This window comes from Schistocerca serialis, chromosome 1 (assembly GCF_023864345.2).
Source record: "Schistocerca serialis cubense isolate TAMUIC-IGC-003099 chromosome 1, iqSchSeri2.2, whole genome shotgun sequence".
Taxonomy (NCBI): Eukaryota; Metazoa; Arthropoda; class Insecta; order Orthoptera; family Acrididae; genus Schistocerca; species Schistocerca serialis.
The window spans coordinates 1,028,633,880-1,029,787,312 of record NC_064638.1 but is presented as its reverse complement, the minus strand read 5'-3'; the positions used below and the strand labels follow the sequence as shown (position 1 = coordinate 1,029,787,312).

The window sequence follows — 1,153,433 nt, the reverse complement described above, 5'->3', positions numbered from 1 at the left end:
AAAAATGTAAGTTAATGCGGATGAGTACGAAAAACAGTACTGTAACGTTCGATTACAGCAGTAGTCGGGTGCAACTTAACACAGTAACTTGGATGAAATATTTAAGCTAAACCTTTCAAAGCGATATGAAATGGGATGAGAATGTCAGATTGGTAGTAAGGAAGACGAATTTCGTTTTATTGGGAGAATTTTGGGAAAGTGTAGCTCATCCATGAACGGAACAGCGGTATAGAACGCTAGGGTGACCCATTCTTGGGTGCTGTTCGAGAGTTTCGGATCCCCACAGGTCCCATTACAGGAAGACGTCAAAGCAATGCAGGGGCCTGCTGCTAGATTTGTGACCGGTGAGTTCGATCAGCACGTAAGTATTAGAATATGTTTCGTGAATTGCAATGCTAGATCCCTGGAGGAATTTGAGGCCGCCTGCACAATAATTCTTCGGCCGCCAACATACAGTTCGCGTTAGGGGCCATGAAGATAAGATGCGAGAAATTAGGGCTCGTGCGGAGATTTTTAGACGGTTCTTTCTTCCGCGTTCGATTTCTGAGTGGAACAGAAAAGGAAACAGTAGTGGTACAAAGTACGCTCTGCCATGCACCGTACGCTCGTTTACGAAGTATGTATGTAGATGCAGACATGTTTCTCAGTAACAAAGTTTGTATGTTTTTTAGAATCCCCTTATGATTTACAAACCTGTCCTTCAGCTAGTTGATGAAATAGTCTATGAAAGGAAGAAAAACTGAAAGCCTGAAATACACTCCTGGAAATGGAAAAAAGAACACATTGACACCGGTGTGTCAGACCCACCTTACTTGCTCCGGACACTGCGAGAGGGCTGTACAAGCAATGATCACATGCACGGCACAGCGGACACACCAGGAACCGCGGTGTTGGCCGTCGAATGGCGCTAGCTGCGCAGCATTTGTGCACCGCCGCCGTCAGTGTCAGCCAGTTTGCCGTGGCATACGGAGTTCCATCGCAGTCTTTAACACTGGTAGCATGCCGCGACAGCGTGGACGTGAACCGTATGTGCAGTTGACGGACTTTGAGCGAGGGCGTATAGTGGGCATGCGGGAGGCCGGGTGGACGTACCGCCGAATTGCTCAACACGTGGGGCGTGAGGTCTCCACAGTACATCGATGTTGTCGCCAGTGGTCGGCGGAAGGTGGACGTGCCCGTCGACCTGGAACCGGACCACAGCGACGCACGGATGCACGCCAAGACCGTAGGATCCTACGCAGTGCCGTAGGGGACCGCACCGCCACTTCCCAGCAAATTAGGGACACTGTTGCTCCTGGGGTATCGGCGAGGACCATTCGCAACCGTCTCCATGAAGCTGGGCTACGGTCCCGCACACCGTTAGGCCGTCTTCCGCTCACGCCCCAACATCGTGCAGCCCGCCTCCAGTGGTGTCGCGACAGGCGTGAATGGAGGGACGAATGGAGACGTGTCGTCTTCAGCGATGAGAGTCGCTTCTGCCTTGGTGCCAATGATGGTCGTATGCGTGTTTGGCGCCGTGCAGGTGAGCGCCACAATCAGGACTGCATACGACCGAGGCACACAGGGCCAACACCCGGCATCATGGTGTGGGGAGCGATCTCCTACACTGGCCGTACACCACTGGTGATCGTCGAGGGGACACTGAATAGTGCACGGTACATCCAAACCGTCATCGAACCCATCGTTCTACCATTCCTAGACCGGGAAGGGAACTTGCTGTTCCAACAGGACAATGCACGTCCGCATGTATCCCGTGCCACCCAACGTGCTCTAGAAGGTGTAAGTCAACTACCCTGGCCAGCAAGATCTCCGGATCTGTCTCCCATTGAGCATGTTTGGGACTGGATGAAGCGTCGTCTCACGCGGTCTGCACGTCCAGCACGAACGCTGGTCCAACTGAGGCGCCAGGTGGAAATGGCATGGCAAGCCGTTCCACAGGACTACATCCAGCATCTCTACGATCGTCTCCATGGGAGAATAGCAGCCTGCATTGCTGCGAAAGGTGGATATACACTGTACTAGTGCCGACATTGTGCATGCTCTGTTGCCTGTGTCTATGTGCCTTTGGTTCTGTCAGTGTGATCATGTGATGTATCTGACCCCAGGAATGTGTCAATAAAGTTTCCCCTTCCTGGGACAATGAATTCACGGTGTTCTTATTTCAATTTCCAGGAGTGTACTATTCAGGTCTCTGTGTCCCGAAGTTGGGGCGCTGTGTTTGTTTCCCCGTGATTCTTGAAATTTGTAGCGTAATTCCAATAAGTTCTGCCACACTTTCTACCTCCTTATCACTCGATGGAAACGTGATCGAAAAATCTTCAATTTCCTTTTCTAGATTCTCACATCAACACATATGCACACTGACACAAAAAAGGCCCAGGATAAAGGAACTATCTTAATGGGTCAGAAATTGGTAGATGTGATTTACATGTACAGACAAACAAATCATTACAGTTTCAGAAAAACTGATTGGTTTATTCAAGAGAAAGAGCTTCACAAATTGAATAAGTCAATAACGCATTGGTCCATCTCTGGCTCTTACACAAGCAGTTAATCAGCTTGGCATTCATTGGTACAGTTGTTATATGTCCTCTGCAGGGATATCACACAAAATTCTGTCCAACTGGGGCATGGATCGCCAAAATCCCAAGATGGTTGGAGGGCCCTGCCCATAACGTTCTCAATAGGAGAGATCCAGCGACCTAGCTGGAGTAGAAACTCTCGCCGTGGTTGGTATCCTACTCCAGTCCAGGGCGTCTCCAGACACATTTTCGGTCTGGAATCTCACTGACTGGGGTAGAATTCTCTTCAGTGGTGGGTCCCGCTTCGAATTAAGTGCCAATGACCAGCGAATAAGTGTCTAGAGACGCCCCAGACAACTGTTGGACCCCAACCTAACTGTCGCCCGCAATACAGCCTGCCAACCAGGAGTGATAGTCTGGTGTGCCATTTCCTTTCATAGCAGGACGCCTTTGGTTGTCATCCGCAGCACCCTTACAGCACAGCGGTACGTCGACATTTTCGACGGCCCATTTTGTTGCGCTTCACGGTAAGCTATCCTCAGCTTACATTTCAGCAGGATAATGCCCACCCACACACGGCTAGAGTTTCTGCTACTTGTCATCATGCTTCCCAAACCCTACCTTGCCCAGCAAGGTCGCCATATCTCTCCCCAACTGAGAACGTTTGGAGCACTATAGGCACGGCCCCCCAATTAGCTCGGGGTTACGAAGTTCTAACGCTTCAGTTGGACAGAATTTGGCACGATCTCCCTCGCGAGAACACTAACAACTCTATCAATCAACGCCAAGCCGAATATCTGCTTGCATTTTCACCTATTGATAGTTGTCAATAATCGCTGTGTCCTCTCAATGGTAATCCCTCTCGTCCGCAAAACAAAGCAATATTAACAATACGGAACATCTATGCTCTGCTTTCACTTGTCACTGTGTTCAGTTGACTGTTAATGTTCCACGATCTCGTCCGCAATTGGTCAATTTGTGAAACTCTTTCTCTTGAATAAATCATCCATTTTTTTCTGAAACTGTAATCTTTTTTTTTTTTTTCTCCTTGGAGTGTATTAATGTCTGTCTATTTTGACTGTAGTGAACTGGCAAACGTGAACAGCTACAACCATTAACACCAAGAATGTCGGTTCCTGCATTGCTGCCTAAAATGAAAATGCCTGGCTTGAAGTTTGTATATCTGGGAATTTTTGTATTTCGGACAAAGACTCAGTGACAAAAGGAAAAATTTCAACAAACATGGAAATTGTATCCAGCCTTTCTACCCACTGAGTCTCGCAGAATTTCATAAGCCTTGTTCTTGCTTTCGGCATGAACCTGTAATACGTCAGTATTTTCCCCTCTTAAGGGACGATCTGAATAACGCGATGATTTTGTTTATGCCACCTAAAGACTTCTTGACTGCAGAAACGGTACATGAGTGGCTAAGAGCTAAATTTAATGAATGGTTAGCACAGTGAACGTAAATTGCTTTTGGACAGGACTCTTGGAATTTTATCAGTACATTCATTGAAAACACCGCTGATATTTTCTTGTTTTCTTTTAAAGCATCAGCCAGAGCCAGTCACGAAGATCATAAACAAGAACAAATCTGACGAAATCTTCAAGAATTATGAAAGCATTTTCGTCTTTATCATCATATCGAGCACGAAGCGCAAACTGTTCTGTCCCACAAATATAGCAATTCCATCTGTCACCACACTGAAAAAATTACATTTGATAATTTTCTCAACATGTTGTTTACACAGCAAATCATCGGCAGTGCCAACAATTTCGTTCCGAATGCCTTTGCTCAGATAATGTCGCATTAGCACCAGCACTGTCGAGATGGCTTTTTAGAGTTTCATCCCCTGCCTCAATTAGGAATCTTAACAGGACTTAAATTTATCATCATTTCCACTTCCATCTTCACCTCTTGACAGCTGTCCATAATCCCTATGCCCCATCGGTGGCAATCTCTCTCATCCGCAAAACAAAACAATATTAACAATAGGGAATAGCTTTGCTCTATTTCCACTTTTCACTGTGTTCAGTTGAATTTTAATACATTGGAACCTAACGGGTCGTAAATCCAGTTAATACCTGGATTCTGAGGAAATTTGCTACAATTTACATTTTTTTAATAAATTTACTAATCCACTTCCATCCTTCCTCTTTATCAACAGGTATGCGTTTAGCACAAATAAATTATACAGGAATTTGTAGATAATAGTCTAAATATACTGTTTTTCAGCATTTTTATTTTTCCCCAAAGTGGACAAAATTTTCATAAGTTGTAGGGAACGGTAGACTATTGATTTGAAATCACTTGTCAGCAGGAAATATTAAATGCTTTATTTATAGGTAAAGTGTTTTATCATGAAAGATAAAGTGTTTTACTGTGAAATGTTTTTATCCCATTTTTACAAATTAGAGAACTTCACTCGGGTATGAAATCTTTCAAAACACTTGGGAACACAAAGGCCTGTGTTACATGGCCTACAATAGTATCTGGTCTCTTTCCTCGATACCTTTCCTGCAGCTTTCCCTTGTTCCCAACAAACCATGCATCTTCTAGCTGGGTTTGTTTTCTTTTCTGTTGGTGGCAGTTTCTCAGGAAAATTATGTGCTATGAGTCTGTTTGCACTTGCAACTCCAGATGCTGAATGTGTGTCTTTATTTAGTTCCGCTCCTCCTTTCTGAAACAATTGCTTTGCTAATTTATAGATAAAATCTGCTAATGCGTGATGTTGTGAATAACGCTGGCATTCACAACTGCCCTCGTAAAAATATGGAAGAAAATCTTTTTCCACTATTTTACGGTCTTTCGCTGGAAGGGATACTAACTCATCATCTGCTCCCCTCTGTCAACACCTGTTTTAGACAAGTTGTAGTCCAGTAAAACGTCTGGCTTTACTATCTCAACATATCCATTCCTGGATTTTACACTGACATGCGAAGCAGTCATCTTATGCTGTGTTGACAACATGCGTAAATCACGTCTGTCTTTCCATTTCAAGCAGAAAAGGTGTCCTTTGCGACGAAATGTCATTTCTCCTTTCTTTAGTTTTTTGATTTATTAGGTCTCTGGCAAACCTATCCTGTTCTTCATCACAGTTTCAGCTCCCAATGTATTTCTTTCCCCATAGTTCTTCAAGGACTGCAGGATTTGTATAAAATATGTCCATATATACGACATGTCCTTTTTCCCAAGTAAGAGGAACTTAGCCTCACCAGCAGGGATTTGACAATTTGTCAACAGTTCCTTTTCCTCCAGTATAAACTTCAGCGTTGCACATGTAAACTGTTTGAGCATCACTTACAACAAACAGTTTTATCCCATATTCTCCTTGTTTGTCTTTCATACAAACACCGACTCCAATTCTTCCTCGAAAAGGACATATTGCTTCATCCACAGTCAGATTTCGCGATGGATGAAAGACTTTTCTGCATCTTTCTGTAAAAAAGTCCCAAACAGGTCTTATTTTATGCAGAGGGTCATGGCCTAGCTCCTGTTGAGGTATCCATAGTGCATTATTGTTCACGTGCAGCATCCTGAATATGGCAAAAAATCTGTCTCATGACATTAGGTGAGAAGCAAATCATGAAGCAAGCACACAGTCTTCAGACCAATAATCCCTAGTTTCAGGTTTCTTTACAAAACACACATGCAAAACGATTGTAAAAAATTGATATACTACATGTATCCTCACGGCTCTCCATTTCTTCTATAAATATTTTGGTTTGATTCTGTTCTGACGGCGAAGTTCAGAAATAGTATCAGTAACATACATATTTGTCTCTGATTTTACTTTTAGAAACATGCTGTGATCAAAAAATTGCAACAAACAGTCTAGTTCTGTCGATAATGTATCAACGGAACCTGAATTCCACTCGTTTCTTCTACATCTACATCTACATCCATACTCCGCAAGGCACCTGACGGTGTGTGGCGGAGGGTACCTTGAGTACCTCTATCGGTTCTCCCTTCTATTCCAGTCTCGTATTGTTCGTGGAAAGAAGGATTGTCGGTATGCCCCTGTGTGGGCTCTAATCTCTCTGATTTTATCCTCATGGTCTCTTCGCGAGATATACGTAGGAGGGAGCAATATACTGCTTGACTCTTCGGTGAAGGTATGTTCTCGAAACTTTGACAAAAGCCCGTACCGAGCTACTGAGCGTCTCTCCTGCAGAGTCTTCCACTGGAGTTTATCTATCATCTCCGTAACGCTTTCGCGATTACTAAATGATCCTGTAACGAAGCGCGCTGCTCTCCGTTGGATCTTCTCTATATCTTCTATCAACCCTATCTGGTACGGATCCCACACTGCTGAGCAGTATTCAAGCAGTGGGCGAACAAGCGTATTGTAACCTACTTCCTTTGTTTTCGGATTGCATTTCCTTAGGATTCTTCCAATGAATCTCAGTCTGGCATCTGCTTTACCGACGATCAACATTATATGATCATTCCATTTTAAATCACTCCTAATGCGTACTCCCAGATAATTTATGGTATTAACTGCTTCCAGTTGCTGACCTGCTATTTTGTAGCTAAATGATAAAGGATCTATCTTTCTGTGTATTCGCAGCACATTACACTTGTCTACATTGAGATTCAATTGTCATTCCCTGCACCATGCGTCAATTCGCTGCAGATCCTCCTGCATTTCAGTACAATTTTCCATTGTTACAACCTCTCGATACACCACAGCATCATCTGCAAAAAGCCTCAGTGAACTTCCGATGTCATCCACAAGGTCATTTATGTATATTGTGAATAGCAACGATCCTATGACACTCCCCTGCGGCACACCTGAAATCACTCTTACTTCGGAAGACTTCTCTCCATTGAGAATGACATGCTGCGTCCTGTTATCTAGGAACTCCTCAATCCAATCACACAATTGGTCTGATAGTCCATATGCTCTTACTTTGTTCATTAAACGACTGTGGGGAACTGTATCGAACGCCTTGCGGAAGTCAAGAAACACGGCATCTACCTGTGAACCCGTGTCTATGGCCCTCTGAGTCTCGTGGACGAATAGCGCGAGCTGGGTTTCACATGACCGTCTTTTTCGAAACCCATGCTGATTCCTACAGAGTAGATTTCTAGTCTCCAGAAAAGTCATTATACTCGAACACAATACGTGTTCCAAAATTCTACAACTGATCGACAGAGGTAATTCAGGGAGTTCATCAAAATGACATCATTCATTATGAAGGGCAAGCTGCTGAACTGAATGACAGACCGCGATGTCTGTTAGCCATATTCACTATTTATATGTTTTTACACACGGGAAGGACGCACACAACACGGCAGCCGACACAGAACAAAACAACCCTCAACAATATTCCGAGCGCGCGCGCACTTCACACAATTGGGGGGGGGGGGGGGGGGGTGGCACTGATACGATACGCGAGTTGGGGTGGCAGTCACTGAAACAAAGGCGGTTTTCTTTGCGGTGAGATCTATTTACGAAATTTCAATCACCAACTTTCTCTTCCGAATGCGAAAATATTTTGTTGACACCCACCTACGTAGGGAGAAATGATCATAATAAAACAAGAGAAATCAGAGCTCGAACGGAAAGATTTAGGTGTTCCTTTTTCCCACGCGCCATTCGAGAGTTTAATGGTAGAGAAGTAGTATGAAAATGGTTCGATGAACCGTCTGCCAGGCACTTACGTGTGAATTGCAGAGTAACCATGTAGATGTAGATGAACACTGGTACCATTCAGGAGAGATGCGCGCGCTAGCAATAAACAATGCACTTACGACAAGCCAAATAATGAGTTTCGCCACTTACAAACGTAAAACACGCGTTTTAATCACAACTAAATCAGTCGGAAGTGAAGAACGTATGACACGTCCGTCGGATTTTATGGTTAAAACATAGTGAACGTATCTAGTACGTCCATCGGCTCCAATGTGTTAATGTTATCTGTCTTCTTTTCAAACGCTAATATATAATTCTGACATGAAATGTAGGCTTTCGCGTGATGTCCTCTCTTCCCATGATATCTGAATTCTTGTTTTAGATTTTTCCATTTTGTGGATTTTTTTTCACTAACCAACTCAACTGAAGATGTGCACCTTTCCCTGGATGGAATTCAGCTGGAAAAATAACACAGAACTTACAGACAGCGAACACATTTGCTTCTGAATAAGCTAATGAATGGAACTCTGACAGCCATTGATGCTGAAATTTCAAATTCCTTTTGCCACAAGGACATCTGTAGTTTATATGGGAACCCAAGTTTTCGCAACATAGTTATATATTTCCTGATACTGGCGTCGGCAGTTCTGTGTAAAAAAGGTACCAACGTAGTACTGGTTTTATGTTTTGTTTCTGGTTTGCGTTTGAATATTAGATGTGCCTGGTTGCGGTTCAGTTGCGTTGTTCCTGAATGCTGCGGGATGTCTTCGTCGGGTTCTGAAATAATGTTCGCACACTTGTAATTTCTGCTGGGTTTAAACACTTTCTTTTATACGCAGGCGCAAAAACGGTGAACAAATGTGCTTGTCTTTTCTTCTCTATTGTTGAACAACTAACAATGTAACAACATTACTGTACGTTTACACTGCCTGTGATGGGATGCGACGCGACGCGAGGCATAATGGCCAAAGCGATGCAATGCGATGGAGCGTCCACATTGCATACCACACAGCGCGCGCGCGATCTGGCCAGCAATTGAGCGGTCTCGGCACGATGTCGTTTTTCCTCGACCCAGTAAATTCTTTTTTGTTAGAAAACAGTGCTCTGAGAATTCAACGCAGTCGTGAATGGTGCATGAAATCAACAAGGAGAGGAGTGCTTTAGGAGAATTTCATCATTTGTACAGTGAGTTGAGAAAAGATGATGATAAATTTGTAATTATTTCAGAATGAGTACAGAGACATTTGATTACATAGTGTCGTCTGTTTCAAATAGATTACAGAAGCAAAACACAAATTTCAGAATGGCTGTTACCCCTGAAGAGAAAGTTATGGTCACCATCAGGTAAGTACACGATATTACGTTTACAGCAATCATTTTATTATGAAAAATTTACAAATTGTGATAGATTCAAACTTTCTTTTAATAAATTTTGACGTAGTTGACAATGAGAAGTAAAATACATCACAGTTCACTAACTTAAGTATCAAAGTTTTCAGAATCTTGGTGGCTTGAAATACCAACGTCATCAGGTTGAATTTCAGAAATGACTATTTCATTTTGCGGATTTCCAGCAATTACGATTTCAACCGGATTTTCAGGTGCATAGGGTGACATCAACGAATGTGCAGTGGAAGTGGTTGATTGTTCCAATTCTTCCAAAAGAACCTGCTGAATATTTATCCTGGCTCTCAACTGAGCTGCTGGTGATAGTTTTCGCATTGCTGGCAGCAAACTCACTACAAAATGATAGCTGTCATCTTGCGTTTCTGATTTCGACATTTGCTGCTCAATTAGCTTCAACTTTTGCTTCTCTATATTTAGCAACTCAGAGTTTGTCGATTTCTTGGATCTCTTGTTTTGGTTTGTGTGTAGGGTGGGTGAGGGAGGAGGCATCGAAACGCTACACTCTGAACTTACAGACAGTCTTGGTTGGTTTCATCAGGTGAAACACTCTCTCTGTAAGAGCTGGTGAAAATGGTACGTCGTCGTGTGCGTCGTCGTGTTGCGATGCTGTTCTTTTACTGTGATGAACATTAGTCTTCGTCTTCCGTGGCGTCATTATGTCAGTCAGGAAGGTCATTAGCTTGTACCACGGTCAACTGGATTGGAAAGGCGGCACGCCACCTTCGTCTCCTGAACGTTCAGCACGATTTTTTTTAGTTCAGAGCGGAAAGTGTCAAGTAGGTTCTTCCATTTATTCTTCAGTACCTCGCCTGAAAATATAGACGTGAAAACATGCGTAAATAATTAAGTACACTGTATACTTAATACATTTTTTGTCCTTAGCACATTAACTGCAAATCCTACGGAGATCCTACACATCCTTCAATTACGCTCATTTCATTCTTTTGCAGATATTTGTCGGTTGGGATGTCTTTCCATGCACTGTCACAGTCGTTTCGGATGGGTCTAACTACAGTCGCACAATGTGTGCATGAAATGTGCGCCACAATATGTGAAATTCTGAGCCCTGTACACCTGCCTTCTCCTACTATACCACTGCTTCAAACCGCTGCAAAACACATGTATACCAAATGGAATTTTCCGAATTGTGTGGGGGCCATTGATGGTAAGCATGTTCCGGTTAAATGTCCCCCTCATTCTGGGACAATGTATTACAATTACAAAAATGCTAACTGCAGATTAATAGCAGTTGACATTGGAGGCTATGGCAAGCAATCAGATGGTGGAACATTTAGAGCAAGTAACTTGTACAATAATATTTTGAACGAAACTGAAAACTGGCCTCCACCGAAAATACTACCATGTACTACTACCATGTACTTCAGTAAAAGCTCCATTAGTGTTGGTTGGAGATGAAGCCTTTCCACAACTGGAAAACTTAATGCGCCCTTTCCCTGGACTGTCACTGACTGAGGAAGAGATATTTAACAGGAGGCTATCGAGGGCTAGAACGGTGGTGGAACGCACTTTCGGAATTAGGGCCAGCAAGTGGCGTCTTCTCCGAAAGGAAATTGAAACTTCTGTAGAACATGCAGACATTATTATTCAGTGCATCTGCGTCTTGCACAATATAATAATCAATAAATATGGGCCTGACATTTCCCTTCAATTGTCTATTGACCAGGACATAACAGAACACAGTGCTTTAGCAGCATGCTTCCAAAATGACAGAGCAAACAGTGGTGCTTCAAGAAGAGCGAGGAGTGTCAAGAGGCCTTCAAAAACTATGTCAACAGTCATTAATGGAAATATATTTCATGTCGAAATTATCAAATACCGTAACTATTGTGAACGTCATTTCAATATCAAAATACTGTAATAGTATCTATACACAATTAAAATTAGAAAATAAACGAAGTTGTTTGTGTTACTTATTTCTTGGAGTCTTGTAGCTAGTTATTTTACTTTTTTGTACTTACTGTCTGTTCCACAATCTTCAGCTATTTCATTCCATGCTTGACGAACAAAATCCCTATTGTGGTAATATTTATTTTTCTGGTCCCACAACACGGGGCGTTCACGCACATTGTTAATTAGTCTTTCGACGTCCATCGCAAGCAAGCAATTACTCCAGACGCAAGCGCAAACAAGCAATCGCTCCAAACACGCGCGCGAAACGCAAACTCGGTTGCGACCACAGCGGAGTCATCGCATCGCACCGCATCACATCGCTCGGACCAGTCTGCAGTCTACTGTAGGTACTATTTCGCTGCAACTGCCGGCCGTAGCGACCGGCAGTGGCTGCGGGCAGTTGACTACTGCCCTTAGGCAAAGCAACGGAACATATGTCGTTGTAACTGCTCGGCAGTCAGCGGTCGTGACGTCATCGCGACTGCCGCGTCTCGGCCGCTGCAGAAGCAGTCAAGCAGTTGGGCCGCGACTGCCAGGTGTGTGACGACTGCAGAAATCAACGACGCGCTATGTCGAAGAAAGGTTTTCACGATGACGACGACGAACAGTTAGTGGAGTATGTGAGCAGATACTCTATACTGTATGATAATACGCATACAGATTTCAGAAATGTGATGGCAAAGGATAAGTTGTGGACGAAGATAGGAGAAGCAATGAAAAAAGATGGTAAGTGTTTTGCATATACACATTCATTTATTTATGTTTTTTTCCTACTGTGACAAATTGTACAATATGAAGGCTACAACAATGCTTCAATTCTTTCTGTCACCAAACGATTACAATAGTCGTTACGAGTAATAATAATTTATTTCCTTTATTTGAGCCTCAGTTCTTATCCAGGTTGTAATCATTGATTTGTAGGTTCACAGAAGTAATTTTTAAATGTATCTCGTACCTGAAACCCTTCAGCTTGGTAGGATCCCCCTGTTCGGGGCAGGGGAATAATGTTCTGTGGTAAACTCAAACTCACGTCATGGTCAAGTTCATAAAAAGGTCATCCTCCTTTTTCTAAATAGGCGTCACTGATGAGATTGTGTAGACAGCAACAACCTGTAACGAGTTTATCACATGCGTTAGGTTGCAGATTCAGATTTGTGTAGAACGCTCGAAATACGTGACACAAAAGTCCAAAAGCGATTTCAGAAACTCGGCGCGCTCGTGTGAATTTATAGTTGAAGGTCGCTTTTGATTTATCTTGCTGGACAGACGAGCGAGTGTAAGGCTTGAGAATATGCTTTCGCAAGCAAAATGCCTCGTCGCCTACTATAACAAATGGCATCTTGATGTCAGTTAATGGAAGCTCTTCATCTGCTGGAAGCACGTCTCCTTTCATGATCATTTTCCCCATTGCCGACTTATTAAATATGCTACTGTCTCCATCCTTCCCATATGAACCTAGGTCTATCGCAACGAATTTACAGTTCGCATCAACCAATGCCAAAAGTACTATGGAGAAGTACCCTTTGTAATTCCAGAAAAGGGAACCACTTTTTCCAGGACACCGTATCCTTATGTTTCCCATCAATCGCAGCACAGCAGTTAGGGAAATCCCAAAGAGTGTAGAATTCTTTCGCACCTTTCCTGAAAGATTCTCGAGATGGAGGAGGCAGGAAGATAGGTGCCAAGTGTTGGCACATAGCTTCTACTGTTTCACGAACTATGATGCTTACGTAGCTTGGTAATATCCGGAAACCATATCCAAGGGACACAAAACTCTCCCCTGTAGCTAGAAACTCGTAACACAAACCATAATTATTATTAATACATGAAACATAAATGTCTTGTCCTAATTACACAGCTAAACAAATATCCTTCCGTTTTAGGTAACCAGTGTAAGAAGAGATGGAAAGACATCAGAGATAACTACTGGGAAACACTTCGAAAGGAACAACTGCAAACAGGTTCTGCAGCACCAAGTTCAACAACAAAATGGGCGTTGTTCAACAGACTAGGCTTTTTGAGAGATGTAGAAAGGGAGCGGTCGTCTTTTTGCAGTGTTCCGCTAAAGGAGCCAACAAGTGTTGAAGGACTGCTATCTGATGAAGACGGACAAAATGCCAATGAAACAGGGCCTGACACTCCACAAGCCATTGCTTCCTTGTCGTGTGGTGACGCACTTGCTGCCAACTCTTCCGTCTCAGCTCGCAGACACACTGGGATTCAATCAACCAAAGGGGCCAACAACGATTGGAATTGCTGCAGCGCTTGGCTAATAATCGAGATCCGGAAGATGATGTGGGGCTGTTCATGAGAAGCATCGCAGCGTCCATTAGGAAACTACCACGTCACCTCATTAATAAAGCGAAAATTGACATTTTAAGCTATGTTACGGGACTTGACAGTTCTTCAGAATCATCTCTTGTGCCACTACCAGTCAGCATCAGTCCTTCCGGCTCGTCTTCCCTTTCATCCCCATACGAACGAACTTCATCGGTTGGAGACGATACGTACACTTTCACCCCATTAATAAACGTCGAACCACAAGCAGGTGATACTACTTTTGAAAATAATTACTAATCATAATGTAAACACAGTGTAAAGATAATGTAAACATAAACAACAAACTGTACAGGCCCTGAGTCGTTTCCAAATAAACTTATTATTCTAATAGAAATTTATGTTATTTCATAGAGATATAAAATTATCCGTTTTAAACCATTGTTGATGAATACGTATGCTTTTATACAGCTACCTACCGTAAAGTCACTGCCATTTTTTCGTCGGCTTCTATTGGAGTTTGCACTGCACTGGTAGCTGTTCCTGCTATATCTTCTCTCACCAGACTTAAAACAAAATCGAACTGAGATGGGTTAAGTCTAAAGAAATTTCTGAACCTCTCTTCATCGTTTCGCAAGTGACCGGTTACTAGGCCGGCCGCGGTGGTCTAGCGGTTCTAGGCGCTCAGTCCAGAACTGCGCGATTGCTACGGTCGCAGGTTCGAATCCTGCCTCGGGCATGGATGTGTGTGATGTCCTTAGGTTAGTTAGGTTTAAGTAGTTCTAAGTTCTAGGGGACTGATGACCACAGATGTTAAGTCCCATAGTGCTCAGAGCCATTTGAACCATTTTTTGACCGGTTACTAAGTTAGCATAAATTCCTTCACTTTTCCGTGTTTGGAAAATGCTGTGGGGACAAGATCTTGCAAGCATTGCAATAATTTCCTCTTCTTCTTCCTCGTCCACCAAAAAACCTAGAATGGTATTAGCATCCACGTTGCGAACTCGCGTGCGTGTTCCTTTCACAGAGGTAACTCACTGAGTGGCGTGGCCGCTGCGGTCAGCAGTCTCAACGAAATACACAGGCAGTGACAGTCGGCGGTTACGGCTGGCAGTTACTGCCCGCCGCTACGGCGGACAGTCGCAGCGAAATAGTACCTTAACGGGCACCGCTCTGTTGTCACTTTAAACCAAGCCTGCCCATTGTCACGCGATTTCAGCGCGTCATCGCTCCGCTCCGCTCGGCATCGCATCGCAGGCAGTGTAAATTTAGCCTTAAACGCAACACACTAATCAACAATATACTTGTAGCACGTTGTTTGACTCATTCAAAACGGCCATGCTGCTACGACGGTTTGTTAATAGGTACCAGCACAGAAGAGTCTACGAAACAAGCAGAGCTAGCAGATTCCAGCAAATTCCGCAAATTCATAGCGAGAATGTTGTCTCACACTGTGTCACTGTCATCCTGCTCGTTGTTACCAGAAAGTACCAGGTAGCAACTAAACATTCACAATATGAAACGCAGGTGGGCGAACCTGTAATAAATAGATAGGTTTGGTATTAGCAGTCAAGGCCTCGAGGGTGCTGAATTCGCATCTCTTCACCACAAAATATTCGCCAAACTGTCTACTTCACGGAAGTAGTAAATAGATTAAAAATCCAAAGCTTCCTTCATAGGACAATCGTCAGTAAAAGTGGCGTTGAAGAGCATACATGGAACAGATGGTAGTTGCATCAAACTCGTTTGACCAAATGTGCACTCATTACCTTTTGAAATTACATTCCTTAATTATTGAAACTCAGATTATCCTTTAACTGAAAATATTTTCTAAGGGCAGTTTACGCGGTCTGAGCACAAAACAGTTTGGATCATCATTGCTTTTAAAATGTAACGTGTAAAATGGCATCTGTTATTCTCAAAGCATTGTGTTAAATGTTTGTTCCTGCTGCTGTTACAAATTTCTTTAAAAGGAGAGGTTTTTAGTTCGGCTATTTCAGGAACAGCAGCTTCTGTAAATCCATAAAATGCTTGCGTTTCCGTACACTTTCCGCATAAGAGGGGAGACGGATACATTCCCCCTCATCCCCTACCCCTTGCCTCCGCCACTGCAGTACTGAATAACGTGCAAAAGGTGAATTTCATGACGCTCCTTTGCAAATGGACTGTAAGTTGCATGAATATGCAAATTAACTAATTCTCATTTTCTTTTCATAAGCCATAATTCAATTTTAACATACAGACTGTCCTTTTCCTATCTCCTCATATATTCATCTAATATATTCACAGGATACATCGGTTGTGCTTGCGTTTTTTGGAAGATGTTAACCTGTGAGCGATCGCGCTTGAGACAAAAATCTAAGACTAATAATTTTACCGAAATATTTCAATATATTTTGAAGGTATTGAATTGGTGATCTAGCAATGCTTTCTTTGATGTCTCTACCTACAGTTCAGGTGTCTTTCTTCGGTCAAAAAAATAAATAAATAAATGATCGTATGGCATTTATTGGCAGGGATATTCCCTTCGGGGTTCGGCCGCAAATTACAGTTAAAGCCTGCTGGTAGCGGCTTCGTTTGAAGCAGTGCGCATTGTTAGATTTTTTTCTCACACAGGAGTTGTTACGTAACAAAGTCTTCCTTATTCCTGAAACTCCGCCTTGCCTCTCTTTTGTAGCCCAACTTAAAATCGTGATATGTATGATGGCAGGGATGCAAAAATTAAATGGATCAAACATAAAGTCCCCTCCAGCAAAAATAGCTGGTCAGAATATTGTGGCACAGCTTCCATGTGTCAAGGAGGAAGCAAAAAATTCGAAAATGGTTCTGGGATGCTAGAAACTGTTGTTTCCAGAAAGTTTAACTGGCCACATTGTAAGATACACAAATTAAGAGCTAGACAGAATGGCAGCCATTTATTCACGGAGTGCTCGACACTGTGGCTGCCTGGTTATCGAGTATTCTGTCATTATATGAGCACCGTAAAAGGACAGACCACGGACGATAGATTTTTATTTTAAAAATAAGTAAATCAACGATTAATTGTGAGAAGCAGAAGAAAATTTCTGTCTTGTACAAACCAGGTGATTTCAATGAAATTTTATTTTTGCTACGATGATGGTCGAAGTAGAGAGGATATAAAATGTAGACTGGCAATGGCAAGGAAAGCGTTTCTGAAGAAGAGAAATTTGTTAATATCGAGTATTGATTTAAGTGTTAGGAAGTCGTTTCTGAAAGTATTTGTATGGAGTGTAGCCATGTATGGAAGTGAAACGTGGACGATAAATACACTCCTGGAAATTGAAATAAGAACACCGTGAATTCATTGTCCCAGGAAGGGGAAACTTTATTGACACATTCCTGGGGTCAGATACATCACATGATCACACTGACAGAACCACAGGCACATAGACACAGGCAACAGAGCATGCACAATGTCGGCACTAGTACAGTGTATATCCACCTTTCGCAGCAATGCAGGCTGCTATTCTCCCATGGAGACGATCGTAGAGATGCTGGATGTAGTCCTGTGGAACGGCTTGCCATGCCATTTCCACCTGGCGCCTCAGTTGGACCAGCGTTCGTGCTGGACGTGCAGACCGCGTGAGACGACGCTTCATCCAGTCCCAAACATGCTCAATGGGGGACAGATCCGGAGATCTTGCTGGCCAGGGTAGTTGACTTACACCTTCTAGAGCACGTTGGGTGACACGGGATACATGCGGACGTGCATTGTCCTGTTGGAACAGCAAGTTCCCTTGCCGGTCTAGGAATGGTAGAACGATGGGTTCGATGACGGTTTGGATGTACCGTGCACTATTCAGTGTCCCCTCGACGATCACCAGTGGTGTACGGCCAGTGTAGGAGATCGCTCCCCACACCATGATGCCGGGTGTTGGCCCTGTGTGCCTCGGTCGTATGCAGTCCTGATTGTGGCGCTCACCTGCACGGCGCCAAACACGCATACGACCATCATTGGCACCAAGGCAGAAGCGACTCTCATCGCTGAAGACGACACGTCTCCATTTGTCCCTCCATTCACGCCTGTCGCGACACCACTGGAGGCGGGCTGCACGATGTTGGGGCGTGAGCGGAAGACGGCCTAACGGTGTGCGGGACCGTAGCCCAGCTTCATGGAGACGGTTGCGAATGGTCCTCGCCGATACCCCAGGAGCAACAGTGTCCCTAATTTGCTGGGAAGTGGCGGTGCGGTCCCCTACGGCACTGCGTAGGATCCTACGGTCTTGGCGTGCATCCGTGCGTCGCTGCGGTCCGGTCCCAGGTCGACGGGCACGTGCACCTTCCGCCGACCACTGGCGACAACATCGATGTGCTGTGGAGACCTCACGCCCCACGTGTTGAGCAATTCGGCGGTACGTCCACCCGGCCTCCCGCATGCCCACTATACGCCCTCGCTCAAAGTCCGTCAACTGCACATACGGTACACGTCCACACTGTCGCGGCATGCTACCAGTGTTAAAGACTGCGATGGAGCTCCGTATGCCACGGCAAACTGGCTGACACTGACGGCGGCGGTGCACAAATGCTGCGCAGCTAGCGCCATTCGACGGCCAACACCGCGGTTCCTGGTGTGTCCGCTGTGCCGTGCGTGTGATCATTGCTTGTACAGCCCTCTCGCAGTGTCCGGAGCAAGTATGGTGGGTCTGACACACCGGTGTCAATGTGTTCTTTTTTCCATTTCCAGGAGTGTAGTTTAGACAAGAAAAGAATAGAAGCTTTCGAAATGTGGTGCTACAGAAGAATGCTGAAGATTAGATGGGTAGATCACATAACTAATGAGGAGGTATTGAATAGAATTGGGGAGAAGGGGAGTTTGTGGCACAACTTGACTAGAAGAAGGGATCGGTTGGTAGGACATGTTCTGAGGCATCAAGGGATCACCAATTTAATACTGGAGGGCAGCGTGGAGGGTAAAAATCGTAGAGGGAGACCAAGAGATGAGTACACTAAGCAGATTCAGAAGGATGTAGGCTACAGTAGGTACTGGGAGATGAAGAAGCTTGCACAGGATAGAGTAGCATGGAGAGCTGCATCAAACCAGTCTCAGGACTGAAGACCACAACAACAACAACATGTTTGTTCTTGTTGCGCAGTAATGTAAGTGAAGTGTCAGCTCGAACTGCGGATCGGTGGCCGCTGTGGCCGAGCGGTTGTGGGCGCTTCAGTCCAGAACTGCGCGATTGCTACGGTCGCAGGTTCGAATCCTGCCTCGGGCATGGATGTGTGTGATGTCTTTAGGTTAGTTAGGTATAAGTAGTTCTAAGGGGACTGATGACCTCAGATGTTTAAGTCCCATAGTGCTTAGATAAATTTGAACCATTTTGAACTGCAGAACAGTATTTTAGGTGAATGTTAAAGTAGTGTTTATTTTGTCGGTAATGGATAAACTGCAATATCGTGCCGTAATTATATTCCTAATTTTTTTTATTACCAATGGAAAATCACACAAAGTTAATGAAGATTTATATTAATTCAGCTCCTTCACTATAAGACTTAATGAACGTGCAACTGAATTCAACAAGGTCAAACTTCTTTGAAGATGATGCCAGAAAAGAATGACCGAAAACTGCAATAACTTGAAAAATGTCGAGAAAGCGCAGAATATAACACTGAATGGACGACGATTACAGGTGTATGAAGCGAAGGACTCTATAGGCGTATCAGAAGAGGGAGTGTGGTACATTTCATATGAAGAATTGATTGTGATAAAGTTTTATTCAGTATGAGATCTGCATTTGGTGATTTCAGACGAATAGCAAATACAACAAGAAATTTCATAGCCTTGTCTGGACAATATTAAAAAAGACCCCAACAGATTGTTATAACCCAACACGGAAACACACTCCTACAGTAACGGCGTCCCAGGCTCTGGCCGTGGCTGCAATATCCTAGTTATGCCACTGGTTGCTGCACACACACAAAAAAAAAGAGTACCATCTCCGGAAAGCTTAGACTTGCGTTCTGTGGGTTAAGAAATTAATTCTTCTTATTCTTTTCTCTTGCAGGAAGAACGGCACGAAGATGTGTGGACTGCACACGAAACGTCATCATTTAGAATATTGCACGCGTCCACAAACATCCTATAGCAATGGAAAAAAACCTGATAAATTTGAAGTACAGTGTTGGAAGATCCTCCTTAGCCGTCAAAACTGACGCCCTCTAAATCCCACCATTTCCACATCTTGTGATAGCAAGCCGAAGTCCAACGGAGATTCAGTAGCAGCATTGGTGAAAGCTTAGGGTCGTGTTCTGTGGGTTAAGAAATTAATTCTTCTTATTTTTTTCTCTTGCAAGATAAACGGCACGAAGAGGTGTGGACTGCACACTCGTGTGGTGTGCATTGATGACTTTTTTAGACACATCTCAAAATGCCACTTCAAAAATGGAATCCACTCGGGGAGTAGACTTGGACAAATTGCGTGGACCAATAAGGTAACTAAGTCGAAAAAATAGAGTGTATTTTTGGCTGTATGACCAATCCGTTGCTGTAATCGCTCAGAACTTCTTTGTGATAAGAGATGTCGAGAGAGAGGCGTTAGCAGATAGGATTAGTTGGGTCACATAGCGACAGCTGGCCAAGCAATGAGCCGTTTGCAACTGATTTTTCAATTGGCGGTCGCCTCCGTGGCGCAGCGGTAGCGGTACCACCTACCACGGGTTCGATTCCCGGCAGCGGACTGGGTGTTGTGTATCCTTCATCATCACTGACCCGCAAGTCGCCGCAGTGGCGTCAAGTAATAACACTTTTCAATACGGCGGCCGAACCCCAAAAGGGGATATCCCGGCCAATAAATGCCATACAATCATTTCATTTCAGTTTGTAAGCTCGGTAACACAATGTTGCCCACTTCAATTCCTCTGTGATTTTTATACCATTTTTCCTCAGGATGTGGCATAAGAGTACTGTTTCCACCTGAAAAATATAGTTTTTGGCCTACTAAAAGAAGGGCTTTTGTTGTCAAGTTGAGAAATTATTACCGTGTCCGAGTACATTCAGAATACTTGAATGCCATATGTACTTCCTAACTCACGCGAGTAATGCAAGAAACCTTAGGCAACACACACTTGCGTCAATGTACGTAAATGTTTCTTTGTAGGTTTCCACAGCTGTATACCACCCTGATTACAAGACGTTTTTCAGTGAATCATGGGGGACTACAACACACACTACCAGGAAATTAGGTATCGTAAAGTGGTCTCGGAAGAAGCCCACTGACGTCATATCTGGGAAATGAACTGTAAACGGAACAGGACCATCACAACCATTCATCCGTTGCCGCAAGATGATGATGGTCTTTAATATCATGTGCAAAGTTTGCCGCCATTCCATTATATTGAATCAAAATAGGTCTATGAATTATCAGCGTCTCTCTTGCAGAAACATGGGAGACGTTGTTCAAAGAATGTTTTGTGCACTTTCCTTTTCAGTATCTCTGGAAAAAAGCAATTACTCGATAACGGACCACGGCAGAGCAAGGGTTCCTTATCAAAGCACTCAAGATACATGAATAAACATACAGCCTCTGAAAGTTTATCGGTATGTTGTAGGCCTTCTTGTATCCTTCCAAAACATCAAGCAGCGATAAGGGAAACTTGTATCACAAGAAGAACCCCACGTCCACCTAAAAAATTTCGGAGATTCCTGCAGAATGTTTTTTGAGTATCTTAATGTAAGGGACCCATGGTCTCCGATGGCTCCTTACAGAGTAATAATGTATGAGGTAGTATCCAAAAGTTCCCGAAATTTGAATTTCGAGCGCAAATGGTTACCAGAACAATTAGAGAGTGTTAGACTGTTAGGTAACTTCTCAAACATCCCTCTTGAGTGATTGTGACGAGTGGCTGACCTGAGAGGGCAGTGCGGAGTGCTTATTTGCACCCCCCCCCCCCCCCGCCCCCATTTGGGTACACTGCTGCAGAAACATATCAAATGTTGAAGCAAACTTTTGGAGACACCTTTTGTCAGGTACATGCTTAGACTGGTATAATCGTTTCAGAAATCGATGAACGTGGACAGATGATGAACATCCTGGTCGACCGTTAGCTGGTTTCACGCCAGAAAATGTTCAAAAAGTGAAGGATCAACTTCTCCAAGCTCATAGAGAGATCATCCCATATCTCTGCAAAGCATTGGGAATAAATTATGGTACACGTCAAAGTATTCTGTAAGAAGAACTGAACATAAGAGCACAGTGGTGAAGTCTGTTCCACGACTATTTCAAGGTGACCAGAAGCAGGCAGGAAATTAAACCACTACATCATCTAAACTTTCTTTAAAACGTTGTCACAGGTGATGAAAGCTGGGTTTATGGCTATTCCTCTGCAACTAAGCAGCAATCACCGAAATGGAAGAGTCCTTCTTCAACTCAACCAAAAATATCGACAAGTCAGTGTACCATTAAGTCCATGTCAATCTGTTTTATTGATACTGACAGGCTTGTTGGCTGAATCTTCCACCACAAAAGACACTACAATGGTGCACCTTAAATTCAGCAGAGAATGAAATGCTACGGTCTGACATTTGCATGAAACATAATTGTGATATACGACTGGTCCAAGAAACTGACAGAGGACAAGACGAGCATTGACCGAAGGTGAATGGAATAAAACTTATCCTAGAGAGACCTAATGAGGAATGTGTGAATACAGTTTTCACAAAACTGGACACTAGCATACTGTCTACAGATATCAACTGTGTAGATGACATCTAAATCCTGACAGCTAAAATTCAATTTTGCTCTATTACACCTGTCCACAATTTACAACACAAGGAATACAGATTTACAGAAATTTGAAGTTTTGATTCTCAGCCAACAAAGGTAGTCACAGGTGACTTTACCACAGTACTTCTTGGGGATATAAGGAGTCAGACACAAATGGTAAAAACCTCGAAGACTGGGTTGAATGCATGCATTTAAAACTAATGCATGGCCCGAAGTTGCCCTATTCCTTTAACAGTGAGCAATGGAGGAGGATAATATTTTTCCTTGTGAATATATTGCTCACCAAACCAAGAAGCATACTGCAGAACCATTCCCAAGAACATAACATTGAGCTCTTATATGTACTGTAGAAGCAGTTGTTAAACCAGAAAAAACTGTATTCAGAAGAACTTCAAAAAAGCTCGGTGGGGTTATTTCTCTCAGAACATGGCTGAAGAAGTCATAAAAATCAGGCCTCATCCAGAAAAATATGGAGATTTAATGGAGGTAGTAAAGAGTATTTAAATACATCCGAAGAGGTTGTAGAGCTGTATACTTACATGGACTTTGTAAAGACTCAACAGTGCTCCTTAAGAGGTATGAACAGCTCTTCGAAAATGACCCATTCTCAGAAGAGACAATACAGACAGTAGAACAATTTATACAAGCCATACCACTACCACAAACAGGAAACGACGTAATCTCTTGGTAAGTTTGGGCACAGAACGCGATACTCTACAATACTGGAAATTGTTAAGAAACCTTAATTGTGATCCTACAGATAACATTCAGGAGTGAGCAATGTCACCCCTGACCAAATGGCACACCAACTGTTGTTGAAAGGAAAAACCACAGTAAGATCAAAACTAATGAAACTAGAATGTTGTGATGATCATCTTGGCATTCCAATCACAGGGAAGGAACTGAGAACTGCTATTAATCGATTGAAAACTAAAAAAGCTGCAGGCTAGGATGGCAAGAGATCGGAGCAGATAAAGAACTTTGGCCATGTAACTATAAACTATACTCTGAAAATGATGAACACTTCTGTTGCTAGAATGATAATCCCAAAGATCTGGCACCACGCAAAGGCATGGCATATTTTAAACTATGCAAAGAACCAGATAACCCCAAGAGCTTCAGACTTGTATCACTTCCATGCCATCTGCTTAAAATTCTGGACACAAGGATTTTTAATCAAAATTTTGAGTCTGTTGATAGGAAGACCAGTGAAGAACAGTCAGGTTTCAGACCAGGAAAGTCATGTAGTAGCTAGATACTTAATTTAACCCAGCACATTGATGATAGGTATGAAAGAAGGAAATACAGGAATTGCCTTTACTGATCTCACAGCTGCTTATGGTACTGTGAACCATAAGACACTAATAAGAAGCTGCACACAACAAATAAGGACTGTAAACTGGCCCAGTGTATTCAAAATATCTGCTGCAAAACCGACGAGTGTTTGTCACTCTAAATGACAAATAGAACCATGAAGACTGCACAAGAAGGGCCTTCCCCTTGAAATGTACTGGCACTTGGCATTTGAAAAAGTAGAATCCAAGCTAACATCTGCTCTGGAAGAACTTGCTATCTCCTATGGCGACAACCATTTGAAACCTGATTCAGATGAAACTCAAGTGCGATCATTCCATCTACACATTAACGAGTCAACAAGAAAGCTGAACATCACTCCGAAAGGGTGCAATTTAAATCACTGTGCACACCCCCAATACCTAGGATTAACATGGATCATGCCTTAGTTTACAAACAGTAGTGCTTAGACACCAGACAAGATATATGCACCACGAATAATCCCATCGGCAAACTGAGAAACACCACATGGGGAGAGCAGCCCAGTGACCACTGCATATCGTTCTAGCTGTGTGTTTCTCTGCTGCTTGGTACACCGGACCAGTCTGAAGGATCTGTGTCCATCCTAATCAAATTGATTTGGCTCTTCTTGAGACAGGGTACATAGTCTCAGGGTGCCTAAGATCAACTCCAGTCAATGCGATCTTTCCACTCATGGGATATGCACCTCCAGGTGGTTAGTTACTTACAAGGGAACCTCCCCATCGCGCCCCCCTCAGATTTAGTTATAAGTTGGCACAGTGGATAGGCCTTGAAAAACTGAACACAGATCAATTGAAAAAACAGGAAGAAGTTGTATGGAACTGTGAAAAAATAAGCAAAATTTACAAACTGATTAGTTCATGGGTAGATATGCAACATGAAGGACACAAAGACCGCAGGAGCGCCGTGGTCTCGTGGTAACGTGCGCAGCTGCGGAACGAAAGGTCCTTGGTTCAAATCTTCCATCGAGTGATAACTTTGATTTTTTATTTTCAATTTATGTGACAAACTCTTATGTTTTCATCACTTTTTTGGGAGTGATTATCACATCCACAAGAAAACCTAAATCGGGCAAGGTAGAAGAATCTTTTTACCCATTCGCCAAGTGTACAAGTTAGGTGGGTCGACAACATATTCCTGTCATGTGACGCACATGCCGTCACCAGTGTCGTATAGAATATATCAGATGTGTTTTCCTGTGGAGGAATCAGTTGACCTATGACCTTGCGATAAAATGTTTTCGTTTCCGATTGAAGAGGCACGTCCTTTCGTCTACTAATCGCACGGTTTTGCGATGCTGTTGCAAAACCCAGACACTAAACTTATTACAGTGAACAGAGACGTCAATGAACGAGCAGACAGATAATAACTATGCAAAAATAAAGAAAGTAAAATTTTCGCTCGTAGGAAGACTTGAACCAAGGACCTCTCCTTCTGCAGCTGCTAACGCTACCACAGGACCACGGCACTTCTGACCTTACATTTTCATTGATGTTGCCTATGTAGCCCATGGACTACTCAGTTTGTATATTTTGCTTATTTTTTCACAGTTCCACACAACTTCTTCCTGTTTTCTCAATTGATCTGTCTTCAGTTTATCAAGGCCTATCCACTGTGCCAAGTTATAACTAAATCTGAGGGGGGTGCGATGGGGAGGTTCCCTTGTTAGTGTCAAGAAGGTGTAAGAAGACAAGTAGCAGCAGTGACTGTAAAGGAAAAGCAAGAATCAGATCCAAGGCATGCACTGTTTGGAACTCAACTCCTCCATCATGACTGAATTACACAGAAACCTTCCTCCTTGCAACAACACCAATTCCAACTTTGGCAGAAGCCTGCCAAACTGAGCAGCTGAGAACTAAGTCTCTCTGAAGATAATAGAAAGTAAATGAGATGCTACCATTTAATACAGGATCTAGAGATGCTCAAGAATGAGAACAAGGTTGATAAGTGTAGAGGAGTCACTGCTGGTATAGGACAGGAATTCACTGACATCAGCATCAATACTTTCTTACTATTGCATTCCAGGAAACCTGACATCACTGTGACACTGCCCTGTGAAGGCCATCTCCAGCCTGCCTGCACTGTCCCCCCCCCCCCCTCCCCCCTCCACTTGCCCAAGCACTCAAACCCCTACCCTCTCGTCACACCCCCACATCACGAGAATAACTTAATATATATGGTATTTGCAAAACACATAACGCTGGCATAAGCATTGTCATTTCTTCACTGCCTTTACATATGTCTAGGTCTCATGTGTTCAATTGATGAAACGCTTGCATTGAGCAAAGAAGAATTTACAAAGCCTATTTGTTGTAAATAGCTATCATAGAAATGTACTCATAGCTTTCTGCAACAAGAATGGAAAGACATGATAACAAAGGACTGTATGACGGTAGACAGGAGGAATATTGTTCAACAAGTTACGGCACTGCAAATGAAGGATACAATGTGAATCTAGAATGTGGAATGACTGCCACAATATTCTGCATACGTTGGAATTATATACCATTTTTAAAACTTCTATCCAGCTTCTCTCCATGCAAGATGCGTCAGGGACAAAATAACAGCAATTGCAGTAATTATTCATCCATCTATAATAATAATTCATATTATGTTTGTATGACATCAGATTTTTTATTTTTGTTATTATTAGAGTGCTAGCAGAGCTATAACTGGACCAGGAAATGGAGGTGTTGACAACAGCAACAATAGTCTGGAAGTATGTAGTGCAACCAGAAGGGATACTGTAGAATTGTTGCTATGTAAATAAATACATCCCACAAAAAATTCAGCCTTATTTATCAGCAACAAAACACACACTTGCGGTTTATAAGGCATGTTGCTGATGAACACGTTAACATAAAGTGTGTTTAGTGATGGATATGAATAATGTTAGATGCACAGCACCATGCTCGTGATTACGTAATAATAATAATAATACTGTTAAATATGTGGCACCAAACAGATGGCACGCTGTGTGAATGCATTGCCTGTGAGGTGCTTATCAGCCACATAGTGTGATATTCAGTACTCAGCTCACATTGCTTCACAGCATACACACTGCCTAGAATATTTCCCTCTCTTAGAAAATGTTTTAACCACTTGTACAGAAACATGGGAAATTAGCTCCAGCTGTATTCAATGATTTATAAGTTGACATCAAGCACCAGCATTCTGTATTTATAATCAAAGATAATAATCACCTTATTCCTTTTTATGGTGCTCAGGAACTGGCAATAGAGATCAGTGTTGGAACACAGGCAGCCACTTGGATGACTTGGAGATGTAAGGGCTGGACAAACAGTGATTGAACACCATTTGTGCTACAAAATAATTTTAAATACAATTTATTGCAACCACAGAGTTCCTTCACAAAATACAAGAATGAAAGTGAAAAATGAGTAATATCAGCTCAAATCCAAGGCCATCAGTTAACCAGAATGCTTCACAAGCCATGCCAGTCTAGGAACTCTTGTTCTAAACATACATATAAAATAACTTCGAATACATACAATAAAAATATCTCCATGGTAAGCTCATAATAATTTTCCCAATAAACTATTTAACAATAGATCCAAGTCAGTATGCTACACACTATGAATTAATTATTTATAATAGTTTTTCTTTCAAAGGACAAGTTAATTTTACCTTTGAATATAATAAGTAACAAAGAATTTTAATGAATCCATATGCATCCAAACGACATTCAGATTATAAATGTTAAGCTAATTAACAGCCAGGTTTAGAAGGCAAATTGGATATAAGCTGGAAATTAATGGCAAAAGCCTCAAAGAATTTAGCAAATATGCTTGTGCTCAAACAGGGAATAGAATGTGTGCTTCAATTGAATCAAAAAATTTAAAAAGATATATTGAGTGTGTACTTGAAATTAATTGACCCACAGAATCTTTAATAAGCACATGTGTGCCCACACAGGAAATAGGGTGCATTTGTAAGAGAGTGTGGCAACTGTCGACCAAGTCACATGTAACATGTTTGTTTGGCAAGCTCTTTGTGAGCAGTTGGTGGTCATGCGTGAAACAATGAACGTGTACTGAGAATCAAGAGATGTGTATATCTGTATCTGTGTACTTCAGACCAATAAAATAGTGCTTATTACATGAGGTACAGTGTACATCATTGGATCTGGCAATCCTACAACACAAAACCCACACTCGTGACCCCGACGTGATTCGTGTGTGCTACAACTAACTCTCGTTCCGTCGAGCAGTACACAGTGGATTGCTTGCCGCCCGCTACACCGCACATGTGCCAACTAGGTTTTCCAACGGACACTTCGGCATCATTTTCCAATTTTCCACCATGTTTTTGCAATAGTTCAATGCAGTTTCTAAACACACTGGATAGCTGTACTCAACAGGACAGTGCTTCTACATTCCCACAGCCATGTGTGCTGGCATCAGGTATGAACAATAAATTTTCATTATCGTAGTTGAATCAGCAGTCATGTGGCAATGTTCCATAACAACAGAACATTTTTGTGCACAAAATTGCATGTGAAAATTTTACGTTGAATGTGAACTTTCCACGTGTTCCGAGTGCTCAACAACAGCTGACACAATGTGACTATATTTACAAGTTTCCCAAGTGACAGTGTGAATTTTTCACCCAAGTCAGTGGCAGTACAAAGTGAGCCAGATGCTCAAGACAGGAAATTTCATGTTTATCTCGGAACTCTGGATTTTGATTTTGCACCAGCCTCCACTAACCCCCCCTCCCACTATCAGCGTCCGCTTTATGAGTGTTTCCAACAGCACACGCTGTTCCTGCCACGTCTGCCATGTGTGTTCCACAAATGTTAGGTATTTTAAAAATTTTAATGCATCTGTAGGGGAGGGGCCCGGAAATTGTCCTCTGTCGTTTTCTGCACATCGGTCGACTACGGTCGAATCTCCTGTGCCGGTCCATTCTGCACCTGTTGGCGTTACTCCGTCGAACGCCCGACTCATTGATTTCTCCACCACGATTGAGCCAGCCGGGCCTACCATGACATGTGCCACTGGCAGTGTCATGAACTGGTACACTGCTACTGCACCCGAGCCTGTTACGCTGTAGAGCTATGGACAGGGAGTGACAGTTTCCAACAAACAGTTACCTCAAGCTCACCCATCCACTGGCCTAAGCTACCACCCCCTTGCAAGGACCACCCACGCACATGGTTTGCCATGGTCCACTATGTCCTGCAGCTACACAGCATCGCTGATGATGACTCGAAATTCCTTTGTTTACTATGTCACCTCCATGATGAACCGAACTTGATCTGCGATATTGTGGCTTCACCTCCTGCTACACACAAATATGCGTTTGCCTGATGCACCATCCTCGAGCACCTACCCGTATCTACAGAGGAAGCTATCTGCCTCATCATCGGTCACAAGTTGCTGGGTTCCAGATTACCGTTGTAGCTCTGGCATCATCTTCGTGCTGTGACTGACACACATCAAATGCCAGGCACTACACTTTGGACCATCTGGTTGCTCAAACTTCCTCTGGAAGTTTAAATTCACCTTCTCCATTTAACTTCGGCCCCACTGGACACTAAACTGAAGATCGCAGACCAGGTTTACAACATTCTGCCACCCCTGCATAATGTCCCAGTGGGCCCTCAGGCCTCAGGGGTTGGCACAACTGCGCAGCAGTTTCCATCATTCGGTACAGAGTGCACATGGCAGCCACCGCCGTAACTCCTCTCCTACCAGCTCTACTGCGGTGCCACCTTCAGAGGAATCTACAAACATGACCCCCTCAACTGCCGCTTCGGCCTCAGCCAGCTCAACGGGTGACGCTACGCACGGTTCTGCTTCATGTTATTTCCATTCCCACTTTGGCGACGTGGCTAAGAAATGTTGGTCCCCATGTGCGTTCCTGAACTAATAGCACAACCCAACTCAGGCGCTATGGGCTGCATTGCATCACACAGACGCCTGTCCCTTAATACTTCTTCACCTCACACTCCAGGACACTTGTATGTGAAAGACACAGTGCCTTGTGTTTCATTTGTAGTCGTCATGGGGGCCAAGGTCAGTGTCATACCTTTGTCTGCAGGTATTAAATTTGAGCATCAACCTTGCCCTCCAATCTCATGGCATAACTAGTTTAAACATTAAACTGCAGGACATTAACACCCCCTTACAGTGGACTTTCTTTATCGCCGATGTGTGTGAACCAGTACTCCAGGTAGATTTTCTCTTAGGCCATGCTCTTTCACCTAACCTACAATGACGTAAACTAATCTTTACGTCAGTAGACCGTACCACCAGTTGCAATATTTCTTCCCTCTCATCTGAGAGCGCCAGCTAGCGAGCTAACTGAAGCCACCGTTGCAGGGCTCTCTCTTAAATCACACAATGACGAGCTTTGAGACAACAACAATGCCCTCCACTTACAATTGCCACTGTACAAGCCAAGCTCACAGACGCTCATAAACAGGTCACCCAGTTGTCACAAGCGGCCATGCCCTCAGCCCACACCCCAACTCATTGCACCCACCGCCTACGCCGAGAGACTTTTCCACTGCCAGACAGAAGCTGTGTTCGTGACATTGCCAAGTACCCCACTGAGCTCCACAACAAGGACTATCAGTGGATCACCGCCACTGCTGCTGATCTGCCGGCTGGGGACACACAAGTGTGTGCATTACAGGTCAGTCATACTTCATCGAAAGTGGGTCCATCATCCCCATTGATGTGTGCGATCAACAACAGTACTGTCCTCAGAATCAGTACCATGGAAGGTCCATCGGTATGCGCACCAAAGTGATTATTTGGGAACTTTTAGACAGTAAGACTATTCGCCCTTCGCCCTTCTTCTAGTAGTTGGTCTCACCCATTCATTTGGTGCCTAAGAAAGATGACACTTTGCGTCTCTGTGGTGACTACTGGGCGCTTACCACCAGAACAATTTTACGGCACAAATTTTCAGTGTGACTGACTGTCACAAGGCACACCACCAACTGCCAATAGCACCAGAGAACGTTGAAAAAACTGCCATCATCACTCTGTTTGGATTGTTCGAACTTGAACTTTGCGTTTGCATACCTGGATGATCTGTTAATTTTTTCTTCCTCACTCGAGGAACATGATCTCCACTTAAATATGGTGTTATAACTATTACATGCGAACGGTGTCACAGTGAACAATGCTAAGTCACAACTCTGCCACACTAGTGTCACTTTTCTGGGCCATGCAGTTTCTGCAGATGACATCCGCCCCCTACCCAAACAGGTCGAGGTTATTAGTATGGTGCCTTTGCCCAAAGACTTTCACAGGGCCTCTGCTGCTTCCTAGGAATGGAAAATTACTACTGCAAACTCATTCCCAATGCTGCTGACATAGAAGCCCCAATGACAGATGCTCTCGCAGGAAAAAACACTTCATGGTCTCAGGCAGTCATGTGGACTCCAGAAATGCGAAATGCATTTGATAACCTCAAGTCAGCCTTACAGACAGCTGTTACGCTCGCTCATCCCATCCCTGATGCTCTCATCTTGCTTACTACAGATGTGAGTGATACAGCTGTGGGGGCGGTACTTCAGCAAACCGTGGCTTCTGTTGTACAGCTGCTAAGATTTTTCTCCCACAAACTGTCCACTTCCCAATGTAAATGGTTGACATTCTAGTGGGAACTATTTGCTATTTACACCGCTATCAAATATTTTCAAGACGATATCGAAGGTCGCCACCTTGTGGTATTTACTGACCACGAACCACTGGCATACGCTTTCCGCAACCCAAGCAAGGACTCATCCATGAGACGGTTTCGTCATATGGACCTCATATGTCAGTTTACAAATGACATACAATATGTCAGAGGGGCAGACAATGTCGTCACCAATTTTTTATCTTGTGTGTCAGTATTATCTTCGCAACTGGACCTCAGTGAACTCCCTAAATTGCAAACAGATGATACTTAACTTGCCGCATGGCACTCAAATGCTAAAACAGGAGTTATGGGCACTTCCTGGCTTCTTGTCACCCATCTGGTGCAACCTTTCATCAGGACTTATATGTCCAGTGTTTCCTGCACCTCTCTGCTGGGCCATTTTTAATAGTATTTACAATTTGGCACATCCTGGCATACGTGCCACCACACGTATGGTATCTGAACATTTTGTTTGGGCTGGGGTGATATAACAATGTCGCAGCTCAGCACGAGTGTGTGTGGCTTGTCAGTGTGCAAAAGTAGGATGTCATTCACAGCCCCCCATGGGTACGTTTGATGTGGCAAAATGAAGATTTCAGCACATACACATCGATATCGTTGGGCCCTTACCCCCCTCAGGCCCTTTCCGTTACATACTGTCCGCCATTTACAGGTTTACCCGCTGGGTAGAGGTAATTCCCCTCACTACTATCACAGCTGATGCGGTGGCCTGAGCCTTTTTATTAATGTGGATCTCACGCTTTGGCTGCCCAGCTTCTATCACCACTGACCAGGGCCACAAGGTTGAGTCCACCCTCTTCTTCATGCATCTTTGTGAACTGTGTGGGGTGAAACGGTTTAGGACAACAGCATACCACCCCCAGAACAATGGGCTTGTCAAATGCTGGCACCAAACACTTAAAGCTTCACTGCTGTGCCATGGAGGTCAGTAGGCCGACGCCTTACCAAGGGTAATGTTAGGCATCCAGGCCGTGTAGAAACAGGATCTTGACATGTCTGTGGCAGAAGTATTATACGGAAAACCCTACCAGCAGAGCTGGTCAAGCCTTCACTCCCTCTGGATCAAATCTGCAACCCAACATTCGTTGGGCATGTTAAGGAGCTAACCACTAACATTTGCATGCCCTCCTCCCCAGCTGCACTCACTTCCTCCCATATTCCTGCATAAGGACTTGGTGTCGTGCACTCACGTCATGGTGCCTGATGACACCATCTGACCTGCACTCAGCCCTCCATACTAGGGCCCGCACAGAGTCATATCATGGTGTAACAACACGTTGAAAGTGCTCATTAACAGTACACCTCAAACAGTAACTGTCTGCTGCCTCAAACCGGTGTGGTCTCTGGGAGAACTGCCTGATAACCCACCCAGTCGGTTCCCAACCCCTGCTACACCAGCCTCGCAAGAGGCATCTACTGACGGTCTGCAGGTGAGTGACGACCATTCCCGCACGTGTGATGTTACCTACTCCCAGTTGTGTGACAGTGCTACAGGTACATGTGACATCCCCCTACAGGGTGACACATGTGATGACATCCCCTCCTACAGGCAGCCTCCGCCTCTCCCCTCTTAGAATTTAGTGATGTATCAGGGGCCAGCCTCAGAACGTGTGATGTCGCCAACAATGACTCGTGTTGAGATTCTGTCAATCTCTATACGGAAGTGGTAGTCAATGTCAACAATGATTTAATTCGCAGTTCTAAAGTGTTTTTTGTTGTGCATCTGGATGATGTGTTTGTATTCTACGAACGAGCCAACTTCCCCAATGACAACTTGACCAACATTCATCTTCTCCAGTCTGTCCCCTTACCTGTTGGTACTGACCCATCAATGGTAAAAGTCCTTCATACCATAACAAGCATTCAGGTTCGCTACCCCAGCTCCTCACAATCCACCGTCCCCTAACCGGATCCCTCCACTGCTGTACAAGGATTCACCTGGTCAGGCAGGACCATCGGCCCCCCCTCGCTGGCTTGATGACTTCATTTACTAATGTAATGTATTGTTTCTGTTTAAACACTCTCTAGCTTCCCCCTGGGTGCTTCCTTTACATGTATGCCCTCATATTTGTGTTTGTGCTACACATTCTAGGGGGTGGTAAACACTCTAGAGGGGGCTGGCTAATGTGTTGACTATCAACCAAGTCACATGTAACATCTTTGTTTGGCAAGCTCTTTGTGAGCAGTCGGTGGTTACGTGCGAAATGATAAACACATGCACTGAGAATCAAGAGATGTGTACATCTGTTAATGTGTGCTTCGGACCAAAAAAACAGTGCTTATTACATGTGGCATAGTGTACATCATTGGATCCGGCAATCCTACAGCATGAAACCCATAAGAGCAATTAAATAATGAATGCACAAGTGCTCAAACCACAAAGGAAATACACACTTTGAATTTAATAAAAGACAAGTTCAACAAATGAACTAAAGTATAACACACTGTGCATGGCGAGTCAGTACACAAGAAATTGGATATACACAATTTCTACACAGTATTAAGAATGCTTGAGTCCCACAGTACTGGGAGTTGCAACATGAGTAAGGGTGATATCTCTCACCAAGACACAAGGATAGGGAGCAGAATATGTTTGCTCAATTTTACAGGTTACGAGATTAAATACTCAATCCAGACTTTGCTATGAAGCACAAGTAAGGAGTGCATTACAGAATTCTTTTATAAACCACAAGATTTAAAGGAGAACAATTCTTAAAAGCCTAACTTTAACAGAGACTGAGCTGCCCCATGTACAAGCACGACAATTCGATGTATATATCTGAGTGTTGTCTGTTCTGTCAGACATGTCCAACATAACAGACACCACTCAGTTATACACATTTCTGTAAGAGCCCAATGGCTCCTTGACCTTTGTTTCAGTGTAGATGCTTTAATATTGTCCAAACTTCTGTGGGAATCGGTAATTTGTGAGTATGGAGTTAATGGACAAAGGACACTGCATTGCAGTGCATTTGGAATTTGAGTTGGTCAGGGACTGTTTCTGCTCATGAGAAGCAGTAAATCTGGATTCGATTTCCGGTCCAGCACAAATTGTCAGTTTTCGCCACTACATTATCACAAAGCCCAATGCACCTTGAGGTCACGAATTCCCACACACCCCTTCTTTTTCTTTTGCCATTGTCTATTTCATATAAATGACAATTTTAAACCCCACTTGTCTGACTCTGGGAAGCAGAATTTACGATGGGCAATAAGACGAGGAGCAGAATGCATAGCACAGTCATTAATGCCCCTGAACAGAATGGAGGAACTGATCACACACAAAATGTTCTAGCACCAAGGCTGCAATGTGCGACTTAATGAAGTTAATACCAGTGAAAATGCCAAAACGTGCTCTCCTGAACAAGTGTCCAACAAGCAGCTATAGAAAGAGTTGACATCGGTGCAATGGCTAATTTCCCACAGTGGTAGCAACCCCAACCTGCTGTCCACTGTCCACAGGAACACTACCACAGCGGTAAACATCAGGCAGCTTACTCCATCCCACCAACCCTGCTCTGATCTGTCAAAGTTGTCAGGTACTAATCTCCACAGTAAGAATGCCGCATGTGCACCAGAAAAGCCTCTGGCGATGAACCCTGGACCATGAACACAAGGCCACACCAGCTAAAACTGAGTAGAATTGTAATCCATTTCTGGCTCCGCTACTCAGCTACGACCTCCTTGTCTGACCACCAAACTCTCACTGAGAGACCTTACTGATACAGCACATCAGGCCACAGACCACACCCTCTCACCAAAGATGAGTACACTTGAGAACATGAGGTGACCTATCGATTTGTGGCACCACTTTGCCTCCCTCCCTCCCCCCTCCCCTCCCACCCCCCACCCTCCCATTAATCCAAACCCCTTGGATAGGGTTTACAACACACTAGATATTTATTTAACTAGGACTGCCAGCCTTAATCTGGCTCAAGTGCCCTCAATGGTCTCATCCCATTGATTCATTTCTGACCCAGAGTGGGACGAGGTGCCGGCACATTCAGGATCCAACAGTATCACACAAAACGTGGTGCCAACTTGCCTGACACCTTATTAGAACAATCTCAGGCCCCAAAATCTTTGATAAAGACCAGGTCCCTCACCCTGAAATTCCCCAGGCACCAGCTACAGCTGTATTGTGCTGCTTCTCTCTGGTGAGCCTTCCCACTATTTAATTTGGCAACAAATCCTTGAGGGACCAAATTTAAAGAACAGGAAATCTTTAAGAGACTGCAGTAGCCTTAGGTGCCTTATGGTTCATGGTGTTGCAGGCTAAATTGAGCCAGGCAATTAATGGTCCCACTTGGGTTGGTCATCAGCATGAAATACAATCAACAAAGCTTTTAGATCCAGCTGACCCTCTCAGTGAAGGAAGACTGTAAGGAAAAAATTCTGGTAAGATGTCAGGTGCTGGTTTCTCTCATCAACCTTCCACTGGTCATTAACCTGGTAAATTGGAAAAAGCCATCCACAGCTACAAAGATGTACTTGTGCCCTTCCCGAGTGCAAGGTGAAGGATCCACATAATCTGTAAACAGTTGATCCATTGGGTGCCCAGCATGTGTGGATTGGAGGGGTATTTTACATCTGTCTAAATTAGGCTTGGCCCCATTACAAGCCAGGCATTTGCTCACTGACCTGCCAATATCCCCATATACGGATGGCCAAGTCAAGGTATCTTTGATCTTATGGGTCATCTTATTATTCCTTAAATAGTCTCCCACTATGGAATCACAATAATATTTAAACACAGCTGGCACGAACGTATGGGAGAGTCAAATCTTTACTCCCCTGTACCACTGTGTGTGATAGCAAAGTATCCCTCACTGTAGCTCACATCCTGCTATTCCTCTCCCAATCTCAACCTTCTCCTGACCGGTCGTAGGTTCGCATCTCGCTCTTGATGTTCCCCCAGATCACTAAACAAGGCGGGCACTGCAATGAGCACAGCACAGAGCCCCCTTCTCCCCCTTAGAACCTTTGGAGTAAAGATGCCCCCATCTTCCTCCTCAAACATCTGGCTGTGGGTATCAACCATCATGCTTTCTGGCCCTCTTACATGTTTGACATAAAAACGGAATGCAGAGATGTGTACTGCCCAGTGCACATTTCGACTGGTCCTGTTGGTACACTGGTTACATATCTCAATCAAGAATTCTCCATGTTCTGGGTAGAATTTAAATTTCTCAGGATCAAAAAGTACCATGAGGGCCTACAATTCATAGATTGAATAATGTCTCTCCATAAGGAATAAAGACTTGTAATGCATATGCTACTGACTCACAGTCGCTGTCCTCCTGCTGTAGTACAGCTGTGAACTCAACATTGAACACCTGTCTGCATGGTGAATGGCCATTTGAAGTCTGGCACCACCAACAGGCGAATGTTACTCAAGGCAGTTTTTAACCCCTCGAACGCCACCTGTTGACTGTCAGTCCAACACTGCCTGTTAGCTGTCAGTCGATCTGAACGGTTTGCCCTTCAACCACAATTTATACGGGGTGCTGCTAATTCAACAAATTTGGGGAGGAACTTTCTAAAAAAATTTGCAATCCAAACAAACTGTTTGTCTGAGACAAGGTCTTTTCAGGAAGCAGGAAATCTTGAAGCAAGTACCCAAAATGTTCGGACACCAGACTCGGAGGAAAATGTGATTAACACGGTGGAAGGCGAATACCATGTTAGTGCAGGTAGTTGGCCCGCCAATACAGGATAAGCCAGACAACTGTGTGGAACATTCTCCATGACAATTGTTACTACCTTATCACTTACAACATGTGCAGCACTTACTACCGATAGACTTTCCACATCAGGAGCAGTTTTGTCACTGGTTTCTTCACCCAGCAACCATGATTCCAGGATTTCTGTCACCCAACCTATTCACAGATGAGGCCACCTTTATGCAGAGTGTTTATTTCAACTTTTATAACAGTCATCTGTGGGATAGTATGCAGAACCCCTATGGTATGGTGACAGAGAATCATCAGCATCGGTGCAGCCAGAATTGGTGGGCCGAGATAATTGGTGACTGTATTTTGGGACCAGTCTTCCTTCCACGTTGCCTAATAGGCTATAATTATTAACATTTCTTGCCAGTGACTTTGCCTCCCCTGATGTAAGAACTACCATCGATGATTCGAAGGATTATGTGCTTGCTACATGATGGTGTTCCAGCCCATTTCACCGTTAACGTCTGGATGCATCTCAATCATGTCTTCCCTGGTCAGTGGATTGGACAAGGGGGGTCCAGTTGCATGGCCTGCTCATTCATTGGATCTCAACCTGTGTGATTTCTGTTTATGAAGCCATCTCAAAAGCATAGTGTTTGCAGAGTCCATTCCAGATGTGGAGACACTGGAGCAGTGTATTCACGCTGACTTTGACACTGTTCGGATGCGGCCTGGCCAATGTGAACATGAGAGACAGAACACGTTATGGCACATATAAGCATCCGTTGAGGCACAGGGAAACCATTTTCAATACATACTGTAATTGGAGCTGCATGGTACTGCTGTTAATAGACTGCAGTCTCTGTAACAATGTACAATTGAATAAATAGTCTCTAGCACGAAAACCATGCATTTCTAGACATAAGTTCATTAGACCTTTATTTGTTCTGTATCCTCTCATCGATCAATCCCTAGAATCTGTACATGATGGAAAAAAATCACCCTGTAGATGGTCCGAGTGCACAAATGATCTATCCTGATACCCACAGCTGAAAGCAGACAGCCCAGAAAAGAGATCTCTCGGTGGGTCAAACTGTTGTTAAAGGGCTTGACTATATGCTCTGCCTCTCTCAGCCTCACCAGGTGTTTGAGCAGTTCATAATATGACTTGCTATAAAGCAGCACCTCATAAGGTAAATTATACACAAACTTGAACTTAATATCCACAAGAAACAAGTCAAAAAGTCTGGACAACACCACAGTGCCAGTAGATAATTAATTCACAGAGATCCCAGGCAGTGTAAAAAGCTGTGACTGTCTTGGACTCCTCCATTAGCAGTATTTGACAATAGGCCTGATTGAGGTTAACCATAATGAAATACTGCACCATGGCAAACCAAGCAAAACAATGTGTAAATCAGGGAGAGGAATGGACTCCAAAATAACTTTTCATTTTAGGGCACGGAAATCAACCACCAGCTTATAGCTTCCACCATTACCCTTGGCTACAAGAAAAATGGGAGAAGAATAAGGTGAAGCAGAAAGCCTAATATCTCTGTCACAAAACTTTCATTTTTGGAGGGGACAACCTGTAGGGTGACTGGCGGACTGGATCCTGATCCAAAAGCAAAATGCCATGTTCTGTCTTACTAATCACACCCAAATTATCGGTTAGCACCTCAGGAAATTCCCGCAGTACCCCAACTAGTTCTTGTGTTTTGCTAGCTGATAAGTGTTCCACATCAAAGCCCTCAGATTCAGTCGCAATCATAAAAATGCCCAGTGACTCGCAATGCTGGAATAATCTGAACTTTTGCAATGGATGGAAACCAAAACAGACTTCTCACCTGAGTAGTCCAAGATTAAAGCAATATTCTTAAAAAAAAACTTATCCCAACAACAGGTTAATATTCAAATCCTTTGCCACAAATAAATCCAAAGGCCAGGAAAAATCTCGAATTCTTTTGTTAACACCCAAGATCGAACCAAAGTGGGCAGTTGACCATGAATGATACCAAAGTCCAAGTAACAGGACAGAAGCCAGAAAATTTGTGAATGTTAATACTGGCAAAAATGAAGGGCAGCAGGCTGTCAGCTAGCGACCTTACCTTGTTACAAGCAGTCAGTAAGGCATAAGTTGGAAGGCGACCATGACCATTCTGACAAGCTTTTGGAGTGGTGCTGGTGAGGAGAGTGTTTGAACCTGCCATAAAGATAGCAGCTACCTCTGACCTTGTTATTGGATCCTGGTAAATTACCTTCATGGATGACACTACCACTCAACTGAACGGGTACCACCATATACTCTTGCTTAAGATTGGCCAGTTTAATTACCTCAATACTGGCGATTAGATGGTCTAGGTCACTGTACATAACCAGTTTCAAAGTGAACAAAACTCATGAGCAGTCTTCTGGTTTCATTTCCCGTAAGACTGTAACTACAAGCTCAGATTCTGGAAGCTGCATGTCAAGAACGAGCAGCACCGTCCTTATGTTGCCTTTATACTCGACCAAGGACTCGCCTATCTGTTGAAACCAATGGAAATACTCATTAATTAAATCACTTTTAATTCTGGCTGACAACCTCTCTCTCAGAACTGTTTCATATGATTCCCGCAGAGAACCTTGCTGTGTGAAGACAACACTCACCATCTCAGCTAATGAGCCCCAACACAAAAGGTTTAAAAGCTGGTAGATCACCTCCCATGGGACACTAAAAACATTCATCTGTCTCTTAAGGGTTATGGAAAACCACATAAAATTTATTAACTGTTGCTCCTTTTCAGTTGCCATACATTCCATGCCACACAGGATACTTAAAAGATGGTTTGGAAATTTAGCAAAATGGCACATCACACCACCCACATTCTATCTTCCTGGACTAGGAGAGCCATGGTAGTCTCCAATGACAAAGTACGTTCTTACTCATCCCCTCATCCTCCCCTGGGTTTTTGTACCATTCTAATGCACTCAGTCTCATTTGTAGTTCTATTAATTTGGCCTGTAATTCTGTTGCAGATCCATAATTATAAGACTCAAATCCCCAACCTGATGGAACCAGTGCATGATCTGCACCTGTATCCTCTACACTGGCATGGGAGTACACAATATACTCATACTTTCTACATCTGACTGACAAGAGGAGCAGTGCTCAACTGAGACACTTACTCGGCCCATCTAGACCGCAGTTGCTTTCACCAGATATGCCGCTACACTGCACAGCCGTGAGTACAGCTCCATCATGTCTCCCTCTTCCTGCTGGCTGCATGTACAGTGCTCATATCTCAGCTGGTCCTTCTTCAAGCAGCCACCCCCCCCCCCCCCCCAACACCACTGAGTGAACCTGCAAGGACACCATACAAGTAGACTCTGGCAAGACAAGATATTTTGAGCCCAACAAGGAAAGGCTCCAAATAAGTTTGCTTATCCTGAATAATGTTCAATAAAGATCATTTAATTAGCCTGACTCCCAAAGGCATTTGTGCTCTGCCTACCATTTGAAGTTGGACCGGCCATTGGTTGCACTGGGGATGGAATGACTAGGCAAATGGATTGAACAGCATCTGTGCTACAAAATAATTTTGCAACCTCAGAGTTCCTTGATAAAATACAAAATTAACAGTGAAAAATGAATAATGCCATCTCAAACCCAAGGCAATAAGTTCAAGCTCTGACACCACTAGCAAATTGGGACGCTTCACAAGCCATGCTGATTAAGGAACTTAGACACCATCTCACTCTAAAACATGCATATAAAGCAACCTTGAAATACATGCTATAGAAATATCTCAAACAGTAAGGTCAGAACAATTTTCCCCATAAACTCTTTAATCACAGATCCAAGTCAATACGCTACACATTTTGAATTAATTAGTCACATGAGTTTTACTTTTAAAAGACAAACTGAATTCACACTTGAATTTAGTCTATGCTAAAGGATTTTAATGAATGTGCATACATCCAAATGGAAAGCAGGATATACACTTTTAACAACCAGGTTTAGAAGGCTGATTGGGTAAACACTGGAAATTAATGGCAAAAGTCTCAAACAATTTAGCAGATGTGCATGCATTCAGACAAGAAATAGGATGCCTACTTCAAATTAATTGAAAGTTTAAAAAGGTAAATTTATGATACACTTGATGTTAATTAAAAACACAAAGAATTGTAAAGAAGAAAGGGAGGAAAGAAGATTGGGTTTAATGTCCCATCACCATCAACATCTTTAGAGATGGAGCACAAGCTTGGATTGGATCAAGAATGGGGAAGGAAATCAGCCAGACCCTTTCAATGCATTTGCCTGGAGCAATTCAGGGAAGTCGTGGAAAACCATAATCTTGATGGCTGGAAGTGGGTATGAACTGTCATCCTCCCAAATGTAAGTCCAGTGTGCTAACCACTGCAGCACCTCGCTCAGTGCAAAGAATTTTAAAAAGTGCACACAGGAAATAGGATGCATATTATGAGTTAACTGAAAACAAGGTTTTATAGAGAGCAATTAAATAATGAATGGACGTATGATCAAACAACAAATACACACTTTGAATTAAATAAAACCAATGACATTAACAAGTAGACTGAATCAGAACACAATCATGCATACCAAACCAGTAAACAAGACACTGGATATTCACACTGCTTTGTAGTATTAAGAACACTTGAGACCCTGAGTGCTGGGAGTTACTGCACCAAGTAATGGTGACAGCTCCTGCCAAGACACAAGGAACAGGAGTTTAATATGTATTTTATCCATAATGGATGCAGCTGAACTCCATGTCTGTTCCTTTAAAGGCTGTAGAATAATAACAGCAGTCAGTCACAACAGTAGTTGATTTTTTTTTTAACACCTGACTGCTTTCAGGCTTGTGCCCATCTTCATGTGGTGTACATTCAGGTACATATTTTCATATTCAGAGCTGGAGATCACTTTTTAAATCAAAAGCAAATAATTTGATGATAAACAAATTGACATAAAAGAAATACCTGGAAGTGGATAAATGACATCTGTTGCAAAAGTACTTACATACTGCTCTTGTATTCATATAGTTTTCACATACAACTTCTATATTCATATCATTTTCACCTTACATTTTGTACAAAAATATTTTGCTTTTTATACATTAGCTGTATATTAGTCATCATATTAATTATTGGTGCTTCCAGATTATGTCTTCGATAAAGTAGTGGTATTTTACATGTTGGTAACTCAGACAGAAATGCACTCACAACATTCAACTTGTTTACGTTTGAGAAACAAAGGTTATGGACAAAGAGCTTATGTCAAGTAAGAACAGAGGCGTTACACATACAGATACGTAACAGATTTACAAGTTATGAAAATGAAATAGTTACATTATTGTGAAACCACACTGTCATTCATAATATCTAGAATGGTTGCTGGTAAATTATGTGAGGTTAAATGGACTCTGTACTTTTAAAAAAATGCTAGTTGTGAGAGGGCCACGAAATTACAGTTTTTGATTTTTAAAATATTTCATTAAAGACGATTGCAAGGTCTAATCATTCATTGAGAATTAGGCATGATGTACATCCTTAGCTCCAAATCACCACTCCTAACTGTCAGTGAACAGGTAGACCTTGAAAACAAGTCATTTCCACACATCACGTAGAGATGACAAAATCTTGTGATAGCGATTTGCACATTTGCAAATGGCAGCAGTGTTGTACACACAAGGTATAAAAGAGGAGGACATTGGCAGAGTTGTCATTTGTATGCAGGTGATTCATGTAAAAAGCCTTCCGATGTGATTAGGCTGCATGATGAGAATTAACAGTCTTTGAACATGGAATAGTAGTTAGAGCTAGACATATGAGACATTCCATTTTGGAAATTGTTAGATAATTCAATATCCTGTGATCTACAGCACCAAGAGTGTGCCAAAAATACCAAATTTCAGGGCTTACCTCTCACCACAGCTAGGCAGTGGCTGACAGCCTTCACTTAACAAACTGAGAGCAGCAGCATTTGTTTAAAGTTGTCAGTGCTAAAAGACAAGCAACACTGCATGAAGTAACTGTAGAAATCAATGTGGGATGTATGACAAATGTATGCATTAGGATAATGTGGTGAAATTTGGCATTAATGGGCTATGGCAGCAGATGACAGATGAGAGTGCCTTTACTAACAGCACATCACCTGCCATACTGAGTGGACCCTAGATGACTGGAAAACCATGGCCTTGTCAGATGAGTCCAGTTTCAGATGATAAAGAGTTGATGGTGTGGTCCGAGCATGGTGCAGACCCCAAAAAGCCTTGCACCTAAGTTCACAAAGCCTTGGACCCAATTTATCAACAAGCTGGTCTGCCAGCTGATGGTGATTCCATAACAGTGTGGGTTCTGTTTACATTGGACGGAATGGGTCCTCCAGTCCCAAATGAATCGGTTACTGACTGGATATTGTTATATTTGGCTTCCTGAAGACTATTCATGTCATGTCACTGGGCCACAATTGTAGGCAACTGGTTTAAATAACATTCTGGATAATTTAAGTGAATGATCTGGCCACTCATATCGCCCAACATGAGTCCCATTGAACATTTATGGGACATAAGCAGGAGGTCAGCCCATGCACAATGTCCTGCACTGGCAACACCTTCGCAATTATGGACTGCTGTAGAGGCAGCATGACCCAATATGTCTGCAGAGGACTTCCAAAGACTTTTTGAGTCCAAGCCACATATCAAAGTAATATTATACACAGATGACAGCATCGACTATGCGATGTGTCAAAGCAGAGTTCAGCCTTCTTCCACAGAAACCTTCATCTGTGATACTGCATGAACATACAAACTCTCCTGGGAGCTTCCATGGAACAGTTAAGATACTATACAATGGAGAATGCATACTGCTACATGGGAAGACTTTTGAGAATTTAATGTCTACCAGCAATGTAATACAGAAGGAACTAGAGTATTGACTAAGGTGGCAGCCATATTTCCACCTATTCTGTAAGACATTGTGGAATAATCTGAAGGAGTTAGCTCCCCACCCATTGGAAGAAACCACAGCTCAACTCCACGATTGATGCTGTTCATTGATGGAGGTGGAAATGCATTAATCAACTATGCAGATGTGAGCAAGGAACTAAAGCTTACATACAGTTATTTATACACCCAGATATATGTATGTGTTTATAAATTTAAAAAAGTTTAAGAGATTTACCTGTGTTATTTATTTCCCTATAAAATCCCACACATCCTAATGTAAGTGGAAAACCAGAACGAGATCCAGAAATATTTTTGCTATAGCTCTGATATGCAAATTGATAGATTTTATTTGAGGCAGACGTATTCCAGGAGACCAAAGCAGTTGGCCCAGTATAATGAAAACCTTACTATCACTTTCAAACAGGACAATCTGAATTTAAAGCACATTTACCAAGCTCATGTAGGAATAGACATGTCACTCAATGAATTTGTTATCATATGTGGGGATTAATGGAATTATTCACAGTATGGCTTCTTGGTTGTAGCAAAACCAAGGGAATTGAATGATGGTAGATATAAATGAAAGTTCGAGGAGTTCCTACTTAAAAGGTAGTGCACCAGTATGCAACTGTATCAATGTACTATAGACTATGGACAAATTTGCATCTATCTCACACACTAGTTACAAGGATGCAAAGCAAATGTGTATATAAGTTGACAGAAAAATCGAGACATTGAATGCTTATCAAAGAGATAGGTAGACACTGGCGAGCAGATTGATGCCGTATTCCTGGACTTCAGGAAGGCATTTGATACGGTTCCGCACTTACGTTTAGTGAAAAAAATACGAGCTTACGGAATATCGGACCAGGTTTGTGATTGGATTCAGGATTTCCTAGAAGAAAGAACACAACATGTCATTCTTAACGGTTCAAAATCTGCAGATGTAGAGGTAATTTCGGGAGTACCGCAGGGAAGCGTGATAGGACCTTTATTGTTTACAATATACATAAATGACTTAGTTGACAACATCGGTAGCTCCGTGAGGCTATTTGCAGATGACACGGTTGTCTACAAGAAAGTAGCAACATCAGAAGACTCGTACGTACTCCAGGAGGACCTGCAGAGGATTAATGCATGGTGCGACAGCTGGCAGCTTTCCCTAAACGTAGATAAATGTAATATAATGCGCATACATAGGGGCAGAAATCCATTCCAGTACGATTATGCCATAGGTGGTAAATCATTGGAAGCGGTAACGACCGTAAAATACTTAGGAGTTACTATCCGGAGCGATCTGAAGTGGAATGATCACATAAAACAAATAGTGGGAAAAGCAGGCGCCAGGTTGAGATTCATAGGAAGAATTCTAAGAAAATGTGACTCATCGACGAAAGAAGTAGCTTACAAAACGCTTGTTCGTCCGATTCTTGAGTATTGCTCATCAGTATGGGACCCTTACCAGGTTGGATTAATAGAGGAGATAGACATGATCCAGCGAAAAGCAGCGCGATTCGTCATGGGGACATTTAGTCAGCGCGAGAGCGTTACGGAGATGCTGAACAAGCTCCAGTGGCGGACACTTCAAGAAAGGCGTTACGCAATACGGAGAGGTTTATTATCGAAATTACGAGAGAGCACATTCCGGGAAGAGATGGGCAACATATTACTACCGCCCACATATATATCGCGTAATGATCACAACGAAAAGATCCGAGAAATTAGAGCAAATACGGAGACTTACAAGCAGTCGTTCTTCCCACGCACAATTCGTGAATGGAACAGAGAAGGGGGGATCAGATAGTGGTACAATAAGTACCCTCCGCCACACACCGTAAGGTGGCTCGCGGAGTATAGATGTAGATGTAGATGTAGAAATGGTGAACCACGTGAATGATATGCCAATAGAAAAATTGAAGATGTCAACACAAAACTAAAGATATGTGCGGGTATACCAAGACATAGCTGAAGCATTTGACTTCCATCACCACCAGTAGTCTCAGATTATATGTAAGGTGCCAAAAACGATTTAGTATACAGCAACATGTCACCAACAAAGCATAAATTTATTGGACCCTAAAAATCTATTTGATAGAAATTATAATTGTTAAAATTAGGGCAGTTGCAATGAAATCAGTCTCCCTCAGAAACATTTAAACCATTAACTATAAAAGTCTGAAAAGGCTTTCACACACTATGGATGGAGGCACAAAGGATAAGAGGTTGGACTATGTGCTATTACCAATTTCATTAACTGTCACAGCGATGATGAGTTCGACAGAACATATGGGACATTATTAAGAAACCATACATCTTAGGAAAGCACTCAATACATTTAACCAAGATTGCAATACAAGCTGGGAACAAGGCTTTGGAAGAACATCTGGTTTATTCTGAAAAACTTTGAACATCAAAAAGTGTTTCCTAAAAGAGATAAAAGCATATCGTGAAATACTATGTATAATGACTGCATATAGAAAGGCAACACCTCAGAAGAATGAATGAAAGCCTCAAAGAATGACAAATACAAGAATATAATTAAACTCTTGTTACTAGTTGCACATAGCACAGGCAGAGGCATTAAAGTTCAGTATAAAATACAGAACAATCTACCCCTGGAGTATATATAGGGTGTTACAAAAAGGTACGGCCAAACTTTCAGGAAACATTCCTCACACACAAATAAAGAAAAGATGTTATGTGGACATGTGTCCGGAAATGCTTAATTTCCATGTTAGAGCTCATTTTAGTTTCGTCAGTATGTACTGTACCTCCTCAATTCACCGCCAGTTGGCCCAGTTGACGAGAATCCGCACGCAATTGTGCAATCACATCATCAACACAGATTTTCTGTGAATGTTTGGGCAGGCATTGTTGGTGATGTCTTGATTGGGCCCCATGTTCTTCCACCTACACTCAATGGAGCACGTTATCATGGTTTCATACGGGATCCTCTGCCTGTGCTGCTAGAACATGTGCCTTTACAAGTACGACACAACATGTGGTTCATGCACGATGGAGCTCCTGCACATTTCAGTCGAAGTGTTTGTACACTTCTCAACAACAGATTTGGTGACCAATGGATTGGTAGAGGCGGACCAATTCCATGGCCTCCACGCTCTCCTGACCTCAACCCTCTTGACTTTCATTTATGGGGGCATTTGAAAGCTCTTGTCTACGCAACCCCGGTACCAAATGTAGAGACTCTTCGTGCTCGTATTGTGGACGGCTGTGATACAATACGCCATTCTCCAGGGCTGCATCAGCGCATCAGGGATTCCATGCGATGGAGGGTGGATGCATGTATCCTCGCTAACGGAGGACATTTTGAACACTTCCTGTAACAAAGTGTTTGAAGTCACGCTGGTACGTTCTGTTGCTGTGTGTTTCCATTCCATGATTAATGTGATTTGAAGAGAAGTAATAAAATGAGCTCTAACATGGAAAGTAAGCTTTTCCGGACACATGTCCACATAACATATTTTCTTTCTTTGTGTGTGAGGAATGTTTCCTGAAAGTTTGGCCGTACCTTTTTGTAACACCCTGTATATTACAATGACCTAAATTAAATTGTATACGATTACTCACAGCATCAGCTGCTGCACACAAACAAAACCGTATCAGTCATTTCAAAGCTTTCAGAAACATGTATCATTGAGTAATTATGGAGACAGTTGTCCATAAGCTCCACAGGACAGTGCACAAAACATGCCCGTGCAGGCTAGTGGTAATATGACAACTGTGTGTTTTGTGGCAGGCTGACTTTGTACATATGCAAGAATATTCACGATTGAATGAAGATTTCATATACATTTTAATGGTCATATATGCACTTTCCAAATTTGCACTGGCTCTATGTGGCAAAGTAAAGATCGGGAAAGAAGTTGTAGAGGTGTTTTAAAAATTGCTGCAGACTGACACAGATCGTTGTCCTAACAACCTTATTTAAAACCACACAGAAAAAAGAAATTATGTAAAAAAAGGTCATCGTGGTACTATAGGACAGTCTACTTATAAACATTGATCGTAAGAAAACTCCAAATGCCAAAATTTTGCCATTTATTTTTGTGTGATAGATTGCCAAAGGGGATGTGGAAATCGAAAGAATGTGGGATTTAAAAAAAAAAAAAAAAAAAAGAATTGTGTCATTAGTACACTGGCAAGAACCAGGTGTTCTACAATTTTCGATGCTACCAAGACTTAAATTTACACCTCTGCGACCTTCTATGACTAATGTCTCTCTTGATGATTGCATAAAAACAAGCAATATACACTTCACTATATCAGTTAAGGTTTAGATGACACATCAATCTCTCTAAAAGAATATTCATCTACATTAATTGAGAACTACTTTCCTGCAAGAGATCTAGGCAAGGGGGACAGGAGTATTGCCTTGATTGGTCTTGTTACATACAACAGCATAGCTAAAGTCACCGTTGCAAATAATAAACTGAATCCAGGAAGTGGAGAAGTTGTGGTAATACCTCCTGTCTCTTACAACATTGATGATATAAATGCATATATAAAACAACTTGTGAAAGGGTTTGAGTTAGATGCAAATGTCGATACATTTAAAACATAAGTAAAAGCAACAGACATGGCAGCGGACTTTAGCCATTAAGGTTCAATAGGATCACTACTAGGTTTCTTGAGAGGTCAAGTACAGGAGCATTATACTGATAAAATTTACAAGTCGACATCTACTACCAGTCAGCATGATTCATGTTGAGTGTAATAACATGATGATTTCGTACCTTAACAATAGATTAATCCATACTATAAACAGATTCTTTCCTAAGTTATGTAGGCACCTAACAATCCAATTTACATCTCTGGGACTGTTCAGATGGTATGTCTTTATCTGAAGCAGCATCATGGATATAAAGTACAAATACAATACACGGCCTTCAGAAGACCTCTTTGTAGTGGAAACAGAATGTGATAACCAATGAGAATTATGGGTTTCTTACATCGATGAGGACTGAAATCTTGCCATGACATCACTGCATATAGCAACTCCAGTTCAACATGACAAGATTATTACTAGTCAAGAGTACTTTTCCCACAAACTGTTTGCTTCAGCAACATTTAATAACAAAAACTAGATATGAATTCTTATTCAACGTCTACATGGTTTAACAATTCCAAGCAACAGCTTGCTGTATTTAGAAGGGATATTGACACCTAAGAAGATGTCTCCAGCACCAGTAGTGACAGTGCACTTTACAGGTAAGGCATTTGCCTTTCTGGTTCAAGAAATAAGGTACGAATTGATTGGCATTGAAATCGACTACACCAGGAATGTTGAAACACGTCAACTTTCAAAGCACACATCTCTACATCAACACTGGATGTGAATGTCCTACAAAATGCTGGATTGTTCATAGAGTAGTCAAAGAGGTGCTCCTTTAATATGTGTATCCCACTCAAAATGTTCATGAGCTTCTTTGAAGACAGTAAACATGTCATTATGAATACTAAACAAGGGCTGATTTTAGTTCAAAGTTCTACTGATAGTAACTCATACATTCTAGGCGATGGAGGGCAAGAATACAAAATTGTGCTGAATGAACTGGTATGGATTCTGGAGTTCATTTACCATTAACTTTCTTCTCATGGATGTTCTCTGAATATCCCATCCTTCCACAGCCATCTCACCAAGTGTGGACAATTAAGGCACTTGTTCAGTTAGGAACACCTCAATTTATTATTCTAGCACTGCAAACAGGCGGGAAGGGGAATCTGAAAAATAATTCGAGTGTATTTGAGAACTGCAAACAAATCAATGCTAGAGTTTAGGTAAACTCCCAAGTTTTTTCCAAATGATAACTTACAGCTTGACTGGGACAAAAATGTATATGGACGAAATGTACACAAGGATTTACCAATCTTACTATGAGCTTGGTGATGGTTTTGGGTGCACACTCAGCCCACAGAGCAAATAGCTCTCATTAGGATCCTCACATCCTGTAGCTACTTCTCCTTTAACAACCACATATACAGTGCGGATCTGAAATGAATGTAGAAAATGAGAGGGCTTGTAGAGTGGTTCATTACAAGCATATTTCGCATAACAACCTATGACCACATCTCTTGGCGTATGGTGCTAGGTGTCATTGAACAACATCACAGGCCTCCAAGAGATGGTAAGGTCGTACGGAACCAAACTACTGAGGTAATCGATCCCTACCTCCAAGAGGGTAGGCACACAGCATGCCAACTGAGCCATCATGGTAGCAGGTCTGCAGCGCAATGTTTTCAATGTATTTCTGGCATCAAGGTAAATGACAAGTCGAGGTGAAGTTTTATATCCTTTAGTTGAAATCAGTGACAAAATGTGGTTGAAATTGTGCCCTCCTGCTTGAATACACACTGTGCAATGATGTTGGAGTGACTGTCACACTCTTTCCAACACTCCTGGCAAAGTGTAAATTGCATCGGGGGCTGCCATAATGAGCACCATCAGCTCTTCATCAGTCTCAATGGGTGTTTCATAGATGGCAGATTTCATGTGACCCGAGAAGAAAAAAATTAATGGGCATCAAGTCAGGTGAATGCGCAGGCCATGCCACCAGCCCACCGCACCCTAACCAGTTCTCACCATAGGTTTCATCCAAACATATTCACATTTCATGTGAGAAGTGCACCGGTGCACCATTATGTTAGTACCACATTCAATATCGCACATTGACTGGAAAATGGTAGAACAATTCTGGCAGATTTCTCATAAAAAGATTAAGTATCTCTTTGTGTTCAGTCCCTGGGTGAACATGTATGGACCAACCAGATTATCACCTACTAAGCTGGCCCAAATGTTCGCAGTGAAGGGATCTTGGTGATCACAAACACAGATGGTGTATGGATTTTCCTGAATGAATATATTTTGACTGTGGGTGTTGAACATATCCTCTCATGTAAAGTATGCCTCATACATAAAAAGTACATGGTTTGGAAAGTCTCACTGAATGGCACACCTTTGTAAAAACCACCGGCAGAATTCAATTTGATGTTGAAAATCGTCTGGATTAAGTGCGTAAACCTTCTGAAGGCGGTGCAGGTGCAAATCATCTTCATGCCACACATGCTGAATTGTTGACTGGTTTACACTCATTACCTTTGCAACACACTGTGATCTTGTTGAGTGTGTTTTCCAGGCGTGCTAATGCCTCCTCTCCAAGCCATGGTGTATGCATTGCATGGCATCTGTCAGACCTTCGCACCTGTAACACACAATTAATACATCAGATTTCTAAGCAGGCCTTAAATGCACATGTGCCATTATGAGAACTTGCTAGTGAAAAACGTATCTCAAGTAATCTGTCTCCCATAGGGAACTGCAGATGACAGTAAATGTTCATGGATCTGGCACTCAATCATTCGGAAATTGCCAAACATACAAACATTGGACAGCATGATCATTTCCATCCCCCGCCCTGTAGGCACAGTGTATATCTGCTATTTCCTCTCAAGAATAGTGCTCCATTTCTCCTCTGCTGCACACAGTAACAAAAGCAAGAGTGTCACCATCTGATGACAAACTGATGCAAGGCAAAACCAGACTCCGCAACATCCATGGGTGCTGCCCTCCATGTACCAAACAGGCATTTGCAAAGCCAAAAGCAATGTGTTGACATCCCAGTCAGAGGATGAAAACCCATAGTGTTGTTGTGCCTGGAATATCTGCAACTATGTTCACTACAGCATTTGCAAATAAGGCCATAAAACTTCAACCCCATGTCTCTTTTATCTTGATGTCACAAATATACTGAAATTGTTGCCCTGAAGACTTGTTACCATGATGGTTCAGATGGCATATTGTGTGCCTACCCTCTTGACAGCACACGATGCTGTTCAACAATGTCTAGCATTGTATGCTAAGCGATGCGGACATGGGTTGCTGTGTGAAATATGCTTGTTACGACCCACTCTTACCAGCTGTCTCACTTTCTACATTCATTTCAGACACACCCTGTATATGCAAAAAGATTGATCTGCCATGGGGAATTGTTTAGCTAGCTAGCTAGCAGACATATTCGTCAAATGTCTGGCATGCAATAATTTTAAGGAGAAGTTCCCTCCTGCAGAGAAAGTATTGTAGTAGTCTATATATGTCGATGATATTCTCATTATTTTAACGGTCTGGGTGAATATGTAAGGATGGTCACAGAGGAATTATGTGGCTTGCATCCCAAACTATCATTTATGCATGAACTGATGGCACCCAATCAACCATTAAACTATTTTGACTGAAACCTCACATTAGAAGAATAGCGCATTAAGTATGACATTTTTCACAAACCCAAAACAAGTGAAGCTTTTATCCAAGCATCTTCATGTTACCCTGTACCTCACAAGCATACTTTCTTTTTGTCCATGACTGATCAAGCGACTAATATTCCGCTCAGTCACGAATCTCTAAAACTTGAAATGCATAAGTCTGAAATGTATCACATACTCTAATGGCTATAAGCCCAGTCCTGTAGATGGGATGCACCACTTGAAATTAGCCAACATGAATAATATGCTCCAGATTCTCACAATATGTTTGAGTGTGCTTCCATCACTTTGCCATTTGTGGGTAACATGTCATACAGGCTTGTAGGTCTCCTTAAGAAGGGTGGGCTTAGAATCTCTTACTCCACCCATGACTGGATTCAATATCAGCTTATCCATAACCAATTACTAAGTAGAGATTGCTTTGCTAATTCTAAAGTCTACAAACTGACACTTGCCCAACAGCCTCATGCATAAATTAGACAGATGGGACATGAGGTTAGAAAGCGTTTTCATTAGCACTTTGTTACTCGAATGGGAGCTGTGAAAAATAGTTCTTCTTTTGTGGAGCATCTACAGGTTAGTGGGAATGCCAAACCAACAACAGATTCTTTACAAATCCTTTACGTTGCAATTAAAGGCAAAATGTTGAACTCTACTAGATGAAACTGAAATAACAAAATGTTTTAAGCATTCGGAAGATTTTAGTGTCAATGAGCAACTTGTCACTAAGAACCAAATTGTTTATGACACTAAGATGACAGCTTTACAAAAGTTTCACCAGTTGGTTCCTCTGTGGCTAAGTAATCGCAGTTAGGATTGCCACTTGTCACCAACTACCAATACCACATGTCTACTCCTTTGATTTTCAACTTTGTATTTGTTTTTACCATTTTAATGCATTATTTAATAACTACTAATTTATTTCAATTATGTATTTCTAGCATCATCTTGTACCATTGCTTTTAATTATCCTTCAATATGTAAATTATGGCAACATAACAGGAACAACTAGCGCCATCGCTTGGCACTTACAGTCAGCTGTTCATCCGTGTTAGGTCAGTAGATGGCTTACGATCACTAAAAACATACTGCATAGTCCTGTTATTGTTTACTATTGTGCGATATGCCTGTTTTCTCCACGATTTGGTGAGTGTGACTGTTTAATAACTCACAGTTAGGTTCTTAATGCCCATAGATATGGAAAGTCAGTTCTAGTAGTTATCTGTTTTAGAAGGATTTTTTGTAGAATTTATTTATCTTTTCAGGCTTCTGGTTTCATATTTGATGGTTGCAATTACACTCCATTCAAAGTTTACTTTTTGACTAGTGCGATTTACATGGTCTAAGACATGTTCTTTTTATAACTTACTTAAATCAATAGTTACTTAGCATGGGATGGATAGGCTCATGGCCATAATTTTATGTAATACATATGTTATTCTTAATTTACAGAAATTCTTAAGATGCACCATTAGTGCAAAATGTGTCCGTTTTAAAATAAATATCTGCAACACAGAATGTGTTTTTATTTTAAAACAGTGGAAGTTATTCAGCAGTGAGAAACATGCCTTTTCTCTGCTCCATCCTCTAGTATTAGGGGCTGATTTGAACGTCCATAAAGAAAATAAAGAAAAAAGCTTACCAGTTGTAGATTGCGAGACACAAGTGATTATGGCAGTAGGGGTAGAGAATTGTGTGAAATTGTTGTAGATGTCTTGTCCAAAAATTACTTTGGACAGTTAATCAAAGAACCAACTCTTGAGGATAACCTCTTAGATCTCCTGGTTAAAAACAAACCCAAACGTTTCGATTCAATTTGAGCAGAGCAGGAAATCAGCATTCTAAAGGCCATTATGGCGTCACTGGCAACAGGTGCCAATAGCAATGTAAAAAAAGCAGGATGTTATTTTTGCTTAGTGATACAAGAAAGAGGTTTTAGGTTACCTAAACAGTCAACATCAAATACCTATATCTGAGGCTGAAAGGAAGACCAGCGTATCAGTACTTCTGTAAATATATGGTACAAATTTCTGTTTTTCTAACTTGTCCCACGTCCTTGTGGACATAATGAAATTTTACCAATGCCCACAGGTCACATTAAACATAAAAAGAATAACAACAATACTTTTAGCAGGCAAATAATAACCAAGTACAGCTCAGAATAGGTCAGCTACATCAATGGTAAGTGTCAAAAGGGGGAATGTGCCACTATTTTGCAGGAAAAATACTTTTGCAATTACATTCTAAATAAAAATTCAATTCAGACTTGTTATACCAGACCTGTGTTGCAAATGATTTGTGGGATTAATACAGACTTGTGGATGGTTTCTGTTGGCAGCCTCAGGGCGCACATAATGTAAGAAAAGTAAAGTACATGTATAATCTAAACAACAAAATCAGATGTCAACAGGTTCCTAACCTACATAGAATTTTAACAGGGTGAGTCACTAACTGTTGCCACCTAGAATAACTCCAAAAGTGTGATAGGACCTGAAAATATGATGTTGGTTTTTTGCTGCTAGGTGGGGTCACATCAGAGATATGAAGGTCAACTTTGTCTTTTTAAACAGAATGCTACAGTTTGGTACTTATTTTCTGATAGCAGCTATCGAGATGAATCCAATTATGTGTAACAGTAAGGTCTTTGAAGGTCAATGAAGGTCCTGAAGGTGGCATGCACGTCCATTTACAGAAGGTGTTCGTGGTGATGACCATTGGAATCAACGTAGTGCAGCAATCTTCTTATCACAGATTGAGTGGTATTCCTTATCACATCGGCACTTATCGAAGCACATGCTCTGACAATTCTCTCTCGCATATCTTCAGGTGTAGTTGGAACCCCTTTATAAACAATGTCTTTTACGAATCCCCACAAAAAAAAATCCAGAGGCATCAAGTCTGGCGAACGAGCCGGTCACGACACATCTCCTCCGCGTCCAATGCAATGATTTGGGAATTTTCTCTGCAACTCATTTCTAGCCAATACCGAAAAATGTGACGGACATCCATTGTGTTGATACCACATTCTGTTCCTTATTCCTAAAGGTATTTCTTCCAATAACAGACCTAATGTTTCTTGCAGGAATGTGATGTACTTCCTACCATTAAGATTTCCTTCAATGAAATAGGGGCCTATAATTGTGTCCTCCAGAAACCCACACCATACCTTCACCGACCATGGAGTTTTGGTGTGCAACTTGCAGCAGCCAACATGGATTTTCAGTTGCCCAATAATGCATGTTACACAGATTAATATTTCCATGGTTTGTGAATGTAGTCTTGTCAGTAAATAAAATCAAATTAATAAATGTGTCATCCTTCTGAATCTGAAGTTGAGCCCATCATCAGAATTCAATGTGACACATGCAATCAGCACCAGTTAATTCTCGGTAAGGATGATATTTATGGTGATGCAGAATACTAACAACACTAATCTGGCTCATGCCAGATTCCCTTGCGATTTGACGTGAACAAACACAAGGATCTCGAACCACAGTGGCAAGAGTGCCAATTTCCATTTCCTTGTTAGTAACTTTCCTTTGCCGGATATGTTTCCAATGCATTGAAGATCTAGTTGTTCTCAATTTATCATACACATATTTAAATGTACGCACATGTAGGGTGAGTATGTTGAGGATATCTTTCAGTGTATAAGACTCTAGCTCTCACTGAATTTCGTTGGCATTCTCCATAAATGGAAGCATATCAACTTGTTCTTCGAAGGAATATATCATTCACATTCATTTGATTCGATTATACTAGTTTTACCATTCCTATTAGCATTGTATTGCGAAACCATCGAATGGTGTGTACGTGTCAATGGCATCTTAGATGGATACACCGCAATCGGTGATTATTTACTATTTGCACAAAAAAAAAATCAGAGCATGTTCTTCGATAAGTGCTGAATAGATAAGGATTATCACTCAATCCATGATAAGAAGATTGCAGCACTGCATTGATACCAATGGTCATTCACTTCAATCACCTTCTGTAAATGTATGTTCATGCCACCTTTCTGACCTTCATTCACCTTCAAAGACCTTACTGTCACACATCATTGGATAACATTTGTCCCACAAACTTTTCAGCTACTGTCATACTTTCAGAGTTATTCTAGATGGCAATAGTTAGTGACTCACCCCGTATTTTAGAAACAATGAAAGAAACAACACACTGAATGTGCCACAACAGTGCTGAAGCATGTTTGGGATTTAAACAAAACAAAAAATTGTGTTCCTGCAACAAGGTAGACCCTCTTTTCCTCTTTATTATTCTGTTCTGCCAGTCACTGATTACCGCTAGTGGCTCTCACTTCAAAAGAGAACACCAATGATAAGGGACAATCAATGAGAGACAGGGTTTTTGCATGTTAAACAAGGTACATGATGTACTTTATTCATATCAGCTGAAAGTTACAGCTGAGAAATGGCAGCTCTACCTCTAATTACAGGTTCTCACTAATGGCAAGTTTGTCAGGATGTGTGTGTGTGTGTGTGTGTGTGTGTGTGTGTGTGTGTGTGTGTGTGTGTGTGTGTGTGTGTGTGTGTGTGTGTGTGGTAGATGCCAAAACTATGGCTGGCAGTAGTAGTAACATGTGCAGTGTTCATGCCAGGAAAATGCTTTTTGGGGATGATTTATACATGAATAACTACAGCTTAGATAAAGGTCCTGAATATGACCCTGAATGAAAATGCATTTACCAGTCAGGTAAATGTGAAAAATTATTTAAACAAGTAAATATGTTGAGTTATATCCCTTACCATAGTTTACCTGAATTTGTGTGACACCGTAATGGCAGAAATGTTAAAGACCATTCGTAAAACTTTACATGCTGTGGTACAGTAACATTAAAGTTTCTTTTATATTGCAAAAACTGGTAATGCAAATCTTAGTATCATAAACTGAAACTATTCCACATTAACTTTTTGTTAACTTATCTAGAAAGTAAACATGCTAAGTGCACCCAGTTTGCAAGTAAGCATTGTTAAGTACATAGTGACATATTTTTCAGAATAGAGTTCAGAATTTTAAAACTTTGTTGTTACTCTAGGAATACCTGAAAACAAAGTTACCTGAATTAAAAAAAACTGCAATGGATGTAATTGAAATATCTTATTTATTTGATTTTGCTGAAGCTTTACATGCAGTTCCTCAAAACAAACAACTTGCTCCTTACTACAGTTTACAGCCACAGTCTTCAAATCGGCATGCCACCTTGACTCAGTGGAAACAGCCTGTTGTTGCCGCTTGCCACCCTGCCATGCTCTAGTGGGAATGGCCTTTACATGTAACCAAATGATGTGGTGCATTTGTCAAGACACTGGCCTCAGATTATGGAGAATGGAGGACAATGCTCTTTCCACACATCCTGATGTAGTTTTTCCTGAAACACTTCAGACAAATACTGGAATGGTTCTTCAATAAGGGCACAGATGAACATTTGTCCTGTCTACTCATCATTAAACACATGGGTATATTCACATGTCCGTATCTATGACTTTTTATGTCTCCCTTTTAGTAAATTGACAAATTCTACATATTATAAAACAATCTTGGGACAAATAAACTACTATTAGCATAATTTTAAACATTACTGTGAAACAGCAGCTCTGCAAAAATATGATAATACGGCCACCCAGTTGTAACAAGATTTTACTCTAAACCTGGTTTCACACCGACTATTGGTGTCTTCATCAGAAAATCCAATCACATGTAGAACAGATGAACAGATCTACAAGCAAAATACTCTCTTCATCTAAAATACTTCACAAGAAGTTAATATTTAAACCATATAAAAATACTAGACACTGGAACTGACTTAAAACTGGTAATTGTCGGTAAAATTTGCTATGCAGTGTCACACACTGTACATCACTAGGGGCTATATAAGTTAAAAAGCACTGGAGCTGACATCAGACTACTATTAATAGTACTTCTGCTCATTGCATTGTATCTACTCTTAACAATTGACGAAAGTGTCTTTGCAGTGTCGCTCGTTCAGGTGTGGCACTTGTGCAATCCTACCATGATAACAAGAAATTCATCTTTTGTACCAAATGCTTTCTTCTTACTGAACTATTTCTCCCCTAATTTGTGGAAGTGAATGTGTCACTTTTTTATTATTATATTTTGTGGCTTTCGTTGGGCAATTCTAGTCAGTTATACAAAGGCTTAGACTAGGAGTTATAATTATTCAATAATACAATTCAGTTCAATAATAATTCAAAGATGCAAGGGTTGTACAAAGGATTATTATAATTTATTTTTGTGCACAGGGTTTTCTACTCTTCTTCCTAATATTTCTTCACTCTTTCAGATTTTTTTCTTTCTTCATTCAAGATCACTTTTCTAGTAATCCTTTTACTGATCCTCGCTTGTAACCTGGTTGGTGTGTCTTGTAGTAGTCTGGTTTTGTCTGTTTTGTTTCTAAATCATATACTGTAATTTGGAGTTTTCTTTTATCTTCCTTGAGTTCTGTGAGCCACTTAATGTTGACTTATTCTTACAATTTTGCTATTATTCAAATACTATTATTGTCTTTTGGTGTTCTGATCAAATCTCTGAAGAATGAGATGTGTTTCTTCCTGATTGTGCTCATTATTGTTTCTATTTTCTTGAATACTGCTTCATTTTACACTGTTCTCCAAAGTCCATTTACTTGATGTTGTTTATTTATGCATGTCCTAGTTATTATTCTTTCTTTCTTGAGTACACTGTCAATTTCTGCTGTATGAGTTGTCCTGAAGATGGTTTCAGTTGCATGTGTTACTTTCATTTGTGTAACTGTTTCATAATGTTTTAATTTTGGAGGTACTGATAGAAATTTTTACTTTTTTCAGTTTTTATTCTATTTTGCCACCTAGGTTTCTTATTTAAGTTGTTTGTTATAATTTCATATAAATATTTAAATTTATCAACATTTTTTATTTCCTGTTTTTTTATAGTATTTTAATTCTTTTAACAGTGGTGGATGAGTTATCATAATTTCAGTTTTTTCAATCAATAGTCTAAGGCTCCAGAATGAGATTTTCACTCTGCAGCGGAGTGTGCGCTGATTTGAAACTTCCTGGCAGATTAAAACTGTGTGCCCGACCGAGACTCGAACTCGGGACCTTTGCCTTTCGCGAGCAAGTGCTCCACCGTCTGAGCTACCGAAGCACGACTCACGCCCGGTACTCACAGCTTTACTTCTGCCAGTATCTCATCTCCTACCTTCCAAACTTTACAGAAGCTCTCCTGCAGGCAAAGGTCCCGAGTTCGAGTCTCGGTCGGGCACACAGTTTTAATCTGCCAGGAAGTTTAATATTCTAAGGCTGATTCCTTGGGCTATTTGGTGTAGGGATTTAACTTGTTTTTTGGTTTCTTGAACACTGTTGGCTAGGAGAGCAAGATCATCAGTAAAACCCAAGCACTTTAAATTTATATCATCTCTGAAGCTTTCAATTCTCATCATCTTTGGTTTAGCCTTTTACAGTCCTTTCGTTTTGTATGCCAGTACCCAACTGAATAGTGATGGTGGCAGGCAGTCACCCTGTCTTAAGCCTCTTGTTATATGCCCCAACGGGTTATTAATCCTATACTACATTAGTGGGGTAGTTTACTAATCCACATGCCACTCTTTTGTTTGCAACTCCGTTCCTCTGGCAACGGTGCCACTTCTCTGTTATGTAATTTTAGTATCAGGCTGTGCTTTGTCATTGTCCTGGCACGTGCTAACCAACGACTACTATTGCCGTAGGCACGTCTAAATCTACCTCACGAAGTTAGAAACGTTACCGCAGTTGTATTATCTGCCATTGCAAATTGTTTTTTAACTGTTTTAGACAGAATGGGGCGACGTTTGAGACTGCTGACTCTCTAGACACATCAGATTCTTTTCAAGATGCAATCGAGTTTAGTGACACATAGTAGAAATATATGACAGTTATCAAGTCAAGCCACAGTATCTGACAGTCAAACTTGACAGTGAAACACAGGACGATGAAGGGGCAGAAGAAGAAATATCTGACAATTATCAAGTCAAGCCACAATATCTGACAGTCAAACTGACAGTGAAACACAGGACAATGAACAGACAGAAGAAGAAACGCTCGCAGAAAAAAAAGAAAAGAAGGAGAAGAAATAATACGACATTCTCCCTATTTGTATGGGGAATCAAACGTTACAAATAACGACTAGCAAATGGTGCCTCGAAAATTTATAAAACTACTCGACATGGCGTTGATCAAAGCAAATACAAAGAGATGAAAATGAACTCCAGAAATTGTTCTGCAGATTGCAATGGGCAAAGTTCTTAGCAAAAATTTTGCCAAGGATATCAGGGTCGACGAATCTGCAATATAAGTCTAAGCGGGACCTTGTCATCCAAAAAAACTACCAAAACATGTTCTAAACGTCCAGAAAGAATGGAAAATGTAGTCCATTGACAATGGAGGAGATTAGTGTTTAACGTCCCGTCGACAACGAGGTCATTAGAGTTAGGCAAGGATGGGGAGGGAAATCGGTCGTCCCCTTCCACAGGAACGACCGCTGCAATCGCCTGAAGTGATTTAGGGAAATCACGGAGAACTCGAATGCGAGTCCGCGTCACCTCGCTCAGTATATTCCATTGACAAAACGGTATGTCTCGACTGTGAAGAACGAATATAGGTGCTTTGTTCTTTCGTTCATCTACCTACTGCAATTTTTTTTACTGAAAGTCGTTTATTTTTTTCTTTATAATTGTCTTAGGAGGAGTCAGAATGCCATATGTCGCCAATATTAAATTTGATAGCTTTATGTACTGTTTTTTTCTGAACCTGTTATATCTAGAAGTTTGAAATTTTGACAGCGGTTTTCAGTATGTATTGTTATCTCACTGAATTAGGATCAATGTTCCAATTTTGGTTTAGTATTTATGAATTACGATATTTACTCTTATGTCATTTCTAATTGGGAAAAATTTCATACAAATGTTCCTCATACAGAGAATAGATTTATTCTTATTCTAATTCTATTTCAATCGCACCTTTTCACTATTACATAGCATTTCTGAAAATCAGAGTTTCGTTGGTTGGGAGCTTTGTGAGCTGAAGGTATGTGTATAACACTGACAATGTCAAATGCTAGAAAATGTGGTTTAATTTCATGAAAAGTCACACACAGTTCTTATTTTGTCATCAAAAGAGTAATCAAGGTCATCTTCTGGGTCTTTTTCTTCACGTAGAAGCTTTCTTCGCCTTGATGACCTTGCTTTCTTTGTTCAGCTGCATACGTAGCCTTGCTCACTCGCACTATGTCCAGGAACGATATCAAGTCTTTTCATGGTCTTTCATCTACCCAGATGATCATGACTGAATGAAATAACAGCATCACTGACTCCCCATTTCGAAGTTTTTTTTCCAGCAAACACAACCTTAGACATATGAATCCATATGAAAATGTTGAACGACATATTTTCATTCGGAGTGCAACCATACAGACATTTTATTACATTACCAGGATTGTTTATTTATTCATTTATTTATTCTTCATAACTACAGCCTATTATCTAAAAGGCTAATCACATTTCCTAGGATAGTTAAAAGTGGTAAGGATCTCCAGTAGACCATTATCATGGAGACATATTACGGTAATTGGGAAACAAATAACTATACTGCGACGGCGATAAGAAATTCCAGCAGAAGCACTTACACAAAATGTGTCTATAAACCGTTTCCCTCACAACGTAAGCTGTTTACATAACGTTGAGCTCCTAGCCATCGTAGAAACTATGTCATTCAGCACTAAAAGTAACAAGAAGACACACAGACTCCGAACGAGACACAAACGAAACTCAGGACCCAGAACACTAACCCACAGATCAAAAGCTGAACTGTAGACATGGCTGACTGCTGTGACAATGGTACCAGAGAAAGAACAATGTTTCCACAACAGAAGGTGAAATGCACAGCCTTCTACATTTAATATTTTCGGATATTGGAATGTTTGAGTAAGAATACAAGTTCGGTAACTTTTCTGAACACACCCATTATATTGAAAAATGAAATAAAAATATTTGTAATTAGAATTTCTTAACCATTTAAGCAGAAAATTCCAAAATACTTTATACGCTTTAAAGCTGAAAATGTGATTTTTTACCACTTTGCAGCATTCCAGCTCCTCTGAAATGATCATTACCTGAAATCAAAACATGTTTCCGAACGTTGAGGAAGTAAATTTTCATTGTTTAAGTTAATTCAAATGGCTTTGAGCAGTATGGGACTTAACTTCTGAGGTCATCAGTCCCCTAGAACTTAGAACTACTTAAACCTAACCAACCTAAGGACAGCACACACATCCATGGCCGAGGCAGGATTCGAACTTGCGGCCGTAGCGGTCGCGCGGTTCCAGACTGTAGCGCCTAAAACCGCTCGGCCACCCCGGCCGGCTTAAGTTAATTCCAAAACACACTGTTTTCGAAATCAATATAATGTAAATGTAATTGCTTTTTTTAATAAAGATTGATTTTTCATTAACAGAAGCATTCTTTTTTTTATTCTTAGACAACAGTTTATGCGAACATAGAAGAAGAATAAGTTGCAGACGGATTTTCTTCATGGGGTCGAAAAGTACTGCACGAAGTTCCTAAATAGCGAGTGCAGTTGAGGATTAATCAGAGAGTGAGTTTCCCTTCCTAATTTTCAACCGCTACAAACGTGACGTTTCGTGCTGTTGGGGGTGTCCTCGCCTGGAGGACTTGCTTTCGCGTGTGTGATTTTTAAAAGGACGTGCTCGCCGTCACTGGAGGCCATGGCGTGGCTAAGAACAGGGGGCGGCGGGGGCACAATTGGGCGGCATTGTTACGCGAGTCTTTGTGCAGGACCCGCGACCCGCGCCCAGGTGGCAGCAGCGACTACCTGCGCCTACCCGCCCCGCCGGCGGCTTGCCCTGTTTGCGCATCTGCGGGCCTGCACAATGGCCAGCGCGCTTCGCGGAACACAGCTGAGCTGCCAGGTGAGCCGCTTCCACGACAGATCCATCTTCTTAGGCTTTCCTGCAACGCAACTGCATTGTCAGTTCGTCGAGACGGCGCAGCTGACTACGATAGTCTGCTGTTATATTCTCCTCGAGGTCCGACCCGGCGCTCGTTCGTAAAGTTCGCAACAGTGACAATAGTGCAGAAAACTTTTGTACAAAACTTAAATCATTCCTTAGCACACCAAGTGTCGTGAGTTGTAACAAGGCTTCCTAAGGTGAAAAAGAGAATTAACCACGAATGAGCTGAACCATCGAAATGTTTTTGCATTTTTTCCCGTTCCAGTCGCGTATAGAGAGCGAGAAAAAAATACTGTTTAAATAGGAGGGGCGTTTGAAAAGTCCGTGCGAAGTCCGAGAGATGGCACCACCGGCGCGTATCGAGGTCATGTTTAGTTAGTAGCATCTTTGGAAAGAACGCACACCAAGTTTCAGCCATATTGGTCTATTTCTTAGTGTTTGGCGTTCGTGTGAATCAAAGAAGTCGAGTGATTATCAAAAAATGGACGAAAAAGAATTTCGTGTGGTGATTAAACATTACTTTATGAAAGGCAAAACGCCTCAGGAGACTAAAGAGAAGATTGATATGTTTAGTTAGTAGCATCTTTGGAAAGAACGCACACCAAGTTTCAGCCATATTGGTCTATTTCTTAGTGTTTGGCGTTCGTGTGAATCAAAGAAGTCGAGTGATTATCAAAAAATGGACGTAAAAGAATTTCGTGTGGTGATTAAACATTACTTTATGAAAGGCAAAACGCCTCAGGAGACTAAAGAGAAGCTTGATAAACATTACGGTGACTCTGCTCCTTCGATTAAAACAGTTTATAAGTGGTTTCAAAATTTTCTGAGTGGCCATATGGGCACAAGTGATGCTGAGCATTCTGGACGCCCTGTGGAGGTTACGACTCCAGAAATCATTGATAACATCCATGATATGGTGATGGATGACGGAAGAGTTCAAGTGCGTGAGATTGCTAGAGCTGTGGGCATCTCGAGTGAACGGGTACATTATATTTTGCATAAACATTTGGACATGAGAAAGCTATCCACAACATGGGTTTCACAATTGCTCACGCTTGACCAAAAACTGAATCGTGTGACGTGTCGCAAGGATGGTTTGCAGCTGTTCAGGAAGAATACGCATGACTTTAAGCATCGTTTCGTCACTGTGGATGAAGCAAGGATACGTTACTTTACTCCTGAGACCAAATAACAATCTAAACAATTGGTTGCCAAGGGAGAATCTGCACCAAAAAATGCGAAGACCATTCCTTCGGCTGCAAAGGTTATGGCGACTGTCTTTTGGGATTCGCGAGGGACAATCCTCATCGACTATCTGGAAAAGGGTAAAACGATTACAGGTACATATTATTCATCGTTACTGAGCCGTTTGAAAACCGAGCTGCAAGAAAAACGCCGGCGATTAAACCGCAAAAAAGTCATTTTCCATCACGACAGTGCACTAGCACACACCTCAGCAGTTGCGGTCGCAAAATTATTGGAAACAGGATTCGAACTGGCTTCACATTCCCCCTATTCTCCAGACTTGGCTCCCTCGAACTACTATTTGTTCCCCAATTTGAAGAACTGGCTGGCGGGACAAAGATTTTATTCAAACGAGGAGGTGACTGCAGCAACTAATAGCTATTTTGCAGACTTGAACAATTCCTATTATTCGGAAGGGATCAACAAATTAGAACAGCGTTGGACGAAGTGCATAAGTCTAAAAGGAGACTATGTCAAAAAATAAAAAAAACTTTACCCCAAACACGTAAGTAGTTTTTATTTTTTCACGGACTTTTCAAACGCCCCTCGTTCCTTAGTGCGCAATGCAGTTAGTCAAATCTTGTCTTAATGATCACTACATGAGCGCTTTCCGGAAAACGAAGGTCTGAACTAAGGAACAAATTCTCAGATACACTCCTGGAAATTGAAATAAGAACACCGTGAATTCATTGTCCCAGGAAGGGGAAACTTTATTGACACATTCCTGGGGTCAGATACATAACATGATCACACTGACAGAACCACAGGCACATAGACACAGGCAACAGAGCATGCACAATGTCGGCACTAGTACAGTGTATATCCACCTTTCGCAGCAATGCAGGCTGCTATTCTCCCATGGAGACGATCGTAGAGATGCTGGATGTAGTCCTGTGGAACGGCTTGCCATGCCATTTCCACCTGGCGCCTCAGTTGGACCAGCGTTCGTGCTGGACGTGCAGACCGCGTGAGACGACGCTTCATCCAGTCCCAAACATGCTCAATGGGGGACAGATCCGGAGATCTTGCTGGCCAGGGTAGTTGACTTACACCTTCTAGAGCACGTTGGGTGGCACGGGATACATGCGGACGTGCATTGTCCTGTTGGAACAGCAAGTTCCCTTGCCGGTCTAGGAATGGTAGAACGATGGGTTCGATGACGGTTTGGATGTACCGTGCACTATTCAGTGTCCCCTCGACGATCACCAGTGGTGTACGGCCAGTGTAGGAGATCGCTCCCCACACCATGATGCCGGGTGTTGGCCCTGTGTGCCTCGGTCGTATGCAGTCCTGATTGTGGCGCTCACCTGCACGGCGCCAAACACGCATACGACCATCATTGGCACCAAGGCAGAAGCGACTCTCATCGCTGAAGACGACACGTCTCCATTCGTCCCTCCATTCACGCCTGTCGCGACACCACTGGAGGCGGGCTGCACGATGTTGGGGCGTGAGCGGAAGACGGCCTAACGGTGTGCGGGACCGTAGCCCAGCTTCATGGAGACGGTTGCGAATGGTCCTCGCCGATACCCCAGGAGCAACAGCGTCCCTAATTTGCTGGGAAGTGGCGGTGCGGTCCCCTACGGCACTGCGTAGGATCCTACGGGCTTGGCGTGCATTCGTACGTCGCTGCGGTCCGGTCCCAGGTCGACGGGCACGTGCACCTTCCGCCGACCACTGGCGACGACATCGATGTACTGTGGAGACCTCACGCCCCACGTGTTGAGCAATTCGGCGGTACGTCCACCCGGCCTCCCGCATGCCCACTATACGCCCTCGCTCAAAGTCCGTCAACTGCACATACGGTTCACGTCCACGCTGTCGCGGCATGCTACCAGTGTTAAAGACTGCGATGGAGCTCCGTATGCCACGGCAATCTGGCTGACACTGACGGCGGCGGTGCACAAATGCTGCGCAGCTAGTGCCATTCGACGGCCAACACCGCGGTTCCTGGTGTGTCCGCTGTGCCGTGCGTGTGATCATTGCTTGTACAGCCCTCTCGCAGTGTCCGGAGCAAGTATGGTTGGTCTGACACACCGGTGTCAATGTGTTCTTTTTTCCATTTCCAGGAGTGTATGTGAGTGATTCAAAAACTTCCTACGTATGAGGGGCGTTCAATAAATAATGCAACACTTTTTTTCTGAAAGAAGGTTGATCTCATTCACGATTCCCCATATTATTCCTCATTCTTTTGGCAACAAAACCCTCTTTTTCAACGTAATCTCCGTTCAGAGCGACGCCCTTACGTCACCTTACTGGAAGTGCCTGTGACCGACATGGTACCACTCTACGGGTCAACATCGAAGCCAACGTCTTGCTGTATCAACAACCATCCCATCATCCACGCACTGCTTCCTGCGGAGTGCGTCTTTCATTCGGCCGGACACATATAAGTCAGAAGGTGCGAGATCTGCGGTATAGGGTGGATCAAGAAGAACGGTCCAACGAAGTTTTGCGAGTTCCTCTCGGGTGCGCAGACCTGTGTGTGTGCGTTGCGTTGTCGTGGAGAAGAGGTTCGATTGCATTTTTTTGGCGACGAACACGCCGAAGTCGTTTCTTCAATCGGACATGTTAGCGCGATCTTGTTGCAATGACGACAGACGCCTCGCCAAGGAGTCACCATGCTTTTGTTTACTGCCGGTCTTCCGTGGAGATTCTGCAAGCGCCTATGAATATATTCGCTGCTCCGGTTTTCCGCCAAAAGAAACTCAGCGACAGCTCTCTGTTTGGAACCATAGAGTATAAATATCTATGGAGTGAGCATAGCCTACTGCCCACGTTCTCAGCATCAAACCGGACTAGTCACGTGATATTGAGACGTCGCTGCTTGTCTGCAGTTTGTGGTAACTTTAATATTACACGTATTCACCTGTTTTTACATACGTTCCTATACGGTTTAGTAGTACTAACAGTCTTGGTGCAGTAATGTTGTTGCTACGGATGTAAAGAGAAGTACTTGAAAGGAGGAACAGTTATTTTCATAAGTATGTACAACAAATCTCTAATAGTGAATATCATATTGATGTGAAGCGCTTTATACGTTTAAAAATATCGAGACGCGGTATTATAATGGCTTGTGTGGTAAATTTCTGAGATTTTTTTTGCCATGTATTTACGAGAGAAATGCTAGATAAATTTGAAAGTGCGTTTAAGCTGACAGTCAGTGTTTACGTATTCGTGCGATGTTCATCTGCAGATAAAATTTATATAGGACAGTGTGATTAATTTCCTCCATTTTATTCAAGTGAATAGGTGTAATAGAAAACAAAAAAAAAATATTGCTGTCAGACAAATAAAGCAGGTGGTGTAAATTGCTTATTTACAGTAAGATTTTCATTGCTACAAATGCGTCCGCCCCCCCCCCCTTTCCTGTGACGCAACGGCGCCAAATACAGTGTCATTGTGACGTAATTAATTAGAACGGAGATTCGACAGCATGAATAAGTGAAATAGAAAACCTAAAATATCTCAATAATTTTATTTTTACATGAAAGCCTGTACCTTAATCTGCTTTACTACATAATTTCCGTCAATATTGAGGCATTTGTCATAACGTTGTACCAGTTTTTGAATACCCTCCTCATAGAAGTCTTCCGCCTGACTTGTTAACCACTGCATCACCACTGTTTTGACTTCGCCATCGTCTTGAAGATGCTGACCGCCCAAGTGTTTCTTCAAATGCAGGAACAGATGGTAGTCATTGGGCGCAAGATCGGGGCTGTACGGAGGATGATCTAGAGTTTCCCATCGAAAAGATGTGATGAGATCTTTGGTCTGATTCGCCACATGCGGATGGGCATTGTCTTGCAGCAAAACGGTGCCCTTGCTCAACTTGCCACGTCTTTTGTTCTGAATTGAACGGCGCAGATTGTGCAATGTCTTACAGTAAGCTGCTGCATTGATTGTCTCATTACGAGGCAGAAATTCCAAAAGCAATACTCCTTTTCTGTCCCAAAAGAACTGTGCACACGATTTTCCGGGCGGAAATTGTTTGCTTAAACTTCACTTTTACGGGTGAATCTGAATGGCATTCCATGGAGTGTTGCTTTGATTCTGGTGTGACGTAGGCCACCCATGTTTCATCGCCCGTAACAGTTTGGCTTAAGAAATCGTCACAGTTGTCGTGCTACCACTCAAGGAAAGTCAATGCACTGTCTAAACGTTTGGTTTTGTGCATATCCGTCAACATTTTCGGTACCCAACGTGCGCACAATTTTCGGTAATTCAAGTGCTCGGTCACAATGCCATACAAAACACTGCGAGAAACATTAGGAAAGTCATCCCGCAAGGAGGAAATCGTAAAGCGTCTGTTTCCTCTCACCTTATTGTCCACTTGCTGCCCCAAACTTTCATTAACGACCGAAGGATGCCCACTCCGTTGTTCATCATGCACATTTGAGCGGCCACCTTTAAATGCCCTCACCCACTTTCTTACCATTCCATAACTCATAATCTTTTCTCCGTAAACTGCACAGATCTCACCATGAATATCGATCGCTTTTAGGCCTTTAACACTAAGAAATCTAACCCCAGCCCGTACTTCACAGTCGGCGGGACTCACGATTATCGCCGGCCGAAGTGGCCGTGCGGTTAAAGGCGCTGCAGTCTGGAACGGCAAGACCGCTACGGTCGCAGGTTCGAATCCTGCCTCGGGCATGGATGTTTGTGACGTCCTTAGGTTAGTTAGGTTTAACTAGTTCTAATTTCTAGGGGTCTAATGACCTCAACAGTTGAGTCCCATAGTGCTCAGAGCCAACTCACGATTATCGGAGGCATCTTAAACACCCAGTGCACAACGTAAACAAGGAAGAATCATACTGTAATGGCGTCAGTGCATACACAACAGATGTAGGTACCCAGTGAACATGCGCAGAACTCCGACCGCAGTGCTGCGGCCGCGGTGTGGCAAAACGGTACTTACTTAAAAAAACACGCCTCGTAAATAAAGTGGAACTGAGCTGACACTGTGGCGAAAAAGCACAGTACCCTTACTCTTCACAGCTTTAAAACTATTTCAGTTCCAGGTAGAAAATTGTTAAGATGTCTATAAAATGCAATACAAAGTTTCAGGATACTTCTGAAGGTGGTCTATCTGTTCTAGCGAAGTAATTACAGTCAAAATACGCTAAGCGCTATGCGGGCTAACATGCGCCGTCCCTATACCACATCACTTTGTGCAGCAGGAGATGTTGTAGACAGATTTCTCGTTCTGCGCATCCGAATGCTCACTTCACAGATATTTATACTCTATGAGACGCCATTTTGAAAGCTATGTATAGCTCCGCCACCTATCGGAACTTCATGAATTATAGAGGCTGAATCAGGAATATTCCACGATGTCCCACAACAAATTCCGTATTTTTTCAACCGAAACTGGTCGAGAAAAAAAATGTGTTGCATTTCTTACTGAATACCCCTCGTAGTAGAACCCAGATCGTAGTCCCGGGCAGCGAGTGTTCACCAGAGATAAGGGCATCGTCAGGAGTGCCCCAGGCAAGTGTGATGTGATAGGAGCGCTCTTGTTCTCTGCACAGGACGTCCCGGGAGGAATGGTCGGTATTCAGGGATATGGCACAACGATCATTCGAAGCAAACAAGTATAGTTAACATTGGCTCTCAAATGCGTACCTTTAGAGCAATGAGCACCACTTCAATACCGGAAATAAATCCCTTTAACTGCCAGCTCTTTGCTTTCCATGTTTTGAGAGGAGGTAATATGGACCGAAACAAGAATAAAATGTCCACTAACCAAGGGCTCTAAAGTGCATACCTTAAGAGCTATCAGCCCTTTTTCATCTTCGCTGTTATGTTGCACATGTTTTCTATTGAACAAGCGCTCATAGCTTTTAATGTATGCAGTTTAGAGCCCATGTTTACTAGCCAATTTTTTTCATAGTATGGAAAGCAAAGAGGTTGCGATAGGAGACTCTACTTTCACGATATCAAAGATGAAGAAGAACTCAAGGTTGTTAAGGAATAAATTTTTAGAGCTCACGTTTACTACGCTTTTTTGATTCGAATAATAGTTCGTGTCATATCACTGAATACTGACCATTTGAGGCGTAGCGCCGTATAACGATCCCGACTTGGAGGCGGTTAAGTGGGAGATGTCTCTCAGAGCTGGAGAGTGACAGATGGTGACGCAAGACTGGACGCGCACGTAGTTTATGTATCGGTCGATAGAGAACAATATTGGATAGGGGGATTGTGATTTTAGTTTCGATTGTGCCCACTAGAGTGCACTAAAGTAACAGAATGTTCATAAACTGTTCTAGTATTTTCATAAAGTGTTATTACGTCTTTTCGTGTATGTAAAATGTCATAAATGTGTTTTAGCAGTATGAATGATGCGTGAGTGTGGTTTAAGGTTAACATGATGATAATTGTTTAACGAGTTATGTAGTAGAATTTAGTGTGGGAACATTTCGAAGAAGTATGGATATTGACAAAGGGGATTTTTGTAGAATAGATTTGTAAAGTAAGTTTATGGTAAAGGGACAGTTAAGTCAGGTATAAATAACAATAGTAAATAACTTTATGCATAAACAAAACTTCAGCATATTAGATTATTACGTCGGTAAAAAATGCAGTCGTTAGGTTTATTATTTTGCGATTGGTTATTGATGGAAAGCGCGTACTGACGCGGGAAAGTGTTGTTTTGCTATTGGCTGTTGAGTGGTAAAGCAATATTCTTCGTGCGCCTTTCTCTGCTGGTAGAAAAGACTTAGAGTGTTCTAGAGGGGAGTCGGAGCCTAGCCATGAAACAGTTCGGACGTGTGTAGTAGTAGTTCCGATAGAAATGATAAGTTGCCCGATCTAGCAGTGTTTCATATATCAAAAGTGTCCTAAAGTGACGGCATAATTATTCCGATGGGTGTGTAGAAATTTCGGAATTTTTAAGTGAATTTTGTGACGAGAAAAGACATAAATTCCGCGTGGCGTATTGAGCAGGTCGGTGGCTAAAAAACTGCGACTGCATTTGGTACCGACAGACTTAATATTTGGCGAGCGTTCTCAATCAAAAACAATTAGTATATTTGTAGCTATTACGTTTTAGGGAAATGCAACACCATAAACTTGCTAACGTGAGTGAAAGGGATTATGAGTGACTGTGTTAAGACTAGCACGGGCTTGGCAATGATACTTGTTCACCTAAGTTTCAGAATATATTAAGTGAGGACAAAATTTCCAACCTTTCGTTTCGTGTTTCTCCCGAAACGTAGATTAGTGACTTTAATTGCACCCTGGTTCACGTCGAAGTACAGTAGGTTTCACTCGGCTTTCCTACTGATGATCTGCTGAGACAATGTTCACAGGTAGGTGCAGGTCCGTCGTAAAGGGACAGAAAGAACCGCGCCGTCGTACATTCCTCGTGGGACACCTTTATACACTCCTGGAAATTGAAATAAAAACACCGTGAATTCATTGTCCCAGGAAGGGGAAACTTTATTGACACATTCCTGGGGTCAGATACATCACATGATCACATTGACAGAACCACAGGCACATAGACACAGGCAACAGAGCATGCACAATGTCGGCACTAGTACAGTGTATATCCACCTTTCGCAGCAATGCAGGCTGCTATTCTCCCATGGAGACGATCGTAGAGATGCTGGATGTAGTCCTGTGGAACGGCTTGCCATGCCATTTCCACCTGGCGCCTCAGTTGGACCAGCGTTCGTGCTGGACGTGCAGACCGCGTGAGACGACGCTTCATCCAGTCCCAAACATGCTCAATGGGGGACAGATCCGGAGATCTTGCTGGCCAGGGTAGTTGACTTACACCTTCTAGAGCACGTTGGGTGGCACGGGATACATGCGGACGTGCATTGTCCTGTTGGAACAGCAAGTTCCCTTGCCGGTCTAGGAATGGTAGAACGATGGGTTCGATGACGGTTTGGATGTACCGTGCACTATTCAGTGTCCCCTCGACGATCACCAGTGGTGTACAGCCAGTGTAGGAGATCGCTCCCCACACCATGATGCCGGGTGTTGGCCCTGTGTGCCTCGGTCGTATGCAGTCCTGATTGTGGCGCTCACCTGCACGGCGCCAAACACGCATACGACCATCATTGGCACCAAGGCAGAAGCGACTCTCATCGCTGAAGACGACACGTCTCCATTCGTCCCTCCATTCACGCCTGTCGCGACACCACTGGAGGCGGGCTGCACGATGTTGGGGCGTGAGCGGAAGACGGCCTAACGGTGTGCGAGACCGTAGCCCAGCTTCATGGAGACGGTTGCGAATGGTCCTCGCCGATACCCCAGGAGCAACAGTGTCCCTAATTTGCTGGGAAGTGGCGGTGCGGTCCCCTACGGCACTGCGTAGGATCCTACGGTCTTGGCGTGCATCCGTGCGTCGCTGCGGTCCGGTCCCAGGTCGACGGGCACGTGCACCTTCCGCCGACCACTGGCGACAACGTCGATGTACTGTGGAGACCTCACGCCCCACGTGTTGAGCAATTCGGCGGTACGTCCACCCGGCCTCCCGCATGCCCACTATACGCCCTCGCTCAAAGTCCGTCAACTGCACATACGGTTCACGTCCACGCTGTCGCGGCATGCTACCAGTGTTAAAGACTGCGATGGAGCTCCGTATGCCACGGCAAACTGGCTGACACTGACGGCGGCGGTGCACAAATGCTGCGCAGCTAGCGCCATTCGACGGCCAACACCGCGGTTCCTGGTGTGTCCGCTGTGCCGTGCGTGTGATCATTGCTTGTACAGCCCTCTCGCAGTGTCCGGAGCAAGTATGGTTGGTCTGACACACCGGTGTCAATGTGTTCTTTTTTCCATTTCCAGGAGTGTATATAACCGATCTGACGGATTGGGCGAGCGACTGTTCACTCATGACGTTGTAGTCTACAAGAAAGTATCATTGCTGGGTAACTGCAGGAGGATACAGGATTATTTGGACAGAATTCCTTGATGAATGGCACCTTCTTGTTAACGTAGAAAAATGTAAGTTACTGCAGATGAGTGGGAAAGACGACCCCGTAATGGCCGAATACAGTATCAGTCGTGTGCTACATGACACAGTCACGCCGATTAAATATCTAGGCGTAACGTTGCAAAGCGGTAAGAAATGGAACTAGCACGTATGAGTGTTTGTAATGAAGGCGAATGATCGACTTCGGTTTATTGGGAGAGTTCTAGGAAAGTGTGTAACGCATGTATAAAGAAGAAGGCTTACAGAACAGTAGTGTGACTCATTCTTGACCATCACTCGAGTGTTTCGGATCCCCACCAGGTCGGATTAAAGGAAGGGGTCGCCCGATTTAGAGGCGTGCTGCTACCTTGTTTTGTACACGTTCAATATACTCCATCTGTCCTATCTGGTACTGGTCCTTCACGCACTAGCATTAAAGATGGAACTCAGAAGTGATTTTAAGAAGTTTTTTTCCTCAACTGGTTCCATTATCCCCGTGTCCTTCCAACGAGCCACAGCCTGCCACCTGCATTACCTGCGACTGGGCCTATGTGTTGATTCCATTTCATATCCCTACAAATTATTACAGCCATGTATTGCGACTGGGCCTATGTGTTGATTCCGTTTCATATCCCTACAAATTATTACAGCCAGGTACTTGTACGCGTCGACTGTTTGCAGTTTTGACCCACTGATATTGTAGTCACGGGATACTGCATTTTACGTTTTGTGCAGTGCAAAATTTTACGTTTCTGTATATTTAAAGCTCGTTATCAATCTTTACACCACTCTGAAATCTTCGAAGTCCGAATGAATACTTGTGCTATATTTTTCAGATACTACTTGTTTTTAGAAGAGGACATCATTCGCAGAAAAGTTTGAGGCTGTTATTAGTATTGCCTTCCGCGTAATTAATATACAATATGAACAAGGGGGCTCAACACACTTACCTGGGGAATACCTGAAGTGAGATAAATTTTCATGTTTTTTACGTTTTGCGGTACATGCAGGAACGGTGGCAAGGGGGGGGGGCGCTTTAGCCACCACCCCCCCCCCCAATAGAGTATCATATTATACTGGATAAAATAAGTTCAGAAATCAGCGAATATATTACTCCAACAGATTCAATCATTTTTTTAATAATTATATAGCAATATAGGTTGCAATGTATTTCAAACACATTTTAACAAAAGAATAAGAGTGGCAAATATCTTACTATCTAAACCAATAAATATCATTTAACTTAAAATGGGCGTCTTATTATTTATTAATGTACATTGTTTACCCTGAACTCCTAAACAGTTACCAAAAACTACTTTAAGCAACACCAAATTTTACCAATTTGTCGGTGGACGACCCCAACTCCCTTTTCTTAAGCGATATTGCGTCCCCCCCCCCCCCCCCTGTCCGCGCCTTGACCGACTTCTAGAATCGCCCCTGGGTACATAGAAATGTTGCGATGGAATTCCTTTCATTCTTCGTTATATTACGTCGAGTTTGTTGAAGTGTTATTGTCATATTGAGTGTTAATCGACTGCGACTGTTTCAAAAACATGAACAGGTTTTTCAGAGGCCGCTAACAGTCACAAAAGTTGTTGACTTACTTAAATTATTTAATGAAGCAACACTTTACGAAGTGTAAATCTCTTCTTCACGCTACAATGGCAATACAAAGACATTTAACAAAAGTACACATAGTTATTACGTTATTATTTACAGCCTTGGCATGTTCTGAGCCCAACTTGCGGAGAAAGAGAAGGAAAGCCTAATATAAGGCAATATTCACTTCGTTTGTTAGTCTGCAGTTCACAGGTTTTTTAAACTAATCACTCAGTTTTTTCATATGGAAAATGGACATCGTGGAGGAATGGAAACATTCATCCATGGCCAAAAGTGGAGAAACGAGGCCCTAAACGAAATTACAGATATCAAGGACATCATCAACTGCAATTCAGTACTGTTGAAATAGAAAATACGTAACAATTAAGAGTATACATACTCCGCGTTCCAATAGCAATTTCTTTTTATTTCTTTAAAATAATTTTTATGCTGTTATTTTTAACATCAAGTAGCACAGTCACTCTTATTGTAATGTATTTCGTTGCCCAGCATCAGAGATGCAACAGCAAGACATGCAGAGGACTTTGCAAGTGACTGGTAACCCAGGACACATCGATTCTGAAATCGAAACAAGCTTTGCTTTGACCGCCATCTTGTTTCTGTTGTACCGTAGAGCGGATTGTGATGTAGTGTTTTAAGTGCCCTTGCTGGTTTATAAACAGTGATAAACAGGATCCACAGAGACACAGTAATGACGGAAACTGAACATATCACAAGTAAACAGCAATTTCATATAAACAAAATGAGTGATTATTTAAAATTCTTTACGTGAACAGTAGACCAACAAACGAAGTGAATATCCTCCCCCCTCCCAATAATAAATTTCCCATCTCTCTCCGTAGGATGACCACAGCCCATGCAAAGACGGTACAGAACAACTTTAATATCTACGCATACCTTTGTTAAATTTTTTTGTACTGCCACTGCAGCTTGAAGATGAGGTTTGTACCTCAAAACATGTTGCTTCATGAAATAAGTTGAGTTGGTCAACCAATTTTGCGACTGATAGCTATCTCTGAAAAACTTTCATGTTTTTGAACTGCTTTGGATGTGACTGTCTGTACTCAGCAAAATTAGCGTGAAGTGCTTGACAGAGAGCACTTTTTGCTGTATCGTATACCAAGGATTCCTTCTGAACCCATTATGTGATGCAGTGTGGGATAAACTGCTCCTTAAATCCTACTGTACAAGGTCCTGTTACCCCATTTTACCTTCACGTTCCCTACGGAAGAGATGCATAGAGGTCTGAAGAATAATTACATCATTATTATCACTGTCATCAGCCATTGACTATCCACTGGCTTCTTCTACACTCACCCATGAAAAACGATATTCGTCTTTATGCATCACTGTTGCTCCTCTTTGGTTATCAACTGATGGAAACAGCCTCTGACAGAAAATGTAGGAATATGAAGTCGGAGCGATTTCAAGTGGGACACCCAAGTAAGACAAGCTAAAGGAAAACGCCAACAACAAACAGATTCACTGGAAAAATGTAGTTTATAAAACTCTGGTTCAGCTGGTGGTTTTTAGTCAAAATTTAAGCAGTGACAGGGTTCGTAACCGGGACCGAGAATGATTACTAATCAAAGACGCTACACCACAGATCTAAGCTAAATACATTCGTGAATAACTTAAATTGGAACCATCAAACAGACAATGTTGTCGGGAAAGCAAACGAAAGACTACGATTTATTGTCAGAATAATGGACTCTAGGTCTCCTAAAGAGACCGTCTACACCACGCTTGTCCGCCCTCTTCCGTAGTATTGCTGTACGGTGTGGGATTCGCAGAACATAGGGTTGATTGAGGACATCGAAAAGCTCACAGAATGGGAGCTCGTTTTGTATTATCACGAAATACGGGAAAGAATGCCATCGATTTGACACACGAATGGGGTGGTAGTCATGAAAACAGCCGGCAGCTGTGACCGAGCGGTTCTAGGCGCTTCAGTCCGGAATCGCACTGCTACTACGGTCGCAGGTTCGAATCCTGCATTGGGAATGGATGTATGTGATGTCCTTAGGTTAGTTAAGTTTAAGTAGTCCTAAGTCTAGGTGACTTATGATCTCAGATGTTAAGTCCCATAGTGCCATAGAGCCATATGAATCATGAAAACAAAGGGGTATAACGCTGCGGTAGGACCTTTTCGTTAAATTTCAATCTCTAACTTTCTCCTCAGAGTTGAAAATATTTTGTTCGTGACCATCTGCATACGTAGAAAAGATCATAATAATACAATAAGAAAAATCAAATGGCTCTGAGCACTATGGGACTTAACTTCTGAGGTCATCAGTCCCCTAGAACTTAGAACTACTTAAACCTAACTAACCTAAGGACATCACACACATCCATGTCCGAGGCAGGATTCGTACCTGCGACCGAAGCGGTCGCGCGGTTCCAGGCTGTAGCGCCTAGAACAGGTCGGCCACCACGGCCGGCTAAGAAAAATCAGATCTTGCACAGAAACATTTAAGCGTTCATTTTTTCCGTGCGCTGTTCGAGAGTGGAATGGTAAAATAACTTAAAGGTGATTCGATGAACCCTCTCCGAGGCGTTTAATTGTGAATTGCAGAGTAATCACGTCGATGTAGATGTAGATATAGACTAGTCATGTAGATGTATATTAGCGACGGCATACAAGATCGGGTTGAGGGTAGGAATTAGCAAGGAAATAGGCCGTGTCGTTCTCAAAGAAACCATCCCATCATTTCCCCTAAATGATGTATGGAAACAACGAAAAAGTCTGAGTGGATGAACGGCGATTTGAACCGCGGTTCTTCCACATACGAGTCCAATGTACGACCACTGCGACACCTCACTCGGTCCCATCCAAATAGATAGAGAGTACACAAAGGGCTGTGGAACTTCATTTCGCGCTCCCTGTGGTGCTACGGCTTTCTGTTGGCCGCCACGTCGTATGTCGCTATTCTGATAGCGAGAGAGTTGGTATTTGGTTTTGTAAGCTACACAATTGCTGAATTTGTTTTCGCAGTAGTGTCTGCCGAACGCTCAGCGTACAAGTATACGCACAGATCTGGAAAAAAACGACTGAAGTCTGGTGTACCAATTTTTACATATGTTCTCTAACTGAGCTGCTTTTCCTGTACATTGATGCATTCGTTTAGTAGTGTACAGAGGCGTCCGCAAGTGGGGGAAGAGGGGGCACTTGCATCCACCTGTAATCTAACTACAGCATTTTTATTCATTACAGGATTGATTTCTAGCAGTCATTTTGTCTGCGACTGATCTACAGAAAAGATCCAGTCCAACACACTGGCGCACAAATCCCGTCGTTGATTCTCAACAGACAAACATAGTACAGCAGAGTCCCGCTAATCCGAACCCCGGTAATACGAAGGTTCGGTTAATCCGAACATGAAAGACGTTAGCCAAGTATGGAAAACTGTGCGGTAAACTGCTATATATACACACTATTTTCATTTACACAGTACAGTAAACATGTATTAGAAAAAATTGTAAGAAAATATTAGGTTTAAATAATGCATAACAATGAAAGAAAAGCTGTCAAACTTACTAAAATACAGCGGTAATTTTATCCCTACTTTTTAAATGACAAAAACTCAAGTCATTGGTTTTTGGCGTAATGAAGACAGTCTTTTATATGACACACAGTTGCGCCATCGTCTCATAAACATCAAATCAGCAGGTGTAGCAGTGGACTGTTGCTCCAAATGACGTAGCGCGAGATTAACCGCTTCTGCTGCGTCATTGTGTGGCACCAGCTCTCCTTTGCCGCTTTCAGGCTCGTTGTCACTTCCGTCACAGCAGTCCACTTCTTCCTGATCTTGAATCACAGCAGCAGCTAAATCAGCGTCAGTGAGGTTCTCCACACATGCCCCATTCGCTGCCATCCACTGATCTAAGTCTCCTTCACTAGCTTCTTCACATCCAGGGATTGTATCATTTGCAGTGGATTTTCCTCTTCATTTTCAACTAGGTTGTCCTGAAATTCAAGAGATGTCCACAGTTTTCTCCACGATTTTCTCAGAGTATTTTCTGAAATATTCTGCCATGTCTCGGCGGCCCAATCACCAACGTCTTTCACATTGGTCTTTTTTATTTTGTCCACTAAAGGAATGCTATCATCTTGGATCAGCATTCTTAAAAATTGTTTTCTGTAAATCAGTTTTAATGTTTGCAGTACGCCCTGGTCCATCGGCTGTAGATGTGGTGTAACATTCGGCGGCAAAAACTTCACCACAATTTGTCCATAACATAATTCATCAGTGCTGTGGTGAGATGGAGCATTATCATCAAAAGGATTGCACGGGGAGACAAATGGTTTTCCTTAGAAAAACGTTGAACAGAGGGAACAAACTGGCCGTGAAACCATTCTTTGAACAGCTTACCGACCATCCATGCTTTTTTCTGGTTGCGATAATATACGCGCAGGCACTTCATGTTGCATTTTTTAAAAGCTCTGGGCCTAGCAGATTTGCCGATCAGCATTAAAGGCAGCTTGTGATTACCAGCAGCGTTCCTGCACGTTAATAAAGTCACATGATCTTTGCACATTTTAAAACCAGGAGCATAGTCTTCTGCTTTTGATGCCAGGCTTTTTGTTGGCAATGCCCTAAAATTAAGGCCAGTATCGACAGTGTTGTAAATTTGTTGGGGAGAATACTTTCCCTATCTTATCATTTTTTCAAACTCACCCAAGTATTCCTTCGCTGCGTCACTGTCAGAAGAAAGCTTCTCTCCAGTAATTGTTATCTGACGGATTCCATGACGTGCTTTGAACCTGTCCAACCAACCAGTTCAAAGACTCATCACCATTCATTAACTTGTTCAGGTAGACAGCCTTCTCCTGAACCAATGCTCCACTCAAAGGAGTTTCCCTTTCTCTTTCCTGCGTAAACCAAAGGAAAAGAGTTTCATCCACTTTATCGTACTGGGACTGTTTCTAAGTCAGCCGAATTTCGAGTGTTTTTCCCGAAGATGTTGCACAGGACTGTTCAAGCTTCGCTCGGTTCTTCTTCCAATCACAAATGGTTGCTTTACCAACACCCAGTTTAGATACATTATCACCATTGTCTGTCCTCTTCAAAGCATTCAGTTTTTCTTTGAGAGTTAACGTTGTATGTTTCCGTTTACTGACGACGAAAATACCTACACCACTACACCTGGGCGGGGGGGGGGGGGGGGGGGGGGGGGGAGGGGCGGGGGGGGGGGGGGAAGGAAACGGAAGGGACTGTTGATATCAACTACACCGGGGACTTATGCGGAATCAGCGGCGACGGAGTGATTTAAAATGGAATGATCATATAAAGTTGATCGTCGGTAAAGCAGATGCCAGACTGAGATTCATTGGAAGAATCCTAAGAAAATGTAATCCGAAAACAAAGGAAGTAGGTTACAGTACGCTTGTTCGCCCACTGCTTGAATACTGCAAAGCAGTGTGGGATCCGTACCAAATACGGTTGATATAAGAGAGAGAGAGAAGATTCAACGGAGAGCAGTCCAGTGGAAGACTCTGTAGGAGAGACACTCAGTAGCTCGGTATGGGCTTTTGTTGAAGTTTCGAGAACATACCTTCACCGAGGACTCAAACAGTATATTGCTCCCTCCTACGTATATCTCGCGAAGAGACCATGAGGATAAAATCAGAGAGATTAGAGCCCACACAGAAGCATACCGACAATCCTTCTTTCCACGAACAATACGAGACTGGAATAGAAGGGAGAACCGATAGAGGTACTCAAGATACCCTCCGCCACACACCGTCAGGTGACTTGCGGAGTGTGGATGTAGATGTAGATGTAGAATGTGTGCCGTGATCTCCTGCTTACTGGGCGGTTGCATTAACATTAACCACTGCGCCATCCGGACACTGTTTATCGCAAACGCGCGGACTGTCCTGGTACGCCTCTCGGCCGATCGACATTCCCACCTAACGCCAACAGTCCCTTTCCACGTCCTCCATGCTCGTTACTTCGAGATTCCCGCAGCAGGCAGGACGTAATCGTGCGTCTGCAATGAAGGCGGTGGACTCATTGCCCATCGAGGTGAATCTGTTACATGAAGGCGTTGTGTCTGTTTTTACGGACATGTTCATATACGTAGTATATCTACCAGTCTGGAGTCCCCAATTCCCATTAAGGACGCCTCTCCCCTTGACGCATGGCGGAATCACAATAATAGTTTACGATTTGTACGTGGAGAAAGAAAACTCGTGATGGCTTACAGATTCTGCATTCGAGTTTACACGACTGAGCTATTGTAAAACTCTCTGAAGAACACTGCCATGCTATGATGTAGGTGTGTAGATCTACTTGTATTGTATTGTATGTAAACCGGGGGCCTAGAAACGACGGAGAGGCTCCGTCCCCGCCGCACCCGCAGTGGTCCACAACCCCACGACGACTACCACAGTCCACTTCACCCCTCCGCCGCCCCACACCGAACCACTCTTTCAGGATTATAGTGAGGTTCGGCCCCCGGTGGACCCCCCCCCCCCCTCCCCCAAGAACGTCTCACACCACACCAGACGAGTGTAACCCCTTTCTTTGCGTGGCAGAGTAATGGTGGTGTACGCGTACGTGGAGAACTTGTTTGCGCAGCAATCGCCGACATGGCGTAACTGAGGCGGAATAAGGGGAACCAGCCTGCATTCACTGAGGCAGATGGAAAACTGCCTAAAAACCATCCACAGACTGACCGGCTCACCCGACCTCGACACAAGTCCGTCAGGCGGATTCGTGGCGGGGACCGGGCACTCCTTCCCAGGAGTCGTGTGAAGTTAGCACCCCTTTTTCGAGAAATATACATTTTTTTCACAGTTCTTGATAGATGTAGCATAGTTCTAGAGTTCTTTGTACAAAATTTCAATAGTTCTGCAGAATTTAGCGACGAAAACAACAATACTCGAAAAAATTTTCGTATCTAAAATGTTCTTTGGCAGTTTCCGCAAAATGTAAATAAGTACAAGAGTTCTGAGCACAGTTCTGAACAGAACTCCAAGAGTTCTTTCGAAAATCCAAGTAACATTTTTTTGTGCAGCTAATAGTTTACGAGATAATTGCATTTTAATGAGAAACTCTTTTCACTTACTGTGAAGTTGGCACCCTTTTTTTCAGAAATATATATTTTTTTCAGAGTTCTTGATAGATATGGCATAGTTCTAGAGTTCTTTGTACAAAATTTCAATAGTTCTGCAGAATTTAGCGACGAAAACAACAATACTCGAAAAAATTTTCGTATCTAAAATGTTCTTTGGCAGTTTCCGCAAAATGTAAATAAGTACAAGAGTTCTGAGCACAGTTCTGAACAGAACTCCAAGAGTTCTTTCGAAAATCCAAGTAACATTTTTTTGTGCAGCTAATAGTTTACGAGATAATTGCATTTTAATGAGAAAATCTTTTCACTTACTGTGAAGTTGGCACCCTTTTTTTCAGAAATATATATTTTTTTCAGAGTTCTTGATAGATATGGCATAGTTCTAGAGTTCTTTGTACAAAATTTCAATAGTTCTGCAGAATTTAGCAACGAAAACAATATTCGAAAAAATTTTCGTATCGAAAATATTCTTCGTCAATTTTCGCAAATTGTAAATAAGTACAACAGTTCTGAGCACAGTTCTGAACAGAGCTCCAAGAGTTCTATCGAAAACCCAAGTAACATTTTTTTGTGCAGCTAATAGTTTACGAGAAAAAATGCAATTTAAGGAGAAAATCTTTTCACTTACTGTGAAGTTGGCACCCTTTTTTTCACAAATGTATACTTTTTTCAGATTTCTTGATAGATATGCCATAGTTCTAGAGTTCTTTGTACAAAATTTCAATAGTGCTGCAGAATTTAGCGACGAAAACAATATTAGAAAAAATTTTCGTATCGAGAACATTCTTCGTCAATTTTCGCAATTTGTAAATAAGTACAAAAGTTCTGAGTACAGTTCTGAACAGAACTCCAAGAGTTCTATCGAAAACCCAAGTATCATTTTTTTGTGCAGCTAATAGTTTACGAGGTAACTGCAATTTAAAGAGAAAAACTTTTCACTTACTGTGAAGTTGGCACCCCTTTTTCCAGAAATATATATTTTTTTCAGAGTTCTTGATAGATATGGCATAGTTCTAGAGTTCTTTGTACAAAATTTCAATAGTTCTGCAGAATTTAGCGACGAAAACAATATTCGAAAAAATTTTCGTATCGAAAACATTTTTTGTAAATTTTCGCAAAAATTAAACTTGTAATACAGTTCTGAGGACAGTTCTGAACAGAACCCGAAGAGCTCTATCGAAAATCCCAACAACATTTTTCTATGGCGATAATGGTTTGAGATAAATTGATTTAATATGGGAAACACTTTCTTTACGGAAAATAGAAATATATTCGTACAACAGTTCTGATGACAGTTCTGGACAGAACCCCAATAGTTCTATCGAATATCCTAATTACAATTTTTTGTGCAGCTAACACGTTACGAGATAATTGCAATTTAAGGAGGGAATCTCTTCACTTACTGTGAAGCTGGAATCCTTTTCTTCAGAAAGATATATTTTTTCAGAGTTCTTGATAGAAATATCATAGTTCTAGAGTTACTTGTACAAAATTGGAATAGTCCTGCAGAATTTAGCGAGAAAAACAACAATACTCGAAAAATTTTTCTTATCGAATACATTCTTTGTCAATTTTCGCAAAAAGTAAATTCGTACAACAGTTCTGAACAGAACACCATGAGCTCTATCGAAAATCCTAATAATATCTTTTTGTTGGGATGGTACTTTATACGGTAACTGCGTTGATGTAAGACCCACTTTCTCCACAGAAAAAGTAAATTCGTTCAACAGTTTTGATGAACAGTTCTGGTTAACACCTCAAGACTTCTATCGATAATCATAATAACATTTTTTGTGGTTATAATAATTTGTATGGTAATTGATTAATTGTGGGGCACTCTTACTAAAAAAAAAATTTGTCTGTTCGTATGCTCTGATGCCAGCTCTGGATAGCATTGTAAGAGTTCTATCGGAAATACTAGTAACATTCTGTGCAGGTAATTGTTTACGTAGTAACTGCCTTTATTAAGGAATGCTTATGAGCATTTCCCGTGAAGTTTGAACCCCTTTTACGATATATATAAATTTTTTTCACAGTTCTTGATTTATATGCAATAGTTCTAGATTTCCCTGCTCAAAACACGAATAGTTCTACAGAATTTCGGGAAGAAAACATTAACTCGGCAAAATTTTGGTATGGTAAAAAATTATTTGTCAGTTTGGAAAAAATAAATTTGTATAACAGTTCTGTTGGCAGTTCTGGATGGCACCGGAAGAGTTGCATTGAAAATGATAAGAACATTTTTGTGGCGATAATAGTTTATACAATAATTGTTTTAATCTGATACTCATTTCATCTAATATAGCAAAATTCGTAGAATAGTTCTGATGACAGTTCTGAATATCACCCACAGAGTTCTACCAAAAACTATAATAACATTATTTGTGACGATGACATTATATGAGATAATTAATGTGGGACTCACTTTTGTCATGTAAAAGTAATAAATTCGTACAAAAGATCTGATGGCATTTCTTAATACGACCCTAAGAGTTCTACCGACAACTGTAATAACATTTTTTGTGGGGATAACAGTTAATGAGATAATAGCATTTTCGAGAGACCCACTTGGTCTACATTATAATAAACTGGCACAACCCTTTTGCTGACAGTCCTGGATAGCACCGAAAGAGTTCTTTTAAAAACCCTCATAACATTTTTATGGTGCCAGTAGATTATGAAATTGATTGTGTGTTCACTCTGCAGTGGGTGGGCGCCGATGTGAAACTTACTGGCAGATAAAAACTGTGTGCTGGACCGGGTCTCTAACCCCAGGCTGTGACGAAAGAATATCGTCACAATATCCTTTCGTCCAGGAGTGCTTCTTCTGCAGTTTTCGTAGGACAACTTCTACGAAATTGGGAACGCAGGAGTTAAAGTACTGCTGGAAGTACAGCTATGAGTACGATCGTAAATTCTCACTTTTATTTTCGAAAACCGAAAATCGAAAACCCGGATGTATATTCTACTAAATACAAAAAGTCTAAATGTTCAGCACTATACAAATGCCAGTACACCTTCTTAAGACTGACTGTAGTAACTGTAGGTGGAAGCGTGGGATGTGCACGCTTAGATGATTCAAGGAGAGAAGGCTCGTCAGTGCAAAACAAACAGATGGCTGAGAGAGCAGATACATTCACACGCGCCACTAACCAGATGGTGTCACACCTGTCGAGAATCGCACCAGAGGTACAATGAGCTGTGGTGGAGTGCTGTTGGCGTGGTTACTATGCAACTTACTTGATGGGCATCAGTACACCGTTATATTAATGTACAATACTTGAGAAACAATGTCATTCCCACACTCCGAGTTCCTTATCACTCAGTACTAGACTAAATTACCGGCCTAGTGATAAGCAGCCTATGTACCTCACCGACTACACATCTTCGTGTTATAAGAAAAAAAGAGAAAAATACCAAGGGACACAAAATATGAATCCGGATAAACAGGAAATCCGGATTACTGAGGACCAAATAAACGAGGTTCTTATTTACAAATTTCGAACTTCTTATTAACTTTAATACTGTATCCCCTCAACATTATAACACCTCTATCAGTCATGTATTGAATTAGGATTTAAACGTACTACTTAGTTCGTTTGTACGATATATTCAGTAAATATACTTACATTTCTATACATTGTAAAGACTTTTAACTCTCGCTGTAGTGTAACTCATCAAACTTCCACACTTCCTTTCTAAGTAGAACAAATGTTTGCAACAATATTAACGACAGCAATTTCAAATTTATTCGTTACACACAGCACATGTTTTTATGCATCCTAGCGGCTGGTGATGTTGCCACATAACTGTCATCCATGAGGGTCCTGGGCATATTTTTAGCTGTTAGTGGGTCCTGGATGTCATGAGAGCCCAAAACAATTACTGTTTTACGTAATAAAATTCATCTGGTTCTTCCTGATTCTAAAAGTATACACTTCATGTGTGCCTTTCATTGTTGTATGATTCAGTATCGACGCTAATGCTCTCTTGATGAGATATGAGCCGATTGCTCGTTTTTATCCACTGTGCCCTTTCATATTTCATTTCAGCGATTAATTTATTTGTTTATCACCGTAGTAAGTAGTACAAAGCTAATCCAGAATGTAAACTGCACTTAAATTCTGTTTGAACTGTTTAATAGTCAGTGTCCGCTGTCTGAACGTCAAATTTCAGATCAATACACTGCGCGTGGCTGCGTTATTTTATAGAAATTTTATTATTGTAAGTGGGAAGTACTAGATAGTGTTGAAGAAATCCAAAGCATATTGTTCGAAGAGCATAATATTATTCGAAATTTACCTGTACCAATAGGTGCAGCCAAAGCAGCATTTGTGATGCTGTAATTACCTCATAGATAACGATATTTGTCTATTGTAGTTTTGTATTCCAATCAGAATTTTGAGAGCATCAAAGCCTCATTTCAACGTGAGAGAGGGGTAAAATCAATAGATGATATTGAATTGAAAGCCTTCATGAGTCTCTTGTTTTTAATTGTTGTTAACAAAAGTAACAGATAAAGCCTGGAAGATCTGTGTGGAACTGATGGTGATGGCATTGAAAAATTTCACCTCGCAAATGAACATAAAACGTTTCAAATTTATTCTGGAGAGCCTTAGATTTTACAGTCGCGCTATTCGTGATGAAAGGAGACAATTAGACAAGCTAACAGCTATTCGGGAAATATTTACTGTGTTTGTACGCAACTACCACAAATCTTACACCCTTGGAGAAAATGTTACAGTAGACAAGAAGCTGGAAGGATTCTGTGGAAGGTACAGTTTTCGACAATATGTATCAATCAAAACAAACGAGTATGGATTCTTAAGTGTGGATTCTTAAGTATTTTACCTGTACAATTTGGAAATATACGCTGTGTTGCAACCAGAAGGATTTACCAACTGAGCAATAAACATTTTGATGTTGTTCTGTGACTGTGTAAACCTATATATCAGTCAGGTCGAAATGTGAAAGCGGACAACTGGTTTACTAGTACTGGAATGATAATAGAGCTATGAAGGGAGAATTTTTCTTTTGTTGGCATGATGAAGAAAAACAAGCGTGGAGATTTCTCTAAAGTTTGCTATCAGTAAAAGAAGGGATGCCCACATTTCCTTTTTTGGCTTCCACAAGACTGAACTCTAGTTTCCTCCGTACCTAAAAAGGGGACGTGTGTGATCCAGGCATCACGTTTGCATAAAGATAATTCGATAGATGCTGACATTGTAGATAAACGAGAACCATCCACCGTAAATTTTAAAATAGCGTTAAGCGTGGTATTTTCACAGCGGATAAGCCGAATGCTTTGTACAACGCTGCAAGAAATGTGCGCCGCTGGTCAATGGTTGTATTTTTGTAATGATCAGTACCGTTGGAATCTATGCACAAGTGATTTATTGTGGCAACAGTAAGAATTGTATCAGAAGGAAAGGGTTCCTGAATCAGCTATGTTATACAATGTCGTTTTCTTCGCTAAATTCTGCATAACTATTGAAATTTTGTACAGAGAACTCTATAACTATGACTTATCTATCAAGAACTCTGAAAAAAAATATATTTCTGAAAAAAAGGGTGCCAGCTTCACAGTAGGAGCTCTTATGGGGTTCTTAATTAAGTTGCAATTACCTCTTACACTATTTCCTGCACTAAAAAATTCTACTAGGAATTTCGATAGAACTCTTCACGTGGTGTCCAGAACTGTCATCAGAACTGTTGTACGAATATATTTATATTTTATGTAGAGAAAGTGTGTCCCACATTAAATCAATTTATCACAAACTATTATCGCCATAGAAAAATGTTATTAGGATTTTCGATAGAGCTCTTGGGGTTCTGTTCAGAACTGTCCTCAGAACTGTTGTACCAGTTTAATTTTTGCGAAAATTGACAAAAAATGTTTTCGATAGAAACATTTTTCCAATATAGTTGTTTTCTTCGCTAAATTCTGCAGAACTATTGCAATTTTGTACAAAGAACTCTAGAACTATGGCATACCTGTCAAGAACTGTGAAAGAAATATACATTTCTGAAAAAAAGGGTGCCAACTTCACAGTAAGTGAAAAGATTTTCTCCTTAAATTGCAATTATCTCGTAAGCTGTTAGCTGCACAAAAAAATGTTACTTGGGGTTTCGATAGAACTCTTGGAGTTCTGTTCAGAACTGTGCTCAGAACTGTTGTACTTATTTACAATTTGCGAAAATTGACGAAGAATGTTCTCGATACGAAAATTTTTTCGAATATTGTTTTTGTCGCTAAATTCTGTAGAACTATTGAAATTTTGTACAAAGAACTCTAGAACTATGGCATATCTATCAAGAAATCTGAAAATAGTATACATTTGTGAAAAAAAGGGTGCCAACTTCACAGTAAGTGAAAAGATTTTCTCCTTAAATTGCAATTATCTCGTAAACTATTAGCTGCGCAAAAAAATGTTACTTGGGTTTTCGATAGAACTCTTGGAGTTCTGTTCAGAACTGTGCTCAGAACTGTTGTACTTACTTACAATTTGCGAAAATTGACAAAGAATATTTTCGATACGAAAATTTTTTCGAATATTGTTTTCGTCGCTTAATTCTGCAGAACTATTGAAATTTTGTACAAAGAACTCTAGAACTATGGCATATCTATCAAGAAATCTGAAAAAAGTATACATTTGTGAAAAAAAGGGTGCCAGCTTCACAGTAGGAGCTCTTATGGAATTCTTAATTAAGTTGCAATTACCTCTTAAACTATTACCTGCACAAAAAAATTTCACTAGGATTTTCGATAGAACTCTTCACGTGGTGTCCAGAACTGTCATCAGAACTGTTGTACGAATATATTTATATTTTCCGTAAAGAAAGTGTGTCCCATATTAAATCAATTTATCTCAAACCATTATCGCCATAGAACAATGTTGTTGGGATTTTCGATAGAGCTCTTGGGGTTCTGTTCAGAACTGTCCTCAGAACTGTTGTACAAGTTTAATTTTTACGAAAATAGACAAAAAATGTTTTCGATACGAAAATTTTTTCGAATTTTGTTGTTTTCTTCGCTAAATTCTGCAGAACTATTGAAATTTTGTACAAAGAACTCTAGAACTATGCCATATCTATCAAGAACTCTGAAAAAAATATATATTTCTGAAAAAAAGGGTGCCAACTTCACAGTAAGTGAAAAGATTTTCTCATTAAAATGCAATTATCTCGTAAACTATTAGCTGCACAAAAAAATGTTACTTGGATTTTCGAAAGAACTCTTGGAGTTCTGTTCAGAACTGTGCTCAGAACTCTTGTACTTATTTACATTTTGCTGAAATTGCCAAAGAACGTTTTCGATACGAAATTTTTTTCGAATTTTGTTGTTTTCTTCGCTAAATTCTGCAGAACTATTGAAATTTTGTACAAAGAACTCTAGAACTATGCCATATCTATCAAGAACTCTGAAAAAAATATATATTTCTGAAAAAAAGGGTGCCAACTTCACAGTAAGTGAAAAGATTTTCTCATTAAAATGCAATTATCTCGTAAACTATTAGCTGCACAAAAAAATGTTACTTGGACTTTCGAAAGAACTCTTGGAGCTCTATTCAGAACTGTGCTCAGAACTCTTGTACTTATTTACATTTTGCGGAAATTGCCAAAGAACGTTTTCGATACGAAAATTTTTTCGAATATTGTGGTTTTCTTCGCTAAATTCTGCAGAACTATTGAAATTTTGTACAAAGAACTCTAGAACTATGCCATATCTATCAAGAACTCTGAAAAAAATGTATATTTCTCGAAAAAGGGGTGCTAACTTCACACGACTCTTCCCAGGCCAGAAAACTGTGCGTTAGACCGCACGGCTAATCGGGCGGGCTGTAGATCTACTTAATTTGAAATACATGAGACAAAAAGATAAAATAAAAAAATAATTTTCTAAGCTAGAAGAGAAGGAGAAAAATGAGAATTTCAAGGTCGAAAAAATGAGCTCTCCGGGACTGGGCCATTTTCAAAGTCTGTGGGTGTGACAGAGCACCATATGCATTCTCAGTATTACGAATTCAGCATTCCAGCTGGCCTGACTGCACAATAACGTGACAAACTGGAGAGACGAGGATTAGCTTGGTGCAGTTCTAGGCTGCTAATTGTTGATTCTGACAGTCCATCCAAGTATGGTTTGGGGAGGTACCCCAAATTCGTCTAGTCGTATATTGATCCTGGGTTACACATCATCTAACCAGCCCAAGAAAACTTACCTTTCAAAATACGTTTTGTTCAACATCGGTAAGCTAATCAACACTAACGAAATGGATATTATTAAAGTAACGCAATAAACACATTAGTAGGAACATAAGTGACGCTATAAAAGTAAACCAAACATCACAGATAGCACAAAAGTTCAACAAGCGTTTTCCAAAACTTATTCCCTGTTTCTCCACTATGAGAGGTATTGATGTGGCGTTCTTGTGGATATCTACCAGGATTTTCTCAAGCATTCTTTCTTTCCTGTTTTAGAATTTGAATTTTCAGTTTCAATTTAATAATATGAATAAAGCCGGCCGGTGTGGCCGTGCGGTTCTAGGCACTTCAGTCTGGAACCGCGTGACCGCTTCGGTCGCAGGTTCGAATGCTGTCTCGAGCATGGATGTGTGTGATGTCCTTAGGTTAGTTAGGTTTAAGTAGTTCTAAGTTCTAGGGGACTGATGACCACAGATGTTAAGTCTCATAGTGCTCAGAGCCAATGAAGCATTTTTGCTTTATTTCATAACTTGTTGGAAACCATGGATTTAATCTGAGGAAATAATTTCAGATCTTTAAATAAAAACGTGGTCTCCATATTCATATAAACAACACAAAAAATGTACTTTGTATAGAATACTGAAATATACTTGTCATTTTGTGCTAAAGAAATCTACCTTAAAAACACTAAGTACATAACTACCAATCTTTTTGTTTTACGCACTTCTTGTCAAATTCAGTTCTTGGGCCACGAGACATTTTCAAACTCGTAGAGTCATTTATTATCAAGACTGCCAAGTTTTGAATCTTGCCCCCTCTTAGAAAAATTTCTGCGGATGCCCCCACTTGTGTAATAAAACTTATATTATGCAATTTCCCTTTCCATATACTTCAACCTACATGATACTCCCAGAACTTTGTGACGATGGAGAATCTTCACAAATGTTTGCAGTAAACTTTTTTAACATTTCTGAAACGTCAAAAAATCGTTAGATTTTGTTGTGGCAGGAAACCCAGTTGCAGGACGGAAAGTATGGTGAATTACGCCTTTTTTTGTATGAGTATTGTAAAGTAACTGGCAGCTGCAATACTCTTTGCTCGAATAATTTTTTCTGCTGCCTTTGTTAAAGTTTAAATTTCCTGTAAGCAAGTAGTTACTAGTTTTAAATTATAACTCCAAGTTATTATGTGAATCGTCTGTACACAAAGTTTAAATTACTGCATGGAAACAATCTTCGTATCCTTTCGTACATTAGAAGCCATTTACACAGTGAATAGACGATAAACTGATTCAGGGGACTGACACTTTAGGTAGGTAGTTTCTTAAGTATTAATTTTAGACACTTACGATCAGCCAGCAGCTTCTTTGTGCATTAACTGGCTGGCTGGGTTATGCCTTGTACCTGACCCGTGGGTTGGAGTTTTCGTATTTGACCCAGGTAAAGCACCCTTTATTTCACTTATTTCAAATTCAAATACAAATTTACCCACACGCTACGTGCAGTTTATATAGAAACAAACTTTTCTAGAACATTTTTATGTGAACTCTATCTCCGCACCTTGTGGATTACACATATATCCCACTGATACTTGATTATTTTTTTGTATTGGTTATATCTCGTGTATCGTAAAGAATATTTTAAACCTCACGAAAAATGATACGAAACTGACTCTCCAGACTATGTTTTTTCATTCTGAAAGTCACGCAATCGATCGTGCAGGACTACAGTGTATGTAGGTATGTAAGCATGTGTTACAGTCACTGCTGAAAGACGACATATCAAGTGTTCGTCCTCTACAATCAGAGCTAATTTCGTTCCTCGCTGTAACTGCTGAACATTAACAGATGGATTTTATTTCGTAATTATTTGCCATGTTCTCTACCACTATCCTATACCGCGCCCATTTGTTTTGATAACATGAGACATGTCCTGGAGAGGCGGTCAGTTCCCAAACTGTCGTCGCGGTGTCGCATCTCTGTGGTAGTCTCTTTGGCCCCACGCTCCCATCACAGCAGAAGAACCGTTAGGCACTGGGAGCACTTCTACCCACCAGCAGGTGATTCTGCAGATCTGATAGGAACGGAACGCTTCTGTTCCCTAACTGACAAGGTTTACTGCTTAAGAGCGGCTTCAGGTCCTCTCAGACGTGCGAATATACCGCAGCCTGCTCCCTACTTGGGTGTTCGAGCAGAGCGGCTTAGGCTTTGTCTCTTCAGGGAGTTATAGCTCCTTAACGGTACTCAGAGTGCTCCATTGTTCATCTCAGGCGACCACTCCTGTTTTCGTCAGCTGGAATCCCAAACTACGTTTTGCCGCACCGCAATCACACAATTCACATCCACAGGCAGTGCGGAATCAAGGGCCTTGCAACTACATAAGACCTTACAATGAAGAGTGGTCTGTAATTACAGTCGATACCAACACTTTGTGAATCACGAGTTCATTCTCAGTCCTTGTAACTTATGGTTTCTCTGCCCACCGCGAGGAATGCTCGATGACGGAAAAGTGTTCAAGTATCACAGTTTTCGTGTTACGAGGGTCATTTCAAAAGTCTGCGCACTGCATATGTGCAACCGTTACGGTGGCGTGAATAAGTTGAAATTCGTATCAGTTGTGAGTTAGACTTAAGGAGTGATGGTCATATATGTGTTTGTTGGTTCGTGTGGCTGTGTCGTAAGTAATTCAGTTTTAATATGGGAGCTGAAACAGTCAGGCAGTGAACAGCGTTCCTGCATCAAAATCCAATCAATACGTGGGAAGGACCCAATGCAAATTTACAAGTCTTTGATGATGACGACGTTTGGTTCGCGGGGCGCTCAACTGAGCGATCATCAGCGTCCGTACACATTCTCAATCCATACACAGTCCAATCTAACCACTTTAATGAATAATGATGGAATGATGAGGACAACACAAACACCCAGTCCCCAGGCAGAGAAAATCTCCAACCCAGTCGGGAATCAACCCCAGGACCCCGTGATCCAGAGGTAGCAACGCTAGCCACTAGTGACTAGACCATGAGCTGCGGTCACAACGCTTAGAGAGAGATGTGTGGGAATAGTTTAGTGGATCGGCGAACAGTATCACAGCGGTCTGTTCGTTTCCATGATGGTCGAGTAAGCGCTGAAGACAACTCAAGAAGTGGAAGGCCATCAACTACAACAGATTACACCTCTCAGGTTATTGTTAATATCATTTTGAGAGCGGATCGATGAAAAAAATGCGTCGAAATTGCATATGTGGCCAGAATGTCCGTCGCTCCAGTTTACAGAATCATAGCTGAAAAGTTAAAGATGAGAAACGCGCTGCCAGATAAGTTCCGCATGATGAGTGAAGAGAAGAAATCAGGTCGCAAAAGTTCAACGTTATCGAACAGAAGAAGAGCAGTTTCCGAAATGTATTGTTGCACGTGACGGGAACCTAAATACAAGATTCTGGGCCACAACTGAAATTGCAGTTCCGACTTTCAACACACGAAAAAATTTCGCTGTCAACAATCACACGTGAAACTGATGATGATTTTTGCGTATGAGATAAATGGAGTCATTATATAGATTGACTCTTGCACTGAAGATTACTGCAACCAGTCACTTTTTACAATGCTATTTATTTATTTAAACAGAGCCGTTACCGGTTTCGAACCGGCAGGTTCATCTTCAGAAGGCTAGTTTACGTTTTACATTAGATTTCGCCTTTTGTTTCCCCACCTGACGAAACTTCCTTGGAGTGGTGGCGCCCTACACCCAAAACAAGATGTGAGACGTCTTTTTTAATTGCAGTTGTGCCTCACAACGATTTTAAGTTATGGAAACGAATTATTAGTAAAGGGAAGATGTTACTTACGATGAAAAATCCGTGCCATTACGTTCCAGTGCAGGTTGCTTTTCATCTTGCAGCAGAGAAAACTGTATAATGCACTTTATATATAGGGTGTTTATATATAGGGTGTTACAAAAAGGTACGGCCAAACTTTCAGGAAACATTCCTCACACACAAAGAAAGAAAATATGTTATGTGGACATGTGTCCGGAAAAGCTTACTTTCCATGTTAGAGCTCATTTTATTACTTCTCTTCAAATCACATTAATCATGGAATGGAAACACACAGCAACAGAACGTACCAGCGTGACTTCAAACACTTTGTTACAGGAAATGTTCAAAATGTCCTCCGTTAGCGAGGATACATGCATCCACCATCCGTCGAATGGAATCCCTGATGCGCTGATGCAGCCCTGGAGAATGGCGTATTGTATCACAGCCGTCCACAATACGAGCACGAAGAGTCTCTACATTTGGTACCGGGGTTGCGTAGACAAGAGCTTTCAAATGCCCCCATAAATGAAAGTCAAGAGGGTTGAGGTCAGGAGAGCGTGGAGGCCATGGAATTGGTCCGCCTCTACCAATCTATCGGTCACCGAATCTGTTGTTGAGAAGCGTACGAACACTTCGACTGAAATGTGCAGGAGCTCCATCGTGCATGAACCACATGTTGTGTCGTACTTGTAAAGGCACATGTTCTAGCAGCACAGGTAGAGTATCCCGTATGAAATCATGATAACGTGCTCCACTGAGCGTAGGTGGAAGAACATGGGGCCCAATCAAGACATCACCAACAATGCCTGCCCAAACGTTCACAGAAAATCTGTTTTGATGACGTGATTGCACAATTGCATGCGGATTCTCGTCAGCCCACACATGTTGATTGTGAAAATTTACAATTTGATCACGCTGGAATGAAGCCTCATCCGTAAAGAGAACATTTGCACTGAAATGAGGATTGACACATCGTTGGATGAACCATTCGCAGAAATTTACCCGTGGAGGCCAATCAGCTGCTGATAGTGCCTGCACACGCTGTACATGGTACGGAAACAACTGGTTCTCCCGTAGCACTCTCCATACAGTGACGTGGTCAACGTTACCTTGTACAGCAGCAACTTCTCTTACGCTGACATTAGGGTTATCGTCAACTGCACGAAGAATTGCCTCGTCCACTGCAGGTGTCCTCGTCGTTCTATGTCTTCCCCAGTCGCGAGTCATAGACTGGAATGTTCCGTGCTCCCTAAGACGCCAATCAATTGCTTCGGACGTCTTCCTGCCGGGACACCTTCGTTCTGGAAATCTGTCTCGATACAAACGTACCGCGCCACGGCTATTGCCCCGTGCTAATTCATACATCAAATGGGCATCTGCCAACTCCGCATTTGTAAACAATTCACTTACTGCAATACCTCGTTCGTGATGAACACTAACCTGTTGATGCTACTTACTGATGTGCTTGATGCTAGTACTGTAGAGCAATGAGTCGCATGTCAACACAAGCACCGAAGTCAACATTACCTTCCTTCAATTGGGCCAACTGGCGGTGAATCGAGGAAATACAGTACATACTGACGAAACTAAAATGAGCTCTAACATGGAAATTAAGCGTTTCCGGACACATGTCCACATAACATCTTTTCTTTATTTGTGTGTGAGGAATGTTTCCTGAAAGTTTGGCCGTACCTTTTTGTAACACCCTATATATATATATATATATATATATATATATATATATATATATATATATATATATATATATATATATACGTAATGTAAAATACCACTCACACACTAAGAAGCTTCATCACATAGAGGTATGTATACAAAGATGGCGATGTTACAGCCATAACAATGCGAAAGCCTTCCACCCTCAGAGATATTTCAATATGTACATGTACGTGACAGTAGAAATTTACAAATTGCTAAAGTTACATTACTTACTATTTACATTGAAAGAAAACTGACTAAAATTAAGGTAAACAAATAAAGCAGTCAGTTATAAAATGGTACTGCAGTGATATTATGTAATATTATGGCACACACTGGAACAAAAGTAAATGATAGCGGCCACGTGTTCATAAATAAATATTACAACTATGAACAGATTATGGCATACATTGAAATCATAGTAAATGGGTTTGAATGGATGCGCATATATAAAAATATTACAACAGTGGATTTTTTTTCTTCTTTTTACTTTAAATTGGAAAGCAGGCGAATGAAATTTTGAAGAAAGGATGCATTGGATAACTCGGTTTGTTCATTAAGAAGATTTTGTGGTGATTTGCTTTTATATACTTATATTTCAATCTCCTCAAGCAAATTCATAAGGCTACCTTTCTCAGCATGGTGCAGATGCCCATTTTGGCAGATGCCCATTTGATGTATGGATTAGCACGGAGCAATAGTCGTGGCGCGTTACGTTTGTATCGAGACAGATTTCCAGAACGAAGGTGTCCCGGCAGGAAGACGTTCGAAGCAATTGATCGGCGTCTTACGGAGCACGGAACATTCCAGCCTATGACTCGCGACTGGGGAAGACCTAGAACGACGAGGACACCTGCAATGGACGAGGCAATTCTTCGTGCAGTTGACGATAACCATAATGTCAGCGTCAGAGAAGTTGCTGCTGTACAGCATGGCCTTCAATTCTTTTTATTCCATGACTGTTCGTAGTTGTGTGCAAGGCAAATGTGGATTTTGAAAAGTTGTTCAAAAGTATGGCATCTATATGCTCTTTGAACCGTGCCTCGATGCTTCTTCCAGTTTGTCCTAATAGTAAGAGGGGCAACTTTGACAGCTGAGTTTGTATATGCCAGATTTTTTTATATGGGGCGTTGTTATTCTTTAAGTTCTGAACTGCTAACTGCTAGATTTTGTTGTTAGTGTGGAAGCTTATTTTAATGTTTGTGTTTTTAAATAGGTTGCTTATTTTATAGGATGTGCTCCCTAAGAAAGGTAGTGCAATATATTTTCTGCTGTTTTCTACTCTGTCTTGTGTAAGCTGCATGGTGTCTGGCGTGCAGTTTTGTTGGCTGATGGTTTTTGGATTTTTTGTGATAGTCTGTCTATCATGAGAGGGCTGTATCCATTGCTTGAGACTATGGTTTTAATGATACTGATTTCTTTTTCTTTTTTAACAGGTTCAAGTGGAATTTTGTGTAGGCAGTTAACTGTGGATCTAAAATATGCCATCTTATGCTGGTTTGGATGACAAGATGAGCTGTTGATACATACATCAGTGGATGTTGGTTTGCCATAAATCTCAAAATGATGTTAATGGTTTTTGTTAGTGATTTTTACATCTAGGAAATTGATGCAGTTGTTGGTCTCATGTTCAATGGCGAATTTATTGTTTTTGTGCATGCTACTCAGATTTGTTGCGAACATGTCTATTTCCTCATTGGTGCCATCAAAAAGTATAATTGTATCATCAACATATCTTTTGTAGCAGATGACTTTGCTGTTGATGTGACTATTAGCTTCAAAAAATGTCTGCTCTAAGTGATTTATGTAAATATCTCCTAAGATCCCAGCTAGGCTGATACCCAATGCCAAGCCATCTTTCTGTGTGTATATTTTGTTATTGAAACTGAAGTAATTGTATGACAGTACCAAGGTGAGTAACTCAATGAGCTCATAGACCAGTGCCACACTTAGTTTCTTGTGTTTGAGAGATTGTTTCTGATTATGTTTATGGTGTCTTCTATAGGGATGTTAGTATAAGGGTTTACTATGTCAAGTGATGCAAATTTGGTTGTCAGTGGAATGTAAACATCGTTAATTCAATGAGTTCATATGTGTTAATGGAGAATTTGCATTCAAAGGTATAGCAGTTTGTTACTTAACCTAAATGAAGAGCTGTTCCTAGAGTTCTCAATTGGCCTGATAGGAAGTTTTCTTAACACTCTTCACTGCCTAAGTAACACTAGCTGGAGTGCAGATCACTCTACTACTCTGCAGCTCTATAAAGCTCTTATAGAGTCCAGCCTTGATTATGGGAGTCTAGCATAAGGTTTGGCATACCCTCAGCATTGCAGATACTGGACCCAATACACCATTGCAGGGTTCAGCTTATGATAGGAGCTCTCCGCACAAGCCCTGTGAATAGCCTACTAGTGGAGACTTGGGTCCCTCCATCGCGAATCAGGCGCCAACAACTGCTTGTTGATTATGCCACACATGTTCATAGTTCACTTGAGCATCCAAATTACCTCCTCCTCTTCCCAAACAGGGTAATCCATCTCTCACAACGGCAGCCCAGGTCAGGGATGAAGACAGATGTACTCGTTCGATCCCTCCTTTCTGAACTCAAGATTTTCCCTCTACCATCATTCTTCTGGGTCCACTCACGTAGACCTCCATGGCCAATACCTCAGCCACAGCTTCATCTAGGCCTGTCACAAGGCCTAAAAGACTCAGTTCATCCTAAGGCCATCCACCATCAATTTTTCTCTATTCTGGAGCGTTCCAGAGCTCAGAGATAGTCTACACTGATCGCTCGATGGTAGACGGTCACGTTGGCTTCGATTATGCTCACGCTGGACATACTGAACACTGCTCCTCGCCAGGATGGCTGCAGTGTTTTCACTGCAGAGTTAGTAGCCAATTCTCACGCTCTTGAGCACATCTTCTCTTGCACCAGTAAGTTCTTCCTCATCTGTAGTGACTCCTTAAGCAGCCTACAAGCTCTCGACCAATGCTATCCTCGCTATCCTTTGGTAATGACTCTCCAGGAGTCTGTTTATGCCTTCGAACAATGTGACGTTCGGTGGATTTCATGTGGACCCCTGGTCATGTCGAAATCCCAGGAAATGAACTTTTTGGCAGGCTGACCAAACAGCCTACTAGTATACACACTCTGGAGATCAGCACACTGTAAACTGATCTCCGATCGGTATTAGGCCGTAAAGTTTTTGGGATCGGGAGTACCGAATGGCACATCCTACCAACGCCCAATAAATTGCGTTCTATAAAGGAGACAAGAAATGTGTGAAGGTCATCCATGTGAGCCACTCGCAGGGACTCCGTTGTCCTTCGCTGGCTCTGCATCGGCCATACATTACTGACCCACGGTCATCACTTTCGTCATGAGAACCCACCCCAGTGTCATTGCTGAACCTATTGACAGTAGTACACAACTTGTTGGACTGTCCCAATCTAGCCGCCCCGAGGCGAACCTTTAACCTTCTTGATGCATTGCCTATGGTGTTAGGTGACAATGCATCAATGGCTGATCTAGTTTAAAGCTTTTTCCGTGAAGGGGTTTTTTGTCATTCTATTTAAGGGTGGGCATCTTAGCCTCATCTTTCAGGCCATCACCCTACTTGCATTTTAACTCTTACTAGCTCCCTCTGGTGTTGCCTGTTTGGCTTGGTGTTTGTACTTTCACCATCTGTGCTTCTCTTGCCTTGCATTTTTTAAGCTGGAGCTTTTGGTGCGTTGCAAGAGTGGCTAGCTCGTGGTTTTTTATTCTTACGGTCAGCCAGTCAAAGCCATCTGCTACATTGTTTTAACACCTCCTGTCACTTTTTTTCTGTTAGTTAATTTTTCAGTTTTGGCTTCATAATTTCGTTTTCTACTTCGGTTTGGTTACATACATAGTTTTACGCTTTTGGTCCTTCCCCAAATTTCAGGCGATACGATTCTTTTGGGGTATGATTTTAATCCAAGCCTATGAGACTAAGGAACGAGGGACTGATAATCTAGCCGTTTAGTCCCTTTAATCTAAAGCCAACCAAGCAGATAGGACCTACACATGGAGCTATGGTCTGTGGTGCGATGTCGTATGGCAGCAGAAATACCCTCGTGGTTATCTCACGCATTCTAACTGCAGTCTGGTGATTCGATCTAATGTGCAGCCATTCATGAACAGCTTTCCAGGGCTTGTTTTTCAACAGGATAACGTACGCCCACATACCACTGTTGTAACCCAACATGCTCTACAGAGTGTCAACATGTTGTCTTGGCCCGCTCGATCATCAGTCAGTCTCCAATCGCGCACATATGGGACCCATCAGACGACAACTCCTGCGTCACCCACAAACAGCATTAACCGTCCCTGTGTTGACCGATCATGATTGCATGGATGCATGGAACTCCATCTTGAAAACTGACATCCGACACCTATACAACACAAGATATGCACGTTTGCATGCTTGCGTTCAACATTGTGGCTGTTGCACCAGTTATTAATGTACCAGCATTTCACATTTGTAACGGCTTATCTCGCGTTTGCACTATTAATCACTTAAATGTGTTACCTAGACAAATGTATTCCCGAAATTTCGTTACTCTACATTAAAATTTCTTGGTGTTGCAATGTTTTTCCGTCTGAGTATTTAAAACTAACCGTTCGGGCCGACATAAAGCTGAACGACGAATTTTTTTTTAATAGGGTGGTTACAATTAAACTTTCGCTTCTTGAGCCAGTGTCGACGGAAAACTGTTTACCGTATGGGGTTCCAACATTATAGAAATAATGTGCGCTGCAGGATTTGCGTTGTTATTAGTGTTAATGCCATGACTTGTCATTAGGCACCTGTACTAGTACGGCGAAGTAGGTTTGAAACGCAAGCATCGGTGCGCACCACAGTTGCATAAAGTCACCATAGGTCTGGAAAAGGTGAGCAGGGCTTTACTCGTAAAGCTATTTCATGGAAACAATAGCAATAGTGCTGCTGGTCTTCATGTGTATCGACGTATTAAAGGATTAGGGAAACGTCCTCTTTCCACACCGGGGTTGAAGAACGTGATTCGGAAGTTCGAATTAACTGGCGATTTGGGGAAATGCTTCTGGGAGAGTCCGACGACCAGTTGCGCCACAAATTGTCCAAGAAAACACTGTTGCCATGGCGAGTATGCTGAACGCTATATACGATCTTCAAACAGTGCACGAGCTGTGTCAAGACAGCTGATCGTTCCATGGCCCACCGGCGTTTCAGGAAGCAGTAGCACAATCTCTAGTCCGGTTCCAGGCTATCGTGGAAGCAGATGGTTGTTATACTGAGCAACATTTGTAAATATGAACGTAAACATGGTACGCAAATGTCAAGTGTTACCCTCTCATGTAGAAATTGAAAGGGGTTACTTCCAATGGTTTATTCGTTATTTCAGTTGCGAATGTCCTTACAAATGTTCCCACAAAGTTTCATTGTCCTATGGTAAGTCTTTTTCATGGGGGCTATCTCAAGTACGAGAATTATATTATACGAGGGGGAGTCAAATGAAAACCTTATATTTGTAATAACAAATCGAAATTTCGCGCCGTTATCCTGTAAGTAAGTAAGCGTGCTACAAACAGCGTGGCCTGTAGGTGGCAGCATAGTGCAGATGCACACATACCGTAGCAGCATCAGTATAAAGATGGCCGCCCCCCTTGCGTCTTGCACCAGGGAAGAACAGCGTTTTATTATTCGGTTTTTGAGCAGTGAAGGTGTGAAACCTATTGAAATTCATCAAAGAATGAAGGTTCAGCACGGTGATGCATGTTTGTCACAGCAGTAAGTGTGACTTCAGTGCAAGATGCTCCTCGTTCAGGTCAGGAACAACGAGTTGTGACTCCACAGAACATTGCAGCAGTTGAAGCCATAGTTAAAGAAAACCGCCGAGTGACACAGAATGACATTGCAGCATGTTTACGGATTAGTCATGGGTCAGCACACCACATTGTGCATGATGTGTTCCAGTTCCACAAAGTGTCTGCAAGATGGGTGCCACGGCAACTGACTCCTGAAATGAGAGAACGCCGTGTTGATGCTTGTGAAGAACTTTTCGGCGCTTTGAACGAGAAGGTGATGGCTTCCTTGCAAGAATCGTTACTGGGGACGAAACCTGGGTTCACTTCCACCAACCGAAAACGAAGAGAGCGAGCAAGGAATGGCGCCATTCCTCAACACCAAAACCAAAGAAGTTTCGAACAGAACCATCAGCAGGAAAGGTTATGCTGACTCTCTTTTGGGACGAAAAGGGCGTCATTTTGAAGCATTACATGCCTCGAGGGAACACTGTCACCAGTGTATCATACACAGATCTCCTAAAAAAATCAACTGCGGCCTGCAATCAAATTAAAGCGACGTGGATTGCTGTCAGCAGGTATCCTTTTGCAACATGACAATGCAAGGTCCCACACTGCCCATACAACAGTTGCAACAATCACAGACCTGCATTTTGGGTGTCTTCCTCATCCACCATACTCACCAGACCTTGCCCCAAGTGATTTCCATATGTTTGGGCCACTCAAAGACGCAATGGGAGGAAAGAAGTTCAGTTCTGATGAAGAAGTACGCCACACGGTGGATGAGTGGTTTCGCGGAGTACCAAAAGAATTTTTTTCTAAAGGAATTTATGCAGTTTGTAAGCTCTGGAGGACTTGCATTGAACGGGGGGGAGATCATGTTGAAAAGTGATACAGCTTTGTACCATTTCTGCACAATAAATAATATTTAAAAAAATATTTAAGGTTTTCATTTGACTCCCCCTCGTAATCACCATGTACCCTATGGAATCCTTAACGGGTACGGTTATTTGTGGTGATACAAAGAATTGCGGCATGTTATGTATCGATTTTGTTTAGTGTGTCAGAACGCCACGAAGACACTTACGAATCTTCAGTGGTAGACGCTAAAAAAAAGTCATGAAATGTATTCGCAGTTGCGAATACGAAGCATCTCAAGCTGCATGACACATCGGCGACGACATATGGAAGGTTGGGTCTGGCCGTGAGTTGTGCTTCGCTAGCCGTAGCAGTAAAGACAACTGCTTGAGTAAAACGGGAAATCCGGGTATGGCACAAATTTTCATTGTCGTCATTCCGTTATACAGCTGCAGATGATTCATACTCGAAACTGCAAATACACTTCATGTCTCTGATAGTAGCTGTAGTCGCCACAGTACCTGCACGTCCGAAGGAACAGTACGTCGTACACGGACACTGGAATTTCGTACTAAAAGAAAGGCGTTGAACCACCAGGGAGTGGTTCACTGATGAGACTGCAAGAGCGTGTATTCCCAAAATAGTCGCGCTCGATCGGATTTTACTTTGCGAATAGCTCTTGTAATTAACCTACATCTAAATCACACTCCGCAAGCCACCTGGTGGTGTGTGGCGGAGGGTACTTTCGGTACCACTATCTGATCCCTCCAACCCCGTTCCACTCGCGAATAGTGCGTGGGAAGAATGATTGTCGTTAAGCCTCTGTACTGGCTCTAATTTCTCGAATTTTCTCCTCGTGGTCAATACGCGAGATGTATGTGGGGGGAATTTATATGCTGTCCGACTCCTCCTGAAAAGTGCTGTCCCAAAATTTCAACAGTAAATCTCTCCAAGATGCACAACGTCTCTCTTGTAACGTCTCTCAGTGGAGTTGTTTAGCATATCCGTAACGCTCTCTCGGCAGCTAAACGGTCCCGTGCTTTTCCCACTACCTGTTTTATATGGTCATTCCACTTAAGGTCGCTCTGGATAGTTACGCCTAGATATTTAACGTCAGACGGTGTCTCCAGCTGTTTGTCACCAATAGTGTAGCTGTACAGTAGTGGATTTCTTTTCTTATGTATGCGCAATATGTTACATTTATTTACGTTCAGCGTCAACTGCCAGAGTCTGCACCATTCATCTATTCTCTGCAGGTCGTTCTGCAAATTCTTACTATTTTCTGGCGTTGCTACTTTGGTATAGACAACTGCACTATCTGCGAATGCCTTTGAAGAGCTTCTGACGCTTTCTACTAGATTATTTAAATATATCGTAAACAGCAACGGTCCTATTACATTTACCTGGTACTCCGGATATTACCTTTACATCTGTCGATTTAGTTCCGTTTAGAGTGACGTGTTGAGTTCTATCTGCAAGAAAGTCTTGAATCCAATCGCAGATCTGATGTGTTGGCAAATGTGCCAACACCTTGTAGATAGAGGAGGCCGAAATGCACGCTATCTAACGCAGACGGGCGTGAATTCTGGAACAGGATAAGTAGTGAAAGCTAATAAAAAAAGTTTGCAGCTCCTCGAATACTTAACTTTTAATCCTTGTTGTATACATCGTTCTTGATGAGACATTTCATACGACAACTATCAAACTAAGTAAGGCTAATGGCGCCTTGCTAGGTCGTAGCCATGGACTTAGCTGAAGGCTATTCTAACCGTCTCTCGGCAAATGAGAGAAAGGCTTCGTCAGTGTAGTCGCTAGCAGAGTCGTCGTACAACTGGGGCGAGTGCTATATCGTATCTCGAGACCTGCCTTGTGGTGGCGCTCGGTCTGCGATCACACATTGGCGACACGCGGATCCGACATGTACTAAATGGACCGCGGCCGATTTAAGCTACCACCTAGCAAGTGTGGTGTCTGGCGGTGACACCGCAGATCTGCTTCGATACTCCGTAAGCTCGTATTTGTTTCATTAAACGGGACTGCGGGACGGTGTCAAGTGCCTTACTGAAATCAAGGAATACTGCACCAACCTGAGCGCCATTGTCCACTGCGCTGTGGATCTCATGGTAGGAACAGAGCGAGCTGAGTTACGCAGGATCTCTGTTTGCGGAATGCATGTTGATTTTTATAGAGGAGATGTTCATTTTCCAAAAACGTCACAATTCTTGAGCATAAAGCATGTTCCATAATTATACAACAGATTGACGTCAACTATATAGGTCTATAATTGTGTGGATCTGACTTACGGCCTTTCTTATAAACGAGAATGATCTGCGCTTTTTTCCAGTCGTTAGGTACCTTTCGTTGTTCAAACGATCTACGATAAATTACTGCTAGAAGGGGAGCAAGTTCTTTGCCTTAATCGTTATAGAATCTTATAGGTATCTCATCTGGTCCTGAAGCCTTTCCACTACTAAGCGATTGTAGCTGCTTTTCAATTCCGCGAGCGGTTACTTCAATACCTGCCATTTCGATGTTCGTACGACGATTGAAAGGAGGGACGGGTGTTACGATCTTCCGCGGTGAAACGACTTCGGAAGACCGAATTCAGTATTTCAGCCTTCTCCCTGTTATCTTCCGTTACAGTATTCTGATCATCATGAACGCTCTATCTTCTTTTTAATATACTTTTGCTCAATGCCCTACGGCCCTGCACTGGTAACGCTCCCTGTCGGTAAATGTTCCCGTTCTCGTACACAGTAACAACACCACTCACAGAGCTCTAGTACCTGCCTCCCGGTCTCGCGCAGCTGAGCAGCAGAATGTTCCAAGAAACTGGCCCCGTCTCTAACCATTCGCCCGACAGTGGTGGTTATTCTTCCGCACCAGGAAGAGCCCAATGTTCTCACAATTGGCTTCTATACAGCGAAAACAGGGGGCGTGGTCGATGCGTAACGTATTGTTAAAGGTTTCCTTGACCACGGGCAGCGCTGTATGTATCGGGGAGAGCTACCTGACCTATCTTTTGTAACTAAAAGTAGGTAAATTCCTGGGTACCACTGTTCATTTGAAACGGGCATTCACTTGTCTTCCTTGGCTTGACGCTGTCCCTGTATCGTCGACCGGACTATAGACTACAAACAGAAATCACGTTCTCTTACACAAAATACTTTCACTTGGACAGCGCAATTGGCCACATTTAAACCTCAAGTGCTAGTCAATGACGTATTGTGTTGGCTAAATATCTGATGTGGCATTCAGTTTCAATGGACACTCTTCATCCCATTTCTTGTATTAGGTCCATGGGAAAGATTTCTTCATGCAATGGTCGTTGTTTACAGAGTGTCTTGGAAAAGCGTTTAAATAGACGTCCGAAAGTCTTTAAAAACGTTACTTTTTATTGCCTAACTCGACGGACTATGGTGGACAAAGTGATTTGCTTCGGTTAAAATAGTTAATATTATCCACGATAAACTCTTGTATTCTTATCACCTAGGCACTGGATTACATTATAGACCTAACTCAATTTATTGTGTTCAAGACGTGAGAATGACAGGAAATACTGAATAGTACAATACATCGAAGAGAGCTTCAGAGGCATATGTAGATTCAGAAATAATTCTACTTAAAGTGAGGCAATGAACAATAAATTCTGGAAAATACAGGCATTACATTTAAGCTGGTCTTTATATACAGAATAACATAAAACTAAGCGTAGAGGCATAAAAATTAAACTAAACTCCTCCCGAACAGGCCATGAAAGCCCAACGGTACCGACCGGCGGCCGTGTCATCCTCAGCCCACAGGCGTCACTGGATGCGGATACGGTCGGGCATGTGGTCAGCACACCGCCTCCTGGCCGTATTCAGAAGGTAAAACTAAAATTACATGTTTCCGTTCCAAAACAGGCCACACAAGACAGTAACCTATCTAGGGGAATGTGTGTGTGTGTGTGTGTGTGTGTGTGTGTGTGTGTGTGTGTGTGTGTGTGTGTGTGTGTGTGCAAATAAATTGGAGTCTCACCTGAGAGCTACAATCCTACAGAGTTGCTTTTGTTCACTAGAAAAATTTGACCATCATTCTGGACCATTACTTAGACTGAACTCGCAACTATAAGTAGGCGTCAGCATGTCTCCGTGCACTACAGAAATATGAAAATATTCTTCTCGAACGTAAAAGTAAAATCCTAGAATCGCTGGCGCTCCCAATTCTTCACTTTGGTGATGTCCTCGTTGAAGGGCTTTCATATGAGAACTCGCGAAGGATTAAATCGATAATGAACGCTTTTGTGAGATACACCTGTGACGTTTGTTTTGTGAGCAAATCGCTCCTACCTTCAAACAATTATCATGGATACGTGCAGAGAGGAGTGGACTGTGGTACCCTCTTGTCAATTCACGCCCCATCTAGGCACAGAGTTTATTGACTGACACTGAAAGTCGTTTTACAAGTTCTAAGTTTTGAGCTGATGATGCCTGTAGCTGAATCGGCAATACAAATAAAGTAATATGTTAAGCGATCTAGACGGTTTGTACGACATAAGAGAAATATTCCTCCTCAACAAAGCAAAATCACTTTTATACTAATACATAACACAACCATCTTCTTCAAACTATCTTTTGTATTACACGAGGCGCAGTCAAGTTATAACACCTTCGATTTTTTTTCTCTGAACTGGAAACAGAAACATGCTGTGTGTTTTAAAATACGCGTGCAGTCGTTGTGAATGCGTGGCAGAGGGATGCAAACGATACATCGATGTTTTGAAAATATCGAGATTTCTTCCATAAATATCGAGGCTATCAGCGTTCTCTTGAATGGTGATACATTGCCGATACATCGACAACAAAAGTCCAAAAACATCGACATCGTTCACCAATGAATCATGCAATCCGTTCGTGGATGTTCAGCCTTCGACGCGTCGAGTCTCGTAATTCGTGCAGTGCTACATTTATTGCTGTCCTCGCGATTTTTGTACTTTTGAGGCAGCAAGTAAGTAAAACTGAAGTTTACATGATTATCATTTAATTCAAATAGTCCCCATTGAATTATGTACTGCAATAACTTGGTATAATACGAGTGGTTCTCATTGTCCCAGGATCCCTTGTGCAAGGTACCGAGTCGAGAACCAGTATAAATCAAGGTTGACGACACGTATGAGGCAACAAGTGATATTTTTAAAAGAATGCTGAGAGCTATTGCACTACCTACGACATTTGGACAGACACAACGCAAAATGACTCATTTGTAGGTTTTACTATTCACTTTGTAGGCAATACTCAACTCTCTAGCGGAACGTTAGCTGTTTTTGAGCTGACAGAACACTACACATCGCTGTACAGGGGACAGGCAAAATAATGTGAACACCTTGTAACACCATATCTCTAATGCTCTATTGATTTATTTTGCTTTTGTTTCATTTAATATTACATCGTTAAGCTTCCGTAAATGTGTTTGATTGAATAGATAACACAAAATTGTGTACTCCTTTCTTTGTACAAACTTTGATGTCATGGTTTGGTTCTATGCAAAGTAGTGTATCTGTCATTTAAATTATTTGTCCCATTTGGAGGGAACAAAACTTTCTATATATATAACTGTAATTTCTGAATGAATAATTTTTTGTAGAAATGTCAATATGTGCAAATGTTCTGTTTTATTGAATGAATTTGGTTGCTGTTATGTAAACTGCTGATACTCACTTAGGGTTCTTAGTTAGTTTGTATCTAAAAGATGTAGTGGTTCCCCTCGGGGACGGAACTGTGTAGCGCGCGCATATTGTGGTTGGCCTAGGTAGAAAAGGTGGAACAAGAGTCAGTCGGGGACGGAACTGTGTAGCGCGCGCATATTGTGGTTGGCCTAGGTAGAAAAGGTGGAACAAGAGTCAGTCGGGGACGAGCTACAAGTCGGGGACGAGCTACCGAACTGTGCATTGCCATGTAAAAGATGCATATTGTGCTGGTTCCGAGAGAGGCTTTTTCTGCCGCTTTCCAATGCCTCGGATGGATGGATAAATAGCTGGAACTATTCTGGAATTTGTATCTATCATCGCCACCAAGAAATGACAGAGTCCAGCAATTCTATCTGCAATTCCACCTACCAACATGCAGTTGCCACCACATTGCGCAATCATTGCATCGGAATGCTACAATGATGTACAGTGAAGGATCAGCTTAATGGATGTGTTAGTGTGCTCAAATATAAGGTAATTTATATCTGAATTTATGTACCTACCTTGATTTTTCTCCTCATCATAACACCTCTCAGGTTCCTCTCCGTTTGAACTAAAGTGATATCCGAGTGTCCTTACTGAAAGAACATTAAAGCCCAGTGTTTTGCTAATTGATGCCTCTTGAACATAGTAAAAAGAAAGTTAAAGTTAATGTGGCTTGCTGAAAATAATTTTCCTAGTAAAACTGCTTATTAATGTGTTGTTGCCAACTTCAAAATTAAAAGTTCTTAAGACTGAGGCTTATAAAGTTTTGCTTAGTAAATGATCACATTGTTGCCTGTTGTAAATCGCAGAAGGTGAGTCAGTATCTTGCAAATTTGTCAACATTGTGTCTCACTGTAGTAAAAGTCGTGAATTGCATTTATGGAAGGTTATATACTCGTTTGCTAAGTGTTTGTCTGTCTTGTGTATTGGAAGTGCATATTAATAGTATAACTGGATCCACAGTTTGTCTATTGTGTTAATGCTCGGTAACAAGTAACGGAAAGACCATTAATTATGAAAATCATAATTTCTTTCTTCAAATGATAGTGAGAAGCAACCTTTCAGTGGATTCCAATTAACTTTCATTTTAAATAGTAAAGCATTTAACTGAGAGAGACTTAACCTATATCCAATTAATGATTCTGCAGTGAATATTAATAGTAACGTTATAAAGACCATTCAGTTTGAATAAGCCCTGAAAGTAATAGTGTGTTTCGTTGAAAAAATGAAATAAAGTCCCATGCTTCTTTCCAGAGCGTAGGGGAACGATGCGGGAGACCCGCACCGCCTTACTAGGCAAGGTCCTAATGGAGGTGGTTTGCCGTTGCCTTCCTCCGACCGTAATGGGGATGAATGATGATGATGAAGACGACACAACAACACCCAGTCATCTCGAGGCAGGAAAAATCCCTGACCCCGCCGGGAATCGAACCCGGGACCCCGTGCTCGGGAAGCAAGAACGCTACCGCGAGACCACGAGGGGCGGACTGTGTTTCGTTATCTATTATAATTTTACAAATAGTTTGTGCTGCTCTAGCTGTTTGTTCCAACCTTAACGTTAACATGTGCAGGTGTCAGAGTTCATCGCACTCGCGTGTGGCCAAGTCTAGGTTGTGTTTGTCCGTTAAAGTTGCGCATACCTACTTTCTTAAACGAGAACGTTTGCCTAATTAGGCTGACGACCGTTTTCCTTTTTCTTTAAACAGTGTAGATAGGCAAAAATCTTGTTTGTTACTGTTCGAATATTTACGTAATTCTGACTTTCATTTTCCGATAAGCCACCTCCATTAGGTACAACACGGTCAACATAACAAAATTCTTCTCAGAGGGTAACACTGCTCTGTTGCGTTGTACCATAATTGCTTCAGTAAAATAGTTTTATTTCATAACCTGTTTCCAGCTTTTAAGGTTATGGTATAGCAGTAGCAGACAGGAGTGTTATAACCTGTACTTAGTTGGCGATGGTTTATTAATAAGGGGTTGGACCCCAATTTGCCCGTAATACAGCTGCGATTCTTCTTGGAATACTGGCATATAGTTATTGTATGTCTCCAGCGGAATGTTATGCCACTCTTCGATCAGAACCTCTTCTAATTTCTGTAGTGACGAGGGAGGCGGAAATCTGCTCCGGAGTCTGCACTTCAACACCGCCCACAAGCTTTCGATAATGTTCAAGTCCGGGGATTGTGCTGGTCAGGGAAGACGCTGCTGTTCAGTTGCACGCTCCTCATACCACGGTTGTACTGTCCTGGCTGTGTGAATGGGTGCATTATCGTCCTGAAATATGGCATCATTGTTGGGGAACAACATTTAAATCATGAGATGCACCTGATCACCTAAAATGTTCACATAATCGTTGGCTGTAACACAGCCTTCTAGATTAATGGTGGGACCAGCAGAATACCATGAGATGGCTGCCCGCACCATCACGCTTTCACCTCCATGCTTAACCGTTGGAATCAAGCAATCAGGATTGTAAGCTTCTTTTGGCGTTCCGCAGACGCAAACCCGGCCTGATGTTGGAAATAACGAAAACGTTGACTCGTCGGACCATATGACGTGTTTCCACTCATCAGTCATCCAGGATTTATACTTCTTTGCGTTGGTTGTCGTTACTAATGGTTTTGGTACAGCAGCTCGTCCATGAATATTCGCTTTACGGAGTTCTCGGCGGGCAGTGCAGAGAGATACGGGTCTCGAAGATGGCTATTGAGGTCTGCAGTGACTTTAGCCGCCGAAGTTTTGTGTTCTTTTGACACAATTCGTGTTAGCCGTACTGCGATCTCTGTCATTTAGTTTTGATTTGCGGCCACTATAACGTTTACACGATGATATCTTTCCATGTTTTGTGTAGGCTGTTATGACTGTTGAAACAGTTGCTCTTGAAACATTCAATACGTTGGCTGTCCTGGTTACTGATGCTCCAGCTAATGGGGCTCCCACAATCTGCCCTCTCTGGAATTCTGTTAGGTCATATATTGCACGTCGACATCGGCCTCTGAACGCAATTACGAAATGTGCACTACTCGTAAACAACCTGCACTGATGCCTAGCCCGTGCTGAACACGCACAGTCCAGCGTGACACGTGCTTTGCCTGCGTTGTTGACCGTCAAACACAACCATCCCATTACTACCACTGTTCACGTTATTCTGCATGTCAGCTGTACATCACTAAAAAAGTGACAGTTACTTTCTTCTGGTGGAATATTTCATCTGAAAAAGTTTCAGCTATAATTACAGGCAATGACAACATTATTATGAACGTCAGTAGGGGCATGTTTGAAAAGATCATCCCTTGTTTTGCACATAACTAAATTCACTGACTCTGCAAAACACTGGACTGAACCGACAATTCTGGCAATTTCAACAACTCTTCATCCAAGATTCAAGTTCAAGCAATCCAAAGATGCCGTTGCTGAATCAATGGTAATTACTTGCTTAAGTGAATATGTACTGGATTTAATGTACCTACAATCAAGAACGACACATCCAATGAGTCCGAAAAAAAAGTTGCAGTCTGACAGTAGGAAATATCACAAGCAGTTGGCACACAAAGACATGACAAGTAAGTGACCAACAACTGCTAGGAACATTAGTGAAAATGAGATTCAGAGGTACCTGTCCTCTCCTGTTACACCAATAAAAACGGACAGTATTGAAACCTGGGAGGCCATGAAGTAACTTTTCCCAAAACTTACAAAAGTTGCGAAGGTGTATCTTCCCGCGTCGTCACATCTCTGCCAAGAGGCCACTTGTTTTCGGAAGCCGTGGCGACTATCACCCAGGAAAAAAAAAAAAAGGATTTCTAGGGACTAGAATATCTAAGTTTCTTTTCCTAAATTCTACATTAAATTTCTTAAATTAGAATGAATAAAAACTATAAAAATTAATTTTCTTTACAAGATCCATTTTATTTAGTTTTACAGTCTGACTTATATGAAGATAGTTAATCATCCCATCAGTCAGTCTCACTGCGTCTAATGTAACTTAATGTTAGGAAAGGTAGGTATATGTAGGCGGAATAGTTAGTTCCTTTGTGTTTTAAAATCTCTCTAATCACACAACTTACGATATTTAATTGTGCTACTTAAAAATAAAATCATTTCGGTATGCGTTTTCCAATAACTGTAAAATATAGAAACATCGTAAAAAGCTCGATGTATCGCTTCTAAGAGCGATGTTTTTTTAACCTGAATGTTTTTTCGTGTGAACATCGATGTCTCAAAATCAATGTTTTTAAGGGCGATATTGCAACCTTAAGCACTGGCGGCACACAGAACTCTAGCGGCAGCGACGAGAATGAGAAATGTTTATGATACTTAAAATGACGTTTTCATTACAAGGGCAGCTTGTAATCATTCGTTTTCTCCATTTGCATGGTGTGACACCTACTGATATTCATCTCCAGCTCAATAAGACGTGTGGTGGTCGTGTCAGGGGTGCGCCTACTGTACGTTCACGGGTGCGGCAGTTGAAAAGAAGCAGAACGTTGTGTGTCAACAAACCAAGACAATCACGGCCTCGCATCAGCCGCTCTGATGACGTGATTGAGTGTCTGGAGAAAGTAGTTTTGGATGATCGCCGAAATGCACGAAGACCTGTAAATGTGAAAAGTCTCCTTCGGGTGGGTGCCACGAACGCTGACGGATGACCATACGCCAGCGCGCGTGGCATGTAGCCAGTCCAATGACGATGCGTGATGATCAAATGAATGGGACTTTCTTTTCATCTATGTGCGAGACATAAATGCTGTTTTTGAACCCTCAAACGAGGCGCCAATCAGCTCATAGAAGCGCACACACTCACTGCCACCAAAAATATTGCAGCTAATACTGTGCTGAAAAAGTGCTGTGGCAATGTTCTGAGACAGCGATGGTGTAATCCTTACTCACTGCGTGCATCCTACCACGATGTTTTGAAAAAAGAAGCTCTTTCCGGCACTGCGTTAAAAACGGCGAGAAAAGGCTGCAAAGTACTCTTTCACCATGACAATGCTCCTGTAAATCAGGCGAACGTGGCGCTGCAGTTTCTTCGTGACAACTCTGAAGTGATTTGTCAAGGCCCCTACTCGCCTGATCTGACTCTTAGCGACTTTTGGCTTTTTCCAACGTTGAGAGACACACACTGCGGTCGCAAATTCACTAGCTGTGCCGCTATTGCATCTGCAATTTTCCAGGGTCACGTTAAATTCCTAAAGAAGCGTTCGCAGCAACCATGTAATCACGGCGTGAAAGTCGTGAAAAATGTGTACGAGTGCAAGGAAATTACGTCAACAAGTGACAGAAGTTTCATAATGTCCATCTGATTATCTTTCCGAGGAAAAAAATCGGAGTTATTATACATTGAATGCACCTCGTACAGTATCTCATTTTTCTGCTGTTACTGTTCCTGAGATTGGCGGAAACAATCTTCTGATTCCTTGCCTGCATATTATTCTTTCTCCTCGTTAGTAAAACATAAAATGTTTAATGATCAAAGTAATGATGTAGAGCAAACCATTGTGTTGTAACATTCAGCAGTTTTATTATGAAATATGGTTCAAAGACGCAAGCGCGCCATTCTTTGCGTCCGCTCTCATTGACATCTACCAGGAGAAGACAAATTAAGACTAGCTTCTTCATTTATTTTGAGACAGGACAAAATGCAACTGTGGCAGAAATGAAACTGCTCGAGAGAGCGCCTGAGATACGACGAAAATGACACTTACACCAAAAACCTAAACAGAAAGGGTTGTGCCGCAGCCAGACGAGTTGTGTGGTACAAAAAGATATGACCAAATTTTCAGGAAACATTCCTCACATGTAGAGGAAGAAAATATGTTACGTGGACATGGGTGCTGAGACGGTTTTATTTCCTCGTTGTAGCTGAGTTTCTACAACTCTTCAACACATTAATCATGTATTTTGAAACGAAGCTTCATCCGTGAACAGCTCATTTGCACTAAAGTGAAGACTCACACATTGTTGAATGAACCATCCGCAGAAGTGTACCGCTGCAGAAAAATCAGCTGCTGGCAGTCAGTGCCTGCACTCGTTGTACGATGGCTATCCACAAAGTACATTACGTTTTGGAATTAAAAATAAATAAAGTATTGGAAATTTTTTTTATTATGTACAGATGAAAGCCACACTTAAATACTACTTTTCTACATAATTGCCATTTAAATTAAGGCACTTACCGTAGCGATGGACGCGCTTGGAAATTCCTTCGTCGTAAAATTCGGCTGCCAGCACCTTCAACCACGTAATGACTGTCTTTTGGGACAGAAAAGGTGTGATTTTTGTGTATTTCCTGGAAAGAGGCACTACAATAAACTCTCAAAGGTATTGCCAAACTCTGCACAACCTCAGAAGAGCAATACAAAACAAGCGCAGGGGAAAGTTGGGCTCAAAGATCTTTCTGATTCACGACAACGCCCGGGCCCACACGGCAAATGCCACTCGTGAAGTTCTCGAATCTTTTAAGTGGGAGTTGTTTCCTCATCCGCCGTACAGTCCCGACCTGGCACCGAGCGACTTCCACTTATTCCCAGCAATGAAAAAGTGGTTGGCTATGCAGCGTTTTGATGACGACGCACAGCTTCAAGAAGAGGTAACCACGTGGTTGAAGGCGCAGGCGGCCGAATTTTACGACGAAGGAATTTCCAAGCTCGTCCATCGCTACGATAAGTGCCTTAATTTAAATGGCAACTATGTAGAAAAGTAGTATATAAGTGTGGCTTTCATCTGTATATAATAAAAAAAATTTCCAATACTTCATTTATTTTTAATTCCAAAACGTAATGTACTTTGTGGATAGCCCTCGTACATTGTACGGTTGCAGCAGGTTCTCACGTAGCACTCACTACCCCGACAGCCATGTGGTTAACATTAATTGCAGCTAATTGTCTTACGCTGACACTAGGTTTGACGCCAATTGAACAAAGATGTTCCTCCTCCAATTGAGGTGTCCTCGTCCTTCTATACCTCCTCCAGTCGTTGGTAGTAGGCTTCAACTTCTCGTACTCCCGAAGACGACGATCAGTTGCTTCAAGCGTCCTCCTATCGGGAGACTGACGTTCTGGAAATCTCTTCCGATTAACATCGAGCGCAACGGCCATTACCATCTGCCACTCCATACAGCAAATGGGTGTCTGCCAACTTCGCATTTCAGTACACTTCTGTTGCACTGTACCGGAAACTAATTCCGTGATGAACGTTAAACAGTTAGTTGATGCTACCTGCTTGCACAGTCCGTGTTCAACACTAAGCAGTTGATACTGCTTGCTTGATGCTAGTTGAGCAATGAGGTTAGTCGTATGTGACCATTACGATCGTGCAATTGGAACAACGAACAAAGGCGTAAACCTAAGAACTACAACTTCTTGCACACACTAACCAAACATAACCAACAAGATATTTTGAACATTTCTTATATGAAAACGTTTCACGTAATGGTGGTACGTCTTTTTCTACATGTTTCCCATGATTATGAAGAAGAAAAAAGTAAGCTCTAAAATTGAAATAAAGCGCTTCCGGACCCACGTCCATAAAATACATTTTATTTGTCTATGTGTGAGGAATGTTTCCAGAAAGTATGACCATACCTATTTGTTACACCCTGTATTACAATTGGGAGCCGAACTTTGGATCGATCTTCCACAAAATCTCAGAGAAATTACACTCCTTTTGGCTTCTAAAGGCAGTTACCGGTCTACCCGCAATCTCAATGGCTATATCTTCCACATAACTGCCTGTAGATCAAGCAGTGTAACTGCCTCTCGCCCCCCCCCCCCCACCCCCTCCTTCTCGTCATCACTTTCATTCCCCTTCTTCTATACAGCCCTCTACTGAAACACTCTGCTTTTTCTATCACTGCGAATTCAATATTTTGCAATGTGATTATTCGTCATGGTTCTGATGATATGAAACACAGCTCCAGATGTGCTAAACTAATTAATATTATTCTGATTGTTTGCCGTCATTACTTGAGTTTGTAATTGTAATTATCCTCATAATAATATATCAGAAGTGTACGTAACTGGCGTCACAAGTAAGCGTTGAAATTAAGAAACCTGGTAAATAATGTTTTGTAACAGTTTTTTATATGTCTAGTTCTCGTTTCGAAGTAAGAGGGAGCCAAAGGCTCTAAAACCTGAACAAGCAAAAAAATTCTTCTCTTTTTAATTTCATCGAAGGTATCAAGTCTATTGGGACAGGGCTATGAGGCAAAATCAGATGATTCGCATTTGGCACAGGGGTTTTATTTCCTTTTGAGTCTGACCCAATATATGGCCGCGCACGAGGGCGGCGAGCGACACAATTGTCAGCGTCTGGTTTTCCCCTCGCCGCCAAAACTAAAGGTGGCGCTTTGTCTGCTGCTTTGGACCTGAAGCACAGACAAAGATATGTCACTCTGTGTCTGAGAGGTACGTTTCTCTGGTCCACCTGAAGCTGTAGCGCAGGCTGAATGTTGCGATGCGACTCTGCTACTTTTACGTACTTGTTAGAGGCGTTCCAGGTTATTGGGTATTCTCCAGCACTATTTAAGATGGAAATTTACTTGCCAAAAGTCTTGGCAGGAGGCAACACCTTTGAGACAAGTATACGAGTTCTGTTCAAATAATTCCGGAACTTTGTCCACAAAATTTTTCTACGCTTGCCTTATACTTATTGTGCATGGTCTCCTTTAGAATACTCTCCTCCACAACTGATACACCGCTCCCAATACACCCCTTTCCGGAAGCAGTCTTGGTACGCCTCTGCTGGACCCCGCGAGGCGCACTCCGCAGATTTTCTTTTACTCGTCTATCGTTGCAAATCTTCGTCCTCTCAACGGGGTTCGTCTCGCATCAGTTACGACTCTCTTAAGGAACCATAAGTTCTGATGAAAGCACGAAAGCCGTCTGACGATGAATTGTAATGATTTGAAACCGGTATCGGTACCTTTTGAATAAAGGAACTTAAAATAAATTTGTGGCTGTTTGCTGTCTCAACACCATCAACATTTATCTTCAAACAACAGCCACGGCCACCAACCATGTCATCATACGACAAAATTACATCTCGTTCTCATTTGCGCGATCCAAAAGCTCTTCACAGATTGCGAGACGAAGATCTTTCTGGTCTCGACTCATGAGCCGTTGGCAAACTTGGAGGCAACACGATGCTGCGTCAGGATTTCATGAAGTGATCCAACTGATATTTTACATTCTTCTGCAGTCTCTCGGTCAGTCAGTCTTCGATTGGAACGAAAAATTTCGTTGACTTTCCTGACATGAGCGTCGCCGGAAGACGTCGAAGAGTGTCCTGAACGAGAGTCATCTTGAACTTCCGTCCGGCCATTTTTAAACCATGTGAACCCTTCGTAACACCGAGTGCGGCTTAAGCACTCATCACTGTAGGCTTCATGCGTCACCTGGTGTGTCTCTGTAAAGGTTCTCTTGAGTTACACGCAACATTTAACGCAGACGCATTGCTCCCCTAAATCTGCCATCTTGAAATTAACAAACTGTGCGACACGACTTTCTACTCAATACAGCACTGAACAATAACTAACAAATACACAACAATGAAACTTCCGGCAGTTACACATTAGACAAAAGCGTGTGCTGGGATGCCAACTGCATTTCGCTCCATCGTACCATTGGTGCGAAATTACAAATGTTCCGGAATTTTTTGAACAGACCTCGTACTATTGGCAGAAGAGGATGACAGATGAACATGTCTACATTCAGACCCTGGGAACGTTTGATTTATTTAACCTGGCAAAGTTTGAACCATCAGGCCCTCTCTTACATTCAATCAGGCATTCTGCCTGTAGTATAAGACATTCAAACGATGAACAGTTCATAAGTTACATCTAGTATAGACTAAAACATTAGAAATTAATATAAAAACAGTTTGAATTTACTCATGAAAACAGAACAATCAGACAAATTACACGAAGGCATATATAACCTACAATGGCTAGCAGGAATGTACGTAAGAGAAGGGGTAAACAGGGAGAAAAAGTGGAACATGATAAAAGAAAATTAACGAAAATATGGGAGAAGAAAGTGATGTGGTGGAGAAACGAAAACAGAAGGATGTGTGACTGGGAGAGGATGGGGTCTTTTGGTTTATTGTTTGAAAAAGGGAATACTGGAAATAATCTGAAGGTGGTAGGAGGAAGTGTTTCAATTTCTTTTTGAAAGCAACAGAACACTGAGTTGTGCGCAGAGTGCAGGATAGCTCATTAGTCAAGAGGCAAACGGCAGCATCAGAGAAGGTGTTTGCCAATGTTTCTGTATTATGGACTGGCACAAGTAGGACACTAAGTAAGAGAGACCTTGTGTTCGATTAAGATCATATGATAGATACTTGATCTCAGATCAGAAGTAAATGGGGTGCATGCGCCAGCGAAATAAACAAAGCGTGTGATAGTCAAGTACCTTGTCTGGACGAAACCAAACTAGCTGGGCGTACGGAGCACTGACATCACCAAACAGAAGATAAGATCTAACGTACTAGAACATTCATGGTTAGTTCTAACCGTCTAGTAACGTGTTGGATTATATCTATGTTCCACGTCCTATGTAAATACTGAAATGGACAGAAGTATTCGAACGTCAACTGCATGCTATAGACAGTAAAATACACAAATCTCTTCTATGGTTTTCATTTTTAATGTCGCAAGTATTTACTTACATTAAACATAATCAGATTTTCTCACAGAAAACTAAAAAATGTTCACCCACCAATTGGACATAAGTATTCAAATATGCAAGAGACAGCAAGCTAGTATTTGGCTGTCATGACTTCCCTGTGAATAACTGCTGCCAATGTACGTGCTTGCTGGTTAAGTCCAAATCAGTATTATTCCATTCCTCCAAAATAACGTTTTTCAGTCTTGTTTCACTTGTGATGTTGTGTTTCCTGATTCTGTCCTCCAATTCTTGCCGGATGTTCTCGATGGCGCCAACTCAGGTGATAGAAGTCATGTTCTAGGTGTGATGTAGATGAACCATAACCTAGCAACTTCACAAGTATGATTAGGATCGTTGTTGTTAGAAATAAAAGTCGTTTACAAAACTTGGTTTTTCAGCGCTTCTGTGCAGATGGTCTAGTAGTATATTCTTGTAAACAAAATCGTTTATACTGCTATCAATAACAGCTAGCTGACGCACACCACTCGACGCCGTACATCCCTGTGCGATTGCCATGCCCTTCCCCATGTTTGGCCGTAGCTTCCATATTTTTAGGATCTCACTCTATTCTTCCGCCTCCTCACCTTTAATCAGCCATCACTTCGGTATACGTCATCTGACCATAACAACGATCCCACAACTCATTTTTCTTCGTTACAGACTCACTGGCACCCACTAAACGTTTTTTCGTGTTTACTTTACTTACAAACGATTTTCCTCTCGGTGTTCTCAAATTGTACCCAGTAGTGTTCAAAACCCTACGGCCTGTTCTTTCATGAACCACATTTTCAAGATGTTCTTCCAAGTGTGCTCTAATTTCTGTTTCTTTTATTCTAGGATCCTGCTTCACTATTTTCAGAATTTGTCTTTTATCTTTAGAAGTAATTTTTGGCAGAGCATCTGCCCTAGGCTAATTCACTATGGTATTCCTTGCTTTATAATGTTCAGTGACACACCACACAGTGGACGGATTTCTGTGTACAGTTCCTCCCATTTCTTCATACGTCTTATTTTGTTAAAGCATACGCAAGATGACTGTTCTCTCCTGTAGGGTCGTCTCTTCTCCTTCTCGCCAAATGTGGACTGCGTCCATTCGCAGCTCAGCTTGCTTGGGTACTGTATAACAGAAGAGAAGAATGAGTGCTGAGGGTACAAACGTCAAGATTTCCACTCAGCATTCACTGCTGTATCATAGAGCGCGTCTGAATACTTGTGTCATAAGGTAATGTAACGTTGTTACGGGAAATCACATCTATATGGTAATAAAATTGTACCAGACCGATGTCTGTACATACGAGATACTTAAGAAAACTTAATATGAGGGGTGTTTATAACAATAACAGAAGCCAAAATAATTATTTTTAGACGTCTGTTTTGTTTGTTTGTCTGTCTGTCTGTCCGTCAGTATGTTTGTCCGTTCATCACGCATAATCTATCGCACGAAATTGGATGTGGTTTTCACAGTTATATTGTTGGAGGTCTAACTTAAAATCTGGTACATGTTTCATCTTGATATGCGGCCTAGAAGCCGAGTTATCTATAAATACAGTGTGTTTTCTTTAACTGGGTCAGTACGGGGGAACTGGAATCCATAGGAAGTAAACCGAAACTGCCTTAGGCACCTTTAAGCGAATTTTTTGGGAAAACAATATTGCCTTAATGAAATTTCTGGTCTAGCGTGAGTTGTCCATTAAGTAAAATTGGTGAAATTTATTTTTGATGTGGACCGACTCCGTTTCGTGTAAGGATCATTTCATTTTATTCGAAGAAAATAGAACGGGATAGCAGAAGTTTTATAAAACTAAACTAAATAAACCAGGGTATTGGAGCAGTCCGGTGATACATCCATGCTATGGGATCCATGCGGATCCTGCGAAACGATCGCATTGTGAGAGGCGTCACTATTTTATTTTGTGGTGATTTCCGCCAGACTCTATCCGCTATAATTCGAGGAACTTGAACAGGCAGGGTGAACGCATGTCTCAAACGCTCCGTGCTTTGATATCGCGTACAGAAATTGAGTCTGATGGGGAACATGAGGGCTCAATTGGGTGGCAGTTTTATTAAGAATCGGTGACGGCATATTGCCCGAAATGGTTAGTGACTCTTCCAGAGAGCCTTACGTTAGTGTAATTGTTCCTTCGCGGAGAAATTTACTCGTTTCGTTTATGGAGATATATCACAAAATGGTAAGATAGAGATTTAGGAACCAGGTTTTAAATTGTAAGACATTTCCAAGGGCAAATGTGGACTCTGACCACAATCTATTGGTTATGAACTGTAGATTAAAACTTAAGAAACTGCAAAAAGGTGGGAATTTAAGAAGATGGGACCTGTACAAACTAAACCAGAGGTTGTACAGAGTTTCAGGGAGAGAATAAGGGAACAATTGACAGGAATGGAGGAAAGAAATACCGTAGAAGAAGAATGGGTAGCTCTGAGGAATGAAGTAGTGAAGGCAGCAGAGGATCAAGTAGGTAAAAAGACGAGGGCTAGTATAAATCCTTGGGTAACAGAAGATATATTGAATTTAATTGATGAAAGGAGAAAAAATAAAAACGCAGTAAATGAAGCAGGCAAAAAGTAATACAAACGTCTCAAAAATGAGATCGACAGGAAGTGCAAAATGGCTAAGCAGGGATGGCTAGAGGACAAATATAAGGATGTACTTGAGGACAATATTATGGAAATGCAAGAGGATGTAGATGAAGATGAAATGAAGAGTTTGACAGAGCACTGAAAGACCTGAGTCGAAACAAGGCCCCGGGAGTAGACAACATTCCATTAGAACTACTGACGGCCTTGGGAGAGCCAGTCCTCACAAAATTCTATCTTCTGGTGAGCAAGATGTTTGAGACAGGCGAAATACCCTCAGACTTCAAGATGAACATAATAATTCCAACTCCAAAGAAAGCAGGTGTTGACAGATGTGAAAATTAGCGAAATACCAGTTTAATAAGTCACAGCTGCAAAATACTAACGCTAATTTTATACAGACGAATGGAAAAACTTGTAGAAGCCGATCTCGGGGAAGATCAGTTTGGATTCCGTAGAAATGTTAGAACACGTGAGGCAGTACTGACCCTACGACTTATTTTAGAAAATAGATTAAGGAAAGGCAAACCTACGTTTCCAGCATTTGTAGACTTAGAGAAAGCTTTTGACAATGTTGACTGGAATACTCTCTTTCAAATTCCGAAGGTGGCAGGGATAAAATACAGGGTGCGAAAGGCTATTTACAATTTGTACAGAAACCAGATGGAGTTATAAGACTCGAGGGGCATGAAAGGGAAGTAGCGGTTGGGAAGGGAGTGAGACAGGGTTGTAGCCTCTCCCCGATGTTATTCTATCTGTATACTGACCAAGCAGTAAAGAAAATAAAAGAAAAATTCGGAGTAGGTATTAAAATCCATGGAGAAGAAATAAAAACTTTGAGGTTCGCCGATGACATTGCAATTCTGTCAGAGACAGCAAAGGACTTGGAAGAGCAGTTGAACGGAATTGACAGTGTCTTGAAAGGAGGATATACGATGTACATCAACAAAAGCAAAACGAGGATAATGGAAAATGGCTCTGAGCACTATAGGACTTAACTGCTGCGGTCATCAGTCCCCTAGAACTTAGAACTGCTTAAACCTAACTAACCTAAGGACATCACACACATCCATGCCCCAGGCAGGGTTCGAACCTGCGACCGCAGCGGTCCCGCGGTTCCAGACTGTAGCGCCTAGAACCGAGGATAATGGAATGTAGTCGAATTAAGTCGGGTGATGCTGAGGGAATTAGATTAGGAAATGAGACACTTAAAGTAGTAAAGGAGTTTTGCTATTTGGGGAGCAAAATAACTGATGATGGTCGAACTAGAGAAGATATAAAATGTAAACTGACAATGGCAAGGAAAACGTTTCTGAAGAAGAGAAATTTGTTGACATCGAGTATAGATTTAAGTGTCGGGAAGTCGTTTCTGAAAGTATTTGTATGGAGTGTAGCCATGTATGGAAGTGAAACGTGGACAATAAATAGTTTAGACCAGAAGAGAATATAAGCTTTCGAAATGTGGTGCTACAGAAGAGTGCTGAAGAGTAGATGGGTTGATCACATAACTAATGAGGAGGTATTGAATAGAACTTGGGACAAGAGGAGTTTGTGGCACAACTTGACTAGAAGAAGGGATCGGTTGATAGGACATGTTGCGAGGCATCAAGAGATCACCTATTTAGTATTGGGAGGGCAGGGTGGAGGGTAAAAATCCTGGAGGGAGACCAAGAGATGAATACACTAAGTAGATTAAGAAGGATGTAGGTTGCAGTAAGTACTGGGAGATGAAGAAGCTTGCACAGGATAGAGTGGCATGGAGAGCTGCATCAAACCAGTCTCAGGACTGAAGACCACAACAACAACAACATCCCAAATAGCACGTCACGAGAATTCTTGGCTTTGTGTTTAGAATGAGTAATACTGACACCCAAAAATGATCAAGCGGCTGTTATAAACAAGAGAATTTTGCAAATAAATTGAGGGGAACGAGGTGGTATATCAATCCAAAATACAGTTCCGGACCGGACGGATGCTACCACTTATCCGGTAGAGTTTCTTAACGCCTTGTGTAAAATGAAGGTGGATGGAGAGAAAGGAAAGGGATGGGACTACTGATGTCAGCTGCGTGTGTTTCAATATACGGACTCCTCACACGTGACATCTCCTTGAAAGTCGGTATTTCGATTATGCTGCTTCAAAACTTAACTCCTACAAAGCTGTGTAATGGAGCTCGCCTTAAAGTGGTATTGCATCGTAATACACTGAAGAGCGAAAGATACTGGTACACCTGCCTAATATCGTGTAGGGGCCCCGCGAGCATGCAGAAGTGCCGTAACACGACGGGGCATAGACTCGACTAATGTCAGAATTGACACCATGAATCCTGCGGGGCTGTCCCTTCTGAACAGCACGTTGCAAGGCATCCCAGATATGCTCAATAATGTTCATGTCTGGGGTGTTTGGTGGGCAGCGGAAATGTTTAAACTCAGAAGAGTGTTCCTGGAGTCACTGTGTAGCAATTCTGGCCATGTGGGGTGTTGCATTGTCCTGTTGGAATTGCTTAAGTCCGCCGGAATGCACAATGGACAGGAATGGATGTAGGTGATCAGATAGGATCCTTACGTACGTGGCACCTGTCAAAGTCGTATCTAGACCTATCAGGGGTCCCATACCACTTCAATTGCACACGCTCCAGACCATTACAGAGCCTCTGCCAGCTTGAACAGTCCCCTGCTGACATGTAGCGTCCACGGATTCATGAGGTTGCCTCCATACCCGTACACGTCCATGCGCTCGATACAATTTGAAGCGAGACTCTTCCGACAAGGCAACATGTTTCCAGTCATCAACAGCCCAATGGCGGTGTTTACGAACTGTTTCTCACATGGACAGCACGTAGCTTGCTCGCTGGTCACCAAGTCAGATTATTTGTTTATAATGGCTCCTCTGAGGAAAAAGTCAAATGTCGTATATAAAGAAAATCTTTAATTTTTTAATTTATTTAAAGATAACACCAGACTATTCCCCTAACCAGGACTGTTGACATTTCATACTTCAAATATCTGTACCTGTGCTTAGAAACACATCAGTTGTCCGCAGCTCGTGGTCGTGCGGTAGCGTTCTCGCTTCCCGCGCCCGGGTTCCTGGGTTCGATTCCCTGCGGGGTCAGGGATTTTCTCTGCCTCGTGATGACTCGGTGTTGTGTGATGTCCTTAGGTTAGTTAGGTTTAAGTAGTTCTAAGTTCTAGGGACTGATGGCCATAGATGTTAAGTCCCATAGTGCTCAGAGCCATTTGAACCAATTTGAAACACATCAGTTCTTTACTATGCGCTTTCTTGACACCCTAACGTTCACTATTTTATATTAGTTTTTCTCACCGATAAATAGTTCCACGATTTTTCAAAATACACGCGGGTTTGAGATCCACGTGGACGAAGTCTTGAGCAACAGCTAGTGTTGAATAGTACTAAGGTATTCTTAACATTTGTGTACTGTGTATGTGTTCGAGACACACGATAACGCCTCAATGGAATCACGAAATACTAAACAGTTACTCTTCTGTGCCGATTAATTCAACAGTTAAAGCTGCATATCTGTTGATTTGAGTACTTCTGTCCGCTTCTGTATGTTCCGAAACTTTTGGGCACCATAGAAGCAGGCGGAGTTTTATTGCATGTCGGGATAATATTTTCTGCCCAGTTAATATGTTCACACAGAGTTATATCCAAACTATTCATACATTTAGTTTAGCACTCTGATACGTGGGACTTAGGGAAAGCAGGAAAGGTGTGAGCGGGGCCTAATCAATTACCGTTGGTTGCACAGAAAACACATACACTTTATTTTTAAAAAACAAAACTCTCAACAAGATTTTACTGCACTGGCGGCTGAAAGCCTTATTAGAAGAATTGCAAGTTATTGTCGGCTGAAGGCCACAAGCAATGTTACAAACAATTAACGGCTGAAGGCCTGATTAAGAAAGGATTGAAAATTATTGGGGGCTGAAGGCCACAAGCAATTTTCAGACTACTCAACGGCTGAAGGCCTGAATTACAACTGAGGAAGGCAGTTGCATGTTAAAATACTACAACATTTTTAAAACAATCTTAACGAACTGCAACAGGCTATAGTGACGGCTGCAGGCCTTATTACGAGAAAATTGAAAGTAATTTGTCGGCTGAAGGCCACAAGCAATGTTACGAACAATTAACGTCTGAAGGCCGGAATTAAAAGTGGGGAAGGCAATAACAGGTTAAAACATAAGATTAAATTTTAAACAATTATGATAACTTGTCCAAATAAGACGGATGGCTCCACAGACAGTGCTCTCTGGATCGACCTGAGGAAGGTGACTACGGCTGTGTAAGCGGTGAGACAGGCAGCCAAGAGTTGTACTCACGTAACAGGATGGCAACTCTCGCTAGGGGTAGCTTAAGAGCCGACCAACCGACTAACCAGTCCGCCTAACGTCCGATCACCGGTACAACGATGGAATATTTTTAGGCAAGGGCGAAGAGACGGACAGCACCAAGTCTTCAGAAACGCACCCAAGGCCGAAGCAAACACTAGAACCAAGGTAGACCTCCCAAAAACATATGAACACAACAATTCACGAGGCTGTCGAACTAGACGCCTTGTCTGACAACATCAACACGACGAGGAAAGGTACACTGCGGGAAAAGTACGCTATACTCCAGGGCAGGTAACTGGGGTGTTAGCGGCCACAAGGCAGAAAATACCACTGGTTCCACTTCACTGATAAGAATAATACTAAATTCAAACTAACGTCAAGGAATAGAAGGCGACTAATAGCTTCCGCCAGCCTGACAGACTCCACTTGTTACGGTTGGTCTCACGACCCTGGGAGCAGCAACACGCAAACAACAGCGAGATCTGAAACAGTGAAGGTTTCAGTACTGGATACGGTTCACTCAACTTCAAACGTCCAGGGTTCGGTTATCGGCTACGGCCACTCGATCTGACAGTGCCTGCACGCCGGAAGCGGTCCCGGCCTGCCCTCGCGCTGCAGACCACCTCGCTGCTCCGTCCGAAGCCTCCGAACTACCGACACCAGAACGCAGGCAGCATCTAAATAACTGGACATTAAAAACCACACAAGATGCACACGGATCCGCGAAGACAATTCCACAATGTCTCAAACAATACTAAAACCAGTGACTGGGAAACAACACGGCGAATTATGAGTAGCTACAAACACAGAGAAGCCAGAAGAGGTCACACCCTTCCGTCGCACATTGCATGTGTGTCGCCAGCAGTCGGGCGAGTACTGTCTGTCCGGCCCTCACTGCTGCTCCGTCCCAACTCAGCTCCCCTCGACACACGACGAGCCGGAAATACTAAAAGCCGCTCCAAAGATGGTACCACAGTACGCGCTATCGATAAGCGCTGCTGCTGCCACTCACGGACAGACAAGGCGAGCAAACGTAGTGGCGCCAGTGAACATACTAAGAAAACGAGACGCCACTGTCGCTATTGCAAGATGCCAAGCTATGAACGGCATCAACGCGAGCCGCACACGGCTCACTCTCTACACATTTATTTAAATCTCAGGTTTTACGCCATTCTTACTGATGAAATAGGATCACAGTATTGATATCTTCGTGTACGGCATTTAGGTAAAGCTGGAAGTTGCAGTACTTGATAGCTCAAGGAGTGTGGGTGTCGGGCGCAGCACTCCTGGCTGCAGGGTGTTTTTGGTCTTTCGACCCGCGAAGTGTTTTGTCTTCGTGCACATATCTGCAGAAGTTGCGAGAAACCAGTCGGGTGCAGTGCACTGAGTGTTATCCAGTGCTTTAGACGCGTTTCTGACAGCAGTTATACTCCTACAAGACATTCACTATTCTTGTGGGAGTACTGACAATTTTAGCCCTCTCTCAAGAGTGTAAACCGAGTTGACGACCGCTTATTAAGGATCCTTTGTAAGAGTAACAATGACACTAATTGATCAGCGTCCGCCGGTAAACGTTTGCTTGCAATTCACTGGTGCAATACGTTGCATGAACTCTCTCTCTCGCGCACCGCACATCGCTGAAAGTGCGAGGATTCCGGCCGCTGGAGGGACTTCGCGCGGCGCCTCAGTTCTCCGAGAATGAGACAAAGGAACGTTATAAGGTGCCAGCTTTACAATTTCACATCAAGTTTTTGTCACTCAGTTAGAATTATGATTCTAGACACTAAGCTCAAGAACATATTTCTATGTGCTGCTTGATTTTCATTGATCTGCAAGGCACAGTACAATGTGGACTACCTTGTCGAAACGACAATATTATACAGTGAGAACGGCAAATGTACTATATTTAAATCCCTGAGATATTTTATTCTATTAATTTGAAATCATGTAACCTCTCTGAACCTGTGTGTGTGTGGGGGGGGGGAACGAAGAAATAAGAGCTCAGTTAGTGGACTGAAAAGACAGTATCATTCTTTCGGAAGTTGTAACACAACAACTCTGTGGGCTACCAAGGTTTTTCTTTGCAATTTTATTTTTCGAGGTACTTTTCTATGAATCAAAGACTGTACATAAGTGTACTAATGTTTGTATGATAAAATGGAATGTTTTCTCATTGTAAAGTGAAATAAAAGTTAATTGTAAGCTGACACACTGGCTTAATCAGGGCGATGTGATATTACCAGAGAGTATAGTGAACTGGCAGTTCCATTATCGCTGGATAAGCAAGCAATTTTTTCAGTGCGGAGCAGAATCTAAGAGTGTGTTGACAGAGAGAGAGAGAGAGAGAGAGAGAGAGAGAGAGAGAGAGTCGAATCGCTCTGCGGCTTTTTTTGTTGAGAAATGGTCGTAAAGTATGTAATGGGTCGGCGTACGTTGGGCGTCGACGGGCGGAGTAGGTATTATAACATTAAATAGGCACAGTATAATTTCCGAAACAGGATGCAAATTAACATAGTGGGCCCAATTTCATTTTTTACGCAGCTACAAGAAGAGCTGCCTGTGCCACATACTGCCAACAAACAATGCCTTACATTGCACTGACGACATTTCGACTTCAAGAAAGACTCTACTGATTACTTGACCAGACTTGTATAAGGCTGGCCAGCGCCATAGTTCATTTTGTGTTTGAATAATACCGAGTTATACAAAAGTGTTGACCTTTTACCTATGGCACAATACGTAAGTAGGATACATACTAGTAGCAGAGTGTAAACCACTCCGTCTAGTAAGTAATTCTTGTTCTTCTAAGAAAAGTTGCTTTACAGCTTTCAGTCATTTTAAGGCACTGTATGTCGTTAAATGGCATGGGGAATCAGTATTTCCAAAACTGCATACATTAATTTGATCTTGTTCTTCCATTTTAGCCACAGCTTGATGTGCTTCAGACACTAAAACCAAATTGGCGAGTTCTAAATAAAGAAAAGAAATAAAATTAATGAGCATTCAGCTTCCCAAAAATTATGTAGCAGTCTCTAGTACAGTTAAATGGTTAAATTTAGCAATGAACCTGTCACAAACAGGTTTAAAATCACCGAATAAACCACAAAATGAATATTTAAACAATGAAGACATAATCAACAAAATTCCAAATTTTAGGCGACGTTTTTGCACCTTACCCAAACAGACACCAAAATGAAAGTAAGTTTTTCTAATAGAATGAAATGTGCTTTGTTGAATGGTGTTAATGAATGTAATGTGATAGGTGTCCATTTTGAGATACATGACTTTGAACACGGGGATATTTTGATACATTCATATTTTTTAGCAAATTTATAGGATGGTTGCACAGTAATTAAACACACAAGCCAGGCCAAAATTTGTGATGTACTAAACACCCAGACAGACAGTAGTTTGGCAAAAGACCAGGTCCACAGCGCACTTTCTCCACTACTTATGCCTCGTTAAACTATGGGGCAAATTTCTCGCGACACTATTTGTTGCCCACTTTGAACTGAGATTATGCCAAATGCATTGCTTTCTGAACTCTACTTGCAACATTTGTGTGTAGAGCAGACAAAGTTGTACCATATTACGCAGAAGAAAGAGTCTAGGTCTTTTACATTAGGAACAGTGGAATGCCAAACTTGACGATTTTCACGACTTTTCGGTCTCTGTAAAAGTGGTCTTCACGAAAATGGCTCTAGCACCTCAACCAAGTTACAGGTGAGCCTGAAACTTTGCGTAAGTTCATGTAGGGCCCTCAGGTACATCCTGTACAAATTTCATCAAAACTGAAGATGGTCGAGCTGGGATCATCTTCTAAACTGGGGCACTTGACATGGAGTGACCCTAGCATAATATTTACCATTTGTAATAAAACTCATTAATACGATTTGCTTGAATTGTTGTCTAGCGAGCCGAGAACGTACGTTTGCTAGACACCCCATATTCGAAGACTAGGCAGCATTCAACAGTTTGTTTGTAACAGACACCCATCGGATAAACCCCAATTTATTGCGATAAAAAAGGAACGTCGTGTTTCTTTGGCAGCTGTCAGAGTTAAATTATTGGAAGACATTCTGTGACAAATTATTTGAAGAATTTCTGTGACAGTAAAGGTGACTGAGGCATCGGCCCTAACTCGCTGTGGAAATTGCACATGACGTGAACCTGCTTTCTGTCAGAACAAAGCAATTTGTTCGCTTTGTCGTGCTGCTACAAAACTCGTCTGCGAAGTGGTTTATCTGGTTTCATTCTGTTGGTATCCACTGCCCTCCTGCTCCCCTCAATCCTTCACTGAGCAGTAACTGGAGGCATCGCCAGTTTGCACGGTCGACATCAATAATTATTATCTCACGTCTCTCTAAAACCTGAACAGCATAATAGTGAGTGCGCATTCCAAACAATATTCTGTTCCCAGTCCAAAATACTGCTGAATGGGTTACTGGATGAATGTCGTAGGGAAGTCACTGACTGACGAAATTCCTGACAATGTCAGTGGATACCATTACGACCTGCAGGCCGAGAACACAGCTTACCTAGATGTCTTGCAACATGTGTACGAGCATTATCCTCTTGAAATACGAGTCAAGGAATGTAATGAAGGATTGAAATCACCTTACGTCTACGATTCATTTGATGCAGTCCTCGTTGTCGGGAGTACCAATAATTCTGAGTATCTGGTATCGCCATGTTACCACCTAGACTATACACCTTCTGTATAACAAGTAGGCAGCCTAACAAAGTCCTCCTCCCCCTCCCCCCCTCGAGCCTCCTTCCACCCCATAGATGGTGCTCACTTCCACAGCAGCCTACTACGATATGATGTGTATCCAAAAAGTAAGGGGAGTTTGCTAGAAAAAAAATTTATTGGTGGTTTTAGTTTACAGTTCCTCGTCATCTTCAAACCATTGTCCACCAAATCTTTCTTTCAAGCGCAAGAACAGGTAATAGTGGGAGGTTTGGGCTGTAGTATGTCCGAGGAAATGTTGAATGTTATCCTTGGTAATCAACCGTACCCTGTAAACTCGCGTTGTCGTGCAGTATGACTATCTCAGACGACAGGTTATGGATTTTGGGCGGCACGTTTCAGTTTGGTGAACACTGCGCAGTGCACATCAGCTGTATTTGTTGACTCTTGTTTCATTAAATCTACCAGACGAACTCTCTTTTAATCCAACAAAACGTCAATAGAAAGACTTCTGAGCTTTTCTCTTCCGGCGTAGTTAAATCGCGTCACTGCAAAAACTGCTGTTATGCTTCCGCGTTAGCGTAGAATATCCATGTCTCCTCGCACGTAGCCGCGCGGGATTAGCCGAGCGGTCTCAGGCACTGCAGTCATGGACTGTGCGGCTGGTCCCGGCGGAGGTTCGAGTCCTCCCTTGGGCATGGGTGTCTGTGTTTGTCCTTAGAATAATTTAGGTTAAGTAGTGTGTAAGCTTAGGGACTGATGACCTCAGCAGTTAAGTCCCATAAGATTTCTCACACATTTGAACATTTTTTTTTCCTCGCACGTAGCGAAGTGGGAAAACAGATCATCTATATCTCGTCGATAGCGGTATAAGGACTCTCGTCCGTGTGATGCTCTTCGCTCTTTATGTTGGTCGGTAAGCATTTTCGGTGTCCATACTGCACGCAATATGCGATATCCGAGCTTTTCCGCAACATTCGTGTAAATAGTGGTATGTCCTACATGAGAAAATTCATCATCCTGAGCACAAGTTGTCAGTAATCGAGCTGATCGTAGTTTTTGATCCACCTGCTGTACCACTTCATTCGCGACTCCGCTCTTCATCACGCTCATTTCTGCCGTACTTCCAACGTCTCAGCATCATTGGATCAACAGAAACTATGGTACCAGGCCTCGGCTTTGATTGGTGACGTAACTACATTGAGTTGTGTGACGCCATGACTGGGCTGCGATTTGAAATATAATATACCTGTAGAGGGCATTCGGCAGTGTGTGGCGGCGCTGTCTAGTGTTAAATTTCAATATTTCGGAACTTGATAGTTGTGTTGATATTAGTGTGCAGTTGCAACTGAACGTTGACAGTGGCATGTGCTTTGTTTTAAGGTTTGGATTATTAGTAGTTTTGTGCTTTCGTTATGTCTCTGATTTTATTTTAGTCATGCTTATTCGATTTCATAATTTGTGTAATTTTATTTGTACTTGTGTTCTGCGTTGAGGGTAAGCGTTAGTTGGCGAATGGGTCGCTTTTGGTGGACGGGTTGCGGTTTGGGGAAGTTGGGTTTTTGGAGCACTGTGTGAGACAGATGAGCTGTATTTTGTTCTGTTTTCTAGTGTTCTGTTTGTTACTGAATGGCGCCCTTTTTTCTTTTTGTTGCGCTAGTCTAGAGTTTTTGTTTTTTGTTACGATGGATTTTGGTTGATTAGTAAATATATTGTTTCTTTGTTTTGAGAAGTATGCCCTATGATTATTTGGCGCAAAGGAATGTGTTTCACATGTATACGTACGTTAATGTTAACGGAACTAAGTATGAATGGGCGCTTGCTTTCCTTGGTTTGTTAGATAATGGTTTATTTATGGTTAGTATCATCTAGCAGTATAGGCCATGTAAGTTTTTCGACATCATTTTAATATAATTACTCATTTGTTGGTACCGTGGAGTTCAGATTACCTATAAAGGTTAAATGAAGAGAGGACGCCAATTTTGTAGGTTTAATGTTCGCATAACAGGGAGGGGGGGGGGGGGGGGGAAGCGTAAGTAAGTTACGGTAAGAATGTCGTTTATTAGGTTTATACCCGCACAAAACTCACAACTCTCGAGTACATCCCACTAGTCCTTTACTCACCACAGTATACTCATGCTCATAAATTAAGGATAATGCTGATACATGGTGAAACAAAGCTCTGGTGGGCGGTTTGCGGGTTTAAATCACCTCAGCGTATGACCATACCGTGGATTTGACCTGCGGTCGTCACACGGTGGCGCTGGCAGCAGTCCACATACACAAAGATGTGTTGGTGCATGTCAGAGTACGGTGCAACGAGTAAGTGAACAGAAGTTTCCAGGCGTGCTAATGGTGACTGTGTGTTGAAAATGGCTCAAATAACACATACTGATGACGTTATGAGGGGTAGAATACTAGGGCGACTGGAGGCTGGTCAAACACAGCAGGTCGTAGCATGAGCCCACCGTGTGCCAGAATGTGTGATCTCAAGATTATGGCAACGATTCCAGCAGACAGGAAACGTGTCCAGGCGCTACAGTACGGGACGTCCACATTGTACAACACCACAAGAAGACTGAGTATCTCACCATCAGTTCCCGCAGACGGCCACAGGTAGCCTCGATCGGGACCTACCGCAGCCACTGGAACAGTTGTTTGCAGACACACAGTCTACAGACGACTGAACAGACATGGTTTATTCGCCCGGAGACCTGCAAGGTGCATACCACTGTCCCTAGTCACTGGAGAGCCCGTAAAGTCTGGTGTCAGAAACACAGTACATTGCCATTGGAACAGTGGTCCTAGGTTATGTTCACGGACGAGTCCAGGTATACAATGAACAGTGATTCTCGCCGGGTTTTCATTTGGCGTGAACCAGGAACCATATACCAACCCCTTAATGTCCTTGAAAGGGCCCTGTATGGAGCTCGTGGTTTGATGGTGTGGGGTGGGATTACGATTGATGCACGTACACCCCTGCATGTCTTTGACAGAGGAACTGTAGCAGGTCAGGTGTATTGGGAGGTCATTTTGCACCAGTATATCTACCTTTACAGGGTTGCAGTAAGTCCCACCTTCCTCCTGATGGATGATAACGCACGCTGCCACCGAGCTGCCATCGTGGAGGAGCGCCTTGACACAGAAGATATCAGGCGAATGGAGTGGTCAGCCTGTTCTGCAGACCTAAACCCTATCGAGCACGTCTGGGATGCTGTCGGTCGACGTATCGCTGCACTTCTTCAAACCCCAAGGACACTTCAGGAGTTCTGACAGGCACTGGTGCAATAATGGGAGGCTATACTCTAGCAACTGCTCGACCACCTGGTCCAGAGTATGCCAACCCGTTTGACGGCCTGTGTGCGTGTACAAGGTGATCATATCCCATACTGATGTCGGGGTACATGCACAGGAAACAGTGGCGTTTTGTAGCGCAGGTGTTTTGGGACGGTTTTCTCAACTTATCACCAATACCGTGGACTTACAGATCTGTGTCCTGTGTGTTCCCTATGTGCCTATGCTATTAGTTCCAGTTTTGTGTAGTGCCACGTTGTGTGGCACCACATTCTGCAATTATTCTTAATTTATGAGCATGAATGTATATCCATAAAGTAGGCACAACTCCTGACGAAATTTGGCAGCTGTGGATCCATTAGTAAACAAAAATCGAATTAAAGACTTATTTCAAAGTATTTCTCTAAGCCATTGTTGTCTGTCTTCGTCCACAGTCTCACAGCTACTGAATCAAAAACTATGAGTTCTGAGGTCCCACATTCGTGATGCTCCGTCCAGAGCTGCGAAATTTAAATTTAAGCAAATGGCTTTTACTTTCAGGATCCGTCCTGTACGTTGCCACTTTGATCCTGAAACTAGGCCATTTGGTACCAGTTGACTACGTTTGGTACTGACAAGTGTACTGGTTGTACAAAAATCTTTCGTTGGCTCTAAAAGATATCGCAAATAAAGGAATGCATGCATGTAGTACACGGAGCAGTATGCGACACTGGACTGTGGACAGACAGTTCGACAGTTCCACGCCTGTAGCACTTCAGCAACGTTGCGCGAACGCAAGATATGAAGCTCTTGTCAGTCCCCGCTGAACAGATGGACATCGGCGGTCTCGTACTGACACACGGGTTCCGAACAACATCCAGGTATTTGATTCGGCCTCTTCCCTCCAGTCTGCGTCGTCGACACACACATCAGTGGACGATCTTTACGCCGCAGGGATGGTCTCTCATACAGATGATATACAACGCTAGGCTCAATCTACATGTACGCCTATGCGAAATGCTTCCAGTCCGCGATAGGAATGGGAAAAAGCGGCCGGTTAAAACTGAACAGGTATTTTCATTTTTTATCGGTAACTGGCTATAAAAGCTATATATCAGTGTGCCGTAGGAATGGTATTAAAATTTTTGGTTTTCAAATAACAAATTTTCTAAAAAAGAGTTTGGTAGCAAGTTCTGTCGTTTCTGAAAGACTGGTATCGTCTTTTAATGATTTGTTTCTGATTAAATAAGTCAAATTATAAATAAACACAATATCGAACGAGTATTGATGAACAAATTGGAGAATAAATATTGGCGGATGCATTAATTCAGTATTGAAATTTTCACTGTTTTCGTGTATTTTTTCTTTGTAAATGTCATATTTTGCCTATTATCTAACTTACTCGTATTCATTTGAATTTCTTTAAAGAGCATTGTTTTATTTTTATCAGTAAAAACTCAATCGCATTCAAATTTCCGTTAAAAAGTAAACATATCTATTTGACTAAAACACGGGTTTTTTAATTGAAATAATTAAAGAAAAACAACGTTACATATTCCACAGAAAAGATTGTTATATGTCTATCATTAGTAAGAAATAACAACTGTGGGATTCTGCCCACTCTTCCTTTATAGGGTGCCTAATGGATGCCGCTTTCTCGGATAGCTAAACAACAATTGAAGCATATCACATTAATGGTTTTTATTACAATAAAGTAGATTGACAATACTTAACTTTGGTTTACAAGAAAGTGTCGCAAGAGATTGGCGACACGCAAAAAGTCAGTATCCTTCACTAGATGCAATTTCCATACAAGTAATGGATATGGATCACAAGTCCGTGTGTACTAGTGTCCTTATCCTACTGTCCGGCCGAGGCTCGGCGGTAGCGGCGCTTCTATTCTCTTCTTGTAGAGGCCGCTCCTGTCGTGGTGACGTCCTGGTCAGCGTGCTATTGGCTGCCATCGTCCCATAGCCCTCTTTGCTCTTGCGTTCATTATCTTCGTGCCGGCGCTTATTGTTACACCGGAACAATAATAGTGAAAGGAAGTTATGGGGCACAGTAATAAATTAAAAACTTAAAATGCATTCATAGTTCGCAACGTAACTAGAAAATAGCTGATCTGCTGCTGCTTGTAGCTCTTGGTAACGGACAACTTAATAAAATATTAAAAAAAATGGTTTCTCCAAACCCAGTTGTAATGCCCAAATAGTGGTATGATGCTCGATTACATCATGATTTTTGAGCAGAGATATAAAATTTAAAATCTGTAGGAGCATACTGGTGAAATTTTTGCAGTATTCAGCTCCGCATTACCTTCCGAGAAAAGCGGTGAAGTTTTCTTTTATTTACCTATTTTACTTGACACTTTCTATATATATATATCCTGAAACGTTCAATGTAAAAAGTATGAGACAAGTTAGAGTTTTTCAGTCTTTGTTCGATGTGTACGTTTGTTGCTGAAATAAAAACAATAAAAAACTGAAAACTGGTTATTTCAGAAACCGGTTATTTTGTAAGGTTTTAACAGTCAGGTTAAAATGGAGACGGTAAGAACCGGTGTAACCGAAAACCAGCTATTTCAGCGATAACTGCCGTTCCTAATCCGCGAATACCGCCTCCTCGTCTACATATACACGTACATCTATACTCCGCGAGCCACCTTAGGGTGTAAGGCGGGCGCATCTTGTTCCAGTCGCAGGGGAAGAACGACTGCTGGTTAGCCTCCGTGTGTGCTCTAATCTCTATCTTCATCGCCTTTTCGCGAGATATATCTAAGAGGAAGGAATATACTGTTCGACTGTTCTAGGAACCTACGCTCTCGGAACTTTAATAGTAGGCCATACCGTGATGCAGAGCGCCTCTTTCGCATCGTCTGCCACTGGAGTTGGCTGAGCATCTCCGTGGCGCTTTCGCGCTTACTAAATGAACCTGTCCCCCCCCTCCCATGAACCATTGACCTTGCCGTTGGTGGGGAGGCTTGCGTGCCTCAACGATACATATAGCCGTACCGTAGGTGCAACCACAACGGAGGGGTATCTGTTGAGAGGCCAGACAAACGTGTGGTTCCTGAAGAGGGGCAGCAGCCTTTTCAGTTGTTGCAGGGGCAACAGTCTGGATGATTGACTGATCTGGCCCTGTAACACTAACCAAAACGGCCTTGCTGTTGTGGTACTGTGAACGGCTGAAAGCAAGGGGAAACTACGGCCGTAATTTTTCCCGAGGGCATCTAGCTTTACTGTATGGTTAAATGATGATGGCGTCCTCTTGGGTAAAATATTCCGGAAGTAAAATAGTCCCCCATTCGGAGCTCCGGGCGGGGACTACTCAAGAGGATGTCGTTATCAGGAGAAAGAAAACTGGCATTCTACGGATCGGAGCGTGGAATGTCAGATCCCTTAATCGGGCAGGTAGGTTAGAAAATTTAAAAAGGGAAATGGATAGGTTAAAGTTAGATATAGTGGGAATTAGTGAAGTTCGGTGGCAGGAGGAACAAGACTTCTGGTCAGGTGACTACAGGGTTATAAACACAAAATCAAATAGGGGAAATGCAGGAATAGGTTTAATAATGAATAGGAAAATAGGAATGCGGGTAAGCTACTACAAACAGCATAGTGAACGCATTATTGTGGCCACGATAGATACGAAGCCCACGCCTACTACACTAGTACAAGTTTGTATGCCAACTAGCTCTGCAGATGACGAAGAAATTGAAGAAATGTATGAGGAAATAAAAGAAATTATTCAGATAGTGAAGGGTGACGAAAATTAAATAGTCATGGGTGACTGGAATTCGGTAGTAGGAAAAGAGAGAGAAGGAAACGTAGTAGGTGAATATGGATTGGGGCTAAGAAATGAAAGAGGAAGCCGCCTGATTTTGCACAGAGCACAACTTAATCATAGCTAACACTTGGTTCAAGAATCATAAAAGAAGGCTGTATACATGGAACAAGCCTGGAGATACTGACAGGTTTCAGAGAGATTATCTAATGGTAAGACAGAGATTTAGGAACCAGGTTTTAAATTGTAAGATATTTCCAGGGGCAGATGTGGACTCTGACCACAATCTATTGGTTATCAACTGTAGATTAAAACTGAAGAAACTGCAAAAAGGTGGGAATTTAAGGAGATGAGACCTGGATAAACTGAAAGAACCAGTGGTTGTACAGAGTTTCGGGGAGAGCATAAGGGAACAATTGACAGGAATGGGGGAAAGAAATACAGTAGAAGAAGAATGAGTAGCTTTGAGGGATGAAGTAGTGAAGGCAGCAGAGGATCAAGTAGATAAAAAGACGAGGGCTAGTAGAAATCCTTGGGTAACAGAAGATATATTGAATTTAATTGATGAAAAGAGAAAATACAAAAATGCAGTAAATGAAGCAGGCAAAAAGGAATACAAACGTCTCAAAAATGAGATCGACAGGAAGTACAAAATGGCTAAGCAGGGATGGCTAGAGGACATATGTAAGGATGTAGAGACTTATCTCACTAGGAGTAAGATAGATACTGCCTACAGGAAAATTAAAGAGACCTTTGGAGATAAGAGAACCACTTGCATGAACATCAAGAGCTCAGATGGAAACCCAGTTCTGAGCAAAGAAGGGAAAGCAGGAGAGTGGAAGGAGTATATAGAAGGTCTATACAAGGGCAATGTACTTGAGGACAATATTATGGAAATGGAAGAGGATGTAGATGAAGATGAAATGGGAGATAAGATACTGCGTGAAGAGTTTGACAGAGCACTGAAAGACCTGAGTCGAAACAAGGCCCCCGGTGTAGACAACATTCCATTGGAACTACTGACAGCCTTGGGAGAGACAGTCCTGACAAAACTCTACAATCTGGTGAGCAAGATGTATGAAACAGGCGAAATACCCTCAGTCTTCAAGAAGAATATAATAATTCCAATCCCAAAGAAAGCAGGTGTAGACAGATGTGAAAATTACCGAACTATCAGTTTAATAAGTCACAGCTGCAAAATACTAACGCGAATTCTTTACAGAAGAAGAATGGAAAAACTAGTAGAAGCCAACCTCGTGGAAGATCAGTTTGGATTCCGTAGAAATGTTGGAACACGTGAGGCAATACTGACTCTACGACTCATCTTAGAAGCTAGATTAAGGAAGGGTAAACCTACGTTTCTAGCATTTGTAGACTTACAGAAAGGTTTTGACAAAGTTGACTGGAATACTCTCTTTCAAATTCTGAAGGTGGCAGGGGTAAAATACAGTGAGCGAAAGGCTATTTACAATTTGTACAGAAACCAGATGGCAGTTATGAGAATCGAGAGGCATGAAAGGGAAGCAGTGGTTGGGAAGGGAGTAAGACAGGGCTGTAGCCTATCCCCGATGTTATTCAATCTGTATATTGAGCAAGCAGTGAAGGAAACAAAAGAAAAGTTCGGAGTAGGTATTAAAATCCATGGAGAAGAAATAAAAACTTTGAGGTTCGCCGATGACATTGTATTTCTGTCAGAGACGGAAAAGGACTTGGAAGAGCAGTTGAACGGAATGGATAGTGTCTTGAAAGGAGGATATAAGATGAACATCAACAAAAGCAAAACAAGGATAATGGAATGTAGTCAAATTAAGTCGGGTGATGCTGAGGGAATTAGATTAGGAAATGAGACACTTAAAGTAGTAAAGGAGTTTTACTATTTGGGGAGCAAAATAACTGATGATGGTCGAAGTAGAGAGGATATAAAATGCAGATTGGCAATGGCAAGGAAAGCGTTTCTGAAGAAGAGAAATTTGTTAACATCGAGTATAGATTTAAGTGTCAGGAAGTCATTTCTGAATGTATTTGTATGGAGTGTAGCCATGTATGGAAGTGAAACATGGACGATAGATAGTTTGGACAGGAAGAGAATAGAAGCTTTCGAAATGTGGTGCTACAGAAGAATGCTGAAGATTAGATGGGTAGATCACACAACTAATGAGGAAGTATTGAATAGGATTGGGGAGAAGAGAAGTTTGTGGCACAGCTTGACTAGAAGAAGGGATCGGTTGGTAGGACATGTTCTGAGGCATCAAGGGATCACCAATTTAGTATTGGAGGGCAGCGAGGAGGGTAAAAATCGCGGAGGGAGACCAAGAGATGAATAGACTAAGCCGATTCAGAAGGATGTAGGTTGCAGTAGGTACTGGGAGATGAAGAGGCTTGCACAGGATAGAGTAGCATAGAGAGCTGCATCAAACCAGTCTCAAGACTGAAGACCACAACAACCACAAATGAACCTGTAACGAAACGTGCTGCTCTTCTTTGTATCTTCTCTATTTCTTCTAACAATTCTGCCGGTACGGATCCCAGACTGAAGAGCAATATTCAGGTATTGGTCGAGGGAGGGTTTTTCTAAGATACCTCTTTGCGGGTGGACTACACGTCCTCAAGGATCTTATAATGAAGCTAAGTCTGGCATCCGCCTTACTCCCGATGAATTTTATGCGGTCTTTCCACTTAAAATCGCTCCCTACGGATAGCTTACGCAACTCTGCTTCTCGATGATATTTTTGTAAGTTATCAGTAAACGGTGAAGAACTTCCGTGTAGCCTTGGATGAGGAACTCAGCTGGACAGAAAATACTGTCACTACATGAAGTGAAGACATCGATTTGCCTCTATCCCCCCCCCCCCCCCCTCCCACACACACACACAGAGAGACAAGTATCGTGAAATTTTTACATGACGAGTGCGAGCGCTATTCGGTTATTAGAACTAATCTGAACAAACGCAGCGTTACATCTGTGTGACCATGTAAGTGCTTCATACGCCCAGTTAGGTCGGCTGGGCCAGACAAGTTACGTGACTATTAGCCGACAACGATGTTATCGCACTTGCTCTCTCGTATCCGTTATCGAAAATACGTGCAGTAAAGAAGCACATTGGTGACTAAGGAAAACGGATTGTACTGTGAATGATTTCAAGACAGTTGTGTATATACTATCAAGTGATTCATGGTGTCCCCGTGAAATATGGCGATAGAAACTCGCGATCATCCGACCGAAGCGCTCTCACTCACAGGTGCAATAATATTGTGGGCGACTAACACAGGGTATGTTTACTTCATCGGCTACGATCACTTCATTGGCTCCTCAAAGCACACGTACAGATCAAGATCAGTAGAGATCAAGTACCCGTGATCTCATCACAACGGAAACACAAGGTCTCACATACCTAGTATCCTTGGTAGTATCCATCCACCAAATAAAGGCATTCACTAACGCCTGTTGCTGCTGTGCTCCTCGGGATCAAGGTACCCCTGCACTCTACTCACAATTCAGAGCCCTGTCGCTTTTACGGTCAAGCTAAAGCATTTCCTCCTGTCACCCTCATAACATTTCCCTAAAAATTAACGTATATGGCCAAATTTCCCTCGGGCAAACAATAAAGTAAATTGTACAATCTTCTCCAATTTACGCTTCTTTCTGGACAGACGGGAAGCAGTCTCAACACCAAGGAGTAGTCTGACGTAAACGAAAGTTTGTAGGCTTGGTGTTTCTACATCCGAGATTATGTCTAGTCAAATTTCGCGCCAGTCGTATAACAGTCGCCATAGGAATGGCACTATGAGGATGCAAATCAGGTTTGCTTTAAATTCACGCTGAACGGTCGTGAGCGTTAGTTACCTTTGAGACTGGACGTGGTGAGATAATGTCAGTTAAGGACGCCTTCACTTGGTTTGAACGAGGTAGTAATCACAAAAACTTTGTCAAAATTTAGGATGCAATTGTAAAATGAAAAATCTTTTGTAACCTACGTATCAAAAAATTTAGTTGTATGTACTTAGGACAGAAATGTAAAACTTGCATGTAGTCAACGTTACCATCTGATGATGGGCTCGGGCCCGAAACTAGTAATAGTATAATAAAATAATTTCAAGAAAACTTGTGACTGGTTGCAGTATTTCCTACAGTGTAATTCAGTTTATTTCAGACTCTAATCACTCGAAGCCCACACTATCGGCATCAGTGCTTTTGAAAATTATCAAGATTTGTCTACACTGCCTCCTGTTGCTGTTAAGCGATATTCTGTTCCCTGTAAATCACGGGCTGAAGTCATTCATTATCTTACTTGATAAATCATTTACATTACTTTCCACGTCTATCACGGCGGTGCTTGTGTCATCTGTAATTAAATGCTGTTGCTCAACTGATATGATTAGTGGCAAATCATGGGAACGTACAAAGAAAAGCAGTGTTCCAAGAACAGAATAACGCATTACCCCGGACTGCCAGCCACTTCATGTTTGACACTGTTTGTGACGTAACACAACACCTTACATCTCCTTGTTTTACAGATGGCAAAGGAACCATTACCACTCTTTCCCCTGATTCCGTGCAAAAATTTGTGGTGGAATCAATAGTTTAAATGTAATTATGTTGATGAATGCTGTTGGCAAGTTTTTGTACGATGTATTGCACCCTGCTGATTGATTTGATGCTCCTGTTTATGTACCAGTCTTCCTAGCCTCCTTTCGTGTTACTAACGTGATTACTCAGTCTGCCGTTAGCAAGCTGCATATTTCATCGTCCATCTACCTGCGGTCCATCGCGGCTGTCCTGCAGCCGCCTGTAATCGCTCTGCCGGTAAAACCCAGTCGCTAGTTAGCGCTATCTCGTCAGTGTCCGTACGACCTCTCCATACGTGCTTAACGGAAACCGTTTCCAAGCTTCTGGATTTCTGTTCATATTTACTCAGACTCAAAACCTACTTTACCTTCCTTTATGTTTCACTGAAGTCTCGGGGTTCTCCAAGGACTCGTTAGGTTACAGTCTTCTATTGTAAGCGCGTCCTCGAATAGTCAACAAAAATTAATTACGTGTTATGTTCCGTTCACCAAGGGTTTCTCCGTAGACTCGCTAGGTTACAAGCTATCATACAGGATGAGTAAGAATCAATTTCTCCTCTGCCAGTGTAGAACAGGGTGCACAGATTTACGTACAATCTGTCCATGTGTATTCTTGCGTTAGTATTATTAGTAAATCATATCTGCTGTCCAGTTAGAATAATACACTCTGTGGATTATAAACATCCAAACACAGCTCCCCCCTGCCCCCTTGTCTGTGCACTGTGACGCGAGTGATTGATAAAGCACGCTGTGAACGGACCCTGTAACATTGTGAAACATCTTTTAGTTGCTTGCTGTGACGTACTGAGGTAGATATAGTAGGAAAACACGTGCTCGAGCTTCAGTTTGCAGACTTACACTGGGTGATCAAAAGTATCCGGACACCCCCGAAAGCCAACCGCGGTGGGCGAGCGGTTCTAGGCGCTTCAGTCTGGAACCGCGCGACCGCTACGGCATGGATGTGTGTGATGTCCTTAGGTTAGTTAGGTTTAAGTAGTTCTAATTTCTAGGGGACTGATGACCTCACATGTTAAGTCCCATAGTGCTCAGAGCCATTTGAACCATTCTTCTGCTATTTAGGCTGAGTTAACAGTAGCATTCAGTTACTAGATTCACAACAGCAACGACGTAAGACGAAGTTTACGTGCATATAGTGTATAGTGTTATCTATTGGTACATATGAAACTTACAGTTACTACCTTGTGGTGGCGTTGAAAACACAACAGACATCCTGATCAGACTAATCCTTACTAAAACTCGCATTAGCACTTTCTTTCACCGACTTCTTCGACTAAACTTTTTACAAGTACTGTGGGTACCGAAGACAAATTTACAACCAATGGTTTCGTCAGTTTTCGACACCACGTCAGGGAGGCACTCTGCATGTAGCTCGGATACCCTCAACTATAAAATACCACGTGGCAACATGTTGGTTGAAAATGGGCAGAGCAGACACAATGAGAGACAACTTAGGGGAGGAAATACAGACCTTGAGAGCGCTTAAAACGTGGAAAGTGAATTCTTGGTAAAAGGAGTCGGACAACTCCGAAAAGGGCCACAGAGTGTACGCATTCTTCCCCAGCATCAGCGATCGATTGAGAATGAAACATATCATTCCCAGTTGAGGCAGGTTCATTTCTTAAACGACCATGGACCATACCCTCGTGCGTTTCTTACGTGTAAACCTCGGCCAGGAGGCTGATTCTGCACGTGGAGAGAGAGAGGGACTCCAGCACACGTACTTCAATGCTGCGATCGTTAGTCGCAGGAAAGACGACTAAATACCCCCGCGAGGAAATAACACAACCAATTAGAGACCAGTCTTTGTGGGCTGATCTCGACTGAGCAGACAAAATAGCTAGTGCCCTGCACAAAGAGTAACTACAGTGGCAAGATTACAGGCAGCAACGAGTGCATGCGACAAATGATTCCACAGATGATACTAATGAAACAGACGACAATAATATTGGAAGCAGATGAGGCGATATCGACGCAGACGAATACAACCATGCGTAGACTAAGGACTAAATATGTAGTCACTGGACAGTCACGAAAACAAGTGTTCGTAAGACAATGTTAGATTGCAACAGAAGACATGTACCAAATAGAACACAGCACATGCTGCTACGTGAAGTGCCCTAAAGTACACTCATGGTCATAAATTAAGGATAATGCTGATACATGGTGAAACAACGCTCTGGTGGGCGGTTTGCGGGTTTAAATCACCTCGGTGTATGACCTTGCGGTGCATTTGACCTGCAGTGGTCGCACGGTGGCGCTGGCAGCAGTCCACATAGGCAGAGGTGTGTTAGTGCATGTCAGAGTACGGTGCAGCGAGTAAGTGTGCAGACGTTATCAGACGTGCTAGTGGTGACTGTGTTGAAAATGGCTCAAAGAACATAGAATACTAGGGCGACTGGAGGCTGGTCAAATAGCAGGTCGTAGCACACACCCTCCGTGTGCCACAAAGTGTGATCTCAAGGTTATGGCAACGATTCCAGCAGACAGGAAACGTGTCCAGGCGCTACAGTACGGGACATCCACAGTGTACAAAACCACAAGAAGACCGATATCTCACCATCAGTGCGCGCAGACGGCCACAGAGTACGGCAGGTAGCGTTGCTCGGGACCTTACCGCAACCACTGGAACACTTGTCTCCAGACACACAGTCTACAGACGACTGAATAGACATGTTTTATTCGCCCAGAGACCTGCAAGGTGCATTCCACTGATCCCTGGTCACAGGAGAGCCCATAAAGCCTGGTTTCAAGAAGACAGTACATGGTCACTGGAACAGTGGTCCCAGGTTATGTTCACGGACGAGTCCAGGTATACTATGAACAGTGATTCTCGCCGGGTTTTCATCTGGTGTGAACCAGGAACCAGATACCAACCCCTTAACGTCCTTGAAAGGGACCTATATGGAGATCATGGTTTGATGGTGTGGGGGTGGGATTACGATTGATGCACGTACACCCCTGCATGTCTTTGACAGAGGAACTGTAACAGATCAGGTGTATCGGGACGTCATTTTGCACCATTATGCCCGCCTTTTCAGGGGTGCAGTGGGTCCCACCTTCCTCCTGATGGATAATAACGCATGGCCCCACCGAGCTGCCACCGTGGAGAAGTACCTTGAAACAGAAGATATCAGGCGAATGGAGTGGCCTGCCTGTTCTCCAGACCTAAACCCTATCGAGCACGTCTGGGGTGCTCTCAGTCGACGTATTGCTGCACGTCTTCAAACCCCAAGGACACTTCAGGAGTTCTGACAGGCACTGGTGCAAGAATGGGAGGCAGTTGCTCGACCACCTGGTCCAGAGTATGCCAACCCGTTGTGCGGCCTGTGTACGTGTGCATGGTGATCATATCCCATATTGATGTAACACATGTGTTTGGGGACGGTTTTCTCAACTTACCACTAATACCGTGGGCGTACAGATGTGTGTCGTGTGTGTTCCCTACCTGCCTATGCTATTACCGCCAGTTTTGTGTAGTGCCACGTTGTGTGGCACCACATTCTGCAATTACCGTTAATTTATGACCATGAGTGTAGATGCAGGACCACTCCATCTGAGAGCGAGGGGCTCCAAATACTGCTGAGTGCCTCGCCCTCAGATGGCGAGTGGTAACAGATGGGGCGGAGGCTGCCCAGGAGCGAGGTAGTCCTTGCTGGACAGGATCGGTGGTGGCAGTCTATAAATTTAAACTCTTTCCTGTCTTCCTATTTTCCTATCTTCTTAATACAAAAATTGTTAATTTTAAGCATTACAGTTTCATATTTTTTTAAGTTCACAAATATTTAAAGCTACTACATTTTAAACTTTTTGAAAATGGGTACAAATAAAATAAGCTCTATATTTATCAACAGAAATCACTTATGGGTAGCTGTATTATACTTTATGCCAGGTGTTTTCAATCAAAGTAGTGTGCTATAGCCATGCTTTGTTATGTTTTATAATATTTTTTTTTTGTAGATATCTGATGATGGATAAATTTCTAAAAGCGTCACGTGAGCAATTAAGTTATGTTTGCCTGATGTTTGACTCTTACCACTGTGTCTAGACAGCTTGATTGCAGAACTATTGGCTATTATAATAATGGTCACATGTCTCCTGCATGAATGTGTGACACATTTATGTAATTTTATGCCAAGCTGGGCAATTAGTCATGCCAAGTTATCAGACCTTCTAGAGAAAAGTTTATGGTTAGTTGACTACGAATTAATTTCAATAAAAACTGTGTGGCGAGTGGTTTCGGTCCAAACTATGCAAAGCTTAAATTTTACTGTGTGGTCTTAAGTGGAAGTAGTGCGAAGATAATGTATGAATGTCTATTCATAAAACGTGAAATTCGCATGGCGCATGGATCCAGACACTTGGCTGAGATTGGAGGTACTGACTTATGAAATCATTTGTCAGATGTTCTTCCTGGGTTTTTGATTTATGATCCACGTGATTTCTTCAGTGATTGTGTCTTCTGAGAACTAATGTTGTTGTTAGAAAGCATGACCGCACACTACAGACCCTTGCTAGCACCACTGATGATGTCACTACTAACGAACACTCTTTTGCAGACAGAGGAGTTAATACTACGGACACGAATATTTCTTATGATGAAAATTCTTTGTTACAAAAGGGCCTAAATTTCAATATTCCCACCAAGGTAGATAAAATACTACTAAAAGACGTTAGCCGAGTGGTCTAAGGCGCTGCAGTCATGGACTGTGCGGCTGGTCCCGGCGGAGGTTCGAGTCCTACCTCGGGCATGGATGTGTGTGTTTGTCCTTCGGATAATTTAGGTTAAGTAGTGTGTAAGCTTAGGGACTGATGACCTTAGCAGTTAAGTCCCATAAGATTTCACACACATTTGAACATTTTTATTAAAAGACGTGAACAACACAAAATGCAGTTTGCTAACTCCGACTCTGCATCATGCAAGTATCTACTTCCATGGTATGGGGCTAGGCGTAAACGGAGAATAGAACTAGAGATCTCAACTCAGCTTCCACTAATCTGGCTGTAAGTTCTGCACGGATTTCAGCTGTCATAGCCACTCTAACAACTCCGCTATCTTCTCGCGCATACCCTTGTTGCTGCATTACTGTCTTGAGTCCACCTCGTTACCTGTCGTTCCGCAGTCATTACACCATAGCCACCTGCCCTAGCGACACATTGGTATGATGGTGCCATGACCCTCGTGGTAATGATTCCGCATTTTCCAACGTCTGGAAGATGGCGCTCAGTTGCACTTGGCCTTCCTCTGGGCATGCTGCGTTGTGATCTCTACTCGAAGAGTTCTATTAACATTATACAAAGCCCACCCGGTTGGCCGTGCCCGGTCTTCTTGCGGCCGTACATGGCTGTGACCATCGCTGACAGCAGTTATTTACAGTGGCTACATTCCTGCCAAGTCTTTCTGTAATATCGCAGAAGTAACATCCTGCTTCTCATAGCACTACTACATGACCTCGTACAAACTCAGTGAGGTGTTGATAACTACGTCTTTGTCGCCTTAAAGGCATTCTTCACCAACATCAACTCAGCACGTCGAATCTCACAGTCTAACTAAGGCTCACGACCGTATGTGAAGCAAACCTGATATGCATCTTCATAGTGGCGCTACTAGCACCACTCGTATGAGACTGGCGCACAATTTGAATAGACATCATCTTTCGGATATAGAAAAACGTTTACCAATTTTGGTTTATGTCGCACAACTCCTTCTGGGTGTTGCGATTCTTTTTCTGTCAGTATATTAAATAAGTTTCTGATAAATTTACCTTGCCTGCTTCGAATACGACACCAACGGACGGAACTGCATTTTCCCTCGTGAGTGAAGCCTCTTTAAATGTTCGTGACCGACACCATCAGGCCGGCGGGGATTGAGAGGGGGCCCTAACCGTCAATCCCACCGCCGCCGCCGCCGCCGCCCTCTCGAGCCACGTGCGCGAGAGCTCTCGCCTTGGAGCACCTACTCGACTGGCGTCGGTCGTCCGAGAATTATCACGCCACGGAGACATCCTCATCTACGTCGCAGCAGCCTCCGCTCTTTTCAATCTGGGCCATCTCTCTCCAGTACAGCCATGCTTTGTTTCTCTTTCGCTTGATTGTAATAAATACTCAGCTGTTACAAATTCTGATAAAATACGGTGCGCTTCTTAAGCGGGATGAACTGCATTAAGTTGAGTGTATCGAAGAATGCGTATTTTTGCCTTGGCGTCAGTGATGCTCACTCTGGACTGCGCCAGGGAACAGGAGAGTGCTTACAAAAGTATACAGCAGCAAACCCGAGACAAACTCTGATTATCAGCCTACAATCAGCGCTGATGTTTTTCGAGGGAACACTGCACAGTGCAGAATACATAAAGAATAAAATCCACCCCATTCTAACGTAATTCATACCGCAGCAAGGAGCTATGTTCTTCCAGCGCAAAGTTACTAACTCACGAATTCTGGAGTACGACGTACTCCTTACATATTATTAATTATGTCATGTATGTAGTTACTCAAAATGTCTTGTCAGTGATATCAGTTTAATAAAAATATTTTACGAGTATCTATGGCGACTAATCGCATCTTTGAAGGGTGTATATTTTGTTTTATGCTTAATACTTTAGTGTTTTTTCTTTTTTTTAACTTAAATCCGTCCGAACAGGTCTCGGAAGACCCTAACGGTACTGCCCGACCGCCGTGTCACCCTTAGCCTATAGGCGTCACTGGATGCAGATATGGAGGGGTGGGATGTCAGCACACCGGTCTCCCGGCCCTTGTCAGTGTTCGTGACCAGAGCCACTACTTCTCAATCAAGTAGCTCCTCAATTTGCTTCACAAGTGCTGAGTGCACCCCGGATGCCAACAGCGCTCGGCAGACAGGATGATCAGCCATCCAAGTGCTGGCCAAGCCCAATTTCGGTGATCTGACGGGAAGTGGTGTTACCATTGCGTAGAATGTAGAAACATACAAAGAAGTTCGGTAAGACAAATATGTAATACTGATAATGGTGTTACAGTTTGGACTGTTTGGACAGTTTGGAATGTAGAAATATATAAGTTAATGCGGATGATAGGAAAAACAAACCTGTGATGTTCGGATACAGTATTACAAGTATAATGCTTGACACAGTCAGATCGTTTAAATCTGCGCGCAACGTTGCGAACCGATATAAAATGGAACGAGCATATAAGACCTGTGGTGGACAAAGCGAATGGTCGACTTCGGTTTATTGGAAGAATTTCAGGAAAGAGTCGTTCACCTGTAAAGGAGACTTCATTGTAGAACGCTGGTGCGACCTATTCTTCAGTACTGCTCGAGTGTTTGGGATCCGTACCGGGTCGGATTGAAGGAAGACATCGAAGCAGAGGCGAGCAGCTAGATTTGTCACCGATAGGTTCGAAGAAAAATACGTTAAGTGTTACGGAGATGGTTCGGGAACTCAAATGGGGATCCTTGGAGGGAAGGTGACATTCTTTTCGAGAAACACTATTGAGAAAATTTAGAGTACCGGCATTTGAAGCTGACTGCCACACGATTCTCCTGTCGCCAACACACACTTCACGTGAGGACCTCGAAGATAAGATACAAGAAATTACGGCTCATGCGGATGCATACTGACAGTCGTTTTTACCTAGCTCTATTTGCGAATGGAACAGGAAAGGAAATGAATAGCAGTGGTACAGGATGCCCTCCGCCACGCACCGTAAAGTGGCTTACGGAGTATCTATGTAGATGTAGAAACCACTGGCTCACAAATGCTTCTTTATAACAGCGTGCCCTGTCATATTCATACAAACAATCATCGTCTCTGTGTGGTATTGTTGTAGACAAAGCACGAGCTACACCTGATCCCATTGCTCCTGCCGAAGAACTGAACCGGTACTTCGCATTACCTGCAAGTACAAGTGAACCACAAACGGAACAGACACATATCGACTACTTCATGGGGGTAAAGAACTGTAGCCACGAAAATTTCTATTTAAAGCATGTTACTTGCAATACCGTCAACAAAGCCATCATGCATAACAGATCAACATCTACTGGACACAATGGAATCACAGTCCAAACTGTAACACCAATATCAGTATTACATATTTGTCTTATCGAACTTCTTTGTATGTTTCACTTAATGTGACGTACGTATCAACCAGCCTTTTGGTTACATCTATATAAACGTTTTATGCATTATTTATGTCGATTTCTGTCAACGTTATTAATCTATGGATGTTGTTGTTGTTGTGGTCTTCAGTCCTGAGACTGGTTTGATGCAGCTCTCCATGCTACTCTATCCTGTGCAAGCTTTTTCATCTCCCAGTACCTACTGCAACCTACATCCTTCTGAATCTGCTTAGTGTAGTCATCTCTTGGTCTCCCCCTACGATTTTTACCCTCCACGCTGCCCTCCAATACTAAATTGGTGATCCCTTGATGCCTCAGAACATGTCCTACCAACCGATCCCTTCTTCTGGTCAAGTTGTGCCACAAACTTCTCTTCTCCCCAATCCTATTCAATACTTCCTCATTAGTTATGTGATCTACCCATCTAATCTTCAGCATTCTTCTGTAGCACCACATTTCGAAAGCTTCTATTCTCTTCTTGTCCAAACTATTTATCGTCCATGTTTCACTTCCATACATGGCTACACTCCATACAAATACTTTTAGAAATGACTTCCTGACACTTAAATCAATACTGGATGTTAACAAATTTCTCTTCTTCAGAAACGCTTTCCTTGCCATTGCCAATCTACATTTTATATCCTCTCTACTTCGACCATCATCAGTTATTTTGCTCCCCAAATAGCAATACTCCTTTACTACTTTAAGTGCCTCATTTCCTAATCTAATTCCCTCAGCATCACCCGACTTAATTAGACTACATTCCATTATCCTTGTTTTGCTTTTGTTGATCTTCATCTTATATCCTCCTTTCAAGACACTGTCCATTCCATTCAACTGCTCTTCCCAGTCCTTTGCTGTCTCTGACAGAATTACAATGTCATCGGCGAACCTCAAAGTTTTTATTTCTTCTCCATGAATTTTAATACCTACTCCGAATTTTTCTTTTGTTTCCTTTACTGCTTGCTCAATATACAGATTGAACAACATCGGGGACAGGCTACAACCCTGTCTTACTCCCTTCCCAACCACTGCTTCCCTTTCATGTCCCTCGACTCTTATAACTGCCATCTGGTTTCTGTACAAATTGTAAATAGCCTTTCGCTCCCTGTATTTTACCCCTGCCACCTTTAGAATTTGAAAGAGAGTATTCCAGTCAACATTGTCAAAAGCTTTCTCTAAGTCTACAAATGCTAGAAACGTAGGTTTGCCTTTCCTTAATCTTTCTTCTAAGATAAGTCGTAAGGTCAGTATTGCCTCACGTGTTCCAGTATTTCTACGGAATCCAAACTGATCTTCCCCGAGGTTGGCTTCTACTAGTTTTTCCATTCGTCTGTAAAGAATTCGTGTTAGTATTTTGCAGCTGTGACTTATTAAGCTGATAGTTCGGTAATTTTCACATCTGTCAACACCTGCTGTCTTTGGGATTGGAATTATTATATTCTTCTTGAAGTCTGAGGGTATTTCGCCTGTTTCATGCATCTTGCTCACCAGATGGTAGAGTTTTGTCAGGACTGGCTCTCCCACGGCCGTCAGTAGTTCCAATGGAATATTGTCTACTCCGGGGGCCTTGTTTCGACTCAGGTCTTTCAGTGCTCTGTCAAACTCTTCACGCAGTATCGTATCTCCCATTTCATCTTCATCTACATCCTCTTCCATTTCCATAATATTGTCCTCAAGTACATCACCCTTGTATAGACCCTCTATATACTCCTTCCACCTTTCTGCTTTCCCTTCTTTGCTTAGAACTGGGTTTCCATCTGAGCCCTTGATATTCATACAAGTCGTTCTCTTATCTCCAAAGGTCTCTTAAATTTTCCTGTAGGCGGTATCTATCTTACCCCTAGTGAGATAGGCCTCTACATCCTTACATTTGTCCTCTAGCCATCCCTGCTTAGCCATTTTGCACTTCCTGTCGATCTCATTTTTGAGATGTTTGTATTCCTTTTTGCCTGTTTCACTTACTGCATTTTTGTATTTTCTCCTTTCATCAATTAAATTCAATATTTCTTCTGTTACCCAAGGATTTCTACTAGCCCTCGTCTTTTTACCTACTTGATCCTCTGCTGCCTTCACTACTTCATCCCTCAAAGCTACCCATTCTTCTTCTACTGTATTTATTTCCCCCATTCCTGTCAATTGCTCCCTTATGCTCTCCCTGAATCTCTGTACAACCTCTGGTTCTTTTAGTTTATCCAGGTCCCATCTCCTTAAATTCCCACCTTTTTGCAGTTTCTTCAGTTTTAATCTACAGGTCATAACCAATAGATTGTGGTCAGAGTCCACATCTGCCCCTGGAAATGTCTTACAATTTAGAACCTGGTTCCTAAACCTCTGTCTTACCATTATATAATCTATCTGATACCTTTTAGTATCTCCAGGGTTCTTCCGTGTATACAACCTTCTTTCATGATTCTTAAACCAAGTGTTAGTTATTATTATGTTGTGCTCTGTGCAAAATTCTACCAGGCGGCTTCCTCTTTCATTTCTGTCCCCCAATCCATATTCACCTACTATGTTTCCTTCTCTCCCTTTTCCTACACTCGAATTCCAGTCACCCATGACTATTAAATTTTCGTCTCCCTTCACAATCTGAATAATTTCTTTTATTTCCTCATACATTTCTTCAATTTCTTCGTCATCCGCAGAGCTAGTTGGCATATAAACTTGTACTACTGTAGTAGGTGTGGGCTTCATATCTATCTTGGCCACAATAATGCGTTCACTATGCTGTTTGTAGTAGCTTACCCGCATTCCTATTTTCCTATTCATTATTAAACCTACACCTGCATTACCCCTATTTGATTTTGTGTTTATAACCCTGTAGTCACCTGACCAGAAGTCTTGTTCCTCCTGCCACCGAACTTCACTAATTCCCACTATATCTAACTTCAACCTATCCATTTCCCTTTTTAAATTTTCTAACCTACCTGCCCGATTAAGGGATCTGACATTCCACGCTCCGATCCGTAGAACGCCAGTTTTCTTTCTCCTGATAACGACATCCTCTTGAGTAGTCCCCGCCCGGAGATCCGAATGGGGGACTATTTTACCTCCGGAATATTTTACCCAAGAGGACGCCATCATCATGTAATCATACAGTAAAGCTGCATGCCCTCGGGAAAAATCTATGGATATAATTTTAATAAAATTATGTTCTGTAAAAGAATGGAGATGTTAAAACGTGACTTGTAATACCGTTCACGCATATGAAAAGTAGGTTCGTAAACACGTAAAACTTGGAGGAAAGTCCCTCTGCAACAAAACTGGCTTGGCGGAAATAGAGAAGGTGGATTTGGTGGTTGAACTGAAAAGTTCCTTTGCGGCAACAGTAAGTCAGTGGAAAGAAGGCAAAGTGTTCGCATCTTGTGACCTGAACGAGGCAAGAAGAACAAGAAGATTATATAACATAGCCTCGGATGTAGAAGTAATTTCGTTCATTATTCATGGCATACTTTGGTTAGCTCTGTACTACGAAAATCCGTTGCTAACAGGAGAATTTTTACAGCTTGTTGTACAGCAAGAGCCGTGAATACTTTTGCCGCGTTTTTTGAATAACCATAGGAGATCGGCACTGTCATCAACTTCACCTCAAATTATCATTTGAGTACTGTGTAACTGTATGGACCAGTTATGCAGTTTCTTTTTCAATTATAAGTTTGTGTTCTTTAAACTTTGTGTTGAGCAGCCGTGTTTTATCCTTAGTCATTTATCTAGACAGAGTCCTATCCCAAATGTTACGATATTTCCGGGTATCTTATTTTATTGAGCTGAAAAGTCTTTTCAGTAAACTTTCACTACAGTCAATACACTTTGGGAAGTTGGAAGTTTCATAATTATTTAGTGAGCATAAGTTTTGATGTACTCCATGTATTTTCCATAAAAGGACAGTTAAAGTTACCAAGAAAAGATTTATAGTATTTACCTTAAAGATTGTTCTTATAAAAAACTCAGTGCAGTTTTACAGTTACTTGCTAAAACTGTGATGATTCACGATATTTACTGGTTTGAACGGCCAGCATAAGAATTAATTATTGTGCAGGTTATGTGTATATAGCTAATAGTGTTTATATGTATATATTGTTAATAGCGCTTCTTATATTGTGTTGTGACTAAAATGCTCATCCTTGATCTGAGTCTACTGATAGACTAGGTCCCCATGCAACTGTCGAGCCAAATTTAAGTTTAATATTATAACTACAGCATTAAGGAAGTGCACGTGCTAGTCCCCTTACATGTGTGTGTTACAATAAGCAAATGGTTGTAACTATTCAATCTATACTAGATCCAGGTACCACTTGCTCGATTTGAGCTAAATAGTTTAATGAAGTGAATGCTACTTGAGAATACAAATAACAATCGGAATAGAGAAGGTAATTACCAGAAAACCATTTCACTGACAGTATTTTCGAATAATTACGCTCTTAAAAGATCCTCTTGTTCTAGATAATATTGCTCCACAATTATTAATTATTTACCTGTAATAATCATTAGCTTTCTGCTTCAATATACAGACAATATAGGTTATCGAGAGCCAGTTGTTGCAAAGACGGTTAATATTTCTTCTGTGTTGTTCCTGGCACACTACAGTTTTTTTTTCTTTTTCTTTTTCATCAGTCTTCTGACTGGTTTGATGCGGCCGCCACGAATTCCTCTCCTGTGCTAACCTCTTCATCTCAGAGTAGCACTTGCAACCTATGTCCTCTATTATTAGCTGGATGTATTCCAATCTCTGTCTTCCTCAAGAGTTTTTGCCTTCTACAGCTCCCTCTAGTACCATGGAAGTCATTCTCTCATGTCTTAACAGATGTCCTATCATCCTGTCCCTTCTCCTTGTCGGTGTTTTCCACACATTCCTTTCCTCTCCGATTCTGCACAGAACCTCCTCATTCCTTACCTTATCAGTCCACATAATTTTCAACATTCGTCTGTAGCACCACATCTCAAATGGTTCGATTCTCTTCTGTTCCGGTTTTTCCACAGTCCATGTCTACTACCATACAATGCTGTACTCCAGACGTACATTCTCAGCAATTTCTTCCTCAAATTAAGGCCGATATTTGACATCAGTAGACTTTTGTTGGCCAGGAATGCCATTTTGCAATTGCTAGTCTGCTTTCGATGTCTTCCTTGCTCCGCCCCTCACTCATTTTACTGCTCAGGTATCAGAATTTCTTAACTTCATCTACTTCGTGACCGTCGATCATGATATTAAGTTTCTCGCTGTTCTCATTTCTACTACTTCTCATTACCTTCGTCTTTCTTCGATTTACTCTCAATCCATGCTCTATACTCACTAGACTTCATTCCATTCAGCAAATCATTTAATTCTTCACTTACACTCAGGATAGCAATGCCATCAGCGAATCGTATCATCGATATCCTTTCACCTTGAATTTTAATTCAACTCCTGAACCTTTCTTTTATTTCCATCATTGTTTCCTCGATGTACAAATTGAACAGTAGGGGCGAAACACTACATCCTTGTCTTACACCCTTTTTAATACGGGATCTTCGTTCTTGGACGTCCACTTCTATTATTCCCTCTTGTGATGGTTAGTTCCTATGGGATCGAACTGCCGAGGTCATTGGTCCCTAGGCTTACACACTACTTAATCTGACTTATGCTAGGGGCAACACACACACCCATGCCCGAGTGAGGACTCGAACCTCCAACAGGGGGAGCCGCACGAACCGTGGCAAGGCGCCTGCGACCGCGCGGCTTTGGCTGTTGTACATATTGTACAAGACCCGTCTCTCCCTATAGCTTACACCTATTTTTCTCCGAATTTCGAACATCTTGAACCATTTTACATTGTCGAACGTTTTTCCCAGGTCGACAGATCTTATGAACGTGTCTTTATTTTTCTTTAGTCTTAACCGCAACGTCAGAATTGCCTCTCCCGTGCCTTTACCTTTCCTAAAGCCAAACAGATAGTCATCTAGCGCATCCTCAATTTTCTTTTCCGTTCTTCTGTATATTATTGTCAGCAACTTGAATGCCTGAGCTTTTAAGCTGATTGCATGATAATTCTCGCACTTGTCAGCTCTTGACAGCTTCGGAATTTGTGGATGATGTTTTTCCGAAAGTCAGATGGTATGTCGCCAGAGTCATACATTCTACACACCTACGTGAATAGTCATTTTGTTGGCACTTCCCCCAATGATTTTAGAAATTCTGATGGAATGCTATCTATCTCTTCGGCTTGTTTGATCTTAAGTCCTCCAAAGCTCTTTTATTTTCTGATTCTAAAACCGGGTCCCCTATCTCTTATAAATCAACTCCTGTTCCTTCTTCTATCACATCATTCAAATCTTCCCCTTCATAGAGGTTTTCAATGTATTCTTTCCACCTACCCGCTTTCACTTCTGCATTTAACAGTGGAATTCCCGTTGCACTCTTAATGTTATCACCCTTGCTTTTAGTGTCACCAAAGGTTGTTTTTACTTTCCTATATGCTGAGTCAGATCTACTGACGATCATTTCTTTTTCATTTCTTCACATTTTTCATGCAGCCTTTTCGTCTTAGCTTCCCTGCACTTCCTATTTATTTCACTCCTCAGCGACTTGTATTTCTGTATTCCTGAGTCTCCCTGAACATTTTTGTACTTCCTCATATCATCGATCAATTGAACCATTTCTTCTGTTACTCATTGTCTCTTATCTATGTTTTCCTTCCCACCTTCTGTTATCGCCCTTTTTAGGGATGTCCATTCCTCTTCAACTGTACTGCCTACTAAGCTATTCCTTATTGCTGTATCTACAGCCGTAGAGAACTTCAAGCGTATCTCGTCATTCCTTAGTACTTCCGTATCCCACTTCTTTGCGTGTTGATTCTTCCTGGTTAATGTCTTAAACTTCAGCCTACTCTCCATCACTACTACGTTGTGGTCTGGGTCTATATTTGCTCTTGGGTACACCTTACAATCCAGTATCTGATTTCGCAGTCTCTGTATGACCATGATGTAATCTAACACAATCTTCCCGGATCACCCGGCCTTTTCCAAGTATGTCGCCTCCTCTTGTGATTCCAGAACAGAGTATTCACTATTACTAGCAGAAGTTTATTACAGAACACAATTTTTCTCCTCTCTCATTCCTTGTCCCAAGCCCATATTCTCCTGTAACCTATTCTTCTGTTCTTTCCCCTACAACTGCATTCCAGTCCCCCATGGCTATTAGATTTTCATCTCCCTTTACATACTGTATTACCCTTTCAATATCCTCATACACTCTCTCTGTCTCTTCATCTACAGCTTGCGACGTCGGCATGTATAGCCGAATTATCGTTGTCGTTGTTGGTTTGCTGTCGATTCTGATAAGAACAATCATGTCACTGAAGTGTTGTCAGTAACACACTCTCTGTCCTACCTTCCGATTCATAACGAATCCTACTCTCGTTATATCATTTTCTGCTGCTGTTCATATTACCCTATATTCATCTGACCAGAAATCCTTGTCTTCTTTCCACTAGACTGACCTCTACTATATCTAGATTGAGCCTTTGCATTTCCCTTTTCAGATTTTCTAGTTTCCCTACCACGTTCAAGCTTCTGACATTCCACGCCCCGACTCGTAGAATGTTGTTATTTCGTTGATTATTCAATCTTTTTCTCATGGTAACCTCCACGTTGGCACTACCCTCCCGGAGATGAATGGGGGATTATTCCGGAATCTTTTGCTAAAGCAGAGATCATCATGACACTTCTTCAATTACAGGCCACAGGCTACCGTTATACTTCTTGATAAATTGCGCTCTTGTTTTGTATGTTATGCGCTAAACATAATTCCAGTATCAATTAAAGTCAGTACCAGTAGATAACTTTATTTATGAACCTTACTAATACTTTGCCTAATTAAGCTGCTGATCGATTCCATTTACGTAATTATAGTAGATTTTATTAGTAATAGAACTTTGGTTCGATTTCCACTTGTTTTGGTACTGCTTCCTTTGAACAGAAATCTAAAGAGAAGCGAAAATAGTCTGCTACCTTAATGAATATAAGAAAGATCACGGTTAAAGTAAAATCCTTTCACAGCAGTAACATTATCAGTGTACTACTAAATTAGTAGTAGCTGGTAATGTTTGTTACACCTGTCGCCGCGTGACAGTACTTTTTTTGGCTTGTGATACATCAAAATACAGACCGCTGTAAATGTACTACATGTGAAAGAAACACGTATTACAAACACTAAATGTCCAGCGACACTAAATTGCAGCTTCTATACGGAAAACTGATTGATTTGATTTAGTCGTTACTGGCGGGTGCTCCAACCGCCAGCTAATTTTTGCTTCATCGCGTGCCTGCTGTGACTCATTCCTCAGTCCACCTGTCGCGTCGCTTGCAGCTTCCTGCGGTGCTTCGCAGTCGCTCTCTCGTGTGCTAAATTCATTACGTCTAAGGCATTATTGTTTCTTACGTTTTCGCCGTGAAAATCTGTCCACGCTAGTCTGACCCGCAACATACACGATCCTCAATTTTCCGCGTTGTTGTCATGTTAATGTGCAAATCCTCTACTGCGAACTGCTGAAATACCTCAACCTCTGCCCTTACCTCTTTGAACCATACTAACGCGGAACCTATCACCCCTCATACTCTTCACCGTCATTGCGATAACCCCTATTGTCGCCAATGATAATCCACAATTCTTTCCAGAATCGCAGGAAAGCTTTTATGATTGCTTCCTAGAAATCTCTTCGAATCCTCTGGCAGCTTTTTCCGTAGTTCCTAAATAATCTCAGATTCGGATCGTCCACTTCTTAAGCGTGTCAGTTTCCGGTAGCAGGATTCACAGATACGTTTCATGGAGTTCCTGCCCCTATTGTCATATAATGTGGCCATTATAAACTCTCAACATAAATCATCTTATTTCTGCTCCGACTAATATTCTTAGGTAAATTTTTGCTTAAATTCATAGACTGTCATCTGATCAGTGTTAAGATTTGGTCCCAGTCGTTTAATATCACCTGCCAATGCGACTGTTAATACGTAAATTTTTTCTGATCTCTTAAATATTCACGAAAAATCTTTCGCAATTTTTCAGAAAATCCAGTGGGTGCTAGTTAGTACGTCTTTTGGCAGGATCACACCGTGCTTCGTCATCTAATATTTTGTTACATGGTGTCTCATCAGTCACACAACTAGGCTCGCCTCTTTCTGCTCAAGATCACAAATTTTGACTTGAATTTGTGAAGTGTTTTGGTCACACTTCTGTTTGCAAATTATTACTTGTTTACCCACTGCCTTTTCAGAATCGGCTACTGTCTTTCTCAAACGTGAAATTTCATTTCTACATTCGTCAATAATTTCGGTTTTCAGGCCGAAATCTTTTTCGTCCACTTTTGTTATTACTAACGGTTCTACCGTGTCTTGGATCTTTATGATTTCTGAATCGAACCTTTCATTGATATCATTGATCTGCCCCTGAATAATAGCCACTTTAGTATTTATGGCATTTATTTCATTGAATGCTGTAGTCAAAAGGCCTACTTGTTTGTCTACTTTTTGTAACTCTGTATCTTGAGCTAATCATTGATGCTACTTGCATGTGCTTTGATTATTAATATTGCTAATGGTGCCTTAATTTGTGTAGATAAAATTAACATATCGTTAATGCTCACATGTTTTTACTATCCTGCTCTACCGTACCCTCATGCACTGATACCACATAATGTGATTCTATCAGTTCTTCCTCTATTTGTGGCTAGTTCTGTTCGCTTTGGTCTACTACTGCTAACACTGAATATGAATTACAGTTTACTTTCTAAGTTCCCGTTATATGAGATTTTCACTCTGCAGCGGAGTGTGCGCTGATATGAAACTTCCTGGCAGATTAAAACTGTGTGCCGGACCGAGACTCGAACTCGGGACCTTTGCCTTTCGCGGGCAAGAGCTCTACCAACTGAGCTACCCAAGCGCGACTCACGACCCGTCCTCACAGCTTTACATCTGCCAGTACCTCGTCTCCTACCTTCCAAACTTAACAGAAGCTCTCCTGCGAACCTTGCAGAACTAGCACTCGTGAAAGAAAGGATATTGCGGAGACATGGCTTAGCCACAGCCTGGGGGATGTTTCCAGAATGAGATTTTCACTCTGCAGCGGAGTGTGCGCTTGCCCGCGAAAGGCAAAGGTCCCGAGTTCGAGTCTCGGTCCGGCACACAGTTTTAATCTGCCAGGAATTTCCCGTTATATATTTGCTATTATTTCCCTTACCGAAAATGAGTAGTCAGGGATCACAAGTTGGTATGAATAGATCGATGACCTGCATTAAGGACTAAAGCAGTGCGACTGGGAGGATTTCAAAAGAAATTATGCGACCGGAAAGTTAGGTGGTAGTGAAAGGAGAAAAAGGGACGTCGAGAATAAGACGTGGCCCGATAGCAAAGGGGACATGGAGGTGTTTAGCGCCGCGCACAGTCCGCGAGGAGCAGTTTGTAAAAAGGTAAAAAATAGACGGTGAGGAAAAGAACACAGCGCAAAGTACGCGAGCCGCCAATACAACTGAGGTTAACAGGAAGAAAAGAAATACGGTCACAATGAGGAGAATGGAAGAAGATGAAATCCTTAGCATTGCTGACGAAGCTTCCTGACTAGCGAATCGCCAGCAGAAGGAACTGTCGTCAGTATGCCGGAAAAGGTGGACTGTTCAATAATTATTGACGTTCACGAAGACTACACAAAACACGAAGAGAAACTAGACGTCATTAGAGCTGATTAAGATGACAGCTCAGATGAAGGACCAGGACAGAAACAGATCTAAGAACACTAAGAGAAAACTATGACCCTGAGCATATAAGACCCGACAAAAGATCGGATACGGAAATTAACATCTTTCTAAGAAAAGCAATTCCTTTAGAATCCTACACTGCCCCAGAATGGTCAGATGTAGAAAATAGCTCGGATGAAGAATATGTTGAAGTAACACAAATCGAGGAATGCATGACGAAATAGTTTTGTACCACCAGATGAAGCAATTTCATCACAAGAACCAGAGGTAAACACAGAACAAAGAAAGAAAGAATCTCTGGATGATACAATACCTAGCTCACACCGGATTCAAGTCACAAAAGATTTTTGAAATCCGAAAACCTCCAAACATAGGTCTACAGGCGAACAATATGTCTTGGAATGATCTTAGGTGTCGGCCTAGATTCGTTATAGGAGAAACAAAGTAAGTTCGACAGTAGAACAATTACGCAAACCATCATACCTGTCGAAATTTACAACTTTCAGATACTGGGTCGCAAATCAGTGCCACATCACAGTTACATTTTCAGTAAATTTCAGAGAAGCCGGATTGGTAATGATGTCCGTAAATGGCTTCAAAGTCGTAAGGGCTACTGCTAAAACCAGCAAGCCGATTAAAAGTCAAGTATTGAAAGAATTCCAAATTTAAGGACGAGAATTCAAACACGATTTCCAGGTTGTTACAGATTTGCACGCCGAAATGATTTTGAGGATCGACTGATTGGATAAAGGAAAATAATTACTGATTGTAGTAAAGATGTTATCAAAATCTCAGGTAATTTGGAAATAGGATTTGAAGAAACTTAAATTTCACAAGACGCTAAATGTGAGGCATTACAATTAAAAACTGACCCTGAGAATGAATGTTTGTGCAGTATTTTTGAAATTTACCACGTTGAAAGCTGAACTGATGACGACCAAAAAAGAGGATGATTTTAAAGAAATCATCGAGAACTTAGACGATCACACACCAGAACAAAAATCTGAACTGTTTAGCGTATTAGAAAGAAACCGGGATGTGTTTTAAGATAAATCTGGACGGGTTGAGAACTTCGGGTACCGTGTCAAAGCACTGATACACGAATCATTTTTCGTGAGATCTTATTCGGACCCTTGTCTACACACATCAAAAAAGATTTTGCATCACCCCAGTTACCAGAACTCTTGAAGATAGACGTTGACTGTGGATATTGTATCACACACACAGTCCCCTTGACTGTTCAGAGATGTCACTACACTCGCCCAAAGATGTAAACAACTATGCATGAGCAGTGCCTATTAGACGAAGGGGGTCCGACAGCCGATCAGTTCCAGTCATCCCACCAGGAAGGAAGTACACGGCTCGTGTTGTCTGTAGTTCAACTATGCCTAGACGGTCAATACCGCGGTTCGATCGCGTCCGCATTGTTACTTTGTGCCAGGAAGGGCTCTCGACAAGGGAGGTGTTCAGGAGTTTCGGAATGAACCAAAGCGATGTTGTTGGGACATGGAGGAGTTACAGAGAAACAGGAACTGTCGATGACATGCCTCGCACAGGCCGCCCAAGGTGCAGTGGATGGCCGCTACCTATGAATTATGGCTCGGAGGAACCCTGACAGCAACGCCACGAGGTCGAATAACGCTTTTCGTGCAGCCACAGGACGTCGTGTTAGGACTCAAACTGTGCGCAATAGGCTCCATGATGCGGAACTTCACTCCTGGCGGCCATGGCGAGGTCCATCTTTGCAACCACGACACCATGCAGTGCGGTATAGATGGGCCCAACAACACGCCGAATGGACCGCTCAGGATTGCCATCACGTTCTCTTCACTGATGAATGTCACATGTGCCTTCAACCAGACAATCGTCGGAGACGTGTTTGGAGGCAGCCCGGTCAGGCTCTACGCCTTAGACACACTGTCCAGCGAGTGCAGCAAGGTGGAGGTTGCCTGCACTTTTGGGGTAGCATTACGTGGGGCCGACGTACGCCGCTGGTGGTCACGGAAGGCGCCACAACGGTGTACGATACGTGAATGCCATCCTCCGACCGATAGTGCGACCATATCAGCAGCATATTGGCGAGGCATTCGTCTTCATGGACGACAATTCGCGCCCCCATCGTGCACATCTTGTGAATGACTTCCTTCAGGATAACGACATCGCTCGACTAGAGTTGTCAGCATTTTCTCCAGAAATAGGCCCTATAGTCTGTGATAGACTGAAAAGAGCTGTTTATGGACCACGTGACCCACCAACCACTCTGACGGATCTATGCCGAATCGCCGTCGAGGAGTGGAACAATCTGGACCACAGTGCGTTGATGAACTTGTGGCTAGTATGCCACGACGAATACAGGCATGCATCAATGCAAGAGGACGTGCTACTAGGTACTAGAGGTACTGGTGTGTACAGCAATCTGAACTACCACCTCTGAAGGTCTCGCTGTATGGTAGTACAACATACAATGTGTGGTTTTCATGAGCAATAAAAAGGGCGGAAATGATGTTTATATTGGTCTCTATTCCAATTTTCTGTACATGTTCCGGAACTCTCGGAACCGAGGTGATGCAAAACTTTTTTTGATGCGTGTAGATAAAATGGTTGAATGGGAGGGAGGGGTAACTGAATGAAGCAGCAGTTAATATAACAGCCCTATCATTATTGTAAATGAGAAAGATGGGGGCGTGCGAGAGGTGATTGACTCAAAAACTTTACACAAGACTGTCAGAAGAGAAGTTTACACATCCGAAAATTTAGATGGGAGATTGCAAAAATTTCATAATGTGAGATACTTAACCAGCTTTAATTTGACGGCTGGGTACTGGCAGATCCGTCCAACGAAGAATCTCGCCAATATGCCGAATTTTTAATTGCTGGAATGTTTTACTAATACAAAGCTGTCCCTTTTGGTCCTAATACATCTCTTTTGGTATTTTTCAGAGCTTTAGGTTCAATACTAGGACGGGAACTAAGTGCTAGATTGACAATTTATGTAGACGACTTGTTGATCGCCACAGAAGAATGGCAAGAGCACAGTGAATGGTTCAAGGAAGTATTTTCTGCTCTTCAAACAGCGATTATGATATTAAAACTGAAAAAAAGTGAATTTATTAAACGAAAGGAAAAATTCCTGGGATATATCATCCTCATTTTAGGAACAGGCAAGAACCCGGAAAAATTATATGCTACCGAAAAATGCACTTCACCCGAACAAAACGCGATTTTAAACATTTCTTTATCTCTGCAGATTTTATCGCAGATTTGCGAAGGGGCAAGCGTTTAACAGTCCCCATTTCAAAAACGTACCTAGAAAGAATAGTGCTTTCCTTTGGACTAATGAATGTCAGGATGACATCGAGAAATTAAAAAAGTGAACTAATGAGAGATGTTTTATACCATCCCGTATTAATGGGATCTCTTCACACGAGTGCAAGCAGTAGTGCGTATAGAATAGGGTTTCAGATTTTCTAAGAAACCATTAGTACAGAAGAGTCACGTTACAAAATAGCCAATAGCTTTCACAACTAGGGCTTCAACTAAATATGACAGGAATTACACCCTGTCGGAGAGGAAGCCTTAGCTATCATATGGGGTTTGAAAAAATTCCGAAATTATTTATGGGGACATAAAATAATTATCCAAACAGTTAATAAAGCATTAACATTTCTGAGAAACTGCCGCCTATTAACCGGCGGATTAACTCGCTGGGCATTGTACCTTCAAAAGTTCGATTACGAGATCTGTTGCGTCAAAGACACTGACTATTACCTAGGAGAAGCATTATTTAGATTACCATAAGATCTGAACTGTGTGCCAAAATAAAATAATGAGGATGGTAATTTCCAAATGAAGTTCATTGAAGAAGTGACTGGGAAAAGGAAAATCGAACAGATTTGTAGAAACACGAATCATTACCAAAATGAACAAAGTTCGGAAATGTAAAAGCCAATTTTGATAGTGCAAATTAAATTGCTAAATATTACAAGACGTTTAAAGGCATTTTGTATAAACGAAACGATTTGGATACGGAGGATTGGAAAGTGTGTTGGTCATCTCAATTCGAGACTGAGATGAGAGATTATTTTCACATTGCATTAGTACACTGTGGACAGAAAAAATATGTAGAAAGGCATTCAAGTAAAATAGCAGTATCGGTAACCGAGTGTAAAATGTCTTGTGACATTTGCTAAAGAGCGAAGATAACAAATCGAACAAACCAAGGTCCTATTCAAAACAACATACCCGAAGATTCACTGGACTTACTGTCCTTGGATTTGTGCGGTCCCATCCCGAAAACATCTGGGAATTCTACATATATGTTAATAGTATCAGAAGAATTGTCATAATTTATAAAACTTTTCCCTGTCCAGAGGGCAACTACTAAAGTAGAATTCAGTAGGGTGGTAGAATCATTTAGTGCAATAGGAAAACCTGAATCAATGCTATCAAATAATGGTCCCCAGTTTATTTCAAAGATTTGGAAAGTATGAACCAGTACAATGTCCAAGCACAATACACTGCCAGAAAAAAATGTCACCCGGGGGACAGTAGATGTACGGACAATGGTTTCAACTTTGTCCACGAACAGATAGCATAGTGGCATAGCTGCTAGAGCACCATCTGTGTCAACCCTTTGATAGGGAATGCTCACAGTCAGAAAGCCGCGGGTGGTGCAAACTTTTGAAGCAAGCAGGCAACCATGCCAGGAATACACACTCGTACTTCCTATAGCCAACTCAGCGAATTTCAAAGGGGTCAAATTGTGGCCTTCTGAGCAGCGGGATGGTCATTTCGGGGAATTTCCACAGAAGTTTGGAGGTACTTCGTTAGTTGACAACGATTCTCTCACCCGTAGACGAGGTTCTGGAATTCTACGCAGCACAGACGGCCGCCAGGATCGTCGTGATGATGATGATGATTATTTAGTTGAGGGGGCACTCGACATCATGGTCATCGGCGCTCTGACAAAAAGTGAACATGAAATCTCACGGGTGGGGACGAAGTCTGTCCCCACATGCGGAGCAGTTTATAACGTACTAAAGTCTGCTGCCGTTCCCACCCATCAGTTTAGGGATGAGGCCTGACAGTGCGCAAAATTTCACCACTCTGTTAACACTGGTATCGGTATCTACGAGGATGGTGGGCGGATCTCTAGCGAGACCGAGGGCTGCCCTAATATCAGTATACAGGACACACGTTGCCACAATATGCTGGACTGAAAGCGGCACGCCACAAACTTCACAAAATGGTGGATCCTCCCGCCAGACGAGGAAGCCACGTGTGAAAGGACTATGCTCGATGCGCAGTCTGGTAAGCAAAACCTCCTTCAAGCGACGAGGCTGACACGAAGTCCGCCAAGCCTTTGTGGTAGATTTGAGCGACCGCAGTTTGCTGTCTGACACCTGAAACCATTCAGTCTCCCACTGACGTATGATGCATCTGTCAGAAAATGAGATAATGGCGTGAAACGGGATGGGACATTGATGGACAGCACCATCCCAACATGCTTCCTTGGCAGCGTTGTCAGCCTTGTCGTTACCCTGTGTCCCAACGTGGCCAGGTACCCAGCAAAAGATCACTTCCTTGCTACGGCGTTGGAGCCGCTGTAAGCAGTCATGGATGATCTGAATCAGCGGGTCTACCGGAAAAATTTGGTGAAGTGCTTGCAGTGCACTACGAGGGTCGGAACAGACAAGAAAACTCGTACAGTAATGTCTGAAACCTTTCCAGTGCCATCAGAATGTCATATAACTCCGCATCATAATTTGTAAATTGTTCTGGAAGACGCACTTCAAAAACTCCATCAGGAAAACCAAAGAACAACCGAGAGCACTCTCCTGCTGGGATCCATCTGTACAAATAACGATAAAGCTATGTTACATACTTAAAATAGACGAAAACAAAGTTGTAAAAACCACATCTGGAGTAAAACTTTTCGTGTACTGTGTCAAGCTTAAAATCACTTTGGGCCTCTGAAGACACCAAGGCGGCAGTGCAATCCATCCCTGGGTGTCTATTTTCATGCCCGAGAGATCCAGATCCTTGAGACAGTCCGTAGCACGTATACCAAATGGCTGGGTCGTTTGGGGCAGATTCCTAAACAGTCGTTCGAATGCGGGTTGAATCACTGAACAGGATCGTCGTATTGTTAAGGACAGCAATGGCAGATCATACAACTACCACAGCACAGATAAGTAGGCTTGTGAATCCAGACGTGTCAACACGAAGTGCTGCGAGCCTGTTATTAGCAGTGGGACCTTGGGGACCCACACCTGTAGCCCGTCTTCCACTCACACCACAACATCGACACACGAAGCTCGACTGGTGCCGTCAGATGATCACCTGGAAGGTGGAATGCATGCTGTGGTCTTCATCGATGAAAGCACATTCTGCCTCCATGCAAGTGAAGGTTGTTTTCGCGTAAGACTTAGACCTGGTGAATGCTGTCTCGGACAGTGCATTCGTCCAAGACACACTGTCCCCAACCCAGGCCTCTGGGTTACGATAAGCTACAAACCTCGTTCACCTTTGATGTTTCTGGAGGGGATGTTAACCAGCACTCAGTACGTGCAGAATGTTGTCGGACCTGTTCTTGTCGTTCTTGCAATAAGATGGTGATGATGATGTTCTAACAGAATAATGCTCACCCAAGCATTGGCCGCGAAATTCAAGTGCTCTGCAAGACGTGCAGCGACTACCCTGGCCAGCATGTTCTCCAGCCTAGCCTCCAGTCAAGCACGAGTAGGATATGAGGAGACGAGAAGTGACTTGTGTGACTCGTCAGTCAAGAACTCTTACAGAACTACGTGAAAAGTTCGAGCAGGCATGGATTACGTAGCGCTAGACACCATTCGCCATTGTACGGTCAACTGGATGCCGGAGCCAGCGCCTGCATTGTAACCCGTGGAGGCTACACCACATACCTAACACGCGTGTTTCAGCATGTTTCCATCATGGCACCTTAGAACCGCTTGTGCCATTGTTTCTAAACGTAATCATTTCATATACTTCATATGCATTGCTGCAACAATAAACCTTGAGTGAACTAATTTTTTTTCTGGCATTGTATTTTTCGGACGACCACCCAGCAAGTAGTGAGGTTACTTGCTGTATGCGTGAGCTAGGTAGACTATGCAGAACTTACTGCCACCACAACAGTTGGGCACGGGGCAAGTTTGTTTTAGAACTCCAAATTGTCATGAATGTCCTACACCTTGAATCCATGGGCTTCACACCGGAGGAAATTTTGCCAAATAGGTAAAGCATAACAGAAGAGACATTAGAATTTCCACCTTGTGTAGACTTGGAACTGCACAAAGGTCGTTCTGGCTAGTTACTCGAAGATATCGTTTCCAGAAGTTTCTCATCAACAGTGTAGTTGTACAGCACAGGATTTCTTTTCCTATGTGTGCGCAATGTTAAGTTTACGTGTGTTCAGGTTCAACGGCCAGAGCCTGCACCATTCATCAACCCTCTGCAGGTAATTCTGCAAATCGATACTGTCTTCTGGCGTTGCTACTTTGTTACGGACAAACGCAGCATCTGCAAACAGTCTGAAAGAACACCCGACGTTTTCTACTAGATCATGTGTATACAGCGGAAACAATGACGGTCCTGTAACACATCCCTGTAGTAATCCGGAAATTATATCTGTCGATTTTATTCCGTTAGGAGCAACATGTTCAACTGTATCGGCAAGGAAGTCTTGAATCCAGGAGAATATCTGATGCGATACTCAATAAGCTCGTATTTTTTTTTCTCTAAATGGCAGTGCGGAACGGAGACAGATGCCTCCCCGAAGTCAAGGAACACGGCATCCATCTGAGCGCCGTTGTCTGCAGCGCTATGGATCTCATGGAGGAAAAGAGCGAGCTGAGTTTCGCAAGATCTCCACGTTGAATTTTAGACAGGAATTTTTCGTTCCCAAAAAATCTTAATTGTTAAGCATGAAACATCTCCCATAATTCTGCAACAGACTGGTGCCAACAATGGAAAAAATATATATATAGACCTATAATTATGTGCACCTGTCCTACGGCCCTTCTTTAATATGAGAACGACCTGTGCTTTTTTCAAGTCTCTAAGTACCCTTCATTGCTCCAGCGATCTACGATAAACTGCTGCCAGAAGGCAGAAGTTCTTTCGCATCATCTTTGTAGAATCCTACAGATGTCTCATCTGATCCTGATGCCTCTTCACTGTTAATTGATTGTAGTTGCTTTCTCAGTTCCGCGTTCGTTTATCTCAACATATGCCATTTCGACGTTCGTACGATGATTGTAAGGAGAGACCTTGTTACGACCTTCCACGATGAAACAATTTCGGAAGACCGAATTCAGTATTTCGGCCTTCTCTCCGTTATCTTCCGTTTCGGTGGCAGTATGGCCACTGAGTGAAAGAATAGATAATTTCGAACCACTCACTGATATTACACAAGACAAATATCTCTTAGGGTTTTTACTCAGATCGGTTGGCAAAATTCTGCTTTCAACATCATTCAACGCTTCTCTCGTTGCTCTCTTTACACTCAATTTCTCTTCGTTCAGCTATTCTTTGTCAGCTAGGTTTTGGCTTGTTTTTATTCTACGATGAAGCTCTCCCTGTACACTTAGCAGTTCTCTAACATGGATATTAATCCATGTTGGGTCTTTCCCATCCCTTAAGATGGAAATTAGGAAATGGCCACTTCCTGATATGCTTCAGCTTTTGACCAAGTTTGTTACGAAATATTATCCCGGCTCTTATTTTCTGGAGCCCTTCAGTAGCTGAGAAGCGGATCAATTTCCCTTGTCTGAGGAGCAGAAATTATCCCCAGTGCTTCTCTTAGGACCACCTATCGACCGCCATGGTAAGGCTGACTTGGCTCATGACTTGAATTGTTAATATGTTCCGTTTGTTTTTGCAATTAGTTGCTATATCTGAGGCGCAGATGTGGGGCCAACCTGTCATTTACCTCAACAGTTACGGAAAACTGTCAAAACCCACAACAGGACGTACTGTGATCCCGATCCAAATGTCGATACTCCGTGGTTATAATGTCTTTACTTTGGAAATTAATGCTGTAGATAGGATGAGAAACAGTGACAAAAGGAAATTGTCGAAAACACTGACAAGTGTAAGGGACAGAATGATAGGCCGTGTGCAACATTCATGGTACGGGGATCTGTAGGGGTAAGAACTGTAAGGGAAGACAGACTGGAATACAACCATAAAATACACTGTTCAAAAGAATTAGGGGAACCCATGTATCAGCGTCTGGTATGTTAAATCTGTTTTGATACAGGCAGTACGCGGGATCTTATTGCGTGGTTTGAGAGCTTCGCTTTCAATGTAGACAATAATTATAATCATTCGGCATCTATTGGCTGTGTTTTGCATTACGAGGTGTGTTCAAAAAATTCCAGAACATTCGTAATTTCGCGCCGATGATGTGTTGTAGCGAAATGCGGTTGGTACCCCTATACACGCCTACATTTAATGTGAAGCTGCCGGAAGTTTCATTGCTGCATGCCTGATGGTTATTGATCAGTGCTCTGTTGAGTAGAACGTTGTGTCGAACAGATTGCGAATTTCGAGATGGCAGAGTTATAGGAGTAACGCGTTTGCATTAAATTTTGCGTGAAACAACAGAAAACCTTTACAGAGATACACCAGATAATGCAGGAAGCCTAGGATGAAGGGTGCTAAAGCCGTAATCGGTGTTACGAATGATTCACTCGGTTTAAAAATGGCCGGACGGAAATTAAAGGTAACCATCGTTCAGGACGCCCTTCGACGTCTACCAACGACGCTCTTGTCAGGAACGTCAACGAAACTGCTCGTGCCAGTCGAAGATTGACTGTTCGAGAGATTGCAGAAGAATATAACATTTCACTTGGATTATGTCATGAAATCCTGACACAGCATCTTGGAATGTATCGCGTTGGCGCCTAGTTCGTCCCACGGCTGATGAGTCAAGACCAGAAAGACCTTCGCCTCGCTGTCTGTGGAGAGCTTTTGGATCGTGGAAATGAGAACAAGCTGTTCCTTAAGAGAATCATAGCTGGTGGTGAGACGTGGGTCTATGGTTATGATGTTGAGACCAAGGTTAAATCTTCACAATAGGTCGGGAAAGGTTCTCCAAGACAAAGAAATGCTCGTCAGGTCACGTCACATACCAAAGCCATGTTGATGAGTTTCCTTTGAAGGATTATTTCATCATGAATTCGTGCCACCGGGACAAACAGTTAATCGATGGTACAGTCGGGTAGTGCTGTGGCCCCTGCGAGGAAACGTGAGAAGGAAAGGGCCTGAAATGTGGGGAGACAATTCACGATACTGCACCCGCGCGTTCATCCCTCGTGGTGCGTGACTATAGCACAATAAACGAAGTTCAAATGGCTCTGAGCACTATGGGACTTAACTTCTGAGGTCATTAGTCCCCTAGAACTTAGAACTACTTAAACCTAACTAACCTAAGGACATCACACACATCCATGCCCGAGGCAGGATTCGAACCTGCAACCATAGCAGTCGCGCGGTTCCAGACTGAAGCGCCTAGAACCGCTCGGCCACACCGGCAGGCAATAAACGAAGTCACTGTGCTGCCTCATCCTCCGTACTCTCCAGACGTGGGCCCTGCGGACTTTATTACTTCAAAAGTTAAAAACCCCGTTGAAAGGACGAAGATTTGCAACGATAGACCAGATAAAAGAAACTTCGCAAACGACGCTTCGCGCGATGCAGCGAGAGGCTTACCAAGACTGGTTCGGGGAAGCGGAAACGGTGTTGGGAGCGGTGTATCAATTGTGGAGATTAGTGTTTCGAAGGAAAATTTTGTGGACAAAGTTCCTGAACTTTTTGAACAGATCTCGTACAGTGTCATGTTATTCCTCAAAAGGAAGTGAGTGCCAGTGACCCACTGTTTTCTGTAGAGGTACAAAGTTGGCAGTTATTTCTGGACGTCAACAAAGCACACGCAATGCAATATATTAGTGCTACGGCGGTCTGTTTGATCCGGAAAGGGATGGATTTAATGTCCCGTTGTTACACATGCCAATCCCTTTCAATGTGTCATCGACACGTTGCGGACACGCTTCATGGGGACAGGGCAGTAGAGAAGCGAGTTGGAGAAAGCAGTCGATGCATTAGAACTCCACCTGGAGACATATCTGGCCATCTCAGTGTTGCGGCGTCATATAGATACTGCCAGAGAACTGCAAGACGCTCTCAGAAGGGCGAGTGGAGCCGCTGTGTCCTATCAGACTGTAATGAACAGGTTACGAGAAAAGATCTTACGACCGAGACGTCCTGTTCGAGTACCCCGCTTGACTCGACATCATCTTGCAGCTCGCCTTCAGTTCTGCCCTTCCCATGTCAATTGACAGTTTTGACACTGGCGAAACGTGTTACAACTGAGCCCAGATTTCAGCTGACGCAAGATTATGTCCATGATAGTGAGTGGAGACGCCGTGCTAAGCGATATCTGGCAAATGTTGTCCACGAAATCGATAAATTTCCAAGGTTCTGTGATGTGGGGAGGCTTCAGTTTTGCTATCCATAGGGATCTTGTCGATGTCCATGGTCGTCTTACCGCCAGACAGTACACATCCTGTTGGACCGTGTAGTGGCTGCTACATACGGTGGTGGCTCTGAATTCCTTCTAATGCAGTGCCTATGTGGCGGGCGTGAGCGGGGATGTCCTGCGAAGCCTGGATACTGCAGTAATGGAATGGCCTGCGGTGGGTGCCGACCTAAACTCCATCGTACATAAGTTGGTTGGTTTTTTTGGGGGAAGAGACCAAACAGCGAGGTCATCGGTCTCATCGGATTAGGGAAGGACAGGGAAGGAAGTCGGCCGTGCCCTTTGAGAGGAACCATCCCAGCATTTGCCTGGAGCGATTTAGGGAAATCACGGAAAACCTAAATCGGGATGGCCGGACGCGGGATTGAACCGTCGTCTCCCGAATGCGAGTACATAAATGGGACATGTTTGACAGATGTGTTCGTGGCAGTCCTGTTCCACTAAAGACTCTCCAAAAGCTCTCATTGGCTCTCCTTAAAGAATGGGAATGGATAACACAGGGTGACCTCCATAGGCTTATTCGGAGCATGCAACAAAGATGTAGACAAAGATAAACGCTCACTGAGGGCATACACGTTATTGAAGCTCTCGAAGTCCTATAAAAGGATCCAGATTGGCGGGATGAAGCATATTTCCACTTTTCTTCGAATCCTGTCAGACATTTCAGTTCTTTTTTTGTCAACGATAGAGGATGTAACGAAGTTCTGCTGCGTGCGCTTAATTTTTGAAAGATAAAAGTATAATTTGATAGCACACTCAAGTCCGCAATTATTGTTCAATGGAGTATGGCAGACGCCTAAAGTCATGTTTTCCTAATTATTCTGTGTAGTGTAACTCAGGGCGTTGAGTGCAAGTACTGCTCCGAGATGAAGACGTTGGCGCATGAGAGGAAGTCGTGGGCGACCGCATCGCGCCAGTCAGAGGACTGATGGCAGCACAAAAAAATTTAAAAAATGCTATAGACTTTTGCCTTCTATAAACAGATCTTTTAGCGCATTGGTTGCAATCAAGGGGTAATAAACCTAGACAACTGTAATTTTTTGAAGGTAAGATAATTTTTGGTTTACTGAGTAAGGAGCAAAGGTTACATTGGAAACATAACTTCTTATTATTTCATGACACTAATATTTGTTAGATAAGTAAACGATATTTACCATTTAAAAAAAAAACACGAGCATAAACGCTTGAAGCGATGTGGCGGAACACACAGCTTGTGAAGTAAATTTAAGGCTGGTGTTGAAATTCGTGAGCAGTTAAGAGCTGCTCACAAATCAGCACAATGGACACTTGCTTTGATGCTGCGAATCCCAGTGGTTTTACCAAAATACTGCCTCGCATGCAAGCTGTTCACTCCACAACCGACTCAGATACTGTGTGCTGTAGCTTTTCAAACTGGCGTACCTAGTAGAGTTCTTTCGCTCGGATTGTCAGGAAATATGGTGAATATTCTAAGAGCGGTAAGATACGAGGCCCGTCTAAAAAGTATCCGACCTTTGGCTAGAAAAAATATTTCGAATACCTGACGGGGTTGGGATCCTAATCCCCTTCAAAGTAGGCCCCCTTGAGCTTGCACACATTTAGCCCACCAATCCTTCCATTGCTGGAAACACCTCTGCGAGTCTTCTTTTGGAGTGGTGTTCAGCTCCATCGTCGTGTTCCGCATTATCTCTTCTCTACTCCCAAAACGGGATCCTTTCAGTGGTGTCTTCAATTTTGAAAACAACCAGAAGTCGCAAGGAGCCGTGTCTGGAGAGTAGGGGGGTTGGGGAATTGCTGTAATTCCATGTTTGGCCAAGAAATTTTGAATCAAGTAGGATGAACGTGCGGAGCGTTGTCACGATGCAGTTTTCAGTTTTTCGCCGTCCACATGTCTGGTCTTTTGTGTCGAACTGCGTCACACGGTTGCTGGAGAATATCTTGATAGAACTCCTTTGTCACTGTTTCCATGGACATCAAAGAAGACAGTCAGCATCACCTTGATTTTGCTTCGCACCTGCAGCACTTTCTTCGGCCTTGCAGACTCAACAGAGGAAAGTCCACTGGACCTGACGGGATACCAATTCGATTCTACACAGAGTACGCGAAAGAACTTGCCCCCCGTCTAACAGCCGTGTACCGCAAGTCTCTAGAGGAACGGAAGGTTCCAAATGATTGGAAAAGAGCACAGGTAGTCCCAGTCTTCAAGAAGGGTAGTCGAGCAGATGCGCAAAACTATAGACCTATATCTCTGACGTCGATCTGTTGTAGAATTTTAGAACACGTTTTTTGCTAGAGTATCATGTCGTTTTTGGAAACCCAGAATCTACTATGTAGGAATCAACATGGATTCCGGAAACAGCGATCGTGTGAGACCCAACTCGCTTTATTTGTTCATGAGACCCAGAAAATATTAGATACAGGCTCCCAGGTAGATGCTATTTTTCTTGACTTCCGGAAGGCGTTCGATACAGTTCCGCACTGTCGCCTGATAAACAAAGTAAGAGCCTACGGAATATCAGACCAGCTGTGTGGCTGGATTGAAGAATTTTTAGCAAACAGAACACAGCATGTTGTTATCAATGGAGAGACGTCTACAGACGTTAAAGTAACCTCTGGCGTGCCACAGGGGAGTGTTATGGGACCATTGCTTTTCACAATATATATATAAATGACCTAGTAGATAGTGTCGGAAGTTCCATGCGGCTTTTCGCGGATGATGCTGTAGTATACAGAGAAGTTGCAGCATTAGAAAATTGTAGCGAAATGCAGGAAGATCTGCAGCGGATAGGCACTTAGTGCAGGGAGTGGCAACTGACCCTTAACATAGACAAATGTAATGTATTGCGAATACATAGAAAGGAGGATCCTTTATTGTATGATTATATGATAGCGGAACAAACACTGGTAGCAGTTACTTCTGTAAAATATCTGGGAGTATGCGTGCGGAACGATTTGAAGTGGAATGATCATATAAAATTAATTGTTGGTAAGGCGGGTACCAGGTTGAGATTCATTGGGAGAGTGCTTAGAAAATGTAGTCCATCAACAAAGGAAGTGGCTTACAAAACACTCGTTCGACCTATACTTGAGTACTGCTCATCAGTGTGGGATCCGTACCAGATCGGGTTGACGGAGGAGATAGAGAAGATCCAAATTAGAGCGGCGCGTTTCGTCACAGGGTTATTTGGTAACCGTGATAGCGTTACGGAGATGTTTAGCAAACTCCAGTGGCAGACTCTGCAAGAGAGGCGCTCTGCATCGCGGTGTAGCTTGCTCGCCAGGTTTCGAGAGGGTGCGTTTCTGGATGAGGTATCGAATATATTGCTTCCCCCTACTTACACCTCCCGAGGAGATCACGAATGTAAAATTAGAGAGATTCGAGCGCGCACGGAGGCTTTCAGACAGTCGTTCTTCCCGCGAACCATACGCGACTGGAACAGAATAGGGAGGTAATGACAGTGGCACGTAAAGTGCCCTCCGCCACACACCGTTGGGTGGCTTGCGGAGTATAAATGTAGATGTAGATGCATCCATTGCGACGACTGTCTTTGTTTCTGGGTCGTACCCGTACACCCATGTTTCATCTCCAGTTATCACGGTGTTCAAAAACCCAGAATCGGTGTTGTTAGTGTTCAGATGGGCTTAACGGAGGTCTTTTTGTTTCGGCGACAACAACTTGGGCACGAATTTCGCAGCCACTCGGTATATGTCCAAATCATCACGCAAAACTGCTTGTCCAGAACCTTAATCACTCCAACCTCTTGGGCAATCCCGCACGGTCAAACGACGATCTGCCACCAAATTTTGCACCCTCTCAACAACAGCTGCACTCCGAGCAGTTTGGGACCTGCCAGAACACTGGTCATTCTCCGCTGATGTGCGGCCATTTTTGAATCGGTTGAACCACTCCTTAATTTGTGTTACACCCGTCGCATCTTCTCCAAACACCTGATGAATCTTACGAATTGTTTCGCTTTGAGAATCACCAAGCTTTTGACAAAATGTGATGCAGTATCTTTGCTCAACACGTTCAGTCATCTTGAGAGAATCGGTAATTCGACGAACATGTTGTGTAGCAACTCACTCAGCGACCGACAGGCAGCGACTGAAACGCTGGAAGGCGGGGACAAAATTCACGCGTGTCGCATAAAAGTCTCTTCCTTTACTGTGTACAGAAGCGCCGCGCTATTGTCTATTTTGCGCGGGAAAATCAAAGGTCGGATACTTTAGACAGACCTCGCAACTTGGCCAGTTTTCTTCGCAGATTGGAGTTTTACCAACATTGCGCTGAAATCCGGGGCGATTCGATGTGTTCCTGATACATAAATGAAGTCAGCCAGTTCTCGTAAGTAGTACCGATTTTATTAACTACATTTTCATCGTTTAGAAAATGGGCAAGTTAATGACCACGTCCTTTCAGAAAAAAAAGAATATTTTCAAATCGTGAAATTCCTACCCCAGCAAGCATTTCTCTCTCACTCTATTTGTGAGTGGCACAAGAAAGAGAATGACTTGCGGTGGTACAAAACACCTACCGCCATCCATTGCGCAGTCATTTGCACAGTATGTAGATGCTCAGTTACTGTAGGGAGGGAAGGGAGGGAAGGAAGAAAAGGAAGGAAGGAAGGAAGGAAGGAAGGAAGGAAGACTGGATTCAACGTCCCGCAGACATCGAAGTCTAGATGGACATCTACATGGATACTCTGCAAATCACATTTAAGTGCCTGGCAGAGCGTAGAGATGGAGCACAAGCTCGGATTATGTCAAGGACGGGGAAGGAAAAAGGCCGTGCCCTTTCAAAGAAACCATCCCGTCATTAGCCTGGCGTGATTTACCTATATCGAGATGGCGGCTTTCGACCGTCGTCCTCCCGAATGCGAGTCCAGCGTGCTAACCACTACGCCACCTTGCTAGGTGCACAGTTACTCGTAGATGCTTAACTTTGTTGATCGTACTGGTTGACATTTAACTTTAGTTCAATCGCTGTTCTCTGAGAAAGGTTAAACTGCAGCTAGTTAAATTTATTACTGGTAACAGGTGCTAACCTAGTCAATCCATGAATCAGATGAAACATAGACTGTGTACTTTTTTCCCATAGATCAGCACGGTATCCTCAGGGATGTAAAATATGCCATAAAACTCGAATACATAATACATGTGTACCAAAAAAAAATATGTTAGGTAATATTCCTTCCACACATCCCAAGTAAAATGGACGTCTTGGATGTGGGACAAGTCCCAAACATACTTTCGTTTGAGGAGTACTAACACACTTGTCGCAAAGCATGTAAACATACAATAACTGAGATGTATATGGTAATCATTAGGCCACGGTAGCCCTGCGCAATCTATCAAAAATTCAGATTGCAGCACTTTCTTACAGAGTGACAATTACCGAACTACACGAAATAAAATCGTCACAACTTCTAAACGATTTGTGTTAGGGCGTTCAAACTGCACGGTTGGGCGCGGGGCATGATGGGAACTACTATGCGCATGCTCACACCACTTGTTTTCGGCCATTTGTACGTGCCTGGGCGTATAGCGCTTGTGAATGCCTACTTTGCGAGCAGTAACAGCCCAACTGCGGGCTCAAAGGAAGTTTGCGACCCAGTTCAAGCTGAAGACAACCGGTTCAAGTGTGCTAACAATCAAGAAGTTAATTCGCAAGTTTGAGAGACCGGGTAGTATTCGTAATGACAGTGTTGGAAATGTCGGTCGTCCAAAAAGGGTGAAAACGCCTGAAGACATCGAGACACAGCTATGTTTCAAACCAGCCCCAGGAAATCGATCAGACGCGCTGCACAACAGGTGGGAAACAACCGTAAGACACTGCGATAAATTGTTGAAGACCTGCATGTCTTCTCATACAAGATTCAAACATCAGCCATTAAGCAGCAGGACCGTGGAACAGCTGCTGTGTTTCGCCAACACTACTGTCCAAAGAACAGCACTTTGATGTGAATATTGTTTGGTTTAGCGACGAAGCCCACTTCATTTGGATGGGTTCGTCAATAAGGAAAATCGGCGCATCGAATCCGCATTTCGCGATCGAGAAGACTCTTCACCCTGAACTGGTGACTGGTGTGCAATGTCCAGTCACGGAATAATCGGTGAGATATTCCTTGGTGGCAAAATGACTACCAAATGGTATGTGAAGTGTGAAGGTTTTGGAAGAGGATTTGATCCTTGTTTTGACAAGATGTGGTTCATACAAGACAGAGCTCAACGACATCGAAGCAGGAGAATGTTTGATGTTCTGGAGGAGCACTTTGGGGACCACATTCTGGCTCTGGGGCACCCAGAGGATACTGGCATGGGCCTCTATTGGCCGCCACGTTCTCCAGATCTGAACACATGCGACTCTTTTTTGTGGGCTATATTCAAGACAAGGTGTACAGCAATAACCCCCAAAACCATTGCTGAGCTGAGCCATTCAGGAGGTAATCGATGGCATCGATGCTCAGACACTTCAGCGAGTCTTGCAGAATTTCGCTATTCGTCTGCGCCACATCATCGTCAATTATTATGCATTAACCAAAATCCGAATATCTGTAGTGGCGTTTACATGTTGAATAAAGTATGCGCAAGCCATACTTACTAATTTACGTTTTTTTTCATATAGTTATATAACTATCGCCCGGTACATTGTTCACATTACTGCACTGAAGATGTGGTGAAGTCATATTTTACGTAACACATATTACGAGGGTTATTCCAAAAGTAAGGTCCGGTTATAAAAAAAAAAATCAAAATTAAAATGTTTTTTCAAAACAATTGTTTTATTTACATTCCTTACATCTTTATCTATTTTTCTACATAACTTCCATACTTATTTAAACATTTGTCACATCGTTCAACAAGCTTTTGAATGCCCATGTTATAGAAATCGGCCGCCTGTGACGATAACCAGTCCTTAACTGCTTCTTTCACTTCATCATCTGTGTCGAAGCGCTTGCCGCCGAGAAACTCCTTTAAGTAACGGAACAGGTGGAAATCACTTGGCGCCAGGTCCGGACTGTAAGGAGGATGGTCCATCTGTTCCCATCCAAATTTCTTGATCAGAGCTTGCGTTTCATTTGCAGTGTGGGGTCTGGCATTGTCATGCAACAACAAGATTCCAGACGACAAAAGACCACGTCGCTTATTCTGGATTGCACGTCGAAGTTTAGTCAGGGTAGCGCAGTAGGCGGCTTTATTAATCGTTGTTCCTCTCTCCATAAAGTCGACTAACAATACTCCACGTCTATCCCAGAACACAGTCGCCATAACCTTACGTGTTGAGATTGTCTGCTTTGCCTTGACCTTGACTGGCGATGACGTGTGACGCCATTGCATTGACTGACGTTTAGACTCTGGAGTGATGTGAGAAACCCATGTCTCATCCCCTGTGACAACATTGTCTAAAAGACTGTCACCTTCCTTATGATATCGCTCCAAAAAATCAAGAGCAAAAGCCATTCTTTTCATTCGTTGGGGCTCAGTAAGCAGCCTCGGAACCCAACGGGCACACAATTTGTGAAACTTCAAATGTTCAGACACAATTCTATACAAAGTTGTTCTACTCACATTCGGAAAATGCATGTCTACGTCTGTAATAGTGAATCGGCGATCTTCACGAATTTTTTTGTCAACCGCATTGACCAAATCGTCTGAAATCACTGATGGTCGGCCACACCGTGGTTCATCGTGCACATTATCCCGTCCTTCATTAAAAGCTCGCACCCACTTGCGCACTTTACTGTCGCTCATTATGTTAGGACCGTACACTTCAGTAATCTGCCGATGGATTTCCGCCGCTGAATTGTTTCTTGCAGACAAAAACCGTATCACTGCCCTTACTTCACAATCGGCGGGCTGATCAATTGTCTTAAACATTGTAAAGTGACACTGAACTACACTCAGCAACAGTAACAAAGCGAATGGCGGCGTTTGACGCGCAAGGCTTGCCGGGAGTCGGCGCGCATGCGTGTTTTGTCATTGGCGCCAAATTTCAATAGTTACGGCGAATCGGACCTTACTTTTGGAATAACCCTCGTATATTATTAGTTACACCCCAATTGGTTACTGACGATGTGTGTTCTCGAATAAAGGGCATATTTCTGGACCAAAGTAATTGGCTTTAAATCTATATGAAGATTATTCTTATTTTCAGTATCGATTCCATATCTACATTCCATTAACTGAGCTGTTGGTTCGGAAAAGATACATGCTGTTTATTTCTTTTAGGAATAAATATATTGGGCAGCAGAAGTTAGTATTTGCAGTACCTGGTACAAGCCTCTTCCATACTTGCTTCAGTTCAACGTCTCAAGTAATTCCTATTTCACGCTTATGAACTCGGGAAACTGGATAGGCTTGATGAGCTACACAAAAAATGATCACATTTGATAAAATTTATTCCAGTCCATTGCATCCTAGGACTACCTTTTGATATTGATCCCTTTTGACACTATGGGATGAATATCAGCAGAGTATGTTAGTTTTTACTTTATTTTTATAGGACCATGTCTAACATCATCCGCATTGCAAATAAAGATTTTTTTAGGCGCTTTGACAGTCCTATAGGATGCTTCTTCCAAATGAATTTATTGTCACTAGGTAATCCCGAGAATATGAAACTGTCAAACCCTTGTACCTGCTTGTCAAGTGACAAAACTCTGAATTTCTGAACTACATATACTGTACATCTTTTCAGAGTTTATTGACAGACATCTACATCTACGTGATTACTCAGCTATTCACAATAAAGTGCCTGTCAAAGGGTTCAATGAACCACCTTCAAACTGTCTCTCTACTGTTCCACTCTCGAACGGCGCCCGGGAAAAAGGAGCACTTAAAATTTTCCGTGCGAGCCCTGACTTATTTTATCGTGATCATCATTTCTCCCTATGTAGATGGGTGCCAACAGAATGTTTTCGCAATCGGAGGAGAAAACTGTTGACTGAAATTTCATGAGAAGATCCCGTCGCAAAGAAAAACGCCTTTGTTTTAATGACTGCCACTCCAATTCACGTATCTTGTCTGTGGCATTACCTCCCATACTTCGCGATACTACAAAACGAGCTGCCTTTCTTCGTACTTTTTCGATGTCATCCGTCAGTCCCACCTGATGCGGACGCCACACCGCACAGCAATACTCCAGGATAGGGCGGACAAGCTTGGTGTCTCTTTAGTAGACTTGATGCACCTTTTAAGTCTGACAATGAATCGCAGTCTCTGGTTTGCTCTACCCACAACATTATATATGTGATCGTTCCAATTTAGGGTATTTGTAATTGTAATCCCGAAGTATTTAGCTGAATTTACAGCTTTCAAATTTGTGGGACTTATCGCGTAATCGAAATTTAGCAGATTGCTTTTAGTACTCATTTGAATAACTTCACGCTTTTCTTTATTCAGGGTCAATTGCCACTTTTCGCACCATACAGATATATCTTAACAATCATTTTGCAATTCGTTTTGGTCATCTGATGACTTTACAAGACAGTAAATGACAGCATCATCTGCAAACAATGTAAGACGGCTACTTAGATTGTCTCCTATGTCGTCATGAACAATAGAGGGCCTATAACGCTTCCCAGGGGAACGCCAGATAATATTTGTTTTACTCGATGACTTTCCGTCTATTACTACGAACTGTGACCTTTGCGACAGGAAATCACTAATCCAGTCGCACAGCTGATGCGATACTCCGTAGGCACACAGTTTGGTTAGAAGACGCTTGGGAGAATTGGATAGGAACAATTTATTGATGTCCATGAAAACAGTCTAATAACCGATGCTTCTAGAGCTATACTTCATTTGCTATTTATTGCAATGTTTGATCATCAGCAAAACGCACTCATTATAATGCATTTCATCACTAGCTTTCATGACGTGTAAGGATCGATGACCTCATATTGCAATACTGCTAAAAATTCAAATGGCTCTGATCACTATGGGACTTAACTTCTGAGGTCATCAGTCCCCTAGAACTTAGAACTACTTAAACCTAACTTAACCTAAGGACATCACACACATCCATGCCCGAGGCAGGATTCGAACCTGCGACCGTAGCGGTCGCGTGGTTCCAGACTGAAGCGCCTAGAACCGCTCGGCCACAGCGGCCGGCGCAATATTGCTATATTCTGTTCTTAATATTGTGGCATAGTTTGAACCACAATACAGGGTTATTACAAATGATTGAAGCGATTTCACAGCTCTACAATAACTTTATTATTTGAGATATTTTCACAATGCTTTGCACACACATACAAAAACTCAAAAAGTTTTTTTAGGCATTCACAAATGTTCGATATGTGCCCCTTTAGTGATTCGGCAGACATCAAGCCGATAATCAAGTTCCTCCCACACTCGGCGCAGCATGCCCCCATCAATGAGTTCGAAAGCGTCGTTGATGCGAGCTCGCAGTTCTGGCACGTTTCTTGGTAGAGGAGGTTTAAACACTGAATCTTTCACATAACCCCACAGAAAGAAATCGCATGAGGTTAAGTCGGGAGAGCGTGGAGGCCATGACATGAACTGCTGATCATGATCTCCACCACGACCGATCCATCGGTTTTCCAATCTCCTGTTTAAGAAATGCCGAACATCATGATGGAAGTGCGGTGGAGGACCATACTGTTGAAAGATGAAGTCGGCGCTGTCGGTCTCCAGTTGTGGCATGAGCCAATTTTCCAGCATGTCCAGATACACGTGTCCTGTAACGTTTTTTTACGCAGAAGAAAAAGGGGCCATAAACTTTAAACCGTGAGATTGTGCAAAACACGTTAACTTTTGGTGAATTGCGAACTTGCTGCACGAATGCGTGAGGATTCTCTACCGCCCAGATTCGCACATTGTGTCTGTTCACTTCACCATTAAGAAAAAATGTTGCTTCATCGCTGAAAACAAGTTTCGCACTGAACGCATCCTCTTCCATGAGCTGTTGCAACCGCGCCGAAAATTCAAAGCGTTTGACTTTGTCATCGGCTGTCAGGGCTTCTAGCAATTGTAAACGGTAAGGCTTCTCCTTCAGCCTTTTCCGTAAGATTTTCCAAACCGTCGGCTGTGGTACGTTTAGCTCCCTGCTTGCTTTATTCGTCGACTTCCGCGGGCTACGCGTGAAACTTGTCCGCACGCGTTCAACCGTTTCTTCGCTCACTGCAGGCCGACCCGTTGATTTCCCCTTACAGAGGCATCCAGAAGCTTTAAACTGCGCATACCATCGCCGAATGGCGTTAGCAGTTGGTGGATCTTTGTTGAACTTCGTCCTGAAGTGTCGTTGCACTGTTATGACTGACTGATGTGAGTGCATTTCAAGCACGACATACGCTTTCTCGGCTCCTGTCTCCATTTTGTCTCACTGCGCTCTCGAGCGCTCTGGCGACAGAAACCTGAAGTGCGGCTTCAGCCGAACAAAACTTTATGAGTTTTTCTACGTATCTGTAGTGTGTCGTGACCATATGTCAATGAATGGAGCTACAGTGAATTTATGAAATCGCTTCAATCATTTGTAATAGCCCTGTATTTTCGTAGGAGATTCCAAATCACATACAGATGACGATATAGTTTGTTGCAACTTGTCACGGATAGCCACTCAGCGTATGACAGTCAGCTGGCACGCTTCGCTTGCCGACACGGATATTTATGTACTTCGCTTTCAGAGCGGGCGAGAACATTTGAAAATCAATGTCGCGCCAGATAAATGCGCTTGTCCGCCTACGAGGCCTGCGGTCGGCCGGCGGCGCCCACTTCGTGGCGTATCATCGGAGATGGTCGCCTCAAAAGAAAACAACCGCTTCTGTTTCTGGTCACAACTCGGCGAGCGCGAAGTGTGCTTCGCGCCAACATTCATGAATATTGCCTCACAAAGAAAAATTATGCCCGGTCGCTGATTTATGCGACACGTCACATTCCAAAGGTTAATGAATTCTGTTGTGATGGGATAAAAGTGTCTCGAATTCATATGCGATGCTAATGCGGCTGGAGCCCATCTAGATGGTGGCGCTGACGGCAGCTGGGGCCCCGCACCCTGGCCGTGGAGTCCACACGTTCACGTGCGGCTGCCGGCAGTCGTAGCGAGGCAGGGTTAACTTTACTTTGGACGTCGCTACTGGAAATTCTGGTAGTGGTTGGTTTACCCTTTCCATCATTCGTTGCCAAAACGCATCTCTTCCTGGACTGGAATCTTTCGCCGATCGTGATGTCATCGCCTACAAGACGTGGCATTGTGGAATAGATCCCAAGACTCAAAGTAGACCTAGTTATGTATATAGTAATATGCCATTTACACTGTATACACGCTCCAATAGAAAAGTTAGTAATGATGAAAAAATACATGTATGTGCGTATATGCACTAATATAAGGCATGTCAGTATATTAGTGCATATACGCCAGACTGTAACAACTACCGAGGACCCAATCGATGCCATGATTATATGGCCATATACTGAAACGACGAGTAGAGGCTCTGAGACTATGGGACTTAACATGAGGTCATCAGTGCCCTAAATTTAGAACTACTTAAACCTAACTAACCTAAGGACATCACACACATCCATGTCCAAGGCAGGGTTCGAACCTGCGACCTGCATCGCGCTACGCTCAATCACGTCCTCAAAATGGCCGGCATAAGCCACTCATTTACGAGGCGTGTTCAGTATGTAATGCAACATTTTTTTCTGAAAGCGTGTTGGTTTTATTCAGGACTGAAATACACCACATTATTTCCCAATATTTTGGATGCAAAACCCTACTTTTCAACGAAGTCTCCATGCAATGCGACAGCCTTACTCCACCTTACTGGGAGAGCCTGTATGCCTGCAAGGAACCACTCTACTCGTCGACGTCGGTGGCAACTTCTTGCTGCATCAATAACCTCCCCATCATCCACGTACTGCTTGGAAGATGCGACATGTGGCCGGCAGGGTGGATAAGGAAGAAAAGTCCAACGAAGTTTTGTGAGCTCCTCTCGGCTGTGCAGAATTATGTGGGCCATGCGTTTTCACGGAGAAGAAGATAGTTTGCGTTTTTCTGGCGACCAGGAACACACTGCAGTTGTTTCTTCAAACTCCTGAGGGGTAGCACGCTTACTTTTTTTACTTCGGAGCGCCAGTAGATGAATTGCCGTTTGGTTTCCGGTTCCATATGATGGACCCATGTTTCATCGCCTCTGCGCAAATACGACAAAAATATCGTCACGATCAACCTCGTAACGCGCAAGCAATTCCACACAGACGGTCCGTTGCTCTTTATGGTCTTCTGTTACGAGCGAGGAAACCAGGGGACACACACCTTTGCGTACTCCGACTGGGGGACGAGTGCGTCAGCACTACCAATAGAGACGTCCAGTGGCTTAACGAGGTGTTTGTGATCCGTCGATCACCTAACAACTGCGTGCGGCCAACCGGCACGCGTGACATTTGACAGGTTTGCGCGCTCTTGTTGCGACGTTGACAGACACATCGCTCAACTCAGTGTGCGTTTGTTCACTGCCAGGTCTCTGCACACATTCGGAAAGGGACTATGAATATCTTCGATGCTCTGGTTTTCCGCCACAAGAAAGTAAATGACAGCTCCCTACATGGAACGAACCTTCCTTATATCGACACCATTTTGAAGGCTACGTATAGCGCCTATCAGAACTTCACAAAACTCTAGGGGCTGAAGCGGGAAGATTCCACATTTTTTTCAAACGAAATTGGCCGAGGAAAAAAAGTGTTACATTACTTATTCAGCACCTCTAGTAAAACTAATAGGCGTAACATCCATCAACGTAGACATATCGCGACTCTACAGTTCAGTCCATCAAAACTGTTTACAGCCTAAAAAAATAAAGAAGCGATATAATTAATAGGCATTCTATTCTCTATCTACCTGCTCACATATGAAGTCACAGGCCACACCATTACGTCATAAGGAAGTTCTTCTGCAATGATCCTTTTATAGCACAGTCAAACTAACTGAACTTAAACATTTGAGTGCGGGACTACCAAACAAAATTAAAGGATTACATGCGTCACCTTCAGGATTTGCTTTTATTACCACACATTCTTAGGCACTGGGTGCGCCACTGCGCCATTGCATGGAACTTCTCTTGCACAGACATCACTTGACCAAGCGTCTAGTAGACTGTGACAAAAATTTCATTATTTTAAACGTACGAGCAGACAAGTGGCTATTTACAAGAAATATGTCGACCACGGGTACAAAACATTGAGAATAGAATAGGCAGCAAATAGGGGCTCATTCCTTCATTGAAACTAAAATATTCAGTAAAATACACCTTCACATTATAAGTAGTTGGTGTATTCATACTTCGAACTATTCACTTTATTTAATTAATTAGAACAACATAGTAAGGATAAAATAAATACAAATAAAGTAAAGGTAAGAGTATACGCCTTAAAAACCAGTAATTTCTAATAAAGTAATAGTAATATGCAGAACACTGAGGGATAAACAGGAACACCACTCCCAGCCTCAGAAATAAGATACACACTAGAGTCCTGCATGACCGGGTAAGCGAGCACAAAATACGGGGTGGGGCGAGCACACCCTAACTGGATAGGCTGCCCGCACTAGTTCTCATGACCGAGCATAAAAGCCCTGACCGAATACGTAGCACGTAACTTCAGACACATTACACGTGTCATTATCCGTGTGAGACTGCAGCCAGTATGGGCTTCTCATTTGTGGTCTCTCTCTCTCTCTCTCTCTCTCTCTCTCTCTCTCTCTCTGTAAACATGCAGCGCGAGGAAGCCAGTGCAGTCAGACGTAAGATTGAAATCAATGTTTACACATTGAAGGAACGGGAAGGTCTAAAAAGCCAAGTATGGAGTACATTTCTGTTGGTTGTAGATGAAAACAGTGCGTCTGCTGGGTACGTATCGTGCATAAACTGCTCCACATTACTGTGTTTCCAGTCGGGAACCATTCATTTAAAGAAACACAGTTGCAAGAAACCTCACAAAGATACAGCTCCGTCAGGGATACCGGCAGTAATAAAAATAGTATTACACACTGCAACACACTTTTGTGTTGCAGTGTGTGCTAAAGATATGAGACCTTTTAATGCTGTTTCTGGTGAAGGTTTCACAGAACTAGGTCAGGAATTAATACATCTGGGTGCGGATTATGGAGAAGAATGTGGTAGATATCATGCCACATCCCTCTACTATAAGCAGACATGTCAAAGAACAAGCTGATGCAATACGAAACAATGTAATGCCTTCTGTTAGTGCGGAAGTTATTAATAAAACATGTGCTGTGACAGTTGATATGTGGACTGATTCGCATAATCAGGTGCACTATTTGACGCTTACAACATATTACATTAACACAGATTGGTCTCTTGTGATCAATGTTTTATTTACAACAGAATTCCCGGACGTTAAGAAGACGGGAGAAAATGAAGAGATTGGGAGAAATGGTTCAAATGGCTCTGAGCACTGTGCGACTTAACTTTTGAGGTCATCAGTCGCCTAGAACATAGAACTAATTAAACCTGACCAACCTAAGGACATCACACACATCCATGCCAGAGGCAGGATTCGAACCTTCGACCGGAGCGGTCACTCGGTTCCAGACTGTAGCGCCCAGAACCGCACGGCCACTCCGGCCGGCAGCTGATTGGGACATTTCGCCGGACATGTTGCACAGTTTTGTATTTGTCTCCGACCAGGATGCCAATGTAATGGAGGCTTTGGAAAATCACTAAAGGATTCCTTGTGCTGATCATTGTATAAATACAGCACTTAGCCATACTTTCGACGAAGATAACTTCTTGTTAAATCATTCCCCGAACATCGCATCAAGAATAAATACTGCAAAATGCGTTGTAAGGTACATTAAGAAAAATGGCATCTGCTCGTCTTTAAAATCATCGTTGAAACAAGAGGTCTGCACACACTGGAACAGCTTGTACACTATGCTGGAATCCTTACACACTCAGTATAACGAAGTTGCTGCTTTGCTGACGGTGCTTACAGATTGAAAAATTGCGCATTTTCTGAGACCATTAAAGAGGCTACAGATGAATTACAAGGCGAAAAAGAACCGAGAACCCAGTTATTTCTTCTTTGGTTTCACAAACTGCAACAAATTTGCAGTGTCAATGACACTGACTGCCAGGTGAGTAATTACTGCAGTTAAAAGTACTGATTCATTATGATACGCGATGGATTTATAATTAACTAGCGCAATTGATGTGTACTAACAGATATGTATTTTTCAACAGGAGGTATAAAGGATTAAAAATTGAGCCTTGACTATCGTTTGTGAGAAGATTGTGATCGCTTCCAGGCATAAAATTGCTACGTTTCTTTGGTCGTCTTTCCGTGATATAATATGCTTGAAATAATTGAAAAGCAGGAAATTCTTAGCAATGTGCGACAAATGTGTGCTACTTACGCAGGTACAACATGCACTCATAAACATAATCGATTTTGCATGGTTAGTGGATAGTGTATTATAGAGAAACGGGAATGTTATAATTCGTATATTTCCTTACCGTAAAACACCTCGTTTTTACGGGAACGTTGCGATGATTTCCACATAATTTCTGTATTACTTGTCTCTTTTGTTTATTGTCATAGATCCTTCCAGTAGTGTGTCATCACCAACCAGAAAGAGAGATCGTTTCAAGGAATGGAGTAACAACAGATCATCCGTAGCAAATGAAGTAGATCTCTACATTTTAATGCAGCCCGTAGATGGGGATGACATCGTAAAGTAGTGGAGCAGACATGAAACAGATCTTCCAGGCCTGGATGCAGTTACAAGACTATTTTATGTATCCCAGCAACAAGCAAACCTAGTGAAAGATGCTTTAGTAAAGCCGGAATGTTACTAACATATCGCCGCAGCCAATAAAACCCGGAATACGTTAATGATTTACTGCTGATCAACAATAATTGTGTTTCTGTTGCAAAAAGTGAAAAGTATGACAAGTTACGTCCGTAAATGTTTAATGTTCTTTGTATGCTTTCTTTGTGAAGGTGGTTGTCTTTACAGGGACAGCACTTATTTAATGTTTCCTATTAATGAAATCTTCTGTTTGGAAATGAGACTCGTCTTCTATCCGCGATTGTACTGAAATATCATTTTACTTTTCAAGTGCTTTATGAATTTAGCTGTGTCACGTACCCGTTCTTGGAAACGTTACTGTATTAAAAGAGAGAGAGAGAGAGAGAGAGAGAGAGAGAGAGAGAGAGAGAGAGAGTGAGAGAGGAGGGGGGCGTTGGATTTGTACAGTACAGTGCAGCGAGCCGGGGCGAGGCGATGTGAGAAGACAGCGGTGACCGGTGATGCTCGGTTATCCGCGTGTCCGGAATCCGGACATCAGACATGGGGCGAGTACGTGACCGAGCCGAGTCGTGTGGGACCGGACACAGCGGCTCGGTCCCCCCGTCAACAGGCGAGCCGTGACCCGTCAAACACTGAGCGCTGCACCACTCTACTACACACAATGCAATTTGTACCAAATCCTGTTTCATCACGCTCACAGTTGTACATTTACTTTCATAGGTATTTGACTACATAGATGGTCTGATTTTTCGACAAATAAGCAGCGTTGGCGTCGAGATCTAATATGACACTGTCGAGTCATGAGACAGAGCTTCCTCTCTTTACCCCGCTACCAGGTAAACCTGCCGACCCAGCAGTTGTGCCACTTGCTTTCGTTGTATCAGACCGCGTATTCGCAACCCGTCGAAAAAGAAGCTTGACTGTTTTGAAACGTCAACGGATCAATGTAAATTTTTTTTTTTTAACTTGCGAAGTCCACCACAGAAACGCATTCTTTACTGATGCACAGAAACCCATTCTTTACTGATGGAAGTGTACAGTCAAGGTTTTGAATGATTTAAGCGGTTCAAAAAGGACGAGAAGAGTCTGAAGATGAGGGGTGACTTAACGTCAACAACGGAAGAAATCATTGTAAAAACAGTAGGTGCCTGGAGATCAAACTATAAATAAGGAATAATATCTTTAAGTCCTATATACGCTCCGCGAACGTAAGAAGAAAGCGACCTGACTTGTGGAAAAACTAATCGTGGATTCTGCATTAGGACAACGTCAGATAGTGCACTGGTTGTCAAGTCGGTTTTGGCTAACCATGGGGTCCCAGTGTTGGAGCATCCTCCTATTCATCGGATCTTGCTCCGTGTGGTTTTTTTCTGTTCATGAAAGTGAAGTCTGCATTGAAAGGAACGAGATATGAGCCAGCTGAAGCCGTGAAAGAGAAAGCGACGAAGACCATGAAAGTGTCTTCAGATGATAACTTCCAACAATGCTTTGAACAGTGGAAATTTCGCATAAAGCGGTGTACGTATAGTGGAGGGGACTGTTTTGAAGGGGATGATGGAAAAGGTGTGAAGATGTAAAAATACTGTTATTCCATAATTCGGTTGCTTTTTAGCCATATTTCGCAGCTACGTCACAAGGAGAAAGTGATGTGCTATATGCAGATAAAACTAAGAGAAGTATTAATATGAATATGAATATTAATATTGCGGTCCTGTATGAAAGGAGGGATAAAGCATTAACATACACAGTAGGGGCGTTCCACACGAACCACAGCATAGGTATTAAACATAACTCCGTTAATTACCTTATTGTGAGACAACAAATATGTATGATGTTGAGGTGCGGTCATCTAACATTTTGGTACCAATAAGCTTTCTTGGGGAATGGCAGGCCATTCTTCACGGAGGAAAGGTATCGTTGTCGGTCGGTGAGGCCAGTACGAAGTCGGCATTCCAAAACATCCCAGGGGTGTTCAATAGGATTCAGGTCAGGACTCTGTAGGCCATTCCATTACAGGGATGTTACTGTCGTGTAACTAGAGATGGGCAAACACACACGTAACTGTTTCGAAACAAATGAAACAGTACAATGTAATGTTTCGATACGTTGTTTCGAAACAGTGAAACAGTTTGTGTTTTGTAATCTAATATACCTAAGCATTTTATCATCTTGAACGTCTACTGTATAAGTACGTCTATACAAACACAAATGAGGTGCGAGAGCGCTAATCATATATCAGAAAATACGAAACTATCACTTAGGCGTCTTGGCAGTTTCAAAGTTCCTGCAGCAAATGCGCTGCTTTTGTGTCGTGTGACTTTAATACTTTTTCAATTGGCCGAGGACAGCCACAGCTGAAGACAGAAGAACCACCACGAACGGAACTGGAGGTGGGAGCAAACTGCAGAAACAACGGATATGCTACTGGGATTCCCACATTTCGTTAGTATGGGTAATATACCCATCCTGCTAATTTCCATGCACACAAAGGGAATCATTGTGGATAATAGGCACAGTGACTATAGACTCACAAATAATTCGAATAAATAACAAAATTTAACAGAAAAAAATTTTGTTTTTCAAGGTGTTTCGAACCGTTACTATAAATTCACCATGCTTCCCAGCCCTTCCCGTTCACCATTACACTATCAGTGATATGTCAAACAGATTGCTTGCAATTATACCTACATCAGATTTATGTAGATGTCTAATAACTGTCACTCTATGCCTTTTTTTATTCAAAATGTTGTAGGCTTACTTGCGTTTCTTAATATGATTACTGTACATGAACAGAGAAGCGTATGTTATAAAAAAAAGTGTAATTTAACTGAATGATTTTCACATATTTATTATTTTGAATGTGAATAGTATGCGTTGTTTTATTGTTTGGTTAGTGTTTATGAAGCAGATGTTACGCCATTTCGGAATAGGACAGTCAACTAGAAACGAAGCTTTATTTAGGATATCTTAAGCTACATGCTATTGCTCGTCAAAAAGATTTCGACACTCTTGAAAGTGTTTCATGAAGTGGTATGTTGTGTTTCAGTACCTGTGCCGCGCCTGAATCTCGTCCGAGACAGAGCGGAATGAAACATCACTGTTTAGATACAATTAGTCCGTTCCAAGCACAGGTGGACTGAAACAGCCTTATTTTGAAACAACGATACAGTTTCTGTGTCTGGCTCGAGATCGAATCAGGTCCGGTTATCCGAGACAGGGGCGGAATGAAACACCACTGTTTCGAAACAGTGAACCACAGCCGTTCCGGAACACTGAAACAGTTCCACGTATTGATACACTTATCGAAACATAGAAACAGTGGCCAAGTCTACGAGTAACCACTCCGCCACAGGCGTCCATTATGAACAGGTACTCGCTCGTGTTAAAAGACGCAATCGCCATCCCCGAATTGCTCTTCAACATTTGGAAGCATGAATGTACTTAAAACATCAATGTAGGCCTGTGCCGTGATATTGCCACGCAAAACAAGGGGTGCAAACGCCTCCATGAAAAACACGTCCACACCACAACACCACCGCCTCCGAATTTTACTGCTGGCACTACACACGCCGGCAGATCTTCACCGGGAATTCGCCATACCCACACACTGCCATCGGATCACTACATTGTGTACCGTTATTCGTCACTCCACATAACGTTTTTCCACTGTTCAATCGTCCAATGTTTACGCTCCTAACACCAAGCGGGGCGTCGTTTGGCATTTACCAGCGTGATGTGTGGCTTATGAGCAGCCGATCGACCATGAAATCCAAGCTTTCTCTCCTCCCGCCTAACTGTCATAGTACTTGCAGTGGATCCTGATGCAGTTTGGAATTCCTGTGTGATGGTCTGGATAGATGTCTATTTACACATTACGACCCTCTTCAACTATCGGCGGTCTCTGTCAGTCAAGAGACGTGGTCTGCTATACGCTTTTGTGCTGTACGTATCCCTTCACGTTTCCACTTTACTATCACATCGGAGACAGTGGACCTAGGGATGTTTAGGAGTGTGAAAATCTCGCGCACAGACGTATGACACAAGTGATACCCAATCACCTGACCACGTTCGAAGTCCGCGACTTCCGCGGGGCGCCGCATTCTGCTCTTCATGATGTCTAATGAGTACTGAGGTCGCTGATATGGAGTACCTTACAGTAGGTGGCAGCACAATACACCTAATAAGAAAAACGTATGTTTTTGGTGGTGTCCGGATACTTTCGATGACATAGTGTACATGCGCACCACTCCCATCCTCAGAAGCTACATACAATGCAACATTTCTATCAAATCCTGTTTTGTGACACAGTTGTACATTTACTTTCACAGATATTTGACTGTATACGAGGCTTGGCTAAAAATAGCCGTACTGATTTTTCGACAAACAGCGTAGGCCTCAAGATCAAATGCTACACTCTTAAGTCATCTGACATCTTACCCTCTTTATCCCGCTAACAGGTAAACGTGCCGACCCAGTAGTCGTGCCATGGCCTTCGTTGTGTCCGACCGCGTATTCACAGCCTGTCGAAAAAGAGGCTTAAGTGTTTTGAAACGTCAATGGATCAATTTAAAATTTGTTGTCCGCCACAGGAACCCATTCTGTGCTGATGCAAGTTTACGGTGATGAATCTTTCAAGCAATCACGGTTTTGAATGGTTTAAGCGGTACAAAAAGGGACGAGAAGAGTCTGGAGATGAGAGGTGACAATGTCAACAACAGACAAAAACCTTGCAAAAAAGAAGTGTCCCTGAAGATCAAACTACAAATAAGGAATAATATCTTTAAGTCCTATCTACTGTCCGTGAACGAGTAAGAAGAAAGCGACATGACTTGTGGAAAAACAAATCGTCGATTCTGCATCAGAGAACGTCCCGACCCATAGTGCACTGGTTGTCAAGTGGTTTTTTGCTGAGCGTGGGGTTCCTGTGGTGGAACATTCAGCCTATTCACCAGATCTTGCTCCATGTGACTTCTTTCTGTTCCTGAAAAGGACGTCTGCACTGAAAGGAATGAGATTTGAGCCAGCAAATGTCATGAAAGAGAGACGAAAACCGTGAACGTGTCTTCAGAAGATAATTTAAACAATGCTTTGTGCAGATGCAATTTCGAATGGAGCGGTGTAAGTATAGTGGAGTGGACCATTTTGGAGATGATTATGGAAAAATTGTGAAGAATTAAAAATTATTCCATAATCTTTTTAGCCAGTGATTTGTCACATGGAAAAAGTGATGTACTATATGCAGAAAAAACTAAAGAGAGAAGTATCAATAATATTGCGGTCCTGTTGTGGAAGCAGGGATATAGCATTAATACACACAGTAAGGAAGTTCCATGTGAATCACAGGACAGGTGTTAAAGACTACAGCTATGTTAATTAAAGTCTTGGGAGACAACAAATATGTATCATGTTGAGGTGCGGTCATTTAACATTATGCTGCCAAGACCTCTAGAATTTTGGAAGAAAAAAATAACTAATTTAACAGTTATCTCGTTGGAATACTACTTATGTAGATTTTCACTGACCCAGGAGATCTACCTCTAAACCTTTGTGAGCAACATGAAATTTTACCTCTATACAGAACGGTCAGTTCTCTCTTCCTGTTGACATTCACTGCTCATTTCTTATTGGTTGTGTTTATTTCCGAATCTATTGCTTTGAATGAGATGCTGTCACACATGCATGGTACTTACGAGGTGCATTCAAGTTCTAAGGCCTCCGATTTTGTTTCTAATTAACTACTCACCCGAAATCGATGAAACTGGCGTTACATCTCGACGTAATCGCCCTGCAGACGTACACATTTTTAACAACGCTGACGTCATGATTCCATGGCAGCGGCGAAGGCTTCTTTAGGAGTCTGTTTTGACCACTGGAAAATCGCTGAGGCAATAGCAGCACGGCTGGAGAATGTGCGGCCACGGAGAGTGTCTTTCATTGTTGGAAAAAGCCAAAAGTCACTAGGAGCCAGGTCAGGTGAGTAGGGAGCATGAGGAATCACTTCAAAGTTGTTATCACGAAGAAACTGTTGCGTAACGTTAGCTCGATGTGCGGGTGCGTTGTCTTGGTGAAACAGCACACGCACAGCCCTTCCCGGACGTTTTTGTTGCAGTGCAGGAAGGAATTTGTTCTTCAAAACATTTTCGTAGGATGCACCTGTTACCGTAGTGCCCTTTGGAACGCAATGGGTAAGGATTACGCCCTCGCTGTCCCAGAACAGGGACACCATTTTTTCAGCACTGGCGGTTACCCGAATTTTTTTTGGTGGCGGTGAATCTGTGTGCTTCCATTGAGCTGCCTGGCGCTTTTTTTCTGGATTGAAAAATGGCATCCACGTCTCATCCATTGTCACAACCGACGAAAAGAAAGTCCCATTCATGCTGTCGTTGCGCGTCAACATTGCTTGGCAACATGCCACACAGGCAGCCATGTGGTCGTCCATCAGCATTCGTGGCACCCACCTGGATGACACTTTTCGCATTTTCAGGTCGTCATGCAGGATTGTGTGCACAGAACCCACAGAAATGCCAACTCTGGAGGCGATCTGTTCAACAGTCATTCGGCGATCCCCCAAAACAATTCTCTCCACTTTCTCAATCATGTCGTCAGACCGGCTTGTGCGAGCCCGAGGTTGCTTCGGTTTGTTGTCACACGATGTTCTGCCTTCATTAAACTGTCGCACCCACGAACGCACTTTCGACACATCCATAACTCCATCACCACATATCTCCTTCAACTGTCGATGAATTTTAGTTGGTTTCACACCACGCAAATTCAGAAAACGAATGATTGCACGCTGTTCAAGTAAGGAAAACGTCGCCATTTTAAGTATTTAAAACAGTTCTCATTCTCGCCGCTGGCGGTAAAATTCCATCTGCTGTATGGTGCTGCCATCTCTGGGACGTATTGACAATGAATGCGGCCTCATTTTAAAACAATGCGCATGTTTCTATCTCTTTCCAGTCCGGAGAAAAAAAATCGAAGGCCTTAGAACTTGAATGCACCTCGTACAACTGTCTCCTACATCAGTTATTCCGTCGAGTGTGAACAATGTACACTATCTGATCAAAAGTATCTGGACACTACTATATAATGCGGAATTGACCACTACATGCCACGGGGGAGGGGGGGGGGGGGGCAATATAGAAGCAGACAACGAGTGTTAGGTTCTCAGTAGAGAAGCAGCAACATCACAATGGGTCGGTCAGGAGAGCTTAGTAACTTCGCACTTGCACTTGTCACTGGACTCACCTCTAACAAATCCATAAGCGACATTTCTACCTTTCTACAGCTGCCCAAGTCAACTGTTGGTATGATTGTGAAGTGGAAATGCGAAGGAACGACCGCAGCTAAACCAAGACCAAGCAGACGCCATGTACTAACGGACAAGGAATCATAGGGTGTTGCGGAGGGTGATTCTAAGAAATTACGTGAAGTCAGCGGAAAGATTCACTCGTGAGTTCCAAAGCGCCACTAGCAGACCAAGTAGCACAATTACTCCGCGTAGGGAGTTAAAAATAATGGAGCACAATGGAGGAGCGGCTTCTCATGAGCCACACACTGCTGTAATCATTGTTAGGCAACACTTCAGGTGGTGCAAAAAAGTGAAGCGACTGCACAGTGGATAACTCGAAAAGAATGTTTTAGAGTGATGAATCATGCCTATGGTAATCCGAAGGAAGGGCTCGAGTTTGGCGAATGCCTGGGAAACATTACCAGCCCTTATGCGTAGTGCCAACAGTACAGTGGAGATAGTGTACGGTATGGAGGTGTTTATGAGGTTAGGGCATGGTCCCCTTATTGCGCGTAAGAACACACTAAATACGTAAGGATGTGAACACATTTACAGCATCGTACACTGCATACAACATAGGAAAAGTTTGGAGACGATGACTGATACTAATAACAATCCATAAGGTTAAAAAGCAGCTATGGTCTGCGGACAATAACACTCCCGGAATGGACTACTTTTTCTGCGGTTTCGGCTCCTGAGAAAGGATAGTTTGCCATTTTTCCACTGATATTCAGACATGTCAAAGCGTCCCCAGCAGATTCAAGTCGTCATACAAGTGACGTGTAGACACCACCCATATTAATGCCCAGATACTTATCATGTAGTGTAATTTGCGAAAAAGAGTCGTACTCTTACATGACGGAAACGGCAGGCATGGCTATCCTGATACAGATTAGTCAACGGCGATGATCGAGAGGCACATTCCAAGTATGTTGAACGTCTTCCCCAACGCCGCGTTCCATCTAAAAAATATGTTCAGCAGGTTATTTCAGTGACTTTCAGACGCGGAAATTTTCGGAACAAGGATGTGGGATCAGTAATTACCTTGCCCAGTTCAGATTTTGGATATCGTGAAACAAGTGTAAAACGAACTGGTGAGCCTGATGGTAGTGAATTCTGCAAGAGCTGTAGCTGTATCCACATCACTTAAAGCGAGTGCAATCCTTATAGTCTCTTATCTCCTAAGACCACCACTCCAGATCACAGCCCTGTCAACAAATTCTAAGACAGAGTGCTCAAGATCTGTAGTTCGCAGCTTGATTTTTATTTACGTTGAGACTAGATTCACAGACATAGTGGGTTAACAAATTACCAAGACAATCACACGTGGACAGATGTAAATGCTCGAGTGGTCGCAAAAGTAAGGTCAGCGATTCGATTTAATATCAGGTTACGGGCAGGAAATGTGGGCGACAGCCTAGAAAGGTCACATACACGAGTTCTGTTGACTGTCAATTCTGCGCGACTAATCACCATTGCTAGTAGGACGTTATCCCTGTAGGAAGGGATGTGGATTACACATGACAGTACCTAACACAGACGATTAATGGGTATTGGATTGGTCGAACAGGTCCAGTAGCAAGGCATAGGATTGGTGCTAACGTTACACGAGCAGTGTCCCATGCATCTGGTCAAAGTAGCAGGCATTATGTATGTTCGCACGATTTTATGAGTCTGACGAGGTGGAACGAAGGCTGTGTAAAAATGAATGAATACCACATTGAACACGTCCTATAGTTTTAACATACATGGGGCTATCACAGGACAGAATGATCCATATCTCAGCTGGTATTATCTCCTGTTTGGATATGGGTCGCACTATAAAAGATAATCCTGTAACTACACGTACTGTAACTTAATGTCTCCTGGCGTGGTTTCTGTCGGTGAAGGCTAATGTCAGGAACTACTGCAGAGATTTTGTTATGGTCTTCGCTAATAGACTGATTCACGAGGAAGGTTTGTATACACAGTTTATTACCCCACACCATACTAGAGGTTCGGCCGTTGGACTACCCGTGCAAAGTTGGGGCACTAGAAAGAGAGGCCTTCAAGAAGTAATCCAACATATTTTTCTCGGCCAATTTCTGTTGAAGAAACTGCGGAATTTGTTGAGAGACAGGATGGAATATTCCTGCTTCAGCCTCTATTGTTTCATTAAGTTCCGTTAGGTGGCTGCGTTATACGTAGCTCTCGAAATGGCGTCAGTAATGCAGATGAGTCCTAAGCAAGGAGCTTCCACTGAGTTGCTTTTGGTGGAAAATCAGAGCATCGAAATTATCCATATGGGCTTCCAGAATGTCTACGGAAACGTGGCGGTGAACAAAAGCACGGTGAGTCGTTGGGATATGCGGCTGCAAAAAGGTCGCACAAACCCGCCCGGTCTCCCGCGTGCCGGCTGGCCGCACACAGCTATGATACCTGGAATGTTGGAACGTGCGGACACTCTCATTCGAGGTGATCAACGAATCACAATCAAAAACCTCGCTGCTCAACTGAACGTCTCTGTTGGTAGTGCTGACACAGTCGTCCTCGCCGCCTAACAGAAGTCAATAAAGAACGACGAGCAAAGAACTTGTGTGAGGTATTGCTTGCGCGTTACGAGGCTGATCGTAACCGTTTTTGTCGAACATCGTCTGTGGCGACGAAGCATGGGTTAATCAATTCGAACCGGAAACAGAACGGCAATCTATGGCGTGGCGCCGAACCTCCTCTCCCCCGAAGAAAAATCTCAAATTCGCACCTTCTGCCAGTAAAGTCATGGTGATGGTCTTCTGGAACTCTGAAGCGGTTAATCTGTTTCAGTATCCTTTTTTATTGTGCAACACAACTCTGAAGTGTACTGTCTGTCGCCGGCCGGAGTGGCCGTGCGGTTCTGGGCGCTACAGTCTGGAGCCGAGCAACCGCTACGGTCGCAGGTTCGAATCCTGCCTCGGGCATGGATGTGTGTGATGTCCTTAGGTTAGTTAGGTTTAAGTAGTTCTAAGTTCTAGGCGACTGATGACCTCAGAAGTTAAGTCACATAGTGCTCAGAGCCATTTGAACCATTTGTACTGTCTGTCCAAATGAATGATGCACTCCGCAGGCAGCACTACATGGATGATGGGGAGATTATTGATGTAGCGAGGCGCTGACTCCGACGTCGACCAATAGAGTGGTACCGTGCCAGCATACAGACCCTCGCAGTAACGTGGCGTAAGACCGTCGCAGTGAACGGAGATTATGTTGAAAAACGTGGTTTTGTAGCATACAGACTGGGGAATAATTTGGCGTACGGAAATCACGAATAAAATAAAAATTCTTTCACAAAAACTGTGTACTGCATTACTTACTGAATACCCCTCACAGTTAAAACACCTGAACCACAGAGGAAGAAAAAGGCGTTTCCACTGTTTCTAAAACCAGTTGTTGGAGCTTGAGCGAAAAAAAATTCTAATGGAAAGCAGCTCTGAAAGAGCATGAGAGATGTGTTAAGTAAAGCATATTTATCGTCATGTTATCGGCACTATAAACATCCTACCACTTGTTCCTTGACAAGGTTTAAAAAAACTATTGCTGTTGGATTAACTTTCCTACATAGTTTGTAATTATTGTGACAAAATCCTTTTAGTGTTAAAATTTGTGCATCATTGTCTGAAAGGCCATTCACCCTTTTACTAACAGAATGCCCATCTAGTAATGAAGAATGAATAAAAATATTGTCTATGGCTGTGCTACTGTTCCCCTGAATCCTAATTGAAAAAAAAAAAAACAATCTGCATCACATCATATGAATTTAGGAAATCAACCAACATCCTTTTTCTTGCACCCTTAGATTTATATTGAAGTCCCCACATAGGCCTGTAACTAATTTCTGGTACTTCCTACAAAGTGAATCAAGAACACACACTAGCTTACGCAGAAATGCTCTGAAGTCAGAGTTAGGGGGCCTAAAAAGCAACAATTAGAAGTTTAGTTACACTAAATTCAGTTTCCACCGCACAACATTCAAATATCTATTCAGTGCAGTGCCGTGGTACATCTATGGACTCAAATGAAATACTGTTTTTTATGTACATGGCCACTCCCCCACTCCGCAAAAAATTCCTTGAAAAACACCCAGCTAATCTGTATCATCGACGCGTAAGTCGCCCAAGTGGCGTCAAATCGAAAGACTTGCACCAGGCGAACGGTCTACCCGACGGGAGGCCCTAGTCACACGACATTTCAGTTCACTAACTTCATCTATAATAGCTCTTATATTTTGATGAAAAATGTTAATTCCTTCTCTACGTGGAAACATGACGTCCTCTGAAGGTGAGCCCTTAGTTAGGACTTCCTAACACCAACAACAGGAAATTTTCCGTGAGTGATCCCACCACCACACACTACACCCTCACCGATAAGCTTTGCCAGCTTCCCTTTCCCATACCTATTGAGGTGCAGGCTATGCCTAGTGAAACCCGATATTCTTATAGACCCAGCTGTCATCACTGAAATGTGACCCTTGCCCTCTGCTTTCAGCGCCCTCTCCAGCCCCATGTTAACGCGCCTAACAGCCGCATTAAGGTGAGGCCGATTATGATGCTGAAACAGTTGCACGAAATGCACATTAGTGCCACCAGTTTGAGTAGCTATCTTTACCAAGTCACCACAGACATCATATTCCCCGTCCCTATCAAGACGAATCTATCATGATTTTCCGGTACTGCCTTTTCGTTCCTACGACGAGACAACCGTGAGCCTGATAAAGCATCAGAGGGGATAGGCACAGTTTCATGAAGTATGTGTAGCTCCGAGGGAAATTCGTTCCAAATTGAGTCAGAATGTCCAACTAGCAAAATCAAATATGTCTTGCTCCATAATGAATAAATGAGGTTATTTCCAGAGCTTCATTTGATCCACCTAAGCGCAACGTTTGGCTGGTCAAGAAAGAATAGAAATCGTGGGTGATGGACTTCAACAGTTGTAACAAGATGGTCCCAACTATTTGGGTGCTATGTTCAGAACTGTGAAGCCCAAAAGGAAGAACTATCCTTTTAGTAAAAAAGATGCGAAGATGTAAGTGTACGTAGTATCGAAACTGTTTTATTTGCACAAATGTATTCCAATGGAACAATGTAATAGAAGATCTGTTTTATTATTTATGTCAATGAAAGTTGCTACATCGTGCAATAGTTCGAAAAAACATTCTCGATGAGAGCCGGAACTATCGCATTCTTGCCTTTCTTGTGCCGCTCCGATTACAATTACCAGGAACAAAAGTTTCGGTATCTTAGGTCATCTACGATTCCGACAACTACTTTTGTTACAAAAGATCATTAACAAATGTTATGCCTCGTCTAAAGTGTAAGAACACAGCAGCTTTTTGCCTCTATGTGTGAATATAGAAGTATGCGCAAGTCATATGTTTTAGTACTGTAACTCTCACGCATTGTAAGCCGCAGTTCCTGTCCGAAAATGTAAAAACTGGTTTACAGTTGAGAGTCGTCACCAATACACTAATGCGTAATAGATCACTGATGTAAAACGCAGGCAGCAGATTCGAGCCTACAATTGAACAAAGAGCCTGGGCAGTGGGCTACGCGCTACTCATTACTACGATGCGAGTTGCCTAACTAAAGGCTATTGCTGTGTGCAAGCCGTACATTCATGGTGGGAGATACTTGCATCAGGAAACAGTACAGCTCGCACAAACTATTTCATTACAGTTTTGAGAACTCCGCAGCAGAATATAATTTAGCGGTAACCTCTGCAATATGCATCTACACTACAAGACTCGTGTACCACGCCCTCATCTACAGATGTACTCCCATGTCGCGTTATGCTTCTTGGCACGCGGTACATCGTCTAGAACAGTCATTACACACCCCCCGCTGGTATCTGAAAAAGAACTACAGTATCTGTGTAAGTACGATTTACTGTGATTCTATTGTCATGATCATTTCGTAATAAACCTAGGAGAAGCAGTAATATGAGCCAAGGAACTTCCCAGGGTGTAGCATAGTGGATTACTTGCCTCAGTGAGACAGACAGCCGTACTGTAAATAAACCTAAAAAGCGCTCTGTACACTTGTACTAATGTATAGCTCCTGAAGAGGGACATTAGCTTCTTCAGTAGGTGCAGGGCGAACAGTTCAAATAATTGACTGACGTGGCCTGTAACATTAGACAAAGTGGCTTCGCTATGTCAAAACCAATCAACAATGAATCTTTCCGCCAATTTATGAGCAATTGGTTACGTGTATGTTTATGGTGAACAATTACTTTCCTGCACTAAGTGTCGTTCCCACACAAGTCAATCTCCGACCTCCAATTTTATAGAGTTATACGTAACTTAGTCCTCCTATGCTGGTCAAATAGACCATTTCCTAGTAAAGGCCTCCTCTCTAATTACGGAACTGAATTCATCCTTTTTTTATTCGAGTAAAAAAGGAAATAAGTTCAGAGCAGAATCGTAATTACTATTCCTCAACTGCGAAATATCGTCAAAACTTTCACTAACATTTCATGTTTTCTGAAAAAGCATGTGTGGTAGAATGACACGAGGCGCAGATATTGGCGGAGAACAAAGTTACTGAACATTGTCTTAGGTACAAGAAATAAAGTATTTGACAAATTTAAACAGAGTCGATGTCGTTGGTGTTTCAGTAAAATATTAAACTTTCTTCCTGTATTAAGTCATCTAGCTTAAGGCTATAAATTAAGCTGAACACATCTCCGTCGATGAACTTAATTTAGGGGTGTGCTTTAAAGAACTCTTGTAACATGTTTTTAGGAAGAGTTTCGAGGAGAAGCCATAGAGACTATTATGCTATCAGTCTAACAGTTCCTTTGTACTATCGGTGTCTATGTCATAAGAGATGGGACACTAGACCGGTTACAGTTATGAAGAGATTCCAATGAATGTCTTCCTTGATTTCAAATTTCTGTACTCTCGGCATTAAATACGAATGAATAGTACACGTTATACATTGTAAGTTTGACGTAACATGGGACGGGGGGGGGGGGGGGGGGGGGGAGAGGACGAGGACGTGAGGGAAGCGGGTGACCTCACGCCCGCCTTTTCAAATTATTGTTATTGCATTTTAAAAAATGTCTTTCATAATTTCTTTGACCAGATTTCGTAATTGTTTTAAATTTTTCAGGAACACTTAAGTCAAAAATTTAAGTCTTAGTTATAAATGCGACTTTTCACCACAGATGTATGAATATTTCCACGTTCATGACTTCTTACATAAAAACGTATCTAAAAAATTATGCTGTGAATAAGTCATCGACAGTTAACGATATTTGTATTTTTCAAATTTTTGTGGTGGTCGAAGTATAGCTTTTGTTTCGTAATTTGTGTTCGAGATATTCGTTGGGTTTCGTACGGTGTTGCGGTCACAGCAATAGATACTCTGACGTTAGCACAGGGGCAGCAAAGGGACCCCAATGCCGTTCCACGGAGTACTTCGAGCAGAGGCCGTCCTTGGAAAAATATTAATGTTATACAAGGAAAAAAGAATAATTTGGCTAAGAAAGAAAAAGTCAGTTGTATGAAAGTTCTAAGTCGAAAAGGCCTACGGATCTGAAGTACGCCAATAAACTTGTTATATGAAAGACCTCGGTTACTCACTGCAGTAAATTAGAGTAACTTTAGTACGTCTACATTGAGAAGAAGGAAGTGGACGAATGTTACGCAGGACCAGAGGAGAGAGAAATTCATCCTGTCTGACACTCGCACTGACATCTGCTTCAGTAAGGTAAGGAAATTCCAGAATACCTAAATTAGAGCTGCTGGGAGTGAACCGGCGTCGCGCTCTTTCTAATCACGTCACAAGAGCCTTCATTGGAGTTTCCACATGCAGCGCATGTGTGGAAATACCTAGGTCCCTGTGGCGCCACTCTGGTGGTACGACCGGATTTTGGGTGCTTCCATATTCAAATCCGGTGACATCATTCGAGTGGCGTCACTTTAATCACAAATGTACAACAAATTTAAAATTATAAATTTATGACGCCGCTTTACTTCCCTCCTCATCGATTAGCATCAAGCGGCAATCGCAAGATGTGACTGATCTAAATTATGTACAATCACCAGGCTAATCAATGTTGGCGAACAAGCCCCTCAGAACTGTTGCACGAAAATGTATTCTGCTACAAAGAGAATGTAAAATAACCAAAGACTAACTTAATGGTTTTTCAGAGTTGAAGAAAATTATAAAGCGAACAGAACATCTGAAAGATGAACTTGGTGCACTTAGGAAGATAGCAGTGGCGTATCTGCGACGAAATAACGGAATAACCAGCCTTAGACTGCCAAACAGAAATTTTTTACAACTTAATGCCTATAGAACAATTTCATTTACCTGCTTTGTTATTTTACAAAATTAATGATGAGCTATATTTTTTTAGAAATACAATAATGTCGTAACTATAACTAATTAACCAAATACGCATTATTATAACTGATATAAATTTAAGAAGTGAACGGATCACCACAGACAGAGGTGCCAGTAGAACGTATTTTGAAGAACAAGTGTGAAATAGAAAAGTAAAATAGCGTATAGTACTATGCTCCCGAACTTTACATTCCATATGTCTAATTCTGGTGGCATTAGGTGGAATACCCATAATCGTAGTAACAGATTGCGATGAATGTAGATTTTAAACCAGAAATTCAGTTTTATTTGCAGAAGTAGCAAACTATGAATCGCTAGAAGAGAAACGTGAGATTTTTTGCTAGTCCAGTAACGCATGCAGATTTTTATTTAATACTCAATGTTTTGAGGTGTAAATGTTACTACAACTCTTAAGAATAGTGCCTTAATAGAACGAAATTAATATTTCCAATTAACACACAGCGAAGCAGACTAACAAGAAATTGAATCACTTCATACTGCCTTCGTAACAGACATTTCTACAGTGCTATTGCACCCAAAAAGATTATTATTATTAAAAGCAGTATGTAAGTGAAATAAATGTATAATTATACGTAAAATAAATTATGCTTTCTGCAACATGCTCGAAAAACTTATCTATTAACGGCCAAACACTTCTTGTACTGTAGGAAGGAGCAGATCTCAGCTTGTAAGCTCCTTCTTGTACGAAATCATAAATATGTACAAATTCCCTGATTTTCGTCTACAGTTACTCCGTTCCGCCTAAATATGATTTCAATTATTAAGTTATTAAAGTCGTACAAACAATTACTTATGCATACGCATCAGAATCGACAGTGATCAGAGATAGAATTTTTGCACATGTTTGTACGTGTAAAATTACAAATTTGGTATAGATCCTAATGTTACAGTTACAGTTAGCACATCAATGTATATGCTGCTACTATGACTTCACACACATAACGTATACCCTGTAATAATAAATAAGTATACAACATTCTTTGCATATAGTGAATAAGGTGTCCGTATTAACACAACGTAAATCCCGCAGTAAGTATTTGCAATTATTTAATAATATTGTGAATCTCAATAAATTTCTTGGAAATACAGAAGCGTCCGATCTTACCCGTCGGCTTTGACCCATGACGTCACAAACACCGCGGAAACGACTATAAACAATTCCAATATGGCGGATATAAAAACATCGCATACGTATTGTAAACACTAAAATACACAAGTTTCACAAAAAGCCTAATGACTGTAACGGGACAAGCGTGGGAAATTAGGGGTTTTTGGGTGCGGAGAAACTAAATATACAGAAATGTAGCCACCGACCGCCATTCAAAACCACGCAAAACAACGAAATAAATCAACATCACAAAACTGACCAAATACCAAAAAACACATTCCTATCCATAATCGGACACTTCCCTTAACCTATATAGCTCAACAGAACCTACCGATCACATCCCCCAATAGAAAACTAAGAAACGAAAGCTTTCCTTACACCTACATACATCGGCACTTATGCAGTTTAGCAGGTACGGAAAAAATTTTTCATTTTTTTTCAAAATTTGATCATCATGTGTCGTTATGCGGTGGGGGGAGTCTGCAGTGCCCCCCCATCCCCCCACAGGCTTCATTAGTGTCAAATCAATATTTTCGAATCATAGGCGGCCGCTGCCGCGGCCGCATTCCAAAAAAAACTCCCAACCTAACCTCAAGTGGGCTACGCTACAGATCAATGTGTAGGTCCCTTACGTCACGGGTCAAAGCCGACGCGTGAGATCGGATGTTTCCAACCTATACCCAATACACAAAACATACATAAATAACCAAAAAAAAAAAACGGAACTTACCTCAAAAAAGTTCCAGCTCCACAAACTAGATTGGCCACCACAATCACACACAAATGCACACACACACACACACACACACACACACACACACACACACACACACACACCAACACACACACACCAACGAAAAAATACTGAACTAAAATAAAAACCCAACCCACCCAAACGTCAACCCCCCCCCCACAACTCCAAAATACAACACACAAACACTATACAACAAAATAAACCACCCACCCACCTACCCAGCCCACCCTAACTAACCACTTTCGGTCTATACATTTTACCCACAGCCCTTAAAAAACCCGAAGAATGCAATAGCCCTCTGGGACACTCTTCCGCCAACAGTACTCATCTAAATGAGACTGAAGGTTGGAAGAGCGCCTCTTCCCCCTCCCAAGAACTGACTTAACCGCTCCCCACATCCCCTCAATTGTGTTAGTGCAAGCCCCAGTATCATAATTCTTAAACTCTAGACTGTGGTTCACTACTAAATGATTAAATCCCCTCTCACCCAACCCCCTATATGAAGAAAACGCATCTGAAACTACTGTGGACCCCGGCTCTACATACTCCTCAATTAACCCCACTAATTCAGGCTTCGACCTCCCCTCCACAACCCTAAAAACACATTCAGTACCCCCACCCCCCTGAACAACAGCCCCCCACACCCAAAGACCAGCCACAGACTTCCCCCTCCCATACTTCCTTTTACCAAACTGCGACTCATCCACCTCCACAAGCACCCCATGCCCACCCAACTTACCCCTGTACTTAATAAATTCGGAACACACCTCACGACAAAAGGAATACCAGTCTAAAACAGTCCTCTCACTCACACCAGTCTCAAACGCGCAAAAACTCTGCCCGCAACTATAACAAAAATAATACGTAATAAGCACAATCTCACGCATGGCCAATCTAGACTTCTCGAACCAGGTACCACGCCTTACAGAACGCCATACGCCATCTTTCCGGCAACACCACATGTATCCGTCCCTGGTCCGAGAGTCCGGAACTTTAACCAATTTCATAGGTTCACGGCACACACCGCACTTCACGACCTCGGCAATTAAGCCAAATAGCTGAAGAAATTTAATCAGCTCTAAAGCTGTCTCCCCCATCATCGCTCTCAACCGAACACTGTTAAGGCGGTCTTTCATATCCATTCCTGAACAAAAAACCACAACCAAATACACTCAATAACAAACTCACCCGACGTACAGCAATGAGCATTAAATTAACCATTAACTCACTAATAGAAATTCCGCTTCAAATCCAACACCTGAGCAACAGAAAACTGACCCCACCACACGAAACAAACGAAAACCATGAACACACCACCAGAGAGCACGACAAACAAAAACAAGACATCTACAAACACGCCACAATCGCAAATCAAACTCCGCGCCGTAATGACGTCACATACCACAACACGCTTACGTCACGGGTCAAAGCCGACGGGTAAGATCGGACGCTTCTGTTGACCCAATTTCTTTATCGTAAGCCATCATCTTAGTAAATAAATCACCATAAATAACGCCTATCAGAAAGAGTGTAATTGCGCAGTTGATTCAATCGTATCATCGTGGCATGCGTTAACGTGACGCGGAATCAAAATATCTCTCTATAACTTATTACAAAGATAGCAATCACCTACCTACGATGCTCCGTTATCATCAGGTATGTCGCGTAAATAACTGATTACTTACGATACTGGATCATTGAAGAAATTAAATTTTCATAAATAATAACTGTCGGCATATTAAGATCCAGAGATGTAACTGGCTGCTCAGTCAGCGATACAATATGTTCTTCCTGCAATTTGTTTTGTTTTATGTAATAAAATTAATGTCTTTGCCATGCGTCTGTTCATTTCCCCTCCAAATAAATCGTTCAAGATTACCCTCTTTCTAGCTCATCTCTGAGACAAGCGATCTGATTTGAATATTTCCTGTTTTGCGCTATATATTACTTGCTGATAATATTTTTTCAGACGATGTCAAAGTACAAAATCTTTAAACTTGTAATTCTTGCAATTACATAATAGCTTCAAAGAACATCCCTGTCATACAATATTCAATTTCCTTTAATTTTATCATTTCAATTCCAATAATTTTTTTTCTTTCCTCGCAGAAAATATACTTTAATATTCCTTTCTGTTAAGGGGTAACTTCAATTTTCCTTGAAATTAACAGTCGTAACTTCGTTATTTCGGTTTAACACACCTCGGCTTTATTAGATTTTCGTTACAGAAGAATTCAATGATAGTGACAAGAAGTTATAATCCACAGTAAAGCTATGTAAATCCTACGTACCGCCACTACTTTATAAGCCATACCATTCAAATAATTGGAGCAAAACTACGCCTCTTCAGATGTTGGCTGATCGCGTCCTACTGATTTTCGTCTACTTTAAAGGTCACTCGTAAAAAGAGAGAAACCACCCCTGATGTAATGGTAAAACCTCAACGTGCGTGAGTAAATGGTTCACACTAAATTACTAACTGACTTTTGAGGTAAAGTCTAGGCGATGAACAAACAAAATTAACACTGTACAACCAGTCATTTATCACGTTTAGAAATTCGTTAGTGCCGTCGAAATACCAGTCATCGCTAATGAGTTTCTATTACTCAAAGCGAAAGTAAATTACATTTTTACAACAATAAAGCACCACACTGTTCTCTCGGTGACTATGATTCTACACCGAAGCGTCAAAGAAACTAGTATAGACAAGCGTATTCAAATACAGAATATGTGAACAGGCAGAATGCGGCGCTACGGTCGGCAGCCCCAGCCTAAGACAAGTATCTGTCGCAGTTATTAGAGAGGTTACTGCTGCTACAATGGTAGGTTATCAAGATTTGAGTGAGTTTGAACGTGATGCTATAGTCGGCGCACGAGCGATGGGACACAGCATGTCCGAGGGAGCGATGAAGTGGGGATTTTCCCGTACCATCATTTCTCGAGTGTACCGTGAATAATAGGAATCCGGCAAAACCTCAAATCTCCGACATCGCTGCGGCCGGAAAAAGATCCTGCAAGAACGACGACTAAAAAGAATCGTGCAACGTGACAGAAATGCAACCCTTCCGCAAATTGCTGTAGATTTCAAGGCTGGGCTGTCAAGAAGTGTCAGCGTGTGAACTATTCAACGAAACGTCATCGATATGGGCTTTCGGAGCCGAAGGCCCACTCGTGTACCCTTCGTGACTGCACGACACAAAGATTTACGCCTCGCCTAGGGCTGTCAACACCGACATTGGACTGTTGATGACTGGAAACATGTTGCCTGGTCGGAGGAGGCTCGTCTCAAATTTTATGGAGGCTCTATAATGGTGTGTAGCGTGTGCAGTTTGAGTGATATGGAACACCTGATGCTTCTAGATACGACTGACAGGTGAATCATACGTAAGCATCCTGTCTGGTCACCTGCATCTATTCTTGTACATTGTGCATTCCGACGGACATTGGCAATTTCAGCAGGACATGTGACACCCCACACTTCCAGAATTGCTACAGAGTGGTTCCAGGAGTAAACACTTCCGGTGGCTACCAAACGCCCCAGGCATGAACGTTATGAGCATATCTGGGATGCCTTGCAACGTGCTGTTCAGAAGATATCTCCACCTCCTTGTACTCTTAGGACAGCCCTGCAGGATTCATGGTCTTAATTTTCTCCAGCACTACTCCAGACAGTCGAGTCCATGCACGTCAGGTTGCGGCACTTGGACGTTCTCACGGGGCCTTACAAGATACTGGGCAGGTGTACCAGTTTCTTTGGCTTTTCAGTGTATGACTCCCAATGCCTAATGCGGAACTGGAACACTAACACGAATTTATAGAACCATTCATTCATATCAGCATACGATCCCCCATTTACAAACACGAATCATTAACGAGAGACTGGCCTCTGCACAGTTTGCATCATACAAATCTTTATTCCAATAAAATATTTTTCACGTTAACCATTTACTAAAAACGCACAAGCTGGGACTCGGTGTCTCTAACCAAGTATTTCGAGTAAACAGAAACGAATTCACTCCACACTGCTGGTGCTACTATTCCGCTGCATTTAGCAGCAATATAATTGGCAATGGCTGTGTACACTTCACTTGTACTAAGGATATCCACTTCAGACAAACTACGCCGATCCTCCGCCCAAGAACAGTTCAACCACAACTAACAATCTCATGTCAAACCGTTTACCAAACAATTATGGAGCGTTATTACTTTTATATCAATTAATTCAATTTTTAGATTGGCTTCGAATCCTCTTTGACGCTTCGAACCGCTCCCACTGTCTGTGCTGAAATCTGAATTTCGGCCACGCATCAGAATTGGTACATTATGACATATGGTCCGAAAGGACACATACGTATAGACAACATAATAATAACACATTCAATACATCTTAGTTACAATCAGGCCACTGCGCCAATATGTAATGCTACCGTGATGACACTTTAAATAAAGCAGGTTTCTTTTGACCAGTCACAGTTGCTTTTTGTATAGAAATTTTTTCCTGCATATTCTCTAGCAAACAAGTGAAATAATGTGTCGATCACCGTGGATCTCTAAGTTGCAGAGATCAGAAACCAGTAACAAAAAAAGGCACCTGCATCATAGTGCCGCAGCCCGCCGATTTCTAGATTTCACGATTTTTAACTCTTTAATAGATCAAACATTCACGTCATTCAAACAATCAGGTACCAGGAGCAGAATGACAGATTCTACTCAAATGCATCAGCTCTCTCTGGTCATCCCCTAAACTGCTATTCGTACTCCTCTGGAAACTGCAACCTCCTGTCATTACTTCTCGCAGTATTACAGTTTATTAGGCTGTCGCTAAATTCCGGTGCGACCAGCGTTCTTGGGAGGAAGCGTCCTTTTGCGGGAGAAATCTGCAGCTGACCTAGAGGCGCACCTGTTACCTTTGTAGCAGTATCGGGTGGCGTCCTATGATTTACGTCGACTCAGTTCGCTGCTTTAAGTTACCACTGTGTCCGTCAGTACAGCCTGTGTATTTAGTGATATTCAGATGGACAGGTGGAAACATCCCAAGAAAATGTGCACAATATAAAAAGGGGGTATTTGTGGAATAACGGGCGTCCGATCGACTCTAATGTTCGAGGGGCGTTCAGTAAGTAATGCAATCCAACTCTTTCTTCGCTAATTTCGGTTGACAAAATGCGGAATTTGTTGTGAGACATTGTGGAATATTCCCGATTCTATTGCTAATAGTCATGATGTTCCGACAGGTGACGACCCTATACGAAGCCTTCAAAATGGCGTCTGTAATGGATGTGCATTCCTTGCAGAGAGCTGTCACAGTTTCTTTTGACGAAACACCAGAGCATCGCAGATGCTTGCAGACTGCCTGCGGAGATTTGGTGGTGAACAAAAGCTCGGCAGGTCGTTGGGCGAGGCGTCCATCATTGCAGCAAGGTCTCGCAAACCTGTCCCCATCCACCCTTCAGGCCGGATCTCTTATCTTCTGACTCATCTGTTTGGCCTCAATAAAGACTCCCTCCACGGGAAGCGGTACCTGGATGGTGGGGAGATTATTGATGCAGCAAGATGTTGGCTCCGTTGACGCCCTGTAGCTTGGTACATACAGGCGCTCGCAGTAAGGTGGCGTAAGGTCATCTCAATGAACTGAGATTATGCGAGAAAACGTGGTTTTGTAGCCAAAAGAGTGGGGAATAATATGGCGTATCGTGAATAAAACCAACCCGCTATCAGAAAAAGATATTTTGCATTATTTATTGAACGCCTCCTAATTAAAGCTTGTATTAAAGAATCGACACAAAGAATTGTTGGCTAATGTTACCAATTCCAATCAAAGAGCTGCAATTTATACAAAAGTCACTCCGCCTCCTTAGCTGACTGGTCAACGTAGCTGGATGCCACGCGAGGGCCCGGGTTCGATTCCCGGCTGGGTCTGATTTTCTCCGCTTTGGGATTGGGTGTTGTGTTGCCATCATTATCATTTAATGATAACCGACACCTAAGTCGAAGACTTGCACCAGATGGCCGAACTTCCCGAAAAAGAGATTCCCGGTCAAAATTTGCCATACGCACATTTCATTCATACGAACGTCAGCCTCCCCACAATAGGACGTATCAAAAAGGAACATGGAATTAAAATATGTTTTATTGGTATCACATAGGATGAACGCGAAGAATTTTTGGAGGGAACCCATCGTTACAGAAAGTTTTACAAAATCGGCAATTCGAGGAACAACCAGTTTCATGACATGAGCCAGTTGATATGCCAGCATCATCAGCGTTTCTCTGAGTGTGCTTCGGCGATAATTCATAGTCATTTCCTTCACTTTTCTAACAATTTCACTGGCTTATGTGTTGGGGCGTTCAGGGCGCTCGTCATCTTCATAGTCCTCACGACCTGCTTCGAAACGGTTTTACCTCTCTTAAGGGGAGCCAGAGGTGGTCAAATCCAAAAACTTACGATTTTTTTTGCTATCGAAAATTGGAACATTCCTCTTTAATGTAAACTTTGAATTATTGTTCTACTCGCCCTAGAAGTGGAGTTATTACCATTTTCCCCCACGCCTGCAGAGGAAATGGGCGGCCGCTGAATGCATCTAACACCCTCTCGTGACTTCCTGGCGAACTGCTTGGGATTTTCTCGGCCTGTTACGCGTACAGCGCCTTATGTTACGCATACAGCTAGTGTGCAAGGGTTGGCTACATTGTTTTCTGTGACAAATGAAGCGCTAAGAGCGAGGAACATCGTCTCTTTGCTGTTTGCCGTTTCGAATTAGTTCAGTGTTGCGCCTGTTGTTGGTAGTATTATACTTCTTGTGTAAAGCGTTGTTCTAGTTACGATGCCACGTTTTAGTAACCGTGTATATAAGAAGAGGAAGAAGGTAGGGAAAAGAAAATTAACACTAATACCAAGTTGCGATACTACAATTACTGAAACAGTGCGTTCTTCTGCTAAGCAACACATGGCCAGCCATAGCCCTGTGACATCTTCTAGCAAGAAGCTGACTGGTGGAAGTGACAGATTTCGTGAATATGTTAGTGACAGTGATGATATTAACGAAGTACTGAATATTGGATTATTATCTTCTGCGCTAAAAGAAAGTGTTCTGTGCAAAATGTGTTCAAGTGTAGGAGTGGGACTAGAGATAACAAAGCACTTTGGTTTAGCTTGTGAGATGAAGATAATCTGTGCATGTTGCAAGTATCAAGTGACTTTCTACAATTCACATGCCAGTCTCTTTGGTGAAAATGGACGATCTAGAGTGTTTGATGTGAATGTTCGACTTGTGTATGGTCTTCGATCCATTGGAAAAGGGTCTGCTGCTGGTAAACTGTTTTGTGGTATTATGAACTTGCCATCGCCTTCGAGCAAATTTGGGTACTACTGTGAACTGGTAGGATCCTCTGTTGAAGATGTGGCTTTGAAAACCATGAAGGAAGCAGTGGAGGAATCTGTAGAAATGAACAGTGGTTCTAGGCATTTGGTAGTGGCATTAGATGGTTCCTGGCAAAAGAGGGGTCATAAATCCCTGAATGGGGTTGTAACTGCTTCTTGTGGTGATAGTGCAAAAGTGATAGATGTTGCAATATTATCAAAACATTGTAGATGCAAAAATAAAATCAAAGGAGAGCACAGTGGAACCTGTGAGGCAAATTTTAGTGGATCAAGTGGAGCAATGGAAGTGGATGGAGTGAAACAAATTTTCGAACGTTCAGTTCCCAGATACAACGATAGGTACAAATACTACCTTGGGGATGGTGATTCCGAAGGTTTCAAGACTATAGAGGAACTGAAACCATATGGAAATGAATTTGTAGTTGAAAAGTTGAAATGCATTGGGCGTGTGCAAAAGCTTATGGGTGCACAGCTTCGAAGGCTCAAACAAACTTTGGGTTCAAGTAAGCTGAGTGATGGAAAGACAACAAGAGGGAGAGGCAGGCTTACTGATGAGGTGATTGAACGTCTACAGAGATACTATGGGTATGCTATAAGGCAAAATACTAGTAATGTTAGTGTCATGCGAAAAGCAGTGTGGGCATTGTTCCTTCATACTGCCTCTTCCAATGAATACCCTCAACACAGCCTGTGCCCAACAGATTCCTGGTGCAAATATAATGCAAAAAAGGACTATGATCACAAACATGGTTTGCCAGCAGCTGTGATAAATGCAATAAAACCAATTTTTCATGAATTAGTACAGCCAGAATTGTTACACAAATGTCTACACGGAAAGACGCAGAATCCTAATGAGAGCGTAAACAATTAGATTTGGAAAGTGATTCCTAAAAGGGTGTTTGTAAGCATAAAAACACTGCACTTTGGCATTTATGATGCAATAGCAACCTACAACCAAGGGAACAGTGTGAAGTTCTGAAGGCATTAGGATTTACAGCTGGGGTAAGCACTGTATGAGCACTAAGAAATATTGACAGAGAAAGGATAAGAGGAGCAGAAAGAAGAGAAAGGCATATGAAGTATCATGGAACAACAGGGCAGAAAAGACAGAAGAGGAAGCTTTTGGACGATGAAGACCCTGATAATCCATCCTATAGTGCAGGAATGTATTGAGAAACTTTGATAGTCATTTCCCGTAAATCAGAATTTTTCGAATATAAGGAACATTTTCTCAAAATCCACTCAAGCTAGAGAGATGAAATTTTCATACAGCACTCCTAGTGGTCAAACTTACATTGTAACACAGTCATTTGGCAATATTTTCAGTAGTTTCATTTCAGTTTAATTATAAAGCAATTATTTGTAAAAAAATTGGGTCATTAATAAAAAAATAACTGGAAGGAAACTAGGAAAGATACTCCAAAATTCCTCTGTCATAACTGCAATACTAAACCACTCTATATGTAAAAAAATCAATTTTTCTATTTGGTAGTTTATTCATAAATGTTCTACATCTACATTTATACTCCGCAAGCCACCCAACGGTGTGTAGCAGAGGGCACTTTACGTGCCATTGTCATGACCTCCCTTTCCTGTTCCAGTCAAAGTAAGCTCAAACTTGTTCCTCAAACTTAGTGATTTTAACATGGACAGCATAGGCACCTCCGGCTCTCCTTAAGCCCTTGTTTTACTCATTAGCAGACTTATCAAATGCAACATTTGGCGAGTTTAAAACTTTGACGCAGTTTATTCCTTTCCTACAGAAAACTTTAATAGAAAATTCTCCATGTCATTTTTATACAAAATAAGTAATCACCATTACTACTAAAAACTTCGCCACTGGGAGATACCATGGAAATCCCAGTGTAAGTCCCAAGCCTGGGAAAAGCAGGAGGGTTGCGTGTGGGACCAACAACCCTATCCCGGAAAAAGAGCTAGTTCCAAAACCAAACTAAGCCGGACGTATATAAAGGATAAATGCCTTGGCAACGGAAACTGCAAATCAATTGGTATTTAGCGACATGGAATGTGAGAACACTGAACAAGACTGGAGAACTACAGAATCTGAGAAAGGAAATGAAGAAAGATAATGTGATGATGGCAGCAATACAAGAGGCGAAATAAAAAAGGAAGTGGAATATTAGCATCTGGGACACATACATTGTTCTACGGCTGTGGAGGCAGAGAATACAGAGGCACAGGTTTTCTAGTTGATAATGCTCATAAGGCTGCCATATTGAAATTTAAGCCTGTTAGCGAAAGAATCTGCATATTACGAATGAAAGCCCGTTCTTTCAATATATCCTTAGTATGTGCATATGCTCCCTCAGAAATTGCGGAGCCTGTGGGGAAATATATATCCTATGAGCAACTGGAACAGGAAACAGCAAGGGTCGCAAAGCATGATAAGGTGGTTATGGGGAACTACAATGCTGAAGTAGGAAGAGAAATTGCGTATAGGAAAGCAGTTGGAAAGGAGCGTCTGCTTGATGCTTCTAACGATAATGGTATCAGACCAATTGATTTTGCCATGGGCAATAACGTGATTATTAACAGCACATGGATGCAAAGAAAGGACATAAGGAAAGTTACGAGCACATAGTGCTCCCCAGATGGGATCACATAAAATCAGATTTATCATGTACTCATAGATAGAACATTCTTTAGATGCATTAGAAGTGAATAGAAGTTGTGCTGATGGGGGATAGTGATCACTATTTGGTAAGAAACAAATACAGACAGAGGATAGCCAATTACAGGCAGACCAAGGAAACTGTGCCAAGGTTTCATGACGCTAAGCTACGAAATGATGAAAGTACAGTACAACAGTATAAAACTATTTTGACAAATAGATTTAATGAAGCAGAAGATTGGGCAGGATAGAGGGTATTGAAGAAATATGGAAAGCAGTCGAAGGTATATTACAGGAGACAGCTGAAACTATACTGGGTAGAAAGAAGCAGTTGAGAACCCAGGTCTGGTTTCATGATTGCCGGAAGAAGATAAATGAAAGGAATGACGCAAAAAAAAAAAGAATGCTGCAGAGGAAAACAAGAATTACTGTAGAAGAATACCAGGAGAAGAGAAAGGAAGCAGGTAAGGAATGTAGGGGAAGGGAGACAGTATCTTAAAAACGGTGGGTTGATGAATTAGAAGAGAAAGACTGCTCAGGAAACACCGAAATTCTATATGCGGGTGAAAGATATAAAGAAAGGATTCCAGCCCAGTGCAGTGCAATTTTCTGTAAAGATATGGAGGTGAATCTGATTGGAGAAACAGGTCAGATTTTAGAAAGATGGGAGGAGTATTTTAGTGAGTTATTGAATACAGAAGGTGAAGTAGATGCCGCTATAGAAGAAGAGGTGGGGCAGAAAGTAAACAGAGAAGAGTACCATAAAACTGTCGAGGAACCTGCACTTGTAGTTAAAGCTAAAGTCAAGACTCTTAAAAACAATAAAGCTCCGGGAGTAAATATTACAGCAGAAATAATAAAATATGGTGAAGAAAAACTAATAAGGATTTTGCATGAGATTAGAACGGAAATATGGCGGAAAAAATGCCGTAACAGTGGAATACGGATATATTCTGCCCCATATATAAGAAACATGATAAAGCTGACTGCGCAAACTATAGAGGAACTGCACTGCTCTGTATACTGTATAAAGTATTAGGAAAAATCATAGCAGGGCGACTCAGTACGTATGTAAAAGAGTATGTAAGACACTACCAGTGTGGTTTCAGAATTAACAGATCCACTACAGATCATATCTTTACCATCAGACAGATCCTTGAAAAACGTTATTATATCGATGTCCACCAGCTATTCATTGATTTCAAACAAGACGCAGGAGTACCCAACAAATTAATAAAACCGGTCCAAATGACTGAGAATAGTCCGTAAAGTAAAGGTTAAGGGCACTTTACCAAAGGCATATGAAGTTAACCAAGGATTGCGGTAGGGTAATGTGCTCTCCATCATTCTGTTTAATATCGCCTTGGAGAGGGTAGTGCGAAAGACACAAAGCGGCAACCCCTGAGGGAACACTGTTTAATAGTGTAACGCAGGATCTTGCATATGCATATTATATTGATTTGTTATTCAGGCGGAAACAGGACCTGGAAGAAAAGCTTGAAAAATTAGAAAGATGTGGAGCAGAGATGGAGGCTGACAATGAAAGACCAAGTATATGTTAACATCTAGGAAAAGGTATAGTGAAGGAGAAAGAAGCACAACTTTGAATGGGAAAGAATTTGAACGCTGCGATTTAAATATCTTGGGTCCTGGTAAGTGAAAATAATGATATGAGAGAAGAAATGCATACAAGGATTACAATTGTTAACACGAGCTACTTCGCACTGTTTAAAGTATTAAAAGCAAGAAGCCTTAGTAAGAATCTGAAGCTGACTGTATCGTACAGTAGTGATAACTGTGGTGATATGTGGTTCGGAGACTTGGACAATGACGCAAAATGATGATTTTTGCCGAGATGTGAAAGGAAAGTACTTAGAAAAATCTTTGGGTCACTGAATGATATGAGGATTTGGTGAATCAGAAATAATGAGATCAGAGTGTCTTAGAACAAACGAGTTATCGTGACAGAAATAAAGAGTAATGGACTGTTTGTTGGGACGTGTAGAAAGAATGGTGGATACCAGCACAATCACGAAGTTTTCAAAGGAAAACCAGGTGGAAGCCGTGTAAGGGGCAAACCAAGGACCAGACGGCTGGACACCGTGGACGACTTGAGAATTATGGAGAGCCAAGGCAGCCTTGGGCAAAGATTGTCTGGAACGCCAAGGCCCTAAACGGGCTGTAGCGCCAAGGTGTAAGAAAGATACTACTAAAACAAATGTAACATTTATGACAGCTAACAACAGACGAAAGATCCAATATGGCTAACAGCTGAGATATGGGATATGGGGGGGGGGGGGGGAAGGATCAAACAGTTTGGTCGTCGCTGTAGCGTACAGACAACGTAGTGGGACTGCGATGTGGGTACGTAAGGACGGACCTTGTAGCAAGGGATTAGTGCGGCATCCTTTCATGCGTGCGTGCGGTAAAAGCAGAAATGTAAACTATGGCGACGATATTACTTGGCTTCGCTCTGAGCACTATGGGACTTAACAGCTATGGTCATCACGATATTACTAAATGCGCCCTAACAGGGCCAACGTGCTGTTATTTTCTAGGCTCCTAAAAATGAACACCGTTAGACGTCTGTCGGAGAATGAAGGATGTGTGGGGGCAGCAAGTCTGTCGAAAATTACCTCTGCGAAATGGTGCGCCAAGGGGTTCTGCTTTTCATGATAACGCACGTCCCCCATATCGCACATGTTACGCCAACTCAAGTGGCAGACAGTCCTCATTTCTCCCATAGGATCATCACATCTTCGGTCCCTTAAGAAAGGGTCTTTAAGACTGATTTCTGTCGGACGAGGATGTGCACCAAGCAGTGATGATTTCTTTGCGCAGCAGGGCACAGTGTTTTACCAACGGATGTCTCCCACCTAGTGCGTCCGTGGGGTGATTTCCTCAATGTTTACGACGATTTTGTCTGATTGGCATAATGATAAGGACTGTATGGTCTTCGAATGGAGACTTTTTGATCGCCCCTTACACCTATCAAGCATGTTTATCGACACAATGGCACAAAATTCGTGTGAATCTGATTAATAGAACACATGAAATTACAAATTCGTTACTTTTGAACACTCATTGCGTAATAAGAAGCGTCGGGTTTCAATGTGGCCTGACAAAGAAAACAGTCAGAGTAAAAAAGAATAATTGTAGTATATTATACTGAAATATTCTATTTCATTCGGTTCTATATTTTAATAGACATATGAATCCTGATTTATAACTTCTATTTCAAGTTTATGTTACTCTTTACTGTTGTGTTTCAGAAGAAAGCAATCGTCATCTGTATTCAGTATAGCCTTAACTTATTGGCTCTGAGCACTATGGGACTTAACATCTGAGGTCATCAGTCCACTAGAACTTAGAACTACTTAAACCTAACCAACCTAAGGACATCACACACATCCATGCCCGAGGCAGGATTCGAACCTGCGACCGCAGCGGTCGCGCGGTTCCAGACTGAAGCGCCTAGAACCGCCGGCCTTTAACTTATTCACTCATAAGGCGAAACATTATGAGCAACGCCCACCGCGACGTTTGATGCCATCGGGTGGCGTAGGAGGACAGTGAAACTACCACTAGACACTAAGTGGTAAGACGTCCACGACTCTTCACAGAAGTGGGGTTCGGAGAGTTGTCTGGTCTGTACAATAGTATAGATGGTGATCTGTGGCACCTCTGCCAATAAAAGCACAAGGCTGGCGCAAGCACAAGTGTTTCGGAGTACACCGTTCATCGTACACTGTTGAACATTTGAGCTCCGCTGCATACCAGTCCTACGTGTTCAGATGCTGACCCAACGACATCGTCAGTTACAACTGCAGTGGGCACGGGACAATCGGGATTCAACGATCAATCATTGGAAACGTGTCGGCTCTTCGGGTGAATTACATTTTTGCTACACTACGTCGATGGTCGTCTCCAAAAACGCCGTCATCGAGGTGATTGGCGGCTCGAAACGTGCAGCGCGCCACGGACTCAGGCTGATAGGAGCAGTATTACGCTATGGGAGAGTCTCCTGCGCTTGCATGAGACCTGTGGAAGAATCTAAGACACGCTAACAGCTGCGAACCACCGAACCACTGCGTATCTTCATGTCTTCCCCGACGACGATGTCTTTCGATAGTATAATTGTCCGTGTTTCGGCGTCAGAACCGTGCTACAGTGATTTGACGGGCATTATAGAGAACTCACTTTGATGCCTCTGCGACCAAATTCTCCTGATTTAAATCCTATGAAATCCATCTGGGTCGCTATCGGGCGCCATCAACACATACACAAACCTGTCTCATTTACGCGAATTGCATGGCCTCTGCCTACACGTTTAACGCTAGATACCTCTATAAACCTACCAACAAACTGTGGGATCCCTGAAATGCAGAATCAGTGATGTATCTCGTTCCAAAGACGGACAAACAAGATATTAAGCAGGTAGCCATAATGTATTGGCTCATCAGTGTATAGCTAAAAGCAAAAGCTGCACACTGTCACCACTGATTTAAAGACCGCGCCGCAGAAGAGCTGGCACAACGTTACGAAACAGCCTATAGAAGCGGCTTGGGACTTACAGCTGGCTCGGTAGGCAGAGCTGGGATTCTGGCCCTTTCGCTCAAGACTTTACCAGTAAACTATACACGTAATTGTACTTGGACAATTGCTGACTCAGTGGAAGTTTGTAACACTGAGATGTTTCGCGAACGTCTATTGCGTTGTCACTATTAGGTCTCATGTAAGTCCGATGGCACCTCAATCTCAGTAATACGGTGACCTTCCTCATGTAATTACTTCTGATTTCTTTTCTGGCGAAGTTTACTTTCCTACAATCTTCGTCACATCGACAGGCTCAATCGTTTATCTTAGCCTGGTCGCTTTGGAATTAGTACCCATCTCTCACCCACATTTTCACCCTCAGTACTGATGAGCCAACGCATGACGATCACCTGCATAGCAGCGTGTTTGGCCACACTTGGAACACAATACAGTAGCGATTCAGGGTGGCATGGATTACTTAAGTCCTTGGTAGGTTTGCAGAGAAATGTGTCACGAGATGTCAACACACAGGTCAAACAATTCTCGTAAATTATTTGTTAGTGGTTTGTGGGCGTAGTTCCACCCTCCCCCGCCCCCAAAAATTTTCACGTAGTCCACAGCTGTCATAGTGCCCCCAGGTGCCATGAAAGCGTAGGTGAACGTCATCCACAGCACAATGCTGCACCCACCGGCCTCCGTCTGCAGCGAGGTACATGTTTTGGGTAGACGTTGCATATCCGTGTACGAGTATCCAGTTGGTGCAACGCACATGATACATTCGACCAGGCGACGCCTTCCATTGATCCACGGTCTAGTATGAATGACCCCGCACCCACTGCAACTGTAAACGTCGATGAATTTGAGCATGTACTATCACCTGCTGTTGGAGCCCAGTGCTCAACATTGTGATAACAGTGGGCTGCGAAATAGTTGTACCTGCGCCTTCTGTCGTCTAACCTGCCACCGATCACCGCCTATGCTGCTTTACAGAGCAGGAAAGCCTCCGATCATGCTGTGTTATAAAGAGGCATGGACGTCCAACATCTCCCCGCCTACCCAGGATTTAACCGTCCTCCAACGGCTTTGCAGAGACGATCAAGGCGGCAGCAGCAAGCGAACAGCCGACCAGCTTCGCCTTTTCCGAGATACCTGTTCCAGGCGCGGACCTGGCCCTCTTTGTAGGGCACTCTGAAAGTGTATACGTACAGAGACAACATGTGATGAAATCCTAGGCGCCTGTAGGCAGACATCCCGCTGACAACTCTCCGATTCCGTATGTCCGCTAGCAAAGGCTAGTGTAGCCTGGTTGCAGGCACTTAGGAGTTGTCTCTATACAGGTACAATTCTGAAGTGTTCCACAAAGATAGGAGGGCGGCACCGAGGGTGTCGCCAAACGGGGTAGTCTTTGACCCCTTACCGTTTCATTCACCCAAATGTCAATGTCCCACTCCCCCTGTCGTCATGCCACAATAGGGTGCGAGAAAACTTTTCCACTTCGGGTTACGTTCAAATTCCGGCCCCTCCTGGTTGCACTCTCTATGACACGATGCACTTTAAGTCAATGGGGTTGCAGCCCTGCGATGTCCTGAGTGTTGAATCGTCTGGGGGTTTGTCAGCAGTGACGAAATTTGTCAAGAACGACGTCCTGTTGCACATCGCACTATGAACTATCGTTTTAGACAGCGATGTATTCCCCAAGGAAAAAAGAGTTCATTGACGTCTTTTATGCCACACCTTAAGGCCTTTTTGTGTCAGTTGGAAGTAGCGGTGCTTCGGAATTTTTTTCATCCACCTATGAGGAAAAACCGTGTGATTTCAACACTGCGTCGCGGTTCTGACCCATCGCAGAGGCGTCAAGTGAAGGCGTGAAATGGGGGTAAGAATGGCTGTAACCATCTTCCAATCGTGAGACACGTTCACGGTGGCGTTGGGTGGAATTGTTATGAAATTTGGTGTGAATGTGACATCACTGACCCACTTTACACCTCACATGAACTACTGAGCCCGAGGGTGACGCCGCAGGCCGCTACGCTTTTGCAGCATTACAGATAAAGGTTGTGGCCACCTTTGAACCCAATCTCTCACTTCTACGTCGTCGTGCAACAAGTGCGGGACTTGGGAAAAGTGGTCCCTTGTGTTCCACAGCGTACTTTCCTTAACGTGCCGCGTACCCGCTACACCACCAGGCGGCATTCATTCTCGCAGTGTGCAGTGATCATAATTTTGCTCAGCAGTGTATACACTGAGCGCTCTTGTTGGGCGAACCTCCGAGTGCGGGTCTTGCAGGCCCGCCGGGCTGGTGGAATGCATATCTAAATGACACACACACACACACACACACACACACACACACACACACACACACACACCTTTGACAAGAAATATACGACTGAGTACAGGTAGTAAGGACTTTACTGAGAGTACTTCTACAATACGTTTAAAGTTGTACAGGGCGTAACGAGTATACGAGCAGACATTGTTTTGTGCGGTACGTTAATATGTACACCCATCTGTGTCAGTCTTCTCACAAACACGTTACCAACCTTATGACCAGATGTTTCCTGCATAGTTGTAACTGTACCACTAAATGGACTACTCCCGTCAGTACAAACTTACCGTTTTGCACCCACGTGTCCTCTAACACCTCACCTACTGCCCTGTTGTCAATGTACTTCAAGCTACTAACCACCCTAAAAACATACTACTCGTAATTGCATAATTTATAAGAGTGCATACGAAGTAAATACTACTGTAACGTTCAGTACACTGTGCTCAGTCACCAACAGAAGTATCTGCACTCTCATCCATTTCACCCTGTACAAATGCTGTACAAAAACACGTACAAGATGCTGAGAGGCGCCATTGTTATACCTACCAGAGCCTATCATCATTGCTGTAGACGCAGGAATGTTGGTAAACTTATTTACGTAATTACACAGACCGAAGTGTGCGACAGTATAATCAAATAGTTAAGAAATACGCATTTCATTGGATTTGTTCAACACTGTGTGTACACATAGGATGCAAAGTGCGCTTCAGTTTGTACTTTCTATCTCCAGTAATATTAGTTGTAAAAACAAGATCAAAGCAATATTTTAAAGGCCACAGTACGTTGCGCATTTTGGTACAACAGTTAACACTATAGCTCACTATCTTTCGTTTGCAGGTAGTTACACTAAATTTAGGCTGTTTATGACGTGTCCCAGACTAAGTGTTAAAAAGTTATGCTATCCAATTTGTAGTAATTGAAGGATATAAACAAAGTCTTGGTACGTGTCATGTCAAAGCGCTGTTCCCTGCTAGGGGTCCTTTGAGGGTTTGACGCTGGTCTTCCCTTAGGCCAACGTTCGTAGTAGCTTTGACTGCCTCGTAGCGTTGATAGTGGAATGAGATTTGCAGCACAATTACAACTTACTGCTAGGAATCTTAACTTTTCATTACCGCCAGCAGTCCACAACACTGGATAAACAATTACATTATTATTATTATTATTATTATTATTATTATTATTATTACAGTGTTTAAATCAAACTTTCTATTGACGCTTACAGGTACTCAAGTGTGATTGCATTAGCCGTGTTAGCTTTCACCTCATTTATGGCGAGGCACGACGCAAAAGTCAAGTAGCAAGGCGTCTGTATCGAGAACAGCTTACAGGGAGGAATTTAAAAGAGTAGTCATATCTGGGAGACAGAAAATCCTAAGGCAACTCGTATGTTCCATCAACAGATTTGCCATAAATGTGAGGGCTGCTGCTGATTATGACCATCTGATTGGGCCGTATCTTCTGGCTAACACACACCAGTGGGAATAAATTAGCGTATCTTTCTCCGTGTAGTACTAGTGTAAATGATGGGGAATGAGTGTCTAGTAGCCTTCATCTGCTGCTTTTTCTTGTCTCTCTGTCCCCCGTTAGCGCAGGGCCGGCATGGTCATTAACTGATCTGGCATGGTTATTTAAAGCCGTCTTTATTCCATTGGAATAACACATACACGAGTCAAAAGGTATACAGATGTTTGAACCACGCCGTACTCCACCGGAGTGGAGGGTTACAATGGGCGTAACACCTCAGTATGTATATAATAGAAAATAAATTTAACGAAATGAAGAAAGAAAGAGGAATATAGACTGGTATTGCTCCTGTGGTAGACCCCATGAGTCAGGGAGAGAAGAGAACCAGCGCTCTACCCAACGCCAGCCCCGGGGATCGGGCGGTGAGCCGTCATACCCTCAAAGATTTTGAACGATGCGCAGCACGACGTCAGCAGCCTGGAAGAGATGACAGCAAACTCCCGCACCTTGAGGCCCAGCTTCAGGAGGTCTCTCGCGGACTGTGGGGACCAGGTTCCTCTCCAGTTCAGATTGGCCGCCGAATATACGACGCTCTGGATGCCGGGACGGAGTTCGAGGACAGCTCACCTGATGGACGGCGTGTTGTACTTCGCCGCCTTCTGCTGGTGACACCAGACGAGCCGGAGGTGGTCTCCCGACTATCTGGGCGTCGACGATTCGGGACTGGCCGTCTTTGACCGCGACGATATTAGGCTTGTGGAGGCCTTCTGGTGTTCGAAGATGAGGCTCCACTGAGACATTTAAGCCCCTTTGCACGAGTCCACGCGCGAAGTACTTCACGACGGCGTCGTGACGTTTCATGCGGGACCCGTGCGTCTGTCTGCAAGCCTGGATTTGATGCGGACGCGGATGGCATAAATGAAGTCGTACCCAGAGAGAAGACGACTGGTATCGGTGACCCACTGGTGCTGCCCCCGGATGGCGGCAGACTCAGAGGGCCACACCGCCGAAGGCGACGTGTAGGCGAGCTGCCTACATGTCCCCGACCTACTCCGACGTCGTGAGGATGTGGCCTTCCGACGTTAAGTGCCGCTCGAGCGCCGCGACCTCGTGCTGTACCTCGCGCAGGCCCGCGTCGTCCACAGCTGGCCCCATCATCTGCAGTGTCGGGAGGCGGCCCCGCAGCAGAGTATGGCCCATCCAGCGGGCAGATGGAATGCCAAAGTCCCCGTGGGCTACAGGAGAGTGGAAGTAGCCCAAGGGGGTGTCTGCTGGGAGGCGGAACCGTCTTCTGAGAGCTGCTCGCACTGCGGTGTCCGTGGCGTTCAGGGCACCGATCCGTGTGCGGCTGAGGGCAAGCCCACGATACAGTCCCGGCAGCAGCACGTGGACGAGGGCGTAGAGGCGCTGTTGCGGCTTCAAGGGGCCCGGGAGATGACGTCCAACTACTGCAGATGGCGGCGAGGATGGAACAGGCACCGACTAAAAGAGGAGAACTGCAGCCCCAGGTATCGGGGTCTTAGGGTCGGCATGGTGGCGTTGCCGGCTGTGAAGGTGATGGTGTCGTCCACGTTCACCTTCTTCTCGCGGCCGGAGGCCACTCAGGCGAGGATGAAACTTTCGCGCGTTGATTTGCAGCCCCATATGGGCGAGGGCTGCTGTGGCTGCGTCAATGAGGGACTGTAGGCCCCTCTTCGTCGATGCGAACAGCAGGACGTCGTCAGCGAAGGCTGCATCGTTGATCTTGCGACCTAAAATCCGGGCTCCTATGTGGGAAGGCAAGGTGTTAAGCATACTATAGACGGCCATATTGAAGGAGGGGGGAGAGAGTGGGTCCCTTGACGGACACCCCTTGACGGCTGCACGGCCATGCCCACGCCGCCACCGCCTACTATCACCGTCGTGCTGCCCTTGTAGCAGCTCTCGCCGTAGTCGGCAAATTCGGTCGGAAGACCATGCGCTTTCAGCACAGGGGGTAGAGCAGCATGCTCGAGGGAATAACGCCTTAGACACGTCGAGAGACGCAACAAAGACAGAGCGGCGGGAGCGGACTGCATCGTGGTCGAGGATGAACGTATTTTCCAGCATCCCGTCCCGAGGGATGAAGGCAGGCTGACGTTCGTCCACAGCACACAGACGCATCAGGCGCGAGGCCAGGACCTTGTGGAAAGTCCTCGCCAGCACCGAGCATACTGTGATGGGACGAAAGTCAGCGGGGGATTCTGGTGCAGCCGTTTTGGGGAGTAAGGTGGTCCGGGCTTTGAGGAGGGAAGGAGTGCTCGCGCAAGAAGGAGGAGATTCATAATTTTCAGCAGCACGTCGCGCGGCAGGCGGTGCGGCTCGGCTGGAGTTAGGCCGTCCAGGCCCGGCGCAGAACCCTGGGTGGCAAGGAAGCAGCGACCTCTTCTGTGACCGGCCGCCATAGGCACTCTAAGTCCACAGGCTGCGAGTGCGGCAGAAGGCGGTCACTGATGGCGTCAGTGGTGGACTGCGGCTGCTGTTGGAAGAGGTCGGCGCGGAAGTCGTGCAGACCGGGGGGTGTCGGGTGGCGGCTGCAACAGGCCAGAAGACCACCTGTATCCGTGCGAACTCCGCCAGCGCTCAAGTGGCTGCTGCCGTTTAGGTGGCTGCTGCCGTTTAGGTGGCTGCTGCCGTTTAGGTGGCTGCTGCCGTTTAGGTGGCTGCTGCCGTTTAGGTGGTGAGGGCATCAGAGCATGCCCAAGACGGTGGCGGGCGGCGTCCCCGGCCCAAACCAATGATGCGGTCCAGGGCCGAGAAACGCTGTGCGAAAGCGGGAAGCCCCGCTAGGTGCTCGACACTGGCATCTGGCGGCGGCGTCCATGGCGGTGTTGTGTTGTCCTCTCCCCGTCCGGCGGCGGCGACCCAGCCGGTCCCTGGCTGGATGACGGTCCCTCCTCGGCCCTCTCCCGCAGGTCGGCCAGAAACTCCTGCACGCACAGGGGTGGCCAGATGCCCTTCCTGTCTCCACGCCGTTACCTAATGGAACGGACTACTTTCGTGTATAACACATCTGTCTGGGTGCAGCGTTATTTATGTGAAAGTGAGTGAAAGTTTTTACGTAATATTTGCAAATGGTTTAACTGAGGTGGAATTTTGATACCAGCACGATATTCATTTAGTGCAATGTGGTAGACCGCCTAAAAACCACCGGCGAGTATCCCCGTCCCGGAGACGGTGCTTTAACGCGCATGGCTATCTGGGCGGGTCGAATGTCTCCCTAGCAGCCATATAACGATTATGCTTCCGGCGTGACGCGGCCCCGCCACACTGCTGGTGGTGTCACAACATATACACAGTGTTTTCGCCAATTGATGAATCGGGAGAGGTGGAGCAGCAGCTCGGCAGCTCTGGCCAATACGCTGCCCCACCTCGCTCGTGTGTGTGTGTGTGTGTGTGTGTGTGTGTGTGTGTGTGTGTGTGTGTGTGTGTGTGTGTGTGTGTGTGTTTGTGGGGGGGGGGGGGGGGCGGAGGCGTTTTGTGTACGAGACACCGATTGGCACTCCACAAGAGCTGGTTGCTCTTTAGGCTGAAGCTGCAGCCATTATTCATGAAGTACCTGGATGATTGGAACATGCGGAGTCAGCCCAGTGTCCTGGATTTCTCAATCATTGCACTGTCCGACCAGATGTGTTAGGGGGCTGTATGCTGAAGGTTGTACATGCGGGAAACTTGGACAGACGTGTTCACTACACTATGCAATGGCTTTTGAGAGGCGAATATTTTGCAGCATACTTTTGTAAGCAGGATTATCACTGATATTTATTTTCAACTTATTTTTCTGCCACAGAAATAACTAAATTCAACAGGTATATTAGGTAGTATTAATACGAAAGAAGAACGACATAACGTTTTACTGAAGAAAAAACTTTACATACAAACATGTAATTTGTTGTAATTTTTATAAATTTATACAACATTTCGATGTATGTGGAACTGCCGTTCGTGATGCAGTCGAACAGTCACGCAGATTGTCAGTTTCACAACAGAAAAAAATATTCTGTTCTCACACATATGTTAAACCAAATATTGAAATAACTTGAGCAGGTTGCCATGGATACTGTTTTTGGGCAATATTTCATAGAATCCCTGTATTGAACAAACAGGTGTGAGCTGGGTACTACACTGCACGTCTAGAATCTGAAGTTCAAGGTAATGAGGTGCTTCAGCAGTCAAAAGCGAAAACGGTTAGACAAATAAATCGAAATTTGTCTTCAGTAATGCAAAGTCTTGGAATTTTTAGTCACAAACAGTCACTCAGGTCGAAAAAATTACCAACTTTAGTTTCCGAAAATATACCATGTCATGGACTAAGTTCAGTTTTTGCGAATGTTTGGTTTTTGTCTGACAGGACCAATCTCCTTAATCCATATCTATTACCTAATGATTCTCCCACTGCATTAAGAGACTTAATTCAAGTAACTTGTAATGTCAACCATAAAAAAATTGTCACCTGTTTACTTTCCCTTAACTCAGTTTGTTTTTGCTTACTGGCCGTCTTCAGATCAGCAAGCACATTTATTGTTACTCGTCGAAAGACAAGTAGATCTTACTATCTCTGGGTGGTGTTGCAACGACGTCCCTATGAGTTTTTTTCTCTTCCTTTTAGTCGTAATAGTGTGACGGCACATTAAGCACTTTGCATGGCATTCAAACGATATGAAGAGTAAAGCAATTCCCATTCAGCATTGAACGACATAGCAGCTTCACTTTTTTTTAGACTGATGCATAGATGCCGTAGCACTCGTGATGTAGAACGTAAGTATAGATTAAAACGAATCCTATTGCTAGCAAACCGTTTGGCACGTTACAAAGGCGACTACCTAGTTGTATCGGCGTCCCGTCGCAGCCTTCCTTTTCGTCCTCACCTCCCAGAACCAGCCATCATTGTGCTCGGAGCGCCAGACAAGAGAGCGGCCGGAACGCACATTTCGGCGGAGCACTATCCTGCGTGCATGCTGGTCCCAGTTGTGAATTAACGTAAACACATGACATTTCAAACATTTCTACAACAGTATTAAGCACATGGCAATCTGAACAACATCTCTGAACATCACTAGCGTCAAAATCTTCATAGAATCTTAGTGGGGAACCGGTGCACCTGCGACCTATAACAAAGTTCCTTCACCACCTCTTAACACAAATTTAGTACGTAGCTTTTTGCACCCTATTACGGTTAAAGAGGTGTGTGTGTGTGTGTGTGTGTGTGTGTGTGTGTGTGTGTGTGTGTGTGTGTGTGTGTGTTGCGGACTGTCTTGGCGGCGGCAGGTCTGCCCAAATCGTGATTTTTCGAGTGGATGTCTGGTTAGGGCGAGGTTTCCGCTGGATAGTGTTGCGAATATCTGAAACATTAAATTTTACTACGTACTAAATGCCAGAACTTTATTATTACAAGGCAGCGCTAGCTAACTTTGGGAGTGGGAGGACTGAGTCCAAAACGAGAGAATAGGCTTTGCAAAAGCGTGTTTGAATTTTTACACGACGTGAATCTTACACATAGGCAGCTGTATTAAGAATGGAAGTTTTAAAAATTTCACTGGGTACAGTAATTCGCACTGCATAGCTGAATACCCTTTAAGACCCAAAGACGGTCATTTTCATGACAAATCGACCACCTTTGATGAAAAGAAAATAGTAATATACAGTACAATGTTGCACAGCACCGCCTACACAAAATATTATTAATTAAAAACTACAGACTTAATGGATGTACTAAAATTTGGAAATTAAAATGACTAAGTGCATTAAATGAATACGCGCTTATTTTGCTCACTTCCTTCGGCACTAGTCGCTGCCTGTCTCCAACACAGTGACGAAATAAACACACACTGATACGCGTGCATGGTCCGTGACGCAGCTGCGGGCACGTGACGGCCACAAACTTATGTAAACGGAGCAGACAGATGGGGGATCGCCCAAGCGAAGATATGGGCTACAAATGGGAAACCCTACTAAGATAAGCGACTTTGAAAAAGGACGCAGCCTGTGGAAGAGTATCTCGAAAACGGTGAATCTGAACGAATGTTCACATTCTACTGTCGTGATCATCTACGGAAACAGGTACGACAGTGACACTACCGCTAGGCGCTACATGGCTGGACGTCCACGATTCTTCGGAGAACGTGGGGTTCGGAGGCTTGTCTGCTCTCTGAAGTAGGATAGACTGATCTGTGGCATCTCTGCCGAAAGAGCACAATGCCGGTGCACGCACAAGTGTTTCGGAGCACACCGTTCATCGTACCTTGCTGAACATCGAGCTCCGCAGCAGACCACCCCTGCGTGTTCACAAGTTGACCCAATGACGTCACTTTCGACTGCAGTGGACACGGGACCTTCGAGATTCGACGGTCCATCAATGGAAACGTGTCGGTTCTTTGGGTGAATAACATTTATGCTACACTACATATGTGGTCGTCTCCACAAACACAGTCATCGAGTTAAATGGCAAGTCGAAACGTGCACCGAGTCACGGGCGCAGGCTGGTGGGAGCAGAATTATGCTATGGAAGACATCACTTGCAAGGGACATGTGGTGATAGTCGAAGACTCGCTCAAAGCTGCGAACCACCTGCACGCCTTCATGCTTGTCTTCCCAGACGGCGATGTCATCTTTCAGCAGAAAACTGTCCGTGTCTGCGGCAGAAACGTGCTACAGTGTTTGGAGGAGCATTATAGTGGTTTGAATTTGATGTCTAGGCGGCCGAATTCGCCTGAAATAAATCCTATGGAATCCATCTGGGTCGCTACCTGGCGGCATAACAGCGTACAAAAATCAAAGGCTCGTTATTTACGCTAATAACATGAACTCTGCTTAGACATGTAACGCCACATACCTTCACAAGTCTACCAGGAAACTGTCGGATTCCTGAGGCGCAGAATCAGTGATTTATTTCGTTACAAAGACGCACAAACACGCTACAAAGCAGGTGGTCACAATGTTTTGGCTCATCAGTGTACATGGTAATCTGAGCTTGTTGCTCGAACTAATAAACTGGTTTAGTCGCTGCAGGTCACAACCACCATTTAAAAATGTGAACCTGCAGCACAATTCAGATAGCTGTAGGATAACACTGAAAATATTCAGGGACGAAAAGCGACGGTGTGTGATCGCTCCCCCACGGACGGCTGGTGACCAAATTTCGCCATACATAGCCCCAACATCCGAAGAAGTAACTGAAGACACGGTGTAGTGTCGCAACAGCTTTACTGAAAGGAAATAAGATACGTTTTATGTTAACGATTTATGTCTCATTAGCATTCGAGATCTTGTAAACGAATTACTCAGTGGTTATTAATTGTGGTCTTCGTAACAGTAGTAGAAATTCTCTTCCGCTCCATAAGTAGTCTGGTTTCCCTATACAGCTCCAGGAAAGGTCCTGGGCGACTCCCCCACTCTTGCTGAATCTGAGTCAAGGCTTCCCCCTCCGAGATATACGGAAATCAGAATGATTACCTTTAACCACATAGCAACATATTGAAATTAATCAGTAACAGTTTGAGTCGAGGGATATCTACGTTACATGGGACACCGCATAACCTCCATTCCTCCCTTCTCCAATGGTGTTCTCAGCATAGATCCTTTTCAGATGTAAAGCTGCGGAACAGTCCATACGACACCAATGCTCGTGAATTCAGCGGATGCGCGTCAGCATTACAATACTTTTTTGTGGCAGCCGTTACTGTCTCCCTTGCACCCCAGGAGGGCAGAAAAAGTTCTCAGGTACAGACAATGGGGAGTAGGATAGCAGCCTGCTCGGAAGGCCATTAAAACTGCTTTTGAGGAGTGCAATGGAGCGCGCTAGGGGAGGTCGGGAACGAGACCTGCAGCAGCAGACTCGCTAACGGTCTTTGCAGGTAGCCGCAGCAGCAACAGCAGCAGCAGCAACGGCAGCCTGCAGCAGCCGCGCCGGGAAAGGGCCGTTACACACCGGATACCCACACCACCTGCCACCACAAATCTATATCCGTGCCGCCCAGACTATTTCACAGACACATGAAGCAGCATTCAAAATGCAACAGCAACCGTTGTAGCGGCAGGTACGGTTACAAAAATGAGCGTCCATATGTTCGTGGGTAGCTCGCCACGCAGAAGCTGCCAGCGTGTCGAATGGAAACAAACACCTCAAGAGGGAAGGAAACCCTTAATGAATACCGTAACAAAGCCGACGACTGCATCACAACTTGCGCCGGCCGCGCCCCCCTCCACACACACACACACACACACACACACACACACACACACACACAGAGAGAGAGAGAGAGAGAGAGAGAGAGAGAGAGAGAGAGAGAGAACAGGCTGTTTAAAAGTATGTCACATACTCTTAAAGAAAATACTATTAGTCAAAAGTGGCAGAAGAAAAGTTCCTCTAATGATATGTCTGGAAGTAAATGCGAGGGTGGTTTGATAGATCTGGTAAAAATGCAAGAAAAAATATTTGCTACTTCTCAAAATCTCCTTTGAAGAATATGCACTTGGTCCAGCCATACCCCAATTTTTTCATCCCATCGAAGAAACGAATTCTGCTAGACTCTGCAAAATATTAGTTAACTGACACTATCACTTTCTCATTAGGTGAAAGTTTTTCCTCCAAGACAAAGTTTCAAGTTAGGGAACAGTAAGATGTCACTTGCGGCTAAATTTGGTGAACACAGTGGATGAGAAAAATTAAAAGCTCAATTCATGCACTTTCGCCACTGTTATCGCTGATTTATGGGATGGTGCGTTATCCTGGTAAAAGCACTTTTTGGCGTGCCAATCTGTCTGTCAGCCAACGCAAGTTTCAAACGATCCAACATTTTTCCAAATGTATGAGGATTTCCCTGGAAATGTCAAAAACCAGTGGTCATCTGTTTACTAGCTGACAAAATGGTGTTTGCTTCTTCGGTGCACTTTCAATTGTTTTGACTGCCGTTTTAACTCTGCTATGTAATGATGGATACATGTTTCTTCAACAGTCACAAATCTGCGCAAAATTTGTGGATTGCGATTAAACATCGCCAGAAAATGCGCTGAAATAATACGCCAGATGCGCTTTTAGTCGACTGTTTTTTTTTTTTTTTTTTTTTTTTTTTTGTGGTTTTCGGGCGCACAACTTCAATGGTCATTAGCGCCCTGACTACTCTAAAAATGCACTGCGAGGCACAAGTTGACAACAACAACTAAAAGGGAAAACACAATAAAAGACAGACTGACAGGCATAGGATTAAAAAACATCATCAAATGTCCTTAGCGAGGTGTGTCAAATTGATAAAACAAAGAACACGAGCAGCTGCTCGTGGGTCATCCGCTAAAATGGCATCGAAAGTATTAGGCAGGTTAAGATCGAGGCGCAGTGTGTTAAGATCAGGACAGGACATTAAAATGTGTCTAACCGTCAGCAAGTGCCCACATGGGCAGAACGGCGCCGGCGCAGCCGTCAGCAGATGGCGATGGCTGAACCGGCAGTGTCCAATTCTTAACCTTGCTAAAACGACCTCCTCCCGCCGAGAAGGGCGTGAGGAGGACGTCCAAGCCACGGGAAGAGGTTTTAAGGCCCGAAGCTTGTTGTCGGTAAGTGCAGCCCAATCGGCATGCCACAGCGACACAACGCGCCGACAAATGACCCTGCTAAAATCGGACGAAGGGACACAACAAGAAGCTGTCCGAGGCTGGAGGACCGCAGCCTTGGCCGCGGCATCTGCAGCTTCGTTCCCAGGGATACCGACATGGCCAGGAACCCACATAAAGCTAACCGGCGTACCGACGTCCACCAGCTGCTGAAGAGAGCGTTGGATCCGGTGTACGAAAGGGTGAACCGGGTACGGATCACTGAGGCTCTGGATGGCGCTCAGGGAATCTGAGCAGATGACATAAGCAGAATGTCGGTGGCGGCAGATGTAAAGAACAGCCTGGTAGAGGGCAAAGAGCTCAGCTGTGAAGACCGAACAATGGCCATGGAGCCGGTATTGGAAACTTTGTGCCCCGACAATAAAGGAACACCCGACCCCTTCATTGGTCTTAGAGCCATCTGTATAAATGAAAGTCATGTTGTTGAACTTCGAACGAAGTTCCAAAAAACGGGAGTGGTAGACCGAACCGGGGGTGACCTCTTTTGGGAGCGAGCTGAGGTCGAGGTGAACGCGGACCTGAGCCTGGAGCCAAGGTGGCGTGCGGCTCTCGCCCACTCGAAAGGTTGCAGGGAGTGAAAAATGAAGGTGTTGAAGGAGGCGACGAAAGCGAACTCCAGGGGGTAGCAAGGCAGAGACATACAACCCGTATTGAAGGTCAAGAGAGTCGTCAAAAAAGGAACGATATGACGGATGGTCGGGCATTGACAGTAGCCGACAGGCATACCGACAAAGCAGTATATCGCGCCGGTAGGTGAGTGGCAATTCGCCAGCGTCAGCATGAAGACTCTCTACGGGACTGGTATAAAATGCTCCGATCGCAAGTCGTAAACCCCGATGTTGTATGGAGTTGAGGCGGCGTAAGATGGATGGCCGTGCAGAGGAGTATACGAAGCTCCCATAATCCAGCTTGGAGCGGACGATCGACCGATATAGACGAAGTAGGACGGTTCGATCCGCTCCCCACGACATACCACTGAGAACACGGAGGACATTTAAAGAACGGGTACAACGGGCGGCCAAATATGACACATGTGGAGACCAGCTAAGTTTCCTGTCAAAGGTAAGGCCTAAAAATTTGATTGTCTCCACGAGTGGGAGAGCGACGGGACCGAGTCGTAAGGACGGTGGGAGAAACTCTTTGTAGCGCCAGAAGTTAATACAGACCGTCTTCTCCGCAGAAAAACGGAAGCCATTGGCGACACTCCAGGAGTAAAGACGGTCAAGAGAACGCTGAAGACAGCGCTCCAGGACACGTGCACACTGCGCGCTGCAATAGATGGTAAAATCGTCCACGAAAAGGGAGCCTGATACATCAGCTGGGAGGCAATCCATTATTGGATTGATCGCGATGGCGAAGAGAGCGACGCTCAAAACTGAGCCCTGTGGCACCCCATTCTCCTGGCGAAAGGTGTCGGACAGGACAGAACCCACACGTACCCGAAACTGTCGATCCATTAAAAAGGAATGAATAAAAAGAGGGAGGCGACCGCGAAAGCCCCATGTATGCATGGTGCGGAGAATGCCCGCCCTCCAACAGGTGTCGTAAGCCTTCTCCAAATCAAAGAACACAGCCGCGGTCGGGCGCTTCCGCAAGAAGTTATTCATAATGAAGGTCGACAAGGTAACCAGATGGTCAACAGCAGAGCGGCGCCTTCGAAATCCACATTGTACATTGGTAAGTAGGCGTCGAGACTCGAGCAGCCAAACCAATCGAGAGTGAACCATTCGCTCCATCACTTTACAGACACAGCTGGTAAGCGAGATGGGTCGATAACTGGAAGGCAAGTGCTTGTCCTTCCCCGGCTTAGGAATCGGGACAACAATAGACTCGCGCCAGCATGCGGGAACATGTCCCTCAATCCAGATGCGATTGTATGTACGAAGAAGAAAACCTTTACCCGCAGGAGAAAGGTTCTTCAGCATCTGAATATGAATAGAATCAGGCCCTGGAGCGGAGGACCGTGATCGGCCAAGTGCGGTTTCGAGTTCCCGCATGGTGAATGGGGCATTATAACTTTCACAATTCGAGGAGCGGAAGTCAGGTGGCCTAGCCTCCTCTGCCTGTTTGCGGGGGAGGAAGGCAGGGTGGTAATGAGCGGAGCTCGAAACCTCGGCGAAAAAGCGGCCGAAGGCATTGGAGACAGCCTCAGGGGCCACAAGGACTTCATTCGCGACCTTCAAGCCAGAAACTGGGGAGTGGACCTTAGTGCCAGATAGCCGGCGCAGGCTACCCCAGACAACAGAAGAAGGAGTAGAACTGTTGAAGGTGCTTGTGAAAGCAGCCCAGCTGGCTTTCTTGCTTTCTTTAATAATACGACGACACTGAGCACGTAATCGTTTATAATTAATACAATTCGCCACTGTAGGGTGGCGCTTAAAGGTGCGTAAAGCACGTCGACGAGCACGTAAAGCGTCTCTACATGCTGCGGTCCACCAGGGGACCGGTACGCGACGTGGAGAAGAAGTAGGGTGAGGGATGGAATATTCAGCAGCAGCGAGAATGACTTCCGTGAGGTGTGCGACCTGACGATCGCAGCTTGTAAAGGTTTGATCCTGAAAGGTCGCCCTGGAAGAGAAGAGCCCCCAGTCTGCCTTGGAGATGGTCCAATTAGAGAAGCACGGAGATGGGGTATGCTGCAGGAGATGGATAACACACGGGAAGTGGTCGCTCGAATATGTATCAGAAAGTGCATACCACTCAAACCGGCGTGCAAGTTGGGGAGTACATATAGAGAGGTCTAAATGGGAATAGGTGTGAGATGTGTCCGAAAGAAAAGTAGGGGCGCCAGTATTGAGGCAGACAAGATCGAGCTGGTTGAAAAGTTCTGCTAACAAGGAGCCCCTCGGGCAGGATGCTGGAGAGCCCCAAAGGGGATGGTGGGCATTGAAGTCTCCAGTTAACAAAAATGGTGCAGGTAGCTGAGCAATAAGTTGCATCACGTCTGCCCTGGTAACGGCAGATGACGATGGAGTGTAAACGGTACAAAAGGAAAACGTAAAAGTGGGGAGAGTAATGCGGATGGCAACTGCCTGCAGGCCGGTGTGCAACGTGATGGGATCGTAGTAAATATCATCCCGGACCAGCAACATAACCCCTCCATGAGCTGGGATACCTACCACAGGGGGTAGGTCAAAACGCACAGAGGTGTAGTGTGCCAAGGCAATTGGATCGCATGGGCGTAGCTTCGTTTCCTGGAGGGCTACGACGAGCGGACGGTGCAAGCGGAGCAGCAACTTCAAGTCCTCTTGGTTGGAGCGAATGCTGCGAATATTCCAGTGAATAAGTGCCATCGTAAGAAAAGGAAGATGAGAGAAGTGGTCACCTCGAAGGCCGCTTAGGGCCTGGCTTCGAGCGAGCACTGCCGCCGCTATCAGTAGGCGGACAGTCATCGTCCATTGGGTCTATAGGGTCATCGGCCATCTCGGGAGGATGGCCGAGAGGGGGAGCTTCCTCCGCCAGTGAACGGCCAGATGTACGGCGACCAGCGGTGCGGCCAGGCGAAACGGATGACGGCCTGGGGCGGCAGCCGCTGGGTGGCGCAAGAGAAGAAATGCGCCGTGGCGGGGAAGGAGAACTGTGCTTCCTATGCGCCTTTTTGGAAGGACGTGTAGTGGAAGTACCGGTCGAAGGCTGTGAGGTCGAGGTACGGAGGAAGTCTGCACGGGATGGTTCCTTCTTGAAGGCCCGTGCATCTGACTTCGGTGTCTTCGTTTTAGCAGAAGCTGAAGAAGGTGCTCGTGTCTGTGGGGTGATGGGAGGAAGAGGAGACGTCGACCGCGCGATCTTAGCACTGGCCGAACGGACGACCGTGGTGCTGAAGGTCAGATCGCATGTTTGGGTTGCTACCTCCCGGGTAGTCCGAGGAGAGGCGAGGACAGTACTGTATTTCCCCGCTGGGAGCAGCGTGGGCTTCCTACTAGCCAATAGCTTGCGAGCAGCCGAGGTGGACACTTTCTCTTTGACCCGAATTTCCTGGATACAGCGTTCTTCCTTATAGACAGGACAGTCGCGGGAGGATGCTGCATGGTCACCCTGACAGTTCACACAACGAGGAGACGGAGGTGGACAGTCACCCTCATGGGCATCCCTGCCACAGGTGACACATTTAGCCGCATTGGAACAAGACTGTCGAGTGTGATTGAAACGCTGACACTGGTAGCAGCGCGTAGGTGTCGGGATATATGGGCGAACAGAAATAACCTCGTAGCCCGCCTTGATGCGCGATGGCAGCTTAACACTATCGAAGGTCAAGAAAATTGTCCGGGTCGGTACAAGGTCATTGTTGACCTTTTTCATGACCCTATGGACAGCCGTCACGCCCTGCTCAGCGAGGAAGGATTGAAGCTCCTCGTCAGTCAATCCGTCGAGGGAGCCAGTATAGACCACACCACGAGACGAGTTCAAAGTTCGGTGGGCCTCCACCCGGACAGGGAAAGTGTACAGGAGGGTGGCCCGAAGCAGTTTTTGTGCCTGAAAGGCATTCTCAGTTTCCAGTAATAAGGTGCCATTACGCAACCTGGTACAGGATTTGACAGATCCGGCGATGGCATCTACGCCCTTCTGAATAACGAAAGGGTTGACAGAGGAAAAATCCTTTCCGTCCTCAGTTCGAGAAACCACGAGAAACTGTGGGGCAGGCGGTAGTACTTTTGTCACTGTTGGCTGGTCACGTTTCCGTTTTTGGGTCGAAGTCGAAAGAGATGGAGTAGAATCCATTGCGGAGGAATCCCCCATGATTGCCAGCGTCTCCGATGGCGCGCTCCTTCCTTGTGGGGACCCTCTCAGAGGGCACTCCCGCCTTAGGTGAATGTTTACACCTCAGGTCACACCTCCCGAGAAACAGACGGAGGGACCAATCGGCATGGTCAGAAGGTATCAGCTCAGGCAATCACCCCTCCCCGGGCCTGGCCTTTACCAGGGGGTACGCGCGTGCCTTACATGTCTACCCAGGGCGGGGACTTACGCGTTACCCCGTCAGCGGCTACGCGTGCGAACGCGTGGGTCGGCCTTCAGGCACGCACAGGGAGGAAGGAAGAAGAGGAAAAAGAAGAGAGAGAGGGAGAAAGAGGACAGACTGTCTCAAACGCCGAGGCGGAGACCAGAGAAGGCAAGGAGAAGAAGGCAATGAGAAAGCAAGGGGAAGAAGGCAATAAGAAGGCAAGGAGAAGAAGGCAATGAGAAGGCAAGGAGAAAAAGGCAATGAGAAGGCAAGGAGAAAAAGGCAATGAGAAGGCAAGGAGAAAAAGGCAATGAGAAGGCAAGGAGAAAAAGGCAATGAGAAGGCAAGGAGAAAAAGGCAATGAGAAGGCAAGGAGAAGGCAAGGGAAAGAGTAAGGAAGACAGTGAGGTGGAGAAGAGCAAAGAAAGGAACCAACAAAAGGAAGGAAGAAACGAGAAGTGAAAAACCAAAAAGACCACGATGATAGGTCGTGGAACCGTCCGTCTCCGGACGCAGGCGCTAACTACCCCCGTGAGGGGGATGGACTCCTTTTAGTCGCCTCTTACGACAGGCAGGAATACCGCGGGCCTATTCTAATCCCCGGACCCGCAGGGGGGTTAGTCGACTGTGTGCAATTACGGCACTCACCTCGCACACAGCTTCTTCATAGCCAATTCTCCGCGTAGGATATTACGCTCTAGGTCACTTAAGATGTCTACACTCTCAGCTATCTCGCAAATTTTTATTTGGTGGTCTTTCATTACCATACCATGGATATTGTCAGTGGTTTCCTTTGTGGTGACCTCAACTGGACGGTCGGGGCGCCCTCCATCTTCCATGCACGTCCCACCACGTTTAAATTCATTAACCCAAAAATAAACGGCTTTCAGTGATGATGCATATTCCCCGTGAACTTCATCCAATTCTATTTTGATTTGCGCGGCAGTGTTTAATAACAGCATGGAACTCTTCTCCACTTTCAATCGCAATCGACACACTGACGAATTCAGACGACAGTCAACAATGGACTGCACACTATCAGTATTTAAATTCTTTATACGTAGGTCCTAGGAGTAATCAAGCTTACCAATCATGAATTTGCAGCCTGCACCTGCTGAGATTTGGGCCAGTCTGTCCCCTTGTAAGTAGGCTGTTTATGTTTTCTTATTGGCAACGTTACGTAGCGGTCTGTGTGAGAATCACTGGCTGTGCTGTGTGCAGTCTGTGGCTGGTTTGCATTGTTGTCTGCCATTGTAGTGTTGGGCAGCGGCAGCTGGATGTGAACAGCGCGTAGCGTTGCGCAGTTGGAGGTGAGCCGCCAGCAGTGGTGGATGTGGGGAGAGATGGCGGAGTTTTGAAATTTGTCATGAACTGCTATATACATGACTATTAAGGTAAATACATTGTTTGTTCTCTATTAAAATCTTTCATTTGCTAACTATGCCTATCAGTAGTTAGTGCCTTCAGTAGTTTGAATCTTTTATTTAGCTGGCAGTAGTGGCACTCGCTGTATTGCTGTAGCTAGAGTAACGAAGATTTTTGTGAGGTAAGTGATTTGTGAAAGGTATTGGTTAACGTTAGTCAGGGCCATTCTTTTGTAGGGATTTTTGAAAGATTGCGTTGCGCTAAAAAAATATTGTGTCAGTTTAAGGACAGTCGTGTAGAAATTGTTCAAACGGGACGTTTCACCCTCATTTCCTTGCCTGCTGCACGGGCAGTGTTGCATATGGTTACAATACATCCAAACATCTCTCAGCCCTTCCGCGCAGTGAATCACGCACTCATCAAAAACACCTGGCTCCAATCCGACTGAGTCACATTCTTCGATGAAACGCCCCTGAAACGTCTGCGTGTTGTCGATGAGTGTGGCGTACACAAATCCTTTAAATGTCCCCGTAGCCAGAAATCCGTCTGATTAAGGTACAGTGAACGGGCTGCCCGTGCTAGCGGACCACATGTATCAGACCATCGCCCAAGAAACGTTGTGCTGGGGCACTTTCTACAGAAAATGGGGCAGTGTCACGCTGCGGATAAAAGCCTTTCTGAAAGGATAATGCGCTGATTATTCGTCGTGCAGGAATCAGTGGTACATAACACCTGTTAATATGCTTGGTAAAGTGTACGGTCCTATGAATGTCACCGACAACTCCTGCCCACACACTGATACTGAGGCGATCCTGATGGCTTTCACGTTCGTTCGAGAATTTTCGTCTGTCCACATGTGCGTTTTATGGTAATTTACTGTATCACTGTGACTCCTTCCTCAAATGTAAATAAAACTCAAGTTGTGAACTGCGGGTTTTCAATGAACCACATCAACAGGTATTTGTTCCTGGACATGTCAAAGGAACTTTTTCGGCAAATTGGGGCTTGCTGTAGAAACGTTTGACGCTTTTTTTTATGACATCTTGTGTAAGAAATACGATGGCTTCTTTCGAAGAAACCATTTTAGTGGCATGTTAATGGACGAATGATTTCCACCTTTTTGTACAGTGCACATGCGTTGTGGCAAGACATCAAATGCAATTACACACGGTCCAGACAATGTGATCATTAATGATCGACGTCAACGTACAATAACCGTTCACAGAGGACAAATGTAGGCACTAGCAGAGGAGGGTATATAAAGCGTGTCGGGGAACGCGGAAAACAGTGAAGGCGTTGTGAAGTGGAAACCTAGCGATTTATTTGACGTCCAAAAGGGCACGATCATTGGTTTTCGAGCCAAAGTGGAAGCATTTCCGAAACGGTTAAGTCTGTAAATCGTTCGCGTGCCATCATGGTTTAAGAATACCATGCATGGCAAAATGGCGCTGTACTGTGTATATGTGGACAGGCGATCAGACGTGCAACTGTTGAATAACTGGCCGCCCAGATGAACCAAGGGGCTACCAACTGAGACTCCTGAACGACCTTTGCTGAGTATGGGCCTCTGCAGCAGACATCTGTTTCATGCACCCATACTAACTGCTGCCCATCGGTGACGGAGGCTCGAATTTGCACGTCAGTGCCGCAACTGGACGCCCACCGAGTGCAGACAGGTGGCCTTTCCAGACGTTCTACTGAACAGACGGCTGTTGGCGTGTACGGCGTGGAACGTTTGTAAGCAAACACCTTCATGCCGTGTGGTCTAGGAAATATTTTCGTGGCGTTCCCTGGGTGATATCCAGGAAGGCACATGGATCAACACAAGTATGAATTTATCCTTGGGGACCAAGCCCCTACATGCAGTTTTTTTTTTCTCTCACAGCACGATGCCATCTTCCAGCAGGTCGATACGAGTCTCTCGGCTCACAGCGTACGTGCGTGGTCTGAAGAGCACTGGGATGAGTTTACGGTACTCCCCTGGCCATCAAAGTCCACGGACTCAAATCCAATCGAGAATTTGTGGGCCACGGGGAACGAGCTGCTTGCCCCATCGATTCTCAACCGAGAACCTAAGGGAGCTGGCCACAGCATGGCTGCACATCGCTGTCGGTCCTTCCAGAACCTCATTAACACTTCCTGCAAGTTTCACAGCGATCCGGGCTGCAAAAAGGTGGTGGTTCAGGGTTTTGACAGGTGGTCACAATGTGACTGGAGGCTGTAACAATAGCATAGAAAAGTGGTTCACTGAAGGTGTGTTAGTAGCTACCATAGAAGGCAGAAACAAAGTAGAAAGGTGGAAAACGAGATGCCTTTCAGCACGCGTAAGGCTAGAAATGTGGACGTTTGTAGGGTGAAATGAATCCTACTTTAATGGTGATAAGCGCATAAATATGCATCGTCACACTGTTGTGATGCACTTGATACCAGTTTTGTCTACTACTGGTGAAAAGGAGAGCCTATGATGAGAGTCCAATGCGAGTTCTTACTTATCACAGTGTAACATTGACTTCTAATGCGATAACCGTTCTAAAGCTGAGGATCGCTAAGCATTCAAATGAGAAATGCATAGTGGAAATTACTTGGGGAGGAGCGAAAACAAGTAAATGAAGCAGAAAAAACCGAGTGGAAGATACAATGACGACTATAATGTAAGCGGAGAAATGAGCCAGGTGATTGAATGATAGGTAAACCAAGGAAGTTCCTTACTGGATTCCAAAGCAGAAAGAGACCACGATCTGATGTGAGGCGACACAAAAAAATATGCACGAGTTTCATGGAAGCGAATATCTGAACACCGTAACATATGGAAAAGATCAGAGGCCACGACCCATCAGTGAGAGTAAAGGAAACGGTGAAGACTAGGTGTATGCAATGCTACGTAAAGGGACAGAACCAGGAAACCAAACCAAATAAAAATTTGCGAAAATGCTTTCGAAGAATTCTGTATGTATACAGGACAACATGCTATTTTCCTATGTTAAAAATATGGTCCGGATTGTTTTTCTGATTTGTTGTAACATTCTGCAGCATTTATGGTCAATATTTTCACAATGATATTTTTATAATTAAATCTTAAAAATCATTAAATATCAAGATTGGCTGATGCTCTGGTGACGTGGCAGACTAAGTAGGTGACGTGACAGACTTATTATATACGTTTGTTAGCTGAGCGTTAGCCCCAATTTAAGACGTTTTTACTTTTTCTGCGAACAGTTTAGCTATTTAGTGATGGAAAATGCGGTTACAACTTATAATAGCAATAGGAAGGAATTTTGTGAACGCTGATAGTGAAAGCCTTACGAAAGTTTATGCATTTATGATATGTGCAACGACGGGTATTCTTTTCCCTGCAACATTAAGCTTGTTAAAAACTAAGGAATTTTATAACTTTTACAAAAGGGTCCGTGTATTATAACTAGATTGCCGACTATCAGTCATGAGCTATGACCCAAAGCATAATAAATTTATCCTTGGCAACACTCAGTGCTGATTCCTTCTCTATAAGACAAAAACAGCACGCAGGAGGAGTGCAATAGCGCATCCTCGACTGTTGATAAAACAGGTATGTTCGACTCCTGGAAGGGTCATTTTTGAAAGTTTTACACGAAATACGAAAATAGTGTTGGCAAGAACTGCTTGTAGCAGTTGTTTCGATTATGGGACGTATTATATATAGTTTCACATTGGTCTTAGAAAAGAACAGAGGATAAATGCATTTACTTTGCGAACAAACAATTCACTGTTTTTTGGAAACCATTGCTATTATTGAAGATATCACCATACGCTCCAGTACAACGAGGTGTTGGACCATGAGGTTGTACAGACAGAGAAAACTTTTACAACGCGCAGGTGACACGTAAGGACTGAGGTGGTTTCCAATGAAGTAGAAAGTGGGTGGTCACATTAACTAGAAAGTACGTTTATGAACGTGGCGTGTGTGAACAGCCATGGCAAATGGAAACAAGTATTCCGTTTCTGATAAGTGTGCTTAAGTTTCGTAATTGTGATTTGGTTTTCATATGGGAAGACTGTCGATTCGTTTTACTATTAAGTTAAAATGTTCTTTAGGGTTCTATTCGAACCAGCGACCTATGGACATCTTACAACACTCGACGACACTGAGCGACTGAATAATAGACGTACAGTTGGGCACTACAATTTTCACTAGTTTAATCTCGTTGATGAATCTATCCTTTGTTGTACCAGTGGGAGAGCGTATCTTGGAGGTAAGATAATGTTAACCTCACAGTGTAACTCATTTGTAATTAAACTTACGCGTCGTCGACGTGGCAATATGCTGGTACAGTCAGCCATATTTTACGCTTCTTTATTCTCTAGAACACTCAAAAACAACTTTTCAGGAGCTACTATGGCTTTATTTGTACAGTATGGCACTGCACACCATTCGTAACCTATTTTCCGAAACGTAAATTCCGAAACAAGAGATCACTGAATTAGCGTTATGACAGCAGGAGCAACGAGCAAGCCAGTGACGTCACAGGCATCGTATGACTCGAATGGAGCGTTTTAGTGAGCTTTCGAATTATTTCAATTTCAGTTTCTGTAAATAAACACAAATTCAGGAAAACTGCATGTCAAGAGTTTAAAATGACAATCATTTAACACAATTTCCAGAAAACAGTCAAATGCGCTACTTTTGCTCGTAGCTGCGGAAGTGATAACTGGCCTCAGTTAAAACACGCAAAAACTTTCATTCATTACAATTTTTATTTCAGAAAATTAATGAAATGACCCCCACAACAATCTAATGCAGCTGGATTGCTTTCACGGATACGTAGCGACGAACAGTAACGGCGGAATCGCTTGGCATCGCAGTTGTGTGTAATGCTGACGCTTACAGTCGTGATCACATTTGAAAATATGTAGCCTTTTTTTCCGCTTTGAACAAACGTTGTCCAGGGTGCACTAGCCTGGAGCTTGTCTGCACTTCACACGGTCAAAATGAAAGTTCATGAGTAGCTGAAAGGACTTTGCGCAGCCATCACCGGCAACAATCAACTGGTTGGAGTCTTTGGGTATCAAACCATAGATGCCAAATGGCAATCTCAATGTCTTAGGTTCTGCTACTTCATCGCTAAACACAATAAGACGCCATTCACTACCAACCCAGGATTCACGGTCAAGGCGCCACTCAAAACGCAGCTGTGTGTTATGTTATGTCAGCCTATGGGGGACGGTAATTCATTAGTTCGGCTACTACTAGTCTCCGATAAATGGTGCGGGTTGACAGAATGATGCAGGTAGTCCATTATTTGTTCACGGATGGCAGGCGCAGATATGAAGGAGTTGTGATGTGCTTGGTGCACGATACGGTAATCCTCTACGGCGGTCAGACATGCCGGATCGGGACATTTACCAATAGCGTGCATGCCATCACGTTTCCAAGCATTCCAACATCGGGCCACTGTCTTATCTGAACGGTCCACAAATATGGATGTTGCACGATTCGACCAGCTGACCAAATGGAGACATACCACGAGGACCCTTTCAAACAGCCAAGTGCTGATAACGCTTTCTCGCATGAGTAGGCGGTATCTTTGTGCTTCACAGTGATCACTCAACATCTGACGCTGTTCACATCCGTTGTGCGCCCTACCAGGCCTGGTAACAACACGAAACAATAACGCACTCTTGTGGCCGTTCTACCTGTCACAGAGAATTGTGACTAATGAATTTTGTATCCGCAGATGGTATGTATATGTACGAAGGTCATTGTCATCCAACCATGTCTTCTGCGTGCTTCACTTGTCAGTATAGTTTCATATTATACTTTCCAGTCACAATGTGACCACCTGTCAAAAGCCTGAACAGGCACCTTCTGCAGCGCGGGACATGAAGCACGAGCGTCAATGTGCTTCTGGAAGGTACTAACAAAGGTAAAGCCATGCCGTTTCCAATGCAGTGGCCAGCTGCGCTACGTTTCTCGGTTGACGATCCATGGCGCTAACATCCCGATCAAGGTGGATCAATGCGTACTGACTCGCTCAATTTGTCAAGCTTTCTCTTGAATAAATAATTTCTTCGTTAATTTCAAAGAGCATGTGAATTACATTCACTGTTTTCCATCCCATTCGGATAATTCCTTCGTGGTTTTCTCTCTCTCTCTCTCTCTCTCTCTCTCTCTCTCTTCTATGGTAACTCAGGGTTGTAGACCCAACGTTCACTGTTTGCAAAAAAGTTGGATATTAAGCTATCAATTTATTGAAACAATCGAGTTACTTTCGTAAACGAACGGAACTGCGGCACAATCAACATAAACATGTTGCCATCCCAAAACTGCTAAGAACTATTTACAATTAAATCTCACATGCGGTAGTGTCATATGACAACACATCATTGGTAAAATGGTACATGCAACTTAATATTGCAGGCACTGTCAAAATATCTACATCACGAAACTGTATAATTAACGCAAATGCCTGTGTTGTAGAGTCACTGTCGGTATATTCAAAATATGCTGATAGTGACCCTACACTACGAATTCAAAAAATTATTTGCAAACTTACGTTGTGCGCGGACTAAATTTGAAATATGAAACTTTTATTTAGCTTATGATCCAACGACATCCCAGTCGAAATTAGTGAGTAATCGACATTCAACATACAAGCTATGTATTGTGCTTTTAAGGCAGTTAAGTAACTGAAATTACATCAAACAGAGGAGTACTTTATCAACCCTACAAACAAAGAAACAATGAGGATCATAGCCTCAACTGCAGCTCTCGTAATAACCACCATCACAGATCGTAGACAACCGCGGTTGGCTACCGATTGGATAACAGACCGACATGGCCTTGTTGAAATAAGTCACGGAATTTGTAAAAAAAAATACGGAAACAAAGTGATGTCTAAAACAGGGTAACAGGATACGTACCATGCAAAGTCGCGGTAATTATACCGCTCGTCCAACAGTGAAGGTCCTTTAGTTGATATTTCCTTCTGTATTCAGATTCACACGACCGATCTGATAGAAAATGAATGATGATCTTCAGCCAGAGAAAGCTGTAGCACAAACTAACGCACTATACGCCTCTGCAAGTTGCATCAAATGTTGTCTGGTGTCTGGTTAACTCAGCTATTAAACCATAGATCGTTTGTGGGTGAGAACATGGTTATTTGTTAGAGACAAACACCGCCACTCCCGTACTCATCTTAAGTTACAGTTTGGACACAGGCAGTCAAGTCAATCATAAAAAGCCAGCTTATGGTATTTAACCAAACCTTTTGCCGGAAACATTACGGATTGTCTGTGACAATGCTCGCTCAAGTACTACACCTAGATCCTTTTGCACGTTCAGTTCACAATACACCACAAGGAGTTTTATTCGTTCAGAAGTCTCAGTTTATAAATAAAAACCTGAAATTCCCAATTTCGTCTTTCTCCCACGCTTGCGGTCGCTTTGCGGCGCCCCGCGGCCAAGTTTCTCATTTTTCAGCAAAATTATTACAAATATTTACTATTAAAAAGTCTTGATCACGATTTATTTATCAAGGTGACCGGTTTCGACCACTACTGTGGTCATCTTCAGACCATTGAGTAAGAACCTCTTTCCGTTGGAGAATCACTACTAAATGGTCTGAAGATGACCACAGTAGTGGTCGAAACCGGTCACATTGATAAATCATGATCAAGACTGTTTTTAATAGTAAATATTTTTAAGACATTGATCACTGCCTCTCCCATAATGTATTAAAAAAAATTACATCTGTTCAGAGCTAATGTACGTGTCGGAACATCATGATACCTGAGATCTGGACAGATTGTAGAAAGGAGTTCTCTTAGTCCACAAAATATACGCGATCATACTGTCCTCCGGCTGATATGCATCATACCCAATCCGATATTAGTATTACAACGCACAATCCCGCTTCTTTTACCGCTGACCAATCACGACAGTTTATAAGCAATTTATTACATTAAATTTACAAAACCCACAAATATCAAACTCCCTCTTAAATGGCAGCCACGCGGTCTGGGGGCTGCTTTGTCATGATTCGCGCGGCTACCCCCGTCGGAGGTTCGAGGCATCACGCGCGGGCGTGCTTAGCGTAAGTTAGATTAAGTAGTGTGTAAGCTTAGGGACAGATGATCTCAGCACTTTGGTCTCATAGAACTTGCCACAAATTTCTAATTTAAAAGACAGAATTCTTGCAACATGTTTGTTTCGCCAATGCCACTAACTAGCTAGCTGTATTTTATACAATTCCCCTGAGAGTATGATTCGCTCTCTTCTTCTTCTTGTTGTGGTCTTCAGTCCTGAGACTGGTTTGATGCAGCTCTCCATGCTACTCTATCCTGTGCAAGCTGCTTCATCTCCCAGTACCTACTGCAACCTACATCCTTCTGAATCTGCTTAGTGTATTGATCTCTTGGTCTCCCTCTACGATTTTTACCCTCCACACTGCCCTCCAATACTAAATTGGTGATCCCTTGATGCCTCAGAACATGTCCTACCAACCGATCCCTTCTACTGGTCAAGTTGTGCCACAAGCTTCTCTTCTCCCCAATCCTATTCAGTACTTCCTCATTAGTTATGTGATCTACCCATCTAATCTTCAGCATTCTTCTGTAGCACCACATTTCGAAAGCTTCTATTCTCTTGTCCAAAATATTTACCGTCCATGTTTCACTTCCATACATGGCTACACTCCATACAAATACTTTCAGAAACGACTTCCTGACACTTAAATCTATATTCGAAGTTAAATTTCTCTTCAGAAATGCTTTCCTTGCCATTGCCAGTCTACATTTTATATCCTCTCTACTTCGACCATCAGTTATTTTGCTCCCCAAATAGCAAAACTCCTTTACTACTTTAAGTGTCTCATTTCCTAATCTAATTCCTCAGCATCACCCTACTTAATTCGACTACATTCCATTATACTCGTTTTGCTTTTGTTGATGTGCATCTTATATCCTCCCTTCAAGACACTGTCCATTCCGTTCAACTGCTCTTCCAAGTCCTTTGCTGTCTGACAGAATTACAATGTCATTGGCGAACCTCAAAGTTTTTATATCTTCTCCATGGATTTTAATACCTACTCCGAATTTTTCTTTTGTTTCCTTTACTGCTTGCTCAATATACGGATTGAATAACACCGGGGAGAGGCTACAACCCTGTCTTACTCCCTTCCCAACCACTGCTTCCCTTTCATGTCCCTCGACTCATAACTGCCATCTGGTTTCTGTACAAATTGTAAATAGCCTTTCGCTCCCTGTATTTTACCCCTGCCACCTTCAGAATTTGAAAGAGTATTCCAGTCAACATTGTCAAAAGCTTTCTCTAAGTCTACAAATGCTAGAAACGTAGGTTTGCCTTTCCTTAATCTTTCTTCTAAGATAAGTCGTAAGGTCAGTATTGCCTCACGTGTTCCAGTATTTCTACGGAATCCAAACTGATCTTCCCCGAGGTCGGCTTCTACTAGTTTTTCCATTCGTCTGTAAAGAATTCGCGTTAGTATTTTGCAGCTGTGACTTATTAAACTGATAGTTCGGTAATTTTCACATCTGTCAACACCTGCTTTCTTTGGGATTGGTATTATATTCTTCTTGAAGTCTGAGGGTATTTCGCCTGTTTCATACATCTTGCCCACCAGATGGTAGAGTTTTGTCAGGACTGGCTCTCCCAAGACTGTCAGTAGTTCTAATGGAATGTTGTCTACTCCCGGCGCCTTGTTTCGACTCAGGTCTTTCAGTGCTCTGTCAAACTCTTCACGCAGTATCGTATCTCCCATTTCATCTTCATCTACAACCTCTTTCATTTCCATAATATTGTCCTGAAGTACATCGCCCTTGTATAGAAACTCTATATACTCCTTCCACCTTTCTGCTTTCCCTTCTTTGCTTGGAACTGGGTTTCCATCTGAACTCGATGTTCATACAAGTGGTTCTCTTATCTCCAAAGGTCTCTAATTTTCCTGTGGGCAGTATCTATCTTACCCCTAGTGAGATAAGCCTCTACATATCCTTACATTTGTCCTCTAGCCATCCCTGCTTAGCCATTTTGCACTTCCTGTCGATCTCTTTTTTGAGACGTTTGTATCCCTTTTTGCCTGCTTCATTTACTGCATTTTTATATTTTCTCCTTTCATCAATTAAATTCAATATTTCTTCTTACTCTTCTTACTGATACAATTACCACGCTACCATTTACTCAGTTAATATACATAATATTTATTTATTGTATTACTCCGCATTCACATTTCAACAATTAATAGAATACGTAATATCCACAGAAGATTTTGTTTCCAAAATATACGATTTTAAGTACGTATGATTTAAATCCGTAAAATGCTTACACCTTTCGGTCACAGCCAAAACTACTGTAAACTGTTGCAAGATCAGAGCGTGCATCTGTAATGCTAGAACCTCGACTCGTACTACGCTGTCTGCTTGCTACTGTCCCACTTGCGTAGGCTCCATACACGGTGCTACGCCTCAGCCAGAGTCTTGAGTAGGGTGCACCACAAACGTTCTTCACTGCACCAGTGTCCGAACGCTCCGTGTGAACAGCATCTTTTTCAAGTAAGCAGGAGCACGCAGACTGCAAGGCGAGGCGGCACGCACAAGCAGGCCGGGAAAAGTGCAATTTGCGACAGAGGTCCCCAACAAAATTGCACTAGTCACGACCTGAGCCGGCGCGCCAGGGTGGCCGTCTGCGCCGCTGCCTGCTGGCGGCTGGCGGCCGCGCTGCGAGGAGGCGGCGGCGGGCGCGGATAGGCCGGGACAAGTGCAATATTCGGCTACATCAGCAATACTGCCACAAGTCACGGACTATCCGAGGCCGCCGGGTGGATCCACAGCCTGCGGTCTAGAGCCGAACTGCACTTTTGACAACGTCAAGTCCACATACTGCTTGCACCGACTTTTCCTTTGCAGTCAATATTTGAAGATATCTGATCAAATACGTACATATCCAAATGCACTCAGACGCAGTTTTTCTTTGAGAGTTTACTCTTTACTTTTCAGTGATTAACGTAATAAATGTGTACATTTTATTTATTACACGCGCAAATTTTATATACTAGTGGTACATCTATAGAAATTAATAGCAACGTAAAATCACAGGAGCTAGGAGATGAAAACAGAGGAAACTTTAGTTGATAGTATGGCGTTTGCAGGACTGGTTGCTGACATGGTGCAACAGACGCAAGTAAAGTTACAATAGATGACTAAAAATTAATCTCCTGTATGAAAAATGGTTTAACGTTCCAGAAATTGACCGAAAATGTCCATTTTCAATGTTTTATTTTATAGTATAACTACAACTAAAGGATGATGAATTTCTAAAGTTTCAATGATAAAATCGCATCCGAAGTGCTTGAAAAATGAATGTGTGACGCTATCTTCCTGCCACGCCCACTTTTTGAAGCAACACTTCAATACTAGCTCAGTTAACAACTAATCTGTGAATGAAAATTTCACTCTGTAGCGTGCGCTGCTATGAAACTTCCTGGCAGATTAAAACTGTGCCGAACCGAGACTAACTCGAGACCTTTGCCATTCGCAGGCAAGTGCTCTACCATCTGAGCTACCCAAGCACGACTCACGACCCGTCCTCACAGCTTTACTCCCGCCAGTACCTCGTCTCCTACCCTCCAAACTTCACAGAAGCTCTCATGCGAATCTAGGTCCCACGTTCGAGTCTCGGTCCGGTACAATTTTAATCTGGCAGGAAGTTTCAACGATTACTTTCAAGCACCCTTGTGTGGGGTATATTGGGTGTGATACTTTTTGGTTTTATTAATCTGTGACTGCTCCGAATCTTAGAAACAGCAGTAAAACAGCCGCTTTATTTATGAAGAACCAGTTCTTGTTTAGCCTTGTGTTACAGACGGAGATTTACACAAGCTTATGACAAGACTGTCAGGCAAAAACCTATACAGTGTGACACGAAAACTGCAATACGGCCTACATTTTTCCACACTGTCATCAGATGAATATCTAGTTCATCTATGCCACATTAGCTGGTGTAAATATCTACAGGCTCAGAAGGAAAGCAACCCCTACATTGACAAGGAGAGGCTTTCAAATTTTGTTCTGGATGTTAAGCCCACTTACAGGTTTATGACCGATCCTGAACTAAAACTGTGTTCATGACAAAACCCTGAATTCAAATGAATTCACTCATATGGAAACGATGCTATAAAACCACTTTTTCACCTGCTACAGTCGGCAGAATTGTAATTTATGGCGCAGTTCTTGTATTAAATTATGGTAATTTTGTGAGTATGCAGGTATTAGGGAGTATCGACTAAGGTATGAAATTTTATTCAAGACATCTTGAGAAAAATAAGTTTACAGCCCCTCTCTACAGCTGAATGTCTGTTGAGGATCTGGTAACGAAAAGAAGCCAGAAACAAAGCTTAAGGGAAGCCTTGAAGGGAAATAAGTCCCTTAGTGTTAATCTGGGGTCTTCTGAAGGTGAAACGTTTGGTTTCACTTTATATTCCATTTTCTGACAATGTTTTCCAAAGTTGATGTACCTTTCCCTCAATCTATGAAGGCTACTACAATTATGAAATGTAGTACACTTATTTCTATAAACCCATTAAATGTTCAAGAGAATTTTGAAATTCTGAGTAAGCTGAGATACAGGGCAGTCAGTGGTTCGAGTTTTCCAGTGAATTTTATACTATACTTTTAGAATTATAATTACAGTTATTGAAATTCTCCTATTTGATACATTAAAAGAGATTAAAGAGAAATTTTGTAGGAATCTCTGGAACAGTTTCCGACGAAATGGTACACTTTTTAAAAAATGTATTTGAATTCTATACAAAATTTAAACTACATACTCCAAGGAACTTAAATGCTTTAATGTAAAGCATGGTACAAAATTGCATTGCTTATCTTCAAAATTGTGGATTTGGTGTATCTCAAAAAGTGTATTTTTCATGAATGTCCCCCTTAAGTGAGAACGCACACTCTTGAGTCCAACGGCTGGCGTTTAAATGGAACTACTGCTGATCATTTTTTGGAGGGCTACACGAAGACAAAGAAGGGTAAGAACTGAAAGGTCACTTTTACACTGTTTTAGGAAAAAGATGTAGACAGACTTAAGTTGACGTAACAGCGTATACATTATCTCCTTTTATCTAGCGAGAAAGTACTTTTTGGGGCTGGCTGTAGGCTAACGGCTAATCTTTATTAAACAACAAACTCATCAACAACTGGTAGCATTAAAACTGTACTCCCAGAACACTAATATTACCATGGAACTAAATGAATATACAATACAAATATCCTGATGTCTAACAGAATTAAATGACCATTCTGCTGTTTCCTATTATGTAAATTTCACATATGGAAGTCTTGTATTTGGCGGGTCTGTTGTGAAATCGCCCAATTCAAGATCAGCAGTGGGACGAGAACAATACTAGAGAAAAAGTGGTAGCATGCAAAACGTAAGCGGTGATAACATGCGGCAGTTACGCATTTGCTTGTTTATAAACCCAATAGCACACAACCTATGGCGCTAATTCAAGGAAAGAGATGCAATAGAAGAATCTGAAGTAACAGAACGCAATGTTATAGGCACAAAATGACTAGTTTGATTACTGGATGAATAATTTATCGTTTCTACTATCAGTACAATCAATTATGTATCCATCTAAGGATTTTTTGCTTGTAAACGTAGAAAGCCAAACAGAAGACCAGTATGTTTCACATGGTTGGGCCATCCTGCCAACGTTTTTCGTCGAGTAAACGTGGTACTGCATTTTCATTGCCACTATAATTGTTTAAGGAAATAACATGACATTTTCTATAACAAGTTTTCTATTTTTTCTAAATGTGAATATTTTGAACCTTTTGTCTTAAGGTCAAAGCGACGGGCGAGAGCATCATTTTGTTTAAAGAATAATTAAGGCATTTGAGAACCAAGACAAGCAATAATATATATCAGACGGAACTTACCAAAGTTTTCCTTTGTTCTGTTTACAGAGGAAAAAACAGCTGCTGAGGCTCTAAACATTTGCAAATGAGGCCGGGAACATTGGACCAAGATCAGTCCTATTCTGGTCTTAATTACTTATGTTGTATTATCAATTTAAATATCAAATTGGTAATAACGAGGCACTGGAATTTCGTGACAAGATTTAATCTGGGCAACAGTGCATTACACTGATTAATTCTGCTGTAGATGGTACTTCCTCTTTTCTTCAGCCGCCTGAATGGCCCACACAACCATTTTAGGCAACGAAGTTCCCTATGGATTCAACCGCTTACACACTTTAGACTTTCCATAAAAACGCAATACTGGCAAAAGTGAAATTTGAATACCAAGTTTGTAGTATGTAGAACAGTTAATTATCACTAACTGGCGACGATGTTGAAGCTGCTGCATTAAAATAGGCGGTTCCTGTAGTCTGTAACCGCGTAGTTCACGGGAAGTTCGTTTGAGCAGCTGCCTGTGGACTCACGCCCACGTCCGGGTCTGAAGTCGCGTTTAAGCAGCTCCTCCTCCCGCTTCTGACTACTCAGAGTGGCTGTTAGTTGTCTAAGCAGCGAGTAGCAATCAGCCAGAATCTACCAGGAATTTTTTCTAGCGCTCCCAAACTGATGCATGACATACTATGTGTAGTCTCCAAGTTTAAGCTTCGTTATTTCGGTGTTTTCTGGTTTACATCGTGTAGAGCTCACGTCAAATAAAAGAACTGAGTCTGCGACTGGGAACTCAAGTGAATTCAAATACATTCACTTAACCGCAGAAGACTAAAATGACATTACTAGTTTCAGGTTTCTGATTTTATTAGCAACTTTAATCATCTTGCGCGACACTTTTGTTGCTTTGCTACAGAAATTTGACTTAATCACTGAGAACAGATTGTTGTTCTCTGCTGGGACAGTTTGAAAATAAGTGTTTCATTTTACGGCAATGGCGGGTTTCAACCGTTCGCTCAATTTCAAGTGCGCATTTTCATTTACTCATTTACAACATTAACAGGTCACACACCACAAAGAAACAAGATAAAATATTCGAAGAAAATTGGAATCCCAACCACCAGAGGAAGCTTAGTAACAGGTACTTCAGTGTGAATCCGGAAATACGAACGTGCACTTTAAGCACGATTATGCTTTTAAGTGTAGTTTAAAAAACTCCAATGCTCTGTGTATTCCCCGATGTCTTTCTTTTATCGCGTAATTTAAGATCTGCTTACGCTACACGTATCAACATACGTAGATGTTCACCTACACAGGTGAATTTGCTCAGTAGTATAAAAAATGTTTGACATATCGACAGCTTTAGCAAAATGGTTTTTTAACACATTCCTTCCACGAAACAATGTCTTCTCGATCACAAAACACGTTTCTACATTCGTTTGGTATTTTCTCTAGACATCGAATTTCTTTAATTGTACTGTTTACTTGTTAAATTTATAGAATGTCTCATTGGTCGATAGACTCACAGCATTGTGTGGTTCATTTTTTAATACGTTTTTCCATGGTTTATATGCACAACACATTTTGTTAACACTTTATACCCACATACACCTTACTGTTATCTTTGTTTCGTCCATAAACACTAATAAAAGAGCGAAAAACTTTATTTAGGCCACATTTCGGTATTTTGATGCTCTGCATAACTGATATATAGGCATGCCAAAAATTTAAGGAGGCAGCAGATTAATTGCAACTTAAAACTATGTCGAAACATTCCTGAACTTTATAATGTTACATATCCCTTTACTACTAGATATCCTACACTGAATACAGAAAATAAATATCCTTCACTGAACTAATACAGAAAGTACATAACCTACACTGAAATAACTATTCTAATGTCACAGTTTATATAATTTCGCACTGGAACATCAGCAGATAAATGTTACTTATCTTGCTGCGGCTGTCTCGTCTGCCTATGGTGTATGTTTATGTTTGAACTTTCCATTTAACAGGTCCTAGATTTTTTGTTTCAGTAGAAGTCGCTGAAATATTATTCATAAATTCTTGACACCTTGCCCAACACTTTTTGTACAACCTTTCAACACGACACGAACTTTATATACACATTGACCAATATCCTGACACACTTCTGTTACATACATAGCTTCCAGATCCTTCTAGAACAGGATGAAGTTCAAATAAATTTTATGACGAACTGAAATTTTTCAAGTATAATTTACATAATGTTTTCTGGAAATAATTATATGAAGACTCATGCGCCTAATAATAATTAAGGCTGCAAATTTGAACATTATAAAAACTACCAGCTTCTGTCTTTGTGCAACTCAAATTATCGGCAATAAAATCAAAAATTAAAAATCAAATTTTGTTTGCATGAAAAATAAAGCTAATAAGTATTAGTTCCATTGTAAAGTGGTTTATGACTCATTTTAGTTAATTGTGATTTTCATGCTTCAAGATCGATGTTGCTAAATGGATCGTTATGAAAAAATGATATGAGAAAATAGTGTTTCGGTCATCAAATTATGCAAAATTATATTTAGATGTATATATAGTTTAAGGACAAATATTAACTTAAGTCAAGCACAAATTTATACGAAATCGAACATTTCAATTGAAGTGCGAAAGTTCTGAGGTGGTAAGACGCATTACAACTTTAGTATCTAAGAATACAGAATTACCAGTGATTTAGTGTGTACCACAGGACCACAGACTGACAATTTAAGTCTGATTTAACGGCATAAAACACATTTGCTTTCTCTCCACCTAGCTCAGACCTTCTCAATCGCAGACAGGAATGAACAGCACACAGCCAATGTAGAAGACCTCTTTCAAGTATTCACCTATTTCACATCTCAGCCGTGTTTACATATTGAGAATCTCAGTCTGTTGAAAACAACAACAAAATGTTAAACGCGGAAGTTCAAAGTACACCATGTTCACAAAACAAACATTTATAAAAACAGCCCTTTTTCATCAAGTAATTCAAGTATAAAACTTAACACAGTAGGCAACACTCTTCTCAGTGTTTTCTGGAGGTAGGTAGCTTCTGATTATTATAAAGGGTGCAAAATACATGTTCAGTTGATGTGCTTCACAGTAGCAAAGGTGAAGTGGTTATAGCTCTAACAAGGGGAGGCCGCCAATTGTGAAATTCAGATTCGATTCATACTGCGCATAATAAAAGCTCATGGCCAGAGGTGTAATGTGGCAAAGCACCAAGATGCACTTCTCAGCCGTTGTCGAGAAAATCGACAGTTGAAAGAAACCGTTGCTGTGAAATACTCTCCACGATTAATAACTTTCTACAGCGTCGTGGTGCAGCGGTAAGCGCTCGGGTTCGTAATCCGAAAGTCGCCGGATCGAATCTCGCGCCATGCAACTTTATTTTTTTAGTATTTGTTTTTTGTTAGGTTAGGTTAGTGTATTTTAACGTCCCGTCGACAACGAGGTCATTAGAGACGGAGCACAAGCTCGGGTTAGGAAAGGATGGGGAAGGAAATCGGCCGTGCCCTTTCAAAGGAACCATCCCGGCATTTGCCTGAAACGATTTAGGGAAATCATGGAAAACCTAAATCAGGATGGCTGGAGACGGTATTGAACCGTCGTCCTCCCGAATGGGAGTCCAGTGTGCTAACCACTGCGCCACCTAGCTCGGTTTGTTTTTTGTAATTCAAATAAATATATATATATATATAAAATTCCCGGCAATCAGTTGCAACAACTATGCATATAATAAGTTGTTAAGTCGTTTGTGGTGGAAAACTGGCGACTTCGAACATCATTATGTTTTCCGTAAACAAAGTTGTATTTCACAAATGTTATTGTCTTCATAATGTTAACCACGTACAGTTAACGGAAGACGTAGAAACGATATTCCGAAACGAATATGTATAGCGTAAGTCAAACGTTCGAATTAGATAGAGACCCCACGAACACAAATTTGCTGTGGCAGGTATGAAATATAAACTCCGTTACTCGCTCGTTACACTTGAACAGACGTTGAATGGGCCGAAACGAGCCGCCGCATAACTAGCGTAGTTGCCTGCTAACTTCGAAAGAAGGTAGATGCGGTCCCTAGCGCAACTTATAACATCGTCGAAAATCAGTGCGGACGGGAGAGCTTTGGTACACCCCGTTAAACAAACGGAAAAATGGAGGCGGTACAATTTGAGAGCGATCCGCCTTCACAAACATGCATAAGCAATTCATTAATAGTATACATATACATACATATACATATACATATACATATACATATATACATATATACATATACACATATACACATATACACATATACATATATAAATATTTATATGAATTACAAAAAACCAATTATAAAAAATAATTGCATGGCGCGAGATTCGATCCGGTGACCTTTGGATTACGAACCCGAGCGCTTACCGCTGCGCCACGACGCTGGAGAAAAATATTAATCGTAGAGAGTATTTCACCGCAACGGTTTCTTTTAACTGTCGATTTTCTCGACAACGGCTGAGAAGTGCATCTTGGTGCTTTGCCACATTACACCTCTGCCATGAGCTTTTATTATGCGCAGTATGAATCGAATCTGAATTTCACAATTGGCGGCCTCCCCTTGTATGATATGCGTTTTAAAGTCCGTGTTTTATTGCTTCTATTACCGTGTACTTTCAAATTCATGCGTCTATATCATTAATTATAGTAAACCCTGTGTAAGTGCATGCGTTAGGATTCATGATTTACATGATCACAAAAGTAGCTTTAGTCTGAATTTTAAGCAGAAATTGAGGATAACACGGTTACACACCAATTTCGCCATTCCCTGATATTAAGTACATCACACCAATGTCGCATCTCCTGGTTTGAAGTACACGGGAAACTACGTTTTTTGGATAGGTCTTTGCTGCATCACTGTACCTAAGGGTGGCATTTTCTTAGCTCGCAAACTAATACCGAAATTGCGAAACAATATGTTACTGCTGGCACAGAATCTAGCACGGCGTAAAAATAAACTGGGGGATAACTACAGTCATAGGCGACCAGGCAAAGAAATTCCATAAAGAAATGGAACAAGAAGCGTCTGAGCAGCGCAGACAAGGCGCGCAGGGTTCATATACTGTAACGTCTGTTTTCTGTCTTTAAATTCGCCCACTGGCAACTGCTTGAACGTGAAGTGAACTTCTAGCCAGAAGGAAAGTCCAGAGAGTAGCGAAAGTCGTGAGCGTGAGTAAACAGTCCAGGGACAGACTCAAATCGAAAAACTCTACCATAGACAACGTGAATAACATCCATGACGCGTATCGATGACTTCGATGAGTAGCAACAACGACCGGACAAGTGCGGCTTACGGCCACTCGCGTCAGTTGACTGACCCAGGTGACAAGACGTCCGCGGCTGCAGTATGAAGTCCGAGCTTTGCTCACCTATCCTCCATATCGATACTCTAGCTGTGTGGGGAATCAACACCACTAATACTATACCATGTGCTAGAAACCAAGTGCTGGTACTTCACATAGAAATGCACAAACTATGTAAGCGTAGTTGAGACGTATGGAGAAACAACCTACCGATGGTAAACAGAGAAATTTAATGACAATCGAGTTTGACAAAGGGCAAATTATTATGGCCTGGCATCTGGGAACGAGCATCTCTGAAATAGCATATCTGGTCTGCTGTTCGCACGTTACAGTTGTGAGCATGCATGAAAGAGTAAGCGTCAAGATGTTCGACTTCCACGCCCCATGGAAGTCTGAGGCTTTCACATTCTGAAGCAGGATAGGTAGCGATCTGTGGCAGATCTGACGAGAACAATTCTGGTGCAGTTGTCAGTGTTCCAGAGCATACCAATTAGTGCACACTGTTCAACATCAGGGCCTGCAGAAGATGAAGATGACCCCTACATCTTTCCATGTTGACCCTACGACACTCAGTTTCGGTGGCAGTGGTCACGGGATCATCGAAATTGAGCCATGGGTCAACGGAAATAGGTCCCCTTACACGATAGCATTTGTTTGAGGAGATCTTAGGCAACTCTCCTTGATGTCTGCCATCAAATCCGCTGTTCCGAACCCGACGGAGGACATTTGGGAGGCCAGCGCCAGCTGCGCGCCCAGAAACCACCGCCTGTGATGTACGGGGATTGTGTGACCTGTGCGAAGACCTCTGGAGCCAGAGACCGCGAAGGATACGGAGGCCGATACGCAGTGACCAATTTTCTTTCAAAGCGGTGGGCAAGTTCGTTCGGCAAGGGATGATTGCCACCTTTCGGCTGGCAGGTGATGACAAGGCGGACGACCTACAGTCTTTCTCAAACGATTTTTCAGAAACTATTCCGTAAAGAATTCGTTATTTATAGCTTTATATTTCAGGTTCATGATGTCCCCATCATTTCCTTAATGGTCATAGTTATCCGGATATTTATATAGAATTACGATACTGTGCAAAATTCGAAAAAGTTCCCAATGATCTGATGTAGCACAATCATTTGCGATCGAGCGCACCAGCGATAAAACCAGAGTAAAATACCCAAAACATTCCCCATATATCAAACGGTTTGAGTATCGAAATGATAGCACGCAAAAGGGAGAGAATTTTGTCACATGGCTATTATGAAAAATCATTTTTTACATTGTTATACCACGAACCAGACTTTTTCGGTGAGCTAATTTTAAGGGCCAACGATAGCTGGTAAAACGAGAACCATGAGTTTTGGAACATCAGTAAAGACATTACACGTTTATTTCGTACCAAGGATGTGCTTTTACTAAGCTACTGACATTTTCTCAGTTACTCACCTAACAAACCACTGATTCAGAGTTCTCTCGCAACTGCATCTGCAAAACATGTTAGTGACGCGACAAAACTTCACTGTGTTTTGGTAAAAAAGCAAATGTGCAACAAGAGAAATGTATAGGTTTTACTCTAAATTCAGTAGTCATGACGCTTCTTTGAATGTTGCAAATGGTTAACAATCAATGCGAAAATAAATCGCTGCATTTTCGGTGGAATGATTTTTAGACACTAACCAGAGCAGATGTGACCCTTCTGAATGGGCACTACGCAAGTGTGGGCGTGGAGGGACTCACAAAAAATGTGAACTTAGGCCCCAGTTTAGAACGGCACTTCCTCTACAGCGCCTGCTCGAAACCCTCACCACTACCGTTCTCCCCACGCATGCCCTGCAGGTTGGGCATCTACTGGCCACGTTATTCTGCGCGGACTACCTCTGTAAACATCAAGGAATACATGTCACACGACCGCCGTTCCATTATGTTGAAATGGTAGACTAATATGCTAAGCAAGTGGTCACAATGTTTTGTCTCAGTGTTCACATCTCTGCAACTTACATTGAATGTTACTGTCTCCTAACAGAATCAGGCGCATTTTGGAAGCAGTTAAGATGGTGGAATCAAATGAATATCTTCTGTGGCTCATTTAGAGCTGACTGTCAGCAAGCTCGAATCGTCCTAACCTAGTATTTAAGTAGCAACGAGATCTCAGCATGTTAGAGACTAAACATTTACTGACAAGCTGACATGTATTACACACAGTAAGTCCCGTCTAGAAATGAACACTTATTCAAGATACTTTGTTACTTCCTTCCACTGTCTTAAATGATGCGTTTTTATACATTATTCCTTTTACTTCATCTACACCAGCAGGATGAAAGAAAGTTCTACTCTGTCCCACTCAATTCACCAGAATAAAGCCATCTCTTAAGAAGAGAAACGCCAGTAAGTGCTTCAATTCTAACTTCTGTTTGGTCAGAAAGCAACCAGAGGCTGAGGTAGCAGGTATCACCGACACGGCCAGCATGGACGGATGTAATGTAGGACAGAGGTGGAAACGTAGCAGTCTTTGTCAAAGCCAACAATGCTCAACAATGAAGTTCATTAGTCTTACCACAAGAGCGAATAAATCACAAGCTCCAGAAACTGGCAACATATCTGGAGAACTGCTGAATCAAACTGAAAGATCTATTTCATAAAAGACTTTCACATTAAGACAAATATCCTAGTTTTTGAACACACACACACACACACACACACACACACACACACACACACACACACACACACACACACACACACCACAAAAATACTAATTATGATCTTACGTCACTTCAAAAAATGACCGCTATGAGTTTCAAAGTAACCGTGAAACACAGACAGCACTCTGCGATTGCTTAGAGACATCCTAAAGACCAAATACACCAATCTTTATCACACTCAAATAGTATTCAAAGACATGTAGAATACAGGAATACGGACAAAAGAACAATCTTGCAATATACTGGTATAGTAAAGAATATACCAAAGGCTACTTCAGTTGCACACAAATTGCAGTGATGGATTTCCAAAGCCAGCATCAATGAGATATTTAATGGAGAATGCTTCAGAACGATCTAGTTTGTAGAAATTGTATTAACCAGAAACGTAGAAGCAGCTCAGCAGATGAATCAAATCTTAATGAAGACTCAAGATAACGATCAACAGTAGCATACAAGAGAGTTGCGTACTCTGAAGACGGAAAGCCAGCAAAAGTGAACCTTTTGGTATTTCGGAGGTAGTATCCCAGTGGGTGGCAGCGCAACGGATGTTCAAGTTAAAATAGCCCTGGCAAAAAATCACCCAGAAAACACTGCAAACGTCAGTGTCCCCTTGACTACTACACGAAATCACTCAAATAACTACACTTGGAACATGTCGATGTGGCAGACATTTGAACGTTGAGGAAGGCGCGAAATATATTGCAGGCCCTCCAGAAGTAGCACCAAAGAATGTTGATGGCATGGAGTGTGTCGAACGAAGAAGTGCTGACAAAGCGTCTGCCAGAGAAGGATCTTACTCTAGTCGCTACAAGTAGGAACATGGCCAGCTAACCATTCCACAATTCCTTCCATTCACTAGTCTGACCCAGGGAGGAAAACTAAGAACAGGAGTGTATGAATGAATTTAAAACTGGCAGAAGATCATTAAGAAGAAAGAATGAGCGAGGAGACTACCAGCTCTAAGGTTGAGGAAAAAAGATGAAGACGTGTTTACTTAACTGACATACCCATCATAAGCTACCACATAAGATATTGTACAATCGTTATTGAGAAGAACCCCTGTCACCTATGGGATAACGTAGGATAGCTATGCAACAAGAAATGGACAGAAATGCTGACCTGACAAACGCGATGCAATGAAATGAATCTAGGGTAGCACAATGGTGATCTTTCACACCAAGGCTGGTAACACCTACAAAGGAGATAAAAATATCAAGAAGTGGAAAATGACGTTCATGTTGAAGCTTTAAGTGATTCAATAATGAGAGGCTAGTACTGTATATAGTTTGAAACAGACTCACTACATTGCTACGCACAACGGCCTTTCCTACCTAAATGCCAAGCTTATGTCGATTTAAGAACGTAATCCCTTCTTGGAACCAGCAACGTTTCAACTTAAATTAGCTTTAACCTTACACGACCAAGTATACTAGGTGGAAAAATGTAGACATTTCGTTCAACCTTTCAAGTCCATGCCCCATGAAGTTATGTCGCTAACTCACCTCTTTAACAACGATGATTTTTCTTCAGTGACAAACTTCATAATAGACCGAGGCCTTTCTAAACATAACAGAATTACATACACCTGAATATCACGCATGTAGAACGAAGGTATATTCACTTTAGAATTGTTATCGATACGACCCTGAAGTGCACCACGTATTTATTCTTAGAAGACATTGAATGTACCGATACCAGACTTAGGCTTTGAACTGTGACGAAATGATACAGTGCGTGAAGTCTTATGTGCATAAACAGAGAGAGCAAAGCATACCGATTTTCATAGTGTGTTCTACGTCTGCCATTTTCATAATGAAAGGGTCGTATCGGTAGGTTCATTATTTTCCTTTAAAAAAGCAGCCAACAGTGTCTTCACAAACGTTGTTGCATCCTTCGTCATCTGTGAGAATTGGCACACTCATGAAAATAGACTAATCTGAAATTTACAGCCACACACTTTCCAGAGTGAATATTCCAACTGCAAGCGGGTATGGACGTCGAATCTTTGCGACTGAATTCGCAAAGCACGAGAAAGCTATGGTGGCCACAAATGCACAATAACACGTAATATGGGTCACTGTCTCTCTCAGCACTACGCAGCTCAGCTTTCCGTATTGTTGACAAAAGTCAACCACAGTGTTGGTGTAAAAAACCAGTGACAAGTTTCTACATCACATTCAAATCACTCAGCACAAAGTACTGCTTATGAAAGGAGGAAATTTCTTGCTGAATTAGCCAAAATATCTTGGTAACAAATCAGGGCATTTCCGACAAATGTAAACAGAGTCAAACTGGATTGGAAAACCGCTTGCCCTCCATGCAATAGGAATCACTAGGGCCAAAAGACACATTCGGTTCGTTTGAGAAGTGCCCAGAGTTCACGCATGCGCGGAGCTGAAATCGCGTCTGCTCAGTGCCTTTTCGCACTTCCGGCAACTTGAGAGTGTGGCTGTTAATTGTCTGAGCTGTGACTAACAAGTAGCCACACTACCAGGAAAAATTTCTCTCGCTCCCAAATATACCGATTCGCGCGTACGCAGAAAAGTACGAGTCTTCGTGTGGGTTAGTCTCCACGTGACCCGTGTTTACGCGTCGTGATTTTGCTGTTCTCTCTTCGTGTACAGTTCTCATGTCAATTGGAAATAAAATGGATTTACCTCAAAGGGAGTTTAAGCGAAATAAAATACATTCACATAATCATGTAAGAAACATTTTTAATTAGTTCTCAGATTTTATTTCCACGTAATTTGCCGATCAAGTATTAACTATGCTGCAGAACAATGAAATTACTTTTGTCGGTTCGCTAACAAAATTTGGCTTTGATTAATCAGAAACGGTTCTTCATGGCAGGGCAGCCAATTTATTTGGAACAAAGTACTTAATTCCACACTACTGGCTAGTTTCAACTGTTCACTCAGTTTTAAGTGTAAATTTTCATTTTCTGGCACGTATGGCATTATGCCATCAAAGACTCAAAAGGAAGATCAAACAGTAACGTTACTTCATGAAAACTGGGATCCCGAAAACCGCACGAGCATCAGGTACTTCAGTGTGACTGGACATAATATGCACTTTACGCCGAATTTTGCGTAGTATAGCTAACAAAATTCCGTTACACTTTAAGTATTCTCAGATGTTCTGGTTCTCGTATGACTAATGTAAGATCTCAATGCTACATGTAAGATCATACGTAAATGTTCCCTTGAAGATGATCAGGCGATTTTCGTCAGTATTGGATGAAATATTTTCTTTCAAAAGATTGATAACTTCAACAGAATAAATGCTGCTCCCTTTTACAAACCTGCCTTAAGCTAAACAATGTTCTTCGATCACAAGTATTTCGAAACTTGTCTGTCACCCCCTCTATGCTAGACATTTCATTATTTGTGTTTACGTCTTAAATATACAGTACGCCATTTTGTGATAAATTATGGACTGGCAACACACTGTTTTATCGTAACTACTCTCATAACTTTACATATTTTCCTAGAGTAAACTGCCAGTGGTAGTATTGCTTCTTGGTTTGACAGTAAACCTTAATTTTTATGTAGTTTCAAATATTATGAAATAACATTGTCCTTAGTTCTGGTGTATACAAGCTAGTGTTATTTCTGCAGGAAATCTGTATACCGTCTTCCTAGCTTTTTGTGGTGCTGTTTGGAAACGCCACATTTACCCAAAAAAGAAAATTTTACTAAACTCACCACGTAGCAAAATATTAGAGTGCTTTGAGCTGTACAGTCTAGTTTTCAAATGACTTATGCCAAGAACTGCTTCCTAATCTTGCATTCCTTATCTGGATATGATATAGTGTAAGTACAATGACTCCATATGTCCCCTCTGAACAACATGCTATACTGCTGTACACGGTCACGTGATGTCCCAGTACACAAAAATCCCCAACAATTGCGACTAAAAACGTCTGAGCACATCAAACGCCGAGCACGGAGTCCGTACGTCCACGCAGCTGCGCATGCGCAGTAACTCTGGTCTTCTGGTGCTTGAAAGCCCTGGCAACTGCTCAAATCTAAACAGGCAAGTGTGTTCCACATGTGTCTTCAGTCCAAAGACTGGTTTGATGCAGCTCTCCATGTATTTATCTTCCATGTTTCACTTCCATACATGGCTACAATCCATAAAAATACTTTCAGAAAACACACGATGTTAAATTTCTCTTCAGAAACGCTTTCCTTGCCTTTGGCAGTCTACATTTTATATCCTCACTACTTCGACCCTCTGCAGTCATTTTGCTCCCCAAATAGAAAACTTACCCACTACTCATTTCCTAACCTAATTCATCAGCACCACCTGACTTAATTTGGACTAGATTCCTTTATCCTCGTTTTGTTTTCGTTGGTATTCATCTTATACCCTCCTTTCAAGACAGTCCGTTCTGTTCAACTGCTCTTCCAGGTCCTTTGCTGTCTGACCATTACAATGTCGTCGGCGAACCTCAGTTTTTATTCCTTATCCATGGATTTTAATTCCTACCCCAATTTTTCTTTTGTTTTCTTTACTGCTTGCTCAATACATAGATTCATTAACATGGAGGATGGGCTACAACCCTGCCTCACTCCCTTCCCAACCGCTGCTTCCCGTTTATGCCCATCAACTCTTATGACTGCCACCTGGTTTCTGTACAAATTGTAAATGTCTTTCGCTTCCCATATTTGACCCCTGCCCCCTTCAGAATTTGAAAGCGAGTATTACTGTCAGCATTATCAAAAGCTTTCTCTAAGTCTACAAACGCTAGAAACGTAGGTTTGCCTTTCCTTAATTTTTCTTCTAAGATAAGTCTTAAGGTCAGTATTGCCTCACGTGTTCCAGTATTTCTACGGAATCCAAACTGATCTTCCCCAAGGTTGGCTTCTAGTTTTCCATTCGTCTGTAAAGAATTCGCGTTAGTATTTTGCAGCTGTGGCTTATTAAACTGATAGTTCGGTAATTTTCACATCTGTCAACACCTGCTTTCTTTGGGATTGGAATTATATTCTTCTTGAAGTCTGAGGATATTTCGCCTGCCTCATACATGCCCATCAGATGGTAGAGTTTTGTCAGGACTGGCTCTCCCAAGGCCATCAGTAGTTCTAATTGAGTGTTGTCTACTCCCGGGGCCTTGTTTCGACTCAGGTCTTTCAGTGCTCTGTCAAACTCTTCACGCAGTATCACATCTCCCATTTCATCTTCATCCTCTTATTTCCTTAATGTTGCGCTTGCGTACATCGCCCGGAAATACGGAAGCGTCCGATACCACCCGTCTGCTTTGACCCATGAAGTCACAAATATGGCGGAAACAAAAGGTTTGTTTGAGCAGTTACCAGAATGCGCTAAACAGGCTGTACTGCGCATGCGCAGCTACGAGACGTAGGCAGCCCGTGCTTGGTGCTTGCTCTGGTCATACGCTTTTCGTCGTATTTCTGGTGGGGCATCACGTGACCATGTGTAGCTGTGCCGCCCGTGCGGCATGTTGTTGAGAGGACATACTGAATTGTACTTAGAGCAATTGTTTTATCATATCCCACACAGATAAAGGATGCAAATAAGGAAGCAGTTCTTGGCTTTTGAGTCATTTCAAAATTAGACTCCACAGCTCGAAGTACCATAAAATTTTTGACTTTTTTTTAATTCGTGCTCTGCAATGTTTTTATGTAGCATTTCCAACACGTTTACATCTACACATCACTGCAAAAAGCTACTAGGATGGAATACAAATTACTTGCAACAAAAAAAAGTTTCTTGTGTAGCTTACTCCGGAATAAAGGACAATAAATTTCATGACTATTTCAAAATCTGAAAAAATTAACTTGGTTGTCTATGAGGCAAAGAAACTGTAAAACTGACAGTTTATATTCTACTCTAGGAATAAATATGAAGCCATATGGGGAGTTAAAACGATAAAACATGGTATGCTGCCAGTCTCAAATTTAGCATAGAATGGCATTCTATAAATTTAAGACGTAAACAAATTAAGAAATAACTTCAGGCCCAGGGGAAGTACGAGACAAGTGCCTTGTAATCGAAAAACACTTTCACAGAAGGCAGATCTATAAAATTCTGCTACAGCTGTCATATTTGAAACAAAATATTTAGTTCAAAACCACTGACCAAATTTGCCTACTTAGCTTCAAGTCAATGTTTACATATGTTCGTACGTATATAGCATTAAGAGATCTTACAGTGTCATACAAGGAACAGGACATCAGAGACTGCTCCAGCAGCATCGGAATTCCATAAACCATACTAAATCCTTCATTCCACTCTAATTGCACATTTCTATGTCCAGATGGACTCTGAAGTTCCTGATATTCAGCTTTTCATGTGGTTCTCGTGATACAAATTTTCTTGGAGGTCCAGTACTGTATTCTCATATTTGGTTCTTTATTATGGTATAACGTCATTCGTCCCAGAAAATGAAAATTTGCACTTTAAATTGAACGAAGTTGAAAGTAGCCAATAGCGCGGAATGAAACACTTCGTTTCGTTTCAAATAAACTAATTGCGTCAGCGGAAAAAAATTAACTGAAGCAAATTTCTCTATAAAACAGACAGAAATAGCTTCATTAAGACATTAATGGTTGATTACTAATAACCTGGAAATAATATAAAATCAGAAAATTGAAACTACTAACTTATTTTGGTCTTTCATGGTTATGAGAATGTATATTAATTCATTTGATGGCTCCCGGCCACAGAAATCTGTTTTGTTTTCATTTGACGTGGGAGCTGTAAACGAAAACAAGACACGGCCACGGGTCACCTGAGGAAGGACCCCCCACTATAACTCGGCTCGCTCTGCGCATGCGCGAATCTGGCAGCTTGGGCGCGCCAGGAAAATTTTTCCTGGTAGCTTCTGGCTACTTGCTGCTACTGCTCGTACACCAAACAGCCACGCTCCAAGTAGCCAGAAGCGGGAGGAAGGCACTGCTCATACGCGAATTCAGCTCTGCGCATGCGCACGAGCCCGCTGGCAACTGCTCATACGAACCTAAAAACACACTTTCCACAAGAAGCCTAATGACACTAACGGGACAAGCGCGGGAAATGGGGTGTTTTGGGTGGGCAAACTATATATAAACAAATTTAGACGCCTTGCGTAGCTACAACGTGTAAGTGAAGACAGCGTGCATGAATACCCACCCACCTCCCCAGGGGTCGTAACCCCTGCAACCCATAGAAGATATAGATGCTTCAGTAGCTGATTAGTGTTTTTTGTCTTTTTAAAAATCTCACGGGATAGAACGAACAGATCAGAAAAGTAAATAAAATAAGATAAAACAGAACTGGAGACAGCCACACTCAAACCAAACTCCGCGCCGTCATGTCACACGACAACACCCTTACGTCACGGGTCAAAGCCGACGCGTGGGATCGGACACTTCTGTCGACCCCATCGCCCTTATATAGATCCTCTATAGGCTCCTTCCACCGTTCTGTCTTCCCTTCTATGCTTAGAACTGGTTTTCCATCTGAACTCTCTATATTCATACAAATGGTTCTCTTTCCTCCAATTTCTCTCTAATTTTCCTGTAGGCAGTATATCTTACCCCTAGCGATATATGCCTCTACATCCTTACATTTGTCCTCTAGCCGTCCCTGCTTAGCCATTTTACACTTCCTGTAGGTCTCATTTTTGAGACGTTTGTATTCCTTTTTGCCTGGTTATTTACACCATTTGTATATTTTCTCCTTTCGTCAATTACATCCAATCTGTTACCCAAGGATTTCTAATAGCCCTAGTCTTTTTACCTGCTTAATCCTCTGCTGCCTTCACTATTTCATCTCTGCAAGCAACCCACTCGTCTACTGTATCTTTCCCCCCGTTCTTGTCGATCGTTCCCTAATGTCCTCAAACACACTAAAACGTCTTGTTCTTTCAGCTTATCCAGATCCCATCTCCTTAAATCCCCATCTTTTACAGTTTCTTCAGTTTTAATCTACAGTTCTGAACCAATGGATTGTTGTGAGAGTCCACATCTGCTCCTCGAAATGTCTTACAATGTAAAACCTGGTTCCTAAATCTGTCTTACCACCATATAATCTGAAACCTTCCAGTGTCTCCAGGCCTCTTCCACGTATACAACCTTTCGTGATTCTTAAACCATGTGTTAGCTATGATTATGTTTTGTGCAGAATTCTACCATCTAATTCCAGTCCCCGTGACAAATTTTCGCCTCCCTTCACTATCTGAACAATTTCTTTTATCATACATTTCTTCAATCTCCATCTGCGGAGCTAGTTGGCATATAAACTTTCACTACTATGGTAGGTGTGAGCTTCGTGTATCTTTGCCACAATGCGTTCACTATGCTGTTTGTAGTAGCTTACCCGCACTCCTATTTTTATTCATTATTAAACTTATTCCTGCATTACCCCTATTTGATTTTGTATTTAATCATAAGTCTTGTTCCTCCTGCCACCGAACTTCACTAATTTCCACTACATCTAACTTTAACCTATCCATTTTCATTTCTAAATTCTCTAACCTACCTGCCCGATTAAGGGATCTGACATTCCACGCTCCGATCTGTAGAACGCCAGTTTTCTTTCTCCTGATAACGACGTCCTAAGTAGTCCCCGCCCAGAGGTCGGAATAGGGGACTATTTTAGCTCTAGAATACTTTATCCAAGAGGACGCCATCATTTAACTATACAGTAAAGCTGCATGCCCGCGGGAAAAAATACGGCTGTAGTTTCCCCTTGTTATCAGCCACTCGCAGTATCAGCAAGGCAGTTTTGATTAATGTTACAAGGCCAGATCAGTCAATCATCCAGACTGTTGCCCCTGCAACTTCTGAAAAGGCTGCCGCCCTCTTCAGGATCCACACATTTCACCTCTGAGCAGATACCCCTCCATTGCGGTTTCACCTACAGCTATCTGTATCGTTGAAGCACGTGTTCCACATATCACTAACAAATGTGGTAGTCAAGGATTCGTCAGAAGACCTTTTCGAATCCGATTATCGTGTCTCAGTGTGATACTGCGATTGCATAAGCTGTGTTTGGATTCAGATGGTGCCTTCAAGCAAGAATGCCGACAAAGGTGGAGGGAAGATAGTGAGATGAGTAGTGAATTCTTCGATAAAAAATGCTTCGAAGTACGAGAAATTTTTCTAGCGCTCCGGTTCCAGAGCAAAAGTAACTGCCAAGGACTACAGATCTGTTAGAAGTTAGAGTGAGCGCAACGATGCATAGCCAATACCTGAGAAACTACTGATTACGATACAACTGCCTCAGGAACCAAGATAACTAAAGCAACTGCAGAATGCTTAAGGCAAGTCTTTCACTACCTCAAACCAGAGATACCCCTGCTTTCGGAAAAGGAGCCTTCACACCCAATAAATCCACACATCTGTATATCTAATTAGGTATGCCTCCCACTTCACGGAGCACTGCGCAATGTGATCCCTACAGGCAGCTGCACATGTCACTGAAGAACCCCAGTGCAAAAGTGCCAGCCAAAGCATGCTTTAACATGTGTAGGAAAATCTGCGCTAGCGCCAGGACTGCACAAGTAGCCCGATCAATGTCGTCTATGCATGTTTCTGCAAGCGTTCAAGCGTGTGTACCACGAACAGGAAGCTTCTGCAAGCATTTGTCAGTGAATTTAATTTTTATTTGGTCCTCTTACATTACACTAATGATTTTACTATAAATTCGGACAAGTCGAAATAGAATTTTCGTTTCTTTAACCACTACTTACTCCCCACAATGCTGCCAAAAACAGCGCATCGTCTGAGCTCTACGTTTTCTGGCAAACATACTTTTATAAGTATGCTTGAGCCGGATGGAGGCGCGAGCAATTCGTGAATTCTTGCGCACGCCTGCTTCTCAGGCATGCAGTTACGAGCGGGGGTGCCTTACGGTGGCAAGCGCGCTCTAACTTCTGCATAGCACTAGAGAGAAAGTATGTTATCCGCGTCTCGAGTTTTATTACTGTCGGTCGTAAGAGGGCATCAGTTATTTATTTCATATTTCAATACCCGCTCCGAAATTGGGAAGATGCTAGAGAATGCAGCTGTTGGGCAACATTTTATTCCGTTGACTTGCGAATGGCGGGGGGAGGGGGGGGGGGGGCGGCAAGGGGATAGCAAGTGATAGGAGCGCTCACACTTTAGGTGCCACGGAAATTAAGCAATGTATCGCAACGTGCCGGAACCAATTTGAGTGCAGTGCTGAGTATGCACAGTGTTTGCAAAAGTCCCTATTCTTGCCTCTATATCTCCCAATAAGAAATCGCAAACCACGTGTTCATCACGCACAGAATGATTTGATGGAAAGTGGACTGCGAGAACATTAAAATATCCAGAATGAATTTCAGCTACATCTGACCGTTTTACACCAATTAGAAAACCTAACTAGCATATGAACATTCTGTCTACTGTGACGAGGTAACACCTGTTTGCAGCATTATGGTGTCGACCGATAGCACGCGAAAAATGGGAGAATACACAACAGTCAACAGCGCACGCTGCCGCCCCGACAACCTGTTGTGCGGCGCAACTGACTAACAGGGGAACCGACCTCGAGCGGGCCTTGCGGACATCAGCCAATCGCTGAATGCGCAAACAAAGTGAATCATAGTGGGGCACACTTAACATTCAGCTGATCCCGATGTTTGAATCTTACGGCTTGCACCCCCACCCACAGATCAATACCCGAAGTAATTTCTGGATAGGAGACTTTACTACATTAACACAATTACTAAACTCACGTGAAATTTACGATTGCAATAGGATATAAAACAGGACATTTTGTACTTTATCTGGTATGTAACCACTGGGTAACTAACTGTAGCTAACATAAAATGTGGAGAAGTACACTTTACGACAGTTGATTACCACTGTAATACTGCCCCCCCCCCTTTGTTTTCTAGGGTTAACAGAACGTCAAAGACTAAGCCTGGTTTAAGTACGTACCGTCCTATTTCCTCATTCTCAGCCGTAACATTTCCTCATTTCAATTATGATAACCCAATATGGACAGTACCTCATTATCCACTACCACAGAGGTAGAGAAAGGATTAACAGTGAAATTTACGGATAGCAGAAACAGACCGCCGATTAGAGAATAAAATCATATCGTCACAGTTAACACTGCTTCTTGCCAGAGAAAGTAATACCCATTTCAATGAGCCACGCTGCAGGAAAGAGATTGCGTAAGAGACCATGGATTTATAAATACCAGTGCGCAGTCGGTAGAGAATCGGTCAAGATCAAATTTATTGTCAAAATGCTCTGAATTCAAAGGCTGAGCTGAATGCCACATTCAAGGTCATAATACGGAAGGAAGAGCGTATCCTTCCTCAGACTCTAAAATACCTCCCGGTGCGGTATTGAGCTTTACGGGAACTTTGAACGAAACAAATTTCATGTTCGACATGCAAAATAAAAATAAAGCCATTTGACATCTCATCTCATTGTCTAACAGAGCAATAAAAGGAATAAGGAGCCTACAAGGTTGCTCACTCTCTAGATTGTAATCCAACTTGTGTGGAAATGCTGCCCAACAGATACTACTTGCGAGGCACAAAGTTGGAACCGGTACGCATCCCAGAATGATTAATGCTCCTCTTCGAAAAACGTGGCGACGAACGGCGCCCTCGCCACCACACTTACCTAGTACCGTTTCCCAGCCCGCGTTCACATCGGCTAAGCTCCGGGTCCAGCACAAGACTTGCCACGCTGCACAGTGCACGGTCCGTCCCCTCGGCGCACGTACGCTTCACTGGCCGCGCGGCCGCGATCGGCAGCTCAGCGTGCGCAGCTGGTGGGGCGGCGCTGCGCGCATCCCATTGGCTGGCCGCCGGACCGCCACCACTCGCCCAAGGTCACACGCACCCCTGGCCGCTCGCGAAAACAGCCCGGCGCAGCGTCCCTCCCTATAACGACCCGCCGTGCACACACACACGGACCGCGTCCTTCGGTTTGATTAAATGGCTCAAGCAATTGCATATGCTTGCACCACAAGCGTGATACAGGCACTGTTGAAGTTTAGTGATGATGAGTTTATTTATGTTTTTGTCCACCACTACCATTTCCCCCCTCGACTGCTGCTTCCAGCGCCAAGTTAACTACTACAGGAATCTGTAGTAAACGTCCGACCAGCTTCTCCCTTCTTCCACAACTTGCTCTCCTCACATATTCTTTTCAGTCCTCCTACGTATGAGTAGGTTAGAAGCATAACTCACATGTTCCAAAAACATAAATTTTCACAATTGACTAAAAACGTGTTTTACATGCGTCGTGCTCATGTCCCACATATTGACATCAGTATGTGCAAGAACAATGGCTATAAATCATTGTGTATATTTGAGATTATGTTTGCTTATTGAGAAATTACAATTATTTAAGGTTATATTATGGATCATGTGAGTTTTGTTAATGAGCTATGGAAAATGTGAGTATTGGTACTGAGCTATTTGGACGATGTTAGTTTCGCGGAAACTATCGTGTTGCGACTCGATATGCAACACTTTTTGGTTCCGACCGCAAGCCAATTTCTCTTCTACAGTGTATTATTATATTCCCTAAAATAACTGAACAGAACAGAAAACACACTCCACTGGCATCAATATTTACTACTACACAAGAAAATGGCGCCGAGTGAGCTAATCGCTGATTGGTCAAGATGAGGTACGGGATAAATCTCACAAGATCCAGCGACTCTTTTGAAACTAACCATGAAGTTTAACAACGGTTTTCTCAAGGATCTTGTGACAAATGTGAATAACTGTTTGGTGAATTATGTTCTATGTATAAAGCTATATGAGAATATGTCGGCATCTCAATTTTCATTATTTTGGAGCATGTGAGCTATGACTCTAACCTACATATATCGTATTTAATCTACCCACTGTAACATTCTTCGATAGCATCACATTTCCAATGTTATCCGGTTCTTCTTCCGATTTCCGACGGTCCACATTTCATTTCTGTACGCGATTTACACGTACAATTTCCGAAACTTCTGCATCTCCGTATCAATATCTGATTCCAGTAGACCTTTTTCGTTGAAAAAAGCTTTGTCTGTGCAGGTTTCTGGCAGCTTCTTGCTTTGGTCAACCTGTATAATCTTGTTTCCTAAATTGGACAGTTCCTTTATTTCTTCCCCAATTTTCACGTCAAGTTAGCCATTACTGTATTCTTATTTCTAAAATTATCCATCACTTTCCTCTTATCTTTGTTTATCCTTGTATTCCTCGACGGCGAGCGATCATCAGAGAGAAGGGTATCGTCAGGAGTACCGTAGGGAAGTGAGATAGGGCCACTATTATTCTCCATATACATAAATGATCTGACAGGGTGAGCAGCAATCTGTGGCTGTTTGCTGATGATGCTGTCGTGTACAGGAAGGTGTCCTCTTTGAATAATTTTAAGAAAGATAGCATTGGGCTTTCAGAGACAGGTAAGTATCCTTTTCAAAACACCTAGACACGCGTCGAGAAAGGTTGCAGGGCCTCGGTAGCCCACTTCGTGTTAACAATAAGGGATTGTGATGTTATACCATTGGAACTGATAAGCATAAGCAGTAGGCTTTCAGTCCCAGTTTCAGCTGAAGGAACGATCTTATCCTATCCGGTGACAGGTTACACACTTTGACTCCTTGGTACCCCCCCCCCCCCCCCAGGCCGAGTGACAGGGAATTGATCAACGTCACCCAAGGGACCCCCCAGCCCCTCCTCCCCACCCTCTCTCCTCTGCTCTGGACCTAAGGGGATCTTCATCTTTTGCAACTGTGACACTTGAGTGGGTGGAATAACTCTGGAGATGGACAACATATGGAGAGGTTGTAGGATGTGCCTATCTATTAACAGCTAATTACGTTCAGTCACGTCACTTGAATTCTAGGCTATGTTTATTCATTAATAATAATTTAATATAAAGTCATTCGAGGCGCAAGCAGATGTAAGTACTCTCATTCCCCCACAGGTGACGCAGTTTTCACCAATTTTCCACAATTTTACGTTTTTTCCACATTTTCTCGTATTTCATCCTGATTAAGGATGTTCAGAAGCAAGTTTGAACATTCGTCCTCCCTAATGCGCGTCCAGTGTGCCACCTGTCACTCCTACTTGGAACATATCCCACCCACATACTTGAACAACACTCTAGGATAGGCCGCACGAGTGCTCGGTAAGCAGTCTCCTCTGTCGGCCACTTCATCTATGACAGCATATATGGCCTTTCCATTTCGTACCCCTACAAATTTTTACACCCAACAACTTCCTTGAATTGACTGACTTCAGTTCAGTCACTGATACTGAACAAGACATGATACTGCGTTTTTTCGTTTTCTGACGTGCAAAATTTTAAATTTATGAATATCTAAAGCAAACTCCCAATCTTTACATCATTTCGAAAAGTTATCAATATTTAATCGAATATGTCTGCAGATTTTTTTCGTATAGTATTTCACTATAGGTAACAGCATCATTTACAAAAATCTGTAGTTGGTAATTAATACTGTCTGCTACGTTATTAATATGCAACATGAACAAGTGGGCTCCCAACATATTTCCCTGCGACACTCAGGCAGTTATTTATGCTTCTGTTGATGACTCTCCATACGAGATAATTTTCTGCGCCCTGCTTGCCAACAAATCCAAAAACCAGTAACAAATTTTGTCTAATTGACCAAGTAATCACACTTTCGTTAATAGACGTCCGTGTGGTACCGAGTCAAATGCTTTTCGAAATTCAAGAAATACTCCACCTGCCCGATTTTCTTGATCCATTCCTTCAGCATGTGATGCGAAGAAAGCTCACGTCGAGTTTCGTGTGACCTATCTTTTTGGAGTTCATGTTCGTTTGTGAGGAGGAGGTCATTCTGTTCGAGGTACCTCATTACGTTTGAGCTCAGCATACTTTGTTTTCAAAGACAGCGAGTGTATCGTGTAAGTTGGTTTCATTTTGCTAACCCCTCCATCCTCCCTCATTACTGTGTCATGTGAAACAGAGGTGCTGTAGCAATTTCGCGCGTGCGTGGTTAAATTTATCATCCCGCCCTCCTGATTACGGTTAACCATTCATATATATTATTTCTCAAGTCAACATCCCTTTTTTCTCATCACATACTAATCGTACAGGGATGAATGAGGTATTGTGAGAAAGATTTTTTTTGTGATACTGTATACCGATTTTGCGCTAGAGCTTACTGTTTATGGAAAATGTTAACATAAAAGAGACTTACCGATCACAGGCAAAAGGGCAGCATAGACGCCCACCTTCATACCTATATTTTACGAAGCTAACTTATTAATAACGAATAAGAGACTTCCTTTTCATAACACGTTATTACAAATACCATTTCATGTGTTTTAAAGTACTTATTATTGGATGATTCGTATACAGCATTGTCAGATGTAATAACCGTGACCACTGCGGTAGTCCATTATCTCTGCCCGTCGTACAAGGTGACCTTTCTAAACGAATATACTTGCCGAAACGACAAACGTATTTGTTATTGTCGCCCTGAATTATGAATTACCTACTATTACTACGTCCTAGCGTGCTTACTGTAACTGAAAATGTTTGTCGAGTTAAAGTTACTGGTTATGTATCCCTACTGACAGTCCCTGATCTCTGCGCGTCGTACAAGCAGGGACAAAATTCCTAATGCCAAATACATTTTTGGACGTACGGAAAGAAATGTATGTACAAGGAAGTGTCATAAAGTCATGATTATTATTTCAGGTCGTTCGGTTCATTTATAAACATGTTTTCTCATCATTCCCACAACTACCCTTATCCCAACGACCATCTGATCGCAGACACTGTCATTATTTAAAACTAAAAACGCGAAAGTTTCGCAAGGATCCCCTGGTGATTCACTAAATCCTCTTAACGCAAGCGCCGGTATGGTTCCTTTGAATAGGACATGGCCACTTTCCTTCCCCATGCTTCTTCGCTTCCGCTCTAAAGATCTGGTCCTCGACATGATGTCAGATCCTCATCTCCCATCCTTTTCTCTGCACATCATCTACAGGGTGTTACAAAAAGGTACGGCCCAACGTTCAGCAAACATTCCTCACACACAAAGAAAGAAAATATGTTACGTGGACATGTGTCCGGAAACGGTTAATTTCCATGTTAGAGCTCATTTCATTACTTCTCTTCAAATCACATTAATCATGGAATGGAAACACACAGCAACAGAACGTACCAGCGTGACTTCAAACACTTTGTTACAGGAAATGTTCCAAATGTCCTCCGTTAGCCAGAATGCATGCATCCACCCTCCGTCGCATGGAATCCCTGATGCAGCCCTGGAGAATGGCGTGTTGTATCACAGCCGTCCACAATACGAGCACGAAGAGTCTCTACATTTGGTACTGGGGTTGCGTAGACAAGAGCTTTCAAATGCCCCCATAAATGAAAGTCAAGAGGGTTGAGGTCAGGAGAGCGTGGAGGCCATTGAATTGGTCCGCCTCTACCAATCCATCGGTCACCGGATCTGTTGTTGAGAAGCGTACGAACACTCTGACTGAAATGTGCAGGAGCTCCATCGTGCATGAACCACATGTTGTGTGGTACTTGTAAAGGCACATGTTCTAGCAGCACAGGTAGAGTATCCCGTATGAAATCATGATAACGTGCTCCATACTGACGAAACTAAAATGAGTTCTAACATGGAAATTAACCGTTTCCGGACACATGTCAACATAACATCTTTTCTTTATTTGTGTGTGAGGAATGTTTCCCGAAAGTTTGGCCGTACCTTTTTGTAACACCCTGTATACAGCCGCTCGCTTTGCAGATATTAATGCAAATCGTTGACAAAGAAACGATAAAGATCACATTGTATTACTACAAAATTATGGTCAGCGTAACGGATTGTCAATCCTCTGGGCCCGGGTTCGATTCCCGGCTGGGTCGGGGAATTTTCTCCACCCAGGGACTGGGTATTATGCTGTCCTCGTCATCATCCTACCATCCTCATCCACTGCAGGTCCCCGAAATGGCGTCACATTGAAAGACCGGCACCCGGCGAACGATCTGCCCGACGGGGGGCCCTAGCCATAGGATTAAATAAATGAACTACAAAATGGCATTTTGCAATATAAAAATGTGATCTTGCCAGGCCCAGAATTAAACTAAAGTTGATGTAGGCTGTTAAAGCACCTGGCACATGGCTCCAGATGTATATTGCATTTTAATACACGATTTGTGACTGAAGCCGGTTGTTCTTTATTATTATGTAAGTAATACAGTCACGGAAGAAACACTGCAAACAATGGACAGAACTGAAGAAACAACACATTTTCAATTCCCAATCAGAAGGTTTTTGTCCAGCTGAATGTGCTGCGCCTGGCGGCTCGTCTGGTGTGGACGCAGCCGCAGGCAGCAGCGACCGTTGACAATGCGCTGGCGCGCCGGCTTTGTAGAGCTGGACGCAGGTCAGTTCTGCAGGCCCGGTGTCGGTTGGAGGCACACACAAAAGCTCGCGGCCTGTTTGTCTGCGCAGGTAGGCTTCGCGTCCCTCGGGGCAGCACACTTCCCTCAGTACAGTTGCTGCTCACGCTACACCATTTTTCTCGCCCAGGTGTTCGTTCCAGCGTCTCTCAGTAGCAGGCTACACTTGCAGTTGCTTCTGTAGTAGGTGCGTCCTCTACTTGGCCACGTTGCAAACCGTGGCGGATGCACGAGGTACTCCCGGGAAGGGAAGAGAAGGGAGGGGGGAGGGGGGCGGCGATAAAATTTTCCAATTGTTGAAACGTCCCCTTAGAACAATTATACATGACTGTGTTTAAACTGACACACAATATTTTTTAGCGCAACGCAATCTGACTTTCAATAATCCCTACAAAAGAATGGCCCTGACTAACATTAACCTATACCTTTCACAAATCACTTACCTCACAAAAATCGTCGTTACTCGAACTACTGTAATACAGCGAGCGCCACTACTGCCAGCTAAATAAAAGATTCAAACTACGGAAGGCACTAACTACTGATAGGCATAGTTAGCAAATGAAAGATTTTAATAGAGAACAAACAATGTATTTACCTTAATAGTCATAATATATATAGCAGTTCATGACATCCAGTCTTACAAATTTCAAAACTTCGCCATCTCTCTCCCCACATCCACCACTGCTGGCGGCTCACCTCCAACTGCGCAACGCTACGCGCTGTTAACATCCAGCTGCCCAACACTACAATGGCAGACAACAATGCAAACTAGCCACAGACTGCACACAGCACAGCCAGTGATTTTCATACAGAGCGCTACGTAAAGTTGCCAATAAGAAAACATAAACAGCCTAAAGTTGTATATCACCATCTAACTGAAGCGTTTATACAGGGTGGTCCATTGATAGTGATCGGGCCAAATATTTCACGAAATAAGCATCAAACGAAAAAATTACAAAGAACGAAACTCGTCCAGCTTGAAGGGGGAAACCAGATGGCGCTATGGTTGCCCCACTAGATGGCGCTGTCATAGGTCAAACGGATATCAATTGCGTTTTTTAAAATAGGAACCCCCATTTTTTATTACATATTCGTGTAGTACGTAAAGAAATATGAATGTTTGTGATAGATGGCGTTGTAATAGTCACAAACGTATGAGTACGTGGTATCACGTAACATTCCGCCCGTGCGGACGGTATTTGCTTCGTGATACATCACCCGTGTTAAAATGGACTGTTTACCAATTGCAGAAAAGGTCGATATCGTGTTGATGTATGGCTATTGTGATCAAAATGCCCAACGGGCGTGTGCTATGTATGCTGCTCGGTATCCTGCACGACATCATCCAAGTGTCCGGACCGTTCGCCGGATAGTTACGTTGTCTAAGGAAACAGGAAGTGTTCAGCCACATGTGAAACGTCAATCACGACCTGCATCAAATGATGATGCCCAAGTAGGTGTTTTAGCTGCTGTCGCGGCTAATCCGTACATCAGTAGCAGACAAATTGCGCGAGAATCGGGAATCTCAAAAACGACTGTGTTGAGAATGCTACATCAACATCGATTGCACCTGTACCACATTTCTATGCACCAGGAATTGCATGGCGACGACTTTGAAACTTGTGTACAGTTCTGCCACTGGCCACAAGAGAAATTACGGGACGATGACAGATTTTTTGCACGCGTTCTATTTAGCAACGAAGCGTCATTCACCAACAGCGGTAACGTAAATCGGCATAACATGCACTATTGGGCAACGGAAAATCCGCGCTGGCTGCGACAAGTGGAACATCAGCGACCTTGGCGGTATTATGGGAGGAAGGATAATTGATCCGCATTTTATCGATGGCAATCTAAATGGTGCAACGTATGCTGATTTCCTACGTAATGTTCTACCGATGTTACTACAAGATGTTTCACTGCATGACAGAATGGCGATGTAGTTCCAAACATGATGGATGTCCAGCACATAGCTCGCGTGCGGTTGAAACGGTATTGAATAGCATATTTCATGACAGGTGGATTGGTCGTCGAAGCACCATACCATGGCCCGCACGTTCACCGGATCTGACGTCCCCGGATTTCTTTCTGTGGGGAAAGTTGAAGGATATTTGCCATCGTGATACACCGACAACGCCTGACAACATGCGTCAGCGCATTATCGAAGGCGAACTACTCGCTGTTGGACGGAATGTCGTTACACGTATTGCCAAATGCATTGAGGTTGACGGACATCATTAATGTGATATTTACAGGTAATCACGCTGTAACAGCATGCGTTCTCAGAAATGATAAGTTCACAAAGGTACATGTATCACATTGGAACAACAGAAATAAAACGTTCAAGCGTACCTACGTTCTGTATTTTAATATAAAAAACCTACCTGTTACCAATTCTTCGTCTAAAATTGTGAGCCATATGTCTGTATTGGTCCAACTAAAACATTCATATTTCTTTACGTACTACACGAATATGTAATAAAAAATGGGGGTTCCTATTTAAAAAAACGCAGTTGATATCCGTTTGACCTACGGCAGCCCCATCTTGCGGGTCAACCATAGCGCCATCTGTTTTCCCCCTTCAAGCTAGACACGTTTCGTTCTTTGTAGTTTTTTCGTTTGACGCTTATTTCGTGAGATATTTGGGCCGGTCACAATCAATGGACCACACTGTAGTGCTTCCCGTTACCAACAACCAGATTTAGGAAATTTAGAGCAGGACACGTTCCTTACACGTAGACGAAGAAATTATGTTACATGAACATGGGTAGAGAAACGCTTTGTTTCGATGTTGCAGCTCATTTTCTCCAACTCATTAATCATGGGAAACACACAAGAACAGAACGTTAGAATCATGAGGAAATGCTCTCTTGGTGACGTCTGTCTACGCTGGGCATCGCCAGTGTTTTGTTTTACATGTTCCAATTGCCTTTTGGCGTACGTCATTGCTTGTTTACAGATAACAGCAATTGTTCCAGCGATCAGTACGACTGTCGCAAGCACACGTGTTACTACGTAGAGGTGATCACAGACTTGACTCGTGCAATGGCAGTGTACACAATTGCAGGAATGGTAGATGCCCATTTGATGTAAGGATTAGCAGACGGCAATGGCGCTCGCGCTCAACGTTTCTACTGGGAAAGACTTCCAGGACGAACGTACCCGATATGAAGACGTTTGGAGCCACTGTTTTAGGAAATAGGGGGCATTTAAGCCTGATAGTCGCGACCGGAGGAGACTTAGGAGAATGAGGGCACCACAACGGGAGGCGGCAATTCTTCATGCAGTTGACGACGCCCCTAGTTTCAGTACAACAACTGTAGCTGCAACACTGAATGTTGACCACATGACTCTGGCGGGTGTCACACGAGGACCACCGGCATCCGTACCATTTATAGCGTGTGCAGGCACTTGTCAGCAGCTGATTTTCCTGCGAGGGCACTCTTCAGCGAATGGTTTATTCAGCAAAGTGTCAACCCTAATTTTAGCGCTACGGTGCTGTTCACAGATGAGGTACAGTTTCAACGAGATCAGATCGTAAATTTTCACAATCGGCTTGTAAGGGCAAACGTCAATCCTCACGCAGCTGTTGAAGCAAGTAATCAACAAAGATTTTCTGTCATTGTCTGCGCCGACATTGTTGGTGACTTTGGTAAGGCCTCATTTTCTTCCACCCGGCTCAACGGACGAAGTTATCAATAATTTCGGAATGTTCTACCTAATCTGTTAGTAGATGTGTGACAAAACATGAACCTCATGCACGATGGACGACGTCATCATTTTAGTGTTTGTGTCCGTCGGCTTCTAAATAAAAGATTCGGTGACAGATGGTTAGGCAGAGATGGAGCAATTGCTGGCTGGCCTCAACGCTTTCCGGGCCTAAAGGTACTCGACTTTTATTTATGGGGACATTTGGAAGCTCTTGTGTATGGAACCTCACTACAAGATGTTCAGAGACTCCGTGCCATTATTATGCAAAGCTGCAAAGCCATACGCAATACTCCAGGGATACATCAGCCCATCCGAGATTCACTGCGAGGGCGGGTTGATGCACAGATGAATGCATAAGGGGGCATACGAGGTCTGTTAAAAAAATTTCGGAACTTTGTTCACAAACTTTTTCTGCGCTTACCTTTTACATACGGTGCAGTGTCTCCTTCGAAATACTCTGCTCCACAAATGATACAATGCTCCCAACACCGTTTCCACTTCCGGAAGCAATTTTGGTACGCCACTTGTTGGATCGCGAGAACCGCCTTCTGCAAATTTTCTTTTATCTCGTCTATCGTTGCCATCTTCGTCCTTTCAACTCTGGAAATAAAGGAAGATAGACAGGGGCCAGGTCTGGAGGGTACGGAGGATGAGGCAGCTCAGAGATTTTGTTTATTGCGCAATAGTCACGCACCAACAGGGATGAATGGGCGGGTGCGCTGTCTAGAGGCAAGAGCCATGAATTGTCTCGCCACATTTCAGGCAGTTTGCATCTCACACCTTCTTGCAGGCGTGGCAACACATCCCGGTAGTGCCACCGATTAACAGTTTGTCCCCATGGCACGAATTTATGATGAACTAATCCTTCAAAGTCGAAGAAAACTATCAACATGGCTTTGACAGGTGACCTGATCTGACGAAGTTTTTTTGGTCTTGGAGAATCTTTCCCGACCCTTTGTGAAGATTGAACACTGGTCTCAACATCATAACCGTAGACCCACGTCCCGTCACCAGTTATAGTTCTCTCAAGCAACATCTCGTTTTCATTTGCGCAATCCCAAAGCTCTTCACAGACTGCGAGGCGAAGGTCTTTCTGGCCTTGACTCATGGGCCGTGGGATGAACCTGGCGGCAACACGACGAATTCCAAGATGCTGTGTCAGGATTTCATGACATGATGCAACTGAAATGTTACAATGTTCTGCTATCTCTCGGACAGTCAGTCTTTAATTGGCACGTACAATTTCGTTGACGTTCCCAACATGAGCCTCGTACGTAGACGTCGAAGGGCGTCCTAAACGAGTATCATGTTCTGACTTCGTTTTTAAAGCTTGTGAACCATTCGTAACACCAAGTACGGCTTAAACGCCCATCACCGTAGCTTCCTGCATCATTTGGTGTCTCTCTGTAAAGGTTTTCTTGAGTTTCACGCAAAATTTAATGCAGACGTGTTGCTCCTGTAGCTCTGCCATCTCGAAATTGACGAACTGTGCGACACAACGTTCTGCTCAACACAGCACTGAACAATAACCAACAGACACACAACAGTGAAACTTCCGCCAGTTACACACTAAACATAAGCGTGTGCAGAGATTCTAACCGCATTTCGCTCCACTGGCGCGAAATTACGAATGTTCCCAAATTTTTTGAGCAGACCTTGCATTGAACTTCTGTGAGAAAAAGCTGCATGTGGTGTGCTAGTACGTTCTGTTCGTGAGTGTTTCCCATGTTTAATAAGTTGGAAAAAATGAGTTGCAAAATGGAAACCAATCGTTTTCAGACCCACATTTATGTAACATAATTTGTTCGCCTAGTGTGAGGAATTTGTCCTGCAATTTGTGTCGTATATTTTTGTTACACTCAGCATATAATTTTTAGTCTGAGTTTCGAAGACCTGGAACGCTTTAGCGCTGGTTCCTGCGCCCCCCCCCCCCCCTTCTTGCATCTGCCAATGGTTGCAAATCAAAGAGGTGGTGCTACATTACGAGAGTAATGGCCGAAGGAAATTGTACGAAGATCAATAATTTATTAGCGAGCAGCTCTAGTCCTTGGTCACAGGAGACGTTGCAACACGCTATCTGAGGCTCTCATTTGGTTCTGAGCACTATGGGACTCAACATCTTAGGTCATCAGTCCCCTAGAACTTAGACCTACTTAAACCTAACTAACCTAAGGACATCACACACACCCATGCCCGAGGCAGGAGTCGAACCTGCGACCGTAGCGGTCTTGCGGTTCCAGACTGCAGCGCCTTTAACCGAACGGCCACTTCGGCCGGCTGCAAGGATTGTGGTTGGGAAGGTAAATGGTCGACTTCGGTTGGTCTACTTCAGTTTCTGGGGAAATTTTGGGAAAGTGTGGTTCATCAGCAGAGTAGACCGCGTGTAGGACGCTAGTGTGGCCTATTCTTGAGTACTGCTCCAGTGTTTGGGGTCCGTACCAGGTCGGATTATAGGAAGACATCGAAACAATTCAGAGGCGGGCTCCTAGATCTGTTATCGGCAGATTCGAACTTCAAACAACACGCAAGTATTACGGAGATACTTCCGGACCGCAAAGCTTATCCCTGAAGGGAAGACGGCGTTCTTTTCGAGCAACACTATTGAGAAAATTTATTAGAGATCCGGCATTTGGAGCTGACTGCAGAACAATTCAACCGCCACCATTATACATTTCGCATAAGGACAACGAAGACAGATGTGAGAAATTAGGGCTCATAAGGAAGCATACAGACACTCATTTTTCCCTCGTTCTGTTTGCGAGTGGAAAAAGACGAGAAATGACTAATAGTGGTAAAGGATACCCTCCGACACGCACCGTACACTAGCTTGCAGAGTGCGTACGTATAGGTACGAATCGTTCCGTACAATTCAAAATGGCTCTGAGCACTATGCGACTTAACTTCTGAGGTCATCAGTCGCCTAGAACTTAGAACTAATTAAACCTAACTAACCTAAGGACATTACACACATCCATGCCCGAGGCAGGATTCGAACCTGCGACCGCAGCGGTCACGCGGTTCCAGACTGAAGCGCCTTTAACCGCACGGCCACACCGGCCAGCGTTCCGTATAATTCCTGATCACTCAGACCTCTAAGGATATGATTCTAATTTTTTTTTTTTTTACAGCCCCCCTCATTCATGGAACCCTGTTCTAACACATGAGGTACTGCCCAGTAAACTCTACTTTTCCACGAGAAAATAAGGAATTCTATACATTTCCTTCAAACGAACAACTTGTAACCGTGACGACTTGTGACCTATATAATCAAAGTCACAATTCCACCATGCATTACTTTAATTCGTGGTAAATATTTAGGACCACATCATACATTTACTTTTGTGTTTATTCTAGTTACGTACCACAAAATTTTACATAATGTTATTACTTTCGGTCTATGCTGACCATCTTCGGACCTACGAACAAACAATTTGACGATCACATGGAGCTAAAAAGCGTAAATATAGCCCAGTCAAAGTAATAAGACGAGCAGGTTTCGTCGCTTTTATACATAATTGAAAGTACGACTTACAATATTATGAAAGGGGCGGATTGCTACTCCTCATACAGCGGAGATACGGAGTCAAGTGACGGGCACAACAAAACGACTTCTAAACACGAAAGCTTTCGGCCGGGAGGCCTTGTTCTGAAATAGACAACATACACACACACTTTCGCCAAACGTAGCTCACACACATATGACCACTGTCTCTGATTACCGAGACCAGATAATACATAATTCATAATACTGTCATTATTCCATCCTGGATTTTCCATTGTTTGTAAGTACCACTTACACTATTCTACCAGAGATGGTGACTCTGTATAATCTAAGTTAAGTAAATTTTAACTTCAGTCACGTGGCAGCGTTTGCTGCAGCATATTCATTTTTAATTTTTGCTAGTTTTGTTAAAATCGTATTAGAAATTCAGTGAAAAGCAAAGTATTTAAACATTTAAGCTTGAGGTAAGAAGACAACACGTTGGTCGACAAATTATAGTAGTTAATTACTATCTTCTCTTTCTATTACCTTTGTTTCGCATCGGTGCACGGTCGGCACCATTATCAACGGATTTGGCATGGTTAATTTAAGGGGCGGCAGGATGCCATTCCTGGCGCCAAAAATACTTGGTTATGATAACGGTACTTCATTACATCTTGTGGTGTGGACTCACAAATGCTGTTTTGTAAAAAATTGACATGAGAACCGTGGCTCTACCAGGCCTGCTGTAAGGTCTGCAATTGAAACAGCAACCAACCACAAGCACATTTCACGTTTTAGTAACTTTAGAACCTCTTTTCTCTGCCTCGTGATGACTGAGTGTTGTGTGCTGTCCTTAGGTTAGTTAGGTTTAAGTAGTTCTAAGTTCTAGGAGACTGATGACCATAGCTGTTAAGTCCCATAGTGCTCAGAGCCATTTGAACCATTTGATTAAAACCTCTTCATGAATGCTTTGACAGAGATAATAAGAAATAAATGGTTCAAATGGCTCTGAGCACTATGGGACTCAACTGCTGTGGTCATAAGTCCCCTAGAACTTAGAACTACTTAAACCTAACTAACCTAAGGACAGCACACAACACCCAGCCATCACGAGGCAGAGAAAATCCCTGACCCCGCCGGGAATCGAACCCGGGAACCTGGGCGTGGGAAGCGAGAACGCTACCGCACGACCACGAGATGCGGGCAAGAAATAAATCGATAGTAAACTTTACCAAACTGTGAACAGAAAACTTCGTTTCTGTCCCAGTGCAGCAAACCAATAACGGATACAAAACGAGGCCCCAGTGAGAAAAGAAAAGGGAAACGTGCAACAAGTATCTAAAGGCAGATTTGTAAAAAAAAATCCGAAACCGGTCATGGTTTGTTCCAAATAAACTGTTAAATCGTACTTATGGCTGGTTGCTGTTTCAGTTATAAACATTATGCAGTGACAAATTTCAAAGTGCAATACAAGTCATTACTACGGATCTTTTGCTTCTACCAGGTGGTCTGATTTGAGTCTCGTATGCAGTGGCTTCCCATTTCGACCGGATAAATTTAATTCATTGGTGTTATAGCACCATTTCTAGAACACAGCAATTGTAAAGTCATGTCGGTAGCAAAGGCATAAGACACACGGATGGCACCGAAACAGAGGACGACCGAAGAAAGGCAGAAATACTGAATTCAGTGTTCCGAAACTGTTTCACTGCGGAAAATCGTAACACGGTCCCTGACTTCAGCCGTCGCACGGACGCCAAAATGGAAAATATTGAAATAAACGATATCGGAATTGAAAAACAACTGCTATCACTTAGTAGCGGAAAAGCATCCGGACCAGACGAGATACCCTTAAGATTCTACAGTGATTATGCTAAAGAACTTGCCCCCTTTCTATCAGCAATTTATCGTAGATCGCTGGAAGAACGTAAAGTACCTAGCGACTGGAAGAAAGCGCAGGTCGTTCCCATTTTCAAGAAGGGTCATAAATCAGATGCGAATAATTATAGGCCTATTTCGCTTACGTCAATCTGTTGTAGAATAATGGAACATGTTTTGTGTTCTCGTATTATGACGTTCTTAGATAATACAAATCTCCTTCATCATAACCAACATGGATTCCGCAAACAGAGATCATGTGAAACTCAGCTCGCCCTATTTGCCCAAGAAATTCACAGTGCCGTAGACACTGGCGAGCAGATTGATGCCGTATTCCTGGACTTCAGGAAGGCATTTGATACGGTTCCGCACTTACGTTTAGTGAAAAAAATACGAGCTTACGGAATATCGGACCAGGTTTGTGATTGGATTCAGGATTTCCTAGAAGAAAGAACACAACATGTCATTCTTAACGGTTCAAAATCTGCAGATGTAGAGGTAATTTCGGGAGTACCGCAGGGAAGCGTGATAGGACCTTTATTGTTTACAATATACATAAATGACTTAGTTGACAACATCGGTAGCTCCGTGAGGCTATTTGCAGATGACACGGTTGTCTACAAGAAAGTAGCAACATCAGAAGACTCGTACGTACTCCAGGAGGACCTGCAGAGGATTAATGCATGGTGCGACAGCTGGCAGCTTTCCCTAAACGTAGATAAATGTAATATAATGCGCATACATAGGGGCAGAAATCCATTCCAGTACGATTATGCCATAGGTGGTAAATCATTGGAAGCGGTAACGACCGTAAAATACTTAGGAGTTACTATCCGGAGCGATCTGAAGTGGAATGATCACATAAAACAAATAGTGGGAAAAGCAGGCGCCAGGTTGAGATTCATAGGAAGAATTCTAAGAAAATGTGACTCATCGACGAAAGAAGTAGCTTACAAAACGCTTGTTCGTCCGATTCTTGAGTATTGCTCATCAGTATGGGACCCTTACCAGGTTGGATTAATAGAAGAGATAGACATGATCCAGCGAAAAGCAGCGCGATTCGTCATGGGGACATTTAGTCAGCGCGAGAGCGTTACGGAGATGCTGAACAAGCTCCAGTGGCGGACACTTCAAGAAAGGCGTTACGCAATACGGAGAGGTTTATTATCGAAATTACGAGAGAGCACATTCCGGGAAGAGATGGGCAACATATTACTACCGCCCACATATATCTCGCGTAATGATCACAACGAAAAGATCCGAGAAATTAGAGCAAATACGGAGACTTACAAGCAGTCGTTCTTCCCACGCACAATTCGTGAATGGAACAGGGAAGGGGGGATCAGATAGTGGTACAATAAGTACCCTCCGCCACACACCGTAAGGTGGCTCGCGGAGTATAGATGTAGATGTAGATGTAGATGTTTGAGAAGCGTGGGTAGGGGAATGGGCCGTTGTCTTCCGGATGGAATCATCCAGAATTCACCTGAAGTGATTAAGAGGAACCAAGAAAATCTAAATCTGCATACCAGTGTTCCCTCTTCGCAGAGCAGTATGGCGCAGAGGTAAAGGGGATGACGCCCTTCCGCAAGGACACGTCCGACTGCCTTGACATTTCTCGCCGGATGTTGAAACCACGACACCATCCGTTCTGTTCTCTTATAGGTGTTCAATTTTGTAATTATTTGATTGCTGAAGCAGATTATTGCTGATGTAATTGGAGACGTTTCTTTATCTTAAGAAAAAAGGAAATATAAAAGACTCGTGTTGTACACAACTGTAGTGGTATATGACGTCACAGCATTCACAAGATGAACTGCAACATTGAATTCATAATTCAAACACTGTACACGTATTACAATTATTGTAATGCAAATAACGTCTTTTACATAGGTTCATGAGCACAACTGAAAGGCCGCACAATTAAAATATATTTTGCAAGTTGGTTATTCAATACCACGGGCATCTTGTGTATTTATATGACTACCTAAAACATAGTACAGAAATGAAAAAAAATCTGTACATATTTTATGTCCATGTACACATGTAAGCTTTCTACTCGTGCAAGGACCTCACGATAAATAAGGTACGCAGTGATTCGGAAAGCTACTGCCCGCGGCGTATACGCAGCAATTCGTCATCCCGCCAGGTGCAGTCTGAAGAAACGCTCACGCGATGACGATTTTCAGTTACTAAACGTCAATGCAACCCTGCTGGGAGGGATAGTATATAGGCTGGACTCGCAGTCAGGATGATGTCAGTTCAAATACCCTTCTGGGCATACAGATTTGGGTTATCGTGGCTTCCCAAAATCGCCCAAGGCGAATGCTGGTGTGGTTTGTTTGAAAGAGAAACGGCCGAATTCCTCTTCCATTCTTCCCCCAAACAGTGCTTATACTTCGTCTCTAACGACCTCGTCGTCGACGGGACGTTAAGCCCCAATATTCCCTGTCGAATGCCGCTCCTTGAAAACGCAACTGTAATGACCATCCCACTAATACTACTACAAACTCGTTCTGTATCTCAAAAGAATTAGGGGTTCATTAATAGAGCAGGCGCAAGCCTTGTTGGCAACCTTTGCCAACACTGAACCAGACTGAAATGCACGGAAGTTAGAGGTCTCGAATAAGCTCTTAGCCGCGCGGGATTAGCCGAGCGGTCTTAGGCGCTGCAGTCATGGACTTTGCGGCTGGTCCCGGAGAGGTTCGAGTCCTCCCTCGGCCATGGGTGTGTGTGTTTGTCCTTAGGATAATTTAGGTTAAGTAGTGTGTAAGGTTAGGGACAGATGACCTTAGCAGTAAAGTCCCATAAGATTTCACACACACACAATAATCTCTTTGTTCAACCAAACAACTAAAGAACAATTTACTTGAACGCGTTTTTCACGGTCACCTCTAGATTAAATAGACCCCTTTCTTCGTTTCCTGGTCCCAGAAGCACCAGTATTAGAATTCCTCGGAGGTACTTTCCACGTATACACCATTAGGTAAAAAAGAGACCACACTTGCGAATCCAATACGCGTCCCTGCGCAGTATCTTAGGCACCTCGAGGAATAGTGTCACATGGGAAATGAAACTCTTCCTCTCATTTGTTCAGAGGGAAGTAAACAATGATAACTTCACGCGCATATGGAATCACATGTTCGAAAAGCGACTGCTTCGCTTTTACATGCGTCAAATTATGAGGTCGGGACAGGATAGCACAGAAACTTCTAAGACATCCACTGACACGCAATGTCATGCAATTTCTAACACGCAACAGGAAACCATTGATTTCCATTGGAGCTTTTTCTTTACACAGTAGAAGGCTACAACCTCATATAAGCAAGTCCTTAACAACTACACTCTAAGACACGAGAAAGACGCATCACGAACGAATTATCCAAATGGGACGGAAATCGGTAGATGTGATGTCCTCTTACAGACAGAAAAATGATTACAACTTCAGAAAAATTGGACAATGTGTTCAAGAGAAAGCACTTCACAAATTAAGCAAGTCAATAACGTTTGGTCCAACTCTGGCCCCTACGTAAACAGTTATTCGGTTTGGCACTGATTTACAGAGTTGTTGGATGAACTCCTGAGGGATGTTGTGTCAGATTCTGTCCAATTGGCGGGTTAGATAGTGAAAATCCCGAGATGGTTGGAAGGCCCTGCCCATAATAATTCGAACGTTCTCAATCGGGGAGGGATCCGGCGACCTTGCTGGCCAAAGTAGGGTCTGGTATCGAATCTCCGCCGGGACCAGCCGCGCAGTCCATGACTGCAGCGCCTTAGACCGCTCGGCTAATCCCACGCGGCTAGCACTGGTAAGTACGAAAACAAGCAACAGAAACTCTCGCCGTTTGCGGGCGAGCATTATCTTGCTGAAATGCAAGCACAGGGTGGCTTGGCGTGGAGGTGAACAAAACAGGGCGTAAAATATCGTCGACGTAGAGCAGTGCTGTAACGGTGCAGCGAAAGACAACCAAAGGACACCATCACACCTGCTTGTCGGGCCGTATGGCAGGCAACAGTCAGATTGACACCCCACTGCTGTCCGGGATGTCTCCAGACATGTCTTAGCTGGCTTAATTCGAAGTGTGACTCATCACTGACGACAATTCTATTACTCCAGTCAATGAGATTCCAGGCCGAAGACATGCCTGGAGAAGTCTCGGACAGCGGTGGGATACCAAACTGACTGTCGCCCGCCATACGGCTCGATATGCATGCATGTCCGAAGGAACAACACAGCATTGCATATAGTATTTATCCGCCGATATCAGGCAGCGACTTTCTATTAAAATGTGTTCCCCAGTATGGGTTTTACATAATGTGTGTGTGAGCACTGGTTGTGACGCAGGAACAACAACAATTGGAAGTTTGCGTTTGGCTGTGGGTCGTGTAAGGATAACCAAAACGATTAGGGCCAACGCTCGCATAAAGTTTGGAATCCGGGTTCGTGTCCCGTCCGGCACAAATATTAATTGTCGTCGTTCCCTTATACAGCTGATATGTTGTTCGTATTCGCTAGTGCAAATAAATTTCATGTATTTCATAACGGCTGTAGTCGCCGCAATGCTTCCAGGGCTAGCCGCGTGGGATTAGCCGAGCGGTCTGAGGCGCTGCAGTCATGGACTGCGCGGCTGGTCCCGGCGGAAATTCGAGTCCTCCCTCGGGCATGGGTGTGTGTTTTTCTTTAGGATAATTTAGGTTAAAAAAAAATCTCCAACCGCCCGGGAATCAATCCTAGGCCCCTTAAATTAGCAATGTTTCGTGCTGACCCCGCAGCTGCCGAGGTTGACACTGTACTGACTACCAAGCAGTTTGGTAACATCTTCTCGTCACTGCACATCTTCCGATTAGCCACTTTTATGTAATATGAAGTCCATTATAATTATCCGGGCTGTTATGCCGTGGTCGGTTGATGAATTCTGAGGTGATTCCCAACGTTTCGTCTCCGACTGCGGGAGACATCTTCAAGGGGGTCCGTAGCTTGATGGAAGGTCCAACACACACACTGGCTACACAGTAGCGAGCCAATGTGTGTGTTGGACCTTCCATCAAGCTACGGACCCCCTTGAAGATGTCTCCCGCAGTCGGAGACGAAACGTTGGGAATCACCTCAGAATTCATCAACCGACCACGGCATAACAGCCCGGATAATTATAATGGACATGATATTTCCGGCCGTGAAAGTTTACATTTTAATATGAAGTCCACTTTATGTAGGTAATTGATCGCAGCAGAGTTACAAAAAATTCCACTGCAATTATTTATCTAGCCTTAAGGTTCTCAGCCTTCACGGAGAGGGCGTTTTGCTTCTGTCATCGAACCACCGAACGCAGAATTAGTAACACGCATTTGTAATAACTGTTACCTAAATATGGAAACACAGAAGGGTTTAACGTGACGTCCCATATCACTGATGTAATCAGGTGATCTGGGGTGACATTAACATCATGTCATTAGCAACACGACACAAGTTGAGACTGAAAAAGAATAGGGTAGAAAATTAGCTCTTGCTGGTTCAAAGGAACTATCCGGCATTCTCCTTCCGTAATTTACGGAAACCACGGGAGACCAACGTCTGGTTTGCCGGACGGATAATTGTTGCGCAACTGCGAGGTTTCTCGTCCGTGAATGTTTATCATCACGACAATGCGGTCCTCTCGTACTTTCCACTCTCAGCAGATGGAGAGCTAGCGAGAAAAGCATCTTTGGCGGTATGGCTGTTGATGGGTATAAGCAGCGCGTCGTTGGAAAAACGAGCAGGAGCTAAATGTGCGTGTTCTCAGTTAATATAATATAGGCATGTGTATAGGGCACGTTTTTTATGTGAACAGTGCAGACAAACTGTCAGGAAAATAAAAATATGTGCTGAATTAGCTTAATGTATCAAATAATTTTCTCATATGTATGTACTTCCGTCTAACTATTTTTACACATTACGTAGAGCAACGAAAATGTAAAATAACAAGCTGCAATGACTTCCAGTTTGTGAGCAACATGGTAAGTGTGTTTGGGCACCGACTGAGTTTACAGATGTGTTGGGAGTTTACCTGTATGTTGTCTGGGACCTAAAAAAAGACAGCAATGATGAACCTAACTGCGTTACAAAAATAAGAGAAGAACCCAGAAGCGGAGGAGGAGACGAAACTTCCCGGGTTGAGATGGTGTGTGATGTTACTTCATTGATTACAAAATCGAGTGAAATTTGCAAAGACGTGGTAGTAGTTATCACTATGACGTTGCAACTCCTCTGGCTTGGGCCCATGCACTGATTTGGTCATGAACGGTGTGTAAGGCCGTTCTTATCTTCACCTGAGGCAAGTTGGCACGTAACAGGGGTAATGTAGGCCTACTGGCACTGGGACAGAGTTGACATCCGAATTGGTCCTACAAATGTTCTGTCACCGGGTGTATCTAGTAATATTGTTGGCCACGAGACTAACTCAACACTGCGCAGACAGTTCATGGGCACTTGTGCCACGTGTGGACGAGCATTTCCTGTTGAAAAGTGGCATCATGATACTGCACCATGAGAGTTAACACATGAAGATGCACGATATCCGTGACGTACTGTTGTGCTGTCATAATTCCCTCAGTCACAACCAGCCGTGACCTTAAGTCATACCGGATGGTTCCTCACACCACAATGCAGGAATAACACGGCTATGCGCCTCCACAACACTAGAAAGGGACCTCTCTCCAGGTCTCCGCCGTATTCGCCGACAATCGTCATACTCGCCGACGATCGTCATCCGGCGTAGTGCAGTATCGCGATTTTGAACATGATGCGACGCCACACATCGGGAGCCCAGTTTCATGGTCACGGCACCTGTGTGCTGTGATTTAACGGCAGCCTACGCATGGGACGGTAATTTCTTACTCCGGCTGCTGCTAGGCTCCGACCAGTGGCGTGGGATGGCACAGAATATTACACTGTTCTCGGACGGCAAGCGCATATGTGAAACGGATACGACGTGTTTGCTGCACAATACAATAGGACGATCATCCCTTGTGGTGGTCAGTCGTTTCGAATGGTGTCTCGACGCCCTCACTTTCCTAGGCTGTTCAACATCGGGCGGCTGTCACATCTGGATACTCCAAAAATCTGGATGTTTCGATTCGAGCAGTTGACCAAACAGAGATCCGCAGTTAGCCCCCTTTCGAACTATCTCATGTGCTGACAGCACTGTCTCACATGAGTACACGGCATCTCCGAGTCCTGTACAGTGACCACTCAACATATGACGCTCTTTACGCCCCTTATGTACACTGCAACGTTAATGCACTCTAGTGATCATTCTACCTATCACAGAGAACTGCAACTATGTCATTTATATACCTGCTGACTGTGTGTACGTGTACGTGTCTTCAGGGTGCTTCTTTTTTTTTTTTTTTTTTTTTTAATAAGGCAGTACATTTGGCGTCTTGACTAGTCATTCATCCGTTATTTCCTGGTCGTCCACTTACAACGAGTTAAGATTCCCTCGTTAGTGACTCGCTGTCCTACAATAATTGTTGTTCATTTCGCGTCCTGTTTGCGGTTCCGGCTCAAAGGGCTCTGAGCACTATGGGACTTGGTCATCAATCCCCTAGAAGTTAGAACTACTTAAACCTAACTAACCTAAGGACATCACACAACATCCAGTCATCACGAGGCAGAGAAAATCCCTGACCCCGCCGGGAATCGAACCCGGGAACCCGGGCGCGGGAAGCGAGAACGCTACCGCACGACCACGAGCTGCGGACTGCGGTTCCGGGCCCCATGCGAAAATATTCAGTGGCACCATGAAAACACTGTTTTCTGAAACCGCGTCCTCCTGCTGTCTCTTCGGTCTTCCTCGTGTGCTGATAGGGTGCGACGGCCACCAGCGATTAACCTACAGCAGCAAGTCATATGTCTGCATTCTTCGAGGGAAAATTCCAGGCGGGGTACTCTGCGTCTCTGGTTGGAGTAGTAGTCATTGTCACTCCAGGCGACCTATGTCTGTATACAAACACCGCAAGCCACCGTACGGTGCGTGGCGGAGGGTACCCTGAACGCTACTAGTCACTTCGTTTCCCTTTCCATTCGCAAATAGAGCGAGGGAGAAACGACTGCCTACGTGACCCCGCACTTTCTCTTATCTTCGTGGTCCTTACGTGAAATGTATGTTGGCAACAGTACAACCGTTCTGCAGTCGGCTTGAATCGCCACTTCTCTTAATTTTCTCCATAGTGTTCGTCGTAAAGATCGTCCTCTTCCCTCCAGGTATTCCCATTTGAGTTCCAGAAGCATCTGCGTAACACTTGCGCATTTTTAGAACCTACCGGGAACAAATTTAGCAGTCCGCCTCTGAATTGCTTCGATATCTTGCTCTTAATTGGAACTGGTTCATATCCCAAATACTCGAGTAGCACTCAAGAATAGGTCGCACTAGCGTCATGTATTGGGTCTCCTTTACAGATAAACCATACTTTCCCAAAATTATCCCAATAAACCCAAGTTGACTATTCGTCTTCCCTACCACAATCCTCACATGGTCATTCCATTTCATATCGCTTTGCGACATTACTCCCAGATATTTATTCGATGTGATTATGTAAAACGATGCCTCCCCAACTTATCATTTTCCGCGCACCTCAGCATCATCGGCAAACAACAGCAGATTGCTGCCCACCCTATTCGTCAGATCCTTTATGTACATAGAAAATAACAGCTGTTCTATCACACTTTGCTCGGGCACTCCAGCGATTCCCTTGTTTTCTGATGAACAGTCGCCGTCGAGGACAACATACCGGGCTCTATTACTCATGTATATGGGAGCCTATTCCGTAGGCTCGTACCTTCGTTAACAGTCTGCAGTGATCACCGTGTCACATACTTCCCGGAAATCTGGACATGTGGGATCTACCTGTTACCTTTCATCCATAGATCGCCGTGTATCATGTGACAAACGGGCAAGCTGAGTTTCAGACGAGCGATGCTTTCTAAAACCGTGGAGCGATGAGAGCACCTACTCCCTCCTGTGCGCATCTCTGTCCTTAACAAATTCGCATTCCACACCGGTTCCTTCACACACGGGGTGGCTAGCAGGAGGAGGTGGTAGAGATGAAGTTAGGCGTCATCAGGAACTGAAAGCACTCTTTATCGGGAGGTCAACAGCGGCAGCAGCTGAAGCTCCTCGTTATTTGTTAACCTGCACAGCCCCGGCCTGGAGCCCTAATGGTAGGAGTTGGGCGGTAGGTCGGTGTGACGCGGCAGCAGGCGGGAGAGGCGAGGGTCGCTAACAGCTGGCACGCGCCTTCCGCCTCTGCCCTTTGTGGGACAGCGGGCGGTCTTTTTGGTTGTGGCCTACAGGTGGCGCAGCGAGGCGCGTGCGCGGCCGGACAGCTGCTGCCGCTGCCGCCCACCGCTGCTCTCCGGATCACAGCCCCCTCCCCCCTCCCACCCCCCCATCCAGCCGCCATCAAATCCTCTACAGGACCTTCACACACCAAGTCTTCCACATACAACCTTAGACGCATAAGCTATAAAGCCCAGATACAGACTGATTTCCTCTCAGACACCTCAATGAATCAATCCAATCGCCTTGTTCACCACCTCAAACAAAAACACAAAAAATCAGTCTGCATCTACATACATACTCCGCAATCCACTATACGGTGCGTAGCGGAGGGTACCTCGTGCCACAACTGGCATCTTCTCTCCCTGTTCCACTGCCAAACAGAAAGAGGGAAAAACGACTGCCTATATGACTCTGTACGAGCTCTAATCTCTCTTATCTCTTCTTTGTGGTCTTTCCGCAAAATATAAGTTGGCGGCAGTAAAATTGTACTGCAGTCAGCCTCAAATGATGGTTCTCTAACTTTCCTCAGTAGCGATTCACGAAAAGAACGCCTCCTTTCCTCCAGAGACTCCCACCCGAGTTCCTGAAGCATTTCCGTTAACACTCGCGTGATGATCAAACCTACCAGTAACAAATCTAGCAGCCCGCCTCTGAATTGCTTCTATGACCTTACTCAATCCGACCTGATTGGGATCCCAAACGCTCGAGCAGTACTCAAGAATAGGTCGTATTCCTATGCCTCTCCTAGAGATCGAAAAAGCTTACGATTATGTCTGGTGCTATGGTCTCAAACTCCACGGAGACGGGGTTTCCATTGCATCCTTTCTGACTAAATGTTTATTCTATACTGAGCTCACAAAAGTCATGGGATAGCGATATGCACATATACAACTGGCGGTAGCAACAAGTACACAAGGTATAAACGGGCTGTGCATTGGCGGAGTTGTCACTTGCACTCAGGTGATCCGTGTGAAAAAGTTTCCGACTTGATTCAGCAGTTGCAGCTAGACGAATGGGACGTTTGCGTAGAGTTGTCAGAGCTAAAAAAGCAACACTGCGTGGAATAATCACAGAAGTCAACGTGGAGTGTACGACGAACATATGCGTTAGGACAGTGCAGCGAAACTTGGCGTTAATGGGCTATGGTAGCGTGCGACAGACGCGCGTGCCTTAGTTAACAGCATGACATCGCCTGCACCGCCTCTCCTGCGTTCGTGACTATATCAGCTGGACGTCAGACGACTGGAAAACCGTGGTCTGGTAAGCAGATTTCAGCAGGTAAGAGTTGACGTAAGACAAACTGCCTATTGGCTTCTGTCTCGGGTTCTTCGGCCGACGTTCATCTAATGATTTTTCTGACGTTTCGCCAGCACGAGTGGCTGGCATTGTCATAGCTTCACCCTCCATTGCCGGCAATGGAGGGTGAAGCTGAACGTCGGCCGAAGAACCCGAGACAGAAGCCAATAGGCAGTTTGTCAACAAGTGGCCACGAAAGCCTTAACAATTTTGTAGTTGACGTAGGGTTCGAGTGTGGCGCAGACTCCACGAAGTCTGGATGAAGTTGTCAACAAGGCACTGTGCAAACTGCTGGTTGTTCCAAAATGATGTGGGCTGTGTTTACATGGAATGGCCTGGGTCCTCTGGTCCACCCGGAAATGGTTACTTTCGGCTACTTGGAGACCATTTGCACCCATTCGTGGACTTCATGTTCCCAAACATGTCACTGGGCCACAATTGTTCAAGATTGGTTTGAAGAACATTCTGGACAATTCGAGCGAATGATCTGGCCATCCAGATCGCCCAACATGAATGCTATCGAACATTTATGGGATATAATCGAGAATTTAGTTCGTGCACAAAGTCCTGCACCGACTACACTTTACCGATTACGGACGGCTATAAAGGCGGCATGGCTCAACATTTCTGCAGGGAGTTCTGAGGACTACACTAGAGTCCACGCCACGTCGAGTTGCTGCTTTACGCCAGGCAAAAGTAATTCCGACACGATATTAGGATGTATCCCATGTCTTCTGTCGCCTCAGTGTATGTAACAGTCAAAAAACCTATCCCCCAAATTTATCATCCAATGCTGGGGCGTCCCAAGAATCATTTAACTAATCATTACAATCACTTCGTCCACCTCCTGAATCAACGACACAACGAGCGCAGGCCCACCCTCTTCCTCTCCCAAGGCATTGAAAAAGCCTATGACTGTCTGACATTCTAGTGTTCTGTTCAGACTTCATGGTTACGGGCTTCCAATACATCACACCCGCCTAATTGCATCCTTTCAGTCTAACTGTCCACCCAACGTAACAATCAACAATAGCTACTCCCGAATATTCCATTCCACCACAGGCTCGCCCCAAGGGTCCGTCCTACCACCGCTCCTTTATTTTCTATACACATCCTGCGTCCCAAACCCAAACCTTCCTATGTATCTACTTTAAAACACCAACGACGTCGCATTCCTTGCAGTCAATCTACCCTCCATTCAAATTCCCACTCCATCTCAACAACATTACCGCCTTGCATCATCCACAAAAAAGTAGTTAATAATTATAAGAAAACGATGAAGGAATTCACGACCAGACGCCTTAGCCGCCGGTGAATCTACCGGGTTGTATGGTCGTGGTCAGGAAACTTCGTTCCTGTCGTTTCGTCCAGAGCAGTGCTAGACACCTTCAGAGGTGCTCCTGATTCCAAGGTGCTCCTAGTCTGGTTCGCAAGATTCAGCAGAACCAGGAGAACCTCTGGAGTTATCCAGCGCCGCTCAGCCCAAAACGTGAGGAATAAATAAATTTCATGGACCACGACCATACAACCCGGAAGATTCACCAGTAACTGCCTGAGCATTCCATCCCCCCGAGACCTTTACCTGACAAGCCACAGCCGCCGAATCCACCTAACTAAAACCTTAACATATTTGGACTGACACTGTACCCCACGATCATCATGCATACCTACAACACCCTGATTCATCTCAATCTTACCTACGAATGTAACTGGACGTCCGCTCCTCCTCCCCCAAAATCTGGAACGATATGCACTCCTCCTCACTTTCCATATCCGATTACTTTCTTCCATTTCTATCCTGTATGAGCTAACAAGGTTCCCATATCTCCTTGATTACACCTCCGCTTCTTCTATCATACAATCTCATCTGTTATTGAGAACCCAGGCCTTCTGATGCACTTCTATCAATATATCTCAGCTTCTCTTCAGCTCCGAACACTGCATGTCCTTTCCTAACGTAATTTCAATCGGCTTCTCCTTGCGGACCATGAACACATATCTGAAATCTACCCTTCTTTCCAGCCGAAACCTACCCAAACGATACCAAGCGTAGGCTCCAATCTACCATCTCCTTGCCCATCTGCCACATTACTCATCTCGTGACATCTACATTCCATCTACCAATTCATATTCACATGGACATCCCATATCCTTGTCCATATAAACACCCCTAAAATACTTCCCATATCTCAGTCACTTACCCAGAGGTACAAGAACTTCTTACTTTTTTTACATTAAATTGTGTATTATACAACAAATGGCGAATGAGCAGCAATTTATCTGCTGCCAACCAACTCCCAACATGGGGATGTAAGTAACTGACAAGTAATATTAAAAAAGTAATTGTAAAAATCCTTCCGTTTGTCGCCATCTGAAGTCAAATAATTTCGATAATCAATGTAGCTCTACCACTTGTAACACATGCACCTTATCCCACCCCACACAAACCACAATAAGGCCTGCATTCTCCATGCCACAGCTATTGTAGATACGCCTCAAAGTACTTTCATACTCTATTGCACCAATTAAGATACCTTTGTTCAATATCACCACCTTTTAACCCTACACAAAATAGTCCTAACCTGGCTTCCTTTCTTTCCAGTGCCTGAAACCCCAAGAGCGACCCTTATTAAAAAAAATTTCAGCTTTCAGTCTAGAAATACAATGACGTTGCAGCATTAGAAATTTTCTGGGCTATCTGTTTCTTAACTTAGTGGCTTGTGTCCAACTGTTGTTTATCACGTTGAGAATGCTGTCATAGGTAGCAGCAATTAACACTCTCAGTTTGGCTGCTACCCAATGTGAAATGACAATAAGGAAGTCTTTTAAACAAGACAAAAAGGCCCAAATAAAAAAAATTCTCCCAGTCCCTACGAAACGTCGTATTTCTCTCCTAACAAGACCCGTTTCCCGTTCTTAGCTCCTAAAATCAGCTTCTTACTAGTGTCCCAACTTCCATTTTCCTCCTCAAGGTTCCACACCTCCCACCGGAGCAGGTCGTCAAGCTTCCATAATATGGCCTCCAGTTTACTTACAGTGACACCTAACGCCAGCACCACATGAGTCATTATCGGCACGTCAACATCACAGTTTGCAATCGTTCTTCTGTATTTAAAAAACCTGCATGGAAGTAGAGCATGCACTTTCTTGTTGCCTTGCCGCTCCCAGGGTATAATGAAGTTATACAGGATGTTCCAAAATTCGCCTTGCTAACTTCTTGAACTCGTAGAGGGGACAGAGTAGACAATAAATTTCCTTTACTTTACGTCTCACGAATTCTTTTATCATCAGACTACCGGTTTCGGTTTATAATGACCATCTTCAGATCATAAATGTTTAACATTTGACGATGCCACTATGGCTGCAGTACAGTAGGACATGTTTTTATAGAACAGATCTGTTCTATAAATGTCATGATGGGGGTTCTGACGTCGGGTCGGCTGATGTTATTTGACGTCTATCCTACCTCTCTGACTTAGTTCGGGCCTCATTCAAGCGTCTGTGAGTGTTACAGCAACATGACTGAAAGCACTTTTGTAGAATACACCGACGTGATTCTTCTGTATGGCAAAGCTCACGGTAATGGAGGAGCCAGGTGTGACAGAGCGTGTGTACCATAACATCAATCGTAGCAAGAATGCATGCACCAAACTTCACGCTCGCCACATCGAACCTTACTTATAGAGCGTCCGAAAGCTAACCATCTTTTGAAGGGGCCAAAAACAGTTTACTGTAAACAACAGTGTTTGTGAAAACTAATTAAGTTTCTTTTTTGTTTCTCTGGTTATTAATGAGTGGAACTATAAGACAAGTGATATACTGGGTCAGGCCTAATAAATAACTTGTGAATGTGGTCGCATTATCAACATGTTTTCCAATGGTTGTAGCACCGAAACGGTATGTTTCCGGACATGGGTTCCAATTCAAAATATCATCTACTCAGTCCCCTCTTGCCTCTTTGCTTGGACTGTTACAACGTGAGAACATAGATGTGAACGCCTTCGGAGTGACCTGGAGGTAGTTGGGTGCAGCCAAGTTGTGAGAGGAATATTTGTTGCCGGGGTTTTCCGGGCATCTTGTGTGCTAATGACCTATAAATTAAAACCTAATGGAGTGGGTCGTGAAGTGTGGGAATATGACATTTTGATTGTGCTCGATCTCTTGGAGTGAACAGCTACGTTTGATGGCTCTGATGGTGCTGCTCCAGTAAGGTAACCGGTAACACGTTTCCCATTCCCCCCTAAAGAACTTCGAGTCCAGCAACTGAAGAAATCTTGACTTCTGATTTAGACATCTTAAGCCAATATTTCAGTAAATAGAGGTTGCAAATTATCTCAAATAGAACAGAAGTTGCTTGTTTTCATCTGTCCAACAAATTGGCACACAGAGCCCTTGGTGTCTATTTTGAAGGAGTCAGACTTTCGACGTAACACGCAACGAAAAAAACTTCGGAACACGTAGATAGAACACTTTCGTTTAAGAAGCATTTGACACGTTCAATTGTTATGCGCAAGCGCAGAAATAACACTCTGCATAAACTTTGCCACAATAGTTGGCAATCGTGAGCAGACACTCTTCGAATATCAGCAATCAGATTGGCATACCCAACAGGAGAGTGCAATGCGTCTATCTTGCTGAATCGTTGATATGTGGAACAGATAAATGTACAACTTAACGAAGTTAGTGGATCGCAATGTCAGTGGATCAATACTATCTACTCCCACATACTGGTTACTTATCTTCAGTCACATTCCACCTTCTGATATCAGACGGTAAAGTGTGCTACTACGAGAATGCCACAACACTGTTGATAACACCGACCGTCCAATATTGAACGACATATTCCCCATGGAGTGAAGTAGATTATGATCCAGGTTTCTCATTCTCGTCACTGCCAGGACTCTTACTGAAAATAATTTGAATGCCATCGACGAATGGAAACGCTGTCGGCAACAAAACTGTCCTCCACAACGCCTGACTCTGCCCAGACTCCACGAGTAACCCCCTAGATTTGACCAACCCCGTGCAATTGGGATTAACCTGAACCGCATCCGAACGGGCCATGAAAGATGTGCAGACACTCTTAGCGGGTGGGGCAAATCTTCATCACCATCTTTTGACTGTGGTGCGGAACGACAGACAGTTACTCGTGTTTTATCAACACGTCCCACACGTGCCCACAAGGGACCTTTCGAAGAACTCCTGACAGTGACGACTTGTGACCTTGTTATTCGCCTACAGCTGCAGTCATTTGTGTTATATTACGCTGAAGAGTTGATTGAAATGCTGATTTGTAGTAGTTTAGTGATATTTGTATACGTATTCTTCCGATTCAAAACTCATAATGTATGCCATACAGTAAATAAATAAATACTCACATTAGTCGTTTACACCAAGAAGCTACGCTATAGGCAACAGTCATTTCGAAAAGAAAAAATGCTGAAGTGTGGGGGCTGAAGAAATCCAGTCTACGTGGAACGGCCCGTTTACATCTCCTTGTCAACAACGCAAACGATTCTTCGTTTCCTTTGTGGATCTACACTCCTGGAAATGGAAAAAAGAACACATTGACACCGGTGTGTCAGACCCACCATACTTGCTCCGGACACTGCGAGAGGGCTGTACAAGCAATGATCACATGCACGGCACAGCGGACACACCAGGAACCGCGGTGTTGGCCGTCGAATGGCGCTAGCTGCGCAGCATTTGTGCACCGCCGCCGTCAGTGTCAGCCAGTTTGCCGTGGCATACGGAGCTCCATCGCAGTCTTTAACACTGGTAGCATGCCGCGACAGCGTGGACGTGAACCGTATGTGCAGTTGACGGATTTTGAGCGAGGGCGTATAGTGGGCATGCGGGAGGCCGGGTGGACGTACCGCCGAATTGCTCAACACGGGGGGCGTGAGGTCTCCACAGTACATCGATGTTGTCGCCAGTGGTCGGCGGAAGGTGCACGTGCCCGTCGACCTGGGACCGGACCGCAGCGACGCACGGATGCACGCCAAGACCGTAGGATCCTACGCAGTGCCGTAGGGGACCGCACCTCCACTTCCCAGCAAATTAGGGACACTGTTGCTCCTGGGGTATCGGCGAGGACCATTCGCAACCGTCTCCATGAAGCTGGGCTACGGTCCCGCGCACCGTTAGGCCGTCTTCCGCTCACGCCCCAACATCGTGCAGCCCGCCTCCAGTGGTGTCGCGACAGGCGTGAATGGAGGGACGAATGGAGACGTGTCGTCTTCAGCGATGAGAGTCGCTTCTACCTTGGTGCCAATGATGGTCGTATGAGTGTTTGACGCCGTGCAGGTGAGCGCCACAATCAGGACTGCATACGGCCGAGGCACACAGGGCCAACACCCGGCATCATGGTGTGGGGAGCGATCTCCTACACTGGCCGTACACCACTGGTGATCGTCGAGGGGACACTGAATAGAGCACGGTACATCCAAACCGTCATCGAACCCATCGTTCTACCATTCCTAGACCGGCAAGGGAACTTGCTGTTCCAACAGGACAATGCACGTCCGCATGTATCCCGTGCCACCCAACGTGCTCTAGAAGGTGTAAGTCAACTACCCTGGCCAGCAAGATCTCCGGATCTGTCCCCCATTGAGCATGTTTGGGACTGGATGAAGCGTCGTCTCACGCGGTCTGCACGTCCAGCACGAACGCTGGTCCAACTGAGGCGCCAGGTGGAAATGGCATGGCAAGCCGTTCCACAGGACTACATCCAGCATCTCTACGATCGTCTCCATGGGAGAATAGCAGCCTGCATTGCTGCGAAAGGTGTATACACACTGTACTAGTGCCGACATTGTGCATGCTCTGTTGCCTGTGTCTATGTGCCTGTGGTTCTGTCAGTGTGATCATGTGATGTATCTGACCCCAGGAATGTGTCAATAAAGTTTCCCCTTCCTGGGACAATGAATTCACGGTGTTCTTATTTCAATTTCCAGGAGTGTATGTCTGATTCTAGTTCCAAAGGGACTTAACTATCTCGACTACGCCTTGCAACTTCCATACAGTTCAGGAAACGGTAACATGGAGACATTTTATAATATGGTGTCTGTGCATGAAGTAAATGCATTTGATAAAATTCTATCTAGTGAAATAAATCTACACAGAATACGGAGACTGCTATCGAATCTCAACAGCCACGATGGATGGCACGTCACCAGGGTCTCGCGCTGAACTGCGTTACTCCACAGATGGTCACCAGAAAACTGCGTGTAAATCGCATTATTTGCTGCGGTGAGTCGTTGACAATCATAGCACGATTCAGATGGAAGTACGCATATCAGTTTGAAACACGTGCAGCACACAGCTAAACTGCGGCAGTATAATTATGGCGGAGGTTCGAGTCCTCCCTCGGGCATGGGTATGTGTGTTTGTCCTTAGTATAATTTAGGTTAAGTAGTGTGCAAGCTTAGGGACTGATGACCTTAGCAGATAAGTCCCATAAGATTTCACTTACATTTGAACTTTTTTTTTTTTTATAATTATGGAACTGACAACAAGGCTCACCAAAAGACTAATTCAAAATTTAAGACAGTCAGCTAGAAGCAGGACTTGGATATAAAATACTAGAGAAATGTGCATTACCGAAGTCATTACCGCGAATTTTCGCGAACATTTAAGAATTTAACACAGTTTACGGAGAAACAAGAAAAATGAAATTGCAATAAATATTTCCAAGGACAAAAGTAGCAACACTGTGAATTGAGGAAGACATTTTTAAAGAACAAGAAGACAACTTACAGATTTCAATATACTTTTTGAAGTAGCTTCTTTATCAGTAAATGCGAAGAAATAAACTGAATGATTGTTATAGTTAGTGGCCTTTCCCGCTAACAGTGCTTTAATGACAAACGACAAAACACTGGCGTTCTGTACATTGGACACAGAAATCAAAGTCACGACTGCGGGGCGAGAACCCGAGGGAAGGTTTGGCGAAAGTTATACACCTCTCTAACTGTCCGCCAAGACTCAACCAGACATGTCTCTTTCGGTCTTCGGTAACACTGGACTTTAAGAACCACATGCTAGTTCGTAAGGTATCCCGTTGCAGCATTTGCAGGTAGCAATCGCAGTAGGTGTCACGAGCTATTACGTCAGTCTACACCAAGCGAGGGCTACGAGAAAGACAGGCCGCGGCGCGAACGTCACGAAGGTAGTCCTGCGCTCGCTCACTCGCTCAAATCAGCAGACAAACTACGTTTCTCCACCTGTTAACTCGTAACTAGGCGTGTCCGAACAAACTAAAACTGAATCTTCTACTGGAATCAGCTATTATGGAATCTTACTGTTATTAGTCCTATAATGATGGGAAGTCCATGGACCTACTTATAATTTGTTAGGGCTGTACTGGCGTACAATAAAATAAAATCATGCTAAAATGATTATCAGTTGCATAAGGCACCACTTCCAGCATGTAATGAGTACTGTTAAGCAGAAGAGACTAAATGCTATAAACACGCCGTTATACCACTTATATCGAGTATTCATATGAAATTAAATTTTGCTGCCGTACTGTTAATCAGTAAGACTTCATAATAGCAGATTCCAGTGGAATATGCAGTTCTCTTCAGTACTTACACGCCCAGCTGCTAGTTGACAGGTTTAGAAACACATTTTGTCTGCTGAGCTGAGGGAGCGAGCGAGTTCAGGACTACTTTCGTGACGTAGGCGCCGCGGCCTGTCTTTCTCGTGGGCCTCGACCCCAAGCGATTACGTTACGGGGCACGGAGCTACAAAATCAGCGCTCAAGTCCCCTGGCCCGGCCACTGTGTCGTGGACAGCGTGAGTGCGCGCTGTCCAGATAGTTGGGGCCGCCTGGCGCTTGCAGTGACCACCTGCTGGCACCTACTCCTGCCACCTGCCGCTGGCGCGTGCCGCCGCAACAGCTGAGGATATCCTCACAAGCACAGCGCTGCGCAAAATAATACCCACACATACCGAACACATGCCCAGTTTTACTATGAATTATGCAGATTATAGAGAACGTAACCATACTCATTTGAATTGCAATACTGGAAAGTATGATTTTTGGCTAAATATACAAACAGTAAATTGTCTTGCACTGAAAGGCAAACGGCCTTTTCATTAACAAAATTCTATCTCCAAAGTTATCTAGGGAACATAAACCTGAGTATTATGCTTAAAATAATCGGCAAATCTCCCATATCTTCCAATCATTTAAGCACAATATTACCAATAAAAAGAATGTCTGAGGGAGGTTGGCGGTGGAAGGACATGCTTACTGACCTTCTCTGACCAGTTTTGATTCGCCTCCTAGCATTCTTTGTAAGTGGCCGACCGGGGTTGTCGAGCGGTTCTGGGCGTTACAGTCTGGAACCGCGCGACCGCTACGGTCGCAAGTTCGAATCTTGCCTCGAGCATGGATGTATGTGATGTCCTTAGGTTAGTTAGGTTTAAGTAGTTCTAAGTTCTAGGGGACTGATGTCCTCAGAAGTTAAGTCCAATAGTGCTCAGAGCCATTTGAACCATTCTCTGTAAGTATATGAAACGGGACAACTTCCCAGGGAATACACAGTTTCCGTGTGACATGTATTTTCACTCAGGATACGATAAAGACGAAATGTCTTAAACGCTAAGTTAAATTCGAGATTTTTTAAAAATATTCTCGAAACTAATTGTTTGCAAATGATGGTGTTTCCATATTCATACGCTTACATAATTTTATCTACTTAAAGATAGCACCAGTAATAATACACAACGTATGTAACTGTTCGTCCAGGTGCTTCAGCAGCAGACGTGACAGCCACGGCTTGATGGTGATTTTCTGATAAAGTGTTTACGTTGAGCAGGTACGAACATTTATGAAGGTGTACCATTTTACTCAAACTAACTGAGCAAAATTGGTCTTACACATAAACAAGAGAAGTTGCAGCATTAGAAAATTGTAGCGAAAGGCAGGAAGTTCTGCAGCGGATAGGCACTTGGTGCAGGGAGTGGCAACTGACCCTTAACATACACAAATGTAATGTATTGCGAATACATAGAAAGAAGGATCCTTTATTGTATGATTATATGATAGCGGAACAAACACTGGTAGCAGTTACTTCTGTAAAATATCTGGGAGTATGCGTGCGGAACGATTTGAAGTGGAATGATCATATGAAATTAATTGTTGGTAAGGCGGGTGCCAGGTTGAGATTTATTGGGAGAGTCCTTAGGAAATGTAGTCCATCAACAAAGGAGGTGGCTTACAAAACACTCGTTCGACCTATACTTGAGTATTGCTCATCAGTGTGGGATCCGTCCCAGGTCGGGTTGACAGAGGAGATAGAGAAGATCCAAAGAAGAGCGGCGCGTTTCGTCACAGGGTTATTTGGTAAGCGTGATAGCGTTACGGAGCGGTTTAGCACACTCAAGTGGCAGACTCTGCAAGAGATGATGCGCTCTGCACCGCGGTGCTGCTTGCTGTCCAGGTTTCGAGAGGGTGCGTTTCTGGATGAGGTATCGAATATATTGCTTCCCCCTACTTATAGCTCGCCAGGAGATCACGAATGTAAAGTTAGAGTGATTCGAGCGCGCACGGAGATTTTCCGACAGTCGTTCTTCCCGCGAACCATACGCGACTGGAACAGGAAAGGGAGGTAATGACAGTGGCACGTAAAGTGCCCTCCGCCACACACCGCTGGGAGGCTTGCGGAGTATAAATGTAGATGTAGATGTAGAAACAACATTTTATAATTTCCAATCCAAAAGATATGCAAACTACCTTCACAACGGGAATAATTTCCGAAAGCAATGCTCTCCTCCCTAGCGACATTATACCGTGTCGTCTGCTCCAGCCCCAATGTGACGGCTCCGTAAGGAACACTGGTGTCCAGACCTCCCCTAAATAGACATTGATTGGCCCCGCATTCGGGAAGACGACGGTTCACGTCTGTGACCAACCATGCTGATTGAAATCTACCGCGATTTCCCTAAATCGCTGCAAGAAAACGCCGAGACAGCTTCTTTAAAAGGGCGCGTCCGATGTCCTTCCCCATCCGAGCTTGTGTCCCGTCTCTAATTACCCCTATCTTCCTTCCTTCATCTCATAATCTTAGAGCTAGGTGAAATACTAATAACGGTGAGTGCACACTTCGATTTTAATTCGTACTATGAAGTTCTCAAACCTGGGAAATTGTGTCGCTATTAAAGTTCTTAAAATAATTTAAAAACACAAGCTGTTCTCACGTTTTTGAATAAATGATTTTTGATGAGGTATTTCTCTGCACTACAGTCTCTTGGAAGTTATGCCGTAGCGAAGTCCTAACCACTAAACAAATTATGTTCCATATTTAAATAATATAATAATAATAACAATAACTTAAGCCTAAATGAAGTCCTAAGCACTAAACATAATACGTAACTTATTTAAATAATAATATAATAACTATAATAATAATAATAATAGTTGCTAATTTTAAGTCATAGGCACATAAGTCTCACTGAAAGGGAGGGAGGAGGTAATTTATATTTGGAAGAGGAGGTGGGAGTGGGGGAGGAGTGGTAGTAGGAAACTGTGAAACCCCTCCGCTCTCAGAATCGAAGACTAGGTAGGTAGCAGCAACCTTTTAAAGACAAGCTCGTTGGAGACGGAGTCACATACACTGAACGGACTAGGAAGGGGAACGAAATCGATCGTGTCCTTCTCAAAGCAGTCGTACCGGCATTTTCCGTAAATGATTCAAGAAAACTAGATGGTACGTAAATCTGGGAGGCCGGAGATAGATTTGGACGCTTCTCCTCCCAAATGCGAGTCCAGCTTGAAAACTAATCCGCCACTTCGCTCTGTATAATTTACAAGATGTTTTGCGATAGCAGTTGTAGGTTGAACGTTTTGCTTATGCAGTTCTACTCAAACTGCTTTCAGATGTAGCAGTTCCCAACACTGCCCTACTCTCTATCAGTAGACTTTGATCTTCAACTGTTGGATTTAGCAGACTGATTCGTTATGTGAAATCTGCTTGATGTCAGGATACCCTCTACAGTAGCTTTAAGGTAAAGTAATCATCACTCGTATCTTCATTTCAACACCTGTTGGAGGTGGTAAGCCGTTGCCTTCGTCCGACATTTGAACTGAATTAGCCATTTATAGGGAGAGACACAGTTTAATGTGGATTCCGAACCACATTTACTTTAAATCTGCGATTGTTTTCATGAATGTGCAGTTATTAACTAATTGAGCATCGAGTATTTCCCGACGTCGGAAGTTTTCAAGGCCTGACAAGACTGTTTATCAACAGAACACCGTAACGATCGTAATGATCAGTACATTTTCAAAGACGTTATGATTAAAAGCAGAAACGACACTAAATAACGAAAAGTGTGAGGTCATACACATGAGTACTAAAAGGGACTCATACTTCGGTTACGCGATAAATTAGTCTAATCTAAAAGCTGTAAATTCCACTAAATACCTAGGCATTACCAAATAGTGCGGTTCCTCCCAGGCTATATGAACTGCCTAAGATCCATAAGGAAAATATACTATTACGTCCGATCGTGAGCAACATTGGGGCAGCCACCTACGACCTAGCAAAATTTCTGGCTTCACTGCTTAAACCAGCTATAGGAAAATGCCCTCATCACATAAAAAACTCTAGTGATTTTATCAGCCGTATTCAGTCTTTACAGCGCAAAGTAACGACTAGCTGGTGAGCCAGGACGTGGTTTCTCTCTTTACCAAGGTGCCTCTTGTAGATTCATTACACCTGATCGGTAATATGTTTGATGCAGATATTACAACGTTGTTTGAGCATACTCTCTCTTCTACATATTTTACATTCAACAATGAATTTTATGAACAATCTGACGGTGTCACCATGGGGAGTCCTTTGTCTCCCCTGGCGGCAAATCTTTTTATGGAAGATTTTCAAGAGAGAACTCTCAACTCTGCCACTTTTAAACCGACAGTGCTTTGGCGTTACGTGGATGACACCTTTATAGTATGGCCTCATGGCGTTGACCGTCTCCAGGAATTGTTACATCATATGAATTCCATACATGAAAATATTAAGTTCACTATGGAAACTGAAAAAGATGGCTGTTTGCCATTTTTAGATGTTCTGGTACGGCGCAAGAATGATGGCACACTTGTTCATTCGGTGTATGGGAAACCGACCCACACAGATTTGTATCTGCAAGCTACCAGTTGCCACCATCCGGCACAAACAATGGGTGTCCTTAAAACTTTAATCCACGGTGCCCATACTATTTCTGACGTTGACAGTCTTCAAGCCGAACTGAAACACCTGCAGAAAGTATTCCTAATGAATGGCTTTTCAACTAAGCAAGTGAACAGAGCTATGCAGTCCTACAAACGACGCAACAAGGGAGAAGAAGTCTTCAGGTCAACGGCTTATCTATCTTTTATTGGGAACATCTCGTCACAGATAGGTAGAATATTGAGGAAGCATCAAGTTAGAGTCATCTTTCGCCCTCCTCCAAAAATATCATCACTGGTGGGATCCGTTAAGGATGACCTGGGCCTACGTAAATCAGGTGTCTACAAGATTCCGTGTGATTGCGGCAAGTCATATATAGGGAAGACAACAAGAACGGTGCAGGAACGCATTGTGGAACACCAGCGGCATACTCGCCTTCCCCAACCCACCAAGTCCGCAATCGCTGAACATTGCATTTCTACTGGCCACTCTATGAATTACAGTGACACAAAAATTATGGCTCAAACATCAAATTTCTGGAGTTCAATTATAAATGAATCCATAGAAATAAAATTGTCAGACAGCGAGACTCTTATCAATCGATATAGTGGTTACCAGTTAAATTCCGCTTGGAATCCCGTTGTAAAGAAACTTCGTAGTCAACGTAGTTATCGGTATAAAGATGAAGATCGATCTGATATCGAAACGCCAAGTTTTCACCGCGGAGGGCGCCAGGCGCAGTGCACGGAGTTGTGAACGCGCACACTAAACAGTACATGCGCAGCGCACGCGCAATGCAGCCCCCTTTGGCTTTAAATAGCAGAGCTCAGCGCGTATTCGCATCCCTCCAAACCCAGGCGATCATTGTAGGCAAAACCACCACTTCCTTCCGCCTCCTTGATTTCTATCTCACCGTCTATGGCCGTCCTATCGCCCTCACTCCCACCCTTAAGTACCTTGGCGTCACCCTCGACCGTCGCCTCTCCTGGACTCCCCATCTCCGGACAATACAAACCAAGGCACGCTCCCAATTCCGTCTCCTCAAGCTCCTTTCCGGCCGTACGTGGGGTCTGGACCCCTCCACCATCCTCCACACCTATAAATCCCTCATCCGCCTTATCCTTTGTTACGCCCATCCGGCCTGGATCTCCGCCCCCCCCCCCCCCTACCTTTTATAAATCCCTACAAATCCTTGAACGCCATGCTCTCCGCCTCGCCTATTGCATCCGTCTCCCCTCCCCCACGCGGATCCGGTACGATCTCATCCCCTTCCCCCACCTCCTCATTTTCCTTGAAAGGATACGGATCCTGTACACCTCCCACAAACTCGATCCTCCTCATCCGCTTGTCTCACCCATCCTCTCCCACCCCCGCCCGCAGCCGCGCCTGTATTCCCACGTCCCACCCGGTCTCCATTTCTCCACCCTCCTTACCCTCTCCCAAGGTGGCTTCCGCCAGCTCCCCCTCCCTGATGATGTCCTCCTCCCCTCCATCTACCCCTCCTATCAACTTTGATCCTCCCCCCCCCCACTTCCTGTGTCCTTTCCTTTAGGCACCCTCCCTCCCTTCTCTTTCCTTTTCCCCCGTCCCCTCCATCCTCCCCTCTTCCCCTCCCCCTTCCTCCCTCCCCCTATCTCCCCTACCCATGGCATCTCTGCTCTCCCCTCTCCCTCTCCCATTCCCCTTCCTCCTCCTCCTCTCTTGACAGGTCCCCGGACTCGCACACGCTCAGTGAACATTCCCGCGCCGGAGATCATCATCAGTGTCTCGTGTGTGTGCCTTCTTTTGTGTTTACTGTTTGTTTGCCGACACGCCACCACCGTTCACGTGTCCCGTCGCCATCATCCATGTTATGTGCGCCGTGTCAGCTAGTGTTAGTAAGGTTTCTCGTCCAGAGTTTTTTTGTTTTTTAGTGTCTACATTTTTTGCCCGCCGTTTTGACTGTATTCTCTGTGCCACCTCTATGTAATACTTATTGTCAAACTCAAGGCTGAAGAGCGGCGTACTCTGCTGCTGACAGCCCGCGTTTGTATAAGGTGTTTAAAATCACAATAAAGAAAAAAAAAAAGCGTATTCGCCAGTACTTTTACAGATGTACTCAGCTGAAGATGGCCAAAAGACTTTGTGCCGAAATATCGTGCCAAGATGATACTGACTTACGGCAGTTCTCCCGTGTTTTTATGGAACCTAGGCATTATAATTACGAACACTTAAATTGGAAGGAACACACAGAAAATGTTGTGAGAAAGGCTAACCAAAAACTGCGTTTTATTGGCAGGACACTTAGAAAATGTAACAGACCTACTAAGGAGACTGCCTACACTACGCTTGTCCGTCCTCTTTTAGAATACTGCTCCGCGGTGTGGGATCCTTACCAGATAGGACTGACAAACTACATCGAAAAAGTTCAAAGACAGGCAGCACGTTTTGTATTATCGCGAAATATGTGAAAGAGTGTCACAGAAATGATACAGGATTTGGGCTGGAGATCATTAAAAGAAATTTAAAAAGGGAAATGGATAGGTTAAAGGAAGATATAGTGGGAATTAGTGAAGTTCGGTGGCAGGACGAACACGACTTTTGGTCAGGTGAATACAGGGTTATAAATACAAAATCAAATAGGGGTAATGCAGGAGTAGGTTTAATAATGAATAAAAAAATAGGAGTGCGGGTAAGTTACTACAAACAGCATAGTGAACGCATTAATGTGGCCAAGATAGACACGAAAAAAAATTATTCAGGTAGTGAAGGGAGACGAAAATTTAATAGTCATGGGTGACAGGAATTCGAGAGTAGGAAAAGGGAGAGAAGGAAACATAGTAGGTGAATATGGATTGGGGGTAATAAATGAAAGAGGAAGCCGTCTGGTAGAATTTTGCACAGAGCATAACCTAATCATAGCTAACACTTGGTTCAAGAATCATAAAAGAAGGTTGTATACATGGAAGAATCCTGGAGATACTGGAAGGTATCAGATAGATTATATAATGGTAAGACAGAGATTTAGGAACCAGGTTTTAAATTGAAAGACATTTCCAGGGGCAGATGTGGACTCTGACCACAATCTATTGGTTATGCACTGTAGATTAAAAATGAAGAAAATGCAAAAAGGTGGGAATTTAACGAGATGGGACCTGGATAAACTGAAAGAAGGTTGTACAGAGTTTCAGGGAGACCATAAGGGAACGGACAGGAATGGGGGACAGAAATACAGTAGAAGAAGAATGGGTAGCCTTGAGGAATAAAATAGTGAAGGCAGCAGAGGATCAAGTAGCTAAAAAGACGAGGGCTAGTACAAATCCTTGGGTAACAGAAGAGATACAGATTTAAATGATGAAAGGATAAAATACAAAAATTCAATAAGTGAAGCAGGCAAAAAGAAATACAAACGTCTCAAAAATGAGATCGACAGGAAGTGCAAAATGGCTAAGCAGGGATGGCTAGAGGACAAATGTAAGGATGTAGAGGCTTATCTCACAAGGGGTGAGATAGATACTGCCTACAGGAAAATTAAAGAGACCTTAGGAGAAAAGAGAACCACTTGCATGAATATCAAGAGCTCAGATGGAAACCCAGTTCTAAGCAAATAAGGGAAAGCAGAAAGGTGGAAGGAGTATGTAGAGGGTCTATACAAGGGCGATGTTCTTGAGGACAATATTATGGAAATGGAAGAGGAGGTAGCTGAAGATGAAATCGGAGATATGATACTGCGTGACGAGTTTGACAGAGCAGTGAAAGACCTAAGTCGAAACAAGGCACCGGGAGTAGACGACATTCCATTAGAACTACTGACGGCCTTGGGAGAGCCAGTCCTGACAAAACTCTACCATCTGGTGAGCAAGATGTATGAGACAGGCGAAATACCCTCAGACTTCAAGAAGAATATAATCATTCCAATCCCAAAGAAAGCAGGTGTTGACAGATGTGAAAATTACCCAACTATCAGTTTAATAAGTCACAGCTGCAAAATACTAACGCGAATTCTTTACAGACGAATGGAAAAACTGGTAGAATCCGACCTCGGGGAAGATCAGTTTGGATTCCGTAGAAATGTTGGAACACGTGAGGCAATACTGACCCTACGACTTATCTTAGAAGAAAGATTAAGGAATGGCAAACCTACGTTTCTAGCATTTGTAGACTTAGAGAAAGCTTTTGACAATGTTGACTGGAATACTCACTTTCAAATTCTGAAGGTGGCAGGGGAAAAATACAGGGAGCGAAAGGCTATTTACAATTTGTACAGAAACCAGATGGCAGTTATAAGAGTCGAGGGACATGGAAGGGAAGCAGCGGTTGGGAAGGGAGTGAGACAGTGTTGTAGCCTCTGCCCGATGCTATTCAATCTGTATATTGAGCAAGCAGTAAAGGAAACAAAAGAAAAGTTCGGAGTAGGTATTAAAATCCATGGAAAAGAAATAATAACTTTGAGATTCGCCGATGACATTGTAGTTCTGTCAGAAACAGCAAAGGACTTGGAAGAGCAGTTGAACGGAATGGACAGTGTCTTGAAAGGAGGGTATAAGATGAACATCTACAAAAGCAAAACGAGGATAATGGAATGTAGTCGAATTAAGTAGGGTGATGCTGAGGGAATTAGATTAGGAAATGAGACACTTAAAGTAGTAAAGGAGTTTTGCTATTTGGGGAGCAAAATAACTGATGATGGTCGAAGTAGAGAGGATATAAAATGTAGACTGGCAATGGCAAGGAAAGCGTTTCTGAAGAAGAGAAATTTGTTAACATCGAGTATAGATTTAAGTGTCAGGAAGTCGTTTCTGAAAGTATTTGTATGGAGTGTAGCCATGTATGGAAGTGAATCATGGACGATAAATAGTTTAGACAAGAAGAGAATAGAAGCTTACCAAATGTGGTGCTACAGAAGAATGCTGAATATTAGATGGTTAGATCTTATAACTAATGAGGAGGTATTGAATAGGATTGAGGAGAAGAGAAGTTTGTGGCACAACTTGACAAGAAGAAGGGATCGGTTGGTAGGACATGTTCTGAGGCATCAAGGGATCACCATTTTAGTACTGGAGGGCAACGTGGAGGGTAAAAATCGTAGAGAGAGACCAAGAGATGTATACACTAAGGAGATTCAGAAGGATGTAGGCTGCAGTAGGTACTGGGAGATGAAGAAGCTTGCACACGATAGAGTAGCATGGAGAGCTGCATCAAACCAGTCTCAGGACTGAAGATTACAACAACAAAAACAATCATTAAAATAAAGGCTTTTTTCGTTATGACGAAATCTTCTCACGAAATTCCAATCACCAACTTTCTCCTCCGAGTGCGAAAATATTTTGTTGACACCGACCTGCATAGGGAGAAACGATCACCACGACAATATAAGGGAAATGAGAGCTCGTACGGAAAGACATAGGTGTTCATTCTTTCCGCGCGCTATACGAGATTCGAATAATAGAGGAATGTGAAGGTGGTTCGATGAACCCTCTGCCAGGCATTTAAATGTGATTTGTCGAGTATCCATGTAGACGTAGATGAAATACTGCCTCAGTGCATTAAGGCTGTCAAAAAACAATGCGACGTAAATTAAAGGATTAAAAGGGTTCTCATAAATATCTCACAGTAACAAAATGGCTCTGAGCACTATGGGACTTAACTGCTACGGTCATCAGTCCCCTAGAACTTAGAACTACTTAAACCTAACTAACCTGAGGACATCACACAACACCCAGCCATCACGAGGCAGAGAAAATCCCTGACCCCGCCGGGAATCGAACCCGGGAACCCGGGCGTGGGAAGCGAGAACGCTACCGCACGACCACGACATGCGGGCTCACAGTAACACAGCAATTAAGATGCTAAAATGTTTTTTTCGTGTATTTGGCTACTAGCGATGTTCGGGTTTCGCTGAAACATCCGCAGAATGTCTTAAATGTGAGACACATGGCGCGACTATTGATTCAAACTCAAAAAGTAATAAAATTCCTGCTGCAGTCAAAATTCGAATTTTATTATTGTTTCCTCAAACATTTCTCTTGAAAGCCTTCAAAGTGATACATCACATCGTCCATCACTAAAATAACTTCTCATTGATGGCTCAGGATGTGTCCTATCAACCTACTCACTTTTTTTAGTCGAGCTACGCCACATATCTCTCTTCTCCCGACGTATCCGACTGTGGCTTTGTAAACATGTAGCGTGCCGAGAATAATTACTGTATCCAACTACTCAGTGTTTTGGATAGCCGGCCGCTGTGGCCGAACGGTTCTAGGCGCTTCAGTCCGGAACCGCGCTACTGCTACGGTCGCAGGTTCGAATCCTGCCTCGGGCATGGATGTGTGTGATGTCCTTAGGTTAGTTAGGTTTAAGTAGTTCTAAGTATTGGGGACTGATGACCTCAGATGTTAAAAGTCCCATAGTGCTCAGTGCCATTTGAACCATTTGTTTTCGATATTCTCTTGGGTGTCCCAACTGACTGAGACGATCACATGCCGCCTAGAACTGTCGCTACAATTTGTGCCTTACCGGAGCAGAAACCATGACAACAGCGTAGGTATGACAGTTACGTTCTGCTGCACTTGTAAACAATGCTGACCGTTGTGCACTGGAAGTAAGACTGGAAATCTGTTAGGCCAGTACGAGAAATACAGTTAGCTTCTCGTGTTCCTATACAGTTTTTTGACCCATTCATGACATTTTTGTGCACTTCGGAGAAACGGCGAGCGTACTGAATTAGTTGGCGCAGAACAGACAAAGACGCTGTCCAAATCTAGGGCTATAAGGAGCCACAATGTGGCTTTCTGTTTTGAACTGCGAAGATCAGTTTTACCACATAGCCTAACTAAACCAAGCTGTTATATCCAACAATTATCTTTCTAGTGGGTCCACCGCATGCGAGAGGTCGAAGAACGACATATTTTATTTTTGGTAGAGGTTTCTGCTGCTATTTATTTACTCGCAGTAATTATAAGGTTACACGAGAGCTCCTTTCGGCGTTTTGCCATAATTTCCATTTTAAACCTACGCTCCAAAATACAATATGGACCACATCGTACTTGCTAAGACGTAAGGATAACGTGGCACATGTCGACATAGTAACTAACACAGGCGTAAGGAACAATATTATACCTATTATATCATCTGCATAGGTACGATTGATAATGGCAAAACACAGAAATGAGTTCTTCGTGTAGCTTGTAATTATTACGTATAAAGAAACTGCAGCAGAAACCTGTATCAAAAATAAAATAAACCGCATTTATTGTGATATGGCAGTGATGGCTCTCGAGTTCCTCAGTCTGCCGCATGCACGATGATGTATTACGCCGACGGGAAAGTAGTGTCGTTTCTGCGCATGTCGATATTTGTTCCTCATTTATCAGCTTATCGTGTGCTTCAAAGTCGTTCCAAAGGCATTTTAAGCTTAGAGTGAAATATTTACTTCTAAGTAAGTATATCTTTTCTTTTTTTTCAATTTAAGGTGAAATGGCCAGGCAAATATCGCAAAAAGTAAGCCACATATTTACATCGTATGCTTTATGGGGTATCAAGTGTAGTAACGCAACAGTTGCTGCCAAAAACATTTGAGGGGTTTATCGAAGTGCATCAGAAATTTGTAAATGCCAAACGTGACTTTCTAAGTTCAAATCTGGTAGCTTGGATATTTCCGACTCTTATAAATCAGGAAGACCAATATCTCTAGCCAATGACGTATTAAGGACAGAAGTGGAAGCAAAATCCATGTCAGACAATAGAGGAATTGTCAAACACTTTTAACCAACAATGGTCGACCATCCAAGAACATTTCTAGTACCTAGCCAGACCTACAGAGGCTTTAAAATCCTCCATGCTGTTGCTGCTCAGGTTACGTCCGCAACATTGATGGATGTGATTAGTTCATCAACTGGCCTGCTTTCGTCAGCTGTAAGAGGGGAATTGTCGGTTTCGTTTTGCGTGTTAGCAACTGTCGAAAAAAAATTCGACATAATTCCTCATTTAATGAACCTTTGGGGTCACCGTGTTATTCGGAACTCCAGGCGTTCCATGTTCAACAACGACTGTATGAGGAAATTACTTCTAGTTCAATACTGCTGCCAGTAATCGATTTGACGTCAAACTTGTGAACTTGCATACTGTTTTAGCTGCTTCTTTATTACAGTGGCTACTAAGTTTGTACTACAAAACTGTGGAGACCGTTTACCAGTCTATACACAATCAGAACAATCTGATTATTTTACAGGAACCGAATTTCGGATTTCAGCAATAGCAGTCGTCAACGCTAACCAGTAAATTACTGAGGCGGCCGGTTACCAGAAGGCAATTCCATAATGGGTGAAATGCGGCTGACACACGTAAAAAAACAGATTTCCGTTCGTGTTCTCAAGTGACTTTTCACGGTTCCAGGGAACTACCATCGAATTCTTCGGTTTGTTCGTGACGAGACGCTAAATGCTACCAGGGGCACGTAATTAAGTCGTTTAGGACAGAGATCGTGACCGCACTGCGAACAAAAAATAGCTGGGTGGCGTGGGTACAATTACCGCCTGGATGATACAGGAGAGGTGTGACGTTGCAGATAACGGATACTCGCTTCACGGCTGTTTTTTATTCTCGTTCATTTAGGCACGCCTAAATGTGGAACGTGGGCAACTCCTTCTAGGCAACTGAGCCACAAATCTGTTTGGATGAAGCATGGCGATTGTGTCACCACTTTCGTCTTTAACAGATGTCTTTACTGTCGCCTTTGTACAAAGCCAGTGTCGTAACGCGCTAACAGAGCACATTTACTGCTGTGCAAAACTTAAGACCGAGCTAGGTAAGTACCATAACATGCTAACAACTTGGTGGGAATGAATGAAAGTATGGGAGCATGCTGCCAGGAGTCTCCCAGTCGTGCTCAGAAACCTGGACATGTGTCGCGAGGCCAGCGTGGGGCTTGCCTCGCAACACGATGTTATATCCTAGCCAGTAATGCCACCCGAGCCCGCTGCCAAAAGGTTGGCAGCATCAAAGTCTGGACGCCGTCCGCATAAGCAGCGCCAGCGAGACAGGAAATCGCCGCAAGTCTGCGCGCGCCACCGCTGGCTTCTGGTTTCTTAAGCGCTGGAGTCGCGAGCGCTAGGACAGTTCTGTATTCGCCGCTCAGTTGTATACTCGCCACCGAATTGTGTACTTGATAGTCAGTTGTGTGTTCATCGCAGCAGAGTTGTTGTTTGTCGTCAGCCGACGCTGACCTAGCCGCTCCGACTCGAACTAGACAGATTCCTGTAGACACGGAGTCCACTACTGTGTTTCTGTATCTTCGTTAATAAAGATAAGTACCGACTTTTATTTAATCAGAGTGTTTGGGTTTTCATCTTTCTGTTCACTGTTCCAGCGGACCGGTCGGCCCGCTATTAAAAGTGTGGCGGTGACTTCGTAAGCCGTTTCTACAGCGAATTGTTTGTCGCTACGAACGCCGCCACAAAACACGAAGAACTTGAAGCAACTAGGGAAGACAGCGTGTTTCAATCCTTCATTATAACTCGGCCCGGAGACAACATCTGGGTGACTTCCAGGGGAAGAATCATCTGGAAACTGGAAGGATGAAGTATGACGAGAGCAGCCCAGGACTTGGGTATTGCTCACAGCAGTCTTTCGCGTGCCTGGGGAGGGATCTGAACCATAGGTTCTCAACCAACCAGCGCATCTCAAACAAAATAATCTACTACAAAAGATATCTTGATGATACAATCTTGCTTTTTCATGGTACAAACAATGAAATTGATACATTAGCAGCTGATCTAAGCAAAATGCACAAAAATATTAAATTCACAGTTGAACATGAAAGCATTAACTTTCTTGACCTGAAGATTTGCCATAATAACCATAAAAATCAATTTAGTATTTACAGAAAACCTACCACCATAGATGTCAGTATTGACAAATCATCTTGCCACCCCCCGCCAACAAAAAATGGCATATTTCAGAGCCATGGTCCATCGAATTAAAAAAGTACCAATGAGTGGCACAGATCAACAAAATGAAATCAATATAATTAAAACAGTTGCTCGTAATAATGGATATAAACCCATGATAACAGAAAAACTCCACAACAAAATGCAAACAAAAACCACAGGTCCACTTAACAGCAATCCACACAGCATGCACTCCAAACCAAATCAGTGTGCCACAGAAGCCAAACCTAAATATGCTGCTCTCCCTTACATAGGCCCATTATATCATACCAAATAGCAAACTTATTTAAAAAGAAAAATATCACAATCAGCTTTTCCACAAATAATAAACTACAACAAAAAGTAATCCATGATGTAAACACCTCCAAGAGCCCCTACTGTAAGTCAGGAATATACAAGCTCAAATCTGATGCATGCCCAAAATTCTACATTGGACAAACAGGCAGAAGTATTGAAATTAGATACAAAGAACAAAATGGCTCTGAGCATTATTGGGACTTAACATCTGAAGTTATCAGTCCCCTAGAACTTAGAACTACAAAACCTAACTAACCTAAGGACATCACACACATCCATGCCCGAGGCAGGATTCGAACCTGCGACCGTATCGGTCGCGCAGTTCCAGACTGAAGCGCCTAGAACCGCTCGGCCACAGCGGCCGGCCCTATAAAGAACACATTGATGCTTTAAGGCTTGGCAACTTGAACAAATCTGCATTTGCAGCCCATATTGCTGAAGAAAATCATTCAGTAAGAAACATTGAGAACAACTTAAAAATTTTACACCTAGCAGAAACGGGAGCCACTATGAATATATTGGAAGAAATAAAAATACACACACACACACACACACACACACACACACACACACACACACACACACACACACACACACACACACACACGCCCTGACGGCCATTCAAGATCATTTCCATGCGAATGCACTCTCTCTACCGAACTCTTGTGCGACTCAGCGTGAGGCTGCAAACAATGAGTATGGTTGAAGTGGTTGCTACGTAATGGGTGTGAGAGAAGTTGGGAATTTGGGTTGAACGGGGGACGTGTTCGGACACCCGAAGCGGTATGGCGACCGCTCGCGTATCGCGGGAAATCCGGGTTCGAGTCTCCCTGCCCGGCACAAATTTTCACTTATCGACACTGAACATTCATTTCCATGTCCGACTGCGGCCGATATCGAAATTTCTACCTCATCATATCAGCAGAAGGACGAGTTGATTAGGGATAGAGTACAGAGTACAATAAAACAAGTATGGGGAAGGTAGCACTGACACTTGTGTAAGGAACCGATCTATAATTTTACTTAAATCGACTGAGGAGAACCATAGAGAGCCTAAATATGGAAGGCCAGACTGCGGTCTGAGCCATTTCACTTCCTAATTTGTGTGTCACTTGGTATGGTGACTTTCGATGGGAAGGGCCTCTTCCATGATGGCGTCCCTACCTAAACTTTACATCAGCTGCGAACTAGTTTAGAATTAAATTCTTTTTTTCACTGACGCTCCCAATGTTGGCTGTGCTCCAGTCCAGCCATTGCGCTAACTTCCAGCATCCTTCTTAATCATTAGAACGTGGCCTACCGCATTCAATTTTTACTGACATTCGACCAAGTCCTTCAGTTAGCTACTTTCTACCGAGAATAAGAAAATATTTTTTCAATTTTCTCTTTACTTGTTAGCTCAAAACTTCGCACATGCAGGTGTCCCTTAACGTAACTCCCCCATCTACGCTCCACTCAAAAAAGTTCAAATGGTTCTAAACACTACGGGACTTAACATCTGAGGTCATCAAGTCCCCTAGACTTAGAACTGCTTAAACCTAGCTAACCTAAGGACATCACACACATCCATGCCCGAGGCAGGATTCGAACCTGCGACCGTAGCAGCAGCGCGACTCCGGACTGAAGCGCCTAGAACCGCTCGTCCACAGCGGCCGGCGCGCTCCACTCCAAGTGACCGGAAAATGACAAGCTGTGTAGTCGCAAACTGCTTAAAAGCAAACCACCCTGTGGAAGACGAGCTTTAAATGACGCAGCTTCTGATGACCAATCACAAAAATGTGACAGTTTTAGGCTTGAAATAGAAAACCATTCACTACTTCGTACGATATTTTCATAGAAATAAATGTTAGGTCCACAGAATAGGATAGGTATTGTAATCATTTACCGATAAACGCAAAGAAAATGAAACATTGTTTAGTGAAAAGCAGTGGTGAGCGTATCACATAACTGAAATTCTGAGTTGTTTAAGTGCAACACTGGATAATTGGCAAAATCCATCCTAACTGCCGCATGTAGACCTCATGGTCTCCCTACAGTCTAGTATATCAACTAAAGGACTTTGCACAACCGCGGAAGCCCCCTACGAACCATCACAAATGATGGACATCCTCCAGAATACTTACAGAAATGACCTTGTACAAGTTTTCTTTATGAATAAGTGCGCTGTCAAACTAGAATACATCGTTATTCGGACAGAACTGTACCAATATAAATTCACTCCATATCACATTGTTGCTCCATCATATGCGAATCTATCCAACAGGTGGTTCAAAATAGCTAACTGCTTGACGTATGTGACTCAACCAGATTTTTTCACAATGTCCTATAATAAATACACGAATCAAAAAAAGTTTTACATCACCCCAGTTCCCAGAACTCCTGAAGACATATGTTGATTGTGGATATTGTATCACAGACACAGTCCCTTTGACTGTTCAGAGGTGTCACTAAGCCCGCCAAAAGATATAAACAACCATGCATGAGCAGCGCCTACTAGACGGAGGGGGTCCGAAAGCCGATCAGCTCCAGTCATTCAATCATGTTGAATAATGCTTTTAGTGCAGCCACAGGACATCGTGTCACGACTCAAACCGTGTGCAATACGCTGCATGATGCGCAACTTCACTCCAGACGTCCATGGCGAGGTCCATCTTTGCGACCACGGCACCATGCAGCGCGGTACAGATGGGCCCAACAACATGCCGAGTGGACCGCTCAGGATTGGCATCACGTTCTCTTCACCTATGAGTGTCGCACATACCTTCAACCAGACAATCGTCGAAGACGTGTTTGGAGGCAACCCGGTCAGGCTGAACGCCTTAGACACACTGTCCAGCGAATGCAGCAAGGAGGAGGTTACCTGCTGTTTTGGGGTGGCATTATGTGGGACCCACGTACGCCGCTTGTGGTCATGGGAGGTGCCGTAATGGCTGCACGACACGTGAGTGCCATCCTCCGATCGATAATGCAACCATATCGGCTGCATATTGGTGAGGCATTCGTCTTCATGGGTGTCAATTCGCGCCCCCATGGTGCACATCTCATGAATGACTTCCTTCAAGATAACGAAATCGCCCGACTAGAGTGGCCAGCATGTTCTCCAGACATGAACCCTATCGAACATGGGATGGATTGAAAAGGGCTGTTTATCCGACGACGTGACCCTTCAACCACTCTGAGGGATCTACGCCGAATCGCCTTTGTGGAGTGGGGCAATCTGTACCAACAGTGCCTTGATGAACTTGTGGATAGTACGCCACGACGAATACAGGCATGCAACAGTGCAAGAGGACGTGCTACTGGGTATTAGAGTTATCAGTGTGTACAGCAATCTGGACCTCCACCTCTGACGGTCTCGCTCTATGGTGGTACAATGAGCAATGTGTGGTTTTCACGAGCAACAGAAAGGGAGGAAATGATGTTTCTGTTGATCTCTATTCCAATTTTCTGTACAGGTTCCGGAACTCTCAGAACTGAGGTGATGCAAAACTTTTTTTGATGTGTGCACATGGTGGCACAAAAGTCATTGCTTACTGGGCACCGATTTAAACAAAAGATTGAATTTATGTTTCATTACAAATACAAACAATCCCCTTCTTCATATTCTTTGAAGTCTTTCTGGAACACTGTTACAGACTTTGCAGCATGGTGTGGTGTCACTGTCCAAATCATGAAATGCGTTGTGTATGTAGTCTTTTAGTTCAACGACGGTCTGCGGCTTTTGAGAATAAACAGAATCCTTGACGACACCTCATAGGAAAAAATCCATGGATGTGATATCTGCCCTTCGACCGATCACTTGTTTATGGAAAGTATCGTTTAAATAATTGCGGACGGCAGGGAGCAAAATCGTGCTGAAAGTAAATTTCTTGAATGTTTTCAAGTTTTCAGCACACGTCATAAGTCCTGATATCACGTAATTCTGAGACACCTCCAAAGAAGCTATCTCCTGTCTCTTTTCCTTCAAAAACATATGGTACAAGTACGCCAAATGATGACATTGCCCCCCAAACACTCACACCAGGTTGATTTATTGGTTGTTCTAACAAAAGATTTTGATTGTCAGTATACCAGTAAGTTTTCCGCTTAATTTAAAATTGGCCACGTCAGACCACACAGTTTTATTGATTAGGATAGAATCATATTTCGATCACGATCTTCAAGTAACCCATGTCGTAAACATCGAATGTAAACTTTAAATTTCTGTTAGTGTAACATTCTTTGCACTGACCTTCCCAATAAATCCAACTCAGTTGCTAATCGTCTGGTTGATTTTCGCGGGCCGGTGTGGCCGAGCGGTTCTAGGCGCTTCAGTCTGGAACCGCACGACCGCTACCGTCGCAGGTTCGAATCCTGCCGCGGGAATGGATGTGTGTGATATCCTTGGGTTAGTTAGGTTTAAGTAGCTCTAAGTTCTAGGGGACTGATGACCTCAGATGTTGAGTCCCATTGTGCTCAGAGCCATATTTTGAACAAACAAACGTACAATTAATTTTCCTCAGTTGTGACAGTTCTTGGGCAGGCAGATCTTGGTGCATCCATAACAAATCCATGTTCTTCAGATCTATCTCGTATGTCGTACACTGTTTGTCTAGACGGTGGTTTTGATCTAAAGTGTCTTTCCCATCCATTAACAACTGCAGTAGCACCAATTTTATAAAATGTTTTTAACGCGAAAATCCTTTCTTCTTTAGTTAACATCGTGACAATTCCGAAAACTACAACTGTGAACACGTCTTAGAGATCACGCTTTCAACAATTTACCTGTGATTATTGTGTCTGTTTTGGCTGTCGTTGCATTGTATACTAACTTCACAAGACGTAATTATCACCATTTAGTAATAACAACTTAACGAGTTAAAACTTTCTACTGCACTACGTCTAGCTGTTACTTTTCTTTTAACCTGCTGTCCAGTGGCTTTTGTGCCACCTTGTATAACAATTGGTGGCTATTCAAACTTGGGAAAAAATGGATCCCTGAGAATTCCAAGTGTGGGGAGCAAGATGGCGTCATAAGACGTCCGTGATCCCTGACAAACTAACGTTTAGCGGAAGGGGGGTAGGGGGGGGGGGGATCTCGCAATCACGATTTTTGTTTCCTCTCGGATTAGATGTAGTGGCCATAAGCATTAGTTTGACCGCAGTTTTTAAACATCGATAATGTCTGTGGAAAATATTGATATAATTAACACATTTCGAAATAGTAAGTATTTTAAAATTTGTGATTTACAAAACTCAATAAAACTGAATTCCAATGCTAGGTGGAAAACATAGAATTCCTTGACATTTTAAACTGATGAGCCAAAACATTATGACCATCTGCTTAATAGCTTGTTTGTCTATCTTTGGAACGAAATACATCACTGATCCTGCGTATCAGGGATCCGATAGTTTGTTGGTAGGTTTGTGGAGGTATGTGGCACTAGTTGTCTACGTACAGCTTATGTAATTCGCGTAAATAACGGGGCGCTGATCTGCGTACGCAGTGATGGCACCCGATAGCGCCCCAAATGGGATAGGATTTACATCAGGTGAATCTGATCGCCGAGACATCAACGTGATTTCATTACCATGCTCGTGAAACCAATGTAACACGCTTCTGGTTCCCAGTCACGGACAATTATTCTGCTGAAAGATTACGCCACCGTCGGGGAAGACATCAAGCATGAAGTGATGAAGGTGGTTCGGAACTGTTTGCGAGTTTACGGTTCTACCACAGGTCCCATGAAAGCGCAGGAGTATGGTTCAAATGGCTCTGAGCACTATGGGACTCAACTTCTGAGGTCATTAGTCCCCTAGAACTTAGAACTAGTTAAACCTAACTAACCTAAGGACATCACACACATCCATGCCCGAGGCAGGATTCGAACCTGCGACCGTAGCGGTCTCGCGTTTCCAGAATGCAGCGCCTAGAACCGCACGGCCACTTCGGCCGGCCCGCAGGAGTATGTCTCCCATAGCATAATACTGGTCCCAACAGCCTGCGCCCGTGTCGCGCTACACCTTTCGAGCCGCCGTTTACCTCGATTACGCCATTTGTGGAGGAGACGACCATCGACCTAGTGTATCAAAAATGTGATTCGCCCGAAGAGCCGACATGTTCCCACTGATCGGTTCGATTCCCGGCGGGGACAGGGATTTTCTCTGCCTCGTGATGACTGGGTGTTGTGTGCTGTCCTTAGGTTAGTTAGGTTTAAGTAGTTCTAAGTTCTAGGGGACTGATGACAATAGATGTTGAGTCCCATAGTGCTCAGAGCCATTTTTGAACCCACTGATCGAAGGTCGAATTCCGATGGTTCCATGTCCATTGCAATCGAAACTGACGATGTCGTTGGATCAACACGTAGGGGTGGTGTGTTGCGGAGCTCCATGTTCAACAGTGTACGATGAACGATGTGCTCCGAAACACTTATGCGAGCACCAGCATTGTGCTCTTTCAGGAGTCATGTCACAAATCACCATCCATCGTACTTCGCAAAGTAGACAAGCCTTCTGTGAAGAGTCGTGGACGTCCAGTCATTTAGCACCTTGTGGTAGTTTCATTGTCCTTCTACCTCTTTCCGTAGACGCTCACGATAGCAGCATGTGAACATTCGACCAGCTCCGCTGTTTTCGAGATACTCGTTCGCAGGCTCCGGATAATAATAATCTTGTCAAAGTCGCTTATCTAAATGGATTTTTCCATTGACAACCCGTATCTTCGCTCGTCTGATTCCCCTTCCCCTTCCAACCGCGCGTTCCCCTTCCAACCGCGCGGAGTGGCCGCGTGGTTTGAGGCGCCATGTCACGGATTACGCGGCCCCTCCTGTCGGAGATTCGAGTCCTCCCTCGTGCGTGTGTGTGTGTGTGTGTGTGTGTGTGTTTTGTTCTACGCATAAGTTAGTTTAAGTAGTGTGTAAGTCTAGGGACCGATGACCTCGGTAGTTTGGCCCCATAGGAATTCACACACATTTAAACATTCCCCTTCCGTGTCCGCTCCGCTCACATACTTTTTGCTGCCGCAACACGTCCTCACAACACCACTAGGCGGCAACCAACCACGCGGTGGGCAGCGGTCATAATGTTTTGACTTGTCAGTGTATCAAATTCCTAAAATTCCCTGATATAAAGGGGTACTTAAAACTCTAGTACATAGGGCGCGCACTATCTCTGACGCAGAGAGTCTACCCCAGGAATTGGAACATCTGAGAACTGTATTTCGAAAAAATGGGTACTCAGAGTGGCAGATTCAACGTGCTCTCCGCCCAACCACTGCAGCACAACCTCTTGAGATGGATGAAGTCACGAGGGAGGAGGTAGGCACTGCATTTATTCCTTACACAGGCGCACTCTCGGGGAAAATCGCTCGCATTCTGAAGAAACACCGGGTCGGAACTGTGTTTTGTCCTCCAAATAAAACTCGTGCACTGGTGGGGAGTGCCAAAGATGACCTCGGTTTGAGGAAGGCCGGCGTGTACCAGATTCCGTGTCAATGTGGCAAGTCGTATATTGGTCAGACGATGCGTACCGTCGAAGATCGATGCCGTGAACACCAGAGGCACACTCGTCTGATGTATCCGAGCAAGTCGGCGGTCGCTGAACATTGTTTGTCGGAAAATCACGCCATGGAATATGACCGCACGAGGATTCTGGTACAGACGTCGAGATATTGGGACAGCGTTGTTAGAGAGGCCATCGAAATTCGCACCAATGACGACCTCATAAACCGTGACTGTGGCTATAATCTTAGCAAGGCTTGGGAACCAGCGATCGGGTTAATCAAGAGTAAATCGAGCAAACGTATAGTTGTGACGACCACGGCGGACAGAGCCATCACTCCGACGTCATCTCAGACGCCGTCGCAATCTGTTTCACCGCGCGACCGTGGCGCGAGGCGCGGACGGCGGAGGGAGCGCGCCGCGGGCGGAGGGTATTTAAATCAGCCGCCGCCGCGACCGAACCCAGTTCCCTCTGAGCAGCCATAGCGTACGGATCTCCGTGCCGGCACGTTCACAGGAGCTCAGTCCGTCAGTTCACCTGATGATGGCGACATGTATGATCGCCGAAATATTGTGCCCGTTGGACACTGTAGACCGGCAGCACACCCGTGGATATTTTGACTATCAAATACGCCGGGAGAAACTCAAGAATCACATCATACGATAATTGTTTGTTGTTGCGGGTCCTTATTACAAACACTGTCATATCCACTATGCTATCTATGCTGGTCGAAATGTCCTTCAATACAGTACTTCGTCCGTAGGTCAACAACAGAAGGACTAAAGTTTACCGTTCTCCTGGCGTTGGTATCATTGGCGATGAAATCCCAATTTCATTGAACGCAGCTGTGGAGGGTAACCATACACGGCCTAGTTGAAATAACCATGCTGATATTCGTGTAAATGACTTGGATACAACACACAAAAATAGAGCATGACGACTTAACACAGATTTTAAATATTTTTCTGCCGAATACTAATCTATTGTCTCGAACAATGAGTCATCTCTGTCAGTGTGATTACAGATCGAGAAATTATGATTCCCCTGTAAATTAAGAGACAATTTGTTCCACTCACATGAAATACACGATCACTCTTTCCCAAACTTCTTTAAATTGTCTGTATGGGACTTAAATAAGTAGATGCTACCGTTTCACTATGACGGCAACATTTTCCTTCGGTCTTAATATAACATATTCGTCAGGAGAATTATGGGGTGTTCAAAGGTATCAAAGATATGCCTTTCATTCGGTCAAATAGAATTTACTGTGATATTATAAATACGAAGACATACAATCATCTAATGACGTCTGAAGGTCCGGATGCCAATTTTTCTGTTTTATGCAAAATTCATATAGTCTTTACAGAAACTCCGTCTTCCGTTAAACAAAATTTCTGCTCTCTTTTCCTTTGAGTTTATTCGCAAATGCTTCGATATCTATGTATCATGATTCGATATCTATGTATAATTTTATGTGGACCTAGCTTTTATTTCTATGAAAATTTCATACGAAGCTTTGATTGGTTTTCTATTTTAGGCCTGGAAATATAACAATTTTGTGATTGTCACCTGAAGCTGTTATCGTCTAAAGCTTGGCTGCCACGAAAGCTGGCAAGGCCGGCAGAGAGGTGTGCTGACTACATGCCTCTCCACAGCCGCATCCAGTGACGCCTATCGTCCGAGGATGACACGGCAGTCGGTTGGTACCGTTGGGTCTTCAGAGGCCTGTTCGGACTGAGTTTTTAGTTTAATCTATACTGGAGTAGACTGACCTACGTGTTCCGTAACTCTTGAATATACTGTCTATAAACGAAGGCTTTATTAAGGCCGTGACTATTGATGAATACAAATAAAACAATTTTTTGCCTCAATCACTTATTTATTGCCGGCCGGTGTGGCCGAGCGGTTCTAGGCGCTTCAGTCTGGAGCCGCGCGACCGCTATGGTCGCAGGTTCAAATCCTGCCTCAGGCATGGATGTGTTTGATGTCCTTAGGTTAGCTAGGTTTAGGTAGTTCTAAGTCTAGGGGACTGATGACCTCAGATGTTAAGTCCCATAGTGCTCAGGGCTATTTGAACCATTTGATGGTGGTGGTAAGTGATAAATTCTGCGTAAGCAAGTGAGAGACATAATTTGCACGATATACGCTTCCCTCAAGCACGCGCATGTGCGTACCGCAACTGTCGCTTGCAATCGTCAACACTACCATTCCCGTCCGTGCCTTGGAACACCATCGTTCGTGGATCAGGCTATAGCAATGTAGCAAAACACACAGAAAGCTTAAAAGCACAATTAGGTAGGCTTCCCAAGTGTCGTACTGCGAGGTGACGTTGTGATGCGCAGGAGGATACTAAATCTTGGTGACCGCAAAAGATGCCTTATATGGTTGGCATCTTGATAATTTTAGATGCTGAATATGGGTTCATAAATTAAGTCTTATGTGTAAGTCGGTATATGATTTTCTACTCCGTGATAGCTGTCAATCGCTGCTTTGTACCGCTCTTTCATACGTTAAATACGTGGAATATTTTTTAAATGGAATGATTTGCATTCTTACATCATATGTTAAGCAGTAGAATGAAGAAAAGGAAGGAAGATTGTAAAACAACATCTTCATATTTCGAGACATTCAGTAACATCCGCCACGAAAAGATGCTTCTGTGAATGATTGGGTTAACTTTACGCCGGTTTGATGAATTATTGCATTTGTTGAACTGAACTACAATCATGAAATTGACAGTCTGACGAAGGACTGCGTTTTCCCAGGTTCTGTCAATGAAGGAAGCCAGATAAATGAAGCCACAAAAGTGCTTCATGATAACAATAAAATAACGCTAAGTATATGTATTGCGGGATATACTTCACAGAAACTTTCCAAGTATAACTGTAAATGCAACTGTAGACTGAAAACTTTCTTGGATGAGCCGTCTTTATAACTGAATGATCATCGCGATCCACAAGCAGACCGACAAACTATCAAGTATTTTCCTTTGTTGTGAGCACCAGAATGAACCCAACGAGCCTCGTGAGTACAAGCAAAAAGCTGCTCGAAGAAATACTGGCAGCAGTTTCGACGTGAACAATACCCAGCGGGAAAGAGGCGTGCTAAAGAAGGAAGACCCAAATAGTCAGCCCATGAATAAACTGGGCCAGACGGACGCAATTTCTGTACTTATTGTCTGTTTTACAGATCCGTCTTATAACCAAGTAACAAAGCCTGAACTCTCGTTAACTCGGTGGTCTGTCACGTATTCCATGGCGTTGAGCAGACCATAAAGAAGCGATCGGTCGCCATCGTGCGGTCTCCTATGTGGTAGACGCAAATTTAGCTCTTTTTCTCTGTGCTCTCGAATGCCTGCAGCAGGGCATGCGAATATTTCCCTGACAAAAGCCAGTAAGCGGCATCAGCCATTTGCATAGCCCACGACCTTCACTACGTTAAAAAAAGTCCAAAGTACTCGTATTGGTAGCTGTTAATGGTGGGCTTAACGAGGCAAGCCTTTGTTAGCGGAAATAAGAAAGTGGCTGCAAAAACGCGCCGCGAGGCGTTTTTAATTCCGCCCGAAGTGCGAGGCCGACAGCTGGCGGTGTCAGATACACAGCGGCGGGGTAAATTCATCTGCGTGTCGGAGCAGCGCAGCTGTGATACATCGTAATGACCGGCTGCATGAAGGTAAAAAAAGGAAGGAAGGCAGGGAAAGAAGGAGCAGACCGGACACCTGCCTATCACACGACACGCTTAACGTGACGAGAGGGCGTAAACTGGCACTGTGTAGAACTTTCTGTTTGGGTATTAGACAGAAGCGAAGCCACTCATCACCTTGACGCTAGCTTTGTTCAACAGTTATTCACAACCAACCAACATAACACAATTTCCAGGTTAATGATTATCCCAGTTAGGCACGACTTGGAACTTTTTCACATATAAGTATTGTTGAGGCGTAAGTAATGCTTAAAAAAACACTAAACTCCGTCCGCACAAGCCTCGGACGATCCAACGGTACCGACAGACCGCCATGTCATCCTCAGCCGATAGGCCTCCTTGAATGCGGACACGGAGGGGAATGTGGTCAGCACATTGCTCTCCCGGCCGTTGCCAGTTTTCGTGACCGCAGTCACCAATTCTCAGTCAAGTGTTTCCTCAATTAGCCTCACAACCAGTTTGCCAAAACCGCTCCGTACAGCCACACGGTCAACCATTCAAACCAATTTCGACAGTGCTTAAAGTCGGTGATCAGACGGGAACTGGTGTTCCCACTGTGGAACGGCCGTTGGCATTATCCTAGGAATAAAAAGGGATTTATCCCATGAACTCTAGGTTTACTGGTCGAATACGGAACCGTCAAGCCACAATTACTTTATTATTCATTCGCTTTCAGCAACATTTAGCTCCGCACTCCGTAAGCTACTGTAGTGTACCGGCATCACTCTCCTTTTCTCCACTTCCACTCGCGGATGGTTCATGGGAAGAAAGGGAATAGTACTTTCCTTAACTAATTTTGGAAAGTAGGTTCTTAGAATTTTGTAGGCCCTCCGAGATATACGTCTTTCTTCACACGTCTCCCACAGCAGGTCATTGAACGTTTCCGAGACACTCCCACATTGGCTATGCCAAACCGTGGCGAGGTCATTACAGCTGAAACAAAAGCCTGAATGAGGTAAACATATGGAAGGAAACTGGCATTTAAAAGGAACCGTACCGATAATTGCCTTTATCAACGCAGTGATACCACGAATAACCTCAATCATTACGGTCGTACGAGAAGCTGAACCTTCCTCCTCTTAAGTGGGAATCTATTCGGACAACTAAATTCTCACAATTGAAAGCTCGATTTGTTTTTTCAAGTCTGCCAGAATGCTGTATATACGCTGTCTGACAAAAAAAGGCAAGCACCTGGATGGGGAAAAGGAAATGAAATATCACCATTTGTGATGTTACTCCAGCGACTACAAAATGAGTCAAATCTATTTAAAAACACTTGGTACTACGAGCTCACTTACACTATGTGATAAAATGTATCCGGGCACCCCCCAAAACATACGTTTTTCATATTAGATGCATTGTGCTGCCACCTACAGCCAGGTACTCCATATCAGCGACATCAGTAGTCATTAGACATCGTAACAGAGCAGAATGAGGCGCTCTCTGGAACTCATGGACTTCGAACGTGGTCAGATGATTGGGTGTCACTTGTGTAATACTCTGTATGCGAGATTTCCACACTCCTAAACATCCACAGGTCCACTGTTTCCGATGTGATAGTGAAGTGGAAAGGTGAAAGGACACGTACAGCACAAAAGCGTACAGGCCGACCTCGTCTGTTGATTGACAGAGACCGCAGGCAGTTGAAGAGGGTCGTAATGTATAATAGGCAGACATCTATCCAGACCATCGCACAGGAACTCCAAACCGCATAAGGATCCACTGCAAGTACTATGACGGTTAGGCGGGAGGTGAGAAAACTTGGATTTTATGGTCGAGCGGCTCCTCATAAGCCACAGATCACGCCGATAAATGCCAAACGACGCCTCCCTTGGTGTAAGGAGCGTAAACATTGGACGACTGAACAGTGGAAAAACGTTGTGTGGAGTGACGAATTACGGTACACAATGTGGCGATCGGATGACAGGGGTGGGTATGGCGAATGGCCGGTGAACGTCGTCTACCAGCGTGTGTCGTGCCAACAGTAAAATTCGGAGGCGGTGGTGTTATGGTGTGGTAGTGCTCTTCATGGAGGGGGTTTGCACCCCTTGTTGTTTGGCGTGGCACTATCACAGCACAGGCCTACATTGATGTTTTAACGAGCTTCTTGCTTCCCACTGTCGAAGAGCAATTCAGGGATGGCGATTGATCTTTGAACATGATCAAGCACCAGTTCATAATGAACGGCCTGTGGCGGAGTGGTTGTACGACAATAACATCCCTTTAATGGACTGGCCTGCACAGACTCATGACCTAAATCCTGCAGAACACCTTTGGGATATTTTGGAACGCCGATTTCGTGCCAGGCCTCACCGACCGACATCGATACCTCTCCTCAGTGCAGCACTCCGTGAAGAATGGGCTGCCATTCCCCAAGAAACCTTCCAGCACCTGATTGAACGTATGCGTGCGATATCGGGAGCCGTCATCAAGGATAAGGGTGGGCCAACATGATACTGAATTCCAGCATTACCTATGGAGGGCGCCACGAACTTGTAAGTCATTTTCAGCCAGGTGTCGGAATACTTTTGATCACATAGTTATCAGTGTATGGTGTTGCATCTCCTGTGGCCTGGATGTATGCACTGATTCGGTTATGAAGGAAGTCGTACACCATTTGCATCCTCTACCGAGGAAAGATGGTCCAAAACTGTTATCCTGGCTATTGGTAATTGGACTGTATTAGGTGCGAGCTGACCCCACACATATTCCATTGCCGACATATGTACGGTCCTTGCTGCCCCATCCATGTACCTCAACATCACGCATTTCATAGAGACACATGCCATGCGCAGACGATCTTTGTCCGATTGAAAAATGGCGCCACTATAATGTCACATGACTGATAACACATAGAGACGGTCTTTCCGGACGTGCCGGTGAACCATCAGCCTTCCCTCAATCACTACCAGCCATGAAATGGAGTCATACGCGATGTGTCCACACGCAATGATTCCAGGAGTAATACCGCTATGCTTCTCCGATACACTGGAAGAATGGAACCTCGTCCTAGGTCGCCATCATACTCGCATTCAGAGCAGTGTAAAACCGCAGTTCGTCGCTGGACACAATGCCAAACCACAGGTGTTAAGGGCAGCCTACATCTTGGGCAGTGCTTACTTAGTCCAGCTACCACTAGTCTCCGACCAATGGTGCGGCATGACACAATGTTGCAGTGAGTCTATTACTTATTCTCGTGCGGCAGGCGTAGATGTGAACGAATTATGGTGTGCTTTCTGAACAGTAGGCAATCCTCCCTTGTGGTGGTCGGACGTCGTCGACTTGAACCTTAACGAAGAGTATGTCTGCCGTCACGATACCGTGCAGTCCAACATCAGGCAACTGTCACATCCGAATGTTCCACAAATCTGGCTGTTGCACGATTAGACTAGCCCTCTAAATAGAGTTCCACAATCAGGTTCCTTTCGAAATATATCAGGTCCTGATAAATCTGTCTCATACGAGTACGCGCATCTTCGTGTCCTCCACAGTAACAATTCAACATCTGACGATATTCGCGTTCCTTATGTACTCTACCGGGCCTGGTAACAGCACTAAACACGACCAACACTAAAACATTCTGGTGGCCGCTCTGCATGTCACAGGGAAGTGGAACTCTAATCATTTACATAACCGCTGACGATATTTACGTGTACGAAGTTATATTGATATCCGGTCATGTATTCTGGGTGTCCTTTGCGAATCCTGCTTCGGGCATGGATGTGTGTGATGTCCTTAGGTTAGTTAGGTTTAAGTAGTTCTAAGTTGTAGGGGACTGATGACGTCAGATGTGAAGTCCCATAGTGCTCAGAGCCATTTGAACTATGTACTGTTCTAATTATGAGCAAAACAAACGAAAAACAAAGAGAAGTCGTCAGCTACCAGGTTATTTCTCACAAATTCATTTCTTTCTTTCCCTACCAATGCTACCAATACCATCGACAACCCTACAGTTTTTTACGTTATTTATGTATTCCACCAAAACGAGCGAACCGTAGGTTTGGTAGAGCGCAACTCTAGTAATAGGGAACATGCAGGAAATACGACATGAGTAGAAAATAGGGCAGTGCTTACTCGCTATGGCAGGAACAGCGACGATTTCTGCTACAGTGAAATGCCGTGTTACAGTAATGATCAACACTAACAGGTTGCTTTAGAACTGCTACTTGGTGTAGAACTGCTACTTGGTGGACCTACCAGAAGAATACACAGCTGATCTATTACACTGCAGCACACACTGCAGTTATTTTTCATCGTTTCTTTCCAGGCGTTGCCCCAGTATTAAACGGTCCACGAGAAACAACCAGGTAACATCAAAAGTGCACAGGGCAATTATCGGTGCAGACCTGTTTTACTAGATGTCTAAGTGTAAATACAGGGTTATTACAAATGAGTGAAGCGATTTCACAGCTCTACAATAACTTTATTATTTGAGATATTTTCACAATGCTTTGCACACACATACAAAAACTCAAAAAGTTTTTTTAGGCATTCACAAATGTTCGATATGTGCCCTTTTAGTGATTCGGCAGACATCAAGCCGATAATCAAGTTCCTCCCACACTCGGCGCAGCATGTCCCCATCAATGAGTTCGAAAGCATCGTTGATGCGAGCTCGCAGTTCTGGCACGTTTCTTGGTAGAGGAGGTTTAAACACTGAATCTTTCACATAACCCCACAGAAAGAAATCGCATGAGGTTAAGTCGGGAGAGCGTGGAGGCCATGACATGAACTGCTGATCATGATCTCCACCACGACCGATCCATCGGTTTTCCAATCTCCTGTTTAAGAAATGCCGAACATTATGATGGAAGTGCGGTGGAGCACCATCCTGTTGAAAGATGAATTCGGCGCTGTCGGCCTCCAGTTGTGGCATGAGCCAATTTTCCAGCATGTCCAGATACACGTGTCCTATAACGTTTTTTTCGCAGAAGAAAAAGGGGCCGTAAACTTTAAACCGTGAGATTGCACAAAACACGTTAACTTTTGGTGAATTGCGAAGTTGCTGCACGAATGCGTGAGGATGCTCTACTGCCCAGATTCGCACATTGTGTCTGTTCACTTCACCATTAAGAAAAAATGTTGCTTCATCACTGAAAACAAGTTTCGCACTGAACACATCCTCTACCATGTGCTGTTGCAACCGCGCCGAAAATTCAAAGCGTTTGACTTTGTCATCGGGTGTCAGGGCTTGTAGCAATTGTAAACGGTAAGGCTTCTTCTTTAGCCTTTTCCGTAAGATATTCCAAACCGTCGGCTGTGGTACGTTTAGCTCCCTGCTTGCTTTACTCGTCGACTTCCGCGGGCTACGCGTGAAACTTGTCCGCACGCGTTCAACCGTTTCTTCGCTCACTGCAGGCCGACCCGTTGATTTCCCCTTACAGAGGCATCCAGAAGCTTTAAACTGCGCATGCCATCGCCGAATGGAGTTAGCAGTTGGTGGATCTTTGTTGAACTTCACCCTGAAGTGTCGTTGCACTGTTATGACTGACTGATGTGAGTGCATTTCAAGCACGACATACGCTTTCTCGGCTCCTGTCCCCATTTTGTCTCACTGCGCTCTCGAGCGCTCTGGACGCAGAAACCTGAAGTGCGGCTTCAGCCGAACAAAACTTTATGAGTTTTTCTACGTATCTGTAGTGTGTCGTGACCATATGTCAATGAATGGAGCTACAGTGAATTTATGAAATCGCTTCAATCATTTGTAATAGCTCTGTATAGGTGGTAACTAATACCGGGCGAAACCAACATTTAACGCGTAAAAGATGCTGGATTACCTTTACAACTTTCAAAAAGAAAACACGACAAGCGCCAGCCATCCGTGTGGCATGTTGTTTCCGGGAAGAGCTTGGGCCGCCGAAGGCAGCAGCTGGCAGCCGCGCCGGAAGTGACGTCACATCAGGCTTGGGCACGAGCGAGCAGCAACAGCAACAGGTGTTGGCTGTTCGCGCCACAGCTACCTCCGGACAAGTCTGCCTCGCAGGGGCGTCACAGGAGCTCTCTCCTGTACCTGAAAATACTGCATGCTCCTCCTCCCTACCTGCCGCTAGACACATCCAGTACGAACTTTGGTTCAGTTTCTCTTGAGAATACGCATCAGGAATCTCCTTGTAACTAAACAGAGAGGCACACAAAATTACCAACATGATGATGAAGTCCCACACTCTTGGACAGAGCTTAGGGGAACGATGCGGGAGACGCGCACCGCCGTGCTAGGCAAGGTCCTAGTGGAGGTGGTTTGCCATTGCCTTCCTCCGACCGTAATGATGATGATGATGATGAAGACGACACAACAACACCCAGTCATCTCGGGGCAGGAAAAATCCCTGACCCGCCGGGAATCGAACCCGGGACCCCGTGCTCGGGAAGCGAGAACGCTACCGCGAGACCACGAGCTGCGGACATAAGGAGTCATTTCTGAATAAGTTTGTTTTTATCAGCGAAGGTTGCGCAGATGACGTAGCGCATCTGCAATTACATATACAACTATGACAAAAAAGAACCGTTGTTAACACAGCGAGGTTATACAGCCTTTTCGACAAGACATCAATCTTTTTGGTGGATTTCTTAAGGCTAGCAGCGCGTTTCACTCATCTTCCGTGTTGCCCACATTAGCTAGATTTCCTTAATCGTCTCAGTACCCACTGATCATCTACCGCACACGTTCCGGTAATACGCAGGACACCTTGTAGCTTGTCTTGTCATACGGACCCAATATTTTCCTGCATAATATTTACGACGGGCATCGTCCGCTGCTTGAGATAGGGCCACAGGAACATATTTTAATCGGTTAAGTGACACACAATTCATCGTCTGTATGACTGGATATTTATCATTGATGATGGTTTCGTCAATTGAAGTGGGCCGAGAACTTTGCCTAGCCATCCCAGCTGTTACCTTGTGGCTTAATGTAATAGCTACCTAAATCGTACGACAGAGATTATATACAGCAGAAGATGCAACTTAAAAAGTTAGGCAACCCGTTTTACGAGACTCCAATCGACTTCAATAAACACACCTATTGCGGACTACTGGGCTTTTCACTCACTTTTATATTTTAAAAGTTTTAACCCCTGTCTGTAAACACCTGTTTTATACTGCATGAATTGTCAGTTAATTATGCATGTCGCCTTAAGGGACCATTATTGTGTGTGCCACAACCATATTCAGTGCGTGGTGACCCGCCTTAGGGTCTCCAAGTGGATTGTAAGGTCGATAGTCTTACGCGATGGCGCGTATCTGAAAAATGTATGAATCCGTTCTTCAGCTCTTGCAGGCAGACATAGACAGGCAGACACACCAAGTCCACCCCCCCCCCCCCACACACACACACGAGAGAGAGAGAGAGAGAGAATAACAACATCCTTCGCAATTTCTGCACGACGGCGACTAGAGTTAATCGCAACTTCTGTCTGCATAATTTCATATTGATCTACAGCGATATGACAACCATGCAGTATGTGAGCACAGCAACAACAGTAATAATTTGGCATCCGATAACTGGTAAATGACAGCATGAAGTTGACGGAAAATTTTGTATTTGAAACTGATTCACCATCTGCAGAAGCTAAAGTGAGTCCAACATAGTCCCAGTGGTAGTAAGTCCTTTACGGTCCTGACTTACCTTCCCCGTATCTTATAACCGGCAGAACTACAGTTTTACGCAAACTTGACGTTATGGAGCAAACTGCCACTGTGACATACATAAGACGTGAATCATAAATGGTCAGAACTTACAAAATATAACTTTTTTCAATACTTAGATTTCTTCTAGTCTTTTGTACTATACAGTGGGCCACAAATGGTTATGGCAAACTTTCAGGGAACATTTCTCACACATAGAGGAATTAAATATGTCATATGGACATGGGTCCGGAAACGCTTTATTTCCATATTACAGCTCATTTTCTGCTTCTCTTCACAATCACATTGATCATGGGAAACAAATTCTGAGCATAGGTACACTTTCTGCGTGGGTACACTTCAGTGAATTGTTCATTAAACAATATATAAACCCTGCCTTCAGTGCAGAAGTGCTACTCACGAATGAAGCTTCGTTTCAACGTGATCAGATTGTACATTTTCACAATCAGCACGTATGGGATGTCCATAATGCTCACTAAACGACGCAGGTACGTCGCGAACAAAGATTTTCTGTCAATGTTTGGGAAGGCATTGTTGGTGAATGTTTGTAAGAGCCTCGTGTTCTTTCACCCGGGTTCCACGGAGAAACTTACCATAATTACTTACAGACTACTCTACCTGTTCTGCTAGAACTTGTGCTTTAAGAGTGCGACAAAATGTGTACTTCACGCAGGATGGAGCCCTTCCTCATTTCAGCGTTAATGTTGGTAAGGTTTTAAATAACAGATTTCGTCAAAGACGGTTAGGTAGAGGTGGACCAGTTGCTTGGCCTCCACAGGCCCCGGACCTCACCTCAATAGACTTTTATTTGTGGAGTTTGAAAGCACTTGTCTAAGGAACCCCGTTACAAGATAAACAGTCTTCGTACCAGTACTGTGAAGGCTGTGAAAGAATACACAGTTTTCCAGGGGATCAGCGCATCAGGGATCAAAGCGACGGCGGGTTGGTGCATGTATCCTTACTAACGAAGGGCATTTTGAACATTTCTTTAAGGAAAGTGTTTCAAACTGTGCTGATAAGTTCATTATTGTTATTTATGTCATTATGAAGTGAAGTAGAAAATAAGCTTTAACACGGAAACAGAGCATTTCCGAACCCACGTCCATGTACCACGTATCTTCCTCTAGGTGTGAGGAAAGTTTCGTAAGAGTTTGGCAATACCCTTTTGTTACACGCTATATAGAATGAGCAGTAATTTTATCTATCACGCCTAGTGTTTACATTTCGCGAACAAACAATACATGATACTGCACCGTGCATGTGTTAGAGCTTCTCAAATTGTAATATTAGTTGTAAATGGATCTACACAACTAATACCGCGAGAAAATGCAAGTAATTCGGATTCAAGCAGCATATGTGGCGTCAATACGCCCGCGACCGCTCGCTCGCTGGCTTGTTCTCCCCAGTATAGATTGCGTAAAAACTGATGAAGCTCGATAAGCCACGGGCAAGACGTGCACAGAAGTTCTGGTCGTTTCCGGTCACAGGTGGCTGGCAGCAAGCTTAAGGTGACACGAACTCACACCGACAGTGATACACCAGAATGCAATGCCCGACTCAGCTATAACAGTGCCAAGATTCGACAAGATTTCATAATGAAACTTGCGTGAGAATACTCTGTTTAGCTTTAGATTTCGACGGAGAACGGGCAAACAAGTACGACATACTTAATTGGACGCCGTCGCTAGCATCCCTTCACATGGTTCGAAGAACTGCTGTCAATGGTCGCTAATACGCATGAAGTCGTATGCAGTAATAAAAACAGATTCGTATGGTATTGTTGGTTGGGAGACCTGGAGGGGTAGCTTCAATACCTTCCCTCACGTTGTGTGACAGCTGTGTCGTAATTGTACCTGTTAAGAGCAATGCGAGTAGTGTGACGTCATTTTTGTATTGAGTGACGATGAAAGAAGGGAGAGGGTGAAGTTCGGTGTCGGCTCGAAGCCGAGTCCTCTCGAATAGCACCGAAGGGCCGCCAAGCTTAAAGTCCCTCTCCACTTGACAATGCGGAGATGTTTCGAATTTAATCCTCGGTATAAACGGAAAGTCTGGTGATCAGGAACCTCTTCACCTGTTATCGACCAAATAACAACGCTGTAAATGTTCTCCAACAACCCGAGTCAGCGGCACTGATAACTGAACATAGCAAGATGACTTGCCGAATTACCGCACCACTAGAACGAAGCCACGGTGTTGCAAAGCCGAAAACATTTAAAAACCGATTCATTCTGATGTTTCCTTTTCTTTTTACCTACCATCCCCTACCAAAAAGATCAGAGCGGGCTGTTGCCGTTCTTTTCAGTCAATTCCTAGCGAGCTGGGAATACGAAAAATAATTGTTCCACTGGAAACTACTGTCAGGAAATTTACGGTTTCGGCATTCATTTGATAACTAAGGTAAACTTCCTGAGAGCCGTAATCGAATCTGGGAAATTTTAACAGCGTTTAAATTGTCTTGGGACAAAGTTGTCCATTGTCCTTCATAAAGATAAAAAACTGTGTATGTGTGTGTGTGTGTGTGTGTGTAACAGCACTGGGTGCATTATTCGTCTGTAGCGTGGTGGAATTCCACGCCACAAAAGTAGTTCACCGTTCCTGAAACTGTATCGGTGCGCTAAAGCATCAATTTTCACTAAACACAAAGCATACGCTAGGTGCAAGGTACAAATTGTTGAGGCTTCTATGGCCGCCTGTTAATGTAACGCCTGTTGTTTCGTTTCGTGATCTTCGAGGGCTGTTTGTTTTATGATTTTTCTGACACTGCAGTATACTGACAATTTTTACTTTTGGACCGTCTTATTACAATTCTCGTGCGATACCAGTTTCGTCATTATTTTTTACACGGCTTCTTCAGTGGCCTGGAATACGTACCTATTTTTGTTAATACTATTTAATTTGCATATTGAGACACTCAATACATCGTAATATTATACACAAATGAGGGCTACAGGACTACACAAGTTGAAGATTTTTCAGACGCATCCCCAGCACGAATAGCTGGCATTGTCACAGATTCCTCTCAATTGCGAGCCCGCTCCCAGGATGACTGACAATACTACGAACCATCAGATGGATCATCGAACAAGCGTTGTCCGAAAATTGCAATATGAAAGCCAACAGACAACACGTATTAGGAAGCTGCTCACCTGCATCCATTCACTCCGCTGCAGACAGGCCCAATCTGGGCGGGGGGGGGAGAGCAAACCGGGGTATCTGTCCTGGGCGGCATTTTCAGGGGGCGCCATGTTCACAGTCTTGTACAAAAAACCAACCTTGGTTCACAAAGCGCCTAGCACCCAGTGCCCGTTGGTCTATCAATAGTTCGTATGATCTCGGAAAGCATCACAGTTGGTTTTTGGACATTTTTAACACAGTCTAAGTTGATTTGTGAACGAATCTTAAGTTGATTTTGGAATGCGTGCACAGTGTATGTGGTGTCTCTGCCGGGGGAATCCCCGTCGCATGTAGAAATAAAAAACTTTCCAGCAGACAAAAGGCGACGGGGCTATACGAGCTGAGCCGAATAAACCCGAACGAGTGAATGCCAATCTCTGTTTGTTTATGTGGCTGATTGGGTGTGCGGATGATAAGGGCTGTTATAATTATTAGCGAAATCCATAGAATAAGACTACAGAGTGGAAATAAACGTCTAACATGAATAATAGGCACGGAAGATTACATATTATCTTCATGGTTTATCCAAGAAAATAATATTCTGACAGAAATTTTTTGCCAGATGGCTACACTATTAAGGGCCAGTTGTACAATCCCCGGTTAGCAGCCGCTTTAAGTTCTATTATCGGAATAGCGTGGAAAATGCGGTGTACGAACGTGAGAGAACGCCTGATCGGAGAATAAAAGCGGTATAATTGAACCGGTGATTCTGGCAGGGTTATCGAAGTTAACCCGAGCATAAGTTTTGACAAGGTTAGGAATAGTTACAGAATTAACGATGACAAGGTTGTTTGTTAGAACGAAGAAGGAAGAAAACGGGTACATCATACAAATTATATTGAAGAATACAACAATTCCAAATTTATATAAAAATTTCGTACTACTACTACTTTTCAATCTCATGCTTGAGAAACTGGAGCCTATAAGTGAAGTGTGAAACTATTTCCTAACATAAAACTTTTCGCTCGTAGTAGGCCTAATAGGCATTTGATATTGGTACTTCGTGAATTATATTGTCGTTTTATTTACGTAAATGAGATACACTAAAATGACCATTTGTGCTGAATCAGTCCCGTTTTTCTGGCGTGTGTTCCAATTGCTGCGATATTAGAAAGGCCTATTTCGTCTTGCCGGCAGGTGTGGCCGAGCGGTTCTAGGCGCTACAGTCTGGAACCGCGCGACCGCTACGGTCGCAGGTTCGAGTCCTGCTTCGAGCATGGATGTGTGTGATGTCCTTAGGTTAGTTAGGTTTAAGTAGTTCTAAGTTCTAGGGCACCAATGACCTCAGAAGTTAAGTCCCATAGTGCTCAGAGCCATTTGAACCTATTTCGTCTTATCTAGCAGACGCTGACAAAATAAACGTTATCAAATCGAGAAACCACACCAGTCTTGGGTGCTACTCGTATTAACAGTTTTTTCAGTATACACAACGACATTTTTATTTTTCACGTACCAAAATGTTTGACGTACTCTGATGAGGTAATAGATTGTTTTGCAAAAAGGAAAGCACGCCTTGTAAAGCTGTAGCAACATTAGAGAGACAAAAAATGCTGGGACCTACGGATTGAACAAATGTGTACTGTCTTGCTTGTTTCTTGTCGTTACTGGTTTTATGTTTCCTACATTTAATTGTATGTCACACAAAAGAGAAAGTTATTAGTTAATAGGCAATACAGGGTGCAATTTTTCTGAATAGTTCTTATTCTCCTGGTCACAAATAATCTCACCAAGTATTAATTGTGGGTCCTTTTCCCATTTCAAAATATACACGTTTGAATTCCACAGAGCGAAATACAGTGACGTGTGGTAGAAGAATACTGTGTGACGAGGCACAGCACTCCACTTTGACACATTTAAGACCGAATAACATGTCTCACATTTCCTCTAACATGTATGTTCTATATATAAAGCTCTTCACAAAAATAAGCGCTACAAAATGAACATATTTTTGAAAAATCGTTTTCTTTTTTTTTTAATTTTTGACGTCCTATATAAAACGCTCAAGGGTGGGTGGGTGGGGGAGTGGGGGGTGTGCCACTTTCAAGTTTTTACCCCAGTTCGAAAATAACATAGATCCGGGCTGGCTGCAGTGCCACAGATCAGAAGAATAAATCATCCTGTCATCGATACAGGTTCGCTATAAAATGAAGTAACATCCAAAAACCAGTCTCTGTTAACCCACCACACTCATCGGACAATAGATATCTGCTGAAACGAAATATGAAAGATATGGCACTCAACTGATGAAAATGTGCTAACTGCAAAACAGTTTACAAACGTATGGTGGAAGTATATTACACATAATGTAATCCGGTCGTTGATGACTGTACACTCTGGTGGATCGTAAAGAAAAGTAACTTGTCCTCAGTTTTCTCCGAAATTGACTTCATAAGATGAGAGTATTTATGTTTGTTGGATTTTTTGTCATATAACTTCCTCACACGAGATACAAGTACATGCAGTTACTGCCTGCACTAAATAACATCACACCCTCCTCCCCCCCCCCCCCATCCACAATTAAAATGAGTGCAGTATTGACTATCCCAAAAAATAACATACACCTTCATGCAAAGCCAACTACTGATGCAGAATAAATTGTGAGAAAGACTGGAGAATCGGCACCTGGTTACGCATCACGTATGTAGATGAACAGATTTGAAATAAGCGAACACTTAGCGTATCTTTAGAAGGGAATACTCTTCGTATTCTTGCATGGACCCTGTGAAAACATCTACGTAAAGCTGACATTTTGATTTGTAATGTAAAACAATTCACCAAGATCAAATCAATCTCCGAGACAGCACTCATCGTCAGTGTAGTCCATACCTGCGACCAGCACAGCTTACGATGAAGGACGCCAATGTGAAGAGTGGAAGGCTGGATGAGGAGTGTCTGTAAATAGGCACTTCTGGAATAAATTATATCCTTTCATTGCTTACGTCAGTGTACATCATTATCCTCTTGAACTATACTTAACATTCTGCAGGCGAAACTTGCACCACAGTTTGTCTTTTTTGTGTTAATTTTGAAATACTTTTTCCTCGCTTCATGACGCGCAGTGTACCATATGAATTTACAGTGATCGGCCAGAACATAATGAACACCGATCTACTATCGATATAAACCTGTCCAGGCTACAGCAGGGTCAGCTGGCGAGGAATGACTGCTAGTCAGATACACGCCCGATATACGTATCAGTGGGCGTGCTGTCCGTGCAGAATGGGGAAGATGCAAGAGTCTGATTGTGATGACCTGCAGACTCGGCACGAGCATTTCGGAAACTACACAAATTTTCGGGTGTTCCAGGAGTGCTGTGGTGAGTGTCTTCAACACGTGGTGAAACAAAGGTGAAACCACGTCCAGATGTCATGGGTTTGGGCGGCCATCCCTCATTACATATGCCGGACACTGTAGGATGGTCAGACGGGTAAAACAGGTCAGGCAGAGAACTGTGACGGAGCTAAAATCAGAGTTTAATGCTGGACAATGTACAAGTGAGTCTGAACACACAGTGCACTGCTCCTAACGATGGGCCGCTGCAGTCAATACCCATGCACATGCCAAAATTAACATCACGGGATTGGCAACTGCGATTAAAATGAGCGTGTGAACCTCGGCACTGGACTTCGGCGATGTGGCAGAGCGTTGCATGGTCTGATGAATTCCGATACATTCTTCACCATGCCAATGGGGCGACGCAAATCCGTAGTCTTCCAGGGGAACAACTCCGTGACACCTGTACTGCGGCGGCTCCATTATGCTCTGGGGAGCATTAACGTGGGAATCCATAGATCCAGTAGGGCTCGTGCAAGGCACCATTAACGGCCAAGGAGTATCGTACACTGGTTGCAGACCACACAACACCTCTTCATGACGATAATGTTTCCCGAAAGCAGTGGCAATTTTCATAATGCGCCAAGCCACAAGGTCACGAGTGTGATAGAGTGGTTCGAGGAACACAGTAGCAAGTTCCAATTGATGTGCTGGTTCCCCAACTCGCCAGATCCGAACCCGATCGTAGACATCTGGGATGTGATTGAACGTGGCGTCAGAGCTCATCGCCAGCCCCTCCCCGGAATTTACGGGAATTAGGTGAGTTGTGTGCAGATGTGGTGCCAACTTCCTCCAGCGACTTATCAAGGCCATACTGCTTCCATTCCACGACGCGTCGCCGCTGTTACCTGTGCCAAAGGTGGGCATACCAGCTATTAGGTACGTGGTCATAATGATCTGGCTGATCGATGCATCTATCCTCGTGAGTTATCCGTGCAAGTTTTCATGCAGGGAGAAACCTGACCGTCCTTTAGGTAGAGAGGAACATCAGAAAGTAAAAACGCGAAGCAGCTTGAAATCATACTGCCGCTTACAATAACTTGACATCCATTCTTCCTGTGGATGAAGCAAACACAGCTCACACAATTCACATCAATGTAAGCAGCAAGACTTTACTTACCAGAATACGGGTAACTACCAAATCTCAGCCGTACCTGGAAAACAAAGAAGAAAAATGTTAGAGAGAGGAAAAAACCACACGAAATTGATAACAAATTTCGAAATTTATTTTCTTTAGTTAGGTTTTTATTTATTACTAATTTTTCATTTACATCTGCGCTACATGGAAAACTGTAACGATGTGTGACTTAAAAATTGGATAAACGCCTTTGCACGTTACTTGTTTCAGTCTCTTATTATTGACACAGGAACTCCTTCTGCCCAGCGTTGTGCACCAACTCGACGTGACTTGGACTTCACACGCCGTTAGAAATCCCCCAGAGAAAAACTGAGGAATGCTGCCTCTATAGCCGTCCATAACTGAAAACTGTTGCCGGTGCAGGATTTTGTGCATGAACTGGATCTCTCCATTATGTCCCATAAAACTTCGATGGCATTCATGCCGGGCGATCTGGGCGACCAAATCATACGCTCGAATTGTCCAGAAGGTTCTTGAAACCAATCGCAAACAACTGTGCCCGGCGACGTAGAGCATTGTCATATATAAAAATTCCATCGTTTTGGAACATGAAGTCGGCGAATGGCTGCAAATGGTCTGCAAGAGGCTCAGTTGAACCAGAAGACCCACTCTATTCCGTGTAAACACAGCCCACACCATAGAGCCACCATCAGCTTGCGCACTGCCTTGTTGGCACCTTGGATCCATGGGGTCTGTGCCACAACCTGCTCTTACCAACCGAAATCGGGACTCATCTGACCAGGCCACGGTTTTCCAGTCGTCGAGGGTCCAACCAATACGATCTTGTAAGAAAATGAAACGCCAAAAGCTGTCCTTATGATCTTATTTATTGTGTAGCTACCAGTTTTGGCGCTTTAAGGCGACGTCTTCAGGCCATAGTTGACGGCGAAGGTGTTAACAAGATCCGTATACATTGGAGCGCCAAAGAAACTGGTATAGGCATGCGTATTCAAATGAAATGAAATGTCGTGTGGCTAGGGCCTCCCGTCGGGTAGACCGTTCGCCTGGTGCAGGTCTTTCGGCGACCTGCGAGTCGATGGGGATGAAATGATGATGATTAGGACAACACAACACCCAGTCCCTGAGCAGAGAAAATCTCCGACCCAGCCGGGAATCGAACCCGGGCCCTTAGGATTGACAGTCTGTCACGCTGACCACTCAGCTACCGAGGGCGGCGTATTCAAATACAAAGATATGTAAACTGACAGAATACGGCGCGGCGGTCCGCAACGCCTACGTAAGAGTCTTAGTCGGTGCACGAGTGATGGGACACAGCATATCCGAGGTAGCGATAAAGTGGGAAATTTCCATACGACCATTTCACGAGTGTGCCGTGAATACGAGGAATCCGCTAAAACATCAAATCTCCGACATCGTTGCGGCTGGAAAAAGATACTGCAAGAACGGGACCAACGGCGACTAAAGAGAATCATTCAACGTGACAGAAGTACAATCCTTCCGCAAATTGCTGCAGATTTCAATGCTGGGCCATCACCAAGTGTCAGCGTGCGACCCTTCAACGTAACATCACCGTTATGGGCTTTCGGACGCGAAGGCTCGCTCATGAGCCCAAGATGACTGAACGACAAAAGCTTTACGCCTCGCCTGGGCCCGTCAACACCGACATTGGACTGTTGATGACTGGAGACATGTTGCCTGATCGGACGATCTCGTTTCAAATTTTATCGAACGGATGGACGTGTACGGGTATGGAGACAACCTCATGAATCCATGGAACCTGCACGTCAGCAAGGGACTGTTCAAGCTGGTGAAGGCTTTGTAATGGTGTGGGGCGTGTGCAGTTTGGAGTGATATGGGACCCCTTATACGTCTAGATACGACTCTGACTGGTGACCCGTACGTAAGCATTCTGTCTGATCACCTGCATCGATTCAAATCCATTGTGCGTTCCGACAGACTAGGGAAATTTCAGCAAGACAATGCGACAACCCATACGTCCAGAATTGCTACAGAGTGGCTCCAGGTACACTATTCTGAGTTTAAACACTTCCGCTAGCCACCAGACTGTCCATACATGAATATTATTGAGCATAACTGGGATGCCTTGCAACGTGCCGTTCAGAAGATATCGCCACCCCCGCGTACTCTTACGGCTTTATGGACGGCCCTGCAGGATTGATGGTGTCAGTTCCCTTCAGCACTACGTCAGACGTCGTGTTGCGGCACTTCTGCGTGCTAGCAGGGGCGCTACACGATAATAGGTAGGTGTACCAGTTTCTTTGGCTCTTCAGTGTATATACCGCACCAATGGCCAACATAACTGGTTACATAGACTATCTGTAAACTTTGGTGTCCGCACGTTGATTGCTGGCCACTGATGCGGTATCTATGGATCAACTACGGCCAGAAGATGTCGCATTGTAGCGCCGAAACTGGTAGCTACACAATAACTAAGATCATAAGGACGGCTATAGGCGTTTCATTTTCTTACAACAGTAAACGGCCGTGGTCCCCAAGACTGCCCGTCAAAAGGATGGACATACAAGAAATATGATCATGAACACAGGAGAGGAGCTGCAGGAGATGTCGTGCTGTTAGCAAAGGCACTCGCGTCGGTCATCTGCTGCCATAGCCCATTAACGTCAAATTTCACCGCATTGTCCTAACGGATACGTTCGTCGGAAGTCCCACACTGATTTCTGCGGTTATTTTACGCATTGATGCTTTCAGTTAGCACTGACAACTCTACGCAAACGCCGATGCACTCAGTCGAAAAGCCCTAAATTGGTGGGGAAGGGACGCAGACCTTAATACAAAAACTGCTCCGCACATGGGGACGGCCTTCGTCCACACCCACGAGATTAACATGCTGTCTTCTCGTCATGGCGCTGATGCCCATGATGTCAAGCGCCCCTCACCTCAAATCATCATCATCGGTCGAAAAGAAAAGGACGTCGGCGATGGGGTTGTTCGTTGTGAGAGACAGTGCCTGAAATTTTGTATTCTCGGCACACTCTTGACACTGGGGATCTCGGAATATTGAATTCCATAACGATTTCTGAAATGGAATGCCCACTCGTCTAGCTCCAACTACCATACCGCGTTCACAGTCTGTTCATTCATGTTGTTTGGCCATAATCACGTCGCAAACTGTTTCACCTGAATCGCCTGAGTACAAATGGCAGCTCCGCCAATGCACTGTCCTTTCATGCCCTGTGCACGAGACACTACTGCCATCTGTATATGTGCGTATCGTTATCCCATGACTTTTGTCACTTCAGCGTCGAAGACGTGACTCGACATTTTCTACGTATTCCTTTCCTCATCAATTCTTCGGAGAATCCCCCCTTCCTTGTCAGCCTGTTTAATCTGTAGCATCTTTCTGTAACGTCGCATCTCACACGCTTCCAATCTCTCCTTTTCCGCAATCTTTGATCGATTTAACTGCTCCCTGTTTCGTTGGCGAAATGATATAGAAAGAGCAACCGTCTACGTGCTCCGTTTGAGACCGAGAATCCTCTGACTTTAATGTCGTGACCATTACACGAGATCCATCTAGAAGATGGAAATACAAAAATAGTATAAACATAATCATGATATGAAAGGCAGGAAGGATGGTATATAACGTTCCTTCAAGTACGAGTCTTGCCACACAACAATCTGTTTATGCGTACCTTGTATCTGTGGTGTGAATAAAAAACTTACAAAGAGGTTTTTTTCTATACTGTTATGTCAGAGTTTTCTTTGTTCCTTGCTATTATCGAGTTTTATCTATATTCTGCGAATCACTGTGTCGAGCGTGGTAGATGTACTTTTTACTGGGACAAATATAAAGGTTTCTTTCTAATTCATGATCCAATCGAGGGAGGGAAGTACGACGTCTTTGTATGAGCTATTACAAAGTATTTACTTCATTTTATGTGCACCAGCTCTAGGAGATAGATTCATAGGAAGCCAAAGAAAACTTGTAGTTTCTGCCTGGAAAGGCGGTTTGATGTCTTGTAAGTGGGTTCTTGGGAGAGGCACTATGTCTTTTGATAGTGTGTCTGGCAGCTTAGATTTTTTCAACAGTTCTTGTACACCCTCACGCTAACCAAATAAGCATGTGACCATTTGCATCACCTTCGTTTGTATACGCCGAATGTTCCCTCTTATTCCAGCCTGATGCAGGCCTCAGTATTGAAAAATAGGCTGTGTAAGTATTTTGTGTGCAATCTCACTTCGGATAACCTAGCAGTGAATTGCAGCCTGCAGTTTGCCTATGAGGCCATTGCAGTCATAACATTCTTTCTTTCTTCTGCTGATGCCTTGTCCCACACTTTCACAGGGTCGGCATGTTTAGGACGTGTTTGACAAGGTTAATTTTAAGGGATGGCCGGATGCCCTTCTTGCTGCCACCCTGTACCCCCCAGGATGGGATTTGTGTACCCCAGCTGTCTGCGTCTACTGTAATCCATGGAATAGTGCGAACGTGTTCAGATGTCTCCGAGTCGTGTAACTGACGCGGAACGTGGGGATCATCCTGGAATTCACCTAGCGGGATGTGGAAAACCGCCAAAAAACCACATTCAGGCTGGCCGGGCGGATTCGATCTGGGGTCGGCGCGCCTACCCGAGTGCAGGAACAGTGCATTAGTGCTCTCGGCTAACCTGACGGGTCGTTGCACTGATAACATTACACTCCGTTGTTTCCAAATATTTGTATAATGTGGGAAGCTCTTGTTGTGACTACTTAATCATGTAGTAAAGGATGTTACGATTTTACGTTTCGTTTATTGCTCAACTCGGCATTTCCTTAATACTAGGGTCTAGCACTACTCCAATATTTCGTCGAGTCGATGTTCAACTGGATATAACTACACTTCTTATTGGACAGTATTTTCTCACATATGACTGCATAAAATTTATGAAATCATTTTTACTACTTCAGTCACATTTTAGACGGGTTTTAGTAGCTATCTTCTGGTGCATTACAGCCATATGCACATTACAGTTATCTCAGGTACCAAAAGGATTATTTAATGGGTGCAATAGTGAGCTATGTACCGAAATTTAGCCTGTACAGAAAGTTTCATTTATTATACCATGTGTCTTAAGTGAGTTTCATGTTTAAATCATTTCATTACCGAATTAGTTACATTTTTTCTGGAAACTGATTTGGCTGCCACCGAGAGGACAGTAATTAACACAAAACCATCTCAAATAAGACTTTTATATTTAAATGTTAACCACATTCCAGAGACAGAAACTGCCAAGATACACTTATTTCAACTGCGAAGATGGCAAACAATGATGATACAGTTTTTTTACACAAGCATATTTGTCAGTTTGTCATGGCACTTATTCAACTGTATGATTATTAGGTATTTTTTGGTTATACAGTAATTTGAAATTTTAAAAAAAAATTCGCTACACAGCCTCACAGGCACACCCAGCAAACAATCCTCATCACACTTCAGATTAATGTACACGTAACTGTGATGCAGCCGGTGATGACAGGCTGCTGTTGAAACCTGTCACGCTAATAAATATTAATAAAAGGCAGTAGAATTTATTTCATAAATTTATAATACAGTCGCAGACCTCAAACAATTTCATTAACATGGATAAATTTAAACACTGCAAAAAAGGAAATGAATTACTCAGTTTTTGTGTCCTGAGGTTGAAACTGACGTGAAGCACTCGGAATAAATGACCCATAAGTCGATGGAAAGTTCTCTAATGTGACATCCCTTCTGATTCTTAATCTTCCTTTTTTTAATCTTTAAGAGCTTTACCTTACACAATTCTGACGTGTATCTACCTCTAATCCTTATTCCCATGGTTTATTGAGAGGCCTGAATGGGAGGCTTAAATGCCCTACGTGATAGGGAATGATACATTTTTATTATACTGCGAACTGCAGTTCTCGTCACGGGTGATTCATGGAGCGGTAGTGTAGTTCGAGCATAAACCCACATGGAAGTAGTTAAAAATTATCCTATCCGGTAGCGTTCGGTAAACATTAAGATGTAAAAGACGCGGCCTGCAGTTAGAGCCCATAATGGCTCAGGTAAAACGCCCTTCTTTGTGCGCGGTAATTCTGAACGGCCATAGTAACGATCGTGGGAATGCGCCGCGGAGGCGATGAATGGGAGCGGATCACAAAAAATGAAGGCAGGTCAGGAGCGGTCCGTTACAAGGCGCATGGCCCGCGGCAAAAACACCCCTCGCCACACACCAGGCGCAACGCGCGCCGCAGAGGGCGAGCGAAATACGCGACCATCCGCAAGTGGCGTGCCGGCCTCAAGCAGCCACGACCAACCACAGTCTAACCTCAATGGGAAGCACCGTAGCTGTGGTCCGTGCACTGCGGAAACCGCATAAGGAAAAAAACCGTGATGCTTGCTGCTCACTAATCATAAACATGTAATTTTAAATCTCAGGCTGCCAGCGAAGTAGTAGCGAAGTCTTGATGCCATTTTCCAACGAGTTTTGTTTCATCGCCTGACGAAAATTGCGTTTGTGCAGTCCACAAAAACTGCATTTACGAACATGTAGCAATCTCCTAAAACAACAGACGAATCAAAATAAGAACAAACTACGTCAGAATAATTCATCAGAGTAACAAGTGCTCAGATATGCGGAAACAGTTCTCTCTGCTGACGATGGAATTATTATAAACAAGCGCAATTGAGATACTGCAAACTTGAAAATGAAACTATCTTTTTTTTATCTGACAACTAGATCTCTGCATGTGGACTGTCACTGAACTGAGATAAAACACAATACTGTACATGCAATTCTACTGGGCATTAGGCTTGAGCACACCATTAGAAATAATGCATATGGGTAAATCAATAGATGAAACAGAATATCCTAAATTCTTGGGTGTTTACTTGACACGGGTACACTGATAAGAACCTAAATTCGAAGTCACGTGTTACATATCTTCTTAAACGTCTAAGCTCTACACCTTTTGAATTACGGATAATTGAAGATTTTGGAGAAGCAAATGTCCATAAATGGACTTACTTTTCCTATTATCATTCATTAATGTCTTATGACTACATTTTGTGGTAACTCGTCATTGAAGAAAAAGTTTTTGCCTGTAATAAGGCTACTATGTGGTACCCACTCTAGAATCTGTTGTAGACTCATGTTTAAACAGTTGGGTGTGCTGACAACAGTCTCACAGTACTTTACTCCATTACGAAGTTTGCTGTCCACAAGCTGTCATTACTAGTAACAGTCGAGAAATACCATACTACAGGGAGAAATAACTTATACTATCCTTCACCTGCCCTTAGTGTGACACTGAAAAGGAACGAGACATTCGGCCACAAACATCTTTAAGCAGTTGCTCAATGATGTAAGCCTTTATTTCATTGGCGGAAAATTACGTTGTGTGTTCGAAAATAACGTAATATGTGTTGTTTGAGACGTTCCCGGCGTAAACTGCCTTACTGGTTCACGGACGTCGCGTCGAATAACGCTGTACAAGCTGCATAATATTTCAGCGAGACAGCTGCTCGTCATCTTCAGGTGCTTACTGACGTGTTGCTGCAGTGACTCGCTAGGAAAGGATGTTTGTCATCATCAGTCATTCATCCATACAGCAGAGCATACACTGAGGCAAAGGCAACACTGATGCCGCTTATTAGGCTAGGAACAGGAGGAGAGGTGTTGTATTCGTGTGAGGACAATGTTGTTCTGTGACGTCTGCATTCATCACTGGTAAATGTTAATGATTTACTGGGTTATTCTCTTACATAAAGCAGGTGACTGTAGTATTATTGCAGGAAATGACTACTATTTTAATTATGTATTTCCTACCACTAACTGAACTACACAGCCGGCCGCGGTGGCCGTGCGGTTCTGGCGCTGCAGTCCGGAACCGCGGGACTGCTACGGTCGCAGGTTCGAATCCTGCCTCGGGCATGGGTGTGTGTGATGTCCTTAGGTTAGTTGGGTTTAAGTAGTTCTAAGTTCTAGGGGACTTATGACCTAAGATGTTGAGTCCCATAGTGCTCAGAGCCATTTGAACCATTTTTTGAACTACACATTTTCACTGTTATATAAATAGTGTTGTAAAACAATACAAAATCGTTACTGCGATCAGTCACTTCATTATTCATATCTATGCCACGTATTTAGATGTTCCTCTCACGTACCTTCAGGCGGACAAAGGAGACTGAAAGTATGTGTGTTTCTGCTGAACACAGCGTCGTCCTCTTATAAAATAATTATTATGTCTCATGTGATTCAGAATATGGCACCGAAGCCACACATTGTATGTGCTGTAACCAGCACAAATAAACAGAGGACGAAGTGTAAACTATCGGCATATTAACATTATTCCCAAGCTGTGACAAGTTATAAGACAACGGTGACCAAGTGTTCCGTATCACTGAAAATATATTTTACATTAACTATAAAACTTCAAAATGAACAGAAGCTTCACATAAATGACGTAAATATAAGTGCTACTCATTCAGTGCAATATTACTGTGAACTGCATGACAAACAGCATCATCTTGTCGTCTGGAAACGTCACGAACGACCAACCATGGACGATTTGCACTACAGTCTTGACAAAGTCATCATTGTTGATTTAATTTGTTTGTGTACTTATTCTTGCATATGAATCCAATGTATAATTTCATATTACAAGACGCTGAGCACTAAATAGCTTTAAAACATAGCTTTATATTATAGCTCCTCACTACACACACACACACACACACACACACACACACACACACACATAGGGTACTTATGAACAGACTACCTTTTGAGGATGACTGTAACTGTACGATAAGATACGGAATTTGGAAGTCAGGAAGCAGCCATCTTTTCAACAGACTCTGATAATTTCAGTGCAAGGCCATTAGCTATATAATTAATTCTAATGAATTTAGGCGTGAGTAACACTGAATTCCGTTTTCATTTCCAATATTGTTTAATTTAAAATCTTTTCCCATTCTTGGGCATGGTGAAAAGGGCGATTCTCCTCGAAACGGTTTTGCGGTCTCAAATTATGCTCGAAAATGTACTACATACACTTTCCGATTACTTGTTTCAGTGCGAAATCGGATGTGACAAAGGAGGATAGAATTAATTAAATACACATCTATTAAGTGAGAGGTAGTTAATTTGTAATTGTTACGGTTCTCCGTATTCCCTGTTACCGAAATGTTCCACAATTAGTTCTAACCGCAAGAGAGTTTCCCGTATATTTCGTGATATCATCTGCTTAGAACAGCTTCGTGGAAGGGGCGTAATACGAGCCATGAGTTGGCCACTCCGAGAGAGGCGTTTGCTAGTTTAGTCATTCGGACTCGACCCCAATGTTGGTGTGTTGGCAAGCCTGTCATCACGCTACGTCCTGACCGGGAAAGGCCCGACCAGGAATGCTGCGGCAGGGGGTGGGGGGAGGGGGAGGAAGAGCGCCGTAAATAATTCAGCGACCAGCACTCGGCAGCCGCTACCCAGTTCCGGCGCCTGCTGACACCGCCTGCCTGCTGCTTAACCGTAGTCGGTGGACTATCAAACAGCTGTTCCCGGGGCAAACAATGTTCAACCTGAGTATCGCACACTGTGGCGAAGTGGTCAATCCACCCGACGTATGTCGGGTGCGAGTGGCGATTAAATCCCAGTCCGTCCAACAAGATTTGCCCGTTCCTAAATCGTTTCTACGGAATGACGGAAAAGTACACTTTTAAAAAGCGTGTCCAATTTACTGCGCTATCCTCGACGTGTTCGAGCCTGTACTCCTCTTTAATCTGCGGAGTAGGCACATTGTCCCGTCAACCGTCTGCATGACCGACATGTAGCCTATAGGACATAGCAAACTTGCAATGTGTTGACCTCAAAATACTGTCTGTTAACAGATTACGTAAACAATGGCGGACACCAGTGACGTAAACAATGGAGGACACCAGTGATTGCACCACTGAAAATCGCGTAATTGCAGGCAATTGGTTCCATGAATGGCCAAGAGCTGGACAATCGTTGGAACAACTGCGTTTGAACTTCCAAATGCGACTCAGGCGTGAATCTCCTCCAACGAGAACACTTCTGCGGCAGGAGCAAAAGCTTTTTACTATCGCTAGTGTACAGGATAAACCTAAAAGTGGTCGACCACTAACAAGAGAGGAACAACACAGAGAGGTCGCAGCACCTCCGGAAAATTCACAAATGAGGTCGACAGCTGACACGGAAAAGATCACTGGCTCAGAGTGCGCCAAGGTCAGTCTTGTGCAAGCATACGAAAGAGGGCTTACAATTACGCGTTTATCTAAGGAAGAAAGGATCTAACGTCCAGTCGACGTCGAAAGAGACAGAGCACAACTTCGGATGGTTTCAAAGATAGGAAAGGAAGTCGACTGTGCCTTTCAAATGAACCATAACATCTGCCTGGAGCGATTTAGGGAAATCATGAAAACCTAAACCTGGATGGCTGAACGCGGACTCGAACCGCCGTACTTCCGAATGGGCGTCCTGTGTGCTAACCATCGCACCACCTTGCTTAGTGCGCATATCGTCCGGGAAACGTTGGAAGGACGAAGGATGCACTTCTTCAGTCTCTGACACAATTCCGAAGAGTGGGAAAGTGAACTGTAGCGATGAAGGTGTTACTTACCGGAGTTCCAGGTCACAAAATGTTGTCTTTTGGGGTCCATACACAACATACATTTTTATGAGGAGGTGAAGAATAAACCTCCACACATTACGGTGCAAATTTTTCTGATGGTGCCATAGACCAACATAAATATCTTTAGACGGTACGGCCCTAGTTCATACTCAGATTGGAAGGACAAGGGATGAGAGAGGACCTATAGTTTCAGTAAGGTGTAGTACTTCCCCATTTTGCTATTTCGGTGCAGGTATGTCTGAGAAAAAGATTGAATAATCAACGAAATAATAACATTCTACGAGTCGGGGCGTGGAATGTCAGAAGCTTGAACGTGGTAGGGAAACTAGAAAATCTGAAAAGGGAAATGCAAAGGTTCAATCTAGATATAGTAGGAGACGGTGAAGTGAAGTGGAAAGAAGACAAGGATTCCTGTGGGTGCAATGTTGCCTGACAACACTGTCAGTATATACGCTGAAGGAAAAAACTGCCAACACCAAGAAAGAGGTAATGAAGAGCAACCAAATTCCGGGAGAACATTTGTCTAAGTAACATATTTAACTGATTAACGTTGCAAATTCACAGGTTAATGTAAGCGCGAGAAAAGCTATTGCACATGTGAAATGCTAGTACTTTAACAACTATATAACCGCCAGAACGTTGACTGCAAGCATGCAAACGTGCATGCATTGCGTCCTATATGTGCCGGATGTCATTTTGTGGGATGTAGTGCCTTGATTGTTGCACTCGGTCAGTCAACACAGGAACGGTAATTGCTGGTTCTGGATGACCCCCGAGTTGTCGTCCGACGAGGTCCATTACGTGCTCGATTGGAGACAGATCTGGTGATCAAGCAGGCCAAGGCAACATGTTGACACTTTGTAGAGCATGTTGGGTTACGACAAAGGTATGTGAGCGAACATTATTCTATGGGAAAACACTCCCTGGAATGCTGTTCATGAACGGCAGTACAACAGACCGAATCACCAAACTGGCTTACAAGTTTGCAGTCAGGGCGCGTGGGATAAACCAGAGAGTGCTCTTACTGTCATATGAAATGGCACCCCCCCCCCCCCCCCCACCATAGCTCCAGGTGGAGGTGAAGGTCCAGTGTGTTTAGGTCGCAGACAGCTTGATTGCATGCACTCACGTGGCCTCCTCCTAACCAACATCCATCCATCGCTGGCACAGAGGCACAAAGAGCTTCATCGGAAAACACAGGAGGCCTTCACTCCACTCTCCAATGAGCTCTCGCTTGACACTGAAGTCGAAAACGCCGGTGGTTTGGGGTCAGTCGAATGCATGCTAGGGTGCATCTGGTTCGGGGCCATCCTTGAAGCAATCTATCTGTAACAGTTCGTTGTGTCTCTGTGGTGCCAACTGCAGCTCAATTTGCTGCTGCTGACCCAGTATGAAGCGCTACAGCCATTAGCCGAACACGACCGTCTTCCCTCTCGGTAGAGCCACGTGGCAGTCCGGAAGCCGGTCTTCTTGTCACCATACCTACCCGTGACCATCGCTGCCAGAAATCATGTACTGTGCCAGGTTATCTGCCATATAGTCAAGGAACAGCTATCTTCTTGAATGAGATTTTCACTCTGCAGCGGAGTGTGCGCTGATATGAAACTTCCTGGCAGATTAAAACTGTGTGCTGGACTGAGACTCGAACTCGGGATTTGCCTTTCGCGGGCAAGTGCTCTACCAACTGAGCTACCGAAGCACGACCCACGCCCGGTACCCACAGCTTTACTTCTGCCAGTATTTCGTTTCCTACCTTCCAAACTTTACAGAAGCTCTCCTGCGAACCTTGCAGAACCAGCACTCCTGAAAGAAAGGATATAGCGGAGACATGGCTTAGCCACAGCCTGGGGAATGTTTCCAGAATGAGATTTTCACTCTGCAGCGGAGTGTGCGCTGATATGAAACTTCCGGGCAGATTAAAACTGTGTGCCCGACCGAGACTCGCACTCGCACCCGAGTTCGAGTCTCGGTCGGGCACACAGTTTTAATCTGCCAGGAAGTTTCAGCTATCTTCTTGTAGCCCTATTACATGACCTCGTTCAAACTCAGTGAACTGTTGATAATGGCGCCTTCCTTGTCTTAAAGGAATTCTGGATTAACATCTACTCATTACGTCCACTCTCAGCGGTTAACCAACTCTCATGAGACTTTAGATTGCGATGCAACGTCACCGATGTAGACCGATCTAACTGTCTTGGTGTAGGGATAAAATGTTCCTGTATCGCAATGACATTATTGTACCTCACGTTGACGGTGTGACTGTGGGATTTTAAGTCCCGTACCACCCTTCAGCGATGGAAGTTCAAGGATGACGGTAAAAAAAAAAAAAAATAAAATAAAATAAAAAAAACTACACAGATAGTTATAGTGGTGATTGTATCTCACGAGCGTTGCAGCGCGTGTTTAAAGCAAACCAGATTTTCATCCTCATAGTGGCGCTACTAGCACCACTCTTACGCTACTGGCGTGAAACTTAAACAGACGTCATCTTTCAGATGTAGAAACACGCCTATCAGGTTTCGTTCATCTGGCACAACTCCTTCGTAGTGCTGGGACTTTTTTCCGCGAGTGTATTATCGGCTATATGCAGTTTTTATGACCATCTAAACGTACGTTTACTTCACTCTCACGACGCCAACTCGATGGAGGCATGGCACACTTGTCGCACAATCTTCCCCAAATGTCGTTTTCCTAAATTAACCCAACACGGCTCTGCGAGAGCAACGTCGCTTCGCTTTCAAGGATTTTCATTTACGTTCTCGACCGTGTTTGATAAACACTACTGTACTGCACTGCAACTTCTCAATGGATTGTGGCATTTCTTTTTTTGGTTCTTCTCGCGACGTTCAAATGGCTCTAAGCACTATGGGACTAACATCTGAGGTCATCAGTCCCCTACAGCTTAGAACTTCTTAAACCTAACTAACCTAAGGACATCACACACATCCACGCCCGAGGCAGGATTCGAACCTGCGACCGTAGCGGTTCCATACTGAAGCGCCTAGAACCGCTCGGCCACTCTGGCCGGCTCTCGCAGCGTACTACAGTGCTGTGACGAGAGTATTTCGATGTGTACCAGTACTGCAACATATAACCGCACACAGATAACAGATTACTTACCGTATTTTACGTACTATAAGAAGCAATTTTTTTCTTCTAAAAATTGCCTCCGAAATTCAGGTGCGTCTTATACTCGAAATTAATATAAAAATGTCCAGTATTTGATTTAAAATTCCCGCCAGCCTTATGAATGGCCATATATTCGATCCTATCTCTGTCTGGCAACATTGGATCCAACTGTCAGTAGCAGTGGCCGATGCGACGAACTGAGCTGCGGGGATTCACAAGCCTCCCTCCGCCCCGCCATCACATACCCAGAACACTGTCTTGCCTGTTTTGCGTCACTGCAGTCTACGGTGCCGGCGAACTTGAAATGAAAGCCATTTGTGCTATCGGTAACAGTACAAAATTTTTGTTCCTAGACTGAAATTTTCACTCTACAGCGACGGGGCGTGAGTCGTGCTTGGCTAGCTCAGTTGGTAGAGCACTTGCCCACGAAAGACAAAGGTCCTGAGTTTGAGTCTCGGTCCGGCATACAGTTTTCATCTGCCAGGAAGTTTCATATCAGTGCACACTCCGCTGGAGAGTGAAAATTTCATTCTAGAAATATCCCCCAGGCTGTGGCTAAGCCATGTCTCCGCAATATCCTTTCTTCCAGGAGTGCTAATTCTGCAAGGTTCGCAGGACAGATTCTGTGAGGTTTGGAAGGTAGGAGACGAGGTATTGGCGGAATTAGAGCTGTGAGGACGGGGCGTGAGTCGTGCTTGGGTTGCTCAGTTGGTAGAGCACTTGCGAAAGGCAAATGTCCTAAGTTCGAGTCTCGGTCCAGCACACAGTTTTAATCTGCCAGGAAGTTTCAACATATTTGTTACTAGCTAATTTCGTAACGAAAAAAAAATAAAATAAAATAAAAGGTATTCACATGATTTGGGCTATAAAGTAATAGCATATGCAGAAGAACACGGAACATAGCAGTTGAGCGGAATTTCGGCCATCCACCAACTAAATAAACCATTCGCGATTGGCGAGCTAGTAAAAAAGAACTGAAAACGTGAGGAAGACTAAATGTGTAAATAGAGGACTGAATGTAATTTTAAAGGTCAGTTCGGTTTTATAAATTAATAACGTTTTTAGCCTGACTTTGCAATCTAATAACAAAAACGGTAAAAAAAATTTTGTTACCAAATTTCCTAAAAATTAAGGTGTGTGTTACAGTCAGTAGCGTCTTACAGTCTATAAAATAGGTATGTAACTTTATTTTTGCATGGCGACAATTAACACATTTTGACTAACCCCCGTAAAGAATTCCACAGATGGTAAGTACGTGCGGTGACTACTTGCTGGAAGCACGTGTCAGTTACAGATGAAGCGTCATGCGGTCGACGGTCCATGGGAAGCGGTGAGACAAAGCGCGTACACGTGTGAGGCTGGGAGGGAAAGCGGTGACGGCAATCAACGCTGATCGACCATTGTTCCAGAAAACGCGGGGACGCTACCGGGCACGAGGTATGACGCATCGTCAGTTTAGGCGCGCTCTCTGCTACCAGCGGGCTTCCAAAACCTTTACCGTGAACACATTCATTGTCGTAAATGTATTTTAGTCGGGTATACGAAAATTCCTAACAACAACAAACACTTCAATAAAGGGAGATACAGGGGATACGCAAAATAATGGAAACAGTGGTAGCAATGGGATGCTTGTGCTTGAAGGTCAATAACGCAGGTAAGGCACGTGTCGCGCTGGACTGTGCGGACAAGGCATCAGTGCAGGTTGTTTACGAGTAGTGAAACTTTTTATTTGCTTTCAGAGGCCGAAGTCGACGTGCAATGAAAGATCCAGCCGAGTTCCAAAGAGGCGGATTGTGGGGACCCAGTTAGCTGCAACATCAGTAACCAAGACAGCCAATTTATTGAATGTTTCAGGAGCACCTGTTTCAACAGTCATGACAGCCTACACAAAACATGGAAAGACATCATCGCGTAAACGCAATAGTGGTCGCAAATCAAAACTTAATGACAGAGATCGTCGTATGCTAACACAAATTGTGTCAAAACAACACAAAACTACGGCGGCTAAAGTGACTGCATCTTCGAGACCCCGTATCTATCGACACTGTCCTCTGAGAACTCCATAAAGCGAATATTCATGGACGAGCAGCTATACCGAAACCATTAGTGACTGCAACCAAACCAAAGAAGTATAAATACTGGATGGCTGATGAATGGAAACACGTCATATGGTCCGACAAGTCAACGTTTTCGTTATTTCCAACATCGGGCCGGGTTTGCGTCTGCGGAACGCCAAAGAGTGTCTACAATCCTGATTGCTCGATTCCAACGGTTAAGCATGGAGGTGAAAGCGTGATGGTGTGGGCAGTCATATCATGGTATTCTACTGGTCCCACCATTACTCGAAAAGGCCGTGTTACAGCCAACGACCATGTGAATGTTTTAGGTGATCAGGTGCATCTCATGATTTAAATGTTGTTCTCCAACAATGATGCCATATTTCAGGACGATAATGCACCCATTCACACAGCCAGGATTGTACAACCGTGGTATGAGGAGCATGCAACTGAACTGCAGCGTCTTCCCTGACCAGCACAGTCCCCGGACTAGAACATTATCGAAAGTTTGTGGGCGGTATTGGAGCGCAGACTCCGGAGCAGATTTCCGCCTCCCTCGTCACTATAGGAGCTAGAAGAGGTTGTGATGGAAGAGTGGCATAACATTCCACTGGGGACTATACAATCGTTATATGCCAGTATTCCAAGAAGAATCGCAGCTGTATTACGGGCAAATGGGGGTCCAACCCCTATTAATAAACCATTCACAAGTAAGTACAGGTGTTCACATAATTTTGCCAATCCCCTGTACATAAGGCAGATGACAAGGGTCGAGCGCAAGTAGCGGAAGTTGGGCGCAGGCTCATGGCACACAGTGGAGAGACGCCCGCGCTAGCCACATGCCGGTGATTCCCCGACACGAGCGAGCCGTAGCGCTGACGGCAGCCGACGTGTAATCTCCCAATGAATCCCAAACACCGCGGATGTCTGCTTCCTCGTGCAGACTTATCAGCGCCGGGATTTCCCGCGACACATGGGCGTGCAAGTGTATGTGTACGAACAGTAATTTCCTATTATAAACACTTTTACTAAGAGAGATACGTCGAAATGCAGTACACACTAACCTTGCAGTAAATTACTCGTCCCTCCAACGAAGATAGATACCAAGCGACTAACGAAATGAGAAGGCAGAAAAGTAGCACCCACAACATTCTGGTCATGAACCATTGCAAAAGACAAAGGACATACGAGTATCAGGCGAACTTAACAACCCTTTCCTTCCCCACGAACAGCGAAACTGTGCAAGTGCACCGTTGAAAATTGCACTACATCACACCCGAAGAAGCTCATGGAAAGCTGTTACAACGCAGATGGAAAGCCTTTTTCTGTTAAAGACATAATATCAATAGAGATCAGAAGATTACAATTAACTATTTATACATAGTCAAGGAGGATTCAGTCGAATGAGCAACGTGATTTACACTGTATTCTCAGTCACTAAATCCACCCATACCTCTCCTCCCATACAAAATACCTACACAACTGGCCATTAAAACTGCTACACCACCAAAATGACGTGCTAAAGACGCGAAATTTAACAGACAGGAAGAAGATACTGTGATATGCAAATGATTAGCTTTTCAGAGCGTTCACTCAAGGTTGGCGCCTGTGGCGACACCTAAAACGTGCTGACACGGGAAAGTTTCCAACCGATTTCTCATACACAAACAGCAGTTGATCGGCGTTGCCTGGTGAAATGCTGTTGTGATGCCTCGTATAAGGAGGAGAAATGCGTACCATCACGTTTCCGACTTTGATAAAGGCTACGCTACAATTCAATTTATTTGTGAAAATACAATGTACAATCTCCTACAAATTTAACATATTCACAAGTACCTTTACCTTTAATCCATATAAAAACAGTTTCATTAACAGATATTTTACGTCTATTACGTGTATACAAGGAAAAGGGTGAGGGTGACATATATGTTGATTTGCCAAAGTCTTTATTAGCATTTTCAGCAACATGATATGTTCGGTATGCTATGATGTCACGATCAACAAAGCTTTCCAGTCCGGATACATTGTGTACGCCTGTTCCACCACGTACAACAGCGACTGTTAGCCATCCATTTCCGTGGGTAAAAGTATCATTGATGTCGATGCTGAAGTTCAGTCTGCATCCACAAAAGACTGCAGGTCCGTCCAGTAGAGAGTGTGCAGCGACAGATTTAATCGTATTCTTTTTCTTGTCGGCGGCAGATGTGGTCATTTCAACGTCTTCAATTGTTTTATATATAGTCTGTCTTGCACGACGACGGCGACTGTATCTTCTGTATGGCATCTTGGCAGCGTTCAATGCAGTTGCCTGTGCAGCAGCAGCAGCGCGAATGATCCGCTCCGCGGTCAGCGCTCGCTTTTATAGCCGCGCAGTGGCGCGGCGAGAGATAAGGGACTTAGAAAATTTAACAGTGCCAGCAGAGTGTTATCCCGTACGCGGGCACTAGTCACACTAGGTTGCTTGCAATTTATTTGTGAAAATACAATGTACAATCTCCTACAAATTTAACATATTCACAAGTACCTTTACCTTTAATCCATATAAAAACAGTTTCATTAACAGATATTTTACGTCTATTACGTGTATACAAGGAAAAGGGTGAGGGTGACATATATGTTGATTTGCCAAAGTCTTTATTAGCATTTTCAGCAACATGATATGTTCGGTATGCTATGATGTCACGATCAACAAAGCTTTCCAGTCCGGTGCGTAAAAGTATCATTGATGTCGATGCCGAAGTTCAGTCTGCATCCACAAAAGACTGCAGGTCCGTCCAGTAGAGAGTGTGCAGCGACAGATTTAATCGTATTCTTTTTCTTGTCGGCGGCAGATGTGGTCATTTCAACGTCTTCAATTGTTTTATATATAGTCTGTCTTGCACGACGACGGGCTACGCTACAATTCAATTTATTTGTGAAAATACAATGTACAATCTCCTACAAATGTAACATATTCACAAGTACCTTTACCTTTAATCCATATAAAAACAGTCCGGATACATTGGGTACGCCTGTTCCACCACGTACAACAGCGACTGTTAGCCATCCATTTCCGTGGGTAAAAGTATCATTGATGTCGATGCTGAAGTTCAGTCTGCATCCACAAAAGACTGCAGGTCCGTCCAGTAGAGAGTGTGCAGCGACAGATTTAATCGTCTTCTTTTTCTTGTCGGCGGCAGATGTGGTCATTTCAACGTCTTCAATTGTTTTATATATAGTCTGTCTTGCATTTTCAGCAACATGATATGTTCGGTATGCTATGATGTCACGATCAACAAAGCTTTCCAGTCCCGATACATTGGGTACGCCTGTTCCACCACGTACAACAGCGACTGTTAGCCATCCATTTCCGTGGGTAAAAGTATCATTGATGTCGATGCTGAAGTTCAGTCTGCATCCACAAAAGACTGCAGGTCCGTCCAGTAGAGAGTGTGCAGCGACAGATTTAATCGTATTCTTTTTCTTGTCGGCGGCAGATGTGGTCATTTCAACGTCTTCAATTGTTTTATATATAGTCTGTCTTGCACGACGACGGGCTACGCTACAATTCAATTTATTTGTGAAAATACAATGTACAATCTCCTACAAATGTAACATATTCACAAGTACCTTTACCTTTAATCCATATAAAAACAGTCCGGATACATTGGGTACGCCTGTTCCACCACGTACAACAGCGACTGTTAGCCATCCATTTCCGTGGGTAAAAGTATCATTGATGTCGATGCTGAAGTTCAGTCTGCATCCACAAAAGACTGCAGGTCCGTCCAGTAGAGAGTGTGCAGCGACAGATTTAATCGTCTTCTTTTTCTTGTCGGCGGCAGATGTGGTCATTTCAACGTCTTCAATTGTTTTATATATAGTCTGTCTTGCATTTTCAGCAACATGATATGTTCGGTATGCTATGATGTCACGATCAACAAAGCTTTCCAGTCCGGATACATTGGGTACGCCTGTTCCACCACGTACAACAGCGACTGTTAGCCATCCATTTCCGTGGGTAAAAGTATCATTGATGTCGATGCTGAAGTTCAATCTGCATCCACAAAAGACTGCAGGTCCGTCCAGTAGAGAGTGTGCAGCGACAGATTTAATCGTATTCTTTTTCTTGTCGGCGGCAGATGTGGTCATTTCAACGTCTTCAATTGTTTTATATATAGTCTGTCTTGCACGACGTTTCATTACAGTTTCATTACCAGATATTTTACGTCTATTACGTGTATACAAGGAAAAGGGTGAGGGTGACATATATGTTGATTTGCCAAAGTCTTTATTAGCATTTTCAGCAACATGATATGTTCGGTATGCTATGATGTCACGATCAACAAAGCTTTCCAGTCCGGTGCGTAAAAGTATCATTGATGTCGATGCTGAAGTTCAGTCTGCATCCACAAAAGACTGCAGGTCCGTCCAGTAGAGAGTGTGCAGCGACAGATTTAATCGTCTTCTTTTTCTTGTCGGCGGCAGATGTGGTCATTTCAACGTCTTCAATTGTTTTATATATAGTCTGTCTTGCATTTTCAGCAACATGATATGTTCGGTATGCTATGATGTCACGATCAACAAAGCTTTCCAGTCCGGATACATTGGGTACGCCTGTTCCACCACGTACAACAGCGACTGTTAGCCATCCATTTCCGTGGGTAAAAGTATCATTGATGTCGATGCTGAAGTTCAATCTGCATCCACAAAAGACTGCAGGTCCGTCCAGTAGAGAGTGTGCAGCGACAGATTTAATCGTATTCTTTTTCTTGTCGGCGGCAGATGTGGTCATTTCAACGTCTTCAATTGTTTTATATATAGTCTGTCTTGCACGACGACGGCGACTGTATCTTCTGTATGGCATCTTGGCAGCGTTCAATGCAGTTGCCTGTGCAGCAGCAGCAGCGCGAATGATCCGCTCCGCGGTCAGCGCTCGCTTTTATAGCCGCGCAGTGGCGCGGCGAGAGATAAGGGACTTAGAAAATTTAACAGTGCCAGCAGAGTGTTATCCCGTACGCGGGCACTAGTCACACTAGGTTGCTTGCAATTTATTTGTGAAAATACAATGTACAATCTCCTACAAATTTAACATATTCACAAGTACCTTTACCTTTAATCCATATAAAAACAGTTTCATTAACAGATATTTTACGTCTATTACGTGTATACAAGGAAAAGGGTGAGGGTGACATATATGTTGATTTGCCAAAGTCTTTATTAGCATTTTCAGCAACATGATATGTTCGGTATGCTATGATGTCACGATCAACAAAGCTTTCCAGTCCGGTGCGTAAAAGTATCATTGATGTCGATGCTGAAGTTCAGTCTGCATCCACAAAAGACTGCAGGTCCGTCCAGTAGAGAGTGTGCAGCGACAGATTTAATCGTATTCTTTTTCTTGTCGGCGGCAGATGTGGTCATTTCAACGTCTTCAATTGTTTTATATATAGTCTGTCTTGCACGACGACGGCGACTGTATCTTCTGTATGGCATCTTGGCAGAAGATACAGTCGCCGTCGTCGTGCAAGACAGACTATATATAAAACAATTGAAGACGTTGAAATGACCACATCTGCCGCCGACAAGAAAAAGAATACGATTAAATCTGTCGCTGCACACTCTCTACTGGACGGACCTGCAGTGTTTTGTGGATGCAGACTGAACTTCAGCATCGACATCAATGATACTTTTACCCACCTGCAGTCTTGTTTTATATATGGATGCAGACTGAACTTCAGCATCGACATCAATGATACTTTTACCCACGGAAATGGATGGCTAACAGTCGCTCTTGTACGTGGTGGAACAGGCGTACCCAATGTATCCGGACTGGAAAGCTTTGTTGATCGTGACATCATCGTGATCACCATCTTGTCGGCGGCAGATGTGGTCATTTCAACGTCTTCAATTGTTTTATATATAGTCTGTCTTGCACGACGACGGCGACTTGACGTTGAAATGACCACATCTGCCGCCGACAAGAAAAAGAATACGATTAAATCTGTCGCTGCACACTCTCTACTGGACGGACCTGCAGTCTTTTGTGGATGCAGACTGAACTTCAGCATCGACATCAATGATACTTTTACCCACGAAAATGGATGGCTAACAGTCGCTGTTGTACGTGGTGGAACAGGCGTACCCAATGTATCCGGACTGGAAAGCTTTGTTGATCGTGACATCATAGCATACCGAACATATCATGTTGCTGAAAATGCTAATAAAGACTTTGGCAAATCAACATATATGTCACCCTCACCCTTTTCCTTGTATACACGTAATAGACGTAAAATATCTGGTAATGAAACTGTAATGAAACGTCGTGCAAGACAGACTATATATATAAAACAATTGAAGACGTTGAAATGACCACATCTGCCGCCGACAAGAAAAAGAATACGATTAAATCTGTCGCTGCACACTCTCTACTGGACGGACCTGCAGTCTTTTGTGGATGCAGACTGAACTTCAGCATCGACATCAATGATACTTTTACCCACGGAAATGGATGGCTAACAGTCGCTGTTGTACGTGGTGGAACAGGCGTACCCAATGTATCCGGACTGGAAAGCTTTGTTGATCGTGACATCATAGCATACCGAACATATCATGTTGCTGAAAATGCTAATAAAGACTTTGGCAAATCAACATATATGTCACCCTCACCCTTTTCCTTGTATACACGTAATAGACGTAAAATATCTGTTAATGAAACTGTTTTTATATGGATTAAAGGTAAAGGTACTTGTGAATATGTTAAATTTGTAGGAGATTGTACATTGTATTTTCACAAATACTTTGATAAAGGTCGGATTGCAGCCTATCACGATTGCGGTTTATCGTATCGCGACATTGCTGCTGCGTTGGTCGAGATCCAATGACTGTTAGCAAAATATGGACTCGGTGGGTTCAGGAGGGTAATACGGGACGCCATGCTGGATCCCAACGGCCTCGTATCAATAGCAGTCGAAATGACAGGCATCTTATCCGCATGGCTGTAACGGATCGTGCAGCCACGTCTCGATCTCGGAGCCAACACATGGGGACGTTTGCAAAACAACAACCATCTTCGCGAACAGTTCGACGACGTTTGTAACAGCATGGACTATCAGCTCGGAGACCATGGCTGTAGTTACCCCTGACGCTGCATCACAGACAGGAGCGCCTGCGACGAACCTGGGTGCATGAATGGCAGAACGTCACTTTTTCGGATGAAGCCAGGTTCTGTTTACAGCACAAAAATATGGTTAAAATGGTTCTGAGCACTATGGGACTTAACTGCTGTGGTCATCAGTCCCCTAGAACTTAGAACTACTTAAACCTAACTAACCTAAGGACATCACACACATCCATGCCCGAGGCAGGATTCGAACCTGCGATTTACAGCATTATGATGGTCGTAACCGTGTTTGGCGACATCGCGGGGAACGTACATTGGAAGCGTATATTTGTTATCGCCTTACTGGCGTATCACCCGGCGTGGTGGTATGGGGTGCCATTGGTTACACGTCTCGGTCACCTCTTGCTCGCATTGACGGCACTTTGAACAGTGGACGTTACATTTCAGATGTGTTACGGCCCGTGGCTCTACCCTTCATTCGATCCCTGCGAAACCCTACATTTCAGGAGGATAATGCACGACCGCATGTTGCAGGTCCTGTATGGGCCTGTTTGAATACAGAAAATGTTCGACTGCTGCCCTGGCCAGCACATTCTCTAGATCTCTCACCAACTGAAAACGTCTGGCCAATGAGCAACTGGCTCGTCACAATACGCCAGTCATTTATCATCTGAATTTCTTCTTGGTGTAGCAATTTTAATGGCCAGTAGTGTATCATCATTCCATACCAACAATACAAGATCTTATACGTCCAGAATCTTTCTTGTACCTATGGTTAACACTAAATCTTTCTCCACCTCCTTTCGCATTTCGGCCATACATCTGTGGAACAAACTACCTGAGCTATAACCACGCAGTACTCAAGAGGAGGCTAAAAGATTAAGCTGTTCCAGTTATCAATGGCGTAGTTTCCATCTCGGTGTATTGGAGACGTCGTCCTCTTGCCCAATAGGAATCTTTGCCATTGTCAATATTACCCTGCCTGTTTCTCATCCATGCACCAACAGCCTTGCCGCAGTAGTAAACCTGTTCGCGTCAGATCACCGAAGTTACGTGCTGTCGGGCTTGGGTGAGTGAGCCGGCTGGTGTGGCCGAACGGTTCTAGGCGCTACAGTCTGGAACTGCGCGACTGTTACGGTCGCAGGTTCGAATCCTGCCTTGGGCATAGATGTGTGTGATGTCCTTAGGTTAGTTAGGTTTAAGTAGTTCTAAGTTCTAGGGGACTGATGACTTCAGATGGTAAGTCCCATAGTGCTCAGAGCCATTTGAACCATTTTTTTGGGCGAGTGACCGTCCGGCTCTGCCGAGCGCTGTTGGCAAGCCGGGCGTACTCAGCCCCTGTGAGGCCAATTGAGGAGCTGCTTGATTAAGAAATGGCGGCTTCGGTCACGAAAACTGACAACAGCCGGGTGAGCGGTGTGCTCACCACATGACACTCCGTATCCGCATCCAGTGACGCCTGTCGGGTGAGGATGACAGAAAGGCCGGTCAGTACCGCTGGGCTTTCCGAGGCCTGTTCGCACAAAGTTTTCTCTATCTTTATTTTTGTGTTCCATCGTTATTACTTTTCCTTTTATTATGCCGTCTGCTAACTTTACTGTATTGATTTCTTCGGTATTGACGCCACCCTCTTCTGTTACTGTGTTACTACTCCCACAGTCCCATTCACAGGAATGTGACGAGACACGTGTTTACCAGAAAGTTAGTTCAATATGGTTCAAATGGCTCTGAGTACTATGGGACTTAACATCTGAGGTCATCAGTCCCCTAGACTACACAGAGTACGCGAAAGAACTTGCCCCCCTTCTAACAGCCGTTTACCGCAAGTCTCTAGAGGAACGGAGGGTTCCAAATGATTGGAAAAGAGCACAGGTAGTCCCAGTCTTCAAGAAGGGTCGTCGAGCAGATGCGCAAAACTATAGACCTATATCTCTGACGTCGATCTCTTCTAGAATTTTAGAACATGTTTTTTGCTCGCGTATCATGTCATTTCTGGAAACCCAGAATCTACAATGTAGGAATCAACATGGATTCCGGAAACAGCGATCGTGTGAGACCCAACTCGCTTTATTTGTTCATGAGACCCAGAAAATATTAGATACAGGCTCCCAGGTAGATGCTATTTTTCTTGACTTCCGGAAGGCGTTCGATACAGTTCCGCACTGTCGCCTGATAAACAAAGTAAGAGCCTACGGAATATCAGACCAGCTGTGTGGCTGGATTGAAGAGTTTTTAGCAAACAGAACACAGCATGTTGTTATCAATGGAGAGACGTCTACAGACGTTAAAGTAACCTCTGGCGTGCCACAGGGGAGTGTTATGGGACCATTGCTTTTCACAATATATATAAATGACCTAGTAAATAGTGTCGGAAGTTCCATGCGGCTTTTCGCGGATGATGCTGTAGTATACAGAGAAGTTGCAGCATTAGAAAATTGTAGCGAAATGCAGGAAGATCTGCAGCGGATAGGCACTTGGTGCAGGTAGTGGCAACTGACCCTTAACATAGACAAATGTAATGTATTGCGAATACATAGAAAGAAGGATCCTTTATTGTATGATTATATGATAGCGGAACAAACACTGGTAGCAGTTACTTCTGTAAAATATCTGGGAGTATGCGTGCGGAACGATTTGAAGTGGAATGATGATATAAAATTAATTGTTGGTAAGGCGGGTACCAGGTTGAGATTCATTGGGAGAGTGCTTAGAAAATGTAGTCCATCAACAAAGGAGGTGGCTTACAAAACACTCGTTCGACCTATATTTGAGTATTGCTCATCAGTGTGGGATCCGTACCAGATCGGTCTGACGGAGGAGATAGAGAAGATCCAAAGAAGAGCGGCGCGTTTCGTCACAGGGTTATTTGGTAACCGTGATAGCGTTACGGAGATGTTTAATAAACTCAAGTGGCAGACTCTGCAAGAGCGGCGCTCTGCATCGCGGTGTAGCTTGCTCGCCAGGTTTCGAGAGGGTGCGTTTCTGGATGAGGTATCGAATATATTGCTTCCCCCTACTTATACCTCCCGAAGAGATCACGAATGTAAAATTAGAGGGATTAGAGCGCGCACGGAGGCTTTCAGACAGTCGTTCTTCCCGCGAACCATACGCGACTGGAACAGGAAAGGGAGGTAATGACAGTGGCACGTAAAGTGCCCTCCGCCACACACCGTTGGGTGGCTTGCGGAGTATCGATGTAGATGTAGATGTAGATGTAGACTTATAACTACTTAAACCTAACTAACCTAAGAACAGCAACATCCATGCCCGAGTCCGGTTTCGAACCTGCGACCGTAGCAGCAACGCGGTTCCGGACTGAAGCGCCTAGAACCCCTCGGCCACAACGGCCGGCAGAAAGTTAGTAACATTTCCATTACTGTGATATTATGTATATCATTATTATTTTTTACTAATTTGGCCTGCTGAGGGCCACATGAAGTAATTTACGCCACCTTTCTTTCCTTCTTTCTTTCTTTTCAATAGTTTTTCATTGTTTCCCTATGTGCTCTTCTTTCTTCTGTCCATATTGCACGTGTCTTTTTCGTCGTTTTCCCCTGGAAGCACGTAGAACTCTTTGCTTTTGCTCTGAACTTTTGTCTTTTTGCCGTGTCTTCCAGTGTTATTTTCACTTGTCTGCTTTAACTTCTTCAAGCGATGTCATTAATGTTTTTGGGTGTCTGTCTAAAAAGTTAAAAATTATTTTTGTTATACTTCTTTCATCTGGCCTTTTTACGTGTCCGAAGAACACAACTCTTCTCTTCCTCATAGTGCCTAATATTCGTTCTGTTTTTTCATAAACTTCTTTCTTACTTCTTAATTTCCATTTACCGCTGTCGTATTTTGGTCCCAATATCATCATCATCATCATCACCATCATCATCATTTCGTATTACGTAACTTATTTTCTATGCATATTGCAATACAACTATAAACAGAATCTCTAAGAACGCATGGATAGATGTAAGATGGCACCCGAAAACAATTTTTACCCGAAAGCTCTATTTTTGACAAGTCAGGTATATGCATAAATTTTTCAAAAGTGTACTTACAGACTGTGATCTATTTCGGGTTTCCCACGTAATATTCTCACCTTCGTTGTGGCTTCTATTCCAGTATGCACCGTCCAGTTTCCGCCATCTGAGAGCTAGACGAGGCAAACAGGAAAAGTTCGCCTCTGTGAGAATGTCACACTCTTTGTACATATGGCACTAGTGCGAAAACGTATGTAAGTGTCTTCACTGCTGTGTTACTACTATAGTTATCATATCAGTTGCTTCTTTTACAACCTCTCTACGGCCTACCCCAAAGAACTTTTTATAAATGATCAGAACAAACAGTATAACCCTTTTTGTTTAATGTGTTTTTAAAGTTCTGCGTTACCTGAACAATGTTATATGAGGGCATGCTGAAAAGTACTGCCTCCGAATTTTTTATGTGGAAACTCTTAAAAACTTTCTTTTTAAATAAAACATACGTAATTAACATTCTATATCCCTATTCTTCATGTCTACATATTTATTTCTCAATAAAGTCACCTTGGCAATGAACACATTTCTCCCAACGAGAGACCAGTTTGTCGGTACTGTCACTGTAGAACATTTGGCTTTGTTGACAGAGCCAAAACCTCATCCCCGCTTTCACCGCTTCATAACTATCAAAGTGAAGTCCTCAAAGGTGTTCTTTAAGTTTTGGAAACAGATACAAATCGGATAGGGCCAAGTCGTGAGCTGTAGAGGAAGATCGATGGCAGTGTAGCCAAGGCGTCGGTTTGTTGCAGATGTCGCAGCGCTCGTGTGTAGTCTGGCACTTTCATGCTGCAGGAGGGGGTGCTCCCTGTGTGGACGACCTCTTCGAATCCCACAAGCGATTACAGAAAGCCGTTTCTCCTCCACCGACAGTTACGTTACACACCACCAAGTTACACGCTACAATTCGGAGCCATCTAGCGGCAGAGCTGCAAATATATAGACATGAAAAATAAAAATGTAGAATGTAAATAATGTTTGTTTCATTTGTAAAGCTTTAAGAATTTCCACATAAAAACAGCGGACGCATTTCTTTTCACCACTAACTCTCACACATCCGCTTTACGGCCTGTGTGAAAGTGGTGCATTAATAGAGTTTTTTGTCTTTAATAAAGAGTTCTTATAACACTTTTTATGATTTACGCATCCCGTTTACCCTTGGCACTGTATCCAATATCGCTATAGCGTGCGCTTGACCCGAATTTAGTAGGTCTGACCTCTGGTAGTGGATGACCTTTGCACAATGAGTAGTTGGATTAAAGAAACATTTTTGAAATGACGGCCAGAAGATCAGTGGATTTAATGCTAGTTGGGCCCACAAACTCTGGACAAGAGTTGAGGAACACAATTTGACTTTTATTTGTGAAAAGTTAAATTATTTAAACTCGAATCGTGGTTTACATCAAAATATATTTAGCTCTTTGCTAAAACAGTTTTTTATTCGTATTTTTTTGTCTGCCGATTTCGAGCATCTTGACACTTTGTGTAAACTGAATTGTTTAAAGTACATAGTTTCACACTAGGTACTTGGCTTAAATTGTTTGATATTATACTTCAATACTAACAGATCATTATCACTAATTTCTAAACATTTCCGACATTTGCTACTCTGCTTAAAAAATAGAAATACCTTAGCCTGACTCCTTTGCCCGGCTCTCCTGTGCTTGTATTCCGGAGGCTGGCGTTCATCAGAGTTCAGCCATCCGTGATTTCCGTTAGTCGTTTAAGGCAAAAGCCAGGAAGCGTCCGTTCAAAATCCCTCTGCAATCCAAGTACTCACTCCGTCTCTAATGACCGTGTAGCCGGCAGGACGTAAAACCCGTATTTCCCATCAGGCTCTACCAAACGAGTCGGGGTTGGCGCAGCGGTAGGACGTTGGTCTCACATTCGGCAGGCACGGGCCAACAACCCCTCTGGATATCAAGACTGATGTCTTCCATGGTTCTCCCAAATCGATTATGGACTGTGGTCCAACGGGAATGGACATCGTCGATTTCCTTTCAGTGTCTAACTCGTACTTTAAGGAAAGTTATATCGCAACCTTCCTGCCTTCCATATCATGATTATGTTTATGCTATTTTCGAATTACCATCTTCTACATACATCAGTCCGTAGCTCGTGGTCTTGCGGTAGCGTTCTCGCTTCCCGTGCACGGGGTCTCGGGTTCTATTCCCGGCGGGGTCAGGGAATTTTTCCTGCCACTTGATGACTGGGTGTTGTTGTGTCGTCTTCATCATCATCACTCATCCCCATTACGGTCGGAGGAAGGCAATGGAAAGCCACCTCCACTAGGACCTTGCCTAGTACAGCGGTGTGGGTCTCCCACATCGCCCCCTACGCTCCTCGGAGTATGGGACCTCATCATCGCCGGTCAGTGTGGCCGAGCGGTTCTAGGCGCTTCAGTCTGGAACCGCTACGGTCGCAGGTTCGAATCCTGCCTCGGGCATGGATGTGTGTGATGTCCTTAGGTTAGTTAGGTTTAAGTAGTTCTAAGTTCTAGGGGACTGATGACCTCAGATGTTAAGTCCCATAGTGCTCAGAGCCATTTGAACCATTTGAACCTCATCATCATCATCTTACATACATCTCGTGTGATGGTCGGTCTCAAACGAAGCACGTAGACGGTTGCTCTTTCTGCGTAACATTTCGCCAACGAAACAGGGAGCAGTTAAATTGATCGAAGGTAGTGGAAAAGGAGAGACTGGAAGCGTGTGAGATGCGACGTTATAGAAAGATGCTACAAATTAAACAGGCTGACTAGGAATGAGGAGATTCAGCGAAGAATTGGTGTGGAAAGGAATACGTAGAAAATATCGAGTCACGTCTTCGACACTGAAGTGACAAAAATCATGGGATAGTGCTATGCACATGTACAGATGGCAGTAGTGTCTCATACACAGGGCATGAAAGGGCAGTGCATTGGCGGAGGTACCATTTGTATTCAGGCGAAACAGTTTGCGACTTTATTATGGCCACACAACGCGAATGAACGCGGTATGGTAGCTGGAGCTAGACGAATAGGCATTCCATTTCAGAAATCGTTAGGGAATTCAACATTCCGAGATTCACAGTGTCAAGAGTGTGCAGAGAATAACAAATTTCATGCATTGTTTCTCACCACGAACAACCCCATCGCCGACATCCTTCGCTTTTCGGCCGATGATGATGATGATGACGACGATGATTTAATGTGAGGGGCGCTCGACATCATGGTCGTCAGCACCCTGACGAGAAGACAGCACGCTAATCTCGAGGGTGGGGACGAAGGCCGTCCCCATATGCGGAGCAGTTTTTCTATTAAAGTCTGCTTCCCTTCTCCACCAATTTATGGCCTTTCGACTGAGTGCATCGGCGTAGAGTTGTCAGTGCTAACAGACAAGCAACACTGCATGAAATGACCGCAGAAATCAGCGTGGGACGTATGACGAACGTATCCGTTAGGACAGTGCGGCGAATTTTACCTTTAAGAGGCCTTGGCAGCAGGCAACCGACGCGGGTGGCTTTGTTAAGAGCACGGCGTCACCTGCAGAGCCTCTCCTGGGCTCATGACCATATCGGTTGGACCCTAGACGACTGTAATACCGTGGACTGATCAGATGCGCGCCGATTTCAGCTGCTAAGAACTGATGGTAGGGTTCGAGTACTGCGTAGACCCCACAAAGCCAGGACCCAAGCTGTCAACAAGGCACTATACATGCTGATGGTTGCTCCGTAATGGTGTGGGCTGTGTTTACGTGGAATGGACTGGGTCCTCTGGTCCAATTGAACCGATCACTGACTGTAAATGGCAATGTTCGGCTACTTGGAGACCATTTGCAACCATTCATGGACTTCATGTTCCCAAACAATGATGGAATTACACCTCAGTTAAAGCATGAAAGTTCTGCTTTAAACAGGATTAATCATTACTCAACTTTTAATTAACACTTCACGAGACAGCGACCTGTGGTGTAGAAGCTAGCCCGTGTGTGAGCGGCACAGTGATGGTAGATGTCTGAAATACTAAACATAGTACACTGAGTCCAATGCGCTAACAGTCTTCGTCGGGCAAGACGTTGTGACACATTGCTCTGAAGTAGGCTCCGCGGATCGTGGCGAACACGTCTGAACACGGACTGCCACAACAACTGAGGAACTACCGAGTGTACATAAATACCGGCCGGTTGCGGCGGTGCTGTGCAGCTTCCTTCTGGCTTTGGGCCGCTGTGGCTGGCCATTCTGGCTGGTCACTTAATAACAACCTCGATACTACAGGACACATTAACTCCACTGCATCCATAATCTGAACACTACTGTGATGCGCTCGTCAGAGTGTACTTTCAGTTGTATTAATCAATAGGGGTTCTCCCAGTGACATTCGCGAATGGAGTGCGGGCAGAGTGATTGAATACCTATGTGCCTGCTGTAAGCAGTTCAACCTAGTCTCCGAGGTCGCTACGAGAGTGATCTGTGGGGATTACTGCATATTCCTAGATTCCTAGCTTAAAGCTGCTTCTTCAGACTTCATTAAGTAGACCTTCGCATAATAGTTGCCGAGTACGTCAAAGCGTCTGCCAGTTCATGTGTGTCAGCATCTTCTTGATGCTTCCCGTATGACCACTCATACCGCCCTTCTCTGCGTACCTTCTACATCTACTGCATCTACATCTACATGGATACTCTGCAAATCACATTTAAGTGCCTGGCAGAGGGTTCATCGAACCACCTTCACAATTCTCTATTATTCCAATCTCGTATAGTGCGCGGAAAGAATGAACACATATCTTTCCGTACGAGCTCCGGTTTCCCTTATTTTGTCGTGGTAATCGTTCCTCCCTGTGTAATTCGGTGTCAACAAAATATTTTCGCATTCGGAGGAGAAAGCTGGTGATTGGAATTTCGTGAGAAGATTCCGTCGCAACGAAAAACGCCTTTCTTTTAATGATGTCCAGCCCAAATCCTGTATCACTTCTGCGACACTCTCTCCCATATTTCGCGATAATACAAAACGTGCTGCCCTTCTTTGAACTTTTTCGATGTACTCCGTCAGTCCTATCTGGTAAGGATCCCAGAGGACGGACAAGTGTAGTGTAGGCAGTCTCCTTAGTAGATCTGTTACATTTTCTAAGTGCCCTGCCAATAAAAGGCAGTCTTTGGTTAACCTTCCTTCCAATTTAAGTTGTTCGTAATTGTAATACCTAGGTATTTAGTTGACCGGAAATCACAAATCCAGTCACATTAACTGAGACTTTATTCCATAAGCACGCACTTTCACTACGAGGCACTTGTGTGGTACAGTGTGAGTATCCTCTGTTTGTTCTATCTGACACAGGTCCCAGACAGTCGAGTGATATTGTAGGGTGTGTCGCACGAGTAGCTTGTAAGCAATCTCCTTTGTAAACTGGTTGCAATTTTCCAGTATTCTACCTGTGGTGTCACCGCCAGACACCACACTTGCTAGGTAGCTTTAAATCGGCCGCGGTCCATTAGTGCATGTCGGACCCGCATGTCGCCACTGTCAGGGATCGCAGACCGAGCGCCACCACAAGGCAGGTCTCGAGAGACTGACTAGCACTCGCCCAGTTGTACGGACGACGTAGCTAGCGATGCACACTGACGAAGCCTCGCTCATTTGCAGAGCAGATAGTTAGAATAGCCTTCAGCTAAGTCAATGGCTACGACCTAGCAAGGCGCCATTAGTAACATTGCATTATCTATGGAGTCTCACTTATATCGTCAATAGCGATGTACCACAAGGATGGATTAAAGTTAAGTATTCCAGCAGCTACGTACTTTTCTTTATAGCATTCATTACGTATCCTCTTTCAGACCTCACGCCATCCTGCTTTAGCTTAGCGCGTGCCTTTCGGCTTCCTCTCATTGTGTCTAGACTGTCTTGTCTAGACACAACACTACCAATAAACGGAAGTCTGCCACCTGCTTTACCTACAGCTGAGACTATGTGATTGTTCCATTTCACAACTCCACGAACTGTTATGCTTCGCTATTGACTGATTCTAATTGCCACCCACTCAAATCGTAGTCATGGCGTACTACGTATCTGGGTTTCATAACAGCATCATCTGTGAAAAGCTCGAGGTTGCTCTTAATATTCTCCGCTAGATCATTAATGTACAACTAGAACAGCACTTGTGCCAGAACGCTTCTTTGGGGTACGCGCCGGCCGGTTTGGGCGAGCGGTTCTAGGCGCTTCAATCTGGAACCGATGGCGACCGCTACGGTCGCAGGGTCGAATCCTGCCTCGGGCATGGATATGTGTAATGTCCTTAGGTTAGTTAGGGGACTGATGACCTCAGATGTTAAGTCACATAGTACTCAGAGCCGTTTCAATCATTTTTTGGGGATACGCCGGAAATTACGTCTACATCTACCGGCATCCCTCCATCAAGGAGAACAAGCTGTGTCCTCCAAGCCGAGAAATCCTAAATTCGTCACAAATTTTAATTGATACTTTATATGATTCTACTTTAGATAATATGCATTGCTGCGATACTGAGTCAGATGCGTTTCGGAATTCAAGAATACAGCAGCTATCTGGTTGCACTGAGCCATGGTTTTCAGTGGGTCTTCTTTCTCCTGGCCTTTATCTCATATCGTCAGAGGTCTACTAATTTTTGGATTTGAGAACTTTAGTGTTTGAGGGTTCCGCCCCCAGGGGTGGAATTTGTGTACCCTGAACTGTCCGCGTCTAATGTTATCCGACGTTAAAGAGTCGAAAGTTTTGTAAATGTTTGTTAATCGTGTAACGGAGATGGGACATAGGTACCACCACAGTATTCATGTAGTCAGATGTGGGAAACCGCCTAAAACCCACATCCAGGCTGGCTAGTACCCCGACTCTCGTCGTTCATCCGCCCGACGGGCGCGCCTCCCCGAAACACGGATGCAGCTTGGTACTGAGCGCGGCCATCAGGCTGGTAGGGATAGGAAAATCGACCACTTAAATCGGTACCGGTATTTTGCTTCATATATTTTTGTATATGTTTGATTCGGGTGTAACAAGTATTTTTTATTTTATTTTTTAGTCGGATACAACAAGTATTTTTTATTTTATTTTTTAGTAATAACTGGGTAAAAAAACCGAAATACCAATTAGAACAGCAGCAGCGCGAAAATTCTTGTTTTTTAATGAACCATTTTTAGAAGACGAGTAATTTTTATTTTTACATTGCTGTGAAATATCGCGTTATAATAGAAAAAGAGTAAAAGCCATCAGTGGTCTTTTAATAACAATGTCGACAGAAACGAGCAACAAAAACGTGGCACAAGAATTGGCAAAGCGTTGCTGTGACAATAATGTACCTGTTTTCATGTGGTATGTCCTATTAAACGGTACGCGTTTACATGCAGTGTGCAAGAGTAGCCCCATCTGGTCTATAAGGTAGTTTTTCACTGTTGTCATCGGAAATCAGTTGCATTACAGAATGGCACCATTCCTAGTCTGAAAGTATTTTACGAAGTGCAGTATCAATGAAGTACATTGCTCCATTTGCTTTAAAAGATTAAAAATGGGAGAAGCCACCTCACACTTGCGACATCATACAAGGAGAAAACTTGAAACTTAACAATCCGTTCACAGTTTGCGATAAAAATAGAAAGTAGTTGATCAGCTGTCTGCATCTACACAGTCCTTCAACCTCAGTTTCCTCCCTTTTTATTTGGTAATGCCCAAATAGTGGTGTGATCCTCTGCTGCAATATGATTTTTGAGCCGAGTTTAGAAAAGTAGAGTCAGTACGGGAATACTTATCACTTTTAGAGAAAAGCAACGAACTGTGGACGGATCAATTTTTTAAATTGTCTATTTAATTTAATATTTTGATTGTTTGTGTCTTGAAACTTCAAAAAAAAAAAAAAAAAGGTTCAAATGGCTCTAAGCACTATGGGACTTAACATCTGAGGTCATCAGTCCCCTAGAACTTAGAACTATTTAAACCTAACTAACCTAAGGACATCACACATATCCATGCCCGAGGCAAGATTCGAACCTGCGACCGTAGCAGCAGCGCGGTTCCGGACGGAAGCGCCTAGAACGTCTCGGCCACAATGCCGGCCTTGAAACTTCGTGAGTCTAAATTTTTGCAGTCTTTGTCCGATTTCTGCGTTTATTACAGAAAATAATAAGAATAAAAAATTGAAAACCGATTATTTCAAAAACGGGTTATGTGGTCGGTTTTAACGGTCTGGTTAAACTGGCTTGATAAAAAAAGCGATATATCCGAAAACCGCTTGTTTGAGCGAGAACCGTCATCCCTGCTTTCAGAATGGCACCTGAGAAATGCGCGAAAGTAGAAAGGAGACGATGATAAGAAATTTGTTAAGACGTCAGGAATTACATCTACATCTACATCCATACTCCGCAAGCCACCTCACGGTGTGTGGCGGAGGGTACGTTGAGTACCTCCATCGGTTCTCCCTTCTATTCCAGTCTCGTATTGTTCGTGGAAAGAAGGATTGTCGGTATGCTTCTCTGTGGGCTCTAATCTCTCTGATTTTATCCTCATGGTCTCTTCGCGAGATACACGTAGGAGGGAGCAATATACTGCTTCTAAATATACGGTCCATCTCACCAGGCAAAAGCTGTAGGAGAAGGAGGCTGGGTGTAGGTGCTACACTGGGACGAAATGAATTCGTAGCGGAGTGCATTAAACCAGTCAGAAGACCAATTACCTAAAGAAAATACGAGACAGAAGCACTGGTGTACCACATATCTTCTGCCACGCACCAGAGTACACAGCAGACGAAGACGAGCCACGCAGCGCAGTAGCAGAGCGACGCTCCGCCTCGGGTCGCCGTCGGCCGTGCAGTATGCACCGTGCAGCTGGCCCGGCGGCAGCTGCGCGCATGCGCGCTGGCAGCCGCAGATGGCTCGGCCGGTCCTCCTTTGTGGCGACCACCGCTTCCTCACAAAACACTTCCCTCGCGCGCCACCTAAGCCAAACAGCCGATCGCTCTCTGCCCTTTCCTCGCATCTCTGCACTTTTTTCCCGTCCTATTTTTTTGACCTTCCTTACCTCGCCACCCCCACCTCCCCAGCACGCTGCTAACGCGTAACGCTCGGTACGCGTATGCGTAATCGCGCGAGTGTGCCCCGAGGCAGGACCGGGAAAATGCGCGTCTCGAAAGGAAGGGGAGTAGGAGAAGGACGTCTTACACGCGCTTTCGAGTTTCTGTCGTACCCCCGGCTCTTGTCTGCTTTCTTCTTCTTTTTTTCCTCCTCCCTCGTGCCGTACTATTCCAGTTCACGGTGCGCTAGTACAAGGGAAAGAATCAAAGCGAGGGATCTGAAAGCGGGCGGTGAATGGCGCTGTATGGAGCCTATTCAGGCCAAATCCCGGCGCTGGCTCGAAGGGCGGCGCGCCCGTTGTGGGCCCGGCTGTCCCACAGCGGAAGCGGCCGTGCCCGGGCCGGTACACTCTGTTACACTGCCGCTGCCCACACACCGCCTGAGACAATGCCGCCCCCGGCGGACAACTGAGCAGCGCCGCGGCCTCCTGCAACCCCTTCTGCAGCCGAGGGCTGATGCGTGCGCCCCCATCCCCCGGACTCCCTTCGCTGCGACGCAACGCGTCCCGCGGTGCCCTAGGTCGCGACGTCGAGTGCCGATTCCTCTCCCCGTCGGACTGGGAGCCCGCGGGACCCAGCGACGGTGGTGGCGACTGTAGTTTCGGAGGTGAACGACCCGACAACAGAGATGCCGACAGAGGGGAAAACATCCTCTCCACGCAACTGGCGAGCAAACGAAATAGCTCCAAATTAGCGAAAGAAGGAAGTGTCTCAGTATGCACATAAGATTCGAAAATGTTGTTTCCGATACATTACACCAGCTGCATAGTAAACCAAATGTACCTATAAAATTACATCCAAATTTATAATTTTGTTGTTGTGGTGGTGGTCTTCAGTCGTGAGACTGGTTTGATGCAGCTCTCCATGCTACTCTATCCTGTGCAAGCTTCTTCATCTCCCAGTACTTACTGTAACCTCAATTATTCTGAATCTGCTTAGTGTATTCACCTCTTGGTCTCCCTCTACGATTTTTACCCTCCACGCTGCCCTCCAATGCTAAATTGGTAATCCGTTGATGCCTCAGAACATGTCCTACCAACCGGTCCCTTCTTCTTCCTTCAAGTTGTGCCACAAACTCCTCTTCTCCCCAATTCTACTCAATACATCCTCATTAGTTATGTGATCTACCCATCTAATCTTCAGCATTCTTCTATAGCACCACATTTCGAAAGCATCTATTCTCTTCTTGTCCAAACTATTTATCGTCCATGATTCACTTCCATACACGGCTACACTCAATACAAATACTTTCAGAAACGACTTCCTGACACTTAAATCAATACTCGATGTTAACAAATTTCTCTTCTTCAGAAACGTTTTTCTTGCCATTGCCAGTCTATATTTTACATCCTCTCTACTTCGACCATCATCAGTTATTTTGCTCCCCAAATAGCAAAACTCCTTATTAATTTGTCTCATTTCCTCATCTAATTCACTCAGCATCACCCGTCTTAATTCGACTACATTCCATTATCCTCGTTTTGCTTTTGTTGATGTTCATCTTATATCCTCCTTTCAAAACACTGTCCGTTCTGTTCAACTGCTCTTCCAAGTCCTTTGCTGTCTCTGACAGAATTGCAATGGCATCGGCGAACCTGAACGTTTCTATTTCTTCTCCATAGATTTTAATACCTACTCCGAATTTTTCTTTTGTTTCCTTTCCTGCTTGCTCAATATACAGATTGAATAACATTGGGGAGAGGCTACAACCCTGTCTCACTCCCTTTCCAACAACTGCTTCCCTTTCATGCCCCTCGACTCTTATAACTGCCATCTGGTTTCTGTACACATTGTAAATAGCCTTTCGCTCCCTGTATTTTAGCCCTGCCACCTTCAGAATTTGAAAGAGAGCATTCCAGTCAACATTGTCGAAAGCTTTCTCTAAGTCTACAAATGCTAGAAACGTAGGTTTGCCTTTCCTTAATCTTTCTTCTAAGATAAGTCGTAAGGTCAGTATTGCCTCACCTGTTTCTACGGAATCCAAACTGATCTTCCCCGAGGTCAGCTTCAACCAGTTTTTCCATTCGTCTGTAAAGAATTCGCGTTAGTATTTTGCAGCTGTGACTTATTAAACTGATAGTTCGTTAATTTTCACATCTGTCAACACCTGATTTTGTATTGACAGAGAAAACATGTATACTGCCAAAGTTAGCTTAGTTAGACAAAAAGAAAAAACAATTTTTAAAAATTAAGTGTATAGCTTCCATCATGATCTAGACAAAGAAAATTATTCTTCGTAATAACATACACATCATATCTCCAGGCTTGTTCCACTGCTGAACCATCATTTTCTTTGGCACAGCCAGTCAGATCACTAGCTGATGTTACGTCTGATGTAAACGGGTGTGCGCCATCTCGTCTTCAGTTCCTATTCAGGATGTTACATACCAATGATGCGGAGTCTTAAGTTGTAATACAAGAAGCAAAACCTTTCCTCAAACAAGTAAAATGTAAATAATATTTTTGTCCTCGACGGCGAGGGTTCACCAGAGGCGAGAGTATCGTCAGGAGTGCCTCAGGGAAGTGTAACATGATCGATCTTGTTCTCTTTGCATATAAAGGATCTGACGGATAGGATGAGCAGCCATCTGCGACTGTTTGTCGATGGTGGCGTGATGTAGGGGGAAGTATCGTTGTTGACAGATTGTAGAAGCATACAAGACGACAGACAGAATTTCAATTTGATGTGATGAGTGGCAGCTTTCGCCTAAATCTAAAGAAATGTAAGTTAATGCATATGAGTAGGAAAAATAGTTACGTTATGTTCGAACACAGTATTAAAAGCGTGGAGCCCGTCTCTAAAATGTTTCGATGTCTTCCTTTAATCCAACCTGGTGGGTATCTCACCGGTCGCACTGGTGTCCTACACGGTGTGTCTTTTGTAGATATGCCACACTTTCCTAAAAGTCTCCCTGTAAACCGAAGACGACCATTCGCCTTCCCTGTGTGCTCCTTCCATTTCGTATCATTTTGCAACGCTACGTGTAGATAATTAATATACGCGACTGTGTGAAGTAACATTCTACTAATGCTGTACCCGAACGTCACGGGATTGTTTTTCCTGATCACCCGTATTAACTTACATTTTTCTGCATTCAGAGAAAGCACTCATCACACTAAGTCTAAGTAATCTTGTATCCTCTCACAGCCACTCAACGACGATACCTCCTGGTATATCACTGCATCATCAGCAAACAGCCGCAGCTTGCTGCTCATCCTGTGCGTCAGATATATGTAATGCTGGATGTCATTCGAGAAAAAGACAAGTTGGATTTCGCATGAGCGATGCTTCCTAAATCTGCGCTCATATGTGGATGGAAGCTTTTCTGACTACTGACCGTAGCGGTCGCGCGGTTCCATACTGAAGCACCTAGAACCGCTCGACCACACGTCCGGCCCACATATCATCGCGGAATAAGACATATCGCTCGTGCGAAACTCAGCTTGCCATTTTCTCGCAAAATATCCTGCTAATCATGGATGAAAGGCAACAGTCAGATTCAATATTCCTAGATTTTCGGAGAGCATTTGACACTGCAGACTGTTAACGAAGATCCGAGCATACGTACTAGCTGCTCGGTTATGTGAGTGGCTCGAAAGCCAGTACGTTGTCCTGGACAGTGAGTGTTCATCAGAGACAGTTTTGTACCGTCAGGAGTGGCGCAGGGAAGTGTGATTGTACTGCTCTTTTTCTCTATGTCTCAGGGCAGTCAAATGGAAACGAGAGAGGTGAAAAAAGTGTGTACACTGTTTTGTATTTCAAAATCAATAGCCGTAACTGTTATCCAGCCGTGAGACAAGACCGTCAGTGTCAGTACCTTTATGGAAAAATGTTTGCGGTTGTCTACGGAACCATGATTGTGCACCCGGGTGCACCTCATCGTCCAAGGCAAATCGACAGCCACAACGTCTTACTTCAGGGCTCCAGAAATATGGGGAGAGATAGGGACTGTATGGAACATGTGTAAGGGCTTCCCAGCGAAACTTCTGCAGTGTAGTCGGAACAATCTTGTCTCATGTAGGCCGGCCGACATTGTGGTTCCACCTCCATTGAGATGCTTGAACTGATGATACACAAACGAATAATTTTCTCTATTTGGCGGTAGGTGGAATAGTGGAGAAGCGCACAGTGAACACATGGCGTAATTAAATTTCTCTCTAGTACAAATTTCTCTCTAGTACAACAGGACGTACCCTTGCATAGAGGGGGAAGGGAAGTCAGGATTTAAAACTGCGACTTCGTTGAAGGCGTTAGGTCCGGAACATTTCATCAGCAGGGGAGTGGTGCCGAAAGTCTATTTATTGAGCAAGTTGCATTGATTTAGGAGCACTACAGAAAACCATATTCTAGGTGATAGGAGGTGAATTGATGTTTCACATTCACATATTTGTATGCTCAAACGCAGACCTCACATCTGACATGGGGAGAATAGAATTCCACTGTTTTTAGACAAAGTCGAGCGGGATACACGTGTATGGTAATGTGTAGGAAGAAGTTGTTTACGAGACAAAGTGAAAATCCCCTCCTAAGAATTTCCTGTTGGTAGTTCCTCCTTCTCACTCCATGTTGCGAGTTTCCTGAAAAGAATCGAGCTCTGAAAGGCTCGGATTTCAAACAGCTCGCTTTGCACGAGCGACCGTCACGTACGTACCATTATTTTTATCGTGCACGACATGTCCTTGAAAAATTAAAAAATAGTCTCATTTCCGCGGCTCTGGCCAAGGTTTTCTTTGGTTATCAAGCGAATGTTGCTCCTGCCTGTTTATGAATTGCATTTACTACTCACCAACTAGCTCTTCGACTCGGTCTTTTCTCGACTCAGAACTCAACAAAGAGTTGCTTCGGTCTGTCTATAATCCATTCGTTTGGCTTTCCGTTCCAACCATCCCCAATTCACTAGCATTTTAGTCATCGATCGAGAGCTATTCTTTGGTCTATTGTTTCCTCTCTTTTCCAGTAATTTCAAGCGTGCATGTCTCCATTACTCGCTGAGCGGTCCCCACTTTTTGAAAACTTTTTAGTCTTCTATTTTTTCGTCCTGCCAACAAGTCGACTTCAAATGCCCTAGACACAAATGTTGTTTGCTGTTTGTAGGACTACATTGTTAATTCGTTCTATTTTCCTTTCAGATATGTGACTACACATTATTTTTGTAGAACCGTAATTGATTTTCAACCTACTGTATTAAACTCTTCATTTGTTGCTGAAGTCTTTCTGTTTTAGACGTAAGCAGTAGAATGTCATTCGTAAAAACTAAGGTGCTTCAGATATGGTCCACGGTCCACAAACACGTATTTCTACTCGTTTCCCAGTACAAGTACGAGGGTTGTCCAGAAAGTAAGTTCTATCGCTTAAGAAATGGAAACCACAGTGAAAATTAAAAATATTTTATTATCGACAAAGTGCTGCACCTTCCAGCTTTTCCTCTATATATTCGCCCCTTCCACTTCGACATTTTTCGTAGCTTTGTACCAACTTTCTGGTACCCTCGTCATAAAAGGCATCCGCCTGTCCATTCCGCCAATTCTCTCTACGCTGATCTGCAGTTCGTAGTCTGTGCCAAAATGTTGTCTTCATAGCCAGTGGTTCATATCAGCAGAAGCGAAAATCAGAGGGAGCGACGTCAGCGCTTTGCGGTGGGTGATCAAACACTTCCAATCGTAGGCGCTACAGAAGCGTCTTTAGTGCCCCTGCGGTGTGAGGGCAGGAATTGCCATGAAGAAGGAAATGCATGAGGGCTGCACACGGCCAGAAATGGTTCAAATGGCTCTAAGCACTATGTGACTTAAAAACTGAGGTCATTAGTCTCCTAGACTTAGAGATACTTAAACCTAACTAACCTAAGGACATCACACACATCCATGCCCGAGACAGGATTCGAACCTGCGACCGTAGCGGCAGCGCGGTTCCGGACTGAAGCGCCTAGAACCGCTCGTCCACAGCGGCCGGCTGCACACGGCCAGTTCGAGAACATTTTTCCACACAAGTAACTTTAAATTGACACCCCCTCTTTCCCATCCCTCTCTCCCTCCTTTTCCCTCCTTCACTTTCACCCTTGTCAGTTATCGCTGCTCATTTCGATATGTACTGTGTACAAATCTAATTCTTGGCGCCCCAACCAAACACTACTAAATAAAAGGTGATCTGTGTAGAAATCTTACAGTTGTGACACCTCCTGGCTCCCCTCTCATCTTGGCGCCCCAAGCAGCGTCTTATATCGCTTGGCCCTTAAACCGGCCCTGCAGTTACGTTACGTCCGGTTGCATGAAGTCAGGCGTAATCTCTCGGCGGGCAACCGTACTTGGCGGGACACGCTACTTTGTAGGCGTATTTACGTGCCCACTGTGCGCTCAGAGCTGCAAAGTACAACGTGACGCGACTGGCGGGCTTACTAGAGACACTGCCCAACACATCTGTGTAAAGCTTCATCGGGTTTTCACTCTGGTTTCCATATCGCGACCGATCGGAACTTAGTTTCTGTGGACACTTCTCGTATATGATAACTTCGTCTAGCACCTCTGACAATTACAAATTCATCACTAATGCAATGAGGAGTAATGGATACTGTAGAATTGGCGTATGTGTTCTTCGAGGCGAAGGACAAATGAGTTATTTCCTTCAGCAGTAGCCGGCCGGAGGGGCCGAGCGGTTCTAGGCGCTACAGTCTGGAACCGCGCGACCACTACGGTCGAAGGTTCGAATCCTGCCTCGGGCATGGATGTGTGTGATGCCCTTAGGTTAGTTAGGTTTAAGTAGTTTTAAGTTCTAGGGAACTGATGACCTAAGAAGTTAAGTCCCATAGTGCTCAGAGCCATTTCAACATTTCAACCTTCAGCACTGTTTACTGCTTCACACATTACCGATTTCTAAACTTGTTAGCACTATCTTCAGGTCTCTTAATTGGACGCTTCAATAATTGGAGATCCGCAGACTTGTTCTGTTTTGTACAAAACCACGATATACACTTCTGATCTGCTTATATCAACATCAGTTGAAGAAGATACAACTAAAGAACTGCTGGACAACCTTCGGACAAACGGTATTCATGAAGTGCCGTACGACTGTACAGTATAGTAGCAGGGATTAAATCAGTGTTTTGTTTCCCAAGGGCTGTTGATACAGATTTATTTTGATATGACGTCAAAAATTGTCTCGAAATCTGTAAATCTCTGCCAGAGATGAACTCCATATTCATTGCTCTTTTCTAAAACTTTGTTCGCGACTACATTTGTCGGCTAAAGTTAAAAAAAACGTTTGAGAAAATGTGGCTGGTTGCAGTGTTAAAAAAGTCTTATTTTAGAATACAGTGCCTGAAATTTTATTTTTTCGTGAAGAGACTGCACTCTCTTGAGCCACTTCTTACAGCCTACTTGTTTGTCATTGCTTACATGACTTCCTTTACGACTCACACATCATTACAAACACGTAGTTTGGTTCAGTTTAGTTCCATCCGTTCATAAAACGTATTTCTCTTGCGATTTATCAAAAAGGTCACACTTTCATTTTCTTTCCAACTGTTCTTCGAAAGAAATGGATATTTAACTGGTTGACGATGCATTGATAAATAAACAAAATGTTTATTCCATTAAATACACAAAATCAAGTGCTTCCATATTTCATTAAAGGTACCAAAGAAAAGGACCAGTTCCATGATAGATATATAACTGTCACTTCGATACTTAATCACAGAGACTTAGACAAAGTTTCTAGTTCACGTGACGAGTGGCAGCTCGTTCCAAAGTTAATTCAGATGAATGGAAAAAAGCAATCCCGTAATGTTAGACTACAGCATCAGTAGTGCACAGCTTAGCACAGTCACGTCGATTAAATATCTGAGAGTAGCGTTATAAAGTAATATGAAATGGAACGAGCACGGAAGGCCGATAGTAGGGAAGGCGAATGGTAGGTTTCGATTTATTGCGCGACTTTTAGGAAAGCGTCGTTCATCCGTAAAGGATACCGCATATGCAACACTAATGTGATCCATTCTAGAGTAATGCTCGAGCGTTTGGGATCCCACCATGTCGGATTAAAGGAAAACATCGAAGTAATTCAGTGGCGGGCTGTTTGATTTGTTACTGGTAGTTTCGATCAACACATGAGTATTGCGGAGAATCTTCGTGAACCCAAGTGGGAATCCCTGGAGGAAAAAATGGTTCAAATGGCTCTGAGCATTATGGGACTTAACTTCTGAGGTCATCAGTCCCCTATTACTTAGAACTACTTAAACCTAACTAATCTAAGGACATCACACACATCCATGCCCGACGTAGGATTCGTACCTGGAGGAAAGACGACGTTCTTTTCGCGGAACACTATTGAGAAAATTTAGATAACCGGCATTTGAAAGCTGACTGCAGAACGATTCTACTGCCGCCAACATACTTTTCGTGTACGGCTAGCCAAGATGGGTTCAAATGGCTTTGAGCACTATGCGACTTAACTTCTGAGGTCATTAGTCGCCTAGAACTTAAAACTAATTAAACCTAACTAACCTAAGGACATCACACACATCCATGCCCGAGGCAGGATTCGAACATGTAACCGTAGCGGTCGCTCGGTTCCAGACTGTAGCGCTTAGAACCGCACGGCCACTCCGTCCGGCACCAAGATGGGGTAAGAGAAATTAGGGATCGTACAGTAAGAGAAGTTAAGGTTCGTATGGTACGAGAAATTAGGGCACATATGGAGGCGTAAAGGCAGTCGTTTTTCCCTCGCTCTATTGGGAGTGGAACAGGAACGGAAGTGACTAGTAGTGGCACAAGGTACGCTCCGCCACACACCATACGGTGTCTTGAGGAGTATGTATGTAGATGTAGAAGGTATACAAGAGAAGTGTGGACTCTGGACGGCAAGAGAGAGGTGGAAGAGAGAGAGAGAGGAAGCAAAGCTGTGAGGGCGTGTCCTGAGTAGAGACTGGATCAAAGGCGAGGCGTCGGGTTCGAGTTCCTACCCGGCACACAGGAAGTTTTTACCTCCAATATGAATTGAAGACGCTGACAGACAATGAAAATAAATTCAACCTACCCGGCACACAGGAAGTTTTTACCTCCAATATGAATTGAAGAAGCTGACAGATAATGAAAATAAATTCAAGTACAACCTGAATCCATTTCTGCCTCAAAATCATACTACTGTATAGAGGATTTTATGAATTGGTTTATATGTGTCTGGCTGGATTAGGCTTATTAAATTTTTTTCTAGATTAAAGTTTAAGTAAAAATCCCGTTGTATAAATGATCAGCCTGTAGCCATAGTATCATTAATGAAATGTGTGTATGTTAACTCACTGAATCGTTGTAAAGTTGTCGCAAATATGATCCACGGAACGTGCAAACTAAACAAAATACGTGATTGGTGAAAGGAAAAGACCTTACTCATTAACGGAATAATTTTCAGGTGAGCCGAAAATCTGTTAACATTTGAAAATGCGCTAATTCACGGGTTAATATAGGTAGAGAGGTAAAACGTGACAGACATGCCTGAAATGACCGACACCAAAAACGAGTGCAAAGACCGGCCATTACATTAAAATGATAATTATTTAGTTGCAAGGGATTGGGTGATGGCGTATTAGGACACAGTATTCTAGTCGTAATTAAGAAATGCAATGTTTATAATGGTCATATGAATTTATTATTTCAATTAGTGTTACGATTACAATTTGTGTTATGACGTGCATTAGGCAACAAGGTTACAGGTTTAGTTCATACCAACAATAAATAAATAAATGTGTAAGGTAGGAGTCAGCCTCAGTTTCAACGTTTGACCTGAATCTCCGCCCACTCATCCTTTTCTACAGGTCTACCAAATAAAAGTTGTCTTTCTTCGCACTTTAATGAAAAGTGTGCCTCATTAGTTCATCGAAGTGAAATTAGGGCATGCCCAATGTTTATTCTCGTCGCATGAACCCATACCTCAGATGACTGAGGAAATTTCTTTAGAAATACGAACATTTTTCGTAATCCAGGGCAGCGACAAGTCTCTGTCTTTGGCAGAAACTCTCCTTGTGGGGGCCTCATTATGCAAACAACCAGCAGGCGAGGAAATCTGAACAGCATTCAGATGCTGATTAGCCCGAGCAGGCCAGGAGAGAACGCAAGTCTCCACAGTAAACATGTCACAGCGCGGCATTCTTCTCCGGCCGCTTTGTCTGTTATAGATTTACGTGATGCCACTTCTTATAGAGCAGGCCGACATCAAAGGAGCACGGCTTTTCTTCGACACAAGGGCAGGGCGTGACAGTGCTTGAGGCAGCGGGTTCACTTCATTCGAGGGCATTTCGCTTTGAGCAGGGCTTGTCTCCTACGCGTTTCATCCTGTTACCTCGTGTGATCTCCCGCGTCTCGAACACTTTTTCCTTCTTTTCCGGCCTGTGTCGCGCTTTTAGAGTAAGTGGTGCGTTGCGTGGGTCCTTCCCGCCCTTTGCTCAGCGAATGCCTGGGTTGCAGAGCGCCAGCTGGGGTCACCAGTTTTTGCGCACTTTGTGGAGCCTGCTTTGAGATCATCTGGACTGGCAACAATGTAACCGCCGTGAAAACCATACAGCACAGTCGATCACATTGTTACAATAGTCCGCTGTTCGTACGACAGCCACTCCTGAGCCGGGTACTCTCCGTAGAAAGGAAATAACGAAACAATGACATTCGCAAGTACAAAACTATTAACACTGGCGACTCCTCTGCAAACACCTCAGTGTACAACGCAGATTTAATGAACACGTTTTCCACTCTGGAAAAATGTACAGGCAGTCATGTAAGTTAAGTTGCCCACAAACAGATTGGTTTGAAAACCAGCTTTAATAGGTACTGTTCATCAGTCTGGGACCTTTACCAAGTAGGATTAACAGAAGAGAGAGAGAAGCTCCAACGAAAAGCGACGTGTTTCGCCAAGAGATCGTTTAATAGTGCCGTCGGCTCACGCGACGGGGCGGCTAACGTTGACATGCACGGAGACGGGCTCACAAAGCATACAGCACATTCAGAAAAAAGGACAAGCCTAAAATTCCTAGGTAGCTCTATTCAAACACACGTTCCCTTTCTTGACCGTATTCTCGTCATATTGCTCTGTCTGTACATAAATAAAAACTTCAATATCCGAGGACACGCAATGAAACAAAAATGAAATCTACATGTCCACTCAGTTCACCAAATCGCATAAACTCATTCCTGACACTTATATTTACGTAACATCAAACATTTACAGATGTTATTTCTATTAATTTCATAGGAAATTCCTATAACCTTTTAGAAAACTCAAAAGTGAAAAAGAAAAATTTGGACACAGTTGGCCACGAACCCTCTTCGAACCCGCCCAGGCTTTCCCGATCGTAGCGCTTAAACCAGTGTCGAAACTCAGCTTCCAGTGCCCTCACGTTTTAATCGCCGAAATGTTATGGACATTCAGTTATCTTCAAAGGGTTGTTGCCTTAAAACAGTTTAATATAAAGCAGAAATAATTAAATAAGACAATTCTTTAACCCCAATACGACGCTTCCCGTCATTTTATTACAACAAGCAACGATGCATTATTGAGACATTCACTAGGCTCGTGCTCAGAAACAGCGCATATTCACAGGGGGTAACTTATAGCAAAAAACCCACTGAACATGGGCTTCTACTGAACACGACAAATATAGTACGGCGCCTTGTTTTCTGCTTGTGACGTAGGGAGGGTTCTCATTCCTTATTGGTTCTACTTTATGTGACACGTTGCTGAAATATCGCAGAAGTTACATTTTGTTTCACTTGACGAAATGGCTCCTCAGCGGGAAACAGCAGCAAGTGAAATCACAAAACCCGTAGAACGCCACGTCAACGTTAGCTAACTCGTGTGCCAACGGCTTGAGCGTGAGATCGTTACACAGGTGCTCAATAAGATCCGGTGGCAGTCGCCACAAGGGACGCGTTGTGTATAACGAAAGAAGGTTACTGCTAAAATTCCGAAAGCGTACGTTCCAAGAAGAGTTGGACAACATATTACTTTCCCCCGCACATGTCTCGCTAAATCAGATCCGCGAAAAAATTCGAGAAATTAGAGCTCATATGGAAATTCATCGACAGTCATTCCTCCCACGCTCGCAAATGGAACAGAGAACAGGAACACCGTTTCATGAAGCGAATCATTATTACCGATGATTCAAGATTCGTTTTTGTGAAAAAGCTAATGAACCCCTCTCTGTCCCTGAGATCCTACATCTCAATCGTTGAACTGCTTTGTAACGCATCCAGACGACTCATATCTGGGAAGGATTCTTTCGCCTACAGAGTTATAAATGGACACGCGCATCTAGGCATGTAGGAACACTGTGAACGCTGTAAGTCAAACCGAAGGAGAATGAGCAGGGAGTTAGTTCCCAACAAGCCAGTATCTCAATCATGACCGGAAGTATATAACCTGATATCTGCTACGCAAAACTGCTTTCCTTGCATCTGCAAATAGCAACCCCCACTCGCCGGGCCTCTACAATGTCATCTTGTGTGTGTGTGTGTGTGTGTGTGTGTGTGTGTGTGTGTGTGTGTGTGTGTGTGTGTGTGTGTCTATGTGTGTGTGAGTCACACAAAGCTTAGGCCTTCCATTTCCAGTGATGAAGTCATAACTGAAAGTATAAATTAAAATAATCTACCTGCTATAGCGGTTCCGACAAGAATTGGATTGCCACATCATACTCGTACATTGAATGCACAAAATACACTACTGGCCATTAAAATTGCTACACCATGAAGATGACATTCTACAGACGCGAAATTTAACCGATAGGAAGAAGATGCTGTGATATACAAATGATTAGCTTTTCAGAGCATTCACACAAGGTTGGTGCTGGTGGCAACACCTACAACGTGCTGACATAAGGAAAGTTTCCAACCGATTTCTCATACACAAACAGTAGTTTGTCTGGTGAAACGTTGTTGTGATGCCTCGTGTACGGAGGAAAAACGCGTACCATCACGTTTCAGACTTTGATAAAGGTCGGATTGTATGGCTCTGAGCACTATGGGACTTAACTTCTGAGGTCATCAGTCCCCTAGAACGTAGAACTAATGAAACCTAACTAACCTAAGGACATCACACACATCTATGCCCGGGGCAGGATTCGAACCTGCGATCGTAGCGGTCGCGCGGTTCCAGACTGAAGCGCCTCGAACCGCTCGGCCACGTCGGATTGTAGCCTATCGCGATTGCGGTTTATCGTATCGCGACATTGCTGCTCGCGTTGGTCGAGATCCAATGCCTGTTAGCAGAATATGGAATCGGTGGGTTCAGGAGGGTAATACGGGACGCCGTGCTGGATCCCAAGGGCCTCGTATCACTAGCAGTCGAAATGACAGGCATCTTATCCGCATGGCTGAAACGGATCGTGCACCCACGTCTCGATCCCTGAGTCAACAGATGGGGACGTTTGCAAGACAACAACCATCTGCGACGAACAGTTCGACGACGTTTGCAGCAGCACGGACTATATCAGCTCGGAGACCATTGCTGCGGTTACCCTTGACGCTGCATCACAGACAGGAGCGTCAGCGACGGTGTATTCAACGACGAACCTGGGTGCACGATTAGCAAAACGTCATTTCTTCGGGTGAATCCAGGTTCTGTTTACAGTATCTTGATGGTCGTATCCGTGTTTGTCGACATCGCGGTGAACGCACATTGGAAGCCTGTATTCGTCGTCGCCATACTGGCGTATCACCCGGCGTGATGGTATGAGGTGCCACTGGTTACACGTCTCGGTCACCTCTTGTTCGCATTGACGGCACTTTGAACAGTGGACGTTACATTTCAGATGTGTTACGACCCGTGGCTCTACCCTTCATTCGATCCTTGAGAAACCCTACATTTCAGCAGGATAATGTACGACCACATGTTGCAGGTCTTGTACGGACCTTTCTGGATACAGAAACTGTTCGACTGCTGCCCTGGCCAGCACGTTCTCCAGATCTCTCACCAATTGAAAACGTCTGGTCAATGGTGACCGAGCAACTGGCTTGGCTCGTCACAATATGCCAGTCACTACTCTTGATGAACTGTGGTATCGTGTTGAAGCTGCATGGGCAGTTGTACCTGTACACGCCATCCAAGCCCTGTTTGACTCAATGCCCAGGCTTATCAAGGCCGTTATTACGGCCAGAGGTGGTTGTTCTGGGTACTGATTTCTCAGGATCTATGCACCAAAATTGCGTGAAAATGTAATCACATGTCAGTTCTAGTATAATATATTTGTCCAATGAATACCCGTTTATCATCTGCATTTCTTCTTGGTGCAGCAATTTTAATGGCCAGTGGTGTATTATACCAAGCGTTATGAAGTTGACCAATAATTTGCAATCATCTGATACTCATCTAAGCGAAGCGGAGAGTAGATTATTTAACTAGAAGGAAGTACGTCAAATTGAACAATATCCGTCACCTGCTAGATGTTCAGAGTCTTGAAACGTATTGAGGAGTGGAAATGAGAAATCAGAAATTGAGCGGACCATGACGAAGAAAAACTCTTTTTCTGTGCCTTCTCGAAGTAGAGTTACCGCTTTCGGGGTTTATGGATGTTGAAGGAATATGTGGATCAAAGGAGACAGCTGGTCATACTCTGTAATGGAAGTACATAGCAAATTAAAATTATGTGCACGGTCGGACTCGAGTTTCGTCCATTCCCTTCCCGGTCTTTTGGCAGGGAACGTTATTTGTAAAGTGAAAATTGCGTCTGTGACACAATGAAGATTCGTATCGGACCGCGGGGCGAGCAGTTGATAAGAGCATTGCCCATGTGGGCAGTGGTCTGGAAATGAAACAGATTTCGGCACACAGTTTTAAGCTATTAAACTGTTTTCTGGTCTTCCAATTACAACTCTGAACACGTATCGAAACTTTTTATGTCTAGCAGATGACTGGTATTGCGCAAATGGACAATTTTCCTCTATCGAGATAATACACCCTCCGTGTCGCGTAAATAAGTCAATTACAAATTATTGGTCAATTGCATAACTTTTGGCATAACATTTGATCATACTACCACCTGCACAATGCGACAGACGTCCAGGTGACAATCCGGAACTACGCGGACCATAGTCAACCAGCTGCATAGACAGATGTGCCTTAAGTAGACAAAGGCGGAGCCGGCTGTGAAAGCCGAATTTCAGAGAAGATAGATGCATGGTAAACCTTGTTAGAAAGTGTCTGAACACACTGCCTCCAGAAACTTTTCCCCTGTTTGCGGTATACCGCACCTCAGATTAGTTGTCTAGCTCTGTCGGGAGACTATTCAAGTAAGTGAACACAATTGCGAACGCTTAGAAAAAAAAACAGATAAAAAATTAGTTTTCCAAGAAGCACATAGATGGAAATATTAACTTCTGGTACAAGGTTCAGCTAACAGCTGATTATACATTTAATGTTATTTTAGATATTATTTGTCGTATGACAATTTTATCGTACGGCAATATAACACAATAAAAATCTTATACATAAATGTTAATGAGTATTTTATATTATACAAAATACAGCATAATATACATAAGAACAGTATTTGCTATGGCATGTATGATCCTCCATCAGAGCTCTACATCGAAGGACTGTAGCGAATCGCATGCAGAAGTCGCACTGATAATATCTTTGAAAGGACCTGTTTACTCCCTTAAGGAGCATTCCTGGGCAACGTGCTCCACGACTTGATCGCCCACTGCCCTGTCACATACTGGGCAGTCGCGTGGTCCCCACTTTCACAACATCGCGTTGCATTTTGCATGGCCTGTCCTAATTCGCTGAGGCTGGTCAGTGTGCCTCTCTACAGATCAATCACAGGGCCCCGGGTTCGATTCCCAGCCGGGTTGGGGATTTTTCTCTGCCACGGGACTGGGTGTTTGTGTCGCCCTCATCATTTCATCATCATCATCATCATCATTCGTGACAGTGGCTAAATTGGACTGTGAAAAAAACTGGGACTTTGTACGGGCGCTGATGACCACGCAGTTGAGCGCCCCACAAACCAAACATCATCATCATCATCATCATCATCTCCAGATCAAATCTTGGTAGAGCGATCGTTGGGTCTACTATTCCATGTTTTGTACTGTATTATACTGTATCTTTATTTGATCGACTCATTCAATGTTCAGAAGTGTACAACACGATATGGAGCAAGTAAATCAGATGATGAAAAACACATACACATGCAACATTTTTACATACAGTATACCTCAGATAGAAGATACGTTACATAAGTATTCTCACTCAACTGTTAAATATACAGACGTGTACAACATAATAAAGAACACATATATACACATAACACTGGTTCACTTAGTACAAAATCATACTGAAGGAAGTCTTGCATACTGTAGAAGCAATATTTTGTTAACAGTGCTTTTGTATATTACTGCACAGTTTAGTTGAATGGGGATCTAACCTTTACAATATCTTCGACCTTGTGTCATGCTGGTGATTATCCATGATGTTCTGCTTAATAAAGCAGAGCAGTTCAAAAATATATTGAGTAGGAAGAGGCAATATGTTTCATTTTTTTAAAGAGAGGTTTAAGATTTGTCTTTCATGTTTGTACAGGATTGTTCTAACAGCTTTTTCTTGCCAAGAGCAGGCACTGTCTGCAGGGGGAGCGATTGTTAAAACTAAGTGTTCTCACACAGCCACCAGTCGCAGTTCGTATTTTTTATTGACTTGTATCGCTCTTCAAATGGATAGAGCATCATCAGAATATACAGTTTAAAGTTGGCTGACAGCTCTAAAGATTAATTTGGCTGTACTATAGTACTTAAAATTACGTTAAACTACAGTAGCAAGTGAAGTCATTGACATTTAAAGCGCTGACAGTGTTAGCAAGCTTCTGAATCCCCGCAACTCAGTTCGTTGCATCGGTTCAATGCTTCTGCTACTTGGAACTAACGTTGCCAGAAAGAGACAGGTTTCTCGCGGCATCGAATATATGGCCATTTATAAGACTGCAGGGAATTTCAAATCAAACACTGCACAATTTTATATTAATTTTGAGTATAAAACGCTTTTAGAGGCAATTTTTTGAAGAAAAAAGTGCTTCTTATAGTCTGTAAAATACGGTACATCTGGAAGAAAGCTAAGATAGCAACGTGCTATTTCCACAGTCTCTCAAGAGTTGCTGCGAACGATATTCACCAAACTTAAAGCACGCAGGTCAATGCCGCGCGTTATTCCGTAGTAACCATTCAAATAGGCCTGGTGTATTTCGAGACTCACCATAAGCGGCTCTAATCTTGGTGTTAATTCCGTGATCCGGTACCCATCGATCGCAAGTGCAAATGATTTTAGACAGCTACAGGTATGGGTTCGTCAGAGCAGGCGGGAAAGTACGACAGAGGGGCACAGTAGGCAGGAATATGGGATAGGGTCTCGTTTCTCAACCAAGCTTCCAGGTAGTGTAACTGCCATGGTATGCACAGACGAAAGTGAGGCCGCGATCTCTCAATCTAGAATCATCTGCGAGGATGCAGTCTCGAATAACGCCGTCAAAACATTTCGAAGTATTCCCAGTACACTGTGTCCAAAATAAAACTGGCACGAAACTTGCCTTCGGTATTTCGTAATAATCTAAACAGCAAAAATATAAATAAATAACAATAAATATGCGAAAAGATTCGGATCTCACGGAAAATTGTTCAAGTGGTACACAATCGGCTGTAAAACCATATAAAATCGTAACGCCGGCTATAAGTGATGGGGAAATTCAAGGATCGTCGTACCAGAACATTATTCAAAAGGGGCTACATATTTATCCTAATAATTTTTTATGGTTTGCGTATGTTAAAGCTTCAATATAAACTACTGGTTTCTGAACGAAGTGGCATCGGAATATTTTTGGTCGTGATACAGCTTTTCCAATTCGCTGTTAAGCGCGCAATGAGTGCGGGAGCGGATTTTGCAAGTGCCGATTCTGTATCTTCTTTCAGCAGAGGATCTATGACCGAATTGCATTACATTTTTATGTGTGATTGTTGGAGGTGGAAATAATGGAAAATGCACTGAACAAATAAATATTGTAAGTTACAAATTGGCCAAGACTTCTAACTAATTAGGTCACTACATGTCCTAGTATCCGAATGGAGGAAAAACACAATTCTTTAAGATCAGAACCCAGATTCCTATCTTAAAATGTTCTGTTGAGCTTTCCTGTTCCTTTATCACGTTTATTATGTTTTATAGATTCATCCTCTCGTAAGCAACGGTACAAGCAAAGACATTTTCGATGGAGAAGTAAGCGAGCAACTACACTTTCGTCGAAAAACGAAATTTATCTCAACGTGGTAGTCCGTTCCGAAGCGCGACCGTTTGTCATAGTGCGTGACGATGTCGCTAGATGGCAGTGTGGTGTACCCGCTTGACACGGACGCTGCGGGAACGTCGGTGGTGAGGCATGTATGATGCGGGATAAAGATTACATGTGAACATTATTCATATTCGTCGCGTGCCCATTCACCGAATGAGGTGCTGGATTAGCCCGAGGGTACGCCGTGTGTCACGTGTGCGCCTTTATAATATTCGTATTGACACTGCACATGCCACGGTATGAATCTTCATGACATTTCCACACTCTTCTACTTAATGCCACATCAATGGGTGACATGACATGCGCATTTAACAACATCACATTATAATCGCCCTTTCTCTGAACGTTAATTTTTTTAAATGTTGGATGTAAGAAGTAAGATAATGGAAAGAGAGAGAAAGTGCGATTACACTGAAAAGACGAGGAATTAAAGTCGGCGGAGCCAATGCCGGCCGATTCGTTGCATCATCGTATTAACACGACTGAAAACGAATATTTGCTGAAAGACATTTTAAAAAAATTCGATGAGGACGAGGAATAAATTAAACAATAAGAAGTGATTAAAGTAAATATTATAACAATACATGAGTAGAAGTTTCAGTTTCAATACATGAGTAATTTAACTCAATGTGTTAGTACACGACATCGCCTTTTATTCCAGCCGGAGGAAAGCTAGGAACCAGGAGAGTAAAAGACGGCGTTGGGACACCAGTATTTGTCCTTAAAATGTTGTATTACAACATACTGCACAATTTCACTTCTATATTTCGAAATTTCGCAGTGTAGTCGAGTCTTTGTGAGCAAAGAAAGGTCCTATCCTCATTTATGGCTAAGTTTAACCATGACCGACAATGGGAACATGCTTCTTATTTGATTGATGTTATCTTTCCTTGATTCTTGGGTAAAGCAGAATTCATTTTCAATCTTAATTAACTGCTCCATTGTTCCTCGAGTCATTAAATGAAATTCCAGCAGCATATTTGGTCTAATCCAAGATTCACAGAGAGAGATACCACTACGGGAAAACACTAAACTCGAAATAGGACAATGGTTGAAAACGACGCCTCGCTGTTCAAGTTTAGATTTCACAATACGGCTTCCTACAGCTCCCAAGATGGTTCCTGGGAAAAGTACACAGTCGATTTCCTTTCTCAAATGGTTCAAATGGCTCTGAGCACTATGGGACTTCATATTTGAGATCATCAGTGCCCTGGAACTTAGAACTACTTAAACCTAACTAACCTAAGGACATCACACACACCCATGCCCGAGGCAGGATTCGAACCTGCGACCGTAGCGGTCGCGCGGTTCCAGACTGAAGCGCCTAGAACCGCTCGGCCACACAGGCCAGCTTTCCTTTCTCAATCCCACCTTGTGCTCAGTCTGTAATGATTTAATCATGTTCGGACGTTGAACCCTAATGTTCCATCCTTCATCGTTCTAGAATTCCTTAATCTTCTCTTACTCTCCATAGCACTACAGCTTTATTACGGGAATAATTTGCTACGGATTGAAAGACCTAAGCCGAAACAAGTCTCTGAAGTAAACATTCTTTCAGAATTTAGATCATTGGCAGAGCCAGCCAAGCAAAACTATTCCAACTAGGTGCAAGATACACCGTCCAGTCATAATGGTACCACCTGTCAATAGCCTGAATAGCCGACTTTTGCACCACTGACCCCTGAGAGACTAGCAGGAAGAGAGTCAGTGGCGTTCTGGAAGGTACCGGCAGCGATGTGGAGCCATGGCGACTGCAGTGTCGTGGTCAGCTGCACTAGGTTTCTCGGTTGAGGGTCCACGGCGCGAACAGCCCAATCGAGGAGGTCCCACATATTCTCTATTGGGTTAAATACGGGGTGTTTGGTGGCCACGAGTATACAGTAAACTCTTTCTGGCAATCTTCGAACCACGCACGTACGCTGCGAACAATGTGACACGTTGCATTGTCCTGCTGTCGTGCCGAGGAAAAGCGACCTACATGTAGGGGGTGGAAATTGTCCCCAAGGACAGATACATACGTGTCTTGATCCGTTGATTCTTCCAGTGTGATGAGATCATCTAGAGAATGCCAAGAAACATTGCCCAGACCATAAACCTTCCGACGACTGTCGCAGATGTTTTGGTTCCACATGTTCCACGCCGTACACGCCAACGACTATAAAAAATGTTCAAAAGTGTGTGAAATCTTATGGGACTTAACTGCTAAGGTCATCACTCCCTAAGCTTACACACTACTTAACCTAAATTATCCTAAGGACAAACCCATGCCCGAGGGAGGACTCGAACCTCCGCCGGGACCAGCCGCACAGCCCTTGGCTGCAGCGCCCTAGACCGCTCGGCTAAACCCGCGCGGCAACCACTATATTTCCGATGGAGTATAAAACGTGAAACGTCTGAAAAGGTAATCTGTTGCCACTCACAGAACGTCCCGTTGCGGTATCAAAGTGCAAATTCTAGGCTGCTTCGCCGATCAACAGCAGTCAGTATGGGTGCCTGAACCAGGCACTTGCCGCAGAGGCCCATACGCAGCAATGTGCGCTCAGCAGTCGTTGGTGAGCCATTGTTGGTAGCCTCTCGGTTCATCTGGGCGGTAACCAAGACTTGCGGGTGTATTCGCCTGTACACATTCACACAGTCCTCTTCACCTCTGTCATTTATGGCCCGTGGTGCGCAGGAATTGAATCAGTGCCGATTTTGGATAGCTCTGTTTTGCTATGCGGAACGCGAACGGTTTAAAAACACAACCGTTTTGTAAATGCTTCCACCCTTGGCCCGAAAGCCAATGATCATGCCGTTTTGAATGTCAGATAAATCACTCCATTTCCGCATTACGACTGCGGTGTTTTCTGCTTCCCCCCGATAAATTTTATGTGCCCTCAACTGCTGGTGCTCGCAATTGCCGTCTTTGAATGATTATTGCGCGTTAACGTCGAACATATGCGGTGGTCACATTAATGTGAGTGTACCGTGCATATGAGACTGGCAAAATACCCTCGGACTTAAAATTCCTAAGAAGGCACTGACTCCAACTCCGAAGGAGGCAGGTGCTCATAGGTGTGAATACTATCAGACTGTCATTTTCATACGTCATGGTTGAAACTACGGATCGGATTATTTACAGGAGAAAGGAAAAACTTGTAGAAGCGGATATCGAGGAAGATCAGTTTGGCTTCTGGAGAAATGTAGAAATACGCAACAAAATACTGCTCCTACAACATATCTTAGAAAGTAGGTTGATGAAAGGCAAATCTACGTTTACGGCATTTGACACTGTTGTCTGGAATATAATTTCTGAAATTCTGAAGTTAGTTGGGTAAGGTACAGGATGCGACAGATTATCCACAACGTGTACAGGAACTGCAGTTGTAATGGTCGAGGGGTTGAAAGCGCAGCAGCACCTGAGAATGGTATGAGACAGTGCACAGAGAAAGCAATAAAAGAAACCGAGGAGTAATTTAGAAACAGAATTAGAAGTTCGGGAAGAAGAAATAAAAACACAAGGTTTGCCTATGACGTTGGAATTCTGTCAGATAGCAAAATGCTTTGGATGATCTTGAATGGAACGTACAGTGTCCCCAAAGGAGGTCATAAGATGATTATCAACAAAAATGTAACAAGAGTAATGCAGTGTAGTTAAATTAAATCAGGCGATATTGAGGGAACTTTATTATAAACTGAGACAATTAAAGTACTACATGAATTTTGGGCTTGGACACCAAAGTAACTAACGATGGCAAAGGAAGAGAGGCTATAAAATGCAGACTACAAAAAATAGAGCTTGTAAAAAAGACAAATCTTTTAACACCTAATAAAATTTAAGTATTAGGAAGCCTTCTCTGTATGTATATTAGACTACGGAAGAACTCGTTACACTACCAAAGTAACTGTAAAGGTCACGTTCCAGTTTAGTGAACGAAACCCAGAAAGAGCGTAAATTACAAAACTCCCATGAATACGTTGGAAAATAAGGGTCTAAAAAATTGTAATATCGCTCAGTGGTATCTACAAACATAAGCAAGCTCTCTCACTGCTTGGAGAATGCCGAAATATAACGAGTTCGGAGCTCAAACAAGCTCCTGTCATCGGACAGCTCCTGTCATCTGGCAAATTCAAAACTCCCACTATGTTTACCCCTTGCATCGTTGCGAAACACAGTTTTACTCTGATTGGTCGGCGCCCGGAAACTAACAGCGCATGCCACCATTATAGAAACTGGCCAAATACAAAATTTAAACACGTAAAATTACCTAATATTGTCATTGCACAAGCACATCCAGCAAAATATACATAGATATATGCAATACCTATCAAAATAAAAACAGTGAGAAAGAGAGCTAACAAACAGTACTGGAAGAAAAATAATACGAAATTGTTAAAACAGGACCCAACAGGCAATTTGTCAGAAAAATAATAATTTGGCGATCAATGACATCATAAAGTTTTGACTCCAATCACTATAAAACTACGTTTATTCAAAGAAAAAAGCGTTCCGTAAACGAAATTACATTTAAATGGTTACAACTGCTCTTCGAATCTACCGCGAGACGGATAGTTCATCTATCGTGGGTGGACATTGATATGCAGTCCGCAGCTCGTGGTCTTGCGGTAGCGTTCTCGCTTCCGGGTTCGATTCCTGGCGGGGTCAGGGATTTTCTCTGCCTCGTGATGACTCGGTGTTGTGTGTTCTTCATCATCATTTCATCGTCATTGATTCGTAAGTCGCCGAAGTGGCGTCAACTAAAAAGGACTTGCAATACGGCGCCCGAACTTCCCCCCATGGGGCCTCCCAGCCAACAATGCCATACGATCATTCATTCATTCATTGATATGCAATGTCGTAAGCAATTGGGCGGTGGCGGTGAAATCGTAGTAGATCCGTCGGTGGTAAACGGCAACTTTTACATCCTGTTGTCTAGTGCGTGATCCACTTGGTCGTAATATTGTTCCTCTGTCATTCTCCTTCAGGTATTGGCTGGTCGGAAGCAACTGGTGCTAAATATAGAAATTCGAATGTGTACGACGATAACATTCAACTACACGATGCAGTTATTAATATCAAAGATCAGAAAATATACATCAGCTCACGGTACGTGAAGTTACAGTTCATTCGTTTTGTTCACCCCTCACAATCGCGAATTTATCGTCTGGCGAATAACTTTCAAATGTTGATAATTGAATAATTGTTTTTATGACCAATGTTACTGTGACACGTGGAGCGTCTTTAAATTGCTAATGAAAGATTTTAGGATACATCTAGCTTTTGCCACTCACTCCACAGCAAGCAATTTAGGCCCGCAGACAACAAAGTCCTTGGGGGTGCATATTGGTGAGAACTTAAATTAGAAAAAACACATTCTGGAACTCCTAAAAGAACTTAGTCCAGCCACATTTGCGCTTAGAATCATTGCAAATCTTGGGGAGAGACAAATCAGTAAGCTGACATATTTTCATTCAATAATGTCACATGGAAAAATGTTTTGGGGTAACTCATCTTTAAGAAAGAAAGTCTTCATTGCGCAAAAACGTTCTGTGCGAATAATATGTGAAGGAGTTTGACATTTTGGATACTGCTTCACAGTATATTTATTCCCTCATGAAGTTTGCTGTAAATAATCCACAACAGTTCAAGAATAACAATAAGGTACATAATTACATAACTAGAAAGAAAAATGACATTCATTACTTCACATAAAGGTTGTGTTTAGCACAAAAAGGGGTGCACAATGCCGCAAAAAAAGTTTTTGATCATTTATAAAGTGATATAAAATGTCTGACAGAGAACAAAGTAAAATTTGACAACAAACTGAGAAAGTTTCTCCTTGACAACTCCTTCTATTCCGTACAGGAATTTCTATTATTGTAAAGTATAAAAGGTAGTGGGTAAGAATTACTAAGTCACACCCGTATATCTTTTTTTTCTTTTTCTAAAAATAATAATAACATTGGAAATATTCAGAATGTGACCATACGTACAAATTAAATTGCGATGTGAGTGTATGATGGCTCGTTTCACATTATTACAATCTGTCGTGCAAAATGCAAAATGATCCATCGGACATGTTACTAAATGACAATCACTGTTCACTCGCGCGTGCACTGTTATTTCAGTTTGCAGTACTCTACGAGACTCGCACCACTCACAACTTAACACTTCTTCTTGCACTGTACACGTCATTATTAATTACATGCCGTATTCGCAATGTAAGGGTTCCACACTATTTGGCGTACGTTTTATTCTGACGCAGCATCGACCCGCTATTCAACGCACTCACGCTATCCATCTCACTGTTCTATTCTCACTATCAATATGAATTTGTCTCTTTTACAGTTCGAACAGTAGTTCTATCTACACATTATATTTATCAGAGTTATTACAAAGATTATTAAAAAATTAAAATTACTGCATACCAACAAAATTTAAAATAAACGTGTTAATAGGAAAGTCGTGTCACAATACAATAAAAGTAATCAGTATTTACATTTTATACTATAGAGCAAGATACATGAAACACATGGACAAAGTGCAAAGAAGAGAAAGAAAGGTATCATTCACGATTAGCAATGTCTTCACAACTCGGTTGTAACTCGTAATTGCTGTGTGCTAACACAGATATGACGAAGTACAGTCACAGCGCAAGGCGTTCCTCACCAAGACCGAATTACTAATACTATGAGTTGTTTTTGCATTGGGTAGTATCTCGTTTCTGAGGCGGAGGATACAAATCACAGCACCAAGATAGCCAGATGTTGACCTTGTGTAGCAATCAGGTTGTTGATTACATTTACTATTACGCACACTCTGTCAGTTGTTCCACGAAGCTATTTGCTCTCCCTGGAGGTCGTTAACGATTACATGCTCATACAAGCATATCTATGTCCGCACGCCTAAGCAGCACTTCTCAGAACAGTGGGGTAATTCATGCGTGAGTAATCACTTAACAGAAGCTTTCACTGTGTTCCCACCATATTCAGAATGCTTCTCATTCAGTTTAAGAACCGAGCATTGAACTAAGGAAAACATGCTATCAGCTGCAATTGGAAATCACCACACGCGCATGCCGGCCGGTGTGGCCTTGCGGTTCTAGGCGCTTCAGTCTGGAACCGCGTGACTGCTGCGGTCACAGGTTCGAATCCTGCCTCGGGCATGGATGTGTGTGATGTCCGTAGGTTAGTTAGGTTTAAGTAGTTCTAAGTTCTAGGGGACTGATGACCACAGATGTTAAGTCCCATAGTGCTCAGAGCCATTTGAACTATTATGAACCACACGCGCATTACCCAACAAATAAACAGCACGTCAGATTCACAACAAGGAAAAGTGTTTAGTGCGTGCTGCGAAACTTACTGCGACACGTGAGGAATCATTCAATCTCGTTAGGTGTTAGCTTCTTAAATGATTGTGTCATCTAAAGTACGTTTTTTTTTTTTTAATAATAAACTCACAGGGCAAAAATGTCTGACTCCCTTTTAAGTGAGCACACCGGTCGCTTTGGAGCAGGAGCAGGGATGCACAAATCACGGCCCGGGGGCCACATGAGGCCCGCCGTTGATCTTATAGCGGTACGCCTCCCACCGTTCCTTTTTTTTTTTTTACTCATCTTTCATTTCCTTGTAGAACTTTATTCTTTTGTGGCCCATGTAGCTAGTATTGGGGCAGTGGGATCTCAATTCTGAATAATTTGTCTCATGCCGCTTTATTTTTGGACTTGTGACTCTAATGCGGCCCTCGGTACCAGCGAGTATGTGCACCCCTGGTGTAGAACTTCTGTCAGGTAGCCATGTTACCCTCCACCGCTGAAGTAAGCCGCGGCAGTGAAGCGATACGGACGCGCTACTCAACGCAGAAAGTTGTGTCGACGCGGAGATGTAACAAAATTACAGAAAGGATCTATTTTCTTTCAACGTGCCCATGACCACATCGTGAATAAAGTTGCCCCATCTGTTAGTTTAACAACCAGAATTCTCCAACGTGACTACAACGAGTGGAGTAGCACTCGCAGCCAAGAAACAGTTGCTAAATTTCAGTCAAAATCTTTTATTAGCCGTAACTACACATTTCCGGACCTATGTTTATATGAACTTTTTTCTTAAGTTTAGTTGTAGAATACCATTTATAATATTTGCATATCTTCGTGTATCACCCCGTATATATACAGGATGAGTCACTAACTATTGCCACCTAGAATAACTCCAAAAATATGATAGTAGCTGAAACGTTTGTGGGACAAATGTTGCATGTGACAACGGGGGCCATAATATGACGTTGCTTTTTGTTGCTAGGTGGGGTCATGTCAGAGATATGAAGGTCAACTTTGTTTTTTTAAATGGGATGCTATAGTTTGGTACTTATTTTCTGACAGCGGCTATCGAGACGAATCCAATAATGTGTAACAGGTCAACGAAGGTCAAAAAGGTGATATGAATGTCCATTTACAGACGGTGTTCGAAGTGAGGATCATTGGTATCAATGCAGTCCTGCAATCTTCTTATCATGGATTGAGTGGTATTCCTTTTCACTTCGGCACTTATGCTCTGACAATTCTCTCTCGTATATCGTGCAAATAGTAAATATTCGCCGAATATGGCCTATCCATCTAACGTGCCACTGACATGTAAACACCGTTCGACAGTTTCACAATACACCACTAATAGGAACGGTAAGACTAGAATCGTCGAATCAAGCGAATGTGAATGATGTATTCCTTCGATGAACAACTAGACAAGCTTCTCATTTACGGAGAATGCCAACGAAATTCAGTGAGAGCTAGAGATTTATCGCTGTAAGCTATCCTCAACGTACTCACCTTATATGTCGTACATTTAAATATGTGTATGATAAATTGAGAACAACTGGATCTTTAAAGCATCGGAAACATATCCGGCAAAGGAAAGTTACTAACGAGGTTGAAAATGGTTCAAATGGCTCTTAGCACTATGGGACTTAACATCTGAGGTCATCAGTCCCTAAACGTAGAACTATTTAAACCTAACCAACCTAAGGACATCACACACATCCATGATCTAGGCAGGATTCGAACCTGCAACCGTAGCGGTCGCGCGGTTCCTGACTGAAGCGCCTAGAACCGCTCGGCCACTCCGGCCGGCTACTAACGAGGAAACGGAAATTGGTACTCTTGCCACTGTGGTTCGAGATCCTTGTGTTAGTTCGCGCCAAATCGCAAGGGAATCTAGCATAAGCCAGAGTAGTGTGGTTCGTGTTCTGCATCGCCATAAATATCATCTTTACCATATCAGTCTCCATCAAGAATTAATTGGTACAGATTGTATGTGTCGCACTTAATTCTGCCGCTGGGCTCAACATGCATTTTTGGGCAACTGAAAATCCATTTTGGTTGCGGCAAGTTGCACATCAAAAACCGTGGTCGGTGAATGTATGGTGTAGGATTCTGTAGGATTCTGGAGGACGGAATTATAGGCCCCTATTTCATCGAAGGAAATCTTAATGGTAGGAAGTATACCATATTCCTGCAAGAAACATAAGGTCTGTTATTGGAAGAAATACCTTTGGAAACAAGGAATAGAATGTGGTATCAACACGATGGGCGTCCGGCACATTTTTCGCTGATGACTAGAAATGAATTGCAGAGATAATTTCCAAATCGTTGGATTGGACGCGGAGATGTGTCGTGACCGGCTCGTTCGCCAGACTTGACGCCTCTGGATTTTTTCTTGTGAGGATTCGTAAAAGACATTGTTTATAAAGACGTTCCAACAACACCTTAAGATATGCGAGAGAGAATTGTCAGAGCATGTGCTTCGATAAGTGCCGATGTGATAAGGAATACCACTCAACACATGATAAGAAGATTGCAGCACTGCATTGATACCAATGGTCATCACTTCGAACACCTTCTATAAAAGGACGTTCATGCCACCTTTGTGATCTTCATTGACCTTCAAAGACCTTACTGTTACACATCATTAGATTCGTCTCGATAGCCGCTATGAGAAAATAAGTACCAAATTCTAGCATCCATATTTAAAAAAACAAAATTGATCTTCATATCTCTGAAGCGACCCCACCTAGCAACAAAAAACCAACGTCATATTATGGCCCCCGTTGTCCCATTCAACATTTGTCCCACAAACGTTTCAGCTTCCATCATACTTTCGGAGTTATTCTTGGTGGCAATAGTGACTCACCCTGTATATATATTTGACCGGGGTGATTATTTCCGCCAGGTACAACTCCACAAAGTTGGATCGATGAGAGTATACGGAACAAAAAAGGTCTAATGAACTTATGTCCGGAAATGAACGGTTTCCATGCCAGTGACCATTTATTAAATCACACAGTGTTACAGAGACTGCGGTCTAATACGCGCTGTACCATGCAGCCACAGTTGCAGTATGTGCTGGAAATGAAGTGCCTCAGCGCATGAGTGTATGCGCCGTAGCATGTTCTGTCTCACATGTTCCTTGGCCAGGCTGCATCCGAACAGTGCCAAAGCATGAATACGCTGCTCCACTGTCTTCAATCTGGAATGGGCTCTGCATACACGATACTTTTGGGATGGCCCCCATAACCAGAAACCGCACGGGTTGAGATCCAGTGAACGAGCAGGCCATGCAACTGAGCCCCCTCATCCGACCCTTGAGATGCGTCTGGACGTTAACGGCGAAGTGGGCTGGAGCACCGTCATGTATCAGCCACATAACCCTTCGAATCGTCAATGCCACTTCTTCCAGCAGCGGAGACAAAGTCACCCGCAAGAAAGACCGATAGTTCCGACGTGGACTGGTCGCAAAATACGATCGCCAGTTATCCCGGCCCATACATTCCGACTGCACCCATGCTAATGATTTGCTGTCACCATGGCATGGGGGTTCTGCATACTATGCCACATTTGACTGTTACCAAATCGTGGTTGCTGGCGAAGAAACCAGTGACAAAACTGCTGGCCGGTGTCGCCGTGCGGTTAAAGGCGCTTCAGTCTGGAACCACGTGGCCGCTACGGTCGCAGGTTCGAATCCTGCCTCGGGCATGGATGTGTGTGATGTCCTTACGGGAAATCTACTCGAAATATTTTACAAATTATCCTTCAGGCGCTCAGCCACAACAGCTGCTGAGCCAGGGGGCCTATAGAGACATCCAGTTACCATGTCTGAGCCTGCTTTAACCGTGACTTTCACCCAAATCATTTCACATTTCGGATCTCCGTCAATTTCCTTCGATACTATTGCACTTCTTATCGCTATAAACACGCCTCCCCCTGCACTGTCCAGCCTGTCTCTGCGGTATACATTCCAATCTGAGTTTAGGATTTCATTACTGTTTACGTCTGGTTTCAGCCAACTTTCTGTCCCTAGTACTATATGGGCGTTGTGACCGCTTATTAATGAGAGCAGTTCTGGGACCTTTCTATACACGCTCCTGCAATTTACTATTAGCACATTAATATTGTTATTCCCTGTTGCATTTTGCCTACTCCTACCCTGCTGCGTCTCAGGAGGCGTCTTGTCGGGCCTACGGAGGGAATTCTCTAACCTAAAAAACCCCCATGTGCACTCCACACGTACTCCGCTACCCTTGTAGCCGCTACCGGCGTGTAGTGCACGCCTGACCTATTCAGGGGGACCCTACATTTCTCCACCCGATAGCGGAGGTCGAGATATTTGCACCCCAGATCTCCGCAGATCGTGTGCTCAGCCGCCATTTTCGTCATGCTTGGCCTTTCAGGTCCCCAGACCTCAGTCCGTGCGATTATTGGCTTTGGGATTACCTGAAGTCGCAAGTGTACCGTGATCGACCGACATCTCAAGGGATGCTGAAAGACAACATCCGACGCCAATACCTCACCGTAACTCCGGACATGCTTAACGGTGCTGTTCACAACATTATTCCTCGACTGCAGCTATTGTTGAGGAATGATGGTGGGCATGTTGAGCATTTCCTGTAAAGAACATCATCTTTGCTTTGTCTTACTTTGTTATGCTAATTGTTGCTAGTCTGATCAGATGAAGCGCCATCTGTCGGACTTTCTTGAACTTTTTTATTTTTTTGGTTCTAATAAAACCCCATGTCATTCCAAGCATGTGTGTAAATTTGTACCTCTCTATCTACATTATTCCGTGATTCATTCAGTTTTCAAATTTATACTGACTTTTTGATCACCTGGTACATCACATCTACCAAGTTCCATACCATTCGGATAATTCCTCCGTGGTGCATCGTTTCTTTTGTCTGTATTTTAAAGTTGTACAACGAAATCAAAATATTATTTCCTTACACTACACATGTAACAAAAAATCAAAGTATTCACTGAAGATCAGATACGTCTATCACCTAAACAACCATTAGTCTTGCAAAAACGATGGACTTTATAGATTATTAATTATTTAAAAATATTTTTGCTGTAATTGATATTTGTTATTAATTTTCTTAAATGAAATTAAATTCGTTTTTATGCACGTATGAATATCACAGACTTGATTTTACAACTATAGTAAAAGTCTTAGTATCTCTTCTCTTCCCAAGACATGTTCTGCTGTAAAAGGAAGAGGAGAGTGTACCGACATTAAGAAATCCGAGCAACCTTTCACTGCCCATTGCATTTCGCAAGTAAGTCTTCACTCGTTCACTGTGGAAAATGATCTCTCAGCTTCACTTGTTGATAATGTTAGGGATGCAGCTACATGCAAAAGATATGTATGTTTGGATACAGGTTCTTGTAAAAAGCATCAAAAGCCATCATAAGTTTAATATGGAGGATAGACATTTCTCACGCCATACTGTGTACTCTGCTTCAAGTTCGGTTTGCGATAACCTACTCTCAAGGTACACTTTCAGTTCGGATAGCTTATCGAAATTCTCCTGATGGCAGTTATTTCGACAGAAGATAAGAAATCCTTGGTCTAATAAAATTCCTTCTGCATATTTTAAATGAATCCTTCTTCTCTCTTTCAGCTTATTTCTCTCAATGTGTAGGTACCTCGATAGCAGTTTTAAGCAGTTCTTTAGCTAAGATTGACGATTCTTCAAATACCTTGAGAAATCATTTTCGTTCTGAATTTTTCGTTATCGAGTCAACTGTTGATTTTCTCGTTTACTTACTTGATTTGCAGAAACAGATAGACGACTGCAAATAAATTAAAAAAAACGTATTTACAGTGTAATCTACAATCAAACTCACATTGGTTATAGCTATTATATTAAAGCCAGGATTTCCACGCACAAGCATGTTTCTGTATAAATTGGTTACACTTCTCAAATTCTGGTATTATTCATTTCAAAGCCTAATAATACTATGCAACAGTAGTTTTTCAACGCATGTTTGCATATTTTGACCTTGTAGGAAGTAAATCCATCTATATTGCATATTTTTTCATACTTAATATGATATATATTTTACACATTGATCTTCCATCTTAGTCATCTTTTCCTGCCTTTAGTGCATAATATTACGCTGTAATACAGAATAGTGCATTTTCGGAGTTTTGCTCCATAAAATATGGAATTTCCCCAAATAAGGATAAATCATTTTATTCGAAAATGGTCTCGGAGTTTTAATCAATTTCGTTACTTAGGAATGCTTTGTTTTGGCAGATCACTACGAAGCAGTCATGCTCCAATCTCCCTTCATCCTCCAAGGCCATTTTACACTCTTCTTGCTGTCTGGACTTGATGTGAGCAAGCATGGACGGGCGCGAATTTTTTGGGACGCTATCTTTATTACCGACAGGGCTGTTGGAGTAAACACGTTTTACATTGTTCTGTTCGACAGAGAAGGTAGAACAAATTCTGGTGGGCAAAATGCAAAAAACCTGGAATAATTCAGCCTTATACTTCCTCACATTTTCTCATATAAATATGCATCTGTCACTTCTTACAACGTAGAAAGATCATTTCCTGCATTAAAGAATGTTCTGGCTGATAAAAGTATGAGCTTCTGGCTTTTAATGCCGGGAATCTCCAAAGAGATGTTCGTCTCACCTTTGATGCAGCGCATTTCATTTAAGCAGAGAGGTTGCATCTTTAAGAGAGTTGGATTCTTTCAGGGAAAAAAGGAATTCATACGGAACTGGCTTGGCCCATAGTAAAGGACCAATTCCAGCATTTTCCTAAACTGAGAATGGCAAAGAAACCAAAGAAAACCATTTTCAAGATTGTCGGCGGACGGATTCCAACCACTTTGCCTCTCGAACCCACGGACTGGCGTAAACTCAATGCCTCAATGCGCACGACTACCCAGGTCGGTGGTGAATTTAGAAAAAAAACTGGTTAATGTAAATTGTTATAAAATAAAATAAAAAGTAAAACGGAACAGCGTTTCGTGAGAACAACGTTGTCTTCCTCCCAAGCAAACCCGATTTAAGTTCCCGGAACATCTCTGGCACATTTCCTTATGAGCTATAGCGACCTGTTATTAGCCAAGCAGCGCTTTCGTGAATTCGTTGCAAGCTTAGGACAATCCTTAGTTGGTAAGCACCCTAGAACTCCAGAATCGATTACACTAGCATTTTGCTGGACATTTACTTTAGAAATCACTCTGGCAAGGCTGAGCGTGAAAATTGTCTTTAACAATGCACCTGTGGTTAAAACTGCACTTTTAAATTGTAAGTCACCCTCGTATCTAGAACTTGTGTCTGTTGACAGGTAGGAGAAATTACGTCAGGTAGGATCATGTCAAGCATAACGCTGTGATGTTCATATCAAATTTCTGGCTTCTGCTCCATACAATGGTAGGTTGCCAGAACTATACGACCATGTCGTCACCATCAAGTATCGCTGCTGTCGACAACTATACAGAATATCACATGGAAGAAGGGTATACAGATGGAAACCAGTGCATAGTGCACGTTGAGAAGGCAACTCACGTTTCCTTTTTTCCAGGCTAGTTGCCTTGGCGATTTCTGCTGTGTGGTGCAGGAAAAAAATGGGTAGTATGACACTTACGAAATGGAGTAAGTTATCTTCAAAATCAATAATTGTGTTGTCAGTTCCTGTCTATGTTATTTTGATTTGCGTGAACAATATACACTACTGGCCATTAAAATTGCTACACCAAGAATAAATGCAGATGATAAACGGGTATTCATTGGACAGATATATTATACTAGAACTGACATGTGATTACATTTTCACGCAGTTTGAGTGCATAGATCTGGCCGTATTAACGGCCTTGAGACGCCTGGGCATTGAGTCAAACAGGGCTTGGATGGCGTGTACAGGTACAGCTGCCCATGCAGCTTCAACACGATACCACAGTTCATCAAGAGTAGTGACTGGCATATTGTGACGAGCCAAGCCAGTTGCTCGGCCACCATTGACCAGACGTTTTCAATTGGTGAGAGATCTGGAGAATGTGCTGGCCAGAGTAGCAGTCGAAGATTTTCTGTATCCAGAAAGGCCCGTACAGGACCTGCAACATGCGGTCGTGCATTATCCTGCTGAAATGTAGGGTTTCGCAGGGATCGAATGAAGGGTAGAGCCACGGGTCGTAACACATCTGAAATGTAACGCCCACTGTTCAAAGTGCCGTCAATGCGAACAAGAGGAGACCAAGATGTGTAACCAATGGCACCCCATACCATGACGCCGGGTGACACGCCAGTACGGCGATGACGAATACACGCTTCCAATGTGCGTTCCCCGCGATGTCGCCAAACACAGATGCGACCATCATGATGCTGTAAACAGAACCTGCATTCATCCAAAAAAATGACATTTTGCCATTCGAGCACCCAGGTTCGTCGTTGAGTACACCATCGCATGCCCTCCTGTCTCTGATGCAGCGTCAAGGGTAACCGCAGCCATGGTCTCCGAGCTGATAGTCCATGCTGCTGCAAACGCCGTCGAACTGTTCGTGCAGCTGGTTGTTGTCTTGCAAACGTCCACATCTGTTGATTCAGGAATCGAGACGTGGATGCACGATCCGGTACTGCCATGCGGATAAGATGCCTGTCATCTCGACTACTAGTGATACGAGGCCGTTGGGATCCAGTATGGCGTTCCGTATTACTCTCCTGAACCCACTGATTCCATATTCTGCTAACAGTCATTGGATCTCGACCAACGCGAGCAGCAATGTCGCGATACGATAAACCGCAATCGCGATAGGCTACAATCCAACCTTTATCAAAGTCGGAAACGTGATGGTACGCATTTCTCCTCCTTACACGAGGCATCACAACAACGTCTCACCAGGCAACGCCGGTCAACTGGTGTTTGTGTATGAGAAATCGGTTGGAAACGTTCCTCACGTCAGCACGTTGTAGGAGTCGCCACCGGCGCCAGCCTTGTGTGAATGCTCTGAAAAGCTAATCATTTGCGTATCACAGCATCTTCTTCCCGTCGGTTAAATTTCGCGTCTGTAGCACGTCATCTTCGTGATGTAGCAATTTTAATGGCCAGTAGTGTACCTAATGTACTCGTCAAGCTACTCTAATTTCAGTACGAAGCAAGTGTAGTTTCCGGTCGCGATAAATAAGAACTATGATTCGTGCTAGTGATGCCAAAAGTGGACACGTGGGACGCAAGGTCCAGTAATGGCTCACCAAGTATAGTAGATTAGCTGTTGGCACAACAAACCACTTACTACTGTGGTAAGAGGGAATTCCGACTAAAAGCCACGAATCATAGTCTGGTACACCTGTTTGGTGCACCTGTACAGGTGAACAGGACTACTATACTGGCAAAACTGTGCAGAAAACAAGACTTACACTCCACGACAGAAGAAATGAAATTCGGTTGTTTTTACGTCTACAGGGGTCCACTTCGCAGTGTGTGTTAGGTTGCAGTTCTACTGCCATCAACCTACCCTTTATCTTCGCCACAGCATGTGAGAAGTTGAGAGGTAGTTCTGTTGTTTACGTTCTGTTAATTTGTAATTTACTTATGCGCTTATCACAGTCAATTCTGTTCACTAAGGTTAGTTTTGTGGTACCGGATTCCCAAATGAAAATGCCATGGCCCCTTTATTTCGATGAGCGTTGCCCGTGGTAGATGCGGGCAACGTCCGGAGGAGAATCCGTGTGCGAAGAGCTGGCGGCTGACACGGAGAACGGGAAGACAGCAGCAACCTCAAGCGGCCGAGGCATCACAAGGCGCCGTCGGAAAGAGCTGTCGTCTAGGAGGCGCCAAGAAAACGCTGTAGCAGACGCCCGGCGGGGAGCGAGGAACTAATGCAGAGGAGCTTAATAATTCTCGACTGCGCGTTTAAATGTATGCAGGCTCTCGATAGCACACGACAAAATTAAGACCTATAATGGGTACCTTTTCAAGTATATATAGATTTCTCGTGGGCCCTGCATGGAGCCGACCGTTCGCCAAATGTGGCTGACAAGCCGACTAACTATGACGTCACTAGTTCCTTGGGGGCCTCGTGGCCCCCGCTGTAGCGCTGTCACGCAGTTGCCCGGCAATTTCTCGGTATACATACTGGTCAAGGCCGCACAGGTAGCAATAAAAGGCTCCCTTTCGCACATAGGCAGCAGGAAGCTTCCATATATAAAATAAAAGCGTGGTAAATATGTCAGTCTTATGGCTGTTGGATGTCTCTGTAATATAGGGTGTTTCAAAAAGAATATACGTATTACAAAGTATTATTTTGTCCAAACTATCGATCGCTGCGCCTCGGCTCGGCTATTGGAGAAAAGAATACACACTCTAGTTTATATTAATAGCCGCTAGATGTCACTTGTCTTCTGTTTTGCTTGGTAACGGTCATATGTTTAGAATGGCTACTCCGCAGCAGAAATCATTTTGTGTTCTCGAGTTTGCTAAGAGCAATTCCATGATAACAGTGCAAAGATGTTCCAGGTCGGGGTACCAAATTGATCCTCCGAATAGGTGGAACATTCGCAGATGGCATCGACAGTTTCTAGATACAGGATGTGTATGTAAAGGAAAGAGTCCTGGCCGCCCTCGTGTTCCTGAAGAAAATGTTGCACGAATTCAAAGTGCTTTCCATCGTAGTCCTTCAACTCGTCGTGCCAGTCGGGAGTTACAACTGCCTACAACAACAATTTGGCGTGTTTTGAGACGTCGGTTGGTTATGAAGCCGCACAAGTTACAACTGTTACAAGCTCTGCGTCTTGATGATAAAAGCAAAAGTGCGGCATTTTGTAACGAGATTCTTGATGCTATTGACAATGATAAAATTTTCGCACAACGCATCGCGTTCACTGATGAAGCGACTTTTCAAACACAATGTTCGAATTTGGGGCCTACCGAACCCACATGGAGCCAATGAACATGTACGAAATTCTCCCAAAGTCAATGTGTTTTGTGCGAGATCCCGATCATGTGCTTATGGACCATTCTTCTTTGATGGAAACACGGTTAACGGTCAGCAGTATCTCGCTATGTCACAAAACTGGTTGTTTCCGAGGCTGCACAAAGACAACTTCATTTTTCAACAAGACGGGGCAGCCCCTCACTGGAGTCGCCAAGTGCGTGAATATCTGAATGAAACTCTACCGAACCACTGGATTGGTCGTCAAGGAGCTGGCGACTTAGCATGTCTCAGCTGGGCTCCATGGTCACCGGATTTGACGCCCTCTGACTTCTTCCAGTGGGGTTTCGTTAAAGACAACATTTATGTACCACCACTCCCACAGAACCTGGAAGAGTTGAAGAACCGGATCCGTACTGCCATAACATCAGCGACGAAGAACATGCTTGCCCGAGTATGGGAGGAATTTGGGTAACGATGTGATACTGTTCGTGTGGCTGATGGAGGACATATTGAACATCTGTAGTCTGAACATGAGAAGTTCGTGAATATGTGTGTAAAGTTTCATATTATTTTTAAAAAACCCTGTGAAAGGTCTCTGTTGGATTCCTTTCATGTTAATTTCTTAAATATGTTGTCATTTACGGCATAAATTCCTCTTCTAAATTTACTGTGGTGTTTCTGACTATCTGGGAGGACACTGAGCAGTGAAACGTGTTACTTTTACACATAAACAAGAACGATCTGTCACACTACTACACTTTAAAGCACAGTTTATATGTAATTCATGTCACACAGTCCCATACGGAACCTACATCCGCTTTCTTTTATATACTGTATATGATAAGACACTGTCATCCCCCTTCCCCTCTGTGTGAGAGGATGAATGAGCAAATGTATTTGTAGTTGCATGCTGGATGGTAGCAGACAAGCCTGTCTGCTAGAGAACAGTAGGACCAACGTCGGAACAGGTAGCTACGCTTTCTAAAATCAGAGAGGTTTCTATGCTTAGTATGGTCCTGTCCGTCCCTTGTCATGTTGGTATAGGAAGCTGCCTCTCTGGTCACTTCCGTTTTGTATACGGAAGCACCCTTGGTAGGAGCCCAGGTCAGTCTGTCCGCGGCGAGCGTCTGAAGTGGTAAGATCTCCGGCTAAGCGCGTGTCTGCTAAGTCCGTAGGACAATGGATTTCTTAAGTTCAGCCTAACTGAAAATTTAATCACCTTTATTTCAGGTTTAGCTCTAAAATATCTAATGTTATCTTAAATTGCAGCACAGTGTAATTCGAGTCTGAAGTTCAGAATATATTCCGGTAGTTGCTTTGTCACTACTTTGCGAGTAAAGTGGAACCACGTGTTGATCAGTAACTCTAACTAATATCATCAATCTTAAATGCGAATGTGCGTGAGATTATAACGTCTCGTCTTGACAATATTTTTCAATATAGCAACTTTTCTTTATGTTCAACCCACGTGGGGTGTACTTTGTGAGACCAGTACCACGTGCTCATACAATGGTTTGACCCATCAGGTTAATAGTTAGACGATAGTAACCTGTTTGAGGTTTTTCTTTTGTAAATTGCTTTTCGATCTAATTTATTTTAATTATCAAAATTATTGTGGAGTTACACTCTTTGTGTAAACCAAGTTGACCACGTGAAGCATGTGGTGTAATCATCAAAGTAGCCCTCAGCTACTCTTTTCGGGAAGATTTCACAGAGAGTTAGTATGAATTTAGTATACCAGTGTGTGGTAATTACATGACGGACAGGATTGTGCTACGAACGTAACTTGTTTGGGTGAAAATTGAATCGGTTGCTTGTGGTTAATTTCCTCTTGCATATGTTTCAACGTTCTTCGTGTGTTATTTTATGAATGCAGTGTTGTATGCAGTCTCCCAATCTTGGCTCCATATTTGATGTGTTCCGTAAGATTACAATCTCACATTTTCACAATCCTAAATAAGGCAACAGTTTAGTTATGAATCAAGTTTAATATGCTGAAATTTCAATGATCAATGTTAAAATAAATTTCCAAATATAAATTGATTTATTTCTTTTTATTTAAATTCTCTTTTTTATATATATATCACCGGTTGTCGTATGACTATTAAAAGATTATAATTAATGTTAGTCTGGTTGGGAATTTGGTAAGCTAGACTGGATACCTGGTGAAACAGTTGCGCAGTAATGCAAGGTTAACTTCCCCAGACAGCTCACAGCTTTTAACCCGCTTTTATTGTCTATCAGCACCGCTTACACCACAAATTAAAGCAACAACGTTACACCTGTACTTTTGAATTGCACGATTTTGACGACCAATGTACCTCAGGTCATTACTATAACGTACTACAAGTACAACAGGTAGCTGAGATGAATGTCTGAGGAGTGAGGTGAGAAGTGGGAAACAGTCCCCCCGTCCCCGAAGCTACCCCTAATCTGTGTTACAGGCCGCTCGTAAAATAAAAAATTAACTGTCGCCCTTGAGTGTTTCCTTGTGGGCCATTTATGGTCTCCCATTTCATGTTTAATGTACAGACGCAGTGCCACAGAGAAAAATTCTAGTGAAATGTGCATGCAGAGACCATATTCTCATTGTAAGCATGGAACAGTGGAGTACTCCATACACTCAGTAGTACAGCGAAGCATTTAAGTAGTTAAAGAAACTAACTAATGGCCTACGGATATGGCAGTCACCAATACCATGCACACACAAATAAAGGACTCACACATCTACATCTACGTATTTGGTCGGTATTACTCCGGGAGTATCAGTGCATCGAAGAGAAAAGAAGGTTTAGTATGTTTACGTCGCTCGAACCTCATCCAATAAGTCGCAGTTACAAGCTGACGTAACTGCATTCACGAAAAGGTTTTTGGAATGACGCGTACTACTCTACGTCAAAATGCTCATCCAACTCTCTGCCGCAGATCCTCCCAGTGGCGTAGCGAACATAACTGGCGCCCGGCGCACGTTTCATTGGCGCTGCCCTCCAGAAACACATATAGTATTATAATACATAGAATTTTCTCTAATGATAATACATTTTCCGGAAAATCTTGTTTGTCTTGGAGACAACTTGGCGCCCCTCTGCAAGTGACCCCTGGGCCATGCTAGATCCTTTGCCCCCCCCTCTCCCCCCTTTCGGTTGGTTTGAATCCCACATTAGCCAAGATCGTGCTGCAGTTAGTATGTAATTCTCTTCCTCAGCCGTGAGAAGCAGCTACCTATCATTATTCTGAAGACATAATCAATTTCACTTAAAACACAAACTATAATATGACTCGACATATTCTCCAAACGCTAAATAAGTACCGACAAGACTCAAGTTATACTCCAGAAAAATTCCTAACAGCAAGTAGGAATAGGTCATTAACCGACAATATTAAACGTGACCAAGTTTCTTCAGTTATGTAAATATGTGTAGCACAAAAACAAAGATCGATATGAAATGATGCCGAACACTGTACAACGGGCTTCACATGAAGTGTGCAAGAAAAGTTACGATTGGAACATAAACTTTTTTTCGAAACTCCGTGACTGCGTATGTTGGCAAACATACAAAGTGAGGTATTGTGCCGTAGTGAAACAGATGTTGCTGCCAGTTTCACTCTGCTTCTCTGCCAACAGTGGCGTTTCAGCAGATACCTAATCCGCTCGAAGTCAATCACGTACGTAATAGAAAGCATGTAACGACGTGTATGCGATGTGAGCGAGATAAATGTAGCGCTGTCTGTAACGACATAATATTCCCAAGCGAAGAACGCTTACAAAACATAATTACAAAGAATAATTTCTTCCTGGAAATGTTTCATTTAAAGACACGTCATTCGTACAAATGCCTTACTTCCTCCGGATAGTTTTTCTCCGATTTTCCTTTTTTATGTTTCGTTACGTCGACTGCAAAGTCACAGAGATAAAGGAGAGGCAGGAAGCTTAGTCGTAACACGAGCCACCGGTCTCCCCGTAGCAGCTACAGACGCTGTCACTTCTAATAAACTATACGGTCAGCGTGGACACAGGAGTAATGTTGTGTGTGCTGGTAGGCCTGCACTTCCTCTCATGACATGGTCCCCACGTTTAATGGAACAGTGTTACTTTTAGCAGTGAGGTGTGAAGCGATTCAGATCAAATCCATCGAATCGGCCTGTATATCAGTTTCAGGTTTCGCGAAGGCTGGAATGTTTTCCTGGAACTTCGGAGTCACTTTATTTTCTTCGAAACAAATGTGAATCTTCGAGGTTACAAATTACAAGATAATGATAGGACTTCGAACCTCCTATGCTGGCGAATATTAGATGGCGAGTAACGGAAAAAAGAAAAAAAAATAAGGATCCTGGAATAGTACGAAAATTTTTTCCATCGGGTTGCGAAAAATACGTCACCCAGAGTGAATTTTCAGGAAAAAAAAAACAGGTTTACGACATTCCGTTAAGAAAATGGCTACTGTTCTAGTGCACTTGATGTAAATATGCAAGCAAGGCTCTGCAGTGCTGCGAAATTCATCACTGAAATTTCTTAGTTATTTTACTATAAAGAGTCTTGCAACGTTCTGCCCCATTAGTCCAAAATGTTGACTAACGAGAAAAATTAAGATTGTGGATGTAAGGCTCCAGAAGTTCTACACAGTCTCAACGAAAAAGTGTTCATACAAGCACGGGCAACTGTCAGAAAAGTCTTTCTATAGGGTGCTCAACTCACGTGTCACATTGGCTTGGATGTATGAGGGTCACTCCAAAAGAAATGCACACTATTTTGTTTTTAAATCCATCTTTTATTCTATATGTTTGAAAGTTTTACAGTGTGATGATACATCCTTTAGGAACAATATTTTCATTTCTCCACATAATTTCCATCCCTCTCAACTGCCTTAAGCCATCTTGGAACCAGCGCCTGTATACCCGCACAGTAAAACTCTGGACCAACCTGTTGGAGCCACTGTTTGGCAGCGAGCACAAGGGAGTCATCATATTCAAACCTTGTTCCACGAAGAGAGTCTTTCAGTTTCCCAAAGAGATGATAGTCACATGGAGCCAGGTCAGGACTGTAAGGCGGGTGTTTCAGTGTTGTCCATCCGAGTTTTCTGATCGCTTTCATGGTTTTTTGACTGACATGTAGCTGGGCATTGTCGTGCAACAGCAAAACATCCTGCATTTGCCGACGTGGTCGAACGCGACTCAGTCGAACTTGGAAGTTTCTTCAGTGTCGTCACATATGCATCAGAATTTATGGTGGTTCCACTTGGGATCATGTCCACAAGCAAGAGTCCCTCGGAATCGAAAAACACGTAGCCATAATTTTTCCAGCAGAAGGCGTGGTTTTGAATTTTTTTTTCTTGGGTGAATTTGCATGATCCCACTTCATTGATTGCCTCTTCGTCTCTGATGAAAAATGATGGAGCCATGCTTCATCACCTGTCACAATTCTTCCAAGAAATTCGTCTCCACCATTCTCGTACTGTTCCAAAAGTTCGTTGCATACCGTTTTTCTTGTTTCTTTGTGAGCCACTGTCAACATCCTGGGAACCCACCTGGCACATACCTTTTTAACGCCAACAGTTTCAGTATTCCGCAAACATTTCCTTCCCCTATCCCAACGTAGCGTGACAATTCGTTCACTGTGATACGTCTGTCAGCAGTCACCAATTCGTTAACTCTCTGCACATTGGGGGTTGTTTGGGGGAAGAGACCAAACAGCGAGGTCATCGGTCTCATCGGATTAGGGAAGGATGGGGAAGGAAGTCGGCCGTGCCCTTTCAAAGGAACCATCCCAGCATTTGCCTGGAGCGATTTAGGGAAATCACGGAAAACCTAAATCAGGATGGGCGGACGCGGGATTGAACCGTCGTCCTCCCGAATGCGAGTCCAGTGTGCTACCACTGCGCCACCTCGCTCGGTCTCTCTGCACATTGTCTGAAGTGTGTGCAGTACGAGGCCTGCCGCTGCGAGGATAATCCTCAATATTGCCGTGCCCGCTTTCATCGCGTAAACTGCTTGCCCACCAACTAACTGTACTGCGATCGACAGCATCTCCATACACCTTTTTCAACCTCTTGTGGATGTTTCCCACTGTCTCGTTTTCACAGCACAGGAATTCTATAAGAGCATGTTGCTTCTGACGAACGTCAAGTGTAGCAGCCATCTTTAAGACATGCTGTGACGGCGCCACTCACGGGAACAGGTTGAAATAAGAATGAGAGAGACGAGGTACTGGCAGAAGTACAGCTGTGAGGACGGGGCGTGAGTCGTGCTTGGGTAGCTCAGATGGTAGAGCACTTGCCCGCGAAAGGCAAAGGTCCCAAGTTCGAGTCTCGGTCCGGCACACAGTTTTAATCTGCCAAGAAGTTTCAGGTTGAACTAAGTTTGAAAACAGGCGGAAAGGATGTATCTGCACACTGTAAAACTTTGACACATGCAGAATGAAAACTGTATTTTTACCTTCGTAGGTTATATCGTCACAGCCCTGACGCTTCATGTGAATTTCTGCACTGTCGTTTTGTGGTAGGTTCGCATTGAAAACTAGTATCATCATCCGCGATTTTTTTTTCCCAGAGAAGCATTGTCCGCGTTTTGCAATTCAGTCACGGCAGGCGTCCACGCGTCGTTTTTGTTCGAGAGTCAAAATATTGGGGAGAATCTTGGCGCACACTTTTCTCTTCCTCAAAACATTCTGGAGAATTTCTTGAACGCTAATTTAGAAATGTTGCTCCATTGCGATTTGTGACTCCATGTTGACGCACTAGGGTCGTATGTTCACTACGTATCACTGCGTCCTCACAACTGAACTGCCTCGTCCCACGTACGTCTGTCGTTTAAAGCTCTTAGTTGAAACTGCCGTCATAATCACTGAGCTGATGTCGCTTGTACGCCAGGAAGAAAGTCTTGACAGATAGTGTACATGTACACTCCACAGCTGGTGAGTGCCTCTGTGTGGGCTCGAAGGTCGCTAATTTTACCTCCACGATCTTTTGCGAGAGGAGCATGTAATATAATGGTTAACTCTTCTAGGAACGTTGTAAGCTTTCTATGAAATACTGTTTGTCTAAGAAAAGTCAGAGTGTATTGATTTCGAAAACTTTCACCTCACGTAACATGTATGACTGCTGGTTGGCCCTGTGCTGCGATGCCAACAGAGTCGTGGGGAAAAAAATGCAAATTCTGCTATAAAGACAATGAACATAATAAAATGCCAAAAGAAACAAATTGTGTGCTGAATGAAAATTATACAACTAAAACTCAGTACCGAAGCGTATTATAAGCGTTTCGTGATACGAAGTGCAATGTTCGATTTGCAATGCCCACAAAAATAAATACTGCTCTACCCGGAAGAAAATAACTGTCTGAAATTACCAACAATGTTCACTGAAAACTAATGTACTTGCTAGCATCACATCTGACAATCCTCACTACAAACTGTTTGCACAACAATGCAACGTAAGGTCCGCTCTGAAATCAAAGTGACTTACCTCTTGCGTAGCATGCTGTTTTAGTGTCTGGAGTACTGACGTTCTCGAAAGCTAACGAGCAGATGCAGCAGCTAAAGATAAGCAATCTACTTAAAAAAAAAAAAATTGTCAGAAACAAACTTCGCGTTGTGTAAGGTGCAACGACACACGATAAAAATTCAAAACTTTATTGTTAATCACTGAGGCCGGTTTCATTTTAAAGAAGACGGTTTCTGAGAAATCAAACTCTGGTTACTGAGAAGAAGACAGCAAAACATAAGAAGACTCTAACAGTCACAAAATTATCTCATTACAAAAATTACAAACATACCTTTAAAATTCCTCCAAAATCTTGTGTGTTTACATCTCGATAATAAAGCACTCCAGATAATTTCTCCCAGATTCACAGAAAACAGATCTCATTCTGTGAAAAACTCAACTGCACGCTACTATGTCTCAAATAAAAGTGTCTCAGCGCTGCATTAACAGACTGACGAACAAGTCAACCACACATAAACACAAAGTCAAGGATCTTATTGATTATTCCTACAGTGCGCTCAATCATCTTTGTCCCGTACAATAAAAGTAAGTTATTTATAATAGCAGAAAACATCTGAGAACCTTAAAACGTAAGCTCAAGGAATTTCAAGAGTAAACCACAGCGTGATGCACAACGCCTCTCTTGTAGCGTCTGCCACTGTTGTTGGCTTAGCATCTCCGTGACTAGTGATGAGGACCTCGTGAATGAGTCGTTCAAATGAACGCTTCACTCCTGTGAAGTGTGAACTAACCACTCAATTTCAATGAACTGGTACTTCAAACTCTTCACAGATAGCACACTCCACACTTTTTTCTAGTTCACTCACTCTCTTCCCCTCTCCCTCACCCACGTCACTCCTCCTCCCATCACCTCACTTCTCCCTGTCCTGCCTGTCGACGAATCATGCGGTGTTAGTGGGGAACGATAGGTTTAGGACGGGTGGAGGAGGTGAGGGGTGAGGAGAAGGCAGCGTCAGCTGCTACCTGCAGTGCTGACATCATTACCCGTGACTATTCGTACAGTTAAACTTCGCGTCTACGGGTAGCCTACCGTTGGCAGCGCTTGAAGACAAATGAATATTAAAGATAGAATCGAAGTGGCTATCTGTGTGAGCACGCACAGCAAACATGAAAATAAAAGGTTTGTTAATAACACTGAAAGAGGGGTTTTACCTGAAATCGTACCAGTGACTACAGGTGACAGTTTACGTTTTGAATCTAGTGGGTTATTATTGTCAACAAAAATAAAATCTACAGGAAAACTTCTGAATAATTACTTAACGTAGGTATATTGACTTTGTGACAGTGTTAAACATACTCATTCTATTTTGGATTAAGTTTTAAAAGGAACATAAAATTGGACTGCATTTCGTTGGTAGCCCTATTTTTCAGTTCATGAATACAACAAATAATGTTTCATTTGGCAGATAAAGACTTTTTTGGGCGCTTCATGAGAAAATGTCGAGCAAGATTAAATGTAGTACCTTCTTTATATGTGACAGCCTTCTCTGTTTATCTTTCCTTTGTCCCCCCTTTTTTTTCTTTATTGTCATTTTGAAACCTGTATACAGGCAGGCCTGCAGCAGCATACTACGCCGCTCTTTGGCCGCAGAGAAACACAAAAGATAGAAATGAAGACAATTAGAGAAGAAAGATGGCGGACATATAAACGGAGCCAAAGACTTTAAAATACAAGGTGCCGTTCACGGGCGTAAAGTCCAAGATAAAATTGTTCAGACACTTGGACACAGACAGAAACGCCCTTTGTCCCCTTCGACCATGCTGTATTTAAGATATCTCAGATGCTGTAAGAGCGTAAAACGTTGCGTGCACGTTACTCCATAGTTCCGCCATCTGTTGGTAAAATTGTGAAGTATTACGAAGCTTTATTGTACGAGCGAGGCGAAGCGAGCGTAGCAGCGGCTGAGCGGCGAACTGGGCAACTTCGCTAGGCTTCCGTACTTCACGAATGAACTACTTCATTTGAACGCTTCACGGCAAAGAGTGAAATGAATGAAGTAGTTCACGGGAATGAACGAGTTCGACCCACCTCTATCCGTGACGCTTACGCCCTTACCAAATGGATCTATATCTGACCGTGCTGCTCTTCTTTGTGTCTTATCAATTTCTTCTGTCAATCCTACTTGGTACCAACCCCCAGTCTGCCAAGCACCATCAAACCTTGGTAGAACGAAAGTTTTGTAAGCCACCTCCTTTGTGGATGGACTAAGTTTCCTGAGGATTCTTCCAATGAATCTCATTCTGACGTCACAATAATTATTTCACTACCGACGAACACCCAATGGAACAGATAGTTCTGTACTTCTCTCAGAATTTCATATTCTCCAATCACAATAGAAAGATTTTGCAGATTCTTAAGTCATTACTATAGTTTTCATTTGTGTGGCCATTTGTGCATAGTTGGTTTACAATTCCTGAGGTTATTTTTGTTCCATCGTTACAACTGTAAGAAAATGCGTGTTACTGTCACCTGACACGTTTCGCTTTACTGACGTAAATCATCATCAGTTGTCTGTAATGAAAGCTATATGCAACTTTATTTGTCTTCTAGATCTAAAAACAGTTCGTTAACAAATTATTGTTTTTTCGTTACGGTAAGTTCTGTTTGGTTTTTCGTCTACATTAGGAAATGCTGTCTGCTAAACTTTTCACTGTTTATTTGTATACTTCTAGTGTTATCGAGTACAAGTATACCAATGAACAATGAACAATGGTATACGCAACTGTGCTGTGTTAAACGTAAAGTAATGCTTAGCTCTAGAAAACTATCAGCGCCTAACAAAGAAAGAAACCGAAGATATGTTACCAGACGACATTTCCTGATGTTGGCGAAAAATCAGATAGAAATTACTATAACTAAAAATCAAGAATTCGTAAACCAACTGTTTTTCGATCTATAAAACAAACCAAATTGTGTCTTTGATTACAGACCACTGATGATGCTTTACTTCAATAAAGCGAAACGCGTTCATTTTATTATAGCTTTAACGACGTAACAAAAATACCCATTGCAAGTACTATAATCCCACAAACTCTCACATTATTCAATCCACACGACTTATCCTTTTCCGCCAAGAAACTGCATCAATTGAGCTATTAATCGATTGGTTCTCTCTCATTGCAGAACAAAAAACTACCGTTTCTGTAACACGCAAACCGATTTTTCCGTTGCACGAGCTAAAAGAATCAACGTGTCGGCCCTTGTTGCACGAAACCATCAGGGTATGCAATACTCCTGAATCAATACCACTTGAGCTCTAATATACTGACTTCTCTCATGGGCTTGTAATTGTAACATAAGCATAATAAAATTCGCCATACGATTGTAGGAAGTGGAGAGGAAGGGAGTTGAAGTTCCTTTTTGACCGTATTCTGTGTTACAATAGTGTTGTGTGACACTGGCTAATCACGAGGGAGTTGCTGCTGTGACGCAGTGTTGTTCCTGAGGATCCTCTGGAGGATAAGCCGGCCAGCGCCCAGTTTGCCCTCCACGGCAGTGTTTACGGCTGCGCATGATCAGACAGCATCGCGAGCACAGTTTATCCTAAAGAGGAGTTCCGTTGGCAAGCCAAAACGAAGGAATCCTATAGCCATCGCCGTATTTCCTGTAGAGGCGCCGCTTAAATATCTCGAACACCAGCCGTATCCTCCCTTGGAATGTAAGTGGCCAAATAGCTATCACGTAAGCCTTTTTCGAGCTGTACGTCTTGACCGCATTCATTTTGGGATTCCTCCATTGTCGATTTGTTATGTTGTCAGAGCTGTAAGTGACGCTCCTCTCCTCTTCGCTGTCTGCTAGTGGGTTTTTCCGTTGACATCACAAACTGCTGGCGTCTGAAATGTACCGGCGGCGTTTTTGATGGGTCCTAAGAAGCCTTTAATTTTGTTGCAGCTATGATAGATCGGCATAACGACCACTCGATGAAGAATTTTTGCCAAACGGTGGGTGGTTTCTTGCAAGGACAGGAGAATATAAGTTTGCTTGAAAGATTTTTCGCAGTAGCATCTCGTCAACGTGCGCCCCAACTTCCCTTGCGAGTAACGTAGTTGATTAAAATACGTATTAAGCGTCTTAAAACATTAAGAGTAAATTAGGATTTGAACTCTCTTCGACATTTAGACCATGATAGACGGAGGAAAAAAACGTAGGGTATAGCAGAATTTGCTTAGCTTAAGGGGGATAGGACATGAACCGGGCCGACTTGGAGCAGGGGAGGCACCACGGGACATTTTAATTTCCACTGTCTATACTTTTACAAGTAAATTCATAAAACTTTGTCAGCATGACCAGGAAGGATCCAGAATTCACACTCATAGCAGTGGAAGTTCGAAAACATAACGAAGTAATTTTTTTTATATGTGAAATTTCATCTTTTTTTTCACTTACTAATGGCAGCATTTGTTGCTATAGGTATACTTTTCTTCATAAGTAAGAGAGATGGTTCGATGAATATTTGCACAGCATACAAACCATACTTAAAGGTGTATGAAACTCTAGAATTTTCCAAATCTATTAAAAACTGTGGCAAAAATCGAGGCAATTAACTACAAAATTTGTGTTTTTTCTAAACATGAAGTTTAAAATTCGTTTTTTCATAAATTAAATAAATTCTACAGTTTCATACACCTGTAAGTATGGTATGTATGCTGTGCAAAATTCATCGAAGAATCTCTCTAACTTATGAAGAAAAGTGTACCTCTAGCAACAAATGCAGCCATTAGTAAGTGAAAAAATGATGAAATTTCACACGTAAAAAAAATTATTTTGTTATGTTTTCGAACTTTCACTGCAATGAGTGTGAATCCTGAATCCTTCCTAGTGATGCTGACAAGGTTTTGTGAATTTATTTGTAAAAGTATAGACAGTGGAAATTAAAATGTCCTGAGATGCCTCTCCTGCTCCAAGTCGGCCCGTTTGACGTCCTACCCCCCTTAATAGAGTCGTGGTTACAACGGGGACAGTAAATTCACCAATACACTTACGATGTGTCGAATAGAGTGGCAACTAGAGTATTGCCGAACTGGGGGCAGGGGGGGGGGTCTTATAGAGATCCTTTGCTGATTTTTTCACGCACGTATCGATGTTGCATCCCCTCCTCATGATTACGCCATGGAAGGGCGCGAAGCAGGAGGTATGAAAATCGTGAACACCCTTTGCTGCTTTGGGTCACGTTCAAATTTAGTCGAATGGTTCCTAGGTCCCTAGCTCTTCCACCCTGTATACCAGAGCATAAAATAAACGGCCCACTACACTCCAAACGGATCAGATGACGTTGCAGCCCCACGATGTCCTTGGAGTAGAGTAGAATCGTTCGGGGATAGCTGTCAGCACTGTTAAACGTTGTCAAAAACGTAGTCCTGTTGCTCACAGCACTGCGAGCTACCGTTTTAGACCGCGAAATGTGTGGGAATAAATGTCCAGAGGGAAGGGTTGGTTTCATTGGCGTCCTTTATGCCACCTCCTGAGGGCATTTCGTGTCCATTCTGAGCGGCGGTGTCTCTGAAATGTTTCCTCGATCACTCATACGAAAACCGCGTGATTTCAGAGGTGGGTGTCGCGGTTCTGGTCTCCATCGCATAGGCGTCAAAAACTGGGGTGAAATGTGAATAGGAGGTTCTGTGACGACCTTCCCATCGTGTAACGCGTCCACGATGGCGTAGAGCGGAATTGTGGTGAAATTTGTTGCGAATGTGAAATAACTAACCCACCTTACGCCTCACATGAACTAACTCCTTTCTTTCCCACAATGTCGTTACAGAACGCACCCCGCCAGAGTGGTCTTCAATTGCAATAGAACCTCTAGTCCGAATACAAAGGACAGCATTGATTGAATGCTGTATCTATGGTGTGGCCATCGCCCTTGCCGCAGTGGTTAACACCGGTTCCCGTCAGATCACCAAAGTTAAGCGCTGTCGGCCTTGGCTAGCGCTTGGATGGGTGACCGTCCGGTTTGCCGAGCAATGTTGGCAAGCGGGGTGCACTCAGCCCTTGTGAGGCAAATTGAGGAGTTGCTTGATTGAGAAGTAGCGGCTCTGGTCACGAAAACTGACAACAGCCGGGACAGCGGTGTGCTGACCTCACGCCCCTCCATATCCGCATCCACTAGCGCCCATAGGCTGAGGATGACAAAGCGGTCGGACAGTGCCTTTCGGCCTTCCCAGACCTGGCTGGACAGAGTGTTTTAGTTTCCTGTACCTATAGCGTGAAGTCGCAGTAAACGACCTACGCACATGACCTCAATCTAATTTTAAATTATAAGCAAGAAAAGATGGACGCAACTTACATACGTAACATCAAAGCTCCAGCGGAGACAGAATCAACATGGATAAAATAGTTCTTAGCGACCTCGGATCCTAGTCTCTATGTCGGCGGCACCCATGTCAATATACAGTGGCCATAAAACGCCATTGTGGCATGAACATCAAGGCAACCCCACACGTTAGAATTCAATCAATCCAAACGAAATTAAGGTGGCAATGTCTTCTAAGTCTAGACAGTGTGCAAATAGCTGGTGTATTATCCTAGTTCAGTCATATTGGTGCAGCCCTACACGAAAAATATGCGAGACACTGATTTTATTTGTTATTTATAAAGACTACTTTATTTTTTAATTTGGGAAAACGCAAGGGAAGAGAAATAGATACGTTACACGAAATGCTTAGTTTGTTATCACGAAACATGCTGTTTATCTACACAGGTGCACAAATTCATACGCTACACATCTTTGGAATGCTTAAAGAACTTGAAAAGGTTGTTCATTCACGACATTCAAGTGATTTATAGTTATGAAACTGCCTGGCAATGTTTGAAAGCAAAAATATATATAGATTAATTGTACTCTGGACTTTTTTCTTTGTTTTTGAGGGGCGGGGGTTTACGAACACTTATGTCTTCTGGTTCTGGGGATATCTGAAAGGTTGTGTCTGTGGGGATGTATCCGCACTCTTCCTGATATGAAGGATAGCATACGACATATCGCTCTGATTACACCGGATAGCCGGCTCCGGTGGCCGAGCGGTTCTAGGCGCTTCAGTCCGGAACCGCGCGACTGCTACGGTCGCAGGTTCGAATCCTGTCTCGGGCATGGATGTGTGTCATGTCCTTAGGTTAGTTAGGTTTAAGTACTTCTAAGTTCTAGGGGACTGATGACCTCAGATGTTAAGTCCCACAGTGCTCAGAACCATTTGAACCATTTTACACCGGATATGCTGCGAGTGATTGTAGACCATGCGGTGTTATGGATGCAGCATGTTGCTGAGTCAGGAGACGTTGTAACTTGTGACCATACCCTAATAAACATGCCGTAACCACCGTTATCGTGTGATTGATCATTCTTCCCCTTTTCCTGCACCCACATCACATTCTGACTGCTTACGGGGCATTTTTTTTTTCCAGCATACTCCACGAGCGCCCCGATTTAATGAACAAACCCACTATGTTTCAACGTCCTGTGATGTATTCAGCCCGCAATACAGCACTCGGAAAATCGTCAGTTTACTTACAGCCATCAGTACAAGGGGAAGGAAACCATGTCCCGAACTGTTCTTAATAAATAATCCTCACAACCTTCTGAAATGTTTTTGGGAGCAACAAAATACTTAAAACAGGATGGCTAGCTGAAGATTTGTATCCCAGTAATTATCGAGTCCAATTGTGAACCGTTCTTACTAACAAAAATTTAAGAAATATTTAATTAATGTAGAATATAAGCACAGATTCGAGCTGTAGAAGGGATTACTAACCAAACAACCACAATCACAGTTCGATTGTATACATAATTAATGAACTGGTATATTTCATAGGCTAATTTCTGCCGCAAAAGTAATTTTCCCCACGATTCTGAACTGACCGACAAGTTGGTAAGGAAAAGGACCACAGGATGAGGTCAATATAATTTTTAGATCCCTGGAAATCAGTTTGGTAAAACAGTCAAAAGATGACATTTTGTTGTTAAGGCTGTCAGTGGCCGTTGCATTCAAACTTACTCCGCCGCCACGCTTCAGTGCAAAAGTCCTGCAGGGGCGTTGGACTGACACCACAGCAGGATGACTGGCTAAGAAGTCATCATGTCTCCCCCATCACTCACTTAGAAATGCTGCAAGAGGGTCAGCATTGCCTTTGGGATTGAGTTGGCTGAAAGGAACTACTTTTTACTGGAACAATCAATCCACGTTGTCGCCACCGGGGAAATAAAACCGCGGGACCCACGCTCCCAAGCCCACTTTGAAACAGTAGCTAGTTGCGGTCTGTTGGTTTAGGTACATCGTGAAGATTGGCATGCAAGTCTGCTGTCACGTTAGTTGAAGCCTGTGCTGAACTGATTTACCTGGAACACAGATGTGTATGGAAAACTCGTGATAGGAATTCTGTCGCACCTCTAGAAGATGCGCGCTTTCGTCGATCGCTGTAACAATAGCCGGTCGCGTCTGGTTCTGCAAGCATCCAATCGCCAGCTCACCTATGCTTTTGTGGTAAGCAACGCGCTCATGGTCTCTATCACTCTCGTGGCTCAATAACTGCTTATTTGGTTATTTCAGATTAATTCGCTCTTTTGATACATCTAGTAACTTTTCCTAAGCGCTGGAAAGAATTTCCATTCTTATTTTCTTGTGTGCTTCATGTATTTTTCCCCGGCTGAATAGTAATCGAGAATTATGGATTCATGGTTTTTCCCATACTGTGAAGGCTGCCTCACCATTTCCCAAGTGTTTGAGGTCAATATGCGGCTATTGAATTATGCTCTGTTATTCTTCTGTAGCCCTTCCACATGCCCCTAAGAAACTCAGGCATGCCACTATCGAAATGCATACTGTAGGATCCGAGCTCCGATACTGAACGGCTGAGACGGGCAGTTTTTGCGGGTATGTCGTAATTTCTATAAAATCGCAGTAAAGAGGAATAGAGTTATAGAAACGCTTGTAATCAATTACAGGAATCAACTATCATATTTCTATTTTAATCAAGTTGTTCTACGTAATTATCGTACACTACCTTTTCATCTATTGATTTTGTCATAAGTAATATAGTTGAGGCATGAAATGATTTCCACATATGTCTGAAAGTAACATCAACTGTCTCAACATTTACGAATTAAGAAAAGGACAAATCTGCTTCACTTGTACACAGGGCGACGCAGCACAAGTACACCTTCTGTTAATATGATAGGGAGCTTATTCTGACAATGGTAATTAAGTAGATGACTAAAACTTTCGAATATTCGATCCTTGGTGCGAATCACTCGTTCAGGATCCACAAGAAGCAGCCTTTTCTTTATACCACCATGCATTCCAGTGAAAACATACTGCCTAAGAGGTCCCTGATATTCACGGATTGGAAAGTCACCATCACGAGTAAGAAGAACTTCACAACACTGTCGACTGACAAGTCCATGGAACAACGCTTCACGCTGCAGCTGACCTCCCTTACCAATGCCCTCCACTTCAGTTGCAAGTTAAACATATACCTTGTGATAACATCGTTAATATATTCACGTTCACTGCATGGCATGGGAGGCGGTGCTTCTGAGCTCAGATCTATCAAATTACTGGTCACACCATATCTGCTTGTGGTTCAAATGGCTCTGAGCACGATGGGACTCAACATCTTAGGTCATAAGTCTCCTAGAACTTAGAACTACTTAAACCTAACTAACCTAAGGACATCACACACACCCATGCCCGAGGCAGGATTCGAACCTGCGACCGTAGCAGTCCCGCGGTTTCGGACTGCAGCGCCAGAACCGCACGGCCACCGCGGCCGGCTATCTGCTTGTAGAGCGGTCTGTGGTTGCTGGTGCGGGCCCTAGTTCTGGTAGTACCTTGCCTGACAGATCATTAAAATATTATTGGTCTGCACTCGTAACACTACCAGATATAAGTCACGCTGACAATGTTATGGTGGGAAGCGTTAAGAACTTCTTATACCTCATCTAGAATGGCTGCTCTACTGCGATGATTCCATCCTGAGCAAGCCATCCACCACAGTCAGGCACGTAACAGGCACGCCAGTCATTGGCATCTTTTGCAACATCTATTGTGGCAGGTCACCACCAGATGCAAAAGAAATTCGTAGCACATCATGTGCAGTAATAATAATATCGGAGAGCTAGCACTAGACGTGAACTTGACACAGTCGGATTCACAACGGAGCCAGCACAATCCATTACTCGAGGTTCTCCGATTGCTCGTTGTATTGTTTACACAACCTTTCTTGTTTTGTCAGCAGTTTTCAGGCTAGCAGCTTCAAGTGATGTATTAATACACACCTTTGCTACTTCAAACCTTGTTTCAAAATCCAGGCTCTTCATTGATGTGGCGTATTTCAAGACAGCCAATATATCTGACAGCTTATGTTACGTCTTCGTTGGAAAGTTGCTGGCCTGAATGAGACCATCCTCGGCCAGGCTTGTTGGCAAAGCACAAGTGCTGACGAAGAACGTAATAAATTTTTCCAGGGCTTCAAAGGCCTGCAACATAAACCAGTTGCAAGAGGTTTACACAACACAGCTACATGGTGTCATAACGACTGTGCCATCTCACATGGTACCCTTCATGTATCAAAGAACCTTCACCTCGCTATTCCTTTCAACACACTGTTATTAAAATTCCGGCTACACATCCTTACTTTCTAGATTCATACTGTGCATGTATATCACAGCATCAACAACTTTGGAGGACAGACGCACAGTAGCGGCACATTTAAAAAGCACACACACCCGAGATTGGGAGCAACGTCTACTTTGCAAACCAGTGACGCTGTTGCATGACTAATGAGATCGTCACTGTGTTAAATAGCTCAGTTAACTACGTGTACAGGAAAACTACAAGGAGCGACTGGAGATCGAAGCGAGAGGCTTTGAATTTGTAGTCTGGCACTTAACCACTGAACTGGCGAGCTACACGATCTATTTAATTGTACCGATTGGATCCGTTTCTTCATGAGCGAACTATATCAAATGGTGTCGCATTGTCAGTTATGAAACAGGCGGACGTCTGGTTACAAGAACTAGTGTTGGTAAAGAGGAGGATGACGCTAACAAGCGCCAAAGGCAGTTCTGTACTTCCGCTACGTCACAAAGGCTCACGGAGAAATCTGCACGCTTACGTCTACGTTGTTCTTTCACAGTTTTCATCTCAGCACCGAAGCACGCTGAGCAAACCTGTTATTTGTTTCATACGTCGTGTATTCCTCTCAAGGGACGGCACAATATCTAACAATCTGTTATCCGTATTAGAAAGCAGAGGAACTCCTCATCGCAGAACACTATCGAACAATTACGTCATAACAGACAATTGTGTTCATACTTGCCGTTGCTTTCGAATGAATGTGTATTAATTTTTAAGAGTAAGAATGTAATGTTCAAATGTGTGTGAATTCCTAAGGAACCAAACTGGTGAGGTCATCGGTCCCAAGACTTACGCACTACTTAACCTAACTTATGTCAAGAACAACACACACAACCATTCCCGGGGGAGGGCTCGAACCTCCGGCGGGAGTAGCCGCGCAATCTGTGACGTGACGCCTCGAACAGCGCGGCCACTCAGAGCGGCAAGAATGTAATGCATACTCGGCAACATAAAAACGTTTAAAGTGATACAATGATTTTAAATTGTACGAGATCGCGGTAAAAAGTAATGCCTTCGGATTTTTTACTCTGTTCTCAGTATCGATTGAGGTCATGCATATCAATCAGCCAACTTTCACGCTTCGCTGACTCAAGTTGAAGCCCTCTGCCGCTAGAGGACTCCGAACTGTAGCGTGTTACATAGTAGTAGGTAACTTTAACTATGCTGGTGCGTGAAAAACAGCTTGCCGTAATCGAGTTTCTACCCGCAGAAAACGTGTCATCAACTGCAATGAAAGCTGCGTGCGTTGATGATTATCTCGACTTCATTAATGTGCGACGTTGGGTTGTTCGTGCTCGTAATAAAGCACATGGTGGTGCCAACCTCGATATGTGTGACACAACTAGGAGTGGGCGCCCGCGTACAGCAACCGATGAGTTGATGGACTCATCAGAGAAAACCGCCGGCTAACATAGACACAGCGCTCACGTCAAGTGTGGCATCCACGAGAGCATTTGCAGGCCATCACTGCACAATGAGGTGCCTAAACTGGGTGCACGGTGGCTGCCTCGAATGCTCACTCACGATATGAAGCAAACGAGATTGGCCATGTGTCAACAATTTCCTTGACGATTTGAGTGTGAGTGTGATGGGTTTCTTAACAAATGGTTCAAATGGCTCTAAACACTATGGGACTTAACATCTGAGGTCACCGATCCCCTAGACTTAGAACTACTTAAACCTAACTAACTCAAGGACATCACACACATCCATGCCCGAGGCAGGATTCGAACCTGCGACCGTAGCAGCAACGCGGTTCCGGACTGAAGCGCCTAGAACCGCTCGGTCACAGAGCCCTGCTGTTTCTTAACAACAGTGCGTAAGGTCATAGAAGCTGGGTTCACCATTCTGACCCCGAAAACAAGAGAGCATCAATGGGGTTCCGCCACAAAGGATCACAGACGTAAAAAAAGTTCAAGACAATCCCATCAGCAGGCAAAGTCATGTTCACAGAGTTCTGTCCAAGATGTGATACAATTGGAATCCATACCTGAAGGCACCACTACAAGCTCTGCAAAGTACTACGAGACCCTCAGAAGCTGAAAGCACGAATTCGAAGAGTTCTTCGACACATGAAGCACCTTCTCGTTCAGCAAGACAAAACCAGATCAAACACGAGCGCTGCGACAGTCATACGCCTCGGGTTTACTGTCGATCATCCTCCATACTCTCCCAAGTTGATCCTCATCCAACTTTTGATCTGTTTCCAAAACTTAAAGAACACTTTTGACGAATTCACGGCGCTAGTGATGAAGCGGTGGAAGCACAGTTTAGGTTGCGGCTCCGTCAACAAAGTCAAACATTCTCAGTGACGGTACCAACAAACTGGTCTCTCGTTGGGAGAAATGTGTTCGTCGCTAGGATGACTATGTTGAGAAATTAATATGATGGCATGAATAAAGACGAACAATGATAACAACATGAGTTTTATTCAAAAATCTTTGAGAGTTTTCACATAAAATATTCTGGGGCTTTACTTTTCAGCACGCTGCAGAATAAACTTTCCACTCTGTGGCGTAGTGTGCGCTCTTTTAAAACTTCCTGTGCCAAATCAGGACTAGAACCCCCGGAACTTGTCATTCGCCTGCAATGCTCTTACCTGTTCAACTAATTTCTGCATCACTGAAGAAAGAAACTTAGGACGTACTTTAACTTACATTTAGAGCTTTCTCGCTACCAAACTAGAATAGAATGGAGATGGTGGCAACACAGCATCAGAAGGGCGATTTGCGACCTCTGTTTAAAAGGCGCACTTCAGTTGTAATTGTGTGTATTGATTTTCGTCGACAATACGGTCTACACCACCAACAGCTCAAAGAATTCGACGGTGCGACTAGCAGTTTCCAGACACTGATCGTTTAATGCAAGGCGATTCGACGCGAAGTGGCTGCGTCAGGGACACCTCTATAGGCCAACCACTTTAACCAGCAACTTACAAGTGGTGCCGAAATTAACTTTTAGTTTCAATGCGTCTAGTTTCTATCTTTCTTCATGTAAGAGACATAGTTGTGCGAACCCAGATAAATCTTTTCACACCCTGGAGTATGCACGTCACACATCTCTTATGAATGTCATCGCACGTTATTAAATTTTGGAGGTGACAAATAGTGCTTAAATCCTCTCTCTAGACCTCGTAGCTGAGTGGTGCGTGTAGACCTTCAGATACTTGTTTGCAAAAGAAATTGAGCTGGGTAAAGAGATCGCGCTGGGAATGCGTTTTGTCATTGTACAGATCGGGAGGGAACACCTTAATTGTACAGGTCGGTAGAGAAAACCTTATATGTGTGACTGAAACTGGATAATTATAATATTTTTTCAGTTCTGTTGCACGTACAATAACGGACAAATGTTTCTATTTTTTTTTTTTTAGTGTAGCGCTGCTACGCAAGTGGAGAAAAGAGGGAGGGGGAGAGAGAAATATTTGACTGAATTATTTTCTACAGTAATCTTGGAGATAAACAATCGACATGACGACATGTTAATTTACACAGAAATACTACTCAGGAGTAAAATCATAGTTTTCATACTGATAAATCTTGCTCAATCGGCATTCTTTCAAGGAATTTACTTACATTTCTGTCCAGTGAATCCGTCATCTCCGAACTGTTGAAGGAGGCGAAAATTGCCTGACCTGCAGACAGAAGAAACTCAGTCAGAACTGAACATTGAGAAACATAGGCCTAGTTCGCTCTGACACATTTGTGCCATCCTCGTCTCTTAATTCTACATAACAAACACCAGGGCCCCTCACGTCATACTACATGCAAATCATATGTGCTCATGCTTGGCAGCTCTGAACCTAAGCATCTATTCGGTGGTGTTCCTGTTACGCTCCTTATTGCTTTGACTTTCATGTATCATGTCTGTTCTAAAATCAGTGCGTTTGCTTTCATGATCGTATATTATTGCTATGGTGACTCCGGCCCGCATTGTTTACATTAAGCAGTCTGACGAAATTTTGTTTACATTTGTGACGAAGCCATAACCCCTTTCAATCGTCACGTGACAAATTCAGCCACCTCGCCCCTCCTTCCCCTCTCCAGCTAATCAGAGCGTAGTATTAAAATGAGGCAACCAACTGCGTAAAATAGGCGTCAAGTTCAGAGATAAGCGGAAAAAGTACCTAACCTTTAGAGCCGCCTTGGTCAAAGACATTTACGTAAATTGTCAAAGATTTTGCCTGTGAATCTTGTGCATGCACGCACGCACGTGCGCACACACACACACACACACACTCACACACACACACACACACACACACACACAACCATTTGTATTGCATATGTCAAATTCTTACTCCTTGCAGATGTTCGCGCGCAGTTACACACATTTCACATTTTTCGGATATTGACTCTGTTCTCAAAACTATATCAACTTGCCCCTCAAAAATGTACATCTTGCCCTTGTATCAACTTGCCTCGAAAATGTATCAACTTACCCTGAATATGTGTCAACTTATTCCACGGAATTTGTCAATTTACAATAAAAATTTATCAACTTGCTCCAAAAATATGTGAGCTTGCCCCAAAACTATTACAATTTGCCCCTCCAGAAATATACCAACTTGCCTTGAAAAGTTATCAGTTTGCTCTGAGGATGTATCGACTTACCTTGAAGTGTAACAACATGGACTGAAAATGTATCATCTGACTCAAACAATGTAACAACTCATCATAAAAATGTATTAACTCGCTCCAAAAATGTATCAACTTCCCCCCCCCCCCTCCCCCCAAAAAAATATGGTTAATCACGCGGTCCGATTCCACCCGTCCGCTTTGAGCCATGACGTTCTGTGTGACATCATGAGTTTACGTAGCAAAGGATGTAAGCGGCCTGTTATTAAATCTTATCTGTGGTTGTCTTAGTGACTATAGTAACGTATAATGTTTGTAAACTATGCTCTTTACTCCAAATATTTCCAGATGTACTAGGGTTGATTAAGGGTGAGATCTGAGAGCACAGCTTAAACTGTTGATAGTAGCGATTTTATATTTTATTAAGAAATATTCGCCTAGTTTCGTAATGTGGCAAGTTTGTCGAGTGTGAGGTTAGCCACGAACGTAATTACATAGCATAAATATTCGTTAATGAAACGACTTGCGATATTATTTACGATAACGGTTTTTACAAATATATGGCTGTTTTTTTTTTTTTCCTAACGTGAACGTTGAGGAATCAAATCGATTTTTCTTATAGAAGTTATGTTGCTCTTACCTGTGGTTCACTTTTTTCGTGGATGTTTGTTTTTGTGATGTGGTTTGCAGTAATAGTTCAGTTGAATGAGACAGAGTCTTTGATATTTAGTGATTACTTATTTCTTTCCGGTTTTTGACTTGTTGATTTCATTGGTAGTGCTATTCAATTTTGTATACATATATATTTCTTTCGGTTTATTCTGAAAGAATTTGTGTTATAAGCCGTTGTTTCTTGGGGTTGTACAGGGTGACAGTTATTGAACTATATGAAATGAAATCGTCATAACTTCTGAACGGTTTGCGTTAGGACGTTCAAACCGCACGGCTGGCCGCAGGGAATAATGGGAATTAGTTTGGGCATGAATGGCTTGGTTTAGTGACGAAGCCCACTTTCATTTGGACGGGTTCGTCAAAAAGCAAAATTGGCGCTTTTGGGGGACTGAGGATCCGCATTTCACGAACTAGAAGTCTCTTCATCCTTAACGGGTGACTGTCTGGTGTGCAATGTCCAGTCACGGAATAATCGGTGCAATATTCCTTGATGGCACGGTGACTACCGAAAGGTACGAAAGGTTTTGGAAGATGATTTCTTCCCCATTATACAAAGTGACCGTGACTTCGAAAAGTTGTGGTTCACGCAAGACGGAGCTCGACACCATCGGAGAGTATTTGTTGTCCTGGAGGCGCACTTTGGGGACTGCATTCTGGCTCTGGGGTACCGAGAGGCCACTGGCGTGTGCCGCGATTGGCCGCCATGTTCTCCGGATCTGAACATATGCGACTCCTTTTCAAGCTACATTAAAGACAAGGTGTACAGCAATAACCCAAAACCACCGCTCAGCTGAAAACAGCCATTCAGGAGGTCATCGACAGCATCGATGTTCCGACACTTCAGCGGGTCATGCAGAATTTCGCTATTCGTCTGCGCCCCATCATCGCCAATGACGACAGGCATGCCGAACATGTCATAACCTTAATTCGAATATCTGCAGTGACGTTTACATGTTGAACAAAGTGTGTGCACGCCGCAGTTTGTAATTAATTTGCGTTTTCTTCATGTAGTTCAACAACTGTCGCCCCGTATCGGGTATCGATGTCTTTGTTTTAGCTATACAGATCAAGCGAAATGATTCCATTAGTGTATGTTTTGCATTTCTCTGATCGATTTATTTTCGAGGAATTCGTGTATGCCATTTCTCGATTATGTGGTTGTTGTTGTTGCGTGCGTGCGTGCGTGCGTGTGTGTGTGTGTGTGTGTGTGTGTGTGTGTGTGTTGTGGGAGAGGGCGGTAACCTTGTCTTCGTTTAAACTATATACATAAAGCGAAATATTCCATTCTAATTCTGTGTTTTTTCCATTTTTTTATACTTTATTCTAGAGGACGTTTGTGTTATTTTTCACCTATGTGTTTGTTTTGTTGTGGAGGACGTTCGGTATCACTCTCTTCTGCCACCAGCAACGGAGGGTGAAGCGCTCTGACAATGCCTGCCACTCGAGCTGGCGAAACTCAGAAAGATCATCAAACAAACGTCGGCCTAAAAACCCCAGACAGAAGCCAACAGGCAATTTCTCAACAAGTGACCACGAAGACATTAACAGTTTTGCGTCATGTTATTCGTTTGGGCTATATAGGTCCAGCGAAATCTTCGACTCCTTTTTTGCTCTTTTCGCATTTTTTATTCGGGTTATTCTGGAGGAATTCATGTGCATTTTTTCGTTATGTGGTTGTCATTTGTGTGCGTGTGTGTGTGTGTGTGTGTGTGTGTGTGTGTGTGTGTTGCTGGGACGGGGTGTCTGGTATCACTGTCTTCGTTTGCGCTATATAGGTCAGGCGAAAAGTACGATTTTTGAACTTTTTTGTTCCGTCTGTTCTAGAGAAATTCCTGTGTGTCATTTTTCAATTCTTATTTTGTGGAAGGGGACCTGGTATCGATGTCTTCGTTTGGCCTATGTAGGTCAACCAAATTATTCAATTCAGTTTTGTGTTTTTTCGTCCAGTTTATTATAAAGGAATTCGTGGGCGTGAATTTTCAATTTTTTGGCTGCTTGGAATGATCTTGCCTTTATTGAGTTCTTTTTAGTTTGTCCCAGCCGAAAGTCTCCTTATTCCCGTGGGTGTCCCGTTAATCGAACTCCATTAGCTGAGTGAAATATTTCGTGTTTTTTTTACGTTTGTTTTCCACAGTAATGGTCTGTCTTGTGATCGCCGTCTTTAAGGATGTAATCGGCTTGTTATCACGTGTTAACTGTACTTTTGTAAACTATGCTATTTACTCGGAATATGGAGTCATGGATCAAAGACAGGCGGAATCGGACCATGCTCTATTCCCCAAAAATGTACCAATATCAACTTGCCCCAATAATGAGTGAAATACAAATACCACAAACTGTATTATACGCTGGTGGTTGCAGCTGAAATTCACCACAGTGAGAGAGATCTCAGTTAATTTCGACAATTCAACATATCTTCGTCGGGTCTCTGCTCTATCAGAATATCTCAAACAAAATCGAGGTAGCAAGACTCAGTGATTTGATATCACGTGTTCCTTTCCCTGAATTCTGGTTTACAGATTGATAGCAAGGATTCCAGACAAAGGGTTCTGTAAGATTTTTGTAAACTGCGGTATAGTCGGAGCTGTGTTTCTACAGCTCATCTTTTACTAAAAAACGCTTTTTCAAAAGTTTTCGGTCAAAGCACACGCAGCTATTGCATTAACACAGAACTGAACTGGAAACTCTGTTCAGCGAGAATATTGTTAAAAATTACCTGTTCATTTTCATAAGTGCAACGTCCGAAATGGCGTAAAATTACGAGCAGGCCTAATGAATAAGTAGTGAGAGACGACTTCTGACGTGGAATAAATGTAATAACGACACTCATATACTGCATTAACAGTTCGACAGTCTAGTGAAGGATACGTACATTCTGTTTGCGCTCCTAACGATCTAATCTGGCAGATTGTTGCTTGCTGTAGCTGCGAATACTTTAAAAATCTGATGGAGCTTCTGCAAGTTTGTCACTGTCGCGTTGATATTTATCCTCATACGCTATAAATAACAGTTGTTGTCTTATGGTTAATAGCTTCTCACTAAAAAATTACCAGTTCTGACTTCAAGCTCAACAACCGATGACTATTTCAGCGCCAACGATTCTCTCTCTCTCTCTCTCTCGTCTCCACAGTGTGTAATATACTGACGGAAAAAAATCGCAACACCAAGGCGGGCAATGCGACACAAACGAAAGTTGGTAGGCGTGGTTCTGCATTTGAAAGATGATAGCTATTCAGATTTCATCCCAGTCACATAATAGTGGCGCTAGTATCGGCACTATGAGGACGCAAAAGAGGTTTGCTTTAAATACTCTGTAATGGTCGTGAGCGTTACTTAGCTGAGATTGGACGTGATCAGTTGATGTTAGTCAGTAATGCCTTTAAAGCGACAAAGACGCCATTACCAACACCCCACTGAGTCTGAACCGAGGTCGTCTAATAGGGTTAAAAGAAGTTGGATGTTCCTTAAGTGACAGTGCAGAAATACTTTGCAGGAACGTAGTCGCTGTACATGATTTCTGGCAGCGGTGGTCAAGAGAATGTGCAGTCGCAAGAAGACCGGGCTCCTGACGGCCACGTGATACTACCGAGAGAGAAGGCATCTATGGCTCTGGGCTCTTCTTACAGCGTTTGCAGCAGCAATTCGAGCAGCAGTTGATACTACAGTGTCACAAAGAACTGTTACAAATAAGTTACTTCAAAACAGCTCTGTGCCAGACGCCCTGTAGCGCGCATTCCATTGACCCTAAATACCGCCATTTGCGACTTCAGGAGCGTCAAGCGAGAGTTCATTGGAGGGCAGAGTGGAGGTTCTGATGAAAGCTGGTTCTGCGTCAGTGCCAGCAATGGTCTTTCGTGGGCTAGAAGGAGACCAGTTGAGGGCCTGAAACCACTCTATCTGCATACTAGACACATTGGGCCTATGCCTGGAGTTATGATCAAAGGTGCGAATTCGTATGACGGGAGGACCACTCTCGTGGTTATCCCACGCAACCTGACTGCAAATTTGTACACCAATCTGAAGTTTCGGCCTGTTGCGCTGCCATTCACTAACAGTATTCAAGGAGTTGTTTTCCAATAGGATAATCCTCGCCCACATTCTTTATTTTTATTTTATTTATTTGTTTTTAGTCATAAGTCTTGTGAGTGGTTTGATGCGGCTCGCCACTGAATTCCCCCCTGTGCCAATCTCTTCAACTCATAGTAGCACTTGCCGCCTACGTCCTCAATTATTTGCTGGATGCATTCCAATCTCTGTATGCCTCTACAGTTGCCCGCCCTGTGTGGCCGTGCGGTTCTAGGCGCTTCAGTCTGGAACCGCGTGACCGCTACGGTCGCAGGTTCGAATCCTGCCTCGGGCATGGATGTGTGTGATGTCATTAGGTTAGTTAGGTTTAAGTAGTTCTAAGTTCTAGGGGACTGATGACCAAAGATGTTAAGTCCCATAGTGCTCAGAGCCATTTGAACCATTTGAACCTCTACAGTTTTTACCCTCTACAGCTCCCTCTAGTGTCATGGAAGTTATTCCCGGATGTTTTAACAGTTGTTCTATCATCCAGTCGCTTCTTCTTCTCAATGTTTTCCGTCATCTCAAATGCTTCGATTCTCTTCTGCTCCGGTTTTCCCATAGTCCATGTTTCACTATCGTAGAATGCTGTGCTCAGAGCGCACAGCCTCAGAAATGTATTCCTCCAATTAAGGCCTTTGTTTGATACTGGTAGACTTCTCTTGGCCAGAATGTTCTTCTTGCCAGTGTTAATCTGCTTTTTATCTCATCCCTGCTTCGTCCGTTATGTGTTATTTTGCTAAATAGGTAGCAGAATTCCTTAACTTCATCTACTTCATGACCACCAAACTGATGTTAAGTTCCCAGAATGAGATTTTCACTCTGCAGGGGAGTTGGCGCTGATATGAAACTTCCTGGCAGATTAAAAGTGTGTGCCGGACCGAGACTCGAACTCGGGATCTTTGCCTTTCGCGGGCAAGTGCTCTACCAACTGAGCTACCCAAACACGACTCACGCCCCGTCCTCACAGCTTTACTTCTGCCAGTACCTCGTCTCCTAAAGCTGTGAGGACGGGGCGTGAGTCGTGCTTGGGTAGCTCAGTTGGTAGAGCACTTGCCCGCGAAAGGCAAAGGTCCCGAGTTCGAGTCTCGGTCCGGCACACAGTTTTAATCTGCCTGTAACACTTGCATCCGCCATTCTGGCAGTTACACCGCTTATTAATGTACCAGCACTTCACATTTGCCATAGTTTCTCGCTGTTTTCATTTCTGACTTCTCATTACTTTCGTCTCTCTTCGATTTACTGTCTTTCCCTATTCTGCATTCATTAGATTTTTCATTCCATTCAGCAGATCCTGTTATTCTTCTTCACTTTCACTGAAGATAGCAATATCGTCAGTGAATCGTATCGTTGATATCCTTACGCCTTGAATTTTAATTCCACTCTTGAATCTTCCTTTCATATCCATAATTGCTTCTTCGATATACACAATGAACATTAGGAGAGAAAGTCTACACCTCTCTCTTACATCCTTTTTAATCCGAGCACTTCGTCCTTGTCTTCCACTCTCATTATTCCCTCTTGGCTCGCCCATACACCGCTTTTGTAACCAACATGCTCTGCAGGACGTCAACACGTTGCCTTGGCCTGATCGATCACCAGATCTGTCTCCAATCGAGCACATATGGCACATCTTTGGACAACCACTCCAGCGTCATCCACAACCGGCATTAACCGTCCAGGTACTGACCGACCAAGTGGAACAAGCATGGAATACCATCCCGCAAACTGACATCCGGCACGCCTGTAACACTTGCATCCACCATTCTGGCAGTTACACCGCTTATTAATGTACCAGCACTTCACATTTGCCATAGTTTATCGCTCGCTAACATTACCCTATAATTTGGCAACGTTAATCACTTAAATATGCTACCTAGACAAATGTATTCTCGAAATTTCACTTTCTTGGCGATTTTTTCTCCGTCAATGTACTTCGTGACGCTACACCAACCAATGAAAATTATTTCACATTCAATCTGTGATCGAATTTGACAAAATAATCAACATTTATATCCCGGTATGTTGAACAGAATATTTATATTAAAACAGTTCAGATTTTACACATATAGCATAATTTTCTTACCGAGTGAATAAGAGCTGTCGTACGATCTGTAATAGGAAAGCTCAGTAATAGATCACGCCATTCTATTTTCCAGCGTCTAACTTAATAGTCAAAGCGAAACTCTGAAGAAAATGTTACCACGTTCCATCCGAAGAAAATGTTTCTACGTCCAATCGTGTCACAAAATACGAACGTTTTAAGATATGGCATGAACGGAAACAATGAGAATATGTGAGCAGCTGCTGATGAAACAACTAAAACAACCTGAATTTTGATTAAACCCTCTTCACAAACAGCAGCAAATTACCCTGATAAACATTATTCGCAATTGATGCTGTGGATTTAACAAATTCTCAACTGGAATTTACACAGTTTTCCAGAGATAGTGCGAGAACCGGTGTATCATGTTAAGTATTTGCGACTGTTGGTTCTCGAGTATCGGTTTCAGTATGTTGGATGAATGTAATTCGTAGCTTCATATATAATCTGTTGCGAAATTCTGAAATCGACGTGTCCCATAGTCAACTGTAAGACGGAAATGCAGAAGATATTGTTTGAATAAATGGTCAGGCAGATCGTTAAACCGCCTATCCGATGGCATTTCATTTCGAAACGATGCGAGATGAATTTGCAGGCGCAGTCACTAAACTGACCGATATCAACTGCGGTTTTCCATCTTTGTGTCACGGTTAGACGCGACAGTTAGCATACTACAGTGTTGTATGTTAGTAACCACTTTTGCAAAAGGTGCCAGTGTACGAGGTCACGAAACCAGCGATAAAATTGCAACTAGGTTCAGCTTCATATTATCTGTGTGATATTCTGCTGCTTATGCCTCCTGTGAACTACTTGGACAGCTTTCTCCGTCTATCTATATTTCAAGCTTATCCTTCTCTAAAGGGCATGATACGGTCGAAACACGAAAAAAATGGGTCTGAGCACTATGGGACTTCACAGCTGAGGTCATCAGTCCCCTAGAACTTAAACCTAACTAACCTAAGGACATCACACACATCCATACCTGAGGTAGGATTCGAACCTGCGACCGTAGCGGTCGCGCGGTTCCAGACTGAAGCGCATAGAACCACTCGGCCACACCGACCGGTTCGAAACACGATAATCTCTTCTTAAGACTTCAGTATTTTACTGACATTTTTCGTTTCGTGCGAGTTAATGTTTCCTTGTTGCTGAGATCTATCGACAGCGAAATTTTTAGCAAATACTTACAAGTTTAATCCTTTTTATTTGATCTATTGTTAGTGGCGGACCTCTTCTCCGGATATTGTTATTCTGCACCATAGCACCTCAGATAATAACCTGGAAACAGTTCCCATTCCAATTTATCGTACAAGCACGATAGAAAAACTGTCAAACACTTGTATGGCTTTTCCTCCTTTTGTTGTGTCTGTTAACAATAGTCTGCGGGTGAACTCAGCGATTGCTTCATGATCATACCATGATCTTCTTCACATCCAGTGTTGGGCTATCCACCGTCTTTTTATCTCTGCGTAATTTACGTTGTTGTTGTTGTTGTTGTGGTCTTCAGTCGAGAGATTAGTTTGATGCAGCTTTCCTTGCTACTCTATCCTGTGCACGGTTCCTCATTTTCCAGTACCTACTGCAACCTATGTCCTTCTGAATCTGTTTAGTGTTATCACCGTTATTTCGTTTTTCTTTTTAGGCTCGTCTGGAAACATTCCCATAGTCGCCTCAAGATGGGACTCCTAAGGGAAAAAAAGATAGTGACTAACGTGCAAGTGATGGAAGTTTGCCAGTTCCAGTTATACAGACTATCTACATATTGTCAGACGAAAAGGTCACTATGTTTTCTATACTTTTTGTTGATCTGTTTGTACAGAATAGTTTGCGGGAGGTGTGGCACAGAGAAATGCGGCGAGGAATCTGAGTTGTGTGTGCTTTGTAATTGCAGAGCGGCTATTCCCCGTAATAGCTGTCACGGCACTGAGTCAGCCAGGAACCGGCCTCATTAGAATTACGTGACTCACACTGCTGGACGTGAGTAGCAGATGATGTGACACCGCCACAACAAGCAAGGCATGCGACTGGGACATTACCTGCTGAACACTGCAGGGAAAGTGTACAGACTGCAGTTAAAACGATACAAGTTAGATTAAAAAATACAAATTTCAAAGGATGGGAACAGGTTCAGAATCAATCTTCTTCGTCCTTTCTTTTTCTTTCTGGATATGTCCCGAGATTTGTTTCCACTTGTGGGCCGGATGCCCTTCCTACCGCCAGTGTCCTCAATTAACCTAAAATTGTGTGCACCTTCTGTCTGTGAATTGCACAACTTCCTTCTGCGTGTTATCGTGTTTTACCTGTTTGTGTTACGTGTTTTCTGAGCAGGCAGAAACTGGGAACCAGTCCAGCATTTGCATAACCGAGCTTGGGAAACCGCCTAAAAATCATTCAGGCTGTCAACATACCGGACCATGCTCAAACAGGTTATATAGTTAGCTTGCCCAACATTCGAATTCCGAAACAAATGTGTTACTATGAGTTAATAGTGAGAAAACACTGTATGGCACGTTAGAGCAAACTATTTAAGGAAGTAATTAAGGCCAATATGGAACTGTGTCACATTAATTCGTTTCATTTCATTTATTGCATATTTAAAGACCTGCTGTCTGATATTTTAAAAAGCAGGTCGTACATTATATAATTTTACATGCGGTAGTAGATAGTTCTACATTGCTAGGAAAATTTGTTTTCAGTAATAAAACAAGGGTAATAACAATGAGTTACAAAGAAAATTAAATTAGTTGTAGGAAACGGAGTGTTAAAACACTAAATGTTAGTAATTTCGAAGAAAATAACTGAAATATAGGAAAGGGAGCCGGCCGCTGTGGCAAAACGGTTCTAGGCGCTTCAGTCCGGAACCGCGCTGCTGCTTCGCTCGCAGGTTCGAATCCTGCCTCGGACATGGATGTTTGTGCTGTCCTTAGGTTAGAGGCTGATGACCTCAGATGTTAAGTCCCATAGTGCTTAGAGCCATGTGAACCATTTTGGGAAAGGGACGAACTGCAAAAATTCTCTTACTGTTAAAACAAAACATAACATTTTAATCATAGTTCGTGTTGTTGTTATTCCAGATGGGAGGGCATCGGCAGAAACGTCGAGTCTAAAAAATGCCTCTGAGCACTATGGGACTTAACATCTCAGGTCATCAGTCCTCTAGAACTTAGAACTACTTAAACCTAACTAACCTAAGGACATCACACACATCCATGGCCGAGGCAGGATTCGAACTTGCGACCGTAGCAGTCCCGCGGTTCCGGACTGAAGCGCCTAGAACCGCACGGCCACCGCGGCCGGCAAACATCGAGTCTGTCCCGCCTGAAGTAGCGTATAAAATTATTTGTTACATTTCTATATGAAATACATCATAAGTGACTCTGTGTGCATTTGTTTCTACTGTCTAAGAATTGTTACTACTTACTACAACTTTTAAGCGCTTATGTAGGATATACCCATTGCGCTATTTCTGTTACTAAAACTAGACATAGTACTACATGTTATATGTGTGTCGTTATGATGTATGTTTTTCTCTTTTCTGTATTTCTGTTACTAAAACTAGACGTAGTACTACAGGTTATATGTGTGTTGTTATGATGTATGTTTGTGTGCATGATGCTGTTTCCATTGAACAATATCACAGCTCCCGACTGTTCATCCTGGATATAACTAGTCCATCGTACGACACTTCATTTTGAAGAAAATTGGCGGTGGACAGCTATTGAGGCAGTGTAGGGAAAAAAAAGGGAATGGTGAGACGAAGTGATGTGAGCTGCTCACAGGTGATTTGGATGACAAATCTAATCGACTACGTGTGTTTGCTATGATGTGATGATGATGAAGATGATGATGATGATGATACCAGACCAAATCCTATGTGAGGATTCGATTTGGGGCTGTCTCATTTCACTGTCTCGTAAGCAAGCGCACTGGGCGTTAAGGTATATGCACAGATCTAGGTTCAAAATAAATATACAGTCCACAGAAATTTGATAGTTTAACGGCGTGCAATGTTCTTAGAATGAACAATTGTTGATGTATTGAGCGTTTCGTAAAGTTTTAGTGCGCGTCGAATGTGCATCTCTTTAGCAACTCACACTGATTTTAAGACGAAGCGGGGTTAGATTGAAAAATGAAAAGGTACTGGGGTCGTAAGTTGTGGTACATATAGTAAGCATAAAAATAAATTAGTTAATAAAAGGAAGTAATTAAATGTTTGCTGAATACTTAATAGACACAACAAATATCAGAAGAGCAATCTCGAAACTTTTATTAATCTTTACTAAATATGACTTGTATAATGCAGCCAACTGTTTGCAAAACAATTTTAGTTTAAACTGGTTTCGACGCCGACTACGGGCGTCTTCATCAGAAAATACAGACAATAATCTAAGAAGATTACAAAACCATTAACATAAAGAAACACGAAGAATAAATTGTTATTATAGCAAACAGATTTATGAGGAGACTATACTCACACGTAGTAACAAATGAACAGATTTAAGAGCAGAATACTCTCGTCATATAAAACACTTCAATGGAAGATAATATTTAAACCATATAAAAATTATAGACTCTGGAACTGACATAAAATTGGCAAACTGTCAGTAAAATTATAGTTATATGGCGTAGCACACTATACGACCCTACGGGCACTTACAACGAATACATGTCGAAGAAAGGGGTGTTATGAGCCCCTTAATGAGTCGACGCTATCAGGGTTCCTCTGTGAGCCGCTCTGCTTCACAGTTTCCGTCGTCAAGAGAATATAAAACAACAACGCAAACACATTTACAATTCAAATAGATGCTTCCACTGCTGCATAATGAAGAATCAATTTTTGCAGTCTACGGACGCCGAACAGTGCTAGAAATTCCACCACTCTTCAAAATCCTGCGCGACGTCCAGTAGAACTCAAAGTATTTGAACTGGTAGACATTCCAAAAAGCCACCTAATGTACAGCGGAAACATAGTTAAGAAATTTCCAAACGCAGTTTTTAGTATAAAATCAACGAATAATCTTCGGCTTGTTTCCTTGAACAGAATGGAAATAAAATTATATTAACAAAAGTTTTTACAGAGAAATAGAAGCTATTATTATATTGACGCTCCACCAGCAAAGGAATATTTTTTTCATCAGTCTTCTGACTGGTTTTATGGCCGCCCCCTATGACTTACTCTACCGTGTCCACTTCTTCCTCTCGGTGTACTAATGACACCCAAACTCCTCGATAATCTGTTGCATGAATTCCGAACTCTGTCTTTCCCATCTACAGATCTCTCTAGCACCACTGCCTTTATTCCCTGATATCTTAACACGAGAACCTATACATTTTCTTATCTTCCGAGTGTACATAATTTTCAACACCCTTCAATAGCATCACATCACAAACCCTTCGATTTTATTCTTTTCCGACTTTCATACAATGAAATGCACGTTCTCAGAAATTTCACACTCAAACTGAAGTCGCTGTATGATGCCAGTAGACTTCTTTGGAGCAGGAATGTCCTCTGCTACTTTCTTTTTTATGCAATCTTTGCTTCGCCCGTCATGAGTTACGTTGCTTTAAAGGTAGCACAATTCCTTAACTGCATCTACTACGAAGTCAACAGTTCTGAAGTTAGGTTTCAAGCTAATCTCATTTTTGCTACTCCTCATTACTCCGTCTTTCTTCGGTTTAATCTGAATCCATATTCTATGCTCCTTAGACTGTTAATTCAATTTAGCAGGTCCTCAATTTCAGTGAGGATAGCAAATGTCATCAGGAAACCTACGGAAGTTATATGCGATGGTGCACTATGTCACGCAATTTACAGTTATTTGTAGGGAGTAAGTACAGTACCGATTTGAGGTGACATCATCGGAGTTGTAACGAAATGGGGAACTACTGGTAGCACAAAAGTTAACAATCCCAGAACGAAGTGACGCGATCGACAATAATGTCATCAAGTTGTAGAGATTTGTTTCCAAAGTAGATATCGTGACACGCTTTCCCCTCAGGTCTTACGATTTTCACCCCATAAGCATCGTGTATGAACTCCTAGAAGGAGCCAGTCATGCCCCCAACACCAGGAATTTTATTAGAGCACAGTCGACTCTCAATAATTCGAAATCCAAGGGACTAAACAAAAAGTTAGAATAATTGAGAGTTCGATTTAACGACAGTAAGACTTATCACAGTACAATCTGGAGAAGTCGAAGTAAAGAGTATAAGTTAAAAAACTGTAGCGTAGTTTCAATAATACCTGTATTTCCTTACAAAATCAAGTACAAAGTACCAATTAGAACTCAGATTCAAAGGAAGTTGGTTTTTTAGCTCCTTAATTATTTTCATTTATTGTAACATTTCTGACAAAGGAACATACAAATTTCCGAGAATACGTATGAAAACGTTCATTTTTCCGTTCTTAACAAGCTTTCATTGTATAACGACTTTTCTCCAAGTCTTCTTAAAAATGAATTTTTGACTTTTTTTACAGCTAGTTAACCACACACCAGTAGCGGCGAAATACCCAGACAAACAGCGAATAACTTAGCCTTTTTTGAAGCGTGTATGCTTCGTCCTCTACACTGCCTAGACGTTTCAAAAAGCATTCTTCAAGACGAGGGAACTCACTTAGGAGCCGCTTCCTCCCTCCTTACGATAAGTTTTCAACAATCTTACGTTTCTGCTCCTAGATTGTCGTCAGCGAGGATGACTGTATTTTGAAAATTTTCGCAATATGCTCTTTTTTCGCACTCGACAATCCATGCTATCAAAACCTGCTTCTTTTCTGCGAAAGTCAAACACTGGTATTTCATTCAAGTACTCTTTTACAACTAATTTATGTACTGTATTAAATTACGTATTGTTGAGAAAACAAAAGTGTCGCGAGGAGTTGAATGACAAAATAATTATTTGAACAACTGACAAAAAAAACTCGAATTTCCGAGGGTTGCATACCCGCTGACTTCGAATTATACACTGAACAGCCAAAACATTACGACCACTGCCCACTGCGACGATGGACGCCGTCTGGTGGCGGTGCGGGCACGTCACACGATAACCAAAGTACGTAAGCGGAGCAGACACGGATAGGGGATCACCTAGTGAAGATATGGACTGCAAATGGTGAAATCCACTGAGATAAGCGACTGTGACACGAAAACGGCGAAGCTTGTCAAATGTTAACGTGCTACTGTCGTGAGCAAAGACGTAGAAGGGCTAGGCGCTAAGTGGTTGGATGTCGACGGCTTTTCACAGAACGTGGGGTTCGAAGGCATGTCTGCTGTGTAAAATACAGTAGATGGTGATCTGTGACATCTCTGCCGAAAAAGCACATTACTGGTGCACGCACAAGTGTTTCAGAGTACACCGTTCATCGTACATTGTCTAACATGGACTTCGTATCAGACCACTGCTATGTTTTCACTTGCTGATCCAACGTCACCAACAATTACGATTGCGAGCGGTTCTAGGTGCTTAGTCTGGAACCGCGCGACCACTACGGTCGCAGGTTCGAACCCTGCCTCGGGCATGGATGTGTGTGATGTCCTTAGGTTAGTTAGGTTTAAGTAGGTCTAAGTTATAGGGGACTGATGACCTCAGCTGTTGAGTCCCATAGTGCTCAGGGCCATTTGAACCAATTACGATTGCAGTGGGCACGGGACCACCGGGATTCGACCATCGATCAATGGAAACGTGTCGGCTCTTCGGGTGAATCACATTTTTGCTACACGAAATCGGTGGCCGTCTTCACAAGCGCCGTCAACGAAGTGAACGGCGGCTCGAAACGTGCAACGCGCCACGGATGCAGGCTGATGGGGGGCAGTATTATGCTACAGCAGACATTCACCTGCTCTTGCATGGGACCTGGGGTAGTAATCGAAGATGCTGACAGCTGCGGACCAGCTGCATCCCTTCATGCTTGATGTCTTCCCCGATGGTCTCACCTCTCACCAGTATATCTGTCCGTATCTCGGAGCCAGGGACGTGATACGGTGGTTTGAGGAGCATTATAGCGAACTCACGTTGATGTCTCGGCGAGCACATTCGCGTGATGTAAATCCTGTGAAACCCACCTGGGTCGCTGTCTGGCGCAACACCGCGTACGCAAATCGCGGCCCGTTATTTATGGGAATTACATAACCTTATCAAGTTTGGAATTTGCAAGAGTCGACTGTATTTCTATGATCCCTAACATGGCCTGGAGACGCTACGCACAGCAGAGATGAGACTGTAACTTTGGACGCGAGCAGGCAAGCGCGGGTGCGCTGCGGCTGGGCCCGGTGTGGGTCCGGACGACCGCACCTCGGCCCTCGACCGGGTCACACGCGGCGCCCATACGTGTCGCAGCTGCGGGTCAACAGTCTCAAGGCCGGCCTCAATTGTCGCCGCCGACGCCACTGCCGCCGCCGGCCACAGCAGAATCTGCACCGCACTCAAGCCTACTAGCTCCGCCATTATCACGACGCTTTTAATAGCCTCCACAATAAAACTCCGTCTCCACATAGGCTAGTCTTATGTAAAATAAAGCGGGCAAAATACAATTAATACTCTCAGTGCCCGATAGCATACCGATGACAGCGCCACTAAAGTGAAGTTACTAACGACGGATTTCCGAAATTCCTACACCAAAGAAGATGCAGTAAATATTCCAGAACTCTAATGAAGAATAGATGCGAAAATAAGTACACTACTCGCCATTAAAATAGCTACACCACGAAGATGACGTGCTGCAGACGTGAAATTTAACCGACAGGAAGAAGATGCTGTGATATGCAAATGATTAGCTTTTCAGAGCATTCACACAAGGTTGGTGCCAGTGGCAACACTTACAACGTGCTGACATGAGGAAAGTTTCCACATGATTTCTCATACACAAACAGCAGTTCACCGGTGTTGCCTGGTGAAACTTTGTGATGCCTCGTGTAAGGAGGAGAAATGCGTACCATCACGTTTCCGACTTTGATAAACGTCTGACTGTAGCCTATCGCGATTGCGGTATATCGTATCGCGACATTGCTGCTCGCGTTGGTTGAGATCCACTGACTGTTAGCAGAATATGAAATCGGTGGGTTCAGGAGGGTAATACGGAACCCCGTGCTCGATCCCAACGGCCTCGTATCACTAGCAGTCGAGATGACAGGCACCTTATCCGCATGGCTGTAACGGATCGTGCAGCCACGTCGTGATCCCCGAGTCAACAGATGGGGACGTTTGCAAGACAACAACCATCTGCACGAACAGTTCGACGACGTTTGCAGCAGCATGTTCTATCAGCACGGAGACCATGGCTGCGGTTACCCTTGACGCTGCATCACAGACAGGAGCGCCTCCGATGGTGTACCCAACGACGAACCTGGGTGCACGAATGGCAAAACGTCATTTTTTCGGATGAATCCAGGTTCTGTTTACAGCATCATGATGGTCGCATCCGTGTTTGGCGACATCGCGGTGAACGCACACTGAAAGCGTGTATTCGTCATCGCCATACTGGCGTATCACCCGGCGTGATGGTATGAGGTGCCATTGGTTACACGTATCGGTCACCTCTTGTTCGCATTGACGGCACTTTGAACAGTGGACGTTACATTTCAGATGTGTTACGACCCGTGGCTCTACCCTTTATTCGATCCCTGCGAAACCCTACATTTCAGCAGGATAATGCACGACCGCATGTTGCAGGTCCTGTACCGGCCTTTCTGGTACACAAAATGTTCGACTGCTGCCCTGGCCAGCACATTCTCCAGATCTCTCACCAATTGAAAACGTCTGGTCAATTGTGGCCAAGTAACTCGCTCGTCACAATACGCCAGTCACTTCTCTTGATGAACTGTGGTATCGTGTTGAAGCTGCATGGGCAGCTGTGCCTGTACACGCCATCCAAGCTCTGCTTGACTCAATGCCCAGGCGTATCACGGCCGTTTTTACGGCCAGAGGTGGTTGTTCTGGGTACTGATTTCTCAGGATCTATGCATGCAAATTGCGTGAAAATGTAATTACATGTCAGTTCTAGTATAATATATTTGTCCCATGAATAACCGTTTATCATCTGCATTTCTTCTTGGTGTAGCAATTTTAATGCCCAGTAGTGTAAAATGAAGGTGGAAAAATACAATTAATACCTTCAGTGCGCGACAGCACACCAATGACAGCGCCACTAAAGTGAATTTACTAACGACGGATTTCCGAAATTCCTACACCAAAGAAGATGCAGTTAATGTTCCAGAACTCTAATGAAGAATAGGTGCGAAAATAAGTAACTTAAAAGTGGATACCCTCGAAATTGCTCTGTGATCCAACTAGGTTCTTTCGGAGAATGCTGATCAAATATCTCCATTTTTAGAATAACTTTCTTTACTTGCGTCTACACTATGAGATCAAAAGTATCCGGACACTATCAGTAACATACGTTTTTCATATTCGGTGCATTGTGCTGCCATCTACTGCCAGGTACTCCATATTAGCGACCTCGGTGGTCATTAGACATCGCGAGGGACCGCAATGGGGCACTTCCGCGGAACTCACGGACTTCGAAGGTGGTCAGGTGATTGGCTGTCACTTGTGTCATACGTCTGCACGCGAAATTTCCACACTCTAAACATCCCTAGGTCCACTGTTTCCGATGTGATAGTGAAGTGGAAACGTGAAGGGACACGTACAGCACAAAAGCGTACAGGCCGACCTCGTATGTTGACTGACAGAGACCGCCGACAGTTGAAGAGGGTCGTTATGTGTAATAAACAGACATCAATCCAGACCATCACACAGGAATCCAAACTGCGTCAGGATCCACTGCAAGTACTCAGACAGCTAGGCGGGAGGTGAGAAAACTTGGATTTTATGGTCGAGCGGCTGCTCATAAGCCACACATCACGCCGGTAAATGCCAAACGGCGCCTCGCTTGTGTAAGGAGCGTAAACATTGGACGACTGAACAGTGGAAAAACGTTGTGTGGAGTGATAACAGCGGAAAAACGTTGTGTGGGGTGACGAATCACGGTACACAATGTGGCGACCCGATGTCAGGGTGTAGGTATGGCGAATGCCCGGTGAACGTCTGCCAGCGTGTGTAGTGCCGAGAGTAAAATTCGGAGGCGATGGTGTTATGGTGTGGTTGGGTTCTTAATTTCGGGAATGAATTCTAAGTTTTGTTTGCGCTATCTGTTGGTGTCTAGGGCCTGGACGTAAAACTTGTTGGCCCTCCTCGAGTAACCCATCTGGTACTCGGTTTCACCCTCTCCCGTTCTTTCGTTCCGCAGCCACCAGTTATTGCACAAGCGCAACACTGCATGCGCAAAAACCTATCACAACTATTCACACTAAACAGATACAGCCCTGATATACTCCTCTAGATTGATTAGTCTAAGCGCAACGCCTTGCCATCTCTATGACCAAACCTCCCACCCCCCACCCCCCGGACTCATTAGCCCGAGCCCGACCCTTTGCCACACTCCACCACCCGGGTAATCCTTTCACATTAGACAGTAATAAAAGGTTGTAGGACAGCATCATCTGACTACCCCCCAAGTGGCCAAGCAAGCAGTGCAAGATTCAGCCGTGACCTCAAAACTCAGCACTGAGAATGAGACTCCGTTGACCCAGAGATGTCGTACGAGCGTCTTCATACACACACTTGGGCGTTTGCAATCATGGGGTTGCAAGCAACATCCAGCAAAAACATCCTATAGGTCGATATAAGGAAGAATTTCAATCTTAGCAAGCTAAATTTTCTGGGTCGCTTTCAGATTTTTGAAGAACCTCTTGTAATGTTTTCAGGGGTAGGAATATTCGTTCCGCAGGATGTCGGACTGCTGACTTATTTTCCCGGCGCGGTATCGGTGAGTTCATTTTGTTAACTTTAGTCTTGCAGGGTAGTAGTTTTATTATTCATACTCTGTAGAAACTAGTTTCCATAAGAATTGCAAAAAAAGCATATGGTACTGGCCTTATAACATTAACCAAAACGGCCTTGCTGTGCTGGTACTGCGAACGGCTGAAAGCAAGGGGAAACTACAGCCGTAATTTTTCCCGAGGACATGCAGCTTTACTGTATGATTAAATGATGATGGCGTCCTCTTGGGTAAAATATTCCGGAGGTAAAATAGTCCCCCATTCGGATCTCCGGACGGGGACTACTCAAGAGGACGTCGTTATCAGGAGAAAGAAAACTGTCATTCTACGGATCGGAGCGTGGAATGTCAGATCCCTTAATCGGGCAGGTAGTTTAGAAAATTTAAAAAGGGAAATGGATAGGTTAAAGTTAGATATAGTGGGAATTAGTGAAGTTCGGTGGCAGGAGGAACAAGACTTTTGGTCAGGTGATTACAGGGTTATAAATACAAAATCAAATAGGGGTAATGCAGGAGTAGGTTTAATAATGAATAAAAAAGTAGGAGTGCGGGTAAACTACTGCAAACAGCATAGTGAACGCATTATTGTGGCCAATAGACACAAAGCCCATGCCTACTACAGTAGTACAAGTTTATATGCCAACTAGCTCTGCAGATGATGAAGAAATTGATGAAATGTATGACGAGATAAAAGAAATTATTCAGGTAGTGAAGGGAGACGAAAATTTAATAGTGATGGATGACTGGAATTCGTCAGTAGGAAAAGGGAGTGAAGGAAACATAGTAGGTGAATATGGATTGGGGGAAAGAAATGAAAGAGGAAGCCGCCTTGTAGAATTTTGCACAGAGCATAACTTAATCATAGTTAACACTTGGTTCAAGAATCATAAAAGAAGGTTGTATACCTGGAAGAATCCTGGAGATACTAAAAGGTATCAGATAGATTATATAATGGTAAGACAGAGATTTAGGAACCAGGTTTTCAATTGTAAGACATTTCCAGGGGCAGATGTGGATTCTGACCACAATCTATTGGTTATGAACTGTAGATTGAAACTGAAGAAACTGCAAAAAGGTGGGAATTTAACGAGATGGGACCTGGATGAACTGAAAGAACCAGAGGTTGTACAGAGTTTCAGGGAGAGCATAAGGGAACAATTGACAGGAATGGGGGAAAGAAATGCAGTAGAAGAAGAATGGGTAGCTCTGAGGGATGAAGTAGCGAAGGCAGCAGAGGATCAAGTAGGTAAAAAGACGAGGGCTAATAGAAATCCTTGGGTAACAGAAGAAATATTGAATTTAATTGATGAAAGGAGAAAATATAAAAATGCAGTAAATGAAGCAGGCAAAAAGGAATACAAACGTCTCAAAAATGAGATCGACAGGAAGTGCAAAATGGCTAAGCAGGGATGGCTAGAGGACAAATGTAAGGATGTAGAGGCTTGTCTCACTAGGGGTAAAATAGATACTGCCTACAGGAAAATTAAAGAGACCTTTGGAGAGAAGAGAACCACTTGTATGAATATCAAGAGCTCAGATGGCAACCCAGTTCTAAGCAAAGAAGGGAAGGCAGAAAGGTGGAAGGAGTATATAGAGGGTTTATACAAGGGCGATGTACTGGAGGACAATATTATGGAAATGGAAGAGGATGTAGATGAAGATGAAATGGGAGATATGATACTGCGTGAAGAGTTTGACAGAGCACTGAGAGACCTGAATCGAAACAAGGCCCCTGGAGTAGACAACATTCCATTAGAACTACTGACAGCCTTGGGAAAGCCATTCCTGACAAAACTCCACCATCTGGTGAGCAAGATGTATGAGACAGGCGAAATACCCTCAGACTTCTAGAAGAATATAATAATTCCAATCCCAAAGAAAGCAGGTGTTGACAGATGTGAAAATTACCGAACAATCAGTTTAATAAGTCACAGCTACAAAATAGTAACGCGAATTCTTTACAGACGAATGGAAAAACTGGTTGAAGCGGACCTCGGGGAAGATCAGTTTGGATTCCGTGGAAATGTTGGAACACGTGAGGCAATACTAACCTTACGACTTATCTTAGAAGAAAGATTAAGAAAAGGCAAACCTACGATTCTAGCATTTGTAGACTTAGAGAAAGCTTTTGACAACGTTAACTGGAATACTCTCTTTCAAATTCTGAAGGTGGCAGGGGTAAAATACAGGGAGCGAAAAGCTATTTACAATTTGTACAGAAACCAGATGGCAGTTATAAGAGTCGAGGGGCATGAAAGGGAAGCAGTGGTTGGGAAAGGAGTGAGACAGGGTTGTAGCTCTCCCCGATGTTATTCAATCTGTATATTGAGCAAGCAGTAAAGGAAACAAAAGAAAAATTCGGAGTAGGTATTAAAGTCCATGGAGAAGAAGTAAAAACTTTGAGGTTCGCCGATGACATTGTAATTCTGTCAGAGACAGCAAAGGACTTGGAAGAGCAGTTGAACGGAATGGACAGTGTCTTGAAAGGAGGATATAAGATGAACATCAACAAAAGCAAAACGAGGATAATGGAATGTAGTCAAATTAAATCGGGTGATGCTGAAGGGATTAGATTAGGAAATGAGACACTTAAAGTAGTAAAGGAGTTTTGCTATTTAGGGAGTAAAATAACTGATGATGGTCGAAGTAGAGAGGATATAAAATGTAGACTGGCAATGGCATGGAAATCGTTTCTGAAGAAGAGAAATTAGTTAACATCGAGTATAGATTTAAGTGTCAGGAAGTCGTTTCTGAAAGTATTTGTATGGAGTGTAGCCATGTATGGAAGTGAAACATGGACGATAACCAGTTTGGACAAGAAGAGAATAGAAGCTTTCGAAATGTGGTGCTACAGAAGAATGCTGAAGATAAGGTGGGTAGATCACGTAACTAATGAGGAGGTATTGAATAGGATTGGGGAGAAGAGAAGTTTGTGGCACAACTTGACTAGAAGAAGGGATCGGTTGGTAGGACATGTTTTGAGGCATCAAGGGATCACAAATATAGCATTGGAGGGCAGCGTGGAGGGTAAAAATCGTAGAGGGAGACCAAGAGATGAATACACTAAGCAGATTCAGAAGGATGTAGGTTGCAGTAAGTACTGGGAGATGAAGAAGCTTGCACAGGATAGAGTAGCATGGAGAGCTGCATAAAACCAGTCTCAGGACTGAAGACCACAACAACAACAACTGTCCCATCCAAGCCACATTAATGGCAATCAATATATTCTCATCAGATTGCAAACTTTCTACATTTAAATGTATTATTTTAAATTTTTTACACTAAGTATTCCATGGGAATATTCATACTAGAAATTGTATTAGAATCCAGATTGTAATTTGGAGCTGGCCGGAGTGGCCGTGCGGTTCTAGGCAGTACAGTCTGGAACCGAGCGACCGCTACGGGCATGGATGTGTGTGATGTCCTTAGGTTAGTTAGGTTTAATTAGTTATAAGTTCTAGGCTACTGATGACCTCAGAAGTTAAGTCGCTTAGTGCTCAGAGCCATTTTTTTGTAATTTGGAAACTTAATGGCATGAAAATATAAATAATTGGCAATATTTGGTTTATATATCTGGTATACGTCACCTTTGTTTATCACGCCATCTTCGTCAAACCTATTTTTGTCAGAGTAGTGAAGCAGATTTGGCGTAAGTCTTTTGCAATAAGGAATTATGGCTGAAATAAATGTATTGTGAAGAATAGAAATGAACAGTATTTGTTGAAAATTCCATCAGAAACTGTGTTCATTATTGAAATCTGAAACATTCATTCAATATGATGTACGTGCATTTAGTAAAGAACCCATGTTAGCTAAAGAACCTCTTCAACAACTGACTGCAGTGGAATACAGTCAATAAAGAGATAAACCAGCTGTGACAACTTCGTTGTGCTGCTTGTTCTCGATCACTAACCGTACGAATATGCGAAAAACATCAGTTTCTTGTGATAGATTGGACTGAACTGTTAATTTTTACAAGTCTACGTGAAAAAGTGTTAGGTTACACTCTGCACTCACCGAGTCTTTGAGTGCACATTTAATTCCGGTTCTCCAGGATCATTTTCGTCTACCCGAGAATGTAAATTCTCAGATCTTAGATCGTCTTGCATGCAAGACGATGGCACTTCCACGGATGCCAGCAGCATCTATTAACATCTGTTAACAGTATTCCATCAACAGAGAAATACTACTGTGTTGCTAAAGAAACTACATCGAGAATAGCTGGAAGAAAATGGAAATTTCAACTTCTTAAATCTGGATATTCCTTTAGAGGTCTGGCAGAAACAAAGGCAAAACTAATCACATCACTGTATGATGGAATGACTTACTATTAAATTTCGTGGTCACTCTTTCCCATTCTTGATTAACAATGAGTAGAAAAGCACGCCTCCGGCAAACACACCGCCCGCGGGAATTACACCTTCGTCACGTGCTGTGAGAACTGTCTCCGTGAAGGAAGCGTGGATAAGATGTTCACGGGTTAACAGCCGTGTCCAGTTTTTCAGACCCAGCTTGGTTCCGGTACTTAGATTCAACGTCCCCATTCAAGCACCCTGCAGTGACGGTTTCAGTGGTGGGGAACAGCAAACAGTACGTGGCTGACTACCGCTCTATCTAGCGCGGGTAAGCTTTACAACGAAGCTACACCCATGAACGACAAATAAACTAAGACCGCGTAGTTTAACTAGTTTTACATGCCGTTTAAAGAAAGTGTCACATATTCTGCCAGGAGGTAGTATTGGCCGAAACTAGCACAAAATTTCCTATAATGATACATCCGGAAACCAACTGTCGAGATTGGGCCGTTTTATTTGTGACAAGTAATGGATATTTACAGATGAGATAGGATTCAAAGCAGATGGCATAACAAATAACCACAATAAGCACGTGTGGGCAGATGCAAATCGGCGAGTTGTGGATATGAAGTATGGTAACTGCTTCAATATTAGTGCATTAACAGGAATTGTTGGCGAAAGACTCATATGGCCATACACTTTGCGAAACGGATTAACAGGTACTGTGCATCACAGACTTCTGCGTGATTACCAGTGCTATTGAAGAACGTTACTTTTATTGGATATAGGCTCCGCATAAAAATGCGAAACACTGTTTTTTCTTGTTACTCAAAAATGTTTCGGCACCTCTGTGTCATCATCAATGGGTTTTGTTTATTGAAAAACTTGGTTTTACATTATATGGTTTTGTAGGACCACCTGCATGGTGTCCTGCACTGATAACCTTTCGTGTTTTGTTGTGACAAATCCTTCTTTAGCGTTCTGAGAGCCCTGCACACAAATATTAAATGTACTTTGTGTGTGCAGTACTCTCAGAATACGAAAGAAGAAGGATCTGTTACAACAAAACATGACAAACTATCGGAGCAGGACACCTTACAGATGGTGCAGCAAAACCATACAACGTAAAAGCTTTTCAATAAACAAAACCCACTGACGATGGCACAAAGTGGCCGACGCGTTTATGGGTAATACGAAAAAACAGGGCTTTGCATAAAAGGCGGAACCCATATGCAATAATTTTATCTGCAAACACGAAAAAAAACGAGAGCTGCAAATCCAAAACATAGACGTTTCTTTTGCAGAAAACGACAGTGGTTTGTGCACGACGGAGCACCACCCGATTTTCTACGGTCGTGCGATAGTACTTCACCTCAAAGTTTCATGGGCGATGCGTAAGTCGAGGAGGTCCAGTAGCATGGATTCCCCGTACACCGGACCTCAATCTGTCGGATTTCTGGCTGTCGGGACATTGAAAGACATTGATGTATGCCCAACAATCGGCATTGTGCACACGTTACAGGAGCGTGTGACCAGAGCGTGTAACGCAGTGTGAATAGAGCCTCATGTACTTGGAAGAGTCGTGAATCAGAGCGAAGAAAGGCTGAAGGGTGCTTCAGGATGCGTAGTAAATACATGCAGCGTTGTCTGTTGTGTGCTTCTATGTAACAGAAAGATGGAAATGAGATGGCGTAGTGGCCCATTCTCAACGGGTATTAGTTTCCACAGATATCATTACAAACTTTTCTTATGGTTCCGAGCAATACTACCTCCCGTAGGAATTCTGTGAATTTTTCTTTTTTTAAACAAACTGTACAAGGCTTCCGCTCGGGCATTAATTCAGAAATTTGCGTCCCAATGTCGCTGTGTCTTTATTGAATTCACAACTCTGATTGGTCTCTATAGGTTGAGTGCTCGACGTCCTGTCCCACAAAGTCTACCGAGCGAGGTGGCGCAGTGGTTAGCACACTGGACTCGCATTCGGGAGGATGACGGTTCAAACCCGCGTCCGGCCATACTGATTTAGGTTTTCCGTGATTTCCCTACATAGCTTCAGGCAAATGCCGGGATGTTTCCTTTGAGAGGGCACGACCGACTTCCTTCCCCCTCCTTCCCTAAACTGATGGGATCGATGATCTCGCTGTTTGGTCCCTTCACCCTAACCAACCACCCAACCACAAAGTCTTGAGGTTATCATCATATTTCGACCCAATGATATATCAAAGTTTGAAGCGTAATAAATTTGCATACTCCTTAGAGGGAATGTAGTGATTAAAGGTCGAGCCACAACGGAAGGAAAATGTCACATGGTGGTGTTGAAATTTCCTACCAGATTAATGTGGTGTGTCATACGTGGTCTCGAATATGGGACCTTTGCCTATAGCACGTTAGTGCTCTAGCCAGTGAGCTGTCGAAGTACGACCCGTGACCTGCCCTCGCAGCCCCACTACTTCCGGTACCTCTTTCCTCCATTCCGAACTTCAAACAAATTCTCCTCCATACCACTGAAGTTTGGAAGGGAGGCCAGCTAAACTGGTGGAACTGAGATCGTGAGGCTGGGTTGAGCCGTGCTTGGACAGCTCAGCCGGTAGAGCACAGGCCCACAAAAGGGAGTGGTCTACGTCCGGCACACTGAATCAGTCACGAAGTTTCAAAATCAGCGCGCACTCCGCTGCAGAGCGAAGTTCATTCTAGAAATCGCAATGTGACCATGCGGAAACGATTGTCAACATAACGTCACGCCGCGCCCGGTAGCCGCGTGGTTTAAGATGCCTTGTCACGGTTCGCGCGGCTCCCCCCGTCGGAGGTTCGAGTCCTTCCTCGGGCACGGGTGTGTGTGTTGTCCTTAGCGTAATTAGTGTAAGTTAGATTATGTAGTGTGTTGGTCCCACGGAACCTTACCACAAATTTCATACTTTTTTCCATAACGTCACTTCGTTCGGTCCAACACTCAGTGATGAAAGTGAGGTAATGAGGGACTGTCGGGCTCACAAGAAGGTAGAATATAATAACGCACAACGAACTGACAACAGTAGCACATTTTACGAATGGCGAAAGCATAATTCACCGTAGGTACCGTTGCTGAATTTTATACTCAGCTGTGAAAGTGAGAGAACAGAAAACGTCAACATTAATTTATTGAGGCAATATATACTTACAAATATAACAAAATATTTAAATGAAATATATATAGTTTCTCATTACTCTTCTGCATTTTGTTTTATTTATAATAGCCAAATATCAACAAAAAACTATTTGTCCCCACCAATAGGTTTTACTGTTGGAGTAAATTTTATACTGGCCCACTTAAACGTTCCAGCGCAAATAAATCTGGAATAAAAATAGCTATTGAAGAACGACTTTCACTAGTATGAATGTGAGACACCAGCTCATGAAAATAAATGCTATGAGACATTCTAAACCTATAAAAATATTAGTTTCAACACAAACCTATGTCTTTTTTTTTTTTTTTTAATGGACACCCTGTGTAGTTTCTTATGCAATCAATAACTTGAAAAGTCACAAACACCACAGTCTTGGTTGCATCGTAATACGTCAATTACACCCACAGAAATTGCAAATCGAAGCTGATTCCTGAAATAAACGAAACGCACCGCTATTGCACACCTCGAGATGCAAGCGTGAACCACACGTTGCTCATAATCGCGACGTGATTGTCGTACGTAATCTTACTTTCTCTGTTGTTACGAGAGCCGAAAGTAATAAAAGGGTTTCCTACCGTAAACGACGCTCTCGATTATGTCCCATAGATGTTCGATGGGATTCATGTCGGGCGATATGGGTGGCCAAATCATTAGCTCGAGTTGTCCCGAATGTTCTTCAAACCAAGCGCAGACAATTGTGCTCCGGCGACATGACACATTTCATCCATAAAAATTCCATCGTTGTTTGGGAAAATGATGTCCATGGAACACAGCCATTCCCAGTCAATGACGGGTTCAGTTGGACCAGAGGACCCAGTACATTCCGCGTTAACACACTCCACACAACTATGGAGCCACAACCGGCTTGAATAGTATCTTCTTGACAACTTGGATCCATGGCTTCGCAGGGTGACGCCACACTCGAAACCTACCATCAGCTTACCAACTGAAAACGGGACTCATCTGACCAGGCCATGGTTCTCCAGTCGTCTAGTGTCCAAACGATACGGTAACAAGCCTAGGAAAGGCGCTGCAGGCAAAGGCACTAGCGTCGTTCGTCTGCGGCCATAAACCATGTACAGCAAATGTCGCCGCTCTGCCCAAACGGACACGTTCGTCGTACGTCCCACGTTAATTTCTGCGCTTATTTCATGCAGTGTTGCTTGTCTGTCAGCACTGACAACTCTACGCAAACGCCGCTGCTCTCGATCGTTTAAGGCCGTCGGTCACTGCACTGTCCGGGTGAGATGTAATGCCTGAAATTTGGTATTCTCGGTACATTCTTGATACTACACGTCTCGGAATACTGATTTCCCTAACGATTCCCGAAATGTAATGTCCCATGTGTCTAGCTCCAACTACCATTCTGCATTCAAAGTCTGTTACTTCCCGTCGTGGTACCATAATCACGTCAGAATCCTTTTCAAATGAATCGACGCGGTACTACCATCTCTATACTCGTATGTTCACGTCGCTGTCACATGACTTTTTGTCGCCGCACTATACATACACAGGGTGTCAGATGCATTTTCTCCGGTGTTTCAAATGTTCAAATGTGTGCGAAAGCTTATGGGACTTAACTGCTAAGGTCATCAGTCCCTAAGCTTACACACGACTTAACCTAAATTATCCTAAGGACAAACACACACACCCATGCCCAAGGGAGGACTCGAACCTCCGCCGGGATCAGCCGGACAGTCTATGACTGCAGCGCCTTAGACCGCTCGGCCTGGTGTTTCAGGAGATATTTGCAATTTCGTTTTCGTATTGTGTAGATGGGGTAAGCTCTAACAAATACTGTTCATTACGTCTTCTATGCGAAGCCCATTGCCGACGGCAAGTGTAGGCAACAGCACCGCCCTGACCGGTGCTGACTAACTACTGCCAAGTATGCACGCTACTGAGTCGCTGCTGGGTTGCTGCTTATAATCCCCGTTTTACTGTCCCTGTTGATACGTATCGGTAAAACGAATATCGGTCTAGACTAATTTGAAGCGTTCTATTGAATGGGCACGTCAAATTCCGATTTAAAAATAATTTTGTTTGTAGTGAGAAACTAACGGTTTCTGCTGACACTTGGGCGTAGCATAAAAGACGTGACGAACAGCAGCTACACAACGCAAAAACGAAATTGGAGAAGTGTGCCAAATAGAGCAGACTTTTTCTTTGTCCGTGTTGTAAAATCTAAATAATTTCTGTCTTTCAGATATAAGGGTCTTTTTTGTGGGACAACGTGAGAAGGAAAAAAAGAAATCGAGTCCTCACGCATCCGTCACGTGCCGTGAAGGAATATACATATATATCTTGGAAAGTGGGTCAGCTGGAATGCGCTCGAGAAAAAAGCAGTTGAATCTAAGGGAAGTAAAGTTGAACTGGCCTTACAACTCACCAAAAACACATGTAACGGAAGTTCCTCTCATGAAATGAAAAAATAAGACATTAAAATACAGTAATAAAACCGAGAGCCCTGTATGCAGCTGACACTTTGTCCGTCACTAACCGAGGCCCAGTTGAAAGAGGCTGGAGATCAAAGAAAGGACGATATTACGAACAATCCTTGGTACCAGATTTCACAATAACAAACTAATTCATATAAAAAATGAAACCCTTTACCAAACGGCCGAAAAACTCTCAAGACACAGGGAAACTAGATTTGATTTCTGGACACATCCTCAGAATGAATGCAAGATGACCAACAAAAATTTATTTTTACCGTTTCCGAAAAATGAGAAACAAATGATTTACGGGGACGGAGAAGGACTTACGAGAACTCCAAATCACAGGAAACATGCTCATAGATAAAACTGGAAAAAAAGAATGAGATGTTCCAAGTCAAAATGAAAACCAGACGAACAGTCCAAATCGCTGAACAAGACAGGAAATCAGAAGGAATGAAACAATATTGGGCTAACAGAATGGCACAGAACGTTTAAAATTGACTGATCTGACATCAGAACATTGAAAATTGTCTGATCTGACGTACCCAAAAGTACATGGAAACGAAAGAAGAAGAAGAAGAAGAAAGGTTAAGAGTACACAACAGCACAAAATCCACTGGTATAATATGGGCAAGTGCGGCGAGAACAGGTTTAACGTCCGACGCTTGTAGACGACTTTCTTTCCCAGAAACATTAAGAGTAACGTTCTGTTCCCTTGACGGTCTGTACGCACGCCGCTATTTGAAATGATTTGTTGAAGTTTTTGACGTTCCTTTCCGTGACCTTCAGTGTGAACCGATCTTAAATCACCGGTACTGGAGCACAGGCTTGAAATCCCCTCTTGTCAAATTGCTTTGAGAATTCCGGTGTTTCCGCTTCCTTAACGACCTCGACCTAAACGAGGAGATAAAGCTCTAGAACTCTTTCCTTTGTTTGCTGGAGATTCGCATAACGCCAGCTGTGAGACAGCCATTACTTTCTGAAACCAGGTAACTTATCACACTCAAAAAAGTCAGTGCTGGCAGATGTACTTTTGCCTTAAATTACATAACATTCTGCGTTGGAGAAAACTGCAGCTCAAAGTCAGGATGGTAAATACGTCGAGTAACCGCACAAAAAAATTAGCAATATCGAAAACGGCCAAGCTGAGCAATACATGAGGACGATAGGCAACTAACTAGCCGAGTGGTGCAGCACGGTGCTTAACTCTCATTCGCGATGAACAAGGTTCTTGTCCAGTACGAATTTGTCTTCAGTCGATAATGACTTCGTCTTCGATGGAGCTTTAAATTCTTATCAACCATCTTTCTTTCTTGCCCGACCAACAGTAGCTGCCGCTACAACAGATTCCATATATTCAGTGCCTTCCAGTCTGATGTATAAAAAGTGAGAGAAAAAGGAAGATGACGAAAAAAGACGAAGTGGAGGTTGTGGATACCGCTTCCAAGGAAATAAATTAATGCTGAACATCCAACAGACTGATACTGAAACTAAACGGAGCGCAGGGGAACAAATGCGAAGTTGAGTAGAATGCAAATAATCACTCATATGAAAATTGGAGGGCTGGTACTTTAATAGTGAAAACTATTTATTTAAAACTTATGCAAAATAGTCACAAGTTTAAAAATGTAACTGTCCTTCAAAGGCCGGCCGGGATGACCGAGCGGTTCTAGGCGCTACTGTCTAGAACCGCGCGACCGCTACGGTCGCAGGTTCGAATCCTGCCTCGGGCATGGATTTGTGTAATGTCCTTAGGTTAGTTAGGTTTAAGTAGTTCTACGTTCTAGGGGACTGATGACCTCAGAAGTTAAGTCCCACAGTGCTCAGAGCCATTTGATTTTGTCCTTCAAAGCAGTCACCAGCGCTAGTTGTATTGATAGTTCGAGTGGAGTGGTCTACTGCCCAACGAATCTCTTAACAGTTCCAAAGCGAATGCGATGAAATTCTCCCTTCAATTTAGGAATCAAATGTAAGTCACAAGGATTGAAGTCCTTAGAGTGTGATGGGTGGTACAACACTTGCCAGCACTTTGCCCAAGCATCGTCCTACAAAACGATCGGCTGGACATGCAGAAAGTTTCGCTGTTTCTTTGTCTAATCTGTTAATTCTTAGAATACAGCCAGAGATAATCTGAGAGAGAGAAGCGAAGACACTTCCGCAGGATCCGCCCATCTTTTTGCAGGACTGTGCTCGGGAGTATAAGACGGAAGTTGTGATTGATTTTTTCGACCGATGGCGCTGGGAAGTGCTTACGACTTCAACTTGATTCCTAAACTGAAGCAAGCATTTCTTGCATTCGCTTCGGAACTGTTACAGCGATTTGTCGGACAACAGATTGCTCCACTTGAACTACTATCAAGACAATTGGACTGCTAAGGGTATCCTACGACTTCCACATCGCTCGCAACGGGTTACACACAATGCTGATGAATAATCTGAAGAATAGTGAAACTTTGAAACGTGTATGTTCTAAATAAATAGTTGCCACTATTAAAGTTGCAACCCTCGAAGACAGTTAACGTCGGGGTCCCATACGTTGCTGCTAAAAAGAGGACATCGAAATGAAACCAGATTTTCGTCCCTCTCCTGTCCACGTACTGTACGAACCTTTCACACGTCCTCCCACACGGTTTTGCATCTGCTAACACCAGACGGCTTTGGGCGCTCACCGCCATGCACTGCAACCTGAGGAGAGGGGGGCCAGACCCGCGAATAGTGCCTTCGCGTCGCATTTCTCGTTGCAGGAGAAGAGTTGTATTCTCCACGAACTGGATGGCCGTCGTAAACGTCCGGACCGAAGGCAGTTTACTGGCCTCGTTGACTCACCCTGACCCAGCGGCTGTTTACGTACGGCACAGGTTGTCGACCCCGCCTTCAAGTGCTCCTTATTGCTGCCGACCGCGTCTGGAGCACTGTACCGGAACACGAAACTACTTAACTTTCTCTTTGTAATTTCCGATTTCTTATCCATTATTAAGGCCTACTATTCATCGGGATCACTTAAGTCGCTTCACTGAAGTTTAGTGGGAACTTGTCTCTCCACTGACTGTCCAGACCCATCGCAGTTTCCTCTGAAGAATGAAACTGAATCAATGCTAAACGGACGTAGCCACATCTGAATATTTCTTTCGCCGTGTAGAGTCTGGATCATATGGCCGCATGGTGTGACTTTCATTTTAAAGTACTAAAAAACTGTGAACGAGGATTTGAAACGTGAATGCGGGACCAGTCAAATATTGGCCTAAATGAGCGCGTTGCCACCTAGTAACGCCATCAAACACGGCAGCGGCGTGGAAACAGTTGTGAAATGAAGGTACGAGCTGTGTCAATCTTCGGCTTAATTCATTATCCTGAAAACACTGTAGCAGCTGCTACCTGAGACTGCCGTATACTGGATCCTCCAATACGGCAGTCTCAGGTAGCACCTGAAGAAGGCAACGAGTTACGTGGCCGAAATATTGTGCCAGAGCGACACAAACATCCGGCAGTAGACCCGATTATTTCACATGTCAAGATCTCGCTGGGAAATCCTGAAGAGTTGCATTGTAGCAGCTAATAGAGCACTAGTTTCAACTATATGAGACACTCAAACGTTAATCTATTTGACATATAAGTGTAACAGTACGGTCTTCAAGCATAATACCCTATTCCTCGCCCGTAACTGAGCCAACACTTTTCGTGGAATGATGATTTCGCACTAAAACCAAGTACGAAATGATATGCCAAAAATCTCGTGGGTTGTCAGGCCGCATCACACTCCTCGTCAAACTCCTAGAATGCTGACGTTTTGATTTCTCTTCTAGGATCTTCTTCAGGATTCTTCTGGTGTTCCAGAGTGAGTGCTGGGGCATTATGGGACACCACAACAATCCTGAAGATAATTCCACACGAGAAGTCGAAACGTCGACCATTCTAGAAATTTCAAGAGGAATGTGACGCGGTCTAACAACTCGGAAAGTTTTGGCATACGGCCACGAAAGCCTGAAGACTTATATAAGCCGGCCGCGGTGGTCTCGCGGTTCTAGGCGCTCAGTCAGGAACCGCGCGGCTGCAACGGTCGCAGGTTCGAATCCTGCCTCGGGCATGGATGTGTGTGATGTCCTTAGGTTAGTTAGGTTTAATTAGTTCTAAGTTCTAGGGGACTGATGACCACAGATGTTAAGTCCCATAGTGCTCAGAGCCATTTGAACCATTTTGACTTATATAAAACGAGATATCCTTTTTATTTTATCGATAGCCGGTATCAAGAATCAGTATCTTTCATCACAGAAACTTGTATTCGACTTGTGTTCGTATGAGATGGGTTTTCTTTAAGATTTACTTGTATGAAGTTAATGAGAGATCATCATATTTTTCGAAACTTCCTGGCAGATTAAAACTGTGTGCCCGACCGAGACTCGAACTCGGGACCTTTGCCTTTCGCGGGCAAGTGCCCGCGAAAGGCAAAGGTCCCGAGTTCGAGTCTCGGTCGGGCACACAGTTTTAATCTGCCAGGAAGTTTCATATCAGCGCACACTCCGCTGCAGAGTGAAAATCTCATTCTGGAAACATCATATTTTTCGTTTTCCGCTCATCATTCGACAAATATTAGAAGTAGTTGTAAATGAAAGGCACGTACGTTAGGTGCGAAGCTTTTCTTTAACCTCTACGTTCAAAAATAATGAACGGTAGTGTTTAAATAAAAGTTCAACAGGCAGACAGAGGTTCGAGTTACTTCCACACGCAACAAGGTTAGCTTCTGCATCTCTCCACCACTCTCTCTCTCTCTCTCTCTCTCTCTCTCTCTCTCTCTCTCTCTCTCTCTCTCCCCTTGTCGAGTGACATATTTCTCAATTTAGCGAACATGCAATTTTATACGGAGGTCACGATGACTTGAAAAGAGACTATCTCATGTTCCGAGCACTGTGTACTCAAGGAACGGGACACAGCAAGAACAGATTATCAAAAATGCGATGCACCGGCAGTCGAATGTGGTTGTCGCGCAGGTGAATGCTATATGCCGTTCAGAAGGATAAAAGAAAGGTTAGGATTCCACTTTCCGTCTACGGCATGTTTGTCAGGGTTGCCGCAATTTATCAGTTCCTAATGAAACAGAGAATTTTCACCGTGAATGTGCCAAAATATTTAACTCGGAAACGTAGTGAAATAAAGTTTAATGATTCTATACTGGGGCAACTCGTTTTAAACCAAAGTGACCGTAAAGTTCACGTTCTAATTTAGTAAACAAAGCCCCAAAAATTTTTGGAACGTTGTTATAGGAAAAACAGCAATCTTTTATAACGTTATAACGTCTTCAATATACACAGTCGTGATCGGATTTAAGTTGTTTATTTTTAGTTTGCTGTTGACCAGGTTAGATCTTCTAACAGATCTTACATTCCTTGACGACTGTAGGAACCGTTGGCGTGGAGCGGGTCAATCTATACAGTGTTCTCCACGCCTGCAGAGATGGACCTACATCACGCCAACGGTCCTCAAGGAATGTATGATCTGTAGATGATCTCCTAGAAGATCGAAACCGGTCATCTGAAAACAAAAATAAACAACTTGAATGTGATCACGACTGTGTGTATTGAAAAGTGCTGAATAGTGTTAGGAAAAAAGGGAAAAACACTGGATTTCATTTTTTATCCTGGGCAAATGAAAACCAAAATTATTTTCTTGTGATGGTTCAAATGGCTCTGAGCACTATGGGACTTAACATCTATGGTCATCAGTCCCCTAGAACTTAGAACTACTTAAACCTAACTAACCTAAGGACAGCACACAACACCCAGCCATCACGAGGCAGAGAAAATCCCTGACCCCACCGGGAATCGAACCCGGGAACCCGGGCGTGGGAAGCGAGAACGCTACCGCACGACCACGAGATGCGGGCTTCTTGTGATTTATTGGTCTTTATTATATTTTAGCGAAGAACATGCTTCGGTTTGATTTCACATATTTAAAAAAAATCACTGCACTTATAATCGTAGTTGAAACTGGTCACTAATTTACCTTTTATCGAATTCGGGGTACATTTATATCGAACGTTAGTGCATTTTAATGCCATCTGTGAAAAAATCCTTTCTACGAAGCAGTTGGAATTAGTAATACTAAAGATGAATGATAAGGCGTGAAAACGTTATGGATTTCATTCTTGGAAAACCCTTCTACGATTTTCTACTATTTCTCAATCGCAAGCTTATTTCTGTCATCAAAACGCTGTGCCATGTCCAGGCTTCTTTTAATTATTTGAAATTCTTCATAAAAGGAGTCCACGTTCAGTTGATCGATTCTTAAAAGTTCCGCAGATTTTTGAAAATGGTTGTAATTTATTGGTGATTTTAAGTTTAAAAACAGCCTCTTGGAACGGATGTTACTTTCTGAGAAATCATATCGTGGTAACAAATATCCTACAAAACTAGTGTAGAGCTGTAGACAATCGTTAGGAACAAATTACTTTCGTTAGTGCTTAATTCATCCATTATTTCTCTTGTCTTACTTCCGAAAAATTTGTCTTCTACTCTTTGTTCCACCTTCTCACGAATCTTGTACATTTCAACGTGCATCTCAACAACTAACATATAATCTGATTCAATCTTTTTCACTGTTGCTCCTACTGAAAACATAACGTTATGCAGAAACGACAAATACTTTAACTTTTACTCTCTTCTTCTTCACACGTGATTATCTTTTCTAATAGACGAGGAGAGGACATTCATTGTGGGATTCCAGAATATGAAAGTTTAGTGCAACCATATTTTTAATATACTTTCGACAGCAGGACCAAGAGTTAAAAAAAAAAAAAATCTCGTGGCAATATGTTTTATTATTTCTTCCCATTTCATCTCATTCACTTCAAATTGGAGCTGCATGTCCGCTTTTCGTTTGGCAGATCTGCTGAAGTGACTGCTTATTTATAGTATCCAAGTTTCTACATCCACTTCCAGTTTATCAGTACTGCATTTTGCTGCGTTGTGGAGAATATGGAGGGGGCAACTGGCTCTGAAAATTTGATCATTTTCATATAAAAGAAGTGAGCTTTCGCTTTTGTTATTCCGCAGCTAAAACTCTTGAGTGGTTTCTGAGTAACTGCAGATATATGGTAATAATTTGTGTGAACTAATCATACTATTGTAACTAAGGGAATTTTTTAACCTATGATAAACAGACGCAAGTTCTGCAGCAGTGACCTTGTCCGCCTCCGAAGCAGATGGTTCAGGCTTCTATAAATATTTCGTCAAGGTACTGATGCTCTATTGCTAACAACAGTCATGTACGATTTAGCAAATGTATGTTGTTTTACATCAGAAACGCCTCCATGAGCACATGACAAATCTTTATTGTACAGGCGAAAGTACGCCTTGTACGAATATCCTTTTACCTGTCTTAACCAGGAAGGATTATTTTCCCAGTTCGGATTATAGTTGTATTGTATGTTAACCGGAGGCCTAGAAACGATGGAGAGGCTCCGTCCCCGCCGCAGCCGCAGTGGTCCCCAACCCCACGACGACTGCCGCAGTCCACTTCACCCCTCCGCCGCCCCACACCGAACCACTCTTTCAGTGTTATTGTGCCGTTCGGCCCCGGTGAACGCCCCCCTACGAAACGTCTCACACCAAACCAAACAAGTAACCCCTATGTTTGCATGGTAGAGTAATGGTGGTGTACGTGTACGCGGAGAACTTGTTTGCGCAGCAATTGCCGACATAGTGTAGTTGAGGCGGAATAAGGGGAACCAGCCCGCATCGCCGAGGCAGATGGAAAACCGCCTAAAAACCGTCCACAGACTGGCCGGCTCACCGGACCTCGACACAAGTCCGCCGGGTGCATTCGTGCCGGGGACCAGGCGCTCCTTCCCAATCCGGAAAGCCGTGCGTTAGACCGCACGGCCAACCGGGCGGGCTCCGATTATAGTTAGTAAGCCTTTTGGCTCCCTTAGAAGGTATTCCATCACTTCAGGACGAATTATCTGTGTCACTGTCACTTAAATCGTTTAAGAAATAACTCACAAGCGTAATACGTTCAACACTCATAGTTCTCGCAAAACAGTGAACGAAGTTTTAAACTAGAATGACAATCAAGAATTGAATTAAAAAATCCTTTCAGTACCGTTAACATGCGGTGACATAGCATTTAAACGAGTTACCAAACGAACGAAAATTTTAAACACAAAATTGTAGAAAGAAAGTGAAATGCTTAATAAACAAACGGATGAATGTAAAACAGAGCCGCGTGAGAGGGTGGGATCGGTGAATATCGGCCCTGCCCGGCACTATCATAGAGTGATGATAGCCAAGCTAGTAGTATCTTCACGTGGTACGAGCGTAGGTAATGGGTACTTGCCAGCTGCTGCGCGACAGATTTCCCAATAATAAATGAGCAACGTTGAAATACGGGCAAATATGCCTTATCTCGCTCATGGCTTTGAGAATGCTGTAGTATGACGAGTTCCAGAACGTACACCTAAGCTCCTGTAATCGCACAGATGTCAAATTTAAAATTTCCGTTGTGGTTGTACACCAATGAGAAATGACCTACTTTGTTCTAATGGATCTCAGCCCAGAAACCAAGGGGGGGGGGGGGGGGGGGAGGGGGTACGCCACAGATCACGAATTTTACGGAACACAAATTTAAATACGTAAAATTATACAACAAAGTCACCGCACACACATATGCCGAAGAACATCCCCAAAAAGATAAGCAAAATTGACGCAATAGCTACCATAATAAAACAGGAGAGAACGGTATAGTTAACAAAGGATAATGGTACAGCAATAAAAATACGGTAAATAATCACAACATAAAATTCTGAATACACTCACTACAAAACTAACTTTCGTGCAAGAATATGTCATAAATTAAATAACATTTAAAATGAACCATACTCTTTCTAGAGTTTTTCATGAGAACGAAAGAGTTTTTCTGTGCGTGGCTGTTATGGTTGCCATCAGTGTCGATATATCCGCAGCGTGACTGTTACGGACCTTCTTGTTCTTGTCCCGACATCCCGACAAGACCCAATTTTGCAATATCTGTTACGAGCCTGGTTCAAGTACCGAAGTAACACCATCTGCTAACGCAACATGTAAATAGAGTCTTAGTTTTACACCACTGGCCATTAAAATTGCTACACCACGAAAGTAACGTGCTGCAGACGCGAAATTTAACCGACAGGAAGAAGATGCTGTGATATGCAAATGATTAGCTTTTCAGAGCATTCACACAAGGTTGGCGGCAGTGGAAACACCTACAACGTGCTGACATAAGGAAAGTTTCCAACCGATTTCTCATACACAAACAGCATTTGACCGGCGTTGCCTGGTGAAACGTTGTTGCGATGCCACGTGTAAGGAGGAGAAATGCGTACCATCACGTTTCCGACTTTGATAAAGGTCGGATTGTAGCCTATCGCGATTGCGGTTTATCGTATCGCGACACTGCTGCTCGCATTGGTTGAGATCCAATGACTGTTTGCAGAATATGGAATCGGTGGGTTCAGGAGCGTAATACGGAACGCCGTGCTGGATCCCAGTGGCCTCGTATCACTAACAGTCGAGATGACAGGCATCTTATCCGCATGGCTGTAACGGATCGTGCAGCCACGTCGCGATCCCTGAGACAACAGATGGGGACGTTTGCAAGACAACAACCAGCTGCACGAACAGTTCGACGACATTTGCAGCAGCATGGACTATCAGCTCGGAGACCACGGCTGCGGTTACCCTTGACGCTGCATCACAGGCAATAATGCCTGCGATGGTGTACTCAACGACGAACCTGCGTCCACGAATGGCAAAACGTCATTTTTTCGGATAAATCCAGGTTCTCTTTACAGCATCATGATAGTTGCATCCATGTTTGGTGACATCGCGGTGAACGCACATTGGAAGCGTGTATTTGTCATCGCCATACTGGCGTATCACCCAGCGTTATGCTATCGGGTGCCATTGCTTACACGTCTCGGTCGCCTCTTGTTCGCATTGACGTCACTTTGAACAGTGGACGTTACTTTTCAGATGTGTTACGGCCCGTGGCTCTACCCTTCATTCGATCACTGCGAAACCCTACGTTTCAGCGGGATAATGCACGACCGCATGTTGCAGGTCCTGTACGGGCCTTTCTGGATACAGAAAATGTTCGACTGCTGGCCTGGCCAGCACATTCTCCAGATCTCTCACCAATTGAAAACGTCTGGTCAATGGTGGCCGAGCAACTGGCTCGTCACAATACGCCAGTCACTACTCTTGATGAACTGTGGTATCGTGTTGAGGCTGCATGGGCAGCTGTACCTGTACACGCAATCCAAGGTCTGTTTGACTCAATGCCCAGGCGTATCAAGGCCGTTATTACGGACAAAGGTGGTCGTTCTGGGTACTGATTTCTCAGGATCTATGCACCCAAATTGCGTGAAAATGTAATCACATGTCAGTTCTAGTATAATATATTTGTCCCATGAATACCCGTTTATCATCTGCATTTCTTCTTGGTGCAGCAATTTTTATGGGCAGTAGCGTATTTATGTCAACAAGTTTATGATGAAATGGTCGTCTCACAGATGGCGTTGCATGTCGCGTATCCCGTATCGACGATGCAAGCAGATTTCAGAGCTAGCGTCGTCATTCGAGAAAATACCAGACTTCTACAGTTATATGGGGCTAGAACTATTTAAGCAGAGCCACGCAGAAGAATCAGGCAGTTCAGGTATGAATAGCGATTCCTTCTAAACGTAATACGACCAACGTTGCAAGTTCAAACCACCATCATCAGGTGGGTTTATGAGAATTGATACATGTACACTGCCTGATCAAAAGTATTCGGACACGTATTAGTGGATATTAATATGGGGTGTGTCCACATTTTGCCTTTAAGACGGCTTGAACACTGCTGAGAACATTTCAATGAGGTGTCTGAATGTCTGTGGAGGAATGGCAGTCCATTCTTCCTCAAGAGCTCAAGGAGAGAAGGTTTTGACATTAGACAATGGGGTCTGGAGCAAAGCCGATGTTCTAATTCACACCTACGGTGTTCCACTGGCTTCAGGTCAGGACTCTAGACAGGTCAGTCCATTTGAGCAATATTATTGTTCGCAAAAATTTGCCTCACAGATGCTGCTTGATGGCAGGGCGCATTGTCATGTTGATACAAAATAAGCGCAAAAAGGAGGCGAATGCCTCATCACAACAACCACCACTTCCTTCGTACTTCACTTCTGGACCTACACATCATGATAGGTAACATTCTCCAGGGATTCACCATAGCCAAACCCTTCCAATGGATTGCCACAGTGTATAGCGTGATTCATCAATCCACATCATCACCCGTTTCCAAAGTGATTCTTTAAGTTTTCCCTGCTTACTGTGTATTCTAAGAGGTTTCGGGATTGTAGCCGGATCATGTTGACTTCAATCCCGAAACCCCACAGAACACTCGTTTCCAGCAGCGTCGCTCTTTACACCACAACAAGCATCGATTAGCGCTCACTACAGAAATGTGTGGCTTCCGAGGAACTGCTTGACCACTTCACCCCCTTTCTGCTTACCTCACTACGCACAGTCGCTGTGATTAACTGCTGGCACCACTAAGGAACTCGCTACTGATTCCTTCCGCTGATGCTTGTGGACTTTCAAACAATAATGAATGAAATGATGTGGTGTGGCCCTCAACTACGTACCCTTCGACTCAGAGTAGCAATATTAAAAGCTTTGGCTGGTTTCGTTGTCTAGGGGCTGGGATACGTAGTTGCCGCATTACAGGCCAAATACTGCTGAGTCTACAGTATACGATAAGAATACACACATGAATCGAATGGTCGAAGACTCCTATCACTCGGCAATTGCGAGTGCAACATAGAAATTTATAAATAAAAGATTGCAATAAATAAAATCTGCAGGTACTATCTTAACGACATTAAATGATGAGTACGTTAGTAGAAGTACTTTTGGGAATGTGGTCTATTTCTGCAAAACACTTACTGGTGTCGATGGTCCAGCAATTAAATAAAATATAAGTTGAATAACATGGAAACAATATATTCCTACTTCACGTAATTAGTTATGAACAACAACATAGCTCGCGAGATATTCACTTCTGAACGCATACTACGCCTTCACTGCAGAAGCCACGGAAATCACACAAGAGCACAGGTCGGCACTCCGAAATATTTCTATGCTCCGCGACCACGAGCAAACTGCTCCACTGTCTAAGTCTTTCTCCCGACCGTGCGTCCGTTGTGCAATCGTGTCCAGCACTTCCCGTGTCCTGTCCCGTACTGTGCTCCCACTTGCATCGAGTCTCTCCATTCACGAGCGCTGTGACTGAGCGGCTAGAGCGCTCCCGCCATGTCTTCAAGCCAATGCACAATCGCAAACATAAAACCCTTTCGAAATACTGGATTTACATTTCAATAACTTGAAATTAAATAAATATTACTATGGCTGGACCATAAACACGATCTAACACACATTATTAGCCGGCCGAAGTGGCCGTGCGGTTAAAGGCGCTGCAGTCTGGAACCGCAAGACCACACGGTCGCAGGTTCGAATCCTGCCTCGGGCATGGATGTTTGTGATGTCCTTAGGTTTGTTAGGTTTAACTAGTTCTAAGTTCTAGGGGACTAATGACCTCAGCAGTTGAGTCCCATAGTGCTCAGAGCCATTTGAACCATTTGAACACATTATTAATTAGATAAATAAATTAAATAGACATATATCAAAGGAATAGCAAGCAAAAGTAGGCCAGTAGCCTAATGTCTCTGTGCTTTCTAAAACACAGTAAATAATGAACCAATTTCTTCATGAATAGCATATATCGGATATAAACAAAGACATAGATAAATAAATATATTTATAAGCATGCTGCCACCGTGTTTTCGTGTAACTGTGGAGTACTTATGGCCTGACGCGATCGATAGTAATCGGCCAATTTGACCTCCAATAACTCACATATTATTCAAGTTACATCCCTACAATTCATACCAATTTAGGTTTACACTGATAGCTTTCTAAAGACGCGGGATCAACAAAAATGGACGACGTGTCAATATTTTGGAAATTCGTTGCTGGGCGTTACTTGTATAATTTGCCATCTGATACAAAAGTTTAAACTAATAAAAATATTGAAAATCTGATTACACCATCAGAATCGCCGTGCAAATAATAGTAATGTGCATGTTTCTTTTTGAGATATCATGATTCATCTGGCTACTATTAATTTCTATACGAACTGTGAAATGTCTGCCATTAAGGTTTCACAAAGTCCGCCATCTTTGGCACTCTCGGCGTGTCTCCTTCACCGACACTGCGTCACCATGGAATTCCCAGCCACGCAGCTGGACCACGCGCTGGGGCTACCCCTCTTGCTAAGCTAACGTTCGGCACCACGTGCTTGCTGCCAGACCGCGACCCGCCGAGAGGCCACAGCGCGGCCCCGCCAACTGCGAACTTAGAATATTTTCAGGGCGCAACAACTCGCCCGTTAGACCACGTTCGAAGTCAATGAGGTCTCCTCACAGACCCATTCTGCTGTTGCTGCTTCTCTACTGACAACACAATATCTCCCCTGCCCCCTGGGGAATGTTTTTGTGGCATTCCCTGGGTGATCCTTTCGTTCCGGAAGGCACAATGGATGTGTGGTTCGAAGATCACCAGGATGAGTTTACCGTACTCCCTTGGCCACCAAACTTTCCGAACTAAACCCAATCAGCGATCTGAGGGACCACATCGCTCGGCCTGTACGCGCCCTGGACGACCTCATAACCGAGAAGTGAAAGCAGCTGACCACGACACTGGAGTCGGCAGGGCTCCACATACCTGTCGGTAACTTCCAGAACCTCACTGATCCCTTCCTACACGTCTCGCAGCTGTCCGCGCTGCAAAAGGTGGTATTTCAGCATCATGATAGGTGGTTACGCTAATACGACTCGACAATGTAACCTAACCTTGCTTTTACTTACACTGAATAAAAATGGCCCAGATAGTTTGTATTAAATTTTCCTATAAGAACGGAATAAGTGGCAGCAAAGTTTTGTAAATGTTAAATATTGCTCTGGATAAGTCTCTCTGAATAAAACAGGGGTTTTTGAGTGGTGTACGAGTTCCGAAGATGACAGTGACGATGTTCAATATGACGAACGCCCTGTACGCTTCAGCAGACCATCAACCGACGAAATCGTAAAAAAGATTAAAGAAGTAATTATGAACAATAGCTGAATCACATCCAGAGAATGCGCTGCGATATTGATACTGAAATATGAACTGGCTCTTGCTATGAATTTTTTTTCGGATGTTCTGTGTGTGAAATGTGTGTGACAACAAAATTTGTTCCAAAATTGGGCGAGAGGAGGTTGTCAGGAGTAGAATGTTCAATAAGGAGTACTACTTAAAAGTTCTACGCCTTTTTCCTGAAAATATCTGGGGAAAACAATTCATACGTTTGCACCACTATAATACACCTGCTCATACTTCGTACCTTGTTCGTGACTTTTAGTTGAAAACATAATAATGTAATGATGCTTTACGAACTTAAAAATACTTCGCTGAGAGAGCTAAAAGCTATCCCAAAGCTCTAGTTCCAGAAGTGTTTCAGGGAATGGAAAAAGCGGTGGCATAAGTGTGTGATACCTAACGAGAACTATTATGAAGGTGATTTAACATTGATGTAGAAGAATAAGATTCTTTCCAAAAAACGTTATTTTTTAACATACCTCATGCACATTGCCAAAATCTGTCCTCACCAATAATTTTGGATGCGATTAATTCGCGCTTTTTTGTACTGAGAGAGAATAGCAGAGGGACACTGACGGCGGAAGAGAGGAGACAGAGAGGTACTAGTAGTGGGAGAGAAACAGAGAGGAGACAGTGATAATGATAAAGTGGCAGTCAACAGAAAGACAGATGGTTCAAATGGCTCTAAGCACTATGGGACATAACATCTGATGTCATCAGCCCCCTAGACTTAGAACCACTTAAACCCAACTAACCTAAGGACATCACACACATCCATGCCGAAGGCAGGATTCGAACCTGCGCGGTTCCGGACTGAAGCGCCTAGAACCACTCGGCCACAGCGGCCGGCAAAGAGGGATGTATGCAGACAATAGCATAGGGAGCCAAAGAGGGAAGAGCTATTGATGGTCAGTGAGAGACAGTGGCAGTAAGAGAGAAAGAGAGATGGATGGAGACAGAAGTAGTCCAAAAAAGAGGAGACAATGGAAATGAAAAAGGCACTGAGTGGAGACCATAGATAGGCTTGGGGGGATCTGGACCCTCCCAGACCGGCGAACTTTAGCTTGTAGATATAGGTAGCGCGTTTTCGACTGAAATTGTAAACATATTTCTGTCAGTGTCTTTCAAAGAGGAAAATATCAGCCTTTTTTGTACCCCTACAGGACAATTTTTTCGCTGGTTCCCTTTTTTTCCCTGCAACAACAGTGTATGATGTTTATATAAAAATAATTCTGTATGTCAGTAAAGTTTTAACAGTTCATTTAATTGCGTCGACAAATTTATATACTCTGACACATAGAAACAACAAACAAGTACACTTTAATACAGGGTTAACACAAAATCGTTTGCTTTATATATTTTGCTCATCGATCGCAATTCATCAAAATCACCTGGCTTAAAATTTGTATCTTAAAAGAGTAGGAATGTTAGAAATGTTTTCCTGCAATTGCACTCTCTCCAGTTTTACATCTGAGGTCAGCAGTCTCCTAGCACTTAGAACTACTTAAACCTAACTAACCTAAGGACATCACACACGAATGTTAGAAATGTTTTCCTGCAATTGCACTCTCTCCAGTTTTACAGTCATTCTAAGTTCTTTTCTGGCAAGTTAAGACACTTTTTAGCCCATTTTTGTCACTGCAGTACCACTTTGGCGTAAAGTGTCCATCACACAGAGCTAGAGCGTCGTAAGGTTTTATTGGTGAAAAACAAAAAGATGCTAACTAAAAACATAGTTTGTTAACATCAGAACCTTGCGATGACCCTAGGACGCTTTCAATGTGTTCACAACGTCAGTTAAAACTACATTTACACCTCAGATAGGATATTAAGTGCATATTTTACGTGCGTAACTACGGTAACTTTGAACCTCTGGACCTTGGTAATGGATAATTATGTCGAAAAATGATTCGAAGTTCCTTGAGAATATCGTCTTAAGAACATACGGAAAAAATTTCGACGATCTGCCATGAAGAAAAATTACAGAAGTGGCCATTCCCACAATCACGGTTTTTGGAGGTTTTCTCAGGAAACACCCACGAACAAATGCTGCTTTTGTAAGTCGCCTAAGGTTGGCCCTATACTGCGCCAAATTCAAAGCAAATAAACCGATTTGCTTAAAAATTTTCATGGGCTGGAGGAAGTGTGTAATGTTTAAATTTTGACCGTGTATTGTAGGATAGCTACAGTATGCCCGCCCGTTCTTCCGAAAGGTAGCTGGGCCGAGGGCTAGCCAAAACATCTGACCGATTATCTCTGTGATTAACAGAACCCGAGATATGACCCCCTGAAAACTCACGTTTTCAAGTGCAGCTTAAAGGCACAAACTGGTATCGTGCACTGTCGTGCCTGGACCCATAGCCAATACTGTACAAGTTACTCCGAATTTTTGGTGCTCCCAACAGAAGTCGTTAACCACGAACCGTAAGTAGTACCCCAGTAGTTGTAGGAGCTGGTAACATACAGCAGACCCCACTGTTGTCAGGAGACATAAGCTACATAGAAAAACTAAATAAGAGGGGATTCTGCTGTTAAGTAGCTTTCATTGGCGCGATGTAAGTCCACAGTTGCAAAAGGCGTGAAGTGAAAATGGTTCATATGGCTCTGAGCACTATGGGACTTAACATGTGAGGTCAGCAGTCCCTAGCACTTAGAACTACTTAAATCTAACTAACCTAAGGACATCACACACATCCAAGCCCGAGGCAGGATTGGAACCTGCGAACGTAGGGCTCTCGCGTTTCCAGACTGAAGCGCCTAGAACCGCTCGGCCACTACGGCCGGCTGACGTGAAGTAAAGTTTACCAAGTCACCACCACTTTTATATCACGGGCTGGGCTAAATAAGATGACAGAAGACTTGGAACCTTTTGTAACGATGTTACTGAAGAGTATCAGGCAGTGATAGTGGGAGGAGACGGGAATTGTCTTGGCAGGGACTGAGGTTATGATACAGATGGTGGTTTGAAGAGGATTACTACTCAAACTCGGTCCAATAATGTTCACTTTGTACAGCTATTTCCGGAGTTTGTATCAACTCCACCTTGACAGTGTCGTGAGGCGTGTTAATAATGTACTTGAGAAGGCGCTGATGGGACTACTGACAGAAAAAAAAAAAAAAAAAAAAAAAAAAAAAAAAAAAAAAAAAAAAAAATGGCTCTGAGTACTATGGGACTCAACTGCTGAGGTCATTAGTCCCCTAGAACTTAGGACTAGTTAAACCTAACTAACCTAAGGACATCACAAACATCCATGCCCGAGGCAGGATTCGAACTTGCGACCGTAGCGGTCTTGCGGTTCCAGACTGCAGCGCCTTTAACCGCACGGCCACTTCGGCCGGCTCTGACAGAACAGACTTTATGGTCGTGCCAGGTGGGAATCTCCGTATGTCGGGCTATACTAGGTACGGTCTAAACCTGAATAGGTCTAGGAAGGCATCGCCGGTAAAGTTTATACATGATAGTATAGGAGGTGGACCTGTGCTCACTCAAGGCCAAATTTCGGTGATCACGGGCAGAAGGGCTAAAACTCATAATCCTTCCTCTCCGAAGGAGAAGAATTGGTAAAGGGACTTATTTGATAACGAAAATATGTAAAGTCGCACCCGGCTGCCGGTATAACAGTCTCACTATTTTTAATTCGCGACTACATGAATGTTAATTATTACAGGAAAGCCAATATCATTCGCTCTTGGGCACCAGATTTCATAATGAAATAAAATTTGCAGGCTCTGAAAAAGTTTGGTACTGTGGGTAATGATCTGCATGAGATGTAGACAACGGTTGATAATTAATAAAAAATGGAGGGCCACCATTGGTTGTTGAAGTAGAAATCTTTATTTCTGTTGCAAAATGATTTCAATCACTGCGAGACCATCATCAGTGCTAGTATAAAAGTCCTGTGGAACCATAAACACAAGCAGTAAAATTGCAATATCTGCACATATCAATGAAGAGACTTGTCAGACAGAAGGTACAAATGCAACAGGTCGATAATCGTTCGTCGGCAAGCAATTATCCCGGAAAGCGTTACAAGTACTTACGGAACCCGGAACCTTTGGTTCATCAACTGTGAAAATGGTGATTATTGCTCTTAAAATAAAGACACATACGCCATTTCCAATCAATGCAATTATTATTAACTAGGAATTACAAATGCTCTCATAAGCAATGGTCAAGGCTGGAGAGAGCAGGCTAGCTGAGGAACAAGAAAACCCTTAATAAAAACGAGTGAACAGCTTACAAAAATTGAGAGAGAACATAATGTTGATTTTTATCGCAATCACTGATATATATTAAGCATACCTACTCTGGTCATGCGTAGAAAAGGTCATTCAATTACAGATTCCCAATAGCATTTATAATAAAAAATATATACAGCTTTACGAATCATTTTATGTACCATCATTTCAAGTCCAGTAGGGGGTAACCTTGCTTGAGGAAGGTTCCTATAATGCTGGAAGTTAGTTCAGTAAATGGAGAATCCACACCAGGAGGCACACTACGCTTATTTTATCAATATATTATGGAAGATAGAGATAAAATAGATTAATTGCTAGCAGATCTTAACAACGACATTGGAGAGATATTATATTTACTGGTCTCTATGTAAGGAGGTCGTCGCAGAAGGGAGAAATGGGCATTTATGCCAAGAGTAATGTTTCATTTAAAAGTGTTGACATATTGAAAGACTGTAATGGCCATATACTTGAAAGCTGCGCAGATGACTTTGAACTAATGTTAATGGATTTACTGAACTAGGATCGTCTGTGGTCGAAATTTGATCCGCTGAGTCAGTGGTCGTGACATGTGATTAAAAAAGTCATCTATCTGAAAGTGATACAGTCCACATAAAACTGAAATTATACCCTCAGAACTGATCCACAGCAAATGCTGTATTGTAGTTACGAATATTCTTGAAATAAGTCTTTGATTTCTCTTTAACTGTTCGATCGTTTGAAGTGAGTCCTTCATACAGTGCGTTGAAAAATAAATTTTGTGTCAACGGCGGCAGATTAACTAATGACAACACAATGTGAATGCTGTTGTATCGCACAACGTAAGCTCACATGCGAAATGATTTGCGTCACAAAATAAGGGCTGCAAGTTCATCAAACCGCAGTCATAACTATCAAAACTATTTGGAATTATGTTCAGTGCACATTTAAATGTCTCTTTCAAAACAATAACTGGATTATCATTAGCAACGTCCACATTATTCCTACTAGATTGTCTAAGTATAAATTGTGTCTCTACATCTCTTCGTCTTTCAGTCCGGCCCATTAATATTCTTTTTCGTGACATAACCTAAAATGAGTACAGTTTCCGTATAATAAAGGAAAATGAAGAAACTGAAAATTAGGAACGTTTCCCATTTTGTTTGACGGTGGCAAACGACAACGAAGTTAGTTCTGTTTACTATTAGACGCAAGTAAGGGGGAAAAGGACGCTAATAAACAACGCTTGTTGCCCCCAACGAGTTCGCTGGTAAATTTTGTTTCCACTGCTGATGACATCAACGACGTAGTAGCTGTAGCATTCCAGCTGCCGGTTATGGGTGCGTCACTGCAAATGAACCATCTGCGACATTTAACTACGAAAGACCCTAGAATGCGATTTCAGAAGACGTTGTTACTTTCGTTTGTCATTTCTAACATAGCACCTGATCGGTATACTTCTCTTAGTGGCTATCTGCACACACGATCTTCTTTGTGCACAACTACGGCAAAGTACCTTTCGGATTAAGTAAATTTCATTGGCTTCCTTGTACAATTAATTTTTAAAATCGGTACTTCAATTTTCCACGTTCACGTTTAATATTTTGAATGTCCAAGGAAACAGATACATTATCATTATAAGTGTCAACATTCCTCTTCCACTCTCTACGCAAAAATAGTGTGTGTCTTTTACACCGAAGGGTTAGCATTCTACATAAGGGTAGTCGGAAGTCATAGTTACTCAAAATGAAGAAATTAAAAATTAGGAATTTACTTCAAATTTTATAGTAACGGCGACAAATGATCAATAAGTTACTCTTACAGAAAATTAAGCGAAATAAGGACCCCAACATACAACGTTACTTGCAGAGTTTTCACTGCTGACAACATCGTCGACCTAGCAGTTGTCGCACTGTACCAGCCCACTATGTGTGTGTTACCGTAAATAAGCCAAGTAAACATGAACGCCCCTAGAATGGAACTGTTTCCGCGTGTCATTTCCACCACAGCGCCTGAGTGGTACGCAGGGCAGAAGTTGGCAGCACTTCAGTTGTCGATGTTCACGTATGGGAGATTTGGTAGAGAAGGTATCATCAGAGTTATGAATACACAAACATCTACTTCCATTTATCACTCTTAACAGCTACGTAGACACATGATTTTAGCTTTGCGCACATCTACGGCAAAGTACCTTTCGAATTATGTAAGTTTCATTGGCCTACTTGTATAATCATCATCATCATCATTTAAGACTGATTATGCCTTTCTGGAGCATAGTCCCCCTTATAAAATTCCACCATGATCCCCTATTCAGTGCTAACATTGGTGCCATCTTCTGATGTTAAGCCTATTACTTCAAAATCATTCTTAACCGAATCCAGGTACCTTCTCCTTGGTCTACCCCGACTCCTCCTACCCTCTACTGCTGAACCCATGAGTCTCTTGGGTAACCCTGCTTCTCCCATGCGTGTAACATGACCCCGCCATCTAAGCGTGTTCGCCCTGACTGCTACATCTACAGAGTTCATTCCCAGTTTTTCTTTGATTTCCTCATTGTGGACACCCTCCTGCCATTGTTCCCATCTACTAGTACCTGCATTGTATAATTAGTATTAAAAATTCGTACTTCAATTTTCGTTTTCACATATTTATGTGATCTTATAACCTGCCACTAACAGTATGCTTTCAAACTAGAGCTCAGGGAACCAGCAGTACTCTTGTAGCCAATTTCTTCACAATGTCTTCTCTAGCTGAAGGGCGCATTTTGACAAAAATCAGTAATGGGCTGTGAGATCATTATGCACAGACAGGAATACTGAAATGAATCAAGACAGAGTCACATTTTCACTGGACGCGATATTGTCAAAACTAGCAGAAAATTTCCTGTCATACCAGCACGGAAGCATATGTCAGAAAAGGCCACGCGCAGAATCGCGGTTTCGGGGGGTCTTGGTGTTCATCTACATTTATACTCCGCAAGCCAACCAACCGTGTGTGGCGGAGGGCACTTTACGTGCCACTGCATTATCTCTCTTTCCTGTTTCAGACGTGTATGGTTCGCGGGAAGAACGACTGCCAGAAAGCCTCTGCGCGCTCGAATATCTCTAATTTAACATTCGTGATCTCCTCGGGAGGTACAAGTAGGGGGAAGCAATATATTCGATACCTCATCCAGAAACGCACCCTCTCAAAACCTGGACAGCAAGCTACACCGCGATGCAGAGCGCCTCTCTTGCAGAGTCTGCCACTTGAGTTTGCTGAACATCTCCGTAACGCTATCACGCTTACCAAATAACCCTGTGACGAACCACGCCGCTCTTCTTTGGATCTTTTCTATCTCCTCTGTCAACCCGACCTGGTACGGATCCCACACTGTTGAGCAATACTCAAGTATAGGTCGAACGAGTGTTTTGTAAGCCACCTCCGTTGTTGATGGACTACATTTTCTAAGGACTCTCCCAATGAATCTCAACCTGGCACCCGCCTTACCAACAATTAATTTTATATGATCATTCCACTTCAAATCGTTCCGTACGCATACTCCCAGATATTTTACAGAAGTAACTGCTACCAGTGTTTGTTCCGCTGTCATATAATCATACAATAAAGAATCCTTCTTTCTATGTGTTCGCAATACATTACATTTGTCTGTTAAGGGTCAGTTGCCACTCCCTGCACCAAGTGCCTATCCGTTGCAGATCTTCCTGCATTTCGCTACAATTTTCTGATGCTGCAACTTCTCTGTACACTACAGTATCATCCGCGAAAAGTCGCATGGAACTTCCGACACTATCTACTACGTCATATATATATATATATAGTGAAAAGCAATGGTCCCATAACACTCCCCTGTGGCATGCCAGAGGTTACTTTAACGTCTATAGACGTCTCTCCATTGAGAACAACATGCTGTGTTCTGTTTGCTAAAAACTCTTCGGTTCTTATTTCAGCTAGGAATATAGGGTGAATAGTTTTTAGACCGGACCAGCGGCATTTTGCATACCCACTCGAACATCTTTCTTACTGTAGCTATGTTACAGAATATCGAGCAGGGTTTGAAAGACAGACCGAACTGACAACAAGGCAAATCGTGCGAATCGATTAATTCCTTTTGCAAAAGATTGTAATTGGACTGAAATCAATGTTTAGCTAATGGAAACATTTGTATGTACAGCGTTCGGACTTAACACGCAAAAATATACATAAAGTTACGTTTTCTGGGAGGTTTTTGAAGCGCGGCACTTCAGTACTATAAACTTGTACGAATCGGTTAAAACTTTCCACGAAGGTAGATAAACGGATACAGTCAGAAATCTTTATCTGCTGTCGGAACACAATGGTTTAAAATCGAGCTAAATGTCTGACGTAAATTTCCTTCTTACAGGAACTGAATGGGCGGAAACGGTTTAAGGTGGATTAAATAAATAAAAAATGCGTTCTTACGATAAAATTGAAAACTCGCTTTCAAAAATCTACCTTCATTCAGTTTTTACTTGCAAAAACCAGTTTTTTTTTAGATTTTTTAATGCGCGCCGCTTGTGTGTTTCAGACTACTGACATTCGGTTCAAATTTTGTAAGAAAGTAGACAAGTACATGTAATTAATGGTAGTCTTGATTTTCTTTGAACGCTTTATCTGTTATATAAACAACATGGTTCCATAGACAATAAAATAATCTATACCGGATCAGCCGTCGCCCGAGTCAACAAAAATCTACATTGGTTGTCAAGAAATGGCGGTCTAATGTCAAAATTATGATAGAGTAAAAGTTTGGTACCAGAATGAAAAATGTTCCTGTCATAGCACAAAAAGGCGAATATGTCCTGGGCAGAATTACGGATGTAAATGAAGGGAACTGGCTTTTCGACTTGTCTGATTTCTGCGCGATGAATTAGCAGCGCTATTGGAGAACCTCATGCTTGCAGAAAGATAATGACTGTGATTTATGCACAACAGGCCACCACCTTATTTTCTACGGCAGTATCCCACCGCAACATACCATGGGCAATGAATTGCTCGAGGAAGTACGGCAGCATAGCCTTCCTGCTCACCGAGCCTGAATGTGTTGGACTATTGCTGTGGGGACATTTAAAGGCATTGCAAACCGTCGAGAATGTGGAGACGTTACAGGAGAGTGTGACCAACGCATGTTACGCAATCTGAAAGGGGCCACGTGGATTTAAATTGGGGAGTGATTCACTGCGTAGAAATGCTGAAGCGAAGAGCTTACATTCAAAAGAGACTGTCCACAAAACAGAAAAATGAATTAAGTTCGGTTTTCACCATAAGATCTTCAATCTGTGATCTCAGTAGGTTGTTTACTATATTAAAAAAATTGTCTGTCATATTGCTATCCGAAAGTGCACTATTCATTAGGAAAGCAACTTTGTTCACAGCTATACTCATTCAAACAAGACTCTGTCACCTTCCGTCAACCAGAACACCGTCATGACAGAAAGTTACTCCCATCGTGGACTGCATCATCAGTTGCAGAACACGCGAGCAGATGCAGAAAGTACGTGGTTATTATTCATGTGAACATTATTGATATAGATTCTTGTCAACAGCAATTAGTTGGAGAATGCGGCACAGGTACTACAAAGAGAATCTCAGGTTCAACAGCAAGAGGAGCAGAAGAAAGAAAGAGGTACTGTAAAGGTTTTGGATATAACCTGTTAACTCCTTGTACACGTGAAACAGATGTTTTCGGTGTAAATGGTTCAGACCTTCATATCTGTATGGGATAAGATAGTATCAAACCCTGTTACGGTTTCTCAAGATGATTTTATTGCTTCCTAACTTAAAAAATCATTCGATCGATTAATAGAAGACGACCTTGACAGACAGTAAATAAACAACCACATGTATATAGTCTGAAATTTATCTTACCAACTAAACGAGAAATACCAGTGAATTTCTGCAAGACAGTTTTATGTCTGCGCTTTTGCCAAAACCCAACAAGACTAAGAAATACAGCACATAATGTTAAATGTGATGAACATGTAACAGAGAAGCGAGGTAGTGACATAAGGCCTAGCAAGTCTACAAAGAGGAAAAGTGTGCGTCACTTTTTGAAGAACCTTGAAGGCCATGAAAGCCATTACAATAGGCAAAAGTCGAAGAGCATATAGTTAAGACTCCTCACTTAATGCAAGTAAACTGTACAGAACGTATAACATAGATGCAGTTGTTGCGCTCAAAGTCAGCTTCGCAAAGTTTCGCCGAATTTTTGTATCAGAATTCAACGCTGTACTAGTATACTAGCCGATATTTGTAGCTGCTGTGCAGAATTATCATTCTTTACTAAAAACCAGTGAAATTAACTAATACAGCCTCTTCCAAAGACCCCTATTCAAGAGGCATACTACAGGAGAGAAATAATCTACGTAATTTCTGCACTGCTGACCCTAAGTAAATATCACCAATATGTTATGTATGGACCGAAGACGAGGCTGGTCGAGATGCAACAGAGGTATCCAGTGCTCTATTACATCACTTGATGGAAAATAAGAAGAAAAATAGATTGTTTTGTGACGTATATGCTGCGCAGAATAAAAATAACCACTCTTATTCATTTTCTGCTGAGAACAACAAGCACTGAAGAAACTGTGATTACGTACTACGTGAGAGGACATAGCAACTGGCCGGCATATCGAGTGTTGGGTAACACTGAGAAAAAAATCTGAGGAATATGCCTACAATTATTTCCAAAGAAGAAGACTCTTGTACACTGAAGCGCCAAAGAAACTGGTATGGGCATGCGCATTCGAATATAGAGACATGTAAACAGGCAGAATACGACGCAGCATTCAACGGAACGTCATCGATATGGGTTTTCGCAGACGAAGGCCCACTCATATACCCTTGATGACTGCACGACACAACACCGACATTGGACTGTTGATGACTGGAAACATATTGCCTGATCGGACGTGTCTCGTTTCAAATTGCATCGAGCGGATGGACGTGTACCGGTATGCCCCATACATGTACATTATTGAGCATATCGGGATGCCTTGCAACGTGCTGTTCAGAAGAGATCTCCACGCCCTCGACTCTTACGAATTTACGGACAGATTCATGGTGACAGTTCCCTCCAGTACTTCTTCAGACATTAGTCGAGTCCATGCCACGTCGTGTTGCGGCACTTCTGTGCGCTCGTGGGGCCTTCACAACTTTAGGCACGTGTACCAGTTTCTTTGGCTCTTCAACGTATGTTCAGAACAGCGAATAGCGTTAAGCTGTTAGGCAGCGACTGGAAAATGTATGATGTAAGCCGCTTGCAATGTGGGATAAAGTTTAGAGAAAATCACTGAAATGAAAAGAATATACATTAAATGTGCAGAACATGATGAAAGTCAAGTTCAAGTAAAGGCCTGTAAATATCACAAATTTGAAAATGACACAAATATATTTCAATGAGTACAGAACAGAGGTTGGAGCAAACCTACGGATTGCAGCCTACAGGAAATGCAGCCATCTCATCCATCGTCAACTGAGAAAACTGAAGATAAGGGGAAACTTGTCGGAAAATTGTTTAGCGATAATTAGTATGAGCAGAGCAGTTTGGAATGGTATAAGAGAGTGTAGGTGGATACACCTACAGCAGGTGGCCCTCTAGGAATTGTTGTGTGGCTGTTTGAAATATGATTCCGTGTTTAAGATTTATTTTTATTTCCGTAAAGCTGCAAGATATGTTTACCCCGGAAAGTACACTGAACTTGGATTACACCTTATTACAATAACTTGATTCTTTAAGATAATGTTTCATACTTTATTAAAATACTGTGCAATAAAAGAGGGCAATCTTCTATTTTCATGCAAGCAAAATATATTACGTCCCTTCAGTTCGATCAAAAATAACTACGTCCATAATTGTGGTGTTATTAATGATTTATTGTTGTACTTTGATTTTATCAGTGTGTCTTTTTATATTCTTATAAAATATACATACACCGAGGTGACAAAAGTTCAAATGGTTCAAATGGCTCTGAGCACTATGGGACTTAACATCTGAGGTCATCAGTCCCCTAGAAATTAGAACTACTTAAACCTAACTAACCTAAGGACATCACACACATCCATGCCCGAGGCAGGATTCGAACCTGCGACCGTAGCGGTCGCGCGGTTCCAGACTGTAGCGCCTAGAACCGCTCGGCCACCCCAGCCGGCTCCTTGGAGATCATTTGCAGCCATTCATAAACTTTATGTTCCCAAACAATGACGGCTTTTTTTATGAATGACAACGTGCCATGTTACCAGACCATAATAGTTCGTGACTGGTTTCGAAAACATTCTGGACAATTCGCGGAAATGGTTTGGTCACTCAGATCGTCTTACATGAACCCCGTCTAACATTTATTGGACATAATCGAGAGGTTAGTTCGTGCATAAAATCCTGCTCCAGCAACTCTTTCGAAATTATGGACGGCTATAGAAGAAGCATGGCTCAATATTTTTCCAGGGGGCTTCAAACGACTTATTGTGTCCATGCCACGTCGAGTTGCTGCACTACACCGTACAAACTGACGTCCGACGCCAGGGTGTATACGCGGGAAAGGAAAAAAAAATGCCCGGATTTTTCTTGGTTTTCTCCCGGATGAAAAAATTCCCGGGTTTTTATCGGATTTCCCGGTTGCCCCGGGGCGTATACACTATTAGGAAGTACCCCATGACTTTTTGTCACCTCAGTGTATATACTTAAATGCCGAAATTAAATCATAATATGGTACTTTGGGAAAAACAAATTTTCAGGTCATTCTTCAAACTTGTATTTGAATGACAAAGTCTCTTTTGGATATGAGTTTCTCGTATCAGAATGCACAGGTGACTATATTGTCTATCTGTATGTAACAAACATGTTGAAATAAGACGACAGATTGGCCCGTATTTCATCTGGTTTCTGGACGTATTATGGGAACTTTTCTTCCGGTTTTAATAATACTACCTTTTGTAGTAATACGTTGCCTTACTTTATTAAACGTGCTGTATGCTTCCAAAACTTCTGCAAATTTAATAAAGTATTGTTCCTACTGTACTTATACGCATAATAAGTAAAGTTTCGTTTTTTGTTACCTCTCCTGGTGTTGCAATTTTAAATATGAACGGTGTTTGTCAAAAATAAAAAAAAAAATCACAAACCAAATATACACTACTGGCCATTAAAACTGCTACACCAAGAAGAAATGCAGATGATAAAAGGGTATTCATTGGACAAATATATTACACTAGAACTGACGTGTGATTACATTTTCACGCTATCTGGGTGCATAAATCCTGAGAAATCAGTACCCAGAGCAACCACCTCTGGCCGTAATAGCTTCCTTGATACGCCTGGGCATTGAGTCAAACAGAGCTTGGATGGCGTGCACAGGTACAAATGACTCAGAGCACTATGGGAGTTAACAGCGGACGTCATCAGTCCCCTAGAACTTAGAACTAGTTAAACCTAACTAACCTAAGGACATCACACACTTCCATGCCTGAGGCAGGATTCGAACCTACAACCGTAGCGGTCGCGCGGTTCCAGACTGAAGTGCCTAGAACCGCTGCCCATGCAGCTTCAATACGATACCACAGTTCATCAAGAGTAGTGACTGGCCTGTTGTGACGAGCCAGTTGCTCGGCCACCATTGACCAGACGTTTTCAATTGGTGAGATATTTGGAGAATGTGCTGGCCAGGGCAGCAGTCGAACATTTTCTGTATCCAGAAAGGCCCGTACAGGACCTGCAACATGCGGTCGTACATTATCCTGCTGAAATGTAGGGTTTCGCAGGGACCGAATGAAGGGTAGAGCCACGGGTCGTAACACATCTGAAGTGTAACGTCCACTGTTCAAAGTGCCGTCAATGCCAACAAGAGGTGACAGAGACGTGTAACCGATGGCACCCCATAGCATCATACCGGGTGATACGCCAGTATGGCAATGACGAATACACGCTTCCAATGTGCCAAAAACGGATGCGACCATCATGATGCTGTAAACAGAACCTGGATTGAAACTTCCTGCTCTACCGGGCGTGAGCCGTGCTTCGGTAGCTCAGATGGTAGAGCACTTGCCCGCGAAAGGCAAAGTCCCGAGTTCGAGTCTCGGTCGGGCACATAGTTTTAATCTACCAGGAAGTTTCATATCAGCGAACACTCCGCTGCAGAGTGAAAATCTCATTCTAGAAACTGGATTCATCCGAAAAAATGACGTTTTTCCATTCGTGCACCCAGGTTCGTCGTCGAGTACACCATCGCAGGCGCTCCTGTCTGTGATGCAGCGTCAAGGGTAACCGCAGCCATGGTCTCCGAGCTGATAGTCCACGCTGCTGCAAACGTCGTCGAACTGTTCGTGCAGAGGGTTGTTGTCTTGCAAACGTCCCCATCCGTTGACCCAGGGATCGAGACGTGGCTGCACGATTCGTTACAGCCATGAGGATAAGATGCCTGTCATCTCGACTGCTAGTGATACGAGGCCGTTGGGATCCAGCACGGCGTTCTGTATTACCCTCCTGAACCCACCGATTCCATATTCTGCTAACAGTCATTGGATCTCGTCCAATGCGAGCAGCAATGTCACGATACGATAAACCGCAATCGCGATAGGCTACAATCCGACCTTTATCAAAGTCGGAAACGTGATGGTACGCATTTCTCCTCCTTACACGAGGCATCACATCAACGTTTCACCAGGCAACGCCGGTCAACTGCCGTTTGTGTATGAGAAATCGGTTGGAAACTTTCCTCATGCCAGTAAGTTGTAGGTGTCGCCACCGGCGCCAACCTTGTGTGAATGCTCTGAAAAGCTAATCATTTGCATATCACAGCATCTTCTTCCTGTCGGTTAAATTTCGCGTCTGTAGCACGTTACTTTCGCGGTGTAGCAATTTTAATGACCAGTAGTGTAGCAACGAATGGCGTCTACACGCATAGGCAACTGTGCTGTACCTGCCATGAAGTCGACAGTAAGTCTACTATCGCGTCGGGCGAGCGGGCTGTGTGTGGCGCGCGGCCAGTGTGACCGGCGCCGCGGCGCCACCTGAGCGGTGCGGATGCGCCGGACCGGGCCGGTCGCGGGCAGCGGCGGCGGCCCGGCGTCCACGCGAGCGGCGCGGCTGCGGCTGCGGCTGCAGCTTCCGCCGTGGCAGTGACCCCGCGGCCTTGGCCAGCACGCGCCCACCACACCGCCTCTCGCCTCGCGGAAACTGCACGCACCGCGCGCTCGCCGCCGCCACCGTTATAGCGGACTGCAGCAACTCCACTGGCTAGGATCTCGCCAGCTACACGGGATAAAACAGGAGGCGGAAACATACAGTCACTAGGCAACGAACCGAAAGAAATAATGGTCCATGATACGTGAAATATTGACTCCACACAGTTGTATTGCTCCTTTAATACTCCGTCAAGCGTGACAAAGTAAAATGAAAATAAGTTTATTTGCATTCGGGAGGCCGACGGTTGAGAGCCCCATCCGACCACGTTTATTTAGGTATTTCGTCATCTTCCTATATCATTTGAGGCAAATGCAGGGATGGTTCGTTCGTAACGGCAAGGTTGATTTCCTTCCCCATCCTTCCTTACCCCGAGGTTGTGCTCCGTCTCTAATGACACCAATGGAAAAAAAGAGGTTCTACTACTTAAACCTAACTAACCTAAGGACATCGGACACATCCATGCCCTAGGCAGGATTCGAACCTGCGAACGTAGCGGTCGCGCGGTTCCAGACTGTAGCGCCTAGAACCGCTCGGCCACCCCGGCCGGCTACACCAATGTCGACAGGACGTTAAACTCTGATCTTCCTTGAACAAAAAAAGGAAAGATAAAAAAAGAAAAAAAAGTAAAACAAATTCTTTTATTACGCAAAACACTTTTGGTCTGTTCGTTCAAAGGTTACTATTATACTTAACACTAAAAGGTTACCCATACTGTATAATTTACCGCCTTGGGAGCACCGGATGTAGTGGAGGGCGGTTCTAGTGGAGGGGCAGCCGTGTTTGTGCTCTTGAGGTCGAGACGTCAGCAACATCCACTGTCGCATAGTGTTTGGACTCTGCTACTCACTCCAACTGCCATCTAGTGGCAGCTTCAGACTGGCCAGGTCAGACTGTCCAGTATAGTCTGCTCCCTGTCGGAAGAATTTGCAACCTATGTGCGGAAGTGGACCTCCAGGTCCTTTGTGTGCGCAGGTAGGATTAGCCGTTGTAACGGCCAAGCAAGGTAGCTGCGAGACCCCGTAGCGGACGGGCGTGTGTGTCTTGCAGCTAAGCCAGGAGCCGCAGTTGGCGCGCTGCCTGTGCAAGTTGTAAAGTTTAATGTAATAAACACTTATACCAGACAACTTGTCCGTCTAGTTATTGTGAGCGGAAACAAGGGGAGGACAGTAAGTCTTCTCGCACTATACATTCACACCCAATGTGCCACCACGGGAGGAAGAGCCCGCGCGCACACATAGTGAGTTTGTTGAATTCATCAACTTACGGTATTGTTTTATTTATTAGTAGATGCGTACCAGGTATTGCCCTAGTACGTATTTATTCCAGTCTTTTACCAGTCCATCTCCTCCTTCCCCCTCTATCCATCTCCCCCATTTCTCTCTTTGTCCATCTCCTCTTCGTCGCTTTCTCTGTCCATCTCCTCTTCCCCTAACCACCTCTGTCCACCACCTCCACCCCAATAGGAAGTAGAAGGTTTTCACCCCACTGTACTTCTTTCCCGAAATATATACTCGTCTTTGTCAGAGAAGCAATGTCACATTTATTTAACAAATTTTATAATATTTGTACGAATATTTCACCTGTATCTGTAGCGAAATTCGCCCCGCAGTCTCGTTTTCACGCAGCTTAATCTTTATTGTGTTTCATCTCTCGAAGTATGTGTTGCACAACGATCTCACTTTACAGGTGCATTCAGCGGCATATATGGATCCTGTCAACGAAAAATGTTTGGAAGAGAATTATTAGTAAAGAAGTAATAGATTACATCATCATGGCCGCGAGATTTGAGTCGACATGTCGCAGATTGCGCGGCCCCTCCTGTCGGAGATTCGAGTCCTCTCTCGGGCATGCGTATGTGTGGCGTTGTTCTTAGCATAACTTAGTTTAACTTAGTTTACGTAGTGTGTAACTCTAGGGACCGATGACCTCAGCAGTTTTGTCCCTTAGGAATTCACACACTTTTGAACATTTTGGAGAACATCATGCAACCCCATATCACTTCTTTCCAAACAGTAAGTGGTATGTGTATCGAGTTTGGTTCAGATCAATACAGTAAATTAAGAGGAGATATGGAACATACATACAGACATTTTTATAATACGTATGGATACAGTCTGACATTCCCATAATCCTATATATGATAGTACCTCATAGTCTGAAATACAGTGTCGGCGGCTGCAAAAACAGCTGCACTGAATATCAGTTTAGCGGTAATTTGAGAGTACCTTTACACAAAAGGTGCGTAACGTGCCAGCATTGCACACTTTACATGATGTTTACTTTTAGCACGGTGTGAATTTTGTATAGCTTGTTTCCACGTTTACTGCACTGGCATATTTTCCACGGCTTTGAAGCATTCTACCACATTACGTTATATCGTAATTGCCCGCACACTGTATGTTGGTGACTTCCTTATCTACAGCATGACTGTACAGGAACCGGTTCTGATGTTGCATTCGTCTTCCAGTCATGTTCGTTGTACTTTTTTCAAACTTATCAAATTTACGAACGTTTTTACAGCACTTGCTCGTATAGTCTAAAGCGCAGCACGCTAGCTTCCCAGTCAGCAAGATGAACCAGATTCGCTTGATGTTTCATCACTGTTCATCAGTAAAAATAATTAGCGAGCGTCCGGGAGCTTTGAAAGCCCATCCATAAAGTAGTAAACAACATATTTTATGGAAATACTAAAGTTTATTTTATTTGGAAGTGGACAAGTTAGTCATTGACTTCGAACGGGTGATTAGGTCTGCTACACCTTTGAAAGCGATAAGTTAGCCGCAGCCGAAGGATTATTGCCCTCTTATGCAAATCCATGCACCTGTGCGGTGCGCGCGACTAACGTAAGGTTAACGACCGTGGCTGGTACACCAGCCAGTTTAAATGTGGCTTACAGGTCGTTTTCCACGCTCGTTTGGGCAAATTCTGGGCTGGTCCCCACTTCCCGCCTCAGAAAACACGTTGCACTGAGAGTTAAAATACAGGGTGTACATAAAGTCCGAGAACACTTTCAATTATTTATTGGGCAAGAACCAACACTGAATGAAAAACGTCCATAATATCGTTTTTCTCGGCATCTTTCAATATCTTTCATTTCTGACTTTTCAATATTTCTGTGTCCAATCTGCTATGGCTCTTACATCTTTGAGCAGTATTCCAGCATAAACGATAAAGATTTTAGCATAAACGATAAAGATTTTTCTTAAGTTCGAAGACAACTGTAGATTACCATTAACGTAAGAACGAGTACAATGCTATAGTCTGCTTTATCCACAACTGAACTACTTCCATTAATCTCGCAAAACCTCCGCGAAGTTAAATTTGGTGTGTGTGTGTGTGTGTGTGTGTGTGTTTGGAGCTTACGGGTGCTCAACAACGAGGCTATCAGCGCCCTTACACTCATTAAAACAAACGAATGTGGGTAAAAGGTCGAAAATTTTTCCACACTCATGCAGTCTAATCGACCACAGAATCACTCTATCTCACATGCTCTAAGACAACGGAGAAAGAGTGAAAGAGCTATACATGAGTTCAAAACACAAGTAAAACGACAAAGGAGGTAAAAGAAACGCACACAGGTAAATGTCGCTGGATGACTACTTACAAAAAACATGGGCGAGCCAGTCACTTTGTTAATGTATTTAAACCACATCCCTAAAATCTCGGAAAAATGTTCGACGATTCACAAAACTTTAAAATTAAACCCCCGTTTGTTTGAACGTCGCTTAAAATAGAGGGCAGGTCCGTCGGCAAATCCGCCGCGGTCCGCTGGTCGGAGAATAAAACACAGTCCAATAAAATGTGGCGCACAGTGATTGGAAGATCCTCTCGCTGGAGCAAGAAGCCATGCGTCAGAGGGCTGTGGCCTATGCGAATACGACAAAGCAGGGGCCTCGTCCCGTGGACGTGGTTGGAAGGAGGTACGCCGCGGCCGCGTTGTGAGCTTTACTAGACGCTGCTTATTGTCTGTCACTTCCGGCCACTCATCCTCCCAACGACCCAAGACTCTTGACCTCAAAAGCCAGCCTACAAAACGCAGGGAGATGGCACACTGATGTACACCATGCGATCAAAAGTATCCGTACACCTCGCTGAAAATGACTTACAAGTTCGTGGCGCCCTCCATCGGTAATGCTGGAATTCAATATAGTGTTGGCCCACCAGCCTCGATGACAGCTTCCACTCTCGCAGGCATACGTTCAATCAGGTGCTGGAAGGTTTCTTGGGTAATGGCAGACCATTCTTCACGGAGTGCTGCACTGAGGAGAGGTATCGATGTCGGTCGGTGAAACCTGGCAAGAAGTTGGCGTCGCAAAATATCCCAAAGGTGTTATATAGGATTCAGGTCAAGATTGTGTAGGCCAGTCCATTACAGGGATGTTATTGTCGTGTAACCACTCCGCCACAGGCTGTGCATTATGAACAGGTGCTCGATCGTGTTGAAAGATGCAATCGCCATCCCCGAATTGCTCTTCAACAGTGGGAAGCAAAAAGGTGCTTAAAACATCAATGAAGGCCTGTGCTATGATAGTGCCACGCAAAACAACAAGGGGCGCAAGCCCCCGTCATGTAAACACGAACACACCATAACACCGCCCCCTCCGAATTTTATTGTTGGCACTACACACGCTGGCAGACGACGATCACCGTGAATTCGCCATACCCACATCCTGCCATCGGATCGCCACATTGTGTACCGTGATTCGTCACTCCACACAACGTTTTTCCACGGTTCAATCGTCCAATGTTTACGCTCCTTACAACAAGCGAGGCGCCGTTTGGCATTTACCGGCGTGATCTGTGGCTTATAAGCAGCCGCTCGACCATGAAATTCAAATTTTCTCACTTCCCGCCTACCTGTCATAGTACTTACAATGGATCCTGATGCAGTTTGGAATTCCTGTGTGATGGTCTGGATAGATGTCCCAGAAAGACTGAGCAATTAAACTAAAGATTATTAAATGATATTACGTATGATTTTTTTATGTTCCATAGGAAATCATGGCCTGTATTTATTACATTTTCCCTTCACCCAACGTTATGTGTGCGTGAATGTGACTGAATGAATGTTTTTACGTGTGTTTTTTTTTCTTTTTTCTATGTTTTCGTGGGAGATACTATTGTCTCTTTGTGTTCGTCTTAAAGCTCGTGTTTGGTAACGGATGATCCTTCTGATCTACTACTGCACTGCAATAGGTTTTCATATTACGATAAGTTGAAACAAGTGGGGGGGGGGGGTTTCTGCCTTGCCGAGTTAATTTTATTTCGTGGTGGCAAAATCATTCTGGTATTGCACCATTAAAATTTCTTACATTTGTGCTTGGTTAAATGTCTAATTTCTGAACAGTTAACTCGTAATCAAGTTTACCAGGTGCTGAAGTTTTTTTCCCTTTTTAATTGTGCTATTCTACCATTTTTTGGCGAATTATTTAGTTAAACTTTTTATTCAGGCACCAGTCATGTGTATTCATACGATGCGCATTAAATTAAGTCATGAAATAAATCTGCTACGTAAAAGAAAAATTCTGCGTCCTTTATCTTTCTCATTGATGCCGCTTTTCAAATTAATATTCTATTCCTTGATTTTTAAAAATTTAATCTGCTTGCTTGTGATGAGCAAAAATGGGAGGAAAAATCAAAGTGAACGGGTGTGCTGTCTCAAAATTAAGGAATTCACATATAATTAAACAAGCACATTGATGTACGACATACAATTCAGTTCATCTTGTTAGTTTCTTTGAAAAATTTGCCTTCTTATAATTAAATTCTTAATTTAATTAAAGTGATAATTTCCATTTCGGTCTTTTCTTAATTGTTAGGAAGGGCTTGGGCTGGTGGCGACCCTGTAATTTTTAAATTTATAATTGTCCTTCTGAGGTGGCTTAACGAGAAATTGCGCACAAGGGTTACATCTCCATTGTTATTGGTACGTAACGTATGTCGAGCCTTGGCTAGGATCCGTTTACAGTTCTACATAGTGCATCCAGTGGTCACAGGTTCCACTGTGTTAACACATCCCATGTATACTGTCATATTTTGTAAACAAATTTGGTGTCGACATACATAGTATCCATATGAATTTTTATCCTCGAGTATCTGTACAACATTAATTCTAGTTATTACTCGTTAATCGTATGATTAAAGGCCGCTCTTAGCACCAGAACGATATTTTGTCGGTATAAGACTTTTTCATTGCTAACCACTTCATTTGCGGAAAGTTAGAAACTACCATCATTCCCTAAACCATCAATATACTACATGAAAATTAGTGGCTTTCGCAGGGGGACATCAAAAATAACTTCTTTGTCTGTGGGTGAGTCCGAGTCAATGATAACTTAGTTCATGTCGCTTCAGTCCATCTCAGAACCTCGCTATGCGTATCGTACAAACGGCTTTTCTTTTGTTGGTGTCGGAACATTACACGTTCGCAAACTTTTCAATACTAAGAGAAGACATGATCGTCTGGTATTATCTAACCATCGCTATTGTAGAGTGGAGAGTTACCTCGTTAATCGAAGGAGGTGGCTACGAATTTTATATGACAGTGGAGCCATCAGGTAAACAAATACGCATAATGGTAATACCGACATAATCTGGTAACGTCATAATACTCATAATATCGTCCGTGATGACTTTTCTGCGTCTGTGCCTTCCTCTTTCGTTTTAGTATATTTTGCACAAGTCTATTAAGCCTCAGGATAAAAAAGAAACATTCAATTTTCGTTTTCTGCATTCATTCAAGTAGGGATTTTACTTTTTTTTACGTCTTATTACTTTTCCTATCTAAATAAGACGTTGTAATTAGTTTTGTGCACAGCGGCATTTCTAATCATTCCACCCCCAACCCCGTCCCTAGCATACCACTCTCTGGCACACTCACTGTGCTTACAGATTAATATTTCAGAGCTGATTACTTATATTCACAAGCGTGTGTTTATTTCGAAATAATAATTTGTTCTTTCATGAGATTTTCTTTAGAGGAGGGATACTATTTTCAGTGTCTTGTGTAGATCTGTTGACCTCCATAAAACAACCGAGATCTTCAAATACGAAATATCGAATGTAGCCTACGAACTTGTATTGTATTGTATTATATGTTAACCGGGAACCTTGAAACGACGGAGAGGCTCCGTCCCCGCCGCAGCCGCAGTGGTCCACAACCCCACGACGACTACCGCAGTCCACTTCACTCCTCCGCCGCCCCACACCGAACCAAGGGTTATTGTGCGGTTCGGCCTCCGGTGGACCCCCTCAGGGAACGTCTCACACCAGACGAGTGTAACCCCTATGTTTGCGCGGTAGAGTAATGGTGGTGTACGAGTACCCCCCATGAACCACTGACCTTGCCGTTGGTGGGGAGGCTTGCGTGCCTCAGCGACACAGATAGCCGCACCGTAGGTGCAACCACAACGGAGGGGTATCTGTTGAGAGGCCAGACAAACGTATGGTTCCTGAAGAGGGGCAGCAGCCTTTTCAGTAGTTGCAGGGGCAACAGTCTGGATGATTGACTGATCTGGCCTTGTAACATTAACCAAAACGGCCTTGCTGTGCTGGTACTGCCAACGGCTGAAAGCAAGGGAAAACTACGACCGTAATTTTTCCCGAGGGCATGCAGCTTTACTGTATGGATAAACGATGATGGCGTCCTCTTGGGTAAAATATTCCGGAGGTAAAATAGTCCCCCATTCGGATCTCCGGGCGGGGACTACTCAGGAGTACGTCGTTATCACGAGAAACAAAACTGGCGTTCTACAGATCGGAGCGTGGAATGTCAGATCCCTTAATCGGGCAGGTAGATTAGAAAACTTAAAAAGGGAAATGGATAGGTTAAAGTTAGATATAGTGGGAATTAGGGAAGTTCGGTGGCAGGAGGAACAAGACTTTTGGTCAGGTGAATACAGGGTTATAAATACAAAATCAAATAGGGGTCATGCAGGAGTAGGTTTAATAATGAATAAAAAAATAGGAGTTTGGGTAAGCTACTACAAACAACATATGCCAACTAGCTCTGCAGATGACGAAGAAATTGATGAAATGTATGATGAGACAAAAGAAATTATTCAGGTAGTGAAGGGAGACGAAAATTTAATTGTCATGGGTGATTGGAATTCGAGAGTAGGAAAAGGGAGAGAAGGAAACATAGTAGTTGAATATGGATTGGGGCTAAGAAATGAAAGAGGAAGCCGCCTGGTAGAATTTTGCGCAGAGCATAACTTAATCATAGCTAACACTTGGTTCAAGAATCATGAAAGAAGGTTGTATACACGGAAGAAGCTTGGAGATACTAGAAGATATCAGATAGATTATATAATGGTAAGACAGAGATTTAGGAACCAGGTTTTAAATTGTAAGACATTTACAGGGGATGGTGTGGACTCTGACCACAATCTATTGGTTATGAACTGTAGATTAAAACTGGAGAAACTGCAAAAAGGTGGGAATTTGAGGAGATGGAACCTGGATAAACTGAAAGAACCAGAGGTTGTAGAGAGTTTCAGGAAGAGCATAAAGGAACAATTGACAAGAATGGGGGAAAGAAATACAGTAGAAGAAGAATGGATAGCTTTGAGGGATGAAGTGGTGAAGGCAGCAGAGGATCAAGTAGGTAAAAAGACAAGGGCTAGGAGAAATCCTTGGGTGACAGAAGAAATACTGAATTTAATTGATGAAAGGAGAAAACATAAAAATGCAGTAAAAGAAGCAGGGAAAAAGGAATACAAACGTCTCAAAAATGAGATCGACAGGAAGTGCAAAATGGCTAAGCAGGGATGGCTAGAGGATAAATGTAGGGATGTAGAGGCTTACCTCACTAGGGGTAAGATAGATACTGCCTACACGAAAATTAAAGAGACCTTTGGAGAAAAGAGGGCCACTTGTATGAATATCAAGGGCTCAGATGGAAACCCAGTTCTAAGCAAAGAAGGGAAAGCAGAAAGGTGGAAGGAGTATATAGAGGGACTATACAAGGGCGATGTTCTTGAGGACAATATTATGGAAATGGAAGAGGATGTAGATGAAGATGAAATGGGAGATACGATACTGCGTGAAGAGTTTGACAGAGCACTGAAAAACCTGAGTCGAAACAAGGCCCCAGGAGTAGACAACATTCCATTAGAACTATTGACGGGCTTGGGAGAGCCAGTCCTGACAAAACTCTACCATCTGGTGAGCAAGATGTACGAGACAGGCGAAATACCCTCAGACTTCAAGAAGAATACAATAATTCCAATCCCAAAGAAAGCAGGTGTTGACAGATGTGAATATTACCGAACTATCAGTTTAATAAGCCACAGCTGCAAAATACTAACGCGAATTATTTACAGACGAATGGAAAAACTGGTAGAAGCCGACCTTGGGGAAGATCAGTTTGGATTCCGTAGAAATATTGGAACACGTGAGGCAATACTGACCTTACGACTTATCTTAGAAGAAAGATTAAGGAAAGGTAAACCTACGTTTCTAGCATTTGTAGACTTAGATGAAGCTTTTGACAATGTTGACTGGAATGCTCTCTTTCAAATTCTAAAGGTGGCAGGGGTAAAATACAGGGAGCGAAAGGCTATTTACAATTTGTACAGAAACCAGATGGCAGTTATAAGAGTCGAGGGACATGAAAGGGAAGCAGTGGTTGGGAAGGGAGTGAGACAGGGTTGTAGCCTCTCCCCGATGTTATTCAATCTGTACATTGAGCAAGCAGTAAAGGAAACAAAAGGAAAATTCGGAGTAGGTATTAAAATCCATGGAGAAGAAATAAAAACTTTGAGGTTCGCCGATGACATTGTAATTCTGTCAGAGACAGCAAAGGACTTGGAAGAGCACTTGAACGGAATGGACAGTGTCTTGAAGGGAGGATATAAGATGAACATCAACAAAAGCAAAACGAGGATAATGGACTGTAGTCGAATTAAGTCGGGTAACGCTGAGGGAATTAGATTAGGAAATGAGACACTTAAAGTAGTGAAGGAGTTTTGCTATTTGGGGAGCAAAGTAACTGATGATGGTCGAATTAGAGAGGATATACAATGTAGACTGGCAATGGCAAGGAAAGCGTTTCTGAAGAAGAGAAATTTGTTAACATCGAGTATAGATTTAAATGTCAGGAAGTCATTTCTGAAAGTATTTGTATGGAGTGTAGCGATGTATGGAAGTGAAACATGGACGATAAATAGTTTGGACAAGAAGAGAATAGAAGCCTTTGAAATGTGGTGCTACAGAAGAATGCTGAAGATCAGATGGGTAGATCACGTAACTAATGAGGAAGTATTGAATAGGATTGGGGAGAAGAGGAGTTTGTGGCACAACTTGACAAGAAGAAGGGATCGGTTGGTAGGACATGTTCTGAGGCATCAAGGGATCACCAATTTAGTATTGGAGGGCAGCGTGGAGGGTAAAAATCGTAGAGGGAGACCAAGAGATGAATACACTAAACAGATTCAGAAGGATGTAGGCTGCAGTACGTATTGGGAGATGAAGAAGCTTGCACAGGATAGAGTAGCATGGAGAGCTGCATCAAACCAGTCTCAGGACTGAAGACCACAACAACAACGAGTACGTGGAGAACTTGTTTGCGCAGCAATCGCCGACGTAGTGTAACTGAGGCGGAATAAGGGGAACCAGCCCGCATTCTGCAAGGCAGATGGAAAACCGCCTAAAAACCATCCACAGACTGGCTGGTTCACCGGGCCTCGACACAAATCCGCCGCCGGCCGGAGTGGCCGTGCGGTTCTAGGCGCTGCAGTCTGGAACCGAGCGACCGCTACGGTCGCAGGTTCGAATTCTGCCTCGGGCATGGAGGTGTGTGATGTCCTTAGGTTAATTAGGTTTAATTAGTTCTAAGTTCTAGGCGACTGATGACCTCAGAAGTTAAGTCGCGTAGTGCTCAGAGCCATTTGAACAAATCAGCCGGGCGGATTCGTGCCGGGGACCAGGCGTTAGACCGCACGGCCAACCGGGCGGACAGCCTACGAACTTAATAAAATACTATTATACCATGCAACACACAGTGAAGCGAAAACTGAGATTTCACTACGTACAACACCACTACGCAAATCACTCGCACAAATTAACATAAGATATACTTCTGAACTGACAATTTGGTGTGTAAATGGGAAGATAAATGCTACGCGACAAGATACGAAATCTCGAGTCTAACGTGAGCAGGGAGTAGTGCGCTGGCAGCACGGACAACGGACAGTGTGAAGTGCGGAGCGGAAGGTCGTGGCTGAGCATAGCGGGAGCCTGCGCAACTGCCCGTGACGGCGCTGCCACGCAGACACCTGTTACCTGTTGCCGCTCTGGCTGCCCGCTAAAATGCCGCAGTTTTCGGCACCGCGTCGACTCAGCGAATGCCTCCAGCGTCGCCTCCGTGTAAGGCGACTGCCGTGGATGAACATACACTATATAGGGCGATTCTGCTATCCCTACCGATGTCGGTTTATGCAACACCGTATGTTATATCTGGCCTTCGTAAACCACGCGTGAGATTTTAATATTCTCTCAGTCGCTACGAGCAAAAGATTGGTCCTAGAGAAAAAATTAACTGGCTCATTCTGTAGGAAATTTAGGGTAGTTAAAATTTGTACTGGAGTAGTTTTCACTAGATGCCGTTGTTACCGACTTATTCAAGAAAAACCTACAGAAGTATCTTCTAAACGCACTCCCGCCCCCTACTACACTCAGCCCTCCACCAGTCAGGATTTCAAGTACATTGTTCATGGCACTGTACAAAAATTTGCGACTGCACGAATTATTTCCCATATTCGATCTTGTCTGGCTTCCGTTGACGGACTTTGTTGCGCTGCTGTCTTAGTCGTGCATTTACAAATTGTAAAACTGGAGTTCGTCCACATTTTAACAGCTAAAATAATTAGCTACATGGTTCTGTTTGTCAGATTTCCTGACCAAGAAACTGCTGTGCTTATAAGGATTAAGTTTGGATGGAATTGTCGTAATTAGTTTTAGCGTAAAGTTCACCATTTTTTTCATTATCCTCTTGGGCACGTTAAACCTGGGGGGGTGGGGGGGCACGTTAATTAACTAGCCGACTATGCTGGTGGCGTAATAGCTGTAATCAATAGAGACCAAAAAAGCAGAATATCCGGAACAGTTCAAACTGGAAAACGATGTCCTCCAGCGAAAACGTATCCCAGTACAAAATTTACTTACATTAAATTTCCTACAAAAGGCCCTGTTAATTCTATAACAGTTGGAACCTATCGCACGATAGAATATGAAACTCTAGCTCGAGGATTTTGAAGGCCACATATAATATTGCTGGCTCCATAAAATGACATCGAAAGGGGCAGCTGTATCACACTCCACAACCACAAAAATCCAGCTACCCCCATGTAATGCGGAGTAAACCGTTTGATGTCACCCGTGTGTATAAAACGAGGCGTGGAGTGATGTGTTGTCAGTAGAGAGACAGCAACAGCAGAATGGCTCGGTCAGAACAACTCAGTGACATCGTACGTGGACTACTCATCAAATATCACCTGAGTACAAATCCATTAGGGACAATTAAACCCTTCTAAAGTTGCCCAAATAGACTAAACCCAGGCGAGGCACCCCTCATGTACTGAAGGGCAGGAACCGTCAAGCATTACGGAGGGTGCCTGAAAAATATCGCCTGAAATTTGCAAAAATGAATTAATCATCAGCTACCTTGTATCCCGCTGGAAGGCGGCGCGTGTGTTTGCTCCTGAAAACTGAAAGGTTGGCCGAATGAAGAAAACGAGTAGGAGCAGGTGAGGTAAAACACGTCGGCACTGCAAGTAAGTAAAAGTAGTTTACTGGTGCATGAATACACTCCTGGAAATGGAAAAAGAACACCGGTGTGTCAGACCCACCATACTTGCTCCGGACACTGCGAGAGGGCTGTACAAGCAATGATCACACGCACGGCACAGCGTACACACCAGGAACCGCGGTGTTGGCCGTCGAATGGCGCTAGCTGCGCAGCATTTGTGCACCGCCGCCGTCAGTGTCAGCCAGTTTGCCGTGGCATACGGAGCTCCATCGCAGTCTTTGACACTGGTAGCATGCCACGACAGCGTGGACGTGAACCGTATGTGCAGTTGACGGACTTTGAGCGAGGGCGTATAGTGGGCATGCGGGAGGCCGGGTGGACGTACCGCCGAATTGCTCAACACGTGGGGCGTGAGGTCTCCACAGTACATCGATGTTGTCGCCAGTGGTCGGCGGAAGGTGCACGTGCCCGTCGACCTGGGATCGGACCGCAGCGACGCACGGATGCACGCCAAGACCGTAGGATCCTACGCAGTGCCGTAGGGGACCGCACCGCCACTTCCCAGCAAATTAGGGACACTGTTGCTCCTGGGGTATCGGCGAGGACCATTCGCAACCGTCTCCATGAAGCTGGGCTACGGTCCCGCACACCGTTAGGCCGTCTTCCGCTCACGCCCCAACATCGTGCTGCCCGCCTCCAGTGGTGTCGCGACAGGCGTGAATGGAGGGACGAATGGAGACGTGTCGTCTTCAGCGATGAGAGTCGCTTCTGCCTTGGTGCCAATGATGGTCGTATGCGTGTTTTGCGCCGTGCAGGTGAGCGCCACAATCAGGACTGCATAGGACCAAGGCACACAGGGCCAACACCCGGCATCATGGTGTGGGGAGCGATCTCATACACTGGCCGTACACCACTGGTGATCGTCGAGGGGACACTGAATAGTGCACGGTACATCCAAACCGTCATCGAACCCATCGTTCTACCATTCCTAGACCGGCAAGGGAACTTGCTGTTCCAACAGGACAATGCACGCCCGCATGTATCCCGTGCCACCCAACGTGCTCTAGAAGGTGTAAGTCAACTACCCTGGCCAGCAAGATCTCCGGATCTGTCCCCCATTGAGCATGTTTGGGACTGGATGAAGCGTCGTCTCACGCGGTCTGCACGTCCAGCACGAACGCTGGTCCAACTGAGGCGCCAGGTGGAAATGGCATGGCAAGCCGTTCCACAGGACTACATCCAGCATCTCTACGATCGTCTCCATGGGAGAATAGCAGCCTGCATTGCTGCGAAAGGTGGATATACACTGTACTAGTGCCGACATTGTGCATGCTCTGTTGCCTGTGTCTATGTGCCTGTGGTTCTGTCAGTGTGATCATGTGATGTATCTGACCCCAGGAATGTGTCAATAAAGTTTCCCCTTCCTGGGACAATGAATTCACGGTGTTCTTATTTCAATTTCCAGGAGTGTATATACAGAGGCATACATAACTTTGTACAGATGAGCACGTAGGTGCGAAGCCTTAGGCCCGTCGTAAGCAGTGCAAAGTCTCTGTATGGGGCGAAGCTGAAGCGAAGTGTCCCGGCCGTCTGCTCTTGATCAAATGGGGGGGAATCTGCAGCGGCGCTAGTAGAGCTGAACAGCGCCGGCTAGAGAGCGCTGTCGTCGGTATCGGCGTCTTAGTGCAAGAATACGAACTTGCACCTACGCCGTGGCATCGTAGCTGCAGAGTGCTACCAGCAGTCCAGCTAGCACTATGATTGTGCATAGGGAGTTAAACGGAGTGGGACACAATAGTCGAACAACTCTATAAGCGACATATTTTCTGCAGTCACTTGAGGTGGTGCACAGAGCGAAGCCGTTGGGCAGTGGATGACTGGAAACGACTGATTCTGAGTGGTGAGATCGCACTATACCCTGTGGAAATTCGCTGGAAGGGTTTGCGTTTGGCAAATGTCTGGAGAACGTTATCTGCCACTATGTATAGTGCAAACAATGAAATGCGGAAAAGATGGTTATACGGTATGGGGGTGTTTTTCGTGGTTAACGTATGGTCCCCTTTATGGCGGTTAAGAAAGTGGCAAATGCGGAGAAAGGTACAAACACATTTTATAGCGTTGTATACTTCTTACAGTAGAGTAATGGTGGGAGACGATGACTGATTGTATCAGCCTGACAATGTGCCCTGTCATAAGCTAGAGTTTGTGAGGCAACAGTTTGTGGAGAACAAAATTCACGAAATGGGCTGACCTGGCCAGAGTTCCAACCTGAACCCAATACCTTTGGGATGAATTAGACTGTAGACTTCGCTCCAGACCCCAGATCCTAACATCACTACCACTACCCTTTCTGGTTTCAGCTGCTGAGGAAGAATGTGCTGCCGTTCCTCCATAGGCATTCACTCACTGAAGGAGTCTTCTGTACAGTTTAAGTCGTCATAAATGCAAAGGGTAGACACATCCCAAAAAACCATCCGCTGATTGACAGGGTATACTGCGTTAAAACCTACACCTGCAACTGAAAACGACAATGTATTGTAATGTTTTCTTTCTGCATATTGTATTTCGGAAGATGGAGACAGGTTCAACGCTCCTTTTCTCCCTTGCCTGTGTTGTCAGTTTGGTACTTCCTTTTTACGTAAAAAAGAAAGGAGGGAAGATTAGGGCGTAGCGTCCTGTCATCGATTATGTCATTACAGGCGGAGGAGAGCCGGCCGAAGTGGCCGTGCGGTTAAAGGCGCTGCAGTATGGAACCGCAAGACCGCTACGGTCACAGGTTCGAATCCTGCCTCGGGCATGGATGTTTGTGATGTCCTTAGGTTAGTTAGGTTTAACTAGTTCTAAGTTCTAGGGGACTAATGACCTCAGCAGTTGAGTCCCATAGTGCTCAGAGCCATTTGAACCATTTTTTGAGGCGGAGGAGAGGTCATACGAGACAAGGATGGGGAAGGAAACAGACCATGTCCTTCTCCAAGGAGCCGTCCCCAAATTAGCAATAATCGATTTGGAGTAACCACAGAAAAACGAAATCCGGATGTTTTGTTTTGAAAGCTAGTGATCGCTCGCTGGCACTAGTCAGGCAGCAGCCGCCGGCTAAGACAGAGCAGCAACAGGGAAGTAACAGATTTTGTAAGATATTACAAGCTCCTAATCAGCAGCGAATTATTTAGACACGCTTCTTACGTTTTCGTCAGTGTCTATGATAGAGTTACGCAGCGCTTGTCAATAGCCCTTTGTGTGTGTAGTGTAGTTTTCCACACTCTTTAGTATGGATGCTGAAGAAGCAGAGGCTGTTCCACTCTCCGTTCAAAAGGGAAAGCAAAAACGACGACAAGCGAAGGTTACTAGAGTTCCGTGTGTCTGTGAAAAGGTCTATGCGCGAAGCATACAACAACTACCACCGTCATACCTTAGGGAAAGATCTGTCACAGAAATCGAGAAAATTCCGGTCTTACGAAAAACGCTTCCATTCAGTCCCTTGTTGATCAGTCTCGTGTGGCAGTTGAAGGCAACAAATCTAAAGCTGAAGTTTTAAATTTCACGTTCAAGAAACAGTTCACACAGGAGAATCGTACAAACATACCGTCATTTGACCATCGGACAGACTCCCGTATGGACGACATAGTAATAAGCGTACCTGGCGTAGAGAAACAAACGAAAGATTTGAAAGCAACTACATTGCCAGGTCGGGATGGAATCCCAGTTGGATTTTACGAAGAGTACTTTACGGCATTGGTCCCTTACCTAGCTTCCATTTAACGTGAATCTCTCGCCCAGCACAAGCGACTCCAGTATATAAGAAGGGTAAAGTTACGGACCCACAAAATTACAGATCAATATCCTTAACTTATGTTTGCTGCAGAATCCTTGAACGTATCCTCAGTTCGAATACAATAAGCTTGCTTGAGAATGAGAAGCTAATGTCCATGAATCAGCATGGTTCAAGAAAGCATGGCTCATTCGAAACTCAGCTTGCCCTTTTCTCACGTGATATACTGAGAGCTATGGATGAAGGACAGCTGGCATGTTCCATAATCATAAATTTCCAGAAAGCATTCGACACGGTGCCCTATTGCACGCTGTTAAAGAAGGTACGAGCATATGGAATAATTTCACGGATGTGAAGTGGCACTAAGACTTCTTAAATAATGGACCCCAGTATGTTGCCCTCGACAGCGAGTGTTCATAGAGACAAGGTTATCATCAGGAGTGCCCCAAGGAAGTGTGATAGTATGACTGTTGTTCTCTATATACATAAATGACTTGGCGGACAGGATGGGCAGCCATCTGCAGTTGTGCCAGCATCTCGTGGTCGTGCGGTAGCGTTCTCGCTTCCCACGCCCGGGTTCCCGGGTTCGATTCCCGGCGGGGCCAGGGATTTTCTCTGCCTCGTGATGGCTGGGTGTTGTGTGCTGTCCTTAGGTTAGTTAGGTTTAAGTAGTTCTAAGTTCTAGGGGACTGATGACCATAGATGTTAAGTCCCATAGTGCTCAGAGCCATTTAATCTGCAGTTGTTTGCTGATGATGTCGTGGTGTAAGGTAAGGTGTCAAAGTTGAGTGACTGTAGGAAGATACAAGACGACTTAGACAAAATTTACAGTTGGTGTGATGAATGGCAGCTAGCCCTAAATATTGAAAAATGCAAGTTAATGCGGATGAATAGAAAGATCAAACCTGTAATGTTCGGATACAGTATTACAAGTGCCCTCCTTGACACAGTCAAGTCATTTAAATATCTGGACGTAAAGTTGCAAAGCGATATGAGGTGGAAGGAGCATGTGAGAATTGTGATAGGGAAGGTGAATGGTCGACTTCGGTTTATTGGGAGAATTTATGGAAAGAGTGGTTTACCTGTAAAGGAGACCGCATATAGGACCCTGATGCGACATGTTCTTCAGTACTGCTCGAGTGTTTGGGATCTGTCGGATTGAAGGAAGACATCGAAGTGGGATCTGTTGGATTGAAGGAAGACATCGAAGCAATTCAGAGACAGGTTGCTAGATTTGTTACCAGTATGTTGGAACAAGGCGTACGTATTACAGAGATGCTTGGGAAACTCAAGTCAGAGGAGGGAGGGCGACGTTGTTTTCGAGAAACACTGTTGAGAAAGTTTAGAGAACCGGCATTTGGAGCTGATTGCCGAACGATTCTACTGCCGCCAACATACACTGCGCATAAGGACCACAAAGAGAAGATACGAGAAATTAGGGCTCATACGGAAGCATATCGACAATCGTTTTTCCCTCATTCTGTTTGCGAGTGGAACAGGAAGGGAAATGACAAGTGACGGTACAAGGTACACTCCGCCACGCGCCGTACAATGGCTTGCGGAGTACCTACGTAGATGTAGATATAGGTAGGATCTGTGACTGCTGTGTGCGGATGCGAGCCGAGTTGGTGACATTTTACTTCTCAGCTCCAGGCTGTGTTGGCTTCGGTTACACAACTCGAGGATGCAGTGGATGGGCATCAGTGATGTGGGCCGCCCGTAGGGATCGACAGCACGTCCAGCATGACCCATGAGACCGCCGATCGGTCCATACCGGTGGCCAGCCCAGTTGCTGCTCACACTGAGGTTGGCCCCTCACCTGTGGTCGAGTGAGAGAACGCCTCAGGACGTTGAAGACTGCAAAAAACTTCGTGGCCGGCCGAACGTAAGGCCTCCCCGGTTAGTCTGACAAACAGGTTTCAGTTGCTGTCTGTGGCCGACACTGTCCCTCAGCCGGATGCTTTCACTTATTCCATTGCAGAGGAAACCTCTCAGTCTGCAAGATCCGTGCATTCACAGAGGTTGAGATTACCTGTAGTTGCGAGCTCCAATGTTAGGGGTGTTATGCGGCCCCTTAGGGACATGGCTGAAAAAGAGAGCAAGAAACGCAGTGTGCACTCTGTGTCCATACCGGATGGAGTCATTCCAGGCGTGGAACGAGTCCTTCCGAATGCCGTGAAGAGCACAGGGTGCAGCCAACTGTAATTGGTGGCTGGCATTCGTACCAATGATTTTGGACTGGAAGAGATTCTCTCTTGTTTCGAGCAGCTATCAGAAGTGGTAAAGGCTGCCGACCTCACTATCAGCAGCATAGTCAACAGGACATCTGGTACAGAGCCGAGAGAGGCGTCTGAATCTGAAACTCAGATGGTTCTGCAACCGTGTAAACCGCAGTTTCCTCGACTTGTGCCACAGGGTGGTGGGGTTTCGGGTTCCGTTAAATAGATCACGACTCCATTACACGCAGGAGGCAGCTACACGGGTAGTGGAGACTGTGTGGCATGGACTGTGTGACATTTTTTTTGGTTGCATGGTCTCGGGGCAACACAAAAAGGGCTTCGGTCTCACTCTCAATGGGTGCACGTCAAACACAGCAAGAACATAGATCTAGGAACTATCTGTGTAACAGTTGTAAACTGTCGTAGTTGTGTTGGGAAAGTACCAGAGCTACAAGCGCTAATAGAAGGCACTGAAGCTCATATCATTATAGGCACTGAAAGCTGGCTAAAGCTGGAGATAAGTTCAGCTGAAATTTTTGCGAAGAACCTAACGGTGTTCAGAAAGGATAGGCGAGTTTCTTACTGTTAGAAGTAGTTTTTCTTGCACCTAAATTAAAATAGATAGTGCCTGTGAGTTATTATCGGTAGAGGTCATTCTTGGCAACCGGAATAAAATAATAATTGCATCCTTTCACCGACCTAACACAGATGATACAACACGTACTCGACTCATACGTTCAAAGCTAGTGGTGGCTTCAATTTACCCTCGATATGTTGGCGAAACTACGTCTTTAAATCCGGAGGTACGCACAAAACATCATCAGAAATTGTGCTAATTGCATTCTCTGAAAATTATTTCGAGCAATTAGTTCATGAGCCCGCTCGAATATTAAATGGTTGTGAAAACACACTTGACCTTATAGCAACGAATAGTCCTGAGCTAAAAACGAGGATCAAAACGGATACAGGGATTAGTGAAAACAGGGTTGTCGCACCAACTCTGAATACCGTAACTCCCACATTCTCCAAAAATAAACGACAAATATATCTATTAAGAAAAGCAGATAAAAATTCGCTTGACGCCTTCTTGAGAGACCATCTCAACTCCTTGTAAATTAACAACGTAACTGTAGACCAGATGTGGCTTCAATTCAAAGAAATAGTAACAACAGCAGTTAAGAGATTTATACCAAATAAATTAACAGGCGACGGAGCTGATCCCACATGGTAAACAAAATAGTTTCCACAACGAAATTTTGTCTCGAAACGTGCAGAAAATCCAAAGATATTCTGGTCATATTTAAGATACGCTAGCGGCAAGACACAGTCAATGCCTTCTCTGCTCGATAGCAATGGATACATTATCGATGACAGTGCTGTAAAGCAGAGCTACTAAACACAGCCTTCCAAAAGTTCTTCGACAACGAAGACGAAGTAAATATTCCATAATTAGAATCAAGATCAGCTACCAGCATGAGTAACGTCGAAATATATATTCTCGGAGTAGTGAAGCAACTTAAATCACTTACTAAAACCAACTCATCCGGTCCAGACCCTATACCAATTAGGTTCCTTTCAGTGTATGCTGATGCAGTACCTCCGTACTTAACAATAACATACAACTGGTCACTGGACGAAAGATCCTTATTCAAAGACTGAAAAGTTGCACAGGTCACACCAATATTCAAGAAAGACAATAGGAGTAATCCACTAAATTACACGCCCATGTCATTAACGTCAATATGCAGCAGGAAGGAAGGAAGGAGATTAGTGTTTAACGTCCCGTCGACAACGAGGTCATTAGAGACGGAGCGCAAGCTCGGGTGAGGGAAGGATGGGGAAGGAAATCGGCCGTGCCCTTTCAAAGGAACCATCCCGGCATTTGCCTGAAGCGATTTAGGGAAATCACGGAAAACCTAAATCAGGATGGCCGGAGACGGGATTGAACCGTCGTCCTCCCGAATGCGAGTCCAGTAATATGCAGCAGGATTTTGACCGTTTTGATCGAGGTAATTCCTAGTGTTCGAACACAATATACGTTTCATCTACGTCTACATCATATCGGGTGATCAAAACGTCAGTATAAATTTGAAAACTGAATAAATCACGGAATAATGTAGATAGAGAGGTACAAATTGACACACATGCTTGGAATGATATGGGGTTTTATTAGAACCAAAAAAGTACAAAAGTTCAAAAAATGTCCGACAGATGGCGCTTCATCTGATCAGAATAGCAATAATTAGCATAACAAAGTAAGACAAAGCAAAGATGATGTTCTTTACAGGAAATGCTCAATATGTCCACCTTCATTCCTCAAAAATAGCTGTAGTAGAGGAATAATGTTGTGAACAGCACTGTAAAGCATGTCCTGAGTTATGGTGAGGCACTGGCGTCGAATGTTGTCTTTCAGCATCCCTAGAGATGTCGGTCGATCACGATACACTTGCGACTTCAGGTAACCCCAAAGCCAATAATCGCACGGACTGAGGTCTGGGGACCTGGGAGGCCATGCATGACGAAAGTGGCGGCTGAGCACACGATCATCACCAAACGACGCGCGCAAGAGATCTTGCATGCGTCTAGCAATATGGGGTGGAGCACCATCCTGCATTTTTTTTCTAATAAAACCCCGTGTCATTCCAAGCATGTGTGGCAATTATTACCCCTCTTTTTACATTATTCCGTGGTTTATTAAGTTTTCAAATTTATACTGACTTTTTGATCACCCGGTATATTCTGTTCTAACACTAAGAATTACCTCGATAAGAACGATCTACTGACACAGAGTCAACACGAATTTAGAAAACATCATTCTTGTGAAACACAGCTAGTTCATTACTCAAAGGTAGTGCTGAGTGCCAACGTCAAGAGATTTCAAATTAATTCTGTATTTCTAGTTTTCCAGAAGGCTTTTGACACAGTACCTCAAAAGCGGCTTGTAATCAAGTGGTGTGCTTGTGGAATATCGTCTTTATTATGGGACTGGATTCGTGATTTCCTATCAAAGGGGCCACAGTTCATAGTAATTGATGGAAAGTCATCGAGTAAAACGGATGTGATTTCTGGCGTTCCCCGAGATAGTGTTACGGGCCTTTATCTATATTTATTATTTAGGAGACAATATGAGCAGACGTCTTAGGTTGCTTGCAGATGATGCTGACGTTTATCATCCAGTATAGTCACCGGAATATCAAATCAAATTGCAAAAAGATTCATAAAAGAATCGCAAAACGATTTATAAAAGACATCTGTATGGTGTAAAAATTGGCAATTGACTCTTAATAATGAAGAGTGTGCGGTCATCTAAAAGGAATCCGTTAAACTTCAGTTACACGATAAATCAATCAAATATAAAGCCGTACATTCAACTAAATATCTGCGAATTATAATTACAAACAACTTAAGTTGAAAAGAACACATAGAAAATTTTGTGGATAAGCCGAACCAAAGATTGCGTTTTATTGCCGATATACTTATAAGATGCAACAGATCTACTGAAGAGACTGCCTACACTACGCTTGTCCGTTCCATTCTGGAGTACGCCACGCGGTGTGGGATCCTTTCCAGACAGGATTAAGGGAATACACCGAGAAAGTTCAGAGAAGTGCAATACGTTTTGTGCTATCGAGGAATAGGGGTGAGTGTTACGGATATGATACAGGATTTGGGGTGGACATCGTTATTACAAAGGCGTTTCTCGTTGCGGCAAGATCTTCTCACGAAATTTCGAACACTAACTTTCTTCGCCGAATGCAAACATTTTTTTGTTGACGCCGACCCGATAGGAAGAAATGACCACCATAATAAAATACGAGAAATCAGAGGTCGCGCGGAGAGATACAGGCCTTCGTTTTTTTCCGCGCGCTGCTCGACACTGGAATACCAGAGAATTATTGTGAAGGTGGTGCGATGGGCCCTCTGCCAGGCACCTGCGTTACTTTGTTCACTCTGTCAGTTCAAGCAGTCATCAGTCTGCAAAAATGTTGACATCTTCATGGCCAATACCATCGGCACAACTACGAATGTATTAATTAATGAGAAGGTACAGTAATGGCATGGGTTTCTACCCTTGTAAGTGGCAAGTCCTAGACAAGAGACATTATAGTCACGCTGATTTTTCTGGCTCGGATTCTCCGTGGCCTCCCACAATCTTTATTAGGCAAATAAGTGAAAATTTTCTTTAAAAAAAGACCACGGTTACTGCTCCATCACTGGTGACCTGTACGCACACCTTAATTGAAACTCTCGCTCCCTTCATTAAAGATGGGAAGGTTCGTCACCATCAGAATAAACTCGTGGTCTGAAATCCTGTCTCAGATCAATCGAATAATTAAGTACTTAGAAAGCAAAAAACATTGGTATCATAGCTTAATATTTTTAACACGACTGTGAGGGTTAACGAAATGATGATGATGCCTGCGGACGAGAAAAAAAATTTAGCTACGAAAATGACGCAAGTGTGTTTTTTTTTTTTTTTTTTTTTCGGGAATCAAAATATCTATAAAGTTTGTCCTCTTTTTCCCTTGTACGACGTTGGGTTGGATTAGGGGTAAACTTAACACTGTCACAGATTCAAGGGAAAAAGCATCGTTTAGAGTATTTTACGCGACAACTGATGTACTTTACAGTAAGAAAAAAGATGGTGTGAAGTCGTGTGGGCAGTCGTGTCTTCGAATTCACGTTTTTACTTGAACTACAAATGATGGTGACATTCAGAGTAGAAAAATACTTAAGTTTCACGTTCCCGTATTCACTGTAGTACACATTACACAGTACAATTTGATCTGCAAATCGCATTCATTTAATATTAATATCAGGTACTTCTGAACTCATAAATTCCAGATAGCCTCAACGATGTGGGAGGGGCCCATAGCTATTAAACATGCTCGTTTCTGCTTGCAGCCTTCAAGTACTATTCAATTTTTTTTAATTTATTGGGACTGCAATTTCGAGTATCATCCATCATCAAATTCATTTTAGAGTTTTTTTTTGAAGAGGAGTAATACTCTAAATTGCAAACATAAATAAATAAGTAAATTACTGCTTGCCAGCAACAAGCGGAAACGAGCTTCTTTCGTAATCAGCGATATATTATGTCCCAAAGAAGAGGTAGGGGCCAAAATCATAAATCTCACCTCCTTTTCTTCCCTTCACGCGACTGCTGGCAATGAATTACAACAAAACGATAGCCGAATACAAGATATTATCCAAAATGTAGTCGTGTCATACGCAATACAGAGGCCATCGTCTCCATAAATTCCGATTTAAGTACTATTCACGTACTATACTGGTGCGGGCCCTGTCACTTCAAATTAGTAGGATACAGTATGTTTTACGCTTGGCAGAGAAGATAAAAAATTCACGAAGTTGAGGTTCGTAAAGTACACCCAACAATTCATTCAGCAATTCTTTTCACATTTGCTTAAAAAAATGAGCTGAAACTTCAGTGTTGAATATCTTACTTCTGATTGGCATTAAGATCTAAACAAACAAAGAACACAAACATGATCATTCTTATCAACTAAAACGTTCGACTGTGATGAGCGTAATGCTCAACATCGTAGAGAACAAATTAATGTTTCTTCTTTCGTAGGATTAAAATTTTTGCACCTTGATTCCGATTCAGCTGTTTACGACAACTAAAGGTAGAGACGCGACACACCCTTAGATCACGCTGATCACGTACTTCCGTGGACCGATTTGGGACCGAACTCTGCCACGCTAATTAGGGTCATTACAAAGAAGCAATTGTGTATCTGCATATTTACAACTACTCGTGATTATGACAACATTCACATTCCGTTATTTCTCGTTACTCAGAGTCAGTAGAAACCCCATTACCTTTGAGAAACACGTATCGGGCACTGTTGTGCCTATCGGATTCCAGAAAAAGATAAAAGATAGAACTTGAAGCCAAGGAAGACAACGACCTCAAGACACGCCTAGGATCTAAAACTTGCCGTTGACGAACAGTTACTCCAGATTTATTAATCACGTCTGTGAGACGATGCCACACAGGAGAAAAATGTCCACGCAAGTACACGCTAGACTCGAGATAGGATCATCCTCATTCATTCGTCGTAAGCCGTTAATACTGGAATAAGAGGTACATGAATATGTAGCGTGCTCATTCAAGCAGCTTAATAACTCGTTTAAGTCCAATCACGTTAGTTACCTGGAGGAGGCGCCCGTTCCTCCACTGCATAAAGACTCCGCCAAAAGCTGCAGGTGTTTTCCTCTCCATCCTCCTCGTCCCTTTCCATCGACCATCAACTTATCAAACATGACCGTCCGAGTTGGGTAAAGCATGGGGCATACATTACCAAGAAATGACTTGAAATCCCTGTTCTGCCAACTTACTTAGGATACGTCACTTCCGCAATATTACTTCTTAAAACACGACCGCAGCCAGTTTCTTCACTCTTTCATTTCAATCACACCTAATGATTTCAACATTTATGAAATGTCAAAGTCTTATATTTTGTATCCAAATATCTGCGTAAAATTCTTATTCTTATACGACAAGCAGAAAAACTCCGGTCTACGTTAAATCAGTATTAAAGCCAAAATATGAAACAAAGACGATAAGATTGCTGACCTCGTATATGATCATGATATTCCGCAGTACATGGAAAGTAGAATGTAATTCGAATACTGCAGGACTAGCTCACAGCCAGGGTGTAACAAAGCAGCATTACCTTTTAAGTGAGTTATGGTTCACTTACCAAAGATTTATTTTTTATTTTGCCGTGTTACGTCACATTACTCTACGTATCTAGGATAATCACAACCAGATACTTAAAGCATAACTTTAAATCTGGACACAGTTGCGAAATATATAGTTACGAATATGTTGGTAATAGTTCGAAAGGTGTGCTCTCATAAGCAAGCAGAACCTTCAGCGGCATTACGAGTAAATAAAATTTTTTTCGTGCATCAGTATCACTAACTGCTGTTGTTTTTATTGACTTTACCATATAATCATTGATAATTCAAACTAGACAGAGCAGCAGGAATGAAGGAGGATTAAAAGAAGATCGAGAGTATTATACACAATGCTAACTAGTCATAAATAAATTTATCCCATCGTGTCCATTGTTACGACACTGCATTCGCATTTCAACGGACCGTCGACAACGAAATCTCTAGGGACGGAGAACAGAGGCGGATTTCTGGAAGATGAGGAAGGCTAACGGTTGTGTCCTGGCAAAGAAACGATTTCGACATTAGCTTTAACTAATTTACGTAAATCATGGGAAACTTAAATCTGGATGGCTGGACGGGGATTTTAACCGCAGTCCTCCCAAATGTGAGACCAGTGTCTTGACCACAGCTCCCATCCCTTGGTTTGTTAGGGGTTGGACTGGTGGAATAGCCAAATCGCCTTTGTAGTGGAAGAGTGAATATTTTTGTAGGATCCAAGTGGCGCAAATTTGTAGTGTAATTGCTTATATACACTATTGGCCATTAAAATTGCTACACCACGAAGATGACGTGCTACAGACGCGAAATTTAACCGACAGGAAGAAGATCCTGTGATATGCAAATGATTAGCTTTTCAGAGCATTCACACAAGGTTGGTGCCGGTGGCGACACCTACAACGTGCTGACATGAGGAAAGTTTCCAACCGATTTCCCATACACAAACAGCAGTTGACCGGCGTTGCCTGGTGAAACGTTGTGATACCTCGTATAAGGAGGAGAAATGCGTACCATCACGTTTCCGACTTTGATAAAGGTCGGATTGTAGCCTATCGCGATTGCGGTTTATCGTATCGCGACACTGTTGCTCGCGTTGATCGAGACCCAATGACTGTTAGCAGAATATGGAATCGGTGGGTTCAGGAGGGTAATACGGAACGCCGAGCTGGATCCCCAACGGCCTCGTATCACTAGCAGTCGAGATGACAGGCATCTTATCCGCGTGGCTGTAACGAATCGTGCAGCCACGTCTCAATCCCTGAGTCAACAGATGGGGACGTTTGCAAGACAACAACCATCTGCACGAACAGTTCGACGACGTTTGCAGCAGCATGGACTATCAGCTCGGAGACCACGGCTGCGGTTACCCTTGACGCTGCATCACAGACAGGAGAGCCTGCGATGGTGTACTCAACGACAAACCTGGGTACACGAATGGCAAAACGTCATTTTTCGGATGAATCCAGGTTCTGTTTACAGCAACATGATGGTCGCATCCGTGTTTGGCGACATCGCGGTGAACGCACATTGAAAGTGTGTATTCGTCATCGCCATACTGGCGTATCACCCGACGTGACGGTATGGGGTGCCATTGGTTACACGTCTCGGTCACCTCTTGTTCGCATTGAAGGCGCTTTGAATAGTGGACGTTACATTTCAGATGTGTTACGACCCGTGGCACTACCCTTCATTCGTTCCTACGAAACCCTACACTTCAACAGGATAATACACGACCGCATGTTGCAGGTCCTGTACGGGCCTTTCTGGATACAGAAAATGTTCGACTGCTGGTCCGGCCAGCACATTCTCTAGATCTCTCACCAATTGAAAACGTCTGGTCAATGGTGGCCGAGCGACTGGCTCGTCACAATACGCCAGTCACTACTCTTGATGAGCTGTAGTATCGTGTTGAAGCTGCATGGGCAGTTGTACCTGCACACACCATCCAAGCTCTGTTTGACTCAATGCCCAGGCGTATCAAGGTGGTTGTTCTGGGTACTGATTTTTCAGGATCTATGCACTCAAATTGCGTCAAAATGTAGTCACATGTCCTATCCAGTATTATATATTTGTCCAACGAGTACTCGTTTATCGTCTGCATTTCTTCTTGGTGTAGCAATTTTAGTGGCTAGTGGTGTAATTTCATTTTAACGGTCATCGACTCACAAGCTGACAGGAAGAAAATCGGAAATTTTAATAACATGAGACACAGGATGTTTCATCATTGCTTTATATTTGGTAATTAATTTTCATTGTCCCACACTGTGGATTACGAATTATTTGTTGGCTCAATTCAACTTTAGTAACAGTGAAACAAACTGTTCAGTTCAGAACCTGTCAAATTAACTGATCGACTGGTTTCATATTATGCACGTTACGCCACGATGGTAGCGAAAGGATGAGAGGAGTCATCAGAAATGACACAAACAACTGCACGAGATCGACGTAGAACCCCTTGCAACATCGCATTTTCTGTGTTGTCTGGATACAGCTCTGTGAAGCAATGATATAGAAATTGTAATTATTCATAAAATAGTTTCTCGCCTTCTTGTTAGATTTTAAATGGGCACGTCTCGGCTGCGTGGAGACTCTTTCCTTCTTTTCAACCCAGCCGAAAACAGTCGGGGGCCCACAGTTGCCACTAATTCAAGACTGTTGGTTACACCTGCAGGGCTGAACGGGGTTGACCCTTTAGCAATACGGGGACTTCTGCGGCATGTGTGGTGAGTCGGTACCACGACGGCGAGTTATGCTAAGGCGAGACACCCGTCTTCCCGTTTCCTCTGTCCAGGAACAAGTCTGTTGCAAATCAAGGAGCTGTTTTTGTAATACGGATGGTGCGATATGCTAGCTTGGTACGCGCTAATCCGAAGAATAGGAAACGAGGCTCTTGTTCTCGATGAAGCTTTCTTCCTGAGCTATTCCTCAAAATGTTACCCTACTACCGGAAAACAGTTATTGTTGCGACAAATGGCGCCACTACAGCACACTAAACAACAAAATTTTCCTCCCATGAGTGGTAAAATCTGATTGCCTACCCATTAAACGTACTGAGGAAGCGGAGAACAACTTCGCGTTTTCCTCGTCTCATTGGTGGTTGAATGATTTTAACTGGACGAAGCAAGCAACGTTAAATGAAACGGAGGTGGGAAGTAGTAAAAACATTTTGCTGCGAAGCCCCTAATGGAATAGAAGATTCTTCCGTGTTGGCGGCCGACCGCGAGTGGCGCAACCTCAGGCCCATGAAAGCAGAGTCCGACAGGTGCTGATGCTGTCCTCACTCCACGAAGGCGGCCGTTACAAGTGGTAAGCATCGCTAAATAGGACGTTAAGCCCGAGATGACTTTGTCAAGCGTCAAGGAACTCACGGAATCGCGGGTTTCACTTAGTTCCATTCTGTTAACTCAACCTGTCTTAACCTTTAACTCGTGTGTGGTCGATAGATTCGGAATTGCTTATCCATTACCGAGTTGATGTAATTCCGCCTCATACATGCTTAATTATCATTTGTACAGTGCAGGATGATAAAAGCAACTGATTTTGTCCCGTCACGTTGCTTAGTTTTTGGTCGAACCCATTCCAAGTGACGTCTTTTGTTTCGTCTTGCTAGTTTCCCTTGCGGCCGAACTACCGATGTATCATTTCCATTTCTCATGTTCTTTGACGATGTTAATCAATATTCAGATGTCTCTGATATGTAAATAACTTGAACAATCGTCACTGCTATTATGATGTTTGCGAGACATGTTAAGCCATCTAATGTATCCTGGACTTAAGAGTTTCATTTAAGTAGATAGGCTAAGCCTATAGGCACTTTCAACAGTAAATGATTACAATACACTTCAAGAGTTAAGCGTATTAATCTCTGACAAGGTGGAACCCGACAGTACGCGCTGAACTAATTCTGGAGATATACAAAATAGAAGACTATTTTAATAAACTATTAAAGGGCATCATTAGTTCTAAATGCATGTGTCTTGTAGGAAAATACATCCCAGCTATGATGAATAGAAAACAGAAACGGAGCGATTACGAGTGTAACGTTCGGGTTGCATTCTTCACTAAGCAAACGCGCCTGTGTTACATCACTGCTAACGAGCTTCCTTCGCTCCAACTGTAGTTTCGCGAGCATGACGAATCTGAGGATTGTTGTGCAAATGCCGCACTTCATACTCGCCGACTCATTCTCTCATACTGAAGTATGCTCGAGTGTAAAACTCCTCGAATTTACATTTAGTAAGATGAGTACACGATCTTGCTGCTACAAAGTAGGATTGACAAGGCGAAATGACAGATTGTCGGGATCAGATGGCTTCTAACGAAGCTGTGGTTTGTGAGACTGTGGAGGGTGTAAGACGAAAATTAATTGATGCAAAGAACTGCAAATGTGTTCAACTAGAGGCGGAGTGACATCTGGTATAAGTTTCACGCTACAGTCCGCGCTTCAGACGAAAAACATACAAATTTCGTTCAATGTAAACAAAGTGGTTGTATTCTTGTTTATTCCACTTCCACTACAAGAAAACTTAAGTGCTGCGTCAGACGAAAATTCGGCACAGAGCAACGTCATTGTTATATCCCCGCGACAGTAAAAGCGCTCTATTTCTGTATTCATTTGGTCACGGCAACATGTCTTTAAGGCTAAAAGCGAGTTGTGTAGCTTATCATTCATTTCTCCAATTTATTTTTATAATTAATCACCGTTTAGAGATTGCACTTCTCCTCATGTAATGTTTTCTGGTATTATCGTTACAGAATCGTAACGCTTCAAAAGTGTGTATATCTCAACCTAACTGTTAGACAGTCTTTGAATAAATGTTAAATATTAAAATAAGTTTACAGCAGTCTTCGAAATAGTTCTATTTAAATCAATGTATGCACAAACAGAGCAATATTCGCTGCTAAACGATCAGTCGTTACATTAACATATAACTTGTTTCTGTTACTCAGGTAGGTCGGACATTTTGCGACATTTGAACTTGCACTTGAGGATGGCTATAAGGCCGAAACCATCATTGTGTGAAATATATGAGCAATAGTTTACAGTTTAATGGCCGAAATTTCTTTCAAAACAGTTTCGCATGTAGTGCAAGTGCCGCAAGTCTGCGGTTATACTTGAGAACTCGTGTACTCCCTCTGCTTTGTGAGTGAGTCCAGTCGACTTGTACCACCTGACGAGTGGGCAGCAGCCACTCAGCACACGGAGACGGCGCGATCTGAGATGACGTCACAGGACCCGCTGGCGACGTTTATAGCGAGTATACGGAGCTCATTTCTGTTCTCTAATGGTGAATGCAGGATACGGTACTTTCTGCTTGTACCGTTCGACAAAGGAAAGACTAGGGCTGAACGTCCAGTCAACGACTACACCACGGGACACTCCCACTTGATAGTGATAGCGGGGAAAACCAGCCACGTCATGCTGACCGTAACATCGTGGTATTGCCTTAAATGATTTAGGGAAACTACGGAAATTCTAAATCTGTATTGTCGGACGGGAATTTGACCCCATCCCTCCCGATAAGCGAGTCAGTGCCTTAACCTGTGGGACTACCACGGTCGGCGCAGCCCTGCACTAGGCTTGTGCCAATGTGCACGACGCGAAGTAAAGCCATACCTCAGTCTTCTTTTCGCTGACGTGGGCAATTAAAAGTTTAACACGCAGTAAAGGATGAGTCAGCACGTCGGCATTCCACTACGGCCTGCCATATATGGAATTACGTCGGCACTCAAAAGGGTCCAGTTGTCGTGAAACGGAGAGTCGCTTTACGACAAGGACTCACCTAGGAGCAGCAGCAAACATGATTAACTCCACTGCAAGTAGCAGCGCCGGGCGTTTGCAGCCACGTCTGCCACCTGCTGTAAAACGCATAAGGGTAGTACTGGTTGCTTACGTTATGCTGATCTGAAGCTGTATAATTCAGCTAGAAGTCAATGACCATTAGACCACCCTGCTAGAAGGCATTTAAATCACAACTTGAATTTCGCGACAAAAAAAAGGAGGAAAATAAACATTGTGAGAGACAACAGGTTTGCCGGCTGCGGTGGCCGAGCGGTTCTAGGCGCTACAGTCTGGAACCGCGCGACGGCTACGGTCGCAGTTTCGAATCCTGCCTCGGGCATGGATGTGTGTGATGTTCTTAGGTTAGTTATGTTTAAGTAGTTCTACGTTCTAGGGGACTGATGACCTCAGAAGTTGAGTCCCATAGTGCTCAGAGCCATTTGAACAACAGGTTTGTGTGAGAGTCTTCACCAAAATCTTCTATACCTGAAAGCCGAAGTTCCGTTCAAAACATACTGACATAGTAGGCACCGAGTCTGTAGTAGCCCTAGAACTCAAAAACGATCATTTAAGAGGTTGTTGCCAAAACTAGTGTTGGTAGATGTACACAGATGATGAATAAATGGGGTCTATCAGGTAGTGCAGAATGTGAGTGTACTGAAATCCAATCACTGAACTATTTACTTATATATAAAGAGCTTGGCTACGTCGGTGAACTGAATGACGTAAACAGACTCTCCGACTCAGCCAAACAATGACTCCAGAATATTCCTAAAGAATGATTTAATTTAGTATAGATCTAGAAGAACATTGTAGTTAATACATGACTGCTATCGTTAATGTCGAAAGAGTAAATAAGAGATGCTTGTGCATGAACTGTGAGATTTGTAACAGAAATTTAGGAAAACAAAACTCGAAGGTATGGCTTTTTCCGAAAATTTTCTAGAATGTTAATGTTTCATGCGTAGGAGTCCAAAGGTCACCAAAGCGTGTTCATTAAGTACCGATGTTATTTCAGAAAATCATGCCTTGGAAACTATTAGTGATCGAGCATCATAGCTTGTTGTACGTTTAGCAGCTCTCAATGCATGATTTCTTTGGAAAACAATAGAAGGGGCACCGATCTTCATTGTGTGCGCGACTCATCGCTCGTAGAATACCAAGGGGATATTCGAGTTATTGTGTTATTGTCCACGTATGGATCTCAATTGCAGCATCAACAGTTCTGATTGCTTCACTGATTCGTGCAAAGTGTAGCAGTGCCAATGACAGCATTGTGTACAAGCGATCATTAACGAAGCCTCAAGAAAGAAACCTAATGGTGTGACATGGAGAGAATGCGGTGGTCATGTCATGGGACCATCACGATCAATCCACCTCTCAGGAAATCCAGCACATACCGTACAGTCAAACTCCCATGGTGTGTGTGTGTGTGTGTGTGTGTGTGTGTGTGCGCACCATCACGGTGGATAATGATGGACGGCTGCAGTTCACTGATCTGTGGTAGCACGAACTAATCGAGCACGTCCAGGTAAACATTTTTCGGGTTGAGTTTCTCTGTGAAGAAAAAAATGGCCTATCACCCTATCATGCATTACGTCAAACCAGACTTACGTTTCGGGCTGTCATGGATGTGTTCAATTGCGTTGTGTGCGTTTTCGCAGACCTAAATCCTAGTATAGTGATCATTCACATTTCCATAAATATGCAACGTTGCTTCATCTGAAAACAGGCTCTCTTTCAGGTAGTCACTGTCAGAATCTATGAATGCCAGCATGGAAAACGCGAATGCATACCGCAGACGACGAACCTTTGGCTGCAATGCTTGGATCTTAGCATGTCGTACGCAAAAGGACGTAACCGCTTATGCAACTCTTTATGGGGCCGTTGATCTTACTTCCTGCAATTCGCCCAATGCACGAAAAATTGACTTCTGCGGGCAGCATTGAGACTCATGTTGAAATATATCAACACGTGCTTGAGACACAGAGGTACACCCGTTTCGAGGAAGGGCTTTGACACTGCAAGTCACTTTGAAGTTTTTGAACCACCCCATTATGCTTGTTCTGCCGGGTTTGCCCGACACCCCATCCAAAATAATAATAATAATAATAAAGTAAGTAGATGAGAGAGAGATAGATAGAGAGGGGGGGGGGTTGTCACAGATTTGGATTCACATCACCAAATTACACATTGCATCTACTCCTTGTCTGCTGCCATTTTGATGCACTCCATGTCAAATTTACAACGAAGGACAAAAGAAAAGAACTTTCAGAGCTTATAACATTTTACAGCAAACCACAATTCCCTATCTCTAACTGACACGAATTATTTACAGAAGAATGAAAAAACTCGGAGAAGTTGACCTGCGGGAAGAGCAGTTTGGATTCCAGATAACTGTTGTAACAAGCAAGGTAATACTGACCCAACGACTTACCTTAGAAGACAGATTAAGCAAAGCTAAACTGCGTTTATAAGATTTATAGATGTAGAGAAATCTTTAGAAAATGTAGACTGGAGTACGCTGTTTAAATTTTTGAACATAGCAGGGTAAAATACATGAAACGAAACGTTACTCACAACTTGACAGAAACCACACGGCAGTTATAAGTAAGAGTCGACGGACATGAAAGGGAAGCAGTGGTTGAGAAGGGATTGACACAGGATTGTAGCTTATTCCCGATGTCATTCAATCTGTAGATTGAGCAAGCAGTAGAGGAAACCAAAGAAAAATTTGAGTAGGAATTGAAATTCAAGGAGAAGAAATAAAAACTCTAAGACCCATGGGTACGTTTACTTCGAGAAAGGACGCCGACACTGCATGTCTTTTTAAAATTTTTTAACCACCTCATTATACTAGTTTTGCCAGCTTTGCCGCCCCATCAAATGGTTCAAATGGCTCTGAGCACTATGGGACTTAACTACTGAGGTCATCAGTCCCCTAGAACTTAGAACTACTTAAACCTAACTAACCTAAGGACATCACACACATCCATGCCCGAGGCAGGATTCGAACCTGCGACCATAGCGGGCACGCGATTCCAGACTGAAGCGCCTAGAACCGCACGGCCACATCGGCCGGCCGCCGCCCCATCCCCCTCCCGAAAAGAAAGAGGGGCAGTGTGTGTGTCTGTGTGTGTGTGTGTGTGTGTGAGAGAGAGAGAGAGAGAGAGAGAGAGAGAGAGAGAGAGGTTGCCACGGAATGGACTGTTTTTATGAAAGGAGAATATAAGATGATCATTAATAAAAGCAAAACAAGCCTAGTGGACTTAAATTAGGTGATGCTGAGAGAATTCCATTAGAAAACGGGACACTACAAATAGTGGACAAGTTTTGCTAATTGGCTACTTGGGGCATAAAACAGCTGAGTATGGCCCAAAGTAGAGAGGGTATAAAATGTAGACTGCCAATGGCAAGATAAGCATTTCTCAAGAGGAGAAATTTATTAACATCGAATATAGATTTAAATGTTAAGAAGTCTTTTCTGAAGGTATTTGTCTGAAGTGTAGCCATGTATGGAAGTGAAACATGGACGATAAGCAGTTTAGACAAGAAGGGAATAGAAGCTTTTGAAATGTGGTGCTACAGAGGAATGCAGTATATTAGAAGGATGGAGCAGGTACTGAATGTGTGGTATCATAGATCGATACCACACTCACCAGTGTCAGACAGTTGGCAAAGGAAACGCACGTTTGCGACAAGCACCTACAGCTGTCACGCTGGGACCCGGCGGGACCAATGGTGCGCGCCCACTGAGTAACACCTTCAGCAGCTTCGATTACGAGCGCCCTCTGCTGCTGCTATGCAGGATGGCTGGCGACAGCTACACGGCCAGTCTCAGCTACAGTGTCCGACAGTCTTCAGTCTTAGACGGCCTTAGACTGTTCGTTCGTGCATCGGCAATCGGAAGTTCACATTGCACGACACTCATCAGTTTGCTTTCTGTAATAGCTGGACTTTATTGCTGATTGCTCTCTTCTAAAGTTCCTTCACAATGCTTGGAGAAAGGTAAGACTAAAACTTCTCTTTACTGCATTCAGGTGTTTACTAATCATTTCTGCTTTTGTCCAGCTTCCCTACACCACAGCTGCTGCACCATTCTGTAGCCCACCCAGTGTTGCCACAAGTTTCCCGAAGTTAAATTCCCTAATATTTCCTATTTCCAGACAAGCTTTAGCATTTTTCCCTGACAAATTATGAGACCTTAAGGGTAGGTAAAGGCACAAGTTGACAAAAAATATAATGTTTTCTGCATTTATAACGTGTGAGCAAAATCTTAAGTACTAATATCAACATCTTTTGTAACGAACTGTTTTTAGACGGAGACAGCAAGCCACACGGTAAATATATTTCATTAAGACCACTGGCGTTATTTATTTCGATAAAACGAAACACGTTTAGTGACAAAAATACGCATTTCGTTGGAATCGCAAGACAGATTTAAAATACCTTCACTGAATTCTAAAATAACCTCAGAAAAAAAGTATGCCTCTTGAAAGAAGTGTGTAAGGCAGGGAAGAGCTGTGTAAACGAACACTACAGGTGACCGCCAATAAAATATTGGTTTTACTACATTCGTTGTTGTCGGTTATTACCCACTGTGTTATGTTTATTATTTTAAGTTACTGTGTGGTGTTTCTCTCAGGAAATACGTGAGTACATAGCATACAAACAGCTAGCGACTGCCACCATTTTCTTCTTCTTATGGTCCATAATTCCTAATTTATAAACTACTTTCGAAGTGCCAAAATATTCTAGACTAAATAAGATACCTATAAAACGCCGCACTGTACAATGTACTTGCGGTGAGACAGTCGCAATTCCTGAAATCCATCGCCCGTGGCGTCTGGCCTGCCTCGGAGCACCGCAGTTCTGCGTCCACGGATAAACCACGAAAATCCGTCACACAAGAACAGACCTGGCCTGTGGGGAGATCGGTGAGACTAGATCCGATGGGAAGGGTCAACAATTTAGTGAAAAACGACGGGTTTCAGATCGGCAGGCCCGTTCCTTTAGGGCTACCAGCAGAAATGGCCTGCAGGTTTTGGCCCGTTGCAGAAATCCACTCGTGTGGCCAGCTATTCACATGTCACAGACACCATGTTGATGAAATGACACTGCGGTGATCAATCCGTGCAACAGATAACTTGCGCGAAAACTCTGAGGATCAATACTAATGAGGCTAGGTAGCAACTCACCCTCAAGATGATCGCTTAGCTGCAGACAGCCACATAGGAAAGACAGTCACACTCTTACGACAAAATTTTTGGCTATAGCCTTTATCAGAAAATGAGAGCACACCACACATTCACACAATCATAACTCACGCTCACATGACCGCCGTCTCTGGGCGCTGGGTCAATAGTATCTGAGAAATAGATCCAAACAAACCTCTCCTCACGCCTCTCTGCCTCCCGTCGGCAACTGATAGGCCAGCGGCAAGAAGTGGCGCCGCCACTGACTGCAAGCTGAGGGGAGTGGTAGGAAGGGGAGAGGCAGTAAGAATGAGGGAATATGGAAGCGGCACACGTACGCACCTGCGTCCAACCGGCGACGATCCATGACAAATCAGTAAACAAACCATTCCATCTACTGATACAGAAACCAGATTTTTCCAGTGTTTTTTTCAAATTTCCCTGATTTCCCTGACACCTTTGAAATCTCTGGTTTCCAGCGTTTGTGGCAACCCTGCCACCTCTCTTTACCGCTGTGTACGAAGTAGTAGACAACAGAACAGAATTGGGGAGAAAACAAATTTGTAGCTTAACTTCACTAAGAGAAAGGTTCGGTTGACAGGACACATTCTGGGACATCAAGGAACCGCAATACAGTATTGCAGGGAAGTGTGCATGGGTGTATGCCCCAAGGAACATTGCATCCTAATTCAGAACAACACTGGCACTGCGATATTGTATCTATCCGCCGACACCAGACAAGTGTCTTTCAAGTAAATGTCTCCCCTGTGCGGGAAAATACATAGGAGTACAGGTTGTAGATACATGGTTGCCGACGTAAGGTACTTTGGGTCTGGCCGTGAATCGTCCTCAGACAGCCAAATGGTCGGGCCACTGCCTGCGATAAGCAAGATATCTGCGTTAGAGTCCCAGTCTAGCACAAATTTTCGTTGTCGTCATTCCATTTTTATGGAATCTGAACGGCGGTTTCTCGCATAGCTGGAGCTGCAGTAGGTGTACCAGCAATGCCGGCATATAAGACAGTCTGAAATGTGGTACTTACAACTGCTAGAAATTCAGTGATAAATCACAGGTCCGTAAGTCTGGATAGGTCTGCGATTACAGAAAAATGAGTCACACACACACACACACACACACACACACACACACACACACACAATCAAATAATATTTTAAATATCTTAAAAACTTCGAAGATATAATTTACAGTGATCCAACTACGATCAGACACGATACTTACTTTCATCTCCTTTGGTGCTCGCCGGCCAAAGTGGCCGAGCGGTTCTAGGCGCTTTAGTCTGTAACCGCGCAACCGCTACGGTCGCAGATTTGAATCCTGCCTCGGGCATGGATGTGTGTCATGTCCTTAGGTTAGTTAGGTCTAAGTAGTTCTGAGTTCTAGGGGACTGATGACCTCAGATGTTACGTCCCATAATGCTCAGAGCCATTTGAACCATTTTTTTCCTTCGGTGCTCAGATGCCACAATATTGTACATCCATCACTTAGGATGCATTAAAACTACCTAGTGCCATTAGAACCTTACAGTTAACGCTACAGGAGTCATTTTGCTATATGGGGGCAAACTGTGGAAACAGTCCCTGACAGAACAAGGAACAAGAAGGTAATTAGGGCATATGGCCGAAAATGAGTTTCAAGGGATGCACTACCACTTGAAGGTGGATATAAAAATCTTGACAGTGTGTGAAAGCATACATCCAAACACGCCAAGCCAATGGGACTGTTCTGTGTTTACTATTGTTTTAGTTCCACACAAGAGTGCAGTCAGTTGGAGTGTCATCACGTCGTAGCTACTCTTCATACCACCAAAGGCATGGCTTCCAGTAGGGGAGGTGGGGTCACCCACAGTATGTGTATATATTATGTCTCATCTGTGAGCTGTTGCGGAAGTGTTGCCCCAAGAGGTGATCACCAACAGCCCTCTACCCACACACTGGGGTTCATCCAGTGCTGATGGTTCGTTGCCACCATACTATGAGAATGCTCCATACCCCAAAGAGTGAGTGTTGTGAAGACTGACGATGCCGCCCTTGTAAAGATTGCCTCATTTGTGAAAAGGATGGATGACAAAAATCCCAACATTGTGACTTGTCCTACGAACCTGCAACAAAACCACCGGCAAGTTCACAGGTAACAAGGCGTTGTAATACGGATAGTGGCAGCTGCCGTGCAGAGTGATCCGCACGGTCGTCTGGTTCACTCCACGCTAGTGAGCCACGTGTCTGCTACTGATACTGGGGCCACCGTCAAACATCTTTGTACTAGGTGCATTCAAGTTCTAAGGCCTCCGATTTTTTTTCTCCGGACAGGAAAGAGATAGAAGCATGCGCATTGTTTTAAAATGAGGCCGCGTTCATTGTCAATACGTCCCAGAGGTGGCAACACCATACGGCAGATGGAATTTTACTGCCAGCGGCGAGAATGAGAACTGTTTTAAATACTTAAAATGGCGACGTTTTCCTTACTTGAACAGCGTGCAATCATTCGTTTTCTGAATTTGCGTGGTGTGAAACCAACTGAAATTCATCGACAGTTGAAGGAGACATGTGGCGATGGAGTTATGGATGTGTCGAAAGTGCGTTCGTGGGTGCGACAGTTTAATGAAGGCAGAACATCGTGTGACAACAAACTGAAACAACCTCGGGCTCGCACAAGCCGGTCTGACGACATGATCGAGAAAGTGGAGAGAATTGTTTTGGGGGATCGCCGAATGACTGTTGAACAGATCGCCTCCAGAGTTGGCATTTCTGTGGGTTCTGTGCACACAATCCTGCATGACGACCTGAAAATGCGAAAAGTGTCATCCAGGTGGGTGCCACGAATGCTGACGGCCGACCACATAGCTGCCCGTGTGGCATGTTGCCAAGCAATATTGACGCGCAATGACAGCATGAATGGGACTTTCTTTTCGTCGGTTGTGACAATGGATGAAACGTGGATGCCATTTTTCAATCCAGAATCAAAGCGCCAGTCAGCTCAATGGAAGCACACAGATTCACCGCCACCAAAAAAATTTCGGGTAACCGCCAGTGTTGAAAAAATGATGGTGTCCATGTTCTGGGACAGCGAGGGCGTAATCCTTACCCATTGCGTTCCAAAGGGCACTACGGTAACAGGTGCAGCCTACGAAAATGTTTTGAAGAACAAATTCCTTCCTGCACTGCAACAAAAACGTCCGGGAAGGGCTGCGTGTGTGCTGTTTCACCAAGACAACGCACCCGCACATCGAGCTAACGTTACGCAACAGTTTCTTCGTGATAACAACTCTGAAGTGATTCCTCATGCTCCCTACTCATCTGACCTGGCTCCTAGTGACTTTTGGCTTTTTCCAACAATGAAAGATACTCTCCGTGGCCGCACATTCACCAGCCGTGCTGCTATTGCCTCAGCGATTTTCCAGTGGTCAAAACAGACTCCTAAAGAAGCCTTCGCCGCTGCCATGTAATCATGGCGTCAGCGTTGTGAAAAATGTGTACGTCTGCAGAGCGATTACGTCGAGAAGTAACGCCAGTTTCATCGATTTTGGGTGAGTAGTTAATTAGAAAAAAAATTGGAGGCCTTAGAACTTGAATGCACCTCGTATCACTACCTTCAATGGGTGTAGCTCACTTGGAGCGCAACTCCGGCCCAATGTAAATATGATAACTTTTGCCCCTTATCCTCTTAATGATCATTTCCCACAGTTTGTCCCCATTTAGCAAAATCACCCTCCCGCCAACACACACGGCTTACACATCAGCAACCACTCGTGCGCCAGAGTGCTGGAGCCGGTGAGGGGCGTGCCTGGAAATGTGGTCGCTCCCTGTCGCACGAGACCCTCCGCAACCCACGCCACGCCGTCTCGTTAGCTGGCTTTCGCGGATATATACGGTCGCGCATAAATCACACGTTTGTGGAACAGGACAATACCGCATGTCCGCGCACGCTTTGTTACTAGCCTGGATTAAAGACTTTTTCGCTGTCTGCAGCAACAGATGCGCCTATGTTCGTCGTTATTAAAACACTGTCATAAATTATCTGTGTCTCTGAACTAATGCCGGTCGAACGTAGAGGTAATTTACATGCTATCTAACATTCTTGCATTATAGCAAGGAGTTATCCGGTGGAATCACAGCTAACCGGTATAATATGAATAGTAACATTCCTGTCACTTTGTAGATGTCAATAAATTGCGGTTTCCGAAGCGAGATTTGTTGCTTTTGATTCTCGTTTTTGGAAGAAAATACACTCTAAGAATCAAAACACAAAAAAAAACAAAAAAAGTTGAAATGGGACGGAAATCCGTAAATGTGTGTACCTGTACAAAGAAACAATTGATTACTATCTCAGAAAAATTGGATGATTTACTGATCAGAAAGAGCTTCACGAATTCAGCAAGTCAGTAACGCGTTTTTCCACCTCTGGCCCATACTCAAGCAATTACTTGGCTTGTAATTGATTCACAGAATTTTCTGATGGGCTCGTGAGATATATCGTATCTAGTTCTGTCCAATTGGCGCGTTAGATCGTCAAACTCCCGAGCTAGTTGGAGGGCTCTGCACTTATTTCTCCACACGTTCTTTGCTGGAGGGAGATCAAGCGACCTTGCTCGCCAAACTAGAGTTTGGCAAGCACAAAGACAAGCAGTAGAAAATCTTACCGTGTGGTTCAAATGGTTCAAACGGCTCTGAGCACTATGGGACTTAACATCTGCCGGCCGATGTGGCCGAGTGGTTCTAGGCGCTTCAGTCTGCAGCCGCGCGACAGCTACGGTCGCAGGTTCGAATCCTGCCTCGGGCATGGATGTGTGTGATGTCCTTCGGTTAGTTAGGTTTAAGTAGTTCTAAGTTCTAGGGGACTAATGACCTCAGATGTTAAGTCCCATAGTGCTCAGAGCCATTTGAACTTAACATCTGAGGTCATCAGTCCCCTAGAACTTAGAACTACTTAAACCTAACTAACCTAAGTACATCACACACATCTATGCCCGAGGCAGGATTCGAACCCACGACCGTAGCGGTCGCGCGGTTCCAGACTGAAGCGCCTAGAACCGCTCGGCCACACCGGCCGCCTCACCGTATGCTGACAGGCAGTACTTTGCTGAAATGAAAGCCCAGGATGGGTTTCTATGAGGGGCAACAAAACGGGGCGCAGAATATCGTCGTCGTACCGCTGTACTGCAAGGGTGCTGCGTTGACAACCTCTGGGTCCTGCTATGATATGAAATGGCACCCTATACCACCACTCCTGGTTGTCGGGGCATGTGGCAGGTGACAATCAGGTCGGTATCCCAACGCTGTCTGTGGCGTTTCCAGACACGTCTCCGACCTGGAATTTCATTGACTGGAGTATAATCGCCTTCAGTGATGAGTCCCGCTTCGAAGTGCGCCCCGATGACCAGTGAAGGTATGCATTCCTTATATCACAGCGGTACGTCGACGACATTTTACGCTTCTTCTGTTGCCTTCATGGCAAGCCATCCTGGGTTATATTTCAGCAAAGTACTGCCTACCAGCACACGGTGAGAGTTTCTACTGCTTGTCTTCGAGCTTGCCAAAATCTACCTTGGCTTGAAAGTTGGCTGGCCCTCTCTCCAACAGAGAACGTATGGAGCATTACGTGCAGGGCTCTCCAACTACTCGGGATTTTGACGATCTAACCTGCCACTAGACAGAATTTGGCACGATATCGCTCAGGAGGACACCCAACAACTCAATCAATCAATGGCAAGCTGAACTGGTTGCATAAGGACCAGAAGTGTACAAACGCGTTACTGACTTTCGTGGTTGGTGAAGCTCTTTCTCTTGAATAAATCATCCAATTTTTCTGAAATTGTAATCATTTGTCTGTCTGTAGATGTACAGTCGTGGACAAAACGAGCGAGACCCCTCGCCTTTTCGTTATGCTGATCCGCACAGCTTTAAAGTCTGCTACACAGCGTAACAGGCAAGGAGACGAAGTGCTACCAACATACTATGCACAGGCGTGAAATTGAAAAACCATCCGAACTGTCAGACTGTTTTCGATCATGTGTAAGACTATATTAACGCGGATTACTGTGTTAAACGCAACACGTAAATATAAGATATAAATGAAAGAAGAAACGGTAATTAGTATGAACTGTACTAATGAAAATGAATTTCAGCTTATCGAGATTACATAACTGTTGTAGTAATACAAAGTACCCCAGATCGTTACGAATTAGCAAAATCATATGCGCATTCGGCCGCGAAACGGTCTGTGTCAATGTTCAGAGCAGTCATACTGGACTACCGTTGCTGCTCTACTAGCAATGCGTGAAGATTCATAACGAAATTCAGTCAAAAATCTTTCAGTGCCACACTTAACTCAATTCAGTTATTGACAGAAGAGGAGAAAGTAGGCGCTAACAAGTATGAAATTCTACGAGAGTTTCATATTGACATCCACAGGGCGCCGGTGCAGAACAAAGGTAGCAATAAAACGTATTTGGGGCGCGAGAATTTCTTAAAATTGCTTTACTGATAGTCTAACAGTGAGACGGTAGAGAAATAGTCCGAAGTTGGTTCGATGAACCCTCTGCCAGGCACCTAAATCTGGATTGCAAGGAAATCCTGTAGATGTGGTCATGTAGATGTAACGACGAAATTATGTTGTAATTGCGACATGTGAGTTACATTTGATTTGAACATCGAAGCCGGCCGAAGTGGCCGTGCGGTTCTAGGCGCTGCAGTCTGGAACCGCGAGACAGCTACGGTTGTAGGTTCGAATCCTGCCTCGGGCATTGATGTGTCTGATGTCCTTAGGTTAGTTAGGTTTAACTAGTTCTAAGTTCTAGGGGACTAATGACCTCAGAAGTTGAGTCCCATAGTGCTCAGAGCCATTTTTTTGAACATCGAAGTTTTTTGCTGTTTATTTTTTTTTTCATTATTTTCATCCATAGACAAACACCTAGGTGCGTTAAATTGATACTGAAATAAAGTGTCAAGCGTGGACCAATAACAATAAATTCTTAACTACTTGATATAGTACTGCAGTAGCTGCCAGCGTCTTCAGAAGTGGATATCGCAAACGACTTTCCTGGGGTGTTTATAAGTGGCTATTGCAGAAGACTTCGAACAAAATTTGAATGTAGCTTCGCAAAAGTCCCGTGATCAAACGATCTGAGTTGCTGGTGAACATAGTTTGTCCTCACTAGACAATATATATTATCATTATACATGAGTTGAAAAGAGTTTAAGCCGGGTGCGGTGGCCGAGCGGTTCTTCTTTTTTCTTTTTTCATCTTGTTCGTTGTGTTTGGTCGTCGCGGACGTCACAAGACATCCGTTAAAGTTCGTTTGTTGATCCTTCCACTCGGTTTTTTTTTTTTTTTTTTTTTTTTTTTTTTTTTAAACCAGCTCTCTGGCCGGACACGCTGAACTACCGTGCTGGCGTTCTAGACGCTCCAGTGACGAACCACGCGGGTGCTTCAGTCGCAGGTTGGAATCCTACCACGAACATGGATGTGTGTGATGTCCTTAGGTTAGGTGGGTTTAAGTAGTTCTAGGTCTAGTGGACTGATGACCTAAGCAGTTTGGTCGCATACTTCTTAGAGCTATTTTTTGTCCTTTCACGTAAATTTTCTTTACATAAACGGCCGTATCTTTGACATAAAAGCTCACTTTTCACACCACCAAGGGACCATATACCGCAGGAAGTGTGATACATTTCCGCTTATTATGTCTACCCGTACTCGAGGTAAACAGGTTTTAAGGGTTGGGTAGACAGATAGACAGTCAAGAAAGTGAGACTAGTAGGGTTCCATTTTTACCGATTTAGGTGACGAAAATAACGACGACAGTTACTGATGATGAGAGCCGCATAAATACTTTCCCCTACTCTTTATTCGAAATGTTCTACTTGTAGTCGATACATCAGCATATTACCCGTAGCTGCGCTTTCGATCCAAATCACGTTTGCAGGAATGCATATAAAACCTATTTACCTATACACGTGGTAATTCAGATCCCAGTATTAACGCCACCGCATTTTAGAAGTGCGAGCATTCCAATTGCTAGCTAGCTTAAGAAACACTTCGGCTAATGAAGGTGTCTGGCTGTGACGTGTCTAATGGAGAATTCGAAACCTTGTATAGCACGTTTGGCAGCTTTGTACCGTTTATTTCCGGGGTGGTGCAGAATTATTTTACTAAACTTACTAGCTAATAACAGTATTTTGTTATTTCGATAAACATCCCGAATGATCATCACATAAGCGGTGACATAAAAGTAGAAAACTCATGTTTTTGAGTCCAGAAAGCTCTATGCAACAGAAACTGCAGTTCATTTTGCAATTTTCGTTGCGAAATTGCCGACGTATTCATGGTTGGGGTAATAATAGAGGGCTGTTCGCCTGGGTTGTCTGCTAGCGTAGTGAAAGGTGTATGCTACTGCAAGGTAGGCCTGGTTTGTTTTCGCTTCTAATCTCGATGGAGTCAGATAGCCTATCAGTAAAGCAATTTTAAGAAATTATCGCGCCCCCAATACGTTTTATGGCTACCTTTATTCTGTACCGGCGCCCTATGGATGGCAATATGAATTGACTTAAGTGTGACACTGAATGGTTTTTAATTAAATTTCGTTATGAATCTTCACGCATTGCTAAATTTGCACACTTTCATGGTAGGTCAGCAACGGCAATCCAGTATGACTCCTCTGAACGTTGACATAGACCGTTTCGCGGCCGAATGCGCATATTATTTTGCTAATTCGTAACGATCTGGGGTACTTTGTATTACTAAAACAGTTATGTTATCTCGATAAGCTGAAATTCATTTCTATTACTACAGTTCATACTAATTACCGTTTCTTCTATCATTTATATCTTATATTTGCGCGTTGTGTTTAACACAGTAATCAGCATTAATATAGCCTTACACATGATTGAAAACAGTCTGACATAGTTCGGAAAGTTTTTCAATTTCACGCCTGTGCATAGTATGTTGGCAGCACTTCGTCTCCTTGCCTTGTATGCTGTGTAGCAGACTTTAAAGCTGTGCGGATCAGCATAACGAAAAGGCGAGGGGTCTCGCTCGTTTTGTCCACGGCTGTACATCAGATCTACCGATTTCTGTTCCATTCGGATAATACCGACGTGGTGCGTCGTTTTTTTTTTTCTTTCTTAGAGTGTGTCATTGTCATTGTCATCCTAGCAAGCAGACAGACGGTAACATACAGCAACTTATTTGCAGACTATACGCTTGAGCCAAATCTCTACTTCTACCTGTCTACTGGACGTATCGATTAATCTGCCACTTCTACCTGTATACCAGACGTATCAGTTAATCTAAAGACCCTCTAGTGGATGCGTCGGCAGAGTAATTCGTTCATCTCCTTCTCCTGTTTCTAAGTCTAAGGAGAAAATACCAATCCACAACAAATTCGACTTTCAAACTCAACACCTACCTCGTATCAAAACCTGTCCGCACTCCAGGTTGGTCTTCAAACATTTACATCACTCTAACGATTTCTGTGCTGAATCCATCTATATAGATGTAATCTGAAGTATGTTTATGTTGAATTTACACTGCCCCGTGGTTTTACCAGTGGTTAAATAGTTATTTATACAGACATCAAAAAAGATTTGCATCACCCCGGTTTCCAGAACTCCTGAAGATAGACGTTGGCTGTGGACACAGTCCCTTTGACTGTTCAGAGATGTCACTAAACCCGCCCAAAGATACAAACAACCATCCATGAGCAGCGCCTATTACACGGAGGGGGTCCGACAGCCGATCAGTTCCAGTCATTTCACCAGGAACGAGGTACACGGCTCGTGTTGTCTGTAGTTCAACCATGCCTAGAACGATGCCTAGACGGTCAATCCCGCGATTCGATCGCGTCCGCATTGTTACTTTGTGCCAGGAAGGGCTCTCAACAGGAAAAGTGTCCAGGCGTCTCGGAGTTAACCAAAGCGATGTTGTTCGGACATGGAGGAGAGACAGGAACTGTCGATGACATGCCTCGCTCAGCCCGCCAAAGGGCTACTACTGCAGTGGATGACCGCTACCTACGGATTATGGTTCGGAGGAACCCTGACAGCAACCCCACCATGTTGAATAATGTTTTTCGTGCAGCCACAGGACGTCGAGTTACGGCTCAAAATGTGCGCAATAGGCTGCAAGATGCGCAACTTCACTCCCGACGTCCATGGCGAGGGCCATCTTTGCAACCACGGCACCATGCAGCGCGGTAAAGATGGGCCTAACACCATGCCGAATGAACCGTTCAGGATTGGCATCACGTTCTCTTCACCGATGAGTGTCGCATATGCCTTCAACCAGACAATCGTCGGATAAGTGTCTGGAGGCAACCTGGTCAGGCTGAATGCCTTAGACACATTGTCCAGCGAGTGCACCAAGGTGGAGGTTCCCTGCTGTTTTGGGGTGGCATTATGTGGGGCCGACGTACGCCGCTGGTGGTCATGGACATCACCGTAACGGCTGTACGACACGTGAATGCCATCCTCCGACCGATAGTGCGAACATATCGACAGCATATTGGCCAGGCAATCGCCTTCATGGACGACGATTCGCGCCCCCATCGTGCACATCTTGTGTATAATTTCCTTCAGGATAACGACATCGCTCGACTAGAGAAGCCAGCATGTTCTCCAAACATGAACCCTATCGAACACGGATAGATTGAAAAGGGCTGTTTATGGACAATATGACCCACCAGCCACTCGTGAGGGATCCACGCCGAATCGCCGTTGAGGAGTGGGACAATCTGGACCAACAGTGCCTTGATGAACTTGTGGATAGTATGCCACGACGAATAGAGGCATGCATCAATGCAAGAGGACGTGCTACTGGGTATTAGAGGTACCGGTGTGTACAGCAATTTGGACCACCACCTCTAATGGTCTCACTGTACGGTGGTACAACATGCAATGGGTGGTTTTCATGAGCAATAAAAAGGGCGGAAATGATGTTTGTGTTGATCTCTATTCCAATTTTCTGTATAGGTTCACGAACTCTCGGAACCGAGCTGATGCAACACTTTTTTTGATTTGTGTAAAAAAATGTCCGGATATAATATGTTTATTGTAATGTTCTATTAATCCATCGCCTCCTCCCCCACTTTGTGCTCATCTCCTATACCTCCAGTAAATTTCCACCTCCCCCTCCCTTTCCGTCTCTTCCCCCCTCCACCTCCTCCTCCACACCCTCTCTCCATCCCTCCCACTTTTATCCATCTCCTCTCTCCCTTTCTCCTTCTCCTCCTTCCCACTCTCTGTCTGTCCACCTCCTCCTCTCTCCTTCTCTCTCAATCGTTATCACCGCAAACGCAATAGGAGATTGGTGGTTCTTACACCCACAGAATTTCTTTCCACATCATAACTAATATGTGAGTCAATTTACATGAAATCATTGTGGGGGTTTACGAGGCGTTTTTTTACATGTGGCTTTGTCCACGTGTGCAACACGTCAAATATATGTCGCATGTATTTAACATGTTTCACGTTCAAATGGCTCTGAGCACTATGGGACTCATCATCTGAGGTTATCAGTCCCCTAGAATTTAGGACTACTTAAACCTAACTAACCTAAGGACATCACACACATCCATGCCCGAGGCAGGATTCGAACCTGCGACCGTAGCAGTCACGCGGTTCTGAACTGAAGTGCCTAGAACCGCACGGCCACCGCGGCCGGGATGTTTCACGTATTTATACATGTACATCACCTGTATCTCTAGCGAATTTCGTCCTCCAGTTTCATTTTCACTGAGCTCAGTGTTTATGACTCGTATCTACGAACTACACGCACGTGCAAGGAAAAAAGAAAAGAAAAGAAAGAAAATGAAAAGAAAAAGGTGCCGGCCGGAGTGGCCCTGCGGTTCTAGGCGCTACGGTCTGGAGCCGAGCGACCGCTACGGTCGCAGGTTCGAATCCTGCCTCGGGCATGGATGTGTGTAATGTCCTTAGGTTAGTTTGGTTTAATTAGTTCTAAGTTCTAGGTGACTGATGACCTCAGAAATTAAGTCGCATAGTACTCAGAGCCATTTGAACCATTCTGAACCAAGAAAAAGGTCTTCAACGACTAGAGATAGGATGTTGATATTCACTGGAAATGAATATTAGTATATACTGCAGAAATGATAAGTGTTTCGGTCACCTGGGTTCGGCATATGTCCTGTTGCCCAGTAGGTACAGGTGCACCATGGGTACTGATAACTTGTTCCGTGCATGATGGCGTCGACGCATATAAGACATGAATAACGTCCTGTAGTATAGCCATCCATGGTGCATTCATCTGGTTCGAAAGTTTGTCTGTGGTGATTGGCATTGTATCACAGCACTGTAGCCAATGTTTCACCATATCCCACACATTTTCGATTGTCGACAAGTCTGTTGATCTGACGGGCCACATGTGACACCAAGGAGGCACGTGTTCGTGCAGCAACATGTGGTCGTGCATTATCTTGCTGAAAAATGGCATTCGAGGTGCTTTGCTGAAAGGGTATGGCTTACGGTCGCAGGGTGTCATTCACGTACGTCACACTGGTCACAGCTCCCTGAACACAACTGTGATTTGTGGTTCTACCCAATAGCGCCCCACAACATACGGCATTCGGTTGGCGATGTACGTCTTGCGCGAATGCAGTCAATGAGACGCCGCTTCCCCTGTCTGCGGCAAAACAAAATGCGGCCATCATTTTCAAACAAACTGAAGCTGGATCCGTCCGAAAACACTATCTGATGCCATTCCTGTTCCCAATGACGTCGTTTAATACATAATTGCCGTCTAGCATGTTTCTGCACATACGTCAAAGGCGGCCGGAGAGGTGCACGCCGCACGTTGCTCATGCCTTAGTAAGATGGCGGACTGTCGCCCCTGATAGTGTACGCTGTGTTCCACTGTTGCTCCAGAGCCGAGGAGGACGCAGACCTGTCGTGCAATGGCATTCGGATGAGGTGTCCATCTTCTCCTCGGGGGGAGGGAGGGGGGAATGAGGTAGCGGAGTGTGGGTGGTGCGACCTAATCCATCTTGCAGTGTTCTAAGTCCTTCCGTGAACCATGTTGCACACTACGTTGCATTGGTGAAACACTTCGCCCCACACGAGCAGCAATTTTCCGGATGTGTGTATCACATTCTCTCATGCCAATAATGTGCCCTCTCCCAAACTCACCAATTTTACGGTACTGTTCACGCTTGTCTGCGACGCATCCTGCACGTCTGCTCAAGTCACACTGATCCATTATCTTCGGTTTATAGCGACAACGAGAGCCGCAGGCACATTTTATCGGTAGGTGGCGTTGAGCAGCGATATCAGTGTTGACCCTGAACCCGCAGGCCAACACGGTTTAAATGCTGACCATTTCTTTAGAAAATACTAATGTACATCTCCTGTGAATATGAACGTTCTGTCTCTAAACGATCAAGGCGTTTTGTTGTTTCTAAACAGGGGTGGATGTGTCACACAATGATGTAATTTTGCAGGATACACTCATGCTCATAAATTAAGGATAATTGCAGAACGTGCGGCCACACAAAGTGGCACTACACAAAACTGGCGCAAATACCATAGGCACATAGGGAACACACACGACACGGATCTGTACGTCCACGGTATTGGTGATAAGTCGAGAAAACCGTCCGCAAACACATGTGCTACAAAACGCCACTGTTTCCTGCGCATGTACTCCGACATTAATATGGAATATGATCACCATGCCCACGTACACAGGCCGCACAACGGGTTGGCATACTCCGAAGCAGATGGTCGAGCAGCTGCTGGGGTAGACTATAGCCTCCCATTCCTGCACCAGTGCCTGTCGGAGCACCTACGGTGTCGTATGGGTTTGAAGACGTGCAGCGATACGTCGACCGAGAGCATCCCAGGCGTGCTCGATGGGGTTTAGGTCTGGAGAACAGGCAGGCCACTCCATTCGTCTGATATCTTCTGTTTCAAGGTACTGCTCCACGATGGCAGCTCGGTGGGGCCGTACGTTATCATCCATCAGGAGGGAAGTGGGACCCATTGCACCCCTGAAAAGGTGGACATACTGGTGCAAAATGACGTCCCGATACACCTGACCGGTTACAGATCCTCGGTCAAAGACATGCAGGGGTGTACGTGCATTAATCATAATCCCACCCCACACCATCAAACCACGAGCTCCACACAGGTCCCTTTCAAGGACATTAAGGGGTTGGTATCTGGTTCCTGGTTCACGCCAGATTAAAACCCGGCGAGAATCATTGTTCCGACTATACCTGAACTCGTCCGTGAACATAACCTGGGACCACTGTTCCAATGACCATGTACTGTGTTCTTGACACCAGGCTTTACGGGCTCTCCTGTGACCAGGTGTCAGTGAAATACACCTTGCAGGTCTCTGGGCGAATAAACCGTGTCTGTTCAGTCGTCTGCAGACTGTGTGTCTGGAGACAACTGTTCTAGTGGCTGCAATAAGGTCCCGAGCAAGGCTACCTGCAGTACTCCGTGGCCGTCTGCGGGCACTGATGGTGAGATATCGGTCTTCTTGTGGTGTTGTACACTGTGGACGTCCCGTACTGTAGCGCCTGGACACTTTTCCTGTCTGTTGGAATCGTTGCCATAATCTTGAGATCACACTTTGTGGCACACGGAGGGCCCGTGCAACGACCTGCTGTGTTTGACCTGCCTCCGGTCGCCCTAGTATTCTGCAACTCATAACGTCATCAATATGTGTTCTTTGAGCCATTTTCAACACGCAGTCACCATTAGCACGTCTGAAACCGTCTGCACACTTACTCGCTGCACCGTACTCTGAAATGCACTAACACACCTCTGCGTATGTGGACTGCTGCCAGCGCCACCGTGCGACCACTGCAGGTCAAATGCACCGCATGGTCATACCCCGAGGTGATTTAAACCCCTCAAACCACCCACCAGAGAGTTGTTTCACCATGTATCAGCATTATCCTTAATTTATGAGCATGGGTGTATATATCCAGTGATATACAGTAAGTTTCTACTCTCTGCGAAATGTGGTTAACAGCAAAAAAGCAATAAATTATGACGTCATGCGAGATGAGGCAGTTCTTACAGGCATCTCAGTATTTGACGTCGTATCTCCAGAACTATGGGTCTTACAATGCTTTATTTTCTGGATATATTCGACGACATATGTGGATACTTTATGCGAAATGTGTTGCGAACAGAGTAAGCAGCAAAAAAAGTAATAAAGTAAAACGACATGCTTCATGCGGCAGTTTTACTGCATGCACAGTGAAAATGTAGTGTACGATAACGTTTTTTCCCATCGTTTTGAGGTGGTTGAAAGCGGAAGAAAGTTTCGCAAAGGTTTGAAATTATTTGTAAAGTTTGTTGCAAATCACTAAGTAACTCCCATTCCCAAATAGTGGACGAATAAAGTATGGGTATTCGCGCATAGTGGGCTACACTTCTTTTTCACACTAACCGTTTTAATAGGCAGGTATTAACATAAGCGCATGCTCATAAACTTTCGCATTTATAATACATATAAGATTTCTCCTAAATTCAGAGGGTTTCTCGTAGTGAGCTGTCGAGTTACGCGACGGCTTCAACGTTATGTTGGTTTGCCTCTGTAGTCGTGAAAGCTGGAGCACGCTCATGCTGATAGCGCCCATATTGGACGTAAACAGCACAAAACTCGGTAAAGAACATTTCCAACAACAGTATATGAGCGGCGTGAATTGCAGAGTTATTGATTTGAAGTTCCTAATCATTATATCTTGCGGCAGCGTCATGGGTTCCATGCCATAAAGGGAGGGAATGTGTCTACTCCGTCTGATGGGGAGTTAAGCTCGGCGCTATCCTAGTGTTTGGTGTTATTTCAGAGGAATAGGCCAAGCTTTGACATCGAGTACCACCTAGCCCCTCCTTCCTCATCATCAGTAGCACACACAGGGCACTACACCTCATACTACTCGATACACTCATAATTTCCACCGTAAAGAGTGTCCAGTAGATAAAACAAAAGCCACTGCACCAGACGACAATGTCTTATGGCGCAAAGTTTTTCATTAAAACTGGCAAGTGATTATATACAGACGTCCGCTATATCGCGAAAGCGTGCTTGCATAGTTTCAAGAATCAGCCTCAGGGGAAAGATCCAGGAATAACTATAGCCCCCTACGTACGAGGAGTGCGAGAAAAGTAATGACAATAATTTTTTATCTACAAAACTTTTCGACTTTTTCCAAATAACAATACTGTCCCCTTCAAAGTACTTCCCTTCGGCAGCAATATACTGGCGACGTCGTTGTTCCCAGTTTTGGCATCTGCCCTGAAAGGCTTTAACTGATAGAGCCTTTAACATGTCGGTCACATGCTTTTGAATTTTCTCCAGAGTACGAAAGAAAAAAAATCAAAAGAACTCAGACTGGGCGAATAGAGGATCTGTGGAACAGCGCCAATGCTTTTTGAGGTCAAAAATTCCGTGATGGAACTGGCCGTGTGACATGGTGCGTTGTCAAGATGCAGCATCCAGTTGTCTGCAATCTCCGGTCCCGCTCGATTCATCATTTTCCTGGGCCTTTGGAGGACATTTTTGGAAAACACTTGGTTGACAATTTGTCCTGGAGGAACAAATTCTTTACGCAGGATACCTCTACTGTAAGAAAAGCAAATCAGCATTGTTGTGATCTTTTGATCCAGACGACGTCCCAGTTTGCCACTCTTCACTTTGCCACTTTGTCTCAGGACCGTACTCAAAAATCCATCATTCATCACCTTGATCACACAACTGAACCACTCGTGGTCATTGGCAATCTTAACAAGAAGATCAATGGACACATTTCTTCGAGTTTCCTTCTGCTCAGCTGTAAGGTTTATCGTCACGATTTTGGCACAAACCTTTCACATGTGGAAACTTTGGTCAAAATCTGATGTGCGGTGCAACTGTTTAACATGTCATCCATAATCCTTATTGCTAAACGTCGGCCTAATCTTACAAGAGCACGCACATATTCGACGTTTTCGACTGGTTTTGAAGCTGAAGGTCTCCCTGAGCGAGGTTCATCTTCAGTGTTCTGTCTTCCAAAACTGATTTATGCCAGCAAAAAACTTGTGCTCTTGATAAGGAATGTTCCCTATACGCCTGTTTCAACTTTTCAAAGGTCACAGTAGCGGATTCCCCAAGTTTAATACAAAACTTGATGGCATTACATTATTCAAAATGTAGCTGCTCCATTCCCGTTAACACACAACAAAAACACAACTTCACTCATGGTGCTCTCAAAAATCACGTGTTGGCTGTACGGAGCTGAAACTCGGACTGAGCATCTGGAAGAGCTGAACACACCGGTCTACACATGTAGAACTAGACTGTGTTGCCAGATAGCTCGCAGTGCTGTCAGTCACATTAATTTTCTCACACACCTCGTACACCCCCGTATGGACTCCGAAAATTAAACTAATTATAGAGCGTACAGAAACGTTTAAGCCGTCTTTCGCCCTATACGTCAATGTAACTGGACGAACACCCAATATGCGGCACAAAGGGAAATACGTTCTGCTATGCACTTCACACTACTTTGCAGGCTGCAGCTGCAGATGTGAAGCGCCAAAGTTTTCAGTCGTCCTACAGAATCACCATACAGTAATCTATGAGAGAGTTTCACCCGACAAAACTGGTAGAACCATTCAATCAGATATTGAGAAAATATCAGAATGGAACTAATATTGTCGAGAATCACTTAAAGCAGGGAAATATGGAGTTGTATAATATGCAATACATAAAATCTAGTAGAATTTTGAGTACACGAAGTGTAGATAGCTGGTAGAAGCAATGTGTGCGATTATAATTAATACGGTACTGGGGAACAGCGAATCGTCTTCGGAAGAGATTGCTTACAAGTTCTGGTGCGTGAGATTCATACTGTGTTGTGCCAACAACAGAAAGTGAGCAAATACGAACAGAGTGAATGGGTAATGACAACTTGTTTTCCTCGTAAGAGAATGTGATAGAAAAACCGTAGCCTCAAATAGCAGGAACTCGAAGAACGATACGAAATAGATCACGATTCTAAGAAACCGCTTTTTGAGTGAAGTTTAAAATTAATAAAATCTTCAGCCTACTATGTACGAGGGTGTCCTGAGAAGTGATGCCTCAGAATTTCTTATGTGAAAACTCTTACAGCTTTTTTAAATAAAACAGCGTTATTATTCTACATTATCGAAGCGAAGTCGTCGAAGGTGATCTTTAAGTTTTGTGAACGACGAAAATCGGATGGGGCCTAGTAGGGAAAGTATGGAGGATTATCGATGATCGTGAACCCAAGACGGTGGATTGTTGCAGATGTCGCAGCGCTCGTGTGTGGTGTGGCATTGTCATGCTGAAGGAAAGTGTGCGCCATGTGCGGACGAACTCTTCGAATTCAAAACTCTATACCACAAGCTGTTTCTCACGCACCGACATAGTTACGTTACACAACCCATGTTAACGCCACAACTCGGAGCCTTCTAGCGGCAGAAGGTTGCAATTTGCGTCAGCGAAACGGGGAAGTCAACATAGTAATACGCGTGACATGTAACACCTCAACCGATACTGAGAACAGAATAAAAAATTCAGAGGCATTACTCTTAAACAAGGCCTGATATACACGGAAGAGTCAAACTGGTACACCTGCCAAATATCGTGTAGGGCCACCGCAAGCAAGCAGAAGTGCCGCAACACGACGTGGCATTGACTCGACTAATGCCTGAAGTGGTGCTGGAGGGAACCGACACCATGAATCCTGCACGGTTGTCCATAAATTCGTAAGAGTACGAGGGGGTGGAGATCTCTTCTGAACAGCACGTTGCAGGCATCCCAGATATGCTCAATAATGTTCATGTGTGAGGAGTTTGGTGGCCAGCGGAAATATTTAAACTAAGAAGAGTGTTCTTGGAGCAATTCTGTAGCAATGCTGAACGTGTGGGTTGTCGCATTGTCCTGCCGCAATTGCCCAAGTCTATCGGAATGCAAAATGGACATTGATCTATGCAGGTGATCAGACAGGCTGCTTACGTACGTGTCACCTGTCAAGAGTGGCATCTAGACGAATCAGGGGTCCCTTATCACTCCAACTGCACGCGCTCCACACCATTACAGAGCCTCCACCAGCTTGAACAGGCCCCACGATCCACGGATTCATGAGGCTGTCTCCATACCCGTACACGTCCATCCGCTTGATACAATTTGAAAAGAGACTCGTTCGACCGGGCGACACGTTTCCAGTCACCAACAGGCCAATGTCGGTATTGACGGGCCCAGGCGAGGCGTAAAGCTTTGTGTCGTGCAGTCATCAAGGGTACACGAGTGGGACTTCGGCTCCGAACAACTATATCGATGATCTTTCGTTGAATGGTTCGCACGCTGACACTTGTTGATGTCCAGCACTGAAATATGCAGCAATTTGCTGAAGAGTTGCACTTCTGTCACGTTGAACAATTCTCTTCAGGCGTCGTTGGTCCTGTTCTTGCAGGATCTTTTTACGGTCGCAGCGATGTCGGAGATTTGATGTTTTGCCTGATTCCTGATATTCACGGTACGCTCGTGGAATGGTCGTACCGGAAAATCTCCCGTCATCGCTACCTCGGAGATGGTGTGTCCCATCGTTCGTGCGCCGATTATAGCACTACGTTCAAACTCACTTAAATCTTGATAACCTGCCAATGTAGCAGCAGTAATCGATCTAACAACTGTGCCAGACACTTGTTGTCTTATATTGGCGCTGCCGACCGCAGCGCCGTATTCAGTCTGTTTACATATATCTGTATTTGAATAAGCATACCTACACCAGTTTCCCTGGCGTTTCATTGTAATTCCAACAGAGAATCATCTCTTCCCCGCTCCATCCACTAACATAAAAAAAGTTCTTTGTGATGATTTGAAGAATATACACTAGTTTGTGTGCCTGTCACTTACTGATATTTTGAATGCATCTCACTGTGCTAATTGTTACCTCTCTCTTAAACCTGTAAAAAAAAGTGTAACACTATGAAAAAGGTGTTTTCATGGCTGTGCAGCACCGCGCAGGCCTCACCTAAGAATATTTTTCTACGAAAGCGATTTCAAATTATTGTGTTCATGGTTATGTGTCAATTTCTGGCATACGCATATCGGAAGACTGATGTGTGGTATGCCTCACTACCGAAAAAAAAAATAACTGTAGAGCAACTAGTACATTATAATATTTTCTCCGTAGTGGACTCCATCGGAATGAGGACTCATTTGGGTTGGCAGCAAGTATAAGATAGGTTGCTGGATCCCCAAGGAATGCTAGTATATTAAACATTAAACCCTCAATACTGCATATCTTATTTTAACGGGAAAAATTGTGACGTATCAATTTTCAGTCAACGACCTTTTATGTATGTCCAATGATTTGCAAAAGCTGTTTGTCGCGAAAAATATAATGGAGTACTTACCGAAGATGTCTGAATTTGGCATCACCTGTAAATAACGAAACGGTAATTAAAAACTTCGCGGAACATTCAAGCAAACAAATATATTTGAAATTGTTAGCTGTAAATCAGGAAACAAATAAAACAATGAGAATGCGTATTTAGTTTCAACTTGGCTAAAAATTACATTACACTTAAACTCTCAACTATGTCGATTAATGAAAAAGTGCCATTGGCGTTCCGAAAATCTGTAAGTGATACTATAAATATAAAACATTTTTGCCATCACTGGGAAACTGAAAGCGTCAGTTCTACATCTACATCTATACTCCGCAAGCCACCCAACGGTGTGTGGCGGAGTATGTATCGTCCATCGATCTTTCCGATGTGAACTTACGGAACCGAATGGAATAAATAAAATAACAATATGGAACTTGCAGAATGAGATTTTCACTCTGCAGCGGAGTGTGCGCTGATATGAAACTTCCTGGCAGATTAAAACTGTGTGCCCGACCGAGACTCGAACTCGGGACCTTTGCCTTTCGCGGGCACGTGCTCTACCATCTGAGCTACCGAAGCACGACTCACGGCCGGTACTCACAGCTTCACTTCTGCCAGTATCTCGTCTCCTACCTTCCAGACTTTACAGAAGCTCTCCTGCGAACCTTGCAGAACTAGCACTCCTGAAAGAAAGGATATAGCGGAGACATGGCTTAGCCACAGCCTGGGGGATGTTTCCAGAATGAGATTTTCACTCTGCAGCGGAGTGCAGGAGAGCTTCTGTAAAGTTTGGAAGGTAGGAGACGAGATACTGGCAGAAGTGAAGCTGTGAGTACCGGCCGTGAGTCGTGCTTCGGTAGCTCAGATGGTAGAGCACTTGCCCGCGATAGGCAAAGGCCCCGAGTTCGAGTCTCGGTCGGGCACACAATTTTAATCTGCCAGGAAGTTTAATATGGAACTTGTTCACACAGGCAACTCGGATAAATAATTATTCACCTCCAGAAGACAACGCTAATACCATTAAATACCGCCTCTAGCCTTGTCGAAGAAGTGAAGAAGTGAGTCCACAAGTTTCTTCAGGGAATCCCATGACTCGAAGTCACTGACTGATAATTAGGTACGGTACAGACAGCGAAACACGGGGATGTTGGTTGGTAAGTCTCACCCGCAGTTCCCAACAGACTCGTATGTTTTCTAAGGAATTCAGACCAGGAGATTTAGTGGGACACTCAGCATCCTTTAGAGAGCTTGAGTGTTCCTCGAACAACGAACATATGTGTGCAGTTTGGCCACACAAACAATCTTATTATACGTGTGCAGGCCTGCGAACGCGGCTTAGTTGACTGGAGTCTCCACAGCATACTCAACACGTAGAAAAAAGGGCAACACTTGGTAAAAAAGTTGAAACAAACATCCTGGAAATGGACGGCGTATGTGCGCGTGCAACGGCAATAAATCGTCCCGGAACATAGTACGGAGCTGCATCGCATCAACGTCACAACAGATGTTCAAAGTGGCCTCCTGGGGATGCAATGCACGTAGGATACATATAATCGTACTATGGGTTGCACCATGTTGGCGGGCCACTTGCCTAGAGTTTGTACTATGGTTCGTCTCAATACCCCGTAGAACCCGGTTCTCCAACACTAGTGTACGCACAGTTTGCCGCCTTCCTGCAAGTACGACTGTCTGGAACAACCCAAGATCCCACAAACGCCCAAAAAGGGCTTGAAATGTTGTGTGATGTAGTTGGTGTTTGTGAGCGTACTTGTTTTGGTATAGCCGTACTGCCTCTGAACCATTTCCATCTGCTTGGCCCTACACAACAACCGTTTGCATCTACTTGGCCCTACAAAAACACTATTTCAGGATGAAGCTTCCTGGTAGATAACTGTATGCCGGACTCGAACTCGGGATCTTTGCCTGTCGCGGGCAAGTGCTGTACCAAATGAGCTAAGCAAAGGTCCCGATTTCGAGTCTCGGTCCGGCACACAGTTTTAATCTGCCAGGAAGTTTCATACCAGCGCACACTCCGCAGCAGAGTGAAAATCTCAAAAAAATGGCTCTGAGCACTATGGGACTCAACTGCTGAGGTCATTAGTCCCCTAGAACTTAGAACTAGTTAAACCTAACTAACCTAAGGACATCACAAACATCCATGCCCGAGGCAGGATTCGAACCTGCGACCGTAGCGGTCTTGCGGTTCCAGACTGCAGCGCCTTTAACCGCACGACCACTTCGGCCGGCTGAAAATCTCATTCTGGAACCATTTCAGGTTGTTCCCAACACGAATACCAGACAGTTTCGCTGCTTGCAGTAGGCTTCGTCAATCTCTATCTTACAACGATGCATTTCCGGACACATGTTCATAGGACCTTTACCCTCTCTCTCAATCAAGAATCCGTCAAAAATGGTTGAAACGGCTCTGAGCACTATGGGACTTAACATCTGGGGTCATCAGTCCCCTAGAACTTAGAACTACTTCAACCTAACCTAAGGACATCACACACATCCATGCCCGAGGCAGGATTCGAACCTGCGACCGTAACGATCGCGCAGTTCCGGACTGCAGCGCCTAGAACCGCTCGGCCACCACGGCCGGCAGGAATCCGTCCCTAAAGTTTTTGCGTTTTATTAATGTTCAACCTGTATGTTCTGTTCGTGCGCTTACCTTAATTTCATGGTCCCTGCGTGAGGTATACGACGGTGGCAGCAGAATTGTCGCACAGTCATCTTCGATTACAGGGTCTCTAAATCTACCGAACAGGCTTTCGCGAGAATTTCGTCTTTCTTGCAAGGATTCACATTTAAGTTCGTGGAGTGTTAGTCTTATATTTATGTATAGATGACACCGACTGTTCAGATCGTCCGTCTCTGGAATTTTTCAATGTCTGTTCTTTGGAACAACATAATTGGTCGCACTAGCATCTTTATATGATTTCCTTTGCAGGCGCACTGAATTTTCCAGTACCTCGTCCAACAAATCTGAGTCTTCCATTTATGTTCCTTAATACTGATTGTACATGATATACCAAATGGTTCAAATGGCTCTAAGCACGATGGGGCTTAACGTCTGAGGTCATCAGTCCCCTAGACTTAGAACTACGTAAACCTAACTAATCCAAGGACATCACAGAGATCCATGCCCGAGGCAGGATTCGAACCTGCGACCGCAGCAAGCGCGCGGTTCCGGACTGAAGCGCCTAGAATTGCTCGACCACAAACGCCGACAGATGATGTACCATCTCATACTGCTTCTCAGAATTATCCATAAATTTTACACGGTGTGATGTGCTTAAGACGTTCACCGCCAATCTAGTATTCCGATACGATCTAGTTCTTTTTCTTTGTTATAGGCATTATCTTACGTCTATCATCATTTATAGAGAGCTACCATTAACCATACAAACTGTAAATTTTGTTGATGTCTTTCTGCATAGTCTTACGACCGCCCAACGATGAAACTTCATTGAAGAAGAAAAGCATAGTTGTATTTTCTGTCCACATCATCACGGATGATTCAAGGAAAAAATAACTGGTGTCGCTCCTTGATCGAAACTACAATTAACTTCATCTTATGTTCGTGGACATATGGGAACGTTACTTAGGGATCGACTAATATCCGTAGAGTGCTGATGAAATTCGGTACCAGAGACTTCGTTGAACATACACTGTTTTCGTATTGCTTGCCAATTTAGACTTTTCTGAAGCCTTAGCACTGCTAAGACAGCGCTGTGGTCATCCTTGCTGCCAAGAGCCTTCCCTTGTTAAATGCACCTGTTCTTATCAAACCACCGAAAGATAAGCAACGTCGGGCGTAGTCAGTAGTTGGATAGGGAACCGCCAGGGCACGCCAAGTACTGTTGGCAGCTTTCCCTCTGTCTTTACGGCGAAGCAGAGGAGGGGTGGTGACGTACAGTCCCAGATCACTGGTCTTCGCGACAACGTCCTCTCCGCAGTGTCTCATGGAGTGTGGGCTATGCCGGCACCGGATTTCACCCTCTCTCATCATCATCGAACACAAACACGACGCCACACTACACACATACCCGTTGTTACCTACACTGACGATACGCAGTAACGGCAGATAACCTACATCCCTGGAATAATTTATCATCATAACCTACGTAGTAGACGAATGACGCCGATAGAATAGATCTGTGTCGTTACCGGGCGCCAGTTCTGCGCTCATAAACCACAAGCCTGTAATTTACGGGACCTGTGCGCAGACATCTGGCGTCTCAAACCTCCGGAAACCTACCAGGGACTCGTCGAATCCATGCCACGTACAATCTCTGCTGTACTGCGTTTCAGACGTGGACCAATAGGCTATAAAGCGGGTGGTCACATCGTTTTGGCTCATCAGTGTTTTTTTATGCACACGGCTCCGGAAGCACTTTATTTTCCACAATCAAGGAAAACAACAGAAAAATGCTACCAGCAGACAAACTGGTTTGCATCTTACATAAAATATTCAAAATGTCCCCTTGGTTACTTCTGGTGAAGCTGCAGTTCTCAGGCTGCCGCCATTTTTTGTGGTGATCTCGACATGAGACTCACGTAACTGCTTTTGTTTTTTACTTTTATTTATTTATTTATTGTTCCTTGGGACCAAATTAAGTCTCCATGGTCGTGGAACTAGTCAATACATGAAATTATAACACGATAGTAGAAACAGATAAAATGAAATATAAGAAACATATTCAGGCGACAAGTCGTAAGTTTAAATACAGAAAATCAACAATGTAACACTGGAATTTGCTTAATTTTTCAGCTCTTCCAGGAGCTCCTCGACAGGAGTGAGCCATGAGGAAACTCTTCAATTTAGACTTAAAAGTGTTTGGGCTACTGATAAGATTTTTGAGTTCTTGTGGTAGCTTATTGAAAATAGATGCAGCAGAATACTGCACTCCTTTCTGCACAAGAGTCAAGAAAGTGCATTCCACATGCAGATTTGATTTCTGCCTAGTATTAACTGAGTGAAAGCTGCTAACTCTTGGGAATAAGCTAATATTGCTAACAAGAAACGACATTAAAGAAAATATATACTGTGAGGGCAATGTCAGAATTCCCGGACTATTGAATAGGGGTCGACTAGAGGTTCTCGAACTTACACCACATATAGCACGAACAGCCCGTTTTTGAGCCAAAAATACCCTTTTTGAATCAGAAGAATTACCCCCAAAAATAATACCATACGACATAAGCGTATGAAAATATGCGAAGTAGACTACTTTTCGTGTTGAACTGTCACTTATTTCAGATAATGTTCTAATGGTAAATAAAGCAGCATTTAGTTTCTGAACAAGATCCTGAACATGGGCTTTCCACAACAGCTTACTATCTATCCGAACGCCTAGGAACTTGAACTGTTCCGTCTCGGTTAGAATATGCCCATTCTGTCTGATCAAAATTCGATTCTTGTTGAATCGCGAGTTAGAAACTGTAAAAACTGGGTCTTACTGTGATTTAGCATCAATTTTCCACAAGCCACGAACTTATTTCATGAACTACATTATTTGATACTGTTTCAGTATTATACATAAGATCCTTCAGTATCAAGCTGGTGTCATCAGCAAACAGAAATATTTTTGAATCACCTGTAACACTAGAAGGAATATCATTTATATAAATAAGAAGCAGCAGTGGCCCCAGCACCGACCCTTGGGGAACGCCCCACTTAACAGTGTCCCATTGGGACTGAACATCACTACCACTCTCAATATTGCGGAGAACTACCTTCTGCTTTCTGTTCTTAAAGTAAGAGGCGAACCAATTGTAAGCTACTCCTCTTACTCCATAATGGTCCAACTTCAGTAGCGCAGTGACAATAATATCAACACTATAAGTGATGCTTATAGCACGTAGCCTTCTACGACTTCGTATCCTGCACAACGCAATAGAAATGTAGTACACAAATATGGAGTTGGCAGATGCCCAGCTGATTTACGGATTAGCATACGATAACTGTCGTTCAGCGACGCTTCCTTTCGGTCAATCAATCGTCGAAACACCGTCGCCCAGAAACTGTGAAGCAGTGTGACGTAACGGTGACGTAGCGTTCCGTTGGCAGCTTAAACAGCCGGGAGGGGAGGGAAGCTGACGTCTGCGGTGTGACGGACGCAGCGGTGCTGGTGCCGTTGACTGGGGTCGCGCCTCGGCCAGTGACCCTGGCGGGGGTCTCCAGAGACAGCGGCGCTGCCCACACACCGGCCCCCGCTGCCGCGTCCTGGCTTCGAGGTCGCGCACTGCCGCCACACACCTGCTCAAGCACACGCTCCACCGCCGACACGTCCCAACATTAGTTTTCATACGTCTTGATCACTGTAAGTACTGCGGCGGAGATTAAAAAGTATACCGACACCCAGGTTCCCCAAAATCTATTCCATTCGTCAGCTGCACACGGCAAAAACGGCACCTGTATACACTGGAATTTCCTTTATGTTACCACCATGAGTATTTCCTGAGATACACGTGGATGGAATTACTGTGTTGCTCGACTCTCGGAGTTAACAATGGTGACCTTCCCCGTGAGGTACAATGCCTCTGTTGTGGCATCTTCCACTGACAGGAATAGTATATTTAACCTATCGATAGCGGATGTCGGTTCTGAACCATGAAGTAAAAATATTGTGACCTGTAGTGTCATACGAGAGCAAATACGGTACAAGAAAACACTTACAATATTTATTTTGATTTGTTTTGAAACTGCGACCAGTCGTTTTGTAAGTCTTTTTCAAAAAATTATCATTCGTCCACTAGATGGCAATCGAGCCAATCCACGATCTTGCTCAGCTGGTGCGTGTTTACAGACACTTCATATTTATTACCAAGGGCACTTATATTTTAGTGGTAGTGAACTGGTACCAAATATGAAGCGCCTGTAAATATCTATCATCTGAAGGTTGGACTGTAGGGACCCGAAAGCTAAATAAAGGGAGGAAATTTATTTTAAAGCACCATAAAGCGCAGATTCAACACTAATCCACCGTTATGTTAATCAAAGTTGCTGGTTACACGTCCATAATGGATACGACAAAGCCGGCTGGGGTGGCCGAGCGGTTCTAGGCGCTGCAGTCTGGAACCGCGCGATCGCTACGGTCGCAGGTTCGAATCCTGCCTCGGGCATGGATGTGTGTGATGTCCTTAGGTTAGTTAGGTTTAAGTAGTTCTAAGTTCTAGGGGACTGATGACCTCAGCAGTTAAGTCCCATAGTGCTTAGAGCCATTTGAACTATTTGATACGACAAAATTATTTTGCTGCTATATTATTTTTGCAACGTAGGTCGTGATGACAAACCGATCTACAGCGTAACTCGGAGTCAAGGTTAAGTTAGAAGGTGACAGTTCGGCTGTGACTTGGCACAGCCAACAAAAGTGATACAGACTCTGTGGTGAAATACTGCTCTGTAACGGAGCACGACGTCTAGGTTAGGTTTGAAGGAGACAGTGTTACTGTGAGTTGGCAAAGTTGATGAATAGCAAGTAACGTCTGTGAGTACAATTTTTGCTGTCGTGCGTGGTTTGCAATAATTCGAATTCGATGAGTGGTCTATGTCCGTCATTTTGAAGACATATTGAGTGAAAGAAGGCAGTTGGTATCAGGAGATTCATTATTTTCAGGAGTAATGCGTATCCTTCTCTGAAATTTCTCTACCCTGTCCACAATAAATTTCAGGCTGGAAAGTATTATTCGACTAACGAGATGTTTGTGAGCTGCATTCTTCTTGGATGAATCACTTTCTGCAACGCTCTTCCTGTGAATCTCAGTATGATATATAGCTTGCCAGCAATTAGATTTATATAGTTGTTGCGTCTAAAATCGCTCTGATCATGCAACACTAAAATTCTATTGTAAGAAAATGAAACACCTACAGCAGTCCTTGTGTTGTCCTTTAGTGTGTAGCTACCAATTTCGGCGCTTCAGAGCACCATCTTCAGGCCTGATAGCTATACAATAAATGACAACATAAGGACGGTTGTACCTGTTTCATTTTCTTACAATAGTGAACGGCCGTCGTCCCCTAGACTTCCATGCACAAGAATAGACATTCAAAAACTAAAATTCTATGGGTGCGGCAGTTTATAGTGATATATCCTATGAAGGCCTCTCGATACACAATCACAATTTCAGAAAAGCATAGTACAGTATATTTGCCTTCTCAGTATGTGATCTTCAGTTTCTCGACAGTGTTACCTCCATGAATACCACACTTTATTCAGGTGTCCCCCAGATGTGGTGCAGCAACAATAATTCGAATATGTCAAGGATATTATTCAACGGATTTCCTCTAAGTGAATTCATTGGGAAAAAAGTAATCATACTGGAGCTGCCGATTATTACAGTATGGACTCTCCACATTTACATCTACAATCTGGAGGATTGAGTATTTGCTGTAAAAAATAATGGAACGTTGACATCGTCTTACATAGACGATGCTACTTAATAACAATACTTCAAGCAGCATGATAGACAGGTAGGTGTAACATGCTGCATAATCGAACAGAACTTGTTGCGATGAAGAGGAGGACTTAACATAGCTTCTTCTTCTTTTCAGTTAAATGTTTCGTTAATTTTCGAGCTGTGTTTGTAAAATTATCAGACTTAGTATCTCTTCACTATAGTGCGATTTGACTCGACACTGACTAATTCACATTTTGAACGGAACTGTTTCGTCAAGGCATCGGCGTCTCGTGATGTGGTTCAGGGACTGCTATAAGCCCGATTCGGGGGTTGGCGTCCCATTTGTCCAAAATGAAACTGTTTAGGGGAGATGACTTTGACGTGTGGAGTGCTGTTTGCTTGTAACGATATCGACTAATAACGAATGAAACGGAGGAAGGAGGCAAAACTCGGCGCCGATAAGTAGTCCAGTCCTCTTGAATAACGCTGAAGGGGGACCGCCGAGCTTAAAGTCCCCACCCGACGGACGGATCACCACCAATAGCACCACGCCGCTTCATTTCATGAGAATCTGCGTGGAGAGGCTTAGAACATTAAGGAACCATACTCTCCACCCACCACCCACCCACCTCCTCCTCTGGAGCGAGGATTGGAACCGGCTATATCCGTGACAAACGCCAATGCTCTAGTGTATCTTAGCCACACTTCTTTTTAACCAGTATATACTGACTTGGTTAGTAAAACTTAATTTCAAAAGTAAATTTTTCGACGAACTCTCCATGATACTGGACTCGAAATTTACCCGTGATGCATTGTTGGGGAATGCAGTTCACGTACTATAGGACACTGGCAAATTGTGTTGCCCACGTAAAGCGATATCCAACGTGAAAATACACAGATGTGACATAAGATACCTCCTAGTATCGTGACGGGCCTCCTTTTGCCCAGCGTATTGCAGTAAGTAGATGTCGAGTGCTCTCAACAAGTCATTGGAAGTCTCCTGAAGAAATGTTGACCCACGCTGCCTCTATAGCAATCCATAATTTATTGCGAATATGTTGCTGGTGCAGGATTTTGTGCACGAATCGAAATCTCGATTATGCCCCATAAATTCTTGATGGGGTTCATGTCGGGCGATCTGCGTGGCCAAATCATTCACTCGAACTGTCCAAAATGTTCTTCCAACCAACCGTGAACAATTGTGGCCCGGTAAAATCGCGCATTGTGATCCATAAAAATTCCATCATTGTGTGGAAACAGGAATTCCATGAATCGCTGCATTTTCAGAAAATGTTGGACCAGAAGACACTGTCCATTCAATGCAAAAGCATCCCACATCATTATGGAGCCACCACCACCTTGCGCAGTGCCGTGTTGAATACTTGGGTCCACGGCTTCAAGGGTTCTGCGTCACACCCGAAAGCTACCATCACCCCTTATCAACAGAAATCGGCACTCATCTGGCCATGCCACGGTTTTCCAGTCGCCTAGCGTCCAACCAAAATGGGCACGTGCCCAGGTAAGAAGCTGCAGGCGATGTTGTACTATTAACAAAGGCACTCGCGTCGGTCGTCTGCTGCCACAGCCCATTAACGCCAAATATCGCCGCACCGTCCTAACGGATACGTTCATCGTATGTCCTACAATGAGTGTTGCGGTTATTTCAAGCAGTGTTTATTGCCTGTCAGCACTGACAGCTCCATGTAAACGTAGCTACTCTCGGTCGTTAAGTGAAGGCCGTCGGCCACGGCGTTGTCCGTAGTGAGAGATAATGCCTGAAATTTGGTATTCTCCGCTCGCTCTTGACACTGTGGATCTCCGAATATTGAATTCTCTAACGATTTCGAAACGGATTGTCCCATGCATCTAGGTCCATTCCGCGTTCAAAGTGTGTTAACTCCCGTCATGCGGCTATAATCACATAGGAAAACTTTCACAGGAATCACCTGAGAACAAATGACAGCTATTTGTGTACGTGATACTACCGGCACCTGTATATGTGTTTATCGGTATTCCATGACTTTCGTCACCTCAATGTATGGTCCAGGACTGATAGACTGAGCAGGGTCTGTAGCTAGACGTCCAAGATCATCTGACCCGAATCCTCTGGATGCTTCAGTCGGTGGACACCTTGAAAGTGGAGCGTACAGCACACATGTTGATACCGTTGAAACACTGAGGCAACAAATTCTACCCTTTTGTCAAGATTTACGAGTTGGTACAAGAGTATTTGAAACAATTCGTAAGACCATTTGATCCAGATCCTCTGGATCTCCCATTCGGATGACATCTTGAAAGGGAAGCGCGTAGCACACACGTTGATACCATTGAAAAACTGAGGCAACGAATTGCACATTCTACATCTACGTGATTACTCTGCTACTCACAATAAATTGCCTGGCAGAGGGCTCAATGAACCACCTCCAAGCTGTCTCTCTACCGTTCCACTCTCGAACGGCACGCTGGAAAAACGACCACTTAAATTTTTCTGTGCGAGCCCTGATTTCTCTTATTTTATCGTGATGATCATTTATCCCTATGTAGGTGGGTGCCAACAGAATGTTTTCGCAATCGGAGGAGAAAACTAGTGATTGAAATTTCACGAGAAGATCCCGTCACAACGAAAAACGCCTTTGTTTTAATGATTGCCACTCCGATTCAAATATCATATCTGTGACACTATCTCTCCTATTTCGCGATAATACAAAACGAGCTGCCTTTCTTTGTACTTTTTCGATGTCATCCGTCAGTCCCAGCTGATGCGGATCCCACACCGAACACCAATACTCCAGAATAGGACGGACAAGCGTAATGTAAGCAGTCTCCTTAGTCGACTTGTTGAACCTTCTAAGTGTTCTGCCAATGAATCGCAGTCTTTGGTTTGCCCTACCCACAATATTATCTATGTGATCGTTCCAATTTAGGTTATTTTTAATTCTTGTCAAGATTTACGAGGTGGCACAAGTATATGTGAAACAATTCGTAACTAACTGCAAAGACCAGTACGTTACTGAATCGCAATGTGAGGACGACACATGGAACACCTCATTCAACAGGTACGATTTTTGTTGGGTTGTTTGAGAGAAGAGACCAGACAGCGAGGTCATCGGTCTCATCGGATTACGGAAGGACGAGGAAGGAAGTCGGCCGTGCCCTTTCGAAGGGACCATCCCGGCATTTGCCTGGAGCGATTTAGGGAAATCACGGAAAACCTAAATCAGGATGGCCGGACGCGGGATTGAACCGTCGTCCTCCCGAATGCGAGTCCAGTGTGCTAACCACTGCGCCACCTCGCTCGGTTAACAGGTACGAGTGTACAGTAAATTGTAACATACAACGTGCTGAAGCGGTATTGTATTTCTCGCTAAGGTGAGCTGTAAGTGAAATTTGAGCCCAAATAGATTGGGGTCTTAATCGAAAAGTTGACATTTCAAACTCATTTGTACAAACTACGGCAGTAAATCAAAATAATGTCAGTGCCGAATCGTAAATACACATTCAGAAATACCTCGCAGAAGACTGGTTGCGGACCCAAGTTAACGGGAACGCTTTTGCTTCTACTCTCGTGTATTTTCACCTATGTCATTTTTCACCATTAATAGTGACATACACTGCATATTTTTGACAACTGACATCTAGACAGTGTCCAAAGTACATAAATATGTAATTTCAGTTTTCTGCATTTCCACTTTTACTCATTATCGCTAAGTATTGGTTTAGTTAATAAAAAACGGAATCATATTCGGTACCCATGACTAACACAGTGAAGTATTTAGGACTGAAGCTTGACAAAAAACTAAAATACTGGGTTAAGTTTAAAGAAACTCAACAGATACACGTAACAGAAATTTCAATCGTCAATAACATACCCTCCTTCATTATTTACAACAGTCTGCCAACGCTGGGATAACTTTTCGATTCCGCTACTGCATAAATCACATGGTTTTGAGGTGACGAATTCGTCGTGCCATGCTCGGAGCGCGTTTTCATCCGAAAAGGCCGTTTCTTGAACGTTGTTCGTTAGAGAGGGAAAAAAGTGAAAGTCTGAGGTGAATAAGGCGAGTGCTTTTTTGTCAATATAGCAGAATGCAGGCGGGCATTGTGGTGGAGTAGGATCATCTCATGCAGTCTTCCTGGTCGGTTTTCTTGGACTGCGTCTGTAAGAGGTCTCAGCTGTTGACAATAAATGTCAGCAGTGTTCACCACGAGGAAGCAATTTATAGTACACCACACCACAACTGTTCCACCAGATGCATAACAATATCTTTTTTTCATGCGCGCAGGTCTTTGTACGGAGAGTTGCTACTTTTGTTGAGCTCAATTATTCCTTTTTTATGTTACATAAAGAAACCGTTTCTTGTCTCCAGTAACAATGGAGGGTAGGAATGGTTGGTATTGTTCACGAACCAACTGACGACGAACAAGCAGAATGCACATGTGCCCACCCGATGATTTTTGTGATTTTGACTTTGAGCATGCGCTACCCATACATCCGATTTTCGAATCTTCCTCAGTGCATGCAAATGTCGCACTGTGGTTCTCGAGTAGAATGATATGGATCATTGTGGATTAATGCGTTTAAACGATCAAACTCTGCAGGTCTTCCTGAACGTGGAAGATCACTAAAGTCAAAATGATCCCCCTTAAAACGAGAAAACCATTTTCTTGCCGTGCTCTGTCCAGTAGCATTGTCTCCACATACAATGCGAACGTTTCTGGCTGCCTTCGCTACTGTCACCCCTCTACAGAACTCAAACAGACGAATATGTCGGAAACGTTCCGATTTCTCCGCTTGGCACTCTATTTTCTAACGTCCAGAGCTCCACTCACTACTTCCAACTGACAAAATGATAATATGAAAATTCAAATGGCAACATTGAAATACAAATAAAAAATGACAACTGGTCGCACCTCGCATCTACATGCTTTTACCACTATCCTCGCCTATAATTGCCTCATCTTCCCCATCCTAACTTACGGCAACATTGTCTGGATCTCCACATTCATTAAACCCTAAAAATCCCTCGAATTCGTAGAAAGACACGCACTCTGCCTTCCACGTCACATCCGCCTCCTTCCCTAAATAGCATCCTATACTAACTCATCCGCTTCCTACACATCTTCTCTCTTTCGAGAACCTTTAGAACAGATACATTAATCGCAAAACCCAATCCTAGCACCCAATAACCTATCAACGTCACTCTAAGTACCCTGCTGCTCCACAAGGCCCATATCCAAACTTCCATGCACATCCATTCTTTATCTATGCTCTCCTGTTGGACTTCAACCAACTCCCACTACCCTACCCAACAATGAAAATTGTCCCAAGAAATACCCTTCGTTCCAGCCATAACCAATATTTTAAATACATTTATAATAATGAGGACACTAATTCAAACTGAGCGACTGGACTCGCATTCGGCAGTGCGGGGTAGCCGTGCGGTCTGAGGCGCCTAGCCACAGGTCGCGCAGCTCTCCCCATAGGAAGTTCGAGTCCTTCCTTGGGCATGTGTGTGTGTGTGTGTGTGTGTGTGTGTGTGTGTGTGTTGTCCTTAGCGTAAATTAGATTAAGTAAGTCTAGGGACTGATGACCTCAGCCGTAGGAATTTACGACAAAATCCCAAATTTTTGCATTTCGGAGAACGACGGTTCAAACCCGCATCCGGCCATCCCAATTTAGGTTTTCTATGATTTCCCTATATCGCTTCCGGCAAATGGTTCCTTTGGAAGGGCACGGCCAACTTCTTTACTCATCGTTTCCTAGCCGTGCACTCTGAGGCACCTTGTCCTCCCTTGGGCATGGATGTGTGTGTTGTCCTTGGCATAAGTTAGTTTAAGTTAGATTAAGCAGTGTGTAAGCTTAGGGACTGATAGTAGGGAGACGAAGTATGTTCTGGTGCATTTTGTTAGTGGAGGTTGCCTACATCAGGGGCAGGTATGCACCTGATGTAGGCAGCCCGCACAAACAAAAATGCACCAGAACATACTTTGCCCCCCCCCCCCCCTACTACTACTACTGATGACCTGAGCAGTTTGGTCCCATAAGATCTTACCACAAATTTCCACCCCCCCCCCCCCAAACCAATACTATTTCAAACTCTACCCTGTCGACGCGGTTACCTACCCTGTCGACGCAGTTACGTCAAACACTCTGCTCTTTCGTTTGTCCAGGTGCTTGTCCAACAATCTGTCAGATATGCTTGCAAGATGTGGAAAAAACAACTGACACATCAAAATTGATAGAATGTTCATGAGGCGTGCATGAATGCGCACTGGGTCAGAGTACTAGCCCAGTACAAACTTTTAACTTGTCACATTTGGTCATGCGTATAATACCTTACTTGACTGACCGAAAGTCAGCAACATTCGTTATCAGCTGTATTTTGGAATGGGGATCAATTACTTCCTGCTCAGGATGGAGACAAAATAAGAAATGTTTAAAGCAGGAGAAAATACCCAAAATAAAATCACAGTCTGAGTTCCTAGGAGCTCAAACGACTTTATTTAAATAAACAATCGGTCTGAACGAAATTGGCTATGTTTCTACATTGTACAATCAACTTATTTCGTCCCGAAAACAGTTTCCTACTCACACTCTAAATTATTAGGCGGTACATGATTGCTTTTAAAAGAATAGGAAGCGCACAACGTCGTCTGTCGTTACCAATATTTCTCTTTTCTCAAAAAAGTGGTGTAAAGTATGGAAATAATACCACGACGAAACGCAACCTCTTTGAAGATTTAATATTACTACACTGGTGTGCAAATTGTAAGGACGAAAGTAACTTTGGCATGATTTGTCACTGCCAAGCAACATAACACGATTAATTTTGGACCACACATGGAAAGAACTGCTACGCTATGGTACTGAAGGTAACAAAAGCAAATACGCAATGAGAAGAAAAGAAATGACACTTTTATCCTAAGACAATAATTACACTGAAGTCACCCCGTGGTTCATGGTGGCCCATTTCATTGCGTCTCACAGCGACGGCCCTTACCACGACTGTCAGACTGCTCCAGAAACAGAAATCCTGGAGCACGGTAGATAAGAAATACAATGAATATGTAGGATAAAATGGAATGAATATGTAGGATCGTTGCTGTGTGAGCGTGACGTGCCGGAACACAGTCACGTGCTCGTCACACAAACGATATCCGAACTGGCGTAATGCTTATAGTAGGCGGCAAATTGTTCTTAATGGGGTGAGAATCACCACGGACGGTAATGTATGTTCTGCACGTAGGCCACAAAACTGGTAAGACGTTTTTTTGCTAGGCCGTTCCGTTCCTCATCCAACGCGGTTAACAACTACTGGTTGGTCATTGGTGCTTGTGGATATACTGATACATTTACCCAACGCAATCTAAACGTGCTCGATGGGATTTGTCTGGGGAAAGGCCAGGCCATTCCATTCGCCGAATATCCTCTCGTTCCAAGAGCTCTTCCACAAGCGCTGTTCGATGAGATTGCGCAATATCATACATAAAAATTTAATTGTGGTTGAATATATCTTCTAGCACACTCTTTGCACTGCCAATAACGTGTACTAAGTGGGTAGGGGGGTGGGGTCCTCTATGACATCTATGACCATGACAATTTGTTTTTAAATATAAATTACGTTAATAATTGTCGACTTTTTCTGACAGGAGGTTTCTTAAAGAGACATTAACGTGTAAGTACAGGGTCCTGAACAGGAAAATATTGAATATGACAATGACTTTGAAAAGTCACATATAATACTAAGATTTAAATTTTTGGTTAAGTTTAACTGAAAAATTTAGAATATTTATGGAATCTGGCAGAAGAATTTACTAAAAGCAATAACTATTTTGTTCAAAATTTTAAAATATTTTCAAAAGGTGGACTGGGAGCGTTAGGTGACTATACTAATAAGCCTAAACATGAGCTCGAGTAGCGTTTTAAAGTTCCATTAGTATTCTTAAGATAAGCAGTGATTACAGTTTTTTTCGTGCCTGTGTTTCTTCATATTTAAATCTTCAATGAGCGGTTTCATTGTGGTTTATTTATTTATCTTATGATTTCCCGACTTTTAGCTCCTTGTTCCACCGATTTTTTTAAAGTGGCAATCCGTAAGTCCAAGTCCCAGTTTTTTCTCCAAATTTGATCTGGCAACACTACCTGAGGATTAGGTTGAGCTTTCTAATTGGAAAGTTTCTTCTTCATCCGCGCACAATGCCACCCATCCTTTACCACCTATTGAGCGAAGGAGATTGTAATGTGGTGTGTGTTTGTGTAGCGTTTAGTCGTGTTTGTGTTGTATGATTACGAAAAGAAGGAGAGGGTGAAACTCAGTGCCAGCACAAAACCTACTCCTGACGAAAAACACCAGGGTGCCGCTGGGGTTTACGTCCGCATCAGACAGACGGATCACTGTCAACAGTGTCACATACCATCACTCCAAGAAGCACTGTGCGGTGGTTTGGAAAGTGTGGTGATCAAACATTTTACGACACCACTGCTCCTTCCCTTGCCGGGCAAATAATGGCGGTGATAATTTCTTCTGTAAGGTGGCTATAATTCTGCACCTTACAAGCACTCATCCACATACTTTGCCGTGATCTACAACTACAATTAGGTATCATGTGATAGAATGAATATATAAATGAGACTGACATTGTCACGTACGCCTTGTAAATAATTGTTAATGCTTATTGCATGAAAGGTGACGAGGTGTCTTTATTATCAGAACGGCGTAATGAATGATTGCCTATACTAGTAGAGGTTGGAACGACAGTGGAAATGAAACGGCAAGCGGAACTCAAGCCCTGGGTGGAAGGCCCACACAGATGTGGTGGTCCAGCTCCACACAGGAAGTACCAAGACGGACAGTCTGGACACCTGTGCGCGAAGACACAATACAGGGGCGGCTGGCCGCTATTGTAGTAGGGCCGGAAGGATAACCGGATAATACTTCCGAACCTTGGAAAGTTTGGACGCAGCTGAGAGGAACGAAGAAGTGCCACCTCGGTAACCACGCAGGCTGGGTTATTTCCAAGGATTTTTACTCAGAAGCGTATCAATGTACGAGTATATGTATTTCCTCGCAAACTTTCCGCGCTGGACGACCAAAGACTAAAATATGGTTGGTCGGCGTTCCGAAGAATCTGTAGAGAGGGAGAACATTTCATGGTTTCGGGAATTTGATTTTCCGGAATTACGATGGTGGAGAGCTGAGCCTTGCTGGGACGCCAGCGGTGGACAGAAGTGGTCTTCCGATTTGAGCGCCCATGTGTGACGGTCGCTCGGTATCAGCTTTGTAGGTACTGACGGACTCGCTGTGTTTGCTCTCAGCAGAGTTTATAATTAGAAGAGTTAGGCACTGCACTCTTGCGAACTTCTACGATTCTGGGTTTCACCTCGGGGTTGGAAGTCTTAGTTGAGTATGCAACGTTCAGTAATTGAGAGCACTTCTTCTATCTATACTTAAATTGAGACGTTACCTGAACTCCGTCATTGTGGCTGGGAGTTCGCGTTTCTCTTCTGTAGAGCACAGAGAGGAGAAGCCTCCTGAGTTTGAAAGAGTTTATTTATGGCTGGAGTTCTTCCATCATCGCAGACGACTACGCAGTACATACGGTGATGTCGCAAATTGCTTCTGCTTAGTAGGGCTATAAAGATAAACAGCTGTGATCACGTTAGTTTATTTCCACTGACGTTCCACACCACCGTAGATCATCTTTGAAAGTAGTGTCTTCTAGTGTTTGGTACGCAGATGATGTCAGTCTAATGGCTCTGAGCACTATGGGACTCAACTGCTGTGGTCATCAGTCCCCTAGAACTTTGAACTACTTAAACCTAACTAACCTAAGGACATCACACACATCCATGCCCGAGGCAGGATTCGATCCTGCGACCGTAGCAGCAGCGCGGCTCCGGACTGGAGCGCCTAGAACCGCACGGCCACCGCGGCCGGCGATGATGTCAGTCATTTCGCATTAGTGACGTTAGACCGCGCAGTCATAAAATGGGGCAGAGTTGGGCAATTGATTAATAATTTTAGTTAGGAAATAAGACAATTGTACTTGAAGGGTTGATTTTAATGTATAATAAATATATATTGAACAACAACGTTTATCATTTAGTAGTATCAATTGCCTTTATCATTCATTTATGTTTAGATTGTAATTTATATGTTAAAAAGAGCATTAAGAGATCCTAAGATCTGCTTCAGGGGGTAGTCAGACAGGTCCAAATCATGATTTTAGCGTTTATTATTTTCCGTTGCGCACATTCATTTTTGCACCCGCCTGGAGTAGCATCTTGGACATCCACAACCTGGATTCGAACCGATTACATCCGAGTTCAATGCTATCGCAGAGGCGCGATTAAGCGACTTCGGCTACGGAAACGGATTTTTGTGTACTGAAGGTTATGTGACACTAATCGGATGGGGACGTAATGCTCGGTGGCCCCTTGGTGCTGTTGGTGAGGAGTAAGCTATGTGCTGCAACGTGTTTCACCCTCTCCCTTCTCTCATCATCATGCACCACAAACGCGAAACTACACTATAAACACACCCATTACGGTCACCTACACTCAGCAGGAAGCCTTAGGACATAACTCTCATACATCTCATGGAAACGGGCCACTGCGCATGGAGGAAGAAAATCCCTTCCGATAAAATTCTTTCGCCAGCTTGATGAGACAGTTCAAAGGTCAGAGGAAGACATGTATATACCACATCCAATAAGACCAAGCGTCGTAAAGCACTGTTATGTTTTTGTGAGTTGTGTTCTGTGTTCTCAGTAGCATGTTTCATTTACATCTACATTTATACTTCGCAAGCCACCCAACGGTGTGTGGCGGAGGGCACTTTACGTGCCACTGTCATTACCTCCCTTTTCTGTTCCAGTCGCGTATGGTTTGCGGGAAGAACGACTGCCGGAAAGCCTCCGTGCGCGCTCGAATCTCTCTAATTTCACATTCGTGATCTCCTCGGGAGGTATAAGTAGGGGGAAGCAATATATTCGATACCTCATCCAGAAACGCACCCTCTCGAAACGTGGACAGCAAGCTACACCGCGATGCAGAGCGCCTCTCTTGCAGAGTCTGCCACTTGAGTTTGCTAAGCATCTCCGTAACGCTATCACGCTTACCAAATAACCCTGTGACGAAACGCGCCGCTCTTCTTTGGATCCTGGCTATCTCCTCTGTCAATCCGACCTGGTACGGATCCCACACTGATGAGCAATACTCAAGTATAGGTCGAACGAGTGTTTTGTAAGCCACCTCCTTTGTTGATGGACTACATTTTCTAAGGACTCTCCCAATGAATCTCAACCTGGCACCCGCCTTACCAACAATTAATTATATACGATCATTCCACTTCAAATCGTTCCGCACGCATACTGCCAGATATTTTACAGAAGTAATTGCTACCAGTGTTTGTTCCGCTATCATATAATCATACAATAAAGGATCCTTCTTTCTATGTATTCGCAATACATTACGTAATGAAACACAGTACGACGGAACCACTGAGGTGTTCCACACACGTGTCTCCGTCTTATACTGCACTTTCAAGGTGTGAATTAATCTGCGTGCAGCTGTGAACGCGGGCACTTGGAGGTCGGTGTTTTCACGATGCACGGCCGCGGCTGCCATTCACGGAGGAAGGGCCGCGAGGCTGCGGAGCGCGTGATCGCGTCCCGGGGCCGGCAGCGTGTAACCCGAGCGCGGCCACCGCCTCAGGTTACGGCCGGCAGCTGCGCCAGGCCTGCCTAAAGCACGGCCTGCTAGCTCTCTCACAGGACGTTGCCGCCCGCCACTGCCACGCGCTCCACCACTCACTGCTGCCAATGGGTCCCCTGCTGGCTGCGGAACACCAGGGAAAGTGAACCCGGGCCAGCGTGGCAGCTACTAGAGGCTAACACTAATATTCCTACAAGCGGAGCGTTGTCACAGGTCAGTGCCTAGCGCAGCACAACTGAACAATCACCGGCAATATTTGGTTGAAAATACTCCTTGCACATTATCGGTATGATGTGACAGCAAATCTACCTACTACGTTCCAAAACTCTCAGCATAAAAACTGGATTTTCCGGTGCTCATACGTCGAGCTCTATTGGTGATAAAAAAGTTGGGTCAACTGTTTTGGATTGCCCTTGGGCTTGGAACTATTTGTGTAGCCAACACGAAGATCATCTTACTGTCACTACCCTACAGTACGGGATCAAAGTATGACTCTTACGCTTCCTGTTGCTTACGCAAAGGGAGCAAATCGGTTGGTTCCTTTTTGCATTTGATGTGGTCTACGGTGAACTTGATGGGACTTATGGGGCCACCATCAGTTCACGAGCGGTTCCTCTGGAAACCTCACAAAAAGGATTTCTTTAGCATATTTTCGCCGTTACCAGGGCACTAAAACCCAGCCGAGTATTCCTTACACGGCTATGCACAGCATATGGGTCTAATTTTTTGTGATATACTCCAAAAATCCCAATCTCGAACAACCTTGAACATTTTCTTCATTCAAAGTTATCCTACGTTACCGCACGTGAAATCCAGTGTGAAGCGAAAACGTAGTTTATAATGTGACGTAACACGGAGAAATATGCTGTAAGTGTTTCCGTTACCATCAGAAGGGTTCTGGGAAACCTACATTCAAGTACTGAAGCACCTCCAAAATTTTTTGCACTTATAATCCGTGCTGAGATGTAGAATTAGTTCTGCGTTATTTCAGTTTCAAATAAGTAAATTATATAAATTTTACTGACCAATAAATTTCTTTTCATATGAGTTACATGCCCTACTGCAGCAAAGAAAAGAAGGGAACTAGCAGAGAAATTCTCCAACCGGAGCACAAAAAATGCGAATATGTTCCTGTTTATTAAAAAGGCTCTGACCGAAAAGTGGGGTACTAGCTGCCTCATTGTACCTTCCTCAGCACCTTTAAAAATTTTGCCAAAAAATTTGGCATGCGACCGTATTCGCGGTTTTTTATACTGAGAGAGAAGAAGACATCGGCAGTGGCAGAGACTGAAAAGTAATAATAGACAATGGTTGTGGTATAAAAAGAGCGACAGAGACAATAGCATTGCGAGAAAAAGAGAGGGACATAGTGGAACTTAGATGACACTCACAGAACAGTGCTGGAAGCAGAGTGAGGAGGCAGTGCCACGGAGGGAGGAATAAAGAGAAAGAAAGCGGAAGTGCGTGAGAGCCAGTGATAATAAGAGACAGATTAATGACAATGACCGCGAGGAAGAGAGAGAGAGTGACACTGAGAAGAAGCTACAGTAGGAAGGCATTAACAAGATACCAGCAGTACGAGAGAGCAAGAGGGAAACGGTGACAGTGAGGCTATGAACGAAGGGACCTTGGCTGTGACACAGAGACAATGACAGAGAGATATAAAGAGGAATGACAATGAGTTGAGATGAATGAATGAGTGAGCGAGTGAGAAAGAGAAAGTGGGAGTGGAATGGTATCAGCGACGTACAGCGATGGACTAGTGGGTGTAAGTGAGTTACAGTTAGGGGAGCTTTGTGGGAGTGAAAGGTGAGGTACATGTTAAAAGAAAAAGCGCAAATATGTTTGCATGCCAAACATATTCGCCTTTTTTGTGCTCCAATAGTAGCATTTTTCGGCTGTTCATTGTATTTAGTCGACTTACTTTCAAAGATTCCATCCACGTATATCAGCTGGCTGACCTTGTCGTAATCTGTTGCTGTAGCTGACATCAATTGCGAATATTCCATCCATACGTAAGTGCTGGGCTTCTCTTCAAACTGTACTTCTTCCTAGTCTTACTTTCGAGGACAACATAACCGCGAATTATTTGTTTTTCTTTTTTACTTTTTTTGAGCAGAGTAAATCAGCACAAAGTAATCCCAGCTGAGCCTCCAGCTGTGACGTTTCCTAGCACCTGATGTCTAAATACAAATAAATTCTGAGCCTACATAGATTAAATTAGCGAACGCTACAAATCCATATTGTCGATATCATAGACAATCGATGAAGCATTAATTAAACTGGATGCAGTCCATGTTAGGAGTTTGGCCCCAGGTTTCACTTTTGCTGGCACCGTATTCCAAATGATTTCAAAACAAGTTTTCACAAGTATTACGTAAACACAGTTCACATATACGGTCACACATATTGACAGCCTCAACCTGAAATGCCGTTGGCTTCCCTTAAAAATCTACTATCAGAGATCACAAAAACAAAGAATAAATAGTACTTCATCGTACAGGTATGCTGCCTGCTAGCTAGAATTAATTTAATTTATATTAGTTTTTACATATACAGTTCGTCCTGGGTGTATTACAGTAATTGTAATGTACGTTAAGGTAGAAGAAACCATATTTGAGTCATCTATTCCTTGCACAAATCGTTTAACGAAACAAATGTAATTTTTATAAAATTCAAAACTTCGCTAAATGGCGTGCAAAATATCTCAGCTTACAGGAAATTTTGTACTGATCGCAAAATTGTTCTCCGATTTTGCCTGTCTGCAATATTTCCGAAGTTATGGAGAGCTTCACTGTGATTAATATTTTATTAATAATAATTCAACCGATGCGTTTATGTTACAGTTGTTTGATTAAAACATATTCTTTTGTTGTCTAGCATTAATTGAATGAGCACTGCTTTCCAAAATAGTCGTTTTACCGATTTCTTATACGACATCACAGCTTCACTCGTTGATGCTTGGCACAAATTTGGAATTAGCCAAAGGACTTCCTGCCCCACAAAACCGGTAACAGACTGTAAGGTGCTGAATACAACTGGTTTCAACATTCGAAATGCTGACTTCTTACATGAAGTCAAAAATATAATTTCAAAAGGACTCTATGGGATCTGCAAACGATTAGCAATATAGTGCTAGTGTTACAAAATTATTGAAATTATTTACTATCAGTACAGGTTAACGTCAAAAAATTTGTTGCTAGTGTTGGTGATCGACTTTGCTAAATAGTCGTCAGTTTACCATGAAATTGTATCATAACTGTGATATTTACTCAGAACGTAATATTGTTTGAATAAATCAATCGCATTATTAATACTGATGCTTCATTTTTTTCAATGCTGTAGTTGTTCTGTGTGAACACGTTGTAGTCAAGATCGAGAATATTTGCACATTGCTAACTCGTTTCGATAAATTAAATTTTGGTCTTCAGATCACTTAGCACAACGCAGTAGTGTCTACATCGATCTCTGAGGTTAGGCACTTTGTCATATCGTTATTTCAATTTTACTCACACTAAAAGCTCTATTAGTTTACACCCCATGGCATTTTATAATACGGTAGACAGACCAAAATGGTAGAATATGCAGGCAGCAAAATAGATTTCGTCTAATATAGTGTCGGAAAATGTGTCCCTGCTGACAGCTAGAGTTGAGACTTTTCCCCTAAAAATCTAATGTATTGCACCTTTTTCGAAACTAAGTATTTCTTTTTGTGTGTGTTCCGTCGTTCCTTGGTTGTTTCAGTATTCTTGTAGATGTGGTCCGTTTGCGCAACTAAGTGAAAGGCTGTTTCTTTTGTGCTACACGCGTTTCGCTTCATTAGTAGCATCTTCATTAGCGATTTTGTGATCCTGTTTTTCTGTATGGGACGTCCCGGAGTTTTACTTAGTAGTCCTATGTACACCGAAATGACCAGTTTTTGGCGTTTTCGAACACATTCCAATTGAACAATATTTTAACAATACGTTTGTTGTATGTGTTTCGACTGTACACAGTAAACATGTTACACTGCCTGACAAGTGCTTGTGAATGAGCAGCACAAGAATCTTGCAGCTGCCCTCGGAATGAGACCGCGATTTTTCTTGCTACAGCTACATCGCCAGATAAATGTTCATCTAATCAAAACGATGTTAAAAACAAACTTCGCATCCGTCTCCCTTTCGTTGTTGGCGCAAGTTCCTTCTTCACACAAGAATCAACACGCCCTTTGGTTGAGGATTATGCTGTTGTCGCTGACTGACCTTACGAAGTATCCTGTGGGCACTCCATTACGAAAAAAATGAAGGCAGATTATCGTTCGTGATCCACCGACGACAAAGTCATTACAGACGCGTCACAAACTATTACTCGGATTGAGAGAAGAAATCAGCCCCAAAAATCGCATTAACTTATTCAGGGGAACCAAGTCCGACTGTAAGGTCGCAGATTTGAAGCCCATTTCTTCTCCGATTCACCACTGCATACGGCGTTACACCAACCACATACGATTTGCTCCTTGATGGTTGTGATGTTGGGATCAAAATGCTGGTCTCACATTATACTTTTTTCGTACGTGATTCAGGATGTCTACCACTACATTTACACCCCCTTATCTAGGACTGTTAATGGTGAACCTAAGCCTCACAACATTTCGCGATAGCGACGTGGTAGCGACTGAGATACTGAAATGCAACACACATTCCCTGCATTTTGTGTTGTGGTTACGTGCCTCCTACCTGTCACAGAACTCGCAGAAATGTGGTAGTAAACAGTAGTACACAGACTTATTACCTCTGACAACAGTTTAGTAGCACATAGGAAACTAAAGCGAGCGTAAAAATTTGAACGTCTGACGTATATAATACTAGAATCCTCACGAGTGCACGGCACATACCTTCAGAAAGAAACAGAACTCTACATTTTCTCGTTGAAATTTGTCCACATACGACCTAGGAGGGATGGCCCTGCTTAATGGTGGAAAAATATCTGTGCAAAAGTACGTCATAGCTTTATTTATGGGACCAGCGCAGTTATGCTAAAAATTATTTGCGAAAACTGTGGAAAATGTACTATTGCGGATGTAAACAGAGTCTTTCCGATAACACTCTTCAATAAGGCGAAACATTACGCGATAAAGCGGATCGCTACGTTACCACCTTAGTTTCTCATTTATCGTCCAGTTTTATGGCTGGTCATTGGTAACAGTATATTCTGCTCTACTCATTTGTCTCTGTAGTTCTCTCGGGATTTCAAAGGAGTTCTCCCTCTTACAACGTTTGAAATCTTCTGTAATGCATTTCTATAATCGTACAACATTACACATTTGCAGACTACAACAGATGGTGGTGTGAGAGAGATCTGCGGATGTGTTCACGGCTAGGGCGTCTTCAACACGTCACGCCGGGCACGGGCAGTGGGCGTTGTGATTCGCGGAGTCGTGTTCCCACGTCCCAATGGCCCTCATTGCCTGCAGCCAATTGTGACGCAGGAAACTGAATACGGATAGGCGGACACAGCACCGTGGCGCGGCCTTCGGCTAACCTACTTCACAGCTCGTACAGAAAAGCGTCAAACGCTAGTATCATCGAATCTTGCACGTGGCAATACGTGAAGTTTCAGAAAATAGGTAAACATAATTTAGGTCTCTGCAGGAAAAATTTCTGTGACGTATTACGAAAGTTTTTACACTTCAGACGTGTACTAGGACGCCGCTCAGTCACAAAGTACGTAAGTTATCGGATTACACTGAACGGCGATAAAGGGAAACTAATATTAGGCAGGTAAGAATGAAAAGGCTAACTAATACTAGGCAGATAAGAATGAAACAATAACACATGATTTTTATAAAAATAGAGGAACCGTATTTATAAGAGACCTTAATTTGTCGATGTCCGGTTCGGGAATGTACGGGATAAGCTTACCTCGGGTTTATAGTTATGATGCCGTTTGTCTGTGATACCTGTGTAGTGTTAGAACACCTAATAACTGGGTCAGCGGTTACTAGATGACTACCCTCTATGCTGATGAAGGGTTGCTGAAAAATACAAAACTCTAAATACATGACGTAACACTGATGTGACAAAAGTCATGAGATACCTCGTAATGTTTCGCCCAGCGTTGTGTAGTAACTCGACATGGTGAGGTGACACAAGCGCTGAAGCACTGTGAGAGGTAGCGACTACAGAGGCGAGTTCACTGCTACCAGCGCCGTGTCATCACAACGACCTGTGCTCAGCATACAAAGGACTGCACCATAATTTATGAGTGAAATTAAAAATTAAAATAACTTTTCTGAACCTCGTCAGTGTATCCATAAGCTTAATAATGTTAACAATGTAATGTCTCAGAACGATCAAATGAATACATTATGCGAAACATTCGATCTCAAGAAAAAATAAGTGGCGCTGAATAATAAAAACAGAAAGCTAAATGCTGATCAGAATATGCAAATGTATGTCACAATTAAATGTTACAGGTCCCAACTTGATCAGAGCAATATTTTGGCTGAAATCTGCGTTTTTACGAAAAAGTAAAGCCGCTAAATTTAGACTCAAGAAAGCTGAAAATTCGTATGTAGCCACAGTTTCATGTTAAATCATTAAATATGTGACACTAATAAGCTACTCCTATTAGTTTTCAAGCTATTTGCTAAAATCCAAATTTGGAACGAAAACGTCCTTATTGGTGGTAGATTAAGAAACATTTGTAAAAATATTTGTAATAGATAGTTCTAATTACAGCACTCGATTATATTCATGAAATAATAAGCTGTACGAAGTTTCAAGATTGTATTGTAAATAAAGATGGTTACAAGGAATCTTCAAGAGGCAGTTCAGAGGTCATGTTCTACTGTCAGTACCATTCTAAAACCCCTAACCAACAAAGCTTAAATACAGTCCAGCTAACATTTTTCAGTAACTAAAGCAAACATAACTCTATTCACACAAAAATTAAGAAGACTGTCAATTGTTAAACCGTCGGGGCTATTATTTAATACATGGCCGAGAAAGGTACATTTAGATACCCCGTTTGGGGTCTGCTGCGCCCCTGCATAAATATAGCCCGAGACGCAGTGGTAGGACACACTTAGAACCGACATATCAAACAGTCCACGTCAGTCAAATGCCCGCATGCGTTGTGCCTCGGATTATGTCAGAACCGGGGACTTGAACGCAGTTTCGGTAAGAGAAGGAAGTGAACTCACGAGACTGTGCACCGTCCTAGATCGTTTATATTTCACGGAAGTAACTGTTTGTCTGCCGCCCATAATGTTGACAAAACAGCGTGGCTAGTGGCAAGATTGTTTTCCATTTTTAAGGCGAAAAATTAACTTTTTGTGATTAGAAGTCAGGGCGATAGACCATTTTAGTTGGAAGTTAGAGGTCGCCTCTAAACTGTTAACAGTGCTGTTTCAGATAGGGATATTAGTTACAACACTAAGACTCATACTTTGTGCGTGTGAAATTTTACAGAATATATCAATCAGCTAGAACTCAAAACACTTATTTATAATCATAACTCAAAAATGGTTCAAATGGCTCTGAGCACTATGGGACTTAACATCTGTGGTCATCAGTCCCCTAGAACTTAGAACTACTTAAACCTAACTAACCTAAGGACATCACACACATCCATGCCCGAGGCAGGATTCGAACCTGCGGCCGTAGCAGTCGCGCGAATCATAACTCCTGACCCAGCTGAGCACAAAGAGTAATATGGGCTTGGAGACTGGAAATGTCGGTCAGTTATGTTCCTCGTCTATTCCTGGCTGACCGTAAAAACAGCTTCCAGGGTCCTGCAGAGGCGAAGGTAGGTGGAAAGCACGCACAGACACTTTAAGAGTCTTTTGATAACATAACGAAGTGACAAAAACTTGATTACTATCTCCCACCCCACAATAGCATGGAGTCAACAAGTCGCTGGAAGTCCTCTGCAGAAATATTCAGCCATGCTGCCTCTATAGCCGTCCATAACTGCGAAAATGTTACAAGTGCAAGATTTTGAGCACGAACACACCTCTCGACTTTTTCCCATAAATGTTCGATGGGATGGCCAAATCATTCGCTCGACTTGTCCAGAATGATCTTCAAAAACAAGTCATGAACAACTGTGACCTGGTGACATGGCGTATTGTCGTCCATAAAAATTACGTCGTCGTTTGGGAACATGAAGACCATGAATGGCTGCAAATGGTCTCCATCTAACCGAACACACCCATTTATATTGAATGATCTGTTCAGTTGGAACAGAGGACCCATTCCATTCTATGTAAACACAACCCACACTATTATGTAGCCACCACCAGCTTGCGCAATGCCTCGTTGACAGCTTGGGTCCATGGCTCTGTGTGGTTCGCGCCACACTCAGACCCTATCATCAGCTCTTACCAACTGAAATTGGAACTTATCTGCTAGGCCACCGCTTTCCAGTCGTCTCTAGTTCAACCGTTATGGTCACGAGCCCTGGAAGGGCGCTGCAGCCCACGTCGTGCTGTCGTCGTCTGCTGCCGAAGTCCATTAACGCCAAATTTCGTAGCACGTCGCACATTAATTCCAGCGATTGTTTCACGCAGTGCTGCCTGTCTGTTAGCACTGACAACTCTCCGCAAACGCCACTGCTCCCGGTCGTTAAGTGAAGGCCGCCGGCCACTGTGTCGTGAGAGGTAATGCCTGAAATTTGGTATTCTCGGCACCGTAGATTACGAAATATTGATTTCCGTAACGATTTCCGAAATGGAATGGCCCATGAATCACCTGAGTATAAATGACAGTTCCGTCAATGCACTGCCCTTTTATACCTTGTGTACGTGATACTACCGCCATCTGTGTGTAAGGATATCGCTATCCCATGACTTCTGCCACATCAGTAAAAAGGCCCAATATAAAAGGCTGTTGCCATAATAGCGGTTTAAAATGAGCAAACGTGTTCAGTTCCGTAGGGAATCATTTTAGATAGTAAGAAGATTATTTGCAAGACTCTGGGCGATTAGATAATTTGATATAAACAGAAGGCAACTGCGACTGAACTCAAAACTTAACCATAAAGATTTTAGTGGCTGAAGCCATATTAATTTTATCCGACGAGAAACGGAACGTTGTAAGCAGATAGCACATAGCAGATAAAATAACTAAGAAGAACCGGCCTTTTCACTTGAATTTCAATTATACCGAAATTTGTATTCTTGTGAGACGCTGTGCACTCTGTCACAGTGCTCTAGGATTCCGAAGAGTACTGTGAATGATCGTGATTTTGGGTCTCGTCATGGTCCAGTACCGACCTGTGGAATCGGACAGCAGCTACCGAAGACAACACTCCACGCATTAGAAGGAACAGGGCTCATATCTCCACTCTGCCATCGTGACGGGTTTCTGTCAACCCGATGATCACTTTGGTCCGTTAAAGAGGCCACACTCTCTTCCTTCAACATTCCCACTCCCTTGAGCTACAGTCGTAATCACTGTGTGGCTGACAAGATACTGAAATCTATCTTCCTTCCCTCCATTCATTATTTCTTTTCTGTTTTTTTTTTTTTTTTTTTTTTTTACATGTCCGTTTCCGTAGGACGTTGGAGCCAACCTTTTGTTGCATCAATAACCTCCTAATCATCCACGTACTGCTTCCCGCGAAGCGCATCCTTCACTGTGCCAAACAGATGGAAGTCGGAAGGTGCGAGATACAGGCGGTTGGATGGACGAGGAAGAACAGTCCAATGGAGGTTTTTGAACTCCTATTGGGTGCGCAGACTTACGTGAGGCCTCACGTTGTCACGGAGATGGAGAAGTCCGTTTGCGTTTTTGTGGCGACGAACACGCTTAAGTCATTTCTTCAATTTTCTGAGGGTAGCGCAATACACTTCGAAGTTGCTCGTTGCGCCAAGAGGGAGGACATGAAGCAGAATAATCTCTTCAGAGTCCCAAAAGACCGTCGCCGTGAGTTTCCCCAGCTGATGGGACGGTTTTCAACATTTTCTTTGGAGGAGAGGTGATTTGGCACCACTCCACGGATTTCCGTTTTGTTTGAGGTGCGAAGTGATAAACCCATGTTTCATCGCCAGAGACAATGTTCGACAAAAAAGTGTCAAGATCAGGCTCGTAACGCGCAAGCATTTCCGCACAGGTGATCTTTCGTTGCACTTTATGGTCTTCTGTTACGCGCTGAGGAATCTACCGGGCACAAACCTTTGAGTACTCAACTGGTAGACTAGTGTGCCAGCACTACCACAGAGACGTCCAGTTGTGCAGTGAGATATTTTGTTCTGATGCGTCGATCACCATGAATGAGAAAGTCCGGGCGTTCCAACATTGCAGGAGTCACAGCTGTGTGCGGCCGGCCGGCACATGGAAGATCAGGCAGGTTTCAGCGATCTTGTTGCCATGATGACAAGACGCCTCGCCAATCGACTCACCGTGCTTTTGTCCACTGTAGGTCTCCGTAGATATTATGCAAACGCCTATGAATATCTGCAATGCTCTGGTGCTCCGCCAGAAAACATTAGCGACAGCTCTCTGCTTAAAACGCTCCTCTGCTACAGATGCCGTTTTTAACGCTACTTATAATGCCACCACCTACCGGAACCTCATGAAACTACAGGGCTGAAACGGGAATATTCCACAAACGTCCCACAACAAATTCTGCATTTTCTGAACCGAAAACAAAATGTGTAACATTACTTACAGAAAGCCTCTCGTATATTAGCATAATCGACAATATAACATGAATCAGCTTTAATTTCTTACCAGGAACTCCCCTACAGAATAGAAGGCGTGAGTTGCGAGGACGTTCTTCAGTTTAGTTTATTTTAGAATCGCCCGTCATGTCATTAAAGACGATGAGCTATCTGGATTACCATCTCTCGCTAATATGTTCAGTTCCTGCCTGATCTAATTCAACTGCTTTTGATTTGTGGAGATTTTATCACTTCCTGTGGCTTTTTCGTCGAATACAAAATTTCGATATGTATCAATGTTCTTTTTTTTAGGGTCCATATGAACGAAATGCCATTAATATCTTATGATTTCATGTGTGTTCTGATTTTTTTAGTAAATGCATGTAATTAGAATAATAATTGGCAACCAATGCTGTACAATCGCAATAAAGTCATGAGACGTTCAACCGACTCTTTTATTAGAACATGTTACGCGTTTCGGGATTACACCCATCTTCAGACATCTGTTACAAAAAAGTACAAAACATAAGGGAACAGCACACTCATCACCTCTCAACGTTACAGGAAATGAGATCTGGTCATATTAGTTACATACCACAAACTTCAACTCCTTCCTAACCAAGCAGGCGTACAGCCTTGACAACTCAAAGAAAGTGTAATTAAAACAATTTGTGATTGTGACAAGCCATGACTTGTGCATACTTAAAAGTTGTCGTACCATGCTGCTTGATGTACCAGATTTTGAAGATGACCTGTGATAGTCGCAACAACGTGACAACACGACGCGATGATACCCGGATACGTAGCCAGTGGCGTAGCCACTGGATTCTCATGTTGCCAAAAGCGGCGTTCCATCCTCCGTCCAGCGTTACAGGTTTTGCTTTCCCTCGGTTTCCCTAAATCGAACACGTCCGATTTATCTCCCTTCCCTACACTACTCACCGAGTGAGGTGGCGCAGTGGTTAGCACACTGGACTCACATTCGGGAGGACGACGGTTCAATCCCGTCTCCGGTCATCCTGATTTAGGTTTTCCGTGATTTCCCTAAATCGCTTCAGGCAAATGCCGGGATGGTTCCTTTGAAAGGGCACGGCCGATTTCCTTCCCCATCCTTCCCTCACCCGAGCTTGCGCTCCGTCTCTACTGACCTCGTTGTCGACGGGACGTTAAACACTAGTCTCCTCCTCCTCCTTACACTATTCGGTCTTCTGCTCCGTGCCTAATGACCTTGTTTTTTATTTTGGAGCGGTGACCAACATAGTCACATGGTGCCTAACATCAGCTACATCTTTGCTTTAGAACTTAAGATACGCTTTATTGTCGTAGGAAAGTATAGTAAAGCAAAACGACAGCATCTGGGTTTACTTCCTAATTGGGAAGCAGTTTTTCCTATGTATCGCATTAACTCCATATCAGAACTACGGAAACATTGGCAACGTACTTCCTGTGAGCACGGGAATCGCAGGTGACAGGAAAGCATGTACAGTAAACTGTCGAAAGCCATCTATAGAAACAATGACGACCCGTATAAATTAGTAGAGCGCTAACATAATGCCACTTCGACTCTGGTGTTTGCTGTGAAACGTCTTCATCGGTACGCTTGCAGCCGGCCGCGGTGGCCGAGTAGTTCTACGCGCTTCAGTCTGGAACCGCGCGACTGCTACGGTCGCAGGTTCGAATCCTGCCTCGGGCATGGATGTGTTTGATGTCCTTAGGTTAGTTAGGTTTAAGTAGTTCTAAATTCTAGGGGACTGATGACCTCAGATGTTAAGTCCCATAATGCTCAGAGCCATTTGAACCATTTTGGTACGCTTGCGACAGCATGCACTGTCGGTACGCATGCAACAGCATGCGCTACCAATATGCCCCAAAACGCCATGCATAAAAATAGGATTTTTCTTGTGCTCGTACGTCGGGTTCTACTGTTGATAAAAAGGTAGAGTGAAGTATTTTGGATAGCCCTTGGCTTAGGGACCATTTACACAAACAACAGAAGATCGTCGTTTTACTGTAACTACCCTACAGTATAGGGTCAAAGTTTCAATATTACGCACTTCCTCCAGCTTAAGCAAATGCAGCAAATCGGTTGGTTCTTTTTGCATTAAAAGCGCCTTAAGCAGCTTTTGGAGGGACTATTTAGTTTAGAGGCGGTTGCTGAGAAAACCTGAAAAAAGCGTTTTCATCATCGCCGGCAGCAGCGGATACCTTAACAGCTAACGGCAGCAAACTGCTCAAATTTTAACGGTACATTCTTGACGTATCTATCTAGAAACGCTATCATAACATTTTCAAAAATCTTTATCCGTTATCGAGAAACACCCCAGAACATGGACTTTTTTTAAACAAGTACACGTCTGTCAAGTGAATGACATAGTTCCAAGCAACACCTAGATTCGATGAGGGTTGGAGTTCCACGTCGATGCAGCGCTATTCGGGACTTCTGGGATGCAGCAAGACCAACAGCAGGGAGTTACAAACGTTACTGGGGTGGGAGGTGGGAGTGAATTGATTCACAGCATAATGATTTCATGGCTTATGTTAATGTTTTCTCCTCTACACACCGCAATACAACACCCTCCATAATTTGTTTGATTCATTACAGTCTGCTCACACCTTCTGTATCAACACGACACTCTGCAACGCTTACACACTCGTAGAACAACTTTCAGGCTATTTCCCTACCGTTCCAATCTCGACCATTTTGTCATCGAGGGAGCAGATTGGTGGTTGTAATTTCGCGAAAAGATCTCGCCGCAACGAAAAAAGCCTTTGTTTTAATGATTACCATTCCTACTCGCTTATCATCTTCGTGATATACCCTCGCCTATTTCACGATAAAACTAAACCAGCTGTTCTTCTTCGAACTTTTCGATATTCTCCGTCAATCATAACTCGTAAACATCCCATACAACATTGCAACATTCCAGAATAGGACATACAAAAGTAGTGAGGCGGTCTCTTTAATTGATTTGTTGTATCTTCTAAGTGTTCCGCCAATAACTTGTAGTATTTGCTTCGCATTCCCCATAACATTTTCCATGTGATGGTTCCAGTTGTTTCTACCTGTAATCCCTACGAATTTATAAAATTTGGTTAACAGGACATCCGCAACTGAGTATCGTGGAATCAGATAATAAATCACTTCAGTTGTAAATAATTTTATTGGTTCAATCACGAACCCTTTCTGGCGATTATAAGACCATTCTCAGGTGAGCAAGACTGCAATAGGAAAATGGGGAAACTATAATAAGACACTGTCTACCACTTATCCACTTGTTTGTTTTGCGAAAATTCACTGCCCAACTGTAAATATGAAATTGATACTGTCGAGTTAGAATGAAACACGGGTATCGCATCAGGTAATCAGAGGAAGAAAAAAAGGAGGAAAAGAAACAAGAGAAAATCAATGAACAACATATGAGAACTTGGACGACGAGGCACGTGGCCGCTGCACACTGGACACCAGGCTGCGGGCGAGTGACAGCCGCACATGAAGCAGAGACACGGTGTCACACGGCGCTAGAAGGCGGCCGCCCACGAAACTAGCGACAGTCGTATTGCAAGGGGAAGCAAACTCGTCTAGAGAAGAACAGCGTCAGAGCCGAGTAGCCCGATCGCTAGCAAATGGCGCGATGCCCTTGTTTCATTCTGACTAACCTGACCGTGTCAGCTTCATATTTACAACTGGTCAGTGAACTCTCTTTACTATTATAGCAAACAAGTGTTAAGTGGTGAACAATCTCTGATTATAGTTTCTCCATTTTCCTAGTGCAGTCTTGCTCACCTGAGGATGGGCTTATAATCGCCAGAAACCAGTCGTGATTGCCCAATAAAACTATGTACTACTGAAGCGATTTTTTATCTGATTTTATGAATTTAGTTGAGTTCTTTATCTTGAAACCGAAATTCAATGGATTTTTTTTAATACTCAGATACAGGACCTCACGCTCTTTATTGCTAAGGCCAACTGACACTTTTCGCACCACGGAGATATCTCGTCTCAATAATTTTGTAATTCGTTTTCATCTTTTCAAGACTGCTACACCGTAAAAGACAGCATCAGCTGCAAATAACTTTAGAGAACTGCACGTACTCTCTCCTAAATCGTTGATATAGATTACGAAAAGCGGAGAATGTGAAACCCTAGATATAACGTCGGTTTCACCAATGACTTCTCATGTATTACAATAAATCCGACAGGAAATCACGAATCCAGTAGCACAGCTTAGACGATACTCCATAGACACGCAATTTCACCACAAGCCGCTTGTGAGGAACGGTGTCAAAGGTCTGCTGGAAATTTAGACACAATGAGCTCAAGCTGAGGTCCCCCGTCGACAGCACTCACTATTTCGTACCAATGAAAGGCCAGGTGTGTTTCACAAGCACTAGATTTGCTGAGTCCGCGCCGGTTACGTGGCAACAAATTATTTTCTTCGCGGTATTTCATAACGTTGATATGTGTTCCATAATCCTACTACAAATAAAGGTGGGTCTATAATTCAGCGGATTATTTCTGTTTCCATTCTCATATATTTGTGTGACCTTTGCAACTTTCCCGTCTTTCAAAACGAGCAAGAAACTATACGGCTGCTCCTTCCAATGAAAAGTTAGCGACTTCTCGGTGCCTTAGCCAGCAAATGTTTCACTAACCTGTCCCTTCTTCTTATAAAGGTTTCCACTGCTTGCATTCCTGACCGACTCTTGCTCCTATCTCGTCCTTTATCTGTCGATCAAATATTTAATACAACTGCAACATTTCAACTGCGTCCAGTTTACGCCGCACCTATTTTCCCACTGACCTTGTTTGACTTGCATACACTCATGTTCACAAGAAACAGAGCATATTGAACGACTAGATATAGGAGCCGGCCGCGGTGGTCTCGCGGTTCTAGGCGCGCAGTCCGGAACCGTGCGACTGCTACGGTCGCAGGTTCGAATCCTGCCTTGGGCATGGATGTGTGTGATGTCCTTCGGTTAGTTAGGTTTAAGTAGTTCTAAGTTCTAGGGGACTGATGACCACAGCAGTTGAGTCCCATAGTGCTCAGAGCCATTTGAACCATTTGACTAGATATAGGACGTTCATCTTCACGGTATTTGTACATTAGTATGTTGTTTTGTGAGCTTCAGTCCTGAGACTGGTTTGATGCAGCTCTCCATGCTACTCTATCCTGTGCAAGCCTCTTCATCTTCCAGTACTTACTGCAACCTTATCTTATCATCTTATATCCTCCTTTCAAGACACTGTCCATTCCATTCAGCTGCTCTTCCAGGTCCTTTGCTGTCTCTGACAGAATTACAATGTCATCGGCGAACCTCAAAGTTTTTATTTCTTCTCCATGGATTTTAATACCTACTCCACATTTTCTTTTGTTTCCTTTACTGCTTGCTCCATATACCGATTGAATAACATCGGAGATAGGCTACAATCCTGTCTCACTCCCTTCCCAACCACTGCTTCCCTTTCATGTCCCTCGACTCTTATAACTGCCATCTGGTTTCTGTACAAATTGTAAATAGCCTTTCGCTCCCTGTATTTGAAACCTGACACCTTCAGAATTTGAAAGCGATTATTCCAGTCAACATTGTCAAAAGCTTTCTCTAAGTCTACAAATGCTAGAAACGTAGGTTTGCCTTTCCTTAATCTATCTTGTAAAATAAGTCGCAGGGTCAGTATTGCCTGACGTGTTCCAATATTTCTACGGAATCCAAACTGATCGTCCTCGAGGTCGGCTTCTACCAGTTTTTCCATTCGTCTGTAAAGAATTCGTATTAGTATTTTGCAGCCGTGACTTATTAAACTGATAGTTCGGTAATTTTCACATCTGTCAACACCTGCTTTCTTTGGGATTGGAATTACTATATTCTTCTTGAAGTCTGAGGGTGTTTCGCCTGTCTCATACATCTTGCTCCCCAGATGGTGGAGTTTTGTCAGGAATGGCTTTCCCAAGGCTGTCAGTAGTTCTAACGGTATGTTGTCTACTTCCGGGGGCTTGTTTCGACTTAGGTCTTTCAGTGCTACGTCAAACTCTTCACGCAGTATCATATCTCCCATTTCATCTTCATCTACATTCTCTTCCATTTCCATAATATTGCCCTCAAGTACATCGCCCTTGTATAGATCCTTTATATACTCCTTCCACCTTCCTGCTTTCCTTTCTTTGTTTAGAACTGGGTATCCATCTGACCTCTTGATATTCATACAAGTGCTTCTCTTTTCTCCAAAGGTCTCTTTAACTTTCCTGTAGGCAGTATATATCTTACCCCCAGTGAGAGAAGCCTCTACGTCCTTACATTTGTCCTCTAGCCATCCCTGCTTAGCCATTTTGCACTTCCTGTCGATCTCATTTTTGAGACGTTTGTATTCCTTTTTGCCTGTTTCATTTACTGCATTTTTATATATTCTCCTATCATCTATTAAATTCAATATTTTTTTCTGTTACCCAAGGATTTCTACTAGCCCTCGTCTTTTTACCTACTTGATCCTCTGCTGACTTCACTACTTCATCCTTCAAAGCTACCCATTCTTCTTCTACTGTATTTCTTTCCCCAATTCCTGTGAATTGTTCCTTTATGGTCTCCCTGAAACTCTGTACAACCTCTGGTTCTGTCAGTTTATCCAGGTCCCATCGCCTAAAATTCCTACCTTTTTGCAGTTTCTTCAGTTTTAATCTACAGTTCATAACCAATAGATTGTGGTCAGAGTCCACATCTGCCCCTGGAAATGTCTTACAATTTAAAACCTGGTTCCTAAATCTCTGTCTTACCATTATATAAGCTATCTAGTATCACCAGGGTTTTTCCATGTATATAACCTTCTTTCATGATTCTTGAACCAAGTGTTAGCTATGATTAACTTATGCTCTGTGCAAACTTCTACCAGGCGGTTTCCTCTTTCATTTATTACCCCCAATCCATATTCACCTATTACGTTTCCTTCTCCTTCTTTTCCTACTATCGAATTCCAGTCACCCATGACCATTAAATTTTCGTCTCCCTTCACTATCTGAATAATTTCTTTTATCTCATCATACATTTAATCAATTTCTGCGTCATCTGCAGAGCTAGTTGGCATATAAACTTGTACTACTGTAGTAGGCGTGGGCTTCGTGTTTATCTTGGCCACAATAATGCGTTCGCTAAGCTGTTTGTAGTAGCTTACCCGCACTCCTATATTTTTATTAAACCTATTCCTGCATTACCGCTATTTGATTTTCTATTTATAACCCTGTATTCACCTGACCAAAAGTCTTGTTCCTCCTGCCACCGAACTTCACTAATTCCCACTATATCTAACTTCAACCTATCCATTTCCCATTTTAAATTTTCTAACCTACCTGCCCGATTAAGGGATCTGACATTCCACGCTCCGATCCGTAGAACGCCAGTTTTCTTTCTCCTGATAACGACATCCTCCTGCGTAGTCCCCGCCCGGAGATCCGAATGGGGGGACTATTTTACCTCCGGAATATTTTACCCAAGAGGACGCCATCATCATTTAATCATACAGTAAAGCTGCATGCCCTCGGGAAAAATTACGGCTGTAGTTTCCCCTTGCTTTCAGCCGTTCGCAGTACCAGCACAGCAAGGCCGTTTTGGTTAGTGTTGCAAGGCCACTTCAGTCAATCATCCAGACTGTTCCCCCTGCAACTACTGAAAAGGGCTTGGCAGAACAGATCTGCATCCTCGTCGACACTGGCGCAGAAGTGGAACAGATCGTACACTATCAGGGGTGACAACCCGTCACCAGGATGTGCGTCGTCCATTTGTCCGCCTACCTTTGACGAATGTGCTAGACGGCAGTGGTGAATGGACAGACGTCACTGGGGACAGGAATGGCATCAGATGATGTTTTTCGAGGAATCCAGGTTATGTTTGTTTGAAGATGACGCGCGCATTTTAGTTCGCCACAGACAGGGCTCCAGTGACTGCATTCGCACAAGATAGAGAGCGCCAACTCAAGACCTTATGGTGTGGTGTGCTATTAGATACAACCACAAATCACAGCTGGTGCGTGTCTAGGGCACTGTTACCAGTGTGACTAACATGAATGACATTCTGCGGCCCGTAGCCAAACCCTTTGTGCACAACACCTAAGACGCCATTCTTCATCAAGATAACGCACGACCACTTGTTGCTGTACGAACACATGGCTTCTTGATGTCACAGGAAGTCAACCTTTTTCTCTGGCCCGCCAGATGACCAGACTTGTTGCCAGTTGAATTTGTGTGGGATATGGTGGAACGATGGGTACAGCACTGTGACCCAATGCCGAACACTACAGAAAACTTTGGAACCAGGTGAATGCAGCATGAATGGGTATTCCACTGGACGCCATTTGCGCTTTATACGCGTCGATGGAGTCACGCACTTATTTATCAGGGCCCATGGCGCACCCTGTGCGTTCTAGGCAACAGGACACATATAGAGCCGAGGCGACTGCAGTGCTGATCATTTCTGCAGAAGATACTAATGTACATGTCCTGTGAATACCAACGTCCTATCTCCAGTGATTCAAGTTGTTCTGTTTTTCTGAACATGAGTGTACAACGAAGTGCTTCAAGTACAGCTTCAGGAACATCTTCCTTAACGCCCACTTTTGCAGCATTGTAATGAAGTTTTTAAAAGAAAACTTGCGCTATTATATTTCTGAAATCTTAATAGCTTCAGAGATATTACGTTGTCTTCATTCACAACCAGCAGAATCCTTGCACTTCCTCTACAGCATGTCCCCTCAAATTTGAATTTTCATGTCTAGCGAATAGCTATTCCTCGTTACACTACTCAGTCGGACGCCTCCTTAGCGGACAGTAACGTGCGTTGTGTCCACCATTCTCCACTATAAAGCCTTGAACTGTGCTGTGGCATTTTCCATGAAGTGGCCGTATGGCTCTCTTCCCGTCATTCATTGTCCACTGGCTCTTTACATCACCTCAAACTTGCTTAGTATTTACTACAAAAACGGTGGCTTATGGCCGGCCGGGGTGACCTAGCGGTTCTAGGTGCTACAGTCTGGAACCTCCGCGACCGCTACGGTCGCAGGTTCGAATCCTGCCTCGGGCATGGATGTGTGTGATGTCCTTAGGTTAGTTAGGTTTAAGTACTTCTAAGTTCTAGGGGACTGATGCGCTCAGAAGTTAAGTCCCATAGTGCTCAGAGCCAATTGAACGATTTTTTGGTGGCTTATGAGGAGCTGCTCTGTTGTTGTTCAACTCCCTGGCTACTGGTAGCTCTTCACTTCACAACTCCGCTGACTTCACGCACAATGCTCGGCGGCCCGAGTCCATCACTGCAAAAGGTCTTCCTGATCTTGGTTTCGCTGTGGCTGTTCCTTCGCGTTTCCACTTTGCGATCACATCACCATCACTCAACTTCCCAAGCTGACTTCAGAAGAATTTAGATGCCCTGATGGACTGCTTACCCAAAATACTTCCAGTGATTAATTCACGTTCCCTGAAGTGAATGACCCCTCCTGACCGACTCATTCTACTGCTACTGTTTATCTACTAAAACATAATGCTCCCTGCCTGTTTCTATAGTGGATGTTCGTCTCTCTTGTGCTCACTTGCGCATTACATAATGTGTCCAGATACTTTAGGTCAGACAGTGTATCTGTTCCCGTTACACTTTCTTTCTTACTCTGCAATTAAGAGTTTGTTTTGTAAAATAACTTTCTGCTACGGGTATCACTGACTGGTTTTCCGCGAATGGTCTGACGCACAATATTAAAATGACACAACGTATTCAGTTCTGCACATCCGTCGGTACTGCACCAATGATAAACGTAACACATGGCAAGGAAATAATAAATAGTGTGTAAATTTCAAAATTCTTGTGTGTCCATATTGATGAGAATTTAAATTGAGAAAAGCACGTTTTAGAACTTCTTAAACAACTTACTTCAACCACATTTGCACTTAGAATCATTGAAAATCCTGGGAAGAGGCAAATCAGTAATTTGACAATTTTGCATATTTTCATTCAATAATGTCCTGGGGTAGCTAAACGTTAAGAAAGAAACTCTTCGTTGCGCAAAAATTTACTGTAAGAATAATATGCTGTGCTCACCCACGATAGTCTTGTAGACATCCATTTACGGAGTTGGACATTCTGACAACTGTTTCACAGTATACTCGTATTTACTCCCTCATAAAGTTTGTTGTAAATAATCTACTACAATTCAAACAGAACAATGATGTATGAATTACAATACCAGAGGGGAAAAATGGCTTTCATTACTCCACATTACTGTTGTTTTTATCACAAAAGGGGAGCACAATGCTGCAACAAAAATTTTACATTACTTGCCCAAAGATATAAAGTGTCTGACAGACTGAAAAGAAAAATTTGAAAACAAGCTGAAAAAGATTCTCCTTGACAAGTCATTCTATTCCGTAGAAGAATTTCTATTGTTATGTGTAAGAGATCATGGGTAAGACTTATTAACTCACAACATCTGTATATCTTGAATGTTCCGAATTTAACAATATGTACAAATTAATTTGCGATGTGAATATGAAATCGCTCGTTCCACATCAGTATGATCTATCGTGCAAAATGATCCAAGAAACATGAAACAAGCTAATCGTGGGATGCTTTTCGGAAAATGATTTCATTTTCAAGTTCATTATTCTGCCATTTATTCGTGATGTTTTCGATTTGTGAGGTGCTACATTGTTCTGTTGCCTTTACTGTAATACAAATTACGAGTGATCTTTATATACAGTTATGGCGAATTTGAAAAAAAAAAAATATCACGTTTTCTTGTAGATATCTTATGCAGAAACTCATACATATTAAATGTCACACACAATTTACTGTTCACAGTGGACGCTGATAACAGCAAACGAACAAAAACAAGAGATTTACAGAGGTATTACATAGTCAAAGATAGAACGCCATAGATCGTCCACGGAGAATAATAAACGATTATTTCGTACAAAGTGGTGTTTCTTAACAATTTGTGTCATTATTTGCTTACAAATGTTACACATCACGGAAGTCATTCTGACGGCGGTAGTAGCGGCTGTACACGCGCCTCGCTCATTCATAACGACCTAACAAGTGCTGAGTCAAGCTGACTTCAAGCTTTACGCATGCCGGAACATCTTGCAGCTCACTCAGTATCTAAATATTATGCACTCATCATAGTGAAAGAAGGATATTTCCAAAAGATTGATGACAGTCTAGTCGCAAGAATTCGAAGAATATGAAGATGCCATCAAAAGAACAAACACACACAGTTGTTTGTTTAGGGCAAAAACGCGTACGTGATATACGTACAGCTGATGCAGATACTAAGGCTCTATAATTGCTTTGTTTGAATGTGTAATGCGCTTCTGTGATGTCGTTAGATGTGACTGATACCTCGCAACACTATTACATTTCATTGTTTCTCTGTTTTATACAATATCTTAATGGCGATATGACTCTCTTTCACAGGAGCGACTCTCCTATTGTTAAAACTGATGTATAACGTCAACAGGAAACGTTAAGTGACAAAATCTTCTTACTTCTCACATTAAGCTTCTTTAAGAATGAGTACTACAGCATGCAACGTATTATTTAAGTTTTACTCATGATTCAATGCTGTCATTCCATCACAATCGCTTTTGACATTCCCATAAAACTCTCAATAACACCCACATCGCTATCACGATATAAAACTGTGCTCAGTTTTATTTTAGGCACAACACAGTGAAATGCGGTTTTGGTATATGTTGTAACAAAATGTTTTCATCAAAAGATATTATCGATTCTTGTTGCTACTCAAATTCCTTGAACAAGAGATCCATTATCTTCCAATAGTTTCAGTTCAGGTAAAACACACTGAAATCCAATTTCAGCAGTTTCCTATGATGTAACCCTGGAAATGAATCAAATTATATCTCTGCCAGAAAGAGAAATCAAGTTTTTAAAATAAGGCAGTGAAAAATACAGACATTGTCAACAAATGCAAGAAAGTTATAGGCATATGATGCACTCGCTGCAAACTTGTCTCAGTCTTGAACTACATCCATGCTCCGGAAACCAACGTGCTGAGCATGGTACGGGAGATGATCCAATGTACTGTGTGTTCCGTTCCATTCAAGCACGAAGCGCGGGAAGAATCCCTTCTTAAATATCTCTGTGTCTGTGCCCGTAGTAATTAAATTTTATTTTAGCAACTCCTGCTGGGGCGATACGTAGTGGGCTGTAACAAATTTCTTAATTCCTCACTTAATACTTGTTCTTGAAGCTTCACAAATAGGCTTTCGCGGGGTAGCTGACGTTACGCAAGTTTCTACTGTGAATCAAACAAACATGTGATCATTAGTGCTCAACTTCTTTGCATACGTTCAATATCCCGTGACAGTCCTATTCAGTAAGTGTACACTGTGGTGTCACCGCCAGACACCACACTTGCTAGGTGGTAGCCTTTAAATCGGCCGCGGTCCGTTAGTATACGTCGGACCCGCGTGTCGCCACTATCAGTGATTGCAGACCGAGCGCCGCCACACGGCAGGTCTAGAGAGACTTCCTAGCACTCGCCCCAGTTGTACAGCCGACTTTGCTAGCGATGGTTCACTGACAAATTACGCTCTCATTTGCCGAGACGATAGTTAGCATGGCCTTCAGCTACGTCATTTGCTACGACCTAGCAAGGCGCCATTATCATTTGCTATTTATCTTGTGATGCATGTACCGTCAAGAACGATGTTCACCAATTGTGGATTAAAGTTAAGTATTCCAGAAGCTACGTACTTTTTTTACTAGACTCAACTCCTTTAACTGTTCCAGACCTCACGCCAGCCTGCGTGAGCTTAAGCGCGTGCCTTTCGGCTTCCTCCTCCTAGTGGCTTGGCTGTCTTGCCAAGTCACAACATACACAATACTTGGAACAGTCTTCTAAGACGTGTCGCACAAGTGTTCTGTAAGCAGTCTCCTTCCTCGACTTCCCAGTAAGGTATCCTACGAATAAACCTATACCTACCTGCCAACTGCTTTATCTGCGACTGTGCCCATGTAATAATTCCATTATATATCCCAACAAACTGTTACACCCAGGAATAAAAGATTTAACAAAATTCCCTTCTCAGACTTTGAAGACTTGTAGTGGTCACCAAGGTGGTTAAGTTTAGCATAGGAACTTATATTGTCCGGGAACATACTGTTTCTCCGTTATACGCAAAATACCACAACACATTTTGCTCTCTGACTCCAGGTACTTGTCTCCTGTGACCACTTTACAATTAGGACTCAATGTGATGACCATCGACGGCAATACAAATACGCTACCTCCGTACCATACTCCGGTACACATGATGACCATCCATGGTCCTCCAGGATCCGCCGCAGTCATAACCTGAGCCAGCAGCTCTTTCTCGGACACCCCAAGGGGTCGTCTCGTAAATAAAAACTTTCATGTGATCCCACACGTAGTAGTCTAACGGGTTGAAGTTGGGAGAACGTGCTGGTCGGGCAATGGGCCACTGCGACCTGTCCACTGTTGCCGAAATTGTTGGTCCAGATGATTTCGGACCGCACGTGAAAAATGAGGTGGTGCGCCATCGTGCTGTAACCACCATCATCTTTTGACGCACATGTAGTGCACACATATTCCAAGAGCCCATGGAATACGTCGTCAATGAACCGCAATTACGCAACAACCGTGAGATATGGTGGAGGAAGGTACGGCCCAATCACGCATCCATCCAGGAATCCTGCCCAAATCGTTCATACCTAATCGCAGCTGAAATACATCAGCCCATACATGAATTTTGCAGGAACTGCGAACACCTTTCCTGGTGAACTTGGAATCATTGGACAAAGGATCCGCCGAGGAAGTCGGGCTCGTCCATACTGCGGTGCAAGATCCACCTGCAGGAGTGCGCTCGTGGCTGCATTGTCTGTAACTTCCGACAATGGTATGGGTGTAGCTCTGCCCATGCAGAACACGCCGGACAGTTCGGTGGTCCACATTCAATCTACCTGCTTTGTTTCTGGCCCTCGTCGCCGCGTTCTCTTCCACTGTAAGGGGTACAGCCTCTTCAAACTCGGGTCCGCGGTGCCGCACCACAGTCGGTCCTACCGGTGGTGAATGTACTCGTCTCGAGGCCCACTGGTACACTGTAGCCAAGAGGGAATTCGAAGGTGTCTGGCTGCGTGGAAAACGCTCCGCATACAACTGACGAGCAACCCTCCCACTTCACCGAGATCGCCGTCGGCGTATTCTGCATATGTGTAGTTCATTATGGTCAACATAAACACACTAAAAATGGAATTTACGTGCAGCTTGCATTCTGTACTGTAACGAATGATTACTACCGCACAGTTGTATATTATGAACAAAGACCTCCAGCACAACAGCACGTACAAACCTATCTGGGCAGATCATACACTCACCTGATGTACACACACGAGTAGTGGGCATGGGACATCAGGTGATGGCAAATGACGCACGTAATACACTAGTCAATGACCCCGAAAATTCGGGAGATTTGAACATGTGCTGTGGTATTTTGCATGTAGCTGAATAATGGTAAGTTTCTAGACCTGAGTTCTTGGTCCCTATATGTGCTCAATGTCTGTAAAACGGGTTTTGTTACATCTGGTATACGTGAAATGCTTGATTCAAGTTACGACTAAATGATGTTATGGTCACAGGACGCTACATTAGTTTTGTGAAGTATATACTTTTACATTTATAAACATTTAAAGCATGTTGCCAATTCTTATGCAACTTCGAAGTCTTATCACGATCTGACTGGACATTTGTATAGCTTTTCTTTAGACAGTATTTAATCATAGAAAATCAAAAGGGCTGATATTACTGTTAATATTGTCTGTCAAATCATTAACGTACAAGATGAAGAGTTAGGTTCCCGACACACCTCCTTGTAGGATGCCTGAAGTTACTTTCACAGAGCCTGACAAAAATATGAAGCACCCACAATACATGGTCGTACGTCAATGTCACCTCATACACATATACACCATCGGGTATGTAAATGATTAGAGTTGCACCAGAGTACATTACAATGTTGTTCGTGTGTAGTGCTATTAAAACTGGCGTATGGCAGTCTTTCTCTTCTCTGTTCATCTCAACACAGAAGAAGCCACGATGAAAATAAAATAAAAACTAGGAAATGGGAATAAAATTCAGGGTGGACGATTCGCTGATGACATTAGTACCTTCAGTCGGAGTGAGAAAGAATTACAAGAGCTGTTGAATGGAATGAACAGTGTAATGCGCAGAGAATGTGGACTGATTGAGACAGAAAATCAAAGAAAGGCGAATTCCATGACGAGTAGCAGAAATGAGACTAGCGATAAACGTCGTATCAAAACTGGGGACCACTTATTAGACGAAGTGAAACATTTCTGCTATTTTGGAAAGAACGCAACGCATGGCGGACGCAGAAAGGAGGACGTAAGAAGTGAAAGAGAACAGGTAAAGAGGTCCTTTCTCGCTGCAGGAAGTCTATTTCTATCTGACATAGACCTCAATTTGAGGAAGAAAGACTAAGAATGTACGCCTGGAGCACAGCATTGCATGTACGAGAATCATGGACTGTGTGAAATCCAGGAAAGACGAGATAGTGTCCCTTTGAGACGTGGTGCGGCAGAAGGATGCTGAAAATTGTGTAGACTGAGAAAAGAAGGAATGAGGAAGGTTCTCCGAAGAATCGACGAAGGAAGAAATACGTGGCAAACACTGACTAGAGCAAAAGGGCAGAATGATTTGTAAAGGCGCAGAATGATTGGTAGAGGTCTGCGCGGATAATAGAAATGCTATCTGCATGTGCAAATCTCGTATCGGAAAGTCTTTATATACATTCTCATCTGCTGCTGTCATAGTAAACCACTTTAATTCATTCCGCAGGTCTTAGTTCTGATGGTAGGCCTGCGCTTAGTCTGAATTTCCAGTGATGAAGTCAGATCTCTCCCAGGCAGCCATGGATATAGAAATGTATAGTCTATTGCACGAGTTCGTCAACAGAGCCAATATCAAAATGTAGCTTCCTGTCCTGCTAATATAATGGTCTTGGTAATTCGAATATCATGGGAAAACGAAAGCTCCATTAACTAACCATATTCTCACGTGCTTCCCAGGTGAATGTGGAACGCTCAGTCTCTAAATGTATCTCATACATGTAAGTAATACTGTGTGCCGGACCGAGACTCGAACTCGGGACCTTTACCTTTCGCGGGCAAGTGAGTGGTAGAGCACTTGCTCGCGATAGGCAAAGGTCCCGAGTTCGAGTCTCGGTCCGGCACACAGTTTTAATCCGCCAGGAAGTTTCACATCAGCGCACACTCCGCTGCAGAGTAACAATCTCATTCTATTTGTCACTTACACGCTTTACGTCAAATATTTAGCACATTAACGCATTTGTAAAGTAATCAGAAATTTGAAGCCGTCTTATACAGGGGAGTTCGATTCCTGAAAAAGTAAGGTATTCACCGGCAAACACTAAGATATCAAGGGATGTGATACATCCTAACAGTGGGAACCATACAGGTCAAAAATTGCAGAGGAAGACAGAGATTAGAATATCTACATGCAACTGAGAATGTCAGAGGTATGTGCTACTCCACGATCAGGAGACTGGCAGAGGAGAGGAATTCATGGCGGCCCGCATCAAATCAGCAACAAGACTAAGTGCGCAGGCCTACACGGCCTGTGTCAATTTGAATAAAATCCTTTAGGACTTTAGACAGCGTCATTAGGAACAAAAAACAACACTTACAACCGACATTTAGAGTGTCTTTGCAGCGATCTTCTGCAGGCCCTCGATGGCTTTAGACACCGCGAAGAGCAAAGACGGTCGAAACATCGGTTTTCCAGTTGTTTTTAGTTTCAAAAAGATGCAGTCTACTTCTCCGGAAGACCGTATTCAAATTCAGTCAGACCCTGATGGAGAGAGAGAGAGCATGAAGGAAATGGGCAGGCCAGCGGCGCCGTGTCCGGGTAAGGAGCGGTAATCTGTGTGGGGTACGTGCGCGGCTGTGGGCCCAGTCTGGCGCCGGCGTCATTTCCGGCCCGCCAGATAACAGCGCATTCCGCACCACCAGCAGCAGCCGCCGCAGGCCTGGGCGTAGGTGCGGCTGCGGCTGTCTGAAGCTCGCGGGTGCTTCTCGCAAGTGACGCATTCACTGAGTCCTGGGACGCCACTGATTCTCGTCACCTCACATTTACCTCATCCGTATCCCAGTACAAAGCGTTTTGGATACAGTGAATCGGTTGAGCACCCATTCGTATTTCTGCAGCGTCTCATCTTCAGCTGTTGGGAAATAATGCTCCAACAATGACATCAAGCTCCAGAGATGTTCCAGGATTTGATGAAACAAATTCTTCCCAAGCGCCAATGTTTTGTTTTTCAAAAACTCCTTGAGAAGAGGAAAACACTCGACCTCCCCCTCCTCGACACTCTCTGCCCAAAAATTGGTTTTCCTCTCGAATGCTCGAACTTTGTCGATAGCAGTGACCTTTGTTTCACTTTGCCCTTGGAGTGAAATATTCATTTCGTTCGTTTTGGAGAAAATATCTGACAAATAGGCAAGTATACACTGTCAATTTTCGTCATTAATAAGGTCTGCTAATTTGGTGTTATGCTGCAAAAGGAAAGCTAAGACTTCTAATCTTAATTTGTACAACCCAGAGAGTGCATTCCCACGTGACAGCCACCTCACGTCAGGGAACGATGAAGGCTTCCCATATCTTCACACAGTATTGTGAAAGTCTTGACATCAACGGACTTGATTTTATGTAGCTAATGATTTGAATAGATTCGTCTAAAACTTTCTTGAACGAAACAGGCATTTGTTTCGTAGCTAAAGCGTATCTGTAGAGAGCACAATGACTACTGCTGCAATTCTTGGCGTTTTCTTTTATTTTCGTTATTGCTCCGACTGTAGGACCCGTCATAGCTTTTATACCATCTGTGCACACGTCTATGCAATGAGACCATGAAACTTCGTTAGTCCTTAAAAAATCATCCAATAGACGGAATATATCAGCACCTGTTGTGTTGGCAGGTAGTGGTCTGCACAATAAGAGGCCCTCCTCAAAACATCCAGAATATTCATAACGGGCAAAAGCCAATAAAATCGCTAATCCTGCAACATCAGTGGATTCATCTATCTGCAGAGAAAATGAATTGTGTTGGATGCGAGAAACAAGAGTGTCTTTCACATCATTTGACATGTCAACAATGCATCTCCTGGCAGTACTGTTTGATAATAGCGCCGAAGATACAAGCTTTACTGCCTTTTCGTCTAGCATGCAAGAAAAAATATCATTAACACACGGCTTTATGAGATTTTCTGCAATGGTATGAGCTTTGCCTGTTTTTGCCACTCGATAACTAACAAAGAAAGAAGCTTTTAATGTATTATCCATCTTTTGATATGCAGCTCCTTGTATTGGCTGTGTTTGCAGTTAAACATTTTTGGATCTCACATCCCAAAATTTTTAATGTATTTTCATTAATTGTTTTTGCATGAGTTTTCATGCAATGGCCGGCCGCTGGTGGCCGAGCGGTTCTGGCGCTACAGTCTGGAACCGCGCGACCGCTACGGTCGCAGGTTCGAATCCTGCCTCGGGCATGGATGTGTGTGATGTCCTTAGGTTAGTTAGGTTTAAGTAGTTCTAAGTTCTAGGGGACTGATGACCTCAGCAGTTGAGTCCCATAGTGCTCAGAGCCATTTGAACCATTTTTTCATGCAATGCTGAGAAGCAGCTAGTTGAGCACTCTTCCTTTTGAAAAAAATCGATGTCTTTAGCCTGAAAATCTGGGTGAGTACCTTCAAAATGACGGCGCAATGTAACTGGAACCACTGAACTGCTCGGAAGGACTCGCGCACAAATTACACACTGAGCTTTACCGTCCTTTGTCCCCATAAAGCCCATTTCTAAATAGCTTTGTTGTACTTACGCTTCTTGGTTATTCCACAAGATATTGCAACCAATGGGGTACTTGCAGCGTTTTCACATAATAAATCCGGCTGTGGAGCTTCTTGTTATTGTTCTTCCTTTGGTCGTCCTCCCTCCTCATTCATTTCAACTGGAAACTTCCCTTGTTGTGGAGGCGATGGAGAAACTGCACCCTTCTTCATTGATCCTGACTTCAGCCACCGTTCCATGTTGCAAGTAATAAACTGGTCAAAAATCGACTTATTAAATAGGTAGTGCACTGACAAAGCAAGTTTAACGTTTAATTAAGCCTGGGGCCGCATAGGTGCCAGCGAGCGCTGTGATTGGTCGACGAAGCTTTCTGCGCGCATGCGTAAAAGGTTTCAGCGCATCTAGCGCCGTGATCGGCGCACAAACGACCCCCGTATTGTTGCGATACAGTAGAGCAGAGAAGCCGCATTCTCCGGCACTAAACCGTGTATGCGTTCTCACTTAGGAACCGCAAAGGCTGCTTGGGAATACGACCTGAAGTAAAAGTACACGTTTTTCACACGACAAAAAATAGTGATGAATTTGATTTTCACATTTTTATTCAATAATTCTACTCATTATTTTACACGATTTGGTGAAAGGTGGCCGCGGACCCCCTAGAAAGAGCCGGCGGACCCTAAGGTGTCCGCGGACCACACGTTGGAAAGCCCTGCCTTATGCGATCCTTGGAATAATCAAGCTTGCCAGCCATGAAGGCTCAACAAAAATGTGTCACTCTTTCTCAAATATTTACCGGGCTTATCAAACCACCCTCGTATATGCCTAGTCATTCGTACGTTAGCTAGTGATGTGCTCTCTAGATCATACTCACGATAAAAGTTATGATGCAGAGCGTATCAACAGAAGAAACACAAGACATACATTTAAAAAATATATTTAGATCGCTACATGCTGCCATTTACAGGTTCTTTTTTTCTGTATAAATGACAATGGTAATTATTTATATTCAAGAACTCTGTTGTGGTGTAGAAGAAGTAAGGAGAAACATCCTCAATCTTCATTTGAAAATACTTCTGTTTTCAGTCAGACATTTTATTTCCATGGGTAACCTGTTAAACAGTTTTAAAGCTGTATATCTCAGAACTTTCTCTGCCAAAGTTAAATTCATTAAAAGATAGGACAGATCTTTTGTTTTTCTTCTAGCGCTGTGTATATGAATATCTGTCACACTCAAACTCAAATCGATTGCCGGAAACAAATCTCGTAAGTGAATAAATGTACACTGAGGCTGTGGCTAATATTCCCAGATGCTGAAAGAGATGCCTGTAACATACAAGCATGTGAACCCATACATCATTCTTTTTTTTCCCAATGAATATTTTGTACCTAAGTGAAGAGTTACCCAGAATCGTTTTCAGAGATGGTTATGGGATATACTGGAATACTGCAATGAGTCTGAACGACTGTGTGTGCTGTGGTTGAGTCCTGCTTCTACTGTTATTGATAATTATGGTAATGTAAGGAAGAGAGAGAGGGAGCACTCCGATGCCCTGTCTCTACTGGCTCCACAAGCGTCCTCCGAGCTTAACAGCACCATGCTGCGCGCAAACTAACCACGCGTCGTTGCTGTTTGATTGTGTGGCAGTTACTTCCCGTTTATCGACAACTTCGTGACGCGTTGTGTGATTTAGGGTAGATGCTCGCGGTGGTTGTAGGCAGCCTTGATGTAATAATGGTTAACTGGAGGAGCTGTTGGCCAAGGGAATGGAGTTGGTGAAGCACGATTAAGGTGAATAAAGTTGTTGATGGTATACAGCAGAAACGTGCCGCAAATTGGTTTTGGGTTACTTTATTGAAGAAGTACCGTTATCGGTTTCGAACTCATACCGTTCATCATCATACAACTTTCATGCGTTCGTCGAAAATTCTTGACGTTGTTCGTATTTTCACACATACATACACAAGTTAGTTTTCATTATTATAAACTATCGTTGAGACACAAAACAAATTACCGATGTGCATCACAAATGTTGACTCACTTAGAAAGTTACATTCGAAAGATACTGCATTTCTCGAAAGGGAAACGTATATTACTATTATATTAAATTGAAAACTTTATTTTATATTAAATATAGGACGTTAAGTACCGAGAAATAAATGGGATTTTGAGAAGCATAGCACTAAAAACTTTTTTGCAAAATGTTATAGAAATAAATGTGGATTCGAAGATACGTGAAGGCCTTGTGCACTATTTGAACAGTGCTGACGACGTTAATTAAAGTTTATTAACATGTAGTGACATGAAAATTACTGACTACAGTAGACATACAATATTATAAAATTTGTTACTTGATCTTCAGGTAGTTAGAGAAACTTTTCTTTTTCCTAACACTGCAGTGTGGAAAGTATTTTCTGGAAGTTTATCAAGAAAGAATCATATGCCAATTCAAACAGTTAATTAAGGATACAGTTAGGGGAGGTGTACATGTGTGGGTACGTATATGTGCATGCAGCACATTCGTACTGACTCCTTTTCTACCACATTAGTACTGACTCCGTTTTCTGTTAAGTGTAGTATTTTCATGTTATTCTCAAAGTTTCTCACTGAATGAGTTTCTTCAGCATTGACTGTTGGAAATACAGATTTGTTTACGTTGTCAATTGTTAAAGCATTAAGGTTTTCTTTGTTTCTAATCACAAAAGTTCTGCGTGTCTGAGCAATGTAGAATTTTGTGCATGACTCACATCTTAACTCTTATATTCTTGATTTATCGTGAGGGGCCTTGGAAGGATTTACACCATGGATTACTTTTTGTTGTAATTTACTGTTAATAGCGAAGCTTATTTTTAGTACCCTTCTTTTTTAAATAAGTTTGCTATTTTGTATGATAGTGGACCTATGTTTGGGATAACGGTATATTTAGGCGTGGGAGATTGACTCCTTTTGGAGCGAACGTCGTATGACCTGCTGTTGCGGTTTTTGTTTTTATTTTGTTGTGTACTTTGTCTATTATTATCGTAGGACAATAGTCATTATTATAAGCAACAGTTTTAATTACACTGATTTCATTTTGTTGACCTGTGGGACTCATAGGTGCTTCTTGTACAAGTTGTATCATGGTAACTTCGTGCTGGCCGAGGTGACATGTCAGTGGTGACATCTGTGCTTATTTGACAGTTACTATTACAAATTTTAAGATCAAGAAAATTTATGCTCTTTTCTGTTTCAAGCTCAACAGCTTATGTGTTTTAGTGAAGTCTGTCGCCAATACGTCAGTTTCAATGTTTGCACCGCCAGAAAGCATGATTGTATCATCAACATATCTCCTGTAGTAGATAATATTGTTCGTGATATGATGATTAGTTGAGAAGTATTTTTGTTCTATATGGTTGGCGTAAACGTCAGCTAATATCCGACCCAAGCTACCTCCCAGTGCCAAGCCTCTGTTTTGTGGGTAGAACTTGTTGTTGAATCTAAAGTAATTGTGTTCCGTGATTATCTGTCTCACTTAACACTCACAGTCTCCACTCATATATTTACTTAAAGGCCTATTTGTGGCTAGTTGTTGGTGTGCACCATCAAACTTCTGTATCACATAACAGCCACAGCCTCCTGTCATATCTCCATTAGAAAAGCAAATTGTGGCTGTTTCCTGCTGTACACAACAACAATTTGTGTCACACAACAGCCAATGTCTCACAATCACGTCTTCATTCGAAAACCAGTTTGTGGTCAGTTGCTACTGTGCACCATCATCATATTGTATCACGTAATGGTGACAGACTCCAGTCACCGAGCGAGGTGGCGCAGTGGTTAGCACACTGGACTCGCATTCGGGAGGACGACAGTTCAATCCCGTCTCCGGCCATCCTGATTTAGGTTTTCCGTGATTTCCCTAAATCGTTTCAGGCGAATGCCGAGACGGTTCCTTTGAAAGGGCACGGCCGATTTCCTTCCCAATCCTTCCCCAACGCGAGCTTGCGCTCCGTCTCTAATGACCTCGTTGTCGACGGGACGTTAAACACTAACCACCACCACCACCACCTCCAGTCACGTCTTTATTTGAAAATCATCTTGAGGCTGGTTACTGCAGTACGCTATCGACAATTTCCTTCAAAAGAACCAAAGAGTTATGTCACAATGGCGTCAACCTCGTTTTTGCATAAATGAAGTCCTCTGCCATTAGAGCAACGTAACATGTGTCTTACAAAATAGCATGAAATTCGCTTTACCTCTAGTGTTGGCCACATATTATGAAACAATAAAGACAAATCTTACGCGTGGAATATGAATCCTTAACAATATTGACATGACTAGTTGGTCACTAAATAATATTATAAAATTAATTACGTGCACTGTAAAGTCCCACGCATTCGTAGCTTTGGGAAGGGTACAGTCGACTTAAAAAAGATATCTGTATTCTTCAAAATAATAAAAGTGAATTAGTGTTCTAATAAGAATCGTGTACTCCGTTCTTATTGCATTCCTTACAGTTCAAATAATATAAATAATTACTTGGAATCACTGTCCTTCATGAAGGAGTAAGTGTGAATTCAGAAATTATACCATATAACCGAATTATACCTTTTCTGGAACGCCAATTAGATGAGACAAGAATCTAAAGCTCGTGGTAACTGCGGTGAACGAAGAACCTGCCACGTTATCCATTTTCTTCAGCGATTAATTTTTATTGTGATAATATTAAACAGGATTAAATTCCTAATTAGCTGTGTGCCACCAGATGGGACGGACAAAAAAATATCAGCTCGTTCACAATCAAGCAGTTAATTACGAGAATATGAAGTCTTTATTTGAAAATCAACTTGTGGCTGGTTGTTGTACACTGTCAACAGTTAGTGTCGCATAACAGTCGCACTCACGTCTTTAAATGGAAACCAGTTTGTGGTTAGGTGCTGGTGTGCACCATCAACATTTTGTATCCCACAAAAGCCGCAGTCTCCAATCAAGTCTTAAATTGAAAAGCAAGTTATGGCTGGTTACTGCTGTACAACATCAACGATAATCAAAAGTATTTAGGAAAAACACCAGTGCAGGAAGAGGATCCCGATGCGCTGATTAACTTTTTCCTCGGCGGACAGAGACGTAGTTCGTGGTTAACAATCTCGCGCACGCCACACGTCACCAGCAGCAAGTAAGACTGCACCAGCAAAGGAAGAGAGGAACATTACAACAAGATACAAATCATGACAGTGGGTTTTCTGCTGACGTCAACGTCATGGGTCTTTTAAGTACTGGAAGCAGTAACGAACGTAAAATATCTGAAAGTAGCCACCTGGAGCGACCTTAAGTCGAATGATCTCATAAAAATAATTATAGAAAAAGCAGAGCAAGGGGCAGATTCATTGGAAGACTCTTACGAAAGTTTAATTCATCCACAAAACAAGTTGCTTACAGAAGACCCTGTCCTTTAGTACTCCTCGTCAATATGGAATCCTTACCATGTAGGAGCAATTGAGGAGACAGACAGAAGAAACAAGCAGAGCAGCGCATTTCATGAGGGGTTCCTTTAGTAAGCGCGAAAGTCTTACGGAGACGCTCGTCTAAGTCCGGTGGCGGACGCTAAAATAGAGCAGCGTGCATCACGGAGAAGTTTGCAGTTGCTATTTCGATAACGCACATTCCAAGAAGACTCATACTTCCTATCTCTCAACAACACGACCGGTCGTGTGACTACGGCCTCCCGTCGGGTAGACCGTTCGCCGGGTGCAAGTCTTTCGATTTGACTCCACGTCGGCGACTTGTGCGTCGGTGGGGATGAAAATGACGATGATTACGACAACACAACACCCAGTCCCTGAGCGGAGAAAATCTCCGACCCAGCCGGGAATCGAACCTGGGCCCGTAGGACTGACATTCTGTCGCGATGACCACTTTTTATTATGTCCAAATTTTGACAAATAGTGGCTAATTAGAACTTGATTAAGTAAGGAAATGAATAAAATTGAAAATTTCCAAATGAAAAGGACATGACGACATCGCTGATAGTGCAAATACAAAAGGAACATGTTCCTCTAGCAATGAAATGGAATTCAAGTCGGAGGGCGCCACCTGATCACCACCCGACGTTCGATAGAGCAATAGAGTCATCCTTTGACCCGTTCTCCAGACGTTGGCGTATTACTGGGTCGTCTTCTCGAAAATTAACTAAGGTTCCGTTAAGTGCGATCGACGTCTGTCTCGGCTTACTTCGTCTATCTCATCTCTCACCCGTCACATCCCATCTGGCCGGCGGGTCGGTGAATGTCCGCCGCAGATACTTAGCGAAGTCTGGCCTATATTTCTTACGCTGTTGCAGCTTCGAGTGTCCATCCAGGAGAAAATGCCAAAAATCCATTTTGTCCTTTACCGATTCGTTATAGACGTAGCCCACAACCATTCTCTGTACCCACGTCACTGCATTTGTTTTATGGACCGGAAAATAAGATTCTTGGGAGAAAAGGAGTGTGTCCGATGAAATTGTGTGAGGGGCGGTGTGTAACAGGAACGCCAATATCTGTCGTGCCAAGTGCCACACCGGAGCCGCCCCACTACATGCTAAACGATGTTCATCAGTTCACTGTTGCACAGCTTAAACATAAAGGAGTATCTGCCAAATGAATCGCTTGCCGCCGTTTTACCACCACATACCATGTTGAGCGTACCGACATTGGGAGGTAAACGTTCCGTATAATGCGCCATATCTGTCGCCAGTTCTTGTCTAGGTACTTCTTTTCCAGGGTATTCCTGAGGCACAGGCTCAGTAAGAGTTGGTATACATCTCGCGTCGTCAGTAGTCGTGTTGTTGGGAAGGCTTCTCTGACACAGCTAAGTTCCAAAAAGAAAGACTTGAAATGTGACATCTTCGGTGAAATACGGCCCACGTTGACTGGGGGCACCATTGAAGTGGGCGCCAGTGCATCGGCCAACGCACCCGAGATACTGCGAAATTAATCGCGCCACTGTCGAAAAATCGTATTGACGAATAGCGCCCGTGCCTTTTCGTATACGTTCACCAGACTAAGTCCACCCTCTCCAGGTGGCAGCGTAAGCGTTGTGCATTGGACCTTAAACAGTGTCCCACACTCACGTAAGTTCCGGAAGTTGCTTGTATCCGCGTTGCCACTGTGCGCGTTAAAGGCACGACATCCGCTACGTGTCTCGGTGCTACGTACACGTTAGCATGGGCCACCCTCTGCATCATATCCAACGCTCTTAATATCTGTAACAGCACCATTGTCCGCATCAGCTTCAATATGCGTCGGTAGTTATTCGCTGCTGTCCGCTGCAAAACTGAGTGGAACGTGACACCTAAACATTTTATGGTGTTAACTAACATGAGCGGGCCTTCCTCCCCCGGTCGTAATCCTCGACCGACATTCATGCAGCGTGACTTGTGTAGATTAAGCACGCTCCCCGCCGCCATCCCGTATCGCTGTATCCATGCCAAAGCCGTACGTACTTCGTAGCACCACATCGTCAGCATATACGGCAATGAAAGGTCAGTTGTGGCAACGGCACTCCCTCCAGCCGTCTTCGGAGACCATATAGGCACGGTTCCAACGCCATCGCATGCAAAAATATCGAAACGGGGCAACCTTGACGAACTGACCGTGAAATGACAATGTAGTCAGTGCTCCGTCCATTCACTGAGACCTTGGATCGCACGACGTCTAACAGTCGCATGATCACTAGAATGAAGGCCTGTGGGATTTCCAAACTGCCCATCACGCCGTGCAAAAAGATTTGATCCACCCTGTCGAACGCAAGATCGAAGTCAATAGAGACTAGTGCTCCGCGCCGTCGGCACGCCGCTACTAATGCGACGATACCTCGGTAATCACCAAGCGCCGTATGGACAGTACTCTTACCGCCGAGGCATGTTTGATCTGTGAGGAGTCCATCAGAAATTGAAGACTTCAGGCGAGCCCCAAGGATGCCCGCGAAAATCTTGTAGTCGCAGTTCAGGAGAGTTAGTGGTCTATAGTCTCCTGGCCTTCTGTCGCCGCGTGGTTTGGGTATTGGAATGATGATACCCTCCGTGAATTCGACAGGTATCTCAGTCTGCGGTAACAGGAGTTCGTTATGCATCTGAATCCACGTCTGTCCCATGATGTATGCAAAGGCGCGGTAAAATTCAATTGGGAAGCCGTCCTGTCCTAGGTACTTGTTCGGAGCTCCCCTGGCAATTGCGTCTGTCAGCTCGTCCTCCGTCATCGCTGTGATGAAAGTTGCTGCATCCAGTGGTGGTCCTGTATCTGGCATTTCGGAGATGACATCATTTAGTGTCTCGTGGTTCACTTGTACAGGTCCATATAACTGGCGGAAGTAGTCGGTAAACACCTGCGCAATGTCACGTTGGGTCACAGCTTGCTCGCCAGTTTCAGAGATTATTACCCTGATCAATGTCCTTCGTCGTCGTTGGCGTTCACGTACTACGTGGCATTTGAGGGGGCTTCGGCAGAAACTGTGTCCGTCAATCTCGCCCGGACCATTATCCCTTCCATTCGTAGTCTCGTCAGCTGTAATAACTTGGCTTTTATCCTGCGCATGGCCGTGTGCCTTTCCGGCGATGGTTGTTGGCTAATCAGCCCCCTCAGAGCTGTAAGATCACAATCCGCCGTCGCGCGGTTTCACTGAGATTTGTCCTGCCCGTATCGTATCAACTGCGATTTGTCCTGCCCGTATCGTATCAACGTTATCCGTAACGTTGCTTTTGCGCATTTGATCCACCATTGGAGAACCGGGGTGTACGCCCGTTGGCAGCGAACGCAGGTTTCCCAGACCTCTATCGATCGGCGACATGAAGCGTCACGTAAAAGTGCTCTGTTCATTTTCCAGTGACCCTTACGCCGCCGTATCTCCTGCCGCGTTAGTGAAATCGTACAGACGTGCGCCATATGATCCGTAAAAGCCGCTGGCCAGATTTCGGCATCCAGTATCGCCGTCCGTATAAGAGCGCGTCACATACACTCTATCAAATCTACTCGCCGAGTGTCCCGTAACATACGTGTAACCCGTTCTATCGCCATGCTGCAGTTCCCAGGCATCTAGAATGGCCATTTCGGTAATCAAAGCGCGCAATTCCATGCAAATGAGTACTTGGTTCTTTTGTGAGACGACACAATTAAAGTCGCCGCCCACTACATAATTGTCATATTGGCCGGCGAACAACGGTGTAAAAGGTCGCCCTTTCCCTTCTTCTTGTGGAGACAGACGGCGCGTGTACATTGATGAAACGAACGCCGTCGACAATGATCGCTATTTCACGTGCCGAAGGAAGAGACATGACTTCCTCCACTCGGAGTACAGTATCCGCGTCTGCGGCGTTTAACATATCTTTCAGCATTTGAATTTTAAGTGATGTCCGAATGCCATTAATGTTGATCGTCGCAATGCGGTACGCCTGGCGTGTGTTCATCAGTTGGAGGCGGGTGTCATCAAGCGATGGTGTTGAAAACTGAACTGCCGTCGGTCGTCGTCGCCCCCGTCGATCCTCACCACACTAAGTTGTTCAACATTCCTCGTCCCCTCCCGGCGCATGGCCAGGACTATCCTCGATCGCCGTGTCCGTGTCTTCATCCTGCTCCTGTTGATCCACTTCCTGCGCGCAATCCCCCAGTACATTTCCAGAGCCGGCCGAAGGATGGCAGACAGCGGTGTCACTGATCTGATGTTGGACAATCGTCATCGCCACTTCTGCCTCCTGGTGTCCACAAGGAGAAGTCAAGTTATCGTCGCTCTGCAACTCCTGCACCGCCATCTCGGTATCTGTTGAATCCACTGCTCGCAGGTCGATGCTGTCGTTGTCGTCCACTGTCCCCTCTGGACTACGGCTATCGTCAGCAGAAGTCAGTTGTCGCTTCTTTCTTCTCTTCGGCGAACGCTGTTTCCGTTGTCTTGCTTCCGCGTCAGCTGTTTGGACTGCGTATCCTCCGTCTTGGGCCTGGTCTATCATGCTCTCAGTGGAAGCACTGGCAGCCACCACGGTTGAGCCCCAGGGGTCCGGTGTCTGCTCCGGTTGAACCGGTGGCCGGAGTTCCAATCCGTTGGAGTCCATGCAGCTAATGGCGCCCATCGGAAATCTCCCTCACTTCTTCTCTCAGGGCCTCCACAAAGGTAATCGGTAATACAGTCATCTGTTGTGGCGCCTGAACGTCATCCCGCGGGGTTTGCGCTAAATGACACTGGAGGCATTCCGAGCGGACGTGGCCTTTTTTTCCGCACCCTGAGCAAGTGCGAGGTTGTCCATCATACATTATAATCACTCGACAACCATCTACATACAAATAAGAGGGGATGTGCTTTCTCAGTTCTATTCGTATTTGTCCCACACCATTTAGGACGGGGTATATGGTAAAACTCGCCCATTTTTCGGTCACATGGGATAGAACTGTGCCGTATGGTCGAAAGGCGTCTATCACAAGTTCGGACGGGACCTCAAACGGAAGCTCGAACACCCGTATGGTGCGTATCCCCATTCCTGCGTGGTCGACTGTAACCGCACAAACATTCCCGCCGGCATGACAGAAACGATATCCGTTCGGGGATCGTTGGAGAAGTTTTCCACAAGCTGCCTCGTCGATAAGCTTGACGCAGACGACGCTTGAAACGATCGATACATGGATTCCACCATTTCCCGTGGATCGATTTTAACGTCTAGTCTTAAAAAACGTTCAATCTCGTGTGCCTTCGGTCGTGTATAGTCGTTCACAAAACCGAACTTCAAAGTCGTTTTTCTGTACGAGTGTGTCATCTCGTTCAGGACGCAAAACACCGCAAACGCGAAGCTGCTCCGGCGTAAACGAACAGGCGCGGCCACCGCAGCGCGGCCGGATGGCAACACGGCCCGCACTTCGTCATTGCCGAAGGCAAACTGACCAGCTACCGGGGGCGGACAACACGACCGGTATATCACATAAACTGGAGCTCGTCCGGTGGCTTACCCAAAGTCGTTCGTCCCACGCACCATTCACCAATGGCTCAGGGAAGGGGCAGATGATAATTGGACCTGAACAACCCTCCGCTACAAGCTGTAAGGTTACTTGCGGAGTATAAATGCAGATATAGATGTAGATGAAGCAAGTGAGCGACAGAAATTTTAATCTCCTTCTACATCCATACTGTTGAAAACCAGTGAGAAGCGCATGGCAGAACGTGTTTCCCAGTGTACCGCGTGCATTTTTGCGCCTGGTAACCTAATCTTATTTCCAGAAGTAGATGTAGGCTCTGAACACAGTTTATTGGTTGTGAACGGTAGATTAAACGTGGAGAAATGGCAAAAAGTTAGGAAATTACGTAGATGGGGCGTCGATAAGTTGAAAGAACGAGGGGTTGTTGAGAATTTTAGAAGCAGCATTAGGCAACTGTTGACTACATCACGGGAAAGGAACACAGTAGAAGACGAACGGGTCCCTTTGAGAGAAGAAACAACAGCAGAGACTCAAATAGTTAAAAGGACAAGACTTTGCAGAAATCACTGATATCACAGGAAATAGTGAATTTAAGTGAAGAACGGTGAAGATACAAAAATTTAGCAAATGAAGCAGGCAAAAAGGAAACACAAACATTAAAAAAAAATTAAAGTAACAATGAAGTAAACAGTGGCTAAGGAGGAATGGCTAGTGGACAAATGTACGGATTTAGAAGCACATTTCGCTAGGGGAAAGATAGATACTGCCTTTAGGAAAATTAAAGAGATCTTTAGAGAAAACAGAAGCAGCTGAACGAATATCAAGATCTCAAAAGGAAAACCAGTACCAAGCAAACAAGTTGAAAGGTGGAAGGAGTTACATAGAGGGCCTACACAAGGGAGACGAACTTGAAGGTACATAGAGAGCCTACACAAGGGAGACGAACATGAAGGCAATATTATAGAAAGGGGAAAAGCCGTAGACGAACATGAGATAGCAGATATGCTACTGCGAGAAAAATTTGACACAGCACTGAAAGACATACATCGAAATAAGGCCCCGAGAGTAGACGACATTCCGTCGGATCTGCCGATAGTCTTGGGAGAACCAGCCAAGACAAAACTCTTCCAGTTGGTGTGCAAAATGTATGATGCAGGCGAAATACTCTCTAACTTCAAGAAGAGAATAATAATTCCAATTCCAAAAAAGAAAGAAAAAGGCAGGTTCAGCCAGGTGTGAATATTACGGAACTAACAGTTTAATGTCACGGTTACAAAATACTAACACGAATTCTATACAGAAGAATGGAAAAACGTAGAAGCCGACTTTGGGGAATATCCGTTTGGATTCCAGAGAAATGAAGGAACACACAAGGCACCTATGATTTATCTTTGAAGATAGTTTAAGGAAAGGCAAACCTACTTTTATAGCATTCGTTCACTTAGGGAAAGCTTTTCGACTGCGTTGACTCGAATACTCTCTTTGAAATTCTCAAGATACATGGGTAAAATACGGGGAGAAAAAGGCTATTTACAACTTGTACAGAAACCAGACTGGAGTTATGAGAGTCGAGGGGCAAAGGGAAGCAATGGTTGAGAAGGGAGTGAGACAGGGTTATAGCGCATCCCCGATGTCATTCAGTCTGCACACTAAACAAGCAGTAAAGGAAACAAAAGAAAAATTTGGAGCAAGAATTAAAGTTAAGGGGGAAGAAATAAAAACTTATGAAGTTTGTCAGTGACATTGTAAATCTGTCAGACATAGCTATCACCCATCAGACTCATCTCCTGATGCAAACCAAAACTTTAGAGAAAACCTTAGTTCACTGGTACGTAGTTCCACATTATACTGCAATCATCGATGGAGACTTTAGTCATTCAACAATTAATTCGGAAAATTAGTTTTGTTCGTGGTGGGTGTGGTAAGACATCCTGTGAAAGTTTACTAAAGGCCTTCTCTGAAAACTACCTAGAACAGACAGACAGGAAACCCACTCATGATGGAAATATATTGGATCTAATGACAACAAACAGACCTGACGTCTTTGAGGATGTCCAATCCACATCGAAACTGTTATCAGTGAACATGACGCGGTTGTGGCAACAATGATTACCAAACTCCAAATGCCGACTAAAACAAGCAGAAAGAAATATATGTTCAGTAAACTAGATAAAAGATCAGTAGTGTCGTATCTGAATGAGGAACTTGAAACTTTCCGCACACGTCAGGAGCATACAGAGGAACTATGGCTCAAGGTAAAAAGAATACTGTTGACCACGCACTCGATAGATATGTACAGCGTAGAACAGTTAATAATGGGAGGGAACCTCCATGGTATACAGTCAATGTAGAGAAACTTCTTAAGAAACAGAGATTACTGCATAGCGTGGGGCTACAGACATAGGGACACCGAATGAAACGCTTTTGGCTGTAAAGACAGCAATACATGATGTCTTCAATGACTACCTTAGCAGAATACTGTCAAGCGATCTTTCGCAGACCCCAAAGAAATGCTTGTCGTATGTAAAGGCTGTTAGTAGCACCAAAGTTAGTGTCTAGTCCCTAGCGAATCAGACAGGAACTGAAATTGAGTGTAGTAAAGCAAAAGCTGAAATGATAACTCCGTTTTCAAATGTTCCTTTACAAAGGAAAACCCGGAGAATTGCCCCAAATTAATCCTCGTACCAGTGAAAAGATGAATGAAATAAGTTTTAGTGTCAGTGGTATTGAGAAACAGTTGAAATCGTTAAAATTGAACAAAGCTCCAGGTCCCGATGGAATCCCTGTCACATTTTATACTGAATTTTCGGCTGAATTAGCCCCTCTTCTAACTATAATCTATCGTAGGTCCCTCGAACAAAACACCGTGCCCATTTCTTGGAAAAAGGCACATGCCACACCCGTCTACATTTTTATTTGCTAACTCTCTGCCTATTGCACGCTTTACTGCGTGGAAACTACACGCATCGCTTTTACTTTCTCATCCTCGTCGCAACAGGACCACAGATTGCTTACAAGTAACGAAACGTAAGGTCAGAGTTATCTCTTATATGTCATGTCTTTAAGTAGGACTTAATGGTTTTCCAGACAGCACTGCGCTAATGAACGCAGTACCGTAGGGTACATTTAAGTTACATACTAAATCTCGTTATTATTCGCGAGCATACCTAAATGAAAGTGGCAAGATCCTCCCAGAAATAACAACACATGTAGTCATTTGTCGTCGTTTGTTGTCTGTGCTTCTGGCGAGTGACTAAGGCACGTGTGATGAAGGTGAACGATTCAGTTGACAACCTTACCGCGCGTGAGGTGAGATCAGGAACTACGTTTATGAATGCATGGCATAGAACATCATATGAAATGCATTGTGACGTCGCAGAAGCGCACGGTAACGCCCTCGATGAATCAACACCACAAAGCGTTGGACGTTAGACGCGCGTAAGGAGTAATCTCGACGAGACCGATTCGGCGCCCGACTTTGCTAGCAGGAGCATCGTGTCGACCATCACCGCAGTGGATTACAGACTTTGAATAACTATTTGAAAAGCTGTTACGTCGCTATTTGTTCAGACTGCTTGTGATCTAGAGGACTTGCTGAAGGTCGACGTGTCGACGAAAAAACTCCCAGTATTCCAAAAGTCTATCCCATAACCGTGGAGGTGGGTCGGCTCGCATGTCTCATCGACACAGATAATAACAGCGTGGGTACAGCCACAAATGAAGGGTATCTGTGGTGTGGGCAGGGGCAACAGCGTCATAAGTACTTACAAGGAACAGTGTGTACAACTGACTGATCTGGCCTTGCAAACTTAGACTACATGGCTATGCTGTGTTGATACTGCGAACGGCTAATAAAATATCCCAGAAGTAAATTAAGTGTTCAAATGTGTGTGAATTTCCAAGGGACCAAACTGCTTAGGTCATCGGTCCCTAGACTTACACACTACTTAAACTAGCTTACGCTAAGAATAACACGCACAGCGATGCCCGAGGGAGGACTCGAAACTCCGACGGGAGGGGCCGCGCAGTCAATGACATGGCGCCCATAACCGTGCGGCCACTCCGCGCGGCTCCAGAAGTAAATTAGTGTGATGTTACGAACCACTGTGGAACATCACAGAAAAAAATTCTCCGTAATCTGTAGCGCTTGGATACAGTCCAATCAAAAAGCCCAAAAGCTGAAAACTGCCGTTGGAGCAACTGACATGCGCAACTAATATTTCTAGATTCTTCAAAGCCTCTTGGTGTACCTTCTGCTAGTTCTTAAGGACTCTATTGTAATGCTATAGCCTCAAGCTATTAAAGGAAGCCACGGAAAATCTTCACCTACATCGTGGAAACGAGAATTGTACTATGATCTGCGCGGATGTGAGTACAGGGTATTAATAAATGTGGAAGCTCACTAGATAAAGAGTTCTAAAGGGACTGCGTAGCTAGACTGTGGCAAATGATGTAGCAATCGAAATCGTTGAGTTTGGTCTCTTATTTACATCGGAAAAGCGGCGAGATCGTTGTGTTTCTGTTGAAAGAGCACGACATGGACGCCCGTAGAATGGTGCTTAGAAATGTTCACAACGGATTCAGACCTTGCCTGGGACAGATTACGTTAGTATCCCATGGAACTCACACATTGTACATTTATTTTAACGCAGTGTTTCAGGACAGGAAATGGGAAGTTGTGGCACACAAAAGGGGAAACAAAACATCGTTGCTATGGTCCTCACGTCAGCTGATGTGCGCGTATTGTTAACATTATGAAACAATGTGTCTATAGCGTGTGTAACTTGTGCAGTGACTGGGAGTGAGAAATGGATAGGATAACACTATCCCTTTAGCGAATTAAAAAACGTTTCTTATAATATGGCTCTAAAATGGCTCTAAGCACTATAGGACTTAACATCGGAGGTCATCAGTCCCCTGGAACTACTTAACCCTAACTAACCTAAGGACATCACACACATCCATGCCCGCGGCAGGATTCGAACCTGCGACCGTAGCAGTCGCGCGGTTCCGGACTGAAGCGCCTAGAACCGCTCGGCCACCCCGACCGGCGTTTCTTATAATAAAACAGTATTGTTCACTAGGGATAATCCGAATAAGGTACCCGTGTTTTAAACAAGCTGGCCTTCTGATTTAGGTTTTCCGTGGTTTCCCTAAATTATCGCAAGTGGCAGTATGGTTCCTACTGTTAAGTTCAAGTCCAAGTCCAAGTCCCGAGCGATTGGAAAAAAGCGCAGGTGACGCCTGTATATAAGAAGGGTAGAAGGACGGATCCTCAAAGTTACAGACCAATATCCTTGACATCGGTTTGTTGCAGGATTCTCGAACATATTCTCAGTTCGAATATAATGATTTTCCTCGAGACAGAGAAGTTGCTGTCCATGCATCAGCACGGCTTTAGAAAGCATCGTTTCTGCGAAACGCAACTCGCCCTTTTTTCACATGATGTCTTGCGAACCATGGATGAAGGGTACCAGACGGATGCAGTATTCCTTGGCTTCCAGAAAGCGGTTGACTCGGTGCCCCACTGCAGACTCCTAACTAAGGTACGAGCATATGGGTATCATCTGGAGTGCCCCAGGGAAGTGTGGTAGGTCCGCTGTTGTTTTCTATCTACATAAATGATCTTTTGGATAGGGTGGATAGCAATGTGCGTCTGTTTGCTGATGATGCTGTGGTGTACCGGAAGGTGTCGTCGTTGAGTCACTGTAGGAGGATACAAGATGATTTGGACAGGATTTGTGATTGGCGTAAAGAATGGCAGCTAGCTCTAAATATAGATAGATGTAAATTAACGCAGATGAATAGGAAAAAGAATCTCGTAATGTTTGAATACTCCATTAGTAGTGTAGCGCTTGACACAGTCACGTCGATTAAATATTTGGGCGTAACTTTGAAGAGCGATATGAAGTGGGACAAGCATGTAATGGCAGTTGTGGGGAAGGCGGACAGTCGTCTTCGGTTCACTGGTAGAATTTTGGGAAGATGTGGTTCATCTGTAAAGGAGACCGCTTATAAAACACTAATAAGGCCTATTCTTGACAACTGCTCGAGCGTTTGGGATCCCTATCAGGTCGGCTTGAGGGAGGACATAGAAGCAATTCAGAGGCGGGCTGCTAGATTTCTTACTGGTAGGTTTGATCATCACGCGAGTGTTGCGGAAATGCTTCAGGAACTCGGGTGGGAGTCTCTGGAGGAAAGGAGGCGTTCTTTTCGTGAATCGCTACTGAGGAAATTTAGAGAACCAGCATTTGAGGCTGACTGCAGTACAATTTTACTGCCGCCAACTTACGTTTCGCGGAAAGACCACAAAGATAAGAGAGATTAGGGCTCGTACAGAGGCATATAGGCAGTCATTTTTTCCCTCGTTCTGTTTGGGAGTGGAACAGGGAGAGAAGATGCTAGTTGTGGTACGAGGTACCCTCCGCCACGCACCGTATGGTGGATTGCGGAGTATGTATGTAGATGTAGATGTAGAAGGACAACTGCCTGTCTCGTCGTTGTGAAACTAGACCTGTAAATATGAAATACGGTATTTTTGTTGTTCTTGAATAGTAATGGCATGACATTTCCAACATCCTTGTGAAAGTGACCTGCGGAATTTGGAACTTTGTCTAATGCAGAACCTATTTTTTTTATTGATGAAAAAGCGCATAACGTGCAAACACAAAAGTGAATTACATTACTTTAGTCCTTCTTTCACAGTATTCATTACACGGTCGACATTCGGCTAGCGGAATCTCTTGTTTTGGCACAACTTTGAGTGGAAACCATGTGTTGCGTATCGTGTTTTTTCATGTCAGAGTTCGTAGTTTGCCTGTTCCCATTCTCCCGTCATTATGGCGTCAATCGAGCAGGAGCCGTTTCATAGAAAGTTGCCTTTTTCTATGGCAACTGGTTCTTAAGGAGACTATCAGATGCACCATTGATGTCCGTGGGCTGTATGCGGCATATAATTGTACTGAGTCCATCAATACATTATAAATTGCTACAGGAATTGGTTTTAAATGCCATTTACCGTAAAATTGCGTCCAATCTCGTGCGGAGACAATGGTTGCTTCACTGTTTGCAATTTTTTTTTCTGAAATCCAATAAAATTTCGCTATAAAAAGCATAAGATAAGGTACATGCCCTATTTTGATTATTTATTAAACTTCGAGGTTCGCCGATGACATTGTAATTCTGTCAGAGACAGCAAAGGACTTGGAAGAGCAGTTGAACGGAATGGACAGTGTCTTGAAAGGAGGATATAAGATGAACATCACCAAAGCAAAACGAGGATAATGGAATGTAGTCGAATTAAGTCGGGTGATGCTGAGGGTATTAGATTAGGAAATGAAACACTTAAAGTAGCCGGCCGAAGTGGCCGTGCGGTTAAAGGCGCTGCAGTCTGGAACCCCAAGACCGCTACGGTCGCAGGTTCGAATCCTGCCTCGGGCATGGATGTTTGTGATGTCCCTAGGTTAGTTAGGTTTAACTAGTTCTAAGTTCTAGGGGACTAATGACCTCAGCAGTTGATTCCCATAGTGCTCAGAGCCATTTTTTGAACTTAAAGTAGTAAAGGAGTTTTGCTATTTGGGGAGCAAAATAACTGATGATGGTCGAAGTAGAGAGGATATAAAATGTAGACTCGCATTGGCAAGTAAAGCATTTCTGAAGAAGAGAAATTTGTTAACATCGAGTATAGATTTAAATGTCAGGAAGTCGTTTCTGAAAGTATTTGTACGGAGTGTAGCCATGTATGGAAGTGAAACATGGACGATAAATAGTTTGGACAAGAAGAGAATAGAAGCTTTCGAAATGTGGTGCTACAGAAGAATGCTGAAGATTAAATGGGTAGATCACGTAACTAATGAGGAGGTATTGAGTAGAATTGGGGAGAAGAGGAGATTGTGGCACAACTTGACAAGAAGAAGGGACCGGTTGGTAGGACATGTTCTGAGGCATCAGGAGATCACAAATTTAGTATTGGAGGGCTGCGTGGAGGGTAAAAATCGTAGAGGGAGACCAAGAGATGAATACACTAAGCAGATTCAGAAGGATGTAGGTTGCAGTAGGTACTGGGAGATGAAGAAGCTTGCACAGGATAGAGTAGCATGGAGAGTTTCAAAATGGTTCAAATGGCTCTGAGCGCTATGGGACTCAACTGCTGTGGTCATCAGTCCCCTAGAACTTAGAACTAGTTAAACCTAACTAACCTAAGGACATCACACACACCCATGCCCGAGGCAGGATTCGAACCTGCGACCGTAGCAGCAGCGCGGCTCCGGACTGGAGCGCCTAGAACCGCACGGCCACCACGGCCGGCCATGGAGAGCTGCATCAAACCAGTCTCAGGACTGAAGACCACAACAACAACAACATTAATCTTCTGCCTTGTATACATTTTCATATAATGCATAAGCCCCGATAATTCTTTTCCTTTCAAGCTCTCTCATTAAATTTCACGTTATGAGACAGAATTTTGCGTTTGTGATGTAGCAGCATTGCGGACAACCTACAACAGAATGGCAGCTCTGAACTCGAACAACTCGACAACACAGCACAAGAGTTCCAATCTGTGACAGCAGAGAAGCAGCACAAGCTGGTTGTAAAGCTCGGCCCCAGGAACAGCGTTTATCACTGTTTGCGCCAACGTGGCGCGCGCTGCTATAATTCCCGAAAATATGGACGCGTTGCAACCCAAGACAGCGGTGCGAGTGTCGGGTTTCTGAAACCCAAGCTAGAGCGCACGGGTTTAGTGGACAGGGGACGGTGGCCGCGCTCCGGGCCGCGAAACAGCGGCGAAGCCAGCGCGGACAAAGGCGGCGCAGGCGCGGTAGTGCACGGCCGGCGCTGCGGGGCGACCAGGCACAGCCGCGCGTCTCGTGCGCAATGCAGAGAAGAGTCTGGACCTAGACTCAAGCTGTAGCGGAAAAGTAGTTGCAGTGATCATAGTCGGTTTTAAGTTGTGAAGCAACGTCACCTCAGCCCTCCTCATTACTGGATTTGGAGAAAGCTGTACAGATTTAATAGCAAACATTATCTCAGTTTTATTTTTGAAACTATAAAATAACGAACCTGTAGTTTCTAAAAATGTCTTTCTGATTAATTAACCGTCTTCGTACAGTGTTCTATTCTGTATATAGACTGGTGATGAGAGTGAAAATTTGTACCAGTAAACATAAAATCGTATCTGTATGAGAGCAGTGTGTCATTTAATTTGCGTAGTTAAGTACCTGTACCTGGGCTTCAGGCTGGATCATTTATTTACGTTCGAAGCTCAGGTGCTATTCCGGAACACGGAGAGCCTCGACAATTCAGTTCGTGTGTAGGAGGAATTTAAAGTAGACTGAGGCGATAGAGAGAATATGTATCGAGGAGGGATGCGTGTCACGTTAATCCGTGCAGTTGTGTGAACGCTGTGCCTAGGTGCCTCAGCGCCTAACGCACTAACCTAGTAAGCAGGAGAACTTGGTTCGATTCCCCCACCTTCGTACAAATTTTCACTCGCCGCTTCTGTCTACATAAAGGAAATCATATCTGTATGAGGCTAGCAAAGTCTCTGAAATTGTATCGTTTTATTTGGGATATAAGTACCTGCACCTGAATTTCAGGCTGGGTAACCCATTTGCGTTTGATGCTGATGCGCTATTCCAGAACATGGAGAGCCACGGAAATTCTGTTCGTGTGTAACGAGGAATTCAAAGTAGAGTGGGGCGGCAGTGACAATTTGGATCGAGGATGGAGGAGTGCCGGAGTAATCCGAGCAGCTGGAAAACTGGCCTAGTGGCTAACGCACCTGCCTAATAAGCAGGAGTCCCGGGTCTGATATCCGGCCACGGTACAAATTTTCACTCGGCACTTCAGTTTATATACATATTTAATCTATCTTGGTAAGCGCCCCAAACCAAATTCGCGAATCAGTTGCAAACTGGCGTTCTTTAGTAAATGAATAATTTTATCTTAGAGTTCCTCTACACAATCTGAGCAGGGCATCTGCATTTTCCGTAACCAAAATACGAGATCGTTTCACCTTAATGGAAGATAACACTTGATACTTGGCAACTGACAACTGTAAGTGATTAATTAATAAAGTGTACTAGCCTGAGGCATTGTTGACTTTCAGTCCCCTTCAGTCCTTCCTCAAAAGCTACCATGTGATGAATCTTGCCGTGCATCTCCCGCTTCACCGAGCGATGATGTGTATGACTCTGTGGTGCGATAACCTCGTCAAGCTCTCTTCGGTCGCCTCGCGGTTTGGGGCGCCAAGTCACGGACTGCGCGGCCCCTTCTGCCAGAGTTTCGAGTCTTCTCTCGGGCATGGGTGTGTGTGTTGTTCTTAGCATAAGTTAGTTAAGTGTGTAAGTGTAGAGACCGATAACCTCAGCAGTTTAGTGCCATAAGAATTCACACGCATTCAAACATTCTATTCGGTACGAAACTTCCAGAAGCGTATGATATCACTGAAAGCGATGGAGAGATGCTCAGGAACTGGAGGCGGAAATACATCAGAATATGGTTCCAGGCTAAAACCACCAGATTAGCGAGTATGCAAGCGGTCGCTTGCTTTACCTTAAATATATGTCCAAGTGATGTGAAATGTTATTATCTTTACATATAGAAAAGTATTATCTTCTCAACAATCTTAAAATCGTGAGCTACGGCCTTAATTTTTATACGTGAAATTCGTGAATTTACTCATGACAGTCTTTGCCTGCGGTCACTTTCAGAAGTCAAATTAATCATCAAATTAACTAATTTCGTACGACTGCATTCTGAATTTCTGGTATATCCACGTATCACCACAATAAAATAAAACAGTGAACGGCTAGGGGAGTATGAAAATGGCTGGGGACGTATGGATGAGAACAATGGCGTATTTAAGTTTGCAAAAATGATGAAAAGTTTTTACTCATCCTTTTATTACTACAATCGAGCTGATAAATCTTACAAATAAATGACAAACACAAATCAGGAAAGGTATGGTGCTTGATTGGCAAAGCATTCATTGGGATGGAACATTTACAAGTTCTCCCCTGAGTTATTCCCTTGTATGTAATCAGACTTCGTTTACATAAATCCACTGTGAGGCCACATTCTAATTAAATGAAATCAACTACGACCAAGTACACCACAACCTATGGTTCACAGAGAACAGGGAGCTGTGAATATCATTTAACAACCCTATACGCCCGTGCAGCAATATTTTACCCTTTCACGTTGATTCAGGGGGCAGCAGAAAACAGCACACTGCGGGCGAGGGGCGGTGCATAGCGGCACCAGTAGTTTTCTGACGCGCCTTCGAAAATTTGCGAACTACTCGGACTGGCTTTCTGATTATTAGAACATGGGAACCTTTCCTACCAGAGCCCTGAAATCCCTGCAGATTTCAATGGGAAGTGAGCCCGTTTTGCTGGTCTGGCCAACCAATTTGACTCACAGGAATGTCAGGGCGTGCTGGAATTGTCACACGTCAGACGGTCGACTCAGGACGAATAATTTCACCTTCGTGCCACACGATATGTCCAAGATGATATACAGTTCCATTGTGGCACAGTTGGAAACTGTCACTGGCTCTTCGTCCACCACAAGTTGTGCACCACTAGTCTCACCCACTAGGGAAAGATCTGAAGTTCTACACCAGAGAAGAACCACGCAGGAGAAGCATGCAAAGAATCACATCTACCAGGCCTCGTACAAGTATCGAATTATCCCCCATTCATTGACTGATTTACTGACCCGGTAGCGAATCTAGACACAGCACCAGGATTCCCAAGCTGCGGGAACAAGCTTCTGCTTTGCATATCCTGAGGGGAGCCAATCAGCAACTCAAAATCTCTCTTGCCTGGAAAAAGAATATGTTAGATTATGGAGGCGTCGTTCCCGCGGTACGCATGGCCATGTTTCGGCGAAAAACGTCTACCTGGACAGGACCACAACGCCTCATTTACAAAGAGATCTAATCCTTCCAGGTCGATCATTTCAAATTTCGGAAAGAAGGATATTAAGCTTCTCAGACAGTCGTGCATGTGAAATATATGTTTTTTCCGCTCGCTAAAAGAACCTGATGACTTCCTGGCGTCATGGGAGTTACAGTCTTGCCTCCACTAAACACATGCACCAGCCGCTCTGATCATATCGTCCCAGCTTCTAACATGAGAATGCTTTAGTTTTATGACCCTCCCGCCATATGCACAAAAGCTCAGATTACAGCAGTCTCTCTTAAATGTCTTTCTCCATCCAATTTCCGCCATCTCTTGCCTTTGCGACAGACTGTTGCCTGGCCCAGGTAATATGCTTTGCGAGCCGGTACTCTTCTGCTCCGAAGAGTGAACTGCCCCGGCCTGAGGTCCCTCTGCAGGTACAATTCACAGAGCGCTGCTTCCCCGAATCACTCACATAGCCAGGTCGCTGGACGCAACATTTATGGCCCACAATCCATCTTTCTCCCTGTTCTCCGTCGCATCCACCACACCCGCCTAGTGTACATGTTTTCTACAGGTTACACATGCAGTTATAAGAACATACTGCTCACAATTTCCTCAGGAAAAAAAAAAAAAAAAAAAAACAGCCACACACGCCAAATGTAGTATTGTGGAACACAGAGATCATGATCTAAAATATGAATATTAATATGACTGACAGGCCGGACGCATTGGTCGAGTGGTTCTTAGGCGCTTCAGTTTGGAACCGCGCGACCTCTATGGTTGCAGGTTCGAATCCGGCCTCGGGCATGGGTGTGTGTGATGTCCTTAGGTTGGTTAGGTTTGAGTAGTTCTATGTTCTAGAGGACTGATGACCTCAGATGTTACGTCCCATAGTGCTCAGAGCCATTTGAACCAATATGACTGACAGAGTAGTTAAAGTGAGAGAATGGCTTGCCACCTTTCAAGTATCAAGCGTAACCACTGAAATTGTACGATCACATCCTCGAAGCAGAATTCATTTTTCCGCCGAGGATCGAGATATACAGCATAAAAGTAAGTTTTAATTTGTACATTAAGAAAAAGGAACAAGAGTGCTGAAGTTGCTGGGGAACACACTATCATGGCATATTAGTCTGTAGTGCATTAACGCTGAGTGGATCGATTCTGAAGCTACTTATTACTGCGCAAGGGGATGCTTCAAGGTCGCAAACAAATGCGTACTAACGAGTCATGGCAGATACTTCCTTACAAATGTGATCAGTCTAGATTGTTCACTGTCAAGACAATAGTATATTGGAATATAATGATAGATGGGTTCTGTTATTGTTATCTTTGCAGTTCACTCCATTGTACGACACTTTTGGCATTAGTGGAATAGCTCACAAACAGAGCAACAATTAAAAGTGGCATCTCTTTATATACTATGTCATCAAAAGTATCCGGACACCTTCAAAAACATACGATTTTCATACTAGGTGCATTGTGCTGCCACCTACTGCCAGGTACTCGATATCAGCGACACCAGTAGTCATTAGACATCGTGAGAAAGCAGAAAAGGCGCTCTGGGGAACTCACGGACATCGAACGTGGTCAGGTGTGGGTCTCACTTGTGTGATACGTCTGTAAGCGAGATTTGCACACTCCTAAACATGCCTAGGTCCACTGTTTCCGATGTGATAGTGAAGTCGAAACGTGAAGAGATACGTACAGCACAAAAGCGTATAGGCCGACCTCGTCTGCTGACTGACAGAGACAGCCGACAGTTGAAGAGGGTCGTAATGTGTAATAGGTAGACATCTATCCAGACCATCGCACAGGAATTCCAAACTGCATCCGGATCCACTGCAAGTACTATGACAGTTAGGTGGGAGATGAGAAATCTTGGATTTCATGGTCGAGCGGCTGCTCGTAAGCTACACATCACGCCGGTAAATGCCAAACGACGCCCCGCTTGGTGTAAGGAGCGTAAACATTGGACGACTGAACAGTGGGAAAAAGTTGTGTGTAGTGACGAATCACGGTACACAATGTAGTGATCCGATGGCAGGGTGTGGGTAAGGCGAATGCCCGGTGAATGTCATCTGCAAGCGTGTAGAGTGCCAACAGTAAAATTCGGAGGCGGTGGTGTTATGGTGTGGTCGTATTTTTCATGGAGGGGGCTTGCATCCTTGCTGTTTTGCGTGACACTATCACAGCACAGGCCTACATTGATGTTTTAAGCATCTTCTTGCTTCCATTGCCATTCCCCAAGAAACTTTCCAGCAACTGACTGAACGTATGTCTGCGAGAGTGGAAGCTGTCATCAAGCTTAAGGGTGAGCCAACACCATACTGAATTCCAGCATTACCGATGGAGGGCGCCACGAGCTTGTAAGTCATTTTCAGCCAGTGTACACACAGTGTACAATGTATGGTCACCATGACTTACAACCTAAAGAAAATATTGCCACTCTCTGAGAACAGCAATCCCTTGCAAAGATTATGATGTTGTGGATGGGGCATTCGTTGGCTGGATCATTACAGCGGATCGTTCTTACTCTAAGACGAGAATTCTTCCACGACAAGATGGCATGAAACCATTTGATGAGCTGGAAAGATACATTGGCAAAATGACCATCATCCCATGACATCATCCTATGACCTCACTCTCCGTCCAAAGTGTAACACATATGGTTACAAATACATGGGAAGGAATTCAAGCTTTTGACACAACAGGCATATTTAAAATCTTTGATAGAGAAATATTTTATAGACTACACCTCCAAACGAAAGGTATTGTCCATAGTGGGACTGCTAGGGGTGTAATAGTTCACAGTACGTATCACTCCATGTCTGTTAACCGAACTACTCACCTTCAAAAGGTAGCCATTCAGGTGTAAACGGCCATTAGAAATTGCTGCTAGTACGAGCCTATTGAGAGTGAGGCTCTCAAGGACCATATCCATGAACACTACCGCACCTTCCACCTACTTGGAAATTTCACTACGTTGTCACTTGCAATAGGGTTCTGCAATCACCTGTCCCAGGGGTTGGAAATTTTGATAATATCACTTACAATATGGTTCCGCAAACACATGTGCCAGGGGTCAAGTAGTGAAGAGGTTGCTCATGCCAAATGCTGTTTCCTCAACACGGGATGAAAGCAACGTAAGTCAGCACTACAACTGGGCCATCCTCGGTCACTGGCGTACGACTTTGCTCCTTTTTATTAGATGATACTCTCTTTTGGCTAGAGGCGTAGAATTTGCGGTCTAGCTACCGTTTTCCGACTCAGATCCATCTACAGACAAATCAGCATTGCCCAATAACGTGCTTCATGCAAATTCCAAATCAGCAAAAAATGGTTCAAATGGCTCTGAGCACTATGGGACTTAACTTCTGAGGTCATCAGTCCCCTAGAACTTAGAACTACTTAAACCTAACTAACCTAAGGACATCACACACATCCATGCCCGAGGCAGGATTCGAACCTGCGACCGTAGCAGTCACGCGGTTCCAGAATGTAGCGCCTAGAACCGCTCGGTCACCCCGGCCGGCCCAAATCAGCAGCCAGCAAGAATACATTATTACCATCATCCGTTGCACTGCTGAACTGGCCGTTCCGACGTCGCTTCTTAAGGTTGGCTGAGAGCCGGTCCCATAGTGGAGTAATGAGAACGATTCAATTATCCAGAATACGCGGACCAAATTTCACTGAAATCGACGTGCCGCCAACGATGTTGCTTTTCGAACCACTCGAGAAAATCCTAGGTACATTTGTAGAGGGAACAAAATATCAACATGGCAGGAATTCTTACCAACTACTAAACGTATCACACTACACTTCTATTAGAGTCAAACTGGACTAATGAGGACGGTAATACAAGCCCCGTAACTGTCATACAAGAAAACCGCTGCTGAAATACACTACAATCTGTAGTCCAGATAAAGACAAAAATTTTACCTAAACAACATACGTTGGAAATGTAGATTCTCCATCCGGACACCGGCGGTAAGTAGCAAGAAAAGCACTGTCGGATTTCAGCAACAAAATACTGAAGAATACAAGAGTCCTTTCTGTACGCGAAGTTACTATCTGTGGCCGACAGTGCAGCTCTAGGGCTAAAGAAACTGCACTACGCATGTTGGAGACCTAACCTACGTGTCCAAGGGCTACTTCTTACAAGGGAACCTCCCCATCGCACCCCCCTCAGATTTAGTTATAAGTTGGCACAGTGGATAGGTCTTGAAAAACTGAACACAGATCAATTGAGAAAACAGGAAGAAGTTGTGTGGAACTGTGAAAAAATAAGCAAAATATACAAACTGAGTAGTTCATGGAAGATAGGCAACATCAAGGACACTGGAAGCGCACGAGCGTCGTGGTCTCGTGGTAACGTGAGTAGCTGCGGAACGAAAGGACCTTGGTTCAAATCTTCCATCGAGCGAAAAGTTTAATTTTTTATTTTCAGTATATGTGACAAACTCTTATGATTCCATCACTTTTTTGGGAGATTATCACATTCACAAGAAAACGTAAATCGGGCAAGGTAGAAGAATCTTTTTACCCATTCGCCAAGTGTACAAGTTAGGTTGGTCGACAACATATTCCTGTCATGTAACGCACATGCCGTCACCAGTGTCGTATAGAAAATATCAGATGTGTTTTCCTGTGGAGGAATCAGTTGACCTATGACCTTGCGATCAAATGTTTTTGGTTCCCATTGGAGAGGCACGTCCTTTCGTCTACTAATCGCACGGTTTTGCGATGCAATCGCAAAACACAGACACTAAACTTATTACAGTGAACAGAGACGTCAATGAACGAACGGACAGATAATAACTATGCAAAAATAAAGAAAGTAAAATTTTCACTCTAGGGAAGACTTGAACCACGGACCTCTCGGACTGCAGCTGCTCACGCTACCACGGGACCATGGCGCTCCTGGCATGCCGCTCTCCATGATGTTGCCTATGCGGCCCATGGACTACTCGGTTTGTATATTTTGCTTATTTTATCACAGTTCCACACAACTTCTTCCTGTTTTCTCAATTGATCTGTGTTCAGTTTGTCAAGGCCTATCCACTGTGCCAACTTATAACTAAATCTGAGGGGGGTGCGATGGGGAGGTTCCCTTGTTAGAATTTTATCAGTCTTAAGCCTTGAAATAGCCGATAGCCGTGGGAAATGCAGGCCAACATGAGTCTCACTCCATCCCCCTCTAACACTTCAAGCCAAAAAAAAAGCATTTACAGTGATGTAGACATCGATGCGTCTGCCAGTGCTGAATGTTTCTCAATCACTGCGCTGCCAAGATAATTGGACGTCCCACGCACATACAAACACGTTTATTGCACTTTCGCTACAGAGGTCAACGGTCGTTTGTCAGGCTTTCCCGTTGCTTAAAACATTAAGATCATACGGATACATTTAATGCTGTCGACTTTAAATTCCTAGGAAGCCATCTTCCGCAGGTTGTATTTGTGAAAAAATAACAGTTCTCATCGCAGCAAATTAATTGCACTTTAGTATTTCAAACGTAATTTATGCCATACACGTAGTTTAGACAGTTGTAATCAAATACCAACTAGTTAATCAGTCGCCATTCCCTCTAATGAAATACTGAGGATAACCACAGAGAACTCCAAGATTCCAAACGATTAGTCAACCCTGTCAAATTTGGCGTTCTTAAGGTTGCCAAGCGACAATAACGAATATCATATATGTGGTATAAGAAAGTACGAACACGTCTCGTATTGTAAACTAAATTTAACCAGTAAACCTCCGTTTCTTTCTAACTGTGACAGTTGTCTGATTGTGTCAAACTTTTAACATAAGATTATAGCTCATAATGAGTAGATTATGGCAACATTTTAAATTTTTTAACAACGCGGCATATTGAAAATCAAATTTTTGTTGCCCGTGTAGGTCGTTAACATAAGCGACCTGAAACTTGTACCTCCTTCTGGGATAGCTGTTTACTAATATAGATGCCGGTAAATAGGCGTTACTGGGGCTGACAAAGCCTTGCTGTTCCAATTGATAATTACAACCTTATAAAAGTTCAAGTAATGTACTTGTAATATCAACTTGAGTATTAATAGAGGATGTCGCCCGTTTTCGACGCTATTTCTCACTTCGTCGGTACCAAAGAGGGTAACATGATTTACGACTATCTGTGACATGACGAGCCACAGGTAGAACAGCAACTACTGAGTTGCACTATGAAGTAGCAGCCGCACTGGATTATCCTGAAGTGAAATTTCACGACAGTTCCATAGGCGTGTCGTCGTAATGTAGAGATGGTTCTGTTAACAGCATTTACGTTATAGTAAACGCTCATCAGAAATAAACAACCAGTTACGTCACTCGCAGTTTTTGGGGAATTTCCGTAAAAATGTTGCTATCCTTTGCACTATGAACGTAAAAGTAAATACTTCAGTTCACAGCAAACTCCAAGCAGAACATTCTTCCCAATAAGACCAAAAAGCAAACGATGCAAACAGTCAAAGAGCCACTAATTTATACTCAGTAACTTGTCCCTCTTCCTAAATATACTGCAGCAAGGCCGAAACTGTCAGTAAACTTAGAAATCGCATGTTACTTAGTAACTAACCGCAATATGTACTATGTGCATACGAAACCTTTAGTCCTGAATAGGTGCCTAGCGAAGATTTCGGGCCGGATAGTTTTGTCATTTGATCGCTCCCAGCCTTGGCGGGAAAACGGCACTGCATGAAGTAGCACAGCAGTACAAATTATACAGTTCTCTGTAGCAACAACTATCACTGGTGAATTGGTAATACAGATAAACAGGCTGGACAAAATAAACCTGACCCGGACAATTTTTATATGGTTGATGAAGAATTGACCCTTATTAATGAACAGAAGAAAAGAGTTTTGAGCATGAGTTAACGCGTACAGACGAACTTTCGTTTGTTGAATTCTGCCAGTCATTTATTACTGAAGTGAAATCAGGGCTTTTGGATCCTAAGTTTTTTGTTTCTTCAGATAAGGCCCGATTCAGCCTGTCAGGGAAAGTGAACTCACAGAACATGCGCCATGATGCATCAAAAAATTCGAATCAGTTCTTTGAAGAGCCGTTGCATAATCTCAAAACTGCTTTATTTAGTGCGCAATTATTCCGCAACAGCCGGCCGGTGTGGCCGAGCGGTTCTAGGCGCTTCAGTCTAGAACCGCGGGACCGCTACGGTCGCAGGTTCGAATCCTGCCTCGGGCATGGATGTGTGTGATGTCCTTAGGTTAGTTAGGTTTAAGTAGTTCTAAGTTCTAGGGGACTGATGACCTCAGATGTTAAGTCCCATAGTGCTCAGAGCCATTTGAACCATTCCACAACACGATTCTTTCACGAAACATTTAATGCTGACCATATGAGCGGAAACTGTTTAATCCGTTTGTGGATCAACTCGCTGAAGATGAACGACTGTACGGATATTTCAGCAAGACGGAGGCAGCAGCACACATCGCCTTGACAAGGTCCTTGTCACGAGTGCGCCAGGTGCTGTGTGAGGAGGGGACAATCAACACATGCAGTGCAGTCTCCTGGCCACCTCGCTCGCCTGATCTCTCCAGCTGTGATTTTTACTCGAACGGCAAACTAATGGTCAGGAGTAAACAAATAATCCATACACTCCGGAAGAGCTACAGCCGATCAGTGAAAACGCTATTGCTGCTATCTCTCAGGCAGAGACAGTGTGATAAATCGAGCACAGCACTGTATCGACCGTCAACGGTGCTCATTTGTCCTTTGTCACTTTCACAACAAGGGCCAGCCCTCCATCACTCTTATTGTAATATATCTTCCGGGAGTTTATTTCGGCATTTGCCGCATAGTACAGGATGACCCACGTGAAGTAATACATTTTCATTTGGTTACTACGAGACTTGGCGTATATTTACACAAATGTAACTTACAGGTAACTATTCTGCACACACTGCCATTTCTGTAAGGCCAAACACAAATTTACTTCTTAAAAAGTAGATTACACAAATGGTCTCCATCATTGGCGACGCATTGGTGAAACGTTCGCGGAACCTCTTCATTGTGTTCTCAATCATTTGTTGAAGAACGGCCTCTATCTCTTTCCGGATTGAAGCTGTCAGCTAATAAGAATAGTGGACTCGCAGTGAAAAAATAAAAAAAAAGAAAAATAAAAAATAAAATAAAATAAAAATTCTCGAGATGACTCCCCCAGAAAAAAAACTAAAGGCTGATCATGGGATATCACCGTATCGTGACGGTAATCTATTTGGAAAGTGGAGCCTACGTGTAGTCATTGAATTACGGGCCGTATAGGCTTTCGACTAATCTTGCTGAAAACACTTCGCTTTTAGATGGCAATGTCCCTGCAGTTGTAGAATAAAGAAATTATTAATCATGGCCGCATACCGCTTGGAACTGACACTGGGCGGCCGGTCTAGTCTTCGAGAAAATACGAGGGGCGTTTGAAAAGTCAATGTAAAGTCCGAGAGATGGCACCACCGGCACGTATCGAGGCCATTTTTAGTTAGTAGCATCTTTGGAAAGAATGCACACCAAGTTTCAGCCATATTGGTCTATTTCTTTGTGTTTGGCATTCGTGTGAATCAAGGAAGTCGAGAGATAGCCAAAAAATGGACGAAAAGAATTTCGTGTGGTGATTAAACATTACTTTATGAAAGGCAGAACGCCTCAGGAGAGTAAAGAGAAGCTTGATAAACATTATAGTGGCTCCGCACCTTCGATTAGAACAGCTGATAAGTAGTTTCAAAATTTGCGGAGTGGCCATATGGGCACAAGTGATGCTGAACTTTCTGGACGCTTTGTGGAAGTTACGACTCCAGAAATCATTGATAAAATCCATGATATGGTGATGGATGACAGAAGAGTTATGGTGCGTGAGACTGTTAGCACTGTGAGCATCTCGAATGAATGGGTACATAATATTTTGCATAAACATTTGGACATGACAAAGCTATCCGGAAGATGGGTTCCGCGATTGCTCACACTTGACCAAAAACGGAATCGTGTGAAGTGTTGCAACGATGGTTTGCAGCTGTTCAGGAAGAATCTGCAGCACTTTAAGCGTCGTTTCGTCACTGTGGATGAAACATGGATACATTTCTATACTTCTGAGACCAAAGAAAATCTAAACAATGGGTTACCAATGGAGAATCTGCACCAAAAAAGGCGAAGACCATTCCTTCGGCCAGAAAGGATATGGTGACTGTCTTTTGGGATTCGCAAGGGATAATCCTCATCGACTACCTGGAAAAGTGTGAAACTATTACAGGTGCATATTATTCATCGTTATTGGACCGTCTGAAAACCGAGCAGCAAGAAAAACGCCAGCAATTGGACCGCAAAAAAATCCTTTTCCACCACGATAGTGTACCAACACACACCTCAGCAGTTGTGGTCGCAAAATTAATGGAAATAGGAAGCCAACTCATTTCACATCCACCCTATTCTCCTAACTTGGCTCCCTCTGACTACTATTTGTTCCCCAATTTGAAGAAATGGCTGGCGGGACAAAGATTTTATTCAAATGAGGAGGTGATTGCCGCAGCTAATAGCTATTTTGCAGACTTGGACAATTCCTATTATTCGGAAGGGATCAACAAATTAGAACAGCGTTGGACGAAGTGTATAAGTCTAAAAGGTTTACCCCAAACACGTAAGTAGTTTTTATTTTTGCACGAACTTTTAAAACGCCACTCGTATGACCGAACTATTCCAATTGACCGTCCAGTACCACACCAGACGACGACCTTTGGGCTACCCCGGGCCTTTTCGTGAATAAGCTGTGGGTTTGTGTCTACTGTCGGTAGTGCTGTTTATTGATAAACCCATTAACATGAAAGTTTGACTATCAGACTTCACAAGATTTTTCAGAAATGCGTCATCCAGATAAATTCTGTCCATAATGTTGGGCAGAATTTACGCGTGTTAAACATTAAATCTCAATCCTTTGCAAAGACTTGCGATGGATTTGTAATGGAATGGAATGTTGACGGACAGATGAAATGGTTGGCTATTTTCCGGCGTTCAAACTGTCAATTTCGGGTCTCTTACGCTTCACACTGGTTGCAGAACCCGTTTGAAGTCAGCCTCGGTAACTGCGTGCTCAGCTGCTCAGCGCGACGGATTGATAAGCGAAGAGGCCTGTGTTCGATTCCCGTTAGATTCCGCTCACGTTTGTATCATCTTAATTGAGATGAGTGAGTGGACACGGCCCGAAAGCCAACACTATTTTTTCCCCACGTCATTATCCACATGGATAGTGTCCTTCTGCCTGTAACATGGAAAAGACGATTCCTCGCATTGCGCATTGGGCAGCCGCAACGCTCTACTCACGGCAGACCTCCTCCACTGTCTCAGTACGCACCTGCAGTGGCTAACATTCCAAACTGAACTGAATCGAACACTACATCGGTTCATTAGATGCGGAAGATGAACCGAATGTATCTACTCGTAGCAGTGTGCCCAATCGAAAATGTACTATTTGCCGTGGGTCACACTGCAGAAGACGAGATCATTATTAATTACAGCAGCGAAACGCATCTCTTCCACTTAACAGCATGAACCTGTCAAAGGCATCTGTCCTAATAGTTTGGTAAAATTGCACGTTGTGGCTGTTGCAGTACTACCTGTACGTAAATTTAAAGTATACATATCCTAAGTACTTCGATGCTCATTTCAAAACTGGCACAAAAGGCAAACACTACATAAATCATAAGCATTACACACAGAAACAGTATCTCATATTTCTGTACTTACCATAGCTTGCGTTTTAAACCAACACCTGAAAATTAAATTGTAATTAATCATTGGTTATTTGTAGAGTTGATGTGTATCAGCAATAGATATTAACAATTTCGAACACATTGAAAATAATATAACTGTGCATCCAGTACTAAAATCAAATCCGTAGATTTGTTAATTCACACTAAAATAACATCATAAAATTTTACTGTTTTCCTACATGAAGTTTATTCTTATTGATAGAATGTTGATTTTAGTCACTTGCTGTTAGGAGCACCTGCATAATTACAGTCAAAGTATCCTTTAAGGCGTATTTATTTTACAGTCAAAGTATCCTTTAAGGTGTATTTATTTGTTATTATATGAAATGCTTAAGACTGATGTCCGTGGGAGATGTGACGTGTCTGAAAACACATTGCAATGCATCCACGCACACACACACACACACACACACACACACACACACACACACACACACACACTCCAAAAGAAATGCACACTATTTTTTTTAATCCATCTTTTCTACATGTTTGAAAATTTTACAGTTTGTAGTTATATCCTTTAGGAACAATATTTTCATTTCTCCACGTAATTTCCATCCCTCTCAACTGCCTTACGCCATCTTGAAACCAGCACCTGTTTACCCGAACGGTAAAATTCTAGACCAACCTGTTGGAGCCACTGTTTGGCAGCGTGCACAAGGGAGTCATCATCTTCAAACCTTGTTCCACGAAGAGAGTCATTCAGTTTCCCAAAGAGATGATAGTCACATGGGGCCAGGTCAGGACTGTAAGGCGGGTGTTTCAGTGTTGTTCATCCGAGTTTTGTGATCGCTTCCATGGTTTTTTGACTGACATGTGACCATGCATTGTCTTTGCAACAGCAAAACATCCTGCTTTTTGCCGATGTGGTAGAACACGACTCAGTCGAACTTGCAGTTTCTTCAGTGTCGTCACATATGCATCAGAATTTATGGTGGTTCCACTTGGCATGTTGTCCACAAGCAAGAGTCCTTCGGAATTGAAAAACACAGTAGCCATATCTTTTCCAGCAGAAGGTGTGGTTCTGAATTTTTTTTTTTTTCTTGGGTGAATTTGCATGTGGAATTAATGTTCCAAGCGAAGGCTGCCGTCAACACATCACAAACGGCTGGACTGCTAGTGAAATGGCATCGCATTGCGTTTAGCTATGCGACGCGGTTCTGCACTACCCCTGTTGATCATGGTCGGCGATTATGGCGGGAAGTACAGTTCTTCCAACGTTTCGTTGGAACTGGAAATGCCGTGTAGTTTGGGACGTCGGGTAGACCATTCGCCTGCTGCAAGTCTTTCGAGTTGACGCCACTTCGGCGACTTGCGTGTCGGTGGGGATGAAATAATGATAATAAGGACAACACAACACCCAGTCACTGAGCGGAGAAAATCTCCGACCCAGCCGGGAATCGAACCGGGGCCGTTAGGTATGACATTCCGTCGCGTTGACCACTCAGCTACCAGGGGCGGACAACGTTCCGTTGACACACAGCGATGTTACTCCTTCAGTAGGTAGCCATCCGGTATGACTGTAGGTACCGGCTCGTAGTGATTGAGGGAACTTTCACCACACAGCGATACGTCACGGTCATCCCACTACTTCTGTGTTACCTCTCAAGCGACAGTATCGTGGTGGTACTTCTAAATAATGTTACTGCACACGTGCCGTGTGTCTCCAAGAACTGTGTGTGCGATGTTGAGATACTCCCGTGGCCAACAAGATACTCAAGATGTGTCTTCAATAGATCGTGTTTGCGAACAGATCGGACGTCAGCTTCGCCCCAGTCCCAGTGTATCAAGATCCCTTTACAACAGGTCTGGGCCGCGTTGCCTCAGGAGAGGATAAAATGTCCTTAGAGCACCCTTCACAACTGGAACAGTGCAACGCATCCTGGCCAGAGGGGATGCAACGTCATTCTGATAAGTAGTCACATACTGACAATCGATTTTGTAATCACACCATATACCCCATAAACCCATGAAGTTTCATTTCCTTTCGCCCTCCCCTTCTGGGAGCTTCACTTCTTTTGTCCGGCAGTCTTATTTCCTGTCACTTCAGATGAAAGATAATCAACGTAGCTCCCTGCAGGTGATGATCTCATGATACACACTTACAGATTACCAGACTGGGTACCAATGTTCTGTTTGGTTGGCTGATTTGGGGGAGATGACCAAACAGCGAGGGCATTGGTCCCATCGGATTAGAGAAGGATGGGGAAAGAAGTCGGCAGTGCCCTTTAAAAGGAACCATCCCGGCATTCACCTGAAGCGATTTAGGCAAATCAGGGAAAACCTAAATCCGGATGGCTGGACGTGGGTTTGAACCATCGTCCTCCCGAATGCGAGTTCCAGTGTGCTAACCATTGTGCCAGTTCGCTCGGTACCAATGGTCTGCACTAACCTAAAAATTCGTCATCATCACCAACAGGTACTCCTTGAGAAACCAAATCATCCTATGTTTATATACGAGGGCAGTTCAATAAGTAATGCAACACATTTTTTTTCTGGGCCAATTTTGGTTGAAAAAACCGGAAATTTCTTGTGGAATATTTTCAAACATTCCCGCTTCGTCTCGTATAGTTTCATTGACTTCCGACAGGCGGCAGCGCTGTACGGAGCTGTTAAAATGGCGTCTGTAACGGATGTGCGTTGCAAACAACGGGCAGTGATCGAGTTTCTTTTGGCGGAAAACCAGGGCATCTCAGATATTCATAGGCGCTTGCAGAATGTCTACGGTGATCTGGCAGTGGACAAAAGCACGGTGAGTCGTTGGGCAAAGCGTGTGTCATCATCGCCGCAAGGTCAAGCAAGACTGTCTGATCTCCCGCGTGCGGGCCGGCCGTGCACAGCTGTGACTCCTGCAATGGCGGAACGTGCGAACACACTCGTTCGAGATGATCGACGGATCACCATCAAACGACTCAGTGCTCAACTTGACATCTCTGTTGGTAGTGCTGTCACAATTGTTCACCAGTTGGGATATTCAAAGGTTTGTTCCCGCTGGGTCCCTCGTTGTCTAACCGAACACCATAAAGAGCAAAGGAGAATCATCTGTGAGGAATTGCTTGCTCGTCATGTGGCTGAGGGTGACAATTTCTTGTCAAAGATTGTTACAGGCGATGAAACATGGGTTCATCACTTCGAACCTGAAACAAAACGGCAATCAATGGAGTGGTGCCACACCCACTCCCCTACCAAGAAAAAGTTTAAAGCCATACCCTCAGCCGATAAAGTCATGGTTACAGTCTTCTGGGACGCTGAAGGGGTTATTCTGTTCGATGTCCTTCCCCATGGTCAAACGATCAACTCTGAAGTGTATTGTGCTACTCTTCAGAAATTGAAGAAACGACTTCAGCGTGTTCGTAGGCACAAAAATCTGAACGAACTTCTCCTTCTTCATGACAACGCAAGACCTCACACAAGTCTTCGCACCCGAGAGGAGCTCACAAAACTTCAGTGGACTGTTCTTCCTCATGCACCCTACAGCCCCGATCTCGCACCGTCGGATTTCCATATGTTTGGCCCAATGAAGGACGCAATCCGTGGGACGCACTACGCGGATGATGAAGAAGTTATTGATGCAGTACGACGTTGGCTCCGACATCGACCAGTGGAATGGTACCGTACAGGCATACAGGCCCTCATTTCAAGGTGGCGTAAGGCCGTAGCATTGAATGGAGATTACGTTGAAAAATAGTGTTGTGTAGCTAAAATATTGGGGAATAACCTGGTGTATTTCAATGCTGAATAAAACAACCCCTGTTTCAGAAAAAAAAGTGTTGCATTACTTATTGAACTGCCCTCGTATTATGCACACCAGAACCGTTCACCACATGCCACACTAATTTACAGCGGGGATACCAACAATCTAAAATCTGAATCGGATCCCTGGGATATTCAGTATGTGAGAATGTATCTGATTCTCAGAATGAGTACAGTTGTATGGCATGAATGGCTCGGAGACACGAAGGGCATGTTCAGCTCTTTCATCAGAAAGGTTTTTCCTATCCTCCGCGCCTGCAGATAGCGTCCCTTCGAGAAGAGAGTTGGGTGTGGAAGCGTATCTGGTAAACGTAGGTCATTGTAATGTTGTGTGTGCAGTGCTGGAGATGATGAGAGAACGGAGATGGTGGAACCCGGTGACTGCACATGACCTACTTCTTTCGAACAGCAGCAGGAGTGTGCTCCCTGCCGCCGTTGGATAAGCAGCTGCAGCAGCAAGTCGTATACCCCCCCTAGCTTACTTATTCGTTACATAGTTTAATTCTTAATTTCTTTGCGTGTTTTTGGGTACTTGCATTGTTTAATTCATAAATTTCGGGCGTATTATAGTATTTGAGAGTTGTAGCATCGCGCTTTAGTGTTTACTTCGTAAATTCTTACTTAAACTGCGTGTGAGTTTCGTATAGGAGGTGTAATTTCGAGTTTTAGTTACTGTAATCGTAAATTCAGGCAGATTGTAGCGCAGTCGTTAGTCATTTGTACAGGTTAGTTAATACATTCTTTGCGTGTTTCCCTTGCGTTATCTAGGCACGGACTCGTGTTTCAGTAACTGTTGTTCAACATCGATTAGAATGGACATGGACTGTGATTGCTGTGTTCGGATGAGGGCTGAGTTGGCATCCCTTCACTCACAGCTGCAAGCGGCGCTGACTTCGGTCGCGCAGCTTGAGGCTGTTGCCAATGGGCACCGCTGTGGGGAGCCGGACTCGGGTATCATGGGGATGTCAACCTCGTCCCGTCTGTCCCCAGATCGGTCTGCCGCTGTGGTTGCCCCGGTTGCTGCCGGCAGTGGGGCTGAGCCCTCGCCTGTGATTGATTGGGAGGTCGTTCCAAGGCGTGGCAGTCAGCGAAAGACGTCCCCGGAGGCTGATCAGAAAGCCTCCCCGGTTCGTCTGACAAACAGGTTTCAGGCACTGTCTCTGGCTGAGCCAGATGCAGCTGCCTGCCCTGTTTCAGAGGATGATTCACAGCCTTCAAAGTCCGGGCAATCACAGAGGGTGGGCTTATGGGTAGTTGGGAGCTCCAATGCTAGGCGCGTTATGGGGCCCCTTAGGGATATGGCGGCTAAGGAGGGGAAGAAATCCAGTGTGCACTCCGTGTGCATTCAGGGTGGAGTCATTCCTGATGTGGAAAGGGTCCTTCCGGATGCCATGAAGAGCACAGGGTGCAGCCAGCTGCAGGTGGTGGCACATGTCGGCACTAATGACGTGTGTCGCTTTGGATCTGAGGAAATTCTCTCTGGATTCCAGCGGGTATCTGATTTGTTGAAGGCTGCCGGTCTTGCTTACGAGATGAAGGCAGAGCTCACCATCTGCAGCATCGTTGGCAGAACCGACTGCGGACCTTTGGTGCAGAGCCGGGTGGAGGGTCTGAATCAGAGGCTCAGAAGGTTTTGCGACCGTGTTGGCTGCAGATTCCTTGACTTGCGCCATAGGGTGGTGTGGTAACGGGTTCCGCTGAATAGGTCAGGGGTTCACCACACTCAGCCGGCGGCTACACGGGTAGCGGAGGCTGTGTGGCGTGGACTGGGCGGTTTTTTAGGTTAGAAGGCCTCGGGAAAGTACGGGGTGGGCTGCAATCTCAAAGGGTGCATGGCAAATACAAGACGCGCTTGGATCAAGGAATAGTCGGAATTGTAGTTGTAAATTGTTGTAGTTGTGCTGGGAAAGTCCCTGAGCTTCAAGCGCTAATAGAAAGCACAGAAGCTGAAATCGTTATAGGTACAGAAAGCTGGCTAAAGCCTGAAATAAGTTCTGTAGAAATTTTTACGAAGTCTCATACGGTGTTCAGGAAAGATAGATTAGGCGGAATTGGTGGTGGAGTGTTTGTGTCTGTCAGTAGTGGTTTATCTTGTAGTGAAGTCGAAGTAGATACTCCGTGCGAATTGGCATGGGTGGAGGTTATACTTAACAGCCGAACTAAGTTAATAATTGGCTCCTTCTACCGACCCCCAGACTCCGATGATATAGTTGCTGAACAGTTCAGAGAAAATTTGAGTCTCGTAACAAATAAATATCCCACTCATACGGTTATAGTTGGTGGGGACTTCAACCTTCCCTCGACATGTTGGCAAAAATACTTGTTCAAAACCGGTGGTAGGCAGAAAACATCTTCCAAGGTTGTCCTAAATGCTTTCTCCGAAAATTATTTCGAGCAGTTAGTCCACGAACCCACGCGAATTGTAAATGGTTGCGAAAACACACTTGACCTCTTAGCCACAAACAATCCAGAGCTGATAGAGAGCATCATGACTGATACAGGGATTAGTGATCACAAGGTCGTTGTAGCTAGGCTCAATACCGTTTCTTCCAAATCCACCACAAACAAACGCAAAATAATTTTATTTAAAAAAGCGGATAAAGTGTCACTAGAAGCCTTCCTAAGAGACAATCTCCATTCCTTCCGAAGTGACTATGCAAATGTAGACGAGATGTGGCTCCAATTCAAAGATATAGTAGCAACAGCAATTGAAAGATTAATACCTCATAAATTGGTAAGAGATGGAACTGATCCCCCGTGGTACACAAAACAGGTCCGAACGCTGTTGCAGAGGCAACGGAAAAAGCATGCGAAGTTCAGAAGAACGCGAAACCCCGAAGACTGGCTAAAATTTACAGACGCGCGAAATTTGGCACGGACTTCAATGCGAGATGCCTTTAATAGGTTCCACAACGAAACACTGTCTCGAAATTTGGTAGAAAATCCGAAGAAATTCTGGTCGTATGTAAAGTACACAAGCGGCAAGACGCAGTCAATACCTTCGCTGCGCAGTGCCGATGGTACAGTTACCGACGACTGTGCCGCTAAAGCGGAGTTATTGAACGCAGTTTTCCGAAATTCCTTCACCAGGGAAGACGAATGGAATATTCCAGGATTTGAAACACGAACAGCTGCAAGCATGAGTTTCTTAGAAGTAGATACCTTAGGGGTTGCGAAACAACTCAAATCGCTTGATACGGGCAAGTCTTCAGGTCCAGATTGTATACCGATTAGGTTCCTTTCAGATTACCCTGATACAATAGCTCCCTACTTAACAATCATATACAACCGCTCGCTCACCGATAGATCTGTACCTACAGATTGGAAAATTGCGCAGGTCGCACCAGTGTTTAAGAAGGGTATTAGGAGTAATCCATCGAACTACAGACCTATATCATTGACGACGGTTTGCAGTATGGTTTTGGAGCATATACTGTATTCAAACATTATGAATCACCTCGAAGGGAACGATCTATTGATACGTAATCAGCATGGTTTCAGAAAACATCGTTCTTGTGCAACGCAGCTAACTCTTTATTCGCACGAAGTAATGGCCGCTATCGACAGGGGATCTCAAGTTGATTCCGTACTTCTAGATTTCAGGAAAGCGTTTCACACCGTTCCTCACAAGCGACTTCTAATCAAGCTACGGGCCTATGGGGTATCGTCTCAGTTGTGCGACTGGATTCGTGATTTCCTGTCAGGAAGGTCGTAGTTCGTAGTAATAGACGGCAAATCATCGAGTAAAACTGAAGTGATATCAGGTGTTCGCCAGGGAAGCGTCCTGGGACCTCTGCTGTTCCTGATCTATATAAATGACCTGGGTGACAATCTGAGCAGTTCTCTTAGGTTGTTCGCAGATGATGCTGTAATTTACCGTCTAGTAAGGTCATCCGAAGACCAGTATCAGTTGCAAAGCGATTTAGAAAAGAATGCTGTATGGTGTGGCAGGTGGCAGTTGACGCTAAATAACGAAAAGTGTGAGGTGATCCACAGGAGTTCCAAAAGAAATCCGTTGGAATTCGATTACTCGATAAATAGTACAATTCTCAAGGCTGTCAATTCAACTAAGTACCTGGGTGTTAAAATTACGAACAACTTCAGTTGGAAAGACCACATAGATAATATTGTGGGGAAGGCGAGCCAAAGGTTGCGTTTCATCAGCAGAACACTTAGAAGATGCAACAAGTCCACTAAAGAGACAGCTTACACTACACTCGTTCGTCCTCTGTTAGAATATTGCTGCGCGGTGTGGGATCCTTACCAGGTGGGATTGACGGAGGACATCGAAAGGGTGCCAAAAAGGGCAGCTCGTTTTGTATTATCACGTAATAGGGTAGAGAGTGTGGCAGATATGATACGCGAGTTGGGATGGAAGTCATTAAAGCAAAGACGTTTTTCGTCGCGGCGAGATCTATTTACGATATTTCAGTCACCAACTTTCTCTTCCGAATGCGACAATATTTTGTTGAGCCCAACCTACATAGGTAGGAATGATCATCAAAATAAAATAAGAGAAATCAGAGCTCGAACAGAAAGGTTTAGGTGTTCGTTTTTCCCGCGCGCTGTTCGGGAGTGGAATGGTAGAGAGATAGTATGATTGTGGTTCGATGAACCCTCTGCCAAGCACTTAAATGTGAATTGCAGAGTAGTCATATAGATGTAGATGTACAAGAGGCACACCGAGCTTAACGTCCCTATCCGGGATCACCATCAACAGGGTTACATGTACATGTCTTCACTTCATGAGAGACTGTGACGAAGTTTGGAAGAGAATCCAGGGCATTTTCCCAAAGACTGGCTATCATGGAGTTTATGATATCATCCTTCCTGTCCCCTCTGTCGTAAAGACAAAGGGAAAATTGGCAACAGCACGCGCTGTACCTGAACGGTCACCCATCCAACCACTGACTACGCCCGACGGTGCTTAACTTCGGTGATCTAAGGGGAATCGGAGCTACGTTGTAAACATATTTAACCAAACAGCACGAAGAAATGGCGGCATACTCGAGACGCCACCATATAACCACCACGTAGTAAGTCTGCTAGTCACATCTGAAAAAAAAGTGCCAATAAAGTCAAGGCTACTTGGAGAAACTCTTGACTTGTGAACCTATCCTTGAAAAATTTGAATCTATCCCAAATAACCGTGAGAAGCCGGATTCAGAACCACCGACAACTGAAGAACTACACAAGGTCATTTCAGAACTTAAAAACAACAAGGCGTCCGGAGAAAACCAACTAGTGGCCGAACTATGGAAAAAGGCTTACAAAAATCCAATTACATCCCTTAAGTGTGTTTTCGATAAAATCTGGAAAGAAGAAGAGTTCCCCAAAGAATGGGGAACAGCTCTCATCCACCCTATCCACAAGAAAGGTTTGAAGACACGCCCCCAACAATTACACAGGAATATCACTGCTGGATATAACATACAAGATTGTTTCTAAAGTCCTTTTGAACAGTGCAGAGCCGCAATTGGACCCTCAAGTCGGGGAATACCAGGGAGGTTTTAGAAAGGGTAGATCATGTTCGGAACAAATAATAAACCTCAAAAACATTATGGCATACCAAACATCAATAGCAAACACGTACGTAATCTCCTTCATTGATTTCAAAACAGCCGGCCGCGGTGGCCGTGCGGTTCTAGGCTCTTCAGTCCGGAACCTCGCGACTGCTACGGCCGCAGGTTCGAATCCTGCCTCGGGCATGGATGTGTGTGATGTCCTTAGGTTAGTTAGGTTTAAGTAGTTCTAAGTTCTAGGGGACTGATGACCTCAGATGTTAAGTGCTCAAAGCCATTTGAATCATTTTTTGATTTCAAAAAAGTATATGATTCGATTGATAGAGAATCTCTATTATCAGTCATGGAAGCAATGGGTTTGGATAAGAAAAGAACTAATATTATAAAAGTGACCCTTACAAATACATTTTCGAAAGTTAAACTCATGGGCGAATTATCGGAACCCTTTGAAATAAAAATGGGAGTGCGACAGGGGGATGGGCCCTCACCGTTGCTGTTCAACTGTGCGCTTGAGAAAGTAGTCAGAGAACATAAATATTAAGAGTGGTATAAGACTGGGTTGCAAAAAGAAGAACCTTAAAGTAAATTGCATTGCTTTTGCAGATGATATGGCCCTGTTTGTTGAAACAATGGAAGAAGCACGGGAGCAAGTCCTTGAACTAAAGAAACAAGCAGCTACAGTAGGTCTTCACATCTCCTTTGAAAAAACTAAGATACTGGCAAACATCAAGCACTCATGTAAATACCCCAAAGTTCAAGAACAGAAGACTGAAATAGTAAAAGAATTCAAATATCACGGAGAATGGATTAGCTGGAATGTGGGGAAAGCAAAGCAATGGAATCCAGAAAAAATAAACTTGAATTGGCCTTCCAGCTAACAAAAATTACATACAACAAAAAATCCCTTTCATGGGGGTTCAAAATTACATATTACAAGACAGTGATTAAGCCAAAAGCAGTGTATGCAGCAGAAACACTAAACATGAATTTCAAATGCCAAATGGAGAAATTTGAGCTAAAGGAAAGAAAAATTTTAAGAAAAATCATAGGGCCAAAATTTCAAGACAATAAGATTATGTATATCAAAAGTGAAACTCTCTACAAGAAAACTGAAAAACTTTCAGATACTATGCGAAAAAGGAAAATAAAATTTTATGTTCATCTTCTCAGAATGAATTCCGACAGATTAACTAAACAAATATTTGACATTTTCCGTAATCGAAAAACGAAACCCAATTGGTTTATAGAAACTGAGAAAGACCTGGTAGAATTAAAGATTTCAGAAAATTCACTTATTGAGCGAACAGCTAAATTAATTACTAAAGATGAAACGTAAGGTTCCAAGACAAATCCACACAAAAGTCCAAACCCTTCATCTCGGAAGAAGAGAGGAAAAGAAGTTTAGAAAGAATGAAGAAATACTGGGCCCTAAGAAAAGAACAATGCACAAAGAAATGATTGATCCAGCGTACCCCAAAGAGGGTGAAACGAAAGAAGAAGGAAGTCAACGATGCTGAAATTTGCCTACTCGAGCAATGGGCTGTAGGCAACAAACTGCTCCAGTTATTCTTCCTTACTTCTTCTCGTTTCTTGATATTAGACATTCCGGCCGATGGAACTGGATGTACTTGCTATTTCAGAGTCGGTGCTAGGCTGCTTCCTGTACTTGATGCCATATACGAGTTCTATCAACTAGTGGACGAAACTATCGGTTGGTTCCAAATGAGTGATATAGGGCTTCGCTCGTATCATGTACAACAAAGCAACATGGTCGCTTCTAGGGTGATAACAGTCCCGCGTAACTCGCCACGATTTCATGACACGCTCTCTGAAGGAAACACATCTTTGTACTCGAGTCTATGTATCCCCTGTTCTCGGCGCGGCTTAGAACAACACGGCAGTGCTCTGCAGCGGACTGAAGCAAAGCCTTCTAGATGCAAGGCCTACGCACAACGGCCATATTGGCACGTGACGTCACAAACTGTTGCCCATCTTATCTTTACTCGGCAGTCCTGTTGACGTGTATGTTGTGTTGAAAGTGTGTGCCACGTGCAACTGATTTCATACAGTATTCTCCTACAGTTCTTCGAAATATGGAATACAAGTGTTGCATACCCTTTTGCCAGGGAAATTATAAATCCCATAATGGCATGAAAGTGCACATATTTCGATTTCCCAAATGTATGAAGTTGAGAAATCACTAGATTGCAGCTATTCCCAGACAGACGCATCATTCAAGGGTAAGTAAATGACAAAAAATTTATAGCGTGTTATTTGTTTCCATTGCACCACATTTGACAATTGTTTGTAAAAGCAGTTACGTATCATGTACCAGTATAATTTGTTTCTTAATTCTGGACCATTGCTGCGAGTTTAATATGAATCTGGCTGTGAAATGTCTCTCATATTTGCGACTATTGTCACACAGAATAGTTATATTAATTAGTGTGACTCGAAAATGTTTAGTATTCCTTATCATTCCTACCAGATTATTGAGTTTCCAGTACTTTTATTTGGAAGAGCTACAGAATGATTTTGTTCAGTTTTACATATACAGATATTCGGAAATAATTTCAATTTGAGTAAACCAACTTAGAAAATTGTTTTAATGAATTCAGTGTTCGACAGATTAAGCAGTATATAAATCAGAATTTCGAGGTAAGTGCATTGTGATTAAATTAACAGCACTCTGTGACACGACTTTCAGTCAAGGATATAGGAGAAACAATCTTTTCATGGTTAAGGTTCTAAAGTTCTGGAGAAACAGGCAAATAAAATATTTTTCGGGTTTTTTGATTTATTAAACATTATGTCAGGAGGTGCTCCATTTCGTCGAATGATCTGAGTTTCGTGTGAGGTCAGCAAATTTTGAAATGGAGAGGAAAATTTACGAAAACAACCGGGGAAACAAATTCTTAAATTCTGTAGGAGCTGCAGCTGCTTTATTTAAAACCGAAAACGGCTGCTTGTTGTTGCATATTGCCGATTTTTTACTGCAAGAAAACGTAGATCCTGAGGTAAAAGACAGAATTTAAAATTACAGTTTGTATTCAAGCCTAGAAACGCGTATTTAAGGCAAATCGTCAAAATAATTTTACATCTTGAAATATCATAGGGCAGTTTTGTTCAGTTACTTTACGCAGTGATATAAATTTCCATACTTTCATTACAACGCCATGTAGAAGAGGAAAGCACGGGAAATGCCTATGCGGTCTCAGCTCTAAAACTTGTAAAGTTCGTATAGCTGCAGAGTGCAGCGTTCCGAAACAGACCTGGCCATCAGTATGTGGCGTCACAAGTGTGCGCACAGGCCTGTAGTCTAGGTGGTGTTGCCTGACGTGCGCTCGCAGAGGCGGCGGCCGCGCCTTCCCGGCGGGCACAGCACACACGCAGTCGCTGGCCGCCGGATGGGCCGACGACCCGCCGCTTTGCTGCTGCTGCTGGTAGCGGCACATTCCTCGCGTGCCTGGTCCGCTGTGGCGCTGCCGGCTCCCAGACTAATTTCGCCGGCGCGAACTGTCGGACCGCGCAGCCACACGCACTCCCTGCCCGCAATAATTTACGACGGGCGGGCGAGGCGCGGAGAGGGAGCCCTCTCGCCTCACCATAAGGGCACCACTCTGCAGCCGCCCCACAATCTACTGCCAAATGTCCCACTGCCGTATCCCAGACTACTGTGCCCAGACACCACATAATACTGGACTCGGTTTTATAGTAACTCTACTGTCTTCTGCCTGGTTCACTGCCGCCCAGTGTGGCCCAGCGGTTCTAGGCGCTTCACTGGAACCGCGCGACCGCTACGGTCGCAGGTTCGAATCCAGCCTCGGGCATGAATGTGTGTGATGTCCTTAGGTTAGTTAGGTTTAAGTAGTTCTAAGTTCTAGGGGACTGATGACCTCAGATGTTAAGGCCCATAGTGCTCAGAGCCATTTTGAACCATCCTGGCTCACTTAATAATACGTTTTAACTTTATACTATTGTTGTCTTCAATCCCCAGTTTGGTTTTAATCAGCTAGCCACGTTCTTCTGTGACGTGTAAGCCTATTCATCTCTGTACAACTATTGCAGGGCTACCATACGTCCAGATTTTTCGGATATCTACTCATTTTGGGCCCTATATTTGTTTCCGGAAGGAATTTTAAAATTTGTTAAAATGTCCGGAATTTTGATTCGTCTGACAAACGGAGACCACGACGTCTGTATCACAAATTTACTTCAGCCTTTGTTCGCTTGTAGTAGTTGATTAGGACAACGTAATGTGCGAGTAGAAACACGCATTAGTTAGGCACATTACAGAAAATCGCAAGAGAAGTTTTACGCCTCGAATACGTACCGGTGCGTAACGATTCTCGAGTCCTAGCTGGCGGCGGTCAAATGGTTGGCGTTCGTGTTCCGTAACCGGTGAATCACTAGATCGAGTCCCACTTACCTTTTCTTTTTTTTAATGTAATTTTTTTTCAACATATGTCGTATTATTTCATCTATGATATTTAAAAGGTAATAGAGTAAAACAACATCAGTATTTGCATGACCTTTTATTGAAATTTCCTATGGTATTCGCTGTTTACTAATTTTGATTATTAAAAAAAATATTTATCACTAAAATCCTTTATACCTGCCATAACAGGGTAAAGTATCCACAATTGCTTTGAACCTAGACGTTTCGATCTGCAATCACAGAGACGGGCGGCAGTTAACTTGCATAGCTGTGAGACCTTGCTAATATAGCAAGAATGAATAGATTACGTCCGCATTTTACAAAAATCACAAAATTTACATTTTTACTAAAATAATTCGGACTACTCCCGAATGGTTCAAATGGCTCTGAGCACGATGGGACTTATCATCGGAGGTCATCAGTCCCCTAGAACTTAGAACTACTTAAACCTAACTAACCTAAGGACATCACACACATCCATGCCCGAGGCGGGATTCGAATCTGCGACCGTAGCGATCGCGCGGTTCCAGACTGAAGCACCTAGAACCGCTCGGCCATAGCGGCCGGCCGGATGATCCCGAATCTTTGATGAATGTCATGAAGTTCACGGCATAATGCCGTTGCAAAAGCCAGTTATAAGTTGTGTTCGTGTAATGTGATAGCCTTCTTTAAGAAACGGACGTTATTGGTACTGAATCGGCAGGAACGATTTTAGCAGATGAAGTGGCGACTGGAGAAAATCTTTATTGATTTATCGTTGAAATGTTCGGACAAATGATACTTATTACTGACGAGGACCTCATTCATTCCGATGATTTAGTTGAAAAAGATCTATTCCGTGAAGTTTTGCCCGATGATGAGGATAATGAGCCAGCCTAAAAGCAGGCAAAACCTGGATATATTCCGTTGGAGACAAAAATAAAAATAGTGAGGCTGGATAAAGAATATGCCACGTGGTATCCACATACTTTACAAATTTAATGCAAATACACGTGTTCTTTTCCTTCTTTCACCTTTCAAGCATTATATACGAAATAATATGACCAGAGTTTAGAAAAATAGCGTTAAAAATAGTTCAGCGGGATTCGAGCCAGCTATCCACAAATTACAGAGCTTGAACGCTAGCCACTTGATCGCCGCCATCTCATACTCAAAAGAGTTGCAACGCACCGGTATATAGGCGACGCGTCGAACATCTCTTGCGATTTTCTCGAAACTGCCTAAATAGTATCCCTTACTACTTGCACATCATGTTGTCATAATGGACTACTAAAAGCGTACGAAGTTTGATGTAAATCCGCGATGCGAACGTCGTGGCCTGCCCTAGTTATTTCATAGACAAACTATGCAACAAATTTTCATCGCAGCGTCTGACGTTGGCAAAGCTGAATGACGCAATAAGCGACTGCTACAGTCTGCGCACAACGTTAAGTCCCCCTGCCTACACTGTTACGATCGTTACAAATGGGTAATCTTCGTGCTGTAGCCGGCCATTGCCTACCTTAGTGATCTAACAGTTTCGCAACAAGATAATTTAATGTCATATTCGTTACTACAAATACACACCACATCTGAACATGAGGATATCCTTAACAGTCTTTTACGAAACCTTGTTACTCCCGCGTGTCATTTGGTTGAGGATGTGTCCTCTCACCCGAGCCTCTTTTTAACAGAGTAGTACCATACATTTATTTTCTACTCATTTCGGTTCAGTACCTGCTCATTAGTTATCCAATCTAACTCTCTAACTTTCACCATCGTCCTGTAACAACACACTCTGGCCAGACACTTTCATAAAAAAATTCGTAACGTTTAAATTTATATCAAATGTTAAAATACAGGGGGTATCAAAAGAATTATCCGATTTTAAAAAAACATAACTATTCTGTTCTGTTGGAAAGAGCAACCTCTCGAATTTTACATGGGGCACCGCCGCACTGGCATTTGGGAAGTGCGGGAATTTTTAAATCAGAGGGTTACTGAACGAAAGACGGATTGGTTGCACTAGGCCGAATGATTCAGCCTTACGTTACTGGCCTCCAAGGTCACCGGACCTGACTGAATGTGATTACTTCTTGTAGGGGTGGGGGGTGGGGTCTGTGAAAGACTCTGTTTATGTGCATCCATCCGTTACCAACAACAGAGACACCGTATAACAGCAGCTGCGGAAGCTGTAGCTTAACTCCTGCTCACTGCTGTGTGGGAGCAATTTGAATACCGCATTGACATATGCCGTGCACCTCAATGGTTGAAAACCTACAAAAAGGTATGAAAAAAGTTCAGAGTTTACCGTTCATCAAAAAACAAATTTCATTATATATGTTTATGAGTTTCAGAAACACAGAGTACCAAATCGGGTGATTCTTTTTGATACACCCTCTATTTCTCTTTTTCAGAAATGCTTTTCAAAAAATGGTTCAAATGGCTCTGAGCACTATGGGACTTAACTACTGAGGTCATCAGTCCCCTAGAACTTAGAACTACTTAAACCTAACTAACCTAATGACATCACACACATCCATGCCCGAGGCAGGATTCGAACCTGCGACCGTGGCGGTCACGCGGTTCCAAACTGACGCGCTTAGAACCGCACGGCCACACCGGCCGGCAGAAATGCTTTTCTTAGCATTTCCAGTCTGCAATTTATATCCTCTGTGTTTCACGCATCGTCAGTTATTTTTCTGCCCAAAAAACAAATCTTAGGCTACTACTTCAGTGATTCATTTCCAAATCTAATTCTGTCGACATCGTCTCTTAAATAGATTCCATGCCTCTACCGTTGTTCTACTTTGGTCAATATTCATCTTTTAACCTCTTTTAAGAAATTATCCATTCCCTTCAAAACACCTTCTAACTCCAATGCCGTCTCTGACAGAATTACAAACTCATCGGCCAATTTCAAAGCTTTTATTCCTTCTTCCAGAACTCTAGTTCCCTTTCCAAACTCCTGTTTGGGCTCTTTTACTGCTTACTCAATGTACAGATTAAATAATATAAGAGACAGGCTACAACGCTATCTCACTTCCGTCTCGACTGTTGTCTCCCTTTCATGTCGTTAAATTTTATCTGCAGTCGCGTTTCTGAACGAGGTGCACATAATATTTAGCTTTCTGTTGCAACGCTTGGTACAGGGTCTGGAGAAAAAAAGGATCCTTTATTGTATGATTATATGATAGCGGAACAAACACTGGCCGGCCGTGTGGCCGAGCGGTTCTAGGCGCTACAGTCTGGAACCGCGCGACCGCTACGGTCGCTGGTTCGAATCCTGCCTCGGGCATGGATGTGTGTGATGTCCTTAGGTTAGTTAGGTTTAAGTAGTTCTAAGTTCTAGGGGACTGATGACCTCAGCTGTTAAGTCCCATAGTGCTCAGAGCCATTTGAACCACTTTTTTGAACAAACACTGGTAGCAGTTTCCTCTGGGAGTACGGGTACGGAACGATTTGAAGTGGAATGATCACATAAAATTAATTGTTGGTACGGCGGGTGCCAGGTTGAGATTCATTGGGAGAGTCCTTAGAAAATGTAGTCCATCAACCAAAAAAAAAAGGAGGTGGGTTACAAAACACTCGTACGACCTATACTTGAGTATTGCTCATCAGTGTGGGATCCGTCCCAGGTCGGGTTGACAGAGGAGATAGATAAGATCCAAAGAAGAGCGGCGCGTTTCGTCACAGGGTTATTTGGTAAGCGTGATAGCGTTGCGGAGCGGTTTAGCACACTCAAGTGGCAGACTCTGCAAGAGATGATGCGCTCTGCACCGCGGTGTAGCTTGCTGTCCAGGTTTCGAGAGGGTGCGTTTCTGGATGAGGTATCGAATATATTGCTTCCCCCTACTTATAGCTTGCCAGGAGATCACGAATGTAAAGTTAGAGTGATTCGAGCGTGCACGGAGGTTTTCCGACAGTCGTTCTTCCCGCGAACCATACGCGACTGGAACAGGAACGGGAGGTAATGACAGTGGCACGTTAAGTGCCCTCCGCCACAAACCGTTGGGAGGCTTGCGGAGTATAAATATAGATGTAGATGGAGGAGGCACCTCAACATACATAAATGTAGAGTAGCCTACTGCGAATAAATAGGTGGACCGTAATTGCGAAATTTTGAAATTTTTTCGGCGAACTAATTCTTGAAACACATTTCGAGCTTGCAGCCGGTCGCCATTTAATACATCACCAAAATATTTAAATTGGGCACCTGCCAGTCAGCCTGAGGTGACACAGTCTTAGAAAAATAGTCGCCGGAACATCTAATACCAAGTTGAGATTCACTGGAAGTATCCTAAGAATATGTGCTCATCCACGGAAGGAGTGTCTTACAAACTTTCTCTTTGAGGTTCCGTACCTCAGTCGGTAAAAAGGGAACCCTTTTAGAATCACTTGGTTGTCCGTCTGTCCGTCAGTTCGTTGTTAATAACCCTCTTTCTAAGGAACGGATAGAGGTACCAAGTTGCGATTTATGTCAAATACTAAGGTATACCGTCACTTGGCGGTGCAAAAAATTTGAACTTCTGAGTCAATGTACTCAAAAGACACGGCCAATTATGTTATATATTTTGATACTCGTATACTTCCTATAGATGAACTATGTAGATGTACATAATCACGTTTGTACGGAACCGTCAGGGTACGAATCCTACTCTCAGTCGTCCAGTTGTTGTGAGTATTCTCGTCAGTCTGGGACCTTCAACAGGCAGGCAGAGAGACTCCACAGAGGAAATGCGCCTTTCGTCGCCAAGATCGTTTAGTAAGCGGAATAGTGTCACGGAAGTCCTTGTCAAACTTCAGGGCACGGTAATATAAGAAAAGCAGTTTCCACCACGACCCTTCAGCCACATCGCTCGTTCGTTCACAAAGACGTTCCCAGATTACCCGGGTGGCAGAACAACAGTATGCCGATGACAACGCATCTCCTGTTCTAACACCTGCAGAATTGCAACAGCCAATCAACTGCTTGAAAACTGCACGCGATCCCTTTCATCTTACCCTATCAATGCAGCAAATAAACCCGAAGGTACTAGCAAAATCCGCCCCAGGATTATCTCTTCGTGAGTTCAATGTCTCCATCTTGGAGCAAATTGATCACTTTTCATACCTTGGAAGCATCTTGTCTAAACGGTGCACAGGGTGCTTAAAATGAATATACGGATTTTAAGGCTTTGTAGGACATGTTACATTCACCTTACAATTATTAATATACACCAAATGAAAGAGAAACACCGATCACACATCGAGTCGATAGGCGAGCTGTTCCCAAACCTTGATCAACGTGTCAGGAGTATTAGTATCGGAGGCACAAACACATGATCGCGTCAGATCGTGTGTGAACTTGGAGGTCATGCATAAAATGCTGTGTCAACCGGCCCTTTGCACCCAATCCACCGGTCGGATACAACATCGTTCAACCAGTCGCGCACTGAGTTACGCCAGTGAGGCGGCGCACAATCCCGCTCCCAAATAAAGACGTGTTGTTCAGCTTCTTCCCATTGAGGCACGAGCCATAGCTGTAGCACTCCAGGTAAGAAACATCAGTTAAAGTTGATTCACCGAAAAAGAAGGGCCCATAAACCTTCCGCGGGGACATTTCTTGGGGCTAAGCGTGAAAGGCTCCCACTCGTTCAAAGGTATTTTCAGTCACTCTTTATCATTCCATACTCTTCCCATTGCGCACAGGTATACATACAAAACTATTTGAGTTGCTCTTTCATTTGGTGTATAATTTACAATTGTGAGTAGAACGTAATAAAAGCTACAACACCTTAAAACCGATATGTTCATTTTGAAACACACTGTACTTGCCAACACGATGTTGATAAATAAAATTGGGGCTGCCCATGCAGAATACAGACGGTTAACGCACAGAGCCTTCACGAGTAAAGACCTAAATCTGCATACCAAACTCATTGTGTACAGAGTTGTCACATCCACGCTCCTGTATGGGTGTGAAACTTGGACACACTTATGATGTGATATCAAAGAACATGAGCACTTCCACCACCAGAAATGAGATACGTCTTGGTAAGTGGGAGCGCGATGGTGTGACCAACACTACGGTTTTCGAGAAAGCGCATGTAAGCAACAGTGAGGCAACCATCATCCTTCGTCGAGTAAGATGGTTAGGCCACGTTGACTGCATCAGTGATACCAGGAGTCCCCGCCCCATCCTTTATGGCCGGCCGAGCGGTTCTAGGCGCTACAGTCTGGAATCGCGCAACCGCTACGGTCGCAGGTTCGAATCCTGCCTCGGGCATGGATGTGTGTGATGTCCTCAGTTTAGTTAGGTTTAAGTAGTTCTAAGTTCTAGGGGATTGATGACCTCAGAAGTTAAGTCCCATAGTGCTCAGAGCCATTTGAACAATTTGAACCTATCCTTTATGGCGCGCACTCTACTTTGACAGCAGACTTAATGGAGAACCTCGTTACAGTTTTGAGGCCCAGCTGAAACACACCATGAAGACGACTGGTTCATACTAACTTGGGAAGAATGCGCTGTGGACCGTTCACTGTGGTGGAGACAGCAGACATCATGGAGAACCTCGTTACAGTTTTGAGGACCAGCTGAAACACACCATGAAGACGACTGGTTCATACTAACTTGGGAAGAATGCGCTGTGGACCGTTCACTGTGGTGGAGCACTATATCCACCGCTGTCAACTTGTTTGAAGGAGAGCGATCCTGACATGAAAAGGCCAAGCGGCAAGCAAGAAAGCTCAGTCAATTACATAGCCCTCCTCCGACTAGTCAGTGCGATTTGTGCGGGTGTAGTTTTGTTTCAGTCTGTTCAGTCGTCGGAAACAAACCCAGAACCTGAGTTCATACTCATTCTGCAGGAAGTAGTTATGCATATTCGGAATAGCGTTACAGCCAACGACGCCAATGGTGACAACAAGCACATCTTTCGTGCCATCTCTTATACGGTTTCCCGAGCTACTGCTTTTTTTGGTAATCTGCCCATATGCCTAATTTACGTGCACATATACACTTTTATAGGGCTGGTGATTAACGAAACTACACTGGCAGTTTCATACGGGTGAATGGATGCTCACGCGACGCCCGGCTCGAATACTGTGCAGGATATTGATTCGTGCGACATGATAGGTACAGTGAAGTCGCAGATAAGATCGAGTCCTTTGGCACCACAGAGAGCACGCCGGTGAAACAAAGAGCTGTCGGGCGGAAGAGAAGAGTGGCACGCAGTTGGGCAGAGCGTCCGCGCTAACAGAGGGACGCACGCGCGTTCAAGGGCAGATGGGCAAAAGGCGGCGCACAATAAGACCAAAAGCGGCCGGCGCAGCGGAGAGGCAGTAAAACGCGGACCAGCCGCGCCCAAGGACCACACCGCGCACCACCGGCGGCGGCCGCGTCGGCGCACGCCCCGCGCGTCATCTTCTGCGACACCGTCCCAGAATTCTTTTGGGCGTTACGCTGCTTTCTACTGCAATCCGTATCTTCTGTATAAGGTCTTCAAATATTCTGAGAGGTGGAAACGAGATAAAAAAAGTCTGGAAACCTATACTTTCTGAGATCTGAAAACTCGTTCATAGGAGGTGTTCGACGCGACGTCCATCCACGGCAATGCACCTTTTAGCCGTTCAGCGACAGCCTTACAGCCATCTTCACACGCGCTGACGTGGTCTCCACCGTCCTGCTGAACGCTTCTCAAACGACGCGGGTGGTGCATACGGAACATGGTTCAAAAAAATGGCTCTGAGCACTATGGGACTTAGCTTCTGAGGTCATCAGTCCCCTAGAACTTAGAACTACTTAAAACTAACTAACCTAAGGACATCACACACACCCATGCCCGAGGAAGGATTCGAACCTGCGACCGTAGCGGTCGCGCGGTTCCTCGTGGCGGTCGCGCGGTTCCAGACTGTAGCGCCTAGAACCGCTCGGCCACACAGGCCGATTTAAAGAGAAGCGAACCATTTGTTCACACGACTTCGCAATTTCGCGTCTCTAGTCATTACAGTACGCTGAACGTCTGTAACATGCGACGGAATTTTATATGTTATCGTCTCCTGAAGGCTTCAACCACCGATTTGTTGATAATTGACATTTAACTATAACAAACCGTACCAAGAACAACGCGGTTTGTTGGGTCTTCAACGTGCCGATGCCCTGTAACGGCATACTTTATATTCGAAAATTCTTTTAACCGCGGATATGACGTTTCCCGTCATTTTATTACAACAAATCGTACCAGTAAACAACTGGTTGTTTGCTGGTGTCTGAAAGGGCATATATCCACAGATCGTAAGTTATATTACAAAATCCATCAAACATGAGCTCCAACTGAAAGCCAGTATGGCGTAAACAAACTCTGCACTTAAATGAGGTGGCGTGCATGTGACGTAAGTGGCGTTCTTCCATCTCATTGGTCTTCGCTCAAATGCACGTTCAGAATATCTGTCATGCTTGATACTGCTCTAAACGTTCGGAAAGAGTCACCAACGTGCTTTTTCAACATTATGACGTCAAAAACTCGGCACGCTCAACGTTGTTGACGTTCAAATGTACGGACCGTGTGGCGACGGCTTTTAAGTAACCGCACACAATTTCAAGCTCACTTGGTTGTAGCTGCACGTGTTGGAATGCGATCCTGTAGCGCCTGTACATCGCTGACTGGAGCGGCATCGTTCAGTTTTTCGTCTCGCTGATAGAGCTCTGCGAGACGAGTAACATGACACGACTGAAACTATATCGCAAAACAACATTGCGTGGGTACAGTATACATTTTTCTTTCAAGCAGTTGTTTCAGTCAGAGTAAGTCAGATGTTGTAACATAACGTCTTACGAACCTACGTGAGACCACCACGTGCTGAGGCGTAGGCGTGGCCGACCGCACAAGGCCGAAATGAAAAAGACAGTCGAGCTTGAATTAACAACCAACCAGTCACGTGACCGATTCAGGACTCACTTGTTACAAACAACCCACCAGCGCATCCACAAATTCCGTATCAATTTTATTTCCAGTTACTTGAGAATTCAATCGCGATTCAAAACATTAACAAAATTTCCAGGCAAGAAGACACTCCATCATAATGTTCCTAACATGCTGATGAATTGAAATCTGGAAACAGAATTCGGTTGCCGTCATTTTAAGAACAGTTCATAATTCACTCAAAATGGAGGCAACTGTTATAAACTGATGAAATTTTACTGCCGACTGGTGTGGCCGAGCGGTTCTAGGCGCTGCAGTCTGGAACCGCGAGACTGCTACGGTCGCAGGTTCGAATCCTGCCTCGGGCGTGGATGTGTGTGATGTCCTTAGGTTAGTTAGGTTTAAGTAGTTCTAAGTTCTAGGGGCACTCCTTGTCCCCAATAGTGAATGTGATTAGGTTATGATCACTGGTGGTTGCTCTGTCCCACACTGGGACATGGGGTGGGAGCTGCAGCTCAATTATAACAAGACCAGCTGGGACCGTCTCGTGGAAGAGTGCAACATCCCGACATTGCTGGAGGGTGACGAAAATGTGGAAGAGTGCGCCGAAGAACTGGTACAGGCGATCACCAGGGCGGTGCGAGCTGCTGCACCAACCAGGAGGAGAGCTGTTGCGGCCACCCCCACACCATGGTCGGTCGAAATAGGACAGATGCGCCAGGCTGTGAGGAGCGCAAGGAGGTACTACCAGCGGAGTGTCGTCTGGAGAGAAAAACAAAGATGGCTGCAGATGTATAGAGAAAGCAAGGATCAATTTCAACAGGAGCTTAGGGCAGTCAGACTGAGAAGCTGGGAAAACTACGTGAAAAGCCAATTGTCTACAGACCCATGCGGAGTCCCGTACAAACTGATAAGGAAAAAATAAGATCACCTATGGTGCTATCCACCGTCAGGGACGGGGACCGGATTACGGGCACGTGGCAGGAAACTGCTGAGGCCCTCTTTCGGGTCCTGTTACCTGACGATGTGGAGGAAAACGAGACAGAAGAACAGAAAAGAATAAGGAGAGAAGACCGAAGGGACTACAACAATAACATTAGAACCTACCCCTTCTCTGAGGAGGAGGTTGCCGCCCAGATCAAGGCCCTCAAAAGGGGAAAAGCTCCTGGCCCGGACGGCATTACTGCGGAAGTGGTGCAATTCCTTGCCCCCCAGCTCGTAGCTCCTCTCACTAAGTTATACAACGAGTGCCTGAAACTCGGGAAATTCCCAGAAATATGGAAAAAGGCAAATGTAATCATCATCAAAAAGGGTCCAGACAAAGATCCCACAGAAATTAAGTCTTACAGACCCATCTGCTTGTTAGACATCCTGGGCAAACTTTTTGAGAGGCTACTGGCAAACAGACTGACAGCACACCGCATGCTGTGCGGGATGAGTGACAGACAATTCGGTTTTCGGTCTGGGCGTTCTGCGTCTGACGCAATCGCCCTGGCTGCCGAGGTCTGTGGCTCCACCCCGCACAAGTATGTCGTCGGCATCATGGTGGACATCAGTGGCGCCTTCGACAACCTGTGGTGGCCCTCACTCTTTTCCTGCTAGCGGGAGAAGAACTGCCCAGGGCAACTATACGGCTGTCTGAGGAGCTATTGTGCAGACAGGGAGGTCTGGCTGTCGACCCCTAGCGGCATAGTCAGGAAGACTGTGACCAAAGGATGTCCTCAAGGCTTTGTCCTAGGACCTCTCTTTTGGGACATCAACATGGAGCCACTACGTGAAGACCTAAAGAACTGTGACGATGTGCTAGAGGTCATAGCATACGCTGACGACCTCCTCCTGCTGGTCGGCGGCCGAAGCCGGGAGGACTTAGAGCCGAAAGTGGAGAGAGCCTTAAGCATACTTACATCGTGGTGTCATAAAAGCAAAATGACGATTGCGCCCAATAAATCCACATACCTACTTCTCAAAGGCCAACTGGTCAGAAACCCCACTGTCAGAATTAATGGCACACCAGTTCTTCGGCGCTGCGAGGCCCGATACCTGGGTGTAATCATCGATGAGAGGTGGAACTTTGCATCACACATTGATACCGTATCTCAAAAATCTTTGGCTTTATTAAACAATCTCATTGGAATTGGTCATAAGCGGTTTCACCTTCCAACCAACTTATTCAAATTATACCATAATAGTATCTTGACCTCAATAGTAGGATACGGATCAGGAGTCTGGGCACACAGACTCACGAGGGTCATGCCTGCCATGGCCGTAAGAAGAGTGCAGCGGAACATGCTTCTACGTTCAGCAGGGGCCTACAGGACAACACCTGGGGGAGCGCTGTTAGTGCTAATGGGGATCTGTCCACTGGACATAAAAATTCATGAGCAGGCCTCCTGGTACTGGGCGAAGAAGGAGAACAGGGACAAAATCAGGGAGATACTTGGGGTTTATGCTGGGGATAAGTACGCCATCAAAAAGAGAGGGATCGAACTGTGGCAAGAACAATGGAACAATGAGGATACGGGACGCAGAACCTATGAGCTGCTACCGGATATAGAGGAAAGGATAGGACTTACATTTTTCACACCTACGAGAGGAATGCTGCACTTTCTTACTGGACATGGACTATACCCAACATATCTATGTCGGTTTGGGAAGAAGGCTACACCAGCGTGTGACTGTGGTGCAGTACAAGGTACCCCAGAACATGTGGTGTATGAGTGCCACCTCTTCGATGATGTATCCCATGATCTAAGACAACAGCTACCAAACAATGACAGGTACCACTTATTAAGGCACGACAATACTTTTAACACCCTAAATAAACTCACTGATGAAATATCAAAAAAAGTACTTAAGAACTTTTTAAGGGACAATCATCATTAAAGGCAAAAACTTTTCACCGACTTAGACTTCGTGCGCCCTTCCTGTACCGCCGGGTAAGGACTTGGCCAGCCGCTTCACGGCTGGAATCCGCCTTGCCCTGGACTAGGAGGGAGGGGGGTACATAAACACCGGACTGGAATGCACACCGATTATGACGTATGTAATTAGATTAGATGTAGAAGATAGGATAACACCTTAGAATATACTGCAGCGATACTAAGTGAAGGGCCAGCAAAAAAATTAAAAAAAATAAAAAGTTCTAGGGGACTGATGACCTCAGAAGTTAAGTTCCATAGTGCTCAGAGCCATTTGAACCATTCTTTTGAAATTTTACGACGTTCCTCTTCCTGACCATGGGGGCATAATAATATAGTGAAAATAGCAGTCGAGTTGGTTGGAATTGCGCTACTGTACCAATGGAAGACGGAAGTGGTCAGTTACTATCTCTCCGTAGGCAGGCTCGAGCCGCCCAGCCTCCCACGTACGAGGGACGTTCAATAATTAAAAAGAGAAGTTGATGTAGAAATAAAATAGACTCTAGAAGGAGTTTCGCAAATTCATGACTTCAGGTAGTCTCACTGAGATGAGCTGACAACCGTTGACGCATAAAAATTGTTTTGTTTATGACCTCACTGTTGAAGTATTGAAGTTTCCACATTACTTCAGCAACGACGATACCAACGTTCAGCAACATTTCCCTCTATCCAAGCAACTAAGCGACCTCCTGCAAGTAGGAACGCTGCCGACGCCTTAATGGTTCAAATGGCTCTGAGCACTATGGGACTTAACTGCTGAGGTCATCAGTCCCCTAGAACTTAGAACTACTTAAACCTAACTAGCCTAAGGACATCACACACATCCATGCTCGAGGCAGGATTCGAACCTGCGACCGTAGCGGTCGCGCGGTTCCAGACTGTAGCGCCTAGAACCGCTCGGCCACTTCGGCCGGCGCCGACGCCTTACACGGCCTCATAGTGGATAGGAAACAATTTAAACTGCCGTCGGTCTGTTGATATTTACCGCACAGGAGTATGTCATGAACTCGTGGCAATGTACGAGTTCGGGTTCTCACTGGAAAGCGGGCATACTGATTCCTACCAAATGTTACAGCGAACATGTACAACGTTCACTAAGAAGCTACCGTATCATAGTATGAAGGCTTTCACGACCGGATGACATATCTTCTGGTAAACCTTCCGGGATGTAAGGTCGTGGTCCATGAAACTCTTCAGCTCCTAACGTTTCGTCCAGAGCTGCGCTGGACATCTTCAGAGGGGTGTTTCTCCTCCGGTGAGTCTTGCCGACTGACGGGTCGGACGTCTGAGAGCGACTTATGTATCGTAGAAAGTGGGCGTGACCAGAGTTACACGTGATATGCAGAGATAACCTTTGTCAGAGATAAAACTTAACTATCGATCGTAATCTCGTCACGGATAAAACTGTCTAGCAATTCTGTAGTGCTACTGTCCAAATATCACTAAGTTTCATGGTCTCTTCTTTCCGATTAAAATTATCCCTATGTTTATATATTTCAATTGCTTCTCTACAAAGCCGTGGGTAATAGTTCGTCGTCGTAGATAAAATTTTTGTTTCGGAAAACTTCACTTGATGATTTCCTGGCTGAAAAGCGTGTTCTGCTACAGCCGATTTATCTGTTTTTCCTAATCGGCAAAGACTTCTGTGTTCTTTTAACCGTGTATTTACGCTTCTTTTTGTTGTTCCAACATAAACTTTACCACATGTACACGGGATTTTATATACGCCACTGGCTGATAGAGGAGCGCGTTTATCTTTTACAGACCGAAGAACATGACAAATTTTCTTCGTTGGTCTAAAAACAGGTCTAATATCATGTTTACTTAAAATCTTTCCAATCTGATCCGTTACTTTCTTTATAAAGGGGAGAGAGACTGTATTCTTCCATCGTTTTTCGGAATTGTCCTTAAGCTTTTTGTTGTTTGGGTGCAGAATTCTGCTTACTTCTTTCTTTGAGTAGCCATTTTTCTCAAAAGCGTGCTTCAGATGTTTTAATTCGTCGTCTAGATACTCCGGCGTGCAAATCCGTCTGGCTCTGTCAACGAGACTTGTAATCACACCTCTTTTTTGTTTTGGATGGTGGTTAGAGTTTTTATGTAAGTATCTGTCTGTGTGCGTTATTTTATTTCTATCAGCCAGTGGCGTATATAAAATCCCGTGTACATGTGGTAAAGTTTATGTTGGAACAACAAAAAGAAGCGTAAATACACGGTTAAAAGAACACAGAAGTCTTTGCCGATTAGGAAAAACAGATAAATCGGTTGTAGCAGAACACGCTTTTCAGCCAGGAAATCATCAAGTGAAGTTTTCCGAAACAAAAATTTTATCTACGACGACGAACTATTACCCACGGCTTTGTAGGGAAGCAATTGAAATATATAAACATAGGGATAATTTTAATCGGAAAGAAGAGACCATGAAACTTAGTGATATTTGGACAGTAGCACTACAGAATTGCTAGACAGTTTTATCCGTGACGAGATTACGATCGATAGTTAAGTTTTATCTCTGACAAAGGTTATCTCTGCACATCACGTGTAACTCTGGTCACGCCCACTTTCTACGAAACATAAGTCGCTCTCAGACGTCCGACCCGTCAGTCGGCAAGACTCACCGGAGGAGAAACACCCCTCTGAAGATGTCCAGCGCAGCTCTGGACGAAACGTTAGGAGCTGAAGAGTTTCATGGACCACGACCTTACATCCCGGAAGGTTTACCAGAAGATAAGCTACCGTATGTTTTGCCCAGCATCTGACGTAATACGTATGCAGGGACAAGTACAGCGAGCGACCTTGTACCGACTCTGGAATAGCGAGTACGCCCGACCATATCCTCAGGAATAAACATAGGAAATACGTGACTGTAGCACATAGTTAGCTACGAAACATTTCAGCATCATGGCATCATGTTTTTAAGAGGTGGCCAGAAGACTTACCACATGATGGCTTCTTGAGTACGCCGGCATATTTCGTGTCTTCTTGGTAACATACAGGGTAGTCAGAAACAGTCTGAAAAGCTTGTAAGGTTGTTACAGGGTAGGTTGTGCTGATAAATAATTGTTAGACAAAAGTTCGATGCGTTGCGTAGTTTCCGAGTTAATTATCATTGAAGTTAGCCAATTAGGCTGTTGCCCGCAAAATTCAAACAGCCCGCAGATACAATTAGTGTCAGTTTTTGTCATAGCGTAGATGAAAGCGCAGAAGACTGCTCAGCCTTCGGCTCGGGTTCGATCGTTAGTACCGTCCTAGGTCGAAGATTTGTATCGCTCTTTTGTTCGGTTTTAGGAAAGCAAACGAAGAACACATTTGCCGACATCGTTTCTGGCATGCTGCTTGAATTTGAGCGTGCAACGGTCTGATCGGCTAACTTTAATGCTAAGTAGTAACCTACCCTGCAACACCCTTACAAGCTTTTCAGACTGTTTCTGACCACCCTGTAAGTTGGGCAAAGTAACTCGTCCTCGTTAGGGATCGCACGAGCTGTGGGAGACAGGTCGTGAGGTGGCGCGACTGTTTGTGGAGCATCAACAGGTTAATACAATCAATCATTTTTATATTTTTTTACAAATTTCCTTTAATGTGTACAAAGATTTAGGATGTACAAACCGGGCATTCGTGGATAGCATAGCAGCGCTAGACCAGCAAATACACCGGAAATTTGCGCCTGTTGCGAAAGGCTAGCAAAACTTCTACAAATACTCACGCTGGGGCTGGAGAGATTTTGGTAACATTTGTGACTTCTTATCGTTAATGTGCCAGAAGTTCGAAAAGTGCTATTAGACTGTCCCAGTTTCCGTTTAGAGCTGATTTGAAGCAGACGTTTACGCTGTGGTAATGTAGAAAGGTCGTAAATGTACGTTTTCACATTTTTCTTTTAATTTTGGTCTGAATGAAACGGAAACACCTTCTGCAGGTCAAGAAAATAATTAAGGTTAGCTGAGCACAGATTTTTGTAGGTTAGCCAGAGCCAATGCTGTAAGTGGTACTTGGATAGAGCACTGGGGAAAATAATCCTCGAAACAATAATTTTTTGTTTGTTTGGAAATTCCGATGTAGCTAGACTTTAAGCCGTCCTCACACGGACGTGAAAGAGTTCGTGGACGTGGAGTGCGAAATTAGTACACTATTTCTGTCAAACCCATTCCATCTGAAATAGTGTAACAAAGTCGGATAAAATTTTTCTTAGACAGGCGTTGTTATATCTAACACTAAATTATGTGGCCATTGATCCGTGACATCTAAAATTGAAATTACTGTTGGCCCCAAGCGTTTTCCTGAGCTTCGTACTAAGCCAGAGACCGGCAATTAACAAATTTATTAGAAACAAAAAATACTGAATAAGTTTTCATTGTACCATATAAGCGTAACTGTTTAATTAATAACCCCTAACAAAAACTGGCTGCGAAGGTCCCATACGGACTTAATTAAGCGAACAGCTGTTCATCTACTCCGGAAATCGAGAATCTCGACAATTTTCCCTGTTATCGACATTGATACTGACAAGGTAACGGTCCCGGGAATCTAAAGATTTTCGAGAATGTTTTAATTTTAAGTTTGGATTCGGATAACAAAAGACAAAATATATATTGTTTGTGTTATATAATTAAAAATTAACAATATTCCTGTATAGTGAAACCTTGCTTCTCTTCATGATTCTAGGTCAACGGGAAGTAAGCTATCGGTTTTCATGAGTGAGTTTGCGAGTGTCAAAATATATGACGTAAATAAAATAAATAAATGTCGTGTGACTAGGGCCTCCCGTCGTGTAGACCGTTCGCCTGGTGCAAGTCTTTCGATTTGACGCCACTTCGGCGACTTGCGTGTCGATGGGGATAGAATGATGACGATTAGGACAACACATCACCCAGTCCCTGAGCGGGGGAAATCTCCGACCCAACCGGGAATCGAACTCGGGCCCTTAGGATTGACATTCTGTCGCGCTGACCTCTCAGCTACCGGGGGCGGACATCTGACGTAAATGACCATATCTTTTTGTTTAACTGACTTACAAGCTTAAGTTTCTTCACTCCCAAGTGGCCATATTTCTTAGTAACCTAAATTTCAAAGTGATACGTCTGCCTGTTCCTGGGAAAAAGGGTTTTTAACAGTTTGGTATACTGAGACAGACAGACGGACGGACAACGAAGCAATCCTGCGAGGGTTCCATTTTTACTGATTGAAGTAAAGAGCCCAAAAAATCAATAAAAATCCTGAAAATCAATAAAAATCTGAGTTACGTGGCTTGCACTCAACAGTTTCAAAGAAATAAGCATTTAAATAAGGAAGTATCTAAATCTTATGTAGAACACCAACATGACTCTACTGCTATTACCTCTCGAGTTATGAGTTCGAAGAAACACTACGAGAAATTATTTTATTCGCAACTGATTAGCTGCACTGGACGTTGATTTCTGGAGAAACCATAAGGGTTCAAATGGCTCTGAGCACTATGCGACTTAACTTCTGAGGTCATCTGTCGCCTAGAACTTAGAACTAATTAAACCTAACTAACCTAAGGACATCACACACATTCATGCCCGAGGCAGGATTCGAAGCTGCGACCGTAGCGGTAGCCCGATTCCAGACTGTAGCGCCTAGAACCGCACGGCCACTCCGGCCGGCCCGAAGACATTAATACATTCTGTTGACTGTGGTCATATCCACAACCAAACATCTTTCAGCGCCTATTATGAACAAGTGTTCGTATCTCAGGAAGTATGCCCTCTCGGACCCATGTTCCGCCTGGAGTAATTTCAGTGACTTGGTACTGATAGTATCACGAGAGAACTGAAGGCACCGATGGTGAAAAGTATTAATCCAAAAGAGTTGCTTAGTGTTATGTCTGATTAAATTCGAAGACAGGAACATAAATACAGAAGGGAAAACAAATTATGTGGTAGACAGCTCTTTCTAGCGATACATACGGAGAAACTTGTTAGCAGCATGTGGTGCTTTCTAAAATACTATAGATAATGTGATCAGAATAATTCTTATTAAACTGAGGCATTGCACTCTCTTCCGCCGGTGTCTTCCATTGCCCTGGGGTAAGACGATAAAGCAACCCTATTTGTGGGCGTGGGAGTGGAACAATAGTAGTAAGTAAGTAAAAATTTAACTAACTCAGTATGAATATGACTGTCGTCAGCCAATATCTCTTCTGATGAAGAAAATAATGGTAGTTGTCTAAATACCGGATTTTAATAGTGAATTAACGCAAGTATACCGAGAGCAGTTTATACGATAAATCTGTTGCGAAAGACTTCGTGGTTACACAGTGCAAGTGACAAAACTTACTGCCGGATCACCTGAAGCAGTGATTGCTATGGGAAGGAGTGCCATGTCGCACCGTGACACGGTAAGCTGGTAGTTCGTTCAGAGACTGAATGAAGATAACGGCACACCATCTCCTATAGCGCCGTACCTAGTACAGCACGGCAGTGTTGGAACCAACTTTCTACTTAGGACAGCTTATTTCCTTTTACATAAAAGGACTGTAACGTAATTAATAGAACTTGAATTTAAACCGTTTAACACTCACGAGTATTCTCAACACATAGCAATGTTTAGCACCTCCCCTTTGTCTTTTTGACAGCAGCTCAGGGTCATGGCGAGAACTCGGTAAGACGCCGAAAGCGTTTTGATCTGTTAAGCTCTTACCGCTCGCTTATCCGCCGACCACTACACACGAAGACTGGGCGGGTTGCATTCTAGGCGTGGCCACCACGGCCGTCCCAGGTGTCTTCAGTGAGGTGATGGCCGGATGACACCTACTATCTGATCAAAAGCATTCGGAAACAGCGATGTAATGCGGAACTGATCACTATATGTTACGGAGAGGTGGACCCACCAGTGCAAAAGGATGAGGGGGGGAGATTGTGTTGTCAGTAAAGAAGCAGTAACCGCAGAATGGGCTAGTCGGGAGAACTCAATGACTTCGAACGTGGAAAAGTCATTGGATGACAATTTAATAATAAATCCATCAGGGTCATTTCATCCCTTCTAAAGTTCCCAAGTCGAGTATGGGTGATGTGACGGTGAGGTGAAAAAACGAAGGAACAACCAAAGCGAAAACAAGATCAGGAAGAGCTCACATGTACTGATGGATACGGCTGGTCAAGCACTGTGGAAGGTATTGTAAAAAGTCGCACGAGATCGACATAAGAAAGCATTCGTGAGTTCCAAAGAGCTACCAGCAGCCCGGCTATCATACTGATACAGTGTAGGGAATTAAAAAGAATGGGGTACAATGGTCAAACAGCCACACGGTTCAGTAGTCAATGGTAAGCTGCATTTGAGGTACTGGAAAAAACAACTCCACTGGACAGTCAATGACTGGAAACGAGTGGTCTGGACCACTTCGCAATATGGTGGAAGGGTTTTGGTTTGGGGAATGCCTGGAGAACGTTAACTGGTCATCATGTGTAGCGCCAACAGCGAAGTACGAATAAGGTGGTGTTACAGTATGGGAGTTTCTTTGTGACTGCGGTGTGGTCTCCTTATTACCCTTACAAACACGCTAAATGTGAATGGGTATGAACACATTTTACAGCACTGTGAGCTGCATACAGCAGAGAAACAGTCGATTGATGATGGTTGCTTGTGTCAGCCAGACAGTGCACCCTTTCATTAAGCATCATCTGTGAGGCAATGGCTTGTGGAAAATAACATTTCTGAAATGAAATGAGCCGCCTTGCCCAGAGTCCCCACCTAAGCGCAGCGGCACTCCTTTGGGATGAGACAGAGTGTCGTTTGCCTTCCAGGACTCGGCGTCCAACATCACTATCTTCTCTGCTTTGGGGTCCTGAGAAAGAACAATCTGCCACTAATCCACAGATATTCAGAAACCTAATGTTATTGTCGTGTTCCTCAAACCATTTTGAACCAATTCAGGGACGATGAGGTGGTACATTGCCTTACTACAGGGGCCAAGACAGGCACTGTAGACGGAGAAACCGGCGCACATATAATTCTCCCGTAAGAGAAGTCCAAGACCTATCAGGATCCCCATTCCGCTCCACATAGACTTTCCTTGATGAGTATATATCTTGCCATTTGCCTGAACATTGCCCTGTCAGACAGCAGGATGCATCGACTTAAATGGTTACCACATACTCAGTCTATTTCAAGTGTACTGCAACACATCCGTTCAAAGTTCAGTGACAACGTTCTTGAGGCCATGCATATCTCTCTCTTGTGCTGTGAGGAAATGAAAACGCTGGGGCAGAGGCTGCTGCATGCCGTAACGCGAAAGTGGTTCTCAACGGTATGAGTGTCACCTTTTGTTATCGTGCAACAATGAAAAAATGTAAAGAGATTTGCTGTTCTCTGATCCATCTATTCGGTGTTACAATCTACGATTGACGACTGTAATTCCTGTCAAACACACATTTTTGCCCATGGTAGCTGACTCTCGCGTCGATTAGATTTCCCAGTAGGACGTACTGACACTAAACCTTTCAAATGGGACAGAAATGCTCAGTGTTCGCATCATCTCAGAGTGAAGTCCTGTAAGTTGGGCAGCCACAATCTAGCTGCAATGGAACATGCAGATCTTGCATATCTTCCCCATCATCTCATCTCATGTGAGTGGCCTGATGAAAATGCGTCGTGGTGCAGGACCAGCGCGAATATTCAAGCGATCCCAGACCTCGTATATGGTTCATTGTAGGTCATACATAGCTGTGTATGTAATATAGCTAACATATCGATACTGAATTTAAAACTGAGAGCGTAGGACGCCGTGCACTCAGTTCTGTCCACGCGCAATGAGAATCATGTGATTGTAACACTCACTGTATTTCATATGTTTAACACTCGAAACTTTTTGTCTATCGATATACGGAAAGAAGTATAGTTTTTTTCAATGCAACGATTACTTTTTTAAAAATCACATAAAAGAAGTGTACTGTGTCTGAAATTTCTTTGTTGTTAAGTCACAAGATGTAATCGCTAAGTAACTACTTTTTTTCCCTCCAATCGTACTGACCAACTAGGATCAAGTTAACAACTTCAGTTCCTCTTCTTCCTTTGTTGCTCTTTCCTATTTTCCAGTATTCCCTCATTTCCTCCCAATGATGTCTCTACCTTTCTTCTGTCCATGTTGTACCAGATTTTTTATGTCTTCTGCTTTGAAAGCCTTCCAAACTTAGTATTATATTTTTAAAACGGTTTCTTTCTGCTATTTCTGATTCCTTGATGTTGTTTCTTTCTAGATCTTTCCTTACTTTTGTAACCCATGCTATTGTCGATTTCTTCTGCCAGAAATATAGGATTATTTGTTTTGTTAGTCTATTTCCATCCATTCTGTAGAGGTGTCCGAAAACGGTTAACCTTCGTTTGGTCATTGCTTCAGATATTTTCTCTATATTTTTGTAGGTCTCCTCATTACTCCTTATTTTCCAACCACCTGCAGTTTTTTAATGCACCCATTATTTTTCTAATAATTCTCTAGTCTGTCCATCTTATAGTTCATCGTTAGGCATTCAGATCCATATAAACATTCTGGTCGTTCCACTGTGGTGTAATGTTTTAGTTTTGTTTTTCTAGATATACATTTCTCGTTGTGAATATTTTTGGTCAAACCATATGCTCTTTCCATTTTGTCAACTTTACATCTACTGCAGATTTTTCTAGTTCATTCTCTTGGATAGTCTCTCCAAGACATTTAAATTTATTTAGTGGCTCTATTTTACCTATTTGTATTTCTATGAATTTTAGCGCATTTTTTATAATTGTCAAGAACTTTGTTCTTTCAGCTGAAATATTGAGACCAGTTTTGTTTGCTATTTTTCCAGATGGTTTATCTGAATAACTGCTTCTGTCAGGTTTTCTGAAAGTATTGCAAAATCATCAGCAAAAGCCAAGCAGTTTATCTTAATTCCATCTGTTTTCCTTCCCAGAGTTATTGGTTCGATTTTGTGATTTTTTAGCTCCGAATTCCAGATCCTTACAATTTTTTCTAGAACACAAACAGTAAAGGTGATAAACCATCACCTTGTCTAACACCTGTTTTTATTTCAAATGGCTGAGATACATCTCTCATAAATCTGACTTTAGGTATTGTACCTGTTAATGTTTCACGAATTATATTTGCTACTTTTGATTTAACACCAAATTCTCTAATGACTTCATCTATTGTTTCTCTGTCTATACAATCAAATGCTTTCTTGAAATCAATAAATGACACTATTATTGGTTTGCTGGTTAATATTCTATGGTGATTTATTGACTTTAAGTTAAAAATTTGTTCTGCACAGGATCTTCCCTTTCTAAAACCACCCTGATATTCTCCCAGTTGTTTGTCTAAACTATCTACCACTCTGTTCAGGAGAATGTTTCATAATATTTTGAATGCGCTGACACAAGTGACACTCCTCTGTAATTATTAACATTTTGTTTGTCTCCCTTTTTATATAGCGGGTGGATTAATGCTGTTTTCCATTCAACTGGAATCTACATGTTTTAATTATTTCAGTTTTCATCAAGCCCTTTTCTTAATTTACAAACATAAGAATACTTTATAGCAACGTGTAATGATATCAGCTTGCCAATTTGTCTACTGATTGCAGTTACGTAGGACCGTAGTTAGCTTTAACGAGTCCACTTCACTTGTAATGATAACGACGCTAGCATTCGCCACGCGATTCCCAAAATACCGAATAATGCTTCTCATAAATCTGCATGGCTAAGACAGATAACAACTGAAAATAGTTTGATATGAAATTAGTGTCCTCTTTGATCGGCCTGCATATGGTTGCATGATATTTGAAGTCAGAAAGAAAAAGCTCCCTTGCACTAAATATATGAATGGAACGGGGATGTAGCCTTTGCCATGCGTTTCACAGTGGTTTGGAAGGTATAGACACGCGTTCTTGAACAGCACTGATCAAAACTTCAGACTCCGTAACATTAAACATAAACAGCGCCCACTTCGCGCAAAAATATCAAACCAATTGATAGCGTCCGCTTCGTCACATCGCACGGTGCACGGTGCCCTGCACATGTGCGCTCACGTAGGGCCATTCAACCACAGGCGTCAGATATTTTCGCGAAGTCGCCGGACTACGCCGCGCTCCTAACAGTTCGCTCACGCAGGACGACGGCCATCCTTCACTGATTTGCCGGATGCAGCCCAACTGTTTCATTCGCCCTACATTAGCAGCTCTCTCTCCTCTCTCTCTCTCTCTCTCTCTCTCTCTCTCTCTCTCTCTCTCTCCCCAACACAACTACTGTCTAATACAATGATTGCGTAAATAGCAGATGTACATATAAGCTGATCAGCCAGAACATTATGACCACCGATCGACTATCGACATAAACCCGTACAGGCGATAGCAGCGTCACCTGGCGTGGAATAACTGCTAGTCAGACACGCACAAGATGCATGTGGTATCAGTGAACATGCTGTCCGTGTGTACAATCCGCGCGCGATCTATCTGAGTTTGACATAGGGCAGACTGTGATGGCCCAGAGACTTGGCACGAGCATTTCGGAAACTGCACAACGTGTTGGATGTACGACGAGTGCTGTGGTTGAGTATCTTCAACACGTGGCAAAATCACGGTGGAACAACGCCCAGACGTCATGGGATTGGGCGGCCACCCTCGTTACAGATGTCGGACGTCGTAGGCTGGGCAGACTGGTAAAACAGGGCAGGTGGTGAACTATGGCGCGGAACTAACATCAAACTGCAATGCTGGGCAGAGTACAAGTGTGTCTAAACACACAATGCACCGAATACTCCTAGCGATGCGCCTCCGCAGCTGACGACCCATTTATGTGCCAATGTTAACACCACATCGGCAACTACGACTGAAACGGCCTAGTGACCATCGTCACTGGACGTTGGCACAGTGACAGAGCGTTGCATGGTCTGGTGAATCCCGGTACCTTCTTCACCATGCCGATGGGACGCCGCAAGTCCGTCGACTTCCAGGGGAAAAGCTCCTCGACACCTGTACAGCAGGACGGAGAGAAGCTGGCGGCGGCTCTGGGGTACATTCACGTGGGCATCCGTGGCTCCAGTGGAACTCGTGCAAGGCACAACGACGGCCAAGACGTATCGGACACTGGTTGCAGACCACGTACACTCCTTCATGACGATCAGATTTCCCGACGGCAGTGGCTTTTTTCAACAAGATAATGCGCCAAGTCACAAGGCCAGGAATTTGGTGGAGTGGTTCGAGGAACACACTGGCGAATTCCCGTTAATATGCTGGCTCCCCAACTAAGTATATCTGAGCCCGACCGGACACATCTGGGATGTGCAAGGAAGTAGCGTCAGCGCTCATCGCCCCCCTCCCCGAAATTTACGGAAATCAGGTGGCTTGTGTGTGTAGATGTGGTGCCAACTCCCTCCAGTGACCTATCAAGGCCTCACTGCTTCCGTGCCATGAGGTGTCGCCGCTGTTATCTGGGCATAGGGCTATTAAATAGGTGGTCATAATGTTCTGGCTGATCAGTGTATAAATGCTAGCAACTCGCTTCCGCTTCGCACGGGTAGCATTACCTGTCTACGGCCTGACGACTTGTCTGGCGTAGCGATAACAAATCATATACACACACCCTCGCACATGAATCAGGATACGTTTCAGTGAAAACTTTACTGCTTTTCCCGCCAGATACCCCCTCGTTTGAAACTAAACAGCTCGTAGCTCTCATCATTGTCACGAGACAACTCTCAAAACGCCAATGAAATATGGAACATTCGTAATTAGTGTAACTATAAATTATATACACAAATCTTCCTCGTGAATCTGTTGATAAAAACCATATAAAAACCTCTAAAGTAGTTCCCGAGATTAGCCTTCAGATTCAAGGAAGAAAACGCGACGGGGAACTTAAAATTATGTACTGGATGATTCACCTATCCCCGATAGGTCTTATGCAACACGCAACACCTTCACAAACTAAGCGCGAGATTTTCACATTCTCTCGCCCGCTATGCACTTACTACAAATTCTACAGAAAAAATGAGCAGTACATTTTGTAGGAAATTTAATACAGTTAAATTTTGTTGCGGGATACGTTTTCGCTGGAGGCCACAGTTTTCGAGTTATTCAAGAACACCACACAAAAGTGACCTTCAAATACACCTCGACCTTACACTCATTTCTCATCAATCCTGGATTTCTAAGACGTTGTTCGTAGCACTCCCTCCTACCACTGTACAAAAAGTCCAGATTACACGAACCATCCCCAATTTGACTTTGTTTGGTCTCTACTGACTGGCCTATTACGGCACCAGCATAGGCGGCTACTTCGTCAACGTTATTAATTTAAATGCTCCCATAAGTGTAATGAACGAAAAACAACTTTCCTGAACGTCAGACTAAAAATATTTACGTTGACAATTCGATCCAGACTTAATACTTACAAGCACTGTAGTTTCGTAGTCACAAGGGCCAGCTATAACATTGCATGTTGCATAAAACGACAGAGATAGGGACAACTTAATCACCCTGCACATGTGTAGATCTCATGGGCATTTTGTCAATTAATGGGTATTACAGGGCTATTACAAATGATTGAAGCGATTTCATAAATTCAATGTAGGTCCATTCATTGACATATGGTCACAACACACTACAGATACGTAGAAAAACTCATAAAGTTTTGTTCGGCTGAAGCCGCACTTCGGGTTTCTGCCGCCAGAGCGCTCGAGAGCGCAGTGAGACAAAATGGCGACAGGAGCCGAGAAAGCGTATGTCGTGCTTGAAATGCACTCACTTCAGTCAGTCATAACAGTGCAACGACACTTTAGGACGAAGTTCAACAAAGATCCACCAACTGCTAACTCCATTCGGCGATGGTATGCGCAGTTTAAAGCTTCTGGATGCTCTGTAAGGGGAAATCAACGGGTCGGCCTGCAGTGAGCGAAGAAACGGTTGAACGTGTGCGGGCAAGTTTCACGCGTAGCCCGCGGAAGACGACGAATAAAGCAAGCAGGGAGCTAAACGTACCACAGGATGGTGCTCCACCGCACTTCCATCATGATGTTCGGCATTTCTTAAGCAGGAGATTGGAAAACCGATGGATCGGTCGTGATGGAGATCATGATCAGCAATTCATGTCATGGCCTCCACGCTCTTCCGACTTAACCCCATGCAATTTCTTTCTGTGGGGTTATGTGAAAGATCCAGTGTTTAAACCTCATCTACCAAGAAACGTGCCAGAACTGCGAGCTCGCTTCTACGATGCTTTCGAACTCATTGATGGGGACATGCTGCGCCGAGTGTGGGAGGAATTGGATTATCAGCTTGATGTCTGCCGAATCACTAAAGGGGCACATATCGAACATTTGTGAATGCCTAAAAAAACTTTTTGAGTTTTTGTATGTGTGTGCAAAGCATTGTGAAAATATCTCAAATAATAAAGTTATTGTAGAGCTGTGAAATCGCTTCAATCATTTGTAATAACCCTGTATTTGTTCATATGATTCTTGTAAATCGTTTACAACGTTGGCGATTTACTAAAAACCATGACCCGTTTCTTTTTATTATTTCAGCAGGCAATGACGCGCTCATAGCAACCTCAACATAAACGAAACACTCGCCCCGATATGTCAAAAATGTGAAAAACCAATTTGGAAATAATAGTATAAACGTGGCTTCGATAGCTAATTACAGTATACAGAGAGTTCATCCAACAAAATATTTGTCACCCTCTTAATAGAGCCGCTGCTCGCTTTCAAGCGCCGTAGATCTTGTGAAACTGGAACCACGCGTTCATTCAACAAACCACCACTGTCCTAAATCACGGCAGCGAAGTGGTGTATAGGTACTAGTCGTTCGCTTAAGTGAGTGCAACAAGGTGGCTCGATATCGAGAAGTGACAGAACGGCACGGGAGTCATCGTGTTCGGGCACGCCCACGATCACTCTGTGAATGAAGTTGTCCGATTCGTTGGTGTATCAACAAGGCTGTCTGCAAGGAATGGCGTACCACTTGCAACCATGTAACACTGCGAAAGAGCAGTGCTCGTAAAAAGATCCTAAGCGGCAGACAACGGAAAGAGTATCCCGCTTGTCAGTGAAAGTCTGTTGCAAACCCTAGAGAAAGTGTTGCGGTCAGTGAACGCAGGATTGCAGCTGCATCTCAACCAGTTTTAGAGCGAACTTGGGGAAGTGAACAGCATGCAATGGACAATGTTCGGGAAACTCGCAGACGGCCACTGCTCACAGCACGTGCAGCTCCAATGGCCAGACAATACAGAAATTGGGAAGTAGCGAGCAGTGTGATCCGGCGAATCGCGGTTTAGCCTCTTTTCAAACAATGAAAGACGTTGAGTTCATGACAGAGGCGCTTCTATGATGTTCCGGGGATGATTTATGAACCATGACTTGGGCCCACTTTTTCGAGTTATCCTGTACAGGAATAAGGATGTTCATTTCCGTATTCTCGTAACCATAAGTTTCCCTGTAGTCCACACCTTCATGATGAGTGTTCTTTAGACACTCCCATGTTCCAAGGTGGCATCAAACGTTGCCGGCAGTGAAAAACTTTATACGTGGCACTTGAAAGTCCGAAGTCTGACCTGCAATCGAACCCTAGACATTTGGTTCCTTGGTCTAGCACTTTACCACTGAGTCTCCAAGCCACACGATTAACAAAAAGAAGTTTGATAACATGGTGAAAGTCATTATCGGTTGGAAATGGGGTTTAAGCGACTGGCAGGCTAACTTTCTTTCACTTGCAATGGTATGCTGAAAGCAGTTACAAAAGGATGTCCGCATACATATATTTTCGAGATCATGTCATGGACTCTAATCATACGTGTTGTTGTTGTTGTTGTCTTCAATCCTGAGACTGGTTTGATGCAGCTCTCCATGCTACTCTATCCTGTGCAAGTTTTTTCATCTCCCAGTACCTACTGCAACCTACATCCTTCTGAATCTGCTTCGTGTATTCATCTCTTGGTCTCCCTCTACGATTTTTACCCTCCACGCTGCCCTCCAATACTAAATTGGTGATCCCTTGATGCCTCAGAACATGTCCTACCAACCGATCCCTTCTTCTGGTCAAGTTGTGCCACAAACTTCTCTTCTCCCCAATCCTATTCAATACTTCCTCATTAGTTATGTGATCTACCCATCTAATCTTCAGCATTCTTCTGTAGCACCACATTTTGAAAGCTTCTATTCTCTTCTTGTCCAAACTATTTATCGCCCAAGTTTCCCTTCCATACATGGCTACACTCCATACAAATACTTTCAGAAATGACTTCCTGACACTTCAATCTATACTCGATGTTAACTAATTTCTCTTCTTCAGAAACGCTTTCCTTGACATTGCCAGTCTACATTTTATATCCTCTCTACTTCGACCATCATCAGTTATTTTGCTCCCCAAATAGCAAAACTCCTTTACTACTTTAAGTGTCTCATTTCCTAATCTAATTCCCTCAGCATCACCCGACTTAATTAGACTACATTCCATTACCCTTGTTTTGCTTTTGTTGATGTTCATCTTATATCCTCCTTTCAAGACACTGTCCATTCCGTTCAACTGCTCTTCCAAGTCCTTTGCTGTCTCTGACAGAATTACAATGTCATCGGCGAACCTCAAAGTTTTTATTTCTTCTCCATGAATTTTAATACCTACTCCGAATTTTTCTTTTGTTTCCTTCACTGCTTGCTCAATATACAGATTGAACAACATCAGGGAGAGGCTACAACCCTGTCTTACTCCCTTCCCAACCACTGCTTCCCTTTCATGTCCCTCGACTCTTATAACTGCCATCTGGTTTCTACACAAATTGTAAATAGCCTTTCGCTCCCTGTCCCTGTATTTAACCCCTGCCACCTTTAGAATTTGAAAGAGAGTATTCCAGTCAACATTGTCAAAAGCTTTCTCTAAGTCTACAAATGCTAGAAACGTAGGTTTGCCGCCGCTGTTAAAATAATAAAAATAATAATAATAATAATAACGACAATAATATGCTACCCGATAAAAAAGAACCCAGACGGAAGAAGGAAATGAGATGAAACATCATGGGTTCACACAATACATACTTCAATCAAAATCAAGTCAAAATTATAAAGAACGTGACAGTTGAGTCTATTTATCAGTATGACGTTACAACTCTTCTGGCCTGGACACAGTCATTGATTCAGATGGAAAGGGTGCCACAAAGCCGTTGCATCCTCTACAGTTAGGCGATCATGAAATAGTGCAAACGTGCTTCAAATGTCGTGCAACTGAGGTGGGACGTGGGGACCAGCCCAGTAGTCACCTATTGGGATGTGGAAAACCGCCTAAAACCACATCCAGGCTGGCCGGCACACTGGCCCTCGTCGTTAATCGGCCGGGCGGATTCGATCCAGGGTCGGCGCACCTACCTGAGTCCAGAAAGCAGCGCATTAGCGCTCTCGGCTAACTTGGCGGGTCATTCGCCTTCAGGAATGCTACAGCTCAAATTCCTCTCCGGCTGTCCAGATCTATCTTTTCCATGATTTCGCTAAATCACTTGTTCCAAATGTCAGAATGGTGCCTCTGGAAAGCACACGGCCGATTTCTTTGCATATCGTTCTCTAATCCTACACTGTATACCGTCTCTATTTTCTTCATCGTGGATGGGACGTTAAATTCCTTCATCTTATCACTGGAAATCCTGGGTAGGTGATATTGGAAGAACGATGCAGACTGAGGCATTAAAGCATAAGTCACAAGAACGCAACAAGTAATAAAACGTTATAGCTACTTTCTCTATACGTAGTTACTGACGTAAACTGATCACTGAAAAGAAAACATCTATTTATTTAGCCATTTTCTTATTCTACAGGGATCTGTCGAGGAACGTCAGGTACGTGGATAAACCCGGAGTGACTGTCTGTTCCTCGGACACCTGAAGAAAATAACTGATGTAATAATCTTTAATTGCTGCAAGGGAACTTTATAAAGAGATCTAGTAGGCCCACCAAGTAGCAGCGCTTTGTTCCAGGTTTAAATGTTCCTTGCGCCGTTGCGCTCAGGTTGTAATATTTCATTACCAAATTGGTAATGATAAAGACATAGGATTAATGTTCTCATGTACTGTTACTAATGTATTACAATCTAGAGACGAAAAATGTTACGAAATTTACTGTCGTAAATATTAGCATCATCATCATCATCATTTAAGACTGATTATGCCTTTCAGCGTTCAGTTGGAGCATAGCCCCCGTATAAAATTCCTCCATGATCCCCTATTCAGTGCTAACATTGGTGTCTCTTCTGACGTTACACCTGTTACTTCAAAATCATTCTTAACCGAATCCTGGTACCTTCTCCTTGGTCTGCCCCGACATGGTGTGGGTTCCTGTAGTCATGTCCTAGTTCATGTACCACTGGCAACGTATGAGTGGCCAAGTAAGTGGTCCCGACAGTCGGGATACCAGTTACTTTGGAATAAGGCTGGGCATCTCGGACATATTCTGAGTTGTGGTCACCTTTGTGCTCATACGGCAAAGACTACCAAATCCACCGGTTAGTCCCCCAACCGTTAGGGGTAAAACTCAATGGGACTCGGGGCAAGTAAGGCTAGCAACCTGCTTCCCTGGCACTTTAAATATGATGCTGGCAACAATCAGAGCAAAATGCCTCGGACCTTTGGAGGTGACGGAGTCCCACCTCTTAACTGACAAACCAGGGACTCCTAAGATACGACTTGGCAAACAAATGGTAAATATTAGCAGATGTGTTGAAATAATCAGCAACCAGTAAGACAAAATAATTATTCCCAGCTTCAGAAGCTTACGACAAGTGAAGACATCATGCCAGAACTGGAGCTAATCAGCCAATAATCTGACGACGCGGTTAACAGGAGCAATTCAGCTGTGATTGCTCTGCAAATGGTATCTGAAGTTCACTGGTACAAAGACGCCTTGGAGGTAGGAGGTATAATTTGTAGTTTTTATTAGTTAGAAATTATATGCAGTTCTAATGCTGCTTCAACTAAACAAGAAAACAATGAGAAAAATATTTACATCTTGATGAAGATCACATTATGCTAGAATGCAACAGAGGGCCTATAATTAAAATATTAATGTACCTTTCCTCTTCTGTAGTAGTTAACACAGTTCACCACACCCACTAGAGGGCAAACTTCGCATTGATGGCAAATAAATGACTAAAAAATAATTTCCATCGAGTAACATCAAATGTTCAAGTCTACACTAAGCCATGTGAACAAGACAGTTAGCACGTACCACTCCACTTCATAAGAATATCTTCACAATACACACACATTTTCTCTCCCGTCTTGCAAATCCATTACAGAACACTAAACAGAAAGGTTTATGAGTACACGCAAAAACTTGCACCACAAAGGAATTACGTGAATGGGACAGAGATCGGTAGTTGTGACGTACATCATGTACAGACAAATGATACAATAATTACAATTTCGGAAAAACTGGTGATTCATTTAAGAGAAAGAGCTTTACAAATCGAGCAAGTCAATAACGCGTTATCCATCTCTGGCCCTTTTGCAAGCAGTTATTCGGCTTGGCACTGATTGATAGAGTTGTTGGAGGTCCCCCTGAGGAATAGCGTGCCAAATTATGTCCAATGGGCGCGTTAGAACATCAAAATCGCGAGCTGGTTGTAGGACCCGCTCTTAATGATTAACGTTCTCAGCTGGGGAAAAATCCGATGACTTTGCTGGCCAAGGTAAGGTTTCGCAAGCATTAAGACAAACAATAGAAACTCTCGTCCTGGCGGCGGCCATTACCTTGCTAAAATGTAATACAAGGATGGCTTGCAATGAAGGGAAAGAAAAGGGAGCGTAGAATATCGTTGACGTACAGCTGTGCTGTATGTGTGTCTCTGATGACAACCGAAGGTGTCTCGCTTTGGAATGACATGAAATGACATCCGAAACCATCATTCCTGGATATTGAGCCGTATGGCGGGTGAGAATCAGGTTGGTACCCCACCGCTGTCCAGGGCGTCTCCCCACGCGTCCTCACTTGTCATCTGAGCCTGGAAACTCATTGACTGGAGTAGAATTGTGTTCACTGATGAGTCCTGCTTCAAACTGCTCGCCGATGACCGGCGGAGACCTGGTCTGGAGACACCCCGAACAGCAGCAAGATACCAGCTTCATTCGCCTGCCATACAGCCCGAGAACCAGAAGTGGTAGTCTGATGTGCGATTTTATTTCATAGGAGGATCCCCTTGGTTCTCACCTGCGGCATCCTTAAGCTCAACGGTACGCCAACAACATTCTACACCCAGTTTTCTTGGCCTTAATGGCAAGCCATTCCGGAGGCACATTTCAGCAAGATAATGCCCGATGGCACAGCAAGTGTTTCTACTGCTTGTCTTCGAGCGTGCCAAACCCTAACTTGGCTAGAAAAGTTCAAATTGACAGAATTTGGCACTATACCTCTCAGGAGAACATCCAACAACTCTATCAATCAATGCCAACTGCTTGCACAGCCGCGCGGAATTAGCCGGGCGGTCTGGGGCGCTGCAGTCACGGACTGTGCAGCTGATCCCGGCGGAGGTTCGAGTCTTCCCTCGGGCATGGGTGTGTGTGTTTGTCATTAGGATAATTTAGGTTAAGTAGCGTGTAAGCTTAGGGACTGATGACATCAGCAGTTAAGTCCCACAAGATTTCACACAGATCTGATTTTTTGAACTGCTTCCATAAAGGCCAGAGGTGGACCAACACTTTATTGACTTGCACAATTTGTAAAGCTATTTCTCTTGAATAAATCATTCTATTTTTCTGAAATTGTAGTTATTTGTTTGTCTGTACACGTACGTCACATCTACCGATTTCCATCCCATTTGGATAATACCCCCGGGGTGGGGCCTTTCTTGCGTTTTCTTAGATTGTTTGGGTCTTTTCCTGCAAGTGGCAGATGAGTATGTTTGTTTAGCTCTGTCCTAGAAACCACTTGACGCCAGTTACCGCCGACCTAGTACCGGCAGTTATGAGCTAATGAAGACTCTCCGAGTAAGAAAGTGGAGGCCACATCCTGCTATATACGGGAGTGCTTGTCCTTGCAGCGGGCTGCGAGGTGGCTGCGTGAAGTGGCCGGCAGGTGTGCAAGGCGACAGCTGTGGAGATAAGACGACCGGTGGCCCGCCCAGCAGGAGCAGCTGCCTTCTACAAGCTGCAACACTGCCGCCTTCCGAGGTGCACAACGCCGACGCGAGTGCAGTCGTGGCGGCAAACACCACACGGACTACACGAACCAACACTTGTATTACTTTCCTTTATTTAGTAAGAAGTTACTTACTTTGTGTATGTGTGGGGTGTGGGAGGGGGGGGGGGGTTGGAGGAGGTACCGAGAGAAAGAGAGAGAGGCGGGAGGGGGGGAGGAGTTGTGGCAGGGCTAGAAAGAAACAGATCAGACTAACAGAATATCTGTTTTTACTGGACAAGAAGGTCAGATCCTTAACCATAAAGACCATCACATGTAACACGCAGATCTGCTCGAATCGACAGCATGTTGATGTTACGATCTTCAGTCCGAAGACTGGTTTCATGCAGCTCTCTATCCTACACCATCCCGCGCAAGGCTCTTGCAGTGCCTTATTGATCGTCCAAGCTCTGCATTGTACACCGAGAAGTGGGTTGGTAGGCGGATTTTAATGATAAAAATTGGAAAGATAACCGAATACCCGACACTGTCACTTTGTTTAGGCACATCGGTAAAAACCACCAGGTGCTCGCGATATTGTGATACTATGCCTTCACTTACCGCTTTTGAAACTATTGGCGGAGTGGTGAGCTTGTTGTTCTTCGTCATGTCCTCAATGAGAGTGCGCTTGTTAATCATCCAGGAAGATTATTTGCTCCATCCCTGTTAGAGAACTGGTATGTCAACCACACCAAGTTGCTCGAGATAGTCCCGTGCACGAACAGAAAAAGAAATGTTCAAATGTGTGTGAATTCCTAAAGGACCAATCTGCTGAGGTCATCGGTCCCTAGACTTACACATTACTTAAACTAACTAATGCTAAGAACAACACATGCCCGAGGGAGGACTCGAACCTCCGACGGGGGGAAGCCGCGCAATCAGTGACGGGCGCCTCTTAACAGCGCGGCCACTCCGCGCGGCGACAGAAAAAGCCACCGGTAAACCTTGGCCGTATGGACTGTCCAGCCACCGTAACGACTAATGGATGGTCGCAGATGGACCTCATATTTGTATACGTGTCAAATAATGAGGAGTTCTCACTGGACGATAAGAAGCGCCCCACTAGCCTCTGCACACAGGCTATGAATGCGACTGTTTGATAGGCTCCTGTGTCCAGTCTAATGCCTGCATCGTGGACAGCATCCAGTATCTTTCAAAGAGGAAGGCCTAGCCGAGGCGTACACTACAGTGCCATAGTCAAGCGGTGTGCGAACGAAGATTCTATAGAACGTGAGCAGACTGGTCCGATCTGCCCCCAACTGTCACCACTAAACAACCTAAAATGTTTAGTGCCTCCAAACATCTAGCTTTTACATCTGATGAAATATGAGGCCCCAGAACCGCACTGAGGTCTTATGATCTGAATCTCAGAGTGTGAATTTCAACTTTCTCAGCTATATGCATATTAGAGCTTCAAACTCTTATTTTTACTCCCAAAAAGAGTCTTCCCTCTCCGCTTCTTTCTCTCTGCGTTTCTCTAGCAGCGTAGTTTCTTCCAACGTTCCATTTTCCACCGTGTATATACTCTCACCGCACCGCATAAGGTGCTTTCGTAGCCTGGCCTCCGTCATAAATCTGCTGCAGTATTCCTAATACAATTCAGTAACGGAAATATTCGCATGGTGGCACGGAGACACAAGAAGTGGTCAGTATGTGCGTTACGTTTTACTGACGATCGGTTTCGAATGGCAAAGCATGCAGTATCAAGTTTCAAATAGTGGAGCTTTATCACTATTTGCAACTTGATAGCGGATGCTTTGTCACGTAACATGTAAGGGATACTGTATTCTACGTATTACAGTTGAATAAACACAGCGAAAATATCAAGAGTCAAAATCATCACTAGTACAGCCACAGCAGAATTTCACTACGTCACGAGATAGCGATATGCGCATATACCCAGATGGCGGTAGTGTCGCATGCACAAAGTGAGAAAGTGCAGTGCATTGGGGGAGTATCATTTGTACTCGGGTGATTCATGTGAAAGTCTGACGTAATTATGATCGCATGACAGCCTTTGAACGTGGAATGATACACTCCTGGAAATTGAAATAAGAGCACCGTGAATTCATTGTCTCAGGAAGGGGAAACTTTATTGACACATTCCTGGGGTCAGATACATCACATTATCACACTGACAGAACCACAGGCACATAGACACAGGCAACAGAGCATGCACAATGTCGGCACTAGTACAGTGTATATCCACCTTTCGCAGCAATGCAGGCTGCTATTCTCCCATGGAGACGATCGTAGAGATGCTGGATGTAGTCCTGTGGAACGGCTTGCCATGCCATTTCCACCTGGCGCCTCAGTTGGACCAGCGTTCGTGCTGGACGTGCAGACCGCGTGAGACGACGCTTCATCCAGTCCCAAACATGCTCAATGGGGGACGGATCCGGAGATCTTGCTGGCCAGGGTAGTTGACTTACACCTTCTAGAGCACGTTGGGTGGCAGGGGATACATGCGGACGTGCATTGTCCTGTTGGAACAGCAAGTTCCCTTGCCGGTCTAGGAATGGTAGAACGATGGGTTCGATGACGGTTTGGATGTACCGTGCACTATTCAGTGTCCCCTCGACGATCACCAGTGGTGTACGGCCAGTGTAGGAGATCGCTCCCCACACCATGATGCCGGGTGTTGGCCCTGTGTGCCTCGGTCGTATGCAGTCCTGATTGTGGCGCTCACCTGCACGGCGCCAAACACGCATACGACCATCATTGGCACCAAGGCAGAAGCGCCTCTCATCGCTGAAGACGACACGTCTCCATTCGTCCCTCCATTCACGCCTGTCGCGACACCACTGGAGGCGGGCTGCACGATGTTGGGGCGTGAGCGGAAGACGGCCTAACGGTGTGCGGGACCGTAGTCCAGCTTCATGGAGACGGTTGCGAATGGTCCTCGCCGATACCCCAGGAGCAACAGTGTCCCTAATTTGCTGGGAAGTGGCGGTGCGGTCCCCTACGGCACTGCGTAGGATCCTACGGTCTTGGCGTGCATCCGTGCGTCGCTGCGGTCCGGTCCCAGGTCGACGGGCACATGCACCTTCCGCCGACCACTGGCGACAACATCGATGTACTGTGAAGACCTCACGCCCCACGTGTTGAGCAATTCGGCGGTACGTCCACCCGGCCTCCCGCATGCCCACTATACGCCCTCGCTCAGTCCGTCAACTGCACATACGGTTCACGTCCACGCTGTCGCGGCATGCTACCAGTGTTAAAGACTGCGATGGAGCTCCGTATGCCACGGCAAACTGGCTGACACTGACGGCGGCGGTGCACAAATGCTGCGCAGCTAGCGCCATTCGACGGCCAACACCGCGGTTCCTGGTGTGTCCGCTGTGCCGTGCATGTGATCATTGCTTGTACAACCCTCTCGCAGTGTCCGGAGCAAGTATGGTGGGTCTGACACACCGGTGTCAATGTGTTCTTTTTTCCATTTCCAGGAGTGTAGTTGGAGCCAAATGTATGGGACATTCTATTTTGGAAATCGTTAGTCAATACTCCCAAGAACCACAGTGTGAGTGTGCCGAGAATACCAATTTTCAGGCACCGCCTCTCACCACGGACAATGCAGTGGCCGATGGCCTTCACTTAACGACAGAGACCAGCGTCGTTTGCTTTGAGTTGTCAGTGCTAACAGACAAGCAACACTGCGTGAAATAACAGCAGAAATCAATGTGGGGCGTACGACGAACGTATCCGTTAGGACAGTGCGGCGAAATTTGCCGTTAATGGGCTATATGGCAGCAGACGACCAACTTGAGTGCCTCTGCTAACAGCACATCGCCTGCAGCGCCTGTCCTGGGCTCGTGACCATATCAGTTGGACCCTAGACTACTGGAAAACCGTGGAGTGGTCAGATGAATCCCGATTTCAGTTGGTAAGAACTGATGGTAGGGTTCGTTGGTGGCACAGACCCCAAAGAGCCATGGACCGAAGTTGTCAACAATGCACTGTGCAAGCTGGTGGTGGATCCATAATGGTGTCGGCTGTGTTTACATGGAGTGGACTGGGTCCTCTGGTCCAACCGAATCGATCACTGACTGGAAATGGTTTTGTTCGTCTACTTGGAGACCGTCTGGACGTCATGTTCCGAAACAACGATGGTATTTTTATGGATGGCAAAGCGCCGTGACACCAGATCACAATTGTTTGCGATTGGTTTGAAGAACATTCTGGACAGTTAGAGGAAATGATCTGACAACCCTGATAGAACATGTATGGGATGTAATCAAGAGGTCAGTTGTTACACAAAATCCTGCACATGCAACACTTCCGCAATTACGTCCGGCTTTAGAGGCAGCATGACTCAATATTTCTGCAGGGGACTTCCAACGACTTGTTGAGTCCATGTCACCTCGTGCTGCCGCAATATGCCGTGCAAAAGGAGGACCGACACCATACTAGGAGGTATCCACTGCCTTCTGTATCTCAGCGTATAGCTCTCATTCATCCACCCTGACAGTGAACGTAAACGCCAAAGAATACAACCCAATCGCGATAGCGATATTCATAATTTATATCTACAGGGTTATTAAGAAATATTTGACGATTTCATAAATACTAAAAATAAAAAATTTATTTTCTGGCCGTCGCGAACAGACAGGTTTGAAGAGAAGCTTTCCTGTTTCCAGGTGGGTGTTATTGTAGAAATTTGACGAGTTTAGACGAATGCGAAACTGATGTGCTGCTTCCATAAAGTTTTAGCGATGCCATCCGCCTATAGTCAGAGAGTTCTTATCAGCGAGTATGAAGATCTATACACAGAAGAGTTTGCTGTTTCACGTCGTCGTTTAATAACATATGCTTATCTAGCATATGCCATTCTGCTGCTATTGGCCGTTAGTGGCTGGTGTATATCAGGAAATGTTAGCGTCTGGTGTATATCTGAAAGTGCGGGCAGAAATAAGTATCACTGCGCTTCTAGGAACTTCGGTGTGGCTTATAAGTTCCTCAACTTCGCGAAAGAGAAGACAACCGGCATGAAAGTAAAAGGTTGCGTTGGGTAGCCACGTTACAACACACACTAGGCGGAAACTGCATCACACTAGGGCCGGACGTACCCACACTCGTGCGCAGCCACAGGCAACAGAGGTCACAAGTGATAGACATAGCCTCGCCAAAGGCATCACAAGAACACTCAACGTTGCGATTTGAAACGATCTGGCCTCCGACCACATGTCAGGAATACTGTACATGAAAGGACGAGGCAGGACACAGCACCATGCCACATAGTGAACTGTAAACGCGCGATTGGGTATTGTTCAAGGAAACGCTTGACAATCGTACCCCAAAAACACACGAAATTACTTACGCAGAACCAATTAATGATGCTGTCGAAGCAAGTACCTCCCAGGTCCAGGACGCAATGGCCCGATGCCATTCCAATATTCACACCATGACAACAACCAACGGCCATCCCAGGAAGTCCTGGACCTTATCTCAATAAAAAATATGAAAAATCGTCTCAGCAGCTAATAGCAGCGCACCCGGCGTCCCCTGTGAAAACTGCATGTCGGCGGGCTCCGGGGAATTATACGGGAGAAGGTACAAACATTCAGTGGAGTCAGAAGCACGCTGAGCTGCGATACCACGCGACCAGGTGGAATTCAGTTCGACACTTCACCAGGGAGCGACGCACTGTACAACGGCCTGAAGGTCTTGCCTACTTCGCGGACAAGAAGGCAGTCCTAATGATCAGAACACTAGCATCCTATTTCGTACCGAATGTGGTTACCTTGGACACAGTATTCAAACTTGAAACGAGCCAGGAAGTTACACGGCTTGTAACGAGCCCAGTACGAGACGAAATTAGACGTGCTAGCACACGCGAAGTCACATGGTCTATAAAGCACACTTCAGCTAAGAAATCACCTGGTCCCCATGGCATTCAAAACCGTGTGCTCAACAAGTTAACGGATGATGTCACTGAATATTTAACACATATCACCAATTTATTAACACAGAAAATGAATTTCCTGTGAATATTTTGTGAACAAAACCGTCTACATCCCTCACAAGAGGAGTACTAACAACTATGCCTTAATGGGATAAGTTCTATGGTTTTTTATATCTGACGATGGCAGCAGCCGAAACTTCGTAATAAATAAAAAAAATAAATAAATAAGCGATCTAGATGGTTTTATTTGCACAAAAAAAACACGGAATTCATCTTACGACACCAACACTCCCCTGTCTTTTGGAAGGCCGGCTACGTCCAGACATTAAGAAAGCCAGCGAAAGACCACTCTCTGCCACATAATTACCGACCCATCAGGCTGATGAGCTCGTTCGGTTAGATTGTTACGAGGTTGAGTCTAAAACGACTCACTGGGCAATGCATCAACAATTGACACCCTTATACCTGAGAAATTCGACTCCAGGAATCACCACTCTAGAACGCAACAATTCATCCACATAGTGGAACACATAACAGGTAGCTACAACACTATCAAGAAACGGAGCCTATGCTCCTGGACATCGTCTTTGGCAAAAAGGCCTCATCCGCAAATTCAGCGACGCTGGCTTCCCCCACACACTCATATGTTTCATATACTCATACCTCACAAATGGCAAACTATCAAACATTAAGTTGCGACTTACAGACAGCGCTCACAACCGTCGAGCCTTGGTTGGATAAATGGTGTATCGAGGTAAACCTCGACAACTGTGAGGCGATTTTGTTTACAGAAGACCGAAACAACTGAATAAACACCAATACCGCAGGCAAAATACTCTACATACATGCCAAATAAGTTTCTGTGAAAAAGTCAGATACCCCGGTGTCTAGCTGGATCGGAAAGTCACACGGGGGGGACCCCACACATCGCATCGCCAACAGAGCACAGACGAGGCTCAATGTCCCTGACGCTTAACAGGCGAAGCACACTGAAAGCAGAGCTAATGGCTGATTTGTTTCAGTAGCGACAGTTGATGCGTGGGTGTTTGCAATGTTAGTGGCGAGGTATTAACCGTTGTAGACGGCGACCGACGATATCTCCTACGCCAGCTGCGTCACCGTACCTATAGCACACCATAGCCGTTACCAGAGAGGTCAGTTTGATTATAAAATCGGCCGCCCGTCCTGTAGACTCGTGTGGGGTTTGTGTTTCGTGTATTTGGCTTCCCTTCAGTGCCGACTAGTTGGCTGTATCAGCGCATCTGGCGATGCCAGTCTGTTTGCTATAATACGGGGGTTCGCCGATATTGCAATGTTTGTGTGCTTACTTTAAGACTACCAGAGTTAATTTTTCGTAAGGAACAGTTTTTTTGAGCGGTTATGGTTCCATCTGTGGTTCTGAGTGTAGTTCCCTAAATTTAACTTGAAGGTAACGTTCGGGAGTCTTAAGTTCTTGTACAGTAGTGTGGCAAGTTTTTTGAATACCTCCTTCACAGTATCGAGGCGAAATTCATTATGTAAGTCCACGGTGCTTGTGTATCTTGGAGCGTGGAGTATGATCCGCAACACCTTGTTCTATATGTCTTGCGAGCTGCACAGACGTGTTAGACCTGCGTAACTGCAGACTGGAGCTGCGTATGTCATCAGAGGTCTACTCGCCCGGACTGCCGCAAATGTTTTTCTCACGACGCTTGCATGGCACTTTTTTTCTCTCTGCCATTAAAACTGCTACCATGCAATCGCTTTTTGTCTACTACTGTCGTCGATGGGACAGAATTAGCGGGTGATCGCACCGGACAACATTAAAACAGACCCGCGTCCCGTGACTCCTCCATTTACGTACTTACCCTTTTCGCAGAGGTGGAATATTCAAAGTGCTACAGCCAGACATAGAAGCAGTGACCAAAATCAACCGTTACGAGGATTCCACGTAACCGACTTCTGTGAATCCCGATCAAGTTGTAATTGCTAAAGCTATGCCAACCAGGTCAAGGGTCTGTCCCAGTTTTGCTTCCCGAGATAACTGCTACAGTACACGTGTGCTTAGACATATTGGAACACTGGTAACGTAACAACTCATGGCGAAGAATGAGAGACAAGAGTGCAGTTTCCAACAGGACGGGGCCTGACAATACTGACAAACGGACATCCAGCTGTACCTAAACCGACAGCTGCCAAGTCGATAGATTGCTGAACAATTGGCCGCAGACAGCGCCTGCTTTATCGTGTAAACACCGCATAATAGAGAGCAACACGTGCTGTGGAGGCAGTCCTGGGATTCACCGTCTTACGTTCCTTGCTCATTTTTTTATCGAAATTTTATGCGTGCCATTAGAAGACCGACATACTATTCTTTTGATAGGACTATAAACACTAGTGAAGAAATTACATAATTCCATTTTAAAAATCCACATCTATCCAATATATCGGCAGATGAAATTAAGAGCATTGGCCATACAGTCGCCCTCCTGGTAAGACGTATTAGCCAAAGACCCTACACAGATACAAGTATGTTTAACAATTCCAAACACATACTTCAAGTTAATAGTGTGCGTCAGTCATACTGTATGTCGGCGAACTTCCTTTGTCTTATTCGTTGCTAGCGATAAATTTGCGCAGGGGTTATCATTAAGTTTCGTGGAGGAATGTATAAAGATTTAAGAGCAAATTCCCACTTGACGTAGCGGAAAGTAGCTTTCTTACAATGTACTGTAATACAAGATCATGCGCAAAAATGTAACTTCGGAACTGTCTTGCCTCTAGACATGAAGTATATGGGCGTAAAACGTTTTAAGTCATGAATATTCTGACTGGTTTGATTCGGGCCGCCACGAATTCCTCTCCTCTGCCAAATATTTCATTACTTGTGCCCTGCGTCCTCAATTATTTGTTGTATTTATTTCAACCTCTGTCTTCTCCTAACAATTTATACCCTTCACAGCTCCCTCTAGTACCGCGGAAGCTATTCCCTTATGTCTTAACTCATGTCCTATCATCCGTTCCTACTTCTTGTCAATGTTTTCCAGATGTTCCCTTCATCGTAGATTTCGCGGAGAATCTCCTCATTCCCTATTTTAACAATCCATCTTACTTCCAATATCTACACTCCTGGAAATGGAAAAAAGAACACATTGACACCGGTGTGTCAGACCCACCATACTTGCTCCGGACACTGCGAGAGGGCTGTACAAGCAATGATCACACGCACGGCACAGCGGACACACCAGGAACCGCGGTGTTGGCCGTCGAATGGCACTAGCTGCGCAGAATTTGTGCATCGCCGCCGTCAGTGTCAGCCAGTTTGCCGTGGCATACGGAGCTCCATCGCAGTCTTTAACACTGGTAGCATGCCGCGACAGCGTGGACGTGAACCGTATGTGCAGTTGACGGACTTTGAGCGAGGGCGTATAGCGGGCATGCGGGAGGCCGGGTGGACGTACCGCCGAATTGCTCAACACGTGGGGCGTGAGGTCTCCACAGTACATCGATGTTGTCGCCAGTGGTCGGCGGAAGGTGCACGTGCCCGTCGACCTGGGACCGGACCGCAGTGACGCACGGATGCAGTCCAAGACCGTAGGATCCTACGCAGTGCCGTAGGGGACCGCACCGCCACTTCCCAGCAAATTAGGGACACTGTTGCTCCTGGGGTATCGGCGAGGACCATTCGCAACCGTCTCCATGAAGCTGGGCTACGGTCCCGCACACCGTTAGGCCGTCTTCCGCTCACGCCCCAACATCGTGCAGCCCGCCTCCAGTGGAGTAGGAATTAAAGTTTATGGAGAATAAATTGAAACTTTAAGGGTTCCCAATGACATTGTAATTCTGTTAGAGACAATAAAACACTTGGAAGAGCACATGAACGGAGTGGACAGTGTCTTGAAACGAGGATATCAGATGAACATCAACAAAAGCAAAACGAGGATAATGGAATGTTGTTGTTGTTGTTGTTGTTGTTGTTGTGGTCTTCAGTCCTGAGACTGGTTTGATGCAACTTTCCATGCTACTCTATCCTGTGCAAGCTTCTTCATCTCCCAGTACCTACTGCAACCTACATCCTTCTGAATCTGCTTAGTGTATTCGTCTGTTGATCTCCCTCTACGATTTTTACCCTCCACGCTGCCCTCCAATGCTAAATTTGTGATCCCTTGATGCCTCAAAACATGTCCTACCAACCGATCCCTTCTTCTAGTCAAGTTGTGCCACAAACTTCTCTTCTCACCAATCCTATTCAGTACCTCCTCATTAGTTACGTGATCTACCCACCTTATCTTCAACATTCTTCTGTAGCACCACATTTCGAAAGCTTCTATTCTCTTCTTGTCCAAACTAGTTATCGTCCACGTTTCACTTCCATACATGGCTACACTCCATACAAATACTTTCAGAAACGACTTCCTGACACTTAAATCTATACTCGATGTTAACAAATTTCTCTTCTTCAGAAAGGATTTCCTTGCCATTGCCAGTCTACATTTTATATCCTCTCTACTTCGACCATCATCAGTTATTTTACTCCCTAAATAGCAAAACTCCTTTACTACTTTAAGTGTCTCATTTCCTAATCTAATTCCCTCAGCATCACCCGATTTAATTTGACTACATTCCATTATCCTTGTTTTGCTTTTGTTGATGTTCATCTTATATCCTCCTTTCAAGACACTGTTCATTCCGTTCAACTGCTCTTCCAAGTCCTTTGTTGTCTCTGACAGAATTACAATGTCATCGGCGAACCTCAAAGTTTTTACTTTTTCTCCATGAATTTTAATACCTACTCCGAATTTTTCTTTTGTTTCCTTTACTGCTTGCTCAATATACAGATTGAATAACATGGGGAAGAGGCTACAACCCTGTCGCACTCCTTTCCCAACCACTGCTTCCCTTTCATGCCCCTCGACTCTTATAACTGCCCTCTGGTTTCTGTACAAATTGTAAATAGCCTTTCGCTCCCTGTATTTTACCCCTGCCACCTTCAGAATTTGAAAGAGAGTATTCCAGTTAACATTGTCAAAAGCTTTCTCTAAGTCTACAAATGCCAGAAACGTAGGTTTGCCTTTTCTTAATCTTTCTTCTAAGATAAGTCGTAAGGTGAGTATTGCCTCACGTATCCCAATGGAATGTAGTCGAATTAAATCAGGTGATGCTGAGGGTATTAGGAAATAAGACACTTAAAGTAGTAGATGAGTTTTGCTGTTTGCGAAGAAAAATAACTGATGATGGTCGAAATACGGAGGATATGAGATGTACACTAGCAAGGAGCTCGAAAAGCGTTTCTGAAGAAGAGAAATTTGTTGACATCGAGTATAGATTTAAATGTAAGGATGTCCTATCTGAAAATATTTGTATGAAGTGTAGGCAGGAAGGAAAGTGTAGCATGGATGATAAACAGTGTAGACAAGAGGAGAATAGAAGCCTTTGGAATGTCGTGCAACAGAGGAATGCTAAAGATTAGGTGCGTAGATCTCGTAACTAATGAGGAGGTACTGAACAGAACTGCGGCGAAGAGAAATCTGTGGCACAACCTGATTAGAAGAAGGGATCGGTTGGTAGGACACATTCTGAGTCATCAAGGGACCATCAGTGTAGTGCTGGAGAGAAGCGTACAGGGAACCAAGAGATCGATACATTAAGCAGATTCAGACGGATGTAGGTTGCCGTAGTTACTCGGAGGTGGAGAGGCTTGCACAGGATAGAGTAACCTGGAGAGCTGCATCAAACCAGTATTTGGACTGAAGACCACCACCACAACAACAACAACAACAACAATGTCGTCTTCGAATCTTATCACTGATATCATTTCCTCCTGAATTTTAATCGCATTTTTGAACTTTTCTTTTATTTCCGTCATTGCTCCGTCGTTGTACAGCTAGGCTCTGAAGACTACATCCCTGCATTACGGCCTTTTTATTCGAGCACTTCGATCTTGGTCTTCCATTCTTATTGTGCCTTCTTGGTTATTGTACATAAGGCGTATTTAGCGATAGTATTCCCACATTTTTCTCAGAGTTTCTACCGTCTTGCACCATTTTACGTCGAATCCTATGGATGTGTCTTCAATCTTGTTTGCATTATCTTTACCATTACGAAAGCCAAAATGATCAACTGATCTTTAGTTTTCTTTTCCAGTCTTCCGTACAGTATTGACAAAGCAGTAAAAAGTGGAACGAATATGCTACTATCAGTTGAAATGGGTTGGAGAAGGAGGAGTCGAAGGTTCCCATTTAATGGACATTTCCGTGAAAGTTTAGTAGCAATGCCGATGGTGCATACCTCGTGTGGTCTATGCGCGAATACTGCACAGATGTTTGAGGTAGCTACCTCTGCTGCAGTTACCTCTGCTACAGTCGTTACGAGAATATTTGGGAGCTGGCTACTCTGGAAGGAAGATTAGAGTTTCGCATTCCTTCGACGACAAGGCATTAGAGATGGGTTCACACTCGCATTAGGGATGAATAGGGAAGGAAATCAGTAGTGTCCTTTTCAAAGAAGCCATTCTCGCTGTTCCCTCAAGCGGAAAACCTTAAGGTGGATGGCCATGCGAGGATTTCTGCCGCCGTCCGCCTTAATGCACTGCTAACAATGTATTGATCAATGTGCGGTATTGCTCGGTAGAGAGTTGAAAAGAAACCGCACAGACGGACCGTGGGAAGAGATCTAACAACATTACTGAGACAGCGATGGGAGCTTTGGAATTTGGTGGACTACACGGTGTCGTTAACATACCTCGGCAGGCTTCTTTCTGTTGGTCAAACATTGGTGGCTGTCATAACCACTACGCAACCTCGCTCGGTTGTAAATACTACCACCCTGACACAAAATGAACAGTTGGCTGTGGTATATTAAGGTTCTCGAAAATAAATCAACTGCAATGAAACTTCCTGGCAGATTAAAACTGTGTGCCGGACCGAGACTCGAAATCGGGACCTTTGTCTTTCGCGGGCAAGTGCTCTACCACGAGTCTCGGTCCGGAACACAGTTTTAATCTACCAGGAAGTTTCATATCAGCGAACACTCTGCTGCCGAGTGAAAATCTCATGCTGGAAACATCCCCCAGGCTGTGGCTAAGCCATGTCTCCGCAATATCCTTTCTTTCAGGAGTGCTAGTTCTGCAAGGTTCGCATGAGAGCTTCTGTAAAGTTTGGAAGGTAGGAGACGAGGTTCTGGCAGAAGTAAGGCTGTGAGGACGGGGCGTGAGTCGCGCTTGGGTAGCTCAGTTGGTAGAGCATTTGCCCGCGAAAGGCAAAGGTCCCGAGTTCGAGTCTCGGTCCGGCACACAGTTTTAATCTGCCAGGAAGTTTCATATCAGCGAACACTCCGCTGCAGAGTGAAAATCTCATTCTGGAAACATCCCCCAGGCTGTGGCTAAGCCATGTCTCCGCAATATCCTTTCTTTCAGGAGTGCTGGTTCTGCAAGGTTCGCAGGAGAGCTTCTATAAAGTTTGGAAGGTAGGAGACGAGGTACTGGCTGAAGTAAAGCTGTGAGGACGGGGCGTGGGTAGTGCTTGGGTAGCTCAGTTGGTAGAGCACTTGTCCGCGAAAGGCAAAGGTCCCAAGTTCGAGTCTCGGTCCGGCACACAGTTTTAATCTGCCAGGAAGTTTCATATCAGCGAACACTCCGCTGCAGAATGAAAATCTCATTCTGAAATTAACTGCAGTCGTATTCTTGAGGTCCGCTGGAGAGTAATACTGCAGATTAGTGTACTTACGAAATACGTTCTGTTACAGGTAAGATCCGTTTCAGTCCACACACATCTGCGTTCTTGAGGTCCGCCTGAGAGTAATATTGCAAATTTGTGTACTTAGGAAAAACTTTCAGTTAGAAGTAACATCCATTTCAGTCCACACACGTCTGCATTCGTCCCCTCCACTCCTCAGACTATTTCTGCGTTTCGAGAATGAATGCTTCATTTGCCGCGGAGTTTGCGCTGTACCCAAGCTCCCTGGCTGATTAAAGATGCTTGCTGGACCGGGACCCTAACTCGAACGTTTAGGGAGGCAGAAGAAAGGTATCTGTGAAAGAAAGTGTGAACGTGTAACGTGAGCCGTGCCAGGATAGCTCAGTAGGTAAGAGCATTTCCCGCGATCGGTAAAGCTCTGGGTTCGACTCCGGCTCCGGTTCCGGCACATAGTTTTAATCGGCCTCCGGTACATATTTTTAATCTGCCAGAAAGTTCCATTTCCGCATGTTGTTTAGCCTGAGGCTATGATTCATTTCTGCTGCTTTTGCCTTCCAGCAGAGAGCAAGAACATCCACGCGACAGCTTGCTCGTCCAGAGACTTGGATTAGATCGATACTGAAGACGTTTGTCACAGATAGAAAAATTATCGCTGACTTGTAAACCACGACAGTAGTTTCTTAATAAAGTTACCAGTCTGCATCCCTTTGAGCCGAGCTAGTAATATTTCAGTTAGGCTTGGTGGTCTAGTGGTGCAGTGTGAGCATGGAGACAGGGACGTCGCGGGGTCGAATCCCTGTCAGAGACAGGAATTTTTCCGGCTAGCTTTAAAGTAGCTTTCACCTTGCAAAGATTTGAAGATAAGTCGGAAACGACAGGTGGTTTGGATTCCACGACAAACTGCTGCTTCACTTTCCCTGGTAGGATTAGTGGGGTAGGTTAACGCCTCACAAGTCGTCACAGTTGGGTGCGACTGAGAGAACTTGCAAACAGGCGGCTGATCATGCTTTTCCTGACGGATTGCTAGCCAATCATGCCATATGCACACCTGCCAACTTTTGAAGTGGCCTATCGGTAAAACTCAAGCGCGACAAAAATTTAATGATTTCCGACGTACCCCGGCTTAACGAAAATAATACTGCTTCCGGGCTACGAAATACAAGAATTCATGCTTTAAAAAGGATACTTCAATGAAATCACCTCTACTTATATCATAGGCCAATGATTTGTAGATGAACATAACAATCAAGAAGAAATCCATGTTAAACAGCAGCAAGCTTGGTGAATATTGGTTTGGAGCATGCATAACAGGGCTTCCTACATGAATTAAGTAGATATGCGATAACTATGCTTTACGGAATATAATTTATTTAACGCAACACAAACAATAAATAACGTAATACATACTGCAAATCACATGCTAGTCATAGTTCTGACCTTTTCAGCTTCCTGCAAAAAGTCTTGAGAAAATGTTTTGTCATAACAGGGACTCCTGGTCTTCAAAACAGAAACATTCTGCAAAGATTCATTGGACGTGGATGGCCTGAAGTCAGTTCTATTTTACAAGACTGAAAACACGTTTACATTCTGCATTGCTATGGGGTATGGCGAGAATAGAGAGCATTACTCTAGAAATTCGGTTATGCTTAAGGAGTCCAATGCTTCCACCAATTTTTGATATTTGTGCCCACTTGCAGCATCTTGATTTGCTACCAGAGTGTCATCTACCTGAAGAGCTGTAAACTGCCTCTTAAGCTCATTCAACACGTCATCTGCAGTTTCATTCTCTTCCTTTTGTAACAAGACGGGAAACTTTTGCAAGAAAAAACGAATCGAAGAAAACTGTGCATCTTCAATTTGGTCTAACCTAGCAGCTTGAGCATGCTTTAACACATCACTTGTTGATAATGTAGTCACAGGCAGCACAAAAGTAGTTTCTCACTGTCGAAAAGGGATTTCACTATATCCTGGAGACACCTCACGAAGGTCGAAGTCTGAATGCCTATAACTAACTCATCATCACTTATTTGATTTTGAATCAAGTTGTATTTAACTTCAAGCAATGAGGAGCTTTAGACAATTTTGGGTTTAACACACTTGCTGAACAACTGCTTTAGTAAATCCATTAGATGTTCTAATAAAAAGTGAACTTGTGGGGAAGAAGTCTGAAGGGAAACATTCAATCTGTCAAATACCGGAATAGTTACACGAAGGAAAGTGCAAGTTGGAGGACAGGAACATAAACAATTTTTCCTCACATGCTGTTGCCAAAGTCTTACTTTTTAGGATGGGTACGTCGCATTTGGAAGAATATTCTATTCTTTTAGGGATCCACTGTGTTCAGCTCTAGGTATTCTGAAAGATATCAAGCTTGTGGGAATGTTGTGGGTACAAATTATTACTTCCTCCTTGAAGAAAGAAAGAAGCGGATCCCACTGGTCCAGCACTCTATATAAACATCTGCCTAAAGATAAGCACCTAGTACATACATGCTTCAGTATTTTCTTTGTCTCTTCATTCTGCAATTTCTGAAGGCGTTCTTTTCTTTTGACACTCTTCTCCAAGAAATAAAATATATCATCAAGGAGTTCATCCACTCAAATGGTAATCTTCCAGCACCCTTTTTCAGCTGCTGGATTAATCTAGTGGCAAATGCAACCTAGGATGGCAACACACACACACACACACACACACACACACACACACAAAACACACACATGCTCGTGGAACAAATATAATTAGTCCACACGTGGTCAAAGAATATGGGTTAAATCACAACAAGCCAACGGAGCGGAACAAAGACTTTGCGGAGCAGAGCCTGTCGACATGTAAGATTTACATGGAAGAACTGTTATCCCAGCTTTAAATTCGATTCCAATGACGACACAGACATCACACGCTTAAAAGTACCAGTCATATCAAAGAATGAGTTATCGACTATCGTAGGCTTGCCTTCGACACACGCAACCAATAAGTTGCACGAAAGTGGGGTGATTATCGAATGTCAACGTTTCAAATTTTTGTCCGTGAAGTTGTAAAATGACACCGTCCATCCGTAAGACCGTAAAATGCTGCAATTTTCGTACATTTTACGGATGAACCGTACGAGTTGGCAGGGTTGCACACGAATTTATTTTAGTAATATTTCAGGTAGACGATAGAGCCCATCTAATTTCTTAAATATATGTTTCGTTCACGGGTCAGACAAACAAACTGAGTGTTACATGAGGAGAATGTCTCCGTTAAATGCAGAGGAGAAAGCAGACAGGTGGAATGAGTACACTGAAGGCATATTTGAGGGGGCGGACTTGCATGACGATGTAATACAAGAAGAAACAAGAGGTGACATGGAAGAGATTTGGTTGGTTGATTCGGGGGAGGGGACCAAATAGCGAGGTCATCGGTTCCATCAGAGTAGGGAAGGATGAGGAAGTAAATCAGCCGTGCCCTTTCAAAGGAACCATCCCGGCATTTGCCTGAAGCGATTTAGGGAAATCATGGAAAACGTAAATCAGGATGGCCTGACATGGGTTTGAACCGTCGTCCTCCCTTATGGGAGTCCAGTGCGCTAACCACAGAGCCACCTCGCTCGGTGCGAAGAGGTAGTGGATCCAGTATTAGAGACAGAACTTAAAAGAGCTTTGGACGACTTACGACCAGATAAGGTAGAAGGAATACATTACATTCCGTCAGAATTTCAAAAGTAATTGCTAGAAAAGTGGCAAAAAAACGACTATCCACGTTGGTGTGTAGAATGAATTCTTGACAGTATACTATCAGACTTTTGGAAGAGCATCATCGACACACTTCTGAAGAGGTCTACAGCCGACAAATGTGAGAATTGTTGCACACTCAGCTTAACAGCTCATGCATCCAAATTGCTGACAAGAATAATATACAGAACAATTAAAAAAGAAAATTTATGATCCGTATGATAACGATTAGTCTGGTTTCGGGTTAGGTAAACGGACGAGAGAGGCAATTCTGACGTTGCAGTTGATAATGGAAGCAAAACTAAAAGAAAATCAAGACACGTTCATCGGATTTGTCGACCTGCAAAAGGCGTTCGACAATGTCAAATGATGCAAGATATTCGAAATTCCGAGAAACATAAGGGTAAACTATAGGGAAAGAAGGGTGAGATACAATATGTACATGACCGAAGAGGGAACGAGACCAAGAACGAAGCGTTCGGATTAAAAAGGGTGGAAGCAGGAATGTAGTCTTTCACCTCCAACCGTTCAGTCTATATATCTAAGAAGCAATGACGGAAATGAAAAAAAGGTTCAAGAGTGCGATTATAGAGTTCAAGGTGAAAGAATATCAAGGATAAGATGAATGAATATATGGCAATGGTGGACGGGAGACCCCTCGCGGGGCGGTTCGGCCGCCGCTCCGCAAGTTCTTTGACGCCACTACGGCGACTTGTGGGTGAATGAGGATGAAATGATGATAAAAGACACACAACACCCAGTCATCTCGAGGTAGATAAAATCCCTGACCGCACTGGGAATCTAACCCGAGACCCCGTGCACGAGAAGCGAGAACGCTACCGCAAGACCACGAGCCGCGGACAAGGATAAGATTCACTGATGACATTGCTATCCTTAGTGAAAGTGAAGAGAAATCTATAAGGTGTGTTGAATGGTATGAACAGTTTAATGAGTATAGAATATTGTATGAGAGTAAATCGAAGAAACGAGCATAGGTAGAAACTTAAGATCAGAATTGGGTATCACGAAGTAGACGCAGTTAAGGAGTTCTGTTACCTAGACAGCAAAATAATCAACTGGCATTGGCAAAAAGGGCATTTCCACGCAAGAAAAGTCTACTAGTTTCGAACATAGGCCTTAATTTGACGAAGAAATTTCTGAGAATGTACGCTTGGAGCACAGCATTCTAGTGTAGTGAAACATGGGACTGCGGGAAAACAGCCGAATTAGAAAATCGAGGCATTTCAGATGTGGTGCTACACAAGAAAATTAAGTGGACTAATAAGGCTCATAAGGAGGATATTCTTCACAAAATCATCGAGGAAAGGTATACAGGGTGTTACAAAAAGGTACGGCCAAACTTTCAGGAAACGTTCCTCACACACAAATAAAGAAAAGATGGTATGTGGACATGTGTCCGGAAACGCTTACTTTCCATGTTAGAGCTCATTTTATTACTTCTCTTCAAATCACATTAATCATGGAATGGAAACACACAGCAACAGAACATACCTGCGTGACTTCAAACACTTTGTTACAGGAAATGTTCAAAATGTCCTCCGTTAGCGAGGACACACGCATCCACCCTCCGTCGCATGGAATCCCTGATGCGCTGATGCAGCCCTGGAGAATGGCGTATTGTATCACAGCCGTGCACAATACGAGCACGAAGAGTCTCCACATTTGGTATCGGGGTTGCGTAGACAAGAACTTTCAAATGCCCCCATAAATGAAAGTCAAGAGGGTTGAGGTCAGGAGAGCGTGGAGGCCATGGAATTGGTCCGCCTCTACCAATCCATCGGTCACCGAATCTGTTGTTGAGAAGCGTACGAACACTTCGACTGAAATGTGCAGGAGCTCCATCGTGCATGAACCACATGTTGTGTCGTACTTGTAAAGGCACATGTTCTAGCAGCACAGGTAGAGTATCCCGTATGAAATCATAATAACGTGCCCCATTGAGCGTAGGTGGACGGAACTAAAATGAGCTCTAACATGGAAATTAAGCGTTTCCGGACACATGTCCACATAACATCTTTTCTTTATTTGTGTGTGACGAATGTTTCCTGAAAGTTTGGCCGTACCTTTTTGTAACATCCTGTATATGGCAAACACTGACAAGAAGAAGGGACAGGATTGTAGGACATCAGTTACGACATCAGGGAGTAGCCCCCAGGGAGCTGTAGAGGGTAAAAAATGTAGCGAAAGGCAGAGATTGGAATACAGCCAGCAAATAACTGAAGACGTAGATTGCAAGTACTACTCTGACATGAAAAGTTGGGCAAAGGAGAGTCATTCGTGGCGGACCGCATCAAACCACTTTCTCAGCAATGCTGACTTCGTCTCCATAGCTGAACGACCAACGTGGCAGAACGCCATGTGAGAGGCGCGGTTTCGATTCCCGGCCTTGTGGGAGATTTTCTCCGTTCGGGGACTGGATGTTGTGTTAAAACTGCAGTAGCAGACGTTACAAGGGAGGCTTTCAGGATCACGAACAGTATTACTGTAAAACCTCGAGAGCATACATATCGTGAATAGTGTAGCAACTCCTTCCTTCCTCCCATATAATTACATCTCGTGAAATGACGACTATGGGAGAAATTAGAGCTTAAACGGATGCATATCGACCGTTGTCCTTCTCAAGCACCATAGGCGAACAGAACAAAAGAGGGTACATGAGAGTGCTACCAAACTACGACTCTACCGCACACTGGCTATCAGGATACAGATGTAAACAACAGCCCCTCTCCTCTGACCAGGAGGGCCGCACTGTAATACCATCTTCTACGCGGCGCCCACTTAACATTCTGCCAGTCTGGACTTTTCGACAGCAAATTTACACATAAGAGTGATCAATCACGAGACGAGACAGCTTCCTAATATTCCACAGTCGACGCGTCTCCACGCATCACGCGATGCAGCGCTTAGCGCCTGTTAGTATGATGTATGAGTTACGGCCAGCTGTTCGGCCATTGAAACCGGACGCCCCTTGCGACGTGATCGTTGCTGACACAACGCCGACAGCTTACACGAACGCACCGGCTGAGCAATATCGATTTGGGAAATATTCATTCCCGAGCTCCGCGGTCTCGGGAGAGTGTACAATATACGGTCAGCTTTGGAAGTTATCTCCAGTTTTCAGTTCGCTACAATATCGGAAACAGATGACATATGTCAATTTAGGTTGAATGAAACTTCCGATAACGATTTACTAACTTCCGATAACGATTTATTAAACTGGCGGACAAGTAACTCACCATACTGAAGATTCATGACATTGTAATACCGTAACACAATACTGAGGCACTGCAATAAGTTTTTGATAACAAATCATTCTCAACTTCAATTACGTGTTTTGCAACTGTGTAGCGTAGAACGTAAATCACATCATTTCAGGGTGTATTCGAAGCACTGAAATTTACATTGTGACGCTCTTTTGTCCGCCAAGTGTAACTCATATCACGTGATCTCACCAGCCAGTGACAACAGATATTCGGAGCACAGGATATGTGATGTGGTCAGCCACTACCAACATCACTGTTACGAAGCGTGAACACACAAATAAGAGAAGTTAGTGGTTTAAATGAATATACATACAATATAGCTACAAAAACGTTTCCAAGGATGTGGTTAGGCAGGATATGAAGAGCAGCAGCAGCTGAATATTTCTGACGAGCACGATATAAATTTCACTGCTGTGCACCGAACTTTTCGTGGATTACCTGGCTGAATGTATGTTCCGTTAAGCACTTACTTTTCCAAAGAACAGCTATTTACATGTGAAACTGTTCATGAACTCACATAGCACTTTTTTTTTAAAGATAATTATACTTTTTCCCATCATTATTGTTTAATTTGCAATCTACGAAAGAATTAAAATTAATACGAAAAACTAATCTTGAAACTTGGTCTTCTTTTTGCGTTTGTTACTCTTTGAGATATATGAAACACATCTGTGCCAGTAAAATTTTAAGTAATGGCGCAACGGCCGTTCCTTTGGACGCGGAACTCTTCTAAGTGGCTGATCCTCGACTGAAGAGTCTACGCTCCATGGTTTAAGAAATTCATCGCACATTCTCACACATAACATAATTAACACTGCGTAAATGGAAATTTTCTTTGAAAGTAGCGTTTCTCAAACCACCATTCGCAATATTGTCCCGCGACCTGTTAGAAATGTGCACAGCTGTGGCGTCACGCTCATTGCAATGAGCCTACGAGAAAGACACATCGAAAGCAACTAGTTCTTACGAAGTGTTGCATAGTCTGTGATACACTTTGCTAAGGCAGCGGCTTGTATATGCACTTTATTTTGTTGTTGGAAATGGCGCATTTTCTTTGCAGCTTAAATTTTATTTCGGTGTTATTCTCTAGTTTATGTTTTATTGCTGTAGTATTACTCTGCAGTAGCGGGCTTAAGTAAAATTCTTTGGTGGAGTACCAGTCCTTACCAGTCAAAATTACAGAGATTTAACTGAAAACTAAAACAACGAAAAATTCCCGGAATTCTAAAAAATTTCCGCGTTTTTTCCCGGATTTCTCCCGAATGAAAAAATTCCAGGGTTTTTCCCGATTGTCCCGAGGCTTACACACCCTGCATTTGTTAGTAAACTACGAAACTGATTTTTTTCTCTACTCGGGCAGCTGGCTGCTAAGGCTGTTCAGCAAACTGATATTACAAAATAAAACGTAATTTTTAAATTCAAAACGCATAAAATAGCACGCGTAAAATACAATAAATGATTATTCTGATAATATCGTAACACACACAGATGATGATCGTGGTGGCTGGTGCTTTGATGCTACCGGCAAGTCTATGTAGGAGGGTTGGAACTTTAGTAGTGGCAACTATCTATTTACAGCTCGTACTAAACAGATACGTGTTTCAAATTTTTCTGACCTTCAAAGTAGTCACCAGCATCGTGTATAACATGTTGCTAGTGATGTCGAAGTCGTAGGATACTCTTAGCATTACCAGTTGTGTTCACAGTTCGAGCGGCACGGTCTATTGCCCGACGAATTTGTTCAAATCAGATGGTTCAAATGACTCTGAGCACTATGGGACTTAAAACAGCTGAGCTAGACTTGGAAGAAAATGGTTCAAATTGCTCTGAGCACTATGGGACTTAGCTTCTGAGGCCATCAATCCCCTAGAACTTAGAACTACTTAGACTTAACTAACCTAAGGACGTCACACACATCCATGCCCGAGGCAGGATTCGAACCTGCGACCGTAGCGGTCGCGCGGTTCCAGGCTGTAGAGCCTAGAACCGCCCGGCCACTCCGACCGGCCGAGACTTAGAGCTACTTAAACCTAAGGACATCACACACATCCATGCCCGAGGCAGGATTCGAAACTGCGACCGTAGCAGCCACGTGGTTTAGGACCGAAGCGCCTAGAACCACTCGGCCACCGCGGCCCGGCCCGACGAATTTTGCTAGAGGGGATTTTGTAGTGTTTTTAAACCGTTTAATTTGACCACATCGCACTGTTTAGTCAAATGTGTAATGTGTACAGTTGAGTTTGATGCCGTTACAGTATATCGTGTGCTTGAGTAAGTCTGTTGAATGTAGGTGCCGACATACATACCCAATTGGGGGAAAGGGAAACAGGTTTAACTAGGAATCTGGATCCTGTGTCGTTCACTTCACTGAGAGGTTCAAAATTTCCATGATCCGACTGCAACCCGATCCAGCTATCTCTCGTTCTCCAGACATCAACTTCACCGCTAAATCACCAGACCCGATGTAGTACAGATTGTAACTGTCTAAATTAATATAGCTGCTAATTTTATATATATATATATATATATATATATATATATATATATATATATATATATCTTCAGCATTATCGCGTCGAGTTGGGCGACCTACTGTAGTGACTGTAGTTACATTAATCGTGACTTTATTAATCCCATTGCTACCAAAGTTACTATAGTCATCGCACAATTGTGGTGGGTTAAAGCTTTTACACTTCTCTTCATATCTATTAAATGAAAATCGACATATATTGTGACTAAAATAGTCAACTTTAGGCCGAATAATTCCAAGGCGCATATATGAATCGAGAACTGCAATCAGGAAAATATCAACACTGAACTTGCAAGCTAGAAATATTAATGACTATGTACTTCTGTTAAGAAAAATAAATATTTTAAAAAAAATTAATCGAAAATGAAGTGCATGCTATCATGCTCGGCCGAGAGCTTCCTGTTTTAAGTCCCATACAGTGTCCCATATTAATAGTGGCACTATGGGCACTGTCCGCATCTCAACACGGTAAGATGTCAGCTTTCTAACCCCACAAAAGCCGCGAATATTTTCACTGTATGTGATCAGCACAAATGCCGGAAAAGAGGTGGAAACCAGCTTAGAAGGTTACTAGAATCAACTTTTAAGTGATGAATCTTTGACTATATTACAATTTGCTACGCATCACTCTCACAGGGTTCGCGAAAACATAATTAGATGAATTACAATCCGTACAGAGGTTTTTAGATAATCATTCTTCCTGCAATCCGTACGTGAATGGAACGGGAGAAATCTCTAATCCTGTAAAGAATGCTGGTAGACCTCCTTAATTCATATAATCTTATGCAAACCGTATTCTTTCCAACGAGAGTGCAAGGGAACAGTAGAACAACCATAGACAACATATTTGTTCATTACTCCTTACCAGAAGGGCATTCTGTTAGCAAAAAGGTGAATGACCTTTCAGATCATGATGCACATATTTTAGCTCTAAAAGATTTTTGTGCTGCAACACATGTTAAATATAGTTATCAACTGTTTAGGAAAGCTGATCCAGTTGCTGTAGAGACCTTTGTAAACCTTATCAAGGAACAAGAGTGGCAAGATGTTTATAGTGCTGATACAGTAGACGATAAATATAATGCTTTCCTCAAGACTTTTATCGTGCTCTTTGGAAGCTGCTTTCCGTTAGAACGTTCAAAACAGGATACTAGCACAAACAGGCAGCCTGGGTGGCTGATTAGAGGGATAAGAATATCTTGTAGGACAAAGTGGTAATTATATCAAAACGTTAGAAACAGTCAAAACCTAAATGCAGCAGCCCATTACAAACAGTATTGCAAGGTGCTTAAAAATATTATTAGGAAGGCAAAAAGGAAGTGGTATGCAGATGGAATAGCTAAGTCTCAGGATAAAATTAAAACCATATGGTCAGTCGTAAAGGAAGTGGCTGGTCTGGAGAGCCAGGTCGAAGATATAGAATCAGTGCGTAGTGGGAATGTCTGTGTTACTGATAAGTCACGTATATGTACAGTATTTAATAATCACTTTCTGAATATAGCAGGTGAACTAAATAGAAACCTAGTCCCAACAGGGAATCATATAGCACTCTTAGAAAAAAGTGTTCCGAGACTGTTATCTGAAATGCTCCTCCATGATACTGACAAGAGAGAGATTGAGTTAATAATTCAATCACTAAAGACCAAGAACTCTCATGGACATGACGGGGTATCTAGCAGAATACTGAAGTATTTTTCTATGTATGTTAGCCCAGTACTTAGCCATATCTGTAGCTTTTCCTTTAGGAGTGATCAGTTTCCGGACCGATTAAAGTACTCGGTAGTGAAGCCACTTTATAAAAAGGGAGACAGGGATAAGTTGACAATTTTAGACCTATTTCTACGACATCGTTGTTTGCTAAAGTTATCGAGAAGGTTGTATATACAAGGTTACTGGAGCATTTAAATTCACATAATTTGCTGTCAAATGTACAGTTTGGTTTTAGAAATGGTTTAACAACTGAAAATGCTATATTCTCTTTTCTCTGTGACGTTTTGGACGGATTAAATAAAAGGTTGCGAACGCTAGGTGTTTTCTTTGATTTAACGAAGGCCTTTGACTGTGTTGACCACAAAATATTACTGCAGAAGTTGGACCATTATGGAGTAAGGGGAGTAGCTTACAATTGGTTCGCCTCTTACTTTAAGCACAGAAAGCCGAAGGTAATTCTCCGCAATATTGAGAGTGGTATTGATGTTCAGTCCCAATGGGGCACTGTTAAGTGGCGCGTTCCCCAAGGGTCGGTGCTGGGGCCACTGCTGTTTCTTATTTATATAAATGGTATGCCTTCCAGTATTACAGGTGATGAAAAAATATTTCTGTTTGCTGATGACACCAGCTTGATAGTGCAGGATCTTGTGTGTAATATAGAAACAGTATCAAATATTGCAGTTCATGAAATACGTTCGTGGCTTGTGGAAAATAATTTGATGCTAATTCACAGTAAGACTCAGTTTTTACAGTTTCTAACTCACAATTCAACAAGAACCGATATTTTGATCAGAGAGAATGGGCATACTATAAGCGAGACGGAACAGTTCAAGTTCCTAGGCGATCGGATAGATACACTCCTGGAAATTGAAATAATAACACCGTGAATTCATTGTCCCAGGAAGGGGAAACTTTATTGACACATTCCTGGGGTCAGATACATCACATGATCACACTGACAGACCCACAGGCACATAGACACAGGCAACAGAGCATGCACAATGTCGGCACTAGTACAGTGTATATCCACCTTTCGCAGCAATGCAGGCTGCTATTCTCCCATGGAGACGATCGTAGAGATGCTGGATGTAGTCCTGTGGAACGGCTTGCCATGCCATTTCCACCTGGCGCCTCAGTTGGACCAACGTTCGTGCTGGACGTGCAGACCGCGTGAGACGACGCTTCATCCAGTCCCAAACATGCTCAATGGGGGACAGATCCGGAGATCTTGCTGGCCAGGGTAGTTGACGTACACCTTCTAGAGCACGTTGGGTGGCACGGGATACATGCGGACGTGCATTGTCCTGTTGGAACAGCAAGTTCCCTTGCCGGTCTAGGAATGGTAGAACGATGGGTTCGATGACGGTTTGGATGTACCGTGCACTATTCAGTGTCCCCTCGACGATCACCAGTGGTGTAAGGCCAGTGTAGGAGAGCGCTCCCCACACCATGATGCCGGGTGTTGGCACTGTGTGCCTCGGTCGTATGCAGTCCTGATTGTGGCGCTCACCTGCACGGCGCCAAACACGCATACGACCATCATTGGCACCAAGGCAGAAGCGACTCTCATCGCTGAAGACGACACGTCTCCATTCGTCCCTCCATTCACGCCTGTCGCGACACCACTGGAGGCGGGCTGCACGATGTTGGGGCGTGAGCGGAAGACGGCCTAACGGTGTGCGGGACCGAAGCCCAGCTTCATGGAGACGGTTGCGAATGGTCCTCGCCGATACCCCAGGAGCAACAGTGTCCCTAATTTGCTGGGAAGTGGCGGTGCGGTCCCCTACGGCACTGCGTAGGATCCTACGGTCTTGGCGTGCATCCGTGCGTCGCTGCGGTCCGGTCCCAGGTCGACGGGCACGTGCACCTTCCGCCGACCACTGGCGACAACATCGATGTACTGTGGAGACCTCACGCCCCACGTGTTGAGCAATTCGGCGGTACGTCCACCCGGCCTCCCGCATGCCCACTATACGCCCTCGCTCAAAGTCCGTCAACTGCACATACGGTTCACGTCCACGCTGTCGCGGCATGCTACCAGTGTTAAAGACTGCGATGGAGCTCCGTATGCCACGGCAAACTGGCTGACACTGACGGCGGCGGTGCACAAATGCTGCGCAGCTAGCGCCATTCGACGGCCAACACCGCGGTTCCTGGTGTGTCCGCTGTGCCGTGCGTGTGATCATTGCTTGTACAGCCCTCTCGCAGTGTCCGGAGCAAGTATGGTGGGTCTGACACACCGGTGTCAATGTGTTCTTTTTTCCATTTCCAGGAGTGTAGTAAGCTGTTGTGGAAAGCCCATGTTCAGGATCTTGTTCAGAAACTAAATGCTGCTTTATTGACCATTAGAACAGTATCTGAAATAAGTGACAGTTCAACACGAAAAGTACTCTTCTTCGCATATTTTCATACGCTCATGTCTTATGGTATTATTTTTTGGAGTAATTCTTCTGATTCAAAAAGAGTATTTCTGGCTCAAATACGGGCTGTTCGAGCTATGTGTGGAGTAAGTTCGAGAACCTCTTGTCGGCCCCTATTCAACAGTCAGGGAATTCTGACACTGCCCTGACAGTATACATTTTCTTTAATGTCGTTTGTTGTTAGCAATATTAGCCTATTCCCAAGAGTTAGCAGCTTTCACTCAGTTAATACTAGGCAGAAATCAAATCTGCAAGTGGAATGCACTTCCTCGACTCTTGTGCAGAAAGGAGTGCAGTATTCCGCTGCATCCATTTTCAATAAGCTACCACAAGAACTCAAAAATCTTAGCAGTAGCCCAAACACTTTTAAGTCTAAACTGAAGTTTCCCCATGGCTCACTCCTTCTATTCTGTCGAGGAGCTCCTGGAAGAGCTGAAAAATTAAGCAAATTCTAGTGTTACATTGTTGATTTTCTTTATTTAAACTTACGACTTGTCGACTGAATAAGTTTCTTATATTTCATTTTATCTGTTTCTACTATCGTGTTATAATTTCATGTATTGACTCGTTCCATGACCATGGAGACTTCACCTTAATTTGGTCCCACGGAACAATAAATAAATAAATAAAAAATATAAATTGGTACAATTGGACGTGCCCTCTGCCATGCACTTCACAGTGGTTTGCAGAGTGTGCATGCTGAGGTAGACGTTTACCTTGTCTCTTGTGGGCTTTGTTATTCACAGAGAGTCTAGTGTATAGAGCAACTGCGATTTATTCGTTTGAAATATTGGTTTTCCACGGGTTAGTTTTCACGTACCTGCAAGCATCTTCGGATCATTGCATTTGCAGCATATTAAAGCGCAAGCCCTGTGCACAGCATAATAAATCGCAAGCCATGTGCAGATTATTACTAGAGCCTTAGCATTGGGCCACGCGGTTAGAGTTCCGATGTCACAGACTGTATGGCCCCTCCCGGCGGGCCGGCCGCTGTGGCCGAGCGGTTCTAGGCGCTACAGTCTGGAACCGCGCGACCGCTGCGGTCGCAGGTTCGAATCCTGCCTCGGGCATGGATGTGTGTAATGTCTTTAGGTTAGTAGTTCTAAGTTCTAGGGGACTGATGACCTCAGAAGTCCCATAGTGCTCAGAGCCATTTGAATTTCCCGGCGGAGGTTCGAGTCCTCCCTCGGGCGTGGGTGTGTGTGTTGTTCTTAGCATAAGTTAGTTTAAGTAGAGTTTAAGTCTATGGACCGATGATCTCAGCAGTTTGGTCCCTTAGGAATTCACTCACTCACTCACACACACACACACACACACACACACTTAGCACTGATAAGGATACGTTCACTCAGATGTAATCTCATACTAAGGCACGCGCCACGCGCAAACTGTTTTTCTCAGGGGCGTTACTACACGGTCGAGTCAGATTAATCTGGCCATCGCCTATGATCGACGTCAACGTGCAATAACCACTGAAAGACGGCAGGTGGGAACATTAGCAGTGGAAGCCATATCAAGAGTATCAGTTGGGACGCGGAAAACAGTGCAGTCATTGTCGTAATGCGGAAAAGGAGCGATTTCGCTGACGTCCAGAAGGGCATGTTCATTGGCTTTCGGGCCAAGAGTGTAAGCATTTCCGATATGGCTGATTTTGTAAACAATGTAACATTTCATACAGCTTGTAGTATGCATGCGTGGTTCGGAGAGCACCTGGTTCAATTTACCGTGCTCCCCTGGCTAACAAGCTCGATCGGCCTATTCGCGCCATCGATCCTCACCCGAGGAACCTAGCAGGGCTGGCCATGCCACTATATCTACATCTACATGGTTACTCTGAAGTTCACACCTAAGTGCCTAGCAGAGGGTTCATCGAACCATTTTCATACTACTTCTCTACCATTCCACTCCCAAATGGTGTGTGGGAAAAAGGAACACCTAAATCTTTCCGTTCGAGCTCTGATTTCTCTTATTTATCTTATTTATTATAATGGCTAGAGTCGGCTTGGACCGCTATCGCTGTCGGTAACTTCGACTCATTTCCTGCACGTTTCGCAACGGCTTGCACTGGAAAAGGCGGTTTTTCAGCTTTTGAAAGGTGGCCACATTAATGAGAGTGGACACTGTATTACTAAGTGTCATAAATGAATGAGGAAGTATAAACTGTGTGCCGATTTCGATGAAAAGGCGTATGAAAACATCTCTTATACATCAGAATGGATGAAACGTGTCTAGACAGCACGTCATTTAGTCACATCATAGTTTTGCCGTGAACAATGATCACTTCGGTTAGAGATGCGTTATTCGTCATTTCCCAATCTTTGACATAGGTCTTCCTGATAGGCAATGTGATGTACTGCTGTAACAAAATAAAAGTTAAAATAATTATAGACTACCTTACGCAGTAAACCATTGGTACACATCCTCAGTATGTACACAAAAACTACATTTTATAAGCGGGCAAGTGTCAGAGTGCTAGTCCTACGCTCCGGATCTCTATCAAGGCTCGTTCATGCGATTAATTTCTGTCTCTTATCCATTCTTACATCACTGGTAATGATGGTATGTTCATGCGTAAAACGAAGTTCCAAGTCTACGTGGAATTGTTCTCTTGCAGCTGGCTAGATTGTCAGTTCAACATCAAAGGTAGGAATATGGCTGCACAGGGTAGCCACGCAGTCTAAGGCGCCTTGCAGCGGTTCGCGCGGCTACTACCGTCGGAGGTTCGAGTCCTCTCTCGGACATGAGTATGTGTGTTGTTCTTAGCGTAAGTTAAAGTTATATTAAGTAGTGTCTAACTCTAGGGATCGATGACCTCAGCAGTTTGGTCCCACAGGAACTTACCACAAATTTCCAAATTTTCCAAGGCAAGAGCATACCACTTTCAATACGACTGTGTCCAGTAACGTATTAGCGTGTACAAACCAAACTTCGGGTTGAGGACAGCATCTCACTAACGCTTATTAACAGGTGCGATTATATGAGGTATCAAACAAAGATTTCGACTAAGTAAGCAATTTTTTGTTAGGGAGGATGCAGTAAGCTATCTTGGACGTAGGTTCATCGAGTTAAGTAGAAATAACTTCAGACATGCCCCAGTAAAGTGTTCTGGGATCCTTCTGTCCATGGTGTATGTTAATCACCTACTTACTTTAACTTTTGCGCGATCAGTCCGGAAGGACCGCATACTGCAAAAGGTTCCTTCACCATCGTCTTCTATCCATCTCTGCCATCTGCCATGCGCCCACATCTATCATTGACTGTTGTAGGCCTTCATTCAGGCCATTCCACCACCTCTTCCTTGGCCTTCCGGGGGCCGCCTACGTGTGGGGATGAAATCCAGGAGCTTCTGTGGCCACAGGTCGTCTTTCATCCGAGCCCATATCCAGTCCACTGTATTCGCTTGCTTCTACTGATCCCTGCTGTATTGGCATCTCGGTGCCGTTCATCTTCCTCATGGTTGTGTCTGATCCTCCATTTACACGTTTTTGAGTCCAGCATCGGACCTAAGATCTTCCACAGCATTTTTCTCTCAAATACGAGATTTTTTCCCCTCTCTCAAGTACGAGAGTTTATCAAAATCATGCTTTCGGATACTCCGCGTCTCGCAGCTGTATAGTACCATGTGTTACATTAGGATTTTATACAGCCGAATCTTGAACCGTCTCGAGAGATGTCTGGACCGAAGTGGTTGTGTTACGCTGCAGAAGGATCTGTTTTATGCCTGGATCCTGACGTTGAATTCTGCTTCGCATGACGAGTTCTCCGTAAAAAGCTCTCCCAAGTATTTAAATTCGAGGACCCTCTTGTAAGACCAGTCTCCCACAAGCGGTGACTGTAGTTGTCTTGTACCTTGCCTTGACGACGAGCCATAGCGAGGTAATCCACCTTGGTATGGTTTATGGTGGCCATCTTTCAGTGGACTAGTCATTCGTTTCACTTACTCTTCTGAGCTGCTGCGTAAGCAGATATCTCTGTAGGCTAGATATGCCATATTCTTCCCTTCGACTTGGATCCCTTCTAATTTCTTTTTAAAAGTCTCTTGTATTGTCAAGTATGATATCTTGCCTGAGACTGCCACAATTTTAAAGTATGCTGTTACTAGGATTTCCATTTTCACCTTATCGTGTGTTTCACTCAGGCCGATCTCTACGAGGTCGATGAGTTCATGTGGCATCCTCATCTCTTAGACAACTGAACAGGTTCTTGTGATGTTTGCAATGAAAGGCCTTCTTGAAATTAAGAAACAAAATGTGCAGTCCTTTATTATGTTCTCTCAGTTAACTGATGTAGAACGGAGATGTGATCTACTTCAGATTTGTCAAGATGATGCAATTGTCTATAATGAAGTATTGTCCGAAAAAGCTGCACTAAAATTCAGTCAGACCTCGGCAATATGTCAAAGTGGTGCACAGTCTGGCAGCTGTTGGGAAATGTAAATCTTTGCGCTTCTCTGTGAGTACAATTTCACTGACTCAAAATGAAATCTACCAACTCATAGAAAAATCTGGATGTAGCGATATGAAATGGAATGGTCACATACACTGTTCAGCCAGTACATTATGATCACAGCCGGTATGTCCACCTTGGCACGGGTAACAGCGGCGACACATCATGATATGGAGACTTGTTAGGTCCCAGGAGGGAGTTGGCACCACATCTACTCACACAAGTTACCCAATTCCGTAAATTCCGGGGAGGGGGCGATGAGCTCTGACGCCACGTTGAATCAATACCCAGATGTGTTCGATTGGCTTCAGATCTGGAGAATTGCGGGGCCAGTACATCAACTGGAACTCACCACGGTGTTCCTCGAACCGCTCCGTCACACTCCTGGCCTTGTGACATGGCGCATTATCTTGTTGAAAAATGCCACTGCCGTCGGGAAACATGATCGTCATGAAGGGGTCTACGTGGTTTGCAACCAGTGTACATATCCCTTGGCTGTCATGGTGCCTTGCACGAGCTGCACTGGACGGATGGATGCCAATCTGAATCTTCCCAGAGCATAATGGACAGCCGCCAGCTTGTCTCTGTCCCGTGTATAGATGTCAAAGAATTGTTTCCCTGGAAGAAGACGGATTCGCGCCTTACTATCGGCGTTATGAAGGTTTTGGATTTCATCAGACCATGCAACGCTCTGCCACTGCGCCACCGCCCAGTGTCGATGGTCACGTGCCCATTTCTGTCGTAGCTGCCGATGTCGTGATGTTAACATTGGCACATGCATGGGTCGTCGGCTGCGGTGACCCATCGTCAGGAGTGTTCGGTGCGGAATCTTAATTTTGCCACGCGTTAAAGACACTCACCATAGCTGTCCTCGAACACCCGACACGTCGTGCAGTTTTCGAAATGCTCGTGCCGAGCCTCTGGGCCATCACATCTGCCCTTGGTCAAACTCAGATAAATCGCGCGTCATTCCCTTGAGTTTGCCACAGTTGCAGGGAGTGACACTTGTACGGAGAAGGAATGTGTTGAAATCTGCATAGAGCCCAGGACACTGTAAGTAGCGGACAGGGTGTTCCAGAAGTATGCTTATGCTACACCGACACGTCTGCCGCTACCTGCGACCTATTCTGGGAACGCCAAAGCACATTTCCTGCACGAAGCTCCCTGTCCCCACACCAGGTCGTAGTGTGCGTCGCTTTCTCCCAGAGTTCAGTTCTGCAGTTCACCTCTGACGGACAAGCAGTGTTCCGTGTTTTAGTTCTGAGATAATGGAATTCACCGAGACCACCATAGGGAAGCCTTTACTGATTTACAATGGGCACCAGTATACCGTGGACTACACAAACAAACGAGAAATTACTTACTGGCGTTTGTAAAATTTAAAAAGAATAAATGCAAAGCAAGGCTATCCACCAAAAAACACGGTTTTAGGGGAAGGTAACAATGTTTGTATCTCAGATGAAGCAGCACGTGAAGTTTTGCCAGCGCAAAGCTAGCGCTACAGTTTCGTTAGTCCACTTTGAAGAAGTATGGCAGCTCAGAAGGGTGGAACCGAAAACGGGAAAAGAAGAAAAAAGTCAGCAATGAAAATATACTCCTGCGCATGCAGTGTATCTGTGGTAGTAATCGAAGACACGCTGACAGTTGCGACCCACCTGCATCCGTTCATTCTTGACGTCTTCCCCAACGGCGATGTTACCTTTCAGCGGAATAATTGTCCTTGTCTCGGGGCCAGAACCGTTCTACAGTGGTTTGAGGAGTATTACAGTGAACTCACGGCGATGTCTAGGCGGCAGAATTCGCCTGATGTAAATCCTATGGAACCCATCTGGGTCGTTATCGGGCGCCATCACCGCGTACGCAAATTAACGGCCCTTTATTTGCGCGAATTACATGACCTGCGTGTAAACATCTAATGTCACATATCTCCAAAAACCTACCTACGACTGCCGGATCCCTGATATGCAGAATCAGGGATGTATTTCGCTCTAAAGACGGACAAACAACCTATGAAGAAGGTGGTCATAATATGTATTTTGGCTCATCAGTGTACAGGGGAGGCTCCATCCAAAAATTTAACATTTCTTCTACTTTGCTGAGAACAACCCAATTTTACAATCGTGCCTATTACGTACAGCTGTAGCGATACCCAAGTTTTGAAGTCCATAACTTTACTGGTTTTCAAGTTTTGAATTTTTAAATATGATTTTAATGGTATTCTTAAAAACAAAATTTTGGAATTCACATCACAATTTTTACAGTCACAAAAATATAGTGCAACGGTTCTGTGCATACATTTTACGAGAAATATTAATAATTTGTTTTAAGGCTTATTTCAAATTTCAGCCTTAAATTTTCTTTAATTATAGTTACATAAATGTGATGATAAAATAAACAAATTACGGGTATATTTTCGATAATATTAATGCACAGAAGCATGCAAACGTATTAACACTACTTCCTGCAAAATTTTCATTCAGATTGGTTAACATTTGTGATAAAAAAAGTTGGCACTGAGGTTAGAAAAACAAACTTACGGTTAAATCGATTTTAACATCATATCAAAAAGTGAATGTTACTACAATGCACATACCCATTAAAATTCACCGGCACCATAACATTTTTCCTTCCTAACTACATGAGGCTTCGGATCAGAGTAGTTTTTTCTTGAATTTTCGGACTAAAGATCTGCTCACAGTCTTCCTGAGGAGGTGCAATGGTGGGGATGTCTGATTGCAAGCCAATGCCTATTTCCTTGGAGCCTGTTGATTGTGCAATGGGCGTTCGAAAAGTTTTGCCAGTCGTCTCTATTTTTTTTAATTTTTTGCAGGAGGAGAATGAAATGTTTTGTGAAAATATTAGGAACATTTAGCTATAAGTTGGTATATAAAAGTATTTTCTTTTATTTACATTTGAGCCATAATTGACCGTGAAGTAGATGTCAGGTTGCGACAATGGTCGGTGATGGAGTTCTTCTTCAAGGCCGGAGATGACTCTGCCACTTCGATTCATAGGAAGTTGCTCCCTGTTTATGGGGAGGACAAAGTGGATCGCAGCAGTATCCAGCGGCTTTCCAGAGTGGGAAGGAGCGCCTGGTCCCCGGCACGAATCCGCCCGGCGAACTTGTGTCGAGGTCCGATGAGCCGGCCAGGCTGTGGATGGTTTTTAGGGGGTTTTCCATCTGTCTCGGCGAATGCGGGCTGGGTCCCCTTATTCCGCCTCAGCTTCAGTATGTTGGCGATTATTGCGCAAACAAGTTCTCCGCGTACGCGTACACCAACATTATTCTACACGCAAACATAGGGGTTACACTCGTCTGGTGTGAGACGTTCCCTGGCGGGTCCACCGGGGGCCGAACCGCACAATAACCCTGGGTTCGGTGCGGGGCGGCGGAGGGGTGAAGTGGACTGCGGCAGTCGTCGTGGGGTTGTGGACCACTGCGGCTGCGGCGGGGACGGAGTCTCTCCGTCGTTTCTAGGTCCCCGGTTAACATAAAATACAATACAATACTCCCTAAAGTTATATTTACAGTCAACAGGCAAAGAAACTGATTTCCAACGACTGGCGACCAATTGTGTCGCTTCAGTTTTCCTGGAAATCCTGCAACTCGTTTTTTCCAGTTTGCGTTTATGCCAAGTTCGGGGCAAAGATGGCTCTGTTTGATGGTGACAAAAATAAAAAATTATTTTTGTCATCTTTCGGTGTACCACAGCCCCTTACGCAATCCGTATTTCAAACATTTCCTAGACTTACTTGTAATTCGAATACAGCCAAATCATTTCGGGATCTAAGAGTAGATACTCCTAAGATGTGAAACAGCCATTAATCTTTTTCGTTTTGAAAAAAATTGACGATTTAGGGTAGTGTTCTATTAATGTGCTTCAAAACTTTGGGAAACAGAAAAAAAAGAATACTCAAAGAATGAATCTGCAGTTCGATCAAGTTACCGTACTGCTTTTCAGCTTGCAAAGGGTTGCGCACTTTCACCGATTTTCGTGATATGTTGATAGTATGGAAACTCGGCTACAGCCAGAACTTTTACACCTACAGTGTGAAGTTTGGTGTGATTAGTTTCAGAGCAAAATTAGTCTCGTATACTTCTGTTTCTTCAATGTAAATTTGCATGACTTTACAAGTTTGCGGCTACGACGTTTAGACTTACATGTGTATGTTGCTTTCTTGCGTAATGAAGAGAATGAAATCCACCCACAGTCCTCACTGGTAGACTTCAACTTCAGAGCTTTTCTTCGAATTAGTATTACTCGAAAAGTGGTACCCGACATTTATTGTTTAGTGAAAAGCAAAATAAGTACTGTTCATTGAAATTATGTGTTTTTAATGTTTAACGTTTAAATAAAATACTAAGGAAATGTAAATCTGTCAATTTAAATTTCGTCCTAAAACGGCAGTCATCATACGGCTGCAAGAGTCGTAAGAAGTAGCTTGTTTCTCACTTAGGTGGCCCCCGTTCTTTGCATCGTCAAAATATTAAACGAGATGTTGAATTTCACACTCATTTCTCATTATGTTGAATTTCATTGTGAGTTCTCATAAATACAAGAGCCTTAAAATAAATTTGTCACTAACCGTGTTAATGAGCGATGCTGAAGCGATACACGCTCGCTCACGGCTGTTATGTGTGATAGCCACGTCGCACGAGCAGCTGTGCTGAAATGCTAGAATACTTGGTGCGCCTGTACCTGTGAAAAGCGGGTGAGGTAGCCGTGAGCTCCAGGCTCCGTCCGTACGTGCTAGTCCGTGCAAATGTCACTCCGTGCAAGTGTTCCAACCCTTCCCCATTCTACACACGGACAGCACGCTCACTGATAATACAAGCACCGTGCGCGTTTCTGACTAGCAGTCATTCCTCGCCAGGTGACACTACTATCGCTTAGATGGGTTTATATTGATAAGTAGGTAGACGATCAGAATGTTCTGGCTGATCAACGTAAGCAAGTGGCAGACTTTGGTTAACTGAAGGGATACTAGGAAAGTGCAATCAGCTTACAGAAGAGATAGTTTACAAATCATTTGCCGCGCGGGTTTAGCCGAGCGGTCTAAAGCCCTGCAGTCATGGACTGTGCGGCTGGTCCCGGCGGAGGTTCGAGTCCTCCCTCGGCCATGGATGTGTGTGCTTGTCCTTAGGATAATTTAGGTTAAGTATTGTGTAAGCTTAGCGACTGATGAGCTTAGCAGTTAAGTCCCATAAGATTTCACACACATTTGAACATTTGAACAAATCATTTGTGCGATCCATAATAGCATATATCTTAAGCGTCTGGACTCACAGGAAATAGGGCCAATTATGACATATCGTTCCTGCAGGGTACGCAAAACAGGACTGACTAATTAAAGCACCCACAGTGGCTTTTAAGCTGCATTCTTCCCATCTTCCATAGCAGAATGGAATAGGAAGAAAAACTAGTATGTAGTACATACGAAGTACCCCCTACACGCACTTCACAGAGGTTTGGATAGTGTAAATCAGAATGCTGAAGCCGCAATAATGAACATGCACCGCCAGAAAAAAAAATTGAAGCACCCAGAAGACTTGGTTGGACGTCAATTTAATTTTACACACGTACACACCGTCTGCGGGTATGTAAGTAATTATAATTGCAGTTCTCTGTGACAGAAAGAGCGGCCACATGAGAGAATTAGTGCTGTTGAAGTTTACTGTTGTTACCAGGCGTGGTAGGGTGTAGAAGAGGCATGAACAGCTACAAACGTTGAGTGGTCACTGTGAAGGAGATGCCACATGCTCATGTGAGACAGCGTTATGAGCAACTAACAGAGTTTGGTTAGTGACTTAATACCCTGCATAAGCTGCCAACAACACAACACAGACGACCGCAATTCGGGTGACTGGACTGTCAAGCATCGACTGCTGATGACTGGCGTCACATCACGTTCAGCGATGACTCTCAGTTCTCCAGTACGCTGGATGACAACGTCGACGAGTATGGGGGTCCCTTCTTCCAATGTTTTGGAGAAGCACATCAATACCACGTCTCACTTGAGGAGCCATTGGGTGTGACTTCAGGGCACAGCTGGTAGTGACTCGGGGAACTGATGGAACAAGAGTATATCATGGATATCCTACTTACTCATGTGTTACCTGTCATTTGACAATTCGTGGTGACATTTTTCAACGGGACAGTACTCGTTCACACATACCACGTATCGCTGATCTGTCTTCGCGATACTGGAGTACTGCCATGGCCAGGAAGATCCCCAGATCCATCCCCAACAGGACACGTGTCGGACCAGCTCGGACGTCAACCAAGGAAAGCAAGAACTAGTTACAATAGTTGTGGGGCGCCTTGCCTTAGGAGAGAACGCAAAGGCTTTATAACGACTTTCAAACGAATTATTACGTTCATCCGAGCCAGAGGATATGCAACGCCTGCTGATAAGTGGGCTCATTCTCCAAAGTTGTTTGTAAATTTGACTTGATTTTGTAATCACTGAAATAACAACGCATACCAGTGAAGTTTCGCTTCGTTCCCTCCTCCCCCCTAATAGGTGCCTCACGTCTTTTGTCAGGCAGTATACAGGGTAAGTCACCTAACGTTACCGCTGTATTTACTTCGTAAACCACATCAAATACTGACGAACCGATTCCACAGACCGAACGTGAGGAGAGGGGCTAGTGTAATTGTTTAATACAAACCATACAAAAATGCACGGTAGTATGTTTTTTAACACAAACCTACGTTTTTTTAAATGGAACCACGTTAGTTTTGTTAGCACATCTGAACATATAAACAACCACGTAATCAGTGCCATTTGTTGCATTGTAAAATGTTAATTACATCCGGAGATATTGTAACCTAAAGTTGAAGCTTGAAACCTCCGACGTTCAGTTGCGTGTTGTAACAAACACGGGCCACGGTCGCAGTGTCCGCATGTAGCGCTTGCTGCTATTGTTATTCTGCATTCGTCTCCGCACGCAGACCAACTGTAGTACACCGTGTTACCAGACGTCTGTGATAGTGTAGTGTTGTAGAAACTGTGACCATGGTGTATTCGAACTCTGAAAAGGCGGAGATGATACTCATCTATGGCGAGTGTCGACGAAATGCAGCTGAAGCCTGCAGAGTGTGTGCAGAACGGTACCCGGACAGAGAGCATCCAACGTGCCGCACATTGCAAAACATCTACCGCCAACTGTATGCAACAGGTATGGTCGTAGCACGCAAACGGGTCCGTAACAGGCCCCTCACAGGAGAAGCTGGTGCAGTTGGTGTGTTAGCTGCTGTTGCCATGAACCCACACATGAGTACACGGGACACTGCGAGAGCCGGTGGACTGAGTCAAAGTAGTGTCATGCGCATACTGCATCGTCACCGCTTTCACCCGTTTCATGTGTCGCTACATCAGCAATTACATGATGATGACTTTAATCATAGAGTGCAATTCTGTCAATGGGCATTAACAGAGAATGCGTTGCAGTTCTACCTGTTTACCGATGAAGCGGGTTTCACAAACCACGGGACAGTGAATCTATGGAACATGCATTACTGGTCCGTGGACAATCCTCGCTGGCTCAGACAGGTAGAGCGACAGCGACCGTGGACTGTAAATGTATGGTGCGGAATCATTGGCGACCACCTCATTGGTCCTCACTTCATTGCAGGGGCCCAAACAGCTGCAACATATATCGCGTTTCTACAGAATGATCTGCCAACGTTGCTCGTAAACGTCCCACTGGAAACGCGTCGACGTATGTGGTATCAGCATCATGGTGCACCTGCACATTCCGCAATTTACACTAGGCTGACCCTTGACAGGATGTTCGACGGGCGTTTCATAGAACGTGGAGGACGCATAAATTGGCCAGCCCGTTCTCCTGATCTTACACCTCTGGACTTCTTTCTGTGGGTACGTTAAAGGAGAATGTGTACCGTGATGTGCCTACACCCCAGAGGATATGAAACAACGTATTGTGGCAGCCTGCGGCGACATTACACCAGATGTACTGCGGCGTGTACGACATTCATTACGCCAGAGATTGCAATTGTGTGCAGCAAATGATGGCCACCATATTGAACATCTATTGGCATGACATGTCGGGACACACACTATTCTACTCCGAAATTGAAAACGGAAACCACGTGTGTACGTGTACCTCACCCCTCATGGTAATGTACATGTGCGTCAGTGAAAAACACCAATAAAAAGGCGTTAGCATGTGGACGTAATGTGCTGTTCCAGTCTCTTCCGTTCCTAAGGTCCATCACCGTTCCCTTTGGAGCCCTACGTAATTCGGTGCTCTCCGATACACACGATCGAACAGCGGAGGAGCGGTACTCAAGCGTCAACTTTAGGTTACAATATCTCCGGATGTAATTAACATTTTACAATGCAACAAACGGCACTGATTACGTATTTGTTTATATGTTCAGATGTGCTAACAAAACTAACGGGATTCCATTTAAAAAAACGTAGGTTTGTGTTAAAAAAACATACTTCCGTGCATTTTTTTATGGTTTGTATTAACCAATTACACTAGCCCCTCTCCTCACGTTCGGTCTGTGGAATCGATACATCAGTATTTGATGTGGTTTACGAAATTTATCCAGCGGTAATGTTAGGTCACTCACCCTGTATATTCAGCACATATTAGTCACAACTACTGGCTTTTGTGAATGATACACCCTGACACAAAAGCCAAAGTGGCCTATTTCAGATCAGTTACATCCACTTGAATCACGATGTTCATGTTCCTCGCAATCAACATACATACTCCGCAAGCCGCCGTACATTGCAAGACTGGGGTAATCACTACATGAGTTCTGACTGAGGAAAATACGGAGTAAAATGTGAGCCGTAGCAGTACTCAGGAGGTACACTAATGACCATTAAAATTGCTACACAAAGAAGAAATGCAGATGATAAACGGGTATTCATTGGACAAAAATTGGTTCAAATGGCTCTGAGCACTATGGGACTCAACATCTGAGGTCATCAGTCCCCTAGAATTTAGAACCATTTAAACCTAACTAACCTAAGGACATCACACACATCCATGCCCGAGGCAGGATTCGGATCTGCGACCGTAGTGGTCGCGCGGTTCCAGACTGAAGCGCCTACAACCGCTCGGCTACTCCGGCCGGCTTCATTGGACAAATATATTATACTAGAACTGGCATGTGATTAGATTTTCACGCAATTTGGGTGCATAGATCCTGAGAAATCAGCACCCAGAACAACCACCTCTGGCCGTAATAACGGTTCAAATGGCTCTGAGCACTATGGGACTTAACATCTGTGGTCATCAGTCCCCTAGAACTTAGAACTACTTAAACCTAACTAACCTAAGGACATCACACACATCCATGCCCGAGGCAGGATTCGAACCTGCGACCGTAGCAGTTGCGCGGTTCCGGACTGCGCGCCTAGAACCGCTAGACCACCGCGGCCGGCTCCGTAATAACGGCCTTGATACGCCTGGGCATTGAGTCGAACATGGTGTGTACAGGTACAGCTGCCCATGCACCTTCAATACGGTACCACAGTTCATCAAGAGTAGTGACTGGCTTATTGTGACGAGCCAGTTGCTCGGTCTCCATTGACCAGACGTTTTCAGTTGGTGAGAGATCTGGAGAATGTGCTGGCCAGGGCAGCAGTCGGACATTTTCTGTATCCAGAAAGGCCCGTACAGGACCTGCAACATGCGGTCGTGCATTATCCTATAGGGTTTGGCAGGGATCGAATGAAGGGTAGAGCCACGGGTCGTAACACATCTGAAATGTAACGTCCATTGTTCAAAGTGTCGTCAATGCAAACAAGAGATGACCGAGACGTGTAACCAATGGCACCCCATACTATCACTCCGGGTGATACACCAGTACGGCGATGACGAATACACGCTTCCAATGTGCGTTCACCGCGAAGTGGCCAAACACGGATGCGACCATCATGACACTGTAAATAGAACCTGGATTCATCCGAAAAAATGACGTTTTGCCATTCGTGCACCCAGGTTCGTCGTTGAGTAGCTACCTGTCTGTTATGCAGCGTCAAGGGTAACCGCAGCCACGGTCTCCGAGCTGATAGTCCATGCCGCTGTAAACGTCGTTGAACTGTTCGTGCAGATGGTTGTTGTCTTGCAAACGTCCCCATCTGCTCACTCAGGGATCGAGACGTGGCTGCACGATCCGTTACAGCCATGCGGATAAGATGCCTGTCATCTCGACTGCTAGTGATACGAGGCCGTTGGGATCCAGCACTGCGTTCCGTATTACCCTCCTGAACCCACCGATTCTAAATTCTGCTAACAGTCATTGGATCTCGACCAACGCCAGCAGCAATGTCGCAATACGATAAACCGCAATCGCGATAGTCTACAATCCTACCTTTATCAAAGTCGGAAACGTGATGGTACGCATTTATCCTCCTTACACGAGGCATCACAACAACGTTTCACCAGGCAACACCGGTCAACTGCTGTTTGTGTATGAGAAATCGGTTGGAAACTTTCCTCATGTCAGCACGTTGTAGGCGTCGCCACCGGCGCCAACCTTGTGTGAATGCTCAGAAAAGCTAATCATTTGTATAATAGAGCATCTTCTTCCTGTCGGTTAAATTTCGCGTCTGTAGCACGTCATCTTCGTGGTGTAGCAATTTTAATGGCCAGTAGTGTGGTAAGGGAACAAACATAGCTTAGTTATCTGGCCGGCGATCGACGTCGGCAGAATGGTGTGCAGGCTGCAGGCTGACGGGACGCCCCCGCCATTAGCGGAGCTGTTGGTCGCAGGTATAGAACGGCGCGGCGCTGTTTGCAGGTCTGGCCGGACGCGGCAGGGCACGGCCCTTCCCTTCCCATCCCATCCCACAAAAACCACGCACCGCCGCCGCCCTGCGTGTGCTGCTACAATAGCACTGCACACCACCTACTGCGGCTTTCACCAGTGCTGGGAACTTCGTGCCGCTCTCATTCCTCAATATTCCTCTCTGAGTGGTCATCCCCAGCATTTTTTACAATTTCTATTCTTACCACTGGCCTACTGCAAATTGAAAACATGTCTCACTAGAAGCGTTTCGTTTTCATTGACAGACTGTCAGTGGGATTAGCGATATGCACTAACACAGTTGCTGGTGGTTTCGCGTACACAACTTACAAAAAGACAGTGCACTGGAGGGGCTCTCATATGCACTCAGGTGATTCACGTTAAAAGATTTCCAACATGATTACGAGGGTAATCCCAAAAGTAAAGTTTCCTATTTTTTTTATAAGTACATAGACCTGTTTACTTCTACAATGGTTTACATCAGTTTACAGCTTGAACATTTAGCTAGTTTTCGACAAAATCACCATTTTTGTAGACGCTGTGGCAGTTTTTGTATGTCCATGTCATACCAGCTCGCCGCCATGCTGTTCAGAAAGTTATGAATCTCATCTTCCAGCTCGTCGTCGGAGCTGAATCGTTTTCCGGCCAAATGTTCTTTTAACCTAGGGAACAGATGACAGTCACTGGGCGCCAAGTCAGAACTATAGGGTGGGTGAGTGATTATGTTCCACTGAAACTGTTGCAGGAGAGCAACGGTTTGCCGAGCTATATGTGTGGGCGAGCGTTGTCATGGAGCATGTGTACGCCCTTGCTCAACATTCCTCTTCTCCGGTTCTGAATTGTCCGTTTGAGTTTTTTCACAGTCTCACAGTACCTGTCAGCGTTAATTGTGGTCCCAGTTGGGATAAAGTCGACCAAAATACCCCTGTCCACCCCAAAAAACGGTTGTCGTGACTTTACCGGCAGACTGTGTTTGTTTGAATTTCCGCGGCTTTGGGGAAGAAGGATGCCGCCACTGGCGTGATTGTTGCTTGGTCTCAGGTGTAACGCGGTGGGCGCAGGTTTCGTCACCCGTGACAATTGATTCCAGAAAGTTGTCCTGTTCGGCTGAAAGGCGGTGAAGAAATGCGCGGGAAGCATCAACTCGTTGCCGCATGTGGTCCTCAGTCAGCATGCATGGCACCCATCTTGCGCACACCTTCCGGTAGTTCAATGTTTCCATTAAAATTCTGTGAGCGGTGCTTCGGGAAACCTCAGGAACCAACGTGCAGAGATCGTCCAGGGCGATGCGCCGATCTTCACGCAAGCTCTGCTCAACCTTCAACACTGTCTCCTCAGAAATTGACGGTCTCCCGCTCCTTTGTTCGTCGTGAATTTCGGTCCGACCAGCTGCAAACTCTCTACACCACTTACGAACATTTTTGACATCCATGCACGACTCACCATACACTTCCGTCAATTGGCGATGGATTTCAATCGGCGCAGTGCCCTTTGCGTTCAAAAAACGAATAGCTGCGCGCAATTCGCACTCGGCGGTAATATCCAATGGGAGTTCCATTCTCAATGGCTGCCGAGCCAAGACTGAGCGCCTCATCGCGGCGTGCGCATGTTTACACACAGCGCGTGAAGCACTCTTCATAACAGTGTGACCAACTGCCACACAAACAGCGTTCTCTAAAAAAATAGGAGACCTTACTTTTGGGGTTACCTTCGTATAACTGCACGACGGGAATTAATGGACTTTGACAGTGTATTGGTAATTGGAGCTAGACGCATGGGACATTCCATTTTGGAAATCATACGGGAATTCAACATTCCGAGAACCACATTATCAACAGTGTGCCGAGAATACCAAGCTTCATTCATTACCTCTCACCAACGACAATGCAAGGCCGATGGCCCTCACTTCACGATCGAGAGCAGCGGCTTCTGCGTAGAGTCGTCAGAGGTGATAGACAAGAGACATTGTGTGAAATTAACTCATACCCTCGACAACTGTAAAACAGTAGCCAGGTCAGATGAGTGCCGATTTTAGTTAGTAAGAGCTAATGGTTGGATTCGAGTTCTAACAAAGACATGGACCTAAGTTGTCAAAGGGGCACTGTGCAAGCTGGTGGTGGCTCCACAACGGCGTGGGTCTTGATTACATGGAGTGGACTGGGTCCTCTGGTCCAAGTGAACCAATCTTGACTGGAAATGGTTGTTTTCGGCTACTTGGAGACCATTTTCGGCCATTCATGGACTTCATGTTCCCAAACAACGATGGAATTTTTATGGATGACATGGTGTATAGAAAATTCTGGACAATTCGAGCTTATGATCTGGCCACCCATCAAACATTTATGGGACATAATCGAAAGGTCAGTGCGTCAACAAAATCCTGCGCCGGCAACACTGCCGCAATTATGTATGACTGTAGAGGAAGGAGGGCTCAATATTTCTGCTGGGCAAACGAGGTCCGACATATTAGGAGACATACCATGTCTTTTTATCACCTCAGTGTCCAATAGACTTTACAATAGATTTACTACAGAATGACGTATTTTTACTAATTACTTGAAGAGTTTTCTTGTTCCTTATTAGACGTTTTAATGTCATCTGAGCTGGAACATGCAGCCGGCCGGTGTGGCCGAGCGGTTCTAGGCGCTTCAGTCTGGAACCGCGCGACCGCTACGGACGCAGGTTCGAATCCTGCCTCGGGCGTAGATGTGTGTGATGTCCTTAGGTTAGTTAGGTTTAAGTAGTTCTAAGTTCTAGGGGACTGATGACCTCAGAAGTTAACAGCCATTTGGAACATACACTGCACACATTTATTGATTTTGTTTACTTTCAACAATTTGACGCCATCTGCTGTGGGAGAAGTGGAACTTAATAACAAACTGGTCACAGATTTTGCTTCTCTTCGTTTTCTTCTCGTTTTCCTGCCATAGATAGTGTACAAAATAATAACAAAATTATCAGCAAAATTTTGTTCCCAAACTGCTATATAGCATGGTTCCTACAGGAACATATCCCAAGGAGAAAAAAGAAAAAAATAATAACATTTTGGCGCTGTGTGATCTTGTAATGTGCACTAAATCGGAAGACATCTTTAATCACACCATCATCATACAAACCACCTATTCTAATTAATCAGAAGTAGACCATAATGTTGATATCATCCTAATCTCGCAAAGAGAAGATGGAAATAATATAAGACCGACTAGGGCACATAGAAAGGCATATAGGCAGTCATGTTTTTTCTTGCCCTATAGGCCAGTGGCAGGAAATAAAATCCATTGTGTTTCTGCAATGTACCCTGTGGAATGCACTGTACAGCGGCTTATCTGATCAAACTTATCCAGGTACCCCTGTTTAATGCGGAACTGGTCACTACATGTCATGGGCAAAAGGAGGCATCACCGAGCGAGGTGGCGCAGTGGTTAGCACACTGGACTCGCATTCGGGAGGATGACGGTTCAATCCCGTCTCCGGCCATCCTGATTTAGGTTTTCCGTGATTTCCCTAAATCGCTTCAGGCAAATGCCGGGATGGTTCCCTTGAAAGGGCACGGCCGATTTCCTTCCCGATCCTTCCCTCACCCGAGCTTGCGCTACGTCTCTAATGACCTCGTTGTCGACGGGACGTTAAACACTAATCTCCTCCTCCTCCAAAAGGAGGCGGGGCGCATTGTGTTTGTCAGTAGACAATCAGTAACAGCAGACTGGGTCGCTCAGGACTCAACTTCGAAAGTGGACTAGTCATTGAATGTTATCTGAGTAACAAATCCATCTGAGATATTTCAACCCTTCTAAAACTGGTGTCCTTAGGTTAGTTAGGTTTAAGTAGTTCTAAGTTCTAGGGGACTGATGACCTCAGAAGTTAAGTCCCATAGTGCTCAGAGCCATTTTTTTCTAAAGCTGTCAAGTCTGTTGTTGGTGATGTGACTGAAGTGGAAACGCCAGGAAGCAACTGAAATCTAGACTAAGTCCAGACAGGCATAATGTACAGACGATAAAGTTACCGTGAAACACTGCAGAGTGTAGCTATAAGTAAAACGCTTGGAATCACGGAAGGAATCACTTGTGAGTTCCAAAGTGCTACCAGCTGTCCAGCCAGCACAGTAAATGTACCAGGAAGTTAAAAAGGCCGGGGCACAATGGTCGAACAGCTCTTCATAAGCCATACATTTATGTAGTCCGCGCTAATTGGCGCTCGAGGGGGTGTAAAGAGCGACGCCACTGGAGAATGGATGACTGTAAACGAGCAATTTGCCATCATGAATTACGGTATACCATGTGGCAATCGGATGGAAGTGTTTGGGTTTGGCGAACGCCTTGAGAAAATTACCTGCCGACTTATGCTTCGTCACGAGTGAAGAACCGATGAGGTGGTATTGCGGTATGGTGGTTTATTTGTGGTTAGTGTATGGCCCCCCTTTCGCACTTAAGAAAACGGTAAATCGGGAACGATGTAAACACATTTCACAGCGTTATGTATTGCGTATGCTACAGGAACAATTCGGAGACACTGATTTATTGCATCAGCATGACGCACCCTGTCATACACCAGCATGTGCGAGGCGAGGCAATGGTTTGTGGACGATAACAATGTTGCAATGAGCTGGCCAGCCCAGTGTCCCGACCTAAACCCAGTGCAACACTTTTGAGACGAGTCAGAACGTCGACATCGCTTCCTTCCAACGTCACCGCCTTCTCCGGTTTCAGCTCCTCTGAAAGAATGAGTTGCCATTCCTCGACAGACATTCAGACACCTCGCTGAAAGCGTCCCCTGCAGAGTTCATGCAGACATAAAGGCGAAGGACGCACTCACCCGATATTAATATTCATTAATAGGTGTCTGTATATTTTGATCAGATAGGGAATACAACAAAGGTTAATAGAACACAATCCCGATATGACCAAACTTCCCCGAATTGTCTCCGAAGACGAATTTTGCTGGTGACTAAGTTCACATTTTTTTATTTAGTGTTATTTTTATTTTAAAATAATAAGTACTTAATATAGGCAAATCTGTAAACTGAAAATGCGTAAGTATTCCATCACACGAGTTTCGTTTCACATCTTTAAAACATCAGTATGGTCTACAATCAAACACATTTTAAAATCACAACACAGTGAACAATGGAAGTGGAGTGTTAAGTTGGAATGAGTAAAATGCCGAAAATCGGACGTCCTGGGCACGCAGACCAGCTAAGTACAGATCCAAGACGGCACATATGCAGCAATAAGATCACAAATTACCTGTGCAAATGCTTCACATTTGAAAAGTAGTGAAACGCTTATGGCACAATACACACAACTTTTCATCTAGTTGCCTTAGACGAATCAGATTTCCAAGAATATTTACAATAGCTTGTAAACGAAATGATTTTAGATCTAGAACCAAAATCAGATTTGTAAATATGTTTTATTCCAGACCACTGCTGACGCTTTAAATGAATGAAACGAAGGGCTTCTCGCTGAATAGCTGCGATTATTTAGCAGCTGGGAAGAGAAATTTCAAATACCTTAAGTAACTGAACAGCAACTACGAACACCATGGTTACATAAATGATAAATGTATAGATTTACAACTTTTGTAGTTATTATATAAGCTGATAATTCTAAATTATTGTAAAATTAAGATGGTATGTTCTCGTAGTTCACAGGTTACTCACCATCAAAGTGGTGCGTTGCTAAAATCAATGTATCTTTATTTTCTTATACATGCGCTATACATATCACTTAACAGTTTATATTATTAGTATTTGAACCTTGCAGTTACCGGCAAAGTACTACGGATGACAATGGTTGACTAAGCGGTAGCAGTCGCATTAAGTATTACTTAGGAACACTCACCGATAAAAGATCCGACGTGGTTCCTGCAAGAAATCAAACATCGATTAATGAAAATCTGGAGTGCAATAATTATACTTTACAAAATCTATTATATTGCATTGGCAACTTGTGCAAGCATTTATAACTTAAAGCAACTGAGGAACGCTGAAAATTAATTGGAAAGATAATGTATACTATGATGAACAAACAATCGGTGAAGAAGGAAGTCTTTCTTTTACCTGAAAGACAGGCAAGTTAGTGGGAAATGCGCTCGATCTCCTCGATTTCTTAATTTAAAAATGATGTGGTATGGCGAGGCAAGTACGTCCATACAGAGTGTTTCAGCACGACTTTTTAAAAATTTGGGGATTGGTGCCTCACACCAAAAAAAGAAAAAAATGTCTAGTAAACATGGGCCCTTAAATGCATACCTTAAGAGCTAAGAACACTTGCTCATCTTAGCTACTGTGAAACACAGCTCTTCTACTGAACAAGTGCTCATAGCTCTTATTGTATGCACTTTAAAACTCATGTTTACGAGACTTTTTTTTCTTGTTTTGGTGTCAGGGAACAGTCTCCAAATTTTTACACCCTTCACACCCTATATCCACCCTGATACATCCTGTATATGGCGGAACTAAGTGGAGAGTCGCATTAACGCAGTCGAAAGACTAAAAAATTATGAGTAAGTTACAGGCAAAGTTGGTGCAGTAGGCAGGCCAAAAATAATTGATTTATTAATAGTAAAGCAAGGAGGACATGGAAAACACAGTTACAGTAAGCTATTGCTTACAAGAGCGATACAGCCAAGTTAAAATTTCACGACCGGGGATGGCAGCAACAAAGGAGCATCTTAGCTATCCGGTCCCTCGGCCGAGCGTTGTTGTACAAGCTACATGGTGTGCGAGTGATTCGTGTGTCTGATGAATCACTCCTTTCAGAATACCATATTGACACAATATGGGAAACCGTTTTGCCGACACACCTACAGTCACGTCACTGAGATCAGACTTTCTCAATAAGGACTGAGTATGAAATAACTGCCTCCACACTGAGCGGCTGATTGACACATTAAAAAATAATTAATATTCTAAGTCAGCTTACCACATCGCAATCTTTTATAACAAACACATACACACACACACACACACACACACACACACACACACACACACACACACATGCGCGCACGCAGACACCGTTACATGTTCCTGCCTAGTTGGGTCAGAGCAGTGCGCGCGCGCGCCCGTGTGTGTGTGTGTGTGTGTGTGTGTGTGTGTGTGTGTGTGTGTGTGTGTGTGTGTGGGTGAGTGAGAGAGAGAGAGAGAGAGAGAGAGAGAGCGCATTTTTCGGAAGCTGAGCTATAATACTCAACTTCTTTTATATCTTCCAATCAGCCGCTCAATATCTCCACTTTACAGTAACTGAAAGTCTTCACGCATTCTATTGTTTGTATTACCATTATCATCAGACATTAATGCATCAAGAGAATGGTAGTATCGGCGCGTTCTATATCTGTCATTTAAATGAACTTTATTACAGCACAGGCACTGTTAGGTAATGGCTGAAATTCAGATCTCTATTCACAGCTGAGGTGCAGTAAGTACCGACGAAAACAAGTTGCAAACGTGCCCCAAAAGTAGCTGTGCACAAAAGCTATAATTCATCAGCCGCAGGCTGATGTGTAATCTAACACCAAGCAGAGGTTTCGAAAAACATTGAAGACAATTTGGTATAGCGTAGTCACAAATACAGTACAAAGCGAGCTAGTCGTCAATATAATGCAATCTATACACCAGGTGATTGCTCTGTTGCACCGGATGCCGTTAGGATACTGTCCACTGCAGGATACTGAGAACGTCTGCTATAAGCCTATACACTTATGGGCCAAAACATTAACATCAGCTGCTTGACAACGTGTTGGACCACCAGTACAGTAGTGATCACTACGGCATGGATTCGACATACTGGTGGGTGTCAGATGCGTGTGGTACTTCATGTCTATAAGGTCAATCAATTCCCGTCAATATAGACCGATGGTTTGTGGGCGCTGAGCTGGCAGCAGATAGCGTACGACTCGTGTTCCATCGAGTTCATATCATAAAACTTTTGATGGCCAACACATCAAAGTAAGTTCACCATCGTACTCCTCAAAACGGTGTGAGCACGATTCTGCCCGTGACAAGCACAGTTGTCCTGTTAGAAGAAACCATCGTCACGGAGGAAGACATCAAGCACAAAGAGAAGGGTTTACCAGCAAGGTGATCCTTCAGTCCTCGAAACAGGAAAACGTCGGCAGTGCCAGGTTCGGACTGCAGGGCGGATGACCGAAAACGTCCCAAGCGAATTTCTCACGCGGCAGAGCTTGCGCCTGCCGGGTAGTAGGGCAAAGTATCCTACTTCGGGTTGTTGTCTAATGCTAGGCAGCTGAATATCTCCATTCCTTCACGCTGCACTGTGTAGCTCGTTCCGACAATCAGTAGCTAGGTTCATTGGGATACGCTAGCGTGAGTTTGGTGCCGAAGCTGTTAACGTTTCGCTCTCCACATCTATTTTTGCAGTGTGGTCAAGATAAATATTCTTCAGTTGGAAGTCTTTCCTCAAGCCAGGTAAGGGGCACTTTCAAAGTATTTCATATGAGATATTAGTTTGAAGCATGCTCTTCCTTACCTAATGGATAAAACTGTCGTCCATCGTTCACGTAACAATTAGGTTGTGCGTAAACAGAAGTAAGGGATGGTTCCTAATAGCGAGCAGAAATAGGTTGCACTATTTCGAGTACCTGAAATTTAGCGGCAATATATACAACTAGATTTTCTGAATTTTATTCGAGAGACAAAAACGTTGGTCCGCTCGTGGGTAGGACATATTCCAGAGCCGCAACAATGGAAATGGCTGCAAATGGTTTAAATTATTTGGAATATTCTTGTGATCCCCTGGTTTAATCATCTATGGATTTTCCTTCTGAGTACTCTGCAGCAGTTTCTATTTTTGAAATCAGCTCGCCTCCTCTGCTTCCACTATCATACCTAGCACCACGAGCAGGTAAAGCAGTAGTGTTGACGTCATATTCCTTAATAAAACTCTCCGGAGCAGCCTCTAGCTAAAGGGAAAAAGGTAGACGTGTACCAAGACTACAGGAAAGACGCCACCTTCAACACAACCTACTCCAGGAGCTCCGTTTGTTGCATCTGATAGACCTTCAACACCTGGGGCTGCCAAAAGGAAGCTGTTCGTAAAGAAGAAACTGAGAGGCATGTAACGGCTGGATCATGGTCAGGAATACTCTGATTCAAGCCTTGATGAAAACATGTTGAAAGCCCTTGATGAGAACACCTTGAAAGACTCACCAGCTGAATATGTAGAGGACAAGGAGTGTATTTACTGCGATCATCTGTGGTCAACCGTTACTTCTAAAGACACCTGGATTGAGTGCATCTGTTGCTTTCGCTAGTACTATGCGTTTGGAAAAATTTTAAACATGACTTCTGTATCAAAATGCACAAAGACAACTTTTTCGTTGTAATGGCTGAATCGTCTGAAGAGTAACCGACAATAATGCAGCACTCTCTAGTTCTGTAACAAACTCATGGTGTGAATACAGACTATGTTGCAAATATGTTTCTTGGGTTTGCCGCCGGATCGTATTGTGTAACTCTTACAGCACGCTCCTTGCACCAGTGAGTGACAGCAGCAGCTACCACCAGCTAATGATGTGGAGCAGCTACATCGATGAAGTATTGAGCGAGTTACACAATGCGATCCGGCTGCAAACCCGAGAAGCGTAAATGCAACAGATCCGTCGGTAAGGCATAAAGTCACAAAGACTGTGTTGCTAATTCATGAAATTTTAGTATTTATCTGCGACCCGTGATCAGGAAAACTGAAAACCCTATATTAGGAACCATATTTCCTAGAGGTAAAAATTACACGTTGTAATTCTTTGTCCTGCTACTACAGATTGAGAAAATATTCGAAGATTTTCTGTAACGGTAGTATTTAAATATTCCCTTGTAATAGTACAGCACATTTTCCATTATTAAAAGACTGCTAATTCAGCGGCAATCTTAACTTTAAAAACGGTACCCGATAACAGGTCACTTTCCCCTATGCGGGAGTGCATTGTCCTGCAACAGAACAATTCCACGAGAGAGAGGTTGCCTCTTCTGCGGTTCTGGATAGCCTGACGAAGACATTCAAGGGTAGCACCACAGAGTGCATCACTGTAGACTGTTGTGCTGCGGGGCATGAAATCGACGAGTAGGACCACTTCAGTCCCCCAAGAAACAAAAGCCATCAGTTTTTAACTTGCATTTTGCTCGAACTTGCATGGTTTCTGTGGCGAGTGAGGATGACGCCACTCCATAGACCAGGCTGTTCCAGCTCGTGGGCTCCGTTGTGAGCCGCGGAGCGCTCCCTGCTCCAGGGAGCCGCGTCGCTCGCTGTGACGTCAAGTGGGCCGGCACGCCGGCACGTGGCACGGCTGGCTGAGGCAGGCGGCAAGGCAAGGGTTTTGATCTGCCAGCTGCGTCTTACAAGATCGACAACCTCACACTCTTAGCTGCTACGACGTGGTGACGTGCTACACCAGGAAATACGATCTTCAGGAAATAAATAAGAAACAAATGTTTTACAAGATATTGCATACTAAATTTATTGCGCCTCTGTAGTTTGAAATTTTCTTTTCATTGCAAGATCGGAAATATCAGGCGTCAAAGTGTTCGCAGCGTTAATGCGCAGGATAGCCTTCATTGTTGCATCCTGAAGAAGCGATCGTTCCTTACTTTATAACTGTTTTCATTGCTCAGAAAAGCTGCTCACATCAAAACGTAGATCCAAACATGCACATGATCTGAGCGGCATTGTTGTGAAGTTTGGGAAATGTTTTTTCTGTAATGAACACTACCATCGTGACAAATACAACGTGTTGTAGTACCTCTCGTTCAACAAAGTTGAATTTTGCAAATCAATAATCTCCAATTGAAGTGACGATGACAAGTCATCGGTGGAAACTGAAAAAGGAGTGCTGAACACCTTAAGTTCCGTTTCCAAACTAGTGAGGTCGCGGAATCGTGTTTCAAACGACGTGATGAGCTGCTTTAAGTTTGCTTGGTAATTGCCGAAAGTAGTACCTTCAGGTAGTTTTAAAGAAGCAAGATGATTGAAGAAGGTTAGATGTCCATTACTCATCTGTCTCTCAGATAAACGTAACTTTTCCATGAACACTTTGATCTGGTCGCGTGCATGTCAACGATTAGCTGCCCTTTGCCTTGCAATGACAGATTTAAATTATTCAGATGCATAGTTATGTCAGCTAGGAACGCCAGGTCTGATATCCATTTTATATCTTTCAGACAACGCATTTCTCCCCCTTTCATTTCGAAATGGGTATTTCCTCACTAATGGCAAAGAAAACATCAAGAACTTTTCCCCGACTCAGCCAACGAACTGTACTGTGGTAAGATATATCCCCATACTCCGCTTCCACATTTTTCAGGAATCCTTTGAAGACGCCCAAAATTCACACACTTCACGACATTTTTCATTACGCCACCTAGCTCTACTGTTTCAGCACACAGTGCCTCTTGGTGCATTACAGAACACGAACTATGTTGCACGTTTTGATACCCTCCGTATTACGAATCCGTTTTTAAACATACGTCTACTGGTATGTCGTTCTTAAGCCTGGCTGCCAGTTCTCTGCGTGCAACGCCTTCTACCTGACTGTATTTAATTCAGTATATTGTACCTCTTCGCAGAATTAAATACTTTATGACATACAAAACACTGCGGTCGACTATCCCTCTCAATGAATAGAAAGGTATCCTCCAATAGAGGTACAGAGCTCCCGCGGCTAGTCATAGCTGTCATTGAGCACGGATTATTACGGCTGCATGCGGCCAGGGGGCAGTGAGTTCGCTTTCCCCCTCCACGCGGGCTCCGAGCTGCCGCAGTGAGCGCTCCGGAGCGCTCCGGCTCCCTGGAGCTCGGTTGGAACAGCCTGTCATAGACTGTCGCTTCATTGTGGGGCTGTTACGTGTTACGAGAAACCCATGTTTCATCTCCTGTAACTTTCTGGTCAAAAGACATGTTGCCATCCCTTGCTGCATTTGCCGGCCTCTGTGGCCGAGCGGTTCTAGGCGCTTCAGTCCGGAACCGCGCTGCTGCTACGGTCGCAGGTTCGAGTCCTCCCACGGGCATGGATGTGTGTGATGTCCTTAGGTTAGTTAGGTTTAAAGTAGTTCTAAGACTGTGGGACTGATGACCTCAGATGTTAGGTCCCATAGTGCTTAGAGCCATTTGAACCTTGCTACATTTGCGTACCACTCCAAGAACGCAAATGCAGCACCCATTGTCGGATCTTTCCGTAATCCGGAGCGTGCGTGGCGCCCACCGTGCCCTATGCGCGGAGTGATAATTTCGTGCAGAGCTCAACAAGACTTCCTGACATTGTTTACGCACGTCGCAAATAATGAATCGTCGATTCTCTCGAATGGTCGAATCCGCCTTTTGTTTCAGCGAATGTGTAATGGCGGAGGGTCGCCCTGACGTCATTTCGCCATGAACATCTGTTCTATAATTCGTAAACCTTTCGTGCTGCAGATGTGCTCTCTGCATTCCGCGCCGAGGTGGATTTCATTACGGCTGCACTGCTCGGCAAATGCTCCTGCTTGTGCTGAGAGACGGCGTCCCGGTCGAAATGGTTCAAATGACTCTGAGCACTATGGGACTTAACTGCTAAGGTCATCAGTCCCCTAGAACTTAGAAGTACTTAAACCTAACTAACCTAAGGACATCACACACATCCATGCCCGAGGCAGGATTCGAACCTGCGACCGTAGCGGTCGCGCGGTTCTAGACTGTAGCGCCTAGAACCGCTCGGCCACTCCGGCCGGCGTCCCGGTCGATATGAAATAATTGCTGTATTATCTGTTTTTTCAATAACTATTACGAGAAAAATTTGATTCTTACACGTCTTAGAGTCTGACATCTTCACTCAATAAAGAACTGAATTTATTTTCGTTATCCGTCATACTTAATGCGCTGCGTCAAATTAGTAAAACATTGCATGAAACTTAAAAGATTCTACAGAGGTAAATAAGGCATTGCGTAAACTTTGCGTATAGTTGATTTAGCTGATACATTGCAGTGAATTAAATATAGATAAAAACTGACAGCAGAATGCTATCTCATTTCGTTGGCGAGTTATTGGGTTTTCTATCCGAAGGACGCTCGCGTGTGACGCGCCCAGTTATCCCCTACGAACTTGCCGGCTGCTATGAAATACTCATCATCCGATTCTAAGAAAACTATTAGGTTAAAACATTTGATTTTTGGCACATATTACAGGCTGATATTTTCGCTCGATAAAGCACTGAATTTCTTTTTGTTCTATGCTATAGCTAATGCACTGCATCAAACTAAGTAACACATTGTGCAAGATTTTAAACATTTTGCGAAGATATAAACACATTGCGTAAAGTTCGAGTATGGTTGATTTTGTTCATACACGGCAGCGAATTAAGTGTAGATAATCCATCGAAATTTTATTTAAAATTGAGAGCAGAACGATATCTTACTTCGTTCTCGAGTTACTGGGTTTTGCATCCGAAGGACGGTCGCGCCCATTCACGTCCTTGCGCAACGCGAATTATGTGGTCATAACAATAGTCATATCTCACAAACGATTCAAGATATCAAAACGAGGTGTGGTTTTTTTTGGAGGGGGTGGGAACGATACCATGCATTGAAGCACATGTGTTGTATCATCGATGTTTGTTACTTTTTTTATTCACTGAGTAATGGAAGTAACCCGTCCGTAGCAGTGAGAGGTTGGCGGCTCAGGACACATATAGACCGTCGATAGCACTGTAGGAAAACACAAGTGGCACGTATACACGTCCATAACACCTGGAGAACGGCGTAGCTGAACGTGTACACATTCCCACAGCAGTGAAAGGGTTAAACACTATACAACACTTTCAGGCAGTGACTGCGTACATTGCGTATTCAGACGCTGGGTGCACTCATTACAGTTTCGTCATAAATGGTAACAGGTCTGTGGTGAATTCACAGGGTCTAACATTTTCCATCTGCAGAAAACGAATAACATCTCGCAGTCAGCGGGATTCGAAATCGGCGCAGCCATGGTCACAACTACTTCTGCACTTACTACGTTACAAGGGCCGGCCGCTGTGGCCGAGCGGTTCTAGGCGCTTCAGTCTGGAACAGTGCGGCCGCTACGGTCGCAGGTTCGAATCCTGCCTCGGGCAAGGATGTGTGTGATGTCCTTAGATTAGTTAGGTTTAAGTAGCTCTAAGTTCTAGGGGACTGATGCTAAGTCCCATAGTGCTCAGAGCCATTTGAACCATTTTTTACATTACAAGGTCCGACTTACAACCGCACGCGGCAACTGTCCGCATGACGCTGGTCACTAGAAAGCGATGAGCGGCTGACACAAGGCAGATACACGGACAGTATGCGCAAACGTTCTTTACTTTCTGGATATCCCTCGTTTCATTGTCTATAATCAGTTCATCATAAGAACAAACCTGATGTAAGCAAACACAAACGCGATGATTGGTCAGAAGCAGTAGCACATGCACACTGGTGTTGCGTTCTTGGAAGTAGGTCCTACTTATGTATTAGATATCTTATTACTAAGTTACGTTAAATGAAACGCTAAGATATTCAAATGTATTAACAGCCATTAACGGTTTTCTTAATAACGCTTTAGCTACGTACTTTTTATTTAAAAAATCGTGTAGTCACAGCCTCTGCAGCGTTGTGCTCTGATTGTCGCGCTGTTAATACGCAGTACGAAAATGGCGGAGGCTGCTTTCTGCTCCGTAGCGGAACACGGTTAAAAAGTGTCGAGAAATCGGCTGCTCTTAAGGTTTTTCATAAATTTACGGAGACAATCGGCTTTGAAGTGTTGTATATACTGCAGTTGACAATCAAATCCACAGTGAACGTGTAATGCGGGAGCGTAATGGAATGTTAACGCAATGTGGTTATTCGTGCGCTGGTTTCAAGTCTCCCCAGTATTATTTATTTTTCTCGTTCAATTTGAAATACCTACATCTCGTAATTATATAACTCATCATTTCTGTGTATAATGCACGTCTTCTTGTTTTAATTAGATATTGCACGCAAAATTCCTGTTTCCATTTCAGATACAAATCTTTAATTATCGATGTTTTATGAAAGACTGTTCATAAAAGTTGTTTAGAGTAAGAAAACATAATTTAATTTTAAAGGCAAAAATGAAAAACCAAATCCTCTTTATTTGGACTATGTCCATCGTTTTATACCACAGAAGTGCATAAGTATCGTAGAAACATGAAAAACAATCATTTCCACGGCATCGAGCACATCATACAAATACTGCATTTTTACATTTGCCACTGTACCATTAGAATATGAACCCAACAGAACTGATCTGGAGCCAAGCTGCGGGATTTGATCCGAGAAGTAACAAGACTGTTAAGCTGCCAGACGTACTGGAACTATCGCATGCAGATTTTTCACACGTCACTGCCGAACGCTCGTCACTGCAGAACGGCTCGTCATAAAAGAAGCGAAAATGCTACGCCTGGTTGGCTTCGTGTATTCTGTTGTTGATAGGCTCGTTATCAACGTAGTAGGTGACACTTCCAGAACTGAAATGTATTTCTCGGATTCGGATAAGGAAGGAGCTAAGAGATTACCAGACGACTGCCTGTAAGTAATACCTTCAGTGGCTTCAATGTTTAACTATATGGTGAAATCCTTCAATAATCTCTTACGTTACACATAGCTAATGCAGAAAAATTACCCCGTCGTCATGTCAGGAATTTTCATCACTTTTGTTTTTAATTACAATAGTACGTTAGCAAAAAACAATAATGTTTGCCGTTTTCGTCTAGTCGTCTAAGGAGTGATTGTGGGAGATTTGCAGTGTATTATCTCATTCTGTTTAAAAATTAAATGGCATTCGAAGCTGTATTGCTCCTCTGCTCGTCTCTTTTTACGTCTGAACTGCAGCTGGCCACGTTACTGCAGGCTAGCTGTACCAGCTGACCGACCAGTGCCGTCCAAGTTAAAATGTGCCTGTAAAGCTGTTGTCCCGTATATCGCTAAGTCGATGTGCGCGTAACGCACAGCACAAAACGTACCCTTATTATCGTACTTGTCAATACTTGAGACAGCTTCGCTGCAATTCCACGTGAAACGGAAATCCAATGAGGTTCCAGCAAACACGGAAGAACACATTGTGCAATGCTTGCATCAGGTTTATTCTTATGCCGAACGGACTATAGCTGCCTGTCTTCGAGTTTTACTTCATAAAGAAAAACTGTCGTAATGGATTTTCTCCTCATCTTTGTTTTATTTTTTTTAAAAAACCTCTTGGCTGAAGAGCGGAATTCTGCACTGCTGTCACCCCATCCCATGCCCGTATGGATCGACGAGTGTGAAGTAATAATAAAGAGAAAAAAATAAAAGGAATCATTCTCACCTTCGTCTGATATCCAACAGAGGGACAAGAAGCCCATGCCTTCAAGTTCATGATGTTAACAGTCAGGCGTAGCAATGTTCGGCCACTAGATGGAGGGCCAAGGTAGGTAAAATCTCCCGCGTATTCAAGTGAGTACAAACATAACCCCTCTGAGATATGACAAAAGTGATAATTCATTCCTGATCTTGGTTCACGTTCACGCTAAACTGAAAAAGTGGGCGTAAGCCATGGTACGAAAAACGCCCCTAAAACATCACGGAGTCCCCTCCACCCTCGACTACACCCTCTACAAAATGTGGGTTAGAAGTAGCTGGGTCAATGATGGACTTGCAAGAGGCTAAATCGTGACTTGTAGAACCTCGTTATGTGCCTCCGGTCACCAACCCTCCAGTTTTTGTTGTCTGGCACATTCAAAGGCACAGATTTTTGTTTCACAGTGAGCAAAGGTCTTTTTTGAGGTACCAGACTTCAAATGTTCTTTAAGTACAGTTCCTTTCCCAGTGTTCACTAGGATACATGTTGAGATAGAACTGCATTCATTCACAGCAGCAATACCTGTATGGTTTTCAATCGAGTGTCGCTGACAAGATGTAACAGTTGTCTTTGGTGCCTGCTGGTTAGGATCTTTTTTATGATCCTTGTTCTTACGTCATGTTATACGGCTGCGAGTGTTTCACCATTCCTTGAAAACATGTGGACAGTCCGTGCTGATACACCAGCAAATAGGGCAACTTCGTTTAATGTGTGCAAGACGTGACAGTGGTACTTTTGTCCACTGTCCACGCTCATCACATTCCACGTCAATAAATTAATAGATCAAAATAATAAAGGAGATAAATAATCAGGCGTGATCATATATAGATGTGTAGAAAATTTTATTAGAATAAGTCTAGTTAAGACAGCATCGTAATTCGAGCGCAGAATCACGAGATATTTGCACATTAATTCGGCTTATTGATCTGAATTCAAGAGAGCCAGAGGTAAGCAGTGGCCACGTAGCAGGGCAGTGTTGGCCATAAAAACGTTAAGTCATCAATGTCGTAGACTCAGCCCATGCCGTTGGGAACGTTCGTAAGCTGGAGGAGTTACACACACTGTGCCCTAAGCAAAAAACTGCGTAGTTGGCAGAAGTGGACACACCTTCGGTACGACCCGCTGGAAAGAGTCCAAGGAAGTGTATTGTTGTATATTTAATTATGACCCTGGCTTCGGCCTTTTATGCCATTTTCAAGTGACTGACGTTTATTACATAAGATAAACTCAATCACTTGAAAATGGCATAAAAGGCCGAAACCTGGATCGTAATTAAATAAACAACAATACAGTCAAATGGTGGTGTGTTCATAAGAATGTTGTTGTATGACCGTTGCTCAGCAACATCAAAAACTGTTTACATTATTTTATAGTTTTGTGCCTGGTAGAATATCACATTCTTAAGTGCCAGCAGTCCCTGAATTATTCAGGAGTTGTTAGACATCCCGAATGGCAAGTAAAGCATATGCCGCAAAGCATAGTACAGCTGTGACAGCTTATCAGCGTAAATTTGTATGAGAGTAACTTTTTCTTCGGTATCGGTTTGGTTGGGTCGAGAGTAAGAAGTTACGGTCACGAGAACTCTGTGAATTCTGATCAGAGCGTTTGTAACCTTGTGGAATTGATGTAAGGAATATTCACCTTCGAAACTGGTGGACGCTCGGCATCGACAATATATTAAGCTTTATTCAGATTTGTCTGTTATTCAATTATGGATGTAACAACCCCCGCCCCCCGTCAAGAGCGATATAGTGCCACAATTTGTTATCAGAGTGCAACGCACTGGCAGCAGCGCTGCAGGTAAGATCAGGTGAATTTAACAGCTCGAGGACGTTCTGTTGGATTTCGAAGCTGCAGAACCAACAGATGAGTCTCCTGTTCACTAGAGCCACGCACTCCTGTTGGACTTCCGCTTCCTGATAAAGGCAGTTTCCGTATGAAGAATTGTTGGTTAGGGTTTGAACATCAGTCAGTTATTTTCCTCTCGTTTCAATCAGTGTGTTTTATTTCGTTGGACATCAAAAGTCCAAGTCAAATTAACGTAAAATACGAGAGGAAGTAGTGGAGAATGTTTCTTGTGGTCCACAAATAACAGCACATTTCTGCTATATTGTCACATTTTCAAGTCGCTCCCCTTGACAGCGTTTATCCACACAAATGACTGGCATGTACACAACACTTCAACACTGGCTCCAAATAGGAATGGCGGTAATCGCTGAAACAATCGGTCTTCGGTTGTACCTTTTTGCCCACACCAATTTAACCTGAGAGTTAAAATCGCTCAAAATAACCGGTTTCTAAAATAACCGATTTTCGGTTTTTTTATTCCTATAATTCTCTGTAGTAAACGTAGAAATCTAGTAAAGACTGGAAAACTTTGACTCCCTCTGTTTCAAGATATATAAAATCAACACTTCCAATTTTTTCACCTTATATTTTTTATAAGTTTCTTGTGGCTCCTCCCGTTTCAATCTTTTAAAGGAAATGGACCATATGCTTCACTGGTACCGCATATCATAAAATACTTTCAGATTAGGGGTGGTGCCATTTTGTAATTTAACAGATCTCCGACAACGACAGCGTGAAACTGCCATATAGACCAGACGGAGCAATTCACGAACACTGCATATACACGCGTACCATCCAATAAGCCACGCCACATGGTAACAGGCTCATTGTTATGATAGGCAACGGGCAGCACATTACCAGTGTGTGGGTAAGTTGAGAATTTCGGTCTGACGGGAGATGAGCTAGGGAATGGCCACTGTGTCCGGATGGCTCGGTGGTCTGAGCATCTTCCTAGTAACGCGGGTTGAAATCCTGGCCGGCATAAAACTTCAATCAATGCTCGCTCATAGCCGGTGTCTGTAATTCCTTTGTGTAGTTGGTCCATTACTGCCCCAGTAATGCTGTACCATTTCTTATGGCATGTGTTTGTTTTTCGTTGCTGTCAGAATTGTTATTAAGATAGTACTTATCGCTTTTCCCAGCTTCTATAACAATTTAATATTTGAAAGGAAAAATTAATATTTTTTTAAAGAAAGATACATTTAAAAACAGAAAAATTGGGCTGTTGCAGTGGTTAACTGATATTTTGGTGCTGTCTTCCAGTTATTAGTAAAAAATAAAAAACTAAGTGTTATAACCGGAAGCAGACAAATACCGAGAAATACACTACTGGCCATTAAAATTGCTACACCAAGAAGAAATGCAGATGATAAACGGGTATTCATTGGACAAATATATTATACTAGAACTGACATGTGATTACATTTTCACGCAACTTGGGTGCATAGATCCTGAGAAATCAGTACCCAAAACAACCACCTCTGGCAGTAATAACGGCCTTGATACGCCTGGGCATTGAGTCAAACAGAGCTTGGATGGCGTATACAAGTACAGCTGCCCATGCAGCTTCAACACGATACCACAGTTCATCAAGAGTAGTGACTGGCGTATTGTGACGAGCCAGTTGCTCGGCCACCATTGACCAGACGTTTTCAATTGGTGAGAGATCTGGAGAATGTGCTGGCCAGGGCAGCAGTCGAACATTTTCTGTATCCAGAAAGGCCCGTACAGGATCTGTAATATGCGGTCCTGCATTATCCTGCTGAAATGTAGGGTTTCGCAGGGATCAAATGAAGGGTAGAGCCACGGGTCGTAATACATCTGAAATATAACGTCCAGTGTTCAGAGTGCCGTCAATGCGAACAAGAGGTGACCGAGACGTGTAACCAATGGCACCCCATACCATCACGCCGGGTGATACGCCAGTATGGCGATGACGAATAGACGTTTCCAATGTGCATTCATCGCGATGTCGCCAAACACGGATGCGACCATCATGGTTCTAGGCGCTTGAGTCTCGTACCGCGTGACCGCTACGGTCGCAGGTTCGATTCCTGCCTCGGTATGGATGTGTGTGATGTCCTTAGGTTAGTTAGGTTTAAGTAGTTCTAAGTTCTAGGGGACTGATGACCATCGATGTTAAGTCGAATAGTGCTCAGGCCATTTGAACCATTTTTCGACCATCATGATGCTGTAAACAGAACCTGGATTCATCCGAAAAAATACCGTTTTGTCATTCGTGCACCCAGGTTCGTCGTTGACTACACCATCGCAGGCGCTCCTGTCTGTGATGCAGCGTCAAGGGTAACCGCAGCCACGGTCTCCGAGCTGATAGTCCATGCTGCTGCAAACGTCGTCGAACTGTTCGTGTAGATGGTTGTTGTCTTGCAAACGTCCCCATCTGTTGACTCAGGGATCGAGACGTGGCTGCACGATTCGTTACAGCCATGTGGATAAGATACCTGTCATCTCGACTGCTAGTGATACGAGGCCGTTGGAATCCAGCACGGCGTTCCGTATTACCCTCCTGAACCCACCGGTTCCATGTTCTGCTATCAGTCATTGGATCTCGACCAACGCGAGCAGCAATGTCGCGATACGATAAACCACAATCGCGATAGTCTACAATCCTACCTTTATCGAAGTCGGAAACGTGATGGTACGCGTTTCTCCTCCTTACACGAGGTATCACAACAACATTTCACCAGGCAACGCCGGTCAACTGCTGTTTGTGTTTGAGAAATCGTTTGGAAACTTTCGTCATGTCAGCACGTTGTAGGTGCCCACACCAGCGCCAACCTTGTGTGAATGCTCTGAAAAGATAATCATTTGCATATCACAGCATGTTCTTCCTGTCGGTTAAATTTCGCGTCTGTAGCACGTCATCTTCGTGGTGTAGCGATTTTAATGGCCAGTAGTGTACCTGTTATTCAGAACTACTATACCGGTATCGGTTTCAACCAGTAGGTTTTTCCCTATCCTAGCGCCAAAGGGGAGCGCTCTTTTAACAGCATAACAAGCACTTTGTCAGGTTGGCTTAGTAACATTCCAGAACGATGGAGCTGTTAGTAATAATTACGTCTACAGCTACTACGTGAGACGGTAGCCACGTTGTTCTGCGGCCGCCGGCCGTGGTAGGGTCCGTACGCCGGTCCCGTAGCGCCCCCGGCGCCGTCCGCGCCATACTAAGGCCGCAGCCGCGGCGGCCGCGTCTGCCTCCCGTGCCGGAACGCTCGGCCCACGCTTAACGGTCCGCCGGCGGCGCCCGCGTGCGTGCGGGATTGTGCGTGCCCGGCGCGTGTGCCAGCCCAGCCAGCGGGGCCGTTGCCTCGGCTCCCTGCCCTCTCACAACTTTCTCCGCCCGCACTTGGCACCGCCCGCCACGCTCGCGCAACGCCTCTTCACAGAGTGCGGCGTCAGTCATCGTCAACTGTTTACCTACAATAACCATCTCTTGGATGTAGCTGTTCTTATATTAAGTGCTTGCAAAGAAAAACAGGACAGGAATTCTGCCTTATGCAAGACAACGTTTTATAGTCTTGTCAGTACTCTGAGATCTTTCATTTTCCATCCTACCATCAGCAGGTATATATTCTACTTCCCAAAACTTAATTGTTACATGTTAACCTATAGTGTACATTATATGAATTCTTGGCTCAAGAGAATTTAAATTTCTAATCAGCGATTACTAGGTGCCAAATATACTGAAGAGTCAAAGAAACTGGTACACCTGCCTAATACCGTGTAGTGCCCCGCGAGCACGCAGAAGTGCCGCAACACGACGTGGCATGGACTCGACTAATATCTGAAGTAGTGCTGGAGTTAATTGACACCATGAATCCTGTAGGTCTGTCCATAAATCCGTAAGAGTACGAGGCGTGTGGGGAACTCTTCTGAACAGCCCGTTGAAAGCCATCCCAAATATATCTGGGGAGTTTAATGGCCAGCGGAAGTGGTTCAAATGTTTCAAATGGCTCTGAACACTATGCGACTTAACTTCTGAGGTCATCAGTCGCCTAGAACTTAGAACTAATTAAACCTAACTAACCTAAGGACATCACACACATCCATGCCCGAGGCAGGATTCGAACCTGCGACCGCAGCGGTCGCTCGGTTCCAGACTGTAGCGCCTAGAACCGCACGGCCCAGCGGAAGTGTTTAAGCTCAGAGGATGTTCCTGGAGCCACACTGTACCAATTCTGGACGTATGGGTTGTCGCATTGTCCTGCTAGAATTATCCACGTCCGTCAGATTGCACAATGGACATGAATGGATGCAGGTGATCAGATAGGATGCTTATGTACGTGTCACCTGCAGAGTTGTATCTAGACGTATCAGGGGTCCCATATCACTCCAACCGCACACGCCCCACACCATTACAGAGCATCCACCAGCTTGAACAGTCACCTGCTGATATGCAGGGTCCGTGGATTAACGAGGTTGTCTCCATACCCGTACACGTCCATCCGATCGATACAATTTGAAACGAGACTCGTCCCACCAGGCAACATGTTTCCAGTCATCAACAGTCCAATGTCGGTATTGACACGCCCAAGCGAGGCGTAAAACTTTGTCGCGCAGCTATCAAGGGTACACGAGTGGGCCTATGGCTCCGAAAGCCCATATCGATGATGTTTCGTTGAATGATTCGCACGCTGACACTTGTTGATGGCCCAACACTGAAAACTGAAGATTCTCTTCAGTCGTTGTTGCTCCAGTTCTTCCTAGCTCTTTTTCCGGTTGCGGTGATGTCGGAGATTTGATGTTTTATCGGATTCGTGATATTCACGGTACACTCGCGGGGAAATCCCCACTTCATCGCTACCTCGGATATGCTATGTCCCATCGCTCGTGCGTCGACTATAACACCACGTTCAAACTCACATAAAACTTCAAAGCAGCAGTAACCGGTCTAATAACTGCGCCAGACACTTGTCTTATACAGGAGTTGCCGACAGCCGTATTTTGTCTTTTTACATATCACTGTATCTGAATACGCATGCCTGTATCACTTTCTTTGGCGCTTAAGTATATTTTGTATTACTTTACACGCGTTATACAGTTACGACACTGACTTGATGCATTATATGACACTCACTTGCGCTATGCTTCAAGATTTAGGTACAGGATTCTAAATTCGGAAATTCATAGATATATATTTGTTCACATACCTCACATGACTCCATTAGTTGTGCATGCTGCTACCTTTCTATCTACCATAAGTTCTGCAGCTATTCATACTCAAAAATCGAAACGTTTTCTATTTTTCTGTTTCCCGTACATTTCAGACAGAATTGAGGCAATACTAACCTTACGACTTATCTTAGAAGAAAGATTAAGAAAAGGCAAACCTACGTTTCTAGCATTTGTAGACTTAGAGAAAGCTTTTGAGAACGTTAACTGGAATACTCTCTTTCAAATTCTGAAGGTGGCAGGGGTAAAATACAGGGAGCGAAAGGCTATTTACAATTTGTACAGAAACCAGATGGCAGTTATAAGAGTCGAGGGGCATGAAAGGGAAGCAGTGGTTCGGGAAGGAGTGAGACAGGGTTGTAGCCTCTCCCCGACGTTATTCAATCTGTATATTGAGCAAGCAGTAAAGGAAACGAAAGAAAAATTCGGAGTAAGTATTAAAATTCATGGAGAAGAAGTAAAAACTTTGAGGTCCGCCGATGACATTGTAATTCTGTCAGAGACAGCAAAGGACTTGGAAGAGCAGTTGAACGGAATGGACAGTGTCTTGAAAGGAGGATATAAGATGAACATCAACAAAAGCAAAACGAGGATAATGGAATGTAGTCAAATTAAATCGGGTGATGCTGAGGGGATTAGATTAGGAAATGAGACACTTAAAGTAGTAAAGGAGTTTTGCTATTTAGGGAGTAAAATAACTGATGATGTTTGTCGAAGTAGAGAGGATATAAAATGTAGACTGGCAATGGCAAGGAAATCGTTTCTGATGAAGAGAAATTTGTTAACATCGAGTATAGATTTAAGTGTCAGGAAGTCGTTTCTGAAAGTATTTGTATGGAGTGTAGCCATGTATGGAAGTGAAACATGGACGATAACTAGTTTGGACAAGAAGAGAATAGAAGCTTTCGAAATGTGGTGCTACAGAAGAATGCTGAAAATAAGGTGGGTAGATCACGTAACTAATGAGGAGGTATTGAATAGGATTGGGGAGAAGAGAAGTTTGTGGCACAACTTGATAAGAAGAAGGGATCGGTTGGTAGGACATGTTTTGAGGCATCAAGGGATCACAAATTTAGCATTGGAGGGCAGCATGGAGGGTAAAAATCGTAGAGGGAGACCAAGAGATCAATACACTAAGCAGATTCAGAAGGATGTAGGTTGCAGTAGGTACTGGGAGATGAAGAAGCTTGCACAGGATAGAGTAGCATGGAGAGCTGCTTCAAACCAGTCTCAGGACTGAAGACAACAACAACAACAATCGCTAGATATATTCTGTTATTTAGCGTCTTTCTTACGTATTTTATATTGTGATCGTGCTTCCCTTGTTTGTGATGTTTACACACTAGATAAAGCGGTATAGTATACACACTAAATAAAGCGATATATAGCGACCCTCAGTCTGACGTTTCGTTGTTTGGAGAAGAATGTTGCTGTAGAATGTATGGTAGTCATAAAACTACCAGCACGCACAACTACACTGAGCTATCAAAAGTCAGGGGATACCTCTCAATATTATGTCGCACCTCCGTTTGCTCGGCGTGTTGCTGCAACTCGACGTGGCACGGACTCAACAAGTCATTCGAAGTTCGCTGCAGAAATACTGAGTCACGCTGCCGCTACAGCCGTCTATAACTGTGAGAGTGTTGCTAGAGCAGGACGTTGTGCACGAAGTGAACTCCCGATTACGTCCCAAAAACGTTCGATGGGATAAATGACGGGTGATCTGGGTGGCCAAATCAATGGCCAGAATTGTCCTCAATGTTTTTCAAACAAATCGTGACCAATTGTAGCCAGTTGACATGGCGCATTGTCATCCATAGAATTGCTTCCTTGCTTGGGAACATGACGTCCATGAAAGGCTGCGAATCCTCTCCGAGTAGCCGAACATAACCATTTCCAGTCAATGATCAGTTCAGTTGGACAAGAGGACCCAGAATGAGATTTTAACTCTGCAGCGGAGTGTGCGCTGATATGAAATTTCCTGGCAGATTAAAAGTGTGTGCCGGACCGAGACTGGAACTCGGGACCTTTGCCTTCGCGGGCAAGTGCTCTACCAAGTTTGGAAGGTAGGAGGCGAGGTACTGGCAGAAGTAAAGCTGTGAGGACGGGGCGTGAGTCGTGCTTGGGTAGCTCAGTTGGTAGAGGACTTGCCCGCGAAAGGGCAAAGGTCCCGAGTTCCAGTCTCGGTCCGGCACACAGCCAAGAGGACCCAGTCTATTTCATCTAAACGTAGTCCACACCATTATGGAGCCATCACCAGCTTACACAGTGCCTTGTTGACAACTTGGGTCGAGGGATTCGTGGTGTCTGCACCACACTCGAGTCCTACCATCAGCTCTTACCAACTGAAATTGCGACTCATCTGACCAGACCACGGTCTTCCAGTCATCTAGGGTCAACCGATGTGGTCACGAGCCCAGGAAAGGCGCTGCAGGCAAGTTGTGCTGCTAGAAAAGACACTCGCTTCGGTGGTCTGCTGCCATAACCTATTAACGCCAATGATTTCTGCAGTTATTTCACGCGGTGTTGCTTGTCGGGTAGCATGACAACTCTGCTCTCGGCGTTAAGTAAAGGTCATCGGCCATTGCGTTGTCCTTGGTGAGAGATAATGCCTGAAATTTTGTATTCTCGGCACACTCTTGACACTGTGTATCTCGGAGTATTGAATCCCAATACTACTTCCGAAATGGAATGGCTCATATGTCTAGGTCCAACTACCATCCTGCATTCAAAGTTTGTTAATTCCAGTCGTGCGACCATAATCATTTCGAAAACTTTTTCACGTGAATCACGGAGTATAAATGACAGCTCCGTTAATGCGCTGTCCTTTTATACCTTGTTTACGCGGTAATATAGCCATCTGTGTATGTGCAGATCGCTGTCCCACGACTTTGTCGCCTCAGTGTAATAGCGTCGTGTGAGGTGTGTGAACAAAAACGAGGGCGTGCTGAATATGTGAAAACTCAAAGTTTTTTAAACAAAATGTATTAAAATTCTACATCTTTATTCTTCACGTCTACAAATTTATTTCTCAACATAGTAATCCAGACGCCGAACACCTTTCTCCAGTTTGTTGATTCCATCACTGAATAATGTTCGACTTTGTTCACGGCCCACAACCTCACCTCTGCTTGCAATATCATTGTCAAAGTGAAGTCCTGGAAGGCGTTCTTTAAGATCTGGGAAGAGACGAAAACACGATGGGGCCAAGTCGGGACTGAGTGGAGGATGATCGCTGACAGTGAACCCAAGACATCGGATTCTTGAAGATGTCGCAGCGCTGGTGTGTGTGGTCAGGCATTGTCATGCTGAAGTAGAGAGTATGGACGAACTCTTCGAAGTCGAAACTCGATTACAGCACGCTGTTTCTCACGCACCAGCATAGTTAACGTTACACATCGCAATCTCATACGCCACAATTCGCAGAGGACTAAAGTACGTAGGCATGGAGAATAAAGATGTATAATGTTAATAAGGTTCGTTTTATTTAACCTATTCACTTAGTAATACCTTTCTCCGTAGTCGGTCCTATGTTTACTATATTAATTTATGAAAATCAGCTTATTTTGTCTTACACTCTTTTCTCAAATTATGTAATTTTTTAATAGGAATTCTTTATAAATGTATGCTTACTCTTTATTGAAGTGATCAGGAGTGAAGATAATACTGTTTTAAAAGGTTTTTTTGGTGTGGTATACCCTGAAAATTACTAAGGTATGTGCAGCGGCACTAGACCTTTCTCACATTCATATTGTGCACCACTTTTTTTCTTCCTTGCTTTGTACACCACACAATTTCTGAAGGTGTTTTCTTGATGGGATACGGGGGATAAACCTAATAAAACCAAAAAACAATTGCTTATGAGCGCAAAATATCTCACGGAATCAAATGTGCTATACACCGCTAAGTAGACCGACTTCTCAGCTATCCAATGGTATGTAACATGCCAGCCATCTGTTAACAGAGAAGAAGAGACAATATGAAGAAGCTATAGCTGCTCGGCCCGTCTCACAGCCGGCAATGTAATAACGGACTTGAAATCTGCGACCAGCTGTGAGCCGGCTGCATAAGCCAATGGGTTAAGAAGCTTTAAGACTTCTCACATAAAAAAAATAGGAGGCCTTACCTTCCAGTACCCTCTCGAACATGTCTGTATGATTTCCAAATTTAGAATCCTACACGTAAATCTTTAAGAACAGAACAAGTGAGTGAAATACAATGCTTCAATGCAGTGTCCTAACTAATTACCGTATTAAAATATTTGAAACCCAAACACCGCTCCTTTCCAAATGTATATGCTCGTAAGCCAAAAATTCACATAAACTACATTATTGGTTATGTAACAAGAATTTTCCAGAAGGTAAATAAAAGAATCGCACTTAAGGTAGCACTTGAAGTGCTGGAACACGCCTGGGTAACCACAGAACTATAAAACTGTGTCTTGCACAAGGCGGGGTCCTTTCCCGTGTTTGCCTACAACGTCCCCTTCAGACGTTAATGTTGATCTACGAGTATTTCATTGGCCGCCTCCGTTACGCAGTAGTTAGCGTTATTGGATAGTGACGCAGAGGATCCCGATTTGATTCCCAGTAATCACCTCAAATTTTTCTATGGTGGAAAGCCTAATAAGAGGTCCACCAAGCCTTGCGAGGCCAAATGAGCAATACTTGATTAAAAAGCAATGAAATTTACGCGCAAGCCGCGCCATATCGAAGGAATTGTACTAGGCTTCCATCTACACTCCTGGAAATTGAAATAAGAACACCGTGAATTCATTGTCCCAGGAAGGGGAAACTTTATTGACACATTCCTGGGGTCAGATACATCACATGATCACACTGACAGAACCACAGGCACATAGACACAGGCAATAGAGCATGCACAATGTCGGCACTAGTACAGTGTATATCCACCTTTCGCAGCAATGCAGGCTGCTATTCTCCCATGGAGACGATCGTAGAGATGCTGGATGTAGTCCTGTGGAACGGCTTGCCATGCCATTTCCACCTGCCGCCTCAGTAGGACCAGCGTTCGTGCTGGACGTGCAGACCGCGTGAGACGACTCTTCATCCAGTCCCAAACATGCTCAATGGGGGACAGATCCGGAGATCTTGCTGGCCAGGGTAGTTGACGTACACCTTCTAGAGCACGTTGGGTGGCACGGGATACATGCGGACGTGCATTGTCCTGTTGGAACAGCAAGTTCCCTTGCCGGTCTAGGAATGGTAGAACGATGGGTTCGATGACGGTTTGGATGTACCGTGCACTATTCAGTGTCCCCTCGACGATCACCAGTGGTGTACGGCCAGTGTAGGAGATCGCTCCCCACACCATGATGCCGGGTGTTGGCCCTGTGTGCCTCGGTCGTATGCAGTCCTGATTGTGGCGCTCACCTGCACGGCGCCAAACACGCATACGACCATCATTGGCACCAAGGCAGAAGCGACTCTCATCGCTGAAGACGACACGTCTCCATTCGTCCCTCCATTCACGCCTGTCGCGACACCACTGGAGGCGGGCTGCACGATGTTGGGACGTGAGCGGAAGACGGCCTAACGGTGTGCGGGACCGTAGCCCAGCTTCATGGAGACGGTTGCGAATGGTCCTCGCCGATACCCCAGGAGCAACAGTGTCCCTAATTTGCTGGGAAGTGGCGGTGCGGTCCCCTACGGCACTGCGTAGGATCCTACGGTCTTGGCGTGCATCCGTGCGTCGCTGCTGTCCGGTCCCAGGTCGACGGGCACGTGCACCTTCCGCCGACCACTGGCGACAACATCGATGTACTGTGGAGACCTCACGCCCCACGTGTTGAGCAATTCGGCGGTACGTCCACCCGGCCTCCCGCATGCCCACTATACGCCCTCGCTCAAAGTCCGTCAACTGCACATACGGTTCACGTCCACGCTGTCGCGGCATGCTACCAGTGTTAAAGACTGCGATGGAGCTCCGTATGCCACGGCAAACTGGCTGACACCGACGGCGGCGGTGCACAAATGCTGCGCAGCTAGCGCCATTCGACGGCCAACACCGCGGTTCCTGGTGTGTCCGCTGTGCCGTGCGTGTGATCATTGCTTGTACAGCCCTCTCGCAGTGTCCGGAGCAAGTATGGTGGGTCTGACACACCGGTGTCAATGTGTTCTTTTTTCCATTTCCAGGAGTGTACATTCATACATTGCAACAAGTCCCTCACCAACTGACGTCACCGTCATTATCATGAACCGAGCCAGATAGCGCAGTGGTTGTTTCATAATTCCTGTTACAAGCTTGTAGGTGTTGTAGAGGGGACTTATTAGGTAAAGTTTTGATAAGGAACAAATGTCCAGGAATGCATCGCTTGCATATAACTTTGAAGACTGGATGACGTTCAAATCTCCCGCTTCAGAGCACTCACACAACCTAAAAAGAGCGCGCCGTCGTCAGTCCCTGTTGTAATCACTGTATTACATTACACACCATCTTCGTCCGACTACAATAACAGCTGAAAGAAACTGGTATCTTTGCCATTAGGAGGTCATTGCTCATTATCTCCGCTGTGTGCGTACCGTGAAGTGGGGGATTTGGAAGTGATCCGGTCTTCAGACTTATTTTGCATCCAAATGGAACATTTCTGGACATGGGTACCTTATCTAAATAAATTTATCAAGACCCCTCTACAACATTTTCATCTTAGAACTCATCTCCTACAATTATTCACAGATCATTAAACACGGGAAACACACACGATCAGAACTAATCAGCATACCACATGAAATTATTTCTTAGAAATAATGTTCTGCATTTCCCCCGTTAGCATCGATATATGTTTCAAATCCAGAATTGCGAATACTGATGTATTCCTCGATTATTTCATAGTTTCGCTACTACTTTCCGCCATTTGGACACAAAACCCTCCGTACGTAGTACTGAGCTCCAGCAATCAACGGCTTTCAAATTTCCCCACAAATAAAGGTCTAATGGGTTTAGGTCTGAACGACGTGGAGGCCAGGAAACTTGTCTCCTTCATCCAAAGCAATTGTCACTGGATCTGGTAAAACTGAAACGAAGAGGGGCTCCATCGTGTACAAAGTACACGGCTCGCTGCACTGCAAAGCCACTGTCTTCCAGCTGATGAGGTAAAATGTTGTCGAGGAAGCATTCTAAGTTCGTCCACTGAATCTGGGTGGAAGAATATGAAAGCCTTTGTTGATGACGTGTCTCAACAGTTGCACGACGATTCAAGTCAGCCCATATGTGCTAACTGTGAAAATTAACGATATGACCACGTTGAACGTATGCCTCATCCATCAACAGCACAGTTGCATTAAAATAACAGTTGACATGTGATTGAACAAACCTTGAAGGAACCATACAAGAGACATGGTAAACGGTACAGGTATGGCAGCTTATCATGTAGCATTCATTAGACAGTCATATGGTCAAAGTTACTTGTTGCGCTACTTATCTTACGCTGACACTAAGCTTGTCGTCCACTGCTTAAATCATTGCTCCACCAGTTGCGGGCTCTTCGTCCTGTAATGTAATTTCGGGAACAACAAACTATGTTCTACACCTTACACCGATTAGGGAGATTTTTCGGTGTGCGCAGTCTATTGCCCGCCCCCCACCCCCCCCCCCCCCGCCAAAAAAAGGGCTTCTTCCACATATTTTTCAGCCATGGACCGTCATACGACAATTTTATAGGAAGACTTTTATCCATTGTGGATGTGGAACACTGCGACTGTGGTGTGAAAAGGTTCTCAGAAATTACTGCAACCAGTCGCCTTTTATGTAGATGTATTTTATTTAACCATGACCGGTTTCGAGCTGCCTAGCAACTCATCATCAGATGGTATATACATTTAGTGCTTTTTTGTACCCATTGTGTGGGTGGTTGAGTATCTGTGGCTAGACAGAAACGAGAACAAATAATCGCTACATGTGGTACAGTAACACGAAATATTTACAGCATAATTTATGTTTAACGTATAAGAGCAAATAATCACTACATGTGGTACAGTTACACGAAATATTTACAGTTTAATTTACGTTTTGAGGTGTTACTTACAGATAAATCTTTCTGCAGGTATATATATATCTCCTTTTAGGACGTATTTTTGAAACCATTGTGTCTTGTTTTTCACAATTTCACAAGTTAAAACTTTCACTAGATGTATATTACTTTTATGAGGCACTGTTGGAAACATATATCTTGTTTTTCGTAAACATCGCTGAACACACTTAGCCACAGATACGAATACAGGATTTACACATTATAAACAAGCCAAAGATTGCAATATAACTACAGTATCAAAGATTTCAAGTTGACCAGAGGCATTATTAGTCATCACACACACTGACAAGAGATTTGTCTTTATTACATAGAAAATAAATGTAAATTAGCTTAAACTAGTAAAATGTTTATTTATAAATTAACTGTGCAATTTTAACAGGTATATAAAAAACTAGATTTTTTACATTATATTTCAGTTACATTTAAGATTATTGGTATTGAGAGTATTATGACAGCTAATTTCTTGCTCCTTCCATTGGCTGATCTTGGCATATGATGTCTGGGATGAGAGGTTGATGGTTAACTTGAAATAATAAGTGATGCTGGTACTTGAAAGGGTGTGGAAAAGGAGTTGGCGGTGGGGGGGGAGGGTGGGGGGGGGTGTATAGGAAAAAGGAGAGGGGGGGGTTGAGAGGGTGATGTGGAGAGAGGAGAGAGCTGAAGGGGGGGGGCAGAAGTGGTACAAGCTTTTATGTGTGTGTGTGGGGGGGGGGGCATTTTGTTTCTGAATGACTGTTTAGTTTTTTAAGTTCAAAGAATCCTTAAAATTCTGAAAGAAGGAGTTATTCGCCAATTCTGTCTGCTCATTTAAAATGGTATGTGGGGAATTATGTTTGTGGGTAAAAATCTCTAATTGTTCGAGAAGATCCATCTTAAATCCCTTGTCTACAGTGTGTAGGATTTGAAGGTTAGTTTTAATGTCTGTTATGGAATGTTTATTATCTGCTAGATGGGTAGCAAAAGTGGATCTATTTAAGTTATTTAGGCGAAGTGCATCAGTGTGCTCTTTGTATCGGATCTCAAAATTTCTACCTGTTTGCCCTATGTAGTAGCAGGAGCAGCTGTCACATCTTAATTTATATATACCAGATTTTTGGTAGGGTGTGCTGGCTCTTTTGGTGTTGTGGACTATTTTGTTCTGTATTTTGTTGTTAGTGTGAAAACTTATTTTGACATTATGTGGTTTGAATAGCTTAGCAAGTTTGTATGAGATATTGCCGAGAAACGGCATACAAACGAATTTGGTTTCTTCTGCTACTGAGGTCTGGCTTGCTGGTTTTGCTTTGTTAGATATAATGTTTTTATCTAATTTTTCAATTATGCTTGGGTCATAAGCATTGTTTGATGCTATTGTTTTTAATATATTGATTTCATTAATTTTTGCAGTAGGATCAGCTTGAATCTTGTTGATACGGTTAAGTGCTGATTTGAAAAAAGCTAGTTTATGCTGATTTGGGTGGCATGATGTATTGTTTATTATGACATCTGAAGTGGTGGGTTTCCTATATATCTGAAATTTATGTTTGTTGTTGTGATGTGTTATGTTTAGGTCAAGAAAATAGATACCTTTTTGGGTTTGGTGTTCTACTGTGAACTGTATTTTGGGGTGAACATTATTAAGTTTACCAGCTAAGGCCTCAATTTCAGTGGCTGTCCCATCATATAACATCAGGGTGTCATCAACATATCGTTTATAATAAATGATTTTGTCTGTTTCTATTGGGTTTGCTTTAAAGAATTTAATTTCGAGATCATTAATGTAGATGTCAGCAAGAAGGCCAGCTAGACTACTGCCCATTGCTAGACCATCATGTTGAATATATATTTTGTTGTTGAAGGTGAAGTAATTGTGGGACAGCACTAATTCAAGTAAATCCATCAGCTCACAGATTTCCATGTCACTTAACTTTTTATGTTGTAATAAGTTATTTTTTATTATTCGAAGTGTGTCTATTATAGGTATGTTTGTGTACAGGTTGATAATATCAAGGGATGCAAAGTTAGCTGCATTGGGAATGGAAATTTCTCTGATACTGTCTATCAAATCATAGGTGTTTTTTATGGAATAATTGGTTGGGAATGTATAATATTTCTTGAGTATTTCATGCAGTTTTTTAGTCACTTTGTACCCTGGGCTATTTATGGAATTCACAATCGGGCGTATCGGGTGTCCATCTTTATGAATTTTAGGTTGTGATCTAAGCTTTGGTGCTGTAGGGTTCATTATAACACATTGTTTGGCTTCAATGGATGTCAGCAGAAAGTTACAATTTTTTAACATGTCTTTTATTTTAGCTTGGTATTTGGGAGTGGGGTCAGATTTCAACTCAGTTATGTTATTATTCTTGAAAAATTCTAGGGTTTTCTTAATGTAATCAGACTCGTACATTATCACGGCTGTGCTGCCTTTGTCAGATTTAACAACAAGGGCACTACTGTTTGTTAGCTTTTTGTTAATTTGTTTCAGTGTTGCAGATTCATCATGTTTATTACTGTGGAGCCTTTGTGCATCTATGGTTTTCTTTATTATTTTGTTTGCATCATGGGCTAGAGCATTTTGATCATTCTGATCTAGTTTTGATGCTATACATGCTATTTTGGTGTTAGTTATTAGGTCTTTAACACTGTTGTAATCAAGTTTTGTGGCAATATTATGTTTAAGTCCCTTATTTAACAAATTTAATTCTGTGCTATTGAAATTAATGCTTGTTGTGTTAACTACTCTCTCAAAGAATTTATGTTGCACGGGAGGGCATTCATTTGGTGGAATGGGGGATTTTTTGGCAATCAGGAGTGAGAGCTTTTCTTTTTGTTTATGTGCAATTTTCAACATCTCTTTATTCACATTTAGTTGGGTTAGATCTAAGAAATTCGTGATTTGGCTTAGAGTGAGATAGTTGCTTAACTCTAAGTGCAGCATGTAGATGTCCCTGTTTAACAAGTCTTTTCGTTTGTAATGTGATCTAATTTCATTTTTGATCCATACAATTTCACATTTTCTCTTGGCTGCTTGTGCAGATTCACTCTGGTCTTTAACTACAACTCTTATGTAATTAGGAGTTACATTCTCTAAGATACATTGCTTATTAAATTTGATGGCAAGAATAGTTTTCATTAGTTTCACTTTGCACTTCCTGTATTTGTTCATTGTTCCTTTTACCTGGCTAGGTAGCAAAATAAGACTTTTATCCATTGTGGATGTGGAACACTGCGACTGTGGTGTGAAAAGGTTCTCAGAAATTACTGCAACCAGTCGCCTTTTATGTAGATGTATTTTATTTAACCATGACCGGTTTCGAGCTGCCTAGCAACTCATCATCAGATGGTATATACATTTAGTGCTTTTTTGTACCCATTGTGTGGGTGGTTGAGTATCTGTGGCTAGACAGAAACGAGAACAAATAATCGCTACATGTGGTACAGTAACACGAAATATTTACAGCATAATTTATGTTTAACGTATAAGAGCAAATAATCACTACATGTGGTACAGTTACACGAAATATTTACAGTTTAATTTACGTTTTGAGGTGTTACTTACAGATAAATCTTTCTGCAGGTATATATATATCTCCTTTTAGGACGTATTTTTGAAACCATTGTGTCTTGTTTTTCACAATTTCACAAGTTAAAACTTTCACTAGATGTATATTACTTTTATGAGGCACTGTTGGAAACATATATCTTGTTTTTCGTAAACATCGCTGAACACACTTAGCCACAGATACGAATACAGGATTTACACATTATAAACAAGCCAAAGATTGCAATATAACTACAGTATCAAAGATTTCAAGTTGACCAGAGGCATTATTAGTCATCACACACACTGACAAGAGATTTGTCTTTATTACATAGAAAATAAATGTAAATTAGCTTAAACTAGTAAAATGTTTATTTATAAATTAACTGTGCAATTTTAACAGGTATATAAAAAACTAGATTTTTTACATTATATTTCAGTTACATTTAAGATTATTGGTATTGAGAGTATTATGACAGCTAATTTCTTGCTCCTTCCATTGGCTGATCTTGGCATATGATGTCTGGGATGAGAGGTTGATGGTTAACTTGAAATAATAAGTGATGCTGGTACTTGAAAGGGTGTGGAAAAGGAGTTGGCGGTGGGGGGGGGGGGAGGATGGGGGGGGGGTGTATAGGAAAAAGGATAGGGGGGGGGGTTGAGAGGGTGATGTGGAGAGAGGAGAGAGCTGAAGGGGGGGGGGCAGAAGTGGTACAAGCTTTTATGTGTGTGTGTGGGGGGGGGGGCATTTTGTTTCTGAATGACTGTTTAGTTTTTTAAGTTCAAAGAATCCTTAAAATTCTGAAAGAAGGAGTTATTCGCCAATTCTGTCTGCTCATTTAAAATGGTATGTGGGGAATTATGTTTGTGGGTAAAAATCTCTAATTGTTCGAGAAGATCCATCTTAAATCCCTTGTCTACAGTGTGCAGGATTTGAAGGTTAGTTTTAATGTCTGTTATGGAATGTTTATTATCTGCTAGATGGGTAGCAAAAGTGGATCTATTTAAGTTATTTAGGCGAAGTGCATCAGTGTGCTCTTTGTATCGGATCTCAAAATTTCTACCTGTTTGCCCTATGTAGTAGCAGGAGCAGCTGTCACATCTTAATTTATATATACCAGATTTTTGGTAGGGTGTGCTGGCTCTTTTGGTGTTGTGGACTATTTTGTTCTGTATTTTGTTGTTAGTGTGAAAACTTATTTTGACATTATGTGGTTTGAATAGCTTAGCAAGTTTGTATGAGATATTGCCGAGAAACGGCATACAAACGAATTTGGTTTCTTCTGCTACTGAGGTCTGGCTTGCTGGTTTTGCTTTGTTAGATATAATGTTTTTATCTAATTTTTCAATTATGCTTGGGTCATAAGCATTGTTTGATGCTATTGTTTTTAATATATTGATTTCATTAATTTTTGCAGTAGGATCAGCTTGAATCTTGTTGATACGGTTAAGTGCTGATTTGAAAAAAGCTAGTTTATGCTGATTTGGGTGGCATGATGTATTGTTTATTATGACATCTGAAGTGGTGGGTTTCCTATATATCTGAAATTTATGTTTGTTGTTGTGATGTGTTATGTTTAGGTCAAGAAAATAGATACCTTTTTGGGTTTGGTGTTCTACTGTGAACTGTATTTTGGGGTGAACATTATTAAGTTTACCAGCTAAGGCCTCAATTTCAGTGGCTGTCCCATCATATAACATCAGGGTGTCATCAACATATCGTTTATAATAAATGATTTTGTCTGTTTCTATTGGGTTTGCTTTAAAGAATTTAATTTCGAGATCATTAATGTAGATGTCAGCAAGAAGGCCAGCTAGACTACTGCCCATTGCTAGACCATCATGTTGAATATATATTTTGTTGTTGAAGGTGAAGTAATTGTGGGACAGCACTAATTCAAGTAAATCCATCAGCTCACAGATTTCCATGTCACTTAACTTTTTATGTTGTAATAAGTTATTTTTTATTATTCGAAGTGTGTCTATTATAGGTATGTTTGTGTACAGGTTGATAATATCAAGGGATGCAAAGTTAGCTGCATTGGGAATGGAAATTTCTCTGATACTGTCTATCAAATCATAGGTGTTTTTTATGGAATAATTGGTTGGGAATGTATAATATTTCTTGAGTATTTCATGCAGTTTTTTAGTCACTTTGTACCCTGGGCTATTTATGGAATTCACAATCGGGCGTATCGGGTGTCCATCTTTATGAATTTTAGGTTGTGATCTAAGCTTTGGTGCTGTAGGGTTCATTATAACACATTGTTTGGCTTCAATGGATGTCAGCAGAAAGTTACAATTTTTTAACATGTCTTTTATTTTAGCTTGGTATTTGGGAGTGGGGTCAGATTTCAACTCAGTTATGTTATTATTCTTGAAAAATTCTAGGGTTTTCTTAATGTAATCAGACTCGTACATTATCACGGCTGTGCTGCCTTTGTCAGATTTAACAACAAGGGCACTACTGTTTGTTAGCTTTTTGTTAATTTGTTTCAGTGTTGCAGATTCATCATGTTTATTACTGTGGAGCCTTTGTGCATCTATGGTTTTCTTTATTATTTTGTTTGCATCATGGGCTAGAGCATTTTGATCATTCTGATCTAGTTTTGATGCTATACATGCTATTTTGGTGTTAGTTATTAGGTCTTTAACACTGTTGTAATCAAGTTTTGTGGCAATATTATGTTTAAGTCCCTTATTTAACAAATTTAATTCTGTGCTATTGAAATTAATGCTTGTTGTGTTAACTACTCTCTCAAAGAATTTATGTTGCACGGGAGGGCATTCATTTGGTGGAATGGGGGATTTTTTGGCAATCAGGAGTGAGAGCTTTTCTTTTTGTTTATGTGCAATTTTCAACATCTCTTTATTCACATTTAGTTGGGTTAGATCTAAGAAATTCGTGATTTGGCTTAGAGTGAGATAGTTGCTTAACTCTAAGTGCAGCATGTAGATGTCCCTGTTTAACAAGTCTTTTCGTTTGTAATGTGATCTAATTTCATTTTTGATCCATACAATTTCACATTTTCTCTTGGCTGCTTGTGCAGATTCACTCTGGTCTTTAACTACAACTCTTATGTAATTAGGAGTTACATTCTCTAAGATACATTGCTTATTAAATTTGATGGCAAGAATAGTTTTCATTAGTTTCACTTTGCACTTCCTGTATTTGTTCATTGTTCCTTTTACCTGGCTAGGTAGCAAAATAAGACTTTTATCCATTGTGGATGTGGAACACTGCGACTGTGGTGTGAAAAGGTTCTCAGAAATTACTGCAACCAGTCGCCTTTTATGTAGATGTATTTTATTTAACCATGACCGGTTTCGAGCTGCCTAGCAACTCATCATCAGATGGTATATACATTTAGTGCTTTTTTGTACCCATTGTGTGGGTGGTTGAGTATCTGTGGCTAGACAGAAACGAGAACAAATAATCGCTACATGTGGTACAGTAACACGAAATATTTACAGCATAATTTATGTTTAACGTATAAGAGCAAATAATCACTACATGTGGTACAGTTACACGAAATATTTACAGTTTAATTTACGTTTTGAGGTGTTACTTACAGATAAATCTTTCTGCAGGTATATATATATCTCCTTTTAGGACGTATTTTTGAAACCATTGTGTCTTGTTTTTCACAATTTCACAAGTTAAAACTTTCACTAGATGTATATTACTTTTATGAGGCACTGTTGGAAACATATATCTTGTTTTTCGTAAACATCGCTGAACACACTTAGCCACAGATACGAATACAGGATTTACACATTATAAACAAGCCAAAGATTGCAATATAACTACAGTATCAAAGATTTCAAGTTGACCAGAGGCATTATTAGTCATCACACACACTGACAAGAGATTTGTCTTTATTACATAGAAAATAAATGTAAATTAGCTTAAACTAGTAAAATGTTTATTTATAAATTAACTGTGCAATTTTAACAGGTATATAAAAAACTAGATTTTTTACATTATATTTCAGTTACATTTAAGATTATTGGTATTGAGAGTATTATGACAGCTAATTTCTTGCTCCTTCCATTGGCTGATCTTGGCATATGATGTCTGGGATGAGAGGTTGATGGTTAACTTGAAATAATAAGTGATGCTGGTACTTGAAAGGGTGTGGAAAAGGAGTTGGCGGTGGGGGGGAGGGTGGGGGGGGGGGGTATAGGAAAAAGGAGAGGGGGGGGGTTGAGAGGGTGATGTGGAGAGAGGAGAGAGCTGAAGGGGGGGGCAGAAGTGGTACAAGCTTTTATGTGTGTGTGTGGGGGGGGGGCATTTTGTTTCTGAATGACTGTTTAGTTTTTTAAGTTCAAAGAATCCTTAAAATTCTGAAAGAAGGAGTTATTCGCCAATTCTGTCTGCTCATTTAAAATGGTATGTGGGGAATTATGTTTGTGGGTAAAAATCTCTAATTGTTCGAGAAGATCCATCTTAAATCCCTTGTCTACAGTGTGTAGGATTTGAAGGTTAGTTTTAATGTCTGTTATGGAATGTTTATTATCTGCTAGATGGGTAGCAAAAGTGGATCTATTTAAGTTGTTTAGGCGAAGTGCATCAGTGTGCTCTTTGTATCGGATCTCAAAATTTCTACCTGTTTGCCCTATGTAGTAGCAGGAGCAGCTGTCACATCTTAATTTATATATACCAGATTTTTGGTAGGGTGTGCTGGCTCTTTTGGTGTTGTGGACTATTTTGTTCTGTATTTTGTTGTTAGTGTGAAAACTTATTTTGACATTATGTGGTTTGAATAGCTTAGCAAGTTTGTATGAGATATTGCCGAGAAACGGCATACAAACGAATTTGGTTTCTTCTGCTACTGAGGTCTGGCTTGCTGGTTTTGCTTTGTTAGATATAATGTTTTTATCTAATTTTTCAATTATGCTTGGGTCATAAGCATTGTTTGATGCTATTGTTTTTAATATATTGATTTCATTAATTTTTGCAGTAGGATCAGCTTGAATCTTGTTGATACGGTTAAGTGCTGATTTGAAAAAAGCTAGTTTATGCTGATTTGGGTGGCATGATGTATTGTTTATTATGACATCTGAAGTGGTGGGTTTCCTATATATCTGAAATTTATGTTTGTTGTTGTGATGTGTTATGTTTAGGTCAAGAAAATAGATACCTTTTTGGGTTTGGTGTTCTACTGTGAACTGTATTTTGGGGTGAACATTATTAAGTTTACCAGCTAAGGCCTCAATTTCAGTGGCTGTCCCATCATATAACATCAGGGTGTCATCAACATATCGTTTATAATAAATGATTTTGTCTGTTTCTATTGGGTTTGCTTTAAAGAATTTAATTTCGAGATCATTAATGTAGATGTCAGCAAGAAGGCCAGCTAGACTACTGCCCATTGCTAGACCATCATGTTGAATATATATTTTGTTGTTGAAGGTGAAGTAATTGTGGGACAGCACTAATTCAAGTAAATCCATCAGCTCACAGATTTCCATGTCACTTAACTTTTTATGTTGTAATAAGTTATTTTTTATTATTCGAAGTGTGTCTATTATAGGTATGTTTGTGTACAGGTTGATAATATCAAGGGATGCAAAGTTAGCTGCATTGGGAATGGAAATTTCTCTGATACTGTCTATCAAATCATAGGTGTTTTTTTATGGAATAATTGGTTGGGAATGTATAATATTTCTTGAGTATTTCATGCAGTTTTTTAGTCACTTTGTACCCTGGGCTATTTATGGAATTCACAATCGGGCATATCGGGTGTCCATCTTTATGAATTTTAGGTTGTGATCTAAGCTTTGGTGCTGTAGGGTTCATTATAACACATTGTTTGGCTTCAATGGATGTCAGCAGAAAGTTACAATTTTTTAACATGTCTTTTATTTTAGCTTGGTATTTGGGAGTGGGGTCAGATTTCAACTCAGTTATGTTATTATTCTTGAAAATTTCTAGGGTTTTCTTAATGTAATCAGACTCGTACATTATCACGGCTGTGCTGCCTTTGTCAGATTTAACAACAAGGGCACTACTGTTTGTTAGCTTTTTGTTAATTTGTTTCAGTGTTGCAGATTCATCATGTTTATTACTGTGGAGCCTTTGTGCATCTATGGTTTTCTTTATTATTTTGTTTGCATCATGGGCTAGAGCATTTTGATCATTCTGATCTAGTTTTGATGCTATACATGCTATTTTGGTGTTAGTTATTAGGTCTTTAACACTGTTGTAATCAAGTTTTGTGGCAATATTATGTTTAAGTCCCTTATTTAACAAATTTAATTCTGTGCTATTGAAATTAATACTTGTTGTGTTAACTACTCTCTCAAAGAATTTATGTTGCACGGGAGGGCATTCATTTGGTGGAATGGGGGATTTTTTGGCAATCAGGAGTGAGAGCTTTTCTTTTTGTTTATGTGCAATTTTCAACATCTCTTTATTCACATTTAGTTGGGTTAGATCTAAGAAATTCGTGATTTGGCTTAGAGTGAGATAGTTGCTTAACTCTAAGTGCAGCATGTAGATGTCCCTGTTTAACAAGTCTTTTCGTTTGTAATGTGATCTAATTTCATTTTTGATCCATACAATTTCACATTTTCTCTTGGCTGCTTGTGCAGATTCACTCTGGTCTTTAACTACAACTCTTATGTAATTAGGAGTTACATTCTCTAAGATACATTGCTTATTAAATTTGATGGCAAGAATAGTTTTCATTAGTTTCACTTTGCACTTCCTGTATTTGTTCATTGTTCCTTTTACCTGGCTAGGTAGCAAAATAAGACTTTTATCCATTGTGGATGTGGAACACTGCGACTGTGGTGTGAAAAGGTTCTCAGAAATTACTGCAACCAGTCGCCTTTTATGTAGATGTATTTTATTTAACCATGACCGGTTTCGAGCTGCCTAGCAACTCATCATCAGATGGTATATACATTTAGTGCTTTTTTGTACCCATTGTGTGGGTGGTTGAGTATCTGTGGCTAGACAGAAACGAGAACAAATAATCGCTACATGTGGTACAGTAACACGAAATATTTACAGCATAATTTATGTTTAACGTATAAGAGCAAATAATCACTACATGTGGTACAGTTACACGAAATATTTACAGTTTAATTTACGTTTTGAGGTGTTACTTACAGATAAATCTTTCTGCAGGTATATATATATCTCCTTTTAGGACGTATTTTTGAAACCATTGTGTCTTGTTTTTCACAATTTCACAAGTTAAAACTTTCACTAGATGTATATTACTTTTATGAGGCACTGTTGGAAACATATATCTTGTTTTTCGTAAACATCGCTGAACACACTTAGCCACAGATACGAATACAGGATTTACACATTATAAACAAGCCAAAGATTGCAATATAACTACAGTATCAAAGATTTCAAGTTGACCAGAGGCATTATTAGTCATCACACACACTGACAAGAGATTTGTCTTTATTACATAGAAAATAAATGTAAATTAGCTTAAACTAGTAAAATGTTTATTTATAAATTAACTATGCAATTTTAACAGGTATATAAAAAACTAGATTTTTTACATTATATTTCAGTTACATTTAAGATTATTGGTATTGAGAGTATTATGACAGCTAATTTCTTGCTCCTTCCATTGGCTGATCTTGGCATATGATGTCTGGGATGAGAGGTTGATGGTTAACTTGTAATAATAAGTGATGCTGGTACTTGAAAGGGAGTGGAAAAGGAGTTGGCGGTGGGGGGGGGAGGGTGGGGGGGGGGTGTATAGGAAAAAGGAGAGGGGGGGGTTGAGAGGGTGATGTGGAGAGAGGAGAGAGCTGAAGGGGGGGCAGAAGTGGTACAAGCTTTTATGTGCGTGTGTGGGGGGGGGGCATTTTGTTTCTGAATGACTGTTTAGTTTTTTAAGTTCAAAGAATCCTTAAAATTCTGAAAGAAGGAGTTATTCGCCAATTCTGTCTGCTCATTTAAAATGGTATGTGGGGAATTATGTTTGTGGGTAAAAATCTCTAATTGTTCGAGAAGATCCATCTTAAATCCCTTGTCTACAGTGTGTAGGATTTGAAGGTTAGTTTTAATGTCTGTTATGGAATGTTTATTATCTGCTAGATGGGTAGCAAAAGTGGATCTATTTAAGTTGTTTAGGCGAAGTGCATCAGTGTGCTCTTTGTATCGGATCTCAAAATTTCTACCTGTTTGCCCTATGTAGTAGCAGGAGCAGCTGTCACATCTTAATTTATATATACCAGATTTTTGGTAGGGTGTGCTGGCTCTTTTGGTGTTGTGGACTATTTTGTTCTGTATTTTGTTGTTAGTGTGAAAACTTATTTTGACGTTATGTGGTTTGAATAGCTTAGCAAGTTTGTATGAGATATTGCCGAGAAACGGCATACAAACGAATTTGGTTTCTTCTGCTACTGAGGTCTGGCTTGCTGGTTTTGCTTTGTTAGATATAATGTTTTTATCTAATTTTTCAATTATGCTTGGGTCATAAGCATTGTTTGATGCTATTGTTTTTAATATATTGATTTCATTAATTTTTGCAGTAGGATCAGCTTGAATCTTGTTGATACGGTTAAGTGCTGATTTGAAAAAAGCTAGTTTATGCTGATTTGGGTGGCATGATGTATTGTTTATTATGACATCTGAAGTGGTGGGTTTCCTATATATCTGAAATTTATGTTTGTTGTTGTGATGTGTTATGTTTAGGTCAAGAAAATAGATACCTTTTTGGGTTTGGTGTTCTACTGTGAACTGTATTTTGGGGTGAACATTATTAAGTTTACCAGCTAAGGCCTCAATTTCAGTGGCTGTCCCATCATATAACATCAGGGTGTCATCAACATATCGTTTATAATAAATGATTTTGTCTGTTTCTATTGGGTTTGCTTTAAAGAATTTAATTTCGAGATCATTAATGTAGATGTCAGCAAGAAGGCCAGCTAGACTACTGCCCATTGCTAGACCATCATGTTGAATATATATTTTGTTGTTGAAGGTGAAGTAATTGTGGGACAGCACTAATTCAAGTAAATCCATCAGCTCACAGATTTCCATGTCACTTAACTTTTTATGTTGTAATAAGTTATTTTTTATTATTCGAAGTGTGTCTATTATAGGTATGTTTGTGTACAGGTTGATAATATCAAGGGATGCAAAGTTAGCTGCATTGGGAATGGAAATTTCTCTGATACTGTCTATCAAATCATAGGTGTTTTTTATGGAATAATTGGTTGGGAATGTATAATATTTCTTGAGTATTTCATGCAGTTTTTTAGTCACTTTGTACCCTGGGCTATTTATGGAATTCACAATCGGGCATATCGGGTGTCCATCTTTATGAATTTTAGGTTGTGATCTAAGCTTTGGTGCTGTAGGGTTCATTATAACACATTGTTTGGCTTCAATGGATGTCAGCAGAAAGTTACAATTTTTTAACATGTCTTTTATTTTAGCTTGGTATTTGGGAGTGGGGTCAGATTTCAACTCAGTTATGTTATTATTCTTGAAAAATTCTAGGGTTTTCTTAATGTAATCAGACTCGTACATTATCACGGCTGTGCTGCCTTTGTCAGATTTAACAACAAGGGCACTACTGTTTGTTAGGTTTTTGTTAATTTGTTTCAGTGTTGCAGATTCATCATGTTTATTACTGTGGAGCCTTTGTGCATCTATGGTTTTCTTTATTATTTTGTTTGCATCATGGGCTAGAGCATTTTGATCATTCTGATCTAGTTTTGATGCTATACATGCTATTTTGGTGTTAGTTATTAGGTCTTTAACACTGTTGTAATCAAGTTTTGTGGCAATATTATGTTTAAGTCCCTTATTTAACAAATTTAATTCTGTGCTATTGAAATTAATGCTTGTTGTGTTAACTACTCTCTCAAAGAATTTATGTTGCACGGGAGGGCATTCATTTGGTGGAATGGGGGATTTTTTGGCAATCAGGAGTGAGAGCTTTTCTTTTTGTTTATGTGCAATTTTCAACATCTCTTTATTCACATTTAGTTGGGTTAGATCTAAGAAATTCGTGATTTGGCTTAGAGTGAGATAGTTGCTTAACTCTAAGTGCAGCATGTAGATGTCCCTGTTTAACAAGTCTTTTCGTTTGTAATGTGATCTAATTTCATTTTTGATCCATACAATTTCACATTTTCTCTTGGCTGCTTGTGCAGATTCACTCTGGTCTTTAACTACAACTCTTATGTAATTAGGAGTTACATTCTCTAAGATACATTGCTTATTAAATTTGATGGCAAGAATAGTTTTCATTAGTTTCACTTTGCACTTCCTGTATTTGTTCATTGTTCCTTTTACCTGGCAAGGTAGCAAAATAAGACTTTTATCCATTGTGGATGTGGAACACTGCGACTGTGGTGTGAAAAGGTTCTCAGAAATTACTGCAACCAGTCGCCTTTTATGTAGATGTATTTTATTTAACCATGACCGGTTTCGAGCTGCCTAGCAACTCATCATCAGATGGTATATACATTTAGTGCTTTTTTGTACCCATTGTGTGGGTGGTTGAGTATCTGTGGCTAGACAGAAACGAGAACAAATAATCGCTACATGTGGTACAGTAACACGAAATATTTACAGCATAATTTATGTTTAACGTATAAGAGCAAATAATCACTACATGTGGTACAGTTACACGAAATATTTACAGTTTAATTTACGTTTTGAGGTGTTACTTACAGATAAATCTTTCTGCAGGTATATATATATCTCCTTTTAGGACGTATTTTTGAAACCATTGTGTCTTGTTTTTCACAATTTCACAAGTTAAAACTTTCACTAGATGTATATTACTTTTATGAGGCACTGTTGGAAACATATATCTTGTTTTTCGTAAACATCGCTGAACACACTTAGCCACAGATACGAATACAGGATTTACACATTATAAACAAGCCAAAGATTGCAATATAACTACAGTATCAAAGATTTCAAGTTGACCAGAGGCATTATTAGTCATCACACACACTGACAAGAGATTTGTCTTTATTACATAGAAAATAAATGTAAATTAGCTTAAACTAGTAAAATGTTTATTTATAAATTAACTGTGCAATTTTAACAGGTATATAAAAAACTAGATTTTTTACATTATATTTCAGTTACATTTAAGATTATTGGTATTGAGAGTATTATGACAGCTAATTTCTTGCTCCTTCCATTGGCTGATCTTGGCATATGATGTCTGGGATGAGAGGTTGATGGTTAACTTGAAATAATAAGTGATGCTGGTACTTGAAAGGGTGTGGAAAAGGAGTTGGCGGTGGGGGGGGGGGAGGATGGGGGGGGGTGTATAGGAAAAATTATAGGGGGGGGGGTTGAGAGGGTGATGTGGAGAGAGGAGAGAGCTGAAGGGGGGGGGGCAGAAGTGGTACAAGCTTTTATGTGTGCGTGTGGGGGGGGGGGCATTTTGTTTCTGAATGACTGTTTAGTTTTTTAAGTTCAAAGAATCCTTAAAATTCTGAAAGAAGGAGTTATTCGCCAATTCTGTCTGCTCATTTAAAATGGTATGTGGGGAATTATGTTTGTGGGTAAAAATCTCTAATTGTTCGAGAAGATCCATCTTAAATCCCTTGTCTACAGTGTGTAGGATTTGAAGGTTAGTTTTAATGTCTGTTATGGAATGTTTATTATCTGCTAGATGGGTAGCAAAAGTGGATCTATTTAAGTTATTTAGGCGAAGTGCATCAGTGTGCTCTTTGTATCGGATCTCAAAATTTCTACCTGTTTGCCCTATGTAGTAGCAGGAGCAGCTGTCACATCTTAATTTATATATACCAGATTTTTGGTAGGGTGTGCTGGCTCTTTTGGTGTTGTGCACTATTTTGTTCTGTATTTTGTTGTTAGTGTGAAAACTTATTTTGACATTATGTGGTTTGAATAGCTTAGCAAGTTTGTATGAGATATTGCCGAGAAACGGCATACAAACGAATTTGGTTTCTTCTGCTACTGAGGTCTGGCTTGCTGGTTTTGCTTTGTTAGATATAATGTTTTTATCTAATTTTTCAATTATGCTTGGGTCATAAGCATTGTTTGATGCTATTGTTTTTAATATATTGATTTCATTAATTTTTGCAGTAGGATCAGCTTGAATCTTGTTGATACGGTTAAGTGCTGATTTGAAAAAAGCTAGTTTATGCTGTTTTGGGTGGCATGATGTATTGTTTATTATGACATCTGAAGTGGTGGGTTTCCTATATATCTGAAATTTATGTTTGTTGTTGTGATGTGTTATGTTTAGGTCAAGAAAATAGATACCTTTTTGGGTTTGGTGTTCTACTGTGAACTGTATTTTGGGGTGAACATTATTAAGTTTACCAGCTAAGGCCTCAATATCAGTGGCTGTCCCATCATATAACATCAGGGTGTCATCAACATATCGTTTATAATAAATGATTTTGTCTGTTTCTATTGGGTTTGCTTTAAAGAATTTAATTTCGAGATCATTAATGTAGATGTCAGCAAGAAGGCCAGCTAGACTACTGCCCATTGCTAGACCATCATGTTGAATATATATTTTGTTGTTGAAGGTGAAGTAATTGTGGGACAGCACTAATTCAAGTAAATCCATCAGCTCACAGATTTCCATGTCACTTAACTTTTTATGTTGTAATAAGTTATTTTTTATTATTCGAAGTGTGTCTATTATAGGTATGTTTGTGTACAGGTTGATAATATCAAGGGATGCAAAGTTAGCTGCATTGGGAATGGAAATTTCTCTGATACTGTCTATCAAATCATAGGTGTTTTTTATGGAATAATTGGTTGGGAATGTATAATATTTCTTGAGTATTTCATGCAGTTTTTTAGTCACTTTGTACCCTGGGCTATTTATGGAATTCACAATCGGGCGTATCGGGTGTCCATCTTTATGAATTTTAGGTTGTGATCTAAGCTTTGGTGCTGTAGGGTTCATTATAACACATTGTTTGGCTTCAATGGATGTCAGCAGAAAGTTACAATTTTTTAACATGTCTTTTATTTTAGCTTGGTATTTGGGAGTGGGGTCAGATTTCAACTCAGTTATGTTATTATTCTTGAAAAATTCTAGGGTTTTCTTAATGTAATCAGACTCGTACATTATCACGGCTGTGCTGCCTTTGTCAGATTTAACAACAAGGGCACTACTGTTTGTTAGGTTTTTGTTAATTTGTTTCAGTGTTGCAGATTCATCATGTTTATTACTGTGGAGCCTTTGTGCATCTATGGTTTTCTTTATTATTTTGTTTGCATCATGGGCTAGAGCATTTTGATCATTCTGATCTAGTTTTGATGCTATACATGCTATTTTGGTGTTAGTTATTAGGTCTTTAACACTGTTGTAATCAAGTTTTGTGGCAATATTATGTTTAAGTCCCTTATTTAACAAATTTAATTCTGTGCTATTGAAATTAATGCTTGTTGTGTTAACTACTCTCTCAAAGAATTTATGTTGCACGGGAGGGCATTCATTTGGTGGAATGGGGGATTTTTTGGCAATCAGGAGTGAGAGCTTTTCTTTTTGTTTATGTGCAATTTTCAACATCTCTTTATTCACATTTAGTTGGGTTAGATCTAAGAAATTCGTGATTTGGCTTAGAGTGAGATAGTTGCTTAACTCTAAGTGCAGCATGTAGATGTCCCTGTTTAACAAGTCTTTTCGTTTGTAATGTGATCTAATTTCATTTTTGATCCATACAATTTCACATTTTCTCTTGGCTGCTTGTGCAGATTCACTCTGGTCTTTAACTACAACTCTTATGTAATTAGGAGTTACATTCTCTAAGATACATTGCTTATTAAATTTGATGGCAAGAATAGTTTTCATTAGTTTCACTTTGCACTTCCTGTATTTGTTCATTGTTCCTTTTACCTGGCTAGGTAGCAAAATAAGACTTTTATCCATTGTGGATGTGGAACACTGCGACTGTGGTGTGAAAAGGTTCTCAGAAATTACTGCAACCAGTCGCCTTTTATGTAGATGTATTTTATTTAACCATGACCGGTTTCGAGCTGCCTAGCAACTCATCATCAGATGGTATATACATTTAGTGCTTTTTTGTACCCATTGTGTGGGTGGTTGAGTATCTGTGGCTAGACAGAAACGAGAACAAATAATCGCTACATGTGGTACAGTAACACGAAATATTTACAGCATAATTTATGTTTAACGTATAAGAGCAAATAATCACTACATGTGGTACAGTTACACGAAATATTTACAGTTTAATTTACGTTTTGAGGTGTTACTTACAGATAAATCTTTCTGCAGGTATATATATATCTCCTTTTAGGACGTATTTTTGAAACCATTGTGTCTTGTTTTTCACAATTTCACAAGTTAAAACTTTCACTAGATGTATATTACTTTTATGAGGCACTGTTGGAAACATATATCTTGTTTTTCGTAAACATCGCTGAACACACTTAGCCACAGATACGAATACAGGATTTACACATTATAAACAAGCCAAAGATTGCAATATAACTACAGTATCAAAGATTTCAAGTTGACCAGAGGCATTATTAGTCATCACACACACTGACAAGAGATTTGTCTTTATTACATAGAAAATAAATGTAAATTAGCTTAAACTAGTAAAATGTTTATTTATAAATTAACTGTGCAATTTTAACAGGTATATAAAAAACTAGATTTTTTACATTATATTTCAGTTACATTTAAGATTATTGGTATTGAGAGTATTATGACAGCTAATTTCTTGCTCCTTCCATTGGCTGATCTTGGCATATGATGTCTGGGATGAGAGGTTGATGGTTAACTTGAAATAATAAGTGATGCTGGTACTTGAAAGGGTGTGGAAAAGGAGTTGGCGGTGGGGGGGAGGGTGGGGGGGGGGTGTATAGGAAAAAGGATAGGGGGGGGGTTGAGAGGGTGATGTGGAGAGAGGAGAGAGCTGAAGGGGGTGGCAGAAGTGGTACAAGCTTTTATGTGTGTGTGTGGGGGGGGGACATTTTGTTTCTGAATGACTGTTTAGTTTTTTAAGTTCAAAGAATCCTTAAAATTCTGAAAGAAGGAGTTATTCGCCAATTCTGTCTGCTCATTTAAAATGGTATGTGGGGAATTATGTTTGTGGGTAAAAATCTCTAATTGTTCGAGAAGATCCATCTTAAATCCCTTGTCTACAGTGTGTAGGATTTGAAGGTTAGTTTTAATGTCTGTTATGGAATGTTTATTATCTGCTAGATGGGTAGCAAAAGTGGATCTATTTAAGTTGTTTAGGCGAAGTGCATCAGTGTGCTCTTTGTATCGGATCTCAAAATTTCTACCTGTTTGCCCTATGTAGTAGCAGGAGCAGCTGTCACATCTTAATTTATATATACCAGATTTTTGGTAGGGTGTGCTGGCTCTTTTGGTGTTGTGGACTATTTTGTTCTGTATTTTGTTGTTAGTGTGAAAACTTATTTTGACGTTATGTGGTTTGAATAGCTTAGCAAGTTTGTATGAGATATTGCCGAGAAACGGCATACAAACGAATTTGGTTTCTTCTGCTACTGAGGTCTGGCTTGCTGGTTTTGCTTTGTTAGATATAATGTTTTTATCTAATTTTTCAATTATGCTTGGGTCATAAGCATTGTTTGATGCTATTGTTTTTAATATATTGATTTCATTAATTTTTGCAGTAGGATCAGCTTGAATCTTGTTGATACGGTTAAGTGCTGATTTGAAAAAAGCTAGTTTATGCTGATTTGGGTGGCATGATGTATTGTTTATTATGACATCTGAAGTGGTGGGTTTCCTATATATCTGAAATTTATGTTTGTTGTTGTGATGTGTTATGTTTAGGTCAAGAAAATAGATACCTTTTTGGGTTTGGTGTTCTACTGTGAACTGTATTTTGGGGTGAACATTATTAAGTTTACCAGCTAAGGCCTCAATTTCAGTGGCTGTCCCATCATATAACATCAGGGTGTCATCAACATATCGTTTATAATAAATGATTTTGTCTGTTTCTATTGGGTTTGCTTTAAAGAATTTAATTTCGAGATCATTAATGTAGATGTCAGCAAGAAGGCCAGCTAGACTACTGCCCATTGCTAGACCATCATGTTGAATATATATTTTGTTGTTGAAGGTGAAGTAATTGTGGGACAGCACTAATTCAAGTAAATCCATCAGCTCACAGATTTCCATGTCACTTAACTTTTTATGTTGTAATAAGTTATTTTTTATTATTCGAAGTGTGTCTATTATAGGTATGTTTGTGTACAGGTTGATAATATCAAGGGATGCAAAGTTAGCTGCATTGGGAATGGAAATTTCTCTGATACTGTCTATCAAATCATAGGTGTTTTTTATGGAATAATTGGTTGGGAATGTATAATATTTCTTGAGTATTTCATGCAGTTTTTTAGTCACTTTGTACCCTGGGCTATTTATGGAATTCACAATCGGGCGTATCGGGTGTCCATCTTTATGAATTTTAGGTTGTGATCTAAGCTTTGGTGCTGTAGGGTTCATTATAACACATTGTTTGGCTTCAATGGATGTCAGCAGAAAGTTACAATTTTTTAACATGTCTTTTATTTTAGCTTGGTATTTGGGAGTGGGGTCAGATTTCAACTCAGTTATGTTATTATTCTTGAAAAATTCTAGGGTTTTCTTAATGTAATCAGACTCGTACATTATCACGGCTGTGCTGCCTTTGTCAGATTTAACAACAAGGGCACTACTGTTTGTTAGGTTTTTGTTAATTTGTTTCAGTGTTGCAGATTCATCATGTTTATTACTGTGGAGCCTTTGTGCATCTATGGTTTTCTTTATTATTTTGTTTGCATCATGGGCTAGAGCATTTTGATCATTCTGATCTAGTTTTGATGCTATACATGCTATTTTGGTGTTAGTTATTAGGTCTTTAACACTGTTGTAATCAAGTTTTGTGGCAATATTATGTTTAAGTCCCTTATTTAACAAATTTAATTCTGTGCTATTGAAATTAATGCTTGTTGTGTTAACTACTCTCTCAAAGAATTTATGTTGCACGGGAGGGCATTCATTTGGTGGAATGGGGGATTTTTTGGCAATCAGGAGTGAGAGCTTTTCTTTTTGTTTATGTGCAATTTTCAACATCTCTTTATTCACATTTAGTTGGGTTAGATCTAAGAAATTCGTGATTTGGCTTAGAGTGAGATAGTTGCTTAACTCTAAGTGCAGCATGTAGATGTCCCTGTTTAACAAGTCTTTTCGTTTGTAATGTGATCTAATTTCATTTTTGATCCATACAATTTCACATTTTCTCTTGGCTGCTTGTGCAGATTCACTCTGGTCTTTAACTACAACTCTTATGTAATTAGGAGTTACATTCTCTAAGATACATTGCTTATTAAATTTGATGGCAAGAATAGTTTTCATTAGTTTCACTTTGCACTTCCTGTATTTGTTCATTGTTCCTTTTACCTGGCTAGGTAGCAAAATAAGACTTTTATCCATTGTGGATTAATAAGCAATGTATCTTAGAGAATGTAACTCCTAATTACATAAGAGTTGTAGTTAAAGACCAGAGTGAATCTGCACAAGCAGCCAAGAGAAAATGTGAAATTGTATGGATCAAAAATGAAATTAGATCACATTACAAACGAAAAGACTTGTTAAACAGGGACATCTACATGCTGCACTTAGAGTTAAGCAACTATCTCACTCTAAGCCAAATCACGAATTTCTTAGATCTAACCCAACTAAATGTGAATAAAGAGATGTTGAAAATTGCACATAAACAAAAAGAAAAGCTCTCACTCCTGATTGCCAAAAAATCCCCCATTCCACCAAATGAATGCCCTCCCGTGCAACATAAATTCTTTGAGAGAGTAGTTAACACAACAAGCATTAATTTCAATAGCACAGAATTAAATTTGTTAAATAAGGGACTTAAACATAATATTGCCACAAAACTTGATTACAACAGTGTTAAAGACCTAATAACTAACACCAAAATAGCATGTATAGCATCAAAACTAGATCAGAATGATCAAAATGCTCTAGCCCATGATGCAAACAAAATAATAAAGAAAACCATAGATGCACAAAGGCTCCACAGTAATAAACATGATGAATCTGCAACACTGAAACAAATTAACAAAAAGCTAACAAACAGTAGTGCCCTTGTTGTTAAATCTGACAAAGGCAGCACAGCCGTGATAATGTACGAGTCTGATTACATTAAGAAAACCCTAGAATTTTTCAAGAATAATAACATAACTGAGTTGAAATCTGACCCCACTCCCAAATACCAAGCTAAAATAAAAGACATGTTAAAAAATTGTAACTTTCTGCTGACATCCATTGAAGCCAAACAATGTGTTATAATGAACCCTACAGCACCAAAGCTTAGATCACAACCTAAAATTCATAAAGATGGACACCCGATATGCCCGATTGTGAATTCCATAAATAGCCCAGGGTACAAAGTGACTAAAAAACTGCATGAAATACTCAAGAAATATTATACATTCCCAACCAATTATTCCATAAAAAACACCTATGATTTGATAGACAGTATCAGAGAAATTTCCATTCCCAATGCAGCTAACTTTGCATCCCTTGATATTATCAACCTGTACACAAACATACCTATAATAGACACACTTCGAATAATAAAAAATAACTTATTACAACATAAAAAGTTAAGTGACATGGAAATCTGTGAGCTGATGGATTTACTTGAATTAGTGCTGTCCCACAATTACTTCACCTTCAACAACAAAATATATATTCAACATGATGGTCTAGCAATGGGCAGTAGTCTAGCTGGCCTTCTTGCTGACATCTACATTAATGATCTCGAAATTAAATTCTTTAAAGCAAACCCAATAGAAACAGAAAAAATCATTTATTATAAACGATATGTTGATGACACCCTGATGTTATATGATGGGACAGCCACTGAAATTGAGGCCTTAGCTGGTAAACTTAATAATGTTCACCCCAAAATACAGTTCACAGTAGAACACCAAACCCAAAAAGGTATCTATTTTCTTGACCTAAACATAACACATCACAACAACAAACATAAATTTCAGATATATAGGAAACCCACCACTTCAGATGTCATAATAAACAATACATCATGCCACCCAAATCAGCATAAACTAGCTTTTTTCAAATCAGCACTTAACCGTATCAACAAGATTCAAGCTGATCCTACTGCAAAAATTAATGAAATCAATATATTAAAAACAATAGCATCAAACAATGCTTATGACCCAAGCATAATTGAAAAATTAGATAAAAACATTATATCTAACAAAGCAAAACCAGCAAGCCAGACCTCAGTAGCAGAAGAAACCAAATTCGTTTGTATGCCGTTTCTCGGCAATATCTCATACAAACTTGCGAAGCTATTCAAACCACATAATGTCAAAATAAGTTTTCACACTAACAACAAAATACAGAACAAAATAGTCCACAACACCAAAAGAGCCAGCACACCCTACCAAAAATCTGGTATATATAAATTAAGATGTGACAGCTGCTCCTGCTACTACATAGGGCAAACAGGTAGAAATTTTGAGATCCGATACAAAGAGCACACTGATGCACTTCGCCTAAACAACTTAAATAGATCCACTTTTGCTACCCATCTAGCAGATAATAAACATTCCATAACAGACATTAAAACTAACCTTCAAATCCTACACACTGTAGACAAGGGATTTAAGATGGATCTTCTCGAACAATTAGAGATTTTTACCCACAAACATAATTCCCCACATACCATTTTAAATGAGCAGACAGAATTGGCGAATAACTCCTTCTTTCAGAATTTTAAGGATTCTTTGAACTTAAAAAACTAAAAAGTCATTCAGAAACAAAATGCCCCCCCCCCCACACACACATAAAAGCTTGTACCACTTCTGCCCCCCCCCCCTTCAGCTCTCTCCTCTCTCCACATCACCCTCTCAACCCCCCCCCCCCTCTCCTTTTTCCTATACACCCCCCCCACCCTCCCCCCCACCGCCAACTCCTTTTCCACACCCTTTCAAGTACCAGCATCACTTATTATTTCAAGTTAACCATCAACCTCTCATCCCAGACATCATATGCCAAGATCAGCCAATGGAAGGAGCAAGAAATTAGCTGTCATAATACTCTCAATACCAATAATCTTAAATGTAACTGAAATATAATGTAAAAAATCTAGATTTTTATATACCTGTTAAAATTGCACAGTTAATTTATAAATAAACATTTTACTAGTTTAAGCTAATTTACATTTATTTTCTATGTAATAAAGACAAATCTCTTGTCAGTGTGTGTGATGACTAATAATGCCTCTGGTCAACTTGAAATCTTTGATACTGTAGTTATATTGCAATCTTTGGCTTGTTTATAATGTGTAAATCCTGTATTCGTATCTGTGGCTAAGTGTGTTCAGCGATGTTTACGAAAAACAAGATATATGTTTCCAACAGTGCCTCATAAAAGTAATATACATCTAGTGAAAGTTTTAACTTGTGAAATTGTGAAAAACAAGACACAATGGTTTCAAAAATACGTCCTAAAAGGAGATATATATATACTTGCAGAAAGATTTATCTGTAAGTAACACCTCAAAACGTAAATTAAACTGTAAATATTTCGTGTAACTGTACCACATGTAGTGATTATTTGCTCTTATACGTTAAACATAAATTATGCTGTAAATATTTCGTGTTACTGTACCAAATGTAGCGATTATTTGTTCTCGTTTCTGTCTAGCCACAGATACTCAACCACCCACACAATGGGTACAAAAAAGCACTAAATGTATATACCATCTGATGATGAGTTGCTAGGCAGCTCGAAACCGGTCATGGTTAAATAAAATACATCTACATAAAAGGCGACTGGTTGCAGTAATTTCTGAGAACCTTTTCACACCACAGTCGCAGTGTTCCACATCCACAATGGATAAAAGTCTTATTTTGCTACCTAGCCAGGTAAAAGGAACAATGAACAAATACAGGAAGTGCAAAGTGAAACTAATGAAAACTATTCTTGCCATCAAATTTAATAAGCAATGTATCATAGAGAATGTAACTCCTAATTACATAAGAGTTGTAGTTAAAGACCAGAGTGAATCTGCACAAGCAGCCAAGAGAAAATGTGAAATTGTATGGATCAGAAATGAAATTAGATCACATTACAAACGAAAAGACTTGTTAAACAGGGACATCTACATGCTGCACTTAGAGTTAAGCAACTATCTCACTCTAAGCCAAATCACGAATTTCTTAGATCTAACCCAACTAAATGTGAATAAAGAGATGTTGAAAATTGCACATAAACAAAAAGAAAAGCTCTCACTCCTGATTGCCAAAAAATCCCCCATTCCACCAAATGAATGCCCTCCCGTGCAACATAAATTCTTTGAGAGAGTAGTTAACACAACAAGCATTAATTTCAATAGCACAGAATTAAATTTGTTAAATAAGGGACTTAAACATAATATTGCCACAAAACTTGATTACAACAGTGTTAAAGACCTAATAACTAACACCAAAATAGCATGTATAGCATCAAAACTAGATCAGAATGATCAAAATGCTCTAGCCCATGATGCAAACAAAATAATAAAGAAAACCATAGATGCACAAAGGCTCCACAGTAATAAACATGATGAATCTGCAACACTGAAACAAATTAACAAAAACCTAACAAACAGTAGTGCCCTTGTTGTTAAATCTGACAAAGGCAGCACAGCCGTGATAATGTACGAGTCTGATTACATTAAGAAAACCCTAGAATTTTTCAAGAATAATAACATAACTGAGTTGAAATCTGACCCCACTCCCAAATACCAAGCTAAAATAAAAGACATGTTAAAAAATTGTAACTTTCTGCTGACATCCATTGAAGCCAAACAATGTGTTATAATGAACCCTACAGCACCAAAGCTTAGATCACAACCTAAAATTCATAAAGATGGACACCCGATATGCCCGATTGTGAATTCCATAAATAGCCCAGGGTACAAAGTGACTAAAAAACTGCATGAAATACTCAAGAAATATTATACATTCCCAACCAATTATTCCATAAAAAACACCTATGATTTGATAGACAGTATCAGAGAAATTTCCATTCCCAATGCAGCTAACTTTGCATCCCTTGATATTATCAACCTGTACACAAACATACCTATAATAGACACACTTCGAATAATAAAAAATAACTTATTACAACATAAAAAGTTAAGTGACATGGAAATCTGTGAGCTGATGGATTTACTTGAATTAGTGCTGTCCCACAATTACTTCACCTTCAACAACAAAATATATATTCAACATGATGGTCTAGCAATGGGCAGTAGTCTAGCTGGCCTTCTTGCTGACATCTACATTAATGATCTCGAAATTAAATTCTTTAAAGCAAACCCAATAGAAACAGACAAAATCATTTATTATAAACGATATGTTGATGACACCCTGATGTTATATGATGGGACAGCCACTGAAATTGAGGCCTTAGCTGGTAAACTTAATAATGTTCACCCCAAAATACAGTTCACAGTAGAACACCAAACCCAAAAAGGTATCTATTTTCTTGACCTAAACATAACACATCACAACAACAAACATAAATTTCAGATATATAGGAAACCCACCACTTCAGATGTCATAATAAACAATACATCATGCCACCCAAATCAGCATAAACTAGCTTTTTTCAAATCAGCACTTAACCGTATCAACAAGATTCAAGCTGATCCTACTGCAAAAATTAATGAAATCAATATATTAAAAACAATAGCATCAAACAATGCTTATGACCCAAGCATAATTGAAAAATTAGATAAAAACATTATATCTAACAAAGCAAAACCAGCAAGCCAGACCTCAGTAGCAGAAGAAACCAAATTCGTTTGTATGCCGTTTCTCGGCAATATCTCATACAAACTTGCTAAGCTATTCAAACCACATAATGTCAAAATAAGTTTTCACACTAACAACAAAATACAGAACAAAATAGTCCACAACACCAAAAGAGCCAGCACACCCTACCAAAAATCTGGTATATATAAATTAAGATGTGACAGCTGCTCCTGCTACTACATAGGGCAAACAGGTAGAAATTTTGAGATCCGATACAAAGAGCACACTGATGCACTTCGCCTAAACAAACTTAAATAGATCCACTTTTGCTACCCATCTAGCAGATAATAAACATTCCATAACAGACATTAAAACTAACCTTCAAATCCTACACACTGTAGACAAGGGATTTAAGATGGATCTTCTCGAACAATTAGAGATTTTTACCCACAAACATAATTCCCCACATACCATTTTAAATGAGCAGACAGAATTGGCGAATAACTCCTTCTTTCAGAATTTTAAGGATTCTTTGAACTTAAAAAACTAAACAGTCATTCAGAAACAAAATGCCCCCCCCCCCCCCCACACACACACATAAAAGCTTGTACCACTTCTGCCCCCCCCTTCAGCTCTCTCCTCTCTCCACATCACCCTCTCAACCCCCCCCTCTCCTTTTTCCTATACACCCCCCCCCCCCACCCTCCCCCCCACCGCCAACTCCTTTTCCACACCCTTTCAAGTACCAGCATCACTTATTATTTCAAGTTAACCATCAACCTCTCATCCCAGACATCATATGCCAAGATCAGCCAATGGAAGGAGCAAGAAATTAGCTGTCATAATACTCTCAATACCAATAATCTTAAATGTAACTGAAATATAATGTAAAAAATCTAGTTTTTTATATACCTGTTAAAATTGCACAGTTAATTTATAAATAAACATTTTACTAGTTTAAGCTAATTTACATTTATTTTCTATGTAATAAAGACAAATCTCTTGTCAGTGTGTGTGATGACTAATAATGCCTCTGGTCAACTTGAAATCTTTGATACTGTAGTTATATTGCAATCTTTGGCTTGTTTATAATGTGTAAATCCTGTATTCGTATCTGTGGCTAAGTGTGTTCAGCGATGTTTACGAAAAACAAGATATATGTTTCCAACAGTGCCTCATAAAAGTAATATACATCTAGTGAAAGTTTTAACTTGTGAAATTGTGAAAAACAAGACACAATGGTTTCAAAAATACGTCCTAAAAGGAGATATATATATACCTGCAGAAAGATTTATCTGTAAGTAACACCTCAAAACGTAAATTAAACTGTAAATATTTCGTGTAACTGTACCACATGTAGTGATTATTTGCTCTTATACGTTAAACATAAATTATGCTGTAAATATTTCGTGTTACTGTACCACATGTAGCGATTATTTGTTCTCGTTTCTGTCTAGCCACAGATACTCAACCACCCACACAATGGGTACAAAAAAGCACTAAATGTATATACCATCTGATGATGAGTTGCTAGGCAGCTCGAAACCGGTCATGGTTAAATAAAATACATCTACATAAAAGGCGACTGGTTGCAGTAATTTCTGAGAACCTTTAATTTTATAGGAAGGTTTTCTGGTATTAACTGAAAACAATTACGCTAGATTCGCAGCTTCCGCTGTTACGAGATAAATAAAATAAAATGAATCAAATTTGGAAGACGCGTTTGATTTTCTTTTAAAAGCTAAAGCTATTAGTTAAGTATCTTGGTGATGGCGACGTCATTAGAGAGGGTACAGGAGTACTCATGGGAGAAGAAGTGGACAGCTGAGATATACTTCTGGCATTCGCCGTCGTTATCACTAAAACTTCGGAAAACCAAAACTATCATGATAATAACAATAATTTCGTGATGCCACTTCGGTGACTTGCTTGTTACTATTTACCCCAGTATTAAAAAAAAATGTTCAAATGTGTGTGAAATCTTATGGCCGGCCAGTGTGGCCTAGCGGTTCTAGGCGCTTCAGTCGAACTGCGCGACCGCTACAGTCGCAGGTTCGAATCCTGCCTCGGGCATGGATGTGTGTGATGTCCTTAGGTTAGTTAGGTTTAAGTAGTTCTAAATTCTAGGGACTGATGACCTCACATGTTAAGTCCCGTAGCGCTCAGAGCCATTTGAACCATTTTTACTTAACCTAAATTATCCTAAGGACAAACACATATAGCCATGCCCGAGGGAGAACTCGAACCTCCGCCGGGACTAGCCACACAGTCCATGACTGCAGCGCCCTAGACCGCTCGACTAATCCCGCGCGGCCCCAGTATTCATATTGGGAAAGAGGACTGCAGTTTCACGTGGAGTCTGAACTACGTATCGCGTCTCTGGCAAGTCTGCTCATCGGTGAGAGGCGGAGCTTAAACTAAAGGCAGATTGAAAATTTCCGTGGTCCGGCCGGGATTTGATTCCGCACCTCTTGGCCTAACGGCCGAGGTCCGAAAATTATAAAGAAAGACGGAAACATGAATCCACGCTTCCTGAGTATGATATGAGTCCGTGGTTTACTGAATTAGTTTTCTTAATAGCATGAAAGATGTATGCGACTGAAGGTGTCACAACAATAGATTTTCTGCGGGGAGGTGGGAGGCCTAGATTAGATTAGATTAGATTTACTTTCATTCCAATTGATCCGTAGTGAGGAGGTCCTCCAGGATGTGGAACATGTCAGAAAAACTCGTATATTCGCCCGCAGCTCGTGGTCGTGCGGTAGCGTTCTCGCTTCCCCCGCCCGGGTTCCCGGGTTCGATTCCCGGCGGGGTCAGGGATTTTCTCTGCCTCGTGATGGCTGGGTGTTGTGTGATGTCCTTAGGTTAGTTAGGTTTAAGTAGTTCTAAGTTCTAGGGGACTGATGACCATATATGTTAAGTCCCATAGTGCTCAGAGCCATTTGAACCATTTGAACCACTCGTATATTCATGAATTTAGCAAAACGTAAACAAAACAACGTTCATCTTCGAAAACTTGGGGATCATAGCAAGAGAACGACAGCGAAATACAGATTTAATTTCAGAGACCAATAAATCAAATATTTAACACATTCATCCTTACAGGTATGACAATCTGCTAGTGACAACACTTACCATTCAAGTGCCGCAGAAATTCGCGGCTGCATGCGTCACTTAGGGAATGGAAATGTATTCAACTCCACAGTCCAAGATCAATAGTACACGAGAGGTTGACTGCTGACCCGGTACAAAATACATTAATATTTTCGATAGTGCGGTGTGCGAAATGTATACAGTCACAGAGATCTATACGATAGCCAGTGACAGGCGAAGAGCTAGACTACATTAAACATGGACCGGCGGACAGTAGCCGTCTGGCTGAAACGCCGAAAGCACATCACGTAGGCCACGATGGGCTGTTCGCAGTGCCGGACAAGGACCATCACGTACAACCGCCCGGGTCGCGCCTGCCTTGCTAAGCAGAGTAACAGCACCCTGTCCTCCGCCTGTCGCGTGCTGGCCCGCCGAAGCATTCGGCTCTGAGTGTGCTGCCATACATTTTGCAAACTCGGGAGCTAGGATTAATCATCCCTTCCGTGGCGCCGCGATCCGTTACTCTGACTGAAACGTTACTTTCGTTACTTTGTAGCGTGACAATGCGCGATTTCTACCGTGTATACGCTGCCAGAGTACTCGCGATCCAGGAGAGACAAATTATGGACCGTGTTACACCACAATAGCCTCCTCAGTAACGACCTTAGATTTCATGAATGAAAAGTTCATTCATGGAGGTATATCCTGGCTTTGCAACCAAATGAAAAGCAGTTTGTTCTTCGCCATATGCCTCTCGTTTCTTTTACTTATGAAGCATCTTATGTGGCCTGCAATACACGTTTGTTCACATATATAGGGCTTACTAACATGTTATTATGTTATGTTTCGCCGTCAGCGGTGGCTGAGCGGTTCTAGGCGAGGGCATGGTTGTTTGTGATGTCCTTAGGTGAGTTTGGTTTAAGTAGTTCTAAGTCTAGGCGACCGATGACCTCAGACGTTAAGTCCCATAGTGCTCAGAGCCATTTGAACCATTTGTTACGTTTTATTATGTTTTCCAGATTAGGAGCAACTTTTGTAGCAAAAGTTTCGTGACGTTAAATTATCGTTTGATGTTACCTACAATTTGCTAGTCCATGACTAACAGAAAAAAATTGTAGAGTTTGACATACAAACATAAATCAACAAACAGGAAAGCAAACATATTACAGAAACAGGGATTACACATTGCTTACAGAACAAGAGAAACACTCCAGTCACATTTACACACACCCATAGACAAACCACATACATACGAAGGAGCAGGTACATACAAGTTAGAATGCCAAGAATGTGAATCAGTATACCTGGGAATGACAGCCACGAATTTCAACACTAGGTATAAAGAACATATAAGAAGCTGGAAAGTGAAAATACCTTGCGTCAAATCCTGACAAACATGGAAGTCATTGTACCTTGGGTCAACACCTGATAAAACATGGACACGAACCATCCAACATGGAAGAAGAAATGAAAATTATTAGAGTGAAAAATTAAAACAAAAAAAACTCATGATGTTACAGGAAAACTTTCATAAATAAAGAGCCCTTGCAATAGGTCTGTTGGTATTTTTAGAAATATGGGAATCCGATATTTAAAAGTGTCACTATCGGCTCTCAACACATCGAAAAAAAGTATCGATACATCGGCGGAAAAAATGTCGAGTACCTACCTATACCTGATGGACACTGTAAATTTACTTCCGGTTTCAGAGCTGTATATTTATGCATTGATTTATTATTATATGTTCTTTAAGTCAATAAGCTAGCAGCCTGCTTATCCTCCTTTATCCTCCTTAGAGCAAGAACTGAAAGGAGAACGATGCACATTCATGCTTTGCGATAACCACTTTGCTAACAATGGTATCTGCCTTTATGTGGCACAATAAAAAGTATCTGAAGGGTACATCGTTTGGTTTCGTCGCATATGGGATTTGTCACGAACGTTTCATGTCGACTTCCCTGGTTTTTCATTTCTGCAAACGGGAGCGACCTAGGAGTTGTGTCACAATTATGTGAAGACGCTAAACGTTGCATTTTCTATTGGTACCACCGAGCGCCGATTACGTCAGCATTTCCCCTCACACGTCTCCGCCCACCTCAACAGCCAATCTCGTCATTTACATTTTTGTTCATCATTTTTAGCAACTGTTTTTCAACGTAGTCGTGAGCTGTTTGCTCACATCGGAAATCTTGTTATTCCACTCACACCTCCACCCTCCCAGTGCAATCGGAGTTGTTCTTTTGTGCCACATATAGCTGCTTCACATAGTCTAAGAAAAAGATTGGACGAGATGAAACCTCAAAAAGTAGTTAGACTTCTTCATACAGTGAAAGTAAAATTATGTCCTACTACAATTTCAAACAAACAAATTTAAATATTTTCAGAAAACTGTGAAAAAAAAATATAAAATAAAATGTCAGCACTCGATATTGCCGTTTTGATAACGATGATCAGGGGAAACGGGGGAAAGATGACGCCGATATATATATATATCGATATTTTTTATAAACTATAACGATAGATCGATATTTTAGCAACAGCCCTACCTTGCAATGAAAAAGAAATTAATTAATGGCAAATCATTATAAGCAGTAACTCACTGATCATGTTAGCCACTAAAACAATAACACACAGAAATGTGAAAGATAACCATAATTAATGGATCTTCCTCCCTCCCACCCCTCTAACATCCACTCAGATAAAGAAGTATCACAATAAAAAAAAAAAGAAAGCCCTGTCAAAACGAATGCCAGTTCACACATAACAAAACATACGCACACACAAGAAATTAAAAATATCAAACTACACAAACAAAGGACGAAAGATAAATACATAGTGACAGTTGGGAACATTAACACACACACACACACACACACACACACACACACACACACATGTTGATCACACAACGAACACATCTCCAGCACCACACAAATGGATTAGCAACATTGGAAATCGTAAGTAACACCAAACGATAATTTCCCCTCACGAAACTTGTGCAACCGGAGTAGGGGAAAACTTAACATATTTGTACCCACTACATAATGCATATATATATATATATATATATATATATATATATATATATTTGAAGGGTAGAACCACGGGTCGTAACACATCTGAAATGTAACGTCCACTGTTCAATGTGCCGTCAACGCGAACAAGAGGTGACCGAGACGTGTAACCGATGGCACCACACACACACACACACACACACACACATACACACACACACACACATATATATATATATATATATATATATATATATATATATATGTGTGTGTGTGTGTGTGTGTGTGTAGCACATCATATATATATATATATATATATATATATATATATATATATATATATGTGTGTGTGTGTGTGTGCGTCTGTAGCACATCATCTTCGTGGTGTAGTAATTTTAATGACGAGTATATATATATTATAGGCCACTGAAGATATTCCATAAATACTCGTATTTTAAATTGACAAATGAAATTCACAAATGTTTTTATAATATTGCCACAAAATATTATTTCATTATTACACGTGACAAAACAATAAAAAAATTTATGACTCTGCATTGTTTATGGGATTGTAAAAACGTTTTCTTTTTAATGTGAAAGAGAGATACACTACTCGTCATTAAAATTACTACACCACGAAGATGATGTGCTACAGACGCGAAATTTAACCGACAGCAAGAAGATGCTGTGATATGCAAGTGATTAGCTTTTCAGAGCATTTACACAAGGTTGGCGCCGGTGGCGACACCTACAACGTGCCGACATGAGGAAAGTTTCCAACCGATTTCTCATACACAAACAGCAGTTGACAGAGTTAAATGTTGTTGTGATGCCTCGTGTAAGGAGGAGAAATGCGTAACATCACGTTTCCGCGATTGCTGTTTAACGTATCGCGACTTTGCTGCTCGCGTTGGTCGAGATCCAATGACTCTTAGCAGAATATGGAATCGGTGGGTTCAGGAGGGTAATACGGAACGCCGTGCTGGATCCCAACGGCCTCGTATCACTAGCAGTTGAGATGATGGGCATCTTATCCGCATGGCTGTAACGGATCGTGCAGCCACGTCTCGATCCCTGAGCCAACAGATGGGGACGTTTGCAAGACAACAACCATCTGCACGAACAGCTCGACGACGTTCGCAGCAGCATGGACTATCAGCTCGGAGACCATGGCTGCGGTTACCCTTGACACTGCATCACAGGCAGGACCGCCTGCGATGATGTACTCAACGACGAACCTGGGTGCAAGAATTGCAAAAAGTCATTTTTTTGGATGAATCCAGGTTCTGTTTACAGCATCATGATGGTCGCATCCGTGTTTGGCGACATCGCGGTGAACGCACATTGGAAGCGTGTATTCTTCATCGCCATACTGGCGTATCACCCGGCGTGATGGTATGTGGTGCCATCGGTTACACGTCTCGGTCACCTCTTGTTCGCGTTGACGGCACATTGAACAGTGGACGTTACATTTCAGATGTGTTACGACCCGTGGTTCTACCCTTCATTCGATCCCTGCGAAACCCTACATTTCAGCAGGATAATGCAGGACCGCATATTACAGATCCTGTACGGACCTTTCTAGATACAGAAAATGTTCGACTGCTGCCATGGCCAGCACACTCTCCAGATCTCTCACCAATTGAAAACATCTGGTCAATGGTGGCCGAGCAACTGGCTCGTCACAATACGCCAGTCGCTACTCTTGATGAACTGCAGTATCGTGTTGAAGCTGCATGGGCAGCTGTACCTGTACACGACATCCAAGCTCTGTTTGACTCAATGCCCAGGCGTATCAAGGCTGTTATTATGGCCAGAGGTGGTTGTTCTGGGTACTGATTTCTCAGGATCTATGCACCCAAATTGCATGAAAATGTAATCACATGCCAGTTCTAGTATAATATATTCGTCCGATGAATACCCGTTTATCTTATTCTTGGTGTAGTAATTTTAATGGACAGCAGTGTATATAGGGTGTAACAGGTGTAAGTGCAGTTATTTCTTTTGATGGCTGAGGACGGTGTACTGAACAACATTACACTAGTATTTACATCATTATGCTTTTAGGTTCGGTAGTATGCCAAAATACATATGCCAAAAGCAAACTATTAATGCCTATTTTCCCATAAGCAGCAGGTCAAATACTTAAAATGTGGATGCTGAATGGATAGTCTATACTGATAGCTGCAGTTCACTTTGCTGCCCACTGTATGGCCACGCAGAAAACATCAGGGCACAAAGCTTGTGACGTGTTTGTAGGAAGACTGCTCGAAACAGAGAAAACACAACCAACACATTGATGTGTGTACATCACTTACAACCCTTACACCCTATCTTCTGCATTTCATGCACGGCACAAATTTGAAACCCTTACAATCCGGCAACCTTCACCTGGACCGAGGTGTGGTCGTTGATTCCGAACTGCAGTGCAGCTCGATATTTTTCACATTACTAAACATTGCGAGAGGTGAATGAAATAATAAGTGACATATGGAAATTCCAGGACTGACCGGGAATCGAATTCGAGACCTTCGGGTTCGTAGTCTGGCACTTTACCACGGAGCCTTCGACGTTGTAGTAAATGCATAATATCATTGGTATTTGGTATTAGGGCGACGCTTAATGGTGACATTCATTTGATGACCTTCAGATCCTCGGATAACTCCCAAACTCCTCCGAGCACTCCTATGAAATATGTCGAGATCTACAGCGTGTCAGGGCCCAGTTATTAATCATTAAGTAACAGTTGCTAAGCACCAGATCGCTGATGAAGCTAATCGGCAATCAATGTCGAGTTTAGTTTGTGCAAGGCTGTCGTGAGTAAGCGAAAATGCCACATAGCTTGCGAAACAATTACTATCAAATCGCCAAACCTAACCCTTTCTACGATATTCTCTCACAATGTGATAGCTGTAACAATGAAAGTACAAACACAGGAAGCAGCGCCGTAATCATAGGCGGATGGGCCGTTAATAATGGTTCAAATGGTTCTGAGCGCTACGGGACTTAACATCTATGGTCATCAGTCCCCTAGAACTTAGAACTACTTAAACCTAACTAGCCTAAGGACAGCACACAACACCCAGCCATCACGAGGCGGAGAAAATCCCTGGCCCCGCCGGGAATCGAACCCGGGAACCCGGGCGTGGGAAGCGAGAACGCTACCGCACGACCACGACGTTAATAATGGCTTCATACGATACAACGATAGTGTAGAAACACTCAGTCACCAGTCTTACTGTGACGAAGGAATTAAGAGAGTAACAACTGAATTAATTTTACTAACATGTAATGAACTGGGTTGACGCGGATGGAGTGAGTGAAATTTAAGTGAGATAAAAAGATAAAAGTGAAGTTGGTTAAGAAAATGCTGAATTTCAGTGTAATATGTAATCGAATTCTCTAGTACAGAGGCAGTCAAGACCCCAAGCCCGAATGGCTTATAAGAGCGAGTTCGATTATTGGCGGCACTAGAAAGTGCCTGTATGAGGATTGTGTACGCTGAATAGAACTGCATCATCATCTTCTGAAGGCTATGCACTGTCGCTGGAACCATTTTACTGTGGTATCCTCTTCATTTCTGGGTAGTTTTGGCACTCTGCTACTTTCAACTGACATTCGACAAATATCTTTCTTGGTCTCCCCTTAGTTTTCATTTGCAAAATTTTTCTTTCCAGTGTGTCTGTTAAAAAGGTACTGTGTACCAATAAATGCCTAAAAAGTATTATCTTCCAGTTTTAGATCGTAGTTGCGACGTTCTGTGCTCATTTATCTCTTTCTAAACATCATAATTTGCTTTTCCTTCTGTCCTTCCGGAACACGTTAGCTTCCTCCACGGGCACATTTCCATAGCTTCTAACAAGGGAACCTCCCCATCGCACCCCCCTCAGATTTAGTTATAAGTTGGAACAGTGGATAGGCCTTGAAAAACTGAACACAGATCAATTGAGAAAACAGGAAGAAGTTGTGTGGAACTGTGAAAAAATAAGCAAAATATACAAACTGAGTAGTTCATGGGAAGATATTCAACATCAAGGACACTGCCAACGCAGGAGCGCTGTGGTCTCGTGGTAACGTGAGCAGAGGTCCTTGGTTCAAATCTACTATCGAGAGAAAAGTTTTATTTTCAGTTTATGTGATAAACTCTTATGTTTTCATCACTTTTTTGGGAGTGATTATCACATCCACAAGAAAACCTAAATCGGGCAAGGTAGAAGAATCTTTTTACCTATTCGCCAAGTGTACAAGTTAGGTGGGTCGACAAAATATGCCTGTCATGTGACGCACATGCCGTCACCAGTGTCGTATAGAATATATCAGACATGTTTTCCTGTGGAGGAATCGGTTGACCTATGACCTTGCGATCAAATGTTTTCGGTTCCCATTGGAGAGGCACGTCCTTTCGTCTACTAATCGCACGGTTTTGCGATGCGGTCGCAAAACACAGACACTAAACTTATTACAGTGAACAGAGACGTCAATGAACGAACGGGCAGATAATAACTACGCAAAAATAAAGAAAGTAAAATTTTCACTCGAGGGAAGACTTGAACCAAAGACCTCTTGCTGTGCAGCTGCTCACGCTACCACGGGACCACGGCGCTCCTGAGCTCACATTGTCATGATGTTGCCTATGTGGCCCATGGACTACTCAGTTTGTATATTTTGCTTATTTTTTCACAGTTCCACATAACGTCTTCCTGTTTTCTCAATTGATCCGTGTTCAGTTTATCGGGGCCTATCCACTGTGACAACTTATAACTAAATCTGAGGGGGGTGCGATCGGGAGGTTCCCTTGTAAGCACCTTCCATCTGCTTTCCACATTGTCCAACATCCCCCATCATACAGATGGACATTCAATTGAACCTCTTGAATTATTGTTATTTTCTTTTATAGATTGAATGATTCATTGGCCATAGCTTGCATACGAAGTAATTCCGTGTTTGAAGTCCACATGATGCCACCGACGTGTTTGAAGTCCACATGATGCCACCGGCTGCCGTGTTTTCTTCTGTCACGTGACGTCATTTAGTTGCCGTAAGGAGAGGCGTGGGGTCAGCACACAGCTCAGCCGGCCGTAGTCCGCTCCCAGACACTGGAACCGCTACTTCTCATTCAAGCAGCTGTTAAATTGGCCCCATGAGGCACAATCCATCCCGTTCCAATCCACATACGTATTCCGCAAGCCACTGTATTTTGTATGGCGGAGGGTAGCACTACTAGTCACTTCCTTTTCTATTCCATTCCCAAATGGAGCGAGGGAAAAACGACTATCTATAAGCCTTCGTACGAACCCTAATTAGCCGGCCGAAGTGGCCGAGCGGTTAAAAGCGCTACAGTCTGGAACCGCACGACCGCTACGGTCGCACGTTCGAATCCTGCCTCGGGCATGGATGTGTGTGATGTCCTTAGGTTAGTTAGGTTTAAGTAGTTCTAAGTTCTAGGGGACTTATGACCACAGCAGTTGAGTCCCATAGTGCTCAGAGCCATTTGAACCCTAATTCAGTCCGGAGCCGCGCGACTGCTACGGTCGCAGGTTCGAATCCTGCCTCGGGCATGGACGTGTGTGATGTCCTTAGGTTAGTTAGGTTTAAGTAGTTCTAAGTTCTAGGGTACTGATGACCATAGACGTTAAGTCCCATAGTGCTCAGAGCCATTTGAACCCTAATTGCTTATGTTGTCTTTGCAGTCATTACCAGAAATGAAAGTTAGTGGCAGAAGAATGTCTGTTCTTTAAATTTTCTCACTGGTGTTCCGCAAAATCAATGTCGTCTTCCCTCCAGGGATTCCCATTTGAGTTCACGAAGCATCTTGCGCGTTGATCGAATCTAGCGCTGTCTAGCAGTTCGCTTCTGAATTGCTTCAATGTCGTCTTGTAAGCAGACCTGGTGGGGATCCGTAACACTCGAGCAATATTCAAAATCGGGTCGCACAAGTGTTCTATAAGTGGACTTCTTTGTAGATGGAATACACTTTCGTAAAACTCTCCCAATAAACCGAAGAGGATCATTTTCCTTCCCTACTAACGACCTTACGTGTTCGTTCCATTTCTCATCACTCTGCAACGTAGCGCCTAGATTTTTAATCGATGTGATTTTGTCAAGAAGCACAACACTAACGCTATATTCGAACAGGATTGATTTTCCTACTCATCTGTATTAACGTACATTTTTCTACATTTAGAGCATGTTCGCATTCATCACACCAGATACTAGGCCGTGCTGAAAAGTAATACCTATGAATTTCTTATTCTGTTTTCAATATCGGTTGAGGTGTTACATGTCATGCAAATTGCTCGGTCGACTTTTCCCCTTCGTTGACGAAAGTTGCAACCCTCGGCCACTAGAGGGATCAGAATTGCAGCCTGTAACAGGCTGTTTGTAACATGACTGTGTCGGTGCCTGAGAAACAGCGAGTTGTAATTGGGTTCACAGTCATCGATCATCCTCCGTCCTGAAGTGGCCCCATCCGATTTTCATTTGTTTCCTAAAATTACAGAACACCTTCGAGGACTTCACTTTGATAGTGATAGCGACTTACAAGCAGCAGTGAGGTTGTGGTTCCACCAACAAAGTCGAACATTCTACAGTGATGGTATCAATAAACTGGTCCCTCGTTGGGAAAAGTCTGTTCGTAGTCAGGATGACCAAGTTGAGGAATAAGTAAGTGTACATGGAGAATAAAGCCGCAAAATATTAATAAAGTCTGTTTAAAAAACTTTAAGACTTTTCACATAAAAAATTCTGAAACATTCCTTTTTAGCATGCCCTCGTAGAAATTCTACCTCTGTCATCACGTGTCCTTCCAGTCACTCAACACCGACAGCGTCGTGTACACTATAGCGTCATAAGCAAACAACCATAGACTGCAGCTCACCTGTTCGCCCGATCGTTTATATAGACAACAAGAACAGTTCAAATGGCTCTGAGCTCTATGGGACTTAACTTCTGAGGTAATCAGTCCCCTAGAACTTAGAACTACTTAAACCTAACTAACCTAAGGACATCACACACATCCACGCCCGAGGCAGGATTCGAACCTGCGACCGTAGCGGTCGCGCGGTTCCAGACTGTAGCGCCTAGAACAGTCCTTATCACTTCGCTACGGCACTCCTGACGATACCATTGTCTCTGATGAACCTTGCCGTCGACGAGCAACGTACTGGGCTCTACTAAGACGGTGGTTTGAAAAGTTCTCTGAACGGAATAGAAAAAGAGTACTTACATCATTGAAACTTTTTTTTATTTTTCAATGTAGTCTCCTTGTAGATTAATGCACTTGGTCCAACGATGTTCCAGTGCCTTGATCCCATCTCGAAAGTGAGTTTCCTCCAGGCCTGCAAAATAATTGTCAACTCCTGCTACCAATTCTTCGTTTGAAGTGAACCTTCGTCCACCAAGAAAATTTTCAGTTTTGGGAAGAGATGGAAGTCTGACAGAGCCAGACCTTAGTTAGTGTAATTTTGCCATGGCGACGGCACATATGGAAGAAGACTTTCTTCCTTGCTAAACCTGGCCTTTTTCGCACATCTTTTGTTGCCATTTGTTCAGGCGGTTAGCACAGTATTCTCCAGTAATTGTTTGCCCAGTAGGGCGATAATCCACAAAATGAAACCCCTCCGTATCCCAGAACACTGATGCCCTGACCTTTCCCGCCGAAGGAATTGTCTTTGCTTTCTCCTGTGGCAGAGAATCAGCATGTTTCCATTGCTTTGACTCTTGTTTTGTATCTGGGGTATAGTAGTGCACCAAGTTTCATCTGTCGTCACAAACTGACAAAAATCTTGTTCGTTTCTCCTAAAACGGGCCAAACATTGTTCTGATACGTCCACTCACAAGCGTTTTTGATCCAGCATCAAGAGTCGCGGCACTCATCTTGCAGACAATTTTTTCATTTCTAATTCTTCAGTTAAAATGTGATATACCCTCTCAGATGACATCTGACAAGCGTGAGAAATTTCACGTACTTTCACTCGGCGATCCTCCATTTTGTGCACTTTTGCAGTGATTTCTGCAGTACTGCCACATCTTGGCCGACCACTGCGCGGATCAACATCTAAGCGCTCCCGACCAAATTTATATTCATTTGTCCACTTGGCAACAGTTGAATATGAAGGAGCCGAGTCCCCCAGAGTATTCTGGAAATCGGCAAGAATGTTCTTTGCTTTCATGCCTTTCTTTACGAAGTACTTAATCAGTGCTCGAATCTCGATCTTTTTCCACCTCCGCAAATCACTACGCGGGCACAACAACAGAGCCACGTCACCGCCACAGCTCTTTTCCAAGAGCACTGACGTGGCACACGTTTACAGGCAGCAGTCCAATGAATGTCACGTGAACAACTCGTTGCGCTAGCGCCGACCTCTCGTGGTGATTCCGAGAACTTTTCAAACCACCCTCGTACTTGAGAAGTCTAAGAGTTACTCGCATATTTAGGAACCTATTCAATATATTCATACCTTCGTTAGCAGTCTGCAATGGGACACTGTGTCAAACGCTATTCGGCATTCGAGCAATATGGAATGTGCCTGTTGCCCTTCGTCCATGTTTCGCAGAATATCGTGCGAGAACAGAGCACGCTGCCTTTCGCACGAGGGATTCCTTGTACATCCGTGCTGATTTATGGACAAAAGCTTTTCTGTCTGAATGAAATTGTTTTCGAACTAACACTATGTTAAAAAAATTCTGCAGCTTACCGGTATGGATCTGTTTGTCGATCCATTGTTTTACTCTTATTATATACAGTAGTCATCCGTGCTTCTTTCCAGTCGCTTGGGACTTACCGCTGGGCGAAAGTTCGGCGATAAATGCAAGCTAAAAAATGACTCTGAGCACCATGGGACTCAAAACTTCTGAGGTCATCAGTCCCCTAGAACTTAGAACTACTTAAACCTAACTAACCTAAGGACATCACACACATCCATGCCCGAGGCAGGATTCGAACCTGGGATCGTAGCGGTCGCGCGGTTCCAGACTGTAGCGCCTAGAACCGCTCGGCCACCCTGGCCGGCAAATGCAATATAATGAAAGGGCTAATGAGGTAGAGTACTTTCTGTAAAACTGAAATGAGATCCCGTTGGAGCCTGGGGAAACATTTATTTTCAACTCTTTCAGTTGTTTCTCAACACCAAGGATGCCTATTTCTATGTCCTCCATACGTGAGCCTGTGCGACGGTCAAATGTTGGTATACTTACACGATCCTCCAGTGTGAATGATTTTTTAACGCGATGCTCCCACCAACAAAAAATCCCTGGCAGTTCCGATAATTGAACCCGGGTCCACCGCATGGCAATCAGACACGCTGACTGCTCGACTAAAGAGGCGGGCAGATTGCGTATGAGTCGACAGAATTTTCATCGAACATAACTGCAAGGGAGAGTGAATGGAACAAACGCTAGACAGGTATTACAACTGGGCTCGTTCTTCCACAGAATCTGCGACGCTGTTAACGTCGTGTACGGAGGTGTTAAAGCGGCGTAACCTGCAGATGATGAACACCGAGCTAAAGCAATCCAATGTTGTGTCAAGTATCTCTCCACGGTTTTAATTCGATCTCTGCGTAAAATCCGTACACATTATAGAAATGTATGTCTATATGTATGATCCATATCTCCTCCTAAACCAGTGGACCTATGTCAACCAAACTTGGTACATATATCCCTTACCGTAGGCAACAATCGCTGTGGGGGTAGGAATCAACTGCCATCACAAAGTTTGGAGATATGACTTGAAAAACAATGAGATACGTGAAAACCTCCCACATCACGCACGAAGTTTATATTTATTACTTCTGAGCTACGAACTACATTCGTAATAAACTTCCTTGACAGTATCCACATATGCCGTTAAACGCACCTACACAACTATATCACGGTACCACACATAGATAGGAAATATGACGTCATGAACACTGAGATGCGTGAAAAACTGCCTCACTATGTACGACGTTTAAATTTATTACTTCTTTGCTAATAACTCTATTCGCAACATATTTCGCAGACAGCATCTATAAATGCCGCTGAATGTACCTACACAAATATATCATTGTCCAAGAGGTAAGATGTTATAAACACTGAGATGCGTGAAAAAATCCCAGCCACGCATGAAGTTTTAATACATCTTAAGCCCTGACACCTGGCCAGCAGTTTTAACAGCTCTGAATTGCGAAGCGCGAACGCCTGTAGGCGAAAACAATAGCAGTATACAGAGCTACGAAGAGGCGTTGCCATAGGGAATTTTACAAAATCCCATTATAGACACGCGAAGTATATATAGGTTGGTCCGTTGATAGTAACCGGGCCAAATAATTCACGAAATAAGCATCAAACGAAAAAACTACGAAGAACGAAACTCGTCTAGCTTGAAGGGGGAAACCAGATGGCGCTATGGTTGGCCCGCTAGATGGCGCTGCCATAGGTCAAACGGATATCAACTGCGTTTTTTAAAAATAGGAACCCCCACTTTTTATTACATATTCGTGAAGTACGTAAAGAAATATGAATGTTTTACTTGGACCACTTTTTTCTTTTTGTGATGGATGGCGCTGTAACAGTCACAAACATATAAGTACGTGCTATCAGGTAACATTCCGCCAGTGCGGGCGGTATTTGCTTCGTGATACATTACCAGTGTCAAAATGAACTGTTTACCAATTGCGGAACAGGTCGATGTCGTGTTGATGTATGGCTATTGTGATCAAAATGTCCAGCGGGCGTGTGCTATGTATGCTGCTCGGTATTCTGGACGACATCATCCAAGTGTTAGGATCGTTCGCCGGATAGTTACGTTAGTTAACGAAACAGGAAGTGTACAACCACATGTGAAACGTCAACCACGACCTGCAGCAAATGATGATGCCCAAGTAGGTGTTTTAGCTGCTATCGCGGCTAATCCGCACATCAGTAGCAGACAAACTGCGCGAGAATCGGGAATCTCAAAAACGTCGGTGTTGAGAATGCTACATCAACATCGATTACACCCATACCGTATTTCTATGCACCAGGAATTGCGTGGCGAAGACTTTAAACGTCGCGTACAGTTCTGCCACTGGGCACAAGAGAAATTGCGGGACGATGACAGATTTTTTGCACGGGTTCTATTTAGCGAGGAAGCGTCATTCACCAACAGCGGTAACGTAAACCGACATAATATGCACTATTGGGCAACGGAAAATCCACGATGGCTGCGACAGGTGGAACATCAGCGACCTTGGCGGGTTAATGTATGGTGCGGCATTATGGGAGGAAGGATAATTGGACCCCATTTTATCGATGGCAATCTAAATCGTGCAATGTATGCTGATTTCCTACGTAATGTTCTACCGATGTTACTACCAGATGTTTCACTGCATGACAGAATGGCGATGTACTTCCAACATGATGGATGTCCGGCACATAGCTCGCGTGCGGTTGAAGCGGTATTGAATAGCATATTTCATGACAGGTGGATTGGTCGTTGAAGCACCATACCATGGCCCGCACGTTCACCTGATCTGAAGTCCCCGGATTTCTTTCTGTGGGGAAAGTTGAAGGATATTTGCTATCGTGATCCACCGACAACACCTGACAACATGCGTCAGCGCATTGTCAATGCATGTGCAAACATTACGGAAGGCGAACTACTAGCTATTGAGAGGACTGTCGGTACACGTATTGCCAAATGCATTGAGGTTGTCGGACATTATTTTGAGCATTTATTCTATAAACGTGGTATTTACAGGTAATCACGCTGCAACAGCATGCGTTCTCAGAAATGGTAAGTTCACAAAGGTACATGTATCACATTGGAACAACCGAAATAAAACGTTCAAACGTACCTACGTTCTGTATTTTAATTTAAAAAACCTACCTGTAACCAACTGTTCGTCTAAAATTGTGAGCCATATGTTTGTGACTATTACAGCACCATTTATCACAAAGCGAAAAAAGTGGTCCAACTAAAACATTCATATTTCTTTACGTACTACACGAATATGTAATAAAAATGGGGGTTCCTATTTTAAAAAAACGCGGTTGATATCCGTTTGACCTATGGCAGCGCCACGTAGCGGGCCAACCATAGTGCAAACTGGTTTCCCCCTTCAAGCTAGACAAGTTTCGTTTTTTCGTTTGAGGCTTATTTCGTGAGATATTTGGCCCGGTCACGATCAATGGACCACTATATATATATATGGCGAGAGAGAGAGAGAGAGAGAGACAGAGAGAGAGAGAGAGAGAGAGAGAGAGAGAGAGAGAGAGAGTGAGAGTAAATCCTAGGCTGTGAAAATGTGCGGTCTTGTTTCCTTCCTTGCAGCTGATATTAAGAGAAAACAGGAAAGTTGTATTTATGACTTATCAGCTTAAGAGGACAAACAAAAGAAGGGTTAACGTCCCGTCGATATCGAGGTTATCGAAGATGGAGCACAAGCTCGGAGACATAGGGAGGAGGAAGAGGTGGATGGATACGTGGAGGAGGAGATGGACAGATAGAGAAGGGGGAAGTGATAGAGAGAAGGAGGAGATGGAGATTGGCACTTACACCCAACTCCTATACATATGTAGCAACTGGGAAGTATTGCAGGGCTGCTGGCCGGAGTGGCCGTGCGGTTCTAGGCGCTACAGTCTGGAACCGGGCTACCGCTACGGTCGCAGGTTCGAATCCTGCCTGGGGCATGGATGTGTGTGATGTCCTTAGGTTAGTTAGGTTTAAGTAGTTCTAAGTTCTAGGCGACTGATGACCTCAGAAGTTAAGTCGCATAGTGGTCAGAGCCATATTGCAGGGTTCGTTAGTAACAGTACAAAGTGCAGTGGAGCAGAAGACTTCAACGCAGTGGATAGGAGGCCTGGGGCCATTGGGGAGGAAGAATGAGGCGGCTGTGTGGCCGCGGGATGCGTGGTGTGAGATAAGGGCCGCATTATCTGCGTCGCGGCCACCCACGTCAGGCGAGGCGCCCACGTCTGGCAGGTGGTGGAGCTGGCGCAGCCGACGGGTCGTCGCTCCCACCACGGCGCCACCTACTGACGCCTCTGCCCTAACTCCCTACCTCTACGCCCCGGCTTCCAGAGACAACCAGAAACTGTGTTGTTGCGTGCGTTTCAGGTCTCCACGTAGTCTGTCATACGTTCACCTCAAAGTCTCTGCACGATTTCTGCTACCTGCATCCGCTTGAATCGCCTTACTTATTTAGGGTGTTCCAGGAGAACTGGTCAGTGTTCAAGGAAATGGAAGGAACGATCATTTGAAGCAAAACACTTCATACAGATATACGTCCTATTCCGAATTAGGGATGGAATGAACCGACCAGTTAAAACCGATAGAGATAATATACTTCTGAATAACCACTAATTTTTGGTATTTGTTTGGCCTCAGGCAAAACACGTGTTTTTAATTTTTATTGGTAACCGGGTAAAAAACTAAAATCTATTAGTAATAAGAACAGGCTAAAATTTATAGTTTTTAAATGAACCTTTTTTTTTTAAAAAAAAAAAAAGTAATTTTTATTCGTAAAATTTCCAGTGCTTTGACATACTGCGTTACAAAAGAAAACGAGAAAAGCCATCAGCGCTGTTTTAATAACAATGCCGACAGGAACGTGCAAAATAACAAAAAAAACATGGTATAAGAATTGGCACAGCGTTGCTGAGACAATATTTACCTATTACCATGTTTATTATATGGTAACCATGTACATGCAACGTGCAAGAACTGCTGGATGTGTTCTACATGGTAGTTTCTCGCTGTCATAGTCGGACATCCGTTGTATTACAGAATGGCATTAGTATTTTACGAAGTGAGGTATCAATCAAGTACAATGCTCCATTTTCTTTGTTGTTGTTGTTGTTGTTGTTGTTGTGGTCTTCAGTCCTGAGACTGGTTTGATGCAGCTCTCCATGCTACTCCATTCTGTGCAAGCTTCTTCATCTCCCAGTACCTACTGCAACCTACGTCCTTCTGAATCTGCTTAGTGTATTCATCTCTTGGTCTCCCTCTACGTTTTTTACCCTCCACGCTGCCCTCCAATAGTAAATTTACTAAATTGGTGGTCCCTTGATGCCTCAGAATGTGTCCTACCAACCGACCCCTTCTTCTAGTCACGTTGTGCCAAAAACTCCTCTTCTCCCCAATCCTATTCAATACCTTCTCATTATTTATGTGATCTACCCATCTAATCTTCAGGATTCTTCTGTAGCACCACATTTCGAAAGCTTCTATTCTCTTCTTGTCTAAACTATTTACCGTCCACGTTTCACTTCCATACACGGCTACACTCCATACAAATACTTTCAGAAACGACTTCCTGACACTTAAATCTATACGCTATTTTGTCGAAAGTCGACATGTTGAGAAACGTGGCTGTTGTACTTAAGGTTTATAATTTATATAAAAAACAGCTACCAGCCACATGTATGGTTTAAATAGGTTTATTATCTTCAGACCATGACCGGTTTCGGATTTTTCTTTACAAATCCATCTTCAGATGGCAGTTACAAGCTTGTAGTTTTGCCGTTTGTCCCCGCGCTGTAGGACAGAAGCATCCTGCTGCAGGATAACGCCTGCCACCCACGCTGCTAATCGGACGAAGGTTATGCTTCCGCGATTTTGTTGGGAAACACTGCAGCATCCTTCGTGCAACCCGACATTTCACTGCGTGATTTTCGCATCTTTGGCGACCTGAAGAAAGACATGCGTGCACGTAGGTTTTAGTCGGATAAGAATGTGCAAGAGTGGATGCGGTTGTGCATCCGTCAACGGTTGATCGCGTTCAACGAAACACTGTCTCCCAATGGGATAGATGTCTTAGCACGTTTGGTGATCACTTTTCAATGGAACCATTCCGTGGTACCGTTATGGTGGGTGTTCCGTTTTCATTTGACTGCCCCCAAGCCGTAAATTGTTTGTCAATAAAAAACAAAATGTTTATTGCCCACTTATATTTACTTATTTCTAGATGTTCAGTGTAGGCTCGTCTATCAACTGTATACTTTCAACCCTGAAAGGTTACGCCACACGGTATGAGGACAAACACTGAGACTTGCGAATTCTGCATGGCCACCGTCGTGAAGCTCGAGAAGAACATCGCGGAACAGCTCTAAATCTTTTTCCTTAAAATGGCTCTGAGCACTATGGGACTTAACATCTTAGGTCATCAGTCCCCTAGAACTTAGAACTACTTAAACCTAACTAACCTAAGGACATCACACACATCCATGCCCGAGGGAGGATTCGAACCTGCGATCGTAGCAGTCCTCTAAATATTGTCCCGCGACTCTGTCGTTAGGTGTGTACACTTAAATTTATACTCGATATTAATCAATTTCTCCTTTTCTTTCGCGTTTTCCTAATCAAATTCCCTCCTCAGAGTAGGGTGATATAATTCGACTCTTGTCGTTAATAACTATCAAAAGCATGCCAGTTACGACCAGTAAATCACTGTCAGTCAAATTTAGCCTACAGGAACAGCAGTAAAAATCTAATTCACATCCTCTCGCCACAAAAAGGAATTAAACTATTTGACGAAATTAAATTACGTAAAATGAAACGACAAAATACATGCAGTGCGCCAAGACGTACTATATCTCATATATAAATAATATACCACGTAATTTGTGACCAGAGCGTTAAAACAACCGCAGTAATTAACCGAAAGAAACACAAAACAGGTAAAGACATGGTCTGCTTAGCTCTCCGCCAATCAGGGACGAAATCATTATTGGCCTCTCTCTGTCTATATAAACTGTCTATAGAGGCGAGGCCCACAGTGAGTGTAAAGTCGCGTTACTTTACATGCTTCACGGCATTTGCCGATGGTGGAACTTCATCAGCCGAAATCCTGAATATTCGACAAGAACGTAGGTGATTGGGACATCAGTACTTTCAGCGTGTCACAGAAAAAGACATCTGCAACTTGTGCACCACGGCGCAGTACCGCAACGTGTCTTGGCAGCACCACCTGTTAGCTAGCGAAGTTTTTTCTTTGTAAAATTACAATATTGTTTTACAGTGATGACAACGAAGAGATGGGAGCAACCGTCTAATACGTATAATGGAATACCTCATCGGGCTCAGCCTCCATAGAACAGAAGTAACACCTAACTTACAGCACGAGGATTGATCAATAGATCGCGTGTTGTAACGTCGTCACTTGGCGACAGACAGCGTGGATTCTTACGTTTTCCTGCACTACTTTTCAACAAATTTCAATGTAACTCGGTAGTACCAATTCCGTACCGGAAATACCAATAATTGAAACTTCTTTGCTGGGATTAAAACAGCTGGGTTGAAAGCTGAATGCGCCGAACTGTCGAATTACTGGTTTCAGCCTCCCCCCCCCCCCCTTCCGCACCGTCTGCCTGATAAGATTCGATGTCACAGATCGCCTTGCGTCCCAAGAGATGATCACAAGCATCTTTGGTGACACTCCACCAATATTATCTTGAATTTTGTAGTGAAGGTGTGAGTTTGCTGTCAGCCAGTGACACAACGGCTTGAAGAAATTATTTCCCTCGTACGCACTGAATCAAAGCTGCGCTCCGTTCTCATCCGACGACTTTCGAGAGAGGTTTGTCGCAGAACTCGATGTATACAGATTTAGCGGTATCACGTGTCTATTCGTGATGTTTTGATCGGCTTAAACTGAAATTTCCGCGTTTCCTGTTGCCTCGTATTAGTTCATCCACTTCCGCGGTTGGGGAAAGAGCGGAACTAGCTTCGACAAATGTGCGAACATGGTGTATAACCATATGCCCATCTGTACAGGCACGATGGTAAGCTTTTTGTGGATGTAAAATCATTTGCTCATTTTAGTCGGACCATACAGCGTGTCTCACACTAAACCGGTGCGCCTCACGCCCTACATTCAAGTAACAATGAACTAATTACAAAAGAACAGATACTAGTAGCGTTAAGAAACATGTAATTACCTGTTTATAAGACATGCTGGAATTGGTGGCCATGGGAGCCGAGGCATCGCTGACTTCGTATGATGACGTTACCAGCAATAAGCTGCAATTCTGCAGGCGTAATGTTGTTAATTTCTCTAGTAATGTTCCGTTTAAGATCGTCTCTTGTGCGAGGATTGTCAGCATACGCTTTGATTTTCAGTGTAGCCCGTAAATAAAAATCACATAATGTTAAGTCCGGGCACCTTGGGGGCCAAAGACCTCTACAGTGACAAGTCTGTCTTCAGGGAACACGGTCGTGATGTGGGCCACACTTAGGTTGGATGTGTGACCGGTTGCACCATCTTGTTGGAATACTCCATAAAGCTTCTCTGCATCTGTTAATTGTGCCTAGAAAGAGTCAAAATCTCTAGATATCTGACACTGTTTACGGTGTAACTGAAAAAATATGGGGTCAATAATGCGCATGCCGGACAACGCACACCAAACACCTAGCTTCTCTGAGTGGAGATGTTCTTCGTGCAGATTATGTAGGTTGTCCTGCGACCAGTATGTGAAATTCTTGGAGGTTACGTAACCTGAAGAATGGAACCAGGCCTCATTTGACAAGACGTAAAGCAAGGGGTCCACGTAACCATTAGCAATTGATGTTAACAGACAGCTACAATAATGAAATCTTTTTTCCCCGATCCTCAAATTTCAGCTCCTGCATCACACTCACGCGATAGACTTTTAATTTCATATCTTTTAGTACACGATGGCACGACGTACGAGATATACCAACGAGATGTAATAACTTCCTCACCGACTTGTGGGGAATTCTCGTAATGTCGATGCGAATTCTGTCTGTAGTTTCAGGGGTCGTCACTATCGGTCGCCTATTCCTCTGCACAATCTGAACGGATCCTACAGCGCTCAATTTCTTGTCCAGATCCTGAACTGTGCTGGTCGAGAGGAATTTCCTATCAGGATACTTCGCTTGAAACATTTCTTTACATTCCTCGATGGAGCCTGTCTTAAGCACTCCACAATATCAATTCGCTGTTGCAATGCACACTGCCCCATTTTTGTAACAGTTCAACAATACGAACTTCTCACTACAACTGACGCACAAACACACAGCTGCACTAAATTTCCCGATAAAATGCAGATAGCCAACTTTCGAGACGGTGTTGCCACTTCACAAGCAATTGGACTAGAGATGATTAACCTGTATATGAGGCGTACCGGTTTTGTGTGTGACACCCCCGTAAAACGCAATTGTTCTGATAACCTACGATTGCTGCCGTTCAGAGAACGCACCTTAGACGCTGCAGGGCAGCTATAAGTAACTATAGTTACTTGCACGCAAACGGCAATGGCCGTCAACCGCTGGCATAACGTAACGCAATTTTTTTTTTTTTACAATGCGTGCCTTTTTAGTACAGCTGCAACGCTTCGCGCATCACATGGAAACTAAGAAATTGCGAGCAGCGATTAGCGATTTCATTCGAATATATTAGTGACACAATGGTAGACTTTCGACGCAGATAAAGCGAAGTTATCGTCTAACAGCCGTGTCTATGCATGCCGCCCAGCGCACACAAGCAGTCCACGTGCTGCATAACACGTTTAGCAATGCTCGCCTACCGGGCTGCACGCCCATCACAATCAGATGAGTCACAGACTGCCATTGCAGACACTTCCGCAGTCGAGGCCTATTTCAGCAGCGCTCTCCCGGCAATGCCAACTAGTGTGTCCTTAAACTATTCGATCGGGTACTCGGCTAGGAAGCAGCGATGCCCATTACTGCAGGTATAATGGGTTTCCGAGATGGAGGCACGATTATTGGAACAAAATTACAGCTGAGTCAAACGCCTGCAGGCGGCATTGGCTCGTCATTGTAGAGTTGCGCACATGCAGAAGCGAACGAACCAACGCGCCGGTAATGGCCACTATTGTTGATGGCTAACAAGGGACGGGAGCGGTCGCATCCGCCGCCCATCTAAGCTCAAGGAGGTCGTTGTGCCTACGAGGTTTGTCTTCCACGTCTCACACGACCGAACGTTTTCTTCTTTCCTAAATTCAGACGAGGAAATGCTTTAGTCCTTGCTTACAAGTGCGTTAAATACAGAGTGATTATAATTAAAGTACAAGATTCAGAACGATGTAAAAAAACCGCTGCTCAGAATGATGTCAAACTTGAAACGAATATTATCGAAGAATGGGGAAACGTTATGGAAATAAACAAACAAACACTAAAGGGCAGTTGAATTGCAATACGACGACTTTGGTGTGGATAGCGCATTAAACCCACCGCGCTTAGGTAGTACCCCATCGGATTGGAAAAATCAGTTTTTAATTGTCCTGAAACCAAAAACCGCATAAAAAGCAACAATTTTTGACATAGGTTTTTAATCGTCCTGAGGCCGAAGACCGCATAAAAGCAACAATGTAATCGACTTTCAAAGTCGCGAGACTGGCGCAAGCCAACTTCAATATGCTGTCCACCGTTTTCTGCCGCTAGTTGAAATCGTGACACCGCATGTTCCACAACAGATCGGAGCGTCTCGGGGGCACGTCCATAATGCGTTGCGCAGTAAGTGCCTTCAGTTCAGCTACGTTTGTAGTCGGAGCACTGAACACAGCATCTTTCAGATAACCCCACAACCAGACGTCACACGGATTCAGAACAGGTGACGTCGATGGCCAGGCTTTAGAGAACTGAACACAGCATCTTTCAGATAACCCCACAACCAGACGTCACACGGATTCAGAACAGGTGACGTCGATGGCCAGGCTTTAGGGAACTGAACACAGCATCTTTCAGATAACCCCACAACCAGACGTCACACGGATTCAGAACAGGTGACGTCGATGGCCAGGCTTTAGGGAACTGAACACAGCATCTTTCAGATAACCCCACAACCAGACGTCACACGGATTCAGAACAGGTGACGTCGATGGCCAGGCTTTAGGGAAATGACGGCTGGTAATACCAGCATATTCAAAATGCCTCAGCAGCAGCTACTCAATGTGCGGAGGTGCATCTTGCATAAAAATTATCCTATCGACACGTTCACGCTGTTGAAGGGTTGGAATGACGTTGATGCGCAAATGACTTTCATAGTGTTTACTAGAGACAGTACAGCTAGGACCTGCAGAACCCATCTCCTCGAAGAAATATGGTCCTACGATAAACCATGCCGTCAATCTGCACAACACAAAGAAGACTCTGCACCGCTCTGTTACCTTTGCAGAACGAAACGGTACTGGTTCATGTGCGAGCGGATTTTCTGCTGCCCGCATTCTGCAAATATGTGTACTGATATGTCTTGTGGATGGAAATGGGTATCTTCTGACCGCAGACTGTTCCATGGCCATTCACTTCCCACTTCAAAGGGGGGAAAAAAAATTCTAGGGCAACCTTTTGTCTTACTGGCAGGTCAGTATGATGCAACTCCTGAAAACGAATAATTTTATATGGACGTTAATACAGGTTGTTTCGCAGAATTTGATGTACCGTGCTCACAGGTATGTCCATAGTCCAGACAATAACCCGTCCAATGCATGTTTGCAAACCACCACTCGACCCCCTCCTACAATGCTCTGGCCACATCTCCCCCTGACGTCGGATCAATTATTATTTTCTTCCCTCTGTCACACTGCACTTCAAAAGAAACTGTATTTTCGAATTTCGTAATCGTTATCTCCAGACCTTGGACAGAAGAGTTGCTGGCGCACATTCATCGTTCTTGCAAAAGAGTTTTACCAACAGCGCGCGATCTTCCAGTGAGACAGTCATGAAAAGCGTCTCCGGCGCAAACTGACGAACAACCGCGTATCGTGCGTCTTTTATTTTGCATTTTCTGTTGCTTACAGCGCAATCTAGTGGTAAAATTTTCATTAATCGTTTTGTTTTCATGACATTTCCCACTTCTTCGATAAGATTTCGTTCAAATTTTGACGACATTCTAGCAGTGGTTCGTTTTTGCAGTGTTTTGAAAGTGGAACTTAATTTATAATCACCCTGCATATGTCGAGGGAAGTGGCGCAGATTTAAAGCACTGTACCGTACTTCTAAAACAGTGGTCGAAGATCTATCACAGCTTCCATATTTATATCTCCTACGGTACACGATTCTAAACTCTTTTCCCCATTCTTATGAAAACTGTAACCCATCCAGAATGACTCTGTTGTCGACAGTGCGTTAAAATTTTGAAACAATAAAAATACGCAGCGGAGCAGACATGGAAGCAAGAAAAAACGATTAAAGAAGGCTGGACGTTTACATGCTGCTGATACTGAGGTCATTGACAGACGTGGTACTATCTCGGATGGGGAGAGAGGGGGGGGGGGGGGGGGGGGGAGAGAAGAATCGTTTATGACCTTAAAGGAAGCATTCCGAAAATCGATTTAGAAACCTACGAAACGATAATCAGACGGGAACTAAAACATCACTTCTCTCCAACACGAGTCCCGGTGCTTCAGACACGTGTTCTGTGGGGCACAATCCAGCCACAAAACTCTAACCAGTATGACAAACTTTAACATATCGACTGCGTTCCATGTGTGACGGCGAATGAGATATTTATGTTAACAAGCTTGTTCAAACACATACTGTAACTTCACTGCATAGTCGCCCAACAAGCATACAGCGGAAAATCCATGAGACCTTACCGCGTGGAAAACTGGGTGTTAATGTCATACCACGAAACAATCTGGTCCAGACACTCTATTTACATGTTGGAGAAGACTGGGATGTCGTTTACATTTATACAATATAATCCATATATTATTTGTGGATTTCAATAACATATAAAATTTAACTAAAATACTTTGCATACAGAAAAATGAAAAGAAGTGTAGTTTCATAGCGAAATACGAAGAACGAGCCTTTGGAATAATATCGACTAATTATAGAAATTAGACATTAAAATCAATGGCGAGCTTCATTTTTTTGTCTATCAGACTTCCTACTGTTTTATGAAGCTGATTATTTTGTGAATATTACTTAGAACGTTGCCTGTCTTAAGAGTGCGACGTTTTCTTATAAACTGTTTCTTCTGTTTTTCGAAGATTAGTTGGGAAAGTAGCGCCAAGGCACTGCAGTAACAAAGCGATATACATCAATGACACTTGAAAGTATCGAGGTTAGACTGCTTCGACTTATCTTACTATTAATAGATAACGAAAACTGCTGCACAGTAAGATCGTCATATTACTTACAAGCCTCATTTATTTTATTATTATACATCGTCTAGTAATCTTTACATGCTAATGATACAATAATGACGTTTTAAGTAAAAAGCTGTCAGTAAGTTTCCGAGAACGTGACGGATTATAGTGTAAAACTTCAGCGTTAATCTCTAGTTGCCGACAAAGTGAAGGGTGCAGTTAGGTCCTGTTGTCTCTTCACTTTTCGCTATGGGATAACAACAGTGATCGGTATTTAGAATGGGAGGATGTGTCCAGATTTCTTTCCCACAATGGCTTTTGCTTCACATAAAAGATCCTTCTACTTGTCCACATTTTCAGTGCAGGTTCTTTGTAAATTACGGGTGTTGGGCACAGCGCTGTATATACTAGTGTGGTAGGTGACATGTTATTGCTCATGGTTTTGTACGCTCAAGTGTATCGATAGGATTTTTTGCAGCACATAGGCTAATAAAGTGTTACATGAATGCGTGGTGCCTGTTCTTTCGGACATGTCAGACACCATGCATTCATATAACTGATTCGCCTAGATGGGCAATGGATCCATCTCCTTCACTGCGGATGCACAAGTACGTCCGATCTCCTACAGCACTCTCTGAATGGTGAGCATGGAAGAATGGACACGGACTGCGGATAGGTGGCGGTAGGTAGGAATGTAGGTCGGCCTTGAGGCGTGCCAAGATAGTCCGCTCAGTGGCGATAACACCGTGTCCCAGATGGCGCAGCGGTTAACGCGCCTGCCTAGTAAACAACAGATGCCCGGTTCGAATCCCAGCCCAGTACACATTTTCACTCGCTGGTAGCTGCTGATTCCGCTATTGTCCCAGGTCAACTGACACCAACAATTCTTTTCCTTTCTCTCTCTCCCTCCCTCCCTCTCTCTCTCTCTCTCTCTCCCTCTCCCACCCCCCCCTCCCCCTTCAATTTACATGATATATAATATTCTCAAGGCGCAGATCTGATGAAATCATATCGATAAATATCTAGTAAGGTGTCATAAGTTTAGGATGTTTACCTAGCAATATTACGTTGAAGAGCCGATTGTCATAATGTTTTCGGACTGTTACACAATTTCTTCATACCTATAAAGAAGCAAATCTTAACAGTTAACGTAATTAACAGTTATAACAAAAATCGTCCCCCCCATGAACCATGGACCTTGCCGTTGGTGGGGAGGCTTCCGTGCCTCAGCGATACAGATAGCCGTACCGTAGGTGCAACCACAACGGAGGAGTATCTGTTGAGAGGCCAGACAAACGTGTGGTTCCTGAAGATGGGCAGCAGCCTTTTCAGTAGTTGCAGGGGCAACAGTCTGGATGACTGACTGATCTGGCCTTGTAACAATAACCAAAACGGCCTTGCTGTGCTGGTACTGCGAACGGGAAAGGGGAAACTACAGCCGTAATTTTTCCCGAGGGCACGCAGTTCTACTGTATGGTTAATGATGATACTGTCCTCTTGGGTAAAATATTCCGAAGGTAAAATAGTCCCCCATTCGGATCTCCGGGCGGGGACTACTCAAGAGGACGTCGTTATCAGGAGAAAGAAAACTGGCGTTCTACGGATCGGAGCGTAGAATGTCAGATCCCTTAATCGGGCAGGTTGGTTAGAAAATTTAAAAAGGGAAATGGATAGGTTAAAGTTAGATATAGTGGGAATTAGTGAAGTTCGGTGGCAGGAGGAACAAAACTTTTGATCAGGCGAATACAGGGTTATAAATACAAAGTCAAATAGGGGTAATGCAGGAGTAGGTTTAATAACGAATAAAAAAAATAGGAATGCGGGTAAGCTACTACAAACAGCATAGTGAACGCATTATTGTGGCCAAGACAGACACGAAGCCCACGCCTCCTACAGTAGTACAAGTTTATATGCCAACTAGCTCTGCAGATCACGAAAAAATTGAAGAAATGTATGACGAAATAAAAGAAATTATTCAGATAGTGAAGGGAGACGAAAATTTAATAGTCATGGGTGACTGGAATTCGGTAGTAGGAAAAGGGAGAGAAGGAAACGTAGTAGGTGAATATGGATTGGGGGAAAGAAATGAAAGAGGAAGCCGCTTGGTAGAATTTTGCACAGAGCACAACTTAATCATAGCTAACACTTGGTTCAAGAATCATAAAAGAAGGTTGTATACATGGAAGAAGCCTGGAGATACTGACAGATTCCAGATAGATTATATAATGGTAAGACAGGGATTTAGGAACCAGGTTTTAAATTGTAAGACATTTCCAGGGGCATATGTGGACCCTGACCACAATCTATTGGTTATGAATTGTAGATTAAAACTGAAGAAACTGCAAAAAGGTGGGAATTTAAGGAGATGGGACCTGGATAAACTGACTAAACCAGAGGTTGTACTGAGTTTCAGGGAGAGCGTAAGGGAACAAATGGCAGGAATGGGGGAAAGAAATACAGTAGAAGAAGAATGGGTAGCTTTGAGGGATGAAGTAGTGAAGGCAGCAGAGGATCAAGTAGGTAAAAGAATACAAACGTCTCAAAAATGAGATCGACAGGAAGCGCAAAATGGCTAAGCAGGGATGGCTAGAGGATAAATGTAAGGATGTGGAGGCTTATCTCACTAGGGGTAAGACAGATACTGCCTACATGAAAATTAAAGAGACCTTTGGAGAAAAGAGAACCACTTGTATGAATATTAAGAGCTCAGATGGAAACCCAGTTCTAAGCAAAGAAGGGAAAGCAGAAAGATGGAAGGAGTATATAGAGGGTCTATACAAGGGCGATGTACTTGAGGACAATATTATGGAAATGGAAGAGGATGAAGATGAAATGGGAGATATGATACTGCGTGAAGAGTTTGACAGAGCACTGAAAGACCTGAGTCGAAACAAGGCCCCGGGAGTAGACAACATTCCATTAGAACTACTGACGGCCTTGGGAGAGCCAGTCCTGACAAAACTCTACCATCTGGTGAGCAAGGTGTATGAGACAGGCGAAATACCCTCAGACTTCAAGAAGAATATAATAATTCCAATCCCAAAGAAAGCAGGTGTTGACAGATGTGAAAATTACCGAACTATCAGTTTAATAAGTCACAGCTGCAAAATACTAACGCGAATTCTTTACAGACGAATGGAAAAACTAGTAGAAGCCGACCTAGGGGAAGATCAGTTTGGATTCCGTAGAAATATTGGAACACATGAGGCAATACTGACCCTACGACTTATCTTAGAAGCTAGATTAAGGAAAGGCAAACCTACGTTTCTAGCATTTGTAGACTTAGGCAAAGCTTTTGACAATGTTGACTGGAATACTCTCTTTCAAATTCTGAAGGTGGCAGGGGTAAAATATAGGGAGCGAAAGGCTATTTACAATTTGTATGGAAACCAAATGGCAATTACAAGAGTTGAGGGGCATGAAAGGGAAGCAGTGATTGGGAAGGGAGTGAGAGAGGGTTGCAGCCTCTCCCCGATGTTATTCAATCTGTATATTGAGCAAGCAGTGAAGGAAACAAAGGAAAAATTCGGGGTAGGTATTAAAATCCATGGAGAAGAAATAAAAACTTTGAGGTTCGCCGATGACATTGTAATTCTGTCAGAGACAGCAAAGGACTTGGAAGAGCAGTTGAACGGAAGGGATAGTGTCTTGAAAGGAGGATATAACATGAAAATCAACAAAAGCAAAACAAGGATAGCGGAATGTAGTCAAATTAAATCAGGTGATGCTGAGGGTATTAGATTAGGAAATGAGACACTTAAAGTAGTAAAGGAGTTTTGCTATTTAGGGAGCAAAATAACTGATTATAGTCGAAGTAGAGAGGATACAAAATGTAGACTAGTAATGGCAAGGAAAGCGTTTCTGAAGAAGAGAAATTTGTTAACATCGAGTGTAGATTCAAGTGTCAGGATGTCGTTTCTGAAAGTATTTGTAAGGAGTGTAGCCATGTATGGAAGTGAAACGTGGACGATAATTAGTTTAGACAAGAAGAGAATAGAAGCTTTCGAAATGTGGTGCTACAGAAGAATGCTGAAGATTAGATGGGTAGATCACACAACAAATGAGGAGGTGTTGATTAGGATTGGAGAGAAGAGAAGTTTGTAGCACAACTTGATTAGAAGAAGGGATCGGTTGGTAGGACATGTTCTGAGGCATCAAGGGATCACCGATTTAGTATTGGAGGGCAGCGTGGAGGGTAAAAATCGTAGAGGGAGACCAAGAGATGAATACACCAAGCAGATTCAGAAGGATGTAGGTTGCAGTAGGTACTGGGAGATGAAGAAGCTTGCACAGGATAGAGTAGCATGGAGAGCTGCATCAAACAAGTCTCAGGACTGAGGACCACAACAACACAATAACAAAAATGGAAGAAAAGAAAACAAAAGCATCTGCGGCTAATGAAAACGAACTATCTTCAACAATAAGGCCTAAAATTCACGTCCCCGTCACCCATACCGCAAAATATGTAGGCCCTGTACCTACGAACACATCATTTCTCCCTCACTATGGTAGGGGCTTTATTGTAGGATTAGCAATTGTTTTACTGTTCTGATCTACTTCCTCCGATAAATATCATAATAGGTGAATAGTGCATAGTACCTAGTACTATGGACAATTCTTGCGCTACATACAATTAACTGTTACTGAAGCCAAGATACAGATCATACAGTACTGATGTAAGTGCTGCTCCATATAGCTAGGCAGAAGAAAATAGGTAAGTACTTATTTGGCCATCATCTCCATACGACTCAAGGCACACGTAAGGACAGGCTGCAGCGATACTCGTGTTACACACAATCTGATCAAAAGTGTCCAAACACGGCCGGCCGGAGTGGCCGTGCGGTTCTAGGCGCTACAGTCTGTAACCGAGCGACCGCTACGGTCGCAGGTTCGAATCCTGCCTCGGGCATGGATGTGTGTGGTGTCCTTAGGTTAGTTAGGTTTAATTAGTTCTAAGTTCTCGGCGACTGATGACCTCAGGAGTTAAGTCGCATAGTGCTCAGAGCCATTTGATCCATTTTTTTTTTGTCCAGACACCTACCGATGGACATGAAATACGGGTTATGTCCACCCATCGTCTTTAAGACATCTTAAACTCTGCTGGGGACACTTACAGTGAGGTGTCTGAAAGTCTGTGGAGGACTGGCAGGCATTCTGCCTCAAGAGCCGAAACGAGAGACGACAGTCATTTTGGACGTTGGCGCCTGGAGCGAAACGACGTTCTAACTCATCCCAAAATGTGCTCCACTGGGTTCACGCCGGTGCTCACGGCAGGTAAGTCTATTTCAGGAACGCTACTGTCCTCAAACCACTGGCTCACAGACGCTGCTTTATGACAGGTTGGATTCTCATGCTGATACAATTAATCATCGTCTCTCAGTTGTTCCTCTACTGCATGGAGTACACATGTGTTCATATCCTTCCGCATTTAGTGTTTTCTTGAGCGCAATATGGCCTCCAAACTCTAACCACGAAAGACATGCACTTCTTCTATACTTCACATATGGCCCTGCAGGTAACGTTCTCCAGGCATGTGCCAAACCCAAATGCTCCCATCGGATTGCCACAGCGGGCAGCTTGACTCATCACTGCAAATCACCCGTTTCCAGTCGCCAACTGTCCCGTGGCGTCACCCTTTACACCACCTCAAGCGTCGCTTAGCATTGCCTAAAAAATGTGTTGTTTACGAGGAGCAGCTCCACCACTGCAACCAAACTTTTTTTTAACTCGCTACGCACAATCATTGCACTGGCTGGATTGCTGGAAGCACTTTGGGAGACGCAAACGGTTTCTTCCTCTGATTTCATGCAATATTTACGACAATCCTCCGCGGTTCTTGTCCCTCATTATATGAGGTCTGCAAACTGGAAATTTGTGCCAAGGTCTTACGAGACCAAACTGCTGAGGTCATCGGTCCCTAAGCCTACACACTACTTAATCTAACTTACGCTATGGACAACACACACACCCACGCCCGAGGGAGGACTCGACCCTCCGACGGGGGGGGGGGGGGGGGGGAGAGCCGCACGGGTCGTGGGACCGCGACAAGGCGCCCCAGACCACGCGGCTACCCCGCGCGGCATGAGGTCTGCCTGACCTAGCTTCAACTATGGTTGTTCCTTCATGTTTCCCCTTCAGAATCACAATACCAGTAGTTGACTTTGGTATCTTTAGAAGGGTTGAAATATTTGTGATGGATTTCTTACTGAGATGACATCCAATGACTAGTCCACGATCGAAGACAAAAGTTCTCCCCATCGCCCTATTCTACTGTTCCTGCTTCTCTACTGATAACACAAAACTCCTCGCATCCTTTTATTGTGGTGAGCCCGACTCTCGTGACATCCAGTGATCAGTCGCACACTACGTACGGATGCTGCGACACTTTTGATCAGATATTGTAAATAACCTACGCCTACCACGGTTACATCGTAAATTTCGCAGCGAAATAACTTAAGTAAGAAACAATGTTAATATCTGAAAACTGTGCGCAAAACCTCTAGCGGTTAATAGCTCCCATATACGACCGTTAAATGAAATACCAACGGAGAAATGCACCTCCTCTTTAAAAGACTCTGACTGAAAATGGGAACCAGCTACCTCGGTCATGATTCTGCCTTCCTCACCAAAAACTTTGGCATTTGGATATATTCACGCTCTTTAAAAACAGAATATTCTAAATCCTTTTAGCCAGCCTCTCTTCGTAGGTAAGCCTCCATACTCAGCATCTCCCTCTCACTGTCATTGTCTAAATATGGGTCTCTCCCACTGTCTCCTTTTTCTCCCACTGATTTACAATATTCTCCCACTGATTTACAATATATCTCACCGTCCCTGCCTCCCTTCTCACTGACATTGTCTCCTCCTGTCTTTCCTTCTCTGCATCCGGCCTGGGCAGTTCAAAAAGTCTGGGATTGGTCCATCTTATTTTCCCCCTACTTTCACGACTTTAAAATTTGGGTCCAAAATGCTCCCTATATCTATGGGTGCACCTGTCTGGGAGTGTACAGACCTCCAAGTCTACATATAGTCTCATCGGTTCTTTTCGTTTCCTCTGTCCCTCTCTCTCTTACACTCTCACGGCTTTCATATCAATCTCTCTTCTACTGCCCCTCTCTCTCACTATCAGCGTCTAACCTCTCTTTGGCTCCCATTGCTATTGTCTTCAACCATCTCTCTTTCTCTCTTTCACTTCTACTTTCTCTCTCCCACCGTCATTGTCTCCCACTGTCACTGTCTCCTCTCTCTTCTACCGGCGCTATCTCTCTGCTACTCACCTTCAGCAACAAAAAAGCGCCAATATGTTCGCATGCCAAAGTTTTGGTGAAGAAGCCAGAATCAGGATTGAGGCAGTAGGTTCCCCAATTTTCTGTCAGAGTCTTTTACAGAGCAACAAATGGTTCAAATGGCTCTGAGCACTATGGGACTTAACAGCTGTGGTCATCAGTCCCCTAGAACTTAGAACTACTTAAACCTAACTAACCTAAGGACATCACACACATCCATGCCCGAGGCAGGATTCGAACCTGCGACCGTAGCAGTCTCGCGGTTCCGGACTGAGCACCTAGAACCGCGAGACCACTGCGGCCGGCCTTACAGAGCAACATATTGGCCTTATTTTGTGCTCTGACAGGAGCATTTTCCCGCTGTTTCCCTTCTTTTCCATTCTACAGCAGGCCGTGCTGCTGATACAAAATTAATTCTGCAATTAATCGAAAACGCCCGTCTTATGATTTGTATCTTAAATGAGTAAAAATGTAATCAGAAATATTTAACTGAATCTGCAGTCTTCCCAGTTTTATATAATTTTGGGAGTCATTTTAAGATCTTTTCAGGCATGTTAAGTCCCTTTTCAGCCACTTTGTCACTTCAGTAACACTTTTCGCATATCTGTATTTGCGTGCAATGCCCATTAGAAACTGTAAAGTGGCCATCCCCATAGCTGGTATATTTGGTACCCAAAAACCATGTTTTTTGGGGTGTATCTTCGTATTGGATACAGATTTTAGAAAACTGGAAAACGGTTTTTCTAGATGAATATCACAAGAATGTATAGGAAAATGCCAGCCACTTGCTACGGTTAGCTATTTAGACAGTTGCGGCCCATGGTGCAAAACGGCTGAAAACAGGTTTTTTCGGGTTTCTGCATACGTATGGTAACTTTTGAAACTCTAGATCTCGGTAACGGGTAATCACATCGAAAAAAGTTTCCAAGTTTTCCGAGAATGTCATCCTAAGAACATATGGTAAAAATTTCGACACTCTGCAATAAATGGAAATATTACAGAAGTGGCCATCAGCACAACTGGTATTTTTCCTACCCAAAAATCTTGGTTTTCCGGAGTTCTCTCAGGAACCGCCCGTGAACATATGGGGCTCTTACAATTTGTCTAAGGTCCACCCTAGGCCACACCTAACGCATAAGAACCAACCGATAAGCACAGGTTGCCTGTGCTGGCGGAAGATTGTAATGTTTAAAATTTTATCATGTTCTGTAGAACAGCTACAGTATGCCTATACTTCCCGCAAGTATACAAATGGTCGCTAGGCCAAGTACCGGATGGAAAAACCGATCGCTTAAATCCAGTATTTTAGTTCTGAATAACCGACATTTTGCAATAGGAGGTCTCGGTTACAACAGGTGTTTTATTGTCTACTAACAACAGAGTAAAAAACAGAAATATCAATTAGGCATAGCAGCAGTGCTAAAATTCATCGTTTTTTTAAAAAAAAAACGTTTTTTAGGGAGTAGTTTTTATTCGTAAAATGTGCTTTGGTAGTAAATATTGCTTTATTAGAGAAAATAGGGAAAGCGGTCAGTGCTATTTTAATAACAATGCCGACAGAAACGAGGAAAAAACACATGGTATAAGAATTGGTGCAGCATTACTGAGACAGCAACGTCCCTGTTGCCGTGTGTCGTGGTTTCAGGTATGCGTGTACGTGCAGTGTGCACGACTTGCCCCCACCTGGTCTTTACGGTAGTTTCTCGCTGTAGTCGCCGGATATACGTGGTGTTGCAGAATGGCTCTTACTCTAGTGCGGAAATATTTTTACGAAGTGACGTAACAGTTAAGTGCAATGCTTCATTTACTTTAAACGTGAAGGATTTGTCTACCATTTCTACGAGGTAATAAAAGAGGAAAGAAATTATGGTAACGATAATAAATTAAAAGCTTAACAATTCATTCACTATATACAATAAAATAGGAAGTAGATGTTCTGCTGCCTTTGTCTACATAATATGCGTTTATCTGATGGTAGCTCTTCAAAATGGGCAAATTAACGCGAGAGACAGAATTCTTCAACCTCTGTTTTCACCCATTCGCACTGTTTATTCGTAATGCATAAACAGTGCTATCATCCCCAATTACAATATGGTGTTTGAGCAGAGTTTAAAAAAATTAGTGTCAAAGGTAGAATACTGTAATAGCCAACTACTTTTCAAATAATACTATTTAAGCAAAGCAGCAAACGGTGAACGGACTAGTTTTCTTTTATTTGCCTATTTGGTTTTACATTTCCATTCTACACTGAAGCGCCAAAGAAACTGGTATAGGCATACGTATTCAAATACAGAGTTATATAAACAGGCAGAATACGGCGCTGCGGTCGGCAACGCCTATATAAGACGACAAGTGTCTGGCGCAGTTGTTAGATCGGTTACTGTTGCTACAGTGGCAGGTCATCAAGATTTAAGTGAGTTCGAACGTGGTATTATAGTGGCGCACGAGCGATGGGACACAACACCTCCGAGGTAGCGATTAAGGGGGGATTTTCCCGTGCGACCATTTCACGAGTGCGCTGTCAATATCAAGAATCCAGTAAAACATCAAATCTCCGACATCGCTGCGGCTGGAAAAAGATCCTGCAAGAACAGGTCCAATGACGATTGAAGAGAATCGTTCAACGTGACAGAAGTGCAACCCTTCCGCAAATTGCCGCATATTTCAATACCGGGCCATCAACAAGTATCAGCGTGCGAACAGTTCAACGAAACATCATCGAAATGAGCCTTCGGAGCCAAAGTCCCGCTCGTGCACCCTTTATGACTGCACAACACAAAGCTTTACGCCTCGCCTGGGGCCGTCGACACATGACTGGAAACATGTTGCCTGGTCGGACGAGTCTCGTTTCAAATTGTATCGAGCGGATAGGCGTGTACGGGTATGGAGACAACCCCATGAATCCATGGATCACGCATGTCAGCAGTGAACTGTGCAAGCTGGTGGACAGGTGGAGGCCCTATAATGGTGTGGGGCGTGGTTCAAATGGCTCTGAGCACTATGGGACTTAACTTCTGAGGTCATCAGTCCCCTAGAACTTAGAACTACTTAAACCTAACTAACCTAAGGACATCACACACATACATGCCCGAGTAAGGATTCGAACCTGCGACCGTAGCGGTAGCGCGGTTCCAGACTGCACGCCTAGAACCGCTCGGCCACTTCGGCCGGCCTGTGGGGCGTGAGCAGTTGGTGTGATATGGGACCCCTGATACGTCATGATACGACTCTGACAGGTGACTCGTACCTAAGCATCCTGTCTGATCACCGCATCCATTCATATCCATTGTGCATTCTGACGGACTTGGACAATTCCAGCAGGACAATGCGACACCCCACACGTCCAGAATAGCAACAGAGTGACTCCAGGAACACTCTTTTGAGTTTTAACACTTCCGCTAGCCCCCAAACCCCTCAGGTATGAACATTATTGAGCATAACTGGGATGGCTTGCAACGTGCTATTCAGGAGTGATGTCCACCGCATCGTAATCTTACGGATCTATGGATAGCCCTGCAGGATTTATGGTGTCAGTTCCCTCCAGCACTACTTCAGACATCAGTCGAGTCTATGCCACGTCATGTTGCGGCACTTCCGCGTGCTCGAGGGGGCCCTACACGATATTAGGCAGGTGTATAACTTTCTTTGGCTCTTCAGTGTATATATCTTGAAACTGAAAGAGTCCAAAGTGTTCGATCTTTCTTTGACTTCTAGTTTACTCAGGGAAATAATAGGAATAAAAACCGAAAATGGGTTACTTCGGAAATCGTTTATTTTGAGCTGTTTTAACAGCTCGGTTAAAATATAGAGGGGAAAAAGTGATATGATCGAAAACAGGCTGTTTCGACGTAGGTCAAGATCTGTCCAAAACACTTGAACTCTTACCTCTCAATAGAAACCGAGATACGGCCCACTGAAATGTCGCATTTTCGCGCGAGCGGTTTTTTGGAACATATTGCTACCGTCCAGTGTCGTGCGCAGACCGATTGTACACGTTTACGGTTTGAGACTGCGAGACGTCACGGTCGTTACACTTGCAACAGCCGATCACCGGCATCGCGAAATTGGAGCAGGCAGGGCGCTGCATCACGGGCGGAAGTGACGACATCGGAGGCAATTACCATTGGCGAGGGCTGGGCCGGCCGCCCGCGCCGCGCCGCGCCACGCTGTGTGCCCGCAGACAATACGCCGCCTCCAGCGTCCCACCGCGGCACCCAGCTCCGGCCACCGCCGCCTGGCGAGCGTCACTCTACTGTCCAACCACGACACTCTAGAGAGCGCAGTTCCTCGCGTCTTCTACACTGTTATGGACATTAACAGATAGTCGCCAGGGAGGAACGGTCCAACGCATACACAATTCCACACACACAAGCGCACCGGACAAAATATTGGTACCCCATTCAAGTGATGTTGGAAGCTCGGGTCTTGAACGAAACGACGTTCTAACTCGTCTCAAATGTGTTCCATTGGGGTCAGCCTTGCAGCGCTGTAGACGGCAGACTCCCGGTGCCAAGAGCCCATGTGACCCTCCAGCGCTGACGTAAGACGTGGGGGTTGTCTGCTTGAAATATGCGCATTGAAATGGATCGACATGGGGATGTGACAGAAGGGGGCCATAGTGTTTGGACGTGACTGACACCACCCCGTGAATCCAGATAGCAGATTTGCTGATGTCTCAACGTGGACTGTCGAATGTGTCTGCAAGGTATGGTGCACCACTTGGAGCCTTGTAACACGAAATATGGTCAGTGGCTGTAAAAAGGTCCTAACCGAAAACACCAGAGAGGTCTGTCAAACCTTGACAAGTACCGTCGGCTTGAAACCCGACAGAAATTGGAGCTATGAGTGAATGCGATCCTCGTCTAGACAATAGCGTTAAATGGATATAAGGCGTTGGGAAACTGGCAAAAGACCACACAACACAAATTCGAGGTTAGCTGACTGGAAGTGTGTAGTGTGACCTCACGAGTCGCGATTTGCCTCGTTTCAAACGATGCAAGGCAAATAGTGTACGGACAGCCTAATGTGGCGTTTAATCTCCAGTATGTGCAGCATGTAGGACGGGCGTTCAGTAAGTAACGCAACGCATTTTTTTCTTAAAGCAGGTTAGTTTTAGTCATGATTCCAATATACCATATTACTCCTCACTCTTCTGGCTACAAAACTCTGCTTTTCCTCATGATCTTCGTTCAACGCTTTACGCCAACTTACTGGGAGGGCCTGTATGCCTGCATGGTACCATTCTACTGGTCGACGTCGGAGTCAACGTCATGCTGCATCAGTAACCTCCCCATCATCCACCTACCGCCTCCCGTCGATTGCATCCTTCATTGGCCCAGATGGCAGTCGGAATGTGCGAGATTTGGGATGTAGGGTGGATGAGGAATAACAGTCCAATGAATTTTTGTAAGCTCTTCTCGGGTGCGCAGACGTGCGTGAGGCCTCGCGTTCTCATGGAAAAGGAGAAGTTCGTTTGGATTTTTAAGGCGACGAACACGCTGAAGTCGTTTCTTCAAATTTCCTGAAGGTTGTACAATACAATCCCGAGCTGATCGCTGCACCATGAGGGAGGAAATCAAACAGTATAATCCCAGAGTCCCCGAAGACCATCGCCATGACTTTATCAGAGACGCTCAGTGCAGAGAGGTGTTTGATTGCGATCCGTCCATCATCTCGAATGAGAGTGCCTGCAGATCCCAACACTCCAGGAATCACAGCTGTGTGTGGCCGGCCGGCACGCGGGAGACTGAACAGTTTGCGCCGCCTTGTTGCATTGACGACAGATGTCTTGCCTTGCGACTCGCCGTGCTCTTGTTCACTGTCAGATGTCCGTAGACATTATGAATGCGCTTATGAATAGCTGCGAAGTTCCGGTTTTCAGCCAAAAGAATCTCAATGACTGCTCTCTGCTTGTAACGCATTTCCGTTACAGACGCCATTTCGAAGGCTACGTATGGCGTCGCCACCTATCGGAACTTCATGAAACTATAGGGTCTGAAGCCGAAATATTGCACGATGTCCTACAACAAAGTCCACATTTTTTTAAACCGAAAATGGCAAAAAATGTTGCATTAATTATATGTTGAATGCCACTTTTCGTACCATAGCATAGGTAACTCAAGTCAAGTTATCGTGAGCATAAACCGGGATGTTTATTTCTACATTCTCGGTGACCAAGATTTGCCCTTTCTTCTACATCTTCATGATGAGTACACAGTCAACACTGTCATCTTGAAAGGTGACGATATTCCCTGGAATAGAGGAGAAACACTGCGATTAACTTCTCTGCAATCTTTTAGTTCTATGGCATCTTATCATAAATTAGTGAGTTCAGCTGGATAGGACAACCTGAAAACTTGTGAACTGGTGTTACACACAAGTCTGGCGTGTTATCTCATTGTGGCGGACTAATTTTTGTCCAACGTGCTTGCATACTGTCAGTGGGTGTGTGAATTATTGTACACTCATGCTCATAAATTAAGGATGATCGCAGAATGTGGTGCCACACAACGTGGCACTACACAAAACTGGCGCTAATAGCATAGGAACAAAGGGAACATACACGAGACAGATCTGTAAGTCCACGGTATTGATGGTAAGTTGAGACAACCGTCCTGAAACACATGTGCTGCCAAACCCACTGTTTCCTGCGCATGTACCTCGACATCAATATGGGATATGCACACGTACACACGCCTCACATCGGGTTGGCATACTCTGGATCGAGAAGTTGCTGGGCTATAGCCTTCCATTCTTGTACCAGTGCCTGTCGGAGCTCCTGGAGTGTCGTAGGGGTTTGAAGACGTGCAGCGATACGTCAACCGAGAGCATCCGAGATGTGCTCGATGAGGTTTAGGTCTAGAGAACAGGCAGGCCACTCCATTCGCCTGATATCGTCTGTTTCAAGGTACTCCTCCACGATGGCAGCTCGGTGGGACCGTGCGTTATCATCCATCAGGAGAAAGATGGGACCCACTGCACCCCTGAAAAGGCTGACATACTGGTGCTAAATGACGTCCAAATACACCTGACCTGTTCCTCTGTCAAAGGCATGCAGGGGTGTACGTGCACCAATCATAATCCCACCCCACACCATCAAACAACGACTTCCATACAAGTCCCTCTCAAGGACATTAAGGGGTTGGTATCTGGTTCCTGGTTCACGATTGTTGAAAATCCGGTGAGAATCACTGTTCAGACTATACCTGGACTCGTCCGTGAACATAACCTGGGGCCACAGTTGCAATGACCATGTACTGTGTTCTTGACACCAGGCTTTACGGGCTCTCCTGGGACCAGGGGTCAGTGGAATGCAGCTTGCAGGTCTCCCGGCGAATAAACCGTGTCTGTTCAGTCGTCTGTAGACTGTGTGTCTGAAGACAACTGTTCCAGTGGCTGCAGTAAGGTCCCAAACAAGGCTACCTGCAGAACCCCATGGCAATCTGCGGGCAGTGATGGTGAGATATCGGTCTTCTTGTGGTGTTGTACACTGTGGACGTCCCGTACTGTAGTGCCTGGACACGTTTCCTGTCTGCTGGAATCGTTGCCGTAATGTTGAGATAAAACTTTGTGGCACACGGAGGGCCGGTGTTACGACCTGCTGTGTTTGACCAGCTTCCAGTCGCCCTAGTATTCTACCCCTCATAACGTCATTAGTATGTGTTTTCTGAGCAATTTTCAACACACAGTCACCATTAGCACGTCTGAAAGCGTCTGCACACTTACTCGCTGCACCGTACTCTGACATGCACCGACACACCTCTGCGTATGTGGACTGCTGCCAGCGCCACCGTGCGACGGTTGCAGGTCAAATGCACCGCATGGTCATACCCCGAGGTGATTTAAACCCGCAAACCGCCCACCAGAACGTTGTTCCACCATGTATCAGCGTTATCCTTAATTTATGTGCATGAGTGTATTTACAATCATCTGTGACGGATATAGCAGCCACCGGAACGCAACAGTCTTGTTATAATATGAGCATATTATATGACGGGGGCGCAATGTGTCAAGCGTGTAGCGAACATTGTGAAAGGGACATCACTGGGGTCAGCATGATGTTGGCTCCTTGAACCGTGCAATATCCAGGCATGTGGGCCATTTGCATCTGACAATGGTCCAATGCTACCCTGAAAGGGAACGTGAGGATATCACGCACAGCGTCAAGATTCTGGTCGACCATACTAAGGAAGAATTACCCTATTGTGAACCAAACATACTTTAAGCCTTTCACATCAGCACCTGCCATCTGAAGACTAGCAGAAACTTGGCTACTGAAACGCTGTCCTGTGAATAGGCTGCCATTCACGCCACAACACAGACATAAGCTGTAAATCCGTAGACTAAAACGACGAATGAAAATTTGTACCAAGGACGGGATTCGAACGCGGGTCTCCTGCTCACTAGGCAGATGCGCTAATCACTACGCCACCTTGACGAAGGGCTTTACACAACTCCACGGACTACCCTATCACGCCGCCATCCTCAGTCCAAATTCCCAAAAACAGCCGGGCTCTTAGTGGGGCGAACAAGAGCTTTATCGTCCTGGAGCAGACAGACAGTGGGTGTTCCCCTATTACGCTGGGCGCCAAGAAGCGAATTTTTTGTTATTTATATTTACTATTTAAATATTAGTATATAGTTACAACCGTGCTGATGACGTTCCCTGCACTGAGAACTTGTTAGTAAAAATTTCGATATCACACAGTTCATCCGGAAATACGAGGGCAGTTCAATAAGTAATGCAACACATTTTTTTTCTGAAACAGGGGTTGTTTTATTCAGCATTGAAATACACCAGGTTATTCCCCAATCTTTTAGCTACACAACACTATTTTTCAACGTAATCTTCATTCAATGCTACGGCCTTACGCCACCTTGAAATGAGGACCTGTATGCCTGCACGGTACCATTCCACTGGTCGATGTCGGAGCCAACGTCGTACGGCATCAATAACTTCTTCACCATCCGCGTAGTGCCTCCCACGGATTGCGTTCTTCATTGGACCAAACATACGGAAATCAGACGGTGCGAGATCGGGGCTGTAGGGTGCATGAGGAAGAACAGTCCACTGAAGTTTTGTGAGCTCCTCTTGGGTGCGAAGACTTGTGTGAGGTCTTGCGTTGTCATGAAGAAGGAGAAGTTCGTTCAGATTTTTGTGCCTACGAACGCGCTGAAGTCGTTTCTTCAATTTCTGAAGAGTAGCACAATACACTTCAGAGTTGATCGTTTGACCATGGGGAAGGACACCGAACAGAATAACCCCTTCAGCGTCCCAGAAGACTGTAACCATGACTTCACCGGCTGAGGGTATGGCTTTAAACTTTTTGTTGGTAGGGGAGTGGGTGTGGCGCCACTCCATTGATTGCCGTTTTGTTTCAGGTTCGAAGTGATGAACCCATGTTTCATCGCCTGTAACAATCTTTGACAAGAAATTGTCACCCTCAGCCACATGACGAGCAAGCAATTCCGCACAGATGGTTCTCCTTTGCTTTTTATGGTGTTCGGTTAGACAACGAGGGACCCAGCGGGAACAAACCTTTGAATATCCCAACTGGTGAACAATTGTGACAGCACTACCAACAGAGATGTCAAGTTGAGCACTGAGTTGTTTGATGGTGATCCGTCAGTCATCTCGAACGAGTGTGTTTGCACGCTCCGCCATTGCAGGAGTCACAGCTGTGCACGGCCGGCCCGCACGCGGGAGATCAGACAGTCTTGCTTGACCTTGCGGCGTTGATGACACACGCTTTGCCCAACGACTCACCGTGCTTTTGTCCACTGCCAGATCACCGTAGACATTCTGCAAGCGCCTATGAATATCTGAGATGCCCTGGTTTTCCGCCAAAAGAAACTCGATCACTGCCCGTTGTTTGCAACGCACATCCGTTACAGACGCCATTTTAACAGCTCCGTACAGCGCTGCCACCTGTCGGAAGTCAATAAAACTATACGAGACGAAGCGGGAATGTTTGAAAATATTCCACAAGAAATTTCCGGTATTTTCAACCAAAATTGGCCGAGAAAAAAAATGTGTTGCATTACTTATTGAACTGCCCTCGTAGTTAGTGCTTATTTATGGACCAATCATAAACGCGCCCTGAGAGGGCAGGCGCCAAACTGCTATGATAGCTCACTACTGGTCTACGATCTGTTTCCATGGAGGCAATACAGGAAATCACGAATAAAATCTGATATCAGGTAAAGACAGAACAGTTTGTTGAAAAACTGCCTCCGATGACATACTTGTGCGATGTTGTTTTAATCCAAGCAATCTATGATTGGTTTTCGAGGTGGCAACATGCGAACCAGTGTGTGAAGTGCAATTCCGTGTAAAGACGGCGTTAATTGTTAAACTTCCATTGGAAAACATATTTGAGCGATCTCATGTTGATTCTAAGATCACGTGAAGTATTGTTGTGAGTTTTGCGGTGCTCGGAAACTAATGATTAATGATACGGAATCTTGTTACAAATATTAACGATAGACTGGCTCTCAGAATTTTTTCTTCTTGCATTTTTGGCTTCTAGAAATAGAAATTAACTGCAGTAGCATTCCAGTACTCCGTAATTTCAATTTTAATAGCACTGAATTCTTCCCCATTTGCCACCACGTTATGCACTGTTTACTGCGGCCGTCGAAGAAGAAAGAAACTGGGACGACAGCTACATGTTTACAAGGCGAGAGGTAAGCAAGTTGCTTCAAGTTGGGCTAGGGATAGCGAGCGCAGACTTTATTTACTGAAATCCACCGTGTTCGTTAATCCTGGCAAATCTTTTTCGTGGGATGTATTGTATTCAGGAACCCAGTGTGTAGTATTAAGGTAACAGTCTGCATCTTCTGGGAATTATGCTTGACGTATCCTCATGATTACTTTACACTTGGTATCCCTTGCGTGGGGAAAAATATCTTGATGCAGCGGTTAATTTTAATACGATGCATTAAACCGTCAGTATACTTGAGAGTCACCTCAGTCTGCATGTACACATCATAGATGGTTGAGACTTGGAACGGTCTCTGGAACCATATAGTTTCATATGATTAAAGCACCTATGCCTGGGCTTCAGGCAGGATCCCCCATTTCGTTCAAGCTGAGATTGTTACACAGTTGGAGAGCCTCTGCAATGCAGTTCGAGTTTAGGGGGAATACCAAGTAGACTGACATGTGATGGGAATTTGGACTGAGGAGGGAGGCGTGCTAGGGTGGTCCGTGCAGTTGTGGAAAGCCACTGTGCCAGGGTGGCGTACTGGTTAACGGATCTGCCTAGTAAGCAAGAGACGTGGCATCGAATCCGGGCCTTGGTATAAATTTTAAATCCTCGCTACAGTCTGCATATATGTGTCACAGATGTTTACGACTTGAAAAGTTCTCTGCCGCCATACAGTTTCACCTGATACAGACAGATTTGACTGGGGAGGAGCTATACTTGGGAACCTCAGACCGCTGCTGAGTGGCGCCACATCACTTTTAGCGATAAATCTGTGCTTTGCACTGACTCGGATGACTATTGTCGGTGGCGAAGGGAAAGAACACTTGCTGCCAACGTTTTAGCGACAGACATCGGTGTTATTTGTAGCATCACGGTGTGGGAATTCACTGGCTATGACTTGGCGAAGTTATCTCCGGAAGTGGTTCAGAGTACACTGACGACATAGCAGCACGTCAGAAAAGCCCTTAGCCTCGTGTGTGATCCCTCATCAGACAGTGGTGTCCTGGTATCATGTTCCAAAAGGAGAACGCCCATCCTCATGCTACAATGTCCGTAAGAATTGTGTGCAAAATACCCGGAACTGTCTCGAATAGTATTTGTGGAAGACCAAGCAACTACATACCAGCGCCAATATCTAAGCTATCGATAACTACACTCCTGGAAATGGAAAAAAGAACACATTGACACCGGTGTGTCAGACCCACCATACTTGCTCCGGACACTGCGAGAGGGCTGTACAAGCAATGATCACACGCACGGCACAGCGTACACACCAGGAACCGCGGTGTTGGCCGTCGAATGGCGCTAGCTGCGCAGCATTTGTGCACCGCCGCCGTCAGTGTCAGCCAGTTTGCCGTGGCATACGGAGCTCCATCGCAGTCTTTAACACTGGTAGCATGCCGCGACAGCGTGGACGTGAACCGTATGTGCAGTTGACGGACTTTGAGCGAGGGCGTATAGTGGGCATGCGGGAGGCCGGGTGGACGTACCGCCGAATCGCTCTGCTCAACACGTGGGGCGTGAGGTCTCCACAGTACATCGATGTTGTCGCCAGTGGTCGGCGGAAGGTGCACGTGCCCGTCGACCTGAGACCGGACCGCAGCGACGCACGGATACACGCCAAGACCGTAGGATCCTACGCAGTGCCGTAGGGGACCGCACCGCCACTTCCCAGCAAATTAGGGACACTGTTGCTCCTGGGGTATCGGCGAGGACCATTCGCAACCGTCTCCATGAAGCTGGGCTACGGTCCCGCACACCGTTAGGCCGTCTTCCGCTCACGCCCCAACATCGTGCAGCCCGCCTCCAGTGGTGTCGCGACAGGCGTGAATGGAGGGACGAATGGAGACGTGTCGTCTTCAGCGATGAGAGTCGCTTCTGCCTTGGTGCCAATGATGGTCGTATGCGTGTTTGGCGCCGTGCAGGTGAGCGCCACAATCAGGACTGCATACGACCGAGGCACACACGGCCAACACCCGGCATCATGGTGTGGGGAGCGATCTCCTACACTGGCCGTACACCACTGGTGATCGTCGAGGGGACACTGAATAGTGCACGGTACATCCAAACCGTCATCGAACCCATCGTTCTACCATTCCTAGACCGGCAAGGGAACTTGCTGTTCCAACAGGACAATGCACGTCCGCATGTATCCCGTGCCACCCAACGTGCTCTAGAAGGTGTAAGTCAACTACCCTGGCCAGCAAGATCTCCGGATCTGTCCCCCATTGAGCATGTTTGGGACTGGATGAAGCGTCGTCTCACGCGGTCTGCACGTACAGCACGAACGCTGGTCCAACTGAGGCGCCAGGTGGAAATGGCATGGCAAGCCGTTCCACAGGACTACATCCAGCATCTCTACGATCGCTCCATGGGAGAATAGCAGCCTGCATTGCTGCGAAAAGTGGATATACACTGTACTAGTGCCGACATTGTGCATGCTCTGTTGCCTGTGTCTATGTGCCTGTGGTTCTGTCAGTGTGATCATGTGATGTATCTGACCCCAGGAATGTGTCAATAAAGTTTCCCCTTCCTGGGACAATGAATTCACGGTGTTCTTATTTCAATTTCCAGGAGTGTAGTTCCAATAGTCGTAGGCCAATGCACTCCATAATATGATACATACTGAGTGACCACAACTGATAGAGGGCACCAGACGTGATGTTAATACCGAATCGCTCTCCAGCTGCTGAAATCCATGCTTTGGCTTTGTCTCCGTACTCTCTTGGTAGAAATGAGTTTCTGATGCCCTACATTCAAGTCGGCGGCAACCTGTCACACAGTAGGCCCTCTATCACACCGTACGGCGTTCGAAATGTGACGTCAAACACTTATGGCCGCATTGTGCTGCGGTTTACGTGTGTGGAAACATTGCGATTGTATTGTATTTAACTGGGGACCTAGAAACGACGGAGAGGCTTCGTCCCCGCCGTAGCCCTCAGTGGTTCACAACCGCACAACAGGCTACAACAGTCCACTCACGCCACACCGAAACCAGGGTTATTGCGCGGTTCGGCCCCCAGTGGACCCCCCCCCCCCCCCGTGAGGGAACGTCTCACATCAGACGAGTGTAACATCAAATGTTTGCGTCGTAGAGTAATTAGGATGTACGCGTATGTGGAGACAGTGTCTGCGCAGCAGTCGCCGACATAGTGTAACTGAGGCGGAATAAGGGGAACCAGCCCGCATTCGACGAGGCAGATGGAAAACCGGCTTAAAAACCATCCACAGACTGGCCGGCACACCGGACCTCGACACGAATCCGCGGACCGGCACGAATCCGAAAGCACTGCGTTAGACCGCACGGCTAACCGGGCGGGCAACATTGCGACACTGAAGACACTAAGTAATCTTCACGCATGCATCTGACTTCTAAATACCTCATTTCCACATTTCTGTGTTTTTCTTTCCCTGCCATACGACTATGGTTTTTCTTTCTGGTGCCCATAGATTTTTCTTTCTGGTGTCCAGCTAACAGATTACTCTTATTACACGGTAATACAAAACCTGCAAAACCCTTTATGAGGGAAGATTATCAATCTGTCATAACGACTAAACGGCTAAGCACAGAACACTTCACTGCTCTTAATAGAGGTCACAAGTACTAAAATTTATTAATCAGTCTAACATAGCTGATGACCAAACTCAGAACTGCAACTAGAGAATATTCTTTGATATCTGACGATTTCGCCGTGTTCAGAACGGCATGTTGAGCCAGATCTAGTAGGAAATCCCCAAACCATGTACACAGATGGTCGAATAGTCGTATTTTGTTCATTCGGCGACATTTCGGAATTGTATGGAATGTCTTCCGGAAGTCAATGAAACCCGCTTTAACCGGGGGCAGCTGTCTATTACGTTCTGGATCTCAAGAATGCAGCAAAGATGACTGTATGCGAAATCCACACTGGTGTCTGTAGAAGAAATGTTTCAAATGGCTCTGAGCACTATGGGGCTTAACTTCGGAGGTCATCAGTCCCCTAGAACATACAACTACTTAAACCTAACTAGCCTAAGAACATCACACACATCCATGCCCGACGCAGGATTCGAACCTGCGACCGTGGCAGTCGCGCGGTTCCGGACTGAAGCGCTTAGAACCGCTCGCTCACCGCGGCCGGCTTCTGTAGAAGAACATTTCGCTTTTACTGTTAGCAGTTACGAACAAATCGTCATTGTCCTTTGTGCCGTCTAAGCGATTATATACTGTGTGTTTAACAGAATCTGCCGATAGCAGTTTCTACAATCTCGATTTTGAGAAGCCGTTATAGCTAATAACAGGTTTGGAGCTGGCGTCGTCCAACGCTAGGACCATACTGGGATCACCTTTCTTCCTGCTTTCCATCTGAAAGCGACAAAGCAGAAATACTGCTCTTCGTTGACACTGAAATCACCACAATCAACCCCGGCAGAGGCAGACAACAGAAGGAACAATAAAACAAATATTTAGAAAATTTACTGATTGGGTCCTAGCAAATGCTTAACTTAGAAAAAGGTTGTTTATTCAGTTGCATATTTCGCAGAATATGTAATTATTAATAACATTATAGCACAGTGGAAAGAGTTATGTAACACTGAATGTTCAAAATTCCTGGGTGTGTGTACTGATATGAATTTGAATTCACACAGTACAGATACTTTTAAATGCTTTAATTCAGCAATATTTGTTCTACGTGACATTGCTGACAGTGCCGACGAATGCTTCAGAAAATTCATATACTCGTACTTTTGGATATTTCCACAAGAGCAAAACTTATTTCTGACGACGACAACCTACAATTCCAATTGCAGCAATTGAGGCACGTGTTCAGAAAGAATGTTACAGCAAGAGAGACATTCCGAACGCTTTCAGGTGCCACCGACGAAGAACGCCTTGTGAATCGGTAGAAGAGGCCAAGCCGGCTGCTCTCCTGCCGAACTGTGGGGCAACGAGCAACAAGTTACGACGTGTACTGCGGAACATGGAATGAGACCAGTGTTTCAGCTCACCTCCAAGACATGAATGTGTTGCACTCTGCCTGTTAAAGAGAACATAGCACTTCGTATTCCCGGCTCGTATGTTGCTCCTTGTGAATGTGGCAGCATCTCGTAGATTAAACAATTCGCACAGTTGCAGAGCGTTGTACCGAGCACGGGAGAGATATTAAACGAAGAGAGCTTGACGAGTCGACTATAGCTGAGCACTGCCTCTTGCGTCAACATACTGGGATTTCGTTATAACAGAGGCAACTGAAAATAAAATGAACAGCAACAATTTTAACAGAGACCAGGGTACCCACTTAGTAGGGCTTAGGGGCAGGCTTTGGATGTCGAAAGGAAGGAACGACGGATGCTTAACGCGTGTAGGGAGGCGGCAGCGGCAGTTTAAAGTGTGGCGCCGACCCCTGACGTCACTCGACCCGCTGCCGGCAGGAGCTGCTATGAGCTGCCCAAATCACCTCCCGCGCACGCGTCGTTTCGCCCCCTATTACTGGTGCCACAGGCTGCAATCGTGGCCGTATAAGCGAAAAACCGTGACAGCCATGGCGCTCAGTGGTTTTACTCCTGGGGAATTTTATTCGAACTGACGCTGCTTGAAGACAGAGAAGATTTTATTCGTATTTCCATTCTTTAATTTCATATGGAGTAATTTTTGGGGCTGTTCTACAGACCAATACAAAATATTCATTTGGAGAATAATGTCTTGTGTCCATCCTTGAATCTCATGGAGGTAACTTAAAAAATTAAATATATAAACATCCTACAGCTAAAGAGGGTAGCAACAACCTCTCAGTGCATTTGCTTTCTTACGAGGATAGTTGTAAAAAATTTGAATATAACAATAGAAACATTCCATTAGCAACAAAAGTGACCTCCATCACACACGACTTAACCTCACTCTTCCATAGAAAAGACCAAAATATGCAGACACAGAAATATTTGACTATCTATCTTGTGATTAGAATGTCCCGGCTTTCAATGAAAATCTTAAAAACAAATTGAAATTATTTCTGCTTGATAACTCCTAGTCCATGAATGAATTTTTGATTAGTTCTATACGTGGTTGGCATACATTTATAAAATTTTATTTTGGTTGAAGATCAAAGTAAAACTCAGTTACGTAAATAACCATAATCTTATTAGTATACCTACCGACACATTTCACATCATATCGAGCTGCGAGAAATATGATACAAAACGCGTAAAAAAACTTAACTGAACTACAGGGAACAACGCGCCTGCGCGCCTAGCGACCCGGGTAACTAGTACGTCTCTTGGACTTGCCTGCGAAAGCACTGCTTGGTGCTGACTGACGAAGCAATACTGTGTTTTATCGAGTGATGTTAGCTGTCACACCTTGACCGTCGCTGTGTGTGTAACCATCCCGCTCTACCAACTGAGCTACCCAAACACGACTCACGCCCAGTCCTCACAGCTTTACTTCTGCCAGTACCTCGTCTCCTACCTTCCAAACTTAACAGAAGAAAGTTTGGAAGGTAGGAGACGAGGTACTGGCAGAAGTAAAGCTGTGAGGACGGGGCGTGAGTCGTGCTTGGGTAGCTCAGTTGGTACACCACTTGCCCGCGAAAGGTAAAGGTCCCGAGTTCGAGTCTCGGTCCGGCACACAGTTTTAATCTGCCAGGAAGTTTCATATCAGCGCACACTCCGCTGCAGAGTGAAAATCTCATTCCGGAATACTAAGGATGTCGCTGCGTTTGACGTTCTCAATCGACCTACTGGTCATACCCTTCCTGAGACATTGCGGAAGAAAGATTTCGTATTTAGTCCACGAAACTAGTCCGTATACTCCGTACTCTGGTAACCAGAATCTCCATGACATTGCTTCTGCTCCTCTCGCAAGCCTAATATTTGTGATGCAAATTCCTTCTGTTCTCACGATTCGAAACTGCAACCTTTGGCCACTGTTCTTGTGTGCGTTAACAGTGTCGGGTACAGCCGCTTCATATACCTGTAAAATAAAATACCATAAATGACGAAACAATATTTTTTATGGAGATATTTGTAGATGTGAACAGCGCATTGTCAGAAAGTATTTCTAAGGTGAAAAATGTTGATTCATGACTGTTAATCGCAGTTTTGAACATACCTGCATCGCCTGTATCGCCATATTCACCACCATCTCTGTTCCAGTCATAGTCTGTTGTTCAAATGGCTCTAAGCACTATGGGATTTGACACCTGAGGTCATCAGTCCCCTAGACTTTGAACTACTTAAAGCTAACTAACCTAAGGACATCACACACATCCATGCCCGAGGCAGGATTCGAACCTGCGGATGCAGCAGCAGCGCGGTTCCGGACTGAAGCGTCTAGAACCGCTCGCCCACAGCGGCCACCTACACAATTTTAAAACAAATGCAACATTAGAGATTACGTTAAAGTAGGCTGTCCCAACGCTATCCCCTAGGGGGTGGGAATTGTCGGGCGCCCCTCAAAGAATTTGTGACACTTTTACGCAATACACTAGTACGGAGAGGCGAAGTGTTGACCTTTGTACGGAGCTCACGACACTGTACGCAATGAACAGAGTGTTCCAGAAGTAGGATATAGCAGCCTGTCCGCCGCTATCTGCGACGTATTCTGCGAAATGCCAAAAGCCCATTACCTGCACACAAATTACCCCGCACTTGTTTGTAGTGTGTGTTGTTTTCTCCCAAAGTTCAGTACTGCAGCTGACCTTAGACTGGCTAACAGTTTTCCGTGTTTTAGTGCTGAAATAATGGAGTAGACCACCTAAGGGAAGCCTTTACTGATTTCCAGCTGGCCGGGCGGGGTGGCCGAGCGGTTCTAGGCGCTTCAGTCTGGAACCGCGCGACCGCTACGGTCGCAGGTTCGAATCCTGCCTCGGGCATGGATGTGTGTGATGTCGTTAAGTTAGTTAGGTTTAAGGAGTTCTACGTTCTAGGGGACTGATGACCTCAGATGTTAAGTCCCATAGTGCTTAGAGCCATTTGAACCATTTCCAGCTGGCATCAGGATATAGTCAGCTATACACACAAACAAACAAGAAGTGACTTACTGGCGTTGTGTAAACATTAAAAATAATAACTGCGAAGGGTGACTATCCACAAAAAATAACAGTTTTAGCGGAAGTCAGCCATCTGTTTATTACAAACGAAGCAGCAAATGAAGTGCAAAAACATTTTATCAGCGCAAAGAAGCGGGCAAATGAAACAGACGCCACAGTTTCATCAGTTTACGCTGAAAAAGTACGGTAGCTCTTCAATCGAGGCTACTATTTAGTAACATCGTTTCTATCACTTCGTTACACTGCATTAGCCGAAAATATATCGGAACTACATCAGATCCCACAGATTTAGAAGGAGTATTCTTGCAGGAAAATAATTAAGTGATGAAGATGGTAGCAACTTTTTACTTACAGATAGCAGGGTTCAAATGGTTCAAATGGCTCTGAGCACTATGGGACTCAACTTCTGAGGTCATTAGTCCCCTAGAACTTAGAACTACTTAAACCTAACTAACCTAAGGACATCACAAACATCCATGCCCGAGGCAGGATTCGAACCTGCGACCGTAGCGGTCTTGCGGTTCCAGACTCCAGTACCTTTAACCGCACGGCCACTTCGGCCGGCAGATAGCAGGGAACCGACTGACAGAATACTGGGGTCTGCCAGCGAAAAGGGAAAACCGTATTTATCAAGCTGCGAATTATTCTTTGTAAATGGAATGTTCAAGAGTTCGAGCAACCTTAACGGTTCTAGGGAGAAAAAAATGGCTCTGAGCACTATGGGACTTAACTTCTGAGGTCATCAGTCCCCTAGAACTTAGAACTACTTAAACCTAACTAACCTAAAGACATCACACACATCCATGCCCAAGGCAGGATTCGAACCTGCGACCGTAGCGGTCGCGCGGTTCCAGACTGTAGCGCCTAGAACCGCTCGGCCACCTCGGCCGGCACGGTTCTAGGGAGGAAACAAACGCAATTCCAGTTGTTTGCGCTTTGCTTCCAAATAATCTCACCGGCAGTCTTCAACTTAAGAGCTTGTCTTCGAATTAGCATTACTCTAAACGTGGTATCAGAGATTGATGCTTTAGTGGAAAGCAAAATAAGTAATGTTTATTGACATTCTGTGTTTTTATGTTTAACGTTTAAATAAAGTGGTAACGAAATATAAATTTGACAATTCAAATTATTTTCTAAAACGGCAGTCATCATAAGGCTGCAATACTTGTAAGAAATACCATGTTTCTTCCTTAGCTGCCCCCGTTCTTTGCATCATCAAAATATGAAAACAGATGTTGAATTTCATTGTCAGTTTTCATTATGTTCAATTTCATTGTCAGTTCTCAGTAATACAACAGTCTTCAAAATAAATTTGCCACGAAAAGCGTTAATAAGCCACCCTGAAACGAAACATGCTTGCTCACTGCTGTGGTGTGAGCGCGAGCCAGCTCGCACGAACATCTTTGCTGAACTGCTAGACTTACTAGTGTGGCTGTACCTGTGAAAAGCCGGTCAGCCTGGCAAGGGCCCCAGGCTCCGCGCAAGTGATCAAAACTCGCCCCCGCGCTCAACTTGTGGGAAAGCAAGCACTTGTCGGCATGTCTAATGTGGCGAGCGACATACTGATTTTTCTACGTCTCTCGGCAAAGGGCAGTTTAGGTTCGGTGAGAATACTTACCCACTACATTGCTCATTACGGGTAGTATAAAGCGAACACGATAAGTACTACGTTAAGCAGTGACAGACAAGTTTTCCGTGCATATAAACTCCACTACGGAGAATCCGAAGCACAAACAGTGGCCTAGTGTAACTCTTACCTCAGTGATGCCAGTTACCAGGATAGGCTACGGTTGCAGCGTGAATCATGTAACAAAAGCGGGAAGTACATTGGAGACTCCGTCTAAGTATTCTGTACCTCTGTCTACGCAGAACTAATCATGCACCTGCCTTCTTATATGCTCACCACTTCCTGCTAAATGGCCCTATTACGCGCATTCTGCACACATGCTAACAGCATATTTAACCCTGCCCGTGTACGCTTGTCTGGTACAGAAGTGTCGCACAGGCTACGGCCCGACTTGCACGCTCCTCAGCCTTTTGCCCATCTCTGTTCACCTGTCCCCGTGGGTGCCTATGTTAACGTCTTAGTACAGCTATTCAGCACTAAAGCCCTCAAATACATATCGAGATATATACGCTTGTGAGATTATTCGTGTTCTAGGAGTACCATCTTTTACTAGTCCTCAGTCCCTGGTTCGAACCCCGTCACTGCCTAAACTCTGAATAAAAGTCATCATCAATGGAGGTCGATGACTTCCTACATAATAAGTCACCCTTATTCTGTCAACGGCCTTGTCAAAGAGGGTCGAGGGGCGGAAAAAAAATACAGGGCACACTTTTGCCCTGCACTTTTCAGGAAGAATCAGCAATGATCAACGGCATCAGGATGCAGAAGGCAATAGAAACCACTGCACTAAAAGATACGTAATGTGAAACCACAAGACATGTAACACACAAGCAAAATGTGTCACGATGACCTCTCCATTGGCAAGAGATTCCAGACTGGTCTCCCATTCGCAACTCGTGAAGGGTCTGCCATGTGGGAGGTGGCCATTAGAAAAAGATTGAATAACCGACGAATACGTAACGTTCTACGAGTCAGAGTGTGGAATGCCAGAAGTTCGAACATAGTGGGGAGGCTATAAAATCTGAAACGGGAAATGCAAAGACTCATTCTAGATGCAGTAGGGGTCACTGAAGTGAAATCCAAAGAAGACATCGATTTCTGGTCAGACGATCGAACGGTAATATCAACAGCAGCAGAAAATGGTATACCGGGACTTCGTTATGTATAGAAAGGTAGGTCAGAGAGCGAGGTACTGTTAACACTTCAGTGATACGGTTATTATCACCAGAATCGACACCAAACCAACACCGACAAAGACCGACAACAACAGTTTGCTGACGTCGCAAGCACAACGTGAAGGACTAGAGAAAGTATATGAGAATATGGAACGGATAATTCAGCACGTAAAGGGAGACGAAAATCCAAAAGTCATGGGGGACTGGAAAGGGGTTGTAGTGAAATGAGTAGACGAAATGGCTACTGGAAAATATGGGCTTGATAGGAGGAATGCGTGAGAAGAAAGGCTAATTATGTTCTGCAATAATAATAGTGATTACTCTCCAGAATGAGATTTTCACTCTGCAGCGGAGTGTGCGCTGACATGAAACTTCCTGGCAGATTAAAACTGTGTGCCCGACCGAGACTCGAACTCGGGACCTTTGCCTTTCGCGGGCAAGTGCTCTACCAACTGAGCTACCGAAGCACGACTCACGCCCGGTACTCACAGCTTTACTTCTGCCAGTACCTCGTCTCCTACCTTCCAAACTTTACAGAAGCTCTCCTGCGAACCTTGCAGAACTATCCTTTCTTTCAGGAGTGCTAGTTCTGCAAGGTTCGCAGGAGAGCTTCTGTAAAGTTTGGAAGGTAGGAGACGAGGTACTGGCAGAAGTAAAGCTGTGAGTACCGGGCGTGAGTCGTGCTTCGGTAGCTCAGTTGGTAGAGCACTTGCCCGCGAAAGGCAAAGGTCCCGAGTTCGAGTCTCGGTCGGGCACACAGTTTTAATCTGCCAGGAAGTTTCAGTGATTACTCTGTTCAAGAATCACAAGATATCTTTGGAAAAGGCCGGGAGATACGGGAAGATTTCAGTAAGACTACATCATGGTGAGGCAGAGATTCCAAAATCAGATAATGGACCGTAGGGCGTACCAAGCGGCAGATATAAACACAGATCAAAATTTCGTAATGATGAAGGGCAAGATGAAGTTCAAGAGACTGGTCAGGAAGAATCAATGCGCAAAGAAGTGGCACACGAAAATACTAAGGAATGAAGAGAGGCGCTTGAAATTCTCTGAGGTTAAAGACACTGCGATAATGAATACTTCAGTAGGCTGTTCAACTGACGGGAAATTGTCACCTCTAAAAGGGGTAATCACAGAAGTTGGAAAGAAAACCATAGGTACGAGGAAGGTACCTGCGAAGAACACTTGGCGAACAGAAGAAATATTTCAGCTGATCGGCGAAAGACGCAAGTACAAATATGTTCATGGAAACTCGGGAATATTGAACAAAAGTCAATTTCAAATGATGCACTGTGTGATCGAAAGTATCCGGACACCTGGCTGAAAATGACGTACAAGTTCGTGGTGCCCTATATCGGTAATGCTGGAATTCAGTATGGCGTTCTCCCATCCTTAGCCGTGATGACAGCTTCCACTCTCGCAAGCATAAGTTCAATCAGGTGCTGGGAGGTTTCTTGGGGAATGTCAGCCCATTCTTCACGGAGTGCTGCACTGAGAAGAGGTATCGATGACGGTCGGTGAGGCCTGGCACGAAGTCGGCGTTCCAAAACATCCCAAAGATGTTCTATAGGATTCAGGTCAGAGCTCTGCGCAGGACAGTTTATTACAGGGATGTTATTGTCGTGTAACCACACCGCCACAGTCCGTGCATTATGAATAGATGCTCAATCGTGTTGAAAGATGCAATCGCCATCCGTGAATTGCTCGTCAACAGTGGGAAGCAAGAAGGTGCTTAAAACATCAGTGTAGGCCTGTGCTATCATAGTGTCACGCAAAACAACATGGGGTGCAAACCCCCTCCATGAAAAACACGACCACTCCGTAACACCACCGCCTCCGAATTTTACTGTTGGCACTACACACGCTGGCAGATGACGTTCACCAGGCATTCGCTATACCCAAACCTTGCCATCGGATCGCCACATTGTGTACGGTGATTCGTCACTCCACACAACGCTCTTCCACTGTTCAATTGTCCAATGTTTACGCTTCTTACACCAAGCGAGGCGTCGTTTGGCATTTACCTGCGTGATGTGTGGCTTATGAGTAGCCGCTCGAACATGAAATCCAAGTTTTTTTCACCTCCAGCCTAACTGTCATAGTACTAGCAGTGGATCCTGATGCAGTTTGGAATTCCTGTGTGACGGTCGGGATAGATGTCTGCCTATTACACATTACGACCCTCTTCAACTGTCGGCAGTCTCTGTCAGTCAACAGACGAGGTCGGCCTGTACTCTTCTGTGCCATACGTGTCCCTTCACGTTTCCACTTCACTATCACATCGGAAACGGTGGACCTAGGGATTTTTAGGAGTGTGGAAATCTCGCAATACACAAGTAAGACCCAGTCACCTGACCACGTTCGAAGTCCATGAGTTCCGTGGAGCGCCCCATTGTGCTCTCTCACGTTGTCTAATGACTACTGAGGTCGCTGATATGGAGTACCTGGCAGTAGGTGGCAGCACAATGCATCTAATACGAAAAACGTATGTTTGTGGGGGTGTCCTGATACTTTTGATCACATAGTGTAGTATGTACAAGAACCATGAGGGAACAATAAGACTGAAAGACCAAGAACGAGATGCTCGGATTAAGAAGGGGGTTTGACAGCGATAAGCCTTCCGCCCCTACCATTCTATCTATAAATCGGAAAAGCAGTGACTGAAATAAAAGCAAGGTTCAAGAGAGGGATTTAAATTCAAGGTGCAAGGATATCAATGATAAGATTCGCTGATGACATTGCTCATTGAAAGTGAAAAAGAATTACAGGATGTGTTGAATGGAATGGACAGTCTACTGAGTACAGAATATGGAATGAGAATAAATCGAAGATAGACGAAAATAATGAGAAGTGGCAGAAATGAGAACAGAGAGAAACTTAACGTAAGGATTGGTGATCACGAAGTAGACGAAGTTACGGAATTCTGCCACCCTGGCAGCGAAATAACGCGCGACGGTGGGAGCAAGACATAAAAAGCAGACTGGCAATGGCAAAGAGGGAAGTCCTGGCTAACAGAAGTCTACTAGTGTCTATGTAAGCTTTAATTTGAGGAAGAAATTTCTGTGAATGTACGTTTGGAGCACAGCACTGTACGGTAGTGAAATATGGACTGTGGAAAAAACCGTAACAGAAGAGAATACAAGCATTTGAGATGTGGTACTGCAGAAGAACGTTGAAAATTAAGTGGACTGATAAGTAAGGAATAAGGAGGTTCTCTGCAGAATCAGCGGGGAAAGAAATATATGGAAAACACTGACGAGAAGAAGGGACAGGATGATGTCTGTTAAGACGTCAGGGAATAACCTTCTTCGAGGTTATTCTCTGACGTCTTACCAGATACCCTCTCATCCTGTCCCTTCTTCTTGTCAATGTTTATTGTAGTGAGGAAGTCAGAGATTGGAATACATCCAGCACATAACTGAGGACGTAGGTTACAAGTGCTACTCTGAGATGAAGAGGTTGGCACAGGAGAGGAATTCGAGGGGGGCCGCGTCAAACCAGTGAGAATACTGATGACTTAAAAAAATGGGGTTGCTGACTAGCTGGAGCTCAGATTTTACGCCAAAGCGGTCTTGGCGACAGCCTCCGCAGCCGAATAGTTAAGTCAACCTGAGTTGGATCCCGGTCAAACCTCCGATTTTCCTGAGGTAGGGAGGTGAGGTATGGCATCCGCTCACCCCTTAAGAGGCCAAATAAGGAGCTGCTTGACAAAGAGGGAGCTGCATCGTCAGGATTCATCTGCTGCCGACAACGGGTGGAGGGACTGGGACTTGCTGATCACACGTCCCACGATCACAGATCACTTCTCGTACTGCTTTGTAGGCAGCAGTCGGCCAGTGGGAACAGACGTAAGGGCAATTTCATGAGTGGTGTTTTTACAGTGTTGGCGAAGAGTAATTCAGGGGAATAAATTACATCTGTTATATAGGAAATCAGAAGTGTTGGTGTTTTTATCTGACTTCTGACCTATTGACTTTAAGCTGCTAACCTGTTTTTTGGTGGACATTATCGGTGGAATTTTCTAGGAGCCAGCTGGAGGTTGTTCAATGGTCGGATCTTAGAATCTTACAAGAGTTTATATTTCTGCAGGGCGTATCAAAACTTGGCAGATTACGACTATTAAGAATGATTTAATAATGTAGCAGTGGTTCGCCAATAAGCATCTCTGAATAAACCTGCAGTGCAGCAGGTTGAGAAAATTTTGTCTTGAACGCCGCACGTGAACCCTCGCGCAATGCCAGGAAAACTCTTAGGATAAGACAGAAGGAACGTTTCAACGTTTATTATATGCAAACAATGTCAGCCTTATGCCCCACAAGTATCAAACAAGTATCTTGTGGTTTGTCTGGCAACTTACAAAAGCTGATTCCCCGACGCCTGGAGATTGATGAAGTAGAGAATTTATGAAACAGTGGGAACAATCAGCACTAAAATTGTAAGATAAGCGGTCACAGAGACACCACAACTTTCAGAATGGTGTACAATGTGTGCCTTATGCTGTCAGATATCTAAACATACGTCACTAGTTTCCTAGCTGCCAAAAACGAAACTTGTGAATACTTACGCAACGAACGTACCAAAAACACCAGGTCACGCTCGCGGTGGTGACTGCAAAAGCAGGTAAAGGCTTCAGTGCGTTCTTATGCCTCATGTTCCATTACCATGCATGATCGTGGCGTTCATCACGAGCATCAGTACAATAAATTAACTTCCTGCGATTCCACGCAGCCACTCGTGCTGAGTAGTCTTCAACACTGCCTTCATTCGCCGTCTCTTATGACTTCAGTATCGACTAGCAGTTATCCTCTAAAGCCCGTTCTTTCCTTTTGGCACTGAGCGTACAACATTTCCGACTGCATTCCTTTCCTCGTACTAAAAATAAAATCAGTCTCTATGAAAACCAAGTCTTTTAACCAGCTTCGACAACAACCACGCGAACACTCGCGCTGTCTACCGGCCACTGAACGAGAACTGTGACTGGCAATATTCACTTCCGAGCAGCAGGACCCCCGTGCAGACGCAGCGGACCGCGACACAAGCCATTACGCTGAGGGTGTACCCGCGGCGTTCCGGCCGCCGTCTTGAGGCTGGGGCGCGGCCCGCCACGTGCCTGCCGACGCGACGCGACGGGACGCGACGACAGTAACGACGCGACCGGCAAACAACGCCCTTCCGCACAAAACGCTTCGCTGGGTCGCAGGAGGGCGCCCGGCTTACAGCCCATATGGTCTCCGCTGACGGGCCCTCAAAACTAACGGCTGTTTATTTGTTTACTCTTTCGGCATCAGAATTGCATGTGAAGGGTGGTCCATTGATCGTGACCGGGCCAAATATCTCACGAAATAAGCGTCAAACGAAAAAACTACAAAGAACGAAACTCGTCTAGCTTGAAGGGGGAAACCAGATGGCGCTATGGTTGGCCAGCTAGATGGCGCTGCCATAGGTCAAACGGATATCAACTGCGTTTCTTTAAATAGGAACCCCCATTTTTTATTACATATTCGTTTAGTACGTAAAGAAATACGAATGTTTTAGTTGGACAACTTTTTTCGCTTTGAGATAGATGGCGCTGTAATAGTCACACACATATGGCTCACAAATTTGGACGAACAGTTGGTAACAGGTAGGTTATTTAAATTAAAATACAGAACGTAGGTAAGTTTGAACATTTTATTTCGGTTGTTCCAATCTGATACCTTTGTGAACTTATCATTTCTGAGAACGCATGCTGTTACAGTGTGATTACCTGTAAATAACACATTGATGCAATAAATGCTAAAAATGATGTCCGTCAACCTCAATGCATTTGGCAATACGTGTAAAGATATTCCTCTCAACAGCGAGTAGTTCGCCTTCCGTAATGTTCGCACATGCATTGACAATGCGCTGACGCATGTTGTCAGGCGTTGTAGGTGGATCACGATAGCAAATATCCTTCAACTTCCCCCACAGGAAGAAATCCGGGGACGTCAGATCCAGTGAACGTGCGGGCCACGGTATGGTGCTTTGACGACCAATCCACCTTGTAAGGGGTCCGTAGGCCCTTACTATAAGTTTTGCGACAGCACAGGTCGACAGGACAAACAATCGATAGTGTGCGTCGGGTTGCGATAGCGAGAGCGAGTGTTGAGACAGTAGTGTGGTACGCGCTGCGGGCCGAGCCGGGTGGAGGTCTGTTGCTGGAATGCAAGACCGTACCGACAAAGGGAGTGGCCATCGCCGTGGTTTAACCCCTTTGTATTAGAAATATACGGGAAAGTGAAAAAGTATAGTTACTAGTGTGATTCAGCGATATTTTTGTGCCGATATTGTAATTACGCGTCTACCGCGCCGGCATCATTTGGATTGCAGTGTTGGATTGCAGTGTTGGATTGTAGTGGTGAATTACAATGATTGAAATTGCGTGTGACGATAATGAATAACGAAAGGGCCTGTGCTGAGATTAGCCGTTATTAATTCTGTACGACGAAGGCAGTGGCTGTCTCCGTACTTTGTGTTTTTGTGTGAATATAGGTTGTTGATTAATGAAGCTGTGTTGTCGTTCTTCTTGCCACCAGACATTTTATTATTACAGCATTCGAGAGGGACAAAATGGAATGTAACAACTCCGTAGCAGTCCAATCCGATTGCCAGCCCCATTAGGTACACGGTCACATTAATTAATGTCTGTTTTGGGCTGCTATCAGATCTCGATCGAGCGGGATAAGTCAGTAGATCAAACCGGAGTGTTACAACCTGTCATGAAATATGCTATTCAATACCGCTTCAACCGCACGCGAGCTAAGTGGCGGACATTCATCATGTTGGAAGTACATCGCCATTCTGTCATGCAGTGAAACATCTTGTTGTAACATCGGTAGAACATTACGTAGGAAATGAGCATACATTGCACAATTTAGATTACCATCGATAAAATGAGGGCCAATTATCCTTCCTACCATAATGCCACACAATACATTAACCCGCCGAGGTCGCTGATGTTCCACTTGTCGCAGCCATCGTAAATTTTCCGTTGCCCAATAGTGCATATAATGCCGGTTTACGTTACTGTTGTTGGTGAATGACGCTTCGTCGCTAAATAGGACGCGTGCAAAAAATCTGTCATCGTCCCGTAATTTCTCTTGTGCCCAGTAGCAGAACTATATACGACGTTCAAAGTCGTCGCCATGCAATTCCTGCTGCACAGAAATACGGTGCGGGTGCAATCGATGTTGATGTAGCATTATCAACACCGACGTTTTTAAGATTCCCGATTCTCGCGCAATTTGTCTGCTATTGATGTGCGGATTAGCCGCGACAGCAGCTAAAACACCTACTTGGGTATCATCATTTGTTGCAGGTCGTGGTTGACGTTTCACATGTGGCTGAACACTTCCTGTTTCCTTAAATAACGTAACTATCCGGCGAACGGTCCGGACACTAGGATGATGTCGTCCAGGATACCGAACAGCATACATAGCACACGCCCGTTGGGCATTTTGATCACAACAGCCATACATCAACACGATATCAACCTTTTCCGCAATTGGTAAACGGTCAATTTTAACACGGGTAATGTATCACGAAGCAAATACCGTCCGCACTGGCGGAATGTTACGTGATACCACGTACTTACACGTTTGTGACTATTACAGCACCATCCATCACAAAGCGAAAAAAGTAGTCCAACTAAAACATTAATATTTCTTTACGTACTACACGAATATGTAATAAAAATGGGGGTTCCCATTTTAAAAAGAAAAAAACGCAGTTGATATCCGTTTGACCTATGGCAGCCCCATCTAGTCGGCCAACCAAAGCGCCATCTGGTTTCCCCCTTCAAGCTATAAGAGTTTCGTTCTTTGTAGTTTTTTCGTTTGACAATTATTTTATGAGATATTTGTTCCGGTCACTATCAATGGACTACCCTGTATACGAGAGGCCATCGGTAAGTAATGTAACACTTTTTTTTCTCGCCTTATTTCCGTTCAAAAAATGCGGCATTTCTTGTGAGACGTCGTGGAATATTCCCGGTTCAGCCCCTATAATTCCATGAAGTTCCTATAGGTGGCGGTGCTATACGCATCTTTCAAAATTGCGAGTGTATCGGTGGTGCGTTCCACTGAGTTTCTTTTGGTGTCACTGACAAGGGAACCTCCCCATCGCACCCCCCCTCAGATTTAGTTATAAGTTGGCACAGTGGATAGGGCTTGAAAAACTGAACAAAGATCAATCGAGAAAATATGAAGAGGTTGTATGGAACTATGAAAAAAAGCAAAATATACAAACTGAGTAGTCCATGTGCAAGATAGGCAACATCAAGGACAATATGAACCTAGGAGCGCCGTGGTCCCGTGGTTAGCGTGGGCAGCTGCGGAATGAGAGGTCAATGGTTCAAGTCATCCCTCATGTGAAATTTTTTTTATTTTCAGACAATTATCAAAGTTCAGGCATTCACACATAATGAACTTCGCTCTCCAAAATTCCAGGACATGTTCAGATTTGCTTGGACATATGCAGGATTTGACGGTCTACATACGGAAAAAATTGAAAACTTTAAAAACATATGTTTTGACAGAGCACAGGGAAAACTGTGCGACTGTGAAACTGTTGCATTCGGCCCGCATCTCGTGGTCGTGCGGTAGCGTTCTCGCTTCCCACGCCCGGGTTCCCGGGTTCGATTCCCGGCGGGGTCAGGGGTTTTCTCTGCCTCGTGATGGCTGGGTGTTGTGTGCTGTCCTTAGGTTAGTTAGGTTTAAGTAGTTCTAAGTTCTAGGGGACTGATGACCATAGATGTTAAGTCCCATAGTGCTCAGAGCCATTTGAGCTAAACTGTTGCATTCATTTGTTGCAGTTTATGTGACAAACTCTTATGTTTTAATCACTTTTTGGGAGTGATTATCACATCCACAAGAAAACCTAAATCGGGCAAGGTAGAAGATTCTTTTTACCCATTCGCCAAGTGTACAAGTTAGGTGGGTCGACAACATATTCCTGTCAAGTGACGCACATGCCGTCACCAGTGTCGTATAGAATATATCAGACGTGTTTTCCTGTGGAGGAATCGGTTGACCTATGACCTTGCGAACAAATGTTTTCGGTTCCCATTGGAGAGGCACGTCCTTTCGTCTACTAATCGCACGGTTTTGCGGTGCGGTCGTAAAAAACAGACACTAAACTTATTACAATGAAGAGAGACGTCAATGAACGAACGGACGGATCATAACTTTGCGAAAATAAAGAACGTAAACTTTTCACTCAAGGGAAAATTTGAACCATGGACCTCTCGGTCCGCAGGTGCTCACGCTAACCACGGGTCCACGGCGCTCCTAAACTCAGTATATTCTTGATGTTGCCTATCTTGCGCATGGACTACTCAGTTTGTATATTTTGCTAATTTTTTTCATAGTTCCACACAACTTCTTCCTGTTTTCTCGATTGATCTGTGTTCAGTTTTTCAAGGCCTATCCACTGTGCCAACTTATAACTAAATCTGAGGGGGGGTGCGATGGGGAGGTTCCCTTGTGAGTATCTTTTGGTGGAAAACCAGAGCATCGCAGCTATTCATAGGCGCTTGCAGAATGTCTATGGAGACCTGGCAGTAAACAAAAGCACAGTGAGGCGTTTGGCGAGGCTTCTACATCATCATCACAAGGTCACGCAAACCTGTCCGATCTCCCGCGTGTCGGCCGGCGGCACACAGCTGTGACTCCTGCGATGTTGGAACGTGCGGACACTCTCATTCGAGGTGACAGACGAATCACCATCAAACAGGTGGACGTATCTGTTGGTAGTGCTGACGTACTCGTCCACCACTAGGGGTACTCAAGCGTGTGTGCCCACTGGGTATCTCACGGCTTACGCACCTTCTGACCTGCGAGAAGCAGTACGTGGATGATGGGGAGGCTGCTGATGCACCGTGATGTTGGCTGCGACATCGAGCAGTAGAGTGGTACCATGTGGGCGTACAGGCCCTCGCAGTCAGGTGGTGTTAGGCCATCGCATTCAACGGAGATTACATTGAAAAGTAGCGTGGGGAATAATATGGTCTATTAGAATTCAGAGTAAAACCAATCTGCCTTCAGAAAAAAAATGTGTTGTATTACTTACTGAACGCCCCTCGTAAATTACCGGATGGGGAAGGGAATGGCGACTCTCACGTAACGCCTCGAAACCCCAGAATATCACAGTCACTCAGAAGGGGAAGCCCACAGAGTTACAGAAAGTGATGGTGTGTGGCGGTCCCGCCGAATGGTTCTCTACAGCAGACTGAAGCGGCGCAGACACCTTCTTCACGTCAGAGGACTGACGGAAATTCACCGCCCCCCCCCCCCCCCCCCTCAGTCTTCCTTGCCACATATGGTGTTGCCAGTAATGGAAAATGCCGCTATTGCATGGGGCAAAACCGCAGAACCCTACAAACGCCGCAAACAGTACAAAATTGCGCCTTAAAACGCGCACGTAAAGTACCTCCCCGGTGACCCACTAAAACGATTAACGAAATGGCTGGTATGCGCTTCCAGAACTCAGCCCGACAGTTCTACGAATAAACAGCCGACGCCAGCAACGCAAAAAATCGCGCTCTGATCGCAAGCTCCATCTGCGCGAGACGACTACTTTGCGCGACCACTGCTCTACCAGCCCAGCGCGTAATGACGATGACAACGTCCAGCAATTAATGCCCAACATATCTGTTACGCCTGAAGTTCAACAGTTGTAGTCACGACTGGAGGAATCGCGCGACGCGCTTGATCTCCCCAAAAATGGTTCAAATGGCTCTGGGCACTATGGGACTTAACTGCTGAGGTCATCAGTCCCCTAGAACTTAGAACTACTTAAACCTAACTAACCTACGGACATCACACACAACCATGCCCGAGGCAGGATTCGAACCTGCGACCTGCGCAGACTGTAGCGCCTAGAGCCGCTCGGCCACTCCGGCCGGCTGATCTCCCCACCATGTCCATCATTCGCAGTTTTGTTAGTTAGCAGCACATACACATACCTAACAAACAATGAAATTTAATTAAAAATTAGGTTGTAATTCTTCCAGGTCTGTACTGTTGCGACCGGCTCAGCGCTGCATTAGGCTGCGCATTCGGGAATGTTACGAGAATTAAAATCGGAGGAGCGAGCAGTCCGCGCCTAGAACCGCTGGGCCACAGCGGCCGGCGATGGCCTGGTGCAAGCCTTTCAAAAGGAATCGAACCCGGGGCCCCCGGCATGACAAGCCGACGTGCTGTCCATTCAGCTACGGTGGTGGACTGGCGCGGGATTAATTATGTGTGCTGATCGATGCACTCAAAGAACAAAATTGTCTGTAAAAAGTGGAAAATATACTCTAAAGACAAAAAAGCGACGCACCTTGAACAGGTTACCCGAATGGGTGGGAAATCGGACATGTGATGTACATGTACAGACAAACAAATTATTATAATTTCAGAAAAGCTGGGTAATTCACTCAAGAGAAAGAGCTTCACAAATTGAGCATGTCAATAACGCGTTGGTCCACCTCTGGCCGTTATATAAGCAGTTATTCGGCATGAAATTGGCACAGTTATTGGATGTCCTCCTGAAGGATACAGTACCACATTCTGTCCAACTGGCGCATTAGATCTTCAAAATCCCGAGCTGGTTGGACGCCCCTGCCCATAATGCTCCACACGTTCTCAGTTGGTGAGAGATACTGCGACCTTGTTGGCCAAGGTAGGGCTTTGCAAGCGAGAAGAAAAGCAGCAGGAAGTCTCGCTGTGTGTGTGTGAGGGGGGGGGGGGGGGGGCATTACCTCGCTGAAATGTAAGCTCGGGATGGCTTTCCATGAAGAACAACAGAATGGGGCTTAGAATATCGTCGCCGTTCCGTTGTGCAGTAGGGGTGCCGTGGATGACAGCCAATCGGGTCCTTCTATGAAATGAAATGGCATAGCGGACCGTCAATCCTGGTTCTCTGGCTGTATGGCGGGCGACAGTCAGGTTGGTATCTTGAGGCTGCCTGGAGCGCCTCCAGACGTCTTCACTGGACATTGGGGCTCAGTTCGAAGTGTGACTCATCACTGAAGACAATTCTACACCAGTCAATGAGATTCCACGCCGAAGACGTTTCTGGAGGCGCCCCGGATAGCGGAGCGATACCAACCTGACTGTCGTCCGCCATACGGCCCGACAACCAGGAATGATGTCCGCCCCTGGTAGCTGAGTGATCGGCGCGACGGAATGTCATGCCTAACGGCCCGGGTTCGATTCCCGGCTGGGTCAGAGATTTTCTCCGCTCAGGGACTGGGTGTTGTGTTAGGCATCTCTTCAAGGGACCTACACCTCCTGGTAAGAGGCGGCGCACGGCCTGGATGGAAGGATCTTAATTGTGGTTCCTCTCTTTTGAGCCCAACCCGACGGATACCTATGGTAGATCGGGGAAAACCACCGTTCAGGTCGTGTTGCCGGCGGGGCCGGGAGGTGCTTGTGCCTGATGTACTCTACTAGGAGCCTTGTAGGCTCAACACAAACCGTTAGCGTCATTACCTTTATTACTTTTACCACAAGTACCCTTTCATTAGCAACTTTGAGCCAAGCACAAAATCAGTTACCTCTATATTGTATATCGTAAAAAGTTTAGCAGGCTGGACATGGAGGTCTTAGTCTTAGTTTCTAGCTTTAACGTACCCTAATCTCTTCTAGTGTACTCTAATCTCTTCTAGTTAAGTTAGTTTTTAGGATGGTAGATGTTAAAGGCATGGTGAGCGATGGCCAGCGTCTTGAGGGTCATTCCGAGACCCGGGCCGCCGCCCACAACCAGGTGACGGGCAATATTATATCTATCTCTTCTCTATTCAATTCTCTTCCTTCCTTCTTTCTAAACATTTAATTCCATTTTGTTTATTAATATCTCACTTGATTTCGTATTAGTTATAAGTTTTTCTAATGCTGCACAAAAAAAGATATCAAATTGATGTAAACATAGAGCCCGCCTCCACGTGGCGGGGCACGGGCAACGGTGTGAGTGGAGACGGGAGCCGGTGTGGTGTTACTTTCAGTCACACCGGACCCCGGACCCAGTCACAACGGCTAAGTGGCAACATACGACCCACCATAAGAAATTAGACGGTGGGTCATAAAATATAAGCAGCTAGTGAAAGAAAAAGAAAATAAAGTGTTATTATCATCATCATTTCATCCCCATCGACGCCCAAGTCGCCGAGGTGCCGTCAACTCTAAAGACTTGCACCAGGCGACCGGTCTACCCCACGGGAGGCCCTAGCCACACGGCATTTCCATTACCAGGAATGATAGTCCGGGGTGGCATTTCATTTCACAGCAGGACCCCTTTGGTTGTAATCCGCAGCGCTCTTACAGCACAGCACTACGTCGACGGTTTCTAAGCTCCGTTTTGTTGCCCATCATGGGCTTACATTTCAGCACGATAATGCCCTCCCGCACACGGCGAGAGTGTCTAGTGCTTATCTTCGTACTTTTCAAACCATACCTTGGCCAGTAAGGTCATCGGATCTCTCACAACTGAGAACGTGAGAACCTTTGGGCCGGCCGGTGTGGCCGAGCGGTTCTAGGCGCTACAGTCTGGAACCGTGCAACCGCCTACGGTCGCAGTTTGGAATCCTGCCTCGGGCATGGATGTTTGTCATGTCCTTAGGTTAGTTGGCAGGACCCTTCAACCAGCTCGGGATTTTGGTGATCCAATGCGACAATTAGACAGAATGTGGCACGAGACCCCTCAGGAGGAAATCCGACAACGCTGTCAATCAATGCCAAGGCGAATAACTGGTTGCACAAAGACCAGAGGTAGACCAAAGCTTTATTAACTTGTCCGATTTCTGAAGCTCTTTCTCTTGAACAAATCATCTAATTTTTCTGAAAGTGTAATCTTTCGATTTCCGTCCTATTCGGATAATCCCTTCGTGGTGCGGCGTTTAGGGTGCAGAAATCACATAATTTGTTGCGCGGAGTCTGCATACCGTGTCTTTGAAAAAATAAAAGCCGAGTTTACGTTTGTGCGTTTCGAGAACGCGTGTGTAGTCGCCAGCTGCCGCTGAAGCGCAGTGCGCACCGTATGAACAGGCAGGATCGTCCAGCGAGCACGATGGAGACCGCGCCACCACGTTACGCGTCCCGTGCGATGGCGGCTTTACGCAGGCTCGCGAAAAGAGAGGAAGCGTGACAAAGCGGCGCCCTGTCGCTTCCTCCCGCAATCGCTGTGGGCGGGTCCGGCTGCCTTCCGGGCGGCGGCGCCGCTGGGCCACGGCCGCATTCTCACAGCTCACCGCGTGTTCAACAGTACGTGGCACGCCCGTTTAAAAGGTGTTCCATACAACAGGAATACCCCTGACACATCTTTTAAAATACCGAGACAACATTGCCAACAAGTGACAGCACTCGACATGTCGGGCATATTTCTAATACACTATTGGCCATTAAAATTGCGACACCAAGAAGAAATGCAGAAGATACACAGGTATTCACTGGACAAATATACAGTATTCCACTAGAACTGACATGTGATTACATTTTCACGCAATTTGGGTGCATAGATCCTGAGAAATCAGTACCCAGAACAACCACCTCTGGCCGTAATAACGGCCATAATACGCCAGGGCATTGAGTCAAAGAGAGCTTGGGAGGCGTGTACAGGAACAGCTGCCCATGCAGCTTCAACACGATACCACAGTACATCAAGAGTAGTGACTGGCGTATTGTGACGGCCACCATTGACCAGACGTTTTCAGCTGGTGAGAGATCTGGAGAATGTGCTGGCCAGGGCAGCAGTCGAACAACAACAGACCGTCTGCGAGAGTTGGAGACAGCCGTAAGTTTTCGACTTGCGTTATGACAAGAACACGCACCCGCCAGCAGGTGTCCTGTTATGTTCCGATTGGGGGGCGGCAGGACCACCATGAAGGTGTTCGCCGAAGAGCCCATACGTTTCGCATCACAAGTGGCAGATTTGTCACAGAAGCTGATTTCGCTGTTTGCAGAGGCGTTTCCTATAACACGAAAGCCCGCATCTCGTGGTCGTGCGGTAGCGTTCTCGCTTCCCACGCCCGGGTTCCCGGGTTCGATTCCCGGCGGGGGACAGGGATTTTCTCTGCCTCGTGATGGCTAGGTGTTGTGTGATGTCCTTAGGTTTAAGTAGTTCTAAGTTCTAGGGGACTGATGACCATAGATGTTAAGTCCCATAGTGCTCAGAGCCATATAACACGAAAATAACGGGGAGCACCACCGAGTTCCACTCACACCTTCAGGAAGTAAGCAACGATCAACTGCTGGCAATGTCATGAAGGGCTAAAGAAACTTCGTCTTCACCAATCGGAAGAGGAAATCCGAAAGATCCCGTTATTTGGAGGCCAAATAAAGAGGGAGGAGGACGTGGCGAGCCTGTGTTTTGGTGAGGGAGATTTCCAGATTGTACATTGAACACCCAAAGAAACTGGTACATCTGTCTAATATCGTGTAGGGCCCCGCGAGCATGCAGGAGCGCCACAACACGACTGGGCATGGACTCGACTAATGTCTGAAGTAGCGCCGGAGGGAACTGATGCCATGAATCCTTCAGGGCTGTCCATAAATCCGTAAGAGTATGAGGGCGTGGATATCTCTTCTGAAGAGCACGTTGCAAGACATACCAGACAGGCTCGAAAATGTTCATGTCTGGGGAGTTTGGTGGCCATCGGGAGTGTTTAAACTCAGAAGAGCGTTCTTAGAGCCACTCTGTATCAATTCTGGACGTGCTGGAATTGCCCAAGACCGTCGGAAAGCACAATGGACATGAATGGATGCAGGTGATCAGGCAGGATGGTTACGTACGTGTCACCTGTCAGAGTCGTATCTAGACGTATCAGGGATCCCATATCACACCAACTGTACACGCCTCACACCATTACAGAGCCTTCATCAGCTTGAACAGTCCCCTGCTGACCTGCAGGGACCATGGATCCATGAGGTTGTCTTCGTACAGGTGCACGTCCATCCGCTCCATACATTTTGAAACGAGACTCGTCCCAGCAGGCAACATGTTTCCAGTCATCAACAGTCCAATGGCGGTGTTGATGGGCCCAGGCGAGGCATAAAGCATTGTGCCGTGTAGTCACCAAGGGTACACGAGTGGACCTTCGGCTCCCAAAGCCCATATCGATGCTGTTTCGTTGAACGGTTCGCACGCTGACACTTGTTGATGGCCCACGGTTGAAGTCTGCAGCAATTTGCGGAAGGGCTGCATTTCTGTCATGTTGAACGATTCTCTTAAGTCGTCATTGGTCCTGTTCTTGCAGAATCTTTTTCCGGCCGCAGCGATGTCGGAGATTTGATGTTTTACCGGATTTCTGATATTCACGGTGCGCTCGTGAAATTATCGTACGGGAAAATCCCCAGTTCATCGCTACCTCCGAGATGCTGTGTCCCATCGCTCTTGCGCTGACTGTAACACAACGTTCAAACTCACTTAAGTCCTGGTAACCTGCCATTGTAGCAGAAGTAACCAAACTAACAACTGCGCCAGACACTTGTTGTCTTACATAGGTACTGCCGACCGCAGCGCCGTATTCTGCCTGTTTACATAACTCTGTATTTGAATACACGTGCCTGTGGTGTCACCGCCAGACACCACACTTCCTAGGTGATAGCCTTTAAATCGGCCGCGGTCCATTAGTATACGTCGGACCCGCGTGTCGCCACTGTCAGTGATTGCAGACCGAGCGCCACCACACGGCAGGTCTAGAGAGACTTACTAGCACTCGCCCCAGTTGTACAGCCGACTTTGCTAGGAAAGGTTCACTGACAAATACGCTCTCATTTGCCGAGACGATAGTTAGCATAGCCTTCAGCTACGTCATTTGCTACGACCCAGCAAGGCGCCATTATCAATAGATATTTAACTTGTGATGCCTGTACCGTCAGAGCGATGTTCTACAATTATGGATTAAAGTTAAGTAATACAGCAACTGCGTCCGTTTTTCTAAGTTCTCATTTCCTTGTAATGTTCCAGACCTCACGCCAATCTACGTGAGTTTAAAAGCGTGCATTTCGGCCTCCTCTAGCAACACGGTGTTGGCTCTTCTACCAACACTTCAGTGCCTATACCAGTTTCTTTGGCTCTTCAGTATATTACGCGATGTGGAGGTAAAAGGTTTAGATTCTATCGTGAGACGTGGGACTTCCCACGTTATTATTAACGGACAGCGCGGAACAACGGAACGGAGTACATCTGGAGCGCTGAGTGAGAAGCAAACACGACGGCGGGCGAGAAGAACGCGCTATAAATGGATTACGTTCCTTTCAGAGAAGGATCAGCTTATTTATGCCATTCCAAGACATCTAATGCCCAGCAATTGCTCTAGTAATTAATGTCACATTATGATTTGTGAATGAACTCCTTCAAATGGTTCTTCCTTTAGGGAAAACTCAGAGACCCAACCCAACCATTCATTCTTTCTTTGAGAATATGCATGTCGTCACCCTCACCACAATATATGTTTGACCATGGTTGGAATGCATTATTTTCGTTTCAGGGAAGTTCAGCTTAGTGATGTTCAGAGCTTAGTCAGCTTGGAATTGTGCATATAAGCTTATTGATCCATTGATATGAAGCACATTTGAGTAGCGCCTATCTTGGGACATAACAGACAGCTTCAAGTTATAATTCTGGCAGACTGGGTGCTCTCATTACAGTATTCTGAGAGCGTCCATTTATTCCTTGTACAACATCACGGCGAGGCATTCTTGTCACCGATGTCACAGCAAAGCGCTGTATGCACTACGCCTGTATTTTTCTCCTGTGATTAGTGCTACAGGCAAGTTTATTCTGGCTGTCGGCTGAGGCCACTTCTTCATGAGTTGTTCCTCCGCCTAAATGTTTCTTTTCTGGTGGGTGCCCCGGTCCGTTTCTTCTTTCTCAGTTCGTTCCGGGGCCCTCGATAAAAACAACGTGGTCACCCGCTTGCCACGTGCTAGGCGCCACATCTGGCCAAGTCGTTTGTCTCGCTGGAAGCTGCTTCTGTGTGCCGGAGCCACCAAACCCAGCGCGTCTCTCCCACTCCGAACTGATCACATTGTGGCCCCCAGCTACCGACTGAGATGCGAGTGGGAGTGGAGGAACTAAACGAGCTTCTTGTGTCTCAAGATTTCCTCGTTACACGATTTGTAACAAATAAATTGTTGTGATACCCAACCCAATTACAGCAGAGTGTATACTGTGTGACAAAGAAATTGAAGCTCCCAGAATACATAGTAGGAAGTCAACGTAAATTCGTACAAGTACACACCATCGGCGATTTTGTAAATGGTTAGATTAGCAGCTCTCTGTGACACGCAAAACTGCCATCGGAGTGCGTTATTATCGTTCGTGTTTAGTGTTCAAATGGTTCAAATGGCTCTGAGCACTATGGGACTTAACTTCTGTGGTCATCAGTCCCCTAGAACTTAGAACTACTTAAACCTAACTAACCTAAGGACATCACACACATCCATGCCCGAGGCAGGATTCGAACCTGCAACCGTAGCAGTCCCGCGGTTCCGGACTGCGCGCCTAGAACCACTAGACCACCGCGGCCGCCCGTGTTTAGTGTTGTTAATAGGTTTGGTGGCGTGTATAAGGAGCGTCAACAGCGCCAGACGTTGAAAGACCACTGCAAATGACACGGAGATACCGCGTTATTCATCTGAGACAGCGTCATCAGAATCTGAAAGAGTTTTAAAGGACTCTCCGTGTGGGTCTCCATTTAGGCAGTTGGTCGAATCGTGCATTATCCATATTTGTGGAGCATTCAGATATGGCAGCGACCCGATGATGTACTACCTGGGAACGCGAGGGCAAGCATACTCGCCGCCACGGTTCCATTCGACCACTTCTGACCACCACGAGGGAGGTCGCCGTATTGAGCGCCAAGCACAGGGTAACCCCTTCATATCCGTGTCTGCCATACGAAAACAAGTAATGGACTCCCTGCAGCCGGCTGGTGTGGCCGAGCGGTTCTAGGCGCTTCAGTCTGGAACCGCGCAACCGCTACGGCAGCAGGTTCGAATCCTGCCTCGGGCATGGATGTGTGTGAAGTACTTAGGTTAGTTGGGTTTAAGTAGTTCTAAGTTCTAGGGGACTGATGACCTCAGATGTTAAGTCCCATAGTGCGCAGAGCCATTTTTGAGTCCCCGCAATATTCTGTGCCATCCTCCATCATTGCTCGGAGATTGGCAGAAACCAGACTAGGAAATTACAGTCCTATGCGTAGGCTGCCATTCACACCACATCACAAAGGTTACGTTTGGAATGTTGCTGTGATCAGAAACCACGGACGGCTGATGAATGCCGTCGCGCTGTATTCGGCGATGAATCGTGGTTCTGCACTAACCCGACTGACCATCGCTGGCGGGTATGGTGGCACCCGGGACGAGGTCCCATTCTTCCAATGTTTTGGACAGGCACAGCAATATTACTCTTTATGTCACTGTGTGCTTAGCCAATGAGTATGACTTCAGGTCACGGCTGGCAGTGACTGGGAGAGTTCTGACGGCATGATGGTCCGTAATGGACATCTTACATCCTCACGTGTTACCTCTCATGCAACAGTACAATGTTCGTCCACAGATGGCACGTGTCTCTATGGAATGTCTGCCTGATGAGGTACTCCCGTGATCAGCAAGATTCCCCTATCTGGCCCCGATAGGATATGTGTGGGAGCAGCTGTGACGTCAGCTCTGTCTCAGTGCCACGTCAGCTCTATCACAGGGGCAGCATCCAGGATATCAAGAATCAGTTACAACAGTTGTGAACCAGCTTGCCCCAGGAGAGGGTATAACAGAATCAGTGCACGGATCCAGGCAGAGGGGGTGCAATTTTGTACTGATAACTGGATTCACACCGTCAACTTTTTTGTACACTATTGGCCATTAAAATTGCTACACCAAGAAGAAATCCAGATGATAAACGGGTATTCATTGGACAAATATATTATACTAGAACTGACATATGATTACATTTTCACGCAATTTAGGTGCATACATCCTGGGAAATCAGTACCCAGAAACACCACCTCTCGCCGTAATAACGGCCTTGGTAAGCCTGGGCATTGAGTCAAACAGATCTTGGATGGCGTGTACAGGTACAGCTGCCCATGCAGCTTCAACACGATACCACAGTTCATCAAGAGCAGTGACTGGCGTATTGTGACGAGCCAGTTGCTCGGCCACCATTGGTGGTCGTGCATTATCCTGCTGAAATTTACGATTTCGCAAGGATCGAATGAAGTGTAGAGCCACGGGTCGTAACACATCTGAAATGTAACGTCCACTGTTCAACGTGCCGTCAATGCGAACAAGAGGTGACCGAGACGTGTAACCAATGGCACCCCACACCATCACGCCGGGTGATACGCCAGTATGGCGATGACGAATATACACATCCACTGTGCGTCCACCGCGATGTCGCCAAACACGCATGCGACCATCATGATGCTGTAAACAGAACCTGGATTCATCCGAAAAAATGACGTTTTGCCATTCGTGCACCCAGGTCGTCGTTGAGTACACCATCGCAGGCGCTCCTGTCTGTGATGCAGCGTCAACGGTAACCGCAGCCATGGTCTCCGCGCTGATAGTCCATGCTGCTGCAAACGTCGTCGAACTGTTCGTGCAGATGGTTGTTGTCTTGCAAATCTCCCCATGTGTTGACTCAGGGATCGAGACGTTGCTGCACGATCCGTTACAGCCATGCGAATAAGATGCCTGTCACCTCGACTGCTAGTGATACTGGGCCGTTGGGATCCAGCACGGCGTTGCATATTACCCTCCTGAACCCACCGGTTCCATATTCTGCTAACAGTCATTGGATCTCGACCAACGCGAGCAACAATGTCGCGATACGATAAACCGCAATCGCGATAGTCTACAATCCTACCTTTATCAAAGTGGGAAACGTGATGGTACGCATTTCTCCTCCTTACACGAGGCATCACACCAACGTTTCACCAAGCAACGCCGGTTAACTGCTGTTTGTGTATGAGAAATCGGTTGGAAACTTTCCTCATGTCAGCACGTTGTAGGTGTCGCCACCGGCGCAAACGTTGTGTGAATGCTCCGAAAAGCTAATAATTTGCATATCACAGCATCTTCTTCCTGTCTGTTAAATTTCGCGTCTGTAGCACGACATCTTCGTGGTGTAGCAATTTTAATGGCCGGTAGTGTAAATTTGATTCGATTTTGTAATCACTCCAATACACCACATACCCTCCTAAATTGTTTAATTTTGTTTCCTCGCCCCCTTTTTTGTCCGGCAATGTATTTAAGCACGCAATACGCTGAAGTTTTCCTCTAAAATAAAAGTAATAAATGTGTAGTTTATAAGGGAACTATAACAGATGCTTCTGTATATACACTTCATCTCCTCCTGGTTGTAAACACACCTTCCAAAGGTTGGATCGATGTCTGTTTTACTTTGTATTCTGAGACTTGTTCAAGTTAACGAGTAGTATGCTTGTTAATAACAGTTCTCTAGAGACTCCTACGCACAAAAGAAGAACCAGATCCTCATGTACTTGTAGCATTATGCTGTGGACTGTTGATGCCGGAACAGCCTAAGACATCGACTGAACTAGTTCTTGGACTTATTTTGTTCTCTAGTCCCCGAGCAGCCCATGGAAACAGCATGTAGCTCCGAATTCCTGAACACTTCATTTAGAAAACACGGGTGCCGCTTTCTCCGTTCTCAGAACTCGGCCTTCCGGGAAGCACCTCTCAGTCGCCTTAATATAGAGCCTTTGCCACAGGGGCTCTCAATGGGCTGTCCATAGTTTCGTTTCAGACACATTTACCATACATCTGTATAAAAAAGCTGCCAACCACCAGAAGCTTGGTTTGAACACTGCAGTATTTTAATGTTCTCCAGCTGTGGTACGTCTCTGTCTTCTTCCGTTCTTTGCACTGACATACCCAGCCAGTTACACGGAGGCTATAAGGTAAATGTAGACTCCAAACCGCGATGTAACTTGGTAGTTTTGACAGTGACAAATTAGTATCAAAGATGGGAGAAGAGGTACAGGACAGAAAAATAATATGACTGTCAAGAGCATCGAATACTGTAGTTAGGATTTTTAATTTGGTACTTAGCCACTGACCCATCAAGCTGCACACAGGAGTGCTATATTTTATAACAGTGCCTTGCCTTCCTGGCCTTCACACTGTAAATAAGAGTACTTGCCATATTATTATACTTTCTAGGGTTCACAACTGGTAATTTCCCCCGAATTTGCTATTGTATGTATCACACACACGAACAATAAATAACTAAGAAAGTCTTGGTTGCCAGATGGTGATGCTGAAGGATTCTCTCTGGCGAAGTGCTTGATCATCGCTCGCACTGAGATCTAAAAAGCACCCAAGCGGCCCCTTTCGAAGCAGTCCTCCACAATGTGGTTGACAGCCAACACAGCGCGCCAACACATTTATGCTTGATACCGTTGCACATCCTGTGTGGAGGGCAGTACTCGAGATAGTGAATCCATATCGCCTTTGGAAGGTACGCGCCGAGCACACTATTGACTGCGTACAAGTTGATAATCGTGGGCTCTCCTTCTGTATTCTCTTTCCGATTTCTTCTGCTTCAACCCGTCGTGAAACAAGTACATGGCTTCCTTAAATCTTGACCTACTTGACTTCAGTCGCTTCGATCGTAACAGCTTAAAAGTGACGTAAGTGGAGATACCTTCTTCCGTTCATGAAGAGATATGGTGGGAAAATATTTGAAAGCATCGGAAGCCAACTGATGAGAGCTGAGCGGATAGTCCAATTGCTTTACAACTGTGTTTAGACATGCTTCAATCTTGTCAATATGTGAACTTTCAGCCATGCTGGCGAGCATTTTCATTTTCCGTGTGATAATCGCTTCTTCTTAGAAGAAAGATTAAGAAAAGGCAAACCTACGTTTCTAGCATTTGTAGACTTAGAGAAAGCTTTTGACAACGTTAACTGGAATACTCTCTTTCAAATTCTGAAGGTGGCAGGGGTGAAATACAGGGAGCGAAAGGCTATTTACAATTTGTACAGAAACCAGATGGCAGTTATAAGAGTCGAGGGGCATGAAAGGGAAGCAGTGGTTAGGAAAGGAGTGAGACAGGGTTGTAGCCTCTCCCCGATGTTATTCAATCTGTATATTGAGCAAGCAGTAAAGGAAACAAAGGAAAAATTCGGAGTAGGTATTAAAATTCATGGAGAAGAAGTAAAAACTTTGAGGTTCGCCGATGACATTGTAATTCTGTCAGAGACAGCAAAGGACTTGGAAGAGCAGTTGAACGGAATGGACAGTGTCTTGAAAGGAGGATATAAGATGAACATCAACAAAAGCAAAACGAGGATAATGGAATGTAGTCAAATTAAATCGGGTGATGCTGAGGGGATTAGATTAGGAAATGAGACACTTAAAGTAGTAAAGGAGTTTTGCTATTTGGGGAGCAAAATAACTGATGATGGTCGAAGTAGAGAGGATATAAAATGTAGACTGGCAATGGCAAGGAAATCGTTTCTGAAGAAGAGAAATTTGTTAACATCGAGTATAGATTTAAGTGTCAGGAAGTTGTTTCTGAAAGTATTTGTATGGAGTGTAGCCATGTATGGAAGTGAAACATGGACGATAACCAGTTTGGACAAGAAGAGAATGGAAGCTTTCGAAATGTGGTGCTACAGAAGAATGCTGAAGATAAGGTGAGTAGATCATGTAACTAATGAGGAGGTATTGAATAGGATTGGGGAGAAGAGAAGTTTGTGGCACAACTTGACTAGAAGAAGGGATCGGTTGGTAGGACATGTTCTGAGGCATCAAGGGATCACAAATTTAGCATTGGAGGGCAGCGTGGAGGGTAAAAATCGTAGAGGGAGACCAAGAGATGAATACACTAAGCAGATTCAGAAGGATGTAGGTTGCAGTAGGTACTGGGAGATGAAGAAGCCTGCACAGGATAGAGTAGCATGGAGAGCTGCATCAAACCAGTCTCAGGACTGAAGACCACAACAACAATCACTTATAATCCCCCCCTCGGCGATACAAAATTCGAGTGGCGATACAAAATTCGTTGCTCAGGCAGGCAGAGCATAAGGGGCAAGGAAAGCAGGATTTGTATTCCTTAGTTGTAAGAATTAGGTCGTAAGACGGTGTGGTCCGTACGTAAGGTGGTATTTAAGTGCAGCAGTCAACTCGTCGTTTTTTCGACAGCACTGGGCAGAATGCCAGCGTCACGTTCCGCCTTTCCACTTCCGCACTCATCCAGCAACACTACACACGTAGAACAGAACTTTCACTCTGTACTGGAGTGTGCGGTGAAACGAATTGACATCATAGATAAGAGCTGAGACTCAAAGCACTGTCTTACACTTACAACGGTTAGCACCCTATGATAATGCGCGTCTTACGGTGGACCATTTCAAAGCTTCAGTTTCACTGCCTACCTACCATTTTCTCAAATAGCACAAGCCTATATTACATGCAGAAACCGTATTCGAAGTTGCGAATACGTGCAACCTCCAAATGCAGAATGGAATGACGACATTGAAAATTTTTGCCGGACCGGAACTCGAAACTGGATTTTCCGCTCGTCGCGAGCCGTCACCTTTACCATTCGGCTATCCATACACGCTTCACGATCAGACCCAAACTCCCACATGTCGTCGTTCGTGTGTCATTAACATTCTCTCGATCACTTACTGTGATTACCGTACAGGGAGGATATTTAACCGAAAGTCACTAGTCCGGTATCGGCAGACAAATACGATACTGCAGTGCCTGTGTTTGTAAAAAGCACGATGCAATGTTCCTTCGGACAAGCACTTCTTACAAACACGTACAGTATCGTATACTACATGCGTCTCTAGGCTAACAAATTTGAGATAAATCGTGTGATAACGGCATCGGGGAGACATATCGAAGCTCCGAGACCATCCTAGACACCTGCTGGGATCGCTTGGTTGATAGAGCAATCACCAGAAAGTCACAGACACAGCCTTGAGTCCAGGTCTGGCATCTGCACACAGCACAATGATAAATAAAGACTGGATTGCTTCCTAGTGACCCGCCTTCCTCTTCGGGAGTATTTACCAAAGAAAAATTAATGTGGTCAGAATTCTGCAACCACTTTAGGAGTACTTGTACATTTCACTGCACACTGTTGATAATCTTTATTTATGATTTGTTTTCGTGACACAATACGAACACTGCGTCAGGACTTGATACTTTTCCTTCGTTTTTCACCAACAAGAGAAAGCAAATAACTGAAACCACAAAGACTTTGAAAAATTCTTGCTCAGTATCCCAAACGCACAGTCTACATACATTCAAACCCTTGAACGACGACAACTGAAAATTTTCTTTGCTACTATCAACATTTCCCGACGAATGACCGAAGAAGGTACCTCTGCAGTCCAAAGCCCCATACCCTAAGCTATGTATAAAAGAAGGCAAAATAAACCACGCAGGTAGTTCATCGAATGTTGATATACTCATTCTAAAGTGCTGGAAGGATTTCTCACGCTCGCTGCTTGACATATGGCGCGAGACGCCCCGCATTCGTTATTCTAAATTAATTCAATGAATCCAGAAATTTTTCTTTCTCCTTCTTTTTAAAGCACGATAAACTGAAACCTATGCTAGAATTTGTTCGCGTTCCATTTGGCTGTTACTGTTCTGAGAGACTACGAAGGAATAAAATGGGAGCTTCCGTGCCATGCACAACAGCAACCGGATTATGTGAAACCGCCGCGGACAAGTGCGAAGTGAGCCTTTTATGGTCCCTCACTGTGGGAGGCAGGCGTGACTTCATTGCCCCACGGATCCTCGCCCTGTGGCGTTCATTCTACGTGAGACTGGGCTGGCTCTATCCGTCCCCCGCAACCCCTCTGTCAATCGGCCAGCGTACAGTTAACAACCACTCTGTATCATAATATATATATATATATATATATATATATATATATATATATATATATATATATATATATATATATATCCTGCATGATGTCTGTAGTTGTTCAATGTCCTTATACCGCATTTGTACATATACTACAATCCACATTAGTATAGTACCGGTACTTGCTGCAAACGACTGCTTATTTTTGACGCTGGCCAATAATGTGGTAACTCTAATCTTCTAAAGACAGGCGCTAGGTGACTGAAACCGTTAACTAAATACTCTTACAATTTCTTTCGTGCAACTGGTTCCTGATGTTTTCAACAAAAAAACTGTATCGTATTCACTTCCTTAAACTGATTCCATATTTCTATATTTCTAGAAGCCTTCTGACACCGTCCCTCAGAAGAGACATCTAATCAAATTTCGTGCCTATGGAGACTCGTATGAGTTGTGCGGGAGTGAAATCATGATTACCTGGGAGAAAGGCCACAGTATGTAGAAACTGAACGAAAGTCATCGAGTACAACAGAAACGATATATGGCGTTTCCCATCTACAGGGTGATTCAGCTGCCCCTACCGATAGGTTTTATACAACCTGCAACACCTTCAAAAACCACGAGTGATATTTTTGTATTCTCTCACGTGCTACACGCAAATGGTTAGTCCTACAGAAAAATGAAATGAAATGATCGTGTGGCATTGTTGGCCTGGAGAAAAAATGAATAAGACCTATTTGTAGGAAATTTAAATACTATAGTTTGTTCTGCGATACAGTTTCGCTGGACGCCACGGTTTTCGAGATACTAAAGAAAAAAGTTTCAAGGTATCTTTTGTACGTTTTTCCTGAATAACTGGAAAACTACGGCCTGTAGCGAAAATGAATTCCAGTACAAAATTTAACTCCATTAAATTTCCTACTAAATGTTCCTGTTCATTTTTTTCCTGTAGTTTGCACTTAGCGAGTGAGAGAATATGATAATCTCGCACATAGTGTTTGAAGGCATTGCGTGCAGCATAAAATCCATGGGTAAGAGCAGCTGAATCATCTTGTATAAAAATAGCTTAGGAGATAAGCTGGGCATCCATCTTAAAATTGTTTGCAGATGTTGCTGTCATTAACCGTGTAGTTAAGTCAAAATGATTTAGACAATATACCCATATGGTGAGAAAAGTGGTAACTGACTATAAATAATGCAAATTGTGAGCTAATCCACATGAATGCTTAAAGGAATCCGTTTAATTTCGGTTACTCGATAACTCACAGAAATCTAAAGGCTGTCAATTCAACGAAATACGAGTACCTAGGGGTTACAATTACAAACAAGTTAAATTGGAAACACCACACAGATAATGTTGCGGGGAATGCGAATCAAAGACTGCGTTTACTGAGTGAACGCTTACAAGGGAAACTCACCACTGCACTCCCCTCAGATTTAGTGGTAAGAGGGCACAGTAGACAGCCCGTCAAAACTTGGACACAACCAAGCATGAAAACAGGAAGAAGGTGTACTGAAGTGCGAAAAAAAAAGCAAAATTGGAACAGTGGACGGTCCAAGAACAAGAAGTGCAATTTTTTTAGCAGGGGGGAATACAAATGGCGTCGTTGGTAAGTGGTTACGGTGTTGGACTACACGCGGGCTAGGCGAGTTCAAATCTCCAGAGTGCCATTTTTTTTCTTTTTTTCCCGCTGTTCGCTTTATTCAATTTTGTGTCTGTGTCGTGATGTAACGTCCATTTGCAACAGCGAGGAGTAAGGTTGGGGCCTATAATGACAGTACATTCTGCACAACTACTCTATTAGCAGCCGAAAGGAGTAGCTTTCGAATGAGAACCGCAAACGTTTGATGACAAGACGACAAGTCAACCGAATCCTCCACCAGAAAACACCTATGGTATGTCATATACGCCATTAGTGACAGTACGTGCATCATATGATGGGAATCTCTTATCGACGCGCCTAATTTCGACAACTGGTAAGTGAGTGAGATATGCCTCCTTCCCCGACACAGTTGTTCGTATTAATGTCAATGTGAGCTATAACAAATGAACTTAACAGTTCCACAACCACACAGTTTATCTTTGCTCTGTCAAACATATCTTTTAACGTTTTTGAAGTTGTATTCCGTTTTGAAAGTCTTGACTCTTGAATTCCTTTGTTGTAACATAATTCACTCCCGTTTATTTGTTGTTTTCATTTCTGTGAGACGTCTATGTGGTATCACGCCTGCTGTCACTATTCATCACATTCACCTGCGACGGTACTATAATCGTACACATCACTCGTACTCTACAACCAATTTATAGTATGACAACTGCCAAGAGAACAAGCATTTCAATGACCCAACGGACAATTCATGATGTGAAAAAAAAAAGGCACGACGCAGTTTCGAACTCAGCTATCCCGCTCGGCAGTCCAACACCACGACCACTTACCCACGACGCCTTTGCTATCACACGCTGCTCTTTATTGCACTTTTGTTCTTGGACCGTCCACTGTTTCTATTTTTTTTTTTTTTTTGCATAGTTCAGTGCACCTTTTTCCTTCCCCCTTCCTTCTTCCTGCTTGATCTGTATTGATCTTACCACTAAATCTGAGAGGCGGGGCGGGGGGGGGGGGGGGCGATGGGGAGTGTCCCTTATTAGAAGATGCAACAGGTCCACTGAAGAGGCTGCCTACCCCACGCTTGTGCGTTCTTAACTACTGTTGCGAGATAAGGGATCCTCACGAGATAAGACTGACGGAAGACATCGAAAAAGTGCAGAGAATGGCAGCTCGTTTTGTACTACCGCGAAGTAGGGGAGAGGGTGTCGTCGATAGCGAGTTAAAACAATCGTTTTTCGTTGCGGCGAGATCTTCTCACGGAATATCAATCACCAAATTTCTCGTCTTAATACGAAAATATTCTACTGTCGCCAACCTATATAGGGAAAATTATCATCGTAAAAAAAATTGGAGAAACGAGAGCTCGTGCGGAAGTATTTAAGTGCATATTTTTTCCATGTGCTCTCAAAGAGGGAATGGTAGAGAAATAGTCTGATGGGGTTCGCAGAAGCCTTTACCAAGTGTGAATTGCAGAGCAGTTTGGTACATGTAGAAAGGAGAATAAAATATTGTATTTTAATACGGGAATGGAATGGGACAAAAAATCGCTAACAGTGGTACCTCGTGCTCATCGACGTGCAGTGCGTAGTGGCATGCAGAGTACAGTGTAGTTGCAGAAGTAAGTGACAATCGCATCAGAAATGCGTCATACAAGTGCATAACAGCAAAGGTCACAGACAATATGAGAAACTGATGAGCGGACACAGCAGTACAGCGATAGGGGTGTTGGGCGGAACGTAAACAGAGCCGAGGGCAGAGGTTGCGACACGCGGCGCGCCGCCTTCCTTTGCGAGCTCACAACTGAGATTTAATGGCCGCCGGCGCTGGCCCAATTGTATCGGCCTTGGAGGTTTATTTAAACCGCCGCCGCCGCCGGCTTCCTGGAGTGGGCTCCCGATCTGCTCGAAGTAGTGTGCTCTCTGCCCGTGGGCCGCGTCGCCGCTACGGGCGTTTACTTGCTCGCAACACCCACGCCTTAGCGGCGCTCGTCCAAACTAAAAGCAAATCAGCGACGAAAGTGTGTTCTTTCATATTTATTCCATCAAAATTACACAGCTATTACGCTAAATAATCAGTAGGGGAAAAAAGTAAGGAAAAATAGGGGTTAATGTCCTGTCGACGCCGAGGTCATTAGAGACGAAACACAACTCGGATTAGGAAAGCACGGGGAAGTATACGGGGTGAGTCACGAGCAGGAGTATACGCTTTCAGGGGTGATGGTATTAGTGATTCTGAACAAAAAACGTCATATGAACGTATGTCCTGCTCTCAACAGTTTCCGAGGAAACTAATGAAAACAATGGAAAACAGAACAAATGTAGGTGATAGTAAATGAAGCATTGTGATCTAATGTTTCGTTTGTGTACATTTTCTGATAAAACATGTTCACGAAGTCCACCGTCAACTGCACTGCTATGGATTTTGCTGCTCTTCTAGACACCTGCTGTGTTGCTGATCTGAGCTCATTCATACGGTCCTTTATTTGAGCACACGCCTCTAAAACACGAGCGAGAATGGAGTGAGATAGGGTGACGTCGGCAGCCACGAAACGACAACAAGGCGACAGATCCGACGCCCACGATACGTTTCAGTGTGATGCTGTATCACTGGCCGTACGGAATGTGCAGGAGCTCCATCGTACTGAAAGTACATCCTCCATGTATTCGCATGTACTGGCGAAGAAGGACATGCGACAGACGCCCGTGATTTAAGCTGTACGGCGTAAAGGGTTAAGAAAGGGCATACGTTCGTTTGAAGTTCTTTGTTCAGAATCACCAATAGTATCACCCCTCAAAGCATGTACCTTTCCCCTTGACCCACCCTGTCCTTAGGTTAGTTATGTTTAAGTAGTTCTAAGTTCTAGGGGACTGATGACCTCAGATGTTAAGTCCCACAGTGCTCAGAGCCACCTATAGTATCACCCTTCAAAGCATGTACCTTTCCCCTTGACCCACCCTGTACTGGCCGCGCCCTTTCAAAGAAACCATACCGCATGCCGGCATACGTCTGAATGGGTGATGTATGTAAAACTGGTCAATATTGTTAAATATTTTGTCACAAGATCGCTCTGTAGCATTTCAGAAATATTGTCTGCAATTTTGAGAATTTAAATCGTGCTTCAAATTATGTAAAACCCGTCTTGTTTCAATCAGTGCGCAGTGCCACGCCCCCTTTTCTACACGACTCTGTTAATTACGATTTATTAAGGAAATGCACACACGTTGGAACACGAAACCCGAACGAAAGCAGTAACAAACTCACTTAGAAGAGACGCCGAAAGACATCAATTTGCTCGTCTATTACTGTCAAAATTTAATCATATGATGCTTATCTGGTGTTCAATGATTACAACACTGGAAGTCAGGCCCCTTATGGGACTAGGATTTGATGAAGGTTGCTACACTGAAAACCTACTGAAGACGACTGATGATGTGCGTACTGCTGCAACTGGAATGTCAGTGAAGAATATTGTCAAACAGGGCAGCTAGAAGGGTCAGACTAGAAGGAAACAGTACACAGATTTGTTTATTTAATTAGTAAGAATAATCTACCAATTTTGAAAGTGATTAAGTAAAGTAACATTTGGGAAAATGTTCCTCATGTGATAGTATGTTTTCTAAAAGTATACAGCAACGTCCAGATCAAATTTTTTGATAAAAAATTGGAAAAGAAAACCAGATTACAGCCAGTAACATCTGGATAACACGTGCAAAATTTGGTTCAATTATCTTTCAAACAGTAAAACTTACACTAGCTTACATGCATCCGTGTATTTTCTCATACGTCCGTCCCAAAGCGAATTGGGGAAATCACGGAAAATCTTAACTTGGATGGCCGGACGGCGTTTGCACGACCGCTACGGTCGCAGGTTCTAATCCTGCCTCGAGGATGGCTGTGTGTGATGTCCTTAGGTTAGTTATTTTTAAGTAGTTCTAAGTTCTAGGGGACTGATGACCTCAGATGTTAAGTCCCATAGTGCTCAGAGCCATTTGAACCATTTTATGAAGCCCGGACGGCGTTTGAACCGTCGTCCACCAGAACGCGAATGCCATGTCTAATCCACGGCGCCATATCGCTGTGCTAATCCACTGGGACACAAGTCATCCATCCGTAGAAAGAAAGCGCACACCGACATACGGGGTGTTGCCGATAAGGTATCTCTTTTCTCTTACAAAATAACGACGTCAGAAACGTCAGGTATTCAGAAGAATGCCTATTTTCCTGATGCACAGCTTAATGCATCTTCTAAAATGGCACGTGGGCAAGACGTCGATGGTGTCAAGGAGCGACAAACTTACTCGATGAGCTCTTTGAAGTCATCTGGAGTTCTGACTTCGGGGATAAGCACGCCTCTTTAGGTACCCTGTCAAAAAAAAAAAAATCTACTGGAGTTAGATAGGGCGTGTCAAACTGAGTATTCGCCCAACATCAGCTACGTGTCACCGTACCCACCGGATCGGTATGCCATGCTAATTCACGTCAAAATTCGTGGCATATCGAACCGCGCTTCTGTGCCCATTCCTGCCTGTTTTGTATACGCTAGTGTAGGCATAATTCTACACTCTAAGCGAAAATGACTTCACACAGAGCGTTCAAAAAGCTTGAACCTCCGTGAAACCAGCAACTTTGCCTCTCCTCTGCATGTCGTTTAAGAGGTCCATTGAGTTGTGTATTAAGGGAATGGGCAGTCATTTGAACACCGGCAAAACACCTAACTGAAGACAGCCAGTTGTGTACAACATGTTGCACCCGTCCCTACAACTCTGATCGTTTCCAGCTCTATGACTGAAATTGATAGAAATTTGATTTAAACTGTCTTGTAAACAGTTTGTTTAAATACATCAAATACATATTGGTCGTTGCTGTAGCTCTCTGGAAAATAACAAAACATGTTCATAGCTCTGCACAAGGAGTAATGTTTCTTACGTTTACCTTTCTAAATGAACATTCATTTCATTTATTACTGTGTAAGTTTCAGAGAGAAAAACACCTCGCCTGAAATACCCTGTATCAACATCGATGGTATTAAACGGAGCACAAGCGCTGCTGGAGATGGTTGGCGGAAGCAAATTGGACGGTAACTGGTTGGAGAGCCGCCCACATACAATTCTTCCCTAATAATCGGGAGCCACCCACGTAACATCTGAATTACGATAACGGAGTCCCCCCCCCCCCCCCCCCCTCACTCCGACTACCAGTCCGACGCCTCAATCACTCCAATATCTCATATCTCTCTAGGTTCTTCTACATAAAACTTAAGGTCAGAGGGCCCCGTCGACATCCTGGTATTTAGAGAAGGAGAACATGCGCGGACTGGGACAAAGATGAAGGAAGTCGACCATGTAGTTTTCACAGGAACCATCCCACCATTCTTCTTAAGCGAGCTGCCAAAACCGTAACAGGAAATGTAGTTGATATACTGCTAGAGAGAGAGAGAGAGAGAGAGAGAGAGAGAGAGAGAGAGAGAGAGATAACCTGGTCATCAGGAAATATTTCTTAGCATTTACCATTTCTCGAAGGTTCTCGTAATTTCTAATGTATGTAATGTTTGCACATTCTGGAATAGCAGCAATCCCCGTTAGAAACTTCTTAATAAACGTGTTTTCAGTATCAATAGTTGTACTTCACTGACGAACCTTGTAACCTATTCGGTATCTCACTCCCGCGTCTTAACCTGCTTTCGGGTTTCGACTTGACAGCGGTTGCGTCTTTACATTGTTTGGTGCTGACGCCGAATAACGATCCAGGTGTCTCTTGCTATAGCGCCAGCTATCGGACAGTTACATACAGGGTGCGTGAAATGGTACAGATTTGTACGCCTATGGAAAAAGTGGGACTATCGGATAAGTTACTAAAGCGTTACTTGAGCCGTATCGCATCCTTCGTCGCTTGTGGGACGTCACATACGAAGTCGAGGATTATGGCCCCTCATTAAGAAGACAAAAGCGCAGAGATATCGTCCATGTTCTCCGTACTATGCCCTACTACATACAGTCCTAAGGCGCAAATTGACGATGCGAGCTTCCCGTTAAGTCAAACTGAAGACACGCTCGTCGATCGCGAAGCTTAGATGGGGAGGCGCTACCTTCGATGATCATCCAAGTCACGAGGATGTGACAACGCGACCAGAACGAGAGGATCCTCCATCGGTACCATACAGAGGAACACTGAAAGGTGTAGATGCAATGTGGTGTAATCGGCTCCAATGAGAACCTCTGCCACAGCGGATCACTGTTTCTCGAGGAGAGGGATCAATGTGCTACGTGCCCTGTGGCATAGAGGTTAGTGTTGCTGGCTGGCGTGCTGCGGTTCGCCAGTTCATACTCGACTACCAGCAAATATATGTATTTATCATATCTGGAAAGTTCTCGAAATGTCTTATGTTGGTAGCGTTTGCATGTTCTGCAAAATTCGATGTGTGTTATAAATAGCAGCACTCTTCGTCCAGTTCTCTTCTATGTTACGTTGTTATCAGTAATAAACGTCCTTTCTGTGCTAGGTGTTGTACTTCACTGAAAACCCTGCTTTCGGATATGGACTTGATTATGGTTACGATGTGGAAATATATGATACATCGTTGACGAATCTTCATATTTACAGGTGCGAAATAGAACACCTGATGTCAGAGGAATTCGTCAGGTACACAATCCTGTTCAAACCTCAATGCTTGGAACTTCAGATTTTCCACTGGTCTCCAGTCACCGAGGAACACGCAGACGAAGACTACAAAGTTCCAGCGAACAAGCGGATGGTAGATTCGCGGACCGCGGACCCACGGTATAAAATCGGACAGATAAGGTGAGAAAGCCTGAAATTGAAGGCTTCCTCTTCCTATATAGAGTGTGATAGAGAACGTTCAGGGGAAGAGACGATAGGGGGAGGAGATTGCCGAATTTTGGAAACCAAAAATGTTCTCGAAGCTAGAAGAGGACATCCAACTACAAGACAAGATTATAACCGCCACGTGGCTGATCAACAGCGTTTCCCCACCCTACTTAGGAAAACTACCGTACTTAATCCCCTCTACAGCCTCTAGAAGCCTATAATATAAATTGTGAAACAACCTGTTTATATTGTAAACAGTAATGACCCCATAAAACTAGCTTGGGGTAATCCCTAAATTATCTTCACATGTCTCCATTTCGTCTCGTTAAGAACTATGATACTTGTTGAGTTCTACCTGCTACGAAATTTAGAACCCAACCGCGAGTCTAGACCGATATTCTGCAAGCGTGACGGGACAAACCTAATATTCATCTAAAGTGACTCAAGGCAACATTTTTTTGAGTTATTAGTCTCCTCAACGGTTCGATGCGGACTGCCACGAATTCCTCTCCTGCGCTAACATCTCCATCACAGAGTAGCACTTGCACCCTACGTCCTCAATTATTTGTTGAATGTTCAAAAAAATGGTTCAAATGGCTCTGAGCACTATGGGACTTAACATCTGAGGTCATCAGTCCCCTAGAACTTAGAACTACTTAAACCTAACCAACCTAAGAACGTCACACACATCCATGCCCAGATTCGAATCTGCGACCGTAGCGGTCGCGCGGTTCCAGACTGTAGCGCCTAGAACCGTTCGGCCTTTCCGGCCGGCTTGTTGAATGTATTCTAATCTCTGTCTTCCCATACAGTTTTTACCCTCTACAGTTCTGTCTATAGCATGGAGGTTAATCACTGATGCCGTAACACCATGTCCATTCATACTGTCCTTTCCTCGCCGCTTCTGCGGAGAACCTCCTCATTACTTATCGTCCACCCTAGTTTTAACATTTCTCTGTAGCACGACATCTCACACGCTTCGATTCTCTGCTGTTTCGGTTTTCCCACTGTCCACAATTTTAAGGTATTATATTACCCTAAATTGAATATATGAAAACTGTCCCTTGTGAAATTTGCGCCGTAAGAAAAATCTATGAAATTTGCGCCCAGCATTTCTGGAACACTACCTGGTCATTAACTCATGGCCTACCTGCACACCGAGAGTCCTGGTCCACCGAAAACGCTCCCTGTGCCCTCGATGTGGTGCTGTCCGACCAAGTCTGAGACGCGTCGATACCGCCATGCAGATCATCAGCAACGAAAACATCCTGCCGCCGGAAAAAAAGCGCTCCCAACGACCGAAATGGAGTTGTACGATATACCCTCCTGCAAACGCTTATTACACTGGTTCTAGTTCTCTTAACTAAGGTTCCCAACCGGGTAGGAGGTTTTCTCCGCTCGGGGAATGATAGTTGTTCTGTCCTTATGTTTGTATCGTCTTTTTATTACTGATGTGGCTGCTAGGACACGAACCGGAGACCAATAAATTGAAATAGGAAATGTTATAGCCTGCTTTTTCTTCTATCACATTGAATTATCTTTCCTAAAAAGTAATTTTATGATGCATATTCTGTCATTTAAAAAAACACCATACTTAAAACACATTTTTCTAATGCTCATGTATCTTTCACGCGGCTATAATGAATATGATACGCAGAATTATAATTACAAAGAAGACGGTTTTCATGTTTTGAAGTAATATAGAGAGGACGAGAGTTATGTAGTGGGAGGAGATGCTATGGAAAGGTCAGTATTCCTGAACACAACAGGAACGTCAGGAATGTGACAGGACGATTACTCCAAGCAAAAAAGTCTAGTAAACATGGGTTCTAAAATGCATACATTAAGAGCTACGACGACTTGTTCACTGTATCTGACAGCAGCGAAACTAACAAACACTCATAGCACTTAAGGGATGCATTTTAGTGCCAATATATACCGGACTATTTTCGCTTCCAATGATCGTCCCTATCATATCCCTGAATAAGGACCATTCCTCTTAAGACACACTGTATGTGTGTGTAATCCTGGCAATGCGTCTAATGAATATTAGAGGTACTCCACGATCCAAGAGTATGGAGTATATTTTACTTCACACCTATTTTAAAGTACGTTTTGTCATGTAGAAGGGAAGCTAATTTTAAATTGTATATTTGGTTCTTATGTCTCAAATTATGATCATATCCGAGTGTAAAATATTTGCCATTACAGTCCTTGTTGGAGTATTTCCCGTCCTCTTCATCAGTATATCACGTAAGGGCCCTCAGCTCTTCTACATGCCACGCACATTGTACCTTTCCACAGACTTTTCTGGAGACAGTTTACAAGACACTATCTAAATCTGGATGGCTGTACGTGGATTCGAACCCCGTACCTTATACGACTCTGGTATCTCGCGCTCTGCGCCTGCTGGCTCGCAGCACGGAGCTGAAATGGGCGTCTAGGGCGGCTTGTCACGGTCCGCGCGGCTCCCGCCGTCGGAGGTTCGAGTCCTCCCTCGGGCATGGGTGTGTGTGTGTTGACCTTAGCGTAAGTTAGGTTAAGTTAAATTAAATAGTGCGTAGGCTTAAGGACCGATGACCTCAGTAGTTTGGTCCCATAAGACCTTGTATTGTATTGTATTCTATTGTATGTTAACTGGGGACCTAGAAACGTCGGAGAGGTTCCGTCCCCGCCGCAGCCGCAGTGGTCCACAATCCTACGACGACTACCGCAGTCCACTTCAACCCTCCGCCACCCCACACCGAACCCAGGGTTATTGCGCGGTTTGGCCCCCGGTGGGCCTCCTCCAGAACGTCTCACACCAGACGAGTGTAGCCCCTATGTTTGCGTGGTAGAGTATTGGTGGTGTACGCGTACGTGGAGAACTTGTTTGCGCAGCCGACATAGTGTAATTGAGGCGGAAGAAGGGGAACCAGCCCGCATTCGCCGAGGCAGATGGAAAACCGCCTAAAAACCATCCACAGACTGGCCGGTTCACCGGACCTCGACAGAAATCCGCCGGGCGGATTCGTGCCGGCAACCAGGCGCTCCTTCCCGCCCGGAAAGCCGTGCGTTAGACCGCACGGCTAACCGGGCGGACCCCATAAGACCTTACGACGAATTAGAATTAGCTAAAATGGCACGATACCGACTGCAGTGTATTGCCACGGTGCCATCATCCTGCTCATCCAAGCCAGGGTGTGGCAGTCACGAGGGAGCGGTCCAGAAGGAAGGAGCGGTGCGGCGCGGCCACGGGCCGTGCCCCCCGGCCAGGCGGAGACACCTTAATTAGCGGCGAAGAGCGGCGTCCCTGTGACGTCAATACGTCGTTAGCGGCGCGGCCGACGCCCGCGGCTGGACCTCGTGGCGCGCTGCCGCCAAAGCGCGGCTGCCCGCAGTGCAGCGAAAACGATGAAAAATTGTCAAGTAAGGTAGCTAGATTACAGTGCGCCAGCCATGTCACATTATGGGACACACTTCCTTCAAATGCACTGTACACACGAGGGGTGTTCAATACGTAATGCAACACATTTTTTTCGGAAAGCGGGTTGGTTTTATTCATGATTCCATTACACTATATATGCAGTGTAGCCATGTATGGAAGTAAAACATGGACCACAAATAGTTTGGACAAGAAGAGAATAGAAGCTTTCGAAATGTGGTGCTACAGAAAAAGGCTGCAGATTAGATGGGTAGATCACATAACTAATGAGGAGTCATTGAATAGAATTGGGGAGAAGAGGAGCTTGTGGCGCAGCTTGACAAGAAGAAGGGACCGGTTGGTAGGACATGTTCTGAGGCATCGAGGGATCACCAATTTAGTACTGGAGGGCAGCGTGGAGGATAAAAATCGTAGAGGGAGACCAAGAGATGAATACACTAAGCAGATTCAGAAGGATGTAGGTTGCAGTAAGTACTGGGAGATGAAGAAGCTTGCACAGGATAGAGTAGCATGGAGAGCTGCATCAAACCAGTCTCAGGACTGAAGACCACAAAAACAACAACATATTATTCCCAACTTTTTGGCTACAAAACCATATTTTTCAACATCATCTCCGTTCAATGCGATGGTCTTATGTCATGTTACTGGGAGAGCCTGTTGCCCAGATGGTACCATTACACTGGTCGACATCGGAGCCAACTGGGCCAAACTCGTTGCTCTTTATGGTCTTCTGTTAGGCGGCGAGGAAACCAGTGGGCACTCACCTTTGAGTACCCTAACTGGTCGACGATTGTGTCAGCGCTACCAACACAGACATCCAATTGTGCAGCGAGGTGTTTGACCGTGATCTGTCTATAACCTCGAACGAGTGTGTGCGCAGGTTCCAACACTGCTACAGTCACAGATGTGTGCGGCCGGCCGGCACGTGGGACAGGTTTGCCCGATCTTCTTGCGATGACGACGCCTCGCACGACGACTCACCGTGCTTTCGTTCACTGCGAAGTCTGTACACATTCTGCAGGAGCCTATGAATATCTGTGATGCTATGACTCTCCGCCAGAAGAAACTCAATGACAGCTCTCCGCTTGGAACGCACCTCCGCCATTTTGGAGGCTACGTATAACGCCTCCACCAATCGAAACTTCAGGAAACTATAACGGCTGAAGCAGGATTAGTCTATGATGTTTCACAACAAACTCAGCATTTTTTCAACCAAAATTCACGGAGAAAAAAATGTTTTGCATTATTGATTCAGTGCCCCTCGTGGTTTCCTTGTAAATATGGACGCGTTAGAACGTTCTAAGACCGCAATGCAGCCCACACTGATGAACGAGAAGATTATGACCGCCTCCGTAATAGCGTGTTGATCAACCTCTGCAGCGCAAAACAGCACATGTTATGCGTGGCAAGCTATCGACAGGTCCTTGCTTAGATTTCCGAAGTATGCGGCACCAGGTATCTACGCACAGATAATGCAATTCCCCTAAATTAGGAGCAGGTGGTTTGCAGGTGGAGAGCTGCTGCCAGATAGCGACCCACTTGCGCGTCGATGGGGATGAAATGATGATGATTAGTACAACACAACATCCAGCCTCTGAGCAGAAAAAATCTCTGACCCAGCCGGGAATCTAACCCACGCCCTTAGGATTGACATTCTGTCTCTCTGACCACTCAGTTACCGGGGGCGGACAGCGCCCCAGATGTGTTCCACTGGGTTCCCATCGGGCGCGAATTTGGTGATCAAGATATCAACGCGAGCTTACTGTCATGCTGCTTAGACCACTGTAACACGTTTCTGGCCTTGTGACATGGACGGTTGTGCTACTGGGCGATACCATGACCGTCAGAGAAGACATCAACATGAAGGGATGTATGTGGTCCGGAATAATATCCGAGGCGTATTCCTGGTGACCAATATTTAACTGATGGTAGACCAGAATGAAGTTTCCCGCATGTAGCGCAGTCTACCGACACTTCAGGAAATTACTGCAGTGTTGGTTTGACTCTGTGGTCGTTTTCCAGTCGGTCACAACAGATCGGAATGGCTGAGACTAATCGTAGATCCCACAAGTTGTGAAGTGCGCTTTGTGATAAGATTTTTCTGGCAAAAAAATCTTCAGCTGCTGAAATCCATCATGAGTTACGCCTCGTGCATGAATCTGAAATCAGGAATGGCAAAAAAATTCGAAAATGGTGTCGAGTATTTCACAATGGCAGCGCGAATGTTCACGATGAACAGCAGAGTAGCAGGTCCAGTATTCGGACAGACGACATCATTGATCAAGTGAACCAAAAATTTCGAAGTGATCGGAGACTGACGATTAGCGGACTGGTTAATGAATTCCAAAATGTCGCTCGAACCTAAATTTACATAACTGTCACTGAAAAGACTGGATAGCACAAACTTTGTGCGAGGTGTGATCCAGAAATACTCACTGATCAATTAGAAAGAGCAAAGAATGCGTAGTGCACGACAGATTTTAGAGCGCTAGAGACAAGATGGACGTGATTTGTTTTCCCACATTGTTACGGGTGACGAGATGTAGATAACGTACACCAACGCGGAATCGAAACAACAGTCAATGCTGTGGCACCATTCAATTTCACCCAAGCCAAAAAAGTTTAAGCAATCTCCGTTCTCGAACTGAAAAATCACGGTTACCGGCTTTTGGGACAGAAACGGCGTCCTTTTGATTGATTCCATGGACCCTGGGTCAACAATTACAGCTCATATATACTGTGAAACACTAGCCAAATTTAAATATACGTTTAAAAATCGACGTCGTGGGATACTGTCGTGTGGTACAATCCTCCTTCACGAGAACGCACGCTCTCACACCGCTGTCAAAAGCTAGGAGATGATTCAAGACTTTCGTTAGGAACTTTTTGATCATCCTCCGTACAGCCTCCACCCTGCACCAAGCGACTGTTTCCTCTTCCTGCCTTTGAACAAGTGGCTGTGCGGACAACTATTTCAAAACGGCGATGAACCCACGACTGGCGTCACCAACTGTTCAATTTCCCAGGCGTCAGAATTCTCTGCAGAAGGGTTAAAGAAGCTGGTGGAACATTACAGAAAGTGTGTAGATGTGAACGATGATTAAGCGGAAGAGTAAAGCACATATATAGTAAAATACAGCGTTTATCAAAAAAATCATAATTATTATGTTATTTGAGTATGTGCGTGAACAACGTACTGTTGGGAAGAGCAAACTCCCGAGTTGTAGTGGTTCCCGTTAGGTAGCAGCACTGTGCGCCCACTTCAGTTCTAGTAAAAATGGTGTCGGGACAACAGAAAGCGTTTTGTATTCTACGTTTTGCACAATGCGGGTCATACTAACTGTGGGTCATACTAACTGTTCAGCATGACTATGGTTTTAGATATGGTGTGGATTCTCCTACAGCACAGAGCATTAGACGATTGCATGAACAATTCCGCCGGCCGGGGTGGCCGAGCGGTTCTAGGCGCTACAGTCTAGAGCCGCGCGCCGCTACGGTCGCAGGTTCGAATCCTGCGTCGGGCATGGATGTGTGTGATGTCCTTAGGTTAGTTAGGTTTAAGTAGTTTTAAGTTCTAGGGGACTGATGACCTTAGAAATTAAGTCCCATAGTGCTCAGAGCCGTTTGAACCATTTTTTGAACAATTCCTAGAAATATGTTGTTTGTGTAAAGGCAAATCGCCGGGCCGTACCCGAGTCTCTGGCACACACGTCGAACGTATCCACCATAGCTTCACAAGGAGTCCGCAGAAATCATTTCGCCGTGCAGTTCGACAGCTCAACATGCCCCCGATGTCCGTCTGGCGTGTGTTGCGTCGATGTTTACGAAAGAAACCACACAAAATTCAGCTACTGCAAGCTCTTCGTGAAGATGACAAACAACAATGTGTGCAGTTCTGTAATTTCGTTCTTGGCGGGATGGAGGATGACAGTTTTTTTCCACGCTTAGTGTTTAGTGACGAGGCAACATTCCATTTAAATGGAAAGGTTAACCGCATAACGTGAGAATATAGGGAATGGAACAACCACATGAAGTCGTACAACATGAGAAGGACTCTCTAAAATTTAACGTGTTTTGTGCAGTTTCATCGGAAAAGGTATATGGTCCATTTTTCTTTACCGAGAACGCTGTTACAGGAAGCACGTATCTCGATATGTTTGAGAACTTTCTTTTCTCACAGTTGGAGACTGATTCGAATGACTTCATTTACCAACAGGATGCGGCACCGCTACACTGGCATCTGGAAGTGCAGGAATTTTTTTAAGGATTACTGACCAAATGGTTCAGCCTTACGTTAATGGCCTCCAAGGTCACTGGACCTGTCTGTATGTGATTATTTCTTGTGGAGGTTTATAAAAGATTCTGTTTATGTGGCTCCTTTACAAACAACAATGAATAAACTGAGACATCGCAGAACAGCAGCTGTGGAAGACAAAACACGATCGCTACAGTATGGGAATTTGAATACCGCGTTGACATATTCCGCGCATCTCAAGAGGGGCATATTGAAGACCTATGAAAAGGTATGAAAAAAAACTTTTTGAGTTTCCCGTTCATAAAAAAAAGTGGTTCAAATGGCTCTGAGCACTATGGGACTTAACTTCTGAGGTCATCAGTCCCCTAGAACTTAGAAGTACTTAAACCTAACTAACCTAAGGACATCACACACATCCATGCCCGAGGCAGGATTCGAACTTGCGACGGTAGCGGTCGCGCGGTTCCAGACTGTAGCGCCTTGAACCGCTCGGCCACCTCGGCCGGCCGTTCATCAAAAAACAAAATTCATTGTGTGGATTTATTAGTTTCAGAAGTACAGACGTGCCAAATCGGATGATTCTTCTTGATACACACTATATAACTGTCAATAAATCCAGCAACTTTCACATGCTGCGTCACATAATATTGGTTGGCAGAATGCACGTCAATGGTGCGTGATGGATAAGCTGGAAGATGCGTGCAGCGCCTGGCGCCGTTGACGGGGCCCTCCTGCGCGGCCCTCTTGCCCACGGCAATGGACATCAGACAACTGAGCGGATCGCGGCACAACATCTAAATGGCGGGAACCACAGAAGCAGACCGCAGAGGAAAATAAATCTACACCAGCGCCATAGGTATAGAAATCGCCCTATGTTTTTTAGATCGTATAAAAATGGTAATTTTACTGTTTTTTTTTAATTTTGATAAGTACAGATATAACCTTGACATCTACAGATTTTAATTAAGTATTTTTGGAGATAAACGTTAATCAAAAAAATCTACTGAATACAATATGCGCAAATAGAATGTAACAAATGTACCAGACGCCACCTGTCGGTAATATTGTTATAATTAATATAAATGACGTGCATTCTGCCGGCCAATTTCATGTGACGCAGTATGTGAAAGTTGCTAGATTTGGATGGGTTACTCCTGTAACCAAAATATCAGGTACGTTCTGGTACATTTGATGTTGATTAGATAGGATGAAAAAGATTAGCATTCGTGAAATAGTAAATTAGTATCATTATCGTTACAGATCTGAAGATGATTCTGGATGAACCGAAACCAGTCACATGAATAAAAATTTTGCAATCAAGACGGATTATAAGTAACACTCCTAGAGTTTGTTGGTTTAAATAATTTTCACCCTTTCTATCTGAACATTCTCTGCCTGGCAAATAAAATAAAATGTTTAGCTCTCAAACAAACTATACTCTCTCGGTTAAGTACGTTGTAGATTGAAGGTACGTATAAATAAGTGATAGCATAAGTATGTTTAATGGTAAATAAACGGAGTTCTGAGATTTATTTTGTAAGAAATCGAGCTCTGTTTCCTCCGCCTTGGACAAACAAATACGAGTTCCCTCCCTCGCTCACTCCCAAGGTCCCTAGGGTAGGGCTTTGCCTCGCAAGCGTATTCGCTTGTTCAGTCGACTGGATTACAAGAACGGAAACAGAAATATAAGAGAGAGTGCGCTCGCTGCTACGGACGAGAGAAGTTGGTCAGTCTAAAATAACCTCAAGGTTGTTTGCGCAGTTTACGGCACCAAAATATCGAATGTCACCCAGGTATCGACCAGAGGCCAAACACTACACTAGCCCGCAGGCGCCTTCGCAACTTTAGTCACTTAAATGTAGCAGATTAACCAGATGTAACCTCACCACTGTTTCATTTATACTGGTACAAATACTTATGGTTACGCATCTCATCTAATCTAGTACGTCACGTATGTGAAAATACTACCAAATAACACCAGCAGTTAAGTACATAAAGTCAAACGAATTGCATTACTGATGCAGAACCGTATATTTAGCCTCACTGAATATCTATTAACAGCCCTAATTTTCTTCCTCCGTGACCTTTCCCCGAAGAAAAGTTAGCTTAGACTTCTAAGTGTATCTATTAATACTGGGTGCACTGTGTTGGTCATACCGTTATTTAATAGTATTGTAATCAATATTTATAAGTGGTTCAGTGGCTCAGCGATGAGTACGCTTTTACAGAGAGTTGATTAAGGAAGAAAACGTTTGCGGCAAGAAAATGCTTTTCAGTCCTCGAATAATGTATTTCGAGATTGTTCTCGTATACATTTAAAACTTATTATTTCTGCATTGAGAAAGTAGCACCGTTTTCAAATCACTCACTTAGTTCGAGCAAAGCGACGATTAAGGTTATTTCTGATAAAGAACGATTGCATTATCATCCAGCTTACAATGAAGTCACCTTCGCGTTATGTTGATTCAACGGAAGATTGTGATATTTCTTGTAGTGATCCGGACTGTAGGCAGTAAGCTGGAGAAAGCTTCATTTGAATACGAAATCATGAAGTGCAATCCGATTATGATTCACTTGCATGTGAAAAGCAGCACCCACATTCTACGCACACTGGTTGGTTTCAGTTTCTGTGCTCTGCTATGCTAATTCGCCATACTTGTGCCAATACTCCACAGAAATGAAGAAAACTGTTTCACTCCTTGTTGTGAATACGTTATTACAGCAAACGAAGCGAAGGTGCAGTTCCTATAACGAAGACAATTTACTATCATCAGGTGCAGTAACGAGTAACAGTCAGTACATGTATGGTCAACGCAACGAACTAAGCTGATTTGGAACAATGGTTCAGATTTTCTTTCAGGTACACCATCTGTTTTGAATCTCTGAAATCTGGTAAGCAGAGGTGGTGGGTCATGTGTTCATCCACAGCAAGTAAAATACCTAGTTAATAGTGACGCAAAATGTGTTAGGAAAACATCAAAAGACGTAAGCAATAGTAACATAAATTCTTATTGGGTGCTGTTTAGTATGATTTGCTAGGAGACGAAGACTTTTTCACATTTTAATTATCTGTTGTTGCAATGGGTAAGTTTTACACAGAACCACGAACGACATGCTTGTGCTTGAAAAATATATCAGGTTGCATGAAATTTTCAAAGAATATATTCATGAAGGCTTCTGAACATGAAGGCTTCTGAATATGTTGCTACGCAGACAATCCAGTGATGATGACTGCAAAATTACTGACTGTGAAAATGTAAATGACCAGCTGATGTCAGTTACCTACAATAAGTCTACAAATGTTTGTGAGACTGTTCTTATGATATAATCTGTGAGAGTACTATCACATGTATCGCTTTCCGATAGTAAGTAAAACTGGCACCTCAATGTTCTTAGCTTTGCTGAAGGCAAATACATCGTTAGTGGTTTGTGGGGCAAGATTTGGAATTTTCCTTCGCTGAGATACGCCTGAGAGGGTAGAGTAACGGCCCTGAGTAGTCGCAGCTCTCCCCTGCTGGGCTGCTAGCTCACTGAAATTCTGTCGCCGGATTCCATTGTCCGCGAAGGTTGTCTTGGAAGACAGCAGGGCTACCGTAAGTCCCCTGAGCGTTTCTGGTGCATTTCCTGTCCGTGCAAATAAGCAACACCCACACTGTGCTGTGTTCATTATTGGAAAATTCCACAATCTAACTGTCCGGATGAAGTCAGGCAAAGAAGAGTCACGGGCACAGGCACTGTAGCGTAAATAACTGTCTGAACCAGTGAAAAAAATGGTCCAAATGGCTCTGAGCACTATGGGACTTAACTTCTGAGGTCATCAGTCCCCTAGAACTTAGAACTACTTAAACCTAACTAACATAAGGACATCACACACATCCATGCCCGAGGCAGGATTCGAACCTGCGACCGTAGCGGTAGCGCGGTTCCAGACTGAAGCGCCTAGAACCGCTAGGCCACTCCGGCCGGCCTGAACGAGTGAGTCGGGACACAGTACATACACTGTACCAACGTCTGGGGAGTTAATGGGCATACCGCAAGCGATAGTGGAGAAGTCTTGGCAGGCTTCTCCTGCGTTTCAGCGTGCTGAAAGGAATTCTTGGCTGTCACTGTGGTGAAAGTTGTAAAACCTCCCCTCCAAGCCATAGTTTCCTAGCAGCAGGGAAGAAGGATGATCATTCAAGGAGTCGGTGTGGTGATGAGAGGCCGAGAGATCTCACTCACACACACAAACACACACACACACACACACACACACACACACACACACACAGAGAAAGAGAGAGAGAGAGAGAGAGAGAGAGAGAGAGAGAGAGTGAGAGAGTGGCGCCTGGTCACAGCCTAGCGCAGTTTTCGCCGAAATGATCGAGTAAGCGTCGTTTTTTATAGCGCTAGCGCTGCTTTTGCTCTCAGCAGCGCACAGTTTGCGAGGCCGATTCCCCAACTTTTCAGTGGCGTTACTTATCTGGATCTTAGATCCGGTTTTTAACTTGAGTTTCAGAGCTGCACAGATTTTGGGAAGCCAATCGCGGTTCATAGTAATCTTCTGTTTAAATAGAGGTATCCACCATTTATTAGACGAATAATCTGTAATCAACTGAACTTCGCTCAAAGAATCATTTACTGTACTTTTGGGCAATTGAACGTGCATTCCATTGGATAAAGTGATTTGTTAGATTTTTGCAGAGACAATATGCCTTTTATTTGAACATCGAATGAATAATTGCTTATAGACCCATTTCGAGAAAATGTCTATTTACTTGCGAAGCAATTTATAAAAAATGGATCGAGTGTTTACAAGAACTGATTTGTTTTCCCCTTTTCTTATTCCTACAATAAATTAGATCAGGCGACCCATAAATATAACTACAACCTATTTCTGCTACATGACTAAAGTGCGCACTCACTGTGGCAGCATTCCGTTGTAAAGCAGGTGCCCCCACACGGAATAATATATGTTGTTGTTGTTGTGGTGGTCTTCAGTCCTGAGACTGGTTTGATGCAGCTCTCCATGCTACTCTATCCTGTGCAAGCTTCTTCATCTCCCAGTACCTACTGCAGCCTACATCCTTCTGAATCTGCTTAGTGTATTCATCTCTTGGTCTCCCTCTACGATTTTTACCCTCCACGCTGCCCTCCAATGCTAAATTTGTGATCCCTCGATGTCTCAGAACATGTCCTACCAACCGATCCCTTCTTCTAGTTAAGTTGTGCCACAAGCTCCTCTTCTCCCCAATTCTATTCAATACCTCCTCATTAGTTATGTGATCTACCCATCTAATCTTCAGCATTCTTCTGTAGCACCACATTTCGAAAGCTTCTATTCTCTTCTTGTCTAAACTATTTATTGTCCACGTTTCACTTCCATACATGGCTACACTCCATACAAATACTTTCAGAAACGACTTCCAGACATTTAAATCTATACTCGATGTTAACAAATTTTTCTTCTTCAGAAACGCTTTCCTTGCCATTGCCAGTCTACATTTTATATCTTCTCTGCTTCGACCATCATCAGTTATTTTGCTCCCCAAATAGCAAAACTCCTTTACTACTTTAAGTGTCTCATTTCCTAATCTAATTCCCTCAGCATCACCCGACTTAATTCGACTACATTCCATTAGCCTCGTTTTGCTTTTGTTGATGTTCATCTTATACCCTCCTATCAAGACACTGTCCATTCATATATATGTGGTAGGAAATTTAATTAATTTAGACGACAAACGATTGATAACTACTCTCATTTACATTTAACAGTTTTGAAAGCACAGATAATTTTCAATTACTGTGATTAGTAATCTACTGGGTTAAGGCAATATAAGGCTTATACTAGTTTGCATAGCGTTTGTGTATTGAGCACATTAAGTGTGGCAGGCAGATAAACTCTCCACTGCTGAGCCCCGGCACGTCACGCTCACAACAAAGATCCTAAGAGCTGTATATTTCAAACCTTTCTCAAGGGCGTTCGTTATGCGTTCTGCTTTCGCCAATAATAAACTCTCCTATCACTGTTAGTTCCTTTAATTATGATATTATATTTCGGCTTTTTGTATCAACGCAGGTACCTCATAAACCTCACTTTTACCGCATTGTACTGGGCTAAGCGAAGCGACATTGTGTTTACGTACCGTCTAGTGTAAACATACCTTCATTTGACGGGGAAATTGGCTTCCATTCCGTTGACGACCAGTATGAATAGACCTTTATTCTTAGTATTCTTATATTATAGGATGAGTACAGAAAAATATTCCTTCCACATGCACGTCGCCTCCAGACCATGAAGGTAAAATTAGAGATGCGGGGGTTTTAGGTGCGCAGACAGATGTTCGTCCCATAGGGACGAAGAAGTAGAGAGGGGGGGGGGCACTGAGCAACGGTACTGGCACACTCTTTACCATCTGTCAAACATCTTGTGATAGCATGCAGAGCAGAACTGTAGATATAACGAAATCACAGAGGAACCACAATACAGACTCAAAAGAAAAACACTAACGATAACGCAGACCATGGCAAAAAGTCACAGGCATGGGTCGAGAGTTGGGTTCCTCCGGTCACTCCTCTAAGGATTGGAAGAAAGCTATTGTACATCTGTTGAATTAAGGAGATAGGGCCGAACCCAATAACTACAGAGCTCTATCCCTTCTGCCAATCATATATAAGATTTCACCCCAACCTCTCTTAAATAGTGTTCAACAGCAAATAGATCATTTGACCGGCAAGTATCACGCAAACTCCAAGAAAGGTATATCAGATGCTGAGCAGCTTTGGTGTCTGAAGATAGTAGTAAGGATACTCAAAGTACAGACATATTCATCGAACTTGTAGACTTTAGAAGGTGTATGACCTGTTAACAGACAAACCGATTTGGATTATTTTAAAAGAGCTCAGAGTAGACAGAAAGGCTAGAGAACTAATCTGCCAGACTCGCGGAATCTCACAAACACATCCCAGGTAAATTTTCCTAGTGAAACATCTGAGCCTTTTGAAGTACGTGTAAGTGTTCACATAACATAGTGTTAAACATAGTTATCAGAGAATGAGGGAAAGAAATAGAGAGCATAAAGATCGGAATCTCGGTGCGGACAATCAAACTGAACTGCCTAGCTTAGCTGTCGATCTAGCTACCTTCACTAAGACTAGTGAAGAAATTATGTACGTTGCACGAGATAACGTCAAAGAAAGGGCCCCAAATATCATACGAGAGGGCTCATTTGATGGAAAATTCACATCAAAATCCCAGAAGCAGCTCGCCACAAACGAAATCTGCGACACTTTCATGTGTGTTTTCTTTTAAGTTTCTCGGTGAAATCATTGTACCATCTGGACTAGATAGTAAAGCCAATTTAGGAAACCGGACAGGAGTTCACTGATGCATTACGTAGAAGACGGATGACGTTCTGTGGTTACATCTGCAGAATGGGCAACAATAGGATAAAAAAAACCCTTAATGTAATAAATTCAAGAAAGGAAAAACTCACTTGGGTAGAAGCAATTACGGAGGACTTACGAGAAATGAATGCCACAGGAGATACCATCAGAGAACGGAAAGTCTTTGAAATACTTGTTGCAAATCACTCATTCGTAGAGAAACGCAAGAATCAACAAAGTGAATTCATGAAGAGCGTTCGGGAAGAGAACAAAAGGAAGCTGTCAGACCAATCTAACAAGGTCAAACGCGCTCTTTAACTGGGCATAACGAGGAATGAAGATATACACATAAAGTCTTGACTCTTGTTTGGGTGACAACAAAACTTCATAAGATGCAATTCCTCTTAATTTTTCTTAGCAAGTGAGGAAAATAAGAACAGCTGCGACATCCAAAGAATGATTACACAGGGTGATTCAAAAATCATGTCCCGTAGGACAAATAGAAACACAACTCCACCAACAAAATTTCAGAGGAGGTAGTATGGACCAAAATAAGTAAAAAGTGTGTAGTAAACATGGCCTCTACAATGCGTACCTTTAAAAAAAAAAAGAGCTATGAGCAATTCTTCATCTTCCCTACTGTGAAACACATCTCAACTGTTGAACAAGTACTCACATCTCTTAATTTAAGCAATTTATAGCCCACCTTTTCTACTGGACATTTTTTTCTTGTTTTGATCCGTAGTACTACGTCTCAAAATATGGAAAGCAAAGAGCTTGCAGTAGAAGAGGTTTCTTCCACAGTATCGAAGATACAGAAGCACTCATAGCTCCTAAGGTATGCATTTTAGAGCCCATGTTTACGAGCTATTTTTCTTGTTTTGGTCCAGAAATATTGTCGGTGGAGTTCTGGTGCAACCGATTTGTCCTATGGAACATTACTTTCGAATCACCCTGTACAGAAGAAGATTTGCTTACAATAACGCTTAGTACATCACTTCAGCACAATTTAGAAGAAGAAGAAGAAGAAGAAGCATTTACACGATACAAAATCGAAGTATGCTCTCACTCATTATCACCACTTCAAGGAGAGGTCCGCAGCGGTGGGATCTACTTTTTGAAACCATATACACTGTGATGGAATATAAGGTCCAAAGTGCTACACCCTGCAGCCAGTCACCCTGGTGGTCCCTCCTTTGCGGGTAATTGAGGAAATTTTTTTTATAATTTTGCGCTATGCTCTACAGTTCTAAATAAGTTACATCAAACGAAGAAGTTGCGTAGCGTACTGGTGTAGTACTAACCTCATATGCAAGAAGGTGTGAATTCAGATCTTCTTGGGTGCTTTGAAGTTTTTTATTTTTAAATCTTCGTAGAAATTACTTTGATCATTATATTTATTTAATTAATTGACTTAAATGTAATTTTATTTATTTCTATTCCTACGTCACATCATTTTAATCATTGTATTATCTTTTTAAACTGCTCTCATTTTTAATTCCCATCATTCGTTTTCCACTTGGAATCTTCGGACATATGAAGTTACTTATTTAATTATTTTTATTCACCTATCATAATATTTAAACATTTGAAAACGCCGATCCATCAGTTAAAAAACTCAAGACGAAATATCCCATTTATATGTGTAGTCGTGTCAAAAGTGTGATTTTCGTAACAAGATGTAAATCTTTCTGGATGGCAACCATCACACAAACATTTAAAACATACATTCTTATTGCATAATGGGCAAAATAGCGCAGATGAAGATTTAAAACAAAGAAGGGATTATAAGTAAAGCGAAATTCAAGCAAAATGAGGAATAGAAATAATAAATCAATAAAATGGAAGAAAATACAGGATGATGAAACGGAAGAAATTAAACAATATTAATACATGGGAATCATTAAAATCACATGCACAAAGATTCCAAGCGGAAAAAGAATGACAAGTATTAAAAATGACAGCAACTGAAAAACTTAGTGTAGTGATTCAAATGATATGACAAACGTACAAGTTACATTTAAACCAGTTAATTGAATAAAAAGAATGATCAGATTCATTTCGATACAGCTTAAAAATAAAGATTTCAAAGGACCTAATGACATGCCAAATCATAACCTTTTAAATAAGAGACTGGTACTCTAACCATACGTGCGCGACCCCTCCCGTCGGAGGTTGGAGTCCTCCCTCGGGCATGGGTGTGAGTGTTGTTCTTAGCATACGTTAGTTTAAGTAGTGTGTAAGTCTAGGGACCGATGACCTCAGCAGTTTGATCCCAAAGAAATTCACACAGACATTTTCTAACCATGCGCTACCCAAGCATCTCGTGAAATACAACTTATTTGAGGCTGCAAAGCTTCACGCAAAATTCAAAACATTATCTTTCGTCGATTACTTGCAAACGAGGGCCAACCAGGGTGAATGGTTGCAGGGTATAGTACCCGGGAGCTTAACCTGCATTACCGTATATATGGTTTCAAAAAATCGATCCAACCACTGGGACTCCTCCTTTTTAGCACTACGATTGTAAAACTCAGGCTTGTAGACTACAGCCATGCGAGAATGCAAATGAAATGAAGCTGTTTTCTTTCAACCATTTCCGCCTACGCGCAGAGTTTTTATTATCTTTTTTTTCCTTAGCGAAGGACCTTCCGTCTCTGTTGCGCATTACTCAACTTCCTGTGCTTGTTAGCTGTACTTGTGGACTGAAGAACCGTAACATATTTGTTGCTGATGGCAGAAGGTATGCCCTGCCCAGTGCGTGAATGGACGTCTTTATCTTGGTCGAATGCTCTCAGCAGCCGATCGGTCTGAAAGCACATCCATGTGGGCTAATCCTCAAGTGAGCAACTGTAAAGTGTCCTGTCTTAAACATACTTTGTAATTTTCTAGAATTCCTTGTCATTTTTAGACTGTTTTCTTGCTAGACTAGTGGACATCAGTATGAAAGCATGGATGTTTTTGGGGAAATTAATACTGTGGTTCAAATGGCTCTGAGCACTATGGGACTCAACTGCTGAGGTCACAAGTTCCCTAGAACTTAGAACTACTTAAACCTAACTAACCTAAGGACATCACACACATTCATGCCCGAGGCATGATTCAAACCTGCGACCGTAGCGGTCGCGCGGTTCCATACTGTAGCGCCTAGAACCGCTCGGCCACTTCGGCCGGCTAATATTGTGGTTTGCAATAGTAGTACTTGCAAGTACGACGCTGATATCCGGCAGAACACCCGACAACCCAAGATGTCATTAGATCGCCGGGAAAGCCTGAAGAGTTACAAGACACCAACGATTCACCATTAGTGATAGTGCATATTGTGTACATAAACTACGACTGAGGCACACCCTGGGTGCACGATATGGACAAAACGTAAAATATGGGCTCAACAGAAAATTGTATGATACATCGAAACGGTTCCTTTTGTGCAAAGCAAGGGCCACAAATCGTTATTCTTTTCAACTTGTTGCTAATTTACAGTTTCAGTAACTGCCAGACGTGTTCAACAAATTCTGTCAAATGACAAACATATTGCGTTCAAGAAACGACTGCAGAAACCTGCTATAACACCCAAACATAAACAGGCTAGACTGGAGTTTGCTGAAAACACATTTCATGGACTTCAGAATGGAAAAACTGATCTTTTGTAATGAGGAGTCTAATTTGGATGGATCTGAAGGATTTCATTATTATTGGCATGATCTGAGAACACAGCAGCATATAAGAATTAGCAGACATTTTGGTGATGGAAGTGCTACCTTTGAGCAGCCTTCTGCGCAAAAGGTAAATGACGCACTGCTTGGCTGAATACTAGAATGAACTCTAATATGTATACCGAGATGCTAGAGACAGAACGGATTAGAATGTATGAGGACCTATGGGACGAAAGTCTAATGTTGCAGCAAGAAAATGCATATGTGCATGTTTCTGCACAATAAAAAATGGTTTGAAGGTAAAGATATCGATGACTTGCCCTGGCCTGCACGTTATCTGGATTTGAAGCCCTGGAAAACCTTTAGGGAACACTTGCAAGGCGTGTTTATTGCAATGCAAGGCAATTTAAGGCCGTATGTGAGTTGAATAGATCGACACAAGATAGTAGGTTGTTTGATTTGTGAAGAGGGGACCAAATAGCGAGGCCATCGATCCCATCGGATTTAGGAGGGAAGTCGACCGTGCCCATTCCGAGGAACCATCCCGATATTTGCCTGCAGCGATTTAGGGTAATCACGAAAAATCTAAATCAGGATGGCCGGACGCGGGTTTGAACCGTCGTCCTCCCGAATACGAATCCAGTGTGCTTACACCTTTTTTTTTTTATTTTTATTTTTTTTTTTTATTTTTTTAACCACTGAGCCATCTCGCTGGTTGATACAAGAAGAGTGGGCGACAATTTCACTGCAAGAACTACAAACTCTAACAAAATCAATGTCGAAGTGAATTTCTGAAGTAATTAGGAAGAATGGGCGTTGGAGCGCTTTACAACGTGAGGCACCCTGAATACAAAAATAGATTAAGAAGATTGGAGACCCGACCTAACTTAACCCTCTCCTGCAGCAAGGAATCAGAGTGTTACAGTGAGACTGTCTTCTTCAGATACAGCTGTTCTTAAGTGAGTATTGTGCTTTGTGATAGGAGGATACACTTCACTGAGCACGTACAGAAATGTATGCTCATCCATTCATAAGTAATTGATGTACGACTTGACGTCCTCCACCATAAGCTCACGTAACAAGTTTTGTTGAATGCTTTTATTGTGTCGTCGTAAAACCCACGGTTTCACCCAGGTACGTTTCCTTTTTTTCCCCCTCTTCTCTTCCGCAGGTGCATACAGTGCAATTGTGGTATATGCAACTGCTGCGGTTAATAGCAAGTTGTTGTTGTCAGCCATCTTGAACTTTGACGAAAAATATGACGTCAGTGTAATACCCCTTTTTAGCGCCATGTCAAAGATCTTTGTCAAATATATTTGACGAATATTTGATCAAATCTTTGACAAAGAAATTTGATAGTGTAATACCGGCCTAAGACAGGAAGTATGATCGGGTTAACGTCCCGTCGACATCGAGGTCATTAGCCACGGGGCACAAGCTTGGGTTAGGGAAGCAATGAGAAGGAAATTGACGGTGCCCTTTCAAAGGAACCATCTTCGCATTTGTCTGGAGTGATTTAGGGAAATCACAGAAAACCTAAATCCGGATGACCGAACGCGGGTTTGAACAGTCTTTCTTCTGAATGCGTGTCCAGTGTGCTAACGACTGTGGCATCTCGCTCGGTGAAACGCTTTTAGTAAAATGTCCTCTGACGCACCCCTTGGATACGCACCTCGAATGTCAGAACATTACGAAATTGCCTCGCAGCCTCTGGTCCCCGGGTGGATTGTCTGGTCGGGAAACTTGGTTACGTGGGGGGCTGTCCGAGTTCCGGGAACTGCGGACTGTGTTCTGGGGCTACCTGACGGAGATCTACGTCCGCAGATAGCCGGGACGCGCCGCAGACCAACAAACGCTGGAATGCAACTAACTCTGGGAGCCGGTTATCATAGCTGCACTGCAGGCGACGCTCTCGTGAACAAGTAGGGCTTCATTAATTCCAGTCGCTCTTTTAACGTGCGTAGCAGTTCTCTCCTGTGCTCTGCCTGTCCTGATCAGATAACAGAAATTAATTAGTCTATCTTCTTGTTTCTAGATTTTTACTGGATGTCCTACGTTAAGAGTAAAACCGAAATTTTTAAGTAAAGTGTTTCACATACCGAAAAAAGGTCTTCGACAACTCACAACACGCGAAAGAGGACAGCATTTTACTCTGCCGTTAATACTCTCAACTGTTCCGCCTATCCATTTTTTTTATTTCACTTTGTAAACGTTTTTTACTTGTAGAGTGGGTTGAAAAACTTCATACACTATTATTTATTATTAGTATGCACACTATAGTTCATACCGTCATCATTATCTTTACCTACACACACACTCCGCAAACCACCATACGGTGCATGGCGAAGGATACCTTGTACCACTACCCTTTACTGTTCCACTCGCAAAAACAGCGAGGATAAAACGACTATTTATAAGCCTCCGTACGACCCCTAATTTTTCATATCTTATCTACGTGGTCCTTACGCGAAATTGACGTTGCCGGTAGCAGAATCGTCCTACAGTTAGCTTTAAATGTAGGTTCTTCAAATTTTCTCAATAGCGTGCTGCGAAAAGAAGGTCGTCTTCCCTCCAGGGGTTCCCATGTGAGTTCACGATGCATCTCTGTAACACTCGTATGTTGATGTAACCTACCGGTAACAAATCTAGCAGAACGCTTCTCAAATACTTCAATGTCTTCCTGTAAACCTACCAGATGGGGCTCCCAAACAATCTATCAGTACTCAAGAAGAGTACCCACGGTCTCCTTTACAAGCGAACCAAACTTCCCTAAAATTCACCCAATATACCGAAGTCGACCGTCATTGTGTGCAAGTTCCATTTTATATCGCTTTGCAACGTTACGGCTAGGTATTCAATTGATGTGACTGTGTCAGGCATTACAATATTAATGCTGTATTCGAACATTACGGTATTGTTTTTCCTATTCATGTCAATAACTTACATTGTACACTACTGGCCATTAAAATTGCTACACCAAGAAGAAATGCAGATGGACAAATATATTATACTAGAACTGACATGTGATTACATTTTCACGCAATTTGGGTGCATACATCCTGAGAAATCAGTACCCAGAACAACCACCTCTCGCCGTAATAACGGCCTTGATACGCCTGGGCATTTAGTCAAACAGAGCTTGGATGGCGTGTACAGGTACAGATGCCCATGCAGCTTCAACACGATACCACAGTTCAACAAGAGTAGTGACTGGCGTATTGTGACGGGCCAGTTGCTCGGCCACCATTGACCAGACGTTTTCAATTGGTGAGAGGTCTGGAGAATGTGCTGGCCAGGGCAGCAGTCGAACATTTTCTGTATCTAGAAACGCCCGTACAGGACCTGCAACATGCGGTTGTGCATTATCCTGCTGAAATGTAGGGTTTCGCAAGGATCGAGTGAAGGGTAGAGCCAAGGGTCGTAACACATCTGAAATGTAACGTCCACTGTTCAAAATGCCGTCAATGCGAACAAGAGTTGACCGAGACGTGTAACCAATAGCACCCCACACCATCACGCCGGGTGATACGCCCATATGGCGATGACGAATACACACATCCAATGTGCGTTCACTGCGATGTCGCCAAACACGGATGTGACCATCATGATGCTGTAAACAGAACCTGGATTTATCCGAAAAAATGAAATTTTGCCATTCGTGCACCCAGTTTCGTCGTTGAGTACACTGCAGGCGCTCCTGTCTGTGATGCAGCGTCAAGGGTAACCGCAACCATGGTCTCCGAGCAGATAGTCCATGCTGCTGCAAAACGTCGTCGAATTGTTCGTGCAGATGGTTGTTGTCTTGCAAACGTCCCCCTCTGTTGGCTCAGGGATCGAGACGTGGCTTCACGATCCGTTACAGCCATGCGGATAAGATGCCCGTCATCTCGACTGCTAGTGATACGAGGCCTTTGGGATCCAGCACGGCGTTCCGTATTACCCTCGTGAACCCACCGATTCCATATTCTGTTAACAGTCATTGGATCTCGACCAACGCGAGAAGCAATGTCGCGACACGATAAACTGCAATCGCGATAGGCTACAATCCGACCTTTATCAAAGTCGGAAACGTGATGGTACGCATTTCTCCTCCTTACACGAGGCATCACAACAACGTTTCACCAGGCAACGCCGGTCAATTGCTGTTTGTGTATGAGAAATCGGTTGGAAACTTTCCTCATGTCAGCACGTTGTAGGTGTCACCACCGGCGCCAACCTTGTGTGAATGCTATGAAAAGCTAATCATTTGCATATCACAGCACCTTCTCCCTGTCGGTTAAATTTCGCGTCTGTAGCACGTCATCTTCGTGGTGTAGCAATTTTAATGGCCAGTAGTGTATATAGATTTAGAACAATCCGCTGTTCATCACACCAACTAGAAATTTAGCCATTTGACATTCACTGCGGAGTGTTTCTTAATAGCTGATGACTGCTGTAATTTGGTAGTGTGGCGATGTTTTGACTCTTGAGCAACGTCTGTTTTAGACATTACTTCATGCAGCTACACCTAACACCGCCACCTTAACACTCCCTTATAAGATTGGTGTAGAGATACAGCCTTGCAACTCTTGTGATTTACCTCAGTGCCCTGCTATGCTGGGCCATGCTCTTCCTCGGCATCGAACTTCTTTCTCCCGTGCAGATTTCTATAAGTGAAGCACTGCTTCTCTACTTAAATAAAGTGTAGATTGGTTCCAATTAACTCTGTATACAGTCGCTAATTCTAACAAGAGGTTGCTCGTTACATGGGAACCAGCTACACTGATGACCAAAATTAGAGTAACAAACTGTTATTCCCCCGTCCTGTGTCTAATTCACGATATAATCATACAAACTGTCAACCAGACGTCCGTACGATGTTGTTCTGCACGGAAGATGGCATTCTGGTCAACGGACAACCATGCCAACGATGATGTCAGGGTACCTATGAAACGAGGTAGTGTTTGCCGAGTAGTCCCGCAGCCACAATCTCTGTGTCATACAGTCATAGACGGTGCAGTGTGGCACAGAGAAGATGCCTACCAGACTCTCTGCGGTGGAGAACCAGAGAAAGAACGGAAGCAGAACATTCACAAACTGATGTGGCCCGATGGCTTACTATGACTCGTTCTGTCGTTTCTCGAAAGCCGCGACGGTTTATAGGGACCGAGACTGTATTCCGGAGACCAGAAAGAGAAGACCGTTATTTGGCTGTAAGGGCACGACAGCACCGCCTTAGTGCTGCACGGCAACTGGTATCTGATCCACTGGACGTTTTGTATCGAGGCAAACGGTGTGCAGTAGGCTTAGGCACATAGGCCTTTATTGTCGAAGACCTGCTGTATGTCTACCTCTGATGCGTCTTTACAGAACGGAACGTCTAGAGTGGAGTCATCAAAATGCCACCTGGGCGGTCGAACAGTGAGCCAATGCTATTTTCACATATGAGTCCCGATTTAGTCTGGAGAGTGATTCTCGACAGATTCGCATCTGGAGGGAACGTGGAGCACGATTTCGGGACACAAACAGCACGATTTCGGGACACAAACAATGCGGAAAGAGACCGATATCGAGGAAGATCCCTAATGATGTGGACAGAGATTATGTTTGTGTCGGAATGTGTATGCAAATCCGTTAAGTTGGAAAAAACGAAGAACATTTTTGTGTACCGTTATGCATGTTGCAGTTGTTTATGTTCTGAATTCTTTGCACAGTTTTTACTTCACTACTACTGCTAAAATTGTGTAAAGCACAAATTCTGATTACAACTGATACTACAGCACAATATATGTTTTTGCAGCATTCAATGTACGAAAATACATAGTACACAATAAACATTCCACTGGTCGTTGTCTTCGTATTTTCTTGCCTCTTGGAATCCTTCAAAGGACTTACTTGACCCATCTGCCATCTATTCGTCTGGACCCATGAACTCACCATTTCTACTCCATTTATATTAAAGTCATAATAACAACTTCCACTCCAGTTTGTTGTTTGACCCATGAGTGTATTTTCTGTCTCTCCTGATAATTCTTAATGTGTATTTCTGCATTTCTTGCTAAAAAAAATGTTCAATTTCTGAACGGCCTTCACTGTAGAAGTTATGACTCATTGCCATAAGACAAAACTGTCGATACATGCCAATCGCAAACTTTTGTTTTCAGACACAGCGTACACTTAATTTTGAAACCTTTATTTAGTTCACGAAAAACACAGACATTGCCAATTTAGCCATTTTGTTACTCTTCGTCCGTTATGTTAATAGGGAGTCTGTAGAAGAAGAACTACTGCAGACCGTTAAGGGGCTCCGAAAAGGCTTAAAATCATGAAAAGTCCAATTTTTACTTTTTTGCGTTTTCTGAATCTGCAGACTATTACCTTTTAATAGATATATAATTTATTCAATTCCGAAGACTACAAATATTTTTAAATTTTTTTTGAAATGTGTTCTACATGGGCGTGACCCACTGTGGCGCTGTTAAACTGCTGTCAAATGGTGTTATTATTAACGTCCGTGTTCATCAGGTACATTTTAGTGATGTGAGATGAAGTATGTGTTGTGACTAACCTGTGATGGTTCAATATATATCGCTGGTGTGATTGTCGATTGTTTCATGTCTATTTACTCTGTCGTTATCTCGAAAATATTCGTAATTAATTCTGTTTCTTGAGTCTCTGTTTTGTTGAAGTATAATAATGAGTAAAAGCAAAGTTATTAGAAATTCTCTGAAGGCTTTTAAGAAAAGGAGAAATGTTGGAAAGCCAAAGGTATGTGTCATTACTGTAAACAATAAAGACGATAACCAAGTGAGTGAACCTAACCTCTCAAGTACACCTGCCCACAGCAGTCAAAGTGGGAAAGAAAATACTTCACAGAAGAAGCTTGGTTCAATGAGTGAAAACTATGAATGTTTTATGGGCGAATCGGATGTGAATGAAATATTTGATATGTTGGTTCTCAAAGGAATTTTTTCAAACTGTGTAAGATGTATTCATTGTAGTGAAGTTGGTCTGGAACTCTCCATAATAAAGCACGTAGGACTTGCTAGTGAAATACAACTGAAATGTGATATTTGTTCATACATGACCACCTTTTGGAACAGTGTTGCAGTATCTGCAACTGAAGAAAATGGTAACAAAATCTACGAACACAACATTAGATTTGTTTATTCCTTGCGTTCAGTTGGTAAGGGTGCTACTGCAGGTGCAATTTTCTGTGGCATCATGAATCTTCCAAATCCCCCAACCAAGTTTATGACCTATAATAAATTAATAGGGTCTAAAGTAGAAGATGTCTGTATAGAATCTATGAAGAACGCTGTGGAAGAGGCAGTAATGGAAAATAATGGTAACAGAGATTTGACTGCAGCGTTCGATGGCACCTGACATAAATGGCGACACACATCTCTTCATGGTGTAGTATCTGCCACCAGTATGTATACAGGGAAAGTTTTAGATGTAGCAGTAATATCAAAGTATTGTAGATGTCCACAAAAATATAAAGGTACACACAAAAATATAAAGGTACACATGAAAATAATTGCAAAGCTAACTACAGTGGCAGTAGTGGAGGAATGGAAGTGGCTGGTGTTGCCAGTATATTCCAGCGTTCTGAGGCGTGTGATAAAGTGCGATATGTTAATTACCTTGGTGACGGTGATTCTAAAAGTTTCAAACATGGTCAAGGACTGAAGCCCAATGGTGATGATGTTGTAGTGCAGAAATTTGAGTGTATTGGACACGTACAGAAGCGAATGGGAACAAGACTTCGGCGACTGAAAGCTTCGTACAAAAAACAAAAACTCAGTGATGGTAAAGTGTTGGATGGGAAGGGAAGGTTAATTGACAGTGTAATTGACAAAATACAGAACTATTATGGAATGGCTATTAGGCAAAATACACAAAGTGTCGACGAAATGAAGAAGGCTGTTTGGGCTCTTTTTTTTTTCGTACTTCTTCAACCAATGAAATTCCCCAACATAGCTTGTGTCCCAAAGAAGAAGACAGTTGGTGTAAATATAACAAAGGATTGCTAACTGGTGAAATGTACACTCATAAGCATAGTCTGCCTCATGCAATAATGGAGGTGATAAAACCTATTTTCAGAGACTTAGCAGCACCTGAACTGTTGAAAAAGTGTATTCACGGAAAAACTCAAAACCCCAATGAAAGTGTAAATAGTGTTATATGGTCGAGAATCCCCAAGACTGTATTTGTTGGAATAGAAACACTTCACTTTGGTGTGTATGATGCTGTTGCGACTTTCAATGATGGCAACATTGTAAGGTGCAAGGTATTTAGAAATATGGGAATGAAGATAGGTTCTAACATGGTACGAGCGATGCTTGCTTTAGACAAGGAACGCCTTCGGGCTGCAGACGGGGCTGTAAAGAGTCTAGAAATACAAGCAAGAGTAAACAGGAGGAGGAACAAGAGGAAGCTGGAGGAGGAGTTTGCAGAGGATGAAGATAATCCATCCTATGGACCTGGAATGCACTAAAAAGTTAATCCAATCTTTGTCGCTCGATCCCCAAAACTTTTTATTTTCTCATACTAATTACATGTTTTCTAAGGATCTTCCAAACATATTTGTTTCAAACTTTCAGTAAATGTTACACAGTACCTTCTGCATAATTTAACACAGCCTTTTTCCAAAAAACTGTATATTTTTGAATATATAAATAAAAAATTGCAAAAAAAAGTTGTGAATTTTCATTACAATTGAAAAAAATCATCTTTAATAACTGAACTAAAATTTTGTAAAATCCCTGTGTTAAGTTGTAGCCCATATTCCAATAAATAATCTGTAAAAAGTTCAACTTCCTACCTCAAATACTTTGTGAGGAAAGATGTAATTTATAAGCGTTATTTTAACATTGCAAGTATAGGGCGTTCCGGAGCCCCTTAAAAGACAAACTACGGGACGAGACATATTTAAGTTAACCGACGAATACTTTCGCGAAATTTCAATAGAGTGGACTCACTGTGTAGAATTTCTTTAGATGATGCGAAATCTGTGACAATGTTTTATGCTGGATTTGTTATCAAAGTGAAATTGGTAGCGCCGAAAGCTTCTTGGGCTCACTGTTGCATTCGTAAACAGGCTCTCGTTTCCCAACGCATGCACGATGGATCGAAATCTGTGCTGGATGATTCACTGAAAATAACTAATATAATTAAGGTTCGCCCTACAAATTCCCGCATGTTTGCAGTGCTTTGTGGGGAAATGGGAAGCGTTTGTATTTATATTCCCACACTAACGTTAGGTGGCTATCTCAAGGTAGACCTATTTCCAGACTGAATGAGCTTAAAGATGAAGTTCACGTTTTCCTCACTAGACCTGCCTTTCACAAAGCAAACTGCAGGGAAGATGAAATGTGGCTTCAGACTTTAGCTTATTTAAATTAACAGTTTCAATTTATCTCACCCAGAGTCAAATATAAATGCTTATATTGGACAGTGCCGTATCGAATTCTTCATTAAAACTCAATTTTTGGAAAACGTGTTTCAACAGGAATCAAAACCGAGTGCCTTGATACTCTTCACGACTTCCGGGTAGAAAATCGTCTTTCTTTGAACGAAGACATCAAGATCACTGTAAAAGAACATTTGGAGGGACTTGGAAAAACCTTCAGAGAATACTTACCTGCTATGTCCAATAATAGCAATTGAATTGGCACTCCCCTCGAAAAGTGAACAATTTTAGAGTCCAAACCAAACTAAATGAAAAAAAGGCAGCTTCTCGGAATTTCCAGTGATTAGCGATTTTCAGTTACAGAAAAATTGTAAATCTTCGTCATTAATTGGTTTTTTGTTAAGTTTAGAGGAGTTTCCAGTGTTAGCGAATAAACCCATAATGGCTCTGTTGCCCTTTTCATCCCCATATTTCTGCGAAAAGTAGTTTTATTCATATGGCTACTTAAAAACGAGATACCGAAACAGACTTTGTGCTGAAAGTGACTTGAGACTTTATTTTAACTTCTGTGGTTCCAGACTTCAAAGGTCTGTCCCACGGAAAGCAGATGCAATCTTTTCACCGAATTCCAAGGAAGAGGTAATTACAATGAAAACTTTTATTTATTATTACAGCTAGGCCTAAACGCTGTGTAACTTTTAAGCCGTAACTAGAATAACTTTAGGTTTTAACTATATAGGATTAAGTTAATTTAAGGTTATTAAACATTTTGCTTGGTACTAATTTTATGCATGTCTACTGTGTGTATATTAAAAGTCCGTGGTTCACCCAGCTCAGATGGCTGTAGAAGGGGTTTGCGAGTCGAAAAAGTTTGGGAGCCCTGGTCTAAAACAGAGCGGCTCGGCAATTATATTAGCAAATGATTTCGCTTCAATACTCAGTCGTTCCCCGAATTTTACTGTCATTTAAAGTTTCTCTGATCTCTAGTATTGATCTGCATATGAGTAAAATGCCAAGTTGTTCCGCAGGGCGGTGTCTTGGACAAACTGTAGATACTTCTATAACTAGCTGTGGAAGTCAGTTGCTAGGTCGGAGAAAGGCAACGGTATGCCACCTGCTGCAGTATCTTGACTAGGAGAGCACTGCGGTCTTGAAACCAACCTTCACGTTGAGGACATATTTTATTAGGCGCACGTCCACGTTCTTGAAAGCCTCGGAATGTACTCGCGTTTGATCTGCCAGTGATATGGCTAAACTACGACTTCTGTATACTAGTATTACAACAAACTGACCCCATCGGTAGAGTTTCAGTGTCACCAAAACTGTGGACGGTCATCAAATAAAACCTGATAACCATCTGTACTATTTCATATGTCCGTTTAGTGATAATGAGAACCGAGACAATGAGTCAACTATTTTTTTCACGGGACAGCGTACTTTACCAGCACTCGACGGGCCTGACATATTATGTGTACAAGGATACAAAGCTGGCTAATTTTTACAGTGTAACTCCTGTTAAAGTATTCGAGAAATTGTGTGAGTGTCAACACATCAATTGAATCCCTGTTACGATTTTTACATCAGAACAGAGCCGAAATTAACCACGTCGCACTGCACTTTTTTTAAGCGCTTTCGAATGTCATTAAAAATAATATACATTTTCAGTTATTAACAACTGTTGCTTCAATATATTAGTAAATAAAAAGAGTAAAAGAGAATTAATCATAGAACAAAATATTTCCCCTTTATTTATGTCGTGTTCTGCTCCATGAACTAGTTAGGGGCTGTTAGGGTGTCCACGTTCGTGACACTCCGTGTTGATCTAATAGTTTTCCTATACCGTATTCTTCGCTTAAAGCAAATGTATCATTATTCTTAGTGTACGTTTGCCAACTGTTGGTGAAGACTATGTACGGAAGTGCTGCGTTGTAAAGGATTCCTCAGTGGCAGAGGGCTCGCTAGAAATGTCTAGCTTTATTGGCTCCCATCGTAACCGTGATCCCACCGTCCTCCCCCTTTCGAAGAAAATTTAAGATCATATGGCAGCAGACTCGCGCAGCTATAGGACCTAGGACCGTAATAAGCCATGTAACTCACACGGAAGACTAAGCGAAATGTTTAAGGGATCTAAATGGGAGTCTTGGGAAGAGAGACGATTTTTTCTTGCAAAATCCTGTCGGATAAAGTTCGAGACTCATATTCGAGGTAGGCCGTGTAACAAATCTTCCCCCACCGTGAGGATCATGAGAATAAAGTACGTAAGATTAGGATAAGTCCGTCCGGGTAGCCGCGCGGTTTAACGCGCTGCTTCCCGAGCTGGAAGGCGTGCCGGTCCCCCGCCACGAATCCGCCCGGCGGATTAGTGTCCAGGTCCGGTGTGCCGGCCAGCCTGTGGGTGGTTTTTACTGTGGTTTTCCATCTGCCTCGGCGAATGCGGGCTGGTTCCCCTTATTCCGCCTCAGTTACACTATGTCGGCGAGTGCTGCGCAAACACTGTCTCCACGTACGCGTACACCATAATTACCACGCCAACATTTGGGGTTACTATTGTCTGCCGTGTGAGACGTTCCCGGGGGGGGTCCACTGGGGGCGGAACCGCACAATAACCCTGGGTTCGGTGTAGGGCGGCGGCGGGGTGAGTGGACTGCTGTAGCCTGTTGTGGGGTTGTGACCATTGAGGGCTACAGCGGGGACGAAGCCTCTCCGTCGTTTCTAGGTCTCTGGTTCAATACATAATACAAGATTAGGATGCGCACCGAGTTTTACAGTCGATCATTTTTCTCTTGCTCCAAACCTGAGTGGGATAAGCCAGGAAGTCTCTTAACACTGGTACGAAACGCCCTCCATAATGCACTGCAGAATAGCTTGCGCAGTATATACTTTATGAAGAAGTAGATGCCATACGCCTTTGTCTATCAATCCTAGTAACTGCATACTCTACCATATACTCTTAGGGTCGTGTGGCAACTGACATGGCAGTTATCACGAAAACCGCAAGCTTAGAAGCTCCATGTGAGGACTGTTACCAACACAGCTGTTGCTGATTTAAATAGTTCCATCAGGGGACTGTTGGTTTTATCACATAAAACAGATGTGTACGGAAATCACAAATGCTATTTCAGGAGGAACTGTGAGAATGAATCTGGTTGGAGATCAGTTCCAAATTGCATACTATAACAAACAGCATAGCAGTCATCAACGTGAAGACTCTTTCGAATAAGACATTGCTCTTATCTGACTTGGTCTTATTAAATATTTTATGCCTTTCCCTTCCTCCAGCCTGTGAACTAACTTACCAGCCTGTGAATTAATTTACCCACCGACAATGGGGTACGTCCTTTAACATGAAATGTGAATCACGGGTACAATTTGATGTTTTTATATAAATAAAGAATTTAAAAAAGTGAAAATGAAACGCTAAAGAAATACCCTAGTTATGACCAGTGAAAGGACGACAAAGCCTTCGAAATGTAGTCTGAAACTTACCAGCAAAGCTACCAAATCGCTACACAGACGAATTATTATAACGTGACTAGACGCAGTCGCTCATTTGTAACCATTACGAATCCTTCATATCTCCAGAAATACAAAAATAGTTAAAGCGGCGCCATAGTGTGGGAATACAAATGCTGTTCACCATGTGGGTACTGATGCTGAGCAGCACCGTGCGAACAGATGTCTGAGCATGAGAACACTGTTGCATGATGAAATAACAAACTTGCACTGATTGACTGTTCCGTAGGTTCTTGATAGAATATTTTATACATTATGAATAAAAACACACACGACACTGGTGTAATATTCTACAATATCTAGTATTTATTTCTCAAACATGTTTTCGGCTTTTACACCATCATCAGGTACTAAGACAATTATGTGCTACAGTGAAATTTTTCAGAAGCAAAGTTTTAAACTAATGCATCTGCAGAGTATCTCCACGTCCAGAGACGAAAAATATTAATGTTCGATTTAGGGATAAAACGAGAGGCATTATTTTTAGTGAAAATGCGTTGTAAGACTATTTAACTAAGAAAATATGTGACACATGAACTAAGGGACTATATACCAATTCTAATAATTTTTCATAAAAGAAATCAAATTGAACAATAAACTTTGGTGTCATGTTTGTAATTTAGGACGTATTAAATACAAGATTATTTCGTTCAACCACACCCTTGGAACATGTCACCAAAGATTATAGTTCAATTTATACTTTACCTTAGTTAAATAACTTACATCACATTTTCACTTAAATAATTCCTCTCGTTTTATTCGTAAATCTTACGTTAATGTTTTTCATCTCTGGAAATGGAGATACTCCGTAGATGCACTATAGTTGGAGCCACGAATGACGGTGGTCGAGTTTAGGCTCGTTCTGCGCATCTATTGTACGTCACGTATTCTCCGACAGCCAATGTGCGTTCTGAAGTGCTCAGAGTACTCTGCTGTGACTGCCGAAGCTAATGCGTGCATTAAACATGACCGTAGCGAGATGTTTGGTGAATTTCCATTCCATTTATTGCAAGTTGTCATCGCTGTTGGTGGTGGTAAGTCATAAATTCTGCATGAACAAGCAAGAGACATAAATTGTAGGATATACTCTTCAAGCGTTGCAGTTCCCACCCATGCCTCGACATACAGTTTTAACTACAGTTTAAAATCTTTGACCCTACAAAATTTCACGGAAACACTTTTTTATTTTTTTATCTGGTGATGGCTTAACAGCGAAATCCGGTTCGTGAAATAAATAATAAATGTATAGAATATTACACTAGTGCCTTGTGTGTTTTCATTCATAAACAACAAAATCTCTAAGAGAGAATTACTGTAGTATGAAGAGCTGAAAGTTAAGATGACGTCTCGTTTAATAAGTGGAGGCCGCCATTTGTGAGTCCCCAATTTTGATCAAACTTCGCACACATGTTCACCATTGGTAATAAAAGCTTGTTTCAGCTCAGCTGTTTGTTTTTGAGAAAATCTAAGAATAAATATTCTGTGCTACTAAGCCCTAATGACTACTTACTTGGCCAATGGGCCACTAATTAACATGCAACGCTCCATATCGGTAGACTCGGACTGAAGAGCGCCTCTCGGTAGCGAGGAATCGTTTTGTGTTATGTAAGATACTGGGTAAGACAGGCCACCCAAAATATATCCTGAACAAGTAAATACAGAATGGCCCTAAAAATGTATACACTGTGTAATTGCCCATGACTTCGAAATTAACTGAAGGAAACGTCAAATTTTCGGTGAAAGTATAGCTTAAAGTGCAAGTTATGGTAATCGGTGTAGATGTTCGAGGTCGTCATCATTAAAATCCTTACACAGACGATGCCGCTGAACTGCTGCACGAGCTATCGATTACAACATGTCCAGTTGGATATCTGCATATGAATGTTCGATGCATTCTCGAAGTTCATTCAATGTGCGTGGTTTTTGTTGATAAACGACGCCCTTCAGTGTTCCCCACAGGTAAAAGTCGTGAAGCATTACGTCTGGAGAACTTAGTGGCTACTCGATAGCACCTCTCGGACTATCCACGGTGTGGCAAAACTTTCTCTGAGTTACTCACTGACATGTTTATTTGGGTAGGGGAGGGGGGGGGGGCACCATACTGTTGAAAGCAAAGCCTTTCGTTCCCATAAACGTGCGGCTGGACGGTAAAATGGACGTACACCTCACCGGTAATTGAGCCGTTAAACAAGAACGGCCCAATCAAACTCCCATAAGATAACACAACTCATTCACTCCCGGTACATTCATGCCTTTGTCCAAATTGACTTGCGGATTTGCGGTGGCCCATTAAACGCAACTGTGAAAGTTTACTGTACCACTGAGTTTCGCAAACACTTCATCGTTAGTGCAGCAGAGATGTGAGTTATACGATCTCTTCTTCTATGGGTGAGAGGAAAATGGTTCGCGGTCATTTATCTTGTTACTATCTGAGCATGTTTCACACATGTTATGTCGTTGAAATCCCCTCTGAAGGCATTTTCCAATGCTACAGAAGAAAAGTACACAATTCCATTTAAAAAGCCAGGGTCGGTATCATAATGGGACAGCTGTTAACGTTAAAAATTACTTACGTCCTAAAATTAGCGAGAACAGCGTCACGATACATTTATTAGTTCTGCATAAATGTGTGGTTGGCGAATTCGAAAAAACTTCGGAGTTTCTGTATTAGAAATATTTCTCCTCATTTAATGCGGAAGAGCCACCAATGCAAGTATTTCATTTGCAGTACGTAGTACAGCAAAGGTATGAGTTTCCGCTGTATCCGGAAGGTCGTCAAACGTAGAACGTATACCTCAACGTTGGGTTAGCGCTCAGATATCACATAGTCTTGATTCTTTTTACGTATAAATTCATGTTAATTACAGTGTTTAACAATTTATTCATTCCTTTTTCTATGGAATATACCTAGTTGATGTAGGAAACCGCTTGTCAGCTTGGTCGGGTCTCAGCTCCTAGTTGTTAATTCGCGAAGCGGATTCCGTCCGCGGCCGAGGCGCCTCCCAGAGTCCGGGAAGCGTGCGCTTAGGCTATCCGGGAGGGTGTAACATTTAATATTCAAATCAGATAAATACTGCCTGCTAAAAATGCAAAGTTCGTAATTATTCTCGATTTCTTCTGTATGAAATGAGTAGAACTACAGTCTAAGACAAAAGAACAAAACGGAGTGACCGTCTGCACATGGCGAGAGTTTCCACTGTTTGTCTTCGTGCTTGCCAAATGCTACGTTGGCCAACGAGGCCGCCGGATCTCTCCCCAAACGAGAACGTTTGGGACATTAAGGGCAGACACCGCCAACCAGCTCGGGATTCTGGCGATCTAAGGCGCCAATTGGACAGAATTTGGCACGATATGCCTCAGCAGGAGAGCCAACAACTCTATTAGTCAATGCCACGCCGAAAAACTGCTTGCACGAGAAAAACTGCTTGCACGAGAGCCGGAGATGTATCAAAACATTACTGACTTGCTCAATTTGTGAATCTCTTTCTCCTGAATAAATCATCCAATATTTCTGGAATTTTAACCATTTGTTTTTCTGTGCATATACATCACATCTATCGACTGCCGTCCCATTCGGATACTTCCTTTGTGGGACGTCGTACATATTTTTTTTTCTTTACTCTCGTACAATATACTATCACGAAACGCTGATCTTTTCCCGAAGAAAGGATACGTTAACTGTGAAAAAGTTCGCAAAAATCAGCAGGCGGTCTTGAAGCTACATTCGCACATCCCAAGCAAAAACTATTTATTTCCACGCCCAAGGTACTATTTCGCCAGTTGCTTACAGTCACTCTTTTATCAACATGGAAAATTTATTCTTAAATTTGCACAAAACACTACGGAGTATTCATCCAAGATCCAAAATGCGTGTCGATTTCTTTTTAAATGGCGAAGAACTGTGCGAAATTTCAGGCAAATCCGAACGGACGTTATATCTGTATTGGCACTATATCTTTGTCAAGGGTATGTCTAAACGATGGCATGCTCATCTCTGAAAGTCTGCAGTCGACAGCATCTCGTTTGCGATGGTCAACGTCGCGCAGCAAGCGGACGTTAGAACAATCATTGCCTCGCAGATTTCAGTTGAAAAAGGGAAGTCGACCATGCTTGTAATTGGACAGGAAGAGCGACTAGATCTGCGTTACGCACAAGGGCCGCACTGTCGTATCGTGCAAGAGTGGAAGTTGCACGGCCGAGTGATAAGAGCCACGGCTTCGCGCGCAATAGGCACTCGACCTCAAACCGAAGGGCTCGGCTGCGCTTTCTTCACGCTCCACTGTCGAGGGCTCCTAAAGGCACGCCGCTTTTATTACTTCAGACTGCGCAAGCCAGAAAAATGGCTTCTTCCCGGAGGAATGCTATTAACGCTCCGTTTGTTAATTTGTTATCCTGTTCTTTTTTTTTCGCAATTAACACGTTCCCTTCTCCACTCGACAGTAGAGGCGTAGCTTCCATGGCTTACATCTGTGAGGGCTGTATCTACGTCTTAAATGATTTTGATACAGCTCGATGACCTTTTTTTAAAGACAATGTAGTGTTAAATGTAGTGCATCGACCAGATATTTAAAATCATTATTTTACTGTATTTCACAACCTCAAGTCACACAAATAGAATCATTAAGGGTTTAGACTTCATGGCAAGTCGTCATTACAAACCTATTTTAAAAAAAGACAAGAGAGATAGCAAAATAATAGGAAACTAGATTACAATCCAAACAAATTCTGTACGTAACTACACCCACAATATTGCGCCAATTGCAAGTGTCCACATTCACTACCACCTGGTAACAGTTGCAATCTGGGCAGTATACGAGTAATTATGTTTATGTTTGTACCTAATGCTTTTACATTTGACATGATGTGTAGTGACGTCATGGTAGTGGGAAGTGCACATGCAGCGTGAAGCGAAGTGTAACACTGATGGATAATACGTTGCAAAAATTCAAAAGAATAAAGAACCTATGATGACAGCATAGCTCTGCTCAAACCGGTCATCCAATAAAATGCTTTTTTAGCGATCTCGGCTTGTGAAGTTTTTTCCGTTACCATTCCCGGCAGACGAGAGTTTGGAACCATACGACGGTTACAGCTGGTTGTACTAGACCTATATCGTACTCCGTCCTCACACAGGTCGTGAAGCCGAACGTGGACATGGAGCTCAGGTTTTAGCTTCTTGGAGAGGAACGTGGCCAAAGAGACGCAAGTTTGCTTTCTCTGTTACAAAAGGAACTTCGGAGACGCCTATGAGACAACTTCGTTTGCAGCTCAAGGCAACATTTGGTGGTTTTTATAACTTAAGTGCTAAGAATATTTTCTGTTTCAAATCACCGATAAACTGAAGATCCCTCCAAAATGCGTCATTTTTCGTACTATTTGTTACCATAAATAGACGGGAAATGACATATTGATGGTTAAAGGCTTCCGTATATGGTGCCCTTCCTGTAATATTTTCCGTTCTATGAAAGTATGCCGTTCCAAGGCACCAATTCATTGAAGATTTATCAAAAACGCACCGTTTTTAGTACGATTCCTTATAATTAAACATCAGCGGTTACTATCATCAGGACGGCGTTAAGACCCGACACGAATGCTAGTTTTGTTGCGGATAGAGGAGTGGATCACGATCTGAAAGGTTCTTGTTTCCATTTTGCTTATACATTTTTATTCACCTTTATGTTTTCTATGTATAAGACCGATGTCTGCTCAAGACTGAGTTTATTCGATTTTGTGAACATGAATAGCGCGATTGCTACCTACGCCACTGAGTGGTTCTTGCGCAATTCACCCAACAATATTTCCAGAATCTGTCATACAGCATCGCTTTATATAAATTGTTCATTTATGTATGAATTAACAAAATTTGCTACTGAATGGAAGCAGTGATACAATAAGAATGCTCTTTAAGGTTTTATTAAGAAATGATAATGATGAAACAATTTTTATCTTATGTAAAAGACTACAGTAATATTTATTGTACTATTTGTAATGGAAGTTCTAAAAGTTTATGTCTCTACTGACTGGATACGGAAACTTCTCAACAACATGGCCAAGATAGCAGATGTGCCTTTGAATGGAACTAACGTAACAATTTATGGTCTCCCATTTCCGGAAACAAACTTGCGCGCCAGATATAGTCGATAATGCTGAGGATCTCTAAGGTCACAAAACACGATGAAGAGCATGTTCCGCGTGGTATACCATCTCGTTTATGAGCGTGGACGAATCACGACGGAAATCTCGTTTGGCGTGCTTCACGATTAGAAATACGTTCCGAGTGAGGATGGCTTTAGGTAAATCTCGGTTCAGCACAATCCTGCAATGTACTAGCCAAAAGTCGACTACTTAACAAAGCTTCCAAGGATAATATAATTAAAGGATGCACATCTGGCATGGGAATGAGACAGGAAATTTTCCCCAAGAAATGGGTGTTTGGCTAAAGAAATTGTTAACAGCTGGTTCATTCTCTAAACGTGATCGTTCCTCATCTCAGGCAGTTACACAAAATCGAGAGAAGTCAGAGATATCTGCCAATATGCAATGCCCTCCTTACGAAAAATGCAGATTAATTTATGTTACCCAGATACGTTGTGCATGATAAAGTGACTCCAATATTTTGAACGAATTTTGATTAATTGCACATAATTTATGTAGCAAGTTTATGCGCAATGTTGTGGGAGACATGTCACCCACAAAGGTGCGAGTCTCATCAGCGCCACGGCTAACAACTATCTAGTGCATCTCTAACTTGGACATACATTAGTTATGTAAATTTTTGCAGTTCTGAAAGAAATTAACCGTTTACAATGAGTGTTAATCGCTTTACAAAATTGATCTATTATAGAACACCATATGAAGGGTCTAAAGATGGCTATAAAAGAACAAATCATCATCATTATCTTGCACAGTTTCCCGCCATTCAAACCTCTCGATCTTCTTTACTATCACAGCACTTCTCTGTCGCTATTCTCGCCCAGCCTTCTCCACTTCCTTTAGCCACCTATCCCGTGGTCTTCACCTTGGTCTCTTGCTCTCCATTTTTATCTTATGTATCTTCCTAGGCACCCTCATCTCATCCAATCTCTTCACAAGGCCGTACCGTTACAATATTTTTTCCCCTCAATATTATCGTTTTTGTACCTACTCGATTTCTCAAAAACTTTATTTCACTTACTCGTACCTTACTGTTTACCCCTTGCTTTCATGACCCATTTTTCTGCAGCAGGCGACGGAAATGGTATGTAACATCTTGCGTTTGCCAATTTTTCAGTTTCCTTGGGTGTCTTCTTCGTTGCACATCACTGTTGACACTTCTCATAGCTTGCCTTGTACTTTCACTTATCTCCTTGCCATTTCCTCCATTTTGCTGTATTATACTCTCCATGTACGTGAAACTTCTCATGTTTTCAGGTGCTCCCCACTTACTGCCATGCTAACTAAAGATCTGTTCATTTTTGCTTGTTTAAATGGCAAAGTAAAGTAGGGATCTGTTTTTCATGATCGCTACAGTAGCTGTTCAGGGCCTTACAAGAACCATGAAAAGTGGCGGTAACGGGGCTTGGTGAAGTTGCGATAGCAAAACAGCAACGGACAAATAAGGAGTTTTCAAAAAAGAAAAAGTATAGAAACGAAAATGAACAAATAAAGACCGAAAATCTGCAACCTCGTGAAGGTATGACGCCAGCGTAGCTAGTCGCCATATTTTCATTCTTGGGCGTTTTCCAAATGCGACACACTGCCAGGATTTGTTCGCTCGAGCCCGGCTCTTGGTCTGGAAAGAAAGATGGACTTTTGAGTTATTATTTACAGATCGTTTCCAGTCTAGGTCATTCGTTCTTATGGAAATCCACAAATATTATAAAAATGTGTGTGTATGTATTTTCCACATCTCCTCCTAAACCACTGAAGTGATTTAAACCAAACTTGGTACACATGTTCCTTACTGTTAGACAACAATCGTTGTTTGAGGCAAGAACACCTACTTATCACTGTTCGGGGCGAGGCCCACGAGAAAGACAGGCAGCGGCGCATGCGTCACGAAGGTAGTCCTGAACTCGCTCGTTCGCTCAGCTCAGGAGACAAAATGCGTTTCTAAACCTGTTAACTCGCAGCTGGGCCGGTAAGTACTAACGAGAATTGCATCTTCCACTGGAATCTGCTATTATGAAGTCTTACTGATGACCAGTACTACAGCACAATTTAATTTAAGTTCAATACTCGATATAAATGGTGTAACGGCTTATTTACAGCATTTAGTCTCTTCTGCTTAACAGTACTCATTACATGCTGGAAGTGGTGTCTTATGCAACTGATAATCATTTTAATATGATTTTATTTTATTGTACGCCAGTACAGCCCTAAGAAATTATAAGTAGGTCCATGGACTTCCCATCATTATAGGACCAATAACAATAAGATTGCGTAATAGCGGATTCCAGTAGAAGGTTCACTTTTCGTTTGTACGGACACGCCTAGTTACGAGTTAACAGGTGGAGAAACGTAGTTTGTCTGTTGATTTGAGCGAGCGAGCGAGCACAGGACTACCTTTGTGACGTATGCGCCGCGGCCTGTCTTTCTCGTAGGCCTCGGTTCAGGAGATATGACGTCATAAACAATGAGATGCGTAAAAAAACTGCAGCATCATGCATGGCTTTTTAATTGATTACTTCTGTGCTACTAACTATATTCGCAATAAATTTCGCAAACAGTATCGACATATGCCGCTAAAGGCACCTGAAAAATTTTGTCATGGTACCATACATACAATGCCGGAAAAAATTAGTATACGCTTTTAGAGGTTTCCAATTCACTCAAGCTTGGCAGTGCATATGGAGTACCTGAAATGATCACATTTACAGTTCAATAGCACAAACACTTCTGGGGTACCACGTATCGATTCACGCTGAAATACCCATGTAAGTACAATGGTACAGCCTCCACGGGCGGCAATGCAGGCACTGAATCTGGCATCCCGTCGATAGTACTGATGGCGAATACTGTCCTGGGATACTTTATTCCATGCTTGCTTGACCTGCTTCTGTAGTTACGTAAGAGCTGATCGTTTACGAGTTGTACTAGTCACTATTCATCGCATTATACCCCTCATTCCGCTCGACTGGAGACAAGTCCAGAGATCGTGCTAGTCAGGGAAGTTGCTGCACATTTTGCAGAGCACGTTGTGTTCTGCGTGCAGTGTGTGGGCGAGCATTATCCTATTGGAACGACACGACACCTTCCTGTCGCAGGAACGGCAGAAGAACGGGTCTAACAACATTCTGCACGTACCGAGCGCTGATTGGCATTCCCTCCAGAAACAGCAACGGTGAAGGAGAGTTGTAGCTTATCGTATCCCAGACCATAAAGCCTGTGATGAAGCCAGCATGTCTTAGAGGAATGCTCTCTACAAAACACTGCTCACCAGGTCTACGTCGTACGCGCAAATGACCATTTGGCACCAATTCTCACATCTACAAATGATTAAAACGACCCTGCCACTGTCAACTTAGACCTAGAGAATTTCACTTCGGAGACAACATTATCCAATGACACACACACACACACACGCACACACACACACGCTATATGTCACAAATACCATGGAGTTTTACAACCGACAACACAATACTCCCCAACTCCTTAGATACTAGCGGTTCTGCCTCTCGTGACATCTAGTGAACAATTCAGCATTACACAGGGATAGCCAAATACTTTTGATAATATAGTGTATATTTCACAAGTCACTGCTCACCACCGTGTACATAGTAGCAACATAATGGCTTTTATTTCCTTTTCCACTGGCGTAATGGGCAAGGAAAAAATGACTGTCTATATGCCACTGTATGTTCACTAATCTCCCTTACCTTATACCCGTGATCTCTTCGCGAGATATAGGATTGTGGCAAACATAATGGCGGCTTAGTCTTCTTCGAAGAGACCTTCTCCCAATTTATAAGAGCTCTGCGAGGACTGCATCGTCTTTTTTGCAAGAATACCCATTTTAGTTCCTCGAGCGTTACTACTGCACTTTCGTATGGGCTACAGCTACAATCCTATAGTCTAGACGGCGCAAGAAGGTGCTTGACAGCTTACAGCACTGTTGCCAACTCTCACTTTGAAGCACTAATGGCTCCAGGTGGAAACAGTAGCCGTCTTCACAGCTGTGACAACACTGTGGCGTTGCCATAGAGACGTTTACAACATCGTTTTGCGTTGTTGGCTGAGGTAGGCCCGCTAAGCTGCTCCGCCCAGCCAACCGCAACTATCACGAATCAACAGCCGACTTAACTATAGCAACGCGTCTCTGAATTCGTTCAGTGTCTGATGCCATGCTTACCTGATAAAGACCCCCAAAACACTGGGACGATACTTAGAATCGGTCGCAAAAAAATGGTTCAAATGGCTCTGAGCACTATGGGACTTAGCTTCTCAGGTCATCAGTCCCCTAGAACTTAGAACTACTTAAACCTAACTAACCTAAGGACTTCACACACATACATGCCCGAGACACGATTCGCACCTGCGACCATAGCGGTCTCGCGGTTCCAGACTGTAGCGCCTAGAACCGCTCGGCCACTCCGCCCGGCCAATCGGTAGCACTAGCGTCTTGTTTGAGCTTTACTTTACAGGTGCAATGCATTTTACAGAATACTTACAACCAATTCAAGCCTTCCATTCGCCTTCCCTAATACTGGTCTTAAGCAATCGTCTCATTTCATTTTGCTTCGAAATGTTTACCCTAAATACTTACAAGAAATACCGTGCTCAAGATTTGCTTGTAATCAGATACTATCGGGTATTTTTCTTTTTTATATCCATCATCTTACATTTAGCCACATTTAAAGGGAGCTGTCAATCTTTACGCCAAGATGAAGTTTTCTCCAAGTCTTTCTGCAGTTCTTGTCGACCAGCCAACAACCAGCAGAGTTCCCTGCACACAACAGCATCACAATGATGCTGATAATATTTGATAAATCGATTATTTATATTGTTTATGCATGCTGGAAACATTGTAAAGCATAAGAATTTTCAACATACCACATAGAGTAATTTTAGATAAATCATGTTGCTGCTTAAGTTCGTATCTGTTTTCAAAATGGCTCTGAGCACTATGGGACTTAACATCTTTGTTCATCAGTCCCCTAGAACTTACAACTACTTAAACCTAACTAACCTAAGGACATCACACACATCCATGCCCGAGGCAGGATTCGAACCTGCGATCGTAGCAGTCGCGCGGTTCCGGACTGAGCGCCTAGAACCGCTAGACCACCGCGGCTGGCTATCTGTTTTCCATGATTACAATAAACACAATAGATACGCATGACAGAGACTTTAGTTATCAGTAATATATTCTCCTTCACAATTTATAATAGCCTGCCGATGCTGGGTTAACTTTCCCATTCCGTGACTGGAGAAATCACGTGGTTTTGAGGCGAAGAACTTGTGGAGCAATGTTCGGAGCGCATTTTCATCCGGACGGAAATTACCTTGAAGTATGTTCGGAAGAGAGCGGGAAAGGTGAAAATCTGAGGGTGAAATATTAGTTGAATAAGGTCGGTCCCAAATGACTTCCTAACCCAACTCCTGTATAATGTTTTCTGTCAGTCTATCAGAATGCGAAGCGGGCATTATCCTGGAGAAGCACCATTTCACGTAGACTTTCTAGCCGTTGTTCTTGGGTCGCGCCTGCAAGACGTTTCAGTAGTACACAATAAATTTCGACATTGATGGTTACACCTCTCGGAAGCAATCTGTAGTACACTGCACTGTCCCCGTTCCACCAGACGCGCAGCGTTACCTTTTGTGAATGCGCGCATGTCTTTGTACGGGGAGCTGCTGCTTTAGTTCGACTCAACCACACGTTTTTTTTCCTACGTTAGCACAAAGTCGCGATTTCTCGTCATAAGTAACGATACAGGATAAGAATGGTCGGCGTTGTTCGCGAGCCAATTGATGACGAGCACGCAGAGATGCAAATGTGGCCATCCGCAGATTTTTGCGATTTAGCCTTAGAGCATGCGGTACCCGTATACCCGATTTTTGAACATTCCCCACTGCAGGCAAATGTTGCACGATTGTGGAATCATCACAGTTCATCATAATTGCCACTTCTCGGGTACAATGAAGAGGATTATTGTGGATTAATGTGTTCAAACGATCTTCACCAAACCCCGAAGGTCTTCCTGAACGTGGAGAGGCGCTGAGCACAAAACGATCTTTCTTAAAACGAGAAAACCAATTTTTACTGTGATCTGTGGAATGGCGTTATCCCTATACCCGGAACAAATATTTCTGGCCGTCTGTGCTGCTGTCGTCCCTCTACTGACCTCAAACACAAGAATATGTCGGAAATGTTCGATTCATACACTTGGCACGCTATTGACTAGCGTCCACAGCTCCACTCACTATCTCCCAATGACAAAATGACAATATGTGAACTCAAATAGCAACGGTGAACCACAAATAAAAGACGAGAATCGATACACAAACCCATAGCAACCAGAGTAGCAACATGCAAAACAAAAACGCTGCGAACTTAACGCACAACGTATTACGCTTGTGGCAGCATAATGGTGGCTCGGTCTTCTTCGAATACACGTTCTCTAAATTCATGTAACAGAGTTCCACGAGAACTGCGTCGTCTTTTTCGGAAGGTTTCCCGTTTAATTTCCTCGAGCATTACTACAGCACTTTCTTATGGGGTGCAGTTACGATCCTACCAACAGAGTGCGATTTTCGTTACAGAAGCGTTGCAGTTTCCAGAAGCCTTCCAAACAAACTAAGTCTTCTACTCGTCTTCTCTAGTATTGTATTTTACGTAATCGTCTCATGTCTTGGTAGCGTTTCCCCTAAATACTTACATACGAAGTAACGTGATCACAATGTGCTTGTAATCAGATACTATCGGTTTATTACCTTACAAAATGGTTCAAATGGCTCTGAGCGCTATGGGACTTAACTTCTGAGGTCATCAGTCCCCTAGAACCTAGAACTACTTAAACCTAACTAACCTAAGGGCAGCACACACATCCATGTCCGAGGCACGATTCGAACCTGCGCCCGTAGCGGTCGCGGGGTCCAGACTGTAGCGCCTAGAACCGCTCGGCCACCCTGGCCGGCACCATTATCTTACATTTATCCACATTTAAAGAGACTTGCCATTCATTACGCCAAGCGAAATTTTGTCCAAGTTGTTCAGCAGTTCCTGACGACCGTCCAACAGTCACTATACTTTCCTCTACACAACAGCATCATCACTGAAAAATCCCGTAGTGACACTCATCCTATTTGATAAATCGTTTATTTATGTTGAGAATTTTGTTCATGCATACTGAAAACATTGCAACGGATGAAAGTTTTCAACATAACGTGTTGAGTAATTTTGGATGTACACTGCAAGACATGCAGGGGATGCATGGTCGGACTCGGTCAGCAGAAAGGATAACATGAAATCTATTCGCAGTTGCGAATACGAGTAACCATCAGTTGTACAAGGGAATGACGACAACGATAATATGTGCCAGACCGGGACTCGAATCAGGATTTTTCGCTTTACGCGCTTTGGCTATCCAGGGATAACCCACGGCCCGACCCAAACTTCCGTATGTCGTCGTTTCTGCGCCACATCCTGTACTCACACGCACATTATGTCATTCCCGTACTACAGGGAAGGACATTTTAACTGAAAGTAGCTTCCTGGTATCGGCGGATAAATACGATATCGCAGCGCCTTTGTTGCTAAGAAGAACGATTCAGAGTGGCTTGCGGCGGCTAAAGCCGTTGTGAAATACATGAAACGCATTCCCAATTGCGAATATTGACAGTCATCAGCTGTAGAACGGAATGACAACAATGAAACACATGCATACATCTTCGAAGGGAATGTTGTTCTTGTTGTGGTCTTCAGTCCTGAGACTGGTTTGATGCAGCTCTCCATGTTACTCTATCCTGTGCAAGCTTCTTCGTCTCCCGGTACTTACTGCAATCTTCATCCTTCTGAATCTGCTTAGTGTATTCATCTCTTGGTCTCCCTCTACGATTTTTACCCTCCACGCTGCCCTCCAATGCTAAATTTGTGATCCCTTGATGCCTCAGAACATGTCCTACCAACCGGTCCCTTCTTCTTGTCAAGTTGTGCCACAAACTCCTCTTCTCCCCAATTCTATTCAATACCTCCTCATTAGTTTTGTGATCTACCCACCTTATCTTCAGCATTCTTCTGTAGCACCACATTTCGAAAGCTTCTATTCTCTTCTTGTCCAAACTATTTATCGTCCATGTTTCGCTCCCATACATGGCTACATTCCATTCAAATACTTTCAGAAACGACTCTCGACACTTAAATCTATACTCGACGTTAACAAATTTCTCTTCTTCAGAAACGCTTTCCTTGCGATTGCTAGTCTACGTTTTATATCTTCTCTGCTTCCACCATCATCAGTTATTTTGCTCCCCAAATAGCAAAACTTCTTTACTACTCTAAGTGCTCATTTCCTAATCTAATTCCCTCAGCATCACCCGATTTAATTCGACTACATTCTATTATCCTCGTTTTGCTTTTGTTGATGTTCATCTTATATCCTCCATGCAAGACACTGTCCATTCCATTCAACTGCTCTTCCAAGTCCTTTGCTGTCTCTGACAGAATTACAATGTCAACGGCGAACCTCAAAGTCTTTGTTTCTTCTCCATGGATTTTAATACCTATTCCGAACTTTTCTTTTGTTTCCTTTATTGCTTGCTCAATATACAGATTGAATAACATCGGGGATAGGCTACAACCCTGTCTCACTCCCTTCCCAACCACTGCTTCCCTTTCATACCCCACGATTCTTATAACTGCCATCTGGTTTCTGTACAAACTGTAAATAGCCTTTCGCTCCCTGTATTTGACCCCTGTCAGCTTTAGAATTTGAAAGAGAATATTTCAGTCAACATTGTCAAAAGATTTCTCTAAGTCTACAAATGCTAGAAACGTAGGATTGTCTTTCCTTGATCTCTCTTCTAAGATAAGTCGTAAGGTCAGTATTGCCTCACGTGTTCCAACATTTCTACGGAATCCAAACTGATCTTCCCCAAGGTCGGCTTCAACCAGTTTTTCCATTCGTCTGTAAAGAATTCACGTTAGTATTTTGCAGCCGTGACTTATTAAACTGATAGTTCGATAATTTTCACATCTGTCGATGCCTGCTTTCTTTGGGATTGGAATTATTATATTCCTCTTGAAGTCTGAGGGTATGTCGCCTGTCTCATACATCTTGCTCACCAGATGGTAGAGTATTGCCAGAACTGGCTCTCCCAAGGCCGTCAGTGGTTCTAAAGGAATGTTGTCTACTCCCGGGGCCTTGTTTCGACTCAAACTCTTCACGCAGTATCGCATCTCCCATTTCATCTTCATCTACATCCTCTTCCATTTCCATAATATTGTCCTCAAGTACATCGCCATTGTATAGACCCTCTATATACTCCTTCCACCTTTCTGCTTTCCCTTCTTTGCTTAGTACTGAGTTTCCATCTGAGCTCTTGATATTCATGCAAGTGGATCTCTTTTCTCCAAAGCTCTCTTTAATTTTCCTGTAGGCAGTACCTATGACGGCAATGAAATACATGCATACATATTCGAAGCAGCATTGGATCGTTCTTTTTAACAACATGGGCACTGCAATATAGTATTTATCCTTCGATACCAGGCGGTGAGTTTCAATTACACATGTTGTCTCCTGTACGGGAATTACAACATGTGTACAAGTGCAGGTTGCGACGCAGCACCGACAGCATATGGAAGTATGGGTACAGCTATGGGATGTGCATGGATACCCAGAGCGGTATCACTCACGTAAAGCGGGAGAATCCGGGTTCGAGTCTCACTGTCGTCATTCCCTTACACAGCGGATGGTGGTTCGTATTCGCAACTGCGAATACTTTTCATGCATTTCATAACAACGGCTGTGCATGCCATGTCCGAGGGAACACTGCGCCGTTCTTCTTTACAACGTAGGTACTGCAATATCGTAGGGAGGATAACGTTGGAAATTCGGATTTAGCCTATAGTTCCGCTGCCAGATTACAGGTGGTCTGCTCTGCTGTGGGACTAACAACCTCTATTGTTACGAATGGCACACTCCGGGATAACCCTTTGTGCGTTTGTAGCTGCTTTTCTATAATAATCACAAGTTTTGTGAATTCTGCAGGATGCGTTTACGGTGAACCAGAGACGAGGCAGATTTGCCGGTCAGAAAGGGGTACGCACTTGGCCCGATAGAAGCAATAATCAATCCATTTCCGCTGGGGGAAGGGCTGAGGGAAACGGCCAGTGATTGCCACTTGGGCCTGGGCGGCACAAAGGGCGGTCACGCCGGCACAATCGATCTGTCAATCACGGCCAGCGCTAATCCAGAGGTGCGCTGCAGCCGCAGCCGCAGCCGCGGCCGCGGATTCGCTCGCAGCTGGCGGCAGAAGGGCAGTCGCCAGCGCTACCACTCTGACAGTCGGCACCCGTGCCGTTTCCGCGCGTCACTCGAACTGGGAAAAAGCTTACCGCCGGATTAACTGTGGAAAAAGGGGAACGACTCGCCACATGTACTGCAGTAAAAAACACGACTTTACAGCACTACAACATCACTGCATGCTGACGCACAACATGAAGGAAGCGTTAAGAAAGTTGAGAGTTCCACGTGCCCTTGGAACTTGTTCATTAGGAATTTGCCATAGAATACCCACTAAATTAAATTAATTTAGGACCCCAGCAGCGTTCAATTCGCGGAATTTGCTCACGCGCGGGATGCTAGCCAGAGTATTTCATAACCTGGTGCACCCAGCCTGCGATACACAGGGTGTTTCAAACCTTTGGGTCAATCTGAAACAGGTGACAGTGCGTCTACAAGAGATTATATTGAGCTATGGAAGCAGTGGTCGGAAATGTGTATTTACTATGTTACGAATATACACAGTGTACATCACATAACAATGACATAGGTCCTAATAATTGTTCTAAGTGTCTACCATCTCGAATCCTGCCTCGGGCATGGATGTGTGTGATGTCCTTAGGTTAGTTAGGTTTAAGTAGTTCTAAGTTCTAGGGGACTGATGACCTCCGATGTTAAGTCTCATAGTGCTCAGAGCCATTTGAACCAACTGTCTACCATAAGTCTCAATGCATACATGACTTAGGCGCATTGAGTTCTGCCGCACACTCTCAAACATCCCTGCTGTCTGCTCTACCACGCCACGAGACAGGTACCTTGGATCCTATCAAGCAGGTTTTCATGCGTTTCTACGGGGGTTTCATAGACCAACGTCCGTACATAGCCCCAGAGGATGAAGTCCATAGGTATGAGATCCGGCGCTCGAGCTGGACATGGGACAGGACCGCCCCTTGTAATCCAACGATGAGGGTACGTGTTGTTCTGATGATCGCGGACATTAACATCGAAGCGGGCTCGTGTACGGTCAAGTTGAAGCCGCGGAAAAGGAGTACAGTCTTCAAGAACTGAGGCAGCACATCTCGCACGAAGACAAGGTAACGTGGGCCAGTCAAACGTCGAGGCATCAAATAAGCCGCTGTTAGACGATCTTGGACAGTGCCAACCCATACGTTGAGAGATACGGTTGGTTGGTTGGTTGTTTGGGGAAGGAGACCAGACAGCGTGATCATCGGTCTCATCGGATTAGGGAAGGATGGGGAAGGAAGTCGGGCGTGCCCTTTCAGAGGAACCATCCCGGCATTTGCCTGGGGTGATTTAGGGAAGTCACGGAAAACCTAAATCAGGATGGCCGGACGCGTGATTGAACTGTCGTCCTCCAGAATGCGAGTCCAGTGTCTAACCACTGCGCCACCTCGCTCGGTGCCGTTGAGAGAGACTCGTTGCTAGTGACCACTAATGTGTGTAGCGTTGGAATTTCCTTGACTCCCGATATGGCTGTAGCGGCTGTTGGAAAACACCATCACGAGTAAAGGCGGCCTCATCAGTGAACAATACAAACTGTATGGAGTTCGTCACTGCAGCACTCCTGTCGATAATTCGTTGAAAGAAGTGAACTGGGTTCAAAATCCGCTTCCAGTGCTTGCACACTTTCTTTATGATAGGGATGTAATACGAGGGGGAGTATAAAATAAGAACCACTTACTTGTTTGGGGTAAACCTTTTTTACTTTTCGACATTTTCTCCTTTTAGACATACATTTCGTCCAGCGCTGTTCTAATTTGTTGATCCCCTCCGAATAATAGAAATTGTGCAAGTCTGCAAAATAGCTATTAGTTGCTGCAATCATCTCCTCGTTTGAATAAACTCTTTCTCCCGCCAGCCATTTCTTCAAATTGGGGAACAAACAGTAGTCCGAGGGAGCCAAGTCTGGAGAACTGCTGAGGTGTGTGCTGGTGCATTGTCGTGATGGAAAAGGACTTTTTTGCGCTGCAATCGCCGGCGTTTTTCTTGCAGCTCGGTTTTCAAACGGTCCAATAACGATGAATAATATGCACCTGTAATAGTTTTACCCTTTTCCAGAGAGTCGATGAGGACTATCCCGTGCGAATCCCAAAGGACTTTCCGGCCGAAGGAATGGTTCAAAATGGCTCTGAGCACTATGGGACTTAACATCAAAGGTCATCAGTCCCCTAGAACTACTTAAGCCTAACTAACCTAAGGACATCACACACATCCATTCCCGAGGCAGGATTCGAGACTGCGACCGTAGCGAAGGAATGGTCTTCGTCTTTTTTGCTGCAGATTCTCCCTTGGTAACCCATTGTTTAGATTGTTTGGTGTCAGGAGTGTAGTGATGTATCCATGTTTCATCGACAGTGACGAAATGATGTTTAAAGTCCTGTGGATTCTTCCTGAACAGCTGCAAACCATCCTCGGAACACTTCACACGATTCTGTTTTTGGTCAAGCGTGAGCAATCGCGGAACCCATCTTGCGGATAGCTTTCTCATGTCCAAATGTTTATGCAAAATATTATGTACCTGTTTATTCGAGATGCCCACAGCACTAGCAATCTCACGCACCTTAATCTTCTGTCATCCATCACAATATCATGGATTTCATCAATAATTTCTGGAGTCGTAACCTTCACAGGGCGTCCAGAATGTTCAGCCCATATGGCCACTCCGAAACTGTGAAACCACTTATAAATTGTTCTAATCGAAGGTGCAGAGTCACCGTAATGTTGATCAAGCTTCTCTTTAGTCTCCTGAGGCGTTTTAACTTTCATAAAGTAATGGATAATCACCACACGAAATTATTTTCCGTCCATTTTTTGACAATCACTCGACTTCCTTGATTCACACGAATGCCAAACACAAAGAAATAGACCAATACAGTTGAAACTTGGTGTGCGTCTTTTACAAAGATGCTACTAACTAAACATGACCTCGATACGCGCCGGTGGTGCCATCTCTCGGACTTTGCACGGACTTTTCAAACGCCCCTCGTAACTATTACAACAGTACTCTCCACACTGCATCCTTCGAAGTGTGCGTTTCAAGGGCAAGTTGATGGGTGCTTATTGCTTGGCGGTCGGCCACACGATCCAACACCATGATCAAAGTTTGGTGTCCGGGCAGGTCTTTGGCAGGAAAATGGCTCTGAGCACTATGCGACTCAACTTCTGAGGTCATCAGTCGCCTAGAACTTAGAACTAATTGAACCTAACTAACCTAAGGACATCACAGACATCCATGCCCGAGGCAGGATTCGAACCTGCGACCGTAGCGGTCACGCGGTTCCAGACTGAAGCGCCTTTAACCGCACGGCCACACCGGCCGGCTCTTTGGCAGGAACCTTGGGCGGCTTTCTGTGGCGTGAACGACCCCATCTCTCGTAAGTTAGTATTCACAGAGACAGACTTCTTCCAATTAGCATGACGCCTGTGAGGAAAGCGTTCTCTGTACAGTCGTGCTGCTTTACGGGCACTGCGTCCTGCCGCACCGTACATTAAGTGCATGTCTGGAACTCTCAGGACGAGTAACGTTCCATTTTTGACTACGCGTCATGCACTGTACACAGTAACACACCTCACCATGGACACATTACGAACTGTCTGATGCAATGGACAACTGACACCAGGGATAGTGGTACGCGTGCGGCACAGGTTAATGCGCCATTGAGATGCATGAGGTCGTTACACGATACACGTGCTATCAGGTAAGTTGTGTGCAGTACGTCTGTTTGGTCGTCAGGGGTGTACTACGCTGTTCCTGACCCGCTGCCTGTTCCGGTGTACAACAGACACCTGGGCTCTTTGCGAGAGTGCCTTACAACGCACGCAATGAGACTGGTGGCCGTCGCTTTGAACAATTGCTATGAGCTATGTTGTTCGTCGTGTATGTCCATTACACAATAACTATACATTTCCAACCAGTGGTTCCCTATCTCAATATAATAGGTTATGGATCCTTTATCACCTGCTTCAATTTGACCCAAAAAGACGCAGCGGAACTGAAGTTTAGGGATCGATGGTCCGAACAAATTGCTTGCGCCCCAAATGTTGCATTACCTGTCAAGGGCTGGCGCTAGCGTGGATGACGAAACACTCTGCCGCTGTTTTCCGATCCGACCAGATGTCTTAGAGGAGCCCCGCCTGTGGAATGAGGTATACTAGTTTAGCTAATGAACAAAGGCTGCCCCGCGATTGTTTGCAACGTACCTGTTTTACGTTTTTCTTTCGGTTATTAAATTTTCGATTCTTGTCTTTTGCGGAGTGAATTTGCAACCAACGCGTTCTTTGTACTCCTTAGGTAACGCGTGTTTTTCCCCAGTTGCCCGCATCTCGTGGTCGTGCGGTAGCGTTCTCGCTTCCCACGCCCGGGTTCCCGGGTTCGATTCCCGGCGGGGTCAGGGATTTTCTCTGCCTCGTGATGGCTGGGTGTTGTGTGATGTCCTTAGGTTAGTTAGGTTTAAGTAGTTCTAAGTTATAGGGGACTGATGACCATAGATGTTAAGTCCCATAGTGCTCAGAGCCATTTGAACCATTTCCCCAGTCGTTTCTCAGATCAGCCTGAGTTTGACTCTATTAATCTTAAAAGCAAGGTTTTCCCCCATTCTCATGCGGGAATCAATGCGCGAAATTTGATAACGTTGAGGCACGTTAGCGTGGGTTGTCTATAGTCTAGCATATTGTTCCAATGCTTCCTTTGCACGCCCCCCCCCCCCCCCCCACCCGCCCCCTTCTCTGCATCAAAGCTTCTGCTTCTGATTTTAGTAATTGTATACCTGCAGAATAATTGAAGGTTTTTCAGCTCCTATACCTTTCATTTGCAATTTCCTAACCACGTAGTTATGTACGAATAAAAACCAACAAATATAAAAATTTTCTATTTTTATAAGCATTTTTGATTATTAAAGAACAGACGAACCACCACGACTGGTGTCGCTCGTCAGTGTGTCATGCGTACTGTCTTTTACTTACACACCCCCTAAGACAAAAAAACGAGGCACCAAGAGTAATTATGCAAACCGGTCATAAACTGATATTCATATAGGTATAGACGGAAAATACAAATTCGTAAACTTTGGTGGCCGATGGATGAATGTGTGACACAGTAGCGCTATTTCGCCGCACAGCTGACAAGGAAAATAAACATGGAACATGTCGACACTAAGGCATAAAGTCTTTGCGAATTTCATTCCGCGTACTCAGTCAGGCAGTAACGATATCTCGCAAACAGGTACTTGAACAATACACGCAGACTTCAGCAACTGAGATAAGAAGTGTAACTGGGCTCAAAGAAAGCCGGTTGGAGCACTCGACGAATCGCTCGACATCTAAAATAGGTGCGATGCCACTAGTCAACGATGTTGCTACAAATGGGAGAGCTATGGCTGAACACAGTGTCAAGAAAGAAGCGGTCGACCGAGAGAGACGACAGAACGTGAGGACCGAGCAGTCGTCAGAGACGCAGTCACAGCACAAGAATCATCATCAACATCATCATCATCATCATCTATCATACGTGTAACTTGTGCTTCAGTGACCACAGGGACCATTAATAGGCGGCTCACAGCAACGGGCTGAGCTTATGGCGCCCTTTACGCCGGCTACCACTGACATCCGTAGACCAACAAGCCTGTTTGTTGTGGTGTCGGGCTCAGTCGGCCTGGGATCTCACTGACTGGAGTAGAATCATCTTCGGTGATGAATTCCGCTCCGAACTGAGCCCTGCTGTCCAGTGAAGAGGTGTCTGGAGACGCCATGGAGGGATGCCAACCTGACAGCCGCCCGCCATACGACCGGGAGAGACAGTCTGCGGTGCCTTTCCATTTCATAGTAGGACCCCTCTGCGGCACCCTTACAGCACAGCGAGACCTCGACGATATTCTACGTCTCGTTTTGTTCCCTTCATGACAAGCCACCCTGGGCTTACACTTCAACAAAATAATGCCCGACCGTACACGGCGAAAGTTTCTAGTGCTGGTCTTCGTGCTCGTAAAATTACAAATGTGCTTGACAATGACGCTTAGTCGAAATCAGCTAATCGCACGATCAAATAAACGTCGCATTACAGCCTCTACGGACCATGTTTACGTTTATTAAGAATCTAGAGGCTGTAGATCCCCACAAATACTGGGTGGCGCAGGAAATGTGTTTCTTTCACAATTTACGACGCACATTAGATATCCCACTGGGATCTCTACAGCAGTACCAGCAGAGCTTGGAAAAACAAATTAGTTACGAAATGACGTGCAATTCACGATACTGCCTCTAGGAAACTAGTAAGCAGCAATGGCTGACAATGGAAGACTGACAACACAGCGACGATCGGCGATTGTGTTACTTTTTCATGAAACGAAAAGCCTTGTTGTGACTAAGAGGCGTTTCCGACAACAGTTTAACACACGATGGGTCCCTTGCAAGAAGACCATCCACAGGTTGTACCATAAATTTGTACAGGAAGGAACAGTATTGGAAGCGAAGCGACCTCAGCCTAAGCCTGTTTGCTCGCCGGAGAATATTGAAGCGGTACGAGTTGCTGTACAGAGAAGTCCCGGGAAATCGTGTAGAAACGCAGCAGTGCAACTGGGAATATCCAGACGCATTCTTAAAAATGACCTCCATATGTACCCATTAAAGACGACCTGTGCACAGAAGCTCATTGAAGAACACAAGGAGCGGAGACTACTGTTTGCTCAGTGGGTGGAGGACAGGGAAGAAACTCTCAACAACGTTTGGTTTTGAGACGAGGCGCATTTTCATTTAGACGGTGTGGTTAACAAACACAATGTACGCTTTTCGGCCACTGAAAACCCACAAGTGCTTCATGAACGACAACATTATGCTCCGAGGATTACAGCGTGGGCAGCAATTTCCAGTCACGGACTTATTGGACCCTTTTTCTTTGAAGAAATTATGAACAGCGAGCGTTATTTGGGCATGCTTCGCAATAGCTTCATTCCACAGCTTCTTGCTACTACCTTGCCCTTCAACACGCAGTGGTTCACGCAAGATGGAGCAAGGCCACATACTGAAAACACTGTGTTGGAGTTTTTACACGAGCATTTCGACATGCGGATCATTTCACTCAGGTTTCCAGGTCGCTTCAATGACGGACAAAATTGGCCCCCCCATGGTCCAGACCTCAATCCACGTGACTTTTTTTTGGGGGGGGGGGGGGTACCTAAAGGAAAAAATTTTCCCGAAACGTCCAAGTGATTTAATGGAGCTCAGAAGACTTATTCTTCATGCTTGCAGTGAAATTAGGGAAGACATGTGCCGTAGGGTAATCACTAACTTCAGTGTTCGTTTGAAGGAAGTTAGGAAACGAAATGGTGGACATATTGAGCATGTGCTGAGTTAGAACAAATCTCCATGGACGGCTCTTCATTGTAGTATATGTTCCTTTCAGATTGTATTGATAACAAAGTTTATATTCAGAAACAAAATGGTAACACATTTCGTGCGCCACCGTGTATAATCAAAGTTTTTACAGACAGTTACATTTTTAACGTGCGCTACAAAGTTGCGTGGGTGGCACCCAGGGTGTCGCCGAACTCTGGGATCTTAGAGGGATCCTTTACTTTTTTATTCACGCACATGTTAATCTTCCATTCCCGCGTGATCACTTCAAAGCAGGGCGGAAAACAGGAGGGCTGAAAAAGCGTAAGTATCCTTAACTGCTTCGGACCACGTTCAAATTTCGTTCAAATGGTTCAAATGGCTCTGAGCGCTGTGGGACTTAACATCTATGGTCATCAGTCCCCTAGAACTTAGAACTACTTAAACCTAACTAACCTAAGGACAGCACACAACACCCAGCCATCACGAGGCAGAGAAAATCCCTGACCCCGCCGGGAATCGAACCCGGGAACCCGGGCGTGGGAAGCGAGAACGCTACCGCACGACCACGAGATGCGGGCTCAAATTTCGTTGAATGGTTTCGATATGTCCTTAGCCAATGCCACTCCCTGAAGCCTTTTCGAGTCGATTCTGAGTGGCGGTGTATACGAAATGTTTCCGTCGGCCACCCTAAATAAAATCGCGTGATTTCAACGCTGGGTGTGGCGGTTTTGACCTCCATCGTGGAGACGTCAAAAGAATTGGCGAAATGTGGGTAAGAGGGGCTATGACGACGACCTACTCATCGAGTGACACGTCCACGGTGGCGTTGGGCAGAACTGTGGTGAAACTTCGTGCCAATGTCACATCGTTATCTCCCATTACAGCTCACATGAATTTCTGAGCTGTGGCCGTCTTTTCGCATTCATCGACACCTCGCTGGTTGAAGGGTTGCCGAGCCCGAGGTGACGCCATGGTTCAAATGGCTCTGAGCACTATCTGAGGTCATCAGTTCCATAGACTTAGAACTAAATAAAGCTGACTAACCTAAGGACATCACACACATCCATGCCCGAGGCAGGATTCGAACCTGCGACCATAGCAGCCGCGCGGTTACGCACTGAAGCGCCTAGAACCGCTCGGCCACAGGGGCCTGCGGTGACGCCATGCTTCTGCACCATTACAGAGGGAGATTGTAGACACCTTTGGGCCAAATTTCAGGAGAAAATTAAAGGGTTGCGAAAAAATGATCCTTTAATTTTGTTGTGCGTACCTGAACTTGCAAATTTATAGCATCCCATGGGTGTGCTCCCGACCCGAGTAAATAAATAAATAATGACTCCACATAGCCCATACGACGTACATAATCGGCTGTTCCTTGTGTCTGGATCTGCTGAAGCCGCTACACACATAGGTTAAACTCACACTGCAATACACTCCACATGGTTACGTGATCTGAGTCCATATCAATTTCCACAGTAGGCGTAGTTGTTGCAAACGCACTGATAAATCTCTCAGTGAAAGCATCCTCAGAAATCAGTGTTTTCACGTTATACGCCCTCTTCGTTTGATTTAGCAGATATCTACACGAAGCACAATATTACCTTGCTAAAAACGCAATTCACAATGCAAAGAAAGTCTTTAGTGTTTAGCTTCCCGTCGCTAAGGCCGCCACTGGAAAATGAGCTCTAGCTGGGATGGGACTTCAAATGAATCTTCCAGATACTCGCATTAAACACTTGCACTTATCATAAACATCCACATGACACATATACTTCCTTCATATCTCGTAACAGATCGTCACCTAAACTATAATCTTACCTAGGATAGTAATCTGGTTTTCCCTCATTGTAACCAACACTCAGGCGGCTCAGTATGGGATGATATTTGGTGCTAGTGCACTACTACACTATACACGATGGCTCACCTAAACAGAACATCTTAATTATAAAATCATACCGTCCATCAAACATATGTTCTATTTTTCCCAGATGAGTGTAACGTATCCTTACTCAGGCACGTAGCAGTAACTGCCATGGCAGCAGTACTTAAAGAATTCCTGTGTTCACACGGGTAGAACAGCATATGTTAACAAGGCGAATTAAAGAATGTATCAGACTTGGAAATTCTCAAGAAACATGTTGGACAAAAATCTGTATTTCGGTTTGTTCAAATGGTTCAAATGGCTCTGAGCACTATGGGACTTAACTTCTGAGGTCATCAGTCCCCTGGAACTTAGAACTACTTAAACCTAACTAACCTAAGGACATCACACACATCCATGCCCGAAACAGGATTCGAACCTGCGACCGTAGTGGTCGCGTGGTTCCAGACTGTAGCGCCTAGAACCGCTCGGCCAGTCCGGCCAGCTCGGTTTGTTCGTCAAACTATACGCATTTCAGAACTAAACGGTTCACACACTTAAACCAGACCCTCCATCATGGCTTTGTGAAGAGTATTTTGGACCGTTTGCTTCACTATCTTTCTGTAACAGCACATTATTCATCACAACAGACTGATGCACAATAACATTCGAACATAGGAATCTACCACAATTTCCACAAATAATGGTCTTGTTATGAGTTTAAACTATTCTTTCCTGTAAACAGGAAGCGTAAGAAATGCATTTGCAAGCATCCGATGGAGCTAGCTTTAACGTTTACAAAAGAAATTTCTGAGAGATACTTTTTTCTACGTTAGTTAAAACATGTAAATGGTATTAGTATCTACAATTCTTATATATGATACGATTTGTGGCAATCACGCCACGTACCAGTTTCTATTTGAGTAGCGGTATTCACTAGTTTATTCCAATGATACTAATTTTTTTTTCGAATGAGTGGCATCACTGATTAGACTAACAATAAGATTTACAGTGCGAAGCAGTTTACAGCGATACGCATGGACACCATGCCTTCTGGAAAGTATACAAAATATTACGGGTGCGCGTATACGCGTTCCGTGACACTTATCTTCGTATTTCTACTGCAAAGTTAGATTAGTTAAAAATTTGTATAATTTCAATTCACAAGAAAACACAATACAACATTAAAGAAACAATGTAAGATGAATAGGCTGTCATACCCAGTTGCTTGTAAGCTGGACGTTCGGGTGGATGTTGTCCGGTCTCCTTCTGCCACAGTAGGCATGACGTCGTCTTTCGTATAGTGTTTACTGTAAGGTGGGGAGCCACGTTACATGTTTTGTGGTACGTTTTTGCTGAGGATGCAGTATGATGGTAACAGTAAAATCACAGAAAGCCTGTACTTTACAGCTACTGAAGTACGAGAGAGGAGTGTCAAGTTCGACCGCGAGTGTGTGTCGTCGCCGGCTGAGGTAACACGCCGGAGGAATTGATCACACTGGGGGCCGTCAGCGAGAGTCTTGACAGCTGCGGAGCCAAACAACGGTGGAAACGACGCGTTGCCATACTGGTGTAACCAGAGTAACCGTCAAACAAACGCGCCCTGTTTGAGCGGAGCGCACCAATCGATGAGCAGAGGCCGACAGACGATACCACTTCACCGTGATTCACCCCACCGGCGGCCAGCAGGACCATCTCGAGGGCACCGCTCCTGATCAAGAGCAGTGCGTCAGCTGCGACGAAGAAGAACGAGGCAGAGGTGGCTAACTATACATATGACAGGGAAGGATGTAGGGTTCTCATAGTGGTGTGGGTGACTATCTGCCATTGTCTCTCCCCCTCCCCAAATAAAACTTCATCATCACTCCCAGTTTATCGTACGTATGATTTTAATAATAATATGTTTATATCAGTGCTTAGCATACTGCTTTAATAACTTCCAAGAAACTGAAATTCAGAGAAATACATAATTTGAAAACAGTTCTCGAAAATTTTAGAAGTACAAGTACCATGCAATTGATTTACGAACTGTGACAGCAACAGAATCTCAAAACTTTGACTAAGCAAAAGTTTACGCAATATAAAATCCTAGCGTGGTTTGACCATAGCCAGTATTTCACGTATCACTAGACAAAGAAAACAGGTCTGCAGAATGTGGCTATGCCACTCTGTCCAAAAGGAGGGTCTTTTCTTTCCTGTCTTTCCTCAGTCAACTTCCTGTGATTTGCAGGTTCTACCTGTGGTCTCAAGAACCGTGTCACATTTGTTATTGACAGCAGCTACGAATAGCTTGTGACAGTATGGCTCTCCTTTCTGCACGTGGTTAGGCCACGAGCGCACCCACTTGGCCAAGTACTCATTTAAGTACCTGAAGGGTATACAAATTTAAACGGAGCTTGTAATTTCTTGGATTTTCTTGACTCGATTTTTCCACTCTGTTATTTATATACGCAAAAACATAAACTTTTAGTAAAACGGTGTCCGGAGGGGGCGATATATCACGATATCCTCATGAGCCCCCCCCCCCCCCCCCCCCTTGCAATCGTGCCTGAAACCTTACTGTTTGGGAGCCTAGTTTGGGGGAGGGAGATAGATAGATAGATAGATATAGAGAGAGAGAGGCATAACAAGGGTGTGAGAAAAGACGGCTGCGGCGTGGGATACAATATTAATATAAAATGGTCCAGAACCATGGTCTGACTTTTATAAAAGTTACCAAGAAAGTAACGCTGTCAGATATTTTACACAACGTGTTTTATAAAAGATCTGGCGAAGTTATTTTATAGAGTAGTGGGCATCTACAAGATTCCGGAATACGTAGTCGCTTAACGTCTAAATGGGGTGCTCCCTTTATCGACTCCCGTGATGGGCTATGTGGTCAGTGGAACATAGAACGATTAATAGCAGTACCAGTTATACTGTTACGAAGCAGCATTGTAAAGTAGACTGTCGTTATGAAAGACTGAGCAGATACAATAGGAATGCACACGATGGAGAAAAAAATCCACGAGTTTTAACATCGAAAGAAAGCATTTGCAGACCCATGTGCATACGCAAAATTTATTTCATCTAAAAACAAACTTTTGAGATTTGCCGATAACACTGACATTCCATAAGAGACAGCAAGATCAGCTGGCTGCAATGAATAGTTCAGGGAAGACATCGTAAGATACGTACCACAAAGCCGCGCTGGATTAGCCGAGCGGTCTAAGGCCCTGCAGTCATGGACTGTGCGGCTGGTTCCGGCGGAGGTTCGAGTCCTCCCTCGGGCATGGGTGTGTGTGTTTCTCCTTAGGATAATTTAAGTTACGTAGTGTGTAAGCTTAGGGACTTATGACGTTAGCAGTTAAGTCCCATAAGATTTCACATACATTTGAACATCTGAACATTCCACAAAAGTACAACTAGGCTAATGGAACGTTGTCGAATTAAATGCAGTTATGCAAAGGTCTTTAGACTAGGGAAGGAGGAACCCAAAAATAGCAAATGAGTTTCGTTATTTGCGAACGAAAATAACTGGCGATAACCGAACTAGAGACGATTTAATATACAGACTGGCAATAGCATCAAAGCGTTTCTGAAGAAGATGTATTTGTCAACATGGAATATAAAATAAGTGTAGCAAAGTCTTTTCTTGGGTTATTTGTCTGGAGTATATCCTTGTACAGAAGTGAAACGTGTACGATTAACAGTTCAGACAAAAAGAGAACAGAAGTTTCAGAAAACTGTTGCTACGGAAGAATGCTGAAGATTAGGAGGGTTGGATCGTACTGCTGATCAATAGGCGCTGGATCGAACTCTGGAGAAAAAAATTCATGACGCAACTGGACTAAAAGTTATTCAATTTGGTTAACGGAGGGATTTGTGTGTGAGGGGAGCAGATAAAAGTTGCAGAGGAAGACGATGGATTAACTACAGTAAGCGGCTTCAAATGCATGTATAATAGGTTGCACTAGCTGTACAGAAATCAAGAGGCTTCTGCAGTACAGAAAAACGAAGAAAATTGGATGAACAACGACAGCAACATGTGTGAAAAATTTGACGTTAGTGTTTGGACCTACCTTTTTGTTACTCACTGTATGTTTCAAGCTAAAATGCCTAAGACTGTTGATGTATCACATGTATTACTACAGTTGTGACCACTACAGTTGTAACATCAGAAATATACAATATAAGGAGAAAACAAGGAAATTGGTTGATGTGATGTACATACATAGGCAAACAAATGATTACAATTTCAGAGAAATAGGCTGATTTAGTCAATAGAAAGATCTTCACAATTAGAGCAAGACAGTAACGCGTTGGCCCATCTCTGTCCCTTATGCAAGCAGTTATTCAACTTGGCATTGAATGATACGAGTTGTTGGATGCTCTCCTGAGGGATATCGTGCCAAATTCTGTACAACTGGCGCGTTAGATTGTTAAAATCCCGAGCTGGTTAAAGGGCTCAAAAGTTCTCAATTGGGTAGAGATCCGGCGACATTGTTGGCCGAGACAGGATTTGTCAAGCACGAAGACAAGCAGTAGACACTCTCGTTGTGTCGCTGGTCATCAGGACTCAATTCGAATCAGGGCTCATCACTTAAGACAATACCACTCCTACTTCAACCAATGAGATTCCTATATACTTATATGGATATGGTGTCTGTTCTTTCGGTCATGCCCCAAAGAACAGACACCATATCCATATAAGTATATAGTTCTGGCAATACCGGCCATGACCTTCTTCTTCTGTGCGTTTGCCCACATATTCCCCGAACTCTTACGGGATTTGGTAAGAATGTCTTCCACGAGTAATGAGTGTGTTGGGGTGGGACACTACGAATGTAATGTGTGGGCATACAAAGTGAGAATGTGGGTCTCGCGGGAGGCGTGCCAGAGATAGTCCCTGCAGTCGCACTATCCTCTGTGCAATCGGTGGCTCAGATGGATAGAGCGTCTGCCATGTAAGCAGGAGATCCCGGGTTCGAGTCCCTGTCGGAGCACACATTTTCACCTCTCCCCGTTGATATATCAACGCCCGTAAGCAGCTGAAGGTATTAATATAATTCTAATGAGATTACTGGCCGAAGACTTGTCTGGAAACGACCCGGGCAGCGATGGGATAACAACATGACTGTCGCCCGCCATCCGGCCCAACAACCGGCAGTGATGGTCTAGAGTCCCTTTTCTTTTCACAGCAGGACCCCCTTAGGTTGTCATACGTGGATCCCTTACTGCACAGTGGCACGTCGACGATATTCTACACTCCGTTTTGTAGCCCTTCATAGAAAGCCATCCTGGGCCTACATTTCAGCAAGATAATGCCCGCTGAAAATGGACAGAGATTCTACTGCTTGACTTAGTGCTTGCCAGCGAGTTCGCCAGATCTCTCCCCAGTTGAGAATGTTTAGAGCATTATGGGCAGGGCCGTCCAACCAGCTCGGGATTTTGACGATCTAACGCGCCAATTGGACAGAGTTTGGCACGACATCTAATAACTCTGTCAATCAGTGCCAGGCTGAATAACCGCTTGCATAAGCGTCAGAGGTGGACCAACTTGTTAATGACTTACTCAGTTTGTGAAACTCTTTCTCTTGAATAAATCACACAATTTTTCTGAATTTTAATCGTTTGATTGTCTGTATATGAATATCACCTTGAACGATTTCCGTCCATTTCGGATAATTCCTTCGAGTTGCGCCTTTTCTTTAATTTTTTTTCGTTTGTACACTACTGGCAATTAAAATTGCTACACCAAGAAGAAATGCAGATGATAAACGGGTATTCATTGGACAAATATATTATACTAGAACTGACATGTGATTACATTTTCACGCAATTTGGGTGCATAGATCATGAGAAATCAAAACCCATAACAACCACCTCTGGCCGATATAACGGCCTTGATACTACTGGGCATTGAGTCAAACAGAGCTTGGATGGCGGGTACAGGTACAGCTTCCCATGCAGCTTCAACACGATACCACAGTTCATCAAGACTAGTGACTGGCGTATTATGACGAGCCAGTTGCTCGGCCACCATTGACTAGACGTTTTCAATTGGTGAGAGATCTGGAGAAAGTGCTGACCAGGGCAACAGTCGAACATTTTCTGTATCCAGAAAGGCCCGTACAGGACCTGCAACATGCGGTCGTGCATTATCCTGCTGAAATGTAGGGTTTCCAGGGATCGAATGAAGAGTAGAGCCACGGGTCGTAACACATCTGAAATGTAACGCCCACTGTTCAAAGTGCCGTCAATGCGAACAAGAGGTGACCCAGACGTGTAACCAATGGCACCCCATACCATCACGCCGGGTGATACGCCAGTATGGTGATGACGAATACAAGCTTCCAATGTGCATTCGCCGCGATGTCGCCAAACACGGATGCAACCACCACGATGCTGTAAACAGAACCTGGATTCACCCGAAAAAATGACGTTTTGCCATTCGTGCACCCAGGTTCGTCGTTGAGTACACCATCGCTGGCGCTCCTGTCTGTGATGAAGCGTCAAGGGTAACCGCAGCCATGGTCTCCGAGCTGATAGTCCATGCTGCTGCAAACGTCGTCGAACTGTTCGTGTAGATGGTTGTTTTCTAGCAAACGTCCCCATCTGTTGACTCAGGGATCGAGACGTGGCTGCACGATCCGTTACAGCCATGCGGATAAGATGCCTGTCATCTCGACTGCTGGTGATACGAGGCCGTTGGGATCCAGCACGGAGTTCCGTATTACCCTCCTGAATCCATCGATTCCACATTCTGCTAACAGCCATTGGATCTCGACCAACGTGAGCAGCAATGTCGCGAGACGATAAACCGCAATCGCGATAGGCTACAATCCGACCTTTATCAAAGTCGGAAACGTGATGGTACGCATTTCTCCTCCTTACACGAGGCATCACAACAACGTTTCACCAGGCAACGCCGGTCAACTGCTGTTTGTGTATAAGAAATGGATTGGAAACGTTCCTCATGTCGGCACGTTGTAGGTGTCGCCACCGGGGCCAACCTTGTGTGAATGCTCTGAAAAGCTAATCATTTGCATACCACAGCATCTTGTTCCTGTCGGTTAAATTTCGCGTCTGTAGCACGTCATCTTGGTGGTGCAGCAATTTAAATGGCCAGTAGTGTATATATAGGACAACAAGAAAGCAGTCCACGGAGTTCAGTAACTTCAGTAGAACTGCCCGCACTCCAACGGTACATTTGTGCTCGTGCACCACGATATCACCGTCACTGCACCGAACCCCTAGGAACTGCGAGTGAGGAGAGGCGCGTGACGTCAGCAGACTTCCTCGGCTCCAGCTGGGCCGGCCCTCCTCGCACGGAGCATTGTGCGGGCCCCGGCGGTGGGTGTGGGTGAGCCCAGGCGCACAGATGGCGGCCGAGTGGCCAGCACACGTGCACACGTGCACCGGCACATCTGCCGGGGGCAGCGACCGCCTCTCCCCACCACCGCCCGCCACACACATAAATTGGGCCTTCTGCTCGGGAGGAACCGGTCGCTACCGCAGTTCCGCTCACGCTTATTGGCCCACTACAGACAGCACGCGGGGGAGCAGTTTTTTATCTCTCCGCTAATCATTGGAAGCTGCTTCTGTAAATTATGATCGCGGAAGAGAGCACACTCACTAGAAAAGTTTTACTCATAGGAGACTTGGTCCGACGTACAACGGACCGAACAAACAACTCGTCAGACCCAGGGCACGTCAATCTAGTACTGTACCAATGGTTCTAGTGTTGACAATTGCCTCAACTCGGCGAGGAAGAGTCCACTAGTTGCTTCAGGTATGCTATATTCAGCCGAAGCCACGCGTTCATAATCAGATCTCGATGAGCTACGAAACTGAGGGGATGATGCCTGCTAAGTTTCACCCACTGTCAAATAGTGTCAGACATTCTCAATGGGATGAAAACTGGGTAATGTAGGAGGCAGTCGAGGTGTTACAGGCTGTCTGAGAGTTCGTGAAACCACAAAGATACTAGTGTAGCCCTGTGAACATGGCTGTTAAAATCTTAGAATACATACAGCATACAGCATATTTATCATGTCGTAGAAGGAACGGACTTGGTCATTTAGAATGTTTAAGGCAGTGGTCGTCAAATTTTCTTGCGCAAGAGCCAATAGTGACACTGTACAGCCACATCATGGGCTGCATAGGAAAGGGGGCAGATGAAGTGGCCATTCAAACAGATATTCAATTTTTACCAAACCACGGTTATTCATAGAGCTTACCACTTACACATTTCGAATCTCCACACTATCAGGTATCAAAACAAATATTTTAAGTGAAAAATAAAGAAATCTATAGGAACTATGCGCGTTTTTCTGAAGGCTTACATAGTGACCAATTTTCTGTACCGAAACGCCTACTGTGCCTAGCCATCACAACAGGATCCCATCTTTGTTTTTCTAACTTCCGGGCACATTTCCTACGCGTCTTGGCGCCCTAGTATCTGAAAGAGTACTAAGAGGCTGCACCAGACCGTTTACGATCGGACTTTTATATTAGTCCAATTATAACAGAACCGAGAGGGTTTTAAATAATATAAAATAATTAATTCAAAACTGCCACAAAGGGATGGAATGGCGGATGACAGCTTTGTATGCAAAAGAGTTTAGAAATCAGTTTTAGGTGTTGTATTACTCGTGTTTTTGGATGTAACTAACTACTATTGCGGTGAACATTTTTCCAAACGAGTAGCGTGGCCACTTTTCCCGATCGGACGTCATGTCAGCATCAGTGATCCACAGAATTGAAATGAATAACGAGGAACTACATTTGCAAACCAAAAGACATTAAATACACACTAATATTGTAAAACAATTACCACTGTCCACACAACTTATGTAATAAAAATTATATAAATTACTTATCTTACATCAGATGAACGAAAAACAAAACAGTTTTTACCAAAAAAATAACGGTAGAAGCTACAAGTGCCAATCTCACTACAATGCCGATCCATATTAGAACTAGTGTGACCACTTCTCGGCAGGCAGCAGCGCTATTCAGGGCACAAAATATACAGTGGCCAATTTTCTCGTCCTGGCCACTTTACCATATCTTCCTCTACCGATGTTATTACTAACTGGTAACCTACATAAATTAGTATGTTATATTAATTAATAACAGTAACTGCAGTATGAGGCACGATCACGAATATTTACCAAATGTTTTGAATATCATTTTTTGTTTTACCCACTGCATTGCACTACAACAACCTTAATTTGATTTCATATTACTTGCTACAAACATGCAACACATTTGAAGATGACCGTCTCTATAATTTGTGTTCACGAATCCATGTTTACTTTGCTTACGGTCGAATTGTCCGCTCTGATAGCTGAATGGTCAGTCCAACGGACTGTCATGCCAAGAGGCCCGGGTTCGATTCCCGGCTAGGTTGGAGATTTTCTCCGCTCAGGGACTGGTTGCTGTGTTGTCCTAATCATCATCATCATCTCATACCCATCGACACGCAAGTCGCGGAAGTGGCGTCAACTCAAAAGACTTGTACCAGGCGACCGACCTACCTGACGGGGGGGCTCTACTCATACCACATTTCATTACGGTCGAATTCACCAACGTCAATTAAAGTTAAGCACATCTTAAAATATTACTGTCTCTATAATTATTTTTATTTGTTACGGAGCAAGAAAAATGCACTCTTCACAATGTTCAAATGGCTCTAAGCAATATGGGACTTAACATCTGAGGTCATCAGTCCCCTAGACTTAGAACTACTTAAACCTAAGAACACCACACACATCCAAGCCCGAGGCAGGATTCGAACCTGCGACCGTAGCAGCAGCGCGATCCCGTTTCGTGATCATACTATTGTAATAGGGGGAGACTTCAATCTACCAGGTATAGAATGGGATAGTCACACAATCAGAACTGGAGCCAGGGACAGAGACTCTTGTGACATTATCCTGACTGCCTTGTCCGAGAATTACTTCGAGCAGATAGTTAGAGAACCAACTCGTGAAGCTAACGTTTTAGACCTCATAGCAACAAATAGACCGGAACTTTTCGACTCCGTGAATGTAGAAGAGGGTATCAGTGATCATAAGTCAGTGGTTGCATCAATGACTACAAGTGTAATAAGAAATGCCAAGAAAGGAAGGAAAATATATTTGCTTAACAAGAGTGATAGGGCACAAATCGCAGAATATCTGAGTGACCACCATCAAACGTTCATTTCTGAGGAAGAGGATGTGGAACAAAAATGGAAAAAATTCAGAAACATCGTCCAGTACGCCTTAGATAAGTTCGTACCGACTAAGGTCCAAAGCGAGGGGAAAGATCCACCGTGGTATAACAATCATGTACGAAAGGTACTACGGAAACAAAGAAAGCTTCATCATAGGTTTAAGAGTAGTCGAATCATAGCTGATAAGGAAAAGCTGAACGAAGCGAAAAAGAGCGTAAAGAGAGCAATGAGAGAAGCATTCAACGAATTCGAACATAAAACATTGGCAAACAATCTAAACAAGAACCCTAAAAAGTTTTGGTCATATGTAAAATCGGTAAGCGGATCTAAATCCCCTATTCAGTCACTCGTTGACCACGATGGCACCGAAACAGAGGACGACCGAAGAAAGGCAGAAATACTGAATTCAGTGTTCCGAAACTGTTTCACTGCGGAAAATCGTAACACGGTCCCTGACTTCAGCCGTCGCACGGACGCCAAAATGGAAAATATTGAAATAAACGATATCGGAATTGAAAAACAACTGCTATCACTTAGTAGCGGAAAAGCATCCGGACCAGACGAGATACCCTTAAGATTCTACAGTGATTATGCTAAAGAACTTGCCCCCTTTCTATCAGCAATTTATCGTAGATCGCTGGAAGAACGTAAAGTACCTAGCGACTTGAAGAAAGCGCAGGTCGTTCCCATTTTCAAGAAGGGTCATAAATCAGATGCGAATAATTATAGGCCTATTTCGCTTACGTCAATCTGTTGTAGAATAATGGAACATGTTTTGTGTTCTCGTATTATGACGTTCTTAGATAATACAAATCTCCTTCATCATAACCAACATGGATTCCGCAAACAGAGATCATGTGAAACTCAGCTCGCCCTATTTTCCCAAGAAATTCACAGTGCCGTAGACACTGGCGAGCAGATTGATGCCGTATTCCTGGACTTCAGGAAGGCATTTGATACGGTTCCGCACTTACGTTTAGTGAAAAAAATACGAGCTTACGGAATATCGGACCAGGTTTGTGATTGGATTCAGGATTTCCTAGAAGAAAGAACACAACATGTCATTCTTAACGGTTCAAAATCTGCAGATGTAGAGGTAATTTCGGGAGTACCGCAGGGAAGCGTGATAGGACCTTTATTGTTTACAATATACATAAATGACTTAGTTGACAACATCGGTAGCTCCGTGAGGCTATTTGCAGATGACACGGTTGTCTACAAGAAAGTAGCAACATCAGAAGACTCGTACGTACTCCAGGAGGACCTGCAGAGGATTAATGCATGGTGCGACAGCTGGCAGCTTTCCCTAAACGTAGATAAATGTAATATAATGCGCATACATAGGGGCAGAAATCCATTCCAGTACGATTATGCCATAGGTGGTAAATCATTGGAAGCGGTAACGACCGTAAAATACTTAGGAGTTACTATCCGGAGCGATCTGAAGTGGAATGATCACATAAAACAAATAGTGGGAAAAGCAGGCGCCAGGTTGAGATTCATAGGAAGAATTCTAAGAAAATGTGACTCATCGACGAAAGAAGTAGCTTACAAAACGCTTGTTCGTCCGATTCTTGAGTATTGCTCATCAGTATGGGACCCTTACCAGGTTGGATTAATAGAAGAGATAGACATGATCCAGCGAAAAGCAGCGCGATTCGTCATGGGGACATTTAGTCAGCGCGAGAGCGTTACGGAGATGCTGAACAAGCTCCAGTGGCGGACACTTCAAGAAAGGCGTTACGCAATACGGAGAGGTTTATTATCGAAATTACGAGAGAGCACATTCCGGGAAGAGATGGGCAACATATTACTACCGCCCACATATATCTCGCGTAATGATCACAACGAAAAGATCCGAGAAATTAGAGCAAATACGGAGACTTACAAGCAGTCGTTCTTCCCACGCACAATTCATGAATGGAACAGGGAAGGGGGGATCAGATAGTGGTACAATAAGTACCCTCCGCCACACACCGTAAGGTGGCTCGCGGAGTATAGATGTAGATGTAGATGTAGATGTACTGAAGCGCCTAGAACCGCTCGGCCACAACAGCCGGCAATGAACTCTTAAGAAACTATTAATGTTAGTTGAATTTTTGCATTCTGCTATTAACTGTTACAAGGATATTATTAAAAAATACTGTTCGATTCTTTCCTTGAACTAATTCGTCGAGCGCCTACAACTGCCCATATTCGGTTGGCGCACGGTTCCTTTCAACATGCAGCAGCTCCTAAATTCCTTTCGCAATCAAAAAATCCTATTGCAGGCACAATCTATACACTACAAGGATGCAAATTATCTTAAACACCCATTTTTTCATCGGTCTCAGAACCTCCCGTTAAATAAACATTTTGGATTATGTTCACGGGAATCTGAATGAGTGGTCCCAAGTGATGGGGTATGAAAAAACCCCTAAAATATCACAGAACCATCTCTGATCTGAACTACACCTTCTACATACTTCTCGTTAAACACCACTGCACCGTCGGTACACTCGACTCCCGGCACCATTTGAAATGAGGCAAAATAGCAACTCGATACACGACACTGCATGCATGCATGCATATATTCATTTACTACTTTATTTGTGTGTGGTTTCGGCTACTGAAGATGTGCAGCTTTATAAGCAGCTATTATACTGAAGCACCGAAGATACTGGTATAAGCATGCGTATTCAAATACGGAGATAGGTAAACAGACAGAATACGTCGCTGTGGTCGGCAACGCCTACACAAGACAATAAGTACATCGGTTACTGCTGCTACAATGACAGGTTATCAAGATTTAAGTCAGTCTGAACGTGGTCTTGTAGTCGGCGCAGGAGCGCTGGGACAGTCTCCGAGGTAGCGAAGAATTGGGGATTTTCCCGTACGACCATTTCGCGAGTGTACCGTGAATATCAGGAATCCGGTAAAAGATCAAATCCCCGACATCGCTGCGGCCGGAAAAAGATCTTGTAAGAACGGGACCAACGGTGACTGAAGAGAGTCATTCAACGTGACAGAAGTGCAACCCTTCCGCAAATTGCTGCAGATTTCAATGCTAGGCCATCAACAAGTGTCAACGTGCGAACCAATCAACGAAACATCACAGATATGGGCTTTAGGAGCCGAAGGCCCACTGGTGTACCCTTGATGACGGCACGACACAAAGTTTTACACCTCGCCTGGGCCCGCCGACTTTGGACAGTTGATGACTGGAAACATGCTACCTGGTCGGACGAGTCTAGTTTCAAATTGTATCGAGCGGATCGACCTGCACTGATATGGAGACAACCTCATGGATCCATGGACCGTGCATGTCAGCAGGGAACTGTTCAAGCTGGTGAAGGCTCTGTAATGGTGTGGGTCGTGTGCTGTTGGAGTGGTATGAGACACCTGATACGTCTAAATACGACTCTGACAGGTGAGACGTACGTAAGCATCGCCTGCATTCATTCATGTGCATTCCGACGGGCTCGGGCAATTTCAGCAGGACAATGCAACACCCCACACGTCCAGAATTGCTGCACAGTGGCTCCAGGAACACTCTTCTAAGTTTAAACACTTCCGCTGGCCACCAAACTCCCCAGACATGAACATTATTGAGCTTATCTGGGATGCCTTGCAACGTGTACTCTTCAGGATTCATGGTGTAATTCCCTCCAGCACTACTTCAGACATTAGTCGAGTCCACGCCACGTCGCGCTGCGGCACTTCTGCGCGCTCGCGCGGGCCGTACATGATATTAGGCGGGTGTAACAGTTTCTGTGGCTCTTCGGTGTAGCAATGGTTTTTTACGAGATAAAAGGGTACAGCTGTCACCAACACCAACGTTAATTTGAACACCACAGTGCTTTACTTAGCAAGGTCCTATTATAGATGATAAGCAGTTGCCTTCCTCCTACTTGTCAACATCCAAAACATGACAGAAAGGAAAGGAGTGTTCATTTCCTAGTGTTGTGCAACTGAAATTTCGTGTGGCAATAAGCAGAACAGCTGTAAAACTGGAACAAGAACAGATTTTGAGCAAAGCCGCCAAATTTGCCACTGAAAACGCCTTTCAAATAATAAAGGCGAAAAGCGTACGACATGAAAAATTAGTTTAATTCAGTTGCAATTAGCGTGACGATCCAAAGTGATAATTATCAGGATGTAACGTCCAATCGAGGACGAGGTTGACAGAGACAGAGACGAAGCACACCCTCATTTTGAGTGCGGATGGATCAGAAAACCACATGTGACTTATTCTAGGAGACAAACCCGATATTTGCCTTTAGGTAAATCACGGAAACACAAATTTGGATGATAGTCGGGTGTTGTCACCCCTGCTCCTCCCGAATGCGAGTCCATTGTCTTAACCGCTGTGTCCGACGGGCAAAAAATAATTGTGTATGTCTGCAGGCTTTCGTGTCGCTAGGCCTCGTCATATTCCCCTTCTAACTTCTTTACTGCTCGACGTTTCAATCCCCTCGCTGGGCTCTTCCTCAGGGTTCCAATGGTGTTCCTGAATGGCTGAACACTGTCGAAACGCTGCGTCGTGTTCACTTACTAAAAGGCTATTTTCTCGCGCTTTTTCGGGATGTGGAGTTAGTGGCACAGTAAGAGCTTGCAATCACAGCTAGGTTTATTTAGGGAAACACTGATGGCCATCGTCTCTGAAGACCTTTCCATAAATAGGGCCGTAAATCGAAATGATGATGATGATGATGATAATAATAATAATAATGTAAACAATAAGAACGACAAATCTCTTGCGCATTCTGTAAGCTTATCGTATATGCCTAGCGTAACCGATCGCATAGGCACAGTCCTATGGAAGAATGGCGCAAGGACTACGTTTTTCACTCAGCACAAGATAAAATGCTTCTCCAGACCTACAATGGACGCGCATGATCGCTTCAGCGCTGCAGGCGTTGTAGCCCAACAACCATGTACGTCTCAATCGTCGGACAGGGTTTGGCTACCGCTCCTTCCGAATGTGTATCCAGTGTAAATGACTGAGCCATCTTGTTCGTAGCTCGAATGGATATGGGTGACATATCATTCCAATGCAGTACTAAATGCGAAACCACGTTAAATATACACGCCACAACGACTGCCGCAAACTGCAGCCTCTACGATTACATCACATATTTTAAATGTGGGTCATTCAAAAATGATCGAGACTAACCTCTTTAAAGTACATCAATTAAAGAGTAAAAGGAGAATGTTTAGGTGCTCTTAACGCTGTCACATTACATTAAGTCGAAGTTATACAAGAAAGTGAGTTATCGTTAAGCCTGTGTCGCACATTTTCACTTCAGTGCACAGCTGTTAACAGGCGCTACTTTGGCGTTTCAATCAGTCCTGAGGCTGCAAAAGCGCGCAGGGCACAGTGACCGTATGGCGTGTCCACTGGTGTGGACTGCATGCATCTGCGGTCTAAAAAATGATAAAACGCCAAAGACGCGATATTAGCAGCTGTCCACTGCAGTGGACACTTGAACCACAGGGTTAAGATCGCAGCTGGGAAGTACGCTTGGCTCTTAAACCGACCAATAGGCTTCCAGATACTTCTAAGCCTGGTGGCAAAAGTCATGGGATACCTTCTAATATCGTGTCGGGACTCCTTTTGCCCAGATAGTGCAGGCATCGACTCAACAAGTCGTTGGAAGTCCCCTGCTGAGCCATGCAGCCTCTATAGCTGTCCATAATTGCGAAAGTGTTGCCCAACTGAATCGCCGACGTACTTAAAGCTCCAGCTTATTCTGCTGGTGGGATCAAGTTTTGAGGCGGACTTTAAGGCGTAACGGGATTGGTAAGCAGAGAAAATAGTGCCTGCGAAAGGAACCTATCCCACATGGCCAAGAGTAACTTTAAATTCGGAAAATTCTAATATGGCTTTTAGTGATGCGCAGTACTCACCAGCAGTGATGTTCACAGCCATCGGAACAGTACTCCACGCCCTGAAACAAGTAATGACCATTTGTTAACACCGCCTAAACAACACCTGTATACTTCTGTAAGAGAACAAGGAAGAAAAGTAGGTTCATTTGGTATCAAAATTTACAAAATACGTTAAATACAGGGATGTTTTTACACTGTACGTCCTCAACTATTTCTATTAAAAATTACGTTATTGATGAGTGGAGTTGCAGATGTATGTACGCAGTTCACTTCTTAGTTACGAGAGATGCATTGGCTGACATATGACGTAACAAAGTGGAGTGAGGTGCAGCAACGGATGGTACACCTAGTAACAACGCCATGAGAAATTGCGCCAACTTCGTAGTTGTATAACCTAACAGATGATGAAGCGATTACCCTCGAGCCAGCGTGTCAAATCTCACATTTTCGTTTCTTCGTCTTTCTTAAAGTATAGTTCAAAGATCATTGACAAAACCTTTCAATAAAAGATTATCCTCTAATTAGTTCAGATTTCGTTCTTGTTATTAACTTTAATGACATCTCAATAACGACATGCTGACGACTCAGTTAGTGTGCCTTCGGCTTTCCGTCAAAAGCACACCCATCGAAGAGATTTGAGCTGCCCATTTCAGTGTTAGGCTGTGGTCATATTGGCACTGATATCCGTAGATTCCGCCGCCAACCGACATCGGCCGAGCTTTTCAAGTCAGTAATCCACTAAGTGCGCCGTGACAATGTGGCCGATCTAATCGCCCAAATGCGCACACTTCAGATGACAATCGGTGAAATTCATATCAGTTTATTTTCTTCGGTCACATCGACCGACACGAGACGAAATACTGACTGTGAGAAACAGGTAAGTTTAGACAAAGAAGGAGATTATGGCATCCAGAGGATGAAAAATCTCATAATCGGAATATAGTTCGGACTCATGGGCTGAACCTGCAAGTTCATTGGAAACTACAAGCAGGCGAAATCATTACCGGAAATTTTAGGCATAAAATACAATCCCAAAAAAACCTCGTTCAAGTGGGAACGGTGGCGTGTCTTATGTTTAAAGTTACTGCAGTGGATTACTTTTTTTGAGGGGGTTGTGGTAGGTGGTCATTAGCTCTTTACTGTTTATCATTGCTGCTTACGTCGGGCTTGATCGTCTAGCGATAAAGTGCTTGTCTGGAAACCACGAAGTCGCGGGATCGAATCGCCGTCGGATCATGAAGTTTTCACTCTGCAGTTCAGCCTAGCCTTCATCTTTCAACGATGTGAGTAGTCGCCAGAAACTACACGTGGTTCGGATTCCATATTAAACTGTAGGTCCCGTTTCCTCTGTTGGATTACTGGTGTAGGTTTGGGATACACAAAGTGGCGTCCACTAGAAAGAATTATTATTATTATTATTATTATTATTATTACTACTACTACTGCTGCTTACTGTTATTTTTATGCCAACAGGGAGTGATGATTCGGTTACATGGAGTGGTATGCAAATATGGTCCATGTGTTTCCAGTTTCCAGTGCTTTAGAAGTTCAGAGAATCCTATTCTTTACGTTCGTCTTTCATACGTATGCTGAATGACATTCACAAGAAGTTAATTGACGTATGGCTGCTCAGCTCCAAATAAATCCAGTGAAGGGATTGTTTGTTATCTTGCTTTTCAGGAAACAGAACGTTTCTCCTTTCGTCTCATATATTCGAAAAACTTGTATAGCAATTCCAGTAACTAAAGAGAGAGTACACAGTACTGGACACGTTCTCTTCGAGACAGATGTAGCTCATTTGTATGCATTTTGTATCATTTCAATCGCAAACGCCATATTGCAGCACTCGTCTCCCAGGCATACATCCCATGCACGGAGATTAAAACCTAACATACATCACACATAAAATAGATTCTGACGTAAGCATATTCTCGGCCCCGCCAACAACTGATAAAGGATATCGGACGTACTATGACCTAACTGTCGGCAGATGTTGCCGGGCGACTTCTGGCAACGGCGTTTGACGACCGTTGTCGGTGCTACTATGAACGCAGCCTTAGACGAGGGACCATACCGCACGGTGGAGTTCTAGGCGAGAGACCGCGCAGTGCAGTCAAGCTGCGCGCCGTACATGATAGTTTAAGAAATAGGAATTCCACGAGCAATTATGGTTGAAATGGCTCTGAGCACTATGGGACTTAACATCGGAGGTCATCAGTCCCCTAGAACTTAGAACTACATAAACCTAACTAACCTATGGGCATCACATACATCCATGCCCGAGGCAGGATTCGAACCTGCGACCGTAGCAGTCGCGCGGTTCCGGACTGAAGCGCCTAGAACCGCTCGGCCACCGCGGCCGGCGAGCAATGATGAGAGGGGCAGAGATCAGGATGCCACCAGTTCCAGGACTGTAAGTGTAACATACTTCATTTACTTCACGCGTCACTTTTCAAATGTTGGTTCACTACAGCTTTTGTGATTAGCTGATGGATCTCTCTGGTCCAAGCGCTGTTAAAAAGACCCTGGCAACGCGTAAAATTTGGATTTTCATTTGGTAAACATAGCGAGCCTTACCCAGGTCGCTAGTGACTCTCTTACAGCCTCATATGTTACGACATATTCAGAATTTCACTGTTGAGCTCTGATGGCGGCAAAAAAAAAAAAAAAATAAATAAATAAATAAATAAATAAATTCTACTACTATTCCAGAACAAATGGAGATAGTTACAAGCAATCAGTGGTGACACAGTAAAGGGATCCGCGAACGGCATTTGCAATGGAGACGGACTGACATCATATTCACTTTCGAGTAATATGTTTAGCCAGATGGATCACCGTATTCTCTCGTAGCATCTGTCACTCGAGTTTGATATTTCTCTGGCGCCCTCGCGTTTAATAAACAAATCCATGACGAAATGCGCCGCTCTTCTTGTTATCTGCACTATCCTCTCTGTTAATCCTACCTGGTAAGGTATTCCACACTGGCGAACAATATTCAAGATTCAACCGAAAAGTCCGATTTGTAAGCTTCCTCTTTCAGGAGTGAATTCAATTGTTCCTTCACAGGAGAAATGCCCCAGTTCAATCATCGTACCACTGAAAAGATAAGTAAAACAGGTATTAGAGTCAGTGGCGTTGAGAAACAACTGAAATAGTTAAAACTGAACGAAGCCAGAGGGCTCGATGTAATTCCCAACAGATTCTATACCCAATTTACAGTTTGGGTAGCCCCTCTTTAACAATAATTTCCCTCGAACAAAAAATCGTGCCCAGTAGCTGGAAGACATCACAGGTCACATCTGTCTAAAAGACGGGTAGCAGAAGTAATCGACAAAACTACCGTCCAATATCCTTGACATCGTTTTGTTGTAGAATCCTGCAATATGTCCTGAGCACAAACATAATGAGGTAACTGAGCAGAACGGCCTCCTCCATGCCAACCAGTATGGATTTCGAAACCAAAGATCACGTGAAACCCCATTCGCATTTCTCACATGACATCCTAAACGCCATGGATCAAGGTAATCAGGTAGATACAGTATTTCTTGATTTCCGAAAAGCTTTGACTCTGTACCAAACCTATGTATTGGGTCCCTTGCTGTTCATGTTGTATATCAATGACCCTGCAGATGTAACCTCACACTTTTAGCAGATGACGAAGTTATCTACAATGAAATACAGTCTGAACGAAACTGCACAAATATTTAGTCAGACCTTCATAATATTAAAGAAGTGGTGCGATGATCGGCGGCTTGCTTTAAAAGTTCAAAAATGTAAAGCTGTGCATTTCACAAAACGAAAAAAAAAACAGTATCTTATGGAGCTAATATTAGTGAGTCGCAGCTGCAGTCTGTGAAATCATACAAATATTAGCAACACATAGTAGGGGCATGAAGTGAAACGATCACATGGGCTTGGTCGTGGGTAATGTAGGTAGCGGACTTCTGTTTTGTTGATAAAATACCTGCAATACCTGAGAAATTCAACCAGTCTACAAAGGAGATTGCTTACAAATCACTCGTGAGACACGTCCTAGAATATTGCTCAATTGTGTGACCCGTACCAATTTGCACTGAAAGAACTGACTGGTAGACTCTCCAAGATAGCATGAAACTATCTCGAGAAAGTCTACTAACAAAGTTTCAAGAACAGGCTTAAATGATGAGTCAAGGAATATATTGCAACCCATATGAATCGCAGGACAAGATCAAATTAACTACAGCATTCACAGAGACATTTAAACAGTTAAAAAATGGTTCAAATGGCTCTGAGCACTATGGGACTTAACTTTTAGGTCATTAGTCCCCTACAACTTAGAACTACTTAAACCTAACTAACCTAAGGACATCACACACATCCATGCCTGAGGCAGGATTCGAACCTGCGACCGTAGCGGTCGCGCGGTTCCAGACTGTAGCGCCTATCGATGTAACTCCGTCCGGCGATAGTAGCTTCACCTGGCGAGGAATGACTGCTAGTCAGACACGCACAGTGCATGTAGTGTCAGTGAGCGTAGAATGGGGAAGGCGCGCAGTCTGAATTTGACCGAGGGTAGATTGTGACGGCTCGCACGTCCGCACGAGCATTTCGAAAACTGCACGGCTAGTCGGGTGTTCGAGGAGAGCTGTGGTGAGTGTCTTCAACATGTGGCGAAACAATAGCAAACCTCCGTTCAGATGTCGTGGGGTTGGTGGCCACTCCTCATTACAGATGTCGGACGTCGTAGCCTGGACAGACGTAAAATGAATCAGGCGGCGAACTGTGACGGAACTAACATCAGGCTTTAGTTCTGGGCACAGTACACGTTTGTCTGAACACACAGTGCAACCGAACGTTCCTAACGATGGGTCTCCGCAGCCAACGACCCATGCATGTTCCAATGTCGCCATGACAGGGGCAGTTACAATTGAAATAGGCACGTGACGATCGGCACTGGATGTTGTTGCAGTGGCAGAGCGTTGTAAGGTCTGATGAATCCCGATATCTTGTTCATCATTCCAATGGGCGGGCGCAAATTGATTGTCTTCCAGGGGAACAGCTCCTTGACACCTGTACTGCGCGACGGAGACAAGCTGGCGGCGGCTCGATTATGCTCTGGGGAACATTCACGTGGGCATTCATGGGTTCAGTGGAGCTCGTGCAAGGCACTACGACGGCCAAGGAGTATCGTACACTGCTTGCAGACCAGGTACACTCGTTTATGACGATCATTTTTCCCGACGACTGTGGCATTTTTCAACAAGATAAAGCGCAATGTCACAAGGCCAGGCGTGTGATGGAGTGGCGACTTCCAATTGATGTGCTGGCCCCCCAATTCGCCAGATCTGAACTCGATCGAACATATCTGGCGGTTCTAGGCGCTCAGTCCGGAACCGCGCGACTGCTACGGTCGCAGGTTCGAATCCTGCCTCGGGCATGGATGTGTGATGTCTTTAGGTTAGTTAGGTTTAAGTAGTTCTAAGTCCTAGGGGACTGATGACCACAGATGTTAAGTCCCATAGTGCTGAGAGCCATTTGAACCATTTTTGAACATATCTGGGATGTGATTTCACGTGGCGTCAGAGTTCATCGCCCCCCTTTTACGGGAATTAGGTGACTTGTGCGTGCAGACGTGGTGCCAACTCTCTCCAGCGTCCTACCAAGACCTCACTGCTTCCATGCCATGGCGCGTTGCCGCTGATATCCGTGCCAAAGATGGACAAATGAGCTATTAGGTAGATGGTCATAATGTTCTGGCTGATCAGTGTAGATGTAGATAGAGATGTAGAATTACATTTCCTTAGAATACAGCGTGACTTGTATGCTGCCTTAACAATATAAAAACGCAAATATGCGTGTTAATGCATGTTAATATATAAAGCCAAGCATCATGAAGTCGCATGGTAGCTGAATGTAAAAAAGGTCTGATTTGACTTCTCGTCATAAATAGGTAATTAGAGCTGAAGCAGAAACTAATGAGTTGGACGTGGGCGTATCAAAGGAACAATTCCAGCATACGTCTCAAAGTGATGTTCGACGACTGCGGAAAAGAAGATGTGCGGACAGGGATTTGAACCCCATGCCTCCTGAATGTAGCTCTAGAGGCAGCTCATACCGACTCATCGCACGTGGAGCGGTGGGCGACATATGCTGGAGGAGCAGAGTAGCGCAAGAGATTACAAACGCAGGAAGCGCAGCTGGTGACGCAAGAAAGCTAGCTTACATTTCCGGCGGGATACGCATGTCGGGCGGCCATTAGGGGCGCTGCGCGGGTTGCCTAAGCGGAGCGGCGCAGATCGCCGGCGACGCGATCAGCATGCGCGCAAGCGCAGACAGCGAGCTGTTCTCAGATGCTACCTGCTTCCCCGCGGCGGGCGACGCGCGCTATGCAGATGAGCGCCACAATAGGGGGGCGGACGCCACACGCGGAAGTCAGCCGTCACGCCACGCTCCGCCGCCCATGTCGATCAGCCGCCTCTTATAAACAACGAGCAGTGTGGGCTTAGGAAATCGCACTATTATCGACACTTTCAAGTATCCAGAGTGACAACCACAGCCTGATTTAAAGTACGAGTGAAGACCGTCTCGGTAGCTGCGCGGTCACTACGGTCGATTGCCATGCGAAGGGAACCGGGTTCGATTCCCGGCCTGGGTAGGAGATTTTCTCTGCTCGGAAACTAAATAAACGCATGTATAGTTGGCACTATACAGCTGCCACGGTGGACTATTTCCGACACCTAAAACAAATGGGAGTCCAGCACTGTCGACTGATTCCTCTGTGTCAAGCGTTTTGCCCCAAAGTGGGCAGAAATTAACACGTAGGCCACTCCCGCCAAATACGCTGCAATTGGCTGGCATCCCCTGAGATCACCGGGGAGACATATTCATAATTGCTACGGAGTTCAGTCGTCTGCTCTGTTATCAAGGGAACCGTATCAAGTTCCTCTCAACGATTTGATTCATATTGGCAGTAAGTGTGGGGTACGGCTGCGTCCTCAACATATGCAGCAATAAGGCACAACTCTCACCCGTTTTCGAGAAACTCGAGTTTGAAAATTTTACGCGTGCTTAAAAGAGAGCGAGAGAGAGACGCACCACGAAGGAATTATCCGAATGGCACGAAAATCGGTAGATGTGATATACCGGGAGATCAAAAAGTCAGTATAAATTTGAAAACTTAAAAACCACGGAATAATGTAGATAGAGAGGTAAAAATTGACACACATGCTTGGAATGTCATGGTGTTTTATTAGAACCAAAAAAAAACACCCATACTGCTAGACGCGTGAAAGATCTCTTGCGCGCGTCGTTTGGTGATGATCGTGTGCTCAGCCGCCACTTTCGCCATGCTAGGCCTCCCAGGGGTTACCTGAAGTCGCAAGTGTATCGTGATCGACCGACATCTCTAGGGATGTTGAAAGACAACATCCGACGCCAATGCCTCACCATAACTCCGGACATGCTTTACTGTGCTGTTCACAACATTATTCCTCGACTACAGCTATTGCTGAGGAATGATAGTGGACATATTGAGCATTTCCTGTAAAGAACATCATCTTTGCTTTGTCTTACTTTGTTATGCTAATTATTGCTATTCTGATCAGATGAAGCGCCATCTGTCGGACATTTTTTGAACGTTTGTATTTTTTTGGTTCTAATAAAACCCCATGTCATTCCAAGCATGTGTGTCAATTTGTACCTCTCTATCTACATTGTTCCGTGATTTAGTCAGTTTTCAAATTTATACTGACTTTTTGATCACCCGGTACATGTATAGACAAACAAATGATTATAATTTCATAAAAACTGGATGATGTATTCAGGAGAATAAGCTTCACAAATGGGCACGACAGTAAAGCATCTCTGGCCCTTATGCAAGCAGTTATTCGTCTTGGCATTGAGTGACGCAGTTAATGGATATCTTCCTGAGAGATTCCTTGCCAAATTCTGTCCATTTGGGCGTTATATCGTTAATATCCCGAGCTGGTTGGAGGGCCATAATGCTCTACACGTTCTCAATTGGGGAGAGATCCAGCGACCTTGCTGGCCAAAGTACAATTTGGCAAGTACGAAGACAAGCACGCTGGGTGCAGGCAGGCATTATGTTGCTGCAGTGTAAGCCCAGGATGGCTGGCCATGAAGGACAACGAAATGGGGTATTGAATATCGTCGACGTACCGCTATGCTGTAAGGGTGTCACAGATAACAACCAAAGGGATCCTGCTATGAAAAGAAATGACATCCCAAACCATCACTTCTGGTTGTCGGGCCATATGGCGGGCGAGAGTCAGCTTGTTATCCCACCAGTGTCCGGGCCGTCTCTGGACGTGCCTGCGGCCTGGAATCCATTGACTGGAGTGGAATTGTCTTCAGTGATGAGTCCTGCTTCGAAATGAGCCTCGAAAACCCAGGAAAGACGTATCTGGAGACGCCCCAGACAGCGATAGAATACCAACCCGATTGTCGCCGCTATACGGCCAAGCAACCATGAGTGCTGGTCTCAGGTGCCATTTCATTTTATACCAGGGCCCATTCAGTTGTCATCCGCGCGCACCTTACAACACAGCGGTTCGTCGATGATATTCTACACTCCGTTTTGTATCCCTACATAACAAGCCATCCTGTGCTTACATTTCAGCAAGACAATGCCCGCCCGCACACGACAAGAGTTTCTACTGTTGGTCGTCACGCTTGTCAATCCGTACCTTGGCCAGCAAGGTTGTCGCACAGTGTATTCTGTATGGTCGCTAGTACTCTAGGAGTCCGCAGCCGAGCGGGTAAGCGCTTAGTTTCGAAAGTGCGAGTTCTCTGGATCGAATTTTGCTGTCAATCCTTTTTTTTCATTACAATATTATTAAGCCAACGAGCAGTATCTAAGTATTTCATCCAAAATACAGGATGTCCATAATGAGACTCCAACATTTTAATATCCTATATCTTTCTCATTTCAGATGGTAGACCTGTGAATCCTGAAGGGGCAGACAGAGCAACTCAACAAGTTTGTGGTGTGCAAATTTGATACGCCAAGTGGCCGTAGTGGAGCTGCAATCAATTGTTTTAGCAAAATGGAGGATATGAAGGAGCATGCACAAGTGGTCTGGTGGTATGCAGAGACAAAATCGGCGACCCAAGTGCAAAGAAACTTTCGTCGAGTTTATAACAAAGCGCCCCCGTCGTTCAAGACGTGGTGTGATCAGTTTTTGGCTACTGGGAGTGTTGCGAAAGGGCATGGTAGTGGCAAGCCTGGGATCAGCGAACATCATGTGGAACAAGTGCGGCGGTCATTCGAACAAAGTCCGCAGCTCGTGGTCTTGCGGTAGCGTTCTCGCTTCCCGCGCAAGGGATCCAGGGTTCGATTCCCGGCGGGGTCAGGGATTTTCTCTGCCTCGTGATGACTGGGTGTTGCGTGTCTTTCATCATCATTTCATCATCATTTACTCGCAAGTCGCCGAAGTGGCGTCAAAGAAAAAGGACTTGCAATACGGCGTCCGAACTTCCCCGCATGGGGCCTCCCGGCTAACAGTGCCATACGATCATTTCATTTCATTTCATTCGAACAAAGTCCACAGAAGTCAGTGCGACAGGCAGCACGAGAACTTCGTATGAAACGTTCAACAGTGCACAAAGTGCTTCATCAGCGATTACGTTTGTACGCATATAAAGTGCAGGTTGTGCAAGAAATCAAGCCTGATGATCGACCAAAGCGAGAAGAATTTGCATGTGTCATGTTATATCGCATTGCCGCGGACGAGACTTTTTTATCACGCGTGATGTTTACTGACGAGGCAACCTTTCGCGTGTCAGGGGCTGTCAATCGTCACAATGTGCGTATCTGGGGGTCCGAAAATCCACATGCACCTAGGGAACACATGCGCGACAGTCCGACTGTTAATGTGTGGTGTGGTTTGATGATAAATCGCATTGTTGGGCCGTTTTTCTTTCAGGAGCCGACTGTGGATGGAGCCATCTACCTTGACATCCTGGAACAATTTGCCGTGCCACAGATAACAGACCTGCAGCCAAATGTGATGTTTCAACACGACGGTGCACCACCCCATTGCAGCCTTGATGTCCGAAAATTTTTAAATGACATTCCCCCAACAATGGATTGGCCTTGGAGGTCCAATTTCTTGGCCGCCACGTTCGCCCGACACAACCCCCCTCGATTTTTTCTTGTGGGGTTATGTGAAAGACCTGGTATACGCTACACCAGTAAAGGACCTGCAAGACTTGAAACAGCGCATAAGAATTGTCATCAACTCTGTCACAGAACAGATGCTCCGCAACACATGGCACGAAATCGATTAAAGACTTGATATTCTTCGCGCTACCCGTGGCCTGTGTATGAAAACTTGAGCTGCTGTATGATTTCCCCCCAGTTGTTCGTCAGTAAATGTGTTTCCTCTCAGATTTTATGAGTTCAAATGTTGGAGTCTCATTGTGGACACCCTGTACACCCCGCTGATGCACCGTTGCAACTTTTATATTTATAGGCACATGAAGAACCCCACAAAACGACCGCAACATGGGCCTACATCATGAAACAGAACAGACTCATAGATTCTAGAGAGTACTGCAGAAAAATTCAGTCAATCGTACACCATCAGTTATTTGCACCATTAGTCGGTGACATGCTTCGATATTCGTGGTGTGTCACGAATCTGTGTGATCCTTTGAAAGGGCACGGCCGATTTCCTTCCCCATCCTTCCTTGATCCTATGCGACTGATGACCTCGCTGTTTGATGCCCTTCTCCAAATCAACCACCCAACCCAGTTGTGTGATGACAAAGAACATTTTAGTGATGCAAAACACTAATGTTTTACAAAGGGCTGATTGAAAAAACCGTCCACATGCAAAAATTCACTTTCTTTACATGTACTGTATCTCGCGATAAGTGTTTTCCATGTTTCTACAACGAGTATCATCCTGATTCGTGCAGTGCTCCATAGATTACATATTATACTGATCACAAATGTATATAAAATAATACAAATAAAATGGCTACACTGCTTTGATTGAAAGTTCTTGTGTACCCTTTTCTTTATTTCCAATCTCGTTACGAAAAAAAAAAAATCTCTCGTCTTTCAGGAGAAATATTATGAAAATAATGAACGAATCATTAAATACTGATAACTTGGACAATCGCAATAAATTTGGTTTACAATTAATTGGGAATGAAAAAATTACTAACAGCTAGATTCGATCCAGAAACCTTGCACTTACAAAATTAAGCGCTTACTCGCGGACTCTTTAAATACACGCCTATAATTTTCAAACTCGGTTTTCTAGAGAACGGTTGAAAGTTACGTCTTCTTGTTTACCTATGTTGATGTCCTGGTAGTGCCTAGCACACCCTATCAGTAGGAATCACACTGGTGAGGGGAAGTTCGCACAGTTCCCTTGTAAGCAGTGACGGTATGTATTTCTCGTACTGATCATCAACAAGTACAACTTTCAGCTGTGGAAAATTTTAAAACAAGTACTTTTCTAATTAGTCATGCTGTAAGCGCTGGATAATAACAGGTTTAAAAAACCAACGTGACTGTTCAAAATACTAGAACACTGAACAGCCAACTTAACAAAAAAATGTTCAAATGTGTGTGAAATCTTATGGGACTTAACTGCTCAGGTCATCAGTCCCTAAGCTTACACACTACTAAACCTAAATTATCCTAAGGACAAACACACACACCCATACCCGAAGGAGGACTAGAACCTCCGCCGGGACCAGCCGCACCAACTTAACAGTCTCTCGCAGATGCGTATGTTTACCATTTATAGTGATTATCGGTTGAACGTAAATACCAACGTTGCGTGCGCGCACAGGTATTTTATTCTTGTCTGGGACAATGGACATTACCCCAGACATAAATTTGAGTACTCTAGGACCCCGTTTCCCTGCAAAGCTTTCAGATTTTCCTTGGACATCGGGCGAATGCGGAGCAGCCAATCCCCCTAACCATCCACAATTGTTTCCTACTAACTGCCAGTTGGGATAATTCATCGTGATAACATGCGCAGCTAAACGTTACACGAATCTTCTACTGCGACGGCTCGGCGAGAACTGGATGGCACAGTCCTCCGGTTAGTTATGCGTCGAACTAGGTGCCAATATAATATCCTCCCAGGGCCACGTTAACTACTCCTGGTACTGCAAATTTTGAGATACGAGTAGATGATACACATCTCCATTCCTGGCTGAACTAATAGATGCTGTAGTAATCTGTGTCATTTTGCAAGTGCGTTACAGTGACGTGTTTCTTTGCATGCAACTCTTAGAGCATCTACATTTTGTTCTTCATCTGTAATTTAATAATGTACACAATCCCGCAGCACTACGTTTCAAGCGCTTCCTGTTTCATCTTCCAGCCGGTCATTGCTATTTGGGTAGGAAGCAGACAACAAGTTCAACTATTCACAGTCCAGTCCTCAGTGTACACTAAGATTTTTTGTTGTTTCTGTTCGTTTCTTTCACCTCTGGCAAAGAACTTAATACATGATATATGTTAAGATGGACCGTCGTATGGTACCCATTTTAAACTGTTAGCTTCCATATCCTCCTCAGTCCTTGTGTGGCATATATGCTACGCCAATTTATTTATTTTTCCTAACTCAGGAAATCCCCCCCTCCCCCACCCACATGAACCATGGACCTTGCCGTTGGTGGGGAGGCTTCCGTGCCTCAGCGATACAGATGGCCGTACCGTAGGTGCAACCACAACGGAGGGGTATCTGTTGAGAGGCCAGACAAACGTGTGATTCCTGAAGAGGGGCAGCAGCCTTTTCAGTAATTGTAGGGGCAACAGTCTGGATGATTGACTGATCTGGCCTTGTAGCACTAACCAAAACGGCCTTGGTGTGCTGGTACTGCGAACGGCTGAAAGCAAGGGGAAACTACAGCCGTAATTTTTCCCGAGGGCATGCAGCTCTACTGTATGGTTAAAGATGATGGTGTCCTCTTGGGTAAAATATTCCGGAGGTAAAATAGTCCCCCATTCGGATCTCCGGGCGGGGACTACTGAAGAGGACGTCGTTATCAGGAAAAAGAAAACTGGCGTTCTACGGATCGGAGCGTGGAATGTCAGATCCCTTAATCGGGCAGGTAGGTTAGAAAATTTAAAAAGGGAAATTGATAGGTTAAAGTTAGATATAGTGGGAATTAGTGAAGTTCGGTGGCAGGAGGAACAAGACTTTTGGTCAGATGAATACAGGGTTATAAATACAAAATCGAATAGAGGTAATGCAGGAGTAGATTTGATAATTAATAAAAAAAATAGGAATGCGGGTAAGCTACTACAAACAGCATAGTGAACGCATTATTGTGGCTAAGATAGACACGAAGCCCATGCCTACTACAGTAGTACAAGTTTATATGTCTACTGCCTCTGCAGATGACGAAGAAATTGAAGAAATGTATGATGAAATAAAAGAAATTATTCAGGTAGTGAAGGGAGGCGAAAATTTAATAGTCATGGGTGACTGGGAATTCGAGAGTAGGAAAAGGGAAAGAAGGAAACTTAGTAGGTGAATATGGATTGGGGTTAAGAAATGAAAGAGGAAGCCGTCTGGTAGAATTTTGGACAAAGCATGACTTAATCATAGCTAACATTTGGTTCAAGAATCATAAAAGAAGGTTGTATACATGGAAGAATCCTGGAGATACTAGTAGGTGTCAGATAGATTATATAATGGTAAGACAGAGATTTAGGAATCAGGTTTTAAACTGTAAGACATTTCCAGAGGCAGATGTGGACTTTGACCACAATCTATTGGTTATGAACTGTAGATTAAAACTGAAGAAACTACAGAAAGGTGGGAATTTAAGGAGGTGGGACCTGGATAAACTGAAAGAACCAGAGGTTGTACAGAGCTTCAGGGAGAGCATAAGGGAACAATTGACAGGAATGGGGGAAAGAAATACAGTAGAAGAAGAATGGGTAGCTCTGAGGAATGAAGTAGTGAAGGCAGCAGAGGATCAAGTAGGTAAAAAGACGAGGGTTAGTAGAAATCCTTGGGTAGCAGAAGATATATTGAATTTAATTGATGAAAGGAGAAAATATAAAAATGCAGTAAATGAAACAGGCAAAAAGAAATACAAAAGTCTCAAAAAGATCGACAGGAAGTGCAAAATGGCTAAGCAGGGATGGCTAGAGGGCAAATGTAAGGATGTAGATGCTTATCTTACTAGGGGCAAGATAGATACAGCCTACAGGAAAATTAAAGAGACCTTTGGAGAAAAGAGAGCCACTTGTATGAATATCAAGAGCTCAGATGGAAACCCAGTTCTAAGCAAAGAAGGGAAAGCAGAAAGGTGGAAGGAGTATATAGAAGGTCTATACAAGGGCGATGTGCTTGAGGATAATGTTATAGAAATGGAATGAGATGTAGATGAAGATGAAATGGGAGATACGATACTCCGTGAAGAGTTTGGCAGAGCACTGAAAGACCTGAGAGAAACAAGGCTCCGGGAGTAGACAACATTCCATTAGTACTACTGACGGCCTTGGGAGAGCCAGTCCTGACAAAACTCTACCATCTGGTGAGCAAGATGTATCAGACAGGCGAAACACCCTCAGACTTCAAGAAGAATATAATAATACCAATTCCAAAGAAAGCAGGTGTTGACAGATGTGAAAATTACCCAACTATCAGTTTAATAAGTCACAGCTGCAAAACACTAACGTGAATTCTTTACAGACGAATGGAAAAACTGGTAGAAACCGACCTCGGGGAAGATCAGTTTGGATTCCGTAGAAATGTTGGAACACGTGAGGCAATACTGACCTTACGCCTTATTTTAGAAGCTAGATTAAGGAAAGGCAAACCTAATTTTCTAGCATTTGTAGACTTAGAGAAAGCTGTTGACGATTTTGACTTGAACACTCTCTTTCAAATTCTGAAGGTGGCAGGGGTAAAATACAGGGAGCGAAAGGCTATTTACAATTTGTACAGAAACCAGATGGCAGTTATAAGAGTCGAGGGACATAAAAGGAAGCAGTGGTTGGGAAGGGAGTGAGACAGGGTTGTAGCCTTTCCCCGATGTTATTCAATCTGTATATTGCGCAAGCAGTGAAGGGAACAAAAGAAAAATTCGGAGTAGGCATTAAAATCCGTGGAGAAGAAATAAAAACTTTGAGGTTCGCCGATGACATTGTAATTCTGTCAGAGATAGCAAAGGACTTGGAAGAGCAGTTGAACGGAATGGACAGTGACAGTTTTGCTTTTTTCGTAACTGGGTATGATTGGGGTGGTAAATAATAATTTTTTTGTGTGGCTGAGTGCAAATCTTTCATTTCGAGACCATTCCGGCGACTTGCGTGTCTATCACTTACGCCAGTGATCCTACCTGGGAAAGAGGATTTACAGTTCAACGTGCAGTCCGGACCACCTTGTCACTGTCAGACCACTTGGAGTGCTGCAAATTTATCAGTCCATCATCTCGCTTTCTTGTTGCCTGATTTTCAGCCTTCCACGTCTGTTTCGTTTCGCAGTTAACGGAAGTTGGTTTTGTCACATTGTGCTGCTTGTTACGAATCCTCGAGTGTATTGCACTCTTTGATTAGCGTTGGAAATATATTGCTCGCATTATAATTGCGTTCTGTTCGCATCTGTAATATTGGGTGTGGTAAAAGATTCCATATTTGTTTTTGTTTCATATAAAACAGAAGCTGCCTTCATTGCATGCTGTTCTGTGCATTTGTTACTGCATACGAATCTTTATGTAAGCTTCTCGATTTAAATGCGTTGTAACTATATTGCTTTTACTCTATTTTTGTTTGCCTTCGTTTTCCGTACTTTCAAGCATTTAATGGACAACACCATGTTAGCAGGTTTTGGCAATACAAATAGTCAACTTTATTACATCTTGTCATCACAGAATGAGTATGCTTTGCTTTGAATAGTGTCGCTTCTTGTCGCTGAGTACCATGCATTTGGCAGTGGCTTGCAGAGTATGAATGTAGACGTCGATGGGTAGGCTTTATGCTTTGTGACGTGATGACTAGAGCAGTCTTCCTTGCAAGTGCTAAAAATTCGACAGTAGTTACGCAAAGGTCTTCACGCGTTATTAAGAGCTACTAAAAACAGTACATTTTAGCAGAAGTCAATGGAAATTTCGGTGGCCTAAATAAAATGCGAGAGTACCAAAAAGGACAGGAACAAAAATAACGTAGAACAGGAGCATTATACTTACAACGCACTTAAATTGAGCAGTTCACACAAGAATTCGTAAGTTGTAACAAATTAACATGAGTCCAGAGAATACTATGCGAGGAAACCAACTTCTGTTTCACGAAACAAATATAACATCATTTACCCCATCCAGTATAACGGATGAGAACAAACATTAAGCAGGGTACGAGCAATACACAATACATTTATAATGCAATTCAAAGAGTGCAATACACACAAGAAGGTCGGTACCACGAACATAACTTCCACTTCATAACTGCCACATGACTACCAGATCCAACCAGAACGTATAAATAAAAGTGTACAGGTTGAGTCAAAAAGGATTTTACAATTCTATAATGATATGGAAATTTATTGAGATAACTTACAGAATTGGTAAATGTGTCATTTTGCAGCAATCAACCTCATTTTTGATCAACATAGTGCATTAGTACCCCATTCCGCCACCAGGAGCGCCAGAGTAGTGCACAGTTAAAATGGCTACTTTCACTGGCATAAAGGGTGCTCGCTGTGTGTTTCGGCTTCATAAAACGAACTCTGCAATTGTTCGGCGTAATTTTCGCACCAAATACGCTAATGAATCTCCAAGCAGGCTTACACTTTACTCTTCGTACAAGAACTTTGTTGAGACGGGTTGTTCACTGCGAGATGGCCAGGGCCAATCGCATGGCCACCTCGCTCCCCATACCATGACACTACTGGATCTCCTTCTCTGGGGTTTCACTAAAGCCCAAGTGTATGTTCGTCCTCTATCAAACAGTTTAGCCGACCTAGAAAATCGAATCTACGCTACCGTTGCACTAGTTACGCCCGATTTCTGCAACGAGTGTGGGAAGAGACTGATTACCGGTGGGGTCTGCCGCGTCATATAGAACCAAAATGGTGGGGTTTGCCGTCCTTTTCGACTCATCTTGAATATTAACATCTACAATGTATTCATCATAAGAAGAAAGCTGATGTAAACATTACACCATGTATTCTTCCGTGTCCAGTACAGTCAAGTACGATCATAAGGATAGGTTTTATGCTGTGTCTCACGCACATAGACTGAGTGATAATGCGGGACAACAGCTTTACCGGCGCATCTAACCTGCGATGATGTGGGCAGTTACAGTACAGACGTAAAAAGAGACGAGCAGAGAAACAGTACAGCTTCGAATGTCATTTAATTTTTAAAGAGAATGAAATAATTTTCGGCAAAGCTCAGCACTACCGCACACTTCTTAGATGACCTGACGGAAATCATAACATTCTCTTGTTCTCACCTAACATAGTACTCTATTAACAAACATGAGCGATGAAAATTCCTAACTTAAACGCGTGGTAATTTTTCTGAGTGAGCTATGTGATGTGCCAGCGTACTGCAGGGGTTGCACCGTATTGTTGAATACTGAGGCCACTGAAGGTATTAATTACAGTCAGTCGTCTGGAAATCTCTTAACTCCTTCCTTATGCGAATCCCAGAAATACATTTTCAGTTCTGGAACCGTCATGTGCTACGCTGATAACGTGCCAAACAACAACAAAGCCACCCAGGCGCCGCATTTTGAGTGCCATTCTATATCCCTCCATAGTTTGTCGGTGACGTGAAAAAGCTGCGTGCGTTTGTCCCAGTGCGTCTGGCAGTTTAACTGTCTTGTTATTTCTCGTGACAAATCTCTTAACTTGGCTCCAGATCGGTTCTGTTGGTTTAATATTGTGATGGTACAGTGGCAAATGTAAAAATGCAGCATTTGTATGATATGCTCGATGCTGTGAAAATGATTGTTTTTCATTTTTCTACGACACTTATCACTCTGGTTCGTGTGAGACTACATCTGTGGTATAAAACGATGCACATAATTCAAATAAAGATTTAATTTTTAATTTTGTCGTAAAAATTAAATTGTTACGTTTCCTTAATTTAAGCAACCTTTATTAACAATCTTTCGTAAAATTTCTATAATTAATTAATTACTTTGAAATCAAAACGGGCATTTCGCTTTCAATTGTACCTAGAATAAAGAAGACGTGCATTTTTCACAAAAAAGTGATGATGGATTTTACAATTACGAGATGTAGGTATTTCAAATTGAACGAAATAAAAGGATGACCCAAGTGAGACTTGAACCAGTGATTCCATAAACTGCCCCATATTATGTCTACAGCGCTACCGATTCTGTTATATGTCCCCCAAGTGTATCTGCAGGTGAATCCGTATCTCAACTTTATCATATACAGTCACTTGGAAAACTTCACAGTCTATTTTTTTCTGTAAATTTATGAAAAACATTAAGAACAATCTATTTGTCGGCACTTTTTAACAGTGTTCCACACACGTGTTTCACTATGGAGCCTCTGCCGTTTTCTGCTTATTAACAATCAGAGCTCAACAGTAGAATGACTGTGACCGTACACGATGCTGAAATAAAAACTACATAGCTGAAGTGTAATTAAGAAAAACGTTGATGGCTGTTAACACTTTGCCGTCCGCACGTCTCGTATAAATTTATTCGCTTTGCGCCGGCAGCACGAATTCGGATTACTTGGCTTGTCGTCGACCGCTTGTCAACTTTCCGTTGATGACAAGCTACAAACACATTGACTTTTGCCCGCTTTAATTTTTCCGGAAATCCTCTGTTTTGCCGCATCGTTCAACAAACTCGAATTTTCTTTTCAAGTAACTTCTCTGCAAGTTCTGCACTGTTATAATAATTATCCACGTAGAGGTGATGGTTCAAATGGCTCTGAGCACTATGGGACTTAACATCTATGGTCATCAGCTTCCTAGAACTTAGAACTACTTAAACCTAACTAACCTAAGGACATCACACAACACCCAGTCATCACGTGGTAGAGAAAATCCCTGACCCCGCCGGGAATCGAACCCGGGTGTAGAGGTGATGCCACTTTCCATAAGAAGGTGTGAATAGTTCCATCACTGTTTTTTCTAAAGGTTGTCCAGCGCCGGAATATATCTCGAATGAAGAAATGTATCCCATATTCGAATCACACAGCATCCGAATGAGTATGCCATATTTCGTAATTTTCGACGGATTGTAAACTTTAAAATTTAACTGTCCACGCCACGGTATCATTCCTTCATCAATTGAGATGTACTGACTTAGATTAAACGTTTCTTTAAACTTTTTGGAAAAATAACCAATTACTAATTGCACTTTGAAAGGCCGGTCGACATTATCCGGTTTATCGTTTTTGTCGGAAAAATGTAAAAATGATAATATTTGTTTAAATCGGTTGCGGGACATCGTTTAGCGAAGTATCGGCGTGTCTATCAACGGATTCGTTGACCAGTAATCATCGATCCTTGCTTTTTTTTACAATTCCCATAAGGATAGCAATCTCAAACCATTTTCTAAGTTCGGATCCCGTAACGTCGACAAATTTGGCATTTTTTAAATCCAGTTTCCTTCTATTGCAATTTTGACTGTAATACTTGTTGGTTTCGATGCTAATATATTCAAATAGATCGTTCTCAATACATAATTCTACGATATCCACGGCGCTCTGGGTACCTTTGGGAAATATATGTGGATCCGGAGATCCTTCAAATTTATTATTGGTTCTCAGTTAATCATAGTCTGTCTTTAGTCTAATTCATCCGAATCAGTTGGCAATCGTAGCGTTCGCCGAATTCTTCTTTGACGTATTTCACTATCTTCCGTTTCTGCTTCACTTTCAAACTTTTTTTATATTCAGTCTTCTTCCCAATCGGCCAAGTCATCTGGAACGTCAAACAAGTCGTCCGCGCATCCATCGTAAATAGCCGTATCGTCTCTTTCGTCTGCCATGATGAAAGTGCACATATACTTATAAAAACAAAAAACTTCTTGACGTGTGTAACTTATTGTTACCTAAACAAAACACCAACAGAATGAAAAAGACACTGAAGTGCTGTCACCGGCCACTGCGCGATACGAAGGTCACGACACCACTGTGGTATCGCCGGCCGTTGAGCGCTATATAGCGCACGACACCACTGTGGTGTCGCCGGACGGCAGTGTTAACACATTCTTAAATTTTCATTTAACGTAACTTAGTAATAAGATATCTAATACATAATTAGGACCTAATTCCAAGAGCGTAACAACACCAATGTACGTGTGCTACGGCTTCTGACCATCATCGTGTTTGGGCTTGTTTACATCAAATTTATTCTTATGATGGACGGAGTATAGTACACGTATTTCGCAAAGCAAGAATAGCGATTATAGCACCAGATTTTCCCGAATTCGCAATTCACGGCCAAGCCGGTCGGAGCGCTACAGCTGGTCTTCGTTTCCGTACCGTAACAGGGGCCTTGCATTACTTTGATGTTCTGCTGCGGAACGAACTGCAGTACAGCACGGGGCAACGCAGCGGCTCGCTAGGAGGGTGGGCGTGGCTCGTCGAGGGCACTTCCGGGGCCGGCGGCTAGGGTAACGCGCTGAATGCAGCCATCAATTTGCCTCAGCGGGGGACAGCCGGCCACGCGAATTGTGATCGCCGGGGGAGGGGAAGGGGCGGTGAGCCTGCGTGTGGCGGGGTGGAGGTGAAAACACGCGCAGTCAACCGTCGCGGCCACTGGCCACCTGGGGGCAGCTGCATCGTTAATACACGACTTCCTGTCTGCCGCTTATACACCGCCGACTCTCTCTCTCGCGTCTAACACTCTAAAGGCGACTCAGCTTGTCAGTCAGAAAGATTCACAGTTTCACGAACAGTAGTACACATCAGACTCGGTAACAAAGTGCTGCCCAAGAAAGACAAGCGCTTTTTCAGCAACAACATTACAATCGCCCCAGTCCTGTATGACGAGCAAGCGCAACTCTCAAGGAGGACAAGTAACTTCGTAATCAATAGTGAAGCGATTTTAAGGTGCAAATTATGGTCAGAAAAGTGGGGGAAAAGGTTCTGGCTCTGAGCACTATGGGACTTAACAGCTGTGGTCATCAGTCCCCTAGAACTTAGAACTACTTAAACCTAACTAACCTAAGGACATCACACACATCCATGCCCGAGGCAGGATTCGAACCTGCGACCGTAGCAGTCACACGGTTCCGGACTGCGCGCCTAGAACCGCGAGACCACCGCGGCCGGCGAAAAGATTCTGAAAATGCATACAAAAATGTGCAAAAAAGGTACTGATGAAATTACTTTATTGAGTTTAAACCAACTACGTAAGTTTCTTTGTCCCATTTACAGGGTTTTGTTACACGTGACTACACACCAACCACACTGAAACCAATGGAGCATACCATGTCAGAACCCGTAATATAATTCCAGGCAAAGTTGCAAGGGTTTCCACGTCTGGATTGTTCTTAAAATCTGATTCGACTTCGTCTTTAGCAAATCGATCACTGACGTACTTCAACTTCCAAGTTTTCGCACAAGAAATCTGCGCGTCTTATCCAAGTACCTCTATCTTGTGATGACAGGGAGCTGGGGAAGGTGGAGCCCAGTTATTTCTTGATACAAAACTTGATGACTGGGAGCTTTTACCAGATTCTTCTTCAGACCAGCAATGAAGTCATTTACCCTGCATAATCCTCCTTGGTACTTTCGCAAACACGATGTAGCCATGCGCAATACATGTCACACGGTTAAGGTTTGGATACATGCCCTTGATTTGTTAGAAAGTCGAAAGCATATAGCGTGCTTCATGAGTCAACATAAGCCTGACTTTTTCGTGTTGTATGCCCCTGGCCACAGGTTCATAGATGAGTCACTGAATGATTGCATTATCGTGCAGGCATTTGTTTCTCGAACGGGTACATTAAAAAATAATAATAATTCAAAATATGTCTTTGCAGCTCATGATAGTGTCATTTAAAATCTCATGTTTGCCGGCCGCCTCTTTTATTTTCTCTAAAACGTTCTCATAAACAGGCTGTATGTAACTTTTTCTCAGAGCGCTCTCATCCGATATTGACTTCTTACATACTTCTCAAGAAATTATGTGAATGCTGGATTGTTTACCCTGTGGATCGGAATTCCTGAATGGATGAATGCCATGTCAAGATCCGCGCTCAAATCATTCAATGACCGTTGCTTTTCAAATCCTGAAGCGAAGGCCTGTATCAGAGTCAGAGTAGTTTCCTTAGGAGCTCAATGTTCTTTACGTGTTTGTTGTTCTAGATGTAGTGCTTTGTTCTGTTTCTTAGATGCTTGTCGTCGATTGCAATATTTACTTCACAGACTTCATATCGCAGAATGATGCCATCAGTTTCGATAAACTGAGTCCAACTGCACACAATTTCTCTTTCTTAACCTTCGCCGTAACTTTGTAGTGAAAAATCCGTTGTGGCAACGAGGCAGTGAACAATCGATAGAGAGCCACCCTTAAATTCAAGCCAGCACTAACTGAATTTGGGTTTAAACTGTTGCAGTATGATTGTTTGAATTGTATATGATTTTCACAGTTGCATGTTGACCACCACCCTTAAATTCAAGCCAGCACTAACTGAATTTGGGTTTAAACTGTTGCAGTATGATTGTTTGAATTGTATATGATTTTCACAGTTGCATGTTGACCACTGTTATTGAGGTTGGCTATTGTTGCTGAGGTTGGCTATTGTTGCTTACGGAAGAATAATTACAGGTGCTTTCCATAAATTATATTTTTATATTTATGGACAATATTTCGTTAGAACCATTGATAGCTTTGGGAGAGCCAGCCATGACTAAACTTTAATATCAGGTAAACAAGATGTGTGAGACAGGTGAAATACTCTCAGACTTCAAGAAAAATATAATAATTCCAATCCCAAAGAAAGGAGGTGTTGACAAGTGTCAAAATTACCGAACTATAAGTGTAAAAAATCACGGCTGCAAAATACTAAAGCGAATTCTTTACAGACGAATGGAAAAACTGGTGTTGTAATACGCGAAGCAATACTGACTCTACGACTTATCTTGGAAGATAGATTATGGAAAGGCAAACCTATGTTTCGAGCATTTGTAGACTTAGAGAAAGCTTTTGACAACGTTGATTGGAATACTCTCTTTCAAATTATGAAGGTGGCAGGGGTAAAATACAGGGAGCGAAAGGCTATTTACAATTTGTACAGAAACCATATGGCAGTTTTCACAGCCGAGAGGCATGAAAGGGACGCAGTGGTTGGGAAGGGAGTGAGACAGGGTTGTGGCCTAACCCCGATGTTATTCAATCTGTATACTGAGCAAGCAGTAAAGGAAACAAAAGAAAAATTTGGAGTAGGAATAAAAATCCATGGAAAATATATAAAAACTTTGAGGTTTGCTGATGACATTGTAATTCTATTAAAGACAGCAGCACTAGGGGACTTAACATCTGAAGTCATCAGTCCCCTATAACTTGTTGTTGTTGTTGTTGTTGTCTTCAGTCCTGAGACTGGTTTGATGCAGCTCCCCATGCTACTCTATCCTGTGCAAGCTTCTTCATCTCACAGAACTTACTGCAACCTACATCCTTCTGAATCTGCTTAGTGTATTCATCTCTTGGTCTCCTTCTACGATTTTTACCCTCCACGCTGCCCTCCAATGCTAAATTTGTGATCCCTTGATGCCTCAGAACATGTCCTACCAACCGGTCCCTTCTTCTAACCAAGATGTGCCACAAACTCCTCTTCTCCCCAATTCTATCCAATACCTCCTCATTAGTTATGTGATCTACCCATCTAATCCTCAGCATTCTTCTGTAGCACCACATTTCGAAAGCTTCTATTCTCTCCTTGTCCAAACTATTTATCGTCCATGTTTCACTTCCATACATGGCTACACTCCATACAAATACTTTCAGAAACGACTTCCTGGCACTTAAATCTATACTCGACGTTAACAAATTTCTCTTCTTCAGAAACGCTTTCCTTGCCATTGCCAGTCTACATTTTATACCCTCTCTACTTCGACCATCAGCCGGCCGGTGTGGCCGTGCTGTTCTAGGCGCTTGAGTCTGGAACCGCGTAACTGCTACGGTCGCAGGTTCGAATCCTGCCTCGGGCATGGATGTGTGTGACGTCCTTAGGTTAGTTAGGTTTAAGTAGTTCTAAGTTCTAGGGGACTGATGACCTTATAAGTTAAGTCCCATAGTGCTCAGAGCCATTTGAACCGCTGCTTCCCTTTCATGCCCCTCGACTCTTATAACTGCCATCTGGTTTCTGTACAAATTGTAAATAGCCTTTCGCTCCCTGTATTTTACCCGTGCCACCTTTAGAATTTGAAAGAGAGTATTCCAGTTAACATTGTCAAAAGCTTTCTCTAAGTCTACAAATGCTAGAAATGTAGGTTTGCCTTTCCGTAATCTATTTTCTAACATAAGTCGTAGGGTCAGTATTGCCTCACGTGTTCGAACATTTCTGCGGAATCCAAACTGATCTTCGCCGAGGTCGGCTTCTACCAGTGTTTCCATTCGTCTGTAAAGAATTCGCGTTAGTATTTTGCAGCTGTGACTTATTAAACTGATATTTCGGTAATTTTCACATCTGTCAACACCTGCTTTCTTTGGGATTGGAATTATTATATTCTTCTTGAAGTCTGAGGGTGTTTCGCCTGTCTGATACATCTTGCTCACCAGATGGTAGAGTTTTGTCAGGACTGGCTCTCCCAAGGCCGTCAGTAGTACTAATGGAATGTTGTCTACTCCCGGAGCCTTGTTTCGACTCAGGTCTTTCAGTGCTCTGCCAAACTCTTCACGGAGTATCGTATCTCCCATTTCATCTTCATCTACATCTCATTCCATTTCTATAACATTATCCTCAAGTACATCGCCCTTGTATAGACCTTCTATATACTCCTTCCACCTTTCTGCTTTCCCTTCTTTGCTTAGAACTGGGTTTCCATCTGAGCTCTTGATATTCATACAAGTGGCTCTCTTTTCTCCAAAGGTCTCTTTAATTTTCCTGTAGGCAGTATCTATCTTACCCCTAGTGAGATAAGCCTCTACATCCTTACATTTGCCCTCTAGCCATCCATACTTAGTCATTCTGCACTTCCTGTCGATCTCATTTTTGAGACGTTTGTATTACTTTTTGCATGTTTCATTTACTGCGTTTTTATATTTTCTCATTTCGTCAATTAAATTCAATATTTCTTCTGTTACCCAAGGATTTCTATTAGCCCTCGTCTTTTTACCTACTTGATCCTTTGCTGCCTTCACTACTTCATCCCTCAGAGCTACCCATTCTTCTTCTACTATATTCCTTTCCCCCATTCCTGTCAATTGTTCCCTTATGCTCTCCCTGAAGCTCTGTACAACCTCTGGTTCTTTCAGTTTATCCAGGTCCCACCTCCTTAAATTCCCACCTTTCTGCAGTTTCTTCAGTTTTAATCTACAGTTCATAACCAATAGATTGTGGTCAGGGTCCACATCTGCCCCTGGAAATGTCTTACAATTTAAAACCTGGTTCCTAAATCCCTGTCTTACCATTATATAATCTATCTGAAACCTGTCAGTATCGCCAGGCTTCTTCCATGTATACAACCTTCTTTTATGATTCTTGAACCAAGTGTTAGCTATGATTAAGTTATGCTCTGTGCAAAATTCTTACCAGACGGCTTCTTCTTTCATTTTTCTCCCCCAATCCATATTCTCCCACTATGTTTCATTCTCTCCCTTTTCCTACTCTCGAATTCCAGTCACCCATGACTGTTAAATTTTCGTCTCCCTTCACTACCTGAATAATTTCTTTTATCTCATCATACATTTCATCAATTTCGTCATCATCTGCAGAGCTAGTTGGCATATAAACTTGTACTACTGTAGTAGGCATGGGCTTCGTGTCTGTCTTGGCCACAATAATGCGTTCACTATGCTGTTGGTGTAGCTTACCCGCACTCCTATTTTCTTATTCATTATTAAACTTACTCCTGCATTATCCCTATTTGATTTTGTATTTATAACCCTGTATTCACCTGACCAAAAGTCTTGTTCCTCCTGCCACCGAACTTCTCTAATTCCCACTATATCTAACTTCAACCTATCCACTTCCCTTTTTAAATTTTCTAACCTACCTGCCCGATTAAGGGATCTGACATTCCACGCTCCGATCCGTAGAACGCCAGTTTTCTTTCTCCTGATAACGACGTCCTCTTGAGTAGTCCCCGCTCGGAGATCCGAATGGGGGACTATTTTACCTCCGGAATATTTTACCCAAGAGGACGCCATCATCATTTAACCATACAGTAAAGCTGCATGCCCTCGGGAAAAATTACGGCTGTAGTTTCCCCTTGCTTTCAGCCGTTCGCAGTACCAGCACAGTAAGGCAAAGACATCACACACATCCACGCCCGAGGCAGGATTCGAACCTGCGACCGCAGCAGTCGCGCGGTTCCGGACTGAAGCGCACCGGCGCAGAGGACTTGGAAGAACAGCTGAACGCAATGGACAGTGTCTTGAAAGGAGGATATAAGATGAAAATCAACGAAAGTAAAACGAGGGTAATGGAATGTAGTCGAATTAAATCAGGTGATGCTAGGGGAATCCGATTAGGAACTGAGACACTTAAAGTAGCAGATTAATTTTGCAATCTGGGCAGCAAAATAACTGATGATAGTCGAAGTAGAGAGGATTTAAAATGTAGACTGGGTGTGGCAAGGAAATCGTTTCTGAAGAAGAGAAATTTGTTAACATCGAATATAGATTTAACTGCCAGGAAGTCTTTTCTGAAAGTATTTGTATGGGGTGTAGCCATGTATGCAAGTGAAACATGGACGATAAATAGATTAGACAAGAAGTGCGTAGAAACTTTCGAAATGTGGTGCTACAGAAGAATGTTGAAAAGTAGATGGGTAGATCACGTAACTAATGAGGAGGTACTGAATAGAACTGGCTGGAGAGGACTTTGTGGTCCCCTACAACTTGGCTTGAAGAAGGGATCGGTTGGTAGGACAGATTTTGAGGCACTAAGTGATCACCAATATAGTACAGGAGGGAAGCATGGAGGGTAAAAACCGTAGAGGGAGACCAAGAGATGAATATACTAAGCAGATTCAGAAGGATGTAGGTTGCAGTGGTTACTCAGAGATGAAAAAGCTAGCACAGCATAGGGTAGCATGGAGAGCTGCGTCAAACCCATCTCTGGACTTAAGACCACAACGACAACGACATATTTATTGAGCACCGTTGACTTCTGACTAAACGAAATCTTACAATCCTGTTCAAGAAGAGAACAAAAATTCTTCCTAATCTATTAAAAATGCAGCTAAAAATGGCCAAAATGGAACCGAAGGGAAAAGGTGCAAAATGTATTAACCTCATAAAGAGATGCGAAAGCTTGCAATAAACTGTACTTATTTTGCCTTATTTAATGTCACCATACGAATATAATGTGAAAATAGCTATATTTTTGTAAAGGTTCTGAACCTTAAAATCCTTTCTTTAATAATCAATGCCGCGGAGACAGATAAATCACAACTTCTCTATTTTCGTTAGCGGGTTCCCCCTCGAATACGGGCTCCGCTGTATGCAAGTTGTGGCAAATTTGTTTTCTTTAACCTCGCAGCTAGATACGCTTCCTGCCACCGCAGTCGCCAGTTCCCTGTTGGACGGAAGTCGTGGGCGCCAGCTTCCTGGGAATTGTGTAAACTTTGCTTTCTGTGCGATCGTATTTTGACTGTGTGTGTATTCTGAGGCAAAATGTGGGGATCAGCCCAGCATTTGCCGAAAGGAGAGCTGGAAAACGCGTAAAAACCACACTACCTAGTTGGCGCGGATGCTATGTGGAACTGGCTCGCGTTCCTGTCTAGCACGTCGAGTGTTACGCTACCCGAGTAGGTATCACGTCTTCTGTTGGATAAAGGCCTCATTGACATTTCTGTGCGTTACAGCCTTCAGCTACACAGCGTAGCAAGGTTTAAGACCTGTGATTTGGTCACCTATTTTATTCCACAACCATATCAAGCGAGTCATGCTAATTCCCAGTAAATTGGCATACTACACAATTGTTCTCGCATTTATATTTAACAAAATTGGTTTATACTCAAATCTAATGATTTACAATACTCGTAACACTTGATAACGGCCTATCGTCGAAATCTAGGTTGTGGAATCAAACCTGTTGTACAGTCAAATGGCTGTTACATCTTTCAGAAAAATTTATATGTGTGTGGCTCCATATAAAAGTAAAATCATTTTTAAAAATAATTCCGAATGTGTGACTGCCTCAGATCTTCTTCTCGTGCCTTTGTCCCACATCGGCGCAGGGACAGAATGCTTATTAACGGATTTGGCATGGTTAGTTTAAGAGGTGGCTGGATGCGCTTCCTCTAGCCACCCCGCGCCATTGAATATCTCTACCGCAACTGTCTTGGTGTAGTGTTATTCATATGAAAGTGATCGAAAGTTTTCTAAATGTTTGCGTATCGTGGAACTCGGGCAGAGTTGTATACCAACCCGATATTCCCCTAGTGAGATGTGGGAAACGCATAAAAACCGCAGCAAGGCTGGGTAGCAAAACGACCCTCGCCGAGTAGTCCGGGCGGGTTATGACTGCTATAGATCAAAAGTGGTGACACATACTGATTCTAAACGTAGACATCATCAGAAACTTATTTTTGAAAAACCTATTTAGTTTAGCAAAAGCATTCCAAGCTCTTTTAGTGTCTTATTCATTTCTTTTCTTGTCCATCTAAATTTCCCTACAATCAAAACCTCTAAAACAGGATCTTTGACTATGTACTACTATTTTCTTTTCGATGAATGTATTTATTATACATTATTGATTTGCAAGCCTATTTCTAAGTACGTTTTCTTTTCATATCGGATGCAACAGCCAAAAATTTATTGAAAGACAATTCCATTTTCCACCTTTGTTGCTTTCGATCACAATCGTGTACTTCACACGATCAGCTGATTTCGGCGGTAAGCCATTTCAAGATATACGTCTTTCGCAGTAGACTGGAATGAGAACAATGTTCTGAAGTTCGTGACAACGAAGTTCTCGGTTTACAATGTTCTATACTCGTCAGTGTTCTTTAAATCAGCTGATCGTTTAAAATAAACAATAATGGTCGTGATATATCCAAGGTGGAAAATGGAATTGTCTCTTAACGTATTTCTACATTTTCTGTATTATTTTGCGCTACTGGTTGCTGAAATTTAATGTACCAGGAGGCAAACAGTACAAGGCCATCATTGAAACAAAGGCCCTTCAGGTATGCTCCATTTAAATGTTTTCCCGTTTCTCAGTTTATGGGTTCAACGTCTTGCTGTAGGGCTGCCGAAAATAGTTTTGTTGATGTGGAATCTATTTGCCTGCCTCCTGCTCCAATCTTGATTTTCTATCTTCCCTGATAATGTCTAACGTAAATAGTAGCAGTGACGTGTATATTCTTCAGTATATTAAGCTGGGTCAAATGAATGCCTTACTTATCAAGATCTGTTAAAATGGTTTGTTGAAACTGATTCAAAAGGATTACAAAACCCAGACAAAGCAGGTGCTGTCATATCAATTCCGAATTTTTTTTGTTCCTTTTAGATTATTTCGATAGCGTGTTTTTAATTTTAAAATTCGTGATGTACCTAACCAAACAATAAATCGATTTTGAGTGCAAATAAAAGGTGGTCGCGTAAGCACAGTTCTTTAGACTGGTTATCTAGGAAACGACTGTACTTGCAAAATTTGAAATTTTCCCGGCGAATCAAGTGTTCAAAGAGATTTCGGGCTTGCAGTCGGTCGTCGTAATCTTCATTGCACGATATTTCCGCTGGAAACGAGGACTGACGAAGACGTTCTCCGCTCCGCCATTTATAGTGCGCTGATGGTACTGCCGCGCATGCCTAGGAGTCGCGGAGACAGAAGGACTACACCGCCCAGCGACAGCGCCCTCGCTGGTGGAACTGCACGACTCATCTGAGCTACTAGTGAACGAATGAGGTAGAACATCTAGTACACGATAAGGTAATGTGCTTCATAATTATGACCGTGTATGTACGAGACTTGCCATCTTTGTAAAGCAGAACGCTTGTTAACCTGTGGAGCAAATTGCATTAGAACAAAAAAATTGCAAAAGGAGTAAGTACCAACATATGGAAACACCAAAAACACAACATACACAGTCCGGTCACATTAATGTGACCACCGCTTCTGTTGGACGTCGACGTGCAATAACTACTCACGAATGGCATGTGACAGCACTGGAAGTACACGGCACATAAAGCGTCTCGTGGAGGGGATGAGGAGGGGGCAGATAACAATGCAGTCGTCGTAATGCGGAAACGAAGAGATTTATCTGGTGATCAAATTGGCATGATCATTGGACTTCTGGCCAAGGGTGCAAGCATATCCGAAATAGCTAAGTTTTTAAATTGTTTGCGTGCCACCATGGTTACAGTACCGTATACCGTGCGCGACAAAATGGCGTTCCCCAAAACCGGCGCCGAGACAACTGGATGCTCCACGGGCTGCAGATGACCGGAATGAACGTCGGCTGCGGAGATGTGTACGGACGAATAGACGTGCAACTGTTGAGCAACTGTCCGCGCAGACGAAACAACGCGTTACCAACAGTGTCTCCCCGACGACCGTTCAGCGAACGTTGCTACGTATGCTGCAGACGCATCGTTCATGCACACATGCTGCCTGCTGTTCATCGGCGACGAAGGCTGCAATTTGCACCACGGACGTCCCCTGAGTGGCGACAGGTAGCTTTTCAGATGAATCATGTTTTATACTCCATTGGCGTGAAACGTCTGAAGGTAAACGTCCTGCAGCAATCATCGGAAGGGTGCGTTACGGTCTGGGAGATTCCCTGGGTTATCTCGTCATTCTGTAAGGCGCAATGGATCAACACGCAATTTGTTTTTCCTCGTCACGATAGCATCTACCACTAGCAAAAGACTTATCACACAACTCTCAGTATACGTACATGTTTCGAAGAGCACCAAGATGAGTTTACCGTGCACCCCTGGCCACCAACCTCCCAGAATTTATACTTGGGTGCCCTCCTCGATCGGGCTGTTCACGCCGGGCTCCTAAACCGAGAAACCTAGCGCAGCTGGCTACGGCAGTGGAGTCGGTGTGGTTCCACATTCCTGTCGGTACCTCCCAGTCCTGACACTCTTTCTGCACGACTCGCAGTGGTCCGCGCTACAACAGATACACTGAAGCGCCAAAGAAACTGGTGTAGGCATGGTGCTGCTACGGTCGCAGGTTCGAATCCTGCCTTGGGCATGGATGTGCGTGATGTCCTTAGGTTAGTTAGGTTTAAGTAGTTCTAAGTCTAGGGGACTGATGACCTCAGATGTTGAGTCCCATAGTGCTCAGAGCCATAGGCATGGTATTCAAATACAGAGGTATGTGAACAGACAGAATATGGCGCTGCAGTCGACAACGCCTATATAAAACAAGCGTCTGGAACAGTTGTTAGATCGGTTACTGCTGCTACAATGGCAGGTTATCAATATTTAAGTGAGTAAGAATGTGGTGTTGTAGTCGGCGTACGAACGATGGTACACAGCATCTGCGAGGTAGAGATGAAGTTCGGATTTTCCCGTACCACCATTTCACGAGTCTACCGTGAATATAAGGATTCTGGTAAAACATCAAATCTACGACTACGCTGCGGCCGGAAAAAGGTCCTGCAAGGACGGGACCAACGAGGACTGAAGAGAATCGTTCCGAGTGACAGAAGGGCACCCCTTCCGCAAATTGCTGCAAATTTCAATGCCGGGCCATCAACAAGCGATAGCGTGCGAACCATTCAACGAAACATCATCGATATGGGTTATTATCGTGTACCCTTCATGACTGCACGACACAAGGCTTTACGCCTCACCTGGGTCCATCAACATCGACATTGGACTGTTTATGAGTGGATACATGTTGCCTGGTCGGACGAGTCTCGTTTCAAATTGTATCGAACGGATGGACGTGTACGAGTATGGAGATAACCTCATGAATCCATGGACCCAAATCTCAGCAGGGGACCGTTCAAACTCGGCGAGGCTCTGTAATGGTGTGCGGCGTGTGCAGTTGGATTGATATGGGATCCCCGAAAAGCCTAGATACGACCCTGTCAGGTGACACGTACGTAAGCATCCTGTCTGATCATCTGCATCCATTCATGTCCATTGAGCATTCCGAAGGACTTTGGCAATTCCAGCAGGACAATGCGACACCCGACACGTCCAGAATTGCTACACAGTGACTCCAGGAACACTCTTATGAATTTAAACACCTTCGCTGGCCACCAAACTCCCCAAAAATGAACATTTTTGACCATATCTGGGATGCTGTGCAACATGCTGTTCAGAAGTGTTCTCCGCCCCCTCGTATTCTTACCGATTTATGGACAGCCCTGCAGAATTCATGGTGTCAATTCCCTCCAGCACTACTTCAAACATTAGCCGAGTCCATGCTATGTCGCGTTGCGGCACTTCTGCGTGCTCGCGGGGGCCTTACACGATATTAGGCAGGTGTACCAGTTTCACTGGCTCTTCAGAAAGGGTGAATAACTCGACCAGTTACACTGGCTCTTCAGTGTAGTTATTCACCCTTTGGCAGGTGGTCATATTAATGAGATTGCAGAATGTGCCATCACGCCTAATACGGTGTGCGAACACCGTTGGCATTCAAAACTGCTTCCAATCGTCTCGCAATGGATAAATACAGGTCATGTATGATCTTGTAGGGAATCTTAACACTACTTCCTGTAACATAATGGCAAGCTCGAGTAACGATGATGGTTGCGGATAGCGATCACACTCCCTTCTCTCCCAAGTAGACCACAAAGCTTCAATAATATTGAGATCTGGTGACTGTCTTGGCCAGGTGGGATGAGACAATTCATCCTTGTGCACACATATCGAGTCGTGGACAATGATAGCCGTGTGAAGAGGGAGGGGCCTGTCGCTTTGGAACCCAGCATTACCATTTGGGAGCAAACACTGTATCACACCTGATCGGCCAGAAAGGTACATAATACGCGACCTTGCAGACTACACATGGAGCCCATGGAATACTACGATACCAAATCATCACCGAACCCCCGTAATCTTTCACTCTTGGGACTTAAACCTACCAGAAGTTAGAAACAGTGTTAAGCAAGACTCCTTCCACCAAATGATTTTTTTCCATTGCTCCAAAGTCCAGATTTACAGATTCCCTACCACGTTTTCCTGTTATGGGCATCTGCATCAATGCTTACGGAGCTCCCTTCATGTTGTTTTGGTGCTGACAGCTTTCGCGAGTGCGCCAGTCAGTTATGCAGTGACTTTTGCAACAGCTGTCCTCGATTTCTCGTCACAGTCCTCTTAAAAAACCGTCTGTCACGTTCACTGAACACACACTTTCGTAAGCGTTGTTATTTAGCGGATGACTGTTTTACCTTCGTCCGCGCTGTGATTTAGCGGATGACTTTTTTCTGCGTTTCCTGCATGCGATATAAATCTCAGATACGGTGCCACTTCAAACACCGAACACTTTGGCTTCGTTGGTTACGGTTACACCCACAACACGAGCACGAATAATTTGCCTACGTTCGAATTCACATAACTCCGACATTAAGCACTCACAACTACAAAGAACACCTTTCTCACCACGACCGGCATTTGCAATGTATTTAGGGCAATGCACAGGTGCGCCGTACTTGCTCAAAGACAATAGCGCAATCTGCAGCTTGGCTAGCATCTGCATTTACGTTCAAGCACACGTCTACATGTTTATGACTGGCGCATATTCCACGGCACACCATTCACGCTACTCTTTTTCGAAAGAGTCGCTCTGCAGCATTTCATTCATACATATGCCACTGATGAGTCAACGGCATCTTCAGCTGCGGTAGCAAGGTGACTAGACAACAGAACAACGGCACAAGTAGCCTGGTAAAGATGAATCGCACTACCTCTCTCCATTGCAGCGTAGGGGTATACAAGATTGCAGTAGTGGGGATATCCACCTGAACCTCGCTTAATCTGTTAAGAATAGATATAGATATAGAGAGAACTGTGAAAGCAGTACGTTATTGCCCAGTGTGTTCTCCGTTGAAAACCGTTTTCCCGGGACAAATTTTTTCGTGCGTAGGAGGTCACTTTCTGGCTGCACATGTTTGTAGGTCTCTTCGCTACTGTGGCCACTTCGCGGTTCACGGGAGAAGGGGCTGTTACCCAGCGTGAAGACAATGGACAGGTCTTTCCCTAACGCTCTTCAACGGGTAGTGGTATGGGCACATGAGGCCGAGTTAAGGTCGGTTATTTACCTAAGAGGGCAAGTAATTTTCAACACTCATTGTAAAGGAACTCTTAAAATTTCTGACAAGAAGCAGTATCTTATACGGAATCGCCAGTAGAAATGTCTACATTCTGCCCCTTAATCTGACTGGCTGCACGCCCTAAATCTTAATAATCGGTTCCTTTGAGAAGCTGCCAGAGAGCTGCTTTCAAGTTACAAGAAACAGACGTCACTGCACATGTGCAGCTACGATGACTTATGAACGCTGTGCTCGGTGTTTGCGCTGCTCAAACGCTTCTTGTCCCACTTCTGCTTGGAATTTCGTCGCTTGGTTACCTGTGGCACTAGTTGACAACCCTAATTTTGTTTCTACGTACTCTAGGATTCCATCGCCCTAAAATTAAAACGCCATGTTCGGCAGTTTTCGTGTTACAACTTGCGTACTAAGAAAATATCCTTGCATAGATAGACTGATAGTTCAAAGATAAATAAAGGGGATGTCATACACTCCTGGAAATTGAAATAAGAACACCGTGAATTCATTGTCCCAGGAAGGGGAAACTTTATTGACACATTCCTGGGGTCAGATACATCACACGATCACACTGACAGAACCACAGGCACATAGACACAGGCAACAGAGCATGCACAATGTCGGCACTAGTACAGTGTATATCCACCTTTCGCAGCAATGCAGGCTGCTATTCTCCCATGGAGACGATCGTAGAGTTGCTGGATGTAGTCCTGTGGGTTGGCTTGCCATGCCATTTCCACCTGGCGCCTCAGTTGGACCATCGTTCGTGCTGGACGTGCAGACCGCGTGAGACGACGCTTCATCCAGTCCCAAACATGCTCAATGGGGGACAGATCCGGAGATCTTGCTGGCCAGGGTAGTTGACTTACACCTTCTAGAACACGTTGGGTGGCACGGGATACATGCGGACGTGCATTGTCCTGTTGGAACAGCAAGTTCCCTTACCGGTCTAGGAATGGTAGAACGATGGGTTCGACGACGGTTTGGATGTACCGTGCACTATTCAGTGCCCCCTCGACGATCACCAGTGGTGTACGGCCAGTGTAGGAGATCGCTCCCCACACCATGATGCCGGGTGTTGGCCCTGTGTGCCTCGGTCGTATGCAGTCCTGATTGTGGCGCTCACCTGCACGGCGCCAAACACGCATACGACCATCATTGGCACCAAGGTAGAAGCGACTCTCATCGCTGAAGACGACACGTCTCCATTCGTCCCTCCATTCACGCCTGTCGCGACACCACTGGAGGCGGGCTGCACGATGTTGGGGCGTGAGCGGAAGACGGCCTAACGGTGTGCGGGACCGTAGCCCAGCTTCATGGAGACGGTTGCGAATGGTCCTCGCCGATACCCCAGGAGCAACAGTGTCCCTAATTTGCTGGGAAGTGGCGGTGCGGTCCCCTACGGCACTGCGTGTGATCCTACGGTCTTGGCGTGCATCCGTGCGTCGCTGCGGTCCGGTCCCAGGTCGACGGGCACGTGCACCTTCCGCCGACCACTGGCGACAACATCGATGTACTGTGGAGACCTCACGCCCCACGTGTTGAGCAATTCGGCGGTACGTCCACCCGGCCTCCCGCATGCCCACTATACGCCCTCGCTCAAAGTCCGTCAACTGCACATACGGTTCACGTCCACGCTGTCGCGGCATGCTACCAGTGTTAAAGACTGCGATGGAGCTCCGTATGCCACGGCAAACTGGCTGACACTGACGGCGGCGGTGCACAAATGCTGCGCAGCTAGCGCCATTCGACGGCCAACACCGCGGTTCCTGGTGTGTCCGCTGTGCCGTGCGTGTGATCATTGCTTGTACAGCCCTCTCGCAGTGTCAGGAGCAAGTATGGTGGGTCTGACACACCGGTGTCAATGTGTTCTTTTTTCCATTTCCAGAAGTGTATATGGTGTAACTTGTTGTACCGCTAGTTAAATTCGGGAAATGTGACGTTGGTGTATAAGCGTGTTACCTTCAATTTATCTCTGTATATCCTTTGTACATCACTGAACCTACCCTTGTACTTATTTAATAGTCATAAAACACCTCCATAAAGCACTTACAAAAAGTACACTGTTCTAGCACAGCACGAAAGTGTTGCCTATATTTTATTTGCGTTGTCAAGTCTGATACTTGAATTCCTTGATGAAAAGGGCTGTTTTTATAAAGGCAGAGTTTCTTTTGTATGAATATAGTGATTCACTTTTGTCTTGTACTGTAAGCATGGACATGTATAATGTTTTGCTGTTATTTTCAACAGATTAAGATGATCACAGTACGTAGACACTACTCAGATGTGAAACAGGTGAATAAATGGAAAAAAGGTCTTCCAAATATATGTTTGTTGGCTTTGTGCTGTTCATTACGCTTTTCTGAGTGAGAACAACGTCTGAGCTAGGCGGAGAGAGCAACCATAACATGTATTACCCGTATGCTATTAAATCAGACACCGCACAATGTCAGTCCCTGGTCTCATGTTGCGTTATGCACTAAATCACTCTTAATTCTTGTTCTTAGTTATCAAAGCTCAGGAATGTGATTCCAAATAGTTTCAAGTTGAAGGTAATCTACTGCCTCACTAAATTTTCGGCAATCCTATATAATACTAGTCAAGTATGCTGAGCAGCAACAGTACCGAAATAACTCTTAGAAAATATCTCTTAAGTTTATTCGTTCTTTTATTAAAGTGACTTAAGGAAACCAAAGTAAAAGTGACGTGTATAAAGGTATAAAAATCTGCTCACAAAATATATGATAGGCTGCATATCAACCAAGGAAAACGTACTATAATGATAAAACACGATATGCTGTCAATCTATAGTTTACCAAGGAATGACATTCTTAAATTTAAAACGTAACCAAGAGAAATTATGAAATAACGAGAAGCCAGAGAAGGTACCAGCCAGGTACCGAAACGTGTTTTGTGATCGAAAAACACTGCGTCTCGCGGAAGGAAGACGCGTAAAAGAAACCATTTATCCTCCTAAAGCTGCCAATATATTCGAAACAAACCTTCAAGTGAACACTTACAGCATTAACAAATCTTACATTAACCAAAAAAAAAAATTAAAAAAAAAAAGTGAGAGAGAGAGAGAGAGAGAGAGAAAGATAAAGATATCCCAGAATGCGCCAAGAGCCATTTACCTTAACACTAAACAGTTTAAAAAATGGTGCATGGTGCACGATGGCAGCTGCAGGTTTAGGGAGAACAAAAATTTTACTTTCAATATTTCATACAATTATTGATAGAACTTAACAATTAAAATGCTGTAATAATCCACTCATTAACATGTATAATCCTGCGTTAAATGTTTAACAAAGTAAGACAACTATTACAGTTAGAAACTGCATATATATCTTGCAATGTGATTAGCAGCGCGCAAACCACCCAGACTATACTCAACCATTATCTGACAGGGAGAGCACTCATCAACTTCCTACTAACATGACGCAGAGTTTCAACCCTTTTTAAACATTTCCTCGCTTACAAGCTTAATCTTAGTTAACGATTTAACACATGAACTCATTTGTAAAGCAATCACACGTTTGGAGCTGTTTCATACATGGAAGTCCGATTAGTTCAAGAATCGCGTCTAGAGGGTTTAGTGGTTTACAATGTGGTGACAAATGTCATGGGTTATCTCCTAATGTCGTGTCGCACTTCCTCCTACCGGGCCTAGTGCAGAAACTCGACGTTGCATAGATTCAACAAGTCGTTGGACGTACATTGCAGAAATACTGAACCATGCTACCTCTATAGCTGTCCATAATTGCGATAGTGTTGCCAGTGCAGGATTTTGTGCACGAACTGACCTCTAGATTATGTCCCCTATACGTTCGATGGGATTAATGTCGGGCGATTTGGGCGGCCAAATCATTCGCGTGAGCTGTTCAGAATGTTCTTCAAACCAACTTGTGGCCTGGTGACATGACGCATTATCATCCATAAAAATTCCATCGTTTTTTGGGGATATGAAGTCCATTAACAGCTGCAAATGGTCTCCAAGTAGCCGAACATAACATTTCCAGTCAATGATAGGTTCAACTGGACGAGAGGACACAGTCTATTCCATGTAAACACAGCCCACGCCATTACGGAGCCGCCACCAGCTTGCACAATGCCTTGTTGACAACTTGGGACATGGCTTCGTGGGGTCAACGCCATACTCGAACCCTACAGTCAGCTCTTACCAACTGAAATCGAGACTCATCTGACCAGACACGGTTTTCCAGAAGTCTACATGGATACTGTGCAAATAAAATTCAAATGCCTGGCAGAGGGTTTATCGAACCACCTTTGCAATTCTCTATTATTCCAATCTCGTATAGCGCGCGGAAAGAATGAACACCTATATCTTTCCGCACGAGCTCTGGTTTCCCTTATTTTATCGTGGTGATCGTTCCTCCCTGTGTAGGTCGGAGTCAACAAAATATTTTCGCATCCGGAGGAGAATGTTGGTGATTGGAATTTTGTGAGAAGATTCCGTCGCAACGGAAAACGACTTTCTTTTAATGATTTCCAGCCCAAATCCTGTATCATTTCTGTGACACTTTCTCCCATATTTCGCGATAATAGAAAACGTGCTGCCTTTCTTTGAACTTTTTCGATATCCTATCTGGTAAGGATCCCACACCGCGCAGCAGTATTCTAAAAGAGGGAGGACAAGCAGCCTCCTTAGTAGGTCTGCTACATTTTTTAAGTGTCCTGCCAATAAAACGCAGTCTTTATTTAACCTTCCCCACAACATTTTCTATGTGTTCTATGTGTTCTTATGTGTTCTATGGTCAAACAAGTAAGTTCAGGAGGCCAGGAGAGACACTGCAGGTAATGTGGTGCTGTTAGCAAAGGCACTCGAGTCGGTCGTCTGCTGCCATAGCCAATTAACGCCAAATTTCGCTGCACTGTCCTAACGGATATGTTCGTCGGATATGTTCGTCGTTGGTCCCTCGTTGATTTCTGCAGTTATTTCATGTACTGTTGTTTGCCTGTTAGCACTGACAACTCTACCAGAACGCCACTGCTCATAGTCGTTAAGTGAAGGCCGTCGGCCACTGCCTTGTGCGTGGTGAGAAGTAATACCTGAAATTTGGTATTCTCGGCACGCTCTTGACACTGAGGATCTCGGAATACTGGATTCCCTAACGATTTCCGGAATGGAACGTCCCATGCCTCTGGCTCCAACTGCCCTTCCGTATTCGAAGTCGAGATGCCATAATCATGTCGGAAACCTTATCACGTGAATCATCTGAGTACAAATTATAGCTCCGTCACGGCACTGCCCTTTTATAAATTGTGTACGCGATACTACCGCCATCTGTATACGTGCATATCGCTATCCCATGGCTTTTGTCACATCTGTTACGTTGATTTGATAGTGTAGTACAGTAGAGGATTATTTCGGAACCGCCAATAAACGTTCCCATGCAATCCGCGTCTCAGAATGACGTGTAATTTACGAGTGCTATCCGGAAAGCAAGGAACGATAGGTCGCGAAATGGAAAGCACAGTGAAAATCAAAACTGTTTTATTTGCAACAGTTAGCTACAACTTCGAGCAACTTATCTCCATAGTCGCCGATCCGACTTAGACGTTTGTCGTAGCGTTGCACCAACTTTCCAATACCCTCGTTATAGAAGGCAGCCGCCAGTGCTTTCCACCAATTCTCTACGCTGGCCTACAGCTCGTTGTCTGTGCCAAAATGTTGTCTTCATGACCAGTGATTCATGTGAGCAAAGATGAAACTCAGAGGGAGACAATTACGGGCTGTAGTATGGGTAATCAAACATTTCCAACTGAGAACGATGCAGGAGCATCTTTTTGTACCTGCAGAATGCGGCTGAAAATTGTCTTGAAGAAGAAAGCGCACGACAGTTATGTAATGTTGGCTGCATAGCTTCAGGCGAAATTTCTCACCTGGCTCTCGTACTTGGCGGGAGACACTATTGTTCTAGGTATCTTTATGTGCTCCCTGTGAGCCTACAACTAAAGAAGAACGACGTAACGCGATCGACGGGCATACTAGAGACACTGTCCAACACACCCGTGCAAAACTTCATCGGATTTTCACTGTGGTTTCCATTCCGCGACCGATCGTTCCTTACTTTCCGAATAACCCTCGTATCTCGCGCGTCGCTCATCGCCAAGAGTGCATGGATTCTTGCCGCAGCTGCGAGTGTGACGTCCCACGGCGCCACGGAAACTCTGACGCACGGACGAAAGCAACGTTTCACATGTCACGTCCGAGTCCTGCTACAATGGTCTGAGAAGCATGGAGTGCCACAATGACCCAAGGATTCGTCAGGAATTGAAAATGAACGCATCCGGTGTCGTATCAAGAGCCACCTCTGAACTTCTAAATTATTTCTCTTAAAGCAGTGGTTACCAACCTTTTTCTTTGACCAAGAACCACTTTCATATCTTTCTTGTCAGCTGGGACCACAAGGTCCAAGACAAATAAACTGCGTCAATCTAAAAATAAACTTCAGCAAATTTAACATATTCGTTAAACACAAAAGTAACATGTATTAACAGTACTGTTATAATACAAAACACAACAGTTTTTGGAGAAAATTAAATTCGGTTTGCATCAGTATGATTTTTGAACTTGCATCTTCTGTATACGTTCGGTAATCGTGGGGCTAATATTACTGACCAAAGCTACATGCATATCATCATGTATTTACTTCGAATCGATTCCTGAACTTGCTAATTGCCAGCTAAGCATAAAACCCTTGTTCGCATAAATAATTAAGTTGTGGAGAAAAGAAAAAGACAGCGCAAGGTGATTTCTAAAATTTTAGTGTATGAAGTTGCTTTTTTAAAACAAAGCTCCTCAAGAGTATCAGACTGAAATGCATCCTTACAGTTTCAATAATTTTGCAGTTCAATGAGCTCTTCCTGATTTCTTGTGCAACTTCTCCGGCATTAGTGCTAAAAGGGTCACGAATCAGTTTTTGGTCGACTTTAGGTTTTGTTTTGGTTATATTTTGGAAAGTAATGATTGATTCAACAGCAAAAATTTGCAGACGACTCTTGACATTTTCTTATATGTTTGCCCTAACTGCCTTTTATACGTCCGTTTCCGGAACCTTGCAGTTGCAAGTTCAACTTATTCAAGTGTGTGAACAGGGTGTATACGTGGACAAGGAAAAAAATTCCCGGGTTTCTCCCGGATTTACCGGTTAAAAATACACTTTCTCCTGGGTGAAAACATACTTTTTCCCTGTTAACTGCCAGGATATTGTCTCTCGGAACTGTACAACTTATCAGTCCTTTAAATTATTATGGTTTTATACACGTGCGTAGATTCTCCCAGCGCTTTAGAAAACTAAACACAGGGGAAAAAAACGCGTGTTGGAAAGATCTTTGATGTGCAGCAACATGTACGCTGCATATTTTCGTATTACGAAAGTATAAATTTGAATTCCACCAAATACCGCATGTTACTTTCCGAAGCACTGAAATCGAGATTGCCATGCGGTTTCGTAAGCCAGTCATAACTCATGTCACGTGATCTCTCCAGCTGATGACAGCGGGTACTCAGAGCTTAGGACACGTGATGTAGTCAGCCAATAGCAACATCACTGTTAAGTAGCGCGAACACACAAATAGAAAAAGTTAATGTTTTAAATTAATATACATTGTGTTGCTACACGCAAAGCTTTCACATATAATATTGGTCTATAAGATTAATACGCTGCAAGAGAAGCTAAGCTTTCGCATATAATGTTGGTGTTTCATGCGCGTATTACACTTTAAGATATATCACACAAATGTGCCAGTAAAATTTTTAATAACGACATAAATGTCTGATCATCTGGGCTCGAAATTCATCTAAATGGCTCGTTATCAAAGAGTCGATTTTTAAATTAGAGTCAAACGCTCTTTCATTTAAGAAATTCGTCGTACATTCTCGCATGGGATACAGTAATACCTTAGCAAGCACGGAGACAACAAGAAGAACTGCACCACAAAATGAAAAAAAAATGATTAGTAATATCCCTTGTTGAGTATCGGTTCTTACCAGTCAAAATTACAAAAATTTAACTGATAACAAAAACAATGGAAAATTCCCGGAATTCTAAAAAATTCCCGCGTTTTTCCCGGTTTTCTCCCGGATGAAAAAATTCCCGGGTTTTTCCCGGATCTCCCGGTTGTCCCGGGTCGTATACACCCTGGTGAAAACAGCCACAAGAAAAGTCAAACACATCTGAGATCAAATCAGGAAACTGCTCTACTAAGTCTTTCATTTTTCCTCACCTAGAAATAACTCAGCCTCTCGTCTGAGCTCATATAATCTTCCCAGCATGTTACCTTTCGACAGCCAACGAACCTGTGTGAAAGAGAAGGACTACCAAGGGAGAGGAGCGGTGACGGAAAGGCAGCATCAGTTGCATCCTTAAGTGTTGGCACCATTACCATTAACAGGTGTACAGTAATATTTCCCGCCTAGCGGCAGCCTAACTCTGGCAACCATCGGAGGCAAACGAATATCTTCCAACTACTGCCGATTTTCTCCGCTTCTGAAAGCACCAGTGAATTCGTCAAGTTATCGTGGACACAGAGTACGACTGACTGAGCAGGTCATATCATGCTGTGACGTCGAACACTTGCCACCCTCATGGCCACGGGCTTACCTACAATCACAGGGCGTGCGGTGCTACACCGCACGCGTAACAAGCGATTAATACACTGACGAAAAAAGGCGCAACACAAAAATTAATAAATGCAGAGTAATGAAACTGCTGGAATACATTTGTCTAGGTAACATATTTAAGTGATCAACATTGCAAGAGCACATGTTAATGTAAGCGCGAGATACTCCACTGCAAATGTGAAATGCTGGTATATTGGTTCAAATGGCTCTGAGCACTACGGGACTTAACATCTGAGGTCATCAGTCCCCTAGAACGTAGAACTACTTAAACCTAACTAACCTAAGGACATTATACACATCCATGCCCGGGGCAGGATTCGAACCTGCGTCCGTAGCGGTCGCGCGGTTCCAGATTGAAGCGCCCAAAACCGCTAGGCCACTCCGGCCGGCGCTGGTATATTATAACCGGTGTAAGAGCCAGAATGTTGAATGAAAGCATTCAAACGTGCATGCATTATGTCGTACAGGTGTCGGATGTCAGTTTGTGGGATGGAGCTCCATATCTATTGCACTTGGTCCGTCAATACCGGGACGGGTTAATGCTGGCTGTGGATGTTACTGGGGTTGTTGTCCGATGGTGTCCCATATGTGCTCGATTTGTGACAGATCTGGTGACTGAGCAGGCCAAGACAACATGTCGACACTCTGTAGAGCATGCTGGCTTACAACAGCAATACGTGGGCGAGCGCCATCCTGCTGGAAAACACCCCCTGGAATGGTGTTCATGAATGTCAGCGCAACAGGTTGAATCACCAGATTACCGTACAGTTTTGTATTCAGGGTACGTGGGATAACCGCTACAATGCTCCTCTTGTCATATGAAACCGCACCGCAGGCCGTAACTACAGGTGTATATCCAGTGTGTTTAGCAGGCAGAAAGGTTGGTGTCCTAACACACGGTCATGACTGCCACCGAGGCAGAACCAGCTTTCATCATAAAACACAACAGACCTCCACCCTGCCATCCAATGCGCTCTCGTTTGATACCACTGAATGGAGACGGTTTGTGGTAAGTGTAATGTACGTTGCAGGGCGTCTGGCTCGGAGTTGTCCTTGAAGTAACCGGTGTATAACAGTTCGTTGAGCCACTGTGCTGCCAACGCCTGCTCAGATTGCGGTAGCAGATGCAGAACGATGTGCCATACCCATACATCGAACACGATGGTCTTCCCTCTCGGCAGTGCCACGTGGCCGTCCGGAACCTGGTCTTCTTGCGACCCTTCATTCTCGTAACCACTGCTGCCAGCAATCATGTATAGCGATCACATTCCTACCAAGTCTTTCTGCAGCTTCGCAGAACGAACAATGAGCTTCTCGTAGACCTATTACACGACCTCGCTCAAATTCAGTGAGATGTTGTTAATGGCGTCTTTATCACCTTAAAGGCATTCCTGACTACCTTAAAGGCATTCCTGAATAGCATCAGCTCATCACGTCCAATCTCAACTTTCACGACCGTTATAGCGCGGAGCAAACCTGGTTTGCCAACTCATAGTGGCGTTACTTGCGCCACTGTTACGCGACTGGCGCGAAATTTGAATAAACACAGTCTTTCAGATGTAGAAACACGACTACCAACTTTCCTTTATGTCGTGCAACTCCTTCTTTGTGTTACAATTGTTTTCTGTCAATGTAATTTTAAACGAATAAGATCATGAAATTTTAAAATATTTCGCAGACCATATTGTAGCTCTTGAGAAATACTGGTGGTCTGCGGACCTCTCGTTGTGAACCAATATCTTACAGTATGGGAACTGTGACATATGTGGAGGATATCTAAAGCTATTTATTTCTGTAGTTGCAATACAGTTGAAAATATCTGCACATCAGAAGCAAAAATCTCGCACAAAAATCCAAGATAAGATACTGGGAACCGCGTGTCAATTAATCTGACCGACGAAGATCCTTGCTAAAGCGTTAAATTTCACGTCTACTCCAAACGTGCTACTAATTGTACTGTCTCTCCTGGAGTGGTCATGAATTAGAAATTTATAAGTGCCATGTGGTGTATTATTGTATGAATAACTGGCGACTATGCCAGAGATTAAACAAATGCATTGTGTTGCAATATATTCCATGGACATTCGAGATTCTGTGACTGAACTTTTTTTTGGTCTTCTTGGACTCGAAGAGGAAAGAACGATTGTCTGAGATTAATTTTACTGTAACAGTTTATGTAAGATGTAAACGAAACTAAAATATAGTCGTTCGTGACTTTAAATTGTGTACGGTACGTAATGATTCCTAAAGTTAAGCCTTTAGTGCCCTGACTAGACGTGGCCTTAACGGAACATTGATCATTGTTAGGCGTCATATAAGAAAATAATTAGAGATTTTCTTTCAGCGCATCTTCGGGACGTGGCGCCGGATAGGGCACTAAACTTTCTTTCAGATTCCACGCGCTATGCGGCCGCTACGAATATTTTTCACTTTCAGATTTTCTCAATGATGCGAGATAACATCACAGGCAGAAAGGCCTGGTCACAGGATTCTAGCTCTTGTATAAGATTTCATCTGCAAAAGATTACGCTTGTTATCTTATATTGGTATTCGAGGCGAAACCACGGTCTGGAGTTACGGGATTTATTACTTCACATTGAATTGACCTACGAAATATTACCTGGTGCTAAAAGCACATGAGTTTTAACTATACTTTGGATATACGTACGTTGGGGAATATCTGCGATGATTCAAGAGAGAGACAATTAATTATTTATAATCCCGTAACCATCCTGAGTACTGAGCTAGTTTGCTGATTGCTGACCCGCGTCGAGCTAAATTAAATTACATTACACTGTTCATAGCATTATTAGATTTATTTCTCTTTTGTTTTGACGTCACTTTATTAAAAGCTATCAAAGCATATATAAACTAAAATAAATTACATTACACAATAACAGATTATATCATTTCCGTGGACCGAGCGGTCTACGGCGCTGCAGTCATGGACTGTGCGGCTGATCCCGGCGGAGATTCGAGTCCCCCCTCGGGCATGGGTGTGTGTGTTTGTCCTTACGATAATTTAGGTTAAGTACTGTGTAAGGTTAGGGACTGATAACCTTAGTAGTTAAGTCCCATAAGATTTTACACACATTTGAACATTTTATACATCTCCGTGGAGTAAGTTGCAACTTCGCAGCCAACGGAGGCGACAGAGGGGGTCCGCTGCGAAACCTGTAGAGCAGCTAATCACGCGCCATTGTTTTCAGCAGAGAACAAGTAGCATTGTAGATGGGCAAGGAAACTGTAATACTACCAGCCAACAAGAGCAAAGCTGTGGTCCTGATGTTATGTTTGGGCTACAATAAGAAGATTTTCCATGTTTTGAATGACACTGTACACAGACATGTTGATTCCACAAATAAAATCGAGAGGAAGATGATGACTTTTGTCTGCCAGGCTTGTCAAATAACGTCACAAAAGGTCTTAGAATAAGATAACCTCTGTCACTACGACTAGAAGGCCTTCCCAAGATACACAAGGTAGACAATCCTTGAAGGAGCATAGTTAGTAATATTGACGTTCCTACATACCAGCTGGCAAAATACTTGAAACGCATTCTAAGCAACTACCTGGGGAAGCGTGACTACCAAAACTCCGTTCACTTTGTATAACACCCCAATCATATGCGGATCCAGCATGCTTATACAGGGTGGTCCATTGATCGTGACCGGGCCAAATATCTCACGAAATAAGCGCCAAACGAAAAAACTACAAAGAACGAAATTTGTCTAGCTTGAAGGGGGAAACCAGACGGCGCTATGGTTGGTCCGCTAGATGGCGCTGCCATAGGTCAAACGGATATCAACTGCGTTTCGTTTAATTGTTGAAACCAACCAGTTTCTGTGGGCACGTGGGTGACACGTCTGTCGTGCGGCCATATGGAACGAAAACTACAGAAGAATTCCTGGAACATTTAAATTGTATCCATTCTAATATAAAATTCACCATGGAAATTGAAAAAAGAGAGCCATGCACATTTCCTCGGCATATCATTTAAGAGAAGACCAGAGAATCACTGGGTTACAGTGTATATGGGAAACCTATGCACACTGACCTGTATCTCCACGCCTTCAACCACCATCCGCCCCAATGAGAAATGCTAAAAGCTCTGGTACGTAGAGCTCAAACACTTTCAGACCAGGGGCGCCTTGCTGAAGAATGACAACCCCTTCGCAGGCCCGGATCTAGGGAGAGCAAACCGGGGTATCTGCCACGAGCGGTAATTTCAGGGGGCTCCAAATTCATATTCATATTCTTGGTCTATCAACTGTTCTTATGATCTTTCAAAACATTCTAAGTTGATTTCTGAGCGAATCAGAAGCTGATTTTTCAATGTGTGCATAGCGTACGTGACGTGTTTGCAGGGGGATCCCCGTTTTATCTAGAAATAAAAAATTTTCCCGCAGGCAAAAGTGGATGGGGCTATACGAGCTGAGCCGAATAAACCCGAACAGGTGAATGCAATCGCTGTTTGAGAGGTTGACTGGGTGTGCGAATGATAAGCGTTGTTATAATTACTAGCGAAATCCATGGATTCAGAGTACCAGAGTGGAAATAAACGTCTAACAGGAATAAAAGGTAAGTAAGATTACATATTATCTTATCTGTGTATCCAAGAAAATGAAATTTTGTCAGAAAATTTTTGCCATATCGCTACACTAGCACCCACTTAGTTCTATTCTTGTAATAGCGCGGTAAACGCGTTGTACGAACAGGTAATAACGTCTGACCGGAGAATAAACGCGGGATAACTAAGCCGGTGATTCTGGCTGGGTTAGTGAAGTTAACCGATGAATAAGCGTTGACAATGACAAGAATAGTTACAGAATTAATGACGACAAGATTGTTCGTTAGAACTAGGAAGAAGACATCACACAAATTATATGGAAGAATATTACGATTCCAACTTTGTATATAAATTTCGTACTACGACGACTTTTCGATCTCATGTTTGAGAAACTGGAATGAAATGTGAAACTATTTCCTAAGATAAACCTTTTGCTTGTAGTAGCCCTAAAAAACATTTGATATTAGTACTTCGTGAACTGCATTCTGTGGTGTTATTTATGTAAATGAGGTGGATAAAAATGACTATTTGTGCCAAAACAGTATCGCTCATTTGACCTGTGTACAACTGCTGTAATATTAGAAATACCTACTTCGTTTTATCTAGCAGAGAATGACAAAATTGACTAACATGACCAAGCACATCAGCTGTCAACTGCAGTGTACTATATAGTCATAAAATTAAATACGGTGAGACCAGTAACGTGGTGCAGATGACATGTATCTGGGACAGCATAATAAAGGACTCTATAGAAATAAATATGCCTGAAAACTAAATACACAGGGACACACATTACAATTTAAACAAAGCTCGGTGGCCGGTACTCAACTTATTACGATCTTGCCGGTGATCACGTCCATCACAACTGCGGAGCAGTAGGAGAGTGTGCGTTTCACGGAATATCAGCGCGGGCTCTGTGAAATAAAAGTGTGTCAAGGAGCGTGATGGGCAGTGCGATCTACAAAAGCTGTGCGATACCAACAATAGTTGAAAGCCTGGTAGTAATCCAGTCAGTAAGTACATATAACCACAGAACTCGTTGCACCTGAAGAAGACGGCTGGGTCGGTCCAGAAATATTGTGCATACAATGGAAACAACAACTCGGTTGTACGCTGGAAGTGCAATATTTACTTCTGAGGAAATAACAATGATTTTTGTCAGCAAAATACGATAATATGCAGAAGGTTTGCTTATCTAGGTGATCCGACAAGATTTTAGGAGTATGGTCACAAATGTCTCAGCTATTTTCATGCGGAAACAGACGCAATCCATATTGTGGAATAGCACGGGATACAGAACAGCAGAATATTTTAGATAAAAGTTGTGTATGGCAAAGAGGGTCACGTATTGCTGCTAATGGCCGTGACCACGAACATGATTTTCTAGGTGATTTTTTTTAAAATGCAAGTCATAATATCCGATTTAAGATTTAAAAAGAGCGGCAAATTTTACGTATAAAGTGATACATTGTTCGACGTCATGGCAAGGTTCAATGAAGGTCCAATTAGCAAATATGGCCGCGCGGAGTTGCCGTGCGGTTTGAGGCGCCATGCCACGGACTGCGCAGCCCCTTCTGCCGGAGAATCTAGTCCTCCCTCGGGCATGGGTGTGTGTGTTGTTCTTAGCAAAAGTTAGTTTAAGTAGAGTGTAAGTCTAGGGACCGATGACCTCAGCAGTTTGGTCCCTTAGGAATTCACACACAGTTGAGCAGTAGCAAATGTTTCTAGTTCTAGTAAGAATACAGAAGGGATACAGCAAAAACCAATGTTAGATACAAATGGGAAAGGGAATAAGGAGTCACTTGTCATTACTAATAACCATAATTTTATAGGTGAAGGTCATTCGAAGATTGGGTTTTTGTTTCATGGGAATACCTATTTGTAACGCCGGATTTGGAAGAGTGTAGAGACATTTGAAGTTTAATTTTTAATTAAAGGGTTTATTGTGACAAATAAATACATCATAAAGTATAAATGTAATTTTTACATTTTCAAGGGATAGAAAAAAAAACAAATAAAACGTAGTTTATTGATTTACAAGTAGATGGCCTTTCAAATTTGTACGTGATATTTTGCTGTTCTTCCTCTATTCCGAGCTAATCCCTACTAGAACTAAAACATATTTGATTGTTTGACCTTCATTGAACCATGCCATGACATTGAATAATGTGTTATTTTATACGTAAAATTGGCCACTCTTTTCATATCTCAAATGCTAGGTTTCCCATTTAACAAAAATCACTTTAACCCCTAAATCAGCTAAAAAATCACGTTCAAGATCACGGCCATTATTAACGCCTGCCCCTCTCTGTAACCTACACCTTTTATCTAAAACATTTTGCTGCATGTCTTCCTTAACCCAAGTTATTGCTCATTACAGATTAAAATTGTCCAGCATGTATAAATGCAGGTGTCTCCCTAAAAACGCTGACAAACTTTAGAAACAGGTTCCTTATACAAAAAATAAATAAAAATATTGTAAACATGTGCTCTCAGATACATACTTTAAGAGGTATATGCACTTGTTCATCTTCGATACTATGAAATAGATCTTTTCTACTGTAAGGTCTTTGCTTTTCATATCTTCGGAGGAAGTATGGACTAAAACACGAAAAAAAAGTCCAGTAAATAGGGGGTCTAAAATGCGTACTTTAGGAGCTACGAACACTTGTTCATCTTCGTTAGTTTGAAACACATCTCTTCTACTGAGAAAATGCTCGTAGCTCTTACGATATACATTTCAGAGCCCATGTTTACAACGTTTCTTTTTCCTGTTTTGGTCCATACTACCTCCTCACGAAACAAGAAATGCAGAGAGCTTGCAGTAGAAGAAACATGTTTCATAGTATCAGCCGGCCGCGGTGGTCTCGCGGTTAAGGCGCTCAGTCCGGAACCGCGCGACTGCTACGGTCGCAGGTTCGAATCCTGCCTCGGGCATGGATGTGTGTGATGTCCTTAGGTTAGTTAGGTTTAAGTAGTTCTAAGTTCTAGGGGACTGATGACCACAGATGTTAAGTCCCATAGTGCTCAGAGCCATTTGAACCATAGTATCTAATATAAACAAGGGCCCATATCTCTTAGGGTATGTGCTTTGAAGCCCTTGTTAACTATTTTTTCTTGTTTTTTTTTGTGTATAGAACTTGTCCCTAACGTTTGTCGGTGTTTCTTTGACACACACACACACACACACACACACACACACACACACACACACACACACACACACATTAGTGTGGAAAAAGAATTTGACCAAAAATGTAGGGCAGAAAGGCACATCAAACGAAGGAACTTGCGTGTTGGAACTAGGGGTCGCACCTGCATATTTATGGCGCTCATCAACTCCAGCTTTGTGACGGATGGTATATTTACGACGTACTCATGTTAATTAAGTTGTGGCAAGTCTGTGTACCAGAGCATACTCATTCACTTTGACAATGAGTCAAACATTTGTTGTAACATGAAACACGAACATACGGTAGTTTCATTTCTAAAGAAGTGCCGTATGTTACGTCTGCTAAGTGCGATACACGTGCATATGCTGCGTTAAGTTTTTCTTGTTCTCATCGCGATGATTAGTTATTACAAAGATATGTTTATGCATACATTTCTATGAATTTTTTTCATTTTGAGTAAAGATTTCCAATGGTCATATTTCAATTAAGTTCATGTAGCGCCGACAATGTCTAACTACGACCCCTATCTCCTATACTCGAAGTTCTTCGTTGTTTGACGCTGTCTTTCTGTCCTACACTTTTGGTCAAACTTTTTTCTATAAGTCTCACTTGGGATACGGCTTAAATTACTTTATCATCTGTCCATTTCGCCCTGTTAAGAACGGCGTGTTGCGTCCTGTCTGTTAGTAAGTCCTAATTCCAATTACAAAACTGATCTCATATTCTGCAAGATCGTATTTTGTCCATTAGGTTACAGTGCGATAACCAACGAACATGGCATCAGTCTGCACGCAGGTATGTATGGCTTCCTGATGTTTTTTACGGGTAGAGTAGCTGTTTTTCACAAGTTGTGTCGGTTATTTGCATCTAAACGAAGATCCTTACTGGAAACGGGAATGATCTGTGCCTCTTTCCAGTCACTTGGGAAATTTCATGGCTTCAGAGAATTATGATAAACTGCTGGTAAAGGAAGCTAGGGTTTTCGCATAATCTATACAGAATCGTACAGATCGAACCTTCCGCTGTTGAACAATTTTTATCTATTTCGGAATCACTTACCTCAGCATCTAGCATTTGGGGGTTAGTGCGGCGATTGACACGAGGAACTGTGTTACGATATTCTTCTGTGGACCTATTTCGGAGAACTAATTCAGTACTTTGGTCTTCCATGGCTTCCGTATTGTTCTATTGGATTACAAGGCTATTGAGACTATTTCAGTTGCTGTATATAACATACTGCTGGAGCTGATTATATCTCTGCCGATCTGCAACTACCCTGCACAGAGTGCCCTCGTCAGATGCAAAGATGGGAAGAAGCTTGCGTGCCAGGTGCCTGTGTATCGTGTGGCCTTTCTCGCGTGTGAGGTTTCTTGTCTTTCGTGTTTCACTTGTTAATGTAGCGTGTATTTAAAGAAGAAATGACGAACGAGCATCACACACAGCTGCACATGTGCTGGAAACTGGTTAGGGAGACAATGCTGACGCCGGCCGCGGGTCATTAACCTGACGAGCGGATTCCAGCTGGACGTGCCCGCCTGCCGCAGCTGTCTTGGCGGCTCTCGGCCTCACGGCGGTCTCGGATTTTAACTACGGACACAGGAGCTACAGACAATCTTAGGCACAGATGTGACAAAACATGTAGGCGAGCTCGCGCGGCTTCTCGCTGGTGTCACAACGACCATTTAGTGAACCAGCTACTTCCAACTAAAATCGACCTTCTGTTATCTTTTATGCGCTACGTGGAACATTGCGTGGCTGTGGAATACAAGTTTTAGATATTGATATAATAACTACCGCAACCAATCATTTTTATTTCATGTTTTTTATTTACAACGTATAACTAGTTTCGAATGGTTAACGACAAATCTTCCGATGCCCGACACTCTCTATCGCCCTCCACATCCCTCGCCCTTTCCTCACACCTGTTAGTCTCACGATTAGTGACAAAGCTGGTTATTTTTAACATACTATACCACTAACTGAAATGTTTATACATTGCCTAGCGGCAAAATTTTGATGCAATATTAGTAGAGCTGTTTTGCAACCATGTCCCTCTTTGTTACCAAAGCATTCTCCATGAGGAAATACACTTGCTGCGGTTAACATCAATTAATACAGAGTGATTTTTTTCAAAAATGGTTCAAATGGCTCTGAGCATTATGGGAATTAACATCTGAGGTCATCAGTCCCGTAGACTTAGAACTACTTAAAGCTAACTAACCTAAGGACGTCACACACATCTATGCCCGAGGCAGGATTCGAACCTGCGACCGTAGCAGCCACGCGTTTCCGGATTGAAGCGCCTAGAACCGCTCGGTCACAACGGCCGGCGTGATTTTTTCCACCGTGAAAAAACTCTAGGGTTTGATCGATGAGAGGATACGGAACAAAAAGGTTTAATGAACTTATGTCCGGAAATGCACGATTTCCATGCTGTGGCGATTTATTCAGTCATACTTTGTTACAGAGATTGCAGTCTAATACACGCTGTAACATGCAGTCACAGTTTACAGTGTGTGTTGAAAATTGTTTTCATGTGCCTCGAGTGCCTCGACGCATGCCTGTATGCGCCGTAGCACGTTCTGTCTCACTCGTTCACATCGGACAGGCTGCTCCCGAACAGTGTCAAAGACAGCATGAATACGCTGCTCCAGTGCCTCCCCATCTGGAATGGCCTCTGCATAAACGACGCGTTTGAGATGACCCCATAACCAGAAATCGCGCGGCTTCACATCAGATGAACGAGCAGACCATGCAACTAGACCCCCTCGACCGATCCATCGATCAGGGAAGACACGATTGAGATGCGTCCATACGTTAACGGAGAAGTGCGCTGGAGCGCCGTCATGTAGCAGCCACATAACCCTTCGAATCGTCAATACCACTTATTCCAGCAAAGGAGGCAAAGTCATTTGCAAGAAACACCGATAGTCCCGGCTTGTGAGGCGACGTGGAAAAAAGACGGGTCCCAAAAGACGGTAGTAAATTATCCCCCAGCCCACACATTCCGGCTGCACCGGTGCTGATGATTCACTGTCACCATACCGCGGGGTTTCTGCGTACTATCCCACAGATGACTGTTATGAAAGTTGAAGATAACACTCCACGTAAAGGCGGCCTCATCTGTGCAAGGGGTGGATGACACAAATACAGGAATCGCGGTTGCCTGGTGAAGAAACCTGTGACAAAACTCCTCAGTTGTGAAAGTTTGTCGCTAGTAAGCCCTACGCACGCTGTAAGTGATAAGGGTAGTAACAATTGTCATGGAGAATGTTCCACACGGTCGTCTGGCTTACCCTGTGCTCACGGGTCTTCTGCCTGGGGCTGACATGGCGGTCGCCTTCCACAGTGTTAATCACTTTTCCTCCAAGTCTTGTGTATGAGCACTTCGAGTACATCCTTCGTGATTTTCTGCTTCCTGAAACGACCCTGTCTCAGATGAACGGCATAGCACTGTTGCGAACAGTGAATGCTGTGGTTGTTGGCGGGGATAGGTCTCCTGACACAACCTTGCTGTCCGCCGCCCGTTGCTATGTGCCTTGCTCTAAGTATACACCATCACGGCAAGCTCGCGATTCGAATACGGGACTAATGTGTACAACGCTGTATCACATCCCCTGTAAGGTGCGACAGCAAGTGAAGAGAATCCGACAAATTACCAATTACTATTGAAGGAGAGGTCGCTAGGGCCTGACGTACGTATGAGGAACAGTTCCACCCTCTAGGGGGAAACCATGCATACTGTAACTAAGGCTGCATGGTACAGCGCGTAGTAGATCGCAGTCTCTGTAGCAAAATATGATTGAATACATCGTTTCTAGCATGGAAATCATGCATTTCCGGATGTAAGTTCATTAGATCGTGTTTGTTTCATGTCCTCTCATCGATAGGTCCCTAGAGTTTGTACACGGCGGAAAAAAATCGCCCTGTATATTTTCTTTTTAATCCTGTTATTAACAGGGACAATCTTTGACCACAAGGAGATACTTTATCGAAATGTAACCCATTTAGCAAACATTGTACTCTTACACAGACTTTCGGCACATGAATATTGTGTCTGTTACATAGTGTCCAAGACGTCTTGTTACGTGTAACATTGTGTTTGCTGAAAGCAATAACAAACGCATGCTTGATCATGAATGCCGGTTGCGCTTTTGTATTTGACCACGAACGTCACTTGAGCATTGTCCTCAATACGTTGCAAGTATCAATCGTGGTCACAACACTATTCTGAAGTTGCGAGTGAATTATGTCAGAGCTAAGTGAAATCGAACGCGGGCAAAGTGTTGGGTGCTCGTATGGTGGCTGCTATAGTAAACAAGACAGCCGAAGTGTTTCGTGTTTCAAGAGGCATTGTACCGAAGATTTATACTACATACACAGAAACCGGAAAAACATCATCCGTTGAGTCACAATTCGAATGAAAGTGTGTGCTGAGAGACCGTGACGGGTCTGGCACAGAGTATTAATCTGTCAAGCAGTTTCATGTAAGGAACAGTTACCGCTAATTTGCGAGGTTCTTGAACTTCGAACCATCAGATGTCGACGGGAAGGGGGGATTGAAGATATAATGGTTTTTGGTATTTCACCTTGCTCTGTGATTGTATTGATAATGCGCCATACCGCAGCAGGAAGTTCGACAGAATGCCTAATAAATACGATTTCAGGATTGCGATGTTAGAGTGGTTGCAAGGCGGCAAATAAACTGCACCGACTCAATGAGGAAGACTGAACTGTTATCTACAATAACGGAAAACAAACCAGCTGTGCGTGGATAAAATCGCCGAGTGCACAGGTAACAAAGTAAGCAATATGAATCCGATAGAATTGGCATACGCCAAAATAAAACACAATTTAAGGGAGAAAAATCTCCCTAGCGACATGTCGGAGGAAATATTTCAAAATTCGTTAATGCTGCTCTCCTTTCAGTTACTGCATAGGACTGGCAAGGTTATTGCAGGAATGTACAGCAGCTGGCTCAAGAGTATTGGACACGAGATGGAATATTGGAAATGGCCATCGATGAAGTTATCATTAATAGAATGCCCTAAAGCGATGCTGATGTTAATGGTCTTGAATCACACACAAATGAAATAATCTTTAGTGAATATCATTTTGACAGTTATTTCAGGCACAATTAATTACACTTTGTAAACATTACTGCTGTGCTGCGTTTCATAAATGCCATGTGCAAACAGATTCCAAAAATCATGCTGGGGCATGGCCGTTCCTGACAGTCACCGAGCCCATCGTCAACTTATCGTGGACAAAAACTATCTGAAACATTCTTTCTATGTTGTTGTTGTTGTTGTGGTGGTGGTGGTCTTCAGTCCTGAGACTGGTTTGATGCAGCTCTCCATGCTACTCTATCCTGTGCAAGCTTCTTCATCTCCCAGTACCTACTGCAGCCTACATCCTTCTGAATCTGCTTAGTGTATTCATCTCTTGGTCTCCCTCTACGATTTTTATCCTCCACGCTGCCCTCCAATACTAAATTGGTGATCCCTTGATGCCTCAGAACATGCCCCACCAACCGATCCCTTCTTCTAGTCAAGTTGTGCCACAAACTCCTCTTCTCCCCAATTCTATTCAATACCTCCTCATTAGTTATGTCATCTACCCATCTAATCTTCAGCATTCTTCTGTAACACCACATTTCGAAAGCTTCTATTCTCTTCTCGTCTAAACTATTTGTCATCCATGTTTCACTTCCATACATGGCTACACTCCATACAAATACTTTCAGAAATGACTTCCTGACACTTAAATCTATACTCGGTGTTAACAAATTTCTCTTCTTCAGAAACGCTTTCCTTGCCATTGCTAGTCTACATTTTATATCCTCTCTACTTCGACCATCATCAGTTATTTTGCTCCCCAAATAACAAAACTCCTTTACTACTTTAAGTGTCTCATTTCCTAATCTAACTCCCTCAGCATCACCCGACTTAATTCGACTACATTCCATTATCCTTGTTTTGCTTTTGTTGATGTTCATCTTATACCCTCTTTCAAGACACTGTCCATTCCATTCAACTGCTCTTTCACGTCCTTTGCTGTCTCTGACAGAATTACAATGTCATCGGCGAACCTCAAAGTTTTTATTTCTTCTCCATGGATTTTAATACCTACTCCGAACTTTTTTTTGTTTCCTTTACTACTTGCTCAATATACACATTGAATAGCATCGGGGAGAGGCTACAACCCTGTCTCACTCCCTTCCTAACCACTGCTTCCCTTTCATGCCCCTCGACTCTTATAACTCCCATCTGGTTTCTGTACAAATTGTAAATAGCCTTTCGCTCCCTGTATTTTACCCCTGCCCCCCTTCAGAATTTGAAAGAGAGTATTCCAGTCAACATTGTCAAAAGCTTTCTCTAAGTCTACAAATGCTAGAAACGTAGGTTTGCCTTTCCTTAATCTTTCTTCTAAGATAAGTCGTAGGGTCAGTATTGCCTCACGTGTTCCAACATTTCTACGGAATTCAAACTGATCTTCCCCGAGGTCGGCTTCTACCAGTTTTTCCATTCGTCTGTAAAGAATTCGCGTTAGTATTTTGCAGCTCTGACTTATGAAACTGATAGTTCGGTAATTTTCACATCTGTCAACACCTGCTTTCTTTGGGATTGGAATTATTATATTCTTCTTGAAGTCTGAGGGAATTTCGCCTGTCTCATACATCTTGCTCACCAGATGGTAGAGTTTTGTCAGGACTGGCTCTCCCAAGGCTCTCAGTAGTTCTAATGGAATGTTGTCTACTTCCGGGGCCTTGTTTCGACTTAGGTCTTTCACTGCTCTGTCAAACTCTTCACGCAGTATCATATCTCCCATTTCATCTTCATCTACCTCCTCTTGCATTCCATAATATTGTCCTCAAGAACATCGCCCCTGTATAGATCCTCTATATACTCCTTCCACCTTTCTGCTTTCCCTTCTTTGCTTAGAAATGGGTTTCAATATGAGCTCTTGGTATTCATGCAAGTGGATCTCTTTTCTCCAAAGGTCTCTTTAATTTTTCTGTAGGCAGTATCTATCTTACCCCTAGTGAGATAAGCCTCTACATCCTTACATTTATCCTCTAGCCATCCCTGCTTAGCCATTTTGCACTTCCTGTCGATCTCATTTTTGAGACGTTTGTATTCCTTTTTGCCTGCTTCACTTTATGCATATTTGTACTTTCTCCTTTCATCAATTAAATTCAGTATCTCTACTGTTACCCAAGGATTTCTACTAGCCCTCGTCTTTTTACCTACTTGATCCTCTGCTCCCTTCACTATTTCATTCCTCAAAGCTACCCATTCTTCTTCTACTGTATTTCTTTCCCCCATTTCTGTCAATTGTTCCCTTATGCTCTCCCTGAAACTCTGTACAGCCTCTGGTTCTTTCAGTTTATCCAGGTCCCATCTCCTTAAATTCCCATTTTCTTGCAGTTTCTTCAGTTTTAATCTACCATGATATGCATATAAAATACCAGCCCATTTTTAAAACCTCGTATTTTGACGCAAAAATATTTATAAACATCATTATTTCAGTTCCTTTCTCATAACTTCCCTTATCTCACAATAAAAATATAAATAATGCTGGCACATTGTTTACTGTAACTGTGAAGTGGATGCCTTCTGATTCATCATGCATAAATCCAAGTCTGCTTTGCTTACAACGGCTGCCTTCACTATTGTGAAGTTGCAATACTCTGCTGATGTCAGATATGCTGATAATCGCACACCAAAACAGCTTTAGTTTGCTTTGTTGTGCTTTTTAATTCGATCTAGCAAAAGATTGTTATAGAATACTGAAGCGTGCTTTGAAATTTTAGTTCAAAGCAAATAATTTTCCTTTAATCAACATGGATTTTAATACTTTCCTATACTCAAGGAAAAAACTACAAAGAAAGACAAATGACTATGGAAAAAAATCTTCCGGAGCCCAGCCAAACCACTCATTCGCCAGCTATTAAATAGAAGCCAGTTAGCTCCAAATAAACTGATTTGGCAACACTGTTACTCAGTTTCGATAGTCGAAAAGAGACTTTCCTAAGGGTCCCACACATGAGCGACGAATCACAGCGAAGCTGGAGTTGCCATTTGTATTTAGAGGCATATCCTCTGATTTTGCAGTGATTTTGGCATTTTGAAGATTTTGCTGTAGAAGTAGAATTGATGGGCAGTTCGTAGTAATACGATATACTGGACTTCATCTCATGATTTTAAATTGCTTATGAAACAATTACCGCGTTATTAAAGCTTTTAACTTCCAAAGAGAATGACATAGGTACCGCAATATTAAGTTGATGTATTAAATGTTCACGATAAAACTATTGTACACCTATACTCAAGGCCCTTGTCGTTTCATATAATCTAAATCACTATCGTACAATATATAACAAGAGCTATGGTATAGAGCAGTGCTGTTACTAACATTTCTATACACACATCGAGATTGCAAAACAAATTGTATCAATACTTGAAATGAAACTATAAGACCACTTGGCGTTAGTGAAACATTTAAAATAGTCCTTAAAGTTCCCAATAAAAGTATTTCAAAAGAAGTCTAATAAATTACGATTCCCGTCTTCTAAATTCATGTTTTGCGAGTATAGTGGGGATATGGAAGTCAACTGCGGCTGCTCCTAAACATAGGAGTTCATTTTCCATAGCAGAACTTCTCGACACTGCAGCGTTAGTAATACTGGTTGAAATTGCTGGGCAAATTGCTCAGCGTCGATGCGAGCGTCGAGGCGAGCGACCTACTGCAGCGATATCGGATTCGATGGATCTCTGCGATCCTTCGATCGGTGTGGGGCCCTTTACCTTAGTTGCCAATCTTAGGGACATGTCCCTACGCGTTGGGACTTCTGGCTCTTTTTTCCAAAATACAGGGATGGATTTCCGATGCCTCTGTAAAACGTGGCTACTTTTTGTCCGAGAAAAAAATTATAAAATCAAAAATTAAAAAAGAAAACGTTGCCGAACTGCATAAATTTCAGACAAAATATGCGTCTGTCATCATGGCGTACAGAAAGTTGACCTACAAGGTTCAAATGGTTCAAATGGCTCTGAGCACTATGGGACTTAACATCTGAGGTCATCAGTCCCCTAGAACTTAGAACTACTTAAACCTAACTAACCTAAAGACATCACACACATCCATGCCCGAGGCAGGATTCGAACCTGCGACCGCAGCAGTCGCGCGGGACCTATAAGGACCTGCCTTAGGGATGAAATGAGGTGCAGAAGGAAAGTATTTTAGTCCCTGTCTGGACAGGGTACGTGACAGGGGAAATAGTGACATGTTTGTTGCTTAGCGCACTTCGTGCCGATTAGAAGATAAATGGTCAGCAACAATCGCGAACAAAAGACAATCAACGCGAAGTGTTATAATGGGGTCGACATGCGACGAGCGAAGTCAGGGGCCCATCAGGCAACTTTTAGCACCATCTCTGCACCATTGTTACTTCGACATTCTTGACTTCCGCAGTTTCTTTGTTGGGTGTGCACCTGTTGAGAATACAGGATTAACAGTCCGCACAGCCAAGTTCAGCTCCTTTAGCCGTTAACATTAGACTGAGCGAAGTGGCGCAATGGTTAGCACGCTGGACTCGCATTCAGGAGGACGACGGTTGAAATCCGCGCACGGTCATTCAAATTTAGGTTTTCCGTGATTTCCTTCAAGCTCGTTACTCGCCCGAAAATTCGTGACATGGTCACTCGCACGGATGACAGGTGTCATCCACAAAGCAAGCGGTCTATTTGTATACTTTGAACGGTCTTTATGACTGATTTAATATTAGTACAGAGAATAATATATTCTTACGTTTGAAACAGATCGACCATTCGAAGAACAATATCATCAGCTGAATTACTGGCATTACATGGTTCCTCTGGTTGCTTACCGACGTACGGTTCTAAATTCAAAGTGTAAGCTGTTTTTACATCATCCAAAGCAAACACTTTTAACCCATACTTTGCCGGTTTGCTAGGAATATATTGTCTGAATGGGTAGTTTCCTCTAAATGTCAGAAGCTGTTCGTCAACAGTAAGATATTCACTAGGTGAAAAATATTTTTGGCAATTGTTCGTGAATAGTTCAAGTACCTTTCTGATAGCAGCCAACTTGTCAATCTCGCTGCGAACACTTCTATCACGGATATTATCAAACCTCAGACATCTCGACAGAAACCTGAATCGGTTTTCACTTATGCGTAAATAACATGATTCAAGTCCGTTTTCCTTTGATTTATCCCACAACTTCGATATACTCTTCCTAGAACATCTCAAAGATCCACACAGGTATAACAAACCAATGAAGGCTCTGATCTCTATCGCATCTGTTTCTTTAGCATCCCTTTCCCTAGAGAAGTTACCACGAACTTCACTGATGTATATATTAGAGCATGTTGCGATAATGCTTACTATGTTTTCATCTCATAACAAATTCAGAATTTCTATTTCTGTCTTTTTTATACGAATTTGATTTTTTGATCCAGGCAAATGCGTAATAATATTACAAGATCTGCTTCTAACATTGGTAGGATATTTATTGTTACTCCGTTTAGTTATTCCATCTTTCCCTAAAAAAATGCATCCTCTTGAGTTACTTCTTCCTGTGACTCATATTCATCATTTTCTGACACTTCTTGTTCTGTTCCTGAATCATGATCACTTTCATGAACACAATCCTGTCTTTGAGTCAGCGCTATCACTGTGAGCATCTTTATCACTCAGCTCACTGAACCATTCCAACCATACATTAGGATCTCTTCCAAACTCTGTCAGAGATTTTTTGCCATTGACATTTCTTCCACAATCTAAAAATAAAGAGAATACTATGTAACACGGAAGGTAACTGCAATCAGTTGCAATACGTCTAAATTTACGCACATGAAAGATCGATTGAATCTAGGAAAACAATAAAGTAATAAAGACTTACTCTGTTTCAGATTGTGGCAGCAGAGCTCGCGCGGATGCCCAGTTTCCTCCAGACTATAATAATGTGTCATAAACAATGTATCTTCGTGACTGAAAAGCCAACAATGATTGGAGCTAATAGCCGGAGAGTTAACAGAAAGGTAATAAAAACTCAATCCAGCCGTGTCAGACAAAACTGAGCGGGAAAGTCATGTAGATGACGAGTGTCATCCGCGCGAGCAACGGAGGGTTAAATCGCTCCAGGCAGATGCCTGGATGGTTGCTTTGAAAGGGCACGGCCAATTTTCGTCCCCATCCTTGACACAATCCGAGATTGTACTACGTCTCTAATGACCTCGATGTCGACGGGGCGTTAACCTCTATCTTCATTCTCTTTTCCCTTAACATAAGCTTCTAAAGATTCTTTTTTGGGTGTGTAACTCTAGTTTTAGTATTTTTTATTAGGGCTTCGGTACCGAAAAAGAAAAGAGACTTACAAAACAGCGACAGTCAAATGCGAAAACAGAAATCTATGGATGTGTGGTAAAAGGAAAAACAGTTTAGGGTGGTTAATTGCAGATCCCAAGGACAGTTATCGTGCTCGTTGCAGAGCGCGTGAGATTAGTTTGAGTGCTGGAGAGGTTAACTTTTGAAACGTGCAAATCGCGATTCGCATAGAAGTCTAGTGTCACAATTTAATAAACAGTCAGTGCTTTAATCCCGGGTGCATCAAACTGCTATAAATGCACCCAAAGTCTTAAGCTCGGAGAGGAGAACAAAGCTACTGAAGAGAGATTGGCGACAACATTTCCGAGAACTCACTGTCCTCGTCAACAACAGATCACATAGGTGAGCTCATAAGAAATTTCCGTCGCTTCTAAAATTGGCCAAAACACTAACAGCAGCAATCTTCCCAAATAATACTGTGAATTCATTTCAAAACAGTGACCACTCAATGTACAAAACTGTTAATGAAAGGTAAATGCTGCTATCCAATGCGTGATCATAAGCTACGTTTGTTTATTTTTTATTTCTTTTAGGGGCCTTCAAGTTGGACGTGGGGGCTTTTCACGTGTCGTATAGACAGGGTCGAAAATGAGATGGCTGGCAACACTGCCCTTCACAGCAAAGTTACATGCAAAACAGTGAAACATTTACGTTCTTATGATATCTCAGTGTGTTTACTTGTATTACTAGACACGAAGAATAAACAAAATAATTAATGGAAGACACAAATCCTCAAATTTGACACTAGCAGTATCCAACCATCTCTTACGCAAGAACTAGAGGAAAAACAACCAAACAATGGACAGCAATTCAAAAGAAAATTGATCGGAACAGCGCAAGCACTAATTCCTCTGCGGAAAAGGGAAAGCAGCACCCTGAGTGGAATGACGCTTGTGAGTATGTACTTCAGTCTCAATATGTTGCATACAACAACTGGAATAGTAATAAGAGAGAAGGCTAGTGCCTCCTCATTAAAACAATGAGGAAAGAGGGAACCAAACTAATCAGAAAGACTAAAAAGCAATTCCAGAAGAATCAACTACTTAAAAATAAAGAAAGACTTCGAAAGAAACAACACATGAAATTTCTATAATAACTTCAAAACCAAGCACGTAGGATATAATCTACAAAGTCTCTACTTCAAGAAAGAAAATGATCATTTGGTTCCAAACAATCAAGAAAGGGACTTTCCAGATATTTCGAAGTACTATTTAAATGCCCAGAAGCAACACAAAGATTCCTATCACAAGAGCCTGAAGACACCAATCCAAATTCATTATCGCCGGATGAAGAAGAAATAACCTGACAGGTCAAAGGGCTCAAAAACAATAAAGCATCGGGGGAAGATGGAATCATAGCAGAAGTCCTCAAATGAGGGTAGATTCTTACACCGTACAAGAAGTCACTAAAATCATGTAACAGATTTGGCAAACAGAAAAAATTACAGAGGACTGGCAAAATGCATTAAATTACTGGGTACACAAGACTGGAGACAGAATAAATGTAAATAATTACAGGGGAATCTCACTAATACCAGTTGCGTGCAAAATTCTCCCAGTGTGTCTCCTTGCTAGAGCACAGAAACAACTTGAACCACAAATCGGGAAATATCAGGCAGGATTCAGACCATAGCAAACCTTGAACCTAAAGCTAATCCTTAGACATCAGAGAATTTTAACAAAAATTTAGACTGCATATTTGGTAATTTCAAAAAAGCCTACCTATGACTCAACTAATTGCGAATCGCTCTTCCAAATATTAAAAGAACGAGATTAAGATCTGAAAACAATTGCAATCATTAGACAGACATTGAAAGATGCAAAGTCCAAGGTTAAATTTGTGTGGGAACTCTTTGACCCTTTCGAAATCAAAACAGGAAAAGGACAAGGATGTGGGCTGTCTCCATTATTTTTCAACTCTGTCTTTGAGAAAGTGGGACAAGAACGGCGCAAATAGAAATCAGTCGCAAAGCGTACCAACCAATCACTTTAGTTAGAGACAAATTATCATTTCAATGCCTAGATTTTTCAATATTAACTCTACATTTCATCGGGCCAAAATCAGTCTGAAGTTTTGAAAGAAACTGCAAAATGAGTTCCACAGTTTAAATATCTCGGTGACACCATTCACGAGAATGGGATCGAAACAAAAACAAGCGAAATTAAATGCCAAAAGACGGAAACTGCGTACTGACTTACACAAAATATCTACAACAAGAAATGGATCTCCAATTAATCTACAACACGAAATGGACCTCCAATTACACAAAACTAAGATATGACAATGCAGTAATTACACCAGAATGCCTCTATGGGCCAGAAAGACATATTTTGAACAGGAACATAGACACTTACAACAATAAGGAAAAGGAACGTAAGATATTAAGACAAATTCTAGGCATAAAACTTGTAGAAGAATAATAACGACTCGCAAGCAATCAGGAAATCAAACAATACACAAATATCCACAGTGACATTAGGACACGCAGGTTAAGATTCGATAGAGACATTAAAAGAATGAACCCAGACAGACTTATAAAAATAAAACAAATAGTCGATTTTTTTTAATATTTGGCAACGGGAGTAAAGACAAAACAGGAACGGGAAATGGAATGGTGAGATCGAAACTGATCTGAAATCGGCAAGAATTACTCTAGAAGATAACTAAAACTGTGAAATCTTATGCCCCAAAATTCACGCATGGCGTTTTCACCAAAGGGGAAAATCAAAGCAGAAACACTGGAACAACATGTTCTGGAGAGAGAAAAGAAGACCACAGAAAGAGAATGAAAGAAATATGGATGCAAAGGAAGACAAATGCCACCTCTAAATGGTTTGGGTAGTCCTAAATATTCATAAATAATAATAATAATAATAATAACAATATCAATATCCCGAACCCACTTCTAACACTGCCGAGTGGAAACAAAAATTACACGCTGATTAACTGTCATGCTCTTATAACTGAAAACAATAATCAGAACACAGTTATGGTCATATATTTCTGAGAAACGTTAAAATGAAGTATCCCAGATCCCAAAGGAAAATGTAAAATTATTGTTCGTAGATTTTAACGCTCAAACTAGAAAAAAGAGAGCGTTTTGAAAAAACTTCAGAGTCTACCAAGCACACATAAGGAACCTACAGAAGTGGTGAAAGATTGATCAGCCTGTGCAAAGCTTTCAATTTTGAAACTGATGTTCACATATTTCAAAAAGCTTCCCAGAGAACAAAAACGTTGGAGATCACCAATTTTAAATTTAGGAGACTTCCAGCTTGATCATGTTGCGATATCAAGTAGAAATATTAAATAAATAATGAACGTCAAGGTGAAGAAAGGAGCATATATGGAAATAGACCGTTGTATTGTATGTTAATCGGGGGCCTAGAAACGACGGAGAGACTCCGTCCCCGTCGCAGCCGCAGTGGTCCACAACCCCACGACGACTACCGCAGTCCACTTCACCCCTCCGCCGCCCCACATTGAACCACTCTTTCAGGGTTATTGTGCGGTTCGGCCCCCAGTGGACCCCGCCAGGGAACATCTCACACCAGACGAGTGTAAACCCTACGTTTGCTTGGTAGAGTAATGGTGGTGTACGCGTACGTGGAGAACTTGTTTGCGCAGCAATCGCCGACATAGTGTGGCTGAGGCGGAATAAGGGGAACCAGCCCTCATTCGCTGAGGCAGATGGAAAACCGCCTAAAAACCATCGACAGACCGGCCGGCTCACCGGACCTCGACACAAGTCCGCCGGGCGGATTCGTGCCGGGGACCAGGCGCTCCTTCCTAATCCGGAAAGCCGTGCGTTAGACCGGGCGGGCAAACAGACCATTACTTGACTACAATTAAGATAAAATTTATTACCCAGTTCTGGACTAGAAGACAAAGAAACAAAATATTTTAAATTGACGTACAGAAATTACGTATCAACAAATAAATCTTTCAGAACAAATTAAAATGTTAGAAACTAGCGACTGCAAAGGCGTCAGAACCAGAATAATAGGGAAATAGCCCCACTGAAAAAGAATCTCAAAAACGGATAACGATACGCTATTGAAGTACCTGCGTTATTATCGACATTCCTTCGGACATGCATGCATCGTTCTTCTGAACAACACTGCAACGTCGCATTTATCTGCCGACACTGAACAAGAAGCTTTCAATTAAAATGCCTCCCTTACAGGGGATATGCATAAGCGATGTACGAGTGCAAGTTGTAAACACGTGGTTGACGACATATCGAAGTTTGGGCCTGGCTGGGAAGCGTACTCGGATGCCTAATAGTAAGCCAACCGATAGGTATAAGTGGGCAATCCGGGTTCGAGTCCCGGTCCGGTACAGCTGTACAGCTGATGGTTGCCCATTTCCGCAATTGCGCATACATTTCATGTTGAAGCACGAATGGTGCAATGAAGATTGCGAAGATGCCTTGGAGGTAAGGTCGACAGCATGGAAAAGACGATGTTCTACAAACAAAGACGTTGATTATTCTGGAATTCATAAAAGGAAGAAAGCAAACGGCAAAAATGTTGAATTGTGTTAAGAGAAATTTCAAAGTATCTTCTACACGATATTGAAGAAGAGTCCCAGAAAAACAACACGAGAAATTTTTGTAAAACCTTCAAAAGTGAATAAACAAAGTATCAACTGTTAATTCTACCTCTAAAAAATGAGAATGGGGAAGTAGCCACCAGTAATAAAGAAAACTGTGTGTTATGAACTGAGTACCTTAAGACGCTCCTCAACTGCAAGAAACGAGTGATACGTTTTGATATAGTAGAACCAGAAAATGTTTTTCTCCAAATTCAAATATCTCCAGCTAAAACAGAAATTCAGAATACAATTAAAGAACTCAAAAATAACAAGGCTTCTGGAGAGGATTCAAATGTCGCGGAAATGTGGACAAATACCAGCAATCACATGATTAAAAAAACTTCAAAAACTCTTGGAGTAAATTAGAGAAACATAAAATTCCAGAAGAATGTAAATTCGCTCTCATACATCCTTTACGCGAGAAAGGAAGTAACGCAAATGTCAACAAGAACGGAGGAATCTCTTTCGTGGCTTTTATATGCAGAATCGTATCGAAGGCTCTTCAAAATGATTTGATAGAGCAATTAGATCATGATGTCGCTGAATACCACTGGTGAATTAGGAAGGCCCGGTCGTGCGTAAGGTAGATTATGATTTTGAAACTGACGGTAAGGAGCTATTATCTAAGAAGCAGAAATCTTGTTGTAACCTTCGCACACTTCAAGTAGCCCTACGACTCCGTCACAGAGAAACACTCAATTAATATACTAGAAGAATTCGGTAGAGGAAAAAAAACTTTCGCAATACTTAGAGCACCACTGGTAGAAACAAAGCCCAAAATAAAATTTCGTAAAGAAATTTCAGAATCATCTGAAATAAAAATTATTGTAAGAGCAAGGGGGTGGCCTCTCGCCATTGCTCTTTGCGTTTCAGAAAAGTTAATAAGGAAATGAAATCTTACATTTCAGTAAAAAGGAATCCAAGAAATCAGACTGGGATATAAAAACTCGAATGTCAAACTCAACAGTCTAGCCTTTGCAGATGATTTAGCAATATTTTCCGAAAACATCGATACGGCAACTGAGCAAATCAACCTGTTGAAAGAGATGGCCAAGAGCTGTAGCCGAGCGGTTCTAGGCGCTTCAGTCCGGAACCGCTACGGTCGCACGTTCGATCCTGCCTCGGGCATGGATTGTGCGATGTCCTTACGTTAGTTCGGTTTAAGTAGTTCTAAGTCCAGGGGACTGATGACCTCAGATGTTAAGTCCCATAGTGCTTACAGCCATTTGAAAGAGATGGCGGAAAAGTATGGATTACAAATTTCTTTTGAGAAGACAGAATTCATAACGAACATAAAAAATGCTCTAATATTCGCAAGCATGCGATATGCTAAAATACACAGAGTGAATAAATTTTAAGTCTTTAGGGGAAATGATACAGCCAAATGGTCTAGATAAAGATTAAATAAACATAGTGCCCAGAAAATAGAAATGATTTATCAATCCACGAAAGACATTTACAATACAAAAGCACTCTCTGCAAAAACAAAAACACTACAACACTGTCATTAAACTGGAGTGCATTTATGCAGCAGAATGTTTAGTCCTCAACAAAAAGGGAGAAACTGAAGAAGGCACTAGAAGAATACTCGATCCAAGAAAACATGCGAATATGTGGATGAGAAGAAAAATGAAGAAATTTGCAGCCAAACTGAAAAACCATCTGATGCTCTCAGCAAAAAGGGATTTTCATTTTATGGTCATCTGTTTCTAATGAACCCGGAGTGGCTGCCTAAAATACTATTTGACCATTTCGACAAAAATCCCAGTACCCGAATCAGCTGGTTCAGGAAAGTTAAGGAAGACCTAGAAGAAATTAAAGTTGCAAATACAGAAATTCTAGACAGGCCAACTTTTCGAAACAGGATTAGAAATTTCGGGGTTTCCGGTAAAAGGTCAGAAAGCGCATCATACTATGAACAAATGAAAGAATGAAGAAATAGTGGAAAGACCGAAAATCGGAAAGAAGAAAAAATAGTGAGGAAGTTGTTTCAAGTGGTCCGTATCTACCAGAAATCGAATAATAATAATAATGAAAGGAAAATGTTATATTAATATGCTCCCTAAGGCTACATCTTTACAACCTGTGGTGGCAGGCGCAGGCACATGACAGCTTTGGACTACGTGCACAATTTTACGGACCACCTGCATCCTTTCATGCTTGATGTCGGCCCTGACAACGAATGCATCGCCCAGCAGGATACCTGTCGGTGTCACAAGGCCAGAGTCAGGCTATAGTTGCTTAAGGTGCATTGTCGCGAATTCACGTTGATGTCTAGACCACCAAATTCGCCTGATGTGCACGCAGCGGAACAGATCTGGGACGCTATGAGGCGCCAGCTCCGAGCCCACACAAGACCGAGACGTAATTTGCGGGATTTGCGTGACATGTGCGCAGACATCTGTTGCCACGTACCGCTGGAAACCTAACAAGGAGCTGTGGAACACATGCCTCGCAGGATCGTTGCTATACTGCATTCCATTTGTGGACCAATACACTCATATTACAGTGAAGAGCCAAAGAAACTGATGCACCTGCCTGATATCGAATAGGACCCACGCAAAGTCGCAGAAGCGCGCAACACGACGTGGCAGGGACTAGACTAATGTCTGAAGTAGTGCTGGAGGGAATTGACAGCATGAATCCTGCAGGGCTGTCCATAAATCCGTAAGAGTACGAGGAGTTGGAGATCTCTTCTGAACAGCACATGGCAAGGCATTCCAAATATCCTCAATTCATGACGGGGGGGTTTGGTGGCTAGCGGAACTGTTTATACTCAGAAGAGTGCTCCTGGAGCCACTCTGTAGCAATTATGGACGTGTGGGGTATCGTATTGTCCTGCTGGAATTGCCCATGTCTCTCGGAATGTACAACGGACATGAACGGATGCAGGTGATCAGACTGGATGCTTATGTACGTGTCACCTGTCAGAGTCATATCTAAACGTATTAGAGGTCCCATATCACTCCAGCTGCACACGCCCCACACCATTACAGAGCCTCCGACAGCTTGAACAGTTTTCTGCTGAATGCAGGATCCATGGAATCATGGAGTTGCCTCCATACCCGTACACGTCCATCCGCTCGATACAATTTGAAACGAGACTCGTCCGATCAAGCGACATGTTTCCAGTGATCAACAGTCCAATTTCTGAGCTGACGGGCCCAGGCGAGGCGTAGTTTTGTGTCGTGCAGTCATCAAGGGTACACTAGTGTCCTTGGGCTCCGAAAGCCCATATCGATGGTGTTTCGTTGAATGATTCGCACGCTGACACTTAGTTGATTGAAATCTGCAGTAATTTGCGGAAGGGCTGCACTTCTGTGACTTTGACGATTTTCTTCAGTCATCGTTGCCCCCGTTCTTGCAGGACCTTTTTCCACCCTCAGCGATGTCGAAGATTTGATGTTTTACCGGATTCCCGATATTCACGGTACACTCATGAAATGGTCGCACGGGAAATTCCCCACTTCATCGCTGCGTCGGAGATGCTGTGTTCCTTCGCTCGTGCGCCTACTATAACTTCACGTTCAATCTAACTTAAATCTTGATAACCTGCCAATGTAGTAGCAGTAACCGATGTAACAACTGCACCAGGCACTTGTCTTATATAGGCGTTGCCGACCGCAGCGCCGTGTTCTGCCTGTTTACATTATCTCTGTATTCGAATACGCATGCCTGCTCCAGTTTCTTTGGCGCTTTGTGTATTTTGGTTCATCAGTGAATGACACTTTTGATGGTGCCCTGTACGTCGGTTCAGAAATTAAGCACAGCGCTGCCCTTGGTACTCTTCAGTAGACTATGTGCTGGTAGCTGGTATCACCCTCTCTCCTCTTTCTCATTTTTATAAACACGATACACAACGCCACACATTCATAACCGTCACACTGTTATGACTCTCAAATGAGAGGTGCGAATGTACAAACCCTTTCCGAATAAGGTGGATGAAACCCTTAGGGATATCCCACACAACGATGACATGCGACATTTACGCTTTAGTAATAATAAACACAAAGTTGCAAAGAATTTTTAAAAAAAGTAGGAAAGTTTAGATGTTTGTTTAAAAGTGAGAGGAGCTTCTCGTTTCCTCAGTGTATAATTATTTAGTTCAAGTAAGGAACGTCCACAAGGAGAGGGGCCCCAGTTCCAAGGTTGAATTAGCTAATTAATGTAAACAAAAATGGTAGCATAGGAGAGAAGTGAAAGACGACAGAGGTCCCGTTGGCGCACAAAGAAACAGGGCCTGCTGCCTATTACCTCCAAAGCAAGGCACGAAACTGTAGTTAAGGAAGGCAGTAATCGAAAAGCGCTTGGTTAGCAGAAGAGCAATGCGAATAATCAGATCAGGCGGAAGTGCGATACAGGGCGAACATTAATATAACAGACAAACTGCAGGAACAGATTCCTGACTAGAAATGGAGGAAAAATGGTCCTATGGACATGAGTCTGGAAATGCATCGTTGCCACGGTAGATGGCGCTGACGAATGAAAGTTCCTCTGACCATGTGCGGTGTGTTGCTTGTGTGTTTCAGGCTGTGTGATTGACGCAGTGGATTGTAATCAGCAGAATGGTCCAGTATTCATGTCGGGAACAAGACGAGATGTTATTTGTGTACGGCCAAGCAGATGGAAACAGTCGAGAGGCAGCACGTCTGCACCAAAACAAGTAGCCTCACAGACACTACCACATCACACAACATTTCAACCCCTTTTTGGGCGTTTGTGTGAGCATGGATCCTTTCAGACAGACGCCTGTGCAGAGAGGTGGCGGGCTGTGCGTCCACCAGACTTGGAGGACCAGGTTCTACAGAATACTGGGACGAACCCTAGTACAAGCTCCAGGCAAGTGGCCCGCCAACATGATGTAAGCCAATGTACGATTATGTGTATCCCGCGTGACAACCGCTGCTATCCCTATCACCTGCAACGGGAGCAAGGATTATCAGTAGCGAATTTCCCTCTACTGGAAGGATTGTCGATGGTTTCTGCACTGGAACGTTCGAAAGAGAGCGGCAGTCCATGATGCGACCTGAGGCCACTTTGGACATGTGTTGTGATGTGGATGCCATGCAGCTCTGTACTGTGCTCCGGGTCGATTTGTTGTCCTTGCAAGTACACCATCCGTTTCCGGCCGTACGTTCATAGGACCTTTCTTCCTTCATTACCAGTCAGGAATCCATCCCTGCAGTTTGCCCGTTTTATTAATGCTCACCCTGTATAGAATTTTGATGGAATATCTGCACTTTTGAGTGATTTTTTCCCCTCAAAGCTGATGTAAATTTATGCCTTGCATGCTGTGAAAAATGTCTAGGAGGTACAATACGAAACAAATAAAATGATACAATTTGATAAATCTTTCTAGTGTAACAGAAATAAACGTCGATCGTCATCGTTCAGGGAAGGATTTTGCAAAAGTTGTTAAACGCTGAATTTTAGGAGACAAGTAAGGTTCAAAATCGTTCACATGGCTCTGAACACTATGGGACTCAACATCTGAGGTCATCAGTCCCCTAGAACTTAGAACTACTTAAACCTAACTAACCTAAGGACATCACACACATCCCTGCCCTAGGCAGGATTCGAACCTGCGACCGTAGCGGTCGCGCGGTTCCAGACTGAAGCGCGTAGAACCGCTCGGCCACACCGGCCGGCACAAGTAAGGAATATCAATATTGACAATGTGGGATTATTGCTCAAGAACAAGCGAGGGGACATAAGAATGATGTAAGTACATGACTAATCGAATCATCTGAACTTCATAAACACAATGAGCAGTACTAAGCCGAAGATGGAATACGCAATTTGTCTCCTCTTCGAAAAAAGAATCTGTTAGACCCAGCTGATCTCTGATTATTGTACAAGCGAACTGTTTCTACCTTTTTATACGAAGTAAGTCAATTTATTTTTGTAGCGCCGTTACGACCGCACTAGCGGAAATAAAATTTAGGGAAAGCTGAAAGAGAAATTATTGACGAATCCGGTGGCAGCGGAAAGATAACAATTCGGAAGCAGCTGGCGGATTGTGCGATAACGTATCAGCGACTGAATTTGTTATGAGCCGGCGAGCAGTAGCTGGCAACGGAACTTCGCAGGTTCTTACATTTGTATCCACACGTGGTGCGTTTCTACAGGGAATCATTGAACTATATGGAAAAAACGTAAATTACTTACAAACTACAGCGTGCACACACTTCATTTAACACGTAAACATCACTACAGATGTAAGGATTTAGGTTACCATTTGTTCGAGATGCCTGCCATCATTGGCAATGATGTGCCGCAGACGAATAGCAAAATTCTGCATGACCCGCTGAAGTATCGGAACGTGCCGTCAATGACCTTTTGAATGGCTGTTTTCAGCTCAGCAATGGTTTTGCGGTTATTGCAGTACACCTTGTCTTTCATATAGCCCCACAAAAAGGAGCCGCGTGTATTCAGATTCGGAGAATATGGCGGCCGATCGAGGCCCATGCCAGTGGCCTCTGGGTACCCCAGAGACAGAATGGTGTCTCCAAAGTGCTCTTCCAAGATATAAACACTCCTGCTTCGACGGGGTCGAGCTCCGTCTTGCATGAACCACATCTTGTCGAAATCAGAATCACTTTGGATAATGGGGATGAAATCATCTTCCAAAACTTTCACGTACCATTTAGTTGCCATCGAGGAATATCGCACCGATTATCCCGTGACTGGACATTGCACACCACACAGTTACCCATTGAGGGTGAAGAGACTTCTCGATCGCGAAATGCGGATTCTCAGTCCCCCAAATGCGCCAATTTTGCGTATTGACGAACCCACTGACATGAAAGTCGGCTTCGTTGCTAAACCAAACCATATTCACAAAAAAGCCTTGTTCGTAAATTCTGTGAACAATAATGTTGGCGAAACACAACCGCTGTTCCATGGCTCTGGGGCTTAATAGCTGATGGGTTTGAATTTTGTATGGGAAGACATGCAGGTCTTTAACAACAATTTGTCACAGCCTCCCTGTTGATTCCCACCTATTGTGTAGCTCGTCTGATCGATTTCCTCGGGCTGGTTTGAAACACAGCGCGTGTCTTCTCGATGTTTTCAGACGTTTTCACCCTTTTCGGACGACTGACATTGCCAACACTGCCATCACGAACACTACCCGTTCTCTCGAACTTGCGAATCAAATTCTTGATTGTTAGCACATTTGGACCGGTTCTCTCCGGCTTGAACTCGGTCGCAAACTTCCTCTGAGCCGCAGTTGGGCTGTTATTGCTCGCATAATAGGCCTTCCGAAGCGCTACACAGTCAGGCACACTCTACAGTGACATTCTCACGTGCAAATGCATGTGAATGGTAATTCCCATCATGCCGCGAATCCAACCGTGCAGTTTGAATGTCCTAAACGCAAACCGTTCAGAAGTTATAAAGATTTTATTTCATATAGTTCGATAATCGTCACCCTGTAATAACGGGAACGATTGAGTAAGTAAGGAAAAATAAGCCCTCGCGGGTCTGTAAATCCTCCATGCGAATTAAATTCCATGTCTACACAGAAGGGACGATAGAAGCTTTCAAGCGCCGCCGGTAGATGAAGGTAGCTGTGTCGTGCTTCGAAATATAGTCTCAAGAATGAGGCCTTGACGAATCGGCAATAGTAGTGCAATTCATCGCCAACAGTCGATGTTCACGAAGAGAAGGTAAAGTTATGAAAAGAGGTGTCCTTTTAGCGCCAGGAATTTGATAAAGGCGAACAGACGCCGAAGGTTAGGTTCAAAGTAATCGTCACACTCATTAAGGCAGAAAGCGCACTGGTTCACCATCTCCAATGGCAGTGTAATAGGTAGAGTGCACCCAACATTAGACTACAGGAAGACGTATTCTCGCTGGGTACCGTGGCAAGTCTCAAAAGAGGACATTACTGACTGGCCTTTACGATTTTCTTTATGCTTCTAGGGTTTCAAGATCACCGTGCAAAGGCGTTTCCTAATGTAGCACAACTCAATTCTAAAAACAAATAACACCGCCTTTGAAGATTGGATTACCAAGCGCACGGGTACGGCAAGCCCCCAGTTCGGTTCGCTCCGAAGCCGGCTGGCACGATAGCGCGGTTGCGCTGATGCATGGCCACAATCAGGGTCGGAAGTATGACGCGTGCCCGAGAACAAAGGGGCCGTCCATCACAGCCGCCCGGGACCCACCCACGGACCCCTGCTCATCGTTCGGGTTTTCTTTTGATCTCGAATATATTTCCTACGATGTATTCTCCACGTTACTGCGATCAGTGCAGCTAATTCCACTGTATATACTATTACTCAACTATGTTTTCTGTAAATAAGCGATTTCCCCATGTGTATCGTCTTCGGTGTGTGTACTGCTGTGAAACAGGAAATGGAGGACATTGTTTCCTCATCGTTGTTTAATACAAATATGGCATGGTTCCAATGGCGCTGAGCACTATGGGACTTAACTTCCGAGGTCATCAGTCCCCTAGAACTTAGAACTACTTAAACATAACTAACCTAAGGACATCACACACATCCATGCCCGAGGCAGGATTCGAACCTGCGACCGCAGCGGTCGCGCGGTTCAAGACTGTAGCGCCTAGAATCGCTCGGCCACCCCGGCCGGCTCAATTTAATTAAAATCGTTCTGGGTGTACTGTCGCGTCGTCATATTCGAGGGATGTTCAGTAAGTAATGCACCACACTTTTCTTCTCGCCCAGTTTTAGCTGAAAAAATGCGGAATCCGTTGTATAATATGGTGGAATATTCCCGTTACACGCCCTACAGTTTCACGAAGTTCAAAATGACGTCTGCAACAGAGGTGCGTTCTGAACAGAGCGCTGTAATTTTTCTTTTGGTGGAAAAACAGAGCATCGTAGACATTCACTGGCGCTTGCGGAATGTCTAATGAGACGTAGCAGTGAACAAAATCACGGTGAATCGTTAGGCAAGGAGTCTGGCATCATTGTAATAAGGTCGCGCAAATCTGAACGACCCCTCGCGTGCCTGCCGTCCGCACACAGCTGTGGCTCCTGCGGTGTTGGAATTGAAGAAACGATTTCAGCGTGTTCATCGGCAAAAAAAAAAAAAAGAAAAAAAGAAAAAAAAATGCAGACAACTACTTCTTTTCCATGACAACGCAAGGCCTCACACAAACCTTTGCACCCGAGAGGAGCTCACAAAACTTCATTGGACTGTTCTTCCTCATCCACCCAGCCCTATTCAAGCACCTTCCCTCTTACATCCGTTTGGCCCAACGAAGAATGCACTTTGCGAGAAGCAATATACGGATGATGGGGAGGTTACTGATGCAGCAAGACGGTGGCTGCGACGTCGACCAGCAGAGGAGAGTGATACCATGCGGATTTACAGGCCTTCCCTGTAAGATGGCGTAAGGCCATCGCTCTGAACTGGGATTACGTTGAAGAATAGGATTTTGTAGCCAAAAGACTGGGGAATAATATGGTGTGCTGGAGTTCTCAATAAAACCAAACTGCTTTCAGAAAAAACATACACAGATGAGCCAAAACACCGTCCACCGACAGGCTGAATCCCTCCTGGTGGTGTTACGGGCGCGTCATGCAGTGAGGAAAGAATGTGAGCGGAACAGAGACGAAACGGCAGTAATTATAGCGAAGATACGGGCCGCAAATGCGGAAATCCACTTACACTACTGGCCATTAAAATTGCTACATCACGAAGATGACGTGCTACAGACGCGAAATTTAACCGGCAGGAAGAAGATGCTATGATATGCAAATGATTAGCTTTTCACAGCATTCACACAAGGCTGGCGCCGGTGGCGACACCTACAACGTGCTGATATGAGGAAAGTTTCCAATCCATTTCTTATATACAAACAGCAGTTGACCGGCGTTGCCTGGTGAAACGTTGTTGTGATGCCTCGTGTAAGGAGGAGAAATGCGTACTTTGATAAAGGTCGGATTGTAGCCTATCGCGATTGCGGCTTATCGTATCGCGACACTGCTGCTCGCGTTGATCGAGATCCAATGGCTGTTAGCAGTATGTGGAATCGATGGATTCAGGAGGGTAATACGGAACGCCGTGCTGGATCCCAACGGCCTCGTATCACTAGCAGCCGAGATGACAGGCATCTTATCCGCATGGCTGTAACGGATCGTGCAGCCACGTCTCGATCCCCGAGTCAACAGATGGGGACGTTTGAAAGAAAACAACCGTCTGCACGAACAGTTCGACGACGTTTTCAGCAGCATGGACCATCAGCTCGGAGACCATATCTGCGGTTACCCTTGACGTTGCATCACTGACAGGAGCGCCTGCGATGGTGTGCTCAACGACGAACCTGGGTGCACGAATGGCAAAACGTCATTTTTTCGAATGAATCCAGGTTCTGTTTACAGCATCATGATGGTTGCATCCGTGTTTGGCGACATCGCGATGAACGCACATTGGAAGCGTGTATTCGTCATCGCCATACTGGCGTATCACCCGGCGTGATGGTATGGGGTGCCACTGGTTACACGTCTCGGTCACCACTTGTTCGCACTGAGGGCACTTCGAACAGTGGACGTTACATTTCAGATGTGTCACGACCCGTGGCTCTACCATTCATTCGATCCCTGCGAAACCCTACATTTCAGCAGGATAATGCACGACCGCATGTTGCAAGTCCTGTACGGGCCTTTCTGGATACAGAAAATTTTGAACTGCTGCCCTGGTCAGCACATTCTCCAGATCTCTTACCAATTGAAAACGTCTGGTCAATGGTGGCCGAGCAAGTGGCTCGTCACAATACGCCAGTCACTACTCTTGATGAACCGTGGTATCGTGTTGAAGCTGCATGGCCAGCTGTACCTGCACATGCCATCCAAGCTCTGTTTGACTCATTGCCCAGGCGTATCAAAGCCGTTATTACGGCCAGAGGTGGTTGTTCTGGGTACTGATTTCTCAGGATCTATGCACCCAAATTGCGTGAAAATGCAATCACATGTCAGTTCTAGTATAATACATATGTCCAATGAATACCCGTTTATCTTCTGCATTTCTTCTTGGTGCAGCAATTTTAATGGCTAGTAGTGTATATAAGCGGTTTTGACAAAGGGCATATTGATGTGGCGCTGCAGCTGGAAGCGACAATATATGAAACGACGAAGCTGGTCGACTGTTTGCGTACTACTGTCGTGAGTACCTTTGTAAAGTGGTTGAAGGATGCTGGAATAGCGGGTAGACCGTATGGTACTGGACGTCCGCGTCTCACCACAAAACGCAGAGGTCGGAGGTTCCCCCAATTCCCCACTGTGTAAACCAGGATAGGCAGCAATCTGTGGCAGGTCTGGTGGTACATTACAATGCTAATGCAGACACAAGTGTTTCGGAGCACGCCGTGTAAAGGTCGTTGTTGAACGTGGGGCTCCGCATCACACGACCCCTATGTGTTCCTATGTTCACCCAACGACATCGTTTCAGCTACGACTGCAGTGGGCACATCACTAAGCTTTCACCGCGGGTCTATAGAACGGTGTCGTAATCGCATTTCTTGTTACGCCAGGTTAATGGTTGTGTCCTTACACACCGTGATCGAGGCGAAAGGCTGCCTGAAACGTGCACCGCGCCACAGACGCAGGTCGGTGAGAGCAGAATTATGCTAATGGGGTACACTGATTTGGGCTTGTATCAGATCTATGGTAGTCCTCGAAGAAACCATGATGGCAGCGAACTACGTGAACATTATTGCGGACCACGTATATGTCTTCATGGCTGAAGTTTTCTCTCATGGCGGTGACGTCTTCCAGCAGGATAACTCTCCGCGACACAAGACCAGAATCATGCTGCAGTGGTTTGAGGGGCACGACAGTGAATTAAAACTGATGTCTTAGCCAGTGAATGCCACTGATGTGTTCCTTCTGGAACACATATCAAGCGCCAGCTGGGTGCCCACAAACCACCGTCCCGTAATTTGCGGGATTTAGTAGCTTGTGAGTAGGCACCTGGTGACAAATAGTTCTGGAAACATATCAAGGACTTGTAGAATCCGTGGCAAGCTGAATCGCCAACAAAAGTGGACCAACACGCTGTTAAACAGGTGGTCATAAAGTTTTGGCTCATCGGTATATGTTACATTAGCTGTTGATCGCTCCTTGTAAAATACATCGTCTGGCTTCGCAGCTGAGAGGTCAGCGTAGATGTCGTGTGGAGCGGGGGGAGGGGGGCATTTCGCAAAGCTAATGGTATGGTGTGTGTCGAGGGACACTTCTCGCATAACTGTCACTTATCGACTTTTTGCTTCCACTTGCGACCGGTCCGCGAGAAGAACGATTGTTTATAAGTAGGGTGACCAGACGTCCGGATTAATCCGGACATGTCCTCCTTTTTAGCTCTTTGTCCGGGGTCCGGGCGGATTTTTACAGTGTCCGGCTTTTTCGCAAAGTTGAGCGTAGTACAGTTAAATTTACAGTTCGTCCCGTTCTATTACTCTTTTCTTAAATACTTAAACTATTGGCACAGCCTTCGTGATGAACACGCACGAAGGCGGTGTTAGTAGGTGGCACCAGGATCGTCGATGTTATAGTTGATCGACCTATAAGCGAATGCAAATATCGACTATTTAAAATTTTCGTTTCCTATCTTCGCTTTGTATTGGCTCGGCTTCCTGTAGTGCACGTGTGATTTGTGACTGTAATTTTTAACCGAGTGAGTTGCGTGAAATATTTGGCTATGCCTAAACGAAACTGTACATTTTATGATGTCCTTTCCTGCAAATATCCGGCTTTCAGGAAAGGGAGAAATGAATTTGAAGCTGAATGAAAGATATGTGGAGCTGGAACGTACGTCTCAGTGGCCAATAAAGGCAAGAAATAACTTGGCAGATTAACTGTCATGGTTTTATTTCATTGTTTCATAGTCACTCAATTTATTTGTACTCGGAAGGTTAAAGTGGAGTTTACATGCCGTCAGCTGCTGCTTGAATTGTAGATGTTGGTAGCGGTCGAATGAAGGGAGGTGAATGGTCTTACGTTTTTCACTTCGTAAACAATTCCGTGCTGTTGACATAACAGAACAATTGACGCCACGCTGTCACCACAATCAATGTTTTTAATTTTTTTTATATTGCTCAGTTAACCACCGCCTGACCATCAGTAACAATTAACTGCTAGTTTTACCGGTAATTCCCGGAAGTCACTTATTTGTCCAAAGCTGACGGGTGGTATCCTCATCTGTAGCTGACCCGCTGATGTGTCCTCTTTTTTTCTTCCTTTGTCCTCCTTTTTGAAGCTGTTTGTCCTCCTTTTTAAACAATTGCATCTGGTCACCCTATTCATAAGCTTCCGTGTGAGCTCGGATGTCTAATTTTACCTTCATAGTACTTTTGCGAAGAACGTATGCTTTCGAAAATTTAACAACAGACCACACAGTGGAGCAGAACGTATCTCTTGTAGCGTCCGATTTGAGTTTCTCTAAATACACCACTGTTATAAGTGATTGAAGCGATTTCACAAATTTACTGTACCTGCTTTAATTGACATTTGTCGCAAAGCTCCACACATATAGAAAAACTCAAACAGTTTTGTATTGTTGCAGCCGCGCTTACGATTTCTGCCACGAGAGCGCAACAGTGAGCAGTTGGGCTAGATGGCGACAGGCGCCGATAAAGCGTATGACGTGCTTCAGTGAAGAGGCACAATATGCGAATCTGGGGGACAGGGAATCCTCATGCTATCGTGCAGCATATTCGAGATTCACTAAACATTAATGTGTTCTATGCAGTCTCGTGATTTAAAGTTTATGGCTTCTTTTCCTTCTCCAAAAAGACCGTTGCAGGACACGTATATCTGGACATGCTGGAAAATTTGCTCATGCCATAACTGGAGACCGACAGTGTGGACGTCATCTACCAACAGGTTGGTTCTCCACGCCGTTTCCATTATCGTGTTCGTGAGTTCTTAAACAGGATACTGAGAAACCGGTCTTGGTGGAGATGATGATCAGCAATTTATGTCCAGGTTTTTTGTGTGGGGTTACGCGAAAGATTCAGTGTTTACGCCTCCTCTACCAGCAAACCCGTCAGAACTGCGAACTCGCATCAACCCGTGGCAGATACAGAAAAACCTCAAGGAGGGGGCACTAAAGATATATTGAGCTACCTTTACTTTTACCGTAATAAAAATAATCAAGTCACTTGCAAAGTTTAAGAAAGTTTTATTTAAACTGATAAATTATTATTAATACTTCACAACTATTATTAATACTTCACAATTATTATTAATAATTCACAATTATTATTAATACTTCACAATCAACTGATCACTCTCACTCTTAACTAATCTTCACACTTGCACTTGCTACAACTATGACCTTTTACTTATTCATTCTTGAGTCTTAATGTGGTATCAACGTTCGACACCACACTTGTTAGGGGTTGCAGATATCGACCGCTGTCCGTAACAGATGTCGCTGGACCTGCGAGTCGCCGCTCCGCGGCTTGTGGCAAGTATCTAGCGAGCTCTCGTCCACTCTTGCTCGGGACGTCAACGAGGAACGTAGCATAGCCTTCAGCTGATAGGAAGCAACCTCTAACAAGGCGCTTAGTCAAGTATGGCACAAGTAATGCCTCTCTAGACATATGTTTGTAATTATATGTATGCAGCGTATGAAGAAACCTGTAACACAAGTTAAGTACAATATATATTATTCTTTACCTACGGCTACTAATTATTTCAGTCGTTGCACATACAGACTATGCAGCCAGCTCCTTACCGATTTCACTGCCAATATATGTTTCTATTTAGCATTGGCCACCTGTCATCAGAACAACTGACGACGAAGATCATAACACTTAATATTTCTGATTCTGAACGTAAACTTGATTCCTATTCGGCGGTTAGCCCGTATTTATAACGCTACGTATCGAAGATTCTCTGTACAAGAAAATAGTAGAATATTCGCGACTTTTCTCGAACAAATGCCAGACAGAATAACGTAGCGAGATCAATAGAATGGCCGCGACTTCTCTCGTAGGTATGCGTTAGCTGATATGAAACTTCGTGGCAGATTAAAACTGTGTGCCCGACCGAGACTCGAACTCGGGACCTTTGCCTTTCGCGGGCAAGTGCTCTACCATCTGAGCTACCTAAGCACGACTCACGCCCGGTACCCACAGCTTTACTTCTGCCAGTATCTCGTCTCCTCCTACCTTCCAAACTTTACAGAAGCTCTCCTGCGAACCTTGCAGAACTAGCACTCCTGAAAGAAAGGATATAGCGGAACGTGCAGGAGTGTTAGTTCTGCAAGGTTCGCAGGAGAGCTTCTGTAAAGTTTGGAAGGTAGGAGAAGAGATACTGGCAGAAGTAAAGCTGTGGGTACCGGGCGTGAGTCGTGCTTCGGTAGCTCAGATGGTAGAGCACTTGCACGCGAAAGGCAAAGGTCCCGAGTTCGAGTCTCGGTCGGGCACACAGTTTTAATCTGCCAGGAAGTTTCATATCAGCGCACACTCCGCTGCAGAGTGAAAATCTCATTCTGGATGCGTTAGCTATCTATGTGCCAGACAGAAACGTATAGATTACTATGACGCGGACGCGCGTGCTACACAGGAGGTACAACTACTCTTTAACTCGATTCAGTCGAAAGAAAGAAACGAACGAATAGCGTCCGCGCTGACTGGCAGGGGCGGCGCAGGTAGCAATGTATCCGCCATTGGCATCAACAGTGCTTGATTGATTGTAAATGCTGCACTGAATGTGAGATGAACTTGATTGTCGACTCGATAACTGCAGAATCAGTAGACAGGCACTTACGGAGCACTTGTAATACATCAAATAAAGCTTTTTGAGTTTTTCTGTGTGCTTGCGTTTTTGTTGGCCTTGTATCTCAATTGGTCGGACGTAGAACAGAGGGAGGGCTGTCTATATGGGAGATTATTCGTATATTACAACGGTCGCTGGTAATTGGCAGTCCACCCCCAAGCTCGCGGGGATCGTACTTCCTGGCTAAAGTCCGCGTCATGTAGCTAGGGGGCCCTATTTTCAGCCGTTCTGTGCATCCCTCTCCACTAGCCATTGGCAGCCAATATACATTCTTTCGGAGCGGCTAGCAGCGATTTACAGCTAAACAGCGAGAATATCGCTCCTACGCACTGCACCGTTACCGTACTTCGCGACAACCGAATTATTCATACATATGTCATTTTTTTTTCTTGTAGCAGCAGCTGTGAATGTGTGTCTGTAAATGTTTAAGTGCGATTAAAGAGTGTCAGGTAACGGCAATAAATATGAAGTGCTTCATAAGCAGGCGAGATTGATTATTTACCGCATTTATAACTTCTTCAAACTTGGATTTGAAAGCAGGTCTCAAACTGTTGACATTTGAAGACACAAGAACGGACTCGAGAACTATGAGGTGTCGGCAAGAGAACCGTAAAAAGAATTGAAAACGTGTCAGTACAGTAGGAACCTTGGAAAAGTTGGTTTCGTGTCGCCTGGAAAGCATCGAAATCGCAAGGAACCTGTAACACAAATGGATGGTTTAAACAACGATGTTTTAAAGTGTTCCATGTGAATGATGAATGCCCAACATAACAAAAACGTCTTACAGTTACACAGGAGAAAAGTGGCTTCGATGTTTAGCGCTTCGTCAATGTAAAGAATTTTAACGACGGTGGTTCCAGACATGTTAAGAAGAGAGTTTTTTGTTCAAAGAAGTGACATAGGTGCAGCACGAACTACATCCCATGTAAAGATTCACGATACAAGAGAAGGAGGTAGATCAACAGTGTATTACCTTGATGAAATTGGTTCAAATGACTCTGAGCACTATGGGACTTAACATCTATGGTCATCAGTCCCCTAGAACTTAGAACTACTTAAACCTAACTAACCTAAGGACAGCACACAACACCCAGCCATCACGAGGCAGAGAAAATCCCTGACCCCGCCGGGAATCGAACCCGGGAACTCGGGTTACCTTGATGAAACATGGGTCAATTACAATCATATGTAGGTTTCATTGCCTGGCTTGGCACTGTGGTCAACTCTATAAATAGCCCAGCAAACAAACTATCACAAAAACTGAATCACATACTGATGAAAAATTATATATATGAAGCAACATATTCCATAAAAAAAACAGCATGATACTAGCTAAGGAACTAAAAACCAGAAAGCTCCCCCAAGATGCTCAATTTATATCACCTGACATCACCAAACTTTACTCAAAAATACCCATACAACAAGCTGTAACAATAAGACAAAAGAAACTGATGAAACACAAGAACCTTTCATACACAGAAATTGTTGAATTTACTGAACTCTTTCAGCTAACCCTAAGTTACAACTACTTCACTTTTAATGGCAACATATATAAACAACCAGATCGCCTAGCAATGGGATCATGTATATCTGGTACCATAGCTGACATATACATAAATCACTTACAAGGGAACCTCCCCATCGCACCCCCCTCAGATTTAGTTATAAGTTGGCACAGTGGATAGGCCTTGAAAAACTGAACACAGATCAATCGAGAAAACAGGAAGAAGTTGTGTGGAACTATGAAAAAAATAAGCAAAATATAGAAACGAAGTAGCCCATGCGCAAGATAAGCAACATCAAGGGGGATGTGAGCGCAGGAGCGCCGTGGTCCCGTGGTTAGCGCGAGCAGCTGCGGAACGAGAGGTCCTTGGTTCAAGTCTTCCCTCGAGTGAAAAGTTTCCTTTCTTTATTTTCGCAAAGTTATGATCTGTCCGTTCGTTCATTGACGTCTTTGTTCACTGTAGTAAGTTTAGTGTCTGTGTTTTGCGACCGCACCGCAAAACCGTGCGATTAGTAGACGAAAGGACGTGCCTCTCCAATGGGAACCGAAAACATTTGACCGCAAGGTCATAGGTCAACCGATTCCTCCACATGAAAACACGTCTGATATATCCTGTACTACACTGGTGACGGTATGTGCGTCACATGACAGGAATATGTTGTCGACCCACCTAACTTGTACACTTGGCGAATGGGTAAAAAGATTCTTCTACCTTGCCCGATTTAGGTTTTCTTGTGGATGTGATAATCACTCCCGAAGAAGTGATGAAAACATAAGAGTTTGCCTCACAAACTGCAACAAATGAATGCAAATGCCAGCCAGGGAGCCTCTTTAGCAGGAATACTCTCTCTTCCGTGCGCTGTAGTCGACTGATGTGTGTTTCGATGTTTGCTTAGGTGTAGCGTCCCCATACTACGGCGCAGTTACCTCGCATCGGACGGACGGACGGGCAGGTAATAATTGTCTGAAAATAAAAAATTAAGATTTTCACGTGACGGAAGACTTGAACCAAGGACCTCTTACTCCGAAGCTTCTCACTCTAACCACGGGACTACGGCACCCCTCAGCCCATACGATCCTTGTGTTGCTTATGTTGCGCATGGACTACTCCGTTTGTATACTTTCTTTATTTTTTTCATAGTTCCACACAACTTCTTCCTGTTTTCTCGATTGGTCTGTGTTCAGTTTTTCAAGGCCTATCCACTGTGCCAACTTATAACTAAATCTGAGGGGGGTGCGATGGGGAGGTTCCCTTGTTAGAACAAAAATTATTTAACAGCCAAGAACCTTGCCTAAAGAAAATTGAATTTTATAGGAGATATGTAGATGACACACTACTGTTAGTGAAAGGGGATACCAAAGGCATCACAGACATTCTAAATGCTGCAGGGCCATATTTGTCTCCTCATGCAGAGTGACAATCCTGGTGATCGGAGGGGCGCGAAGACTCCACCTGAGACCTTTATTCTGTAGGCGTTGGAGCGTCAGCATCCGGGACTTACTAATCGTGGCCCACGCAGAGGAACCATAATTATGTTAGTGAGGATAGTACAACGGAGTGATATTGCCGGGGCTTAATATCTAAACTCAGCTCTCGGCTGGAGATAAAAGTCGTACCTTCCAACAGGTATTTACTAGCCAGGCTAGGGATGATGCGATTCCGTAACATACCGGCGTAACTCGCACCCGCCATGCTGATTATTTCGAAAGCAGCATTCCGTAATTGCTCTGAAAAAAAGGCCCTCTAAAGATTTATGTGGTGAATCCACGTCACACCCTGACTTTCTCGACATGAAATTGCTGGCGCATCTGATTCCGTCTCTCACTACCGCAAATTTTAATACGATACACAAACGGTGTCCACTGACGTGTTGCTGTCCAGTGCCATCTGTTGGCCGATTTTTGCTCTCGTTTTCGGTTTCAATAAAGTTCCACGTCATTTCAGGCATGTGTGTCAACTTTTACCTCGGTACCTACATTATTCAGTGAATTTGTGCATTTTCAAATGTCAACAAATTTTCGGGTCACCTTTTACGCAGAAGAATTTTAATGAAAATAGCTGTTTATCTTCCGAACTGGAAGAACGTCACCTATAACAAGATCGCCACAAATAGTCTGTCTTCGCACACTCCTTCCAGGATGAAGCAGGAGATGAATACACTACCGACAGTTATCTATAACATTATTTGCACTTTTCCTTTTCAGCAACAAAATACAACAGAAATATTCAGATAAACTGTCGCTCCAATTCTGATTCAGTTACTCGTAGGTTCCTCTAAATTATAACGGATGATTAACTGAACTTTTCGCCGGCTCTTGGATCAATGTGATAATATTAAATAGGAAAGACTCCGTAATGTATTGCAGATTATATTTATTTGGTCACGAACCGGCTTACGGTTTCTTAGGGCATTTCAGGTGATAACTGAACGTCGTATATTTTATCTGTCTTTGTGATGTAAAAAAAATTTTAAAACACATTACGCAAATTCTCCATGGTGCCTGTCTCTGTCAACGCCTATGCATTTTGCTACTCTTGTTCACAGAACATCTCGCTCACTCAGATTCATAGTCTTTCAAACTACATCTGTAATTTTATTTTACCTTCATCACCGTGTACCCTATGCCTGAAGTGCATTTATATTTGTGGTGTAATGATATCCCTTAACTGAAAGGTGAACTGCACATAGAATGTTTGAATATGTTGTGATGTTAAACGCGTAATATACGTTTCATATTATTGGGCTTAAAATCGACGGCTTTGGGATTCTCGACGTAGTAATTCTCCGATATCGTTACTGGTTGTTCTCTGTCTCCTTGCAGCGTAAAGAGAAACACAAAATATCAGCAACAAATCTTACACATTCGTCAAGTTCAGTAGTTTATTCTTTTAAGAGATTTGTTTAGGTGCTCTCGCAGTATTCTACAGCAGAGAAAAAAATCGATTTCGAGATATCAAAATTATTACACACACACACACACACACACACAAATAATAAATCTGTAAAACCGTCGTGTCTGTCTTGTCTGTCTTTGAACACGATGATCACCAAAACTATCACACGGATTTTCATGGAGTTTTCGCAGGTAGCTTGAGCATAGCTTGCAGCATCATATACGCTTTAGTTCATTAAAATCGGATCACGATAAAAAGGTAATCATACATATTATGAAAATATATGTATGTATGTTCCACATCTTCTGAAACCACTGGACCGATTTCAACCAAACCTGGTAAACATATAGTCCAGTGAAACTGTCAGAAAAAAAGCCTGTACCTTGCAAAAGGTGGGGTAGAAGATTTTATTTTTTTAACTCTTTCATATTGTTGGAAAGGTTAGAAAACCAAGTTTTGCCAACAAAATTTCTCTTGGGAAAACTTTCTGCACTCAAAAAACTTCGATAATTTCGGACTTTTTTCAGTTTTTTCAAAATATCTCAGTTTCATTTGCTCCTATCGCTTTGGCGTCTATTTCATTTTTTAAAGAGCACACAATTCTCTACAAATTTGATTCTTACCCTTTTTTTCTACTCCCGGTATCTAAGGCGCTACAGCGCGTCAAAAAATACCAATTTTTCAAATTTCGAGCAAAGAATAATTGGTGACAATTTCCACGATGTAAAGTTCCGTAGAAAAGAGGAAGTTGTGACTCTTCTTTTTGCGTTCAATTCTGTAAAAGCTGGGAGCACTAAAATTACTCCTGTTGATCCTTTAAATCTTTTCCAAAGGATTTGTTTAATGAAACAAAGTGAAGAAGAGTTAAAAGCCTTTCTGAAATATGAACTTGCTCCTTACCCAATGTCCCTATTCTCAGAAAAAGGCATGCGTAAAGGAACAAAATCTTCATTCTACAATGCCTTCGTTCCAGTGGAAGATGTGAAGTCAGGTGGACCGAGTAAATATTTTGTCATTGATGGAGGGTACCTAATCCACAAAGTGACTTGGACTCGAAATGTTTGCTTCAAGTCTATAGCCCAAAGCTATGTTTCTTACCTGCAACGTCATTTTGGATCTCAATTTGCTATTGTATTTGATGGGTACCCATGTGAGGGAGACAAATGTAGCACAAAGAGTGCTGAGAGGATTCGTAGGTCCAAACAACATTCTTCGGTTGAAGTTGTGGTTGAATCAGAGACGGTGAACCAAGTCCCTCAGGACAAGTTCTCGTACAACGAATGAAACAAGATGCGTTTGATCACACTTCTTAAAATGGAATTTCTGGAGTGTAGCATTGAAGTGCACCAGGCACAAGAATATGCTGACGTTATAATTGTAACATCTGCCATTTCAAGAACCAAAGATTTTGGAAGTGTCGTCATTGTAGGAGAAGATGTTGACCTGCTTGTGCTCATGACCGGTTTGGGGCAAGACATTGAAAACTTATTTTTCTTAAAGCAAGGAAGAGGAAATGCAGAAGACAAGTGGTTTTCCACCGCATCTTTCAAGTTTGACAGTGAATATATTCTGTTCACTCACGCCTTTAGCGAAAGTGATACAACATCTCCTTTTTTTTTTTTGGTCAAGGAAAAGATAAGTGCTGCAATATTGTTGCGAAAAATTAACACCTAACCCCAGCGCTTTGCACGTTCAATAAACCACATACTACCCGTGAAGAAATAATAACTGCAGGAGAACAGGTTACTATCGCATTGTATAGTGGAGCTGTTGGCAGTTCCCACACACTAGACCATTTGCGGTACCAGTTATTCGCCAAGTCTGCCACAAAAAGCAAACAGAATCTTGCACGGTTGCCACCTACGCAAGATGCTGCACAAAATCATTCGTTGCGGACTTACCAATAAGTCCAAAGTTGGATGGGAAACTGGGAACCTCCTGAGAATGGGGCTGGAATCACAATGACCACGGTCCAAAACCCGTTATAATGAGCCAAGATCCAGCACCTGAAGCTCTTCTTCACATTGTTTCATGCTCATGCAAGCTGAACTGTGGCGGAGGGTGCTCCTGCAGAAAAGTGGGTTTGAAATGTTCTTCAATTTGCAAGAAATGTATTGGGGTCAAATGTGAAAACGTGCCAAAATTTTTATATGAAGACAGTGAAGAAGATGTTATGGAGGATTTGAGGAAACCGCTGACGAAACCAACGAACTTGCTGAGGCTGACTCGCTGTTTAAAGAAGAGGTCAATCTGGGATCAACTCTATGTACAGACCCTGAATCCGTAACTCAAGGTATTTCTGGTGACACTGAGGAACCTGACCCATCAAAACGTTGGAAGTGATGCTCATATCTGTCTCAAGTGCGCTTAAGTGCAATATTACAAGTATTACACACCCAGAACTGTCAACATTTTTTAGTAACTGGCAATGCATTTCAGTTGTAATACAGCTACTTATTTTTAATGTCAACTGCGTGCCTTTTATACACAAGAATAATTACCTACCTAATTAGGTTGCCTATTGCAGCTAATAATAGTTCAGCTCCCTGAGACAATTTATTTTGTGTGTGTGTGTGTGTGTGTGTGTGTGTGTGTGTGTGTGTGTTTATGTCTCTTAATGATGTATTTTTATATTCATAGTTTTACAAATACCAGGGCTGAGGTGGCCCATAGTGAACCTCAGGTAGTGATGTAAGAATCACAATAGTTGGGTGCCCAGCAATCCTCATGTTGCATACAGAGAAATTGAATACCTGAACGTGAGGTGGTAAATTCCAACTTATAACATGATGTACTACACAAACAGAAACTGAAAAAATAGTGTTCAAAAATAAGGTATCTTGCCACTATGCTCAAAATTTGAAAAATTGGTATTTTTTGAGGCGCTGTAGCGCCTTAGATATTAGGAGTAGAAAAAAATGGTAAGAACCAAATTTGTAGAGAATTTTGTGCTCTTTAAAAAAGAAAATAGACGTTAAAGCGATAGGAGCAAATGAAACTGAGATATTTTGAAAAAACTGAAAGAAGTCCGAAATTTTCCAAGTTTTTTGAGTGCACAAAGTTTTCCCAAGCGAAATTTTGTTGGCAAAACTCGGTTTTCTAATCTTTCCAACCATATGAACGAGTTGAAAAAATAAACTCTTCTACCCCACCTTTTGCAAGGTATATCTACTATTTGACTGAACTAATATCACTTATTGCCTGGAAAGAATCGCTGCGCGGGTAAGAACTACCTACCTATCAAAGGCGTAAGGCTTTAGGATTTTTATTCGCCCAGTATTTGAGAACGAGAGCTCTTGGTGACTTGCAACCAACTTTACGCATACTTTCAAATCTTTACGAAACTTTCTCTCGCTGTCACCCGCCCCTTCCCCCCCTAATTTTGAAAGGAAATAAGTTTACCGCTTACTACATTTTAGCTGTTCATTTTCGCATCAGGCGTGACGTTTTAATTTATTACTTATTTACCACTACCTATATTCGCAACGTATTTTGCAGTCAGTGTTCACATATACCACTGACTGTACCTGCAAAATTATGTAATTGTGCGACACATACTTCAGGAGATATGATGTCATAAACTCTGAGAAGCTTGAAAAACTGCCGCATCGTGCATGCCGTTTGAATTTATTACTTCCTTGATACTAACTCTATTCCCAACATATTTACAATGTAGTATCCACGTATGCCGTGAATGTACCTACCAAATTATATATTTGTTATGCACAGACAGAGGAGAAGGACGAGATAGACAGAGAAAGGGAAGAGGAGATGGTCAGGGAGACGGGGTAAGAGGACATGGACATAAAAAAGGGAAAGAGGACAAGATGCACACGGAAAAGGTGCAAGAGGACATAGACATAAAAAAAGAAAGAGGAGGAGATGGACAGAGAGATGGGAGTAGCAAATGGACAGAGAATGAGGGATGGAAGAGGTGGAGGGAGACAAGGAGATGGACAGAGTGGGGGCTGAAATAAACAGATACCTGCGCAACGCCGAGTAATCTTATAAATGGCGCAACGCCGAGTAATCTTATAAATGACTGCCAGACGAAACTCTAATGTTGTACCTGTTTTCCCGTAATTTCATACAAGGTGTATTGGAGAGGCAACGAAAATATTTTAATACCCTTTCTCTAAAGAGAGTGTGCGCATACTATCTGAAAGCGTATTTCAAGAACAGATTAATTGAAACTCCCTTTCCCGCAAGGCGTGCAGGATTTCTGCGATATTTGGAAATCAGGAGATAGTTACTGGAGGCAGTGGAGCTAAGTAGATAGAGCACTGGCCGCTGAAAGATATAGGTTCCGAGCCAGAGTCCCGATCCGGCACAAAATTTTAATCTGCCAGGTAGTTTCAAATCAGAGCACACTCCGGTGCAGGGTGAAAATTCTTTACAGAAAAATATTACTTGTCTGAAATTCACAAATGTGTCAAAACTTCCTCTTTAATTCATATATTTATATCCTCCAGTACTTCACAGGAGCATGCACTCGTTTCTTACTCTCAGTAGGAATGTAGTTGGAAAAGGACGTCGAGCAGCGTTATGCAATTAAATGTGTCAACAGCAAGGTCACAAACACTAGAAAGACCCGCCGCCAACAACCTGTCTGACGAGGACACAGATTCTGCATTTCTTTCCCAAGGCATTTCATATCATAACAGTCCTGAACCCAACGTTTTTGTGCAATCTGATTCCAGGGCTACGATCGTGCTCTAAGATCTACCAAGCTCTTATAGTCAACTGAAAGATCACCGCGATGCTCAGTTTAAAAAAATTGTTAGCAAGGCCGCTTTAATAACCAAGCGACGCAAGCCGCCGCAGTGTGGAGATAGCTGTTATGGTTTCTGTACAACACGGGTCACAATAAATTATTAGTAGCAGCCGCTTGGGGGGCAAGTTCAGAGGGGCGCCGGGAATGCCAACTGTAAGATTTGTATACAGTGCTTATCGAAATTAGCAGCGACAACTGTCACGCGTGAAACTGTACGAGTGAAACGGTTGGCGTGGGGAGGGGGGAGGGGGAGGAGGGGAAGGAAGAGGCGCAAATGACAAGTCGTCTGTGTGGAAAAATATTCTCTAGCCGGCTGTGGTTGTTGCGACAAAAAGACAAAGTATTTTTCCAATAGCACAGACAGCAAGACTTCTTCGGAATGCCCCGTGAGACTGCGTTTCGATGCCATCAAAATGTGTTAGACAACAGGAAAATGTAACAGAGAACGCATACAATATTTTCTTCGAATTAGAATCTAGCTGAAGTATGTCATTTTAACATTGATGAAGCCCTAGAACTGAGGCAACGTCAACATTCCTCGTAATGTTTCTTCCATTTCTACAAAGCAGAAGTAACAATGAAAATTATAACGCCTACCTCTACGTTCTTTCTAATACAATGTGTCTTTCCAGATTTCACTGTGATACTTGCAGAATATATCTTCATACTGCTCCGTGATACTTCGGGAATATATCGTGAAACTGTTCCCTTAATTCATCTCGATATTACTTGTCTTCGGTCTCGAGAGAGAAAATTCAGCGTACAAACTGCCGTATGAGGATTATCAGTACAGTGAACACAAGCTGTCAGGCATCTTGTTATTTTTGTTACGAAACGGGCGCGCAATATGGTGGTCGTTAGGGCCTAAGCTAAACTAACATATACGTAATTAATGAAATTTCATTAAAAAATAAAAATAAATTTAGTTAAATACCAACACGGAAGCGGAAAAAAATTGTAGAAGAGACAAAAACCCGAAATGGGGAGGACTGGTTTGTGAAATCCGTTCAATAACAAAGGTAAGTCCTCCTTACAGATACTGGGACGACGAACAAAGGTTTCCTAGGTGTCTGATATTCGATTGTTATAACAAATCCGTAGTCAAGTTATGGACTGCCCTCCCGTTGGCAAACTGGATATCCTCTTCAAAACATGTGGAACTACTTAAACCTAACTAACTTAAGGACATCACACACATCCATGACCGAGGCAGGATTCGAACCTGGGACCGTAGCGGTCGCGCGGTCCATACTGTAGCGCCTAGAACCGCTCAGCCACTCTGGCCGGCTCGCCAGAAAAGGAAACCGTCAGTGGGCAGTATTATGCCGTGAAAGATGATAAGAGCACTTAGTCCTACGTCAGTGACTGGAAGGGGTTACGTCACGGCTTAGTGTATGGTTTCACCTAGTATGACTTGCCCCTCACTTTCAGCTCCCGGTCCACGACGCAAGGCCCACTGCCGCAACAGTGAGATCACAGCATGCAGAAGATAGACAATCTGTTTCAAAGAGTAAGACACCTCGACTGCCGCAATCACCAATTCGTTGTTCAAAATTTACATAGTGTCTCGTACATTACATAACCTCAGCTCCTCCCTCGTCTGGTGTGGGTAATGAAAAGAGTAAGCCTATATTAGACGGGTTGCAGTGGTTCACCGAAGTCTAGTAAGATCAATACGTATTGATGGCCGAAACTTCCATTTCTAATCAAGTTTAAACGAAAATCTCTACTCATATGTGGCAGCATTACGAAAATGAGGGCTGTCACTAGGGAACACGTAATGGAACTCTGAACATCGTTCTTCTTCGGAGACTCGAGACAAAGATTGATCACTGGAGACCAACCAGGAAGCGAAACAAGAAACATTGCCTTCAGAGTCGGAGTAATACGTTATCTGCAAATAGCTTTGATGAACGTCGCCTTGCTGCTTAAACAACACGCCTCCAGGCGGAAACTCGTGTGATTGTCATGCAGTGCATCACTTACCACACGGATTATCATGTTTGAGATGCAGTGTCACCTTACAGCCACGTACTCCTCCATCAACACTGCCAACATCTTTGCTGCGCGCTCCGATTCGACTTTGGTAACACAGGGACGAATTCTTTGTACCTCACGCAGGGTGCCATTGAAATGTTAAAATCTTAATGTATGATAAAACTACCCACACCGATCAGTCAACGATCATATTCACAAGAGACGCGACCGCGATCATTTTATCCTGAGAAACGTATAATATAAACCGTCCGCTTCAAGAAGTTCCGAGACTGACTTTATTCCTGGCTTATACGAGGTCTGTTCAAAAAATTCCGGAACTTTGCCCACGAAATTTTTCTACGCTTACCTTTTTACTTATTGTGCATGGTCTCCTTTTGATACACTGCCAACATAACATCGTCTACGATTGTTTTCTGGAGCACAGGTAAACTCTGAGGAGTGCGAGAGAGAGTCGTCGATAAGCTGGGAGGAAGTACGACTTGAACAGTGTAACTTAATAAAGCCAATGATACATTAGGAGTCCTAGGTTACCAGCGGGTATCGTCATCTTCGTGTACATAAATTCATATTAAAACTGAGTCCATAAAAATCAGTTATTTGCCACCTACATATTTGTATTTCATGTGTTTAAAATAATGTTGAAGTTTCAACACAAAATTTTGTACATCAACATCTACATGATTACTCTGCAATTGACATTTAAGTGCTTGGTAGAGGGTTCATCGAACCACAATCATACTATCTCTCTATCATTCGACTCCCGAACAGCGCGCGGGAAAAACGAACACCTAAACCTTTCTGTTCGACCTCTGATTTCTCTTATTTTATTTTGATGATCCTTCCTACCTATGTAGGTTGGGCTCAACAAAATATTTTCGCATTCGGAAGAGAAAGTTGGTGACTGAAATTTCGTAAATAGATCTCGCCGCGACGAAAAACGTCTTTGCTTTAATGACTTCCATCCCAACTCGCGTATCATATCTGCCACACTCTCTCCCCTATTACGTGATAATACAAAACGAGCTGCCCTTTTTTGCACCCTTTCGATGTCCTCCGTCAATCCACCTGGTGAGGATTCCACACCGCGCAGCAATATTCTAACAGAGGACGAACTAGTAGTATAAGCTGTCTCTTTAGTGGACTTGTTGCATCTTCTTAGTGTCCTGCCAATGAAACGCAACCTTTGGCTCGCCTTCCCCACAATATTATCTATGTGGCCTTTCCAACTGAAGTTGTTCGTAATTTTAACACCCAGGTACTTAGTTGGATTGACAGCCTTGAGAATTGTACTATTTATCGAGTAATCGAATTCCAACGGACTTCTTTTGGAAATCATGTGGATCACCTCACACTTTTCGTTATTTAGCGTCAACTGCCACCTGCCACACCATACAGCAATCTTTTCTAAATACTGGTCTTCGGATGATCTTACTAGACGGTAAATTACAGCATCATATGCGAACAATCTAAGATAACTGCTCAGATCGTCACCCAGGTCATTTATATAGATCAGGAACAGCAGAGGTCCCAGGACGCTTCCCTGGGGAATACCTGATATCACTTCAATTTTACTCGATGATTTGCCGTCTATTACTACGAACTGCGACCTTCCTTACAGGAAATCACGAATCCAGCCGCACAACTGAGACGATACCCCATAGGCCCGCAGCTTGATTAGAAGTCGCTTGTGAGGAACGGTGTCAAAAGCTTTCCGGAAATCTAGAAATACGGAATCAACTTGATATCCCCTGTCGATAGCGGCCATTACTTCGTGCGAATAAAGAGCTAGCTGCGTTGCACAAGAACGATGTTTTCTGAAACCATGCTGATTACGTATCAATAGATCGTTCCCTTCGAGGTGATTCATAATGTTTGAATACAATATACGCTCCAAAACCCTACTGCAAACCGACGTCAATGATATAGGTCTGTAGTTCGATGGATTACTCCTACTACCCGTCTTAAACACTGGTGCGACCTGCGCAATTTTCCAATCTGTAGGTACAGATCTATCGGTGAGCGAACGGTTGTATGTGACTGCGAAGTAGGGAGCTACTGTATCAGCTTAATCTGAAAGGAACCTAATCGGTATACAATCTGGACCTGAAGACTTGCCCGTATCAAACGATTCGAGGTGCTTCGCAACCCCTAAGGTATCTACTTCTAAGAAACTCATGCTAGCAGCTGTTCGTGTTTCAAATTCTGGAATATTCCATTCGTCTTCCCTGGTGAAGGAATTTCGGAAAACTGCGTTCAATAACTCCGCTTTAGCGGCACAGTCGTCGGTAACAGTACCATCGGCACTGCGCAGCGATGGTATTGACTGTAAATTCAGTTTTATTAATTCTGCCAAATATGCACCAGTGATTCACTCTGACAAAGATGTAAACTCTTCGCTTTGCACAGTGTCGTTATTCTTATTCACTGTAAAGACTTTGCGGAAAGCGGTTGTAGATTTAAGTCGAATCGTTTTTTGAGGCTGAAGTAAGCACATGTACTTTTTGTTTTGTTTGTTCAAATTACGCCATCATAATATGCGAAGTTCAGATACGTTTGTGAGGTATCGGGCGAGTTGCGGCGCCCTGGAAATATTCTTAAGTTCAGAGTTGGCGGCCACCGCTCGGGCCGCTGGGCAAGCCGCGGCTCGTTAGCAACCGCGTGATGCCGCACTTTTAACGGCCGGACCACGCTATGTCGGTGAAGGAGACACGCCGGGAGTGCCAAAGATGGCGGACTTCGTGAAACCATCATGGCACACATTTCACAGTTCGTATAGAAATTAATAGTAGCCAGATGAATCATGATCCCTCAAAAAGAAACATGTACATTACCACTATTTGCACGACGATTCTGATGGTGTAATCATATTTTCAAAGCCCGCATCTCGTGGTCATGCGGTAGCGTTCTCGCTTCCCACGGCCGGGTTCCCGGGTTCGATTCCCGGCGGGGTCAGGGATTTTCTCTGCCTCGTGATGGCTGGGTGTTGTGTGCTGTCCTTAGGTTAGTTAGGTTCAAGTAGTTCTAAGTTCTAGGGGACTGATGACCACCGATGTCAAGTCCCATAGTGCTCAGAGCCATTTGAACCATCAGATTTTCAACATATTTATTAGTTTAAAGTTTAGTATCTGACGATAAATTATACACTCCTGGAAATGGAAAAAAGAACACATTGACACCGGTGTGTCAGACCCACCATACTTGCTCCGGACACTGCGAGAGGGCTGTACAAGCAATGATCACACGCACGGCACAGCGGACACACCAGGAACCGCGGTGTTGGCCGTCGAATGGCGCTAGCTGCGCAGCATTTGTGCACCGCCGCCGTCAGTGTCAGCCAGTTTGCCGTGGCATACGGAGCTCCATCGCAGTCTTTAACACTGGTAGCATGCCGCGACAGCGTGGACGTGAACCGTATGTGCAGTTGACGGACTTTGAGCGAGGGCGTATAGTGGGCATGCGGGAGGCCGGGTGGACGTACCGCCGAATTGCTCAACACGTGGGGCGTGAGGTCTCCACAGTACATCGATGTTGTCGCCAGTGGTCGGCGGAAGGTGCACGTGCCCGTCGACCTGGGACCGGACCGCAGCGACGCACGGATGCACGCCAAGACCGTAGGATCCTACGCAGTGCCGTAGGGGACCGCACCGCCACTTCCCAGCAAATTAGGGACACTGTTGCTCCTGGGGTATCGGCGAGGACCATTCGCAACCGTCTCCATGAAGCTGGGCTACGGTCCCGCACACCGTTAGGCCGTTTTCCGCTCACGCCCCAACATCGTGCAGCCCGCCTCCAGTGGTGTCGCGACAGGCGTGAATGGAGGGACGAATGGAGACGTGTCGTCTTCAGCGATGAGAGTCGCTTCTGCCTTGGTGCCAATGATGGTCGTATGCGTGTTTGGCGCCGTGCAGGTGAGCGCCACAATCAGGACTGCATACGACCGAGGCACACAGGGCCAACACCCGGCATCATGGTGTGGGGAGCGATCTCCTACACTGGCCGTACACCACTGGTGATCGTCGAGGGGACACTGAATAGTGCACGGTACATCCAAACCGTCATCGAACCCATCGTTCTACCATTCTTAGACCGGCAAGGGAACTTGCTGTTCCAACAGGACAATGCACGTCCGCATGTATCCCGTGCCACCCAACGTGCTCTAGAAGGTGTAAGTCAACTACCCTGGCCAGCAAGATCTCCGGATCTGTCCCCCATTGAGCATGTTTGGGACTGGATGAAGCGTCGTCTCACGCGGTCTGCACGTCCAGCACGAACGCTGGTCCAACTGAGGCGCCAGGTGGAAATGGCATGGCAAGCCGTTCCACAGGACTACATCCAGCATCTCTACGATCGTCTCCATGGGAGAATAGCAGCCTGCATTGCTGCGAAAGGTGGATATACACTGTACTAGTGCCGACATTGTGCATGCTCTGTTGCCTGTGTCTATGTGCCTGTGGTTCTGTCAGTGTGATCATGTGATGTATCTGACCCCAGGAATGTGTCAATAAAGTTTCCCCTTCCTGGGACAATGAATTCACGGTGTTCTTATTTCAATTTCCAGGAGTGTACAAGTAACACCCAGCAACGAATTTCTAAAATCTAAACGGTTCATCCGATTACTTCGAGCTAAGTGTCTTTAGAAAGTTATTGGTGTAAACTTAAATTGGCATGAATTACAGTCATGTAACTTAAATAGTACATGAGTTATTGGAGGTCAAAGTGGCCGATTACTATCGATCGCGTCAGGCCATAAGTACTCCACAGTAACACGAAAATACGGCAGCAGCATGCTTATAAATATATTTATTCATCTATGTCTTTGTTTATATCCGATATATACTATTCATGAAGAAATTGGTTAAATATTTACTGTGTGTTAGAAAGCACAGAGACATTAGGCTCCTGGGCTACCTTTTACTTCTTTTCTTTTGATATATGTTTATTAATTGTTTATGTATTTAATAATGTGTGTTAGACCGTGTTTATGGTACAGCAGTAGGAATATTTGTTTAATTTCAAGAATTTAAATGTAAATCCAGTATTTAGTATGTGCTTAAATATGTGTGTGGGTGCGTCGGTTTGAAAACATGGCGCGAACGCTCTAGCCAATCACAGCGCTCGTGAATGGAGAGACTGGATGGGAGCATCGTTTCCGGAGAGGACACGAGGTAGTTCTGAGCAGGACACGGGGAGTGCTGGAGAGTGCGGCACAGGACACGGGAAGTGCTGAACGCGACACGGACGCACAGTCGCGAGAGGCACTTGGAGAGTGTGGAGCGTTTTACTCGTAGTCGCGGCAGATAGAAACATTTCGTAGTGCCGACTTGTGCACTTGTGAGATTTCCGTGGCTTCTACAGTGAAGACGTAGTGTGCGTTTAGCACTGAATATCTCGCGAGCTTTGTTGTTGTTCATAACTAATTACGTGCAGTAGGAATCTATTTTTGCCCTGTTATTCAACCTATATTTTATTTAATTGCTGGACCATCGACACCAATAAGTGTTTTGCAGAAATATAGCGCATTCTCAAAAGTACTTCTACTATCGTACTCATCATTTAAAGTCGTTAAGATAGTACCTGCACATTTTATTTAATTGCAATCTTTCATTTATAACTTTATATGTTACATTCATAATTCGCAATTGCCGAGTGATAGAAACCTTCGACCATTCGATTCATGTGTGAATTCTTGTCGTATACTGTAGACTCAGCAGCCCCTTGACAATGAAACCAGCCAAAACTTTTAGTATTGCAACTCTGAGTCTGAGGGTGCGTAGTTATATGAAAACTCGCACGTTACTTTCTTTAGTATTTCGAGACTTACCCTATTTCCACAGTCCTTTCATCAGTTAATTGTCTCCTTACTAGAAGGAAACCTGCGGTTATTGTGCCTCCCAAGAAGATAAAGAGAAGACAACATAAAGATAATAAGCAAAGTAAAACTTCATACTTTCGTATGTGGATATGCCCTTGGATGCCTAATGTCCGGCCCGAGGACAAATCATTGAATATAAAGCATTGATGAGGCACATTAAAATGGTTCGAATGCCTCTGAGCACTATGGGACTTAACTGCTTGCTAAGGTCATCAGTCCCCTAGAACTTAGAACTACTTAAACCTAACTATCCTAAGGACATCACACACATCCATGCCCGAGGCAGGATTCGAACCTGAGACCGTAGCGGTCGCGCGGTTTCAGACTGTAGCACCTAGAACCGCTCAGCCATCCCGGCCGGCTGAGGCACATTACAACAGCCAGTAACAGCGTAGACCAGTGGCGGAAAAACAGAGAGCGTAAAAGTGATGGGACACACAGCTTCACCAGCAAATCGCATTCCATTCACCACTTGCATCCACGATGAATACAGATACCAAACGACGCCTATGCAACAAGCATTAAAGAAATTGATATAGAAATAGCACTTGTGATCCTGCTGTACATCATTCCAGAAATGGCATGAACGTACATACGCAACGACAGCTCGGTCGATACGAGTTTAGAACCTATATCAAATAAAAGCCTTGCATCGACGCTCGTGATACAGACTCATCTTGATACTGGCTTAGGCGGTCCGTCACAAGTGACGACTTAGAAAAAACTTTTTATAGCTAAGACTGCATTTGTTACTGACGAACGCTTTCGACAGCTGAAACTGTCATCTTCTGAAGTTCAAAAAATTTTTGGTTATAAATCACCCATTATGAGTTTGTCACGTATGGCATATTGTCATTATGGTGGAGAACATACAGCACATTATACATAGGTTTGTTGAAAGTAAAACCATACCATACACAGATAAAAAGCACGTTGTGCAAATGGGCATGTTCACACACGTAGCACTCCACTGAAACCTGTTAGGTCTTAAAGTTCAAGATAGACTGACGACCCAGAACATTATGACCACCTGCCGAACAGCTTGTCGGACAATCTCTGGGACGCAATACTTCATCGATTCTGCGTATCAATCCGAAAACTCATTGGTAGATTGTGAAGATATGCGGTACCAGATCTCTATGCGTAAGTCATGTAATTTCCATATTGGATTCACATCAGGCGAATATGTCGGCCAAAATATCAACGTGAGTTCATTATCATGTTCCCCAAAATACTGTCACATTGTTTTGGCTTTGAGACATTAACAATTATCCTGCCAAAGATGGCATCACCGTCGGGGAAGACAGTAAGCATGAACCGACGCAGGTGGTCTGCAGCTGTTCAAAAATGGTTCAAATGGCTCTGAGCACTATGGGACTTAACATCTGAGGTCATCAGTCCCCTAGAACTTAGAACTACTTAAACCTAACTAACCTAAGGACATCACACACATCCATGCCCGAGGCAGGATTCGAACCTGAGACCATAGAGGTCGCGCGGTTCCAGACTGTAGCGTCTAGAACCGCTCGGCGACCCCGACCGGCTCTGCAGCTGTCAGCGGCCTTCGATTACTAGCGCGGGTTTCATGTGGGCGCAGCAGAATGTCTACCACCAGCCTACGCCCCTGGTGCGTTGCACGTTTCGAACCACCGTTCGCGTGGATGACCGCGTTTGTAGAGGGACCGTCCACCTGGTGTAGGAAAAACATGATTCATCTGACGAGGCGGCACATTTCCATTGATCCATGGTCCAATCTTAACGATTCTGGCGCCACTGCAATCGTAATTGACGATGCCGTTGGGCCAACATATAGACACGTAGGGGTCATCTGCAGAGCCCCATGTTCGACAGTGTGGGATGAACGGTGTGCCTCGAAACACTTATGCGTGCACCAGCATTGTGCTTTTACAGAGCAGGCAAGGCTCAGAATCCCACGTTCGGTGAAGAGTCGTGGGCGTCCATGCACTTATCGTCCAGTGGTAGCTTCACTGCCGTTCTACCACTCTCCAAAGATGCCCACTACAGTAGCACGTGAACATTTGGCCAACTTGCCCGCCTGCTTAGATGGGTGGTAACGTACTTGCCTTCCATGCACTAGGCCCGGGTTCGATTCCCGGCCAGGTTGGAGATTTTCTCTGCTCTCGGACTGGGTGTTGCGTTGTTCTCATCATCATTGCACCCTCATCATCGGCCGCAAGTCACACACTGTGGCGCCGAATGAAATAAGACTTGCACTTGGTGGCTGAATCCGAATGGGACATCCCGGTCAACAATGCCATACGATCATTTCTTTTTTCATTCGACCAACTACGCCGTTTTCAAGATACTCGTTCACAGACTCTAGGTAATAATAATATCACACATGTCAAAGGCGCTTATGTCAGTAGGTTTCGCCATCTGCGGACCATGTCGTCGCTAGAACGATTCCCTATTCGTCTTTGGTCCACTTAATGTGCTTTCCTTACAGAGCCACGCTCCCGCGACGGCACCAGGCGACATCCTACCTCGCGGTGGGCAGTGGTCGCAATATTTTGCCTTATCGGTGTATGTAGTACAAGTGCAACTCTTGAACCGAAAACTTTGACTGAGGTGATCAGCGTTTGACGTGATCCTAGCGGTCTTTGGCACAGATATTTATAAATACGCAGACACCGTATGTATCCGTACTCCCCAAACCACTGACACGTGCATGGCAGACAGGGGCCTTCCCATTGCAGCACGTATAGTAGGTATTCTTCCCGTTCCACTTCCTATGAAGAGCGGGAAGAATGACTGCTTGAATACCATTGTGTGCGCTGAAACTAATACAGTCCTATTTTAGCGGTACCTACAGGAGTGATACCTACAGGAGTGATACGTTGGGGTTGTGACATTTCGAGCTTTAGAGCCATAACGTACCACGCTAACCATCACTTCATAGTTTGGTTGGGATTGCATTAACTGAGGTATGACGTCAGAAATGTAGTGAAAGGTAATCAACAAATGGCAAAGATGAAAGGTTTGTGTCTCGTGAGAAATTGAAGTTTTTCTGAAATATTTTCCATTTTGAGTGTCTTTGGGTGCCTGAACGCATGACTAACATGTTACTCTTTGACTACCAGAAATTGTACTAGTATTGTTGAGCCGTGGGTGAATGAGAAGCTTTAAAGGTGGACGTGCACATTAGAGAATAGCTTTTACGTATTTTGCACCCTATTATGAATAAATACAGAGAATGATTTAATAGATAGATGACACATTTCGCACAAGGTACCATGAATATACGAGGCCCACGATGTACACAACACTTCAATGTAAACATTTGCACAAATGTGCATTTTTAATACATATCGCGCATATCAAAAATTAACAAGCCTCAATGGAGTGCTACATGTGTGGACATGCCAATTTGTCTAAGGTGATTTTTATCTGTATATGGCTTTACTTTTGAAAATAATAACTATTAATTAATACGATCTTGGCTACAAAAAGTTCTTTCAAGTTAAATGTAGATCGCTCCTTTCGTTTACTCAATATGAGAAACTTCAATCAGATTGTGCCCTGAGGCTTTAGACTCAGTACTTACAGGAGCTGGATAAAAATGTGGAAACACTGAGAGAAATGCATGGTTGATCATAAAAGCAGATGCTAGCTAAGCCTGCAGGTTATGCTGTTGTCTAAGGGGCATTCAAATGTAACCCGGTCACTGGTGTAAAGTAACGGTAACGATTTTATTAACTAAAAATATAGTTATACGCAGTACAAACACTCAAAAATAGTCGCCAAAACTGTTTTCACATTTATCCCTTTGCGACACCAACCGGTCGATTCCATCGTTGAAGAAGCTAGTAGGCTGCTGTCGGATGCAAGTGTTGATGAATTATGCTGTGGACGGTGCCCACGATAACACCCAGTAACGATGGATCTCGTCCACGGTGATTCTGCGACTGTCCAAGACTAAAGTCTTCACTTCCGCTACCATTTCTGGTGTGATGACACGATGAGCCTGTCCAGGACGACCATTGTGTTCCAGTGACTCGTTTGCACCATTCCACAACACTTGAACGACTCATACTGTACTCATCGTACACAACCTTCATCCGTCCATACATTTCACGGCCTCCAACTCCCTCCGCCGCCAAAAATCGAATAACTCTTCGTCATTCCTGCTTACTCGCCTGCATGTTAGGTAGTGGACGATAACTTGTGTGACCACCTTCTCTTCGGCGAGAAACCACACTGGCGCTATGCAACATCAAACGGTGGCACGCGTATCAGTCTCTCTACCAAAAGATGGCGCCACCATACCTGCAGTTACGTGGTGCCACCTTACGTGTAAGGCAAAGGTAGACGCACTGACCAGGTTTCATTTGAATGAACTCATATTTTTCCACGGAAGGCACCAGTGCAATGTCCTTAGTACGTTACCAAGCATCAGTCGTCGTCAGAACTGTGTTCTGGTTAGTTGAGAGGACGTTATGTCGGAGCAAAGTGATTTCAAACGTGAGCAAATTGTTGGTGCTTTTATGGTGGGTGCCTGGTTATGCGTAACCAGGACAGCCGGAGTATTTGGTGTTTCGACAGGCACCGTTTTGAAGACTTATACTGCTTACAGATAATGGTGAAACATCATCCACCGAGTCAGAAAGCACAAGAAAATGTGTGATGAGTGATCGTGATAGACGGTCACTGAAGAGTACTGTGACGAAGAATAAGACAGCTGCAGAAGTCATTGTAGAACTGACTGTCGCACTAGCGTACCCTGCCAGTACCAAAACAATACGATGGGAGCTCCATAAGTAGAGAAATAATGCAGGGCGAGCTGGGGAGGAGGGGGGGGGGGCGGCCGTTGTGACCGAGCGGTTCTAGACGCTTCAGTCTGGAACCGCGCGACCGCTACGGTCGCAGGTTCGAATCCTGCCTCGGGCATGGATGTGTGTGATGTCATTACGTTAGTTGGGTTTAACTAGTTCTAAGTGCTAGAGGACTGATGACCTCAGATGTTGAGTCCCGTAGTGCTCTTTTTGTGGGCGGTGGGGGGGGGGGGGGGGACAGGATAAATCTTATTTCACACTGCTTCCAAATTCTGGCCGAGTTTACATCCGAAGAGTGATACAAGGCGGGGATTCGTTGGTGGTGTGGGCATCCCCATCGTAGTATTACATGGGCTCCATAGTTATTCTGCACGCTCGAATTACTGTCAAGGATTATGTGGCCATTTTGACTCAGCAAGTCATTCCCCAATGGTGACGCTGTGTTCCATGACGGCAGGGCTCCTGTTCACATCTCCCAGGATTGATTTTGTGAGTGCGAGGATATTGCTGCATCTCATATGACCACCAAGGTCACCAGATCTCAGTAATACTGAGTCTTTTGTGGTCTATTTCGAAAAGAAGGGTGCATGATCGCTATCTATAACCATCATCGTTACCTCAAGCTGTCACTGTTGTGCAGGTAGAACGGTACAACATTCCACTAAAACCTATACAAGACCTGTATGTGTCCATTCCGAGACGAATGGAAGCTGTTTTGAATACCAAAGGGTTTCCTGCACCGTATGAGGCGTGGTGATGTGTTGTTCAAAATGGCTCTGAGCACTATGGGACTTAACTTCTGAGGTCATCAGTCCCCTAGAACTTATAACTACTTAAACCTAACCAACCTAAGGACATCACACACATCCATGCCCGAGGCAGGATTCGAACCTGCGATCGTAGCGGTCACGCGGTTCCAGACTGTAGCGTCTAGAACCGATCGGCCACCCCGGCCGGCTGATGTGTTGTGTTTTCACTGTTTCCATATTTTTGTCTAACCGCTGTACAACGTGCCCGTAAAAGCACCAGAACCGTCGTCAACTGACGTGCCTGGCAGGCTTCCCTGACTTGGACATCTATATCATGCTGTTAAGAGTGGAGCAGCCTGGGTCACCCACAGGATCATTTGGTATTACTGCTCGCACGGTCATTCGGATCGCCACCACCGTCGCTGTTACTGTCTTTCGCCTATAAGCTTCAGTGCATCGTCCGCATTGTTCACTGGGAGATTTCTACCTGATTCCGCCCTCTTCATCTCTTGTCTTCGCAATATTTTCTCATAGCGTAGTTCAACATATTTTCCACTGCTGCTCCGCACCTTGCCCAGTGGTGGATGTAAGGATTGTGCCATTAATCCCACACCAAATTAATCAACATACAATTGTAATCCACTTCTACAACGGTTATGTTTTCAGGCAAATGTCGGGGCGGTTTCTTCGAGAGGGCACGGCCGATTTCCTTCCGCCGGCCGGGGTGGCCGAGCGGTTCTAGGCGCTACAGTCTGGAACCGCGCGACCGCTCCGGTCGCAGGTTCGAATCCTGCCTCGGGCATGGATGTGTGTGATGTCCTTAGGTTGGTTAGATTTAAGTAATTCTAAGTTCTAGGGGACTGATGACCTCAGAAGTTAAGTCCCATAGTGCTCAGAGCCATATTTCCTTCCACATCCTGCCCTAATCCGAGCTTGTGCTCCGTCTTTAATGGCCTCGTTGTCGACGGGATGTTAAACATTAATCTCCTCCTCCTCCTCCTCTTCATGTTTTCGCCCTTTATTCCCATCCGTTTTTCCTATATTTCTAACCTAAGCCGCTACTGTGTCATTCTTTTCTGCCTTTCATACAACGATATAACTACCACTTGCACCACCATTTTCCTCTTCAGCTTCTCTAACACTAACGTGAATGGCAATCCAAATACCAACACTGTTTCGATCACAGGTACCAACATCAGCAGAATACATTCATCACCAGCCTCTAGTCTAGTCATTAAATGTGACAATATTACATTCCCAGCACCTAGATTGGCTGTCCACATATCACATCCTGACCTTATATACACTTTTCCAATTCTCCAGGCCTCGTAGAATACCCTCTAGAGTGCCCACATGCTGCAGCACACTCCTTGCTACTCCCACACCCCAATTCTCATTTCGCCGTCTGTCCACAATATGCTCAACCACATCTAATTGGAGCTGTCCATCAGCGGTCAGTGCCTGTTACATATTCGCAGCACGTGAAGCAGGTGCAGCAGCACAACGAGTCGCATCACCCACACCATATGCAGCAGCGCCAATGGTTTTAATTGCATCAAGAACGTCTTCTCATTAACGTTCAGCCACTACACCAAAGTCGAAATGTATCACCACACATATAAGCAAGACGTACGTATTTCTTGAAAATATCGTGTTTTACTGTATAAAACGCTTTATGGGTAATGAGAAACAATAACGCTTCTACCAGCCTGCATAAAAAAAAGAGGGAGCACATCGAGGTTTACATTCCTCATCAGACTCTACAAGGATCGAGGATAAATAGGCAGAAAGATGCTTTACTGTATGAGTACACAATTGCAGAACAGTTATTGGAGGCAGTCACATCCACAAAATATCTAGAAGTATGCGTAAGGAGCGATTTAAAGTGGAACGATCACATGAAACTAATCAGAGATAAGCCAGGCATCTGAGATTCAATGGAAGAATAAAGAGGAAGTGTTGTCCACCCACAAAGGAAGTAGTTTAGAAAATCCTCGTTGGACCAATACTTGAATACTGCTCGTCAGTATGGGATCCGTACTAGGTAAGACTGATGGAGGAAATAAAGAAGGTCTAAAGAAGAGCGGCGCGTTTCGTTACAAGTTCGTTTAGTAAGCGCGAAAAACGGCACGGAGATGCTCAGCCAACGTCATGGCAGACACTGCAAAAGAGGCGTTCTGCACTATGATGTGGTTTACTTTTAAAATTCCGAGAGCGTACGTTCCGCGAAGAGCCAACCAATACATTGCTTCCTCCAACATGTATCTCGCGAAAAGATTACAAAGATAAAATCAGAGATATTCGAGCTCACACGGAGGCTTACCAACAATCGACCTTCCTGCTAACTATTCGCGACTAGAATAAGAAACTGGGGAAGCGACAGTGGTACACAAAATACCCTCTGTCACATACCGTGAGATGGCTTGTGGAATATAGATGTTGAGGTATACCGCTGCGCATCATCAAAATCCCCGTGTGTCCACCGCTGTTGCTTGAACTGTTCACACTATCACTCGAGTTCATTACCGATGGACTCATCGATTGCCTTCACAGTTTAATGTGACTAAGTTATTAACCTATGAAGAAAAAAAAAAATCATCTGATACGTGTGTCTCGGAACTCAACACTCTCCTACAGATTTCTCTGCCCTCAAAACTTTCTGCTGCTTTCCTGAATCAGGAAACTCAAAAAGTTGCCATATACGCGTTCCTCCGCTAACCACGTAGTATGTCTGCCTTAGTGGTCATATGTCACTGAACTCACTGTTTCGATCCAGCTAAATTCATTCTGTAGCATCCAGTGACGACTGTGTCGTTACGGATTTTCTGGGACAGTATAGACTGACTGTCTCTCTCTCTCCCTCTCTTTCTATATATACAGGGTGTTTCAAAAATGACCGGTATATTTGAAATGGCAATAAAAACTAAACGAGCAGCGATAGAAATACACCGTTTGTTGCCATATGCTTGGGACAACAGTACATTTTCAGGCGGACAAACTTTCGAAATTACAGTAGTTACAATTTTCAACAACAGATGGCGCTGCAAGTGATGTGAAAGATATAGAAGACAACGCAGTCTGTGGGTGCGCCATTCTGTACGTCGTCTTTCTGCTGTAAGCGTGTGCTGTTCACAACGTGCAAGTGTGCTGTAGACAACATGGTTTATTCCTTAGAACAGAGGATTTTTCTGGTGTTGGAATTCCACCGCCTAGAACACAGTGTTGTTGCAACAAGACGAAGTTTTCAACGGAGGTTTAATGTAACCAAAGGACCGAAAAGCGATACAATAAAGGATCTGTTTGAAAAATTTCAACGGACTGGGAACGTGACGGATGAACGTCCTGGAAAGGTAGGGCGACCGCGTACGGCAACCACGCAACGCGCAGCTAGTGCAGCAGGTGATCCAACAGCGGCCTCGGGTTTCCGTTCGCCGTGTTGCAGCTGTGGTCCAAATGACGCCAACGTCCACGTATCGTCTCATGCGCCAGAGTTTACACCTCTATCCATACAAAATTCAAACGCGGCAACCCCTCAGTGCCGCTACCATTGCTGCACGAGAGACATTCGCTAACGATATAGTGCACAGGATTGATGACGGCGATATGCATGTGGGCAGCATTTGGTTTACTGACGAAGCTTATTTTTACCTGGACGGCTTCGTCAATAAACAGAACTGGCGCATATGGGGAACTGAAAAGCCCCATGTTGCAGTCCCATCGTCCCTGCATCCTCAAAAAGTACTGGTCTGGGCCGCCATTTCTTCCAAAGGAATCATTGGCCCATTTTTCAGATTTGAAACGATTACTGCATCACGCTATCTGGACATTCTTCGTGAATTTGTGGCGGTACAAACTGCCTTAGACGACACTGCGAACACCTCGTGGTTTATGCAAGATAGTGCCCGGCAACATCGCACGGCCGACGTCTTTAATTTCCTGAATGAATATTTCGATGATCGTGTGATTGCTTTGGGCTATCCGAAACATACAAGAGGCGGCGTGGATTGGCCTCCCTATTCGCCAGACATGAACCCCTGTGACTTCTTTCTGTGGGGACACTTGAAAGACCAGGTGTACCGCCAGAATTCAGAAACAATTGAACAGCTGAAGCAGTACATGTCATCTGCATGTGAAGCCATTCCGCCAGACACGTTGTCAAAGGTTTCGGGTAATTTCATTCAGAGACTACGCCATATTATTGTTACGCATGGTGGATATGTGGAAACTATCGTACTATAGAGTTTCCCAGAGCGCAGCGCCATCTGTTGTTGAAAATTGTAACTACTGTAATTTCGAAAGTTTGTCTGCCTGAAAATGTACTGTTGTCCCAAGCATATTGCAACAAACGGTGTATTTCTATCGCTGCTCGTTTAGTTTTTATTGTATATATATATATATATATATATATATATATATATATATATATATATATATAATAAAAAACCGCTCTTGCAACACATACGCAAAATGACGGGAAAAATCGCAACACCAAAATATAATTAATGTAGATTAATGAAACTTTGAGAATACATTTGTCTAGGTAACATAGCTAAGTGATTAACTCAACACGTTTCCAGGTTAATGGAAGCGCGCGATAAGCCATCGCAAGTGCGAAATGCTGGTACATTAATAACCCTTGTTACCGCCAGACTGTTAAATGCAGGCATGCAAACGTGCATTCATTGTGTTGTACACGTGCCGGATGTGAGTTTGAGGGATGGAGTTCCAGGCCGGTTGCACTCTGTCAGTCAGTATACTGACGGTCAACGCTGTTTCTGGATGAAGCTGGAGTTGTTGCCCGATAATGTCCCATACGTTCCACTGGAGACAGATCTAGTGATATGCAAGGCCGAACAGTTTTGCAGTCAGGATGCGTGGGATAACCACGAGAATGCTCATACGAAATCGCACCCTTGACCATAACTCCGGCTGGTCCCGGCGGAGGTTCGAGTCCTCCCTCGGGCATGGGTGTGTGTGTGTTTCTCCTTAGGATAATTTAGGTTAAGTAAAAAAAAAAATGAGCGTATGGCATTGGTGGCCGGGAGACCCCTCGCGGGGCGGTTCGGCCGCCGCTCTACAAGTTACTTAACGCGACTTGCGAGTGAATGAAATGCTGTTGAAAGACACACAACACCCAGCCATCACGAGGCAGAGAAAATCCCTGACCCCGCCAGGAATCGAACCCGGGACCCCGTGCGCGGGAAGCGAGAACGCTACCGCAAGACCAAGAGCCGCGTACATTTAGGTGTGTAAGGTTACGGACTGATGATCTTAGCAGTTAAGTCCCATAGGATTTCACACACATTTGAACATCTGAACCATAATTCCAGGTGCAGGTCCAGTGTGTCTAGCACGCAGGCAGGTTAGTTGCAGGCCTTCAACTGGCCTCCTTCTAACGCGCGGGTACAACTGCCACCGAGGCAGAACCAACTTTCACCAGAAAACACAACAGACCTCCAACTCTGCCATCCAATGATTTCCTTGACATGACCATTGCCGATCCTACCCCATTTCGATCAAATAACTTAGCCATGTGCTTGTAATAATACAGACGTCCATGAAGCATTAAAAGACCAAGAAGATAAAATTAGAGAGATTCGAACTCACACGGAAACTCCCCGCGAATCAATCGCGACTGGAACAGGACGTCGGCCGCTGTGGCCGAGCGGTTGTAGGCGCTTCAGTCCGGAACCGCGCGACTGCTACGGTCGCAGGTTCGAATCCTGCCTCGGGCATGGATGTGTGTGATGTCCTTAGGTTAGTTAGGTTTAAGTAGTTCTAAGTTCTAGGGGACTGATGACCTCAGATGTTAAGTCCTATAGTGCTCAGATACCATTTGAACTTTTTTATTTGGTGGGGGGGGGGGGGGACAGGACAATGTGGAGTGGAAGCGACAGTGGATACGAAGTACCCTCTCGGCCATACAATATTCCGTTTTCCAGACGTGATCGGTAGAGCTACAGTAACACACATTTCTCTTCACTGTTGCGTGGCACAACGTGAGTGATACGACTAACATCTATAAAACAGTTCCTCACGGAAATGTTAAAGCCGAACCTTCGTTTTCGAGATATGATTAAAGAACTTCCCCGTTGCAGGGTACAAAGTGTGAGGTATTACGCAACTACTCCAACAAAACAGCGAACATTCCAAAAATCCTTCTCTCTGACAAGCTTTAACAAACTTCATCATCATTTTCTACATGACGTATCACACGCCATGCACTATTACCAAATCATTACACCGCTTCCTACTATTGTCATGGTATGAAAAACAGAACTTCCAGCCTCCTAGGTACTCTATCATTTTTCGAGATCGACCGTGTTAGGTGTCTATGTGATACTTTTTACGGATTCATCAAAACCTGCACTCAAAAGCTTTAAGGCACTTATAACCAGAGACGTATTGGATTTCGTTAGGAGCTTCAGTAGGTCGTTAGCATAGACTGAACAGAGCCACGATGAACTAGTTCCCGGCAGACCTCAGCCCATACCGGTTCGGTGATCAACATGTCTGGTGTTAGGTAAGGCGAGAGAAGGAGCAGAACCTGCTGTGTTACGTCGGTAATGTTTAGTCTTCTTAGAATTCAGTGCCAACAATGTTTCTTCTCGTCAAAATTTCAGACTTCTTTAGTTGTGTGAACTAGTAGCTGAATCTCCTTCTAAATAGGTTCTGGTCAAGACATACTGGACTGTGACTTTCCATTCACGGCAGATTTTTTTCCAACGCCCTTTGGAAACTTCAAGCCTGGCAGTAGCGAGCACAATTCTCCTGAGGACTGCTACTGACCAGAGCCGAAAGTTGGTTAGCTAAATCCTTCTATATATTAGAAAAATGGACGTACGTATATATGTATGTATGTTCCACATCTCCTAAACCACTGTACCGATTTCAACCAAACTCGGTAAACAAATCACTTACTGTCTGGAAATCATCGCTCTGGCGGTAAGAACCACCTACACACCAAAGGGGTGGACGTGGGGGTGAAAAAGCCACGTAGCATCCGACGAGCGAATAAACATACCTTGTATTGTATTGTATTGTATTTTAACCAGGGACCTTCAAATGACGGAGAGGCTCCGTCCCCGCCGCAGCCGCAGTGGTCCACAACCGCAAGACGACTACCGCAGTCCACTTCACTCCTCCGCCGCCCCACACCGAAGCCAGGGTTATTGTGCGGTTCGGCCCCCAGTGGACCCCCAGGGAACGCCTCACACCAGACAAGTGTAACCCCTCTGTTTGCGTGGTAGAGTAATGGTAGTGTATGCGTACGTGGAGAACTTGTTTGCGCAGCAATCGCCGACGTAGTGTAACTGAGGCGGAATAAGGGGAACCAGCCCGCATTCGCCGAGGCAGATGGAAAACCGCCTAAGAACCATCCACAGACTGGCCGGTTCAACGGACCTCGACACAAATCCGCCGGGCGGATTCGTGCCGGCGACCAGGTGCTCCAGGCTGAACATACCTTAGCCGCCCAGTATTTGAGAACGAGAGTATTTAGTGACTTGGAACAAACTTTACACATAATTTCAAATACACTAATGGCCATTAAAATTGCTACACCACGAAGGTGACGTGCTACAGACGCGAAATTTAACCGACGGGAAGAAGATGCTGTGATATGCAAATCATTAGCTTTTCAGAGCATTCACACAAGGTTGGCGCCGGTTTCCAACCGATTTCTCATACAGAAACAGCAGTAGTCCGGCGTTGCCTGGAGAAACGTTGTTGTGATGCCTCGTGTAAGGAAGAGAAATGCGTACCATCACGTTCCCGACTTTGATAAAGGTCGGATTGTAGCCTATCACGATTGCGGTTTATCGTCTCGCGACATTGCTGCTCGCGTTGGTCGAGATCCAATGACTGTTAGCAGAATATGGAATCGGTGGGTTCAGGAGGGTAATACGGAACGCCGTACTGGATCCCAACGGCCTCTTATCAATAGCAGTAGAGATGACAGGCATCTTATCCGCATGGCTGTAACGGATCGTGCAGCCACGTCTCGATCCCTGAGTCAACAGATGGGGACGACGTTCGCATGAGAACAACCACCTGCACGAACAGTTCGACGACGTTTTGCAGCAGCATGGACTATCAGCTCGGAGATCATGGCTGCGGTTACCCTTGACGCTGCATCACAGACAGGAGCGTTTACGATGGTGTACTCAATGACGAACCTGGGTGTACGAATGGCAAAACGTCATTTTTTCGGATGAATCCAGGTTCTGTTTACAGCATCATGATAGTTGCATCCGTGTTTGGCGACATCGCGGTGAACGCACATTGGAAGCCTGTATTCGTCATTGCCATACTGGCGTATCACCCGGCGTGATGGTACGGGGTGCCATTGGTTACACGTCTCGGTCACATCTTGTTCGCACTGACGGCACTTTGAACAGTGGACGTTACATTTCAGATGTTTACGACCCTTGGCTCTACCCTATCTACCCTACATTCGATCCCTGCGAAACCCTACATTTCAGCAGGATAATGCACGACCGCATGTTGCAGGTCCTGTACGGGCCTTTCTGGATACAGAAAATGTTCGATTGCTGCCCTGGCCAGCACATTCTCCAGATCTCTCACCAATTGAAAACGTCTGGTCAATGGTGGCCGAGCAAATGGCTCGTCACAATATGCGAGTCACTACTCTTGATGAACTGTGGTATCGTGTTGAAGCTGCATGGGCAGCTGTACCTGTACACACCATCCAAGCTCTGTTTGACTCAATGCCCAGGCGTATCAAGGCCGTTATTACGGCCAGAGGTGGTTGTTCTGGGAACTGATTTCTCAGGCTCTATGCACGCAAATTGCGTGAAACTGTTATCACGTGTCAGTTCTAGTATAATATATTTGTCCAATGAATACCCGTTTGTCATCTGCATTTCTTCTTGGTGTAGCAATTTTAATGGCCAGTAGTGTATATTGTGAGCTTTGTTTACATGGAATGGACTGGATCCTATGGTCCAACTGAACTGATAATTGAGTGTAAGTGTTTATGTTCGGCAACTTGGAGATCATTTGCAGCCATTCGTGCACTTCATGTTCTCAAACAACGATGGAATTTTTATGGGTGACAATACGCCATGTCATTGGGCCATAGTTGTTCACAGTTGGTTTGACGAACGTTCTAGACAGTTCGAGTGAATAATTTGGTTATCCAGATCGTCCAACATCAATCTCACCGAACATTCATGGACATAATCGAGAGGTCAATTCGTGCACAAAGTAATGCACTGGCAACACTCTCGCGATTTTAACAGCTATAGAGGCAGCATAGCTCAATATTTCTACAGGGGACTTCCAATGACTTGTTGAGTCGATGCCACGTGGAGTAGCTGCACTGTTTCAGCCGTTTCACGCCATATACGCCAAAGGCATCTGTCCAATTGAGCACATAACGCGATTCATCTCAAAAGGCCACCTGTCGTCACTCAGTGGACGTCCAGTTGATGTGGACCAACGTCTTCATCTCAGAACAGCTCTTGTAACACTCTCAATTATTTGTTGGATGTGTTCCAATCTCTCTCTTTCTCTTCAGTTTTTATCCTCTACCACAGAAGTTATTCCCTGATGTCTTAACACATGTCCTGTCACCCTGACACTTCTTCTTTTAAGGGTTTTCCACACGTGCTCCTTTACGCGCCGATTCTGCGGAGAACATCCTCATTTCTTACCTTACCTCAAACGCTTTCTCTCTTGTTCTCAGCTTCCCCCACAGTCCATGTCTCGCTTCCGTATAATACTGTGCTCTAAACGTACATTCTCAAAAGTTCTTCCTCACATTATGCTCATGCTTAATACTACCAGACCGCTTTTGGCCAGGAATGTCCTCTTTGCCAGTCTGCTTATTATGTCCTCTTTGATTCGTCTGCCATGTGTTACATTTTGCTTACTAGTTGACACAATTCCTTCACCTCGTCTACGTCGTGGTCCCCAATTTTGATGTTACGTTATTCGTTAATTTCATTACAGCTGCTTCTCAGTACTTTTGCATTTCTTCGGTCTTCCCCCAATCGTTATTCCGTGCTCAGTAGACCGTTTATTTCATCCAACAGGTCCTGTAGTTTTTCGTTGCATGTACTGAGAATAACAATGTGATCAGTGAATCTTATCATTGATATCCTTTCACTCCAAATTTTAATCTCTCGCTTGAACCCTTCTTTTATTTCCGTCATTTCTTCCTCGAAGTATAGACTGAACAGTAGGGCGAAAGACGGCATCATTGTCCTTACATCCTTTTTAATCCAAGCACTTCATTGTAGGTGTTCCATCCTCATACACCTTTCAAAAGAATTACTGGAACACATGTATAAAACGTCCGGTATGTCAAACCTATTTCGAAATATCGGTATCTGTGGTATTATTGCATGGCTCGAGAGCTTCGCTTTCAGTGTCGGCAACAATTAAATTCAGTCGCAGTCTATTGGCTGCGTTATGCATTAAAGTGTTAGATGAACCCTCAGAAGCAAGTGCGTACCGGTGTCCGAGTCTTTTCTAGTGAGGTACACAGATGGCAGATGTCATTCGTGGACGTTGCATGCAACCAAGCACATACAATGCGACATCTTAATGTAGTGCAAGTTACAAGGGCGATCTGTTTGATCCATAAAGGATGGACCTTCGGTCGGGTTGCTAAAGATGCCAGTGCCTCTCCTTGCGTCATCCATAGGTTGTGGATACGTTACAGGGAGACAGGTCAGTACACAAGGCGAGTTGGACAAGGTCGCCGACGCAGTACAACCCAACGCGAAGACCGGTATCTGGCCATGTCTCCATTGTGGTGTCATGCGGATGTTTCCAGAGCACTGCAAGACGACCTCAGAACGGCCACTGGAACCGCTATGTCCGATCACACTGTGAGAAACAGGTTACGAGAAAGGACCTTACGACCCAGACGTCCTGTTTCAGTACCCAGCTATACAAGGCAACATCCTGCAGCTCTTCAGTTCTACCGTTTCCATGTCTACTGGCAACTACGTCACTAGCGTAAGATGTTATTCACAGATGAGTCCAGATATCCTCTGACCCAAGGTGATGGCTGTGTGCGGAGACACGTGGTGACCAACACCTGCAAAATATAGTTCAAAAAATCGACAAATTTCCAAGGTTATGTGATGTTGTGGGGAGGTTTCAGTGTTGACAGCTCAATGTCGTTGTCCACGGTCGCCTTACCTCCAGGAAGTACGTCGAACGGACCCTCTTGGACCCTGTGGTAGCTGCTGCATACAGTGATGGCCCTGAATTCCTTCTAATGCCAGGGCTGAATTATTTCTAATGCCAGGGCCTATGTGGCAGGCGTCAGCGGGGATGTCTTGCGAAACCTGGACATTCAAGTAATGGAATAGCCGGCGGGGAGTCTCATTCTAAACCCCATCTTGCATATGTGGGACATACTTGCTAGGTGTGTTCGTGGTCGTTCTGTTCCACCACAGACTCTCCAAGAACTGTCATGTGCTCTCGCTGAAGAATGGGAACGGATACCACAAGACGACCTCTGTAGACTTACACGGAGCATGCCACGTACGTGTCAGGCAGTGATACATGCTCGCGGAGGGTATACAGGTTACCCAATCTCTCAAAGTCCAATGAATAGCAGCCAGAATATCGGGATGAATGATTGTTTCTAATCTGTTTTCGACACTTGTCGGACCTTTCAGCTCCTTTTACGAGGGGGAGTTGGAAAATAAGTTTCCTCTGTCGACTGTGGACAGAGTTGTGTGATGTGGGCGAAAGACGACACGGCAGGTGAACACGCACGTGCAAGAAACCGATACACCACTGGGTAGAGGTCGACCGCGATCAAGCAGATGGGGCCGTCGCAGTGCCTGCGCAAAGCGGAGGCCAGCAGCTCAGTCTTTTCCCGGAGCTATGGAGAGAAGGTGCGGCTCAAAAATGGCTCTGAGCACTAGGGGACTTAACATCTGAAGTCATCAGTCCCCTAGACTTAGAACTACTTAAACCTAACTAACCTAAGGACAGCACACACATCCATGCTCGAGGCAAGATTCGAACCTGCGACCGTAGCAGCAGCGCGGTTCCGGACTGAAGCGCCTAGAACCGCTCTGCCACAGCGGCCGGCGAGAAGGTGCATTCTGGAGTCGTGGTCCAAGGCGGAAGTGAGAGTTGTTATGCGCTATGAATTGGCACGTGGAGTATCAGGTACGGAAATTCATAACCGCCTTGTTGAGGTGTATGGGTCAGGTGTGATGTCGAGGCAAATGGTGCGGAGATGGTGCCAGCAATTCAGTGATGGACGTCAACAAGTGCAGGACATACCGAGACCTGGACGGACGCGCACGGCCACTACAGATGTAAATAACAGGAAGGTGGAAGACATGATTAAAGCGAACCGGCGTATCACCATCGATCGAGTAGCGGCAGAACCTGGAATCGGACATGAGGCTGGAAGGCTTTTTGAAGCTTATGCAGAAGTGTGACAAATGTCTTAATGTACTTGAAATTACGTAGAAAAGTAAAGATATGCCTCATCTTTAATGTCTCATTCTCTTTTTTTTCCTTTCACACACAACTCTGACCACAGTCGACAGGGGAAACTTATTTTCCAACCCCCCAAGTATGTAAGCGATCGAAGATGTAATGATGTTTCGTCGTGTACTTAATTTGTAAAAGATAAGGTATAATTTGGTAATATACCCAGTCCTTACCTTATTGCTCAATGGAGTAAGGCAGGCTCGCGAATTCATGTTTTCCTAATTCTTTTGAGCAGTGTAGTTCGCCCTTGGTTCTTGTCCATATTGTATATTATCCGTCTTTCCCCATACTTTACTCCAATTTTTCTCAGAATTTCGAGTACCTTACAACATTTTACATTGTTGAACACTTGTCCTATGTTGACGAAACCTTTGAACGTGTCTTTATTTTTCTTAAGTCTGGCCTCCCTTATCAAGCGCAATGTCGCACACATCGTCATCTGACAAATCCTAAACTTTCCTTTACATTCTCCGTATATTATTCTAAACAGTAACTTCGATGGATGAGCTGTTAAGCTGATTGTGGGATAATTCTCGCACTTATCTGTACTCACTATCTCCGAGACTGTGTGTATTATATGAGCCTGAAAGCCTAATGGCATGTCTCCGATCTTATAGATTCTGTACACTAACTTCAATAGTCATTTGGCTCCCACCACCCCTAATGACTTTAGAAATTCCAAAGAAAAGTTATCTATCCGTTCTGCCTTATTTGATCTCAGCTCCTCCAGAGCTCTTTTAAATTCTGGCTCTAAACCTTGACCCCCTATCTCTTCCATATGGACTCCGAATTCTTCTTCTTCCGTCACGTTGTAAGACAACTCCTTCCATCGTAAGAGGTCTTCAGTCAACTCTTTCCACCTGTTCGCCTCTCTTCTATGTTTAGCAGTGGAATTATTGTTGCATTATGTTGACTTTTAGCTTCACTGTAGGTTGTTTTGACTTTTCCATATTACAAATCTTTCTTTCTGACAACCATTTCTTTCCTAACTTTTTTATATTTTTCCTGCAGCCATTTCGCTTTAGCTTTCCAGCACTTCCTATTGGTTTCATTCCCGAGTGACTTATACTTAGGTATTCCTGTCTTTCTCATTCTTCGATAAACTGAAGTATTTCCTCTGTTAGGCAGGCTTTCTTCGTAGTTATCTTCATTGTACTTGTACTTCCGCGTCCAACTTTCGCGACTGTCCTTTTCCGAAATGTCCATTCCTCTTCAGTTGAACCGCCTACTGGACTATTACAGTATCTCGAGCTTTAGATAATTTCAAACGCACATCATTTCTTCACTATACTACATCTTTCCACATTCATTCTTACCATTATTTACGTGGCACGAAATAAAAATATTAACTGCAGCTAGTTAAGAGTTGGACTATGGCATGCAACATCTTTTCTTTGTTTGTGTTTTGTTGTAGCTGAAATACCCTCTGCAGTACAACAGTTCGTGACTGAGAAACGTGGGAGAAATAGGCCCAACAACTGCGTGGGACAGATTGAAGGTACGAATGGAAAGCATAAAACACAATATTTTCCACTGGGAATTCTCTCAGAATCGTCTTACGACGTCGTTGCGGTCAGTAATCTCAGAACTTCCTTAGCGGGCAGCTGTTTTATTAAAGGAAGCTTGGCGAGCAATTCTCGCGCTAAATGCGACACACTTCATGTAGGTGAGGCAGTAAACAAGTCTTCAAAATGGCGATAAACGGAGACCGATGTGCGCACGTTTTAGTCTGTTTAGGAGGGCTAGCCGCGCTCATCTTGGTGCCGTCGCTCTCTTCCTCCGGCAAATTCCGTTTGGTCTACGAATCTGAATGAATCCCTGCTCCGATGAAATCAATGACTAGCCTGACTGTGCCATAAGAAACTGTATAAGAGAAGCGAGAGGTATTAGGTACCTGTCAGTAGTGTTTACCGTTTACGTTTTGGACAATCGGCTGAAGGCAGCCTCTGTTCCACTATGTGCGACGCACGGCGTTATTTTGTGAGGCAAGGACACAGTGCGGTATATCGCACCTGTTTTAAAATCAATGGCCTCGCGCCTGCCGAGGCCGCACGACTCATACAATTCACTGCGCTTCTGGACAAGGGAAATATACCGAAACGTCGTCAGACAGATGGGCGTGATTCAAACTGTGTCCATCACGAATGTTGCACAGCTTATGCTGACGCATCGAGAACTTGTCCTCTCTCCATCAACATGTCATCTATCACTGCTATATTCGACAGTGCCCTCGAAACACAGAGATCTGGATTCGGACCACCAATGGAAAGACTCGAGAAAGACGACCCATTCATCGTATATGACACAATGTATCCTTTGTAGCCAGCCAAAGACTTAAACCTGATGCGTCGTGATTAAATCAGTATTAATAATTACGATAGACTGGTTGACTCAAATCTTACTGTAATACATCACTGACCATCACTATCTGGTCTCACGCGAGTAGCAGTTAAACGACACGCTAGTCAAAATTATGGGTACATTATCAACAAAATATGACTCCCTGTAATAATCAGATGGCTCTGGAGAGTTGATATCTACAGATCATTGCGTACTCTACTTGTGCGGGAAGCCAGGATTCCTCACACTGTTGTTGCTTTTCTTTGTGTGACAACGACTTAAAACAAAAACTCCTACTGCAAAAATACACTTGTTTCTTTCCGTCAGCGTGGCATACAAACAGTAACACATCATTTGGCGTCATTCCAACCAACTGTACTCGGATAAGTTCAAATAAACCGCATTGCAACAATCAAGTCGACTCCGTTTAGAAACCAAAAAGTTGTGTCCTTGACGAATTTCATGGTGTCAGAAGAGGAATAAAATTTAGGACGTTTATTCAAAACTAAAAACTAAACTCCTCCCGAACAAGCGGTGAAGGCCCATCGATACCGACCGGCCGCCGTGTCATCCTCAGACCATAGGCGTCACTGGATGCGGATGTGGAGGGGCGTGTGATCATCACACGACTCTCCCGGTCGTATGTCAGTTGCCGAGACCGGAGTCGCTATTTCTCAATCAAGTAGCTCCTCAGTTTGCCTCACACGGGCTGAGTGCACCCCACATGCCAACAGCGCTCGGCACACCGGATGGTCACCCATCCAAGTGCTAGCCCAGCCCGACAGCGCTTAACTTCGGTTATCTGACGGGAACCGGTGTTACCACTGCGGCAAGGCAGTTGGCCTAGGATGTGTATTCAAGCACCCTTGAAACAGAGACGTGCCACCCAGAATCTACAATGTGGAAATCTGCGACGTGGAATTGTCTTCATTCACGGTAACGCACTCACACACATTGTCGCTCGTACTACTCAGACGACTCGAAACACGGTGCGGAAACTTTTAAAAAATCGCAATTAACGTCCTGGACTCACACATACCGGCTCTTCCTCCAACTCTCCAAGAAATTGCTTCTTTCTCAAGGTTTTGAATGCACCGAAGTGTAGTAAACTTCCTTAGTGGACTGTATGGCAGCTCTGTTATGGAATTGAATGCTGAAGGTTTAAAAATTCGTGTTTCACGGTACCAAAACCATTTTCAGTGTATCAGAGACAGAAAATAGCAGAAGCTGTGCGTGTGTGGATTTCAATCAATCTACCACATCCTTCGACCCTTCTTCGCAGTGAATCAAGCACTAGCTTCATTCGCATTGCCTCGCATCTATTGGTCACACGCTCCTATAACGTCTGCTCATTGGCGATGGGTTGGCAATACACCAATGCCTTTAAATCTCGCCGCAGTCAGAAGTCCAACCGATTCCGTTCCGGTAAACGGGGAGGCCATTGCTCTTCGACCAATCCATCGTCCATGAAATATTGTGGTGAGGTACTACCGAACGATCTCTAAAAAATGTTGTGAAGCTCGGTCGTGCTTAAACCACAGTCGTTGTCTTTCTGTAAGAGTAGCATTTTTCAAAAGAGGTCGTAAATCAACGCGCAGAAATCGGTGATACACAGCATCTGTTAATCTGTCTGGTAAAGAGTATGGCCCTATGAGACTGTCGCTGACAAATCCTGCCCATACATCGATACTAAAGTCATCCCGATGCCTCCCCTCCAAGACAGCTAGAAGATTTTCATCAGCCCATATGTGGGTATTGTGATAATTTACTACGCCACCTCTAGTGAATCCTGCCTCATCTGTAAACAAAATTCACGCCGCTGCAAACTGCAGATCTTCAACTGCCCACATCTCAACAAGTATTCCGGACACATCATTATAGCAATTTTTCTTCTAGTTTTTACCAGTACTGCCTCCTATAGGAAGCAGTATTGGTGAAAGTTTCTCTAAGCGATTGACCCTTCGTGGTGTGTCTCCGATGAGTCACAGGCCATCATCATCATCAGCCACTTGAGATCCACTGCTGAATAATGGTGTCCTCCAGACGCCTACGTACATTACGATTTTCAGACATACGCATTCACATTGCCACTGTCTATCACCTTCGTACCTTGCATTAGATCGTCGCTCCCACCTCTCATTGTCTCTTGGAATCCAGCAAATAACTCCCTTGATCCATCCAATATCCTCTCACCTGGCTACATGTCCTGCCCACCTCTATTTCCTGTTCATTACAGTCATTATGTTTTCCACTCCAATTACTTCCCTGATCCGTTTATATGCTTTCCTGCCTTTCTCAGTAATTTCTGCATCTTTGAATTGTTAGCTGACCAGAGCTCTTAGTTTTCGCACTTAAATTCTATGTTTTACTGCCGTAAGTCAAAATTGGTAATACACACTGCCTGCAAATCTGAAATTTAATTTCGAAAACCCAAATTAGTTTAACAAAAGCACTCTAGCACCTTTTTATTCTTTTGTTTGTGTTTTTTTCGTCCATCACGCCGTTTTCAGCTGTCGTAAATAGAAAAACTCATCAACTGGGTCTTCATTGTTGATTTGTACTATTATATTTTCGTCTTATTGCAGTACACAATTTCAGTCTTATCACAACTAATTTTAGATCTACTTTCAAACTTTTTGCAGTCGTTGTTGAAATTTGTATGCATCGAAGGCAATCATTACAATGTTTATTAGCAAAATGATGGCTGTTCAGATATGTTCCGTTAACATGCATACTTAATTGTTTCCAGTTTTTACATATTCACGAATATACGGTAACACAGTGGAACGCAGCAGTTTTATTGAATCTTTGTACATTTTATTCGTGTTTATATTTGTACAGGGCGTCCCAGGAGGAATGATCAGTATTCAACTATATGACAGGAACGATCAAAGCAAAAAGTCTAACAAACAGAGGCTCTAAAATGCTTACCTTATGAGCTATGACAACTTCTTCATCTGCGATACTGTGAAACAGATCTCTTCTACTGCAAGCTCTTTTTGCTTTCCATATTTTGGGAGGAGGTAGTATGGACTAAAACAAGGAAAAAATATCTAGTAAACATAGGCTCTAAAGTGCATACCTCAAGAGCTATGAGCACTTCTTGTTTTTCGCTACTATGAAACACTTCTCTTCCATTGAACAAGTGCTCGTAGCTACGCATTTTAGAGCCCATCTGATTTTTCGCGTTTTATCGTCGTTCCTGTCATATCCCCGAATACTGACCATTCCTCATGGGACACCATTTATAAATGGGAGGAAAGCTTCTTGATGACACAGTGCCTGCATGACGAGTAATCATCAGGAAAAATGATCTCGTCACGATGTGCTCCTGTGCAACGTTATACATGCTGTCATATTCTCAACATCCATTTATAAGCCATCAGTCAGGGCAAGAGATACTCTCAGTTTATTCTATGAGGACGGATCTGAAGTATTATTGCTGTGTCACAGTGAGGAGGGACAAAACGACAGCGTCACAGTTTATACCTAGTGTAATGAATGACAATGGGGAAATACGGAAAGTCAATTAAGTCCAACAGACAAATTTGCTTTTGGTTAGTTACTCCCTAGGAAAACACGATTATTTCTTCTTTTCTAACCAGACACGTTTCGCTGAAGTCGCAACGTCATCAGCGAGTTCTTTATTTTCTTTCTATTAAATATCACGGAAACTGCTCTTTACCATCCAAAAACAACTTCAATACCAAGAAGGATAAGTCCAACATATTCGTCAAGACATTTGCTGTCGGAACTTCCTGTAAGTGTCAGGCGATCGCACTAGCTGTCAAACTGCGACCAAATATCCGAAGTGCCCGACTTCCGCGGCACATTCTTGACATACTGAAGTAGAAAACACACTGAGGAACCGAGATATAGCAGCACGTGACGAGGTGCGAGAAGTATAGGGTGACCAGGAAGTCCGTTAGTACGTGATGCACTAATTCACGGAACATCGTACGTTGTTGTTGTGGTTGTTGTTGTGGTCTTCAGTCCTGAGACTGGTTTGATGCAGCTCTCCATGCTACTCTATCCTGTGCAAGCCTCTTCATCTCCCAGTACCTATTGTAGCCTACATCCTTCTGAATCTGCTTAGTGTATTCATCTCTTGGTCTCCCTCTACGATTTTTAACCTCCATGCTGCCCTCCAGTACTAAATTGGTGATCCCTTGATGCCTCAGAACATGTCCTACCAACCGATCCCTTCTTCTAGTCAAGTTGTGCCACAAACTCCTCTTCTACCCAATTCTATTCAATACCTCCTCATTAGTTATGTGATCTACCCATCTAATCTTCAGCATTCTTCTGTAGCACCACATTTCGAAAGCTTCTATTCTCTTCTTGCCTAAACTATTTATCGTCCATGTTTCACTTCCATACATGGCTACACTCCACACAAATACTTTCAGAAACGACTTTCTGACACTTGAATCTATATTCGATGTTAACAAATTTCTCTTCTTCAGAAACGCTTTCCTTGCCGTTGCCAGACTACATTTAGAGAGGTAAAATTTTACACACACGTCTGATATAACATGGGGTTTTATTGAAACCGAAAACGAGTTCAAAAACCCGCCGATAGATAGCGCTGGACAGCGGGACGCTGCTTTTCAAACTGTCAGATGGACGGGTGCGAGGAACGCCGATAAGTTATCTCCTGTTTCAACGGCTGCAGAGTTCTAATGCTTCCACAATGGACAAGAATTATTTATTGACAATAGGAATTATTTAAAAAAATAAAATACGGAAATGAGACAGACAATCCCAGTCGACAAACAGTTAAGGATAACTTTGCGACCCTTGGCGTCAGGCAGGGAAATAGTGTGTTTGAAATTTATTGTGTTAATATCCACAAACACTACTAGCGAGCACTTTTTTAAAAAAATAAGTCCAAAAGTACTTTTGGTGACTGTTTGGATAGGAATGTGTTGATTCTGTAACTCAAAATACATTAAGCCATCATTTGTGTTCATATTAAAAAGTTTAAAAGTCTAAATCGCTCGAACTTAGCATATCCCGGCCGTATGTAAAGTATGCTACCGGCAAGACACAATCGATGTTTTCTCCGCGCGATAGCAATGGAAATACCATCGACGGCACTGTTGCTAGAGGAGAGTTACTAGACACAGCCTTCCGAAATTCATTCACTAAAGAAGACGAAGTAAATATTCCAGAATTAGAATCAAGAACAGCTGCCAGCATGAATAACCTAGAAGTATATATCCTCAGAGTAGTCAAACAACTTAAATCACTTAATAGATGCAAGTCTTCCCGTCCAGACTGTGCATCAATTAGGTTCGTTTAAGAATATGCTGATACAATAGCTTCATATTTAACAATCATATATAACCGCTCGTTAGACGAAAGATCCGTACCCACAGACTGGAAGGTTGCAAAGGTCACACCAATAATCAAGAACAGTGGTAGGACTAATCCGCTACATTACAGGCCCATATCATTATCAATATGCAGTAGGATTTTGGAACATATATTGTGTTCGAACATTATAAGTTACCTCCAAGAGAGCGGTATATTGGCACACTGCAAACACGGATTTAGAAAATATCGTTCTTGTGAAACACTATTTCTATTTACTCACACGGACTGTGCGGCTGGTCCCGGCGGAGGTTCGAATCCTCCCTCGAGCATGGGTGTGTGTGTTTGTCCTTAGGATAATTCAGGTTAAATAGCGTGTAAGCTTAGGGACTGATGACCTTAGCAGTTAAGTCCCATAAGATTTCACACACATTTGAACATTTACTCACACGAAGTGCTGAGCGCTACCGACAACAGATTTCAAACTGATTCCGTATTTCTATATTTCCAGAAAGCTTTTGACACTGCACCACACAAGCGGCTTGTAGTGAAATTGCGAGGGTATGCAATATTGTCTCAGTTGTGTGACTGGATTCGTGATTTTCTGTCAGAGAGGTCACAGTTCGTAGTAACTGACGGAAAGTCATCGTGTAAAACAGAACTGATTTCTGATGTTCCCCAAGGTAGTGTTATAGGCCCTTTGCTGTTCCTTTTCTATATTAATGATTTGGGAGACAATCTGGGTAGCTGTCTTAGGTTGTTTGCAGATGACACTGTCGTTTATCGACTAGTACAGTCATCAGAAGATCAAAACAAATTGCAAAACGATTTAGAAAAAAATATCTGTATGGTTCGAAAATTGGCAAATAACTAAAAGTGTGATGTCATCCATACGAGTGCTAAAAGGAATCCGTTAAACTTGGTTTACACGATAAATCAGTCACGTCTAAAGGCCGTAAATTTAACTAAATACCTACGAATTACATTTACGAACAACTTACATTGGAAGGAAAATATAGAAAATGTTTTGGGGAAGGCAAACCAAAGACTGCGTTTTATTGGCAGAACACTTAGAAAGATCTACTAAAGAGACCGCCTACACTATGCTAGTTCGTCCTCTTTTGGAGTACTGCTGCACGGTCTGGGATCCTTACCAGATAGAATTAACGGAATACATCGAGAGAGTTCAAAGAAGAGCAGCACGTTTTGTATTATCCAGAAATAGGAAAGAGAGTGTCACAGACATGATAGGGCATTTAGGGTGGACATCATTAAAACAAAGGCGTTTTTAGTAGCGGCGGAATCTTCTCACGAAATTTCAATCACCAAGTTTCTCCTCCGAATGCGAAAATATTTTGTTGACGCCGACCTACATAGGGAGGAACAATCATCAGAATAAGATAAGGGAAATCAGAGCTCGCACGGAAAGATACAGGTGTTCGTTTATCCGCGCGCTGTTCAAGACTGGAATAATAGCGAATTATTGTGAAGGTGGTTCGATGAACCCTCTGCCAAGTACTAAGTGTGAGTTGCAGAGTATCCATGTAGATGTACATGTTTTATACGGAAACCAAATAGGAAAAATGTGAACAACAGAAAGGTGAGTATCCGAAAATGCTTCCCGTACGGAATACAATGCGAGCGCCTCTCTCTCTCTCTCTCTCTCTCTCTCTCTCTCTCTCTCTCTCTCTCGCCTACGAATTTCTTCTGCGGATCGGATTGAAACCAGTGGTGCGTCGGATTAGGCTTGCGAGTCGACCATCCGTGGTTTAAAGTGGAGAAATTGTGTGTGCTTTATGCATGAACACACTATTTAGTAAAACAAATTTATACGTGAGAAAATCTACCAGATTAATGTTTTGTAAATGTGGGTAAGTATTAAATCCCAATGTTGCTGTTGTAGTCTTCAGTTCACAGACTGGTTCCATGCAGCTTTCCGCGCTACTCAATCTTGTGCAAGTCTCTTCATCTCCGAGTAACTACTCCATCCTACACCCTTCTGAATCTGATTACTGTATTCATCTCTTGGCCTCCCTCTACGGTTTTTATCCCCCATGCTTCCCTCCAGTACTAAATGACACCTGAGAATGTGTCCTACCAACCGAGCCATTCTTCTAGTCAGGTTGTGCCACAAATTTCTCTTCACCCCAGTTCTGTTCCATACATCCTCATCAGTTACTTTATCTACCCATCTAATCTTTAGCATTCTTTTGTAGCACCACATATTTAACGCTTCTATTCTCTTCCTGTCTAAACTGTTTATTGTCCATGTTTCACTTCCATGTATTGCTACACTCCATACAAATACTTTCGGAAAGGACTTTCTGACACTGAAATCTATACTCGATGTTAACAAATTTCTCTTCGTCGGAAACGCTTTTCTTGGCATTGCCAATCTACATTTTATATCCTCCCTACTTCGACTATCATCAGTCATTTTACTTCCCAAATAGCAAAACTCATCTACTACTTCAAGTGTCTCGTTTCCTAATATAATTCTATCAACATCACCTGATTTAATTTCACTGCATTCCATTATCCTCGTTTTGCTTTTGTTGTTTCATCTTATACACTTCTTTCAAGACACTGTCCATTCCGTTCAACTGCTCTTCCAAGTCCTTTGCTGTCTCTGACAGCAAAACATCAAAGTTCTTATTTTTTCTCCTTGGACTTCAATTCCTACTCCAAATTTTTCTTTAGTTTCCTTTGTAACTGCTTGCTCAATATACAGACTGAATACCATCCGGGATAGACTACAACCCTGTCTCACTCCCTTCTCAACCACTGATTCCTTTTTGTGCCGCTCGACACTTATAACTGCCATCTGGTTTCAGAGCAAAAATGTTAGAAAAAAGGCCTCATCTTGACCAATGTGAATAACAGATTTATGATCAAGAAATCGATATTTTTAAAAAAAGTTGCAATATTAATCGATATAAAGAAAAGTATTGAGTAATTTTTGATACTAAGAAATCTGTAAAATTACTATAACGTGTTAGAGTTAATTTAATGAATTTCATAATAAAGTACTGTACTAATTTGAGTGTTAAAAGTTCATAGATTGATACGCAACGCAGGGGGCTTGGGTCCTGTTTGAGTTCTGTCTGTATTTTGCGAATCGTCGGCCTGTGTTACGAGTATGCTGGATGAATTTCCTGTGAAATACACTTCGTCATTAAAATCTGTAGTGTCTGATTCTTTAAAATTCAAACCCGAGGACTATTGTGTGAATCACTGTGTAAGCGCTCAGTTTCATATTGTTATGTTTAAAGGAAAGGGTTGTACAAATGGATAGGGAAACATTTGCCATTGTAACACTGAAATGTGTATGTGGTTCAAGAAATACATTGCAAACACAGCGAGCAAACTGCAAATAGCAGTACAATTTTCGGTTGGCTGTTTTAAACATCGAAGTGTTTATTATAGGTAGACTGCCTTAGCGCCCACTGCTTCACTCATGTAGACTGTACCGTCTGCACAGATTTTCGTTTGTTTTTGTTTTTCTTTTACCGAATTTTTATGTTGCTCACAAATGCAACATCTATACTTTCACGCTAATTAAGGTCGTAAAGCATGGACTTTTCTGAATGTGATTCAGAATAAAAAGTGATCAGGGTAGCTGGAATCGGAGGTCTTTATTAAACCTGCCTTTTGAGTGCTTGTGGCGATATATACACAGAAACTTCCTCCGTCCCTGAACACATATTTCTTTAGTAGGCAAATACCAGTTTTCGTTGATTTAGCTTTAACAATGTTTTAATATATCTAAATATTTTCAAAAACACTTAAACATGTATATTTTTATTTCCAGCCGAGAAGTCAAATACCAGTTTTCATACATGTAGCTTTAAAAATGCTTTAGTTGTACTGTAATATAATTTTTTTTTTTTTAAATTGACCCAATATTTTACCCCCTTACTGGCTGAATTTCAAAAAATGGTGAACCACACATTTTTTTTAAATTTATGAACGAGAAACCAAATAACAATTTTCTTAGTTCTAGCTTCAAAATTGCCTTAATAGCTACATATTTTCAAAAAATTTTTAATCCCCGTCTTCACTTCCTTAGTGGCGTAATTTCGAACAATTCCTTAATAAACCATGCCTACATTATAAGATCAACATTCTCTCCAAATTTTAAATTTCTGTCAATAGCAGTTTGGGGTGAGCGATGATGAGTCAGTGAATCACTCAGGCCCTATTTCACCCCATCATGGTTTGAATTTCTAAAATCACTAAAACATGATTTTTATTTCTGACTGAGGAGCCAATTTCAAATTTTCATAGATTTAGCGTTAAAAATGCTTTCATAATGAAATATTTTCATGAAACATTTCATCCGCTATTTCACCCTCTTCTGGGTTGAATTTCCAAAAACAGGCTATTTTTTTATTTCTAATCGAAAGATCAAATACCAATTTTCATAGAAGTACTTTCAAAATGAATCAGTAGTATTTCAATAATGATTTATTTTCAAAAATAATTCCATCCAATATTTTACCCTCTTAGTGGAATTTTACCCTCTTAGAGGTTGAATTTTCAAAAACGCTGAAACGCGTACTTTTTACTTCCGACTGAGAAACCAAATACCAATTTTCGTAGTTCTCGCTTCCCAACTGCCTTAATAGTGACATATTTTCGAGAAACTTTTCATTCTCTACTTCACCCCCTTAGAGGTGTAATGTCAAACGACTTTTACAGTATAAGATGAACGATCTATTCAGATTTCAAATTTCTAACCTTCGCAGTTTGGGCTGGGTGATGAAGAGTCAGTCAGTTAAGACATTTCCCTTTATATATATGGAGATAGGGATGGTGGTAGATTATGTTAGCCTGTTCTGTTACTGCGTGCTTCCTACAATTAATGCGCTATTAAAAGTTGTGCAGAATTAGTTCTGAGATGGACATGAAGCGTTTCCGATTCATGTCCATATAACGTATTTCCTTCTTTCGTATGTGAGATGTGTGTCCAGGAAGTTTGGCCAGCGAACCAAGCCAACGCAATATTTTGTTTCTGAAGTAGTCAAAATATCACAGCGCCTCTGCGAATACGAGTGTTGACTTGCTACCTATTAGCCGGCCGCGGTGGTCTAGTGGTTCTAGGCGCGCAGTCCGGAACCGCGGGACTGCTACGGTCGCAGGTTCGAATCCTGCCTCGGGCATGGATGTGTGTGATGTCCTTAGGTTAGTTAGGTTTAAGTAGTTCTAAGTTCTAGGGGACTGATGACCACAGAAGTTAAGTCCCATAGTGCTCAGAGCCATTTGAACCATTTTTTTGCTACCTATTATTAGGCACCTGTTTCTCATATTGGTTATCCATCCATTGTGTCCCCCAAATAATACCAAAGTCCACTGGGACAAAGAAACGAGTATTGTCAGTCGCAGATAGTGCGCTCAAATATCAGCTAATTAGCAATTCCGTTGTTGCTTCACTGTCCCCCTCCGCCACCGTATTGAGGTCACTAACATAAGCCCGTGAAGTGGCGCTCAGCTCGGAGGAAGCCGGTTAGAATCCTGGTGGCGGAAGAAATTTTCTCCGCCAGTATTTGGCTGCTGCCGCGCCGTCTTGGGGCACCTTGCACGGTTCGCGCGGCTCCCCCCTACCCCATCGAGGTTCGAGTCCTCCCTCGGGCATGGTTGTGTGTGTTGTTCTTAGCATAAATTAGTTCAAGATAGATTAAGTAGTGCGTAGGCCCAGGGACCGATGATCTCAGCAGTTTGGTCCCATAGAAACTTACCACAAATTTCCAAAAACTTGGCCGGCAAGGGGCGGAGAGGTCGTGCCTGATCACCAGACTTTGCACCGATTTCGTGGATTAAGTTTCAAACCTCGTCCACGTCTCTCATGGCGTGAGGACATGTGACAGTGTTGACGCACCGCCAGCAAAGCGGCCCTTGAGCGCGGAGGAAGAAAGTCCTTTCCGATCGGGCGGCTGAATCTACCACTCGGGGTCTCCAAGCCATACGATTCTTTCTTGCTTTGCCATTTTGCACTTTCTTATCAATCTCATTTTTTTTGGTTTCTAATGTCTTTTTGCTGCATTTTTATATTGTCTCCTTTATCTGTTAATTTAGTATCTCCAGTGTTATCCAAGGATTGTTTGCCTATTTGCTCCTCTTCTGCCACACTATTTCTTCTCTCAAAGCTACCCATTCATCTTCTATTGTATTCCTTTATCTCGGTTCAGTTAATTGTTGCCAAATGATCCCTATAGAACTCTCAACAACCCCTGGTTCTTTCAGTTTCCCAGGTCCCATTTTCTTAATTTTCTACATTTCTGCAGATTATTCAGTTTTAATCTGTAGTACACAACCAATCAATTATTCTCAGAATCCACACCTAACCCTGGAAATGTTTTGCAGTTTAAAACTTGGTTTCTAAACCTTTGTCTTACCATTACGTAATCTATCCGAAAGTTTCCGGTGTCTCCACGTGTCTTCCCCATATACAACCTACTTTCATCATCATTAAACTAAGTGGTAGCAGTGATTGTGCTCTATGTAACATTCCTCCAGGCAGCTTCCCTTTTCATTCCTTTCCCCCAGTCCATCTTCTTCTATTACTTTTTCTTAGTTTCCTCTCCCTACTATCGAACTTCAGTCTCCTATAACAAATTAATTTGAGTTTCTCTCAACGATCCGAAGAATTTCCTTTCTCTTTATTGTTGTAAACTCTTCATCAACTAGGATGCATATAAACTTGAACTATTGTGGTGGATCCAGTTTTCGTGTCTAGCTTGTTTGCAATAATTGGTTCACTATGCTGTTCATAATAGCTTATTTGCATTCCTGTTTTCTTATTTGTTATAAGTCTATATTGCGATAGAAACAGTGAAATGAACATTTTTAGCCGTTTACCTCGCAAAAGTCATTGCTCACAGCAGTATGTCATCAAGGGCCAAACAATACGGAATGTGGGCTGTATATGACTTAAGACGTATAGTGTGGTCCGACGAATCGCTATTTTGTCTCTTTTCCAATGATGCAAGACGCTGAGTGCATCAGTGGCCCAATGAGGCCTTTAGTCGGAAATGTGTGAAAAGTGTACTGGAGGTGATTTTGTGTTTTTCATACCATTATTTGGGCCCACTCACTCAGGTTACCGTTAAAATGAACTGGGACGTTTACTTCAATATTCCCTGCGACCAAATGATGCCCTTTCTTCTATAACTTAGTGATAAGTATGCTGTGGACACTCCCGTTTTCCAAGACGACAACGGCCATGTTCGCAGGGCGGCAAGCATACGCTCCGGGTTTGACGAACATTCAGGCAACCTATCGTATTTCCACTGACCCAGTAAGTCTTAGTCCTACAACAAATGTCTGGCACTATTTGGAACAGCGGATAAAACGTAACTACAACATTCCCGCAATTTGGTACCTCTACGAGACTCTTAGGGGGAGCAGACGCAGGAATCGTAGTGGAGGTGGCTTGCTGTTGCCTTCCTCCGACCTGTAACATAGTGTCACGTGTGTATCTGTGCCGTGGGGTTGACTGTGTTGCGTGCTTGTACAATACAGGGCTGGATGAAGAAAGAGAGATAGATAGATAGATAGAGGGAGAGAGAGAGAGAGAGAGAGAGAGAGAGAGAGAGAGAGAGCGTGAAACGCGGTGCCGGCACATACCCTACTCCTCTCGATTAGCACCACGGGGGACCGGCAGGTTTTAACTTTCCCATCCTTCTCATCACCATCAACAGAGTCAAATGTCGTCAGTTCATGAGACACTGTGGAGATGTCTGGAATTTAATCCAGGACGGTGCAGCAAAGTCGGGTGATCATAAACATTAGGCCACAGCCCTTCTCACTTTGCCGGCCAAATCTGGCAGCGACAAATTTCATCCACGACCAGCATTCGAACTGGCTTACCTCAGGGACGAGCGCCACCGCATATGTGTGCATTAGAAACCAGGTCTATGAAATCTAATAATCAGTTATCGGATTCAGCTGGATGTGGCACATCTGAAGAAACTTATCGCCTGTCTTCCTCGCCGAACTGAGACCAGTAACAAGGCTAAACGTGGTGTTGTACGCTATTAGCCTGGTGTCTTCTGGGGACGAATAATTTTTATCCACTGTTCTTATCAGACGGCTGAGCTTATTCCATCCTATAACTGAGCGCTCCGATAAGACTTTAGGGTTTACCATGAAGTGGAAGCTTTTACAAGTAAGGACACGGCTCGTAAATTTCCAAAGGTGAAGGCTAGAAGGCTGCACATAAAATACACCGCCGAAAACAAAAATCTCAACACCTTCAAGGACAAGGTTACTTTATTGAAAAGGTGACTGGTAGTTCTTCACTGTAGTATATGATAAGAAATTCAGACCAAATGAAACATGCAAGCCACAGTAAAGGGTGTTCAAACAGTCCCATCAGTATACAGTATACCACTCCCCCCTCACTCCACCTCTCTGGCGGCAACGCAGGCGTGTACGCTCGCATGCAAACGATCATAAACGTGCTGAATGGGCTCATGCGCGAGACTGTCCTAAGCATCTTGCGTCTTTTGCTGCAAATTCGACAATCGCTCTTGCAGGATCTACAGAACGAATAAGGTCCACCCTCAGTTTGTCCCATACGTGTTCAGTTGGTGATACATCTGATGATCCTGAAGGCCAGTAACGTTGTTATACACTATGGAAAGTGCGTTGCGTAGCAGCAGCCGTACGTGGACGTGTACTGGCCTGCTGATAAAGCGCATCACCTACCTGTCGAAGAAATGGCAGTAGCGCGGGTATAACAGCCAGTGCATTGTAGTGGCACTGGTTACTTTAGTCTGCAGAAACATCAAATCTGACAGCAAGCTGTAACTGATGCTCCTCCCTCACACACACACACACACACACACACATACACACACAACATAATGGCTGGGACGGGACCTATGTGTCGTTGCGAATGCACTTTGGACTAGGCAGCTCACAAACTCTACGCCATACATGTGTATGTCCATCAATCGCACATAGAAAGAATCTGCTCTCATCACTGAAGACAACACAGCGCCATTCCACACTCTAGTCGACACCGAAGCAGCCATGATTGGCAGTGTCGTGGTGTCAGCAGTAGCCTAGTCTCATCGACATGTGCTCTTAGTCTAGCCGCTAGCAGACGGTTCCCAATGGTCCCTGATGATACAGTAGTTGCAACACGTGCGGAGACTTCGCCCCTGCATGATGTCTCGTCGGCCACCACTGCTCACACAATGCATCGATCTTGAAGTGCGTCTGTACTGCGCGGACATCCAGAACCTGGTATGCAGGTGTGGAAGTTCCACAGACACTGTTGAAAGCATCGGCACACCTCCGATACACTGTGCCTAACATATGCAGCAATACATCCATCGAGCTTTCCACATTGCGACCCCCTTCAAATGGCTGGAGCTGTTCAGCAGGGCCGGCCGAAGTGGCCGAGCGGTTCTAGACGCTACAGTCTGGAACAGTGCGACCGCTACGATCGCAGGTTCGAATCCTGCCTCGGGCATGTATGTGTGTGATGTCCTTAGGTTAGTTAGGTTGAAGTAGTTCAAAGTTCTAGGGGACTGATGACCTCAGAAGTTAAGTCCCATAGTGCTCAGAGCCATTTGAACCACTTGTTCAGCAGGAGCATGTACGTGTCGGCGGGACATGTGCTTATATCCTAAAACGAAAACTGAAAACAAAACAAAACAAAAATTCAACACATTTACTGCCCGCAGAATCAAAACAGTCCCAGCGGAGGTTCGAGTCCTCCATCGGGCATGGGTGTGTGTGCTTGTCCTTAGGATAATTTAGGTTAAGTAGTGTGTAAGCTTAGGTACTGATGACCTTAGCAGTTAAATCCCATAAGATTCCACACATATTAGAATATTTTTTTTGAATCAGAACAGAGGGTGCACATACAGGCCTCCTGAGTGACATCTGATCGCCGATGACAGTGGGAAATGAATCACTTACAGTACAACCTCACAGTATGCACACATAACGAGGGTGGTTTGATAATTCTGTTACATTTACACGAAAGAATGGAACATTTTTGTCGAGCCTTCACGGTTGGTAGGCTTGATTGTTCCAAGGATTGTATGAGGAATTTCAATAACGAACAACGTATAGTTCATTGTTGACGGCCGTCTTATTTGGTCAGTGTGTCGAGTCCAACTGAAAATGGAGAAAACTGAATTTCGTGCTGTTATCAAACATTTTATTTCAAGGGTTGGATTGCTGCACAAATCAAAACAGAGCTGGGTGACGTTCACGGGGACTCAGCACCATCGCCGAAGACGATTTACTTTTGGATTAATAAATTTAAACGTAGTCGAACAAACACGGAAGACGAAGCGCTCTCCAGCCGTCCGATTGAGGGCACCACAAAGGAAACCATTGACAAAATCCATGATGTGGTAATGCAAGGAGACCGCATAAAAATTCGGAAAATTTCTGAGACCGTAGGCATCTCAACTGAGCGGGCGCATTATATCCTGCACGGAGAACTGGCTATGAAGAGGTTGTGTGTGAGTCTGCGATTGCTCACAGTCGACCAAAAGCGCGTTCGGCATAACACTTCAACGCAATTTCTGGCGATGTTCAATCGCAATCCGCAAGACGTTTTGCGCCGATTTGTTACTGTTGATGAAACCTGACTCTATTATTACACACTCGAGTCAAAACGGCAATCAAAACAATGGACAAAGGCTGGTGAAAGTGCACCCAAAAATGCAACACTATTTTGTCAACTGGTAAGGTGATCGTCATAGTTTTTTTGGGATTCACAATGCATAATCCTCATAGATTACTTCGAAAAGGAAGATCCATAACTGCACACTATTACGCCTCGTTGTTGAATCTTTGGAAACCTGTGTCGCCTGAAACAAAAAATCAAGCTTGGAACACAAAAAAGTGCTCTTTCACCAGAATAATACACCATACCCCACATTAGCGATAACAATGACGAAAGTGCATGAATTGGGCTTTGATACGCCCTACTCACCAAACTTAGCCCCAAGTGACTTCTTCCCATTCCCTAACTTGAGACTTTGGCCTACTGGGAAGAAATTTTCATCAGATGGGGAAGTGATAGTTGCAGTCCAAGAGTATTTTGCAGAGCTTGACAGAACCTATATTACCGATGGGATGAAAACTCTGGAGGATCGCTGGACCAAGTGCACATCCTTCAAAGGAGACATGTTGAGAACTAAGGTGAGTTGTTGACGGAACAAATTTTTGTCTTGTTTTTTCACCACACTTGTGAAATCGCCCTCTTATATCCCGGTGCCACTCAACAACGTTCTTGAGGGGTTCTTTTTATCGGCATTGCAGAGAGTCAGCTTGCTGTCTTCCCCGACCAAATTGTTGAAGAACAGATTCCCAGGTGTGTCGCGAAGGGTCCAAATGGCACACTTTCACATCAGGCCGATTAGCCAACCTCAGAAACTTACTGAAGGTGAGGTAACCGCAGAATGAAACGCAAAACAGTTACATGAATTCTGTACCTTGGAACCTTATCCAAGTGCCTTTTGAATTCCAAATTCATTCGTTCAGCTTGATCGTGAGTAAAGAAGATTTTGCTATTACTGCTAGAAAATGTCTAGATCTAGTTGTGCACAAGGGTCTGGGATTTTCTGTGACAAAAATGATAACAGGGCTGAGAGTAGCTGACGGTAAAGGAAATTGTTAATTCTATATCGCGGACATGGGCCCAAGAAAGTGTAACTGAAAGTAACTGCAAGAGCGAAAGGAAACAAATCCGTTTCCATCGCACATACCTTAATAGCGTGCTGGTCCACCTTTGGAGCGTAATACGGAAGGGATTCTGCATTGCATGGATTCGACAAGTCCTTGGTAAGTTTCGGGTAGGTATGTGTGACCAGGAGTCTATGCACAGATCACGCATCTCCCGTAAATTATGGCCACTGGTTTGTGTGCGCCGAGCTGGTGCTCATAGCGTCCTACGTCTTCCATAGAATCCAGTATCAGATGAATTTTGTGGACGAGACACCAACGTGAGTTCGCTATCATGTTCCTCAAACCACTGTAGCACGATTCTGGCCACTGACACTTTTCCTGTTGGCAGAAGACATCGCCTTCGGGCAAGATATCACGCACGCAGGGACGCAAGTGGTCCGCAGTGATGTTCACGTAGTCCACAGCTCCCATGATATTTTCGATTACCACTACTGGCCCCATGGAAGCCCAGGTGAACGTTCCCCAAAACATGATATTGCTCCCACTGGATTGTGTCTTTATGCAGTGCATGTTTCGAGCAGCCATTCCGAAGGTGAGCCAACATGTTAGCAGGTAGTAATAATATTTAGGTTCATCAGCATATATTTATTTTTACTTTATACAGATTTTTGATATTTGATATTTTCACACTACTTTAAGCTCTTTTTGAGTCCATAACAGAAATGCAGTATTTTATGAATTGCAGCAGTAACACAGTTACAGAACTTCTTTTCAAATTGTAACAACAGCTTAAGTTTCGCTTCGGTACCCGTAGATTATCATCTAATTTAGCTTCATGGTAACGCCATTTAAAATTAAATTTTTGTCTCTGCTGGCAAACACTTCCGCATAGTCTTTTGCATTTAAAGTAAAGTTAAGCTGGCTTCTTTGGCACTGATACAACTTACCTCAGTTTTTGTTGCGCTTTCATACATGGGCAATATTATTGGGTTGGTGCATATAAGTTCGTGGCGTTTTTGTTTTGCATGTTAGTACTCCGCTGCTGTGGGTTTATTTATCGACTGTCATATCTTATTTGTAGTTCACTGTTGCTATTTGAGTTTACATATTGTAATTTTGTCAGTTGGAGATAGTGCGTTGAGCTGCGGACGCTAGAAAATAGGGTGCCAAGTGAAGAAATCGGAACATTTCCGACATATTCTTCTGTGTGAGTTCTATAGAAGAGACAGCTGTGGAGGCAGCCACAAACATTTGCACCATGTATGGGGATATTGCCACTGAACAGAGCATTGCAAGAAAATGTTTTTCTTGATTTAGGGAGGATCGTTTTACATTAGTGACTCTCCACGTTCAGAAGACCTTCAGGGTTTGATGAAAATCGTTTAAACGCTTTAATCCAAAATGATCCACGTCGTGTACTCGAGAACTGGCAAATGGGGTTGAACTGTCATCACTCCAACACCGTGTGGCATTTCCATGCAATGGGGTAGGATCAAAAGTGAGTGGGTACTGCATGCTCTAAGCCAAAATTATAAAAATGAGCTGGTGGCCATGTGTGCATCTCTGCTCTTGCTCGTATTCAATTGGCTCGTGAACAACGCCGACCACTCCTATCCTGTACTGGTGACGAGAAATGGTGTCTTTATGCTAAAATAAGAGACAGGAATGGCTGAGCCCAAACAAAGCAGAGTCCACAACAGATAAATGTTACACATTCTGATGGAACGGCAACAGTGTGGTGTACTACGAATTGTTACCCCGTGATGTAAATGAGCCCAAACAAAGCAGCGTCCACAACAGATAAATGTTACACATTCTGATGGAACGGCAACAGTGTGGTGTACTACGAATTGTTACCCCGTGATGTAACCATCCCTTCTGACTTTTATTGTCAACAACTGATACATCTTGTGGATGCAGTCCAAGAACGTCCAGGAAGACTGCATGAGGTGACGCCACTCCGTCCGCATTCTGCTAGACTGACAAAAACCAATATGCAGGAGTTGGGTTGGTAAGTCATTCTGGACCCACCTTATTCACCTAATCGTGCACTGTCAGATTTACACCTCTCTATCGAACAAACTTCAAGGAACTTCCTTTCCGGATGAAAATGCGTTGCGAACATTGCTCGAAGAGCTCTTCGCCTCAAAACCGCGTGATTTCTACAGTCATCGGAAAGTTACCCCAGCGTTGGCAGACTGTTGTAAATAGTGAAAGAGGATATATTATTGATGACTCAAGTCTGTGTTATGTGTATCTGTTGTGTTTATTAAACTTATGGAAAAAACGCTACGAACTTAAACGCACAACTCAATACATCGTATGATACAGCTGGTATTTGGTCTTGGTATGCCACATTAGTTCGTGGGGTCAAGGCACATAGGTGAAGCTGGCTTAGAACGCTTGCGTGGGATCTATCTGAACATAGTGCTTTGCAATCACAAAATTTTTTGACTCAAAATATACAATGAGAAAGGACTGCATAGTTGTTGAAGTAGCTCCACAGATGTCATTGTTGTAACGGAACTGGATAGATCATGTATGACACAAAAAGCTTTTCAGAGCAGATTTCGATCATCGCAACACAAAACACAAAAACTCGTAGACTGTAAACCAGGGGTGACCAACCTTTTAACTTACCTGGGCCACACTGCAAGAAGACGAGTCGTGTGGCGGGAGTTTCAAATTGAAAATATTCAACTTCTCGTAACTTCACATAAATGGAATTTAATGGATTTGTTTTTCACTGATCATGTGATATATCCTCACTTCTTGGGCCGCACTGAAACTTGTTTTGGGCCATGCGCGGCCCGCGGGTTGGACACCCCTGCTATAAACATAAGGTCAGTAGCACGATTGAACTCTTGACTTCAAGGCAGCCTGACGAAAGAATATCACGTAGCTACAATATAAGTACGTGTATATACATTACGAAATAGTTCGTAAAGGTTTCTGACATATGGCAGCACCATTACATAATACCATCCCTTTTTTAATTTTTTTTACGGCATTATTCGTGATCCCTGAACAATCAATATTTGAACTGCTGTACGATGTAGATGGCGAAATGCACTGGAATATAGGTGTAACAATATTCATTTGCATATTTGGTTTACATGGGAAAAAACTGTACTGCTCAATGTTGAAGATCTTTAGGACCTTTCGTAGTCTTATCTGCTAACAAAAATAGTCGCAATGCTCTAACGTTTTGAATGATCAACGATGAGGAAATATATTTAAATAACGTCATAGAATTATGTACCCATACATATAAAGGTAAACAGTATCTTCTAGCGGTATAATGTTACACTGCATTTGTATTTATTGAACGAAATCTAGCAAAACCAGAGCTGATATAATTAGAAGCAAACAATGCTAAATACTGTTATGCTGTAAGCGCAGTCACTTGAAAGCTACGATATTTGGAGTTTACAGCTTATAGACTCCGATGTACTCGATTATACTGACTAGGAAAAATACAAGTCCATCGCTGAATACAGATCTAATATTAAAATGTGTGACTATGTATATAAGTGACTTCGTGTTGATCTTAACAACTAAAATTACCGTGTTGCACTTCTGGTCGAACTTGGGATTTCCCTTATGGTGACATGTTAATCTTCTTGACAAGGCTTTCCCACTGGCAGTGCTTTGGTTACACGAAAATACTAGCTGCAGCTTGCTTCTGATTCCACGTTTCACAGTAGGTTACATTTAGATCTCTTCACTGGATTTGTATGCCCATTCATACGTTGGAATAAGACAGTGGCATAATATGAGACATTTTCTCCCCCAAACAACTACACCTGAGAAGGCGCTATTGTGTTGAAACAAATATCGGGGGTGATAACAGCTCTATCTTGCTTTGCACGAAATTATTTCAATACTGCAAATACTGTAACGTTCCTTTTGTCCAGACGCAGTGACACACACATCCGTCTTATGCAAAAGAGAGCTTTAACAGCTGCGTAACAGGCAGTTTCGAGGCGCCAAGCGACAAAGCGGAGAGCGAGCTGTCATTGCCAAATAAAGCCAATTAGACTCGACTCACGTGCGTCAGCTGCGGCCGCCCGTGCCTGCTGCCGCTGCCGCTGGCGCGCCGGCCCGCTGACCGGCCACCGCGGACGCTGAACTGCGACTGCGCCGTGGGCGACCGGGCACAGCTGCCAACCGTGCCCGCCGCCTCCTATTGGTCGCCTCAGGGACGCCGCCTGTCCACGCCAACGGCATCTGCGCCAATAGCCGCGGGAAGCGACTCCGACATTGTTGCTCGCTGTACGCCCAATGCAGTGCTACAATTCGTGCTAACCGTGAGTAAAGCATAACGTATAGCATTGTTGCTCGCTGTATGGGAAATAGAGATGGGAAAACCTGATCGCTTAAAACCGATGTCGGTATTTTAGTTCTGAATAATCGGTATTTTTCGGTGTTTGTTTGGTCTCGATTTTAGCAGTTTTGTTTTTATTTTTTACTACTAACCAGGTCCGTTTCTACCGTAATGCAAGTCTAGGGGCTGCCAAGGGCGACCAATATTTTAGGGGCTGCAAAGGACGGAAAAAGATTCATTCCGAATCAAACAGCGAAAAAATTGAGCAAATTAAGAGAAAAAATGAAAAAAGTGGAAAAATCAAAACACCGATTTTTTTTTCAAAAGCACACGGAACAGTTACTTAGTAAATTTTTACTTACTTTGACAAAAGTAAACACATTGCCTCTACCCATCTCTCCGGGTTCGATTCCCGGCGGGGTCAGGGATTTTCACCTGCCTCGAGATGACTGGGTGTTTGTGTTGTCCTCATCATTTCATCATCATTCATGAAAGTGGTGAGATTGGAGTGAGCAAAGGTTGGCAATTTGTACGGGCTGATAACCGCGCAGTTGAGCGCCCCACAAAACTTTAAACATCATCATCGTCATCATCATCATCATCTACCCATCTCAAAACTAAAGCAGCCGCTACTGACAAGGGAAACTCCCCATCGCACCCCCCTCAGATTTAGTTATACGTTGGCACAGTGGATAGGCCTTGAAAAACTGAACACAGATCAATCGGGAAAACAGGAAGAAGTTGTGTGGAACTATGAAAGAAATTAGCAAAATATACAAACTGAGTAGTCCATGCGCAAGATATGCAACATCAAGGATAACGTGAATTCAGTAGCGCCGTGGTCCCGTGGTTAGCGTGAGCAGCTGCGGAACAAAAGGTCCTTGGTTCAAATATTCCTCCGAGTGAAAATTTTAATTTTTTATTTTCAGACAATTATCAAAGTTCAGGTACTCACACATAATCAACTTCGCTCTCCAAAATTCCAGGACATGTTCAGATTTGCTTGGACATATGCAGGATTTGACAGTCTACACACGGAACAATTTGAAAACGTTAAAAACATATGTTTTGACAGAGCACAGGGAAAACTGTGCGACTGTGAAACTGTTGCATTCATTTGTTGCAGTTTATGTGACAAACTCTTAAGTTTTCATCACTTTTTTGGGAGTGATTATGACATCCACAAGAAAACCTAAATCGGGCAAGGTAGAAGAATCTTTTCACCCATTCGCCAAGTGTACAAGTTAGGTGGGTCGACAACATATTCCTGTCATGTGACGCACATACCGTCACCAGTGTCGTATAGAATATACCAGACGTGTTTTCCTGTGGAGGAATCGGTTGACCTATGACCTTGCGATCAAATATTTTCGGTTCCCATTGGAGAGGCACGTACTTTCGTCTACTAATCGCACGGTTTTGCGGTGCGGTCGCAAAACACGGACACTAAACTTATTACAGTGAACAGAGAAGTCAATGAACGAACGGACAGATCATAACTTTGCGAAAATAAAGAAAGTAAAAATTTTTACTCGAGGAAAGACTTGAACCAACGACCTTTCGTTCCGCGGTCGCTCACGCTAACCACGGGACCACGGCGCTACTGAACCCACAATTCCCTTGATGATGCCTATGTTCCGCATGGACTACTCAGTTTGTATATTTTGCTTATTTTTTTCACAGTTCCTAACAATTTCTTCCTGTTTTCTCGATTGATTTGTGTTCAGTTTCTCAAGGACTATCCACTGTGCCAACTTATAACTAAATCTGAGGGGGGTGCGATGGGGAGGTTCCCTTGTGAGTACGAAACGGAAACAAATATGACCTCGATTCATCCCTGTCAAGCGCTGGGGCGGGGCACGGGCGCCGAGTTGGCGATGATTAGCAAAGAATTTATGAGTTGTATCATGATTGTTTTGTAAACATACGATGAATATGAGTGATACTTTTGATGTGAATTAAGTATAAAATAAGAATAAAGTGCTACCATTGAGAATATTGTTTCTGACAAATTTTAAATTTCACTCCTAGGGGACAGCAAATAAGAACAAAGCTACCTTTTGATTTCGTACAGAAATTTCATTGTGATCCTGAACACGAAAAAAGTTGTAGACCTCTCAACGGTAAATGCAAACAAGGCGTCCTTTATTTATTTAATCGCAAGAATGTGGATGCTGAAAACGATAAGACTTAATCCTCATTCCTGAAACATTTCAATTATTACAGAAACTAAATAACACCACGGATTTCCAGATTTTTCGGAATGGCTGCCACCAGCACAGCAAAATTTCTAAGTTCAAGGAAAAATTCATTCACATTACGTTTAATAGTCCATTTTCTTGCAATAAAATAAAGTAAAAACAAATTGATGCCAAATTTTGTTGCACTGGTATATTTAGTTGAGTTCTAGTTTAAAATGTTCAACAAATTCTCCCTATTCCAATTATTTTGAGAAATTTCGAAAACTGAGGACAAAAAATAATCAATTGAGGATATTTGTTGTCCTCAATCAGTTTTAGAAGAACTGAGGACAAAGCATCCAAAAAATGAGGAGGTCTGGTCACCTTAGTTTAATGATTAAAAGTGTAATAGGAGATTTGCATTTTTGTGCCGCTGGATGTTGGTGGCGGTAGTGGTGGAGGGGCAGATATCGGAGAAACCGATGGCAGTGAAAAAGCGGGAGCGTCATTTTTCGGTTCTCGCCTGGGGTGACAAAACATCTAGCAACGTCTGTGCTTATAACAGAGTGAGAAAACCGGAATGCCAGTTAGCCATCGTAGCAGTGCTAATTTTTTTCGCTTTTAAATAAACTTTTTTTAGAAAAAGGATAATTTTTATTCGTAAAATTTACATTGGCTTGAAATATTGCGTTATTATAGAAAATGGGAAAAGCGATCAATGCTATTTTAATAACAATGCCGACGAAAAAGAGCAACAAACAGATGGCGTCAGAACTGTAACAGCATTGTTGAGACAATAACGTCCTGCCGTGTGTCGTGGCTAAAAGTAGTGCAGTGCGCATGACGTGCCCCACGCGGTCCATTCGGGGTGTTGCCGCCGGACATCCATTGTATTCAGAATGCACAAATTTATGTTGCAGAATGGCACCAACCCTACTCTGGATATATCTTGCGAAGTGACGAAGCAGCGAAGTATATGCTTCATTTGGTTTAAAAGTTTGAAGATATCTCTTCCATTTCAACAAACTAATAAAAGAGAAAGGAAAGTATGGTAGCAGTAATAATTAAAAACTCAACAACAATTCATTCATAGTACACAACAAAAATTGAAAATAGATGGTCTGCTGCTGTGTCTAAATAATATAAAAATGGCTCTGAGCACTATGGGACTTAACTTCTGAGGTCATCAGTCGCCTAGAACTTAGAACTACTTAAACCTAACTAACCTACGGACATCAGACACATCCATGACCGAGGCAGGATTCGAACCTGCGACCGTAGCGGTCGCACAGTTCCGCCTAGAACCGCTCGACCACTCCGGCCGGCTCTAAATAATATACCTTTATCTGATTGCAGCGCTTGTAAACGGACAAATTAACATTAAAATAGTGCTATTCAACCTCAGTTTTCACCTTCTAACACTGATTATTACCGAGCGAGGTGGCGCAGTGGTTAGCACACTGGACTCGCATTCGGGAGGACGACGGTTCAATCCCGTCTCCGGCCATCCTGATTTAGGTTTTCCGTGATTTCCCTAAATCGTTTCAGGCGAATGCCGGGACGGTTCCTTTGAAAGGGCACGGCCGATTTCCTTCCCAATCCTTCCCTAACCCGAGCTTGCGCTCCGTCTCTAATGACCTCGTTGTCGACGGGACGTTAAACACTAACCACCACCACCACTGATTATTCGTAATGCCCGAAATAGTGCAAATAGTGGTATCATCTCCAATTACAACAGGGTTTTTGAGCAGCGTTTCAAAACATTAGAATCAATAGGAGAATATTGGTGACCTTTTTATAGTACTGTATCACGTTTCGAGAGAAGCAGCGAACGTTGGACGGACCAAGTTTCCTTTTATTTGCCTATTTAATTTAATATTTTCGTTCTCTGTATCTTGAAACTGAGTGAATCGAAATTTTTCAATCTGTCTTCGATTTCTACGTTTATTGCAGTGATAATTGGAATAAAAAACCGACAATCAGTTATTTCAGGGACCGGTTATTTTGAACAATCTTAACAGACAGGCTAAACTGGCGTCGAAAAAACAACTGAAAATCGCTTGTTTCAGCGATAACCGCCATCCCTAATGCAGAATACAGTGCTAAAATTCGTACTAACGATGGTTGAAGCAAAGATATAAAACTAACGAAATACCTTAAAACTAGTGAATTTAGAATCTTTGCGGCCGCAGCGATATACATATACCGAGGGACAAAGGAAATCATTCCACAAGATCTCAGAAACGACTACAGAGCTCTGTATTTTATTCACGGAATATTATACAGGCTGATGTAGATAAGACACGCCGCCCAAGATATAACCAGAAACAGTAAACCTGTATGCACGCGACAGCAATTTTACCAATACGTTCGTTCAGCGAGACCTTCAGAGATGCCGGTCCAGATTGCTGTACACATCGGTACCTCTAATACCCTGTAGCACGTCCTCTTGCATTGATGCATGTCTGTATTAGTTGTGGCATACTATCCACAAGTTCATCAAGGCACTGTTGGTCCAGATTGTCCCACTCCTCAACGGTGATTCGGCGTAGATCCCTCAGAGAGGTTGGTGGGTCACGTCGTCCATAAACAGCCCTTTTCCATCTATCCCAGGCATGTACAATAGGGTTCATTTCTGGAGAAAATGCTGGCCCCTATAGTCGAGTGACGTCGTTATCGTGAAGGAAGTCATCCACACGATGTGCACGATGGCGCGCAAGCCGGCCGCGGTGGCCATGCGGTTCTAGGCGCTGTAGTCCGGAACCGCGCGACTGCTAAGGTCGCAGGTTCGAATCCTGCCTCGGGCATGGATGTGTGTGATGTCCTTAGATTGGTTAGGTTTAAGTAGTTCTAAGTTCTAGGGGACTGATGACCTCAGATGTTAAGTCCCATAGTGCTCAGAGCCATTTGAACCATTTGATGGGGCGCACATTGTCGCCCATGAAGACGAATGCCTCGCCAATATGCTGCCAATATGGTTGCACTATCGGTCGCAGGATGGCATTCACGTATCGTACAGCCGTTACGGCGCCTTCCATGACCACCGGCGGCGTACGTCAACCCCACATATTGCCACCCCGAAACAGCGGGGAATCTCCACCTTGCTGCACTCGGTTGGACAGTGTGTGTAAGACGTTAAGTCTGACCGTCTGCGACGATTGTCTGGTTGAAGGAATATGCGACACGCATCGGTGAAGAGAACGTGATGCCAATCCTGAGCGGTCGATTGGCCATGTTGTTGGACCCATCTGTACTGCGCTGCACGGTGTCGTGGTTGCAAAGATGTACCTCACCATGGACGTCGGGAGTGAAGTTGCGCATCATGCAGCCTATTACGCACAGTTTGAGACGTAACTCGACGTCCTGTGGCTGCACGAAAAGCATTATTCAACATGGTGGCGTTGCTGTCAGGGTTCCTTCGAGCCATAATCCGTAGGTAGCGGCCATCCACTGCAGTAGTAGCACTTGGGCGACCTGAACGAAGCATGTCATCGACAGTTCCTATCTCTCTGTATCATCTCCATGCCCAAACAACATCGCTTTGGTTCACTCCGAAACGCCTGGACACTTGCCTTGTTGAGAGCCCTTCCTGGCACAAAGTAAAATGCGGACCCCATCGAACCGCGGCGTTGACCGTCTAGGCACGGTTGAACTACAGACAACACGAACCCTGTACTTCCTTCCTGGTGGAATGACTGGAACCGATCGGCTGTCGGACCCGCTCCGTCTAATAGGCATTGCTCATGCATGGTTGTTTACATCTTTGGGAGGCTTTAGTGACATCTCAGAACAGTCAAAGGGACTGTGTTTGTGATTCAATATCCACAGTCAACGTCTATCTTCAGGGGTTCTGGGAACAAGGGTGATGCAAAACTTTTTTTGATGTGTGGGTATTTTCCCGTTACCAGCGGACCAAGACAGCTACGAACAGCAAATGACTGAACTTTTTACGAAATGTTCCTAAGATCCCGCTCTCAAACAACCCTGAAAATTTTCTAAATATTTTTGTGTGTTTCAGAGATACATAACTTTAAAACTACCCTACTTGTACACGTAAAACACGCACGTAAAATGTGGTGTGGGGTGAAAACATAATTTATAAAATGACGTATCACGGAGAAATACGACGTAAAGTGTCTCTGTTACTAGCAGAAGGGTTCTGTGAAACCCATGTTATAGTAGTGAAGCACATGCAAAATTTTCGTGCACGTAAAATGGAGCCTGAAGTGTAAAATTGGTTTTGGTTTATTTCAGTTTCACTCAAGAAACTATCGAGGTTTTACCGACGCGTCAAGTAACATGCTCTTCTGCAGCAGGGAAAAGAAGGGAACCAGCAGAAAAAAGCTCCTATTGGAGTATGGAAAAGACGAATATGCTTCTCTTTATTAATGACTATGACTGAAAAGTGTGGTACCAGCTGCCTCATTCTGTCTTCCTCTGCACTTTTAAACATTTTCGTGAAAACGTTCGCATGCGAACATATTCGTGATTTTTTATGCTGAAAGAGAAGGAGACAATGACAGCGGGAAAGAACGGAAAAGGGAACGAAGTTTTTCGCGACGGCACTTATATGTAAAACATTGTCGGTATTCTTGCCTCGTCAGTTCTGGATAAAATCTCGAGCTTTCGACGATTACCTCCATCGTCGTCGTCAGGGGCTGACTGTCTTCACTGCTTTTTTTTTTCTTTTCTTTATTATGATTTTAAACACCTTATACAAAGGCGGGCTGGCAGCAGCACAATACGCCGCTCTTCAGCCTTGAGTTTGACAACAAGTAGTACATAAAGGTGGCACAGAGAAGACAGTCAAAACGGTGGGCAAAAAATGTAGACACTAAAAATCGAAAAAACATGCAGCCGTTCACGCTGGACGAGAAAACATCACTAACACTAGGCGACACGGTGCACATAACATGGATGATGGCGACGGCACGTGAACGGTGGTGGCGTGACGGCGAACAACACTACACACAAACGAAGGCACACACACGAAACACTGATGGCGATGATCTCCAGCGCGCGAATGTTCACTGAGCGTGTGCGAGTCCGGGGACCTGCCAAGAGAGGAGGAGGAGGAAGGGGAATGGGAGAGGGAGAGGGGAGAGCAGAGATGCCATGGGCAGGGGAGATAGGGGGAAGGGAGGAAGTGGAAGAGGAAGCCTGGGGGTAGAGGGGAGGAGGGAGGGTATGGGGGGAAAAGGAAAGAGAAGGGAAGGGAAGAGAAGGGAGGGAGGGTGCCTAAAGGAAAGGACACAGGAAGTGGGGGGGGGAGGATCAAAGTTGATAGGAGGGGTAGATGGAGGGGAGGAGGACATCATCAGGGAGGGGGAGCTGGCAGAAGCCACCTTGGGAGAGGGTAAGGAGGGTGGAGAGATGGAGACCGGGTGGGACGTGGGAATACAGGCGCGGCAACGGGGGGGGGGGGGGGTTGGAGAGGATTGGTGAGACAAGCGGATGAGGAGGATCGAGTTTGTGGGAGGTGTACAGGATCCGTATCCTTTCAAGGAAGAGGAGGAGGTGGGGGAAGGGGATGAGATCATACAGGATCCGCGTGAGGGAGGGGAGACAGATGCGATAGGCAAGGTGGAGAGCATGGCGTTCAAGGATTTGGAGGGATTTATAAAAGGAAGGGGGGGTGGAGATCCAGGCCGGATGGGCGTAACAAAGGATAGGGCGGATGAGGGATTTATAGGTGTGGAGGATGATGGAGGGGTCCAGAACCCACGTACGGCCAGAAAGGAGCTTGAGGAGACGGAGTCGGGAGCATGCCTTGGCTTTGATTGTCCGGAGATGGGGAGTCCAGGAGAGGCGACGGTCGAGGGTGACGCCAAGGTACTTCAGGGTGGGAGTGAGGGCGATAGGACGGCCATAGATGGTGAGATAGAAATCAAGGAGGCGGAAGGAAGGAGTGGTTTGCCTACAATGATCACCTGGGTTTTGGAGGGATTGACCTTGAGCAACCACTGGTTGCACCAAGCGGTGAACCGGTCAAGATGGGATTGGAGAAGGTGTTGGGAGCGCTGCAGGGTGGGGGCAATGGCAAGGAAGGCGGTGTCATCGGCAAACTGGAGGAGGTGGACGGCGGGTGACAGCGGCGGCATGTCCGCCGTATACAAAAGGTGCAGAAGGGGGGAGAGGACGGAGCCTTGGGGCACACCGGCCGAGGGGAAAAAGGTGTAGGAGTCGGTGTTATGGATGGTGACGTAGGAAGGACGGTGGGAGAGAAAGGAGCCGATCAAACGGACGTAGTTAATGGGAAGGGCGAAGGTTTGGAGCTTGAAGAGGAGACCGGAATGCCATACGCGGTCATAAGCTCGTTCGAGGTCCAGGGAGAGGAATATTGCGGAGCGACGGCAATTAATCTGGTCAGAAAGGAGATGAGTGAGGTGAAGGAGAAGATCGTCGGAAGAGAAGGACGGCCGAAAGCCACACTGGGTAACGGGAAGGAGGCGGTGCTGGCGGAGATGCTGGTGGATGCGTCGGGTGAGGATAGATTCCAGGACCTTGCTGAAGACCGAGGTAAGGCTGATGGGACGGTAGGAGGAGACGGCGGACGGCGGTTTGCCAGGCTTAAGGAACATCAGGATACGGGAGGTTTTCCACAGGTCGGGGTAGTAACCGGTGGACAGGACTACATTGTAGAGCCTGGCCAGGGTGGAGAGGAAAGAGACAGGAGCTTCACGAAGGTGACGGTAGGTGACACAATCGTGACCAGGAGCGGTGTTGCGTTTCGTGCGGAGTGTAGCAATGAGTGTCTTCACTGTTGCTGTGGTAGCCTCTTTGTAGCCCGTGGACGGCTTCTGATTGGTCAGCTTATGATTGGTCGCCGATTACGTACTGCTGTCGCAGACGGTGTCACTGTGTGCGCCGGTGGCGCCACCGCTTCCGTTTGAACGTAAACCTTGGAAGGAACGTCTCTGCTGCTTCTCTGCATCGAGCGCTCGTTTCCATGCACAGCTCAGCTGGTATCCGCTATCGCGGTTAAAGTTCTTTTGGATAATTCTTATTTCAACAGCCTGCTTAATAACAGAATCCCAGTACGTGGAGGCATGGGACAGAATTTTAGTTTCATCGAACAATATTTTATGTTTGTTCGAGAGGCTGTGTTCCGCAATTGCCGATTTCTCCAGTTCTCTATTTTTAATATGTCATTGGTGTTCTGCACAGCGGTCGGAAACGATACGAATCGTCTGACCTATATAATTGCTTCCACACTCACAGGGTATATTATAAACTCTAGGGATCCTGGGGCCGAGATTGTCCTTAACAGGGCGCATCATCTCCTTAATTTTCTTAGGGGGACGAAAAATCGGTCTTATACCTCGTCTACGCAGGACTCTTCCTATTTTGCTGGAAATCGCGCCACAAAAAGGAAGAACCGCAATCGGTGTTTCATCCTGTGAGTGTGCAGCATTTTCACGTTTCCTTCTTTTACAGAACGCTACCTTTATATCGCGTGCACCACAGCCATTCTTTCGGAAAATGTACTTCAGATGGTTAATCTCGGACCTCAAGTGGTCCTCGTCAGAAACAGTTTTGGCACTATATACCAACGTGTTGAAAACGGCTCTCTTCTGAGCAGGATGATGGAAGCTTTGTGCATTTAGGAATAAATCGGTATGCGTCGGCTTACGGTATACAGAATGGCCAAGACGCCCGTCCGCCTGTCGTTGTACTAATACGTCTAAGAAAGGCAGTCTCCCTTCCTTCTCCATCTCGACAGTGAACTGGATGTTCGAACGTATGCTGTTCATGTGTTCCATGAAATGTTCGATCGCTTCTGCGCCGTGTGGCCAGATCATAAATGTATCGTCAACGTAACGATAACATAAGGATTGACGGAGGGGAGCCGAATTTAATGCACGTTCCTCAAAATTCTCCATAAAAAAGTTAGCCAAGGATGGAGACAACGGAGAGCCCATCGCCATACCGTCTGTCATTTCACAAAATCTGTTACCATACAAGAAGTTGGTGGTCGTTATCACGTGCCGGAACAACTCTATAGTTTCAGGAGGAAGAAGATCCGCCAGCATTTTCGAAGTGTCCTCCACAGGAACTTTTGTGAATAGCGATACCAGGCTGACTAAAATGTCATTTGGACCAACTCTAATCACATTCTCTCAATGAACATCTGGGAGTTTTTGATGTGATGTTCACACCGACCGTCTATAGGAGTCATCAACTTTGTTAGGTATTTGGCCAGCTTATAAGTAGGATAACCACTTGCACTGACAATAGGGCTCATGGGAACATTATCCTTGTGGATCTTCGGTTGTCCGTACAACCTGGGCGGTCTAGGAGCTCGGTCTCTAAGATTTTTTGTAACATCGCCTGGCAGCCTGGAATTCTTCAGTAACTTCATGGTTTTTTTGCTGTATGTCAATGTTGGGTTCTGTTTACGACATTTATACGTACTGTCCTCCAACAGTGACGTCATTTTACTATGATATTCGGTAGTATTAAGGACCACGGTGGCATTTCCTTTGTCAGCTGGTAATATGACAAGATCTTAGAGTATAAGACCGATTTTTCGTCCTCCTAAGAAAATTAAGGAGATGATGCACCCTGTTAAGGACAATCTCTGCCTCATGATTCCTGGAGTTTATAATATACCCTGTGAGTGTGGAAGCAATTATATAGGTCACACGATTCGTACCGTTTCCGACCGCTGTGCAGAACACCAATGCCATATTAAAAATAGAGAACTGGAGAAATCGGCAATTGCGGAACACAGCCTCTCGAACAAACATAAAATATTGTTCGATGAAACTAAAATTCTGTCCCATGCCTCCAGGTACTGGGATTCTGTTATTAAGGAGGCTGTTGAAATAAGAATGATAGCGGATACCATCTGAGCTGTGCATGGAAACGAGCACTCGATGCAGAGAAGCAGCAGAGACGTTCCTTCCAAGGTTTACGTTCCAACGGAAGCGGTGGCGCCTCCTGCGCACACAGTGACACCGTCTGAGACAGCAGTACGTAATAGGCGACCAATCATAAACCGACCAATCAGAAGCCGTCCACGGGCTATAAAGAGGCTACCACAGCAGCAGTGAAGACAGTCAGCTCCTGACGATGACGATGGAGGTAATCGTCGAAAGCTCGAGATTTTATCCAGAACTGATGCTGCAAGAATACCGAGAATGTTTTATATATAAGAGAAGGAAAAATAATAAATACTGGAAGTTGGTGACACTTGTTGAGGTGTACAAAGAGCGAAGGAGATAATAGCAGTTTGAGAGAAAAGGGAGGACACAATGCCACTGGAACATACCCCCCCCCCCCTCCCCCCAGGACCAAAGAAACTGATACAGGCATGGGTATTCAAATACAGAGTTATGTAAACGGGCAGGACACGACGCTGTATAATACAGCAAGTGTCTGGTGCAGTTGTTAGATCGGTTACTGCTGCTACAATGTCAGACTTCAGTGAGCTTGAAGGTGGTGTTATAGTCGGCGCAGGAGCGATGTGACATAGAATCTCCGAAGTAGCGATGAAGTGGGGATTTTCCCGTATGACTGTATCGTGAATATCAGGAATCCAGGAAAACATCAAATCTCCAACATCGCGTGAGAACCATTCAACGAAACATCATTGATATGGACTTTCGGAGCCGAAGGCCCACTCGTGCACCCTGAATGACTGCACGAAACAAAGCTTTACCCCTCACCTGACCGCATCAACAACGACAACGAACTGTTGATAACTGGAAACATGTTGCCTCGTCAGACGAGTCTCGTTTCAAATTGTATCGAGCAGATGGAAGTGTACGGGTACGAGACAACCTAATGAATCCATGGACCCTGCATGTCAGCAGTGGCTTTTCAAGTTGATGTAGGCTCTGTAATGGTATGGGACATGTGTAGTGATATGGGACCCCCTGATATGTCTAGATACGACTCTGATTGGTGACACATACAAAAAGTATTTTGTCTGATCACCTGCATCCATTCATGTCCATTGTGCATTCTGACGGATTTATGCAATTCCAGAAGGACAACGCCAGAATGGCTCAAGGAACACACTTCTGAGGTTACACACTTCTGCTGGCCACCAAACTCCCCAGACATAAACATTATCGAGCAAATATGGGATACCTTCCAACGTGCTGTTCAGAAGAGATCTCCACCCCTTCGTACTCTTACAGATTTATGGACAGTCCTGCAGGATTCATGGTGTCAGTTCCCTCTATCAGTACTTCAGACATTAGTCGAGTCCATGCCCCATCGTGTTGCGGCACTTCTGCACGCCCGCGGGACCCCTACACGATATTAGGCAGGTGAATCAGTTTCTTTGGCTCTTCAGTGTATTACATAGTGAGAGAACCGTGCTAGGTAAAGAGTGACGAAGGCAGTGCCAGTGGGAGAGGAAGAAAGAGAAGGAGAAAGTGGAAGTGGATGAGAGGCAGTGATAAAGAGAGACTGAATTTAAGACAGTGACAACGAGAAAGAAAGACAGTGACAGTGAGGAGAGACAGCAACAGTGGGAAGGAATGATATATTAGCAGTAAGAGAGAGCAGGAGGGAGAGAGCAACAGGTGAGGAGACAGTAGTAGTAGGACAGAGAGAAGTCGACTGTTGCTGTGAGACTCTGACAGTTGGAGAGCCACAAAGAGATAATGACAATGAGTGGGGCCAAATGAGTGAGTGAGGCAGTTGGGAGTGGATGAGCATGAGAGACTTACAGTGACGGACTAGTGGGAGTGAGCGACTGTTCCGGACAGCTCGTGGAAGTGAGAGGTGAGTTGCATGTTCAAAAGAGCGCGGATGTGTTCACATGCCAATACTTCTGCGAAAATTTTTAAAGGTACTGAGGAAGATAGAATGAGACAGCTGGCACCCCACCTTTCAGTCAGCGTTCTTTCAAAAAAAAAAAAAAAAAAAAAAAAAAAAAAAAAAAAAAAAACGAGCCTATCTATCGGCTTTTTCTGCTCTGATAGGAGCATTTTTCCGCTGGTATGAATATAAAAGCGCAGTTTTCGCCAAGTTATGGCGGACAAGAAGTATGCAAACCACATTAGCCACCAGACTTGAAGGGATGCCACATCGATTCTACACAGAGTACGCGAAAGAATTTGTCCCTTTCTAACAGTAGTGTACCGTAGATCTCTTGAGGAGCGAAGCGTTACTAATGATCGGAAAAAAGTTCACTCCCATTTTCTCGAAGGGATCCTCGGACAGACGCCCGAAACTAGAGGCCTGCATCTCTGACGTCGGTCTGTTATAGAATTTTGCAACATGTTTCATACTCGCATATTGTGAGATTTCTGGAGACCGAGAATCTCCTTTGAAGGAACCAACATGGATTCTGAAAACAACAATCGTGTGAACTCCAGATCTCTCTTTTCGTACTTGAGACACAGAAAGCAGTATATACACGTGACCAGGTAGATACCGTGTTCCTTGACTTCCGGAAGGTATTCGATGCAGTTCTGCATTGCAACCTAATGAACAAAATACGAGCGTATTGGAATGTCAGACCAACTGTGTGACTGAACTGAAGAGTTTCTGTCAAGCAGAACACAATATGTCATTCCGAATAGAGAGAAGTTTTCAGACGTAAAAGCAACTTCGGGCATGCCCCAGAGGAGTGTCCTAAGACCATTACTTTTCAAAATATATATAAAAGTCCTCTTAGATAACATCGGAAGTTACTTGAGACTCTTTTTGGATGATGCTGTTGTATACAGAGAGGTCGCATAGAAGTGCAGGAAGATCTGCAGAGGATTGACGCTTGCTGCAGGAGTATCCAAGGAACATAGAAGGAGTATCAACTGACCCTCAACATAAACAAATGTACCGCAATGTGAACACATACACCCTTTCCTTTTTGGTTCAAAATTGCAGGCCAATCACTAGAAGCAGTTACTTCAAACAAATGGTTCAAATGGCTCTGAGCACTATGGGACTTAACTTCTTAGGTCATCAGCTCCCTAGAACTACTTAAACCTAACTAACCTAAGGGCATCACACACATCCATGCCCGAGGCAGGATTCGAACCTGCGACCGTAGCGGTCACGCGGTTCCAGACTGCAGAGCCTAAAACCGCTCGGCCACTCCAGCCGGCGCAGTTACTTCCATATAATAACTTGGAGTATGTGTATGGTGCGATTTGAAATAGAATGACCATATAAAATTAACTGCGAGTAAGGCGGATGCCAGACTGAGACTCATTGGAAGAGTCCTCAGGAAATGTAGCCATCTACAAAAGAAGTACCTTATGAAACACTCGCTTGACCAATGCTTGAATGTATCAGTATGGGATCCATATCAGACAGGACTGCCAGAGGAAAAAGAGAAGATCCAAAGGGGAGCAGCACGTTTCGTTACACGTTCATTTACATTGTCCAGTCACTTTAATGTAACTATACTTCAAATGCCTGAATATTCATCTTCTGCAAAGCGAACGTGCAGGAAAAGAGTGAGTGAGGTACTGGAAGATTCCTACTGGGATGTGGATCCATGCTGTCTCCGGTGCTGCGGCCAGCTCCGCTAGGTTTCTCGGTTGAGGACCCATGGTGCGAACAGCCCGATCGAGATGGTCCTACAGGTTCTCGATTGTGTTTAAATCTGGGGATATCAGAGCATCATTTGTGTCTAACCTTTAATAGGGAATTCTCACAAATAGAAGGCTCAATGTGGTGAAGACGTGTGAAGCAACCAGGCAGCAACCGAAGGTGGTGCATCTGTGCTTCCTAGAGCCAACTGAGCAAATTTAAAATGAGTCAAATTGTGTCCTTCCGAGCGGTGGGATTGTCCTCTCGGAGAATAGCCACACGGTTTGGACGTGTTGCGTCAGTTGTGCAACAATACTGTAGCTACTGAAACGGTTTCTGACACCAAATGTAACAGTTGTGTTACTAACTGTGACACTTCTGTCACTCAATGTAACTGGGTTTTCTCTTTTGATGCTGTCAATTGTCAGGATGAGCATTCTAAAGCATTCTGTCAGGGTGAAAATATTAAATAAATTAACTTTTCTGTCTTAACAACATGTGGGCAGGGTGGGTTCTTCCTTGGCTCGGGTATGACGTCGAATGAAACATCATTTTTACATAAGATAACTTTTATTGAAGATTTGTACAACTGTATCTTACGGGATGTTCTGGTTCGGAGAGCGGCAGCTGTGTCGTTTGTGAAGTCTTCTGCTGCGGCAGCGGCGGCGGCGGCGGCGTCTGATTACGCGTAGCGGTGTGTGTCTCGTGTCGCCGTCTTGCCCAGCTGACTGGAGACGCGCAGCGTGAAGTGGCCCGTTTAATTATTGCGAGCGAAGTCGTGCATCAGATGGTGATACCTTGGATGTGACATCCCAGTGTTTCTCTTCTCTAAGCGGCCGCGTGTGTTGTGCGTCGACCAGCGGAGCGGCGCGGCGGGGCAAGGCCAGTGTCCCGAACTCGAACCACGAACTCCCACTTGCCAGTCTTCGGCTGTCAGGTCTTCATCCCAGCTCACAGGTGACTGCTGAGGTGAGGCCTTCTCCTTCCCGTCCTCACGAGTCACCCGGGTACGTAAAAATCAGACTTCAAATACCTTTTAACTTCTGTCTTCTGGCGCCGCGGCTGCTGCTTGCTATTCCATTACAGCGGCGGACTTGGTGCGTCTGTGCATGATGCAGTCTCTTCTTGCATGACGGTCTTCAGCACCGAAACTGACTGAAAACTACTGCTACTCTTCTTTTCTTCCTTCGTCTCTCGTCTTCGTCTCCGTCCCCGTCTCCGTCTTCGTCTTCGTCCCCGTCTTCATCTGTCGGGCCCACCGCGTCTCGTGTATTTATTCACTTCAGTTCACTGGAGGTGAACGACTTCACAGCCATTGCCTCTTCTGTCACGTTGAAAAGCTTCTCGAAGAATCTTCTTAACGTCGGTCATTGGCTCTTGGAATGTAGGCGGGGGCCTCTGATCGCATGTGACGACTGAGAAACACGTGAGCCGGTCATTGCCTCTTCCGTCACGTTGAAAAGCTTCTCGAAGAATCTTCTTAACATCGGTCATTGGCTCTTGGAATGTAGGCGGGGGCCTCTGATCGCATGTGACGACTGAGAAACACGTGAGCCGGTCATTGCCTCTTCCGTCACGTTGAAAAGCTTCTCGAAGAATCTTCTTAACGTCGGTCATTGGCTCTTGGAATGTAGGCGAGGGCCTTTGCTCACATGCGACTACTGAGAAACACGTGAGCCGGTCGGGCGATGCCCTGACGGCTGAATCGACAGCGCCCGCTTATGTGGAACTTGCTGACTTCACGGTCATTGTCTCTTCTGCTCTGTTGTTGTGCCCGCTGTGTGCCAGTATGTAACTCTCCAAACTAAACCAAGTTTTCCATTTATATTCTAATTTCTAGTTCACTTTGATTTCACTAATTTATTTACTTAAGTACCACTCAACAATACCGATATCGGTGGCCACGTGAACATTCTCACACCCATAGACGAGATTCTGGACTTCACGTAGCACACACGCCCCCCAGGCTCGTCGTACTGTAAGGGCAACAATGGCAGATCATACAGCTACCACAGCACAGATCTACATCTACATCTACATTTATACTCCGCAAGCCACCCAACGGTTTACATTTGCGATCTCCTCGGGAGGTATAAATAGGAGGAAGCAATATATTCGACACATCATCCAGAAACACACCCTCTCGAAACCTGGACAGCAAGCTATACCGCGATGCAGAGCGCCTCTCTTGCAGAGTATGCCACTTGAGTTGCTAAACATCACGCTTACCAAATAACCCTGTGACGAAACGCGCCACTCTTCTTTGGATCTTCTCTATCTCCTCTGTCAACCCGACCTGGTACGAATCCCACACTGATGAGCAATACTCAAGTATAGGTCGAACGAGTGTTTTGTAAGCCACCTCCTTTGTTGATGGACTACATTTCCTAAGGACTCTCCCAATGAATCTCAACCTGGTACCCACCTCACCAACAATTAATTTTATATGATCATTCCACTTCAAATCGTTCCGCAAGCATACTCCCAGATATTTTACAGAAGTAACTGCTACCAGTGTTTGTTCCCCTATCATGTAATCATACAATAAAGGATCCTTCTTTCTATGTATGCGCAATACATTACATTTGTCTATGTTAAGGGTCAGTTGCCACTCCCTGCACAAAGTGCCCATCCGCTGCAGATCTTCCTGCATTTCGCTGCAATTTTCTAATGCTGCAACTTCTCTGTATACTACACCATCATCCGCGAAAAGCCCCATCGAACTTCCGGCACTATCTACTAGGTCATTTATATATATTGTGAAAAGCAATGGTCCCATAACACTCCCCTGTGGCACGCCAGAGGTTACTTTAACGTCTGTAGACGTCTCTCCATTGAGAACAAGATGCTGTGTTCTGTTTGCTAAAAACTGTTCAATCCAGCCACACAGCTGGTCTCATATTCCGTAGGCTCTTACTTTGTTTATCAGGCGACAGTGCGGAACTGCATCGAACGCCTTGCGGAAGTCAAGGAAAATGGCATCTACCTGGGAGCCGGTATCTAATATTTTCTGGGTCTCATGAACAAATAAAGCGAAAGATAAGAGGACTTGTGAGCCAGAAGTGTGAACACGAACTGTTGCGAGTTATTAGCAGTGAGACTACTGGCACGCACACCTCTAGCCCGTCTTCCACTCACGCCACAGTATCGACATGCGCGGCTCGACTGCTGCCGTCAGAGGATCACCTGGAAGATGGATTGGCGCGCTGTGGTTTACAGTGACGGAAGCGGATTCTGCCTGCATACAAGTGAAGGTCATTGGCGCATACGACGTACACCTGGTGAGGGCTGTCTCGTAGACTGCATTCGTGTAAGACACATTGGCCCCATCCCAGGCCTTATGGTTTCGAGTTCAATAGCGTACAACTCTCGTTCACCTTTCGTGTTTCTGGAGGGGACGCTAACCAGCGCTCGGTATGTGCAGAATGTTATTAGACCCGTTGTTTTGCCATTCTCGCTACAGGAAGGCGATGCTTATTCCAACAGGATACCGCTCGCCCACACACTGCCTGTGAAACTCAACGTGCTGTGCAAGGCATGTAGCAACTTCCCTGACCAGCAGAACCTCCAGACTTGTCTGCAATAGAGCTTGTGTGGGGTATGACGGGACGAGAACTGACTATGTGACACATCAACCAATAACTCTTACACAACCACGTGAAAAAGCCGAGCAGTTGGGGAATAACGTATGCCATTTGTACGATCGAGTCGATGCCAGAGTCATCGCCTGCATTGCCGCTCGTGTATGCTACACCACGTACTAACATGGGTGTTTCAGCATGGTTCGATACCAGGTACCTCAGAACCGCTTGTGCTCTTGATCTATAAGTGTGCACTGCTACAACAATAAATGTCGAGTGAATTGGAAACATCTAAAAGGGTGTACTGGTTTTTTTCCGTCAGTGTACTTTCAATTTTCAGCGTGTTGCTATTGACAACTGCTACAAAAGAGTCTGCAAAGAGTAAGTGTATTGTTTATCTCTTACCTACATCTGTACTCCATGAACCATTGCGAAGTACATGGAACAGGGTGGTTCCCTTTGTACCACATGTTAGGTTGTTTTTCTGTTTTAAAAAAAATCTTTGAATAAAATGTTCTCGGGTTTCCAACCGCTTCAGTTGGTTAAAACTACACGAGCTTTTGGCCAAGCACTCCTTGGCCATTGTCAAGTGTTATGACTGCCAGTGGGCTGTTGGTGCGCCCTTATATACGCTAGCTGCCGTCTGCGACGTCACTGGTGCCCGTGACATTGCTATATATGGGCATGTTTTGAGTCGGCGATCGATGTGCCCTCTTCAACCGCGTGATCGCTGGATCCCACGCAGCGCTGAGCTGTAAGCCACCGTCTCTATTCAGGGTGTTTGTGGTAATTTTTATTTCAATAGCTTTCTTTATTAAACTGTCCCAGAAGCCGTTAGTGCGAGCCACGACAGAGGTATCGCCAAATTTTATGTGGTGACCGTTTTCTAACGCATGCTCAGCTAGCTCAGATTTCTCTGGATAGCGAAGGCGGTAATACCTCTCATGTTCTTTCCTGCGTTGTTCCACAGTGCGCACTGTTTGTCCGATGTACTTCTGGCCACACTCACAAGGTATTTGGTAGGCTCCAGGTGTTCTGAGACCTACAGCGTCTTTAGCTGGTCTCAATAATTGACGGATTTTCGTTGGAGGCCTGAAGATTGATTTGATCTTGTGTCTTTTCAACAGGCGGCTTATCTTGCCCGACACAGAGCCACAGAATGGCAGCAAAGCAAGTTTCTCTTCCTGCTCTTTGTCGGTGGTCTTATTCTGATATTTCCCAGAAATCACTTCTTTCACTTGATGGGTGCTGTAACCGTTATTCCTGAAAACCTTGCGTAGGTGGCTCAGTTTGTGGGGCAGGTTGTCGTCGTCTGATATTACCCTTGCACGATGCACCAATGTTTGCAATACTGTGCGCTTCTGTGCTGGATGATGATGGCTGGTGGCGTGCAGGTACAGGTCTGTGTGGGTGGGTCTTCTGTAGACGTTGTGGCCAAGGCACCCATTTCGTTTACGGTGGACAAGGAAGTCGAGGAAGTTCAATCCATTATCTTTTTTCACCTCCATGGTGAACTGGATATTACTGTTGATGCCATTGAGGTGTTCCAAAAACTCGTCTAATTTCTCGCGTCCGTGTGGCCAAATGACGAACGTGTCGTCAACATATCGAAAGGAACACTTCGGCTTCAGTGGCGCAGTATCTATGGCAATATTCTCAAAATTCTCCATGAAGAGAATCACATCTTTATAATAATTACATCTTTATAATAACTGTACAATCTTAACCCACTTCCTTAAATGACTAGTGGGTCTTAATTTTATACAATATTAATTGCAGCTAATTACAAATTTAGTGAGTGAGCTACAGCTATAACTGGATAACAGTGGGCAACTAATTATTATTCATGTTTACTTTATAAGACCTACGCTTAACTAATCTCTAGTGCCTGCAGCGTCACGGGTGTGTCAGTAATTTATAAACAACTTTTAGAGCCTTGCTCATCGAGCTAATCCCGATGAGCGTGCCCCTGACACAGGCCAAGAATGTTATTCGCTGCAGGTTCCTAAGTAACTAATTTCCTAAATATAAGTCCTGCTAACTAGTTCTAGTCTAAGTCAAGTCCGGTGCTTGTACTGTATCGGTGGTGTTGTAGCCCACTCCCCCTAGTCCTGTACGCGGCGGATTCCAGGGTGTGAGGAAAGTCGGCCTGACCACGCACAGGCGGTATGGGAATAGGGCGCCAGATTCAGCTAGTGCTTGGTATGTCTCAAGTTGTTAATCTATGTCCCTCAGGTATTCTTTTAACACTTTTCGTGATGCCTCATCAGCCAATTTGTTGAGAGTTTGAAAAGTATCTTCTTATCTGAGTAAGAGGTATGTGTCATGGTCGGGTAATAGGTCACGTAATGTGGATGCTACAGCATTGAAAAGGGGGCACTCGTAGACCATATGATCGGGAGTACCCTCTGATACACCACGTTCACACGCGGGTGTGGTCCTCTTCCCAAACCGACGTAAATATGTCGGGTATGGCCCATGACCAGTGAGAAAATGGATCAGTCCGCGGGTAGGTTCAAAGTATTTCATGCCTAGTCGCTCCCTGACGTTAGGAAGAAGTTCAAATGTTCTGCGACCTGTTTCTTCTGTCTCGCATAATTCCTGCCATAACTGCTCGCCTCTTCGCCTTATCTCACCCTCATCCTCAACCCCAATGCCTAATATAGCTTCTATCTTCGCGGTATTCCCTTTCTTAGCCCAGAATAAATCATCTTAAATATTTTTTTAAATATTATTTATTGTGCAGAAGTGGTACAAAGCTGTATAACTTTTCAACATAATCTCCCCCACGCTCAATGCAAGTCCTCCAGCGCTTACAAAGTGTATAAATTTCTTTAGAAAAAAATTCTTTTGGTAGTCCACGCAACCACTCACGCACCGTGTTGCGTACCTCTTCATCAGAACGGAACTTCTCTCCTCCCAATGCGTCTTTGAGTGGTCAAGACATATGGAAATCACTTGGGGCAGGTCTGTTGAGTATGGTGGATGAGGAATACACTCATAATGCAGGTCTGTGATTGTTGCAACTGTAGTGCGGGCATTGTGGGGCCTTGCGTTGTCATGTTGCAAAAGGACACCTGCTGACAGCAGTCCACGTCGCTTTGATTTGATTGCAGGCCGAAGATGGTTTTTTAGGAGATCTGTGTATGATGAACTGGTGACAGTGGTCCCTCTAGGCATGTAACGCTCCAAAATAACGCCTTTTTCGTCCCAAAAGAGAGTCAGCATAGCCTTTCCTGCTGATGATTCTGTTTGAAACTTCTTTGGTTTTGGTGATGAAGAATGGCGCCATTCCTTGCTCGCTCTCTTCGTTTCCAGTTGGTGGAAGTGAACCCAGGTTTCGTCTCCAGTAACGATTCTTGCAAGGAAGCGATCACCTTCTCGTTCAAAGCGCCGGACAAATTCCTCACAAGCATCAACACGTCGTTCTGATATCTCTCATTTCAGGAGTCAGCTGCCGTGGCACCCATCTTGCAGACACTTTGTGAAACTGGAGCACATCATGCACAGTGTGGTGCGCTGACCCATGACTAATCTGTAAACATACTGCAGTGTCATTCAGTGTCACTCGGTGGTTTTCCTTCAATATGGCTTCAACTGCTGCAATGTTCTGTGGAGTCACAACTCGTTGTGCCTGACCTGCACGGGGAGCATCTTCCACTGAAGTTACACCATTTGCGAACTTCCTATTCCATTCATAGACTTGCTGCTGTGACAAACATGCATCACGGTACTGAACCTTCATTCTTCGATGAATTTCAATGGGTTTCACACCTTCACTACGCAAAAACCGAAAAACAGAACGCTGTTCTTCGTTGGTGCAAGTCACAAATGGGGCGTCCATCTTTATACTGATACTGCGACGGTATGTGTGCATCTGCACTATGCTGCCACCTACAGGCCATTCTGCACGCTTTTTGTAGCACGCTTGCCAACTTACAGGATAACGGCGCGAAATTTCGATTGTTATTACAAATTTAAGGTTTCCATTTGACTCACCCTCATAGTTTTTTTGAAATTGTAGTCATTTGTTTGTCTGTTGTCCGTGTACATCAGATCTACCGATTTTCGTCTCTTTCGGATAATTCATTGGTGGTGTGTCGTCGTCTTGTTTTTCGTTTGGAGTAGTGTGTACTGCTCTGGCTGGAAATACTGTGCCCTCTGCTGGCTTTATTCAGAAATGGTTCAAATGGCTCTGAGCATTATGGGACTTAACATCTGAGGTCATCAGTCCCCTCGACTTAGAACTACTTAAACCTAACTAACCCAAGGACATCAAATACGTCCATGCCCGAGGCAGGATTCGAACCTGCGACCGTAGCGGTCGCGCGGTTCCAGACTGAAGCGCCTAGTACCGCTCGGCCACACCAGCCGGCGCGGGCGTTATTGACAGATTCCTTAACAATCTCGTGGCTGCACAGAAAACGAAGTTAGATTAGGTTAGGTTTTTTGTTGTTGAGTGGAAAAGGAGTTCGAAAGAAGACAAAGAGAATTACTGTTAGAGTGCATCGAAATGAATAAATTGTTTCCGGCATTGTGGGATGATAGGGGAAATGTGTACAAAGATAGAACTATTAAGAATGAGGAATCATATAATTTGTTGCTCAAAAAGTGTATTAACAGCGACGAAGGGAGATTAATTAATTCTAAGTTATAAATAAAAGTATATACAGATATTTATCTCTGTGTATACATTACTTACCCGAACGTAATCCTATAGAGCACGTATTATTGCGTGACTCCTTTCCATAACTATGTCTCAAAAACTGTGAGGTATAACTGCACTCGTAAATTTTAAGTCTTCGCAAGAATTGCCAGTAGCAAATAGTGATGACGGCTACCGGTGGGACAACCGGTTTTCGGTTACACCGGTTCTTTTTGTCTACATATTTAAGTGACAGTTAAAACCGCTCTGAACATCCGGTTTCCGAAATAACCGATTTTCAGTTTTTTATTGCTATTACTTCCAGTAATAAACATAGAATCTGAACAATTATTGAAAAGTTCAAGTGACGGTGAAGGAGCGGGAGATCGCGGTAGATATGGGGTTGAGTCTTCGGCAGAAGTTGGTCTCATCGTCACCACCAAAGACTGCGAAGGTAAAAGAGATGGGAGCGGTGACGGCGAGACTGTAAGGACCCATGTCCACAACTTCCCTGCATTGTCACTTTTGGATGGTATCAAGCAACCACAAAATTAAGAGTTCAGTTATTATCCCAAATTTGTAGCACGTCAATAAAATAATAGGTATGTCAATTAAATTTACCTTCTCTTGCAGTGAACATTGTGGATGTTTTCTTTTTATATGGTGTCACAAGTTTGTTGTGCCTCAACCCGTTTTTAATGTTTTAAAGCAAATGAAGCACTGTACTTCACTGCTACCGCACTTCGTAAAATACTTCCAAACTAGGAACGGTAACTTTCTGCAACACAACAGATATCCGAGGACGATAGTGAGAAACTACCGTATAGTCCAGGTGAGACAGTCTTGCACACTTCATGTTCACGCGTACCTTCTGAGAGGCCACACCACATGGAAATAGGTGCGCTATAATCTCTGCAGTTCTGTATAACTTCTTACAAAAAATGGTTCAAATGGCTCTGAGCACTATGGGACTTAACATCTGTGGTCATCAGTCCCCTAGAACTTAGAACTACTTAAACCTAACTAACCTAAGGACATCACACAACACCCAGTCATCACGAGGCAGAGAAAATCCCTGACCCCGCCGGGAATCGAACCCAGGAACCCGAGCGCGGGAAGCGAGAACGCTACCGCACGACCACGAGCTGCGGACTAACTTCTTACACCACGTCTTTGTTCCTAGTTTCTAACTGTAGGCGTTGTTATAAAAATAGTGCTGATCGCTTTTTCCCACCATTTCTATAATAATCTAATATTTCAAAGCAATGGGTAATTTACGGATAAACATTACTCGTTTTTTAAAGTTTTACTTAAAAACCAAAAAGCTTAACACTGCTACTATGGCAAACGTGGTTTTTTTACCTGGTTATCAATGAAAAATGAAAAAAAGTCCTGTCATCACCAACGTCAAACAACTACTGAACAGTACCGGTTATTCAGGACTAAAATACCTGCGTAGCTTAGCCCATCAAATTTCGGGCATGCATCCGCGCAAAGGGTCCTGTCATAACCGAGATAAAACAACTACTGAACATTACCGGCTATTTAGTACTAAAATACCTGCATAGTTTAGTCCATCAACTTTCGTGCATGCATCCGCTCAAACAAAATTTCTTGCACTAATATTTGGACCACTTATCATCCGGCCACCCTCCACGTGAATCGCATGAATAACAACAAAGCACAAAGCGCCAAGCGCGGCCTTGTATGTCCCACTGCGAGTCACAGACGCTGGTCGGCAGCAAAGAGAACGCCTACACGCGCCGCCTGTGGCGAAGGCGTACAGACATTCGATTCGCTTATCGATGTATGCTCGGCGACTTCTCTGCAGTTTAATTATCCCAAGAGCTTTGCCCAAATTAAAACCATTATCTCTATTTATTAAATTATTAACTAATCTAATCTCTATAGCTTCCTTGAAGACAGGAACCCAATGTGGGTGCTCTTTCCTCTAAGATCGGCCGTATTCTCGGCCTTCCACGAAGACTGCGGCTTTACTCGGCTCTGTAAAGGACGATTTATTGCTTCATAAGGCGGTTGTGTATCGGATTCCATGCGGAAATTGTGAGAAGTCATATATAGGTCAAACAGCACGCAACATTCTAAGAGATGTGTGGAACATTGAAGATACACTCGCTTATCACAGAGAGACAAGTCAGCTGTGGCCGAACATTGTACTGATACAGGACATTCCATGAACTACAGTGATATGAAGATTCTAACATCTACCTCTGGCTTTTAGGATTCTGTCTTCAAGGAAGCTATAAAGATCAGATTAGCTAATAATTTAATAAATTTGGACAAAGCATGGAATCCGTCTGTTGCGATAATTAAACTGCATAGAAGTCGTCATTGTGTCATCGCCGCCGAACATACGAGGGGCGTTTGAAAAGTCTGTACAAAAATAAAAACTACTTGTGTGTTTGGGGTAAACCTTTTTTATTTTTCGAGGTAATCTCCTTTTAGACTTATACACTTCGTCCAATGCTGTTCTAATTTGTTGATCCATTCCAAATAATAGGAATTGTCCAAGTCTGCAAAATAGCTATTAGTTGCTGCAATCACCTCCTCGTTTGAATAAAATCTTTGTGCCACCAGCCATTTCTTCAAATTGGGGAACAAACAGTAGTCCGAGGGAGCCAAGTCTGGAGAATAGGGGGGATATGATACGAGTTGGAATCCTATTTCCATTAATTTTGCGACCACAACTGCTGAGGTGTATGCTGGTATGTTATCATGATGGAAAATGACTTTTTTGCTGCCCAATTGCCGGCGTTTTTCTTGCAACTCGGTTTTCAAACGGTCCAATAACGGTGAATAATATTCACTTGTAATAGTTTTACCCTTTTCCAGATAGTCAGTGAGGACTATCCCTTGCAAATCCCAAAAGACAGTCGCCATAACCTTTCCGGCCGAAGGAATGGTCTTCACCTTTTTTGGTGCAGATTCTCCCTTGGTAACCCATTGTTTTGACTGTTGTTTGGTCTCAGGAGTTTAGTAATGTATCCATGTTTCATCCACAGTGACGAAACGACGCTTAAAGTCCTCCGGATTCTTCCTGAACAGCTACAAACCATCCTTGCAACACTTCACGCGATTCCGTTTTTGGTCAAGCGTGATCAATCGCGGAACCCATCTTACGGATAGCTGTCTCATGTCCAAATGTTTATGCAAAATATTATGTACCCGTTCATTCGAGATGCCCACAGCACTAGCAATCTCACGCACCTTAACTCTTCTGTCACCAATCACCAATCACGGATTTTATGAATGATTTCTGGAGTTGTAACCTCCACCGGGCGTCCAGAACATTCAGCATCACTGGTGCCCATATGGCCACTCCGAAAATTTTGAAACCACTTATAAACTGTTCTAATCGAAAGTGCAGACTCACCGTAATGTTTATCAAGCTTCTCTTTAGTCTCCTGAGGCATTTTGCCCTTCATAAAGTAATGTTTAATCACCACACGAAATTATTTATCGTCCATTTCTTGACAATCACTCGACTTCCTTGATTCACACGAACGCCAAACACAAAGAAATAGACCAATGTGGCTGAAACGGGTCAACAGAAACCTCCGATCTTACTCGTCTGCTTTGACCCGTGACGTAAGCGTGTGTGGTGTGTGACGTCATTACGGCGCGGAGTTTAGTCTTGTTTTTGTTTGTGGTGCTCTCTGGTGGTGTGTTCATGGTTTTCGTTTGTTTTAATTTAATGCTCATTGCTGTATGTCGGGTGAGTTTGTTATTGAGTGTATTTGGTTGTGGTTTTTTGTTTAGGAATGGATATGAAAGACCGCCTTAATAGTGTTCGGTTGAGGGCGATGATGGGCGAGACAGCGTTAGAACTTATCAAGTTCTTACAACTATTCGGTTTAATCGCCGAAGTTGTTAAGTGTTCTCTTTGCCTTGAGGCGATGAAATTGGTTAAAGTTCCGGCCTCTCGGACCAGCGACGGATACATGTGGTGTTGCCGGAAAGATGGCGTATGGCGTTCTATAAGGCGTGGTACCTGGTTCGAGAAGTCTAGATTGGGCATGCGTGAGATTGTGCTTATTACATATTATTTTTGTTATAGATGCCCACAGAGTTTTTGCGCGTTTGATACTGGTGTGAGTGAGAGGACTGTTTTAGACTGGTATTCCTTTTGTCGTGAAGTGTGTTCGGAATTTATTAAGTACAGGGGTAAGTTGGGTGGGCATGGGGTGCTTGTGGAGGTGGACGAGTCGCAGTTTGGTAAAAGGAAGTATGGGAGGGGGAAGTCTGTGGCTGGTCTTTGGGTGCGGGGGGCTGTTGTTCACGGGGGTGGGGGTACTGAATGTGTTTTTAGGGTTGTGGAGGGGAGGTCGAAGGCTGAATTAGTGGGGTTAATTGAGGAGTATGTAGAGCCCGGGTCTACAATAGTTTCTGATGCTTTTTCTTCTTATAGGGGGTTGGATGACAGGGGATTTAATCATTTAGTAGTGAACCACAGTCTAGAATTTAAGAATTATGATACTGGGGCTTGCACTAACACAATTGAGGGGATGTGGGGGGCGGTTAAGTCAGTTCTTGGGAGGGGGAAGAGGCGCTCTTCCAACCTTCAGTCTCATTTAGATGAGTACTGTTGGCGGAAGAGTGTCCCAGAGGCCTATTGCATTTTTCGGGTTTTTTTAAGGGCTGTGGGTAAAATGTATAGGCCGAAAGTGGTTAGTTAGGGTGCATTTGTGTGTGATTGTGGTGGCCAATCTAGTTTGTGGGGCTGGAACTTTTTTGAGGTAAGTTCCGTTTTTTTTTTGTTTTTGATGTGTGTTTTGTGTCAACAGAAACATCCGATCTCACGCGTCGGCTTTGACCCGTGACGTTAGGGACCTACACATTGATCTGTAGCGTAGCCCTGAATACGAGGTTAGGTTGGGAGGTTTTTTTTTGGCGGTGGGGGGGGGGGGGGGTCAGAGGGGGGCGCAGCCCCCCCCCCTGCCTGGCCTCGAGTACCACTTGTTTATTATTATCTTTGTTCGATCGTAATTTATGTGATTGGGAGCTGTTGTAGATGTATGTAGGTGTAAGGGAAGTGTTGGTTTTTTAGGTTGGTGTTGGGAGATGTGATCGGTAGGTTCTGTTGAGCTATATAGGTCAACGGAAGTGTTCGATCGTAATTTATGTGATTGGGAGCTGTTGTAGATGTATGTAGGTGTAAGGGAAGTGTTCGTTTTTTTTTTGTATTGGAGGATGTGATCGGTAGGTTCTGTTGAGCTACATAGGTCAAGGGAAGTGTCCGATTCTGGATAGGAATGTGTTTTTTGGTATTTGGTCAGTTTTGTGATGTTGATTTATTTCGTTGTTTTGCGTGGTTTTGTATGGCGGTCGGTGGCTACATTTGTGTATATTTAGTTTGTCCCCACCCAAAAACCCCCAATTTCCCACGCTTGTCCCGTTAGAGTCATTAGGCTTCTTGTGAAACTTGTGTATTTCAGTGTCTATAATACGTATGCGATGTTTTTATATCCGCCATATTGGATAATACGTATGCGATGTTTTTATATCCGCCATATTGGAATTGTCGTTTATAGTCGTTTCCGCTACATTTGTGACGTCATGGGTCAAAGCCGACGGGTAAGATCGGACGCTTCTGTATTTCCGCTGAAACTTAGTGTGCGTTGTTCCCAAAGATGCTACTAACTAAACATGACCTCGATACGCGCCGCTGGTGCCATCTCTCGGACTTGCACGGACTTTTCAAACACCCCTCGTACATCGATAAGCGAATCGAATGTCGGTACGCCTTCGCCACAGAAGATGCGTGTGTAAGCGCATCTTTTTGCTGCCCGACCAACGTCTGTGACCCGCAGGCACGTACCGCCGCAACGGAGCATATAAAGCCGCGCATGGATCATTGTTGTCATTCATACAAACCACTCGTTGCGCGGCAGCAATGTCTATAGAAGAAATTTTGTATACGCGGCTGCATGCCCGAAACTTGAATGGTGTGCTTATTACGCGGCGAGAAGTTGAAAATGCACACCTATGTAGGCTTTCCCATACCCAGTAGCAATGTTTCGTAGCGCAATGCCCGCATCTCGTGGTCGTGCGGTAGCGTTCTCGCTTCCCACGCCCGGGCTCCCGGGTTCGATTCCCGGCGGGGTCAGAGATTTTCTCTGCCTCGTGATGGCTGGGTGTTATGTGGTGTCCTTAGGTTAGTTAGGTTTAAGTAGTTCTAAGTTCTAGGGGACTGATGACCACACATGTTAAGTCCCATAGTGCTCAGGGCCATTTTTGTAGCGTAATAAGCGCTTACTTGCTTGAACTACGTCTCTCATTATTTTGTATTTTGATGACGGCGATATGGGCGTCTTCAGAAATTTATCCGGGGATGGGGGTTCAAGTGCCTACATATGGGGAGAAACATTTCTTGTAATGTATCAGATCTTGAACTGTCAGCACACTAAAAATTAAGAGAACTAAATTCCTTCAACAGGTTTTCGTGACTGATGTTTAGCGCTTCTTAAACCAATTTTTCATTCATCTTTTTTTTCTGCTTGCGACAGAGCAGAGCAGTTATCACAGCAACAGCGTCTTTGTCGCCCGATATTTCGAACCACAGCTATATTGCGCAGTAAGGTTGATAATATTATATTTTGAAACAGTCTATGGAGTACGACAATAATATCACACAATATTACTGTGCCATATTATTGACCGCCTAGGGGCCTCTTAAGGGGCTGTAGTACACTGATAGATTCTTAAGATTGCTTCTAGAAACTTTGTCAGACGAAAGTGGCATCTACCTTCAAGACTCTTCCAGTGCAAGGTTTTCAACATTTCTGTGACGCTAGCGATACAATCAATATCCCCTGTTAGTCCTATTTCGTATGAGTCCCGCACAATATTCTAGAACAGGGAACATGCGCGTTTTATACGAGATCTCCCTGGTGTGAATACTGCATTTTAAGTATATTTTGTATATTGTAGTTCTTCTTATTTTCCGTGCTTGCCAAGAAAAGTTGAAAGCGAATTCCTGCTTATGCAAGATACGGTATTCTTCGACCGTAGCAGGAACACTACCATCACAGAAGCCATAAACATAAGCCTCATCTGCATATTCTTCGTTACTGTAGATGTGTAGCATTTTAGCCAGTGCGTGTACAAACACAGCTAACCGATGCAGTACCTCCTTATGCAAGATTACATAGTTTTGTTATTACCCAAATATGTTTTAGTACTTTATGTACTTTTTTCACTGATATTTTGTTAATCTTCTTTCTGAAGATTTATTATTATATGACAGGTTTGGTTCAGAGGTATTTACATGTACAAAGCAGAGGTTATTAGGTGTCAAACACATTAATTTCGCGTACATACGGTATAGACTTAAGTACACATGTCACTGAGTTGAGGCAGTATTATGTTACTGATGTACGCTAAGCATAAAGATTTAAGGCAACAACCTCACACGACTCTTATTAGGTGAGATATTTGAGCAAATATACGGGGGTGCCTTCTCAGGAGGATTGGTCCATACTCCGCTATATGACAGGAATGCTCATTTGAAGTAAAATACTCCATATGGACAGATACTATTCCGAATGGTTTCCGAGATAGAAGCACATTTGTTGTATATTTGTTTTTGGCCTAGTGGTGCGCACATATCTGTTTTATCCAGCCAACGTCTTTGACGTTTTATTCTAGCCCAACCTACTTCTTTGCTTTCAGCCTCTTTGCCCGCTGAAAGCGCAGTTGCCCATGGTGTTGCGTGAGTGAGGTAGTACGAGGGGCTGAGGGTGAATCAGGCAGAAGAATCGGTTAACTGTTTTCGTACACGCACTGGATAAAATGCTACACATCTACAGTAACGAAGAATATGCAGATGAGGCTTATGTTTATGGCTTCTGTGATGGTAGTGTTCCTGCTACTGTCGAAGAACACCGTCGGCGCTGTCCGTCACGTCGAATTCCTGATCGTAGGGGGTTTACTAGAGTTTTCAGCACTCTGCGTGAAATAGGTATTATTTCGAGTTCCCATTTTTCTTCCGAACGTTTAGTTTGACGCCCTGTGCAGGAACAGCAACACATTGTCGAAATGTCGTACTCCTATTACTTGTACTCAGCGTCTTTCTCCATGTATCAATGTTCCACGAACACGGGTACGGCGAACATTACACGTGGAAAACTTTGTAAAACGCATGTTGCAATGTTTACCAACTTTTGTATGTATGTACATATTTAAACCTGACAGTGTATTTAATAATACAGTAAATAAAGAACAATGTACATTAAATGTGTTCTATCTCGGAAACCATTCGGAATACGACACATATTCATAAGAAGTTTTTTTACTCCGATGATCGTTCCCGTCATATCCCATGATACGACAAATCCTCCTGGATTGGTAAAACGCCATGTATAAGCTCATGATTTCCAAATCTAGTAATCCTAAACCTAAATGTTTAAGCATAACAAGTGCCAATAGCATAATTATAATGCCTTACGTGACGCTATTAGGTGAAGTATGTCAGTAAATATGTGACCGTATTGTCACCAAATTTAGCATCCTAAATGTAAATCTTAGAAGATAGCGTAAGTTAGCAACATATAATGCTTCAACTCAGTGACATATGTCCTTAACTACACTGAAACGCCAAAGAAACTGGTATAGGCATGCGAATTCAAATTCAGAGAAACGTAAATAGGCAAATCCGGCTGTACGGTCGGAACGCCTACATAAAACAAGCGTCTGGCGCAGTTGTTAGGTCTGTTACTGCTGCTGCAACGGCAGGTTATCAAGATGTGAGCGAGTTTGAACGTGGTGTTATAGTGGGCGCACGAGTGATGGACACAGCATCTCCGAGGTAGCGATGAAGTGGGAATTTTTCCGTACGACCATTTCAAGAGTGTAACGTGAATATCAAGAATCCGATAAAACATCAAATCTCCGACATCACTGGGGCCGGAAATAGATCCTGGAAGAACGGGACCAACGACGACTGAAGAGAATCGTTCAACGTCACAGAAATGCAACCCTTCCGCAGATTGCTGCAGATTTCAATGCTGGGCCACCAACGAGTGTCGCGTGCACACCATTCAACGAGACATCATCGATATGGGCCTCCGGAGTCGAAGGCCCACTCGTGTACCTTTGATAACTGCACGACACAAAGCTTCACGCCTCGGCTGGTCCCGTCAACACTAACAATGGACTGTTGATGACTGGAAACATGTCGTCTGGTCGAGTCTCGTTTCAAATTGTATCGAGCCGATGGACGTGTACCGGTATCGAGGCAACCTCATGAATCCATGGACCCTGCATATCAGCAGGTGAACGTTCAAGCTGGTGGAGGCTCTGTAATGGTGTGGGGCATGTGCAGTTGGAGTGATATGGGACTCTTGATACGTCTAGGTGCGACTCTGACAGATGACACATACGTCAGCATCCCGTATGATCACTAGCATCTATTCATGTCCATTGTGCATTCCGACGCACTTAGGCGATTCCAGTAGGACAATGCGACACTCCATACGTCCAGAATTGGTACAGAGTGGCTCCAGGAACACTCTTCTGAGTTTAAACATTGCATAAAGAGAGAAAGAGAGAGATAGAGAGCTTTGCAGATGACAAGGATATTTAAAAAAATTGTGATGTAATTAAATATCTTATATCGCGAGGAATACCACAACCGTACCTGAAAACGGACCCTAAAAAAAAAAAGATCGCGACACACTTGCGAAACTATCCCTGAGACACTTCGTGCACTTTTGTGGGAAATATCTTTGTATTTAAGCACGAGCTGCTTCAGGACTTATGAAATCCAAGTGATTATATCTCTAATTACACTTTCAAAAAGATCGCTGCACATTAGTTTGCCTCGATTTTGCATTGTATACCATCACAGTTGAACACTGACTCTAAACAGATCGCGGTACACTTGTGAAACCTCCCAGAAATACTTACCACGCTTTTGTGGGAAACACCACATCTTTCCCTCGTCTCTGAGGACGAGCTGCTTCATGATTTACTAAATATAGTTGAATATGTTATTAAATATACTTTCAAAAAAGATCGTTGTACAATAGTTTACTTCAATTTCGCGTTGTATAACGCCACACTTAAACACTGACTAAAAAGATCGCGGCACACTTGTGAAATCTCCCAGAGACACTTCGCTCGTTTTTGTGTTGTCTTTGAGCACAAGCTGCTTCAGTAGTTACTAAATCCAACGGAATATGTCTCTAAATACACTTCCAAAAAAGACCTCTGTAAAGTAGGTTCCTTCAATTTCGCGATGTATACCGCCACACTCGAACACGGACTCTAAAAAGACCACTGCACACTTGTGAAACCCCCCTGTGATACTTCACACGCTTTTGTGGGAAACAGATCCCGAAAGAGGTACCAACTGCAACATCTGATTTTACACAACAGAATGACAGTGTCTGGAAGTCTAAACAAATATCTCTGTCACGCTAAACAGGACGCTCACCACTTTCCGAGTTTTACCTGCTTGTTTGAAGGCACTGCCAGAGAGAGAGAGAGAGAGAATTTTCTGTGTTCTACAGCTGCTTCCGTGCTCATAACTTTTCTGAAATGGTGAGTGGGCTTAGTTCACATTTTCTGTTAGAGTCAGGGATATTATTTTCCTCACTTTTCGAAGCACGCACTGGTGTCTAAGCACAGACAGGAAAATCAGAACAATTACATTAACATAATTCGATGCGCTCCCTACAGACGAGAAAAATTGCTGGAATTGGAGATGCTCTAAAGCCACAACGGCCGGGAGGGACACCATCCCGCCTGACCGAACCAGAGGAGGATGGTGTGCTTGAACGGGTCTCTGAACATTCGAACAAAGAGGACATCAAGTGACTCTCAGACGTCACAGAACTTTCCATAGATACCTTACACTCGTCTTGTTCGAACCAGTCTGTAGAGGCTCCTATGTCCCGCACAAAAGATGTCTTGTGACTCTCTGACGTGATAGAACTTCTTGTGATTGGAGCATTCTGATTGGTTTTCACTGCATTTACCCGCCAAAGTGCTCTGCTTGTGGTGTGGGAGAACTGTCCACCATATTCTGCAATCAGACAAATTACGAGACTTTCAGTGGCAAAACTATTTTGTACAGATAAAAAAAATTATACAGTGGTCATATTGCTCTGACAGTTAAACCCTGAAAAAGTGGTCTACTGATTATAAAAAACGAAAACTATCGCCAAAGACACTTCCTCAATTGCACTGCTCTGCTACTTTCAAGGAAAGCTTGAATTTTTCTGTGTGAAACCGATCTCCAGCCGGGCTATATCACCACATACCATATCGATTTAGTAAACACAAATCATATCCTGCACCATTCCAAATCATTACTTCTGCATCCTGGATATAGCTATCGATCACCAGATGCTTGTACATATACCAAGAAGATAGATAGATCCACCCCCCCCCCCATAAAAAAAAACAACAGAAGGACATGCACCGTACATAGTCCTCGCAGCACTCGGTTAGACCGTCAGCGAGAGCAGCACTGCTAGTTCCTTCTACTAATAAGGATGGTATACAGTTCGCTTGTTATATATTTTTACGAGCTTCAAACAGGAGCGACTTATTTTCAGTTATCTGTGTAGTTACTAGTTTATTTTTGTAATTTCTTGCGTGTTCGAGTGCTTACTAGGCACAACCTTTTATTTCAATAACAGTGTAGTGTACCGTACCGCCGTTGCTATCGATCTTTTTATCGACCTCGTATCGTACAGGCTTTTGTTTGTTTGGTTAGAACAGCTCAGTGTCGGTTAGACAGTCAGCGAGAGCACCACCGCTAGTTCCTGCTACTAATAAGGCGAGTACACCATTCGTTTGTTGCATATTTTTACGAGCTTCAAACAGGTGCGACTGCAGTAATGGATAGGAACTGCGATTGTTGTGTACAGATGCGAGCTGAGCTGGCGACCCTTCGATCACAGCTTCAGGCTGCGTTGGCTTCCGTCACACAGCTTGAGGCTCCTGTCAAGGGGCGTCACTATGGGGGTCGGACGCGGGGATGCGAGGAAAATCGAGCCCATCCCACGTGTCCTCCGATCGGTCCACTGCTGTGACCGCCCCGGGTACTGCCTGCACTGAGGTTGACCCCTCACCCGTGGTCGAGTGGGGGATCATTCCAAAGTCTGGCAGGCAGCGAAAAACTTTCCGAGGGGCCGATCGTAGGGCCTTTCCGATCCGTTTGACGAACAGGTTTCGGGCGTTATCTGTGGCTGACGATGTCTCTGAGTCGGATGCAGTCGTCCACCCTGCTCCAGAGGAAGCTTCTCGGCCCGCAAGGTCTGGACGTTCACAGAGGGTGGGTTTGCTGGTAGTTGGGAGCTCCAACGTTAGGCGCCTAATGGGGCCCCTTAGGAATATGACTGCCAAGGAGGGGAAGGAAGCCAGTGTGCACTCTGTGTGCATTCCGGGCGAAGTCATTCCGGATGTGGAAAGGGTGCTTCCGGATGCCATGAAGAGTACAGGGTGCGGCCAACTGTAGGTGGTGGCTCATGTCGGTACCAATGACGTGAGTCGCTTTGGATCGGAGCAGGTTCTGTCTGGTTTCGGGCGGCTAGCGGAAATGGTAAAGACTGCCAGTCTTGCTTCCGAGATTAAGACGGAGCTCACCATCTGCAGCATCGTCGAAAGAACCGACTGTGGTCCTTTGTTGCAGAGCCGAGTGGAGAGTCTGAATTAGAGGCTCAGGCGGTTCTGTGACCGTGTAGGCTGCAGATTCCTTGACTTGTGCCATCGGGTGGTAGGTTTCTGGGTTCTGCTTAATAGCTCAGGAGTCCACTACACACAGGAGGCGGCTACACGGTAGCGGAAGCTGTATGGAAGGGACTGGGCGATTTTTTAGGTTAGAGGGCCTCAGGGAACCACATAAGGGGCGTCCGTCTAAAAGTGGGCAGGTAAAACACAGCAAGGTAACTGTAGAAACGTTTGGTATTGTAGTTGTAAATTGTCGTAGCTGTGTTGGGAAAGAACCAGAGCTCCAAGCCCTAACAGAAAGCACTGAAGCTCAAATAGTTGTAGGTACAGAGAGCTGGCTAAAGCCGGAAATAAGTTCAGCCGAAATTTTTTCAAACGATGTAATTGTGTTTCGTAAGGATAGATCAAATACAGTTGGTGGTGGAGTATTTATTGCTGTCAGAGGTAGTTTGCCTTGTAGCGAAAATGAAGTAGATAGTTCATGTGAAATAGTACGGGTAGAAACTTCCTGGCAGATTAAAACTGTGTGCCGGACCGAGACTCGAACTCCGGACCTTTGCCTTTCGCGGGCAAGTGCTCTACCATCTGAGCTACCCAAGCACGACTCACGCCCTTTCCTCACATCTTTACTTCTGCCAGTACTTCGTCTCCTACTTTCCAAACATTACAGAAGCTCTCCTGTGAACCTTGCAGAACTAGCACTCTTGAAAGAAAGGATATGGGGAGCCATGGCTTAGCCACAGCCTGAGGGATGTTCCCAGAATGAGATATTCACTCTGCAGCAGAGTGTGCGCTGATGCAGTTAGGTCAGCTGCATTCTTGTACTCCAGCCCGTTCAGCTCGGACAACTCCCGCCGTAAAGACGAAATGTCAGTGGTTCTGGCCACTGGTCACCACCGCCACGTACAGCCAGCACACCAGGCAGAATCGTCCTAGGTAACCGGCCATGTATGTTTTATCACTGTACTTACAGTTAAATATTGCGACTGCAGTCTCAATCTGACAACTGACAATGAGCGAAGTATCGGAAAAACCCCCTCCTGACGACTGTGTCTCCAGAAGTATCAAAATCTGTGGGATTCTTATGAATGGACATAATTTTCCACTTAAGAATCTTTCATTCCCTTTACGGCTATCGCAATTTTCTACATCAAGTCCATACCCTCCTTTTGGCAGGACAAAGCAATTTTCTTTGCACATGTCGGAACATCGACCACAGCCTGCAGATCATGGCGAATCTATCACACATTCCCTACCAAGTATAATACTTCGCTAGTAACTGAATGCTAGGGACACCAAACAATGCTGAGGGAAAATCTGTGATGGATGGACATGTCTCATTTGTTTTTCTTGCAAGTGTACCAGTGTGTCTTAAGAAGAAATACGTAATCGTTTTATAAGTGACCAGATATTAAAAATAAAAAAAGTAAATAAATAAAGAAACACGATCGCAACGACTATGTAACTATCGCCCTGCATAAAAAGCGGTCTTGTTTCTACAGGCGCACACAAGTATCGCTAACAATATTCATGTTAAAAAGTATACAAGCTTTAGTAATTGAGATATGGTATTGCTTCCGAATGAAGTGGCTTTCCACAAAAATACTGCGACATTGAATATAGACAGGTGATCGCCGGAGTGTGTGTTAACAGACCGAAAGCTAGGTACACGTTGCCGATGGTATAAGCTCGTAATAAAATCACCGAATTTAAAAAGAGATTCGGCTAAGGATCATCGTATGAAGCCGATATTTGCAACTCCCTCATGCCGCCACTAGATATTTCTCCAGTATTTGTAACACGTTCTATCTCGGTGCCATATCTGAGGTTCTGTGATATATCCATTGGGTTATAGGAAAGGGAGGATGATGATTGATTGAGAATGGTCACGTATACTAGATGGACTTTAAAAATAACGCAATGATAGATTGAGGTTGTAAGAAATGTTCAAAATCATATGACCAATACAATGGCTTTTCACATCTATAGTGTTATGCTTTCCGGTAGAAATGCTGTCTGGGATTTAGAATCAAGTCTTTCCATCAACCACATACATGCATTGGAGCCTACAGAGGTGTCTTTTAATGATTACAGCCACTGGTTAATCATATTCGTGGCACTCTCATATATCGAAGCGAGTCACCTTTTTCGAACCTATCTCTTAAAGTAATACTCCAACATGGTTTTACACAGTCCCTCTGCATCTTGTAACTGTCCCTCATTCTCTGCCTCGCCATCCCTGCGGCTTTGTGCATGTGATCGTTCCAATTTAAGTCGGAAATGAGCAGAAGTTGGAGAGTGCTATATCTAAGACCTTCTGCAACCCATGGAGAAACAGGGTGAGCTGAGTTAACACGACAGGACCGTCTTTTTTGACTACTCAGTGGAAAATGGGAACATGATGTCATAGCTCTGCCAACCGTGTACAATGTGTATAAAAGACAGTACATGCAGTTACAGGAGCTGGAAGAAGTATGAGAATTTTGGTATTGCATTGTAGGACACCTCCAAACTACATACAAGTACTGCCGTCCGAAGGACATCTGCATCCATCGGGGTGCATTCATGTCTATCACCCATCATCATTATTTTGTACTAGCCAAAAGAGAAAAAAAAACTACGAACTATAAAAACTCCGCTAACATCATCAGACAGAGAAGTCGATGAGCATTTTACCACATCCCTGTCTTCTCATATATGTCGAAAACAAATGCCACCTATGTGCTGACATCAAACATATGTGGCAATCCTATTAAACATACAGGTACTAATCCACTTAGTGATCAAAATCGCCTTCACATGCTGGAGTAAAGTTTCATCACCCATACTGTAGGAGGACCATATCCCAGAAACTAACAGCAAAAGAGAGGGTCCTTGTGCTGTTGTTTGATACATTGTTTTTTTCCTGCTGTAACATGTCTAAGCAGTGTATGACTACAGCTTTGTACACCACCATATATTTTGTTTTTTCCACAATGAACTGAGGTCTGTGTCAGGTTCTAAACTGACATTAAAACATGTTCTGATCCAAGCTCTCACAGAATACTGAACATCACATGGTGTAAATCATGTTGCTGCTGCTTCCACAACACACACACTGGATAACTGAAATAAAATACAGTCACAACATAAGGAAATTGGAAGAGTTTAACAGCGTTGTGCAGCGTTTCCAAACAGATATCCAAAGACGATTGATGCCCTCTACATTTAAATTCATCTTTCACAGTGACAGGGTAGCAGATGGGTCAGTGTCCTGTTTCGACTGATTCCTCACACTGCAGTCATGTACGCACTGTTTCAGTGTTAGCCATCCCTGGAAGGTGCTGTCCATCTACCAAGACTCTTTCTTTGTCTCAAACAAGTGATGTCAGACGGGATGGAAAAAACACCATCGATGTACTAAACAAGCATCAGAATTGGTAGTGCGATCAATTTTAGCAATTTTACTGATTTTTTCTCATAATTTCCACACTGACCAATGACAGGGCAGCATCCTTCCTAATTTCTATATCATCGCTAAAACTGCCCCTCCTCTACTTTGTGTGTACCATATACTAAATTGCAAATGTAGATAGATGGCTGTGCAGCACATCCATTGTTTATTAATTCTCAATCATATACACCAAAATATACCAGACAGGGATCTAATATTTCTAACACTTCGATCATCGTGCATAATTTAAGTTACGATTGCCCATCTTTCTCTATCCAGATGGGAGTCACAGAGCGTTCTTACATTCTTAGGATAAAGTTAGAGATCGAAAGATCTCCTTGCATTGTCTTTGACAAATCTTATCTGCAACACCGTCACTGATTTAACCTGCATATGACCCAAAGTAGACCACTATATTCCACGTATCGTGAAGGAACAGAGCAAGCTGAGTCCATAACTGCTGTTCCACACCAATCTTACTCCCAGCACTAATTCAAGTACATCAAATCTCTCCATACGCGAGGATGTCGAGGCAGTTAGCACCTGTTATCGGTGTATAGTAGATATGAAAGTGTTCTGATGATATAATAGACAATTAAGAAGAAGAAGAAGAAGAAGAAGAAGAAGAAAGTGTGATTTTTATGCATGATGGAGCTCCAGACAATGGAGTTTGTAGCATTTCACATAAATCAATTGCGCTATCAATTCTAAAGTATTATTCTAGCGTCTGGGGTCGGTACCAAGAAGGTATTGGGAAGAGAGAACATAAACACATACACTCTAATGTAGGCCATAAATGTCCAACATTTGACATACATCCACCCTGCAAGTTCTCTATGATAAACTATGGTGACAATCTGTAAACTGAAAAACCTTCTACCTTACACAACAAAGAAAACATAGATTCTTTGTGATACATGCACAATATAGTTTTCCAGAGGTGTATACTGCCCACTGTTCATGATCACAGTTCAGAAATTTTGCTATGCTTGCATCAGTCCTATAAAATTATCGTTAGTAACGGAGAATGTCTCTTACAGGGAAACAGACAAATGCATAGCAGCAATGTTTAACATGTAAAATTACACATCATGCTGCCAATACATCTATCAAACAGATGTATACATAGGGATTGCAGTACTTAAAAAACACCATGCTAACTTAGAATCACCGTAGCTATGAAACTGAAGAGTCGATTTTACGCCCAAGATGTGGCAGGGGAATGGAGTACATCACATAAATCTTCGTTCATCTAGAATAAAGTGCCGAAACAGGATGGACATGTTTCATTATCATCACACATGAGATACAAGTGCTGTGATAGCTGCGAGGTTTCCTGTTAATGATCACAAGTAGATAGTGCTCTAAGTGGCACACAGAACATGCAGTTGTATATGAGTCGAGCACCAGTCATGCTACATAACTGATGCACCTCACCAGAACAATGGAAAAAAATGATTAAAATACCTACAGCAACATCTTTCTCCCTCTCTCTCTCTCTCTCTCTCTCTCTCTCTCTCTCTCTCTCTCTCTCTCTCCCTTCCCCCCTCCCCTTGTGCAGTGGTACATTTAGTTCCTATAACATCTTGAAGTTATGTATGTGACAGCTGTTGTACTAACACTTGAAGCAGTTTGTGTTCAATGACAAAGGGTATCTGTGCACTTGGGGTGGGAAGAAGGAAGGCTGTGGGTATTTCTTGCTCAGTGCACATGGCCTTACTGCAGCTACCATGTGTCCTCTTCTAGCAGGCGCAGAGTCTCTAACCTCTTGTGCTTTGGAAGACTGACTGGACTTTTATCAAATGATTTACAGTTACTTCACATGCATTTATCAGCATGAGTTGCGAAGTGTAACTTAGCCCCATCCTGCTGCATCTTCATTATTTGATGAAGTGTATTCGTCTTCACCAAATATCATTGCTATCGACACAGTCCTTAGCTGCATGATTACAGCTAATATGCCCATCAAACTCCTCCTTCTCCAGCACAGACATCTCATCCATCAAACACAATAAACAATTACAGACAGAATCATTTTCCCGCCATTTTTCCCCAGAGTACAATCTTGCATTACATTATGGGAGGGGGGGGGGGGGGGGGGGGGGAGGCAAACAGCACCCTCTGGTGGCAGTGTTGGGAACTAGGTCAGTTGGACTCTCAACCTCGTGGTGAACACATTGGATGGAACTACTGCCTATGACAACTGAAATTATTTAAGTTAATAATGAATACAAAATACGTACATCTGTCCTATCCAACAGCCCAGAACAGAGTCCTTTTTCCGCCAATTTCCTGATGGATGATGGGAGGGGAGGGGGAGTGGTATGGGGTTAGGTTAGTGGTGGTAGCCCAACGACCTATTTTCTTGCCAAAATTTGAACTTCTCGCCATGCTGTCACTGCGACATTGACACATCTATGGCCGCCATCTTGGATCCACCATCTTGAATAAATTTGGCAGCAAGGGGGAGTGGGATGATGCCCCCTTGTCCTTTACTAGAACTTACATCATCCCCTAAACAAATAGTTGCCCAATTATACAGTTTTATGTTCTCCCAATCTATCTCTAAACCATCTCCAGGATTTAAATCTCCCTCAAAACCCGACATTTCACCGTCCTTTTAAGCATCAAGTATTCTGTTCCCTTCCTCTGAAGTAACGATGTCAGTAGCTGCAACTCTTCACCATTAATCACACTACTTACTACATTTCCCTTAAACGAATCCTCACTTATTTCCGCTGAATCACTACAAACTCTATCACAAGGAATTTGATTACCATCCGCCGTTAATTCATAAGATTTATTACTTAAGACATACTTTACAACCGTTCATACATTATAGGAATCACCACCAATAACTCCGTCAACCTCTGCCAACATACCATATAAATTGCTGTTATAGTATCACTCCACATTATAATTCACAGTACTCATGAACTCCACCAAACTCGGATCTAACACTTTCTCCTTCACATTTTCTCCCCTATCAGATTGCTCTGATACTTTGCATTCTGATCTACCATATAATACAATATTTTCAACTCCACTCGTAATCCATGCTTTCATCAAGAGCCTTCGGTTCACTTCCATCAATAGAAATAAAAGCACAAAATTCCTTCCTCTGATGTATCTAAACCAGTAACTTCAACCTTTGCAACATTAGCATTTAAAACATCGCCGGTACTTCCCTTTAACAATAAATCACCCACTTCCGCTGATGCGTAATAAAATTTATCACTAACTGACAAGAAAATTACTATGCTGACCTCATAAATACTTTCAAATATTGCTGTCGACACAACACAAAATTCATCTCCAGTGGACAAGATAACAGCTACTCCGCCTTGACAGTTAGCTTCACTTACTTCTGCCGATACACACTGTTCACTAATAATGTGTTAAGTACAGTTTTGTTTGAAGTAAGTGTGCTACTTACAGAAAATAAAAGCTGGAAGAAAGAAATATGACAGCAACATTTTTCCTTCTACCTACACCACAGTATAACTCCAACTGCCCAACAATGAACCAGTTCTTCAGTGTTTATGATATACCGCATAGAACCATTTCTCTTTTGATTCAAGAAATGCTGGCTATAATGCCATACGCATTTTAAATTGATATTATTTATCAAATAATCAGAAGCATATGTTCGTAATAGTCGTGGAAGTAAATAAAGCTAATAAAAAATCAACCAAATAATTTTAAGTATTAAATTAGTACAGTACATTCATATGGCATGACTTGCTGTGAGTCCCTCAAGAGTGACGTTTAGTGCCTGTATGAAGTTCTTTCAACTGCATACCACTTTGGTGACTTGAGAGCCCTTAATCTAACCCACTAATCCTACTGGGCAAAGGGGACCTACAAATTAACACAGAATCTGAACCGAGTGTCGATCTTGGCTTACGTTTACGTAATAGAGAGGAGAAGGCTAGTGTAAAAGCATACACATAAATTCTGGTGTCTGACTGGGATTCAGCACTAGTATTTTTTGGCGCAACTGAGTGAAATGACGACGCTGCCATGGCTAATGCAAGAGGCCACAGAAGCAGGTCCTACCAGAGCCAACCAAGCTCAGTTACACCAGGGGTTACCCACTGATGTGACAGAAACTGCCATCGCAATGTTGGGCTAATACCACATCGCTGGGAGACACAAGAGACCAACGGTATAATAACAATGACAGCAGGAGGACAGAGTTACTATGGCATGGTGGCCCAACTGCTTCATGCCTGGGACATAACCACTGTTGGGGCTACAGGGTGGGAATCAATGTCTTGGAAAAACAAGACCATACAAACAGCCCTCATTTTTAGATAGCTGCAGGTAGTTTGGTAGCTGCAAGCTTCAAGGAGAGGTCCACACCTGTCTATGAGTCAATGTGACTCTACAGTCTGCCACCACAAGACTTGGCCTCCACTAACTGCAGATGTACTGTTGGCTCGGGGTCTGACGTTGGGAACTTAATGCCTTCCAGATGGTGGACCACCTCTGGACCCACTTCCAGTTACTGTTAGCCACCTACCCCAAAGCCACCTAGCCACACTTGCTTATACAGGCATATTGTCGCTGTCTGTGCCTGTCTGCAAGGGCAGTCACAGGTCTTGAGAGCTTCCTTCCTCTACGTGGTCCACAGCGGGATTCCACATCTTCTGCCATGACCTGCCCAGAGCTGCACAGCTGCATCCAGTCGCACACAAGCAGCCACACATACGTTGCATCGCCATTCCTGCTGATTCATAGGTATCACTGCAGGCTGCTGGATGCTGTCTGCTTACCTCAGCAACTCCACACCCACCATTTTCATTAAATGTCATAGAGTGTGTTGCCACCAAAAAACGTCATTGTGATTATTGTAATGTGTTCACTAACAAAATATATGTTTAACCAATCATGTCTCCTTGACATTTCCTGCAACCAGACAATGGCTTGCTACCACATTGTTACCCCATCCAGGGTGATGAACTACCGTCTCCTGACGCAACCAATTCAGTTCCACCAGCCATCATAGTGGCCACCAAACCCCAGCTATTACAGGTGGTGGCACAAATGGACATTGCATCAGCGAACCCCAGTACGAATGTCTGCAGTTGAGCCAAAGTCTCCAGTTGCAGTGAGAAGCACAATGGGGTGAATTAACGAACTGTTTTCTTCTCCTGTGTCGTATACATCAGATGAATATGAAGTGGAACTGCCATATGAACTTAAAGGAGAAATTTGTACGGACAGAGGAACTGCCCAGCTTTTCGTAGTTCTGTGGAAACATTAGAGAACACTATTCGCAGCTATAGAGGTGCACCTGTTACGCCGCAGTGCACCCTGTACCAAATCAACAATTGTTAAGTGCGGTCGCTATGGTTATTTTATTAAGAAATGTACTGAAACAAAGTGGCTTATGATTAGAAGTACCATTTATAACACCTGTTATGGTTGCCTATATTGTTATTGTTGTCTCTGTATGTTATGTCATTTTGGTTGTGTCGTATTATTACGTTTTGGATTTATTTGGTGTGATATGATGGATAGCGGTTCGCAATGTCAGATACAGTATGTTTCTGAATGACAGGGAATTAAATCTTTGATACACCAAGTAGAACAGTTAAAAACAAATAACTCGGAAATGCATGAATGCATAGGCACTTAGTTGCTATAGGGAGTCTCACATAGTATGACCACTCCTTCATCATATTCGGATGCTGCAAGTTTGATTACCTCCCTCTTCAGGTAAGTAAATGGAGATTGTATTGTCATTAATAGATGGCTTAGTGGCAGTTATAAGGGAGGGGGAGGGGGGGGCGTTCTAGACAGACAAACAGCTATTATGAACGAATCTGTTGTGCATGACAGGTGAAGCATATGCATTTGTTGGGTATCATGAAGGGTTCAGAAACCTTCTTAAAATTGAGCAGCTAAAGGAAGGTCTAGTGCAGTGCTGTAAGGCACAGAACAGCACAAAGTTCTTTCAGGAGCAGTTGAGTAGAGTGTCACAGAGGCTGAATGAGGCAGTGGAGAGTTTTGTCGATAGAATTTGGAAAACCGATGCATATGCATATGGGCTCATGGAAAGCGATGAATAGAACAAAGTTATTCTCCAAGAGGTGAGCATAAGGGTTTGGATTCTTTCCTAAGGAGGCTGCCACTCGACACGTAAAACTGGGTACAGGCAAGAACCTCAGAGGATTGAGACACCACCATTGAGGTAGCTGCTGAGTTTGAGGAGATGGATATCGCAATAAGAGCATAAAAAAGGAAGTGTTTTCTCATGGATGTAAGATGTTATGGATGTGAACATTTCGCTCACCCAGGGGCAGTGTCGCCAGTCAAAATTTGGGGCTAAAGGCGGAAGGGCAGGTATGGGATAATCAACTGTTAAACACCAATGGGAATTTCAAATCTGCTGCATGGCATTCCCAGTAAATTTCAGCACTGCAAACATTTGTGCAGAGATGGAGTGTTACTTTGTGGGTGTTGTGAATCGTAAGAAGAAAAGATTTTTATTGGATGCAAGGCACATGTGTCAGTGCAAATCTGGACCTCTTGAGTGAGAGGCAGTTGATCCTTCCGTTACAATGATGGTAGGCAATAGTAATGTAGAGCCACTAGGGTCAGCATAGTTGTGTTTTCAAGTTGGGGTAGAATGGTTCCAGATGAATGTTGAAGTTGTGCCTTACATAGGCGAAGGGTACTGTGCACTTCTGGGGTTGGATTTTCTAATTAATCATCTGGCTAAAACTGATCTTTGGCGATATTTGATGGAATTTAGGGGAGCATTGTTCCAGCTAGGGGAAACTGTCACCAATGATAAATCAGCTGTAAGATTCATTTCTCATCAGGGATAAACAAGTTAAACTACAGGTGAACTCACTAAGACTTATTCACATGATGAAATGTGACAAGGCACTAGGAAACTGCTTTGGGAGAATATAGGAATGGAACTACATGTTCACATGGTGTGTAGGATAGAGCCACTAGAGGAGAATGATGTGTTGGATGCACATCAATGTTTTGTACAGGAAATGGAACGTGAGAGAGTGATCCCCGTCAATGTAGTTAATTTCAGTGATCTGATGATGTAAGTTTGGCCAAAAGATTGTTGGTGCCAATTTAAATGTTCTAGACTAAGATGACCTTGACATCAAGTGTGAACCTTAGCTATAAGCAAGCTGTCACTATAGGTGCACTGTGTAAGTACAGCATTAGAAAGGAACCAAGAGTGTAACTGTGGAGAAGCAATTGTTGGAATTTGAGCGTCCTTTTAATCCTCATGGTCTTTTACTGGCAACATATGTGACATTGTATAAGATTTCGAATGGGAATACAGCCACATTGTGCCAAAAACTGCGTACGATAACCCCATCAATTACAACTGGTTATGGAGGAATTCATCAACCAGCAATTGAACAATTGCATAACAGTATTAGTCCCTAGACAACAAATGTCGTTGGGCCTAAGAGATCATCAGATAGTACGAGAAAGCATAGATACTTAAACAGCAGAAAGTTATCAGGTGCATATCTAATACCTAACATTAGAGAAACTCCGGATAACCTGTGGCAGTACCGGTACTTTACTACATTGGATGGAAGGAGTGGTTTACCACCAGCTGGAAGTGGTGCCAGAGGACTGACAAAAACTATATTTTAAGTCCCTTGGGATCATTACCAATATCAGTGAGTGCCATATGGTTTAAAAAATGCACATCCACATTTCAGAGATTATTGGATGGTGTATTAAGTACATGAACATGGAGGAGCTTCTGCAACTTTTAAGGGAAGTTTTTAGGAGATTGTAATCCATGCATCTTACCTTGAGTGTCGAGAAATGCCATTTCGCCTTGTAGGAAGTAAATTGCTTGGGACATGTGATTCGTCAGGAAGGGGTGAAGACAGATCGACAGTCATTTTTAGATTGTCAAATTATTACAGAAAATTCGTAAAGGAAAATAAATGTATTGCATCACCGCTTACAGAAACGGTATGAAATTCTAGTGGACAGTGGCATACCAAGAGGTATTCAAAAAAATTGAAAGTGGCATTAACAAGCCCTGTATACCGAATTACAAGAAGGAATTTTTCCTGTCTTGTGATACTTCCAGTCAGGCAGTAGGGTATGTTTTGAATGATGGTGTCACTTACTTCATACTTATCTGTCTGACAAAAGTTTCAAAAAGTTAACAGATCATGCTGAAGTGGCTGTTGTGGTTAAAAGATCCATGCAGCAGACTCATGCATTGGGCATTGAAGCTAAGTGAGTTTGACTTTGAAGTGGTTCACAAATATGGCAAGAAGCACGGTAACACAGCTGGGCTTAGCAGGAAGGTTGGGATAGTGTGGGCATTAGGTCACAGCCTTGTGGAGTGGCAGGAGGCGCAGGCTGCTGTCACAGAGCCACAGTTAGTGTGCGCAATGAATTGTTGTGTAGATCAATTAAGCTTTGGTCATCCATTGGATACCTGCTGACCTTAAAGATGAAGTATTGAAGGAAGCACATGATTGTGTGCTATCAACACACGGAGGATGTAGGACAACAGATCAGAGAGTGGAGGAACATCATTAACGGAGGACAAGGAAGAAGGATGCAGACCAATATGTAAGGAATTGTGTACTGTGTACGTGACACAGATTTAAGCCATTAGCAAGTATCACTACAGAGATTGCTAGAGGCATCCAGACCATTTGAGATGATTGGAATAAAAGTTTTAGAACCTTTTAGCTAGACACTAGTGGGAAACCGCTCCATTCTGCCTATTATTGATAATTTCTCATGGCAAGTTGCAATGACTGCCATTTCAAATCAACAAGGAACTACAGTGGCTCAGTCTATAGTAAATAACAGGTTGTTGAAGTCTGATGTCAATGAGACAATGATGAAGAACAAGGGTACAGAATTCATGTCAGATTTGATGAAGCAGTGTGTCACTTACCACGGATTCGAAAACTAAGGACTAGCCCATTGCAACCACAAGCTAATGGGAGGATGGAAGTGTGCATTGTACTGTTGATAAAATACTGAGCTCTTATGCCAATGGTCACTATAATGACTGGAATGTTTACTTACCATGTGTAGTGGCAGCATACAATTAAAAAATGCATATCAGCACTGGTCTTTCTCTGTATGAGGTAGTATGTGGGAGGAAAATGTCATTGCCATTTGATGTAGTCAGACCAAGATTGAAAGTAATGGAGAATTAGTTCAGAACTTTGCAAGGATGTTGAAGGAGGTATGGAATGTACACAAGCTGAACAATAAGGCCCTGGAATGTCAAGAGGAGATACGGATGCATGCAGGTAAATTACTGCAGTGTTGAGTAGGACAATGGTTTAAGTTGCCAAGTCCATATACCACTGAGGATATAACGAAAAAGTTCATCAAAGGCTGTACCAGGTAATCGAGATAACATCACTAATGAATGTGAAATTACAATCACCAATGCGAATTACTGTAGTTCATGTGGGGTGCCTTCGACCATTTCATGGCATCCAGATGCTTTGCTGCAGGTTTTGGTTTAATCGCGAGGAATAAAGAGAAGATGAAGAGGAAGGGAGAAGAACAAGAGGGACTTGTACAAGCCACATGCGAAATTCCATATGTACACTAGTGTGCAAAACTTAAGGACAAAAGTAACTTTCATATGATGTGCGACAGCCAAGAAACATAGCTCCAAGAAACCTGGGACAGACACAGAAGAACCGTTATAGAATAATATAGTATAGTGCAGTATAGTATAGTACAGAACAGTACGGAAGATAACTGAAATGAATACTCAATGAGGCAAACAGGACACTTTTATTCAAAGACAATAATTACACTGAAGTCACTAACATTTATGTTGGTCCCCTGGACATTGTAAAAGGCGGGACATGATTTTTCATAGGGTGTGTGATCTCCATGGAGGGCAAGGTGTGCCCTGCAATGAACTTACATGGTGGTCACAAGGATGGTAAAGGGTCTTGCTATAGGGTGTTCAAATCCTCCACCAATGCAGTTGACAACTGTCAGATGGTTATGAATATATGTGGACATGCTACAAGATATTTCCCCAACGAATCCCACATGTGTTTGATATGATTTAAGTCAGGGAAAGGGACATGCCACTTCATTCGCCGAATCTACTGTCTTCCAAGGCCTCCTCCATCTGCACAGTTCGATGTGGCCACACATTGTCGTCCATAAAAATGAAGTCAGGACCGACTGCACCTCTGAAAAGACTCACATGGGATAACAATACAGTGTCACAATAATGCTGACCGGTGAGTGCTTTGTGTTAAAAGATTTGTAGGTCAGTACAGCCATGCAACATTATACCTCCCCACACCTTAACACCTGGACCACAGAAACGATCATGTTCCACAATGTTTGTGGATACATTACATGTTCCTACGTCTTGGCACATGAGGTTATGTCCAGATTCGCTACTCAGACTGAATCCACTCTCATCCAAGGAGAGCACCTCACCCCACAACTCGTTGGTCCAGACCCTACACCCTTGCAGTACCACAAACCCATTGCCTAATGCACACAACTTACTAGTCGTCAGGCTAAGAGACATTATAAAGTTGCTCTACTACTGTGAAGCGTAAGACTGCATGCCTTGCAATCCTGTTAAATGTGTCTCCAATTGCACCTGCTGTTTGATATGGGTCCTTCTTGCCAGTTGTACAATGCAGCAGTCCTCTGCAGTTGTAACTGACCATGGTCGACCACGCCCTCTCCTTTGGGCAGCAGTCCCTGTTATTTGGAAAGCTCCCCATGCACGTGAAGCAATGTTGTTACAAACACCAAATTCTTGGGCTACACTCGTTACAATCCATTCTCCCCTTAGTTTCCTAATGACTCTTCCCCATGTGAAGTCATCCAGATGTTGCCTCTTGGCAATGTTGTATAGAAGAACACCACCAAAATGAATCATAATTTCTGGCTGATTGATATAAAATGCCTTTTCCCATTCCTTCAACTGCCTCATGTTGCAGGCCCAGTCCCATTTGGAGTCATAGTCATACTGACTTCACGCCATTTCAGGTCCAGCTTCCTCAGGCCTCCCGGACTGTCAGTTATTTCCACTGAATTGTTAATCTGCCATGTTACTTTATCTGTTTCATCCTTAAGCTTTACAGAGCGGTACATTAAGGTCATGGAAATAGAGACACTACTAGGTTTTGCTATGAGCATGTTCCTGCTTAAGAATTTCTGTTTGTAATTCTAGTTAGCATGTTTTGGTGCTATGTGGATAAGAAAGATCAGTAGAACCTCATTCATGTTGTGTACATTTAGGGTATTATATTGTTAATAAGGGAAATTAAGGGTTTTCTGAGTTCTTTTTTTTTTCTCTGAGGGAACAGATTACAAATGTTAGGTCTTTTGAAGGGGGAGGGAGAGTGATTGTGGTTCTCTTTTCCTAGTTTGTGACAATACCATAGACGGCCATGAGGGAAATCACAGACCTAGCAGTACTGCATCTCTTTGAAAAGGAAGGAGTAAGGGCATTGCAGAAACAGAAGTTGGAATGTAGAGTATTGTTCTCCAGGCAGGAGAATGTCATTCTCGCCACTCACCAGTGGACGTTGAGGCTGACATATAATGCATGGGATATGAAGAATGAAGCACATAGCTTACAGGAAGCATTTCTGAGGTTGCACTTAGAGGCAGGAAAAAAGGGAGTGTTGGATGACATACAAGGGTAATATCAGAGGATATGTGTTTCCTATGAATGGTTGCATTAACAGTTCAAATGGCTCTGAGCACTATGGGACTCAACATCTGTGGTCATCAGCCCCTAGAACTTAGAACGACTTAAACCTAACTAACCTAAGGACATCACACACATCCATGCCCGAGGCAGGATTCGAACCTGCGACTGTAGCGGTCACGCGGTTCCAGACTGACGCGCCTAGAACCACACGGCCACACCGGCCGGCCCATTAACAGTTGCCACAAGCAACGGACATGGTGCCACATACAACGGCATAAGACAGGAGGGTTGGATGTGGGAGGAAAGCTATTGAAGACGATATCTGGGTCAAAGATGCTGGTGTTATCCAAGAACTAAATAGTATTCTTCAATAAGTGAAGGAAGTATCAGATAGTAACGAAGCTGTAGCAGAATGGAACACTATGCAACTGGTAAACATAGAACAGGGCATACTGAATAATGTGCATACATCTCAGGATTAGTGGTGCACTTTAAGGTGTATGTAAAAATGGCTGATGGTGTAGTAAATCGTGACCTTAGTGTTACACAGACCCAGTTGAATCTAGCAGATATATGGGTGGCCAGACTGAGACTCCTGCAGTCATTAGCTCATAGTATAGGGGACATGCAAGTAGAGGTGAGGGGAGGGGGGGGGGCGGTTGTAGTGCATGTGCAGCTACATCCTACACTACATCCTGTGGAGCTATTTTGGTGACCTTTTGGAAGGTTACTACGCTCAATGAGCAGACTCTGTTGTTATATTACAATATCATGACAGTAAGAATCAGTGACTATGTGCCAGTCAGATTCCCAGTGGTAAGTTCCCATATGGGATACCAGTGTTACACCATCCACCCTTACCAAGTGAGATGGGAAGCTCTAGAGAAGTGCATGCAGAAGAGAACTAGAGAGGTGATATAGATATCTGGAGATGGGGCAAGGTATGTGTTCACGTCAACAGATGAGTTCCATCACTGTCAAAAGAATCATGGCGTAATATGCCCAGTTTGAGTAGTACAGACCAATATCGATGCATGTGAGGTTCAATTATTTTTAGACAACACAAGAGGAAAGGGTGCCTATGCAACCTACAGTTGCAACCCTGCTTTCAAAGGGATGGCATGCACACATTCTATTAGATGTATGATTTTGAGGTGACTGCTACCAGTTCCTGTGAACAAGAGAGGTCTAAAAATGCGGTACTGTTGGAGCTGGTGGGTTGTTGATTAATGGTACAATTTGTGATGATATAGGGTCACCTTTTCATCTTCCAGCTACCGTTACTAGGCAACCACTATACATGAGACACAGGCTTCGTTGTACTGGACAGACATACAACTCGGAGTACTCTCAGCCCAGAAATTGACTTATCTACCGAGTGAGGGGTGCAGTGGTTAACACATTAGACTCTAATTTGGGAGGACAATGGTTCAAACATGCATCTGGCCATCTGGATTTAGGTTTCCAAAAATCGATCCAGGGAGATGCCCAGATGGTTTATTTGATAGGGCACAGCCGATTTCTTTTCCCATCTTTGACACTATCCAGCTTGCACTCCATCTCTAATGACCCTGATTTCGACGAATTTTCCTTCCCTCCTTCCCTCTGACTTATTTTGGCAATGCCTGGAGACCCAACCTTATCCACTCCTTGAACAAATCAATAGCTACACGAGAGGGATGCATTTCGGCAGAGCAGTTGTTTCAATGCATGCAATAGCATTTCACAGCATTACACAGTCATAGCTTTGAGTCTAACAATATCTGCCATATTAATGGCTCTGGCTGTGCTTCATGCTGCCTTCATCTATATTAAGCAGAGAACTGCCACCCGTATGGAACTCCAGTACATAAAATACTGATGGATTACTCATAGCCAATTAGTGAAATTTGGTACAGATCAGGGGTATCCAACAAGCTGCCCACACACCACATGCAGCCCAAAGCAAGTATCAATGCAGCCTAAGAATTGAGTATCTCACTGGTATCTGACCCGTAAAAAAAAAATCCATAAAATTAAATTTATATAAAGTTATGATAAACTGAATATTTTCAATATGAAACTCTCACCACATGATACTTTTCTCTCGTTGGTCCCTCCCTCCTCCCTCCCCCCCTCCACCTCACCCTCCCTCCCCTCTTCCCTCTTTTTCAGCATTTATTGTTAGTAGTGTTAAGTATACTACATACACCCAAAAAAAATCTTCTTCCAAAGTAGCGCAGATAAGCTAAAAGATTGGGCACCCCAGGTATAGATGCTGTTTTGACAGGTGTAAGAAATTTACTGAGTTACGTATTTATTGTTAAGTAATTATTAGAGGATGAGTCGAGAGTAAATAATCTGCTAATAATATTTTGCCAGGTAATAAGTTCAAAATATTCAAATGTGTGTGAGTTCTTAAGGGACCAAACTGCATAGGTCATCGGTCCCTAGACTTACACACTACTTAAGCTAACTTAAACTAACCTATGCTAAGAACAACACACACACCCATTCCCGGGGGAGGACTCGACCCTCCGGCGGGAGGGGCGTGCAGCCAGTGACACGGCGCCTCTAATCACACGGCCACTCTGCGTGGCTGGTAATAAGTAGTCATTCAATGAAATCAATTGTCATTTGTAAAAATGAGAGAGCCCAGTGGGCCAATCATGGAAGTGCCATCGTTTAGGTTAAGTAAGTGGCCAATGAAACTTGTGGTTTAATGTACTGTACACAATTATCAATTTATAGGATGTGTGTTGAGTCTTTGCAGAATTACCATGAGCTGAGATCTAGAGGCCAGACCTACCAAAGAGGAGAAGCGTGTAGCACCCCTACTTTTGGAGTGACTGAATAAAATAATTACACAGTCACGTCAGACAACCCGCTGATGCAACAAACTACCACGACAAAGTCAAGCGATTACCACACGGCCAGGCCACCCAAGGGATCAGCATTGTAACAACGGTGACACAGCAGGAACACAGAGTCACTGTGGCTTGATTACTTCATGCCCGAGATGTAGGCATTGTTGGGGCTATGTGATGAGAATCGATGCCTTGGCAAAACAAATATGCACCAAGCCCGTATAAAAACCCCTCATTTTTAAATAGATGCAGGCTGTCTGGCAGCCGCAAGCTTCAATGAGAGGCCCACGTGTATCTACAGTCACTGTCAGCCTTCTCTACACTCTAGGGCGCTGAGCATCCGCTCAGTCACCGTTGCCTGTGCACGCGTACTATTGCTGCTGCCTCCATCTTCAAGTGCAGGCATTACTGCTTAGGGCTGTCTTGCTCTATAGGGTTCCATGGCAGGATTCCCTGACTTTCAGCGTGACATGCTCTGAGTTGTGAAAAAAGAGCTGCATCCAGTCGGTGTACAAGCAACCACAAGCACCTCATGTCACCATTCCCACTGAATCACTGCAGGCAGCTGCAGGCCACCTCCTTACCTCAGCACCTTTATACCTTCCCTCTTCAGCAAAAGCCCTGGACACTGTCACCCCTCTGAGCGCCACTATTATTGTTGTAGTCTGTTCACTAATTAAATGTGTCTTTAATCAATGATGTTTCCTTGGTGACATGGCAGGCTGTAGCCAGGCAACCACTCGTCACCTCACTGTTGCTCTTCCCAGTGTGATGAACTACTGGCTCATGATGCTACCAACTCAGTTCCAGCATGGACTTTAGTGGCTATCCATCCCTGACCTTGACATTGTGATCTCCTGGGTGGCACTTTACTACTAGGCCACAAAGCTTGGCAATATTATTGTTATTGGATATCTTCTTAAGGATTTTCATACTAAGCTCTGTCCAATTGGCACGTTAGAGTGTCAAAATCGCGAGCTGGTTGGAGGGCCCTGCCCATAACGCTTCATATATTCCCATCTGGGGAGAGATCTGGTGACCTTGCTGGCCAAGAAAGGGTTTGGCAAGCGTGAAGACAAGCGGTAGAAACTCTCACCGTGCGTGAGCGGGCGTTATGTTGCTGAAATGTACACCCAGGATGGCTTGCTTGGAGGACAACAACACAGGTATAGAATATCATTGCTGTACTGCTGTGCTGTAAGGATGCCACACACGACAATCATAGGGCTCCTAATATGAAATGAAATGGCATCCGCTGACTGTCAGGTTGGTATTCCACCAATATTCATGGTATCTCTAGACATGTCTTCACTGGTCATTGGGGCTCCATTCGAAGCAGGAATCATCACTGAAGGTAGATCTACTTCAGTCAGTGAGATTCTGGGGTGAAGAAGCGTCTAGAGAAGCCCCATGCACCAGTGGGATAAATACCTGACAGTCGCCCACCATAAGGTCCGACAGCAGGACCCAACTGGTTTTCATCTGCAGCACCCTTACACCACAGTGGTACGTCGACGATATTCTGTGCTCGGTTTTGTTGCCCACCATGGCTGGCCATCTTCGACTTCCATTTCAGCAAAATAATGCCCGCCACAAGTCTTTGTGCTTATGAAACCTATCAGCAAGGTCGCCAGATCTCTCCCCAACAGAGAATGTTTGGAGCATTATGGGAAGGACCCTCTAAGCATCTCGGGATTCTGACGAGCTGACGCACCAGTTGGACAGAATTTCGCGCGATATCCCTCACAGGGCATCCAAAAACTCTACCAGTCAGGCCGGCCGCTGTGACCGATCGATTCTAGGCGCTTCGGTCTGGAACCTCGCGACCGCTACGGTCGCAGTTTCGAATCCTGCCTCGGGCATGAATGTGTGTGATGTCCTTAGGTAAGTTAGGGTAAGTAGTTCTAAGTTCTAGGGGACTGATGACCTCAGATGTTAAGTACCATAGTGCTCAGAGCCATTTGAACCATTTTCTACCAGTCAGTGCAACACCGTATACCTTCTTACATAAGGTCCAGAGCTGAACCAACGCATTATTGACTTGCTCAATTTGTCAAGGTATTTCTCTTGAATAAATTATCCAGTTTTTATGAAATTTTTATCAATTGTTTGTCTGAACATGTACATCACATCTACCGATTTCCGTCCCATTTATACATTCAACAAATTAGCTATTGGCTTTTTTATGATTTCCATCGTTCCTTAGTTACTTCTGTATTCTTGGATACGTGGTCCATCTATACACAAGTTTGACACAAAAACAAACATACTTTATTTTAGTTGTGTAGACTGAGCACACATCCAGTAACAATCAGTTGTTCACGTCAGATGTTCACAAGCATCTTCAATAAAGAGAATTCTATGTACAAATTTCTATATGTGTAAGATCTAAATCAATTAGTGATTGGAAAATATTTGCTGCCCTCTTGGACTACACATTGGTGTCCAAAATTAAAGCAACAAACCGCTATTTCTCCGTCCTGTGTCTAATTCACGATATAATCATATAAGCTGTCAACCAGATTTCTATACGATCGTGCTCTGTTCAGAAGATGGCACTCCGGTCAGCAGATAACCACGCCAACGATGACGTCAGGGAACCTAGGAAACGACATAGTGTTTGCCGGGTAGCCCCGCATCCACAATTGCTGTGTACACAGTCACGAACAGTGCAGTGTGGCACAGAGAAGATGCCTACCAGACTGTGGGCGGTGGAGGGCTAGACAAAGGAAGAAAGCAGGATAGTCGCAAACTGATGTGGGCCGATGGACTGATGTGAATTGTTCTGTTGTTTCTCAGATATGGCGACAGTGTATACAGACCGAAACTGTATCCTGAAGACAAGGGCAGAACCAACGATGTGTGATTTCGGAAGAGAGGACCGTTATTTGGCTGTAAGGGCACTACAGTACCACCTTAGTACTGCACGGCAACTGGCATGTGAGCTAGCAGCTTCCACAGGACGTGTCGTATTGAGGTAAACGGTGTGCAGAAGGCTACGGCAGAGTGGCCTTTATTGTAGGAGACCTGCTGTATGTCTGCCGCTGATGCGTCTTCACAGAAGGGAATGTCTAGAGTGGAGTCATCAGCATGCCACCTGGACCGCTGAACAGTGGGACAATGTTGTTTTCACAGATGAATCCCGATTTAGTGTGGAGAATGATTCTCAAGGGATTCGCATCTGGAGGGAATGTGGAACACGAACCCAAACACTGTGGAAAGAGACCAGTATCGAGGAGGATCCCTAATGATGTGAGTAGATATTATGTTGCCCATGCGAACCCCTCTTCATGAAATAGTACGGGTGAACAGGCTAGGTTTAACTGCTGTCAGGTATCGTGACGCAATCTTGGGACTTCATTTGCGGTGGTTGCGAGGTGCTGTGGGCCCAGACTTCGTACTGATGGACAATAATGCTCGACCTTATAGAGCTCGGGTGGCTAATGTTTTCTTGGAAACGGAAGATATTGCACGCATGGCGTGGCCTGCTC

General features: G+C 43.6%; 1 protein-coding gene, 1 long non-coding RNA gene and 1 pseudogene across 3 annotated transcripts; all 3 read right to left on the bottom strand.

The window, feature by feature from the left end:
- Window positions 1–12,477: 12,477 nt before the first annotated feature.
- LOC126413918 (uncharacterized) lies at window positions 12,478–51,350 on the bottom strand. Its single transcript, XR_007575385.1, has 3 exons — window positions 51,255–51,350; window positions 27,039–27,158; window positions 12,478–12,589 (listed from the first exon to the last, which is right to left on the bottom strand). It is a non-coding gene; the product is annotated as an uncharacterized LOC126413918 (long non-coding RNA).
- A 174,218-nt stretch (window positions 51,351–225,568) lies between these two features.
- Window positions 225,569–1,096,158, bottom strand: LOC126413891 (uncharacterized). Of its 2 annotated transcripts, none has more exons than XM_050083304.1 (7): window positions 1,096,096–1,096,158; window positions 955,176–955,216; window positions 738,675–738,697; window positions 560,478–560,502; window positions 444,460–444,518; window positions 350,266–350,299; window positions 225,569–227,963 (listed from the first exon to the last, which is right to left on the bottom strand). In XM_050083304.1, the coding sequence occupies exons 2-7, from the start codon at window positions 955,195–955,197 to the stop codon at window positions 227,842–227,844; spliced, it is 285 nt and encodes a 94-aa protein (XP_049939261.1). In that variant the 5' UTR covers window positions 955,198–955,216; window positions 1,096,096–1,096,158; the 3' UTR covers window positions 225,569–227,841. The 2 variants fall into 2 exon arrangements, with proteins under 2 accessions (XP_049939261.1, XP_049939260.1); XM_050083303.1 differs by having other exon boundaries at window positions 227,859–228,359.
- Window positions 1,075,796–1,075,913, bottom strand: LOC126426737 (5S ribosomal RNA; annotated as a pseudogene).
- Window positions 1,096,159–1,153,433: the final 57,275 nt, after the last annotated feature.

Excerpts from the sequence above, each read along its gene's own strand:
- LOC126413891 (XM_050083303.1), bottom strand. The coding sequence starts at position 955,197 with ATGGCTGTGAACATCACTGCTG. Across the intron at positions 560,503-738,674 it reads CCACGTCGGATCTTTTATCG|GTGATGCCAAATTCAGACAT; the intron begins GTGAGTGTTCCT and ends CGTTATTTACAG. Across the intron at positions 444,519-560,477 it reads GCCAAATTCAGACATCTTCG|GTCAGGCAATTTTCGCCTCC; the intron begins GTAAGTACTCCA and ends TTCTGTCTGCAG.